Below are 1153433 nucleotides of genomic sequence, written 5' to 3' on the forward strand. Positions count from 1 at the left end.
TAACACAGACTCCATACTTTTATAAATATCTACAACTGTGGCTGATTTGGGGGGATGCTCAAAATCTTGACTCAGATCTACTCCCTGATCCAAATGCTCCCTCTCCTTATAATGGGCCAAATCAAAACCATAAATCCACCTCAATCTTCCCCAACAAAACTTAGAGGGTTTAAAATACGGATCCAAAATGGTGTTCCTTATATTTGTATTGAAGTGCACCTATCTCCAGAATAATGACTATATAGGAAAGGTGCCTTCTTAATCCAGACATCTAATCTGTGTGTCTGCGTCATACCTGCTTGAAGAAAAGGAGGACTTGTGGCACCTTCGAGACTAACAAATTTATTAGGGCATAAGCTTTCGTGAGCTACAGCTACAGCATGCATCTGATGAAGTGAGCTGTAGCTCACGAAAGCTTATGCTCAGATAAATTGGTTAGTCTCTAAGATGCCACAAGTCCTCCTTTTCTTTTTGTGGATAAAGACTAGCATGGCTGCTACTCTGATACCTGCTTGCTTTGCTGACCAACTTTTCTATTATTGTTAGCATTGCCAAGTCAATGCAGCTAGAGAGAAAGCTAGATTCTCCTCAGCATCACATGTTATTACCAATATCACAGCAGCTATTGCAGCCTCTTAGTGCTGGCAATGACTTACTGCAAGAGGCAGAAAGAACACTGTCTCTCAGGTCTCAGGTTGAATTTGCAAGGATTTTGTCTTGGAGGCATCATCTTTTGATTTGTAAACTGAGCAAACTTTGGCCAGTAGCCATTGAGAGGGAATAAATACGGAAGCTCATAATGTTTACAAAACTCCTTTTCAGAGCACTTTAAAGCCAGACAGGAGGAATAGACTGGAGGAACAGAAAGCAGAATGTTTAGATTAAAAAATGAACAGCCCAGACATTAACAACTTTCCATAATTCGAAATACACCATAACATAGTATTTCACGTTGAATATTTTTAGCTCTATCAGCCTTCATATAAAATATTCTTCTGAAATATTTTGGCCATGTTAACATTCATGACCCTGAAGTCTCATATTATGATGCTTCATCCATAAGGGGGAAAAGGGATAAAGAGGCAATTTCAGCAAAGGAACCATGGAAAAGAAGTGGACAAGAGTGATTACTGATCAATAGCAAGAATGATTAAAGGCAGTACCCACCTCACGGCACTCTGCCAAGCTGCAGACAAAGAAGATCAACAGGATTATCAACTGCAAAAAGTGAGCTCACTGCTATTAAGTTGACCAGAATAAAAGTGGACCACAAAGCAACCTACAGGAAGTAGGAACAAGACTCTTAGGAAAAAAGATGTACAAATTTTCTTTTGTTTTATAAAAGCAAAAAAAAAAAAAAAAAAAGATAGGCAGACAAGTAGGGCAGAGTAAAATTTTATAAGATGTTTTGAAGGTGGGAAATCAGGCATTTGCTTGCAGAAAAGAAAGAAAGAGATATATGAGATAGGAGAAGCCTTTATGAGACTGGATAGAAGTTCTACAGAAGCCATGAGTGATAGGGACACATTGGGGCTCATACCCAGATGCACAGAGAGAAGAGGACAAGAAGTGATGTGGAAGGGAGCTTTCAGTAAAATAGCAAAGGTTTTTTTGGTGGTATAATCTAGCCCAAACTGGGTCTGATTTTCAAACATGCATGTCTGCAATGGAGCACTCAAAAATGGACTTTAATTTTCAAGCCCAGTAACAATGACAGCACATGGGAGTGGGCAAATGGCCAGATGTGCATCTTGATGTCCATTTGCATACCCAACCTTGGGCACTGCATGTGCACGTTTGAAAATCAGGCCCAACCCTGTACAATGAAGCATTTAAAATCTTTCGTGTGAATCCAACAGTGGAAATTCCCTTCTGGCAAATATCTGAGCATAAAATCTGTTCTCAGTCAGCATTCACACTTACTAAGTGTAACCATTCAATTATCTGTTGGAAGGGTTGCAAACATGTTTTTTGAGCTAATAGACACAGAAAATTCCCCCCACTATTTTCCATCTCTTCTAGTAAGGACTCAGATGGTGACGCCTAACCTCAAGGTTGATGGAACCGATGGTAGAGCGATACAAACTAGACATGCACACAGCCTGACTTAGGAAGAAGCCAAGGAAAAGCTGTTGAACAAATTAGAAGCTGTTGCACTGATGTCTGGCGTGGCAGTGTAAGATACAACCATTGTGTGAGATTATTTAGTCATTCAAATGTTACCTGACCATTTAGAATATACACTAATGCCGTGGAGCCCAACTATAAGGATAATCGACATGAAAAGGTAACAGTGGGCCTGCACTTACCAACCATGATAGCATCAAGGGAATGTTTCAGGGGCTCGTAAACTTGTTCATCATTTGCACCACTTTTTAACTCAGAGATTGTTTTACGGAGACTTTTCCGTTCATTCATAATTCCATAACATTGCCATGGAAATGTCAGCAATTGCTTCCATGGGAAGGCAATGTTAGGAAGCAAGTAATGTGCGTTTTGATGCCCTTTAATACAAGTTGGCAGCTGGAAACAAGAAGGAGCCAGCCAGTGACCAGCCAGCTCTCTATGGATCACAGCAAGGGCTACACAGGTCACCGATGATCCACAGTTTGGGAACCTGTGTTGCAGTTACTAGGAAATTGCCAGACCCTTGTATGTATTTATTAGTTGTAAAGTACAGAGGACCACTAGCCTATTTATAATTAGGTAAAAGAGGACAGAGAAGGGAAATAAAATAATAATAATGAATAGAGAGGGGACAAAAAAGGAAAAATGGAATAAGGGCTCATTCCAAACTCCCAGCATAATAATCGGTGTTAGAATTTCCTGAACGTAGTCAGGCAGAATACCAGCCCAGATGTGAACTGCTTGCAGAACAGAGTAGTCCAGATTACATCATAAGTAGCCAATTAACTGCGGTATGCAAAAGGGATTCTCTTTTATTTAGCCTTGTCCAGCAGGGCAGAAATCCAGCTCTATGTTTCTAAGACGTGGTTGCTTTTTCAATACATTACAGCACAATTCTCAGGCAGTCTGGGCCTGCTCCTACTCCTACTGAAATCAATAGTTTAGACACAGAATTAAGCCTGATGCTTATTGGAATGTGATGATTAGTAGAACTGTGTGAATATTGTGAAAAAGCGTCTATTTGACTAGAAGCCACAAGTTCACTTTGATGCTGCTCAACTCCTTTTTTATTCATTTGGGCTCCAATTTGGAAAAGCATATACATTAAATTTCATGGGAAAGTTCATTGAGTCATAAGAACATACTGACCTTTCAGCTTGTGCTGAAGGTTTTTTTGATTAACAGGAATAGATTAAGGACATGCTTAAAGTTAAGCACATGATTAGGTGACTGCTGAATCAGTGCTTACTGCTACATTCATATGAGCGATTACACTTCATTCACAAGAAAGTTTGTGAGAAGCATATGTCTTACAATACTCAAGTTAATATATGTTTATAGGAATGTCTGGACAAGAAATGTTTGTGCTGCATTCTTGAAATCTTTTTAATTTCCCTTTTCTGTATATATACGTTTTAGTCAGCCAGTCAGGGAGCAGAAACAATACCATGTGTCTTTGCTGACCAATCATACACCATAATTAATGAATAGTGAATAACTGAAGTGAGTCATTCACAAAAATTAATATGAATTATGTTTGCTCAAAGTGCCAATCAAATTTAAACCACAAACATGTTTGTAACAATCAAGGTCTATTCGTGGAGAATTTACAAACAGAGTTTCATCATGAATCTTTCACATCCTTTTCCAACATTTATCGCTAGCTGCTAGAAAATCGTTAGTTTTGCAGCAGAAGTCTCCCAGCAGCCTTTTAATTAATAAATGGTTTAATAAATCATGAGATCTTCTGTCCATGGAGAAACTTCCACAGACTGTCCAAAAATTACATCCTAAAACTTGTATTGGACAACCATCTTTCCTATTTTTTTTACCTGCATCTAATTTCACAAAAATAAAATATAAAATAAAAATGTAAAGTGGCTAAATTAGTCAGATAAGTTATCCACTGAAGGCCTGAACTAAAGCCCATTAAAATCTATAGGAAAAACTACCAGGGTCTCCAATGGGCTTTGAATTAAGTCCTAAGAATAGCTCAGACGCTGTGACGATTGGCATTTCCTAGCAATACCGCAGCAGCTTCAGCGACAATTCCATCCTTTTGATGGCTCCCTCGGGAAAAGGTGCGTGGGGAGGGCATTCCCAGAGCCCATGTCTGAACGTGCACTGCAGCGGCTGTACTATTGCAGGGCATGGCTGTCTTTAGAGGAGACTGCATGGGCTCGGTGACAGCAAGGCAGGTACCCATCGAATAATCACCATCTGTTGGTCGTAAGAAAGCAAGCAAGCAAGATTTAAAGGAAGATCTAGTATGCCTGCTTTCATGCTGGTGGGCATTTTATGTATCAGTCAGTCAGCTCAAAAGAATTTTCAGTATAAAGAGTTCTTTCATTGCATGTTTGCTGCTTCATGCATCACCTTTCTGAAAGAGAAGCAGCCTGATCTAGGGCACAGTGCAGCGGCCTGGGAGTCTGGAGACCTAGGTACTATTCCCAGCTTTGTCACTGACAGGGTTTGTGCTCTTGAGCAAGTCACTTCCTCTCTCTGTGCTTTCCCCCTTCCCCTGATTTTGTCTATTTAGACTGTAAGCACTGTGGAGGAGGAAATGTCTCTTATGACACATGCTTACAGGAAACGATGGGGCCCTCATCTTAGCTGGGACCTTTAGGTGCTCCCATAATGGAAAACAAAACAAAACAACAAAACTTGCATCTGAGACATGAACATTGTTTCATTGCTACTCCAGCAAGGTGATCTACAGCAGTTTTAGACACAAATTTAAAAGGGAACTTAATCTATCTAATGTACACAAACATCTCACACACTGAATCAAGATAACTATGGGGCTGACAAATCTTGGGAAGAGACTGACTAGACAGGATTTTTGAAAACGGATCTTCAAGGTTTGCCACATATATTTGAAAGAGTGGCCTCTTCCTGCCACCATGTTGAGTCATTATCAGTTTCACACAGCAGTTTCCCCTCTCCCCCACAAGATATTATAATCATCTCCCTGGATTCTTAGGCTTGGTTATCTCTATATCCAACTTTTTTTTTAGCCATGGTTCCCCTTCTCTTCCAACAAACAATTTATAAAATACATCTTTGCTATTACATAGTGCCTGCCCATTCATTCATCTCAAAGCCCAACTATTACAAATCTACCTCATGAGGAGGGAATGAGAGTACCAGAGATTTAGAAACCTCATTCTACACATGGTAATACAGAACTACAGAGAGATAAAAGGGCAGATTTTCAGGAAAAAAAGAAGTGTTTGTATTTTTGTCCCTAGTTTATCTGTGCTACTGTGATTGCACAGGACATTGCTGTAATAGGGCATGCAACTTAGGTGTGTATTTTTGGCTGCACAAATGCAGATTCAGTTGCTTGAAAATTTGGCCATAAGTGACTTACTCATAAAGTGAGGTCTGTGAGGAGGTCTTCTGCAGCCCCTTGCTTCCCCTGAATCTCAGGTATTTTTGGTGGAGTTTTCAGAGAAGGGAGATAAAAGTGTTCATGGGCCTGGAAAAGCCCTCCTAAGGAAGAGAGATTAAAAAGATTGGGATATGTTTATTTTAGAAAGGGGAGGAATAAGAAGGGACATAATACAAGTATATAAAAATAATGAATAAATGAGCTGGTTGATCCGAAACTTCTGTTCTGTCAGTCCTCATAACACACGAACGAGGGGACATTCACTGAAATTAACAGGTACAAAATTAAAACTGGATAAAAGGAAATACCTTTCCCACATATTTAGTAGTTAGACTGTGGAACTCATTGCCTCAGGAGTTACTCTTGTTGCCCAGAGTGACACCTAACATAGAGGGCAGTTTATCCCATATCTGCCTGCTGCAGGGTTCTAACACCTTTCTCTGAAGCACTGGATACTGGCCATTGCTGGAAACAGGATGCTGGACTAGACGGGCGTGGGGTCTGATCCAGTCTGGCAGCTCCTATGTTCCTAAGAGTTCTAGGTGCCCAGTCATGGAGAACTCCTGTTTTATTTAATACAAACTGTGCATACCCAGGAAGGCTCTGTATCAGCTCTCCGTTTGAATTCTCAACTGCTCTTTTGTCCCTTGGGGAAATTCTCACCTATCTTTATAGGTGCAGTGATGGGCAGTGGAGTTTCTAATGAAAAGTGGAAAAAGCAAGAAACTTCCTGATGGGTGAAATAATAAAATAAAAGACAAACACTCTCTTCAAAGCTTCTGATATTTGAGGTAAGTGTCAAGGAGGCATAAATCATGCCCTTTGATTAATCTAGTCAACAGTAGTTATAGCCGCCTGACCAATGACTCATACAATGCAAAGGGATGTATTAAAAGTTTTAGGTTTAACATGTTCCTGTTCCAAGAACTCTGCTGGCTCCAGTTCATCAGCTGAACATAAACTCCACACTAGCTGCAATCGCAGCCAACAAAAGAAAAGAATTTCCATTGTCAGGGTGATCAGTTGCTCTACAGATCTACGCTTTTTTACAGCTGCAAATTTCTTAATCTGCCTGTTGATTGATACCGGCATAGGAAACTGAATCATTCAGTAGTGCAGAAAATAAGGTGATCTTTAAGAGCTAGATAAAGGTACATTCATTTATTCTTTGAACATGTCAGTGACATCAGGTAATAAACTAGCTTGTGTGTGTGTGTGTCTGTGTGTGTGTGTGTGAACCACTGCCTTCTACTATATTGAATAAGAACTGCTCAGCTGTGTGTATAGGCCTTATAATGCTAAGTATTAATGGTGAGCCTGGCTTACGTGGTAGGATCCTGTGCTCTTGAAACTGGAGGAACTGAGTTCTGTCTGAGAAGATCTAAGGGTATGTCTACACTGCAATGTAAGACCTAGGCTTATGTAGAACTTGAGTCAACAGATCTTGGGTTAGAAAACCCAGGGCTTGAGCGTCTACACTGATTGTCAACTCTACGTTAAGAATTTTCTTACCCAGGGCTTCAGTATTCACACTGTGGTATGCAGACCCGACTCCAACCAACTGTACCCAGACTTGCTAGTGTCCTCACCAAATGTGGCACTCTAGTCCTCTGTTCGAGGTGCAGCATGGGAAAATTTGATTGTCTGCCAATCTTGCTTGTCCAGAGGGCAAAGAAAGTTAGCCCAGGGGATTGTGGCATAGTTTTAGCAGACTCAGAGAGCAAGAGTCCTGTGGGGCTGCGTTTACACTGCAAAGCAGTAGGGGTTGAACCCTGGGTCCCGTCTTGGCACAGGCTTGAATCCTCTATCCCTGGGGGGTCCTAGGGCCGAGCCCTGGGTTAGCACAATTTGTGTGTAGACAGAAAGGGATTTAAGCTTGAGCCTGAGTTCAGACTCTGGGTTTACACTGCAGTGTAAACATACCCTAAGTGGCTGAGCTGTGTAGCACAGAGATGACTGCCAAGTCCTAGGTTGCAACGAATTAGTTACACTACTAGTGTGCTTAAAAAAATTTCTAGTAGACAAAGAAAAAGTGTGTGGTCTCCTGCTAAGCACAGGATTCTTGGGTTCTGTTTCTGGCTTTGCTACGGATTCACTCTGCTATGTTCAGTATGTTACGTAATCCCTTTGGGCCTCAGTTTACCCAACTGTACAACAACATTAAATCTGTCTCATAGAAGCACTGGGGTTCTTGGCAAATCAATGTTTGTGAATCACTGTGCACAGTACCTCTGAGGTCAGAAAAGAATGCTTTCTGAGGGCATACAAAAAGGTGCAGAAGCTCCCGGTGCCCCTTTCTGCAAAGGAGACAGGGATGGGATGAGACAAAATGGTAAAGGGAATAAAAGTTAACACAGTATCCATGAATGAGGCCTGTGCATTAGGAATCTCTCTCCCAGGGCCCACATATGTGCAGCTTACCCAGGAGCTGTGGTATCAGTTTGAATGCAGCCAAGCTGCCATTTAATATGCAAAGCAGGAATCTTTTAATGACTTTTGCCCGCTTCCCCACCGCCCCAAACCAGCTGTGACTTTGAGAGACGTCACTCAATTTAGTCCCAAAGTTACCTATATTCTGCCTAATCCAGCATCCCTTTCGCTGTTATTGTGGAAATGATTCACGTTAGACTTAGAGAACCCTGAAACGGAGGTCAGAGAGATGGAGTTATTGCCACTAATGGCCCTTTAATGAATAACGATGAATCCTTCATGCAAACGCATACAGAACTGCCCCTTCTGCAGGGATGACGGTTCCTCTTACTGCAAGAAGAGGAAACAGTTCTTGCTCCAAAATCTTAACAATATCCCTCCTTCATTTACCCGGCAGAGGCCAGTATCACAACACCACAACCCCCTTTCCCCCACAATTCTCCTCGTCTATCTTAAGGTCCTCCAAAGAGCTCCAATGCTTTGTCAATGCAGATCCATTGGGAAGGTTCCTTTTTTGTGATCCCGTGACTCTTCTTCTCCATTAGACTAACGTTTCCAGAGTAACTCTAAAGATTATATACCTTTTCAAGTAATCTCCACTAAAAATCTGGGACCCGTAAACCACCACTTCAAAAGCCCAAGTTATTATGTTCAGTCCTGATTCTAAATTCAGTTCACCTGCAGTGTCATGAGCTGAAAGGGGTCACAGAGCCGTCAGCAAGATGTTCCTTTACATGCTAGCTTCAACTGTTATTTTACAGGTTCCTTTACCAGAAAGAGAAAACAGCATTTCAGCACCTTTTGATTGCTATGTAACTATGTGGTAAGCCATCTCCTCCACTGCCAGCATCACTGCTGGGAAGAGTATTAATTACTTGAAGATGATTTCAAGAGTAGACGCCTGCTGAGAGAAAGCAAGCAAATGCAACAATAGAGATGTATTTATTACAAAAAGAATAATCAGGGAACACAGGAGTCTACAAAGTTCTATGCTGTGCTCCAGTGAGTCTGGTAACACAAAATGTGACTTTTTAAATAAGTCACTTCAAAAATAAAACAGGGAATGGGAAGATGGGGACACATCAGTGTGAATCAGTCATTATATGATAACCACTTTTAATGGATTAATTTTTTTCTTCCAATTAGCTCCAGTAAAGCGGCTCACAGTCACACAGCATATCATGCCAGAGAAAGGAAGATGGAGTCATCTGTGCCACTGAATGCTGTCAAAACCTCCTCCACAATCCAGCAGTCAGCCTTACACATCATTAAGAATCAAGTTCCCTATGGGGAACACCAGTGGTTCTCATCAACATGGATAGCAGCCCCCTTGTTTTGCATCACTGACATCCTGAATATTCCCTATGTAGTGTCTATCTGCAACACCACATCTTTTTAATGCAGCTCTGGGATTTCCCGCAACAAAATAATACATGCAGAGGGGGTCAAACCAAGGAGATTCCTAATCATCAGGGAAGCTTGGCAAAAGTACCATCCATTACATTTAGCACCAGTTCATCAAGAATTCATCCTAAATTGCAGAGGGAGGGCGCTCCAAGAGAGTCGTGCAGAGTTGAGTTTTAATTTGAAAGTGACTGCTGTGATATCAAAGCACAAATGTCAAGGCATTGTTGCTTCCCCTAAAGGTCAGACCAAGCAGTCTGGAAGCTTGCCTGAAAACAACACCTCTAACTGTGCTGTTTCAGACAGTTAGCATTTACGGAGTAGCACACTTCAATTCCAATTCTGAAACAATCAGGGCAGCATGGGGCAGGAAGGGGGAAAGAGCCATTAGCCTCCCGAAAGGGTGTGAATGTACCAAATACATCACGGAGCAGCTTAAAAAAATATGAAAGGTATGTAGATTGGAAGTACGTCTCTCAGTAGAACAGGAACGGTGGGTATTTAGCGGTCTTCCCAAGGCACAGCAGAAATTGAGGTGTCATTAGTTTGTCTTTAGAACTCACCAGCACCTCAGAAGGGAGTTTGATTTATAAAATAGGGCATAAATGAAGAAAATGTGTTTCCAGTTCTTTAAAAATACGACCTAAAAAGCCCTGTGATAATATGTGCATTGAAATAGTCATATCAGGTTACTATGGTTATATGTCTATATACAGAATGAGCTCGATTCTGCTCTTACTTAACACCGGACTTCTACCACATAAACTTCAATGAACTTTTTTCTGATTTATACCAGTGGGAGAGCAGAATCTACTGGAGTCACTGGAGCTGACTCATACCAGCTCAGGATCTGACCCTCTAGTGCCAGAACAGCCACTGAATCACCCTTGCCAACTCCTGGCTGCCTCCATCTGAGTGTGCTGCTGGGGAGGAGACAGAACAGAGGCAGCTATTTTGCCTCCCAGCACACTCCTGCAGAAGACAGTCATGCCACAGCTGCAACGTGAGTGCAGGGGCCGTGCATGCTACACCTTTCAATGGCTGTATAGCAGGTGTCACGGCTGAGAATGCACTCCCTAGCATTCCTGCCTGCTTTGGGTGTTATGTCATAATCAATGCCTCCCTGTGTCACAGCTCAGTCTCTACGGGTGCTCACTACCTACCTGCACCATATAAGGTCTCAGAGGCATGATTTAGCCCAGTGAGCCCAATTCTGATCTAAATTAGTAGTAATTCGGCTGAGCTCAGTAAAGACACACTAGGATAAAATGGGATCAGAAATAGGCCCCATGTGTGTCTTATGTGGACTTGATTCTGCTCACACCAGCTTTACAAGTGACAGACTCAAAGCTCATTTCAACTCCCACGCTAGTCAGTGGAAAGAGTCCCACTGACTTCCACAGGAGATGGGCCACTGTTGTGAAGCAGACCCTATACATGGGATGTAAAACTATTATAGATTAGAAGCCAAATCCTCTGCTGTTTTAAATGGGTATGGCTCCAATGGGGGACACTGCACTGAAGGCAATAATGTGCCTCCCACTCACGCCAGCAGAAAATACGGCTCCAATGCTGGAGAACAGCATCACGTCTCTAGAAAACAACAAAAAATATGCCTAGTTATACATGCAAATAAAGGGCCAGATTCAGATCTCCCTCATTCATTGTAAAGCCAGAGTACTGCATTGACATCCCTGAGTTACTCCAGATTTAGAAGAGCGTAACAGAACTTAGAATTTGGACAGGCGTATCTCATTTTCTAAGGAAAGATCTGTTATTTATTCAATCTGTTTACGAGTTCTGTTGCCTTTTTACATAAAGGAAACATTTCATAGCGTGTGATTTCACCCACTCACACTCACTCACTCTTTCACACACACAGGAGATGTAGTAAAAATGCTTGAAAAACGACACAAATGAGATCATTAATATTGTCAGTGTGGAAAAGTCATAAAACATACAGAATTATTATTATGTACTCATTTCACCCTCCTAAGAGGATTGTGCTAATTAAACAAGAAGAGATCAAACTTTGTCTACCGCTGATAAAATCCAACTACAAATTAAAATGAATGTTAAAGCTAATCCATCACAAACTGAAATAATGAAGGTAGTGCATTTGTAATGATTTCAGCGTCATTTGTCCTTCAAACTGTACCTGAATACATACAAGAATTTGGCTGAATTGACTATTATGTACTGTACACAGTAGTAGAGATTTTGAATTTCATAGAATTTCTAAATGCTCCTACACTTTGTATGACTCAGATCCTGGTATATCTCCGCTGAAGTTAGTGTAATTACTCCAGGGATGAAGTTAATAACCAGAGGGTGAAGACCTTTCATTGTCTAGAGAAGCAGTGTGACCTGGGGACCTGCAAATCTAAGCACCTGGCGTCTATTCTCAGCTCTGCTACTCTGTGTGACCTTTGACAAGTTACTTCACATATTTATGCCTCTAGTTTCCTTTCCACCTTTTGTCTGTTTTGTCTAATTAAATTGTAAGCTCTTCGGAGCAGGGGCTGTGTCTTATCGTGTATGCACAATGGAGACCTAGTCTGGATTAGGGCTTTTAGCCATTACCATAACAACCACCCCCACCACTTGACATTTATACCTTTCCACAGGAAGGACTCCATCTTGTTTAAAACAATTGTCTAAACATCTTATTAGTGTTTGTAATCGTAACAAAGTAACCGTTGCTTTTGTACTGTTTTCCACTTTGGAGGAAATCATATCTGATGAGATTATAAATGATAGGAACATAAGCTACATCTAGATATTTAATACGTAACTATGAAGATTTTGAGTACAAGGTAAACAGGATGGAAGTGTTCCAAGAACTGTCAATAATTGATATATCCCAGTCCACTATTCAACATGAGTCCCTTTCTACTGCTGGTTGAGCATACCTGCATTCATTCATGTTTAGTCACCTAACACTACTGGTACCTAAGTGCCTGTACCAGGTCAAGATGTCATGCTGCTCACTGGCTTCCCCCCTCCCCCCATCTACTCCTTCATTCTGCAACATTATTATTAGTCCCAATCCTCTTCACCTCTAGAAAACTCCTGCGGCTACGAAAAGGTGCCAGCAGTATTCTGGTAGCTAATAAGACAGTTCACCCCAGAAGACCAAGTACCTCTCGCCCATGACATTCTGGACTTCTTACTGAAGTTATTCACACAGAAACAGTTCTATAGCACAGTCATTATTCTACCAATATCACTATCAGAAACCATTCTGATGTCCAGCTTAGCTGCCCCTCAACCTGCAGCAGTCTGTGTTCACTATGCATCCCAGTGGGTTCCCAGAACCAATGCACACCTAGCATAAGCACTAGCCACTAGATGTCATTGTTTCTCACGGAAACAACTGCAAACTGAGTTCTTGGTCTTCAAATCTGTTGCTTTCTAAAGACATACTCTATCTAGGTTCTTATGACATGCACCTCCTGGCAGTAGCTGAATACCTACTATCCTTAGATGTGGTACTTTTCAGGTGTCTGACACTTTTCCAGGCTGGATCTGAATTAGTTCCTCATAGTTCTAGGATTCAGAATCGATTTTTTTATATCCTTTTGTCTCGGGGCTGGTACACCCCGTCACCCTTAGGGGCGGGGAGAAGGGTGTTATAGCCCTGTGGCAGAGTCCAAATGACCACACTAAGCCTCAGAACAGTATGGCCTAGTGATTCGAGTCAATGTCTCAGCCCTCCCTTGCAGGTCTGCGTGGCCTCGTGGCCAGAGTCAATATGGCTGCCTTCCTATTCGGAGCTGCATGGCCTAGTGGCCAGGATAGGGGGACTCCAATCCAGGGCCTTGATAGCGGTGAATGGATTCGCACTAGGTCAGTGGGGATCCGTCCAGAACATGCTGCCTTTGTACCAGTTACACAGCGGGATCAATGTCTCTGTCTCCTGGGTTACTTCCTACCCCGTTTTCCAGCATTGCTGTCCACAGGTCTCCTGGGCCTCTGGGGTCATCAGCTTGCGAAGCTCCTGATGACTCCATTCCCTCTTGGACTTCTGCGGGCAGCTGGGTATCTGCCTGGGCCTCTGTGCACTTAGCCGCTGGGGTCTGGAGCTCTGGCAGCTCTCAGGAGGGAGCCTGCAATGTGCATCCTCCTTTCATCGGCGGTCAGGGCTGACAGAGCTGGGCTGCTCCATTTTCGAACTGAGGAACCTGTTGGAGCATGCCCCGCAGTGGTGAGGGGGCGTAACGTCCTCTGCCCACAATATGGGGTTAACCCCTTCTTGGCCAGTGTGAGCCTGGTCCACCTCATCACACCCCTCAACTACCCTAGTCTTACACCATGGTCTGTGCTGGAGGCACCCATTAAGAGTACAAAACATACTCCATTAAGATACAAAACATAAAGGCTAGTATTTATTCAACTGCTTTTGCTGCATTCGTGCCTTATGAAACTCAGTCCACAGATGATACGGATACCATATTTTACTTTTCTATCTGGCCAGTGTTTTCTCTAAAGTTCTCTCATATGGATCTCACAACAGTGTAACTCCATTGAACTCAATGGATTTATTTCCGATTTACCCCAGTGTTTGTGAAATCAGACCCAGGCAATTAAGAAATTGCCCCCCCCCCCAACAACTGTGTAATTCAATATATTGCATTCAGTATTTATAAAATGATTATTACTGTTGCAGACACATTACAGGCATTGTTATTCTGCAAGTACTACACGTGTACAACGGGTACATACAATCACATCCCTGTCAATATCGCTCAAGATTAAAAAGACTGGTAGAAGGTTTTTCAATCAATACAGGCTTTCTAAAGAATAAGCTATGGAAAGGCCTGATGTGACTTCCACGCTGGTGTAAACCAGGAGCAACTCTTGAAGCTGATGGAAGTGCAAAGCACAAGAAGGCTGTATGCTGACATAAAGGTTAACATACATGTTAAGACATTTTGTGGGCCCAGTGCTGCAAACATTTACACTCATGAATAATATATTTACACATATAGATCCACTGAAACCAATGATACCAGTTGTACCACTAACATAGGTAAGGGTACACAAGACCCATACAGTAATTTTTTTGGTCCAGAAGTCCTTATATATTATAAGAGAGGAAAGCAACCCCAATTGTACCTGGATTCAAGGAAGGTTGAAAAGACTCAAGTCCTATTGTAGATCATTTGTACAGATTCTGTATGGTGTTCTAATCCCAGGGTGATGAGGAACAGACCAGAAATCACTGTAAAATTGCTAAGATTGATTTTTAAATGATTGTGTTAATTCAGAGCCTCATCCTGCTCTGATTAAAGTTAATGGGCTCAGGAGTGGGATCTTTGAATTACTACCATATATATAAATGAATCTGTTCCTAGAGCTACTACTCAGAACAAAGTTTTAACAGGTGTTCTGCTACTTGCCACAGTCATTCCTTAGTACGGCATTGATAAAAATGAATACAGACACATTGTTACTACTACTCTGTGGCCTACTCCATTCAAGGAGCAAGCATCCATCTCATGGAATAAGGAGACAGGGCCTGTGAGACTTAACACAAACATCTACTTGTATTACACAAATTTAAATAGGACACTTGTCCCTGCAGCCATATGACTTCGGGCCATGATCTTTGCTGGCTCTCACAAGCTAAGCAGATTGGGTTTAGACAGCTAGTGAACAGAAGCTCTTTAAGGAAAACATAGGGTGTTACAGGTGATGGAGACTCACTAGATTACACTCTTCAGTGTGGAATTAGATACTGTATCTAACATCTGATCCCAAAGGCACTGCCAGTCCTGGACGTTGGAATTAATTGACAACCTTTTGGTGCAAGATAGTTTTGGGGTCCTGGCCAAATTGCAGTGTGGGTATTTACATCCTGCCCACCTATTCTGCAATTGCTGTTTCAGTCAGATATAGTTATCTTCTTAGTGATCTAGTGGATGGGGAGAAGCAGTAGAGGTGATATATCTTGATTGCAGTAAGGCTTTTGACACAGTTCTGCATGACATTCTCATAAGCAAACTAGGGAAATGGGGTTTAGAGGATATTACTATCAGATGGGTGCAAAACTGGTTGAAATATATACTCCAAGAGTAGTTATCAATGTTTGATGGGAAAACTGGGAGGGCACAGATAGTGGGGTCTTGGAGGGGACATCTTGGGTCCGATACTATTCAACATTTGCATTAATAACTTGGATAATGGAGTAGAGAACAGAGAGTATGCTTATGAAATTTGCAGATGACACTAAAATGGGATGGATTGCAAGCACTTTGGAGGACAGAATTAGACTTCAAAGTGACCTTGACAAATTGGAGAATTGGTCTGAAAATCAACAAGATGAAATGCAGTAAAGACAAGTGCCAAGTACTACACTCAGGAAGGAAAAATCAAACGCAGAAATATAAAATGGGGAATAACTGGCTAGGCGGTAGTGCTGCTGAAAAGGATCTGGGGGTTATAGTGGATCACAGATTGAATATGAGTCAACAATGTGATACAATTGCAAAAAATAGCTAATATCTTTGTAGGTGAATTAACCGGAGTGTTGTACGTAATATGCAGGAGATAATTGTCGCATTCAACTGGGCCCTGGTGATGCCTCAGCTATGGTATTGTTCTGGAGGGGCGGTCAGGTGACGGGGAACGGGGGGGTTGGATAGGCATGGGAGTCCCGGGGGACCTGTCAGGGGGCAGGGGTGTGGATAGGGGTCGGGGCATTCAGGGGACAGAGAGCAGGGGGGGTTGGTTAGGGGGTGGGGTCCTGGGGGGGTGGTTGGGGCTGGGGGTCCCAGGAGGGGGCAGTCAGGGGACAAGGCACAGGGGGGGTTGGATGGGTTGAGGGTTCTGAGGGTGGCAGTCCGGGGGCCGGAAGTGGGAGGGGGCCAGGCTGTTTGGGGAGTCACAGCCTTCCCTACCCGGCCCTCCATGCAGTTTTGCAACCCCAATGTGGCCCTCGGGCCAAAAAGTTTGCCCACCCCTGCTCTTGACTAACAGTTTTCTGCATTAGCCACTGGACTGCACTGCCTCTCTAGACTTCTATGTGCTTAAACAAAACAGGGGTGTCTTCAGTTAATAATTCTTTCCCCTCACCAATCTCTGCCACACCCATAGCTACCCTTAAAAGTAGAATGAGTGTGTTAATTTCAGTTCCCCTTTTAATAGAATTTAATTATCCCAAATCTTCTTTATCGCAGAGTATAAAGTCATTAGAGTCTATCATTTACCTATTCAATGAGATTTTAAAGTGCATATTAACTGAACTGATGAACCACAGTGGTTATTTTAATAGTTTGGCCACTTTAAGTTGCACGGACCTGAATCATAGCATAGAGATGGTTAAGTCCAGAGTCAAACTTTTTGTTAATGCATTAAGGTTCAGCCAAATTGTCTGTTTAAAAAAAAAGCAGGTAACAAACTAGAAAAGATTGTGTGCAGCTTCAGACCCAGGAGCCATTTGGAATTATTATTCCTGTTAGCTATTAGTTGCTGAGTGCTAACAGCATGCTTGGTGGCGTATAGCTCAGACAGGGGCTTACAACATAAAGACACAAACAATACAAATCAGAGACAAAATGCCCCAGGGTGTCAGAAGATGCATTTAACATACTGCAATGTATGTTTGGGGTCAGGGGTTTAAAACAAAAGTATAGCAACACTTTTCAGCTTGCAAAAGAGACGACTAAGGGGAGATATGATAGAGGTCTATAAAATCATGACTGGTGTGGAGAAAGTAAATAAGGAAGTGTTATTTACTCCTTCTCACAGCACAAGAACTAGGGGTCACCAAATGAAATTAATAGGCAACAGGTTTAAAACAAACAAAAGGAAGTATTTCTTCACACAACACACAGTCAACCTGTGGAACTCTTTGCCAGAGGATGCTATGAAGGCCAAGACTCATGGAGGATACATCCATCAATGGCTATTAGCCAAGATGGACAGGGATGTTGTCCCTAGCCCATGTTTGCCAGATGCTGGGAATGGGCAACAGGGAATGGATCACTTGATGAATACCTGTTCTGTTCATTCCCTCTGAAGCACCTGGCATTGACCGCTGTCAGAAGACAGGATACTGGGCTAGAATGGCCTTTGATCTGACCCAGTATGGCTGTTCTTATGTTCTCCATTGGTTGATGGATTAAGGCTGACAGGCTTCCTGGCAGCAATGTGTTGTAAGGAGGGATTTCAAAAGAGGAGGAGGGTGCTTGGCACATCAGTGGCTAGAATTCCAGGACCAGAAGGCAGCTTGGTAGCAGGGACAAAGATGAGCACAGCAAAGGCTTCAAAAGTAGCTGATTGGTAGGAGGCATGGACAGAGACAAGACAGCAAGGTAAGTCACGCAGGAGAAGCATAAACACAAACGGGAGTGGAGTTGATTTTTTGAACCAATGGAATTTTGCAAACTACTGGCTCATAATGATCGGCCAGCACAGTGAGAAAGAGGCACAGCACTGCTCATGAGTAAGGCTGTGAGTCTGTCATGGAAGTCACGGATTCTGTGACTTTCCGTGATCTCCGTGACTTCTGCAGTGGCTGGTGCTGGCTCAGGGGCTGCCCAAACTGGGCAGCCCCTTGGGCAGTAGCAGAAGTTTGGGTGTGTGGGTGGGGGCTCAGGGCTAGGGGCAGGGGATTGGGGGGTGTGGGGTTTACCTCGGGGTGGGGAGCTCCCCAGTTCCCACCCACTGGCATGGCCCTGCTGCTCCTAGGCAGTGGAGAGGCTGGGGGGGGGAAGGGGTTCTGTGTCGTGCGTTGCCCATGCCTGCTGGCCCCACCCCCGCAACACCCACTGGCTACAGTTCCCAGCCAATGGGATCTGCGGCAGCCAGCGCTTGTGGTGGGAGGAGCACGTGGAGCCCCTGGTCCCTCTGCTGCCTAGGAGCTGCAGGAACGTGGAGCCCCTGCCAGCCCCACCAACCCCTCCCCCCTCCAGCACCCAATGTGGTCCTAGGCCACGTGCCATGGGCCGCTCCCCCTAGCACCCGCAGTGCCCCCGGACTGCCCCCCCCAGAGCACCTGTGGCCCCTCCATCCAAGTTTTAGTCACAGGTATTTTTAGTAAAAGTCATGGACAGGTCACGGGACGTGAATTTTTGTTGACTGCCCGTGACCTGTCCATGACTTTTACTAAAAATACCCGTGACTAAATCGTAGCCTTACTCATGAGCAATAGCTACTTTAACAATGGTGGCATTCGTCACAAGATTGCTTTCACATCACAGAGCCATGAGGATTGCTAGGTCAAGCTACTGGGACACATCGGATAGCATAGCGTGGCTATAGCATCAATTTGTGGATTTACAATGGTGCCATCTCCTGTGAGTCTAGGCTCCTTACATTAATTTACAAGATTCACAGTATTGTACAAAATTACACTAGGGAAAAACACCTGTGGGCTAAATCCTCAAGTTCTTAGCCAGTGTTCACTTTAGTAAAACTCCAGTTGATATCAATGAGAATTTTGCCTGAGTAGGAACTGAGTTAAAATCGAGCGAGAACCTCAGTATCTTTTTCGTTTAATGCATTGTTAAGGTTGCATAGTTTTAAATATAAAATTAGGAAATGTAACACTTAAGATGATGATAAATGTTTTGACTTGACCACATTGTACATATGTTGCATAAATGCAGTTTTTGGCATTCAGGCAAGGTATTTAAAGCATGTGCTTAACTTAAGCATGTGAGAAGTTCCTTTGACTTTAACCTAACTGGTCATGCTAAGGACCAAGCTGTCACATTGTGGGGTGTAACCCAGACCAGTGAGGGGTTATGTCACTGCCTGCCCTGCAACCCTAAGAGCTTCACAATGTGTTGCTGCTGTAGCTCCCAACCTGGACCACTCAGAAGCTACCCAGCCTACCAGCATGCAGGTTACTCTCTGAGTGTCTGTGGAGCGCTGCAGCCCTGGTCCAGCAGCCTGCCAGCAACACACCACTCTGGCTTCCACCAGCCTTGTTTACTGCTTGCAGGGTGACCCCAACACCTTCCCAGTCCTGGATTTCCCCAGAAACATGTGTTCTGCACTGTCCTGCCCTCTCCTGGGCAGTTCAGATATTAAGGTTCATTGCCCCTATAAAGAATGAATGTTCAACAGTTTGTTACTTTAACTGGAGTTACCAAACAGTTCAGTTTAAACACAGCACTGGATTGGGTTAGATTAAATATAAGACAAGTTTATTAACAAAAGAAGATAGGATTTTAAGTGAATTCAAGTATACGAGATGAAGTTAGACATGATTACAAGCAAATAAAAGTGAAAACACACATTTAAAAGTCTAAAACTTAATCTGGCAAGTTTTGGTTCAAGGCTTTTGTCCAAGATAGACTGTGGATGAGAGAGGCTTTCACTAAGATGGTGACTTTACTCAGTCAGGGTCTTCCCAGAAGATGAGAGTTCTGGTGCCTTTGTCGTTATAGAGTACGTCTACAACACAATTAAACATCTGGGGCTGGCCCAGGCCGGATGACTTGGGCTTGGGCTAATAGGCTGTTTAATTGTGGTGTAGACATTTGGGCTCAGGCTGGAGCCTAGGCTCAAGGAACTTGCGAGGTGGAAGGGTCTCAGAGCTCAGGCTGAGCCTGAATGTCTACACTGCAATTAAATAGCCCCTTAGCTGGAGCCCCCACAAGCCTAAGTTAGTGGGCATGGGCCAGCTGTGGCTGTCTAATTGCACTGTAGACATAAAGGGGCAGAGAACCCCAAGTTCTTTTATATTCCAGTGAGCCTTTGAAGTGATTCTTCTGAGGGTTACCCTTGAAAGTAAAGTTTATTCAAGCAGTAAGGATGGTGACATGGAGTCGGGTGGTGAAGGAGACCCCATGCTCTTTCTTTCCCCATTTGTGTTTGCTAAAATGCAAACTGTTCTGTTTCCTGCCATCCCACTGCTGTCTTGAGGACCCTGTTTACTACTTATATGTCAACTGAGGTAAGCACACATTCCTTTGTTTAGGCTATACCTGCAGAGCTGTCTGGTTTTCAACATGTGCTAATAATGTCAGAGAGAGGGAATTCATAACTTCACATATACTGTTGCTATGTACATTTCACCATGATATTATTGACCAGTGGTTTATTAGTTTTCAAATGATACCTCACAAGGCATATCTTGTACAAAGATTATTATAATAGTGTGTAGGGTGTGAATCCAGGGGTGAACAGGGATCTTTTGGAAAAAAAATAAAGGAAACTAGAGAAGATGCCCTTGCTCAATAACTTTAGCGTGTAAATAGTTCAAGTTGGGCTTCTTAAGTTCCCACCAGCTCAAGGATGGTGAGTATCAGAAAGGCTAGAGGAGTGGAGTTCACATCCACAGGTTAAGATCTGTTCACTGAAATTTATTCAGAGAATAATTTTACATATGAATTAATTTCACAAATATGCAAGCTGCTCACAGACGATTCCCAGACAGAAAAAGAGGCAAAATTAGAGGAATAAATTGTTCTTGCAGCTCTAGCTGTGACACAGTTTAATCCAACCAGTGTGAATCAGGCCAAATTTTGTAATAATCACATTATAAAAACAAGTGTTCTTAAAAAATTGCCATCTCCCTTCTCCTTCAGCTATTATCATTTCTGTTCATGAGAATTAAATGGATATTCCATCCCATCTGCTATTTGTGGGAGTGAAGTGCTCTTCCACATAGCGTGGTCTCAGGTCTGTTACGTAACGGGAAAATATCACTCGTATTCTTAGAGAGGGCTTTCTTCTGAAGCACACCAGATGCTACTTTGTTCATTTTGTACTCAACATGGTGAAGGTCCAGTGTCACACAGAGACTGACACTGAAGTCAGAGCATGAGACAGCTTCACATTTCACCAGACCCAACAAGCATATTCTGTTGCTTACTCATTACAGTAGCTTAGATATTTGGTGCTTAGATACTATGATGAGGGGCATTATAGAAATACCATCTTCTATGGAAACCTAATTTCCTTTAACATGCACACCATGGTTTTGTTTGTTTCATTCTTTGAAAAGGACACAGCTCTTCATTCTTGCCTGACTCTAGCCTCTGAGGTTTTGGCACAGCTTGGAGCTTTGGTAAGAAAGTACCTGTTTCTCTGTAGCTACTGTACAATGGCCGTAATGCATCTAAAAAGTGAACCGTCGATTCACTAGTTTCTCTTAAAATTTGCACTTTCTTGGTAAACCTGCCAAAAATTCTCTTTGTTAGCTAGGACCCAGGGCCGAAGTGGTGCATGGTAATTAGTCCATTGTGCTGCAACTGAAAGAATACCATTAAGGAAAAAGTTTCCCATGGTCTGCCCTGTTGACATGCTTTGTATGTAATACAATAGTACAAATATAACATCCCAAAGCAACTGTGACAGAAAAACATTAAGGTTCTGTTGCTTTTTTCTTAACTGATCTCATTGTGCTTAGATATTACAGCTTGGATGATACGATATGTAAAAGAGATTACCCACTGTTGTTAAAGAGGATACTGACAGCAGCAATAACTATGTGAAGGGAGAGGAGAAAAGCTGCCGTGACAGGGACTGCCAGTTACAGTTTTTAGATAGAAGTTAAATGTTATTTGAATGTTCCTCTTAGAATTGAATAATAGCGCACTGGTGTTATGAAGTCTCAGGTGCAGACACTTGTGATGCAGCTGAAAGGGTAGGACAGTCTAATGAGTCTGTGGAAATACTTCTATCTAATCCATCTTGGTCCAGTGGGATTATCAAGAGCTCCTAGATGCCTAACACCCATTGATTTCAATGGGGGTCAGGTGCCGAGGTGCTTCGGAAAATCTCACCGTGTGACTAGATACATCTTTAGGCATCTAAATGGCTTTAAAACGCTGCCTCTCATAAGTACATATCGTGTCCCCATCAGAGTGGTACCTGAGCTGCTCCCAAGTATTTACAATTAGCAATAATGTCTCTTTCCTCCATCCCAGCCTATAGGTGAAGAAATTTGTCAATGCTTGTGGTTGTAAGTGGAAGAAATGAGTTTTGCATTCAGTTCTGAACACAGTATGCTCCATGTCATTCTTATCTCCCATAGGCATGAGCTCCATACTCAGGGCCCAGCTCCTGTGAGAATGCTGTCTCTTGCACTCATGAGTCTATGACAGCTGGTTGGCAGTTTCTTGGTTTCAGTGGAAAATATCGGTTGTTCAAAGGGAGACATGATCTCTCAGGTATCTAGAACAAGTCCCACAGACAGCTTAATCTGGACTCTGGACTCAGTGGGGATCCATTGCAAAGAATGAAGTACGGGGGTGACATTCTTACAACAACTTGTATTTCCAAGTAGATGGGCTGCTATGTTTTGTACTAGCTAGAGTTTTTCCCAGGGCATGTGGTTTCGTTTCTAGATAGAATGGGTTGCAATAATCAAGACTGGAGGTCATGAATCCATAGATCACTGTGGCCAGGACCGTGTTCAATGCAATGGGGCACAATTTCCAAGCCAGTTGCAGAAGGAAGTTTTTTGCTACTATGGCTATATGAAAAGGTGCTTAACATGGTTCGCTCCAGTCTACGCTTGAAACTTAACTATGCTCAATACCCAATCAGTTGCACCCACTGCGAAAACCCATTGACTGCAACAGAGCTCACACATACAGAATGGTAGAACAAATATAAAACAAAACAAAGAAAAAACCAGGAAGAATACAGTCCATTATTTCCCCATATTTTAATTTAAGTTTCACTGAAGTTCAATTGTCTAGAGGAAAAAAAACTCTTGCTCTTTCTATTTCTGGTCAATTATCATAATAAATAAATTCTCCAGCACAGGTCTGTTATTTTAAACAGATAAATCCATTTGTTCCATGTGCAGATAAGATGAGAGCCAAAGTGAGAAAACAACATGAAGAGAGCCGCTGAAGACCAATACAAATGTTATCAGCGAGAAACAGATCAAATCATGAGGGATTTAAATGCAAATCTCCATTTTCTGTTCTTCTCACCAAATATGCACACCCTTCACCAATTACGGCGGCAATGGAATCTAATGAACCTTGCAAAGGTACATGAGGTGGCCAAGGTTCAAATTCAGTAATGGCTTAAGTGGGTGTGTTAATGGGCAATGGCCCCACTCCACTCCTTGGACATATACATAATGGATATCACCCAAACTCACCTTCCCTTCCTAGTATTTGTGTTTATTCTTAGAATAACAAGGCCCTAAATCAGGACTGTGCTGATGACATAAGTTCATCTCCAAGCTCAGTCCTGAGCAGGTTAACTGGGATTTCTTCCTACAGGATCTCCTCTCCTGGCCTCCCCTTTAGCTATTTCTTGCTTTATGGGCCCTCCTTGGTCTGGTTACCAGTGAGTCAGTAGAAAAGCTCTACGTCCCTATACAGTCCAACATGTATAGTCATGTACAGCAGGGGTTCCTTTTTTGTTTGTGTGCGGCCCCCAGCTGTGCCACACCGACTGTTTTTCTGCATATAAAAGCCAGGGCTGGCATCAGGGGGCAGCAAGCAGGGCAATTTCCCGGGGCCCCATGCCACAGCGGGCACCGCGAAGCTAAATTGCTCAGGCTTTGGCTTCAGCCCTGGGTGGTGGGGCTCGGGGCTCCGGGCTGCAGTCCCTCATGATGGGGCTTCAGCTTTCTGCCCTGGGCCCTAGTGAGTGTAATGCCAGCCATGCTTAGCGGACCCCCTGAAACCTGCTCATGGCCCCCTAGGGGGCCCCAGACCCCTGGTCGAGAACCAATGCTGTACAGGAGCCCACTGCTTGATGTCCAGTTACAGGGTCATCGCTATTGTCATCAGCAGGAATTGTGCCTATTGGCATGGGGAGCATGCTGACAGTAGCTCCTCCATTCACAGAAACGTGGGTTTTTCTCTTTAATACACAGAAGAGCGCTGACTTCCAGAGAGTGGTCAGAGCAAAATAAATAATTCCATTCGTTGTATAGTTCAGTGTGTTCAGCACAGGAATACATTCTGAAATTTTCCTTCTGGGAAATTCTCTCAGTTCTATGTGGTTTACCAAAGACATCCCATAGTGTGACATCAGAAATACCGGAAGTCTCATTGTGACCCATGCTGCCTGTGATGTCACAGCATGGTGCATACTGGGATGTATTTAAGGAACCACGAAATACAAAGTGGTGTTGCTGAGGGGTGAAAGCAGTGTTTAAAAAGGCTAGTTAGAACTTTTTTCTCCACTGAATATTTGTCCCAGCTTGGTATAAGGACTGACCAAAATTAAATCTGGGTTTAATTTAATAATTGTAATTATTGTTTCGTAATTGTCTTATTGTTTCGTTTTACTCCCCAGTCTGCTCTGTGTTTGTACAGCACCTTGCACAGTGGGATTCTGGTGCATAACAAGGGCTCCTAGGTGCTATGATAATAATCATCATCACCACCACCACCACCTTTATTGGCTTCCAAACCAGAGAACAGGAACAAGCAGAGGAATGGTGGCATCACTCCATTATGACTTGGTAAACATCTCTCTCCTTTTTCCCCGCTTCATCGTGAACAGAAAAGGCAAGGCAGAATTTAAGGCAGAGGGAACCTTTACTCGAATTATTAGTTTCAGTTGGTAACTTTGTTTCCTTGTTACACAGTCAAAACCAGAATTATTACTGGGCTGGCCTGATGACTAAGATGATAGTGCATCAAACAGAACAGTGAGGCATCCAGCCTCTAGGTTAACCCTCTGGCTTTCACATATCGGAGCAGCAAGGCTGGGTTATTTTAGAAAGCTTTAGAGGGAAGAGGAGTATTGTGCTGCTAATATATAGCCAGGTAAAGACAGTGCTCTGCCAATGTTTCTCAATCCTGACTGTCAGGGACCACCTCTAGGGATGCGATGAGAGCTCATTTTCCATGGCCCATTCCATTCTGGGCCTCTCTGCTCAGTCTGTTAACAAGGTTATGATCATTAGTGCCAGCTGTCACTGGGTTGTTCTGGTGGCATAAACTCTTGCCCTCTTAGAAGCAGAAAGCCTCCCGGTGTTTCCTCTGGCTGCAAAGGTGCCTCACCACCTATGCAAAGTAAATATTGTTCCTATAAAATGAAAGTGTCCCTCTGTCTGAAAGCCCTTGGAAGAACCTATATTTAACTTTGCAGGGGCTTCATCCTCCAAGAAATGCAGGCAAGTGTTTTTATTGAATGTGACCCTACCTGAAGACTCAAGCCTATATTATTATTGTGTAGAGGAGCCCCTGTCAAGGACCAGGACCCCATTGTGTTAGGTTCTGTACACACACAGAACAAAAAGATGGTCCCTGGCCCATCTTTTTAGTATAAGACTAGAGAAAACAGATGGAGACAGACAGACAGATAAAAACAATGGGACAATTTAGCATGATAGGCAGTGGTTTTAGTACAATGCCAGCTTGTTGTCAAGTTACTGTTGTGGGTAGTGTTTACTACAGTGGGTAGTTCTATTGACTTCAATAACCATTTTTATCCATGGTGTAAGCACCTGGACCCAAATCTGTATTTATATTCCCGAGGAAAGCTTTGGAACATAAAGTGCCAGAGAATGATGCTGCTGCTAACTGACAGTGAAGGAACACCTATGTACAATATGCTGCTTTAATATCGTTTACATTTTTTGCTTGGTCTTGGTTTCTCTTGCACACTTGCTATCCTTTTTGTGTGTATGGATGGTAGATTGTTGATATGCTTTACAGATTGCTCACAATTCTATATGCATTATACCCTTCTCCTGTTGCCATCTGCGCGTACTTGAAGATATGTAGACTATATGCACATCATACAGCTGGCTGTCATGTTTAATTTAACAGAAGGGGTTGGTTCTGCTAAATACCTGCAATGTATTGTTACAAAATTGCCACGTAACATACTCCCCCCAAGTGAGCTCCCACACAACATGCTTTCAAAAGTCAATTTATATTTAACGTATGTCCTAACACCTCTAAGCTCAACGTAAACTAAATCTACATGTGGGGCCCACTGAAAAGTGTTGCAGTGTAAGCTCTTTGGAGGGATGGGGTCTGGTAGAAAACATTGTGATCACAAGCGGAGCTGATTATCAGTGTAATTATTCTGCAGTGGCACTTGGGGAAGCTGTCCAGTAAATCAAACCCAACTGTCCGCCCACTTGCAGTGAAGAGACTAAAACCTGTCAAACCAGAGAAGTAGGAACAGGTGGTCTCGTTTACAAAAAGGGCTGGTACCTTATACCACAGAATGATGTACACACACACACACAGAGTATATCTATATTTATTAGATACATGTCTCATGGTTTAGTATGTATGCATATGTTGCACACAGACACACGAACAAGCTCCTCTAATATACTAAAACAGTCAATGGCTTTTAAAGCTCAGTCAGAAGAACCCTTTGTGTTTAGTTTTTTAAATCAATGGTGACAGTGTCAGGTGATCTACCAGGCTGTCCAGAATTGGAGGAATTCACAACTGAAGAGGGAGACTAAGAATCATAACCCCAATTCAGCAAGGTACTGCAGTACATGCCCAACGTTAAGCATGTAAGCAGCTCCATTAAATTCAATAGAACGACACGTGCTTGAAGGTAGGCAGCTGCTGAAGGAGCTTGCTGAATTATGGCCCATTTTATTAATATAATAGGATCACGAATAGGAGCAAGGGGAAAAGATGGATGGGAGATGTACCCCTCTCAGAGGTCCCAAAGTCCTTTCTGTCCAAGCCATGTGGATGAGGGGGAAAAAAACCTTTCCCCAGGGTGAAGCAAGTCTCCAGCAAGCAGTTGCCCCTGTAAGATGATGGTGGAGAATGGCCCAACTGGGGCCATATCCTTCTTCTTCATCCAAGACCAAGATCCCAGTGAGGCAGAGAGAACAGCTCCATCAGGACTATCCTTACTCCTCCACTCTGGACCAGGACACCAGTGTGTGTGTGGAGGGGAACAGCAGAGCTGGGGCATTCATACTGCACTCAGCACCACGGTACCTGCTGTTCGCAATGGACAGGGAAAGGCGGTTCACCTGCGGCACTATGGATCTATCTGCAGCTCTTGACATGGGTTATCACAAGACCTTGCTGTCTGTTTTTGGACAGGCCAGTATGACAATGAATTAATTCTGGGCATGCCACCCACTTGGTGCTACTTCCATCAGCTTGTACTGGGATGTGCTGCTCCTGAGCTTTCTGCTTTCAGTGCTTATATGGCCAGGTTGGGGTGGGGTTATTTGGTAGCCCAGCCTGGGCTATCACTGCTCTTCAAACTGTACATGGCAGCATACTTACTTCTCTCTGGGCACCGAGGGGAAATCAGCAAGGGTTGAACAATTGGCATGGAGGAGATTCAGGGGTCAAAGGATGAGAAAATGTCTCAGTCAATTCCAGCAAAGCTGAAGTGACACCTATTTCGTCGTGCAATAGGAGTAAAAGAATGCAGCGCTTAGGAATCCATATTTTTAGGAGATGTTTCAAAGGGCCACGGAGGTGCACAGAGGTACATCAGAAAGCTAACAAACCTGATCTCTGGCAGACCAAATGCAAGAGTGGTGGATGGACAGGAACGGATGCCAGAGTTCAGGGGCTTTAATGGAGAATGCCCTACTAAAGCTGCCTCCCATTTAAATCAGCCAGGATGCACATGCCAGACCCCCTGCTTCCCATCGTCTAGCTTGGTAATCAAGAGGCATCCTTTTGATATCACTGATGCAGCAATGCTGTGTTCTTTACAAATGAGTTACCTAAGAAGCTGAGCCTCTCTCTCCAGCTGGTGCGGAGTATGCTTGATTGTTATCGGGGGTGGTAAAAAGGATTCTGTCCACCTGCTGCTGTGTTCCCTTCACAAGCTGCCTGTGGATGTGCAGACTAAGTTTAAAGGCGGTCTAATGTTTAGAGCCAAAAACATTTCAAAGTCCCATGCGATAGGTCAGCCATGCAAAATGCATGGCAGCTGCTTATTTATTGATGAGATCTTTTCATGGTGCTCACGACCATCATAATACTGGGCTAGCAAAATTCCATCTGTCTCTCCATAGTAACTGCACACCCAAATCCGCATTTCCACATGCTACTATCCAACTAGGGCTCACAAACACTGAGTTTTGCTGGGGCACCAGCCAGGAACACTTTTTGGTGGTTAAACAATTGGACGTAAGAAATTTTGAACTTCACAAGAATAAGTGAACTGGTTCCCTAGCTACTTTCTGAACTTCTGACACTTCGTGCATCATGTTATCCCATAAAAATGAAGAGCGATGGACTTCATTGATCCTGAGTGCGAGGGAAGAACAGGTAGGTACATTGTCTGGAGTAATACTGTGGCTGTATTTATAAAAAAAAGTTCTGGAAAATTTTATGACCAAAAGTCATATGTATAACTATGTAAGCATAAGCCATGGCAGGAAGGGATGGGGCTTTTACATAGACATTGGAGTCAAATACCTCTCCTGTTTGGCATTGCCATTGACTTCATTATGAGAAAAAGAGTAGACTGGTACAACTCAGGCATCACATGACTTAACAGTCCACTAGAAGATTTAGGCCACTTCTATGTAATTGGTGCTAGAGTGCCATAGCTGTGCTGCTGTAACATCGGGGGTCAGGTCAACATAGCTACAATACCCAAGGGTGTGGATTTTTCACACCCCTGAAAGCCATAGTTATGCCCACCACAGTTTATACCAGGCCTTAGCGTTTGCAGATGATATAGCTCTTCTAAGTGACAGCTCAACTAAAAGGCAAATGAAAACCAAAAGACAGTCAACATTGCAAAAAAGACTAGGTTAATGATTAGTTATGAAAAAACAAATCGAATGAGAATCCCAGCAACTCCCAACTCCAGTATTACATTAGAAGACAAAGGAATGCAAGAGGGAAGTCAGTTCACATACATTGGCAGTAAAGTGCAAGTCAGTGGGAATATCTTGGAGGAAATGTGATGAATTGGCAAGGCAACAGATGCATTTACCAGCTTAAACAAGGTCTGCAACTTCCAGACCAAACTATGAATCTTCAACTCAAATGTTATTTCCACCTCCATGTCTGGAGGAGAAAGCTAGTAATCCACAGTAGGTACAGATGGAGGTCTAAAAGCCTCAGGAAAGGACTAGGTATTATATGGAATGAATTTATAACAAATGCCAAGATTTGTCAGAGATGTCAACAACTCCTATCTCTGAACTTATCCTGAAAAGAAGATGGAAATATCTGGAACATGCCTTAAGAATGAAGCCAGAGCATCTGCCCTGGCAGGTGTGTCACTGGGCAGCTGGAGGGGCCAGATGAAAGAATCCCTCCATCAAACAGTCTTTAGAGAGGAAAAACTTACAGGATGTAACACAAGGGACATGTACATTGTAGTCCAGGATAGACAGGGATGGCAGAACCTTGTTTGAGCCCTAAGCAACATTTGATGGCTCCAGAAGGATTCAGATTCAGTGGTCAGTCCAAATAAGAGGTGTGTAAGTGTTTCTAATTACTGGTTTACTCCTTAACTCAGAGACTAAACTGTTGTGTGCTTCAGGCAGAGAATAGGGGAGACCAAGAGGCCATAACTGCCTGAGGCTCCGCAATGTCAGGGAATTGATTAGGTGAGATCTGCTCAGAGGATCCTAGCAGGTGAGCTGTGATCCATTCTGCAGAAGGAGACAGAAAATCCACAACTGCCATGGGAGAAGACCTGGGAGAAGATACCTTCCCAACCCCAAAGCTGGCAATTAACCCTGAGCATGTGAGCAAGACACACTAGCCAGGCATCTAAGAAGGAGGATTCTCTGTTCCGCCTTGGAGAATTGGTGCACCACGTCATGTCCCATCTCAATTAGTGGCCAATTCTTAATGCTCCAGAGGAAGGCCAGCTCCCCCCCCCAACTCCTAGAATACATCTGGCCAATTGTGCTGGGGCGGGGGTGGGGGGGGAATTGCTTCCTGATCCCTGCAGGTTGAAGCCTTGAAACAAGATATTTGATTGTTCTAATGCAGAGCTGCAAGTGTTATGAGTAGCGTGAGGGCAGCACAGAGCTTCCTGTTCTCTCCATGGCCCATGAAGGAAGGTAATGAACAGGGGGATTCTCCAGTTCCTTTGTCTAACTTCAGCTTCCAGCCATTGTCGGCCAGATTTTAAAGTTAAAGGTCCTGGGTTCAAGCCCAGCTCTCAGCCCACACCGGCTCAGCCACAGTAGCTAAAAGTATAAGTCTCACTGTTCATGTGGTAACTCCAATGGACTGTGGTGATGTGGCAAAATCTGTATATGCCTTTGTGATGGGGAATAAACCCTGCACCAGGCAGGAAAGGGTTAAGGAGTTGCTCTGGGCTGGAGTGGGCCAAGCAGGCCGCTCTGGGAGGACAGCATTGTGCTGACCTTCCCAGCTCTCAGGCAGAGGCCAGGCTGAGGGCAGCGCCTACTCCCTTGCCTGAAAGAAAGCCCAAGTCCCCAGAGGTGAAGGGGCCTTTACCAGATTCCTCTGCTGGTGAGCCAGCAGACTTTAAGCTGGACTGCAGTGCGTCCCAGGCCCCTCTGAAGGACAGAGGCCGGCAGCCTGGCTGAGATTGACTGTGTATTCCCTTTGTCTTAATTTACTTTCTTGCTCCTCAGTTGTTTGTTCGTTCTCCCAGGACTCTGGAAGAGGAAAACATCCAGAGGGACTCATCTGGAGGGCTGAGACTCCATCCCCTTCGGAGTGTTGCTGAGCGTCCCCTCCCCCCATCCCCATCACATCGACTGCACCCAGAGTGAGCAGACAACCCCCTCAACACCCCACAGTGGTGCTGTTGAAGGACCAGATCCCTGACAGCCTCCGAAGTCCTAGGTTTAAAAAACACCCTCCCTTCTGAGCTGTGAAATTCCAGCAATCCAAGCTATTTAAAGAGAGGGTTGGATACTTTTATGTGGAGGGGGAAAAAAAAAGCATTTGGCAGGATGCAACATTTTATTTTTAATTGTTTTGCATGGTTTGAATGGAGAACCTGATTCAGGAGAGATGCAGTTAGCAAACTACGTGCTGTTAACAGTATGTGCTTCACTATGTAATCCCTAAATTGCTTCACGTGATACGTTTTAATGATTTTTCTCTCGCAGTAGCATTAACGGCAATTGCCCACGTAAAACCCACGGAGAGCATAGAGAGAGATGCGACCCCTTTCTGACCTATCACATACAGTAGATGAGAGAGATCCTGCTTTCGCTCATAAAACCAATCTCTCTCCCCTAATAGCCGACAATTTGCAGCTATCATAAAAACACCCTCACCATATGTACTAGGCAGTGGTGTAATTCTGAGCTTGAAGGCCTATACACCTCCAACCCTATAGCTGGATTGCGAGCAGAAGCCACTTTCACAGCAAACTACCAATAAATGCCATCGAGAAAAAATACTGATAAAAGGACAGGGGACCTCAGCAAGCTCATAAATTTATGAGTTACCAGCCCACATGGCATTTGAGGATGCTAAATATTTCAGACGGTCCACAGGATTCTCAATGGAAACTTTTGTGGGTTTTTTTTTTCTTTTTTTTTGCAATAGCCACTGAAATCTTTATGGGTTAATGGGGAATGTAATGTTTCAGCCAACTCAACACCCCACCACCTTCCTCCACCAGGCAGGCCACACAGATGACATCTTCCTTACTGTCAATAAAAATGATGTACAGCAGACTGTAGAGTTATTCAACAAACAATTTCCAAAGATCACCTTTACTACAGAGTATAAAACAGATCTAGAACTCCCTTTCAGGGATGTCAGAATTTTACAAAGCATCAAAAATACACTCAGCTACTTGGTATGAATAGAATACTGCTTCAAGCAGATATACAGTGTGTTTGGCCATGTCTACACTAGAGAGTTTACAGATGTAGCAATGCAACTGCTGTAAGATGTCTCAGGTGGCTGCTCTCAGCTGACGTGAGAGTGCTCCTCCACCAACATAATTAAACCACCCCGCAACGAGTGGCGGTAGCCATGCCAACGGGATATGTTCTGCCGCCGACATAGCACTGTCCACCCGGGTGCTTCTGTCAGTGTAATTTCTGTCGCTCGTTTTTTTCACACCCCTGAGTGACATAAGTTATACCAACAAAAGTGGTAGTATAGATTTAGCCTTAGTCTCTGCATATTCTCCTGGCCATAGGAAAGTTTGTCTTTTTTTAGGCTGGCTACCAAAAAGAATAGTGGAGGCAGTAGAAAGGGACAGAAAATTTATTTGGATGTCTCCACGACCATGAGAGGACAGCGGAGATGACATGGCATTAGCCATCCCTGACTCCCTCTGAGCTCAAGTAAGACCGCCGATGTGAGTACCCCAAGGATCCACCATTGACCATGAACCCCGAGGGACAAACTACAGACCAGGGAAGTTGCTGAACTAAATGAACCTCTCTCTAATTAATAATTCACATTATTAAAAATGAAAAGGGCCTAGGAAGCAATTATGTAGGTTCCACAAGTGGACAGAAGATTCTTCAAAGACACAGGGCACACAACATGTAGGGACAATGAATAATTACACCTTCCCCAGCCAGGCCCCCCATCAAGCAAAGCATGTAAGCATGAATCGCTATGACCTCAGTGGACTATATGCCTATAGCTAAGCTCATGCTTAAATGTATTGCAGGATCAGGGTCCAAATCCCTAAACTAGGGCTCAGTATTATTTTGAATGATAGAGATTCGCTATGGAAGAATGGAAAGAAGCATTACAGAAATATCTTTTACTGTGTTGGGTCTGATGCAAAAGGGAAGCATTCCATAAAAGTAAGCCTCTTCTGCCTGATATTCCTCAACCATCATTCCTTTTTATCCCCAGCAGCACCTCATGTACGGTAGCTATGCTTTAAAATCCAGGGATATTATTATTCAGGAACAGGCCCTCCAGCAAAGATGAAGTGAATGTAAAATTACCAACACGGCACTGACCAAGCACAATAAATCCTGCTCTACCTGAAACAAACAACAGCATTTAGATGATTTCTCTACACTGAAATTTGCATCTTCCTTCAAAAATGGTAGATACAAGGAAAGAAGCACAGAACAGACGACATCAGATTAAAAAAAAAAAAAAGAGGATGGAATGATGGATGCCTCCTGCACATTAGAATGCAGTGCTGCAGAATAGACGGCAAGGAAGAAAAGGCAAATGAATTTATGTTTACGTTTCATCAATTTTGAAATACCCAGTGTGCAAGTCTCCCTTTAACAGAACCCCGACGGACAAGAAATGTGCATAGAAAATGTAGGGCAAAGAAGCAGTGTCTGATAAACACAAAATGTGCTGTCAAATTGTAATGTTGTAATAGTTCAGCTGTTGACTTCCTTTGATTTTTGCAGTTGCCAGTAAGACATTTGGAAAGGCACAAGGAGGCGTAAATTGTCACTGTATAACTATGTAAATATACTGCACATATGCACGTATATTTTAGGGGTGGGTATATGTTGTATCTCCAGGATAGTATTACAATGAAAACTGGAGTGAAGAGGCATTTGTATAACATTTAAAGCTACCATTAAAACATTTAAAATAATTATTGTCTTTTAACCAGAGCAACAAGGAATTGCACAAGAATCCCTCTGGCATCTCTTTCTCTGGTTATTGGCCATGCTGAGTCTTATTCTCCAGTTACACCTGGGAGAAGTGAGAACAAAATACCGCAGCTTCACAGAGGCATAGCAACTACAAAGAGTAGAGACTTGTGGCGCATCAGGTGTGCTGGAAAGACATTCCAGTGGTTAGGGCACTTGCCTAGGACTTGAAAGACCAGGTTCAATTCCCCACTCCGCCACAGATTTCTGTGTGTTCCTGGGCAAGTCACTTAGTTTCTCAGTTCCTCATCTGGAAAATATGGTTAAGAGCACTTTCCCACTTCACAGGGGTATAATGAAGATAAATGCATTAAAGAGCGTGAGGCACTATGATATCAGTGGCCGTATAAGTATCTAAGGGTATGTCTACACTACGAAATTAGGTCGATATTATAGAAGTCGATTTTTAGAAATCTATTTTATACAGTCGATTGCGTATGTCCACACTAAGAGCATTAAGTCGTTGGAGTGCATCCTCACTACCGTGGCTAGCATTGATGTACGGAGCGGTGCACTGTGGGTAGCTATCCCACAGTTCCTGCAGTCTCCGCTGCCCTCTGGAATTCTGGGTTAAGCTCCCAATGCCTGATGGGGCAAAAACATTGTCGCGGGTGGTTATGTTGTCAGTCGCCCCTCCCTCCATGAAAGCAACGGCAATCGTTTCGCGCCTTTTTTCCGTGCAGATGCCATACCACAGCAAGCGTGCAGCCTGCTCAGCTCAGCTCGCCGACACCGCCGCTGTTGTGTCCTGGGTGCTGCCGGCAGCAGACGGTGCAGTAGCTCTCCTAACCATCGTCCTCCACCACTTCCGCTGCAACTCTGCTCTCCTGCAGCTCGGGGGATCCATTCTGGTCCTCCTGGGTGCTGCTAACCGTCGTCATACACCGCTTCCACTGCAACTCTGCTCTGCTGCTATTGTCTCAATAGCGAATTTCTCCTTGTTGTCGGTCATGGGCTCCCGGGTACGTGTGTTCTTCCTCGGGAAACATGCGCGGTGCTAATCATCGTCCTCCACTGCTTCCGCTGCAACTCAGCTCTCCTGCTCTCATGAATCCACTTCGCAGGTCCTTTCGTCGTTCTGTATAAATATCTATTCTCGTGGCATCTGTCGTCATCCACCACTTTCGCTGCAACTCTGCTCTCCTGCAGACACCATACCATGGCAAGCATGGAGCCCGCTCAGGTCACCGCGGCAGTTATGAGCATTGTACACACCTCAGGCATTATCCTGTAGTATGTGCAGAACCAGAACCTGCAAGAGCAGGCGAGGAGGTGACAGCAGCGCAGTGATGAGAGTGATGAGGACATGGACACAGACTTCTCTCAAAGCATGGCCCCAGCAATTTGGCCATCCTGGTGGCAGTGGGGCAGGCTCATGCTGTGGAACGCCACTTCCTGGCTCGGGAAACAAGCACAGACTGGTGGGACCACATAGCGTTGCAGGTGTGGGATGATTCCCAGTGGCTGCAAAACTTTCGCATGCGTAAGGGCACTTCCACGGAACTTTGTGACTTGCTTTCCCCTGCCCTGAAGCACAAGAATACCAAGATGAGCGCAGCCCTCACAATTCACAAGCGAGTGGTGATTGCCCTCTGGAAGCTTGCAATGCCAGACAGCTACCAGTCAGCTGGGAATCAATTTGGAGTGGGCAAATCTACTGTGTGGGCTGCTGTGATCCAAGTAGCCAATGCAATCACTGAGCTGCTCCTATCAAGGGTAGTGACTCTGGGAAATGTGCAGGTCATAGTGGATGGCTTTGCTGTAATGGGATTCCCTAACTGTGGTGGGGCGATAGACGGAACCCATATCCCTATCTTGGGACCGGATCACCTTGGCAGCCAGTACATAAACCGCAAGGGATACTTTTCAATGGTGCTGCAAGCCCTGGTGGATCACAAGGGATGTTTCATCGACATCAGTGTGGGATGGCTGGGAAAGGTACATGACGCTTGCATCTTCAGGAACTCTGGTCTGTTTGAACAGCTGCAGGAAGGAACTTACTTCCCAGACCAGAAAATAACTGTTGGGAATGTTGAAATGCCTGTAGTTATCCTTGGGGACCCAGCCTACCCTGTAACGCCATGGCTCATGAAGCCATACACAGGCACCCTGGACAGTAGTCAGGAGCAGTTCAACTTATAGGCTGAGCAAGTGCAGAATGGTGGTAGAATGCGCATTTGGAAGTTTAAAAGTGCACTGGCGCAGTTTACTGACTAGGTTAGACCTGAGTGAAACCAATATTCCCATCGTTATTGCTGCTTGCTGTGTGCTCCACAATATCTGTGAGAGTAAGGAGGGGTGGGAGGTTGAGGCAAATCACCTGGCAGCCAGACACCAGGGCGATTAGAAGAGCACAGCAGGGCGCGCTGCACATCAGAGAAGGTTTGAAAACCAGTTTCATGACTGGCCAGCTACAGTGTGACAGTTCTGTTTGTTTCTCTTTGATGAAAACCCACCCCCTTGGTTGACTCTACTTCCCTGTAAGCCACCCGTCCTCCCTTCTTCGATCACTGTTTGCAGAGGCAATAAAGTCATTGTTGTTTCAAAATCATGCATTCTTTATTAATTCATTGCACAAATAGGGGGATAACTGCCAAGGTAGCCCGGGAGGGGTGGGGAAGGAGGGAAGCACCGGGTAGGGTGATGGATGAGAGGAGGAGGGAAGGACAAGGCCACACAGCACTTCAAAACTTATTGAATGCCAGCCTTCTGTTGCTTGGGCAGTCCTCTGGGGTAGAGTGGTTGGGTGCCCAGTTCCCCCCACCAACCCATGTGCTTGAGCGTCTGGGTGAGGAGGCTGTGGAACTTGGGGAGGAGGGCGGGCGGTTACACAGGGGCTGCAGCGGCGGTCTGTGCTCCTGCTGCCTTTCCTGCAGCTACACCAGATGCCGGAGCATTTCAGTTTGATCCCCCAGTCGCCTCAGCATTGCATCCTGCCTCCCCTCATCGCACTCCCACCACCTCTCATCTTGCCCATCCCTCCTGTCCTCGCATTCATTTCCTACTTTCCTGGACTCTGACATTGTTTGCTTCCATGCATTCTGCTGAGCTCTTTCAGTGCGGGAGGACTGCATGAGCTCAGAGAACATTTCATCATGAGTGCGTTTTTTTTGCCTTCTTATCTGCGCTAGCCTCTGGGATGGAGATGATAGGGGGAGTGTTGAAACATTTGCAGCTCCGGGAAGAAAAAAATGGGAGAGTAGTATTTAAAAAGACACCTTTTAGAGAACAGTGGATAGACTCTTTCATGATGAACCAAGCTGTTAACATTACATAGCACATATGCTTTCATTACAAGGTTGCATTTTGCCTTTTATATTGAGGCCCTGCCGGTTTGGTGTGAGACATCACACACACAGGGCCGGGCAACAGAATTCGGCTTGCAGGCAGCCATGGTAAGCCACAGTCTTTCAGCTTCTTCAACCTTCATAATATGTGGGAATAGTTTCAAACAGCAGCACCTTCCTTTCCCATACCAAGCACCCATTCGGTTGGCTATTTAAAAGGAGGAGATGTATTGGCAGCGAATGCATCCCAAGTCTTCAGGGCAAATTAATCATTAAACACACTTGCTTTTAAACCATGTATTATATTTACAAAGTGCCTTCTCCGGCTTCATGATCTGGGAGCCCGCCTTGGGAGGGTTGGGAGGGTATTGGCTCCAGGGTGATAAACAGGTCCTGGCTGTTGGGGAGAACGGTTTCTCCACTTGCCTGCTGTGCACTATCCTCCTCTTCCTCATCTTCCTCATCCCCAAAATCCTCATGCCGGTTGCGTGAGACTCCCCCCTTGCAGGTGTCCATGGACAGAGGTCGGGTAGTAGTAGGGGCGCTCCCTAGAATTGCATGCAGCTCGTTATAGAAGCGGCATGTCTGGGGCTCTGACCCGGAGCGACTGTTTGCGTCTTTGGTTTTTTGGTAGGCTTGTCTGAGCTCCTTAATTTTCATGCAACACTGCTGCGGGTCCCTGTTGTAGGCTCTGTCCATCATGCCCTTGGAGATTTTGGCAACTATATTGGCATTTCGTCTTTTGGAACGGAGTTCTGATAGCACAGATTCGTCTCCCCAAACAGCGATCAGATCCAGTACCTGCCGTTCGGTCCATGCTGGAGCTCTTTTGCGATTCTGGGACTGCCAGGTCACCTGTGCTGATGAGCTCGCCATGCTGGCGAAACAGGAAATGAAATTAAAAAGTTCCCGGGGCTTTTTCTGTGTACCTGGCTAGTGCATCTGAGTTGAAAGTGCTGTCCAGAACAGTTACAATGGAGCACTCTGGGATAGCTCCCAGAGGCCAATACCATCAAATTGCATCCATACTACCCCAAATTCGACCCAGCAATGTTGATTTCAGTGCTAATCCCCTCGTCGGGGAGGAGTACAGAAATAGATTTTTAGAGCCCTTTAAGTCGACAAAAATGGCTTCGTCGTGTGGATGGGTGCAGGGTTAAATTGATCTAACGCTGCTAAATTTGACCTAAACTTGTAGTGTAGACCACGGCTAAGATAGAAAGATCTATTGTAAGGTGATCACTTGAAGACGGCAAGCTTACCTCTCAGATGTGAAGGGGAGACCACAGCGTGACTCTGCAAGTAAGTTAGCACACGGGCCATCTGAACAATTTGCATGAAAATTTTGTTTCAACAAAGAGCTGCGTTTTTGATTAAACAAGAATTTTCACAGAAAGCATGTGCTTTCCTTGAAAACTGAAGTCTTTGGCAGAAAACTGCTGAAAATCAGAAAAAATACAGTGTTCTGATGAAAAAGTTTTTAGCTGTAAACCATATTTTTTTTTCTGATTTTCAATAGTTTTCTGAAAAAGAACTTCAGTTTTTTGTTTTTTGACAAAAATTCTAAAACTTTCCACTGAAACTTGTAACGTTTTTTTTCATTTCCTTCTGTGAAAGGGTGCGCTCACCACTGGCGGTGCCTCCACCCAGACATCCTGGGGATTAGCTCTGCCAGACATTGCATCCTCTGGAGATGTCTTCACCCATCCTGTCTTGCCCTGCAGCCCCTCTCGCGTCAGGAACTGCGGCCTCCTCTCCAGCTGGGTCACTCTGTGGTTTCCCCTTCTGAGGGTTACCCAAATTCCTTCTGCACAGTGTCAGGCAGTCTCCTCTGGCACTGTGGGTGCCGCTTCCAAGGGGCTGGTAGGGGAACCCAGGCCTGACAACTATACTGCAATTGTGGTCTGCTTTTCCTCAAGCCTTGTTGCTTCTTCCCTGGACTCCTTCCTACAGCTTCTGGTCCTCCCCTCCCCTTCTCTGGGTATACCAGCTCAAACTCCCTCCTCCCAGGGAGTAACTGTAGGCTCTATAGCCCCAACACCCCTCCCTTCTCCCAGGGAGTGACAGCAGTCTACTTCCCTATAGCCCCGTTCTCTTCTCTGGCTTTATAAACCAGGCCCAACTCCTTCCCCAGCAGGACTTCATCAGCAAATTTGGCCTTCACACCCCCTGGCTCTCTTCCAGGTATGACCTGTAAGTTAATTGGCCTAATTTACCCCTTCAGGCCTTGTGTGGGGCAGACGCCCTATCACCCCCCCTCCCAATTTTTTTTCTGTCCATTTTTCTGATCAACTCTTGTTAGCAGTCACACAAACAAAGCTGGTGCTGTACCCCATCGTCAGACAGAATCCCCAGGAACGGCAAGAGAAGGCAATTTCCACTAGCGTCATGGCAGGTTTCCATCAAGCTTTGCATCTCTGACTTACTTAACGAAAGAGAAATCCGGTCTGTTATGCAATTACCCAGTCCTAATAAAAATTTGCTCCCTCCCAACCTATAATGTTTTCATTTGAATTTCTGACTCAATTTCCTCCTCCTCCTCAGGTTGACAGTATTGTCTCCCATAAGAACAGACATGTCAACTGCCTCCCCTTACTGTGTAAACCCTATTTCTTATGAATAAACATGCTCCCAGGTATAAGTCCCTATAAACCTTTATTCACTTCAAAGGAAAACAAACAGAGAGCCCTTCGCAAAGAATTTTACAAATAAGTCAGTATAAAGGATTCAAAGGACTTTCATTCTCAAATAAAGTCAATTTTCCATTGCCAGTATTTTATTTAATAACCACCCAACAAATGAACCTATTCTTTCATAATAATACTAAATTAGTAAATCACAATGTTACCAACAAAAAAGATTAAAGAAGTTAAAAAAGTCACATTCAGTTAGAGATTTTGTTTTTAGCAGAAGGGATGGCTCAATAGTCTAACCATAGAATCATAGGACTGGAGGGGACCTCGAGAGGTCATCTAGTCCATTCCCCTGCACTCACGGCAGGACTAAGTATTATCTAGACCATCCCTGACAGGTGTTTGTCTAACCTGCTCTTAAAAATCTCCAATGATGGCAATTCCACAACTTCACTAGGCAATTTATTCCAGTGCTTAACCACCCTGACAGTTAGGAAATTTTTCCTAATGTCCAACCTAAACCACCTTGCTGCAATTTAAGCCATTGCTCTTTGTCCTATCCTCAGACATTCAGGAGAACATTTTTTCTCCCTCCTCCTTGTAACAACCTTTAATGTATTTGAAAACTATTATCATGTCCCCTCTCAGTCTTCTCTTCTCCAGACTAAACAAACCCAATTTTTTTCAAGCTTCACTCATAGGTCATGTTTGCTCAACTTTTAATAATTTGTGTTGCTCTTCTCTGTACTTTCTCCAATTTGCTCACATCTTTCCTGAAACGCGGTGCCCAGAACAGGACACAATACTCCAGTTGAGGCCTAATCAACACGGAGTAGAGTGGAAGAATTACTTCTCATGTCTTGCTCACAACACTCCTGCTAATACATCCCATGATGATGTTTGCTTTTTTTGCAACAGTGTTACACAGTTGATTTGTATTTAGCTTGTGATCCATTATGACCCTCCAGATCCCTTTCTGCAGTATTCCTTCCTAGGCAGTCATTTCCCATTTCGTATGGGGATGCAACTGATTGTTCCTTTCTAAGGCCTGGTCTACACTGGGGGCAGGGGAGATCAATCTAAGATACGCAACTTCAGCTACGAGAATAGCGTAGCTGATGTCAGTGTATCTTAGATCAACTTACAATCACTTACTTCATGTCCTCGCGGGGCGGGATTGACGGCCGCTGCTCCCCCGTCGACTCCGCTTCTGCCTCTCGCCCTGGTGGAGTTCCAGAGTCGACGGCAGAGCGATCAGGGATCGATTTATCGCATCTACATTAGACGTGATAAATCAATCCCTGATAGATTGATCACTACCCGCTGATCCGGCAGGTAGTGTAGACATGACCTTAGTGAAGTACTTTGCATTTGTAAACTGACCTTGAAGGTCCCATGACACCTTTAATAACAGCCCTTGGCCAAAATTCCACCATTCCACTCAAATTCACTCATCAATTGTTTACTGCTCCCCAGTTTCAGAGGTGGCTGCTATACAGAGGTACTATATTTATAAAGAGACCTGATCCTGCAGTTATTAAGCATATGTGTAGTCCATGTTGTCTCCAAATGGACTACCAAACCTATGTGAGTGAGGGCTCACACCTTTGGGATGAAACCAACTAAAGAAATATAACATATACCATTTTTTGATAAACCCTCATGCCCTGTGTGATCTGTTTCTTTACTAGATGAAGGTGCATGGGTTGAACAAAAGAAGAACAAACAAACACCGTATAGACCTACCATCCCTACCATTCAAACCATTCCTCTGACAGTACTGTGCAGAAAATTATAGTAACTCTGATGGTTCAAATTGCAGATCGGTCCAGACTCCACACCAATAAAGTCAATGGGAGCTTTTGCCATTGAATTGAGTATAAAATAGGAATTTTAACTGTGGGCTAGAGAAGTTCAGCAATCTGACAAATTAGTCATAATTTCTGAGCAGTACAGTTTGTGATTAAGTAGGTTAGTTATATTTTGTTCCTCCACCCAAGATACAAGGTCAGCCATGACTTGGTGGTTTGGTTTTTCATGCGATTGTATTTTTAACTAACACCAAAAGCACTTAGAGAAAGGGATGGGAACTTCAGGCCTGATTCAAAGCCTGCTGAAGTCAATGGAAAGATTCCCATCCATGTCAATGGACTTAGATCCTTTAAAACTATTAATTAAAAAAATCTGAAATAAATAAAATAAGGAGAAAAACCCCAGGTTAAGGGTACATTTGGATTCTAACCCATGTGTACACACTGTTCAAAGCATGGTGAGCTCACCATCTGCTTATAGTGCCTCTGCACAAAAACATGGCAATGTTTATTATTTGCCATTCATTATTCAGCTGTGATGAGCAGTAATTTCCTTCAGATATCCTATTTTATAAACATTCAGAGTACCCTCTGACGTACTGCAAACAGCCTTGCATGCTACATAAAAATACCAATATGTTATCAGGCAAAAATGTGTGTCCTTACCTATTGTGTATCAGGGTCTGAGACCCTCCAAATCAAATAAAAAAAGATAATCTCTTCTCAAAGAAACAAAATAATCTATATTCTGCCTGTGGGCACAGTTGAAATGATTTGAATGCACATAGGACTCTGGTTCTCTTGGGACACACAAAAGACAAAAAATATGATTTCTGTATATTGCATTTTTCCCTATATCCAGGACATTTTATCAAATGTACACAATGGAGTAGACAGTCACAGCTCCATAGTTAAGGGTCAGCTGAGTTTTGCACTTAAAGGATTCAACTTCTTTGTTACGCCCTATATTTCCACAAGGAAAAAGAAGAGTTCATATATACACTTGGACCAAAATGTATTCATCATCTAGTGGGCAGAGTTAAGGTTGTTTGGGTGTCTTAACAGATCATTGCCATAACTTAACAAGCCTGGATTTCTTTTAAGCTATTACATTGCTGGCTGACTCCTGCTGGATGTAGCCAAGGCAAATCCCCAATGCAGACCAAGCCGTGTTTACCCCACTTCTGTTTATAATAGATAACAACAATATTTGCACTCATCACTTGTTGCTCAGATGTCTTAAACCATTAAAGGGCCTGATCCTGAGAGGGTGCGAAACAACTCCTGTTTAGTACCCAAGAACCTCAGTTTCCACTGAGTCAGTGGGAGCTGAGAATAAGTAGCATCTTCCAGGCCTGGGCCTTTACAGAATTGGGTAAAGAGCATTTTCTCTAATTTATTGATTGGAAAATTGAAGATCACAGTGTTTACCTAGCCAGCCAGTGGCAGAGTTGAGACTAGAAACCAGGTCTCGTGAGTCTCATTCTGGTGCTCTAACTACCAGAGTACATTGCCTCCTTCCAATAATTTATTGGGAAGTAATTTCCTGTAACGACACCCACTTTAAGAAGAGTGGTGTGGGTAGAGGAGGGAAAACAGGCCAAATAAAAAAGGGAGACATATGGGCAAAATAATAATCTGAAGATAATATGCCATTTATATTTGAGTCTAGAAAGGGCATTATAGGCTTTAAGCAATAGTTATTACTCAATTAACAGATCTTGGTAGGCAGAAATATAATACAATATATGAATTTTCCAGATCTAACCTATTACGTACTTACAAAGCCTTTGGGCATGTACTGTGCACACACAACTATCTATCTGCAATTAATGTTATCACCAGGAACAGTAGACTACGGGAAAGCATAGGATCAAAAACCCTATGCCAAACCAAAACAGCTTCTTTAGTCCTTCCATCAATTTCTATTTCAAAAATGTTTCCCTCATCCTAACTATTAAGGGGACTGCTTTGTGTTAAAATGATATATGCTGCAACAGAATGAAACAATGTGGATGCTGTCTTGTCTCTGAAAAGGAGAGAGAGCTTGCATTGATTCTGATTGTGAGCTGAGGAAACAAGGTAAATGCTATGCAAGAGGGGAACTCAGCTATTTGTGACCTGGAGATGGTTAATTTTGCAGAAAAGAGGGGCAGAGTTGGAATATTTTGGGAGGGGGGAGAACTGAGACATTATAGTCAAGACAGCTAAGGGGTTTTCACTAGCCTACTAGAAAGACATAGCAAAAGCCACAGTAAGAGACCAGCAATGTTGTTTCCCACATTAGCTAGGCAACAATCTAATTGTATGTTCTTTGGCTGCTGGATGCGATTAGCTTTTTCTGGAATCAGATAATAAATGTAAATGGACTAAAAGAAAAAAAATGGTGAGTGAGAGGTAGAAAAAAAATGATGAATAAAGTATAATACTTTCTGGATGGCTCAAGATTCCCTTTTTTGACTTGAAATGCCCCAAATTTGAAAATACTTTTAAAAAAAGGAAAAGAAAAGAAAAAGGGAAAAAGAAAAAAAATTGATCTCCCACCTATAACAAGATACAATGGAGATCACCTTGTACTCTGGCAGCAGAATTGATATGATTTGCATTACCAAGGATGACTAAATGGAGTGTTAAATTATCTGGAAAAAAAAAGATGGAAATTGATATTCATGACATCAACAAGGTTAGTAAGAAAAAAAAAGTAGCAAGTCTTAACATGTATCCTTGTTCTATACAAGCATTAATCTTACATTCTGTGGACATTACACTACTCAAAAAGGCATATTCTGCTTTTGCGTGACACCTCTAGGAAATGATTTGCAATTATAGGGGCAACACTCAGATGTGATGCTGCAGCAATCAGTGTGTGCTACAAAAACATTAATTATTTCTGATAAATCCATTTTCTGGGTGCATTCAGAACACACATGCAAAGTTTAGCAAGCTGTTAACCTGAAATGAGAATAAATACATCCTGTTTTAAAGGATCATTGGTAGACTTTATATGGGATCAATCGGAAGCACTGGAATCTCCCAGCCATTTTCACTAGATTTATTTTTGAGACATTTGTAAATTAAGCATTTTTGAGATGTAGATAACTCGTAGTCAGCCCATTTTTGTGATTGCTCAGGTTAGGCTACGTCTTAGAATGAGCCCACATGGTAGCACGGTAAAGGAGAATTACCTATAATTTGCCAACTCTCAAGATTTTATCACAAGTCTCATGATATCTGGAGTTTTTCATAAAGCCCCAGCTCCTGGAGTCATGTGATTATGGGAGAATCTCAGCATTCATTTAGAAACTAAAGTAAGTTTCTAGCCTTCATGATGGCAGAGAAAGTCTTGAAAATGGGAACCAAGTGCATCCTAAAGCCCCAGAAGACAAAAAGCAAATATGTCTTCTTCCCCAAATGTATTATTTTAAAAAATTTTATGACTCAAGATCCATCTCACAATTTTTGAGGGCATGACTCATGATTTTTGAAAACTCGGAAATAACAATTTTGGTAAAGACTGCCCTTTGCATTCAGCACAGTTGAGTCCTCTGTCTTTTTTTATAGATCTCAGGGACAGAAATTTCAGCTGGTCCTTGGAAACCAACCCTTGCAGAGAGAATCACTAGAACATATCACATGCCAACCAGGGGCATTCATCTGCTACCCAAGATCCATAAACATGAAAATCCTGGACGCCCCATCATCTTAGGCATTGGCACCCTGACAGCAGGATTGTCTGGCTATGTAGACTCTCTCCTCAGGCCCTACGCTACCAGCACCCCTATCTATCTCTGAGACACCACCGACTTCCTGAGGAAACTACAATCCTATTGGTGATTTTCCAGAAAACACCATCCTGGCCACTATGGATGTAGAAGCTCTTTATACCTATATTCCACATGAGGATGGACTACAAACTGTCAAGGACAGTATCCCTGATGAGGCCACGGCACATCTGGTGGCTGAACTTCGTGACTTTGTCCTCACTCACAACTATTTCACTTTTGGGGACAATATATACCTTCAAGTCAGTGGCACTGCTATGGGTACCCGCATGGTCCCACAATATGCCAACATTTTTATGGCTGACTTTGAACAACGCTTCCTCAGCTCTCGTTTCCTAATGCCCTTACTCTACTTGCGCTACGCTGATGACATCTTCATCATCTGGACCCATGGAAAAGAAGCCCTTGAGGAATTCCACCATGATTTCAACAATTTACATCCCACCATCAACCTCAGCCTGGACCAGTCCACACAAGAGATCCACCTCCGGTACACTACAGTGCTAATAAGCGATGGTCACATAAACACCACCTATACCGGAAATCTACTGACCGCTATACTTACCTACATGCCTGCAGCTTTCATCCAGACCACACCACACGATCCATTGTCTACAGCCAAGCTCTACGATACAACTGCATTTGCTCCAACCCCCAGACAGACAAACACCTATAAGATCTCTATCAAGCATTCTTATACTTCAATACCCACCTGCTGAAGTGAAGAAACAGATTGACAGAGCCAGAAGAGTACTCAGAAGTCACCTACTACAGGACAGGTCCAACAAAGAAAGTAACAGAACGCCACTAGCCGTCACCTTCAGCCCCCAACTAAAACCTCTCCAACGCATCATCAGGGATCTACAACCTATCCTGAAGGACGATCCCTCACTCTCACAGATCCTGGGAGACAGGCCAGTCCTCACTTACAGACAGCCCCCCAACTTGAAGCAAATACTCACCAGCAACCACACACCACACAACAAAAACACTAACCCAGGAACCTATCCTTGCAACAAAGCCCGTTACCAACTGTGTCCACATATCTATTCAAAGGACACCATCATAGGACCTAATCACATCAGCCACACTATCAGAGGCTCGTTCACCTGCACATCTACCAATGTGATATATGCCATCATGTGCCAGCAATGCCCCTCTGCCATGTACATTGGCCAAACCGGACAGTCTTTACGCAAACGAATAAATGGACACAAATCAGATGTCAAGAATTATAACATTCAAAAACCAGTTGGAGAACACTTCAACCTCCCTGGATGCTCAATTAGCGACCTAAAAGTGGCAATTCTTCAACCAAAAATCTTCAAAAACAGACTCTAACGAGAAACAGCAGAACTGGAATTAATCTGCAAACTGGACATCATTAAATTAGGCTTGAATAAAGACTAGGAGTGGATGAGCCATTACACTAACTAAAAACTATTTCCCCATGGTAATTTCCCCCTACTGTTACTCACACCTTCTTGTCAACTGTTTGAAATGGGCCATCCTAATTATCACTACAAAAGTTTTTTTTCTCCTGCTGATAATAGCCCACCTTAAATGATTGGTCTCATTAGAGCTGGTATGGCAACCCCCATATTTTCATGTTCTCTGTATACATATATATATCTTCCTACTGTATTTTCCACTACGTGCATCTGATGAAGTGGGCTTTAACCCACGAAAGCTTATGCTCAAATAAATTTGTTAATCGCTAAGGTGCTACAAGTACTCCTCGTTCTTTCTGCTGATACAGACCAACATGGCTACCATTCTGAAACTAGGGAGCTTGTACTTCAGGGCACAGAGGGTTGCAAAATCATTGTGCATCCCTCGTCTACTTTCTGTCCCAATAAACACTGGAGAAATAGCATTTCTCATAGACAGATCGATAGATAGATAGATAGATCTGTCTGTGTGTCTTTGGAGTCAAGGTGAAGAGGGTTGCACGCTTTCGCTCAAAAATGAAGAAGTTAGTTAAACAGAAATTAAAAGATATAGCTCAAAAAGTGAAATCCCTGCAAGCTGCATGGAAACTTTTTAAAGACACCATTATAGAGGCTCAACTTAAATGTATACCCCAAATTAAAAAACATAGTTAGAGAACCAAAAGAGTGCCACTGTGGCTAAATAAAAAAGTAAAAGAAGCAGTGAGAGGCAAAAAGGCACCCTTTAAAAAGTGAAAGTTAAATCCTAGTGTGGAAAATAGAAAGGAGCATAAACTCTAGCAAATGAAGTATAAAAATATAATTAGGAAGGCCTAAAAACAATTTGAAGAACTGCTAGCCAAAGACTCAAAAAGTAATAGTAATATTTTTTTAAGTACATCAGAAGCAGGAAGCCTGCTAAACAACCAGTGGGGCCACTGGACGATCGAGATGCTAAAGGAGCACTCAAGGACGATAAGGCCATTGCGGAGACACTAAATTCTTTGCATTGGTCTTCACAACTGAGGATGTGAGGGAGATTCCCAAAACTGAGCCATTCTTTTTAGGTGAGAAATCTGAGGAACTGTCCCAAATTAAGGTATCATTAGAGGAGGTTTTCGAACAAACTGATAAACTAAACAGTAATAAGTCATCCGGACCAGAAGGTATTCACCCAAGAGTTCTGAAGAAACTCAAATATGAAATTGCAGAACTACTAACTGTAGTCGGTAACCTATCATTTAAATCAACTTCTGTACTAAATGACTGGAGGATAACTAATGTGACACCAATTTTTAAAAAGGGCTCCAGAGGTGACCCTGGCAATTACAGCCGGTAAGCCTGACTTCAGTATGGAGCAAACTGGTTGAAACTATTGTAAAGAACAAAATTGTCAGACACATCGATGAACATAATTTGTTGGGGAAGAGTCAACATGGCTTTTGTAAAGGGAAATCATGCCTCACCAATCTACTAGAATTCTTTGAGGGGGTCAACAAGCATGTGGACAAGGGGGATATAGTGTACTTAGATTTTCAGAAAGCCTTTGACAAGGTCCCTCATCAAAGGCTCTTAAGCAAAGTAGGCTGTCATGGGATAAGAGGGAAGGTCCTCTCACGGACTGGTAACTGGTTAAAATATAGGAAACAAAGGGTAGGAATAAGTGGTCAGTTTTCAGAATGTACAGAGGTAAATAGTGGGCCCAGTCCTGTTCAACATATTCTTAAAGGATCTGGAAAAAGGGGTAAACAGTGAGGCGGCAAAATTTGCAGATGATACAAAACTACTCAAGATAATTAAATCCCAGGCAGACTGCAAAGAGCTACAAAAGGATCTCTCAAAACTGGGTGACTGAGCAACAAAATGACAGATGAAATTCAACTTTGATAAATGCAAAGTAATGCACATTGGCAAGCATAATTCCAACTATACATATAAAATGATGTGGTCTAAACTAGCTGTTACCCCTCAAGAAAGAGGGCTTGTAGTCATTGCGGAGAGTTCTCTGAAAACATCCACTCAATATGCAGCGGCAGTCAAAAAAGCAAACAGAATGTTGGGAATCATTAAGAAAGGGATAGATATTAAGACAAAAAATATCATATTTCCCCTATATAAATCCATGTTATGCCCACATCTTGAATACTGCATGCAGATGTGGTCACCCCTTCTCTAAAAAGATATATTGGAATTGGAAAAGGTTCAGAAAAGAGCAACAAAAATGATAAGGGGTATGGAACAGCTTCCCGTATGAGGAGAGATTAATAAATCTGGGACTTTTCAGCTTGGAAAAGAGACGATTAAGGAGAGGGATATGATAGAGGTCTATAAAATCATGACTGGTGTGGGGAAAGTAAATAGGGAAGTGTTATTTACTCCTTCTCATAACACAAGAACTAGGGGTCACCAAATGAAATTAATAGGCAGCAGGTTTAAAACAAACAAAAGGAAGTATATTTTCACACAACACACAGTCAGTCTGTGGAACTCTTTGCCGGAGGATGTTGTGAAGGCAAAGATAATAACAAGGTTAAAAAAAGAACTAGATAAATTCATGGAGGAGAGGTCCATCAACGGCTATTAGCCAGGATGGACAGGGATGGTGTCCCTATCCTCTGTTTGCCAGAAGCTGGGAATGGGTGACAGGGGATGGATCACTTGATGATTACCTGTTCTGTTCATTCCCTCTGGGGCACCTGACATTGGCCACTGTCGGAAGATAGGATACTGAGCTAGATGGACCTTGGTGTGACCCACTATGGCCACTCTTATGTTCTCTGAATGAATGTGATACTATATTTAGAATTCCTCCTTCCTTAGTGTGATAGTCTGTGGGAAGTTTCCTTGCATTCTTTGCCTTGTTTCTTTTATATCTTTTACTATGCATGTGAAATCTCCCTGTCTGCCCCGCATTCTTCAAATGATTTAACAAGTTTTTCCACTGGGACGAGATTCTAATCTGAGTTATACCAGTTATACCAATGTATAACTCCACTACATTTAATAAATACATTAAAACTCAAATATATATCTATTAGATCTGGTTATACAAATATAACAGTATGAATAAAATAGTTCACAGATTCCTTCACAGATTAGCATAAACAAATATAGTAGTCACTATTTAATTTGTATTGACATGTTGTTTGCATTATAAATTTAAATGTATAGAGAGGGTATATCATGAGTAACATTAGTGCTTAATTTTTAATGAAAGAGGTATCAGGGCTCAAGCAATTAGGTGCTGGGGTTCAAGCAAATTTTTTACATTCATAACTGATGCAGCAAGCCTAGAGGTGCCGGGGCTATGAACTGCCAAACCTAGAAGTGCTGGGGCTCAGCCCTGGCAAGCCCTGGCACAAATTAAGCACAATTAACATCAAACAAACATACATATAAGACAAGACCAGTACAGACACAGGAGAAAACAAGACATTTAGAATTAAGCCTGAGTTGTATTTACCCATTCTGGATCTATCCTCATCTCTTTTAACTAATACATTAGTTTACTTCTTAATAAAGTCCCAGAAATTATCCCAGAATGTCCTCATACAACCTATAAATTAAGTATTGGTGGAAAGCAATTTCTGCCACAAACACACAGCATTCACGTGGTGTCACTAAGATCATCATTCTCCATTTCCTTTTCCACATCCTTTCGCACTGGAAAGCATTACCTGACAACCAACTTTGAAAAGCATTTGGGAACATAGTGTGGTTTGTAGAGAAATCCAAGATCCCATATTTTATCAAAGTGTCCATTAGCAGGCCCTAGTGAAGGCTAAATTAAACAACTGAATACAGCTGCTCTGTATCTGCATTTTCTGCTGTGTTGGTCAAATGACTAGTCATTCTTTATAATGAGGGATAAGGTCACTTTCAAAGATTATTCAACAAATGAATGTTAGTTCTAAACTTTCCAATCACTTTAATACGGCATCATATGACCACTAATCTACTACTCTTCACAATAGCAGATGAGACCTTATTACTTAAAAAATAAGTGCACTCCTGTCTCCTTATGATTAAGGCATTTACTTATTGCCAATCTAGTTGGCAAAAGAAATGTAGTCACTACTGTCCTCTTAAGCCACTGTCATGACAAAGTGACAACAATAATTTTGAGAATGATTTAGAAATGAAAAAATATGTCAAATAGCTCCTTTGTTTCTGAGGGGAAACAATGATTGCATTGTCTTTTCATTCTCCAACATAAAGTAATGCCCTATGCCTATTCCAACGAAGCTTACAATTAATGTTCATAAAGTAACTGAAGTAAGAAATGGGGGGAAAAACTGATCAGGGTATTTTGTCCACCCCTTGTCAATACAGGAATGTGCTGCGCATTATATTCTTACGTGCTTTGTCCAATGCAGTTAAATATATCTCCAGAAACGAGGACCCTACTTCTTCCCTTTGGAGAATATTCCTCAGTTGAAATTCTTCCTGATATTTAACCTTAATTTCCCTTGCTCTCATTTCATTCCATGTCTGTTTACTACTGTACTTGATCCCTCTCCTTCTTTGTTGGTAACACCCTTCAGACAAGTAGCTACTCACCATAGCCCATACCCGCTCAGCCTAGATAGACATAGAGTAAGTCTACCGGGCAAAAAAATGTGTGTTCAATCTCTGAAGCTTGATGGAAGCAGCCTTTGGTGAGTACAGAGCACTTATGAATATTCCAGTTCAGAACTCAGGGCAGTATTCTAGTCCTGGCTTCAGACGGGCCATTTAGGAGGCACCTCCTTGCTACATGACTCGATGCTTCTCAGAAATGTCACAAAATCACACTGGCTTCTTTTTGCCCCCACTCTGGATAGCAAGATCAGACTCAATTTACTGTCCATTGTTAGCTGAGGTCACTACTGCCTTCCAAGTTGCTTTCTCCCACTGAATATCCACAGTTTGGATTATTTCTTTCCCAGATATTTTCGCACACATTTTGCAGACTGAATTTCATTTTAGCATCTTGCTTCTATAGTTCCACATTTTCTAGATCCCTTTTTATTATTATTTCCCTAGTGATTGCAACACTTCCTAATTTGGAATAATCTTTCATTAATCTGCAGTTTACCCATTCTTCCAGATCATTAAATAAACGAAGGCCTAACACCAATCCCGAAGTATCTTAGCAGCCTCTTCCCTCCAAATTGATACACTGCTGCTTGAACTTCAGCCAATTTTCAATCCATGTGACCACGCTGATAGCCAACTCAATTTGAATTACTTTTTGAAGTAGGATTTTGTGAGGCACTTGAGCCAGAGCTGTTGAGAAAATGTAGCTAAATTATATGTACTGCCTTCCCTTCAACTACTTATTTTATAATTTGAATAAAAAAGAGCAATCAAACTGACAAAGGTTTGGCATAGTTTTCTCCTTGAAGGGATCCAATTTTCAAATTTGGGCACCGAAAGGGGGTGAATTAATCTGTATATAGTTACCTAAATGTTCATTTTAGGCATCTATTATTATTATCATCATTTATGTTGCAGTAGTGCCCAGGGACCAGAATGGAAAGGTATTAGGTGCTGCAATGCCTTTAAAAATCTGGGCCCAGGAGCTCCAGTCATGGATCAGGACCTCGCTGTGCTAGGAGTTGTACATTATTTATTAGGTGTATTATGATAGTGCCAGTCATGGACCTGATTTCCCTTGCGCTGGGCGCTATACAAACATAGCACAAAAAAACAATCCCTACCCTGAAAAGTTTACTATCCAAGTAAATGCCCATTTAAATGCCTTAATTAAATATTTAGGTGAATAAACTAAAAGCACATTTAGGGGTCTAACAATAGAAATTTAGCCTTGAATACTGAGATATATAAAATCAATTTTTTTGAGTCAGAGTTCTTTTATTTGTTTATTTTTAACTGATTTGAAGGTGTGTATAGATTTTTTGTGTGTGACTATTTGTTCCTTTATTTCAGTAGGGTCTGAAGATTTAGACTTACTGGCTAATATTTTTCAGAACAATGTTCTTGATCTTTTAAAAATATTGTTACTGCATTTGTTCTGATATTTCCCCAGTCTCCATGATTTAAAGTCATTACCAGTGGGTCAGTAAATTAACCACAAGGAAACTTTCATGGTGAACATCACCTAGAACTTCATATATTCAATTTTTCAAAATATTCCTATACTTGCCTGTTATCAACAAATAGACTTAGAAAGACCTCATCACCTCCTGATTGTCCATTCCAAATGGGCTGTTTGGAAGAAAGACTCTTCCATCTAGGGTTGCCAGGCATCCGGTTTTAGACTGGAACGCCTGATCAGAAAGGGACCCTGGCGGCTCCAGTCTGGTCGGTGGCGCAGAGGGGGGTCCAGGGCTAAGGCAGGCTCCGCATGGCTCTTGGAAGCAGCCAACAGGTCCTTGCACCCCCTAGACACATGGGTGGGCAGGGAGGCTCCACGCGCTGCCCCCACCCAGAGGGCCAGCTCTGCAACTCCCAGTGTCCGGGAAGCCTGTGGGCGCGGGGGTGGTGCGTGGAGCCTCCCTGGCTGCTCATGCATCTCGGGGCTGCAGGGACCTGGCGGCCACTTCCAAGGAGCTGCGGTAAGCGCCACCAGGACCCCGCACCCCAAACCCTCTCCTGCACCCTGACTCCCTGCCTCAGCCTGGAGTCCCCTCCTGCACCCAAACTCCCTCCTGGAGCCCAAACCCCCCAACATCCCAACCCCGGTCCCCAGCCCCCTAGTGCAGCCCAAACCCCTCATCCCCAGCCACACCCCAGAGTCCACACCCCAGCCGGAGTCCGCACCCCCTCCTGCACTCTGAACCCCTCGTCACCAGCCCAGAGCCTCCTACTGCACCCCAAATCCCTCATCCCTGGCTCCCCCCCCGATGGAGTCCTCCCCCTTCCCCCCACCCCCCAACCTCCTGCCCCAGCCCAGAGCCCTCTCCCGCACTCTGAACCCCTCATTTCTGGCCCCACCCAGAGCCCAAACCCCCAGCCCAGAGCTCATATCCCCCTACTTCCCTACCACCTGTCCCAGCCTGGACCCCCTCCTGAACCCCAAACCTCTCCTCCCTGTCCCCATCCCAGAGTCCACACCCCCAGCCAGAGCCCGCATCCCTTCCTGCACGCTGAACTGCTTGGCCCCAGCTCGGAGCCCCCTCCTGCTTCCCAAACCCCTCATCCCCGGCCCCACCCCAGAGCCTGCACCCCCAGCTGGAGGTGGGAGAGTGGTAGCTTGTGGTTCTATGCACGATTTTGATTCTTCCTCCAAGGGAGCAGAGTACATACGAAGTGCAAATCCCAGTGCAGGCTCCCAGAATCCTGACTAGATCTCCACAGAACCAGAGCGGTTCTACTGGACTCAGCATATCCGGGCAGGAAGGCACAAGGACTAGTCAGGATTTGGCCACAAGCATGCTGAATTCAAACACCTCATGGACCTTAGCATTAGTTCTCTTGTTCTCCATTAGTCATTCCTTATTGCTAAGTGGTAGAGATGGGACAATGCTCAAAAGTTCTGATCCAGTTCTGGACCTGAAAGGTTTTAGTTTGGGCCCTGCTCTCATAATCCAGGCGGTCTTCTCAACTTTCAGGATCAGGAAGTTGTCCTCTGTGTAACATCAGTATGTTTTTTATGATCTATGTTTAGTTGTGTTTATCACCCAACAGATGTCTGAGCTGTTACAGTCTCCCCATGAGTACAGTATCCTGTGGTTTCCAGTTTCTCAATAGCTGGTCCAGGAATTTTTCATTCTCACTCTCTTGCTGTAAACGTTAGGAAACATACAGGGCCATATCACAAAACACAGTTGGCAATGACATGCAAATCAATGTGTCAGATAGGCAGACATTATTTGTCTTCACCAAAAGGCTTGCACATTCAGGCAGCCAAGTAGAGAACAATCTCAGTAGTAAAAACAAACCATAAATTCTCCTGCTCTTTAAATTTTAGCCAGATATCATAATCCTTCTCTTTTTTTTTAAATACACAAAATATATGAAGGTATTTTATTCTTAAAATGTTTGGTTTCTGAACTGACCTATCTAGGTGCATATTTCTCTCTGCTTGACATTATTGCAGAGAGAAAGAATAGTTTTACCTTGCACATCAGACCTAAAAAAGAGTAAGACATTGATCTTGGGTTTCATTTCTGCCACCGAGTGAATGCACTGGCATTTTTATTTCCACTATTGCGGATCTGGGTAAAAATCAGTTTTACGTATGCATTAATATACGTTGCTAGTTTTCATCTGAGTGGCAAGGTTCAAGTGATGCGTTTGCCTGTGAAACAAGAGAGCCATGACATTTGTCATGACATGCCAGTGACATTTGCCACACCGGGGACAGATATGATCAAACTATTCCTCATCCATTAGACTGGCTGGAGATCAACTGACTTAAAAAAATAAAACACAGGGAAACTTGTATGTACAGCCAGACATTGTCCTCAACACTCCTTTGGTAAATCACTTAAACATGCTCTGCTATGCCTCAGTTTCCCTCCCATAATGGAACCTTAAAATTCTCCATGTTCCAAAGGGAAGCATTGCCTTTCAGGGGGAGCCATTGAATATTGTTTTTAATTTTACTTTTTGTAGGGTAGAAGTTTAAGCCTGCACAATATGTCAAAACATACAGAGAAGCATGCAAAATTGTGCATCTAATATTTGCAATAGCCTGTTGTCTGAATTGCAATTGCGCACACAGGGCCTGATCCAAAGCCCAGTGAAATAAATGGAAAGATGCCTACTGACTTCAAAGGACTTTAGATCAGGTTTGCAGTTTACAGTTTGATCAATCACAAACTCAGTAATTGCTCTCCAACAGCCTGGAAGCCTCACCTACCCCTAAGCTAATATTTAATAAAGGGCTGAAGTAAGGCCTCAGAGGGATAAGATTTAATTAATTTACTAAGTCGCCTACATTTCACTTTCTAGTAAACTATGAAATAAACAAAATGCATTTTGTGTTACGGTATTCTGGAGTTTTTAAAAAGCGTCTCTGCAAGTCACAGCAGTTGACATCTGAAGCTCTTTCTTGCTCCTTATTTATACAGACTCACTTTGTTCAAAAAGACTCCGGATTTGCCCGTGCGCACACTCTGAGCTAGGCGTTTGCTTCTCTTGCATGCGTGCACGGACTTGCGCTAGCTCTCACCCAGCTATCGGGAGTGCAACCTCCGTAGCGTGAGCAGCCGCAGTGGAGGCATGGCAGAGCCCGGGCCCAGGACACACCCCCCCCGTTCCAGACGGGTTTACACGCCGCATGGCTCAGCCATACTGCTGCGGCTACGCGGCTATGCATGCTCATGCTAGCGCTCATGGAGCTAATTAGCTCCTGTCGAGGTAGCACAAAGATGGGTACACGGCCAGGGAATCGCACCTTAGCTCGTAGTGTAGACATATCCTCAGATGCATCTATAACAGGGGTGGCCAACCTACTCTTCAGAAGTTAACATGCAGCTCCTTGCATAGGCACCGACTCCGGGGCTGGACCTACAGGCGCCAACTTTCCAATGTTCCAATGTGCTCTCCTCCCCAGAGCCTCCTTCACACCACAAAACGGCTGATCGGGAGGTGCACGGAGGGACAGGGAGGTGCTGATTGGCTGGGCTGCCGGTGGGCAGGCGGCCCTGGGAGCTGGGGGTGGGGGAAAAGAGGCAAGGAGCTGAAGGGGGGCTGCTGACGTATTACTGTGGCTCTTTGGCAATGTACATTGGTAAATTCTGGCTCCTTCTCAGGCTCAGCTTGGCCACCCCTGATCTATAATGTTACTAGCTAAGAACTGAGCACATCCTATTATTTTTAAAGTTAAGCACATAAGTTGGTCTTTAAAGGATCAGAGATTAGATGGTACGCTCTTTGGGGAAGGACTGCACTTCACTCTATGTGTGGACAGTGTTAAGCACAACATGGCCTTGATCTTGTTGGCCTCTAGGTGCTACTGCAAATGCAAATATTAGATAATAATGTCTCCCAAGTTCTTAGTGTAATTCAGTGAAGTTGTTCTGTGCATGTCCAAATATAGCCTTGGAACAACATTTAGAGATGCATTTTCTAAAAGTACAGCACCTGGTATTGAAGTAAACTGTAGTCCAACACACGCAAGGAAAGAATGGAGGTGCAGGGCGAGTCTAAACACCTGCTGAGCTGAACATCCATCAAGCTATCAATAAAACCATTTATCCACAATGACTGCAAAGAAGAAATATTACAATAGCACTGAATAATGAAGTGCGACCGCTAACCTATGGTAAATCAATGCAAACCTGCAGCCACCCTGGATGTTATTGTGACATTGTGTTTTACGGACAGTTGCTGTATTTAGCTCTGTCAATTCAAATTAGAATATGTTGCATATAAAGACATCTGCATCTCACAGAGCACGATGGGACTTTGTATTATAGGCTTCTTGTCTGCCGGTAATGGCTGAGCATTTTAATTTTAATGATCCTGTAGAGTAGAGCGCATACATGAATTCACAAGATCATCAGGACTTCCCTCTAATAGAGCTCATTACTTATATTTTTTTCTCATTCAGAGTTCATGTCCATGATTTTGTCCCATATTTTCATGCAATATCACTGAAGCTGCACTCCACCTCAGTCCTACCTCGCACTGCAGCTCCTTTATGCAATTCCAGCTGCAGAAAAAGGGCAAAAAGAAAAGGAGGACTTGTGGCACCTTAGAGACAATCAAATTTATTTGAGCATAAGCTTTCATAAGCTACAGCTCACTTCATCGGATGCATTCAGTGGAAAATACAAAGTGGGGAGATTTATATACACAGAGAACATGAAACGATGGGTGTTACCATACACACTGTAACCAGAGTGATCACTTAAGGTGAGCTATTACCAGCAGGAAAGCGGGGGGCGGGGTGGGGGAACCTTTTGCAGTGGTAATCAAGGTGGGCCATTTCCAGTAGTTGACAAGAACGTCTGAGGAACAGCAGTGGGTGGGGGTGGGGGATAAACATGGGGAAATAGTTTTACTTTGTGTAATGACCCATCCACTCCCAGTCTCTATTCAAGCCTAAGTTAATTGTATCCAGTTTGCAAATTAATTCCAATTCAGCACAGACTGACTCTTCCAAACACACCTGTCATGGGTCTTTGCAGAGTACTGATTTTGTGTAATGGCTATGGGTGGCCCCCCAACTCCCTCAACAGCTGATCTGGAGTTGTGGCTGGAGAACATGGCAGTGCAGCTATTCTGTACTTGTACAGTGTCTCAGAGAGTCAACATAAGTCTGTACAACTTACACCAGCCAGATTTTTAATGATTGAGTTTCATGAGACAGAATGAACAGAACTGTGATTCAATAGAAATGAAGTTTTTGTATGGTGATTTATTATTTGTCTCTGGTGGAGTGCACAAGTGCTAGGTGCATCCCAAGCAAACAAGAAAGCAAAAATCCTGCTCCAGGGAGTTTACAGTCTAAAAGAATCATTCCTGAATGATCTCCAAGGCACAGACCCTCCATGATCCCTAGCACATGGTTGCTAGGGAATCTCCCACAATGATACACCCATAACTATAGTATCTAGGAACCCGATGTAGGTTCTTCTGGAGTCAATAGGAGTCTTCCAGGGACCAACCTATTGGGCTCATCGCTCCATCAGTGGTTTATAATAATCATGTGGTTTATGTGACAATCAATAGAACTGGGTTCTACTCCGATCTCTGCCACACTCTCCCTATGTGACCTTTGGTAAATCACTTAAACAAGCTCTGTTGTGCCTCAGTTTCCCTTTCTGTAAAATGGAGAGGATACTATTCACCTGAACTCCCAGGGTGCCAGGAGGCCTAACTCATTTAGGTTTGCAAAGTGCTTTGAGGTCCTTGGGCTGAAGTTGCTAAAGAAGTTGCGCATTAAATTAGCAGGTTCACATGCTGCAGATAGCAACCTATGAATCGTTTTGCTGGTGCTTTGCTAGTCAGAGGCTAGAAGGAGAGATTTTTTTAAAAAGTCCAGCTCCGTGAGCTGACAATGCAGAGATAATTTTGCACTGAACTATTGAATTTATAGATTATTCCATGTGACCTTACTGGCTTCTCATCTCTGTTTCTGCCCCAATGAAGGGGTGGAGAATCAGACTTCGCTCACCAGGCATAAGTCACATTTATTGCCTAAAATATGTTTTAAAATGGCTCTTAAATGCAAAGTCTCTCTAGTTTGAGTTAGGTCCCTAAATCAAAACAGCATTTGGCCCTTGTGCTGCAGATCTCCTGGGTCTAAGCCTGCCTGTATCTGCGTTCCCAGCAGCAATTTGCTACACACCAGCCATGTTCCTCACTGTTTGGTATTTTTTTTTAAATGCTAGCCGTAGTTTTGCCAGGGATATCCTACAGGAGGATCTGGATGACCTTGTAAACTGGAGTAATAGTAATAGGATGAAATTTAATAGTAAGAAGTGTAAGGTCATGCATTTAGGGATTAATAACAAGAATTTTAGTTATAAGCTAGGGACGCATCAATTAGAAGTAACAGAGGAGGAAAAGGACCTTGAAGTATTGGTTAATCATAGGATGACTATGAGCTGCCAATGTGATATGGCTGTGAAAAAAGCTAATGCGGTCTTGGGATGCATCAGGAGAGGTATTTCCAGTAGGGATAAGGAGGTTTTAGTACCGTTATACAAGGCACTGGTGAGACCTCACCTGGAATACTGTGTGCAGTTCTGGTCTCCCATGTTTAAGAAGGATGAATTCAAACTGGAACAGGTACAGAGAAGGGCTACTAGGATGATCCGAGGAATGGAAAACTTGTCTTATGAAAGGAGATTCAAGGAGCTTGGCTTGTTTAGCCTAACTAAAAGAAGGTTGAGGGGAGATACGATTGCTGTCTATAAATATATCAGAGGGATAAATACTGGAGAGGGAGAGGAATTATTTAAGCTCAGTACCAATGTGGACACAAGAACAAATGGATATAAACTGGCCACCAGGAAATTTAGACTAGAAATTAGACGAAGGTTTCTAACCATCGGAGGAGTGAAGTTTTGGAATAGCCTTCCAAGGGAAGCAGTGGGGGCAAAAGATCTATCTGGCTTTAAGATTAAACTCGATAAGTTTATGGAGGAGATGGTATGATGGGATAACATGGTTTTGGTAATTAAATATTCATGGTAAATAGGCCCAATGGCCTGTGATGGGATATTAGATGGGGTGGGATCGGAGTTACCCAGGAAAGAATTTTCTGTAGTATCTGGCTGATGAATCTTGCCTATATGCTCAGGGTTTAGCTGATCGCCATATTTGGGGTCGGGAAGGAATTTTCCTCCAGGGCAGATTGGAAGAGGCCCTGGAGATTTTTCGCCTTCCTCTGTAGCCTGGGGCCTGGGTCACTTGCTGGAGGATTCTCTGCTCCTTGAAGTCTTTAAACTACGATTTGAGGATTTCAGTAGCACAGATATAGGTGTGAGGTTTTTTGCAGGAGTGGTGGGTGAAATTCTGTGGCCTGCGTTGTGCAGGAGGTCAGACTAGATGATCATAATGGTCCCTTCTGACCTAAATATCTATGAATCTATGAATCTATAATACTGGGTCGCATATGGCACTGCTGGGGCAAGCCATTTACAGCTGGGCGACTGCCATATTGTTCACATACTTTCTCACCCTCTTTTTGTCCTGTTCCATGAACTAGCCAAATTCATCCCTGTGCCACTGGATTGAGGTTAGAGCTGTTACACCAGGGAAGAATTTGGTCCATTGTATTTATAGACACAACATGCAACCTATAAGCGTAATGAATCTGGCATCCATGGAACATGCATTATGAGCTAATGGAAGACTACCTCCTATATATTCGCTTTCACTATGTCCTATAAAATAATATGATTATTCCATATGTACTGTTCAGGTGAGATTGACAAGAGTGCTCAGCTGAACTTTGCTCTTAGTGAAATGAGATGGTAAAACTCCTATTGACTTCTATGGGAGCACAACAAGGCCAACATTGAAGGCTTTTAAAAATACCACCTGTGATGATTCAGAGTTGCCCTGTAATGGTTTATGAATCCAGTATGTTGGTCTGGTTATTGGGGTGTTTTCTACATGGCTCTGTTGGTTTAACTTGTGAGCAGACTGTCTGGAAAAACAGACAGCAAGCAAAAGAATGGCTCAAGATAGCCACCTCTCAGCAAACCCTTGAGAGTTGTTAGGGGACAATGCCACAAACAATGGCTCTGAGAAATCTGGCCTGATCTCCTTCTGAGCCTATGCAACTGGTTTTGACCACATGGGTCACAATCCAGGATAACGAAAGAACAAAAGAGCTACAGCAGCGTTTAAAAGGGGTTCCTCTCTCAAAAGACAGGCAGTTGTTTGGGGCTGAGACAGAAGCACCCTATTAGCGATGTCTGAAGAAGTTAGTCCTGCCTAGGTTACCATCGGAGGGGATGTGAAGTCTTTGGGAAAGACAAACACGTATGGAGACTGTTTGTTGTTTTAAAATCCTTCTTCTCCAATGCTTTGTTCCAACTGTCAAAAACAAGACTTCAGTTTAAGAAGGCCATCTGGTCGCTCTATAGGCAACTGGTCCCAGACTTCCAAAGAGAAGAACCACAGGTGCTTGAACTCAGCCAGTTCTACAGGGTAAACGTGGTGGGAACACAGGACACTGGAGCCCAGGTCCCAGTCTAAGAATGGGAGAATTGCAGAACACTCCAGGATGTGGTGGGGAACTCAGAGAGACCATGAAGGAGACCTAGGTGCAGCTAGCCCTGTAACTATGACACCACCTCCAGAGGCCTCTTGTCTCCTTTGTGCCCAGTTGTGGAAGCCTCCCATTGCTCATGAAGGCTGCACTTACTTTATCAAACTTTTCCCTGCTTATAGAGTAAGTTTCTTCCCAATGTGAGGATAGTAGTAATGATTCATGGAACTAAACAGTATGCTAAATTGGACTCTCCTAGTGGAAATCTCTTTGAAAGCCTCCTTACCTCTATTCTCCCTTGAAATGTATTAAAGCTACATGTCTGTAAGTATTTCTTCATTTAATTTACTTTGATTTATCAATAAAAGTGCCTTTCTGTCACCTTAATGACAATTTTATTGTCTGGGATTCACTATTATTTGGTTAATAGGGAAATTGGTTGGTGGAAAATAACTCACTCCGATTAACTGAATGTCTTTTATAGCAATTGTTGGCATTTCAGCATGTCCCACAGGGCAGAAACCAAGGATATAAAATGCAAAGAAAGAATGTCAAGGCTGAAGATAATATCGATCTATCTATGCCCCTTATGGGCATAGCCATTGTATTCAAATGATGCATTTATAAATAAAAATTAAAGTGTTAAAATTATTTTTCCAATGCACTCTCTTTAAAATATTCATGCTGAGCCCTCACTCATTTGGTATAATTAATAACACAATGCTACTCTGACTGATCCTATTATCCAGCATGAGGGCTCAGGGGTGTACCTATAAAACAGAAGTAAGAATCCTCTTAAATACATTGCATGACATCTGTTCTTGATAAACCATTGTAATTGAACAACTGTCCCTAATACTAGAGTGGAGCCAAACATGTAACATTTACTATAGTAGACTGTGGTGGGTAGTTATAAAGTACAGATTGGTTCCAGGATACGATGCGGGTATTTTCTATAAAGGATTGGGAGCTATTTGGTATTTATATTAGCAACAGAAAATGAGAATGTTCAGAGAGGTTAAACTGACTTATTATGCCGGCTTGATAAGGATTATTCGGAAAGATTCAGGCTGATTTTATACTTGATTAACGAGCATTTTCACTTAATTTTCTTCCTTTGTATTTTCGGTGTTCATTTCCCCATTGTAGTCCGGGGATGCAAAGCGCCACCCCATCAGCCTTGATACAGTGGGCTGGGCTGATGCGTGAGGAGTAGTGGCGTTCTCTCTAATTGTACAGTACTGCTCTACGGAGCAATTATTTCCCTTTGTTCATAGAGACCTAATAACCTTCCACTCAAAGAGAGTTTGATTAGGGGCGAGAAGAGGAATGTGCTCCAGAAAATGGTGAATGTGCTTGCAACATGCCGGTGGAGATGAACTGTTGGAAATTTCAGTTCCATCAAATATTCTGCCCCCTTTGAAACTCTCTGGGAGCAAGCAAGTTCTTTTGAGACAATTTAAATGCTGAGGTGCCTCGGAGCTGAACACACCTGCTATCTCACCAGAGTTGCTTGGCACCCGTTGGGTTTGGAAGGGCTTGGGCAAAGCAAGAAGAGGCAGAGGAGCAATAGTGAACAAAGATGGTGGTTTTGTAGGCCTAAAGGTTAAACCCTGCAAGATGAAGAGCACTCCTGCGAGTGGCTGAGCACCTTTCACTCCCACTGACCTCAATGGGCATTGACGATGCTCAGCAATCACAGGACCAAGCACTAAGAGAGCATGATGATCCAGCTGAGTGACAAGCAGGTAAGATGAAGAGTTACAGGGATGGAGCCTTATCCTGTTCCCATTGAAGTCAATGAAATATTTGCATTGACTTTGGTGGGAGCCAGGCTGGGCCCTAAATGTGAGGTGGGGGAGTTAAGAAACTGAGACAGATGCTGCCAGGACTTTACGTGAGAGCATGGTGTTGGAAAGGATACAAACTGTGAAGGTATGATGGTGCAAAGGAAGCGAACAATGAAATCTATTCATGTGTGAGGAGTTTGGCGAATTCTTTAACTTGTGCTAGGGATTGATTTTGCCCCGCATAATTAAGGCCCAACAAGCGTCAATAAATAAGAGTTCAGAAACTGGTAAATGTGGTTTCATGGCAGACAGTTCAGTTCAATTCAATGAGACCTCATTGGTGTGACACGTTATTTCCAGTGTTGCCAAGTGTAGAAAAAAGACAGACCGGACCAAGTGTGTGTCTGTGGGGGGGACTCTACCTGCTTCTGAAGAGAGTCTGAATGGATGGAAGTCTTATCAAAAGGGGCATGACTAATGCAGAGAGGGAATTTGGAGGCTTGGACGAAAAAAGTAAGGTAGAGAAAAGTTGAGATGGAGGTCCCATCTTCTGCTAGTTCCCAAATCCCCCTCCTCCCAGTGCGTGCACGCGTGTGCACACACAGAGAGTCAACCAGCCTCATCTCATTGTGTCTTTTCATTTCCCCGTCTATATCTATCTGTAGTCTCTGGACTTATACTTAGATTGTAACCTCCTTGGGGCAGAGACCGTATTTTTGTTCTGTGGTTTGTACATTGCCTTGTGCAATATTATTTCTAGTAGCGCCAACGAACCCTAGTCATGGACCAGAACTCCATACTCCCCGTGATTGCTTGCTTTTTCTTTCTTGTTTGTTCAGGGCTGCAATGAGCGCTTTCGGCCACACTACTGTAAATCGCTGTAAACCTTGCCCCCAAATCACCAGGCTTTTTAAAAAGAACCCCACACACTGTTTTAATTCTGAAACGGCCTAGCAGACACTAAGGCTGCACATGATACATAACTAAGGAGAGTTTAACCATCCTACCAAAGTCCTAATATTTGAAGTTTACAAAATGTAAATCCAAGTAAAAGCAGAGTCAATCAGAAGTGACTGAAAACTGTTTTGGTCCACGTAAGTGTTCTAAAAGATCAGAGTTGGTGCAATTATCCTTGCTAGACTTAGTATGCAATCAGCTATATGCTTAAGTCTGCCAAGAGCTGGAATATATTCAGAATTAAATAAGTGTCACCTTGTTTAAAAAAAAAAAAAAAAAAGGTTCGTTTAACCAGATAAGGGAGAGAGAGAAAAAAATCACTTTCTAATGCCACTTCAAGATAATGTACAGGAAACAATCTATTTGGGAAAGTAGCTGAAAGCTTTGTCAGAGGTAGGCTTTCTCCTCCCACTGCTGCGTGGACTGAAGAATTCCTGTCTACAAAGAGAACCCTAGAAGAAAATGAGTACTTGTGGCACCTTAGAGCCTAACAAATAAATTTCTTAGGCTCTAAGGTGCCACACGTCCTCCTTTTCTTTTTGCGGATACAGACGAACATGGCTGCCACTCTGAAACCTAGAAGAAAATGTAAACAAGAACTGAAGCTGAAAGCAGCTATCTGTGAATGACAGTATAAGAGAAAGGAAAGAAGAAACATAGAACTCAGATGCAATCAATAAAAGAAAAAATAAAACAAGTGAAGGTTTTCTCTTTTAAACAAACTAGTAGAGGTAGCAGGAGCACAATGTGTTTGAAAAATGAAAGGAAATGGATAAGTGCTGTTATAAGGATTGCAAAGTTAGGACCAGCTTCTGTACCAATAGCAGGATCTGGTCCTTATAGCTTACCACCATTACCACTACAGTCTTTACAAGCTGCTTTGCAAACAATTAATATTACTGCAGCACCACAATACACGCGCTTGCAAAGGCAAAAATCAAACATTTTATTGGTGACCTACAGCACTCTTATAGATCCTGAGTTTAGTACCAAGCATGTTAGGAGTAGAGATTATTTTGGACAGAGTAAAAGGCAAGGGGAGAGGTTAGTATTAAATGTCAGAAATATTAGCTGTAGAGAAGTATAGTAAGTGAATCAATCAGAATTGAGCTACTGGGTAGAAGGATTAAATGGCTAATAAAAGGGATATGCTACTGACCTCCAACACAGAAAGGAGTTGATAATGAGATAAGTAAATCTTATGAAGATAATAAGGATGTAATTATGGTTGAGTTCAAACTACTAAGTATACATTAGGAAACCCTCGAGATACATGTAGATATAAAATTCTGGGTAGTTCAGTATTCAATGATTGCTTTTCAGACCAAATTGTAAGAGCCTTTAATGGTACAAAATACATGGCTGGGTTTGACTTTCCCTTCCCAACCATGAGTGGGATTAAATAAGACATTTTAAACAACTAAATCAACTTGAGAAAGAAAAACAAGCATGCACAGAGAGTATGTACCATTTATTATTCATATTACAGTAGCACCTAGAGGTCAACTGAGATTGGGGCCTCATTGTTTTCGACATGGTGCCTATACATAGTAGGAGACAGTTCTTGCCTCAAAGAGTTTAAAAGCTAAATAGAAAGGCAGGTAAAAGGTGGGAGAAAGGAAGGATTATTATCCCCATTTTACAGATGGGGAACTGAGGCACCGATAGGTGAAGTTATGTGCCTGAGGCTACAGCTACAACAACAAGCAGCTTCAAGAGTGAAGGTCCATAGCACCAAGTGTCCATGGCCCCATTGCACAGCTTTATTCTAGACTTCTAAAAGCTTCACAGCGTAATTACTGATCTGGTGCAGCTGGGTGAATCACAGACGACCGCATGGCATCGGCCAGTCCAAGGCCAGGCAATGTTCTCTCCTAAGTCTGATCTTCAGGGCTCTATGTGCAGGCTATATGACCCAAAAGTGCCAGCCGACAGTAACCGATGATTACTTCAGTCCTCTCAAGGCCAGTCCTCAATAAACAAATCAAACCATCTTCTGCCCAGTAATCGCTGCTGGCAATGCATATGAAAAGCATCCAGCCTCCTGATGCCTGTTTAAGCAACCTCCATGTTTCAGAGCCACATTAGAGGATTGATAAATCTGTACTTTTGTACAGGTTTGATAAATCTGTACCTTTGTATATAATTTCACCTTCTTTTGGCTCCAGACCTTATGCAGGTCCTTCATGAGGTCACACAGAGCTGCATATTAAAGCCAGATCTGTTGAGCCCAAGTTCAGTTTCTTAACCACAACACCATCCCTCTTTTGTGCGTCTCATGTAGTCTTAACTAATCAGAATAAGACGGAAAAACCCAGCTTGTTATCATAGATATTACAGTAGTTCACAGAAACCTCAGTCAGAATCAAAGCCCCCCCATACTAGATGTTGCACAAACATACAGGGCTTGTCTACAAGGTGAATTAGTCTGCACTACAGGCATGTGAATTCTACTGCACCATGTATTGCGTACTAACTAGCCTGTGTGGAGCCTGCTGGCATGCACTACAAGTTATCTACAGAACTAGGGAACTGCTAGGGTACACCAGCAGGGCCAACATGGGCCAGTTAGTATGTCTACCCTAGTGCACACTAGAATTTACACCCTGTAATGTTCAGTGTAGACAGCACCTCTGCTGGTAGATGGTGATATATCCATATCTAATTGCTAAACTCTTGTCTTGTATGTTGTCGTGTTGTTAATTTGGGGGGAGGAGGGTGCGGAATTTAACAGGATTCCTGCCTGTCTACAAGCGAATATTACAAACCCTCTAGTGTGGTCTAATGCACCGAGGAGACAAGCCCACAGTGGCTTCCTCCCCATATCTAGCATTACATACACAGTAGATTAAAATTAGATTATGTTTTCTTTTTGCCTTCATCTGAAGCATGGGGCTTCAGTCTGCGGCTGAAGGCAGGACACTAGATGAGGCAGATTAATTATCTGACTGTGCATGACAAATCCTATGTTTATATGAAAACCACAAGAGAACTTTAAGGGCTTTATTTTTAGAGGGACTTTATCCTCGGCTCTATTATTGCTCCTGCAATCAACTGATGGTACAAATGGTAAAATTTGATTTCTTAGTACCTAATTTGTGGATGCAAACAGCAGACCTGATTGCAAGAGGGGCTGTGCCTTTACAGTTCCCACTGATTTCGTTCATACCTGCTGTTTGTGCTTACAAATAAGGGACCTGCTGGATGTTTAAGTTCTGTAATTTCCAACTGTAATCTGTTGCATTCACAAAATTGCACCTGTAGTTGATTACTGGTGCAGATTTAAAGGCTGGTTTGAGAACATGGGCTATGATTTAAGAAAGTCGAATTTTGGAAGAGTTTAGGGGAAATAACCAAAGAATCAGAGTCATGTTTTAGACAAAATGACAGGTACATTATTAAATAAAATGCAAGCGGATGTGACAGACAACACAAGGTCTTAGTAGAGACAGTATACATGTCAACCTGGAAAATATAAACACAGCCTAAAGAAACAGTTTCTGAATAGATGTCAATCAGAGAGTGACTAAAAAAAGGTAAAACAAAGATAAATTTGAATCTCACAAGTAAACATATTAACATTTAGAGCCAATTTTTCTTAAACAGCATATGCACAATTATGTGTACAATTACTGCAACGGTACATGCAAAGAGCTAGTCAGACATATACCATGTAAAATTACATGATTTGCGTGCACAATCACTGAAATTGCCTATGCAAATTAGGTACCTCAATGCACATGTATTCTTGCCGTTAAGAAAAATCAGGCTCCTACTGCCTATTACAGCTGTAACGTATTAGGCCGTGCATAAAGAAAAGATTGAGCAACAGATCCCAGAAGACTTTTTCCTGCCACAAAAATAAAAACTCAGTGAAGGAGATCAAGCCAAAGGTACATGGGTGAAGTGCCAAATACACTGTCCTTTAGCATTATAATACATGCGTATTGTGTGAAAGGGAGAGTTGAGAACTGATTGAGATTGCTAGGTTAGTGTGAATTATTTAAGCATTGGGTATCCTAGAACCATAAGAACTGCAGCTGGAAAAGAACTACTATATCATCTTGTCCATCCCTTGCTCCTGATCCTCCCAGAGACCACAGGCCAGTGCCAGAGCATTACTTTTTAGTGCTTTGTCCGGTGTCTCAAGCATTGAAGTATCTGTCACTTCCTTTGGGAGATGATTCCACAGTTTAACAAGCCCCATTTTTAGGAAGCTTATCCTAATATAGCCAACCAAAGCTCTTCTGCTGTAGGCATTCCAGTGCTGACTCTTGGTTTTATTCCCTCTTAGCTGTAACGCTGCACAGATGTCCCAAAAAGGACACCATTGATAGTGCCAAACTACAGAAATACCTTAGAGAGAGATAGAGAGTTTTGTCTAACTTATTTTTGCAGTCAATGGCAAAGTTTCTCTGATGACCAGTCCTGCAGATACAACCTGGGATGGGAAGCACACGCTGGTTTCTTTTCTTTCTTTCTTTTTGCACTTACTAATAACTAAGGTTCTACAGGCCAGATTAGACTCTCAGGGACACTTCTCCAAGCCTATCTCTTTTGTGTGCAAAAAGACATAAAATGCAAGTCCCCCTTTTTCATTAGCATTTGCTTTGCAGAGCTCAGAGGAGCAAGAGCAGGACAAATCCATTCTGGTCCCTGCAGTGAACAGACAGGACTTTGAAGACGAAGACCAGATCTGGGGGGTACACTTTTCAGAGTAGAACCACACTTTGAAAACAATTTTCATGGAAATAATTTTGCTCTGTAATATCTGGCTCAATACAGGAGGACCTGGATAAAATGTTGTGGCCTGTGTTTTACCAGGCTATAGAATGATCTAATGGACAATTCTGGCCTTAACATTATGAAGCTATCAAACCACTTTGATCTCAATTGTGTCACACAGACACAGAATATAGTAAGAGGAAATAATTGCTGAGCCACCACATGAGCCTGTCATAAGGGGAGTTTGCTGTCTGCTACTCCTTTGCTTCAGGAAGGATTGTCAATTACTACTGACCTATACTAGCCACAAACTACTACAGAAGAGATGCTGACTCGAACTGGTTGAGAAATGTCCCTTTTTCTGGAAGAAGAAAAACGAGGGGGAAATGTTTACATTTTTTCAGGTGTTTGTTGAAAAGCTGATGATTTTCAAAATGTTTGTTTTCAAATGTTTGCTTTTTCAATGAAAATGTGGAACCTTTAATTGAAAAGACATTTCCTGCAGAAGTTTCCATTTTGGCCAAATAGCAAATCCTGCACCAAAGAACATTTCTGTGGAAATTTTTCTACCCATTCTAATGCTGACTGAGCTCAGCTGGCTGACACAAAGGAAAGAGGGCAGAGTCAAGTCTCTGCCAATTCTTTCTCCCTTCCCACCTGTATCTGCCTATTTATTCCAAAAGGGAAGCAAGCATGTGTGGAGAATCCTAGCCCTTGCCAGTGTAGCCTAGACAGAGGAGTAAGGAGGGTTCTTACTCTCCTATATAGTTGCAGTCTGGGTCAAAACCTTGCCCTTAAAGGACCAGCTGTATTCTTGTCATATTAATTTTACGATTATGATTTTAGTTGGCATGTAGGAACCAAGGGGTACATTTTCATTGCTCTGAATAATACATCAGACACACAATTCATGTTACTGTTAATGGCATTTTGTGTTGAGATACTACACATAGTATTTAGATTTTACTTGTCAGAGCCAGCCTGTTGGTTTCCTTCCCTACTTATTTTAAAAAAAATTCTTTTGGTTATTTTTAGAGGTGGTTGCAGGTAAAAATTTGGGAAATGAAAGAAAGCCTGTTGAAATGACATCATTAAGTTAATATGAAGAAATTGTATGAATTGTTCACTTTTACTGAATAACCCACCCATGTTTTACACAATGAAAACACTAGCAACTACCAGTAACTGCAGGCTTAAAGTTGACCCAAGAACCATCAATGATATAATTGGGGGTTCTGCCACAGATTAAGGGCACTATATAAGATGTAAAATATTTGCCAAGGTTCTGGCTTTTTTATTTGCAATATTGCCAGGGGAACAGTCAGGATTTGAATTTCCTGGACAAAAAAGACAATAGTATCATAGTGAGCTAGTTTTTATGTTACCAAAGAGCGGGCTAAGAATTCCTGAAATGTTTAATTGTTGGAAAGTGCCAATTTGTTGAAATTGATTGTTTATGGAAGAGGGTTGGTTTGGGGAAAAAAAGGTGACTCAAAAACAGTTTGAAAAAATGTTTGACATTTTCAAAACAATATATTCATTTTCTTCTTCAAACTGTTTGAAATTTAAGCTAATTATAAAAAGAAAAGGAGTCCTTGTGGCACCTTAGAGACTAACCAATTTATTTGAGCATGAGCTTTCGTGAGCTACAGCTCACTTCATCAGATGCATACCGTGGAAACTGCAGCAGACTTTATATATACACAGAGAATATGAAACAATACCTCCTCCCACCCCACTGTGGGAGGAGGTATTGTTTCATATTCTCTGTGTATATATAAAGTCTGCTGCAGTTTCCACGGTATGCATCTGATGAAGTGAGCTGTAGCTCACGAAAGCTCATGCTCAAATAAATTGGTTAGTCTCTAAGGTGCCACAAGGACTCCTTTTCTTTTTGCGAATACAGACTAACACGGCTGTTACTCTGAAAGCTAATTATAGTAAACATTAAAAAATAAAAGATGGTTGAAATAAACATGAAAGCATTTTAAAGTTACTGGAACGAAAGCACTTTGACTGACCCAAACCATTTCTCCCCTCCCTCCCCCCCGCCCCCCATATTCTGATTCACAAAAGTTTTTGAGATTTTGACTTTTCATCCAGACTCAGGGTAGGATTTTTTTCCCCAACATATCATACATTCTCATGGCATGTGAAACTCATGTCTGTCCCCGCTCTGGTTACCATTGCCTTCTGCTTTATTGTATCAGAACTGCTCAGTTGTGTGTCATAGGCAATAATGAGACAAAGTAGGTGATATAATATCTTTTATTGGACCAGCTTCTATCAGTGAAGTAGACAACAAATACGTGAACAAGGGTGATCCAGTAGATATAGGGTACTTGAACTTTCAGCAAGCATTTGACAAAGTCCCTCACCAAAAGCTCTTCAGTATGAGATAAGAGGAAAGGTCCTCTTATGGATCAGTAACTTGTTAAAAGACAGGAAACAAAGAGTAGAAGTAAATGGTCAGTTTCAGAATGGAGAGTGGTAAATAGTGGTGTCTCCCCAGGGATCTGTACTGGGACCAGCACTTTTCAACAGAGTCATAAATGATTTGGAAAAAAGGGTAAACAGGGTGGTGGCAAATGTTGCAGATGATACAAAATTAGTCAAGATTGTTGTCATCTTTGGCTTTAACTAAGAGTTAAAAAGGGATCTCACAAAACTGGGTGACTGGGCAACAAAACGGCAAATGAAATCCCATGCTTATAAATGCAAAGTAATGCATATTTTGTATGTATATTTGGGAAAACATAATCCCAAATATACATACAAAATGATGGGGTCTAATTTAGCTATTATCACTCAAGAAAGAGATCTTGGAGTGATACTGGATGTGCAGCAGCAACAAAGCTAACAATGTTAGGAACCATTAGAAAGGGATAGATAAGAAGACAGAAAATATCACAATGGCGCTATGTAGATCCATGCTATGCTCACACCTTAACTATTGTGTGGAGTTCTGGTCGCCTCTCTCAGAAAAGATATATTAGAATTGGAAATGGCACAGAGAACAACAATGATGAAGGGTATGGGACAGCTTCCATATGAGAAGAGATTTCAAAAGTCTGGGACTATTCAGCTTGGAAAAAAGACAACTAGGGGGGATACGATGGAGCTCTATAAAATCATGACTGGTTTGGAGAAAGTGAATAAGGAAGTTTTATTTACCCTGTCACATAACACAAGAACCAGGGGTCACAAATGAAATTAATAGGCAACAGCTTTAAACAAACACATGGAAATACTTCTTCACACAACACAGAGTCAACCTGTGGAACTCATTGTGACAATTTGTTGTGAAAAGGCCAAAAGTATAACTAGGTACAAAAGAAGAATTAGATAAGTTCATGGAGGATAGGTCCATCAATGGCTATTAGCCAAAATGGTCAGGGATGCAACCCCATCCTCTGGGTGTCCCTAAGACTCTGACTGCCAGATGCTGGGACTGGGTTATAGGAGAGGGATCACTCAATAATTGCCCTGTTCTGGTCATTCCCTTTGAAGTACCTGGCACTGTCCACTGTCAAAAGACAGGTTTCTGGGCTAGATGGTCCATTGGTCTAAGTCAGTATGGCCATTCTCATGTTCTTAAGCTTTTCAAGAAGAGTTCTGTGTAGCTCAAAAGCTTGTGTCTTTCACCAGTGAAAGTTGGTCCAACAGAAGATATGACCTCACCTACCTTGTCTCTTTAATATCCTGGGACCAACATGGCTATAACAACATTGCAATAGACAAAGTGTGAACAGCAATTCTCCAGTAGCACAAAGTATTAGGAGCACATGCTTTTGGAGAAGTACATCTCAGTTCTGTCCCACTGCCAGCAAGATGATGGAAATGACCATTTTGTGAAGTATAGTAAAAGCTGCGAAGTTCCTAGGCAGCTAACAGTTTGTTAAAAAAGTAACTCATTATGTTGGATCATATTAAAGAAGTTCTGTATTAAAATCACAAATGAGTTTGATTCCCCAGAGTTTAAATTCCAGGGTATTACTAATTAAGAGGTCTCTTGGTTTTTGGTACTGTTTCTCTCCCTCTATGTGTGAAACTTGCAAGCTGCTAATTGCGTTAGTACATTCTAAGACAGAATTTGTTCTCAAAGCAAGTCACACAGAGAGAGACTCAAAGCAATACTCTGTAACAACAGAAACAGCACCCAGAGACTCTCCGCCCTTTTGTTGTATTAACAATTGTGATTAAAATAGAGATAGAGGATGTATGTGGATGGATGCTTGGTGTGGATAACTGAATGATCAGAGAGGAGCCAGCCTAAGAATCCAGTGTCCATCGGCTGAAGAAGGCGTCAAGTGGAAATAATCAGAGGACCCCCGGAGGGCAGACTGGACTCCACTCAACAGCCTCAAGAATGGGAGAACCAAAGAACAAGATAACATCTAGCAGCACGGAGCCGTCAGGAATGTGCTATCTGCTGATTGATTCAGCAACAGCATGATGAAGCAATTCCCATAGACTGGCATAGGAAGAAATTCCTATAAAAATAGACTCTAGAAAGTGAGAACTTTGGAGTCTGATTCTGCAAACCAACTTCCAGGAGCATCAGATGAGCATCTGACAAGGCCCTGCTCCCTCCTCATGTCCAGGCCACCTGGCCAGTGGCTTGGCATGAGCAACTCTAAGGCTGGTAACTATGATAACAACCTTGCAGAACCTGTGTGTGTGTGTGTATGTGTGTGTGTGAATGAACGTGTGAATAAATATGAGATTAATGGAATGTTATAGCTATAACTAACTGCTTACTATGATTCTTTCTGTATTCACAATAAATGTGGTATTTTGCCTTTTCCCCTTTAATAAGATCCTGCTGGTTTTTAATTTATTGGTATAACAATTAAAGGTATTGCCTCTTCCAGGAGAACGAAGAGAGGAAAATATTCTGGGCTCTTGATCTCTCCTTCTCTCCCCATTTCCACCACACTCCATATTCTATTCTCCTTTACTCATCCCAATTTCAATCAACTTCTTAATGTAATGAAAAATAATAAAAATGAAATATCCACAAATGTCCAACCCTGAAGGGTCTCTACTTTACCTTTTGTTTCATGTGTGAATATGTATCTGCAGGGGATAAAGAGCTTACTGTTAAAAGCTACGACATATTCATGAAGGCACTGATGTGACATCTTGCCCTTAGTTCTTCAAAGGAGATACATTTTGTTGGTCTCTCCAGAGTAAAGATTCAGAATCAGGGAAGCTAATAAATAACTCATTGTGTCATGAATATATTGGTCATGTCAACGTCTCCACTTCAATCGCTTCCATTAAATATACTATGAAGCTTACATCTGCTTGTGGAAAACCTCAGTTCAGATGATTTAAGTTTATAAAATAGCTCAAGAGTAGAACTGGTTGGTCTGGGATTCGGAAGTGAAAAGGTTTTGCAGATGTGTAAAAAGGATCCAGGTAAAGGCATTAGAATGGGATGGGGGGAGAGGGGAGGTATGTTTCCTGATAAGGAGGGGAAGGTGTTTTACTTTCCTGGGTATTGTCCTCTTGCATCGAGAAGAGAACGTTGCTCAAGAAAAAAATCTCCAGGCTATAATCTGGCTAACCCACTGGAAAGCATGGACTGACAACTCTGAACAATCAACACTTACACCTTACATTTCCCCAACATGGGGAGGAGACCAATTCAGTTTCCATATATTTCCCTGCCTCAAGCCTAACCCTAAACCAGATTCACTATTGCCAAATGCAAGTGGTCAAAATCATGAAAAAAATCATCCAGACTAGTTTAAAATTATATGTTTTTTTAAATGTTACATTCTTTCCATTTGCTTTCTGGTTACTGAGCCTTTGGGGTGCACTTGCTTCATATATTTTCAGGTTTTTCTCTACAGCTATGAGAGTTAGAAATGTACTTTTAAAAAATGGAAGCTGCGATTCTCATGCAATCGCTGAGGTTTTAAGAAAAAACATGAAGCAGGGTGAGATTCACTGTGTACCTATGAGAGTTTAAGCATTGCAGTCTGCAAGGGGCTCACAAATTCAGAGGAATCCGTGCTGCTACCAAGAGTAAGTTCCCTTTTCAAGGATTTCTGCAAAAGCACAAAACCCTCAGCTTTGGGTACTGGATATTTCAGGAATTAGACGTTCATGCCCAATATTATTCGCTTTTGGAGACCCACACCTTGTCAAACACATCAGATACGTGAGCTATCGTAGAGGCTATAAATAGCGAGATACAAGAGCCTCTAGCCTCAAGAACTCTCTAGGTTGCTCGTCAAGCAGATGTCTCAAGAGGGCGGTTGAGCTCATTGTTCACTGTCCAAAAGTCCTTGGGAGCTTACAGTCCTGTGTTAAATTGAAATCATTCCTTTTGATGACATATTTTATGATGGATGGTGTAAATTACTTTAAAGTAACTCTTTGTCTGCTAGAATTCATGACAAAGATACATTTAAGCGATGCCTTTTTAAGTGCCTCTATGAATTAATGCTTCCAAAATGTCCCCCTGGTTCTAGTGAAGCTAACGCTCTACTGGTGATTGTTTTCCTAATTCCCACTGTTGCAAGTGGGCTTCATTAATTTTTATTATTAAGATTCTGAGTTTAAGGATTCTGATTTATCTAGGTGACTTTTGAATGGCCCCTAACTCTGAGCCATTTTTCTTTCTTATTTGGTGAAATGTATCTCCTATAAGTTGTCAGTCCCTGTGTTAGGAGCAGATTTTGAAAAATTGCTCTAAATTCCTTCTCAGAATTAAGAATCTACGAGTTTGAAGATGAGAGAGAAATAGAGAGATCCCAAACTACCGTTTCAAAACTTTAGAATAAGAGCTTCTGTGAACACGAAACTGGCAGGTTTCCTGGGCTGTTAGGTGAAACACAAACTTTATCTTGGGTCATTCTGCTGACAAGGGTTCACAACATCTGCCATCAGCAAAGCGGTACGCAGATTATTGGCCATGTCTAATCTCCCCCATTTCAGATGAGTCATTTGTGACTTTTATAGGAGGTGGGAAAATATCTGTTATCTACTTCACAGAATCTTCATTCATGCATGACAACTTGCCTCTATTCTCCGCCTCTGCAGTATGTGTGAAACAAGATGTCTCAAAATCTAATTCAAGAATCTCAGTATGGAGCTGGAAAAAAAATGCTGAAGCTTCTTAGATATTTCTGTAGCACAAATAAACTAGAATTATTAATAGTCAAGAAATGCAGGACCCAATCCCACAGCTGCTTTGAATGTGGAGATCCCATGAACTTCAAAGAGTGTTTTGGCCTTATCCTATTCGATCTGAATTCTTACAGAGAATAAGACACTAATCCTGTAATGACTTAAGCCCATAGATAACTAGGTGTGTGAGTAGTCCTACTGATTTCAATAGAACAACTACATGTTCTATGTACAGGCATGTACATTTACTCATGTACTTAAAACTTTGCAAGATCAAGTCCTATGATCCAGTGGCTCATGTGACATCTAAAATAGCAGAGTGTATAGTATTTGCCAAGTATCTGGTGCCAAACACTTTTGACTTCTGCTTTGTAAGATGATAAGCACAGTGCCAAGTTGCATACATGCTTCTGCAAAAGAGAACTGGAAAGGAAAAGAAAGGCAGAGCTGAGTAGAACAGGTTTTCTATTTTTATAAAGATGTTACTCTGTTGTTGTTAAAAAACCTCAAGTTAGTGATGATTTGGAAGTCTGATTTTCCATCCATTCTTGCTAGAAGGAATAAGGTAGATCCAGAATAGATTTTATAGTTCCCACTGAAGGAGTGCAGTGCCTAAGGATAGATTAAAGATCCTTCTTCAAAATAGTCAAGGGCATTTCCACGTACTCCTGAATAGCAGACAGTGAAGGTATTTAACTCTTTGGCTAGGGCACTGGACTGGGACTGTGGAGAACTGGGATTTATTCCCATCTTTGCCACGGACCTACTGGGTGACATTAGGAAGTTACTTCTCCTTGGTGTTCTATCTCACCCTTTGTCTGCCTTGTTTATTTGGGTTATTAACTGCCTGGGGCAGGGGCTATCAATTACTATGGGGTATGTCTACACTGGAGCAGGAGGAGTAATTTCCAGCTTGGGTTGACATACCTGAACTAACTCTACTTGAGCTAATGCTCTATAAATAGCAGCACAGCCATAGTGAGATGGGCTGGCCACCTGATCCCATTTGATACATTAGGTATGTAGTCAGGTGGCTCACCCATATTGGTGCTCATGCCTCTCTGGCCACACCTCTATTTTTAGCATGCAAGCGCAATCAGAGCTAGTGTGGGTATGTCTACCCACCCTGGAAATTAACCGTCCAGATCCAGCATAAACATACCCTCTGTGTCTGTATGGTGCCAAGCTCAGTAGGGACCTGAATTCATTTGGGGCGTATAGACACAACAAATAAGTACATAGTAAAAGTATCCCTATCCCTTGTTTTAAATATCTTCCCTCCATTGCCAGTGGGAACTATTTAAAATTTGTCTCAGTCACACCGTTAAAAGCAAGTAGGTCAAATTCATTCCTGATGTAACTTCAGTGTTTTTAGTGGAGCTATACACCAGGGATAACTCTGGCCCAATATCTCTCCCTTAAATGTGATGCTGTTTGGAATACTTGAACAAGTATTGGAAAGCCTCTCTAGCACTGAGAAATTCCCCCTTGCTTCCTAAGGGATGTTTCCTCTAAACTACGCATCTTGGTTCACCTAAGCTTGAGTTTCTAAGGAAAGGATTCATTTGTTTTGGACAGACCACATTTTAGAAGTGTAAACTGTTTTTCATTAGATATGACCTGATCTTGCCTTCAATCCCACATTGCTATCATCTGTAACGATGCACCAGAGAGGCATCATTCTTAGCATGCCTGAGAAAGTCTGTTGGCCAACTTGTTTATAACCTATGGTTTAATTCATTCAATAATTGAGAAACACTCTTTAATGTGAGTTATGTTATTGCTTTGCAGATGGATTTCTTGTCTCATCACTGCTGTCAGTTTGGGGCTAATGTAATGAATAATTAAATAATTTAGCTTTTAAACTAAATTAATCATTTAGTTAATTCATTAATAATCATCCTTTCCACTTCTATGGTGCCATCCAGCGAAGATATCCAAAGGATTCTTAAACACTAAGGGGAAATTCTTCCTCCCTCCCTAGACATCCCCTTGCCCGGACCAGAACAAAGCCTAAGTAAATGGATTTTGTATGACAAACTACACTATGCAGTTTGCGGGAGGGACAGAAACACTTTGCCTCATCATGTGGTCAAATCACAATGGAATGGCCAAACCATTGCTCTGCCATGTCTAGGAGATGCAAAATTCCCTCTCCATTACCAGCTCGTACCACTACAGTGGGACTTATGCTGAAAGGAAGGCTGGCCCAGTGGTTCAGACACTAGTTAAGTTGCTTGACCAAAGTCACACAAGTTTGTGGCCAAGCCCGGCATAGAATGTAGAACTCCTATTTCTCTGTTTTAACTACTAGCCCATGCTTCCCCTTTCATCCTAGTTAGGTATTGACCCTTCCGTATTCAAATCCAAATGCCATAAGGCAGCATTAGATTCTAAAGCTGTTACTTATTATAATTCCATTATCAATACTGAATTTTTGCTCTTCTTTTCCTCTTCCTAGTACCTAAATAGCCAGAGCGAAAGATTTCCGTACATTTAATATAATCTTTCCATTTAGACTATTTTTACATTGTTGCAATCTTGTGGTTTTGACAAAATGCTATTTTTAAACATAATGGGAATTAATTTTCCATATGCGCTGAAAGAGACTGATTGCATAGAAACACTGAGGACTGTTTTACTGAGGGACAATCATGAATCACACTGGTTTCATTTTTATTTACTTTCCAGTCTTAAGTAACACCTAAACTCTTAATGACTGTCAATAGTTATTGTCTATCTAGGGACAAATCTTTCCCTCCTTATTCACAAGAAGCAGCTGACAAGAAGTCAAGCAGAGATGTCAGGCGAGAGGAATGGAATTTGGAGGCGAGCGGAATGGAACTTCTGAAGATTGCTATTTTGTCCTTAGTCAAACAAGGGATGGAGTCTGGAAGGAAAGGGCTGCCGCTGAGCTGATGTGGAATGATTGTGACTATTCAACAACCCCCGATGGTTTTGCAGGACAGAAAGAGAAAGCTGGTTACCACCTTCACTCACTGCAGTAGAAATAAAGCTCACTGTTCAAGACCCCCAAAGGGAAATTGCTGGAGAGCAAAACACCGTTCATGCCCCCATTGGGAAGATGTTGAAGCTGAGCATCTTGGACCAACTGATGGCGTTTTCAGTAGCTCTGTAACATTTATGACGGACATGAACAGCGCAAACATTTCTTTCTTTGGGAAAACTGACTTTGAGGGAATTTGAAATGCTCTAAGGAGTATAGTGATTAGAATTTTATAATGCATAGAAAATAGATGGTGGGGGAAAAAGTAAACTCTTGAAGAAACAGTTGGAGAGACTGCAAGAAAGAGACCCTACTAGTCCTGGTAAGCAGAGTGTTTAAGGAGGAACTGAAATAGAAGTCTAGCAGTGGATCAAAATGATCAGGTAGAAGGCTCAGTCCTATTATATGACTCCAGGGTCTGGCAGGGGCTATGAGTGATGAAGAGGGAGAGTCTCACCATTGAAGTGGGGTTGGAAAGAGAAGACTCTTGCATTGCATTCTGGTTACCCCCATCGGTGGACTCTACAGCAGCATGGAGAGGCATGAGAAGCCTATACAGGCCAGAAGGTCAGATACCTCAATGCACAATGGAGTGAAAAACAGCACAGATCCTTGGGGCACCTAGAGTGGCTTAGCAGTTACTGCCCCCTCCGTCCCACCACTGGGAAGGGATACAGTAAGGATGTGAAAAGTGGGGTGATCAGCAGGAGGATTTTTTAAAATTCTTAAACACCCATCGAGGAGAAGACTGTCAACCAACTTAAAGGTCTTGATTCAGCAAAGTACTTAATCACATCTTTAGTACTAAGTATGTGCTTCAGTGGAGCTTACGCATGTGTTTAAATGCTTTGCTGAAATTAGGCCATATATAGGATCTCAATAAACTCAGTGGGTGCTCCGTCCACTTATTTAGGAGTCAAGATAAAAAAAAGTCTTCACTCAAGTAAAGTATTAGGGCCAAGATTTTCAAACATAGGAATCCTAAATTATAGTGTTAAGTCTATTTATAGGCTCCTAAATATTTAAGTGGCCTGATTTGCAAAAATGATGCTTACCCAGCAGCTCCCACTGATTGCACAGTCCACTTAATTAGGAGCCTGAGAGGCAAATCTCAGCTGATATAAATTATCAAAGGCCAAATGAAGTCAATAGGCCTATGCCTATTTACCCGCAGATATTAACTTAGGGGCCTAACATTGTGCTGTGTTTTCGAACATCTTAGCCGTGGAGAAGAATGGCAATATATATTTACCAATGTGATCAACAATAATATTCAACCAACTCTAATCAGCAGATGGTTCATTCCCTGGTAATAATGAAAGGAAACACAGAAGCATATTCAAAAGAAAAAAGAACTAGTAATCCTAGTGTGGTGGGGTATACAAAGCTAACACGGGGTCAACGAGCTAATATGGGCTCAGGTGGCTCCTCCCTATCACACCTGTGAGAAATGTCAGGAGTGGAGGGAGGAGCTTAAAAGGGAGAAACCTAGCTCAGGTGGTGGTAAACCAGGGAGTTGTGCAAACCTTCAGTCCTCAGCTCCTGGACAGAGGGCTGACTGCAGGCAGAAGCTCCTTGGATGGTGGCTGCTTGATGTCCCTCCCTGAGGGAAGGGAGGGCCCAGTGCTGACTCATCTTGAGAGGGGACTATTCTTTATCTACTTAAGAACTTAGTTTAGGGGCTGCCACTGCCTGCTGAGAGTCCTCTGAAGGAAGAGAGCCTTAACCCAGCTTTTGGAGGATTCATTTGTGTGAAATCCCCTTTGTCCGCTGACATCTCCAGAAAGGGTGGACTACTGGAGTGGGAAAGCCAGCTGGATGTTGCAGAGCAGTGGCCTGGGTGAGTGCTCTAGTGCTATCTAGAGCCTAGTGAGTGTCTGGGAAAGGAACTCAGGTGACACCCACAAACGTAAAACAACTTTATATTTTTAAATGCCTACTTTATGCATTTGTCCTTAATTAGGCCGGGGAAAAAAAGACTACGACTCATAGTAACATGCTTTTATCACTGCACTCAAAGTAACAAATAATTAACAAAGGGAGCTTTAGCAAAATCTGATTGGCTTTGTGAAACAACCCTTGTTAGATGTCCGGAAGAACAGCCACAAGAGCCTGTCAGATTTTTGCTAGCGTGCATATTAATGATTTCTTTTTAGTAGCACCATTTGCTACTTCAAAGATCGTATGTGTCATCTATTTTCTCTTGATGAGCCAGTGGTTAACCATATTTTAGAATAAGGTTCTTTTCTGCCTAATTTGTTTTACAAGCACCAAATGGAAATCATGCCATTTGTAAATGCAGTTTAGTCTGATAGCTAGCATGACAGTCCCGTAGCTTTTTATTTATGTAACAATTTGTTAGTTCTCAACCACCTGCTTATTGATCATCTGGTCCAGACATAAAAACAAAAGAAAAAAAATGAAATTCTTGATTTTTAAATACTTAGGTTTTATAATATTTAGGAGTGTACTAACATTTGCAAATTAGAGTAAATTAGTTAAATAATATCACATGGTAACTTAGCTGCTCAAATAATTATCTACTTTACACCAAGACTTGGAGGAAAAAGAAATCCCAGTCCCTTAGTCTGAGAAGTCCAATCAAAATGTACTCCCCAGTGGAGCCTGCATTCCCACTAGTTACACTTTAAAATACATCATTTATTAGTTAAATTATTAATCAGCTAATGTTTGTTAAGCTTTGAAGATGAAAAGCACTATGTAAGTGCTAAATATTGTTATTCTTGCCATCAAGTATTTTAATTTCCAATGGTTTAGCATACAAAATATGTCTGAGTCAAATCTGGAGGATACTTAGAAATGAGGTTGTTTATATGTTTTGGGGATGCAGTTTACTTAAGTAGGGTAACGATTCCTCCAGTTGAAGATGCTGTATAGAACAGATTTGGCATTCTGAATTACAAAGAAGGAAGTTAGAAAGCCGATTTGGATCAAATGAGCCAGGACTTTAGCATTCTGTTATTTCTAAGTAGGGTTGCCAACTTTCCAGGATTGTCCTGGAGTCTCCAGGATTTAAAGACTAAACTTTAATTAAAGATAATGTCATGTGATGAAACCTGCAGGAATTCATCCAACCAAAGTCGGCAACCCTATTTCTAAGAAATCTTCATGGAAATCATGGGTGAAATCCTGGCCTCATAGCAATCAGTGGCAAAACTCCCATTAACTTCAATGGGGCTAGGATTTCACCCTATGGATCTAATAGTTACCATGTCTGTGTTTTCCTCAACACACTGGATAGGCTAGATTGTGCCTGCCTTGGTGTGAGAGGACCCAGGGTTATAGTAACAGGCTGTGTATGGGAGTGCAGAGGAAGAGCTCCCACTCTTCTCCTTGGGTTGGGGTAGCAGTGGTCCACCACTGATTCCCCTACTTTTTCTTGGCTTGTGGTGGCCTCTTTTGTTTCAGTCTATTGCAACTGCTGGAAGGGGCCCAAGGATTTCTCTCCTTTTTCACTCCTGCACGGGCACCAGATACATTCCCAACTAGCACTCATGCCAGCACAAAGAGGGTGCGGATGAGGTGCCTGGCCGTTCCTTTACTCCCTCTCCACAGGGGCAGTTACAAAAAGCCTGCTTTAGTTTCACAGTCTGATACAGGGAGAATGCTCCCAGAACCTCATTGCAGCGGAGAGGCCCTTGCTCGTTAACTCAGGTGGAAAAAATTAGGATCCACTAAAGGAACTTTGAAACCATTGAAAAAGATCAATGGGGGTGAGGAAATGTTGGAAGAACATACTAACAAAGCCAATTCATTGCTGAATATGTCTTAGGATGTCGCTATATGGAGAAAAAGCCAATAACCGTGTAGATCCAGGCATTAAGGCCCAGATTTTTAAATGGTATTTTGGCATTGTTGCCCTCAGTGTTGCAATGTTTCACTGATTCAGGAGTTTAAATCTCATTTTCAAAAGGGATTTAGGCATTTAGGAGGCAAAATCCCAGTGACCCTCCTAATTCCTTTTGTAAACGAGGTTTAGGCATTGCAACGGGGAGCACAGCAAGGCCTAAATACCTTTAAAAATCTGGGTTCTAGTAATTCTTTTATACGAGGACCAATATTTCATAGAGTGGCCTCTCAGTTTGCACACACAGGGGCTCAGGCCCCTGATTTGTTCACATTTGAGGTGACTACACACAGTTGAATATGCTTAAATTTAGAGCCTAAGTGGAAGCTGGATGAACATGTTCCCTCCTCCCACCCCCAGTGCATCTGATGGCAAAGGGTTGATGCCTGCAGAGGCACTGAGGACATAAGCACAGTGCTCTGCCCCCTTGTGGTGCCTTCCTGCACACAGGTAGGGTGGGCATGGCATCACCCTATCTACACTAAGCCAATGCCTTTCTGGGGGGCTGTCATTGCCCCCGGCCCGAGCTACTTCCCCTTTGGAATATTCAGCACTTGCAGTCACATAATGGATGGGGAGCAAGTTATATGACTCCATGCTGTGATAGCCATAAGCGGATCCTATAGACTGTGTATAGACCCTTGGGGAAAGGATAATATTTTCCTCTGTTTGTGCAGTGCCCAGCAGACTGACAGTAATCAGTCAATACACTTTAACTTAAACACATGCTTTGAACCCTCTCTGTGCAGCCCATCTTACAATTAAGCCTCACTTTCCCTCTAAGTTGCAGCTGAAGGCTCCCAGGTTCCAGTTCTTTAACCTCAGATACATGTAAGAGAAACATACATGCGTCAACATAGGTGCGGCTGGCTTTGCGATACCGGTGCTTTAAAACACATGTTTCCTGGTAGCACGGCAAACACATCCACTGCGCTTGTAGAGAAGGTGTATACAGCATTGAGACAAATCACAACCAGCTGGATGGAGAAGGGAGAAATAATCCTTTTCAAGCTATGCTTGGAGAAGTCTGAAGATTAATTAACCTCTGAAATTCTGTGCCTACTGGCATGCCCCATGCTACACTTTCCAGGGACCATTTATTTCAGTAGGGCAGAGGAAAGGCAGCACAAACACCATGCAGCACAGGACCGTATCAGTTCTATTTTGACAGAACACTGTCCCTGGAGTTATTTAAAGTTTATTTCCTCCCCCACCCCCAAATCTCAAGAAGTGGATTTTGATTAAAGAAGGCATGTTTGCTATTGGCAAGCCTAAAGCAGGTACAACTATTCTAGATCAGTGCTTAATTAACAACCTGCACCCTGCAAGAGGAACACAAGCCAGTTACATCAGCAGCAGCTAATCCTAAAATTGAAACACAGCTGACCACAGTGAAATGGAAATTATGACCATGGCTTAGCTGTAATAATTATTTGCTTTAGGTTTTTGTGGCAAATGCATTAGGATCACAATTCATGGTTTCCTAATGGAAAGTAGCCCAACCTTTGGGAAAAGAGCCAGTGTGCTTTCCCAAACAAGAGCCAGAACGCTGGAAAGACAGGAATTTTCTGATCTGTAAAGAGAACATTACAATTAGAGAAGTGCCTAAAGCAGAACCTTGCAGCACCTACCTCAGCTTTTCATAGAATCTCTGTCTTCTATCATTGAGCAAGGAGCTTTATTATAACAAGGAAGCCACCATTGTCCCTAAACAGTCTCTCTGCCTCTGCTTCACTGTCGGGCTTCTACCTACCGCCTTTCCCAGCCACGTTGCCTGCTTCCCCACTACAGGTTTAAAGAAACAGTACATATATGCTCAGAGCCTCTCTCGATAACAAACCAAACTGAAACATCAAAGCTGAACTCCTCCAAAGTTCAGACTCAGATCCACACCTCTCAGTTCAGACCCATCTCTAATTAAAAGAATAACTAAATTAAGCAGAATTGGATGGCTCCCTGGACTGGTGGCGGGATACAGAGTTTGTCACCTGAAGCTTACCAGCTTGATTGCAGTCCAAGTCAATAAAAAAGAATAAAAGTTATTACCATGTAATGGCTGGCTGGCGGCTTACGCGAAATGACTTGATGGACTCAGTTCAATTAGTGGACAGATGTCTACGGCACACAGAAAACAGCAGCACAATTGGCAGGAATGGGCAGCCACAGTAGATTGACCAAGGATGAAATGGGTCATAGAGGCTGCCCTGCCCTGTTGCAGCATGGCCGGTAAGAGACAGACTGAGGGGATGCTTGCACTGCTACGGTTCATGCCATGCTTGTTCTGGGTGAAATTCACTCCTGTCCAGAGGTCGAACTCAAAACCTATGCCTCACTTCAACCCACAAAAAGCTGGCTCTCTGCAAAGGCGTGAATTTCCCTACTGGGGATAAAGAGAGAACTTCCATCTCCAGAGCTGTCAGCCTGAAGTTCATCCAAAATCCAGTAAAACTAATCAAAGTTTGCATTTGTCTGTGCAGAACAGAACTCAGCTTAAAACCACAATACGTCCAAAGTCAAACAAACCACAAAAAGGGAATAAATAAAATAGAACAGATATGAAATATGTGGTCACCTCAGGAAAGGCCACCCCTGTTTTAGATTTTAATTATGAAAATTTTTCTCTTCTGACATGTGAAATGAATTTAGTCACTCATGCATGGTGGGGAAGTTGAATTGTCTGAAAATTAAATCAAAATAAAAAATGAAAAATGGAAATGGGGCTCTCAGTTGCCAACGAGGGAGTCATCTTTTAGTTGTGACATTTCGCACCAATCCCCAAGAAATGTGATTGCTCGGAGTATTAAGTAAATTATGCTCCCTGAACAGTGTGGAAATAATTGAAAATGTTTGTTGTTTTTAAATAAACACAATAAATCCCACACGGTGGTTGCAGTTTTGGAGTGTACGAGCATAAAAATGTTCTCAGCCTGAAAGCATATGGATATAAGGCTCACTGCTTTTGTTGGGTGATCATAAAACTCCATCCCAAATATCAGTGAAAGGTAGTTTCGTTTTCTGTTAATGGGCTTTTTTTTTTTAGAAACTTGTGTCGGGGAGAAGAAAAAAAGCAGAGAATGCACACACTTGAAATGACATTACATAACTAGATGTCTCTCAGAAATGGGAATGTCAACGCATAAGCCCAAATGTAGTGTCAATAATTGCCCTCTGTTTTGATGTGAGTGGCCTTACCTGGTAATCATCAAATTATATACATTAGAGATGGAAAAAGACCTGTTAGATTATCTAGTGCTTCTCTCTGCCCGTACAAGACTGTGGCCTACAGTGTGTTTTCTAGTGCTTTGTTAATTGTAGATTCACGAAGTAGCTAGAGAATGGGTTTCTATTGTTTCTACCATAGTTCATGGTTAAGAAGCATTTCCTGATATGCAACTAAAATTGTTTTTCCTAATTTCATCCTCACTATTACCACATTTAATATTTCCTGTCCCTCCTTCTTGCTAGTTTTGAATAGAAAAAACAATGCTCAGTTACATTATTTAATAATAATTTGTTGCTAAGAATACACACATTGTTTCTGTAGTATTGTGACAGCAATGTAAGGCTCTATACGAGGGATTTTCAAACTGGGAGTCAGGACCCCACAGGGGGTCATGAGGTTATTATATGAGGGTCATGAGTTATCACCCTCCAACCCAAACCCTGCTTTGCCTCCAGCATTTATAATAGTGTTAAATATATAAAAACAGTGATTTTAACTTATAAGAGGGGGGTCGCACTCAGAGTCTTGCTATGTGAAAGGGGTCACCAGTACAAAAGTTTGACCGCTGCTGTATACCATAAAACCATGTTATGTGTAACCAGACTCTATGTTCATTTGTCATGGATACTCTTAGCACATCCAAATAGAAGTTTTCAAGACAAAGCCATGTGTCAACTGTCCATATTTTCCACATTGCACAACCATGAGTCTGCCTGTGCATTCTGGGCAGCTACTCCATACAAGTGCTGGGCTGGAGCACTGCGCTTGCTTTATGTGTGCAATGCATTTTGGGACATTTTTCAAACAGAGCCAATGGAGAGAGAAGAATTGGCTAACTCAGGTAAAGACAAGTAGATGGTCCCCCCTGCATGGTACAGCCGTGAGAGACAGCAGGTTAGATCCTGATAATTGTGTTACTCACAGGGAAGGACAAAGTATATCATAGCTATGGACCAAATTTACAAAGGTGTTTTGGCACCTAGTGGGCTTTGCAAAAGCATCAAGCACTACGTCTAAGCAGCGATAAAAAATTTGCAGCCTCCAGTCACAGAGCCCAAGTCAGCTGACTCAGGCTCCCAGGGCTCAGGCTGCGGGTCTAAACATTGCAGTGCAGATGTTCGGAGGCTCTGAGACCCTCCCCACTTGCAGGATCTCAGAGCCTGGGCTCCAACCCAAGCTCAAATGTCTACAGTGCAATTTTATAGCCCCACAGCCCCAGCCTGAGTCAACTGACCCAGACCAGCCACAGCTGCACCATGGGTATTTGATTGCAATATAGACACACCCTAAGTGGACATATCCTTTTGCAAGTCCCGCTAGGCACTTGACTGGATCTTTAGGCACCTAAATACCATTGTAAACCAGGTGTCAATCAGGTTTTGTATTGTAATTGGTTGTGTTTACCATTGTAAATCATGTGTCAGCCAGGGTTTCATTGTACAGATGCTTACTCGTGCATTCATTCCATTTGACATCAGTGGGACTGCTTGTAAGGACTACTTAGCTGTGTCATCAGTCCTATGTGTGGATTCATCAGAAGTGTTTACACACTCATTATGAATCTGTCGTAAAGATGAGGGGGGAGGGGTCTATGTAGTATTATCACACACAGAGAAGTGGTTTGGACCAGGTGGCCCATCTGAAAACAGACACAAAACTGAATACGCATAGAAACATAACCTTCTTCCTCCACCAGAAAGGCTGATTCTTTCAGTTTAAGTCTTTTCAAGATTGGGAGAGGGCGGTGCTATTCACCAGAATTGCGTGACAAGCCTCGAATGCTACCAATGTAGGTGAACTTGGGCTTTGATTTAAACAGCAGGCTTTGCTCTTCACCGATTTCTACTTTTTATCCCTAACTTGAACTACATTTCTTGAGAAACAAAATGCATTTGGTGTTCGAATCACTGAGAAAAAAAAAAAAGGTCTCAGAGTAGCAGCCGTGTTAATCTGTATCCGCAAAAAGAACAGGAGTACTTGTGGCACCTTAGAGACTAGCAAATTTATTTGAGCATAAGCTTTCATGGGCTACAGCTCACTTCATCGGATGCATAGAATAGAACATATAGTAAGAAGATATATATACACATGCTGTAGCCCACGAAAGCTTATGTGCAAATAAATTTGTTAGTCTCTAAGGTGCCACAAGTCCTCCTGTTCTTTTTTTGAAAAAAAAATAGTCTTTTTGGTTGAAAAGAATTGTGTGGATAGTCTGACTCCATTAATTTCAACCACATTGACTCTGTGCAATCTGTTTTGTGTGCGGCTGCTATATTGCACAGAGAGAGAGAGAGAGAGAACACCACTTCCAAAAGCTCTATAGATGACATCCAAAATGAGACTTTTCATTGGTGAAAACCTTCAGAAGTCTGCTATAATTACAATACTCAAGCAGATTAGTGTGTGATCTGAAGGAAGGGATGAGTATTGTTTTAGTTTGTGAGAACCTGACACATCTCTGCATTTTAGTGTCAAATCTCTTGCTCCTAAATAAAACAAAATGACACCACGAGTATTAAAGACAATGAAACTGGAGGTTTTTTAAAGCTTGTTTCCCTCTATTGTGAACCCCGGAACAGACGGGTACATCAATATATACTTCTGTATACCAGTGCGTGCCATGACATTTTCAGTAAGGCCTGCAATTCTACACTTGCAAGCAAAGCGTGACCTCACATGTGCAGTGCCTGTGAGGTCACGTGTTGCAGAGGATGCCATTTTGTGCTACAAAATGGCATACTCCATGTGTGTTTTGGGGTTGGACAGTTTCATCCCCCAGACACAGCCGGTCCTGGGTACAGATGGCATGTCACTGCTGCCTGCATAACAGAAGTGATGCACTAAGATATGCCTACTGTGCAATGTTCTCTAGAAATGCAATCCATTCATCTATTCTTGCTTTCACTCATTCTACAGTAATCTTTATCTCTGCACGTACACTGACAAACCTAATTACCTGTTTACAGAGAAGAAAATGGACTCTTAAGTTCAGTGCAACAATCAACATGGAAGGATAAAAATCACCACTTCTAAGAGTAAGAGAGTATCATTTCCAAACGAGAGCTGGGAGAACAATTCCCAATGGGAGACAAGTATAGAGTGTTGTGTAGCAAGAATACAGAAACTCTATTCAACTCATTACTTCTAATGTGTTACTACCGAGCAAACTAGACTCAGGGACACACACACACAAATGGGTTGGTAACTACTGATTTAGCACTGTATTTTATTGATAGGCTAGTACTGTCCTCTTTGTGAACCTATTTTGTATTAATTCCAAGTGCTACTGATTTGAGACTTATGAATATTCAGATGCTTATTTGCCTTTATTTGCTTGCTGCCTATTAGAATTCTGTCATTGCATTTATTTTTTACCCTCAGCTTTTTGTGCAGACTGTGCCACACTGTTTCTTCTGAGTGCACCTTGCACCGACTATAATATTGCCTATTTCAAGACTATCTTCAGTATCACTCTATTTCGTGATCTAAAAACACTGCATCTTCATCTCAGTACTGCCTGTAGCCTCTGTCATGTTTGTAAATGCGTTCTTGCTCCCAGAAGCAATTTATTTGTACTTGCACCTTTCGTGATAAAAGCACTGCAGTATTAAATGATGTTACCCATGAATTTATGAGCAGATAACTCTGTTTTTTCAAGCTTTAATAAATAATGAAACCTAGGTAGTTTTGTACTTGGGCACTCACACTCCTGGAAACATGACATCAGCTGGAATGGGATACTGAGGTCATTCTAAAACAGAATGAATTCCCCTAACATAATTCAGAACAAAATCACCACATAATACAGATGACTGTTATAAATGTAGTCAGATCTTGATTACCTGAATGGTGTGGGAGATGACTAAGAGGATCCTGCAAGGTACCGTACCTCTTTTGAGATGCTAAGCACTCTCAGCACCTATTGATCTCAATGGAACATTGACTTAACAGGAAACTGAGGGTCCTCCCAGGTGAATCACGTCTGTAATCTAGGTAAATTGGTATGGTGGACAATGGAGAGAATTGTTGAGACAATTAATAATCAGCTAAGTACCCCCTGTTGGTGACAAATAGGTCGCATTTGTTGTACACTGCAAAGCTCGTCCTTTGGGGGTGGTACTAGGGATGTGGATAGGGCAGGATGGATTTTCCATTTTGGAGGTTTTGGGGGAGCTGGGATATGCGCTCTTGCTTTTGGGATTTGGCTTCTTTGTAGAGGAAAGTTGTTGGTTTTCTACCGCTGTTTCTCTCTGAATTGTATTTTAAATGATCTGTCCAGGCCACCTGGAGCCTGGGATAAGCATTCCCACTATACTTATATGTTGAAATAAAAAATGAAAGGTAGATGTTAGGATCAGCCCTGAGCAAGGAGTGATGTATAACTGTCCTGCCCTGTGGGTGGCTGTGGGAGAGACAGAGACAGTTCCGCCTGGGGCACAATGAGGAGAGGGGAAAAGTAGGTGGTACAGACCTTCTCTGGGGGAAGTTTCCTTCCTTCCTTCCTTCCCTCCCCGCACATCCTGCTCGCTCTACTGGCTGGTGCTGAGTGCAGCAGAGCCTTGACTCCACCTACTATCAATTCTATCCCATCTATTTATAACAGTGCTACTATCCCCAGGACAGTGCTACTATCCCCATTCTACAGATGAGGAACTAAGGTGCAGAGAGACTACATCAAACAGAGGCTCTGTAGCAGAGCTAGGAATTAAAGCCCTAGCTTGAATCTCAGGCCAGCACGATAACTACTGGACCACTCCCCCCATCCGGATGCTCCTGGGGTAGGGATAGCATCTTCACGCAGGCCTTGTGTTTACATGAGCACCAACATGACAGAGTGGGCAAGTCTCAAGCAGCTGTGTGGATCATTATTCCTCCTTAGTCTCCTGCATAGCCATGTTCTGGCTAGTCACAGTCTAGCTCAGAAAAAAAATACAATATACGCTGTGGGATATGACCTTGTTTGGAGCAGTGGGATTTTAGGTCTAACTGTAAAAACTTGAGAAATGTTCATAATTTAGTTTAAATATTTACATGCTGTATATAAGCACGGTTATATATTTACATCTAACTGTGATGCTGGCAGACCAGGCGCCAGCTCATGTCAAAGTCCCCATGTCTCAACTGAACACTGACAAACACAGAGCTGGAATCAGTCTGGCTCAGCTGTGTGTTGGTATTGTTAAAACAGGTATTAGAATGATAAGAATGTGTTTAGACTTTATTGAATGCTTGTGAGTTGCTACATGCATTGATCTCACTTATAAGCTCTGTATACCATATTGTAAGGTAATATTTGTCCTGGTCTACACTAGGAGTTGAGGTCGAATTTAGCAGCGTTAAATCGATTTAACCCTGCACCCGTCCACATGACGAAGCCCTTTTTTTCGACTTAAAGGGTTCTTAAAATCGATTTCCTTACTCCACTCTCGACAAGGGGATTAGTGCTGAAATTGGCCTTGCCGGGTCGAATTTGGGGTACTGTGGACACAATTAGACAGTATTGGCCTCCGGGAGCTATCCCAGAGTGCTCCATTGTGACCGCTCTGGACAGCACTCTCAACTCAGATGAACTGGCCAGGTAGACAGGAAAAGGCCCGCAAACTTTTGAATTTCAATTTCCTGTTTGGCCAGCATGGCAAGCTGAAGGTGACCATGCAGAGCTCATCAGCAGAGGTGACCATGATGGAGTCCCAGAATCGCAAAAGAGCTCCAGCATGGACCGAATGGGAGGTACGGGATCTGATCGCTGTATGGGGAGAGGAATCCGTGCTATCAGAACTACGTTCCAGTTTTCAAAATGCCAAAACCTTTGTCAAAATCTCCCAGGGCATGAAGGACAGAGGCCATAACAGGGACCCGAAGCAGTGCTGAGTGAAACTTAAGGAGCTGAGGCAAGCCTACCAGAAAACCGGAGAGGCGAACGGCTGCTCCGGGTCAGAGCTCAAAACATGCCGCTTCTATGATGAGCTGCATGCCATTTTAGGGGGTTCAGCCACCACTACCCCAGCCGTGTTGTTTGACTCCTTCAATGGAGATGGAGGCACACGGAAGCAGGTTTTGGGGATGAGGAAGATGATGATGATGAGGTTGTAGATAGCTCACAGCAAGCAAGTGGAGAAACTGGTTTTCCCAGCAGCCAGGAACTGTTTCTTACCCTGGACCTGGATGAGAACCCCGAACCCACCCAAGGCTGCTTCCTGGACCCGCCAGGCGGAGAAGGAACCTCTGGTGAGTGTACCTTTTAAAATACTATACATGGTTTAAAAGCAAGCATGTTTAATGATTAATTTGCCCTGGCATTTGCGAGTACATGCGAGTCTCCTGGATGTACTCCCAAAGCCTTTGCAAAAGGTTTCTGGGGAGGGCAGCCTTATTCCATCCACCATGGTAGGACACTTTACCACTCCAGGCCAGTAGCAAATACTTGGGAATCATTGTAGAACAAAGCATTGCAGTGTATGTTTGCTGGTGTTCAAACAACATCCGTTCTTTATTTCTCTGTGTTATCCTCAGGAGAGTGATATCATTCATGGTCACCTGGTTGAAATAGGGTGCTTTTCTTAAGGGGACATTCAGAGGTGCTCGTTCCTGCTGGGCTGTTTGCCTGTGGCTGAACAGAAATGTTCCCTGCTGTTAGCCATGGGGAGGGGGGAGGGGCCAGCCATGCGCTGGGGGGAGGCAAAATGTGACCTTGGAACGAAAGCACATGTGCTATGTATGTAATGTTAACAGCAAGATTTACCCTGAAAAAGTGTACCCATTGTTCTATAAAATGTGTCTTTTTAAATACCACTGTCCCTTTTTTTTTCTCCACCAGCTGCATGTGTTTCAAGGATCACAGGATCTTCTCCTTCCCAGAGGCTAGTGAAGATTAGAAGGCGAAAAAAACACATTCGCGATAAAATGTTCTCTGAGCTCATGCTGTTCTCCCACACTGACAGAGCACAGACAAATGCGTGGAGGCAGACAATGTCAGAGTGCAGGAAAGCACAAAATGACCGGGAGGAGAGGTGGCGAGCTGAAGAGAGTAAGTGGCGGGCTGAAGAGAGGGCTGAAGCTGAAAGGTGGCGGCAGGATGATGAGAGGAGGCAGGATTCAATGCTGAGGCTGCTGGAGGATCAAACCAATATGCTCCAGCATATGGTTGAGCTGCAGGAAAGGCAGCAGGAGCACAGACCGCCGCTACAGCCCCTGTGTAACCAACCCCCCTCCTACCCAAGTTCCATAGCCTCCTCACCCAGATTCTCAAGAACGCGGTGGGGGGGCTTTAGCCACCCAGCCACTCCACCCCAGAGGATTGCCCAAGCAACAGAAGGCTGGCATTCAATAAGTTTTAAAGTTTTAAACTTTTAAAGTGCTGTGTGGCCTTGTCCTTCCCTCCTCCACCACCCCTCCTGGTGTTTCTCTCCTCCACCACCCCTCCTGGGCTACCTTGGTAGTTATCTCCCTATTTGTGTGATGAATTAATAAAGAATGCATGAATGTGAAGCAACAATGACTTTATTGCCTCTGCAAGTGGTGACAGAAGGGAGGAGGGGAGGGTGGTTAACTTACAGGGATGTAGAGTGAACCGGGGGTTGGTGGTTTCATCAAGGAGAAACAAACAGAACTTTCACACCGTAGCCTGGCCAGTCATGAAACTGGTTTTCAAAGCTTCTCTGATGCGTACCGCACCCTCCTGTGCTCTTCTAACCGCCCTGGTGTCTGGCTGTGCGTAACCAGCAGCCAGGCGATTTGCCTCAACCTCCCACCCCACCATAAATGTCTCCCTCTTACTCTCACAGATATTGTGGCGCACACAGCAAGCAATGGGACTATTGGTTTCGCTGAGGTCTAACCGAGTCAGTAAACTGCGCCAGCGCGCTTTTAAACTTCCCAATGCACAGTCTACCACCATTCTGCACTTGCTCAGCCTGTAGTTGAACAGCTCCTCACAACTGTCCAGGCTGCCTGTGTATGGCTTCGTGAGCCATGGCATTAAGGCGTAGGCTGAGTTCCCAAGGATAACTATAGGCATTTCAACATCCCCAACGGTTATTTTCTGGTCTGGGAATAAAGTCCCTTCCTGCAGCTTTTGAAACAGACCAGAGTTCCTGAAGATGCGAGCGCCATGTACCTTTCCTGGCCATCCCACGTTGATGTTGGTGAAATGTCCCTTGTGATCCACCAGTGCTTGTAACACTATTGAAAAGTACCCCTTGCGGTTTATGTACTCGCCAGCGTGGTGCTCTGGTGCCAAGATAGGGATATGGGTTCTGTCTATGGCCCCACCACAGTTAGGCAATCCCATTGCAGCAAAGCCATGCACTATGACCTGCACATTTCCCAGGGTCACTACCCTTGATATCAGCAGATCTTTGATTGCGTTGGCTACTTGCATCACAGCAACCCCCATAGTAGATTTGCCCACTCCAAATTGATTCCCAACTGACTGGTAGCTGTCTGGCGTTGCAAGCTTCCACAGGGCTATTGCCACTCGCTTCTCAACTGTGAGGGCTGCTCTCATCTTGGTATTATTGTGCCTCAGGGCAAGGGAAAGCAAGTCACAAAGTTCCATGGAAGTGCCCTTACGCATGCGAAAGTTTCGCAGACACTGGGAATCGTCCCAGACCTGCAACACAATGCGGTCCCACCAGTCTGTGCTTGTTTCCCGAGCCCAGAATCGGCGTTCCACCACATGAACCCGCCCCATTAGCACCATGATGCCCACACTGCCAGGGCCCGTGCTTTGAGAGAAGTCTGTGTCCATGTCCTCATCACTCTCATCACCGCGCTGATGTCGCCTACACGCCCGGTTTTGCTTTACAAGGTTCTGGCGCTGCATATACTGCTGGATAATGCGCGTGGTGTTTAATGTGCTCCTAATTGCCAAAGTGATCTGAGCGGGCTCCGTGCTTGCCGTGGTATGATGTCTACACAGAAAAAAGGCGTTGAACGATTGTCTGCCGTTGCCCTGACGGCAGGAGGGGCGACTGACGACATGGCTTACAGGGTTGGCTTACAGGGAATTAAAATCAACAAAGGGGGTGGCTTTGTGAGAAACTGAATGGCCCCCTCAAGGATAGAACTGAAAACCTCAAGGATAGAACTCAAAACTGGGTTTAGCAGGCCATTGATTTCACGGAGGGAGGGAGGAGAAAATGAATACAAAACAAATCTGGTCTCTTTCTTCTTTTGGGCCACTTCATCTATCTTTATACACCTTGCTGGCAGCAGACTGTGCAGTACGATCGCTAGCCATCGTCATCTCCTGGGTGCTCGGCAGAAGACAGTGCAGTATGACTGCTGGCCATCATCTTCTGCTGGCTGCTGATTAAAAGACAGTGCACTGTCGGTAGGACTCAATCGCCATGAGACGAAACTTAAAAGGGAAATGACCTGGCTGAGTCACTCCCATGTTTGCCCAGGCGCCCCTGACCTCATCGAGGTCAGTTAAAAGAGCATCCAGGACTACAGCGATGATGGCTACCAGTCATACTGCACTGTCTGCTGCCAAAAGGCAATAAACTGCTGCTGTGTAGCAATGCAGCACCCAGGAGACATACGGTGACAGTTAGCTGAGTGGGTTCCATGCTTGGGGCCTGACGATATGTACCCAGAACCACCTGCAACAATGTTTTAGTCCCATCAGGCACTGGGATTTCTACCCAGAATTCAAATGGGCGGCGGAGACTGCGGGAACTGTGGGATAGCTACCCACAGTGCAACACTCCGGAAGTCAACAGTTGCCTCGGTACTGTGGACACACTCCGCTGACTACATGCACTTAGAGCATTTGTGTGGGGAAACACACAATCGACTGTATAAAAACGCTTTCTACAAAACCGACTTCTATAAATTCGACCTAATTTCGTAGTGTAGACATACCCTTTGAGTGGTTGTATTTTGAGCCTCTGTGACTATGTGAATCACCAGACAGTAGAGAGACATTAACTAATGTGAAGTGCTGATCTCCAACAGGAAAGGTCCATCAACACCAGATGGACTATTGTGGGACATTAAAGAGGACAAAAGATGTTGGTTGTTCTGTCCTCCCCCCATGAAGATAGGTCATGCAAATTGATTCCTCCCACCACCTGAGTTTGCAACGCAAAGCACAGGGCAGGAGGGAGATAAAAACCCCAAACTGAAGGAACACATTATCTCTGTGCTGCTTGGACTCTGGGGAGCAAGGTTTTCTAGGCATAAGCAAGAGATTCCCAGCGGCTTAGCTTCGGTTAACCGTAAAGGACATATAGAGCTTGCTTACTATAGACACTTCTATTACCTTTTGAAACTTAAGATTGTAACTCATTTCTGTATATATATTTATCTTCTTTAACCTTGTAAATAACTCTCATTTCCTTTTCCTATTTAATAACTCTTTATATAGTTTATTATAAGATTGACTACAGGCGTTGTCTTTGGTGTGAGATCTAAGGTGCAACTGACCTGGGGTAAGTGACTGGCCTTTAGGGCTGGCAGTAACCTGAATACTGCTGTGATTCTTGGTGTAAGGGACCATCTATTGCAAAGGTACGCTCACTCTAGGTGTCAAGATAGATCGGAGTAGCCAAGGGGGCTGTTTGTGACTCAATTTTTAGACTGTTATAGTGCCTGAGGAGTTTACACCTGATCATTGGTTGGTGAAATCTATGTATAAAATTCATAGTCAATCTGGGGTTTGTGCCCTGGTTCTTAACAGTCTGCCCTGGAGTAGATATTCACTCTCTTGAGTCACTGCAGACAGCATTGCACTAACATTAAACGTTTTCTCAGGTCCTAAAGTAAATGCCTTATAATGAATGCTGTATACACCGTGAAATGCAAGAGTCCCCAAGTGCTAGAGAGTAGAGAAGCTGCAGGTGGGGGAGGGGGGAACAACCAATCATTGCAAGACAGCAGGAAAAGAACAAACATAGAAAAGAGAGCGCCCACAAGGAATTCTGAAGGGCTGCTGAATGGGCTACGTCCTGCCTCCCTACAGATGCATATGCTTCCCACTGACTTCAGTATATTAGGCCAAATTCTGTTCTTAATTGCAGTGGTGTAAATCCAGAGAAACTCTGTTGAAAACCATGGTGTGGTTTTGATTTTTGCTGGTGCAGAATATGGCTCCTATGGTTAGTTTGTTTACTTTTTCTTGTCACACCTAGCACAGATATTAATTATGTGGGTTTTAGTTTCCAGAACCTCAAGAACTGCATTTCTTTATGAACCAGATAAAGTGAAGAGTAGGCAAGAAGAGGAGAAAGGATATTTTCATCATGTGTTGAACGAAGTGGGATAAAAAACAGCGATCACCTTTAAAAACATTTACCTTCACTGGTATCTGTGGTACCATGATTACCTCCTACCCAACATAAGGGCAAGTAAGTGGGAAATCTTGACCCATGTTAAAATAACCGAAGCTTCCAGTCATTAATCTTTTGTGATAATATTTACACTTGGGCCCCGATCCAATAAATCACTTAAGCATGGACTCAGTTTGAAGCATGCAAGTAGGCATTGTGGTAAGAAGCGTGTGCTTGTGTGCCCTACTGGATCAGGCCCCTTAGTAAATCACTTTTTTTTAATTGGATAAAGACCTTAGTAAATCACCATTTTAATTTTCTTTAAAGTTAGAAAATTACCAGTTACCATATGGATGAAAACAATCAGACAAAACGACTTTTCCCTCTTACATAAAATCCATCTGTATTACAAGATAAGTAAGCATTTATAGCTAGATTCTTATTAATGCCCAATAACAGTGAACTCCTCAGGGAGGGAGGTTTCAACTTGGAAATGTCAGTGCCTGTTTTAACAAAGAATTGACCTGATCTAAAACCTCTCTGCTTAATACATGCAGCTTGGGAGGTCCTACCATGCATATAAAAAAGCCTTCTTTATTATCACAGGGACAATGAAAGCTGCTGAAGAAACATTTGCAAACAAGAAGAGATATATAAAAAGACGACTGGGTGCATCTGGACTTTGAATTATGTATGAAAAACCACATTTTAAGGTGGGTTCAAAACATAAACGCACTATCCAAAAGGAGCTGAAAACCTCAAGAGTTGTCTGGTTTCAGAGTAGCAGCCATGTTAGTCTGTATCCGCAAAAAGAACAGGAGGACTTGTGGCACCTTAGAGACTAACAAATTTATTTGAGCATAAGCTTTCGTGAGCTACAGCTCACTTCATTGGATGCATGCAGTGGAAAATACAGTAGGGAGATTTTATATACACAGAGAACATGAAACAATGGGTGTTACCATACACACTGTAACGAGACTGATCAGGTAAGATGAGCTATTACAAGCAGGAGAGAAAAAAAACCCTTTGTAGTGATAATCAAGGTGGGCCATTTCCAGCAGTTGACAAGAACGTGTGAGGAACAGTAAGGGGGGAAAATAAACAAGGGGAAATAGTTTTACTTTGTGTAATGACACATCCACTCCCAGTCTTTATTCAAGCCTAATTTAATGGTGTCCAGTTTGCACATTAACTCCAATTGACCAGTCTCTCGTTGGAATCTGTTTTTGAAATTTTTTTGTTGTAATATTGCGACTTTTAGGTCTGTAATCGAGTGACCAGACAGACTGAAGTGTTCTCCAACTGGTTTTTGAATGTTACAATTCTTGATGTCTGATTTGTGTCCATTTATTCTTTTATGTAGAGACTGTCCGGTTTGGCCAATGTACATGGCAGAGCGGTATTGCTGGCATATATCACATTGGTAGATGTGCAGGTGAACGAGCCTCTGATAGTGTGGCTGATGTGATTAGGCCCTATGATGGTGTCCCCTGAATAGATATGTGGACACAGTTGGCAACGGGCTTTGTTGCAAGGATAGGTTCCTGGGTTAGTGTTTTTGTTGTGTGGTTGCTGGTGAGTATTTGCTTCAGGCTGGGGGGCTGCCTGTAAGCAAGAAATGGCCCGTCTTCCAAGATCTGTGAGAGTGATGGTCATCCTTCAGGATAGGTTGTAGATCCTTGATGATGTGTTGGAGAGGTTTAATTGGGGGCTGAAGGTGATGGCTAGTGGCATTCTGTTATTTTCTTTGTTGGGCCTGTCCTGTAGTAGGTAACTTCTGGGTACTCTTCTGGCTCTGTCAATCTGTTTCTTCACTTCAGCAGGTGGGTATTGTTGTTGTAAGAATGCTTGATAAAGATCTTGTAGGTATTTGTCTCTGTCTGAGGGGTTGGGGCAAATGCAGTTGTATTGTAGATCTTGGCTGTAGACAATGTATCGTGTGGTGTGGTCTGGATGAAAGCTGGAGGCATGTAGGTAAGTATAGCGGTCAGTAGGTTTCCGGTATAGGTTGGTGTTCATGTGACCATCACTTATTAGCACTGTAGTGTCCAGGAAGTGGATCTCTTGTGTGGACTGGTCCAGGCTGAAGTTGATGGTGGGATGGAAATTGTTGAAATCAAGGATTTTTTTTCTCTCCTGCTGGTAATAGCTCACCTTACCTGATCACTCTCGTTACAGTGTGTATGGTAACACTCATTGTTTCATGTTCTCTGTGTATATAAAATCCCCCTACTGTATTTTGCACTGCATGCATCCGATGAAGTGAGCTGTAACTCACGAAAGCTTATGCTCAAATAAATTTGTTAGTCTCTAAGGTACAGCAAGTACTCCTTTTCTTTTTTTAGAGTTGTCTGATCGCTCTGGTTCATTGATCTCCAAGAGTTTCAGAGTAAAAGCTCAGCTCTAGTCCAAGAGATTGCCTTTCATGGGGAAGCGATCCCTGGGACAGCAGGGGTGAAAGTCAACATTTGTATAAACCTCTCACACCATAACCAAACACGGACAGCATCTTTAGGTATATAGTCCCATAGGTGCTGGAACTAGAGGTTCTGGAGGTGTGGGAGCACCCCCTGGCTTGAAGTGATTTCCATTATATCCAGGGTTTACAGTTTGGTTCAAGTCTGTCAGCACCCCCGGTATACAAATTGTTTCAGCACCCCTGTATAGTCCTGATCAAGCAAGCAGCCCTAAGAAGCTGTACATTCTTACGCTCATTTCACAGAGGGCAAAACAAAACAAAGTAACCAGTTCTTTATTGGCCAGGCTACTAAATCATTTATGTACTTTGTCTGCCAAGTGCTCCAATGGTTGTGGAGATCTTAATGACCTCGGTAGTACCTAATCTCTAGAACTGACCCAAAAGGAAAAGTCTGTGCACTAGGTTGTAAAACTGTCTGGCAGACTTGGCTTTGATACAGTTGCAAAGAAAGGCGACAGTTCCATTATAAAACTGCTTCTGAGAAAGATATGTATGCACCGGTATTGGACATGCACTCAGCTTTCCTAACACCGAGGATGTGCAGTTACCACACCCCGTGGGTAAGGGTCACAGCGAAAGAGCAGAGCAGGGGCTGAATTGCGACTCAGCGTCTCTGCTTCCCCCTTGATAAATACAGCAAGGAAGCTATGCCAACCCTCTACATGGTGCAGCTCACTTTCCTCTCCATTCCAGCTACGCTGTGCTGTCCACTGTATGGGGGCATCATTGCCTAGACTCTGCTCCCTCCTCCCCCCTGTCTGACCACTCCTCATTCACAACAGGTAAGAGTTTGTGTATAGGATGATGGGCTCGAAGAAAGATTGCTTAAGAAAGAGATGCACCTACCTAATATTCAGAGCCTTGGAATGAATGTCCCTGCCAGTAATACCTCACAAATAATGAGATATATGTTCCGTGAGGTATTCCGCCTTACTAGTCAACCATATTAAGTTATATACATTTCCAGACTGCACATAGTTATGGGCCCCATCTTTAGAAAAGTGCCCAGGCAGTTGTGCTAACTAAAGTGGATATAAACCTACCTACCCCAGCCAGCAGTAATTGCCTGGTTCGAGGCTCAGGCAGACACTGAGCTCATGCTTTGTTGGTACAATTACTGTACCACTCTTACCCATTGAATAGGAGTACTCACACATGCATATTAAGTGCATGGATTTTCATAAGGGCAGTCCTAAATATCTGGCCCTCCACAGACTCAAAGCTTAGAGAAATGGCAATTAAAAAAACCCAAAAACTATTGGCTGTAAAGGGGAAGGGGGGGGGAAAGATTATAAATACACTTGAATCTAACATTTAATATGGAAAAGCCTCGCAAATGCTAAATGCCAAAAGCTATCTTGCCAGCTTCTAATCTCTGCAGCTTGCTGAACACAAAGAGCCCAGTGATTGTGTCAGTAACAGACATTTCAGCTGTGGCTCGCACTAATCCAACCCCCTTCTCCGCTCAAAAAACCTGTAAACTGTTGGCAATAAATATAAAAGCAGAGCAACATGCACTGCTGAGGAGTAAAATAGCGCAAACACACTATCTAAAAGGTTTAGCTCACAGGACTTCTCTGCTTCTAATAACATAGGAAAGAACCACATATAATGGACATGTATTTTTTAAATATCTATTACCAAATTATATTGACCATATCAGCAGTAAGCTCTACATGTCAATACTCTGCCTATGTCCCCATTAACTTTCTCACACCCTCGTTGATGTACTTATTTCCAGTGTGTTGGGTTGCACTGTATTTCTGCTTATGCAATAGGGTCACCTTATATATTACTGTTGATAACTTAATGGATTTGTCAGAGGTACATGGGTTCACCTAGTGTATGAAAGTCATCAGGAAGTACATCAGAGAGGTATTTGCTGATATGATGCTAGTTTCTAGGGGGAAGGGAGAGAGGACATGGAGAGATGGCTTTATAAATTATTGCCTGAGCTTAAATGACGTGTTTTCAGCTTCAAAATAGGCGTAAGCAGAACTGATTCGTTTTAACTATTTTTTTTAATTAAAAAAAACTTTGAAAAGAAAAAAAAGTGACTTCTCCATTTGTAGGATAGGATAGTTTAGCCTGTCAATAGGACACAATTTATGGCCTTTGCTCAGCCAATGTGCAGAACAGCAAGTGGCACAAAACTAGCAAAAGACACGAGCTTCTGTTTTGTTTTGTCCCGGCTGACCTATAACTTTAGAATGGGCCACACAATGTAAACTAAATTGAATGTTAAAAAAAAAAAAAAGTGGTCCCTAGGCTGGGATCCGGCGTATGAATTTTCGAGTCTTTGTGGTTGCATTATAACTCAGCTATGAATTAAGCCTTCTCAGAATCTTCACCGCTATGCCACTGCTGGATGCCACTGTTGTAATATTGTATGTGATCAGTTACAGGCTTCAGAATTGAATTTGTTTTATTCCTTACAAGAGAGGTGCTGTTTGGAAATCACCGCCCCCTGCCCCACAACAGACCTACTTTTACATAACCAATACCAGGCAAACAGCTGCCACTGTGTGGTGATTTTTTTGTTCATAGATTAATAGATATTTAAGGCCAGAAGGGATTCTTAGACCATGTAGTCTGACCTCCTGTATAACACAGCCAGAGAATTTGTTGAAGAGAGTAGGTTCTTGTTATTGTGTGAGTGTTAGCAATTTCTTCATTTTATGGGCTCCATTTGACCAAACACACTTTAGGAGAAACAAAAATCCAGCTTTTCAAAGGAAAGAACAAGGTGTTTGTTTGCTTAGGGTTGCCCGCACAGTTAGAAAATTAGGTGGGCAATTGTCCAATATGCACGTTCAATTACCTATTTGCATGCACAAACCCAGTAGGCATTTATGCTTTTAGTCTGTGTCTCCATTATGCTCTTTTGGAAATTTGTCCCAAAATGTTTAAATTTTATATTTTGAACCTAGTTAAAAGGATATTGAACGGTGAAAGAAGTGTGGCTTCCTGATTATTAATGTAACCACACTGTGTCTTGTTGACACTGCAACTAGCCCCCATGTTGGTAGTGTGCACCCCTTTTGTTACTTACCTGCCATATTGTGACGAGTTTCAGAAGGTTGGACACCTAGGACCCTAGAATTACACCATAGCAAGGAAAAAGCTTTTTTGATTGGTTTCTTCTCTATGAGCCCAACTGTGTAACCTCTACTCATAGTGGTGAGCACTTACCTACATGGGCCCACTCATCAATGACATCAGTTACAGAACCTACATAAAGACTTTCCACTGGAATGGATGCACAGTTAAGGCCTTTCTGTTTTACTTGTGCTTAACTGAACTGTAGCTTTGTTTGTTATAAATTTGGAGACAACCTGGGCACCTAAGTTTTGCTCACAATCACTGCATGTGAACAATCAGCATTTGCATATTGGTAGTTAAATGCATGAATACGTGTTCGCTTATGCATATTTTTCAGATGCAAAAAAAGTCCTGATCTTTGAAAACTTCCCCCTTGGTGTTCCAGGGTTCTGTCTGATCAACGTGGTCATAAGACCTGATGAGCTGGATAGGGATGCCTGAGGGTATGGCTACACTGCCATTAAAAACCCAGAGATTGTCAGTGTCAGCTGACTTGGGCTCACAGGTCTCGGGCTGCAGGGCTGTTTAACTATGGTGTCGATGCTGGGGTTGGGCTGGAGCCCAGGATCTAGGACCTTGCAAGGTAAGAGGGTTCCAGAGCTTGGGCTGCAGCTTGAGCCCGAATGTCTACACTGCAATTAAACCCTCAGCCCAAGCCCTGCGAGCCTGAGTCAGCTGGCATGGGCCAGCTGCGGGTGTCTAATTGCAGTGTAGACAGACCCTCAATGGTCTGGAACATTAGGTTTACAATAAGCAGATCCCTGAGAACATCTTGTTCAAATCCTAGCTGGTGTTGACACAGTCCTTCATCTTTCCAAGGTATATGAAATGGTAGTTTCATGCACTTAACAGCACATGCCTTCTAGTGATGAGGCTTTTATAAAAAAAGAAGTTTTATCTGCTCTGTCTGGACATTAAATATCCCATTGTGTTGGAAAGGATGCTGTGTATTTGGCCATAATTTCTGCTCTGTCACACTGCTGTGAAGTGTGCTGGCTGATTGCCATGTTCCAACCCAGAAGTGGCTGCATTTTATTCATGCTATGTGGAGATCTAGATATCTCAACTGTACAACATTTCACAGCCTGTCATGGTTTGGAGCTGATTCTGACTCCCTGTCCTGCAATTCTGCTTTCTAAGGCAGTGTTCCACATCTATGCTGCTTGGGGTTACACAAATTGGTAGGGAAGAGGGTAAAGGAATGCCTGCGTGACACAACCCCCTGAATGCACATGATCACTGTACACAAGCCACACCCACTCTAATGCTGGCCGGCACAGGGAAGCAGCTGTGAGCACCTACTCCTGCCACCAACACCATCTTTAGTCTGATGAAGCCTACATTCAAAATGTGTCTACGTTCCAAGTAGCTGAGAGATTTGCGAATAAGAGGGCAAAGGGGAAAACAGAGAGGAAGTGGGATGGGGGGGGGGAAGAAGTGTTTCACATTGTGGCCATTTTTTATACACGTTGAGGCTTGTACCATACACTGGCAGGATGAAGGTGCGTACATGCAAGAGCAGATAGTGACATTTTAACGCTGACCCACTGTATTCTGCGTGATTCCCCCGCCCCACTCCATTTTTATTCAGCCTGTACAGTGAAACTAGCTTTTTTTTTTTATCAGGGGTGGGGAGATCACAGAAAAGAACACAAGGACCAAGTGTTCGAGTTCCCCTGAGACCTCTTCCACTTGGTTCCCCAAGTCAGTCCAACTCCAGTCTCATCACTCAGCTTCCTTTATCTGGCATACAGCAAAGCCATGCTAAGTTAATCAGACTCAAGCATAGGGCATGGATACGGGGAGTACCACACATCAAAAGTTACATCTTCCTTTAAATATTTGTACACATTACCTTGCATTTACTATACATCACATCACATGTTTTGGAATTAGCTTGATCACTTTGTAGGAACCAATCTGTATACAGAATGCTTTGTCCATGCATGACTTACTCTTTACCTCCTCTTATGTTCCAGGCTTATTTTATCCATTGTTATCTTGTCCATTGTAAATTGTTTCCTGGGGGTTCCCCCTTATGTTAGCTAGTAGAGACAGTCTGTTTCCAGCCTGCAGATCCATTTTCCTCCCTAATCCTCTCTCCCAAAAATGAGGCCTCACTCATGTCCAAGTACTCATGTCAAGCCAGGCCTGCACCAAGGATTCTAAGATTATTTTTGAACCAACAACCACATGGATGGACACACCTGCAAGTTCATGTTTGCCCACATGGACCAACTTGCAGGATCAAGACCTAAATCAGACACAGACAATACTGATCATGACATGTGAAAGACAAACCGATGAATCCAGTCTGGAAGAGGTGTCGAGTCTTTTTACTTTAATCATCTCTCACATCTTTGGTCGATCATCGCCTAAAGGCTTTGCAATCTATATTCAGTTTCACATGCTAGCTCTCATACCCTGGCATCATATCACTGTGTATGGTGCATGACACCAAAGGGGAATGTTTAAATTTTAAAAAATGCATTAATATATTAGAAAAGCATTTTAAAAAAAGTCCATTGGGATTTGTAAATGCCACTCTTCCTTCCAGTGAGCAGCATTTTTCATATACCGAATCCTACATTCTAAGGGCCAGATTTTTCAACATGTATGCATGTTTAACAGCATTTATCTACTCACTTCAGTAAATTCTACTCAGTGTGACCAAGGAGGTGAAGAATCTGGCTCTGATTTTAACACTGGACCCATTAACTTGGATCAGTCTTCACATTTTCTTTGTATTGACATCACCTTTCTTATGTTGCCTTTCACTTCTTTCTAATTATCACTGAAGATTAACTCAAAATTCTATCCTAATTATGAGGATGTTTTCACCCAGACTTCACTCATTACTTGTTTCTTCCCTCTTCCCCATATCTTTTTTGCTTTTTTAGCTGTAAAAGAGAGATGCAGAAATAATTCTCTAGCTGAAATTCATCTCATTAGTGTGTATATTTTCTTTTGATCTGGGGACTCTTGAATATCTCCCTCCCCGTCATCCCATGTCAACTCTCAGAACTTTCCCTTTCGTATTGGAGGAAGAAAAAGAGACCACACTCTTGACTAGGGCATTCTGTTCACAAAAATTGATGCACAAATAAAAATAAATCACAGAACTCTGACACTGACTCATCTTAAAGGACTGGTGGGAGTCACACCATTAAAAACAAAGGCCAAAAAGTAGATTTAAACTGAAGGGTGATCAGCATAGATCTAAAACCGAATACTCAGCCACAACAATCTCATAGAGGAGGGAGCTGCAGCGGACAAGAGCGTGAAGAGCACATGGTTGACTGGCTGGTTAGAAAGAGTAAAGAGAAGCTCAGCTTTCCCCTGAAGGGGAAAGTTCATGACCCAGCACAGACGGACTGTGGCAGAGGCATAACTGCGAAAGAGAGGTGTAAGACTTCTCCTGGCCTTGTATGCCATGCATGTAATTTTGGAAATCTCGTCAGAACAGCACAGCAAAAATAGACAGGGCCAGACAAGGGCAACAAAAATGATTACAAGCATTAAAAGGAGGTGGAGCTTTTATAAATGAACAGATTATCAGAGCGATTCACCTCAGGAAGACAAAAAACAAAAGGAAGTCATCTTATCAAGTAATGAATGCCACAGAGAAGACCAGTTAAGTGCTCCTATTTACTTTTTCCCGTGACAGAAGAAAAAGCTGACGCTCAAAATTAAAACAGAATTAATAGAATTAGCTTTTTGTATAATGTATAATTAATCTGTGGAACATACTTACCTGGATTTAAGAGGAAAACATGTTTGTATGAATGAGAACTAGTATCAATTTCACAGTTGCAGAAAATGAGCACTCTGATGGGTTTTTCAGACCTTTTGCAAACAAGGCCTAGATGACTGGTAAGAGGATGTTAGCGAATTGCATAGGAAAATAATAGATTCGTATACTGTAAAGGTTACTGAACCGGAGTTCGTTAAAGTATAGCTATAAATACTGCATTAAAACCATAAAATCTAAACTATTCAATTCTCAAAGGGCCCAATCCAGTGCCCATTAATTTAACAGACATGGGTCAGGCTCTAAGATAAGAAACATAACGATCCCACCTAATATCAAGCACCAAGTGTCTGAGAGCATACTATTCTGCCACAGATTACAAAACGCTCAAATCAAATGTTCCCCAGTGAATCCTCTTATTCTGGAACCCTGAAATGTTTAAAATCGCTTTTTTTTTTTTTTTAAATATTCAGGTCTGCAAAAAGTTGTAAATCACCAAGAAGAAAAGGAGTACTTGTGGCACCTTAGAGACTAACCAATTTATTTGAGCATGAGCTTTCATGAGCTACAGCTCACTTCATTGGATGCATACCGTGGAAACTGCAGAAGACATTATATACACAGAGACCATGAAACAATACCTCCTCCCACCCCACTCTCCTGCTGGTAATAGCTTATCTAAAGTGATCATCAAGTTGGGCCATTTCCAGCACAAATCCAGGTTTTCTCACCCTCCGCCCCCCGCCACACAAACTCACTCTCCTGCTGGTAATAGCCCATCCAAAGTGACCACTCTCTTTAAAATGTGTATGATAATCAAGGTGGGCCATTTCCAGCACAAATCCAGGTTTTCTCACCCCCTCACCCCCCTCCAAAAACCACACACACAAACTCACTCTCCTGCTGGTAATAACTTATCCAAAGTGACCACTGAGGAGAGTGGTCACTTTGGATAAGCTATTACCAGCAGGAGAGTGGGGTGGGAGAAGGTATTTTTCATGGTCTCTGCGTATATAATGTCTTCTGCAGTTTCCACGGTATGCATCCAATGAAGTGAGCTGTAGCTCACGAAAGCTCATGCTCAAATAAATTGGTTAGTCTCTAAGGTGCCACAAGTACTCCTTTTCTTTTTGCGAATACAGACTAACACGGCTGTTACTCTGAAATAAATCACCAAGGACATCCTCATATTGCTTCTGTATCAGAGGAAACACAAGACATATTATGGGATAGGATTAGCATAAACATGAATGGTGACATGACAGCTGGTGCTACTTCCAACCTCAAAATGAAGCCTTCGGGTTTCTACCTTATACATTGTGGGACTGATTCTTTTTCTCACTTACCCAGGCAGAAATCAGGATCAAGTCCACTGAAGACAATAGAATTACACTGCTGTGAACCTGATATAAGTGAAAGGAGAATTATCGTGAGTAGCAGCAGACTGTAATGAGTCAGACGGGAAGTATGATGTCTATTAAAGTTCTAACAGGGATTAAACCTCCATGCGATACAAGAGCCTCCAAAAGTTATCAAGTGTACATACAAAGTTGTTTTTCTCTCTTTCAAAGCTGATATTTGGGGTGGTGGTTTGCATGGATTTGTTTTGATTCGATTCAAATTATTCAGTAAGAAAAAACTATATATTTTTAAACTAAAAAATGAAACATTAGGCAAAATAACATGTCATTCAAAATGAAATCTATAAAGTGAGTGCTACAAATGGATAAACAGATAACTAATTACTAGGGGAGACCCATCTGTAGCTGAAGTATCATGTAAAGGCATAATTCTCTATTCTTATTAAAGTAGGCTTCAACTATCCCTTAGAGCTTCTATAAAGCACAATTCACAATTCAGGATTTTGCTGAGATGTCAAATTATACTTTCAAAATATTGAAGATTCATTTCCCGCTAAGTGCCAAACTACATTTCAGGAAAAGGACATAAATTCATATGGAGAATTTAAGTAATGTATTCTGTGAGAGACCGGCAGAGTGCCACATTCTTTTTATAGAGACACGTTAGTCTCCTCATATCAGTATGCTGAAGGGAAAAAAAATCCCTTGTATGTGAAGGGACCAATAAAGCTTTGTTGCCCCCCCCCCCACTACTCTTTGTTTGCATTTTTAAACATTCCTTTAAATTAAATGGAATAGAAAGCAGCATGAGCTTAGGATCCTAAACCCTCTTGGGACCCATTTTGATCTCATGCTAGTACAATGTCACTGACTTCATTTCAGTTATTTCTGATTTAGACCAGGGTAAGTGAAATTGGTATCGGGTATCCAGGGGGCAATTCAGCAGGAATGCTGATTAGTCCAGTGGTCAACATAGGCTAGCAGTGACCAGATGTCACATTTGGATCATAGCGGGAGGACGGTGGTATCCCAGACAACGCTCTGTGGTAGATTTTAGCCAATGCTGACTTTTAATGGTGATCAAAGTGGAAGACATGGAGGACATGTAAAGAAGGAAGAGAATGCTTTACAATTCCTTACTTTATAATTCTGCTTCTAAGCAGATATTATCTTGGAGGGTTCTTGCAGCTGAGTCTCTATTCCTTAGCACCAGACAGGTAGAACTCCTCAAGGTATTTCTAAAACTCCCCATAAACAAATACCTAAATATATAACAGAGGCTCCAGCTCTTTCCGGGAGAGAAGAGTTCTGAATACAGACCAACCCAACATTTCCTTTCCCAATCACATTGGCACTTGATCATAGGTGCACACCTATGGTGGCTTGACAATATGCTCCTCGTGTGAGCTTTCTGAACATCCCCAATTGTATGACTTAAGCATCCTTTTATAATGATCTCACTGCCGCCCACAAAATCTATTTGTCCTTTTTATTTAAATGGACTACATATATATGCAAAGAACATAGCTGGATAAAGAAAGCAGACTAGAGGGAGGAAGGAGAAAATGATAGTACGTATGGATCCAGCTAGTCTTCCTATAGGCTTTACATTACTGCCTAACATGACACAGGCACGTAAGATGCAAGTTTGAAGGCCATTGTAAGGAATGAGCTTTCTAAAGGGTCCGTCTACATGGATTGGTTGTGAAATCTTTTTTGAAAGTTTTGAAGACTCTCTCATTTTAATAGGCATAATTTGAACATTAATATGGGCTCATAAATGTCCAGTTCTATCTTGGTTGGGTGCCAAAGAAGTTTACCCCCCACTATCAGCTATTTCAAAGCAGGTCTTTATTTACTGCTATAGAAAATCAACCCTTTCAGGCTTATCAAGTGCTAATGTTCATCTTTACAATATATCTGAAAACAATTGCAAAAATGTAATGTGTTTTGCTCATGTTCAGCTATATTTCATGAAGGGAATGTTACAGCTTTTATAATCTTTGAGTGCTAGATTTAAGATAGATGTATGCGAATATCTGTCACATTTAATTATCTCCGCCATCAAATTCAGTAAGTGGCCTATTAAGAGAGAAAAGACTGGTTCATATACTCATTAGAAAAAGAAAGATTTCATGGTACAACAAAGAAGGAAGGAATTTTATTTCTGGTTTTGTAAGAAACGAAACAAAACAAAATATGCCCCCCCCAACCCATGATGCTTAAATAGGAATATTTAGTCTTTTGTGTGGCTCAAGCAATCAGATTGCGGGACTGGGTGACTCAGAGGATTGGCAATGAACAATAGAGCCATCTCCACTTGATCACTCATTCAAATCCAGCTCAGGAAAGTGGTGGCTAAAAGCTATTACTGCTTAATGGGTCGTTGGTGGCCGATGTAAATAAATTGTTGGGCTAGGGCTAGCTTTTAATGGACAAGTCACAGAAATAAACAACCGGTGTGTTTTTACATCGAGATAGCTACGTTGATGTAAAGTCCTAAGGGGAGACAAGGCACAAGTGGTTTTTACCTTGATGTAGCCAGTCGAGATCAACTGCACATCTCTCCCCTGGGATTTACCTGGACATGCTACATTGAGGTAAAAACAACCTGTGCTCCCTCTCCACTAGGATTTCACATCTACTGAGGTATCCCAGTGTAAGAAACACACCTGTTTTCTTCAGTGCAGATATCACCTTGTTGGCAACATTATCACAGGTACACAGGGCAGCACGGACCCTGGAGTCTGAACTAACTTCTGACCACTAAGGCTTGCCAGCACTAAACAACTGCACCATCACAACTTGCTTCAGAACGACTGACTGGGTGCCAGGTCAGCCACACTAATCATACTGTTTCAGGTCCTCAGCGTCCCTGCACCTACACGCAGCGCTCCCCACTGTCAGTTCCTCCACCTATTCCATGGTTCCTGGAGCCTATTTCTATGGCATATTATAATATAGGCCGTCTGTTTGTTTGTTCCAGGACTGCTCTGGCATGCACAAGGATCTGAGCATGTGCCATAAGGGGCCTTCACTCATTTTGCAGAAACCATGGTAACAGGTTCCCAGTGCCTGCCACAACGTATTGCTTCCGCTGGTGTGTGTCTGTGTGCATGTGGGGCGGTCACCTGACAGAGACAGATTGTCAGATCTGTCAAAACGCGTCCCGTAGTGCCAGGAGCACTACGGGAAGCATTGTGAGGCCCAGCAGAGCCAGGACAGCAGCACACTTGTATTTCCCAGTTACGTGAACGCTGCACCAGCGCCCAGTGACCCGCTGCAGAACACAGTGGTGCTGACATACGCTCCAAGCAGGTGCGAGAAGGCTCTTGTGTTATTGCAACATGTTGTGTGTGTGTGTGGACTCAAATTTCTCTTCATTGCACTTGTTTAAATTCGAATTCTGAAGGTAGGAAAATCAAATCCGATCAGCAGAAAGGGGAAGAGATATGCCAGAAGTGGATTAGAGACAAAACCCAGCAACCTCTAACGGGTTATTGTTTCCGCTTATAAATAACATTAAAAGTATTCTCACTAGACAATAGCAGTGGGGAAATTCCCCACATGTTAAAGGGAGTGTTTAGTCTACACACCACAAGAATACAATAGTAACCTGAATACTATTTCAAGACAGCAGCGTGAATAGATATTAGCCTGCCAAGTGAGCAATACACAGCACTCTGCTTCGTTGGCACACAGACCCGGTTTCAAAATCAAACTCTCTCTGAGGAAGTCCAAGAAAAGCCATTTTCGCCATAAGAGCAAAACAGAAGAGAATATCTAAAAACATAATGGAAATAAGCCTGTGTCAGCTGCAGAGTAAATGGGTACAGAGGAAAGATGTGTGTAGCCACATCTGAGTAATTCAAGCTAGCAGTAAGAGCCAACTGACTAACTAAATGCATACACATACAATTACACTCAGAGCAGCTGCCAAACAAAACAACTCAGACTGGCTTCAATCATTGCAGGAACCAGCTGAGTCACTGCCTGCTCCAGACTCCCAGTCCTGCCTGCCTCTGCAACAGCCACCATCTTGGTCTGCTCTGGGGAATGAACCAGGGACCTCCAGGGCTAAACACATGAGTACCTATAGCTTGAGCAAAACAGCCAGCTTCTAGAGACAGGAAATGTACCACACTTGTATCCTCTATGGATCATAACATATACTGATTAGCAGGTTCCCCAACTCTACTGGCTTCAAACCTCCTCCCTGGCCGTCAGCAACTGCTGCAGTATCGCAGAAGGGCCAGATCCCAGCAAACCCTTACACAGAGTTCTCTTGCTTCCTCCCCTGGGGATCAGCAGCTTACCTGAGGAAGCAAATTCCAAGGGAGCTGCAATCCAGCAGCTTCAGGTTTCGTCACAGACTCTGTATTCCATGTCACTGCTCCAGCATCTCCTTTCCTCCATAGCAGCTCCTTCAGCAATCTCTGCCACATCCTTCTCTCCAGTCCCCGCCCCCCCTTTGATTTTCCAGGGCTCTAGGCCACTGTTATCTCCTTTGCCTGTCTAGTCCTAGAACTTCCACCTTCAAGGAGTCCATACATACAGACCTCTGAGAGAGAGCTTCTCTCTCTTCCCAGCTACAGCCTGGAAGCCCTGCTGCAAATCTACTTCTGATCCAGAGGCAGCTGCCATCTTGCTGTCCTATCCCACTTGATAGTGGGACTAGGAACAGGAAATGCCTTCCCAGCTGATGAAGAACAGGCTCCCAAGGGAAGTGGTGGACACAGTACCGAATGGGACATTTGAAATTAGACTGGGGAAAGCATTAGAAAACATAGAGTACTGTTCAAAACACTGCTGAATTTGTAGCAAGCCAGACTAGGTAAATGAATAGGGATTCCCCCCACTCCCATCTCTAACTTCTCTGATATTACACAGATGGAAAAATTTGTAAATAACAAGGGAATAATAAAAGACAGAAATGTGTTTCATTCTCCCCATATAATTTTTATGAAAAACAAATGGAAAATCTCTGACTTTCTATTGCATAAATAGGGCTCTAAATGTTTAAATGAGTTTAGACATAACAGTTAATATGGGTTTCAGAGAGGTAGCCATGTTAGTCTGTATCAGCAAAAAGAACAAGGAGTACTTGTGCCAACTCTGTCCACATATCTATTCAGGGGACACCATCATAGGACCTAACCACATCAGCCACACTATCAGAGGCTTGTTCACCTACACATCTACCAGTGTGATATATGCCATCTTGTGCCAGCAATGCCCCTCTGCCATGTACATTGGCCAAACTGGACAGTCTCTACGTAAAAGAATAAATGGACACAAATCAGACGTCAAGAATTATAACATTCAAAAACCAGTCGGAGAACACTTCAATCTCCCTGGTCACTCGATTATGGACCTGAAAGTCTCAATATTACAACAAAAAAACTTCAAAAACAGACTCCAGCGAGAGATTGCTGAATTGGAATTAATTTGCAAACTGGACACCATTAAATTACGCTTGAATAAAGACTGGGAGTGGATGGGTCATTACACAAAGTGAAACTACTTCCCCAGGCTTATTTCCTCCCCCCCCCCGCCCCACTGTTACTCTCACCTTCTTGTCAACTGTTGGAAATGGGCCATCCTGATTATCACTACAAAAGGTGTTTTTTACATTCTGCTGATAACAGCGCACCTTAATTTATCACTCTCATTATAGTGTGTATGGCAACACCCATTTTTTCATGGTCTCTGTGTGTATATATATCTTCCTACTGTATTTTCCACTGCATGCATCCGATGAAGTGGGTTTTAGCCCACGAAAGCTTATGCTCAAATAAATTTGTTAGTCTCTAAGGTGCCAGAAGTACGCCTTGTTCTTTTAGTTTATATAGGGAAACATACACACTGTGTACACAGAGAAGGGAAGCCCATATGATTGCAGGTGTTCCAACAATCTGTTTGGGAAATCTGTAAAATTAGCATCATGTGCTATATTTAGCTGGTAAGAAAGAAAAAGAAATATCTTTCCATTCTTTATTGTTAGGGTGGTTTGCAAGTCTTACACCATATGCTGCTAATTGACATACAAAGAAAACATGCACTGTTGTACTCATTAATTTGCAGAAACCAAATATTTTGTCTTCCACTTAAACTCGCTGGAATCCAGTTTGAAGGAATCCTATTATTTGTGAAGTCAGGCAGGGATGTCCCAGCTCCTGCTCAGTCAGCTGAAGGGAAGAAGAATGAAATGGAGTGACCCTCTTCTTCCTCCAGGCAAAATAGTTATTGGCATGGGTAATTAAACTTTGTAATGTCTCTCAGATAACTCAAATGGCAGTGGTGCATTGGGACAGAGCAAATCTAATAAGCAGTAAACACACTACATTGCAGAGAGCACATTGCCAGAGACAAATGACTAACGTTCAGAGATGTAGGTTACTGAGAAAGGTACAGATTGCTCGGTCCCTGGGGCATGGTGCAGCTCCTTCTGATGCAGAAGTTCTCTTGCTTTTTTGGCCAGCCGTTAAGGGGAGATTTTTTTCTGATGGTCCATCTCCTGTCCATTCACTCCACCCTCTGTTGTTTGTTTCTCAAAAGCTTTCATTCTGCTGACCACCACTAAAGGAATTAAGGGCCACAAATTCGAGACCTGCTGACAGAAAGGACAGACCCAGAGCAACATCTTCACTGACAGAGATAGCATGGTCTAGTGGTTAGCTCCAAAGACTAGCAACCAGGACTCTGAAGTTGTAGCCCAACCAATTACCCTGCTCTACAGAGGGTGTGATCTCAGATATATCACTTCTGGGATGCCTCGTGTTAGACCTCTATAAGAATAGCTATAAAAAAAACCTGCTTTCACAAGAATAGGGTGAGGCTTAATTAGTGAGTTGGTAACATGCTTTTATGAAAGGCAGCATAGAATTATCAAGTTTTATTTCATCCCTTCTTAAACCCTGAAATTATTGCTACATTCCCATAACTCAGCTGGGAGTGAACCTCATTATTGTTCAGAGCCGTGAAGTTCAGATTTACAATGCTGAAAAATAAGAATAGTTGGCAGCAGATTCTTTTCTTCAGTTGAGCTCCCTGGGAATCCAGGGACCAGGAGTCCACCATTTTCTTAAGTACAATTGCTAGGCAGAGTCTGATGTCTTTACACAAAATAAATAGTCAGCTTCTCTTTAGATCACAGAGGCCAGGGTAAATTCAACTGACTGACAGGGGTAATCATTGCTTTAGTTGAATGAAAAAATGAGACCAGCTGACTTAAGGAGTGTATGTTCTACAGGGACAACTGAACAGAGCAGAGCAACAGTTGGAGCTGATCAGTCTTGCACAATCAGGCACTGATCTATCCTTTTAAAGATTAGTCTGCTGTCGTGAATCCAAACCACTAAAGTGGAATGAATTAGTAGTTCAAGATGTAGCTGATTATCAAAGTGAGAGTCTTTGATAGTTATCTAAATATCTCATTACAAATGATTATTTTCTGTCCCTAGGCTTCCCTTCCAGGTAGAAATAGAACATTGCCTCTTATCTGTATTCAAGAACAGATGGGGCTCCACTCGGAAACAGGATTTCCTTCCAGAAGCAACAACATTCTCTTTTGTAACAGCACTGCACATTTGCCTGAAATTCATAAATGACTTACCAGTGCCCCTGTCACAGAAGTTACTGCCCTTATTACCAGATCAATGACATATCTGAGTTACCCGTGACCTTGCTAGCTCAAATAGCAATGAAGCTGGGGCAGTACAGATCTGTCTAGCCACTATACATCTATATACTGCTCTGCCCACACTCTGGGTATGTACTCAAGTGACTAGCCCATGCTGCCACCCACAGTGCTGTTATTGTCTTTGGAGCTAGCTAGCCTGGGTATGTCTACTTGTATTAGGGTAACCAGATGTCCTGTTTTTAAAGGGACAGTCCCATTTTTTGGAACTTTTTCTTATATAGGCGCCTGTTACCCCCCACCTCCTGTTTTTTCACAGTTGCTATCTGGTCACCCTAACTTGTATGGCAGCCACCCCTCTGACTGCAGTGTAGACAAACCACAACCTGTGCTCTTACCATTACACCTTTCCAAGCTACATTAAGTCGCCAGAGTTTCAACCCTTCACCTAGCAGCTGTGACTGTTTCTTATTCTGACTGACAGACCAACTCCAAGATTATTTTTTTCCCCAGTGTGAGGTTACAATTTATTTATAAGTGAGTGGTACAGAAATGGGGGAAGGCTGTGAAAACTTTTTCATTAGATACCAGGCCAACTCCTGAGATCCTTTGTTCAAGCAGACAGTATAGGTGAAAGCATTTGGCCCATTGAAACGGTGCTTACTTATACAATACTGTATTTCTTGGCTTTTACGCTTGTCTGGCTTCAAAACACCAACGACATATGTCACAACAAGTGTCTCTTTTAAAAACGAACATGGTGCTCATGGACCAGGTTAGCTCCCTAGAGACTGGAATCCTCTCTAGTATGCTTTGCAAAGGCACATTCCTGTATCCAGCCTGAGCAGTAGGAGTACACACTGCTCAGTTATTCTATGCCAAAATACCTCAGGCTTATTGTGAAGGAATATCTGATAGAGGTAGAGGGTAGATTACTGTCCTTTGCTCTTCAGTTCTTGGCCTTTCACAATGTCTGAGGCATTGGAACACATGTTTAAAAAAACCCAGATAGGTCAAAAAAGAAAAAAAAAAAGAACAAGCATCCTTCCCCACTGCAAAAAATTCCCATACTTCTAACATGCCCTTTGACATCTGGTTTATAAATAGATCTCATTATCAACTGGCTTAAAGTCCAGACTGAAGAACAAAAGCCTGAAACTTTCCCAAGGACTAGCAGTGCTTCCCCATGAGCCGTGCTATTTTAAACTCTTCATCCACTCCATAAACATTTTGCACTGTGTAATCCTTTAAATTCTTTAGGAGCAACTACAGTTCCGCTCCACTCCTCCTTTTGTTTACACACACACACACAAAAAAAATCCAACCTCTTTAGACTATCTGAACTGTTAAACTATCTCTTGGTACCATGCACACAGGAAGTCAGCTCTGGAACATTTCTCACTTCCAGCTGTGAAACTATAAAATTTGACTACGACAGGTCTGAATCTATCTACAGCATCAGTGATCACATTATATCAGCGCAAAATATAGAAAGAGGAGGAGAAGAAATATGGTGCCACATTACAATCCTTCCCTATTACCAGCCGCCCTTAGATCAGCTATGGTTTGACACATCTGTGCTTTCAGAGGTGAGGGTAAGGACACGCCATCCTGACTCCATTGATCTAAGAAATGCTGGGAAAGCAAGCCTGGCGGGAATAAAATGTATTTGCTGGGTCCTGAGTATTACTCACTTAAATGTAGTCTCAGATACATAACTGAGCTGGAATAAAACCAGATTATTTTCAAATTAAAAAAGTACCCTAATTATGTTGGGAAGTTGCAAAGAATGGACATTTCAACTGCTGCTGTCTTTGTCGACTCCAAATCTTCCCATTGGTAAACTGGCCTTGTTACACAAACTCAAATACTCCCAGTTCAGAGTGAGAGTGCAAATCTTCACATGCCACACATTGTAAATAGCAACGTGATGACTGCTGACATTTTGTTATCCATTTGGAGCAGACATGATTGCTGTATGGACAGCAATTTAGAGTAGGCATGATTACAAATTTGGAGCAGTTGTGACTGATGTTTGTAATCTGTTATTTGTTCTATATTATTTTGCAAGGGGCAAGGAGATGGGGTGGGGAGAGGGGCTGAAGTGCCTTCCCATATACAATGATACCTGGAAATATATAAGTATATATGTGAAAATTATAGCTGGGGCTGGTAGAATAAAAATTTAGGAATTGCTATGCTGGATCAGATCAATAGGCTAGCTGGTCCAATATTCTGATAATGGCCCATACCAGACTATCTACAGGACCTTAGGGAAAGTTTCTTCCTAACTCTTTAAGCAGCTAGCTCAGGGACAGGGGTTCTCAAACTTCATTGCACCGCGACTCCTCTCTGACAACAAAAATTGCTACACGACCCCAGGAGGGAGGACCAAAGCCTGAACCTGCCTGGCCAAAGCCAAAGTCCTGGGCAGCAGAGGAGGGGGGAAGTGGGGAAGTCGAAGCCCAAGGGCTTCAGCCCCTGGCAGGGAGCCTATAACCTGAGCCCTGGGTTTGGCTGGTGGGGCTTCGTCTTCATTTGGTGGGGCTTGGGCTCTGGCCCTGGGTGGTGGGGCTCAGGCTTCAGCCAGCCCTGGAGACCCCATTAAAAAGGAATAGCAACTCGCTTTGGGATCCCAATCCACAGTTTGAGAACCGCTGATCTATCTTATAAACTATATCATGAGGATTATTTTTACTGTTTAGGAATAAAATAAGTAGTGTTTCTATTCTATTTAATGTAACGATCAAAGTTCTTGTTATCCACATACATGTTTTGAATCCTACCAAACTCTTTGTCACAGTTCAGGGCAACAACACCTGTATTTCTCCCTCCACGGAACACCCAGGCACCCATTCTAGGATCTCAACTCCTAAGCCATCACCTCTCTTGGGCAGAGACCCACGTCTCTCTCGCTCTCTCCTGACTGGGTGTTTTCAGTCTGCACAGTTTCCTGCCTACCGTGTGATACCCCCAGCAAACCAGACAATCTTAGCAGGCCAGAGTCCATGTTTTCTTTTCTCTTCGAAGGATCTGCACAGCTGTAATTGCCAGCAGTCACAAGTTACCACACAGCTCTTTATAAGCAAGCACATTTATCCTGAAAGCATTACTGAGAAAACGTATAAAGACAATACAGGTTCCTATACACATGCTAAAAGCTTACCAGAGGTCACCCATCAGTCTTGTGGGGCCTCAGTAGGCCAAAGTCCTTCCAACTACCCCCAGAAAGGATTGAGGCCCCCCCGTGGACGATGATCCCATCCATTTGCTGGATCAGAAAGGGTCAGTTTAAACTCAGGCTATTTATCCAAACATCTTTCTTTGTCTGTTAGTCTCTGGAGAATCCAGTTTGAACTGGTATATGTGAGTCTCTCCAGATGGTGGTACAACTGGAGTTAATATGCCTAATAACTCACCTTCCCCCAACGCCAGTTTTTAATTCCATGAGAGCAGCTGTGGTCACCTTCACCCAAGGAATTGCATACAGTCTCTGACCCACAATGACACATAAAATTAATATAGTAAGATCTTCAAAGATATTGCAGGAAATTGCCATATCTGTCATCCTCTTGTCCTCAATATCTTGTTGCAGTGAATTCCACAGGTGAATCATGCTGTGAGAAAAGTAGCATTTTCTTTTATCCGTTTTTAATTTCTTGCCTTTCAATTACATTCATTGTCACTTTGCATGAGAAGAAAAACAGAAGCACGGGATATATCTTCTCTATGTCACTCAGTTACATACCTCCGTATCATGTCCCATATTATTTGTCTTCCCTCTACACTAAACAGTCTCTTCTTTTTCAGCCTCACTTTCAATGGAAGTCTCACCAGACAACTAATCATTTTCACTGCTTATCTCTGAACCACTTCTGTTACTGATATATTCTTTTGGGGACTGGATGACGAGAACTAAACATGGTTTTGCAGGAGAGATCTGAAAAAGAATTTAGCCGAAGTGACAGACTATGGAAAATTCTTATAGGGCAATGGTTCCATACCATGACTCTATGTTACAATAAAAAAATAAATGTTGGACTCCACTTCCTGTCTGCCCATTAAAAAGAAAGGGTGGTTACAACCCGCTGGACCTTAAGATAGAGAACCTATATGAGAGGTACTAGTTCTGCAAAGGACTGATTGTCCTTGTCTCCCATTGAGTTGGGGGTGCTCATCCTCTTGCAGGAAGTGTTGATCATCTCATAATTTTGATCCTTCAGGATCCTTTTCACTATTGTGCAAAGCCATTGAATGCGAGGCTCAAGAACCCGGGCTTGCAGAGCTACTAGGCAGCTGGTGGCTCCAAGCTGCCACCTAGCAGCAGCTATAACTAGCTTGCACCGCACTTCCCACGACCTGCTGTGGATGCAGACCACCTCAAGGGTTTGACAGACAGCAGCCCGGTGGTTTCTGATTGGCACTCTGCCTTATATAAAACCAAGGGGCATTCCATGAAGTGTCCAGGCAACAGTGTATCTCTTCTGTAGCTGCCATGACTTCTCCTGCTCTTGAATGCCTGGCTTGACCTTCACTTGATTTGGATTTCACTTCCTTACTCTGACCCTTGGTATCAGTCGCGGCCTGGACCTGACTGTGAATTCCTCAGCTACTCCTCGCCTCAAGTGTGCTCTGGCTCTGACCCTTGGCCATGGCTGCCCTTGCTGGGATCCTGACAAAGGATGTTGAGAGCTTTGGATGCCAGTTAAAACTGAAAGAAAAGAACAGGAATGCTGATCTTATTGCTTCCAAAAAGTGGATTTAATGTCATTGGAATCCTAGGGTAGAAAAAGAATTTTAGAAGCCAAATCAATGACAGAAGAGGTTTTCCTCTAGCTATGGTAAAGTCTTCATTTGCTGAGTGTCACTCTTATCCATTTTGCTTTAACACTGTGCTGTTACATATATCAAAATGCAAAAGATTTTCCTCCTTCGGGGATTAATTGGAAGTGCAAAAGATTCTTTGCTGCTTGAACCAATGAAGCTGCTCCTGTGGCTTAGTGGCTGATAACTTGTCTGAGATGCTAAAAGCCAGGGCTGTAGTGCAATCAGCTGCTTCTTCATGCACATTAATGTATTAATTAGTGGCCATCCCTATTTATTTAAGAAGGTATATTGTTATGTACACGTGTATGAAATAACTATGGATTAGTTTTGGACACATTGCCAAAATTGTTCTGTGGCATGAAAAGCATCTTCTCATCCATTTCTGATCTCTTATTTGTCTTATTTTACCCTTGGGGGAAAAATAAAATGAAGGCAGTAAAGGTATGTAAATGCAGTCATGCTCACCCTGGCAGTTGAATATTAAAACCTCCAAATGTTAGGGCTTCTTTCTGCTGGGTTTATGTATGTTTGTGACTGTGGCTATGTATGCATGCAGTGTGTAGGGGGTTGGGTTAATACCTACGGAGCATTTCTAAGTTCATCAGTTAGGTGCCAGCAATTATTCTTGTACTTGACCATGTGATGTTGACTCTTACATCTTATGTTGTTCACTAATTAAATGGGTGTAAGAGTGAATAGGTCGACATTGTAAAGTTAATGGTCTGATGCTTTAGAACTAAAGACCCTTCAAGGGCCATATTTATAGTGTTAAGTTTAAATGTTGAGCTGTTTGAACTCTGCCGAGTGCACTGTTAGGAATAACTTGAAACGGCACCTTTGCTATGAATTTCATGCTCACCCAACACTCATATTGTATACGGAATAAAGCTACCAGTATGAACTAGCACAAGTTAGCACAGAGTTAATTCCTGAGATGTTTCCTGTAACTCTAGCTTTCCAGTGTGTAATCAATATCTTTACAAATGATAATGCAGTAATTAAAGGCTTATCTTCATGGTGGAGGTGGGGGAGGTTCAATCCACAGCTTTTTGATGTGCGTCAGCTAACACACAATATGTAAGCTGCACTAGTAGCTTGCGCTCAGGACAGGGTGCCCTCTTTCCACGTGCATCACTGTGTACACCTGGTAACTGCTTGCTGCATACTAAGTGTGGAGTTCTCAGAGGGTATCCCATAGTCCTTTGCTTCACTGCGGAGCACTGTACATTCTGGGTATCTTCTCCCTGGGCATTGTGGGATACATAGCAAAAACCATTTTTTTAAAAATTCCCATGTTTCCTCTGCACCCCCCCCCCATACTTGCCTTCTGGATGAGCTCGGGCCATTTTCACATTGCTGTCTGCCAGCATGTACCCAACAATGCTGCTGCTTGGGTCGTATCTCAGCACTCAGAGTCAGAAAAACCAGGCTTTGGAGTCCACCTGCCACACCACCAAGTACATGATATGGCAGCAATAATGGCTCCTGCAGGAAATTCAGTGGCAGAGAAAGTAGGCGAAGGTCAAGAAAGGAGAGGAGGATACCAAGGAAGTCAGTGTGGTTTGGTGGGGAAAGGTCATTCTGCAGACCTGGGATGACCAGCAGTGGCGGGGGAATTTCAGGATGGGATAGGAAACCTTTACAGAGATATGTGCTGATCTAACCCTGGAGCTGTATTGGCAGTCTGCCAACATGTGGTCCCCCTCACCTGCTGACAAGCAGGCCACTGTCTGGAATCTGGTCACCCCCAGATGCTACTGGTCCCTAGTCAGTCAACTTTGCATGGGAAGATCGACTGTTGGGGCCACACATGCTGCTGTGTGATGCCACTGGGTTATAAAGCACAGTGATCAGATTGCTTTGCACAGATGAGCTTCCCAAACTGTACTGGGGCAAGTGATGAGACCCATTTGCCTGTTATTTGCCTCAGCTCCCTCAGTCAGGGATCAGAATTTATAAACAGAAAAGGGTATTTCTCCATAGTGATGTAAGGGCTGGTTGACCACCATGGCAGATTTATGAGCATAACTGCAGGGTGGGCTGGACGTGTCCACAATGCTAGGATGATTTGAAACTTAGTCTATCTGCTTAATGGAGAAACGGAAGTTTGTCCCCAGGAACACTGTGGCCATTAATGGTCTGGATATGATTCTGGTTATCCTGGGAAAGTTGGCTTATCCTCTGCTTCCCTGGTTAATGAAGCCATTCACAGGCTACTTGGATAGACGAAGGAACTGTTTAACTACCATCTCAGTAGCTGTAGAATGGTAGTGGAGTGTGCATTTGGCCATGTGAAAGGAAGGTGGCACCATTTGTGGGATAAGTTGAGAGCAGCAGAAAAAACAACACGCCAAAGACCATAGCAGCAGGTTGTATTTCTCTCAATATTTGTGAGAGTAAAGCCTTAACAATGGGTGGGAGGCTGAGGTGCAGAGACGGGTTGAGCAGTTTCAGCAACCAGCAAGTGTCCAATATGAAATGGAAACAGCCAGGGCAATCTTGTTAGGGATATCTACTGCTCTTCCTTTTGAATCTTGGACCTGGAACTGTGCAGCTGAACATCCAGTTGTTAACCTATGGATGCGTAGCAGCGGTGGGATGGACTGTGAGCAGTTCAGTGATGTTTATGGGTGGTGGAGATGCAACCTTGTGGCAAACTTTATGTTACCGCATGTCTTTGCCTACATACTTTCATAAAACCTTATGAATTATATACAGCTTAATACATTTCTGCGTTAAATGCATTGATTCCCCACAAACAAATTTTTCAATGTTTTAATTATTAAACAAGGTAACAAGCAAGAATAAACCTTTATGTGAAACAACATTTTTAAGTTATGAAACAATTCATTTAACAACCTACTGTCAAATGGCAAAGAAACTTTAATTTAAAACAATAATCAAGCAAACCCTCAAAGTGCAACAATGCAATGCAGGGCATAACACAAGGGGGGAGCTTAGAGTCACAGGTATGTACACCTTGACTTTGCCTCTTCATGTTGGTGGCTGTCATAGGATCAGTGACCATCCAAGTGCTCCCTTGTGAACAGAGGTTTCTCTATGGCCTCCTGCCTTTGTTTTCCCCTTCTCCAGGGCTCCTCAAATTCAACACAATTCAAAGGAAATTAAAACATTTCCTCACCTGGAGTCCACTTTATTCAGTCCTCAAATATATACTGGCCCTCCAGACCCCAACTCCAACCCAATGCCTCTCCCCCCTGAGTTGTGGGGTACCCAGATTTCTTTCCCAAAGCTGGGCACAGTTCATTTCTGCAAGAGCCAGGCTTGGGGCCTGCAGCAGCAGCTGCTGTTGCTTCAAGTCAGCTACACTTTCTTAGACCCCCATTCACTGCAGCCACCTGCTGCTCTTTCACAGGTGAATCTCCTTCAGTAATCAGGGTTGGCTAGCCCCAGGCCCTCTAACCATTAAAGGGTGAGCCACCCTGTTGCAGGGGCCTTCTGGTGTTGAGTGACCCGGTTTGAAGTTACCAGGGCTCAAAAGAGCTGGACTTTCAGGTGCGATTGTTCTCAGTGCCCTGAGCTTAGCTCTGCCAAGGGGAGGGCCTCTGGGAGTCCAGCTGTGGGGGCACAGTGGGGAGATATTGCTGGTGGTCTCAGTATCCTGTATTGTGCAGGGACTGCTGAACTCAGTTGAGTCCCAGTTTACAACACTGCAGCACCTGCTGCCCTAACAGCGACACATGTTTCAGCAGAGCATTTTGGTTTGGAGTGGCCCCACCCCTCCCTGTCAGTCTTTGGCCGTGATGATGCTGGCAGTGGCAAAGGACAGTGTGGCAGGCAGTTCCCTGGGACGTGATCTCTCTGGAGAGCTCCTTGCCTGGTTCACTCGCCATCCTTAAATACAGCCTCCAACTCTCCTTTTTATTTTATTTCTGGAGGATGGAGAGGACCTCTGCAGCGATGTCCCTGAACATTTCATTAAAAGCTTTTCCATTTTCTCCTTCTTAGGTTAGACAGCCACCCAGCCAATGATGAAGGCCCCATCCTTGAGGTTCTGGCTGGTGCAAGTGCCAGGGCTGTGGGAGTAAAAACTTCCATTTGTTTTAACACTCACTTTCTAGAGAGGCTGCGATCGCATTTTAAAAATGTGCATTTCTGACTTCACCTCCCAGAATTTTTTCCCAGTCTTGGGGGAACCTCTGAGCAGGTAAGTGGAGTGTGCACCAGAAGGGTGACATTAGGCTTTTTGTCAGTGCAGGAGATGTTGGTTGTGCCTTGGAGGCTGCGTGTGCTGGGAATTATGTTCCTGGTGTGTGTGTGTGTGGTGGTGGTGGTGGGGTGTGTGTGTAGTGGATTTTGTTCCCTGTCTGGCTTTGCAGTTTTGATGTACCTTGGAAGAACCTATGTGGGTGTCAGAGGGCTCAGCAGGGGGCAAGCTGGAAAGTGATCTCCTCTACATCCCCTGTTGGCTCTCACTCTTGATGTTACACTAAGGCAGGTGACTAGGAGGCAGAGAATGGCCTTATTCAAAAAAGGCAAAGGGCAGCTCTGTGAGGCAGGCTGTCAAGTTATTCACCAATAATGGTCCCCTCCTCCCATGAATCTTGTTGGGGCTCGGGGGTGGAAAGAGCAGGCATCAGGCTCCACAATTATACTTGGTTTGGTGGTCATATATTTATGCAAAATCCCGTGCAGCTCTCCATAAAAATGGACAGCATGTATGCCCCTTGCTGGATGTTTTCCTGGCATCCTTTGTTTTAATGTAGGTCCTCCTGAGCTGTTTGCTCTTTGTCTGACACTGGTCGGCATCCCAGTTGTGACTCGTTGCGGTCATCTGTTTAGCAAAGTGCACAAACTGATCTTTATTCCCATGGCTGGCCACCAGCGCTTCCTGCATCGATGCCATCTGGGGAGAAGCAATGAGATCCAGGGTCCCAGCACAACTCCAAGCAACTGCCCGAGACATGTTGTAGGGCTTTTGCGGTAATATTGCAGCAGTTGTGACATACTCCATTCCAGGAGCAAATGGGCAAAATCTGGTCCCATACTAGCTTGTAACTGTGGGTGTGGGCATCCGGTTACCAGAGCAGGGAGGTCAGTAACACAGGCAGGTCAGTAACGGTTGCCCACAAAGCAATGCTGGGCAGCCATTGGAGGCCTGCCAAAGCAACATGCAGCAGCACTGTGTGCACAGGAACAATACTCTGAACTAACACCATCCACAGCAAAGTTAGGTCGCTTGGAGAGACCACTCCAGAGTTCATGAGAAGTGCAGAGTTAGTGCACTGTCATGGCTTGGGTGGTGTGTATGCAAGCATTTTCAAACAGGATTAAGTTGACTTAAACTCTTTTAACCTCCCTGTGTGGCTAGACCCTCTATTTCATTAGACTTTAAAGCTTAGTTTTTAAATGGTGCTTTTTAGGAATAGTTTCCTATATTGCATGGCTCCTCAGCAGTGCTCCTAGGGGACGGAAGGGCAAGGTACCAAGTAAATGTTTATTAGGCCGCTGTTGAAGATACTTTCTCTTGACACTGACCATCTTACCAACCATTATCCTGTCTCCATGCCATTTTATTTGAAAGATTATTGAAAATGTGGGAGCAAGACACTTGTGGCATCATCTTCTGATGTCCTTTGGCTTTTAGTCAGAGACTATGCTCATTCCATTGGTCAGTGGTTTAACACTGGCAACGGGCAAATGTCATGTGTCCATATTGATTCAATTATTATTATGACTCAAGGCAGGTCTACACTACGGGGTTAAGTTGACCTAAGTTACGCAACTAGCTGGAGTTGATGTAGCTTAGGTCAACTTATTGTAGTGTCTACACTGCGCTGGGTTGACGGAAGAAACCCTCCTGTCGACTTACCTTATGCTTACAGGAGAGTGATCTGTGGTTGATTTAGCAGGTCTTCACTAGACCCGCTAAATCATGCCCCGGTGGATCGATTGCCTCAGTGTCGATCCACATTAAGTGTAGACCATGGATCTACTACCCCTTGTGGTGCAAGGTAACATACATAGCAGAGAGAAAAGCCCACTGAACTCAAGGGGAACTCTTTCCAGGGGATTCTGTGGGCTTTGGATCTGGTCCAATATGAGAGATCTCATAACTGGATATGCTAAATGAATTAGAAATGGGTTTTTTTTTGTCTCCACCTTCCGCCAAAGCATCAGGTATAAAACAATGGTGGAGGCAGGATACCAAATGCAATGGTATGACCAATATGGCATATGTGGTATTTCTATCCATAGAAAACTGTTTACTTCCTACCTATGCATACCGTATGTCTGAAGCCCTTTTTATTGCACCATCAAGCATACGGTGTGAAGATACAGCTTGTTGGCAGCAAAAATATTCTAATTGCAATTAGCCCGTTTCAGTGTGCTACCATTAAACAACTGTCAAAAGGAAGAAATTAAAACTAGAGCTTTCCAATGGACCCCTAACAACAACTATCTAGTGACATAGTTACAGCACAATCAGGAAGCAAATCAACTTGTGTCCATGTGGCATCTGCAAACCTACTTGACACCTGGCTGTGTAAATGAATGTGGAGTACAGGCGCAGCCTCTTAATCACTGGTGTTTATCTCTGAAAGGGGAGAGACTGCAAATCATTATTTTGTTCTGCTTTGTGAGTGAAACACTCATTCGGCATCAGTCATATTCCTCCATATATCTTTGGCCAGGCTTTTCCATACATCACCTAAAGGATGTCTGTTCTGTTTTTTGTCATTATGATGTTTGCCTCCAAAAGGGAAATGTCTCCTTGGCTTACTCACTGTATCTTTGCAACCAGAATTCATCACTATGAAGAACAGCATTCAGCCGCGGTAGCTGGTGTGCCTCTTAGCATACATTAATGCCCTTATCAGTGTTGCTAAATAGGCAGCACGTGTGGAATAGTTTCTGTGAATATCCTCAGAAATCTTCTTAATGACTAAGGCCGTGTACAAATCACAGCACACTCAACATGCGACATCACATTTTCCTTAATTTAATTTCAAAGGTCTTACTCTGTGTGTCATGCTATTTCAGAACAGGCAAGCCAACCCCCCTCCCACCCACCCCCTTTAAAATACAATGACGTTAAAAATCAGATGCACAAAGTGCAAATCAGAGATCGATAGATCATTTTAGTTTATTGCTAGAGACATAAGGCTAACAAATGAGAAGAGACCATATTAATGCTGAAAATGTGCAGTAAATGTGACAAAGCATCATAAAAAATGTCCAGTATCTAACTCATGTAAAGCTTGTTCAAATGAATATACTACTTGTTGACAATTTATAGGGGCTCTGTTGTGGTGAGTTGAGAATATTTTAAGGAGATATATTTCCGCTTAGAAAGAAAAAGCGATTATGGCTCACATTAAAACTCTGCTGAATGAAGGAACAGCATTGCAAATATATAGCAACTGAAGGCATGAGACTTTCTAGCCTGAGAAAACTTTAATAAGCCATTTGAACTGCATGGGAGAACAGCTATCAAAAGCCTCTGGAACAGGACTACAAAGAACATATTGATCTGTAAATGGGATCCAATCATATTCCAGATTAAAAAGATACAAAAATCTTCAGGAGGCTACCGGGAAGATTAACCTGTCAAGGGGACATCCCATAACAAGATCATCCCATAATGAGATTATTTACACAAGGGGATGTCGTTGTTCAGCAACAGATATTTAAGAAAGAGAAATGGTACGATGAGGGATTCTTGGTGTGAGGAGGTGTGCATATATTTATATATCCTTCAAAGAACTACCTATGGCTTAGGTTCAGTTGCCACCTAGGGTAGGAATACACTGGGGAAAAAAGGGTTCCTTTTACTGATCTGTTTGACGTGATGTGCAAAGATGAAGCTTTGTATAAGCTCTCCTTTTTTTAACGGATCATTAGAATCCCACCATTCACTTGCACCATGTCCCCAAGCCCCACCATTTAAGCAACATATTTTTTTACAACTGCAGAGCGCACTTCTGAGGAACAATCAGGATTTTATATTTGCAAATCCTGGAGGTGCCGAATGGCACCAGAATAAAGCAGCCTCCTCTACTTTGTTGCAGTTCTATACTGATAGGAAATCTGTAGGATTTTTTTTAGAATCTATTGTGATGGGTTGGGTTAAACCACTTTAAAATGGGAAGGGGGAGTAAGGGGTAACAACTACCCTTCATTTAACATAGTTGTAAGATGCCATTAAGCTCCTTTATGAAAAGGGATAGCTTAAACGATAGTGGCCTCCTACCTAGATGCAGGCAAACGTTATTGCCCAAAGCAAAGACACATGCAAGGATGGAGGGGTTTCATTAGCTATTGTTTTGTAAAGGTTAGTGTGTCTGTGAGAGAAACAGCACAAGGACCAGAGAAGCTGAGAACAAAGCACTACATGCAGCCTGAAGAAGCACCAAGGACATGGTACTGAGAAGTCTAGAGAGAGCTTTTTGGGAAGAGTACTGGCTAAAAGGGGCTTGGAAATGTCAGCAAAGAAACTGTCTTCTGCTGTTTTGATTCCTCATGTGTTCAGGGAAACAGGGCATTCTTGGGCATTCTTTGAAAGTAAACAGGATTGCATCAAATATACCTGACTCCCATCATCAGTTTCTCTTCCTAACTGGGACCACCCCAAAGACCCCACATTTTTGGCTAACCACTTGCGTCAAAAGTGCTATTTGAACATCATTTGTGGTTTCTGAGCAAGTTCTCAGATTTGCTAACATGCCACAATCCTTAAGTACATCCCATGTACTGTTTGGACAAATTCTGTTCCTGCAAACACTCATGCATGTGCTTACCTTTAATTACAGCTCGGAAGTTGGATTGAACTAATCAGTCCCTAAAGCAAAAATGTTTCGCAGTTGAGGATATTTGGTTGCATCTCAGTTGGAGGGCAGTATTTGCTGTTTAAAATGTCATCCTTCACCAACAGATACCTCAGCAGCAGGATCAGATTTTGCATTCTAAGTATACACTGCAGTGTCTCAATTTGATTCTAAAGGCTATGATCACGTAAGTGTATTTTCCTAATGTATCCTAGTGGATTTTCTCATAGTGGCTCATCACTCACAAGATAGATTGTTTCATTTTCCTAACACTCACAAACCAACATGCTATGGTAACTATTCAATGTTTATACTTGCCACAGTATAAAGGTCCTGCAGAAAGACAATGCATTTTAGAAATTAGGCCATGTAAAGGGAGTTACATCAGAGACTAATCTGGTCCATTTCACTGATAGTTTCACCATAATAAAGCAGTACTGTACTGAGAACTTGGAAGTTGGGATTTCCATTGTCTATATGTGCACTACTGCCCCAGTCCATCATTTATATTCTCAATGCTAAAGTCTATAATTCCCACACACAACAATCTGTTATTGTCTAGGGAGTTTTGACCATTACTTAATGATTATGAGCGGCTTGCAAAGATGCTGCTGCTAAGTTTGTCTTGGAATAAACCCAGGAAAGCTTATTAATTGATTCCCTCTTTCTACAAGCTACAGCCTGGTGTTTATGCCCTATCTTAATTTCCCTTCTTCTTTCTTGGGAGGTTTGTATTTGTGCTTGGAGAAGCTCACATGGCCAGTTGAGAAATGCATCTGAGAAGCAGATGCTCAGCTCTTGCGGATGCAAAACCAGCCTCTGAATCCCCGAAAAGTGGTCTCCTTACTGAGATTTCTGGTTCTTCCTGGTTCTGATCTGGCCAGAAGCATAGAAAACACCATCTCTTTCATGGCCTGCAGCAAATGCAGAGAAAAGAGAAAGAATCACAACAAATGTCCTCTGAGCATCTCTTAAAAATGCTTTAGTCCAAATTCTGTTCAATTTTGGATCAATGGTTTGTGTCATCTCTCATTATATTTGATCTGGTTCATCTGTCCCTAGTTTATCCTCCCACATGTATGTCCTCCACCTCTTCATAGAAATATCCATCCTCTGAGTATTCCTCTGTTAGTATTCTCACCTTGCTCTTTCCTCCTGTGCTGAGGTACAGTAGTATTCACATCATTTGCTATCTTCAGCGGAGCTGTTTCAGCTGAAATTAGGAACTTCCCCATCAGACAAATGGAGCTGAGTACCCTGCACACCAGGATCCTCCTGTTGAATGATATGTGTGAAATTGATGAATACATTAGTGAACTAGCAGACAAAGGTGAAGTAGTTGATATAAATGATGCAAATTTTAAAAATGTACTGCACAAGAGGTTAATCTACAAAGTCAGTGTGTGGGGTACGTAGGGAGAAGTATATTCCTGTGGATCCAGCAAATGCTTAGTGAGAAGAAAAAGAGATCAATGAAAAGGCTTTACTCATTTCAACAGGGTAAATGAGACCACTGGGCTGGTTCGGCCAAGGGTAGCTCGGGGCTTATTTTTATCTATTTTAGATTTAAAAAAACCCTGGAGGCAAGTGTACTTGTTGGTATCAGGGAAGGACAGCAGCAAATGTGGTGGAACAAAACCAACAAATTAAAAATAATTTGAGATTAATTAGGTTTATGTGCAGGCAAATGTGTGATGCACTTTCATGTTGGAAAGTATCAGGTAATGCAGTTGGGGATGAAAAATAATTATAAGGCTAAACTCTCAGGGTGGGAACTTGGAGACAGTTATAGGTAATATACTAAAATCTAGTGTTCTTTATCAGCAGTGGGAAAAAATCCAACAGGATTTTCAGGGGCATATCAACTGTGCAGGGGGAAAGGGACAGAAATTTGCTGCTCACATATTAATTTTGGTTTGTATTATGGTAACAACTATATATCCTACCTAAGATCAGGGCTCTATTGTGTTAGGCAGTGTACAAACACATTCTAAGACTGTCCATGGTTTGAGAAGATTATAATCTAAATGGAGAAGAGAGACAGAGGAGGGGAAAGGAAGTATTATTATCCATATTTTACAGATGAGGACCTCAGGCACACAGAGGTCAAGTTTAAACTGGTTGGAAAACGTGGGTTGCAGAAAATTTCAATGAAAATATTTCTTTTTTTGTCAAAAGGTTCATGAAAAATGCTGACTTTTTGTGAGAATTTTGTTTTGTTTTCAGCAACTGAAAACTAAAAATTTGGTGTGGGCTTTGTTTGGTTTTTGGTGAAAAATATATTTATTTTTTAAGGACAGTAGACACTTTCCACAAAATTTGTTGTCGAAAACCGAATTTTCAATCAAAGAAGAGGTTTGATGGAAAATTTTCAACCAGCCCTAATTAAATTACTTGAGCAAGGTCCCAGCCCAGAACTGAAAACTACTTTCAGTCTAGTATTTAACCACTGGACCACCCTTCCTCTCAATCACCCTAGGACATAGAGCAATAAAGTTATTCCAGCATTATAGGGAAATGAGAGAACCATCATTAGCATTTTTTGGCACTTTTGGTTATTGAATTGAAGGAAACCCATTGCAGAGATTGAACTGGTCCAGCTGCAGCAAAAAAATAAAGGTTCCAAGGTTCAGAGACTGAGTCAAAAGGAAAGATTAGCTAGTCATGGGGGTTGTCCTGCAGGAAAATGGTAGATAAACTCTTGACAAAGGTGACAGATTCATGCCAATAAGTTATCTCCAATACTAAATGATTCAAAAGAAAGAAGCCCTGAATCAAAGTCAAGGAAGATAGTAACTGAGAAGCAGTTTCATCAGAATTCTCTTACCCCAATTCTTAGTCAACAAGAGTAATCAGCACAACAGAAAGCTAGAAAAGTTCCTAAACAACAACAACAACTCAGAGGCTAGATTTTTAGCCTGAGGTTCACATTGTTCCTTACATATGAAAAGCCATCGCAGCAGGTATGAAATTTCATCAGTATCAACTCAAAGCTTCCTGCAATGCACAAGGAAAGCACACAGATTCCAGGGAGTTTGTGTACAGGCTCAGTGATTCTGAACTATTCCTGCCACTGGATGTTCCCAAACATTGGTAAGCCTCAGGGCTAGCAAGTTTCTGGGAACCTAAGTCCTTGGCTGATCTTTGTGGGTGAAATGGGAGAATTGAGTTCCTACCTGATGCTAGGCTAATTTGCATTTACTGCTTTCTGGCTCCTCTTATTGGTCAAAAGGAAAAACTGTGGGGCTTCCTGGCTGGCCGATATAACTTGCACACGCTTCTGTTGATTTCCATAAAGCATCAAAAGCTGTATCATCTGGAATTTCTCCTGAACTGTGTTAATTGCATATATGTGAAAGAATGTGCAAGTGTGTACATTCATTCGGGTTACTCAATGGGCCAAAGTGATCGGAAAGAAGGGGACTCAGGTGGGTAATCAGGCCCAAACTATATGGGGAAGATGTGGGGTTTATTTTCAGGCCTTATTTTGTCTCTAGAGGAAAGGGTCTGTCTTTGTTTTGGATTCCATCAGTGACCTGGAGGCAAGGGAACTGAACTGGTGAAGTGGCTGCAGCAGGTTGGATGGAAACTGGGAGCTGTGAGTCAGAGAAGATCTGGTTGGGCAGAGGGCAAGGTGGATCCAGTGTCAGCAGGATGAAACAAATCCACGCTTGAGGAGGGTGCCCACCTGACTGAGGTGCAGTTGGACTGGACTTGTGGGTGAAGGTTAGAGGGAACTTCTGCTCAAAGCCAGTGGTTGCGAGGAGGGGGAGTCCGAACCAAATAAAAGTGATTGTGTTCCTAGGTTACCAAGACTTCTGTGCATATCTGCGAGAGAGGAAGAAAGCTACCAGTAAAGGTGTCCAGATGTTTGTTTATTTAGCTTCACTCGGAGATGACGTGTGAGTATGGCTCTAAGATTTAGTCTGATCTATTTATGATCCCTAGACATCATTGAATACAGTCTCTTTTATAGTTATTGCCACCTTGCAATAGGTTGCTGGTCTGAGACTTAAGAGTCATGGGTTCCATTCCCAATCTACCGCTGGCCTAGAGTATGACCGTAGGCATGTCACTTCACGTCCCCATGCCTCAGTTTCCCCTCTGTAAAATGGGGATGGTGATACTTGTAGGGCACCTTGAGATATATGGTTGAAAAGGGCTAAGTGAAAACTGAGCACAACAGTATTAAAACAGAGAAAGAGAAAAAGATCGTTTTAAATCAAATTCCAGGAGTTAATATATCTAACCCTTTCCACTGAGAAGTCCTAGTATATTAACATAACATTGATAAGTCAGCTCTGAAAATTTGTTTGAGGCCAGCAAACTTTTGTCCGTTTGTGATAATAATAAAGATGTGTGAGTGCATGCATAAAGTGCAGCTCTTTGGTCTCAACTGTTTCTTTGCATCCCAGCACAAATGTGGAACAATGATTTCCACCTCATCCCCATAAACTCTTGATCAATGTTAAAACACTTTAGGAAATATTCTGCTTCTTTTGCCTGGAAACAATATTTTACTCTGGAAAAAATCTATCAATGTGATATTTTTATGAGAGACTGTATCAGAAAGATTTCAGAGTAACAGCCGTGTTAGTCTGTATTCGCAAAAAGAAAAGGAGTCCTTGTGGCACCTTAGAGACTAACCAATTTAATTGAGCATGAGCTTTCGTGAGCTACAGCTCACTTCATCAGATGTATACCGTGGAAACTGCAGCAGACTTTATATATACACAGAGAATATGAAACAATACCTCCTCCCACCCCACTGTCCTGCTGGTAATAGCTTATCTAAAGTAATCGTCAGGTTAGGCCATTTCCAGCACAAATCCAGGTTTTCTCACCCTCCACCCCCCCACACAAATTCACTCTCCTGCTGGTGATAGCCCATCCAAAGTGACAACTCTTTACACAATGTGCATGATAATGAAGTTAGGCCATTTCCTGCACAAATCCAGGTTCTCTCACTCCCTCACCCCCCTCCAAAAACCACCCCCATACACACACAGACTCACTCTCCTGCTGGTAATAGCTCGTCCAAACTGACCACTCTCCAAGTTTAAATCCAAGTTAAACCAGAACATCTGGGGGGAGGGGGGGTAGGAAAAAACAAGAGGAAATAGGCTACCTTGCATAATGACTTAGCCACTCCCAGTCTCTATTTAAGCCTAAATTAATAGTATCCAATTTGCAAATGAATGTATCAGAAAGAAAAATCAGTGGGTCTCATGGCTAACATATTCCCCTTCCTTCTCAGAAACCTCTATCAGTGTCAGCTAATAACACTTCGGAGGAAGCAACCTTAAATGCTGCCTATCTCTTTACAAACTTTTCCTTTCAATGAATTGCTCACATTCTGCTAAGCCTGAAAGACTCTCTGCTTGATGTGGGTCTGATTTCAGACCACACTTAAATTCACATTTTTAAGAGCTTAGGACATGCTAGGAAAACTGTACCTAAAACATAACTGATCTTTGTTTTGATTTTTCATTAGTTAAGATCTTTGTTCTTTTATTAAAAACCAGTTACAAGACCATTTTTTTAAAAAAGAGGGAGATAAACCAGAAAAGAGACAGAGAAATGTCTCGTAACCCAAGGCCCAGTTTTCCAGTTTGAATGTCTGAAATTAGGAACCTAAATACACATTCCAGGCACCTACGGCAAGTGCTGATTTAGGAGCCCCAGAATTTGTGTGCCTAAACCAGGCATATAGGTGCTTAAACGTGGATTTAGGTGAATGAAGTTAGGCATCCATGTTTGAGAAGCGGGCTCTGATCAATACGAAGAAATGAATCAGTACATTGCTAAGAACTGCTTTGGAGGGCTGTGATTAGATATTTGTGAGAACTGCGTCAATACTTGCTATGAGCATTTGATGTAACACCTTCTGTGAATCATAGGAACATCTTATTGGGTCAGGTTTGTGCACTTTACATGGCAGCACGTCTACTCAATAAAATGGGTCTCTGAACACCTCACCTTCGTGTTCGGCTCTCTGAACTGGCGCCCCTTTGATTACAGAGTCCAAAGCAAGTTTTGTGTCCTGATATTCCAAGCCCTCCATGGGCTGGCCACTACCTAAGAAATTGTCTCTCCCATCAGGAGCTCATCCTAGGACAGCTGCATACCATTGGATCACTGAAACCGACAACCCACAGGGGGAGTTTCAGAAATACAGGAGACAAAACTTTCATGGGACCTGGACCCTGGGGTCAGATTTACAAAGGTATTTAGGTGCTTAAAGATGCAGATAGACAGGTAGGGCTAGATCCATTAAGGGACTTAGGTACCTAACTGCCACTTTAGATGCTTAAGTCCAAACTGTAGATCCTAAAAGCTGAGTTCAGCAGCCACCTAACCTGTAGGTACCTCAATTCCCAAGGGGCCTAAGTTTCTGTTGATGGGCCTGCATACAGATGTGAAATCTTGATGCTTAGGGCCTAGCTCACATCCAGACACAAATACTTACATCTTCATTAGAGCCGGATCTCGAACCTGGCCTTCCCAGGTGGGTAGGGTAGCCGGTAGGCTGTAGAGCCATTCTCACAATCTCTCTGGCCCAATGAATACAAAGTGGAGCAGCTTCAACAGGAGAGATTTGTCTCCAAATATCCTGTTACCCACGGTTAGGACATTCTCGCAGGTTCAAGTCACTGCTCTGAATCAGTCAGAGTGGGGATCTGAACCTGGGTTTCCCACATCCTGGGTGAGTACTTCCTCCTCATTCTCATTTGTTCTTCTTGAGAAAGGGCTGATCTGGCTTAGGTGCCTCACCCAAGGAGCGGCTTCATGTCTGTGAATCCCAATCAAAGATTGATGCCTCCTGCCAGCTTGGCCTTAAGTGCCTAACTCCCTTGGCACTTCTTACTGTCTAACTCAGGTGGCTGCTTCCTCAGAGTGCTGGCTTCTGTGAATGCCATTCGTTTGTGCCTAACTCTCCCTGTACATTGCAAATCCAGCCTCTTGACTATTGAGACTCACTCCTACAAGAGAGAAGAATGATGGCAGAACTATCCACTGGAAACACTATTGCCATGTGTACATTGAGTTCCACATCTGATAGTTTTTTAGATCTGTATCACTGTTCTAACACAATAAGCCCCTCTCTCTATACTGATGCGATACAAACGGTCGGGAAGAATCAGAGCGTGGTGACCAGCATGACTGACATATATTATGTGTATTGGTAAATACAGTAGTCACCAGTAAAAATGCATCATTTGTTCCAAATAAATAACATTCTCTCAGTATTCCCAGTGTTCTCTAGAGTAAGAATAGGGAATGCTGCAAATGTTCAGATAACCTCTATTTATCAGAGGAAAAAGTGATACGGTTTTTTATGCAACCACTGCATTTGGTGGTTAGATTTTACTTCTAGCTTACCAGGTTAAATAATACAGTTTTTATACATACGTACTTGGGGACAGGAACATTTGGGACCAGAACAAGATGGCATGCTCAATGAATTCCTCTGCTCCTGCTGATTGTTTTCATGCAATGAATCACCCTGAAGTGTCTCTCTGTCTTCAAAATGATGTCTCAGGAACCCTAAACAAGAAGCCAAGGGCTCACCAGAGGATGGCATTAAGAACCAAAACATTTTTTTTTTCTCCCTGCAGAAATCTTCTCCATCTGTGCGAGAATTGTTGTCCCTGCCTTCCTCAGCAAAGTAAGAAATGCACAATATCAAAGCCAGCACTTCTGTGTCTACTCTGCCCTCAAAGGATGTACAACAATGAACTTTCAGGTCGCTGAGCCAATGTGCAAAACCTCTTGTGTAACCACACCCACCCCTTGATAACTATATGAGGAAGAGCAACTGCAATCAACCTGGAAAATGGCATCCCATCACACAAACCATGTACTGCTAGCCGCTTCCACTGCACTTTGGAAGGAGCTGTATTCCTCCAGAGACAAAAAGTAGGTGTGAAAGGCCAATCACAGGCGGAACATCATAGGTTCCACAGTGTACTGCTGCCAATTTGTGGAAAAACCAGTTTGTTTTTATCATCATATAACAAACTTCACTACAGAGGCACAACAAAGAGTGTTAGGGTTTTATTTATTTTACTTTGGAAAGATGTTTGGTATTAAGTCAATAGCCTCCTATTACAAGGTGGGATCCACTCACCCTGGATTCCTTACTGCTACCAGTCCTCACACAGCATTCATGGCAAACTCAACACCCAATGCTTTATTTACAGTGTGAATATAATCAACAAGTTCCCAGCAGCTTGTGGTTCTTACATTCTCCCTAGGCACAGGGGGGAGAGATCTCACCTCCCTGAGATTCTGGGCTTCTCTAGCCCATCCTTCTAACCTACCTCTCCTCCATTTCCTGTCTCTCTTTGAGCTCTCCTCCACTGATGAGCTGAGCCACCTTGGTAACTGATTAATCATTCAGTCCTAGGCCAACTATCTCCCTGATTTTCCCCATGTGGGGATACTTAACAAAAGACCAGAGTGGTCAATCAGCCTAAGGCTACTTGCACGCTGTCACATCTCTCATTCCATGCTCGGGGAGCTTCTAATTTACATCCCCATTAAAAATAATGATATGAATAGTAGGATACTAGACAGTTCATCCCTTAGTGAATAAAATTAGCCTGTGTATGTTGCACTATAAAACCCAGATCCTGGGGGGGTTTGCCTGCATGGAGTTCATTGCAGGATAAGAGTCTGTAAATGAAGACTCAAAAAGACAAATAACTTATTCTTAACATTTTAATGTTTCTTCAGTTTTGTTTACAAGTATTAAAGATGTTCCAAATACAAGCCTTCTGCAATGGCATTGTCTCAACCTCTGCATCCTACTCTGGGCCTGCATGAAGCAAAGCACACAAGAGAAGGACATTAGTAGCCATGATAAATGCCTGGAACTCCCTCCGTGAGCAATTCAGGATACAATGCCAAGTTCACCTCCAAGCTGACTCAAACAAAGCAATGGAAATCTTTTGAGATCTATGTGCAGAAGGAAACTGCATTAATGATATCCATTTGGACCCAAGAGATGCATAATGGCCCTGTAATTACTGGCTTCACTCTCCAGTGACTTCTCATCAGCTACAGGACTGTTACTCTAACTCTAGAACAGTTGCCTCTGGCTTTAACTCTGCAGCAGCTTTTACTCAGCTTGAAGATTCCAGGTTTTTGATCACCGTCTGCTCGGAAAAGAGAGAAGCAGCTGCGGTCACAGCAAGATGAGTCTCTTGCTTCGCTATTTCTCCAGTTACTCTTTTTCTGGTACCTGACTACATAACTATGCAAAGTGGCTTCACGTGGTTTACATGTCTCTTCTAGGCTCTGTGCAGAACTTAATGTTTCCCAGTTCCCTTTGGTATGGACTATTGTATTTACCACAACTCACGTTGGAGATGGGTGTCTAATCGCTTCCACTTGCAGAAGCCACATGAAGTCTCCTGACAAGCAGACCAAGAAAATCTGATGCATAACAAACAAATCATGGCGCCAAAATTTTACAGCATTTGACTTCTCTGGTTAGCTCTCTCATAATTTGCTATGTACTTCAATAATAGGCCCTCTTCATCTCCCCTTTACTAGTGAATGTAAATGTAGTTATGGCAAGTGTCAGCAGGTGGTGCTGATACACGTAGACTTCCAAGGTCTTTTTTCTTGCTTTGAAAGCAAGCCTTGACCCGTGAAAAGACACACTGTGGTCTTCTTAGTTTTAGGTTCTGCCAAGTTTTTGTGTAAAGGCAGAAAGAGGAGAGAGGGAGCTGTGCAAGCAGCTGGAGAGTTTGCTTTCTGCTTTGGGCTCTTATTAGAGTCAATTCTTGAGGTGGGGTTGCTCCCCAGGAATCAGATATTGGGGTTGGGCTGAGCTTCCTGGGAGAAAGGCTTGCCCTGCATGCTGTTTGACCACCTCATTGCAGGACTGGTGTGGATGTGTAAATAAAGCATGTTACACTTAGACTAGCTCAAAGCCTCCATGTCACTGATTTTTCCTCCACTGCGGAAGCTGACCTGCAAAGGGACAACACTGAAGTCAGAACAGGTTACTGCTGTTGGAAGAAAGGACGATATTATTTATCCTGTTATTATTATTATTTGTATTACAATAGGCCCTAGGTGCCCCCATCATGGACCAGGGCCCTATTGTGCTAGGCACTGTACAAGCAGAGTAGTTGTCAGTCCTTACCCTAAAGAGCTTACAATTGAAATAGACCACAGCGTGGGGGAAGGGGTGGAACACACAAGCAGAGGGAACAATGTGATGGCAGCAAATGGCATGTTAGGTCCCCATTTTTAGGGGACTGGGGTGGGTTTAATTAAGAGGCCATCTGCTAAATGGAGAAAGAAAGGGGTTACGGGGGGACAGGGCAAGTGAGGAAAGAGTCAGAGGGGCAGGTTTGGAGGGCAGCAGAAGTGAAGAGACTGTGAACGAGGATTGGAGCAAACAGCCAATCAGCGCAGGGAAGAGAAAAAGCGTTCCATGGTTTTGACGGGAATATGCAGAGGTCCCTGCTTCTCTTCCTAATGGCTGACTCCTCTCTGCAGTTTTCCATCCAGGCCACATGGTAGATGGAGAGGAGACACCCCCTGAGTCTTAATGCCCTCATAATAAAGGGTGTGTGTATCTCACCTTGATAGATCAGGGTCCAGTGCAATGTTGGGAGAGGAGTAGCCCCACCTAGGCCCCATTTTACCCTCTCCCCACCCAGTGCAAGCAGGAACAGAAGCAGCCAAAACAGGGATATCAGGTGGAGTCTTAGTCAGAACTCAGAGACATCTAGTATTTTTCATGCGCTCTTTCAGCACCATCTCCAGATTATCAAGACCCTTCCTCTGAGCCTGTGCATGATAATTCGTGTGCTGTTTCACTGGGCCTTTGTTCAGTGCCATAATGCTCTCTTCTGCTCTGTTCTCCTAATGCAGCTTCTTCAAGCTGCAAGCTCATCTGATCTTAGAGCCATTGCTAGCCAGTAGTTTTATTACTCTTATGTGTATTGAAGTAGAACCCAGATGCCCCAAACATGATCAAGTTCCCATACAAAGATATAGCTCCTGCCTAAAGGGCTTATAAATGACCAATCACCAAGAAGAACCCTGGTCACAGAAGGGACCAGTATTGGTGTTTCATTTGTCTGTCAGCAGTGAGCCAGTGCCCTGCCATTGCATTATGGGTCCTGTGTGTACAATGTGCCATCATTCAGATGAGTTGGTACGTTGAAGTTCTAATGACAAATGGTCATTAAATATTTCCTGGGCATTCTCTACGTGCAGCTGAGTTAGCCTCTCCAGGTCCCTGGTTGCATTCTAGTTTGGTTTAATTCATTTCTGCCTAGCTGAACTGGTGGAGGGATGGTCCAGTGGTTAGGGCACTGGCTTAAGACTTGGGAGACCTCGAGTCCATTCCTTGCTCTGCCACATACACATCATTTAGCTTCTCTGTGCCTCAGTTTCCCAACCATAAAATGGGATAATAGCACAAGGGTATTGGGAGGATACATACATTAAAGGTTTTAAAGCACTTTGAGATTTACTGATGAAAAATGCTAGGTATTATTATTAAGATGGAGCCAATATTCTTCTTCTTTGCTTTCTATGTTCAAAAATTGTAGTGTATCGTTACAGTGTACTGTGGAATTGCTATTGCCCTCCACACCAGAGGTGTCTGCACATCTGTGGTCGATATTTGTTATCACACGAACAATATAGTTGCATGGTTGAAATGCCATGGAATAAAAGGTACTGTGTAAATGTATAACATGATTATGTCTCCCCAAGAGCAGGCAATCTGATTGCTAGCTTCAGATTGTATTGACATTCACTTTGGAGTTCGCCAATTTGCATATTATGCAAACTTAATTAGATTCTGGCATGAGTAGATTTCTTGAGGATTGTTTCTGCTGAGTTGACTGGTTTCTTTTGCATCTGTTTTGACTCAGATCTAATCACAAGTCAATTTTTTTTTCTGTTTTATTTTTGTAACTTGATTGTATAGGTCTATTTGTGAAGCCAATTGGCATGTGTAATAACATTTGATTGATATTATTTTACATCCCACTCTTCCAGCAATCATTCCTTTCTTCAGTTCCTCACTAACAATCTGCTTCCCTGAACTGCTGTTTCATGTATCTTAAGTCAGGGGTCTGCCCCAGTGGATCTGATTACGGCATTGGGAATAGAGGTAATTCCTTCACTAGTTCAGTAAGACTACTCACAGGCAGGATTAGGCCCTTAAATTCTTAAGCTCTCCAGTGCAGCGAACATTGTGTAAATTTACAGAGGCCTGTGAAGTGACTTTAATCATCAGTAAAATTCCCTCAGTTTCATTTTAATATGGAGATATACACCTATCTCATAGAGCAGGAAGGGACCTTGAAAGGTCATCAAGTCCAGTTCCCTGCCTTTACAGCAGGGCCAAATACTGTCCCTTATTTTTGCCCCAGAACGCTAAATGACCCCCTCAAGGATTGAACTCATAACCCTGAGTTTAACAGGCCAATGCTCAAACCACTGAGCTATCCCTCCGGCCTAATTTGCTTTTCTAACGCAGATTTCATAAACTAGCAGAGTTTACTAAGATCCAAACAGAAACAACAAGAAAAAGGATCCATAGAGATGTTGGGATCTATGGGTCCTTTTCCTTATTGTTTCTGTTTGGATCTTAGTAATCTCAGCTAGTTTATGAATTGATCTATAGATAAATTAACTGTTCAGTGCACTAAAAGGGTTAACCACGCTGCTTATTTTCACTACTCTGGTTTCACTGTCACAAGTGCAACTCACTACCCACAAAACTCAGCTGTACCCATTCAGCTCAATACATCTTACTTTAGCACTTTACTGCCTGAATTCCAGTCTCAAAGTGAAGCTAATCAGGGGAGCTGTGATTTTTATAGCTGAGTCAGCTTTCCCATGAGCCTCAGTTCCAAAAATAAAGCAATGTTTTCATATGTACATTATGTCCAGGGTTTTATTTTAGCCTCTCTTTGGATAGGCTTTTTAAGAAGGCCTCATTTCATGCCTTTTAAAGGAAAGAAATACAAATAAGATGTGGAGAGGCTGCAAAACAGCATCTCCCTCTCATCCCCTTCCCTGTCATAATAGCAAATCTCAGCACCACTCCTGGCCAGACAGGGCCCTGGACCTTCAGAATTTGGCTTCTTGCCCTACGGCTGTGGGAATTAATGTGGAGTGTTTACCTATTCTACAGCAGCTTATGTCCTTTGAACTACAGGGATGGATGAGACAGAGCTAATTATACAATATATCTGTAGTTACCCCAATTTCCCCTTCCCTTCCTTTCCAGGGAGGATAATTTGGCCTGGTACAAAGACCTGCTTTCATGTGAGTACATTTCCCTCTTCTCACCCTGCTCCATTCTCTCAGCCCTTCCTGTCCAGAAAATGTTCTAGTAACCAAGATGCTCCTGCCTGAGCTTTCTACTGACAATTCAGATGTAGCTGCCACTAGACTCTTCAGTGTCTGCAGGCCACTGAAGTGTTGAAAGCTGGCACCTCTCACCATCTGTATGCATTAGCTGCAGAGTTAAATATTCAGGGATGGGAACTCTGTTCCAGAATGTTCAGGATAGTTGCCCATACAACATAGGGAGAAGCTAGTGACCGCCTTTTTTTGCAACCAGATGCTAGGCAATGTGAGAAGGCACTAAGAAAGGTTGTGGGTTCTTCAGGCTAGAACTGCCACAATGCAGTAAGCTTTGTTTAGTTCTCTGTGTCTAGAAATAGTGTTTCTTATAGAAAAGAAATAGGGCCAGATTCGCTCTCACACCTTGATCTGCTCAGTGCAGCGGGGAGGAGTATTGCGAAGCTGGTTATAGTTTTCTCATTCAGTTAGCCAGTCTGTGCTGACTTCAGCTTGAATCAGAACAGGCCTTAGGTGGCTCTAATTTATGCCAGTGGGCTGTGGTTCTGCACAGCAGCTGAGGCTTGGAGGAATGCAGATGCCTGACATGTTCCCTGTACTGTTGGAATAAGGGTTGAGTACACCAGCTTTATGTCAACTGAGAGTTCCTTCCATGGAGGGAATTCTCAGCTGGCCAGCTGTGGCTGGATTCTGGTCCCTTTGTGTTGCTTGTACCAGTCTGGGGGATGGAATCTGACCCATAGATTCCAGGCTGGAACAGCAAGAGTGTACTTTGGGGCCTAATTTAGTTTTACTTTAGGGGATTGTGCACAATCTAGCAGAAGATATGGGTAAGTCCACTTCTTTGCATGTTAGTAAAACTAGGCCCAAAAAAGATTATGATGACTCCCAGCACTCCATAAGGCAAGGTAATCCCAAAAGAGGAAGCAAAGTGACAGGTTTCTTCTAATGTTTAAAAAGCCTTAATGAATTTTACATAATGAAGATAAAGTTGGAGACAAACAAAGAAATATGAAGAGATCCCAAGATATCCAATGACTCAAGAATTCATGCACAATAATATTTCAAATTAATGAAAGAAAATGGAGTAAGAATCACGTACTTACAGTATATACTCAAGATGTTTGCTTTGAGTGGGATATTCAGCTTAAGATATCCAAAGGCTGAAGAAAGATTCCATTTTGCTATGTGTCAGAGCACAATATCTCTCAGCTTTATATTTCACAGAATATGGAATGGATACAGTGGTTTATATAAAGTTGTGTAGCATCCTTCTATTCCTGAAGGATTATTTTAATGGCTAAGGTTAATACTATATCTAATAGTTTTTGCTATAAATACCTGCCTCCTCTGTTAAATTTGCATACTTGACTGATGTAAAGATTATTAATGACATGTTTAAAACTAGTTTTTAATTTGGCTGTTCATTGAGAGATATCAGTAGCTCGGTTCTAGAATAATTGAACTATGGGACGTGGGAACAGGAGGTGAATAACTAGTTGTCACGCAGCATGACCAGTAAGAGTTGTTATGAGACTGATTGGAGTCCTGAAGTGCTTTAAGCAGGAGGGAAAAAAAGAGGGTTAATTACATGGATGTAAGTCATTAGCATGACATTTGGTCCTCCAAATTTTATTTCTTTCTTCCTGTGATAAGGAAGTATCTGTGTTTATTTCTACTGTAAAGTGTAGTACGGTGGGCCTACAGAGGTAAATTTCCTGTATGTTAATCGTGGTAGATGACCTGAGGGCGGGCAGCTTTGTCACACAGAATCTCATGGACCTAGAAAATTCTGAGAGGGTAGGGAAATTCCTTAATTTACTTCCTTCCTTAATTTATTTACTTAATTTACTTACTTCATTCTTAATTGTTGTGTATTTGGAAACTTACTGTCAGGGAGAAAATAATTCTGAAGATTCTCAGGTGATAAGATGTTGTGTCCTGAAATCAATTCTTCTCTGAGCTCCTCTTGAAGCCAAACATGTAAAGTAAGGACTTCATTGCTATAACAGGTGGTTGTACCAGAAATATCTTGAATAGTGAACAAGACCCTTGAGGATCACATAAGATATTTATTTGCTTAAAGGCCTTGATGGTTACATGGAGACTAGACTGCAATTTTTTAAATGGGGTGGAAAGGACATAAGGACTGGGGTGAAATCCTGACTCCTGTGAAGTCGGTGGGAGTTTTGCCACTAAGTTCAACTGAGCCAGGATTTCACTCCCATCATGCACCCTTAACTTGTAGCATTGGGTCGCTAGTGCACCAGTCCATTCTTGGTGTTCTGCTTGTGTGATGGTCTCCATCTTGGCTATGGCAATGTGGATTGAACCAGGGACCTCCAGAGCTATAAAGCGTGAGCTGCTTGAGCACCAAGTCTTTCATCTGATATCCAGCAACTCATATCCTCTGTGAATTAGCACAGAGCGGGGCATGTAACAAATACTCACCGGTGGGTTATGCTTGCACATATTCAGGGTATCCACAAAGATTTATATGAAGTGTAAAGGGGCACTTTATTGGGGTCCCTTCTCCCACAACATGGTCCTCCTGCTTTAATGTCTGAAGACACTACACCAGTAACAGTTGGCTTCATACACTGTCAGTCACTAAACAGTTAGCTGTCTAGCTCAGACAGGTTTCGTCCATGGCTATCCTTTACTAGCATTAGACAAAAGAATAGACGCAGAAAGCATATTTGTGTGTATCCCAAATCTAGTCATCCCTTGTTATAAATGCTACAACTGCTGTGGCCCTGTGTGCCAGCTGGAGCCCATTACACCCAGATATTCACAGACTGACACATTATTTCTCTGTCTCATATCTTGTTCACCTCAAGCTATACTTATGCATCTGCTGTTCTTCTGTGAAAAGATGAAAGGTTAAGCGGGATTGTTGCTGGATAAAGGTGGTGAAGCATGTTCACCATTAGTAAGTAGCATATACATGGTGGAATATTTAAATGCTCTCTCTCTCTTGAGAAGAGATTTTTTTTTTTCGTTTTAACCCATAAATGCAGGAACTTAAGGACCAAATCTCAGCCTTAAATTTGAATTTCCTGGCTGACATTTGGTTGGACTGTGGCAGCTGTCATACAATCATAACATCATTAAAATGCAACATTCTGTGTTTAATTTGTTTCCACAGTATTAACTTTGCCGTAACTCCTGGTGAATGTCTTGATCTTGGATATGTCTTCAAAAACCAACCAGTGTATTAAACCTGCTCTCTCTGTGTGTTTTCTGAACTGTTTTCAGTGGATACATGATTATCTTGGTCTGTATATATAAATCTGTATTACTTTTTTTTTTTTTTTTTTTTAGTAACTTTGTCAGCTGAATCTTCAAATGATGACTCTGACATGGTAGGGCTGCCACAGAAAAGTAGGGAAGAGGATATGTTTTGTGCATTTATTCATTTAATTTAATTACTCTGATCTGAAGTTATGAACAGGATTCAGAATTCTGGGAGCTTGGTGAGTTGTAGTTCCCCTGCTCGGACAAAGGAGTTTATTTCACTTGTACAGGATAAGATGCGGTTCAAAGGGAAGTCAGGAAACATGTTGTATTCTGCCCTGGTATAAGCCCTTAAACTCCATGACCTTCAGTGGCATTGCATCTGCTTCTGAGAGGTCTGAATTTAATCCAGGAACACCATTTGAGGGGGTGTGTTTGGAGGCAGAGGGTACAGGTAGGCCAGCCAAAAAGGCCTCGTCATGGTCAACCATATCCTAGCTGCAGGCCTATGCAATCGCAGCAGGCACTCCAAGGTCCTGCAGTGAGGCTCATTCTGACCAGGGATCTTCGTAAAGGAAGGACAGTTCAGTGGTTAGGGAACTAACCTAGGCCTCTGTTCCCAGCTCCACTAAAGGCTTGCTGTCTGTCCTTGAGCAAGTCAGATTGTTAAAGGTATTTAGGCACTGCAGTGCCTTCCTCCTCTTAAAAATCTGGGCTTTAGTGTGTCTGTGCCTTGATTCTCCATCTGTAAAATGGGGATAAGAGCACTGCCCTGCTTCAGAGGAACTTGTGAGGAAGTTGGATAGGTACTTGTATGTCCATCTGTTACCGTGCTATCTGCTATCTAGCTAAGAAGCAACGGTGTCAAGTTGCAGTGGGGAAGGTCTAGGTTGGATATGAGGAAACACTATTTCACAGGGAGGGTGGTGAAGCGCTGGAATGGGTTACCTAGGGAGATGGTGCAATGTCCATCCTTAGAGGTTTTTAAGGCCCGGCTTGACAAAGCCCTGGCTGGGATGATTTAGTTGGTGTTGGTCCTGCTTTGAGCAGGGGATTGGATTAGATGACCTCCTGAGGTCTCTTCCAACCCTAATATTCTATGATTCTACTTAGATAGTAATCGCTTCCTGGGGCTAGTATTGGTGATAACTCTACAGTCTATGTGGATTTTCCATTTTTTGTCCATTAACTCACTGTGCTAGACTCTTTACTAATAGATGGTGGATTTTACATGACCTCTCCAGTAGTGGAGACTTGCAGCCTCAGTAACACTTTCTGTACAACCCTATGCTAATCTGTTTGTGGATGAATAGTCCTTTTGAGCCATCTGAGACAGCACATTCATCCATCTAAGATCTTCTTTTTCTGCCTTGTGTTCTTCTGCCAATGTATGCCGGTTAGTAATTTGCAAATGGCAGGTGTTCATGTAGCAGCATAATATATCATGATTCTTGGGGCTGACTTCCTTTAAAAATATCATGTAGCCCTTCCCGCAAGGTGTGGCTCAATCTTCCTCCTCGTGCGTGTTAATCAGAGTGGCCTCTCCTCTCAACTTGCATGGGTTGGGTCCTGGGTTATTTTTTATGACAGCTGGTGCCTCTGCCCAAGGTGACTCCTCACTGTGCCCAAGACACAGGGGGTGCTGTCCCTTGAGAAAATGAATAATGGTACCCCTGCTGGCATGGGGGATAAAACCCATTGATGGGAAACAACAAAGTACATCAAGACAACACCTAAGCAAAGAAATGACACACCCAAAACTAATGTAACAAAGAGGGACTTTATTGGGAACAGGGAAATAGGAGATGGGGAAGGAAATGGTTAGGTTAACTAATAAATGCTAATACATCAACATATTAACACATTCCCAACTCCCAGCTCCCTCCATGGCACATTCCCAGGCAGATGGTATACTGAGGGTAAGTCAGGATGTGAGTGCTGCAATGCTGTGAACACAGGCTGGCTTAAATGGAAAGGATCACTTTATTGTGTCTCCACACCTGGGTGGGGAAGTGTCCTCTTCTGACTCCTTGGTCTGGAGTCCTGTAGAGGTCTTGCTTGGCTCTCAGTAGCTGGTGCTGGGTTTGATCTCTGCCGCTCTGGAGACTGGTCGTTGTAGGTCTGGAACTGGCTGACCCATATACTAGATCCCACAGCAGTTCAAAGACTCTCACTGGGGAGGGGAAGTTAATCAGAGACTCCTGAGCTGTTCGGCTTCTCTCTGAGCTGCTTCCAAACTCAACATGGAAAATAAAACTAGTCTTTTTGTAAGGCTGTTCCCTCTCACTGAGGGGCTGAGCAGCCTGGCCTCATCCTTGGCCCAGCAGACTGCTCATCCAAAGCAACCCATGCAGAAGCCTCCTTACTGGTTTCATCAGAAGTTGCTAATCCATTCTGTCCCCACTCCTGACTCCAAGCATGCTGGGTGTGCTGTCAGAGGGCTCTGGTGGTGGTGTTCAAAGGGTAGGACCCCCTAGAGGCTCAGTTCAGAGTTCTAGGAGCTGGCAAACTCCACGTGGGGGGTTTACAACTACAGCATGTGTAATAACGGTCCAGCACACACACTGCTCAGACTGGATGAGAGCATTTTGGATCATTTCTATAGAATGTTGTAACATCTCTTATTTGCTTTTAATGGTGTCCCTTGTATTGCATTTGTTCTGAAGGGCCCCAAACAGGAATGGGCCCCTAGAGTGCTAGGAGCTGTGAAAATGTACAGGAAGTTTCCTTGCTCTGATGAGTTTACAAGCCAATGAGTCAAAGGGAAGTGGACCAGAACACCTCCCACATCCTTCTTATCTAACAGGGCCCTGTGGAACTCCTTGCCTGAGGAGGTTGTGAAGGCTAGGACTATAACAGGGTTTAAAAGACAACTGGATAAATTCATGGAGATTAAGTCCCTTAATGGCTATTAGCCAGGAAGGGTAAGGAATGGTGTCCCTAGCCTCTGTTTGTCAGAGGAATGGCAGAGGGGAGATCACTTGATCATTACCTGTTAGGTTCACTCCCTCTGGGGCACCTGACATTGGCCACTGTTGGTAGACAGGATTCTGGGCTGGATGGACCTTTGGTCTGACCCAGTATGGCCATTCTTATGGTCTTATTTTTAAATAAAACATCTGTCCCCAATTTCCCCATATCTTTGCTAATCCTCTTTAAACAATAAAACAACCCATCCCATTTGTTTTCAGTGGATATAAACTGCCACACATTCTGGTCTAGCTGCCACTCGGTCTCTGACCCATTTCCTACTGTTCGCACGGGCATATTTATTAACGTTTGTCTTCCTTCTTCCCTACCCCCCTACCAATTATCCCACTTTCCCACCTAAATCCAAAATTTAGCTCTTTAAAACCCCTGTTCAGCTGCCACCTAACCTTGTACCTAAATCCCCCAGTCACCTAAGTTTCCATTGGTAAAAGTAGAATACGGCTCAATAGCATTCATCACTATGTATTTTTGACAGGTTTCCATGCCCCATTTAGGGCTTATGTCCCACCCACCATTCCCGTTTCCTTTGGTGTCGAGGTTTGGCGCCATTGGCCATTTTGAATTTTTTTATTATTATTTTTTATGTTTGAAGAGAGAGAATGTTGCATTTGTTTAGAGAAAAAGGTTGAAAGAATAGAGTGAGGGAACAAAGAAAAAGAAAGATTTTTTTTAAAGGGTCAGTTTGAAAGAATAGAGGCAAGTTATTAAAGAAAAGAAAGATTTTTGGTTAGGTTTAGTAAGGAGAGATGATTTTAAAGGCCTAGTTTGGCATGTTATTAGAGAATAAAAAAAATTGAAATAAATTTAAAACATTTATTAAATATAAAGTTAGGTTAAAAAGAACACATGGCAGAAAAAGGAATTTTATAAAGTGGACACTGTTTAGTAAGTACATGATAAAAATATAAAGGTTGGTTAAGAAAGAAGCATTTAAAATATTAAATATAAGAGTAGGTTAAGAAGAGAACATTTAAAAAGAGATAAATAAGAGAGAAACATATAAAGATAGGTTAAAAGAGAGAACATGGCAGGAAAAGGGAAAAGAAAGCCCCTCCACAAAGGGCAAAGGTAGGCGGCACGTGGTTGAGTCAGAGAGAGAGATCTTACCCTTACGACCGTTCCTGGGGAAAAAGGGAGCTCCCAAAGCTCACAACCCCTCAGGCTAGCTATCTCTACCTTTGGATCGAACCAATCAGATGTTGTTCTACAGCTGGGTCATAGAATACATTTTCCTGAACCAATCTATTGTCCCAAGATTTTTAAACAAGAGCCATCTCCCTCCCCTCCCCTCATTACCCTCCCTTTAAGTGCCTTATTCTTATTTAAAAAACCAGACCCCAAGCATCTTTCCCACTATGTAGCACTTTTACATAGGTGCTTTAATAAAGGTTAAAACCATAAGCCCGTATTAACTAACGTTTTTTAAAAGTTTTTCCCTGTGCTTTTGGTGAGGATTATTTGAAGCTACAGCAAAAGCAGCCTTGTTAGCCAGTGAATTAGAGATAAAGAAGGCTGTTAGAGGTCCAGAACATAGAGATAAGAAGTTTGTTTCTTTTTAAACTTTTGAACAAAAGCAAGTAAAAGTTATATTATGTTTTGTAGAGGAATAAAGCTCTGTTTTATAATCACTTGAAAAGACAAGCCTATTTGAAGAAACAACCCATTATTTATAGGTGTTTTAATAAAAAATGAGCATGCAGAAACACCCCAGACAACCAGTTTATCAAACTAATTTATAGTAATAAAAAAGTTTTCCCCTATGCTTTTGCTAACATTGGTTATTTTTTCGTGAGGACAATTTGAAGCAGTTTTTTTAAATTAGTGGATTAGAAAAGAAGAAGACCACTTTGAAAGACAAGCCTATCTGAAGAAACATCCCTCCATTTAACACTTTTACATGTGTGTTTCAATACAAAATGAGCATGCAGAAGCACCCCAGCATTAAACCCACAAACCCTTACTAACAAAAAGTTTTTAAAAGCTTTTCCCTATGCTTTTAGTGAGGGCAATTTGAAGCTGCAGCAAAAACAGTGTCTGTGAGACGTTGGATCAGAGATCAGAAGGTTGCTTCTTCCCCCACTTTTTAAGAAATAGAGGTGAAAGTTATAATCACTTTAAAAGACAAGCCTATATGAAAACACATCCCTTCATTTAACACTTTTGCATATGTTTCAATAAAAAGTTAGCATGCAGAAATAACCCCAGGTTAAAAACACAGAGAACCTGTTTATAAAAGTAATTTATAGTGATAAAAAAAGGTTTCCCCCTATGTTTTAGACTAACATTGGTCATTTTTTAGTCAGGACAATCTGAAGCAGCATGCTTTTGCAACAAAGCCATGGTTAGCAAAAACACCCTTTGTACGCCAGTGGATCAGAGATAAGAAGACTGCTTTTCCTCCCACTTTTTTTTAACAAATACAAGTGAAAGTTATATTAAGTTTTGTAAAGGAATAAACACTTTAAAAGACAAGCCTATATGAAGACACAGCCCTTTATTTAACATTTTTACAGGTGTGTTTCAATAAAAGAATGAGTATGCAGAAACATCCCAGAGTTAAAACCACAGAACCTTAGTAACAGCTAGTTTAACAGCTGGATTCTGTAATCCAGTAGATCAGAGAGAAGTTTTTTTCCTCCCCACTTTTTAACAAATCCATGTGAAAGTTATATTGAGCTTTCATTTTCTTAGGTCTTTCAGATTTAAATATGACTTTTTCTGTCGCATTATCAGAATGTCTTTGTTTTTAAATGTTTTTCAACCCGTGTGCTGAGAGACAGGTACAAGCTCCTGTGTTTGATTTGGGTCCATAGATTTTATTAAAATAATACAACACAGGCTGGAGCTGTGGCTTTCTGTAAATTTTTAAAACAATAAGGCTAATTAGGCTAGCCAGTGATCTATGCACTATAGTCTGCCTTAGCAATGCTCTAGGGGTCACTGCTTGTTTTTTTTTATACAGACTTCTTTCCTAACTTTTTGAAAGCTGTTCAAGTTTTAACAAATGGTGAGATGACATTGAAAGACATTTTGTGAAAGTTATAACAAGTATTTTATTCCATTTATTTATTGTAAAAGACAAAACCCATCACTTTGTGACTGCATGAAGCTCAGAGATCGCCTATCTGAAGAGCACCCCACCCCTCGACTTTCCTCCCATACTTTTAACGCTTGCTAAACATGCAGTGTTTCATTATATAAAGGGTTTTTTTATATTTAACATGAAAATACAGCATTGACTGAGATGTAATATAACATGACCTTTTTTAAGGATGTTCTGTATGCAGTGAGGCCTATTTGAAGCATTATGTTTGTTAGTTTTTTAAAAGTTTAACATGAAAAAGCATTATTGACTGAGCTGTAACACAACAAGGCCACTCTTAGGGATATTTTTTAGAGGTTTAGTGAACTAAAAAGGCTCAAAGTACTAGCCTAGCCTTTTAAAAATAGTGTTTTTAAAGTACCAAAACAGCAGATCACTGCCAGAGAAAACTGGCAATTGAGGGGAGTTTGCATATGTGTTTTAATTAAAAAAAAACAAAATTAACAAAAAAATACACAAAATTGCTTTTTAAAGTTTGGATTTGTACAAAAAACACAACAAAAAATTAGCTTATGTAAAAAAGTTTGCGTTTTTTTTTTTTTTTACCAGAGACCAGGAATCTGCTCCACCCCCCGCTCCTTTCATCTTTTCTAATGTTTTTTTAAATCTAAACTGAAGACAAAAAAATTTAAAAATAAGCCACAGCCATAGTGATCAGGCCATGGGCGTAAGAAAGCTGTCCTGAGTTTTAGGGGGAATGCTGATAACTCTTTTAGTGAAACAGTTTTGTCGGCAGCTATTCTGTGTTAGTTGTTATGCTTTAGCACGGGCAAGCGTTTGTCAGTCAGAAGCACTTTCCCACTTTATGAGGTATTATTTCCCCCATCCTACGACCTATCAGAAATATTAACAAAAACAAACTTAAAGATACGTTGTAGCAATGCCTGCAAAGCAACAATTACAATTTTCTTGATCATTATCTTGTCCAAGCCCCTAGAGAAAATTTTTTTGATTTGTTTTTATAAAACACTTTTATGCGAACTATAACCCTAGATGCTGTATCGCATTAAATAATATGAACCGGTAGATGAAAGACCTGAGACATTGTTGAAATCAGAGTGGTCACGATTAAGTCCTAATGCAGAGGGCCTGGGGTGGGAAATGAAAAGGTACAGCCGAAGCAGAAGACGGTATGATTTAAGAGGGGTTCTGGGGCTGCTTTGCAATGGTCCAGATGGTCCAACAGCCTATATCCCTCATGCACAAGTGCCAGGACTGGGAACAGGCAGCTCATATACCTCTTGTAGTTGTTGACAAACTGTAACCTAACTGCATGTAATCTATGGGGGCAACCTACTTCCCCTTTTGACAAACCCCACACCCCTTGAACTCCATAAAAACACGCCTCACACTGATATTTTCAACTGACATTTTATTTTACAACCTACCCTGTTTTGTTCCCAAAACACGCTCTAGCGTATTAGTGCTTTTTCTTAGCAAGAATTTGCTGAATGAGGAAGACGTTCAACATTTTGCATTAAACATTTCTCTGTCGGTTTGATGATTTCATCCAAAACGCTATTTGGGTCCTCTACCTCTGTCACTTTGTCCCCCAGTTCTGCCCCTAGAGCTAAATGTTCCTGGGTTAAACAGAGGCACTGCAGCGCATATCCCAATGTGAAGATGATATTTAACGCACTCTCCATACACAAACTACCACTAATTTCTTTACTTTTACAGTTCACATCATCTAAAGACCAGTACACGCAGTCGTGATATCTCTGATCAGGGGCATCTATGGTGCACCCAGAACAATCCTCATTTTGTTTCTCTCTCAGGCAGTGCTTGATAATTCCGTGCAAAGCCGCTCGCACAATTGCACACATCACGGTTTTCCGGTTATGAACTCGCACAGGCTTAATACCGAATTTCTCCCTCAACTTTAGATAGTACAGGCCTATAGAATAAGCATCCCCCTCTGTTTCGCCATTCTGTTGAACATCTGGTTTTGAGTCTGGGAAAAAAACAGATCGGGCCCAATCCACCGGCCTTTCGGAGCTGTCGGTATCCAGAACCTCCAAGTCCTCTGAAGAACCATTGCTCAGCTGCTGAAATATTTACAGTAAGAACTACGTGTAACGCATCTTTGTACTTTTTCATAACATGATTTTAAAACCTTTTTCACTGTGTGTGTCAAGAGACCCCTTCCGTATGCAGCTGTTAAAAACAACAAACAACAATAAATGCAATGTGTGTCTGTGCAGGCTTGATCCAAAAGGCTTTAGCCAACCGAGCAATGGTGATCAGGTCCCTGCCTAACCATCCCTTGAACATTCTTACATACAACATACCTGTATCTCATCTCCATACATCCCTTTGTTTGAATCATTTAGGTTCTCCTGGCTGGGGTCCAGAGTCTCAAACAAATCTTGGCCCAGCAGTCTGGCCTCATGTTTCTCCACCACGTCGTTCTTGCAGGTACAGGCATAGTTAGCTATCCCTGTTTCCCACTCCCATGACCCATCTCAAACACTGTTTGCCAAACAACAGTGTGTTTGTTTCTTCAGGTCCCATAGCAGCGACCGTATAATGTCTCCTCATGAAAGGCTTGACTGCTGGTGTTGGGCAGGGCCTTCTAGGTGCAGCCTTTAATCTTTAATCATCAGACCCATTTAAATCCCTTTGTGGCTGAGGATACCCCTAGTATAACAAAGGGAGATCCCTAGTATAGCAAATGCTGGTCAGAGTTTGAAGTGTTGGCGGAGGTCATGTGATGACTTCATGGCGAAGGGAGTGGACCCCCTGCCAGAGCCACAAACTTCAACTTCTGTTTGTTTTTAAGACTGCTTCCCAAAATTTGGGAGCTGTGGTAGAACTAAGAATGCCTCTACAAACCCATCTTGGCAGCACTGCCAAACACACAAGGCCAGACCTTGGAAACATATTCTTTATCTCTTTACTAATCCAACCCTCATGCAGTATGTTGAATCATTGCCCTCTCGGATAAATGCTGTTCCCCTCCAGTTACTTCGCTCCTTCATGTCCGAAGTCTTCCAGTGGATGAAAGCAGCTGGTCTCACTTTTTGTCCTGGATGCCTTGTCATATGTTTCAAAGCTGGGCTATATACTGTCCATCAGGTGCCTGCTTTCTGGCCTCATACTCAGGGCTGTGGCTGCATTATGGGATGGTAGGACTATGAACTGCTGAAGTTAGGATGGAATGGGTCAGACTCCTCTCTGGTGTAAGCTCAGTGGAGTTACACCATGAGTGTGATTGGCCCCAGTATATTTAGACTTTCCAAATAACAAGAGAAAGACAACAATAATATTTTGTACAGATGTTTGTTCATTGAATGAATTTGGCTTATTCCATTTCTCCCATCCAGGGCTCTGGGCCCACATGCAATCTCTACTAAAAATTCAAAAGGCTATGCCTGTCCCTAGTCCTACAAAATATAAGTCTCTCCATCTACTCCACTGCCTGGGAGAACAGCTAATCTCTACACCATGACAAGAAGGTCAACAGATCTCGGGCTTGTCTACATGGTAGGGTAACACTCTCTATGGGGGTGTGGTTTCTAAAGCGTGGACCCGTGTAGACCCTCCTGGTATGCACAAAAGGTTCTCTAGTATGCTTTAACATAGTACTATTTCAGACAACTATGTTAAAGTGTGCCAGCAGGGTCTCCACAGACCAATTAATGCACAATTTGTTAGTGCACTTTAGAAATCACTCTCCTCCCCCAGCCCATAGAGTGCATCGCCCCACGATGTAGACAAGTGCCTAGTGACTGGCAACTTAAGAGGTGAAGGGTCCACTGCAGCCCCTTCTCTGATGAGTCCCTCACTGAAAACACCCTGCATCCGACCCACTAGGGTGCAGACAGAGTGCTGTTAACTGAAGCTTAGCATTGACCTCCACTGCTGTGGTATCAACCAGAGAAAAAAGTGGTTTGCAAGGTAACTTGCGTATTTAAGGCTTTATAACGGAAAACCGTGGTGCTAGGAATGGTACCTTCCATCAGAGGATTTCAAAGAACATTGCACGCTCTAATTAACTTAGTCTGACAGCATCTCTATTGGTTGGGTGGTATTATCCCCATTTCACAGATGAGGAAATTGGGGCACTGGACAGTGTAGTGATTTGACCAGTGTCACATAGGAAACCTGTGGCAGGGTCAGGAATAGAACCCAAGTTTTCTGAGTTCCAGTCCTGTGCCAAAACCATAAGACCACCCTTCCCCATCTAATGCATTAGATCACCTGTTCCTATAACCAGAAAAAAGAAAAGGAGTACTTGTGGCACCTTAGAGACTAACCAACTTATTTGAGCATAAGCTTTCGTGAGCTACAGCTCAGCTTATGCTCAAATAAATTGTTTAGTCTCTAAGGTGCCACAAGTACTCCTTTTCTTTTTGCTAATACAGACTAACATGGCTGTTACTCTGAATCCTATAACTAGAATACTCATATACATGGTGAGGGCATAGCAGAGGGCCTGTAAGGCTAAACCCACATCAGGGACCATGGTCCCAGATGCTACTATTGGACAGGTACCCTAAAAGCCCAGGGAGAGGATTCCACACAAGGTTCACTTGTCCAGAACCGAAATCATTCACAGGTCTGGCTGCAAAGCGTTGGCATTATCAACGCTGAAGAACTGTATCCTACTCTCACCTTTTGCAGAAATACATGCAAGCAAGCTCAATGGCAAACCCCTCTGAGATTAAACCATCCTTTCTGTTGGTTCCAAGTTTCAAGAATATGGGAAAGAGCCAGAACCAGCAGGTCCACCCTTCAATCACACCTTGTCAGTGGGGTCTTCTACCAATGAAAGCATTTCCTCTAGGGGCAGAGTGCTATAAAATGACTATCATCCATATGATCCTGCTTCTGCCTACCAGAATAGGCCCCTCCCATAGAGGTCAGCTACTTAGAGTGCCATTGGAGGCACTTCCAACATAACCATCCTCCACAAAAACGAGCTGATGAGGAGACTGGGCTAGATGGTGCCCATAGTAAATGTGGCCTAAATAGAAGCCAACTATCAATTTTTGCTTGCGTCTTCTGTTCCGGTGGCCCGTGCAATGAATGTTCTTCCCCCAGCACACACCATTATCTGTGTTATCAGTCTCTTCTGCATGTATGGTTATTGCAGACATGTTTTTGTTTCCTGCTTTTCCCAGGAAGGTGCCATCTCCTTCTGTGTCTGGCTGGTGGGAATGAGAGGGGGCCGAAATACAAGCATCCTCTTCTGAAAGTCACATAGTAGGGAGGCAAGGATTTACTCCTGCCCCACTATGATCTCAGGCTGTGCTCTGAGCCCTCCACCCCACATTCATACTGCTTGAGTAGAAAGTGAGCGGCTGACCCTGAGGTGGAGCTGGGCAGCCAGTGGAAATGCAGCACTGGAAAGAGACGAGGAGGATGGGTGCCCGCCAAAGATCAATCACCCTCTTTGTTTCTCAAGTGGCCAAAGATATATATTACATGACAGAACTTGCCCTGGCAAGCTAGCCTCATGCCTCAGAGAAGGGAAGTCATGTTTGGGAGCAAAAGGGCAGAGCAGGTAGAGGCCTTCTGCAGGAAGCCATCTGGTATTAGGGAGAGCACCTGGGGGTTGGGAGTGGTGAACATTTTTTCATTTTGTCTAGGGCAGTAAAGACCTTAATGAACACTGCCAGTGCTGGTTCTGTTTTCTGCTGGAGCTCTGATCCATACATGGGCCTAAACATATCCCTGACATTATTTGGGGTACTTATGAGTCCACATGGCACTAAGCTGCTCCTTCATGGGAAGGGTCAGGCTCTTAGGACAGCTCCATCCCCCGTCTCTGAGTGGTCTATGGGTAAGCAGCTAGGGTAAGAGCATGCATTGGGAATGCTGCAAAATCATGTCCCTTTCTGCAGGAAGCTCCTGCTGATGCTGAGGAACATGGGAAATAGCTAGCAGCAGAAACACCAGGGACATTGAGATTTTTAGAGCCATTGAGGAGTTAGTGGTGGGGATGCGGCCGGAGGTGGCAGTGAGACAAGAGTGGGGAGGAAGGGATGTCAGGATTACAGGTACAAAACCACCTGGAGATTACATGGTGGGGATAAAGAAATTGGATGCATCTGAGGGGGCAGAAATAGGGGGAAACTGTGCAAAGGAGACACTAAATTTGTGGTTGGCGCCCCACCTGCGTAATGTTACATTGCTAATTATAACATAATAATTTAACTACCCCCCCCCCACCATTTGATTCTTATAATATCAGATCCTTTTCCAAACAAGAAAAGTTCCCATAATTGAAGGACACAGACTTGAGAAACTTAGTCCTAGATTCAAGTTCATTGAGTCGAAAGCCAGTCCGCCCATTACCTGAGCAGTTAATAAAATCTATCGCCCTATGATGGATTTTTTTTCTTGCAGGCTAGAATTGATCTGTCCTTGTTGTGATTTGTGAGATGGAGGGAAAACACAAAATATAATCAGGATTTCTGCTGCACTGAAAAGCTCCACTATATGGCTTTTCCAGGGCTTGCAAGTAACTAAAGCTGCAGCGGTCATTTTTTTGATTTATTGAAAATAAAGCACACCTTATTAACATTTTAATAAAGAGAATCTCTTTGCCCCGGTGCTCTGAGTTGCTGTTATTTCCCCCTGTGCAATTCCATTCTCTGAAAGAGCAAAATACTAATGAAATCCATAAAGCATGATTTGTAAGACTGAAACTAAACACACAAATTCACCAAAGCCAAATGCTTTCTAAAGGTGCTGTGTTTGTGAGAGGTGCTTGCCCAATATGTGTGATGCAAAATGGGGATGCTTTGTGAAGAAATCATCCTTGTAAAGCTATTGGTTCTGGTCATCAGACTCTATCCAATGCTTTAGTGATGATGCTGCTGATCTATTTGGGAAGTTGGCTGGCTCTCAAGGCAGAGTCTCTTCTCAAAGGCTGTTTCACAGTGAAAATATGCTCAGTGCAGCCGAGTGCATGAATGAAAAAGCCTCCGGTATCTTCTAGTCTGGCAAAATGCAGCACAAAACTCAACTTACTCTGTCCTTTCTACTATCCCAGGTAAGAAATGGGATCGTTTTTTTTTCTTGCTTTCATTCATCTTCTCTCTTCTGCATTTGGATTTGGAAGTATTTGTGATTCAGGTCTGATTTCGGAGTCATTAGACATTGCTTGAATTACTGTTGAAGGACGCAAGCTCTCTGTTATAAGGCAGTTGCCAAGAATGTAGAATCTCGAACCTCCCTGACTTGCAATTACAACGAATTTGCTCTGCGATATGTAATAATGTTTCCCTTTTAGGGGGAGTGTGTGTGTGTGTGTGTGTGTGTGTGTGTGTGTGTGTGATCTTTGAAGTGTATTCAGCAGCAGCAGCAATATTTTGTCATATCAAATCCTGCAACTTTGATATGCCTCTTTCCTCTGTGGCTTGTGCCGCTTAGAAGGGTCTGTTAGCTCACCTTATTTATTGCTTTTTAGAAAAAAGATGTGGAGGGAAAAAAAAATCAAAGCATGCAGAAGCTCCCCCCTCCACCCTCTTGACATGTATAGTACTCGATGTGAGTGACTTGCTATGTAACCTTTCCTCTTATTAACTGTAATAGATCCCCTCTGCCAGAAAGCAGAAAAAAACACCCAGCCTTGAAACCCAGGGGGCTGCTCCAGTCCTGCTGCTTCTGTCACTCAAAGCAGAGGAACTAGCTGGGTTCTTCCTTCTCTCTACCTTTGGTTTCTTTCCCCCTCCCCCCCGATACCCCCTTTATACGTTTAGTTTTGAAAGCACCGTGTGATGTCTGAGGTTTCTTTATTGCTGTCCGGTGTGAAACACTTACATATTTTGTCCTAGTAGCTCTGTAAACTCCCACTGAGGGAAAGCATCGTCGGCTCCCCTTGAGATAAAAGTTAATTCCTTTTTGACTTGGGGCTTGAACAGCTTTGTTAACCCGTAGGAGCCCGGGGCGTTCTGGACTGCTAATGCTTGGGAGGCTGAGTCTCTGTGTGCATCTGCAGTCTCTAAACGGATTTGAAGCTTCCTTTTACAGACTGAGGGAGAATGGTGCGGGCTCGTGCAGGGGAAGCTTTGCTGCTGAGGGGAGGCATGCCGAGGGTCTGTGAGCAGAAGACAGCTGGATGAATGGAGTGCATGTGGGCTGTGGCTCAAGAGTGGGCATTCTTGGCTGCTAGTGCAACCTGCCTGTGGGTGGCTGGTGAAACTATGGTACAGAGTGCGAATTGGTGTCTTGAGGGAGTGGATGGGTGGGTTCGACTGCCTGTGCACTAAGAATAGTCCTCCTTAAAGGGAGCAACAGAAAAAGAGGGATGGTGCAGAGTCTGGTTCTCTATAAGTTGTGGGTAAATGCTGCTGTTCTAGGTCACGTCCATGGGGCCCAGATACTGCCGTGATGGGAGCATTAGGATTGCACACGCTGGGGATGTGTATATGGGAGGCCACATAAACAGAGCTAGCAGCATAGACTGAGGCTCTATGGGCTGCCTGGGTGGGCATGAAAATGGGCAGGGGGCCAGGCGAGCTGAGCTGCTAGCTGAGGCAGCACATATGGGAGAATGGGCATGCTGCTGCCTGCGACTGGCATGGCCTGAGGCTCTGGGACTGGCTGGCAGTGCCCGCGTGGGCATCAGGTTGGAGAAGCTGCAAGAATGGGCTGAGATTCAAGGGCTGGCTGCAACTGAACATGCAGGCAGCTGGGCAAGGTCAGCTGCCAACAAAGGCTGAAGCATGGAGAGAACAGGTGCTAACCAGAGGGGGTGCGGTCTGGGAACACCCAACGCCACAGTGGGAACCTGGCGCATGCACTAAGCTGACCTCCTCACCCAAGACTTGAGGACTGCCATCTCCACTGCATTTCATCCTGCTTTCTCCGTGACTTCAGGCTTTTTTCCATCTTGTGGGTTTTTCAATGCATCAAATTAGTCAGCTCAGGCTTCTGGTCTTATTCAAACATTCCTCTTTTGTCAAGAAGCAACAGGAAGGCACCCTTTCAATCACACTCCACCAATGGCCTGTTGAAAAAGCAGCTTGCATTTTAGAGTCGGCCAAGCACTTCATAGTCTATTAGTGCCCAATCCTGCAAGGTGCTGAACACCTGATCCTGCAAACCGCTTTAGCACGTGCTTGACTTTAAGCATGCAAGTAGCCCCACTGAAGTCACTGGGGCTGCTCACATGCTTACGTTAGTAGCTGCTTAAGTGATTGGCTGAGTTGGGGCCAGAGTGTTGAGCATAATGCAGGACTGAGTTCTTAGTGTTTCATAATGCCCAGTGTTGAAGGGTGTTCAAACTGTGATCCATCCTCTCTTATCAGGATGGGAAGATTTAGCAGGCAGTCTACTTAGTGATTTTTTTAAAAATGTACTTGATTAAAAAAACAACCACCACAGAATGTCAGCAAGTGAATTCATTAGGAAATCAGTTCAATTGGTAATAGGAAAGTGTACATAAATAAACCTGTTTTGTTGAATATAGTCAGGGTAAAATGTTAATTGTTGGTGAGACACAGACGGGGGGAGGGCAAAGGGGAATTATTCAAAAGCTGTACAGCTATCCTCTTAGACTCAATGCGCACACAGAACTTTCATGTGACAGGAGGAGTAAACAGAAGAATGGGAGAAACAACATATTAAACAAATGTAGCCATCTGGCAGTGGTAGTGTTTGTTACACATATTTGTTAGGTGTTTTTTTTCTCCTCCCAGCAGTAGCAACAGCTACTTCTGTAACCTCATGCTAGTGGAACTAGCAAAAATCAATCCTGATAAGCTGATTTCTAAATAATAAACATCAGTAAATGCAATACTTTTGGGGGACAGTGGAGGAAAAGCATAATTCACTTTCAAAACAACAAGGGATACATTTGGGGGAGGGAAAACAAAGCAAATCTATACTCTGCAGAGTACATTACCGGCCATGAGAATATTAAATGTGTAGAGATGAAAGTTTTATATTTTTATTTTTTCAGGTCAAAAGTAATTAATAAAAGAAAATCAGTCTTTTAAAACAGAAACTGACATTTTTAAATAGTCAGTGGTTGACAAGTGCAGGCTAAAAGCCAATTTTCCAGACATTATACTGTCATCCTCATTGGGCAAGTGTACTTTATGAGTTGGTTTGTTTGGTGAGGGTTAACCTATATTAGGAAGCTGATTGATCACTGGATTTTAATTTGCTACCCAAAAGACTTAGTCTACTTGATGGGATTGTTTTACTGTCATATATGTCTTTCATAATTTGATGGAGGAAGTCTGTTCTTCAGTATCTCAGTCTGAGTGGCTAAGGAGGACATATTCTTGGGAGCCCATCAGTTCATGGTAATCTTTAAGATTTTGCAGGGATACGTGCACTGTACAATTTAATTAATCTGAAGCTGACAGTGAAAGTTTGGAAGGTTTGCTGGTAACTTGCATCTGTGCATTTAATCATAAAAATTACGATAGGGAGTAAATACCTATAGATCTCTAAATAGTTCTCCTTTCATAGAAAACTTAATTGAATACAAAAGTTTTATTTGTAGGAAAATATAATTCTTCAAAGGGGTTGCTTTGGCATGTCTATGTACTACATTGAAATATGGACAATTGAATCCAAGTTTATCATCAATTTGAAACTAATAGTACCATCAAATGGCTGTCAGTAGGCTATATAGATAATTGTTCTGCTATAGCTTACAATATAAGGAAGCTACAGTGTTTGAGAATTTTTGGAATCAGTGTGATATCTGCATGTATTGTTATCAGTTAGTTATCAATATATATATTGAATAGCTAGTTCCAGAACACATCCTTCATACATACACACCAATACAGGTGTAAGAATTATTCAGCTGTCCTTTATTTTTCAAATTTCTCCAGAAGAGGGCTCCATGCACAGCATGAAAGTTAAAAGTAATATCTGAAAAGCACTGGAAGTTTAGCAGCTGCAGGAAAAAGAAGAATCTCATTCGCACATAGAAACTCTGTTGAAATAACTTTGAAGATTTTGCTCAAGTTTTAGTCTCCTTCCTTCTTGTCTTATTATTGCATCTGATTTGATGGCATAATTAGGGTTACTTATAATATCAGAGGCTTACATAGAGAAATGTATGTATCGTGTAGTTGTAATTGGGACTTTAACCCTGAATTACTCGCTGAGTACTTTACTTTTGCATGCTATAGCACAATAATGATTGGACAATTTTCTTCAAATGTCGCTTTATAAAAAGGCCTTGTTCTTCCATGCCAAATGTTATCTGGATTATTTTTTTTAAATCAGTGGAGTTGTACCTGCTTATATGTGTTGTGAACTTGACCCAGGGGGAGAACACCCCTGCTTCGGTGGACAGCGCCAACGAATCTTTAACATCTCACTCAGACAATGGTACCTCAAAATAATACAGTGCCTTGTAGCAATCATGCTGTGGCACTGGTTTAATACTGGCTCAGATGGAAGCATGCCCCCTGCTGAATCATCAATGATGCTACCTGCAGCAACTCTGGGTTTTGCTTAGAGGTCCCTTGCACAGGATCTGACCAGACCCAACAATTCTGGCCATGTGAGATCTGAAATAATCACAGGCAGAGATGGTGTGGCAGTTGATAATCGAAATGCTGCTACAGTGTTATCTGCAGTGTCGTAAATGGCACAGCTGTAGCAGAGCACAGAAAATATTGCTGGATCATACTTTCCTTCTCTGCAAGATGTTTGAGATATATCTAGTTTATTCAAGGGTTTAGTGGCATTGATAAGACGATGAAATTAGTTTTCACCTAAGTCCTATTGTGCATAGCGCTTTTGGTGTGGCAAACAACAGGTGACTTTACAACCTCTCACTGCATAATGAATATTGGAGTAATTTTGATTTGTCAAATAAGAAACAAAATGCATTGGAAAGGAGTCTCTAGTGACTTCTGCCCCACGGAAGCAACAGGAGCTTTTAATGTTGTGCAGATAGGTACAGGAACAGGGCCGGCCCACAACATTTTGGCACCTGAGACAGGGAGCTCAAATGACGCCCCCACGCCCACTTGCTTGGGCCAAAACTTTGAAAGGTCTCAATTCTGCCTTCTTCCTGTTCTTCTCCTCTCATGGTACTGCTCTGTTACCTACCCCAATAAAGGAGAACTAACAACTTAAAACGCCTTGTTCAAAAAAGTAACCCTTAACTTTCAAACGTCTGAACAGCAAATGTAACTTTTCTTGTCTGCAAAGTAAACACTGGCATTTTTATCTGTTTGAATAATCAAAGTGATGCTTTCCCTGCCTTCTTGGTTGCAAAGATTTGAACTGCTTCCTGCTGAAGGCCCACAGGCCAGCTCATGCTCTATTGAAGTGGTTGCAAGGCCGACCAGCCTCTCCTGTGTCATTGTCGAGCGTAGATGTGTTTTTATTAACTTCAGCTTGGAGAAGCTGTGTTCTCCACTAGCAACTGTTACAGGAAGTGTTAGAAGTATGCACAGAGCAACAAAAGCATTTGGAAAGAGGGTGGTCATCTTATTTGTGCACATATATTCCAGAACAGCCTTTGGAGTTGATCCTGCGGAAATGTATCTTGAAAGGGCTTTCAGTTCATCACCTAAATCACTCACATCAATATCGTGCATGTCACCATGTATCAACACTGTTTCTAGCGCCCTGCATTGCTGGTGTAGGTCTTCTTCAGGTATAGTGAGGAGTTTTGGAATATCATACAACATCCCAGATATACTGCTATGTTCCTTGAGCTGCATGAAACGTTCTTCAACTGACTGTACTGAACAATCTAGCACCTGGTTAAAGAATTCAACTTTGAATTGTTGTTTGGGGTCTCTTATGGGATTATCCTGTACCTCGTAATCAAAATGTCTTCTTCTTCGGTGACTCTTGTATTCTTGAATGGGTGGGAAAATAGCTTCAGTGTGAAGTTCCTCTGCCAACTTCTGTGCACTCCTCAGAACGTTTTGAAATCCCTCATCTGACCGGTAAGACTGTAGGTATGACTTTGCTTTGTCCAGTTGTTCCATTGCTCCAGATATATCCAGGTCAACACCTTGGAGTCTCTTGCTTACAACATTTATTTCAAACAGTATGTCATGCAACAACACTAAGCCACACAGAAATTTGAAGTTATGTATATGTCTGATGATTCCATTTCCCTCTGCCACTGTTCTCCCATGAACAGTTCCTGTGATAGCATTATCCTCCATAATGGCAACTATGGCATCGTCTATCTTCCCAATTTGGTGTTTGATAGGCTTTATTGCCTCCACTCGACTTTCCCATCGTGTGGCACTCAGTGGTTTCAGTGTCAGAGAGGATTTTCCCACATGTTGCTTCAAAATTTGCCATCGATGAGTTGAAGCAGAGAAAAATACATTGATGCTTTGAATTACATAAAAAAATTCAGCAGCCTCACTAGAAGTTGATGCTGCATCACTGACTACCAAGTTCAGTGAATGAGAACTGCATGGGACAAAAAAAGCTCGAGGGTTTAACTCTTGGATCTGTGTCTGCACTCCTCTGTTCTTTCCTCTCATGTTGCCACCATTATCGTAGCCCTGACCTCTCATGACAGTTGTTGCAATTCCCATATCTTCCAGCTTTTTAAGAAGCACATTTGTCATACCAGCTCCTGTAGTATCATCAATGTCAATAAATTCTAGAAAATGCTCTCTAACAGTCACCATTGCAGGGACATTTTCACTAGGGTCTCTTTTTGTTGCAAAACGCACCATTAAAGTCATTTGTTCCATATGGCTGATGTCAGGTGTGCAGTCCAGAATAACAGAGTAATATCTTGTTGACTTCAGATCTGCCACAATCTTCTGTTTGACTTTTCAAAAAAAGAAAAGGAGTACTTGTGGCACCTTAGAGACTAACCAATTTATTTGAGCATGAGCTTTCGTGAGCTACAGCTCACTTCATTGGATGCATACCGTGGAAACTGCAGCAGACATTATATACACACAGAGATCATGAAACAATACCTCCTCCCACCCCACTGTCCTGCTGGTAATAGCTTATCTAAAGTGATCATCAAGTTGGGCCATTTCCAGCACAAATCCAGGTTTTCTCACCCTCCACCCCCCCACACACAAACTCACTCTCCTGCTGGTAATAGCCCATCCAAAGTGACAACTCTCTTCACTTTTGTTGCCAGTAACGGTATGATCTCATTTTGAATTGTTTTTCCAAGGTAGTGGTGTGTGTACATTTCTTGGGTGGTGACGACTCTTAGATGCTCCTGGAGTTCAGCATCAAACTCAGCCATCAGCGCCACAATTTTAAGGAAGTTTCCATTGTTTGGCACATACAGCTGATCTGAAGTGCCACGCAGTGCTAGAGTTTGGGTAGCGAGCATTCTCACAATGGCAATGAGCCTTTTCAGAACATTTTGCCAGTAAAGAGACTCTTATGCAATCTTCTCTTGATGCTGATCATCTATGGTGGCCTTTAACCTTAGTCTTATTTCAAGCTCTTTCCACCTATGGAATGCGCTCTGGTGATTTGCTGCCTTCTCATGGCATGCCAGATTTCTAGCCAGATTCTTCCAGTCCTTTGTTCCTTTAGAACCCAATGTGGCTGGAATATTAGACTGGAAGAGTTTGCAACAAAAACAGTATGCAGCATTCTGGGTTTTTGAGTACATAAGCCATGGCCTCTCCACTTTGTCATCATTGGGGATTTCACGCCAGTAATGGGTTGGATGGAAATGTCTATTTTCATTGTCTTTGGGGAACATGAAGTTTTTCACTTGCTGTGGTCCATGCAGTACAAGGAAGTCCCTCGGGCTACTGCTCAATTGGTGCACAGTCCTGGATCATCTAGACTGAAGGAACTAAACTCAGCAGCAGCTGTTTCTTGCGCCTCCACCACACTCTTCTCTGATCTACACTTTTCTTCAGGACTGTGCATGGTTACATCCATTTGAGATGGAGATATGGATGCTGCAGTAGCTGCCAGGTCACCTGCACTCTGACTAACTTGAAGATCAGGCATCTCCTCACCACTCACATCCTCACTGGGGCCGGAAGGCTCACCGTGAACATTTGTGTCTATGTATCTCAGGAGAGCTCCTTCCTGCTTAGATAGAAAAGCTTCCTTTGCTTTCTTTCTTTTTCTGAATGCTGCCCCAGAGGGGCGTTTTCTTCTTTCACTCAGGGCTGCTGTTCTGTGCCAGCTATAGTGGCTCTCCACACTCAGTTGAAGGGGACAAATAAGCAGGCTGGTAGCAGGGCCTGAGTGAGGGGAGCTATCAGCGTCTTAAGGGCCCAACTGGCTCCTACTATTTCAGCTGACTGCCTGTTCTCCTCAAGTGGGTTCAGGGAAGCAGCAGGAAACAGGACGCTCCCTGCGAAGCTGGTGTTAATCAGTCCAGGCTCCTGGGGGTGCTAGAGAGGTACATAAGAGGCTCCTTCTCTCTCTCCCTGCAGCTCCTGCTCCTTTCTGTTATTCCCTCTGACCTTTTCTCCTGCCTGCCTGTTCTGTCTCTTGTGCTCTCCTTCCTCCAGCACAGCACTCCCCCATCTCCGTGCATCTCGAGCAGAGAATCCACATGCACCAGCAGCAGACACGACTTTCTACACTCTGGGTCCTAGTGGTGCCCCGCACAGTCTGGCACCTCAGTTCGCCTCATGGTAAGGCCAGCCCTGTACAGGAGTGTCTATAACTACCCAAACAAGTTGGCTCTCTTCCTTCTAACATGTGAAGACAGAGAAAGAAAACAGAGGTGTGATGGTATAATCTTTCCCCCTGTCAAGGGACTGATTTTTTTCATTTATGCATTTCTTGTCTTCAGCAGCTGGAGGCAACCCTCTTGTGGTCAGGATTTTGGCTTCAGGCCTTAGAACTGTTAGGCCAGCGTGAGACATGTGTGTTTTTCTTAAGGGTTCTTCCCCTAGGCTAGGATTTGAAGCAGAAATGCTAGGATAATAGCTTTCCTCTTCTGATTTCCTCCACCCCCACTTCACCATGATAAATGCCAGTGGCCAAATTCTCTTTTCATTTACATCACTGCAACTCCAGTTAACACAATGTGTCACCTGCACAACTAAGAGGGGAACTCGTTCCTCAGCATATAGCTAGCTGTCCAGTGGTCTGATTTCAGGTCACTTTAGTTGTCCTTCCACCATAATGTTGTTAGTGGATAGAGGTCATAGGACACTAGATGCCACATAAAAAGAACGTAATTACAAGATTGTTGGTTCCCTTGTTAGGCACCAAATTCTGTTCTGTTCCATGAAGCACCATTGATTGACAGTGTCATCAGACTTTAGTCTACTGTTGAGATAATAGCGTAGACTTGTGGTATGGATTGTGTTATCTCTTCTAGCAAAAGGATCTGATTGCTCAGAAAACCTTATTCCTTTTCTTGTGGAGTGAACTCATGTCCCCCATTACCATATCAAATATTCAATTCTATTTTGCACTATTAATTTTCTTAGAAACAGTCCTCAGAACAGCTTTAAGAGGTTTCAAATAGGGTGAGGCATTAAAGTGGGGGGTGGAGAAATTATTTTGAACTCTAAGGGTATGTGAGAGATACCTGCTGGCAAGCATTAGCAGAGAGAGAAATTAGATTTCTTAAAGCTTTTAGCTGTTTATTATGGAAAAAGAATGATCATGCTAGTTCTAGTGAGGACTTGGAAAGCTGGAAACTAGTGGCCCCAGTCCTGCAAGTTCTCCTACGTAGATAAATCCCATTGATGTGGGACCTGCGCAGGAGGAGAGATTGGGCATTGTGGAACAACTTACAGGATTGGGGGTCTTTATATTGTAATGTTCAGCTGTTTGTATTATGCATGAATAAAAAGGCAATTTACTGAAATTGTGGAAAATATCAGGCTGGCTGATTTATACACAATTACCCTTTGCTTTACATCACCTTTGCATAATTTAAACATGTCAGAAGGGATTTTGATCAAACTTTCAGAATACAAAAGACCTCTCTGAGGTGGAGGATATTGAGCCCCCAGGGGAATTTTTACAAATGTTACGAGTGCATGAAAATTCAGTGTCCTGATGTCACCTTAACTAGAGCTTTCACTACCATGAAAATCACTGTCCACATGCGTGGGGCCAAGATTCTCTGATGGTGAAACTGGCATAGATCTACTGAGGAGCTATGCGACCGTGCATCAGCGAGAATCTGGCTCATTGTATATAAATGTACATTGCTGGCTAAAATAACACACGTGGGGAATGCTGTAGAGTTCAAGACTTACTGTTTGTCAAGCTTGCTTTTTCCCCCTCAGCAGACTGATGATTTCAACTTTCCCAGTGTACAACAGCAATCTTTGAAATGCAATAGTTGCACACATAGAGTCCCAGAGTCTAGCATTAGTAACAGTTTCCCCAGAAGAAATGGGGCTCTTAAGCAGCATTCTCATGCCAGCTTGAGCAGGACCAGTGTCTTTCCTGGATCTGAATGCTTCCTCTCCTGCCTCGTGAGACAAACTTAACAATTTTCCCAGAGGCAGCCCCTCTAGATGGCCCTAAGGAACACATTTTATCAAATGATAAAATAAACTATGGGAACTAAGATCCTTTTGAATCATGCACCACTATATCTGGAGCTCTGAAAGCTGGACATATCACGGCTGTTTCACTGATGAAGCAGGAAATCCTAAGCATCTGTGTCTAAGTAAATGGGACAGGCTCAGCCATCAGGATTTGACAGGCATTTCCCATCAAATTACATTTGTTATTTCCATGGCTGGGGTTTTGCTGAGTCAAAAACCTGGAAGTTCAGAGGAGCCGCGTAATGAGAAATGGGGACCTTTTTGACTCTCCTGCCCAGTGTGGTCTGAATTTTCAGCTGTAGTTTTGGTTGATTTGGCTAGACTACTAGCCAAATGTAACCACGGTTAGCTGCTTGCAGAGACAGAATCTGTGGCCTTACATGTGTCAAAAGAGACACAGGTGGCACCTGCTGAAACAGGTCCTCCTTGAAATTTACATATGTGAGGAAAAAGGGAGGGATTGACGGCTGTGGCTAAAGTAAATGGATGAGATTTGTGAAACAGGCATCTGTCTGTCTAGGGGGACATTTATATCACAATAGTACCGGAGGGCTGGATAGTGTGTGGGTCCGAGTGGCTTTTCTCTCTTCCTAAAATGTCTTGTGTTCTCATAATTGATGTACTGATGGAACTAGCTGATGCTCTGAACTCCGTAAACTCTGCCTTTTGAATACCAAGAGCCTTATTAACCTGTCAATGTATAGATTTTGGTGTTTTGAATACAAAAACTCCCAGGGCTGGATTCTACCACCCTTTATACATTTTCAGTAGTACCTTACTAGGGAGTAAGATGCTCCTCGGGGTTAGCAAGGGTGTCAGAATGAACCCTAATAATGATCATAAATAAGGGGATGTATATCTGAAATGCTTCTGTTACGAGATGGATAGTGGTCTGACATGCTCTTAGTTTGCTGTGCTAAATCTTTATTTTATGCTGCTGTTCTAATCATGACACTTTAATAATAACAACAGTAAAGGAAAAGAGCAGAACAATCTTTAGTTTTAAATCCACTTACTCTATTTGTGGGATGTGTTCAGTCGACTAACAACATAGGAATTTCAATATTCTGCACAGTAGGGATATTGATTATTGCAGTGTGTCAAAGAGAGGCAGCCTTTCAGGTATCACTTTCATAGCCACCCTCGTTATATCCGGAACAGGGTGGGGGCAGACAGCTATGATCTGCGAATAAGCTGTTATTTAGTGGAGGTGACTTTCAGCATCACATGTTTCTTAAACTTAGCAACAACCATTTCTGTTAATGATGCTGGGCCAGATTCTCAGCTGGTGTAACATGGGATTACTCCATTGACTACACTGTCATTAACGGAGCAATACCAATTTACCCCAGCTGAGACGCTGGCCCACTGTGTTTACAAAGTGCAATTACTATCAACATTACATATTTCCACTATGCATCTACTGGCATACTTATATGGTTCCTATTACCATGCTATCTGAGCACCTTGCAAACAACAATGAATGTATCCTCACTTCCATAAAATAAATGCTGCGAGGTGAAGGGCAACATTATTCTGAAGTGGGAGACTGTCTTCGCCATCTGCCTGTTCCATTGACTTTAGCACTATTATATTAGTTGACTAATGATGTAGGCTGCTGTCGTTTTTACTTCCGGATGTTGATTCAGTAGTGACAGTTCATTGTACTGACCAAAGATTACTTCTGATTGACTGAAGCCCAGAATAAATTCCCTTTCTAGGTCAATCAGAAGCTAGTTAAGGTCCTAATTTTTTTAAAAGTCTGCTATGCTTTTTAAAAAATATAATCAGTCCTGATTGGCCAAAGTATTACCCATTCAGTTGATGCCATTTTGCATTTGGTTTACAGTAGGAGCTATTAACAAGGGAACTCTTCCTTGTCATTACCGCACAGATACCCTAGAGATCTGCTATTCTAGGTATAAGCAAACTAATGTGTAACCTAAATGATATCTGAGTGTAAGTGAGTTGCCCAAGGCCACTGAAGGTGTTTTCACAGCTGGGATTAGCACTCAAATTCAAGGACCCTTTTTGTAGTTAGTTTGTGGACTGGCATGGAAAATTCAGAGCTAAAGATTTTAGAACGGCCACTTTAAATGTTTATCTCTTCCTATGCCTGATGTGTGTTTCAGATGAGGATTCAGTTTGCTTGCATTTGCTTCTCAAAAGTTTTATTTTGTGTCTTTTTTCCTCCTTTCAAATACATATAACCTGTTTCTTAATTACTGTTAATGGGAGCTAAACACATGCATTAATTACGAATGGCTGAACCAGTCTGGATAAAGTAGAGACTGACTTGATTCTTTGCCTAGAGCTCAAATTGAACCCAATCCAAGCTGTTCTTCTGGCTTTTATTCTTCACTAGTTTTCATTTTTGTGTATCTCTGCACTTATGGGTTCCAGCGAGGATCTGAAGTGGATGTGCCAATATACAGCAAGAGAAGCTGCCCTTGTGTTATCTCCAGCCTGACTGGAAGCCAGAAGCATCAGAAATCATCTTTAAATTTTCTGCCTCATTTTGCAGGCCACAGGAAGGTCAGAGAGTTCTTCTGTGTGCTTATCAACACTAAACCTCTAAATCTATCTCCATCACTCCTAACAACTGAAGAACTGACCTGTTTGCAAGGAATAATTCATCCCGTGTATGTGTCAGGTGGGGATAGACTTGACCAAAAGTCCATTGAAGTCAGTAGAAGGACTTTCACTGACTTCCTTGAGCTTTGGCTTTGGCTTTGGCTCTGGCTCAGACCCTATGTTTGGAATGTATTGCTATTTTACTTGGAAGATGAGTTCTCCGTACAGCAAGAAAAACAGATATATTGGAGGAAAGTCAGATTCTCCTAGTACGTTGTACAGCTATTAGTTATTTTTCGTATCTAACCTGCAGATTTGCTAGAATTACTTCAGTGTCAAATAATAGTATTTTGCTAATGTGGCTGGCAAATCTGAACTTTGGTTCACAAATACAAATCACAGTGATTTAATCTCGTGCTTTTCTGTCTTGTTTTTGATTGTAACTGTGATCAAAATGCTATTTGCTATTATTTGAAGACTTTTTTTCCTGTTACCACAGACACCAGCAGCTTTGCAAGGAGAAAAGTGAGTACAGATTTCATGGGAGTCGCTCTCGTTTTCTTTGGGAAGTATAGACGTTAGAGATGGTTCCCCAACTAAAGCCTGAGTCCAAATACCCAGGAACTTTGGAAAGTTCAGATCTGAGCCTTGTGGCTCAAACTCACCTTTTTTATTTTTTTCCCAAACTATTCTAGCATTTTGGCTGCACCTACAGTAAAGTGGATTTTGCAGGCAATCTCCAGACTTTGTGCTAAGTCTTGTGACTATACCAGGGATCGGCAACCTTTGGCACACGCCCTGCCAGGGTAAGCCCCTGGTGGGCCAGGCCGGTTTGTTTACCTGCCGTGTCCACAGGTTCGGCTGTGGGAAGTGGGGGCCAGCACATCCCTTGGCCTGCGCCAGTTCCTGCAGCCCCCATTGGTCTGGGATGGCAAACCATGGCCAGTGGGAGCCGCAATCAGCCAAACCTGTGGACGCGGCAGGTAAACAAATCAACCCGGCCCGCCAGGGGGCTTACCTTGGCGGGCTGCGTGCCAAAGGTTGCTGATCCCTGGACTATACCATTAACAGTTTAAAGTTCTTGAGCTCCTGAAAAGTCAAGAGTACCAATATAGTAATTTAGTAGTAATTTTCTTGTTGACATAGTTGTTGAATATACGTTCCTTTTCTTGTGTTGACATGGGAATATGAGAAAGAAGATCAAACTCCTACACACCAAATTGGAAAAGAGAAAGCAAGAAAACAAAGTAGAATTGAATGCCTTGTAATTTTGGTGAGGCCACTGGCAGGTGGGAAAATAGCCCTTTTCATCCTTGCTGGACCTCACTGTTGCATATTGAGATGGGAGTACAGGATGCAATCTGGCCCTGATGTATGTGAATTAATACAGGTAAATCCCAGTGAAACAAGCAGGGAGTCTACCTTATGTGTTTACACTAACAGATTCATTTCACTTGTGCTGGGAGTAGATCCAAATCTGAACTTGAGTTTGCAATGAGAAACGTCAGTGCATTATCCCAGCGATTTTACGTGCAAGCATCAGTGCACTGAGGGATGATAGTTTATAAGGGATAAAATGTCCCGCCCCTATCTGTTCCCTAGCTTCCAACATTTATTAACTGCCCAGTGAAGGAATGTACTTTTTTCACTTCTATATATTATGGTTTGGTGTTTTTCATTACCATTTGCTCTATGTATTAATGGACAATATTTATCTCTGCCTGCTGCTTTGAAACCTTTGTGTGCATGGGCATAAATCTCACCCTAGCAATGCTTCGGAGAACTTGTTGCAATTGCAGAGGAAATAAGCTCCCTGCAGGGCAGGGACGCAGGGAGTGGAGGAGAGAACAGGAAAGGACAAGCTGGGGATAGGATAAGAAGCTAAATCAGACTTCACTGAGAAAGGGGGTGGTGGAGCTTGCAGTTCCTTTAATGCTGTGTGCCCCCATCTGTCAGTCACTAGCCAGGGGGTCTCTGGCTTGCTGTGGCAAGACCATCACTAGCCCACCCAAGAGACTATCGGGCAGTGGCATGCTTTTGTGCCACACAGAGCACGTATGATAAATAGATATAACCCTGGTGGAAGTGAAAAGTGGGGAAAGGACCAGAGCCAGTTGGGAGATCATAGTCTTTGGGAGCTGGGTTCTCAAGAGGGAAGCAGACCTACTGGTCCGTGATGCAAGGTACAGTGGGCATTTTAAGGTGGTTGAAGTGAAAAGCAGATTATTTTAGAGTTGTGTAGTGGGTCTGCTTTGAGTCTGGGCCTGAAGGCCCCATTTGTGTGTCCTGTACCCAGTAACTTCACTTGTAAATCAGTCCTTCACCTAACCCACTTCCCTTCCTTGGCTGCTATTTCTGAAAGGCCAGCTTAAAGCTCAAAGAGGAGAAATTGGAAAAGATATCTGGCTTTTGGCAAGCTGAGCACTGTGACTGCCTCTCTTCAAGGCTTTTAGTTTTGTCCGGAGTTGGGCTGTATTAAAAACAAATTAAAATCAAGGCATGCAACTTGTAAACTATTAATTTGCTTTTGAGACTGAGGTTTTTGCAGTATTTGCTTGTGACTCATCTGATTCATCTTGCAGTGCTAGAGTTTAAGTGCCAATAAAAGAGAGAGAACACAGCAGAGCTCAAATATATTTGACCTTTTCTACTATTGCCAAGAAACAACTGAAATATTGGTTAGTCACATGAACCATCGCAGTTTATCCTGTAGAGAGATCTACAAATGAGGCGCCGTTCCTTAGAATTTCTGTCTCAAGAGACTGGGTAGCACAGGGGACCGGTGATAAGGAGATACTGGGCCCAGCCTCCACTGCTTTGCTCTTTGGGTCATCATACAAACATTCAGATTTGTGTGTTACACCCATTGTGTGTAAATGGCCCAACAAACTACAAGGTGGTCTGACTCTGCTTTCTCCAGGTCACTGGTTGGAATGTAGTTCAGGACCACAGTGTCCAAGAGACATTACCAGTTCATGGTTGTGCTTGTGATGGGTCTTGGTCCATTTGCTAATGGATGGGCACTGGGGGACTGAATCTCAAATATAATCTCTACCGCAACTGGTTTCATGGATCAGTAGTATCAATACGGAGGTAAAGGCCTTGTCTGTAGGGACTATTCTTTCTATGGCGCTTGTGCTGACTTCACCTATAGGGTTGTGTGTTAAATGGATGTAAAGGAATGTGAGGTTTGTAGGACAAAAAATGTAGCTACAGATTCCACCCCCCCCCCAAGTTGTCTCTTTCCAAGCTCCTTCATCCTGTTCTAACATCTTAGAAAGCAGAAGCAAAAGGACACACAGCACGTCTCTTGCTGCACGCTGCATTTTGTGCCAGGCTAGATGCAGTGTCGTGCAGCGAACTCTCTGTGTATAGAGTGAATTTCCCCTCTCCTGCACAAAGCCAGAACATGCTTTCTGTGTCCAAGGGGCTGGGGGAAGGGATGCGCCCATCCCTCAGCCCTTCCACAGCCGCTGTTCCAGGCTATGTACTGAAAGAGAGACTGCTGCCCTTCTGAGGTTTTAGGTACAGGAGTTGTGTAATTGGGAATCCTTAGCCTCCCCTTGGCTCAGTCTTCCCTCTGTGTGCTGGCCTACTCGAGGCCAGTGCAGAGGAAAAGAACCACCCCACCAATTCCGGGACAGCTACTCTCCTTACGTCTCTAGAGGTGAGTGAATTTCACCAATGGTGAATCTGAAACAATTCACTTAAATAAGGAGAGTGTGTCCTTTCATCTCCTCCCACCAGTAGTTCATGGCTTCTCAACAGTTTGGGAAGGTAGCAACATTAGTGGCCAGAAACTAATCCCCCATTCTTTTTATTCTATGTTTAGACTCCTTAGAAATGGGATTGATACTGCCAATGCTAGGCATTCAAAAACCAAACCAAACCAAACAACTCCCCCCCCCCAAACCATGAGTCAAGCTCCCAAATATCCTGAGATTGGCTTAAAATCATGATCAAATAAAAACCCAGACACAATCAACATGGGGTCCTTTTCTTTGCCTTCTGGGTTTTGCACCTTTAGGGGTTATGCTTTCAAGCTCTTTTCTGTAACTATCACTCCCCACAAACTTTTTTCTAAATGACAGCTGAGATTGTCACCTCGCCACCAATTACCTCAAGCATTGGCAACACTTGGTCTTACTCAAGAGATTGCCCCTGGACCAAGACCTTTTTCACTTGGTAGCAGAATGCAGCATTTCCTTCGTTTGCATCACTTCCCCACCAATCTGAATGTACTTTTTCCCCCACCACTTAGAATTTCCACATTTTGGGTCAACCATTCCTTGTCACCAGCTATAATGTAAAGCCTGTGGAGGCTTCCTGGCAGAGAGGGTTGATGTACTGGGACCAAACACTCCTGCAGTGTATTCATCTCTGCAAGCTTCCAAGAGACTTAAATATGAAGGCAGTCAATTCCGATCACTGTACTCCAGGAAGGAAGCACCTCTGCATACAGACTGTTGAAACTCTGAGAAGCGTTTCCCTTTGCTCCACTGTCCTCTTCCAGGCTTCATCCTGCATTCTGTCTCATTTGACCTTTTTCCCTTTTAGCTACAGCCTGCATTGCAGTATGAGATACAGGAGGTCCGACTCTTACACCACCAGCATTGCATAAAGAGAACTAGTGTGAGAACGTCCTAAACTTGTTTTCTCTCTTTATAACCTCATCCTCCTTGAGCAACTTGATTTTTTGGGAGTATTTACCGAAGTGCTGTCAACAAATTTTCTTCAGGGCTGCAGCGCTAGACACACTTCTTTTTTTGCAGCATACAGCGTCTACTTCCAAGCTGTTAGTGATTTGTTAGCTTACAGTTCCAGAAATCTTTTCCAAGGGGATCACTCATCTCCCTAGAGTGGCAGAGATATTTTCAGGCCGGCTGTGCAATGTTATGGGAATGTTTTGAAACTTGCCTGGCTCACATCATGTGGCAGTGACCATGCCAAAAGCTGCCAATTCGATAAAGTGTTGAACATAGATTCCATGGGAGGTGCCCTGCAATATTCATAGACATAAGCAAATAATAGTTCATCCTGACTCTTGAAAGATTGACTGTGCTTTGAAAGAATTAGCCTCTCCCTGGCTATAAGGAATATTCACCTACTTACTTGACGTTACAGAATGTGACAGTAATACATAAGGAGCCACACAGAAATAAGCAGCTCTTGAAGGAGCCACTAAGAACCATCCCCTTTTACCAATGTGGCTTAGCACCCTGTAGGCTAATGGTGTGATTCTTAAAGGAGCAGCCGCAGTCTTGTGGACAAGTCATGCACCAGAACCCCATTGTGTTAGGTGTGGTACAAACACAGAATGAAAAGCTGGTCTCCGCCCCCGAGGCATTTTACATCGAAGAGTTTGTCTACACAATGGGGTAACATGCCTTACATGGGTGTGAGTTCTAGCCCTGGTCTACACTAGGACTTTAGGTCAAATTTAGCAGCATTAAATCGATGTAAACCTGCACCCATCCACACGATAAAGCCCTTCATTTCGACTTAAAGGGCTCTTAAAATCGATTTCCTTACTCCACCCCTGACAAGTGGATTAGCGCTTAAATCGGCCTTGTGGGGTCAAATTTGGGGTACTGTGGGCACAATTTGACGGTATTGGCCTCCGGGGGCTATCCCAGAGTGCTCCATTGTGACCGCTCTGGACAGCACTCTCAACTCAGATGCACTGGCCAGGTAGACAGGAAAAGAACCGCGAACTTTTGAATCTCATTTCCTGTTTGGCCAGCCTGGCAAGCTGCAGGTGACCATGCAGAGCTCATCAGCAGAGGTGACCATGCAGAGCTCATCAGCAGAGGTGACCATGATGGAGTCCCAGAATCGCAAAAGAGCTCCAGCATGGACCGAACGGGAGGTACAGGATCTGATCACTGTATGGGGAGAGGAATCCGTGCTATCAGAACTCCGTTCCAGTTTTCGAAATGCCAAAACCTTTGTCAAAATCTCCCAGGGCATGAAGGACAGAGGCCATAACAGGGTCCCGAAGCAGTGCCGCGTGAAACTTAAGGAGCTGAGACAAGCCTACCAGAAAACCAGAGAGGCGAACGGCCGCTCCGGGTCAGAGCCCCCAACATGCCGCTTCTATGATGAGCTGCATGCCATTTTAGGGGGTTCAGCCACCACTACCCCAGCTGTGTTGTTTGACTCCTTCAATGGAGATGGAGGCAACACGGAAGCAGGTTTTGGGGACGAAGAAGATGATGATGATGACGATGATGAGGTTGTAGATAGCTCACAGCAAGCAAGCGGAGAAACCGGTTTTCCCGACATCCAGGAACTGTTTCTCACCCTGGACCTGGGGCCAGTACCCCCCGAACCCACCCAAGGCTGCCTCCTGGACCCAGCAGGTGGAGAAGGGACCTCTGGTGAGTGTACCTTTTAAAATACTATATATGGTTTAAAAGCAAGCATGATTAATTTGCCCTGGCATTCGTGGCTTTCCTGGATGTACTCCCAAAGCCTTTGCAAAAGGTTTCTGGGGAGGGCAGCCTTATTGCGTCCTCCATGGTAGGACACTTTACTACTCCAGGCCAGTAACACGTACTCGGGAATCATTGTACAACAAAGCATTGCGGTATATGTTTGCTGGTGTTCAAACAACATCCATTCTTTATCTCTCTGTGTTATCCTCAGGAGAGTGAGATATCATTCATGGTCACCTGGTTGAAATAGAGTGCTTTTCTTCAGGGGACACTCAGAGGTGCACGTTCCTGCTGGGCTGTTTGTCTGTGGCTGAACAGAAATGTTCCCCGCTGTTAGCCACGGGGAGGGGGGAGGGTTGAGGGGGTAGCCACATGGTGGGGGAAGGCAAAATGCGACCTTGTAATGAAAGCACATGTGCTATGTATGTAATGTTAACAGCAAGGTTTACCCTGAAAGAGTGTAGCCACTGTTTTATAAAATGTATCTTTTTAAATACCGCTGTCCCTTTTTTTTTCTCCACCAGTTGCATGTGTTCCAATGATCACAGGATCTTCTCCTTCCCAGAGGCTAGTGAAGATTAGAAAGAAAAAAAAACGCACTTGTGATGAAATGTTCCCTGAGCTCATGCTGTCCTCCCACACTGACAGAGCACAGACAAATGCGTGGAGGCAAATAATGTCAGAGTGCAGGAAAGCACAAAATGACCAGGAGGAGAGGTGGCGGGCTGAAGACAGGGCTGAAGCTCACACGTGGCGGCAGCATGATGAGAGGAGGCAGGATTCAATGCTGAGGCTGCTGGAGGATCAAACCAGTATGCTCCAGTGTATGGTTGAGCTGCAGCAAAGGCAGCTGGAGCACAGACTGCCACTACTGCCCCTGTGTAACCAACCGCCCTCCTCTCCAAGTTCCATAGCCTCCACACCCAGACACCCAAGAACGCGGTGGGGGGGCCTCCGGCCAACCAACCACTCCACCACAGAGGATTGCCCAAAAAACAGAAGGCTGGCATTCAATAAATTGTAAAGTTGTAAACTTTTAAAGTGCTGTGTGGCATTTTCCTTCCCTCCTCCACCACCTGTCCTGGGCTACCTTGGTAGTCATCCCCCTATTTGTGTGATGAATGAATAAAGAATGCATGAATGTGAAGCAACAATGACTTTATTGCCTCTGCAAGCGGTGATCGAAGGGAGAAGGGGAGGGTGGTTAACTTACAGGGAAGTAGAGTGAACCAAAGGGCGGGGGGTTTCATCAAGGAGAAACAAACAGAACTTTCACACCGTAGCCTGGCCAGTCATGAAACTGGTTTTCAAAGCTTCTCTGATGCGTACCGCGCCCTCCTGTGCTCTTCTAACCGCCCTGGTGTCTGGCTGCGCGTAACCAGCAGCCAGGCGATTTGCCTCAACCTCCCACCCTGCCATAAACGTCTCCCCCTTACTCTCACAAATATTGTGGAGTGCACAGCAAGCAGTAATAACAGTGGGAATATTGGTTTCGCTGAGGTCTAAGCGAGTCAGTAAACTGCGCCAGCGTGCCTTTAAACGTCCAAATGCACATTCTACCACCATTCTGCACTTGCTCAGCCTGTAGTTGAACAGCTCCTGACTACTGTCCAGGCTGCCTGTGTACGGCTTCATGAGCCATGGCATCAAGGGGTAGGCTGGGTCCCCAAGGATAACTATAGGCATTTCAACATCCCCAACAGTTATTTTCTGGTCTGGGAATAAAGTCCCTTCCTGCAGCTTTTGAAACGGACCAGAGTTCCTGAAGATGCGAGCGTCATGTACCTTTCCCGGCCATCCCACGTTGATGTTGGTGAAACGTCCCTTGTGATCTACCAGAGCTTGCAGCACTATTGAAAAGTACCCCTTGTGGTTTATGTACTCGGCGGCTTGGTGCTCCGGTGCCAAGATAGGGATATGGGTTCCATTTATGGCCCCACCACAGTTAGGGAATCCCATTGCAGCAAAGCCATCCACTATGACCTGCACATTTCCCAGGGTCACTACCCTTGATATCAGCAGATCTTTGATTGCGTGGGCTATTTGCATCACAGCAGCCCCTACATTAGATTTGCTCACTCCAAATTGATTCCCAACCGACCGGTAGCTGTCTGGCGTTGCAAGCTTCCACAGGGCTATCGCCACTCGCTTCTCAACTGTGAGGGCTGCTCTCATCTTGGTATTCATGCGCTTCAGGGCAGGGGAAAGCAAGTCACAAAGTTCCATGAAAGTGCCCTTACACATGCGACAGTTTCGCAGCCACTGGGAATCGTCCCAGACCTGCAACACTATGCGGTCCCACCAGTCTGTGCTTGTTTCCCGAGCCCAGAATTGGCATTCCACAGCATGAACCTGCCTTATTAGCACCATGATGTATGCATTGGCAGGGCCCATGCTTTCAGAGAAATCTGTGTCCATGTCCTGATCACTCATGTGACCGCGCTGACATCGCCTCCTCGCCCGGTATCGCTCTGCCAGGTTCTGGTGCTGCATATACTGCTGGATAATGCGTGTGGTGTTTAATGTGCTCCTAATTGCCAAAGTGAGCTGAGCGGCCTCCATGCTTGCCTTTGTATGGCGTCCGCACAGAAAAAAGGCACGGAACGACTGTCTGCCGTTGCTCTGATGGAAGGAGGGGCGATAGACGACATGGCTTACAGGGTTGGCTTACAGGGAATTAAAATCAACAAAGGGGGTGGCTTTACATCAAGGAGTATTTCAGGCAGGACTTCACGGAGGGTTCCAATAAGAAATGGGCCACCTAAGTAATTGTTCTTATTGGAACAAGCCGGTTGGTCTGGCCTCTGATTGATGCATGGCTAGATTTACCTCGCTGCACCTTCTCCGTGACCTAGAGGAATGAGTCCCCTAGACGGGGGAGGGGGGGAAGCAAATGAGTACAAAACAAATCTGGTCTATTACTTGTTTTGATCCACTCCATCTATCTTTTACATCTTTGGCTGGCAGCAGACGGTGCAGAAGGACTGCTAGCCATCCACATCTCATGGCTGCTCGGCAGAAGATGGTACAATAGGACTGCTAGCCATCCTCATCTCTTGCCTGCCTGGCAGAAGATGGTACAATAGGACTGCTAGCAATCCGTATCGCCTGCCTGCTCACCATAAGATGGTTCAATAGGACTGACTGCAGGACTAAAGAGAATGACCTGGTCAAGTCACTTCTAATGTAGTCCCTGCACCCATGTCTGCCCAGGCGCTCCTGGCTGATGTGACCAGGGGCACCTCGGACATGACGATGACGCTACCAGTCGTATTGTACCGTCTGCTGCCACAAGGCAAGGGGTTGCTGCTGCTGTGTAGCAATGCAGTACCACGTCTGCCAGCACCCAGGAGACATATGGTGATGGTTACCTGAGCGGGCTCCATGCTCGCCATGGTATGGCGTCTGCACAGGTAACTCAGGAAAAAAGGTGCGAAACGATTGTCTGCTGCTGCTTTCACTGAGGGAGGGAGGGAACGGGAGCCTGACGATATGTACCCAGAACCACCCGCGACAATGTTTTAGCCCCATCAGGCATTGGGATCTCAACCCAGAATTCCAATGGGCAGCGGAGACTGCGGGAACTGTGGGATAGCTACCCACAGTGCAACGCTCCGGAAGTCGACGCTTGCCTCGGAACTGTGGAAGCACTCCGCCGAGTTAATGCACTTAGAGCATTTTCTGTGGGGAGACACACACTCGAATATATAAAACCGATTTCTAAAAAACCGACTTCTATAAATTCGACCTTATTCCGTAGTGTAGACATACCCTTAGAGTGAATTAACATTTGGCACATTAATTAGTCCTTGTGGATCCTGCTGGGGCACAATAAAGATTCCCCAGTGCGCTTTAACCTCGCATTGTTTCAAACAATACTATATTAAAGCACACTAGGGAACTTTTAGTGCACATCAGCAGGGTCTACACAGCCCAACTAATGTGCAACACATTTGTGAGCTTTAGACATCACACCCCTGTAGTCATTGCTGGATAAAAGAATTTTGAACCCCTTGGCACCATGGAAATTGTGCCCTGCCTCCCCCTCCCCCCGGCCACAGGAGAGGCCTTGCAACCTGGTGCACAGGCTTGCAGTGCTGCTCAGGTTTGGCCTGGCCACCCTGCTGTCAAGACATCAGGGTGGCCAGGACAAATTTGAGTGAGTGGCGTTGCATGGAGCTGCACTACCACTCAGGTTTTTTGTTTCCAGAGATTAGGGCAGGGGTCCCCTGAGGTGGGGGGCCCTGTATAAGTGCACTAAGTGCACACTGGTTAATCTGGGCCTGCCTTTAGTGCACATATTGCTGTTCTGTGTAGACAAGCCATAAATACAACTCTCTTGCCTCAGTTTCCCCATCTATAAAGTACTTTGAAATCTAATAATGAGAAGTCCCACATAGAGTACAAAGTACTATTATAAATGGCATTAATCATCAAATGGTAATTTTCTTGAGTGAAGGGGGAGCTTGGGGAGGCGCAAATCATTTGTCTGGCCGACTGCCCTGGAGTTGGAGCTCCCAGGGCTCCAAGGGTCCCTGGCTCTGGTGCAGCCCAGTAGCAAGCCTGCCCCCGAGCTCCCAGTAGAGCTGTGCAGAGAATGGCAATTCTGTTTTGCAGAGAATTTTCAGATATTTAGTTTTGGTTCCAAATTGGAGTGAAATGGGTTTGTTGAATTCTCAAAATCTTCTGCAAAATGGAATTGTTGTCCTCTGCCTGGCTGTAGTCATTTCCTTCCCTTTACTGCCACACACATCCCTGCCATGTATCCCTCACTCAAGTGCTTTTCTCCCATATGGTGGGCCCTACGAATGTTCCATGAAAATATTTTATTACTATAACAGGAAAATTATCTGGTAAAACTAGCTAATGTGTATCCAGATTCCATTTCTTCTCCATTAGATGTTCCTACATTACATCTCAGATCAAATAATTAATCTATAGTTGACCACATGGCTAAATGAGCAACTAGATCACTGTTTGTAGTGCGGTTCGCGCCAGAGGCTAAACCTAGTAGTTTAAGTAAAGTGCTGTAGTCATTTGAATATATTCCATCACTCTCCTACATGTGAAATATCTGAGTAAGGAAGAAAGTGATATTGTCCAATTAAAAAGTTACATAATTTAAGCATACATTTGCATTAATGACAGCCATATCCATATGTTAGTTCAATATTAGCATTCTTTGTCCTTAGGCCTCTTTATATTAGCTAGCATGCAGCATAAAAAGCTCCAAGGCCTTGAATAGGAATGGTTGAGTTTTAAACTTTGCCATTAGTTTGACAAAATGTTTTTTAGAACAGTGACGGCAATATGGTTTATTTAAAAATAAACACAAAACGCATATCAGCGTTAAATGGTAGTAATACACTCAAGCATTTTATTTACACTTTCCGTTCTTTATGCTTATTCACTTAATGGCAGATAAAATGAAATCCCATTATCTGAGGCATCCTTACGATTCAATTAAGCTAGAACCCATTTTGTAAGCCAACTTCGAGCTGAAAGAGAGCAAGTCTACTACAGCTCTTTAGGGGTCTATGCATCTGTCTGGATGACCTTGCTGTTGTTACAATTCTAATAGTAAAAAGCAGCAGCCTAATTCAGAATATTCTCTCAAGTACTGACAAGCAGAGCGATCCCTGTCCTCAAGAACTTGCAATCTAGTTGGCCAGCCCACACAAAACACACATTGGTTTTGTTATAAGACATGGTGGGTTGGTGATTAATATCTGGGTTTCGAAGGAGGAGTGAATTTTGAGGAGGGAAGCATTTGTTCTTTGATAGTTGATTGGCACAACTGAAAAATAAAGGTGTGGTCAAAAGCATTTAACAGCAGAAGGATAAGACCAGACTGTATTTGCTTCTGATATAGGGCAAGCATAGCCTCATATGCCAGATACCAACATCCTTAAACAACTTACATGAGGATCTGACCCAAAGAGTACTGGTTGCTCATAACTCACCTGTTATGTTACGAACGTCAAACTTAGACATTATCCATCAATAGGTTCACAAGTCCTTCAGATGAGTTTTGGACTGAATTAGGGTTTTGTTTCCAAACAGTGCAAAAGTCAGGTTCTCGTTCTTTTGAGACGATAACCGAGTGAAACTTGGCATTGAGTTTTCACATTGAGATTTTGGAACCATTTAAATTTGTCTCTTGGGACAGGTACAAACTCATGTGGTTTGGGATGGAAAAAGTGCTCAAATAATGCAGCGGTGGAATTTCTCCTCATGGCTGTACATAGCTGTCTCTGAAGTAACCTGCTTTGTCCTCCAGCATTCGAGTGCTGTAAAATTTGGGAACCCAGTGAAAGTAAAGTCAAAGTGGCAGCGATGTAGTGAACAAGGAACATAGCAAAGTAAATCGAGTATGTGCTTGGAGAAAGGTGTTTACAGGACTGGCGTTTTAGAAATACAAATTAAGGTTCATTGTCAGGTCTGCTGGCCTTTGATGCTATTCGATGTTATTCAAGAGACAGTGCCATTCTGAACCATGTATCTTGGCTTTTCTGTACTTAGCTTTACTATACAGTTTTTTGCAGGCCAGATCTTGTGATCCTTACTCACCTGAGCAGTCCTACTCATGTATGCAGTCTCTCAAAGGGTTTGGTCAGTTGAGACATCGATCATGTGAGTAAGAGTTGAAAGGATTTAGGCCTACATGAACCACATGGAAATTCACATCTTAAGATCCTGGTAGTTCCTATTCCCAGGAGGATACTGATCAGAAGATGTTGAAAAACAGACGGAAAGGAAAAGCAAAGCGTCAAAGAAGCTGCAAACCCAAGAGATGCATCAAATACAATATAGCTGTACACAGCACAATTTAGAGCAGACTAGAAAACTAATTTTGCATTGCCACTGATCAGTGGTAGAACATTGCAAGGCAGAACTGTGTGAATAAAGGAGAAAATACACTACACAGATCTACAGAGCAAAGTATTTTTTGTTGTTTTTTTTTTTTTAATAAAGTGACACGTTCTAATTTAGACCTAATTTTAATTCCTGTAACATTACTTGTAATAATGTCTAAAGTCCTCAGAATTAATTTGACTGGAAAAATTCCAGAAGGACTTTCAATTTTTCTCATTAAAAACATTATAGATGTCTTAATTAGGCACTGTTATTAATGGTAATATTATTCAATTTAAAACCACACACTTAAGATGCAGTTACCTCTAGCATGATTAGTTGGAGGAGCTGTGCTTGGCAAGGATGCCCACTAGAATCCTGAACAGTTAACTAACCATGGCCAGATCCTTGGCCTGTGTAAATTGCCGTAGAACCAGTTACTCCAGTGGAGTTATGCTGATATACACCAACTGCAGATTTGGAGTTATTTATAATTGTGTCTGGTAGATGTATGTGGAGGAGAGGGGAGGGGGGAAGTGGAGGGTTGATTGCTTACAGTAGCATAGCTTTGTGAGATGGTGCATTTTTAACTCTTGCAGCTAAGCATTTTCTGAATTTCCTATGAAATCAAGTTGGAGCCGGCTTGGGTAGATAATTGGTTTGATGTTCCTCTCTTGCGTCAGTTTTACACAGTATAACTCCATTGACTTCACTGGAGTTATTCCTGGCTTAGGCAGGGATTCAGCAAGAGACCTAACAAGCGTGTAGACCTGTTGATGCCAATAAATGACTCCCATTCTTGAAGCTATATGTGCTTAAGCGTGTTGCAGAATGAGGATCTTATGGCACTGTAAGTGAGAGGAGAATCAGGATCAATATTTCACTTGCTCTCCTGGCAGCAGATTTATCAGAACTTTTTCAAAATATTGTGCATCTCCTTTAATGTGTATGTTTCTTTGTTAGACGACTGAAAGCCATTCAGATTTGCCACGTTTGTCACTGGCTTCGTCGGCACACAAACATCCAAGACAGTTCTTGTTCCATAATTAGTGCCTGTCACTCCCATTTCATGTTAGTTATGTTTATTGTGCCTGTGTGTGGGAAAGGCTGTTTGCTAGCTTGGACACTCTCTGTCACTTTGTGATTTTAATTGGGAGAATTGAACAAAATAAAACGCATAGTTTATGATTGCCATCGGGGTATACAGCTTTGTTGTAGAAAGCAAGGTCTCCAATATTCTAAATGATTTGCAAAGCGAGGTGCCTATGTGGAATTGAAAGTAATATAGCAACATCTTATACATCCTGTTACTTAATCATTCTGGCATTTAGATTCAAAGCACTGCTTTGAAAAGGATAAAATGTCTTCTCTGTGTACATACTTGCTAGCGAAAAGGGAAAGACAGACCTTACAAGAACCATTTAAAACCTATAGACTTCCTTTGTCTTGCAGGTAATTTAACTATGTAATGAACAGTCTGTATATATTCAGGTTAAGAGGTACAAATGTGCATGGGGCTGCTAGAGTAAAAGGCATATGGATCTACAATTAGTATATTGGTAGCACTGAATTCTCAAAATGGGACAGACATTGCATCTGTTCAGTGGTGTATAATGGCAAGTTATTTGAGGTAGTAGGGTGTGAAGCTTAAAAGGAACTTAATGGCTTTCCCTTTAATAAATCATTGACTATCGCTGTGTCATCTTTTATTAGCATGTAATTTTGTAAAAGTTAAAATTGAGTATAATGTTGCATATAATTCTAGAACATCTGGTAGCAATATCCAGCAGCAGCTGTTTAGTACCTGAAATATAAACAAAACATGATTTTATCCCTTGCTGTCACTGTTAATTTTCCTGAAAGTACAATGTTATTGGAATAGGTGCACTAGGAAATATATCTGGTCATTAGAAAGAATTAAAAAAAATCCATCTAATTCAAGCAGTAGAAACAACGGATCTACAGAAGAGTGGATGAGATTAATAGAGCTGGTAATGGTACATTCATTCATAAAAAGAAATCTTTACAAAAGAATTTTGAGAAGATGGTAATATTTAAAGGTGCCAAGTATCAGGGGATAGCCATGTTAGTCTGTATCCACAAAAACAACAAGGAGTCCGGTGGCACCTTAAAGACTAACAGATTTATTTGGGCATAAGCTTTTGTGGGTAAAAAACCACTTCTTCAGATAATCTTTCATCTGAAGAAGTGGTTTTTTACCCACGAAAGCTTATGCCCAAATAAATCTGTTAGTCTTTAAGGTGCCACTGGACTCCTTAATATTTAAAGGATTAGACTACACCAATGCTTCGGGATTGAAGCACTGAAGTGCATCCTATCAATACAGCTCAAGACCGATAAAAATTGTACACACCTTCCTCTGCCCCCTCCCCCTTCAGAAGTAATGTAGCCCAGTGCTTTAAATAGGTGGGGTTCCTGTGTAGAAGGGATATTCCTTAATCACATTTCTCTCCTTTATGTGTGGGAGGGGAGCAAATATGAGTAAAAAATGAGGATATAGCATCATGGTTTCTCCAGTTCATACACATATGTTACTCTCATGTTATAGCATCTTCATATCCAAAAGAGAAACAGACCATGGGCTAGATCTGCAGGTGAGCAGTCAGCACCTGGGGAGGAGAAGGGGAGATACGTGATTTTACCCCACCTTTCCAGTCCCAGATCCTAGGGGAACAGATTAGGCCAGCCCTCAGGTTGCTGTAGCTTACATCGTAGCAGACAGGGGCTCTCAAATATCTGTTCTGCTGATGGTTGTGGCCGGAAAGCTTCATGTTCTGGCCCTTCCCCCTTCCTGCCCCAGAACACCATGTATGTTGGTGGCAGCTTAGGGCTGGCTAGCCTGCTGAAGGTGGTTCTTTGACAGGGGAATCCTCACTTATTGACTTCCTTAAGGCAGCCCTAAACTCCCTTTAGGCCGTCCCAAGGTCTGGCCCAGGATTTGAGACATTCCATGGCAATAGGAGCGGCGATTTGGGGGTTGGGGCTGGAGGTGCAAGTTAAAATAATAGTTTTTGCTTTACGTGTTTGTAAAAAAACCAGTTCCTTAAATGTGTCACTTCAAAGAATAGAGATGAGATCCAAACGGGCTGACGGCATTCGATGAGCTCAGATCGATTTGTGGCAGATCCCGTGCATGCTGAATCAAGGAGAAGATCCCTGTTGGAAGCGGCGGGAGCAGAATCAGAACCAGAAACAGAGCAGAAGGGGACTGACAAGCAAAGTGTTGTGAGGACGGCTCTTCTTTTCCCTCCCTGCCACACCCCTTTCTGGATTCCTCTGGGGCATGAATCCTAGTTGGGAGACAATAATTTAGCAATCAAGTGATGTAGTCCTGTTTAAACAGCCCAGGCCTGCACTGAGTAATATCTGACTTTAAGGATGGATTAAAGTTGATGCTTTCTGACACATGAATAGAAAAGAATTTCCTCACTCTGTAGTATCTATAAGGAGTCTTGATGACGATATGCCGTTAGCTGTGACAATAGCTGTGGCTATTTTTGCTGCCTAGTAAGGACAATAGAGACTTCTTTTTGGAACCAGGAGTACAATGAGGTTTATTTCTATATCTGGGGTGCAGCCCTACTTTCCTTTTGATGTCTATTTCCAACAATGATTAAAAGTCGCTCCCCCGGCATTCTGATCAGTGCCCACTATGAGCTAAATATATTTGTCACAGAGAAAGTGGTTCTATGGCTGGGCAAACACCCTTTCTGATTTATCTTGGGCACATTTAACTAGAAACACTGCTTTTTCTCACCCTCTATTTACTGTGGAATTACATTTTTATGGAAAATCCAAGCCATCTACCTGTACGTTGATTTCCAAGCTGAATGCAGTATAGCGTTCAAGTGCAAATATTTTACAGGAACCAGAGATTCAGGCAGAATGATGCTAAATAACAATTTCATATTGGTCATATTCCACACAGATGGTGAAATCCTTGCTCTGTTGAAATTGATGGTAAAAATCCCTCTAACTTCTGAGGGGCCAGGATTACATCCTTTGTGTGTAATTAAGATTTCCATGTTTTAAGTATTTTTATTACTGACATCTTACCTAATTATATAATGATCTTACATTTACGTAGTATTTTTCATTCTGAAGGATCCCAAAGTTCTATATGTGGTAAGGCTCAGATCCTGCAATTGCTTACTCACATGAATAAAACTTCAATTGTAATGGAAATACTTGCATGCATAAAGTTACTCACATGAGTAAGTATTTGCCGTATCTTTGCATAATTGTAAGTGTGCCTATGTGTGTATACATGATACATCCCCCCCTGCTGAATGATTGCTATTGCTGGGGTGGGATGTAGTAATTATTTTAACAGCAAGCAAGGCACCGTCACCAACAGTTTGGGAAGTGACGCCTATTTTATCCCCTGCAGGGGGTAAGTAAGTAGGGTAAGACAAATGTATATTGCCCTCATAGGAAGCTGACTACTTACAACCCTTTCTCGTGTGGAGAGGAAAAGCCATACGTCTGTAATGACTACCCATGGTTGTGACTTGGTTTGTAGGTTTTATTTCAAATCTGTGACGGAAGCCAGCAAAGTGCTGACCATGTGCTTTTACTATACAGCATTGTATACAACCCATGCAATGCTGTGTGCAATCCTGTGAGGAGCATTTCTCCTTTCCAACAGATTCATAGTCTATTTCAGCTAAAGAAATCAAAGCTCTTCTTGTAAGCTAGTAAGTCATTTGAATGGGGAGAGTTTGCTGAATCTGTTACCTATAATTGCTCGTACTGCTGCATGGAACTTGTGCTGCATAACAGTGCCAAGGTAACATTTTTATGGATCATATTGACCTTTTTGAAGCACCACCGTCAAATGCCTGTCCCCCACCCTCTATAAGTGTGTAGTACCTAAACAATTTGCTGTGGGATTTTATTATATATTTTAAAGTTGGAAAGACAAAAATTGCTTACCTTGTAAGTTGCTAGAGAGTGAGTATCATTGCATTGCTATAAAACAAAAGTTGGTATGTTGCTATTGTCAGCTGAAGGCAAGGAGGAATGACTCTTGTATAATGCTTTTCAGCAGTAGATTTTAAAGTGCGTTACCATGAATCTTATCACCATTTCACAGTTGGGGCACGGAGAAGAGAAGTGATTTGCCGAAGGTCACCCAGCAAGTCAGTGGCAGGGCCAGGAATAGAACCCAGGTCTCCTGAGTCCCAGTCTAATGGTCTATTCAATAAGATATATTGCCTCCTACCCTACTTCTGCTCTCTCATATTCTGAGATATCAGCTCCCATCTCTGCTCTACCAACAATGCTAGCCTTCATCATCTGTTATATTTTCAAACATACTTTCTCCAACGCTGCCTCTCAGATGTGGAAGCAACTCCCCACAAACATCTGCGAAGCCACCTCATTCTCCTCCTTAAAACCCTCCTTAGAACTCTCCTGGGCTGTGATGCCAAAATAAAACTTTTGACAATTATCAGACAGGTAGGATGCTGAGATTGCTGCCTACCATGCAGACTAGTATTATCTCACTGTTTCCTTGTGCTCTCCCTGTCTGTATCCACTGGTTATCTCTCATCCTACGACAGGGACTGTCATCTTTTTCTGTGTTTGTACAGTGTCCAGCACAGAGGGGTCCCAATCAGACATGCCAAACCTGTGGAAAAAAATGCAGAAATTGGGCTAGTTTTTGGCTTAATTGGCTGGTGAGTTGCTTGTTGGCTAGTTTTTGGTTATAGCTTGTTGTTTGTTTGGCTTATAGCTTCTTTTTTTTTATCAGTTCCTGGCAAGCAGGGACAAGGGAAGGGCAAGCAGGGGCATGGTGGGGGAAGAGTCAGGGGTGCACAGCAGGCCCACCACAGTCCCAGACTGCACACCGGGGGGATCTAGTCACATAGAGTGTTGGGGTTCTTAGGGATTGGCTTGTTTTGGCCTTGTTTTGAAATGGGATTAGCTTGATTTTGGGCTTATTGTGAAAGTCGGGGTGCTTATTTACCGTGTGAAAGTTGGCAACTGTGGTCCGGATCCAGGACTGGGGTCCTTACATGCCAAGTTCAGGCAGATAATAATGAAAGTTCAAAGGCGTTTGCTGGAAAATTTAACAAATCTGAGCATGTGATGTAGAAAACTTCCAGGATGCTAGCGAACACGATTGATGGGGGCAGACAGCTTTGTGCACATTGATGGCATGTGCCATGCTAATTCAGAGGCAGGTGTCTGGCTGAACTAAGGCATGTCTCCTGCACTTGCAGCCTCAGGGTTTTTCCATAATTGCAATGAAAAAGCAGGAGTTCGGGGTTAGACTAGTGCCTTTTCAGCAGCACAGTCCCGCTGCTGAGTCAAGAAGGGGGATGATGCTCTTCTGCTGCTTGGGCCAGGGTTAGAGCCTGATGGTTATTTAAAGTTTCATTATAGTAGTGCTTAGAAGCCCCAGTCAACAAGCACAGGACAAAATGACAGCCCTTGAGTCCACTCCTTGCATGGACCTCAGAGAAGCAAAAGCATGTGGCTATCCTGCCCCACCTTTCCAAATTTCTATTAGGATGCATGAGAAATGTTCTGCTTAATTGAACTTAATCAGAGACTGATACGCTCACTAGTAATTCTGGTACCACAGCCCATTTCATCAGTACGGGGGGAGGAAATTCTCGCTGTAGGGATATTGTTCCTGATTAGGAAATAATTATGCTACTAAGGCTGCGTTTGCACTACAGTGGCACAGCAATGGTGCTGCAGCTGTGCTGCTGAAGTGTAAAAGCTTCCACATCTGCAGAAGGCGGGTTCCATCACTGTAGTTCTACCACCTCTTTGAGAGGTGGTAGATCGGTCAATGGAAGAATCATTTCAGACCAGAAGAAGAGTTCAGGGTAGCTCAAAAGCTTGTCTCTCTCACCAATAGAAGTTGGTCCAGTAAGAGAGATTACCTCAAACACCTTGTCTCTCTGATTAACACCTAATCATTGATGTGACTTTTATAACAACATTATATGAACTTAGTGAATCCCATATACTTCAGGTCTTCTCTTTTCTTTCATACCCTGTGTCCCTCTTTATTATGGCTTATGTAAGAAAGGAACATGTACTGTCAACAATTCTGTTTTACCTTTAAATTGAAAAAAATTGAGCTAAAATGTGGGTTTTTTTTTGCCATTTACAAGTTTTACCTTCGCATTCTCAAAGACACGATCAATTATTCTGCTTTTATGATGCAAAATGCATTTCCAGCTAATAGATCAAAGAGGTCAGCCTGCTTTTTAATGCTGTGTGCATCCATTCGTTTGCAACTTAATCACATACGGTCAAAGTGGAGGCATTAAAAACACCAAGTAGAGGCAGAATTTTTCAGTTTGCAAAACAGCATTGAATCCTGGAGAGTTGTCTACTATGTTTTTCACTTATGTGTTTGTTTTTAATAGTTTAAATCCAGATTTGTGATTTGGGATAGCAATGAGAAAGAGAAAGAAAGAGGAAAAACTAATTTGTCATCGTGCGATGGACTATCCGTCCTTTAAAATCAAGAGTATTGATACTTTATATACAATGGGTATACATATGTACTTTATAATTTCTAATACTCAGAATCCCTGATTTTAATAATACCTACTGCTTAGATAGCTCTTTTCATGAGATCTCAAAAAACTTTATAAAAGATAAGAGATCACTATTGTTAACCAATTTTATAGATGGGTAAACCGAGACAGAGAGAGACATGTTGCCCAACATCACCCAGCAAGTCATTGGCAGAGCTAGGAATAGAACCTAGCTCTCGTGAGTTCCAGTTCAGGGCTCTATTCATTGTGCTACACTGCCTCCCTCTTTCTTGGTCTCAAATGCCGTTATCCATCAGGGACTTCAAACACAGCAAGTAACATACTGATTTGGGGACTGATCGAAATAGAGGGAGTCAAACTCAGCCCAGGTGTGAGCTGGAAAAGCTCTATTGGCTTTACTGGAGAAGCGATATTAACCCTCGGGCTGTATTTAGCCTGTTGCATCTACCTAAATTCCTATACTCTCTGAGGCTAAGACCCTACAATTTCTGGTACTTACAGTGCTTGTACTTGCATGGAGCTCCGTTTAAGTCAGTGTGAATCTTTTCATCCCTTGCACTGTTGTTAATATAATGAAAACATTTATCAGTTTAACTGTTTTGAAAATTATGAGGGTTCATGTGCAGTAGGGTGTCCCTCCCCTAATAAATAGGCTGCAAGGATATGCTTTAGGTAACAGCTTGATAGGGCTTCCTGTATACTAGGGAATAACCAGATCCTGTGATATGTAAACTCTGAGGCCCAAAGACCTGATTTTTCCCACTCAGGGACTAAGGGTCAAAAAGTTAGGAGCGTAAATACCTCTGAGGATATGGGCCTAAGTTGCTACTGTTCATTGAAAGTGGCTGCCGTTACCTCTAGAGAGTCATATGGCAACCTGTCAGCAGCTGCAGGAAAACAAAAGGCAGAACCTGCCGTCATCTGCCAAAGGTAAAAATAATGGGAGTGTTTCCAACTGTCAGCCGTGCTGGACCCCCGGGACATGTTTGAGATGTTGGCGGATGGTCAGATGAGGATTTGACACCCATCAGATGCAAAAAGCTGTGTCACAGTGTGGTATGCAGCAAGGGATAAAAGGGTGTGCTCAGCGGCACGGCCCATATGGAGATGGGGCCTTTCTCAACACAAATCAGCCAGGCCATGTGTCAGGGCAAGAGCAGTGCCTCCCCGCTCCAGCTGGTTGTGACAGGCATTATATGATCACAGACAAAATAGCAGACCCTTGCTGAGAGCTCTGAGAGAGGCCAAAAATGCTTTAGTACATATTAAGGCATGTCATCCATTCAACAGTGCTGAGCATATGACCTATCCCAGTTCTGCCCTGCGTAGGGTGAGGGTTTCCAAGATCCTATCACTGCTGCTACTCCCTAGTATCAAACCAATCTTTTCAGAGGAAAGAGACTGTGCTGAAGTTGCATTGAGCGTTGCAGGCTGTGATACAACATGCCTTGCAGAACTGTGAGGGAGCGAGCGTCCCCTTGACCACACACAGAGCAGCGGCCAAGCCATTGATTACATATCCATTAGTGTGCACTGGGCCAACCTTAGTGGCACCAGGGCTTGGAGCTGGCTGCTTGAGGTGATCCCACAGTTCTGAGAGGCCTACCCTTATTTCCACCAGCATCCTAGGCCTTGGCTTACCTGCCAGTGCAGGTGTTTGAGGCCTTCGCCCCTGCAATCTCTGGGCTGGATTCTGTTACCCTTACACAACTTGGGTAATCTTATTAAAGTCAGTGGGGCTACTTTTGGAGAAAGGTGCTATTCAGAGTGAGTAAAGGCTTCAGAATCGGGCCTACTGGGAGGTGGGCTTGGCTCCTTTCCACCTCCTCCTTTTCTCCTGTACCCCTGAATTTTAGCTACAGGCAAGAAATGCACTTGTACAAAACGTTGCTTGCTTGTCCAAGACAATGAAAGGGGTGAGAACATGGAGAATGCAATACAAATATTCATAAGGGGTGAAAAATCACACAGAACCAGATGCTGATTTTAGACTCTGCCAGTAGTAAGCAGTAGTGTGTATTGCACATGACCCCTGAAGGCACTGGGACTCAGAGACACACCTCTCGGTCTCAATTCCTCCCATGCTTCCTCACCGCAGTGGGGCTAGTAATGTGCTGCTGGCCTCTACTTGAAGTAGATTTTGAGCCCTTGTCTCGCTTCTCTCTCCCCTGTGCCAGCTCTACTACGCTGGGTTGACGAGTAGGGGCGTGGCCACCCCCACCTGCTCCAAAGGAGCATAGTGCCCACTTACTCTGGGACCTGAGCTCTGGGTAGCCCATGCAGGGGCGTAGGGGGCTTCTTACTTCCATGTGAAGGGTATAACCCAAGCCCCAATCCAGCCCTAAATGTGCAATTGATTTATTGTGAACGGGGGCGGGCGGTCATTTGCCCAGTCCCGGTGATAACAGTGCAGCATCTGCTAGCAAATATTGACAGTCCTCATGCTTTATAAATCACTTTCTTCTCATGTCCTCCCAAGGAACACACTGCAATCTGCAATCCCATTGGCACAGCTCTGCTCAGATCTCACCAGCAAGAAGTTTAATAGCTGTTTTTTGGGGAGAAGGGGGCACTAACTGCTTATTTGACAATGTATTTCAATGGTTTCTTGGCATCCCTGCTAAGTATTTGTTCATGTGCCAAATCAACGAACACCCACACGAACTTGGCTTTTGACCTGTCTGCGACACATTTGCTATCAATAAATGATTGATTGATTGAATGCTTGATAGCAGATGCGAAGTGTCTGCGGGTGTGCTACAGTGAATCTGGGGTGGCAAAGCTAGCATAATTTTGCCTGTCATGGAAGGAAAAGTAAGGGAGCATTACAGCAAGGGAGGAGAAATTACTGCTTTCTGTTTTGTTTGCCCACCTGAAATGGAAAAAGATACCTCCAATATGCAGTTCGCCTGTATTGTTCACTGTGTTGCATTCCCTGTAGATCAGTGTATTCATGTATACACAGCTAAACATTCTGATGACCAAATTCAGCACTCCTTATTTGCATTGTATCATAAATTGTGCTATATATTTTTTTTTTCTCTTAACCTCACTTGCACAATGAATGCCACACTCCAGAATATGATGTTGTGACAGTTGTTGGCTTGGATGACATAATGCTTACCCAATAAAGGGTTAATTCTTATATCTTTATGCATACTGTACTGTAAAAACTGCTGCAAATCATACTATCTGTACATTTTCAGCTATGAAAATTCTGAATACCAAGCATGGAGGTCCCTTCTGGCCTTGGAATCTGTGATTCTCTGATTCCCCCATTCCTTCATGTCCATGGGAAGATTGGGATTGCCTACATAGTGCTCAGTGTTTTCCTACCCCTTGCAGCTTTGTGTTAAGATAATGACTGTAATGAAATATCATGCTTCAGGGCTTCAGCCAATCATCTGCAAGGGACAGGAAGGAAGATTTCCTCCTGATGTACAATTGGCTAGATGTAATGTTTTGCCTTCCTCTGAAGCTTCAGGGATTGGCCCTGGATGAAGACGAGACACGGAATGGAGTGGCCCAGTGCTTTGAGGTGGTGCAGAGAATCCTCCTCTTGGATGCCTGGCTGGTGTGTCTTGCTCACATGCTCAGGGTCATACTAATGGCCAGATTTGGTGGGGCAGATCAGGTCAGATTGGTAGGGACGTAGGGTGGTGTTTCACCTTCCTCTGCAGCATGGGGCATGGATCATCACATGGAATCATCTGGGCATATCCCCCCTAATCAATTCCCTGCCATTGCAGGCATTGGGCATTGGTGGCAACTTGGTCTTTCCAATTCTTTCCCCGTGCCACACAGTTTAGTCTTCTGAGGACTGAAATGCTAACTTTAGTGTCTGGACTTAATATAGAGGTATCTTGGTGAAAATGGCCTATGATATACATAGGTGATCTAATTTTCCCTTCTGGCCTTAAACTCTGTGCACCTATGAAATGTATTGTCTTATGGGCTCTCAAATACTATAGAAATGGGAATTATTACCTTGCCCCCAAATGACTCCCAAAGTGCCTTGTATATGGGTTGGGTAAACCCACCAGAGATTTATTTCAAGGGGAATACGAATTTCTGTAGTTCAAGGTCTTGGCTTCTCTCCTGCAGTGTAATCTGTGACTAGTTAATTTTGGGACTGACTGTGACAAATGGTGAGCACCAGGAACTCCCTCTGAACTGCAAAGGCTCAGAACCTCTCAGGACCAGGCCCTATTGTTTGTGACTCTGGATTTATTTTGTAAAGCGTCCTATATGAGGATGATGCCTTAAGACTTCTATATCCCTCCTTTTTCTCATTGTCTCTTTTCAAGAAACACAATTTGATCATTTCTTGCATGTTCTTAGTGTTTTTGGTCTTTGAAAGATATTTCGTAACTCTAAGGAAATTAGTTTAATGAGGGAATGAGGCTCAAGGACGGATAAAGATCACTAGTCAATCCATAGATGACTAACAAGCTGTAGAAAGCCTTGACAGAAGCGTACTTTGATCTAGAGTTATCTGAAGAATTTGTTTTTTTCTTCAGTGCCAGGCAAGTTAGTCTGACATGTGTGTCCTAGCCTTTCCTGATTTGAACAGTTTGTTCTTATCCCATTATCTAATATTTCTCCTTTAATAACTTCCTCTTCATGCTTTGTAGAAACCACTGTTCATTTCCTCCTAAACCCATATAGATCACATCTGTCCAAGCTGTGGAAAAAGTTCAGTCTGTTGTCGGCCTTTGTTAACTTTTGAACTGTTTGAACTGTTTGAAGTGTAAAATAGAACATGTTCCGATATTATAGACAGAGTTCTTCCTATAATTTTCTGATGTTTTCAAGTCATAGGAATTTTCCCCAAAACACCACGAATTTTCTCAAGTCTGCCATGATATAGCTGGCCATTGGGGGCCACAGAAAGACTCCCATCAACTTCAATGGGCTGTGGATCAGGCCCCAGGTGTTCAGGGTGCCTAGATGTCTAAGATGAGCTGCTTTGATATTCCAGCTCTGTAGGCGGAAACAATGGGGGTTTAAATGATACTTTGACAGCTTTTTATAGACTTTTCTTAACTTAGTGCTGACAAAATAATATCCTACCAACCTCTAGGAGTTGGAGCATTTTATAATTGTTAAGCAAAGGAACAGAGTGAAGTAACCATAGTACTTACTTCTTAAAGTGACACTGGTTTAATACACATGGGAATTAAAATATAGGTCTACAGGGAGGATAGGCTTTGAGATGGACACAGGGCTAGATTGTAACTTCGCTATCTGCCCTAACTCAGTGGTGGCTCGTAGTTGTGCCCAGCCAGGAGGATGGCAGGGAAACAATTATGATGCAGGGAATCTCGATTTCCCCTTATACCACACTCTTCCCTTACTCTGGCGGGAGGCTGTAAATTACTCCTCTGGCTGGTGAGGAAGAGGGACAGAGCCCAGGCTTTTCCCATTTCCTGACCTTCACCACCCATTTGATCGCAAAGGGGAGTATTAGGCAAGTCGGCTGGACTTTCCTGCCCCTTCCCTCCCCTGCCATAGACAGTCAAAGAGTGAGCAAGGCCAAGAAAGGGAGAGCCTTACTTCTATTTACTCCTTGCTGTGGCTGTGACAGTCTAACCCAAATTATTTTATTCTAATACATTCAATTAACTAAGCAGGAAATGAATAAATGAGATAAAAATGCACATACCATGCGAGGTATCATTAGGTGGGAACACCCCCCAAAAATAAAATCTGAACCTGCGGAGAACATCCACATGGAAGATTTTCAAAAGAAAACTAGAAAGATCTTTGAGAAGAGTATGATTTTTCTATGCACCGAGACCACCAGCGGTTATTGTATGTGGCCTCAATTGCTTAAGCTCAAATATTGTAAAAATAGGGATTACAGATACACATTTATGTCCAATATTATGCTTCATGTTGCTACACCTGTTGTTAGGATGGTCAGTATGAAAATAAACAGGTGGCATTTGAATTTTACATCCCTGAAAAATGGACTGCACTTATGAATTTTTTGAAGGTAGACCCAGCTTGCATGAAGCTCTTTTTATATTCATAAAAGGCTTGTTCCATCCCAGACCGCATTAAGAGACATCTTTTAAATGTTTTAGTAGTGGCACATTAATTTCCTGTGCCGCATATTGAAAGGAAATGGTCTGAATTTGTTTTGGAGAATCCAATGAGGGTAGGAAAATATGTGAAACTTGCTAAAGGATTATTTGATGAATAATGTAAAGGCTAAATATGAGCCAAGTAAAGAAATAACCTAACAAAGGGAATCACTTACCAAACAGGCCAACTGAGATATACAAACATAGAAACAAAGTGCTGTGCAAGGATACACAAGAGAGAGGCAAGTGTGGAATTTGTAGAGCTGCAATTAAAGAAAAAAAAGTCATACTATTTTAGCTCTATCCTAATTAGAGAAATGAAATATGTAGGGCTATTGGGCTAGGTGTAAATGTACATAGCTCCACTGAAGTTAACATGCACCAGCTGAAGATTTGGTCTTTTATGTTACATCTTTGGCTCTCTCTCTCTTTTAATTGCTAGAGCTACCCACCTTTCTCTCCCCTAAGAATGAAATAATACTTCTGGAGACAGCATGCCAGAGGAAGCAGAGAATAAGTTCAAAAAGATCAGAATGAAACAATGATTTTCAAAGTGAATATTTTTGCCTGCTTAGCTAATCACATTAATCATTTTAAACCTAGGTTACTTGTGGCAGGAGGGCCTGTAATAGAGTGAGAGAGTTTTTTTTAAATTTTTTTATTGCTTTTCCTTTCCTCTCCCTACTTTTCTTTTCTTTTTGACATAGAGGTGGGTGATTGGATGCACAATGTGTCCAGGTATTTGCCATCACTTTCCTTTCTCAACACTCTCTTGGCTCCATTAATTCCTTTCCACCTATAATGAATTAGCAATATATAGCTTTTTTTGTATATTGGTTTTGTGTGTACGTGTGCGTGTGTCTGTGTATAATTGTTTTTAGCATATGCAAGTAAACTTCCAGATTTTAAACTTTCATTTTCTTAAAACATGGATTTATTTCCTAAAACTGAGAGTTCAATGACAAAATAACTGGAAGTGGAAAATCTCTGTAGAATATGGTAAAACTGAGCTAGCAATCTGAAGTTCTCCATGTTTGAGTTACTTGGAGGGGAGGATGGAATTAAATTAATTGTTTCCCACCTCTTTCCTACGGTCTGTTAGTACTTGGTATATGGAGTTCTGTTATTTCTGGCAAGAGATTTGTGTGCAGGCAGGTGGAATAGACCTGAAGAAGAGCTCTGTGGAAGCTCAAAAGCTTGTCTTGCTCACCAACACAAGCTGGTCCCATAAAAGATATTACCTCGCCCACCTTGGCTCTCTAGATTCATCTATATGTTTAATAACAATATGTTACTTTCTGTAGCACTTTCCATCTGCAGATCACAGCACATTTTACAAACTTTATTGAGTTAAGTCTTGCAGCACCTAAATGGAGATAGGGACGCATCATTACCACTATTCCACAATGGCGACTGAGACACTGAGGGCCAAATTCTGTTCTCATTTATACCATTGTAAATCCTGTGTAGCTGCACTGACATCAATGGAATCGCTCAGGATTTACTCCAGCATGCGTCAAAACAGAATTTGGCTCGAGGAGTTTCAAGGAATGATCCAAAGCTTGCTGAAGTCAATGAGAGTCTTTTTGTTGATTTCCATGGGTTTTGGATCATGCCCCGCAAAACTTCAGCCAGGTCATTTTGCGGCATTTCTGGAAGAGCTGGGATTAGAATCAACTTCTCTTAACTCCCCAGTTTTTATTTTAGCTTCAGGGCCATCGTTCATTTGTCGGAGCTAATGAAGAACTGTATTGATTTAAGGGGGGGTGGGAAGACTCAGGAGTGCTTTCCTTACAACAACTTTGAAATCATTTAAGGTATCAGAAGAAAGGCTTCTTTCTTTGGAACGGCTTTTCTGTTCATTTGACTGACCTCTGTCTCCTTCATGTAAGAACTATGGAAGCAAAACTGATCAAACCAACTGCAACATCCAGAGTATAAATGTGATTACACGTATCTTTAAAAAAAAAAAAAAGAAGAAGCATGTTTTGTCTTTTGATGGTTTGGGCGACATATGTCTTTGTATAAATTGCCAAGATCAGAGTTTTTAATACTGGCTTACAACTGTGAAATGCATGATTGGTTATTAAGCGAATGTCTTGGATGTCTCAAATTTATATCAATTTTGTTTAATTTATTACAGCTTGTCAAAACTGCCACATTTGACTTCCATAATGTATAGCTTTGTTGCCGGTATGGGCAAGCCCCCTCTGACTGCAATTATGGAACAGTGGGAAAATGATGTACGTTTGGAAAAAATGAATGTTGAGTGGGCTTAAACATGAGTAAATGGGCAGGTTTGGCAGCCACACAGGAGTTCAAATCATACAATTTAAGCTACTTCAAGCTCTATTGCAGTCACGCAAGAAAAAAATTAGTAAAAGGTATGGTTATGCAAATCACGTCATAAGTGTTAGCATTTGGAAGGCCTATAAATGCATTTGCCATATAACTGTCCACAGACATAGGCTGTTTGGACGGGAGTCTTTATTTGCCGTTTGGAGGATTAGCAGACTGTTTATTGTAGCACCCTTAGCTCTTAAGTGCACTTTAGCTGTTTTTCCAACAGTACAGAATTTATTCAGCGTGCTAACTTGCTGATAGATGCAGCAAGGAGAGTAGTTGCCAGACGTCAGCGGAATGTACAAGACCTCACAGCTGATGGATAATATTTCATTAGTTACCTTGAAATGTGCAATGTCTAAATGGGAACCAGTGGACTTCAGTCAAATGTAACAAATTGTAATGATTATTGGTGACTTAGTGTGTGCGAGAGAAAGACAGATATTGTTATAAATCTGCATATGGATAACAGCTGATAGAAATAACAGGTTGAATAAGTCACTGAATTTCTTAATATTATTTAAAATAGGTATTTTATTAATATTTTCTTTTCATAATTCTTCCAGCTTTAGGGACCTGATCCAGGGGCCCAGTGAATGACAATCCTTCAGTTGATTTCAGGAGGCTTTCATAGAATCATAGAATCATAGAATATCAGGGTTGGAAGGGACCTCAGGAGGTCATCTAGTTCAACCCCCTGCTCAAAAGCAGGACCCATACCCAATTAAATCATCCCATCAGTCAGGCCAGAGAATGATTCACAAATATTTTGTGCATATTTATAAATGTAATGAAAAAGTTTGATTAAAATATTCATGCATGATTCAACCCACTGCAGTTTTATCCACCACTTGCGTATATAGCCAGACCCCTTTCCTTGAGGTCTTTCCTGAGTCAAACTGCTACCAAAATGTCAATGGAATTTTGCTTGAATAAGATCCTTAGGATCTGTCCAATATTTGTTTCCATAATCTTTAACATTAATCTTTAGGGCTAAGAATTGATGCTTACAGGGATTTGGGTCCTTTGTGCAAGAAAGATATTTGTTGTATCTTACAACCTGATTAAAGAGATGCTGTCAGGTACTAAAGCCATAAAACCTGACCATGCCTGACAGCGGCCCTGTGCAGAAAGCCTCGTCCTCCAGTATCCAAGGATGTATTTATTTCCCAGTGCACCAATACTTCCTCTTAAATTAACTCAGGTGAAAAGAAGACACTTGACTCAGGCAGCTTAACAACAAACAAGTTAGTTCACTTTCACTAATTCCAGGCCTAGTGTAGGAGGGTGAAGCATACAGCTGTTGGGAGAATAAATAATACCTTGGATTCCAAAAGGCGAGAGCTTTTAGACGAGTGACTGCTGTTGAGGTATGTTAATTTTTCTGCCAAAATACCTTGACAATGCTCTATTGAGAGATATGCCTTTTCTGAGACATGAAAATTAGATGTGATGTGCTAAATGGATCCCTGGTGTGGAAAGGCAGATCGATTTTGCTCACATGCTTTTATCCATGCAAGTGTACAACTCCACTCTTTGTCCACGTGGCACTTACTCTGATGTCACAATGGAGGGTTGCCCGAGCCAAACCTGAGTGGCACTGAGACCCCGCATGCCCGGTCACAATGCCCAAAGTGGAGAGCAAGAACATGAGTTCCTGCTGCGGGGTGAGTGTGGGCTCCTTCCCTCACCCGTTTCCTTCCCCCAGGCCTCCTCCCTCAGTGGGCTGGGTGTAGGGCTACAGTGCTGGGGTGGAGGGTGCTGAGGCTAGTGGTCAGTATCTACTCAGCAGGGTGAAGAGAAGGAGGCAGTGGCAGCCGAGGAGAAGGATGCTGGCCTATGATTTTGGGCTCCCAACCCTCTGGGTGGATCACAAAAATACAAAAGGCAATTGGTGGGTTGCCTTAATAGAAAGTTTGGGAGCCATTGCTCCAAGGAGGCTGACAAACCACCTCCATGTGATGTCAAATCTGTGCTGACCAAGACAGAAGAGGTCACTTCTGAACCGGGCTGTTGTCTGTGATAGCTACTTTGGTGGCTTGGTAATAATTTAACTGCAAGCATTGATATCAGTATTTACAAATTTCTTTTAAAGGTGTCTTTAAACAGAGATAAATATATGTATCTGCCCTCAGATACACTGGCACATTTCCCTCTGTGCACACATCGAATTGATCCAAGTACAGTAGAACCCCATTTATTTGACCCCTCCTTATCCACCTCTCTGTATTAACCGACCAACCAGCACACACAGGTCCAGAAGTGGGAGATCTCTCCTGTGGCCCCTAGACAGCATTGCAGCCTCGCACTTGCCCATTCGTCGGATTATCTGAATTTTTGATGATTTGATCAGGCTCCAGCCCTAATTAGATCGGATAAACGAGGTTGTGCTGAATGTTTAAATATTAAAGGAGAGACATGGGTGAAGTTTGAAACCAAGGGAGCATGGTATGGGTAACTGTGGGGGAAAAAAGAAAAGGAGGACTTGTGGCACCTTAGAGACTAACAAATTTATTTGAGCATAAGCTTTCGTGAGCTACAGCTCACTTCATGTAGCTGACGAAAGCTTATGCTCAAATAAATTGGTTAGTCTCTAAGGTGCCACAAGTCCTCCTTTTCTTTTTGCAAATACAGACTAACATGGCTGCTACTCTGAAACCTGTCATTATGTGGGGGAAACTAGATGTGGCTAGATAAGATGAAGCAAGGTTCGGAGTAGAGGAGACTGTGGGTGGTTATCAGTGAGGATGGAAACTGAGACCTCTGTCTCTAAAAGCATGAGCATCTAGCATGTGAGCTAAGAGACCAGACCTGTTAAACAAGGCTGTGGCAGGTTCCTCAAAATCTATGTGGCTCAGATACTACTAGAGGGGGACAGAGCACCATGCTGAACTGGTATGGGTTTATATAAAAATGCATCTGGGGGTCATTAGTCTTCAAATATGTAAAAGATTTTGTAAAGGTGAAGGCGATCAGTTCTCCATGTCCGCAGAGCACATGTACCAGCTTCCTCTGGGCCCTGGGGGTGCTCAAACCCCGGCTCTGCCCCAGGCCCCACCCCCACCAACCCCTTTCCCCAAGCCCCCAGCCCTGTCCCGCCTCTTCCTGCCCCCACTCTGCTGCAGGCCCTGCCCCCACCCCTGCTCCACCCCAGTCCCACCCAGTTCCACCCCTTCCCAAGAGTGCATCCGATCCCTGCTCCTCCCCGTCCCCCCAGCGCCTTCTGCACGCCGTGGAACAGCTGATCCACTCCAGGAATTGATCGGTGGGGCCGCCAGCAGATAGGAGGCGCTGGAGGGGAGGAAGGGAGCTAGCTACCGGTAGGTGCTGAGCACCCATTATTTTTTCCCGTGGGTGCGCCAGCCCCAGAGCACCCATGGAGTCGGCGCCTATGCCAAGAAGGGTAGAACTAGAATCAGCTTACTTTGCAACAAGGGAAGATTTAGGTTAGATTTTAGGAAAAACTTTCTAAGTGTAAGGATAGCTAAGCACTGGAGCAGATTACCTGGGGAGGTTGTGGGATCTCCATCATGGGAGGTTTTTAAGAACAGGTTAGACAAATGTCTGTCAGAGATGGTCTAGGGATACTTGGTCCTGCCGCTGTGTGGAGTGATGGAGTGGACGACCTCTTGAGGTCTCTTCCAGCCCTACATGTCTGTGATTTTACGATGACACATATTCTACATACTATTTTAAATATCAATCCAAATGGATGTGCCAAAAATTATAAATCTCTTTTCAACTCGACAAGTCATGAGTTTTGGCCAATATGTCATCAGGTGCTGTCTAATTTGGTCACAATATAAAAATACTTATTCAATTATTCAAGTTGTGACCAATCACATATAGAGCAATTGTCTGTGACTTTAGGCAGGCTCCTGAATCTCTCATACGCCTAACTTCGCAGTCCTGCTCAGAAGGTTATCCCTGACCTTACAAGAGGCAGAGCAGGAGATCGGGGCATGTTCTATCAGATGAGAAATAGGTATGTGAACTATACACAGCATGATTTATTGGGACACCTTACATTGTCTTGGCCTAAAATTGCTTTTTGCCAATGCAAGAGTGCCGTTTTCCCGATTTAGTTTACAGCTTTTATAAATGACTCCCTGCGCGCCTGCTGTGCTATCATGCTGAGATTTCTGTGGGCCAGATTTTCATGAAGTGAGGCCAAAGGTAAATGTGCATTTGGTTGCTTGCGTTTCTCTGTTGAATTAAATCCACTACACCTGAAAGCTGAGCATGTTGTGCACGCAAATGGGCATTTGGGCCTGAATACCTGTTTGTGTGCACAGACTGCTGCATGAGTGTTTCTGAAAGAGATTGTCTCGGTGGAGTGATCTGTCTGATGCGGCTCCTGAGATGCATAATTTTCAGGCGAGGGGAGATGTTGAAGTCGTCTTGTACACTTTGTACAGGGGCCAGCCACAACCTGACTGTGGGGGTGTGCGTGCAGGAACTGCATTAACCTCATGGTCTGAGCTAGACACTCCAGTGTGGACAAGAAGAGCAGAGAGGAGGGGACAATCAGTGCTTCTGTCTCCTTCCCCCTGCACCACCAGGGTAGAATGGGGGTGCACACAGAACACTTTCAGAGACCCAGCTTCTGTTCAAGTAGGTATTATGTTTGTGTGTGTGTCCCATGACTGAGTTGCTCATTAGGGCATCCTATTCAATGAAGTTTCAGTCGGTGGTTGCTTTCTTCCTGTGAGTACCTGTCTCCTCCCCAGAACCGCTGTGAGGTAGGGAAATATTATTATCCTCATTGTGTGAATGAGGAACTGAGAGGCACAGAGAGACTCAATGACTTGCTGCTGGTCACATAGCAAGTCTGTGGTGGAAGAGGGAATAGAACCTGGGTCTCCTATGTTCTAGGCCAGTGCTTCAACCATTGCAACATCCTTTCTTCCAAATAGGTATTCCCTCAGATAAATTGTCTGTCTCTCTGGGGAAATGAAGACCGTCTCTGATTGTCTGGGGTCTCTGAATCTGTATAGCTCTCTCTTCACCCTGCCTCCAGTGCAACCAGGGGTTTTAAGTTACAGTCTGGCCTTCTGCTCACGTGGGTTGGGATCATTAGCCAAAATATATATTCAGTAATATTACTCGTCACCTTCAAGGTCTTGCAGAATTTCTCTCCACCAACATCCTTGCTACCATCTGCTCTTTCTCTTGTCCTCTATGCTTTTCCCCGTCCTCTAGTCTTATTGCTCCCTTTGTATCCATCTACCATGCACAGCTGAATGCTCCATGTAACTGGAATGGTTTTTTACTTGCCCATCAAACACCTTCTCTCTCCACTTTCAAATATCTTCTGAAAACCAGCTTCTTTCTTGAGTACTTCCTGCACCGGTCTCCTCACCAATGCTGTCTGTACACCCTGCTGCACCTAACCTGTTGCAGCGTATTGGCTTACTGTTTTTGATTGTATGCCCCTTGAAACAGGTATTGTGAAATTGTTTTTTGTAAAGCACTTGTAATAGGTAGTATAGGTTACAGGACTTTACACTGGAATGCCAGATTTTCTGATGAGTCCCCATACTGGAATGCTGCATGAAGATGCAGTTATTTTTCCTGACTCACTCAGGTATCAAATCAGCTGTGTCTTACTTGCTACAACACATAGTATTAAAAGGTTTAAATGTCTCTGAGGCAGATAGGATTAAGGTAAGGGAATAAGGTGGTTCTGAAAGGAAAAGTGCTCAGGAACATCCAAGCTCCAGAGGAAACTTAGGCTTAGCCTTATAATGTTAACAATAAAGACAAAACCAGGAAACTGATAAGTTTGGACTATATCCAGTGCATATGCTCTGTTTGGAGCAGGATAGAAATTTCATATGCTTATGGGGCTATGTGCATTAATGATGCTTTATAAATATTAACAATAGAGATTATGTTATTGTACATACATTATTGTAATCATACTGTGGAAGATATTTTACCAAATACACAACAATAATCCTCTTAGCAAAATTAACCAGGCATTAAACTGAGAGCTGAGGCTATGAATTTCTGTTTATAATAAAGCTGTTTGTCTGATGGTTTTTCAGGATTGGAATAGATATTGTATGTTTCGATTCCGCTGCTGAAACAAAGTGACTGACTGGCATGTTTTTGAGATTATTTCCCAATGATGAATGCCATCAGTACTCATACTCACATCCACCCAACCCGTTTTCCTAACGCCTGCCGACAGTTCACTGAAAAAATAACGGGAGTCTTGCTTTCAGATATCAAATTTCTATAAGGTACTGCCTATATTTTTTTACTCTACTATGCTGTGCTTTTCCTCTACAGAAGACTTTGATCTTGGGATTGATTTTCATTTGTCTTTCTGCCATCTCTGTCTCTCCCTCAATTTCCTGCTCTTCCTTTTGTCGGGTCTACTCTGCTGTCAGTTCAAGGCGATGACTCCTGTTAATGCTAATGGGAGTTAGAGAGTGTAAATTCAATTAGTGCCAGTGGGAATTAGTCCTATAAATTTCTTACGCATTGAGGATTTTTAGACCCGTATGCAAGGAGGGGTTCCCCTTTAGCTAGTTTTCCTAATTCCATTTTCATGGTGTGCTGTTCATTTCTTTCCATTCTCCCAGCCTTTCTGCAGTTAGAGCAGGTGAAAACCTCTTAACGTTACTGGGAGTTGGAAGAACATTCTCTGATAATGGAATATTTCCTTGCTTGAATTTATTTATATTCTTGAAATTTGTGCATGAATCTAAAGTCACTGAAGTGTGTATCATATCATGCATGCATTGGACTCACTGGACGAAATATAAATGCATTTTGTTTAACTTCTTGCATTTATCTAAGCTTCTTGGGGAGAAGGAAAGGGAGATGTTAGGTTCTGTATTTGCATTTTAGTATCTTCATCTAGGATTGCAATTGCCTAATTAAAAACTAAATAACTGTCTGGAACACGCTGTTTTCTTGTCCATATTCCAGGAAACTTCATGTAATTTTATTCCATACATTCATTCCACTTTACTGAATCAGAAATGGACAGATTGGTAGTAAAAGCAGGATGGAGATTTTGTATAAAACCCATTTACCCACCACGAACTGTGTCCTGTGCATAGACACTGTACTTGAAAGTCTAACTTTGGCCAGCACTTGACAACAGTTCCTTATTGTGCTAAATAAAGGCATGGTTCTGCCACCCTTATTGGTGCTGAGCGGTGCATTACAAGCACAAGGCAAATAGCTACAGTGATTTCAGTGGGACTATTTGTGTGGTAAGGTACTACTTCTGGTGTATAGAAAACTGTTAAAATGAGAGGCTATCACTTTAAGTTACAAGGGGTTTCCTGGTCCTTCTTGCAGGCTTGGGGGCTCCGTAGTGAAGCATGTGATTTGGCTCTTTGGCAGCTGAGTCCTGCTTTGCTCCCCTAGGGAGCAGCCTCCTTGTCTCTCTTTCTCTGTAATTGGTTGTTGCTGTGTTAGAATTGTGGAGTCCAGCAAATAAAGTAGTGTTACACTGCAACCTTTCAGGAAGAGTATAAATGTTTTTTTTTTATTCTAAATTTCTGCATGTATTCCATGAAGATAGCACTGTGATGGGGTGTATGAACCCTGCACTAGATCTGAGGGGTTAAGGAACAGCGCTGGGCCCAGGCGACCCTGCCCAGTGCAACTTCAGTGTGTGCTCCTGCTGGAGATGGAACTTAAGAGGGAGCCAGACAGTTCAGAAAGGGGCCTGAGAAGGGAGGGAGAGGGACCTGTCCTGAGAAAGTGTGATGCAGAACCCTTCTCCTGGAGAGGAAGGTCCTGCTTGCTGAGCCAGAGGGGCTGAAGCTTCAGCTGGTACCTTTTCTCTTACTACTTCTTGACAAACTGCAAAACTTTGGCAGAGAGTGAATGGTTGGAAGTGGCACTGGGAGGCAGTCTTAAGGCATGTGGTAACCTTTATAGGGCCCTGGCCTAGAGCCTGGTGGAGTGGGAAGGCCTCGGCTCCCTTACCAATCCACTCCCCCACATTAAGTAGGGCACAGAACCCCACACTTTCTAGACTCCGCATGAGGGGAAGGAGGGAAAGGATAAATACCTTTTGAACCCCAGTGAGACTGGACACTCCTGGAGGTCAATAGTTGAATCTCATATCTTCCTAGGAACCCAATCACACCGGGGAGGGGAGGGAGAGAAGATTGAGTGGTAACCTGACCAGAAGGGTATAGAATCACAGGGTTAGAAGGGACCGCAAGGATCATCTAGTCTAACTCCCAACCAAGATGTGGGATTTGTTGTGTCTAAACCATCCAAGACAGATGGCTCCAGCCTCCTTCTGAAAACCTCTAGTGAAGGAGCTTCCACCATCTCCCTAGGCATCTGTTCCATTGTCCTACTGTTCTTACAGTTAGGAAGTTTTTCCTGAGATTTAATCTAAATCTGCTATGCTGTAGTTTGAGACCATTGCCTCTTGTCCTGCCCTCTGTGGCAAAAAAGAACAACTTCTCTGCATCTTTTTTTATGGCAGCCTTTCAAGTATTTGAAGACTGCTATCATGTCCCGCCTTAATCTTCCCTTTTCCAGACTAAACATACCAGACTTCCTTCAACCTTTGCTCATATGGCTTGCATTCCATCCCTTTGATCATCTTTGTTGCTTGCCTCTGGATTCTTTCCAGTTTCTCCACATCCTTTCTATACATCGGTGACCAAAACTGGACACAGTACTCCAGCGGAGGCGTAACCAGAGCTCAGTAGAGCCGTGCCATCACCTCCAATGACTTGCATGTTATGCCTCTATTAATGTAACCTACAATTGCATTTGCTTTTTTTGCAATAGCATTGCATTGTTGACTCGTGTTGAGGTTGTGATCCATCACAACTCACAGATCCTTCTCAGCCGTGATGCCGCCAAGCCAGTTAACCCCTATGCTGTATTTGTGCATTTTGTTTTTCTTCCATAAGTGTAGCGCCTTTGTGTTTTGTTGAATTTAATTTTGCTTTCTGTAGTCCAGTTTTCCAATTTATCAAGATCGCTCTGAATTCAAGTCAAACCCCAATAAAAGACAGACTGCCAGCGATCATGAAAGGTTGCCTTGGGGAAAGAGTAGCAGCGGAGACAACAGAGGCCTAACTACCCACTAGGCAGCATCACCAGCAAACAGTATCCTTCACAAACACTACTCAGTAGGCATAAGGTAAACAGAGTTGTTATCTACCTTTATGAAGCTGAGACAGATATGATGCCCATCAGTGTTGGCCAACACATAAAAGTCAATTGAATAATTTCTGTGCTTGTGAGACTTTTCACCATGATGATGGATAGTGATTGTCCCTGGTGGATGTTTATAATCTTTAGGGGCCAGACTGGCGCCTTGCAATCTTCCCTCAAGAAGGAGCAACACATAGTGCAGCCCTAGGGGATAAAACCGGGATTGAATTGTGGCTGTGAGAGTGAGGAGGAAGTGGGAAGGGCTAAGCCTTTATATCTGGTATGGATTACTTCCCCTTCCAAGCTCGCTCAGCTGTGCTGGTCTTGGCTCTGACCCCATGCAGACAGCTGCTCCCCCAATCTCTCATGTGGCTGCCTTTAAACACTTAGCTCATGTAGGGGGTAAGGTGACTCCTTACATCCCTTTTACCTCTCAAGCACAGGAGTTTGGCCAGGGTAAAGAACTGGTCCTGTATTAACAGTTTATTTAGGGACCCTTAATTGTGACCCTTCTATTTTGTAATTTAACCCCGCAGGCTGGGGCAGGTACTGTGTAATCATATGGGGGAGAGGGGCCACAAAATCCCAATCAAGCAAATTTTCCTGATAACCAAAAAAATCACATCATGAACTTCCCAGCTCCTAGTTAGAGGGTACAGGGTATTTGAAACACAAGGGGCAGATGGGATCTGCTTACTGGTGCAACAAAATCCACTGCCTGAAATGAACGACAATTCTCTCCCATGAGGATTCTCCACCAGAGAACAAGTCAAGGGAGTCCAACATGGAGAACCACAGAGAGCAAAGGGAAAAGCAGCTATACAGCCCAAAGGGAATGGGAGACTCACAGAGCCCTGCCTAGTTGTGAGAATGCCCCTCTACATAATCACAACCCGTTTTCCTTTGCCTTTTCAATCAATGGCCTCTTTCTCCATGATGATGTTGCAGAACACCGGTAACCTATGATAGGGTTGCAGCCTTATTGTTTACAGTTGGGACCTACATTCAATCTGTAATTTGGTCTTTATATAGTTAGCAGGCTGACACTTCCCTGCATAAGCTAAAGAGATCTCAGCATAAGCAGTTGAAATGCCCAGAATGAGTAGGAAATACAGAACAATGAGGACAATGAATCTTGTCAGTTCTGTCTATATATCTATATCCATAGGAACTGCTGCACTGAGGTCACGGTAGCACTTTTTCTCCATTGCATAGCTTAGTTCTAGCCTTTTACTCTATCATTTTTTCACTGAAACTGTAACATCTCAGCAGGGTAGTGGAATAACAGGGTAACTCAAACCAGACAATAACCTGGGGAAAAGTTTAATGATATTGCAGGCTTCAAAATCACCCCCTCACCAAATGCAGGAGCAGGAGGACATTCACTGTCCATCCCAGTGATATTGTACAGGCATAGAGCTGCTTTTATGTTCCATTTCCTCTCTGTCTGTCATATCTACATACAGTGACACAGAAGTAGAGATTGTTTGTAACTTTGATTCTTAGTGCAATGAAAGAGGGTGATTGTGGCAGATTTTTTACTTTACTTCTTTCTTCTCAGTATGAGACTCTTCTAAAGACCCTTCAACACATGAAATTCTCCCATGCCCTAACTTCATCTTCTCTGCTGATGAATTCTTCCAAGGAGTCCTTCAGAGGTATAACAATGGGAAGGTACCATTCGGGATGACATTTTGCCAAGAATAGTACGTTCTTCTGTGATGAAATTTTCCGAGGCATGCTTCCATTAGAAAATGATCTCAAGAATAATTTCCAACATAGACACCTGAAATTAAAATGTTCTGTTAGAGAATCTATACTGTACCAAGATGAAAGAAATTCACATAATGTACAACTAGAACAAAACTTGCCCTATTTCACCCCTATTTCAAGAAAACTTTTAAAGATTCAATTGTTGGAGAGATTGTAGGTCTTTGGTGTTCATGGTGTGTTTTAAATGAAATATTTATTTGGTGGCAAAGGTCTTGAAGTGCCTTTTTAAATGAATTTCTGCCTACAGTTTGATTTCTTTGTATCTCCCAAATTTTGTTTTTCTTCTAATTTCTGCTGATATTCAACCCATAGCCTGATTCACCTTCTATGATTGATATCACAAAAAGGAGCTGACAATGCAACAAGAAATTTGTAGAACCATAAATATTTGATCATACACTGGAAAGATAACAACGTTTTTATATCTGTCTAAACCAGCCATGAATGTTTTATTTTATTTTATTTTTAAACAGAAATGATGGCAGGCTTAAATGGAGTCCTGAGCTTCTATTTCTAGGTTCATGGTGCTCATTTAACCTTAAGATTTAAGTGAAACAAGCTTTGTGGTTTCAGCTTGTCTTATGATGGCCAACAGAGATAAACATACCAGCTCATGCAGTTCCGCAAAGAAACTAAAATAGGTAATCGAAGGAGAACTATAAAGCTCAAGTTAAAATGGGATTAAACCCAGATTTTTTTGTTTTTTTACTGAATGTAAACAGGTACTTAGATGCGCTGGGTGTGCATAGCAAAGACAGAATGCGGCATTAACTAGTCTATGAGTTTCATACCGCACAGGAATAAGCTTTAATGTACTTCTGAGAAATCTCCTCCTTTACCTTAGCTGCTTTGGAAAAATGTTTATACTACTTGGCTCACCAAAGGCATCAGAGAAAACTTGGACCAAGCATGCATTATTCTCTCCTATCTTAAGTGAACTAGTAGGTACTAGTATGTTTCAAAGAGGGGATACTGACACCCCCTTCAGCTAAAAAAAAACAACCCACCCAAACAAAAAACCAAACCTGAGCAACCCCCTCCTTAAATTAATAAAATCTAAAAAGTCAAAACCCCTCCCCCAAGGAGAATTTTTACCCCTAAAATGGAGAACTACTAGAGATGCTATGAAGTCCACTAGGGACTTGGTTATTTATATTGATTTTTTGTGGAAGGCACTCAGATACTTTGGTAATAGGCAGCAGCGTGGCACTCTAAGAGAAGATGGGTGGGGGAAGGGTTAAAAGCTAACATAAAACTTTATTCCTGTGCCCTGTGTTTGCCATAACATCAGTAGTGGTGATGTGAGTACACAAATCTGCGATTAACTCCATTTTTACTTTGACGTTCATCCTTTGATGGATTCATTGACCCTTCCTAGTAAAAATGTCAGCAGAGGCTCTATTGGATTACTTTGCTCCATATCTCTCTTGCATTCCATTGTCAGTTTCAGATGGAGAAAATAAACCATTTGACCAAAAAAAACATTGCTCTGTTCCAAAATATAGGTTCTCATCCATAGCCCATTGAAGCCAGTGTAAAATATCCTATTGATTTCAATGGGTTTTGGGTCAGGCCCTTTGATGATCAAGAGAAACTAGTCTGAACAGATCATGTTTTGAAAATGTTTCACTTGAATTTTCCACTCTCACTATGTATTACATTTCATTGTTACACAACCTGTTCAGGTTAGTCCTAAGATCGTTGTCTACTAGTGTCACAGTCCCCGGCAGTCAAGGATTTTTGCTATTTTCAGTCTCTATATCAAAAGCAACTCTATTTGAATACAATATAGGGTGCCTCTTAATCCTCACAAGTAATCTTCTGCAAAACTAGAGGGCAAGTGATAAACTGAACATTAATTCAAATCTATTACTGTGATAAAGTAATAGGAAATCCTGTTGGTCTTAGCATGTTTCAGTATGATGGCGTATGTGAATATACAAATATAAAAAAGAGCAGACAACCCAAATTTTTCTTCCATAGCAACTGAAATGGATACTAAAAACATGAAAGATCTTTGAAAAATAAGAGGCAAATAAAGCATAAAGAAAATAGAGTGTTGGCTTCCGTCACTCATTTGGCAGTACGCTCTTTGGGAAACTGAGTGAAATCCAGTGGATTGTCGGTCTAACACTGACTTTTTTGTATATTAACTGGTATTTAAACCTCATTTATAGAGTCATTTAATTTACTCTAGTCATGGATATGTGAATAAGGAAGTTTAAATAATTAAAACCAAAATATATGCTGTCTATTATAATGGTTTAATTACATGATTGGTGTTGAGTTGTCAAGGCAGACCAGGCTAATTTACCTGATAAGCCTAATATAATTTGTTTGTGTATTTTGAGAGGTTGACAGAGAATGCTGGCCCTTGAAGGGTAAAGGTTTGCAGGGAGTTGGGGGCAAGAGATTCTTTGCTTAGATGGTAATACAATTTTCAATACCTCATGACTACATGGTTGCCTTTTTTTGACTCCCAGGGGTGTCCCAACTCATTGGTTGAGAAGCACTGTTCTAAATTAGACTAATAATTAAACATAGATGTTGTCAGACGCCACCGGTGTGGTGCCCTGCTCTATCCAATGTTGATAACAGTCGGCTGCGTGTGTGTGTTCCCTCTCTGTGCTGCCCCGGCTCTGCACAGATAGCTGGCACAGCAGACCCCAATAGAACCCCCAATGACCACAGACTCCAATAAGGTACGAAGGCACCTGGCCAGGTTTATTGACCAACAAAGCACAGTCTCTAGCTCCCCGGATCTGATGTCTACAGTTCTGCTAGTATATATGTGCTTCCTGACAATGGACACAGCTCAGTCAGTGGCGGGACACTCCACTGCCCCCTAGGCTGGACTAAGACAACTCCTCAGGTGTGCATTCTTATACACAGGTACAAACAAATTAAAAGTGTGTGTGTGGGGGGGACACGAGGCCCTGCCCCCTCCATGGCCCTGCCCTTGCTCCTTCTCTTTCCCCTGAGGACCTGCCCCCTTGCCAGCTGGAAGCTGGATCTGGGCCATGGTAAGAGCCACCCAGGGAGCCCAAGGCGCTGTGGGGAGGCCCAGACCCTCCACCTGCCCTGGGCAGCATGCCCCAGGAGTGGCAAACATGGGCTAGTGGCTGCTCTTGGGCACCCCAGCCTCCTGCCCAGGACAGAGCAGGGTCCAGGGCTAATAAGCTTACTAGAGATCACCCCCCAGCTCCAACAAGGGCTCTGGTAGGAGTCAGTCCTTCAAATTCCACAAAGGGATTTTTCTATGGTTACAAATTGATAGCTCAAAACCTGCAAAACCATGAATAGTTCAGTCTTTCCTTTATATAGCTTGGGCCTTGCATTTTGGCCTCACGTGAAAAAGGCACTCTCCTCAGGGCGTAGCTTCAAAAGACTGGGTTTTTGCATTACGCGACTAGAGGGGAGTTGCATTCACCTCCCCCCAGGTGTTTCCCAGGAAACCCACTTCATATGTATTGTCCCCAAAACCATTCTTATCTGCCACATTGTTAAATATAATTCTTTTGATCATCCAGGCTCACAATACTATGTAACCTTTGCATTTAATACAATGGACTGCAAAGATACTTAAACTTAATTCAGTCAGGATTTTCAAGGATATTGCAGGAAATTGGCATACTGGTTACAGTCACAAACAGCAACAAGTAATCCTCATTTTCAGGAAAAATCCACTGAAACACTGATGCCTGATACCCAGGAATCTGCTTGGCCTCTAGAATTTACTCTTGTTAGAGAGATTAAGGCAGAGCGCCAACTCTTTTGCTATTGTCTACAGCTCACCTAAAGAAGTTTGAATCATAAAAACTAACAATACAACACTTCTTCAAAGACTAAACACTGCTCAGAATTATATGTGTAACAGCACCATCTGGTGACTCCTGCCATAACAGTATTCTCCCATACAGTAATAGGTCTGTCATGTCATACTTGCTCTCCTTTGTTATCCTGGGAGTCCCCATTCAAGTTACTTTTACCTCCCTGCCCCTACAATGGTCTTTCCGCAGACGTTCACTCGGGGGATGATATGCCTGGGTCTTCTGTAATGTCCATTGTGTGACTCCCAGATCTGTTCAGGACTGAATTAGCTGCCTTGGAAATTATAGCCAGTATGTTATACAAGACCCACACAATTGCCAGAAATAATCAAAAAGAGTTGTAAAAGGATATCTGTTAGATTTGAGCTCATGCTTTCCATGCATGCCCTTCTGAACGAATAGACTGAATCTTGGTATAAACTGTTTCCCCCTTTTCTTAGACTAACTTTACTGAAACAATGAACAAATAAAGTGGTCTGTAGTGATGAGCAGTGGACAATCAGATAAACAGTCCCTGTTTGTCCTTGCTTGTATTTAAAATATTTTGAATAATACATTCTTTTTTTTGCCAATTTTTTACCCAAATTCTCCCCATATTTTATAGTTGAGCAACAGTAACCATGGCAACCTTTACAATTACTTTTACTTTTCACCTGCAGGGGTTGTGTTAGGTGCCCTTGAAATCTGATGTATCAAAGGGTAGGATGCCTATCACAAATTGTAGGGGAAAAATCTTACTGCTTTGGAGAAGTCTTGGCAATAAAGCATGTACGCGTTTGTGCCGTGTGTGTGTGAGAGAGATTTGAATGAATTAAGACTGCAGTGTCCTGTATATTTCTCATATGAAACAGTGAGTGACCTTCATCTGTTCTTCTCTATGGATCCATGGAGAGACCATAATCTTAAAGCTTCTTTTGATCTCTCAAATGTAGGCTCATGGGAACAGAACAGTTGATCGTTGTCCTGTGATATAATCTGTCTTATGTGCAGACACTCTCAAAGGCTTTTTCTTATCTTATTTCTCTTACAATAAGGGGGTTATGAACATTTCAGAACACAGGTGACAAGAAGTACAAGGGTGGAAGCATTAAATAAACCCTTATACATTTTATAATTAAAATTCCAGCCAGTAGAGGCTGTGAAACTGAGATAGAAACATGCAGCAAAAATATACTTGATCATAGGAATTGCAAAGGCAACACGTTACATTTGCAAGGATTATATTTGATACTCTCTGTTTAAAACAAACAAACAAAAAACCTAAACGAAATTATTTCACCATTTTCGGTGAGACAAAACATTCAGCATGATGTGTGGCACGTTTGAGCTCTGTCCACAAGCTCCACTGTTTTATACCTCGCTTACTATGTTATGATACTTTCAAGGGATTAACTTGACAGGGTGAAAAACAGCCAGATGTATATTTGAGTAGAGATTTAAAAAAATGCCAAGACACAGCATTCTGCTCTGCTGTCAACAATTTCAAGGTGAAAAGCCCACCAACATGGCAAATAATGGAAAATGCTTTGCAAAGTTTATGATAACGTAACAAAAAAAAAAATTCCTCTCTTTTGGTATGCTTCAAACATTATAGCACTTATCCATGGCCTGAAGATCAATAAGGCTGAGCGTTCTTTTTCGTTATCAATTAAGCATGTGAGTTGAAAACATTGTGGGCATTAGAATCTTGTGACTGCTGTACATATATGCAACTTAGCCAAATGCTGCACACGTTTAATGCAGATAGTTAAACTTTATTTAAGGCTAGATCCCTTTGTTCACATTTAATAGCATCTCACTCAAAAACCCCACCATTCACTCTTCTCTCTGTATTTCTGGGAGGGACCAAAACCTCTGTGGGGTTGTTACTCCTCTTCCTACATAGGTGGGTAGGGAAGTAGAGGATCAAAACTAGGAGTGGGGATAGAGCCTTTGCACGAAGTGCTCGATGCCAAACATGTGACTGGTGCAGATTACTACCTTCCTGGAGCAAGAGGGGAACTAAGGATACGACTGGCTCCTTGTCTGCTCCTGGGCAACATAAGTATATGCTGCCCCTTACCTGTGCTTCTGGCTTTAGGTGCTACTAAACCTGAGTAAAGGTACTGGAATCTGACCCTTAATGTTTAAAAAAAAAATTCTGCTAGAATGTGTTGTGTTGCAAAGAGTATCGGAGCCCATTCTGCACAGTGAATAGTACCTTTGACAAGTAAGTGTGTGCAGGATCAGGTCCTTGATTTTACATAGTGTCTTTCCTATAAAATATACTTTAAGGGATCAGGCTAATGCCAAGAAGCAGGAACCGTAGAGGAGAAGGCCTCAAACCACCAGAAGTGAGACTGCAATGAAGTGGGAGAAAGTAGGAAGGGGCGAGGCAAAAGGAGGGAGCACGTTAGGGGACAAAATACATGAATTACTGGTAGGGAGAAGTGTATTTTTTTTTATCTCCAAATAGAGTGACAGTTCTGACCTGGAAGTACATTATTTACTAAAAATCAGATCAAGTAAAATTGGAAGGCCTAATCCCAAAGTACTAAGTGCTTCCTAAGGCCTTGTCTACATGGAAAGGTTTACCATTATACCACTGTAATTTAATTATACAGGCATAATCCCTCATGTGAATATTCTTATTCCAGGATAAGAGTAGCTTTTTTCACTTTAGCTTCCTAAGTGACATAAACTAAACCAGGGGTTCTCACAACAAATTTTTAGGTCGTCTCAGAGTGCGGCCAGCAACTCTTGCTGGTGGCAGGACTGATAATTTTTCCTAAAATACTTGATTAACTTTAGGAAAAACAAATAAATATCACATATACATATCATTGCAATTTATTTATGTAGGGGTTTTTTGCAGACTCGATAGTAAAAATCTTTCTGTGAAAAGTGATAGTTGTACGTTTGTTAATATCAATTACTTTTCACAGGACACTTAATAGTGATCTGGAAGGCTGTGAAAAGTGATACTTGCATGTTTGTTAATATCACTTTTCTCAGCAAGTCCCAGGACAAATTAAGCCCTGGATGAGGGGGATGGAGGCAGAAGCTGGTGGGACATGGTGGGTTGGATGTGGACCGGGGGAGGCAGTGGAGGCCTGGAGCAATGGAGGAGTGGATGTAGTGCCAGGAAGTCAGTGAGATCCAGGGGTGATGGGGAGGGGAACATGGATGCGGGGCCAAGAGAGAGGAGAGTGGGTGGTGAGCACCACAGCTGTGCAGCTGGAGCTGGGGGTTGGCGCCCACTGCCATGTGGCCGGAAGTCAGTGCCTGTGGCCAGAGGAGGAGCTGCACAGCAGGGAGTTGGAGCCCAGGGCCAGTGTCCCCCACCATGCAGTCAGAGCCGAGAGCTGGGTGCTGGAGCCCGGGGCTGGATCTGGGGGCAGTGTCTGCCACCAGGAGGGCAAAGCCAACACCCACTGCTGCATGCCCAGGGCTGGAGATCAAGACCCAGGGACAGCACCTGCTGCTGCTTGCCCGGGGCTGGGGATTGGTGCGTAGAGCCAGTGCCCATTGCCATGGGCCTGGGACGACAGGTTGGTGCCCGGTGTCACCGGCCAAGACTGGGGGTTGGCACCTAGGGCTGGGGGTTGGTGCCTGGGGCCAGCGGCTGCTACTGGGGTTGGGGCGCGTGGCCGGCGCATGTGGCCAGAGTTGGAGCCTGAACTGAAGTCCCATGGCTGAAGAACCAGGGCCGTGTGGCCAGAGTTAGGGGTCAGCACTCAAAACCCTGCAGCCGGAGCCGGGTGTTGGCACCTGAAGCCCCATGGCTGGAGCCCTGGTCCGCACAGCCAGGTCCCGAGCCTCATAGCCTCCTCTCCCTCCACGTAGAGAACTCACAGTGCTCCTGCAGCATGGTGCCCCACCTGTCTCCAGGGGCCGTGCAGGGCTGCGTATCCATGAAGAACTGGGAGGGAGAGGAGAGGGGCCAATGCTTTGCCTCCCTCCCCACCATCACCGCTGAGGAAGCTGTGGTGGCTTCAGGGAATATCCGTATTTGAGAAATGCTGAACTAAACTAAGAAAGGCACTCTTATGGGGTGTGTGAGATATAGTGATTTTAAATTACCACCTAGCAAAAACCATTTCCCATGCACACAAGGCTTGAGAGTTGCTGAAAGCCCTTGATTAGAGCATGCTTACTAGCTCTTAGGAAATGCTCAGCACCTTGCAGGATTAGGCACTAAGGGCCCACTTGCAAACCGTCTTTGAACTCAATAGGACTACTCCACCACACCTGCCAGTAAGCACTTGCAGGATCAAGTGCTGATTTAATAACTGGTTTTAAGGCCAGCAGAGATCATTATGATCTAGTCTGATCTCCTACGTTATTGGGTGAAATCCTCTGACCTGCAGTATATAGGAAGTCAGCTTAAATGATCATAATGGTTCTTTCTGTCCTTGAAACCTATGAAGAAATAGCACAGATCTCAGAATTTCTCTTTGTAATTCCTGCATCAAGCCTATATCGTGTGGCTGAGCTCGAGAAAATATTTTTTAGAAGGCCATTCAGCTTATTACTTCAAGTGATGTAAAATCCACCACATCCCTTGGTATGCCCCAAGTTGACTGATTCAGGCTGTCAGAAAGCATTTTTGGATCTAGTCCCATGTTTTCCTTCAGAATCATGTTGTGCTACAAATTATTTTGGTAACCTAAATTAAAAGTGGATTAGAGTATGCTATTGAATTTGTTCTTCCCTCTCCTGTTTAGATGTACAGTTTGTGTTTTGGTTTTACTCTCCCATTATTCACTATCAATCAAACAAACAACATTCAGAGATTTACATCTAATGAAAGTGAGAAACTAGACTCGATTAAAAAAACAAAACAAAAACCAAACATATACAAAAACTGGTTTAAATCATTCTTTCTATTCTAGCAAGTATTAGATTCCATGTTCTACAACAAAAATAAGAAGAAAATTATCCATGCCTGAATTAAAAGCTAATATTATCTCTCCCCCTCCACCCCCTGTATTATAGCAGCAATTAATGTTTCCCTGCTGGCTCAATGGATCGCATTTGTAACATAAATTGCGCATTTCATATCACTAATCGTGTGTGTTTGAGTTATACTTCAAGCACTTGACTATAGATTTCTGCAGCTCTGCTTCAGTTACAGAAACCTCCTAAAAGGAAAGAGATGTCATAGTCAATTAAATATCTTTGACATTCTCTTTTGAAAGTATGTATTGAAAAGATTCTGCATATGAAAACGCAAAATATCCAGTTCATGGGCTTGACAGGTACACTACAGCTAAAACTCAGCTGCTAAGGTTGTAAATAGCTCTGCCATGAGTGTCAGTAACGCTATATTTTAGCCACGGAAATAAGAATCCATCACATAGTTATGCAGATCGTTCCTCTAATTAAATAATCTTTAAGCTAGACTGTCATCTAAGCATTGTGAAACTTTAAGTATAAAACTAGAGACCAGATAATGACTATTTTAATAGAGTACTTCATGATAAACTCTTGCTAAAATTAGTTCCTTGAGGGGTGAGAAGTGCTCAGCATTGGCCTAACCGTATTCCCATTGAAGTCAATGGTAAAACTCCCATTTGCTTTAGTGGTTGTTAGACCAATTCTAAATGCTTTTGAAAGTCCAACCCTGAATGAACAGGTTTTAATGTGCCAAAAAAGTAAATGAGGAGGAAGAGATTGCAGTTAATGTTGAAGCTTTGGAGGCTAAAGGCGGGAACGATGCTCTTGTGGGTGATTGATTAGACTGGAAATCAGGAGTTCCACGGTTGTGCAAAGCAGGCTCGTTAGATAGGGTCCTAATCCTGTCCTATTCTATTCTGCATAAGTCTTTATACTGCACTTATCACTGTGGAATCTGAGCACCTTTCAGTGGTGCGTGCAGCAAAGTGCCACCAAAATTGTCATGTGATGTTTCTTCTCTCATCCTCTCCCCAGAGGGAGAACCATATTTAGTGGAGTGCCTTGCTTTGGTAGCGTGTCTTTCTTTAAATAAAATATAAATATACGTGTTGCTATGCATTTATGTTAGAGGAGGTAGGGAAAAGAAGTGGGAATTGCACTTGTAGTGAAAAGGTAGAGAGGTTTGTTACGGTCCTCAGTTCCCGGGAAAAATTCATGTGCAGTGAGTACCACTGTGCTTTACCTCTCACCGTTCTTTGCCTTACAAATCCTCCCAGAAACATACAGTGCCCCAGCCAACAGTTCTTTCTACAGAGCGCTGAAGGGAGGTGGAGAGTATGTTCTACCCACAGGCTTTTCCCCCCTCTTCAATATTTGTTGGCTAGATTGGGCCCTTTTCAGCCCCACCAAACCTCTAGGCATTCAGGGTGATTTGGTGCATAGTTGCCATGAAATAGAACCAATATGACAAGGTCGCTTAACTATCTGCCAACTGGAAGCAATGGCGATGATGTGGCTAATTGCATGGCTGCTGCTGTTACCTCTGGATAACTCTGCAATCAGCCGTTGCTTTCTAATCAACCAGCTCAGGCAGTTGGAATGCTCAGGGCTTCCATTGAAGTAAAATGTGTAAATTAGGCCCCATGTCCAGCAGGCTGTTATGATGTATTTTAAATACAGCTTTGACTCCAACGGTGATTTCTGAAATTAACAGATGTGGACCTCAGCCCTGCAAAGACCTTAAGCACACGTTTCACTTTGGACGCATAAGTAGTCCCATTGACTTCAGTGAGACTACTTATGTGCTTAATGTGAAACATGTTCTTTCCTACATTAGACCTTTACTCTGCTAATCATGTTGACTGTCCCACTAAAAGATGTACCTTGACAATGGCTAGGAGTATTATAATAAAAACACAGGAGATACATTAACTTAGAAATAATTCCCCAGATAATTGCTCCAATAATTAATGACCTGTCTGTTTAGAAACTCTCCCAAGAAAACAGATTTAGACAGTTAATTCTCTAACAAAATAGCCATTGGTGATGACAACTGCCTAACTGCTATTCCAAACGGATTAGTACAGTTAAAAGTGAAGTATAATTGCATTTAAACACAATTTTTTAGCCCTTTGCAATTTCTAGGCTTCCAGACAAATGAATGTTTCAGAAAGGGTTTATAAAATGTCTACAAAGGGTTAATCCTTTGAAACAGATAAGTAAGTGGCTATAATATAGTTGAGTTACTGCACTTAAAATCCGCAGCATTAAAAGAGTAAATAGTTCATGTCCAGAATGTTTGCGTCTTGGCTGTTTCCAGCATAGTTCCACTCCTGACACACATTTATAACATGAAATGTTTCCATGGATTTCTCCATGGTTCTTCATACTAACGGGAGTGCCAAAGGTCAGATTTCACAAGCAGCAAAGTTCACTGAACCTCTAATCTGATTACGGGCATTGTTTATGCCTGCACTACACTTGTTCTTGCTTGATACCATCACTACCAGGTGATATCATTATTATTGCATTCGGTCCTTTGTGCCTTAGGATCTAATCCTGCCATATGCTGAGCACCTTAATGACAGCTGAGGATGACAATTTAGAGTATCCAATATCCTGAAGGATCTGTTTTATTGTGTGCTATCTCTGATATTTATCATAGTTCAGACATATTAGTCCGTACTCATCTACTGTGGTGTTATAGAAAAATGTGCTACTTTTATTTAAGATAAATAGTTATTTTGGTATCTGCAGTATTTCCTTGTACTTTCTCATATTTTACCACAGAAAATACCTTGAACTCTGCAAACACTAAAGCAATTAGCAAGTTGCTAAATACCTAAGATTAATTTTATCATTACAATTTTAATATGCTACTCTCTTTATTCCCAAACTCTATTTACAGCATGCTGGGTGAGATCCTCAGCTACTTTAAATTGGTGTAGTTGCATTGAAGCCGCTGTAGTTATGTTGATTTACAGTTCTTGTGAATCTGTCCCACAGTTTCTAGCATAAGAGAATGGAATTAAACAGGAAAAAATATCATTTCAAATGCAGCCCTGCCAGGTAACTTTTATGTTTCATAAGTAAATTGACAAAAACTGTCTTCTCTAATGTGAGGCAAATGTGCAAAAAACCTCCCATGTTTACCTGTGTTTACACAAAGCGAGTATGAATTTTCTATTTTTTTAAAAAGAAAAATGATACTTGAACTTTCATTGTTTAACACACATGAAAATATGTCTAGCACATAGATTCTACCTCTTCAGAAATTCAGAACTAATTACATCATAATTTGCATATCAAAGCAAATTACAACCTGATGAAACATTTTCCTGCCAAACATTTCTTTATCTTAATGAACAGAGTAAGAATACTTATTATATCCTGATTAAAATGTCTTTGTACTTGTCCAACAGTTTACACTGTGTGTGTGTGTGTGTGTGTAATATATATAAATTGTAACCCCTTACCAGCAACAGGAACAAAATAGATATTCTAATGTACAGCATATATTTTAGTGTTCATATCAACAGATTTAATATTATATTAACTTCGATGTCAAGCCTAAAACAAACTCTCCTGGATTTATATTGCATGTAGAAGAAGCTAATGGTTTAATTCAGAATGAATATTCACCACCACTGCCTAGTTCCTATATAACAACATGACAACTTCTAACAATCTGAGAAGCTTGGCACATTTTATAGTTATATACCACAAATAATGTTGTTACACACATATACTATGAGGGTGTCTGCTTGCCCAGTGAAATTACTGCTGAAAGATGTACTACATCTGGGATGAGGAAGTAACAGAAATAAATATTTTGTGAGAAGTGAATTTATGTATACAGTTGTTACATTAAAAACTGAGCCTTCTTTATTTTTCTGGAGACAGTTTTTCTTAAGCAAGATGCTCTCACATTACAGTACATTTATAGAATAAACTAGAATTAATATAACATTGTCTATAAATATTTGGTCATAAATAGGTTTTACTATGCGTACTTATCCTGGGAAAAATATGCTTTACTTACTTAATTATGAGTTCATATCCTCTGGCTGTTTTGGGTTGTTCTCACTCCACTTTGGTAATTAACCAAAAGCTAAAATAAATTTACTAAATAGGATTGTTCTTAATATAAATACTAAATCATATTTTCCCCAATGTAATTGTACCTGAATGGATGTAACTGTAATGTGAGCTATAAAAGGAGATAAAGCTGCAACATAATGTACAATTTCCTACCACATAATGGTAACTCTGAATAACACATGTTCCAGGAAGAAAAGTAATTTAAACTACATTACAACAAATGCCATATTTTAAAATGGAAACTATCCATCATGTGCTGAAAGAAAGCGTTAGTGAACTACAATAATTCTGAGGAATGTACTTAAAAATTCTTGTAGGAGTCCATTAAAAATAAATTGATTGACTTAATTTCAGGACATATTGTAATAAATTGTAAGAGACAGTTACATGTAGAGTCTTTTTTCCCAATGCATAAAGCTAATAATTGCAAGTTCAGTGGACAATAATAATACGAAATAATCGGCGGCAACTCATACTCTTATCTTGAATAAATCCTTCTCTTTAGCAAATGGTCATCAAATTAAAAATCATGATGATAAAAATGCATATTATTTAAATTAGATTTATATTTCTATGCATGTCAGATTTCTAGCAGCATGGTAAATTTTAACATTGAAACCCAAGGTGGGTAAGTGGCAGAAAGGGATAATAATAAGAAACCCATATATACCTACAGTTCACATTGGCTTTCTAAAATAGAAATTGGAAAGAACAGTTATTAAACTCTTTTCATTTCATATATAATTCAAAGATATACATGTATATTTTATACTTTAAAATGAGGGCTTACTACAGGGTAGCAAAACTTCCTTTTGTACAAAATTGTATGAGATAGCAGAAGAAAGGTGGCACTCATCAAACTGACATTAACCTTGATTGACACATGTCAACCTGGGGATGTGTAGATTTTGTAATCCCACAGTGCATCTGGGTTGATGGGTACATGTCACTCTGTGCTGAACTAAAGGAGAGAAACATGTAGGCCCAATGAAATAAATGGAGTTACATGCCTTTACAGCAGATCTGAATTTAACCCTTTGTTTTGCTCTAATTTCCGGGGCGGGGGGAGGAGAGAGGAAGGCTGCCCTTCATATCCACCAGTATTTGATTACTTCCTGTTTCACTTATTCTTCTGTTGCCCTACAACCCTAAAATAATTGATCCACCATTATCCCGACACCAATCCCACCCTGCCAGTAAAGTTCTATGCCTCTTCTTCCCCTTCTATGGATGGTTTCTTCTCCTTTTAATAAGCCCTCCACTCTACCCACATATTGGTCTATGTGTATATGGCATTTTTTTATTCAGTAAAAAGCTTCACATATTGGATGCCTCAATCATTTTCTTGTACACAACTTTAAAGGTCTGACTCGTTATATAGTAGCTTCCAATAAGCGAAAATAATGTTTTCACCATGCTGGCTTTGAAGAACTTGGCCACCTCTGTTATTGATTTTTGTCATCTGTATAAGCTCAGAACAAGGTATTTTTTGCTGATTGCTTTTGATTATTGTTGGCATATTTCCTATTTATATGTGCAGTCACACCTGTGCACTCCTATTGAAGGCAGTGGAATGGCGCAAATGTAAAATAGAACAGAATATGGTCCTTAGGGACTAGAAAGAATAGAAGAGCACCACATACAATGGGGCGGTTTTCATGGGAAAACACTCCTGAGTCCTGAGAAACACCGGCGACATTGGCACTGCTTGGTTTGCAGGATGTTTCATTCCCACAAATTGACAGTAGGGCTGCAGGCCTGGGTGGTCTTCTGAGGACCGAAAATACTTCCGTAGGAAACACCTCCACGGTCTATCAGTGGCAACTAGCACTGGGATTTCCAGCACTAAAAGCATAAGTAGAGCCCTGCAAATCCACGGGTATCCGCTTTGTATCATCTGACTTTTTGTTTTGATTAAACACATGGTCCCTGGGCTGGAACCCAGAGGAGAGGGTGGGCCTGTGTTCCCCTACCATCCCCAGGAAACCAGGATAGAAACCCTCTCTGAGGAAGAGAGGGTAAGGATTACAAGGGCTGGGGCTCACAGCCTGATACAGGGTCATGGGACCTTTTAGCCTCTAGGATTCTGTACTTCTCCGAAGGACTGAGATTATGAATCACCTGACTAGAGAGCTAGAGGTATGAGAAAAGTCCAACTGTCACTGCCCCAAACTGTTGTCTGGTGGAGGAAACTGGGTGCCCCACCATGCCCAGCCATGAGGGGACATGGCTGGGCAGTAAATTTGCTCCGTTTGAGAGACACAATGGCAGTTTGTGATAAACAATTAAAAAACTGCTACAGTAATGACCTTCCTGTTTTACAGAAATGGGAAAGTCAGAACTATACGGAAGAAATTTGAAATAAATGACAGTTGGAAAACAGAGGAAACAGATTATATAGGGATTCAAAGATGGGATGAGTCACCTCGATTCCTAACTTTTGGTTTTCACTAATGAGGGGTTGAATTTTGCCATTCAGATGCATCCCAAAATCAATAGTAGTGTATAGTTGCAGCCTCCAAGAGGATGTTCTGGGAGGAATTGCCTCTCCTGAGGTAAAGTAACTTCCCAAGCTCTTTTGAGGCTCAGATGGCTAATGCAGGCTATTTGTCAAGAGAAATGTGTGGTACAAAGAACAATGGAACCACAATACAATCAACATGAAGAGGGAGTCCTCTCAGAGTGCCAAGGTCCATTTGCTGATGTTTGCTACTCAAAGAAAAAGATGTGCAGGATACTGGAGAAACATAATTTCTGCCGTTGAATACATTAAAGCATTTCACTGTGTGAAAATAGTGCATTTTCATTATGAGTGACTGAGGGAAGCAGAAAGCTCCACTCTTTGTCCATGAGCCACTTGAACAGAGCAGGTGACAGTGCCATATGGCCCTTTCTTAAATGTAAAGTGTTCACATGAAATCAATACATTTGTTTGGAGTGGCTACAAATGCATTTAAATGACACCTTCGCAATTAGGAAGGGAAGGTCTAGGGTTCTTAACATTACTGTTGACAAATGCATTCAGTACCACTGAGGGTATCTGAGATCTCATTCGCATTTACCCTCCATTTCAAGCAGGCAATTGATGCTGGGGCACCAGAGATTATATACTTGTGATTAGCCTAATTGTCCGGCATTCTGCTGTTTCTGAATAGAAAAAACCCACTTTGAAAACTTTTAGCTAGTACTAAAACTCTTAGGGTCTGTCTACACTGCAATTAAAATTCCCTGACTGGCCCGTGCCAGTTGACTCATGCCCGCGGGACTTGGGCTAAGGAGCTATTTAATTGCAGTGTATATGGTCAGGCTCAGGCTGCAGCCTGAGCTCCTGACCTCCACCTCAGAGGGTCCTATAGCCTGGGCTGCAGCCCGAGTCCAAATGTCTACAGCACAATCATACAGGCCCTTAGCTCAAGCCCCGTTAACCTGAATAATCTGGCCCGGGCCAGCCGCAGGTTTTTAATTGCAGGGTAGACATACTCTTAAAGACCGAGTTGAACAGTGGCTGTAGTTTCTAGGGATCCAAAGGATGTCTGGTCAATGGAAGTTCCGCATTTTCCCCACGCCAGAAGAAGTTGATTTTCAAACAGATGAAAACATGGACGAGACATCTGTTCTAAGCCTATTTTTTTTCCCACCATTCTTCAAAAGCTTCTTCAAAACTAAATCAATCCACTTTAAATTTCACAGGATGGCACATTTTATACCAAACTAGATTTTCTCTTTTTGAAAGTTTGCGGATGGAAGAATCAGCCTTCTTAGCTATACTACAAGAGGTTATCACACACAGATTTTCTAGGACTGCCCCTAGAACGAAACATTTTTGTCACACACAAATACAGGTTAGAGAACCTCGGCAGACAATTTCAGGGTTGACAACCCAACCTAATGTGTTTACTGATATGCTGTTCCTACCACCCTGCCCCAAATTTATTCAACAAACAAGCAAGGTCTTTATTCCAATTATTAACAATAACAGCAAGGAAATACATTTGCGTGCTATGACTCACAAGAGAAAAGCCTACAACTGCAATGTGTTTACACAAAACATGAGGAATACAAGAGATGGATCAGCCTCCGCTTGGATGACACAGTCCCAAGACTTGTCTGAAGCTTATTGGGCCTTCACCGCTTAGTTTGTAGAGCTGGTTGGATGGTGTTTAGTTTTTTTTTTTTCCTTATGGAAAATATTGACTGTCAGAAACTGAAAGGCCACCCCCCGCTCCTGTTTTCATGAACCACACACTAACTTTTTGGCTGAATACCCATTTTTGTCAGAAAACTATCCAAAATGAAGTTTTTTTGTGATTGACTTTTCCTAGATGAGTGTAACACACAAGAAACTAAGAATAAACCCAATGAGCTCAAATGGAAACGACACTGTTCTCTAGCTCTAAAGCTGTTAATCTCTCATGCATATACTCTAAATAAAACCTCCATACTTCCTTAAATCTGACAATACTGCATCAGCTGCCTTTGGGGTGGGTATGGCAGAAGATAAGAAAAATAATTTAGTTTTTTTCCCAAGAGAGAGACTATTTCATTGATGTAAAATGCAAGTTTCTTCCTTCCTACCCTCCTTTTCTTTGTCCTATGTCAAACTGAAGAGTTGCCGTTTGCATGATTATTGTATATGAAGAAGCAATGGGAACCTTGGTGTGTCAAACCTTCCCTTTCTAAATATCTCATTCAGTTAGAGGCAGTGGTATGCCTCTTTTACTTACGGAGTCATTCAGAAAAGGACTGCAGATTTACTGATACAATTTATATATAGCTATTTCGGCATGTGACAGGCCGGTGATCGGAGTGATGCTATAACTGCAATGAGAAGAGATTCAGTTGAACGGAAAGGAAAACTTCAGCTCTGTGAATATTGCAGGAATCTGAGTATTCTGCTTTTGTTTACATATTACTGGTCTATATTCAAGGGTGGTTTTGTGTATAGAGTGCTGGACTGATGCTCAGATCTGCGTTCACATCCTAGCAGAGCCACCAACTTTCTGTGTGATCTCAGGCAAATCACTTAGTTTCTCTGTACCTCTGATACTTATTTTTAAAATGAGGATTGTGGTATTGGGGACTGTGCCTTTAAAGACTGAGCTTTCCAAACAGAATCTGGGTGGGGTGCCGCGAAGCTCACTGAATACCACAAGGATAAAACTTCCCAACCACATTTCATTAATTGTGCGAGGTGCCCAGTTATTGCAGTGATTTAAGTACCTAGACAGACATGAAAATCAAAATCAAAACATAATCTGCACATCCCTTCAGACATTGTTAATAATTTATTACTCAGAAACAGGTGTTCTGGTAGCAACTGACCTCAGAAGGGTACAGACATATTTCCTGCAATATTTCCCCAGTGTATTGTCATTTAAAATATGCTTCTACAAATCAGCTACAACCTGCTTATTAGGAAGTCATTTATTTTCACAGAAGGAGCTTTGCACAGAAGGAGGCTCACAACAACAGGGGATACAAATTGAAACACATGGAAATAATTCAGGACTTTGATTCTACTTCCTAAGGAGTGTGAGATTTGCCTTCACTCCCTAAAACAAAACCTGAGTAAACAGCCCTTTTGCAAGGTTCTACATTGGGCTTGTAGCCCAGCTCCCAACCCACCGACAAATTGTGGATTAGTGAAGGGAGCTCCACAAATGCTATTCCAGGCTGCATTGCCAAGGAGGTGATTAGTATCCGCACAATCCCCTGGCCATGATTTAAATGCTTCCTTGCATAGTGGGCTATGTGGATATGTGGAGCTGGAGAAGAACACAGATGCAGTGTGCAAAAGTGGGTAGAGAAATCCCCCCCACATCTGGTATGCATAATTGTCTTCCCAGAATGCAACTGGGAGTTTTGTTCAGCCATGAGAATATGGGTTGCAGATCCCTCTATATTGATGGAGTTTCACTTCTCCACGTTCGCCCTTAGTGGGTTCCATTGTAAGCAGATTTCCTTTTTTTGGCAAAGAGGATGGCCATAGGGAGGTGGTGGAATCTCCATCCTTAGAAGTTTTTAAGGTCAGGCTTGACAAAGCCCTGGCTGGAATGATTTAGTTGGGGTTGGTCCTGCTTTGAGCAGGGGGTTGGACTAGACGACCTCCTGAGGTCTCTTCCAACACTAATCTTCTATGATTCTATGATAACGTGCCAAACTAACGTGCTGCTTTGCTCTTCTTAGAAGTTAATGTTCAGCTGTGAAAAGCAACATGTTTGAGTCTCTGGGCATTGCTGCCAGATCTGTTCCTCTATAAGGGAAATAGGCCTCTGTGGGCTTATTGATCAAATATAGATAACTACAAGAACTATGGAGGAAATGACAATGTAGTAACCAGCAATTTCAAACAGCAGCCATTCCAAATAAAACGTAGTATAGCAATAGTTGTGTAATGAATACATTTCAAAACTCAGTTTCACATTTAAAACACTGCCTGGTGGGCTTGCTCTCAGTTCAGCTTAGATGTACTCAGAGAAGGGGGAGGCAAGAGCAGTGAAGGTCACTGTAGAATACCTATTAGCAGCAGCAGAATTAGGTGCATGATGCTCTTGTTTTTCTTATCAGTCATTGCATAACTAATTCCTTCGAGTACAAAGCTGGAAATGATATTTGTTTACTGTATTCTCTCCTAAATAAATGACTAATTTAGTCAAGGTCTGACTAAAATTAATGTTAATGCCATACCTTCTGTTCTCGCTCTGCAGCCTGTGGGATCTGAGGACACGTGATCTTAGATGTTGTGCTCTTGGAGTGTTAAGTGCCAGATGACATAGCTTGTAATAAAAGAATCTTGACTTGTGGCGATGTTGCTGCTGCTGGTGTTGGTTGTCAGGCTTGGGTAGATATTTTGCTGCAGATTCTCCTCTGCATTGTGGTTGCCTTTGCAGTGCTGCATGAGGCAGATCGCAGCTGGCCGAGGAAGGTTCCCCGTGTTAGGGAATCTTTTAAAGGATTTGAGCTCAGATGGCAGATTTTATGTCACTGCCCCTCCTCGCTGCCAGTTTCAGGGCCATGGCTAAGGCTCTGTTATGCCTCATGTTTCAGTCCCTTGGGGCCATTGGTTGCCGTTCATATGTTCACCAGACCTTTTAAAATTGATTTCCTGTCCCAAATGGAGTATATCCTTTTGCTAGTGCTAATTTTCCTGAACAAGGTGAGTCTTGATACATATATAATATATAGCCCTAAGGATGTTCTAAGTTATGCTGGATCACTGGCTGTGCACACTGCTGGTCCAAGGTCAAGCGAGTTTAAAGGTAAACTGTATGCTGTCCTTGCATCCTGCTCCTGAGATTTTCTGTTTGCTTCTCTGGTGCAATTGAGGATCTAGTTCTGTATACTTCCATCTGCACAAAGATGGAGGTCCTCCCACATGGGTAGCTTTGGTGAATTAGGTCCTAATTGCTCTTTGCTTGTTTGCGCTGTAGATCCTTCTTGCGTAATTCTGCTGTCATGTGGCTTTTAGTATTTCTGGTGTACTTTGAGATCCCTGGTAAAACAGTCTAGAAGTGCAAACGATTATTTGCTGTTATTGCCACCAGTGGAGGTTCAACATGCAGAATGACTGCAAAGAATACAGCAGAGCTCTTCAGAATGAAGCAGAAGGAAGTGATTTGCTCCTAAATGATAAATAGATACTCATGTTCCATTGATTTATAGTTTCCCACTATTGCCTTTACCTTATTTATGAAAGTTCAGGAGAACGTCCCTCAGTGTAGTACAGTATATCAAACTGAGGATACAGCTAGTGCTACAGGTGCCAGCAGAAATGGCCTCAAGTACTCTGATTAGCTAGGAGGGACTGCAGACCAGTGAAAGATGCCTTGTTTACAGAACAAGCCCTTTTCCTGCTCCTATTTGCATGCACAGAATTGTAAAATGTCATGATTCAAGTGGCAATTAAGGCGCAAATCAGGCAATTGTGCATGCAGCTGGCCAGTTTAAGCATGCAATCACTGTAATTCCGTGCACAAATAAGGCATGCAAATGCAGACTGCCAATTTAAAAATCAGCCTTTCATTCTGTGCATCAAGTGACATTTCTGAGAATAATGGAACATAATGGGCCCAAAGTGTTGGATGCTTAACGTCATTTTTGGGAAGTTTATTTGGTGGCCGTTCACCAACGAGGATGACATTTAAGATTGCATCAGCTACTGGTTTGTGCTGTAAGTCTTTGAACATATTCAGATATGTTAATACTAAGAGGCTTGAACTTCCGATATTAGCTCAGTATATTTTTTCAGCTTTGTCTTTATAGAGTGCTACAGCCCATTTTATTGAGGAGGGAGTGGTATACCAAAGGATCTAAAAGTTGTTATTGACTAGACTAAATTCCGCTTTACATAGTCTCCATTATGTATCCATGAATCCACAAATCCATGGGGCCGGACGAGTTGCATCCGAGAGTGCTAAAGGAATTGGCGGCTGTGATTACAGAGCCATTGGCCATTATCTTTGAAAACTTGTGGCGAACGGGGGAAGTCCCAGATGACTGGAAAAAGGCTAATGTAGTGCCAATCTTTAAAAAAGGGAAGAAGAAGGATCCTGGGAACTACAGGCCAGTCAGCCTCACCTCAGTCCCCGGAAAAATCATGGAGCAGGTCCTCAAGGAATCAATCCTGAAGCACTTACATGAGAGAAAAGTGATCAGGAACAGTTAGCATGGATTCACCAAGGGAAGGTCATGCCTGACCAATCTAATCGCCTTCTATGATGAGATTACTGGTTCTGTGGATGAAGGGAAAGCAGTGGATATATTGTTTCTTGACTTTAGCAAAGCTTTTGAGGCGGTCTCCCACAGTATTCTTGTCAGCAAGTTAAAGAAGTACGGGCTGGATGAATGCACTATAAGGTGGGTAGAAAGTTGGCTAGATTGTCGGGCTCAATGGGTAGTGATCAATGGCTCCATGTCTAGTTGGCAGCCGGTGTCAAGTGGAGTGCCCCACGGGTTGGTCCTGGGGCCGGTTTTGTTCAATATCTTCATAAATGATCTGGAGGATGGTGTGGATTGCACTCTCAGCAAATTTGCGGATGATACTAAACTGGGAGGAGTGGTTGATATGCTGGAGGGCAGGGATAGGATACAGAGGGACCTAGACAAATTGGAGGATTGGGCCAAAAGAAATCTGATGAGGTTCAATAAGGATAAGTGCAGGGTCCTGCACTTAGGACGGAAGAACCCAATGCACAGCTACAGACTAGGGACTGAATGGCTAGGCAGCAGTTCTGTGGAAAAGGACCTAGGAGTGACAGTGGACGAGAAGCTGGGTATGAGTCAGCAGTGTGCCCTTGTTGCCAAGAAAGCCAATGGCATTTTGGGATATATAAGTAGGGGCATAGTGAGCAGATCGAGGGACGTGATCGTTCCCCTCTATTCGACATTAGTGAGGCCTCATCTGGAGTACTGTGTCCAGTTTTGGGCCCCACACTACAAGAAGGATGTGGATAAATTGGAGAGAGTCCAGCGAAGGGCAACAAAAATGATTAGGGGTCTGGAACACATGACTTATGAGGAGAGGCTGAGGGAACTGGGATTGTTTAGTCTGCAGAAGAGAAGAATGAGAGGGGATTTGATAGCTGCTTTCAACTACCTGAGAGGTGGTTCCATAAAGGATGGTTCTAGACTATTCTCAGTGGTAGAAGAGGACAGGACAAGGAGTAATGGTCTCAAGTTGCAGTGGGGGAGGTTTAGGTTGGATATTAGGAAAAACTTCTTCACTAGGAGGGTGGTGAAACACTGGAATGCATTACCTAGGGAGGTGGTAGAATCTCCTTCCTTAGAAGTTTTTAAGGTCAGGCTTGACAAAGCCCTGGTTGGGATGATTTAATTGGGGATTGGTCCTGCTTTGAGCAAGGGGTTGGACTAGATGACCTCCTGAGGTCCCTTCCAACCCTGATATTCTATGATTCTATGAATGATTGAACAGATAATTTTCTTCAGCTTCTATAAACAGTTTGGAAGAGGGCTACACTCTTTACTTAAAAACAACACAAAGCAATTTAAATAAAATGACCTAAGTCAGTGGTTCTCAAACTAGGGCCGCTGCTTGTTCAGGGAAAGCCCCTGATGGGTCGGGCTGGTTTGTTTACCTGCCACGTTCGCAGGTTCGGCCAATTGCGGCTCCCACTGGCTGCGATTTGCCCCTCCAGGCCAATGGGGGCTGCAGGAAGGGCGGCCAGCACATAGATTCATAGATTCATAGATATTTAGGTCAGAAGGGACCATTATGATCATCTAGTCTGACCTCCTGCACAACGCAGGCCACAGAATTTCACCCACCACTCCTGCGAAAAACCTCTCGCCTATGTCTGAGCTATTAAGTCCTCAAATTGTGGTTTAAAGACTTCAAGGAGCAGAGAATCCTCCAGCAAGTGACCCGTGCCCCATGCTACAGAGGAAGGCGAAAAACCTCCAGGGCCTCTTCCAGTCTGCCCTGGAGGAAAATTCCTTCCCGACCCCAAATATGGCGATCAGCTAAACCCTGAGCATACAGGCGAGATTCACCAGCCAGATACTACAGAAAATTCTTTCCTGGGTAACTCAGATCCCACCCCATCTAATATCCCATCACAGGCCATTGGGCCTATTTACCATGAATATTTAATTACCAAAACCATGTTATCCCATCATACCATCTCCTCCATAAACTTATCAAGTTTAATCTTAAAGCCAGACAGATCTTTTGCCCCCACTGCTTCCCTTGGAAGGCTATTCCAAAACTTCACTCCTCTGATGGTTAGAAACCTTCGTCTAATTTCAAGTCTAAACTTCCTGGTTCCCAGTTTATATCCATTTGTTCTTGTGTCCACATTGGTACTGAGCTTAAATAATTCCTCTCCCTCTCTGGTATTTATCCCTCTGATATATTTATAGAGAGCAATCATATCTCCCCTCAACCTTCTCTTAGTTAGGCTAAACAAGCCAAGCTCCTTGAGTCTCCTTTCATAAGACAAGTTTTCCATTCCTCGGATCATCCTAGTAGCCCTTCTCTGTACCTGTTCCAGTTTGAATTCATCCTTCTTAAACATGGGAGACCAGAACTGCACACAGTATTCCAGGTGAGATCTCACCAGTGCCTTGTATAACGGTACTAACACCTCCTTATCCCTACTGGAAATACCTCCCTCGGCCTGTGCTATTTCTCACAGACCCCATTGGCCTGGAGCGGCGAACCGTGGCCAGTGGGAGCTGCGATCAGCCAATCATGCAGATGCGGCAGGTAAACAAACCAGGCCGACCCGCCAGGGGCTTTCCCTGAACAAGCAGCAGCCCTAGTTTGAGAACTATTGCTCTAAAGCATATGCGTGGCCATTAGGAAGCCTTAGAGCACAAATGATGTAAGTGACAAGTACTGGTTACAGCTAAACTGCCCTGTCGGCAGTTCATGTACTTGCCTCAAGTGCTTCTAAGAGTAACACTTTTAGCTTCTAGGCCCAATGCAAAGTAATTGGGTTGAACAGAGTTTTGTAATGTTGGAATTTATAAACACATGAAACAATAAAATCTTAAGCAACATGTCATCAAGAGGTACCCTTCCCACCTCTGCCAAACCTCACATTCACCTGAGACCTTGCCCTTTGAACCATTTTCCATATGTAGGTAAAGCACGAGTATAATAATGTATAAACTTCTGAAAAACTCTGCCCATGTGGCTTGGTCTACACCTAAAATAACTTGTCACTGTTTCTATCACAGGTTCAGCTGCATCAGGGTGGCAGTGCTGGGTTGACTAGTGTAGACAAGACATCTGCAATCACTGTCAATTTAGCATCCTGTCACCCGCACGTTCCCTGAAGAGGCTTGGATGACATGATCGTTAAACACCGTAGGCCAACTGGAGCATGTGCACATCTATGAAGTTGGCCTGGTGCTAGCATTGGTGGGGAATTTTCAAGAAAAATGTGCTAGTCTGGATACAGCAAGTGAAGGAAGACAATACAGAGTAAAGGGACCTGCGCTGAGAGAGCATCTTCCAGCCCACAGATGTACAAATTTAGCAACTGTCAGTTTGAGCATCTCAGCTAAAATTAATTAGCTGAAATGATCACTGCCATGTGCACTAACTTAGTCTCTTCTGTGCATCTAAAGAGCAATACCTCACTAATGAAGTGAGGTTGCACTGTAATCTGTAGTTTAGCAGTACATGAATTTGCAAACTACCCTGGGACAGTATGTGTAATCTTGAAAATCTGGTGCAGACTATGACTGTCTCAGGAATACACTGCACATTTCTCTGGACACGTAAATAGGTCAGGCTAAAACTTTAGGAACAGAAAATCAATCTGATGAAAGGCACACTTGACACTTGAATGATTATTATTTATTTGTAATGTAGCATTGTGGTGATGCAGAGAAACCACGCACCAGCACAGAAAGGGTTAAGATTAGCCATTTGTCAAGGTTCCTCCCCCACTCTGAACTCTAGGGTACAGATTTGGGGACCTGCATGAAAAACCTCCTAAGTTTATCTTTACCAGCTTAGGTCAAAACTTCCCCAAGGTACAAAATATTCCACCCTTTGTCCTTGGATTGGCTGCTACCACCACCAAACTAATACTGGTTACTGGGGAAGAGCTGTTTGGACTCGTCTTTCCCCCCAAAATACTTCCCAAAACCTTGCACCCCACTTCCTGGACAAGGTTTGGTAAAAAGCCTCACCAATTTGCCTAGGTGACTACAGACCCTTGGATCTTAAGAACAATGAACAATCCTCCCAACACTTGCACCCCCCCTTTTCTGGGAAATGTTGGATAAAAAGCCTCACCAATTTGCATAGGTGACCACAGACCCAAACCCTTGGATCTTAAGAACAATGAACAATCCTCCCAACACTTGCACCCCCCTTTCCTGGGAAATGTTGGATAAAAAGCCTCACCAATTTGCATAGGTGACCATAGACCCAAACCCTTGGATCTGAGAACAATGAAAAAGCATTCAGTTTTCTTACAAGAAGACTTGTAATAAAAAATAGAAGTAAATAGAAATAAAGAAATCCCCCCTGTAAAATCAGGATGGTAGATACCTTACAGGGTAATTAGATTCAAAAACATAGAGAACCCCTCTAGGCAAAACCTTAAGTTACAAAAAAGATACACAGACAGAAATAGTTATTCTATTCAGCACAGTTCTTTTCTCAGCCATTTAAAGAAATCATAATCTAACACGTACCTAGCTAGATTACTTACTAAAAGTTCTAAGACTCCATTCCTGGTCTATCCCCGACAAAGACAGACTATAGACAGACACACAGACCCTTTGTTTCTCTCCCTCCTCCCAGCTTTTGAAAGTATCTTGTGTCCTCATTGGTCATTTTGGTCAGGTGCCAGCGAGGTTACCTTTAGCTTCTTAACCCTTTACAGGTGAGAGGAGCTTTCCCCTGGTCAGGAGGGATTTCAAAGGGGTTTACCCTTCCCTTTATATTTATGACACCATTGGACCCAGCTAACCACACTGCATTATACCTGCAGCCAATGCCAGGCCTGGAGGGGAGAGAAAAGGAGGAGCCTGGCGAAAAGGCAGGAGCTAGCGGCCTCCTTACTTGAGGGAAGGATCACTAGCCCACTGTCTGAGGCAGCCACCGGGAACCAAACATGTCTTCCTGGCCAAAGAAGATGGAGAAGGACGTCTATGAACACCTGACCTAAGAGAAACCTGGGTGACCAAACCATGGAGACCATGTGGGGGTTCCAACTAGGGCGACCACCTTTTCAAAATGCAAAAACGCTACATATGCAGGAGCCCCACCCCCTCCATGGCCCTGCCTCCTGCTCCTCTTCTTCCCTCTGAGGCCCAGTCCCCTGGCCAGGCCAGAAGCCAGAGGCAGTCAGTAGTAAGAGCCCCCCAGGGAGCCCAAGCCTCTGTGGGGAGCTCTGGACCCGCCACATGCCCTGGGCGGCATGCTCCAGGGAGCAGGGACATGGTCCAGGAGCACATGGGCACAATGAGAGACAGCCCTGCTCCAAAGAGCTGATAATCTAAATGGTCAACTGACATTTTACCATAGGGAACCCAGGCACAGAGAGTTTAAGTGACTTGCTCAGGGTCATGCTGTGAGTCTGTCTCAGAACTGAAAACTGAACCCAGATCTCCTCAGTTTCATTCTAGTGTCTTAACCACAAGACCATTCTTCCTTCCTAAGGAACAGGCTCTCAGTTATAATAAGGACATTGTACACCACTCTGGCAGTGTAAAGGGATCTTAAACTGGAAGTAAATTACATTTATTCTTGTTTTATGGGCCCCTTACATTACTAGTGCCTTAATGAAAATAAAAAATAAGATACTAACTAAGGATGTGTCCACACGATGGGTTAGTGTGAGGCAAGCCAAGGCGTGACTGGGCAAAGCACCAGCTTGCCGCACACTAACTCACCATGTGGACAAACCCGATATGTATTTCAGATGAGAAACTCTTAATGAGAAACTTTAGAAAATAGCCTGCTCTTCCGCACAGAGGGAAGAACAGAGATGAGCTCCAACAAGACGTGCACGATATTTGAAAAAAATTAGTTCATTCTTCAACAGGTTGGTTTGGAAGCTGCTGGTCTGATGTGCAATGGGATGCTTCTTATTCCAGCCAGTTACCTGAGGTGAGATTCTTGAGGTTTCTATGGAGTTAGAATTGATTGCCTCTATATTATCTACTGTTCAGACAGAGGAAATTGCTCTACCGTGTTCTTTTTGGCACTACATTTAACTTGTTTTCACCTCAAATATGGTCCTTTAATGCATGCAGTTTTTAAGTAGTCTAGCTAACAATGAAGGCTAAAAACATATATCCATAGTCAATGTGATTTGTAAAAAGTTCTTTAATAGACTCCAAACCCTAATTCTTAATGGCCTAAATTAATTCCCGACTAAACCAGTTCACATACGTAACACAAGAAATTATCTCTACCCTGCCCAATATCTCTTCCCCCGCTAAGGTTATAGAACCTGCATGTACCAAGTCCTTCCCCATAATTAATCTCTTCCAACCCTATTAAAAATGGTTGCGCAGAGAACAATCTGATTCCTCTTAGCATAGTTCACCTGGTGCTACTGCTCCCACTAAGGAAACAAGCTGAGAGAAGGAACAGGGTTACTGATAAAGCTGCCAGGCTGACTTTTACAATAACAATATGCCCACTAAAGACCTCCTCGGTTAGTCTGTCAGGCTAAAGCAGTAATCAGATGTACAGTAACTGTTCTCTCTTCTTGAAGGGTTATTAGGGTGGCACAGGTGTTGTTTCAGTTGATAGCAGGTACCTCTTAGGACTGCCATGCCATTTTTTCTTGACTGGGTTTTTCACTTCAAAGTCATTTGAACACAATCCAAAAAGTAAGCGGCTTTCCTTCTAAAATTAGTACATTTTGGCAATTGCACCGAGCTGAGCACATCTCTCAGTAAAGCCGACGTTTTTAAAGGGCCACTCAGAAAGCAATGACTTACAAAATTATCACATCTCTGCCAATGCTGTTGCCCTTGGTTAATTCTAGTATCTCTTCACACCCGTATCGTTTCACCACCCTACCAAAGTTAAATGTTAATGATTTCTCTCTGGCTGGTGCTCTGTCAGGTCTTTGCCATGGGTCTACTGTACTTCACTCTGGCTTCAATCTATATATGGGTTGAATTGTGGTTTGTGGGGCAATGAGCAAATTACCTCTGATGTAAAATTCTAGATACCTTCTGCTTGCCCTGCTGCCCTAACTGCTGGCAGCATATGTTCCTATTGAGATAACTGTCGAAACCTCTGCAAACTCCCCAAAAGTGGAGGGAGTGTGAGGAAATCTGGCAGTTTCAGGAGACCCAACTAAGTGAAAGTGCTAGAAATAAATTTGTTAGTCTCTAAGGTGCCACAAGTACTCCTTTTTTTTTTTGCGTATACAGACTAACACGGCTGCTACTCTGAAACCTAGAAAAACAATGTAAGTTACTGAAAATGGACCAGATCCACAGTGTAGTGTGAATGGAGATTCAGTGATTAACATCAGCTGGGGATCTGGTCCCAAAGAGTTAGCTCTTCTTTGAGCTGTTTTAACTTGTTCTTATGGATCCGTGTTTTAGGGGAGCAAAACATTTCAATATGAGGGTGCCATCTGCAAATTGTGTAGGGGGATATGTGTGTGTGTGTGCGTGAGTGCACTAATATATGGCCTTCACGTCAGAAGAGTTCCCTGCACACGTGAAAACATTCTGACATTGTGTTGCCTTGTTTCTGTAAGAGCCAAAACTCTTTTAAGTTTTCTGCAGCTTGGAGTAAATATATTTCGCCAACATAATGGCAGAGGTAACTTCAGAAAGGTTATCGGCTATATTTCTGGAGCAAAGTGCAGCCTGTGGGGAAAAAAAGAATGTAACTGGTTTTAAATGGCATGTAATAAAGTGTACATGGGTTGCCATAAGCAGAAACATGATTAAAAGGATCCTGTTTCATTCTTGGTGATATCTTTTTCATGAGTGTCATAATACTCCTTTGAATTACTGAACCCTTTTATTCGGGCAAAAATATAACTGGCAGATGATGTAATCATGTAGAGATTCGAGTGATCTGTCATTTCACAGCAAACACGGCTTTTGCCAGCTTTAGTTGACTTATGAAAGGACCTTAGCTTTGCTTATACCTGAAATGGCCTCCCAATATCCTAGTTTATAGATTGCTAGATGGAGTAATCGGAAATATATTGTGAGAGGTTCCCATATAATATTTATTATATTAATGAAATGTAAATGAGGTCATGCAAAAAAGACAGAGAGAGATGGTTTCTTTTCTATTTTTTTACCTATGTCATTGAGCTAGAAATGTGATATGAAGGAAGGATATAAAATGCTCTTTATGCTGTGGCAGTGCTGCAAATAACTTATGGGATGTCTGAGCTGTCATAGGGGTTTGAACTGACAGAATTAATGACTGATAAGGAACTACGTACAAGTTGCAGGTGCAAGGCAGATAAGTCCTGCTTTAAGCATAAGCTTACTTAAAGCACAAATATTTACCTGCATTTTTTTTCTTAATACAAAAAGATTCAAGCACCTTTTTCCCATTTGTAGACCTGGACAAAAAAAATGTTGGGGGAAAAGAAGCCACCTAATAAGCCTTCCTTTCTTACATCTTTGTCTGTTTGTCTATTTCGACTGTAAACTCTTCAGGGCAAAGACAGTCTCTTGCTATGTATTGGCAGCGCCTAATATGATGGACCACTCATCTCTTTTGGGGGGCCTGTAAGCATGACCATAATGCCAATGATGTGGCAAGGTCAGAACATTTTTTGTTGAAACAGATTTTCCTGGAAATATGCTTGTCACAAGGGGCTGGCCCTTTAAGGGGAGTCAGCTCTGCCCTGCCTGTGACCAGCAGTTGTCTGGTAGCTGATCCTGATCTGATGACTTAAGTATTACTGATGATCCCAACTGTGAAAGGGTTAGCGAGGACTACATAGGGAGAGAGAAGCGCTCTGTCAGGGAAGGTGACCTGGGAAAGAGGAGCAAGGGGGTTCCTTGCTCTGGGAAGGGCCTGGTGAAGGCAGCCTGGAGAGAACCACAGGGAGCAAGTTACAATCCTATGGAAGGCCTGGAGATAGGGAGGTCTGGAAGAAGCAGGGAAGTCCCTGGGAAAAGCCACCAGAGTCCTCCAGCTGGGGAAGCAGTGGGGAAATCTGCTAGGAAGAAGAGCCTCAAGGGAAAAGCCCAGGGAAGCAGTTGTAAGCCACTGGAACAGAAAAGGAAATCTGCATTCCCCAGGAGCAGGGTGAGGAGCAGAGAACTTCATCGTAGCTCAAGAGAGACAGAAACATGTTTTGTTTAGCTGTGTTTTGTTTGGCTGGTTAATTTGACTTTTGTTACCCCATAAGGGGACTGAACTGAAAGGTGACCTGGCCAGAGGGCTAGGCTATGGAGGATGGAGATGGGTCATCGTGGAGCCAAGGAAGTGGCCAACAGGGGTTGTTAGAGATGAGCACCCATGCAATGCCATGGCCTGATGAGAGGAGGTGCTACAGTGGTGAGTGGAACTGCTTACAATGCTGTTTTGTTTAAATGTATTGGTTTCAACTAAGTTTTTGTCAGGAAGGAGCGGGGAGCAGGAGATGGCTGGCTAGGTAGATGGACACACAGACAAAGACTGAGTCTATGGTCCGGTGTTTAGGACACTGGCCTGGGATGTAGGAAATCCTGGTTCGAGTCCCTGCTCTGCCTGACCTGGGATGAAAGTCTTTGCTCTGAATCAACCAGTGCCCAAACCACCAGGATGGGGGACACTCATATGCCCTGAGGTTTGATCTGAAAATAGACGTTTTGACACAGTTCCGTTTGCATGAAACACATTTGAATTCTTGAAAGTTGTTGTGACATGGAATTGTCATTGTTTGGCCAGCTCTTGTGGCAAGTGGCTAATCCATGTTGTGGGGACAAATTCTGCACCCACTTTCACTCTTGCTACCACACTGGGGTTGATGGAGAGTAAACTGTAGGCTGAACTCAGCCCATAATATGTATCTGCAGAAAGAGAAGAAATCTAGATTCTGACATTGAGTAAGTGCAGCTTTAATTGAAGACCCTGTTTACCTCTATCTTTGGCTCTCTTTCCACCTGGCTACCCTCAAGCATTAATTCCATCAATGTTCAAACTCCTGTAGTAGCTCACTTGTGCAATTGTCAGGCCTGACATAGATTCAAAGACATGCCATATACTTTGTTTGTGTTACATTAAGGGCTACGCTTTGAATAACTGAATCTTATTTTTAACACTGGAAAGTATTAAAACGGAACATGTGCAAGTGCCTAATGAAATGTCAGGTTTCTCTTGTGTTCAATACACCTGTGTTTCCTTTACATCGCATTACATTGTTTTGAAACGCTGCTACTAATACGCCGTCATCTTGCTTTCACATTTCATCTCTGTTGTTTTACACACTTACGCAAACACATGCTCACAACCCTCTATCTTCTCTTTCAGACAACTGGTAAGAGCACTCACAACCTTCCATCTGTAGATCACTGGTTTGAGTCCTACAAATCAGTGGTGACTAAAAGTTGCTATGATTTAGCAGCTGTTGAATAATCTCTGTAATCTTAGTTCATGGTCTAAGGCAGGGATCGGCAAACTTTGGCATGCTGCCCGCCAGGGTAAGGCCCCTGGTGGGCCGGGCTGGGGTTTGTTTACCTGCCACGTCTGCAGTTTTGGCCGATTGTGGCTTCCATTGGCCGTGGTTCGCCACTCCAGGCCTATGGGGGCTGCAGGAAGGGTGGCCAGCACATCCCTCGGCCTGCTCCGCTTCCCACAGCCCCCATTGGCCTGGGACGCTGAACTGTGGCCAGTGGGAGCCGCAATTGGCCGAACCTGTGGACATGGCAGGTAAACAAACCAGCCCGGCCCGCCAGGGGGCTTACCTTGGTGTGCCAAAGGTTGCTGATCCCTGGTCTAAGGAGAGATTTTCATTTTTTCCCCTAACAGCAAGGTTTATTATTCTTGTAGAAACAGTGGAAGTACTGCTTTGTGGACTGTTTAAAGGATCAGATAGGTTACTAGAGGCAAAGCCAGGTTTTCAAGTAAATTAGCCACACAACTGCATACCTCTTGTATGTGCAGTTTCTGAGCCCTTTTGCATATACAAGTTGGTGAATTGCCATGGGCAGAATTGTGCTCTAACCCATCCAGGTTACATGACCGATCATGGTAACTGCACACACAAAGAAGTCATGCAGTTGTGTACCCATGTTTGAAAATGTGGCACATGCTATCTAATTCTGCATTGACAAGGGGATTGACACAGGCAGGGGTTCCCAGAAATGTTCCTTGTGTAAACAACACTTTAATACAGAGATTATCTTGTGTGGATCTCCTCTCCCCATTCACAGACCAACTTTCCCCCCATCTGCTTATTCAGGCACAGCGCATCCCTGCTGTAACTACAGTAATTGATAGCATGGGAAGCTAACACTGGGAAAGCATTTCATGTATTTTTAGGTCTTTATTAATGCAATTTAGCAGCTGGAAATAGGGAAGAGAAGCCAGCACCACAGGATCAGCCAGCCAGTTTAAAATAAATAACTAAACAAAAGCCAGCAATGCTCCTGCTTTAGACAAGTTTCAGAGTAGCAGCCATGTTAGTCTGTATCCGCGAAAAGAAAAGGAGTACTTGTGGCACCTTAGAGACTAACACATTTATTTGAGCATAAGCTTTCGTGAGCTACAGCTCACTTCATCTGATGCATGCAGTGGAAAATACAGTAGGGAGATTTTATATACACAGAGAACATGAAACAATGGGGGTTACCATGCACACTGTAACAGGAGTGATCAGGTAAGGTGAGCTATTACCAGCAGCGGCTCAGCAAGCTGCTGTTCAGCCTGCCAGTCTGCCCACCCTGCTGGAACTAGTCCTGTGAATAGCTTTTGTTTTCTTAATTTCTACATATCGATCTGCATGCGGATTCCATTTTCATCCCTGATTGTGCAGTCGTTCCTTGTATCATTTGTGTTTATTCAGTGTGATTTGTTCTCAGTTCACATTTTCTTGGAGCCTTGCATTGTACAGAACATTTCTTGGAAGGAGGGTGGTAGTGTTTTTTAATGGATGGAGGCCCGTGCATAGATACTCTTCCAGTTGTCACTCAAATTTTGTGTATTGTTGTTTAGTTATTTTGTGGGGCAAAAATCCCAATCTACTTCATGGCTCTGTTGTGCTAGGTACATTGCAGACACACAAGAAGCCTCATTCCCTTCCCAGAAGAGTTTCCTAATTAAATTGCTTGCAACCTGGAGGTGGGGTCGGAAGCCCCTGCAAGCATTTGCAAACTGTTCCACACGCCCGGACCCCTGTGTCTGCATCCAGCCTTGTTGACTTTGCCAAGGGAGACATGGGCCCAGGAGTCTGCCCGCGCACAGCCGCTTGTAGGTTGAGAACTTTGGAGGTCAAAAGAGTAGAGCACTTTCTTACTGGGGAGTTTCATTGTGGTCATATGCTGGTCTGTACCTTTAAGCTTCCCCCCAGGGAAGCAGCATTGCACTCCCCACAGAGGAAATATAAATCAAAAGTATTATTATTTTGGTCAACCATGTAATCTCATTACTTTAACCTTTCTCCAGCTTCTACTTACTATGTCATTGCCCCCCGCTCCAGTGTTGAAGCCTCCATGTTGAAGCACAAGTGAAATTATATGGTAAGCACCTAGAGGCAGGGACCCTGTCCCATACAGTCATAGATCAGAAAGCCAGAAGGGACCGATTTGATCATCTCATCTGACCTCATGTATAACACAAGCCATAAGACTTTCCTGAATTAATTCCTGTTTGAAATGGAGCATCTCATTTTAGAAAGACATCCAATCTTGATTTAAAAAATCCCAGTGATAGAGAATCCATCACAACCCTTGGCACGTTGTTCCAGTGGTTAATTATCTTTGTTTTAAGTTCGCATACTATGGGATGCAGTAAAACAAATAAGAATAATGGCAAATATGAATGAAAGATGTGCTGAAGCTGGTCCTCTTAAGTGTGGGTTGAATGTTTTTTTCTCCTGGCCTTTCTCTGCATTTCTTCAGTGGCACACTTGTCTTAAAGTTAACTGCATGGCTTTCTTCCTATTGTATTATTGTCCCTTTATCCAGTACCCCTGCCACCATAGACTAACAGCTTCATGTATGTATCTCATTGTGCCAAAACAATGATTAATAAAACACAGCTGGTACGTAACCATTGAGCCTGGCTAATTCAGAGTAAAAGCTGGTATTGTTTAGCCTGATTTTGTCCCTTTTCTGGCAGTGGGATCCCATGGATGCATTGCTGGGCCTGTTATAAACTGATGTAAAGATCTGCCAGAGGAAGCCATTTGCAGTGCACACCAAGAGGTTGTACTGGTCTATTCTTGAGTGCTACCTACTGGTATTTTATACATTAACTATTTACATATTTTCAGATATAGAGCATTCCTATGAGAGCATCTATGTGGATCCTTGTGTCTCCCATGTGGATTCGATTGCAGGATCATCTGGACCTTTGACTATAAGATCTTTAGGGCAGGGACTGTATCATTTTACGTGTCCACACAGCACCAAGCACATTTTTGGTGTTGCGGCAATGGAAATGTTAACACTTGTTCTTAAGTTATAGCTCTGCACTTTGTCTCTCCTCATTTCAAAACAGCTGGCATTAATGTTGAACGCTGGCTTTGTTGTCTTCTGTCACAACTTCAGCATTATTAAAATTCAGTCTTTTTTTAGGGGAAAGGTTTGTATTTCATATTTGAGTGCCAACAGACAAATCAAATGGCATGACAAGGCTGGAGAATAGCAGAGCTAATTCTGGAGTTGGATATACATGTGTCAGCTGCCAAGCCAGTGCAATGTAGACATCTCATTACGATGTCTTCTCAGCAGATCAGATAAGGCAGGGCTTCTTCCTTTACAGCATTTTATTGGCAAACAGAAATAAAAACACAAACCCCAGTTACTCTTCTCTCCGGCAACTGAAACGATGAGGGGTACGGAACAGCTTCCATAGGAGGATATATTAAAAAGACAGACTGTTGAGCTTAACAAAGTCATGACTAAGGGGGGATGTGATAGTCTATAAAATCCTAAATGGGAAGTGTTAGCTACTCCTTCACACAACAGAAAACCAGGAGTCACCCAATTAAATGAATAGGCAGAAGGTTTAAAACAAACAAAAGTATTTCTTCACATAATGCACAGTCAATCTGTGGTACCTGTTGCCTGGGGATGTTATGAAGACCAAAAGCATAACTGGGTTAAAAAAAAATTGGCGGATAGGTCCATCAATGACTATTACCAAGATGGGGAGGGATGCAACCCCATGCTTTGGGTGCACATAAACCTCTGATTGCCAGAAGCTGGGACTAGATGACAAGGGATGGATCACTTGATAATTGCCCTTTTCTGTTCATTCCCGCGGAAGCATCTGGCACCAGCCTTTGTCGGAAGACTAGGACTAGATGGACCATTGGTCTGAACCAGTATGGCCGTTTTTATGTTCTCTGTCATTTTGTATAGGTATATAAATGGATCTCACATACTTAAAAAGATCACACTGTGGTCCTACAATCACTATTATTTGCAACTTCCATCTATTTCACTGATTCCTCTCACAATTTTCAGCTGTGTGGTACAGTGAACAGACATTTGCATTCCAAATCACAAAATAAAGGGATGATTAAAAACTCAATAACAGTGATGGATTCTATTCTCTGTTACCCTGGTGTTAATCAGGAGTAACTTGATGTGACAATATGCTAATGTAATATCAGTGGTGAGATCAGAATCTGGGCCCGGAGGCATACATTTTCCTCTAATATTTATTTATCTTTTTTTAAAAAAAGACTAATTTTAATAATAGAAAATGGACCTTGAGATCCATCATTGTTGGATCCAGGGTTGGTTTATTGATAAGGAAAGCCAGTTCTGTTTTCAACCAGAAGACACGATAAATGTTCATGAGACTCCTCCTTAAAAAAAAAATACTAAAATGTAATGTTCTTGGTATATATTCTTTTTATTTAAAGCTGTTTGGGCTGCTATCAATACCCATACAGGTCACACTTTATTTTAAGGGGGTGTTTATAAAGAGTTAATGAATGGTTAATTGATATTATAAGTAGAGCTGGGTGGGAAATGATTTTCACATTCCATGAAAATTTTTGAGATTTCAAAAATTTTCCCATTCCATATTGGGCTGGAATTGATATCTTTTGAAAATTTTCATGAACAACCAGAGACAAAGAGTATTCGAGACTAGACAATAGCTTGATGGTTGAGACATTAACCACTGGGCTATTAGTTATTCTGGAATGAGGGTCTCTCTGGTTTTGACAGAAATTCAATCTGGACCTGAGAAACCTTCTTGTTGAAAGTTTTTTTCAGAACTGATACCTTTCAGTAAGAAGTTTCAGTTTTGACGAATCGACATTTTATTTTAAATAATTCCTGACCAGCTCTAGTTATAAGCATGTTAAAGATGTGAACTGTATGTGTTATTGATCATTATAAACACCTCAGTAGAAGAAAATATAGATGGCTATAAGCAACTTGTTGGGCATTCTAACAATCAGTAAGGATTAAGTTATTTATTAAAATATCTCTTATTTATGGACTCTTTACAAAGTATTTGTAGATATACCTTTAATATAAAGTATAACCCATATATATTGTAGCCTATTTTTTTCCATTTAGCGAAATGACGTATTACCTTATTTCTATAGTGCCTGTAACAGTGGCTTTGGTGTAGGAGTGGCTTGCAGATCTAAAGTCAAAGAAAATGTGCTTATATGATGCATCACAGCTGCTGCCAAGTTTCTCTGTCCCAAGATCATTTTCAGCAGGGTGGTTCTTCTGGAGCAGCCTCCGGGTTTGAAGATAGCTGTGGACAGTCCCTCTGTGCTTCACTGCTACTGCTTGAACGCTCCGTATTTCTGCAGTCACGCTTCTGTGCTGTGGTGTATATATAGAGAGTTATAGGCTGGATAGTTCAATTAGCAAAGAGAGTAGTAAAGGACCACTCTAGAAGGATCACTGGGACTCACTTTGAAGAAAGCCACCTGCCTGTGCTTGCATACATACACAGGCTCCATGTCTGCTGCTATACCTCATTGAGGTGGGAGTCCTCTTTACCCCTATGCTGAAGGTCAGCTCCACTGACCTGTACATTGGGGGTGAGGAAAAGTCATATTCTCATCCCCTCCCTGACCCTCTGAAACCAAGTCTGCAATTCTGCTTGGCCTTTGTGTGAGCCGAACAAGGGGAGGTGGTGAAGATGCTAAAATCTTTCCTCTCATTGTCGTATTAATTTTGACGGAATCTATGAGCCCAAAGAGTCAAAGTTGGAAACTTGACCCAGTAACTGTCCAACACTAAAAAGTTTTAAACAAGGTTGGAGTTTGCTGTACAAAGACGTCACCTATTTAGCACCTATTTAGCAAACACCAGGAATTCATTGCAAAAGTTAGAAATGTATTGATTGAAACATGCAGAAGGAAAAACTCCAAACACGGCACACGCACAAAAATAAGCGTTGAAACTGAAATTGAGTGATTATGGAAAACAAACAATTAAAACCTGTCAAAGTTTCTTTTTAGAGAGAGAGAGAGAGAATGTTGATTAGTCTCTTAGTCTGTCAAAGTCCTTCTTGGGGAAAAAAGCATTAGTTCTGTTCAGTTTTCAGTTTGGAGTTATAGTCACTTTCCAGTTTTTGACAAAACATACAGACACAGAAGAGAGAAAAGAGAAAGAATAGTAAAGAGGGGAAAATTCCATTTTTGTTGATCTCAGAGTACAGGGCAGCTGACAGTCATGGATGGTTGCTCTGGTCTGGCAGCTCACCTACGACAGCTGTTGCTCTGGAGCCCAGCTGGCCTCCCAGTCAGAGACACCATCTGTTTGGTCTGATCAGGTCCCTCTCCTTCACTGGTCCTTCTGAGGTGAGCAGAGCTGGATGGGCCATCTCATCTTGCTGCACTGGTGACGTGCAGTACATTTGATTTCAGGATCAAGTGAAAAGCTGAGAAAGCAAAAAGATAGGAAGAACACAGTGGGGGATGGAAAGGTATAAAGGAGAGAATGGAAGACAGAGCAGGATCCCGCATGTATAAACCTGGAGTCCTTGCTGGTGCAGCGATGCTGGTCAAGTGTCTCCACTGTTGTAAGGAACATGTGGAATTTGGCCATAAAATTCAGGTAGACAAAGTAAAACATTGCACAGGGAGAAAATTAGTGTGGGCTCAGTCCTGGTCCCATGAACGCCAATGGCAAAATGCTCAAATTTCAATAAGGGAGCAATTCTGCTCCAAACTATAGCAGAATTATTTGCCTAAAAGAGTGTTCCTAGAATTCACCATGGCCTGCAAAGAACAGTCATTGAAACTGGAACCTTCCGTCTCCCAAAACTCTGGAGTAGCAGTAAACATATGGAAGGATAGCAGCCTCCACTTATGTTTCCAGTTAAGGACAGGAGGATCAAACAATGAACTGGGCATATAGCACAAATAACCATACTCAAGGAGGTGAATATTTCTTAATATCAGTCTGCTCGATTTCCGGGACTGAATGCAGCAAATATTCAGATGCTAGAAAGGCAGATCTGGTAGATCAGATAAAGGCCTAAACTTAGAATTAGGCAATCTTTGTTCTTTTTGTAGTTACACCATTGATTCACTTATGTACTTCTTGAGCAAGTTACGTTAACTTCTCTGTGCCTCTATTTTACCATCTGTAAAATGGGAATGATAATGCTTAATCAGCTTTGAGATGAAAACTAGATTAAAACTAAACAGTTATTGTTTCACGTACCATGTGCTGGATAATAATATGAGAAGACTCCACATCTGTAAAACTAACCTGGCTTGCTCTTTATTAAGAAAACTATTTATAGAGATGCTGCAACTGCAGTGAACATTATAGACTGGCTTCCTGGTGCTTCCTCCATACTCTTCCCCACCTTCAACTTGTGCTGCTCCCTCCACATTCCATGTAGGTTGCTACATCAATTATTTTTGTGAATGGATGTTCAGGAGTGAACACAACAAATGAGGTTAAGAGTTAGTCATGGGGCTACAAGTGTTAGGAATTGCAGATAAAGAACTTCACACAAAAAGCCATTTGCAGGGCATGATGACAAGAGGACTTATTAGTTCTCCAAAACCCAGAAAATGATGCTGCATATTTTTGAGCAGCATCTACTGGCATGTTAACTATTTACATACAGACTTATGTCTCTTCTAGAGCTCACCTGTAATAGGGCAAACATTCTAGCCAATCAGTAGCTGTATTTCAACTCTGTCATGTAACCTTAATGCCTTGCAGTCATTCTTCAGTAGTTTTTAGTGCTAGTTTGGAAGTACTTTTCTCTTCATTCCACCTTTTGTGGAGAAGAAAAAAACAATTTATCTTTCTGTTCCTTATTCCCCAACCCAGCAGGAAAGAAGAAAGAAACTGAGAGAAGGGCGGGTGCTCAGTCTCTGCTGCTGACTTCATAGCAAAAGGCGGACACACTATGTATGGTGTGTCATTAATGCACACCACACATAGAGCTGGGGAGGGCTGGTGCCTGCCCAGATTCTAGCCAGGTCCATTTTTGTTGTTGTGTCTTGGGCACCCGTGATTGTTTACAATTCTCTGCCAGGATGATCTCATAAAGGATATGGACCCTCACAATGAAAATAGAGAATCTCTAAGTTCTATGTGCTTGCTCTCGCGAAGCTGATGCTGGGCTCTTTCCTCGGTGTCTCATCGTTTATATTTTACCTCTGAAATTTCCATGGTAACTCCCCAACCCAAGTATTCTCAAACAGGAGGATCTCTCAGGGTCCTCTGAATCTGAACAGCGGCTGATGTTTTTGTCTTCTGAGAAGGAACAAACCGAAGTATCTTTGTATTAGTACCTTGCACAGTTATAATCAGCCTCTTATTGAGTCTAGCCAGCTCTTGTGTCACATTGCACTCACGAAGCACAAATGCAGTTCTGTTTCGCAATGGATTACACCCTTCTTTCTGTAGTTCCTTCTGCTGTGTAGCACACAGTTATTTTTCCTTTTATCTTTGCAGGTATGAAAATTTGCAGCCTGTAGTTGGCAATCCCTGTAACAAACGTTATCTATTTGTATTGTCATAGCATGTGTTCTAGGAGTGATGGTTTAGAGCCAAAAATCCCAAAGTGCAACTGGGTACCGATTCCAACTGCTCTTTACGTGATAGTTTTGCAGGAGCAGTGGATGACTGCTGACCTTTGATAGGGTGCTGTAAATATACTTCATTTATTTTAGGCATCTCATGAGTCATTGGCTTCTGTACCTCAGACCAACATACCGGCAGAATTAGCTATATTGTCTTTGATGGTATGGAACTAGTTTTCAAATTTTAAAGAACAAATGGTAACATTCAGCCATAATCAGTTGTTGCAGACATTATGCTAAATTGGACTGATTGGTGATTATGTTATGATGGGTTCTAATAGGACACAAATCTGGATTTTGTGGTTTTGGCAGCAAAGCACAAAAACTAGTGTTTTGACTGCTGAGCTTAGTTCGGAAATCAAAAGTTCTTTCCTGCACAGCTGCAGTGAAAATCTGACTCTGAGCTCTGTTAAATCTTCCTGGATTAGCACAAAAGAGGTAGTTTTATATGGTCCAGATAGGAAAGGTGGTCAAGTCTTATTACAGTGTGTGAGCTGAGCACTTATTTCTACACAAAGGAGAACAGGTTTTTCAGGGGCATACTGGCAGCAGCTGGAGTCTATCATCCTTAAAGGGAAACATATACTTTTCTACCTGAATGCCTTTCTGCTCCTTGCTATTAGGCCTCTCTGGATGCTGGCTCATGATGATCACAATAACCCTCTGTATCAGTCTACATTTATACACAGTTGCAAGTTCTTATGCCATGCAGATTATGTCCCTGGATGGTCAAGGGTATCAATCAAGCAAAACTGAAATGCATTAGCCACATGTGAAGGGACATTTTCTGCACTGCGGGTGATGAATCAGGATTATGCACACTTGTAAGTGCAACCATATGAAGTCTAGCTGGACTGCATCTATGGCTCAGGTTGTCTCCTGGTGCACTACAGGTGTGATTTCACTGAGAAGCTCAAATTCACTCCTACTGTGACTCAAGGTATCCACAGTTGCAGTTCAGCCACACCAGTTGGTTTCTGAAAGTTCCTTTGGTATTCCATGTTTTTCTTTCACAATGTGCTACATTTCCCCCCTTTCTTTTCTTAAACAGATGATTATCAACAGCTGGTGTAATCAAGCATGTAGTTCTATTACTTCATCGCTGGCATAGAAGCAATGTTTCAGGCCAGATCCTCAGCTGGTGTTACTATGTGTAACTCATTGACTTCAATAGAGCTATGTTGGTTTAGCTCAGCTGACGATCAGGCCTTTCCTATGTCAGGAATGCCACCCCTCGTGTTATACAGGGCTACCCCACCCAAGCCCACTGTTACCCAGCACAATGGTTTTGATCAACTTTATGAGCAAATGCAATACCTTTCTACCAGGAAACCAGGAGCATAGACAGCCAACTGATATGTGCATGGAGTATGTTCTTGAGGGTAGGTTTTCCTGCTGAGTGTATTCATCCAGCTGACTGGACCCGAGTTTATGTGACTGTGATTAAGTGTATTGTTGCACAGCAGAGTTTCTCCCTAGCTTGCCAAGGCTTCACTGCCATGCCCATAGGCTCTTTTTTAGGCAGTTTTTATTGACCAGACTTAGCAAACACAACCAGTTTTCCCAGCTCACCCTTTGCATCTCAGGCTTTCACAGTCAGGCCTCCCTGGGGCTCAGGCAGGCCTGCTTTCCTGCCTCTCTCTTGCTCACTCTCCCTCAGCCACTTCCTTCTCACAGCCAGCCCCTCACTGGAACCCTGTAACTCTGCATGTCCCAGGTGCAGCCCCACCCCTTTAACTGGCCCAGCTGGGAGCACATCAAACTCTGGCCCAGGGGAACTGGACCTACTTCAGTTACAGGGCCAGCTATCCCATGGCATATCTCCCCCCTTTTCAGACAGGAAAACATGCCTCTTTCACAGGCAGGTTATTTCCATGACCTGTGAGGCCCCATCTGGACTGTTCTGACCCCCACCCCCAACCCGAAACACAGAAGACTCCATATAAACTCATACATATAAATTCAGATATATCCATATTCCCCACAAGCCTTACAATTGATGTCTTCCCCAGTCAGTCTACAGAATCTCTCTTTCTTCTCCGGGACATCAAGGGTATTTGCACAAGAGTCTCTAATTCTCCCTCAAGTTCACTGACCATCAGGATCAGGTGACCCCTCTCTTTCTGAGTGGCCTGATGTTCTTCAGACAGCTGCTCACATTCCGCAGCTGCCAGTCACTTTGGCAGTCCCCCAGCCTCGTGATGGAAGCCATAACACAGGTGTCCTCTGACTCGCCTCCCACAGAGGATCAGTGCTTTAGCTCCTGGCCTTTTATCCAGCTTCCGGCCTACCGATGAGGCCTTGTCTGGGTCCCTGGTCAGCCTCAAGGTCCTGTGTGGGTCCCCACTGCACCCCTCTCAGCCCAGAGGTGCTGTCTGGGTCCCTGCTGAACCCTGACCTGACTTTGCCAGCAGTTTCTGTTCCCTGTCCCTTCTCTGTCTGGAGCCTGGCCAGCTCCTGCTCTAGCACTAAGCCCTGCTGTTTCCCACTGTCTGCCTCCACCCTAACAGGGGCAAATTTCATTTCCAGTTATACCAACAATCTTCTGCTTAGGTGCTTAGCTCCTCTACTACTAAAAGTTGATGTCTTTTTAGCTGACCTTGCAGGATCTGGAGATTGTCAAGGGCTTGCTCTTGATCCCACTCCACATTTTTACTAGAGCTTCCAGCTCCCTCCACTCCTCCGGTCTAAAAGGGATCATGGTGGCTCCAGTCATCACCGCTGACCGGGCCGTTGACTGTCCAGTTGGCAGCGCTGGGCAGCAGAGTTGGCAGGCTCCTTGCTAGCCTCTGTGCCACGTGGCTCCCAGAAAGCAGCCGGGATGTCCCCACTCTGGCTCCTATGCATAAGGGCAGCTAGGGGGCTCTGCACGCTGCCCCCGCCCCAAGCACCACCGCTGCAGCTCCCATTAGCCAGGAACCAGCTGTGGACGGGGCAGTGCGGAGACCTGCCTGGCTGCACCTCTGTGTAGGAGCTGGAGGAGAGACATGCTGCTGCTACCAGGAGCTGCTTGAGGTAAGCGCTGCCCACAGCCTGCATCCCTGAGCTCCCCCCCGTGCCCTAAGCCCCTGCCTCAGCCCTGATCCCCCTCCCGCCCTCTGAAGCCCTTGGTCCCAGCCTGGAGCATCCTCCTACACCCCAAACCCCTCATCCCCAGCCCCACTCCAGAGTCTGCACCCCCAGCCAGAACCCTCACCCCCCCCCCCACACTCCAACCCCCTGCCCCAGCCCGGAGCCCCCTCCTACACCCTGAACCCTTCATTTCTGGCCCCACCCCAGAACCTTCACCCCCAGCCCAGAGCCTGTACCTCCTCCCACACCCCAACCCCTTGAGCCAGCTTGGTGAAAATGAGCAAGTGAGTGAGGGTGGGGAGAGTGAGCGACAGAGCAGGGGATGGAATGAGCGGGGAGCAGGGCCTCAGAGCGGGAGCGGGGTAGGGGGCGGGGCAGGGGTGTTTGGTTTTGTGCGAGTAGGAAGTTGGCAACCCTGCTTTCCAAATTCGTAGAATCATAGAATAACAGAGTTGGAAGGGACCTTTGGAGGCCATCTAGTCCAACCCCCTGCCCAGAGCAGGACCAATCCCAACTAAATCATCCCAGCCAGGGCTTTGTCAAGCCTGACCTTAAAAACTTCTAAGGAAGGGGATTCCACCACCTTCCTAGGTAACGCATTCCAGTGTTTCACCACCCTCCTAGTGAAAAAGTTTTTCCTAATATCCAACCTAAACCTCCCCCACTGCAACTTGAGACCATTACTCCTTGTCCTGTCATCTGCTATCACTGAGAATAGTCTAGATCCATCCTCTTTGGATCCACCTTTCAGGTAGTTGAAAGCAGCTATCAAATCCCCCCTCATTCTTCTCTTCCGTAGACTAAACAATCCCAGTTCCCTCAGCCTCTCCCTGTAAGTCATGTGTTCGAGTCCCCTAATCATTTTTGTTGCCCTTCGCTGGACTCTCTCCAATTTCTACACATGTTTCTTGTAGTGTGGGGCCCAAAATTGGACATAGTACTCCAGATGAGGCCTCACCAATGTCGAATTAGAGGGGAACGATCACGTCCCTCAATCTGCTGGCAATGCCCCTACTTATACACCCCAAAATGCCATTTGCCTTCTTGGCAACAAGGGCACACTGTTGACTCATATCCAGCTTCTCGTCCACTGTCACCCCTAGGTCCTTTTCTTCAGAACTGCTGCCTAGCCATTAGGTCCCTAGTCTGTAGCGGTACATTGGATTCTTCCATCCTAAGTGCAGGACTCTGCACTTGTCCTTGTTGAACCTCATCATATTTCTTTTGGCCCAATCCTCCAATTTGTCTAGGTCCCTCTGTATCCCTCTGTATCCAAATTGACCCTGGGTCCTTCCTGTCTTAAACTGTTGTTCTACTTTCCCCTGCATTATGGCTGGGAAACTCTGCCATTCTGTCCCCAAGATTACAGACTGAGCCCCAGAGTCATTCAGAGTGGAGCCTAGGCAACAGAGCCAGCTGTAATGATTGTGAATGTGATTACCTGAGTTGTCTATCAGGGATACTCACCTAATATGACCAGGCTTGCCTCATCTAAAGCACACCACCAGACTTCTCTGGATTCCTTCAGAAGTACCTCCATTGGATTATGGGACTTCCCAGGTCACTAGTAGGTCCTGTGTAACACCCACTCCCCCCACCCTGTTTTGGGCTATACGGGGTCTTTCCCCAGTGAGAATTTGTTTTGTAACGTTCCCTGTTGGGTCACTTTGACCACACCATTCAGTCTACTCTGCCCCCTTCAGTCTCAAAGAAGGCTTCCTGCATTGAGGCAGGCTGAAATAACCTTACCAGCTCTGGGCTCCCATAAGCAGGACCTTCAAAAACTGTTCCAAGACAAGTTGGTTCATGATTTTCTCTCTTGAGTTGGTCTCTGGGCATAGCCACCAAGCAATGAGATCCCATAATCTTTGAGTTACGATCTAGGGTTGTGCCTTTGCAAGAATGGTGCAACCTGAAACCGGTGCCTTTACGTCTCTGGAGTCAGTCCTAGTCTATCTAAGATGGCAGACTTCACCACAGGTTAGGAGCCTGCCTGCTTGTTGCTTCCCAGTCAGTAGGCTGCATCAGGAATAGTGCTATACAGGCTGCCCAAGTCGATTTTTATCGCATCCCGTTGCACTCACCACTCTCTTGAAGGTCTGGAGGGAAGGCCAACATCTGACTCTAGCTTTGCCAGGCCAGGGACCAGCCAGCCCAAGGTTCCCTCTCCAGAATCAACCACGTTCCCCTGAGACCCTTGGCCTGAATGGATTCTGCACTCGCTCCTATTGCTGGAGGTGGGCTTCTTGACACCACTGCTAAATGGTGAATTGTGCCTCTGCTTGCTTCTGGAGGCTCTCCATCAACTGCAAGAGTATAGCCTGGGTCTGTTGCTGCTGTTCCTGCTGCCGCTGTAATGTAGCTGGCTGCTTCTGCTGTCACCTTCTCCATCTTCCTTAATCACCCGAATTAGGTGGGGTCAGTCAACATTAGGGGCTTCAATTCTGCCCTGCCTCCTTACCGGGCCCAAGTGGGAGCCCCTGCTCTGGCACAGAAGAGCTAGACCAACGTCAGCTACAGAATCAGCCTTCTTGTGACATGGCTATTTCAATTAATGATCCAGTTGGATTAATTACAATTAAAAGTAGTTTCCACAGCTGTATTAGGTGAATTTTCTCCCAGCTTGAATGAAGCAAAGTGGCTTATGGAGTATGAAAAAAATTCTCAATGGAGTCTCTTTGTCCCCGAGCCTTTCCTCTATATTTGACTTTGGGTGACTGGGCAACAAAATGGCAGACAAAATTCAACTTTGTTAAATGCAGAGTAATGCACACTGGAAAACATAATCCCAACTGTACATATAAAATGATGGGGTCTAAATTAGCTATTACCACTCGAGAGAGATCTTGGAGTCATTGTGGATAGTTCTCTGAAAACATCCACTCAATGTGCAGCAACAGTCAAAAATGCGAACAGAATGTTGGGAATCATTAGGAAAGGGATAGATAATAAGACAGAAAATATGATATTGCCTCTATGTGAATCCATGGTATGCCCACATCATGAATACTGCGTGCAGATGTGGTCACCCCATCTCAAAAAAGATATTTGGGAATTGGAAGAGGTTCAGAAAAGGATAACAAAAATTATTAGGGGTAGGGAGCAGTTTCCTTATGAGGAGAGATTAATAAGACTGGGACTTTTCATCTTTGAAAAGAGACCACTAAGGGGGCGGGGGGAATATGACAGATGTCTATAAAATCATGACTGGTGTGGAGAAAGTAAATAGGGAAGTGTTAGTTACTTCCCCTTATAACATAAGATTAGGGGTCACCAAATGAAATTAATAGGCAGCAAGTTTAAAACAAAAAGAAGAATTTCTTCACACAACACCCAGTCAACCGTGGAACTCCTTGCCAGAGGATGCTGTGAAGGGCCCACCTTGATTATCACTACAAAAGGTTCCCCCCTGCTCCCCCGCTCTCCTGCTGATAATAGCTCACCTTTCTTGATCACTCTGGTTACAGTCTGTATGGTAACACCCATTGTTTCATGTTCTCTGTGTATATAAAATCTCCCCACTATATTTTCCACTGTATGCATCTGATGAAGTGAGCTGTAGCTCACGAAAGCTTATGCTCAAATAAATTTGTTAGTCTCTAAGGCGCCACAAGTACTCCTTTTCTTTTTTTTAGGGTTCAACAAAGAATTAGATAAATTCATGGAGGATAGGTCCATCAATGGCTATTAGCCAGGAGGGGTAGGGATGGTGTCCCTAGCCTCTGTTTGCCAGGAGCTGAGAATGGGCGACAGGGGATGGATCATTCCCTGTTCCATTCATTCCCTCTGAGGCACCTGGCACTGTTGGAAGACAGGATACTGGGCTAGTTGGACCTTTGGTCTGACCCAGTATGGCCTTTGGTCTGACCCAGTATGGCCATTCTTATGTTCTTATGATAGGAAGAGCTGCTCTCCCCTAAAACTCTTTAAAGGCAAAGAAACTTTAGAGAAATCTCAGTTCTAGAAGGCTCTGTGGTGAGGGTTTGGTTGTTTTTTTGGTTTTATTCGGCACAACATTGTATAGGTAAAAGAGCTGGTTGGGAATTTTTGACAAATTGCATTCTGGTCAAAAATGCTGATTAGTCAAAATTGAAAAACGTTCGCAGAACCAGTTGGGGTCTATGAATTTCCCAATTCAAAAGCTGAGAAAAATGTTTTTTTGAATTTGTCCCTATATTTTTGGTTTTTTAACATTTTTCTAAAATTCTGGTTTTCCAGTTCTCAAAGTCTTTTTGTTTAAAAATATTAGCTAATTATATTGACATAAGATTGTTTTAAAAAAAGGTTGAAATCAAAACAAAACATTTTAATTGACCCAAATGCAAAAAAAGTTTTCTTTATGATTCACAACAATGTTTTGATATTTTTACTTTTTGTCCCAGTTGGAGACAGGAATAAATTTCAAACTCTCAAAAATATTCACAAGATGAGCAAACAATTTCCTACTCTGCTCTAACTGACAATCCTTTCTTTGGCCTTTGTTCACCAAAGCACTTGAGCATGTGCTAAGCCCAGCCCTATTCAATAAAGTTATTTAAGCTCATGCTTCAGTGGGACTTAAGCATGGACGTGTGTGCTTTGCTGATTCAGGGCATGGGTGCGGTATTTCAAGTTTAAAATCATGTGAAAACGAAGTCAGCAAATGCCCTATAACTTCAACTGTCAAATGGCGGAACTCATCCCCTGGGTTAGTTACTTTTCTGTAGTGTCTGGTGACATTTGACTTCTGACCTATTCACTGGACTCCAGTGTTCTGTTGACTTAAAAACTTAATGAGCTGTAAAATTCCAGTGCAGAGACAACTTTGGTGTATCATTCTATTGGTTGTATTAGTATGCATAGCATAGCAGTATACCTGATGTCCACAGCAGGCAATTGCAACACCAGTGGAGAAAGAAACAGAGTAAAGCACTCAAAGTAAGTGACTAATTAATCATACTCTTGATTCTAATAACATAAACTGTCTGTGTCTTGTGAATTGTTTGTCTTTAATTTCACATTTTATTCTAGAATTTCAGTAATCAGCAAACCCCCTTTGCTCACAAATTGACATAAAAAGTTTTAATCTTGTTTAGAGAGAACTTGGCAATGGAACAAATTACTATGCACCATGTGCAGGACTTGGATTGATTTGAAGGAAAACGAACAACAGTAAATGACCTGTTTTTCAACCAAAACATAGACTCGTGTCTCCCATATATTTATGTACCAATGAATAACGAGTACTTCATTCCAGCAGTCCCTTTCCTTCGGCTACGTTGCAGTTAGAAATAAAACGTTTAAAAAAGAACTTGAGTGTCCTGGTAGTTATTTTCAATAAACATAGACAGGAAGAATATCCATACTTTATACATCTTTTAAAACAGTTCCGAGTAGTCTTTTGTGACAAATTCTGGTTTTGAATTGATATATGAAGTAATGTTTAATGAGAACATAGGAATCAGGTTTGTCTGAAATAAAGGCAGAGAGCTTTCTATTTACTGAAAGAGCCGTCAGATCAGATGCAGTCGATGCAAGTGTCCGGAAATAAAGGCTACCAAATTTTCAAAAGTGGCCACTCATTTTGGCCAACTTCAAACATTTTGAGTGTGATTTTTTTAAGAGATATTGAATGTCTGCAACTCCTGTTGTCATCAGTCAGAATTCTGGATGCTCAGTATGTCTGAAAATAAGTACCTCAATTTGGGCAACTGAAAAGCAAGGCACTGAAAACCAGTAGCTACTTATAGAAAATGTTTGTTCAGAGTGTGCTTTAGAGCTGGGTAAAATTATTCAACTCAAACTTTTTTTGGGGAAAAAAAAAAAAGCAGATTCATCAGCATGAAAACATTCTGCACATTCATGTCCGTTTCACCAGTTTGTTTCAGTTGGGAGGGAAGAAATCCATAAAAATCGAAATGTTTTGTTTAGAAATGAAATGTGTTAAATTTTTAATTCAAAATGCCTTTTTGGTTTTGAAATTTCCTTTAATTTTTTTAAATTAAATGTTAAGTGCTCAGAATTGAAATGAAACATTTTGTTTTGACCCATAACATCTTTTTGATTCACTGAAAATATTGAATTTTTTTTTGTTCAACCCAAAACTATTTTTTAATATATATTTTTCAGAATTGCAAGTGAACAACAACAACAACAAAAAATTCCATTATTTCACCCAACGCTGCTGGGTTTGCTCAGAGGCTCAACACGTTTCCATAGGCATGTACTAAAATTACATCATCTTACTAGTGTAGTTAATGCTATAATGGTATCAGGATACTTATAAAACAAAACACCAGTCTGAGCACTGAACATGTCTTAAATACCAAAACCAAAGCCATATCTGGGGGGAGGTCAGACTGGATGTTCTATGTGTAAATGCAGTCTTTGAGAAGACAGGAGATTATTATTTTTAAGGAGACCGAGAGAAGAGTTTTGGATACTACCATTTAAAGAAAAGGAGGACTTGTGGCACCTTAGAGACTAACAAGTTTATTTGAGCATAAGCTTTTGTGAGGTACAGGTCACGTTCTTGTCAACTGCTGGAAATGACCCACCTTGATTATCACTACAAAAGGTCCCCTCACCCCCACTCTCCTGCTGGTAATAGTTCACCTTACCTGATCACTCTCCTTACAGTGTGTATGGTAACACCCATTGTTTCAGTTCTCTGTATACATAAATCTCCCCACTGTATTTTCCACTGAATGCATCTGATGAGTGAGCTGTAGCTCACGAAAGCTTATGTTCAAATAAATTTGTTAGTCTCTAAAGTGCCACAAGTCCTCCTTTTCTTTTTATGGATATAGAATAACACGGCTGCTTCTCTGAAATCTACCATTTAAAGCATCACTGATTTGGACGTACTATTAAAAGCTTGTAAATCAAAAGGGTTGTGAATTTGGTGAATATCAGTCATATTTTGACCATAAAATATTTTGAAAATAAGTAAAGCCCACATAAACCAAAATGAATTCATAAGTAAGGAGACGCTGCTTAGTCTGCTTAGAGATAAATGCTGACCATGCTCATCTCGTTATACATTAAGATGATCCAGGAAGTACTATTTTACTCTTCTTGGGATAGACAGATTGCAGCTAGCTTAAATTCTCTAATGAACTATTCAGCTGTGCATGAAAGCACAGCTGTTAATCTAGAATCTTTCAGTAATGAATCAGGATTATTTATATTACCGAAATATGACTGCAAGGTATATCCAGTTCAGTGAATCAAAGTGCCCCAGTAGGAGCATATTCTACAGCACTCGGAAAGCTGGGCAAATAGAAAAGAAGCCCTCCCCCTCTCTTCACATGCAAGCATTTTTCACCTTCAGAAGCAATCTGTAAACATGCTTTTAAGAGTTTCTCTTAGAAAATTAGAGGGTATGTGTTAGACACAGCCCTAGCCCTTGTCATAAGGTGTGCTTACCTGCATTAGAAAATGTAATCCTTGTCTTTCTTTAAACATATACCATTAGCTACTACACCAGGGAGTAAAAATAAGTTAAGTGAAAGGAAATCATGGCTAAAAATCAAACTTAACAATTAACTTTCACTTTGAGGGGGAAAAAGTACTGAGCACTCTGGCAAAATACACTTCAGCGCACAAAACAACAAGAGCCTTGCTTGGGAAAAATGATGAATACAGTCATTTTAGAAAACCTTAAGTACAGTAAGTAATAATTAGTTCTCTATACTATTAACCAGAAGGAGCACTTAAGTTTTTTGACATCCCTAATCTTGGAGCCTGGGGAACGGCACAGAACATTTGCATTAAATTACTCCTCATTTTCCAAGCCCTGTCTGCCCCTTCTATAGGCTCTGATGCCAGCATTTGTGAATTTGGCAGAAGCCTACAGACTTCACTGTTAATATCACTGTCTCCTGCCAGGCACATCAGAGTAAGATGCATTATAGTGCTGCATGACAATGAGGAAGGGGGTAAAAATCATACAGATCTAAGGTGCAGCACCCAGGTACTGTCATTTGCATCAAATTAATGAAATGGCATCAGTGGATCTACATGTGTTCCCCACTTGTAATGTCGGAGGGAGCCGAAGTTGCAATTGGAACAACCACAGTGGTAAGGGTAACCGAGTGGCTCTCCTGCTTTGTAAGAGCTGTGTGACTGCATATGTATTGTATTGCTTTTCATTTGATTATGGCCTTGTCTGTAATAGTCTCATGAAGACTTGATTACCATTTACTACTTCCTTCTGCTGTTACTTTGTATGACTTTACTACTGCCATTGTTTAGGCTTCCACCTTAAATGTTAAACAGGGTTTAAGGAAGTTTTCGGCGTTGGCCTAATTGTGCTTGCATCTAAGGCCTTGTCTACACACACAACTTTTACCACCTTAACCATGCTGTTGTAAAGTAGCACAGTCCACACCAGTTTGAAGGCTAACCCCTTAAGGGCTGATCTGCACATAGATTTTGTGCCCCTTTAACTATATTGGTTTGAAATTAGTGTAAGAGGTAGAAACTCCTAGTAAATTTAGGGCAAGAAGCTATTCTGGTCTAAGGCAGCTTTATACCAATATGGTGATGTCCACACAATGGGTTGTGCTGTTATAAATACTTCGGTAAACATCATGCCCCTCACAGAAACAGATGCAAAAGCTGTTTGTAGGCCAGCCTAAGTCAATGGTAAAACTCCAGTTGACTTTACTGGGAACAGAGTTATGCCAGTGGTTTTGAAAATCGCACTCTCTGCAGTCATGTGCAGCAGTGAAGACTGTAACTTCTCAGTGAAAATGCTGTAATGGGTCCCATTAAAGGTCATTAAGATGGGAGGGATTTTTTGAATGGATGTATACAAGCAGGTAGCCATCCAGAGGCTCATTAAAGGACAACTTTGAGGCTAATGGTTTAGTTTACCTTGTCAGCCATGATGCTGCACAACAAATGTGGCTAAGAGGCTTTCCCAGAGATTCTAAATGCAGGGGCTATTTGTTGTTTCCGTGCTGCTGTGTGAATGAGAAGTGGCAGTCGTGTGTGACGCTGGAAAGCAGCAATGAGAGACAGCACTTCTTAGGGATGGTGGTGGATAGGCCATCTGGCTTGGGATTTCAGGAAAATATATATTTCAGCTCTTCAGAGAAACAGGATTTTGGGTATATTTCTGTAAGCAACTAGATCACATCAAAGATTACCTTGCTTCCGTGCCATTGATTTCTCATTCCAAACAGAAGTGCCCCATTGAGCCCTGCATTTTGGCTTTCAGTTTGGCAAAAGGGGAAACAGGACTTTCTAGTTTTCATGTGTTGCAAGCTGGTTACAGTGTGAGGCTGTAAGAATAATTACTGTCCACTACAGGGTCTGTTTGTTGAAACGCCGTAGTATCCAGTCTGCTTCTATCGGCATCTCGCTTGTATTTTTATTGCTCATATGTAGTAGCATAGAGGCAACCCGTGTGCCTCCATAGTTATGGTTGTGTTGAAGGTTCCACTAACAGGAGGGTATAGAACCCTTATTTCTGCATACCTTGGTGAAACTGTTCTCAAATGTAGGCTATTTCAAGGAGGAAAATCTCTGATTTTCTTAGTACTTTTCACATCACTAGCACATAGCACAAATTATTGTGCTACACGTGGGAATTATTGGGTGAAATTCTTTGGCCTATGTTATGAATATCCAGTCCTGCATAATGGTCCCTTCAGACTTTTAAAATCCATCAAAACTTTAGAGACTTTGCAGAATTCTAAAAGATTTACAATCGTTCTTTTGGCAGCTTTCCCATAAGTTCTAACATTGCTTTGGACCCCTCTTCCATATAGCAGTCTCAGAAGCCACAAACTTTCTATGTCACACAGGACTTTAGCATTCTGAGCATAAAGAGATTTCTGAGGGAAGGAAATTACAAAGGCAAACTGGAATTTGGCTTCCTTGTCATAACCGTCCTATTGTTTGCCCCAGGTGCTGGAGGAGCAGTAGGACTTCATTGGAAACTGCCTCATTCGTGCTCCTGCTTTGTCTTTCTGCTGGATCAAAGCCTTTTAGCGAACCCTCTCCTTAAATGCTCCCTTCTAGCCATAACCTAATTCACACTCAAATGTGGAACACTTCTGCATTGGGCATCCAATTCCAGTGCACTAAGAAAGATCGGTCATTATGGGGCTCCCTCTTGGGAAACCACAGGAAACTCAAAGCTTATGCTCAAATAAATTGGTTAGTCTCTAAGGTGCCACAAGTACTCCTTTTCTTTCATCTGACAGAGAAGCTGTCTCCGTAGTGGAGCTGCCAGCTCTTGTCCTCAGAGCCATTCTGGCTGCAGGTCTCTTCTTCCCCAGGTACTAGCCCCTTCTACCAGCAGGACAACCAGAGAGAGAAGGCTGAGATGTGCAGTTTGCAGCTCTGTTTATTTCCCCTTTGGCAGATTCGCCTGTGGTTTGCCAAATGGGAGCCTTATTGGTATATTTAAATGGGGATGGGATAGTGCAGGTGAACGAGAAGAGAGGGGTGATCCCTTTCACTTTACAATGCCTTAGGACTGGAGAAGCGGCCATGGAACGAGATAGCCAGCTGGGAAGCTCATCTGGGAAACTGGTCTAGCAGTGTGGATGGGGTTGGGTACATTTGAAGACACTGGCTGTCTAATGCACTCAAAAGTTCTTGTTTTATCCTTTAACTCAGCAAGACAACATTTCCCATATTGTAAAACTAAGGAAATTCTGAGTGAAATAGAGGGCTTTTCGAGCTGCTGGATTCTTACCAGCATGGCCTTTGTGTCTGTCTGGGGACCATTTTTAAGGCAAGGAGGAAATTTTTCCATCAAACTGCATTGATACTGCACGTCTTCATATCATTGAACACGGAAAGGGAAGTAGTAGCAAGGGAGGAAAAGAAAAATGTTTAGACCCTGAGCCAAAAAGACATCCATTGCTTTTGTTAATAAAAAAAAAATGCCCTGTCTAAATGAAAAAGTCATCTAATATAATGTTCTTTATGGAGGTGAAAAATATTCCCTGTGGAGATTCCAGTGTTTCATTATCCAATTGAGTTCAGTGCCTCATGTTTCAAAGACTGTTCTCCTGAATGATTATTCTTATGTGGATGTCAGCTTGTCCTCATGCTCTCGAAACCCTTGCTGAGCTGCATCATTTAAAAGTCAACACCCTATAAGTGTTTTTATACCAAATATAGTAACAGAGCCACCTCTGGCACATTGATTTATTCCTTATATTCTCTGCCTTTTGTGTAGATTACTGCGGTGCTGCTGGTGCTTGCAATAAGAAGAGATGTTTCCCCAAGTCCTTTTTTAATACTGTGAAAGAAGACAGGGCGGAGGGAGAGATTAAGGGGGCTTTCAGTGGGAATCATGGGATGTGAACATTCTGATGACAAGAGGATAGATAGAACTCTCTTCTGCACTCAGGAAATTTAAGGGCCTCATCAAAAGTCCACTGGAGTCATTAGACATTGGATGAGGGCATAAAAGAGAGAGTATGCCATGGTTGTCACTGCTCATGGCATAACTACATTTACAAAGAACAGAACTGCTCCTTCTTAGGGGGGAATTAGGTTACTGTTGTCTTGACTGACTGTTTGTGTAAAGCTGCAGTGGAAATAATTGTGTAGTCATAGGAATTAGAGATGGAAAGATCAACAAGTTCATATGGTTCCCATCCTCTCTCCCCTGTCCATTGCAGGATTGTTCCGTTAAGTAAAATGCTTTTATATGAGAATGTTTTGGAGTATCCACCATTTACTTGGTAAGGCAAGGGATAGCGAGGCAGAGAGAGAGTACAAACGTTCTCTGCAAGATGCACGTTCTCAAAGAGTGCAATGTAGCTGTATCCATGTGGGTCCTAGAATATTAGAGAGATGAGGTGGGTGAGGTAATCTCTTTTATTGGACCAACTTCTGTGGGTGAGAGAGAGAAGCTTTTCAGCCACAAAGAGCTCTTCTTCAGGCCTGGGAAAGGAACTCCCAGCATCAAAGCAAAACGCAAGGTGTAACAGATTGTTTAGCATAAGCAGTTAGCACATATTGTAAGGGACCATTCAAGGTAGAGTGGGAGTTAGAGGGTTACAGGAGCCTTCACAACAATCTGTAACCCACTGACTCCTTCTTTTTGTCCTATGAACTGCAGAGGTGTTAATAGACAACTTCACATTGAATGGTCTATTATAATATATGTCAACTACTTACTTGTGACACTGGGAGTTACTTTTCCCAGAAGCTCTGTGTGGCTTGAAAGCTTGTCTCTCCAGCAGAAGTTGGTCCAATAAAAATATATTATCTCGCCTACTTTGTTCTCAAAGTGTCATTTGGTAAGTGGAGGACACAAAAGGTAAATTCTCTGCTGTATGCCAGCTGACTTCAGAGCTGTGAGAATAACAGAATTTGGGTCAGAAAAATTAAAAAAAAAAGAGTTTTTATCCTTTTAGTTTTTATTAATAAACTTCAAATACAATTCAAAACAGCATTGTGAATCAAAAAGTCAAAATGTTTCATTTTAGAAATTGGCTAAACAAAATGTTTCTACTCTTTTTTATTGTTGTTTTGTAGCTGAAACAAATCAGCACAAATTTGTGAAAAGTTTTGATTAATTTGAACGTGTATCTTTCAGTGAAATTTTTTTTGTCCAAAAATGTTTGCCCAGCTCTAGCTGACTTACTGTGGAATGGGGCTTGAGCTATCAAAAGGAAATATTTTCTGTAGGAAATGCATCCTATGAAGTGAGCTGCAGCTCATGAAAGCTTATGCTTAAATAAATTTGTTAGTCTCTAAGGTGCCACAAGTCCTCCTTTTCTTTTTGCGGATACAGACTAACACGGCAGCTACTCTGAAACTTACCTGTGAAGTATATGTTCATATGAAGTATATGGATATGTTAAAGTATATAAATAAGCATTTAGTACAAGAAACCAGCTGTTTGATTCATATTGTTATGCCATCTCACCTCTGAAACCACACAGCAGTTTTAATTATTATTTCACCACCAAATGCTACTATCTCTTATCCCTTATAATAATTTCTCCTCTGTCTCCTACTGTGGAGAAGAATGATGTAAGCAAACGCCTAATTCCACTGCACATTGGCATAGAATTGTATAAACCCCAAGTCAAGTATGCAATGAAGCCCCATGACAAATGTTGTGACAGATATTAGGATGCTTATTACAATCTCATTTCATGATCGTATAGATCTGACTGCTTAATAAATGAGGGAATTCTTTACTATGTGTCTGATCCAAAGCCAGTTATAGTCCCTGGAAAGATTCCCTTCAATTCCAGTGGGCTTTGGAAGACACCCTATGATATTTTTCACTACAAGACCTACTAAAATCTTTCCTACTATTGTAGAAAGGAAAGCTCTTAACAACCCCATAGATGGTCTCCCATTGAATCTCTATCCACTTCCACAATCTTGTCACTGTTGGTATAACAGCTGTTGGTCTTTGCAGCTTCTGTCATCCAGAAACACCTTCCTACCATTCTGTGCCTCACCGACTCTCCATCTACTTTGCTTTGAAATATTTTTCAGTGACCTATGTTCACATCTGGTGTAAATACGCTACTGTCCTAAGTATTTTCACTCCACCAGTTAGGCAGGAAACTTTGTCAAAATTTGTGTCATATCAGTGTGCTCTGTGCTGTACGAAACAGAGAGACAACCAGACCCAGGGCCAAGAAATTTATTTTCCTTTTTCTTTTTTCTTTCTTTTTTCATTGTTTTCTTATTATCTTAATGCCTAGACATCCCTTTTGAGGTGGGTGGTCCTATGGTGCTATGTGCTGCAAAGACACAATAAAAGATGATCCCCATCCCAAAGAGTTTAGGATCTAAATAGAAAAGACAAAGGACAGAGGAAGGAAATAATTTTCCCCTGTTTTCAGATGCAGATACTAAGCCCTGGTCTACACTAGGACTTTAGGTCAAATTTAGCAGCATTAAATTGATGTAAACCTGCACCCGTCCACACGATGAAGCCCTTTATTTCGACTTAAAGGGCTCTTAAAATCGATTTCCTTACTCCACCCCTGACAAGTGGATTAGCGCTTATATCGGCCTTGCTGGCTCGAATTTGGGGTACTGTGGACACAATTCGACGGTATTGGCCTCCGGGAGCTATCCCAGAGTTCTCCATTGTGACCGCTCTGGACAGCACTCTCAACTCAGATGCACTGGCCAGGTAGACAGGAAAAGAACCGCGAACTTTTGAATCTCATTTCCTGTTTGGCCAGCGTGGCAAGCTGCAGGTGACCATGCAGAGCTCATCAGCAGAGGTGACCATGATGAGTCCCAGAATCGCAAAAGAGCTCCAGCATGGACCGAACGGGAGGTACGGGATCTGATCGCTGTATGGGGAGAGGAATCCGTGCTATCAGAACTCCGTTCCAGTTTTCGAAATGCCAAAACCTTTGTCAAAATCTCCCAGGGCATGAAGGACAGAGGCCATAACAGGGACCCGAAGCAGTGCTGCGTGAAACTGAAGGAGCTGAGGCAAGCCTACCAGAAAACCAGAGAGGCGAATGGCCGCTCTGGGTCAGAGCCCCAAACATGCCACTTCTATGATGAGCTGCATGCCATTTTAGGGGGTTCAGCCACCACTACCCCAGCCGTGTTGTTTGACTCCTTCAATGGAGATGGAGGCAATACAGAAGCAGGTTTTGGGGACGAAGAAGATGATGATGATGATGATGAGGTTGTAGATAGCTCAAAGCAAGCAAGCAGAGAAACCGGTTTTCCCGACAGCCAGGAACTGTTTCTCACCCTGGACCTGGAGCCAGTACCCCCCGAACCCACCCAAGGCTGCCTCCTGGACCCAGCAGGCGGAGAAGGGACCTCCGGTGAGTGTACCTTTTAAAATACTAGACATGGTTTAAAAGCAAGCATGTGAAAGGATTACTTTGCCCTGGCATTCGCGGCTCTCCTGGATGTACTCCCAAAGCCTTTGCAAAAGGTTTCTGGGGAGGGCAGCCTTATTGCGTCCTTCATGGTAGGACACTTTACCACTCCAGGCCAGTAACACGTACTCGGGAATCATTGTACAACAAAGCATTGCAGTGTATGTTTGCTGGCGTTCAAACAACATCCGTTCTTTATCTCTCTGTGTTATCCTCAGGAGAGTGAGATATAATTCATGGTCACCTGGTTGAAATAGAGTGCTTTTCTTCAGTGGACACTCAGAGGAGCCCATTCCTGCTGGGCTGTTTGCCTGTGGCTAAACAGAAATGTTCCCCGCTGTTAGCCACAGGGAGGGGGGAAGGTTGAGGGGGTAGCCACGCGGTGGGGGGAGGCAAAATGCGACCTTGTAATGAAAGCACATGTGTTATGTATGTAATGTTAACAGCAAGGTTTACCCTGAAAGAGTGTAGCCACTGTTTTATAAAATGTGTCTTTTTAAATACCGCTGTCCCTTTTTTTTTCTCCACCAGCTGCATGTGTTTCAGTGATCACAGGATCTTCTCCTTCCCAAAGGCTAGTGAAGCTTAGAAAGAAAAAAAAACGCACTCGAGATGAAATGTTCTCCGAGCTCATGCTGTCCTCCCACACTGACAGAGCACAGACGAATGCGTGGAGGCAAATAATGTCAGAGTGCAGGAAAGCACAAAATGACCGGGAAGAGAGGTGGCAGGCTGAAGAGAGTAAGTGGCTGGCTGAAGACAGGGCTGAAGCTCAAATGTGGCGGCAGCGTGATGAGAGGAGGCAGGATTCAATGCTGAGGCTGCTGGAGGATCAAACCAGTATGCTCCAGTGTATGGCTGAGCTGCAGCAAAGGCAGCTGGAGCACAGACTGCCACTACAGCCCCTGTGTAACCAACTGCCCTCCTCCTCAAGTTCCATAGCCTCCACACCCAGACGCCCAAGAACGCGGTGGGGGGGCCACCGGCCAACCAGCCACTCCGCCACAGAGGATTGCCCCAAAAAAAGAAGGCTGGCATTCAATAAATTTTAAAGTTGTAAACTTTTAAAGTGCTGTGTGGCATTTTCCTTCTCTCCTCCACCACCCCTCCTGGGCTACCTTGGTAGTCATCCCCCTATTTGTGTGATGAATGAATAAAGAATGAATGAATGTGAAGCAACAATGACTTTATTGCCTCTGCAAGCGGTGATTGAAAGGAGGAGGGGAGGGTGGTTAGCTTACAGGGAAGTAGAGTGAACCAAGGGGCGGGGGGTTTCATCAAGGAGAAACAAACAGAACTTTCACACCGTAGCCTGGCCAGTCATGAAACTGGTTTTCAAAGCTTCTCTGATGCGTACCGCGCCCTCCTGTGCTCTTCTAACCGCCCTGGTGTCTGGCTGCGCGTAACCAGCAGCCAGGCGATTTGCCTCAACCTCCCACCCCACCATAAACGTCTCCCCCTTACTCTCACAGATATTGTGGAGCACACAGCAAGCAGTAATAACAGTGGGAATACTGGTTTCGCTGTGGTCTAAGCGAGTCAGTAAACTGCGCCAGCGCGCCTTTAAACGTCCAAATGCACATTCTACCACCATTCTGCACTTGCTCAGCCTGTAGTTGAACAGCTCCTGACTACTGTCCAGGCTGCCTGTGTACGGCTTCATGAGCCATGGCATTAAGGGGTAGGCTGGGTCCCCAAGGATACATATAGGCATTTCAACATCCCCAACAGTTATTTTCTGGTCTGGGAATAAAGTCCCTTCCTGCAGCTTTTGAAACAGACCAGAGTTCCTGAAGATGCGAGCGTCATGTACCTTTCCCGGCCATCCCACGTTGATGTTGGTGAAAAGTCCCTTGTGATCCACCAGAGCTTGCAGCACTATTGAAAAGTACCCCTTGCAGTTTATGTACTCGGCGGCTTGGTGCTCCGGTGCCAAGATAGGGATATGGGTTCCGTCTATGGCCCCACCACAGTTAGGGAATCCCATTGCAGCAAAGCCATCCACTATGACCTGCACATTTCCCAGGGTCACTACCCTTGATATCAGCAGATCTTTGATTGCATGGGCTACTTGCATCACAGCAGCCCCAACAGTAGATTTGCCCACTCCAAATTGATTCCCAACCGACCAGTAGCTGTCTGGCGTTGCAAGCTTCCACAGGGCTATCGCCACTCGCTTCTCAACTGTGAGGACTGCTCTCATCTTGGTATTCATGCGCCTCAGGGCAGGGGAAAGCAAGTCACAAAGTTCCATGAAAGTGCCCTTACGCATGCGAAAGTTTTGCAGCCACTGGGAATCGTCCTAGACCCGCAACACTATGCGGTCCCACCAGTCTGTGCTTGTTTCCCGAGCCCAGAATCGGCGTTCCACAGCATGAACCTGCCCCATTAGCACCATGATGCATGCATTGGCAGGGCCCATGCTTTCAGAGAAATGTGTGTCCATGTCCTGATCACTCACGTGACCGCGCTGACGTCGCCTCCTCGCCCGGTATTGCTTTGCCAGGTTCTGGTGCTGCATATACTGCTGGATAATGCGTGTGGTGTTTAATGTGCTCCTAATTGCCAAAGTGAGCTGAGCGGCCTCCATGCTTGCCTTGTATGACGTCCGCACAGAAAAAAGGCGCGGAACGATTGTCTGCCATTGCTCTGATGAAGGGAGGGGCGACTGATGACACGGCTTACAGGGTTGGCTTCAGGGAGCTAAAATCAACAAAGGGGGTGGTTTTACATCAAGGAGTATTTCAGGCAGGACTTCACAGAGGGTTCCAATAAGAAATGGTGCACCTAAGTTATTGTTCTTATTGGAACAAGGAGGTTAGCCTGGTCTCTGATTGATACATGGCTAGATTTACCTCGCTGCACCTTCTCTGTGAGTGACTGCAGTGTGACCTAGAGGAATGAGTCCCCTAGATGGGGGAGGAAGCAAATGAGTACAAAACAAATCTGGTCTATTTCTTGTTTTGATCCACTCCATCTATCTTTTACATCTTTGGCTGGCAGCAGACGGTGCAGAAGGACTGCATGCCATCCACATCTCATGGCTGCTCGGCAGAAGATGGTACAGTACGACTGCTAGCCATCCTCATCTCTTGCCTGCCTGGCAGAAGATGGTACAGTACGACTGCTAGCAATACGTATCGCCTGCCTGCTCACCATAAGACGGTTCAATAGGACTGACTGCAGGACTAAAGAGAATGACCTGGTCAAGTCACTCCAAATTTAGTCCCTGCGCCCATGTCTGCCCAGGCGCTCCCAGCCAACGTGGCCAAGAGCACCTCGGACATGACGATGACGGCTACCAGTCATACTGCACCGTCTGCTGCCAGAAGGCAATGGGTTGCTGCCACTGTGTAGCAATGCCGTACCGCGTCTGCCAGCACCCAGGAGACATACGGTGACGGTTACCTGAGCAGGCTCCATGCTTGCCGTGGTATGGCGTCTGCACAGGTAACTCAGGAAAAAAGGCGCAAAACGATTGTCTGCCCTTGCTTTCACGGAGGGAGGGAGGGAAGGGTGGCCTGACGATATGTACCCAGAACCACCCGCGACAATGTTTTAGCCCCATCAGGCATTGGGATCTCAACCCAGAATTCCAATGGGCAGCGGAGACTGCGGGAACTGTGGGATAGCTACCCACAGTGCAACGCTCCGGAAGTCGACTCTCGCCTCGATACTGTGGAAGCACTTCGCCGAGTTAATGCACTTAATGCACTTAGAGCATTTTCTATGGGGACACACACACTCGAATATATAAAACCGATTTCTAAAAAACCGACTTCCATAAATTCGACCTTATTCCGTAGTGTAGACATACCCTCAGTCACTTGCCCAAAGTCACTTAAAAGCCTGATGTTAATCCTGCTGCAGTGAATGGGAAGTCTCCCAATGACTTCTAAAGTCTTTGGATAAAGTTGAAAGGGAGTCTGCTGGGACCTGAACCAGTTCTCCTGAATCACAGTACAGTGTCTTACCCTCAAGACTGTCCCTCCTTTCACAGTCTGAATTAGAGAACAATATAATTCATTTATACAAATACAGCACCAGATCACCGTCAGATGACAATTACATTTCAAGGTTTTGCAGATTTCCCTTTGTCTTTTTTTAAGCAGTGCTCTTTTTTTTTAAGTAGTGGATTAACATCAAAAGGATTTTCTGGAGAACTGTTTAAGAAGGAATTTCAACGCTGAGCAGGTGGTTAGCTGGTCTATATTCGTTGGCAAGCTGAACAAGGCTATGCAGAATAAGGTCAAGTCTGTATAAGAACATCTCTATTACTATTTAGCTACCAGTGCCCCTGTTTTATTATTATTTGCTTCCTTTTTCTGCTATGGATTTTCTGTCATGAATTGGTCTCTATCCCAAAACACTACGAAAGAGGGTAGCACGTGGATCAGAAGTGACATTCATAAACAGACATGTATGCCCATCATAACATAAGTTTGGTGGAAGGGATGGGTCATTGTACTTTGATAAGAAGCATGTCAGAAACAATAACTTTTTCTTTCTTTCAGAAGAAGAGGAAATCCTTTTGTCCTTGTATCAGATTTTGATCTTGGGGTTTTAACAGTTCATTGTGTGAAGGGGAAGATGAGGAAAAGACTGATTTCTCCCAGTTTTGGCAACCAGTGACATACTAGCAAAGGTAGAATGGAGTGCTTGCTCATGTGTCTGAGTGGATGTGTGTAGTATGAATATCACACCTTAGTCAGTTTAATGCATATATAGTAAGCAGCTTTGAGCACAACTGCTGTGAATTCAGGATGGTGCATTTTTGCAAAAGAGATCATGATATAGCCTTTTGGGGTAGTGTTTGCTGTCCACTCCATTTGTGGGACTAGGACATAACCTGAACCACTGAGAAGCTCTGAGAACCCAAACTCCTATTGACTTTAAAGAGAACAGCAGATACTAAACACACGTCTGAATCTGATCCTTCAACTCTGGAACAATTTATAATCACACTATGCAAATGGCAATGAAAGCATTTTATTTTCTAGAAGAAGCTCATGGTTAAAGGCATGCTATCTAGATAAATATTGCATGTATATGAGTACAAAGAGACGGCAGAAAACCTTTTGCTATCTACCATAAGCAACATATCAGGAAATTTAACACAGATATTAATGAGTAAAACCAAATTTAAATTCAAATTCTATTAAAAGTATTTGTTCATATGAACTTAAAGACTCTTGGGTTCTTATTCTGACTTCATCACTTGCTGGGCAACTTTGTCTGCATCTTCGTTTGTCATTCTGGAAAATGTGGTCTACTAATAATTATAGTCCCCAGAGAAGTTGTTAGGCTTATTTAAAATTTGTGAATGACTGGATAAAAGCACAATATTCTGATTTGGGAAAAGTAATTTGTTTATGAAATAAATCAGTTTATTGTTTGTTTCCCATATATTATTTGCCCACGGTCTCTTTATGGGTACTTTTTGTATTTTTCAGTTTATTTATGATTTCATTATGGCAGCAAATGGGTATACACCACCATGGGTTATACTGCCATCAAACGTTACTTGTGTCTTTTTCCAGCTCCCTCCCTCCTGCTGTTGGCAATAGTTGCACCTATTTGGATCCTCCAACTTCCTTGTGTTTCTCAAAAATTAATGATGTCCCTGTGGTTCCCACAGCAATGTTCCTGCAGTTTTGCTATATCGCTAATCACTATAAGCAACACTAGTCGATGAGCATTGCAGTTTGAGGTCTGGATCCCTGGAACCACAAATGGTCTACAATTTTCTCACAGACTTGAATAATTGATTCAACCTCCCTTATTTCATTATTTCAATTCTCTGACTAGTTTTAGAGTAACTTAAGTTAACCACCTTGTTCGCTACAATTGCCCCCTTTTATTGCTATTATATGAAAGACCTATAGATGGGTAGCATTATACGAGCTTATACTGTGCCTATCCAAATTAGAGGAATCAACAATGAAATTGTAAACCTCTGCTAAGAAGAAGCTAGTGTTAAGAGCTATTCACAATCCCTCTCTCTCTTTTGGTGCCAGTCCTACACCATTTGTCATCTGCAGAGCACAATGGAAAATCTGGAAGCAAGGACCCTTCTATTCAGGTAACTGACATTGCATTAGCTCATCTCACATACGGGACAAGACTCGAATGACAGACCTCCCCACTGAAATATATGCTTTTGAATAAACTTGTGAAATGCAACAAGGAGTGTCATGGCAAAGCTTCCCTCATGGCACTTCTATGTATATTATCACAAGAGGACTAGATTTAATTGAGTTGTTGTCAGGGTTCCTTCCCGACTCTGAACTCTAGGGTACAGATGTGGGGACCCACATGAAAGGCCCCCTAAGCTTATTCTTACCAGCTTAGGTTAAAAACTTCCCCAAGGTACAAACTTTGCCTTGTCCTTGAACAGTATGCTGCCACCACCAAGCGTTTTAAACAAAGAACAGGGAAAGAGACCACTTGGAGACATCTTCCCCCAAAATATCCCCCCAAGCCCTACAGACCCCCTTTCCTGGGGAGGCTTGAGAATAATATCCTAACCAATTTGTTACAAAATCATCAAAGACCCAAACCCCTGGATCTTGGAACAGTGGAAAAATCAGTGAGGTTCTTAAAAGAAGGATTTTATTTAAAAAAAAAAAGGTAAAAATCATTTCTGTAAAATCAGGATGGAAAATACTTTACAGGGTATTCAGATTCAAAACACAGAGGATCCCCTTCTGGGAAAAACCTTAAAGTTACAGAAAACAGGAATAAACCTCCCTCTTAACACAGGGAAAATTCACATAAAACAAAAGATAAACTAATCCGCCTTGCCTGGCTTACTTATACTGGTTGCAATATTGGAGACTTGGATTAGGATGGGTTGGAGAAGATGGATTTCTGTCTGGCCTCTCTCAGTCCCAAGAGAGAACAACCACGTAAACAAAGAGCACAAACAAAAGCCCCCCCCCCAAGATTTGAAAGTATCTTGCCCCCTTATTGGTCCTTTGGGTCAGGTGCCAGACAGGTTAGCTGAGCTTCTTAACCCTTTACAGGTAACAGGATGTTGCCTCTGGCCAGGAGCGATTTTATAGCACTGTATAGAAAGGTGGTTACCCTTCCCTTTATATTTATGACAGTTGTATATTTGTGCCTTCGGCCATAGGCAAATACCAAGTAAGAGAACAAAGGGCAAGTTCAATTAATTGCTATCAAACTTTCTTCCTGAGACCAGCAGGTAACTGCAAAACTACTACTGCATGACTAAAACTGAAACATTGCAGAGTGAATTCAGAGGGGAAAGCAAGAAGCTGCTATAATATCACTGCACATTAATTCATGCTTAAGACAGATTCACCTTTCTTTATGGCACCGTGGGGAACCGTAAAGATGACTAGGAATACAAACTAACCAAGACAGTAAAGAAGGAAGGCGGCATCCTGCAATGCTTTTGGAGTTCATGTATTACAGCCACTTTGCCTGAATTCTTTGCTGAGCATTCATTTCCATTTGAGCATAATCAAAGGGTGGCTTGCACCTTTAGCTATGTAGAAATGAGGCTAGGTGATGCAGAGGCTTAGTATTCTACCCTTTCCCCTCTTCTGCCTCTGTAGGTCTGAGTTCAATACTGGATTTGAGTCGCAAATGAAAAAAAGTTTAGTTTGTTGGTGACCATGACTAGGGCTGGCTGAAAAACAACAATTACATTTTGCAAAAAATCTTGAGGTTATGAAATTTGTTTTCATTCTGCACTGAAATGACACAACCTTTTTTTTTGGTGGGGTGGGAAGGAAGGGGGACAATAAAATGTGTGTGTGTAAGAGAGAGAAAGAAACTCTTACTGCAGAAGACCCAATAGCTCATTGATTAGGGCACTGATGTGGAAAACCCAGTTTAAGTACCTGCTCCAGATCAGGGCCTTGAACATACATTTCCTATATCCCAGTTTAATGCCCTAACAATCAGGCTATTCGGTCTTGTGGGGTGGATCTTGTTCTCTCTTTTTGATTTTTAACAGAAACTCCATCACCTGAGAAACCTTCCTGATGAACGTTTATTTGAAACCAAAATACTTCAGCAAAAATGTTTCTGGCATTTCAATGAAATTAGCATTTTTCAACAAAAAAGATATTATCTTGTAAAATTCCATACCAGCCATCCCCATCACAAAGCTACTATGCAATTTAGCACGGTTGGATGGCTCTACTCCAACTCAGACAGTAAGAAGGGTGCGTGTCTGGCGTAATGTGCTTTGGAAGATTTGTGTGTGGGCAGCTTCCATGGTGCCCCTTTCGGAACGTGGACCGAGTGCTTCCTTGCTAGGGTAATCCTTATTCATGTAGGGCCAGAGTGTGAGCATGCTCGTGCAGGGACTCGGGGAATAAGGTGCCTCATTACACCCTTTTGCTTGTTACCTGTATTTTGGATAGCAACTTGGGGTAAGGAAAGTAGCTGCTGCTACCCATCTTGCATAGGTAGGTGGAGACTGGAGTTGGAGCCAAAGCTCAACCCCAACTCACTGGCCAGTGTATTTGCGCTGGCAGAGAAGGGGAAGTAAGCCATGCCAGGGAAAAGGTTGCTGCATCTTTCTTCCTTCCTGGATCAAGAGGAAGCTGTAACCACACTGTGACTGAATAATTGCAGAAACAAAGGGCCAAATCCTGGACTCTCTAGCAATTTGTTATTGAGTCAATGGGAGATTTTGCCTGAGGAATGAGCTGAATAAAAATTGAATGAGGACTTCAAGATTTGACCCCAAATTACTAATAAAATACTAATTTCTACAGTGGGAAAATATTATTAGTAATATTTACAATTGGACTGAAATTCTGAAGGTGAGTTTGAATATAAAAAGGCCCAAGATTTTAATTCATTCTAATGCTAAATAAATATGTCTTACTAATGAGAACTCCATTTCATAAACAGTGTATAACATTCACCAAACTTGGTATCCAATGTAGAGAGACCCTGAAAACCTGAAATGCATTTAAGTCAATGAGAGTTGTCAGAACTCATAGTATATCTGTTTTGGGTCCCTGGGAACAAGATACATTTATAGGCCAAAGATTAATGCCTGCTTCTGACCTGTTGTCTCTTTACCATCTTGTGCCTCAGTTTCCCCTCCTACTCTTTATCTGTCTTATCTGTTTTCATGTTAGCTCCTCAGGACAAGGATTGTCTCTTACTAAGATGTCTAGTTCAATGTATAAATGAAATCTTTTTGTTTTCGATTGACCCAAATCAAAGTATTTCGCCAAATGAAATTGAAATGTTGTGTGTTGGGTCAGTCTGATATTATCTGTGTATGCCTGAGCTGCTGTGGGGCCCCATGGAGCTGTAGTTCAGATGACTCATGGCCCCATTCTCCCCTATAGGCTAAGCTCCGCAGTGAGATTACGTCTTCCATGAAACACCAACGTATCCCCTCTGATGAACTGCCATGGTGCATCATAGGATCATTATGATCATGGTGCATCATGGGAGATGTAGACCAGAGAGGGAGCCCATCCCACTGAAGAGAATGGAGTCATTAGGCAGCCAAACTACAATCCCCATGGTGCAACAGCTGATGCAGATACAGTTCAATGTTGACCCGAGGTGAAATTAAACAATTTGATTTGGTTTGACAAATTGAAATGAAACAACTTTTTTAAAAAAATTAAACTATCCAGTTGCTGTCAGTTTATATTGAACTGCCTTAAGATTACTGAGTTTGTTTGTTCCCTGGACTTTTCAAAGGCAGTGAGACATAGATCAGTTATTCAAAGAAATTTGGGAATGTTGAAACATTTCATATCAACGGAAAATATCATAACAAAATGTTTCAACATTTAAAAATGCAATTTTTTCAGTGCTTTCCCGCCTGAAAAAAAAAATTGTCCAAATATGGGACTCCCTTCATTCCACAAAATACTAGAATTTCCCACAGGATGGAAATTCCCATTTTCAACCAGCTTTATCAAACATCTAGATCTAAAAGTTATGCAGCAGGAGACCACAAAAGAATTACACATACAGGAAAGAAGTGCAAACTGACAGCAATTGGGTAGTTTATACTGAAAAAAATAAGTTTGTGTTTTGATCTACATCTTCGTGCTTGACTTTAGGAAAGACAAGTTTAATATAAATCCCACTGCCAATTTACTGTTTGTTAGTCTCAGGCTGCCTTCTGCTCTCCTCTCACAGTGCTTTAATATTGACCTGCCTTAAGGTTATTGACTTTATTGTTTGTTCCATGGGCTTTTCACAGGCAGTGAGATGGACATCAATTATTCAAAGAAATTTTCTCCCTGACAGTTTTCCCTTGCTACTTTTAACTGAAGCAAGAGCTGTCAACATTTTGATTCTCTGTGTCCACCCTGGGTTTTTTTTTTATTTCAACATGGGTTTTCAGTAATATCATAATTCAGTTATTAATGTCTAACCCTTTGGATTTTACTGGATTTCTGTAATGTGTGTCATGAATACTAGGGTGAAAGTGGGAGGCATAAAGCATATTTCTATTCCTTGTCTGGTAGACAGACTGTATATTGTCAACTTGATTTGACAAGTTTGGTGGCCACACATTAGTATGTGTTCATCACTGAAGCTGTGCACAGCAGGCATGCAGACCACCTGCCTCTTCACCATTTGCAGCTGAAATGGATGCCTCAGTCTCTGGTATAGCTATGAAACGAATTTATTTATGTTGAACTATCCAATAATAACAGTAGCCTCTGGGATGAGGAAGGAGAAATGAGCCAAAAGGGAGAACTGAGAACCAGGATCCAGCACTCGTGATGGCAGTTAATGGCAAGAAGCAAATCACCAAAGACAGAGGCATAGAGTTTAAATAATAAATACATGGAGTGAAATCCTGGCTTCACTGGAGTAAATGGCAAAATGTTCATTGACTTCAGTGGGGCCAGTATTTCACCCAACGCGGTTGGCAGGAGAATTTTTGTTGGTCCGAGCTGGGGGAAGTTGTGAAGACAGGGATTCTTTCCTTCCTTCTTCTTCTTTTTTTTTTTAAGTTATTTTGAAGAATTAAGACAGTAAAAAGCAAAACCAACTAAATTCCTAAAAGAGAAATTACATACAATTGAAGCAAGAAAAAAGTAAGAAAGTCATAGCACTAATAGACATATAGCAGTGGTGAAGATAAAACATGAGGCTTGCACTATCATTCATTATTCCATGGAGCACTGTCATGGAACATTTTCCCAGATCCTGCCAAAGAAACACCAGCACTTTTTTGAGGGGGGTCCTCTTCTCCTTCAGAGTTTCCTTGTCAAGGCTGCGTTTGCCATTGATCACTTTGCTGTCTTTGATCAACATGGGGTACTCCGACTTAGTATCACTTTTTTAGTAAAAAGAAAAGGAGGACTTATTGCACCTTAGAGCCTAACAAATTTTTTTGAGCATAAGCTTGCATGAGTTACAGCTCACTTCATCGGATGCATGCAGTGGAAAATACAGTAGGTGGATTTTAGATACACAGAGAACACAAAACAATGGGTGTTACCATACACACTGTAATGAGAGTGATCAGGTAAGGTGAGCTATTACCAGCGGGAGAGAAAAAAAACCTTTTGTAGTGATAATCAAGGTGGGCCATTTCCAGCAGTTGACAAGAACGTGTGAGGAAGGGGGGGGGGGATAAACATGGGGAAATAGTTTTTGAATGTTATAATTCTTGACGTCTGATTTGTGTCCAAACCGGACAGTCTCTACGTAAAAGAATAAATGGACACAAATCAGACGTCAAGAATTATAACATTTAAAAACCAGTCAGAGAACACTTCAATCTCTCTGGTCACTCGATTAGAGACCTAAAAGTGTCAATATGACAACAAAAAAACTTCAAAAACAGACTCTAACGGGAGACTACTGAATTGGAATTAATTTGCAAACTGGACACCATTAAATTAGGCTTGAATAGAGACTGGGAGTGGATGTGTCATTACACAAAGTAAAACTATTTCCCTATGTTTATTCCCCCCCCCCCCCCCCACTGTTCCTCACATGTTCTTGTCAACTGCTGGAAATGGCCCACCTTGATTATCACTGCAAAAGGTTTTTTTTTCTCCTGCTGGTAATAGCTCACCTTACCTGATCACTCTTGTTACAGTGTGTATGGTAACACCCATTGTTTCGTGTTCTCTGTGTATATAAAATCCCCCTACTGTATTTTCCACTGCATGCATCCGATGAAGTGAGCTGTAACTTACGAAAGCTTATGCTCAAATAAATGTGTTAGTCTCTTAGATGCCACAAGTCCTCCTTTTCTTTTTGCGGATACAGACTAACACGGCTGCTACTCTGAAACCTTTTTTAGTGAAGCAGCTGATGTGCACTTTAGAGCAAACAGAGATCTAGGGCCAAGATTCAACAAAGCAAAACAGAGAAGCATGTGACTCCATTCTATTGACTTCAATAGGACTCAAGCATATGTTTAGGTTAATCAAGTGCTTAAATGCTTTGCTGAAATGGTGCATAGTCGCCCAGTGCCAAAGATGAAGTTTCAGTGCATTGGCAAATATGATTCCCGCCTCTTTCCAGCTTTAGGACAGAAGACTAAGAGATAAAGTACAGACTCATGTTGTCTTCCATAGGAACTTCTCCAATATTTCTTACCCATTGCTAGATCTACCAGAACTAATTTTTTTTCTGCTGTCCAGTAATATCTTATCTGGAAAGATCTTGAGAAGTAATGATATAGTGGTTTCCTTGCCATTCAACCAGATGCTTTGTCATTCTCCATCTGTTGTATCTAATATTCATTCCTGTTCCACTTGACTTCCATTTCTGTGGTTGCCGGGTACAATAAGGAATTTGTAATTTTTGTTGCTGGCAGAAGTGAACATAACAGTCTCATTAGTATTATATTTTTTTCCACAATCTTCATGGTCTCCTATAATGATGATCAGCCTTTTAAAATCAGACTTCTTTTTTTTTTTTACTGTCTCAGGAGAGTGAATTTTAAACATATCACATACTGTATAAAACCCTTGCATCTGTTCTTCAATAATATTAACATTGCTTTGATGTGAATCACTAGTAAAGCTTCTGCTGATATTAGAGTATTAACAAGTCTGTAGTGACATAACCCTTCAGGGTGGGTTTTTCAAAAGTGCTTGAAGAAGTTAAGTATCCAACTTGCTCCCACTGAAAGTCAAAGGGAGTTGAGTGTTTAACACCCTTAGGATCTCTTGACTACCTTTTTTTTTTTTTTAAAGTGTGTAATGTATTTAGTACAAGGGACCTTGATCCCTGATTGGGGGCATTTGTGCTACCACAATACAAATAAGAACTAATGATAACACAGCAATTTTAAACTGAGTACAGTTGTTTGACAATGTGTTTGATGTACTTACAGAGCTTTCTGCGAAGTATGAAGTGCTCATGCTGGACTTTGGAGAGCTGGAATTTGGTTAGGTTGTACTTGTAAATATCACTTTTATAAGTTAAAATATCATTGTACTTCTAAAATATCTGCCTTTACGTTTGTTTGAGTTGCATATCTAAGTAATTATAGAAAACTTACCTTTTTGCAGTCAATCAATATATTTTTTTTTTACTTCTGATTTACACATTTCTCTCTCCCCTAGCTTAAAAATCTCCTGCTGTAGGCAACGTAAATGTGACAGGAATACAATTTAACAAATATGTAATAGATGCACTGCCGGTTCCCATAAGAGTTTTGGATACCTGACAAATTATAGCTTTCATTTCTGAAACCCACTTTCTGTACAATTCAGCTAACAAGTCTTTGATTTACCGTGCCGTTAACAAAAATAATTCTTTTTGGACAGCAGTAGAGAACTGGATTAGCACAATGTACTGCTTCACCTTAAAATCTATATAAGGTAACCGTTAAGGAGAAGGGACAGATTTGTGATTAACTGGTCTATAGACCTGCTTTTAAGATATCTTAGTTCATTCCCTATAAGCTATTCTATTAGAGAGCCTTCTCTGAAGAAGTAAACTTGTAATCTCCTAGTGTTTCAAATATTTGCCAAGGTGCCTTATAAATCACTTAGTTTCTGGCAGCCATGCTGTACTTGACTGAAAGACAGGAATATTTCCTACTTTAAACCATTGACATTTATTCCTTTATATTGTAAGAGGAAAAAGTGGTGTGCCTCGTGCTCATACATAACAGTATAAAATCGACTTAAATGAGAGGAAGAAAGCTGCAGGGGGACTGGTTTCAGGAACTTAAGATGAGATTCATGATGAGCCTACTGTCATCGTTTTTAAACAGGCATGCAGGGCAGGGTAAGCGACAGCCACAAGTAGAGAAAAAGCTGAAAAGAGAGGTGCAGCATGTTCATAATTGTAGGACTGCTTGTGCACCTCTTTTTGGACACAATCTGGTACCCCTGGGTGCGCAAAAATCCACCAATTGATGTTAGGGTGCAGGACTGGGCTCTTCACCATCTCTCTTAGAATAGGTGTTTACATTCTATAGCCCCTTTCATTCAAGGATCTCAAAGCACTCTATAAACACTGGATTAATTAAGCTGTACAGCCTCTCTCAGAAGTACATTAGTATTATTGCCTTCATTTTACAGATGATTAAACTGAAGAGAGGCTAAGTGGTTTGCCCATGGTGCCCACTGCAGGGAGTCAGTTATATAGCTGGGAAGAGAACCGAGGGGAGAAATCCTGGCCTTTTGATGTCAATGGGAGTTTAGCTATTGACTTTCAATGGAGCCAGGATTTCATCCTGAGGTCTGGTTCTCAGTCCTATGTTCTATAAGATGTCACTTCTTCACCACTAGAACTTCTGTTGCTATGGGGGAGCAGCAGGGGCGGGGGGGGGGGAAGAGGAGAGGGAAGAGAGAAACAAAACACAAAATACCACCCAGGCAGGAGCACTGAGTAGTTAAAATTAGGCACGGAATAGCCTCATTTGCTGTGCATTCTGGTTTGCTTTTGGCTTGATTTCTAATTTTGTTTCTTGTAAGAGGAGCACCTACTGTGAATAGCTGTTCTTTAATAATAGAATACCACTTTACTGATTAATATTTGTTGGACACTCAGTCTAATTGGGGTTCTTCACAGCTTCTTTAATTACAATAATTTGAGGTTTTGCTTAAGCAAAATATTTCAGAGGAGTTCAGTGATGCTTTGCAATTTAATTGTATGCAGCGAGCACAGCAGATGACTATGGGGAAAGAGGAGAACACAGTCCTTCCTGAACCCAAGACATGTGTTTCTGAATGATAAGATATGTTAGTATTTTTGTTTCTGAATCAAAAGATGTAATACCAAGGATTTACAGGAACTGGGAACTCTGAAACCTCAGCCTAGGGAATAGATGCAGTGAACAAGATTAACTCTGGATAAAAAGTAGCTCTATACAGTACAATTCAAGATGTCAGTATTTACTTACTAACTGAAATTGAAGAGACAGAATTTCAAAAGCCTTGATTGGCAGGCCAGGCCAGTAAAATATCTTTCAGGACTAGACACTATCATTTCAATTCACTGTACATGATGACACTGAATTACTTTACTGTTTTGGTTAATTGAATTTATGTTTTCATTGTGGCTCATTTTAATAGCAAAGAAATAAATATCTTCAAACTCTTGGGAAGAATTAAGGATTAGACGTTATTAATTTGTTTCTTTCTACAGTGCCATGCTTAATCCTAAAGTTTGTGGACCACATTTTAATACCAAGATTATCTTATGGATACTTGCCATCCATGCTTTCGTAACATCCTTGTGGCTACTGTAGCAACTGCTTCCATGGAAAAACAATAGATTTAGTAGAGTATTTATGTGTCGTTGGCAGCCTTATAATGGAATTTAGCAACTGGAAATAAGATAGAGGAGCCATCACCATTTTGCCCACCCATCTCTGTCACAAACACCAATAAGTGCTTCTGAGACCACCAGTGGTACATGGATAATTTTGCCAATTTCTATCCACCAATTGCCTGTCCTCAATTTTCCCTTCCCTTCTAGGGGGAGTGGTTTAAGAAGACCATGAATATTCTTGGCCATTTAATGGGTGAGATCCATCAGTAAAGCATTGAGTTGCTACACTGTAGTTTCAACACAAAGCTCAGTTAATCATATTTTGAAACTCTAAACTTTACAATAACAAAGTTTATCCTGAGAGGTTTCAGAGTGGTAGCCATGTTAGTCTGTATCAGCAAGAAGAAAAGGAGTACTTGGGGCACCTTAGAGACCAACAAATTTATTTGAGCATAAGCTTTCGTGAGTTACAGCCCACTTCATCGGATGCATGCAGTGGAAAATACAGTAGGGGGATTTTATATACACAGAGAACACGAAACAATGGGTGTTATCATACACACTGTAACGAGAGTGATCAGGTAAGGTGAGCTATTACCAGCAGGAGAGAAAAAAAAACCTTTGTAGTGATAATCAAGGTGGGCCATTTCCAGCAGTTGACAAGAACATGTGAGGAACAGTAGGGGGGAAAAATAAACATGGGGAAATAGTTTTACTTTCTGTAATGACACATCCACTCCCAGACGTTATTCAAGCCTAATTTAATGGTGTCCAGTTTGAAAATTAATTCCAGTTCTGCAGTTTCTCGTTGGAGTCTATTTTTGAAGTTCTTTGTTGAATAGCTGCGATTTTTAGGTCTGTACTTGAGTATCCAGGGAGGTTGAAGTGTTCTCCGACTGGTTTTTGAATGTTATAATTCTTGACGTCTGATTTGTGTCCATTTATTCTTTTGCGTAGAGACTGTCTGATTTGGCCAATGTACATGGCAGAGGGGCATTGCTGGCACATGATGGCATATATCACATTGGTAGATGTGCAGGTGAACGAGCCTCTGATAGTGTGGCTGATGTGATTAGGTCCTACGATGGTGTCCCTTGAATAGATATGTAGACAGAGTTGGCAACAGGTTTTGTTGCAAGGATAGGTTCCTCAGTTAGTGTTTTTTGTTGCGTGGTGTGTGGTTGCTGGTGAGTATTTGCTTCAGATTGGGGGGCTGTCTGTAAACGAGGACTGGCCTGTCTCCCAAGATCTGTGAGAGTGAGAGATCGTCCTTCAGGATAGGTTGTAGATCCTTGATGATGTGCTGGAGAGGTTTTAGTTGGGGGCTGAAGGTGACGGCTAGTGGTGTTCTGTTACTTTCTTTGTTGGGCCTGTCCTGTAGGTGACTTCTGGGTGACTTCTAGGGGCATTACGGGATGAGAGCTGAGGAAGCGTTGTTCTAAGTCAGCCATAAAAATGCTGGCATACTGTGGGGCCATGCGGGTACCCATAGCAGTGCCGCTGACTTATTCGACATACTAATTAACATTGTTGAGCTAGAACCTGCAAGGTGCTGAGCACTCTTGCCCTAATCCTAAAAGCACTTCAGCATATACCTAACAGTAACCATATGAATAAGCCGAAAGGCTCAATTATTGTGGGATTCAAACCATAATCTACTAAAAAAAAACCAAGGTTGTTCCCTCCACACACGGTTGTCTTCAGCAGAAAAAGAAGTTCAGCTTCTGAACTGCTGGTACTTTACAGTACATAGTAGACATGGAAACTTGATTTTAGAAAGGATCTGTTCTAACATTTAAAAACTGATACTGATGTTCTGATTTTGCATAATCCTGATTTATTTCAAAGTGTAACGCTTCATGGTTATGAGAGGGCTTCACCCTTCCAAACTGAAATTTTTATTTAGGAGATGAAAGTTTGCTTAAATGTAAAATGCATGTATAATTTATCTGGCCTTATTTTATATATTACATTATTCCGGAATTCAGTCCCAACCGTGAAAAATTGATTAGAAAAACAATTTTTGGGGAGGGGGATACTTTAAAATTGTGCAATACTGCACATAATCAGAACCCCAATCATTTTCAGATAGAAGCGCCTATAAAAATTGAAGCACTCGAATAATTTTAAATTGCTTTACACTGTGCAAGAGCAGAACCCCAATCACTTCCAGGCTGAAGCATTTATGAAAAAAATGAAGTGCTTCAGTAATTTTAAATTACTATGTACAAGGAAAAGTGCCTTTAAATTATTGGATACTCGAACATCATAAAAACTCTTTTAAAAGTCCAAGTAAGTTGAGCAGATTTACTTGGTCTTGCGATTCAGAATGTACCAAACTCATTTAAAAATTGAACACAACGAACAAATGAAATTATCACTACTATTTTTAATGTGTGTTAGGACATCCCATGAGCAAATATAAACCCAACAGGAGGAATTCCAAAAGAAGACTGTCCCTTCTCACTGAGGTCAGGTAAAATACACAGTCAGTCTTGCATGGGTGAAAATTGCTGGGAAAATTGAAGTTGTTCTTGCCTCTGATTAAAGAGAGGACCAAAACAAAACCCAATAGTGAATCTGATCTGAGCATTGTATCTCTGTAATGGGCAGGACAGAAGCTTGACTATGAGCGCTTTCAAAGTGGGAGTCTGAAATCTAGATCTGAACTCTCCCAATCCTTCTGAGCATTCAGACCCATGTTAGATACAGGTTCAGACCATAGATTTTGCTGCTGTCCACATCTTCAGTTTTGATCACAGCTTTTGCGGTCATCTTTTTTCTAAAATAAAAATAAAGCAAACTCAGTAAATATGAGGGATGATGGAATCTGATACTTTTCAAAGAACTTCTGTGGATAGTATAGTGTTTTTTAAATATGGGAGTTCACAACAATTTTTCAAGTTCCACAAAACTTTACTGCCTTTTAATTTAAGTCATCATTTTCCAAAAGAAATGTAATGTGGTGATTGCGGTTGGGTTAAACCTTGTTGAAGCTGATGGACATTTATTTAGGATAACTGTAAGGTTCTGTCTATGCTACAGATGCTACAGTGCCATAGCGTACAGTGCCATAGTGACAGAAGGGGTTCTTCCATCTCTGTAGGAGCTCCACCTCCCTCAGTAGCTAGGTCAATGAAACACTCTCTCGTTGACCTAGCTGCATCTACACCAGAGGTTAGGTAGACGTAGCTACGATCAAAGTTGTGGATTTTTCCCTCCCCTGAGTACCGTAGTTATGTCGGCCTAAGTGTGGACAAGGTGTCAGAAGGAGTTAAACTACTTTTTGGAGTAAGATAACTGAAGTAATACGAGCCACCACCCAAAACACAACCCCCATGCAAGGTCTGTCAAAAACTGAGCTATGTGGATGGAAGGGTTTAACGGGTTGTTATTTGATGGAGCTGTATGTATGCCTGAGTCAAAGCAGCCAGGATCAGACAGAGAAGGCAGCAAGAAAGCCAAGGAGAGAGCCAGAAAAGGACTCAAGGCATTGCTCTGAGAGAGAACCTAGTGAGAGAGAGAGCACTTTTTGGGCAGAGTGCTGGCTGGAAAGAGGCTTGGAACTAAGAACAGAGAAGCTGCCTACTGTTTGTTTGATTCCTACTGTTTTAAGGTAAACAGAAATGTACATACATTCAGTATTATGTCAAAGAAAAGCCTGATTTCATCATCAATTTCTTCACCTAACAGAAACAAACCACAAGACCCTAAATATTGGCTAACTGCTGGGGTTAAAAGGGCTAAGGTGTTCTGTTATGCTTGTTGGGGCATATCCTCAACTGGTGTAAATTAATGATGCAATGACAATTTAAACCAGCCGAGGATCTTCCCCCTAATGTATTAGTAACTCTTGCCTGGGTCCTCAGTTGGCCAGGGAATAAAATGTTTCAAATCAAAACATCAGCTGTCTAGGGCTCAGATTTTCCTACAGCTGCTGTGTGTCAGTTGATATTTTCGGCAGTGGTTGTTCCCTCCTTTATTTCTACCCCCGCACAAATAAAAAAAAAATAATAAAAGGTGTTTTAAATGACTGTGAACACATTTTAAGGAAAGAATATAGTCATTGTTTGCCCAGGTGGAAGCGTATTCTGCAGTATAATCGAAAGGAAATAGAAATTAAAGGCCTGAGTCAAAGCCCATGGTAATCAATGGACAGACTAGCCTGGACTTCATGCCCTCATCACAAATCCTGAAGTTCATGTGAGTCCTGCCATTGTTTCGAATTGGAATGTGTGCATAGGTAAAGATACACATGTTCAGCAGCACTGGGGCCTTATTTGATCATATTAAAAAACTGCCACATTCATAAAAGTGTTCAAACTTACATTTCCCTGAATTTTTGGTGTGTGTACGTGTGGTAATATTCTATTTTAAAAAGAAAACACTCTCAAAATATTTTCCAACTAATTTTAAGATTCACTAGTTGTATCTATTGTCAATGAGTGAAAACAAATAGTGATTTCAAAAGGAAGTCACTAAAGTATGTTCAAATATTCAGTCAAATCCCATTCTCAATATATGAAACATTTCTTTCTGAATCCTAATGCATTTAGGGTCAATAGTAGCATCTTCATACATAAAAGATTTCATTCAGCTTTTAAAAGGCAAGTAATTATAAGAAAGAGGTTATAGACCAAGGTCTTGGTTTCATATAATTTGTGTTCTAATTAATTTACCAGATATAGGTTTTGCTTCGGCTCCTAAGTGTTGATCTTTAATAGTTATCGTGTTCCTAGAACTAATGGGTTTTATTTCTTTGTAAAGGTCATTCTTGATGTAATGTCACTGTTAACACAGGGCCTGTAAGCTTTAGAGAGTTTGCTATGTTGTGATGTGCACAGAAATGTTCTGTTACTTGCTGTCTTTCCCCCAGGACATAATTCTTCTAGAGACAGAAGAACTGGCAAAAATAATTTAGCTCTTTTAGTTGTTCTCTCTTGTCTTTTATTTCCAAAAAAGGTCACATTTCTTGATGAAGCCTAACACCTGAAAAGGACTGTGTTTTATGAATACATGTGCAAGGCCCGGTTAGTTCCGTGAACTGTGATAAGGTGTATGTATGTAGGGGCAGATTTTCAGCTGGTATAAATCAGCCTAGGTCTGTTAAAGTCATTGGAGATATGCTGATACCAGCAGAGGGTACCTATAATAAGTTAAAGCTACCAATCTTTTGTGAATAGAAAAACTTTTTTTAAAAAAGGCACAGTATTGACCAAGATTAAAATTATTTAAACGTTTTTCTTTATAAGTAGTTTTGGAATTGGATTCTTGACTAATATAAATTATACCACGAGTCTTCTGAATCTACCAGATACTGATTCTGCCAATTAAGGAGATGCATTCCCCCCGCCCCCAATTCTCTTTAAGCACCTGGCTTTTCTACACTGGTTATTTCAGAGTTGATCAATTATATTAGTTTTCACTAAAACTATGATAACTTTATGTAGTTCTTGATCATTCGTCTGGAGTTCACTGGAGTCAGTACTTACTCTTTTTGATAGACACACTCAGAAAGAAGGAGCATAAAAGGACTGCAATTAATTTATCATCACTGCAGAGTAATTATGCAGGCTAGCACAGTGAGTTGATTTCACATGTTTTATAGAAGAAATTGTAAAAATATGTCCCTCCGATAAAGGTGAGCAGACAAGTAACAAATCTACTTTCCTTTTCCCTTCTATGACTTAGCTTGTAAGTTTTGTGAGTTGATCAGCAGCTAGATAATGTGTCCAAGTATATTATACTGTCTAGCATAGCGGGCTCTAATCCCAGTTACCTCGATAGATTATTCCCAAATAGGGAAAGGGTACCATCTGCATGCTAACTGTGACACCCTTGTGAGTTAAGGTCAGCATAAACTGTGCAGTCCCTGATACATATTTTCAGCAATACCTCACTAATTTCAGAGTTCAGTTCCCCTTCCTCTATAAAGGGCATGGTACATTCTAGTTCCCACTGAGTTAGCACGAGAAACTTCCTAGCCTCCGCTTGCTTGCTGAAATATGATTCATGCCCTTACCTTGACCAACAAGCCCCCAGTAGCTAGTGCATTCATCCATTTCTTTATCTCTTGGTAATGATAAAGGGAACAAAGCTTTTCTCAGTCCACCTCATGTGAGAGTAATTCCTTTTGTCTGAAGATTTACCATATCCTTGCTAAAGAATAATATATAAAGCAGCTGCACTGATCATGAGCCCATAAACTGGACCAAGCCGATAAAAAGATTGCTCATGCAGATTAAAAGAACACGCTGTGGTCTTGCTCCTGATGAAGCCAATAAGAAAACTCCCCCTGATTTAAGTGAGAGTAGGTTTATGTCGTGTCTCTTCGCAGACACTAGCATGCTTCAGAAGTTTAATCATACAATTTAAAAATGCCTTCTAAATGACTCAATATTATGGAAGTATAATTAAAACTATGCATGAGGGGCCAAATTCTTCCCTGACATATGCACATGTGACTCTCACTAAAGCCAGTGAGAGTTCAGAACAAAATGTGTCACTAACTAGGTAATTAAGAGAATTGCCATTTCAATTATACCTGGTAGTTAATGTCTAATATTATCGAACATTAATAATATGTTTGCATTGGCGTCAATGTACAAAATTTTATTTATTTATATACTTTCAATAGCAAAAAAGAACCTAGCTGATCTAGGTCACTTGTTAACCAATGGCCTGTTAATAGGCATGAAAGGAAAAAAATTGAGTTCTAGTAGTTCACAGAAGTGTTTTGATTGCACTTGTACAACTAAAAAACAAGGGGGTTCTTTTGATGGAATAGTAAACCTTTTTTCTGTCTTTCATCTGATGTCTAATCTTTTGGCTGAACCCCAGCTCTTTGTATATGCTGAAGGAATTGGCGGCTGTGATTGCAGAGCCATTGGCCATTATCTTTGAAAACTCGTGGCGAACCGGGGAAGTCCCGGATGACTGGAAAAAGGCTAATGTAGTGCCAATCTTTAAAAAAGGGAAGAAGGAGGATCCTGGGAACTACAGGCCAGTCAGCCTCACCTCAGTCCCTGGAAAAATCATGGAGCAGGTCCTCAAAGAATCAATCCTGATGCACTTGCATGAGAGGAAAGTGATCAGGAACAGCCAGCATGGATTCACCAAGGGAAGGTCATGCCTGACTAATCTAATCGCCTTTTATGATGAGATTACTGGTTCTGTGGATGAGGGGAAAGCAGTGGATGTATTGTTTCTTGACTTTAGCAAAGCTTTTGACACGGTCTCCCACAGTATTCTTGTCAGCAAGTTAAGGAAGTATGGGCTGGATGAATGCACTATAAGGTGGGTAGAAAGCTGGCTAGATTGTCGGGCTCAACGGGTAGTGATCAATGGCTCCATGTCTAGTTGGCAGCCGGTATCAAGTGGAGTGCCCCAAGGGTCGGTCCTGGGGCCGGTTTTGTTCAATATCTTCATAAATGATCTGGAGGATGGTGTGGATTGCACTCTCAGCAAATTTGCGGATGATACTAAACTGGGAGGAGTGGTAGATACACTGGAGGGGAGGGATAGGATACAGAAGGACCTAGACAAATTGGAGGATTGGGCCAAAAGAAATCTGATGAGGTTCAATAAGGATAAGTGCAGGGTCCTGCACTTAGGATGGAAGAATCCAATGCACCGCTACAGACTAGGGACCGAATGGCTAGGCAGCAGTTCTGCGGAAAAGGACCTAGGGGTGACAGTGGACGAGAAGCTGGATATGAGTCAGCAGTGTGCCCTTGTTGCCAAGAAGGCCAATGGCATTTTGGGTTGTATAAGTAGGGGCATAGCAAGCAGATCGAGGGACGTGATCGTTCCCCTCTATTCGACATTGGTGAGGCCTCATCTGGAGTACTGTGTCCAGTTTTGGGCCCCACACTACAAGAAGGATGTGGATAAATTGGAGAGAGTCCAGCGAAGGGCAACAAAAATGATTAGGGGTCTAGAACACATGACTTATGAGGAGAGGCTGAGGGAGCTGGGATTGTTTAGCCTGCAGAAGAGAAGAATGAGGGGGGATTTGATAGCTGCTTTCAACTACCTGAAAGGGGGTTCCAAAGAGGATGGCTCTAGACTGTTCTCAATGGTAGCAGATGACAGAACGAGGAGTAATGGTCTCAAGTTGCAGTGGGGGAGGTTTAGATTGGATATTAGGAAAAACTTTTTCACTAAGAGGGTGGTGAAACACTGGAATGCGTTACCTAGGGAGGTGGTAGAATCTCCTTCCTTAGAGGTTTTTAAGGTCAGGCTTGACAAAGCCCTGGCTGGGATGATTTAACTGGGAATTGGTCCTGCTTCGAGCAGGGGGTTGGACTAGATGACCTTCAGGGGTCCCTTCCAACCCTGATATTCTATGATTCTATGATTCTATTTAGTGAAATTATGAAAATGAATATTAACCCATTAAAAACACTTTTTATGCCTGTACTACAACAGGTTATTTTTGCCACCAGATATCATTGCAAGTCACATGTTTTCCCCACCATAAAATACTATATTCATTCCACTGTGAATAATTTGTGGCAAGATAATACAGGTAATTTCATCTAATTATTGTAACAGAGCTCAAATTAACTCACATACTTATGCCGAAGATTATGAGCCCCATTGAATGGAACCTGTCCTGGGATTTCAATAGGTTTTGGATTGGGCCTTGTGAAATATTCTTTATGAAATATTTTTGGGGCTCAATTCCTGATTTTTTTTCAATGCTTGGGGCTCACAATACCGCTCTTGTCTTTACCATAGCAAATGAATCCATGTGCTCTTTTAAAGGTCTATTTTAGCAAGTTTTGTTTTGGTTTTAGCTTCCTGGTGCAGAATACCTGAAAGACAGATATACAATGTTATACACTAAGCTAAGTTTTGTGATTTAGTAATAATTGCCGTGTGTTATAACACTATGGAATGTAAAGAAAGCAAGAGATGGAAGGTTATACCTTTCCGATAACGATCATGTTGTTAGGAAATTATACATATATCATATTCAGTATAGTTGCAAGAAATTTCATCTGAAAGTGCTATCTGGTGTAGGAAATATGACTTAATTTTTTTTTCTGTAATAGGTTCTGCCACATCAATATTTTTCTGTATGGAATAATTACTTTTCCCCCATGCAAGTGGATATGAAGTGGCATAACTATGTTTAAGAATTTCTTAAATTTTTTTTTATAGAGATTAAAATTTTCATGTTTTTCATGGAGCCATAACTACGGGAAAATAGCATGAAACTGGTTCATTAGATGATAAATAACTAAAATGTTCTATATAAACAGACCTTGGAACAGGCTATTGTCGCAATACGGTTTAGGTTTGGATAGTTCCATACGCTGCATTTAATGAGAAGGAAAGTTTGACTTTCAGTGTGTCTTATTTATGCCTCTTTCGCTGGTGCAATAGTGCTACAGAATGGCTCATTTGCATTATTCTGTTGCCTGTAAACTATATTTATTGTGCAACCTTCTCTAAATAGGCTAACCAATTGCAATCTCATTCTGCTGGTGTCTGTGTTTGTCACAGAAACGTGTTACCACCTTTAATAACCCAAATAAAATGATTTGGGGCCAGGCTCCACTGCCCTTAGTCACACTGAGTAGTATTTTACTCATTGAGTAGATTCATTTGCTCATGATGAGTGGCACTTTACCAGATCCATCTGTAAAATGGGGCGAATGATACTGACTGACCTCCTTTAAAATGCTTTGAGATGTACTGATGAAAAGCACTATATAAGAGCGAGGTGGTATGACTAGTAGCAGATGATTTATTTTAATGGGACTACTCATGGAGAAAAGCACTCCTCATCACAAGTATCCAGAATCTTGCTCTTTGTTACTAGCCCCTGAGAATATTTAATTAATATGGATGATAATTTTGGTATGGATGTAAGGGTTTGGACAAAGGCTAATCCTGATTCTTTTTGCAAAAACTGCTTGGTACTGTTGTAGCAAAACTTACACTCAGGCCTTAGGCCAGAGTTTCTTCACTATACCTATGTATCCAACTAAGACCTCGGTTATACCAGCCTGCTGAACATCAGTTGACTTCAGTGACAGCTTTTAGGTGCCCAGCACTTTTGAAGATCTGTCCATTTATTTAGCAGCCTATGCTTACAAAATTTTGTAAATTTTGACCTAAAATTCCAATCTTATTATAAACAATCAGCTAGCATGGACTCCAGGGTACTATTGGGACTTGCATGTATATAGGGGTCCATGTGAAAAGTCTGGTTCTGATGCTGGTTTAACAGCCTTATTTTACTTCCTCTATAGAACTTAAACTTGAGAAGCAAAGTACCTGCCTGTTCAAAAACACTTACCAGTAAATCACTTCTTAAATAACCAAATGAACAAGATTTCCCATGTCGGGGAAGATACACATTTTATTCAATGTGTGATACAACTCTCATAATAAACACTCATTCTTTTCTGACCCTTTCCTTTTGAAAGTTCTCTTTGTTAGATAGTCCCCCTAAAGACTTTGTCATATTCTGATTCCAGTTAATGGAAGTCTACTACAGTCATACTTCTTAGTGACAAGAGAACTGAATTCATTTGAGCCAATAAAGTCACTCTAATTTGCATTTTCATAACCCACCCTTCAGTACTCCAAGTGTGACTTTCATTTTTAGGACAGAACTATGCAGTAAATGGATGTGCAGACCCTTTAAAAGGATATTTATCATCCTTGAAGAATCTTATTGCCAAATCTTAATAGCATTTCTTACAACAATGACTTGAATTCACTATCAGATTCAGAGGTAGAGCTGTAGAGGTTTTCAATAGGCTTTTCTGAACCATCTCATGATAAAAAAGAAGGTTAACACCTATTTTTTTCTCTTTCTCACGGACTCACTCACTCCCCTCCTCCCCTCATATTTAAAAAAAACCCAAAACACACCACACGCAATCCACCAATAGGATAGAATTCCAAAAAACAGCATTGCATTTCTTTTAGCCTATATAGGTGAGTTTGGTGGTGCTGTGATAATGAAGTATAAATCAGTGCGTAGTTTTACAGTATTATAATACCTTTGTTAATGACACCAATTTCAGGATGTACGCTGCTAGCTTTTGGATCATTTCCTTCTGTGCCAGTTGCTGTAAAACCACTCAGTGAGGACATTCAAAAATGTCCGTCAAGTAGCCTGTATATGGGTAGGTGAAACAATTGTTTGAGGATCTGCTACTTGAAGTCAGTGTCAAAAATCCCATTGTCCAGTCTGATTCAGAATCAGGCCCTTAATTCATAAGAATATTTCCATTATTCGGTTATGGTAACTATCTGTGACAATTTAATTTAATGTAACTATTTCCCTGATCCAAAATGCTATGGGTGAAATCCTGAAGTCAATGGAAAAACTCCCACTGACTTCAGTGGGGCCAGGATTCACCCTCCTTCTGTAGAATGCTGTCAGGCTATGCTACTTATTGCTATTATACCCATTTTTTCTCTCCAATAGACCCTCTTACTAAATATTTCTGCAGGAAAGGGAGAGGTAATAAAATAGAAAAATGCATGTCACTATATAAATCCATGGTTCTCCCACACCTTGAACACTGCATGCGGTTCTGCTCACCCCATTTTAGAAAAGATGTACTAGAAATGGAAAAGGTATAGATAAGGGCAACAAAAATGATGAGGGGTATGGAACAGCTTCTATATGAGGAGAGATTAAACAGACTGTGACTATTCAACTTGGAAAAGAGGCAGCTAAGGGGGGACATGATAGAGGTCTATAAAATGATGACTGGTGTCGAGAAAGTAAATAAGGACGTGTTATTCATAACACAAGAACCCAGGGTTACCCAATGAAATTAATAGGCCTCTGTTTGCCAGAAGCCGGGAATGGACAACAGAGGAAGGGTCACTTAGTGATTACCTGTTCTGTTCATTCCCCCTGATGCACCTGGCACTGGCCACTGTTAGAAGACAGGATACTGGCCTAGATGGACCTTTGGTCTGACCCAGTATGGCCGTTCTTATGTTGAGGCCCTATTTTTGAAGCACCTGTGGAAGGAAGGGGTTTTTAGATTTGGAGTAGCTACTTATCCAGTTTAATATGTGTAACAACGTATCCATCCCTGATTTTTCATTTTGAGATTAACTCAGTGTTACCAACTCTCGCAGTCTGGAGTTTTTTTCTCACTCCACAGCCCCTGGTGTCATAGTATTATGAGAGAATATATGCAAGAACCTGAGCTTTAATTTGAAAAACAACAAAACAAAACTGGTTTCTAGCTCTCATGATGCCAGAGAAAAGCTAAAAAAGATGAGCTGGGTGTACCCCAGACCTTAAAACAAAGCAAATAGCAAGAGAAAATAAAACCTAAACTTGTATAATTTTCTGAACATCACATGATGTCTTTGGGACTAACTCTTGATTTTTGAGGTCTGGAGGTTGGCAATACTGTCACTTATGCCTGAGTCTCTTTTCCATGTTAACTTTTCCTGTAACTTTATAGGGTTTTATGATGATTTCTCAGTGTTAAAATTGCTCGCATGGAACCAGAGATAAAATGGGGACCTCCAACTTTACAATATTGTCATCCTAATAATCTGAGATTTCTTTGTATTTATATTCGATACAGTTCACCCTAGCCTATGCCCCACTTACGCCCTGTTTGGATATGCCTTGTGTGAGTCTTCTGCATAAGGATGAATTTCAACCCATAAGAACAATGTGAGATGTAATTGGCATTCTGAAGATTAGGGTTTTTTATAATTGGGACTTGATCTATTACACATCAGGCTGACAAATATTCGAGAAGGATTACAGTAGAACAGGTTGAGAACATCACTTCCAAATCTGGGATATGGCTGATCTGATCTGAATGGAATTCCTGTACAACAAGCAGAGAGATCTGATGGTTTGAAAATCTCGTTTTATGTTCTATTTGGGAGCTTGTTTTAGAGGCTAACTTTCCATCAATTGCAGAGAGGCAGAGAAACCCTGTTCTGAGATGAGGTCACGTACAAAGGGTTTCAGTTCAGGTTCCTCATGAATATCTGCTGCGGGAGAGGTATAAAAACTGTCAGAACAGTTTTGCTTAAATGCAATTTTGGTGAAAAATGCTGTTTTGTTGTTTCACGGGGATGTATCATGGGGATTCCACAACACTTTCCCTGGGAAGGATTTTGGGGTCTGAGAGACTTTGTACTGAGTGGTTACAGCCATGGCCTGGGATGGGCCTGATCCAGAGCAGAGTTGTTCACCCTAGCTCAGTCTGAATCTGGCAGAGTATATAGACACGAACCTGGGCCTCCCATGTCCCACGGCAGTACCCTAGCCACCATGTTCACCAAAACATTAGAAAGGTAGGTTTTTTTTCTTCTGTCCCAATGTGGAATGGACATTCATTTCAGAGCCTCAAAATCTGCTGCAAGACGGAATTGTTATCCTCTGGTCAGCTCTGATAAAAAAGTGAGATCCCCTTCTGCTTTCCATTCCATGGTTCTTGTGTGACCAGCTTTCAGGGCAAACACTGAGATCAACCTCGACCTCTAGAATATGTTTGTTGTTTTATTAAGATGTTTAGTTGGCCTAGTACCACCATGGGGAACACAGCTTTATCTACTGACCTTATGACCAAGCTTACTTAGGAGCTAGCTGAACCAGTGACATTTACTTATAAAGACCAGTAGTAAGTTTGCATAGACAAACTGTCAGGATATTAAAAATTGCCTCTTCAATCTTCACATTTTATTAACAAGTAAATTGCACCAGGTGAGACGGTTTGGTTGTATATATGAGTCCATGGGCTCTCTAGGGCTGTGTGATTGAACCCTGCAGTTTGCTTTGCAGGGAATGGTTCACTTCCAAATTGATTTAGGTTGTTATGAGCAAATGGTGTTTGGTGTTCAGTCTTTGAAGGTTGCAGATACTATTTTTCTCAGTAAAAGAATGGGAGACTGACCCCTTCTCAGTTATAGAGCAGCGTACTTTTAGCTTTCGAAATTCTTATCTCTTTGCTTCTTAAATATTGTAAGAAGCTCATTGGCTAAAGTCAAAAGCATTTTAGCATGTGCTTAATAAGGGAGGCAAGGAAGGAAGAATCCCATTTCATAAAAAATCTTGAGGTTTCAACATTTAGTTAATACAGCATGGGGACAAAACCATGTTTTGAAATGTTCATTCCAGGTTAGTGCCCTTACCACTGTTCTATTGGCTGTTTTGGGTGCTTCTCTTGTGCTTCTCTTGTTTTGACCAGAAATTCCATCCTGGACCTAAGAAACCTTCCCAATGAAAGTTTCATTGAAACTGATGTATTTCAGCAGAAAGTTTCAGTTTTGATGGTTTTGGTAAAAACATGTTGCCAAAACATTCTCCACCAGCTTAAGTGCTTTGCTAAAGGGGATGGGTTTGCTGAATTGGAGGCACATATGCCCTTTAATTTGTAAGTATGAACAGCATTTGTGTACCTTCACAGTGTTTTAAAATCTCCTATATGCAAAATAAAATATTTTCTTTGGGAGAAGATACCTGTAAGCATTCAGATGCCAGTTCTACTTTCTTTAAACAGTTAATGATCCAGGAAACTTTTCTTTTTGGACACACACAATTATGAATTCTGTATGGTGCTGAAATTTAGAATATGTTCTGCTTTAAACAATATTCTCTTTTGCTTTCAACGCAAATCTGTACTTGGTTTATTTTTTTGCCAGCGCTTTTCAAAGTGAAGACCTTTAGCAGACAAAATTTTAAGAAGATAGACATTTAGTTCAATAGAAGAATTTTCGTTGCGTGAAAAATACAGTTACAAGAAGGACTGTGCTTCTAAAAGATAATTAATAAAAACCTTCCATGTGATGACAAACTTGACATCTTGTCTAATGTCTGGAAGAGAAGAAAGTGTTTGGAATTGCACAGCTAGAATAAAATGTTCCATTTCACAGCAAGGCCAGGCCTGCATTTTATAATTATTTCAAAGAGATTAAAGGTCACATTCTGTTTGTTAAGTTGACATTACATGAGTCCTGTATACTAGACTTTCAGAAGTGAACTCATGGCATATTTAGATCATCCTGATTTCACAGCAAACACACATTGTCTGAGATTACTGACCTAGATCATATCCAAATCAGTTTTGCAATCCTAATCTATGTTTTCCTAGGCTACAAACTAGAATTCAAGATTCCAGAGGCTAGGCGATCAAGCTAGGACTACTGCCTCTTTTATGTCCACCACCATGTATTGTTTTAGCAACAAAATCATGTTTGTAATTAATTTTATCTTTATCGTTGAAAATATATGTACTTTATGGGCTATTCTGCCAAACTGGGCAGGTTTTGCAACACTGTATAGTTCACTGTTTGTGTCTTGACACGGGAGTACAGGAAGGAGTGGCACATTTTATTCTGCACTAATTCATGCTGTGTGCAAGCCCATTTGTTGGCATCATGTGTCAACTGGGCCTAATCTTTAAAAATACACTGTTGCAGTTCCCTGCAGAAAATGCATATGCAAAGATATAATGCCGACAGACCCTGATCGTCGTCAGGCAGGATCAAACCTGAGACCTCTGGAGCTTAATGCTTAAGTCTCTTCTGCATGAGCTAAAAGACACATTTCTATTAGCCAAGGCTGTAGCAGGCGTATCACTCTCTAGTTGATCTAGGTGCTGCTACGTGTGACGCTTGATCTACATCAAGCTGGCATGGGTTACATGCTTCATTTTCACGCACTATTACTGTGGATTTGCATCCGGATGGAGTAGCTGCACATGCAAACGGCTGGTTACATGCATATCTGGCGACTTCTATGAATTAAATAACTAATTTGCAATTTTGAGTGTAGGCTTTGAAAATCTGGACGTTACTGTGTGAGTCCTTGGTACAGAAGGACATTGGAGGGCAGAGTGAGGCACTGTGGGACAATTTCTTAGCTGTGTAAATTGGTAAATTTAAAGTCAATGGAGTTATGCTGATTGTCACCTGAGGATCTTGCCCTTTGTTTGCAGGTTGCTGTTTATTAAGAGAAGAAGGGGAAGCAGCAATCGTATGGGAGACATGACAGTGTTGCCAAGTGGCTTAGACTCTGCTTGCTTGTGCTCTCTCTTGGTTTCTTACTTGAACAAAGGGGCAAATGTGGTGCATGTCATTAGGGATGAGAAGTGAGCCCACACTCTGCCAATTGGATTGTCACGAAATGTTCTGGCTATTGCACACAGTGTCTGTTCATGTCTAGCTGGCCTTTTACAGCAAGTGTTTATGTGAAATAGACTGCCCGAGAATCAAGTTTCAATAAGAGCAACTGATATAAGACCAGGTGGGATACCATCCTCCCTGTGCTTTGAAAGACCAAGTAATGTAAAGCCAACAATGACTCTGTAGTGCACCAGGATTTTCTGTATGGACAGAAAACCTGGGTAGCATTCTGTTTCTTTGACAAGAGCAAACAAGGGATGGCTAAGCAGGGAGCATGCTAGCCTAAGATTGATAATAATAATCACCTGTCCTCTGAACAGAGCAACATGGCAAAGAGGTTTATCTAACAAAGGTAGCACTGAAGGTGATATGCTGGAGGACCCTGTTCTTACTCTATAGGGAGGAGGCTTATTTGCTGAAATAGTGTTAGATCACTGAAAATGATGAGCTTATCTCTCATTGGCAGGTCAAGCATAGTAGGTAGCTACTGAGTATAAGGGCTCTTTCATGAGCATGTCAACATTTATCTTTTTGTACTAATGAAAGTCAAACTTAGCATTTTCTCTTTGGTTACTCTGTTGCCCTTCTCTGGTCTTCCTTTGGGTGTCCAACTGGAGGCATTTTAGGCATGTGTTTAAACTAATGAGAGCTGTAAGTGCTCTGCATCTCTGAATATCAGGACCAGAGGAAACCCTCCAAAGGAGGCCCCAAATGCATTTGGATGCTTATATTTGGGTATGGAAAAGTAGATTTATTCTGCCTGCAACCTTGTATCTGGCTCTTCTTTCTTGTGCTTCATTTAACCCTTAAACTTTCTGTGCCTTTTTTTCTTCTCCACTCTTTCTGTGACTTTTCTACCTGCTCCTCTGCCATGTAAAGCCCACCAAAGAAAATAGCCTTTCAGCTCGTTGTCTCTATTCAGTGATAGAACACAAATCTTCTGAAACAGAGATTAGTTGGGAATAGGTACAATGTCAATTTTATTTTGCTTTTACCCTCCCTCCGCTGCCCAGATGTTCCTGTGGTGACAAGGTGCTTTGGTGATCACATACTAACAGTGACACAAGCTGTATTTAACTTTACCCTTCAGATCCATCTACAGAATGATGTACACATTCCATTTTCAGTCTTTCACTGGGGTAAACAACTTTTTGATTATGGAGAAACCGGACAAAATGTAGCTTTGTGGGGGTGGGGAATTGACATTTTCCATCTGCTGCCAGAGTTTATACAAAGGAAACTTTTGTGACATGAAACTTTATCCTTGAACAAAAGACTTCTTCACTATCTCAGAGATTTACTAAACTAATCTGAGTTTATAGGCCTTGAGTCAGCAAATAACTTAAGCATACTCCAGCCCTATTTATACTTGCTTATGTCCCATGACTTAAGAAGGACTTCAGAACAGTCTTAACTTTAAGCAGGTGCTTAAGTGTGTTTCTGAATTGAACATTATTAATCTTAGGTACATCTGCACAATGTTGGCCTGGGGCAATGTGGATGGTGGCTCAGGCTAACTGCTCACGTATATGCACCCAGGGTTGGGCAGTATTGTATTCAGGCAGCTAGCCCATGACGCCACACTGCTATTTTCAGTATGCTAGCTTGAGCGGTGCTAGTGTATGTCTACCCAGACTGGGCTTTACCGCACCAGCTGCAGTGTAGATGTGTCTTTAGACATATTATTTTTTTTGCAACCTTTATATCTGCCTGGGTATATGTTGATTGAAACTTCTCGTGCAAAGCAATGGTTAGAAAGTTGTAAAGGGAAGCTGTGATGTGCTGGATGTGTGGGTGGCTTTTTTTTTTTTTTTTAAATGAACATTGAGTCCAAACTTGCTAACATTCACAAAAGCCAAGAAGGTTGGTGAACAAGTGGATATTAAAAGTCCGTTCCCTCTGTTTCCTCAGGTGCTGTTGCTTGTATTTGCAGAAGATTTAGAATGCATCCCTGGATTCCAGCAAAAGGTTTTTCATATTGAACAGCCATCTGAGTTCACAGAGGATCAGCCAATTCTGAACTGTAAGAAATGTAATTTTCATATGTCATTTTTGCAAAAATCTGTATTAACCGCAGTCTGAGTGTTTTTGTATCACACTGAATTTATCAGAGAGTTCTTTCTCCTTATGACATGATTCCAGGAACAGCTTCCACCTGGGTACTACAATAGCTCCTCCCCTCCCCTTAAAATCCTTTATTTATACAGATTTTTGAACTTTGCTATGAATGAGGGTTGGCAAAATTCTGTACATTTATCTGTTGGGGTTTGAATATTTACATGGAAGCTCAGGATCATCCTCTGATTTTATGAACGAGTCACCTCCTGCATTCTTTGCCTTTCCTGCTGTATCAGTACATGACCATATAGAAGGCTCTTGATTGGCATTTCAGTATAAATTCATTCTTCCTCCCTGGTGTGCATCCATCCCAGGAGCCTGACCCAAAGCTCATTGAAATCAACGAGAGTCTTTCCATAAAATTTAGTAGGCTTTGGATCAGGCCTGAGTTTCAAAAAGTTATTACCATCTCTTCTGTGATCTAAGCAGTTGATCTGGGTGGTCCAGTCCCTTTTCCAATGGACAGGTGTCCACATCACAAAAACTACCACCAGAGCTGAGCTGGCATTGATTCTTGGCACTCTATGCAGACAGGCCGAAAATTGAATGGGCCATGGAGATAACTCTTCTTTCAAGAGTTTGTCTTTCCAGGTACATTAATGATGCAATGTTGCAAAGCTTGCACTGCTGTTGTTCATTATGTATTGGGACCTGTTCTGAGGATGTGAGACTTCAAGGCTGTCAGCCTAATATGGTACCTAAAGTGAGCTTTAAATATTGATAATTTTCAAAAGAAATTTCAACAGGGTTTGTAAAAAAACCTGTGTTTTCCCCACATAATTCATGCTATTTAGTAGCCTTTTCATGTGACCACATTTGGTTCAAGAGCTGAAATTTACAGTTCATATGTAATAACATTTATGTGAAAGTAAGGTTCAGAGTTTGGATCAAAAATACAAAGCAATAAAATTCAATTTAAGGAATACCTTTTCTCTCTCCATCCCCTACTTATTTAAGATTATATTGTGAGTGAAAGTATTTGCTCTGTTTTGCAGTTTATATCAAACCTCAGATACACGTGTGGTTAAATATTTGGCTACATGTGTGTGTTCTCCCTGTGTGCTGTCCCAGCTCTGCGCAGACAGTTGGCACAGCAGACCTTGAGCGAACCGCCCAATGACCACAAGAGCCGTTAAGGTACGAAGGCACCCGGCCAGGTTTATTGTTGACAAAGCATAGTATTAGCACCTGGCAGACTCTATGAGGATACTAAGACATGTATGCCCGTGACAATGGACGCAGCTCAGTCAGTGGCGGGACTTTCCATGGCTGGCCAAGATACTCCCTCTGAGATACATCTTTATACCCTGATATAAACAAGTTACGTACTGTCAGCCTGACCTTATGTTTTAGGAAGGGTCGGTGTGTTTCTGTTATCCTTGGGGAATGTACCATCCTTGATATTGGGATGTTCTGATACCACTTGATAGTGGGATGTGTTTGTGTCAATACTCTGTACTTAGCACCTCTTAGGAATGTGTACTTCTGCAATATCAGTCCTGTTCTTGCCAGATTTTGTGAGCAGGTCCTGCCTCATACCAGGCCTGTGATACAAGGGCTTATGTCTCAGGCTCTCTTTCTACTGCAACATGTACTACAATTTTGTCACCGGGGCCAACTGAAGTCAAAGGAAAGACTCCCATTGACTTCAGTGAGCTTTGGATTGGATCCAGATTTAGGGTCACCTTTTCTAAAGCACTTGAGAGACTTAAAGCACTTGAGAGACTAAAGCACTTGAGCACTTAGGTCCCTAAGTTCCATCTCCAAAAGTGACGTAGGCAGTACATTGTATTGACTTTCAATGTGATTTGGGCTCCTAGGTGCCTAAGTTGAAGCTGGAACATAGCATCCTAAGTTACTTAGGCATTTTTGAAAATGTTGCCATTATGCACTAAAATGTGTTGCCAGATTTTCAGAGGTGCTGAGCACCTTTTGGATTCCATAGAGTTCAGTTGTTCGTTTTCTTTAAAAGAAGACCAGCAATTTGTTGAACAGACATAGCAGCCAGACAGCATGTGTTTTAAGCACATAATGTTGGGGGTTTCATGGCCTCAAAGGATAAAAATGTTCTCCTGTTAAAATTTAGTTAAATGCAAATAACTTTTATTGTCTCTCTCTTTGGCTGTATCTGAGTACTTTGATGCCTTAGCATGTCTGTCCAAATCTCTTGCTGATTTGTCCTCGGTCTGTTCAGCAGCATAAAGGACAAACTGTTTAAGCCATTGTTGATTTGACTACATTGTGGTCACCCAGCAAATTGCACGGGTGTGAAACTGACACAATAATTAAGACATTATTAATTTTAAGAGGGGGAAGAGCAGGAAGGAAAACCATCTCAAAACAATCTTGGGAATTAAATTATTTTAATAATCAGATGCTAAATTGGCCTAATACATAACATGCAACAAAGACAGCTTGTCAATGTGCAAGTCTAGCGAACTCAATCACTCATAAGCAGTGTGTTCTGGATGTGACAATATTAAACCTGTGCATAGTCTTTTCAGTCTCGTCTTCAGTGGAATCAATATTTTTAATTGTGCCTGTTTAAATACACTTTGCATGCTGTTGCATTATTTTTATACGCATTACTCAACAGCAGTATAATTTAACAGTTGTATCTGAATGTGAGGCCTACCATGAGTATGTAAATTAATAGAGCCAGTATGCAAAGCAGGTCTATAACGGTGATTGCTTTTGTAGTCTTCAATAAACGAAGCCGCTTTTAATTCTCCACTGAAGAGCAGGGAAACAATCATATTTGTTTTTTTGATCTTTTTAATTTCAACAAGAACATACTGTATATTCCATTGTCAGTATTTTCTCCAGTAATTAAATATGGGTTATAGTTGTTTCGTATGTATTTACTAGTTGGTCATAAATGCAGCTATATTCATTATACATGAAACTTATTGAAAAAAAAGAGACCAAAGCGAGAGCCATTTATTTCTTTTTTTATTTGCATGCGTTCTGGCAGTAAAAAAGTTATTTCACATATTCAGCAAACCTTTAAATACCTTCAGTGAAGAAATACAATCAACTGAAGCATAGGACTCTGAAGAAAATAATATACAACAAAAGAACCACTGCAACTTTCAACCTACGTGGGAACTATTTTAGGAGGTTGACAAAGGTAAGTATATTTACATACAGAATATATAAAAGATGAACCAAGGACAAATGAAAGGCAACATGGAATGGAGAGATCAACAGAGCTCGGCAAAGACTTCTAGGGTTGGTCTGTAGCTAATCTAGGTGAATCCACTCTAGCCTTAGAATTTATTATGAATTCAACAAAAATAATGTTTAGAAAATACCCTACTCTAAGGAAGATGTGGAAGGCAGGAATAAGAGACACTGAGATTTGCTGGAAATGTGGCAGATAAGATCTGAAGGGTTACTCTTGGTAGCAGTTCCTCAGTTGCAATCAGGCTTCCTGAAAAGTGCAGGGACGAAAGCCTAGCCCCACTGAAATCAATAGGAGCATCGGGGCTCTTGCCTTGGGCATAGGTGCCGACTTCTGCTGGTGCCGGTGGGTGCTCGACGCCACTCTGCCCCTGGCCTGGCCCCATCCCCACCCCAACCCGCCCCCTCCCACCCCTGCCCTGCCCCCATTCCAACCCCTTCCCCAAAGTCTGCACCCCAACTCTGCCCCCTCATTGTCCCTATTTGACTCCTTCCCCAAATCCCCGCCGCAGCCCCGCCTCTTCCCCGCCTCCTCCCCTGAGTGTGCTGCATTCCCGCTCCTCCCCCTCCCTCCTGAAGCTTGTTACACTGAGAAACAGCTGTTTTGCGGCAGCAAGCGCTGGAAGGGAGGTGGAGGAGCAGGGACGTGGCACGCTCAGGGGAAGAGGCAGAGGTGAAGTGGGGTGGGGAGGGGAGCTTGGCTGCCGGAGGGTGCAGAGCACCCCCCTAATTTTCCCCTTGGGTGCTCCAGCCCTGCAGCACCCATGGAATCAGCTCCTATAGCCTTGGGAACGGGCTTCTTCCAGAGCTTCACCAAAGCCTGGGTTTGGTCAACTTCAGGGTACACCTGAAAACTCTTCAGTTCAATCTTCAATGGGGCCTTGAGTTAGAAATCTTTTACCATCAATGCAGATGCTAACATTTTTTTGGTCATTTGTGAGTGTTCCGATAGAGACAAATATTTTTAGTGTTCATTTTCGTTATGGCATGCCCAGAGAACATGGCAGTGGGTGTAATGTGTAGAAACACTTGAATATGAATATATCGAGTCAAATTCAGCCTTGATGTAATCCTTCTGTAATGCAAATGGCTAATAAGAATAATTGAGGTTTGGTGATAACAATGAATTAGACAACATGGTCTTGTTCAGAGCGTTCAAGAAGTTATTCCAAACCCCTTTCTCACCCTTAAAGGGGTTCCACATGCATTGGATCCTATGAGTGAAAATCTATTGTGTGTCATTTTGCATTAGCTTGCTCTGACCATTGGTGTAGAATACAAAGTTGCTGTGTTTAGAAATGAGCTGAAGAAGAGCTGTATGGAAGCTACAAATGGAAGGCACAGTGAGAGAAGGAGGGGGGTTGCAGTCAGGAAAAATGCGAGGCAGAGTAGATATATACATGCATGGAGCTGATAATGAGATTAGTATGTGCTGGACAGTGATGGTATGTCTGTACTTGGAGCTAGGCGTGTGATTCCCAGCTCGCATAGGCCTCCTCATGCTAGCTCTTATCAAGCTAGCATGCTATTAACAGTGGTGTAGCCAGTGTCACACTGGCAGCACCGAGCAGTGGAACGGGCTAGGTGTGCTGAGTACGTACCCATGGGGTTCAGGAGCATTTGTACTCTGCATGGCTAGTTCGTGCCACCGCTTGCCGCTGCCCATGCTACCCTGGCTACACTACTGTTTATAGCATGCTAGCTTGATAAGAGCTAGGAATCACACGCCTAGCTTACAGCATACATATGCCGATGAGTAGCCTAAGAAGCCACTGGCTGACAATAGCTGAATAGCTGAGCTTTACTCTCCCTCCCATTCCTCAATGGAGGCAGGATTTTGGAAGCATGTTGCATAGCACCCATCCACTCTCCCCTCCCAGTAGTAGAGGGGGTTGGGGGGTGGGGAAGGAGGTTTAGTGCTGCCAGTTCTCACAATTTTATTGTGAGCCTTGTGATATTTAGTGCTTTTCTTTAACCCCAGGTTCCTGGAGTCCTGGGATTACATCCAACTCAGCTTTCATTAAAACAACAAATTATGTTTCTACCCTTCCGTGTTGGAGAAAAGCGGGAACACAAATTCATTGTTAAGGCTCAGAAACCCCGCAAAAAACAAATGAAAAGAAACCAAACTGATTTTTTTTTTTAAAAAAATCTCATGATTCTAGGTAGGTGGGTGGACAACACTCATGATTTTAGAAGTAAAAATTGGACACAACAGGCCAATTAGTGTAGCTGTAGGAACTTCTTTGATCAGACAAGCTAGGGACCTACTGAAATTGTATTGCTTCCTACTTCCCTATTCACTGCTGTCTCCATTTCAAACTGCTGTTTAAGGTTCACTAAAGAAATCAGTTTGTTTCCTATTCTGAGGAAACCAGGTGGACTTGTGCCTAGACTATCATTTGCCCCTAGGATTAGGCAGCAGGCTTGTTTTTCCTAAACAATTTTGCTTTCAACTTTTTGTTCATTGACTATAACTACTACACATGTTCTGTTGCATACCCATGATCTCCTTTCCATTAGTTTCCTGAAGATCCTATTGTTGTTTCTTAGCTGTCATCCTTTGTACTCCAGTGCAACTGTTTTTTAAATTGATTTTATCATTACATTTCACTTAATGGCCACCTCCACCCTTCCTTACACCTTTTTGTTTTCCTAATCCCCGTTTTTTATTCAATACGCATTCCTATAGAACTGTTTTCAGATTAGCAGCCGTGTTAGTCTGTATCCGCAAAAAGAAAAGGAGGACTTGTGGCACCTTAGACGACTAACACATTTATTTAAGCATAAGCTTTTGTGAGCTACAGCTCACTTCATCGGATGCATGCAGTGGAAAATACAGTAGGGAGATTTTTATATACACAGAGAACATGAAACAATGGGTGTTACCATACACACTGTATCAAGAGTGATCAGGTAAGGTGAGCTATTACCAGCAGGAGAGCGGGGGGTAGAGGGGACCTTTTGTAGTGATATTCAAGGTGTTTCATGTTCTCTGTGTATATAAAATCTCCCCACTGTATTTTCCACTGCATGCATCCGATGAAGTGAGCTGTAGCTCACAAAAGCTTATGCTCAAATAAATGTGTTAGTCTCTAAGGTGCCACAAGTACTCCTTTTCTTTATTCCTATAGAACTGTTTCTGATCAAACCCTAAATCTCTCTTCCTTCGTATCTAAGTATCCCTTGTTCTACTCCCCTCTTTCCCTATCCTTTTTTTCTTAAGATCATTTTTTAAGACGCTGTCGTGTTCAAAACATTGCATCTAACTTTCTGTTCAGCATGAATTCAAGGGGATTTTTATATTTTAGCATCTGTAGCATAATGGAAAAAATACTTTTCAAAGAGTCATAACTTTGGCAAAAATAGCTATTTCAGATTAAGACTTTCCATAGGCAGCCTCAGGGTGAATTTTTGGGTCAGAGTTTGATTTAGCCAGATTTTCATTTTTTTCTGATCACAGGAAATGTGGTTTATTTAATTGCTTTAGTGGGGAAGAGAATATTAGAATGCAATTCTTAAGTCCACATTGGCTGTGTTTTTAAAATTCACCATCTGACACATTGTTCATACTTCGGTTTGAGGAATCGCTGTGCATATTTTGGGCTAAGGTGTGGTCCCATGTGGCATGCCGATGAGAAGCCCAGTTGAATAACAGGAAGTTTCTCCTTCAACGTGTTACACTGAAGGGGAAGTAAACTGCTGTATCACTTTAAGGGGCACAGCCTGGGTGGGAGGGTTCCACCTATGCCCTGGACTCTCGTTGGTGAGTTTCTTCAGAAGTCGTAACTGCGAACTCTTATAACTTACTCCCTCCGCTCCTGCTCGGTGTCTGTGTAGGTTCAGCCACAACTGAGTCCTTAAAAAGCACAGATATACTACATGGATAATGATAGTTGACTGAAGATATAATACTGAACAATTGTTTTTTGCTTTTGCCCATAACTTGAGCTAGAATGCTAGTCCTACTTTGAACTGGGTGGATAGATGCTCACCTTACTGGGCAATACCATCGCTTGATAGTTTTCTTTGTAGTTTTGTGAATCTGTTCTTCAGATAACATCAGGAGAGTTGCAATGTCCTAGGACAATGCTCTGCTATCAAACAGGCAAGACTGCATTTTCCTTGATCAGGTGATAAGTGACTTATTTTAAATAGGTTTCAGAGTAGCAGCCATGTTAGCCTGTATTCGCAAAAAGAAAAGGAGGACTTGTGGCACGTTAGAGACAATTTGTTAGTCTCTAAGGTGCCACAAGTCCTCCTTTTCTTTTTACTTTAAATACAGTATTTAGACATTGCTGGATCATTTGCGGCCTTCAAATGCTTCCCTTCTGCAATCTCTTTTTTAGTCAAGCTGAGCTGGCAGGTCACTGCCAGTGACAATGCTCCATCATGCAGTGATGACAGAGATTCCTAACCAGCCCCATCATATGTGGAATGTAATTGTGTTACATTAATCATGTTTATACTTCACATACATGACTCGTGGCTTTTTTGAGGTATTTTTAATGGACAATAAATCAAATAGTACACATGAAAAATGAAGGCAATTAAGAAAGAGGCTTTGGGTGATGTGCCTTGCATGCTAAACTAGGAAATACGTTGGTAGTGATTTAAATGTCAAAACAAAAGCAGTGTTGACCCTTACTTGAAAAGATTTAATTTGGATGTTAATTAATGGCTGACCTCTTCTGTCTCTTGCATGATGGATTGCATGTTTTCAGAGCTTGGGATACTTCAGGATCAGGGCTTTGTCTGTCCATATTCAGGCACTTTTTCATTCCAACTGAAACTTTCCTTTCCATCTGCATTGGCACTCTTAGCTTTGTTTACTTATATGGTGGGAGATTTATTAACCAATTAATCATAGATACTTAAAGGTGTGTCTGCAGTTCAGCAAAGCTGCCCCTTTCAGCGAGGTTTCATGTGTCGTTCAAGTTTCAGGTGACATTCTCATTGCCTACAGCAGTGAAAAGCACTGACGAACATCCCTGTTATTGAAGTAATTCCATGTATGGAGATGCAGCTTGTATTGATTTCATGCCACCACAAAACATTTCCTAGTGATTTCCAGAACTAACAGTTGTAGTTCTAGTAGGAGGTTTTCAGTGAGATGGTACCACTGCAAATGAAAGAACAATTTGGGCCAACAATTTCATACATAGCAAACTGTCTGCAGAGTTGTACATGATCAAGAAATTCAACTAATCAGGCCATGGTGGAACAAATATATGTAAATTACATCTGAATGCCAAATAACAGATGTTTAGTTCACTTTAGATTTATATGGCAGCATTTCTTTTTAACTCTATATGTGAACTGTTACGAATGTTAGTTTCACTTATTACAGTCTGAAGATATATGTGGAAAACATGGAAAAACATGGCATGTTCATTATACCGGGTAAGATGTGGCTGTTAGCTCCATACAGGTTCTATAATGGGACAATTGGCAGCGTATATAGATAGAGCATCCCACCCGCTAGTGACCATGCCATATTTTTCCAAATTGTCTACATACATGTTGCCTAACTCCTATTACTTTCAATGGGCATTAGGTGCCTAACTGCTGTGGATGTGCCTTTGAAAGAACAGTCTGTCCTTTTGACATGGACTGTATAACAAATGTATAGATGTGGATAATGTATATGAGGACAATACATATATCTCTATATAAGTAAAATAGAAATAATCTGTGTTTGTATGTATGTACAGCTGTATCTAGAGACAGATCTATATTTAAGTGCACAAAAATATTGTATCATCTTCTAAGCTGGCTTCAGACATGATCAAAACAAAAGATAATATGACTAGTGATTGCCAGGTGGCCAGACAGTTGCCTACCCAACTGTGCATGTCAGCTTATTAATAGGGCCTAGGGGAAAATGAATTTTAATATAGACTTTGTTTGATTTTTATGCATATATATTTAATTTAACTAAAAAAAAGAATGTTCAAAAAGGAGGTAGCATATTATTGTGAACAATGTGAAAGAACTAATTAGTCGCTGAAAACCAGCTCTGGGGTTGAGTCAGAACCTCACAGGGGTATAGTCACTGCTTTTTTTTTTTTTTTGGAAGTAGCAACACAGCCCTTGAATTGACGAACAACCGAGAGAAAGCTCTATATAGTAACATGAGATCTTTTCATCTCTTCATCAGGTTTTATAATCTTTGTGAGGAGCAGAAAATCAAAACATAAACCAGAATGTGTGCATCACCTGTTTCTCAATTACCCCACAACCCATGCATAAATAAAGGTGATTTGTTTGGGACAGAGTGCTCCATTAACCTTTGGGTTATGAATTTAGATGAATGCAAGGTAGTAAATTACTTGGTTTGAGATGAAGTTTGTTTCTATAGACTTGGCAGGAATCATCCTCATTTGTAGATAACACTTTCGTGAAATATTTCAGGGCTTTGGTTGGTTGAAGTAGGCCAGCTGTTGTTCTAATAGCCTAAATCAATGACCAACTGCTCCATATTAGCAGGTATGTCAGTTGCTCAGTGCAGTGGAAACCTTATATTAATTATGTTTTAAGGTACTTCTAATGGGAGATTTTTCTTTTTATGTCCAGTTGGCACTTCCAAATCAAATATCAAATTAATTTATGTTATCCACCAAACTGATTTCCAGTATTATCAACTTGATTTGCCGCATAGGGTCTAATAGTATCTTGCAGGCTCTTCCTCTCTAGGTAAACAGGACATATCTAAAGGCCAAATTGTTTGTAGCCTTTGTAGAAATGTATATGGTTTATCATTTGACCAGCAAACTATCGGACACAATTAGCCTAAAAACTAACTTATTTAAAAGGGACATCAGCCTGGTCTTACGGTGGGGTCCCTCAGGCTGGGTTACGCCTGTGCAGGTGGTGTCCTTCCACATTCTAGCCAATTGCATCCCCTGTTTATTAGGAGAGCATCTATTGGTGAGGGCTACTGAGTAGCACTGGGATTGTCCAACAGACACTATACCATGGGAGAGAGACTAGCATAAAAAAATAGCTTTGGGAGGGAAGAAGGCCTCTTTCCTCAATTGCAAAGAATTCATCTACCAACAATCTGGTCCAAATGGTCAGAATATGTTGACTCCTTTCAAGTATGGAGGTGTTATTGGGATACTCATGGACTAAGGCGAGTATTTCACGGTGCCGGGTGCATTTCCCGTAAGTACTATGAACTGTAACATGATGGTTCCCCATATGAGACATTAGCTGTGGGATTCAAAGACCGTTGGCTCTGCTAAGTCATTTTTTTGAAGCTCCACAACTCATAATTTTTGTATTTCTGGAGATATCATCTCTGATATTTTAATTTTAGGATTTTTGTAAATTCACCCTTCAAAGGAACCAGTGGATAGATAGTGGACTTTCCATTAAATTTTCAAAGCAGCGTGCAGAGATTTAACAGGGATTAGTGGGAGTTTCTCATGCCGAATCCCTCTGTAAATATAGGAGTTTTCATGATTCCTCATCTAAAGTTAACAATATTTTCAAGCACATTGGTGTGTTCAGAAATAATACTGATCATCTAGTTCACTTTGTTTATGATCTCTCTCTGCTCAACCAAAACAAATTATTGAGATCATCTTTGGCTTTTCTAAGATGATTAAATTTAAATTTAAAATAACTCGAAAATATCCCTTCCTTTTAAATAAACTTTCCTTTTTCAGCTTGCCAACATTTAAAAACAACCACAACAATCTGCTTTCCTGGACAGGACATTCTCTGTCTGTAAAGATCTGTTATCTCTTTAGTGCATACATTCCCCAATCCAGAAACAGGATTCCTGTTTCTATACGTGTCAATTAGCTGACTTTCTGTCTCTCTTGATTTATGTTTGGGACAGTAATTTCATAGGGTCCTTGTTGACATTCACTAAGTTGAACACTTATTTTTTTTCTTGTTGCAAGCCGGTGTTGATACCATGGAGGTAAGACGTTACACCTCATCCATCCCCTCTGAACTTGCCATCTGGTAACAAGCAGGGAAGAGTAAACAGGCAGAATTTTATAGATTGTTTTTGAAAAACAGAGCCACTTTGATATGCCATTCTGAATGCTAGCATACCTCTTATACCCATCTATACCTACTAGGTACAGTATTTTACTGAAGGTAGGCTAGTGTAGCAATAAGCAATGCATACTGAACCTTATTATGTGACATTGGTATGAACTAGAGTTGGTCAGGAAAAAAAAATCTTGAGAGAAATTTTGACTTTTTTGGGGGGAAAACCCTAAATTTTTCAGCTGAAGTTTTGACAAATTCAAAATTTTTGATGAAAACCGACACTTTGCCAAATAAATAAATTGTCATTGAATTCCACTGAATTCAATTTTGATGGGAATTTTTTGACTAGCCCTCATGTAGTGCCTAAGAGTTGGAGAGCAAAGACACAACATGGAGTATTAACCTTTGGAGTCTTTTGTCAAATGCCTGAGGGCAATGAATAAAGTAAATTCTCTTAGCAGCGTTCCTACGCATCACACCTTTATTACTTCCATCAGCCAGGTTGGTTGCATGTGTGTATGTGGGCGGGGACAGGGAAGGGGGAATCCTCTTAGGCAAAACTTTGGGTATTAGGGCCTTGTTTCCATATAAATTTTTGAGGGGCCATATAAAAAAAACAGCAATATTCCCAGGAATGGTAGCATTGGCCAATAACTACAGTCTACTGTACATGCCATTCATGTGATTCACTAGTGGTTTAAGGTTTCCAAAAAGAAGAGGAACTGATCAATTCAAAATGTGGGAAACAAAGTACTACCAAGGTCAACATGTTAAGGGGATTGTTACAGTTACAGCTAAAAATTGCCCTTCTAAGAGCCCACTGGGAAAGCTTAGCAAAATTTACTAAAACATAACAAATCTGGAAGAAAGCATTCTTCCTTATATCCACAGGTAACAGGAACAAATGCATAATGTTCCAACCCTAAAATCTTTCTCTGCGTTGTGCTTTCTAGATTTACACCAGGGTTTGCAATATGTCCCTTTTTTGTTTTTTTCAGTGGCAGTAGATTTCACAGCTTTCTTGAAAGCCTCCAGCCACTCCTGCATACAAGGACCGTCAGCCCTGTTTGTTCAGACTTCAGAATGATGATAATCTGTCAGATCTCAGGGTGCGATGTACTGCAGGGCGGCAGTAGCTTTGTGAGCCATCTCTAATAGAATCTAGCCATGGAATTGGCGATGAGTGGATTACCCCAAAGCAACTCCTGTTCTGGCTTGGGGATGTGCATTAAGTAAACGGGTATGGCCAGAACAGTCTCACTAATGAAACTCAGCTGACAATTGGCCATTGGTCAGATGGCATAAAACTGTTCTAATTTAGAACAGGAAGCAGTGTGCATACAATGAGTTCAAGGCCGGTTTGTTCAAAAGCGAGTTGTACGCCACCTTTATTCCCCCTGCCCCCACCACCATCCTGAGTTGTGCCATTGGCATTTCAGCTGGACCTCAGAATTTATCAGACTGTATTTTGCTCTTGTCCTCCTTTCTTTTAGCAATTTGTATTGAAACAATGACAGTTGCATTGTTCAGTATTGGCACTTTTGAAATGTTCAGTGCAGGGTATTTACATTCTCTGTCTTCTGTACAGATTCAGAGAGAAACAATGAGCATTTATGGAATGCATCATGACATGTGGGGAGCATTTAGGTGAGCTTTTACTGTGAACCAGCGAACAAGTGGCTGTAGAAAATGCTCCATGGTTTGATACAGAAACAAATAACCCTGTGGTTGCAACTGGAATTCCCGCAGGCTTTATTTAGTTGAAATTTTAATTACAATGCCAGCTCTTTCCTGAACTCACACAATAACACAGTAGGGAAAGAGAATTATAAACTTGGCCACAATAAAAGAAAATATAAAAAAAATTAAACAAAAAAGAAAGTTCACCCTTTGGAAAATGAATAAATTGAGAGATAGGTACAGAACACAGGCGGAATTATGAAGAACTGAAAAACAATTATGTGCATGAACATAAGAATGGCCATACTGGGTCAGACCTGCCTCCTGTGGCTCCACTCAGCTCCCAAAAGTAGCGGCATGTCCCCCCTCTGGCTCCTAGGCGTAGGGCAGCTAGGGGGTTCCTCGCACTGCCCCCACCCCAAATGCCAGCTCTGCAGCTCCCATTGGCCGTGAACCAATGAGGAGGGACATGCCGCTGCTTCTGGGAGCTGCCTGAGGTAAGCTCTGCCCGGAACCTGTGCCCCTCCCCCACGCCCCAACCCCCTGTCCCACCCCTGATCCCCCTCTTGCCCTCCTTTTTGTTTCAGAAGATGAAGGAAGTAACCAAGGGGCCACTTTAGACTTCATGCTCACTAAGAGGGAGGAATTGATTGCAAATCTGAAGGTTGATGGCAATTTGTATTGAAAGTGACCATGAAATGATAGATTTCATAATTCAAAGGAAAGAAAGGAGTAAGAGCAGCAGATTAAGGAAACTGAACTTCAAAAAAGCAAACTAAGAAACTCAGAGCACTGGTAAGTAAGGTCCCATGGGAAGAAAATCTAAGGGAAAAGGGAGTTTAGGAGACCTGGCAGTTTCTCAAGGAGACCATATTAAAAGTGCAACAGTAAACTATCCCCATGTGAAGGAAAGAGGAAAAATGGTAAGAGGTCAATATGTCTCCATGAGGATCTCTTTAATGACCTAAAAATCAGAAAAGAATCCTACAAAAACGTGGAAACACAAACAGATTGTTAAGGATGAGTACAAAATAATATTACAAGCACGTAGGGACAAAATCAGAACGGCTAAGACACAAAATGAGTTACACCTAGCAAGGGACATGAAAAGCAATAAGAAAAATTACGATAAATACATTAGGAGGCAGAGAAAGATGATGAAAAGAGTAGGTCCTCTACTTAGTGGGGAAGGAGAACTAGCAACGTATGACATCAAGAAGACTGAGTTGTTTAATGCCTGTTTTGCTTGTGTTGTCACTAAAAAGCTAAATTGTGACCAGATACTTAACAATAAGGTAGAAGAAACACAAGTCAAAATAGGGGAAGATCAGATTAAAGAATATTTAGGGAAGTTTGAAGTATTCAAGTCAGTAAGACCTAATGAAATTTACCCTAGGCCTAGAATACTAAAGGAACTAGCAGAAGCTGAAGCAATCTTGGAACTGTTAGAGATTATCTTTGAGAGCTCATGGAGGATTAGTGAAGTCTCAGAGGACTGGAGAAGGAACACAGAATCTATCTTCTTTTAAAATGTGAAGAAAGAAGACACAGGAAATTATAGAGCAGCCTGCCTAACTTCTATACCTAGAAAGATGCTAGAACAAATTATTAAATAATCAATTTGTAAGCACCTAGAGGACAATAGGGTTATAAGTAAGAGCCAACATGAATCTGACAAGAAAAAGTCATGCCAAACCAACCTAATTTCCTTCTTTGAAAGAGTTACTGGTTTAGTAGATGGGCGGAAGCTGTACATGTGATTTTCTTGATTTTAGTAAGGCTTTTGACACAGTCCCACAGGACATTCTCATGAAAAAACTAGGAAAGTGTAGCCTAGATGAAATTAAAGTGTAGCTATCTATGGTTCATTGTCAAACTGTGAGGGTGTATCTAGTGGTGTCCCACAGCGGTCTGTCATGAGTCCAGTATTATTCAACATTTTCATTGATGACTTGCATAGTGGAGTAAAGAGTGAGCTTATAAAATTTGTGGATGATACTATTGCTGTGAGGGATTGCTAGTACTTTAGAGGACAATATTAGTATTCAAAACAAATTTGACAAATTGGAGAATTGGTCTGAAATCAATAAGATGAAATTCAGGAAAGACAAATGCAAAGTACTTCACTTAGAAATGGAAAATCAAATGCACAACTATAAAATAGGGAAGAACTGGGTAGGTGATAGAACTGCTGAAAAGATCTAGGATTTATAGTGGATCACAAATTGAATGTGAGTCGACAATGTGATGCAATTGTGAAAAAGGCTAATATCATTTTGGGGTGTATAAACAGGAGTGTTACATTATATATATGACATGGGAAGTAATCGTCCCACTCTACTGAGCCTCATTTGGAGTGCTGTGGCCAATCCTGGGTGCCATACTTTAGGAAAGAGGTGGACAAATTGAAGGAAGTCCAGAAGAGAGAATAAAAATAATAAAAAGGATTAGAAAACCTGACCTATGAAGAAAGATTAAAAAAACAGGGCATGTTTAGTCCAGAGAAAAGAAGTATGTGCGGGACTTGATAGCCTTCAAATATGTTAAGGGCTGTTATAAAGAGGACTGTGTTTAATTTTTCCCCATGTCCACTGAAGATTGGACAACAAGTAATGATCTTAATCTGCGGTAAGGGAGAGTTAGGTTAGATGTTAGGAAAAGATTTCTAACCCTGAGGGTAGTTAAAGTCTGGAATAGGCTTCCAAGGGAGGTTATGAAATCCCAATCATTGGTGGTTTTTAAGAACAGATCAGACAAACACCTGCCAGGGATGGCCTAGGTATATATGGTCCTGCCTCAGCAGGGGGGGCTGGACGAGATGAACTTCCAGCCCTACATTTCTATGACAGGAGGAATTTTTAAAAATGCAGTTTTGTGGTCACAGAAGGATGCCTTGAAAGGTTAATAACCTTTGATACAAGGTTTCCATTGTCTTGAGTATCTGCAAAGCAATCAATTTTAGCTCCTTTTCTGTGAACTAAATTAAAGTTGTAAACAAATGCCTGCTTCAGATGAGATTATTTTTTTAAGTTTACTGACCACAGTAAAAGTACAACTTGAAGATGATATTTCATGAATGCCAAGGCCAGAAGTTGCCTTTATATGACCGGAAGTCTTTTCACATTTCATTGCTTAGGATGCTTTATCTTGCCATTCTTTTGATAGATTTGTTCAGTTTCAGTCTTACCTATCTGCATTTAATTCCATTCCTTATTTTTACAGTAAGCTATATCACAGCTGACCAATGCTATTAAGATGTATCTTCCTCTATTATAAATTTTGGCTTGTATCAGATCAACTAGAAAATTAATGAAGGTACAAATATGTCTCTAGGAAGGAAGATTACGGGACTTTTAATGAAAGACCAATTTACTGTGCAAAGACTGAAGAAAGGGTCTTATGGATTGCTGACCTATTTAGGAATGCTCTGTCTTGAGCAAGGGACTGTGTAATCAGTACCATTCTGGAAATATCTCTGGGAGGTTGCATGATTCTGAGGCAAACCTCTCCCCCTGTTTTCTACTTGCCCCAAGTGGTTGATGGGGGCTGAGGTGTATTAATTTGCTGCTGGCCGGTGCATTGAGACTGGGTGGAGCAAGTGCTCTACCTATTCCTGTCCTCTGTGATACTGGGGACTATGCAGTTAAGAGCTGAGCTTCTCATATAGGCTGCGTGGGGTGCTGTGAAGCTCTTGTTAGGTGCAGCCAGCTGAAGCCAGACACACAATTAAGCAGCACCTTAAACACCTGACTGACTACTGAACACTACACTCACCAGCTCTGCTTGGGAGTAAATGGCTGTGCTGTACTCCCTTGCAAACCTGGATACAAGGTGTGGGTAGCCCAGATAGCATCTTAAGAGGGTTCTTCCTTCTGCATAGGTGTTTAGTCAAAGTCACAAGCCAGGACTCAGCATGAGAGTGAGGATATGTTCACTACAGAGCTAATTTATCCATGGAAGCATGTGCAGTGCAGAATAGCTTCCTATAGACAATTGGAAAATCTCCATTAAAATACTTTCGGTCTTTGAGAGCTTCTTGGTTCTCAACATTGCTGAAACATTGCTGCTTTGTTAGGTGCCTACATATGGATTTAGGAGCCTTTTAATTTGAAGAAATAGAATATTTTTGCCTACAGTACTGGTCTATAGCCACCTTACGGTATCTTTTTATATTCACAGCTTCAAACATAGAAACGCTAGCTTATAGGAGAATTAAAAGGTCAGTTAATCTGAATATTCAAAATGATCATTTGTGTCTGTCAAGGTTCCTCCCCCACTCTGAACTCTAGGGTACAGATGTGGGGACCTGCATGAAAAACCTCCTAAGCTTATCTTTACCAGCTTAGGTCAAAACTTCCCCAAGGTACAAAATATTCCCCCCGTTGTCCTTGGACTGGCCGCTACCACCACCAAACTAATACTGGTTACTGGGGAAGAGCTGTTTGGACGCGTCCTTCCCCCCAAAATACTTCCCAAAACCTTGCACCCCACTTCCTGGACAAGGTTTGGTAAAAAGCCTCACCAATTTGCCTAGGTGACTACAGACCCAGACCCTTGGATCTTAAGAACAATGACCAATCCTCCCAACACTTGCACCCCCCCCCTTTCCTGGGAAATGTTGGATAAAAAGCCTCACCAATTTGCATAGGTGACCACAGACCCAAACCCTTGGATCTGAGAACAATGAAAAAGCATTCAGTTTTTTACAAGAAGACTTTTAATAAAAATAGAAGTAAATAGAAATAAAGAAATCCCCCCTGTAAAATCAGGATGGTAGATATCTTATAGGGTAATTAGATTCAAAAACATAGAGAACCCCTCTAGGCAAAACCTTAAGTTACAAAAAAGATACACAGACAGAAATAGTTATTCTATTCAGCACAATTCTTTTCCCAGCCATTTAAAGAAATCATAATCTAACACATACCTAGCTAGATTACTTACTAAAAGTTCTAAGACTCCATTCCTGGTCTATCCCCGGCCAAGACCCAGCATACAGACAGACCCACAGACCCTTTGTTTCTCTCCCTCCTCCCAGCTTTTGAAAGTATCTTGTCTCCTCATTGGTCATTTTGGTCAGGTGCCAGCGAGGTTACCTTTAGCTTCTTAACCCTTTACAGGTGAGAGGAGCTTTCCCCTGGCCAGGAGGGATTTCAAAGGGGTTTACCCTTCCCTTTATATTTATGACAGTGTCTTAATAAGAAATAATCTTGTCTAAAGCTATCCTTTAAATCAAGTAATCTTGTAATGGATCAATTTTGTCTCTTATACTAATAAAAAAAAAAGTAAAATGTAAATATTATCTATAAATTAGGTGCATCTATTGTAAGAAAATATTATTGACATTTCATGCAGGTGAGCAGTGGTTTAGGGGATAAGATATGGAGTCTGTAATTTATAAATTATGAAAACATTTGTTAAAAACGCCCACCAATCCTGAGATTGTTGCTGTGTGGGATTTTATTTTTATTCTCTGAGACACTCAGTCTGTGATGGGTTCTCTAATAAAGCTAGAAAAGGATTCTGAAATATTGAAGTTTTAACACTTGCATAATAACTCTATTAATCTTAATGTTTCTGGAAACAGTAGCCATTGACTACAGTTTTCATACATCAACATCACTTCCCAGAATAGGGTGATACTAACCATAGTTTGCATTGGTAATTAATTGAAATAAAATGACTTGTGAGAACAAGCAAAGGGAATAGTCTACACTGACTTAACCCTTGACTTAACTTTTCCTGGCCCCAATTCAGCAAACACTTAAGCATATGCTTAAGTCTACCCTTTCTTTGCAAATTCCTTAAGCAAGTACTTATTTTTAAGCACATGCTTCAGTCCCATTAGCTTCACTGTGTAAAGTCTTCACTTTATGGACCCCATGAAATGCTTTTCATTGATAGCATTGCCAAGAGAGGTTATTTATTCAGCCACAGAAAGGTGCAGGTGTGTAAGTTTCCCACAACATCTGGCCAATATGTTTTACTTCCTGATAGGGAGAGACCAGATCCATAGGTGTGGGGCTAGTTCAGTCTCTGCGGTTCATTCCATCCTTGACCTCTTGTTGAGAGTGTCTACACCTAGTTACAATTTCCATAAAAGGGTGCCACTTGAGGTCATGTCTTTGATGTATGTATTTGTGTGCTAGGAACTGCACCTGAGATAGCTAAGTCATATTCCTCAGACTAGCTGTCAAGTGGTAATGGCTTTTGATCATTATTAACATAGTCTGAATTCAAGAGGTTAAGGACTGAATATTCTGATGCAATTCCCTTCTAGTTCACAATGCTGCAAAAGAACTAAAAATAGACTTACCCTATGTTGAGGGAAGTAGACAGGAAAATAGGGTCTGCTTGCCCTTTTTTGGCTATGAACTCTTTGTGAAGACCTCAGATCCTATTGAACTGGACACAGCATAAAAACTTGGATGGATGCATTGATGGACATCCTGAGAAATGTTGAGCATCTGCAACATCTTTGACCTCATCAGGAGTTTCCAGTGCTCAGAACCTTTCAGCATTTGGCTTCGAAGCTGAAAGATTAAATGTCTTAGACTCATATATTGTTGGCTATGTCGCTTAATTGCAAAAACATGTATAGTGTGTTTCTTCTCACATCAAGATCCGATAAAATGAAGGTGGGACATTCCCATGTATCTGGATGGGAGTTATTGTCATCACAAAATTAATTCCAAGAGATTTCACTTTTCTAACGAGGTGTCCATCTATACTTACCATCCCAGTTCTTTTAACAAGATTTCCTACTGGGACAAAATCTATGCCCTATGTTCAGTAGTTATTTCCCAAACTGAAATGTCTTAGCCATTTTTGTATCTTCAAATTACCTAAATAAATAAATTAATTAAATTAAAATAAAAAGGCTCAGTCCATTTTGGGGACAAATATTGCAAAACTGTATTTGGTTAAAAAATAAATTATTTAAAAAATATCAGTGATTGTTCACTGGAGTTAAGTGTTTGATGCATTTAAATTAGTATTCAAATTGTTTTTTGAGTGGAGTGGGGATGGTAATAGCTGGCTAAGTTGACCAAGTTTCTCTGTGATTTAAAACGTTACCTGTTACTGAAAGTGTCTGAAGAAGCAGGCATACAGAACGCTACATACAGGTCAAAATTTCAACGTATGCAACTGCTGTCTCTTTTGGTTGCATGAATATTGAGCAACCTGCAACAATAACTAAGCAGCCATGAAAGCAATTAACGTTTAGGGAAAGATGATATTGAGTTTTAAGTAAACTTAAGATAACAATATAAACATTCATTTCAAGATAGCATCATTTTAAATTGAATCCCACTGGAACCAGTGGAAAAAGAAAATGTATAAATATTTTTCCTGCAATATGAATGTCCCTGGAGACGTAATTGTATCATGAAAAATAAACAAGTTTCTGAATGCTGTACACTGAAAGAATTTATTTTGTGTGAGTAGATCTATTTGCATAGAGCATGCAATTGGTAATGTGTAGCATTTCTTGTAAAATTAGTAATTGTTAAGCCACATAAGCAATATTAAATTATTACAAAATGCAGGTTTTGTTCTTTACAGTAAACTGAGCTTTAGATTGCCGTTTTTTTATTTTAAGAATATTAACTGAAATAAAATTGATTTTTGCCAAAGTACATTTGACTGTATGCTGATTGTACGCCTATCACTTCGAAGTAGAAAGTGTGTAATCGCGGTTATACAATGAAGTATCTTAGTGCCTGTTACACATAGTACTTAAGCATCTTCAAAGCCTTTCCCATCTTCAAAGCACTCTGTGGAAATTTACTAATGAGCCCTCACAATGCTCCTCTGAGATAGCAAAGTAACGTATTATAGCCATTTTACAGATGGGGAAAACTGAGATGAAGACGGCTTCACCTAAGATTTAGTCAGGGGTATTTCTAATACAAGTCATGGACAGGTCACAGGCCATGAATTTTTGTTTATTGCCCATGACCTGTCCATGACTTATACTAAAAATACCCTTGACTAAATCTTAGCCTTGCTCATATTTAGCTTGTGATCCACTTTGATCCCCCAGATCCTTTTCCGCAGTACTCCTTCCTAAGCAATTTCCCATTTTGTATGTGTGCAACTGATTGTTCCTTCCTAAATAGAAATGAATTTGTCTTTATTGAATTTCATCCTGTTTACTTCAGACCACTTCTCCCAGTTTGTCCAGATCATTTTTAATCTTAATCATAGAATCATATGACTGCAAGGGACCTTGAGAGGTCATCTAGTCTAGTCCCCTGCACTCATGGCAGGACTAAGTATTATCTAGACCAGTGGTTCCCAAACTTGTTCTGCCACTTGTGCAGGGAAAGCCCTTGGCAGGCTGGGCCAGTTTGTTGACCTGCCGCCTCCGCAGGTTTGGCCGATCACGGCTCCCAGTGGCCGCGGTTCGCTGCTCCAGGCCAATGGGAGCTGCTGGAAGAGGCGTGGGCTGAGGGACCTACTGGCCGCCGCTTCCAGCACCTCCCATTGGCCTGGAGCAGTGAACCGTGGCCACTGGGAGCCATGATCGGCCTAACCTGTGGATGCGGCAGGTAAACAAACTGGCCCGGCCCTCCAGGGGCTTTCCCTGCACAAGCGGCAGAACAAGTTTGGGAACCACTGATCTAGACCATCCCTGACAGGTGTTTGTCTAACCTGTTCTTAAAAAAATCCTGTCCTCCAAAGCACTTGCAACCCCTCTCAGCTTGGTATCATCCACAAACTTTTTAAGTGTACTCTCTATGCCATTATCTAAATCATTGATGAAGATATTGAACAGAACCAGACCCAGAACTGATCCCTGTGGGACCCCACTTGAATATGCCCTTCCAGCTTGACTGTGAACCCTGATAGCTAGTCCCTGAGAAGGGGTTTCCAACCAACTATGCACCTACCTTGTAGTAGCTCCATCTAGATTGTATTTCCCTCGTTTGTTTATGAGAAGGTCATGTGAGATAGTACCAAAAGCCTTTCTAAAGTCAAGATATACCACATCTACCACGTTCCTCCCCCTTTCTTCCCCCCACCCACCGGCTTGTTACACTGTTAAAGAAAGCTGTTAGGTTGGTTTGACATGATTTGTTCTTGATAAATCCATGCTGACTGTTACTTATCACCTTATTGTCTTATAGGGTGTCTGCAAATTGATGGATTAATTATATGCTCCATTATCTTTCCAGGTCCTGAAGTTAAACTGACTGGTCTGTAATTCGCTGGGTTGTCAATATTCCCCTTTTTATAGATTGACACTATATTTGCCCTTTTCCAGTACTCTGGAATCTCACCCGTCTACCATGACTTTTTGAAGATAATCGCTACTGGCTCAGGTATCTCCTCAGTCAGCTTCTTGAGTATTCTAGGATGTATTTCATCAGGCCCTGGTGACTTGAAGACATCTAACTTGTCTAAGTAATTTTTAACTTGTTCTTTCCTTATTTTAGCCTCTGATTCTACCTCATTTTCACTGGCATGCATTAAGTTAGAAGTCCAATTGCTACTAAACTTTTTGGTGAAAACTGAAACAAAAATGTCATTTAGCACTTCTGCCATTTTCACATTTTCCGTTATTGTTTCCCCCCACATACTCATTAAGTAATGGGCCTACCCTGTCTTTGGTCTTCCTCGTTCTTCTAATGTATTTGTAGAATTTTGTATTTTGTAGTCTCAGTTGGATTTGGTATTCTTAATTGTCTGTGATAAACATTCATAGTGGATTGGGACTGATTGGAACTATGCAGTACCAAAGTAATGACAGATGTTATATAAAAGCTTAATAAAAATGATCTAATCTATTGGACCGCTAAAACATACAAATAGAATTCCTGTTCTATCCAGGTTCTTATACTAGTCCCATCACTATTTTACCTGGACACATAACAAGAATATCAGCACCATGAACTCTAACAGATATGATTTGGTTATTTTTTTAACAAAAGGCAACAAAGCCAAACACTAAAATACTCAGCACAAAAGACACTAACAATATCCTACCTGTTCAGGAATAAACTGAATTAAGAATAAAGTTTCTTTTCCAATGCACCAACGTTAGGATGTGAACAGTGTTCATCAATTTCCCTCCTATCAAAATCCAAGTACACCAAAGTCTGATGCTCACTAATGAATGCAATTATACCCCCCTGCATATTTTTCTCTGGTTTTTAGTTAGAAACCTATTTAAGTTAAAGTAGGATCAGAAAGACAGTGAAAAATGTGACATATTTAATTCTCTTTAGAGAAGATTGAAAAATAATTGGATATATTTTTATTTGATTCTGTGAGGATTCAATAGAAAACTCTTCTTATGTAGTCGTGAAATATTTTGAGAGTCATGAAAGTATTGCAAATTGATTGCTGGAGTTAGACTTGCCAGTCATAGGTTACTACAAACAGCTGTATTTTACCTTTCGAAACTAAGATCTATTGCAGATTAACTTTGACACGGAGGTGCTATGGTGTGTGTGTCAACATTTAGCCATCTGCTATTTCTGTCAGCCCTTTCGGAAGAGTGCTGGATTGTGATGGATACTATCAATAACTGCATTCCTTAAAGTAAATATAGTAATCTAAATCCAGAGATGTGCTTTTTTTTTTTTCGCATTCTCCTAAAATACTTTATGAAAAAGTAAAGCAGGAATTGACCTCACCATAAAAAACATAATTAATTTTGAGAATTAAAAATATATTGTAAACTAATAAGGATGTTACGTATTGAGGAATTCCATGTAAAACTGACCAGGTAATTAAAGGTTGGAACACCTCTTAAAAGTAGAAGATCTACAACAGATTCTCAGCTGGTGTAAATTAGCATAGGTCCATTGACTTCAATCACACTATGGTAATTTATACCTGCTAAAAAAACCTCACTTTCTGTGCCTAAACTCTTTGAGATCGTGTTAATAATCCTTCATAATAATGCTTCCACTATGCCAGGTTGTATAATAACTTACTTGCAGAATTCCTGAAAGAAAATATAGGCTTTTAAATGTCATCCTGGGGGAAAAAAATAACTCCTGCATGCTTCTAAAGACAGCATTGCATGTGCTTCCGTGTAGACCCAATCATGCTTTCTTTGATTTCAATGACAAAACTCCCTTTGACTTCACTGAGAAGAGGCTGAGACTCAGTATTGGCTACGGCCTTTCTTATCAGGAGTGTAATAGCAGTTTCAAATGAATTTGCAATCCCTTTCATGGTCCTGGTGTATTGTAGTTCTACAGTGCCTGCAGGCCTGCCACATCTAGCAGCGTGGAGGATACCACGTGCAAAATTGGAAATATCAGCCAGGTCTAATTTGGAAGCCCTGCCGCTGTTTTCCCCCTAATTTTCTGCCAGGTTCCCTTCCAGCCTTAGGGATTCAAAATACACTATTTGGGGGTAAGACTGAATTGATTTCTGACACCATGTGACACTGTGGAAGACTGGGAAGAAACTGAAAGATTATCTGGCCCCGGGCATCTGACCTAGGCCAGAGTTCCAAAGTTTAATAACAGGTTTCAGTGTAGCAGCCATGTTAGTCTGTATCTGCAGAAAGAAAAGGAGTACTTGTGGCACCTAAGAGACTAACAAATTTATTTGAGCATAAGCTTTCATGAGCTACAGCTCACTTCATCGGATGCATTTTTGCGAATACAGACTAACGTGGCTGCTACTCTGAAACCTATTATACAGGGAGTAAAGAAGAGTGGGAGAGGAGCAGACTGTCTCACTAAAGCTGACACATTTGATTGCCCCAATTCACCTTTAGTCCCTCTGGACCTGTCACAGTTTACAGCCTGCTTGGTAATAGCAATACGTTTAAAATTGTCATCTGAACTCTATCTGCTGCTTTCTCACCTGTGTTATTCATTTTTCATTGCTTAGAAGGAGACTTGCAGCTTAATTGGTGTCTTTCTCGTTATTTATATTGCCAAAAGCAGAGGATTAAAATATCAGGAAGGAAGAATAACAGGAGTTTTGTTTCCTAAAATAAATGAAAGATTAATGTGTTTCTTTGTTTGTTTGTTTGTACACAAGATATACATGGGTAGGTAAAAAATCCTGGAACCTGTTGAAGATCATCTGAATAGAACAAAGTGGCCTTTGGAAGGCAATTAAAAAGAGTTCTGGGAACTGATCTATGCAGATACCATGGCTCAACACTTCTGGGATTAATTCTCATTTTAATTCCATTTCTTGGGACTTATTGACCCATTTCACATCTGATGTGTTTTGCTCATTTAACCTCAGTCTTGTGATTATACAAACATATTGCTGAATTTCTGCTTTTTTTAGTTGGCATCTGCTTCTTGCTCTTATGATCAGACAATGGCCCTGAGTCTAGAATGTGCTCCAGACACTTTGTGCTTCTCTACTTGGCCTAGACCAGGAGCCTGGAGGATCTCTGCAGCATGAGGGGAATCTTGGGTGATTAGTGAATTAGGTGCCAAGCTGGAAACACTTCATAGGGAGCAAAAAGAAAAGGAGTACTTGTGGCACCTTAGTGACTAACAAATTTATTTGAGCATAAGCTTTCGTGAGCTACAGCTCACTTCATCGGATGCATTCAGTGGAAAATTGAATCCAATTAAGTGAGCTGTAGCTCACGAAAGCTTATGCTCAAATAAATTTGTTAGTCTCTAAGGTGCCACAAGTCCTCCTTTTCTCTTTGCATTTGTGATACTTTGCTGTGATGGGTTCTTAGGGTCTATGGCAGATCATGCAAATTGGGAGCAGCCTTTAGGATGCTCTACCTTGTACCTGTGGGACTGACTCAGCACAGAGCAGCATCAGCATTGAAGTACAATGGGCACCTTTGTGTCTCACCACACCCAGAGATGTGCCCCAAGGCTTTGCGGGCACAGCTGAGGAAGGAAGCAGGACAAAGTACCTTCTCGGTTTAATAACGCTAGTGCTTCAAGGTTGTTTACTGTTTCTGTAGCATGTTCTTCTGTGGGTGAGGGTTATTTTTTGTGAATCCCTGATTATATTTTTGAATGCATGTGTGTGTTTGATATATATATATATTTTAAATCAGTGGTACAGAGGCCCTAGTAAATTGTATGATCCGTTCCAAGGAAGATTTTGAGAAATGTCTGATGGCACTCTCTGACTTTCTCAATAATAATGATGTAACACGTTCCATAATCCTCACCTGGTTCTCGAACAAATAGCATTACTTTGTTTATTCTCAAGCATATTTAAATGAAGTGACCTTGTCATGTAACTACCGGTAAGCATTAATTAGCTAAGCTGCATGTTAGAGTGAATGAACTAATAGGTGAGCCAGGAGGATTTGATCACTAGAGTTTGATTTTTAACCCACCAACTGCCAGGTGATTTGCCTGAGGCTATGTCTTCACAGAAAATAAAAGGGGGGAAGAGGAGGAAATTGTATATCAAGAAAGTGGTCTTGATATAAAATCCTACAGGAGACAAAGCACAGCTAGTTTTTACCTCTTTGCAGCTAGTCAAGGTAATCCCCAGGTGAGGGTATGGATTTGACCTGGACTACCTATGCTGAGGTAAAAACAACATGTGGCTTGTCTCCACTAGGATTTCACATCAGGACAGCTATTTTGAGGAAAGAGTGCACTGTTTTTTCAGTTAAGACAGCCTGAAATGTAGTGAGGCCTGGACCCAGTTACTAGTTGTGTGTGTGCTTTATTTCACTAACCCCTGTATGTGACAAATGCTAACAAATTTGGCACATGCAAGCTATATGCATTTCAGTGGAACTACCCCTGATTTACTTTGCTATAAGTGAGGAGAATAAGACCTGTTGTTGTTTCTTGGTTTAAAAAAAACCTAAAAACCGATTATCAGCTGGGCTGTAGAAGCCCACTAAGAGATTGGTATTTTATCCCATTCTAGAGGAATTGCTTGCCCTGATTCATGGTATTCCTTGCCTGCTTCAAAGTCAGGAGGGTAGCACACCTGTAACTGAGGGCACAATTTGGCCCATAAGAGTTACGTTCTAGGTGCTAATTTAATTTTTTGAAGTTTTTCCGCTTTCACTGTAGGGTGATAACCCTAGTTCTCACAGGGGAATTGCTCCCCCATTGTGTCGGGTGGCTGTGATTGCTAGGTTCCTGAATGCAGCAGGGCTGTGATTTGCTCCAAGGCAGAAAGATATGGCCAGTAAATGGTTATATCCTACTCCTTTCTCATCACATCGCTCATGTTTAGCAGGCATAAACATTCCTCCCTCTCTACAGGCAGCTAGCTGACTTTACTCCAAGTCTATGCCTTTGGCATGCTAACCTGTTTCATTCCTACCCTCTCATCTTTTCCCTACCCTCAGAGCATATGTACACTTCTTCTATCTGTCCCTTCTTTTCAGTCAGGGAAACTACAACATTTCTGACTCCACATCACCTCCCATTGACACAGCTGATACAAGTATGGTATATTTTATTAACTGATCCCCTTTATTCCTACCCATGAAGATTTTACCTCCATGAGCTTTTTAAACTAGCTTCATGAGCCAAACATCTTTCACACGTGCATGCAGCCTTTTGAAATTAATACAGATGATAAGACGGATGATGAAGCTAGATCCTAGACTCTAACTGGCTTCCCAAAGCCAAAGCTCTCAAAATTCCCCTTCCCAAGCTTTAATGATAAAGAAGAAGGGAAAAAAAAATATCATCCACGTAGTTTCAGATCTGGCCAAACCATTGCAGCAAACAACACTTTCCTTCTGTTCCATTAAGCATGATACAGAACCTGTGGCAAGACAGGCTATTTTTTGTTGGCTTATCTAAATTTCATCCCGTTTACACAACACTCAGCAGCATGCAGTGGCTGTAAATAATGTTAGTTACTAGAAATAATATGACCTTTGAGGCATAGAATACTCTCCTTCCATCTGTTTTCTGTTAGCAAGAATCTCAGTAGATTGCTGATGGAAAGAAATGGAGAAGAGTACATTTCCCAGGCACTCTCTGGGTTTCTTGGATAATAACAACACCTTTTCAAAATATGTTCAGTGGTTCTAATATTTTCTGTCTTTGAAATGAAATGATTTAATGGTGGACACAAGGTTTTATTTTGATTGAGATAAGCTATGGCTGCAAAGTTGGGATCTGTCTCTAAAGGTCCCTAAAGCTTAAGGTTAGAGTGGGAACTGGTCTGCTGCTTTGGATCCATTCTATAGAGACTGGCCTGGGTGATGGGTGGAGGTGGAGGTCCTCAGCTGGGTGGAGGTCCTCAGCTGTTGTTACCGCATAAGCCCACTCAAATTCTTTGCGCTCATTTTTGTTTTTGCTCACTTTTGTTTGTTGGGCTGGCTCTGATCACTGCTACTTTAGCTGTCATCTGTTATTTGCAACACTGATTGTGTACAGTATGTAGAGTGTGGCAGGTAATGTGATCTAGAGAATTGAGTCTGGGAGAGCAAAGAGGTTGGGCGTTGTAATCTTACCTGGGTTGCCTGTTGACTTGCTAAGTAGCCTTGGGCAAGACACTAATGTTCTCTCAGTGGTTTTAAACAGGGGAAGGAAACCAGTGGGAAGAAACCCACAATGGGGTGCTCCGAGAGAAGAGGCTGTGTGTGATGTTTCCCCTTGTTCTTTGTTCTAGTGCCCTACACAGTTAAGCCACGCTATCCAGGCCACAGCAAGGAAGTGTGGGGAGAAGTAAGGGAGGAACCATACCAAATGGCATGTTCCTCGGTGACCAGGCATCCCTAATTGGATGGCACAGTCCCAAAATATACATTTCAAGTCCTGGTCCCAGGTTGAATGACTTTGGGACAGCCATTTGTCCTGGATTCCCTGTGGCACTGCTCCATGCCTGCCCAAAGTTCAGAGGCAGTGCCAGCCTCTTCCTGTTGGTGGTCGGAGGGAGGTTATATGGGCCTTAGCACCCCCTTGCCATTAGGCCCCCCACTTTGCTCCTCCTCTTCCCCCTGAAGCCCCTCCCCTGGTCAGTTCAGAAGCTGGAGCCAGGCAGTAATAAGAGCAGCCCAAGGAGCCCGGGCCACCAAGGGGACCTCCAGGGTCTTGGACCCTCCACTTGCCCCGGGGGCAACATGGGCTAGGAATTGCTCTTGGATCAGCCACTATGACCCACATCCTTAACTTTACAGGGTCCGGGGCTCGCCACAGTAGCCTGGGATCCTTGGGCAGCTTTTACCACTGCCCGGCTCCGGCTTCCAGCCTGGCCAGGGGCCTGGGCCTCAGTGGGAAGAGGACGAGAAGGGGGACAGGGCCACAGAGGAGGCGGTTTTTGCATTGCATGCAAAATGCATGTTTTTGCATTTTGAAAAGGTGGTCACCCTACCTGTTCCGCAGAACAGCTTGTATGCCTGCCTCAGAGTGACATTTGCTAACTCCATGCACAGTGTGACTTCCCCCACTGGAGTCACAGGCTGCACCCAGTGACTCACTAGCAGCAGTACCGGGACGAACCAAGACCTGCAGAGCAAGAGTTCCGCCATTTGTGTGGCAGGGATAGGCATGGCTGTGGAGATGGAGTCCTGTGAAACCCTGTTCCTTTTCTGCTTTCCTTGAAGCCTGACTCTGCCCACTCCACTCCCCTGTCAGCCACTGGGGCAGGAGAAGGTCGATGTATTAACAGAAACCCTAAATAAAAAGCCTAGAGCGTTTGGGTTACTTTATATGGTAGGCTGAGCAGAGGGTGGTGATGAGAGATTTATTGCTGGGATTCTCCAATCCTTCCTTCTCCTTTGCAGACTGGGGAACAAGGCTTGCAGAGAATACATTAGAGCAGGGGCTGTGTAACGATTCCAGCGCTAAAGTATTCATTGTGTGTGGTTGACTGTATTCCTGGTCAAGCCCTAGGTGTCCTTTCTAGCACAAAGACAAGACGGTGTACCTATCGAGTGCATATTATGCAGCAAGAAAAATGGAACTGTGTGAGCTACATTGTAGCATCAGCTCAGTATTTGGGTCTGCACCTCTACCATACATATATCACGGCCATGTGTTCAGAAGAGCTAACAGAGTGCGGTGGAGTTTATGAAAAAGTACTTTGATGATGTTCAGAAATCTCTCTTTGACCTTTAAAACCCCAGAATACTGTAAATGCTCTTGTGTGATATGTGGAGAGAATCTAAATCAGATGTGCTCAGCTGCTTCTGATGCAGGTCTTGTTGGTGATACATGTGGGCTATGATTGGGAGGAACAGAGAGAGTAACTTTTTCCTGATGATCTTTAATTAAAAAAAAATAGAACAATGTTGACCATTTCTGCTCTGAATTTATCTTGGCATATGCCAGAGTGTAAACACAAGACTAAACAGGTAGTTAAGCACCGAGGTGCTGGTTCAGCAAAGCACTTAAGCATATGCTTCATTTTCAGCAAAAGCTTAAATCTCATTGATTTCCATGTGATTTAAGCATGTACTTAAAATTAAACACATGCTTCGGTGCTTTGAATCTGTGCTGGAGGGATTTTCCTTTATGTCTGTTTCTCTGGGCAATATTTTATGGAATTTGAGCCCATATAGCTGAGGGCCCAGTTGGACTTCAAGTGGTAGTTACAATGAAAGACACTTTGAATATTGTCTAGTACTCCTAGAGGTGAGCAATGACTGCAAATTCTCCTCAATGTATATCCTGATGCTCGACTTAATGGGAGTTCCATCGTTGTACTGGACGACAGAACTGAGGCCTTCCTAGTTGTAACACAGCTTTTGTTGTCATACTCGTCATCTGGCGTTTATCCAAGGCAGAGCTGGTAACGCTAAATTCTGCTCTGTGCATGTTAAGTGTTAAAGGAACATGTGAAATTTCAATATAATTTCCATGGTTTTCTCTGCATGAGAGGGCTTTCTGGTAGTTCGTCAATCAGACCTCGCTTTGATATTGCTAATTATTTATAACGTAATTAGAGATATCGAAAAAAGAAAAAACAGCAGACAATTCAAAAGGATCTAAAGCTTTGTCTTTATCTTCTAGCTGAAAATATTTGTAAAATGTCTTTTCACTTCACAGAGTATGGAGGATCAAAGAGAGTTCATTTGTAAAATGTGTATCCATTGTTGCAAGGGTTCTATACTTTCACTGACTATTAATCACCGCTCTAGACTGTTGACTTTATTAAAATAGAGAAACTGCTTAAACCATAGCACTTATTTACAATAAATAGACAAGACGTAATTGCGTAATCCCTGGTGCAACTCCTTTGATTTCAGTGGAGTTATAATGAGGATGACTGTGTTATTATTTTCCCTCTTCCCTCCAAAAATGCTATAATGGGGAGTCAAGGCATGAGATCCCTCAAAAACCACTGTAGTCAATGGCAGTTGAAGGCACACAGTACCTTGCAGGATCGAACCCATTGTTCCAGCCAGTGTCTAGGAAACCACCACTGCAAAGCTATTCCCCACCGTATTGCCACCCCATCTACATGGGAAACACAAATGAAATTCCACCCATTCACACTGAAATGGTTCCGTTTTCCAGAGATCTTTTTCAAAATAATAGCCAAATGGGAGCAGACCCCAAGGACTCAAGGATGAGCTTCTCGGAGGCCATTAAAAAACTTTAAAGACCATCCCCTAGGCAGTCTGTAAGACTGCAAAGTGGTGAATAGATTTGGGCTTGAGCTAGATGCAATGTAGAAACAATATAATGTCATAGCTGACCACTAAGTGTGAACAGTGAATGACTATCAGAGCAAACAGTCCTCCATTTGTCCATAGGCTGACATACGTTAACTGAAATCATTTGATGAATAATTTCAAAGGACTCTTGTTAAAAGCAAAGTCCGTACATGGATAATTGAAAAACAGAAAATGGGTCCAAATTAATGAAATATATTATTAGCTACAAATAATCCATGCAGGACCTCCTTGTAGCCTGAGCCTGGTAAGAAAGAAAAAAGACCCATAGTATTAAAATATACAGCATTAAGGGCTTGATCCAATGCTCACTGAAGTCAATGGAAAGACTCCCATTGACTCCAGTGTGCTTTGGATCAGCCACTGTGACCCACATCCTTATCTTTGCAGAATCGGGCACATAAATCTTCAAAGGTCAGTCTTGACTTGAAGAATATTCCAGCATTAACTTTGCTTAGCTGAAGATGTCAACCTCAACCCCCAGGCTACAGTTTAATTTGCAATCCTTGGAAAAGAAATTGTCACCTTCTGCAATGGTTGCCTCTGTGTTTCTTTTTATAACAAAACATAGATCTCTCTTTTTGATAATCTACATATGGAATCTTTAATAAAGTGGATTCTGGAATGGAGGTGCCAAGACAAACTCAGTTGCTGCTGATGATTTAACTGTGTTTAATGAAAGAGCCTCCTCAGTACTTGTGTTTGCAAACTGGGTAATGGAATGCTGGTACTTGTTAATCTCTGCTTGGAGTTTGCAAAAGCAGAACTATGTGTCAAAATGTCTCTTTGTTTTATGAATCTTGATAGATGCATGCCATCTGTGCTACCAGGGCCATTGTAAATGGGAAGTTACAAGCTGAAGGTCAGGAAAATAGAAGATCAAGATATTGTGAGGCTTTTTTTTTTCCAATTTGCTGGTTTTATTTCAAAATTTATGTAGGAAAGAACTGCTGACACTGTTGGAAGCCGTGGAATGTGTTATAAAATTTGAAAGTCCCCAAGAATGATCTTATCCATCTTTCTTTTATTTTTGAGAAAGCATCATTGTTATGCGTGAGGCCAAGACCTATTCTAAAGCTGAATGTTTAGAGTGCCAAGCTGTATCCAGAGAGAAAAATTACGCTAAGCAGAACTTCATAAATATTTTTATAGTCTAAAGGTTTTTTCTATCAGGACTGATAGGTTTGTGATGTTTCTCTTCAGTGCAACTACTTAATTATTTAGAGCCATTTATTTTCATTCCAAATACTCAGCTGGTTACAGAAGATATTACAGTATATTAAGGAAAAAAAAAATTTAACCTTTTAAGATATACTCTACCTTCTCAAGAAAACTGTCTTTCACACGTAGTGGAAGATTGCTTTCACATACTAGGGCACTGTTGTTAAACGGTGCATTTCAGAATTTATGAGGGCACAATGAATTTGACATGTTTGGAGAACAGCAGCTCTGAGAAAGGCAACCATTCAACGGTTAAGGTTTCATTAGCAAGGAGTTGTGGAAAATGTTCCTAAGCTTGCTGTAGCTGTCTGATTGTAACTTGTAATTTTTAGTTTTAATGTACCTTGGAGAGCTTAAGATATCAGCTATAGGTAAAGTTTAGGTTGCCTACGCATTTCTTTTCTAACTTCAGGTTTTCAATCCCATCACTTTCTGAAACTTTCACCTTTTCTGCTAAATTGCCCAGCTCTGGTTTGTGCCAGCAACTGCATTTGTATTTAGTTATTTTGGAAAGCTCAGGCAAAAATGGTTCAGCTTTTTGTGAGTCTGAGCAATAAAAAGACCCTTTCTCCAATAAAGAAAAATATATCTTGTACCTGAGGTTCAAATAGCGAGGGAAGAAAGTAGGGAAATATTTCTCATTTGAGAGAATTATGTTTGAGTAGTCAGGTGGAAAATTGGTTTTGATTTGGCCAAGCTAGGAGACTTTGCTTAAAAAATAAATAAATCACAATTTGCTCATATGCAGTACATATTTAGCAACATTAGTGTGTTTTCTATCAACACTTGTAACGAGGACAGGGAGTGCTCTGCATGCATGTGTGACTAACTTTGTTGGGCAGTGTCTTTTACTTATTGTAGGTGGTAACACTCGGTGTTAAAGTGCAGACTCAGTGATAATGTTATAGGCAGAGTTTTGCTCCTGCATTGGGCTTGGCATTTTAGTTGTGTCTAGCTGAAAAGAAGCTGTAAACTAACTCTCTTTTTTTTGCTTTTAAATAAAAATAACCCTAGAAAATCTCATTTAAAAAAACTCCTGGAATGTCCCATGTGTTAAGAGACTGTTCAGGTTTGCCCACTTCGGAACTCAGAACAAGCCAGCGTTAAGGTTGCATGCAGCTTTACTTCCTCATAGGTATGGTCTTGTGATAGGGTGTCCATAACCACAACATAGACCAGGTGCAATTAGGTTAATTAACCTGATAGGATGCACCTGGGTGAGAGCCAGGGCTTGAAAAGCTGATAGATGATGGAGTCCAGCTGAGAAGGAACAGGCAGGGCTGGTATAAAGCCAGAAAGTTGGGAGCACAAAGGGGCTGTAGGGAAAGTAGTGTGTAGTTACTTCCTGGGAAAAGGGAGGTGTTTTGGGGTCAGGGAATTAATAGTCTCCCTAGGAGAGGGGAGCCAGAAAATATAGGAAGAAGTCCAGAAAAATAGTGACAAGGTCTGGGAGAAAGCAGACCACAGTTGCTAGATATGGGGTCCCTGGACTGGAACCCAGCGGAGAGGGGAGGCCTGGGTTCTCCTATAAGCCACTGGAGAAGTGGCATAGTCAGGGTAGTGAAGGGAGAGAGACTTTGATACCCAGGAAGGGGAGCACTATAGTGACCTGTCTGGAGGTTCCAAGCCATGAAGAGAGAACACCCTAAGTTGCAGAGAGAGAGGGTGGCTATGGGGCTCATGAACAAATAACAGAAGCAGGCCTAGGACCTGGAAGGAGCTAATCCCCAGAGCAGCCAGGAGGAGGCACCCTGGTGGTGAGTGTACCCTGTGACAGGTCTATAATAACATGATCACACTTAGTGTTTCTCCTACTCTTGGTATATGGGTGGAATTTTCAATTACCATGTACTATTCTGTGAATGGCAGAAAAGTAAGAGTCCATGAAATTCATTTATATACAAGATGTGGCTTACAAGGTTCTGGGGGTGGGTGGGGGGAAAGTACTTATTTCCAAATAATTGTGTTGAATTGTCTTAAGAAGCTCAGAGGAGATCAAGAGCAGGGGTGAAGGTCTCATATTTTTTTCCCCAGACCTTTGTGGCTCAAGAGAGACAATTTGCCATTGCACGGTCACGGAAAGGGCTTTTTTGCAATGGAATAGTTGGAGACTTAAGAAAATCTTGTTGGATGTGTATTCCAAGCCATGTTGTCACAGGATGCCTTATCTACAGAAGCGCACAAGTCCTCCTGTTGTTGACTAATCTAGGGAGCAAGAGCCGAGGGTAATAAAAGCAACCATTTGCAATAATTACTAATTAACAGTGATTCACTATACTTATAAAACAAATGCAGGATTGTTAAACCAGATCATATGCTTCCGGATAGATTACCGGACTCTACAGTGCCTGTACGTGGTGGCACTTATAAAATTTGTTGTCTCCACGTATCAAATGTATATTATTTATCTGCCATGCTGACAACACATCTCTAAATGGTCAAAAACAGTTTCTTGTGATGAAACCTTAGACTGTCACCCAGGTTACTTAAAGAGAATGCTTATGGGGTCACTGTAGCATCCTGCATGGAACTTGGGAGGGAGGATCACAGGTTGCAGGAGGGAAGAGTTTAGAGAAGGCACCAGACAGCCTATCTATGTGCATGTGGTTGGAATGCAAGCTGGGGGTTGTAGCACCTTGGTAAATAGGTCTCTTAATAAAAAAACAGTTTTCTTTTAGAAACAGGGAGTCTCCTCATTATGTCCTGCCATGTGGTACATGAAACAATCATGACTGTATTATATAAATGTTATCAAAATTAGATAATTATATAAATTATCATGTACCAAGAAATCTAATCTGAAAATGTGACTGTAGCCTAAAAAGTGACTATGAAATTGGCTGTTCCACATTGATTGTCCCTATCTCAAACTTGCACATTTTACAAGTGACACGAAGGTTCTAGCTGCAACAGCTATTATCCAGAACCTGAATGTCAAGCTCTGTTCTTTCTGTCTCTTGCATCTTCAGTAATAAAGCTTTTGCAATTGGGACTTAGTTAACCATTTGACATATGTTGTATGAGCATGAGTAGACTTCATCTCGCCCTCCTTTATGTGTGATGGCTCTGGAATGCAAACTGTTATAAAGCAAAAGATTATTGTATTAAGTTAAGTATGTGTCTAAGGACACACACACACACACACACCGTGCAAACACAGATCTTTTGATCAAGATACTTGGCCAGATCCTCAGTTGATGTAAACTGGTATAGCTCCATAGGAGTTACAACAGCTGAGGATCTGGGTCAATCTTTTTTAGTCCCTCTTCCGGCCATCTATCAAGGCTGCATTTCCTTTAACTAATATGAATAACATTCTCTTCTTGACTGAAGAAACACACACATGATGCTTTTCAGTTTGCTCTTTTGACTAAATGAAATATAATCTCACATTAAGTCCTTAAAACTAGAAAATGTAGTTGTTCTCACACCGAATGGGGGTGTGGTCCCAGTACTTAGGATAACAGAAAAGGTGAACACTTAACTCCAGTAAATAAAGTTTTTTGTTGCGCTAATAGCCTAAAATGGTATGGTTTATAATAAGTATGAAGAGTGTTGAGATGATCAAAAACTGATGCACATGGCATTTCAAATGTCAGCGATGTGATGTTTATAAAATATGAAACTTAATGGGGACCCAATGTAAAGACAATTAACTGGAGCAATTGGCTGCTGATCTGAATGTGAGTCATGTTCATAATCTTCACAGCTGTATGTCTTTTTTTAATTGTTTTATCTGTGGTTCTCACCTTGTTAATCAGATCCGTAATCATTGCTTCACATTTGTACTTCAGGAACAATCACATTAATATTTTTGAAACCTTGCTTGGCACAAAACAGTTGAATTTTAATTTCATGTTTATTAAAAACAATCAACCCAACGTGTACTTTGTCAAAACATTAAGATTGGGAACATAGTGTAACACGATTGCTCAAACTCATTTTTGTTGGATTAGGAATTTAATTCTTTTTTTAATACATTTGTTGCTTAATCCCATTTTCACAGGATTAAAGATTTTCCCCTCTTCTTGAAGCTTTCTCTGGTTTTCTGTCAGTCACCTTTGTTGAATATCTATACCACATTCTTAATTCTGCTTAGGTATCTCTTAATAGTTCAAAGCAGATCCACATGTTTTAAATTGATCAAGGTTCCTGAAATAATTATCACTGCTTTTGGATGGCACATTTCATTTTGATACTGTATTAAAACGACATGTTTCTTCAAAGCTGCAAATGGAAGTCAATAAAAGATGGTTGGTAATTATTCTCTAATAAACATAGTAAAAGGTGCATGGAAAAAAATTAGGTGACATAGTTGCTGCCCACAGAAGTGGTGGTTGTTTTTTTTTTTAATTAATTGAACATCTAAAGTTAAGCAGTGGCGGGGGTGTGAGGGGAACAGTTTTTAAAATGCCAGAATAAATATATGTTTGGGTTTGTTCAACTTTACAGGTCTGTTGTGATCAAATTTGCTATTTGTGTACAAAATATCCTCTGCTTGTTATCTTCCAGCAGACTATTTATCATGTCTAACTATTGCACTTTAGGGGAAAAATTGTTTTCCCAAATGAGATGAGAATGATAATATCTGAAATTTGGAACATCTGTTCTGGCTAAATCCCAGAGAGTTGTCATTCAAATTCTGCATTCTCACTTATCTTCTTATAAATACTATGATTTTCTTTCTTCCAGTGAATTTTCTAGCCTCAGCAAAACCTTAATGAATCTCTACTATTTAAATTGCTTAATAACTTAACCACTAGATAAAGATAGTTGGCTAAAATTTATTCTGGGGATTGAGGGAGTTACATGTAGTATTTTTTTATATAAAAATCATGTGGCCCGCTGGCTACCTGTATATTATCCTTCCTGAGTGCACAGCTTTAAATCAAAGGCATTGTTAAAGGAACTAATCCCCAAAGGCAATACAATAACTCAAATAAAAGTCCTTGAGGAAACAAAGAAGCAGCTGTTTATACAGGAGTGTCCCCTACCTAGCTACATCCAGACTAAGAATGATTTAGTCTTCCCAAGGCTAAGCTTAAGATAAAAGGAGGATGGTAAACCATTAGAGGAACCTGGGACCTAGAAAAAAGAGGGGCATTTTGGGCGAGTTAAGGGGATGGGAGGAGCTGCTCCCAGGGAGTGTCAGTGACACACACAAACTGCAGCAAGCTCTCTGCTTCTCCCAGGCCACAGATGGGAGGTAACTTGCTTCTACCCTGTTTCTGTGTGCTTTTTTGCCTTTGGGTGAAAGAATAAATAATACTTTGTTCAGAAGATGCTGTTTCTGTGACCTTGTTTCGGGCTCCCGAAGGGAAACTTACAGTTGCCAAAATTGGTTGGGCTTGTCAGGTTAACATGGTTGGAGACTGCATCTCTTGTTGGCAGCCCCTGTTTTCCAAGTGCTCGATCTGTGTGGTTCCCCCCTTCCCCGGAAAGTGGGAAAGGTAGCAAGGCCTGTCCCCCAAAGGGATACACTCAGGTGAGAGAAAAAGGGGTGTAACACCACAGTGACAGTGCACATCTGTCCTTTTGAATGGGTCCATCCTCACTCAACCATTTTCCTGGATCGCTGGACGCTAACTGACAGAGTTTGTTCTAAATTCTGTGTTTGGTTCTTTAATTTATTTGCTGATCTGTGTGTGCATATGGCTGTGGGGGAAGTTATCAGATCCAGACATCTGTTGAACAGAGACAGTGTTAAATGTATGCACATGCTGATATCTCTACTAAAGTGTTTTTTTGGCTGCCATGAGCTTTGGTCCTCCTCCAGAATAGGCTTTGTCAATGCAGTAATGGAGAACATGTTAGTTGCAAATGATTGACTTTTGATCATTGTCAATTCAGTAAAGTTTGTGATAATATTTTTGCTTTAAAAATCCCCTAAAATAATAAGGGGGGGAAATAAAAAAAATTAGGTCTATTTGCACAGATCTCATTGAAGTGAAAGAGTTATCATGTTGGTGTGTCTGCTGTGGCTCATGTCTTAGGTGCAAAGTATCCCACAACTGCTTAGTCAATGTTTGTAAGTTACTTTTCACCAGAGAGGTTTTCAGTTGGCCATGAAAGGGCTTTCAGTGTGCTGTGAAGTGCTACTGTTGTCCCGGGTATGTTACATAAGCAATCGTCTCCTTTCCTACAGGCCCTGTGGTATCTCAAATGTTCAGTCAAGACAGGTGATCAATATTCTATTGGCTGCAGAAGAGAGGCTGCAGAATGATCCAAGTATGGATCATTATCACTGGACACTTACATCCCCCATAAAGTGTTGGATCTTGTATGATGGCTCTGAATTGTAAATTCTTCCCTCTTCCCCTCAGATGAGGCTGAAAGTTATGATTTTTTTAAAAATAAGTGTAGCCCTGTTGGCTACAAATAGGAGGGTAAGTGAACAACTTATGCTATTTCAGGTCTCAAGATCCACCTGCTTGATGTTGTAATATAACTGACTGTAACGTTCATCTTAACTCTCCTTGGTGGTCAAACCAGACCCTCTTCTTCAGAGGGCCATGGACAGACATGGAGGATAAGCGAGTATGACTGTGGAAGATGGCTCAATGGCATTCAATTGTAACTTCCTCTTCAGAGCTGCTGTCCTACCTTTGCATGCTTGCTTTCTACGTCATATACAGCCGAAATGTATTAAAAGTTTGGGAAGGACTTGACCCTTCCTGTAAGGGAAATACTGATCAACTAAAATATTCATACCTGTGGTGGCCAGTCCATTGTTCCCACCATCTCTCAAACTGGATATGCCATTACATGGATTAAGCCTGTTCCTGCAGGGTTCTGAACACTCCGAACCTCTGCTCACGTCATTAAAAGTTATGGTCGCTCCCTCTCAGTATCAGTCTGCATAAGATTATTAAACTCCATGGATGCATCTAGATATAAACCAAAGCCTGGCAGGGCACCTTAGGTCGTACTATCCCCGAGACATTTAAAACCGGCATGGCATGGCTTACACCAGGCCCCAATCTTTTCACCCCTTTAATGCAAGCCATCCTTAATCTGTTGTGGTTTATCATGTGCCGATGCTGTAGCCCCACGCCAGGCATGTTGGCATGAAGATCAACGCAACGGACTTACTGCAGCTTTTAGTACTCGGGTTTCTGTAGCCGCTCCATGAGCTCGATAAATGACTGGCAACTGTGGCACATTTTATTTAGTTCTTATGACTTTATTTATCTTTACAAATAACATTTTAGAATAAACTGATAAAAATCCCCAGCTCTGTGCTGGTACGCAAGTCACATTTATTATTGCATTGTTTTCTGGGTGGTGGTGGTGGGTGGTTCTGTTACTACAGTTTAAGTCATGACTAATGCTACATGCCAGCAACAGAAATACAGATTCAAATTTAAATAAACTACAGAAGCAGTGTTTTACAGGATAAGTTTCTCGTTGGCAATTTGTTTTGTCCTGACAGCCTAGAATCCTGAAGCCATTGTTACACCAGCCTCTGGGACCAGCGCCCGCACCCAGCCAGTGCTTATAAATGTTTCAGACCCCAGTGTGGTATGGTGGTTTGGAAAAATGGAACTTAATTATTGTTTCGTTTCTTGTCTCTTTAAATCAATTTTTTGGAAATGGTTAACAAAATAGGAGCCTAGTTTTATTATTTGGGGCGGTATAAATGTTTCTGCTGTTGTATGATATTTCTAAGCTCACCTTTGGATACTGGGCTAAAGTCATCCCTGTAAGCAGTCACAATGTTCAACCTCCACACCAGGGTGCTGTTTAAAACTGGGGCACTTTATTCAACTTTTGTCATAATTAAAAACAAAACAAACACCCCACCAACTACCAGATGACACTTTTTTTATGAATAGTTGGGGTGACTGAAACTTCCCTTTTTTAATATATTTATTTATAGATAGATAATTATTAAATCAACAGTTTGGCCAAAGCGACTCCTGTCAAATTCAGATTCTCAGAATGTCCAGAGAAGGAAGAAGTAATGAAGAAGAAGAAGCTGCTACCACCACCCTATCTCCCCCTTACAAGTTTTAGCTGAGTGGTTGGGGCACTCACCTGAGATTCAAATCCCTGCTCTGGAACAGATCCAAAATAGACTCTTCTGAGTCGACGACAATTCTGGAAAAAGTCAGATTTGATTTGACCTGAACTGATTTTTTTTTCTTTCTTGGAACGGCTGTCAAACCAAAATAATTACTCACCAGCTCTCCTCCTGTCCACACCCAGCTCACTGCATGTTTGACCTCTTCAGCACAATTCCAAACCTTAGAGACAGGTCATAGGAAAGTCCAGTCCCAGCACACCATCTAGTTCTTAAACACACACATAGTTACCCTAAATATACTAAGTACACTATTAATTTAAATGAAACACACATTCTAACTTATAACTACTGCATCAGGTCCCCTGAAGTTCTCAGGTTGTACCAGGATTAATCTTAACCTTTGTTTATGAAGAGCTGAGTGTAATCATGTTACTCATTTTCCCCCAACCCCTACACACATTGATGATCAATTTTACTATGATGGTAATGCACAGAATGGGGAACAAGGTGTCGTATTGTTGGATGTGGCTCTGCTGATGCTCAAGTTCTTCTGTACTAGCATAAGAGTAGCAGAGCCAAACTCTGGGAGGTACAGAAATGGGGACTCTTTGGCTTTCACAAGCCACTCTATTTCAGGTCAGCAAAGCTGGATATTTTATGACTGATCTGGGTGGCGGGGTGATTATTCTCCACAACACCGTTGACTCCAATCTGTGGCGATATTCTGGTGGATTCTGTTCCTTCACACTGGGAGGTGTGAAAAGAGAGAGAGTCCGCTTTGGAGACAGGAAGTGTGTATTGTGCTTAAAGCATTCATTTGTGGTCCATATGAAACCTTCCGGATATCAGAATAATTCTTTCTAATGAGATTAGCATATGAAACATTGCTATTTTGAGACTGTTCAGATTTTGCCCAACCTCTTAGAAGGTTGGAAATTGGAAGCTCTGACAGCTCCTTTGTAAGCTATACCATTCTTTATGTTTCACCAGTGACGCTTTGCAAGTTTCTGTCTACAACATTCAATTCTACAGCCCTAAATTAAACCAGAGTTCTAAAGCAATCTAAGATTTGTGTTTTTCTTATCTCCTGTATCACTCCACAGGCTGGGATAAGATAAAAAGGTATCTGTTTTTTTTATATGAAAATGTGTGACCACATTTTGAATTACTTTGCATTATGTAAAAATGTCAAAGTTAAACTCATCAGAGATTCATGCTTGTTTGTACTGTAGCAAATATCTTATCAATCTCTTCAGGATTTGATTAAATTCTTTGATATTCCTGATGCTGCTGGCTACCTTAGTAATAGTTACCACTACTGACACCAAATGTTTTCATTCCTTCTAGCTTCACAGAAGAATATATTTCAGACTTATTGCTTAAATATTTTATTAGATCTATATTCAAAGGATTTCTTGTGGTTCATAACTACTTAATTATAGCTCTTGATTACAGATTTATCTTAAATGATGTAATTATAGATTTGATTTAATAGTCCAGCATTTGATGACATTAATATATGTGATCATTGCAAAATATAATAAACTTGTCATAAATATTTACTACCTTTTTCCAGTGCCATTGTAGTAGAAGAGCTGTATAATCCAGGTGGAAGAAAGTGTTTAGTTTTTGTTTATACTGTAAGGTGAAGCACCGCAGGGGAAATGCAAAATGTAGTAATATTGATGAAGACCATTTGATTCATACACTTAGTCCAAGCAAGCTGTAAATTCAGAGGCCTGTTTTTCATGTAGTTATTGACACTGAATTTTTTTATTGCTGCTGAAATATTGTTCTGGGTACATAAGCTCAAGAAAGTATCAGAGTTAGAATATTGTTTTTCTTTCATATTCATGCACTGAAATTGACAGCAACCAAAGATCCATGGGGGGGTGGGAGGAGAATCACTTACAACTGGTAATGTTCGCAAAAAGACAAGGAGTATCTTTGGCACCTTAGAGACTAACAAATTTATTTGAGCATAAGCTTTTGTGAGCTACAGCTCACTTCATCGCATGCATTCAGTGGAAAATACAGTGGGGAGATTTATATCCATAGAGAACATGAAACAATGGGTGTTACCATACACACTGTAACCAGAGTGATCACTTAAGGTGAGCTATTACCAGCAGGAGAGCAGGGGGAGGGGAGGATGGGGACTTTTGTAGTGGTGATCAAGGTGGGCCATTTCCAGCAGTTGACAAGAACGTCTGAGGAATGGGGGGAGGAGGGGGAAAGGGGAGGAATAGTTTTACTTTGTGTAATGACCCATCCACTCCCAGTTGCTATTAAACCTAAGTTAATTGTATCCAGTTTGCAAATCAATTCCAATTCCGCAGTCTCTTGTTGGAGTCTGTTTCTGAAGTTGTTTTGTTGAATTGCAACTTTTAGGTCTGTAATCGAGTGACCAGAGGGATTGAAGTGTTCTCCAACTGGTTCTGAATGTTATAATTCTTGACGTCTGATCTGTGTCCATTTATTCTTTTACGTAGAGACTGTCCAGTTTGACCAATGTACATGGCAGAGGGGCATTGCTGGCACATGATGGCATATATCACATTGGTAGATGTGCAGGTGAATGAACCTCTGATAGCGTGGCTGATGTGATTAGGCCCTATGATGATGTCCCCTGAATAGATATGTGGACACAGTTGGCAACAGGCTTTGTTGCAAGGGTGGATACAATTAACTTAGGCTTAAATAGAGACTGGGAGTGGATGGGTCATTCCACAAAGTAAAACTATTTCCCCATGTTATTCTCCTCCCCCACCCCCCACTGTTCCTCAGATGTTCTTGTCAACTGCTGGAAATGGCCCACCTTGATTATCACTACAAAAGGTTTCGCGCCTCCCCCTCCTCTTCCTGCCGGTAATAGCTCACCTTAAGTGATCACTCTGGTTACAGTGTGTATGGTAACACCCATTGTTTCATGTTCTCTATGTATATAAATCTCCCCACTGTATTTTCCACTGAATGCATGCGATGAAGTGAGCTGTAGCTCATGAAGCTCATGCTCAAATAAATTTGTTAGTCTCTACGGTGCCACAAGTAGTCCTTTCTTCTTTTTGCAAATACAGACTAACACGGCTGCTACTCTGAAACTGGAAATGTTGTATATTTGGATGAAATTAGGGTTTGGTTTTTTAGTTCTTTTCATTAGACTGGAATAAGTAGGGACCAGATCCGCAGCTGGTACAAACTGGTGCAGCTTTGTTGAGGTTAGTGGAGCCATGCTGACCTACAGTAGGTAAAGATCTAGCCCTCGAGGCTTAGCTTTGTTAGCCCTCTCTTTCTCGCTTTGGTTGGTAGCCTTGTTTCTAAGGGCCTGATCCTGTTCCCATGGAAGCCATGGCAAAAGTCCAGTTGACTTCAATGGGAGCAAGCCTGTGCCCCAAAGGAGCTGTGTAGTACTGTGTGTCATGAAACCATTGGTTCTTTGTATCATTAGCATAGTGCCTTGAACACAGCCATCTTATCTTCGGAAATTGCACTGAGACAGTTGAAAGAAGTTATTGCTTTGAGATAATTTGCATTGCAAGTAGCCAAATTAATACATCTGAGGCCGTTCTGCTTGGCTGCTGTTGTAGTTTGAATCTATGCTCCATCTACTTCGAGAGAGTGAAATAAGTGATCTCCTGTAAGAGTGCTAGGGACTGATGTCATATATTTTACTACAGTTTGGTAGCAAACTTCATTGCCCCTGAGCCAAATCCTTTGTGGCCTCGCTACTATGAGCAACCTTACTGAAGCCAAAGGGAATGGCTGGCCTTGTGGAGAAAGCATTTACATTCCATATTAGACTTCTAGTAAACCTCTTAGTCAGTGGCTTGGTATAAAGGGTGCTGCTCTTCTCACCACTATATGGACCACTCAAGCAGCACATTAAGGACTTGATTTTCTTTAAAAATAATAATGCCACATGATGGCTCTCTCCCCCACTCATTTTTCTGAAGCTTCTGCAACTTTGTCCGCTGCTTTATGGAAGCTTTGCTTGCATATTTATTGGTTTGGATGTTTTGTGATTAAGCTTTCTTTCTCCTGATCCTTTAGCCGCTGAATGAAGCAAATACATTAGTTAGCCAGCATTTAATTCATTACTGTCCTTAGAGTTGAGGATAATATGCTTAATATCTCAGAGGCAATGACAGTCCTCACCTTTCTTTTTCCCAGTACAATGAGCGAGTGGTGAGCCTATCTGAGGTATTGCACTTTATCTTACTATACGGTATCTAGCTTCTCTTGCTGCAAAAGATATCTTTCTGTATAGCTTAACAATGATGAATGGAGGATTATTGTACAACATGCAGACCAATGCTCTCTTTCACACCAAGTTTTGAAAGCCTTGCTCTCTCCTGATTTTTATTTTTACCTGGAAACAAAGCAACCCATCTGGCTATATGGTGTAATGGTAATTTTAGGAGATAACACTTGAGTTGGCTTAGCTTCCGTTTGGGGCTATCTGTAATAGAGGTGCCTACTTATTTTCTTTGCATCTCGGGGAAGCGTTATGGTTTTGTATGCTCCGTGCACTATCTGAAATAGTCACATTTAATTCCTAGCAAAGGAGTGTATGAGTCAATAACCAGCTTCTGCAGGTGATTCAACTGCAGAGTGAAGCTGAGGCATTTGATAACTCTCACGTATCCTGGTGTGAGCATATTGCAATGCTACAAGGATTACTCCGATTGTATGGTAAGACAAGGGAAGATTCAATATGTTGACACTTAAGATAGGCCAAGAAAGATTTTTAAGTCTTGCCTGGGAGCACGACTCCAGGGTGCCTTGCAGTTAAGATAAAGATATCTAAGGAAGAATGGAGTGTTACTGTGCAATCACCTGTAACCTATTTTCAAAACTGTTTTAAGATATAGTTATAGTATATTAACTGCAAGATGTACAATGGATGAAATTATCCAAAAAGGGGCATAAACTCTGATTAACCACCAAATGTTGAGACAGTTGGAAAGTTGTAATGGAACAGGAACCTTGGCAATAGCCTAAGATAAAGACATGTGTGTACCAAAAAGAGGAAATAAGTAAGGACCAGATTGATGCACAGTAAGAATAACAAGTATAATTGCCCCTTAATCATAAGAGAAGTAAGTCCATCCACAGGCTGGATGTAGACTGTTAGAAACTACAGGAAAGGTCTTCCACAAGCTGTTGGTAATTATGTCTGTGTATGTGCTTCTTTTACTAATTGTGTGATTAATAAGTCCAATTAAAGCGGACTTATCTTAGGTTTGTTAAGCAAATTTGAATTCAAAGAAAATTACTGACTAAATGGATAATCCTAACCAAGAATCTCATCAGTTATTGGCTGCTGATTGGTTATTGGTCATGAATAATCACTAAATTCATAATTTTCCGTAATCAATGTGTATCACAAGATAAAAACAAGGGGAGAAACTCATTTTCATTTGTCCCAGGAGCATTTGCTGCTACTTCAGACTTTCCGCTGTCACCATTTGGGGCAGCAGTCGGAGTTACAAAAACCAAACACAAATGTAGAGCCAATAGTATGCTGGTTCACAACAGTTGCCACATGTTAAAATTGCATCTCCACACCGGAAGGGGAAACTAAGATTTCCCTGCATTTGGTGGAGTCACTTCCTTTTTGGATGCTGCTGAGTTATCCCTGCCTGAGACGACTTATCCCTCCAATGGATAACATTACTTGACAGAGCAAGCTCTTGGTTTTTGGAATGAACCAGACTGAATCAAGAGTACAGAGATTCAAACATGCAAACTCACCTGACAGGAAAGAGCCCCAGATTTCCTCCACCAAAGAAGATCAACACCTTTCACTTTAAATCTCACAAGTTAAATACTCAATTGCAGTACAAGTATTTAGTGCATTTTTCAGGAGCAAAGAATAAACCTTTCTAGCAAAGTCTGGGTTCACGTTAATTTTGTTCTTCGCAGTGATGCATTTTCCTCCTTGGTTACATTTGTGAGAATCTTCCATATGGGCTGGTATGGGAGATTCTCTACCTTCCCCCCCGCTTCCCCCTCTTCCCCTCCCCCCCTTCATCAAGCACTTGCCCTTGGTATGGGAATGAAGGATTAATCACTGCTTATGAGAGCCCCTGTTAAAACACTGGCAGCACAGAAGGATGATGATGCTGAATACTTTGTGTCAATGAGGAATTCTGCTTTGTTTGCAAGAGGATAAAGTTTGATTTGTCAGGGCTTTGCTTGAAATCCTTCCCTTGTATAATTAAACTCAATTCTTTACTACTATTACTTGTACCTCAAGAAAACAGACTTTCAAGCTGAAGCACATAAGACCTGATTCATTGCAGAAAGCAAATGTCTTTCATACTATGAAAATGCACCAAGTCTATAAAAGCAACAGCTGGCTGTGCATTGAAGTTGGGCATGTGTTTGGTTGACTCAGATGTACGAGTCTTTGCTATGAGTGAAAATAATAATAATCAGTGTGGGAATCATGTTAGCTTTTGGGACATCATTTAGATGGGAGAATGTTGTTTTCTTTTGTCTTTTAATCATCAGCAAGTTTAAAAGCAGAATCTGGGTCAGATTTTATGGTGGAAATCAGCATGCCTCCATGGAAGCCGGTAGATTGACAGCAATTGAGAATCTGGTTCTGTGTTTTCAAAAACGGGGGGTCTAATTCTCTGAGGTACCAAGTGCTCACTGTGAGATGCTGAGCACCTACAGTTCTCTGCAACTTCCAGCTGTCTCTCCTATTTCTAGGGTGAAAATTAGCATGGTATCTGAGCACAAGGATTTGGGGGCACACAGGATCTTGCAGGTGGCATGCAGCCCTTTAAGGGTTGGTGCCTTGTTAAGGGAGTATTGGACGACTTCTTCTTCTTTTTTTTTTTTTTTAAATACTGCTTATTCAGCTTAAATGCAGGATTGCTTCCTCTTCCCCTCCAATTAAGGTTACTTAATTTTTTTTTAACTCAGGTTGATTTGAAGTACAAGAAGATTAAATGAGTGACCTAATTTCAAAGAATGATGAGTCAGTGTCTTAACTGGAATTGGAACCCAGGTTCCCTCTGTGTCTTTTCCTCAAACTGGAAGGTGCCTACTGAAAAGTTATTCAGAAAAGATCATCTGTCTGCATAGGTTTCCTCTTTGCAAAATCTGGCTAGATTAACCACTAGATTTAAACCTGATCATGTGATGTTGAGAGGGCTCTGAAATGAGATGGGATTTCCATGGAAAATGAGGATGCTCAATAGCCAGCACTGCCAGCCCCAGACATTTGAAGATCATGTGTTGAAGGATTTCACAAAATCAAAGCTTGTTTTGAGTTACGGGAGCACAAAAAACACCTTAACCTCTATATTTATTTCCATTCCATTTATTCTATTTAATTTTTAAATGGACAAATTATGTCTTCAATATTTTCAAAAGCAGAAAAATGCTTACTTCCTGCCTGTCACCGTGTTTGTTTGCCAAGTTTCAGCCTCACAATTAATGATTAAATTCCATCTCTCAGCACAAATGGCTGAAAAACAAGCTTTGAAATAAGTGGGCATCACTATCCAGTAATGAATTCATGATAGGACAATTGAGGTAGAGGACATTTTAAGTGCCTCATCATTCTGATTTCCACTGATATTTATTGTAATAACATTGACCATATTCAGCTAATTTGGCATTCATATAGAACTTGCATGTATTTTTTTTGTAGATGGTAATTTACCATTTACTGTAGCAAGTGTTACTTAATGGACACTGCAAAGCTTTACCACGTAACGTTTAATAAAGCCAGCCTTTCATAGCTTAATCTTCTGTCAAAATCCAGAAATGCAGGGGAAAATGTTGAGCTTCCCAAAGGAGGCAGTTTGACTCGTTTTAATAAATGAACATTTTTCCTTTATTGCTTCTCATTTAAAAAAATGTTCTTACTGTAGGTGAATTTGCATGAGCAAGGCGGATTCCCGATATAGATACTGGATACAGTAATAAAACAGATGTTCAGTTTAGGGTTCAAAGTTTTAAAGTTTGCTATAAATAAAACGTTTACCATGTGAGATGAAAGACGGGAAAGTCTTGGTGGGGCATCACAGAGGGTCTGTGCCTCCGTACCAGTTCCCAGATTCCTTCTCCTAACCTTAGGGTGACCAGATTTTTTGGGACTTTTTCTTATATAGTGCCTATTTACCCCCCCCATCCCATTTTTTCACAGTTGCTATGTGGTCCCCATACCTGTCCTACATTTCAGAACTGTGGGAGTAGAGCTTTGCTGGATTGTCAGGGCTCCAAGGAAGCCATGCAAAAAAATGAGAGAAGGCAACAACAGTGAGAAGAAATTTACATAGGCCCACTGTGCACTTGGCTAAATGGTTTTGAGACAGTCAATGAATTTGACCTAGTCTGTCAGCTAGTGGCCTGATTCTTCCCCTCCTCTCCCAGTTGCTGCACAGCTGATGCTCCCATTGGTATGAAAGCCGATGGATTTACCTGTGCAAGGGGTATGATCAGGCCTCCTGCCAGGTAGTTTTTTCAGGGCATTTAGCATTAACTTTCCTTTTCTACTCTACAGAGCTAACTAATTCCTTTACCCAAGTTGGACATATTTGACTCTCTCAATCATTCCCTTTTGATCAGTCTTTCTAGGCTTTTGATTACCCATGTTTCTCTTCAGTCATTTGTCAATATCTTCCTTGTAGAAAGCCCATAGTGGAATGCAGTATTCCAGGTGCCAATGCGTTAGAGCTGTAAGGAGTGGGATTATTACCTCCCTGCATCAGGAAGTAATGGTCTTCTATATCTGGAGACAAAATGTGTTGCCTTTTGGGGTGCCATATCAGAATGTAAACTCGCATTTAATTTGCTGTACATTTTCTGCCTGATTTCTCTGTTAGCTTTAATGCACCCAGGATTCTTCCCTGTCATTGAGCAGCTGTGTTGTAAAGGTATTTCATGGGTTTATATCGATCACCATTACAAAGTCCATATTTGTACCATCGTTTTACCAGGTACTTAAAACCTAGATCAAAGTCATGATCCAAAGCCTACTGAAATCAATGGAAAAACTTGAATAAGGGCCTCATTGTGGTAGTTCAGATACTACTGTCAGACACTGGTTTGTAAATGTTGACTTTCTAATGGAACCAAGCACTGTACAGGTGTTTCATCTTAGATTAAGGCAGACATTTCTGCTGTTCATGTAAAATTTTCAAAAAAGGCATGTACATTAGTTGTCTATTTTCTTTGACATTTATGTGCATTGTTGAACATATTTGAAAAAAGTTTACGCTTCTTCCTTGGGGAAGAACTATTTCTAGACAAAACAAATCATTATTTTAGAGCTCGCCAAAGATCAAAGATATAGGAAACTTTGTTCAAGAATGAAGGAAATATTTAATAAAATGTGGGGTTTGTCATTTAAAAAAATACTTTGAGAGAAAAAAATAAAGATGGTATTTGGATTCATCACCAAAAAAAGTTGACCATTAGTCACCTCCAGAAATAGCGATTGGATTACTTTGACCTTTTCTGTCAAAAGAATTGCAATAACATTCCTCTTTTTGCAGGAGTGTTTGGTGGAATAAATTTGCTAGCCAACTGCAGCCATCCTATAGATTGCATGAATTTAATCAGTTAACCCAATATATAACAATGGCTAGATTATGTTTGGGCATAGATGTGTCTAATGACATCTAGAAGGAACTAGGAAGAGTGTTTAATTGGGTTATACTGTGTAATCACTGTAACAATTTCCAATCTAAAATCCTCATATGCTAAATGTATTGCATTTTAAATTTAAATGATAAAACTATTTCAAAAGATTACCTTTCATAAGATGGGAAAAATAAGTTTTCATAGTGGAACTGATCCCTTGAACTTTTTTTTTAAAAATAAGGTTACCTCATTTTCTAGAAATGATGTGCAAAGGGAAATATAAAATTAGAGGACCAGATGCTCAGCTATACATCAAGGACTCAATTCTGCAAGATGATCATTCTGTCCTTGAACGATGCCAAATTACACACACGTTCTGCAAAGCGCTTAAGCACGTGCTTAACTTTAAGGACAAGAGTAGACCCTTGGACTTCAGTAGGACCACTCACTTGCTTAAAGTCAAGCATGGACTTAAGTGCTTTGCTGGACTGGGGAAATAGTGCTCACTAGTAACTTACAAGATCAAGCCCCGATGCAACAAAGCACGTGCTTAATGCTTTACATGTGAATAGCCCCATAGATTTCAAAGCAAGATAAATATGTGCTTAAACGCTCTGCAGAACCTCTGTGTAAACTGACAAAGTCCTATCGCTGTCAGCGGAGTTGGTCCAGTTAATGCCAGCTGAGAATCTGGCCAGTGTGATTTTTATAACACAGGACCCAATTTTGCAACTCTACTTTATGCAAGTAGGTTGCATTGGCTTCACTGGGACTATTCACACAATTAAGGATTAGGCCCAGGAGTAAAGGTGCTAGAAGTAGGCAGTTATTAATTCAGGGGCAGGATTTATTGTCCTAAATATGATTGATTGCATTTTTAGGGAAAGTACTACAGAACTTTGTGACCTTGAAAGAAAGTGGATGGCTCTTTTGCTGTAAGGCTGCTGTTTTAAAGGCTGCAGTAATTTCTGAACTGAAATTCCTCCTTTCTGCTTCAGATCTCCCAAATGCTCCAAAAAAGGCAGTATTTTATTAGAACAGAGTTTTGGAACAAGAAGGGAATTGCTAGAGGATGAAATAAAATTCTGTTTGTCTAAAAGACAACTATTATAGCTATATATAGAATACCCGGAGGTGAAGAGGGTAGAATTTGTTATAGCATGTGCTGAAAATGTGAAGCAGAAGAAAAATATGTAGCTTTTGGGATTCAAACACTCAAAAGACAGAACAAGGAAAGGACCCTAATGCTGAAGGCCAGTGGCTTTTTACAGGTGGATTAGATGTCTGACTGGAATGCTATAGCTGACACTGACTTTCCATTTATATAATTTTTCAGTTGCTTGTAACTTTTTGAACTGTCACTTGGGTTGGGCTCAAACTTTCCAGACGTGGTCTCTGTCTGAAGGAGTCGTGTGTGTGTAAGATTGAGGGGGAGGGGAAAACCGTTCAGCATTTTAAATACAAAAGGAGTATAGAAAGACACATACACTTCTCTAATTAGAAAAAAATCTTGCAACTTTTTCTGAATGGCTATAACACAGAGATGGTCATGGGCACAGGTAAAATTGCCTTGCAACAGCACAGGGGAATGAAATAACGGTTGCAAATCACGGAACTTCAGAAGATACTTCCATAAAGGCAAATTAACATCAGTGGTGGAAAGCTGAATTTTAGTAAGCAAATAGCTTTTTCTGCAGAAATGTGGCAGAAGCTTTGTAGTGTTCTGGTGAACACTGGTTTTGATATGGCCAACAGAAGAAGACTTGAAGATCACATGCCATCCTTCAGGTGCAATACTTTAGCACTCATTACTAATGTTCTGAGGGAAGGACTGCTGTGCTGGGCAAGCTGATCATCCTAAAACAATTAGAACATCACTTGTCTGCTATGAAAAATCAGCTCCCTATTATCCCATTGTGCTTATTGCTGGACAAGATGTTTGTTTTTCTTGGAGCATTCTCTATGTTGTGAAACTTCAGGTCAGGTTTAGTATGGGGTAGTCAGTCCAAGAGAAGAGTAGAAATTTGGGCACAACAGATTTACAGTTTCTGTAGGAACCAACATAACAGCTGGTGCTGAGGACATCAGAGCACCGAGTGACTTTAGTATCTCTGGGAATTTTCCCAATAGGAGTATGAACTTGACACATCTACTGACAAAAGCAGTGAAACAAAAGCTTGCCACACCTGTGATATAGTAGGCTAGTTCCCAAAGTGATGAAAATGTAGATTCTGGTTTTAGTTAGGTTAAAGGTTTCCAATGCCTGTATAGTCTAGAGCCAAGGGCATTCAGTTAAGCAAATGACTGTGGAAACAACCTTACCGAAATCCCACCAAACTACTAGGAATAAGGAAACTTGTTCTTTGGGCAGCAACTTCTGGAGAAGCTTTATAGTTTCCATGAATTATACAAGGAGACATTTTGCCATTGTTCCATACGTCAAACACCATCTCCATGAGAGTTTAAAAATATATCTGCATGGCCCTAAAGATGATTTCCCTCCACAATGCCTCCGCAATGACAATGCCTCGACGAGATGAAATTTGTTCCTTGCACTCAGCTCTAGAAAATGGCAGTTCTAAACCACCCAGAATAGAGGAGGAGTTTCTAGCTATCAGCAGTCCACATGGCTATCAGCAGGCAGCTCACTCTTTTTAGAGGCCATTTGGTTTGCTATATTGATAGCTGCTCTCAATAAATAGGTTAGAATGATTTATTAAATTACCCTGTGGGAAGTTAGTGTTAACATTGCTAGTTTGCTATGATTATGTCAAAATGTGACATGACATGAACTATGACAGTCTTCAATTTAGCTAGCTAGCTAGATATACGGAAGGATATCCTAGGTTAGTGGATCAATTCCAGTAAAAACAGCAATATCGTCTTCAGTTAACTGTGCAGGCATCTGTTTTGCTGGGATTTTGTTTTTTAATTTTTTTTATTTTAATGCTAACAGTACCCAACAAAGGCCAAGGCCCATTTCTGCCCTGCATAGAAATATAGAGCCCTGCTCCAAAGCACTTACAACATAAAGTCCCAACTCAGCAAGGCATTTATGCATGCACCTAACTTTAAACAATTGGGTATTCTTGTTGAAGTCAATGTAAATAGTCCATGCATCAAGTTAGGCTTGTGCTTGGGTATCTTGTTGAATCAGGGTCTGTGTAGACAAGACAAACAGTAATGGACCAACAACATGAAAGCAAAATATGACAACTAAAAAGTTTTATACATTTGATTTTTTTCCTTTTGTGCTAATTTTTTTTTCAAAACATCCCCCCTCCAGGTGCCCAGAAAATCTGCTTTGTCATTACTGACCCAAAGCATACCCCTTTCACCCTGCCTACGTGCCTACAAAATGAATAGGGATATGCTGATATTGAATGTCTTGTACAGACAGAAATAGTTAATATGTAACGTTTGTTCTTAATTGAACTAGTTTAATGACACATATATGTATTTTATATCCTAGATGTGATGGCATACATATAATGCTGATAACCTTGGTCTAAATGGTAAAGTTTAAGTATTAGAATAAAAAGAAACAGGTGAAAACCAATCATAACATTCCTTGATTCAATTCTACTCATTTCTAAATCAAGTTGTACTACAACATAGTTTAGTCTTGAGGAAGGAATTTTGAGTGCCTTTCAAACAAAGACTTGTAAAATTACAGAATATCTCTTTTTTTTCTAATTTCTGTTATTAGAATACTTTCAAGCCTATTGTGAGGATTTCTCCAGGCCAATTAGAAAGCTAATTTTTAAGGCCATTTTTTCCTTTTAACCTATATCAATCATTTTTAAGAAACTGCCCACTTACTTAGACAGCGGAGCTCTGGGCCCTTTAAATCCCCTCTGGAGCCCTGCCGCTGCTACCCCAAGGGCTCCGGTTGCGAGGCCCGGGGATCTTTAAAACACCACTGGAGCCCTGCTGCCACTACTCAGGGGCTCCGGCAGCAGGGCTTGGGCAGCGCTTTACAGGACCCGGGTCTCCAGCTGCTGCGGGGAGCCCGGGGCCCCCTTAAAGCGCCAGCCTGGGGAAGCCAGTCCGGTCCAGCACAGCATACTGGGTCTTGCCAGTTCTCTGTACCAGCTTACTTTCACCTCTGGTTGTAGCTCATTCTCTCTGAGATGTCTTATTTGTTTTTCTTTGGGACAAATCCCTCTGTAGCCGAAAGGATATTGTCCTTATCCAATTCAACAGCATAAGAAAAATATTTTCCATGCTTTAGGATGGAGGGCTATCTTAATCAGATATGCACCTCTTATGTCACTTAGTCAGGCAGACAATGGACAGCCATAAGTTTAAAAGGGTTTGGTTTATTTAGAAAAGGAAGTTTTGGGATGCAAGCATGAATCTATTTAAATTTATATTGGTGTGTGTACATATATTTATAGGCAATATATACCATATATATGGTTTTGTGTACATTTGTGTGGTGTGATGTATATATGGATACATAATCTTCTGATTGCACATGAATTATACATAATACATGATAGTATATCTTTTTTCTTTTTTTCCTCCTCTTTCTGTATTGGGATTGGGGGGCAGGGGAATGTAAAAGCATATTTAGAAAAAGGAAAAAATATACATTTAGGACCAAATTCTGGTTTTAGTTAAATTTGTGAAATCTAGGGCAAAACCTTCAAAGGAATTGTATTAACCAACCTTTGCTCCCACTGAAGTCAACTCAAGTTTACCATTGACTTCAGTAGGAAGCAGAGTTAATCCAATGATGAGCCCTTTGGAAAAACCTACCTTAAATCCCAACAGCAGATTAAACCTTAATATTCCATTATACTCTAAGGTTAGAATACTTAGCTTAACTGAAGACATTTTAATTGTACTGAGGATGGGATTTTATTACAAGTAGTTGACTCAGCACAGATGGGCAATGTTAGGCAAACCTTTATTTGAGATGAGATGAACTCCTGCGGACTTTTCAAAGTTCAGTCTCCATCAGACTGCTCCCCGCAACATGGCAGAGATGGAGGTCATTGGGACAGACAGCCTTGACCAGTAGGAAGCAGATTCTTTATCAACTGTTCAACTGTTTCTTCTTGATCGATCAATCAAAACAGGATGTGATCAAGAGCAGAGACTAATCATTCTCTGAAACTATCACATATGTTAAAGATGGATTTCAGTTTATCAAAACCCTCTCTGGAGTAATGCTTTTTCTTGCTGCAATGAAGTAATTTGAATTCATGGAGAGTCTGAAAGGTGAGGCGCCAATGAGAGCATGGCTAAAATAACTTAAATTTCAATTAGACCCAGCTGGAATTTTTTTATTGGAAAATTTTTACAATGGGCAGCAGAAATTACTATAGGAAAATTGTTATACCCGTTCTCTCTCGAATGCTGCTGTTCACATACTTGTTTCTTATCCAACTTTCTAATGAAGGGGGTGATATAGTTCTAATAGTTTGCTGTTCCCTTCGTTGTTGTTTTACTCATTACCAGAAAACCTGTTTCAGACAAAAGTGGTAAGGGGGGAGGTCATAGGCTGAAATATTTGTGCTGAATCTACTCATAGATTCATTCTGATTCCCCACTATAATCTCTAGTTAGTTATCAGATTATATAACAGAACTACATGGAAATACAAATTCCAGATCTAGGTTCAGCCTTTTATCTTAAAATGAAAATTGTTGTTCCCATCCTGATTTCCAAATGATATTTGCATATGGTGACATATAAAGGTAGAAAAATACAGATATGCCACAATATTCAAATATCAAGTTGAAGAAAACTATTTGGGGTGGGTGTGCCCATGCATGTCTGAAGGATGCAAATTTCTTTTTAAACATCATGAACTGAGAGATCTATTAGGATTAACATTTCTAACTTAGTTACACCTTTCACTGTAATATCAGGATCATGCTTGCTGATCTCACCTAACTGCAGATGAAATCAGGAGTAACTCCAGTGAGGTTAAAGCTGGTATAGACTAAGGGCTACATCTACACTATGAGCCAAGGGTGCGATTTCCAGATCGTACACGTATACTCTCATTCGCTCTCATTGAGCTGGCACAAGCATGAATAATAGGGTAGCCACAGCAGCACAGCATAGTTGAGACATGGTGAGTACAAACCGGCCTGAAATTGGCTAAGCTGTGTACCGTTGCCCATGCTACTACAGATACACGAGTATTTATACTCATGCTAGGATGATGAGAGCAAGTACAAGTATATGTCCAGGAGCTGGGAGTCCCATCCATAGCTCTCAATGTAGACGTAGCCCTTTTGAAATCAGAATCTGACACTCTCTCTTCTAGAGCCAAATCCTGATCTTACTCATGTGAGTAGACCATACATTTGGCTCACACAAGTGTAAGGTTTTGATCCAAAGCACACTGACTAACGTTAAGGGAAAGATACCCATTAGCTTAGTGAGCAAGATTTGGCTATGCTATGTAATCGCTTGATGTTTCCTTAATTGTTCATTCAAAAGTTGTCAATTTTTATTTTAGGAGAGAAAACCAAGCACTTGATAAACACGGATAAATAATATGTTTGCATGAAAGGTGCATGTAAATTAAGGCTACTTTATTTTTCTTAGATTAAATTCTGTTGAAATGTACTTGAAATTCTGTCAACTTCCCATGAATTTTATTAGCAGCAGATATAAGACTGATAAATAAGAAGCTGAATCTATGTTCTTTTGCCATATTATCAGAAAGATTTGTTAAACTACATGTCATACATGCATAGGGAGAGTCATCATGTGATAAAGCAGGAGTTGGTCACATTTAAAATTAAGGTGGGGTTGTTTTTGCAAAACAGATTTTCAACAAAAACAAAACAGTGAAGATACAATGTAACTTTCAATTGCAACTAATTAAGCTTAAAAGCATATCGGCTCACAAATTGACAGCATCACAACTGACATATTAATAATTCATTCTCAAAATTTGTTTCAATTTCACACCATCCTTTCCTGGCACAAGCACAAGATTTCACATGAGCTATTTGAGAAGATGAAGCTAGGCTGATTTTACACCAGCTGAGGATCTGGCTCTAAATAGAGTAGATCCTATTGTAGCATTGGTTTTTCAAGCAGAACTCTCTTGTTGAATTAAATGGGTAGTTCTGGTTTAAAAAAAAAATCAATGGCACAACAGACCCCACTGACCTTTCTTTTTAAATGTAAATGAATTCTTAGTCCTAAATCTATACACTAAAATGGATTTTCTTTGGAATTTTTCCACTTACTCACAGCTTTATTTGTATGAATTCATTGAAATACTTTTACACCTATTTTTTCAGAATTAAACTTCTTGAAGTTTTGTAGAAGGTTGACATTGCCTCAAACTTTTTAAAATTAGGACATGGTACAAACAGCTTATAGCGAAATCCTTTAAGAAGAAACGCTTAGCTTGGAATAAGCATGTCCTCCGCTACTGTTTGAAACCCATCAGACTCGCTACAATACTGCGATGCGCTGCAAAAACATTAGCATTTAGGAGGTGCTATCTTCCTACATTCTGTGGCCAGCTCTGCTTAGCAAAGAACAGAATGTGTGCAAATCTATCAGCAGAGCTCTCAGTTTAGAGATGTGGCATTCATAAGCATAGATGTAAAAACTACAGGCAGTCTGCACAGGGCAGCAGAGGAGTTATCCTTTTTTCCAAGCACACCTGCTGATTTTTAAAGCTTTGTATTTTGTTAAAGGGATGCTTGAGGGTAGGCACCTTTGTGCTTATTTTCTAATGGCTTCAAATGGATGACACTATATACAAAAGCCTAGTCTGGAGTTTGTACAAAAACAGAGGCAGGGAGCTTTTTCAGTTGTCAGTGCAGATTTAACAAGAAGTAATGGCCTAAAGTTCAAGAAAAGGAAGATTATAGGGTAAATAGTCTCACCCTTTAGTAACATTATGCCAATTAGATAGTGGAATACCTACCAAGGAAGGTAATGGAACACTGTCATTAGAGATATTCAAAGCTATTTTCCATGGGGAAAATGGGGAATTTTGTAGGAATCTACTGGTACTGTGTTCCTGTGATGTACTGGAATTGAATGGATGACCAAAGTTGTGTTCCAAGTAAATCTCTGTACAACGGAGACTTTCTGTCAGTCTAGGTATTTACTGAATATATCTTGTAGTGTCTAGAGTCCGAGTCATAAATATTAAAAACTGCTCTGAATCTCTGGCTAAATCAAAATGAAAAAACACAATGGTTTTCAAGTCCTACTGCTCCTTCCCTGCAAGAGTTTTGCCTCTCTTAATGTTTCATGTCTATTTTATTCAACAGGCATGCCAGAGCTTGAGCATTTAAGAACCTCATCTTGATTTTCTTGAGCCATACCATTTTTAGGCAAAATTCTACTTTTCAAAATCTAACCTGAGTTTTCTGAAAATTTTCTGGGTTGCTATTTGAACCTGACACCCAGATAACAGGACTAGAGAGCTACATTATCCTCTTGGTGCTTGAATTATATTGTTTTCCTGATTTATGAGCACAACTTATTTGTTGAAAATATTTAAATGAGTCTGCACTGAGTGGCCACTAATAAAGGCAATATCCATAGTTACCATAGTATCAGAGGGGTAGCCATGTTTAGTCTGGATCTGTGAAAGCAGCAGAGTCCTGTGGGTACCACAGGTACCTGGTACCCACAGGACTCTTTGCCGCTCTCATAGTTACCATAAAATATCTTAAATAAGACCACATTTCCGAAGAGTAGTATTTAAGGGTTAGACCCTCTGATGTCCTATGCCAATATACAATCATCTGAGGAGCTATACCAACTTATACCATATGAGGATCTGGCCTTAACTGTGGTATCTAGGTGACCATTGCAGATAAATGTTAACCCTGTAATGCTGATCACTGTACCCGTAAAAGATAGGAATGAAGGTTTTCTAGATCATGCAAATCTAGTAGCTACCCATTGGTCAAAGATCACTATCTAAATGTCCTAGTGCTTGGGGAGAGAGACCTGACTCCACTTGTGATATGACAAGTGACACAGGATGCAATAAACTCACGATTCTGCCTCTGTATTAACTTCTCTTGCACGGTTTGGATCTAGGTCAGATTTCAACTTCCATGGGATTTAGAGTGCCTGGTTTGGGGTTTTCTTTGGCTCCATCTCCAATTTAAAGTGCTTTTTTCATATTCCTTCTTGACTTTACTCCTGACATAAGGGGTTGAATTCCCTGCACTGCAATGGAATTACATGAGCTGAGAATTCTGGCACCAGAAGTCTAATTTATGGCAGAAGTGGGAGAAATAGCAGAGCTGATCGTCTTTGTTTTTGTTTCCTCTTTCTTTCATGTGCATTGTTTAGTCCACACAGGGTGATCTTAAATTCAGAGTTTACATCATCCTTCAGAGACAAAGAGCAGCACTCCAGGAAGAGCATCATGCATGGTTTTAATCTTGGGGGGAGAGCCCTGAGATCACTGAGAACGTGGGGCCTCAGTGGCGACTCACAGAACTTCCTCATGTGCCAAGCAGTGAATACAGAATGTATTGTACATTGTACAATGTACAAATCAGTGCAAATCTCAGTGAGGCTCCTGGAAACCCTTATCTAGAGCCATCCCTCAATATTGCATCAATAGAAGGAAGTTGTTGGTTCACAGTCAAAATGTCAGGAAGTGGGTAGGATAGATCTGGATCAAAGAGAAATTTTGACTTGCAGGAGAGGGCAGCCAGCGGGCTGGGAGCTGGGTGTTTGAGCAGGGATCTTGAATTGCAACCCTGCCATATGAACTTCCTGCTCAAAAAACGTAGTGTCCCAACTCAGCAATGGGATGGAAGGATTTTTCTATTGATTCCTTTTGTCAGAACTCTGCATATCAGTGTTTAAAGGTCAACTGACTCATAGTGACATGTGTAGTTCGTCAATTCTGATGTGGGATGAGAGAGGTGGGAGTGGCCCTTAAGAGGAAGGGAGCTAGGGAAGTAGGAAAGAGAAAGTTCTGGAGGGAAGACCCAGGGATAATCAAGTTTAAGGAAGAAGCTGAGCTGAGGTTAATGTTTCATGATGGTTTTTGAGTATATTGTGTTGAAGACAGACTGGGACTCATCCTGATGACATCCAAGGTCAATTCAAGTGGGTTCATGGTTTGCATTGCTCCACTCCCAACACTTCTGTGGTTCAGATAAATGTTTCCAGCTGCAACATGGTAAATTGAGGCACAGAGTGTGAAGTCCAAGATCTCCAGCAATTCATGGACAGTCTTAGGAACCGAGCCAGGAGACATAACTGCCAGCCCCCTAACAGTGCCTGAAAGTATTCCATGTCTCCAAAATGAAACAAATAGGAAAATCTTTTTAAACAAGAAGGACTTAATTTTGCAGACCTACACCAAGATCTCAAGACTGCAAAAGAAGAATGTCCTTTTGCCCTGTTTACTGCATACTTCATAGCTGGCTTTGAACTTTGTTCATTTTGTGAAAGGATCATACTGCAGCACTTTTTCTGCTGCACAGGGCTTGACAAATAAACACTCTGTGATGCTTAAGGACTGCAAAGTAGAGAGAGATACAGGGAAAGCTGGAGACCTTGCCAGTTTTTCATTTTCAGCCAGGTTACACTTGTATAACAGATGGTGACAAACAGGTTGATGGCACCAGTTCTTTGAAAAAGAAATTTAAATTTTCTGGAGGGTCCTGCAAAGAGGCATCACTTTTAGTAACTCGCAGGTCAGTTAAACTTTTGGGCTAAAATTTTTTCCACCTACAGAGGTCCCTTTTTTATCTATTTTTTTAAACACAAAATTGTGCTGATGTAAACAGATCAAATGGAATGCTGTGTAAAGCACAGAGCTTTTTAAAGCATTTCTCCCTACTAGGGTTAGGCAGCCAAATCCTGTGAAAGAAAAACACTTTAAAATAGGCACATTTTGTACATGATATTAAGGCTAATTTAGTTTCCACTCCCCATGAAATGCTACTTTCCCAGTATCATGGCAAGCCAGGAGAAAACTACTTGTTTTGCCAACTCATTCTAGTTTCTAAAATATTTGGAGCGTTACTTTAGTCTATGAACGGATTTCTCCTCTTCCTCCCCCCCCAGCCCCCACTCTTACATTTTTGCTGTTTTCCAAATGCCACCCATCCGCATCAATGAGTGGCAGATATTGATGGGGGCCGGCGGTGACAGAGATGCTTGCCAAAGGACAATAGGTAGCTCCTGCTGTGAATCTCTGGCACCCAATGGCCAGCTGAGACAGAGGGGGACTGATTGGCCAGCATTCATCAGCTCTCAGGATTTAGCCCAGTGCAGGGACTGTCTGGATCCTCTTTCAGCTCTGTTCCAGCAACCCATCCAGCTCAGCTGAACTAGGAATGGGAACTCAGCCTGACAGATATTGCAGGTCCAGCTAATCGCCTGTTTAAGAGGTCAGGAAGGCATTTTTTCTCTCATGGGCCAATTGGCAGAGGACCAAGGAGTGTTTTGCCTTCCTCACAGCATCTTCAAGCCACAGCTGGTTAAGTAGGAAAGTGCTTCACACCTAACTGGGGTGGTGGTATTGGTCAGTTGTGGTCAGTTCCAGAGTGGTTAAGAAAATAAAATGAATAGTTCCCAGAGGTAGGACCTGGGATTTTGGTGATGGGTCTTGGGCTCACGTGACAGACCATTGTCACCTTGCGCACACTCTGTCCCCCTCATGGGGTAGAGGGGTGCTAGGACTCTGAAAGCTGAGTACTGGGGTGTAGGCTGTGAAAAATACACCCTGCATTATGGGTTATATGGTAAGGAGCTCTTGAACCAATTAAATACCTGGTATAGGAGAGTATGGGTGATGGGCAGGTAATGCCCCTCACCAGCATTAAAGTTTAATAAAAGTTGTGGCCTGCCACTTAATTCCATAAATGTCAGTTCTCATTTTGCTTCTGTGTCCACATCAATTGTGTTTATATTTAGAGGGGGAGGGGGTATCCTAATGGCTAAGGGATCTTAATGTTGGGACATCCATTACCTACCTTCATCTGATTTACATTCATTTAAATGTAAATATAGTTTGACGCAACATTCTGATCTACATTTTGCAAAATTGGCATTCCCTTCCGAGGTTCATTCACCACATAATACAGAAATACACTTCATTTTGTAGAATGCTTCTATCGATCCCCAAGCACCTGATGGAATTAAATATAAGGAAGCATGTGGTGCTATAGAAGTAAAGGAAATTATAATTGAAAGACATTGTACAGTGAACAAATTAAAAAAAAATCAGTCAGGCTTGTAGCAGTGGGAGAATGAAATTAAAGGAGCAGACAAGGGGGAGGAAAAATGAAGTGGGGGGAGGGAAGCTAGAAAGACAGTGAGGCAAAGAGAGCGGGGAAAGGATGCCATCTATTCCAACTGCTGGGAACAAGGCTCTGAAGCCAACAATAGGGGAAGGATCAGAGGAGTATACGCAGACTGCAGAGAAGAACAGAGACCATGTTTATGGGATGAGACACCTACCCAGAGTGCAAAGTGTGAGTGCAAGATAAAACTTGGGTGAACCATGAAATCCCAGGGGGCATGAAAACCTGTCAAATCATTTCTGAAGGTTCACAGTGGTGCGGAAATATTCTCTGTGGTCTTGTCTTGCCCAGCCCTGCCCTGCCCTCTAACTGCTTGGCCAATGAGGAGTCTCTAGCAAGTTTGTCAAACTGCTTAAAGTGGCCCATTAGGATTGGATAGCATCCTCATTGAAAGGGGGCCAAGGTGGAGGGGCTGAGCAATACTGTATACATAAGAACAGGCTGTTGCCGAGTTTCATTTTGATGCAAAAATTAAAAAAAAAAGACAAATAATAGTGGAGTGGTGCATTCTGTCAAACTAAATGTTACTATTTGTTGAGGTTACGAGGCTTTTGGTAGATCTGGAATGGGGGCAGGAACTAGTTATAAGAATCCTAGAACTGAACAAACATCTCTGGGTTTTTTATATTCAAAATGCATTTTGCCTTTAAAGGTGACCAAGTATAACACAAGAGGCAGTGACTGAAACACACCTCTTGAGAACTGCAGAATTACTTTATTTAATGAGACCTGGCCCCGTGGGGCTATCAGTTACATGAATAAGGGCCTGAAGGATTGCTGGGGGAAACGAGTTTGGGAGGTATTCATTAGCAAAGAATGAGAACTCTTTAGACTTCTAATTACATACATCTAATGGCAGATGGAACTGCCATGAAACCAGCTCTGTGGTTCCCTCTGCTTACTTTCAGATGATAGCATCTGATGTGGCATCAAGATATAGTCACTTTTATATTTATATATATTCTCTCTCTCTCACACTCACACGTGTACCCCTTCATTTGAAAAATCTGATATGGGCCTCAGGATACTGGATATGATGAACCTTTGGTCTGAACCATTTTGACAGTTCCTATGATCCTTTGTACCCCAGTATCTGCAGAATTGCCTTGCATCCCCTTATTTCCTCCATAGAAAATATCTTGATTGTAAATACTTATTTAACACAACAGACACCACTGTAGCCTCAAAATTAATAATCCAGTAAACTACTGCAAACTTTCTGAGATCCAAACATTCAGTATTAACCAAACTGCTGCTGACATGTTATACAGTATATCCTCTTGCGTGTATCTGTGTATATTTTCACTCTGTTTTAATTATGGTGCCTCAGAGAGGCATTGTTGGTCTAATCAGCTCCCTGTACTTGTAAAAGCTGATTAATATGTACCCTGGTTGGTTGGTTGTATTATAATAAAGATCTTGTTTGTGCTAAGGCCTCACCTGTGGTTTCTTTAGAGCCCTCGCTTTTTGGTGGTAAAAAAAGCCTACTGCTGAACAGATGGATTAACCATTATTCCTGATAGATGGCTTTTTCACCTTGCTGTGATGGAGGTCTCTTACTCTGCTGGTTTTGACTTTGGTTCTTCGGGGATTACAGGCAGGTTTTAAAATTTGAGCTAGGTCCCAGCCATGGAACCCAATCCATGAGTGAGATTACTGAACCAAAGTCACCGCCACAACAATTTGGGGCACATTTTCCAACATGCTCTGATCCTGGCTATCATTAAAGATAGGCCTTCTTAGTGTGACCTACGTGATATCTTATTAGCAGGTTTAAAACACTGTTCTTCTCACTGCTAATGCTAGCTAAATGCTCTTTCTGAGTCTGTCTCAGGAACAACTCGCTATGGGTTGATTACTCGATCCTGCTATATGGCCACCCTGCTGCTTTTATGTAGAGCTTCGGCTGGAGGATCCTTAGTCATGCCATTGTTCTATCCCTGTCATGCCTCCAGACACTCCTCCCTGCTGCCACGTTGTGTGGAAACTCCCTGCCTCCTGCCATCCCATACAGTGGAGAGGCACAGTTTCCACTGCCAATTCAGCTTCTTAGATTGAGATGAGGATTTTCCCAAGGGATGAAATCTTTCTTTCCTTTCCCATCAGTTGGAGGGCAAAAATACTATGTCATTGCATGGTGAGTGGGCACAGAAAAGTCAACAAACAGACTCCATGGTTTCCTCAGTACTGAGGAGCTGAGCTCCATAGTGGGTGCCCTCTATGGAAAGGCACAGGAAACAGGGCGGGTCAATCAGGGAATGTTGAGGGCCTGGTCAGGGAGTTTAGCAAAACTGGTCTATACATAAATTTTTGTAATACTTTTTTTAACTGTACTAGTTTGAAATCGGAACAGTGAAAGTAGTGCAGCTGCCTGGTAACTTTATAGGAATAAATCACCTTTTTATACCAGCGTTCCACACAACGGGCTGCACTATTAACTATTTTGGTAGGAAAAATCACACCCCTGCCCGAAAGAGTTAAATCAGTACAAAAGGTGGGCAGGCCAGGCCTCAATCGTGCTTGGAGTAGCATTAGAACTTTAGCATAAATTTAACATTTTTTCATTTGCCTCTGTCCCTAACCCGTGTGAGAATGTAGCAGCCTTTCTTACACTGAAAGAGCTGCTGACATAGTATGTAAGTGTCTAGATCCACTATTAAGAAATTTATGGAGCGGTGCAGAAGTTGGACCAATAAAAGATTATTACCTCACCCACCTTGTCTCTCTAACATACATGCAAAAACAGATAAGGCAAGAAAAGTAAGTTACCTCTCCTACAGGTTATTTTTATTTTTTCAAATCTCTGGCCTCTGCTATTGTGACCATGGTCTTTGAGTGACCACAGGTGTTTCCTCACTATTAGGGTGAACTGCAAAGAATGGGACAGACGATCCCCATAAAGCTGGTGGCTATTCCAATACTAAGAATTACCAAGCCAACATAAAACAGCTTCTTTATTACCTTACTGGTTACTCAGAAGTCCAAACAACACAGTTCCCTTAAAGTGATCCAGCCTCAGGCCTCCATCCAGGTACCCATGTCAAATATGATGAAAATTTCTGTAAATCTTATTTCATCATATAAAAGAAAAGGTTCCACCAATCCCAATGGATCAGACACATAACCTCCTGGGTTAAAAAATGTTTCAGATCTTACTCAAATACACGCTACAGTCAATTCTTATCTCCTTACATGTCTTTTGAGGGTTCTTTATTTTGCAGGATTTTTAACCCTTTCTAGCCATGTGTCACCACTATATTCTTCCCCTGTCTTCTCCACATTCATACTGTCAATCACCTATCTTTTATACCCTGTTCTGTAGCTTCACACAGACTGTTGTTCAGTCACCTCACCTGAGTACCTGTCCATTCTAAACTCAAATAAACATTTTTATGCATAAATCACAATAAGTAACCTAAACCTATTTTTGCTTATCCTACTAAAACATACTTTTATCTGTGCTGTCCTCTGCTGTTAATCCCACTGGCTCCATCCAATTGTTTTTATTTTACTATTCTGTTTTTATGGCCTTGGGTTTTTGCTTATTAGCTTGTCTTGGAGGCAAAAACCTGCCTGACTTCAAGACTGCGCTAGATACATTTGAGGGGATGGTATGATGAGACTGCCTATGATGGCATTTAGCCCCTCAGCACCTGCCAGTAGCAAAAATCCAAAATGGCTGGAGATGGGTCGCTACATGGGGAGGACTCTGAGTTACTTCAGAGAATTCTTCCCCAGGTATCTGCCTGGTGGGTCTTCCCACATGCTCAGAGTCTAAGTGATTGCCATATTTTGGTTCTGGAAAGAATTTTCCCGCAGGTCAGATTGGCTGAGACCCTGGAGTTTTTTTGCCTTGCTCACTTGCAGGTTTAAACTAGTGTAAATGGTGAATTCTCTTTAACTTGACATCTTTAAACCATGATTTGAGGACTTCAGTAACTCAGCCACAGGTTAGGGGTCTATTACAGGAGGGTATAAGTGAGGTTCTGTGTCCTGCAATGTGCAGGAGGTAAGACTAGATGATCACAATGGTCCCTTCTGACCTTAAAGTCTGAGACATCTTGCTATTTACACAGACCAAAGATTTTACAAAGTAAGATACAGAAATCATATACCAGTATACCTGACACAATTCATTACAGTTTTCCAACACTGCGTTGCCAGTATGTTTAATGGAAGAAAAACAGTGGGCCTAAGTACTAATCTTGGTCTAGCGTTTCTTACCAATTTTTTTAAAACTCTTTATGGTCGGTCAATATATAATATCCATTTATTGTTCCATGATTTGTAAAACGAATAAGGTCTCCTTCATGATGTCCTCCTTGGCCAGGATCCACCCCAGCATAGAGGGCCAGCACAAAACAGCACTTAAGCTGCATTTTGTAAATCAATACGCATCGTTGTCAGGTGGAAAGAAGTGTTTCTGAGACACTTTTCTGTATTATGGTTGCTGATTGCGCAAGTAGATTGGCCTTTTTATTATTTCTGTGTTGCTATTATCAAGGAAAATGCATCCAATTTTTACACTGAGAAATAACATATCAGCCTTGGCATTGTGCCCTCCCGCAAGCAAAAAAACCAGAGAACTGGGATTGATTCACCTTAATTAAAACAATGGAATTCCATTAGCTCCACGATCCCCGTAGAGAGAGAAACTTGGTGGGGAAAAACAGCCTGATTCTTCTCTTCTAGCAGTATAAACAGATGTTAAAGTATAAAGGGGAGCATGAAAGAGGAGGTAAGAAAGCACAGCTCCTCCCTCCTGTGATAAAAGCTGAGGGGAGAGTTCCGCCTCTAGTTTGGAAAAGCTAAGCTCTAACACGACTCCTATTCGGCTTCACTCCTCTACAGCTTCCCTTTCTTGCCAGATGCGGTCAATCTACTTTAATCACTGAATGTAAATGAGGAGTAACTGAGTAGGAGGTAATGGCATTAGTGTAAATGAGAAAGGAAGCAGGTTGCGTAAATAGGAATACAGAGACCTGATTTTTTTTTTTTTTAAAAAGCTGGTTGCTGGTAGCGCATACGTGATGGCTTCCAAATTGGTCAACAATAGGAATTGATCCAGGACCCTCCAGAGTTTAAAAACACATGGTTTTTAAACTGTGAACTAAACAGCCAGCTTCTGTAGCTGGGGTTGTAACTGACCCAGCAATGGGTTCCACATATTCAATTTTTATAGTCAAATAGGTACACACACTAGCTTGTGCACAGGTTGGGGGTCTAGGTGAGGCACCATTTCAAATCAGACCCAAAATTGTTGGCCAAATGCTGTACTTTAGTAAAGAGTTCTGGTCCTTAGGTGAATTAAATGCTTTTGTTGGTGAATCTGATGTGGGGCCTGATCACAAAGTTAATGGAAAAAGTCCCATTGATTAAAAGGGAACAGAAACAGGCCCATTATCTGTTTATAGCTCCCCTTCAAAGGTGAGTTGGTCTCAAAGGCCTCTATTTTCCAAAGCTTAACAAGCAGTTTTTCCTGACTCAAATGTGAGTGGAAATGGTACTTTTATGCTCTTCAACATTTTTCTTTGTGTTTGGCAGAACCCTCTGATTAATGCACTTAAAATGTAAGCATCTGCACTAAAAATAAAAATAGAAGGGGGAATGCAGACCCCTTAGCAGTTGCTGGATCATTTATAGGCATCTTATACTGCCTTTTGCAAGAGCACATTGACATTTTATGCTTTCCTGTGGCAGTATATTTTATGGGATAATTGCTGTAGGCAGAATGAAATTAACTGATGGAAAATTTCACTTTGTGTGTATGTGGTTGTTTTTTGTTTTGGTTTGGTTTTTTTCCTACAATTTACAGTGCGTGCTGTTACCTTTCTAGAGATCAAGGATTCTTAAATGATGAAAATTTCAAGCATTTGTCCCTCCAATTTTCTTTTTTTACAAATTGGGGTTGAGGGAATTAAACAAGCAAACAATCTTTACAGGCAAGAGAAGGCAAAAGGTACAGGAAGCCTGATTTTCATATCCTCGGTGACATCAATGAAAATTGTCTGAGCAAGGACAGAAGGATTAAACCCCGAGGCTGCTACTCAGGCAATAAAAGTTTATTTTATTTCCCATTCTCTCTCCTAATGGCTGCTATTACTTTGAAACTATCCTGCTATTTTGCAGTCAATAAAAAGGCCAAAAAGGCTCCTTTTCTGGAAATTGTGTAAATTAAAGCATAAACTAAAACCAATAGCTTAAATGGAAGTTCCAGACACCTTCTGTTCCCACACCACTGGGCTCAAATACATGCAAATAAGAGCCAGAGGCCATCTCTAAATGTGGCTAAAGTTTAAAAGAAAAGTGGTAATGGTAAAAAAATGCATCCAAAATTGAGATTACGTTAAAATGCAGGGAGAGAAAAGATTGTATCGGGGGGGCTGTCTGTGTTCCTGAAGAGTCTTACATATCTGGAAAAACAGTAGTGTTTTCCAAGGGCAATTACTCTAGATTAACTAGAGGCTTTCAAAAGTGCCTACAGTAGTTAGCCACACCACTCCCCTGGAATTTCAGTGCCTATTCAGTGCCTAACTCCCTTAAATTTCTTTTGAAATTCCTACCCCGAAGCATTAAAAATAAAAGTAGCAAATATCAGTCCATCTCTTCTGGATGAGCTGAGTCCCAGAGGAGTTTTGTTGTTTTTATTATACGTAAAAGCTAACACCTAAGGAACCCAGCCAGCTAGACTGTGTGTGTGTGTGTGTCTGTCTGTCTATACAGTGCCTTTCTCCCAAATAATTTGCAATCTAAGCAAGAGTTGGAATCCTACTGATGTATCCTAATTCATTACAGGGCTGTGCTTCGCACAGGATTATTTAATTCTTCCCCTTTCCTTTCAGAACACACACATACACTTAAACTGTATACCTGCTTCAAATACAATACAAACACTTGTTTTGTATCTTGTGCTCTTAAGACAAAGACTCCAAATGTTTGCAGAGAGGAGATGGTCTGAGACGTTAGCTTTGAGGAGTCAGGTAGGCCAAGAGGGGAAGACCGCAGACTGCAGCGGTGGAGCAATCTGAAAAGAGAACTGAAATTTAGATGCAGGAGGGATGTGTAAGCTTGTGCGGTGACTCAGCACAACAAACCAAGTCATGGGCACCAAGTTCTTTTCCTCATGGATTAGCATTTAGAGCAAGAATGTAAATTACTTTAAAACTGTTTAACTCCCTCCTATGAGCCCTAGCCTGGGGTAGTGCTTGCTCAAAAGTCCTCTCTCCCCTCTGAATTCCAAGCTTGCGCTGAGTCTTTGTGCCATTGGAAGAAGCTAATTGAAATTAGCCCCTTGCATCGTGGGTGTCAGGTAATGGTCCTGCACCTTGAAGAAGGCTACCAATGAATGGCCTCAGCTGATTTCATATAAAAAGGGAGACTGGAGAACTGCCAGGATGGCTAGGGCTCACGCTCTCACCATCTGCAGCCAGTAGGCTTTAAGTAAACCTCTATCTCTAGGACTGGGGATTTGAAAGGAGGGTCAATGGGGCAGAGTAAGTGGGGGGAAAAATGGCAACCAGACTTGTCACAAAAGGTTCAGAGAGAGTGCCCAGGTCCATCTTCTCTTCTCCAAGCCTGTCTGTACAGCTAGTTCCTTTCCTGTGCCCGGATCCAGCAATGTACTTAATGTTCAGCGTGTGAGTAGTCACCCTTGAGATCAACCGATCTAATCACATGCTTAGGCGCCTTATATAATCTGGGCACCACTCTGTCCTTCCTTGCTTCTCAGCCCCTTTTTATTAGTCCCTTCCTGTCTTTTTTTTTTTTTTTTCCCCACTGCAAACACAAGACACCTTTTTTCTCTTAAGCTCCTTTCCTCTATAAGACCGCTCCACAAAAGGGGAAATAATATTAAATGCAAATCCATGTTAATAACACTGTTATAAACAACTGCCGCTCAGTGCAAATGTATGGTTGTAAAGATACCAAGTATATTTCCTTCGTGTAAAGCTTACGGAAAGCTCACAATGGGAAAACATGACAACGAATTGACAGCTCAGAGTTTGTCCTTTTTTATCATCACAGAGTCCTGTGATAAATGTGCAAACATGTTGTTCCTCACTTTTCTTTGTAATGTAAGATTGAAATCAGCCAGATTTGATTGTTCCTTTGAGTTACAATTAATTAGCTCAATGTATAGCAACCGTTTTTAGGAGTGCTCTGTAAATTCAGAACTGGCTGTCTTGTTCTGGACTTTATTGGCACACGATTGCTTGTTGACAGTGTTACATAAGAGTAACAAGCTGATGTGTGTTTAATGCCCTAAATTCACCGTGTAACTGCATGGTTGAATGATAAGCACCCTCAACCTTATTTGAGATTCAAGCAACTTAGCATGTGTGGCATCAGTATTTCAAATAGGGAGAGAGGAAAAAAGTCTCATTTCTGTGCATTGGTTTCCCAACCTGTTGCATTGGAGGCCTGCGGTTTAAAATGAGGCGTTTTAAAGACTCCCAAATACGGAGGCCCAGATTCTCAGAACTGCATGCATAGATGAGTATAAAAATATTGCTCGGGCATGCAGGAGTGAAATCAGGGAGGCCAAATCACACCTGGAGTTGCAGCTAGCAAGAGATGTTAAGAGTAACAAGAAGGGTTTCTTCAGGTATGTTGGCAACAAGAAGAAAGTCAAGGAAAGTGTGGGCCCCTTACTGAATGAGGGAGGCAACCTAGTGACATAGGATGTGGAAAACGCTAATGTACTCAATGCTTTTTTTGCCTCTGTCTTCACGAATAAGGTCAGCTCCCAGACTACTGCACTGGGCAGCACAGCATGGGGAGGAGGTGACCAGCCCTCTGTGGAGAAAGAAGTGGTTCGGGACTATTTAGAAAAGCTGGACGTGCACAAGTCCATGGGGCTGAATGCGATGCATCTGAGAGTGCTAAAGGAGTTGGCGGATGTGATTGCAGAGCTATTGTCCATTATCTTTGAAAACTCATGGTGATCTGGGGAAGTCCCGGACAACTGGAAAAAAGCTATTGTAGTGCCCATCTTTAAAAAAGGGAAGGAGGAGGATCCTGGGAACTACAGGCCAGTCAGCCTCACCTCAGTCCCTGGCAAAATCATGGAGCAAGTCCTCAAGGAATCAATTCTGAAGCACTTAGAGGAGAGGAAAGTGATCAGGAACAGTCAGCATGGATCCACCAAGGGCAAGTCATGCCTGACTAATCTTATTGCCTTCTATGACGAGATAACTGGTTCTGTGGATGAAGGGAAAGCAGTTGACGTGGTGTTCCTTGACTTTAGCAAAGCTTTTGACACTGTCTCCCACAGTATTCTTGTCAGCAAGTTAAAGAAGTATGGGCTGGATGAGTGCACTATAAGGTGGGTAGAAAATTGGCTAGATTGTCGGGCTCAACAGGTATTGATCAATGGCTCCATGTCTAGTTGGCAGCCAGTATCAAGCGGAGTGCCCCAAGGGTCAGTCCTGAGGCCGGTTTTGTTCAATATCTTCATTAATGACCTGGAGGATGGTGTGGATTGCACCGTCAGCAAGTTTGCAGATGACACTAAACTGGGAGGAGTGGTAGATACACTGGAGGGTAGGGATAGGATACAGAGGGCCCTAGACAAATTGGAGGATTGGGCCAAAAGAAATCTGCTGAGATTCAACAAGGACAAGTGCAGAGTCCTGCACTTAGGACAGAAGAATCCAATGCACCGCTACAGACTAGGGACCGAATGGCTAGGCAGCAGTTCTGCAGAAAAGGACTGAGGGTTTACAGTGGACGAGAAGCTGGATATGAGTCAACAGTATGCCCTTGTTGCCAAGAAGGCCAATGGCATTTTGGGATGTATAAGTAGGGGCATTGCCAGCAGATCTAGGGACGTGATTGTTCCCCTCTATTCGACACTGTTGAGGCCTCATCTGGAGTACTGTGTCCAGTTTTGGGCCCCACTCCACAAGAAGGATGTGGAGAAATTGGAGAGAGTCCAGCGGAGGGCAACAAAAATGATTAGGGGACTCGAACACATGACTTACAAGGAGAGGCTGAGGGAACTGGGATTGTTTAGTCTACAGAAGAGAAGAATGAGAGGAGATTTGATAGCTGCTTTCAACTACCTGAAAGGTGGTTCCAAAGAGGATGGATCTAGACTATTCTCAGAGGTAGCGGATGACAGAACAAGGAGTAATGGTCTCAGGTTGCAGTGGGGGAGATTTAGGTTGGATATTAGGAAAAACTTTTTCACTAGGAGGGTGGTGAAACACCGGAATGCGTTACCTAGGGAGGTGGTGGAATCTCCTTCCTTAGATATTTTTAAGGTCAGGCTTGACAAAGCCCTGGCTGGGATGATTTAATTGGGGATCGGTCCTGCTTTGAGCAGGGGGTTGGACTAGATGACCTCCTGAGGTCCCTTCCAACCCTGATACTCTATGTGAATGCAATTCTCATGTGTTCATGATAGATGTGGTAAACACACATGTTCACATGACTAATGCATATTAAGGCCCTGATCCAGGTCCCCTCGAATTCAGTGGGTCTTTCTATTGACTTCAGTGGCAGCTGGAGTAGGTCATAAGTGATCAAATGCTCCTGCACATTTCTGAACATCTGTGTTTACACTTCAAGCATAAATAAATCTGATGCATCATTTTATTATTCCCTCAACTACAGTGTCCACTCTCATATCTGTAATAAAAGAACCTTTTGAGGGCATAGATCTTTTTAGAGAGTTCTTACTACTTCTGTCACTGATAAGCAGAACACACCTGATTCATTTGTTTACTCATTCAGATAATTGTCTAATTGGTCCATGGTCCTAACCAGGTGATAAGAACTGTGACTGTCACTCTGACAGCATATCCACAGAAACTTTGAGCAGTTAATCCAAAATACATTAAACATGGGATACATTTTGAGTGAAGCACGTGGTATTAATATTTATTGCAATATCTTTGCAGAAATGCCCAAAATATTGAACATTTAGACTGTGAGTTGGAAAATTATCTTGGATTATATACTACTTTAGTGACAGATCATGGAGCAACTCCTGTATGCTATCTCTTAATAAATTCTACATTTCAGAATCTATATAGATGAGTATATAGTTTTGAAAGTGGTCCAAATAGAAGGAAAGAGTGTAGTAATTTAGAAATGTTCTAAATGTATTACAGGGTGAGTTGCACCTACCATATCCCTGTATATTGTGATAACTGCATAGGGATAAATCCTGATCTTCTTTGTCCATAGTCTCCTTACTTTCAAACTACTCACCGGATTACGGTAAGCAAGATCTGATTCCAAGAGTAATGTATGTGAAAACACATATGAAGGACCCAGTCCTGTGATGACCTCCATACATGCAGCTCTCTACCCTCTTTCAGAGACCCACTGAAGTTAAAGGGGCTTTACATAGACGTGGTGATCTGCTTATGCAGACCTGATTGCTGGATCATGGCTGTTATGATACTAGTGGAAAGAGTAAATTACTTCATCTTAGGGTCTCAAAGTAATTATGAGCATACTGCAAATTGTGGCTCAGTACCTTCTTGCAAGGTAAGTGAGTATAATTTTAGTACTTACTGATGGGAAAAGTTAGACTTATTAAGACTGTGTCATGTTTTCAAAAGAACCCATCAAGTTTTGACAATTCACATGAAATCCTGGTTTCTTTCAAGTAAATTACAAAACTCCCATTGATTTCAAGGCAAGATTCCACCCACAGATTGAAGCACTCAGAATTAGTGGAAAATTTGGCCTTCGGTGATTTGCCCTATGTCCCAAGGCGAAATTGGGTTCAAATCTACCCAAGTGCATCTTTTCCCCTATGAAGAGGTCGGTTGCAGCCCTTAGTTGTGGAGCTGAGCATAGATGCCAAGAGGTTGCTCTCACCTGAAAGAACATGCCCTTTCATGTTGCAAGAAGCACAATCATTCATCACAAATAGTGGCACAAGTCTCATTAAACCAATATTGTTAGTTGGCAAAACTGAATATGGTGTAAATGACACAGGCTATTGCGTCTGGTCTGAAGTAATAATTATAATACCTTGCTCTTATAGAGCTTTTCATCAGTGCATCTCAAAGGGATTTACAAGGAGATCAGTAGCAGTTAGAGAAACTAAGACAATGTCGTGAAATGACTTGCCCAGGTCACCGAGCACGCTGATAGAAGTAAAGAATCCAGGTCGTCTTTGTCCCACTCAGCACATGCCATTGGAATTGCATAGAATTTATTTTCCTCCAGGTAATGCAATTTCCTCTATTTTACTGTGTAACTGGGGGCATGCCACTTAATCACCAGCTTCTCTGCCTCAGTTTACCATTTCTGTAATTAGAGCTTTTACAGTTCCATTGCTGATTTTCATCAGCATCCGAGAAAATATTATGCTGCTTGCCAGTCTCTGGTAATTGCTGGAGGTGATCCCGTGTTTAGTAGATAACCCAGATGTCAAATGTAGACCAGAGAGCTCTATTACAACTAGGCATGTCTTAGCAGTGAGTGGGCATATTTCAATACACTCCAGGAAAGGTATCATCAATAAGTCATCACTGGCTATACAGGAACTGTTTTGTTCGTTCACATAGTCAGATAAGTGTCAGACAATTACCTTTGCATGCTGCTAAGTCATGTAAGTGTTGCTGATATTTTCGAGGATGTCAGCTTTGAAGCCTGAGTAGCTAGTTAGTGTTCAACACTCAACTTTGTGATTTTTTTTTTTAATTAATACACCAACTTGCATTGCTCCTTGCTGACTGATTCTGTTTGTCCTTATCCTTATCTCCCCTCTGGGGCTTGCACAGTCCCAAAGAGATCCTTGGAAAGGCATGGAGCTGGTCAGATGATAGAATTTCTGTCCTGTAGGAAATTTTTTCTCATTACGAATTGGGATGAAAAGTCAACATTTTGAAATGTTCACAGAATGGAAATTCTGAAAAAAAAAAAATTCTTTCAGAAACCTCCAAATGGCCTTTTCAATATTTCATTTTGCTAATGTTGAGACGTTTCCTTTGGATAATTCAGAAACCTAATATATTATAAAAATATTAAATAGAACATTTTATAATCTAATTTAAAAGTCTAAATGAAATAAAGATGTTAGAATGAAACTAGTAAAGTTGAAATAAAATGAGTCATAATATATTTTGATTTTGAGTAGTTTTGAAATTGACAGATTTCAAACTTTCAAATTTTGATGGAGTGATATGTTCTGTCAAAAAATATTGACTAATTCTATTAAGGAATTATGGTTTGTGTAAGATTCATAAGTTTTCCAATGACATGTACATGAGCTCTCAGTGCGATGCTGTGGCAAAAAGGGCTAATGTGATCCTTGGGTGTATAAACGGGAGTCTCGACTAGGGGTAAAGAGGTTGTTTTATGTCTCTGTGGCGCACTGGTGTAGGTGTTGCTGGAATACTGTATCCAGTTCTGGGGTGAACAATTCAAAAAGGATGTTGATAAATTAGAGAGGGGTCAGAGAAGAACCATGAGAAAGATTAAAGGATTAGAAAACATGCCTTATAGTGATAAACTAAATAGACTGAGCTCATTGAGTCTAACAAAGAGAAGGTTAAAGGGTGACTTGATTAGTCTGTACATACCTACATGAATAAATATTTGATGATGGGCTCTTCCGTTTAACAGGAAAAGGTATAACACAATCCAGTGGCTGGAAGTTGAAGCTAGACAAATTGAATTAGAAAACAAGGTGTGCACTTTTAACAGTGAGGGTAATTAACCAGTGGAACAATTTACCAAAGGTCATGGTGGATCTTACATTACTGCCGACTTTTAAATCAACATAGGATGCTTTTCTGAAAGATCTGCTCTAGGAATTTTTTTCAGGGAAGTCCTATGGCCTGTCTCTTATAGAAGAGGTCAGACGAGATGATCGCAACAGTCCCTTCTGGCCTTGGAACCTATGAAACTTTGAATCCCTCAATTTTCTAAGGCAGGGTGGCCAACCTGGGGCTCCGGAGCCACGTGTGGCTCTTCAGAGGTTAAGATGCGGCTCCTTGTCCAGGCACCGACTCCGGGGCTGGGGCTACAGGCGCCAACTTTCCAGTGTGCCGGGGGGTGTACGCCGTTCAACCCTGGCTCTGCCACAGGCCCTGCCCCCACTCCAGCCCTCCTGCCCCCTCCCCTGAGCCTGCCGTGCCCTCGCTCCTCCCCCTCTCCCAACCCCCAGAGCCTCCTGCAAGTCATGCACCTCTGATTGGAAAGTGCATGGAGGGAGGGGGAGACTCTGATCGGCGGGGCTGCCAGTGAGTGGGGGGCTCTGGGAGCGGGATGGGGGACGGGGGGGTGCTGAGGTATTACTGTGGCTCTTTGGCCATGTACATTAGTAAATTCTGGCTCCTTCTCAGGCTCAGGTTGGCCACCCCTGTCTTAAGGTCTAAATGTGGGACATACACAATAATGATGCAGAGGGATTTGTTCCTTTATCCCAAAACCTATAACCTTAGTTTCAAGATTCTTTATTTCTCATATAAATTAATGTCGTCAATCAAAGCATCACGGTTGCATGGAATGTAGGTAAAGTTGGTACTAAATGAGTGAAGGCCCTCAAATATGGGACTGTGGGCAGGTATGGAAATCCATCCTAATGACTTTCAGAAATGGTCCTGAACAAACCATGATGATGATGATTTGTATTATAGTAGCACTGTCACAGACCAAGACCCCATTGTGCAAGGTGCTGTACAAACACAGAACAAAAACACAGAACCCTGTCCTTGGCTGTTTGGAACATTGAACGCTATCATTTAGTAAAACATTTGTACAACAACGCTTGCAAATTTGGGGAAATAGAATCTGGATTAATCCGGGATTATTCTGATGCCATCCTTCTTTGCATTTTTGGGTAAATATGTGCAATGCTGATGTATGTGCATAAAGAAAATGGTTTATATCCTTTGTAGTGTCAATAGCCTCAGCAGCCATTTATCTAAGTAAACACATAGCAGGATGATTAAGCAGGGGTGAAGCTGAATGCACGAGATACAAATTAATTTTACCATTGTTTATAAGCCATACACAACACAAAATACAAAATGTTTAGCACGGGGGAAAGTACTGAGCTATGTAGAAAATGTCAAAATGAGATATGGGAAATTAGCTGTTGTTTAATAAGTGTTGGAAAGAAGCCATGGCTTGAATCAGTAAAATCATTAGCAAAGACAGTTCCTTACAGCAGAGTGATATATTTGAAGTTTGAAGAATGGCATTTGTTGTGCCACTGGGCTTCACAATCCACTCAAGAATATACATGACACTGTGTGGCCAAAACGGACCGTCTTTTCATCTCTGCATGTATAGCCCCTGGCACATTGAGGCTCTAGTCTCAGTGGGAACTGTGGGTGCTACCATAGTAAAGATTAAGAAAATGAAGAAGGGTTAAAAGGAGCAGTATCTGTCTGCAAACTGGTATTGCTGATGCAATTATTCAATAGTAACATTTTGCACTTACGTAGGGCCTGATTCAAAGTCTATTTAGATCAGAGAAAAGACTCCTGATGATATTCATAGACTTGGGATTTGACTCTCAGTAGCTTTCATCAAAGGAGATCAGAGGATTTATAAGGAGAGTAAGAATTATCCTCATTTTATGGAGGAAATAGAGGCATAGACACTCAAGTTAACAAACTGAGCCACTGGCAATGGTGGCAATGGAACCCAGGTGTCCTGAATTTTAACCTTCTGAAACAATCAAATGAAAGCAGCATGCTTTTTATAACAAATCCTGGTAAGGCCACAGAGAAGCAAAGCTGCAAAGGCTATTTAAAAAAAATCTTATGGCATCTAATTAAATGGCACCATTATTTTGTGCATTATTGCATAATTAATGCGGTGTTGAGAAGTCTGAGAAGTGCCATGAACATAGTTACCATCTAAGTAATCTTTTTACAAAAGAAGGATGATACAGCTCCTTTGATACTGCCAATTAGCAGAGAAAATCCTCATAAGATATAGCTCAAGGATCTATTCATAATTTTGTGTTTGAATATTATGGTAAAAAAATGTATATGGCAAAACCAATAAAAATACAGAAGAAAGGCAGAATTAATTCTCCAACAGCAAGGCAACATTCCATATTTAGAGTTCTGTAAACATAATATTAATCAATGGAAAATGTGCAGGAAAATACTAAACAGTTATGGACCCTAATTCAGAGAAATATACTTAGCAAAATATATCTAGCTTCCATGCTTCAAAAGCCAACGCAAAGCCGCAAAACACTTGGAAAATCAATTTTCTTCAGTGTCCGTGGCTTGCACAGACTTCCATGGTACAAAGTTTTTTTTTTTTAAGTTTAACCGATTTATTGCTGGGCCTCTGTGCTGCAAAAGCATTCAAGTTGATCTTCCAAAGTGCTATTGAAATAATCATGGAAGAGCTCAATGCCCCTGGAGAAGATGGCGTCAGGCAACTCTGGTGGCACGTTTTCCTTGGGGTACCTTTACACACAAATCCTGCCTTCTGCTGCAATGGTGGGCAAGGCAGGAGAGTGGGGTATAGGCAGGGTCTTTACCTCCAGTCCATGGAAAACAAGCTGGGTAATTTAATAATGCATTGGGCAATGTGGCCAGCTAACACTCTGGGCCATACACCATATTGCCACAGGTTTGTATCCTAATGCAAAGGAAAGATAGGAAGAATAGTAAGAAGCCAATAGGGCTCCAGGAACTTTTTTATGACCTGAAAATCAAAAAGGAGTCCTACAAAAAGTAGAAACGTGGATGAATTGCTAAAGAGGAGTACAAACGAATAGCACAAGCATGTATGGACAAGATTAGAAAGATGAAGGCACAAAATGAGTTCCACCTAGCAAGAGACAGAAAATGCGATAGGAAGAGGTTCTATAAATACATTGGGAGGATGAGAAAGACAAAGGAAATTATAGGTCCTATACTTAGAGAGGAAGGAGCGCTAATAACTGGTGATATCAAGAAGGCTGAGGTGTTTAATGTCTATTTTGGTTCAGTCTTCACTAAAAAGGTTAATGGTGAGCAGATACTCCAATACAATTAATATTAACAACGAGGGAAGGAATGCAAGTTAAAATATGGAAAACAGGTTAAAGAATATGTAGATCAGTTGGATCTATTCAAGTCGGCAGGGTCTGATGCAATTCATCCTACAGTACTTAAGGAACTAGCTGAAGCAATCTCGGAACTGTTAGCAATTATTCTTGAACTCCTAGAGGATGGGTGAGGTCCCAGAGGACTGGAGAAAGGCAAACATTGTTTCCAATTTTAAAGACAGGTACTAAGAGGACCCATGGAATTATAGACTAGTCAGCCTAATTTTGTTCCAGTATCTTTCTGTGTTTAAAATTATTAAACAGTGTTTGTAAACACCTGGATGATAAGAGTTATAAGGAATAGCCAACATGCATTTGTCAAAAACAAATCATACCAAACTGACTAAATTTGATTCTTTGACAGGATTACTGGTCTAGTGGAAACAGTAGACATGATATATTTTGAGTTTAGTAAGGCTTCTGACACAGTCCCCATAGGACATTCTCATAAGCAAACTAGGGAAATGCTGACTAGATGAAATTATGATAAGGTAGGTGCACAACTGGCTTGGAGGCTGTTAGCAATGCTTTGCTGTTAAACTGTGAAGATGTTTATATAATGGGGTCAGTCCTGCGTCTGGTGATATTCAGTGTTTCCATTAATGACTTGGATAATGGAGTGGAGAGTATGCTCATAAGATTTGCAGATGACACCGAGTTTGGAGGGGTTGCAAGCACCAAGAATTAGAATTCAAAAGGACTTTGACAAATTGGAGAATTGGTCTGAAATCAACAAGATGAAATTCAGTAAAGATCAGTGCGAAGTACTTCACTTAGGAAGCAAAAGTTAAATGTACAACTACAAAATGGGGAATAACTGGCTAAGTGGTAGAAGTACTGAGAAGAATCTGGGGGTTAAAGTGGATCACAAATTGAATATTAGTCAACAATGTGGTGTAGTTGTGAAAAAGCCTAATATCATTCTGGGGTGTATTAACAGGAGTGCCATATGTAACACATAGGAAGTAATTGTCCTGCTTTTACTTGTCACTGGTGCAGACTGTGTCATACATGTACTATGTCCAGCTCTGGGTGCCACACTTTAGGAAAGATGTGGACAAACTGGGAAGAGTCCAGAGGAGAGCAACAAAAATGATGAAAGTTTAGAAAACCTGACCTACAAGAGAAGTTAAAAAACTGGGCGTATTTAGTTTTGAGAAAAGAAGACTGGGGGTGGGGGAACTGTTAAGGCCTGTTAAAAGGGGATCAATTTTTTCCCATGTCCATTGGAGGTAAGAGCAGAAGTAATGGGCTTAATCTCTGCAGCCAGGGAGATTTTAGGAGATTTTAGGTCTTGGGATAAAACGTTCTGAGCATAGGGTAGTTAAGTTCTGGAATAAGGCTTCCAAGGGAGGTTGTGGTATCCCCATCATTTGGAGGCTTTTAATAACAGGTTAGACAAACACCGGCCAGGGATGGTCCAGGTTTACTTGCTCCTGCCTCAACACAGGGGTCTGGATTTGTTTTCTCAAGGTCCCTTCCAGCCCTACATTTCTATGATTCTATGTCTGGTTCCCCAACTCATTAGCACCTGTAGAAAGGCCCCCATTGACTTCAGTGGTTGTTGGATCAGGTCCTTGATGCACATATTGAACCTGCTTAGAGGAGAGACAAAATGGCCAACATATTACTTAAGGACTCAGTACTAACAGGATTCCTGGAGGGGATTCACGAAGATACCTCTGTCCTCCTTTGTTCTGACCAGGGCAGGACTGTGCCCAGTGTCAGCAGCGAAGCAGTTAATAGCAGGGGATTCTTTATTTTTTCATATAAATCAATACATTTCTTCCATAGCAACATACATTAATGTCATTTTAGGTAAATCTGAGGATTAAACTGATGCATCTCTGACAGCATTTTATCTCTGTGCCATTGTAGAACCACACACATTGTTAGCAAACATGCATTAGTTACAAAACCTTAATTCCAGAAATAAACAATCTAGCTCCTGTATTTCATGTGATGGTGCTTTCTTATTTGCAAGTTTTCAACTGAGCACCTTTTCCATTACTGGCAGAGCTTATTGCGTTGTTTAAAGAGGAACGTGTTACTTACAAGAGATGTGGTTTTGCTGGTTTACAAGTATTTAACCCTGTGAAGTGAAATCGGGATTCTTAATGCAAAATGCATTACTGCTGGACTCAGGAGATTCCATCTCCATGAGTCTTTTCCAAGAAAACTCAGCCCATTAGTGTCCTGAAAAATTCTGGGAGAGGTACATTATTGGAAGTTTGAGAGAATGTTGAGCTGAAATATTGAAAAACTTCTTGTGTCCTTCTTGTCCATGGTCTAGATCTCACTCATTCAGACACTTCTGATGCCAAGTTACATTAATTCAACCCTATGAAAGTGAAGTCATGTTGTACTGATGGACCTGAAAGCAGAATCTGACTTCTAGAGCACACTGAATTGCCACATTTGGTGTGAAAGCATTTAAAAATAGACCATGCCAGGTGAAGGTTCTCACAAATATGATGCAGGGTCTAGGTTCTCAGAAAGCTTCACAGATATTTTGAAGGAACCTGGGCCAAGATTTGGATGAAATCCAGGAGTTTGTCACTTGAGGTTGTAACTGTTTTGGTTTGACTGAATTCCACTTTTTCAGGCGAACCTGTGAAACACACAGGAAAACCAAGGAGACTCCATGAGAACTGGGAACAAAAAAGACCACCTTCAATTAGCTGAATTTTGCACCAACTTTAAAAATGAATTGTGGCACTTACCTCCACTTCTTTAACTTGAACCCTTTCTTGGTGGGTAGAGAATGGTTGAGGTTACTTCTCTTTGTAGCTACAATCTTAATTACATTTCTGCTGAGAATAACTCTCATACTGATGAGAATAACTTACATACTGATGATTAGGAAACCTGTTCTCTTTTGCTGAGTGATTTTTTTCACATTTCATTGTGTGACAAAATTCATCTTCTTGTAATCTTCTAAACCTGAATGTTGTTCAGTTCCCATAAAGGTTGCATTTTAAATCAGTTGCTTTTGTTCAATCAGCAGAAGTTTAGCTTTCATTGGAAATACGTTTCTTGCAGCTGCATAAGTAGTGGGCAGGTTTTCAAAAAATGTTCAGGTGAATTGAAAAAGAATTTCAGACTATTGTTTTTCTATGTTGTGCATTTTGAGTGGTTGGCCTTTTCTAGTGTGAATAGGATATTTTAAGCTTCTGAGCTCAAACATTCACTGAGGCCTATAACTGTATTGTTATAGTATACAGTATACACACACAACTCTCCTAACGGAGATGGAGGTACACCAGCAATAAGAGTGCTTTTGCCCATATAGCCTATACTGATTCTCTGAGGAAAAATAAGGTATACCAGCAAAAACATTTTATGCTGATTTAAGTGTGTCTATGCTAGGGTTTTTGCCATATGGAGATGTCCTGAAATTATCATGCCCCTGTGTAAAATGTTCTTGTGTGGATCTGGCCTGAAAGTGAATTTTGAAGTGTATACTTGCTAGTAACATTTGAAATGCAGTCTAGGTTGCCGAACTGCATCCAGTCAGGAGCAGAACCAAAACCCTATGTAACTGACAGAGCCAATGTTGAAATTTCAATATTCACAACCAAATTTCAGTTATTCAAATAGGAGGAAACATTGACAGAAATGCATGAATAATTTACCTCTAAAAATTTAGCAATCTGCTTGTGAATAGAAAAATACTTGGCAAAACCCAATAAATGATTCATTCCAAGTCATTTTCTCAGCTCTGATGTTTACTAAGAAGTATATTTTTGTCACTTAAATGCTGATGGTGGAGATAATTATTGAATAGCAAAGAGTTGCCTGGGTATTAGAAAAACAACTATGTGAATCTGACACAAGTTGTTTTATGTCAGTGTATGAAAGGGTCTTAACATTTGTCATGCGGCAACTTCAATTAAAAAATGTGTAGCTTTAATGAGAGAGGTTATGTATAATGGTGAGTGATACATAATTAATTCAAAGATGATGCATTGGGTAAAGCTTTAAGATTTATAGGGTAGGTAACATCTGAAAGGAGAAATTCTCAGTTCCCTACTGTGCCTTTGGGGACTGTGATATCCTTTTAAATAAGCCAGGGGTGGAATTACACAGCACCAGTACGTCTATGTTCCATTTCATACAATTAGCAGATCAGCTTGTAACCGTAACTGTTGTCAATTGTGTTTCTGGACTACATGATACTCCAGTATTTCAAAGACCAAAAACAAAATAGTTTTACCTATTGGAATATTGGAGCTTTTTAAACAAAGCACCATTGCTTTTATACGCTCGATAATTCTTTCAGCTCCATGGTTTATTAAAGATGAATCATTAAAGGGGCCTGATTCTGATGTCACTTACACAAATTAGACCCCTGTGTAATGTTCCTGGGGTTACTTCTGCTTTACAGTGGTGTAATTGTGATCAGGCTCAGAGACCATTAAAACCGATCCTGTTTCAAAACCTTTATGAAGAAAAGCACTCTTTCATGGATTTTAAAAAAAAATAGCCATAACTAGGAAGACACCAGCATTTTCCATTATGTTCTGGAACTGCAGCTGCCTCGTCGGATTGCCAAACTGAGGGAGTGGTCTGTCAATAATTGCTTTTCCATGGAATATCTTAAAACATCTCTTGAACAATCAAAGCTGGAAAAATGTCCACCAACTTTCTGTTTATAGATAGCTTTTTTCCTTTACATGCATGGCTGACTAATTCCGTACAGGTCCTGAATAATTCTGTGTTAGAGAAAATGTTTCAAATTACAACTCTGTAAACCACCAACAACAACAACAAAAAGACTCCAAAGCACTCAGTTGGATTTTAATCCTTAGTTTATTTTATACAGTTTAACATATTGGGAGCATAATTGTCAAATATAGACATAATGATAAGATGTCCACTTTCTAGATTTGGATGCTCACATTGGCAACTGTGTACTTGAAGTGGCTTTTTCTGATTTTAAGTACCAATCTGAGCATCCAAATGTGGGTTTTCTGACACCTTATGACTACTCCTTATGTGCTGTCTATGGCACTATCTGCATGCCATAGTTCATGGCATCCATCTTTTAAAGAAGGCATATGACTTTTCACAAGTAGTAGCCAAAAAGTTTTCTAAACTGTTACTGGACAAGGTCCCTCACCAAAGGCTCTTAAGCAAAGTAAGCAGTCATGGGATAAGAAAGAAGTTCCTCTCATGGATCAGTAACTGTTTAAAAGACAGGAAACAAAGGGTATAAATGGGCAGCTCTCCAAATAGAGAGAAATAAATAGTGGTCCACCCCATCCCGATCAGTGTGTGCTGGACCAGTGCTGTTCAACATATTCATAAATGATCTAGAAAAAGGGGTAAACAGTGAGGTGGCAAAATATGCAGATGATACAAAATTACTCAGAGTTAAATCCAAAGCTGACTGCAAAGAGTTACGCTGGTATCTGACCAACAGAATGGCCGATGAAATTCAATGTTAAGTGCAAAGTAATGCACAGTGGAAAACATCATCCCAACTATACATGCGAAAGGATGGGGTCTAAATTAGCTGTTTTCACTCAAGAAAGAGATCTTGGAGTCATTGTGAATCGTCCTCTGAAAACATCAACTCAATGTGCAGTGGCAGTCAAAACAGCCAACAGAATGTTAGGAACCATTTGGAAAGGGATAGATAATAAGACAAAAAATATCATCATGCCTCTCTATAAATCCATTTTATGTCCACATCTTGAATACTGTGTCCAGTTCCGGTCATCCCATCTGAAAAAAAAGGGGAATTGAAAAAGGTAAAGAGAAGGGCAAAAAAAATGATTAGGGGTAGGGAATAGCTTCCATATGAGGAGAGATTAAAAAGACTGGGATTTTTCAGTGTGGAAAAGACACCTAAGGGGGATATGATAGAGGTCTATACAATCTTGATTGGTATGGAGAAAGGGAATAAAGAAGTTATTTACCCCGTGACATAACACAAGAACTAGGAGTCACCCAACAAAATTAATAGACAGCAGGTTTAAAACAAACAGGAAGTACTTCTTTACACAATGCAAAGGGAACCTGTGGAACTCTTTGCCAGAGGATGTTGTGAAGGTCAAAACTTTAACAAGGTTAAAAAAGAACTAGATAAGCTCATGGAGGATATGTCCATCAATGTCTATTAGCCAGGATGGGCAGGGACCATGCTCTGAGTGTCCCGAGCCTCTGTTTGCCAGAAGCTGTGAGTGGACAATAGGAGATTGATCACTTGATGATTACCTGTTCTGTTCATTCCCTCTGAAGCACCTGGCATTAGCCACTGTTGGAAGACAGGACACTGAGCTAGGTGGACCATTGGTCTGACCCAGTATGGCTGTTCTTCTGAAACCATTTCTATGCAAACTTGTCAAAAACTTTGAAAAATGGTAACTTCTGTCCAAATGGGCCATGTATTAACTTTAACATATCTGTGTTTGCATGTGCAAGGGGTACTGATTTAGATCATGATACTCATGTCACTTGTGATGTAAGGCAGCTAAACCCAATGGCCATGATCAGGACAGGACACTGAACTGAAGGCAGGATGCCTGGATTTTGTTCTTGGCTCTCTACCACTGATGTGTTATGTGACCTTGAGTAAACCATTGAAACTCCCAGTATGTCAAGTCAGGATAACAATATTCACCCTTCTTTGTAAGTGGTTTTGATCTATGGATGGAAAAATGCCACATAAGCCCTTAATAATAACAATAATCCATTGTCTTTATTGGAACCAAGATCTCTTGAAGTGGAAACTTAATGCAGTAACTCACACCGTTACCCAAAACTTAGTATCAAGCTGACTTAATTTCATGTAATATCGAAGAATTGCTTAAAGAAATAATGAAGAAAGATAGGGAATCTGCCCCTGGAAGAGCAAGTGTGAAAGTAAAATGGAATTCTGGTTGTTATTCTCTCTTCTGCTGTTATGCTGGCCTGGCCTTACTGAGAGGGGCGGAGCTGGGAAGGAACCCTGGAAAAGGCCACTAAGACTAACAGAACAGTGTCCTGGTGATTACAGCAACAGTAATTTCTCCTATCTAACCTCCTGTGGATGGGGTAGAAGTGAACAATGATAATGGAGGAGTCAGTACATGGAACATAACATAAACCGGCAAACCTAATAGAGGAATGGGGTCTTGAAGAACAGAGGAAATTGGATTCCTAGTGTCTGGCTGTATATTTGCAAGATGTGGTCCAGATTTCCCTACAGATTTCTAGCCTAAACTGGAATTGGCAGGCCCTCCACTGCCATTTCTGTAAGACCACCATTCCCATCTTACTTAAGGAGCTGATGGGACTGGAATACATCTAAAGAACCCCACGTAACCTGGTAGGCCATCAGTGGAGCTACAGTGATTTACACCAGCCGAGGATTTGGCCCTCAAATATATTTTCCCTTTGTGTGATTATTTTCCCACTCCCTCCACCCTCCCCCTAAAGGTGAACGATCTGGACCAGATTCATCTCCAGCGTAACTCCAATTAAATTAATAGACCTATGCCAGGAATGCATTGCAGTCCTCCTTTGTTTAGTCTCCAGATATGTACGGAATGCTCTTAATAATGAGGTTCAAGGAGCAGAAGTCTCAGCACTGACAAGTAGTATTTTTGCTCTTTTAAAATAATAAGAGACAGCCTAGTCTAAAAGGTCTATACTGCTTATGCTAATATTGCGCATATATATATAGCTCTGTAGGCAATGAAGTAATGAACACTGCCCAGCGTGCTGCCATGCTGCGTTAATTTTAGACAAAAATAGGAATGGTCCGGGAGGTACTTATGCAAAATAGTATTTGTTTCCAGAGAATTATCTGGCCATCTTGTTGGACGGATGCTGTGCCATTTGAAAACTAATTTTGTTTAGTTTATACTAGTCGATATGAGTTCTAGTCTGCCATTATTCACTTTCAGTGAATAATTAATCTCATTGTGAGATGTGTAAGACAGTATAATGTGAGTCAGACCTATTTGACTGGAACCAGCACTGAAGTTGTAGTGTGAAAACCACATTGGTTTCCAGGTCTATGTGGCTGTTGTCATGTATTCAGCCCCACCTTCTATACCTTGCTTTTATATGCATTGTATAATAATTTGATTTTCCTTGGCAGTCATAAGAGAGTGCACAGCATTTCTGTTTTGTCATCTTCCCTCAAACTCCTCTCAGCTTTTGCGCTTGACTCATCTGTTGATGGGTGAACTGCAATTCTCTGCTTTAGGATAAACTGGAAAGTTAGAGCCTACCAAAGCACTCAACAAAGTTTTAATTATCTGTAGGCATCATTGCAACATTAACTTGCCAATCAGCAAGAGCAAGAGTGTTTACAATTTCTTGCAAAGGGCCAGGCAGGGCATCTTTGATCACATTTCTATTTTTAAACCTCTAGTCATCTAACTTGCATACCGTTTTACTCTTTCTCCCAAGCCCTCCACACCCTTCCAAAAAAAAAAAAAAGTGAGAATGGTGTCATTATTAATTTATGGCTCAAATTGATCCCAAGAAGAAGGAACTACAAAATTGCTAAAAGGCCATGTATATAAATATATTTATACAGTGTCATTTGAAAACAGTCACATGGTAAATGACTTGCTGTCAATTTGTTTATCTTTTTTAGCCAGTAGCAAAGTGCAACACACATGAGATCTACCAATATACAGTGGGCTGTCAATTTATGATGCCATAAGAGACTGCTGATTTGGAAAGGGACACGCTCTTGGAAAATGTACAGATTTAGTGATTTATACTTTGTAATAGGTTTATAACTATGAGAAAAGTAAAGTCTGATTATTATCTCGTTAAACTTAAGCATAATAATCATGATGATTGTTCTAAGGCAGAAAAAAGGATGATATTCAAACAATTACTCTTATTAGGGTTCTATAGTCTAATGCCATAACTAAGGTCAGGTAGTAGCTCAAGAAATCTATATTGATAATCCCCAGAGCAGCATGATTGCAATATTTATAAGTAATGGTGTCTATAATGAATCTAAGGGTTAGTGAGAAGTCACTGTTTTACATCTGTATGACTTGGAATGCAGGAAGGAGAGCAGACATTATGTTAAAATAAATACGTTAAATGAAGTCTTAGTGGAAGTAGCTTTGCCATTAAATCACTCAGGATCATTTTGGGACTGGTAGTATTTTCAAGTGTAGCAGCTAAAGCACTACATGGGAGTTGCACGGGAGTGTGGATTACGGTAGAATTTATTTATCCTTCAAAGGATAAAGAGTATTTAGCTGTGCAATAACATTTTACGTACATCTTGACTGCCATGTCACTGCATGGTAATAATTGCCCAACGTGCCAGTATCTTGTGTATCCTGTATCCAATGTGTCCCTCAAATGAAAAGAAAGAGAGAAAGCCAGAGGCAAACTGGGAAGAGCTTTTAAATAAAAAGTTGTTTGCAAAAGAAATTCTGGAGCCCTTAGATGGTCTGCAATACAGACTGCTTTTTCATTTTAATAGTATTCATTTTGTATGAGAAATGGTTCCAAGATGCAAAATTTGGAACCCGAGCCAAACTTTCCAGAAAAATTTGAGGGGTTTTCAGATCTGGGGTTTTGGCTCAGACCAGTCTTTATAATATCTTCATATAGGGCCTCGTATTTAATACCAAAAGTGCTTATTTCTGGCCAATAGGACCACAGCTAGTTGAAAGCGTCTGTAGGTCCTGGTCATGATGTGCCTGATTAAAGCCTACTGAAATCAATGGAAAGGCTTGGAATGAAAGACTCCCATCAACTTCAGCTGGCTTTGGTTTTGGTGATGGGAGTTATGTGGTGTCATTGCATGCTTAGTGTTAAATTAAATTGTGTGCAATCCCATTCTGCTTTCAGAGACAAGTAGATATCTGAATGACACTGCTAATGATCACAACTTGCTAAAATCTTGGATAGGTTGAATGTGTCAAGTCATTAATTTTAAAGTTTTATTTTAATGTTGCGTGTTTAACTGGAAGCCTCGGTCATAGCAAATCCAGCTGTTTAACTGTAAAAATTACAAAGATTATTTAATATGAACCTTGACTGCAACTTCTGGGCTACCTAGTCTACTTAGACACATTACTTTCTCATTAATAAATGGGGGAGAGGGAAACTTTATTCGTCTGACAGTCTTTCTCTGTGTTATATGTACAAACAAATTTCAGGCTTCTTCTAAATGGTCTTGATTGACACAACTTACTTGCCCCCAAGGCAGTTGTTTAGTGGAAGATGCCAAAGCTTGTCTTTATGTGAAGTATTAAGGGCTATGCTTGATGTGAACAGTAACTGCTTTGGGAATGGCTGTGTGCTGCAAGATTACATGGTTTGACTTTAATTATATTGTTCTCGGCAGTGTCACTTGTCTGATCTTCGTATGAGAGTCAATATTCAAATGAAGGTTATTCAGTTTTGTAACCATTAGTCAGGCTCTGATATTGTCTAAACAAGATAACAGTTAAGCAGGTTTAAAACCCAGCAGAGTTTTAAGAGGCTTGGCGAGGAGGCATTACTTGTGATCTCCAAAATGTTTTGCACTTTGGTAGACTGTAATTAAGTGATTGCTTTTCTCCAGCTTAGGGAGCGATTTGTATGTCTGTGACATAAAATTGATGGGATCCTCAAATGAAGCAAAACATAGAATTAGCGACAAACTGCACAGTGTTGAAATGAAAAGTTGTTTGCTAAAGGTATTCTGAAGCCCTTAAATTGTCTCTGATACAAAGAATGGCTTTTAATTGTAATAGTACTTTTAAAGATGCAAGGGTATTCATATTCTAAGAAAAATATTACATAGTGGACTTATTACTCTAATTTCCTCTAATGTATATAACCAATGCATCATCCTCTATCTCCAAAACAAGCTCATACCACTCAACGGCACTTTGGAACTATGTGCTGGTACCGCTTACACTGAAGGTGGGAAGAGACAAAAGATTTATTTCTGGTGATAGCTTTTAAGATAAATTTACTGCACTTCAGGCAAAGAGTTTTCCATTGATTTTCTTTATTCTTTCCTTTTTTGCATTTCCTGGCATATACCAGCTAATCATTTTCCTTCTTGTTGGGGTGGTGAGGTTGGAGCCGTGCATGTGCATTCCTCTGTTGTATTATCAGACACATAAATAACTAAGTCTCTGGCTTTGGCTTCTTGCCTCAATGTATTCTTGTGGTGAGAGAGAATATGCCATCCAATTTTCCCTTCTCTTTTTGAAAAAATTCTGTCTCAAGGTGCTGGGGGTAGGGAATGACCGTACTGACAGTGGTATCAGATGAAAGTTCCAGGTGGATAGTTTCGTATAATGGGAATCTCTCTCTCTCTCTCTCCCGGCCTCCCATCACTACAGTGTTCGGTTTATTCTCTCAGGTGGAAGTCAAACTCCCAGGGTGGTCCATGCACAAGATAGGAGTGCTGTGAGAGCAGATCCATAGTCCACTGCCTTAAAGAGATCAAGTGTTTCATCTCTATCCTATAGGCAGCTTCTATGGACAATAGTCTTGAGCTCCTTCCTAGTGACCCAGGGTCCAGCCAAGCAGAAATGTGCTCACCTTTTGGTTAGCAAACTCCTTCCTCGCTTATCAGTAAGCTGGGCTCTCACATCATTTCATTTAAGGTTTGTCTGAAATTAGAATTTAAGTTGTTTTTTTTTAAAAAAAGAGGACTTACAGAAATGTCTGCCATTTAAAAAACGCAACAAAGTTATGACAGATCACATTAAGAAATGACAGATCACTGTAATTATAACAAACAGACCTTGAAGATAAACAGTTTTAATTGTGAACTTGAGGGAGGGGAAAAAAAAATCCTATGACCTGCAGCTAATTGCCTGGATAAATGAAAACCCTTACTAAATTAATTTGTTACCTGGAGACATTTATTTAAAAAAATGGTTCATGCCTGTATTTTTTTTTGGTTTTGGCTCTAGCCATTTCTTGAGAGTGATTGCTTGTCTTTATTTTTTTGACAACTACAGACAACTTATTTACATAGTTAAGCCTCCTGGAACCCTGGTTTCTTGTGTCAAATGTAACTGAACAGATCAGTTTCTAGTAAATCACAGATGTAAAGAGAGTAGTCTTGGATAGTTTTTTAGGCTGAGATCCACACTGAGAAGGAAATTCAGCACCAAGAATCCCACTCCAAATCTTGTATTCTGTTCTATTTCATGGCATTCAGAGAAGTAAGATTTAAAAAAAATATAAAATACTCTTGCTGGAAGGTTGCAACAGAAGACTACTTGATTTCTTAGAATTCGAAGTAACACACCCAAACCAAAAAACAGAGAGACAAAGCAGGCTGCTCCCTAAAACAGAGAGACTCAACTCACCCTATTTTACCCTAGGCTGGCTGGCTGCCGACTCACTCTGATGGTTCAATTCCCTACAGAGCCCTCTACTCTGAAAATTTAAAGTGATAGATCACAAATTTAAAACACTTTTCAATGCAGCACAGATTCATTATTCAGCCCCTACTCAGCTGAAACTATCCCTCCACCCAATGCATTCAAATAGGAATTCTTTTACGACTAAAGGTGTTGGCCAGTCTTACACAGGTATTGCAGCCGTAGAGGGTGTGTGGGGTGTGTGTGTGTGTGTGTGTATATATATATATATATCTCTGTTCTGAAGTTTTTTGGAGTGATTTGCAACAATACCATATGATAAATACATTTTAAATTCCCTTGATTCAGTCAGTTTGTAGTTTAGTTTTAGCATATTAATATTTTTAAAAAATCTTTATATGGTATGTTCTATGGAGGTCACATAAACCCATAAGGAAAAAAATATTGACCATTTGCATTTCAATGGCATACACTTCCACTGAAACAAAAGAGTAAAAAAAAAAAAAAACCTTTTCTTGATACTGCTTTAGGTTCTTGGGTCACTTGAATCATTCAGGTTGTAATCCATATTAATAGGGAAATCTCTTGTTCTTCCACTGACATGAAGGTTCCAATGTAATTCAACATAATATCAATGCAGGTGTCTTCTACGTTTTCAATCACATAACCGTTCTTTTTAAATTGTACTGTGTGTTGTATCCAAAAGATCAATGGCCATGACAGAATGTCATTGAAAGTTCCTAACATACTTCTACTGACATCACATTTTCATTGGAATTGCATCTGATGTCCAGGAGTTACAATACCACCTCTAATATTACTATGCCTTACGGTCTGCATCTGGCCTAAGTGCTCAGTCAGATCATGTCTGTTCTAATATAAGTTGGGGAAAAAAATCATTACGGCTCCTTCTATTTGACAATATTTGAGACTTCCATTTATCTTATGTCACGGAGCAGTTACTTGAAGAGACAGCATGGGTGGTTTGTGAACCAGAGGCTGGGGGAGCACTGGAAGGGCAGGCGGCCTGGCCACAGCCCCCTCACCCCAGAAGTGCGAGTGGTATGGCTCCAGCCTGAGCTGGCGCCTCCACACAGGGGGACTGGAGCCATGCTGAACAGGAAGCAGCATGGGGCGGGGCTGCCGTGGAGCATGGGCGGGGCAATGCCTGGCTGTTTGGGGAGATACAGCTTCTCCCAGCCTATGATACCCACTGCCCAGGAGAATCAGCATGGCTTTCAGGTTTCCTCTGAGAGGAAACATGGTTTGAGTGATTAGAATACAGGACTGGGAGTCAGAACTGGGTTCTGGTTCTGGAACAGGCTACTCTGAGACCTTGAGCCAAATTGTGGCCAGTCCTCCTTCCCCCATCTTGCACTTCCGATCTGAGAATAGCAACTATTCCATCAGGGATCACAAACCAAGTTTTATGCTAGGACTCCTGTGGGTGGCTGCTTCTTTAAAATAATGGGTATGTTAGTGGTAATGGGCAAGCCCTTGGTCCTACCTTGTCCCTCAGACCTACCTTGTCCCTCGGACCAGACAGCAGATTCTGTTGGGTGCACAGCATTGGGCGTGCTGCATCCTCTCCTATGGTCGGAGGAGCTCCAGAAGGAATTCTGGTTCAATCACTGGGAAAACTATGGGGAGGGAAAAGGTTGAAGTAGCCCTTCTAGCCCCTCCAGCTATACCTGACTGTAAAAACTAGATCTAGCCATAAATATAGCAATAGGCAAAACAGGATGTGTGACAAAATCATGTAATTTGGCTTGAAATTTTAATTTTTTTTTCTTTTTTGAACCCATAGATTCATAAATTCCAAGGCCAGATGGTAGCACTGTCATCATCCAGTATGACCTCCTGTATAACACAGGCCATAGAACTTCCCCAAAATAATTCCTAGAGCAAATCTTTTAGGGGGGAAAAAACCCCAGTCTTGATTTAAAAATTATCAAAGCTGAAGAATCCACCATGAGCCTTGGTAAATTGTTCCAGTGGTTAATTGCTCTATTAAAAAATTATACCTTATTTCCAGTCTGAATTTGTCTAGCTTCAACTGCTAGTCATTGGATCATGTTGTTATACCTTTCTCTGCTAGTTTGAAAAGCCCATTATTAAATGTTTCCCATCTAAATACTCAGAGACTGTAATCATGCCATCCCTTAACCTCCTCTTTGTGAAACTGAATTGTATTGTAGTGCTTGTGTTTTTTCAATAACTTGATACAAATGGAGGCTGGTAGTCACTTATTGGCAGAAGTGAGCTTCTAGGAAGCACTCCAAAGATGTGATTGAGGAACATATATGCCCAGGATAAAAAGTGATATTTCAGGCATTGGAGGAGCAATGTGGGGAAAAAAGCATGAAAAGACTAGCAGGAGTGTGAGACAGTTGAAATTTCACCCATTGCATCAGCTGTGTTGGATTCCCTGTAAAGCAGCATTGTATGACCTGTTCTCTTTCCTTATCTATGGTAAGCCTATCCCACCTCTCTTGGGCTCTGCATTTTTATTTATATGGTTATTTATGTGACACATGGAAGAAAAACCTGCTAACGTTAATAGCTACCAGGAACAGTGTGGAAAGCTTTTTCTTTGAGGGCCAGCATCTCACTCACTTGAATGTGCAAAATGAGCACGTAATTGCGTGAGAGAGTTGTGGATGCATTTCACAGCGTTGCACACACAAATTTGGTGAATGCAGATGCAATCAGACACAGACATTTGCCTGTGCAATTATTGAATTTGTGCATGCAGTCATTGTGACCCGACATAGGGCCAGCTAGTAAGCTTAGGGAGGACTAATGACCCATCAGAGTTTGGCAGAAAGCAGCACGTTTATTATACTGATAGCTAAGCTCAGAAGAAGGGTGGGGGGGTCATGGTCACACTCACACTCTCATACTCACGGTCCCAGGACAGGCATGGCATTGGAGATGTCAGGATCCTTCAAGGTAAGTGTCCCACAGCACAGCGATGGATGGTACGATGAAGATAAGTCTTCCCGAGGCATGATGGAATGCAAGGTGGTGAACCACTGGCCAGGCGGTCCGGGCGAAGGGCCTTCCCGGGAGGTACAAGCTTGTGAGTGCACTCCTGGTCACATGGCCTCTTCCCCTTTTAAGGACCTGCTCCTCATGGCCTGTGACTAGAGATGACTTGGCCGCATCTGGTTGGTCACACTTCATCTTGGACGGTGTCCGTGCATTGGGTGTGTGATCGCTGCCCAATTAGAGTCCCAGACACCTTGTCTACCTGGGAGCTCTGCTGATCTTCCAGCTGTTTAAGCAGCACAAGCATTCCGGGAGGGAGGGGGAGGGGGAAAGCCACTTCACAGGTATTCAAAGAGGGAGAGGAGACAAAAGGGAGGGGGAAGGTGTAACAGACCTTTTGAACATACAGGTTGTACAGAGCATACAGATCACTGCTGCTCCTATAACAGGCATTGCAAGTGTATCTGTGATTAGGGCTTCAGAAGGACATGAAATTCCAGGGCTAAATGGTATGAAATTTGGCCTGGCTTTTCCAAAGTAATTAAATATAATTTTTTTTTCTATTTATCCCTGTTGTATTTTGCTGAACATTCTGCTGTCACTCCCATTTCCTCAATCTTTGAGTATATGCGAACAAGCAGTTTTTATAATTTTATGAGCTATATACAGAATTTACATACATACATATGGAAGAGACCTAAAGAATACAATAATGAATGATAACCTTTCCATAGGGTATTTTTTTTAATCCATCCTCAGGAAAATCCACTGCAGAGCTAGAATTCTTCATTAAATTCTATAGGATGGTTAAAAATATCCTTCAGAAAGATTATCCTTTTCTGTGAAATTCTATAGGAATTTTTTCCATGAAAGAACCCTCAGCCTCGCCTAGTTTTCCCTGGCTACAAATCATCATTTCTACAAGACACGTTGATTTTTAATAACTTTTTTGTATTGCGTATCTTTTTAAAGAAAACTGTTTGACCTTCAGAAGCCATTAGATCTGTCAGTTGTTAGTAATACATTTCCCATCCTCCCATGCAACTGCCAATTTTTAAAGTCTCTAAAGAGTCAGGACACAATTCCTATTATCAGTTAATTTTTAGCTTCAATATGGGGTGCTAAGGGATCTTGCCTTATTTGTAGAAGTTTGCTAATGATAAAGGGGTCAGGATGCAAGGAGCAGATATACAGAGGCAAGTTTCTGTTGTTATGCAGGGAGCCTGCTCTAGGTCAGTGCTTCTCAAGCTATCTGATGTGGGGGACCGGCAATTTTTTCCCCAATAAGCGCGCAGACCGGCAGCTGATGGCTCGCGGACCGGCACTGGTCCGCGGACCACCACTTTGAGTAGCACTGCCCTAGAGAACAGAAACCCATAGGAGAAGCTTGGAAGCAGGGACTCTGGAGTCTTAGCAGTTATCAGGTAGGAAGGGGCTGAGCCATTATCTCTTCCGTCAGAAGTGGGTAGGAAGTAGAAATACAGCTGTTATGTTCGGAGCCGGGTACCCTCCTAGGCCTTCAGCAAGGCGGTGTGTCTGTGACTTGTGATAGTAAGGGCTGGAATTAGAGACGACATAAAGCAGAGCTCTTGCAGGCTCCATAAGCACAGTATGATCACTGAACTCTACATGTCTGAGAGAGACTGGCTAGCTGTCCAGCTCCCAAGGGAGTCAGTAAAGGAGGGTAACTACTGTCCATTGCTAGAGAGAGGGCCCTGTGTGGACTCAGGCCTGGGCTTGGGGGGCCCCCCATCAAACTAATGCCCTGGAGCTGCTGTTGGGGGAAGGCTCAGAGGAAGGGAGAAGAGTCTCTCATTCCTGTTGCTGGTCCAGGGGAAAGGGCAGAGAACTAAACTGAGTCGTCTTTGTTGCTTTGCTGCTCTTGCCCTGAGCTGCAAGAGCAGCTGCCTCCCACACTCTAGGTCTGGCTCTAGAATGTACTCTCTGGCCCGCTGCCATCTCCCCAGTTGTTTGTCCGTTGTCCTCACCCACTTCCATTCTTTAGTGCTTACTAGACTTGGGTTGTGGTGTTCTATGAATCATTACAAATGTCCTAAAATAAGAGCTCTCAATAGCATTTGCTGCTGTTCGCTTTTCTGTGCCTAGCTAACAGGGCTCAGGTTACCCACCCTGCCTGTATTGCTGAATTCTTTGAGCAGGGCTGGATTCTTTTCAGAGCAATGGGTTCTGTGCCAGCTGGGAGTTTAACAGTTGCTTTCTGTATGTAGCTGCTGCTTCCTCACCTCTCATCACCAGACTCCCCCACCTCACCCCTCTGCCCTGATCCAACTGAACTCTGAAAGAGAGATCAAGTCCTGTTACGATTAAAACATGATCTAAAATTAACTGTTAAACTGAATGAATAAACCTAAAGGCTAAAATCCTGGTCTCTCTGAAGTCAGAGGCAAAACTCCCATTGACTTCAATGGGCTAAGATTGCAACCACAGAATGAGCTATTAAAGTTGTCTATTAAAGTTGGCATAATGCTATAGAACCAGGGCTATTAAAGTTTGCATAATGCTATAGAACCTAACGCTGATAACACCCACACTTAAATACTTCAGAATTTTTTAGTTTACTAGTACATTGACCCACAGCCTTTCCCTTCAAACTAAACGGCGAAGATTGAAATTGATTAGCTGACTTGGACTCAGGAGCACAATACAGTGTGAATTGAAGTGTCCCTTGTGAAAATCAATCTTAAAAAACTGGGTATGCCGTGCATTGCAGGTGTGAGTATTTCACTTTTGCACCAATGGACAAAGACATTATTTCTGTATGAAAAGAATTATCCTTTGGTTCTGATTAAAAAATGTTTTCTTAAACAGAAAGTACATGTGGGTTGTAGCTGCTTTTCAAGCTTACTTTTATTTATTTATTTAGCCTCCAGCTACACCACTACAGGCTCTGATCTTGCCGTTAAGGAGTCCAGTCCCCTAGCATGGTGTTGGAGGTGCTTGTCTTTCAGAGGAGATGCAAAACTGGGATTCTAAAACTTTTGGATATTAAAGATGGCAATATTTGCATGAGAAAGCTTGTAAGCTTCTGGTCTGCTGGCCAGATTCCAGTTGGATAATTACTTTCTGCCTGCCTAAATCTTCCCCTGTAGTTTCAATCAGATATAGTATCCTTCAGTCCCTATCATAAACTGTTGCTGGGTACCCTTAACCAGCTGTTCCACCAAAGAGGCAGGCCCACTCCAGTGATTGTGTGAAGTGATGCCTTTATAGAGTGTTTACAAGGGTCTTTTTCTAAATATAAGCTCTTATTCATATTAAGTCTGTCTGTTTAGCTGGCTAGCTATCAGAATTCTATGTATGCACGCAGCTGCAGAATATGCACATATATATTGTACTTTCATACCTTTTATTTTTAATAGTCCAAAATAGTTCTCAAGCAATTTTTAGACAAATGATAAACAGGCAGGCTCAGAACTGTGGATCCCATACTTCAGCTCAAAGCAAATTGAAGCATTTCAGTGTTAAAACCCTGAAAATGGGGCTTTGAAATAGAAACATCTCAGCATAACGAACTCCGGCATGTAAGAACCATGCTGCAGCTTGTGTTTTCTCAGTGTACCGCTTACAGGAAGGATCCAGGAGTTAAACATTTCCTGTTTTAAAACTGGATTCATTAAAACATCTGTGGTTCATTATCACACTGGTGTGAAAGCCTCACATATGTTACCCATCATAATTGTGGGGTGGGTGGATAGGAGGGAAGGAGCTTGGAAAAGAGTCCCACAAACCTCAGATTCCTTGTTCTGATCTATAAAAGGTAACGTTCCCAGTCACACCTTCAATTCCCTATCATTACAGTAATGGGCTTGGGATCCCATGCAAGAAACCTCCAGTTGCCAAAGTTGCCTCTGCTGATGGAAGGCTATGATTAAAACCACACATACACACTCTCTCTGATTAATTTAGTTAGTGGGCATATATATTATACCAAATACATATGGTGAAAAGATTTTCTTAAAAATAAATGCTGGAGAGCCTAATGCTGAGAAATGAACAGAGAGAGAAGTGACATACATGTTGTTTTTCATTGGGAGATGGTTGGCAGTGCTTCCATTCGGCTCGCACAGGGTTTTGGAGACTGTTTCATACCATATGGCATATTAAACACAATAAACATGTTCACTTGGCAGTGGGGGCATGACAAGAAACATCAGAAGGCATCAATAAATGAATAACTTTGCCTTCGTGTAAATAAAACTTAGATGGTTATGTTTTAATTCCCTGATAACTTCTTATCTGGACACAGCCATTTATAATCATGACTGGTATGTGATTTCCAGCAGTGTAGATTATAGAATAGTTGAATGATTTATTATTATTTGTATTGCAGTAGCGCCTCTGATCCTCAGTCATGGCCTGCTGTGTGAGGTAGTATACAAAGAGAGAACAGAAAAAGGTGGTCTTTGCCCTAAGGAGTTTTACAGTCTAATTTGATTAAACTTCTTAAGCACTAACTAAAGTTACTCCTGTGAACATTTATTTTAAACTTCAAGTGTGAGAGTTCCCTTTTAAGCAGGTTACTATTTATTTGATCTGTTAAATCCCAGCTATACAGTATGCATGTCTGTTATGTGAGAGCAGTTGCACTGAGTCTTTTGTCCTTATTTCTTGTAATATTCACCACGTCTCATCTGTCTGTTTTTCACCCGCTTCATCATATCTGAACACCTAAACATCAGATAATGGGCCAAATTCTCTTCTGCTGTAAACAGACAATTAGAGGATTTGGTCCAATGACTAAATCTTCCTCCCACGCCCACACAACCCCTCCAACAACCTTTTTTGACTATTTAAAACATGCACTATCCTGCAGACATACTTTGATTTTAGGTTATTCACGGACATCTTTTTCACTTACTTGGACTATTTTTTAGGGCCAAATTAGAAGAGAAAATTGAGATGAATAGATTCTTCTATTTGCACTTTGACAGTAACCTGTTGCAAGCAGGAGGGATTTCCCATTTCTAGGAGAATCCAATCTTACCCCTTCTTGAAGTTTGACTGTACTGGTAACGCAGATAACAACCAACCAAGCCTCAGCCTGAGCTTTCCACCCAGGTATGGTTGTTCCTAAGACTCTGGCTCAGACCCAAGTTTGCTTTGTTCTTGAGAAAGAGGCTGTAGCCCCTTTGATTCAGCTAGATCCAGGTAGGATATTAGACTTTGAGTATGACTCAGCAGTACTTGTGTGGCATTTCAGTGTTTTCCTTTCTCTTTCTTAACTAAGGCCCAAATTCATGGACCCAATATACAGCCAGCTTGGGAATACACAGCCTGGGCCAGGGAAAGGAATCCTTACCATAAAGTTGTGGAACAGCTGTGGGACTCTTCCATGGAGACTGCATTAGCTGAAGTAGCTTGCCATAGCCCCGTATCCCCTGATTGAACGGTAGGACAGGAATGCCTGCACAATGGAATATCCTCTGTCCTGGGTCCCCTGTGATGTGAGCACAGAACGGATGGTGCAGAACTCTTGTGCAAGACCTAAAACCAAATTCCCACCTTTCCTTTGTACAGAGAAATCACGATTCTGGTGAAAAGCTGGGTTTGCTCCCGAAATTCAGATTTACCATACTTATCTTCAACTCTTTACAGTTTTGCTCAACCTACTTCTCTATCACAGCTGGGCCCTTATATTCCTCCATATTGTGTTCGTGTGGCTCCCTTTGTCTCCTCCCATTCACTCTTGGTTTCACTCCTACACACAATCAGATTCTCACTGCTTCTTTCTCTCTCCTTCATATCCCTTCCCAAAACACTTTTTTCATTGCCTGCCCTCTTTCTTTTCCACCATCATCTTCACATCTTCTGTTCCTGAGATCAGAGCCAAATTCTGTGGTGGAACTGGGAATTCAGGGCATCAGTGTTTTGCTTGAAACATGGCAAGGAAGTAGCATTCCACTTTTCATACAGCCCTGTTTTTCCACCAGTTGGAAAAAGTGCCAATTTCATAAAAGCCAGAGAGATGGAGGAGCAGACTATGAAGGGGTTTGAAATGACAGTTTCACAACTCCAAGTGAATATAAAATATACATCCAAATATCTCTTCTGATTGCATGTGTCCAAGCAGCATGAGCTCTTGGGTTTCTTTGCAATGCTCACAGATGTTGGCGATGCAGGAATCTAGAAATTGGTGAATGCTGAATAGCGCTGCTGGAGAAATGCATGACTAGAAAGTCTAAAACCTCTTTTTTTTTTTTTTTTTTTTTTTTTTGAACCACTGGGAAGCATAACTTTTTCTAATGTAGCCAACAGTGCTGTGCTTGGTGACATTAGAGGTCTGAACTGTGATCTGTTTTCAAGTGAAAACTTTCCCTATTTGTTCAGCTTTTTTTTTTAAAACTGTTACTAGGAGACTCCTCTCTTCTGACACACTTAACTTGCCAAAGTGGCAGCTGCCAAACTTTACCAGCTGTGAACTATTAATACATTAGTAAATTGCCTGGAGCTTTTTATTATTGGAGGGTGGCTTTTATGCAAAAGGATCCACTTAAAATCTCTCCATCAGGATGGGATCTGCATCAAGCAACTGAATGAAGAATTTCAGCTTTTAATCCCCACGATTTGTGTGTGTGTGGCGGGGGAGCTGCCTTTTTGCAAGCTGACGGTACCATGAGATTTCTGTGTGGCTATTAAAATGCCTGGCATGTATCATCGACAGGACCTGCATTCATATGGTGCTTTTGGTACTAGGGCAGGCGGCTAATACAGAGCTTTCCATCAGGATCTAACTGCAGTTACATGAATCTTACCACCAGTGCTCCATTGTCTCAATTAACATACAGAGTGCTCTGAGAGCATTGGCTCTGATGTGTCATACAGCCTTATTGTTGTCAGGTTGTTTGGAGCAGCACATCCCACGTCAGTGTGTTCTTTCTCTGCTGCAGTGTAAGACTTGGTTGGCAGGGGCCTGCAGGATGGGGAAGAGAGGAGGAGTAGGGGGAGGCTGGAGAATTCATCTGGAGGGAGTGGGATGGCCGAGGGCAACAGGGGCTTTTGTCTTATTTATGGTACCATTTTGGATTAACCTTTATTCAGTGAAATAATGAACCTGCTGGGCCCAATTCTGCTCTGTTATACAACTGTCAGTCGAAGGTTACACTGAGGACAGTGATGCTAATTTAGAGTAAATGGGAGCAGGATTTGGGCCAGTATGTCTCATTTCTTTTTGATCCTCTTTTCTTTTCCTTCCATTCCTTCACCAATAAGTGGTATCCTTCTTTCCTCTAGCCGCTTTTCATGTGTCTGATTTCTTCTCCTTTCTTCCTCCACCTCTATCTGCCTTCCTTTTCCAGTGGTGTTTTTTCTCTCCTTCCCTCATATTTTCATTTCTATCTTCCCCCTTAATGTATCTCTTCCCAAAATTTAGTGTCTCACTGCTTCCTTTCCTTCCTACCCCTTCACTGTCTCCCTCTTTCTCTCCTCTCACTTGCAGTGGTGCTGGGACAGTTTTTATAGTGGGGGTGCTAAGAGTCATTGAACCAAACCGTAAACCCTGTATATAATTGAAACTACTTCAAGCCAGGTGGTGCTGCAGGACCACTAGTTCTAGCACCTATGCTCACTTGTGCAGCTTTTCCCATTTTTGAGGATCCACTTTCCATTCCCCCATCTATTCAATCCTGACTCCTCCATTTACTCCTGGACACTTTTTTTTTTTTTTTTTTACTCACTCCCTCATGGTGCTGCATCAGAGAAAACTAAGGCTGGAAGGGACCTCAGTCATCAAATCCAGCCTTCTGTGCTAAGGCTGGCCTGTAAACCTAGACCATCCCTGACTGGTGTTTGTCCAACCTGTTTTAGAAACCTCCACGAAGGGGATTCCACAATTTCCCTTGGAAGACTATTCCAGCATTTAACAACCCATATAGCTAGAAAGCTTTTCCTAACATCGAACCTAAAACTCCCTTCCTCCAGATTAAGACCATTACTACTACTTCCTTCAGTGGACATGGAAAACAATTGATCATAGTAATCTTTATTACAGCCCTTAACATAGTGGTTCTCAACTGTGGTCCACTGCTTGTTCAGGGAAAGCCCCTGGCGCACCAGGCTGGTTTGTTTATCTGCCGCTTCTGCAGGTTTGGCCGATCATGGCTCCCACTGGCCGCAGTTCGCCGCTCCAGGCTAATGGGGGCTGCGGGAAGGGGCGCAGGCCGAGGGGCTTTCCCTGAACAAGTGGTGGACTACAGTTGAGAACCACTGCCTTAACGTATCTGAAGACTGTTAACAGGTCCCCCATCCGTTGTCTTTTCAGAAAACTAAACGTGCCCAGTTTTTTTTAACCTTTCCTTACAGGTCAGGGTTTCTAAATCTTTTATCATTGTCATTGCTCTCCTCTGCACACTCTTTCCAATTTGATCCAATCTTTCCTATAGTGTGGGTCCCAGAACTGGATACAGTGCTCGAGCAGAGGCCTTAGCAGTGCTGAGTAGAGTGGGACAATTAACTCCTGGGTCTTACCTACAACTAATACCTTCTGCTAATACATCCCAGAATGATATCCTTTTTGACAACTCCATCACATTGCTGACTTCTATTCATAGAATCATAGAATCATAGAATATCAGGGTTGGAAGGGACCCCTGAAGGTCATCTAGTCCAACCCCCTGCTCGAAGCAGGACCAATTCCCAGTTAAATCATCCCAGCCAGGGCTTTGTCAAGCCTGACCTTAAAAACTTCCAAGGAAGGAGATTCCACCACCTCCCTAGGCAACGCATTCCAGTGTTTCACCACCCTCTTAGTGAAAAAGTTTTTCCTAATATCCAATCTAAACCTCCCCCACTGCAACTTGAGGCCATTACTCCTCGTTCTGTCATCTGCTACCATTGAGAACAGTCTAGAGCCATCCTCTTTGGAACCCCCTTTCAGGTAGTTGAAAGCAGCTATCAAATCCCCCCTCATTCTTCTCTTCTGCAGGCTAAACAATCCCAGCTCCCTCAGCCTCTCCTCATAAGTCATGTGTTCTAGACCCCTAATCATTTTTGTTGCCCTTCGCTGGACTCTCTCCAATTTATCCACATCCTTCTTGTAGTGTGGGGCCCAAAACTGGACACAGTACTCCAGATGAGGCCTCACCAATGTCGAATAGAGGGGGACGATCACGTCCCTCGATCTGCTCGCTATGCCCCTACGTATACATCCCAAAATGCCATTGGCCTTCTTGGCAACAAGGGCACACTGCTGACTCATATCCAGCTTCTCGTCCACTGTCACCCCTAGGTCCTTTTCCGCAGAACTGCTGCCTAGCCATTCGGTCCCTAGTCTGTAGCGGTGCATTGGATTCTTCCGTCCTAAGTGCAGGACCCTGCACTTATCCTTATTGAACCTCATCAGATTTCTTTTGGCCCAATCCTCCAATTTGTCTAGGTCCTTCTGTATCCTATCCCTCCCCTCCAGCGTATCTACCACTCCTCCCAGTTTAGTATCGTCCGCAAATTTGCTGAGAGTGCAATCCACACCATCCTCCAGATCATTTATGAAGATATTGAACAAAACCGGCCCCAGGACCGACCCCTGGGGCACTCCACTTGACACCGGCTGCCAACTAGACATGGAGCCATTGATCACTACCCGTTGAGCCCGACAACCTAGCCAGCTTTCTACCCACCCTATAGTGCATTCATCCAGCCCATACTTCCTTAACTTGCTGACAAGAATACTGTGGGAGACCGTGTCAAAAGCTTTGCTAAAGTCAAGAAACAATACATCCACTGCTTTCCCTTCATCCACAGAACCAGTAATCTCATGATAAAAGGTGATTAGATTAGTCAGGCATGACCTTCCCTTGGTGAATCCATGCTGGCTGTTCCTGATCACTTTCCTTTCTTGCAAGTACTTCAAGATTGATTCTTTGAGGACCTGCTCCATGATTTTTCCAGGGACTGAGGTGAGGCTGACTGGCCTGTAGTTCCCAGGATCCTCCTCCTTCCCTTTTCAATGTGTGGTCCACTATAACACCCAGATTCTTTTCAGCAGTAATATCCCCTAATCATTTATTCCCCATTTTGTAGTTGTGCATTTGACTTTTCCTTCCTAAGTGTAGTACTTTGCACTTATTTTTGTTGAGTTCAGGCTAAGCTTCTGTGTTGTGAAAGTTGTTTTTGAATTATAATCTTGTTCTCCAAATTGTTTGCAATCCCTCCCATATTGGTGTCATCCACAAATTTTATACGCATGCTCTCCACTCCATTATTCAGGTCATTAATGAATAATACTGGATCCAGACCTGCCCCCCCGTGGAACCCTACTATATATGTCCTCCCAGTTTGACAGAAAATCATTGATAACTACTCTGAGTATGGTCTTTCAACCAGTTATAGTACTTTATAGTAAATTTACCACTTTATAGTAAATTCATCTAGACCACATGTCCCTAGTTTGCTTATGAGAATGTCCTGTGGAACTGTGTGAAAAGCCTTATAAAATCAAGATATATCATGTCTACTGCTTCCCCCATCCACTAGGTAAGCAACCCTGTCAAAGAAGGAAATTAGGTTGGTTTAGTATGATTTGTTCCTGGCAAATCCATGCTGGGTATTCCTTATAACCGACCATCCTCGAAGAGCTTACAAATTGATTTAATAATTTTGTTCCAGTATCTTTCTAGGTGTCAAAGTTAGGCTGACTGGTCTATAATTCCCTTTTTTCTCCCCCTTTTAAAGATAGTCACTATGTTTGCTCTATTCCAGTCTTCTGGGACCTCACACATACTCAAGGAGTTCTCAAAGATAATTACTAATGGTTCAAGATTGCTTCAACCAGTTCCTTAAGTACGATAGGATGAATTTCATCAGGACCTACCCCTTGAATACATCTAACTAGTCTAAATGTTCTTTAATCTGTTCTTTCTCTTTTTTGCTTTGTGTTCCTTACCACTTGTTGGTAACATTAATTGTGTTGAGTATCTGGTCCCCATTAACCTTTATAGTAAAGGCTGGAAAAAAATAGGCATTAAACACCTGAGCCTTCTTGATGTCGTCATTCATTAGTTCTCCTTCACTGCTAAGTAAAGGACTTATGCTTTCCTTCATCTTTTTCTTGCTCCTAATGTATTTCTACAGCGTCTTCATATTGCCTTATGTCCTTTGCTAAGTGTAACTCATTTTGTACCTTAGCAAGTTCTGATTTTGTTCCAATATATCTGATATTCTTTTGTACTCCTCCTTACTAATTAGTCTGTTTCCACTTTTTGTGGGATTCCTTTTTGAGTTTTAGGTCATAAAAGATCTCCTGGTGGAGCCATATTGGCTTCTTTCTATTCTTCTAATCTTTTGCATCAGGATAGTTTGTAGTTGTGCCTTTAATATTGTCTCCTTGAGAAACTGCTAGTTCTTCTGATCTCCTATTGCCCTTAGATTTTCTTCCCATGGAACCTTACATACAAGTTCTGAGTTTGTCTGCTATTTTGAAGTCCATTATCCTTTTTCTGCTGCTCTCACTCCTTCCTTTTTCATGATCACTTTCACCCAAATTGCCTTCTACCTACAGATTTGCTACCAGTTCCTCCCTGTTGGTCAGAATCAAATCTAAAGTAGCTATCTGCCAGCCCTTCAGAGTCTCAATGCGTGGATGAGACGATGGTGTAGGGAGGAGGGGTTTAGATTTATTAGGAACTGGGGAAACCGTTGGGATGGGGGGAGCCTATACAGGAAGGACGGGCTCCATCTAAACCAAAGTGGATCCAGACTGCTGGCCCTTAACCTTAAAAAGGTTGCAGAGCAGTTTTTAAACTAAGAGATGGGCAGGGGGGAGCCGATCGTTGCAGAGGCGCATGTGGATTGGACAAAGACTTCTCTTAGCGGAGAGTCTATTGATAGAGATTCTCTAGGTTTTAGTCAGGAGGAAGGGATGGAAGAGGATAAAGTATGGGCCAGATAAGATGAGAAACGTGTCAGATTCTTTATGTGAACATCAGAAAAGGGCAGGCAAACAATGACAAGTTTTTAAAGTGCTTGTACACAAATGCTAGAAGTCTAAATAATAAGACGGGTGAACTAGAGTGCCTTGTGTTAAAGGAGGATATTGATATAATAGGCATCATAGAAACTGGGTGGAGTGAGGACAATCAATGGGACACAATCATTCCGGGGTACAAAATATATCAGAAGGACAAAACAGGTCCTGCAGGGCTGGGGAGTGGCACTATATGTGAAAGAAAATGTAGAATCAAATTAAATAAAAACCGTAAATGAATCCACATGTTCCATAGAATCTCTGTGGACAGTAATTCTATGCTCTAATAAGAATATAACAGTAGGGATCTATTATCGACCACCTGACCAGGACAGTGATAGTGATGATGAAATGCTAAGGGAGATTAGAAAGGCTATCAAAATAAAAAACTCAATAATAGTGGGGGATTTCAATTATCCCCATATTGACTGGATACATGTCACCTCAGCACAAAATGCAGAGACAAAATTTCTCAATACTTTAAATGACTGCTTCTTGGAGCAGTTGGTACAGGAACCCACAAGGGGAGAGGAAACTCTCGATCTAGTCCTGAGTGGAGCGCAGGATCTGGTCCAAGAGGTAACTATAACGGGACTGCTTGGAAATAGTGACCATAATATAACAACATTTAACATTCCTGTGGTGGGAAGAACACCTCAACAGCCCAACACTGTGGCATTTAATTTCAGAAAGGGAAACTATTCACAAATGAGGAGGTTAGTTAAACAGAAATTAAAAGGTACAGTGACTAGAGTGAAATCCCTGCAAGCTGCATGGACACTTTTCAAAGACACCATAATAGAGGCTCAACTTAAACGTATACCCCAAATTAAAAAACACAATAAAAGAACTAAAAAAGAGCCACCGTGGCTTAACAACCATGTAAAAAAACCAGTGAGAGATAAAAAGGCATCTTTTAAAAAGTGGAAGTCAAATCCTAGTGAGGTAAATGGAAAGAAGCATAAACGCTGACAGATTAAGTGTAAAAATATAATAAGAAAAACCAAAAAGGAGTTTGAAGAACAGCTAGCCAAAAACTCAAAGGTAATAACAAAATGTTCTTTTAAGTACATCAGAAGCAGGAAGCCTGCTAAACAACCAGTGGGGCCCCTGGATGATCGAGATACAAAAGGAGCACTTAAAGACGATAAAGTCATTGTGGAGAAACTAAATGAATTCTTTGCTTCAGTCTTCATGGCTGAGGATGTTAGGGAGATTCCCAAACCTAGGAGCAGTCTTTTGTAGGTGGCAAATCTGAGGAATTCACAGATTGACATGTCACTAGAGAAGGTTTTGGAATTAATTGAGAAACTTAAAAGTAACAAGTCACTGGGACCAGATGGTATTCACTAAAGAGGGGAACTCAAATCTGAATTGTGGAACTATTAACTGTGGTTTGTAACCTGTCCTTTAAATCAGCTACTGTACCCAATGACTGGAAGATAGCTAATGTAACACCAATATTTAAGAAGGGCTCTAGAGGTGATCCTGGTAATTACAGACTGGTAAGTCTAACGTCAGTACCAGGCAAATTAGTTGAAACAATAGTAAAGAATAAAATTGTCAGGTACATAGAACATAAATTGTTGGGCAAAAGTCAACATGGTTTCTGTAAAGGGAAATCATGTCTTACTGATGTATTAGAGTTCTTTGAGGGGGTCAATAAACATGTGGACAAGAAGGATCCAGAGGACATAGTGTAATCTAATTTCCAGAAAGCCTTTGACAAGGTCCCTCACCAAAGGTTCATATGTAAATTAAGTTGTCATGGGATAAGAGGGAAGATCCTTTCATTGATTGAGAACTGGTTAAAAAACAGAGAGCAAAGGGTAGGAATAAATGGTAAATATTCAGAATGGAGAGGGGTAACTAGTGGTGTTCCCCAAGGATCAGTCCTAGGACCAATCTATTCAACTTATTCATAAATGATCTGGAGAAAGAGGTAAACAGTGAGGTGGCAAAGTTTGCAGATGAAACTAAATTGCTCAAGATAGTTGAGACCAAAGCAAACTGTGAAGAACTTCAAAAAGATCTCACAAAACTAAGTGATTGGGCAACAAAATGGCAAATGAAATTTAATGTGGATAAATGTAAAGTTATGCACATTGGAAAAAATAACCCCAACTATACGTACAATATGATGGGGGCTAATTTAGCTACAACTAATCAGGAGAGAGATCTTGGAGTCATCGTGGATAGTTCTCTGAAGATGTCCATGCAGTGTGCAGCGGCAGTCATAAAAGCAAATGGGATGTTAGGAATCATTAAAAAAGGGATAGAGAATAAGACTGAGAATATCTTATTGCCCTTATATAAATCCATGGTACACCCACATCTTGAATACTGTGTACAGATGTGGTCCCCTCATCTCAAAAAAGATATACCGGCATTAGAAAAGGTTCAGAAAAGGGCAACTAAAATTATTAGGGGTTTGGAACGGGTCCCATATGAGGAGAGATTAAAGAGGCTAGGACTTTTCAGCTTGGAAAAAAGGAGACTAAGGGGGGATATGATAGAGGTATATAAAATCATGAGTGGTGTGGAGAAAGTGAATAAGGAAAAGTTATTTACTTGTTCCCATAATATAAGAACTAGAGGCCACCAAATGAAATTAATGGGTAGCAGGTTTAAAACAAATAAAAGGAAGTTCTTCTTCACTCAGCGCACAGTCAACCTGTGGAACTCCTTGCCTGAGGAGGTTGGGAAGGCTAGGACTATAACAGGGTTTAAAAGAGAACTGGATAAATTCATGGAGGTTAAGTCCATTAATGGCTATTAGCCAGGATGGGTAAGGAATGGTGTCCCTAGCCTCTGTTTGTCAGAGGGTGAAGATGGATGGCAGGAGAGAGATCACTAGATCATTACCTGTTAGGTTCACTCCCTCTGGGGCACCTGGCATTGGCCACTGTCGGTAAACAGGATACTGGGCTGGATGGACCTTTGTTCTGACCCAGAATGGCCATTCTTATGTTCTCCCAGTACACCAGGCTGGCTGAGAGGGTAGGGGCTGGTATTATCCCTGGTATTGTCCAAGCTGATATTCCTTAACCAGTCTGATGCCTTAGTGCTTAGTCTGCCACATACTGTAACCACTTGCCTTTTGCAGCCGCTTCTGGTTCAATTTAGCATCTGAGGTTCTGATTTGTCAGAGGTGCTTAGCACCTGCACTCCCATTGACATCAGTTGGAGTTGTGGGTACCATCGCCTCTGAAAATCAGCCCTAGTGTGCATTTTAGGCCGCACTCCACAATGCATCACATGGTAACAAGCTTCACTCAAACTGAAGAATCAGCAAAGGGCCACAGATTTCCCATCTCTGCAATTTTCTGGTGGTGGGGTTCAAATGCAGTGGATTTCCAGGTGGAAATTTGACTAGGTCTACAGTCCCCTGGCAGCCCAGGTCCCAGAACTGCAGTGCTGTGAATATATGCCTAATCCACAGCATTGGTGGAATGAGGTCATATGAGAAATTTACCTGTAGGTCTGTTATGCCAGTCAGTTGTAGATGGTCTCTGTAGTGTGTGTCCAGTCATGGTACAGTACAAAATTATTCTGTATCTGAGACCACAGCTTTGGTTCCAGTATTGGTCATGGCTGTGATAGAATCTAGGAATTTCTTGACTATAAAAACAACAACTGAACCTAACAGGATAATCTCAACAGTGGATTTAACCAGTTAATCATTTTGAAGCTGCTTTATTTTTAATAACTCTAATGCCTTTGATCTTCTATAATTTCTGGGTGCTTGTCTGTAGCCATAAACAACAACAGTTTTTAAAGATCCATTACAGAAGGGAAAACAAGATCAAAACAGCAAGCAGCCCACAATGAACTTAAAAGAAGTTCACTGTACCAGCAGCTTAATAAGCAATCTGGAAATCTAGGGTGGATCTCCTTTTAAAAAAAACAAACCCCACACCAAACACATGCAATCCATCTTTCTCAACTGGAGAAACCTAAAAGATTTATGGTGCAACTACAAGTTTGTGGTGAAGACTTCTTAATCACATGGTTTATTATGAGGTCTAAAGCTGACATGATGTAACTGAGATTCCATTTTAATGAAGTGTGTAATTACTGCAGGCAATGGTATTCACAGTATTTAAAGGCTAGGAGCACCTGCTAAATCTCCAAGGTCTTTAGGGGCAAAACTGTCTGTAGTATAAATCTGTAATGGTTAAGGAGACTCACACAGCTCAAGAAAAACCCATTCTACATGTACTGAACTATGTGATCTGAATTAACTCGCGTTACTCATCATTTACCAAAAAGAAAAGGAGGACTTGTGGCACCTTAGAGACTAACCAATTTATTTGAGCATGAGCTTTCGTGAGCTACAGCTCACTTCATCGGATGCGTACTGTGGAAACTGCAGAAGACATTATATACACAGAGACCATGAAACAATACCTCCTTCCACCCCACTCTCCTGCTGGTAATAGCTTATCTAAAGTGATCATCAAGTTGGGCCATTTCCAGAACAAATCCAGATTTTCTCACCCTCCGCCCCCCCCCCCCCCCACAAACTCACTCTCCTGCTGGTAATAGCCCATCCAAAGTGACCACGCTCTTTAAAATGTGTATGATAATCAAGGTGGGCCATTTCCAGCACAAATCCAGGTTTTCTCACCCCCCCACCCCCCTCCAAAAACCACACACACAAACTCACTCTCCTGCTGGTAATAGCTCATCCAAAGCGACCACTCACTACTCTCCTGCTGGTAATAGCTCCGTAGTGAGTGGTCGCTTTGGATGAGCTATTACCAGCAGGAGAGTGAGTTTGTGTGTGTGGTTTTTGGAGGGGGGTGTGTGGGGGGGTGAGAACCTGGATTTGTGCTGGAAATGGCCCACCTTGATTATCATACACATTTTAAAGAGCGTGGTCACTTTGGATGGGCTATTACCAGCAGGAGAGTGAGTTTGGGGGGGGGGGGCGGAGGGTGAGAAAATCTGGATTTGTGCTGGAAATGGCCCAACTTGATGATCACTTTAGATAAGCTATTACCAGCAGGAGAGTGGGGTGGAAGGAGGTATTGTTTCATGGTCACTGTGCATATATAATGTCTTCTGCAGTTTCCACAGTATGCATCCGATGAAGTGAGCTGTAGCTCACGAAAGCTCATGCTCAAATAAATTGGTTAGTCTCTAAGGTGCCACAAGTCCTCCTTTTCTTTTTGCGAATACAGACTAACACGGCTGTTACTCTGAAACCTGTCATTTACCAAATGTAACCTATAACATCTAGCATACATTTTCACTGTATTGTGAAATAAGAAAGATAAAAGAAATGGGGATAGATACTTGTATCACCCCATAACTTATCAACTTGCAGTAGCTTGCTGATTGTGCACTTGAAATTAATGTAATTCATCACAGTATCTTTCTTAATTACCATCAATCTCTTGTTTCCCTTTTGTATGTTTTTTTTAGAGATCTCTTTAAAGAAGAATTGTGTTGTAATGAATTGTTGGTAAAGACGATAGTATATTAAAGTAAAGTCCTGAAGATGCAGAGCAATAGCAAGTATGCAGAACATGTATATCTGAGCAACACTGTCTACCTTCACAAGGCTTAAAACAGTTTCTTGGTAGCATAAACACTTTCTATCTATGGATATATAGGGGCAGATCCCCAGCTGGTGTGCTCTGAATGGATCTATGACCATTTATACTAGGGCTGAGGATCAATGGCACTATGGCAATTTTGACCAGGATGAGGATCTGCCCCATAGTTTTATTAATGGTGGAAGTCTGACAAACACAAAGAACTATATTGCTCCGTTGATGGTTGCTGTTAAATACGGTGCCCACACAATGGTAACTGGGATCCTGTATTTGGGTGATAGCTGTGTTTTTAAATGGTGGCTAATAGAACTACCTTACTCGCTTAATTCTATATCACCTAAAATAGTCACCTTCATAGATCATCAGCCCTTTATAAAAGGATCTCAAATTAATAAATAAGATAAACATCCTGCAAACACAAAGTCCATACTACTCACAATTACAGGATTTTGAATTACATTTCACACTGTTACAATTATGGGGAAGATTTTTAAAAACATAAGAAGCAGGTAGGTGCTCACTTCCCATTGACGAATCAGTGGAAGTTGGCTGTCTATCTTCTATTTACAACTTTAAACAATAAGGAGGGTTAGTTTTAATGTGGAATTCATACATTTTGCCAGATATCTTAATAGTGACTTTCAAACTGTAGTATGCTTTCTGTCACACTTTTCTATCATATAACATTTTTACAATAGAATATGTACACAGGTTAAAAACAACCAATTCCAGTCATGAAGGCAACATACTGGTTACCTTTAACTGTTTGGTTAGCCTTAAAGACTCTAGAGGTCCAATTACATAAACAACTCCATACTAAGTATTCTGTAGATACTACCTAGTATATGCAATTAGGTATGTATTTGCTGTTTGTGTGATCTTGATTTGAGTAGTCACAAAATGTCCATGACTGAAATTATTAGTTCATGTCTTAGCTAACCAATTTTCCTGGTCAAATCTTGCATCCCTCCAAAACTGCACACACACAAGCTTGTCCACAAAGTGATGGTCATGCAAACAGAGAGCTTGACTGGAGACCACTTTGAAAATGTGCTCCATAGTTTGGAACTAGTTGTGTATGATATCTGTGGAGAAGCAAATCATGTATAAATGTTTGAAGTTTGTGTGCAGACCAATACTTACACTCTTGTTTCTTCTTCTTTCCCAGTGGTGTTTGATGACTGCAAGGGGAATGACAAGTTGAACTTTGAAGTTTCTAACCCAGACTTTAAGGTGGAACCCAATGGATCTTTAGTTGCACTGAAAAATATAACTGAAGCTGGCAGAGCTTTGTTCATCCATGCCCGGTCTGCCCAGGCTGAAGATATGGCAGAAGTTGTAGTTGTCGGAGGGAAAGACAATCATGGCTCTTTAAAGGTAATAAAAGACCAAAGTTCACAAGAGAATGTCAAGGAGGGTTGCCGTTTCAATGTAACTAACATATTAAACACTAGACAGCTTTACCTCCTTAAAAGAGAGATGTCATCAGACATAAGAACAGCCATACTGGGCCAGACCAGTGGTCCATCTAGCCCAGGATCCTGTCTTCTGACAGTGGCCAGTGCCAGGTGCCTCAGAGGGAATGAACAGAACAGGCAATCGAGTGATCCATCCCCTGTCCTCCACTTCTAGCCTCTGAAAAACAAAGGCTAGGGACACTCAGATCATGACGTTACGTGCCTGACCACCCTGACTAATAGCCGTTAATTGACCCATAGTCCAAGTATTATTTTAATATTCTGAACTCTTGAAATTAGGGCTGTTGTATGATATTGAGTCACTACATATTTCCTAGGCACCAACAGAGAATTGATAATGCCAATGAAGGCCAGATATTAACAAAAGAACCATTCATACAAAACAGCCCTTCTGCAAGGACACAGATCAGCTTTGCTGAGGGTAGCTCATAAGAGGCCGAACCCTAATAACCTTACTGGTGCAAACCAATGGGGCTAGACAGCCATGGTGTGGCCCTTACTGAGGATCTGAGAAGACTTACTGTAAACATGTAATTTAGGTCCTACAAATCCTTAACGTTCATTAGAAATCTAAGAGTGACATGGGAATGAATTCCAGCTTACGGCTCTTAAATTTTTTAATATGGGTCTCCTATGTCCTAGTGTACATCAATGCCTGTACCAATTATTACCCCACATTTTGCTGTCTCTTCTTTACATGCCAATGATTTTTGTTCCACTTTGTCCATAGAATAGTGTCTCCTTCCTTTTTCACATACAATTTCAACATAATCCTAAAATGATGGGGTGGAGGGCGGGGGAATTGATTGAAATGTTTACTTCATATGCAACAAAATAACAAAAGAAAAACTGATGTAACCTTCGTTTCTGTGCCATGGCATTCAGCAAGTAGGCAGGCATGACAGTGACTTACAAGATAATTAAGCCCGGTACCTTTACAGACCTATAATTTAAAGGAACTCAAAGAAGCCATAATGAGGAGGGTTATAAAGAGTGACTGATCCAGCGTCTTATTTCAGTATTTAGACTTTTGGCTGGGAGCACTTTCATTATATTTCCGACAATAGCTATAGTAGTTTAACTTAAATCTTCCATTTTTTTAAAAAAAATGGGTTAGCTGTAGGGCTAACAAAGGCTGAACAAACTTTTAAAAGTCAATGGCCGAGGGAAAGGTTTTGATTTGCATTTTAAGTTGTATTGAATGTGAATATAGATTGCCGGGGAAAACAAATGGCATCAGAAAGTTATTATAGCATGAGTAGGGGTGGTTAGAACATTTTCAACTAAAGGAAATTTTGTCAGCCTTTCCGTTTCAACTAAGGAGATGTCTACAAGGCCAGCAGAAACCTGTGGTGCTGAGTCTTGCAGCCTGGGTCTACAGACTCAGGCTTGCACTACAATTCTAAAAATAGCTGTTGTACACATTTGGGCTCAGGCTTTAGAGCCTGAGCTCTGGCCCAAGCCCAACCACGAGCCCTGCAGCCTGAATCTGTAGACCCAGGCTCTGAGACTCACTGCTGTGAGCGTCTCCTTGCCATGTAGATGTACCATAAGTCACCTCAAGAGCAAGAGGGACTCTCTCACATGCTATAGCTGGCTAGTTAGGGCACTGGCATGGAATCAGAGAAACCCTGGTTCAAGTTCTTGCTCTACCTTATTCAGCGTGATTTTTGGAGGAAAACTCTCTGGTCTGAAGCAGGGGCTTGAATCTGAGTCTCCAGCATCACAGAACAGGCTATAACACACACTCACTCTTCCATTTTTGTGAAAGTGTTCAAAACATTTTGTTCCAGTGTGGAACAAAAAACAAACGTTGAAACCTGGAAGTTTGCCGTGAAATGGTATTGTGCCCTTTAGTCAGCTCTAATTGTGAGACGAGGGATGGGCGCAGATCCAAACAGCCCTGAATGCTGCTGATAGATCTGGAGCCAATCTTTGGGGCCCAGTCCCTGTGTGAAAGTCTTGTTCTTTATGAGCCACATCCTGAAGTTCTTACTCAATTTTTATTCAGTCTTCCTGAATGAGGCAGCCCTTCCATTGTCTTCAATAGCAGGTTTCCTGTGAAAGGTATGACCTCAGGATCTGAACCACTATTTTTGTGAGAAACGGGAGATTTCTCTGAGAAGAAAAACAGACTGTTGGCATGGGGTATCTATATGCATGTTTGTGCCGTGCACTTAACTATATCTATCAATGCACATTGGTCCTCAACTGCTATTCAGGTGGTGAGATTCTCTTCTTCAGACTCCCAAGTGTACTGATTAATGCTCAGGACAGGTTTAAAAGCCATCAACTTCACTTTATTCATAAATAACGTTTGATATGAACTCTGGCCCTGGTCCTGGGCTCTGTTCTGGCCACTTTTTGCTGCTCTAGTGGAAGAAAACCAACCTAAATCTGCAGATCCAACTGTTGGCTGATCTCCCCAACACAGGTGGATCCTCAGAGGGTGTAGTTACCTGTAGTGTCTCCTACACCTGCAGCCATCAACCTTTTTACAGCTGCTGGTATAGGGGACATGACTGGGAGAAAGGGCTGTGACCAGCGTCCCCATTCAAAATGATAATCCTCGCCTGTAGTAAGGGCATTGGCAACTTGTGGCTGCTTAACCTTGTCTTGGGAAACTATCCTGGTGTAGAGCAACATCAGGATTTGTTTCAGAGTAGCAGCCGTGTTAGTCTGTATCCGCAAAAAGAACAGGAGTACTTGTGGCACCTTAGAGATTAACAAATTTATCTGAACATGAGCTGCAGCTCACTTCATCGGATGCATGCAGTGGAAAATACAGTGGAGAGATTTTATATACACAGAGAACATGAAACAATGGGTGTTACCATACACACTGTAACAAGAGTGATCAGGTAAGGTGAGCTATTACCAGCAGGAGAGCGGGGGGACTTACCTGATCACTCTTGTTACAGTGTGTATGGTAACACCCATTGTTTCATGTTCTCTGTGTATATAAAATCTCTCCACTGTATTTTCCACTGTATGCATCCAATGAAGTGAGCTGTAGCTCACGAAAGCTTATGCTCAAATAAATGTGTTAGTCTCTAAGGTGCCACAAGTCCTTTTTTTCTTTTATCAGGATTTGGTGACAGTGGAGAGAATCTTTCCAGCCTTCCATCTTGTGTTCACTGAGCATTCCCCAGTGATGTCAGAGAATCAGTCCCAGAGCTGATGGATTAATCCAAATCTTTCTAAGGAGGATTGTATTTTTTTAGCAAACAGTTCAGTTATTATTTGCCTATATTAAGTCCAACATAGTCTGTTTTGTCTTTCTGTGTGTCAAATTCAAGTAGAATTTGAAGATTACATTGTCCTATCTGAAGTGATTTTATGATAAATTTGAACTTAAACCTTCGTGCTACAATCTCAATGTGTCAGCATGGAAACAGCAAAACTGCTCCATCTGCGTGAGAGATGAATCTTGGCTAAGAATAGCTCTGATTGGAACTTTAGCATTTTAGTATAATTCTGTAGGGTTACGATAAGCATATGCTAGAGCAGTGCTTAGCATGCAGTACTTAGAGTTCCGTACCTTGTTTAATTAGAGGATAAGTAGTTATTAAATATTTCCCCACTGCCTGTGTCTGCAGTTTCTCTTTTGAAAGCTTGTAATCTACATCTGTGAAATCCCATTGTTAATGGTTCTAATTACAGAATCTCAACATGTTTAGAAATGACTGACAATAATTGACTAATACAGTGACTGGCAGTCTAGGTAACATTAGCTGTGAGCCTGAAGAGAGACTAAGTAAACGATAAACCTTTAGAAAGGGTGATTGCTCCCAGTCAGAGTTGAGATGGCTACTGGGAAGATATATTCTCCAGAGTTGTCCTCTAAATAAGTTTTTGGATTCTAGTGATCTAACTCCCATTGAAGCCTGTGGAAAGACTCCACCTGACTTCAGTGGGAGATGAATCAGGTCCTAAGTGATTCAATTAATGAGTGATTTAATTAAGTGATTCAATTCATAGCTAAAACATCACCAGTGATTATAAAGATATTGCCTTCTTTCTTAGCGGTTCTGCTTGTTGTGTCTTTGAGACATATCTGCTTATTTTCCTGTCGGAAAACATTTTTACTTTTGTTAGCTCTCCAGAGGCAACGGATTCATTTTAGCAGGATGGATGCTACTCTGCCTCCAGCATAATCAAGAAGATAGCCAATTAGATGCTGATTAGACTTTTTATTGACTAGAAGAGGTGGAAGAAGCAAAAATTGTAGTTTGATTTTTCAGATCAAGTTTCCTCTGAAACTTACTTCAGAGGTTGTGTGTCTGTGTAATACATACATATATTTGTGTATTATGGAGGGACGGGAATCCCTTCATTGTTAAGGTTGTAACCAGATTCCATTCTAAGTCCTGTTGTTAGCACCTCCCCTATAACTATGACTAGTGACATTGGTTTCTGTCTGTTTTAGGGTGTTCTACAGCAGTGGCTTTCAACCTTTCCAAACTACTGTACCCCTTTCAGTAGTCTGATTTGTCTTGCATACCCCTAAGTTTCACCTCACTTAAAAACTACTTGCTTAGAAAATCAACCCTAGAAATACAAAAGTGTCATAGCATGCATAGGCACCGACTTCCCCTCTGCCCAGTGGGTGCTCGACCTGCCCCTGCCCCCTTCCCACCCCCATTCCACCTCCTTTCCCCACAGGGAAAAATTCTTCTTTTTTTGGGCGGGGGGGGCAATGCACTTTTCTGTGTGTTGACAAACTCTGCCCCTTTTCACAGCAAAAGGAATTACTTAGAAATTTTCTTTGCAGAAACACAAACACTGAAAAAATAAAAGCAAGATACCCAGAGCCGGGTTCCAAAGCAGATAAGGGACAGGCGGATAGTCACAAATTCTAGCCAAGGAGTAGCTGTACCACATGGTGCCCAGGATTCTCCCATACACAAGGATGAAATGATTAAACAGAAACTGTCAACCCCTCAGGACTCTTTTCAGGCACCAGATGGGAAAAGAAAAGAAGAGATAAGAGGGAGGAGCGCACCCTTGGACACCATGAAATGTAGGAGCAGAACTTAAAATAGCTTCTGTTAGTAGCTCAGAAAGCAGGGAATGAACTTGTTGCAGTCAAGCTGCCCTGTACCATTCACTTTAACTGACTACCCCTGCGGTATTCTACACCGCCTGCAGTTTCCCTATTTTAAAGTTTTGGTTTTCAACATTATGGTAATATATGCTTGTTACATATAATGTTGAGGAGAGTAGACTGAGACTCAGGAGAGCTAGGTTCTGTTCCTGGCTCAGCTGTTGGCACTTGTCCTGTGGCAAGTTACTTCACCATCCTGTGCCTCCATAGAATGAGAATAGTGATTCTTAGCCCTTTGTAAAGCACATTGAGACCTATGGTTGAAAGGTACTTGTCAAGGTTCCTTCCCCACTCTGAACTCTAGGGTACAGATGTGGGGACCTGCATGAAAAACCCCCTAAGCTTATTTCTACCAGCTTAGGTTAAAACTTCTCCAAGGTACAAACTATTTTACCTTTTTGTTCCTGGACTTTATTGCTGCTATCACCAAGCATCTAACAAAATATAACTGGGAAAGAGCCCACTTGGAAACGTCTTTCCCCCCAAAATCCCCCCAAGCCCTACATCCCCTTTCCTGGGGAAGGCTTGATAAAAATCCTCACCAATTTGCATAGGTGAACACAGACCCAAACCCTTGGATCTTAAGAACAAGGAAAAAGTAGTCAGGTTCTTAAAAGAAGAATTTTAATTAAAGAAAAAGTAAAAGAATCACCTCTGTAAAATCAGGATGGTAAATACCTTACAGGATAATCAGATTCAAAACATAGAGAATCCCTCTAGGCTAAACCTTAAGTTGCAAAAAGACACAAAAACAGGAATATACATTCCATTCAGCACAACTTATTTTATCAGCCATTTAAACAAAACAGAATCTAACGCATATCTAACTAGATTGCTTACTGACTTTTTACAGGAGTTCTGAGCTGCATTCCTGCTCTGGTCCCAGCAAAAGCAACACAGAGAACCCTTTATTCCCCCTCCCCCCTCCGGCTTTGAAAGTATCTTGTCTCCTTATTGGTCATTTTGGTCAGGTGCCAGTGAGGTTATCTTTAGCTTCTTAACCCTTTACAGGTGAAAGGGTTTTTTCCTCTGGCCAGGAGGGATTTAAAGTGGTTAGCCTTCTCTTTTATATTTATGACAGTACTATATCAGAACTAGGTGGTATTATGAAAGTGTGCTATATTTTGGTCTGAAATCACCAAGATGAAATTCACTGGACAAGTGCAAAGTACGGCACTTAGGAAGAAAAATGAGACAAAGTACAAAGTGGGGAATAGTTGGGTAGGCAGTAATACTGCTGAAAAAGATCTAGAAGTTATAGTTGAGATGACTCATCCATGAGTTACCTCTGAGCCTGCCCAAGCCTGATGAGTCATCCCTGAGCCAGAGAGTATGATGTGTCATCCACAGCAATTACCTGCAGGTCTTGTGATAGGCCCCATGCCGTTCAACCAGGGTTTAGCCAATCCTCAGGCCAGAGCCCGCTCATGTGATCCCAAGGCAAATGTATAGACTCCTAAGGGGAGAAGTTTTTCCGGTCTGCTCACCATCACTACCTGGCTGGGAATGTTCTCATTGTCTGGTAGTTCTGACACACTGCCTGTACTTCAGTTCCAGCCAGCCCTTGCTCCTGCTTGTACTTCTGCTCTAGCTGGGCCTTGTTCCTGCTTCAACTCTAGCCCCTGCCTGCTTCAACTCTAGCCCCTGCCTTCTGCCACTCTAGCCAGTCCTTGCTCCAGCCTGCATCTGCTCCTGTCTCAGCCAGCGATTCTGACAGTAATGGGTCACAGACTGAATGAGTCAACAATGTGTTTCAGTTGTGAAAAAAGAGGCTAATATAATTATAGGGTGTATTAATAGGAGTGTCATAGGTACAACATGGGAGGTAATTCTCCTGCTCCACCCAGCATTGGTGAGGTCTCAGCTGGAGTACTGTGTTCAGTTCTGGGCCCCAACCTTCAGAAAAGCTGTGGAAAATTTGAGGAAGTCCAGAGGAGAGCAACGAAAATGATAAATCAGGTTTTCTAAATCTTTTATGAGGAAAGGTTAAAAAGTCGGCACATTGTAGTCTTGAGAAAATACGACTGAGGGGGGACCAGACAGCAATTTTCAAAAGTGTTAAGGGCTGTTATAAAGATGGTGACCAGTTGTTCTCCATGTCCAGTGATGGTGGAACAAGAAGTAATGGGCTTAATCTGCAGCAAGGGAGATTTAGATGAGCAGTTAGGAAAAGCTTTCTAACTCAATGGGTAGTTAAACTCTGGAATAGACTCCCAAGGGAAGTTGTAAAATCCCCATAATTTGGAGGTTTTTTAAGAACATGTTAGACAAACACCTGTGAGGGATGGTCAAGGTTTGCTTGGTCCTACCTCAGCACAGGGAACTGGGCTAGATGACATCTCAAGTTCCCTCCCGCCCCCCCCCCCCCTTCTGTGATTGGCATCATCGTGCCATAGGTTCAAATTGCAGCATGTTTTTTTGGATTTCACTGTCTGCTCTGCCAGTGTAATACCAAAAGGCTGCAAAATTTTGTTTATAGCAGAGGAGAAATGCTGAGGCCCTAGAGCAGAGGTGGGCAAACTACGGGCCACAGACGACCCACAGGACCGTCCTGCCTGGTCCTTGAGCTCCTGGCCGGGGAGGCTAGTCCCTGGCCCCTCCCCTGCTGTCCCCCCTCCCCTGCAGTTCCGTCACTGCACAGTGGGGCTGCGAGCTCCTGCTGCTCTGAGTGGCATGGTAAGGGGATCCTGGGAGGTGGCGGTTGGATGGGGCAGAGGTTCTTGGGGGGGGGGGGGGTGGGTGTGTGGTCAGGGGATGGGGAACGGGCATTGGATAGGGCATGGAAGTCCCGGGGGGCCTTTCAGGGGGTGGGGGTGTGGATAGGGGGCGCGGGGGAAGTTGGGGACAGGGAGCAGGGGAGGTTGGATGGGGGGGTGGTCCCAGGGGGGCGGTGGTTTAGGGTGGGGGATCCTGTGAGGGGGAGGTCAGGGGACAAGGAGCAGAGGGGGTTGGAGGTTCTGAGGGGGGCCGTCAGGGGGTGGGGAAGTGGGAGGGGGCGGGGTCCAGGCTGTTTGGGGAGCCACAGCCTTCCCTACTCGGCCCTACATACAGTTTCGCACCATGATGTGGCCCTCGAGCCACAAAGTTTGCCCTGCCCTGCCCTGCCCTAGACCGTAGTGACTGTCTATCTTAGCACTGATGAAAAAGGATCAATATTCTTGTTATAAATCATGATTCTATAATAGAAGAAAAAAATCATAGGGAGAAAAGTGAATACGTAAATTGAGTCATTTTGCAGTACAACTACTGTAGGTTATTTGAAAACATCATAAAGTACCAGCCACTATGCTATAACCAGTAATTGGTCCTATCAAGGAAAATTAGGATTTTTTCAACATATCAGTTTGGAGGAAAATTCCAAATGGGCTGAAAACGACCCTACAAGTGTATGAACTGGACTCTCATATGAGAAATTGACAAATAGGTTTGCTGATTTTCATCTTATTAGATTTTACAAGCAGCAGTTGCTTCAAAGAGGAGTGCGTCCAATGCTTTATTTTACATATCATTTCAAGAGACTACAAAACTATTCCTAAAGTCACAGTGCTCCATTAATATTGATAATATACTTATGAGTTCTTATGCTGATCAAAAAGATCTGATATAGAAAATTGCTTCTTTTCAGAAAACTTTGAGATATTTCATATTACAACATAAAAAGGGTCCATTAGGTTTTCAAAAACACGTAGTTTGTTTTAAATCCGTAACACAAAAATCTTTGTTTCTATTATACTGTAAAGTTTAGATACAAACACCAAGATTAGATGAAATATGACATTTCTGTACTTGCTGAAACAAAATGTTTGTCATATTATTCCACTAATGTACGAATCTGTATGAGATTTGTTTGCAGGCTTTAAACTTCATCCACATGAAGCCATAGGTGTTGGTATATGGATAGTATTTTGTTAAATAGCTTTTCTCCTTTTTATGGCCACCCATTGAATGATTTAAGTGAAAATCATTTTTAGTTGAGATAACCTTCAAAATCCCTATAACTACATAATCACATTTTACTTTAGGTCCATGAATGCAATACCTCATTGCCATCAGTGGGTGAGTCAATAACGTGTTCCAATTATTTCTATGTGTACATTTATTAAAATCCCCATTGCGGCTCTCTGTGTTGTGAAATCATTATACAACATAGAGCTCTCTCTAAATCCTCCTTAGCCACTCAAACCATTATGCACCCAAAACCCCAGCCAAACATGGGTCCTCTGCTCCCTGAGACTGATTCAAAGTCCAGTGAACTTCAGTCAGGTTTGGATCAGACCTTCTATGCAGGAGTTTGAACTATTAGATCCATGTAAGTGTGGTTCTGAGAGCTTCTCTCCTGGCTCACAGTCCCCCGCCTGGCAAGCCGTTCATGGCTGACAGAGACATTCTCTTAGCAGTGTACCTGAAGTAAAGAGACTCCACTGTGTACACCCCATCCCTGAGTTCCCCATCCACTCAGCTACATCACTGCATCAGCTCTCACTGGTGCTGATAGCCAGGTGTAGATCTTCAGCACTTGAGTGCATTTCCCCTGCAGATTTCTGCTGCTGAACAAATCCAGATTTCACATCCATTGGTTCTGGAATCTGCCCTAACAATGTACCATTGATTGAAGAATTATCATGGTGCCAAGAGATGTGGCAGTTGCTATAGAAGCAATTGCCTTTTGTATTGAATGGCAGAGTAAAGAACATGATCCACTGATGATTCTGATTAGCTTACATTCCATCTTTGAGCAAAGTATTTCTAGTAACATCTCTCATTGTATGTGTAAATGCTTAGATCAAATGTTGTTAGCCATAAGCACCGAGTTTTTCTTTTGCCCCTGGGGTTGCTCCACCCCTGCTCTGCCCCAAGGCCCCGCTCTCACTCTGCCCCTCCCCTGAGGCCCCACCCTCTCTCGCTGCCTCTTCCCACCCTGCTCCAACACCTCCCCCAAGGTCCCATCCGCCCACCACTCCCTGCTTTCTGCCCGTCCTCAAGCACCTCCCCCAGCCGCCAAACAGCTGATTGGTGGCAGCCACCAAACAGCTGTGGCTGGTGGGTGCTGAGCGACCACGATTTTTTTTTTCCCGTGGGTGCTCCAGCCCTGGAGCACCAACGGAGTTGGTGCCAATCTTGTTAGCTAACTTTGCTCCCTTTCCCCTCGATGCACAACTTCAGCATGTAAATGAGAAATAGTCAGTTATTTAAGGAGAGAAAAATGGTCTTATCGACTGGAAACATGAATAATTCACTTTGAAATTATAAGCTGTTGGCTGCACTGCATGTTCTGTGCTTTCCTAGGTGAATAATCTACATTCTGATTTTATATGAACTAGAGATGTACTTATCCTAGGAGAGGGACTTTGTGCTTGTCATTAGCAAACAGAATCCAGTCAACACAGAACGTTTTAAGTGTTAAAGCTGAAGTGAAATCATAAATAATTATTTGTATTTATTTCTTAAAGAGCCACGATCAGTGACAGAGTAACTGGGTAGACTGAAAAATTACAAGAGAACATATTCCAGAATAAAGTATTTAAGAATCACAATTCCCTTTATGCACCAGCCAGGACCTGAGTATAGAATTTTGTGTTTTGCAAGAAGAATAGATGTTGTCTATGTATCTATTTCACTGTAACATAGGCAGCCGCTTGTCGTGCTGTTAGTGTGGACATGTGGTTTCTTTACAGGTGAAATGAAAAAGCCCAGATTAAATCCCTGCACTGTAACCAAATGCTCTGTTTGGTTTTTTTAAATGCATGTAGGCCAATCCTGTGCCCACTGGATTGACAAAGCTTCCATTATTTCAGTGGGAACAAGGGTTGTTCAATGATTGTATTGTTGGAGTAAAATTCATCCCCATACAGAAGGCTTGGAAAATACCCATGCTCCATTTATGTCCCTCTGAAGCATTATCATGAGGCAGTATTGGGATCGGAGTGGAGCATAGGCCTTGTGCTGCTTCTTTGCACAGGGATGAAATTCCCCTTTATGGTTTGGGATAATAAATAGCTCCCCTTGCCACTTCAGGGAGAGGGGGGCTGTCATTCTGTGGAGTGTCAAGAAAATCCGTAGCGGCTCCTGTCAGGGTTCCCTCCCCACTCTGAGGTACAGATGTTGGGACCTGCATGACAGACCCCCTAAGCTTATTTTTTACAAGATTAGGTTAAAACTTCCCCAAGGCACAAATCCTTTCCTTGTCCTTGGACGGTATTGCTGCCACCACAAAGTGATTTAGACAAAAATTCAGGAAAAAGGACCACTTGGAGTCCTCATTTCCCCCAAATATTCCCCCAAACCCCTTCATCCCTGGGGAGGCTTGAGAATAATCTACTAACCAATTGGTTACAATCTGAGCACAGACCAAACCCCTTGGTTTTTAGGACACTGAAAATTAATCAGGTTCTTAAAAATTTTTTTTTTTAAAAAAAAAAAGGTAAAAGAATCACACCTACAAAATAAGGATGGAAGGTAACTTCACAGGGTAAATAAAAAGATTTAAAACAGAGGATTCCCCTCTGACTCTGCTTTCCAGTTACAAAACAGGAACAAAATTACCTCTTAACATAGAGAAAATTCACAAGCTAAAACAAAAGATAATCTAATGCATTTCCTTGCCTTACTTACAATTTTTGTAATCTTAGATGCTCATTTCAGGTATGTTTTTAGGAGATGTTTTTCCTGCCTTGTCCCTCTCTCTGTCCAGAGAGAGAACAAACAAAGAGAGCACCGACAACCGCCCCCAGATTTGAAAGTATCTTCTTTCCCCATTGGTCCTTCTGGTCAGGTGCCAACTATGGTAATTGAACTGATTAACCCCTTACAGGTAAGGCAATTCAGTACAGTTGCCCTGTGTATATTTATGACAGCTCCTTTAAGGGTCACCCCTTTGGGGATTGCAAGGAGGGTCTTGGGAGTGGGGAGAGGGTAGCACCTGAGCAGGTTAGTGGGGCTCAGGTAACCATTGGCCCCTGTGCACCCAGGGAAGGATATATACACATACCCTTTCTGCAGCCCCATAACCCTTGTACAAGAGGCAAGTGGTGGGGTCCCAGCAGTGGGTTGGAGACGAGGGGTGGTGGGATGATGGCAGACACCCACCAGGTGGAAATGATTACAGAATGGTGGTCTGCATTGTATGAATGACTGAGAGAGAGTTCCTTGATGAGTTAATTTAATAAAAGTTGTGGCCTAATTAAACCCCATCTCTGACACCTTGTCTGTCTTAGTGCACATCTGGCATGATGTGTCGAGCTGCTAAGATTTATAATGACATTGTGAGGAAATCTGCTCCAGAGATGTGGAGAAGATGCAGAGGACTCATTGGGAGAAAAGCTTAAATTTAAAATTCATTCCAGTAACTGGGGGATGTTGGAGGGAAAGCAACAGGCTAAATGTGATTTACAAGAATGTAAAAAGAGTTCATAGAGGATAAGATGTCCATTAAGATACGTAATAATGTCATATTTATAAAGCAGCTTTCATCCTTTAAGATTCTTAAAGCATATCCATAAGAGTGTAGCTAGTGTCTATCTACATACAAACATCTGCATAATATGAAGTATTTAGGTGGATCTGTTTAGTATACATTAATGTATAAGTGATGTATAACTTCATCACTGAAATGTAGTTGCTTTTATAGTGGGGATTTTGGAAAAGGACACAGAGACCCCCCACTCAGTATTAAAACTGCCATGAAATCTTTAATATCCATTACAGAAACGTATTTTTAGGTAGCCCAGTAAAGAGACTGAACAAGAGAAGTGACAGACTGGAACCCTGCAGAACCCAAGAGAGCACCTTGGAATAGATGATGAATTGTCCACTACTTTCCTTTTGGTCTTTTCAGACAGAAAGGAGCCAAGCCATTCAAGAATGATCCCATCAGTCCTTGTTGTAGTCTACAATCACTTGTGTAGTTCATAAATGAGATTTTAGTTGATGATCTCCTAGCATCGATTATGCTCTGACGCAAAGTAAAATTTTCTGAGAACAGAGTCCTGAGGATTCTTGATGTTGCTGGAATTGTCTTACCACCGTCTATTCCATAAACTTCCCCAGATAATGGAGATTTGAAACAGGGCAATAATTGGACTAATTATTCATGTCAGAAGATGATTTCTTGAGTATAGTAGTTTCTCTTTTTGGAGGCATCGATAATCATGTCTAATAATTACCCCCAACACTGCCATGTTTCAGCAGCCAAAAGGAACAATTAATACAATAGCACCTATCTTAGCAAACATCTCCAGCATCAGTGACCATCACAAACAAAGAATACTCTGCATTTGTCCTCACCCGAGAATACTGCTATCACAAAGACAGGGAGTTCATTCTGGATCTTGGCAAACTTATCTGGTGATGACCTGATTCTGTCACCATTACTCACATTCATCTCTACCTTCATCTACACGTATTCTTATGCCGTAAGAGGGACTACTTGTCACAGCGAGGTCCTTTTCATCATAAGAGTGGCAGAATCAAAATTCAAAAATCACAATAAGCATCACATTCCTCAGTTACTGGATGCTTGTCCCTCAGCCTGCGCCGCTTCCAGCTGCTCCCATTGGCCTGGAGCAGTGAACCGCGGCCACTGGGAGCCGCGATTGGCCAAACTTGCAGATGCGGCAGATAAACAAACCAGCCCGGCCCGGCCCAGCAGGGGCTTTCCCTGCACAAGCGGCGGAATAAGTTTGGGAATCACTGATCTAGATATTTGCCCTCCCATTTTATCAACCACGAGGCAGCTGAATACTGTGAATCTGTACAAGTGGAGTAAAAGAACACCTGATCATTGTAAAGTCCTGCCTTGTCAGGACTCAGTTATTGCCATTGGTCTTTTTTTTTTTTTTTTGACGCCACCAAAAATCCTCAATATATTCTATTATCATTAAATAACGAGCTGCATAGCATGCGTAGCTTCTATGGCTCTCCACTCAATGAATTCATAAATGGTGAGAGGTGTGATCTCTACCGCTCAGCGCTAAACAAGATCTCCATTTAGCACAAGTGCCAAAAGTATGTGGTGTTGGAGCAGGAGAATGAGGTCTATTCCTGCTGTCACCGTGAAGTTCCAAGAATGCCACACTTTGCTGCATAGTAACAAACAAGAAACTCATTGATGACAATAGATTTGTTTAAAATATTTTATTTGAGACCAGCTACAGTGAAATGGCTGGATTCAGCTTTTGGCAACACAAATCATTTCATCAGCAAATGTTCAGACTCCTGTAGGTGGAAATGTATTAACCTGCCTGTGAGTCAGCAGGTACACTTGGGTTTTATGGTGTCCAATTTTTGTTGAACGATTTGGCATCTCTTAGATCTTTAAAACATTTTGTCTTTCATTTCTTTTCTGTCTCTAGAATTACTTAAACTTTTGTGGTTCTGAGAGAAATGAATTACAGATCTAGTACGTGCAGCTTTTTCAGATAGGGGCTAGAAAATAATCCCTTTAAAATGAGACATGGCTCTTGCACTTAGTGTATTGCCTTCTCATGGACTGTACTTTATGATCTCAGCATGATACCATAGTTCTTGCTACTTAAAAGGGTCATGCTTTGCATCACCAATCAAAATGGGCTAAATGTTTAACTTTGTAGAGACAAATGCATTTTAAATAATGGCACTAATCACACTAGAGAACTATTGCATATTTTATGTGGCCAAGTACCCAGTTCTACAGCTAGTGTCAAGGCGCTATTGATGAAGAAGACTTTTGAGTGTTCAGTCAGACATGACCTGTGTGTTCACAGATGGAAATAGTTAGTCTGTTGTTGTTTTGTGAACTGTATCACCAAATTATTTATATCACTATATAAATGGCAAGGTTTTCCATGGCTTTAAGGACTTTGCAAATAAGAATCAGTGCAGTACCATGCATTTTGCATGTGTCCCTGATGTTTTGAAATGGATAAGCCTGGCATGCACAAGCATATCCTTCAAATGAGAGAGGACTTATAAATTTTTCAAAAGATTAAGTAGTGATTGTCTGCATGCAATTTAAAATTTATTTATTTACTTTCCTAACACAAATCTGCCTTTGAGATAGCATGTAAACATCTTGGTAGAAAATTTATTCATTTCTGATTATTTTTTAAACTGTTCAAGGCTAATATGTTGCATAAAGATCTACCATGAGATCACCTGAAAGAGACACAGTGGCAGTACTTTATCAGCAATAAACTGCACCATCCCTTTATTTGGACGATCAGCCCACCCTTTTTTACATGTGTGTCAGTGCCTGGGATGTGGGCTGTCAGGCCTAGTGGTTGGAGCAGGAGTTGGTAGCCAGGAGTCGGATCCCAGGGTCAGAGCTGGAGTCAGAAGTTAGAGGCCAGAGTCAGGGGTGAGAGTCAGAGTTAGGAGCGAGGAGTTGGAGCCCAGGGTTAGAACTACAGTCAGACTAGAGCCAAAGTCAGAGGTCAAGAATTGGAGCCCAGGGTCAGGACCAGATTACCTGGAGAGAGACCAAGCAGGAGCAGGGTTTGGGAACAAGCAGCCATGGGCACATGCTTTGCGCAGCCACTGAACTGCTGCTGCTGGCCTTAAGATCCAGTCTGCTGATCCTTCCAACCAATCAGGTGGTGTAGCCAATCAGTCAGCCTACTACTGGCTAGCTGGACTTGTTAGGTTGCCCAGAGACTGTCTCTGCTGCAGACCCTGATTCTTGACAATGAGCTTCAAGGGCTTGATCCTGTGTTGTTCTGAGCTTGCCCTGGGAGATTCTGGGCCCCTCTGTATGCAACTTCAGCCCAGAAAGCCCTCATCACCATCCCGCACATACTCACGACCCAAAAGGCTAGGGAATTGAATTCTGTTCTTGGTTCCACCTGCAAAACTCTGCTGACTTCAATAAAATAACTTCTGATTTACACCGGTGTAACTGTCAACAGAAATTGTCCCAATGGCTTTTTTTTTTTGAAGCACAACATTTCTGAATATTTTAAAAGGCCACATCAAAACATAAAGGCTCTCTTTCAAGCTCATCAGCGTACTTATGAAGTAAGGCAGTTGAATTATCTCATTTGGGGTATTATCAACCTGATTCTATGCTCATTGAACTCCATGCCAAACTCTCAGTGACTTCACTGGGATCATAAACACTAAATGTGAAGGTAGAGTCTCTGTAGAATAATAGGTTTCAGAGTAGCAGCCGTGTTAGTCTGTATTTCCAAAAAGAAAAGGAGTACTTGTGGCACCTTAGAGACTATGCTCAAATAAATTTTAGTCTCTAAGGTGCCCCAAGTACTCCTTTTCTTTTTGTAGAATAATATAGTTTTCTCTTTGTGTGGGAATAATATTCTGATACTCTCAAAGCTTTCTGCTGATGTAAAGCATAAAGGCAGTCATTTTTGCTTGCTGGAAAACTCCTGACCAATCCAAAAGACATCGTGACTAAACAGAGACACTGTCAAGGCCATCTGCATTAAATCATTTCCTTTCATCTATGTGATATCTCCCAACAAGGAACTGAAAACAGCATACACTATTCTCTACCGTTGGGTGTGGGTTTTTCCTGGGAGTCAATGTTGAGAAAACTTATAGAATTTCTATTTTCTGCCTTCTAGCTATGTCACCTTTAGGATCAGCTTTTTACAAAGAAATGCTACAATCTATGCCTAAATTAGGAAGCGTGTGTCACAGTATTCTGTATTTGGTTTGGAATGGCTGAAACTCTCATTGGTACAGCCAATCTTTTGCAGCAGGGGCGCTGCCTAGAATAAAATCATGTGTTTTACTTGTTTTTACAGGCACTGACTCCTAACTACTCTAGAATGACTTTCTGAAGAGATACAGGGGATGAAAATTTTGCTGTCTTCCTAGAAATGGGTAGTTTCTAGTGCAGATCAACTTTTTAAATGCACTTTTTGAGTGCAGAAATATTCCTGCTAGGTAGTGAGTATCCAAGCCTTCTTGTTAAATGATAGGCTGTTCCATCCCATGTTATTAAAGAAGCACCCTCTACAGAATAGTGAATAAATTAGGGCTATATTGTCACTTTTTTCCTAGCCCCTCAGTAAGGGGTGGAGCTCAGTTAAAGCACAGCAGGGAAGGAGTTGAGCAGTTCTGGCCAACAAACTTGGGACTGTGTGTGTGGAGGGGGGGAGAGGGGAATCAAGGCTATTCTCTGTTCCTGTCTATCTACCCAATGCCCATCTGCATGGGTGAGAAGGGGTTTTGCAGTCCTGCAAGCCTGCTCTTCCTTGATACCTTCACCCGTTATTTTGAGACTGGCCATACAGTTAGTTCACACTATGCCTCCTTAATTCCTTGTGTTGATATGTAGGGCAGAGGGCCTTAATGAGGATAATATTGCTTACTCCAATTTCCACTTCACTTGCAACCAGTCTATATTTCTTCAGTTGCTTCCACTGAATCCTACATTTGTGTCTGCATGTGTTGACCTGTCTTCAAGTCAGTAAGGGAACTGAAGTCAAATGTGTGATGGCCACCATCTTGGCTGAACTGGGGTCATCTAGAGCTAAAAGCATAAAGCACCATGGTTCTCTAGTCAAGGCTCTAACAGACTTTCATCTTTTGTGGATTAGATACCAAGAGCGACCTGTAACACACACTTACCAGTGGATTACTTATACATCAGAAATGTTTCTAGATTCAGAGTATCATATTAAATTACATTAGGACAAAAATTAATGGGAAGTATCTCTGTAGTGTAGGTGGGAAAGGTGGCCTTATAATTTTCCTGTTGGGTACTGAAGGAGCTGATTTTACTGCAGGGACAAAATCACTTCACCGCCTCGCAAACCAGAAATATGGGGCAGTCTATCTTTTTCTTTTTTAATCGCTTGGTGGACTTGAATCAAACTGGCTGTTGGTAATTAAACCTTGTTCTTTTAGTCAGCACTCAGTGCATTAGGCTGCGTTGTGGGTCATTTTATTAATTGAAAATGTGTTTAGGATGATTGTGGTTTGGATGAGTGACTTGATTAAGCCTTTGTCTTTAAAAGTGTAGAATGGGAAAACAAGGGGGAAAATTAATCTTGACACTAGACAATATGTCGTTGTTCAGTAATATATGTAACTGTGTAGGAAGCCATTGCTAAACACAGTGCTAATCCATGTGATATGCATTTATAAAATAATAAATTGTACATAAATATTGGTATTTTTCGAGGGTATATAAAGGTCTTGCATATGAAATGCACAGAGCTATGTAAGTATTAACACAGTGTAGAGGGAGGGAAGGGGTGACTAGAATAATACAGGAAAACTACAAGGGAGAGAGCAGGAGCATTCAGCATTAATATTTATTGTTACAGTAGCAAGGTTGAGGCTCCCTTGGCATTGTACAAACACATAATAAAAGACAACCCCTGCTCCAAAGGGCTTACAGTCGATATAGAGAACACATACACATGGGGTGGGAGTAAGTGGTGTTTATCCCTGTTTCACACATAGGGAACTGACTTTCCTAAGATCTGTGGCAGAGCTGGGACTTGAATCCACATCACCTGAATCCCAGTCTAGTGTCTTAATTGCAGGCTCAGTCTTCACCTTTAGGCACTGGGAAAGCCCCCTGACTCAGGATTCACCCGCTCACCAATGCTAATATGTGCCGAAAGGGGCTCTGTGTAAGCCTCCAGCTTTCCAGTTCTTCCTTCATAGGACCTCTAATGAGCCTCTAGGGCTTCAGGAGATCTTCAGCTGGATGCTGCTGAGGCAGCAGCCTGAAATCCCAATCTGAACTTCCATGTTCTTTCAGCACTCAGCATGAGCCATCCCTGCTCCGACACAGCGTGTTGCATTTTGCAAGGAGCAGGAGACTCTGGGGCCAGTGGAAAATGAAAAAGCCCATTGTGTTCTGTTCAGCTCTTTATATTGAACACGGAAAGTGAAGATATGATTAGAAAACAGGGACCTGACATGCGAGGCCCTGCAGAGGGCAGATCCAGCAAAAATACATGGTTGAGAACTAACAAAGTCATTGTGACAGACATGGCAATTTCCTGCCATCCCTTGAAAAAACTTAGTGAATTAAGTTTGTCTTTGGGATCTGTTGTATTACAAATGCACAATTTATGTATTGTGGAATTGTATGTACCTTCTCTAGGGAAGAGACGAGACCAAAGCAAATCCTGGGAAGAGGGAGGAGTGTCAAAGGACTATTTTGAACAATGTGGCAGATAAGAATGAACTTTTGGGACAAAAAAAAAAGTTAAGTGGGTTTCCTAGGAAGTACCTGGGTGAGAGAGGAATGCAAAATCCCTTCTCTGGTGGTGCAAAGACCCAACCTTCTGAAGCTGTGCCCTGAGGAGAGAAGCATTGTTTGCTGATTGCCAGTTACATGACGACAGGATCAAAGGCCCAAGCTGTATAAAGGAAAGAATGAACTATTCATGGTGGTTCTTGTTCTGAGCTTAAGCAGTTATGAACTTGTAACCACAGAAAAAAGCCCCGTGAAGGGTTTGAAGGACTTATCACCTTCCAGAGCCCTGATTGGAGTTGGGGATAGTATCCGTGTAGGTTTTTTTAATGTTTCCATTAGTAATGTATTCACCTGAAGAATAAATGTGCTTGCTTAATAAAGTAGGGTTGCCAACATTGAATTTTAAAAAAGTATGGGACTGTTTTCTTAGCACTCCTGCCCCACCCCTTCTCCTGATGTTGTTTATTATTATTAATAATAATTAGCAGTACTCACCTACTGAACGCCAGGGGTATTGCAGCACTCAGCAACTCCCCATCTTGTTGTAGAGAGAGGAGAAAATAATGGAGTGTTGGCAGCCCTGCATGGCATCTGGAGAGACAGCAAAGCTGGCCACTAAACCATCTGGTTTGCTTGGGTGTATGTGATACCATTTACAGACCCAACACTAAGTCTAAAGGAGTGAAGAAACAGTATGGAGCCAAGAAGACTCTGGCCCTCAGCAGCTGAAGAACATGCTCCAAATGGAGGACCTGCCAAAATGAGGACTCTGATAGTCCAGAAGAGGATGGGGGAGAGATGAGACTGAAGGAAAGCAGTCAGGCTGTAGCTTCTGGGCCTGAGACACCTACAGAGGAAGGGTCTGGATGGTGGGTAAGGCCTGATCTCCTGTCTTCCCCCATCTTTTCCCTAACAAGGGGGAACAGGATGCTGAAAGTGAGCTCAGAAGCACCAGCTGATTGTCTGAGGGCTTGGCTATATTTGCATGTTATACCGCAATAAAGCCTCTTAGAGCTCTCTACCTTACTCCCTGTCCACACTGGCAAGGCATGGAGAGCACTCTAACTACTTGGCTGGAGCGCTCCTGGTTCTCCACCTCCACGAGAGGATTAACAGCTGTTGCATATTGGGTGAGACTCTGCAGCTCCAGTGTAAACGAGGAGTTACGTTACAGCACCCTGATTGACCTCCGGAAATGTCTTTTGTCTTTGTTGTGAACTCAGGAGGAATGCAGAAGAGGCCCCTTCAAAGCTCCGTTTCGGAGTGCTGGCTGTTTATCTGGTCTGAGTAAAAAAACAAACAGCTAATGTTTGCTTTGAGTGAGTGAGAGGCAGGGGAAAGAGAGGGGTCTGAACTTACAAGACAGCATGCTGACACACTCTCCGCACCCCAAAACCCACTCTCTCTCCTCCCACGTACACACAACACACTCCACCCCACCCCCTCCCCATTTGAAAAGCACATTGCAGCCACTTGAATGCTGGGATAGCTGCCCATAATGCACCACTCCCAGTGCAGGTGCAAGTGCTGCAAATGTGGCCATGCCAGTGCGCTTTCAGCTCTCAGTGTGGACAGACTGGAGCGCTTTCCCTAGTGCGCTCTCCGAAGGCTGGTTTAACCCAAAGTGCTCTACAGCTGCAAGTGTAGACAAGCCCTGAATGGTTGAGACTGTGTGAGTAAGAGAGAAGCAGAGTGCTGGGACCACACCCCAAACTGAAGAGAGAACAGAGGAGGCTGGTGTGGAGTATCACTTCAAAGGCTGAGACTCTCCTCACCTCTTTCCCCTGGGGGCCTGGGATGGGGCCCAGTGGAGATGGAGCTTTCAGGTTCCCCTACCTTTCCTTCATTTGACTGAGAGAACCTGGGGAGCACCAGGGGTACAATGAATTGTAACTCTGCTGCCACGTCCTCAGACTGCCTGGCAAGGCCATCCCAAGACCCCAGGAGAATGAGCTGCAGCCTGCCCACAAGGTCTGCTGGTCCCCAAGTGAAATTTGCTACAGGGTATCACAGTGTAGGCAGGGAGCGATGCGGCTTGGAAATACCCCTCTCTGAAGGGGGAGAGATGTGAGTCTGTGCCCAAGAGAGGTGACAGTCGAGAAACCAGAAGGCTAAGAGTTGGGTGCGTTTGATGGGCCATGGAGAAAGGGAGACAGTTGCAGTTACCCTGAACACTGACAATTATAAATGAGCAATTGCAACACAACTCTGATTTTAGATTCCTTTAGCATCCTTCATTTGGCCCTGGTTTCACAGGTTTTATTGCGGCAAAATCAAATAAAAACAATCAGTGTCGTGCACGTGACACCGGCTGCTACTGTTCGAGCATTTGAGAGAGGACTAGTTTGGCTGCAATACAGTATCTGAGTGTAGCAGGGTGTCTTAATTCAGTCTAGATGCATTTGTGATTGTTTAACAGAGACAGTTAAATAACTTGCAGTGCATATTTGATACATTTGGCCTTTCTTTCTGTTCACAAACTGCCTGTGAACAGACTTTGGCATTTGTGACTGTACAAATTATTCACAGCTATGTGTGAAATTCTTTGAGTAATTTTTGATCTGAAGATTGTTCACAGACCATTCCTAGAAACATCCACCTGTGTTAGTTATGTGATTTACATGATATTACCTCTGCATCAAGATTTGCATGGCTTGTATAAATAACCAACAGAGGATGAAATGCAAATTTAAAACAGACTACACTATTTAAAGAATTTGCTTTTGGTAAATATTTGAGCTTAGTTTACTTTTGGCACGTATTTGATTTATTATATTTTATAGAAGAAGGTGAAAACAAAAAGGTCATCTCCATGATCCAATTGATTTGAGAAGGGAGGACATAATTCCTGGAAAACAGAGACTTAAATTTACAAAGGGGGAAAGAAGTGGGATTACATGATGTAAAAGTAGTGGGGGAAATGGGCCTTGGAAGGTTCTCTGGATGAAAAGAACACTCCCAGCAATATGAAGCTATGAAAGAATAAGCTGTACGTTCCGGGCATATTACAATCCTGCTAATGGCACTGGGCATGGTCTGGTTACTTGATTGCTTTCTACAGTGAAAGGATGGCCTGGCCTATTAATAGAATGTTATTTTGTTTCTAAAATATAATGTTGTGGTTCAGATCAGGATTTAGAAATTTTGAATAAGCCCGGAAGAGCAGCAACAAAAAATCTTGCTCATCTTAGTCATGTTAACAAGGCCTTCCCTCAAATCAATAGGACTAGTCATGTAGGTAAGGTGAGATGGATTTGGTCAATACTGCAGTATAGATTATATACAATTGTAGACCTAGCACTGGAAACCAGATGGAGTCCTTTTCTCGTTTGTGTTGACAGCGTGAAAAATATTTTTGTCAATTGTGTGTTTTTTAACGATATAAGCATTGTTAGGAAAGCTGAGCCGTCATATTTGCTTCAGTGTTTGTGCATTGATTATAAATAATTTCCTCCTCTGTCGGAGGCAATGATTTATAAATGCAAGATCATCATTCAAAACTAAATATAGAATTCCACTAGCAAATGTTGCTGCTTTCAGCTAGAGTGAGCCATATATGGACAAAGTATGATACTGAGTAAAATCTAAAACCATGGTCTGCGCTGCTTGTGGAAACATACATTCAGAGCATAGCCAAAGCTATGTAGACCCACAAAATCCATAAATTTAAAAGAGAAAAGGTTAAAAAAACATGCACTGCTGAAAAATGACTTTAAAAAACATTTTCTGGCTTCCTCCCAAAGAATATGTAACCTTTGCTTTATTTTATTAACTATTTAGGACTTGACCCAGCAAAGGTTTATGGCTAATGGGGCTACTTGCAGAGTATAAAGTTAAATGCATACATATGTCTTTCCAGGATTGGGGCCCTATACTAGAATATAGAAACAGAGTCCGATACTCAGTTGCCTCAAAGATTGACTCAGCCCAGCTGAGGAGGGGTGGAAGGGAAAATGTCTTTAAGCCACCTTTACAGAGTCCTGCACTTAGGACGGTAGAATCCCTTGCACTGCTACAGGCTGGGAACCAACTGGCTAAGGGGCAGTTCTGCAGAAAAGGACCTAGGGATTACAGTGGACGAGAAGCAGGATATCAGTCAACAGTGTGTCCTTGTGGCCAAGAAGGCTAACGGCATATTAGGCTACATTAGTAGGAGCACTGCCAGCAGATCAAGGGAAGTGATTATTCCCCTCTATTGGGCACTGGTGAGGCCACATGTGGAGTACTGCATCCAGTTTTGGGCCCCCCATTGCAGAAAGGATGTGGAAAATTTGGAAAGAGGCCAGTGGAGGGCAATGAAAATGTTTAGGGGGCTGGGATACATGACTTATGAGGAGAGGCTGAGGGAACTGGGGTTATTTAGTCCTCAGAAGAGAAGAGTGAGGGGGGGGATTTGATAGCAGCCTTCAACTACCTGGGGCGGGGGGTTCGAAAGAGGATGGAGCTAGGCTGTTCTCAGCGGTGGCAGAATACAGAACAAGGAGCAATGGTCTCAAGTTGCAGTGTGGGAGGAGCGATGGTCTCAGTTCCAGTGGGTTATTAGGAAAAACTGTTTCACGAGGTGGGTGGTGAAGCACTGGAATGGGTTACCTAGGGAGGTGGTGGAATATCCATCCTTAGAGGTTTTTATGGCCTGGCTGGGCAAAGCCCTGTCTGGGATGATTTAGTTGGGGTTGGTCCTGCTAGATGACCTCCTGAGGTCTCTTCCAACCCTAATCTTCTGTGATTTACATCCCCAATTATCCAGAGCTTTTCATTGCTGGATCAGCCTGATATAACTTAGACTGAGTCCTGCACTGTTTTTAAATTCCACCAGCACCCAGGAGGCTGTTTGGCAAGTTGTGGGTTGCTGGAGAACAGCAGCATTCCAGGCACAACTCCTAAACTGAGGGCTGCAAATGAGCATAGTGCTCAGCCAGCTATCCCAGCTCTATGCTACTCAGGAATCCCCAGATAACTGAAGCTACCAGGTGTCCAGCTTCTTTGTGTGTTGCAAAGCAATTATTCCACGTTAAAAAAAACGTACAGTGCAATAGCACACTGATAGAAATTTTCAAGAGGAAAGAAACTCTTCAGGTAGTCCTCATAGGTATGTCTCCAAGCACAATAGTTGCTTAAAATTCTGGCCAAACATTTGCCAAATGTTCCTGGAATTCTTCGTCAGGGTCAAATCCTTCTGCTAGCTAGACCAGGGCTGAGTGGATGTGAAAAGAGAAGAACCAGACTGCACCATAGCAGCTCACACCTAAATACATACACACAATTCTTGGTTAGCATGTAAGAATGTAGCTAATAAATCCTATGGAAGGCAACTGCCCTTTAAAAAAATATGACTTCAGTATTTCCCACAAGTAGCCTCAAATATTGTAACACTCTTGTAGCAATTTTCTCAAGTGCAGTACAATGCTGTTGTAGTTTTACACTGCAACAAGATGTTAAATATGAACTTCATTAGAAAGATGAATTCTGCTCTCATAGAAACTCTCCCCACAAGTCTAAAACAAACCCCCAACTGCACCTCTAGAGACCTCTATAAGTTACTTTCATAACAAAAAAAATTGTTTTAATTTTTTTGAGGAAAGGTTTGAGTCAGATCATATTGTCTGGATCTGTTAACTCATTCTCAATATTACCTTTTCCTCTCCCACAAACACCTACCCTCCAAAACTTAGCATGAAAGGTATATATTTTTCTAAATCACCATCCTGTACCTGACTTTTTAATGGAAGAAACAATATCCAGAGCCAAGACTAAATATTTTATTCACAATAGAGAGGAAAGTCTCTCCCGCACTGAAACTGAGGCTGTAGATTATTCTGGGCTGATAAAAAGATACAATGGTAGGAAAAGAACTTTCTTATAAAGAATACTGCTCTAAAACAATATCTCTCTGAGGGAGGAAACTCATCTGCATAATTACACATAGTCAATTCAGTTTTAGAAGCCTCTGGAGTATAAATATAACTTACTCAGGGGAACTGTTTTGCCAAAATAACTAACGAAAGTGTTTGAGCAACTTAGCATTTTGATCATTAATAGGATTATTCAGAACCACAGTGGCAGATGACATCTTCCCATACAAATTAACTGCCTCATGACTGAGCGGATAGAAATTGGCAGATTCTAAGAGCCCAGAATGCCACCAAGTGAAAAACGAACAGGTGGATTTAATAATTGCAAAATTGCCAAGCTAATAGGTGACATGGTTTAACTGTGATCATCTTCACGAAATACGACGTCGCTCAGCAATTATCACTTTTAAAAATCCCAGTGGTGGTTTGACTGACATTTCTAATATTCCAGTACCATGCAGGAGTGTTTGACTAAGCATAATGAAGGACCATTATGATGTTATACACTTAGCTAGCAATCATCAGTTATGCTTTAAATTTAGGTGTCAATATTAAATCATCAAGAAGGATTGCCGCAGGTAACTCTTTCACAATCTCATCAATAATGCCTTGCCAAGTACAATCCTTTAGAGACTTAAAATTTACAGTGAGCCTAACATGCTTTTGTGGCCACATAATTATTTTTATTATGCTTTGTGGCAGTGTTGGCTGCCAAAAGAGGTTGTCCTAAAATCCCAGTGTGACAAAAATCAATTTTCAGATGCAAATTAGGGTACCATAGGTGACATTTTTCATACCCAATAAATTGCTTGTCTGTGGCTTTGAACTAATGGCCACATAAACAAGAGCGATTGGTGCCAAGGTATTGCATTATAATCTCTGTGAAGTTTTATGTGACTCATACTACACATTGAAAAGAGAAACACAAAAAGAGGGGGACACTTCTTGCAAGAATCCTTCTTCTTATCCTTTTCCTTCAGTTTTACTTCATGTATCTCCCTTTTCCCAGCCCTTGACTCTGACTCCCCACCTCTTCTGTCTCTCTCTCCCTATTAATTCCAGTTCTCTCAGTGATATCTTTCTACAGCAATTTTTGCTTTACTACAACAACCCCTCCCTCTCCTTCCTCCCCTGGGAAATCTGTCTGAAGAGTAGCCCTTACTAATTAGCTTGTTACATTCTGGAAACTCTGCTTCTACCATGGTTATGATCCTTGAAATGATGAGCAGTGACAGGAATTCATCCAAAGCTTCTCGAGTGCAGCTTCTGATGAGCCACCTACCTAGCCCAAGTAACTTTGATTTGAATTTCTAATATAAAGAATACAGTTTAGCAATAAACTAGGAATTTGCAGTGTAGTTACAAGCAGAAAAAGGCGAGGACCAAAACTTCTGATCTAAACACCCTTAAATCTTGAAGTTGTTTGAAACCCAAACTTCGATCAGAATTTGGCCTCTGTCTTAATAATGGGTTAACCCAGACCTCTGGATCTCTAATTAAGAGGCTGTTTTGTCCATTACAAACATGAAAGGTCAGTTTTTGATAACATTTCCCTTTTCTGAATCACAAACACCACAAGTTAGATATTACGCCATAGGGATGATTAATAGTGCTGTGGAGTCATACCAATAACCTGTTTTGTTGTATTTATGTGCACTTGCATGGTGCAGTAGATGCATTTTAAAATGCCAATTCTAGAAATGTTAGGGTTCTAGTAGTAAGTATAGTGAATATCACTGGAACTGGTAATATCTCTAAAAACAGAATGGACTTTTTAGGTGAAACATATGGAGTTTGACTTTGAATAAAGTGCTGGCAATTTCTGGACGCTTGTCCAAACCTTATCTGAATAATCCAACTCTGGTGAGCCTGGTTATTTAGATGGGTCATCCTGGGAGGCCTCTGCTGATTGTGATGCAAATGAAAACCGGGTGAGAAGAAAATTCCTATGGTATGTGGACATTTTAACTCCCAGTCCCCGTCCTGAAATGGAATCTGTTTAACAAACAAAACACATCATATTTACTTGGGCATTTTTCAGACCTCTTTAAAAAGGTTCAAAGTTAAGTTCAAGTTTTGGATGGAGGCTCAGATCAATCTTTATTTTATTTAAACTATTCCTTTTTTCCTCTCTACTTATTGATTCAAATAATATCATTAGGAAAATATTGTCAGGCTAAAATAACTAAGACGCCCACTCCTGCTATCTCATTTGCCCATGTGGATCATGGGCCTATGAATATGAAAATAAATTACCCATCTTTTGGAAAAGGAAGAGGCCATTTCTGTTTATCGTTCTGGTAAATGGTATTTTTTCATGTCATTGTTCTTTAGATATATATGTAGTGTGTTTTCCACTGCTGCTTGCAGCATTTACCTAGCTCTGTGGATCTGAAATATCGGTACCTGCTATTAGGATCACAGAACAGAGAGCAAAGTTTTTGTATGTCAGAGTTGTCAGCACAGCAACGCAGCATAACAGGTTCCTGACACAGTGCAGGCACAGCTTACAAAACACATTTTTTAAACTTTTGTTTGTGCCACTTGGTTGGCTGAATTGCATCGGTTTATTCCTTAGAAACAATAGTTTATTCTCATTGCCACAGTAATGCCTGGCAAGGCATAGCATATGGAATTCAGGGCAGCATGCCACTACAGACTCCACCCTGTACTTCTGGAAGGAGAAATTGTGATGGAAAGTATGAAAACTACTGTTCCAACTTCCAGTCCTTTTAAGGGCACCACAGCTGTTCCCCCATCCAGATATCTAATCTGTCCTTCTAACCACCTATATAGCCCCTATTAGGTAGTATCTTAGTACTTCCTCACCAAGGAACATGGCCCTTCAACTAGTGCAGAGACTTTGAAGACAGCTCCTTAATTCAAAGATTTAGATGGATGGCAAGATTTTCTCACCGGGTTACAGTTCCTCTGTACTACTGGGGATCCAGTAGCAAATGCCCAGCAGAGAGTTCTCTTGGTAAAGGAGATTTGCCTGTTATTTGCACCATAGCTGGACCTTGTGCCTTTGTCCTCTTTTTCCAGCACTGGAGGTGGGATGGGACATGTCATAGGTCAATTTACCACCACATTCTTCCTTTCTGGAAGCAGCTTCAAGTTGCATGGGGTCAAGGCTCTTCTGAAGACTCAAGGAACAAGAACTAGCTCCTGACACCTTCACCTTCTCTTTTGTGCTGAGCAAATGTAGCCCATAGATCTCGATCATGGCTAAGTGCAGAAGATGAGAGATGACCTAGTCCATGTATCTGTCTTATAAAAATTGATAAAGTGGATATAAAATGCATACAGGACAGAGGTCAAAGAGGCTTTTGAGCCAGAAAATATATTCATTGATGGTACGTTAATGTACATTGGTATTATGCAGGCTCCCAAACAAGGGTTTAAGTAGGGATTTGATGAATAGGTAGTTCAGCTATCTTGACCATGTTCTATGCTATTGGAAATTAACAGCTATTTGCACAAGGAATTTCATTTGAAAATGGAGCAACACAGTTATGTAAACTCTTAGAAAAGTACATTTTTGGAAGACTTAGGACCCGGTGACTTTTTAGCATAGATTATTACATCCCATATGTTAAAAAAGTAAAGGTTTAGGAGTGCAAGAACTGATTCATTTAGACTAATAGGGGGTCTACAAGCAGCCACACATTACGTGACTTGTTCTGATAGTGTTGGCACTCATGATTACTAAAAGAAGACTGTTTCAGTTTTCGTGTAGTGATCAAGAAAGGTTCACCTAAGCAAGACTTCAAATGATTAGAACAAGACAGGTGCTAAACCCATCCCTTGACTTATCCATGTGTTAGTAGCTGGAGTTCATTAACTTGTCAACACCCCTTCCTTTCTGAGAAGCATAGTGAAATGCAAAAGATGATGTGCAAATCAATATCAGAGTTCTTCTTTACTACTGTGTTGAATATGACACAAAGCAGATTAAGAAGAGAAAAACATAAGGGTATTGTTAATATGCCATTCTTATAAGCATGTGAATCTCACAGCTAATTCATAATAACTCTTATCCTCATCATTACAGAAGGGTAGACTTTTGGACTTGGGGGCTGTAGTCTGAGCTCTGAGACCCTCCCACCTTGCTGGATCCTAGAGCCCAGACTCCAGCCCAAGCCTGAACGTCTACACCACAATTGAACAGCCCCTTAGCCCAAGTCCCGCGAGCCTGAGTCAGCGGGCACGGGCCAGCCACGCGCTTTTAATTGCAGTGTAGACATACCCTAAAGAGCTCTAAAATCTGTATGCTTACTCAGGTTGTCTTTAAATTTGCTTTGCCTCCTGTGGATGCTGGGTAGGGTAAGTTAACTAAATTTAGGGAAGAGACCTCTAAAATCTAGTGTTGTTTCCAAGTATGAGGATTTAAAATGACATCAGGTTTAATAATATCTTTAATAACTGGGACAACAGTTTGAGTATAAAATTTATTTCATACAAGAGCTACATACCCTATAACATAATCTCACACACTTTTCTTTAAAAAGAATTGCATATCCTGCTAGCATTGCATGATGCCCTCATACAGATTCTCTTTGTGAAATACTGTACACTGCACAGATGAAGGATAATCCTTTTCACACATTTCAAGGTGTCAGAATCCTCTGACACCCAATTATTTAGGTGGATCAAGGCCAGGGAAGACTGAGCGTTACTCCGGAAGGACCTACAAAACTAGGTAATTGGGCAACATGATAGCAGATGAAATTTGCCATAGATGAGTACAAGGTAAAGGTAATGCACGTTGGAAGGAACAATTTAAACTATTCATATACACTAATAGATCCTGAATTGCTTATTACCTTTCAAGAAAAAATGATCTAGGAGATGTTTGAACAGCCCAGTGAAGACATATGCTCAGTAAAGGGTGAATTCACTTCCTAAATCCTAATTTGGGCCCTAAATAAAATAGCCTTATTTTCAAAATTGCTGAGCATGTATCTATTCATGGGGTACCACTTATTTGGCCCCCCAGAACCAAAGTATGTGAGCACCTTATAATCATTAGCATATTTATCCTTACAACCCCCCTGTGATACCACAACCCCCATTTTACAGATGGGAAACTGAGGCACAGAGAGACTTAGTGACTTGCCCCAGGTCATACAGGAACCTTTGGTGGAGCAAAGAATTGAACTTGGCTCTCCCAAGTCCCAGCTTAGTGCACTAACCAATGGACCATCCTTCCTTTCCAAGCAAGCCACTGTAATGAGCAGGAATTATGTGGTGCTCAGCACTTTTGAAAATCCCACCTCCTTTTAAATAGCATGGCTTATATGATTCCACTGACCAGAAACCCAATGTACCTTACCCTAGTTTAATTAATTTGCACAAAGCCTGCCTGCTTAGGGGTTGTACAGATGGTGACTATTTTGCTCTTGAAGGACACTCATTTAAAAGGCAACACATGTAAATTAGAAAAGAAATGTTTTTATGTAACCATGACTGTCGCATGATAAGGACAATGGGTCAGATTTCACACATCCGTTAGAATTGTGCATGATGTTGTGATAGCTGTGTTAAAATTACGATTACTATCAAACCTCATGTTTCATGGTAACAGATCACTCAGCTACAGTTAGGAACTCGAGCTCAATTAGGTGCATACATTTAGGTTTCCATCTTCTGAGACATTCAGTGATAACCATTGTCAGGAACATGAAGCCAGATGACATGGTTCATTGATGTGTTCCAGTAGGGCAATTATTTTATCCTGATTGTTGATCGTGTCAGATCCACACTATGAATACCCTAAATTATACTTTATTTGCAGTATGCAAGTAAGGGGGCCTTCTGGATTCTACATCTAATAAAGAATTGACTGGGATCCCATCCTCTAGAAAAAGCTGGTTATTCTCATCTGCATCTTCCATGTCTGTATGGGAAGATTCTTCCAAAGGGGGTGAGATTTGACCCAAAATAGGTGGAACTAGCTCCAAACAACACTAACTTCTATTATAGGTACAGAAAAAGTTGGATTTGGAAGTTAAAATTGAATATAAATTAATGGTAATCTTGGATAGAATCAAGTGCTCTTAGGTACAACAATGGCAGTAATTTGAGAGTTGGCTTTGTACATATGAATATTCACCATCTCTTACCTAAATTAGGATCCACATAAAAACTCTTGCATTCAGAAAAGTTACATGGCTCTTTTTGATAGTCTCTTGAGACCTTTCCATCTGTAGTGTAGTAAATGGATTATAAACAGAGCAGTCCTAATTCTGCAGTATCTACATTACCATTAGTGTGTCCTTGTTGCCAAGAAGGCTAATGGCATATTGGGCTGCTTTAGTAGAAACATTGCCAGCAGATCGAGGGAAGTGATTATTACCCTCTATTGGGCACTGGTGAGGCCACATCTGGAGTATTGCATCCAGTTTTGGGCCCCACATTACAGAAAGGATGTGGACAATATGGAGAGAGTCCAGTGGAGGGTAACGAAAATGTTTAGGGGGCTGGGATTCATGACTTATGAGGAGAGGCTGAGGGAACTGGGGTTATTTAGTCCTCAGAAGAGAAGAGTGAGGGCGGATTTGATAGCAGCCTTCAACTACCTGAGGGGAGGGGGGTTTGAAAGAGGATGGAGCTCGGCTGTTCTCAGCGGTGGCAGAATACAGAACAAGGAGCAATGGTTTCAAGTTGCAGTGTGGGAGGAGTGATGGTCTCAAGTTCCAATGGGTTATTAGGAAAAACTATTTAACTGGGAGGGTGGTGAAGCACTGGAATGGGTTACCTAGGGAGGTGGTGGAATATCCATCCTTAGAGGTTTTTATGGCCTGGCTGGGCAAAGCCCTGTCTGGGATGATTTAGTTGGGGTTGGTCCTGCTTTGAGCAGGGGGTTGGACTAGATGACCTCCTGAGGTCTCTTCCAACCCTAATCTTCTATGATTACATCAGTGTGAGTCCTTTGCCTTCAGCTGAGTCATTGGTATAAAACTGATGTAAGGCAATGGAAAATCAGGTCCATTATTTTCATGTTTGAGTATCATTCTGACTGTAGTAGGAATCTGTACCCAGGGTACTTGTCAACACTCATCCTTGTTTGTATCTCACAACTGAATTAAGCTCTTAGGATCAAGTTGATAATGCCAGTTAATTAATTTGGACTGAGTAGAAGAAATAAGGACCAAATTGTGAAGCAGATTTATATGCTAACATTTCAGCTCTTTAGGCCCCAGTTCAAATCTGGCTTGGAAAAGGAGGAATTTGGCCTCAGCCTGGTTCTAACTGGGCATTTTGTCTTCATCACAGACCACCACTTCACTTGTTAGTACTGGCAGCCTCTGCTTAGGAAAAACATAGAACTGTAATAGCAAGGGGAACTTAAACTCTTTAGAACGTCATTCCTATATAGTAAAGAGTACTGGAAAGTCTCCTGTCTCTGTGGCATGCTGTGCAGTCCACAGCAAAACTGTGAGATCTACCCTGCATTCTCACCCTGCAGTCTAATGCAGCACATTGTTACAGCCCCGAGAAAGAGCCACCTTCCCTCTCCACTTTGTGCAATGCATTTTTTGGTGTAGGATAACTGGCAAATTTTGCACACGAGTACCTAGTTAGCCATTACATGGGAGAAGGAAGCTTGGAAATCAGATCTGTGTGCCCCAAACTGTTTTCAGTTGAAAGAGCATATGAATTAGCGTTGTATTTTAAAACAGGCCACACAAATTCCAAATTCAAAATGACAGAATTGGGAGATTGGATACTTCAAAGCTTGGAAATAGGATACAAGGAGCCTGCTCCTCTGCTGCCTTGCCTATGTAGCTATTTGCACTGTGTAAAGTGGACTGGAAATGCTACTATTCTGACTGGGTAGCGTTTTACACACACTGTTGCACTGGCATGAATGGCTGCGCAAGGTACAGGACAACAGAATGAAGCCCCACATCTCTGATCTCTAGGTTGTTATCTGTATGAAGGCTATTCTGTGGCTTATGGCAGCAGTGTCATGAGCTGAGTCCAGTTCCCAGTGGATCTCATAAACAAATTTGAAAACCGGGGTTAGAGGTGGAGGGATGTGAGGAAACAGCTCCTATTTATCTGCTAAAAGCCAAAGGAGAGGTCCCACTGGTATTTCTCTATCTGGCTTACAGAAAGGCTGCTCTGGAAGAGTTCCTCCCTTGGTCCTGGCTCATGAAGTCAGAATCCACCAGGATTTTTGAACTTTTGGGTTGCCAATACTGGCATTGGGGGAGTGAAGGTGAAAAGGGGAGACAGAGAGAAGAAGGGTGAAGATAGGGAAGCTGGGGAGAGGCAAAGCAAAAAGGTATGTTCAAGGGCAAAGGAAGCATGTGCCAAGGTGATTGACAGAGAAAAGTAGGCATTTTGGGGGGCAGAGGACATCAGTTTAGCGTGACCTTGGCTGCTGAACAATATTGAGTGGCAGTGACCTTGAAGGATCAAAATGAAGGGGGTGTAACAGGTTCTGGGCAACTGAATCTGCATTCCTGGTCTGTGGTCCACCAAGGGCACCCTCTTTTGGCTCCAGCTCTTAGCCATCACCTCTTTTAGGTGGCAACCTGCAGCTCACTCACTCCTGACTGTGTGTTTTAAGGCTGCACAGCTCCCTGCCTTACACTGCGATATCCCCAGCAAGCTAGTCTGCCTAATGGCCAGCACTTGCACTTTGCTTTCGCTCTCTGAAAAGCCTATGACCAGTGTCTTGCCGCAGTGATAAGTTACCGCATGGCTCCTTCTAAGCAAGCACATTTATTCTTAAAGTGAAAGCATTCCAGTGAAATCATATTAAAACAATCAAAGAATCTATATGCATGCTCAAATCTGAACAGAGGTCTTCTCCAACTCCAAACTAGGTTATAGTCCTTCAAAACCCACAATTGGGTGGTTACAAGTTCATCCATTTTAGTTCCAGAACCAGAATGAAAAATGGGCAGCCCAGCCACTATTTGGGCTTTTGATCTTGACCTTCTGTAGTAGGTAATCAACAGATAATGACTGTCTCTGTGGCTTCAAAAGGCTGGGATTTTGCATAACCAGGGTTAAGGAATTTGCGTTAACCTCTCCCCAGGAATGCCCCAGGAAATCCATTTAACACATGTTGTCCCAAAAGTCCATACTTGTCTGGCACCTTTTCAAGGTAGTCTTTTGAACTCCCAGGTCTCACATCTATCACATCTCCCCCAAAGAGCGTTTAAATACAGTCCCAGCCCACAATAATACATATTACTTAATGCAATAAGGTATTGCAGGGAATTGCCATATCTGTCCCAGAAGGATATTAGAAGAGGGAGAAAAGACTGGGATTAAGGGTGGGAGGATTGTGGTGCTTTCACGTGAAAAAGAAGAAGGGGGTGGGAAGAGGGAGATTCAGCTGAAGGAGTAGAGGCAGTGTTTATGGGGAGATGGTAAGGAGAGGTGCAGAGTTTGGGGAAGGATGGCAAGGAGGATGGGGGTATTTGAGGGGACAGTGGTGAGATCTAAGGGTGTTTGTGAAGAGCTCAGGGGTTGGAGGGAAAGGGAAGGTAAGGTTGAGAGGCTCGTGGGCAGTGAGAGGAAAAACTGAAGATTTGTTGGGAGGGGAAGGCAGGCATGTTTGGGGAAAGAGGGATGTTGAGCCTTTTGCGGGATGGAGGGAAAAGAGGGTACTTGCACTGCTGGGGACCTGTATGCACAGAGATATGTGATTGGGGCTGCACACACTAGATCCATTAAGCTATATACATTATTTTTACGTACAGTATTTTTGCTTTAGGATACCGTGTAATTGCTTTTGCACATCATAGTCATAATGGAATGAGTTCCATGGTGGATGAGCAATAAAGCACATACCTATCCAATGTGTTAGGGATCAGGGATAAAAAATGATGCTAGCTTCCCTGCAGCAAAGGGAGAGCTACTTTACAAACCGTGCAGGACCACACATGCTATGAAAAAAGGAAATAGAACAGTATGCCAGGTAAGATGGTCTTTCAGATAGAAAAGAGTTTTCTGTATCGGGAATTGTCCCTATTCCCCACGGATGGAACACCAGACAAACTTGCCCATGGCCGCTATTACAACTCCCATGCAGTTTGTGAACACATTGGACATATCTGTATGCTACTTCCTTGACCTGTCTCCCCCCCCCACCCCCAGTTCTCTCCTGGAAAGAGGTTGCTCCCTGGTGTACAAGAACCTGAGGAGTTCTCTGTGCAACACCCTCTTTTTCCAAAGTGAAAATGGGGGGATTTACAATATGAGTGGTTCCCTGGAGCTAAGCAGAAGCTGCAGGATTTAGTCCTTAGAATGTATTCAGAGAAGAAGGATGGCTCAGTGGATGGGGTGTGCAGGTTTAAAGACCCTAGTTCAATGCCTTGCTCTGGCACATTGCTTCCTGTGTGACCCTGGACAAATCACTTAGAGCCAAATCATTAAAAGTATTTAGGCACCTTAAGATGCACCAAGGGACCTTAGAAATTAATGGGAAATATTTAGATATTACACATTTTAAAACTCCTCTATTGTGTAAGGGCCTTTTATTCTTTTAACAGTGGGGTAGATTTTTGTAAAGAATTATTAACAAAAATGGGGGTTTTGGTGTACATTTCCCAAGCGTGGCCTGGACAATTTCCTCAGAATGTTTCAGATCTCCTTCGAAGGTAGGATGTTTTCCTTACATATGTCTGTGACTCTCCCAAACTTCATCAAAGGGAGCCCATCTTAAATATCAAACAGACTGAAAGGGGGCTGGGATCGGGGGGAACAGCCCTTCCAGCTACACTATTGAAATCAGTGCCTCTTGTGAATATTACAAAAACTAAAACACAAACTGCTGGCTCAAAACCACCATCATTATTTCAAAATGCACAAAAATGAAATAGGAAGTCAATGAGCCCTCTCTTCCCTACACTTCCCACTGTCTCCGATTTAGCCTCTGGTATTTTCCTTTGAGATTATAGGCAGCTGGGAGTAGACTATATATACTCACTTATATCAGCAGTTTCAGATTTCAGACATGACATAATTTAAACTCTTACCCATCAATACACCTATTAAAGATCTGATTTTATAAATCTCCCAAACTATGACACTACCTTCATACCTGAAGTGACTTGGGCAAACCTAGGGAAATCTACACACAGGTCTGAAAAATAATTGCAGAAACTTAGAAAAGCAGATGGTTCTAAAAGACAAATTTACATTTTCTGTTCAGCTCTGTTGAAATAGGTAACTGAAAATATAAAGAAAGATAACTGAGTAATTTAGAAGAGTGTTTCTCAACAACTGGTACCTGAGATCTCCCTGATACTGTTTAGAAAGGCTGAAAGTCTGTCCCCTCTATCAAAATGGTTGAGAAACATTGATTTAGAAGATGATGCATGAGGAGAGTTCTCCTGAAATGCATTCAGTGTCACTTTTCACCATCATGGAGGGAGTTCCAATGGAGAAGAAATAATCCTTTATTAGTAATTTTTGGGTTGCAGGAAAAAACTTTAGTCAAACAGCCCCATCTGATGATAAGAAAGTGGGCAAACAAATCACTATATGCACATTTTCTAGGGCTACTTACAGATCCAAACACTTCAGTTTGAGAAACCCCACAATCTTTTGATACCATGGTAAAGAGAAACTGTGCGGGAGAAAAATCTCCATTGTACTAGGCACAGTACCTTCATGATCTGTGCATTGTTATATTTTATTGCATTAGGGCAGTGAGTATAAAGAAAATTAGTCTGTTTATTTACAATATGGTTGAACACACTGAGGATCTCAAGGTTTTGGGGCATCTTTAGTGGCATTGTATTATCCAGGATATCAGACCAATACTCTCTATTGAGGTGAGTTCTCCTGCCTTCTGCTATAAAAGCAACTTGTTTCTGTTTGCTTCCTGCCAGTGGAGATTTTTTTTCCACAGTGATGAGTAATGCGAGTTAGTAATGTGTCCAGGTGAAACTTGAGACATAAGGTCAAAACAGTAGTTTCCCAAAGCCCATATTTTGCAACGTTATCTGACATGTGCAGTCAGCCAGAGCCTAATTAGTTGTTTATCCATGAAGGGATACCTCATTATATTTAATGAGCAGCGTGCAGCCAATGTGAGCATTCCTGCTAGAGGGGTGATTCAATATGGTTCAAATGAAAATACACCCACTACAGTAAATAATGATGGGAAAAGTCTAGAATGTTAATTTAAAGTAACATTTCTTTGTCATTTCTGGATTAGTCCCAGAATAAGTAACTCCCATGGTTAATGAGTGCGGAAAGAGAAAGCTAATGGCATTCAGTCATTATCAGCTTTGACTTAGAAATACTTTTTGCTGACATAGAATAAGGTGAGCTTTCAGATACATTAAAGTTACACTTGAATGTAGACAGATGATTTTTTTACATCATGCCTCACAATGCATAAGTCCAAGATAATCATAGAGCAAATAATTCTACAATGCAGAAATGCAATGGTTTTCTCTGGAATAGTCTTGGGTATTCATATATACAGCTTAAAAATAGGAAGATGTACCTTTGGCTATTTTTAATGCATTTATAAAATAATTATTATTTACAAGGGTACTAAAATATAGAATTGTAATAATGTAAAACAAAATGTATGTTACCCGTCAGGAAGGCTAAAAAATCCAATACCCCATAAAAAAAATGATAGCCCCTCATTAAATAAACAGTTAGTAAATCTGCAGTCAGAGATGTCATGAATTGGTGAGAAGTCAATGAATCGATCAACTTGTGTAATCTGAAGATCTGTCTGTCTATGTATGTAACAATTATAATAGTAAAAAACACCCACGCAATTAAATCCACTTTTCCGCTAACAATTTCCAGATGCTGCCCCATTGTGCATACTTCAGAAACTTTTAATCTCATATGTTCAAAGATAGATGATTCTCCTTAGTATACTGAATTCTAGTTAGATTTAAGCTTTTAAAGTATACAGTACAATTTGTATGGTGGGATTTACAGGGAATGAAGAGAGAGACTATTTATAAGTAGGTGTCTGTGTATCACTGGCCTCTAAAATTCTTAATTTTATTAATTGATCTAATGATTTATTTAAACAGCTGTTCTTAAACTTACTTATGAAGAGCTCATGAATACAGTTGGGTCTTTCCAGAGTATTAATAATAAATGCCAGTGTTTTGATGCTTTGGCAAACATTTAGAAAATTTACTTTCAATACTGTTGATGGTAACCACCAGGTAGTGATGATTATTATAATAATCTGCACTTACAGCACATAACACACATTAAATAAATCAAACACCCTCTCTGAAATACAGTAGATAAGGGATAGATATAGAGAAGACTATATCTCCCAACACTGATATGCAGCCACCTCCAGCTGCTCTTTTACATCACACAGCCATGTTACACAACAGTGGGAGTGAAAGAGAATGCCATATTAAATTGCAATTTCAGGGAGGGGATCAGGTTGCTTGCATTAAAAAGTAAATTAACTCTGTTTGTGTTTTTGTGATGGAAACTGCTATTGACCCCGTCTTACACCATCAAACCTAATTTATAAAAAACAACTAAATGACAAGAAACACAACTGCTTTCCTGGTCACCTATAATGGGTTACAGATTGCCACTCCAGTCATATTTCCAACCCTTATTGTGACAAATTGATGAGTGTTCGGACATCTAACTTATTCCCCTGACAAATTCTAATGAAGTTTTCTCTGCCAAGAGTAATGGTGCCTGTTACTGGAAAGTGGCTTGGCTATTTATTCAAATTTTCAAGAGGTATTAAGTCCTCAAAAAGACTCGTACCACAGGGTGGTGGTGGTGAGGAAGCTGAATTGAGAATTCTCGAGGGAACTAGGGAAGTCTGAACCTGTGTAACATCCTAGATTACGTAGACTTGACCTCTATCAACTCAAGGTCATTGCAGTTATTTGGATTAGTCTTTTTTTTTTTTTTTAGCACATGCCTAAATATTAGAAAAATGAACCTCGTCCGGGCTTGATGCTTGTGTAATGGGACTAGGAAATTAAATTAAATTACTGGTATTGTATCTAAAAATGGCACTCAGTAAAGTGAAAGGCCTGATGCAAAGCCTGTGGTGAAGTGGTGAGTCAGATAGTCAAGTGAGAGTTGGATGCCGGCCCGATTCTCCGTTGTCTAGGGAGACAGTAGCTGAATCCTTGTAAGTGCTGAGGCAAAATATTTCTGTCAAAAAGTTAAAATTAAATAATGCTCATTCCACTTCCTACTCCCTTGTTTATTGAAAAGGAGAAACATAATAAAGAAAAACTTTGTAACACAATTTCCATGCAAAGTATAAATGGAGTTAAGATTCCCATCTTTTAAATAGGATGGCAGATCTGAGATTGAACTCTTTCAACAGCTACCTGTAATTAACTCCTTTGTACTAATATTGTGGGAATCTTTCCGTTGCCTTTATTAAGTTTAATTGGATTGCTAGAGCTCTCTGGCCCAATCCTAGCCATGCATTCTGCACAAACAGCATGAAGAAAGCTTGAGTCCCATTGTTTAATTGGTAACTACTCACCAGTTATCAGTGGCAGAGTTTTGCTTCTATAATTTCTGTAACAAAATCCTATTGCTGAGACAACTTTTCTGGGGGGTGGGGCACAGCCTTCCAAGAGATGCTAATATTATAATACAATAATAATATTAAAGTGATATTGAGACAGTAGCTTACATTATCAAAAGGTATAACTCGTGCCATTTGAAATGATTTCATAATCTTTGCACCGTGCTCCAAGAAATGAAAAAGGTGCACCCAGCTACTGTGATTACATATACAAACTACAGGCCTGATTGAGTATGCATTGAAGTCAATGCAAATCTTTTCTGTGACTTCATTAGGTCAGGCTGTGTGTAAGCATAGAATTCCCAAATCCTGGCTTCTGTGTTGGTCACCATTAACAAGTCAGCATTTGCCAACTGCTACTGCACAGTGTTAACTGACATACCATAATTTCCCCTTTTACTTAGAAAAGGAAGTAATGTGGTAACTGTGCAATATATATATATATATATATATATATATATATATATATATATATATATATATAGGTAAATGTTGATGTCTTAATGGCGGCCAGTCCAGAATTCTTCTGCTTCCCTTTTCTTTTTCCAATTTTGTTTATGTGAACTTGATAGTGACGTATATAGGCTACTAGCTTAATTAGTCATATCTGCGTGGTGGGTGAAATGTACCCCTGTGCAGAGGGGCAAGCATCCCTTTAATTTCAGTAGGTGACAAGAAAGAGAATGTTGACTTTTTAGTGGTGACTAATCAGATGTAAGTGTTACACAGTCATCTGTACAGGAATGAAATTTACTTTATATGAGTATACAGACATCTCTGACTGAACTACCAAAGCCCCATCCCACCCTGCACTGGACTCATTGTAAAACCCTGGAAGAATTCTTTATTGTTCCAATATCTTGCTCATAATGCAGAGGTAAGGTCTTCTAGTCTTCCTACCTCCTTTGACACCTCCAACACTTTGTGATAATGAATGTGGACTGAGGTAGTGACCAGTTGCATAATCTTTGGCTTTTTGCAAGAGGGGAACAATCTGAAAAAAGTTTAATGATGATTGATTGTGGGAAAATGTATGAATTAATTGTTCATGACTCAAGTCTTCCAGTACTAATGGAAATGGGTTCCAGATAGAGCTAGTCCTAATTTGTGTTGGCAGCAAAAATAGACACAAGACACTGTGATACAGCAGTACATATGGAAATCTGGTACTAGATATTGCCTGAACGCTGACCATGCCTTTGAGTGGTGTGCATCTGGAAACGCCTCCCACTGAACTGAACACAGGGATCCATACTACAGGCAGGAATCAATTTCTGTTGCCTTGTTCATTTGCAAAGGCATTTTGGGAGATTATTCTTCAATGTAATGTAGCACTTCATGAGCTCAGAGGGGTTTGTGAGACTAGGAGTCAGCATGGATCAAAGTTGTCATCACTGTAGTTCTATTTGTGCTAAGCTGAGTAAAGGAACCTTTTCATTTTGGACATTTCAACGTTCATTCCTTGTCACGCTCCTCAACCACGTCACATAGACATATGGCAACCTAAGCTCCTGCCTGTATTTACAGCAGAAGTGAATTTGAAAGCTTACTGTATTGTACATTTGCCTTTCGGTAGAATTCAGCTTTTTTTATTTTGACACTTTCAATGTTTTTGTCTGCAACTTTCTCATGAATTTTTATTAGGCAAAATTCATTTGGGAGAGAAATTGAAAGACAAAACAAAAACACGGACCCAAGTGTCTTGCATATTGAAAGACTAAAGAGAGGTGGCAATGTGCATGGGATGGAGGGGAAAATATTATTAGGGTGGGCCTCAAAGTAATGAAGGCTGAAAATGGATTTTCTTGATAGTTCTTCCTCCTCTTTGACTTCAGCAGGATTGGAATTGACTATTGCAGGCCTGAGTTTCCCCTGCTTTCTGTTCATTGTCCACTTTGAAAATTCATACTAAAACCAATTGAGGCAACAGTTTTCAGTTACTGCAGACTGTATATTAGCCAGAGGCACTAGCAAGATAGCAGCAGGAACAGCCCGTGGTTGTTTCCTGACGCAAACAAATCGTGCCTTTTAGAAAGCTCATTTACAGAATGACAAAGGTGTTGCATCAACCACCATTGAAATGCATCCACCTCTGGGATATAATGCAGCAGCTATTGTAACAACACCTGTATACAGCAGTTTGGGTCCAGAAGAGAGGGAGAATGTAGAATGTAATTACCCCTGCTGAAATTTACCTAGATTCTCCCATGGATATAGCTACTGTGATCACACAAAACTGTCATGAGATCTTTAATGACCATAAATGATCAAAACCTACCTCACTTTCACAACTGATCCCCCCAACCAACATCTTAAATACACGGAAATTGCTTAGCACCAGGTTTTGAGGATTGATTCTACCTGACTCGGATGGAAATGTGATACTGGTAGAATTAACCAACACCACTTCCACCAGTATGTTTGTCTACCTACAGGTCTCCTACCCAAGCACTTAGCTGGCCAGATCTCATCTGGTTTTTAAGATTCAACAGGTTCATCAGATGGGAAGGTAGCGCAGTCAGAGGTGGAGATTTATAGAGCTAGTGTGGTTGCTTTCAAGCTAGGCCATTTTTTCTACTTAGGCTGAAAGTTAGGCTACAGGAATGCAAGATGAACAGTGCATGCATAAATCATTATTGGCATCATCATAAATGGAATGATCCTGAAGATCAGACTGAATAGTTTAAAGATAATCATTAATCACAAAACTGGTTCAAGTCTTGAACTAACAATACTCTTCCTGCTAATGAGGGTTGAGAGGATGTATTGGCAAGGTTTTCTGGAATTTTCTAGTCAGAAATTAAGATCTATGCAAGGGGGATAATAAATTCATGCTGTCCTGGAGGTCTTGGATAATTACTTCCTTTTTTTTTTTTTTTTTTTTTAGGAAATCTTTAAGATTGAAGATGGCAGTCTTGGAATTCTAAGACAAAAAAGGGCCATTGTGGCAACAGCAATATTAATTCCAGAAAATCAGAGACCACCATTCCCCAGAGTCGTGGGCAGGGTAAGTCTTGACAAAACAGAGCATCAAATTGCGATATTAAGTAATTCATCCATTTCTCTTCGGTTTTTCTGTAGCATCTATCACAGTGGTAGATATATGCTGGACAAAATTAAAGAGCATGGAAGCCAGACAGAAAGAGGTGATTTCTCTCTTTCCTTTTGGGATAGAGGAGCATGATTTTGATGCGTATTGGATTTTTACTTGAACGGGATCAGTTCTGATAAAATGGGTTTATCAGAGTGGTATGTTTTTAACCTCGGCACAAACTTCACAGTAACAGTCACCTAACAAATGTGCTTGTCCAATATTGATGTCCACATGACAAGTCATGAAGTTCTATTTGAGAATAGTACATTCCCTCAGGAGTATAGGATGGGATATCTGGTGTCTGATTTTGTTTTTAATTGTGGCTATAGCACCCAAAAACTGACATGCATACAAGGCTTTGGACTCCTTTAATCAATCTACAGTACCCAAAGACCATGTGTAGCTGGTGGCTTTTTTGTATAGATCTGTCAAAACAAGACCCTATTTTGTGTATCTCTGTAGACACACTCACACCCCTGCAGTTCTTATGCATAGATTTTCTGAACTGCACACATATAACTTGCATATCCATTTGGCAATATTGCTCATACAGCAACAATAATTGAACAAACAAATGAGTCATTTAGGCATCATTTGTTATAACTGCCTGGACATATTTTGCACATGGGCATTTCTGAAATATGGGCTTGTAACTGGGTCAGCACTCACCTCTCGTGAGCGCCCCCTTCTGGTCTGGTGTGTCTGTGTTCTTTCAGTTCTGGTGACCCCTTTTGGTGGTTCTTAGGCAGTTTTTTCAATAACTCAGCCCTCCGGCTGAGTCACACACATTGTCTTCATGTTAACCAGAACAGACCCCTTCTGGGGTATATAGTCAGTGTCTCTCTAGCCCTCCCTGGGCTTTGATTTTTAAGTAGTCCAGCCCTTGTATGGGGCCATATCCCCAGGCATTCCTCCTGGAGATACTATCTTCCTGCAGCCCTCCCCAGGCTTAGTCCTTAGTCAGTCCCCGCAGCCAGCCAGGAGCTCCCTCAATACTCCCCCGGTCCCTGGTAGCAAACTATCTTTGGCTCAGTCTTAGCAGCCAGCCAGAAGCCTCTTGCTGCCTTGGTCCCTGCCAGCAGACTGTCTTTGGTCCTGCTGCTCTTCTAACCAGACACCTAGTCCTTTTTTCTCCAGCTCCAAGCAGCAACTAACTGCTGCTCTGTTCTGCAGCTCCTTTTATATGCCCCCCCCCGGCTCCCTGATTGGCTGTTCCAGTGGTCCCTCTGGGTGCTTCCTCACAACCAGTCTAGGCTGCTTGGAGGACCTCTCCACTGCTCCTTTTCTGGGATGGGTGTGGCAAAACCCTGAAGCCTCCAGCATTTTATCCTCCTCCCTGCCCTTATTCCTCACACTGATACTAAACAGATCTCATCAGAAGATTTCTTTTCTTTTGGGGCAGACTTGAATTTTTTTAAGTACAAGTCTTGTTTAATTGTGAAAAATCCACCATGGCTAAGCTTTTTCTTTGTTTGTTTAAAATAACCAATAACTTGGTAAGCGGTTTTTGAACATGGGCACAATAAATATTTGATATCTTAATGTCTACATGGTGCAGCAATGTGTAGTAAGGATGTGAGTTTTCTAAAGTACACAAATTGTTCCATGTAGACCCTGCTGGTGTGCACTAAAAGTTCGCTAGCGTGCTTTAACATAGTGCTGTTTCAAAGAGAAGATGGCAGCTGTCGAGTTCTCAGATGTGAGTGATTGAGACAAACAAGAAAGTTATTTTATATACAGATCTGGTAGGTAGAAGTTTGGTGTGGGTTTTTTTAAATGTATTCAGTCACCTTCATATTAAATATGAAGGGCAAGCCCTTTGAGATGTCTCTCATAGGCTGTACATCCATCCACCACAAAATCCTTTTTATCTAATAATAATAATAATATATTTTAAAAAGATCCCTTTATTCCTTTCCATAAACCCAATATCAACTAACACCAGATGGTTCCCAAGTCACAAAATTTAGATGCCGATCTGGATTTCAATCCTCTGAGAATTTGATTCAGCACTTACAGAAATAGAGCCCAGCCTTGAAATTCAGATCTGGATCCATGCTCCAATCCTGACTCCCTTCTTCTTTTGGAAGCGGTTGAGTTAGAACCATTTCTGCTATTGCTATGATGTAATTTTAACTGGCAACTTCATTCCAGCACTGAAAAAGCCAGTGATGTTTTCCCCCTTGAATCCCCGGAAAAGGTTGTTATTAGTGACAAATTATTCTAGAGTAGAAATAATAACCAAGACTTATTGTAAAACGTAAACGTTACCAGATAAATAGCTGGAGGAGCAAATGAACTACTACTGCGTCACATCCAGCCTCAATACGCTAATCCCTATAACATCCTTTTATGATGACTGAATAAAATAGATTGGGGGTCTTAATCCTGAATTAAATATATTCTAATTTCTATCATATGTTCATTCATTAATCATACTTGGCAGAATCTCTTGGTTGGAAAACAAGTATTTTGCTGACCCAGGTTACCAAAAAATACGGCAGAGTGTTTGAGAAACCTTGTGGAGCACGATCTATGTCAAGGTTCCAAAATTAGTTTAACTTGCAAACTTTTCTTTCTGCTGGTTGAAGCCCATGTTATTTTCCAGGGCGATTCAAAATTTTTGCCAGTTCTCCTGCCCCCCCATCCCCCGCTCCTCCCACCCCCATCTACAGGGAAGCCTGTGCTCTGTATTAGGAACAGAAAGAGCCCTAAAAAGTTCAATTGTTATAATTGTCTGGCAGGTTACAGTATACACATAGGCCATGGAGCCAGGACAGCCATCTGGGCAACAGCCTTTATCCTAGCCAAAGTTCGGTGGCGCTGTGACCCTGTGTCCCAGCGCACTACACCACTCAATCAAATGTAGAGAAGGCATGTGTAGGGGCTCAGAGGTCAGGCTGCTTGGTAAAGAGGAAGAGGAGAGGTAAACTGCAACATGAATGGAACAGGCACAGCACAAGGGAGCTGGATCATAAAGGTCATTGTACTGACCTTCACAGAGTCTAACTTCTCATCTGGAGGGTTTAAATCTAGGGAATAAGAATTTGGTTTGTTTTAGTATTCCATTCATTCACGGGCCTTTCTGCCAAAATACCATTAAGGCTAGTTGTTTGTCATGGAGGGTGTCGTGAGTTGCATATCATGAGAAACTAGTCTGAAATTCACCATCTCACCTTATGTAGGTCTCCAAACAACTGCCAAATAATACCACCATTCAAAATAGTGAGATAGGATAGAAACGTTTTTACCTCTATTGCCAAGCTGTCCATCCAGATAGTATCCCAGTAGCTTGACAGCATTATTATTTATTATTATTATTTGTATTACTTTCACTTTGTTGACTGGAAGGCCTTTTCAAGACATTTAGTTGCCAATTTGATGGCATTCGTTGTACTTATCCATGTAGCAGCAGAGACCACAAGCAGGTTCTCATCTTCTCTACTATCGCCATATGAAAGAAGAAGATTATTTGTATTACCATAGCACCTAAGAGCCCTGGTCCCTATTATGCTAGAACAAAGAGACAGTCCCTGCCCCAAAGACAAGAGATGGATACAGACAGGAAAGAGAGTACAAGGAAACAATAAGACAGTATTGGTTAACATGATCAGCAGTGATATCAGCACGCCAACAGCCTTGGTGTTGTCAAGTGTTTTGTCAGCATCATGGAAAAGGAGAGTTTAAAGAGAGTTTTGAATGAGCAAAATGTGTTAGAAACAATATTGATCGTACTGCTCAGTGTCTTGAATCAAGACTAATGAGCGATTTCAAGCTAATGGGATAAATTACTTCACAACTCTGTGCAAAAATTCACTGGAATCTATAGTTATAGCTAAATAACAGTTCTAATGTGGATGCCTAAACTTAGGACAGAAATCCATACCAAGGCACATATATATTACCCTGATTTTCAGCAGTGCTAAGCATCTGCCCCTGCCATGTAAGGCGGTAAGAACCACAAGTGCTCAGCGCCTTTGAATACTGGGGAACTTATCGAAAAACACTTAAATATAGGTTTTCAGTTGGAGTCTGTGCATAGGCGTGGGAAGTAGGGGTGCGGGGTGGGGGGTGTGGGATGCTGCAGCACACCCAGGTCTTATGTGGGGCCACTGGCCGCAAGCCCAGGCCTTCACACCCCAGCCCAGGGCTTGGGTCTTGGCCACCGGCCCTGGCCAACTCAGCTACCAGCTGCTGGCCCACTTCCTTGCTGCTGGCCCTGTGCCTGGGGCCCCACACCCAGGGCTCTGCTCTTGGGGGGCTGGCCTTGCCCCTTGGCCACTGGCCCCTTGCCCGGGGCTCCAATCCTGGCCCCGTGCCAACCCCCAGTCTTTCCCCTTTACCCCTGTCCGGGTCCCCCCCTCACGGAGACACGGCCCTGCTCCCGGCCCCAGCTGCTGGGAGCGGGGGTTGTGGACAGGGGTAAGGGGGCTGGCTTTCAGCACCCGCACAATTAAAAGGGTTCCAGCGCCACCGAGTCTGTGATATTTTGGGGACCACCCAGGCGAATAAGGGGTTCTGTCACCCCTGCCCTGTAGCTTCAGGGTGCTTTGGTGTTGTGCAGATCTCTACCAGCAGTAGCCTGTCCACAAGCAGAAGGCCTCATCCTGGCTTCCGCTAGCCTAGTTATTCCTTGCAGGGTGACAGTGTCTAATTTAAGTACCCAGGTCTGAACATTTTGCCCCAGTCTCATTTGAAAACAAAATAGATTTTGTATGTTTCTTTGAAAATGCAGGGGAAAATATCAGCAGTGTTTCAAATAAAGAGAATGAAATACTTCAGAGCAGCAGCAGTGAATTGCAAGAATGTACTTAATAAAACATTGTAAATAAAGGGTACATTTTTTAAAAAGGCTCTAATTCTTAAAGTACTGGTGGCGGGGAAGGAAATTTGTATACTTTCATATTTTTCAAATCCAATAAGGGTCAGTGCTGACAATGAAAGCATTTGATTTTATTTCCATTTTGGATGCCTCGCTCAAACATCTGCATTAGCTATGCTCTTTGGAAAAATGTCAACATCGGAGCACTAGTTCTGGCAGAAAATCATGGAGAAGTCGAATTTACATTCCTGTTACCAGTCATGGGCAAACCTCAGGAAGCCTGGTGTTCTGATTAAGCTACAAATGCTTATTGTGAGCAGCTTCATGAGTTCTGAAAAGGTGACTTTGCATTTCGCAAGAAGCAGTTTTCTCAGATTTCTGATTCTTTCTGCTTCCTGTGAGGCTCAGACATTCCAGGAGAGAGAGACACAGTAGCATCTGTTACTGCATGAGAACCAGGAGAGAACCCACATTCTCTTTTTTTTTCATCCAACACAGGAGAATAGCTTTAAAACCTAATATAGTCCCCATAGAGTTACAGTAGACTCAGTCATCACAACCACGGCTAACTGGACCCTTCGTCCTCCTTGGTTAGTCCTAGAATGTTGTAAGAGGGAGGCTGTGGTCACTTCTTTTGCAGCCACCATCTTCTGCAACTGGTTTTCTACTCTCAAAACCCACCAGAAATGCTGGACTGAATTTGGCCAACTGTGTGCCCAAGCACGCCACGATGTGGGGACTTGTCCAAATCTTTTTGAATTATCTGGATGTCTTGGGTCTGTAGAATTGGTCGGGAGATGTTACAAGAACATGCTTTCTTGTGAGATTTCTGTTCCTTTCTTGTTTCTAGACACACTCCTTTCTTGGCCAGACATAAACATGAAGTTCAAGGCATGAGAAAAAGAAAATAGGTAAAGAAGAAAATAATACTTAAATAGATGTTTTCAGGTTTCAATCGTTGTCTACTTTTGATTTGTAGGTTTCAGAGTAACAGCCGTGTTAGTCTGTATTTGCAAAAAGAAAAGGAGTCCTTGTGGCACCTTAGAGACTAACCAATTTATTTGAGCATGAGCTTTCGTGAGCTACAGCTCACTTCATCTGAAGTGAGCTGTAGCTCACGAAAGCTCATGCTCAAATAAATTGGTTAGTCTCTAAGGTGCCACAAGGACTCCTTTTTTTTTTTTTTTGATTTGTAGTTTGGGATGTTTCATCTTTTATTCAAAATTGGTCACTATTTATGTATGTTATAGCATACAGAAAGGACATTTTATTTAAATGCATAGGTGCTGTATATATACTATGTTTTGGTAACCCTACCCTCTTATATTTGTGTCTCTGCTGGTAGAAATCTCAGAAGGAAGGAGAACACCAAAGTTCAAAGCAAGCATGTACAGTCTGGGTGTAATAAAAACATAATATTAAATGTTATTGAATTTGCTCCTCATAAGGATGAACGCAGCTGACTCAACTGATAAAAAGTTATAACAAGTTATAGTGCAGGGCCCCGAGAAGAAAAAATGAATTAGTTCTAACTCTATGCAATCATTTTCAGAACAGTTCCTACTGTGGAAAGTCACTAGCAGGATTTGTGCCTGAAACAGAAGCGTAGTTAACAAATGGTGTTTATGAAAGCAAGGAACAAAGAAAGAAAAAACTTCTTGTCACAGACTATACAGTTTGTGTGACTGCAGCTAGGGCTGTGATCCAAATGTGACTTGGGGCAGACGTGGGCTGCCCAAATCACCTGCCAGATGGTTAGAGGCCATTCTCTTGGTGAGGCAGTTCACTTAGAGCCTCCCATCTTGTTGTTTCTGACTGCTGCTGTTTTAATGTCTGATGTACCTCTACCTACAGTTAAGAAAAGAAAGGAACCTGATTAACTATAGGTGAGTATAGAAGCACCGTATGTTGTATTATGAAGTTGATCAAGGAATAGTATGCAGGCTCTTATTAACAGTACTCTCATCTACGGTTTACAATGCTGATGTTACTGTGTTGTCATCTGCTATAGAAATATTGTAGTATTTTCTTCATAAGGAAAAGATGCTAGTCACCCAAAAAAGCCCATTCCTCCTAAAAATGCTGTCATCCCATATAACACACGGCTGAGGATGTAATAAAAGAGACATTGAAAACGGTCTGAAAAATAAAAGGCCACTGTCATTTTTTAGACGTTTCCGCTTCTTCATTCGCAGTCACGCTGGATTTTTGTAAACTCCTTCCTCTCTTGTAGCCCTGCCCGTATCTCAGATCTGTGTGCCAATAAAATTCAGGATCGCCCCTTGATTCAAACTCTCACTAGCAACCTCATGTTTTTTTTAATTCATCAGGGTTGCAGCTGACTTGACTGTCCACTGTGACTGATGAGAGTGTAGCGTTCCTGTTGATGATACGGTATATGAATAAAAGGAATTAAGAACCAAGGATGCTCCCATAATACAGAACCACAAGGGAAAATCAGAAAACAAAACACCCAAGTCCTTCCCTATGTGACAATCAGTGATCAGAATGACAACGTTTTGCTTTCATCTTTCTGTTCATACTGTTTACAAGTTATGTGGCGTTTTCTTGGCTCAGTAAGATGAGTGGGATAGTGACATAATTTCAGATGCGCCTAGCTCTTGGTGCTCATCACGCTGACAAGAACATTTTGCTATACAGTCCTATCGCTGACCCTCCTTTGTTCCTTCCAACTGCTCCATCAGCACATCTGTTTAGTTTATTTGGCTGCCCTGACTAGCCAGCTTATATTTGTGGCCCACTCTAATTCTGTGCTTCCTAGAGAAGCACATGGTTGCATGGAGATAATAAGGGCAGAAGCCAACAGCCAAACTCCTTGCTGGACCATGGATGGGAGCAGGACAAATAGCACAAAACAGGAGAGTCAGGGGGAAATAATTTTATTTCAACGTTTTAAAAAATCATGACAACATAGGAAACTACAAGGGTTTGAGGACAATATCCATTAAGCGTCAGTGAAATTTTGGGAGTTAAAACAGGGAGGAGATAACTATATTGCATGGGAGGAGAGGGAAACTTGTCACTTTTTAAACACAAAATCTTAATTCAATTTGTAGCCTAGTAAAGCAATAAATGTAGACCTCCTGCTCAGTAACATTATTGACCTCCTAGTCTGTCTACTTAGGAACAGGATTATTGCCTTGTCAACTGAGAACCCCTTCCTTGGTATCTCTTAATTAAATAACGATCATACCTATACTGTGCATTTACGATGAGAATTCTGGTGGTTTAGCAGATCCTGTGCTTGTTCAAACTAGCTTGCGTTCCTAAGGGAATACAATGAGATTAAAATATTTTAATACGCTCTTGGCAACCCAAGCTTCTGTGTCCAGATGGTCTGGGCTATACATGTTGACTGTTATTGATGTGTTTCTTTTTGCTCTTGATGGTAAAAGTGCAGGTATATTATATTCAATTTTTTGGTGTCCCTCCATATGTTACTCTTCCCGTTTATTTGTCCACATCAAGTGAAATGAAGTACAAAGCAGTGGGACATACAATTCTGCTTTAATTACACTGATGGGTTATTTGTCAGTGCTCCATAAAATTATGGATATTTATTCTATGACAAACTAAGAGTGGTGGTTCTATTTACTTAGTGATTGCCTCTTGTCAGTCTTTAACAGTAGCGGTACATTGTATGATGCTTTCTATTTGGAGTGTGACCATTATACTAATAAAGAGCTTAGGGTCTAAAAAATGTAGTCACAAGTGGTCAGTTTTCTAGACATGCTGCTAGGCATCTGGAGAGGAAATACTCTGGAAGATTAGTGTTTTATCTGGGCTGGATCTAGGCGTTTGCTATTGATCCTACACAGTCACAGGGAAATTGAGAGTCCATAATGTTACTATATGAATTTATAGGAAAATTTCTCATGAGATGTGTATTTTGTTTTAAGGGTACCCAGAACATGGACTGCATGCTTACTGATTGGATGATTATCTTATTTACACATAAATAAAGCACCCATACATCAAGGTTCTTAATCACATGCCTATCTTTCAGCAGCGGAGCTGTGCCATTGGGACAGTTTAGTTGGGGCCTAAATGACCTACTGAAGATGATGTAGTTTGAAATCTGATGATGTAGTTTGAAATCTGAGATCAGATTTATGAGTGGTATAAGGGGACAACCGACTCTACTGACTTGAATGAAATTGTGCCCATTTATTTCAGCTCTTGATGAAGTGAGCAGCCCTCCAATCAAATAAAGGCTTTCAATGCTAATACGTGAGTTATTAAACTGACATTTTAATTTTCAATAAAGGATCTATATTTGATGTCCCAACGAACCCATTAAGTCAAAAACGGCACTCCAGCTGTATCTGGTTTTCTGAAGGGCTCTCTTCAAACTTTCGTCCTGTTTAAAATATTGATAGTCACATAAACAATTAGAGTAAAATATGTTCTGTTTAAACTAACAGAGTCCCAGTGAAAAGTCTTGTTAAAACAGTTATGTTTACTTAAAATGTTTCAGAAGAATCAACGTTGAGCAGTTGGAATCAGACAGCTTGGAAAACTAATTCAGTTACAATTAACAATAATTCATCTCCAGTTTTCAATGTTTTGTGACGGTAATAAGGAGAAAAGAAGATTTAAGGAATACTTTCCTAATCTAGTTACCATGGCAACAAGTTTGGTTGGAGATACAGTAGCTCTATGGCAATGATGGAATTAAAATTTTCTGCCTAATATTGAAATATCCAGGACCTAATTTCCTGTAGCTTCATAATAAATCATGTTAATGACCTTAGAGGTAGATCCAAAGAGATATAACCTTGTCCAAGCTCTGGAGCTATTCAATAAAGTATATTACAGATTAACTATTGTGTTGTTTGTATTAACCTAACCTTTGAATTTAAGGAAATCTTAAAACTCTTTTATGGGAAAGAATTTCTAATAGATATGCTGCAACTCTTGCTAGTTAATTGCTCATGTGAGATAACCACAATAGAGCAAAACTCTAACAATTCCTTTTTAGTTGTTATGCTGTTGGGAGCTAACTTTTTTGAAGAAAAAGTGGCAGGTTTTTAAAATGGAAATAAGAAAGTGAATGAATGAAATATGCTTTTTTAAAAAAGATTTTGTCTATTCTGCTGCCCTACCTAATGAACCTAACTGAAAAATTTAATTTGTTTCCGTAGTGGTATCTGCCCAAATGCTGATACCATGGGCTTGTTCAGGAGCAAGAGTTCTGAGTTAAGAAAACAACATTCCAAGAAATCAGACATAGGGCCTGATTCTGCCACTTAAGCAAACAGTCCCATTGACATTATGAGTTGGAAAGACTTCCAATAAAAGATATCTAGCCATTTTAGGGATGAAAAGTGCCTGAGTTAATAACAATCTCTCATCCCGATCATGCTTCCCTGTCCCTCATGAAGGATTGTTCCTTTCAGTCCAGTTTTAAATTCTTTGTCTCCGTTTCATGTATGGCAAGTAATGGGACTTATGCATTTCTCCCAAGGTGATTATTCACTTGTCTAATCACTCCGTTGAGAAGTTTTCTTGATGTTCATCTTAAATTTGTCATGTCTCAATTTAATTCAGTTATTTCAAGTCAACACCTCCTACCCTTTCTCCCACTCAGTCAAATCATCTTGTACAATCCCTCTTCTGTCTTGGTGTTTTTACTGTTGATCGGGAGTTCACCTCCAATTCTAACCTCCCAAAAGTTTAGGCATCTTTAGATCCAGGATTTCAGTTTGTGCCCATCTCTCTGCTGTTAATTTGTGAAATTGCCTCCTATAAACCTATTTAAAGTAATATCTTCCTTTAAGTGGGATTATGAGAGGCAAAAGGAGCTACTCAGTGATCCATATGTATAGCTAGGCTGAAATATAACAAGCATGAGAGGCCAGATGTGAAGTGCATTGAAGTCAATGGAAAGGCTCCCATTGATTTAAATGGGCTTTCTATCTGGCCTATGGTGCGAACGTACTAACACACATTTATATCCATGTAACTATCTAATAGAGATGGACTGACCCAGCATGGTTGAAGACTTGATCTTGTTGTTGCCCAGTCATTTCCACCATCTTCATTCATCCCATTTCCTGCTACACCATTTCAGGCTTTCTACCCCTCTAAATAATTCTTCAGCAGTAGCTATTCATGATTTAAAGTAAGATCGACTGAATGGTGCTTTAGAAGAAAACTAACTTATCCCCACATATGTACAAGCCAAAACATGTTAGCACTCTGAGCACTTATTTTGCTGACAGGGTTTGTTAAGTCCAGTAGAGAGGAAGACAGTATGTGGACTGGCCCTAAGACAGTCATTTTCATTAGCTATCACTTGTTAAACTGATATTAAGGAAAGGTGACTGGTAGATTATTTCTAAAAGGAAGAGGATGATGTGTACTGCATATGCGTCATCTACAAAGTAACGTAAATATCTATGATTCAGGAGATGATGGATTTTTTTCCTTCTGACTGACCGCCAAATTCTTTTAATCATAAGTAATTAATGGTGACTTTTTTAATAACCGTATATTAAAGAGGGAAAATTTGTTCATCAGTTGAACAAGACTAAATATGTGAGCATAATTAACAGAAGGGAAAAAATGGTTCCTGTAGTAGCTTATTAAAATGTGGAAATTGATCTAATACAGAGAGATGCCACAAGTAGAACAACATAGCTGAGCATTTGGATTCCTTACATCCATTAATCAGAGTGCAATGCTACTTTCTGCAGACACCTAATTGAGAGTCCTGGGTTCTACTCCTCGATATGCCACTGATTTGCTATGTCACCTTAAAAAGTTACTGTAATTCATGCTTCATTTTCCACAGTTGTAAAATAGGACACATTACCTACCTTGTTATATACAGATAAACTACATTTGGGCTGGCTTCTGATTAGAGCAGGCTGGGAAATTTCTGTCAGAATGATTTTTTAAATGAAACATGCCCTTTTCATACAATCAAAATTTTCTTTGGGAAAATTTCAATTTTGTCTTTTTTGGGGGGGGAAGGAGGAGGGGGCAGGAAGCCAGGGTCAGGATGGGCAGGAGGCAGGAAGAATGAGTGCCCTGGCTGTCTGCCAACTCAGTTGTTGTGCAGTGAGGCAACCAGGTTGGGGAGAAGGTGGGGAGACCAGTGCAAGGGGAGTGGAAGCCCACCAGGAGGTTCTTGTCAATTTCATTTTCTGCCTACTGGGGAAGAAGGTGAAATTGACAACAGCCTTCCAGGTGGTCAGCCACTGAGCTGAAAAATTCCATTCTGGATCTCCCAAAATGGAATCTTTTGAAATATCTGCCCCATGGAGAATTTCAGAGGTTTTACTTTTCATTTTGAATTGTGGTGACATTTTTTCCAAAACCTTGACATTTTCCAGGGGACAGAAATTCCATTTTCAGGTCAGCCCTAATTCTCATCTCCTTTGAGCAGGTATAAATCCAGAATAACTTCAGTGAAGTCAATGCAGTTACTCTAGGTTTTCACTGATGTAATGGAGAGCTGAATTTGACTTTTGAAATGTAATTATTTAAAAGAATATTCAAAGAATCTAATTTATTGGTGTTTCTAAGGATTGATTTTTGTGCTTCATTTTTATTGCAAAACATTACATTGTTGTAAACCTAGTGCTAGGTAAGATTGTCATGTCCCACTCTAGTGACCAGAGGATAAGAATTCACTATTGCTGCCAGCTAATGCTGGCTATTTATTTTAACTCCAATGTCAAAGATGACCTCTGCTTTGGTGTTTATGGTCCTGAGTTCAATCACTCCTCATGACCTAGAATAGGCTATAATTTGTAAAGCTCCCCTAGGTCGAGATTTGAACTTCTGCAAGCTTCAGAAGGTTAGGCTGAGCATTCCTGATGGGAGCAGTTTGTAACACTTGTCAAGTATGTTTCATAGAATCTCAGCCAGAGGGGAACAGTGTGATCTTCTAATCTGACCTGCTGCATAAGGGAGGTCAGAGGACTTCCCTGAATTAATTCCAATTTGAAGTATAGCATATCTTCTAGAGAAATATCCAGTCTTGATTTTAAAATGTCCTAATCCAGCACAACCCTTGGTAAGTTGTTCCAGTGATTAATTACTCTCTCTCAGTTAAAAATTTGTGCCCTATTTCAAGTCTGAATTTAGCTAGCTTCAGCTACCAGCCCTTAGAACATGTTGTACCTTTTGTCTACTAGATTGCAGAACTCTCGGATACCAATTTTCTGTTCCCCAGGTAGGTACTTTTAGATTGTGATCAAGTCACTCCTTAGCCTTTCCTCTGATAAATTAAACAGATTGAGCTCCTTGACTATTATAAGGCATACTTTCTAATCTGTTAATCATTCTTGCAACTCTTCTCTGAACCCTCTCCAACATCCTTCTTGAATTGTGGAACCCAAAACTGGACATAGTATTCCAGTAGCCATCACACCAGTGCCAGGTACAGAGGTACTATAACCTCTCTATTCCTCCTTAATATTCCTGTTGCTTCTCATTCGCACTTTTGGTCATAGAGTCATACTGGGAGCTCATGGTCAGCTGATTATCCATCATGAACCCCAAGTCTTTTTCAGAAGCACTGCTTTTCAGGATAGAGTCCTCTGTCTTGTCAGTATGGCATGCATTCTTTGTTCCTAGATGTATGGCTTTATATTTGGCCATATTGAAACACACGTTTGCTTTCACCCAGCTTGCCAAGCAATCCATATCACTCTGCATCAGTGATCTATCATCTTCGCTACTTACCACTCCCCAATCTTTGTGTTATCCACAAAGTTTATCAGTGTTGTGTCCTCTCTGATAGCTGAAATTAAGGATATAATACTGCTGCTAACTAAGGCAGTTAATCTTTGAGCTGAATGGCCTGGATCAGTGCTTTTGGTGCTTAAAGTCTGTAGTTCTTTCCTCTCTGACAACCCATTGTCAGTTGATTGGGAAAACTTCTGTGGACATACTCACCCATGGGTCATAGCTTGGGTAAGCATAAGGATTAAGGAAGGCCATGATTAAAGAAGGCCATGATTACATTATAGAAAAATGTGAAGGATGTGAATGCCAAGGAGAGAAAGGGATTATTTAGAATAATAAAAGGTGATGTAACAGAGTAATGGGACAATAATAAGAGACAAAATGAAAGCTGAATATCTCCTCACAGTAAGTTGTACTGTTCTGTGGAAGAGTCACCCCAAGGATAGCAGTGGAAGGCCACCTCACTTGGGACATTTAAAACTAGAGTGGACAAAGACACTAGTAAACTTGCAATAGGGAATCATTGTACACTGATAGTAAGATGGTCTGTGTAATCTAATAGGGTTTATTTTTCATCTCTGGGTTCATCCAGGGTTATTTGACTTGCATCAGTGTTCACTCTTAGTCTTGCCCCATGTGAAGGGCATTTTCTTTCTCTTCTTTATTTTACAGTGTTGTGTAATAATCTGATCAAGGGATGGATGTACAGTATGATTCTAACTTCCATGCTGTCTGCTGTGGTTCTCTTTCATAAGCCTTCCAATTTTTTTTTCAACAACTTTCTCCAGCCTCTTCCAGCTGGCCACAAAGGGCCAGGTCCTCTTATCTTTCTCATTTATTATTAAATTCTCATTAACCACCTGTGCCACACAGTTTGCAACCTTATCCATGAAAATCTCTTTCAAATGTTCCTTTTAGGCTTTACCACATGGAAGGGAAATGATCTTGGTGCCTTTCAGGCCAGCATGTAAAAATGTAATGAGAGAGAAGCTCCAACAAATCTTCTAAGCATGTGTTTAAAATTAAGCACACACTTCTATCCCATTAATGTCAGTTAGAAGAGGCTATGCTTTGCTGAGTCAGGGCCCAAGGGCCTGATCCAAAGCCTACTGAGGCCAATGGAAAAGCTTCTATTAAGTTCAATTTGCTTTCAATCAGGCCCAACTGCTTGGATGTTTTAGTAGGAACAGAATGTAATTTGGGTTGATAACTTGAAGCAAGTGTGAAATAAACTTGACATGTACATAGCTGGTTTTGTTGCTTTTTCATTTCTTCGAGCAAAAATTTCGAAAGTACATCTGGCAAAAATGGGCTTTTCATCTAGCCTCAAATTTGTCTAGTTTCACTAGATTAGGTTTTTTTTTCATTGCTTTAGAAGTTTTGCCTTTCATTTTTGTAACACATGCAAGAAACTATTAAGCATACATTTTCAATTGAGCTTTCTCAGTACTTGCCAGAGACTTGAATGGATTTTGATGATAAAAATCTGCACAGCGATGAAGTCCAGAAATTGAAAGCAGCAGCAATCCTTATAATCTAATAACATATACTAATATTTTTTTTACTTATTAGAATTGCAAGAATTGAAGAAGTATGGATACAGCTATGAGGAAAATTAAAGTCAGTGGCTTTATTATTTTGAGGGGAGGTTCATGTTTAAACCTGATTAAGGATATAATAGAAAAATGTATCATAGTTTGACAGTAATTCCTTAACTCATTTTATTCTCCATAAGGTAAAACAAAATACATACAAATTACCAGAGGAATTATTGCTTGATTAAATTCAAAGTACCAGTGGTAATCTTTTCAGAGAATAGTACCTGCATTAGGGGAACTCACTCTTCATATAAAGAAAAAGTAAAAGATCTATGTGAATTTTATCAATAATAAAAATTAATGAACAATACAGCACATGCTGAAATTGAGTAAATATGAAAACATAAATCAACATCTAATATTACGGTGTTGTTGGGGTTTGTTACATTTGAGTTTGCTCATGGCACCGCAACTTGAAAATTAATTTTAATTAATAGAATCTATTCATGTCTGAATTCATTTTGGGCTCTTTACACAAGCATCCAGTTATACTATTGAATTCTGTTAACTTATTTTATGGTGACAATCTCAAGGAGCAATTATCACTTAAATGATTTTTTTTAAAGGAGTGGAACACAATAGTGAGACACAAATCCCACCAAATACTATTATTATCTGTTACTGTGAAATCTTAAGACGCAAGCACAGTATTTCCTGTAGGGAAGAAGTTAAAGATGTATACAAACTGACGAAGGGCAATCTTTTTAAGCAGTGGAAAATAGATTTTTTTAAAGGGTTTTTTTAAAGGTTGGTAGTTTCAAAGTGCAGATAAAAGCATTCACATTCAGTTAACAACCATCTAATGAAAGTTTTGCACATTTTGGTTGCTGAATATGTGCTCTGATCCTTTATCTTGTTGACATGAAAATACGCTTGATAACATTTGGTTATGTCCATAACCTTCCCCATCATAAACCTTTATTCTGTGTCTACTCCAGACAGAGTTTATGCTATCAGATGGAGGTTTGTATACTGCTCTGATTCATGCTCCAGTACAATAGTCACTTTTTACAATGCAGAGAAAAAGAGCCAAAGATTTTTTTCCCCCTCACAAAAGAGCAATTTTCTAAAATTCTTATTTGACTGTCAGAGTTAATTATATTTTATGGTAGGGCTGATTTTTTCCTATCAGGGTTTTAAATCAAGAGCTGGAGGAAAACTACATCTAAATTGCCGTTTTTTTGTTCTTGATCCTCTTGGGGAGTGACTCCCTGTTGATTGTGTAATGAACTGTAGACCCATATCCAGTAACAGGATTTTTGAAAAGGAGAAAGGGCTGTGATGCAGAGCTGGGGGGATTATTTCAAAGTGCATAATTTATTAGATTAGTTTAGCTTTGTTTTCTGAAAATATATTGTGAACATACTTTGATTTTTACAACTTTTTGTTCTTCATACTTAGTCAATAAACATTTTACACAAATATTTGACTTTAAGGGATGTTCGTGAGCTATTTGCTTTTACAGTGTTTTCAAAAGTTTATTATTTGGGGTGTGCAATTGATCACCTTTGTTGTCTGCCCTCTTAGGGGCCCTGGGCCAGCAAGTCTTATTGAGTTATTGGACCCAGCTGGGAAGGAAGCAGGTGATTATAAAAGCCAGAAAGTGACTTAGTTGAGAAGGAACTGAAGGTACCAGATGGTTGCATGCAATAAGTTCTGAAGCAGGGGGAATGAACAGTATGTCCTCCCTTCAGGGCCTCTGGAAGCTGTAGCCCATGGTATGCAGAGGAACTGCTTTTTGTTTGGATGTTTTCCCAAGTGTTTATGCTGAAGAATAAAACTGTGTCCTGAAAGAGACTTAAGCCTGACAGTAAAAAGAAAAGGAGTACTTGTGGCACCTTAGAGACTAACCAATTTATTTGAGCATGAGCTTTCGTGAGCTATAGCTCACTTCATCGGATGCATACCGTGGAAACTGCAGAAGACATTATATACACACAGAGACCATGAAACAATACCTCCTCCCGCCCCACTGTCCTGCTGGTAATAGCTTATCTAAAGTGATCATCAAGTTGGGCCATTTCCAGCACAAATCCAGGTTTTCTCACCCTCCGCCCCCCCAACAAACTCACTCTCCTGCTGGTAATAGCCCATCCAAAGTGACCACTCTCTTCACAATGTGTATGATAATCAAGGTGGGCCATTTCCTTGAAGAGAGTGGTCACTTTGGATGGGCTATTACCAGCAGGAGAGTGAGTTTGTGTGTGAGGGGGCGGAGGGTGAGAAAACCTGGATTTTTGCTGGAAATGGCCCAACTTGATGATCACTTTAGATAAGCTATTACCAGCAAGACAGTGGGGCGGGAGGAGGTATTGTTTCATGGTCTCTGTGTGTATATAATATCTTCTGCAGTTTCCACGGTATGCATCCGATGAAGTGAGCTGTAGCTCACGAAGGCTCATGCTCAAATAAATTGGTTAGTCTCTAAGGTGCCACAAGTACTCCTTTTCTTTTTGTGAATACAGACTAACACGGCTGTTACTCTGAAGCCTGACAGTGAGTCCTTCCTGGGTTGGAGAAACAAGCCAGCAGCTTACAAGGAGGAAGGAAATCAAAGAGCTTTCAGGATGGCTACACAAAGACTTCCTGTGCAATCACATATTGACAGGAGTATTCACAAGACCACTAACATCCTTGCAAATAAAATATCTCATACAAATATTCCCAGAAAGCACATAGAAAGGGTGGAGAATACCATGAAAATTAATTCATTATTTTTATTCAACTACTGTAAGATCATGAGACGTTTCTACCTTCCAGTCAATCTCCATCTTCTCTAATTATGAGATAGTCAGGGAAATATTGCCCAGCTATTAGGATGCATGGCTCTGTCACTGACACTCTATGGGCCACCCTTTCTCATGCTGAGTAGTACCTTACTCCCTAAATATTAAAATCTGTGAGACAGATTGTTATGCCCTTACTGACAGAATAGTGCCTCAGAGTTACTCCATGAGAAGTTTAATCACTTTAAAGAGACATCTTTTGCAGTCAGATGCTACTCTAGATGTATAAGGGTATTAGAATCTGGCTCAATTGCACTGCTCACAAAGTAAGTTACTACTCTATGTGAAAAGAAAAGGAGTACTTGTGGCACCTTAGAGACTAACCAATTTATTTGAGCATGAGCTTTCGTGAGCTATAGCTCACTTCATCGGATGCATACCGTGGAAACTGCAGCAGACTTTATATACACACAGAGAATATGAAACAATGGGGTGGGAGGAGGTATTGTTTCATATTCTCTGTGTGTATATAAAGTCTGCTGCAGTTTCCACGGTATGCATCCGATGAAGTGAGCTGTAGCTCACGAAAGCTCATGCTCAAATAAATTGGTTAGTCTCTAAGGTGCCACAAGTACTCCTTTTCTTTTTGCGAATACAGACTAACACTGCTGTTACTCTGTACTCTATGTGAGTAGGGGATAGGAACTAGCCCCATGGGGTCTTGGAGTAATCTGCTGTGCCCAGGTAACCCAGCTGTCAAACAGGTATAATAAATCTTACCTAGCTCGTAGGGATATTGTGATGCTTATTTCATCTTAGGTTTCAAACCATTTTGATGTCTTTGCACTTATATACTGCCTTTCAGTCAAAGTCTTTCACATTTTCATTTTGGAACTTTTCATATACCAGGGGAATGAAATAGACTTGAGAAGAAAAAACAATATTTCTTGATAATGGAAACTATCTGAAGTATTGACGTATTTTGTGTTCTCATCTAATGATTTGTGTTGACTTTGAGTTTTGATTAACGTGCTGTAGAATAAAGAAGACACTGTGGATAGCAGCAGATGGCTAGCTCTTCAGAGAAGAATCAATATTTATGAACTGCTTATGGTATTAAATGTGTATTCACATCTGTGGCTTTAAAGTTATATGGTTGTATTAAGGTAGAGTAGCTGAGTCTATTACATTTGAAGTGAACCAAAATAGACTGTATCACACAAGTTGAATAGGTGTGGAGATATTCTGTTGGGTGTCTCAAGGCTTCATTTTCATTTGTTTCTCTGCTGGACTATCTTCTGGATAAAAGGAGAGAGGCGCTGAATTTGAGTGCTGAGTTTTCTAATGGATACACAATAGATACATGTAAGGCCTAATTCGCCTCCAAATGAAATCAATGGTAATAGGATTAGGCATATGCTGCATGCATGTAGAATAGTGAGAAGACTGTAGTAATGAACCTGTCAATAAAATGTCAAATATAATAGATAAAGAGTTGAAAGTAGCGGTCTGAGCATGTTTATTGTACATATATACCTTAATGCTAAATCAAGTAAACAACAAGAAGTTGCTTTTAATTAGTGTGTGATAGCCAGGTATGTCAAAGGTACTATTTTAAAAAATTCTATCAGTGCTTTTATTTGGAGAAAAGCTATTAAAATTTTAAATGGGACTAGTATTGTAGTAAAATGACAAATCATAATCAGTTGTCATAGGAACGCATCTACTGAATGGACTGTAAATTGACGCTATTTTTTTAATTACAGGAGCAGCCAATTTCAATTTTTGGATACATGTCATCAGTTAAAATTGATATACTAGGCTGTATGTTGAGATTAGGGGATGAATATACTATATAGTCTTGTAAAATTCTCAAAACCTTCCAGAGAGGGAAAGGAGACCCACAGCAGTAACCCTAATTGACAAGAGATCTGTCTTCTCATCCATAGACTCTTATAGCTAAATTAAAATGAGTGCTTCGTAGTTGGAAAGACCTGACTGTTCTTTATAAATATCAGTTTCAAAACCCTCTGAGCTCCTCATATTAGTTGATAATCCTACAAATGTCTTAAGAGCTTTCTTAGCCCTGGTCTACACTAGGACTTTAGGTCGAATTTAGCAGCATTAAATCGATGTAAACCTGCACCCGTCCACACGATGAAGCCCTTTATTTCGACTTAAAGGGCTCTTAAAATCGATTTCCTTACTCCACCCCTGACAAGTGGATTAGCGCTTAAATCGGCCTTGCCGGCTCGAATTTGGGGTACTGTGGACACAATTCGACGGTATTGGCCTCCGGGAGCTATCCCAGAGTGCACCATTGTGACCGCTCTGGACAGCACTCTCAACTCAGACGCACTGGCCAGGTAGACAGGAAAAGAACCGCGAACTTTTGAATCTCATTTCCTGTTTGGCCATCGTGGCAAGCTGCAGGTGACCATGCAGAGCTCATCAGCAGAGGTGACCATGATGGAGTCCCAGAATCGCAAAAGAGCTCCAGCATGGACCGAACGGGAGGTACAGGATCTGATCGCTGTTTGGGCAGAGGAATCCGTGCTATCAGAACTCCCTTCCAGTTTTCGAAATGCCAAAACCTTTGTCAAAATCTCCCAGGGCATGAAGGACAGAGGCCATAACAGGGACCCGAAGCAGTGCCGTGTGAAACTGAAGGAGCTGAGGCAAGCCTACCAGAAAACCAGAGAGGCGAACGGCCGCTCCGGGTCAGAGCCCCAAACATGCCGCTTCCATGATGAGCTGCATGCCATTTTAGGGGGTTCAGCCACCACTACCCCAGCCGTGTTGTTTGACTCCTTCAATGGAGATGGAGGCAATATGGAAGCAGGTTTTGGGGACGAAGAAGATGATGATGATGATGAGGTTATAGATAGCTCACAGCAAGCAAGCGGAGAAACCGGTTTTCCCGACAGCTAGGAACTGTTTCTCACCCTGGACCTGGAGCCAGTACCCCCCAAACCCACCCAAGGCTGCCTCCTGGACCCAGCAGGTGGAGAAGGGACCTCCGGTGAGTGTAGCTTTTAAAATACTATACATGGTTTAAAAGCAAGCATGTGAAAGGATTACTTTGCCCTGGCATTCGCGGCTCTCCTGGATGTACTCCCAAAGCCTTTGCAAAAGGTTTCTGGGGAGGGCAGCCTTATTGCGTCCTTCATGGTAGGACACTTTACCACTCCAGGCCAGTAACACGTACTCGGGAATCATTGTACAACAAAGCATTGCAGTGTATGTTTGCTGGCGTTCAAACAACATCCATTCTTTATCTCTCTGTGTTATCCCCAGGAGAGTGAGATATAATTCATGGTCACCTGGTTGAAATAGAGTGCTTTTCTTCAGGGGACACTCAGAGGAGCTCATTCCTGCTGGGCTGTTTGCCTGTGGCTAAACAGAAATGTTCCCCGCTGTTAGCCACAGGGAGGGGGGAGGGTTGAGGGGGTAGCCACTCGGTGGGGGGAGGCAAAATGTGACCTTGTAACGAAAGCACATGTGCTATGTATGTAATGTTAACAGCAAGATTTACCCTGAAAGAGTGTAGCCACTGTTTTATAAAATGTGTCTTTTTAAATACCGCTGTCCCTTTTTTTTTCTCCACCAGCTGCATGTGTTTCAATGATCACAGGATCTTCTCCTTCCCAGAGGCTAGTGAAGCTTAGAAAGAAAGCTCAAATGTGGCGGCAGTGTGATGACAGGAGGCAGGATTCAATGCTGAGGCTGCTGGAGGACCAAACCAGTATGCTCCAGTGTATGGCTGAGCTGCAGCAAAGGCAGCTGTAGCACAGACTGCCACTACAGCCCCTGTGTAACCAACCGCCCTCCTCTCCAAGTTCCATAGCCTCCACACCCAGACGCCCAAGAACGCGGTGGGGGGGCCACCAGCCAACCAGCCACTCCACCACAGAGGATTGCCCCAAAAAAAGAAGGCTGGCATTCAATAAATTTTAAAGTTGTAAACTTTTAAAGTGCTGTGTGGCATTTTCCTTCCCTCCTCCACCACCCCTCCTGGGCTACCTTGGTAATCATCCCCCTATTTGTGTGATGAATGAATAAAGAATGCATGAATGTGAAGCAACAATGACTTTATTGCCTCTGCAAGCGGTGATTGAAAGGAGGAGGGGAGGGTGGTTAGCTTACAGGGAAGTAGAGTGAACCAAGGGGCGGGGGGTTTCATCAAGGAGAAACAAACAGAACTTTCACACCGTAGCCTGGCCAGTCATGAAACTGGTTTTCAAAGCTTCTCTGATGCGTACCGCGCCCTCCTGTGCTCTTCTAACCACCCTGGTGTCTGGCTGCACATAACCAGAAGCCAGGCGATTTGCCTCAACCTCCCACCCCGCCATAAACATCTCCCCCTTACTCTCACAGATATTGTGGAGCACACAGAAGCAGTAATAACAGTGGGAATACTGGTTTTGCTGAGGTCTAAGCGAGTCAGTAAACTGCGCCAGCACGCTTTTAAACGTCCAAATGCACATTCTACCACTATTCTGCACTTGCTCAGCCTGTAGTTGAACAGCTCCTGACTACTGTCCAGGCTGCCTGTGTACGGCTTCATGAGCCATGGCATTAAGGGGTAGGCTGGGTCCCCAAGGATACATATAGGCATTTCAACATCCCCAACAGTTATTTTCTGGTCTGGGAATAAAGTCCCTTCCTGCAGCTTTTGAAACAGACCAGAGTTCCTGAAGATGTGAGCGTCATGTACCTTTCCCGGCCATCCCACGTTGATGTTGGTGAAACGTCCCTTGTGATCCACCAGAGCTTGCAGCACTATTGAAAAGTACCCCTTACGGTTTATGTACTCGGCGGCTTGGTGCTCCGGTGCCAAGATAGGGATATGGGTTCCGTCTATGGCCCCACCACAGTTAGGGAATCCCATTGCAGCAAAGCCATCCACTATGACCTGCACATTTCCCAGGGTCACTACCCTTGATATCAGCAGATCTTTGATTGCGTGGGCTACTTGCATCACAGCAGCCCCAACAGTAGATTTGTCCACTCCAAATTGATTCCCAACTGACTGGTAGCCGTCTGGCGTTGCAAGCTTCCACAGGGCTATCGCCACTTGCTTCTCAACTGTGAGGGCTGCTCTCATCTTGGTATTCATGCGCCTCAGGGCAGGGGAAAGCAAGTCACAAAGTTCCATGAAAGTGCCCTTACGCATGCGAAAGTTTCGCAGCCACTGGGAATCGTCCCAGACCTGCAACACTATGCGGTCCCACCAGTCTGTGCTTGTTTCCGGAGCCCAGAATTGGCGTTCCACAGCATGAACCTGCCCCATTAGCACCATGATGCATGCATTGGCAGGGCCCATGCTTTCAGAGAAATCTGTGTCCATGTCCTGATCACTCACGTGACCGCGCTGACGTCGCCTCCTCGCCCGGTATCGCTTTGCCAGGTTCCGGTGCTGGAAACTCAGGAAAAAAGGCGCGAAACGATTGTCTGCCCTTGCTTTCACGGAGGGAAGGAGGGAACGGGGGCCTGACGATATGTACCCAGAACCATCCGCGACAATGTTTTAGCCCCATCAGACATTGGGATCTCAACCCAGAATTCCAATGGGCAGCGGAGACTGCGGGAACTGTGGGATAGCTATCCACAGTGCAACGCTCTGGAAGTCGACTCTAGCCTCGGTACTGTGGAAGCACTCCGCCGAGTTAATGCACTTAATGCACTTAGAGCATTTTCTGTGGGGACACACACACTCGAATATATAAAACTGATTTCTAAAAAAACGACTTCTATAAATTCGACCTTATTCCGTAGTGTAGACATACCCTTATGGACACAATTGTACATATAGAAACACTTCTTAAAATTTTCATTATTAAGAAAGTTAATAAATCTAGTTAAGTTTTTAAAAAAGGCTAAGATGTGTTATTTGTCTCATTTCCATAAACTAAGTAGTGTTGCTAATGTCATTAAGTCATTTGTTCCTTTTATGAGACTTTTGATAGTATGCCTCCAGCTTTTACATTTCAGTAAAAATTAGAAAACAAAGTCTGATTCTCAGGAAGCTAGCTTGCTTTATTAACCTAAAGGCTTGACTTACCCCATGCCCATCTCCAGTGTCTTTTTGTCAGCCTGCTTACAGATCTCTCAAATTATATATAAAAAGATCAGAGATTCATTTACTACATTGCTGAGTACTTTATGTATGTTTGTGTGGTTTTATCGATTGTTAGGTTAATCTTTAACAAATTAATTAGAACCACAAAATATTTTGATTATATTTTTGCAGGAGACTCAAACCTATATCTGAATGCCTCAACTTTTTGGAAGATCATATTTAGATCCTACTGTTGTTGGCCTAAGACCATATTTTAATTTTGCTCATAATTGTATCATGATTATTACATCAAACAGAATAAAAGCTTTCTGTAGTGTTACATATAAACTATACTTTTTAGCTTTGGAAATTTTGGTTTTTGTGTAAATACAGATAAGTAGAGGGAGACAATGGGTCATGAGATGGGAAATGGGTTACTGACCCTTTCATCGATTTCATACAGCATTTCACCTATTCTAATCCACATAAATATGGTAGTAATCTAAAAACATTGTCAAGTGTTGAAATTCTGAGACTGATATCCTTTAAAGTGCCTCATCTGGAGTGATCCCAATTAAGATAAATTTAACATATTTACACCTGCATAACGGGTCAAATCTGGTGTTCATTGGCCTTCATGAAATGAATCAGACTGCTTCACTAGCTGAGACTAAACTATTTAGTATGAAACAAAAATTGGCCTGAACATTGACCCACCCTGAAATTAAACCATATCATCAAGTTGTCTTCTTTTTGAGTCAATAGTGAGCTAATATCTCATTATGGGCAAAAGCACAATGCTTCAGGAGTAGCCATTTTTTGAATGAGAGATAAAACCTCAGTCTAGAACAGCTGTGGTCATTTATAGATCCCTTCTACTCTTTACAAGTGTAGTAAACTGGCTCCAGTATTCTGGCTAAACTTCCATTGGGTATTTATATGCTGCCTGCCTATAGTTTAATTGGTTACTCAGTTTTTTTTAAATGGACACCAATCATAATCCCATTTTGCAATGGTATAATTTACATGTTTAAGTATACCACAATGAAATTGCCAAAAATGTGAATTAATAGATCATCATAAATGTGTATTTAAAATAAAAACAAAAACCACCCTACCGTCCAAATAACCTAATTATTGTAACATCACTAAGATAACTCATGGTCTTGTATTTGTAATCTTTAGCCTCCATTCCTCTCCCACTTCACTGTTTTCCTTCCCTTGTGTTCTGGTGACTCTTCTTACCTACTAAGCTCTTTGGAACGGGGCTCATGTCCTTTTTTTTTTAAACCTGTAAGCCAAATGGAAAATATTCTGGTTGACAGTGAATGAATAATAATTGCCTAAAGGCATTGGACCCAATTGGGCTATTCAGCATTGGTATATCCTCATACAGTGGTGCAACTGACAACAAAATTTGGTCCAGTTACAATGATCACCATTAAAAATCAGTTACAACAATCTCCATTAAAATTCAGCAGTTTCCAACTGTTATGTCTGATAGCATGTCTGATAGCATAGTTTAGTAATGGTTATTTTTTAATGGTAGCCACCGTGTTACCTCTAAAATGACCTTAGCTGTAGAGGAAGGAGGTGTAGAGGTGCTTGAAAGCCACCTATCCATCTCCTTCCATCTCAGGGGTGACCCAGTTCGGGTGCAAATTAGAGAAGTTTAAGGATTTGCTGCAGCCTGTTGCCAGCCTGTAGAATTGAAATGGCCCCATAGGATCCATTGCACTAATGAGGATTGGCAGAGCACAGTGCACTATGGCCCTACCCCTTATGGCAAGGGCGTGGGGGGACAAGGAAGTAAAAATTATACCAGATGAAGATTCACTCCACATAGACTCCTGAACCACTCATCTGGGACAGGTTGAAGGTCCCTTTGTCCTGTTCCAGTGGCCCCTTGGCGAGACCAAACCCCACTAAGCAGAATAGAAGCAAGACTTGACATTGCTACAGTAGATAGATTTTCTTTCTAAATCTTGGCCTACTTAAAACAAGTATTCTACATATAAGTTTGAGGTCTGTTTAGCCATGCTTATTTGATTGCCCTTATTTATTTTTTTTTAAACTAGCTGAAGTGTTAAACTGAGTTTTTCCCCTCATTAATAGCTACATTTACATTCTGCAAGCTGGGGAATGCACAGCTATTATCCGGCAGAGTTATGCATTTCACAGTTTAATAATTTAACTGCTCAAACTTTCACAAAATCTTACCATTAACTGCCTTAAATTGTAGTTTTTGACATTGAACAATGTTTTGTTAAGCAACTACGTGTGACTGGAAATTCTCATTTAGGCGAAAGCTTCCTGTATTTATTCTTAAATGGAATAGAAAGCCTGCAACTATTTTTGTTTCTTTGGAAAAATAATGTAGTTAATTGTAAAACAACAACAATTAAGATTTACATGTTGATAATGCATAAGTTTACAGGCTGACGCTAATGGGGCAGTTTGCCTGAAAGCAAGAAGAAAAAACTATCCATTAAAAATGAGTGCACCTTCTGAAGTACATCTACATATTTGTCAAACAAGTTAGGTAAAACCTAGCCTTTTATTATAGGAACTGTTATGTATTTACTCTCTAGGTCCCTCCTCTGAAAGTTTCTCAGATGTCTCTTTCCCCACTCCACGGCCCATATTCAGGCCTCAGGAGCAGCATTTCTGTTGTTCTCCATAAATCTTCCTCATATCATGTGTTCTTTCTTGAATGCTTGCTGACATTTTAGAGACACAAGATGGGTGAGGTAATATCTTTTATTGGACCAGCTATTGAGCTACACAGAGCTCTTCTTCAGGTCTGGGAAAGGATTCCAAGTGTCACAGCTAAATGCGAGGTGGAACAGATGAGCATAAATAGTTAACACATATTGTAAGAGTTGGTTATCATTCAAGATGAAGTGGCTAGATAATACTTCTGTAGTCATTGGACAAACAAAGGGAATTACTGGGTTACAGATTGTTGTAATAAACTGTAAATCCAGTGTCTTTATTAAGTCCATGAGTTTTGGTGTTTAGTATTTTAATTACTAGCAGATGGTAAGAAGTTATTGGCTCAGGTTCTCTGCTTCACCAGAAATAAAGTTTGTGAAGCAGAGGAGGTGGGCTTCAGCGAATTGGTTCTGAGCCCCTGTGAGGGACTATGGGCCTCAAACCTGTGCTCATAGGTCCCCAGGTAGTCCGCAGACGGTGACTACCCCTCAGCAGCTTCTCTGACACTGTAGAGAAGAGAGCTTAGTGAAGCTCTAGATCACAAAAGGCCTCCTCCCATGAAGCTCCTGACTTGGGGGAGGTCCAGCCCCACTGATTAGCTGGGACACAATACTTAAACCAGAAAGAGAGAGAGAAAGTTGTCTGAACAACTAGGTGAATCATAGAGCCTCGAGAGGTCATCTAGTCCAGTCCCCTGCATTCATGGCAGCACTAAGTATTATCTTGACCACCCCTGACAGGTGTTTGTCTAACGTGCTCTTAAAAATTTGTAATGATGGAGATTTCACAACCTCCCTAGGTAATTTATTCCAGTGCTTAACCACCCTGACAGTTAGGAAGTTTTTCCTGATGTCCAACCTAAATCTCCCTTGCTGCAATTTAAGCCCATTGCTTCTTGTCCTATCCGCAGAGGTTAAAAAGAACAATTCTTTTCCTTCCTCCTTGTAGCAACCTTTTATGTACTTGAAAACTTATCATGTCCCCTCTCAGTCTTCTCTTCTCCAGACTGAAAAAATTGGGTTTGTTTAATCTCCCCTCATAGGTCATGTTTTGTAGACTGTGACGGAGTCACGACTCACCACCACCGGCGCCTCCTGAGGGTTGCTTCAGGAATTAGCTCTTGTCCGTTGCAGAGCACCCTCTGAGCATGGTGTCTCACCCGCTATCTGCTCTGATGGTTTGGAACCCACATTGCTCTCCACTCAGTGGCGTCCTCTTCAGGACACTGCCCTCCAGCAGTGCCCCCTACTCTGTTCTTACCCCCTTCCGGGGGGTGGGGAGGAAGATAACGACAGTCCTTTGGCTAACATCTGCCTCGGTGGCCAACCACAGCCCCAAAGTCTAGCCCCTCACCTCAGGGGCAAGTTTCAGTCTGTCTCGGTCACACTCCTCTGTGACCAGGTGCAGTGTAAGGGGGAAGCGGGGGACCCAGGCCCACCCGCTACTCTGGGTCCTGGCCCAGGGACCCTCTAGCAGCAGCCTCTCTCTGCCCTCCTTCGCTTCCCTCTTGTCCATCTATCTTCCCTGGGCCACTTCCCCTTTGGCCCCGTGCACCTTCTCAACCCTTTTTAGCAGGGGCTGCAGCCTGGCAGGTAACTGGGCCGGAGCTCTCCTCTGCTCCTCCAAGCCTGCCCAGCACTGCTCTGTCCAAGGTGCTACCACCTTACCTCGGGAGCCAGTCCTCCTCCTCTGCTAGGCAGCCTTTATGTAGGACCCAGCCCGGCCCTGATTGGCTGCCTCTCCCTTTGCCCTGATTGGCTCTCCACAGGCCCTTGCTGATTTGCTGCTGGTCTGTGCAGACTCTCTGGCCTGTTCTAGCCCTTTTCCTCATGTAGTGGGGCAGCTGCCCCACTACATAGACCTTTAATTATTTTTGTTGCTTTTCTCTGGGCTTTCTCCAATTTGTCCACATCTTTCCTGAAATATGGCACTCAGAAGTGGACACACTACTCCAGGTGAGGCCTAATCAGAGCTGAGTAGAGCAGAAGAATTACTTCTTGTGACTTGCTTACAACACTCCTGGTAATACATCCAATGATGTTCTCAATGCAATGATGTTCTCTTTTTCTGCAACAGTGTTACGCTGTTGACTCATATTTAGCTTGTAGTGCAGTATGACCAGCACATCCCTTTCTGTAGTACTCCTTCCTAGGCGGTCATTTCCCATTTTGTATGTGTGCAACTGATGGTTCCTTCCCAAATGGAGTACTTTACATTTGTGCTTATTGAATTTAATCCTATTTCAGACCATTTCTCCAGTTTGTCCAGATTATTTTGAATTTTAATCCTATCCTCCAAAGCACTTGTAACCCCTCACAGCTTGGTACGATCCGCAAACTTTATAAGTGTACTCTCTATGCCATTATCTAAATCATTGATGAAGATATTAAACAGAACCGGATCCAGAACGGATCTCTGTGGCCGCAGAACCCCACACGTTATGCCCTTCCAGCATGACTGTGAACCACTGATAACTACTCTCTGGGAATGGTTTTCCAACCAATTTTGCACCCACCTTATAGCAGCTCCACCTAGGTTGCATTTCCCTAGTTTGTTTATAAGGAAGTCATGTGAGACAGTATCAAAAGCTTTATAAAGTCAAGATATACTACGTGTACCACTTCCCCCATCCACAAAGCTTGTTTCCCTGTCAAAGAAAGCTATCAGGTTGGTTTGAGCCAATTTGTTCTTGACAAATCCATGCTGACTGTGACTTATCACCTTATTATCTTCTAGAGGTTTGCAAATTGCTTTATTATTTGCTCCATATTTGCTTCTGTCTGGGTATGGAAGTTAAGCTGGGTCGTCCTTATTTCCCTTTTTATAGATTGGCACTATATTTGCCCTTTTCCAGTCTTCTGGAATCTTTCCCAGCTTTCATAACTTTTCAAAGATAATCGCTAATGGCTCAGTTATCTCCTCAGTCAGCTCCATGTGTATTCTAGGAAACATTTCATCAGGCCCTGGTGAATTGAAGACATCTAAGTCAGTGGTTCTCACACTTTGTTTTTCCGCAGACCACTTGAAAATTGCTGAGGATCTAGCAGACCACTTATTGATCTTTCCAAATGGTTTTGGTACCGTTAGCTAACTATTGTAAAGTGTGTTGGATAAAAGCATAATTTTAAAAAACTTAATAATAAACTTTTTTTGTTCTACAAATAAAAGCACACATCTCATTTTAATATCAGTACAGTAGTCTTACCTTTCTAATGTGATGGATGTGCCCTCTGTCCCGGGCTGCAGAAGCCCCTGAGCTGGGGCTGGGAAGGAGTGGGGTCTGTCCCTCTCTCCCCCACCACAGCAGCCCCCCGAGCTGGGGCTGGGAAGGAAGGCCGTCTCTCCCCGGCAGCTGCAGTCCCGGAGCTGGGGAAAGTCACTTCTTTCTCTGGATGCCACAGCTCTGCACGTCCCAAATTCCCCCCACCCCCTCTTCTCACCCCACTGCCCCCTACCCCGTATTCCCCTCAAGGCCACCACCTCACCTTTCATGTGTGTCTTCTCCACGGTCCAGGCACCTAACTAGTGGAGCCACACCTATGTGCCTCCACTAATTAAGTGGGTGGCCCTTCATTCTCTGATGCGGCTGCCCAGGCATGCACCTTAGAGAGAACTATCCGCGGACCCCCTGACTGGAGCTGGCAGACCACTGGTGGTCCGTGGACCACAGTTTGAGAACCACTGGTCTAAGTAATTTTGAATTTGTTCTTTCCCTATTTTAGCCTCTGATCCTGTGTCATTTTCACTGGCATACACTACATTAGATGTCCAATCACCACCAACCTTCTTGGTGAAAACAGAAACAAAGAAGTCATAAAGCACCTCTGCTATTTCCACATTTTCTGTTGTTGTTTTTCCCCTGCTCATTGAGTAACAGGTCTATCCTGTCCTTGGTCTTCCTCTTGCGTCTAATGTATTTGTAGAATTTTATTTTTACCCTTTATGTTTCTAGCTAGATTGATCTTGTTTTGTGCCTTGGCCTTTCTAATTTTGTCCCTACATACTTGTGTTATTTGTTTATATTCATCCTTTGTAATTTAACCTAGTTTCCACTTTTTGTAGGACTCTTTTTTATTTTTAGATCCTTGAAGATCTCGTGGTTAAGCCAGGGTGGTCTCTTGCCATCCTTCCTATCTTTCCTACACAGTGGGATAGCTTTCTCTTGTGCCCTTAATAATGTCTTTTTGAAAAACTGCCAACTGTCTTCAATTGTTTTTCCCCTTAGACTTGCTTCCCATGGGATCTTACCTACCAACTCCCTGACTTTGCAAAAGTCTTCCTTCTTGAAATCCATTGTCTTTATTTTGCTGTTCTCCCTCCTATGACTCCTTAAAATCATGAACTCTACTATTTCATGATCACTTTCACCCAAGCTGCCTTCCACTTTCAAAGTCTCAACCAGTTCCTCCCTATTTGTCAAAATCAAATCTAGAATAGCCTCTCCCATACCATGACATCTCCCTTGCTTTTTACCCCTGTATACTTACCCAGAGACTTTCAAAAAGTCTGTCTCCTATTTCCATCTCAATCTCAGTCCAAGTATATACATTTTTAGTATATAAGGCAACACCTCCTCCCTTTTTTCCCTGCCTGTCCTTCCTGAGCAAGCTGTATCCTTCTATACCAATATTTCAGTTGTGTATTATCCCACCAAATCTGTGATGCCTACTATGTCATAGTTGTGTTTATTTACTAGCATTTTGAGTTATTCCTGCTTATTCCCCATACTTCTCGCATTAGTATACAGACATCTAAGATACTGATTTGATTCCCCTCCCCCACCAGTTCTTTCTTGTCTCTCCTTTATCCCCGCTATAACAAGCCAGGCTACCCCCCAGATTCTGACCCTTCTCCCAGGTCTCCATGTTTCTGACTTACCTGTGGGCTTTGGTCACCTGTGCCCTTCAAACCTAGTTTAAAGCCCTCCAAATATGCTCTTCCCCTTCCTCAAAAGGTGGACCCCATCTCTGCTTAGCAGTCCTTCTTCCTGGAACAACATCCCGTGGTCAAGGAAGCCGAAGCCCTCCTGGTGACACCATCCTTGCAGCTAGGCATTCACCTCCAGGATGCATTTGTCTCTGCCTGGGTCCCTAGCTGGCTGCTGCTATGGATTGCCCTCCTTATCCCAGACCCCCATCTGTTCCTGGTTCCTGCCTTCCTACCTTGCTTCAGGTCCTTGCTCCTACAACCTAACTCTGACACTGACTCTGACCCCTTGCTTGGCTCCAGACTCTTTCTCTTGTTCTGACCTTTGGCTTGGCACCTGCCTCTAAACTCTGCCATCTGGCCACAGATGTCAAAGGACCATCTACCAACTGCAGTGCTATGCATTGCAGCCACTTCTTGGTTCCCATTCTTTCTTGCCCTCCTGCCCAGAAACACACTTCACCATTCCCCAGCAAAAGGGGTTATGAAGAGGGTGGTGTATGAGTCAGCTATCCCAGCTATACACACAGTGGAGAGATTCCTAAGCCACAGGAACCCTCAGAAAAAGTAATGCAGCCAGTCTCCACCCCATGTACATCACTTGCGTAACATAAAAGTTGTGGAGTGGGGCAGAAAGTTTACCCCCTTGTGTTGTCCCATGGAAATCATACCCAGATTTAGTAATTGTTGAAACTATATCACATTCTTACTGGTATGCATGGTTATTTTTCCTTTCTGTATTTAAAAATAAAACTGAGGGATCACAAAGAATTATACATGCTGATAATGTCAATGGTCAAGAAACTCAGATCATAGAAAGTCAATTTTTAATTCATTGTCCTGTGCTCTCTATTTTAATTATGTTCTTCTAATGTTAATAGGGTTTAAAACTGTGTGGTCATATGCTCCAATGCCTTGTTGTATATTAGAAATACCTAGATACAATGGGTTATGCTGAGGATGGATTGGAATCTGAATTTCCAGGCTTATGCAAATTGAAAACCGATCCTTTGTTATTGGATCATGATTTTATTTTAGTTTTTGTCTGTGGGTTTACATGTGATTAAATATTGTCATTTTCCGAAGGAGTATTTGTTATAGAAGAAGATTTAAATATACATTCATGGAATAGGCTTCATATCAGTTCAAAAACCTGATTGATAGACAAGACAAAAACAAGGATAAATGATAAAATAGACCATTCTTGAAGCAGATGAAAGAGGTGAATCATGCTTCTTTATAATGATGAATGTGGTGTCAGTAACAAACATGTTGTTACTTAGACAGTTATTTTTCTAACCAAAATATAGTTTAAGAATATGTATTATAGTGATGGGCCCAGCCCAGAACATGGTATCAGAACCTCCTGGAATTTTGAGATCTTGTATTCAGATCCAAAATTTGTCCAGGCCCATCTCTAATGTGATAGCTGCAAAACAAGAGAATAGAGAGACAAGGTGGGTGAGGTGCTATCTTTTATTGGATCAACTTCTGTTGGTGAGAGAGCCAAGCTCTTGAGCTACACAAAGTTCTTCTTCATTTTCCAGTAAAAGATGTTTCCTTACCCACCTTGTCTCTCTCATATCCTAGCACCAACTTGGTTCCCTTTGATAAACTTTGGGTTTTTAATAAATTCGGATTTGTCAGATTTTTACATTTTTGTGATAGTTATTCAAAAGAACGGGCAATAGATCATGGGGATTGTAGCTTGCTTTTATTATAGAGTAAATTGGTTTACATATTACAAGTAGGATGAGACAAAAGGATGTTTATTTGTTAACACTAGGTGTCCTTTTTTAAAAAGGAGCTTAAGAAAAAAAAAAGTAAAGTTTCATGTGTGTGACCTTAGATTCTCAAGTCATAGGCTAAATTCAGACTCGAAGTAACTGGGGACAATTTCATGGGCATTTTGACCACCTTAGCGTAGGGCCAAATGTGTACTATTCAGGTACATCAATTGACGCACTCTGCTGCTTTTGGGATCCTGAGAATTTTGTTGGGGTTTCAGATGGTGATTCTACTAGAAAGAAGAAACCACCTTTATACATGCACAGAATTAGAAGGATGAAGAATTAGAGGAGACGTGGACAAAATCTGTTGTTTTTAGGAAACAGGGAGAAGAGAGGCTGAGCAATCGGCAGGATCCAAAATTTTTCAGAAGGCTAAAAGTGTAATCAGGCTATCCCATTTCCAAGAGATGCATTAATAGCAGAATATGTCTTATTGGATTCTGGATCGCTCAAGATCATTCCATGTTTTTTAAAATTATAACCGCCTTTTTAATCTGTTAAAATGAACAAGGTATTGAGTCTTGAAAACATGAATGGCTCTAGATAGGCTTCTTAATCACAGATATGATGTAAACATTCAAGCAGTGGAGCTTACAATAAAAGTAGATATTTCATCTATATCATATTTTGGATTGGGATTTCAGTTTAGGCAAGACATGTATGTTTTGATCTACTTTATATTATATATCCTGAAGCAGAGTTTGTTAAATTTCTTTCATAAATCAAATGGAAGCCATGTATTAAAACAAGAGGCAAAAATATAGACTTTATATACCCTGTAAGGTGTCGGCTTCCTCACCCATCTGAGGAATTATCAACCAGATCAAACTGGACTTTAGCCCTTTCTATTGGGCTCCATTTATGGTCCAAATGACCACACACTCCCAAGAGGCAAACAAAACTTCCAGCCATGATTCCTAGGGCTTTCCATCTGGAGTCTTCTTTCCTCCGGGATTACTGCAAGAGACTGTCTCTTCCTGCAGCTTCTCCCTGTGGTCCCCTCCCCTCAACTGGACCTCTTGCTAGCTCTTATTATCACTCCCTTCCCATCTGGGTCTGGGAATTGACCAGGGCTGTCTGACCCCAGGTCTTTGTCTTTTAAAGGGGCAGGCCACCCTGTGCACACCACTTGAAAAGGTTTCTGTTTTTAAAGATAAGTGTGTTCTAAGTGTGTTCTTTAAAGTTAGTGGGTGGTTCCTGTATACTTGGGTGATGTGAACCACGGAGTATTACATTTGGTTACCATTAAAAATCAATCAGTATGTTTCAACAGTTACCTCACCAAGGTATCTGAGAGAATTGTTGGTAGGCATTGCCATTTCAATGGTGTCTATTATGTTAGGAAACGCTAACTGGACAAAGAAAAGGAGTACTTGTGGCACCTTAGAGACTAACCAATTTATTTGAGCATAAGCTTTCGTGAGCTACAGCTCACTTCATCGGATGCATACTGTGGAAAGTGTAGAAGATCTTTTTATATACACACAAAGCATGAAAAAATACCTCCTCAGACTAACACGGCTGTTACTCTGAAACCTGTCATTATGCAAGGCACTGCATTTAGCCGTATGGAGTGGAAATCTATCAACTGCATGAAAAAACTTGTACAGATACAGACAGACATCATCTTCCTTTCCAAATGCAAACAGATGGACATCGTACCAAAAGGACTGAAGGTAAAAAATCCATTACAATCTACATACCACACAGACTATGCTGACAGCTTGTGCCACACGCTCTCAAAGAAACTGCGGAATCACCTGGTCAACATCCTCTACAGCAAACAGGGAAAGATTAAGAATGAGCTCTCAAAAATGGATACTCTCATAAAAAACCAGCCTTCCACATAAACTTCCTCGTGGCTGGACTTTACTAAAACTAGACAAGCCATTTACAACACACACTTTGCTTCTCTACAAAAGAAAAAGGACACTAAACTTTCTAAACTACTACATGCCACAAAGGGCCACAGCAATGGTTCCCTCAACCCACCCAGCAATATTGTTAACCTATCCAACTATACTCTCAGCCTAACAGAAGCAGCTGTCCTATCTCGGGGCCTCTCCTTCTGCCCCTCCACCCCCACGAACATGATACAGTTCTGTGGTGACCTATAATCCTATTTTCGATGTCTCCGACTCAAGGAATATTTCCAACATACCTCTGAACAACATACTAATCCACAGAAGCCTCCCTACCAACACTACAAAAAGAAGGATTCTAGGTGAAGGTCGAAACAGCGGACTGGACTTCTACATAGAGTGCTTCCGCCGATGTGCACGGGCTGAAATTGTGGAAAAGCAGCATGTCTTGCCCCATAACCTCAGCCGTGCGGAACACAATGCCATCCACAACCTCAGAAACAACTCTGACATCATAATCAAAAAGGCTGACAAAGAGGTGCTGTTGTCATCATGAATAGGTCAGAATATGAACAAGAGGCTGCTCAGCAGCTCTCCAACACCACTTTCTACAAGCCATTACCCTCTGATCCCACTGAGAGTTACCAAAAGAAACTACAGCATTTGCTCAAGAAACTCCCTGAAAAAGCACAAGATCAAATCCGCACAGACACACCCCTGGAACCCCGACCTGGGATATTCTATCTACTACCCAAGATCCATAAACCTGGAAATCCTGGGTGCCCCATCATCTCAGGCATTGGCACCCTGACAGCAGGATTGTCTGGCTATGTAGACTCCCTCCTCAGGCCCTATGCTACCAGCACTCCCAGCTACCTTCGAGACACCACTGACTTCCTGAGGAAACTACAATCCATCGGTGATCTTCCTGATAACACCATCCTGGCCACTATGGATGTAGAAGCCCTCTACACCAACATTCCACACAAAGATGGACTACAAGCCATCAAGAACACTATCCCCGATAATGTCACGGCTAACCTGGTGGCTGAACTTTGTGACTTTGTCCTTACCCATAACTATTTTACATTTGGGGACAATGTATACCTTCAGATCAGCGGCACTGCTATGGGTACCCGCATGGCACCACAGTATGCCAACATTTTTATGGCTGACTTAGAACAACGCTTCCTCAGCTCTCGTCCCCTAATGCCCCTACTCTACTTGCGCTATCTTGATGACATCTTCATCATCTGGACCCATGGAAAAGAAGCCCTTGAGGAATTCCACCATGATTTCAACAATTTCCATCCCACCTCAGCCTGGTCCAGTCCACACAAGAGATCCACTTCCTGGACACTACAGTGCTAATAAACGATGGTCACATAAACACCACCCTATACCGAAAACCTACTGACCGCTATTCCTACCTACATGCCTCCAGCTTTCACCCTGACCACACCACACGATCCATTGTCTACAGCGAAGCTCTGCGATACAACCTCATTTGCTCCAACCCCTCAGACAGACAAACACCTACAAGATCTCTATCAAGCATTCTTACAACTACAATACCCACCTGCGGAAGTGAAGAAACAGATTGATAGAGCCAGAAGAGTTCCCAGAAGTCACCTACTACAGGACAGGCCTAACAAAGAAAATAACAGAACGCCACTAGCCGTCACCTTCAGCCCCCAACTAAAACCCCTCCAACGCATTATTAAGGCTCTACAACCTATCCTGAAGGATGACCCAACACTCTCACAAATCTTTGGAGACAGGCCAGTCCTTGCCTACAGACAGCCCCCCAACCTGAAGCAAATGCTCACCAGCAACCACACACCACACAACAGAACCACTAACCCAGGAACCTATCCTTGCAACAAAGCCCGTTGCCAACTGTGCCCACATATCTATTCAGGGGACACCATCACAGGGCCTAATAACATCAGCCACACTATCAGAGGCTGGTTCACCTGCACATCCACCAATGTGATATATGCCATCATGTGCCAGCAATGCCCCTCTGCCATGTACATTTGTCAAACTGGACAGTCTCTATGTAAAAGAATAAATGGACACAAATCAGATGTCAAGAATTATAACATTCATAAACCAGTCGGAGAACACTTCAGTCTCTCTGGTCATGCGATTACAGACATGAAAGTTGCTATATTACAACAAAAAAACTTCAAATCCAGACTCCAGCGAGAAACTGTTGAATTGGAATTCATTTGCAAATTGGATACAATTAACTTAGGCTTGAATAGAGACTGGGAGTGGCTAAGTCATTATGCAAGGTAACCTATTTCCCCTTGTTTTTTCCTACCCCCCCCCAGACGTTCTTGTTAAACCCTGGATTTGTGCTGGAAATGGCCCACCTTGATTATCATACACATTTTAAGGAGAGTGGTCACTTTAGATAAGCTATTACCAGCAGGAGAGTGGGTTTGTGTGTGTGTGTGTGTGTGTTGCGGGGGGGGGGGGGTGAGAAAACCTGGATTTGTGCTGGAAATGGCCCAACTTGATTATCATACACATTGTAAGGAGAGTGATCACTTTAGATAAGCTATTACCAGCAGGAGAGTGGGGTGGGAGGAGGTATTTTTTCATGCTTTGTGTGTATATAAAAAGATCTACACTTTCCACAGTATGCATCCGATGAAGTGAGCTGTAACCCATGAAAGCTTATGCTCAAATAAATTGGTTAGTCTCTAAGGTGCCACAAGTACTCCTTTTCTTTTTGCGAATACAGACTAACACGGCTGTTACTCTGAAACTAATTGGACAATAAGTATTTGGCTCTTTTTTAAATAATTCAAAGCCTCTTATGACCAGAAGTGTATACTCACACATCTTTGTCTTATATTTCCTTGTTCAACCATTTAATTCCTTTCCATAGGTGTGCAAGGAGTTCAGTATTTTAGCGGCATTTCAGTTGCTTTTCTATCGTGATAATATTTTAATAATTTTGTTTACAGTTACAATTAGCACAAGTAACCTACAGAAGAACTGGGAGTGAACCGGATCAGCCCTCTTATCTCTGTAAGCCCTCACATTAATAGATATCATCTCCCTAACTTAACCCTGTGGTCAGAAAAGCACAGTTGAAAGAGCAAGTTACATAAATGTAGACCCTAATGGTTGGTGTCTGTATGAGGAAACAGTAAACAAGGCATTCTTCAACTAGAGCAATCAGAAGGAAATCTACTTGCTGTGAGACAGAAGAGGAAATGGCTTTCCAAACAAGTTCAAATCTGCTGCAAGTCTGTCAAACTCAATGAATCATTACTTGAATTCTGGAGTCAAATCATCTATCATTCTAAAATACGTACTCTCTCAGAAACTCATTAATAATCCATCAGACAACAATTCTGGAAGACTTGGAACATAAACAGATTATTTTTTAACCATTTTTGCATTTAATTTCCCGAATGATGCAATTTATTTAAAATAAATCATGTTTCAGTTCTAAATGATATTTGGAAATTTCTTGGCACTTGGCAGCTGCAAATCAAGTTGATTCAAATAAATCCATGTATCAGTCAAGAAAAGTTAAGTCACTCAATGAGCAAGAGTTTGAGTAATAAGAGAAAAGGCTGTCCCAAATGCTTCCTTGTTGTAACCTTTCCTATTTTAGTAGACTTATGTCAGGGATAAAGTTAGTCTGCTGTGTGTGCATGTGTGTGTTTTAACAAATAGTTACTCTTCATAGTTTATAGCTCAATAAAGCAAAAGAGCTTCATATGTTAGCCAATGAACACGAGTGGAATATAGCATGCATTCCTTATTCACTGGCTCCTGTTCTGCAGACTATATGCTGTATAGAATAAGTGTATTTGACTTTATTTAATACAGATCATTCATGTATTGAAAATTCTTTGGGTGAAATCATGGTCTAGTCAAATAAACACAAAACTCCCCCTGACTCCATCAGAGCCAGAAATCTACCCTTGGACTTTGTTGACCTCTAAGGTACCAAGCTTCATTTACTAACACTGGCTGTGCATAGCCCAAATACTTTGTCTTATTTCAGGCCATTCTACTTTAGGATATCTTTACCACTAATCAAAATATATGGCTATGAATAGAAAAGAGCTGAACAATAGAAGTGCAGAGTTAACGTGGAACAAAGTATGTTTGTGTCTTTATTATCACTAAGCACCATAAAGAGCTAAACTGCAAGTTTCAGATGAACATATTTTCTCATTAGCTGCTCTGAGAAGTCTTGGCAGAAAACGTGACAGGTATTTTACTTCTGCTCTCCCTGGTGCACACAACCTTCTCTTCCCATCTTATGATGAATATTTGTTGCACTAGCATTTAACAACTTGTGTTAACATTTTTGAAAAACTCCCTAACTTTAATTGTTTTAATCATTTTGATCATTTCATGTTATAATTCTGGTAGACTGGTTTTGTTCTTTCTTGTCAGAAACAGCTGTTTTAGGCATGGTATATAAAAAAATATTTCAAGGTTTGATTACGAGACGTTGCTCAATATGTCATTGGTTTCCACTCCATCTCTACATGTACTATCGGACTAAATGATCAACAGTGAAGGCCTCAGATGACCCAGAGTTCACAGAAGTCAATAGGAATTTTTCCATTGACTTCAATGGACATTTGATCAGGCCATTACAGATATGTATGCTAATGTATAATATACCAAACTGAAAGCAGCTTGCTGAAATTAACTTTAATGTTCCACATTAAAACAAAATAGGCAACCATGTTTACAGCATTGTTTCTCTATTTGACGTATTTGATATAATGCAAATTTCCTGGGTGAAATTCTAACGACATTGACGTCAATGAGAGCTTTGTCATTTACTTTAGTGGGACCAGGATTTCACCCTCATACATATTACAAAATAGAACAATGCCAACCCACCTAATTATTCCAATTTCAATGTGCAAGCACAAGTCTGAAATGCCACAAAAATGCATCAATCTTTTGTCCCTATGGAGTGTAACCAAAGGAATTCTTCAGCATTTATGATGTACCAAAGATACCTTGCTCCCTAATGTTCTCATGAAACCATCCAAATTAGAGAAAGGGACAGAATTGTATTATTTAGAGGCTTTTCTGGGCCTTTATTTTTTTGTGGTTTTATGGTTCCCTTGTATATAGCCTTTTACAACCTCTTAAAACTTTATTTATTCCTTTCATAGCTGTCTATAAATATATAGCTGTGATAGCTATTGTATTTTGTATCTGTTTGTTGAAGCATTTAATATCCTTTAACAAATTGATAAAATAACTTTGGTCCAAAGAGAGTTTTGCAAAAATTCTGAGTGACATATAATAGTATAGCTACATTTCCCACGATCCTTCCAAGATGATCTTCCAGACAGTGGAAAATCCAGCAAGACTTTGGGAAGTACAGATTCACCCTGCATTTTCCTATTGCATTTGTGAGGGTCACAGTGACTATGGGGGAAAAATTTGAAGTGTTGCTATTGACTTCAGTACAGCCAGGATTTCACCTATGCACTTCCCCCAGTCAGCCTACTGGGAAATGTAGCTAGCTCTGTAAAGTATTGATCATTTTTTTTCAAGTCAGGATCAATTTATTTTCAAGGTTCTAGCTGATTAGTTAAAAAATCAGGATTTATGTGTTAATGCAAAAAAGAGATTATGTATTACAGAGTTTTGGCAAATATTTCAAAATCAATTTTTGTATATGGTTTCCTTTGCTTACTTAATCTTCCCCAGTTTAAATTCAGTTCCTTTCAATCAGAATAATGTGAACAAATTGTAGGACATACAAAGGCAGGGTCGGGGGAACATATGAATGGGATGGAGAAATTGACTTACAGTGTAAAGGAAGATTTCAGTTACTATTATGGACCAGCTCCTCAGATGGTGTTTTATATCAGCTGAGTATCTGTCCCTAAATATGTATAGTTTTGCTATACGACTGATTGTGTACAGTATATGTGTACACAAGTATTAGAAGGTTGGAATCCGCAATGGAGAGCCATTTTTATGAAATAGTCCAAGGCACTATAGTTAACAGCTAAGGGAGGAAAATAAACAAAGAAAATCTTAAGCTTGAAATGGGAAAAAAATCCTGAAAGTGAAATGTATTGTGGTAGACTGAAGACATAGCACTGCTGATAGGAACAATCCTACACTGGGAGGGGAATAGAGAAGATCTAAGAATCTGTCTTTTCCGTATGATTTCTATGATGATATGTTAATCCCAGGAATTTGGATGTAATAATCAGCCCAGTTGTAATCAGATGCATATAGGCTAATATTTACTTTTCCTTAATCCTTTTTTAAATAATAAGGCTCAGTTGTAAAATAATTCTGTGGACATGATTTTAAAAGAGTTGTGCAAGTTGACTAGCTCTCTTGATTAGGTGATGCAGGATTTGGCAAGTTAATTAGGTATAGAACTCTAGTGCGAGGCTAGATTACTTAGGTACATTAAGTTACATGAGTACTTTACTCCCACTCTACTGTTGCTTTGCTGGCTTTTTGTTAAGCAGCTTTTGACTATAAAATTGCTCTTCCATTTTCTAAGTTATTTCACTGCCTTCCATTTTCTCCTTTAATAGATTTAACAGTTCTGTTTCTAGTCTTGGATTGACAAATATTGGTCCTCTTATTTCCACATGTTATTCCAAGTAATGTGATTATAGAAATGCAGGTGTAGGGCTTTGTAACTTACTGAATGAATATTACATTTTCATAAAAAGTGTTACATACCATCAACAATGGAACTGATAGGCAACTGCTGCCACTGTCAAGGTGGGATCTGTCATCTGTCAGTCATTATAAATTATAGTGGCCTAGTTGTTAGTTGAACCTGGAGACCTTTCTAGCTTTTGCGGGTTTAAAAACCAAGCTTAGACTTGCTGTTTTGTATTTTGAAAATGATTAGTTTGGGAATTGTATATGCTTTGCTGCTAATTTTAACTTTTGATTGAGTCTATAATTCCTTAGTATGACTGCATGAAGAGTAATATACAGAAGAATGTAAAATTGCATTGCAATTATCATCTAGTCATCTGAAAGCTTCTTGAGAGACTAATGTAACTCTGTTGCTAATTGTTATGCTATAGAGGTGTTTTGCACACTGGAACCTGTAGTTTGAGCCATTACGTTTCTACTTCTACCAGGAATAAACATTCATTAAGGTAAAATATTGATTTTTTTAAAGAGTGAAAGCAAAGACGAACAATGGCAAAGAACAACATTTTACCTTCACGTTAGAGTTGCTAATAATCCTGAGATTTATTGTGCATTTTGAACCCTTATCTCTGGGGAAAGTTGGAGAAAGGAATTAAGAAGAGGAGAGAGTGAGCTGTTTATTGCACTGAGCAATTATTCCAAACCCTAATGTGAGGATGCTGTAGAGCTTTAAGAGTTCTCATTCATTCAAAACAAGTTTAAATAAAAGGGTTTTTTTTTTTTTTAGAAGCAGTCTGGGCAAAAATCAGACTTACACAGAGTGACAGTACATCTCAGTGTACCTTATTGGCAGTTCTGTCACTTGGAAAAAAGTTTAATTTCACAGCCCAAATACTGAATAAAATTGAAAGCTGAACCTCATCAGGGGAGATGAAAGTCAAATATCAAATCACCAACAAAAGTCGTTAACTTTGAGTTAACGTTGCTACTGTTAAAACATGGATATGCCAAGGAATGTCACCATTAAAAAGCCCTCAAACCCGCTGAGAAGGTATGGAAATTAAAAGTGAAGAATGGGTAAATGTGCAAATACCCTCACAGATAATGCAATCTCTTAAACATACAAGGGTAAGATAATTTATTGCTCATTCAAAAAATGACCTTTTCTCTTTTCTTTTCAATCTTCTGATTCTCCCTCAGGAGAGGCTGTGGTGGAAGTATATCAGGAGATGTATGTATAGCATGCAAATTGTTGGCAAAAAAAAGTGAATCCATCTAACACACACGTGGGGTCTAAATTGTGAAACCCTTGCTCGCATATTTGAGCTCTCACTTACATGAGTAGCCCCATTAACTCTGGAGGGACATATGCTCCTCTGTACATTTTCACAGAGGGGAGGGGAATGGGAAAGAAATTAAAACAATAGTACAATAGTTTATTGTATTTGCAAACAGAATAATTTTTCCTACCAGAGTGTGGGCAAGAGCAGCAATTCCCAACCCGTGGTCCGTGGAGCCCTGGCATCCTGTAGATTACTTGCTGCTGGAAAGTCACATGCTAACGGGCTCTCCTCCTTCATTTCAACTGTTTCTTAAGATGTTCACGCACTTTACTGAAACGCTTTGAAGAACAAATAATTTAGGCCAATATTTTCCAATGTAGATGCCTAATCTCTCCATTAAGATGTGAGTCACACTATCACAAAGTTTAAGAATCCCTGGACTGTATGCCTACAGGGGCACCAATGATACTGCCAAGAACGACCTTGAGCAGATCACTGCAGGCTACGTGGCTCTGGGAAGAAGGATAAAGGAGTTTGGGGCACAAGGGGTGGTCTCATCCATCCTCCCTGTGGAAGGAAAAGGCCCGGGTAGAGACTGTCGAATTGTGGAAGTCAACCAATGGCTATGCAGGTGGTGTAGGAGAGGCGGCTTTGGATTCTTTGACCATGGGATGGTGTTCAAAGAAGGAGGAGTGCGAGGCAGAGACGGGCTCCACCTAACGAAGAGAGAGAAGAACATCTTCGCAAGCAGGCTGGCTAACCTTGTGAGGAGGGCTTTAAACTAGGTTCACCGGGGGAAGGAGACCAAAACCCTGAGGTAAGTGGGATACCAGGAGGAAGCACAAGCAGGAGAGCACAAGAGTGGAGGGCTCCTGCCTCATACTGAGAAAGCGGGACGATCAGCGTGTTACCTTAAGTGCCTATACACAAATGCAAGAAGCCTGGGAAACAAGCAGGGAGAACTGGAAGTCCTGGCACAGTCAAGGAATTCTGATGTGATTGGAATAACAGAGACTTGGTTGGATAACTCACATGACTGGAGTACTGTCGTGGGTGGATATAAACTGTTCAGGAAGGAAAGGCAGAGCAGAAAAGGTGGGGGAGTTGCATTGTATGTAAGAGAGCAGTATGACTGCTCAGAGCTCTGGTGTGAAACTGCAGAAAAATGTGAGAGTCTCTGGATTAAGTTTAGAAGTGTGAGCAACAAGGGTGATGTCATGGTGGGAGTCTACTATAGACCACCAGACCAGGGGGATGAGGTGAACGAGGCTTTCTTCCGGCAACTCGCAGAAGTTACTAGATCGCAGGCCCTGGTTCTCATGGGAGACTTCAATCACCCTGATATCTGCTGGGAGAGCAATACAGCGGTGCACAGGCAATCCAGGAAGTTTTTGGAAAATGTAGGGGACAATTTCCTGGTGCAAGTGCTGGAGGAACCAACTAGGGGCAGAGCTCTTCTTGACCTGCTGCTCACAAACCTGGAAGAATTAGTAGGGGAAGCTAAAGTGGATGGGAACCTGGGAGGCAGTGACCATGAGATGGTCGAGTTTAGGATCTTGACACAAGGAAGAAAGGAGAGCAGCAGAATACGGACCCTGGACTTCAGAAAAGTAGATTTTGACTCCCTCAGGGAACTGATGGGCAGGATCCCCTGGGAGAATAAAATGAGGGGGAAAGGAGTCCAGGAGAGCTGGCTGTATTTTAAAGAATCCTTATTGAGGTTACAGGAACAAACCATCCTGATGTGGAGAAAGAATAGTAAATATGGTAGGTGACCAGCTTGGCTTAACAGTGAAATTCTTGCTGATCTTAAACACAAAAAAGAAGCTTACAAGAAGTGGAAGACTGGACAAATGACCATGGAGCAGTATAAAAATATTGCTCAGGCATGCAGGAGTGAAATCAGAAAGGCCAAATCACACTTGGAGTTGCAGCTAGCAAGAGATGTTAAGAGTAACAAGAAGGGTTTCTTCAGGTATATTAGCAACAAGAAGAAAGTCAAGAAAAGTGTGGACCCCTTACTGAATGAGGGAGGCAACCTAGTGACAGAGGATGTGGAAAAAGCAAATGTACTCAATGCTTTTTTTGCCTCTGTCTTCACGAACAAGGTCAGCTCCCAAACTACTGCACTGGGCAGCACAGCCTGGGGAGGAGGTAACCAGCCCTCTGTGGAGAAAGAAGTGGTTCGGGACTATTTAGAAAAGGACTAGTGCAAGTCCATGGGGCCGGATGCGCTGGTCTCTGAGAGTGCTGAAGGAGTTGGTGGATGTGATTGCAGAGCCATTGGGCATTATCTTTGAAAACTCATGGCAATCGGGGGAGGTCCCGGATGACTGGAAAAAGGCTAATGTAGTGCCCATCTTTTAAAAAGGGAAGAAGGAGGATCCGGGGAATTACAGGCCAGTCAGCCTCACCTCAGTCCCTGGCAAAATCATGGAGCAAGTCCTCAAGGAATCAATGCTGAAGCACTTAGAGGAGAGGAAAGTGATCAGGAACAGTCAGCATGGATTCACCAAGGGCAAGTCATGCCTGCCTAATCTAATTGCCTTCTATGACAAAATAACTGGCTTTGTGGATGAGGGGAAAGCAGTGGACGTGTTATTCCTTGACTTTAGCAAAGCTTTTGACACGGTCTCCCACAGTATTCTTGCCAGCAAGTTAAAGAAGTATGGGCTGGATGAATGGACTATAAGGTGGATAGAAAGCTGGCTAAATCGTCGGGCTCAATGGGTAGTGATCAATGGCTCCATGTCTGGTTGGCAGCCGGTATCAAGCGGAGTGCCCCAAAGGGTCGGTTTTGTTCAATATCTTCATTAATGATCTGGAGGATGGGGTGGACTGAACTCTCAGCAAGTTTACAGATGACACTAAACTGGGAGGAGAGGTAGATATGTTGGCGGGTAGGGATAGGATATAGAGGGCCCTAGACAAATTAGAGGATTGGGCCAAAAGAAATCTGATGAGGTTCAACAAGGACAAGTGCAGAGTCCTGCACTTAGGACAGAAGAATCCCATGCACTGCTTCAGACTAGGGACCGAATGGCTAGGTAGCAGTTCTGCAGAAAAGGACCTAGGGGTTACAGTGGATGAGAAGCTGGATATGAGTCAACAGTGTGCCGTTATTGCCAAGGAGGCTAACAGCATTTTGGGCTGTAGAAGTAGGGGCGTTGCCAGCAGATCAAGGGACGTGATCGTTCCCCTCTATTTCACATTGGTGAGGCCTCATCTGGAGTACTGTGTCTTGTTTTGGGCCCCATACTACAAGAAGGATGTGGAAAAATTGGAGAGAGTCCAGCGGAGGGCAACAAAAATGATTAGGGGACTGGAACACATGACTTATGAGGAGAGGCTGAGGGAACTGGGATTGTTTAGTCTGCAGAAGAGAAGAATGAGGGGGGATTTGATAGCTGCTTTCAGCTACCTGAAAGGGGGTTCCAAAGAGGATGGATCTAGACTGTTCTCAGTGGTAGCAGATGACAGAACGAGGAGTAATGGTCTCAAGTTGCAGTGGGGGAGGTCGAGGTTGGATATTACGAAAAACTTTTTCACTAGGAGGGTGGTGAAGCACTGGAATGCATTACCTAGGGAGGTGGTGGAATCTCCTTCCTTTGAGGTTTTTAAGGTCAGGCTTGACAAAGCCCTGGCTGGGATGATTTAGTTGGGGATTGGTCCTGCTTTGAGCAGGGGGTTGGACTAGATGACCTCCTGAGGTCCCTTCCCACCCTGATATTCTATGATTGATTCCCTATCTGCAAGTCCTGTAGCATTTTAACTACAGAAAGCACCTGAACCTACCTTCTCCCACTGAAATCCATGAGAATTTTGCCATGTGCTTCCCTGGGAGCAAGATTGTGTCCAAAGTATTTTATGATTCAAGTTGTATAGAAGATGCCATACAAAATAAATTTGTCATATTGTGTGGTAAAATTCCACTGGTGTACAAAAGTCCCATTTTCCTCTAGAGTTAGTCATCCTACACCCATTTTCTAACTGAAGACCTATATTTCCTTGTATTTAATATGCAACACAATAAACAATATAATCATTCCCATTAGTGTAAGTAAATAATAGCATTAAAATCCAGAAGCAGATTTCTGTGTGTGTGTTAATATTCACTAAAGCCAGTCTGATGTGCAAAGTAAACGAGTTTACTGGTTTAATGCTCTTTTAGGCCAGGAAACATTTATTTCGCATATTTCTCTTGTGTAAATTAAATTAGGTTTAAGGGCAGCAGCATAAACACTTATTTATCTTAAAAATGAGACTGAGTCAAGGTATAATACATATAGAGAGAGTGATTATTTAGTTTACACATATATAATGAGAATTTTATATTGGTCCATTAAGATAATAAATGTATATATTCAGGTAGTATCTTTCAGGGAGAGCTAAAAGACTCAGGGATTGGAAATGAAGTATAGATGTTGGGCTGGTTCCTGGACTGACTTTAGTGGCAGAAGGATTCATAGATATTTAGGTCAGGAGGGACCATTATTGGTCCCAGAGCCTTGCACGGCTATGTCACTGGTTCTTATCCTGCTCTTGTGGTTGTTTCTGAATTTCTTTGCCATCCAGATGTGGTTCAGTAGCCTGTATGAAATTAATTGTTCCCAGCTACTAGTAGACAAGTGTGTCTAGGTCAAAACCCACCACTGCCACAGGCAGTAATTGGTCATCTTGTTGGTACTCTCAGCAGACAGGACAATGGTTGAATGTGATGGGATACTAGGTTACTCGCCAGTCTGGAGATGTGGTCCTTGTAGGTCAGAGTTCAGACACATTGTCTTTGATTCTCTTTGTTTCCTCTGTTACAAAGTGGTCAAGCAGAGACAACAAGATCCAACAGTGAGATCCAGACAGGGAAAATATAACGAGGAGATTAGATGGAGTTAGGGAAGTAAAGCACAATAGAAGAGCTGGGCAATAATTTAAACCCACAGTTTTGCTTTCAGGAGTGATTTGGTTGTTGGTAACATTCATTTTGGCTGAGTTCATTTTTTCTGTTATTTTCTAGCTAAAGAGAAGTCAGTCAATTAGGGACAAAAGGGCAAAAGCTATGCTGGCACAAGTGGATGGCATTTGAGAAAGGAAAGGAGCAGAGTCACGGGAGAGAGGAAAAACAGCTGGTGAGAAAAGAATGTGAAAACAGAAGATCAAGATGGCAGAGCCAAAAAAGCAGTGTCGAGAAACTGAAAATATTGAAAATTAGATTATCTGTGTAATCTATCTGTCCACATACACACAGAGAGAATGTGCCCTATGAGTGTAAATAGTTAAATCCTAGAATCCTTACATACTTTGAAATTCACCCTTCTGCTGAGGCCAGCACAAGACCTATGCATCATTTAACTCACATTGAACCAGGGTGATTGTCATGTGGAGTGTGACTAGGACTTTTGTCTTCTTACGTATAGTGAGATTTTACCTATTGTTACTGTATGTGGGCCAGAACTAGAACCATTCAAAGTTGGGGATGAGGACGACCGTGACACAAGGAACTTATGTTTAAATCACTCCTTGTTTTCTCCCTGCTGCCCCCAAATCACCCCTATTCCCCTCTAGTTCTTCATTTACACATGGGTTGGTTTCAGCATGCATTATATTCTAAGCTTCTTTTGTGATGCTGGTTGAAAATGAAGCACCACTTCTCACATTTTTTTTTCATTCTAGTAGTGCAGCTACAATCTTATTGATAGAGTTGTTGGATCAGTTTGTTCTGACATTTTATGCTAACTTTAGAAGCAAATTTCAGGACAAACACTACATTTTATTTATCATTCATACTTTGAAGTATCATTCATACTTCCATTTTCTGTCTCACTTTTTGACATATTTCAGATACTTTCCAGATGTTTCTTATTGTCGTGTGACTGTTTTTCATGTCTAAGTCGAGAAGTGAGCCATATTCAATAACATGCACTTGCAAAAAGAAAGCATGAAATTCTTTGTTTATTGCATTAAAAACAATGAAGTATTGTTTATCATTAAAGCATTAAGTGCTTTACTAGATTAAAATGTTTAAGGTATTAAATACTTGAGATAGCCATCAAATATAGCAGCCTTCTGTCCTTGACAGAAGTGCCAACATTTGCTGAGATGCAGCCCTGTAACCTCTAGATAAGTTTCAATACACATTAAAATATTTATCTTCCTACTATGACCTTCCATGTGCAAGTCATGAGTCATGGATTTGTTTCCTAGGGAACTAGTGACTGAGAAAAATCTATAATTAGATCTGTGGGTTATTTGCTACATATCGGAATTGGGTGCTAAGCAGGTTCTAAAAACATCCAGAAGAATTGCATTGTTTTCGGGTTAATATTATGAAACCAAATTTACACAGAACTTTGTTAGCAACTCACTGGTTTTGAAAACGTTCAGTTAAAAATATTTCTACATTTTTCTGGTACAGCCTGAATGTTTTTTCTCTGAGTCTTCCCTCAACTCCACAGTATTCTCAAAGAAAGAGACTTGGGCTGGGCAGTTGGTTAAATCAAAATAAAATCCGGCACAATCTTTCTTTTCTTTCTCTAAATACAAACTGAACATTCATTTCCAGGGATGGGTCAGGTTGGCTGGAAGACTCCTCTTGCATTCATGTACCCTGTGGGGCTCACTTTGCTACTCCTACTCAGTCCCAAATTGGATCCCTCTACCCACAATTCTTATTCCATAATCCTGGCAGCTCTGTTTCCATTGGAGGTTTCCACCTAATCCCAATCCTGATTCCTTTTTTTTTTTTTGCTTCCCCTGGAGGCATTGCCCAAAAGACTGGGGACTGTAGCTGATAGGTTGGTGTGGTGGTTGCAACTGTAGCCAAAAGTGAGAAGCTAGCAGCTGACTCTTCTTAGCCCCAGGCTGGGTTTTGCTTTCCAGAGTGATGTTCTCTAGAGACCGTTTCAGAATCAGACATGGCTGTAGCTGGGGAAAAGCTGCTACTTAGGTTTCAAGCTGTACGTGTGCCTCTGTGGGAAAGTCAGCAGAATGCTAAATATATTGGGGGTGAGTCTCCACTGCGTCACACCTGGTGCCGTCATTTACACATGTGCAAAGTGTGTATAAAATGCTGCCATGGTGGGTTACATAAGCATCAAGTGAAAACAAACATCAAACAAGTAAACAGCATTGGTGGGGAGAGATTTTTTTCTACCTTTGTGTTTTAATAATTCCTGTGTTTATATTAGCACAGGGGGAAGAGCTTTTACCGTTAGTAATCATGACAGCTAAATGTGTGGGGGCGGCGGGGGGGGGGTGTAGTACAATCATAGCACTCTAGCAGGAGCTCTGGGAAATGCAACAACTTGTTTATGCGCTTGTATATTTCAGAGTACAGTCTTCAGTATATTAATACCTGCAAGGAAAGTTTGTTTATCATTTTGTGTGAAGCAGGCTACACCTAGTGTTGCCAATTCTGGTTGGATGTATTCCTGGAAGTTTCTTCATATGACATAATATTTAATTGATTATTAATCTTTAATTCCTGGAGAGTCCAGGACAATCCTGGAGGGTTTGCAACCCTAGCCACACTCACTGCTGGATTGATTTTGTTGGAGTTACATCAGGAATGCAAAATCTAGAGAGTCACTTATGGTTCATTCTGGCTATTGAATGTCAAAATATAAATGTAATTGAAGGGATTTTTTAGTCTTAGGTTAAGAACTATTACAAAGAAAGTGCAGCATATTTAGACTAGATAATACTTAAGATAATATTGGGAAAACAATACTTAACTAGATATTTACTCCTATTCTCCCATTTACTTACATACACATCTTAGATACATGCATGATGATTGCATATTGTCTGGTCTATCCCATATCCTGAATCCCGCCAATGAGAAACCATTAAATGCTATTTCTGAATAATTGCCTTTTAGATCACAATTATAGGTTTTTAATAAATCACCTCCATAAATCCCATATAATTCCTTGTATGGAAAAATCTCCCTCCTCCTCCCCTTTTTTTAAAGAGTTCATTTGAGATTTTTTAAAAAAAAATATTTGTCACTTAATCAAATTTTCCTGACAGCTAACTACACATTTGGAGCTACTCTAGCCGCTTGTCACTTAAACAGACATCAATCCTCAAATTCTCTTAAGCAGTGCAATCTTCCTTCAATGAACAGAGTAAATCTAGTTTAGTAACTTAAACAATGATTAGACTATGGTAATTGAAAGGCCAAGTAAACCAGTGTAAAATCCAGGCACTGATGATAACTCCAAATGTATTCCTTTGAGAACATGAAACTCTGTGGCTATAAATTCTGCCCAGTCAAAATAGTCAATATATATTCTGTAGTGTAGCAAATCCAGACCAATGAAATAATAATAATCTACTGCAGCGGTTGTGAATTTGTCAGTTCCAGAGTTTGCTTAAAACCACAGGCCAAGTAAACTTTGCTTACAATCAGGGAATCTTCTTCTTGCCTCTCATAAATTAAAGGCAAAAGGAGATTGCAAAAAGTCAGCATTCACCTGTGCATTCAGTTACCATATTTGCATGTGTATGCAAATATTCAGTGTCAAAATGCTAATTTGTATAGTTAAATCCCCAGTTTGCATGACATGTGCAGTAACTGCAGGAGAAACCTGTAGGCCTCAATCCTGCAATTGATTCTATGAAAGCAAGCCCCGTGCACTGATGAAGAGCCCCATCAACAAACTTCCAGTTAAAGGGGTCGACCCATGAGGAGTCAGTTGCAGGTTCAGGGCCTTAATGTATTAATGTAGGTGGGTGAATGAGTAGACCTTTTTCTTTTTCTTTTTTGGTGTGTGGACCCTTGTGGTGGGGTAGACAAACTCCACTGCAGCATGGAGGGGTTAAGGAGCTGCTTTGGGCTAGAGCGGCCCCACCCCTCTGCACTTGGAATCATGTCAGGACAGGAGGAAGAGTTAAAAGGAGGGAGCTCTACTCAGAGGGGGGCAACCCGGGCAAGGGAACAGGCTGTTGGGTTCCCTAGCTCCCAGGGAGAGGTCTGACAGCCAACAGAACCTCTGCCCTTGCCCACAGGAAAACTTGGATCCCCTGGGCTAAGTAGGAGAAAGAGACTGAGACTTATGCTGGAGACCCGGTGAACGCCGTAGCGCTTCCAAGGCTCTCTGCAGTAAGAGAGGCCAATATCCTGACTGAAGCTGCCTACAGGTTTTCTTTCTTTTCCTTAGTGCTTTTATTTAATCTCTTTTGTTGACTGCGGACTGTTTCATTTGTTTCCCTGGTACCCTGAGAGGGGGAAAGACAGTCACCAGACCTTGGCCGGAGGGTAGAGCGCCAGCCTCGCTGGACTAACACAGCCAGCAGGAACTGTTGGAGTGGGGCCATTTTGGATCCTCACACTTGTGTTCTCCATGTAGCTCCTAACGGGTGCTCTGCCAAGGACAGATTTGTGACACCCTGTGTCTCTTACTCAAACTTGATTCAAAGTTCTTCTTGGTTTAACTCCTCTGGTGTGGTATGTTCCCTATTACAATTCATGGCCCTTACATCCAGAAGATACTTTTTGGCTGCGTTTCAAAAGAGGATCTTCAGATGATTTATACCAAAAAGACACTCTTGAAAATAAGGGCCTGGTTGTTTAGAAACAAGAGTTTGTTAAAATGATTACTAGAGGATTGGGACTCCAACCAAGTCATTTTGCTGAAAGGTTTGTGAATTTAATTGCCTTGGTAAATTTCAGATTCACAAATGAGGATGAATCCTGTTCAAAGTAAAATGTATAATGTTTGTAATGACCCGTTTTCCAGCTACAGGATTTGCTTCAGCAACATAATTAAGCATGTGACTAATGCTGAGCAGGTGTATAGTCCCATTGAATTCATGTGCTTAAAATTATCAAACACACATAGCTTACTGATGATTATTGTGTCATCCAGAGTAACCATGGTTGATGGTGTCATACCAGGCGTTGTGTTGTAAAGTTCCCAGATCTGGCTAAATCTTCCAAATCCACAAATCTTTGGGTCTGGTGATGGTAGATAGTCAGGGCACGCATCCCCTTGTGCATCAATGGAAAATTTGAGAGCACGGTGTGCTGGGGTGTTGTTATCCATCCAGATAACATTGCCAAAAATCATACAATGCTGCTTTCGAATATAATGAGTGATGGAAGGAAGGCCAGATTGCTGAGAAATTATGACATTTTGAACAAAATCAAACCACTTTAGTCTCAGGATTTGATGCTGACAGGACATATAGAATGTCAGTACTGCTCCATGTCTGCCTGTAAGAGGGTCCAGGTTTCCGTACAGCAATACAGGTAGTACACAAGTTTGATAGGTCCTGAATATGCACAGAGACAAAGACATCATGCTTATGGATGAAGAAGCGTGGGATTAATGCAGGAGGCAGCAAGACCTAGTTGTGAAAGAATGTCTGTCTGTTTTGCTGCAACTGTTTGAACTCTGTTTGCAGCCTAGGTAGAGGAACTTATCAATGCTCCCCAAGATCTCACCCTCACTTGAACTGGGGGTTTTGGTGGCCCAGCTCTGAAGTTCTGGACCTTGGTCTTCTGTCATGAGACATTTAACCCCATAGTGTGGGTGGTGTCTTGGAGATCTTGGAGGGCAGGGCCGAAATTCTCTGACTTCCCCACAAGCAGGGCACCATCAGCTGCATGGTCTTGGTTGGTGAATGCTTCTTGACCAACCTGGATTCTGATGTGTGAAGGGCAAGTCCTAATATCCAGCTGATAGCTAGACAGAATAGTGCCAGGGCAAGAATGCAACCGTGCTGCACACCAGAGATTGTGTAGAAACACTTTGAAAACCATGAACCAACACATATTCTCATTCGATACAGGTGTGAAGATCGGTGTACCAGAGTTAACAGAAGGTCTGGAACTCCATCTCCTTTCAGTGTGAGCTAAAGTGCTGACCTGTCAACTGAATCAAATGCCGCTTTGATGTTGATATATGGCACGTGATGCACTTCATGTGGCTTAAAGTCAGATACATGATAATTGCCTTTATGAATTAGATTCTCCATTTGGATCTGGCAGGTGCTGGAGATGTTTATATAAGATTTCTATAAATTCTCTCCCAATCAGATTTGCAAACACATATGCAGCTTGCTCAAGAGGCACTTAGCATGCGCACTAGATCTTAGTTTCCAAAGATGTCTTCCATGCCAAACAGGTTCAGAATTAGAGGAGTGTAAATACAACATTGGGAACAAGTTTGTGTCTTTTTATTTTCATAATTCGTTTTAATTTCTACAAAATTTATGAACAGATAATCGCAATATTGAAGAAAGAGATACATTCCTATTTTGTAATGACAGCTAGAAAAAATAGTTCCCAAGTTCAAATTTATTTATGTATAGGCATATCTTAGCACTTTTATTTATCTGTAAAGCAGACTTCAATTTCCAAAAAATGTTTTCATCTGCATTATGCAATATAATAGTTTGTGTCACGTTGTCTTTAAGCTGCAAAGAAAAGCCTACCCAATAGTCACTTTTATTTTTTAGGGAGTAGCAAAAAGAACCAATACAAAATGTAGCCCAAAGTAGTCCAAAAAGGAATGGCTAATCTTGGAAAAGTAGCTTTTGCCCAGTAGACATTGCCTTTTTATTATACACTTGAAAGTGTGAAATTAGAACACACTCCAGTCACATGTTTCTCCCAATTAAAATTGACCCTTGGGGATGTGACATTGAGTAGAGGCTGAGAATCTAATTAAGCTTGCAAAGGGAAATGTAGTTTTAAAATTAAAATAACCGAGTTATAGTTTTCTTTGCGAAGTTCAAATGTGCCTGTTTGTTCACTAACTGTGTAAACTATTCTTTCTCTGAAAGAAACACAGAGAAGTGTTTACTAAGTCTTTCAACAAAACCAGGTAAAATATTTATAGCATCGCAGATAGTCGAAGAAGGAAGAAAGTACAGTATTCCCCAGTTCCTGCCACACTACTGAAAAAACATTAACTTGACATTTTCCTTTTCTTTCATTCCTGGGTTTTCACAAGAGTTGGTTTGGTGTCTGGGGTCAAGTATTCATGTTACGGGCCAATTTCTCACCCTTTAATTGCAAGCACATGGTTTTATGGGTTATCTGCAGGCAAAAATTACATTAAACTGCAGGCAAAAATATTAGAATTTGGCCTAGTTGAGTTACGGGTGCAAGCATCATGGTCCAGATATTCAAAGCAGTCTAGTTAATTTAGATGGCTTTCAAAATCTCATCCCATATATGGGCACCACATTGGGAGCTGAGCTAGAGCCCCTTTGCAGGACTGAAATGATACATCTCTGAAATACAGAGAGCCAGTGGTAAAGATTTAGAAATTCAGGAAATATTTCATGTGAACTGCTATTAAGTAATGACACTTCCATGCTTACTAACATGGAATAAATGTTGTTGATGGCAGAATTGCTGTGGTTGCAGAACTATAAAAATATTTCTCTCTTGGGGGATGTGGTGGTGGTGTTGCTTTTATCTCCCTTTTTTGAGAATACTCTGATTTATTGCTGTGATAAGCCCCTAACAACTGAGGGATCACACTGTTGAAATGAGCTTAGCTGGATGGGACACACAGTCTGCTGAAAAATCATGTTGGTTAAATATGTTTCAGCCAAGAGGCAGCTTTTACCAGCTCAGTAACATTCCATTTTCTACAGAGTGGTGATCATGATGCCAAGTACTTTGTCTTAAGTGTCTTTCCTTTTGGTCTATCAAAGGCGCTTCTTATATGACCTCCTTAATGATAGTTTCATAGCACCTGGCAGTCTTAAATGCATTTACCCCCACAACACCTCTGTGAGGTGGGTTTCAGAGTAGCAGCCATGTTATTCTGTATTAGCAAAAAGAAAAGGAGTACTTGTGGCACCTTAGAGACTAACCAATTTACTTGAGCATAAGCTTTCGTGAGCTACAGCTCACTTCATCGGATGCATCAAATAAATTTGTTAGTCTCTAAGGTGCCACAAGTACTCCTTTTCTTTCTGTGAGGTAGAGAAGTGCTTTTATCACTATTTTGCATATGGGGAATTGAGGCAAGAGAAGCAAAGTGGCTTTCCCGAGGTCACGTAGGAAGTCTGTTGTGAAGTTAGTAATAGAGCACTGGTCTCTCTCTAGTCCCCTAACCTCTGGACCATCCTTCCCCTTCAGGCTAGTCATACTCTACATACAGCCTTGTCAATACCTTGTTTTAAGGATTGAAATTCACTCTAAACTTTAAAACAATACAAAACCAGAGTACACTGTGTAATTAATAACCATATTTTGGGTCTTCTGTGTGCAAAAGGCATTGGGATTTCAGGGCCAGCTGAACAAGTATTACTATAACATTATTACTATGTACATACTCAATGGGGGGTGGGGGAACAATAACAGAAAATGTGGAAATAGCAGAGGTGCTTAATGACTTCTTTGTTTCGGTTTTCACCAAGAAGGTTTCTGGTGACTGGATGTCTAACATAGTGAATGCCAGTGAAAATGAGGTAGGATCAAAGGCTAAAATAGGGAAAGAACAAGATAAAAATTACTTAGACAAGTTAAATGTCTTCAATTCACCAGGGCCTGATTAAATGCATCCGAGAATACACAAAGAGCTGACTGAGGAGAAATCTGAGCCATTAGCAATTATCTCTGAAAAGTCATGGAAGACAGGAGAGATTGCAGAAGACTGGAAAGGACAAATATAGTGCCAATCTATAAAAACGGAAATAAGGACAACCCAGGGAATTACGGATCAGTCAGCTTAACTTCCGTACCCAGACAGAAGCAAATATGGAGCAAATAATGAAGCAATCAATTTGCAAACCTCTAGAAGATAATAAGGTGATAAGTCATAGTCAGCATGGATTTGTCAAGAACAAATTGGGTCAAACCAACCTGATAGCTTTCTTTGACAGGGTAACAAGCTTTGTGGATAGGGGGAAGCGGTAGACGTAGTATATCTTGACTTTATAAAGCTTTTGATACTGTCTCACATGACTTTTTTATAAACAAACTAGGGAAATGCAACCTAGGTGGAGCTGCTATAAGGTGGGTGCAAAACAGTATGCATCCAATGAAGTGAGCTGTAGCTCACGAAAGCTTATGCTCAAATAAATTGGTTAGTCTCTAAGGTGCCACAAGTACTCCTTTTCTTCATTCCCAGAGAGTAGTTATCAGTAGTTCACAGTCATGCTGGAAGGGCATAATGAGTGGGGTTCCGCAGCTTCCCGCGGCTCCCATTGGCCGGGAACAGCGGCCACTGGGAGCTGTCGGAGGCCGTGCTTGCAGACTGTCATTGTAAACAAGCTATCTCGTGGCCTGCCAGCGGATCCTGTGTGGCCCATGGGCCGCAGGTGGCCCATTGCCATCCTAGGAAGAGTACTGCAGAAAGGGATTTGGGGGTAATAATGGACCTCAACCTAAATATGAGTCAACAGTATAACCCTGTTGCAAAAAAAGCGAACATCATTCTGTGATTTATTAGCAGGTGTATTGTAAGCAAGACACGAGAAGTAATTCTTCTGCTCTACTGTGCTCTGATTAGGTCTCAACTGGAGTATTGTATTCAGTTCTGGGCACCACATTTCAGGAAAGATGTGAACAAATTGGAGAAAGTCCAGAGAAGAGCAACAAAAATGATTAAACATGACCTATGAGGGAAGATTGAAAAAATTGGGTTTGTTTAGTCTGGAAAAGAGGGGACATAACAGTTTTCAAGTACATAAAAGGTTGTTACAAGGAGGAGGGAGAAAAAATGTTCTTCCTATCCACTGAGGATAGGACAAGAAGCAATGGGCTTATATTGCAGCAAGGGAGGGTTAGGATGGACATTAGGAAAAAATTCCTAATGGTCAGGGTGGTTAAGCACTAGAATAAATTGCCTAGGAAGGTTGTGGAATCTTCATTATTGAAGATTTTTAAGAGCACGTTAGACAAACACCTGTCAGGAATGTTCTAGATAATACATAGTCCTGCCATGAGTGCAGGGGACTGGACTAGATGACCTCTCGAGATCCCTTCCAGTCCTATGATTCTATGATTATGAACTGAGATCTGGATCTTCTGCATGGATTTGGGAACTCTCAAATCCCATTGAAATTAATGGCAGCTGAGGGTGACTAGCACCTCACAAGAGGAACTCAGCACCTTGCAAAACCTGGCTCTATATGGCTTCTTATAAGTTATTGCTAAGAAAGTTTTTAATTTCTAAAGTGTAATACATGCTGTGTTTCCATTATACTCAAATAGTGTTTGAACTCTTAAATACCCAAGGCAGTGTGAGCTAGTAGATAAAATAGGAGACTAATGATCAAGAGACCTGACGTTAAGCCACACTGTTCAACTTACGGTACCTAAATTCAGATCTTCTAAATCCATATGCAGGCTCCTGATATGAGTGGCCCATTCTTAGCTGCAGGCAGTCAGCTCCCCTGAAAATCAGACCACTTATTTAGGAGCACCCAGCATTGAAAATTTTAGCCTTAAGTTTTCTGTGCCTCAGTTACTCCATCTGTAAAGTGGGAATCACAACACCCAACTTGTGATATACTTTGAGATCTTGGCATGAATGGTGCTATTTAGGACACTAGTCTTAGTAACAAGTTTATGAGTAGCAATGTTAGACAGTCATCCTGTTCTTTCCTCCTTATTCTTGTTGAAGCACTGAAACATATGGCAAATTAAGGCTGATTTTTATTAAACTTTTCATCTGTATTGAGCTTAGTGTGAACTGGGAAATGCACTTTCTTTGATTTATGGAAGCTTTATATGAGCATCTTAATTATAAGATGTTAATGGTCCTGTTATATTCCTGGGAGCATGTAGTAGCTCCCTCTTGTGGCTAATTAAACATTAAAAAACCAAAACTTTAAAAAATGACTTTTTTAAAGTCTTGTTGCTGCCAGTCCCAAACAATAGCAGTCAGGCGAAACTGATACTTCAGGCTTCCGGGTGCTCCATGCTTTCCATCGCTACATCAAGCACGTGCCTCTGAGAGGTATCCTGATTCTCTGATACCGCTCACCTCCAGGTTAGCTCTGCACACTCAGAGAACCATGATAGCATGTGGGCAGTTTGATCCCTAGTCTTGTTGGCAGGGATTGCTTGTTGGCGTGATGTGCTCTAGGGTGGACTAGCAGTTGCAAGGGGGTGGGAGGGCAGATAAAAGACTTACTGGTTTTGTAGGTTTGAGTGTAAGTTGCATGTGTTGAGTTGATGGCAGAATCCGGCCCCAGAAGAGAGGGTGTAGAGACCAGCAGGCCAGCAGCTCTCCCCTCTCCCAAGGAAATGACAAAAGTGGGATCCAAGGGCCCTGCTATGGAAGAAGAACCATGACACCAAGCGAGTTTTGCCTGATTGTTGGTTGGATAGGGGAGACCTATCCTGACTCTGTGTTTTGCCTTGGCATATTCAGAATTGGATGAGGGTAGTGGGGAATCCATTTATGTTCTGAGGAGGAGAAGACAAAGAAAGTGGAACAGATTTATAACACAGAAATTCCACCCTCCCCACCCCCACAAAAATTTTTTTTGAGAGGAGAAACTTTATCTCTGACATTCTTTTTCTTGTAGGGTATTGTCTTATGGCAAATTTTCACTCAATTAAAATTTAAAAAATGGAATAATGATTGTTTGGGTTAACCAAAAATCATACTGCCCAATAACCTGCAAACAGGCATTGCTGAACCCACAGTAACAGGGCAACAAACATGAATTTTCTCAGGGACATTATTAACAATCTGTGCATTTATTAACTCTAAGCGGGCGTGGATCCAGAATTCCTAATACTTTTCCTTTGTTTTTTCCTGAGCTGTGATTCAGACCAGCACATAAATATTTGACTTAATGTTTCTGTGGAAACATTAACGAAATGGTAGAAACAAAAATAACATGAAAACAGCAATAGGAAAGAATGATTTGGCAAGACTGTCAGCATAATAGGGCAAGATTAGTTTATAATCCTTTTAGGTTCTTGTGTATAAATACAAGTTTGCAAAGCCTCTAGCTTGTAAGAAACTTCACATAGCTCTAGAAGTGTACACATGGTGCCACCACTCATGTGGAACACACTTGAAAAAGGATTTTTAGGCATTCTCTCAAATGGAGAAAAGAGGGAGTGTTATCCACGAATAGACACATGAAAGGAACAAGAATTCCATCTGTATGGCTAAGCGATGTATGGCAGGGGCACCCAAATATTTAATTAGGAGTATTTTCCTGGCTTTAAACCTGGGGGTGGGTGTGCCTGGAACAATGTCAGTCTCACTTTAGATTGTTTTGAAATGAATTAGGAATCATTGTGTGGTAGGCGGTTGCTGCTGAGATTTTTTTTTTTAACTATTTAGAGTGGAAATCACTTCTCCAAATTTTGTCCCACTTAAATGGAATAGGTCTCTGATTTTTTTCCATTTAAATGAAAAATCAAATCACAGTCACCCCTAGCTGGTGGGCAAGTGCTGTAGTAGATAGGATAGGCAGGATAACAGTAGCTTGGATAACTGGAGTTCCTCTTGCAGGGGGCGGGAGGGATAGGCTAGTAACTAACTGACTGTTAACCTAATCCTATTGACATCAAGTTTTTTCAGGTTTAGATACTAAAATTTCACTCTGTTTTCTGGATGATTTAAAGTGTTGTTTTTCTTTATATGGCTTCATTTTTAATGTCAAGAAATTCATTATATAGTTTCACATTAGGGTAAGGCTTAAAATTATTTCTGTTGAATTACTACATTTATATGAGTTTTGATCAGTTCAGTCGAGCTGGGTCCTAACTTGCTACTTTCACCTAACAGGTTATCGACAGTGACGGAACAGAGGGATCAAAGTTTCGACTTTCTGGAAAGGGAGTGGATCAAGAGCCAAAAGGAGCATTCAAAATCAATGAGAACACTGGGGAAATCTCAGTGACACGGTCCCTTGATAGAGAAGCCATTCCCACTTACCAAGTGAGTAGTCTTAGCATTATGGCCTGTACCCCTTCCTCACAAAGTATCTTTTTTTCTGTGGCTCAGGTTTGCTTTTTGAGAGTACAACAGGTTCAGTGTTTTGATTCATATTGCATGCTACTATTTGTATAAAAAATTTCAGAACATGAACACTTGCACGTGCAATTTCTGGACACAATCTCATACCCACCCACATGCATGCAAACCAGTCATATTTATTATCTCTAAATGAGAGGAGATCCAGATTCCTAACGCTTGCTTTTTCTTTCCTGTTTCTGAGCTATGAGTCAGACCAGCACATAAATATTTGTGTTTTGTTTACATAAAGTCTATCATTTGTGTCTCCTAGAGACAGTTTGTGAAAACTGTGCATGAAGTTGATTTATGAACGCAAAGTTCTGCTTGGACAAAAAGAGGTCTCCTTTGAGAACATTGCAGTGGAAGTATTATCAAATCCTCCTTTGGTTTACAACCTTCTGTCCAATTAAACTTTCTTCACACCACATAGATTAATTCCAGTTCTATGCTTCTCTTCTTATTTCCTCAAGCTGTCCATGGAACAATATATTATCCAGCTCTACTTTCTAATCATGGAGCTCTGTCCAACGGGCTATCAAAAATGTTGTTAACAGGAGCATATATCCATGTGCTTGGCAGGTAGAATTCTTCAGAATATTTTATATATATTATAATAATTTTCTTGTTCAAGTAGTTGAGCTGGTCTGTGCACATCTTGTGCACTGCTGCCAGAGCGTTTTCCCTAGCTGTACGCATAGGGACAGTCACACATACAGTCTGGCTTCCCTCGCACTCTGAGCTGATACCATAACTGGTGGAGCCATCCTGCCCATTCTACATTTCCTTCTTACTGTCAGAGGTCAGAGAATGCACTGTGCTTTACTGTCCTCATGTCTCTGTCCCCATTAGTACTCCACACTCTCTCTGTATGAGGGTCACATCAGAGATAGGTGTCTGATCAGCTGTGCCTTCAGAACAAGAATGAAGAAGCAGGAGTGGTGGGAGTTCTGCCTCACTCCTCTCCACCCCTTCTCCCCAAGGCTCCACCTCCTGCTCACTCCTCTCCACCCCCTCCCTTCCGTTTCTCACCCTTATGGCTGGTAAAAAGTGGGAGGGTCCATGGCCCCCTTTTCCCCCCGCCCCCCCCCCCCATTCCTGCACCCCTGGGAAGTTGTTTTTTGCCCAGCATTGGAGCTTGCTCAGTTAGGGCAAGGGAGCTCCTTGACCACTCCTCCCAGGAATGATCTCCCAGCATTGCCTGCTCACAGAGATCTCCACCAGAGCAGTCCTCCAAAGAGTATAACTGCTTGGAGCACTCTTGGCCTCTGAAACTTGAAAAGAGGGTGGCTTGGATGTCCTCGAATCCACAGTGTGGGACTCTTCTCTGGCAAAGGTAAGCCACTCCAGTACTGAAGGTAGAGAGCGCCCTTCAATGTGCTGCTCCCTGGTACCATTCCAGAGTGGCTCTCTTAGGACTAAGCCGCTGACTCTGGTCCCTACCCTGGAAACATCAAGACCAGTTACTTTATCAATGACAACAGTGAATTGCTCACCCCTGCTTATGGTGGGAAAGCATGCTGCATCAGTACCAACAAAATCAGAGGCCTCTCTCTCTCTCTCTCTCTCAGTACTGCCTTCGCCACTAATTCAAGGTGCGGGCTCCCCGTTCCACTATAGCACCAATGTTGGCGTCTCTTACAGTGCCCATGTCAGGTCAAGTACTGTCTTCCTCACTCTTTGATTACATCACCTAGATCACCAGTGCTTGCTCCACTTCAACACCTAATACCAATAGCCAGGAAGCCTCCGATGCTTCTGCTGATACTGCAGCCTTGGTGTAGATCCCGCTCTCCAGTGACATTTCAGGTACTGCACCAATATGGCCTTCAAAGAACTGTTTCTCCTCGTCAGAGTGTGAAATGAGTTCTTGTCTCTCCCACCTCAGAGAATCCAGGGTGCCTTTCACTATTTTGACAAGAGTAGGTAGTACAGTTAGGGGGCCTGGGCTAGGTATGACTGACCTCTGGTACCATATCAACCCAATCACTGGTCATACTAGGTGCCTTGGAGAGGGTACCTCCACTGTTCAGATCTATATCCTCACCTCCTCATAGAAGTGGGGCACCAAGAAGGGAGGCTTTCCTACCCAGGACGCTCAGAGTCGGTACTGGACAGCCACCAGCACTGAATTGTGGGACAGTCCTCAGCCTGGCTCGGAGCAAATGTCTACCTCAGTGGTACAAGACCGGCCTCATGATGGTCATGCTTTGTCTCATAACACATTCTTAACACTGGATGAGGCTCTGGTACCGGATGAGTTTAAGGTTTACCGAGAGCTCTGAAAAAAATGGCTTCATCTCTTGATATTCAGATGGAGTTGGTGGAGGAGAATCTTCATATACATATAGACATTTTGCAGCCACCAACTGCTGGAAAAGTAGCCCTTCTCATAAATGAGGTGATAATGCAGCCCATCAGGTTGTTCTGACAAAACCCATCCTCTTTTACACCTATGACAAAGCACGTAGAGCATAAATAACACAGTTTTGAACAGTTCTATCAGCACTCCACACTTTTTTGCAGGGATGTAAACAAACCAGACCTGTTTGGCAGAAAGTTTTATTCAACTATGAGATTGCAACTTTGCATAGCCAACTGCCAGGCTCTCTTGGCATAGGGATGCAATATCAAATTTCTTAACAGGTTGCCTAAGGACTCCAGGGCGAGTGTCAGTCCCTATTGATGGAGGATCATCTGGTCTCTCAGTCAGCTTTGCAGGCTTTCCTGGATGCTGCACACTCAGCTACAAGTGTCATGGTGATGGCATGACCATGTGACATTGCCATAGCCGCATTCATTGGGGATTCCTGCAGAGATACAGCAGATGACTGAAGATCTCCCTTTTGAGGGCTATGTGGTGTTCTCCTCCAAGACTGATAAGGCACTACATACACTGAAAGACTCCAGGTAGTGAAAAAGTCGTCATTATACACCAGCCCCTAAACGGTCAAGTTTTCATCCTCACTTCCAGCCAAGCCGCACTACCTCTCCAGAGAGCTGGAACAGTCCAGGCACACACAGACAACAAAGGAGGAGGAGGCCTCCACCATCTGCCTCCTCCGTCATTTCATCTGGGCAATCACAGGCCTCAAAGCACCTTATTTTACTCCTCCATCGAGGATGGCATACTACCAGGTCAAATTTTTCTGGCCCTTTCCCTACCTTTGGAAACTGGCTGTCTCATTTCTTAAGTGCATGGGAAACCATCATCACAGACAAGTGGGTCTTAAGCATGGTGGAGTGGAGATTTACCCTACAGTTTCTTTCTCTCTCCCCTTCCCACTCCACTCTACTAATCCCTTTTCAGGGACCCATCTCACAAGTCTGTACTATGACAAGCAGTGCAGTCTCTATGTTCTTTGGGAGCTATAGAGGAAGTGTCTCCTTAGTACTGGAGCAGGAGGTTCTTATTCTGTTACTTCCTAATACCCAAAGCCAGAGGGGGTCTTGGGCCCATTCTAGAGTTCTGAATGTGAACATCATCAAAAGATTAAAGTTCCTATGGTTTCCTATGAAACTTTTGTGCATCATTCAAAATCTATCCCCAGACCTCAGCAAGGAACTGTCTCAGGTTCTGGGGGCACATGGTGGCATGTACTTATGCGACCCACCTTTCCCACCCCAACTGGACATCTGGACAAGTTAGTGTGCATCCCAGCCAAGGTCTTGTTGCGCATGGATTGGTGGATGAACCAAGACAATGCCTGCAGGGTCACTGACTCTCCCTTCTATGATCTTGGGGACAGCTGCTTCTGCTATGGAGTGGGAGTGTTATTTGGGCCATCTGCAAGCTCAGGGCCTGTAGTATACTCATGAGGGCAAACTACGCATAACTCTTCTTGAGTGGTGTGCACTATCCAGAGTATGTCAGCAGTTCCCGCCATTCATCCAGGGCAGGAGCATGAAAGTGCTCACTAACAACACCACAGCAGTGTTTTATGTGAACAAGCAGCGGGGATGCCTGCTCAGATGGGCTGTGTCCCGAGGCAGCCAGGCGGTGGAATTTCTGCATACTGAATGAGTAAACTCTCAAAGCATCATACCTGCCAGGAGCTCAGAATGGCCTGGCAGACTGCTGGAGCAGATAATTCAATGTGGATCATGAACGTCTCTCAGTACGGCTGTTCTAAGATCATAGCTTTGAGTAGGAGGAATTTGTTCACAACTCAGTAGAACAGGAAATATCCCCAGTTAGTGAAAGGACTGTTTTCTCTAGTCCTTTGACAAACATGTTCCTAAAAGGTCTTAGGTAGTCTATTCCCACCTATCAGGAATCCAACTCCTCTTTGGGACCTGAATTTAGTTCTGTCAGTTCTTATGGGACTTCCATTCCAGTCCTTAGCCTCTTGCTGTATGTAACCTTTTTAGTAGCCATCACTTCTGTGAGGAGAGTGGGGGAGTTGCATGGCCCTAGTAACTGATCTTCCAAATACAATATCCTACAAGGACAAGGTGCAGTTTAGCCCACACCCTATTTTTCTTTCCAGAGTTGTATCTGATTTTCACCTCAATCAGGCAATATTCTGACTGGTCCTTTTTCCCGCCCTGCAAAATCAACATGCTCCATAGTTGAGATGTACACCAAGCTCTAGCCTGTTACCTGGATAGAACAAAACTTTCTTAGTTTTCTTGACAGCTCTTTGTGTCCTATGCAGAAAGAAGGAAAGGTCATCCGGTTATTGCACAACTGCTCTCTCAGTGGATTGCCATCTACATTGCTCTGTGCTGTATTGCTAACGGTATCACACCACCTGGACAATTGGCAGCTCGCTCAGCTTGGGTGCGTTCGACCTCCACTGCTTTTGTAGGAAACACCCCTATTGTTGACATTGGTATGTGCGCTAGGTACTATGCAATTCCTGCAGCACCAACGGAAGGTGTGAATGTGTGAAAAGCAGCCCCTTCTTCTGATGAGACTCCTAGCCTCACCTCCGCTGATAACAGCTTGGGAGTCACTTACAGTATAATGGACAGATGCAATCACTTGAAGAAGAAAAAAACAGTTACTCACCTTCTGGTAACTATTGTTCCTTGAGATTTGTTGCATATGTTCACCTTCTCCAATTACATTCTGGTATGAATGTTGGGGTTGGTCCTGCTTTGAGCAGGGGCTTGGATTAGATGACCTCCTGAGGTCTCTTCCAACCCTAATCTTCTATGATTCTATGAAGGACTGAAGGGTGAGCAGCCAGGCTCCTCCCTTTATATCCTCTGCTCAGAGCATGAGGGAAGTCAGGGCACATGTGTGGCCTCCTCTTCACATCTTGAAGAACAACAGTTACAAGAAGGTGTAAGTAATCATTTTGACAGAAAAGACTCGGAAGGAATTCAGAATCACCACCTGGTCCGTAATTTCCCTATGGAAATTCAAACAAATGACTTTTAAAAAAAAATCTGTATAGCAACTTTACAGCAATTCTTTGTCATACGTGGTTTGGCCACATGGGATCTGTTATTTCACATGCTCTTTCTACCACTTTGACTGTGAACTTGGTTGTATTTGGTTACGTTAATACAGTGGTTCTTAACCTTTACTGCAGCCTGCACCCCTTCGGTTCTCAAAATATGTTCTCGCACCCCTTATCAAAAATCAAAATATGTTCTCGCACCCCTTATCAAAAATCATTGAAGTAGGTCAGTTCTTTAAACCTAGATATATTTTTTGTTTGTATATTACAGTAATCGTTAAATGTATAATGTTAATAAATACATAGGTTCGATGAAACAAAGTAGCTGTACTTACCTGCCTATGCTTAATTTGTGTTTTTGATGATTTACCTTCTAAAAAAATCTGGCCTGTCTCGCACCCCCAAAAAGGGCATCTTGCACCCCCAGGGGGTGCGTGCACCCCAGGTTAAGAACCACTGCTTTAATATAATACTATAACCGGTATTTGGTTACTTTGATATAGATTAACAGTTGGAATCAAAACCCAAAGAGGCAAGCAAATTTGCACCTTGCCACTTCTTATTGCAGGCCTGAGCAATTGCCTTCTGTGGCCTCATCCAGAGTGAAAATCTCATTGTTCCAAAAGCATGATGTACCCATTCTGTGCTGACAGTTCTGCTCATTACCATCAAGCTGTTCCACTGTGTTTCCCAGCATGTGCTGATCAATATCTGTTGTTTAGAAGCTTTCTCTGTCTCGTCATTTGGAAGGGGTTTCCCAGTCATATGAATATCCATATTTGCTAAATATCACTGCTTCAAACTCACCAGATTGCGGTTTCTGCCCGGTAAATGCCACACTGTGGACTCACTATTCAGATTTATGTTACCAAGTCATAGAGGATTTATGGTAAACATTTTTTTCTTTAAAGCAACAACAACAAAACCCTTCAGTTTCACCTTGTACTGTTTCTCATCTTCTTTTTTGCAGCTATTTCTTCCTTTCACAGAATCACAGAATATATGAGTTGGAAGGGACCGCAGGAGGTCATCTAGTCCAACCCCCTGCTCAAAGCAGGACCAATCCGCAATTTTTGCCCCAGATCCCTAAATGGCCCCCTCTTTGCCCCTCAATTCATTCAAAATAAACCCTGAATATTTTCCCCTGGAAAGTCATAGCAATCTTTCCAGCCTAATGCATTTAAATGTCAAACCTCAAATGTTGTCCCTATCTGATCTGGTGGGGCATGTGTTAAATTATGGACAAACTTTATTTCCCTAGAAGAGCAACGCAAATCACATAAAAATAATGCAGTGCAGTAGATTATCCAGAGCAATGCAAATGTTTATTTTAATGGACTGTAGCTCTTTCTATCTGACCTGTTATAAAATTCTTCTGCTCAGCATGGTCACTGAAATCCTGTTGTGCAAACTGTAGTGGAAAAGTTCTGTAGGCGAGCTCTTAATTTGATTAGTCAGTCTGAAAAAACAATGAGTTAGTGATTCATCTACATTGAAACTATGTCAGGAAGGCGGTTGGGTTTTTTTTCTTCTGTGGCTTTCTTGAACCACTAAAAGATGAATGGCTGGAAAGCTGCTTAGGTTTGTGGCTTTTTTTTCCCCTGTATTATTTCAAAAAGTACAGTGCACATGGAAAATAAGAAAAGAAGAAATTTCCATGAAAAAAAGTATGAATATTTTTCAGGTCATCATACAGTATAGCAGATAAAAATGGTGCAGCAAAGGTAAAGCTGTGCATGAGGAGCGCGTCAGTGTGTGTCCTACATACATAAGGGAGGAAAATTAAAGGGGACATTCATAGGCCTTAAAAAAGGATCATGCCCTTTTCCCTTCTTTATCATGTATAAAGAAGGTTTTTTCTTTGCTTCTTTTTTAACACTTGAAATTCAGGTTTTCCTTACTTTGTGGTTTCTAGAAGATTCTAAGGACTACTGGAAAAGCTGTATGATATTCATGCAAGAGAAATCTGATTAACAAAAAAGGGTGATGAATTCTACTCAGACTGTTTTAAACACTTTGTTCTTCGTTTGTTTTTGTTAACCCCTATTTAACTGAAATGGATGAGACACACTTGCGAGATAATGTCTTTCTTAAAGATTCAACATGCCTGTGATCCTTTAAACAAGCATTGAGAAAACGCACTGTTCTTGTATCTGAGACATCCAGTGAGTCCTCTGGCGAAGACGAGGAGAGGTTAGGAATTGCTGCTCCTCATATTTGTAACCATCAGTATGTTTTTCACCCTTCTTTATGCATTGTAAAGAAGAAAGGAAGCCACAGTGGCCAAGATTTTCAAAAGTGACAAGGGATTTTTGGAGGCCTCATTCTTTTGGTGTTCAGCTAGAGAGTCCTGCTGTTCAGAGGTATGTGTTAAGCAGTTTCTGAAAATCTGGCCCTTTTAAAGGCATCTTAAATTGGGCACCCAAAAATTCAGCCAAAAATCACTAGCCACTTTTGAAAAACTGAGCTATTTTTTCCCCCCCAGATTACCTCTGTTATATGTGCAACCTAAAATACGGCATTTGTTGACTTTTGGATGGCTAACCAATGCAATCTTCATGGTCCCCTTAACATTGTCATGTGGTATTCAAATACATATTAGACACAGGAGGACCAAGCAAATAGCTACTGCTGCTATATCCCAACCAGAATCGTTGGGAGGGGGCCTTGTCAAGCCAAATCTCTTAAAGTGTGGTGACTATGGGGGGAGGTGTTCTCTTTACCTGGAAAATCTCAGATAAATCAACTCTAGGTGGACTTTGGATCTGATTGTGTACTTGACTCGCCTTGCTGACTGGAGTGGCTTTGACTGAAATCCTTTACAATAACTTCTTTAGCATGTTTGACAGTGGGAGTAATGCCTGGGAGAAGCCGCCAACTCAGAATTAGTTCGGCCGGGGATATTTAGAAAAGTTGCATGTAGCTGGACCTAAAATGGCAACAAATGTTCATGTAAATACACTCGGAAAGAGTTGTCTAGGTCTCCTCCAATGCAAAATGAGAATACAGAATTCTAGAGACTGCTGCTGAGAAACCAGGAAAATCTTAGGATAAAATAATGTACAGCCTGAAAAATAAAAAGGAAAATGAATCCCCCCACCTGGACCAATCTTTAAGAAATCAGTTTAAATACCTGTCTGATTTTAACGTAATGGAATGATAAATAATGTACATGGGGCTTCTGATGGTTTATTTTAACGGATAAACACCCTATAAAATACCCCTGGTACAAAAGAAATTAAATTGGTGTTTATCCAATAACCACCAGAAATGACTACTTGTATCTAAGGCAGAGGTGGGAAAACTATGGCCTGCGGGCCACATCCGGCCCTCAGGACCCTCCTACCCGGCCCCTGAGCTCCTGGCCCAGGAGGCTAGCCCCCAGCCCCTCCCCTGCTGTTCCCTCTCCCACACAGCCTCAGCTCACCAGCTCAATGCTCTGGGCAGCGGGGCTGTGAGCTCCTGCCGGGCAACGCAGCTGCAGAGCTGCGGCCTGAGCCAGTGCTCTGTGCTGCGCGGTGGCCTGGCTGGCTCCAGCCAGGCGGCACGGCTGCCTGTCCTGGTGTTCTGGGCGGCGCGGTAAGGGAGCAGGCTGGGCTGGATACAGGACAGGAGAGTTCGGGATGGTGGTCAGGGGGCGGGGGTGTGGAGAGGGGTTGGGCTGGTCAGAGGGTGGGGAACAGGTGGGTTGAATGGGGGCAGGGGTCCTGGGGGGGCAATCAGGAATGAGAGGGGGGTTGGCTGGGGCGGCGGGGGGCAGTCAGGGCAGGGGGGTCCAGAGGCAGTCAGGGGACAGGGAGGGGTGGATGGGGCAGGGCTTCCGGGGGGCCATCGGGGGCAGGGAACGGGCAGGGAGGGTTGGATGGGGCAGGAGTCCCGGGGGGGCCATCAGGGAACGAGAAGCAGGAGGGGTTCGATGGGGGCGGGGCTGGGCCACGCCTGGCTGTTTGGGGAGGCACAGCTGCCCCTAACTGGCCCTCTGTGCAATTTTAGAAACTCAATGTGGCCGTCAGGCCAAAAAGTTTGCCCATCCCTGCTCTAAGGGCTTGTCTGTACAGAGCAGTAATGCAGGCTATGTGGATGTGATTTCTGAAGCGTACTAATGTGTTGCATATTAATTGGTCTGTGTAGACCCAGCTGGTGTTTTTGAAACAGCTGTATTTTAAAGCGCACTAGGGAACATTACAATGAGATGACTCATTACAGTATATACTACTGCAATACATTACGCTTTACAGTATATACAAAGAAAGCCACGAACCCCCCCACACACAAATCTGAAAAATTGCTAAAATAGAACCTTAAAAAATGAAATTAATAAACCGTGACCCCCTGATGTCCTAGCTGTACAGTATTTTATTTTCCATCTTATTTTTATTGGTTTTCATTTACAAACATAATCGTACAATTGTATCAGCAGGACTGAACATACACAGCAATTATTCAAGTATATATTTCAAATACTTATATTCTGTTTTCACTCCTGTTAAAGTATCCAAATGTAAACATGCTGTAGACCTAAACTCAAAAGTTTCTACCTGATAACCCATTCAATGGAAAAAATAAACTACAATAAAACCAAAACAGGAATGAGAGATGGCACAGTATTATTAAAGACATTTAAAGTGTCAGATCTCCAACAGTGGGAGTCATTAAGAAAATCAAGGGAGACAAGGTGGGTGAGGTATTATCTTACACTGGACCAACTTCTGCTGGTGAAAGAGACAAACTTCCAAGCTCCCCAGAGCTCTTCTTCCACTTTGTGGTGCTCAAAAGCTTGTCTCTTTTACCAGCAGAAGTTGGTCCAATAAACAATATTACTTCTCCCACCTTGTGTCTCTTATACCCAGAGCACAACATGGCTTAATCAACAACACTGCAAACAATTAAGAAAACCAGCGTTACTTTCTGTAGCAGTTAAATTTGCTGTAGTGTTCGTAGTTAAGGGTGGGATTTTAAAAAGCACTCCTTAACCATTGACTTGGATGGGAGCAGAGATAGACTGATGCTGAGCACTTTAGAAATTCTCCCTCTTAAATACATAAAATACTGTAAATACCGTGGGCAAGTCAGACACTGTTTTGATGCATATTTCTGGAGGCATATATGTATTAGGGCAGAGTCACATCTCATGTTCTACAGGTGCAGATCTGTGGTACTTTCCCTTCTAATTGGTTTCCACTTGCAATCAGTTTGTTGAAGGTGCAGGTACCCAAACTTGCACCTGCAATCCAAGTATAGCTGCAAAAATTCAAGTCAATATTTTGCTGGTGCAAGTTGCTTGCCTGAAAATATACTTGTGGAGAATGCTGACTTAGCATGAAATTGCCCCCTGCTCACAGACTCAGTACATGGTCTATGCACCACTTAAGCCTCAGCTGTATCTGACTTATCCATGGTATTTGCAATATTTTGTACCTTTACATTTAGGATCTACTCTAAGAGCTGAATGTATGACTTCACTCACAATCCCTTGCTGCCTTAAGCGGGTTTTTTTCCACCCCATTTTCATTTGGTTTTAGGCAAAGGATTAATGGTATTTTTAAAGGCTGCTGCCTTAATGATCTCGGTCCCATAAACCTTTATTACTGCTTATCTGATTGATTTGTGAGCTGTTTATTGGAATTAGATAAGTGATGGCCAAGTGTGTAAAATCCTACCTAAAATTTTAGTGTCAGTAATGATTAATTCTGTTAGTCACTAATACATTTGCAAATATGATGGCTTCTCTTGAGAAAATGTCAGTTAAAGTTTGGAGTGACAACAAAGTCCAAAGCCAATGCAGTGGAATTTTTTTTTAGTAATCACTGTTTATAGCGTCTACTGGACTATACTGATGAAATCTTTCTTACCAAAGGAAATTCCCAGCAGCTGTTGACATGTTTGCCCCTAACTTACTATGATTGGGAGGCATTTGGTTGTAAGAATCTGCTCAGAAATAGTGTCTTCGTGTTCTCTGATAGCTTGAAAGGCAGGAAAAACTGCCAGACCTGTTCTGAGCACCACCTGGCATCTGGTAATGAATGTAACAGTTCGAAGAGTGTTAATTATAACTAAAGATTGACTAAGGAGGTAGAGTTCCAATCTAGATCCACATTAGCTTTATAATAGTTATTATGTATTTAATAATAGTGCCCAGACATCCCAGTCAGGACCTGGCATCCCAGATACAAACGCTTTATGAAGGCATGGGCTCTGCCCAACAGTGTTTGCAGTCACAGTTTGATTTCAAGGTGGAATAGTGGCTAGGAATTTGGTTTGAATTTAATGTCTCAGAGACGTCTCTCATCTCACAAGCTTTTTTGTGTCTCAAGTTTGGCATCCAAACTGGATCCAACACACAGCTGACACAGCAGGGACATATTCAGATCTGGGCATTCACACACTTCCTAAATTGGAAGGGGCTCTGTCATGAGGGTCTGGTTTTGGCCACCTCTATAACATGACAAGCCTTGATATAACTGTTTTGCTTCAATGACGTTTAAGACCAAGAAAGTACTAGTGGCACCTTAGAGACTAACCAATGTATTTGAGCATAAGCTTTCGTGAGCTACAGCTCACTTCACCGGATGCTGTACCTCACGAAAGCTTATGCTCAAATAAATTGGTTAGTCTCTAAGGTGCCACAAGTACTCCTTTTCTTTCTGAGAATACAGACTAACACGGCTGCTACTCTGAAACCTGTTTAAGACCAAGTCTCTTTAAAAAAGAAGAAAGATCTTTTGATTTCTGAGGGATGAACCCAGTAGCTCCTTTGTTTCAGGTAATCATCCATAAATGTGGTTGAGTATCCAAAAATTCCAGAGTTCTTGAGTCTGCAAAAGAGGAATATGAATCTCAGGAAACATCTCTCTCACTAGGTAGCCATACTTTGTGCTGCTTATTAAGGTAGAACAGAACAGCCTTTTTTCATGGTAGTAAGGCATGTCTAGCATTTGTCCCATCTGGAACAAAGACATGCAGACATTCGAGATAATAATATTGGAAGAATAAGTTAAATCATATCTTTCTAGTTTTTAAAAATCTTTTAGTTGAGGGTCATTTTGAATTAGAGATGGGCTTGAGTTGTACTGTTTGGTGTTTTGGTAGTTAGGACCCATGGGCGAAATCCTGACCCCACTGAAGTCATTGGAAGTTTTGCCATTGGCTTTACTCAGGACAAGAGTTTACCCAGGAGTTTGGTTCAGCTAGTGTAGAAAATAGGGGCCAGTTGTAAAATTCAAAATCTAAACTTTCTTAATATTTAAGATGGCATTCAGATCAAAGGGTCTGATTCTGCTAATATTGGGCTTCATTGTGCCACCCATAATCATGATGGGTGGTACTTTACTCCACAATCACTCTGTGTGAGTAAAGGTGGCATTTTCAGTTCCATTGAGAATAAGGGCCAGTTGAAGGGTTTGGAAATGGATCTGATCTTCACCATTGTTCTAGGGTTTTTTGGACATGACTGGTTTGTTCAGGCCCATCTCTGGTTTGAGCTTTTTTTGTCACTTATTTTTATTTTAACCCAATCATTTGCTTAGCTCTGGTTATTATCCCAATTAACATGAGCAATAAATCTGACCCAGAAAGGCAGCAGTGTTTCCTGATTTCCTTTGCAGTACTGCCAATATAATTTGTTTGAATTTTCTTGTTTTGTCATTATCAAAGTCTAGGCATCCTTGTACAGGAAGCCAATCTGTCACTGCAGAAAACAAGCTAAAAGCTCCTACAACTGATTTCACACTTTGTACGTGATAAACATTTTCTAAAACAAATAAAGCCCTTCACTTTTTAAAAAAAAATAAATAAAACAAACTCTTCACTTTCATTCATTAACAGTTCAAATTGTCTAGGTAAATTTTGTCACCACTCTGATTTGCAAGCTGTTGTTGAGTGCCTTTATCTTGCTTTTTTGTTTCACGCTTCCAGAGCATCCGTTTCTGTCTGATTATTTCTACCTCCATATCTATTCAGACTTGTAAAGCAATTATGAAAGGACTTTGACTGCTGTATCTAATACAAGGTTGGATAGGCTCAAATGGAGACTACCCACTGCCTAGCTGGCACATTATTATTCGGGGCCAGATCTTTAAAGGAATATAGTCCTCTAACTCACATTGAAATCAACACGAGTTAGGTGCCTAAATATTTTTTAAATCTTGATGCTTAAGACATGAAAGATCCGGTGCTTCTCGTCAGTGCTGTGGGGTTTGCATTTAGCAATAAGTCATGAGTGAACTAGTTTGTACAATCTGAATCTCTGGCCAAAACTCAAACCAAACTTCAACTAAACTTTATTACTTTTTTAAAAGTTCATGGACTGTTTTGTCCATGAGAAATTATGCTTCTTACCTTTGTTGATTAATTAGTGGATGTGTTGTCTGCCCTCGGTATGTGAAGAAATATTTATTGGAATGAAGTGCAAAACTCATGTCTTTGACTTAGTGTACCTATAGCTGTTTCCTTATACACAGGGGCTCACAACACACTCACTAATTAATCAACATAAGTAAGCAGCAACAGTAACAACATCATCTATAAACTAATAAAACTGTTTCTCCCAATGGACTAAGGAGGACTAGGAGAGAGATTGTAATTCTTTTACAGTTTTAAAATACTTGGCACATGCTTAGCTACTTGAGCGATGGAGGTCATATGAGTTCCTCGATATCTTAGATCTAGAAATTGAGCCAGACTTAATTACCAAACCAGCCCAGACACACTGGGCTCCAGGAGGTTTCTTGATTAGCTTGTGCTTATTGCAGTCCCTCACATAAACTAGAGCAGACCACAATGATTATTTGCATGAACTATTCAGCATTCCCAATCCTGGCCTTGGCTTGGGCCTCTGCAGTCTTGCACACCCAGGCCAAGAATTTCAAACACAGGAACCTAATGTTAGGCTCCCAAATCCTTACTTTGGCTCTTAGAGGAGTGATCTGACTTTTTAAAAGGCTGAGTGCTATTGATTTCCGTAAGACCTGCTGAATGCTCAGATCACTTTATTTAGGAGTCTATATAAGAATTTAAGGATCAGATATTCCAAAGCTCTCAATTAAGCAAATAAAAGAAGTAGCCAGATTTTCAAAAAATGCTTATTGGCTCCCTCTTAGAACAATGGGAGTTGCCGGGTCCTGAGGACGTTTATTTCCTGAGGACAGATGTACAAATGTTAGTCTCTTATTTTTGAAAACCTTTGCCATGGTCACTGGCACAAGAAAATCTATGCCTATTTTTTCTTGTACGAAAGTGATTTGCACATGAACATGCTAATAGGTGCAAAGTTAGAGGTTTGTGAAATGTGCCCTCTACTGCATAATGTCTTTATTTCACACTTTTCTAAAACAAATACAGAAACAAACAATAGGTTGGAGTAAATATTTAATTCCTTTGTATGTTTTTTCATCTTAATCAGGTGTATATGTTTTTACAGCACCTCCCACAATTGGTTCACATCTTTATTGGAATCTTTGGGTGCTGCTACAATACAATAAATAATATTACCAGGGCCTGATAGTTGCTCCCCTTCTGTCTTTTATTTATTTACTTACTTATTTTTGCTAAAATTGCAAGTTGAAAACTACGAGTCAAAATGCCCTTGAATATATTAATGTAGCAGCAGGCTGTTGAGGTGCCAGCTGTAAATTATGTCATTATGAAAGGAGGAATAACTTGTCCTTTATATATAGACCTGTTCAGTGCAGTTCAGAACAGTTTTACATACTCAGAATATTGGATCCGGTATGGTATGAGGAATTGCTCTGGTGATCTACAGTCTTCAGACATACATGCATAGACAACCACAGCAGCAGCTGGGGGAATTTGCTATATTTCTTAACTAGTACTGTAGTTGGTACCTGCACCTTTTTACCCTTGAAAACGTCTGCTGGAACAATGCCTGCCATAAATTATTCACTCCATGGTATTGCCTCTTAATATTTGAATCCTACACAGACAGATATTTAGAACTGTGAAATCGTATCTTCTTAGGCCCAAATCATCTCCTCTGTGCAAAGCTCTAAGTAAAGGGACTTTTGTGCAAGGGAGCTCTGTGTGGGACAGACCCCTTGCCCCCCGATAAACTTTGGACTGAAGGTTATGTCTACACTGAAGCTCGAAGGAAATCCCAGCATGGGTAGATGTACCCGCGCTAGCTCTGACCAATTAGATGTCACAGTGGTGGGAGCAGCAGAAGGGGCTAGCTGCCCTACTACGTGGCTAGGGTATTGGTCTTTTGGCACCTTGCCCCTCCATCTGCTTGCTCTGCGGTGGTTATGCTTCTAGTTTTAGCACTCTTGTTAGATTAGAGCTAGTGGGGGTATGTATCCTTGAGCTGGAATCTTACACCTTCAAGTTCTAGTGTAGACATACCCTAAGATTCATGATAGATCAAAACACAACAAAAATCAAGCAAAACAGCCCCACAAGGGTATATTTCTGTGTCCTTAGGCTGACTAGATTCATCTAGTTCATTTTCCCCCTGCCCCATATTGATGAGAGCAAGTAGCAGCAAGACTAAGTACTTGGTAATCAGGTTAGAAGCAGTATTGATATAAAATTAATGCTTTCACAACCCAGAATTCAATCCTGCAAGGTGCGGGTGCCTACTGTAGCATAATGCCACTATATGTATTTATCAGGAAGTGCAGAGGCAACGGGAAGCTGGTTAGAGAGATCTGGAGATGTAAAGGGCTAGATTCTGATGTCAGTCTGCACAGCCTTGTTGAAGGCAGTTCATCCTGGTCTACGTTTGAGAGCTGCACTGTTGTAACTATTTTGGCTAGGGTGTGAATTTTAACTTCTCTAGTTTATGCTAGTGCAAGCCTGGGTGTGGACACAGTTTTACTGGTATAAAAGTACTTTATGCCAGTATAGCTTATTCTCCTTCCTGCATAGAAATATTTATATTGGAGTGGCACACCTTTATATTAATATAATTAAGTCCACACTAGGGAGGCTGTTCTGCTTTAAATATATGGGTGGAGTTTAAGTGACACAACTTTCTAAGGTAGACAAGGCCTGAAGCTAAGCTGATTTTTACCAGGATCTGACCCACAGAAGTTAGCGATCAGAGTAGCAGCCGTGTTAGTCTGTATTCACAAAAAGAAAAGGAGGACTTGTGGCACCTTAGAGACTAACAAATTTATTTGAGCATAAGCTTTCGTGAGCTACAGCTCACTTCATCGGATACAATGTTAGGGACTTTCTGAGCGAGACCCAGGCTTTATCCATTCCATTGCAGATGTAATAGTCAAATTAATGCATTTCACTGAAACTAAGACTCTCTTCTTCTCTGAGAATATTATGCCTGCTCCAAGATTTGGAGCACCCTCCTCTTCCATGGACTGCCCTGGGAGATGAAGGACCTCAGCACTATGTAAGAGGTGCTCACTTCCTTGCCTGATCCTGCATTTTACGACTCATGTTTTTCTTCCAGTGATTAGTTTTCATCTTCCACAAACATTATCACCAGACCCCATGCTGAAAAGTCCAGGTAGTAAAGTTAGCAAAATTTCATGTAATATTGCCCTGTAGCAACCTAACAGTGCTCTTTGATTCAATACCCAGTTCTGTCTCACTGGCAGAAGACAGATTTCATGTCTTTTTTCTCAAGGGGAAGTAATTCAAATGAGCTATCTTTGAATTTGGCTGGCATGTTGAAATATGGATAATTTAGTGCAAATATGTATTTTTATTGTAAGTTATATAGCTCTTTTCTGGAACCAGAATTTTTAGCTATTCAATCAGTTTATCTAAATATGCTGCCTAAATATATTATCTTCTAACATGTTAATAATCATGTCTAACAGCTATGCAAGGAACATTTTTTTTCCTCTGGAGTCTTTTTCTTTTTCTGTTTTTTCTTTTTGTGTGGACAACTTGGATTTCAAACAGTCTAGTTTTTTCCCCTTCGTGTGACATAAAGCCTGAAATCATCTTCATGTTGCATGTACTATACTAGTTCATGCAATCTAATTATGGCTCAGAGTATGTCAGTTGCTTGTAACAGTTATGTATTGTTCATAGCTAATTGAATTTGGATTTAATATTTAATGCACTGTTTGAAGTAGTGATAAATAAATGCTTGACATAAGGATTCCACATTATTTCTGAGCTATCCTTTTACTAACCCCAAAATTAAGGTAGAATGTCTGTTATGCATGGCCAGAGAGGGTTAAACATCCTGCAGAATAAATAACCTTCAGAAGACGTGTGGGGAGATAATGTTTGTGTTTCTGCGTATTTATATAAGTACGAGTAGGGTCGACAATGTAATCCACTGTCCCTTTCTATGCTGATTATTCAGAGATCAAAAGAACATCCTAGTATTTAAATGAATTGTAAACATGGGATATCTCTGTATTCATCTCTCTTCGAAATATACTGTGAATGGTGGAGGAACAAGCAAATTGCCTTATGTTAATTCTATACCTAAGTACCGATGATGAACCTCCTTCAAAATCATCCTAATTACCTTTTGTTCTCGGAGGAACTCCCAACTTGTCAAAGAGGACATGAAATTGTATAAATGATCCTTGGGCCCTGATTCTGTCATCTGCTTAAGGCTGCATACAGGGGAAGCTTAGGCCATAAGGACTGAGAGCCCACTCCTAAACTGGAACACCCTGCAATGACATTGGACTATAACCTATGAACTATTTCTGAAAGAACTCTTTGCAACTACAATGCTCACCATCTCTGCTATGAATTTGAACCTCATTGAATTAACGTCTGTATGTATACTGATCTCTTAACCATGCTGTCTCTTTTGTTTTTTAATATATTTTAGTTTAGTTAATAAGAATTGGCTGTATGCGTGTATTTGGAAAAGATGTATTTGGGAGGTAATGTGTCCGATCCTTTGGGATTGGTAGAACCTTTCCTTTTATATGATGAAATAAAGTTTTCAGAAATCATCATATTTGACTTAGGTACCTGGATGGAGGCATGAGGTTGGGTCACTTTAAGGGAACTATGTTGTTTGGACTGCTGAGTAACTGGTGAGGTAATAAAGAAACTGTTTTATGCTGGCTTGGTAAATCTAAGTATTGGAATATCCACCAGCTTTGGGGGGATTGTCTGCCCCATTCTTTGCAGTTCACCCTAATTGAGTGACCACAGCTGGCCCCCACTGGGACACAGTGTCTTATACCTTTCCTTTGTGTGAATCTTGAACTGATGAAAGTTATCATGCAGACAGCTCTCAGGACCAGAATCCTATGTTTACTCACAAACAGGTGTGGTTTAGGCATCAGACATTCAAGCTTCTCCACTCTGTCTTGTCACTATATTTTAACCTACTTCCTAAGGAGCCAGCTCTTTGAATGGGAGGGTCATTCATGCAGTCCCTCTCCCAGCTCATTCATTGGCCTCTGTGATGAGTGCCACCAAATTTGTCAGTTTGGGTAAGGTGCGAGGGGGTGGGGAGAGAGTGTCCATACACCTGTCCATACACCTGTCCATCAGGAAGTGAACTGAGACTATCAACTCATTTCATATACTTGCGGAAAGCTATTAGATTTGTCATGCTGAACGAGTGACTTGGAAATGAAAGCTTATATATTCATTACCACATAAATGAGCCTCTATCTTCCTTTACTATGGTTTAACTGTTCACTTTACTCATATACGTGGTGCCAGCACTTGGGCCTGTAATTTTAAGATGGTCAGTTGAATTTGAAATGAAAAAAGTCAATTATCTTCATTAAATATGGGTAAGGAGTGTGCATGTAACCTGTAAAATAAGGGTTCTTACTTTATGAATCCAGAAAAATTACCACTTCTTAAACGAAGGGCCTGATTTTCAATAACGCATATGTACAATTCCACCAACACTAGAGGGGGACAGAGAGCTATTCTGTAAGTGTTGGTTACACACACCAAATTGTGTGTGCAATTGCCATGATTGTGCATGCAAATCAAGTATTTGCACATGCTAATTAGAGGTGCAATAAGCTTAGACTTGCACACACATTTTTTAATTGAGCCTGAAATAGTTGTTAACAGCTAGGAAGTCAATGGAGTGTCGGGTCTCCCAGAGTATCTACAGGTGCAGTATCACTGCATTTTTTTGGAGAGAGAAAATGAAAAACTGTCAGAAGAGCAGAGGTTAAAATAATGGGCTTTCTATGAATGAGTCAGTTTTATCCTCCGTATATACAAAATACATATTTTATAAACTCCATAATTTTGCATATGTTGTTCATTTTTTACTGTAGATAAACTCCTCAATGAATACTGTAGGTCTTAATGTTATGTGATATCAGCAGGATACTGTGCTTTCATTTCACAACCACTGGCATGCTGGTCTCATCTATTTGGGAAGCACCTAAAGTCAATGGTTACTGTGGTTTGTTTTCAGATCTCAACACTAGCATGGATTTGTCATAGTTGCCCGGTCCCTGTCCATGTCATTGCTAAGAGAAATAGAGTGAAGTTTCCTTACAGTGAGAGATTACCAGTGGTTTGGTTATAACTTATCACCTCAGACAGAGCAGCAGGCTTAGGTTCTTGAGGAGGCAACTCCCTCCTCCAGTTAAACTACCATCCTAGCAATCAAAGCTGACTCACAGAGAAAGGAGGGAATGAGGATATTTCTATTTTTGATTTTTCTAATGGAGCAGCAATGCTGGAAAGAATAATAATGGGAATGCAAGTTAGAGCTAATGACATGTTTGTCATATCATGCTAATAGTCTGTGAAGCTATTTTTGCCATTATATATTAATTGTCATCTTAAGCATTTAAATGTCCTCATGATACTTCTGCATGCCTTAATCTATTCTAATACTATAATTATTGCTGTTTGTCTGAATTGTGGCAGTACTGTAAGCATCGATTTGGGACTGTGGTCTTATTGTGTTAGATGCTGTATAAATACACAAGAAGTCGTGGCTCCTTCTCCAAAGAGCTTGTGTTCTTCAAAGCATGGTGAGAGATCAGGCTGTGCTTTGTCTGTGGTTGTAGCAGATAACTCCCCTTCCCTGCAAAATGTAATGTGCACAGCTGAGGAACTGTGCATTAATGAGTGTCTCTGTGGTTCGGTGCCTCCCTGAGCAGTGCGATATATGCATAACCTCTGGATCAAGGTGAGCAAGAACACAGTGCCCATACCTATTAGACCTGCATCACTCAGTTGCAGGTACAAGCAACATTATGTTGCCTGTGCTCTTCAGTATCTACTACTACTAGTAAGAATAACAGCAGCTTTCTGAATGGTTTACCTTGTGGTTAATTTCTATTTCCCTAGTAGCCGTCTACAGTCTATTAGAAAAAAAATTGCACCCAGTTGTACCAAGTACATAGGTGCTACTTGATTGCATTCCAACTCCTTATAGCAATTTACTTTTGGGTGGACATTTCTGAGAGACATGTCAAAAAGTGGGCCCTGGTTTGATGCCTGCAGCCTTATGAACACAAATTCTGTGCATCCATTTACCACAAAATTTGCAGCACTTTTGAGATGCTGTGCATATAAATGCAGGTGTTTAGAATCTCAGATTTGTTCTGAAGAATTAAAAATTTAGAACTAAGGTGATACTAATCTTCCTGTCTGACCTTTGTTAAACAACCTGGCTGGGACATGTTTTTCAGCTGAATCCACTTGACGCACATATTGGATATACCTGTTTTGACACATGGGCATTGTGACAACAAGCCATGTCTAGAGATCATGAGGTTTTTTTCTTGGATGGACTGACAGGGAATATCACTTGATCCATTGACAATAATCTTTCTCTGAAACAGTCTCGGAGCTCAAATGTTGTTGAAGTCATGTCAATCCCAGGATATTCGAAAGACGACGTGGGTGAGGTAATACCGTTTATTGGACCAACTTCTGTTAGTGAGAGAGACAAGCTTTCGAGCTACACAGAGGTCTTCTTTAGGTCTGGGAAACACTCTGCGTACATTTCCCAGACCTGAAGAAGAGATCTGTGTGTGTTCGAAAATTTGTCTCTCCTACCAACAGAAGTTGATCCAATAAAAGATATTACCTCACCCACCCTGTCTCTCAGTGCTCAAATGAAAGATATCAGAATACCACATCCAGCTTCTGAACCCCTCTCTGACATGCATCATAAAAATAAAGGGAATTCTGTATACAGGGCTATAAAATCCCTCCTGGCCATAGGCAAAAACCCTTTCACCTATAAAGGGTTAAGAAGCTAAGATAACCTCGCTGGCACCTGACCAAAATGACCAATGAGGAGACAAGATACTTTCAAATCAAGGGCGGGGGAAGCAAAGGGTCTGTCTGTGTGATGCTTTTGCCGGGAACAGATCAGGAATGCAGCCTTGCAACTGTTAGTTAGTAAGTAATCTAGCTAGAAATGCATTAGATTTCCTTTTGTTTAATGGCTGGTAAAATAAGATGTGCTGAATGGAATGTATATTCCTGTTTTTGTGTCTTTTTGTAACTTAAGGTTTTGCCTAGAGGGATTCTCTGTGTTTTGAATCTGATTACCCTGTAAGGTATTTACCATCCTGATTTTACAGAGGTGATTCTTTTACCTTTTCTTTAATTAAAATTCTTCTTTTAAGAACCTGATTGATTTTTCATTGTTGTTAAGATCCAAGGGTTTGGGTCTGTGTTCACCTGTACAAATTGGTGAGGATTTTTATCAAACCTTCCCCAGGAAAGGGGGTTTAGGGCTTGGGGGGATATTTTGGGGGAAGACATCTCCAAGTGGGCTCTTTCCCTGTTCTTTGTTTAACACACTTGGTGGTGGCAGCATAGGGTTCAAGGACAAGGCAAAGTTTGTACCTTGGGAAAGTTTTTAACCTAAGCTGGTAAGAATAAGCTTAGGGGGTCTTTCATGCAGGTCCCCACATCTGTACCTTAGAGTTCAGAGTGGGGAATGAACCTTGACACATGCATGAATAATAATTTCTGTTTGCTTGGATGACATTTCAAAAGAAAAATATCATTTTTTTCTGCTCTTCTTTCCCCTACCCCACCAAAATCTTTTAGCTGTGTTGTTCTTCAGTTTGTGAAAGCAGTTTCTCTTCATACTGTACTTCTGACCTTGTAGATTGCTGTATTAATTTATAGAAAAAAAGCTTTCCTAAAGATCCAAAAATGATAGCCCCAAATTCCCCAAGTCAGCACTTGTTTTAATTACATCCTAAAATATCTTATCAAATGTACAGGTATGATCTGATTGCTATAAACCCATGTGGACGGTCCTCATTAAGCAATAGATCTTTCAAGCTGTCCTTGATTATTACTTCCAGTACCTTCTCCACTGCTCAAGTCAAGGTCTTAGACGTCTGGTGTTAACCTTTTAAAATTAACATCTCTTCAGCCCTGTAGTAACTCTCCGTGTAGCTGAAACGATTTTAAGAATATCTGCTAAGGGTTCCCTTATCTCTTCTGTTGTTCCCATCAAAATTCTGGAAAGGATTCCGTCCGGTCAAACATCCGACAACCTAGTTTTGTAATCACTTGTTTTGCAGGGACCTGATTTCCATTAATATTTCTTCAATCTCCCCTGTGAAATACACAGCCCTTATCCTAAACCGAGGCAATGAATTTATTAAATTTTGGGGTCAATAAATTACTCTTTTCAGCTCCTGTGGGCCCCACTGTCTCCTTGACTGACCTCTAGTTCCTTATGTACTTGAAGAAAATCAGAATACCAATCTTATCCTCTTATGCAATCTTCCTTTCATTCTCCACTTTTTCTTCTTCTTCTTTTTTTTTTTTTTTTTGCACTTTCTTAACTTCATTTTCTATCTTTTCTACTTCTCTGGTCATCCTTGATGTGTTTTATGTCATTTGTAGATATTTTTCCTACTCTCACTGCCTGTTTCCCTATTCAGCCATGCTATCTTGTTTCATGCCTTTTTTAAACGGCACTGCTGGAGGCATTCGTCACCCTTATGTGAACATAAACTTGTCCTTAAACACTTTCCTTAGCTACTGTTCCCTCCTTCGTCTGCATTGTTTTACTCTGTTTAAATAAACATACTTTATAGTTCCCATACTCTTTCAAATATTGTTTGTTTACATTCAAAGTATTTATGATTCTCCTCCTTGGCATCACTTTAGTGCTACTTAAATACTGAAGTAGAATGGTTAGATACTTTTGTCTAGCTTTGCAACAATCACATTCTTTGTTACTGAATCTAAACCAAGAATTGTCCTGTTTGCATATCAATCTCCCCCTACAGCCCTTGAGAAAAAACCCTGAAATTTGAATTAATTTTTTACTTTTCATTTAGCCTTGTCACAGGAGCATAGTTTCTATTTATTCTCATGCATCATCGACAGATCTGTTAACTATCTCTATTCTGCATAGCAGTATGAGCTCTGCAGTGCTACCAGGAGTCAAATGTAGGAACAAATACATGTTTGTGAAACAAGTGACAGACCTGGCTCTGAACACACACACAGGGAAGATACATTGAGGAAGAAGGTGCTCTGTTTGCGTATTCCCTTTTCACAATACAGCTGCAGTTCCTGTGTTCAGCTCCCTGGGTATCTCAGCTGCTGCTACTGTCCTTTCTGACTTCTCCTTTCCCCAGTAATGTCTGCCCTAACTGCTACTCAACAATATCCTCACTGTCTGCACTCCTGTTCCGAGGGGCTGTAGCACATTATTTGTATGTGCTGCCTGTTTTTATCTGCTACTTCCTGATTTCTAATTTTTAAAAAAATCATTCTAAATCCCAGCAAATGCAAATAGGTTTTTTCCTAATGTAGGAGTGATGCCTGTTTGGCCAAATATTTTAAATTCCACTTCAATCTGTCTTTCTACTCTAGTTAAATAGAAATCATGCCTCTCGTCTCTGCAGCATCAAACCCATGGAGCATTGTCATCACTTTATAGTCACTACACTCTCCAGTTGCTTTGGAGGACATCCCAGTCACATTGAATTCATGCATTGTAGCTCAAGTCTATGCCTCATTGGCCACCCCAACTATTGAAAACTTGTAAGTCCCTCACCCTCAAAAAGTCTGAGATTTTTTTTTTTAATTTGCCTTCTCAGTTTTGAGCTTCTAGGATTTTCAGTCTCTTCTCTTCAATTATTATGCTAGAAACTTACTTTTTCAAATGAGATTCTCACATATTACAGGACTGCAGTAGCTGGGGTTTTAAGAAAAAACAGATAATGTCATGAAACTTATGGTAAAATTGCAAGAGTTAGCAGCAGTACCTGTGGCAATGGGAGCTGTGAGAACTTCTTGCATTTTCACTTCACAAATCTTTCACAGTGAAAACAATTATGAAAAGGAATTATTCCTGTCCACTGTAAAACTTCTTTCTTTCTTTCTTTCTTTCTTTCTTTCTTTCTTTCTTTCTTTCTTTCTTTCTTTCTTTCTTTCTTTCTTTCTTTCTTTCTTTCCAGAATATGTGAACAAATCAGAGAGAGAGAGAGAGAGAGAGAGAGAGCGTCAGGGTGGCTACAGCTATAAATATGCAAAAAGCCTGGTACAGAGAGAACTCATGTAGTATCATAGATGCTTTTGGTGGAGTCACTTTGTTCATATTTCCAGGACACAAGCCTTGCTGTGTTTGAAGGTGTTTGTCCTGATTTATCTTGGCCATTATTGATTTTTCCCCCTTTTATATTAGAATCATGCTCTTCAAAACCATACTCACACTCTTCAAAACCAGGCAATTATGTCTGGTGAGACTGCTTTTCTTCCAGTAGCTCATTAATAAGAAACTTGCAGCAATCAAGAGGTGGGAGATTATCTTAGAATTTTCAGCGGATAGGGTTCCTGGTGCTCAGACTCATAGAAGGGGATTTTTGTTTGTAAGAACTGTGCCTAGAATATGTTTTCTTTTGGCTAACCAAGGAGATGTAGAAGAGTGGGACAGATCCTTGCAGCTGTCACCAGTGCTCCTTGTGGTGGAGATATGAACTAATTAAGTCAAGTGAGGTAAAATGGCGTGGGCAAAATCTTGGGACCCTATCAAAATCAATGGCAGTTTTTTACTTCACTGTGACTATGATTTATATAAGTACATCTTTTGTACTGGTTTCTCTCATGTATAAATACACAGAAGAGTTTGTGGCCATTGCCAAGTGAAGGATCATGGTTTGAGAGAGATTTAGGAATCTAGAATACTCTGATTCTTTTCACAGAACTTCTGCAACTCACTTGCTGCATACATGAGCTTCCAGAGGATAGTTCTCAAAATAGGTAGCTTGCATTATTTTAAAAATATTTGTTTAAATAAAGTTTCGGAGACTGTAGACATAAGCAGAGCCTGTTAGAAGTTCTACTCCATTCATCTTCATGAAGGCTGTCATAAAAAAGTCCATCTGGGATCAAGGGACTTTAAAATAGAGAATGAATATGAGATCTGGGGGAATACTGAAAAACTGACCATAAATTGGGCTCCTCCATCTGAAGATATATATAATGAAAGAGAGAGAAAGAGGTGAATTTTCTTCTGGTCTGTGCCTACAAAGCCTAGGTCTTCCACAGTGTATATTTGGATTGCTACCAATACAGCACCCACTTGTAAATTTCTACCTTTCCTCATAATATGGGGACTAAAAAGGAATATACTTATATTGTGTTATGAACACTGCAAAAATCACGACTTTCCTCTGAGGTTTGTAATTAGTGTATTATTTTTACTTAGCTGTAATTCAAATGTCTTTGGGGTGCACCATATTTGTATCATGATACACCTGTTAATATACTGTATCATATAGAACTTGATCCCAGTCTCAGCTGACACCTAAATAGAAAAAAAAAGTTGTTTTTTTTGCTTAGATGTGGCTAGATTTATGTATACAAAATTTAAATGAATTATAGGTTACTGGGTTTTTTTATTTGCAAGTGTGCATACTTATGAAAAGTGTTCTTTTATCCATATTTTCCTACTAGTTTTATAGATTTGGGTTGGTTTTCTTGAAGAGTACTCTGCTACTTAGAGCTGTTTGAAAAATGAAAAAACAAAATTTAAAGAATTGTTTTGCGGGTTTCAGAACGAGTGATGTTTTTAAAATTTTGCTTTTCCATTTTCTCTCCTATTTTACTCTCTTTTCTCTGTTTTTCCACAAAAGAAGGAAAAAATAAAAAGAGGAAGATAAATCAGTGGTGGGATGGAAAAATGATGAACAAAAAATAATTTTTAAGTCTAAAAAACCATATTTTGAAAAAAGTAAAAATTTTCAATTACATCAGAAGTCCATGTATTGACAAAACTAAAATCGTTTGAAAAACATTAACCAGCTCTACAGATACTTTATTTTCTTTTCTATTTTTTGTTTATTATCATTATTGATAAAATAGTTGGAATGGAAAGATCTCAAGCTATTCTCTCATATCCATTCTGGGTGAAATCCTGCCTCAATTTCAGTCTATGGGAATTTTGGCATTGACTGGAATGAAGTCAGGTTGTCACCCAACATTCCTGAAGGTAAGAAACTGAAGAGCAAAAAGATTTAAGATCTAAATCCAACAGTGTTTAATCCCATCAAATGGAGTTTTAAAGAGTTCAAACTTCATAAAGAGTGCAATATTGGTGTCTCAGTTAGAAATCTATAGCTTCCAACAGAGCCTTAGAGGAAAAGCAACAATTTCAGTAGTAGACCAATCTGAATTACATTTAACTTCAAGTTTTTAGAAGTGAAACAATTTGTACACTACATTTGCTGTTCTCTGGAGGGGTATGTCTAATGGCAATGACCTTATTGATGCATGGAACTGCTATACATTGAACCAGTAAATTAAGTAGCAATACATTGTGTATATAGACTTTAGAAGCCAGCAAGCTGATTACCCAAACATGTAATTTAATAGTCATTCATCATTGCAGAATAGAGTTGTGGCAATACATAACCAGAAGAAAAATGTAACTGCAGTTGTAACCTTTAATAAATTAACAGTACATCAATGTGAAAAATGCACTGTGATTCAAATTAAAAATTAATACTGAATGTTAACATTGAACTGTAAAAGATGCAAATATCACTTAATAATACTAATATTGAATACTTGAGTTCCTGTCTAAACTATGACTTACACCTTTTTGCAGGTGGAGTATAGACAATATAGTCTATTAAGGGAAAAAAGCTAAGGAACTAAGATATTCAAGGACGTGTGTCCCACTGTATTGTTTTTCTTTAGTTGTAGCTATTGATCAATACTATGCTTACTACCAATACAACACACTTTGAACTTCTAAATTCAAGCATATAAATCACTTCCCTAGTCTCTTCTTGGCAGATCTACCTGGGGTGAAACCTAAAAAGCAAATTGATTCCTAAATCCAAGGCAGAGGGATCAGTGAATTGATCAGTGGACTTCTGAATAAAAATTAGCATTAAAGGAGAATTTGTATTTGTTAGAAAAGCTGCAAACCGCCCTCCCACCCAAGTATTGTGGTCAGTTTATTGGCTTCTGTTGGAGGATTGTACTGTGGATAAAACTCATCCAATAACTTATTTCTGTTTACGCAAATCCTCATAGCAGTAGCAACAAAGAGTAGAAATATTTTTTTCTGCTTGCAGGGGAAGTTCCATTGTTATTGAAAAGACTGATGGTTTAATTCATTGAAAATAATGACAAACAAATACTATCAGTTGTTGTTAGTGCTGCGGTAGGTTGTTTGCTACTGCTGCTTTGATAAGGCTGCCAAGTGCTCCTGTTACTTGAGTGCCGATGTCAGCTGCACTACCAGAGAGTGCAGCTTGCCAATTCACACCTTGACGTTCTTAGTAAAGAAAGACCACAGGCTCGGTTCAGAGGCGAAGGTGCTCTGCCAGGTTTATTGTCAGCGAAACCTGGGGCTAATACCCCGTCCAGTGGGTCGCTGGGACACTAACACATCTATGTTAGTGACATGGTAAAGGCTTAGTCAGGACACTCAGATCCTGTCCACTGGACTGATACAAAGATGCCCCTCCTATTCGCCTTTTATACATTGATACAAACAAAATACATATTATACGTCAAATGTTGTTAGTTACCACCCTTCTACATGATAGTTTGAACAAAACATTCTCATCCATTATTCTGTCATTCCCTCTTTACCTCACGAGGGGTCGATGTGTTCTTGTACATAGTTACTTGAGAGATCTGTGTGTTTTTGTACCATCTTCTCCTGTCAGGAATGTGCTTACTTGGTGTTAGCTAATACCTAGTGTGTCATTGTTTTGCCAAGGCCAGGTCTGCTCTGGTTCACAGCCTTAGGTTCACACGGTTAGTTAGTTATGCCTAGGGCTCCAGCAAGGCCTACATCTGTGACATAATTTAACTTAGCCAATATACTTTGATGGTCAAGCTATGGATCTGATTTGTGCAGAAGTTGTTCATTTCAGTTAAAATTAATAGAATATGTACAGTGCACAGACATACATTGTACTTGTATAAGGGTATAGCTCAGACATACATACACCGGACCCTCGCTAGGACGCGGGATCCATGCGCGGTACCATGTTAACGCGGGACCGCTTTATAATTAATTGCAATTAAAGTAATTACATTTGGGATCCATGGCCGCAACCGCGTTATATGCGAATTCGCGCTATATAGATGCGCGTTCTAGTGACGGTCCGGTGTATATTTGTATCTGAGACTAAAAAGAAGGCATCTAGGAATTTGCTTTTCCACGATAAAAAAATAACATGTTAAGGACTGCTGGAATTTATACACGCATTTATTCCTATAATTGGCAATCATCATGGTTGTGTTACGTTCCTGTTTAAATGTGTGTATGTATGTGTACAAACATTTGGGTGATAAATATTTTTGTGTTTAGGGTGTTTTCTTCTTCGTTTTCTTGGTTTTACTCCTAATGCGCTTAGCTGTAGATAAGCTGTAGATTTCTCTTCAATATTAATTAATATCTCTGAGCACCTTCCATTCATCTCTTTCTGCATCTCTTTCTACCTTATTTTATCCTGTTTGATCTTCACATGTGGTTCTTCCAAATCTGTTTGGCTGAATTTCCATGGCCATTAGCTATAGAACTTGGTGTTATGATTTCATCTGGTCTTTCAGGGTATGCAAATTTGAATCAGGTTGGTAGTTGAATGGGAGACAATAAGAGAATATCTAAGCATTGGAGGAAGTAGTGTCATCATTTAACAGATATCACTCTTCCCTTGGCATCTTAACTGAAACAAAATCTCAGCTGTTCTTGAGGGGTCCTGTGCTGCTGGAGATACCCATCATTATGAATGAGATGAACAACAAGGTACTGAGTCCCTATAGTCTTTACTTTATCCATTTGGGCATCCCTTTGGATTTCATTACAACTGTAAATAGTATAAGATCAACAAAGCACAAAACTCTTGAGCTGGGCCTTGATTCTCCAATCCCAACCTTCTCTATCTGTTCACAAAGAAAAGCAAACACATGCCCACAAAGCTTTATGATTGAGCTCTGGCACCAGAATCATTACATCTGCTTGTAGGCCTGGCTTGACATGAGTAATTGGACATGGGGGAGGCCTCATTTCTTGGAAGACAGGATTAGGGAAGTAAATATATCAGCAGGCTCAAAATGGAATATTTGTGCTAACTAAGATGGGTAAGTGGGTCAATAAGCTAAGAGACAGAATATCTGAACTAGCTAAAATAAGAGAGGGTACACCCAGGGAGCCATTTACAAAAATCAAGTAAGAGTGGACAAGATACGCCAGCAAGGTAAAGAGAAGGTGAAGTGTAGGTTGTAGCTGGACAGCATGTGGACAGAGCATGCTTAGAAGGATTGGTTCCTGCAGAGTAAACAAGCCAATCCCAAAACATGTGATGCAATGTATAGAGAGGGTTATCCTTAACATAGCCAAACCTAGGCTCAGCAGTTGGTGAGAGGTTGCATGCAGTCGTAACCAACTACTGAATAGGTTGTTTTATGTGTATTTATCATAAAGCAAACAAAAAGTGATGGTAAAAGGACAGAAATACCTTTATAAAGTGAAGATGAAATGTGCCATTTTCAAAAGATACTAAAACACTCAGGGTTTGAGTGACTCGAAAACATCTGTTGACTTCAGTTGGAGTTTTAAGTGCTCAGTGCTTTTGAAAAGAAGACCCATATGTACTGCTTTTAAAAAGTGACACACATTATCTTCCCAATTACCATGGGATTTCATGTGATATTGCATTGTGCTTGCAGGAGCGCCATATAAGTGTTGTTACAGTACAATATCTATCTGAGGATTTATACATTCATTTTTCCTTTTTTTCCAATCACACCAACTTTCATTTATTTTATTCTAGTTAAACTTTTTTTTCCTAACAGCAAAAGACACCACTTAATGTAGTAGAGAATGTGAAGTATTTACAAAGTCTTGTTCTTAAAGATATAGGGCTCAGTTTTGCAACCCTTATTCATGTTGAATAATACCTTAATCTTTGAGTATTGCCAGGTAAGGGTCAGATTCTAACATTCTACTTACACAAGTAGTATGTTCCTCTGTGAGCATTCTCACTAGGTTTAGACTGTGTGCCTTTTAGTCAACATTAGTGAGCAGTTAGGGTCTGATCCAAACCCCATTGAAGGCAACGGGGGAAGTCATCTTACCAGCTTCAAAGGGTTTTATATCAGGCATATAATCTACATGAGTAGCCTCATTGATGTAAATGGGGCTAGTCATATATATAATTGTTTGCAATTGAGAGTAAGGGGTTCACAATCTTGGCCTCTGATTCCAATAGGACTACTCATGGAGTAAGGGTGAGGTACTCATGTGAATATGGGTGATAGATTTGGATCATTATTGGTTTTCAAAGTAAACAGTACCAATAAAGAACGTAGGCTGCTGTATCATGATGAGTATCCAATATGGTTTATTCTTACACACATTATGGAACTGATTCTGTGCCACCCTGCCCCTTGCATAGTTGTGGACACCAGTACAAAGTGAGTGTAAAAAACCACCACCCGAAAATGTAGCATTTATACCCAGTTTACACTGGCATAAATAAATATACAATTTGAAGTGCAATGAAGGTTCATGTGTTTGAAATCTGAATAGTTTTGACAATTATTTATGTAGAAAACTGTTTGGTGTTACCTGTCTTAGATGCACATAACACATGAAGTGTAGGGCCCATTAAAAATCTTATGATGGTAAATCCATTATCTTTAGAAAGAGAATCCACCATCAGGAGATGTTAATTCAATGTGACTCCAACTGGGGCGTTTATATACAGCTAATTGCAATGTCAGACATTCTGCTCTAATTGAGTTTAATTGTGGCAAAATTGGAGTTAATTAAAAGTTAATGGTATAGAGCACATCATGTTGTTATCAACTATGAGTGCATATTTCATATCCATATTATTGTTGTTTAAATGGTCCTTTCGATTGCTGTGCCTTGCAGTGGAACTTTTGAAATGCATCGCAATTTTGTTCACATCAATTATTTTTGTCTGGGGATGGGGTAGGTATACACATTTGATCTGTTAAAAAAACAACTAAAAAGTTCAGGTTTGTGCAATATATCACACTGTAAATATCACAAATGATGTGCCTGAGCACCTTGCTAGAGCCAGAATTGACTTTACTAGAAAAAAATATTGGCAAAATGAAGAAACAATATTTACAGAAAAGATTAAATTTCTGCCATGGCTGATCACACTTTGCCTCTTCTGGCTTTTGTAACTCCACCCTCTCCTGGTTCTCCTTCTATCTCTTCAAGAGTTCTATCAATATCTCTTCTAGTGAGTCAGTGTCCTCCCCTTTCCTGCTCTCTCTGGGAGTCCCGGAAAGCAGTGTGCTTGGCTGTCTCCTCCTGTCATAGATTCATAGATTCATAGATATTTAGGTCAGAAGGGACCATTATGATCATCTAGTCTGACCTCCTGCACAACGCAGGCCACAGAATTTCACCCACCACTCCTACAAAAAAAACCTCACACCTATATCTGTGCTATTGAAGTCCTCAAATTGTAGTTTAAAGACCTCAAGGAGCAGAGAATCCTCCAGCAAGTGACCCGTGCCCCATGCTACCTGTCCTTTCTTTGGGTAACTTTAATCTGCTTGCATGGCTTCTAACTACATCTACTGTGACGACCCACAAATCTCTCTCTCTATTCTGACTTCTCCCTCTATCTGGTCCCACATGTCAAGCTGTCTCTTTGATATATCCTCCTGGATGTCTTGCTGTCAACTCAAACTTAAGGCCAGAGCAGAACTCTGCACCTTTCATCCCTAACTGGCTCCACTTCCCCAATTCTATCTCAATTTTGACACCACCACCATTCTTCCTATCATTGAAGCTGACATCCTGGGGGTTCTCTTTGAATTATCCCCCTTCCTTGCTTGCTCCACACATTCCTGCCATTTCCAGATCTTGCACGTCTTCCTCCATAACAGCTAAGAACTGTCCTGGCTTTATTTTTGGCCACACTACTAAAATTCTCATCCATGTTCTCATCCTATCACATCTTGAATACTGCAGTATCCTCCTGTGAGGTCTCCTGGAAACAGACATCATCCGTCTCCAGCCCATACAAATTGCAACTGCTAAAATAAGCTCCCTTGCCTGTCACTGACAAATCCTACTCCCTGGTTCAACCCCTCCACTAGCTTCTTTGTTTCCCATTGCATCAAGTGCTAGTTCTTCTCCTTAGTTCCAAGCGCCTCCACAATTCTGCCCCTCTGACCTATGCGTTATCATGTCATTGCATTATCTCTTCACCCTCACTGCTCTGCTCATTATTCCAGCCTCCCACAAACATCCCTTTGCTCTCTTCCTTTGTGTGTGGAATGTCCTCTTGGCTAGTCTACAAGGTCATTGCCCTCTCCTCCTCAAAACCCTCATCAGGAGTCACCTTTGTGATGTCATAATAATTGTCCAATGAGCAATGTCTTTGCAACAGAGTAGCTTGCCCCTTATGGGCTGGTGGGCCTAAGGCTAGCCAACCTTGATTACTGAGTGTGCCACACCGAAGGGTAGGTTTGGGACTTAGTTGGCCAAGCTATAAAAGGGGCTGATGCTCTATGAAAGAGCAGCAGGAAGGTGCCAGGGGAGAAGGGATCATTCTCCATGCAGGGAGACCTCAGAGAGACATTGGCCAAGCCAATTACTCACAGACCTTTCATTGAAATGAATGGGGCCCACAAGTACAGACAATAACTGTTCCCCCTTCTTCTGAATATGAGGTAAATGCAGAATACCAGACCTGTTTCCAGATGAAGAGGCATGCATACAGCTCTGCATTTTATTGTTGGTATGTTACAAAAAATTCCTTTAAGATGTTAGAAATTACTACTACATGTCTTCATGTTTCATAGAAATCCAAGTAGTACAAAATCTCCTCCGGGTTTGTTTATCTCAAGAGGGAAGTTAATGGGTATTATTGAACACTGTCAGTTTTCACAATAGATTAGCACTAACTTTTTAATCTCACTGACTGCTGGAGAATGTGCCAGGTAGAGCTCACTAGCTGATGTGAACTAGCAATGTCAATGGGATATTACAGGAAGAATTCATTTGAGCAATTCTACAACACATATTCAACTGAGTTGGCCTTCGCCCAGAAAGATGTAAGTGATTAGGTGCTCAGCTACTCTAGTGTTGGGTACAGTGTAAGACTAGATAGGCACCAAAATGGCTGCTGTCAAGTATCTGTAAATGTAATTTTTCTGAAGTCGTGTTTCCGGCTCTGATTTTCTCCTTTGTAGTTGAGTTCACCAGTCTGGAACATAAAAGACTGAGAGACACTTACCACCTGACAACGAACTCCTAAATGTATAGCTCCTTCTTTATCTATCTTGGCACCTTTGAACAAACCTGAGTGGATGTCAGAAGTGGCATAATGAGATAGGTGTTATGTCTAGACTTGTGGTTACTTACTACCAGCCATCACATTATTCTCCTCTCCCTGTTCATGTCCAGACTTCTATTGACATTAACAAGAATGATGTGTGTCTAGGGAAAGTATAGCAGCACTAATAGGCGGCTAGAAAGCCAATGTCAGTTATTACCATAGGAGACATATAAATGATCTAGCACCTTTTAAAAATGGAATATTTCTTTCTTATTATGTTTGGAAATTAATCTAAATGTTCACTTGCCTAAAAAGTCTGTTGCTGGGTATCCAAAGTTTTTGACTGTTCCCAGGTTTATTTTCTTGTCCATCATCAAATGCACTAAGTAGCACTTGATCCAGAACTCTGGACCTTAACAACCATTCTAACCAAGGTAGAAAACCGGTCCAAATCCCACCTGAATCAAGAACTAAAAAGTTCTCTTTGATTTCAAAATCCTTGTTGGAGTTGCCTGTAACGTTAATAGAAGTTATACAGTGTATCTAGTATCAGAAGTGGTCTAAAAGTCTCTCTTTCTCATAGTGTATAATAGTATAAACTGGTTAGTTTCATAGGCCAAAATACTGTGTAGTTCTATTTTATTATTTTTGTTTGAGCACAGCTAAGTAGATCGAAGTTTTTAAAATGTGCATTCACAAGTGTTGTGATTGCATACACAAATCAAGCATTTTAGTGTGTGGATGTCCAGTGAATGTAAGGCAGATTAGTATTATCCCCATTATACAGATTGGCAAGCTAAGGCATAGAAATGCTAGGTGACTTGCACAAGACAACACATCTAGTTAATGGCGGAGCTAAGAACTCCTTTAATATAGCCCATTGAGTCAGCGGCTGAAAAGGAAATTTATTCTATTGCCATGACAGTGACAGGGTTGCTGTTACCAATTCACTCTTGATCTACCAGTTTTAAGTAAGTTAATGCTTTCTTATCCATGCACCATAACTGTGATATAGGTGAAATGATCAGCATTATCTTTACTTGCTGCAGACTGGGACGCTCTCAAAAAATCCTCCATTTTATAAAGCCAGTGACCTAAAAAAGACAAGATATACCCGGTGTTGATGACATACTCATTTAAAATCGTTCTATAGTTTCCACTCAGAGATAATAATGTTTTGCATCTCACTAGGAGAATTGTATCCTAAGCAACATTTTCATTAATCTCTTTACTAAACTAAACTGGTTTCCCTGTGGAAATTAATTACGGGAGTAGTATCAGGAATTTTATTTCTATAATATACCAGTGAGATCTACTGCTGTGTCTTTATATACTATCACACAGCAGAGCCATAATCTATTGTAATAAGCTTAAAAAAAAAGGCAGCATGTAATTAAAAACAGTATAACACAAGTATTTGCTGCCTTTCCTAAAGCCGAAATGCCCTTTTGTGCTATGATTTGTTAAAAATTGTGGGCCCGACCCTGAGAAAATGAGCAGAGCCCGAGTTTATAAACGTTTTCATAGCAGGAAAAGTATGATAGGGCTTTGCCATCTGGGTACCAGCTGGCCCAGGGCTTCTTGCTTGCTGGGCATAAGAAGTGGATATGCCTACTGATTCCCTATTCACATTATGTGCTCATTGACTTGTAACCCACACACCTCCTGGGTGTGGTGCTCTGTCCCAGGTAGTGGTACTGAGACCACTATAAGAGCGATTAATGAGTCTGCTACTTCTTAGCTAAAGGCCATGTGGCTTTTGGCTCATGCATTGAACTCCAGAGGTCCCAGTTTGATCCCGCCTGCCAATGACTGGGTTCTGTCAGTGTTACAAGTTGGGGCTCGTCTAGGATTTCAACTGGGAAGTCTCTGTAGCTCGGGACGTCTTTCCTCAGCTAGGGGAAGTATGCAACTACACACCTTCTGGGTGTGGTGTTCTGTTCCATCTAGTGGTACCGAGACCACATACAGTGTGATGAATCTGCTACAGCCTTAGCTAAAGGCCACGTGGCTTTTAGGTCATGCACTTAGCTCCAGAGATCCCAGGTTCAATCCCACCCGCCGATGACCGGAGTCTGTTGGTGTTACATTGTCATGGGCTCAAAGTTACACTTTGATGCTTTCCTGGATTTCCTAATCTGCAGAGGCCCACCACATAACGTCATTCTGAGAAAGCAGTGCAGATTCTCCCATTGTGTTTTATCCCCTAATCTGGTGGTATTTTATATCTGAGCATTTTAGCCTAAGAATCAGGCCCAAAGTATGCAAATAAACAACATCTATCTAATTAGGAAGGAGTGAATGAGTCTAGTGATAAATACAATTCGCCTATCATCTTAGAGGGCAATGTAATTCTTCATCCAGTATTTGGAAGAGTCATTAACATTTACAAAAAGAAAAGGAGTACTTGTGGAACCTTAGAGACTAACAAATTTATTTGAGCATAAGCTTTTGTGAACTACAGCTCACTTCATCCGATGCATTCAGTGGAAAATACAGTGGGGAGGTTTATATACATAGAGAACATGAAACAATGAGTGTTACCATACACACTGTAACCAGAGTGATCACTTAAGGTGAGCTATTACGAGCAGGAGAGTGGGGGCGGGGGAACCTTTTGTAGTGATAATCAAGGTGGGCCATTTCCAGCAGTTGACAAGAACATCTGAGGAACAGTGTGGGGTGGGGGGGGAGAATAAATATGGGGAAATAGTTTTACTTTGTGTAATGACCCATCCACTCCCAGTCTCTAGTCAAGCCTAAGTTAATTGTATCCAGTTTGCAAATTAATTCCAATTCAACAGTCTCTCCTTGGAATCTGTTTCTGAAGGTTTTTTTGTTGAATTGCCACTTTTAGGTCTGTAATCGAGTGACCAGAGAGATTGAAGTGTTCTCCAACTGGTTTTTGAATGTTATAATTCTTGACGTCTGATTTGTGTCCATTTATTCTTTTATGTAGAGACTGTCAAGTTTGACCAATGGCAGAGAGGCATTGCTGGCACATGATGGCATATTTCACATTGGTAGATGTGCAGGTGAACAAGCCTCTGATAGTGTGGCTGATGTGATTAGGCCCTATGATGGTGTCCCCTGAATAGATATATGGACACAGTTGGCAATGGGCTTTGTTGCAAGGATAGGTTCCTGGGTTAGTGGTTCTGTTGTGTGGCGTGTGGTTGCTGGTGAGTATTTGCTTCAGGTTGGGGGGCTGTCTGTGAGCAAGGACTGGCCTGTCTCCCAAGATCTGTGAGAGTGATGGGTCATCTTTCAGGATAGGTTGTTGATCCTTGATGATGCATTGGAGAGGTTTTAGTTGGGGGCTGAAGGTGATGACTAGTGGTGTTCTATTGTTTTCTTTGTTGGGCCTGTTGGGCTTAGTAGGTGACTTCTGGGTACTCTTCTGGCTCTGTCAATCTGTTTCTTCACTTCAGCAGGTGGGTATTGTAGTAGTAAGAATGCTTGATAGAGATCTTGTAGGTGTTTGTCTCTGTCTGAGGGGTTGGAGCAAATGCAGCTTGGCTGTAGACAATGGATCGTGTGGTGTGGTCTGGATGAAAGCTGGAGGCATGTAGGTAGGCATAGCGGTCAGTAGGTTTCCAGAATAGGGTGGTGTTTATGTGACCATTGCTTATTAGCACCAAAGTGTCCAGGAAGTGGATCTCTTGTGTGGACTGGTCCAGGCTGAGGTTGATGGTGGGATGGAAATTGTTGAAATCATGATGGAATTCCTCAAGGGCTTCTTTTCCATGGGTCCAGATGATGAAGATGTCATCAGTGTAGCGCAAGTAGAGTAGGGGCATTAGGGGACAAGAGCTAAGGAAGCGTTGTTCTAAGTCAGCCATAAAAATGTTGGCATACTTTGGGGCCATGAGGGTACCCATAGCGGTGCCGCTGATTTGAAGGTATACATTGTCCCCAAATGTAAAATAGTTATGGGTGAGGACAAAGTCACAAAGTTCAGCTACCAGGTTTGCCGTGACGTTATCGGGGATACTGTTCCTGACGGTTTGTAGTCCATCTTTGTGTGGAATGTTGGTGTAGAGGGCTTCTATATCCATAGTGGCCAGGATGGTGTTTTCAGGAAGATCACCAATGGATTGTAGTTTCCTCAGGAAGTCTGTGGTGTCTTGAAGATAGCTGGGACTGCTGGTAGCGTAGGGCCTGAGGAGGGAGTCTACATAGCCAGACAATCCTGCTGTCAGGGTGCCAATGCCTGAGATAATGGGGCGTCCAGGATTTCCAGGTTTATGGATCTTGGGTAGCAGATAGTATATCCCAGGTCGGGGTTGCAGGGGTGTGTCTGTGCGGATTTTGTTCTTGTGCTTTTTCAGGGAGTTTCTTGAGCAATACAACCTATCCTGAAAGATGACCCATCACTCTCACAGATCTTGGGAGACAGGCCAGTCCTTGCTCACAGACAGCCCCCCAACCTGAAGCAAATACTCACCAGCAACCACACGCCACACAACAGAACCACTAACCCAGGAACCTATCCTTGCAACAAAGCCCATTGCCAACTGTGTCCATATATCTATTCAGGGGACACCATCATAGGGCCTAATCACATCAGCCACACTATCAGAGGCTTGTTCACCTGCACATCCACCAATGTGATTTATGCCATCATGTGCCAGCAATGCCCCTCTGCCATGTACATTGGTCAAATTTGACAGTCTCTACGTAAAAGAATAAATGGACACAAATCAGACATCAAGAATTATAACATTCAAAAACACTTCAATCCCTCTGGTCACTCGAATCAAATCGTCTGTAATAACCGGCCAAGCCTAAGAAGGATTGAACCTGTTTCTTTGACTTTGGGACAGGCCACTTTTGGATAGCATCCACTTTGGCCTGTAGGGGGCTGATAGTTCCTTGACCCACCTGGTGTCCAAGGTAAGTCACTCTGTTTAGGCCTATTTGACACTTCTTAGCCTTAACAGTTAGTCCTGCCTCCCTTATGCGCTCAAGGACTTTGTGTAGATGTTCCAGGTGGTCTGCCCAGGAATCCGAAAATATGGCCACGTCATCAAGGTAGGTGACAGCATATTCTCCTAATCCCGCTAGGAGACCATCTACAAGTCTTTGGAAAGTGGCGAGTGCATTTCGCAGCCCGAAAGGGAGTATGTTAAATTCATACAGCCCGAGATGTGTGATGAAGGCTGACTTTTCCTTGGCAGATTCATCTAGCGGTACCTGCCAGTACCCCTTGGTTAAGTCCAAGGTAGAGATGAACTGGGCCCGTCCCAGTCTCTCTAATAGTTCATCTGTGCGGGGCATTGGATAGTTGTCTGGGCGAGTTACAGCATTTAGCTTACGGTAGTCCACGCAAAAACGTATTTCCCCATCTGGTTTGGGAACTAGAACCACTGGAGATGCCCATGCACTTTCAGAGGGGCGGATTACACCCATCTGTAACATATCCTGGATCTCCCGTTCTATAGCAGTTTTAGCTTGAGGAGACACCCGGTAAGGTTGGACCCTAATTGGGCGAGCATTACCTGTGTCAATGGAGTGGTATGCCCGTTCAGTCAGTCCTGGGGTGGCTGAGAACGTTGGCGCGTAGCTATTGCACAGCTCCTGGATCTGCTGTCGCTGCATACGCCCAAGGGTCATGGAGAGGTTCACCTCTTCCACACCACCAGCACATTTCCCTTCATAGTGGACACCTTCAGGCCACTCAGCATCATCTTCTCCCTGGGCTGTAAACTGACAAACCTTTAATTCTCTGGAATAAAAGGGCTTTAGAGAATTAATATGGTACACCTTAGGCTTTCGGTTGGAGGTGGGGAATGCTATGAGATAATTAACAGCTCCCAGGCGCTCCTGGACCGTGAATGGCCCTTCCCACGATGCTTCCATTTTATGGGCCTGGAGCGCCCTTAAGACCATGACCTGGTCTCCTACTTTGAAGGAACGCTCTCTGGCATGTTTATCATGTTTATCATACCAGGCTTTTTGCTCTTTTTGAGCATCCTGTAAGTTTTCTCTAGCAAGGGCTAAAGAGGTTCGGAGGGTGTTTTGTATGTTGGTTACAAAGTCCAGAATGTTAGTTCCTGGAGAAGGTGTAAATCCCTCCCATTGCTGCTTCACCAACTGCAATGGCCCCTTAACCTCACGGCCATATACAAGTTCAAATGGGGAAAACCCTAAACTGGGATGTGGTACAGCTCTGTAGGCAAAGAGCAACTGCTGCAACACTAGGTCCCAATCATTGGAGTGCTCATTTACGAATTTACGTATCATGGCCCCCAAAGTTCCATTAAACTTCTCCACCATGCCATTTGTTTGATGGTGGTAAGGAGTGGCAACCAAGTGATTTACCCCATGAGCTTCCCAAAGGTTTTTCATAGTTCCTGCCAGGAAATTAGTCCCTGCATCTGTGAGGATGTCGGAGGGCCAACCTACCCTGGCAAAAATGTCTGCTAGTGCCTGGCACACACTTTTAGCCCTGGTGTTGCTTAGAGCTACTGCTTCCGGCCATCGGGTGGTAAAATCCATGAAAGTCAGTATGTACTGCTTTCCTCTGGGTGTCTTTTTCGGAAAAGGACCCAGAATATCCACAGCTACTCGCTGAAATGGATCTTCAATGATGGGGAGTGGCTGGAGAGGGGCTTTGACCTGGTCTTGGGGTTTTCCCACTCTTTGGCACACCTCACAAGACTGGACATAGGTAGAAACATCCTTGCCCATTCCCTCCCAGTGGAATGATCCCCCCAAACGGTCTTTGGTCCTGTTCACCCCAGCATGGCCACTAGGGTGATCGTGGGCTAAGCTCAAGAGCTTGGCCCGGTATTTAGTTGGAACTACCAACTGTCTCTGAGGATGCCAGTCTTCCTGGTGTCCACCAGAAAGAGTTTCCTTGTATAAAAGTCCTCTTTCTACAACAAACCTGGATCGATTAGAAGAGCTGAGAGGCGGTGGGTTGCTCCATGCCGCCGTCCAAGCTCTCTGGAGGCTTTCATCTGCTTCCTGATCGGTCTGGAACTGTTCCCTTGATGCTGGAGACATCAGTCCCTCATTGGATTGTGGACCTAGGCTTGGTCCCTCTGGAAGCGACATAGGGGATGGAGCTGTTTCTGTTGACTGTGAACTGCTCTCCGCTGGTGCACTATGTTGGGATTCAGGCTCCGGCTGAGCCTCTTGTGTAGGGTTATCGGCTGCTGCCAGTTCAGGTTCAGTGGGGCCCTCTGGTGTTGAGGTTGCAAGTACTGGATTCAGTGCTGACACGGGGTCTGGTGTTGGTTGTTCGGCTGGTTCCGGTTCTGGGACTGGTTCCGTCTGGGTCTCTGGGACTGGATCCACTACTGCTGTTGCAGACATTGGCCTGAGGTCCAGGTCCATCACCTCTGACCGGGTCCTGATAGCAGTTTCCAGAACAGAGCTAGGCCTCACGGCTTGTTTAGCCTGGCTGCGGGTGACCGTTCCCACCCTCTTGGCCTGCTTCACATGCTTGGCCAAGTCTTCCCCCAACAGCATGGGAATGGGATAATCATCATAGACTGCAAAAGTCCATGTTCCTGACCAGCCCTTGTACTGGACAGGCAACTTGGCTGTAGGCAAATTGAAAGAGTTGGACTTGAAGGGTTGAATCGTCACTTGGATCTCTGGGTTGATTAAATTGGGGTCCACTAAGGAAGCATGGATAGCTGACACTTGTGCTCCGGTGTCCCTCCACGCGGTGACCTTCTTCCCGCCCACACTCACAGTTTCCCTCCGCTCCAAGGGTATCTGGGAGGTATCTGGGCCTGTGGACCTCTGGTGTGATTCCGGTGCAATGAACTGTAATCTGTTGGGGTTCTTGGGGCAGTTGGCCTTTACATGCCCCAGCTCGTTACATTTAAAACATCGTCCAGCTGACGGGTCACTGGGGCGAGGAGGGTTGCTGGAGAACGGGGTGGCAGGACGATAAGGGGTCTGGAGGGTTCTTTGGGAGGTAGGTGGGGCCTTGGGCGGCCCCCGGTAATAGGGTGTGGTCTGGGGTGGTCCCTTCTGGTCTCCGCTCCAACTGCGACCAGTTTTCTTCTTCTCTGCCACCTCCACCCATCTGGCTCCAATCTCTCCTGCCTCGATTACAGTTTTGGGTTTCCCATCTAGGATGTATCTTTCTATTTCCTCAGGAACACCCTCTAAGAATTGTTCCATTTGCATTAGGAAGGGCAAATTTACTGGAGATTCAACACTTGCTCCTGATATCCAGGCATCCCAATGTTTCACAATGTGGTAGGCATGTCGGGTAAATGACATGTCTGGTTTCCACCTTAGGGCTCTGAACCTCCGACGAGACTGCTCGGGTGTTATCCCCATTCTGACTCTCGCCTTGGATTTAAACAGTTCATACTTGTTCATGTGTTCTTTAGGCATTTCAGCTGCCACCTCAGCTAAGGGTCCACTGAGCTGCGGCCTCAGCTCTACCATGCATTGGTCAGTAGAGATGTTGTACCCAAGGCAGGCCCTTTCGAAGTTTTCTAAGAAGGCCTCAGTATCATCACCTGCCTTGTAGGTGGGGAACTTTCTGGGATGGGAAGTGGTACCTGGAGAAGGATTGCTAGGGTTTGTTGGTATATTCTGCTGGGCCTTTATCCTCTCCACCTCCTTCACATGCTTCCTCTCTTTTTCCTTCTCCTCCTCCACATGCTTCCTCTCTTTTTCCTTCTCCTCCTCCACATGCTTCCTCTCTTTTTCCTTCTCCTCCTCCACATGCTTCCTTGCCTCCATTTCCCTCTTGTGGGCAGCCTCCTGTGCCTCCTTCTCCAGACGCATGAGTTCTATCTGTCTTTCATGTTCCCTTTGTTTTTCCTCAGCCTGAAATTTGGCTAATTCCAGCTGTAGTCGAGCTGAGGATTTGGTCATTCTAACCTCTCTGTTTTTAACTAACTTTACACCCGAGGTTTAGAAATAAACAAACAAAACTTGGCTGTAAAATTTTGCTGTGCTGGAATAGAATATCTATTCTCTGATAGTGATTGTCAGCCTACAGAAAAAGACAATTCCCTTGTCTCTGCTCTGGGCCCAAATTAAAGCAAAAAACCTCCAACTACTTGGAAACCTGCTTACCCAGCCCAAAGAAAAAGCAAATGGGTAGAACACACACCCCCTATTTACTTTTAGGAAGAAAAGAAAAAAAACCTCTGGGTTGGAAGACTGTGAATTTCCCTGCAGGAGTTAAGTACCCTGCCTCCAGGCAAAGAAAACCTGCAATTCACAAAGATAATCCCCTTTTGTCTCTGCTTGGCCACAGTTTCAGCTTTCAGTTTCAGCTGCTTTCCAAAGGAAAAAAAAATTTCCTTTTTAAAATCTGTATTTCTAGTTCAAAAAATCTCAACTGGATCTCAAAATGATTTCAGGTTAATCCCACCGCTATGCCACCATGTCAAGGTTCCTCCCCCACTCTGAACTCTAGGGTACAGATGTGGGGACCTGCATGAAAAACCTCCTAAGCTTATCTTTACCAGCTTAGGTCAAAAACTTCCCCAAGGTACAAAATATTCCCCCCCGTTGTCCTTGGACTGGCCGCTACCACCACCAAACTAATACTGGTTACTGGGGAAGAGCTGTTTGGACGCATCTTTCCCCCCAAAATACTTCCCAAAACCCTGCACCCCACTTCCTGGACAAGGTTTGGTAAAAAGCCTCACCAATTTGCCTAGGTGACTACAGACCCAGACCCTTGGATCTTAAGAACAATGAACAATCCTCCCAACACTTGCACCCCCCCTTTCCTGGGAAATGTTGGATAAAAAGCCTCACCAATTTGCATAGGTGACCACAGACCCAAACCCTTGGATCTGAGAACAACGAAAAAGCATTCAGTTTTTTACAAGAAGACTTTTAATAGAAAATAGAAGTAAACAGAAATAAAGAAATCCCCCCTGTAAAATCAGGATGGTAGATATCTTACAGGGTAATTAGATTAAAAAACATAGAGAACCCTTCTAGGCAAAACCTTAAGTTACAAAAAAGATACACAGACAGAAATAGTTATTCTATTCAGCACAATTCTTTTCTCAGCCATTTACAGAAATCATAATCTAACACATACCTAGCTAGATTACTTACTAAAAGTTCTAAGACTCCATTCCTGGTCTATCCCTGGCAAAGACCCAGCATACAGACCGACACAGACCCTTTGTTTCTCTCCCTCCTCCCAGCTTTTGAAAGTATCTTGTCTCCTCATTGGTCATTTTGGTCAGGTGCCAGCGAGGTTACCTTTAGCTTCTTAACCCTTTACAGGTGAGAGGAGCTTTCCCCTGGCCAGGAGGGATTTCAAAGGGGTTTACCCTTCCCTTTATATTTATGACACCCATTGTTTCATGTTCTCTATGTATATAAATCTCCCCACTGTATTTTCCACTGAATGCATCTGATGAAGTGAGCTGTAGCTCACGAAAGCTTATGCTCAAATAAATTTGTTAGTCTCTAAGGTGCCACAAGTACTCCTTTTCTTTTTGCGAATACAGACTAACACGGCTGCCACTCTGAAATTAACATTTACAACATTTTTATAATCTGTTCATGATTAAAAGGTCCCTTTCTTAGTTCTAAAGTATGTGGATAAGGTGTTAGGCAACCCTGATATTTAGGGTCATGATAAACAAATGAGAACATGAAATTTAGGTGTAAAAGGCCAATATTTCCAGGTTTTTGTTTCCCTTCTTTGTTCATTACTGATAGTTTTTGTTTGTTTGTTTCTTTAAAAAACCCATTTAGTTGGACTTGAAACATCATTGTAGAGAGGCACTGGGTTAACACCAGTTTAATTTGAACTCCATCCAAAGATGACTACAATAATCAGTTGTTTTATCAGTTCATTGACTTTATAAGAACAAGATACACACATGTTCTGAAATGATTATTAACTTCTCAACTACCAGCCTGGTAGTTTAATTAGCATGTTGTGCTACCATGGGAACCTATGGACGTCAGCAGCTAGAATTCAGAGAAATCTGCATCTGGAAAAACTGTTGAAGTGACCTGTTGAATCCATGGCAGTGGGAGGGAGAGAGCCGCTCTGCAAACAATCCTTTTCGCTAATTCATGAGCAGCAATGCTCTTCTCCTCATTTGGAAGAACTATGATCTGATCATGAAGCCTTGTGTGTGAGTTCAAGTGCCTTCAATGGTGGGACTAGAATTCTAGAAGCTCCTAGGGTCTGCAGGTTCAAAATTCTGCTGAACAAGATTGCGGTGTGCATCTTCCCAATATTCTGCAGTTCGGTATGAGGGGATCAAAAAAATGCATTGATACTTCCTGAGGTGTAAACGTGAGAAATTAATTCTCCTATCGTAGATATTAGGGATGGGAAGGGCTAGTCCATCCTCCTGCCAATGTAGGATGTTTCCCCATAGTCAGAGTTCTAGTACTTCATGAAGTGTAGTTTTAGATTATTTATCTTGGGTTTGTTTAAAATATTGTAACAAGCATGGCAGTTGGATGCCCTTGTGCCAGTCTATTACCACATAAGACATGGAGAAATCTGGCTATAAAGAGAGGCGTGTCCAAAGGTTGCGAGTAGCGTTTTAAAAAATCTAGAAGGTCAGTCATCAGACAAAGGAAAGGAAAGTATGTTTGCCATTTTGTGGCTCATTACAACACTGTAGACCATTAATGTCAGTTTGTAAAATGCTGCAAATGGAAGTAACTGTCTAAAAGATGACATAATGCGGCACCAAAGATCATAAAATGCCATCAATCATATTATTCCTGGTTGCTCAAGGAAAATGGTGAAATAATTGATGATACTTGGGCTGGAATCCAGCTATTATAATCAAGCAATATTCACAAGGACTTCTCTTTTTATTTCCTCTCTCTTTCGCCAAACTGTTAGACTAGTATTGTTCACTCCTGATAATTATAAGAAAATTCTGTAATAAATTCTTTGTGAAAATTAACTGTCAGTCAGCTCCTCTGAGAACTGTAGCCTTTTATTAGCTGTACAACTGCAATTTAGTAAGCTGTAATTTACAATATCCTGTTTTACCTGGCCCCATAGGTCCATTGTGAGGTCTTCAATGCTGTGTATATTTAATGTATTTCTCAGACTATATTGGATAATGTAACATTTAGAACTTTTGGCTATACATTTGGATATCTTTTCTTTTTTACACTAATAATTATAGTCTGTTAGCATCAAATAATAATAAACCCCTCTTTTTCCGTTTCTTTGTATTGATTTTTCACTTTAATACACACAACTTCTCTACCAATTACAACAACAATCTACATTTACATTATCGGTTCAAAGAGCATTTCTATATCATGGTTACTTTTTTTTCTTCTAGGATGATCAAGAATTGAATCTCCCAATGGGCCTGTAACATGCAGTGCTCAAAAGATTAGGTAAAATAATAGGATATTTTCCCCCTGCTGGGTGAATAAAGACTTATCTCAGCCAATGGTGGGTAGTGGGTTCTATTTGTAATCATAGAATCATAGAATATCAGGGTTGGAAGGGACCTCAGGAGGTCACCTAGTCCAACCCCCTGCTCAAAGCAGGACCGATTCCCGACTAAAATGGATTAAATGGTGCTGAGGTAAGATGTATAACTCTCTAATAGAATCCTTGTATTTCTGCACTTCAGCCTATTTCCCTTCTGAAGCACAGGCCAGAGGTCGGGGAGGTGTGTTTTAAACCTGGAATAGTTAAACTGCATTAAACCCCTCTGTGGACACTCTTATTCAGATACAAAGTGGCTTTAATTCAGTTTATCTTAACCTAATTTAACTCTGCTGACTTAACATTAGGTACACAGGTTTGAAAATAGGGCCTGAGCTTTTAACTCCCAGCAAGCTTTTCTTTACAAATCTTTTACAGACGTTTTCTAGCCTATTGTTATGTCCCAGAAAATATACGTTGAACCTCAGTCTTGCAGGGAATGGTACTATGACCTCCACCCTTTTTTCAGGATTTTATATTATAAAGCTTTTATAGTTAATACTTTCTTTCTGTTTAACAGAGCACCTCTGCCCTCTTTGCCCACAGTTTCTATGATTCTGTCCATGTCGTGAACCTCCAATAGTATGAGTATTTAAGCCCTTTCAGTACCTTTAGGTGTGGACTTCAATGCAACCTGATAGGGCTTCTCAATATAAACAGGATTCTCTTTGACATTTAAAAGCAAAATCTTTGATAAATAATGTTTCCAGGAAAAGAATTCCCAAGGATCCACTACCCTTAATGATTATGCTGGGTCCCAAGATATAGATTTTCTGATTCTGGAAGTGCTCCGAGCATCATTATCTTATCCTTCTAGGGCCAAATTTTTCACTCATTTTATACCATTTCAGTCTTATTGAAATCCAAAGGATTGTGCAGAATATAGCTCGGCAGAAAACTTGGCCTATCCATTTTAACTGATGCATTTGTCTGCTCTAAGTTCTAATGAGGTTGGCTAGTGATTATACCAGATCTCCAGGATTTGTCTAGTCCTTTTGGTCTTACCTTTTGCTGTGTGACTGATACGATAGCTCTTCTAATCTGCATATTTCCCATAATCTGCATTTGCCACTTTTTCTGGTTGTAGCTTCTGCTAACTTCAATTCTTATCAGAATATTGGCTCTGAGGAGCAAAGAAGAACACAAGCAGGTGGCTGTGATGTATATATGATATGTATATAGCTGCTGAGTTAAATTAAAAACAAAAAAATCCATAGATTAAATTCTGACTCTTTGATGTTAAGATTAGGCCAGGTGCTTTACAACACGTTTGAAGTGATACCCACACTGCCAGTAACTCCCTTGTCCTTTATGGGAAGATTTTCGATGAACTTCAAGAGGATGAGTCAATTGCTTGGCTCTCATTGGATAAAGTAGTGCAGAATGTGGGAAACAGTTGCCAAGGAACTCCCATGTTTTGTCTTCTGCTTCTACTAAGCAGTAAAATTTTCCCTTTTACTACATTCCTGGATTCCATGAGTTCCTGATGGTTTTCCATTCCCTTAACACTCCCTTCCGTGACTCAGAAAATTTAGCAGAAAGCATTTCAAAGAGGTTTAGTTTCTTTGGATAGGTTGTTGTTTTCATCAGGCAGAAATGCAATGCATTCTCTGATGGATCATTTATGTTTCAGATTGTAAGAGAGACTAATAGGCCCCTTTACCAGGCAAGTTACTCCTGCTGTGACATCTAAGCATCAGGATCCCTTGGTTTGGGAAATAGCTCTAATTTTTGGTTTTATTTGTCCTCTTTAACATTCCTATTTAGTTGTAACCTTAGCCATAAAAATCCTCCTCTTGCCATGTTGGGTATTATTCACTCAGTGAATATTAAAGCAACATCAAAATAGGTTGGTACAGAGATGCTGGTTTGGAATGTCGTTCTTGACCTACTGGTTCCACCTATGTAAAAGTTCCTTGTATAAGCAATGCTAACAATACAAATACAAGTAGCTTGCAAAGTTAAACTGAACTTAGCTGCTGTGCTTGTAGGTCCTGTGGCCTCTTTTGTCAAGTGCTGAGGGGGAGAGAAAAGTACATGCAGTTTATTTTGGATCTGACAGTACGCTGTGTACTTATAGTAGGCTCAAACTTGAGTGTGATCAGGAAGGGTTTCTTTCTGATAGTGATAGTTACAATTATGTATTTGATGAGGTGGACTTAAAAGTGCATTTTATATACTGATTCTTGTGGGTGGTTCCATACTTTTGTTATAACAGAGTTAGCATTCTCCAGCATCTGTTGTGGGAAAACCTTTCTTTCCCCTTATTTCCAGAAATACCCCATAAAGACAATCCTTGATTTCCAGCCACTCCTGCCATCTAAAAACCAAACCAAACCAAAAACCCAAAACAAAACTAGGCAGTAACATCTCAGCATAAAGATCTCTAAAATAATGCATGTGATCATAATGCTTTTCAGTGCTGAGAAGCTGAAAGGTCTGCTGTCTTCTGCTTTATAAAACTCTGTAGTATTTTCAGTAGTTCCAACCTAAGTCATTAGAAAGTTGCTCCAGGCTGAAGTCAGACTTCTCAGTCCATTGATTTTTTTTTAAACAAAACATTTTTGCAATATTTTTAATTAGATTGGCTGTCTTTTAATGAGTGCCTAGAAAGAGATGTTTGTCAGTTCTTATGTCAGGGCAAGTTTTCTTCCTCACAGATCCTTTTTCCCTACAGCTCTGTCATGTGGTAGTTTGTCCCTTTTTTGTGACTTGGCCCTCCGAAAGGGTCATGAATCGCAGTCCATACCTTTCAAGGCACACAAAAAGAGTGCAATAATGGGACAGTCTTCAGATGCCTGCAAGGGCTTCAGGGCTTTCTCCTTTGGTCAGGGACTTGGGATCTAGACCTTTGTGCATTCAGAGCCTTCCCCATCTGCGTTCCCCACTGAGGGATTGGCTCCTCATGTTGTCCCCTCTGTAGAGATTAGTAGGGGAGCCAGGGCCCAGCCTCTCCTCCTGCCTCTAATACATAGCCCAAAGGTCGGACGGCTAAGTCCTGCACCTCGAGGTGCTAAGCGGCTACCTTCCTCAACCATTTCTTACCAGAATCTCCTTTTTCCCCAGAGGGTTAATTAAAGAACTGAACACAAAATAAAGTTTCTGACCTTCAAGCACTACCACCAGTCCCTCCTTTGAAGGCTTGTTCAGATCTGTATTTGCCAGATTGCTGTTTTGGTTCTTGTCTGCGGGCAGCTTACCAGAGTAGTCCTAACGGCGTATGATTTCACTTTAAATCAGTAAGCTCCAGCAATAGGAGATTCTGGCTTTGCAACAGGTTTACGTATTCAGTGGAAATTGCAATAACCAAAATTCATGGCTGTTCCCACATACTCAGAAGCTTACAGAACAGCCCAAGTGCATAGAGGAGTCATATCAACTAGCATTTCCATCTCACATATTCCCGCACCTTGTCTTGAATCTCCTTTTTATCCCTACAATAGAGATTCTCTGATTTCTTCCAACTCTTGGGCTCAGAGATCCACCTGAATGGTCTGACTAGGAAGGAGAAACCATTTTGCTCCACTCCAATTGCAACCACATTTTGCTCTCTTAGCTTCTGTCTGCCCCACAACAGGAAAACTGACTTTGGCAGCAAATGTCACCATAGCAGATCTCATCCCTGTTGTGCCGTCACCGGTGATGGACTTAGGGACTGAAGGGAGAAAAATGCAGCAGGTGTTGAAATGTTAAGATTTATCATTGCAGCTTTTAAGAACACCGAATTTGAGAGCAATCACTGGAATTATTCTTTGTTACCCCATTCCCCCCATTCTCCAAATGGAACCCATATGGCAATGTGAAATGGCTTAATTAATATATGTGCTGAGTTATGTTGAAGCTGATCTTTCACTTTGTACTAAAGCTGACCATTTTAAGCTCAGTAAGTAAACCTCATTAATATGCTGAGCTTTGTCACACAGGATATATGGTATTAAAAGGGAGTTTGATACTGACATAAATGAAGAATGATTAATGAAACTTTGATCTTCATAGTTTAGGGAGGATAGTTATACTTATGGAGGAAGAAGAAGGAAGGGAAAACAAAGTTTTCTTGAAGGGTGGATTAAAAGGTTAGCACAAGCAAATCACATGCCCTTATAAGTCAGATAGTGGTAAGTGCGTGGCACGTGATTTATGATGTTTCTCAGGGAATCACTCTGTTTTCTTTGAGAGTATTTCATGACCAAAGCTCAATTTAGAAAGAATATGCAGGTCCCTATTATATATTGTTCCTATAAGATCTATGATAGAGGGAAGAAAAGATGATCTTGAGGTGAAGATCATGGACTGGGGCTAAGGAGACCTGAATTCTGCCCCTGACCTCCCGTCTGATTTTGCTTAAATTACTTATTCTTTATCTGCCTACTTTCCACATCTGTAAAATGGGGATATCCTCAGTGTGATATTGCTAGGATAAACCTTGAGTACTGGGAGGAGCTGATACCATGGTGATGGAAGCCATATAAATACACAGATATACTGTAGAATCATATAAATTAGTGATAAAATAATTCCTGGCAGTACATTTCACTTCACACTTCTTCTAGTTCTCTACTTCATCAAATTATGGGGTGTGCATGTCTCCTGTGGGATTTTTAGTTCTGCAAATTCTATAAGTGACTGTCTGGAAGTTTTCCTTGATATTTAGTGTTATATTTTTCCTTCTTAATGTCCTAATTAAAACTTTTAATTACTCTTCTTTTGACTCAATACAACTCCATCTTCTTCCATAAAGCCTGTACTTTATCATAAAATCAGTGGAGGCATTTCTCATTGATTCTAGTGGAGAATGAGTTCCTCAGTTTATGTATTGGAAACAGAAATGACTTGAACTAAAATTCGAGATCCAAACACATCCAAAGTTTGGATCCAGATCTGAACTTTGCAGTTTGTGTCCATGTCTAGCTGGAAATACACATCAGTCATTTGATGTCAATGAAATCTTCTCTTCTCAGCCTTTCCTATCTAGCTTGAAATCTGCCTAAAAAGTCCTCCAAGGCTTGACCTTAAGAAGTTAGTACCGCTCCTCTTTAATAAGAGACCATCTGGTGCAAACAGAAGCAAATAGTGCCTATTTGTTATCTATTTGTCCACATTTTTCAAATCAGGGTTTTTTTTTAGTTTTAATTAAGATTTGATAATAATTGACCAAACAGAACTATATGACCTCAGATATTTCAGTGAATGATTTATACTCTACTATCATCATCAGCAAATGACTAAGATTATGATCCTTGTTGTAGAGTTAAAAAAAATCAATAGTCCTGATCCATCTGTTTTATATTATTAATGAGAGGATCTAGAAAACTTGATGAAGAGAAGGATACTGTGTGTGTCTGAGTGTGAATGTAAATAGCTTCCTGACCAATACAATGTAATGATCTTTCCAGTAGACTGCAAAGATTTCATCAGTGAATGGCAGATTTCTAGATAGGAGTGTTTGAAACCAGACTTTAAGAAGAGACTCCATATGATGTATCACCAAATCATTTGAGACCAACTGGTGCTTTTTATGGAGTGTGATTTTCTTTCTCGATAATTTTTAATGATTCCGAATAATTTAGTGCTGATTTTTCTCTCTAGTCATAACTCTTCTGGCTGTGAATATGATTATCAGCACCCAGTTGTGGTTAGATTATTAGGTTGGCTAGTAATGTTATAGATGATTGGTTTTTCAGCTTTAAACATTCACAACTGTAAAACTACCCAAAAAGATTGGTTTCAAATCTGCATTATTTTAGTGGATTTCATTAAGTCTGGAAAATCATAAACCAATACACTCTGTGCATTGTTTTGTAGCATATTATAAAAAAGGGGTTACACCAGAAAATCCAGAATGCATATGTTAATAGAATTAATGGAAAATTTCCCAACAGTTTTTTAAATGGAAAATGTGATTTTGTCAAAATAGATTTTTTTCACCGGAAAACGTTGATTTCAAGAACATTTTAAAATTTTTGGAAATGACATTTCAAAATGAAACATTTTATTTCCAGCTGGCATTTTGAAATAAAACATTTTCTTTCAAACTGACACGTCAGTTTAAAATGTTATTTTAATGTCATTTAAAATTTGAAAAGTCACCATGAAAGGAACATTTTCATTTTGAATTGACGTTTTGAAACAAAATGTTTAGGTTTGAAGATAATTTTATTCTGAAATGTCGAAGCATTTTCTTCCTCTTGAAAATGTCAGTTAGACATTTCCACATTTACAAACAAAAAATTATCTGAGGTCTTTGTTTTTTTGTTTTGTTTTTTGTTTTTACGCCAATTAGGAAAAAAAACCCAAATGTTGAAATGCTGATCAGCACCCCAGTTGTGGGTAGATATCAGATTAACTCATGATAAGTATTGTGCATCTGATTGCTTGTGGGATGGAAATTCTGTTTTCTGACCAGCTTCTGACAGTAATTCACTAATTTTTAATCTACACAAAGAAAACCATATTTTAAACCATAATGAACACAAACTTTTGAGTGTCTGAATTCTTAGCCTTAACATTTCATTCATGCTAAGGTGGTTTTTTTTTTTTTTTTGAGTTGCGCTTTTATGATATAGATGCAAGCCTAATCCTGCTCTCATTTTGTACAGAGACAAAGCTGCCACTGAATTCATTGAAAAGGGGATAAGGCCCAAAGTTAGCAGCAATGAAATAAAAGACTTTTTAACATTTTTCTAACTAATCTTTTCCATTGTCCATGTCTTTATTCCAGGGATATGAATGCTAATTGTTTTGATAGACAGTTGGACTTGGACTACAGAGAGAGAGAAAGAAAAGGGTACAATTTCAAATACAGTAATTTTCTACTTTCATGCACATTTACAAAGTGTCTAGAGGTGTTAAGCAGAATAGCTACAAGAATCAAAAGCTGGCACGCTCATTGTTGCAGTGAGTTTCTTCCAGACTCTTATCCTGTTGCCTTCAGCTTAACTGAGGCAAAGGTTTTCTAACCATGTATCATCACTCTTCTTGGATGGCTCTGTGCTGACAGCTAAAGGAGAGTTCTCAATAGCACAGTCATTGTGGTGTATCAAATTTGAAATTTCTTTGTACGCACAGTATTTATATTTTAAAATACCTTGAGAAGCTTTCTTGTGTTAATTATTGCTACATTTATCCTATCATATAGCTGTAGAGGACTTTAAAAAAAAAAGCCTAATGCCTGATTCATTTTATAGTAAGGGTATGTTACATCACATGGCATTATAAAGCGTGCGTAAAGTGGATGTAAATTATAGTTATGTCGATTTAAAGGCCTTTTACACTCCGAAAGTGGTAAAAAAGGCCTTAATGTAAATGAGAATCAGGACCAAAAACTCTGTAGTCCCTATTCTCTGTTTCCTCCCTCAGTTTTTGTCTGTAAAATTCAGGAAATGTTCAACTCAAATCTCTCAGGGAAGAAAAGTAAGTTTTCTCATTACGGGTTGTAGGTTTTTTTCCCCGTAGAAGGTGCTAAATGAAATGACCACTTTAATTGTAAACTGCCTGTGATGTTCATTATCTGTGGATAAGTGGAAGATTTGAGTCCCCAGGGCTTTAACTCAGCACCTTTCACCAGCACTATGTTCAATTAAATTGCAAAGCAAGTTCAGAGGGCAGAGTTTCTGTAGAAATGTGACTTGCAGGTACCAAGGTAAATAGTGTGTATTTTTTATCATTATTTTGATACCCTTGATATAGTGTCTTCGTAAAGAAGACAAAGGGAGAATTTATCAGATAGTAAACAAAGAATAACTCTCAGCTTCACTTAAAAATAGAAAGTTACTTTATTTCTCTATTTTGGTTTTGGTAGTATTTGCCTCTGGCAACAAGATCCCCTCTGTCCATTTTTTTGGTAATTGCACTGTTCTTTGGAAAGAAAAGGAACTATACGATTTTATTAAAGAACATGACTTAGCATCAGTTTGAACAAACCACCACTATTCAAAATCAGAAGCAGTTTAACCTTAGGGTACACCAGGTATTTTGAATAAATGCTACTGATTTAAATACCTAAATATGTGCAACTCTGTGACAGGCCTCTCTATGCTCTGTCACAGTATATTATTAATCACCCCCTATTGTGAACTGAATATTAATTCAACTATATTAGGTGCACAAGTACAATAGCAACACTCAACATAATAGGGCCTTGGAGTTATCATATCTTCCAATTCACCAGACGTCACCAGTGCAGGAGGGTGCAATTCAACTCTAATTATTATTTAAAGAGGTAATATTTGAAGAACTTTCATTTGGAAAGACTTCTTATAAATGCTAATACAGTACTTAAGGAAATGGCACAACATGGCGAATTACGACTATTGACCTAACAACTTTCATTACAGCTAAGGGATAAAGATTTTATCATTGAAAGGAAGATGAATACTCTTTACAATAATTTTATAGGGATTCAATACATTTAGGAGCCAAAGGTTAGAGTCGTATTTTTCAATTGCATTTAAATGAGGCGCAGTTTAATATGGTGGAGCATTATTAAAAAGAGAGCACTGTCCATATTTTTTTAAAATTACGATTAATTAACCTTTACAAATGTGTCATTTTGTTTTTTCCTGAACAACAGTCATGCGCTGTCAGAAAGTGCTTCTGTCTCAGCAGCAATTGAAAACTAAGATGTTTCCTACTCTTTGAATTTTATTTGTAAAATGTTAGGTTCAAGAGAGGCACTTGACACAGCCTTAATTTGCAATAACATTATGTATCTACGAGAACAAAGTGCCTTTTTGACTTTGTAATATTCATCTGGAGTTATATATTGAACACCACAATTTAAGGTGCAGTCTGGGGGCAATTCCCCAATGCTCAGGAGGTAGAAATAGGATTCAGATTTTTTATCTCTAGGGATGAAATCTTGGCCTTATTGAAGTCAAAGGATATTCTGCCATTGGCTTCAATGGGCTCACAGTCTGTACTTTAAATCTGGTACAGAACAGTGGTATATGCCATATGCTGTCTGTCTGATTGCTTATACAGACTGTTTTATGGGCATCAATCTAATGGCCAAGTGTCTATATAACAGAATGTGGAGCTAATTGATGTGATCATAGTGGTCGTCTCAGCACAAGGCAACGATTCAATAGGCATCAGAACATGGTTGGGAAATACTGGTGCGACCTTGCAAGAAAGAACACATGAATACCGTGGCTGGTTCCAGGGCTGTCAGCCTGGCAACATATTCATTTCACGAAGAAAAGCTGCACCTTTTCATAATATATATTTCAAACGTAACAGAATATATTTTCTTAGCAACAAAAACTCAGGGTCTGGTGCTCCTGAAACGAGCCCGCTGTCTGGAGGTGATATGCTATCAGGTGCTCATGGGCCATAGTGCTTCATTAACAGATATCTCACAAAGAAAACGTAAGTGTCACTGTGTGGTATTTTTGACAACAATGCAGTATTTTTGTTGTTTCTGTTGGGAGAGCGGAGGAACACTGATCGAAGCCTGCAGTATATTGATTTTTACTCAGATTTCCTAACCACCACCACCACCCCCACCCTTTGTTCATGCAGTAAATAAGACTGAATCTTACACACACACAATATGTGGCATAGATATGACTTGACTATATAACAGATGTTTCCAGGAATAGGATCTCAAAGAGTCTCGTAGCTTGTTTTAGTAAGACCTGCTTTCATTCACTTTGAAAAAAAGAGTGCGTTCATGTGTGTCATACGGTAGCAACAGGTTTGGGCTGCACTGATATTAAAGAACTTTAAATATACTCCTGGAAAGTTTTACGGGTCTTGTGCCGCCATTTGTGTGGTCTTTTATTTACATTGCTGCGATTGGGAAGACAGTATTGAAAAATACAGATGAGGTCAACTACTGCATCCCTCTGCACACACATCTCCCATTTAAAAGCCAGAGTTTGTCACGTTTGCTGTGATTGAGAAGCCTCTTACTGGCTGAATAGTTCCATTCAAATCAGTGGAAGTTTGTCACTGAGTAAGGTACTAATGAACCCATAGAAAAGGGGCTTTCAGAATCTGGCCTCGTGTCAGTTAGGCATTCACATGTCATTTCTACAGGACTGAGATCAGGGCATGATGATACTGAGTCTGTATGATGATTGACTTTTTAAAGAAGGTAAGAGAAAACGTATAAGAGATTGTGACTTGTCTAAGACCAAACAGCATGCCAATGGCAAAGTTTCATGAACTCAAGTTCTGACTCCCAGATTCCTGTGTCACAGTTTGAGGGTAACTGCACCTGAATACACGTGTGCACACACACACACACACACACCCACCTCTGCCCCGTCGTCTGCTCCAGGAGTTCCCAGTCATATCTCTAGCCATCAGCTGTCTCAGGGCAGGGACCCATATCCTTCTCCCTTATGACTGGGATATTTAAGGCTGCACAGCTCCATGCCTTGTACATGATACCTCCAGCAAGCCAGTCTGCCTAATGGCCAACACCTGTACGTTGCTTTCTCTTTGAGAATTATGAACAGTGTCTTGCCAGCAATTACAATTTACCCCAAAGCTCTTTCTTTATTTAGACATTTATTCTTAAGGCAAAAACATTACAGAATAAAACATATAAAAAACAATAAAAGTTCTAATATACACATGACAAAAGCTTACCAGAGATCACCCATCAGTCTTATGGTCCTCAGTGTGCCAAGGTCTTCCACATCCCTTCCACAAGGGTTGGGACTCCCCTTGGATGGATGGTCCTGTCCATTTCCTGGATCACAAAGAAGGCCCTTTATCAGTTCAAGCTCTGCTTTTTATACCAATAGCCCTTTCTTTGTCTGAGTCTCTGGAAAACCTTGAACCCTACAGGTGATGCTTCTTCAGACTTGTTTACAATCCCCAGAGTAACCATCCCCACTGTTTTTAGTTCCTAGAGGAGCTGTGGCAAGGCTCCCCCAGGGAATAGAACACTATCATGGATAAACCATTCACAAATTTAATACAGTGGTCCCCAGAGATACTTCATGGGTTTGCAATATCTGTCATAGCCTACATGACCACTAGACCATGCTGTCTCACTACAGTAAGAACCTAATCTAAAATCTATTGAAATCAATGGAAAGAATCCCAAAGACTTTTGATGGTTTTGGATCAACTGCTTACTGCAGTGAGACAGGATGATTTAGCAGTCATACTGACTCCCATAATAGGCTTCCATTGACTTCAGTGGCCTTTGGATTAGGTCCTAAGTGTATAGAGGTATTTATTAAGGAAGGAGCAGGGAGTGTTGGTCTTAACCTTGAATGTCTTTGGTTTTTCACTCTGTCATAACCTTAAAGATCTAAAAACAGAGTTTTTGCATATGAATCATTTAATTTTTTTCCAAGTGAGATGGAATTGAAAAATTCATGTCATGGTTAATCAGTTACTTACTGTTTTATTGTCCGATTTCATAGGAATATTTGAATAGACATAAACCTTGATGCAGTTTGGTTTGTAGATCAAACACGTATACCCTACATAGTTATCCTGTGCATTGAAAATGCCAATCAATCATGATTTTTAAAATCATATTTGACTAATTAGGTAATAATGCTTGATATGGTGGTTGTTACTAGTAGATAATGGATTGCATTAGTAATTAAGTATCCCCAGTGAACTGAGAGCGCTAAACAAACAGGAGAGCCAATTGCTAAGGAGTAATGAGCTCTGCACCTGATGTTATAGTTATTGAAGCAATAATTTTCACACACTGATACATTTATTATTTAAAGAACCATGTTTACAGAAGGCATTCTCTAAATGGATAATCACTGGATTTAGGCAGGCAGGCAGTGTTTGTTGTCTGTGAAAATTCCATACTTCCTGCTCACTAAACCCAAGTTACAGTAGACCACCCAAAACAGCCCATAGCTGTTGACAATGGCATTAACACTGGATGTAGGACATTCAGGTTCAATGCCTATTCTGCTTAATTCAGAAGAGGGACTTGAACCCGGATGTCCAATGCTCCAGGTGAGTAACCTAACAACTAGGCTATATAGTCAATCTCTCTCACTTAATTTCTCCTTTTGATTTAATACTCATTGGGTCAGAAAGAGAGACTGCCAAATCAAGCAGAGTAGGTACTTGAGCCTGGATCTCTTATATTACTGGTGAGTGCCCTAACCACCAGTCTATTATCTGTTTGGGGGCTCTTTTTCTCTGTCCAAAAATTTCATCCTGGACCAGAGCAAAAGCTTCCCAATGAAAATTTTGTCAAAACCAGTGTATTTCTGCAAAAAGTTTCATTTTTCACAAATGTTCATTTTCCAATGAAGAAATGTTTAGTCGAAATTTCCTGACCAGCTCTGGTTTGGAGTGTATTGGAGCGGGACTGAAGATTTCTGTGTATGATAGATGGGTCACTAGCAAACTATAGGAACTCTAATGTTTGTAGATTAAAGATCCTGGCCATGCCAAAGTCAAAGGGAGTTTTGCCATTGACTTTAATGGTGCCAAGATTTCACACATTGTTTGTTGTCTTACCTGTTAATTTCCTTGATTTTGAGAGATTACCTTAATGGGATACTTGGACTTCAGCAACTTTGACTCTTTTTTAACAAAGTTCTCTATGTGGTGGAGTGTGTGTCAAATAAATCAATTAATATCAAACAGCACAGAAATTCAACCAAATTTGGGGTGAGAGGACACTTCAGCACACCCAACAGTCTATAGCTCAGAGATTAAGAGAACTACAGTACCTTTGTTCTGTTAACTCAACAAGAGGACAAAGATAGGGAAATCGAAATAGCCCATATTGGATTATGGTCAAAACATCAGGGCAGATGATCCCTACCTTTAATGGGATCTTTAATGATGAGAAATGAACAGAAAGTTACTTTGCATCTCCACTAGGAGGTATCAGCCCCAAAAGCACACTGTCTTATAACAACACTGGTACACAGTGTTTCTGATTCAAAGAAGAGAGTTCCATTTGCTGAGTCACCAGTATCTCTTCTCACAATGGCCTTTTTTCCCCTTTGAATGTCTCCATTTGGGGCTACTCAAGCCTGAATGCTGCTTGTCTTTGTAAATTTGAAGAAATTGGAGCCTGAGGTAATGTAGCTCCAGGCTGCTTTCATGGAGCTGTAGTTTAAAGGTCTAGGCAAACCTGCCTGACAGTACTCTGAAGTCTATGTCGATGATGGTGGTGGTGGTGGGTAGGGACTTAAAGTGTTTCCTTCTTTCCATCAGCATCACTTTCATCTAATCTGAATTTCTCTTTAGCCCACTAATTTTCAACCAGGTGCTGCTTTCTTTCAGGCAGTTACTATGATACCTGGAAGATAGTGCTGCCTGCATTAGCTATCCACAAAGTGGCATTAGATATAGACAGGCCACTGGAGTCTCTCTTACACCACCTCTCCCTTTTTGATGGCATTTTCATTTGGCTAACTTGCATTTAGCGCCATCCTGTTGACTGTGAAGAATTTTGATAAAAAAACGGAATGAGAAGCAGCAAGGTCTATGTGAATTTGAGAGGAGTGTTATCCCGTTGGTATATAAGTTTGTGGCATGCATGTCATTCCATCCTAAATCATGGCCCTGTAACAGCATGCAGATAACATAGGATGGTTTCCTTTTGAGAAAGGAGGATGTAATTTTGCACACGGCTTTTCTCTTAGTATCACAATTACTATTATCATTATTATTTGTATTGCCCTCGCTGCATATTTGTTACACTACTTATGTGTCTTAAACTTGGATGTGAGTTCTTTGTGGTAGGTATTGTCTATAACCAAATATTTGCATATTGCCCAGACTGATGGGGCCTTGAGTAGTTTGGGGTTCTCACCATTACTGAAATAGAAATAATAATAATAATAATAATAATGAAACAATGGAAACCCATAATGTCAATTAATTTGGGCAGCTGCCATTTGAGATAAGTAAGTCCTTGTGTTTTGTGAAGATTCTGACAATTTAAACGATGGCTGGTAGGGGGAAGCTTATGTTTTAAAAGGTCAGTTTGCAAAACTGGCTTTGATTCATTACAGAGACACAGCTGGATTTTCAGAAATTTGCTCCGTTTATCCCTGCAGATGTACACTCTGTCCCTGCACCAAATGGACAGTAACATTACTGTTATACTGTTGATTACATAAACATTTCCAAACATCCTGATCCCACAAATTTTACAATGGACTAAAATGATTTCTTGACATATTTGTCAACGTCGGTTACCAAGCAACCCATGGTATTGTGACTGCAGTCATATCAAATTGGTATCTACTTTGTTTTCCAGCAACCTAAACGAGAATTCTATTTAATCTAGGTGTATTCCATACTGATTTTTATGACTTTCTGCAGTCTCGGTACTCATCAAAAAAAGACTTTCATGGTTGGGTTACATTCTTTTCCATTACTTTCTTTGACTAATGGCTATTCAGGAAGCACATTCAGTATGAAAAAGTGTTCAATTATTTTTTTTCTGGTCATTTTTTAAGACAGGAATGCAAGTGAAGACTGAACATCAAAAGCTTTGAGTCTGGTTTCCGTACAGATCAACCCCCAAACATTCAGGTGCTTCTGTGGGGCTTGTTTCATCCTCATTGGTTCAGGGAGGCATAAATTAAACTGTCCCTGCACACCAGTCTATAAACTATTGGTGATTCATCTCAGTGAAAGGCAGGCTTTGTGTTGTGTGCACAGTTGCTGAATTCTAGGTGCAGCTGCAACATCTCTGTAAATAGTTCCCTTACTGAAGACCCACTTTAATTTTACAAGCATGGAGTCGCCTCATATGAATATCCAGCATGCCCTGCATAAAACACAAACCTCTTGGATCTGCAAACCTGGACTTGAAGTCTCTTAAGAACATACTTTCCTGCAAAATACATATTGTATGCACTCAGCTCGGACTTACTGCTAGTTTTCTTGAAGTATTTTAGCTCTTCTGTGAACTAAAATCAAAACTGCTGAGGTGCACAACCCTTTTTTGAACCCCAGAAATGATTTGGTTTCAAGGGGATCTTATTATACTAGCAAAATAGTGTGTGCGGGGGAAGAATCATGACTAGAGCTAGGCAAAAAATTTTGAATGACTCTTTTTTTTTTTGCCATATATATTCATTCAGATTTGGGTTGATTGAAACATTTTTGTGAATTCATGTCAAATTCACTGACTTGTTTCAATCGAAAAAAACCTAAAAATCCCAATAAAGTGAAAACATTTTATTTTGCCATTTTCAAAATAAAATATTTTGACTTTTCAATTGGAAATGACTTTTCAATATTGAATTTTACTTCATTTTGATTTTTTTTTAAAGTAAAAGAACTTGAAAACAAAATGAAACATCTTGTTTCTGATCAAATGAAATGTTTCCTTCAACCTTGGCCTTAAAAAACCAAAACCAGCTCTCTTTAGTTCACTGAATTTTTTTTTTTAATTCATTTTATGTTGATCTGAAACAAGTTTTATTTTTTATTTTATTTTTCAGTTTGGTGACTGAACCAAAACATTCGTTATTTGCACCAGTCTAGTGCTTACTTTATCTTTTGTACAACCCTATTAAACCCTCAATCATCTCCTTTCTTTGGCTGTCTTAAATCTTTTGTTAGTGTTTTGTTTTGTTCCTGCTGGCAAGTGGGTATTGAAAGTTGCAACTAGTCAAAACCATGCAGGAATTCATTTGAGGGGAGGAAAGTTGTCTGAAAATAAAGCTTCCCTACAGAAGGTTTCAGAGTAACAGCCGTGTTAATCTGTATTCGCAAAAAGAAAAGGTCCCACAAGTACTCCTACAGAAGGTGGTAGTCAGAGTCACCAGTCACCAGAAAATAGGAAATAGAAATATAAGGAATGAAACATTGGTTCCTAGGTTTTTTTATGGCTTTCCTATAATGTCTGAATGAGAATAATTTTTTTGAATTTGTGCCTGCTTTCCATCTGTGGGATGGGCTTCCATTTCATAGACATTAATGTAAATCTATAATAACTCCATTGAAACTAATGAGGTGACATCAGTGTCATGGACACTAGAACGTAGCCCTGAAAATATAAAACAGCTTCAAGAATACTTCAATGGGATGAAATTGGTCAGATATCCTCTGATTAGTTGTTGAAAATGATCAATAGATTGGCAACAGCCAACTCCAGACTATAATTCTGTTTTAACAGCAGCAATGTTGCTGGGGCAGAGACTACACTGGGGTTTACCTGTCTTTACTGTAACAGTGGCTAAGTGTAATGCAGTAGTTCAGGTCATTTTTAATTTTTGTGGCTATATTATAAGCTGCTAAGAGTACTATATAGTGAAACAGAGTGGAAAGCTTTTTCTCTCTGTACTTGGGTCATTGATATTAGTTAAGTGTCATTCTTACTTTTGGATCACTACTGAAGTGATGTGGCAGTCAGATCCTCAGCTGGTGTAAATTGGTGTCACTCTATTGAAAGCAGTGGAGCTATGCCAAATTCACCGGCTAAGAATCTGGCCTTGCGTTCTGGGAACCACATAAAATCGGTTACTTTTATTGGCAATTTCTCAACAATCCATTCATGCAGTACAGTACAATGTGACTTCTCTGGGTGACTCATGCCAGCTGTCCCCCTCCAGAGAAGAGTCACTTGAACTCCTGCTGACTTCAACAAGTGTTGAAGGAATTTATCATCTTGAGGATTAGGCCCTGTCTGAGGAGGAAAAAAAGAGGAGGGGATATGGTAACAGAATTCTGCTCTGCATGGCCTCCATCTTTCCTACTTTTCGGTGATGAGGGCATTGACAAACGTAATGAAGTTACAAGAACTGTGTACCTTTTCAAAGGGCAGTTCTTCCTTAGATCCAATCACCTGTGTCTTTGGAAATTATGGTCATCTTCCTTTTTAAAAAAAGGAAAACATAGGGTGCTTTTAATAGTTCAAAAAAATAAGTAAATAAGAATTATTCTTCTACCATGAAACATTATCAAAGAGAAACATAATATGAATAGCATTGTAATGGCTGAGTTACTAATGCCGAGATAGTGCTTATACCTGTACAATTGTTGCAGTAGTTCCAGACTATGATCTATTGTTTAAACGGCATGCATTTCAAACATTGCTTAAAACTTGTATTCGTATGATTGACACTAATGGCTCTGAAAGAGACACTGCATTCTATCAAGTATGTAATTTGTGGGTTTTTTTTTTAATTGCCTGAATACCTGTTTACGCAGCAAACCACAACAGCTGGGAAGGTGTTGTAATGGGATAGCCAATTAATAAGATGGTTCATATTTTTTAAGTGGCTAAAATACATGCTAATATTATCCAGCACAATGACTGCAAGGAAGTGGTTATTGATATGCATATTAGAAATTCTGTAAGTAGCAGAGCTGTGGCATTTGGATCTAGAGCTGCATCGAGATTTTGAATCACCTAAATTTTGGTGGTTGGAGTTTTGGTTTGGGCTAGCTTCTAATAAATATGAGACCGTAACATCATTCTTTGTGTCTTTTCTATTACAGTTACCTGAGAAATGTGTTTTAACCTGTTAAAATAAGAACAATGAGAACTACATCTTAACATATTGTAGGCATGATCCTAATGCACGTGGAGTCAATTTGCCTATGTTGAGAATTCAAGATAGAATTCTACCTGGTACTAGTAAAAGTCTGATAAAAAACAGAAAAAGCCTTATCCCAGTCAATAAGGGTATGTAGAAATAAGGCAAACATTCTGTATAGTGCTTAATACAGCCTGCTTTACATAGCATAGTTCTCAGGCTTAAGTACCTGTTCTGTCTCAGATCACGCTGTTAGCATATTTCTTTATTATCTGGGCACAATAGGAAGACAGGAGGCAAGGGGCAACTCAGCCTTTAATTCTGTACTTCCTTGCCTTCGGGGATTTAAATTCAGAGTGTAGGAGGTTATAGTCTCCCTCAAAGCCTGTGTTAATCTTTCTGGGAATTATGTGTGAATTCCTCAATAGATGAATATACCACTTAATCTGTTTGTGTTGGGTGTGGGTTTTGTCAGCCTGAGGTAAGTTGCAGAAAAAGGAGACACTAATACAACTACACAAGGTCAAGAATTATTTCTTTCACCAGAGTTCTTTTCCCCCTTGTCGTTAACTGTTCTCCATTATTTAGTTAATGACAGAACTAAAAGAGGAGAACAAGTGCTGAATCTCTACCAGCATATTGGATTAAAAATACAATACAGGTAGCCCTTACTTTAAGATGAACTATCTGCATTCTGCAAAGCTAGTGAAGAGCTATAGGGGCAGATTTTAAAGGGCTGCAGCATCAAGCATCTGATATTAGTTGTTTTTTTCAGTCACTGAATAATAATCTTTTGTCTAATATATTCTTACTGGATTAATCCTCCTGAATGCAAGAAACTTTTCTTCTGTATATGTAATGGCAACACTACTGTTTAATGCTTTGTTCATGCTTCTGTCAGTTTCATGGATCCTTGTTGAGAGCACCAATGTGTCCTTTGTAGAAGATTATCCCGGTCATAGGATGTATTGATCACTGTAGTAGCGTTTATCTTCATAATAAGAAAATGGCAAAAACTTTAAAGGGGCAAAAAAGGAAAATCACTGAAAATAAGTGTACCCCCCCAACCCGAACTCTCATTTGTTGAAAGAATATGCATATTAATTAAAAATTCAGACACTTCATTTCTGTTGCAAGGCTCCTTGCAAAAGACAAATTATTTTCCACATCTACTATTTGTTAGAACTGACAGACGAGATTAATATGCTTCTTAAATTGCCATTGCTAAGGGTCAATTAATAAGTGAACTAACCTTGTGAAAGTCATTCTGAAAGACTAGTTATGGATCTATAATGGTCCCTGTCAAATTACGTAAAATTGAGAAAATGAGAAAGCTGTCAAATAAATGGCAAGCTACGATACCTACTAATTACCTTCTCCATAAGGTAAATGAGCTTCTGTAGTTGTTGCTTAAAGAAACAGGAAATGTATGCTAGAAATGCTACTGATAAAATAACATGCTTAAGTGCACAAAGACTCGTAGATAAACTTGCTTGAAGAATAAATGTACAAATCTTCTTTGGTGAGCGAGAATGACATTTTTTGCAAGCCAGGAGTGTATATGCCAAGATCAGATGAAAATTAGAGAGGGATTTTGAGGCATCAATAGCTGTAATATATTCATTGTGTCCTCAGATTTTTCAGACTCTATAACTGTGGGGTTTTTTAGCTGACCTCTTGATCTTAACCAATTTGTCCAGAATTATGATCTCAACACCAAGGGAAAGAAAATACCAACTTCTACCAGGAGACGTGTCAGGGACAGACATTTGACACTGGGTTTCTTTGTGATTGACAGTGAATCTTAAGCTTCCCTCGCTGCTCTCTTCCTCTGAGCTGGCCAAGTATCACTTTATTTCCTTTGTAAAGCACTTTGAGATCTACTGATGAAAAGTGCTACAGCTCTGCTGCCAGCCGGGGTCCCAGCTGCCAGCCCCGCTCAGCCCGCTGCCAGTCTGGGGTTCCGTCGGGGGGGGGGGGGGGGCGCGCGGGGGAGGGAAGGGGACTCCGTAAATGTAAAATTTATTACTGGCATGCAAAACCTTAAATTAATGAAGACTTGGCACGCCACTTCTCAAAGGTTGCCGACCCCTGTGCTGCAGGAAAACTAAGTGGTGGTCTTATTAATTATACAAAAATCCTACTTCCTCTAACAGGCCACACAGCTACAACGGACAGGTGGAGCAGCAGGACAACATGACATGAGCATAATCACTTTGCGTTCCCCTGAAAGAAAGAGAAAACTATTAAGATCTGATTTTAGGCTCTACTGGCCTTGACAGTGTCCCTTTTAAAGAACTGACATCTATAATACAAAGGAGAAGAAGTAACAAGAGGATCAGGAGCTGTAAGGTGAAATGAAAAGCAAAAGGGATGTGTGGTATAGGAGGTATGGTACAATATAGTAACGGACTTGGGAGGTTTAGCAGATGTCTCTTTTCACCTATTGATTTCAGTGGCAATTTAGTTTGGCAGTTGGCATGTAACAATAATTTCCAACAACGAAATAATCTAATCGGCAATTTTTCAGGTAGCAAATGGGTCATATCAGCTGTCAGCAATTGCCAGTTACCATAGGTAGGCTGGTGTGCTGTATATTTCAATCCAAGCCCATTTTTAGCTTGTTTTATAGCAGATTATGGATTAGCTAGCTAAATAATCTATCACTTGCTAAGCATCTTTTGTATTGACCCTCTGGAAAGGGAACTGTGGATAATACCCCAAATGGCATTATCCTAATGAATACTGAAATGATATTATATATATATAATTAATTTGGATAAAAGCCACATATTTTCTCTGATGGCATTGATGGCCATTCATGCATTAATTCATACATTCAAATTCTGTAATGTTAGTATAAGGGACTTTGTATTAGTTTGTTTGAATGTTCAGGGAAGCAGAGGTCTTTCAGAATCTTGTGCAAGGAGTGCTGAACTGGAAATTAGTTATTCAAGTCATTCACCTGTTTATAAAAAATGGTCCAGTAAGAGTGCAGAAACAACTCTATATGACTGAAATGATCAATCACACAGCACAAATAGCAACTACTCAAGGCAGAAGTCACAGCACACAATTTGCAAACAATCTAAAGGCTGAAATATGTTCACTTATAATCACTGTTGAACAATTCTGAATGACGAATGCCCTTCTAAAATTTGAAGTCTTTCCACAGGTAACCAGAAAAAGGCTAAACCATCAAATGCAACAAATAGTTCACTCAGTTCTATTTGCTACCAACCTTCTGCTAGCAAAATCAACGAGTTAAAGCAATGGAACCATGATGCAGAAAAATAAGCTTAATGTCAGTTTACCAAATTCGTTGTTTCATTAGTAATAAAATGTTTTCCACTATGCAAATGCTATTCATGATCAAGACATTTTTGTTGAGTAACTTTCTTAAACTCTTAGACTCTGTAATTTACCTGCTGTCAAACCCCATTTGAAGTAATGCAGTCTGTCACTGACATAACCAAGAACATGTCAGGAATTAATGAATTATGAAAGTTTTTTCTACTATTATGCATTTTTATAAGTCATTCCACCCCTACTACTAAACAGCAGATGTGTACTTTTCGAACAGCCCTTCTTCCTTAGTGAACTATTAACTGTTATACCATTTTGGTTCCTGCCTGCAGAGGCAATTCATAGACATGTCTGCTCACTTGACCTTTTGAGTGTCTGTGAATATTCAGCAACTGTTGATTCATCGTGGGAGAAATGAGGGCTAAATTGTTGAAAAGTCATTAAAAATCATTTTCACGAGCCATGTTCCTGCAGTTGAAACTTCCAGTTCCTTTGAAACATTGTGTGGTATTAAGTCCATCTGCCTTCTGATAGTAAGTAGATTTTTTAAAAAACCAGTGTGTAGTAAAATTAGGGGAGATAATAAAATATACTCCCAGTCATAACTCTGCCCCAGCTGTCTCCATTTAATGGCATGTAGTGTGTCTCTAGGAGGACCTACAGTGCCATCTATTGAATGATTCTGTGATCCTGCAACCTTCCTATAGAATTAAATGAGACAGCCATATGTGCAAGATGATTAGCACATCCTATTATGGATATGAAGATGTTTTTCCTTTGGGTTTCCTGGGATGGTACATGGAGAGTCTTTAAATTGGCTCTTCTTTATCTACTTTTAAATTTGACAAAATCTTTGCAGATCTTGTTGTTGGCATGAGATGCCCCTTTGTGTCTTAGCCCTAACTCTTTTATCTTTGTCCTATTCACAATGTACTGTTCTTTTCCTTATCCCACTCCCCCCACTGTTTGTATGAGGGATTATGATCTCTGACAGCAGTTTCTTCAATATACTTGGTACTTGCATAGGCTCCATAGGAGAAATTGGAACCTTGAGTTTGTTGAACAGATTGCATATGTGTTCTGGCCTTCATGTTACAGTCATTTATTACTTGCTCCTTCTGCATTTCTTACTAATATTGTACCTCTTGTAAATATAATATATTACAATGTCAGTAGAATTGTTACCCAAGTTTGAATTTATTCCTAAATTGTTTATCCAGTATTGAATCTATTTACTGTTATAGTAGTGAGCATTCAGTTTTGCAGAACTCCTTCCCAAGTAATATTTCTATATAGAACAGTTTTCCTCTGTGTGTTAATGTCTGTATAACTGATGTGTTGCTACTGACTGAAGCACAAGAATCAAACTGTAGGTATAGATGGGATCTGAATTTCTTTCTATGTTTCACAATAAGCAGCAGGTTACTTAATGGTGATAAATAGATAACTCCAAAAAAGAAAAAGTTTCCATATCCATTGTAAGCATGTTGCTGGAAACTATCCTTGCAAAGTCAAAAGAACAAAAGGATATTCAAAAGAGCTACAGTGATGTAGCACACAGAATGAACTGAGAACTTCTGTACAATTTTCATCATGCTCTTTTACATGAAGTTTGTTTACTTATCCCCATCATGTGCTGTATTGCATAGAATGTATGTATTGCATATTGCAAGTAGATATGAACAGTATATTGTACACACAGACACAGATTCAGTTCTAGATGACACCGTCTTCTGATGCCTAATCCACGATGAAGGACTTCTCACAGTGGAAATGCACATGCAGTCCAACTCCAACTTCCTCTGTGCTAGGTAGGGAGTGGGGAATGCTGGTGCTACCAGAGTTGGGACTACTTGTATAAATAAGTGCTTGTCAGTGATTGGACAACTGGTTTGAGGTTGATAGTTGCTGAAGTTGTTAGTGATATCCACTAGATGCGACTAAATAACTCTCACTTCATTTAAACAGTGGTATATTGTTCATATACTTTATACTTGAAATATGATCAGAAATTTCAGCATGGTTAGGCCTAAATACTCAGAAGTGACTAGTGAATCTGGATCCTTCAATTTTGTCATGTTCAACCTGAGCCAGATTAAAGGGGCCTCGTTTTCATATTGGGAATGCTCAGCACTCTGCGAAAATCAGGTGTCCCCAGTCGGACAAAAAAAATAGGGACACCCTTGAAACTAGACATTTTTACGTTTAAAAGTTTAAGTGAAGAGATTTTTCTTGAAGGTTTTTCTTTTTCTAATCAAATAGGGTGTAAAAACAGTCCAGTGCTTCGCTATTGTAAGGCTTCAACTGCTTCCTCTATTTTGTGGGTATGTTTATCTCTACTGTGTGTTACTTTAATTATCAAGTCTTGTTGTGGTGACCCTGTTTCTTTGAAATTAGTTACCTCTTTCCTAATTGCTATTAATGTCTAATAGGGTATAATTTCCTCTTTTTGTTAATATGTCATTTCCTCCTGTTCTTTTAGTGATTTTCTCTGCTGGTTTCAAAGATAAGAGTTTTTGTTGTTGTTTCAGTTGTGGCTTTTCAACATGGATAGCAGGTTTCACTGCTATAGCTTCCTGTGGTGCGATCGGGAAGTTCATGTGTTCTGTGATTGTTTCTTTTACGTGCGCAAGTTATTTATTGGAAAGAAATGTTTCACAAATTTTCAGCTGTATAGTTCAACATATCTGTTCTTTTCATTTGTAATTATTGGGGTAGGTGGCATTAGACAGTTTTGTGGTTAACTTTTTGCGAGTCATTGTAATTAACTTTTGACATTCAGGTAACTCCTTTCTAGCTGAATTATACCCTTTTTTTTTTCTTTAAGTCTAATTTTTGATTGGAGTAAGCAGCAAGAAACTAGAGAGCTGAAAAAAACAAAACTAACATCTCTACATAATAAGCATGTCCATTGCATAAAATAAATTAATTCTAGAGCTGGGGAAATTATTGTTTTTTCAGTTTGGCCAGCAAACTGAAAAATCAGGGGAAAAAAGTATTTGATTGGCTTGAAAATGTTTGGAATTTGTCAGCAAGCTGGAAAAGTACAGTTTGGGTCATATGAAATGTTTCATTTCAATCAGCTGCAGAAAACGTACATGCATGTCTGTTAATCTAATGTTGAGGGCACATGCCTGGGATGTGGGGGGATGGGTTTGAATAAACTATTCATCCAAAAATTATGTCCATCTTAACTAATTATTACTATTAATTAATATAGTAAAGTACTTTTACACGGTAGTAATCATACTTTCCTGCCACAAAGATCTTTCAGCTAAAATAGACAAAACAAAGACCAAACAAGTAGAACAACACTTCCGGTAAGGGAGAATGTGGAGAGACTTTTGTTACTAAGGATTCCTAGAGGAAGAAGGCTTTAAGGGGAGAGAACTGTTAAGGAAACTGTTCCTAGCACAGGGGGAATCATGAATGAAACTGAAACCAAGGCAGTAAATTGAGTCTGGGAATTTGTTATGGATTTTCTTGGGGCCAGGTTTTAGTCCTAAGGAAGAAAGTGAGAAGCAAACGTTAAGAAGAGCACAGGGAGGAGAGAGAAGTAGATGTGTAAGTGAGGCCACAACTATGTTAACTTGACTGCAAGGATGGGGAATTTGTGATAAGAGACAGGAAGCCAACAATGGGGCTCAAGAAGTGAGGGTGGAAAGGGGAGAAATGCTCCGATCATCAAGGGAAGCTAATGACTGAAGAAGCTTTATTTTGGGTAGTCTCATGTGGGAGGGATTTAGGGGAATGCGTAGATGAGAAGCAGTAGGGCCAGGAAGGAGGAAGTTGCACCAAACAGAGCAAGAAATAAAAACATGGTCAGGAGTGAAGGTAGAGAGGAAAAGACATAATGTGATCACATGGGTAATATTTAAAAAGAAGCAATAGGAAATAGCAAAAGACTTGATAAGGGAGAAAGAGTGAGGAAAGAGAAAAGATTACATGGATGTTGTGGGCCTGAAAGATATGACATGAGTGGACAAGAAGCAGGAAGACAGAGAAGAGGTTCAATTTTGGAGATAGACTAGTGGCAGGACATCACAGAGATGGTGGCAGGACATTGCAGAGAAGATACTGAGAAATACCTGGAGATGCCTAACCAGCCAAAGGGCTGGAGTTTGGGTTGAGAGCTAGACTCATGTATTGATATAGTAACTGATTTTATTAAAACAATTATAAGGAGTTTCCAAATTAGGACTTGCTGGCCAAGGCACAGATAACGAGGTGGTGGTGGTGAGGAAGGTGGTTTGATTCTGGGGATGCCAGCTTTGAAACACTCACTTATTGTTAAAAGTACCCAAACTGTCTTGGAACCAAACAGAAATCAGAAATGTCATGGAAAAATTAACCTCGCATTGTGTTTGGATCAGAACAAGCCTGAGGCTCCTTTATTGATTACAAGCTCAGGGGGGTAACAGCTCTAAGTAGCTGCCCCGCTGTATACAGAAAATACAGGAGCTTATATTGCTATAAACCACAATTTGTTAAACCCACTTCCTTTAACAGCATTTTCCTTATTTGGCATATAGTGCAAGTTTCAACAGTAGCTTTGCCTTATTTGGAGTTTAGCAAAAACAAGCTTTTCCTGTTATTGACAGGTGTTTTCTTTGCGGTTAATGTTTTTTTTATTTTAACTTTTAGTGGTTATGGTTACATTTTTTTAAGCTGTGCTGTTTGCAATCGCCCCTTAATGGAATTTACCTCACTCTTTCTTATGCTTTATATACACAGTTAGCTTTACCAAAGTTTTAGGCCTGTTTGGGAAATTTAGGCCTACTTGGGTCCACTGAATTTTTCCTTCACAGAAACAACATCTAGCTCAAACTAGAGGCACCGGAACAGGCTGCTTTCTGTATCCACTTCCGTTATATTTACCTCAGTAACTATATTTCCTGAAATAAAATGTAGAGCCAAAGTCAGGCATTCTCTTTTGTATATAGCCTTCTCATTAGAAAAACTACCAAAAAAAGAAGCTCAAACCATTCCACATTGTGTATGAGGAAAAGCAGCTGAATGTCTATGACCTGACATGAACTAATATGTTTAAAGACCAATAAGTTCAGCTGATAGGATTGTGAAATACGTCCCATAGACATTCTATTGGCAAAACAACTGGGCATAACAGGAGATTCAATAAAGCTAACTGTAGACAAAATCAGTAGAAACTCATTTAGTTGAAAGTAAAAGGCAAAGAAAAACAAGTGCACCATTACCACCTTTCCCATACATCTTTGTAACCATTAGGGCCAGGGAAAGAATACAGGGGGGAAATAAAATCAAAACTTTGAACAACTGTGGAAACTTTTATGGTATTTTTAGCCAATCAAATGTCAAAATCTTACCTTAGCAGTATAACAGAGCTGACAACCTCTTATTTGTGAATGCGGATATTGGAGAAAATCAATAAAAGAGCTCTTGTATTTTATGGATAACTAACATAACTAAACACAGCTTCACAGCAAACCATATAGATGGGAGCTACAATAACTCAATCTTTGCTGTCAACACTGAAAATATGTTCACTTAGGCATACTGGATAGGCTCAATAACAGCACAGAATGTTTATTGGAGGAGACCATGCTGAGGAAGGATATTCCTGTGGTCACAGTCAGGTAGAACACATGGTGGTTAGGGGTGTGGGGAAATCCCAGATGATGGGTGGGCATGTCAGGATGCATTATGTTTGTGAGAGATCGAATGACCACTTTTTTTTAGGGGGGAGAAGGCTCAGAGGGATATTGCGAGAGAGATTTAGGAATGATGTAATGCTTCAGGTTCCACTGATACTCCATGTGCAGGCAAAACATACACTTGAGTCCGTAGGAGTTTTCTGAATAAGAAGTGCTGAACAGGGACCTTGGAAAGTAGCAAGTTGGGTCATTTGATGCTTCTGATGTTCCCATGAACTTTTAAGGACATACAGCACTCATGAATCTAAGTTCAGCCAGATTCTCAGTCAATGTCATTCATGAACAGAGTGAAGAAAATGGAGAAAAGTTTGTTCATATACTTTAATGAAACAATTCCTTAAAAGGCACTATTTAATGGAGTGGTTGCATCCGTTTTGTAACCTGCAAAGTGTAGAAAAGTCTGTGTTTTAGTGCTGTTTCCCTCCATTGAAACAAAAAAACCTACTAATACTGATACAAAACTGGCTCAAACCAGTGACTTCCTAGAATGTATATCAGGAAGTCCTTTTTTTCTTCCTCCCACTAGTACCAACAGATACTTTGAACAACGTAGTAATACGACATAAAACATATATACACATGGTGATATATCCCTAACTTTTTCATTGACCTTTATTTCTTCTGCTTAAATGGGTTCTCTTGTTTCTGCTCTACTTTTGATTTTATTTTTATTTTTTACTGATTAAGTTTTGCAACCCCACTGCCTCTTAACTGGAATCTCACTCTGAGATGGAGCTCTTGTTGAGGCTATTGTCATTCCCTTTATGACACTCATTAGTGCACTGTCTTTTCAAGTGGTAAGAACAGTGAGCAGGACTTGAGCATTCTTTGGGGCGATTTAAAAGAGTATTGCCATTCTCCGTCTGTTCTTATGCATGTGTGTTTGTTGGTTTTGTTGTGCAGCACAGAGCCTAAAAAGGCTGGCAGTGCTTGTGTTTTCGTGCTTTTATTTCAGTCCTAGTTCCTCCTCTTTTGATTTCCTTTAATTTCACGTTTTTTAGTGGTGATTAGACTTGATTGCTTTGGTGTATCCTGATATCCTCTATCCCTCTCTTTTGAGGGCCTCAACATGTGTTCTCTTGTGATATGGGAAGATTTTAAATAGTATTTATATGATCATCCATAATGCTTTCTGTTTGTCTAAAGTACACATGGCTTCACTTGAAGAGCTCTACAACCATACAGATTTGAGTTATATTTGAAATACTCCTTAGGGTTATTTTGGGATTGGACACTGGAGCATATTTTCTCTGTGTCCATAACTCCTAGATAACATTTAAGGGGATGCATGATTTTAAAAGTGTTTTTGTTGTTTGTAGCTTGTGAGAACAGTCCCTAGAATTGTGCTGCTTTCTATGACAAGAATGGTTTTCAATTCTCTTTCTTGTCTTTAGAGACATTGAGAAAAATGAGATCCAGTTTTCCTAAATAAGGAGGGCTGAATAGGGTTCTTGGAAAGTAGAGAGTTGGGATATTACCTAGCATAGTCCAAAACAGAAGCAGATTGTAACACGGATAAAAACAGGACATGGTAGAGTACAGTACCATGGCAGCCAATGTGCTAGCGAAAGGGAGAGAGAGAGAACTCTTTACAGAAAAGGCCCAAAGGAGGAAGGATAATAAAATTAGGGCAGCACAAAGTGATCACAGAAAAGACTGCAATGTGTCATATGATGCTTCTGATGTATTCAAAGGTATATAGGGGCTTGATTTGGATGGGAATTAGGTGACTAACCTGCTTTTTGACTTTTGAAAATCCCACTACATGCCCATCTGCACTTTTAGGCACCTAAATACCTTGGAAAATTTGACCCTATGGGGGTATGGCTACACAGCCCCTGGCACCAAGCCTCCCAACCTGTCCTTGCAGGGCTCACTCTAATCCTCTAAAAATAGCTGTGTAGACAGATCTGAAGGCAAGAGAAGTGGGTGGGCTTCAGTCTGAGCCACAACTGTCTACACAGCTATTTTTAGAGTGCTGGCATGAGCCCTGCAAGCTCGAATCTTTGACCTGGGCTGGGAAGCTCACTGCTATGGGCTGTGGAGAGGTACCCCAAATGACTTGGTTGACATGTATTATGGTTCAGTTGTCAGACTGGTGCCAGAAAGTCAAGCTACTTAGGGTCTAATCCTGGTTTATGATTCTGACCATCTATATGAGTTTCAACAGTCATCTCATTTCTGTATCCTCTCCCAGCCTTTGTCTTGTCTATTTTAATTTTAACCCTTTTGGGGCAATGACAATTGTGACATTACCCAGGGTACAATCCGGACAGATGGACAGCTGTGGTGCCTCAATTCTCCAACCTGGCATGCCTCTTACACTGCTTTGCTGTGAGAGCAATCACTCCTGATCTGCCCACACACAGGCTCCAGCACGTAAATCAATCCCAGCTATATTGTATGAGTGCTATAGCCAGCCACTCATGAATTACATTGCAGGGTAACACCAGCAAACTCCAAGTCCCAGACTTCCCCCAGTAATGCGTGTCTTGTACCGCCCAGCTCCCTCCTAGACAAAAAAAGCTCATGTAAAGTCCATCATTTCAATAATAGAAGATGATATGCACAAATTTTGTTATCTCAAATGGAGTTTCCAAATCACATCAATCCAGACACACACTGGTTTAGATCAAACAATAAAACAAGTTTATTAACTACAGAAAGATAGATTTTAGGTGATTACAAGTAATGAGGCATAAAAGTCAGAATTTCTTACAAGGAAATAAAAGATAAAATGCAATTAATATCTAACTTAACAAGCTAAATGAATTCAAAGCAAAGGTGTCTCTCACCACATGCTAAGAAATCTTACTGGCTGGATTCTTTTCAGCCAGGACCCCTCCCTCTGTTTAGTGTTTCCTTGTCCTTCAGGTGTCATTGATACCATGGGCAGAGAGAAAGGGAGGCATATTTTGGGGTCTCTCACACACCCTTTTTCCTGTTGAAGAATGGCCTCTTAACCAGGTGATAGTCCATTTGATTTTGTTGACACCTGGCTCAGGTGTTAGTTTGCCTTTTGTCTTTGAGGAACTGGTTTGTGCCTGCTTTTATAAACTTGGAACATATCTCAGTAATGTTATACAGTAGAATCTTATAACTTTACATAGAATGTTGCCACACATATTTTACCAGTTCAATAATGATCAGCAAACTATGAGTTTTCAAATAATACAAGGCATATTTTGTGCAAAATCCATCATAGTCTTATAAAAAGGGTGAACATAGGGATACAGGTGGTGACAACCATCCTACTACTTGTATGTACTGTTCTTAGCAAAATGAGGCTGCAGTTTCAGTTGGGGCTCCGCAATTCTACCCTAATATTAAAATAATGATAGAGATGATCGTTAATTACCCTGTGCCTCATTTTCCCCACCAGTGAAATGGGGGTGCTGATACATGTCTATTTCATAGGGTTCTTGTGAGGGATTGATTCACCAAATATTTCTAAACCTATCAAAAATACTCATCTAGTCTCCTAGCACAGTCCAAAACCAGACCTGTGTCCAGGCCAGATTAGATGCCTGCCCACTGATCCTGACTGCCAGCACTTGTACTCTTTTATTCTCAACTAGACTTCTTTGGACTATCACCACCATACAGGTGTTGCCTATTCTTCTGGAGGAATAGATATGTTCCCGCTGCTTCCCAATAATGCAAAGTAGAGAATTCCAGTTGTTCATTGCTTGACTTTGCACAACTCACTGAATATCCTTTTCCCTCTACTTCTCTGTCAGAACATGGGGAGGATGTCTTTTTCACAGGGACTTTCTGAAGATTAATTAGTTAATGTATGTAACATGCTCTGAAGATGTGAAACACCACAAACAAGGCCGTGATCCTATGTATAAAGACTTGATTCTGTATTGATATCAGTGGGAATGTGTTGTGTGCAAGGAATACAGGCTAGGGCTACAAGTGCTAAATATATCTTGTATGTGATCAGTGTTATAAACATAGCCAAATAACTGCAGTTAAAGTAAAGTTCTACCTGTTCCAAAATGGAATACGTGTGCCTATCTTTGTATGATACTAAACATCATTTATTACTTAGTAATCTAGTTTTGCTTTCAACACCTTTAATTATCTCTAGGAGTAACTGATAGAAATATCAGATTGTTTCCCACCTTGAGTTTTTCCATGGACTCAAAAAAACCACAACAACCCTCCCTCCAAGAAACAACCAAACTTTGGCTAACCCAGCATTAGTTGGGTTCTTTGGTAAGCTGAAAACCTCAAAATGCATTTTTCCAAAAACAAAACAAAACAAAGAAAACAAAACAAAAAAAGAGGTTAGTCTTGTCTTGTAGCAAAAGCTGAGTTCATTTAAGTGTAAGATTTCTAGGATTTAGTTGTTCGTATTTAATGTACTCTATTCTCTGAAATGCACGCCATTGTTCTCTATAATTCTTTAACATGCTTTTCTACACTGTGATCTAGTTCACAGAAAAGAACCTTTTCATGCTGACAGTAAAGAAAAAAAGTCTTTAACATTGGACTCCAAGGGAAAATGGTATTTCTTCCCCCACCCCCACCCCAAAATTTGGATTCAGAGGAACATATGGTGATGGGGAAAATGCATTTACTAGGACACCAATAGCATTGAAGTATCTACATTAGATTAGGTATTTAGAGTCTTGATCACCAAATTTAGAGTCAGGCAGACATTTTAGCATATTCAAATTTATTAGCAGGGACCCTGAGAGTTTTTGTCTTATTCTATAGCACTGATCATCTTGTATCTGTAGGGGTCAAGTCGGCATATTTCCCACAACTGAGCTCCTGAAATTAGAATGAGTGGGCATTGGTGGGTTAGAACATTTACTGTTTTATGCTTCTGTGTTCCCATTATGACATCTAACAACCTGGATTTCTCCAGGCCATAGTTACAGAGTTATATTCCATCGTTAAAGATTTGTTTTAATGCTAACAGTAAGGAAGATTAGTCTGTCAGAACATAGTGTCTCTTTGGCAGTTCTTATAGTAATTACCAGGTAGAAAAATCCCCACTTGGCAAAAGTGTGTTTCAAACTAGCAAATACACTAGAACGTTTCTGTTAAGGGTGTTTTTGTTGTTTGTTTGTTTGAACTTTCAGGTTTCCAGGACTAGCTGTGGCTTGGAGTACCATTTTAATTAGCGTAGAAAGGACTATGGAGGTGATGTTGGACAGCATTTTTTGGCACTTGTGTACTTCCACCTCTTGGAAAAGAGGAAAAACAAACAGTCCCTGAATTTGTTGCTGCTTTGGATGCAGCAGAGATCTCTTATCACAAAAAAAGAGAACTGGGGCCTGATTTTTCAGAGGAACTGAGCATTCCTAACTCTACCTGAAGGCTATAGGAGATGCAAGTGCTCAGCACTTCTGTAAAATGGGCCATTACAGAAAATAAAGCATGCAAGAGCTACTGGCTAGGTAACATTCCTGCAGTTCTCACCTCAAGGAAGGCCAAGCAGTAGTGCATTGTGAGTAAAGCTATTTGCTGTGTAAAAATCATTGTGGTAAATAAACAGTAAAATAAGTAAATAATTGAATCAAAGCATCTGTATGGATTTGATCATCTTTTGCTTTTATATAAGTTTGACCATAATGAAACTTGGGATTCAGGCTGCCATACAAAATCATGATCAGCTAGGTCTCTTGCTTGACCAAGTTCATTCAAACCCCCCGACTCATTTTCTTTCAGCTGAATGTTGCTTGGATAATAATAAATACAATATGAAAACCTCAAAATGGATTGGGCATAGATGCTTTTTCCCCCCTCTGATCACTGCATAGTAATTCTAACTGAGAAGGATGTAGGTAAAGAAACCAGACAGAATTATATTCGGTGGACTTTGAGACCACTCCTACCAACAGTAAGTTAAGTCTCTTGTTTGAACCCCAGGGAATCAGAGTGAGATCAATTCTGGAAACTATTAGTGGATTTGACTTAACAAAGATAAGGCTATCTAAGAAAGGCTTTTGATATTCTCCATTATTTCCTTTTCCTTCACACTGTCGTATTATTTTGTCCTGTTGTCTTCATTCCCATTTCTCCCCCCCCGATATAGGTTTTTTGTCAAATGGCATCTAACTTCAAATATAATCTATATGATAGCACAACTTCTTCCAATACATGCCCATTATCTTGCATTTCACTTGCTAAGAAGCCACTCTAATTGCCCGCCCCGTCCCAGCTCCCCAGCTCCACCCAAAAAAATCATTTCATAGCAATTCAAAAGAGGAGAATAATAATTAATTAATTAATAAAAAACCCTTGAAATCCAGTGGGGCTTTAGAGATGTGTACATATAGGTCCCCCCACTTTCAATGAGTGAAATTAGAGGGAGCAACGAATATCATTTTAACATTTACTCTTAGTTTCTTGGGAGTTCATGCTAAGCACCACTTCAGGAATCAAGACCCGCTTTGATGTTGGCTGTGACCTTTTATTCTCCTTACTTGAACAATGATCTGAATTATTTAAAAAGAGGGGGCATCAGAACTGATGAAGCATTGGAGTCTATGGCTATTTATATCACGACTTTGTTAAATTCCTTCTTCTGCTCACAGGTCAGCAATGCTTTGTGCCTGATGTTCCAAAGAGGTTGAAGGGATTTCTTCCTAATAAAGAATTAATTACTGTGTAATTCTACTGGGAGTCATCAGTCTCTTTTGAAATTCTTCTTAATTTACACACACAGTTAAAATGTAGTTGTGTTAAGAGAAAGGATTTTCAGAAATTGTTGTATCCTTTATATAGCACTGTGGGGCCAGATATTGTAAATGGGACATTGGCACATTTGAGGAGTTTTGCTTGACTAGAGGGTGTAGAATTTGATCCACAATTATTTTCTGACCGTACGGTCCACACAGTGTCTGCTGGGGACACAGACTGACACCAGCCACGCCTGCAGGGGCCTGAGGCGGAGCCACGTACGCCGGACCATGCAAGTGCAGACCACCACGTGGCCCAACAATCGCAGGCACATGTGAGCGGTGGTGAGAGGGTGTCTGCGCACATAATCTTCCGGTTTTCGGATGCGGTATGTGGGCTTCTCACACATATCATCTAGTTTTCTAAGTATACAACCTTCCCTTTTGAATTTGAACTAGCATGCTTCAGGCTTGCTCTGTAGACATGGATATTGATGCTACTATGGAAGTCAGCCAAGGTTTCAGTACCTTATGCCCTGTTCAGTGAATGGAATATTTTGAATACCAGTTGTACTGCATATATTCTAGCATGTCCAAAACACACAAAAAACCCTCCACCTTTTTGCTCCAAACCCTGCACTTTTTTATGTGCTGATTTTTCATTTTGTTTTTTTCTGCTTCTTTTGTTAACACAGATCAACCCCCCCCCCAAAAAAAAAGAGAGAGAGAGAGAGAGAGAGATAAGCTATTAAATGAATGATTAGTTTGGAACCTTTTCTCATTTGTCATGCCTTTAATAATACCTTCTTCATCATGTAGGCTGCAAAACCAACTTACAATGTTTTTGAGACCAACCTTTAAACTGAAGCCTTTACAGCAGGTTCAATGTTATTCTGTTATTTTAATGAGTTTTTCCTAATTCTGTGAAATCCTTAAAGTTTTGAAATCTTTAGGAGTTTCTGTTTGTTGATGTTGATAAATATTAAGGTTTCTAAACCCTTTTTTCCCTGCAATAGGGAAATTTAAGCATCTGTGCATAAGATGACAGCTATGTATATATTTATACTATGAAAACTTACAACAGTCATAATATGAACATGGTAAAATTAAATGTTTATATCTTTTACTATATATATTTTCCTAAGAATTTTACTAGTTTTTCCATAAACCTGGCTGCAATTTTAATCAGCCATTTGTAGACTATCCTGTTGTTCCTATTCTTTCTTTTAGTTACAGTAGCTTTCAAATGGTTTATTTGTGAGATAACTCATCAACTTATGTCAGTATAACATTGGTATTACTCAAGAAAAAGTGAAGAAGAAAAGTAGATTAAAAAAAGATAATTTGTGATTTAATTATCCAGGGCAGAATTTTAGTAACAATTAAAATGAGGTATTCTGTCCTCACTGATAAGATGGCAAATCAAAACTGTTAGGTGTTTCTCCTAAGAAGACCTCTCTGGCATTTCATAACCTGAAGAAAGCAAGAAAGATCATTTTAACGTCTCAGATAGATGTGTCAGAACTGTCAGAAAGAGAACAGATTGAAGATCTATAGTAATTGTTTGTTATGAAAAAATGATCTATAATTTAGAGGAGACATTCAGAAAAGTCTTCATTCAGATAACGCTCTAGTGCTTAACATTTCGTTGAAATAATCTCTTTCCAGCAAAACACGTTGGAGATAAAACATGCATGACAAAGATAGAACCTTTCTAAAAATAAAAGCAAATCCCTTTATCTTGAGCCTTTTAGGCTTTATGTGTATGAAAGAGAAGGAAATATATGTATGTAGGAAAGAGAAGAGGAATTTCATATCTATAATTAGCACCAATATTCTGCTTTACAACTTCTAATTTCTATAATAAACATTAACTCATAAGCAGACTATATCTGCCAGATACTATGTTCCCTAAGAGATGCTCAGAGCCTTCGATTCCTATTGACTCAGGCACTCAGCACCTTGCAGGTTGACTGCAAACACTTTCCCCAGGAGCGACAATTTGTGAAGTTGAAATGGACCAATAATGTGACTATAGCTTGAAGTGGAACCAAAAACTTATCATATATGAATCATAGAATATCAGGGTTGGACGGGACCTCAGGAGGTCATCTAGTCCAACCCATGACCAGTCCCCAACTAAATCATCCCAGCCAGGGCTTTGTCAAGCCTGACCTTGAAAACCTCTGAGGAAGGAGATTCTACCACCTCCCGAGGTAACCCATTCCTGTGCTTCACCACCCTCCTAATGAAAAAGTTGTTCCTATCATCCAACTTAAACCTCCCACACTGCAACTTGAGACCATTACTCCTTGTTCTGTCATCTGCTACCACTGAGAACAGTCTAGATCCATCGTCTTTGGAAACCCCCCTCAGGTAGTTGAAAGCAGCTATCAAATCCCCCTCATTCTTCTCTTCTGCAGACTAAATAATCCCAGTTCCCTCAGCCTCTCCTCATAAATCATGTGCTCCACCCCCATAATAATTTTTTTTGCCCTCCACTGGACTCTTTCCAATTTTTCCACATCCTTCTTGTAGTGTGGGGCCCAAAACGACACAGTACTCCAGATGAGGCCTCACCAATGCCGAATAGAGGGGAATGATCACATCCCTCGATCTGCTGGCAATGCTCCTACTTATACAGCCCTAAATACTGTTAGCCTTCTTGGCAACAAGGGGACACTGTTGACTCATATCCAGCTTCTCGCCCACTGTAACCCCGAGGTCCTTTTCTGCAGAACTGCTGCCTAGCCACTCGGTCCCTAGTGTGTGTCCACTAGAGGACAAATAAATTAAATATGTACGTAATAGGGTGGTCTTCCCCTTTGAAGGCCAGGGTCCCAGCAGCTGCCAGTCTTGGTCAATTAGCAAGCCCAGATGGGAAGGGAAAAGGGAATTATGGAAGCCAGCGAATGGCTCAGTTGAGTGAGGAGCTGCAGGTGGGAGATGGGCTCCTGCAGTAGGCCTTGAAACAAGAGGATTGGAGGGAAGGGTGTGTTCTCCTTTCGGCATAGAGGGGAACAGCCTCTGGGAGCTGTAATCCCTGGTAGGCAGAGGAACCACTTTTTTGTTTGTGTGTATTTTGCCTAAGTTTTATGTTTGAATAATAAAACTGTGCTTGGAAAGAGACTTGGGTATGGCAGTGAGGTCTTCCTAGGCTGAGGAAACAGGCCAGCAGCCTTGCAATTTTTTTATGGATGGGAACCCACTTTTCGAAAATAGCAAGATGATCAAAGTCCACATCAGGATGCTCACAAGGGTGGTTTGGCATACCAACAGATATTTTGTCCCTGTTGTACCTATCCATGTCAACTTCTAAGGGTATGTCCACACTTCAGCTGGGAGTGTGTTTCCAGCTTGTGTAAATGTACACACGCTAGCTTTGATTGAGCTAAGCATTCTAAAAATAGCAACATAGCCATGGTGGCATGGGGGCAGCATGGGCTAGCCATCCTAATACAATCCTATCTGAGACACAAGGTGTATGTTCAGGCAGCTGGCCCCTCCTGCTGCCCATGCCACTGCAGCTAGCTTGAGCAGAATTACTGCGTGTATGTCTATCCAAGCTGGAAATTAGTCCTCCAGCTGCAGCGTAAATGAACACTAAATGTGGGCTTTGAAAATTGGGCTAAATTCTCCCATTGGAGACAATTGTGCCACCCCTCTGAAATTACTTGAGCCACCATAGAACTGTCAGGGGGTGGCACAGTTGTCCTTGAGGGGAAAAATGTGGTCCACGCTATCTAAATATGCTGCTTACTAGCATGATTTTTAGTCTATTTTTCTTGATACTGTATAACAAACAGCTAGTATTTTCTTTATATTTTTGTAGCGTAGAAAAGCTGGAGTAATTATTTGTTAAAAGTTATTTATAGCAACTTATTTCTTTTTTTCCAGGCTGTTATTTTCCCTGAACTGTTCCTCTAGATAATGCAGACTCTTTTTAAATAGAGCCCTAAAGTGCTGAGTGGTTCTTTATCATTTTTTTCCCTAACCCAGTGGTAGCTAAGTGGTTTTCCCTAGTAGGGGAGTACTATATACCAACATTCTGAAGATGAGTCTGACAAAGTTTCTCCACTCTGAACCGGCATTTAGCAAGTCATTTTAAATAAAACTAACAAACATCTCCAATGTAGACTTTCAATAAATACAGCATTAGTATACATATCCTCCAAGGAAATGGAGGGTGTTTCAGGTAGCAGTGTTACTGATTCAGTAGGGGTCATTCTTCAGTACTACATTAGTATTGGAAGTAATGCTCCATTAAGATGTTTGAGTGCACTCTGCTGCTAGAAATGCTGATGTAGCCTCTTATGGCCTACAGATGCCTTGGTGCTTTTTTACAGGACTACGATTCTTAACTGCATCTTCCTGATCAGATTCTGCCAACTTAATTCCCTTTGTAGTTTCAGTGTTGTCGTTTTGCACCAGCTACAGTTGATGTAAACAGCTTTTGCACTCCAACTCAAAAATGGCTGCCTTTCATTGATGGGTGAAGATGGACAGCATTGTCTGGAAGAATGAACATGGGGCTGGGAGACAATAACCCCTGAAAAACACCCAGTGAGTCAACTGGGGGAAGTCTATGCAAAATGTGTAAATCAGCAACAGACCTGAAGTCCACATTGGAATACAGTTGATGAACGGAGTAGAGCCCATAACAAGCTTTTGTTTTGTAGTTAGCTCTAACCGAAGATGAAGGAAAATTGTGGTTACCAATGAAAAGGTTGAGACGAAAAAGGTAAAAGGACTTCTAAGCATAAAGACCAACTGACCTGACCCCATCATATTGCCGTAAGGTCATAGGTTGGATGGCAGCACCAACAGGAGACACTGATGCTTGTATGCAGAGAAATGAAGGGGAAACAATGTGACAACACAGACACTTCAGGCTAAAGGGGAAGCCAAGTACAGTCAGTGACCTGTAACAACTGTGCTGTGAGATAACATATATAGGAGGCCTAATGATAGTACTGCATGTTGGCCAGGATGAAGCCTCTCTGTTCCTTAAATGTTAGCCATATTGCCTAATGCACTTTGGGAAGAAGGTGCTTAGATACTATGCTGATCATCACAATATAAGAACCTATATAATGACCTACTGACCTGTAGAGTATAGAACAGAATAGTACACTGAAGACAGATCTGTTGTTTATGCTGCTGTCATGTAAACCTGCTACATTTTTTATCTTTTTTTTGGGGGGGGGCTGTATTCATATGTAGCTGCTGGCGTGTGTATAGTAAGTGAAGGCAAACTTCCATTTTAATGGGATTTAACTACCTAAGGCAAATTATCAGAATGATTCTTTGAAGCAAATTGATTTTAATTTGTATTCAAAAGGCAATGGTAGGGAGGATATTATCCAGATACTAAAGTATTTAAGTTTGTCTCCGAGTTTTTGAAGAGGAAGGTCAAGAAGGGGTATGTAAACTGCCTCACCGGTTGACTTTCCAATGTATGCAGCCATACTGTGTAAATTACTGGAGCAGAACTGCAATTGACTGAGAGTTTGAGATGAAAAGTATAGTAGAGAGGCCTCATAGCCTGAGCCATCTCCATTACAAGCATGAATAGACGTGTGTTGTTTGATGAACTGAACTAAAAGTTCCAGGCACAAAATAAACAAGAGTAGGATCATGGGCAAAGTTGATGGGTACTGCAAACATTCTATGAAGTCAGTTAGATTCCTCCGAAACCAAGATGCAAATGTAAATATAAACAATTGCTCACCATAGTCAAGAGCGTTTTTCTATACTCTGTGAAAGGTGATGATGTGGGGTTTCATGAGGTTAACATCCCATGGAGGTTATGTGATTATCTACCTTTTATAAATCCTGTGTAATACAGGAATTATTAAAATCAGGATGATGGATTGACTTTGAGTGGCAGCACTTTCACAAAGATATTAATTTCACAATTAAACAGATCTGGATCTTTTTGATGTGCTGTCCTGGGTATCTTTTTTACTTCTGAACCTGAGAGACCCTCACTTCAGATATAGTGAGTGAAGTTTGATGAGAAGTTAAAAAGCAAATTAAACAGTCCTGTTTGGAATGGAAAGTATTGAGAAGAAATTGTCTTGTAAAACTCAGATTAAAATTCATTGTTGCCTGAGATTTACATCTTCTTTATTGCTTCTAAACCTCTACCTGTTCTATCGGTCTACTAAACTCTGCCCTGCATTTCTCACCCAGGCTGGGAACATTAGCCCAAAACTGGATCTGTACCTTAAGCCTGTGAGCTATCATGTTTCTGATAAACACTCCTGACTTTATATTGCCCTGAATGTGGTCTGCTTATATCTTCCTTAACACTGAGACCGTGGGACTATGCTTGACTCTTTCTGAGAGTCTGAGAGAGAAGCTTGCTAGTGTGAGCACAATGAAGGTAATGTTCAATGACTTTTCAAGTCCATACATCCAAAGGATAGTTATTCTTCCCAGATTTTCTTGTAATAATGTAAATAGCTTTAGAGAGCCGTGGGGCTGTTTGCTGATTTGGGCAAGCCTGCCTATCTGTTTAACAAGGGTCATTGGTTCAAGGAGTTATTCTGTTGGAAGTCATGTGTTGTACATGTATCTTGAACCACAGCTTTAAGCATTCCCAGTCTTGAGGGAGGTGAGTATTCTGGGCAAAGGTGCACTGATTGGACCTGATTTTTAGAGGTTCTGAACACCCACAACTCCTACTGACTCCAGTGGGAGTTTTGGGAGCTTGACACTCTGCATATCTGTCTTTCTCTCTAGGCATTTATACCCTAACTATCACTCTGAGATCTGAATGAACAATGCAGTAAAAGGCTTCTATATGTGCTTAATAGCCAGTGTATGATTTTCATTGTCAGCCAAGGCAGGGTTTAAGCACCAGTTGGACGGCCAACTCTCTGGAATACTAGCACCATGTGTACAGAGTGATGGTAATAATGGGTCATAAGAAGTGTGCTATAGTCTATCATTTTAGAAAGCAACCTCAGGAGATGAGGGGACAAAAGCAACAGGTGAGTTGGTGATCAAGATATGTACTGTACAAAGAGAGTAAAGAAATCCATCATGATTTGTACATGAGATCAAGCAGAAGTCAGGTGAGAACTGTTGGGTTTCATATGGGTGATACATGTTGACCAGCAAGACCTCACAACCTGGCTGGGATCCTTCTACTAAAATGAACCATCTCAAGCCTATGCTTTAACCTTGAAATGGATGTGGTTTATAAACAAAAATAACAACCCTCTCTTTCTCTCCTTACTTTTTGAAAATTGGTGAAGAATGCAACATTTAAAAACCATGTGCTAAGAAGCTTACCATGTTCTGTGTTGGTGAGGTGGTCTCTTGTATAAAACCAGCTGAGGCTTGGTTCTTTATCAACCTAGTTTAACACTTGCCTTTTCCACTGACTTATTTATTTTCTTGACACTGTGAGATCTGATATTAAGAGCCATTAGGTACCTAGCCTTTGAAGGTTCATAGATTCCAATGCCAGAAGTGACTATTGTGATAATCTAGTCTGAGATCCCATGCAACACAAGCCGTTGAACTTCCCCAAAATAATTTCTAGAGCAGATCTTTTAGAAAAAAAATCCAGTGTTAATTAAAAATGGTTAGTGATGGAGAGTCCACCACCACCCTTGTTAAATTTTTCCAACGGTTACTTACTCTCACTGTTAAAAATTTACACCTTATTTCCAGTCTGCATTTATTTAGCTTCAACTTCCAGCCATTGGATCATGTTAAAGGAATTACACACGTAGGAACTGATTTTCATCAGATTCCTCCTACTGTCACCTTTCCAGAAGTATAACTGCCCATGACCACTGTACCTTCACATTGTCTGACCACCAGCAATTGCTTGCAAAACATTTAAATCTAATAAAATAAGCTACCCATACTGCCAGAAATGAAAAGGGGTAGGGGAGAGGAAAAATAATATGGCTGAGAGTCAGGATCAGTCTGAAGAGAGGATTCAAGCTCCAAAGCAACCAGGGACATGTCATTTACTATTCATTTTTGGGTTAGCTCTATGCAGTGGCATTGTGACACAGCAGTGCAGAGTGCAGGTATAAGACTGAACTGTAATTAATGGCACCAGTAACACAATATGGGTCAGGGTATAGAAAATGTTAATAACCCTGTGACATGAAATTGACTTCAGAGACTAATGTTAAACAAGTCTTGGAGAGTGAGGATCAAATGTTCTCTATGAAACATTTCATTCTGCATAGGCCAGCGGGGCAAAGCAGCCCATGAAGCACCAGCTGCCAGGAGATGTGTACATGCCAGAACTATTTTCTGGCTCCTAGACCCCTAAACGATATATATTGTAAATCATAGGGAGAGTGGGCAGGGTTTTACAAGAATGGCATCGAGCAAGAGGGCATCCAAATCAAGACTGGGATAGCAGAGGCCCGTAAAATGGACTGAGGCAGTGCTCAGAGTCTTTGTAGTATTTTGTGGGAGCAAATAGTCTATTCAGAGCATAAATATTGTGCTTCTCCCACTCACACCCATCATAGTAAAATATAAAGTGAAATGTGCATACAAGCATAGCAGAATGCACTGCGATAAGATAATAAGCTATCCATCTTAACAAATGAATTAGAATTCTGACCTGATCCTATCCCAGTAGGTTTCATCGCTAACATATAAATAACTTATAAATACCAGGCGCCATGAGTAAGAATAAATTAACAGAATAAACAAACCACTCAAAGTGCTCTCAGGCCCCTGCTGCTATTGCAATCTCTTGGGAGGGAACTGAGAGGGTGAAGGTAACTTTTGTACTCAGGTCCTTGTTCCTCCTGGTTTATCTCATAGAAGAGTTACACAGGGAGAAGTAGATTGGGTGAAGATAGTAGCTCGCTTTCTGAGGTCCTCATTGAGGTCCTAATCTCTCATCTTGGACGTGTTGAGGGAGAGAGAAATTAATGTCAGGGCACGCACAGGTAGAAGGTGGCTGCAATCTGGACAACCATCTCCTTCCACCCAGTAGTAAGGTCTGACTATCTCCCACTTATGGCTTCTGATGCTTCATTACCTCAGCATGGCTCCTCATCTGGCTGGACTGTGGGCTGGAGATTTCAGGGAATGCAAAGCCTGGTATAGATTGCTGTGCCATTTCTGGATCAGGCACTAAAACACATAAGGCCCAGGCTGCTTATGCCACGATCTGACCTGAACTAGGCATTTCTGTGTGTCAGCATATGTGATAAATGTTTGTGTGTGTATAACTATGCATATAGTGCTATATCCTTCCATGTCTTATTTGCACATACCCCAAGAAAGCCAAAGTTTTTTTTATTAATTAGCATTTATGCATTTGTATAGTGCGGATGTGACCTGGGGTTTTCAGAACCCAAAACGGTGGTAGCCTAACTCTTTCTCTCTCCAGGCGGTGTCAGGAATAAATCAATGGGAACACAGTGCTTCCGTCTGATAAATGATTGATAGAAGAAAGCATGCTCTTATCCAAAACTACTGTTTATTAGATATTACGTGTATGCATACACACACACACATGTTATACTTAGAAAATGAAAACAAGCAGGATCTTATTCAGGGGGATAAGGCAATATGCTGCGTTTATTGTGATTACAGAACAAATCGGAGTAAGCAATTGGTTATAGCTATAACATTTCATTTACTCACACATTCACTCACACAGGCACATAAGTTCTGCAGTTGTTGTCATAGTTACCAGCCTATAAGTTGCTAGTCACACTCACAGGCAGCCTGGACACAAGGGTGGATCAGGGCCTTGTCAGATGTGCAGCCGATGCTCCTGGAAGTTGGTTGCAGAACCAGTCCCAAAGTCCTCAGTCTTCAGGGTCTGTTTTTATAGGGATTTATCCTCATACATGTCTACAGGGTTTGCTTCGTCATGCTGTTCTTATGTTTGAAATGATAATCAATCATTGTTCTCACGTTTGAAGTGATAGTCAATCACGCAAATGGCAAAGCAATGATGGCTTGTTGTTATCTTGTTCTTTGGTTCTTCAGGCCCCCTGTCCTTGGGACAGTTGTGGGTGCCCTCAGGGTTATTGGACTATCTCACCCAACATGTTCTTCGGCCAAATGGTCCTGGATAATTGTTTTTCTTATTCTAAGGCTGGCACCTCAACCTTTTATTATCCATCAAACATCCATCCGCGACCACACTCGATTTCACTTAACATAATTCCTATCACATCTACATTTTATTACCTATTCATCCTTTACCATGACAATTCTAAAATCATTGGGTCATGAAAGACTTCAATAAGCCTGTTCATACCACTTGTTACATATGAGAAGAAAACAAGCAAGATAAGAGCGCAAGAAATGGGGGGTTAACAAATCTTATTCCTGGGTTCCAGAAAACAGAGTTGTAACAACAGCTGTCTTTCCTCCCCTCCCCCCCAAACACACACACAATAGGTTTAGGACATCCCAGATATAGTTACCCACAGTCTGAGATGGTTTCAAGTGATCACCAGCCAGGCTTCCAGAGTGCCTCTTTCCATCCAGCTGATGGGGAGTTTAGATGTCATCTTCTTGTCCTTGGAAAAGCTTCCTCGGACGGCTGTGAGGTATTTACTTTTACTTAATCTTATAAAGCTAACTCTAACAAAGCACATAATCTATAGTGACTCCTAGTGGGTCAGCATAATAACCTCTACTGGATCACCAATTCTCAAACTACTCATTGTCTCAGAACTTTTCTAGTATTTCTAGCCAAAACAACAATATGTCAGGGGCACCTAAAACCAAGGGCGCTATTCACTCGCTCTTCCATAACTTTCTGTCCCATCTTCCCCTTCTAATTAACCAACTGAAAGTATACAGCTGTCTGACCTTGTCTCAAAAAGGCCTAAGATTTCCTAGCTATGTGATGCTTGGTTTTCAGCTGGCCGTGGCTGAACATACTAAATGGCTGCCTGCAGTACTGTCAAGTTCTGGGGTACGCGCAGGAATGTTAAATTCTGGGGTAACACTGACAATACATTCAGGCATTACAGAACACACGCAATAGACAATTCCTGACCCATGGAGTTTATAATCTAAAAGACAGAGACAGATAAAATAGACTGCCCAGAGAGACCAGATGATAATTTAGTATTTTTGTTCACTTTATAGCTTTGTTTCTAAAATGTTAGGAGGGTACGGGATGATTGACTGATCTAGGGGAGACTCTGTGGGCCTTACAGAGGGTGTGAATCTTAACTTTGAGTTTGAGGGCCTTGCAGACTGAGATTGGGATTGCACATGGGGCGGAAGCAAGGCGGAAGGCATGAAACAAGTGTGGGAGAAGGAAATGAAGAGGCTGTGGAGACTGGCAATGATGGACTGAAGGAGGCAAGGAATGAAATGTGCTGTTTCAAGCTAGAAACAGATCTGGATCTGTGGAAAGACAAATTAACCCAAATGTTTCCCTGAAAGCAAAATCATTGTGGGCTCAAAATCCCTATGATGTGAGTTTGTGAAAAACATCATGTGACCCTTTTCAGCAGTTTTAGCCAAGTCTATCTGAGGAGCTTAGCTAAGCAATATGTGTACAATGCTTTGAAAACATTACATGTTTAGTATTAATAATAGCAGTAACTCCTAGATTGTTAAAATGACTATTGTTTATTTTAATAGTTAATAATGAGGTGATGGGTGAACTTCAAGATCAGTGGTTCAGCTCAAAATGAGCATGCTATAAAACAGTCCTCATTTCAGTCTCTGATCCTACATTTGACTGCAGGTAGGTAGACTGCTGTTCCCATGGAGGGCCCAATTGACAGTACACAGATATTGCAGGATTGGAGCCCAAGTCTTGACTATATGGCAGACAACTAGTAAATTTGCTTCCCATGCATGCAGTTGCTACAAATCAGATCCTCAATATTCACTTACTCATAAACTAGAACATCTCCTTCTGTCAATGTAAATACTACATGAATTTACCCAGAGATACAAGTGTGGTATTGATCTGTTGTTTTAGGTAAATCTTCAGCATGTTGGAAAAGAATTTTTTTAAAAATTCAGAGGATGGTGGTTGTGGTGAGATATGCAAAGGAGTGGAATGAGATTTAGCTCCAATGCGGAGTGGGTACCATTCTCATCAAAGCAATGGGGTTGTGACTGCGGAGGATAACTTTAGTTTCAGGCCAAGACTCTGTAGGACACTCATTAGTGAAGACTGTGCTGTGACTGTGCTGTGATCATGCCCCAGGCATGATCTAGATTTTTTTTTTGTCAGTGGAGGCTTTTGCACCCTTGGTTAAAGTGATATAACCAAGGGCTGAATTTAGCATCAAATTTAAATTGTATTAGGAAGTGACGACAGACCAGGGACAACCAATGAAATTAATAGCTGTGCATTAAAGTTACCATCCTGCACAGTTTAGCTAATATAGCTGGTAATACCAGAAAGATTCCCAATCCTTTTCTTTTAATTTTGTTGCAGGCTGTCTGTTCTCAAAAGACAGCAACACTTTGTGATGAAAAATGTCACCAAGAAGCAGACTATTTTAACTCTACCTTGTCAACTGAAAATCCAGTTAGTACCTCAGAGCCCACAACATGAACACAGGCATAGTATTTTCTGAGAATTGCCATACAAGGAACAGCTGATTGATTTGTGTGTGTGTTAAGCAGAGTTGATATGAAAGGAAAACCTGAAAATGGACCTGAATGGTAGGTTTGAGTGCTGGAGGTGCTAAGGTTTTGTGATGAATGTTTATTATTCAAGAGTGGAACCTTTCAAAACGGCACAATTCGTTACTACACGGTGTATGATATGCACTGTATCAACCCTCAGCTGCTAAGCAAACACATTCATAAACACACAATGCCCTTCAAGGTAAAGGTCATCAGATGTGTAGTTTTCTATTATAATATTTGCATCATTCCATTTGGACAAAAACCACTTGTTTTGCTCAATAACCATTGCCTATGGTCACAGTGGACCAATTTTTTTAGATTCTTCCCCCTCCACCCCGACAGAATACTTGTTGTTTAGCTTTTGAGGCTATTTAAGCTGTTCCAGAAATTTACACTAGAAATCCCAAACGTTAAAACTTTGTGTTTTAATTCTAATTAATTAACACAGCATTATTTCCAACGCTCTTAGCCAAAATCCCAACCAGATCTGAATGGTTCCTTTTGCTTTCCCAGCTTTTTGTGCCAAAAGACTTTAGTGCTCGTATACTCTGGATGCAGAAATAGTCATTGATTGCAATGAATCCTTGTTATTACTGTCTCTCTGTGTTTATGGCTGACATAGCAATTCATAACATTGGAACAAAAGCCACCTGCCACAGAAAGGGGAAGAAATGTCTCTTGCATTGCATGCCTCAGGTTTTTGCTGCATCATGACTTTGAGGTGTGCTTTGTTGAATTTGACATGTCCAGGAAATAGTGGCTGCGAATTTCACAATTTCCCATTGCTGCTACATAAAAATAAATAAATAAATAAATAAAGAGGAGACATAAGAAGTGTTGAAGGCAGCAGTGGTGGGGCGACTTGGCATGAAAGTCACGACATAACATAATTGAAATATTATCATTAGAGCCGTTGCCTCTCTACCTTTCTTTTCAAGACAAAATACATAGAGATTGAATCAAATGTTGTGCTGATTTACTCCACTCCCTCATCAAGGAGGGAATTTATTTACTCTACAAAAGGGCTACTCTTACCTTTTCTTATAACACCCTATTTATACCTTCTAATACTCAGTTAACAAGGATCTTGCAATTTATTTTATACCTGGTACTGTATGTTTCCCTTTGAAGGAAATAGACTGATTCTAAGCAAATATTTACTTCATTAGTATCAAATTATGATTCTTTTTTTCTCCCCTTCACTGCATTCTTTAGTAAATTTAGCAAATCAGTTACAGACTATTCAAGGATAGTCTGAATCTCTCTTGCTTCCATTCAAAACCATTTTGCTTCTAGCCCAGTCCTAGAGAATCTCCCTTGAGACTGAAGTATTAAGTCTTCCAGTGGCTTGTTCCAGCAAAAATGCTGATGTAAGCTTTTCTCTTCCTTGCTCCTTGCTTATCATGATAATGAACTAACTCATGTACTCCTATCTTTTTGCTCATTCAGCTGCAGGTTGAGATCACTGATGTCAGCGGCAAAAGTATTGAAGGCCCAGTCCTTCTAGATATCATTGTTATTGATCAGAATGACAACAGACCCATCTTCCGGGAAGGGCCGTACGTTGGACATGTCATGGAAGGGTCACCTACAGGTATGTGACATCATTCATGCTGCTGTAAACTACTGTATGTTTTATAGGCCATATATTGCCTTCTGATACCTGCACATTTGTTCCATTGCAGAAGGATATTTGCTGACTGTGTGTGATGGGTGTGGCTCATTAACTTCTGCCTGCCTTTTGGGCAGAGGGTAATTGTCTCTGGTATGCCGCAGGGAAACCCTAGAAACAACATAGTCTGAGAAGGAAGCTCAGTCTGAGGTTTATGTTTTGTTGTTCTTATCTGAGTTATCAATAGAGACGAACTGCAGGATGGGATTAAGGTTGGGACTGAATACATCCCATATCAATTCAGTTCAGGTGGGAACTCTACCTGTTCTCAGCCAGATTGGCTGCTGGCAGGATTTATTTGCGTATGCAATGCCTATGGTAGGTAAATGACAAGAATAAATCGAATGCGTATTGAAAAATATGCTCATATTTTAGGGCTTGTTGGGATATTGCAACATTGTACATATTTGAACACTGATCAAATAAAAATAGACTGTGTAGATGAGAGCCAGTATGAACATTTTCTGATCATTTCTAATGTAGATTTGATGATGCTCACGTGTGCTTCTCATGGCATTTTCTGTAAACTAGGGGGTCTTAGAACAGATGTCCTTGCCAAATTCCAACTAGGATACCCAGACTCTCTATCTAAATTCCTCCTGCAGTTACAACTCAATCTATTTCTCTTCAGTTCCTGCTCTCAGATGTTGTGCAAAGTTGCTGTGAGTTGTTCAACAGCTGTTGTATTCCAGTGCAGAGGTATCCCCACTTCAACTGTGAATGATAATTATATTATCAGCAAATATAAACGAGTTAATTCTGATCTCATTGAAACCAGTGCAAGCTAGGGGAGATGCCTGTTAAAATCACTGGAGTGACAGTGGTGTGAGATTAAGATTGGGCCATACATCTGTATGCCTATATATGTATTGATATAGATATATACATATATCAAATAAAGAGTTACGTCCTGTAGTCCTTAGTGGGAGCTGTGTGTTAGGGGGCTTATTCCTTCACCTGCTCACTTCCCTGGTCTTTCTCGTATGAACAGAGAGCAACAATACCCGAAGTCCAAAGGTGCAAACAATTCGATGTTTACTGGGGTGAAAAGCAATGATTCCAATTTCCTTCATGGCTCCCTTCCCAGCTCTGACGCCACAGAACATTGCCTGTCTCCCTGTTCCCAGTCCCCCCTTTAGCAAAACATGATTCCAATTCCCCCACTCCCATTCCCTGTTCCCATTCCCCCCTTTTCTTCCTGATTGACTGCAGACTATATCGTAAAACTTGAGTTCTGCTTAGCTATTCCTTAACCAATCATTTTACCGAAATTTAACTAACCAATCCTAACATATTGTAACATGATTATTTAACCAATTATATCCCACCACCCCTTAATTAGTTTACACCCAACAAACTTAATTATAGAGCAGACAGAAACAACCACAGAACCAGACACAGATTATACAGACAAATAATAGGGAAATGGGGACTACAGTGATAGAACAACAAAGAAATGAGGATTTCACATCCCAGCTATTGATAAGTGAGTTCTTGCCAGACAGGATGCTATCAAACTAAATTTCTTTTTACATCTTCTAGGCGCTTCCCTTTCTCTGGAGGGGATAGGCATTATCAGGACAGGATTGTATCCTAACAGCCCAATAGCACCTTATTTCAATGTGCCCAGTTTGGAATGTAAGGATGTGACCGTTCGCTTCCCAGCTTATGGCTGCCTCTGCTGCTTAGCCCAAGGCCTTAGCCTAAGAACAGGGCCTCAGACTGTCACAGGAAGGGAAGGCCCTTACATCTGCAGACAGTGATTTTGATTCTTTCTTTTATACCTCTTTAACTAGCTAAGTGATAAGAATACACCTAAATTCTTAGAGTATAGGCCTTTACAGGCAGGCCTGAATATCTATATCCTAACACTGTGGCTGGATGAAGACTGCAGGATTGTCCTATGTTTTAAGAGATTTGCTTATAAACACACTAGAATCTTTCAGGATGAAGACTGAAATTAAACCTATTATACCATTATGAACAATTAATATTAATTTCACTTCTATATAGGGTGTGTTGCGTTTAGTGTGAACAGAGAAAACCATTTTGTACTCCCTCTTTAATGTATTAAACCTTTGGTAAGCCTATATATTCATCTTTGTTCAAACTTTGTCATTGGTGGAGCTTTTAGGAATCATCTGACCATATCAGCAATTATATGTACTAGCACATGGTTATGCTTCCCTGCTTGGCTTTGGACTTGAATTGCATTATAAGCTGTTATCCCATAAGATTAACACAGAGAGGTATTAAGATAAATGTGTGATGTTGAATATTGCAATATTTAACAAGCAGACTAAGAACCAACAGGACAATTTTAAAAAAATGGCCATATTTTCATTCTAACCAGAGATAAGTTAGAGTCCTGTTTAGAAGTATAGTATAGTTATCCAAGTGGAAAATCAACCATTTTCTAACATTGTTTTGTGTATAGTTCAGATTTTAGTGAACTGTAAAGAATCCAAAACAAACCTTCCCAAAAGTTCCCCTTTACTTTCCCCTCCTCCTGCATCCCCTTGTAATGGAACTAATAAAACAAGAACTTCATAACTATTGACTGCACATGCATGGCTGTCCGAGTTCCTCTGAAATTCCTTTGTACAAACTAATCAATAGTACATAACAGGGTATGACTACCTAATGAGATCGAGTGACCAGTTTCAAATGCATTTTTTTAATTTAAACTGCAATATAAGCAGTTTCTGAGTATGCATAGTTAAATCTATCATCCACAATGCCTGCTAATGACTTCCATTACTTTCTACAGACAGCTCTGTGCTATTTAGGTGTCACAGGGTTAACAACAACAACAACCCAATATCCTTCACAGTTGATTTCAAACATACATACCAACAAAGCCTTTAAATATTCTGAAAATAGATCAGATGGCAAGGACTCCAGAACCAGTGGAAGCAAATTTCTGCTAATCCATATTTATAGTATTTTGGGGGAAACAAACAAACAAACTCCTAGCTTTAAAAATAAATCCTGAAGATTCTTTTCCCTCAGTTCCTCAGCCAGGGGAAAATAGGATCATTTTTTATTTAATTTTTTTAACTTCCAGAAATAAACACCAAAAGTAATTGATACCGGAGACACAATTTTATCACTACACAGGTTACATTCTGATAATTATTCTCTTTCTCAGTGTGCACACTCATCATTAGAGCGCTCACTTGCATCAGGGTATGATGTTCTAGGAATCTGTATCTCTAGCCCACCCTGCAGGTTATCTGTGTGCAGTTTATTCCTCTGGCTGAGGTGTTTCTAAGTCCAACCCCTTTGGGGACGACAAAAGCTCAAACTGGTAATCAGAGTCTCTTAACAAATCTACCTTTCTCTGGGCTCCATCTTCAATCTCCTTCTGTTACTCCAGATTTTTATCTCCCAGTTCTGATGTTGAGGACTGGCCCCTCAGAATGAGTCTCGCTGAGGTCTCTGCTCACATGCAGACTCCGGCTCTGGCAATTTTACAGGAGTCCCTCCTGTCTCTGTGGTTCCTCTCTTCAGAGTGCACTCTTTCCTCTTTCATAGGGCCCAGGTGCCCATTAAATTATCATCTGATGTCTCCAATTCCTGACCCTCTGGCTCAGGAGCAGCTAATTGGATACATCTATTGTACGTGTGCCATAATTAATTGATTATTAACTCCCTTCCAGCATGTGATAGGGCTTCACCACTTCACTCATCACCCATATCACATTGGTAGCAAATAGTCACCAGCAACCACACACCACACAACAGAACCACTAACCCAGGAACCTATCCTTGCAACAAAGCCCGTTGCCAACTGTGTCCACATATCTATTCAGGGGATACCATCATAGGGCCTAATCACATCAGCCACACCATCAGAGGCTCGTTCACCTGCACATCTACCAATGTGATATACGCCATCATGTGCCAGCAATGCCCCTCAGCCATGTACCTTGGCCAAACTGGACAGTCTCTACGTAAAAGAATAAATGGACACAAATCAGATGTCAAGAATTATAACATTCAAAAACCAGTCGGAGAACACTTCAATCCCTCTGGTCACTCAATCACAGTTGCTAAAAGTGGCAATACTTCAACAAAAAAACTTCAAGATCAGACTCCAAGGAGAGACTGCTGCATTGGAATTAATTTGCAAACTGGATACAATTAACTTAGGCTTGACTAGAAACTGGGAGTGGATGGGTCATTACACAAAGTAAAACTATTTTGCCATGTTTATCCCCCCCAACCCCCACTGTTCCTAGGACGTTCTTGTCAACTGCTGGAAATGGCCCACCTTGATTATCACTACAAAATGTTCCCCCCTACCCCGCTCTCCTGCTGGTAATAGCTCACCTTAAGTGATCACTCTGGTTACAGTGTGTATGGTAAAACCCATTGTTTCATGTTGTCTATGTATATAAATCTCCCCACTGTATTTTCCACTGAATGCATCCGATGAAGTGAGCTGTAGACCACGAAAGCTTATGCTCAAATAAATTTGTTAGTCTCTAAGGTGCCACAAGTACTCCTTTTCTTTTTGCGAATACAGACTAACACGGCTGCTACTCTAAAAACTTACATTAAATTAGAATGGCCAGTGCACTCATGTGGCAGTTTTATATTGACAAGAGATGGAGCCCATTGTGCTTAGCACTGTACAAATATGGAACAAAAAGAAGGTCCCTACCCTAAGAAGCTTACAATCTAAGTATAAGACAAGAGAAGGATACAGATGTGGAAATACAAGGATACAATACTGGTTGACAGGATAGACAGTGGTCTCTGTCATGCCAATGCCTTACAAGTTTCTTGAGGGTCATGATTTAGACTTGGTGTGGAAGACCCCCATGGCCAATCCATCTCCCATCTCATGTTTCTATAATTACTTTCCTCAGCTATTTGAAGTCCTGACATGCCTTGTTAGCATTTTGTCTTGTCACGTAGGACAAGAGAATGCATTTACTTTTATCTATAGGTTGTGCAGTGATCCCTAATATAAGTGTTGAGTGCAGCTGCAGAACCATGGCATTTGAACAAGAAAGCTTTCAGATCTCAGAGAGAGAGGAGAAGTAAGGTAAATTACTTGCAAAGAGCTTCAAAGGGATCTCACTAAACTGGGTGACTGGGCAAAAAATGGCAGATGAAATTCAGTGTTGATAAATGCAAAGTAATGCACATTGGAAAACATAATCCCAACTATACATATGAAACGATGGGGTCTAAATTAGCTGTTGCACTCAAGAAAGAGGTCTTGGAGTCACTGTAGATAGTTCTCTGAAAACATCCACTCAATGAGCAGCGGCTGTCAAAAAAAGAAAACAGAATGTTGGGAATCATTAAGAAAGGGATAGATCATAAGACAGAAAATATCATATTGCTTCCATATAAATCCCTGGTACACCCACCTCTTGAATACTGCATGCGGATGTGGTCACCCCATCTCAAAAAAGATATTTTGGAATTGGAAAAGGTTTGGAAAAGGGCAACAAAAATTATTAGGGGTATGGAATGCCTTCTATATTTGGAGAGATTAATAAGACTGGGACTTTTCAGCTTCGAGATGACTCCAGAGACAACTAACGGGGGTGGGGGAGGTATGATTGAGGCATATAAAATCGTGACTGGTGTGGAGAAAGTAAATAGGGAAGTATTATTTTCTCTTTCTCATAACACAAGCACTAGGGGGTCACTAAATGAAATTAATAGGCAGCCAGTTTAAAACAAACAAAATGAAGTATTTTTTCACACTACACACAGTCAACCTGTGGAACTCCTTGCCAGAGGATGTTGTGAAGGCCAAGACTATCACAGGGTTCAAAAAATAACTAGATAAGTTCATGGAGTATAGGTCCATCAATGGCTATTAGCCAGGATGGGCAGGGATGGTGTCCCTAGCCTCCGTTTGCCAAAAGCTGGGAATGGGTGACAGAGGAAGGATCACTTGATGATTACATGTTCTGTTAATTCCCTCTGGGGCACATGGCACTGGCCACTGGCAGAAGACAGGATACTGGGCTAGATGGACCTTTGATCTGACCTAGTATGGCTGTTCTTATGTTCTTATATTCACTATGGATGTAACTTATATTTGCCAAAACCTCACATCCCGCTAAGAAATCACAACTCAGTCTAGATGTGTATAAGTGGAAGGCTGTGAAGCATTAGATGTCATTGAAAACTATCAGAATAAACTAAAATATAACCAAACAGTATGAGGTAGTCAGCCTGAGTGCTGAGTGAGGCAGGTATCCAACAGAGATCACATTAGATGAGTCAGCATTCCAATGGTGCCCCAACTCAGTAAATGCCTATTTTAAGAGACTGTAACAAATTAGGGTGAGTTCCTGCAGACCCCCTCAGTTCAGCGTGTTGCTTTAGCAATCCATTGGAACCCTGCCTGTTTCAATACACAAACCTTCAGAAACTTTTCAATATGAAGCAAAATTTGCCATGTGCCCATGAGCAGTTCCATCTTAGCATTAGGGTACAGGTGAGACAAACAACCACCAACCCCACTAATGTTGCTTTAAAAAACAAACAAACTTGCATTCATTACGTGCCTTTTTCACAAGTGCTAATTTGGTCAAAACCAAACCAGTTTTCATCCAAGTGTTCCATGGCATTTCTCCTCAGTGAGGTTTATTTCCTTGGCAAATTTCAATGATCAAGCCCTCCCCCCCATTTTGGTGCTAAAGATATTCAAAAGAAAGGATGCAAGCATTATTAGACTAGCAAACAAAAACAATGCTTAGGAGCAGGTAAGGTTGCATCATGACATGACAGGCCAATCCATCTGAAACCTGAAAAGTATGGAAATAAGAAGTTAAAGGAAAAGATCTGTGCATTTCTTGACACCTTCAGAATGACAAGAGTGTGCTTCAGTATTCCATAGGCTTTCTTTTTTACTGCTACCTCCAACAGGTACCAAAACGCACTGTGTACCCCAACTTAATTAAACTTGCTGTCTAACCGAAAAAAACCTCCTATGTTTTTATGTCAATGATATCAACAGATCAGCACATCCAACTGTCACACATTCCATGGATTAGGTAAGAGGCAGTGCGAGGAGGGGCTGCCATTTTTCCTTTGTTGCTCTGACAGAGGAGGGCTTAAGGATGATGCCTTATGCATTAAAGGATGAAGCTTTGATCATGAAGACTAGAGCTTATCCAGGTGGGCTTAATCAAAGCTAGAATCCTGAAGCTGGTAGAACCATAGAACTTGTCCTCCTTACATAAAACCAGAAGAAAATGAAGAAGGAAGTTTGCATGCAACCATCTTGGTGTACAGAAGATGAACAACACCTTTTGCCCCAGGAAGGTAATGGAGGTTGAAGATCAAAATTGAATATGGTCCATTAGCTCACTTTAAGAGCCATAAGGATATTATTGTATACTACTTCAGGGCAAACTATGGAACTATTAGGTCCAGAAATTTGGAGCGGCGTGACTGGTGACGACCTGTTGATGGAGTCACAAGGTCAGAGATCTCAGAATGCCAGCACATAACAAGGCACAGGCAAAAATAATGCACTGAGTAATATATCTTGCAGCTAGACACATTCCTGAAATCTGAGACTGGAGTCAAGGGAACTGATGAAAAAGTGCCAGGCTGACAGTCTATACTGAAAAGGAAAGAGTTAGATATAAATGCAACTTGTCAGGCAAAATTATTACATTGCTTAAAAGTTTTAAAAGTCATGTGAAGCATGAATCTCATACATAGCTGAGTAGATTTGCAAAAGTTTGCATAGCAAGTTTCTGAAAGATCAAAGCAGTTGTGGAAATAGGATTAGTATAATTGGTTTTAAAGAACTTAAGAGTTGTATTTGTATTTTCAAATTTATGGGTCAATTCAAGAGGAAAAAGGAATTGCAATGTGTTAAACTATTGTTGCATATCACAAGTGGAATTCTGTAAACAAAATGGTGTACTAAATACTCAACTGAAAGGCTGTAGAGAAGAGGTTTGTGGACAAGACTTGGTGAAGAAGGACTGAGCACATTGCTTTACAATGCGAAAGCTGGCATCTATTGTGAAGTGTAGTATAATATCGTTGTTTTTATGTGATAATAAGGACAAACACACCTTGTTATGCTGTGCCTGAATTGAAGGCAAGGCAAGGTTTCCAAGTATGATATATTTAAACTAGAAGTTTATATGTATTTTTATTTGTTTAGTATGATTATACACTGTTAAAGAGTTGCCATGCTTAATCCCAGAAGTGGCTGTATTTTAGTGGTGTATGAAGTGATTCCTGTGTAATTAAGGCCACATTTTCAAATGGACCTCAATCTGCCCTCCATGTTTTGAGGATTGGTGGAGCGGAAGGAGTGCAATTTTGTCCTTACTAATAATTGCGCTTTCTATTTTGAAACCACAATGCATTATGGACACAAACAGCTGTTTAAGCCTCTATAATGTTAGTGTCTTCATCTTACTAAAGGAGCAAAAAATTGGGTCTAGTTATTTGTGAATGCAAAATTGTGCGTACATTAAATGGAAGCCACTTCTCAAAACCTGAGCCAGAGCTTATCATAGAATCATAGAGTATTAGGGTGGAAGAGACCTCAGGGGGTCATCTAGTCCAACCCCCTGCTCAAAACAGGACCATTTATCGTTTAGTTTGTAATGTGCATTAGGATCTTTTGGATGAAAGGTGCTATACACATATATTTCCCTATCAGTTTTTCTTGCATGGAATTAATTTGTAACATAAGATACCTGTGGTGTTGTGCCGAGTGGTGATTTTCTTGGGACTAGCCAACTGTCAAAATCTTACAAAAGCAATTTTAAAAGTCATAGAAAACTTGGCTTCCGTTAGAAGTGTCCAATCCTGGACATACTGGAAGTTTAGTGGTTGCCTGTTCAGGATCATCTGTACTTGAAAAATGATCTCTTTCAGTTGTTTTGTTTGAGTGTTGATTTCTACTGCCCCTAGTTCCCGTAAAAGACTGAGCGTATGTAACATTAGCATTTAATATATGGGCCTGATCCACTGATGTCAATAGGAGTCTTTCCACTGACTTCAATAGGCTTTAGATCAAGCTCAGCATACTTTATACTGCTATAAAGTGTTATACTTTATACTAAAGTAACCTTTTTCCATATTGCAACCTTGTGTTCCAGCAGGGAAAAGTTTTGAGATCCTCTTCCCATGAGACCCTGTCCCATGCACCCATTAAGAAAGGAGCACATCCATTACCACCCTAGACCTGGTCACAAGCCACCAGATTGAGAACCCACTTGCTACGGCAAAACCTAGGTCAATAGCCTTATGGATTGCAGGAGAGTGGTCATCTGGAAATTTCTGACAATTTCCTGCTGATGAAAAGTTTATTTTTTTTTTTACTTTGGGCTGGTTAAATGAACTAAGCTGACATCTCATTTCATTCGCTGGAGCCATTTGGCAGAAATGATTCTGAACACATTTGACTTGATTATCCAACTTGTAACAATATGTTAGAAGCCCAATGGGTTAAAAGCCTAACTACACAGGGAGGGGAAATTGCTTGTGAATTGCATTAAAAACAGCAACTTGTTTTCCATTAAGCACAGTAGCCTGAATACATTGCATTCCAACTGAGGAGCCCTAAAGCAGAACAGATAGAAGATGTCTGTAAATAATTATTAGAAATAAAGGGACATTTAAAGTGGCACACAGGATGACATTAAGCACAATAGCCCAGAGGAATGTTCAATATCATAAAATAATAATTTGTAAAAATGGATAAGGCATGAGGAAGGGTCTAGATCACTGAGCATGTATTATTGATAGCCACATGCTATATAATTGTATGTTGCTATCATTCAGACAAATGAAAATTGGGTTATAGAGACAGTTTCCTCTTATCAAATACAGCATGCAAGGCTGCCTTTTTTTCAGCTAGCCTAATAACAACAAAGTTGCTGCAGAAATGAATATTAATGAGATTGCATATGGAAGATGAAAATCAAAAGACATTTGCAAAGGTAAACTGCATGAAGATATATCTGGAGAAGTTGGCAGAATAAGTTAGATGATTTTTCTCCCTGTACACATGTTGCAATCATCTTTGTTTGATGTATGTCTCAAGGATTATAAAAATATTTCCCCCCCAGTGTATTTCTTTTTACTTTGTGATCATTGCTGATGTGCGGAAAAAACAGGACGACTTAAGCTTTAAAATGACTAAAATTGCATTGAATTTGGTGAGCTCCGCAGGCTTGCTTCTTGCCTTTGACTTGTGATTCCAACAACATGGGGAAAAACTACAGGGGTTCTCTTAAGAGCTTTCCTGCAGCCAGTTGTTAGAAAAGACACAATTTTTTTAAAGAGCTTCCAGCAGAGGAGAAAATTCAAGGATTGTTTCTTTATGACTAGGTGAAACCAGGAAAGAGTGGAATTAGGTATTTTCTAAGGGCCTCTGATTCTCCTTCCACCAGTGTCAAGACCACATTTTTCTTTCTTTCATGCATTCTTCAATCACAGAAGTTACTAACATTCTGCACACATGGATTGTGGAGTTTTATGGCATTTCCACTGTATTTTGAAAATAAGTAAATTCCTCCTGGAAGACTGAAATAATGGAAGAGTTCTCGATTTCAGACCCCAAACCACAAAAACTCAGTGCAAGAGGGAGAAATTCACACCAAGCACAGAACTGTGCAACTCTTAAATCCACAAAATAGGGATCAAGCGGGAATTAAGTGGCACATACTCCTTATGCTGGTTCTCTGCTTGGGGGATAATTTCATTCCAAGTGAGATTGGGAAATCTGCCATTTTTTTCGTGATACACAGTTATGGAAAATATTCAGTCATTTTTGGTGAGAGGCAAACTTACTCTGTGGAAACATTTCACTGAACAGAATATTGCCTACAACAAAGTACATTGGTGTCAGTAATTTTAAAATCATTTTCAATAGCGTGTGATGGGGTATACTAAACCCCACACTGGACAACAAAAGGTTAATGAGCTGCTCTGGGCGCAGGCAACGCCGCACTGCGACACCTGCAAGGCATGAACAGGCTGCCGGAGGAGCTTATAAGGAAGCAGAACAGCACACTTGTTGGCAGATCAGGGGAGAGAACAGACCTTCAGCTCCTGAGGAAAGGGCTGACTGGAGGCAGGAGCTTCCCAGACAACCACTGCCTGAAGGCCCCTCCCTGAGGGAAGTGAGGGCCAGATTCTGACACACCCTGACAGGGAATCGTTCCCCTCTGTTTCTTTTTAACTCTGCTTATTTGTGTTAATTCCCTTTGCTTTCTGTTCATGAACTACCCCAGAATGAGACAAACTTTGAAGTAACCTGGGTGGAGGGTCAAATCACAGAAAGAGGCAGGTCACCACAGAGGCGGAGCAGCCATCGTCAGGAGCCACCCAGCAAGGAGAGAGCTGCTATGCCACACTTTGCCACAGGGAGGCGCCAGCAGTAAGTCAACGCCTTCACAATAGATCGTTCATGTCCCTAATGAGAGAACAACATCTGAAACACGTGAATCAAGAACTGAAGAAAATATAAATGAAGCAATAAAGAAACATTGTTGGTCGGTCTTAAACTGTCACTTTAAGGAAATTACACAGTTCAAGTACTGCTGATACGAATGATGGTCTTATATTAAAACAATGAAAGAACAAGTTGAAGACAACATCAAAAGCAATTTTCTGTGTTTAAGATTTTATAATGCAAATCAAATCGTTATGAATTCTTTTGATGTGACTTGTGATACAGTGAATCACAATGAATACTTCTAGGGGTTCACGAAAATGACAGGAGTATTTCCAATGGAATTCCAAAGGAAGATTCCAAAAAAGGTAGATTTAATTTTCATAACTAATGTAGAAGTTAGCGCCTTGGTATTCCACTGTAGGAATATATTGTACGGGGAAGGATTGTTGCTAAATATATTGAGATAGTGAAAAATAAAATATTGCTCTTGGTAATAAATTGCAGTTGTAAGATTCTAACCATGTTGTAAATAGAATAATCGATTCTGTCCATCTACATAGGTTGGTCCCAATTTAAAAGGTCATGTTCTGCCAACACCCAGAAGCGAAAAGTGTGATTCTCTTTTCACTTTTCCTGTTTCACGTTAATTTAACTCTAATGACTTCAGTGGAGCTGCTCCTGGGTTTACACTGGTGTAAGTGAAAGAATCATCAAGCCCCAACAATTGTGTTTTATTTGTTCTTTTTGCCAGATGAGGATTGTAAAGAACACTGTTTTGTGTAATATATCTGGCTGTCCCAGAGCTTCTTAAGAGGGCACAAATTTTGGAAAGTGCATAGGCTATCAGGACCAGACAGCTTGTTTTCACTTAGGACTAAAAATATTTCTGAAAAAGTGCAACCTACAGTAGAATCTCTCTTATATGGCTTTACCAGTTTTAGATTTCTAAGGTATCTTAACAAATGCCAGTCAGTATCTGCTCAGACAAATATAAGAGCTGGCCAGGCCCCAAACATCTGTAATGTTGATATTCTGTTTTTCAAATACAGGTGCCAACCAGAAGCCAATAGAATAATCACAGAGGACTATTTCAATAGTTGGAGGACTCTATCTCTCAGGAAATATTGGAGATTGTATATATTTATTATTATTTGTTTATTTATTATTACATCCTGCCTTTTTTAAACAAACAGCCTTTACAACACACAAGATCTCTAAGTATAAAAAGGGGAATGTTGCTGTCTAAAATCCCTCTGAGGCACCAATAAATCCCGATCAGGAACTGACTCTGTAGGTTTGGGTAGTCAGGAGTTTTGTTAAACCCTCTGCAGAATTCCTGCATTTTAGATGCTCATCTGCACTTGTTCTCCTTTGACTTGCCTGAAAATTCTCACAGTGCGCAAGAGTCTTCTAGAGGTCACTGCTCATGATACCTTGAACTCCTAGTGTGTTCATGAGTTGCTTATTCAGACCCTTAAGGATCACTCCAAGTGCTCCAGCAACCACTGGGTTCATCTCTGATCTAGTTTTCCTTGATTTGTTCCACTTTGTGGCAGAGTTCTTCAGACTTTGCCATCTTTTTCTCTTGTTTCTTTTTTTTATATATATTTCCATCTGCTGGTATGGCAGTATCAATTAACATTGTCTTATTTGTCTTCTTTCCTACAAAAACTACATCCGGCCTGGTAGCCTGCACCATTTGGTCTGTAACAATTGCCAGATCCCATAAAATCTTTGCCTCTTCATTCTCTAGAGTGCTTTCAATCTTCTGGTCATAATCCCACATGGTGCATTTAAATCCATACTTCCCAGAGAGGCTCCAATGCAGACACTTGGCGACCTCATTGTGTCTGTTCATATATTCTCTCCCAGCCAGGCTCCTGCGGGCGCTCAGCACGTGCTCCATTTTCTGTCCTTTTTGGAACACAGTCTGCATTCAGGGAGCAGTTCTGTCAGTCAGTTTTGTTTTGAACATAATTAAGCCTTAAGGATGGCTCTTGTGCACTCATAATTAGGCTCGCTGTATCTCTTTTGTGGTATCTTTCTACAGGCCATGAAGTAGTTAATCTTCAAACACTAATTATTTTATTACTACTATTAATAATAATAATAATAATAAATAATTAACTTGTATTGCAGGAGTGCCTAGTAACATATATCTATTTGTTACTTTGATGATAAACTCCTCAAGGCAGGGACTGTCTTTTGATGCATTTGTATAGTGCCTAGAACAATAGTCTGTGGCCCTGGTCTATGACCCGGGTCCCTGTAAGCAGTCATATAATAACATCACCCTTTATCCCAAACCTCCAACGAAGTCAAAATAAGTATGTGTGCATATAAATAATACAGGGTGGTGAAACAGCAAGTAGGTGGACGTGATATCTGTTTAGATACAGAGATCATTCCTGTTTTTTAATCTGTCTTGAAATCATGGACGTTAGAGTTGGGCAAGACCTGTTAGAGCCTCCTGTCCCTAACAAGTGCCCAGCCAAGCCACTGTGTTCAGCTCAGTCCATCTTGAGCACATTTAAATAATCTTAAGTGTAGCAATTTGCAGCTAAAAGAACTGCTATGTAAAAAACTGGAAACAGTAGTCGGTGGTTCACTCCAGGGTTCAATTATGCTTGGCTCTCCACAGAAATAGGTTAAATTGAGGAAAAACTCCAGACTGCCTCAGGAGCAGAGGTCAGTATTTAAGGCTGTGTGTAAGAACTGAAGAAATTGCAAAAAGCCCTTTGTTGTTTAACTTTTTTTGTGAATAAATTATTTGTTTGTTCATTGCACCTAAGATTAAAATGACCTATCCTCTCCTGCAGCTCTACCCCACACAATAATATACCAACAGTAATAGGCACCTGACTTGAACATTGTTAATTGCCCAGGATACAGAACACATGTCATTTTTATGCTGTTGCATTTCATGTAGAAAAATAATTTCACTTTAATATACTTCCAGGCATAGAACTATCAAAGCAGCGATGTTTGGTTGCTTGGCATATATTTACATTATACCATTGGTTTATTAATTAGAAATAAGCATATTTCTTAATTAAAGAACAAATGAATTTTTAAGGAAGTGGTGGACTCCCTTCTGGGTATTGAAGATCAGGGACTCAAGTTTGTTTGTATAATTCTGTATCTAATTCTTTGCACAGGGAATTTAATTTATGCATTAGCTCAGCTAGCAGGGATTTTATGTATCTGTTTATGCATCTGTCTGTATGCCCTCTGAGGGGCAGGGTGGGCTTAAAAGATTCAAATGACTGGAACACAAGGGATATCGTTCATCCATATAATCAGTTAATTGAAAGGTGCTTCAGCATAGTTTAGATAGTGTCAAAGAAAATGAACCTGAAGAAACATATTTACATGCATGACATATTCCAGAATAGGATGGCATCTCGTTCCTTTTTGTTATGCTACTGGCTGTACCAGATCTCAGTCTTTTCCTGTTTATATAGATGTAAGTTACAGGTTTTATATTTTGCCTTTCCATCTCCTGTTTGCAGGATGCCAGCCCTGCAGGCTGCTCTGTGAGCTGTACTGTAAGTCAGTCGACTGTCAGCTTCCACACAACTGTATTTCATTTGAGTCCTTTAGTGTGCATACAGAAGGTGATAAATCCGAACAGCTTGCAATCATGTGCCATAAATTTATGATCTGATTCAGAGATTGATGAGCTTTGATACATTAGGTGTGGGTCTAGCCCCTGTGCTGTCCTCCCCCTTAAATGGATGTAAATCCTACTATTGTGTTGCCAGGCATTATAACAATAGAACATCATTTCCTGTGACAGTAATACTATGGTGCAGTCAGTACTCCAAATGCTCAGTTGAGAAAGGCCTATAAATTGCCAGTGCAGGTGGGATTAGTCTGCCCTAGCATGGGGTGCTAGTATCCATCAACAGAGAGATCCACACTACCTTTATGATCAGAGAACATGTCCACCTGAATACAAAGTGGATTGTTTGAGAATGACAGGATTATTTATTCCTATGCTGGTTACTCTGAGTTTTCTAACGTTGTCTTAAAGAGAAAAGAACAGGAGGACTTGTGGCACCTTAGAGACTAACAAATTTATTAGAGCATAAGCTTTCGTGGGCTACAGCCCACTTCATCGGCTGCATAGAATGGAAAGTAGAGTAAGAAGATATATATCTATATACACATACAGAGAAGGTGGAAGCTGCCATACAAACTGTAAGAGGCTAATTAATTACGATGAGCTATTATCAGCAGGAGAAAAAACTTTTGTAGTGATAATCAAGATGGCCCATTTAGACAGTTGACAAGAAGGTGTGAGGAGGATACTGAACATGGGGAAATAGATTCAATATGTGGAATGACCCGGCCACTCCCAGCCTCTATTCAAACCCAAGTTAATGGTGTCTAGTTTGCATATTAATTCAAGCTCAGCAGTTTCTCGTTGTATCCAAAATTATGAATGTCTATTTTAAAAAAAAATGGGGTTCGCCTTTCCCCCACCCTCCTTTCTTTTCCCCGAGACATTGTTTGAAATGTTCATGGAACAGGGGTTTGGTGCACATGAGACCCCCACAGAACCATGAATCCGGGTAACAGTCCAGAATTGAGGCATAGAACTGGAGATGAAACTGACTGCAAAAGAAAGTAACTGACAAGGTGAAATGAGTAAAATGCAAAAAGTAAACAAATGAACAAAAAAAGGAAAAGTAGGTTTTTCAAGTTTGTTTAGGTTAGTTCATTTGTAGTAGTATTCATCTCTTAATATTTACAGTATTGTAAAACTGTTGGGCCAGATTGGGGGGGAAAATGCATGTGCAAAAAGGATTGCTTAATTTGTCCATGCAATGTACTCATTTGCATGTGCAATTTTAGGTGTATTAAATGTCCATTTGTGCATGAAAATTTTCAATCTGTGCACACAATTGTGGCGACTATGTTTGTAAACTAGGTGCAAACTCACTTCTGTCTGCTGGCTTTCAACAATTATCCATCAAAGAGAGATGGAAAATAACATATGCATGCTCTTGTTTGTATGTGTTTTTGAAAATCAAGCCCTTTGTTACTAAGTGAGCACCACCAGTTGTGCTTTACACTGCATAACACTGACGAAGACGTATTCCTTACCTCAAGAATATTGCAAAACAAACTAAGGGCTTAAGTTTATATTCCTTGCATGGCTACCCTTTACACTGTAGTCCGTGTATGTACTGGATATGCAAAGAATGCAGCACCAGGTTCTGAATCAAGCACAGACAGTCAAGTTCAGAAGACGTGCCAGAAAGGGTGAAGGTAGAATCTCAAAGTGATGCAATTTTTGATTTTTTGCCATCTATTTCTGGTGGATAGCTGCTGGTAAGAAGTATGCTTTAAAGAAGCATTTGAAAGACTAGAGAGGGACATTACCGAATGCAATGATTCTGCTTTATGGCAACATAAAACACTGATAGTTATCTAATACAATGTATTAGCTTTACAGCAATGAAATATTCTATCACTGATCACTTTTGTGATTGATATCCAAAGGAAGTCTTACAAATTGTTCATTAGTTCCAAGTTACACAATGTTTAAAATTTCTTAAAGAGGAAGGAAAAGCCTTTTGGTTTAACTTAAGAGTCAGAAGATCTAGGTTTTGCTCACCTGTGTCACCATGAGATCTCACTTTAATTTCTGTGACTCAGTTTCCCCATCTGTAAAATAAGGGTGTGATTAGAGCTGCTTCGGAGTTTTTTGATTATATGTGTTTTAGTCAGAAAATGCCATTTTAACAAAACTAAAATTGTTCATGGAAATGTGCCAGTTTTGAATAAACTTTCATTGATCACCATTAACCTTTTTAGTGAAGAGTGAAGCAAAATAGTCATTAAACATCTCAGCCTTCTTGATGTCATCAGTTATTAGCTCTCCTTTTCCATTAAGTAGAGGACCTATACTTTCCTTTGTCTCTCTTGCTCATCATGTATTTAAAGAACCTCTTCTTAGTGCCTTTTATATCCCTTCTTAGGTGTAACTCATTTTGTGCTTTAAACTTTCTGATTTTGTCCTTACATTCTTTTGTACTCCTGTTTAGCAATTTGTCCATGGTTCTACTTAATGTAGGTGTCCTATAACATATTTAATGGAAAGTGGTAAATAAGGGCAAAGTGTTAGTGTAGTGATATTATAAATAATATATCTGTTCCAGCTACCTCTGTGTTAGGAGCAAAGACTATTTTGTTGGACATCAACTTTATATATTATTAAAGATCGACAGATGCCTCAAATAAAACATTTAAAGCCTTATGTATAGTTTTCTGAGCAAATCGTTTATTACTAAGTACTGGGGCTATACAGAGGACAGTAGTTCTGTGTCACAAAGGAATGCATGATTTCAAAATTTGGCTTCATTTTGAATGGGATGTATGATCATATAATACATTTAAAAATTTCTCAATGAAAAATTATGTCAAAACAAAAAATGAAATGTTTCATTCCAAAACCTATGGAACAGCGTGTTTTGACATTGGAACTTTTTTTTTTTCAATTTTCTTTGCAAACAAAATTCTGGCAAGAAGCAACCCGATTTTGCAACGCATTTCACTTTCAATAGAACTATACAGTCCCATACTTTAGGGTTCTGTCACAGTTTCTCCAACCAGCTCTACCAGGGATATTTAGCTTGATTCTGATTTCATTTACACCTATACTCTCTATTGACTTTCGAGGAGTTAGTCCTGATTTATATTAGTGTAAGTTAGGTCAGAAGCAGTCTTTGACTCTGTTCCTTAACAGGTTGCTTATTGTACATGAAATCATAATAACAAATGTACTGTTTTCATAGCATTATCTTTATAGCGCTAATGATTTCTGATTCTCATGGATTTCCCTAATGGATTGGCAGCTCTCTTTTAAAGGGAGTTTAGAACTGACAATATTAGCCTATTTAGGTCTAACATTTACTAGCCTTGATGTATATATCAAAGTCAGTATAATGAGACAAAGCATTACGAATCTCATTCATGTATAAGAGCTAGTCAGGGAATGTATAAAGGCTCAGATTCTCAGCTGATGTAAATCTCTACTTCAGTGGAGCTATGCCTATTTACATCAGTTGATAATTTGGCCAAGAATTATTGTAGTATTGTTCAAAGCTCATTAGATTTTGAAACTGTTTATTGGTGGAGTAGTATTCAATTGCACAATCATAACTAACAACCCTTTTTTCTCATACAATTATGATAACATATGCTAATTTCAAATGTTTCTATATTGATTAACTTCAATGACTGTTTACCAAACAAGAGACAAATCCATTATATATGGACTATCCAGTTCTCCATAGACAAATAGTTACTTAAATCAAGTTGTAGCATATCATTCTGGGGATTTCAGAACACCTGCAATAAAATAACTTACCCTACTAATTCATGGCATTAGAGCCTTACATCAAGTGTCTCTGCTTCTTAAGGGATTTTCAGATTTAATCACAGATGAATAGGCTGTGTCACTTATAGAGAAGTGGGATTGAACACAAGAATAGTAGACAGGAAGTCTCAAGTTCTGACTTAGACAAGGATTTTCTTTATGGCAAAGGCATTTAGCTCCTGAGCATGAGTGTCCCATGTATGCAAATAGGAATGATAACACTTGTTTACCTACTTCACATGGGTGTTTTGGGTTTAACTGCTTATGACCTGTGTGGTGCTAAGCACTTCAGTTCTCACAGACATTGCCATAGCAGGGTCAGTGCATGGGACACCCCAAGTCAGATTCTTTGGGCCAGATGCTCATTTGGTGTAAATTGGAAAACCTCCATTGCCTACAGTGGAGCCAATATGACACCAGCTGAGGATCTGGCTTGTTATTGGAGTTGGCTGGTAAATATTATTTTTTTCTTCCCTCATAGATAATTTCAACAAAAATGAAAAAGAGTTTTCATTAAAATTTTCCAGTGCTGAAAAATGATGATTAGGATGTTTTCAACTAGAAAGATTTTGCCTCTCAGTTTGTCATAAAGTCAATTTTTTCTGCAGAAAGCAGACACTTTGTGGGGAAAAAAATCCCAGAATTTCATTTTGCATAAAAAAAATGTAAACAGGACATTTTTACTCACTATGTTTGTAAAACACTTTGAAAATGGAAAGCACCGTCTTTGTGCTACCAGCTATAACAGCCAAGTGTTATGGTGATTTACGTTACATTAGCCCTGAATATCCCCGTGACATTCCTACCATGACTAGGAATGTGCTTCTTAACAGGACACTTACAGGGGATGTGGCCCCAACTTTAGATTTTTGTAAATACAGCCTGATCTAACCTAAGATCAATAGAAACATGTAATGATTTTTTTTAAATGTAATTCAGTGGAAATTGTTTTTTAAATAAGTAAATATTCTCCTGCAGTATTTGCAGCGCAAACATTTCAGCATTGTACTAGTGCATGGGATCATGATAGAAAAAGAGGAACTTTAAAGTGACTACAATCAAACGTGAAACTGACCCAGAGTCTATTCTCTCTCCCAAACATCTAAGGGAAAAGCAGAACATGAACTTAGCATACAGAGTGAAAAAAACAAACATTTTAATATCTTTCCATTTTAATTATTAAAGGTATTCTTATAGCACTGGTAGGGATTTTTTTTTTAATATGATTGTTAACCTGACACCCTCTTTTTAAAACAGAATTATTCTAATTACATGATTTGATATACAGTACAGACTTTGTCCATAGGGTCATATGATTACTCCTTCATTGAACATACATTATGGATAATCTTTGAGAGCACGCTAGGGGATAATGCTATCAAGTACACAGTCAAACAGTATTTCTTGGCTTCACTGCTTTAGGTTTTAGAAGGCCAGATTATACTTGACCTCAGACGGGTGGTTGATTTTTGTTGAGAGGGGTAAAAAGTGAATTCAGTTTGTCGAACTTTCTTGATTACATTTTTTTCAACTTTACTCAAAGATCCATTGATTTGCAGCTTCAAGCAGTAATCTATCATCTTATCGTGTCAAACAAAAACCTTGGGCTTCAGAACAGTTGCCCGAGATCAATATATTTGTATAGTTTTATAGTCTGGATTCCATGATGTTAGGTTACAAAAGTCTGTTGAACAAGCATTCCATTAGCTTTCATTAAAGCAAAGGCACTTGTGCTCTCTTACTTCAAACATCTATTGATGTTGAGGAAGTAATCCTTTAAATGTTCTTACTGTATTATTTAATTTGTCTGACTATATCTTTCCATCCATCCATGTATCCAAAAATTTTGGGAGGCATCTGAAACATTCAGATTAAAAGGGTTTTGATAAACAGGAGAGCTGATATCCTGGAGTGCATTCTTGTCAGGTGACCAATCCCTGCTCCACCTGAGTAGAGTACAGTTAAACAAAGTGATGCTGAATTATTGGTAAAATTCATGCAGGAGAGTTATAGCCAGGGTGTTCCATGTAGCAGTGGATCCATTTTTGGGGGAAGGGCAATCTTTGGAGACTGAAGATGAGGCCTAGCATGGAGAAGTTCTTGGAGAAAGCTCCAGTTGCCTCAAACCCATTCTTACAACATGCATGGTGTGATGTGTTCCCCCCGAGGTGCCACTTGGAACTAGGGTACCACTGAGCCTGCCTGACCCACCAGCCTGGGCTCCCTATCACACTGTGCTGCTGCGACAAGTTGCTAAACTCTCTAAGATTGCTCTTTCAATCAGCATACACACACAGGCAGGGACACACCCAGCTGTTGTGACATGCAAACAGGCTTTCTGACCAACCCCTGCATGGTTAGGCTATACAGCTAAGGCACCTCCCCGCTGCTAAGGCATACATCCCCCTCTGGAGTGTAAGCCCAAAATTATACTATCTTGTGCTGCACAGGGAACTGTACAGCGTAAGCTCGTAAAATTTGCCCCTACCTCAATGTGGAGAGAGAGATGCAACAGCTTTCTGTTGCAAGTTATAATTTCCACACTCAGTTTTAGACAAAACAAAAACAAGTTTATTAACTACAAAAGATAGAATTTAAGTGATTATAAGTGATAGCAAACATAGCAAAGCTGATTATCTTAGTAAATTAACAAAGCCACACACTGAGCTTAACACGCTAGATAGGATGGATATGAATTAGCAAATTCTCACTCTGAGTGATAAACAGGGTGACAGATTCTTAAGGCACAAGTTGCCTTGGCTTCCCAGGTCTTTCATACACAGGCTAAAAATCCTTCTAGCCTGGGACCATCACTTCCCACAGTTCAGTCCTTGCCCCTCAGTTGTTTCCAGGTATGTTGTTGTAGGGAGAGAGAGGTACCATCATGATGTCATTTCCCCCCTTTTATATCTTCTTCCCACTTGCTGGAAAGCTCTTTTGTTGTGACCTGGGTCAAACAGTTCCCATTGTGTAGTGCTATCTCCAAGAGGTTTCTATCGTATACAGTTCCTGGGGTAATCCTTGTGCTTGTGTGCATTTCCTCAATGAGCCATTAACATTATTTGGCCTTTTTACTGTTGTACCTGAAAGGCTGCTTGTGGGTGTTTTCAACCTCACAATATGTTTCAGTAACCCACACATCACCAAACTTCATAACTTCACATATGACGATCACACATACAATCCAATGAGACATTAATGTCTTTTATATCAAGACTTTTAGAATGATACCTCAGAAGGCATACTTTGTACAAAACATATCCTAATTACATGACAGTGGTGAATATCGAGGTGGCAGGGTATCACACAAAGGGTCCACAAAGTTTCCAGGACTTTGAATGGCTTCTGTCCAGAGCTTTCCTTATGAAATTAACTTACTATGTTACTTTTCTTTCATACTGTATTGCATAAAGCTTTAATTAATGTTACTTTTTCTTGCAATCAGTTGTTAATTGTGCAGTGCCCACAGCATCTTTGCTGGGGACCTTGATGAATAAAAGTATTGATTTATTCCCCCAAAACCCCCACAGTGAATTCTGTCTCTAAGCTCCCACATCACTTTCCCCCTCCTCAAACATTGTTGGAGTGCGGTGCAGGCTATAAAATATAATTACAGAAAGTACATGTCTTTCAATTAAAATACTGTGCAATACTGTAAAATATCACATCAAAGATTAAATTGCACTTGTGTCTGATCCTGGAAATGCTTATTCCCAAATCTATTGTCCATAAAAATCATTGGCTTCACCAGACATTAGATTGGGTCCTTGCTATCCAGCAGTGCTTGGTAGTTTTTGGGATTACTTACAACCATAATCACTGTGGTTGTTAGCGTTTGCAGGATCAGGCCCATAATCCTACAGATTATTCAGGTTAGGTAGTAAACACTACAATCAGTAGTAAGTGTTTGCAGGATTGGTCTTTTTATTGGACTGAAGCTGGCAAAAGCCAGAAAAGAGAAACTGAGCTGTGTGAACAGCACTTGCTTTTGGTTTCCTCCCTTGACAGAGAGCAGTTCATCTTCTTAAGGGAGAAAAAGACTTCCTATTAAATTATGTTATATCTAATTATACTTAGAAACTGTGGTACTGAGCACCTGATTTCAATATTCAGTATCTAGCAGGATTGAACATTTAAATCACTAGAGTTTCTTCAGCATTAAGGACATCTTTGCACAAAGCAAATTAAATTGCTGCTTCTGAAAGTCTCATTTTTAACTAAAAACCTGCATGGTTGTTGACATATTAAAAACCACCATTTAGTTCACCTGTTGAGCTCAAACTGGCCAATGAACAAAAGTGTTACCATCTGGTGACTTCTCAGTACATTGCATGAAATTAGTTTGATGGCTCTTGTCCAATTTCTATGAGGCAGTTGTCCACATCTGAAAGCCACAACAGAGCTCTTGTTGGCCAATTAAACATAGGTCAGTTAGAAACCAAACTTCTGTAGATAACTGTGTCTCCTGGCCATTGCTGAATTGAGCTGGGTAAGAAATGGTTTTCGTGTCCTGATAACATTTTCAAGACTTTAGAAAATGTTCCTGTTCCGAATTAGGTGGAAAAGTTAACATTTTAAAATTTTTCATAGCCCAACTATGTGTGTATGTGTATTTTAAGGGATTTTTTTAACCATATAAGAAGTTTAACAGTTATTTGAAATATTTTGGATTTTTTTTTAAATTGTACAATAATTAGCTTACATTTCTAAAGAAAAAAACATTCCAAACCAGAAAACTGAAAAATTTCATTTTTGGAAATATCAAAATGGGATGGATTGACAATTTCAAAATTTATGCAAAAAATTCTCAAGTACAGATTTGAAACTGACCCTTTCCCACAGAAAGTTTCAGTTTAGACAAATCTGCATTTTTAAATGAAAAATATGTAGTAAAAAATTCTTGACCAGCTGTAGTGCTGAAGCACATTAGTGGGGTGTCATGGGGAAGTTTGCACCTAAAGTACCTGTGCTGGACCACTTGTGTGAATGAACACGAATCTCTCTCTGTTTTAGGGTTTTATATTGCTGCCCGTTGCTCTTGGACATGAGCACCTTCCACGTTAGACTGGCAAAGCAAAGTCATTAGTGGACTTCAAAGAGTCTATGAGTATGTCTGCAATGCAGCTGGGAGGTGTGATTTCCAGCACAGGTAGCCGTGCTTGCCCTAGCTATGCTCAAATCAGTGTGCTAAAAATGGCAGCGTGGATGTTACTGAATAGATGGCAACACAGGCTAGCTACCCAAGGTTAGACCCAGGGAGTCAGACGAGCTTGGACTTACGTGGCTAGCCTGAGCTGACCCATGCCACCATATCCAGGCTGCTATTTTTAGTCGCTAGCGTGTGTCTTTCTACCCACGTTGGGAATCATACCTCCCAGCTGCAATGTAGACATACCCTACAGGTCTTATGCCATTTGGGATTATAGTAAGATCCGCTTAGTGATGAGTGGGGATGGGAAAAGCTGTCTTCCATGAGCATTCAATTACCAAGTGTGAGAAACAGTGGGACCACAGCTACTGACAACAAAAGCAATACTGGCCCCTCAGCATTTCTTGCAGAAAGTGTAATGGGTCATGAAATTGTATAAATTACTATTTGGACATGCTTGCAAACATTTTTTTCCGCAAACTTCTTTCTTTCTTAATTTAAAAAGTTTTCCCTTTTGCTTTCAAGTTGAAATATCATGGTTTCTGGGTTATTTTTTTTTACACAAATTGGTAACCTTGATAAGATGAAAGGTGACCATAGCCATATTTTATAGTTTGAGTCTCATTCAGTGATTCTCAGCTAGTGTAAATTGGCACTGCTCTTGACTTCATGGAAGCTGCACCAGTTTACACAAGTTATGAATTTGATCATATGCTCTTAGCACCAAAAAAAAAAAAAAAAAGAATGAAAGAAAGAGAGAGAGAGATAAATCTTCAAGGAATCAGCAGTTTTCCACCTCGGTTTTATATTTTTAAAGTATTGTCCTTGGTAGTTAAGATAATGTAAGTTATCCATTCTTCGGCTCTTATTTTCTCATTGCTACGGCTGCATCCAATAAGTGAGGGCAGAGATGATCAACTTCAGACTTCATCATTATTAAATAGAACTCTAACTCCTCCCAGTTTGTTCTGTATGAGGAAGCCTTTTAGAATTAAGCTTGCAACTTTTCCTTTTATTCACCACATTTAAGAATTGATTTCCCTGCTTACATTTTGGCTGCTAACGTATTACAGTCATTAGGGGAAACGTTTCATTTTGGTGCTCTTTCCGCGAACAGTGATACTAGGAATTATCCACTATACTTCTGGAGCGCCCTCATCATAGTATCTGAGCACCATATACAGGTGCCAAGATTCATGCAGAAATGCCCGTAGTAGGTTAGGAGCTTTTGTTTGGGAATGGGTAACAGGGGATGGATCACTTGATGATTCCCTGTTCTGTTCATTCCCTCTGGGCCACCTGGCATTGGCCACAATTGGAAGACAGGATACTGGGCTAGATGGACCTTTGGTCTGACCCATTGCCATTCTTATGTTCTTATGTTTACTGTGGTATTCATTACTGAATTTTCATGTCTTTGGTTTTATGGGAAAGCTTTTCCAAAATGGTGAGTCAATCAGTATTCTCTGAAAAAGACCTGTGTCACCTCGTCCAGTAGGAGGTTCCACATTACAGCACCCTCAACAGAGAGTGACTTCACCCAGGCTCACCCTGAGGAGTAGCAAGCAGCTGTGTTGCCACAGAAGACCATTGTTGTTTTCAGTGGGTTATGAGTGGTGAGTCTGAGGGAACTGTGGCCAGTCTTGAGGGCCTTAAATATTATTTCCTTGGAGGTGGGAATGAAAAAAAAAAAAAAGAAAAAAAAAAAAAAGGAAAGGCATCCCCTCCAAGCCCCTGCTGTCTCAAGTTCTCGTTTTGGAATGTTTTTATCAGCAAGTTTGGGGGAAGGGCGGGGGGGGAAGACAGGGGGACAGTCTATCGAAATGCTATTAAGTTAGCTCAGGCTGCAGAAGCCAAAGAGCTGGAACACATAAAAAAGGATTAATTAAGGGAACCAGAATTAGATTTTTTTTTAATGCTTAAATAATATTCTCTTTCAGAGCTAGTAAACCATAGCTGAAGGCTAGTCCTTGACATGCTCTAAGAATTCTGACCTGTTGAATGCTAAGTAGATGGTATGGACCAATAGTAATGAGGCTCTATGAGGCAGTATCCTTATCACAGCTAACCTGCCCGCCCCCCCCCCCCCCCGCACCCACACACACCAAAAAAAAAGTGAGAGAGAGAGAAAGAAATAAAAGTTTTATAGTCAGCTACTATGCCTTGGGACACAGAATTTACATATGGCCTAAAACTGCTGATCAGAGCTAATCTCCATGATCATTATAGCTTGAAAAGAGGCTTAATATTCAAGATTTTCTGAACTTTTTCTAAACAAAATAGACTGCATGAAAGTGGGTCATCATTGAGCCAGTTGCATACACTGCAGCTGACTGTTTTAATGCCTTGGTACTGAAGAGTGATGCATTGTGCGACTCCTGACACTAGATACAATTTCTCGCAGAACTTTGCTGACAGGGATTTGTTTACCTTTTCCCTAAATCTGTGCCCAGGCATACTCTCCCTCAAACCTTTCTAATGAGTCTTGGGGTGACACGAGGTAGTGACCAAGGCTCTCTGATATGATCTTGGCTGCAGAAGTGCTCGTTGTGGATGCCAGCAGATACCCTTAGAGCAGGGTTTCTCGAACTGTGGGTCAGGACCCCAAAGTGGGTTGTGACCCCATTTTAATGGGGTCATCAAAGCTGGTGTTAGACTTGCTGGGGTCCAGGGCTCAAGCCCAAGCCCCACTGCCTGGCTCTGAAGCCGAAGCCTGAGCCCCACTGTTCAGGGCTAAGGTTATATGCCCCCCACCCAGGGCAGAAGCTCTTGGGCTTCAGCTTTGGCCCATCCCTCCCCACCTGGGGTGCCGGTGCTCAGGCTTTGGTCCCCCTCCACGCTGCCCGCCCCAGGGTCATATAATAATTTTTGTTGTCAGAAGGGGGTCACGGTGCAAAGAAGTTTGAGAACCGCAGCCTTAGACTCTTCTTTTTGACAGCGTGCACGAGTCTTGTGCAGCGGTTTGCTGCTGTTCATTCTCTTTTTTTTCTTTTTATGAGTGAATGGAAGCAAAGGATCTAACACTTTTTGAAAAGTTGTTTTCCTGGTGTTGCGTGTTTCATGGGCAAAGAGTGAAGTGTAATGCAAGTGAAGTTGAACAAGTGGAACTTTATTAAGCCCTGTGGGCTGCTCTGTCCAAGTGGCTGAGATGCTTCTAGCCTACTACGCCACATTCCCTGTTCCACTTGTGTTCCCTTCAGTGACAGTCCCTCCAGGGAGCATGGGTCTTCTGACAGCAGTTCCCTTGACCATGATACACCTTCCCTATTTTACAAACCTGTAAACATTTTGAACAAATAATTTATGGCTAGACTCCCCCGCCACACCTGGTGTCCCTTTGGCCATAGGATGCTAGCGCATAGCCAAGTGAGAAGCTTGTCTTTACCACAGACTCAGCTGGTGATAGTCTCGTCTTCTCAGCAAGTGACCACACTCGGAGTGACCTATCTCTGTTTCCCTGTCACCTGTCTCAGAGTTTAGCAAACTCTCCTTCCTCACTGTGGGTTGACCTCTGGGTGGTTCACTGTCTTTCCATTCTGTGATTGCATTCCATTCTGGCTTGTAAGTTCCTGTTCCTTCAGATCACTTGTTCCTCTTGAGTAGTCATCTCATCACCTGAGTACCACTGCACCCCTCATGAGTCCTTTAGTCCACGCATTCTGGTGTCTCTCTAATGGCTGGATCCTCACAAGTGTGCTTGTCTCCAGGGCTGGTAAGTCCTTGTCTGACCTATCATACTCTAGTGCCTGCTTTCCCTGATGGTTGGTCATCTTCTCTCAACAGTGTCCCCGTCCTTCTTGCTGAGGTAGATAACTCCTCACTGGTAGCAGGGTTTGGGTCCTTCTTCCCATCTGTGCCTGTGTTGGACTGTTTTAGCACCCCTGTTTTGGGGTATTCTTGTGTTCCAGAAACGCTAACAAGTTGTCTGAACCAGAAGAAGGAGGTTTGTGTAACAGTCTCTTAGCTGTTTTCAAAGCTGGTTCCACTTTGCCATACCTCTGAGGGTATGCTGGCAAGGTAGTGTGGTGGTCAAACTCCCATTTGTATGTAAATTCCTTGCATTCTTCTGAGGCAAATTGGGGTCTGTTGTCAGTGAATAGATGGTCCAGAATGCCATATTTTTCAAAGAGGGCCTGAAGTAAGCTAATCACTGGCTTGCTTTTTGTATCAGGCAGGGCATCAACCGCCCAAAAATGTGAGTAGTATTCTACTGTAGTTCAGTACACCTTTTCCTATGGCTGGGTGGGGAGCTCATGGGGTAAGTCTTTTTCTGCTGGCAGTTATCACATTGCCGGCAGGTGTCACACCCTTTTATCAAGAAGTGGAGTTGTGTATTCATTCTCAGTCAGTAAACACACTATTGAGCCCATCTAAGACAGCTGTCAATGCCCAGATGTGGGGTATGTATTTTGTTGCATGACATCCTCATGTAATGAGGCAGGGACAGTAGCTCTTTCTTCTCAAAATATGACTCCATCCTGAACACTCAGCTCATCTTTAATTTGAAAATATGGTTCTGCTTCTACGGGTACTTGGCTTTTGTCTTCTAGCTACCCTGCGACTGTTGCTCTCTTGGCTTCCAGTGATTGGACATCCTTTTCTGTAGCCTCTTTGATTTCCATCCTCTACACTAGGAGATAGCACAGCATGTTAATGGATTCAGTGTCCTGATCTCTTCCCTCAACTCGCTGATGCTAACACTAGTAGTCACCCTGGACAATATCTTATCTCTATCTGGTAATGTGTAGGCACATCAACAAGCACTGGAATCTCTTTGGAGCACTAAGAAGGGGCTTTGCCATTCTTCTCTCTAGAGGTTCGTGATCTGATTACACTATTAATGAGTAGCCATAGGTGTACTGATGCAATTACTTCTCTCCAAATACCGCAGCCACAGTCAGTCTCTGACAGGGTCTGCTAATGTAAGTGACCAGCTGCTCTTGCAAAACAGAAAATAGCTGCACCCATTCCTCTCTCCAATGTATCACACTGGAATATCAGTGGCTCTCCTCTACTTTGGGATAGGAGTATCCATTAACATTTGTTCCAGCATGTCAAATGCTTGCTGTTGAGGACCTGCCCAATCCCACCCAACATTCTGCCTTGTGAGCTAACATACAGGTTATACTACTGCAGCCAAGTGTGGACAGAACTGGAACAGAAAATGCATCGTTACGGTGAAGCATGGTGCCTCTTTCACATCCACTAGAGCTTGATCTTGTTGGGAATCTGCTTTCAGGCCCTCTGCTGTGGGCAGATGTCTAATGTATGTCACTTCATGCTGTTTGAGTCACATTTTTGGGGGGCTGAGTTTTATATTTTTGTCCCTGTGTTGCTATAGAAAAGTGTATAGCTTTCTTTCATGGTCTCATTCAGCTTCTGTTTCATTGCTCTCTTCACCTAAAATGCGGATATCATCTTCCGTTATTTTCACCCCATGCAGTCCTTCCAGTGCTTGGGTGAGTCTTCTCTGGAACACCTCTGGTTCTTGGCTTATGCCAATTGGCATGCATAGCCTTCTGCAGTGACCAAAGGGTGTTGCAAAAGTTGTCAGCATGCTGCATTCTTTATCCAGGCTTATATGCCAAAATCCATTTCTCACCTCACAAACCATAAAGATTCTGGCTTTGGAGAGTTCTGGCAAGATGTCATCAATTGTGGGCAGTGAATAGTGGCATCTTTTCAATGCTCAGTTCAGTGGCTTCGGTTCTATGCCGATGCATAATTCGCATGACGGGTTTTTTTACCACCAATATGCTGCTTACCTAGACTTTACTGGTGCTATGATACTCCTGCTCACTTCCAGTGCTTGAAAAACCAGACAGTAGGGTTCAGTCTATGGATTCCTTTATGAACCATGCCCAGTAGAATTAATACAACCTTCTTTATTTCATTAGTCCTTTGAACTAATGCAGAAGCTAAATGCCCACAAGACTTTCTTTAGAGGATACACTTGCATCTCAGTACAAAGCTAGAGGTATTTTTAAAACATGTGTGACTCCTAGTCAAAAGTTTTCTATTGAAATGTTTTGTCAATTGAAATGACTTTCTGACAAAATGGATGAATTCTGTTTTTGTTGGATTGTTTTGGTTTTGTTTTCCCATTGAAAAAACAAAAGCAAAAATGTTTTCAGTTTTTCCTGACCAGCTATAGAGAAACACTAATGGCTATCGTGTGTGGCTCCTTTGTGGAGGCAAAGATGGAATCATAGAATATCAGGGTTGGAAGGGACCTCAGGAGGTCATCTAGTCCAACCCCCTGCTCAAAGCAGGATCGATCCCCAATTAAATCATCCCAGCCTGGGCTTTGTCAAGCCTGACCTTAAAAACTTCTAAGGAAGGAGATTCCACCACCTCCCTAGGTAATGCATTCCAGTGTTTCACCACCCTCCTAGTGAAAAAGTTTTTCCTAATATCCAACCTCGACCTCCCCCACTGCAACTTAAGACCATTACTCCTTGTTCTGTCATCTGCTCCCACTGAGAACAGTCTAGAGCCATCCTCTTTGGAACTCCCTTTCAGGTAGTTGAAAGCAGCTATCAAATCCCCCCTCATTTTTCTCTTCCGTAGACTAAACATCCCCAGTTCCCTCAGCCTCTCCTCATAACTCATGTGTTCCAGTCCCCTAATCATTTTTGTTGCCCTCCGCTGGACTCTTTCCAATTTGGTTGAAAACCTTTCTGCCCCAACTCCAATGTAGGAGCCTGACACAGTTAAAGTATTTGCATTCATATATTCATAGATTCCAAGGCAGAAGGAACCATTGTGATCCTCTAGTCTGACCTCCTCTACAACATAGGCATAGAACTTTCCCAAAATAATTCGTAGAGCAGATCTTTTAGAAAATATTTAATCTTGATTTAAAAATTGTCCGTGATTGAGAATCCACCACAACCCTTGGTAAATTGTTCCAATGGCTAATTACTCTCACTGTTAAAAAATTACACCTTATTTCAGTCTGAATTCGTCTAGTTTCAGGTTCCAGCCATTAAATTGTATTACTCCTTTCTCTGCTAGATTGAAGAGCCCATTATTAAATATTTGTTCCTCATGTAGATACTTAGACTGTAATCAACTCCCACCCTCTTTGTTAAGCTACATATATTGAACTCTTTGGGTCTGTTCCTAGAAGGCATATTTTCTAATTCTTTAATCATTCTCATGGCTTTTCTCTGAACCCTCTCCAATTTATCAACATCCTTCTTGAATTGTGGGCTCCAGAAGTGAACACAGTATTCCAGCAGTGATAGCACCAGTGTCAAATGTAGAAGTAGAATAACCTTTCTACTCCTTCTTGAGATTACTGCATTTATACATTGCAGGATCAGATTAGCTCGCTTTGGCCGCAGTATCACACTGCAAACTCATGTTCACCATGACCCCCCCCCCCTACCTTTTTCGCTGCTTTTCAGGACAGAGTCCCTCATCCTGTAAGCATGGCCGGCACCAGTTGTTTTCAAACTTTTTTTTCTGGGGACACAGTTAAAGAAAATTGTTGCTGCCCATGACCCAATGGAGCTGGGGATGAGCGGTTTAGGGTGTGGGAGGGGCTCAGGGCAGGGACAGAGAGTTGGGGTGTGGGGGTGAGGGCTGCGGGGTGGGGCAGGGAATGAGGGGTTCAGGGTGTGGGAGGGGGCTCTGGGCAGGGGGTTGGGGTACAGGAGGGGGTCTGGGCTGGGGGTGCATCTCTGGTGTGGGGCTAGGGATGAGGGGTTTGGGGAGCAGGAGGGGCTCCAGGTTTGGGGAAGGCTCAGGGTTGGGGCAGGGGGTTGGGGTGTGGGAGGAGGTCAGGGCTCTGGGCTGGGGGATGCAGGCTCTGGGGTGGGGCTGGGGATGAGGGGTTTGGGGTGCAGGAAGGTGTTCCAGGTTTGGGGGTGGCTCAGGGCTGGGGCAAGGGATTAGGGTTTGGGGTGTGGACTTACCTCGAGTGGCTCCCGGTCAGCGGCGCAGCCGGGGTGCAGAGGCAGACTTCCTGCCTGTCCTGGCGCCATGGACCATGCTGTGCTCCAGAAGTGGCCAGCAGGAGGTCCGGCTCTTTGGCGGAGGCACGCAAGCAGCTTTGTGAGACTCTCGCCCGCAGGCACTGACCCCCCAGCTCCCATTGGCTGGTTTGCAGCCAGTGGGAGTGGGGAGCCAGTGCTCAGGGTGGGGGCAGCACGTGGAGCCCCGTGGGCCCCCTGCTTGGAAGCCAGACCCACTGCTGGCCGCTTCCGGGGCCCAGCATGGTGTCGAAAATGGTAGGCACTTAGCTGGTCAGTGCTGCCAATGGGACTTTTAACGTCCTGGTCGGCGGTGCTGATCAGAACAAGGCGACCCAGTACCTAACATGCCATAACCCGCTACTGGGTCATGACCAACACTTTGAAAAAACACTGGCCTACACTCTTTGTTCCTCAACTCACCTGAGCATCCCTGAAATTTCATGGATTCTCTCTTCCCTTCAATACCAGCCACACAGTAGTCGCAGTTGTGCTTGCACTGGAGAACGCTGGGAAGCTTTGTACCTGCTTGAGGTAGAAAGGTTCCTTGAGCATCTCCTGAGCCAGTGTGTTTCTGCCCTGCCTCTGCCATGGGGGATTGTTGGGAAACAGAATCATCAGGCACAGTTGAGTCCTAAGGATGCAGACTTAAATTCATACAAATCAAGAACTGAAAACGTTATTCCTCAGGGCACTGTTAACTTGCCTGCATTGCAAATGTTGTGTATATTGCCATGCACTAAATCACAAGAGGCTGAAGATGTATTTTTAGCTTATTTTTATTTCATTCATTTCTTATATGGTAATATAATTAGCAGGTTCATCTGAGATTTTGTCTTGTTAAAACAAAGAGGGATTATAGAAACTGAGCATCCACATACTTTGAAATGCTCAGCTTTACTGTGAGTTCTGTAATTATTGTGAACTTTAGCCTTCTCAATGCCCTGCTAGGAGCTGTCTAACGGGGAAGCCATTTGCAAGACTCAGCAAGAACTTTATTGCTACTGCATACTGATGAACAATGTTACATATTCTTATGTCTCAGTAGATGGCACTCTTTCAATTAGCCATACTCTCAGACATACAATTATATCTGTTACATGCAACTCCTCTACGCAGCACTTGTGATGGGTGCCTCTGATAGCTGTGTTTTATCATAAATCATATCTATGGGCCAATGATTCTCTTTTTAATTTTTGACGTGAGTGCTTCTTAGCATACCTAAAAAGAAAAGGAGTACTTGTGGCACCTTAGAGACTAACAAATTTATTTGAGCATAAGCTTTCATGAGCTACAGCTCACTTCATCGGAAGCATACCTAGTGTCACGGGGTCACCGGGCAATGCTCTGGAACTACTCCATACGAAGCCAGTCGGGACTCTGGGGAAGCACTACATACTGTCTCCAGGGCAAGAAGCTTACACAACTTCGGCCTTCCTGGGACTGACCTCGGAGCGTTCAGCATCCCCTCGTTACACCGTGCGCTTCCCACAGCGAGTCCGCACCAGCGGGGCTCCTGGGGAAGCCAGAGGGCCCTGCACCTCAGCTCCGCAGTCAGACGTGACTCTCAGCCAGCGTAAAACAGAAGGTTTATTCGTAGACAGGACCACAGCATAGAGCAGAGCTTGTTATTACAAACATCAGTGACTTTCAGCCAAGTGCAACTTGGGAATCCTGGGCCAGACACCCTGGATTCCCCCCACCCTCTCCTTCCAGTACCCCAAGCAGACTGCCAGCCTCCAGCCACCCGACCTCCGACACCCCCCTGTAGCCCCTCCTCCTTCCCTTTGTCTTGCTTCCTGGGCCAAAGATGTCACCTGGTCGCACTCCCCTCCTAGGTCTCAGCTTACATAGCTGCAAATAGCTGGGCAGTTTCACCTGCCCCGAGGGCCTCAGCAAAATCACATGCACAATTCCCACCACCTAAGTATTGGTGCAGTACACAGGGAAACTAAGGTACACACAATATTAGTACAGGACAGTAATACACACATACAAGCAAGACGGATAAAACCCCCACTTCGTCACACATTGCATTTCTTGCTTTTTATTTATTTTTTATTGGATCTGAGTTTGTATAGAAATGGCTGTGCTGGACACTCCAAAATGCTGTGGCAACTGCCAAGATCTCTGTAGCCATAAGGAGAGTGAGGATGTTCCTACATACTCGTATTGCACATGCAATATGTATATTTATTTACTTGCCTTAGGTTGATAAAATTATGGTACACGATTGACTTGTAGATAGTGATGTCATTTTTTTAAGCAAAAGTTAGATATGCAAGTGGTCTTCTAAATAAAGCTTCCATTTCGGCTTGTACAAATACCACTCTGTTTTCTGTCATGATTTTAATATTATTATGCACTATAAAAGTTACTGCTCTACGTTGATGGAGATTTTGAAGGTCGCTGCTTAAACATCACCATTTTGGATAATAACAGAGATGGCTGAGTAAGAGAGAACTAGCGGTTTATAAGTTAAATAGGGAACTGTCAAGAAAATTCTGCCTTCATCATAAATTAGAGAGTGTTTCATGTCATATGGTATGGAGAATCTTCTGATTCCCACCTATATGTTTTGTGGTTCTGAGTTTTTATTATTATTATTACTTGTATCTTGAGGTAAGCTGAAGTTAAGATACTATCATTTAAAAACAGAATGTTAGAAAAAAGCCATAATTCATGGGTGCATATCTCTTGTAGTCTAATACGGCTTTTAGGAAGTATGGAGTTACTTTTGAGACGCATATTAATCTGCAAGAAGCATGACCATTTTATAAAAGATGCATTATTCAGTGACGAGTCATCTATAGTCTTTTAGACCATTACTTGCTATTATAGATTTGGGAAGGTGCATGGGGAGAGGTTATAAGGAATGTCAAGTATAAGCTTGCAGCTTGGAGACATTAACTAAGATAATATGCTGTAAAAGAATGAATTACTCAATTTGAAGCATGACAAGGAAAAGAAGTTTTATGAGGTCTTTGGAACATGGAAACAATCCACTACTGATCCCTCATTAAAGATTACCTTTAAGATTACCTCTCAGGTTCCCCTTGAGAAGTCCATAATGTATGGTCTCACAGTTACTACAGAGAATAAAACTTAATATTTCATTTTCATAAAACAAATTGCAGCCTTCATAGAGAAGTTTATTTGACTATAGTTAGTCAAATGCCGTGATCATTTATTGTATTCTGAACAGATGTTTGGTTTGACCATGTCTATGCCCCCTTTTATTCACAAACATCAGCATGAATGCTTTGGTTTTGGTTGGCATAAATGCCTGGGAAAGGGGTGTTCTTCATGGATGTGTGCCTCATCCAGAGGACTAGCACAAGGGGCTATGTACCACTGAACATCCTGTGCTAGGGGCTTAAGTGAGACATAAGTGGTGCACAGTCCTTGTGCTGACTTTCCGCACAGTGGTCATTTTTACGTATTATGCACATTTACATTTGAACAAGAAGATGCTATTTGTTAGATGAGGCGTACTAGGCGCACCTTAGAGACTAACCAATTAAGGTGCCACTAGTACTCCTTTTCTTTTTGCGAATACAGACTAACATGGCTGCTACTCTGAAACCTGTCATTATTTGTTAGATGCTACTCATCAGAAATAATTGTCTATTTTCTCATTTTAGAAGTTTGTTATCCAGTCAGAGAACATTAGTGCTGTCAACTCTTATGTTTTATTGCAAATCTAAAGATATTTACAAAAGAAAAGGAGTACTTGTGGCACCTTAGAGACTAACCAATTTATTTGAGCATAAGCTTTCGTGAGCTGCAGCTCACTTCATCAGACGCTGTAGGTCACGAAAGCTTATGCTCAAATAAATGTGTTAGTCTCTAAGGTGCCACAAGTACTCCTTTTCTTTTGCGAATACAGACTAACACGGCTGCTACTCTGAGACCTAAAGATATTTGATGTTTTACTTAAAGCTCCACCTCCTGGAGGCAAGTAATTATGTGAAAATCACAGCTTTCATGTATTTTTTAAAAAAATGTTTCTATGATTGCAGAGGAACATTTGCAAATGTGACCTCAGTGCACTGTGAGAACTGTAAAATCAGAAGATATTTAAAAAAAAAATCAAAAGTATTATTCCCATTCCCCCCCCCCCTCCAAATCAGGGTTTTAAAGTCAATCTCATAATTTTGGGGGCCTAACTAATGATTTTTGAACATATGTGGCTGGCAAAACAAGAACAGGAACAATACCATGAGACTTAAAATACTACTTTCTAAAGCTGTTTGAGAATTTTTCATCAGAAAATGCTGGATTGTCAAAACTGAAACTTTTCATGGAAAAGGGTCAGTTTCAGCAAATTTTTGACTTGAAAAACGTTTTTAAAAAATTTCAAAATTGTTGAAATGAAAAATTCTGGGTTTTCCGTTATAAATGCCTTTCAGTTTAATTCAAGCTAATTATAATAAAATATTGTTAAGAATAAAAATGGTCAAATCAAAATTAAATGTTTCAAAATGATCAAAATGAAATGTTTGGTCTGAGCCAAGCTGAATTTTTTTGCATGTTTGGTTCATGATAATTTTTCCAGATGTTGACTTTTTGTCCCAATTTGGAATAGGAAATATTTTTAAATTGTTGAAAATTTTCACAGGATGGGAAAACCATATCCCACTGTGCTCTGCTTGTCACATGCTACAAATAGTCGGAGAGCCCAATCCTGCAAATATTTGAATAGTTTGGTTGATGTCAAGGTAATCATGATGCATGTATATTATATGCTCACACAGCTGGGCATGTGTGGGCATTCTAATATCAGAAGTTTTTCAGTCACTATAGGAACACCACCTCCTGAGCACCAGTAGCTTGGTTGGCTGAAGCATTCTTGTGTCGACTAGTTGCATCTACATGGGAGTGGCAGAACTACGGGACAAGGGATATGCATTTTTCATATGCATGAGTATCTTAGCTATATCAACTTAAATTTTAAGCATAGATCAGTCATAAATATTGAATTGCAGAGTAAAGAGATTTGTTTCCCCTATATTGTCTCCAAATCTTATTTCTAATCATTCATAACTTTATGAACTCAAATGATTTTTTTGTTTAATATTTAGCCAAGGCACTACAATGTCAACTAAGAGCATTTACACATTAAGTTCAGGGAAGCAACGTTTTGTCGATTCTCTCCACTAGATAAGCTATTCTAGGAGTATGACTCATAAATGGTTGAAATTTTCCAAAACAAAATATATTTATGAGCACAGAACAAGTGTGAGAAATTGCATCCCTAAGGAAAATTCTTTCAAAATTTTTGAGAGTAAAAAGGGATCTATACGGGGGATTGTTTAGTCAATTTAACTACAGAAGGAACTACTATAAACTGCTATAATAAAATAGACCCACTTGGAATTCTTAACTAATTTTAGAAGAATATTCCAAGCTTTTAAAAAAAATGGATAGGGCCATTTTCTGTTATATTTTATTTTACTTTATTAATGTATTGCACTTTAAGAAATAATGCAGCTTTTCATAGTCTTGTGTAATAAATAAATACCCTTGTGTTCAAAGACATGAACTGTTAAAGTTTAAAAGTCCTTTGTCCTAAAATTCTAAAGCCTACCCGAATAGTTACACTAACTAAATTATATGGTTAAATGCTGAATGATATGGAGCCAGATGCAATCTCCATAATTTGTATTATATAATACATAGAGTATTTATGAAAGAAAACAGTTCATCATTCCCCTTAATTATTGGAGGTGGGTGGAATTTTATATGTATTGATGAATGAATTTTCAGGCTTGTTACTTTTTAAAATTGTGAGAAACAGTGAAACAATGATGTTTGTATCCATTATTATTATAGTGGTATCATTCAGATTTAAGGGCTTGTTTTATTTTAGCTCTGTTCTAAATCTGAAATGTGTCACAGTTTGTCTTTTAGCTGTAAAATTTCCATCTATTCCAGAGTGAAATCTTGACTTCATTAAGTAAATGGGAAGTTTGCCACTGCTTGCAGTGAGATCAGGATCTCATCCCAGAAGTTAAACATGTAAAATTCTAAAGTTATATTAATCACATTTTCAAATAGAAATCAGTTTAATATGGGAGAAATTCACCACCGTGCAGAGGACCAGCAAAAGTCCCATGCACCACCTAAGTCCCCTATAAGACTTTAAAATCGTCCCCAAAATAACACTAAGTAAGTCTCAGGTGGTGCATGATACTTATACTGTTCTTCTGCACAGGGGTGAATTTCACCCTCTATGCATACAACTCTCACTTGACTCTGAATTCCAGCTCTCCCTATATATGCGGAACTCAATGAAGAGAGTAGGATATTTAGTGTCAAATTCTGCCCTGAACATCCAAGAATAGAATGTTGCCCCTTGCAGTCCTTTTTTCACAGTTTTCTTTTTCACACTGAACAGCTTTGTGTTTTTAAAATGAAACTCTATGCTCTTAGGGGCTTTTTTTAGGTAAATTGGATCCATTGGGCATTCTTGTAACATTTGGCAATTAGTTTAAAACCTTTTTAATGTCCATTATATGGTGCAAGGGTAAATCCATGTGCAGTATAACGATCATTGAAAAGATGTGTGGTCGGCTTGTATAAACCCTACACTGGGCCAGAAGGGGTTCAGAAGCAGTTCTGGACCCAGATGACTCTGCTGTGCTGCACCTGCAGAACCTGCTTCAGCTGGAGGAGGGGAGCTTTAAAGAGAGCCGGACAGCCCAGAAGCGGGGTAATCAGGAGAGGAGGAGAGAGTGATCCTGGGAGCTCCTGAGTTAGGGTACAGCAGGAGGCCTGGCTGCAGGGAGAGGTCTGCAAGCGGCAGCTATCCCAGGCCTAGAAGAGGCACTAGCCCCTTTTCCTAGGGCTAGGGAACCCTTCTCTCTAGCTTCGGTGGATCATCTGTGAGGTTTTTGACCACGCCTTGGACTAGGAAAGTAAGTGGTAGGAAATTTCCCAGAACGCAAAGGTGTTTGCTATCGTTGCCTTCTTTATGATCTTGGGTTGGAACCTGGTGGAAGGGGTAGGCCATGGCTCTCCTACAAACCACCCTTTCATGAATGGAGTATAAACCTCTCCCTGCCACACTTGAGAATAGAGACAAGACCTGAGACAAAGGTGTGCCACCCACAAGAGCCCCAGAGGTGGACTGAAAACCATTTCTTCTGTGTGGAAGTTGGATATTATATATATATATACTTGGACTCTTATTCCGTAGGGGGGCAAACTCAACTAGTGACCTGGTCAGAGGGCCAGCCCCCGTCACAGTAGGGTTTCTGCTAGTCACTTTTAGGGCATGTGAACTTGATGTGGACATTACAGAGGAGTTAAATGTAGCATACATTTGGTAAGCTTAAAGGCAGGTAGGCACTTTATTTAACTGCTTAAATAACCATCAATAGCTGTACAAGGTTAGAACATAACAGCCTAGATACCGAGTCAGTATCCCAGCCAAGAGCAGTATGAATCTCTGGGTGTATTGGTCCCATCATATCAGGAAAGTTACCCTTAGCCACCCGTCCACTCTAGGCAGTGGAACTCAGTGCAGGGCCAGAGACCCTAGTTCTTCCTCCTGCAAAAGTTTAGAGTCTGGAGGAAGGGTACTTCAATCTATACAACTATTTGAAGTCAACACCAAGCTTATCCCAATGCTGCACAGTTGGCCTAAACCAAAGGCTTGTATGAAGGTGTAATAATGGTACACTGGCTCACAAAAAACTGCACACTGGACACCTCTTCCACAAAGTAGCAGCAAACTAACCAATATAGCACTTGGAATCCCCACCCCCCGACCCTTTGGGGAAGATGGAATAAATCCTGCTGGCTCATGCTAACCTGCAATGTGGGAAAATTCCTTCCTGAACCCAATGTATGATCAGCCACTAGCCAAAGCACTGCAGGGGACATGGCAGATCTGTGCATAGAGGGTATTCAGGGAATGAATCAGAGTTGAATGGTGGATGAGGCTGTTTGTCTATCATTTGTTGCAGAAGTTGGAAAGTGTGTAGCAAATGAGGCAGGAGACTGCGGGAAAGGAAAGGATAGTCCTATCTTTTAGGCAAACACTCATGCTTAACTTTAAGAAGATGATTAGTCCCAATGAAGTGTGACATTACTCACCTGCTTCAAGTTAAGTTGAGATGGAAATGTTTGCAAGGTCAACACCTGAGCGACCTGCTCAAAAGTATAAACTGACTTAGAAGTAGGCTGGGAATGGAACCCATGAATCCTGACTCAAGTTGCCTGCTGTAATCAAAATAACAGGCTATAAATAATAATTCTATAGAGAAAGGACTGTAAAGGCATTATAAAAGAACAAAGAATTCTTAGCCTAATTAGTTTGCATTGGGGAACATGCTTTTTCTATTAATTTTTGTATTTGGGAGCTCAATGGGCAAGGCAAACTGCTCTATGAAATTAGCTTTTTCCACTTCCTCTTATGAGAAACCTCAGCAGAATACTGATGTGGTAATCCAAAATTGCACTTTTATTTATTTATTTCCGGCTGGGGATGTAACCCAGTAGATCCTATCTTTTAAAAAATATACTGTGGTAACATCTCAAACCTCATGCCATATTTAGTAACTCTAGACAATCTCTCAGGGAAAACTCAAATCTAATATGAATACTGTAGGGATCTGAGAAATCTAAGCAGAAGACCTGAGGAAGGAATTCCAGATCAGGTCAATAATGCCTAGGAAACAACCCCCAACAACCCCCTCCCACCCCCTCAATATCTGGATATTCAGAAAGGGCTCAGTCATGCAGTAGAAATTAGAATAAGTTAAACGGCTGTCATGTGTGCTGAGCATGGTGCATTCCAGCTTCTGATGCGGCAAGGTGGAGTAAAGTTAAACCTCTTGCTTAAGCACTCAAATTGTGGCAGCACTGTAAAACGTGTCAGTGGTTCCTTTATTAATGTACCTACTTTGCTTCATCCACACTAGCACAGGTTTGGTCAGTCAGACATGTCGCTGGTCCTCATAGCTCCACCCTCTACAGTGAGGCCTCTCTTGAGGTGTATTTCGTTAGCTCTCACCGTAGGGTATCCTTAGCAGCATGAATGGCTGCAGGACCTAGCCCCAACTGTCCAGGACCCTGGGTACATTCTCAGATGTTGCCACCCATGCTAAATCTAGCTTGGGTGTGTCTACACGGGATGCAATCACACCTCCCAGTTGCAGTGTAGACATACCGTCACTGTGAAAGTTTGCACCAGCTGAGAAGCCGGCCCATTATTGTAACATCTTGGGTAAATTGCTTAACTTCCCTGTACCTCATTTTAGCCATCTATGTATTATGAAGTACAGAAATTCACTGAAGTTAACTAATGTTTAAGGCATTTTGAGATCCTCTTTGTAAAATGAACTGCTGATGTACAGAGTCTTTTTACTATTAGTGCAGATAGTATTACCTCTTGGTCTGACCCACAAGCGTATTATATGATATCATTATTTTGCTGATGATGTTCTAGATTCTTATCAATCAACAAATCTGGAATTAAAAAACCCCCTAAACTCACAAAATTATTTCATTAAAGTGTGTATCAGACTGCAAAATAGAAATTAGTCATCAAACTCCCTTTTCTTGTTGCAAGATAAAAACCCTGTAGTTTGTCAGCTTCTCTATTTTACTTTAAAAGAATAATGGTATAAAAATAGGCAATTGCCAATCCTTCTTATCTCTGTTCATTCAGATGAAATGAACAGTGACAATCTTTTCTGTGGAGTAATTTGAGTGTCAGTTGAAAGGAAAAAATAACAAAATTACTTAGTACAGTAGTGGGCCATATTGATCATAGTTTATGAGCACTTAGTTTTCTCTTAGAAGCAATTGCAGATATGTTTACATTTTGCATGAAAAGAAACAACGTCCAATCTTAAAATCCACAAGCCCTGGAATGAATCTATATCACAGCCTGTCTCCTTTGTGAATGTTCTTTCCGGCAGACAGTTAGCTTGGAGAGACAGGTCTGCTAATGTGCCTCATTGGTTGCTGCCAAGTTAGTGTTACAATGTATAATTTAGTGAATATTTTAGTTTAATTAATTTAATTATACACCAGTTCCGGAAATAGTTTTGCAGGTAGCCATTTAAAAAAAGAAACCTGGTCCTTCATTTAGCCCATAAACTATCCACTATGAATACTGGAGCATAAGCTAATATAGTTCCCCAGCTGCCTCCCGAAACATTAAAGTGACATAAAAGGCCCAATGGTCTGGAACTCTTTTTCCTTGAGATCTGTTAACAAGACTTGCAGCTGTGGCACTGGGAGAGTGAAGTTATTGGGATCTGTATTTCATAGAGTGGAATTATTTTGTCACTGGATTGTAATTGTCCATGTTTCATTTCTTGACTGTTTCCTTTCTTACCCATCCTAGGACTCTTTTTAAAACCAAAATATTAGGGTCAACTTTCCCCCACCCAGGCATGGGCATAACTCTCGCTGGGCTAAATTCTACATTGATGACAGTGGAATCGCACCAGGCATGAATTTAGCCTATTAACTTTAATGAGCATCGAGGAGGAAAAGAGACCAATGTCATTCTCTCTCTTAGAGCTTCATTCTGCAATGGCCGCTTTTTTTCCCACCCACTGATTTGTATGGGATCAGGACTGAGCCTGTAGCTAACAAGTCAGTTTGATGTTGGTTCTGAATGAACACACACTTTGAAAAACTTAGATTGCAATTGCCAATCTATAAAACACTGAGATTTTGAATGCACCTTTACTTTGATTGTAATTGAATTTCAGGAGCCAGGGAAAGAGGTCTGCCTCTATCACTGTTTCTTTGTGTCCTCCTTTTCACCATTTTTTTTATACAGATGGTACCTTATTATAATCACATAGGCACAGTACACGAATTTCAGGATTTCTACAAAAATGAATTTTCTCTTCATTTGCTTCTCATTGCTTTGATGTACTAATAACTTTTTAGGAATAGTTTAGGAATAAATTTAATTATCTTGTGAAATAGTCCTCCAGAGGGGGGATACCTAGTAGTGATATTCAAGAACTGGCATCATTTCAGTCTATTAAATAAGCAAGTGCTACTATGAACATTGCATGTTGTGTCTCTTTAAGTGGAAAAACAGCAAACCAGATGGAGACATATACATTTATGATTCTGGGGTTCCCTAATATATACACATATCCCTTTCTGAATTCTTATGTCTCATTAACATTCTTTTTTTAAGGCTGCCAGTGAACTGCAGATAATTAAAGCTCTCTATAAGCTTTGTAATTGTTCTGTTTTATGGATTCAGCACATTCTTTGTTTGTTTCCCAGAGGAGTCCTTCTGGATGCTGGAATACATTTGTTAATATAATGTGGACTTGGGACACTTAAGGTGTCTCATAATGCAACAGGACTGTTTCTCTTTCTGAAATTTGCTGACACAGCACTATCCACTGGCTACAAAGTTCAAGAGAATGCTGTTGCCATGATCATTATAATTGACCCAGTCCTGCTATTTTGGTACAGAACAATTATATTTAAAAAAAAAAGGAAATCTCAGTCATTTATAAGTACTGTTCCAACAGTTTCATCTAAACAGACAAGTGCAAGAGGGATATTATTTTTTGTTGCCCCACCCCTTCTTGTTTTTAACCTTTTGGGGTAGGTACCCAAACATAAAAAGGAAAATTGAAATGTCTACCTAAACATATTGACAGGTCCCCTACTTCACTTACAAATGGCCAGCCACTTTTTAAATATGCTGCACAGCTTGTAGTTAATAGAAGCTCAAAAAGATAATGAGTTCTCTATTGCAGAACAGATGTATACAGCTCCTTTTATCATAAGAATAGGTTTGCAGGAGAACAATTTGCAGTAAGCCTTTGAAATGAGCAGCTTTCCTGTCATCCCTCGCTGTCTCTGATTACAGAAAAAAGGGCACTATGGTAACTGAAAAGTCAGTTAGAAAGTGATTAAGTAAAAGTTAAGAAGATATCAAGTAAAATGCATGAAAGAGATGACTATTTTAGTGTGGTATGTGTTTTGTTTTTTTAAAGAGTGAGATGAATTAAGAGGAGATACATGTAAGCTATGGAAAAACGTTGGCTCTCCATGTGGACATTGGTGCTCTTGGGGACACATTACTGAGAAGGCAAATTCAGATAATTGCTGAGTGTTATTTGATGTTATCAAGTTGAAGAAGAAAAAAATTAATAAGACTCGGTAATAATGATTTGCTCCTACATAGCTTTTTTCGAACAAATGTTACTAATATGGTGTAAAAACATTAGCCAGTCTTTGCTATTGCCCTGTCATATAGGCAGGTATTGTTTAGAGATGGTAGGAGTGGAAAGTTGGGATCTGGACTCATATCCAAATCTGCATTTCACAAAGTTTGGTGGGTTGGGGAGAAGGTGGGTTTGAATAAGGTGTCAAGTTTGAGCCATCTCAATATTACTATACCCATTTTTAATGGGATCTGATGAGGGACAGGAAGGGTTAAATGTCTCATGTAATGGAGTCTCTGGTCCACTTCATTTAATAAAAGAAACACAGAACTTGCCCCCATCCCATGTTAAGAACCCAGTTGACTGGAGAGTCATGCAGTGACCCATAAAACACACAACTGGGCTCTATGGAAACAAAAATGGGAAAAAAAGTCATAAAAACATCTTTGTCCCTCTTTCCTTTGTTTTTTGGCTGCTCGACGTTGTTCCTCATTTACAGATGCTCTGGGGTGTGCTGCTTCTGGCCAGAATTAATTACTGTCCAGAGGTCAAGGTGGGTGAGGTCATATCTTTTATTGGACCAACTTCTGTTGGTGAGACTGACAGGCTTTTGAGCAACACAGAGCTCTTCTTCAGCTCTGGGAAAGGGAATCCCAGCTGCACAGCAAAATGCAAGAGGGAACATAAGCATAAATAGTTAACGCATTTTGTAAGGGGCCATTCAAGGTAGAGTGGCCCGTTAACACCTCTGCAGGCATATGACAAAAAAAGGGAGTTAGTGGGTTACAGACAGGAGTGGCAGAAGCTCCCTGAAAGTGGGGAGGCCACCGGCTTCCTAACTGTGGCCCTGCCCCCACACCGCCGATTCCCTCCAACCCTCGCCCTCATGCCACCCTTCTCCCCGAGCTCGTGCCCTTGCACTGCCCCTTCCCGTGAAGCCCCACCCCTGTGTTGCCTTTTCCCCTGAGGCCCCGTTCCCATGCCGCCTCTTCCCCCCAAGACACCTCCTCCCGCGCTCGCTCCTCTCCAGCCCTCCCCCCGTCACTTGTCCTTATGGCCAGTAAAAGGTGCCCTCCCACTTTTAAAAGTGATGGCGCCATGTCATTCCAGCGCCCCTAGTTACAGATTGCTGTAATAAGCCATAAATCCGGTGTCTCTGTTCATTACTCTGCTAGACACTAAAAATCATGGACTGCACAGAGACACCAGATTTATGGCTTATTACAGCAATCTGTAACCCACTAACCCCCTCTTTTTGTCCTCTCACTGCAGAGGTGTTAACCGGCCACTCTATCTTGAATGGACCCTTACCATATGCTCTGACTACGCTAAACACACTGAACCACCTTGCATTGTGCTGCGACACAGTGAGTACCTGTCCCAGACCTGAAGAGCTCTGTCTGGCTCAAAAGCTGGTCTCTCTTACTGACAAAAGTTGGTCCCATTAAAGAAATGACATCACCACCCCCTCCCCCTTGTCTCTCTCTGATATCCTGGGACCGCCATGGCGACAGCTACACCACATGACCAAAGGTCACACAGCAAGTGAGGCCATGTCTACACTGAAACCGCTGCTTTGGCAAAGCTGCACTGTTGCAGATGTGCTGCTGTAGCCCTTTAATGAAGGCACTGTAGGCTGATGGGGGAGAGCTCTCCGGTCGGCTTAGTTAATCCACCTCCCCAAGAAGTGGTCGCTATGTCGGTGGGAGAAGCTGCCCTGCTGACATAGTGCAGGCTACAGGGGGGGATTGGTAGGTAGAACTAAGTCGCTCAGGAGTGCCGATTTTGAAATAGTGAGATTATAGTGAAATTATTTGTTTTGCAGTAACCACGTTCTTCCTGAGTTGTGCATTTAATGTACCTTACATGTGTGATCAAACAACAAACATCGCTGTGATAGATCTTTCCCTAATCTCATTCTGTGTTAGCTTTGCCTGAGGAGAATAACTCTAATATGACCCTAGTGCTTTAGCTCCCATTGCAATCAGTGGTCCAAATATTGGCCCCTCTGAATGTAATGGGAATGTCCTTTGGTTATTCTAGGGCTGCGTTTGACCCCAGATTTCATTAACCTTGCAAATCAAATGAGTGTAGTGGCTGACTTTAGTCCTTGTAATACTTTGACATTATTTTACCATTGTCCTAAACCTGTTGGGCTTAAATTTCCAGAAATGTGCATCTCCTGTTTACTTTATTATATTTTTAAACATCACTTGCTTAAAACCCAGTCCTGAAATAAAGAATTCAGCTGAACAACTCCTGTTTTCTTTCAGGAACTGGTTGCACAATACAACAACTTGGAAAACATTTAAAAGAGGTGGTAGACCATATTCCTTAGAGTCACATTTTAAATGAAATTCTTAATGGCACTGGGAGTAAAAACTACTCAAAATTTGCCTGTAGCAGCTGCAGCAAACATGATACTCATTGCAATCCATTAGGCAGCCCATTATTCCTGATCTACAAGTGGACCTCAGTTACCCTGCTATGAATCACTGTACAGAAGCTCTTATTCAGAAACAGCTGCCATTCTCTGAGCCACCATTTTTACTATTACATCCACCACTAGATTACTAAATATTTAGTACATTAACAGTTAATTAACATGACAAAGGCGTAGCTTAATAATAAAATGTTGACAATGTACAACTGGCTAAATTGTGTTCAGGGGTGTATCCCTCATTGATTTTAGTGAATTTTATGCCTGTATCTCAGGGCAAAATTTATCCCATTGGGTAAGATTATGATCCGTGGTTAAAAAGCAATAGGATCGATCTTATTTTCTCTGAGTCCAGTCTGGTAAATCCTTCCGGCATGGTACTCCTATGGATTTTAGCAGGAGTGCTGCACCTGGAAAAAATGTAAGATTGGGCCCTATATTTATGGACCTACATGTAAGCTGAGCTGGGAAAACTTTGTTGACAAATTGTTTTTGTTCAAAAGTGCAGTTTTAGACAACACAAAACTATTCACTAATTTGGCATGAATAGTTTCCTCCATTCACAAAATGTCCCGAGGAAGGAAACATGGTGGTGATGCTGTCACTCCACCCCCTCCCCAGTAACCGTTATCCTAATGGTCAGGGCACTCACTGGAAATGTGGGAATTCCAGGTTCAAATCCCTGCTCTAGAACAGAAACCAGGCTTTTTTGATTTATTGAAAATTCTGAAAAAAAATCAGATTCAGTTTGACCAGAGCAAATTTTTTTCCTGATTTCTTTTATAGCTGCCATCAAACTGAAAAAGCTCTTATTTGCCCAGTTCTGCATGTAACTTCGATCATTTTTAGTGGCTGCATGCATCAAATAGTGACTGTATCCTCTCCTACTTATTAAGAATGAATGTGAAGCACACTCAGCAGTTGCACAAAGATTAAGACATTTTTGAGGGTAAGCAAACAAACAAAAAATCAAAACCTCTCAAGGACAGAATGAAGATTGCTCTTTTCCTCCATTTTATTAAGATTTAACTGGCTTCTGCTGGGTTTTCTACCTCAGAGCATCATTTGCCAAACAGTTTGAGTTTTACCTTTCTGATTTATATAGAGACAAGATATTTATTTCCTTCCTTCCTTCAGCATTCTTGCATAACATGATGTTGCCTGGCTTGAGCTCAGCTTTCTCTCCGCAGGTGCTGATGGGATATGTGGCTCTTACCATTTCCTTAAGTATGTCCTGCTGTGCAGACAGTATGTTTGCTTTGACACATGTATGGTTACCTTTGTAAGTTGCTCTGATGCATCAGAATAAGACACTGATGCTGCTGAAAGATATTTAGGGGCAGAGAGACCCTTTAATTTGCTGTTTGGAAGAGCTGTCTTCAGGCCACACTTAGTATGGGACAAGAGAGTGCCTTAAGGTTCCATATACAAATCTTGTGAGCAAATAGCAGGACTGAAGAGCTTAGCTTCTGCTTGTCACTTCACTTTTTCTAGCTGAAACTAAACCTCAAACTGCCAAACTGTTAATGGACTTTAGTGTCTGTGTCTTTCACAGATTTGAAAAGAGACAAAGTTCACCAGTATCCACATTATCAGGACAGTCTAAAGTCATGTATTCATTGCTTTTGCTGTTGAGGAAGTTTTATGCCCTCAAATCCCAATAATTTATTTTACTGCAGTTTTCTTCTGCCATCTATGTGCAAGTCATATCCTGCGAGGTGCTGAAAAGCACCTACTCCACTCAGTGGAGCAGAGGGTGTTCAGCACCTGGCTGGAGGTGCCTTGCTACTCTCAGTATTGAGCCCAGAGTTAGAAAATCAACTAAGTGTGAGAAAAACAGAGATGAGTCAATGAAGTGTTGGCATGATTTAAATGTGAGTTAGTCTAAGACTTGGAGTCTGGGTGAAATAACGGCAGGGGTTTAGGTTTGATGACACCGACACTTGCTATCTGCTTTTTGAATGGTGGAAATGTAAAGGAATCTGGTGATTTTTGCACTAGTTAGGGTTGAAACCTCATGAGAATGTTGGACACACCTGAACTGGAACCAGAACACAACCATTAAACAAAACTGAGATGCTGGAACAGATTCAGGGATTCATATCCAATCCTTTCTCTGCTACAGATAAACACACTATATTGGGGAAGAGTCAGCGTGGCTTTTGTAAAGAGAAATCATGCTTGACCAATCTGTTAGAATTCTTTGAGGGAGTAAACAAGCACATGAACAAGGGTGATCCAGTCAATATAGTGTGCTCGGACTTCAGAAAGCCTTTGACAAGATCCCTCTCCAAAGACTCTTAAGCAAACTAAGTAGTCATGGGATAAGAGGGATGATCTTTTCATGGATTGGTAACTGGTTAAAAGACAGGAAAAAAGGGTTGAGATATATGGTTGGTTTTCACAATGAAGAGAGGTATATAGTGGGGTCTCCAAAGGACTGCTCCTGGGTTCGGTGTTGTTCAACATATTCATACATTATTTTGAAAAGGTGATGAACAACAACATGGAAAAATTTACAGATGATACAAAATTACTCAAGATAGTTAAGTCCAAAGCTGACTGCAAAGAGTTACAAAGGAATCTCACTAAACTGGGCCACAAAATAGCAGATGAAATTCAGCGCTGATATGTGCAAAGTAATGCACAATGGAAAAAATAATCGTAACTATACATACAAAATGATGGGGTCTAAATTAGCTGTTACCACTCAGGAAAGGGATCTTGGCGTCATCATGGGTAGTCCTGTGAAAACATCCACTCAATGTGCAGTGACATTAAAAACAAACAAACACCCCCCACCGCCAAAAAACCCCCCTCAGAAAATGAAAGGAACAATTAGGAAGGCATAGATAATAAGACAGAAAATATCATAATCGTACTTTTAAAATCTATGGTACACCCACTCATTGAATACTGTATGCAGTTCTGGTCACCCCATCTCAAAAAAGATACATTAAAATCTCAAAAGATGCAGAGAAGGGGAACAGAAATGATTAGCAGTATGGAACAGCTTCCATATGAGGAGAGATTAAAAAACAAACAAACATAGAGTTTAGAAAACAACAACAACAAAAAACAAACAAACAGAGTTTAGAAAATAGATGACTAAGAGGGGATATGATAGAGGTGTATAAAATCATGAATCATGTGGAGAAAGTGAATAGGGAAATGTTATTTACCCTGTCAAATAACACAAGAACTAGGGGTCACCCAATACAATTAATCAGCAGCAAGTTTAAAACGAACATAAGGAAGTACTTCTTCACACAAAACATAGTCAGTCTGTGGAACTTGTTGCCATTGGCTGTTGTGATGGCCAAAAGTATAAGTGGGCTCAAAAAAGAATTAGATAATTTCATGGAGGATAGGTTCATCACATGGCTATTAGCCAAGATCGTCAGGGATGCAATTCCATGCTCTGGGTGTTCCTAAACCTCTGACTGTCAGAAGCTGGAACTGGATGACAGGGGATGGTCACTTGAAATTGTGCTGTTCTGTTAATTCCCTCTGAAGTATCTGGCACTGGCTGCTGTTAGTAGACAGCACAGTGGACCAGATGGACCATTGGTCTGACCCGGTACGGCCATTCTTGTGTTCTTATATGTGTTTCGTGTAGCAGTGAATATTCCTTGCCCCCTCCACCACATCCAAACTGTCGGCAGGGGTACAGGGAGAACTCCTTGCATCTCCTCATTGTGCTTTTCGTGAGGTCCAGACAGAATTAAGTCCATAGTAATCATAGAAGAAGATGATATCAAGATTAAATATAAAGTGAACAGCATTGTTTAGCCAAGAGACTTTTTCCTGTCTAGCATTTCCCAATACTTTTAAGAATTCGTTTTCATAAGTATCATGCTGTATAGCATTGAAATAACAAAATCTACCTTTTGGATATTCAGGGAATGATACTGTATTCTTTGGATCCCTGTATTCTTCTGAAGTCAGTGACAGTTTTGGGTTTCCATGGAATGCAGAATCAGGCCTTTAATGATGTATGAAGTTCATTGGATGGCATCATTGCTTTGACAATTGATGCTTCACTTCAGATTTTTCCTAACCATTTCTGAGTATCACATCAACAGCAAAGCTGGATAATGCTGTTTAAGATTTAATGTCATTACTGACTCCAATCCTGAGGGGAAAAATGTTTTCTCCTCAGTTAGTGGAGCATATTTGTTATTTCTAACAGTTTAAATTTGAGGTTGAATCTGTTTTTGATTGACATTGGTTAAGGGATAAAATATGGAATAAATAAATTACAGCCATTCACACCTGCCAATTACTAAACCTCCTTCCTAATGATAGTTAGCCACAAGGCAAATGAACACTCCAGTGTTATATATTCAAGAGTAAAGTCTTAATGGTTGATAACCATACATGGTGCAATAGGGCAGTATTGTTTTGAAAACTGATGGGCAGATTGCAAATGGCAGGTGGCCATGGAGGACAGAGGCAAACATGAGAATTTTGGCCAAGTAGTGGCAACTTGATTATTACTTTAAAAAACAAACAAGACAGCCTTGCCTGGCAGCCGGGAAAAGAAGGGATGTTAAAGTCCTGAAAAATGATCCCTCACTCTCACAGATCTTGGGAGACAGATTAGTCCTCACTTACAGACAGCCTCCCAACCTGAAGCAAATACTCTCCAGCAACCACACACCACACAACAAAAACACTAACCCAGGAACCTATCCTTGCAACAAAGCCTGATGCCAGCTCTGTCCACATATTTATTCAAGTGACACCATCATAGGACCTAATCACATTAGCCACACCATCAGGGGCTCATTCACCTGCACATCTACCAATGTGATATATGCCATCTTGTGCCCACAATGCCCCTCTGATATTGGTCAAACCGGACAGTCTCTTTGCAAAAGAATAAATGGACACAAATCTGACATCAAGAATCATAACATTCAAAACCCCAGTAGGAGAACACTTTATTCTCTCTGGCCATTCAGTAAAAGACTTCAGGGTGGCAATTTTGCAACAGAAAAGCTTCAAAAACAGACTCCAATGAGAAACAGCTGAGCTTGAATTAATATGCAAACTAGATACCATTCACTTGGGTTTGAATAGAGACTGAGAGTGGCTGGGTCATTACACATATTGAATCTATTTCCCCATGTTAAGTATCTTCACACCTTCTTGTCAACTGTCTAAATGGGCCATCCTGATTATCACTACAAAAGATTTTTTCTCCTGCTGATAATGGCTCATCTTAATTAATTAGCCTTTTACAGTTTGTATGGCAACTTTCACCTTCTCTGTATATATATATATATATATATATATATATATATATATATATATATATATATATATAATCTTCTTACTCTATGTTCCAGTCTATGCATCTGATGAAGTGGGCTGTAACCCATGAAAGCTTATACTCTAATAAATTTGTTAGTCTCTAAGGTGCCACAAGTACTCCTGTTCTTCTTTCTGAGTTGTTACTGGCTCATTCTCCTTTCGATGCTCTGATCCTGAGCAACCTAACCATCCAAGTCTTAACCAACCCACCTAAACCATGATGGCCTGGGCAGTTCCAAGGCCTGCAGTGCCATGAACCTCTTCACAAGAACTTTGGCACCTTTGTGCATTTGACCTCCTTCAGCAAAAATTGATGGTCAATCCCTTTTTTGTAGGGAAGGCCATTTTCGTCTTTTTCCCATCATATGTAGGATTGGGTGAGCCAGCACTACACCTTTCAAATGATTGTAACCCCAACAAAGAGAATGTAAATCCTTCAACCAGGACATACATCCTAAAGCTGTGATGCTGTGAAGCAAATAATAAAATCAAGTGAATTACGATAACTGCACTCATGCAGCATGTAGATTGTGCCTGCTGACACAAACCCGGCAAATCCAGAGGTACTCTCTGCAAACTGATGATCTTAGCAAATACCACAACAACCTGATGCACAGTACATAACCCCATACAGACAAAAACAACAATGGAACTTGATGCTACCCATGCAACCATTAGCCAACCTAAAGTGAGGCAATGTACAATATTTGGGGTGGTTGGGACAGAGTATGAAGGAGTCCACTTCTGCCTAGCACCACCTTTTATGTACAGTTTAGTGGACAATCTTAGTGTCTCTTAAAAGCACTGAGACTGGCCAATAGGACTGCTGTTGGCTTATGGGTGTCATAATACTATTTTGGGCTTGTGGTTGTCCTTCTGGCCCAAGAGTATGGCACAGCCAGAGATGGCCAACACTCCTTTCCTAATAATCGCAAAAAGAAAAGGAGTACTTGTGGCACCTTAGAGACTAACCAATTTATTTGAGCATGAGCTTTTGTGAGCTACAGAGCTGTAGCTCACGAAAGCTCATGCTCAAATAAATTGGTTAGTCTCTAAGGTGCCACAAGTACTCCTTTTCTTTTTGCGAATAGCTCACGAAAGCTCATGCTCAAATAAATTTGTTAGCCTCTAAGGTGCCACAAGTACTCCTTTTCTTTTTGTGAATACAGACTAACACGGCTGTTACTCTGAAACCTTTCCTAATAATATTTGTGAAATAAAATAACACAGGCGGCATGTTAGCAATTCGGTATTATATTTTGCAAGAATATATCTCTTCTTTTTAAGGGCCTGATCTACCTCCCATTGGAGTGAGTGGGAGTGTCTCAATTGAATTTAATGTGCATCGCATTGGGGTTTAGGTAGAAAACTTGTGGCTATCTAGATATTTTGACTTTTTTTCTGTGCTTTCTTTCTGCCTCAAACTGTCACAAGTGTCTGCCATACAAGGTTAGCCAAAGCAGCTCTTCCATGAGATTTGTGTGAAATTTTCAGCATTTAAGAAGCTTTAATGGATTTTTTTTTTTCATACAATGGTAATTTGTTCATCAAGGATTTTATGACAAAAAAGATATTTTTTCTTATTACTCTATATTTTAAACTGCTTTTTTGGCATCTCTATAACTTTTTTTCTGAATAGATACAGCAGGAGGATACTCATCTCAGGTCTAAATAATTAGGTGTTTTAAATTGTAATTCCATTGTATGGTTTCTGCAAATGTTTTAAAATTTATGACTCACCAGGGATAAATTTCTACTAGCTTGTTTTTTATCTCATTTTATAGTGCACTTTTTTTTAATATAACACCTACCATGCTATTAGTCATTCCATTAACTTTCTTCTCATTTTCTCCCCTTCCTTTATTCAAGGTGTTTAAATACTCAGGCATTTTCAGTACCTCTTTCTGTGGCTGCATTTTCTGATAGATGTGACTAATTTATAGGTTTTGTGCTCAGGAAAATTACACCAAATGCAAGAAATAATCTAATAAAGGCTTATAACTATAGATAGGTCAAAATCGTTATTTGAGGTAATCAGAAAAGTCACACATATCCTTACCTGTACCCATGGTTTGTTGGACAGGTAGAAGGAAAAAGCATAGGAGTAGGAGACTCAGACTTTGTGACTCTTTTTAATGGGGAAGACTGAGACATTGGGTAAAATTTGCAAGTGCCTCAGTGATTTAGGGGCCTAAGAGACACTGACTTTCATGACTTTTCTGGTTACCTCTGTAGGTGCACTGTCAGAAAATGGAACTTTGAAAAAGGGGCTTAGGCTCATAAGACACTTAGCCAATGCTATGCCTTCCTTTTTGTGACAGCTTTAGGTGAGCATTACATGCAAGATCAGTCCCATAGTCTGTCAATTGTTGCAGCCAAACCAGAACTGTCAATAAAGAGTTTCTTCTTCCTTTAGAACCTTCCATATTTTTAACAGCTGTGTGCCCTGAGAACACTGGTAAATACTCCATGCTAAAATGCTTTATTCTTCTCCATTTGCCATTATAACTATTCCAAACCCATAGTTATTTGTTGCTTTAAGGCCCAATCCTGTGACGACCCTGATTTCAGTGGGAATTAAGAGTGCTCAACATCTGGCTGGATTGAATAACTGGGTATGTTGTTTGCCAAGGAAAATAATAATTTAATGTAAATGTATATTTCTCTTGAAACTCCAGTGAGAATGACACTCACGTGAGATTTCAAACTTTCCTTCCAAAATTTTTCATTACTTTGATCTCTTATGTCTCCAGCTTTTAGGTGATGTTTACTGAAACCTTTGTACTGCTTTTGTGCTGATGATGAATAATGACATTCTTGCAGGGTGTTTGATCACAACTTCCTTTTTTCTTCTGGATTTATTTGAAAGAGAAAGGGAAAAAGCAAACACTCTTAGACCTTGATCTTTAAAATTATAAGTGTTTATAATTTACTGTAATATAGGATAGTAAAAGAGTACTCTCATATTACCGTAATAAGGTACATACAACTATTTCAATGTGTGTACTACATGGGATTCTAAGGTAGGTTTTTTTTGTTGTTTTTATCTTGGCTAGGCACTGATTTTTTTACTTTTAATTCAAGGGGTTATGTGGTTTATCCTGTACTCCTTTCTACTTGCATTTTCATTTGTGTTAACCTTGTCTACCTCTCAGACCCCATTGTTGAAAACAGTTTCAGTTAGAAAACCCAGTTAGATTTTAAAGTGTTTTCCTTTCCAATAACCTATCTATCCGTTTATGAACCACAGCATCTCATAAATTAGAAGAACCTCAACATGGAAAGACACAGGAGAGGAAAGCTTGTGTTTTAACAATTAATACATACTGTGAGCCCAGTCATGCTACCATTCCAAACTTAGACCCTACTGAAGTCCATGGAAGTTCTGAATGTGAAATTTTTTAAGTAACATTGGATTGGAATGGACTGCCTGGGTCCTTGAGTCCAGTCCCCTATTGCTGGTGGAAGCAACCTTGTCATATAATCCTGCTCATAAACATATCAAGCTTCATCTTAAAACTAGTTAGGTTGGTTGCCCCCACTTCTCCTTTTGGAAGGTCTATTCCAGAACCTCCCTCCTCTGATGTTTAGAAACCTTCTGATTTCCAGCCTAAATTTGTTCACGGACAGTCCACGATGCAGTCCCATTGTCCTTCTGCAGAGCGGGGCCTACATTTTCAAAAGTGAAGAGTGGTTTTGGGTGCCCAACTTGAGACACTTAAAGGAACTCAATTATCAAGGGGTACATGCCCAGCACTACTTGAAAAACAACCTCCTTTGAGGTATTTCAAACTGGTCGCAAACAACTTGAGGCACTCAAAAGCATTATGACAGGTTTCAGAGTAACAGCCATGCTAGTCTCCATCCGCAAAAAGAAAAGGAGTACTTGTGGCACCTTAGAGACTAACCAATTTATTTGAGCATAAGCTTTCGTGAGCAACAGTCTCTAAGGTGCCACAAGTACTCCTTTTCTTTTTCCAAAAGCATTAGTCACTTTTCACAATGTAGGTCTGTTTTTTTCTCCAGATTTCCCACCAAACAGAAATAGTGGATGAATTTATGAAACAAAGCCTTTGCAGCAAATAGTTCAATGAACTATCCTAAAGGCCATATCCTTTTTGCACTGTTTTCTTCAAAGTACAGTTCTTGGGTCTGAATTCTTATCATTATTATTATTATTATTATTATTATTATTATTATTATTATTAGGGCATGGATCTTATGGGTTGACTATGGCCAAGTTCTAAAAAGTTATTTGACTAGTTCTGGACATCACCATACCCGTCTCTGTGGGTACTTGTAAGGTTCCTGTCACCACGGTATCTGAGTGCTTCACAACATCCCCTTGAGATGGACAAGTTTCATCTTCATTTTACAGATGGGGCACTCAGGAACAGAGAGATTATGTGATTTGGCCAAGTCACATGGGATATTAGTGGCAGGGCTGAGAACTGAACTCAGATCTCTGAATTCCCATTTCAGTGACTTAATTAACCAAAATATCAACCTTTTCCCGTTGGTATCTGTTTTTGTGCTTTTAATTATGTTGGGGTGTAGCAGGTCAGTCCAATAGTCAGCTGGCTATTTTCAGTCTGACTGTCCTGGAGGGGGCCCTGCCAGTTCATATATGGCAAAACTCAGTCTCTTTTGTGTGTTCCCTCTTACCCCCTTGGGGTTCTGTCACAACAGAGGGAAGGGGAACAGGGGAGGGCAAGCAAGGCTCTAAAGGGGTGTTGCAATGTTCACACCACTCGTTGGTTTGCCCCAAGTTATGTTTGCCGTGGGTCACTTCCTACTGGGCTATGACTCTTCCATTCAGTAGAATCTGCTTCAACTGCAGAGAGACAGTGGCCCATTCTTCAGTGCCTCTTGTGGGTTTTCAGCTCCAAAATAGTGGGGGATGGAGGTGGGGAAATACATATCACTGCTCCCAGAGTGGCCTTGCCAACGTTGAAGTCACTTTGCCCACAGCACTACGCATCATCCTTATTTCCTGGTGCACTCTGCAACTCTTTCTCCTCTCTCCCTAGGCCACCAGTGCCTTTTAAACTGTCCCTTCTCCTGGAGCATGCCCTGTAGCTGTAGAGGGGTGGAGCATCCCTGGCCCTGCATTGCTCCATGGTTTAGTGTGGGGTCTGTAAACCCCATCACAAGGGGTTACATTTACTTTTCTCATTATTCTTTACCAAGAACTTCAGAGACACTCACAGAGACAAACAATGTGGGAAAAGCTGTTTGGGTGTATGTGTTTAAATTTCCCGTTGTCAGTTGTCCCATTTCAATAACGACCTATCAGCACCGTGCAATAGAGTGGAAATTGCTATCCTTCTCAAAAGTAATTAATTGAAAAGGTAGTCCTAGAACGTGTTCTGATCTTGCCTGCTGTGAGCCAGAAAAAAGAACTGAACTGAGGTTGGATAAGACAGTACCTCAAGCTCTGGATATGTGACACTATCAAAGCTCTGAGAGAATTTTTTTTTTCTCACTTGCCTGCTGGCAGAAGGAAATGATGGCCCCAGAGTCCAGATTGGCACAGGGCGATGTAGCAAGAATAAAGAATTTCTCTTTTTTCTTTTCTTTCTGTTAAGGCCATGTCCAGACTTTATGGCCTCACTGCAGCACTTTGTGAAAAATGAAGCACATGAGAAAGCCCTTGACCATTGCCGAGATGGAATAAGGAGAGAGAGAGATGCAGTTAATGTGCGGTGCTGCTTGCTGTGCATATATATGAAGAGACAAAAAAATCCAATAGGATATGAGTGTTTAAGGAAAAACTATGAGGCCTATGTGGTAGGATAGGGTACTCTCCTTTCTCCTACAGGGGTCTGAGTTCAAATTCAATCTCAGGTGATAGCCATTTCTTTATACTGCTCAGTAGACATTCTTTGCTCAGGAAAGGCCCAGAACTTGAATAGATTGGGTGTTGTAGGTTGAAGTTAGTTGCATGTTATGACAAATACTGGGTACACTGTAATTTGAGTCATTGTTGATTCACTGTATCGAAGTTGTAAAAGGATATCCCCAATAGCAATAAACCAATGTATTAAAATGCTTCCTGAACAACTAAATACTTAAAAGGCCTCCTTTCAACAGCTTGCTAAAGCTATTACAAATTAAGCACGTGTTTAGGTGTTTGTTGCTGAATTGGGCCTTATTCAAATACTTCAGATTATGTTGATCCTAACATCAGATATAAGGAAACAAGTTGGGACATAATGAATCGCTCCTTTATGAGAATAATCTTTTACCTAGAGATGTACATCAATGATATGATTGATATTTCACCTGCAGTGAGATGTGTGTTAAGTATATTTTATCACAGGTATTTGTATGGTGTCTACCCTGTTGGGGCCAAATCCTCACTTATTGTAAATCAGAGTATTCCCATTGAATGCTCTGCTGATTTACACCAGCTGAAAACAACACTTATGCAGAGAACATTAAAAGCTCTCAAAAGAAAAAATGCATAAAAAGGAGCTAGAACATTGTAGATTCATGGACTCCAAGGCCAGAAGGGACCATTGTGATAATCTAGTCTGACTTCCTGTATAAAACGGGCCATAGAACTTCACCCAAAAACTTCCTAGAGCAGATCTTTTAGAAAAACATCCAACCTTGATTTTAGAACTTTCAAGTGATGGAAACTCCACAACAATCCTTGGTAAATTGTTCCAATAGCTATTTGCTCTAACTTAAATATTTACACCTTATGTCCAATCTGAACTTGTCTAGATTCAATTTCCAGCCATTAGATTGGGCTACACTTTGTTCTGCTAGATTGAAGAGTTCATTGTCAAATATTTGTTCCCTTGTAGGTACTTATAGATTGTAATCAAGTTACTCATTAACTTTCTCTTTGTTAAAATGAGTAGATTGAGCTCCTCAAGACAATCACTGTAAGGCAAGCTTTCTAATCCTTTAATCATTCTCCTGGCTACTTTCTGACCCCTCTCCAATTTATCAACATCCTTCTTGAATTGTGGATCCCAGATCTGGTTGCACCAGTGCCAAATACAGAGGTAAAATAACCTTCCTAGTCCTACTCAAGATTCCCCTGTTTTATGCATCCAGGGATCTCACTAGTCCTTTTGCCACAGTGTCAGGTTAGACTCTCATATTGAGCTGATTATCCACCACGAACCCCAAATCTTTTTCAGAGTCTCTGCTTTCCAGGATAGAGTCCCCCATCCTGTAATTATGGCTTACATTCTTCTTTCCTAGTGAATGCATTTGCAGTTAGCCATATTATAATGCATATTGCTTGCTTTTACCCAGCTTATCAAGCAATCCAGATTGCTCTGTATCATTGATCAGCACTCTTCAGTGTTTACCACTCTCTCAATTTTTATGTAATCTGAGGACTTTATCAGTCATTTTATATTTTCTTCCAGGTCACTGATAAAAATATTAAATTGTGAATAGTGTAGGGCCAAGAGCTCATCCCTACAGGAACCCACTAGAAATACATAACTCCATAATGATTCCCCATGCATAGTTACATTTTGAGGCTATCAATTCGTCGATATTAATCCATTTAATGTCCACTATGTTAATTTTACATCGTTTTAGTTTTTAAATCAAAATATTTTACTTTAATTAAAATTTAATAGTTGGCCATCTATGTTGGCTATTAGTTCAAGAATTAGAATGATTAATTAAACCAAATAAACGTCTGCCATGCACGGTTACTGATGTACTTACAGTGGTCACCCTTAAAATCCTTTCAGTTATCTTTGTTGTTAAAACTGCTGTGGGCCTGATTCTCTACTGCATTACTCCAGTATTATGCTGTTGTGTTTTCAGAAGAGCTACTCTTTGAATCAACTAGTTGGATTCTTTTAGACTTCCCTCCCTTTCAAGCAAGATGTATTACGCTACATTGAAATGATGACTTTTTAAAAAAGAAATACAGCTTTTTTTGCTGTATGCTTCCAGACTTGCAAATTATTCTTCCTCCATCTCATTCCAAGGGCAAAATGTCACCTATCTCACATTAGAGGGAGCCTGAAATGTCTTCTGACTGTGCTAGAAAGTCATAGAGCAATCCCATGACAAAGTGAGTGACTTTTGACAAGAGGCAAAACCTTTATTTACTCTCTGAGCCCCACTGATGCTTCTCTGAATGGGCAGTCAGCTAACTGAATCATCAGTAGTTATCCTAGGTAGCATGCAAGGTAATATATGCTTTCTTATCAGCCTTACTTAGAACTTGTGCAGATTAGTTGATGAATGTGTCCACAGAGCTTTGAGGCCACAATATGCTTTATACCTCTACTGCTGCTTAAGGACCTCTGTCAACTTCTTTTGAGTTCAGAGGAAAGGCTCCCATTGGTTTCAGTCGGAATTGGATTAGACCCTATGTGAATTGCTGTGTTATTATGTAAGTCTGAAATCTCCTGTATGATGCCATGACTGTATTGCCTGCAGTACAGTTATTTTAACCACTTCAGTGGTAAAAGTCGTTTATTATTGCTGTGCAGTTCTTTCAGGTATTAATGTACACTGCTGCCCTACTTAGACATACCCACATTTTTCGGATCAGTTTTGGCCCATCCCTTTTGGTAGATTGCAAGCAGCACCTGAATTTGTACCAATGAAATTGTTGTGAGTTGTATGGGGCAAGTCAGTGTGTGGCTCCTTGATGGAAAGATAACTAGCTGCATTTGTATTACATATAAAAAACCATACAAACTGCTTATTGTTTTGCAGTGAAGCCAAGTGTGAAATCTAATCATAAGAATTGCTTTTGCTTTCAAAGGGAATGTATGCAGAGTCTCTTTTTCGCTCTCCCTGCCTTTCCTCCCTCTTCCTTTCTCTTCTTTACTTTATTGATCTGATGTGCTTTGCCTAAATCAATCCCTCAGGTTATAGAATGGCCCTTTAAAAAAAAATCTGCTTGATAAATGGGGAAGCTGGGAATGCCACTTTCAGCAAGTTTTCTGTACGTGTGTGCAAAAGCTGTAATGTGAGAACTTGAATGTAATCTTCGAAATATCCCATTACACTGTGAGGAAGGGTTTCAAGTTATTTGAAGAAGCCAGTACAAGACCTGGTCACCAGGTAACTGGCAACCCAACCAGCAAGGCTGAGCTATTGAACTTAACATTTCAAATCTTCATGTGCTAAGTATTGATAATGGCCCGTATGTTAATTAGGGTAACTAATATCTTTTCTTCTAATGTTTTCTCTGTTTTAGACAGCTCACTAAGCCCTACTAAAATAATAAGAAAAGTATTTTTTAAATCTTTCTCGCAGCTTAAGTGCTCTTAATACTTTCTTCTGTAATTTGTTTGCTGTTTCGCCCTCAATTATGGCTATTTCATGCTAGCTGAGACCATTGTACCAGCCACAGACCAATTTTCATCATAAGGCTTATTAGCCAGGTAGCTGTATTCTAATACTGAATTGTGTTTTTGTCTTCTACCACACCTTTCTTAGCTTATTGATTCATGCACAGGGAAGGTTTGCATCTGATTGATCAGTTTATTTTGCTAACAAACACTTCCTTGTATGTAACCTCTTGGTGCAAGAAAATTACCTAGGTTGCCATAGTGATTTCTGCCAGAATTTTTGTTCTTGCTGCTCCTTCACCATGTCACTGGAGTGTATTTTCCCTGTGAATTGTGTCTATAGTTCCTTTGCCACATGTGATTTTTTTTCTTTCAAACTACTGTATAAAAGTATATATTAGTTCATGCTTCTCCCTCAGAGCAAAGCACACAGAGGCAAACATTTAGTCACTTATGCAAAAAAGTGATATCTGTTGTAAAGAGTAAACTCTCGTTTTCATATTTAATGAAGCCAAAATCAATGGGAAAGGATGAAGACTGCATTAAAGAAATGTTAAATCTTCTCCTACGGGGAAGTCATTTTACTGGAAAAAAGCTAGTTAATCAACCTTAGGAAAAAATATATAGTTCTTTTATACTAACAGTTTTTCTAGAGACAATGCAGGAAGTGTAAGAAAAGCATCCATCTGTTTGGATCTTCAGAAATTCATCACATATGGCGTTAGATGTTCTGTCACTCCCAAGCATCCAACACCAGACTTCTCTCTGTATAGGAACAAAGAGACCAGGGCTTGGATGAGCACAATATTAATTATTTCTCCCCTGATCTTTAAGGGCGTGTCTGCACTGTGTCTGGGAGTGAGCCTTGGAGCCAAGGTCCACCCACTTCTGGTAGTGGGGCTCACATGAGTGCAGCTGTGTAGATGTTGGAGCTTGGGCTCTGAAACATGGCGGGGGGACCGTCACAGCCCGAGCTCCCGCCTGCTCTGCAATATCAAAGCGCCACCTACAAAGCTATTTTTACCATGGTAGTGGAAGCCCTGCTACCACAAGTCTGTGAACACGGGCTCCCTCCTAGATGCAGTGTAGATGGACCCTAAATTATATCTCATAGACAGCTAACTACAAGGAGCACAGAGAGCCAGCAGTCAATCAAAGTGTTCTACTCTATTTGGGTTATATATTCAGATCAAAATTTAATTTCGGTGGTTTTAGCCACAGAGCCTTCATAGGATTGCCCTGGCTCTGCATAGGAAGCATAATATTTATATCAGTGCTGATATGTTCTTCACCACTGCTCCTAGGAAATGAAACTCACGAGTTTGAAAGTACCTTCTGGCTGGCGTAGAACAAACACCTCTTGGCACGCCATTACATGGTAGGTGACGTGCTTAGAGAGAACCGTGTTGTGCCTATATATCTAACAGGGATAGATCGAGAGCTGGGTGACAAACATCTTTGACGTCCAAATTTTCTTCCCTGTGTCTGGATTTAGTCCCAGGTGTCCATACTCTGGAACATGAGGGTACAATTTTCTCTGTGACCAATTTGTCTCTTTCTGTATTGCCTATTTTATTTGTTCTTACTCTGAAGTTTTCCTGTAATCCACAGAAGATAAGATATTTCTTATGGCAGAAAGATGTTTATTGAAAGATATTTAGGGAACTCTGCAGAATAATTTATTTTTATTTACTATAGTACATCACAGCAATTTACACATTAGATAAATGCAGACATTACCATACTGTTGCAACCTCTAGGCTGAAGGGCAGTGGCCAGGTGTACAGTCAACAGATAGGACACTGCATCAAAGTGAAGAGATGGGACATAGCTAAAGAAGACCTTGGTGCAAATGTCTTCTGTTTTCAAAAAGTTCTTTCATTCCCAAACAGGCTGGAGAGGACCTTGGCTATTAAAGTCTTACAGAGGCTGAGGTAACACAAAGCAGTCACGATGCTTCCCTGGATTGAAAGCTGAAGATTCTGTTCTGGGGTAGGGGGATCCTTGTGTAAGGTTGATGTAACCAGCTCTCTGTCTCGCACATTTTGCTCAGCATAGGGTATGTGTCAAAAGTGGTAGTTGAGTGAGGTGGAGCTCCAGATGCGGTTGCTTTTAGAGCAGCCCTTTGACTGTGGTAACTTACACTGGGGAGCTGGAATGGGTGCTGTAGTTCCATTCTATCTCCATCCACATGCCCACTCTCTTTTGCAGCCCTGAGCATCAACTTGGTGCAGCTCAGGATTGAGGCCAAAGCATCTATATTGTTTGGATGAAGTTCTGAGTTGACCCTTGGTTTTCAATATTCTAAGTATTGAAAATATGATCCTTGGAGCTGTTTGCCATCCCCTCCAGCACAGAACTACACATACCCAAAGCCCAACCCAGTAAACAAATGTTAAAGAATTAAAGCACCTAAGGAGTGTGGTTTAATGGGGTCGGTTATTACAATCCTCATGTGTGGAAGAAGGATAAAGTATTTATGGCATACTTGAAGTGCAAGTGACTGCAACTTTCCTGAAAAAGAAAACAGTGGGGGAAAAGAAGCAGACAGAGTGGTTTCACATGGCAACCTGTGTTGTGCCTTGGGACCTCAGCTTTCACAGGCAGTCACTAGCTACTCAAAAATACCTTCCTCACTGTAAGGGACCTGGAAATAGGTGGTCTGGCTTAGCAGTCATGGCTGTGATGGTGTCCACATGTCAAGGATGGCCACATGGTGGTAGTCAGCAAGCAGGGATCAGAGTAATTGCTAGAGCTGGGATGAGTGAGTCAGATTAGAGTGGGAGATCAGAGATAGTTACCAGGCTGGAATCAGAAACAAGAGTCAGGGTCAGAGTCAGGCTGGGGTCAGAAACTAGAGATCAGAAAGCAAGGTCAGGTCTGGAGTTGCAGCAAGCCAGACGTTTGCATGGTTGCCTAGACAACTTCCTGGGGCATCCTCCAGGGTTAAATAGTGAGCAGTGGCCAATCAGAAGACCACAGGATGCTTTGGCTCTGGACACAGCTCTTCTTGCAGTACCCAATCTCCAGAGTGCTCCTTGGAACCTCCCAGTGGCAATGTGGGAATGTCAGCTGTCCCAGGCACCGCAAACCTGGGATCTAATCCCATGGACCCTTATATTTATTACTTAAGTGAGAATAAGCCAAGAAAAATGTAGGCTGAATAGAACATTGTTGTTGCTGATGGAAATATCTATTAAAGGAAGTACTGCAAGTTCCCACCCTTTGAAACTGGACAGAATAAGAGAATAATTTAGTAAAAACACGGGCTTACATTTGATAATCTAATCAGTTTTATCAATCTTTAACTTCCATTATTTTTTTAAGTACCATTTTCAAGAGTGCACAGTTCTAATAAACAGTGGAATAAAATGAAAATTAGAAAAGAACAAAGTTATTGATGAAACCACTTTATATATATACTCATCAAAAACCAATCAGAATAACGATCCGGGTATGGCATTATTATTAATAGTGATAGTAGTATTTATTTAGCAATTATATTTCCGTAGCACCAGGTTGGGCCCAATGATGCTAGGCATTGTATAAACATATATAACATTTCAGCCCCTGCCCCAAAGAACTGGAATCTCAGTCTCTCCATCTGTCGTTCCATCCTTCCTTCAATGAAAGAAATTTACTTTATGTCAGGAGAGGTGGCACCATGACAAAACCTTACTTATGAGCATTTTTGGGAAGTGGGATATTTTTTGTAGTTACTTTATTAGGAAGAGGTTGAAACCTGCCAAAGCAACAGCCTTCTCCATATGTCCGAAGGTAAGAGAGACCATAACTGTTTCATTTGTCTGTTGGTTTCATGCTCATAGATTTGAAGAGGATTGTGTTTCCTTCTAAAGCCTCTGACCTTGTCTCCCCCTGCCTGGTGCACAGAATGAAGTGAACATTTTTCATTTTGTGCAACTCCAGCCATTCTAGATTAAGAGACCAATACCCAATCACACGATACATTAGAATGCAGTGGTTCATGGTACAGTATGACTTTGCATGCCTCTTGAATTGATCACATCAACCATGTTTCATGCATTCCTTTTTTTTTAATCTGATGAAGTAGCCTATAAAACCTAAGCAAGAATAAATAATTTTGACTGTCAAAAAAACAATAAAATCATTGGCTCTTTTAAGGAGGTCAGTTTCAGTGTCCCTGCTTGTAACTTTGCTTGCATCAGTCTTCACAGTATTTCTGCACATAGAGCCTCACTCCCTTCGACTTTAGGGGACTTTGACTCAAAACCTTATAGCCCTTTCTGCTTGGAATACAGACCCTGTTGACTTTGACTGCATATGAATAAGTGCTTTGCTGGATCAGAATCTTTGAGCATGCTCTGTGGCTTTCTGTTAGCAAGTCAGCTCACATTCCCCACTCTCAACAGCTCTCTCTGCCATAAACACACTCCAGTCTGTGCATGCAACTGCCTCCAGCCCCTTCTCATCAACTTTCTCTATGGACTTGGGAAGAGACCCCTACCTCCAGAAAAATTCCCTCCAGACTTGGAGATCACTTTCTTCACCCTAATTCTAAAGGTATGAGGAGAACACTCCATTTTCAGTTTTCTTGGAGGTTGTATGGGGGAATTTAGATATAACAATTGAGAGCTTTGTGAGGTGTAAAGGGAGTAATTTTAAATTGTTAGATGCTAAATAATTTATTTTAAAAATGACTAAAGCTATGTACTTTAGAGAAACAAGATATAGTCAGCCATTTCTTACTAATTAATTCTATTACTATCAATGTAGGAGTGTGACTCCAACTATTTTAGACACAGGTGTTTTTTACCTACCTTAGAAGATATTAACTATGGGTGTTTAATTATTAAGGGAAGATAAAGAAAACGTTAAAAATAGAAACAAATGACAGAACACAAACGATAAAATGATTACTTCTGTTATAGCTTCTTCTGTATGTCTCTCAATACGGAGCTTTTAGTAGAGATTACACCTTTGAGAGTAGGCCCACCTTTGGTGAGGCACTTTTCTCTGGGAAAATTGCAACCAAAATCTGGTTTCCCAAATTATCATAAAGTCGGTTTTAATCTATCTTTAGATAACTAAGAAGGTTTGTAAATGGGCAAGAGAATTTTAAGGACTGGTGGATCCAGTTGGTTATTATTAATAGCCATCCAGTTTATAACTGAGCAAGTTAAGCAAGTTTAACTAAATCGGATGAAATTGAAAAAAATATTTAAATTAATTACTGCGTTCTTAAATGGCTTTTTCTATCTTGAGACAGACCAATTAACCGATATTAAGAATCTTAAATCCAATTAAATCCCACTGTTTCTCTGTTTACCAGCATTTAGCTCTACCTCTTCTCCAGGAATACATAGTCTAATCACTTGATGATTGGCAAGAGAAGCTGTTAATATTTTAAGTTACAGAAACATTTTCATTTTCCGATTAAAATAATGACTAGAGTGTTAAATCTAATCCCTTGGCAGTGTTTTAGTTAACGTTCTTTCCCCAATCCATGTTGAAGTCTTGGGGAAATTTCCTTGGATTGGTTTCTTCTTGAAGCTTTTCTGTTTTTCTTAGCTGTTGTGGCAGCTTGCTTGTAGAGATGGACAGGAATAGTTGATGAATGTTTAAGGTTTAAGTAGGGTAGCAGAGAATGTGTGTGGGGGGGTGCTCACTTCCGAGGTGTTGGGTTGTTTTATTTTTAGTCTCCTCCTTCCTATTTCTATGAAATTATAGGAGAAAACACCTCTTCAGCTTGTTTAGTTTCATAGTTTGTTGTTGTCGCCCTTTCATTGGCTCCATGACTTTGGGGATGTCCGTAGGAGCATCTCTGTGTTATGAATATGTAATTTGTTAATACATATGTTCATTAAGGTTATAATTCTCTCTTGATGGTTATAGTTCCTTTGTGTTTGTAGTGGGAGATTCTTAGAACATCTTTACAGATGTTTTGTGTTTTTTACTCTATTTATTGAGTTCATTTTCTTAGGCATTCCTTCAGTTTTATTAGAGTTCAACAGGAAATGAAATTCTGTTTTCAAAAAGTCAAAACATTCCTATTCCTCATATTTTTTTTTTTGTTCTCAAAACAGTCTCTTGACATTAAATAACCCTTAAAAACTCTTTAACTTATATAGTTATTAAAGAAGTTGGGGATTCTCTATAACAATTTTTGGAGGAATGATTCTGTGTATCTTCCTGAGTTGGATGAGGCATTGTTGAGCACGGCCAGTCATTAATTTATTCCCTCCATTAATATAAATATTCTATACTTAAATATCTTCTTAAATTAGTAATTAGTTTAGCAAGATCATTAGATTTTATTTTGGTACTTAATGCATTTTACCATTCACATAGCAATATTATTAGGAAATTTGCATTTAGCTAACTTATTTTCAAGTATGCATTCCACTAAGATTTTAAGCAGGGGTTTCAAACTGGAGGGCCGCAACCCCAAGGTGGTTACATGGGGGTCGTGAGCCCTGCCATGAATGGGGACTGTAAGCCCCAAGCCCCCAAAAACTTAAAAGCCCTTGGTTTTAATTTATAAGGGGGGAGGGTCACACTCAGAGGTTTTCTGTGTGAAAGGGTCACCAATACAAAATGTTTGAGAACCACTGATTTTAAGAAAAAAACAAAAGGTTTAAATATTTCCAACTATACACATTTCCGAGCGGGTTTTCTGAACAAAGTTTTCAGAGTAATTGTAAAAGTTATTTCAATAACAATATTTCTAGATTTTTGTGTAGATTTGTTTACCTTTTAGATAACACACCCCACAGGGCTTTACACTAAAACATGAATGTGTACATACCTTGTATTCTTGATATAGCGATTACAGTTGAATCACTTGCCTTGACTACAAAGAGAAAAGTCCTAGTCTAGAGAAGACACTCATAGGGGTTTGTCTCTTAGAGCTACAATCTGTCTATTTCAGAAATTGAACTGCTATTAAATATTTTGTAGAAAGTACAAATTGCAATACGCAACGTACCTTTTAAATATAGCACAAGAAAAATAGCATAAACATTAAAGCAAGGTAAAGTTTTAAATGCAGCTTTTCTGAGTTTGTATAACTCTCATAGGGGTCATAAACACAGTTTTATTGCTAAGCAGAATTATGTTCCTGACATTTGCTTGTCCATGGTGACAGAACAAAAACCTCCTGCAAGTTCTTTGATTTTCTTTTTGTAACATAACAAGCTAAGAGGTATTGATACATTTTCAAGCAGCCTGGCTACAACATACTATATTTTAATATTCAGTGAAGACTCAGACAGGTTTGCCATAACCGAACAAAAACACATCAGTAGTTTTATTAATACCATGGTTGCATCAAAATTGAGGTCTGTATTTCACCGATGCACCACAGACAAATGCAGAGTTATGGGACATGCTCCAACACCCAGGGCCACAATGCTGGTTGTTTTTTTCCCACTGCTACTTAATTTACAGGTAGAGGAAATACCATAGCCACACCCATCCAGCAAGTGCAATCCTGCTTTGCTGGCCCCACTTGTGGATGGAGTTCTACAATCCTTACTGCCATTGGGTGAAATCCTGGCCCTCTTGAAGTCAGTTCATATTAGCTTCAATGGAGTTAGGATTTCTCCCATGGAGTAGCTCTTACTCATAGGAACACTCCCATTGACATAAAAGCAATAAGGTCCACTCAGCATGCAGAATCAAGTCCTATATAAGTGCAGAGCTGTTTGCGGCTAGCAGCAAGTTTAGCCAGTCACCTGGAGGGTTAGCACCTTGTATATTTGTAACACCGACAGACCCCAGTTGGCGGCAGGCAGGATTGAACCAGGGACGTCAGGAGCTTAGTGCATGAGCCTCTATCGCAACTGGCTGCTAGCTAAGGCTGTAGAGCGCGCACACACACACACACGCACACACACACACACACACAATGGGACAGAACACTACACCCAGGAGGTGTGTGGGTTACGTATTCACCACCACAGCACTGGTCTCTCCCACTTGAGCTAAAGGAATAATTTCATTTGCTGGCAGCAGTAGTGGAATGTTATTTTCTATGTGGACCAGACACTAAAGGAGGGTGCAAAACACACTTAATAGTATGATAGACAGGGCTGTTAAGCATGAGACAAGCATGTGGTTAGTTACTTTCTTCTTTTCTTTAACTCCCATTTTGGAGGCTGTGTGTTTTTTTCATACTGACATTGGTCCAGATCCTCATGGTATGGAAATCAGTGGAAGTTAGGAGCCTAAATACCTTGGAGGGTCTTGGCTATATAGCGTGCAAATTGGAAATAAGTGACCCTGGCTATTTATTTTACAGTTTCAGCCAGACAGTCTAAGCAGCATTTAAAGGAGATAAATAAGTGTTTCCATCTCTTTTAGGAGGTCTCACTTGTTCTGTTACAAAAGCATAAATTTATTACTTACGACACAGACAGCGTTTAAAGCAAAGAAAACATATTTTGCTGGGTGACAGGTATACTTATGCTGGAAGTTCTCATTTTCTGGTTAAAAAGTGTTTCATTACTGAGAATGACATAACATTCTATGTAGCTACAGGAAATTGACTGATCAGGAAAACATTCCAAGATAACAAGGCATGCTAGAATAGTACAGGATTGTACAAAATAAAGAACAAAGCAGTTTTCCATGGGGGAGGAGGACTTTAAATCTTCTTGGTTTGCCTGCTTGACGTAAATTGGTGAAATCAGATGAACTAACCCTTTTTGAATTCCAGTATTTGTTAGTTTTCTGTAAACATTTCTGTGTTAAAGTTTAGAATGGCAATATTAGTTACACTAGTTGTAATGCCTTGGACCCTAGATAGCTAATGTTTTATAGTTATTTGTTGCCATTCTCTCTCACACAGAAACGCACACACATACATACTTCAGTAAACAGTGTGAAGAAACCATGCAATCACTTTTATACAATATGGTTGTGATATTGCACCATTTTAGCATAACAGTTTCATTTGTATGTTTCAATAACATATCAGCATCCAGCATTTACAATTTAGTTGTTTTCTATTTTCAGAATTGCAGAGAAAATGATGTTTTGCTCCACTTTTTGTGTAATAATTATGGTATATCTTTCAGCAGAACCATTTTTGTTGTTGTTCTAATTGCTTTTAGTGCAGCATAAAAGGAATAGTACAAGTGCTGTATCTGTATTTAATATTTCTTTGAATGTTTTATGCTTACTATGCTGTACTGTAGCTCCATGAAAAATCTGGTTGTGTTTCAGTTAGGATGAAGTTGTATACTTTACACTTAGAAGAGAATCTGTAGGGTGATTGAATGGCACAGAGAATTGATAATAGTCTGTACAGCCTTTCATCTCTAGAATTGCTGGTTCAAATCCATCCCATGTCAATACTGATTAGATTCCAATGGCTGCTTGTTGGCCTGTGTGAAATAAATTTGTGGTCTCAAATCAGCTCCCAGAATCTCCCTCAGAAAAAACCAACCATACTATCATAATTGGCAGCCTGGTCAGGTGTTAAATATGTTGTAAGTAATGAACAGTTAATCAAACTGTCCAGTATAGAGCAACTTGCATTGGTAGTGTCTATTTCTCTAACTGTTCTTTGCATCACTAGACAATTACATGTTTAGTATTGACAATAAAGTAAATGTCTAAAGTACTAAAAGCAAAAAACAAACAAAAAAAAACCCCACTGGACTTACCAGAAGATACCAGCATTTGGGCAGGATTTTTATTTTATTTTTATAGAACCATAGATTTATATGGCACTTTATAGAGGATGAAATGATAAAACCACATCCCTGGCAGTTGTATAGGGGATGCACAGGCAAGAAGGGGCAGATGTATTGACATGGGTTATAACAAAAAGAGATCAATGTAGGCTTTGTATTCTATATACCTCCTTTTTATTCCCATTGTTGTTTTTAGTTAGCATATTACAAATGGAGGGAGCAGAGCCAGCGTGGATTTGCAGCAGGTATAAAGATCAGTGTGAACAAAAGACCTAATGTTGATCTCATTTATACTGGTGTAAATCAGAAATAACTTCACTGTTATGGATTGACAGTTATGTGAAATTAATCTATGGAAGTGAGATCAGAATCTGCTCCAAGATAAATATATATCAGATACGATCACTCTTATCCCTATAACTGGAAATTACCTACAATGCATTTTGACATTGTATTATACAGAGTGCAATCATGTCACAGAATAATACATGGACAACTTATTCAAATATGCTTATCTTTGCTTCAATACAGTACATTCAAGTAAATCTTTGCTTTAATTTCATATATATGGTTAACCCTTAAATTATTAACTTGCCTGAGTGATTACTTAATGTTATTGCAGCACAATTCACATTGCAGTGGTCACCATTAAAATCAACATTTATAATCTCACATACTGACAGGTGTTTCCATATGTTGAATTTAAAACAGAAGACAACAAGTAAATGTTGACTTTCTAATGGTGATCACTCTATATTTGTTTTTTATCCAAATATCAATTTAGTAGAGTTGGCTGAACAATTAGGGCAGGGGAAGAGAATTCTGGGTCACGCTTTATATTGAGGTTATATTAATGTTTCAGAGATAAATAGCTTATAAATGCTTAATAAGTAAGTGATAGATGTTAATAAATGGTTAATAAATTATTATTTATTATAGAATCCAAGAGGTCGCCAGATTATAAGCATCTATATCATGTTCAACTGATTTGCTAATTGCCATCTATAATATATACTACTCATGTTTATAGCATCTATTAATCACTTATTCACCCTTTATAAACTATGTATAAATGTAACCTTTATATAAAATATGATCAGATTGTGAACATATTTGTTTTCATTTTTGTTTTCACCGAGATTCTAGCACCTTGTGCACGAATACCATTTCCCTGGAGTTCCATCAAGTCACAATGGAATGTCACGTGCCTACTACAGGATATTGTGCAGAGGCGTGTTTTTCCTAATGCCCAAAACCTTGTTTAAAACCAGTATTTTCAAAAGAAGCTATAATAAGTCAAATCCCATTAAATTATTCATGGTACAACCTTTTTTCTGCTCTCTTGAGGATTGTTGTTCAAAGTAGAAAAGTGTGGTTATATGTAGAGGAAGCACAATATGCAGATTCATAAACTAGATTCCATAATGTAAAATGCAGGTAGAACATTTGGAATTTTTTCTTCTAATTCTTTTATGCACCCTGCTGGAGTTAGCATAGCAGGGTTGTTTCATAAGTGGGCTGCAAATAAGTGATATTACAAACTGACATTAGGAGTGATAAATTAAATGAGAAACTCCAGCAGTACCATATGTATCATCTACTGTCTGCTAATTTTACAAAAGAAAGTCCCGATTTATAGACTGTAAAAAGAAAAGGAGGACTTGTGGCACCTTAGAGACTAACCAATTTATTTGAGCATAAGCTTTCATGAGCTACAGCTCACTTCATCGGATGCATACTGTGGAAAATACAGAAGATATTTTTATACACACAAACCATGAAAAAATGGGTGCTTATCACTACAAAAGGTTTTCTCTCCCTCCACCCCACTCTCCTGCTGGTAATAGCTTATGTAAAGTGATCACTCTTCTTACAATGTGTATGATAATCAAGGTGGGCCATTTCCAGCACAAATCCAGGGTTTAACAAGAACGTCTGAGGAACGGGGAGGGTGGGGGGGGGTTAGGAAAAAACAAGGGGAAGTAGGTTACCTTGCATAATAACTTAGCCACTCCCAGTGTCTATTCAAGCCTAAGTTAATTGTATCCAATTTGCAAATGAATTCCAATTCAGCAGTCTCCTGCTGTAGTCTGGTTTGAAGTTTTTCTGTTGTAATATCACAACTTTCATGTCTGTAATTGCGTGACCAGAGAGATTGAAGTGTTCTCCGACGGGTTTATGAATGTTATAATTCTTGACATCTGATTTGTGTCCATTTATTCTTTTACGTAGAGACTGTCCAGTTTGACCAATGTACATGGCAGAGGGGCATTGCTGGCACATGATGGCATATATCACATTGGTAGATGTGCAGGTGAACGAGCCTCTGATAGTGTGGCTGATGTGATTAGGCCCTGTGTTGGTGTCCCCTGAATAGATATGTGGACACAGTTGGCAACGGGCTTTGTTGCAAGGATAGGTTCCTGGGTTAGTGGTTCTGTTGTGTGGTATGTGGTTGCTGGTGAGTATTCGCTTCAGGTTGGGGGGCTGTCTGTAGGCAAGGACTGCCCTGTCTCCCAAGATTTGTGAGAGTGTTGGGTATAGGTTGTAGATCTTTGATAATGTGTTGGAGGGGTTTTAGTTGGCGGCTGAAGGTGACGGCTAGTGGCGTTCTGTTATTTTCTTTGTAAGGCCTGTCCTGTAGTAAGTGACTTCTGGGAACTCTTCTGGCTCTGTCAATCTGTTTCTTCACTTCCGCAGGTGGGTATTGTAGTTGTAACACTTCACTTAATTCTGCCATGAGCAGAATCATTATCCAAGTGGTGGAAAAAGAGAATTTTGGCAGGCACGGTTCTGTAGGCATCATGATGCATGTATTCCACTCAGGCTGACATAGGCAACTTACATATTCTGTTAGCAACTCTCATGTCATGTTATATTTCTTTGCACAAGTTCAATGCAAAAGAGGCAAGTGCTTTGGCATCATAGTGCACCATCATAATAGTAATAATTTTGTAATCATCACTTATGAGTAAAAGCAAGCTCCATCATGATCTGAAAATCTGAAGGGTGCTTAATATTTTAAAGCACAGTAAAATCTTTGGAGGTGAGTGGAATAAAATAAGCCTACAGTATTATTTGTTTGGGGCCTGAAACTGAAAGGTGCTGCACAAGCTCAACTTCTATTTAAGATAATTTATGAGCAGCCATTTTATTTTCTGTTAGTGAGTTTGATTCAATAGTGTAGCTGAATGGACTACTTCTTAGGAGATGAGGATATTTCATGGTACATGAGACCGAGGGAGTAACCTTAGTGTTGTATGGAGGTCAGTAACGTAATGCTAAAGTTGCGTATTGGCAAAAGCTGCTTAATTTGTTTAATGCAAATGCAAGCTGAAACACAAGAGTTGCTTTTCCATTACTGAAATGTCGTAGTAAAATTATAGAGCATCTGTTACTTTTCAGTAGAAGCTGACATTTCCCACTCTCAGACGAAATCCTCTCAAGGAATGAAGCCATTCCTAGCCCTTGAGTCTTTTACATAGCAAGATAGTCTCCACAGAGCCGTAAGGTTTGCAGGGGTGTGAGGGAAGTTGGGTGGGGCTTTATTAACTAAAGTTCTCGTGCCAGAAAACTAGAATTGAGGAATGTGTTTGTTCGGCATCATGCTTACAGTAGAAAATCAGGAGGTCAGCGTCTTCTTTAGTGCTTACTTTAGGTGATGACACCACACAGTAACATGTCACACGGTGCTGGAGTGTTGACAGCTGCATTTTTCTGCCTTTTGGCAACGTTACCACCTCATCATTAATTGGCTACTGAAAAAAAACTCTCCCTACTATGAATAAACATAGTTTGCTGACACTTTCTTGGGTTCATTTGTTTTTATTCTATCTTAATTGGGGGCTTTCGTGCCAGGAAAGCTTGCTCAAAATGATTGAGAAATTCTTTTAAAATTTACTGCCCACTACAATAATTCAGTAACTCCTCACTTCACGTCATCCTGGTTAATGTTGTTTCATTGTTATGTCGCTGATCAATTAGGGAACATGCTTGTTTCAAGTTGCACAATGCTCCCTTATAACTTAGTTTGGCAGCTGCCTGCTTTGTCCACTGCTTGCAGGAAAAGCAGTTCCTTGGAGCGAGCTGGTGGGGGCTTGGAACCGGGGGCGGGGGGGAGGCGGCAGCTCCCTTATCAGCTCCCCTAAGTTCCCTGGGTGGCAGCTGCTCAGCAGGCTATCAATTGCTAGACAGTGCCAGTGTCCCTTCCCCTACTGCCATGTGCTGCTCCTGCCCTCTGCCTTGGAGCTGCTCCCAGGAGCCTCCTGCTTGCTGTGCAGAGGGTGGTGATGGGGGGGCACTGATGTCAGGGTGTCCCCCTCCCGCCCCCTGCTTTTGTACCCCATCTCCACAGAGCACAGTGGGGGACACGACAGGGCTCAGGATGGAGGGAGCTTGCTGGCAGCAGCTGCTGTCTCAAATTGCTGATCTACTTTAAAAGGCAGTGTACTTAGAGTAGGGTCAGCGTACTTAAAGGGGCAATGCGTCTCTCTCTCTCTCTCTCTCACACACTCACACTCACCCCCCTCACCCCCCAGCACTTTGGAAAGTGGAGGGAGTGGTGCACTCCAGTGGGAGAGTGCGGGTTCATCATCATGTTCAGTTTCTGCAGGGAATGTTTGCACCCACTGCCATGCGTCTGTTGTCTCTCCTCCCTCTATCCGTGCTGCCTTGTAGAGAGTGAGGCTACATTAACAACAATGTGTTAATCCTGGAAGGCTTAGCCGAGTGTTAGTTCATCATTTAGCAGCAAGGCATTCCCTGGGAAATATCCCACCCTCTGGCTCCACCACCTCAACCAAGCTTCACAATCATCATTGCTGTGTACAGTATTAAATTGTTGATTTAAAACTTTGTGTGTGTGTGTATATATATATATATATATATATAAATAATGTCTTTTGTCTGGTGAAACGCATTTCCCTGGAACCTAACCCCCACTATTTACGTTAATTCTTATGGAGAAATTGGATTCGCTTAACATTGTTTTGCTTAAAGAAGTATTTTTCAGGAGCATAACTACAACGTTAAGCAAGGAGTTACTGTACTTACTAATGCAAATTAACTGTGTGATTTAATGTTGATCTCAGACAGCTGAAAATCAGAAGTAACTCAGTTTATGTCAGTGGATACACACAGTGCAAAGGAAATCAAAATTAGCCCTATTACATCTCTTTCTTCAAAGTGGTATATTTGAATAAAATATTATAAAATTCAGAAAAGTTTCTGAACAGAGCAATTTAATGCATGTTTTTTGTAACATAGCAAAAATGTATGGATAGCTTCATTTGACTTTGGTACATTTAGTTGGCATATCTCCACCTCGGTTTTCAAAGTCTGACATAAATATATGATTTAAACTGCTATTTTTCAAATGTGACACTTAATCCATAGATATAAATCATTGTGACTCACTATTATACCATAACTGTCACTGGTTCTTCTTTTTGGATAAACAGACATAAAATAATTGTGTTTAAAAGTCTATCAAAGTCAGTAACTTTTAAAAATTATCGGGTTCAATTTTTCTGAAGGAAGTTATGGTGAGAAAAGTCAGACACCAAAATAATATTGTTCTGATGGAAACCTTCCTTTCCTCGTCTCATGAATTATATAAATCTCATGTCAAAAGATAAAGACAAAGACAATCTCATCTAATTGCATGACAGTGTCAAGGAAAGATACTACTAGCAAGTATCTAAGAGGCAAAGAGAGATACTTGAGTTCTGACCTTGAGTTACTTGAATGATTCGTTTGAAGGCTTACAGTTCAAATTCACAAGCCACAAGATCTCAAATAAGCCTGTGGGGAAAGAAACAAATACATCACAAGAATGTATAGTGTCCCTGCTTTTTCTAGCTGAGGTCTTGCATGGAAAAACCCTTTTTCAAATAGTTATGGATTTGATCCTGCAATGTGATACCTTTTAAAACTAGAATAGAGTGTTTCATATGGCTGCCATCAGATCTATAGTTGAGAGCAAATATAGTCTGAAAGGATATGCTTGAGCACATTTTAATACTTAAATTGTATGAAATATTGTCTTTAAAATTATTGCATATTACTAAGAACTTCACATTGCCTTAAGTCTGAAAGGAGAAAGAGGAAATGAAAATATTTATTCATTATTTATCTGATGTTGCTCCATTTTTCCATTCTCTTCAATGGAAGCAGGATTAAGGCCTATTTATTTTGTGCTTCACAGGACAGATCCTCAGGTGGTTATAATGAAGTCAGTTTTTTGTTTGGCGGTCTGATTCTCACATAGAGCTGGCCTAATTTATGTGTCAGATCCTTCCTGGACCCCAGTCAATGAAACTAGGACAGTTAATATCAATTATGGATCTGCCCCATGATGTGCTAGATGCTTTCTTGACATTCAAGAAGAGATGGTCCCTGCCATTAGGAACTTACAGTTTAAAGACAGACTGGCTGGTGGACAGAGGCTAAGAAAAGGTTAAGAACACATAGGGATTTCTCATACACAGTTCAGTTCAGTTCACCGTAAGCAGCATGAAAGAACTGAGACTTTAATTTGGACTTAAATGTAGACAAGGTAGAGAAGGATGGGTAGCTGAAATCAATGAAAAGATAAATATTTAGCATTTTTATCTGTTTATTGCTATTTGTTCTTATTGCCAGTTTATAGCATTTAACTATACATACTTTTTGTGGACCTGAGCCCAGAAGACTCTGTGTGTGTGTGTGTGTGTTTATTTAAACCAGACAATGATTAATTGTACACAACTTTGATCTCTTACTGCCTCCTAACATTCAGTGATATATAGTGCAGTTCTGTGTTTAATTATTAATTTTATTTTAAGGAGTTGCATAATCAATAGCATAGATATTTTATGACATGCAGAGTCTTTCCAATGCCTATATTTTCTCTGCATGGACATAAAGAGTAAATCAATTCCAAGCTAAGTTAAAGGAGCTTGATTTGTTATTTAAGGCCCCTAACTCACAAGATGCATCACTTCCAAGGAAGTAAGAATGCCCCTGCTGTGTTCTGCCATTACTCAGTGCCACATAGGGACTGTATTGTGTCTCTACAGGGACATGTATCAGTGCAGAGCACAGTGACGCTTGGAGCAAAGCTGAGGAAGTGGCCTCTGCAACTCTTCTTACTGGGATACAGTCTATGCTCCCCTCTGCAGTATGGCAACTGTGAAGAGTTGGGTGGGCCCCTCTTCCTCTCCACTCCTTTAGGGTGTATAGCTCTGTGTTAGTTCTATTCTTGCCATCATCTGAGCCTAAGAACTGCTCCAGTCACCAGGTCATGGGAAAGAAACAATGTTGGCAAAGCATTTTATTGTGACCTTCTTGCACATCTTTGCAGGGGTGGTCACCTATTGACTCTACATTTGCTGGATTCAGAGGGTTTGTATATAGGGTGATTCCATACACGAGAGAACATCAGGACTCTTCTCATGGAAGTTCATATCACTTACCAGACTTGATCCATTTTATATATACATCTGTGTATTTTGAACCCTGCATTTCATACAGTAGTTTAAAAGACTTATTTTAAAAATCATACAGCATCTTCTTTAAATAGCTGAAGTATTTACTGAGGTTGAAACTGTCAATGGTTTTAAAATAAAAATCCACCAAAATGCCGAGGGAGCTTGAGCAGGGCTGTTGAGACTTCAACATGCAGATTTCATCCAAACAAACCTCAGTTATTCAGCTGAGAAATAGCTTGAAAAACATTTTATCATCTGCTGCTTCCAGATACTTTAAGGGATTGAGCTGGGGCTGTGATTTTGGTGTAGAGGTGGACCAATTCAAACAGGAGATGTTCCGAATGGCTGGTTGTGTTTCTTCTTGTTGCCATGACCTCTTCTGATCTGGGAAATTATTGAGCCTTATTCTTAAGAATCTCGGGGTGTTTTTAGGCTAGGTGCCAAGTGAATATTTTGTCCTATTTCCACATAAATTGCCTAATAGTATGTGTGAGAATGTAACCATGTGTCTCACTAAGCTTAATGCATCAAAATTAAAATCCACCCTTTCGTGTAAAGATATAGTAAAGGTTACAAGAACTACTGCTTTCTTTGGACAGATTTACCTGGGCAAGTGCAATGCACGTACCTGGCTCATGCCTCCCTCCCCACCAACCTATGGAGCTTTCTAGACACAGTGCAGGGAACAGGCAACACTGTCTGCTCCTTCCCACTGCTGGTTTGTGTCTAGATGCTGTATCATGATCAGTAGAACTGGAGTCAAAGGAGTGTTATTGATGAAACACTAGGAAAAGAGGGAGCGGAGGAAGTTAGGGTGAAAGCTGCTAAGCCACAGAGGAGAACACAGGATCTAATAAAGTTCCTCCTGCTCAGTTTAACCTGCATTCAGCTTCACTCTCTTTAAATGAAACAGATGCATCCATCTGTCCCATGGTAATTTATGAAGGCATAACTAGGTTCTTGCCCAGCCATTGGTTTAATTTATTGCAAATATAACTAAGTAACTCTCATAGGCACCAGGTTCATCAGGTAAAATGGCAAGCTATAGTGAGAGAGCTGTTGTATGAATTTAGATGGAGCAAATGGGTCAAATGTGTTAATAGTCCAACATTAAACATTGTTAACAAGATTCAGGGTTTGGCATACAGACCTCAGGCTGCTCAGCACCATGGCAAACAAAAGATCAAAAATCATTTTAACCTTTTATAAAAGATGAAGAAAAGAAGTAGGATTTCAACATAGTCTTTGAATTATATCAGTGTGGCCTTTGTTGGTTTGGACTATGATAGTCTGTCTGGTTCTCTTGCACCTGTTCATAACATTCATTACTGAAAGCAACTTGACCTATTTTCTATCAACAATTGTTATTACAGGTTATTATATCATATAATCTTTTACAAACTTTTATAACTGAGCTCACAATTAGGGTAAATGTGTGAGCCCAATTGTCACAACAAAGCTAAATTTGTCAGCCCAAATGACACAACAAAGCTTAAATGCTAGAGTAAGAACCTTAAACTGGCTTTGTAAAATGCAAAAGCCCTGGAAGACAATGAAGTCACTGAAACAATACAGGCACGTGAGAAAAAATAAAATTATGGAAAATTAACTGGATAACTAGCTTTTTGAATAAGTATAACAATTTCAGTAGGGCTGGTGCTGGGAGACAGCAAAAAGACTAATAAATAGTTCAACTAGAAAAAAAGCCAGGACATCCGCAAGGATTGTGGCTGTCATGTATCAAGCACATGAACTTTAGATGTTCTTTTGCAGATCAGATTAACAGGACTTGACTGTGAAATCAATAGGAGGATGAAATGATAATTTAGAGTAAAATTGTGCCCAGATTCCAGGAAACAGGACCGGAAGATATGAGGAGACGATTCACCTCTAAATGAAGAGGTCAGATTGCCCTTTGAAGTACACTAATTTTAAACAGTGTAACTGTGGATTTTTTGCTGATTGGCACCTCTAAGTGAAAAGGGTATCAAACAGAGAATCATAAGAAAATAAGATGAGTGATGAGGTCAAACATGATCAGGAAGGTAAGAGGAGAACAATGAGAATGTAATGATCTCTCTGCTAAAAGCTGCAAAATCACATCTCATGCACCAGTCAGCCAGATTCTTAGCTGGTGCAAACCATCACAAAACATTTCAGTGTTGCTGAATCTGCATTTTTCGCCAAAAAAGTTTTTTTTGGGGGGGAGAGAGGAATGTCAAGGCTTAGTCCTAAATACTGAAAAAAATCTGGAGTGCAGAGTAGAGCGGAGTAGATAACTGATTTTTCAGTTCAGTTGCTGAACTGAAAAATACAGAAAAAAGGTTGGACCCCAAATGGATTTCTTTTTTCTCTCTTGCAAAAATGGGAAAAAAAATCATTTCAAAATGAAATGCTGAACCATTGAGACATTTCTGAAATTTGCTTTACAGGGTTTTAGGGGTTTTTTTGGCTAAAACTATTTGCTGAATTCACAAGTGGTTTTGGTGCCCTGAAAAATGCCCAGCTCTAATGCAAAGTATGCACATACAGGATAGTGTAGCTTGGGATTCTTACTAAAATAGACCACCAAGAAAGTGAAAAAACCCAGACCTCTGTGGAGCTCGAACGTTCGTCTCTTTCATGAACATAAGTTGTCCTATAAAATATACTATCTCACCCACCTTGTCTCTCTCATGTCCTGGGAACAGCAAGACTACAGCAACATTGAAAACATCAAGAAATTGGATTTTACCGTGTTTTATAAAATAATCTGAGTGTTAGAGTTAACAGATTCATTTCCTAGATTTTTAATTTTATTTTTTTGAAGGAAGGAGTTGCTGGGATCGAAGGAACTACTCTTTTGTTTGTTTTCTTTTCAAATATTTTAAAGAAAATGAAAGAACTACCCCCCAAAAAATGAAAATCACATTTGACATTCCCCCCTTTTACCCATTACTGTCATGAATTAATTTCACTAGTCCTGATCCTCACTTACAGTTTGGCTGCCTCTGGAAATGCAGCCACAAAGATGGCTTGTCAGCCTCCTTAGGGATTCCTCTTGTGTAAGGAAAAAACCTGACTGACAAAGACCTGTCAAAACATTGCTCTGCCAGACCTTTCCCAATCCCTTGCCTGGAGTAAAAGTGTGTCCAGGTCACTGCTGTGATCCCAGGCTGTCTTAATGGCTCTGGGGGCCATAGGGAGGTGAGTAGGGTGCCAGATTTGTAGTGCACAATATTGAAAATTAGGGTCAAATTTTCTGAGACTCTCAGGCCCAGATCCTCAGAAGTATCAATGGGAATAAGGTGCGGTCATAGATATAAAGGGAAGGGTTAACACCTTTAAATCCCTCCTGGCCAGAGGAAAAACCCTTTCACCTGTAAAGGGTTAAGAAGCTAAAGATAACCTCACTGGCACCTGACCAAAATGACCAGTGAGGAGACAAGATACTTTCAAAGCTGGAGGGGGGGAGGGAACAAAGAGTTCTCTCTGTCTGTGAGTGGCTTTTGCCAGGACCAGAGCAGGAATGCAGGTCAGAACTCCTGTAAAGGGTTAATTAAGCAATCTAGCTAGAAATGTGTTAGATTTCCTTTTGTTAAATGGCTGGTAAAATAGGTTGTGCTGAATGGAATGTATATTCCTGTTTTTGTGTCTTTTTGTAACTTAAGGTTTAGCCTAGAGGGATTCTCTATGTTTTGAAGCTGGTTACCCTGTAAGGTATTTACCATCCGGATTTTACAGAGGTGATTCTTTTATTTTTTCTTTAATTAAAATTCTTTTTAAGAACCTGATTCCTTTTTCCTTGTTCTTAAGATCCAAGGGTTTGGGCCTGTGTTCACCTATGCAAATTGGTGAGGATTTTTATCAAGCCTTCCCCAGGAAAGGGGGTGTAGGGCTTGCGGGGAAAGACGTTTCCAAGCAGGCTCTTTTCCTGTTATACTTGTTAGACGCTTGGTGGTGGCATCAAAAAAGTCCAGGGACAAAAGGTAAAATAGTTTGTACCTTGGGGAAGTTTTAACCTAAGCTGGTAAAAATAAGATTAGGGGATTTTTCATGCAGGTCCCCACATCTGTACCCTAGAGTTCAGAGTGGGGAAGGAACCTTGACAGGTGCCTTAATACTTTTGAGGATCTGGGCCTTAGAAAATAAAGCCACCAATGTCCCAGTAGTTAGGGCACTCATGTGGGACACCCAAGTTCAAGTCCCTGCTTTGCCTGATTCAGAGCGAGGGTTTGAATCTGGGTCTACATCTTAGGTGAGTACACTAACCACTGGATGATACTGGGCAATTCTCTCTCCTCACAAAAGAAAAAGAAAAATTCAGAAGTTCGCGTTTGTCTTCCATAAGAATGGAAACCAAAGTCAAAGCCTCAACTTTTCTTGTGAAACAGAATTTTTGTTTTCTGGTCACCCTTAAGCCTTCCCTCACCTGAGTGCAGAGAAAATGTGGTGACTTGCTTGCTTAATGGGGAAAAACAGAAAGACCCCATCACTGTTCCTGTTGTTCATCCACTAAATATGCAAAATGGTGACTCTTCACCACAGAACTAGAGTGGGAAGAGGATGGCAGATGATTGAGTGAGGCAGTTATCCAAAAAAAAAAGCACCTCATTATCGGCTCTCATGTTTTGTAGAGCCCTAATTATCACCTCTCAAGTTTTGTGAGCCCTAATTATCAGCTCTCAAGTTTTGAGATTTAATTGTTGGCTCTCATGCTTGGTAAGCCCTAAACTCTTTAAAATATTTTTCTTTTCTCCATTTGCTTTAAGATTTCTCCCAGCTTAGAAACCAAGTGAAACTGAGGAATGCTGTTTGCTTTTTTTAAAGCAAATTAAATTAATCTAATTTTGTCCTGTTTATTTTCTATCTTGAGGCTTGGGGGAATCTTCCTTCTCACCACCCTTACAAGATAATTTCTCACAGGTATTTGTGAATATGAAACTTACAGCAGGGCTTATATCTTGGTAGAATTTTAAATTTGCTGTCTCTTAGCAATTTGGAATGCAGCGGTCAGGACCTATGATGCCTGGTTAATAGGCAAAGAGAAAAAGGATGGGAAAATATGAAAGAAAAGTCCAAGAAGAGCTAGAGAAAACATTTGGATTGCTAACCAGTGTTAAGAAGAAAACCGAGCAGAACATATTTTTTTGGAGCAAGCTCTTCACTTAGACTATAAAGTTTGCATCCGCACTTAACCCACTTACAAATGTCCAAAATCAAATTTGAATTAGTGCAGGGAATTCTAGTTTGCCACAAGAACTGAGAAAACATGGCAAATCCTGTGAGATGGAAGCACCTATGATAGAATGTGTTAGCTGTAAAATAGTTCAGCTTGAAAGACCTTGAGAGACCTGTTCAGTCTAGGCAGAGCAGGGAATAGATTTCATCAAGGCATGGGCCAGACTCTGTCCTGCCGTATGGATGTGCATGGTGTGGGGAGGGCATAAAATGCGGATCCCTTCCCCCCACCCTCCTGGTCAGTTGATGGCCAGAACCTGCTTAGGGAGTGTAGTACTTTCTGCTGATCAACACTTTCACTACCTGCCTAAATTGGATCAGGGCCATTGCTCCATCTCGCCCTCTGCATGGACAACGTAGCTGGCTAGATGCAGCATGCGCTATCTTCTTGGCAGGAGAGGACCTACCACTGCAGCACACATTTCTCAAGAGCTCCCAATATCAGTTCTTGCCAAGTCAGGCAGAACTACTGTAGGGAGAATCGGCTGTGGCCCCTCTATACCCCACCTGAGGGTGCCCAGGGCAGACTCTTGACCTAAAGGTGTGCTACACCATAACCCTAGTCCATGTTCCTATACATCCTTCCCCCACTGCAACTACCATCCACCCATACAAAACTCAAGCACATGCTTGTTTGTGTTTTGAACCCATACTTGTTTGCACAGCTAGGGGTCTGGGTTAAAGACCAAGCTGTGCTTTAGTTCAGATTGGGATCCACCAACTATGCAGTGAGGATGCAGGTAAGCTCATCTGAGTCTCCAATGACCTTCCAACAATTCACTCTGAGTAACAGACAAGTTCTCCAGCAATTGACTGGGAAAGATTCCTAGAGCATCTCAGCACAAAGACCCAGGGGATATGCATGTGAGCAAGTGCAGAAATAGTGAGGACACAGGTGTCACAGGGTGGGATTTACTGTGGGAACACTCATACTAGAATGAGGCTAAACCAAGTGCCCAGACCAAGTGCCAATCACCCAGGCCAACTGCAGCATAGAGACACCCTACATGGGTTGGTTGACTACTCCCTAACGAACAGTAGGCATGGCGATTGGTGGTATATCATATTTACCTACTGCAAGCTGTTCAATCATTTACTTTAAAACATTTATTTCAAGGAAACATGCTATATTGTATTGTAAATTATGTTATCTGACACATGTTATGAATTTTCAGTTGACATACTAGAACAGTGGGATCTTTTAGCTTGTGGTCATGATTCAAGAAGTAATTCATACCTTTTTTAAGAGACTTTACTGGTAAAAAGGGAAAGACATGAAACTCCAGTAAAGCATATTGCACTATGGTTCCACCATTTAGGCAGACTCCTAGTTAAGGACAAAATCCTTGCCTAGCAAATGCCAACTTAAAGGACCATTCAGTTTGAAGAGAGAATTCTAGACTGGCTATGGTGGAGATTTCATTTGATCAATGAAATCTCCAAAGGCAATGAGGGAAAGTAGCAGTCACCACCCTGCCTTCCGACAAACCTTCAGTCCTCTCTTCCCCAGATTAAAAAGCAGATAAAAAATGGTTCAGGACCATGTTGTGGTCTCATCCTCTTCCCTACTGCAACTCCATTGGGGGAGGCATACTGCAGCCCTGGGTGGAGGCACCATATTTATGCAAACTACTGAGCTGAGCTTCTTGGGGAAAGAGAAGGAAAATGTATAAACTTTGTTTCCACCCATTTATTTTTGAAATTTGAAAGGTTTTTATTTTGAAATTCAAAAACCGTTGAGCAGCGCTGTAGCTGTCTGTAAAACGGAGGGAGAATGACACCAAAAATGTTCTTTTTAAAAATTTCAAAATATTGTCAACATTTAACCAGCTCTTCTCTTGATGCTCATGAGCCCTAAATAACCATGGAAGCACAGCCTCGGATTTGGACCCCATCATTATTTCCACTTACATAGAGATGTGGGTGTGTGTTTCGGTGTCCATCTGTGTGTGGATTCCTTGAAAACTATAATAAGTATTTTTCAAGCTAGTGAAAACCCAGACTATTAGCGTGCTAGTATTTTTGCTGCCCTTACCTGAAAAATAGATTTTGCTTTTCAGCCTGCATAAGTATGTGGCAATAGAAAGTTGGCTAACTTCAATAAAGCGCATTTCAAATCTAAATCTAGACATCTGGGACTTTTTTTTTTTTTTTTTTTTTTTTTTTTTTACACACACACAATCTCTGCACTCTCTGGGTGTTTGGACCAATAGCTTATACTCATCCATGTATGTACTGTGTGTCAGAGAGGGATAGTATACTCAGTATAATGATGGTGTTTATCTTCATTGTACTGGTTTCACAATACCATGTGCGTGCATCAGATGGAAAGCAAGTTGTTTACATGAAAACATTGTTGCAATACCTATTAATCTAATGCATTGTTTTTATAAGCAATGTTATTTCAAGGCAGTCATCACGTATGTGTGACTCAGGTATATAGCTCATATCTGGGTCACGCATACATGTGCTAAGTGATTTGGACCCAGCATTTTCAGCCAGTGAGCAATCAACATTTCCAGAATAAGAAGTTTTCATCCCAGCAGAGGCATACAAAACAATATACCAGAGCAGTGTCCAGGTCATATGACTCCAAACAATGCAAATTCACATCCTAACTCTTAGGCATTTCATATTCCCCTGTCTTGCCTGGAGCAGTCAGTTACTCGGAAGCATTTAACATATTTTAACGTTCAGCCACACAGCACTCTCACCTGCAATATTGCTATGGACAATACTGTACATAACACATTCTCAAGTAAACCAGTGCATGAATAATCTTCTAATCAAACATACATAATGCTTTCTAGGAAAAAAATGGTTAAGTAGCAGAACAGCTAAACTCTGCAATTGTAGATCTTCACTGTGTGCATAGTTTATCATAGCTTTCAATTAAAAAATAATGTCCTGTTATTTCCTCTTCCATTGATAAAAGTTTTCTGACTGGTTGTTATCATTCCATAGGTGCCAGTAGTTCTTAACAAGGCTTCCTCTGTATTTTAAATCTCACTCATTTCTTGTGTTTGTGACAAAGATGGCATGAGTGATCAGATTTTGATTATTTGGCTATGTGATACTCTATGGCATCAGTCTTACAGCTGGGCATATGCCAATTGCAGTGCTTGGTTCAGGGGGGTGGGTTGCCACAACTGATGTCCGGGGCTTAAGTAAGACTTCAGTGGTGCATCGGATCTGTGCTGGTCCTCTGCACAGAGAATTTCACTCTGCATGCACAAAGCAGCCACTCATTTATTTCTGTGAACGAAATTAGAGTAGCTCGAATATCCTGTGATGTGAAAGCATCCGTCCTTGATTATGTTCCATGGCAATGGCAAAACTCCCATTGACTTCAGTGCGGCCAGGATTCACTTCATGTTTATCATCATCTACTTTTGTCACTAATCCCACACAGACCAAGAGCCATGGTTTTATAGCATACCCCACTAATGAACCTTCACCACTTCATCTAGCCATTTTGACTGGCTGTGTTTTGTGGTCAGATCCAGTGTGCTGCTTAGCACTGTGGAGACAACACACTCTGAATTTTAAAATGTCCTGTGTTTGCCCACTATTTAAATAGACAACGTAAAGCAAGGGCTAGAAATGATTGGCCTACAAAAATATAAAATATGCTAAAAGCCTGAACTCATTAATTCTCACTAAACCTCTCCTCTATTGAGTAATGCCTCCGAGTTTAACAAGAGCCATAAGTTAATAGTTGCAGTTGCAATTCAAATGTACTTGGAGACGTAATAGACCTTTCTTCTTACATTTGTTTTGCTTCCCTGGGGCTTGTTTTCTTTAAAGTACAGATTGACAGTCAAACATGTAATTAGTTATGATGAGTTTAGCAGGCAGCAGAGTACCCTTCTCTGTTCTGTTTTCTGAGAGTTGCTTTATTTCTATAGCGATAAATGTGAAGTGTAGAAGAGATGTTTGTCACTCTTTGGATTTTCTCCTTTATCCTCCTATCTCCTTCTCTTCTTTGTTCTAGATTTCTCTTGAAATAGCCCTAATTCTTGGAAGTTTTCTGTCGTAGATACAGAGAGACGCCTATCTTAATTTACAAGGAACAGGCTAAAGCATGTGAAAAGAAGCCGTTTTCACTGTCAGCAAGCGGTTCAACACCTATCCAGTCTTTAATTACTAAAATATACTTCTCTTCACTACCCCACACAAGAACCTACAGGGCAACACATGCCAAGGAACATGAACATTCAGGACTATTTTAAGCAGTAGCAAATAAAGATGCTGCAAAGGCAGCACATATGAAACTGTGCTTGTGTAATGCCGACAGACCCTGGTCGTTGGTGGGCAGGATCGAACCGGGGACCACTGGAGCTTAGTGCATGAGCCTCTACTGCATGAGCTAGAAGCCAATTTCCTGTTAGCTGAGGCTGTAGAGCAGGCTCCTTTTATTTCTCTCTCTACGTGGTCTCAGTGCCACTACATGGGACAGAACACCACCCCCAGGAGATGTGTGGTTACACTTGCATGGGTAATCTCATTAGCTGCTTACATGTTTAAGTGTTTGCAGGATGAGGCTCAAAATCAGCAAAGGATTGTGGTCCAGGTTCTCATTTACACTAAGGCCCCTTTACGCCACTGTGGTAGCACAAAGGGGCCTTAAATGGGAATGCATGTAATTTACATTCACTTTAAGGCCCTTTGATAGTGTCAGAGCAATGCAAATGGACCTTAGTGTAAAAGAGAATCTGGCCCTGTATTGTTTATTATCATAGCCTTGTGTAAGGCCAGTCAGCTCTAAGTCCAGATATTGCTTCATTTCCCTTAGCATACAGTGATGAGAATTCAAAGCATGATGCAGCACACACGCTCCTCCTGGGCTGTAGGAGGAATTTTTGTCTGCCTGCTTCACGTGCCTGGGAGAGCTTACTTGGGCTTTCAAATTCTGCATCATATCCTAATACATGCTGTGGTTAAAAGGCCCAGGTTAGCTCCCTGTTTCCATACAAAATGTCCTCAGAGGTAATAAACAGCAAGGAAGGAAAATGCCAAAACAACATTTACACAGAAATGTTTTGCAGAGTAATACATTTCTAGTCGATTTTTGTGATGTGTTAATAATATTGTAACACTCCTTATATTATGAATTAACCTAGTGACATGTATTACTGATACAATTCCTATTTTACAGACTGGGGAAACCTGGGAACAAGGGGGGGTCAGGATCAGATTTGCAAAAGTGAGCTCTTATTTTGGGTGTCTCAGCATTTTTGGTGCCCTTTTGAGACATCTTGGGCCTGATTTTTATTTATTTGTTTTTTTGTAGTGCTGCAACTCCATTTGGCCTCCATTCCTCTGAAAGCAGGTCCTAGATTCCTAAAATAGGGTGCCCAAAGTTAGAAACCATTTTTGAAGCTGTCGCCCTACGTGATTTGGTTTTTACAGGAAGTCTGTGACAGCTGGGAAAAGCTTTCATTTCTACAACCTTCTGATCCGGTGCCTTCACTGTAAAACCATAATTCCTTAAAAGTAATACTTTACACTTTAACCCATCTCCATACATTTTGCAATAAGAACTCGTAAATAACACCTTAATAAGATATTGCGCAATTCATGTTTTGAAGCCTATATCACTCAGGAAGCCTTTTTAAAATTTCATTATGCAGTATAAAGCATTCACTTGACTGCACTACTTAGCGGTAACCTTAACTAATGCATGATAAAATACCGTAACTGCATATATAGATTAGGGCAAGATGTATAATAATGACCCCCAAGGTAACAGTGAATGGAGATGACAGGTAATGAAGCAAAAGACCCTCAACCCATCTGGTAGTTGAACCTAAAATAATTCTGTTTTAATAGTTCTCTGTCAGCTCAAATGTATCAGATACTCTCTTGGCATCTGACAAAGAAAGAAAGGTTATTGAAAGGTAAATTACAAAATGCCAAGGAGCTTTTCCCAAGAAACCACCTGTTCCACTTGTGACAAGATTCTGCAAGCGTTGTGTTTTGCTTTCTGGTGCCTCAGGGAAGATATTCACTAATATTTCTAAAGCAAATTGTAGGCCAAATCAACAATCAGCAGATTGGTAGCTATAGCCTTTGGAGCAATGAATTGGCTGGTGAAATATATATTTAATCAATGAGCAACTTTGGGAGGTGCAAGTAGAGGTTTCCAGTGATTATAACAATAACAAAACTGCCCAGAAGGTGTAACAAACATTGAAATATAGCATGGCAGCTCCTATACCTTTGCTGAGGAAGAGAGCCTAAAGTGAATATCTCCAAATCATGGGCAGAACTGTAAAGTTGCTGATTTTGCAGACATTTGTTCCTCAGCTTGATACGTTAATATATATTGTTTAACATGATAATGTTGCAAGCTGTTTTGTGGGTTGGAAGCCAGCTGCATTTGATTGATGCCAGGAATGGAAGTTTTTATAAAATGACACTGAATTAGAAGAAGTCAGTTTATGAGTCTGGGGAAATGAATCTTTTATGAGGAATAAAACTTTATGATGAAGGAGTAATGCCAAAGATGTATGTATCTTAAATTAAATTTGTTGGCACTGAAGTCTATGCTATAGATCCTCTTGAAATACTAGCAGCAGTACGTGTGCCCAAACCTGAACCATTGATCTTCACATCTTTGCATCTCTAGGAAATGCAGATCTGAATTTGATCTTTTTGACTGGGGTCCAATCTTTAACTTATTATAAAGCACAAATATATAACAGTGACTGTGTTTAACTCTTAATTTAAAGCAGCTGTGTTGTTTGAGGAAGGAAATGCAACCACTGGCCTGCTATTTTTGTAAAACATTTAGATTTCATTTTTTAAAATGGCTTTGAATATATACTAGCTACTACTGTGCTGTTAGTGTGCATGTGTGAAATGTGCAGCAATGAGCTTTCATGTTAGTTTTGGTATATATTTGAACACAGGCCATTTTTAGTTAGGCTAGACAAGCCTTTCTCACACTCAGATTGGTCCCATTGGAAGAGCTACTCTTCTCTTTGTGCAGTGGGATTCCACAGCTCTTCTGACAGAGGGCGCTGGGGATCTTGCATCTAAAGAGTTGCTTTTCTCTGTGTGTATATGTGTATGAACAAGTGACAGGTATCACAACAATGTTCAGGCACTGATGATTTGTAATGACATAAGTAGTATGAGATATTACTGAACCTCAGAAAACCTCATCCGTTTACGTTTATTTTCTCTTTGGTTATAGAGACTCATAGAAGTAGAGTTACTTGTGCCTTATGTGGCATGGACACCTTAGAAATAGCGAAGGCAGAAAAAAATGGACCTGCTTCTCCACCTATATTAAGCATCCACACCTATACAGAGTGACTGTCAAATGCTACCATATGGAACTAGTAACGTTTGTACAGTGGAAATTACTTCACAATATATTGTTTCTATCCATGCCTTTCAAGATCATGCATAGCAAATAGCAATGTTCACAAAAAGGGTTAGAGTACCATCGCTCCTAGGGCCTGGTCTACACTGGGGTGGGGAGGGGAAATCGATCTAAGTTATGCAACTTCAGCTACGTGAAGTTGACGTACTTAGATCTACTTACCATGGTGTCTTCACTGCGGTAAGTCGACAGCTGACGCTTTCCCATCGACTCCACCTATGCCTCTCTCCCTGGTGGAGTACTGGAGTCAACGGGAGATTACTCGGCAGTCAATTTATCGCATCTAGACTATACACGATATCGACCCCCGCTGGATCAATCGCTGCCTGTCGATCCAGCGAGTAATAGAGACAAGCCCTTAGTATCACATGAGTTTCATGCCACTCTGACTGAAAATCTTGAGGACCCTTCCAGCCTTACATTTCTATGATTCGATGAGGGCTTGACTACCTGGAGACTTAATGCACATCAAGCTAGGGTGTGAAGGTACAGCTCATTACAGGTCTGCCATGCACTAAGTAACCGTTTGGATTCTGCTACCGCAATCCAAAAGTTGCTCAGTTTGCATTGATGTGCTGCTGTTTGAAACAGCAGTAGGTCAAAGCACACTACAAACTTTTAGTGTGCAGTAGCAGGGTCCATGCGGCCAGTAAGCATGCAGCAGGCTTGTGAGCTTTAGATGTACACCCTGGCTTGCTGTGCACTAAACCTCCATGTTGAGCAAGCCTTGATTCCATCCATGAAAATGAATCCAGACTAGGGTCAGGTGTGAATTCAAAGCAGATTAACTATTCCTGATTAACTCCTTCTGTGGATGCTCTTATTCTAAATCAGCTTAATTCACATCCCAAATGGATTAATCTAATTCAGAATAAGGCCATTTTATTCCATTCTAAGAGTTCCACACACGGAGTTACTCAGGAATAGCTATTCCAGAATACAGAGTAACAGCCGTGTTAGTCTGTATTCGCAAAAAGAAAAGGAGTACTTGTGGCACCTTAGAGACTAACCAATTTATTTGAGCATGAGCTTTCGTGAGCTACATGAAGTGAGCTGTAGCTCACGAAAGCTCATGCTCAAATAAATTGGTTAGTCTCTAAGGTGCCACAAGTACTCCTTTTCTTATTCCAGAATAGCTCCCCATGTTGACAAGCCCTTAGAAATCAAACAGAAAGTACAAAGGCTACTGCATTTATGGGTGGATGTAACAACATTACAGCACACCGTGAAACAAACACTACAGCTCTCTTGGTCCAATGTGCTTTTTTCTCCTGCTTCTCTTTTGTTGTATTTCTCAGAGCACAAAACAGAGCCTTTTGTTGTAGTGACCTTGAAAATAAGTTCTCCAAGGTTTTGCTTCATTGCCACTTCAGGCAATTACCCCCCCTTGAGAAATATAACAGATCTGACAGCATGTTGGTTTCGTGCACCAGTGATTAAAGGTCAGACAGCTCTGAGAGAAGAAAGTTACCCCTTGACGCCTTGCTATGTTTTCCAGTATTGAAAAATGTAATAGGGGGATCTGATTATTAGTGGTTGGGTTTGCGATGACTGGGAGAACCACAGGGTGAATTACCTGCTGCATGCATGCAAAGATTGCAGGCCTCTTGAGACATCTAAATAGACTTATGTGCAGTATTGGGAAGGAACTAGTATTGGCGGTACATGTGGGTACCAGTGACATAGAGAAAGGCAGGAGATTGGTCCTGGAGGCCAAATTGAGGCTGCTAGGTAAGAGATTAAAGTCCAGAACCTCAATGGTAGCATTCTCCGTAATGCTTCTCCTTCCATGTACAGGACCAATTAGACAGGCAGACCTACAGAGTTTCAATGCATGGATGAGACAATGGTGATGGGAGGAGGGATTTATTTATTTATATTAGGAACTGGGGAATTTTTTGGGAAAGGAGGACACTGTTCTGTACATTCTGAGGGTATCTTCTGAGGCTACATCATACAGTCACTTGCAAAGCTTGCCCCTCAGCACCCATTATCTTTGGAGAGGGGCTGACATAATTTCCCCTCTCTCAACTCATCAGTGGGACACCACTGGCCGGTTCTTCACAACTGGCATCCACACAAGGGCAACAAATAGGACAACTTCCTGCCCATCACTCTCCAGCATCCTGGAAGACTCTTCTTGAGAGGGAGATGCATGTGCATACCTCATCATTAAGGAGCAATGGGACTGAGAAAGAGTTCTGAGACTAGGCCTCTCCAGTCATTGGTCCACTAGTGAGAACATGATTTGCAGAACATCACTATATGGTATCTTGTCTACAGCTGTGCAAAAAATGATTTTTTTCCATTTGTTGGCTGAACCAAAATATTGAAAGAAAATATGTCATTTTTTGATTGACTCAAAATGAAAACTTTCCAGTTTACTTGGTAAAACCAAAAAAGGGAAACAAAAAATAAGTTTTGGGTCAGACATTTAGTTTGATCCAAAATAAAATATTTTGTTCTATTTGAGGTATTTTGAACTGCTTGTTTTTATTAAAAACCAGAGGAAAGACCATTTCCAGAACACCAGGAGGAGGTGGTGGCCCCTTTAGTTCAGAGGATAGACCACTCACTAGGGATCTGAGACACCTGGGTTCAAGTCCCCCCTCCGCCTGGTTTGGAGTAGGGTTTTGAATTTGGAATCATTGTGAACAGCAGCAGAACAGCTTCAAAAGGAGAGACTGAGAAAGGCTCACCCCAGAATAGTTCAGGATAGTGCCCTAACCACTGCAATGTAAAAAATTGGAGTGAGGGGGATTATTCAGCAAATCCATGTCAAATTAACAAATAGTTCTGATCAACTCAAAGCTCAGAAGCCTGAGTACTAAAGAGTTTTAAAACCCTTCTCTCATTTAAGTATTGCATTTTTTATTTTCCTATTTTTTCTTTCATCTGTTATTAGCTGGAAGACATCCTAGACTCTAATTTCTTTATTTTCATGGTGTGAAAATGAAAAAGTGATTATATGCAAGCATGTGGGTGTGACCACCTGTGGTGGGCCTGACACTGCACCGGCCCTTTGTGGCACGGGCAGGGTGGGGTGTCAGAACCTCGCCACTCCCAAATTCACGTGTCCGCCTCTCTGTGCGCAGCCAGTTGTGGCTTAATGGCCTCCTTCCACCCAATCGCCCCTTGGTCAGGTTAGTGCGGCCTAGTGGCCGGAGTCCAGGTTACTTGCCCCAAGTGTCAGGGCAGTGTGGCCCAATGGCAAGGGTCCATATAAATCACTCCCAGCATTGGAGCAGTGCAGCCTAATGGCCAGAGTCCATACAATCCTCTTCGCAAGTGGGGTAGTGTGGCCTAGTGACTGGCATCCATGTAACTCTCCCCAAGTGTCAGGGCAGTGTGGCCCAATGGCCAACATCCATATAATCCCCCTCTCAGACAGGGTAGCATGGCCTAGCGGCCAGATTCCATAGGATTCACACGGTGTGGTGCAGGGGAATGGTAGGGGGACCCGGGCCCATCCTCTCCACTGGGTCCTAATCCAGGGCCCTGGTAGTGGCAAGCTCCCCTTGCCATCAGCTCGGTGGGGATCTGCCATAACATGCCGAGTTTCTGTGCGGCTCTAATGCCATTTGCCTCTAAAGTTCCCCAGATCACTTCCTACCATAAACACCGGGTTCTCCGCTTTGGGGGGTCCTCCGGGCTGTTCCTCTCCAGTGACGAACTCCGTCTGGGCATCAGGGTGCGCCCTGGCTTGGCTGGCCTCTGGATCCTGGTGTGCAGGCTGTCCCTCTTCAGGAGCTGGTGGTACACCTCCTTCCCCTCCTGCAGTCAGCCCAGACTGAGCAGCTCTGCAGGCTTTTATACGGGCTCTCCAGTTGAAGCATGCCCAGCAGAGCCTCAGGGGCATGGCTTCCTCTGCTAGGAGGGAAGGGTTAACCCCTGCGGTACCAGTCTGGGGCCACTCTGCCCCGTCCCACCACCCATGAAAGCCACCTGGGGAAGATGCCATGTTTGGTTTAGATACACTTGTCTGCTGCAGGGTAGACACATGTGCCTGTTGTTACCAACCTAGAAATCAGTAGCCCGAGGAGAAGTAAACTGACAGACTAAATAGCAGGTGAAATTCTTTATTGGTTTTCCTGAGCTGATGCTGGATTACAGCTTAGTGATGCTCACACATGGAACCAGAGGAGCTTTATGCATTCTTGTCACATAGTCTACACTGGTAACCACGTTATATTGTTTGTCCACCTTCTCTTTAGGAAGCACTGTGATGCGCATGATGGCCTTTGATGCTGATGACCCTGGTACAGACAATGCTCTTTTGAGGTATAATATCCTTAAGCAGACTCCTGACAAACCATCTCCAAATATGTTCTTCATTGATCCAGAGAAAGGAGACATTGTCACAGTGGTATCACCTGCATTGTTGGACCGTGAGGTAAGTGAATAATTTATCTATGTAAATATATATACTGTCCTTCCATCCATGTGGGCCTCTTCAACATAGCAGCTGAGCATACTTGTTGATAGTATTTTTATGTTACATGAACAGAGGCTCAGAAATGTTCAGATGTTGAAATTTGCTCAATGAAGCACTGTATTGTAGAGCTTTCCATTTGATGTTGGTGTCAGAGTTTGTATACCATGCCCATCATTTGCGAATCTGGTACCACAGGGTTGATAGACAATGCATTTGGCATTGGATTCGGAGGAATTTTTCATTGCATAACACTGGACATAAAATCACTGGAATGAATAAACTTTTAGAACTTGAAACAGCAGTTGTCTGCTGGTTTGGAACAAAAGGCAGACATGATTTCCTAGCTGACCTTTTATGAAATTGTGCTGGGTGTTAGTCTGGCTCTTTAAATACCCACTGGTCTTAAAGGGAGTTTCCTGGCCTGTGGGGATAAAGTTAATTGAGTAATGCTTAGTTCTTATAATCAAAAAACAAAAACCAGTCCCTTCCTGCAAGCCAGAAGGAATTTTAAAGAGCCAGACTGTCTCTACATTTGTTGGTAAAGGAGAGCAATTCAGCAATTATATATATATATTTGGAATGTGTAACTGACGTTTAACATTGTGAAAGTCCAGATTTTTCGGGCAGCTACATCACTTGGAGCAACTCCACTGACAACCCTTTTTTCTGGTATTGCTGAGAGTAGAATCCTCTGTCCCGCAGAAGCAAATGCTAATATTTGCAAAAGTTTCCTTTTTAACCACGGGGTCTCCAGTTCAAAACCTTGTTATTGTTTTCTGAAGTCAGGCTCTGCATTTTTTATTCCTAATACGTAAACAACCTCAAGATAAAACCAATTTACTGGAAATTGAAAAATCAATGGAAGGTGATGAACAACCCTACCTTGCCTAGTATGCGCCAAAGGTCAGTGGTAATACATGAAATAATGATGCTATTTACATACAAGAAATCTATCTGAGATTGAACTGTTATTGCTACTGCACAGTGTGTGCTGAAAGCAAGACTTGATCTCCCCAGGATTTCCTATTAACTGCTGATTTGATACTTTTGTGTGGAAAGTAGGGTGGCATCATTTAATCTCGCCAAAATTGCAAAAGTGGTTTTTGTTGCTACTGCTTGTGTTGAAAGCATTATACAGCTATAATTGGAACTGTGCAGACCTTTAGCACTGAAACCCAGTGTTATCTGGGTTCAAATGTGTGCTATAATTAACTTTTAGCTGAGAATACGGGCTAACCCAGGTCCCTTCCATTTCTACCATACCAGGCTCTCCCTCTCTCGCAGGCTCTGACCCCCAGTGACTTGCCTTCATGTGTCTTTTGGGGCGACACAGTGGCCTGCAATCTCGCCTTTCTTCCAGAGTCTTCCTGGCAGTAAACTAGCCCACTTACCCATCATGCCACCTGGCACTTTTGTAGTCATCCAGCAGTTCTGCTGCTCCTATCCAGCATCTTCTAGGGACCAATAAGTGGGCCCGCTGCCTCCCCTGAGCCTGGATTCACTTCATCAGAGGAACTTGGGAGCCTGACTGCAATCCATTCATAGGCAAAGGCTTGTAATAGCCCTGGAAAATTAGGTTCAGGAGAGGTACTATCTTCCTATGTATTTATACAGCACCTAACACAGTGGGGTCCCCATCCTGAGTGCTGGTGGCCTTTAGGCACTATCATAATACAAATAATTATAAGTGGGCATGGTTATGCCAACTCTTCCCCTTCTATAATGTCAAGTCACAGTAAAAGGAACTCCTATCTCTCATCACAATACTATTTTAGGGTGTCTCAGGCTCCAGACTGGGGGATTAGCAGAGGCCCAGGGTGAGACTGGAGTAGCATATCTCAGTTCCACTGCTGCTTAATAATGAGGCATACACATGCATTTCGCTCCCAGGAAGTCTTCCAGGATGCTGGAGAGGGATGGGCAGGAAGCTGTCCTATTTGCTGCCCCTATGTGGTGCTAGCTGTGAATAGGGTGACCAGATAGTGAGTGTGAAAAATCGGGACTGGGTGGAAGGCAGGGGGGTATAATAGGTGCCTATATAAGACAAAGCCCTGAATATTGGGACTGTCCCTATAAAATTGGGACATCTGGTCACTTTAGTTGTGAAGAATGGGTCAAAGATCCCCGCACTCATGATTTGAGGGAGAGGAAATTGAGCCCGCCCCTCTCCAAAGATTATGGGTGCTGAGAGGCAGGGTTTGCAAGTGACTATATGATGTAGTCTCAGAAGATAACCCCAGAATGTACAGAAGGAAGTCCTGCAGGGAAGTTTCTTGTTGAAACTGACACACAGTGTCCAAGCTTGCACAGCCTCCAAGTTTCAGGTGAACCATGAAACCAGACAAATTGAGCCAGCTGTTTCTGACCATCAAAATTACAGCAGTTTCATGTGAGCCCTAGTTGCAGTCAGCCCAATCGGTCTTATTTACCAGTCCTTTTTTATTACTGTATATTTTCTCTTGAAACACAAAAACAATTGCCAATCAAGCGGGTATTATCCTTAGTTATTCTGTGTACGTTCACTGAATAACAAGGGAACCAACTGAGGAAACTGTGGCTATGTTTAAGGTGAAACATATCAGGTAGGCTAAACATGGAAGGCCAAAAAAATCTGGCTCTTATTATTCAAATGTGAATGCACTGGAAGTTGATATGAATGCTTTTAAAGCAACTGTGTTAAAGTGATAATCAAAGTTAGTCCATGTTTTCTAGCTCTTTTATTCATTTTAGTCATTCAGTAGCTGCAGATGCTTATGTGAAGCCTTCCCCTTGACTTGAGCTAAATTGACAGAATGTAAATTGCTACTTTTTTATTTCAAGTTTAGTTTCTTTCATGTTTGTGTATCATAGGGAAGCTGCAAATATTGCCCAAGAGGGAGTATTGAGATGGAGAGGTACAAGGCATCTGGCAGTTTTTGATTTCCCTTTTGAACATAAGCAGCAACCCATATTATTTCTTCATGCTTTTATATTTTAAGAAGAGCTGCTCTGAGACAGCTCAGGGAGTCGTTTCTATGCAGAAATTCAAGATCTAGGTACTAACCCCCAACCAACCAAAATCATCAGAGCTAGGTAGCTCAGACTTTACACATGAGTAAACACACCCAGGTGAAGGACTGGTTGTTCCGAATGGAAAGACAAATGTTGAGGTTATTGTTTTTAATGAGATTAAGACCAACCCTCCCTCCCCCCCTCCGCCCACATATATTTGGTAACTCTCTAGGAAGTAAAAGAAATATTTAAAGGGACATTTATTTGACTAAAAAAAATATATGTAACTTGCTTTTTGTGAGCCTCAACCTACCATCTGCTCCTCCCACGCAATTGAGCAGTTTTTATGTCTAACCACACTTGCCTCTAAATGAAGACCAGTTAAGATAAATTCCTAAGAACCTTCAGAATCTTGATTCCTTGGACTGCCTTTAAATACCTTACAACTGGAAAACCTGCCCTTATATTAGAGTGTGAACAAAGGTAGGTGAGAAGGAACATTAAGTGTCCTCTTCTGAAGATGAGCAATTCTGGGATCAGTTATCAGGAAGAATTTGTTCAGTCACATTATCGTTGTCAAGTGTGCAGTAGCCACAGTGTTCCCTTCTTCCGCTACCTGGGGGGAAAGGAGATCTGAAGCCACTGTGAGCCGAGTTTTCCTGCACTACCTGTCTGCTTTTAGAACACCAGGCTGGCTACAAAGGTGCTGACTCCGTGGGTGCTTCAGGGCTGAGCACCTGTGGAACAAAAATTAGCGTGTGCTTAGCACCCGCTGGCAGTCAAGCTTCCCCTCCCCCCACCGCCTCCCCACAACTGTTCCATGGCATGTAGAATGCACTGGGAGGCAGGGAGTAGGTGGGGATGGGGTGCGCTCAGGGGAGAGAGTGAGATGAGGCGGGGCAGGGTGGAGTGGGGGTGGGAAGAGGGAGGGGAGATGGAGCTTGAGGGAAGGTGTGGAATGGGGGAGGGAAGAGGCAGGGTGCGGGCTTGGAGGAAGAGGTGGAGTGCTGGCGGGTCTGCGGGGTAGTGGGGGAGTTGAGTACCCCCCCGGATAGAGAGGAAGTCTACATCTATGGTAGCCTCAATCTTCAGAAAATATTGAAAATATGACACAATAGTAACTAAATATTGTAGTATTAAACAGTATCATATGCCAGAATTTAGGGCCAGATCAAACTCCTGTAGTAGTTGATGGGAGTTTTTCCCATTGACTTCAGTGTGAGTTGGACTGGGCTCCTGCCTAGTTTGCCTAAATACTGTTTGTCAGATAATTTTTTTCTGTTTTGTATTAGGGGGAGTTAGAATATAGCAGTATAACACCCCCGCCACTAAGTTCAGGCCTGGATAGGTACTAGAGCTGGGGATTTATTTTTGAGAAATAGTTTATTTGCCAAAAAACGCAGTTTCAGCTCAGCCAAATCTATTTGTGAATTCATGTCAAATTCCGCCAATAGATTCATGTCCCCAGCCTCTCCCACAAAGGATTTTTTAAAAAAGTCAAAACCTTTCCTTCTGACATTTTTTAAAGGAAACATTTTAACTTTTCATTTTTAAATGAGGTTTCGGTTAGAAATGTAGGTAGATTTATTTAAAAACCAGAGATAAGCTCTCAAAAATGAAACACAATGTTTTGTCTCAGGTAGAAAAAAATGATGAGTTTAAAGCATTTTTTTTAATGATGAGAAAAAATAATTTTCCATTTCTGGGTGGCACTAAAAAAATGTTTTCAGATTATTTGGTTTGACCACTGATCTGAAAAAACCCCCTGTGATTCACTCATCTGTAATGTGAACTGCAGTGAAATTCTAACTGCAAAGTTCAAAGCAGATTAGGACCCAAAGTTTCAGCTTGGACCTGTTTCTGTAACACATGGCCACGTGCAAAAAATAATGATAGAAAAGGTTATTTTCTTCAGTTTACAGGGAAAATGACAATAAGGCATATATAGTAAGCTGAAAGGTCCAATCTGGCAAACAGCTGAGCACTTTAAACTCCCATTCACTTTTGGGGATGGGAGTTGAAGGTGCTTAGCAACTCAGAGGAAGTGTTCAGCAATTTCAAAAATGATTATGCCCTAAATCTATCAACATTTATATTATTTATGTATTTTTGAGTTTCCAAATTGTTTCCAAAAGTGCATGTTCCTCAGAGTTTGCAGCAAACTCTAATAATTTATGGAAGAAGATCCATTTTCATTTTAAGAAGGCATGTAAGGACATATTTTTGAAGATTTATGTTCATTTTTTTCTCGTGGGACTGGAGCATCCTTGAATGTGCCAGAGATGAAGATTGAAGAGCATAAGGGGGCAAATTATACCTCCAAACATCCACTGGAGAAGACATTTTGATTCATAGATTCAGAGCAGAAAGATGCCCTGTACCAAAGTGTGCAGTCTAAATAGAACATAGCAGAATTTCACCTAAAAAAATAATCTGATGTTGTGTAAATGGTCTGCAGTTTTGTATTTTAGGGGACAAAAAATCCATTTCAAAGTGACACTTGCCTGCAGTGAGCAAGAAATAATGCTTCTTATGTGAATACTAGAAAAGGCAGCTGTACTTTCATAGAATCAAGTTCTCTTAAACCTCTTTGATAGAGCACTAATCATTTTTATCCATTACCCACTGTGCTCTTTTGCAAGTGTTACAGAATCAGCTTTGTGGAGGAAAATATCAGTTCTTGTCTGAATTGAGGGGTATATAGAAGCTAGTGCTACCTCTCTCCAAGTAAAATGCTGTTCACTCTACTCCTAATATGGTTTGATGAATAAATAATTTGCTTTTTGTTCCTCCTAGGAACTGCTGCATTTAATTTGCAATATAGTTAAAATAGTTTGAAATATCTACAAAATGCTGTAGTATATAGAATCATAAAAATGTAGGGCTGGGAGGGACCTTGAGAGGTCATCAAATCCAGGTCTTGTGCTAAGGTAGGACCAAGTTAACTGAGAATATCCCTGACAGGTGTTTGTCCAAGCTGTTCTTAAAAACCTCCAACGATGGGGATTCTGCCATCTCCCTAGGAAGTTTATTCTTATTCCAGAACTTAGCTACCCATATAGTTAGAAAGTTTTCCCTAATATCTAACCTAAATCTCCCTGGCTGCAGATTAAGCCTATTACTTCTTGTCCTACCTTCAGGAGACATGGAGTACAATTGATCCCCATACTCTTTATAAGAGCCCTTAAACATATTTGAAGACTACTATCTTTTCTCAAGACTTAATGTACCCAGATGTTTTAGCCTTTGCTCATAGGTCAGGTTTTCTAAACCTTTTATCATTTTTGTGCTGTCTTCTGGACTCCAGTTTTGTCCATATCTTTCTTAAAATGTGGCACCCAGAACTGGATACAGAACTCCATCTGAGACCTCACCAGTGCTGACTGGAGCAGGACAATTACTGAAGTGAGCTGTAGCTCACGAAAGTTCATGCTCAAATAAATTGGTTAGTCTCTAAGGTGCCACAAGTACTCCTTTTCTTTTTATGTCTTACATATGACACTCCTGTTAATACACCCCAGAATATTAGGTTTTTTTGCAACTGCATCTGATTGTTGACTCATATTAAATTTCTGATCCTCTATACCCTCCAGATCCCCTTCAGCAGTACTACCATCTAATCATTTATTTTCCGTTTTGTAGTTGCACACTTGATTTTTTTTCCTTCGTGCGTGTAGCACTTAGCACTTATTTATATTGAATTTCATCTTGTTGATTTCGGACCAATTCTCTGATTTGTCAAAGTTGTTTTGAATTCCAATCCTGTCCTCCCAAAGTGTTTGCATCCCCACCCAACTTGGTATTATCTGCAGATTTTATAAGTGTACTCTCCACTCCATTATCCAAGTCGTTAATGAAAATATTTAATAGAACCAGACAGAGGACTCTTGCAGCACCTGCGAGATAGACCCTCCCAATTTGACAGCCAACAATTGACAACTACTCTTTGAGTGCGGTCTTTCAACCAGTTTTGCGCCCACTGTTTAGTAATTTCATCTAGACCACATTTCCCTAGTTTTCTTATGAGAATGTCATGTAGGAGTATATCAAAAGATACAGCACATCTAGCACCCCTCCCCCCAGCATCCACTAAGCCAGTAACCCTGTCAAAAGAAGGAAATTAGATTGGTTTGGCATGATTTGTTTTTGACAAATCCATGCTGGCTATTCCTTATAACGTTATTATCTTTCAGGAGCTTACAAATTGCTTGTATAATAATTTGTTCCAGTATCTGTCCAGGTATCAAAGTTAAGCTGACTGGTCTAATATTCCCTGGGTCCTCTTTGCTCTCCTTTTTAGAGATAGGTATTATGTTCTGTTATATTACACTATATATTTAAAGGAGTCATCTGTAAAGAAAATCAATGCAGATATATGACACTGGACCAAGTTCAGCAAAGTTAAGTTTCTTGTACTCTGGAAATTCACCTCCAGGGCACCCTGGCTAGCCACTACATATTTCCAACAAGTGCCCCCCACATTGTCAACTGTGCTGACCTAGTACTGCCCACTCCTCCAGTGTCACTGAGGTTGCATCTGCTGTGTATCCCGGCACCCTGGTCCCTCATTCTGTACCTGCTACCTGTGAGCTAAAGAATTTATGCCTTCAGGTTGCATAAATATGGGGTGACTCCAGCCCACTGTGTTGCTATTCAGTTTGACTTTTTGTGAAGTGGAGTCAATCGCCATGTCATCTAGTATTGTTTCTTCTTACTGATTGCATGACTGAAACATCTGAAACAAGAGAAGGATGAATGATGGCTAACTAGTGAATACTCTTGCTTATGCATGAGTTGGTGGATATTCATACTCAGAGAAGCTATTACCCAAGAAGTCATGCAAACCAAATGTTCGTGCATATTCTACAGTACCAAGATGTGTAAGCATGCTTGGAAGGACTAACCATTTGGACAAATGTTGGCATGCATGACTTTTGAAATATTCAGCCAGCTCTTTTTCTGACCGTGAATCATTAAATCATTCGTTGATAATACTTTGCCATTCTAAAGGGCAACAGTACATAATACAAAGCTTTTGCTTTATTTTACTGACCACATTTTCAAGTGGACACTACCCTCTGTACTCTTCTCCTTCTTTTTTGGCAATATGCATCTTTAAGCAGTCCATACACTTCTTACTTTCTCGTTCTAAATGTTGAACTGACAGCATGCTCTCATTTTTAATGAAAAAAATTACTGGTTTCAGCAAATGTATTTCACACTTGAACTTTGTATTATACTCTAGAATATTCATATTTACAATAATTTTAGGGAAAACTATAACTTGAATTAGATTCAGCTCTGAATTAGAATCATTGTATCATTTTATCTTATCTACAGCTTGAAAGTCCCACCCTCCCTTTATTTTGTTTGCAAGATAGTAAATATTACAGCTGGATCTCATTTCCTAAGCTCCATTTTTTTAAATAAAAACACTGCATTATCTGTCAATCTAAAAAGATAGAGACCCAGGAGCCCCTCACTTTACCGAGAGGATTTACCAACTGCTGGATTCTTTCTATAGCCCAGAAGGGATGGACATTAATATATGACTGGCTAGAGGGCTGAGTCACAGAAGAGACAGACCACCATGGGACCAGAGCAGCTGTCAACAGGGGGAGCCAGGAAAAAAAAGAACCTTACATGCCCTGTCCAATCACTGAGTGGCACCTGCAGCGAGTGATCTCCTTCCCCCGCCAAGAGAGGCTGTTCAACAAAATAAAACTCTAAATGATATCCTCTCTCTCAAAAGGGACGTTGATAGGTTTTGATTGTTTGTCCTATATAATCACTCAAGTGCTTCATGCCTTGTTTTGATGCCTTTCCCCGTGTATACCCCAACCAATAAATGTTCCTTCTTTAGTATGTTTGCCATGAAACCAAGCAAACTGAGGCTTCCGGATACCAAACCCCGCACCCTGCTTGGCTGTTTAATGTTGTGCAGTGACAGGATCATGTTAACTCCTTTGACTTTTTGGGCCCATTATTCCACTGAAATTAATACAATGCCCTTTGTGGCTTCTCAATCCTATTGCTTGTTGGTGTAACAGAACTAGCCACTGGACTCTATGCACTAGCAGAGGGTGCAACTGGATTTAGCAGCCAGACACCTGGCTTATTCTATGAATCTGCCACTGAAAATTTTGGTGGGATTATTATAAACACCTTATTTATTGTTTCAAGAGAGCCATTTTTCACAGAGGGCTTTTAATGTTTACATAGGCACAGAGCTAATATTTCTTGTATTTTGTTTTTAATAAAGTAACTGTAGCCCCAAAAGAGAATACATTTCAGCTATCAGCATTTATTCAGAATATACAGACAGCTGCTATCATGCTTAGAGTAGCTCTCTGTCAGCGCCTTGCAGATAACTGGGTTTTTATCTTTCAGCAATACATCAGTGGCAGAGAAACTTGCTTTATTTAGACAAGCATCATGTCCAGAGAGGTTGCAAACTATCTGCGGCAAGTGGTGCCCAACAAGCCAGACCCATCCCATGCTAGTAAGCACGTTAATAGCCACTTATACAGCACACCAGGACAGGTGGCTTGAAAAATGAAGGGTTTCAGAGTAGCAGCCATGTTAGTCTGCGTCTGATGAAGTGAGCTGTAGCTCACGAAAGCTCATGCTCAAATAAATTCGTTAGTCTCTAAGGTGCCACAAGTCCTCCTGTTCTTTTTGAAAAATGAACTCACTGTGCTACTGGGAAAATTTGAAACTACACCAAAGACATGGGTCACTGGAGAAGCTGGAATCCTTTTAAGATGATGTTCGGTGCCATATCACTTGCTCAGGGTCTTCGTCTCTTAGTTTCTGCTGTGTATAGCAGATGAAACTTGTGCATTAGAGAAATGGAAAGAGTCAGTGAAGTAGCATGGAAGAACATACTGAGGTCTAGGATAGACACATAAGTACTTTCTTCTTCCTGGCATGTCAGAGACCCAGAGAAATGAGGGAAGGGGAAAACAGATTTCTTTCCTTGCCCCTGGAATGTCTGTCTGAGAGTTAGGAAGAGATGGCAGACAAGCAGACAATTGGCCCCAGGAGAGATTTATTTCAACATCATAATAAAATGTAGAGAGAGAGAAGGAAATGGTCTTGTGAATGCCATTAAACTCTTGGCTTTTGAGAGTTCTCCGGTACTAGTCTCAATCCTCAAAAAGTCCAGCTATTCTGCAGCTTGTGGAGTGTCTTTGTTTGTTTTACAGGAACTCAGTGATATTCAGTGGAATACGCAAGGTAGGTGGACTATTAAGAGCCTGACTCTCCATTGCCTTGAATGCTTGTGCAGTCATTTGCCTTTATGCAAATTGAATATGAAGTGGGTATAAAATGCTACCTTCTGTCTGAGAGACTGATTTGGGAGGGGTAAACAACTACAGAAAATTCAAGGCAATGGAGAATCAGGCTGTAGGGGCCAAATGTTTAGTTGCAAACGAGTGTGTGGTGTTAGGAATGAGAGTACAAAGGAGTACTTTCTTCTTTACAGACACTGGGACTAATAAACCACTGGTCCTGTCCCTGATGTACATTTACACCAGTTGCCAGTGGGTGCATGGGACTGGCAGGATGACAAACATCCACTACATGTTTCATGGTCCTGCCCCCATACCAGCAGTCAAGAGGTGGTTGGTAGAAATCAATAAGACAGCTCTATGCCATCCAAGGATTCTCCTAATAAAAGTTCCTAGTGACCAGTCATGTTGGTTCATAGCTCCATTGGAGCAGCCAGATGCAGGCTTATCGCAGTCTAGTATCTGGCTCTAGCATTGATGTAGATGAACTTTTTAATTTAAAAAAGGAAGCTAATATCTGTGCTCACCTGTTGCATTTTGCTCATCTGTAATGATCGTACATGTTGTTGTTGTTGCTTTTAAAGGAATCCATTCAGCAATTTATTATGCTTTGTGATTTTGATATTGTATTCTGTATCCAGAAACAGTGAGTGTCCTTGAGATAGAACAGCCATTTATGATGCTCCTGGTGTGTTATATTGTTCAGCCATCAAATATTTTAATGGAATAGAAAATTTACTTCCTATTAATGTCAGTCTTTTTAAATATATGTACAGAATGACTATTAAGCTACCTGTTGGAGTATGTGAAACTAAAAAGGATGACTATAACATAAAAGGTTTGGAAGAGGTTTGCCAGTTTATGGTCATACAAATTAGTTTTTTTTTTTCCATGAAGAATTTCTGCAATGGGAACCCTTATTATTCCCCTTATGATATGATACCCCTTATGTTTTGACCCATCCCCTTTACTTTTCTACCCCTCTGGGAAAAGTTTCTTTGGCAATATGAGTATAGGCTTACACATTTTCTTATCAGAAACACAATGGCAAACAGACTTGGTACACAAAGTATTGACAGCTTTTTTTTTTTTTTTTTTGTATTGCTTTATATAGAGACCAGTTCAGGAAAGCATTTAAGCATCTGCTTAACTTTAAGTATGTGCTTAAATATGCCATCACTAAACTCAGAACAGCCCACTTCTAAGGTAGTTAAGTGTCAATTTACAAAGGGGGAAACGAGGCACAGAGAGATTAAGGCCTAGACCTCAAAGGTCTAATGCCTATTGGAGTTAGATGCCTAAATACCTTTGAGAATCTGGGTTTAAGTGATTTTACCAAAGGCCACACAGGAAATTTGTTGAGAGAGCTAGGAATATAATCCAGATCTCCTGACTCCCCACCCTGGGCTTCAAAACCTTAGAAAATACTTCCTCTCCTTCCCCACACTAGTATTTCAAAAGACTACTAAAACATATATATATTTCTTGGCTACATGATAACTACGGGGTTACATGAAAGGGGAGGGGAAGATAATAGCTATATACAAAGTATTTGAAGGATGTGGACACCAAGTATGAAGCAGAATCATTTAGGCAGGTCCAGCCAGAGGTGCTGGAACAAGAGATGCTGGGGTGCTTCCACATACCCCAGGCTTGAAGTGGTTTCCATCATATCCAGGGATTACAGTTTGTTTCAATGGCTATCAGCACCCCCACAATAAAATATGTTCCAGCAACCCTGGGTCCAGCTGAATATTGGAAAGCTTCCTATTAGAGCTGCGTGAATAATGGATTTGCTGGCAATTAAAAAAATTTGGGTCAAAGGTTTTTTCTCCAAATTTTTGACAAATCAAAAAGTGAAGAGAAATATTTTGGGTCAAATGAAATATTTAATTTCATCAGTATCTAAATTAGAACTTTAGATTCGGCCCATTTTCAAACATTAGTTTTATTGTTTTTTCCAAATAAAACTAAAGAAAATATTGAAACACAAAGTCATTTAAAGTGGAAAAACAAACATTTCACGTAGAAAATATCAAAACAAAGCTTTCTGTTTGTTTTTTTTTCATATTTTTGTCCATTTTCACACTTCAGCAAAATGGACATGAATTCAGAAAATGTTTAGGTGACATTGAATCTGCATTTTTCACACACACACAAAAAAAGTTAGGCCAAAAATGTTTGGCCAGCTCTGTTCCCAATATTTGATATCTACTAGATATCTATTATCTAAAAGCGAGAGATGGATGTAAGGCATCAGGTCCATCATCCTGGCTAGTGCTCTTGCAGATCTCCTTCCCAGGAGTTCAGAAGGTAGGTCCATTCATCTTCACTGTCTGCTGCCTACTGAGCTGGCTTTTTCTTCTTTTGGTGGTTGGGTTGGGCTGCATGGGCCCAGAGCAGCTGCTTATAACCCTTTCCTTACTGGTGTGGGGTTTGTATACCCAGAAGGAAAGGGTTAGTTTCCAAAATGTGATGGTTACTTCCCCTGCTTTTTTGACAGACAGACAGACACCAGGGAGTGAAGAGATAGGATACTAACGGTGGGGGAAATATAAGCTTTTGTTGATGTTCTCACAATTCTGGGCAGCAGAACAGTCACATATGTATGCGGTCAGCTGGCAGGTTGGCCATTGCAGCTGTTGCTCTGGGTTCTGGCTTGCTTTCCCAGGCTAGGACATCATCTGGCTGGTCTGAGCCATCTCCCTTACCAGTCTCTCTCAGGCTGGGAAGAGCTGGATGGGCCATCTCATCTGCCATGTTGGTGCCATGTGGTATAGTTGACCTCAGGATAAGATGAAAAGCAGAGAGAAACAGAGGACAGGAGGAAAAATAGTGTGGAAAGGAACACACAAGAGAAGGGAAGACACAGTCAGTCTCACATATCTCCAGCTGCAGTCTCCACTGGTGTGGCAGTGATGGCCAGGCACCCCCTTCTTATGCTGAGGTCTGGATGTCACAATGATGTAATGACTCTCAAGGTTCACAAGTGGAGGACAAAGTCCCTGGAGCAAAATGGGGGACTGAAGGCCTTCCCCCCGTCCTTCAGGAATCCCTCCATCAGCACACACTCCCCTTCAAGTCTCTTTTTTTAAGGACCCCAAAATGGGGTGATAGGAGGAATAGTCCATCCTCTTATTACTTTGTCCACCCATTCGGCCTAATTTCCAACACACCAAGTTTAGTCCATTGACTTTCAGTCATACATTCTTTTCTGTTTACCAAGTATGACCTCAACACAGTCCTTGATTTATATCAGTAAGCCTTTTGGTTTGGATTAATTCAGTCTTTCTGTCTCCCTTTTGTAACTTTTCCCATCAGCATTTGTTTTTGTAGGTTATTGTGACACGTTATGAACTTCCATTCACTTCTTACAGCTGAACTCAAATTAGGATGAATTTGTAGATCCAGTTATTACAACAGGAGCTTGCACCCCCTGCATGTATGATGACCCACTCAGGGCTTCGCCTGAGGGGAGGGTTGGATGGGCAAAAGAAAGGAAGATTCCACAAGATCCACACGTCTCCTTCCTCAGATACGGGGAATTCAGCCACATGGGCTATTTTGACTGCTAGGATAGAGTAGGCCTCTGTGCATCAGCCCCAATGCAGCCTATGATCTGAGAGAAGGATTGATCCCACTCCTTCCTCTGCAGAGATTCCTGTTCCCAGACATGTTTCTTGGGCTGGGCAAGATGAGGTACCTCTTATTGCACTGTATAGAGTCCAAGATGCGTTGAAAGGAAAGGAATAGGAAGTCTGGCCATCTACATGCTCTTAATTACATCATTGAGGCTCCCATGCACCTAGGGAGAAAAGAGAAGCTTTGAAGAGTTCTGTGTGCTTCAGGGAGACCAATTTAGCCTTCGATTGGCATGTAACTAGAAACAGTTGGCACAGAATGCCCTTCAGTCCTTCCAAGCACTAATATTAAGAACTTAAAGTTAATGGGTCTCCCTGAAAATGCTGAAAAGTGGTGGTTAGAGTATTGTAACTGTTGTCTACCTGTTTAGTTCAGTCACTTGCTGTACTGCAAGGAGAATTTCAGCTGAAAAAAAATGTGAGAGTTCTTTCCTATTCTCAATGCCGGTAAAAGCCTGAAAAGGGAAGCAAGACTTTGAAATCCTTTTGTTTACTGGGTGAAAATCACTTTGGCATTTGCCCTGATTACTCACCTGCCCACTTCAGAAGAAAGAACAAATGCACTTATATCAGGGAACAATATTATAAATTCTATATATAGAATTCTATATATTCTATTCTATTCTAAATTCTATAAATTCTATTCACAATCTTTTGTAATGGTGAAGATCTGTGAAGATCTGTCTGATTCTCATGATGAGATGGCAGTGGACATGGGCTTATCACATTTTGGACTTTCTTGAAAATGCTTCAGGTCCTCCTCTGTTTGGACTAATTGCCTGTGGAGTTAGATTGGGACATTCAAAGAGGCCTAACAGAGTAAAACACCCATTTTTCATTAAACGTCAAAAGGGGCCTAAGTGAGTTTCATTAAACTCACTTAGGCTCCTTTTAAAATCCCAGGTCTCTGGCTGGTTTTGTGTGTGTATGTTGGGTGGGGGAGGGGGGACAGCTAAGTCATCCATGAAGCACATTTCCTTTTCCACAGACCAACCAGTCTTCAGAAAATCCACTCCCAGACACTAACTGGCAAGACTTGGCTGGACTCGAGATACAATCTAAATAGAAAACCACATATTCTCTGAGAGTGATAGCTGATTATTTGACAGTGCCTGGTGATCTGAAATAGTCTCTCCTCCAATTATATGAGTGATGGATAATTGCCACAGTGTTGAAATGAGGTCAAAGTACTGCCAGCCCACTGAACCCCAAACACCCCATAGACTTGCAATTTAACATACACGTTACAGATCACCGAAGATGTTTATACAATATAACCTATTTAAGCACTGTACAAAACACAGAGAAAGGCATGGTCCTTGATCCAAGGAACTTACAATCCAAATAAAATATATATACAACAATGATATTTATGCAATCTACTTATTTTTTCAATGCTTCTCCCTTCCATTTTCTATAAGGAAGGACTGGACATCATGTGTTTGGCCACTCCTAAAGGCTATTGGCCATTGGTATACTTGCCTTCCACTTGGAAGAAAGACAGGACTGTATCAGTAACAAAGTTCCTAATATTTTTTGTAGTCCTGAAGATGCCATTGAGTGCCACCCTCAAAGGGATTTAGGAGTCAGCATAGTACGATTGGAATCCCCTATATAGGCATCTCCTCTGATGTCTTGTAGGCTATTAGTTGTATGTGATCTTTTCACCAGTTTGTATCTATGTAAATTCTTGTTTGGGATAGGAATATTGGGAGTAATTCTGAGACCAGTTTCTGCATAGCTAATGCGTTGTAAAAGAAGAATTCTATGTGGTGTACATGCAGTGATTATAAGCCTAGGGCAACACTTTCCTAATATTATGCAATGGAGTAGAAAAATAAACAACGTATAAAGTTGTAGTTGGTTTGTAAATTGATGATCTCCGAGGAATATTAATATATGAAGTTTCCTGCCCTTCAAGAGTGTCCTTGGAACCTAGAAGGAAATCATTTGGTGACTATAGAGTTTCAAGGACTGAAATTATAAGCATGAGGAACATGGCCATCAATAGATAATGCTAAAAAAGCTGTTACCATGCTTCTTTGTAACAGAACACTAAGTAGGGTGCAGCATGCTCAATGCATTGAGCTTTGTGTTGCTTCTTCATATAGTCATAAAAAAGGGAATCCCTGTGAAAGTATTTAGTCGGCCTACTCTTCTGTGCATCTGTAAGCTTTCCCTATCCAGAGCAGTATCTGACCATGCATTTTTACTGTCCCAAGGGCAGACTAATATGTAGAGTATACCCCGCCCCCATGTTGACCCACACAGAACGTACACAGCCAAAAGAGGATATGCTTCTGCAAGTATGAAGAGTCATTACTCCACCTCAGAATAGTTCAGAATGTGCTCTTGAGGGGGGATTTGGCTTGTGCTGTCAGGACTCAGTTCACCGAAGCGTCATCCTCTTGATGACTTTCCATGTACTTTTCCATGACTTCCCTTTAAATAGTTGAAAACACAATAAAAATATGTTGTGTTCATGTCTGGTACTGTCATCTTAAGGGAGTGATCGAGTCAGTGCCATGAAAAATAATTTCATGCTGCATCCCTGCGTAAGATAAACTCCCAATGGGAAGTTAAAAAGAAAGTGTTATTCCTTCATTTGTGTTCACTGCTAATAAGAAAAAAAAGAAGCTGGACACAAAAACCTGTTATAGCCCTGCTTCTAAATTAACACGGTAATACCAAGGGAATTTATTCTGATTTCACACTGATTCTGCAGTGATGTAACCCCCATTAATTTTAGTAGACTTTCTTTTGACTCATACAAGTATAACTGAGATAAGCCCTTCATTCTTAACACATCCTGTTGTGACTTGTATTTTTTAGGGTTCTCATAACAATGCCACAAAGACAATCTAAAATATTCCTTAAAAGATTTCCTCTTAAAGTCCAACCAAGAAATTCCTCTTCAACTCTGAATACTGCACAATTGTACCTGTCCGATGTGCTGGAATACTTAATCACAATGACATGGGTTAAGAAAGGAATGGTGACAGCCTTTGCTCTGAATTTAATTGAGCTCTGTTGGTTTATGTAAGAACCTTCACGTAGCATCTTTTTCATTTAATAATGTCAACATCTAGAAGCACCAAGATTCTTTGCTGTTGAAGCACACAAAACATATTCAAAGGAAAAAACCTCTTTGGAGAGTATGGGATAGTTTGGATTCCTCTTTTACCTGTTTTTTATACTTGATAAATCAATAAAAAGAAAGTCTGAGAAGGGGTATATATAAATAATACAATATGTATTTTACTTAAATATACCCTGTAAATCTTACTTTAATAAAATATTCAGAGATATTTGTCACAAATAACTGTCCCTTTGGAGAGAATTAGATAGAGATAAATTGTTGGATTAAAACCTCATGAACATAAACCAATGCGGGATGACAATCAAATTCTCCCCCTTCTGGCTCTTGGACCAATGAATTTCTCAGAATATATCAAATCGACTAGGGAATTATTTATAACACATTAATGCAACATTTTGCTTACTTCAGTACTTGTCACTGTCACATGCAAGGCAAAGTGAAGAGCTTTGGAGTCTTAATTAAAATGGGACTGCAAAACTCAAACTCTTCTTGGTTTGGAATTGTTGGACTTATTTTTTAAATAAGTCCAACAATTCCAAACCATAATTTGCATACATAGAGATTTTAAAAGCTTAAAACTTTAAACAATAAAATGAACAAGCCAACAGTAGCATAACTATACAGGTGACCATTGAAGTGTGAAAACAACTATCCTTACCACTGAGAGGCTGGTGTTTTCTCTATATAAATATTGTGTTGTGTTTTGATGCGTGTGTCAATATTTTGTACATGATTGATTTTTCAACCCTCTGGAAGCTCTCAGAGTGGTATCTCAGTGGTCAAGATCTAGCTATTTATGCATGTAATTCGGTTTTCTGATTACATTTTATAGTATACTTCTGGAGCCTTTATATTTTACCTGGATTGCAGGTTGGAGAGTATGTATCTTTTTTATTAGGATCTCAGTTTTATTCAATAGAAACTCATATGGCAGGAATCCCCCTTCCAGGAAACTGTACATTTAAATCCCTTAGGACCATATATAAAGTAACTCTTACAGGTCCATGAATGGCTATTAGCCAAGAGGGCCAGGGATGCAACCCCATGCTCTGGGTGTCCCTAGAATCTGATTACCAGAAGCTCGGAGTAGATGCCAGGGTATGGATTACTTGATGATTTTCTGTTCTGTTCATTCCCTTGGAAGCACCTGGCATTGGCCACTATCGGAAGACAGGATACTGGGCTAGATGGACCATTTGTCTGAACCAGTATGGCCATTAAAACCAGTATGGCCGTTCTTATGTCCAGGAAGATATTTTTTACCTAGAAAAGTGTTTTGTAGAATATAAAATTAGGGCCAAATTGCACCATCATTTTAAAAGCTGAAATCCCTGTTGAAATGAATGGTACACTAATGTCACAATTTATGCATGTACTTTTCTCCTAATGTGCACCCCATAATGACTGTATGGTACCGCTTCACACTACTGACCTAATTACATGATAATGGTCCAAATCCTGTTCTGATTGAGACCTTGTTCACCCCATTGAGTTTAACTTTCCTTTATGGAAACTTTCACTTTCCTTTATGGAAAGTAATTTAGGATATTGATCTGCATGAAGTTTGTACATATATTAGATTATCTTTAATAGTCCAGGCTACATCTTCACCCCAGTGATGAAAGGTGGTATACTGGGTCATGTTTCCCCAATGAAAATCTGGAGTAACTCCATTAACAATAATAAAGTTGCTCCAGATATACACCAGTGCAACAGAAATCTGGAGATCAGAATTTGTTGTCGATAGTTGCTGTAGTTAAATGGGGTGGGGGTAAGAAATTTTATTCTGGATGTATGGCAATTTAATAAACATCTGTCATGTATATTTAAAACTGCCATTTCAGGATTCTAATTATAACATCTCAAAATAAACCCTTCTCAAAAGAGAATTGAAGTGACAGTTCAGGCACTGAAGAAAATGAAACATGACGTTGCTCGTTCTCCTTTCGTCCTAGAGCTAAAATTTAAATTAATTTTCTTCTTCTGACAGAAAGTATTTTAATTGGAAATTATTTTTGATTGCAGTTTTCAGAGAGGATTTGGATTCTTCTATGTGTGTGTACAGACGTTGTTTAGTGCCTTCACAATATTGTAGTAAATTAATCATTTGCAGAAATTTTAAATAGTTGACAGCTGCACTGGCAATTTTAAGGAAGGCTAAACAATTAAAAGAATAGAGGTAAAACACTAATGGTTTTTCCCCCATAACTCAGCACCTTAAGATATACCTCATGTTTAGCTCATTGTTATGGGTACTTGTCATAAATATAAAGGGAAGGGTAACCACCTTTCTGTATACAGAACTATAAAATCCCTCCTGGCCAGAGGCAAAACCCTTTCACCTGTAAAGGGTTAAGAAGCTAAGATAACCTTGCTGGCACCTGACCAAAATGATCAATGAGGAGACAAGTTACTTTCAAAGCTGGAGATGGGGGTGGGGAAACAAAAGCTCTGTCTGTCCATGTGATGTTTTTGCTGGGAACAGATCAGGAATGCTCTTCAGAACTTCTGTTAAATTAGTAAGTAATCTAGCTAGAAATGCGTTAGGTTTCCTTTTGTTAAATGGCTGGTAAAATAGGTTGTGCTGAATGGAATGTATATTCCTGTTTTTGTGTCCTTTTGTAACTTAAGGTTTTGCCTAGAGGGATTCTCTTTGTTTTGAATCTAATTACCCTGTAAGGTATTTACCATCCTGATTTTACAGAGGTGATTCTTTTACTTTTTCTTTAATTAAAATTCTGCTTTTAAGAACCTGATTGCTTTTTTATTGTTCTTAAGATCCAAGCGTTTGGGTCTATGTTCACCTATGCAAATTGGTGAGGATTTTTATCAAGCCTTCCCCAGGAAAGGGGGTGTAGGGCTTGGGGGGATATTTTGTGGGGAAGACGTCTCCAAGTGGGCTCTTTCCCTGTTCTTTGTTTAACACGCTTGGCAGCATAGGGTTCAAGGACAAGGCAAAGTTTGTATTTTGACGAAATTTTTAACCTAAGCTGGTAAGAATAAGCTTAGGGGGTCTTTCATGCAGGTCCCCACATCTGTACCCTAGAGTTCAGAGTGGGGAAGGAACCTTGACATGTACCTAATTGTGAAAAAACAAAAGATATGACATCAGGAGTAAGTAGACGGCAGGAGTTTAGATGTACTTGCCATTATAATTTAGGGCTATTGTGAAATTCTTTACTGTATGATTCAGTGAGTGTGCATCTATGTAGCTCCTCCCCTGAAAAGCTTTGAGAAAAGTTGGGGAGCCGAATTCTGAACTGCTGCATAACCTCATGTACATTTCATTACCTTACCCTCACTAAGACTCCTTTGGACCTATTCACCCATTCCACAAATGTGTAAGGGAGTCTAAATTACAATCTGGAGAGCTAAACGAAGATATTAATTAAAGTAACCCCCAATCTAATCTAATTTACACCTTCCAGGCCTTCTGCCTGGGAATTTCTCCCACTGAGAGCTTAATCAAAAAGCCTATTGAGGTCAACGAAATCTTTCCATTAACTTCAAATGGCTTTGGATCAGGGACTGAGACATCTGTACACATCATTAGAAAGGGTGCAAGTAGCTCTATATGAATCAAAATGAGTGAATGTGCACAGCCATCACCTGACAACCAACCTGTTGAAGCTACCAGAAGGGCAATACTAGGAAGCCAGCCAGTCAGCAGAGCAGTAGACAGTATAGAGTAGACAGGAGAGTAACAAGAGGCTCCCATAAAATGGACAAGAACAAAGGGAGGATTTAGACTGGGACTTGGCATTTGAAAAGGGGAGAAAAATCATCTGCAGGGGGAAGAGTTGTCCTGATATTTTCACTCTGCTTTTCATTGATAAAGTAGTATTGGATTTAGCAATAGAGATCCTGTTATCTATATTATTTTCATTTTCCTGGGTTTCACTGAAAACAGTGTTGAAAACCTGGTCACAGTTCTCAGTTAGAAGGATTTTCAAGTGACTTTGTAGCACAAGTCCCACTGAAGGGCAACATGACTTTTGCTCCCAAGTCACTTAGATGCCTTTAAGACCCTTACTAAACGGGGGAGGCAAAATAGTGGTAGATGATGTAGAAAAAGCTGAAGTACTCAATGCTTTTTTTGCCTCAGTCTTCACAGACAAGGTCAGCTCCCAGACTGCTGCACTGGGCAACACAGTATGGGGAAGAGGTGAGCAGCTCTCAGTGGTGAAAGAACAGGTTAAGGACTATTTAGAAAACCTGGACATACACAAGTCCATGGGTCCAGATCTAATACATCCAAGGGTGCTGAGGGAGTTGGCTGATGTGATTGCAGAGCCATTGGCCATTATCTTTGAAAATTCATGGTGACTGGGGGAGGTCCCAGATGACTGGAAAAAGGCAAATATAGTGCTCATATTTTAAAAAGGGAAGAAAGAGAACGGGGAACTACAGACCAGTCAGCCTCACTTCAGTCCCCGGCAAAATCATGGAGCAGGAAACCATTTTGAAGCACTTGGAGGATAGGAAGGTGATCAGGAGCATTCAACATGGATTCACCAAGGGCAAGTCATGCCTGACCAACCTGATTGCCTTCTATGATGAGATAACTGGCACTATGGATATGGAGAAAGTGGTGGATGTGATATATCTTGACTTTAGCAAAGCTTTTGATATGGTCTCCCACAGTATTCTTGCCAGCACATTTAAAAAATATGGATTAGATGAATGGACTGTAAGGTGGATAGAAAGCTGGCTAGATTGTTGGCTCAACGGGTAGTGATCAAAGGCTCGATGTCTAGTTAGCAGCCGGTATCAAGCAGAGTGCCCTAGGGGTCGGTCATGGGGCCGGTTTTGTTCAACATCTTCATTAATGATCTGGATGATGGAATTAATTGCACCCTCAGCCAGTTCTCAGATGACACTAAGCTGGGGGGAGAGGTAGATATGATGGAGAGTAGGGATAGGGTCCAGAGTGTCCTAGACAAATTGGAGGATTGGGACAAAAGAAATCTGATGAGGTTCAACAAGGACAAGTGCAGAGTCCTGGGGAGGGTGAATCCATGCACAACTACAGGCTGGGGACCAACTGGTTAAGCAGCAGTTCTGCAGAAAAGGACCTGGGGATTACAGTGGAAGAGAAGCTGGATATGAGTCAGCAGTGTGCCCTTGTTGCCAAGAAGTCCAATGACACATTGGTCTGTATTAATAGGAGCATTGCCAGCAGATCGAGGGAAGTAATTATTCTCCTCTACTTGGCACTGGTGAGGCCATATCTGGAGTAATGCATCCAGTTTTGGTCCCGTTCTCCCCCCCCCCGCCCCACTACAGAAAGGATGTGGACAAATTGGAGAGTGTCCAGCAGAGGGCAACAAAAATGATTAAGGGGCTGGGGCACATGACTTACAAGGAGAGGCTGAGGGAACTGGGGTTATTTAGTCTACAGAAGATAAGAGTGATGGGAGATTTGATAGCAGTCTTCAAATACCTGAAGGGGGGTTCCAAAGAGAATGGAGCTCAGCTGTTCTCAGTGGTGGCAGATGACCAAACAAGGAGCAATGGTCTCAAATTGCAGTGGGGGATGTCTAGGTTGGATATTAGGAACACTATTTCACTCGGAGGGTGGTGAAGCACTGGAATGGGTTACCTAGGGAGGTGGTGGAATCTCCATCCTTAGAGGTTTTTAAGGCCCCGCTTGACAAAGCCCTGTCTGGGATGATTTAGTGGGTGTTGGCCCTGCTTTAAGCAGGGGATTGAACTAGATGACCTCCTGAGGTCTCCTAATATTCTATGATTCTGTGAAACTGCTGGGTCCTCAGCCCTCTTGAAAACTAAGACACTTAGTTCCTAATCTTTCAAAAACTTTCTAGATTCCGAGGCCAGAAGGGACCAATGTGATCAGCTGATCTGACCTCCCTTATACCACAGACCATAGAACTTCCCCAAAATAATTCCTAGATCATATCTTTGAGAGAAACGTCCAGTCTTCATTTAAAAATTATCGGTGATGGAGAATCCACCACAACCCTTGCTAAATTGTTCCAGTGGTTTATTACAGTCACTATTAAAAATGTATGCCTTGTTTGCAGTCTAAATTTTTCTAGCTACAACTTCTAGCCAGTGGATTGTGTTATACTTTATCTGTTAGATTGAAGAGCCCATTATGAAATATTTGTTCCCTGTGTAGATACTTATAGACTGTAATCAAGCCACACCTTTATCTTCTCTTCATTAAGCTAAATTGATTGATCTCCTTGAGTCTGTCACTATAAGGCATAGTTCTAATTTTTTAATCATTCTCATGGCTCCCCTCTGAACCCTCTCCAACTTATCAACATCCTTCCTGAACTGTGGGCACCAGAACTGGACACAGTATTCCAGCAGTGGTTGCATCAGTGCCAAATACAGAGGTAAAATAACCTCTCTACTCCTACTTGAGATTCCACTATTTATGCATCAAAGGCTTTCATTCTCCCTCTTGAACACAGCATCACACTGGCAAATCACGTTCAGCTGATTATCCGCCCCACCTTCATTTGTGCTTAACTTTACTACCATGTGCTTAACTACCAGTTCCACCACTGCTTTACTACCAGCAGCCTCACTTTTTTTTCAGGGGGACTACTCATTGAATAACGTTAAGCCTCTGAGTAGTTGCAGGATTAGGGGCTTATTTAGGAGCCTAAATATGGACTTTAGAGTCCTGTTTTTGAAAAAAATGTGGCCCAGCTTTATTACAAAAGGGAGCAATACATAAACATTTGCATTCTTCACTGAACACAGCAACTGAACGGCTGATATGAATGGTGAAACCCTTGCAGCTGACTAGTTAGTTGTAATGCAGCTTTGCTCAGACTACCTGCTCTAATTCATGGTACAGAATTATGGCTGCCTCTAAGGTGAGTTGATTCTCTCACAGGTATATAGTGAAACACATAAAGGCATTCTGCACTTTAGAGAAAAAAATGCTCTCAGCCGTATGTCAACATCCTCAATACGTTGTGCTCCCTTTCTTCCCTGGAGAAAAAGGAAAGGCATTTGCAGTCCCTACATGATAAAATTTCTACTAACTGGAACCTCCAGACACTTAGTTGCCCTGTATTTCCCCTCATTCATTAAGGGGGCCTGAGCTTTTATCCCTAGCTTACCTTCAGATCACAGGTTTCAGAGTAACAGCCGTGTTAGTCTGTATTCGCAAAAAGAAAAGGAGTACTTGTGGCACCTTAGAGACTAACCAATTTATGTGAGCATGAGCTTTCGTGAGCTACAGCTCACTTCATCAGATGCATACCGTGGAAACTGCAGCAGACTTTATACATACACAGAGAATATGAAACAATACCTCCTCCCACCCCACTGTCCTGCTGGTAATAGCTTATCTAAAGTAATCATCAGGTTAGGCCATTTCCAGCACAAATCCAGGTTTTCTCACCCTCCACCCCCCCACACAAATTCAGTCTCCTGCTGGTGATAGCCCATCCAAAGTGACAACTCTTTACACAATGTGCATGATAATCAAGTTAGGCCATTTCCTGCACAAATCCAGGTTCTCTCACTCCCTCACCCCCCTCCAAAAACCCACCCCCATACACACACAAACTCACTCTCCTGCTGGTAATAGCTCATCCAAACTGACCACTCTCCAAGTTTAAATCCAAGTTAAACCAGAACATCTGGGGGGGGGGAGGTAGGAAAAAACAAGAGGAAATAGGCTACCTTGCATAATGACTTAGCCACTCCCAGTCTCTATTTAAGCCTAAATTAATAGTATCCAATTTGCAAATGAATTCCAATTCAGCAGTTTCTCGCTGGAGTCTGGATTTGAAGTTTTTTTGTTTTAAGATAGCGACCTTCATGTCTGTGATTGCGTGACCAGAGAGATTGAAGTGTTCTCCGACTGGTTTATGAATGTTATAATTCTTGACATCTGATTTGTGTCCATTTATTCTTTTACGTAGAGACTGTCCAGTTTGACCAATGTACGTGGCAGAGGGGCATTGCTGGCACATGATGGCATAAATCACATTGGTGGATGTGCAGGTGAACGAGCCTCTGATAGTGTGGCTGGTGTTATTAGGCCCTGTGATGGTGTCCCCTGAATAGATATGTGGGCACAATTGGCAACGGGCTTTGTTGCAAGGATAAGTTCCTGGGTTAGTGGTTCTGTTGTGTGGTATGTGGTTGTTGGTGAGTATTTGCTTCAGGTTGCGGGGCTGTCTGTAGGCAAGGACTGGCCTGTCTCCCAAGATTTGTGAGAGTGTTGGGTCATCCTTTAGGATAGGTTGTAGATCCTTAATAATGCGTTGGAGGGGTTTTAGTTGGGGGCTGAAGGTGACGGCTAATGGCGTTCTGTTATTTTCTTTGTTAGGCCTGTCCTGTAGTAGGTAACTTCTGGGAACTCTTCTGGCTCTATCAATCTGTTTCTTTACTTCCGCAGGTGGGTATTGTAGTTGTAAGAAAGCTTGACAGAGATCTTGTAGGTGTTTGTCTCTGTCTGAGGGGTTGGAGCAAATGCGGTTGTATCGCAGAGCTTGGCTGTAGACGATGGATCGTGTGGTGTGGTCAGGGTGAAAGCTGGAGGCATGCAGGTAGGAATAGCGGTCAGTAGGTTTCCGGTATAGGGTGGTGTTTATGTGACCATTGTTTATTAGCACTGTAGTGTCCAGGAAGTGGATCTCTTGTGTGGACTGGACCAGGCTGAGATTGATGGTGGGATGGAAATTGTTGAAATCATGGTGGAATTCCTCAAGGGCTTCTTTTCCATGGGTCCAGATGATGAAGATGTCATCAATATAGCGCAAGTAGAGTAGGGGCTTTAGGGGACGAGAGCTGAGGAAGCGTTGTTCTAAATCAGCCATAAAAATGTTGGCATACTGTGGGGCCATGCGGGTACCCATAGCAGTGCCGCTGATCTGAAGGTATACATTGTCCCCAAATGTGCAATAGTTATGGGTAAGGACAAAGTCACAAAGTTCAGCCACCAGGTTAGCCGTGACATTATCGGGGATAGTGTTCCTGACGGCTTGTAGTCCATCTTTGTGTGGAATGTTGGTGTAGAGGGCTTCTACATCCATAGTGGCCAGGATGGTGTTATCAGGAAGATCACTGTCATAAGATCACCGACAACCCCTCAGACAGAGACAAACACCTACAAGATCTCTGTCAAGCTTTCTTACAACTACAATACCCACCTGCGGAAGTAAAGAAACAGATTGATAGAGCCAGAAGAGTTCCCAGAAGTTACCTACTACAGGACAGGCCTAACAAAGAAAATAACAGAACGCCATTAGCCGTCACCTTCAGCCCCCAACTAAAACCCCTCCAACGCATTATTAAGGATCTACAACCTATCCTAAAGGATGACCCAACACTCTCACAAATCTTGGGAGACAGGCCAGTCCTTGCCTACAGACAGCCCCGCAACCTGAAGCAAATACTCACCAACAACCACATACCACACAACAGAACCACTAACCCAGGAACTTATCCTTGCAACAAAGCCCGTTGCCAATTGTGCCCACATATCTATTCAGGGGACACCATCACAGGGCCTAATAACACCAGCCACACTATCAGAGGCTCGTTCACCTGCACATCCACCAATGTGATTTATGCCATCATGTGCCAGCAATGCCCCTCTGCCACGTACATTGGTCAAACTGGACAGTCTCTACGTAAAAGAATAAATGGACACAAATCAGATGTCAAGAATTATAACATTCATAAACCAGTCGGAGAACACTTCAATCTCTCTGGTCACGCAATCACAGACATGAAGGTCGCTATCTTAAAACAAAAAAACTTCAAATCCAGACTCCAGCGAGAAACTGCTGAATTGGAATTCATTTGCAAATTGGATACTATTAATTTAGGCTTAAATAGAGACTGGGAGTGGCTAAGTCATTATGCAAGGTAGCCTATTTCCTCTTGTTTTTTCCTACCTCCCCCCCCCCAGATGTTCTGGTTTAACTTGGATTTAAACTTGGAGAGTGGTCAGTTTGGATGAGCTATTACCAGCAGGAGAGTGAGTTTGTGTGTGTATGGGGGTGGGTTTTTGGAGGGGGGTGAGGGAGTGAGAGAACCTGGATTTGTGCAGGAAATGGCCTAACTTGATTATCATGCACATTGTGTAAAGAGTTGTCACTTTGGATGGGCTATCACCAGCAGGAGACTGAATTTGTGTGGGGGGGTGGAGGGTGAGAAAACCTGGATTTGTGCTGGAAATGGCCTAACCTGATGATTACTTTAGATAAGCTATTACCAGCAGGACAGTGGGGTGGGAGGAGGTATTGTTTCATATTCTCTGTGTATGTATAAAGTCTGCTGCAGTTTCCACGGTATGCATCTGATGAAGTGAGCTGTAGCTCACGAAAGCTCATGCTCAAATAAATTGGTTAGTCTCTAAGGTGCCACAAGTACTCCTTTTCTTCAGATCACAAGAATCCTTTCAAATCAATTCCCCTTTGACCACCGGAAGGGTGTGTGAGACTCTGTATGTGTGTGTGTGTTGGGGGTGAGGGCATGGAATTGCTAGGAAATACACATCTCATCTCAAAAGTCCTTCAACAAATAATTGCAAACCATATAGAGAAAGATGGATATTTATCCTGCATGGAGTTTTCATTATACAACATTTTACTAAAGAGACCAGCATAAATTTAATTTAAAATGGTAACACATAGAGAACTGTGCTCATTGGTCTTGTGGCTTTGACTATCAGAAATTCTACAAGAACTTTAGTGTCAAAAGGTCAATTACATCACACTGCAAAGATGTAGATTCAGTTAAACCAGGTTTTTAGTAAGGCAACAACAAACTGGGACAGGAACAACTTAAGTTAGGAGAGGAAGTAGTTGTTTTAAAACAAAGTAAACATTTAAGGCTGTGTAAATTCAGCAGATCATTTTTTCTCACTGTCAAGCCAGTCAGCTTCTTCTTTCTAGAGCTGGTTAAAGCAGAATGCCAAATAGCAAAGCCCAAAAGTTTAAAAGAACACTTCCCTCTGGATAACTTCTTCCACTCCCATCCGACAGTATAATCTGTGTTTTTCCAGTTTACACACTATATTTAGTTAATCAGACTTCATATGTGGCAGATGGGATTTGATTACATGACCCAGCATGTCAACATTATCTGTGGGTGGCAAAGGAGTTTGATCTTAGGTGACTTGGTAAGTTATTCCTACTTGAACAGATGGGATTTAAATTGCCGGGAGGGTGTTTCCAACAGATAAATATTTCTCTTTTTCATTCTGAAATGATAGAAAGAAATATTAATTTTTGTTTCATGAGATGGAAACAGAAAGCCAACACAGATTTTGGAATATAAATGATGAATTTAGATGGTATTTTGAGGAAACTGATAAGCATACAATGCCTTGTGCCTTGGTTGGACTACAGTCCATCTTTACAAATCATTTTCAGCACAGATAAATTATATAGTATAATTTAAACTATTATAGATAAGTGTAATGGATTAAATAGAATATGCTACCTGCTGCAGTAAACAGTGATGAGAGAGGTAACTTTTTAAACACTTTCTCCTTTTCTGTGCAAAACATCTCGGAAAATAATAGACGGTATCTTTAAAAGTAATTGTAAGATATAATATGGAAGGACCTATTAAAATATTTATATAATTTTGTTGACAATGTTTTCCACCCAGTTAAAACTTTTTCTTTTATTTAGAAGAAGTCAGGGGAAATATTTTGAAACACTTTACATACAGATATTTATCCTATTCAGATAGTGACAGAATAACAACCACTCAAAGATCTGATAGCTTCTCTGAGATGTGAAAGTAGAAAAAAGAACCCGTGTTGAAAATGGAACATGGAGAAGGGCAACAAACAAATAAGAAAAGTCAGACACTTATGGATTTCAGGGAAAGGGTGGTGGTAGGAGAGGGGAGAGAGAGAGAGAAAAATGAGTGTCGCAGTTAGAGATGGTCACGTATAAATGCACCATTTTATTTTTGCTCTGATCCATGGTTCCCATTATGAGGTTTTTGCGAGCATTTGAACACAACCATTTACATTTTCACAAATTTTCTCACAAATATTTATCTGTGCAAAAATTGTACCAGAATTTTGTTCTCCATCATTTAAAGTATTCAGCCTTCAGACAGCATGCAGAAATGTTACTATGTGATTCAGGGGATCAGTCACTTGAGAAGTATAATAAATAATGACTATTGACTGGAATGAGCCACAGATAATCATCAACCCATGGACTGAACATTATTCATCAAAACAAATAGGCGATTAGTAATAAGCATTAATACTTTCAGGCATTAGCAGCAGTGGACCTCCTAGTGAAAACTTTCAGAACTGAACTTCTGAACCTTAAAGTTTCCACTTTAACTAACTTTCCAGTGGCCTGGAAACTGGTTTTATAACCCACGCCCTCCTTCCCTTTGACTCGAGTTCACTCCGCCTTTCCAGACTTCTTCCCAAGCACTCCTTCCAGGACATATTTCCATTTAAAAAACCCCCTTAACAACAACACATGCAACCAGTACTCTGCACCCTGTTGTATTGATCTCAAGGGCCAAAACAGCTAAAGTTGTTATAAACGCTTTCACGCTCCAACATTGAAACAGGAGTACAAAGGTTTGGGGTTGATCCATAGAGACCCTGGTTTACTCAGTTTCTTGGCAAACACCCAAAAAGCCCTCATTCAAAAGTTGGAAGTTGACTGATCAGAACACAAGAACGAACAAGAAATCAGAAGCAAGCAAAAGCTGAAATTGAGTAATTATGCAAAACTAACTTAATCAAAACCTGTTAAAGTCTCTCCTTTATCAGTGTCTCTTACTTTTACCAATAATCTTTCTTTGAAGGAAAGGAAGGGGTTAATTTTACTCTGTCCTGATGTATGAAGACTATTCACTTCTCCTGTTTTCAACAGACACAAGGTGGAGGATAGAAAAAGTGGGGGAAATACTGTTGATTTGATGTTCTTGGAATACTGGGCAGCTGATCAGTCATGAATGCATGCTTCAGGCTGGCAGGTTGGCCATGACACCTGTTGCTTGGACCCTGGCTCACATTCCAGTCAGGGATGTCATCTGCTTGGATCCTTTCTCCTTAGAAGGGTTAGGGCTATATAGGCTGTCTTATCTTGCTGTTCTGATGCATTAAGTGTAGTTGATTTCGGAATCCTGTAAAAGTTGAGAGTGAGAGAGAGGATAGGAGGAAAAATAGTTTGGCAGGAAGTAACACAAAAAGTGAAGGGAGATGGAACAAAATCTTAAATGCATCTGACTGGAGCCCCTGAGGCACTGTCAGTTAGCTATCTACACTGGTGGGCTGAAGGCTGGATGTCATGATGATATCATGACTTTCAGGACTCTCAAATGAAAAACAACGTTCCTTAAACAAGAGCAAACCCTGACAGCCTTCCTTTTGGGAAGAAAATCCTTTGGTTTGCTCTGCTCCTTATGTCTTGGGATCAGAGAAGATGAGATGAGCTGGGTTGAGGAGAGTTGAGCTGTGATGGCATGATGATTTTTCCAAGTCTTCTTTTAAGGACCTCAAAATGGTAGGGGGAGTGGATGACATAGTTAGAATCATAGAATGATAGGACTAGAAGGGACCTCAAGAGGACTAAGTATTATCTAGACCATACCTGACAGGTGTTTGTCTAACCAGCTCTTAAAAATCTCCAATGATGGAGATTCCACAACCTCCCTAGGCAATTTATTCCAGTGCTTAACTACCCTGACGGGAAGTTTTTCCTAATGTCCAACCTAACTCTCCCTTGCCGCAATGTAAGATCATTGCTTCTTGTCCTATCCTCCGAGGTTAAAGAGAACAATTTTTCTCCCTCCTCCTTCTAACAACTTTTTATGTACTTGAAAACTGTTATCATGGCCACCCTCAATCTTCTCTTCTCCAGACTAAACAAACCCATTTTTTTCAATCTTCTCTCATAGGTCATGTTTTCTAGACCTTTAAATGTTTTTGTTCTTCTCTGGACTTTCTCCAATTTATTCACATCTTTCCTGAAGTGTGGTGCCCAGAACTGGACACAATACTTCAGTTAAGGCCTAATCAACTCAGAGAAGAGTGGAAGGATTACTTGTATCTTGCTTACAACACTACTGCTAATACATCCCAGAATGATGTTTGCTTTTTTTTGCAAAAGTGTTGAACAATTGGCGCGTGTTTAGCCTGTGATCTACTATGGCCCCCAGATCCCTTTTTGTAGTACTTCTTCCTAGGCAGGTTTCAGAGCAGCAGCCATGTTAGTCTGCATCCACAAAAAGAAAAGGAGTACTTGTGGCACCTTAGAGACTAACAAATTTATTTGAGCATAAGCTTTCCTGAGCTACAGCTCACTTCATCAGATGCATGCAGTGGAAAATACAGTGGGGAGATTTTATATACACGGAGAACATGAAACACCTTATCACTACAAAAGGTCCCCTCCCACCCCCCGCTCTCCTGCTGGTAATAGCTCACCTTACCTGATCACTCTTGATACAGTGTGTATGGTAACACCCATTGTTTCATGTTCTCCGTGTATATAAATCTCCCCACTGTATTTCCACTGAATGCATCTGATGAAGTGAGCTGTAGCTCATGAAAGGTTAGGCTCAAATACATTTGTTAGTCTCTAAGGTGCCACAAGTACTCCTTTTCCTTCTTAGGCAGTCATTTTCCATTTTGTATGTGTGCAATTGATTGTTCCTTCCTAAATGGAGTACATTGCATTTATCCTTATTGAATTTCATCCTATTTACTTCAGACCATTTCTCCATTTTGTCCAGATCATTTTGAATTTTAATCTGATCCTCTAAAGCACTTGCAACCCCTCCTAGTTCTGTATTGTCTGCAAGCTTTGTAAGTGTACTCTCTATGCCATTATCTAAATCATTGATGAAGATATTGAACAGAATTGGACCCAGGACCAATCCCTGTGGGATCCTACTCAATATGCCCTTCCAGCTTGATGGTGAACCACTGATAACTACTTTCCGGGAATGGTTGTCCAACTAGTTATGGTATCACCTTATAGTATCGCCATCTAAGGTTCACACCTAATTATTTCATCCACTAATTAAATCCATTTCCATAAGGCCAAAGGGTTCTCAGATTTTTCTTTGAGTCCAACTCAGCACAGATCCTTGAGCTATATCAGTAGACCTTTTTGTCTGGAGTAATTCATTCTCTTTCTAGTTTTCTTACACCTGCTTATAACATTCATTATTGAAAATAATTTGACTTACTTCTTATGGTTAAGTCCCAAGCAGGCAAAAGTTATGGACTCAGTTGTCTCAACAAGCCTCCTCTTGCATCCAGGAGGGAAGTGGATGCTATCACCATCTGCCACTGAAGAAAGGGCAAAGGAAAAGAGTGAGTAAAATAGAGAAACAGACTAAACATAATCTGGCGTAACCATTTCTGTTCACTTGGACACTGCTCTACAACAGTTCTATCACTTAGCAAAGCTGTATGCAGTGATAACTGAGCTGCGTCCCCAGTCTCACTCACATTATTTCTAGGTGACATTTCTAAATGATAGTAGGTTTTTTTCCTGCTTCCCTTTAATCCCTAGATTCAGTGGAAATGTAGAACTTTGGAAAGTGCTGAGGTTTTCATTTCTGTAGTGTAGAGATTTCACTGTCTATTGAATACATCGGTCACAGGCATAAGAAAGCAACAGTGGCCAGGAATGACTTTCCATTTTCAACTAGTCACATAGTGACATAGCCCATGGCTTTGTTACTTGGGATGGCTGTGAAGGCCTCAAGGAAGTTTCATCTGTACTGCATGCAGCAGCCTAAATCCTAAGTAACATAAATCAAGGAGAGCATATTTGTCTGCAGGTCCACATTCTATGACTTCTCTCTATACATCATAAGACCTACTTCAATATGTGGGCTAGAACCTAGCTGACTGTAATCTTTCTCCCCACACGTCTCCCAAAATTCTGCAATCACCAGAGATGCTGCAGTTGACAGAGACTCATAGGCACATGCAGGACACACCACTTTTTTCAAGACTTCCCATGACTGAGCAGTATCCCAAATGGTCAGTTGGCACTTCTTCCATTCCTCTTTTCCCTGTGTAACCCATCTCTGCAAATAATATTTCATATATCTAACTGTCTCATTGGGAGGGGAAAAGAATATTGTCCTAATACAACACCAGTTTGTGCTTCTACTTACCCTTGTATTTGGCAACTAGACGCTATGGTGGATAGCACATTACAAATTCATATCGGGAAACAGATGACTGCATGGATGGTGAGAGAATAAAGATGGGCTCTTGAGTATTCATCTTGCAGATGGTTCCTTCTCTGTCTCTATTTTCTAGTCCCTTTTTGTCTTTCAGTCTAATACCCTATGATATCTTTTCAGTGGCTTTTTCAGTTCAGGGCAGATTGCTTGTTCTCAATGAGCCAAAGACATTTAAGAAAATTATATCTTTTTTCCCCCCAAACATCAATGAGGTTAGAGAAATAAAACAAAGGAACTGAGAGGAGTTAGGCATATCCTGAAATAATTAACAGAATTGGATTTAGTTTAGAACTCAGTAACACATCGGACAAAATCTGTAAGGAAAAACAACCTGGACCGCAGATATTCAGAAGGAGAGAAATATTTTGAGAACAGTCATATTCCAACAAATGCCTGGGTGAGTTGGATTTTTTGGGGCTATTCAAGTGAATGTACTGTATCTAAGAGTAATTAAATGAAACCGAACACAAGAAAATACCAGAGAATATTTCCTATCAAGAGTACAAACAATGAAATAATCTCCAAGGCTGCTGAGACATTTAAAAATAGAGTGAGGACAAACATCCAGTTTTAAGGGCAATTCTGCATAGGCAGGCGATGGCCAAGATAAAATAATAGTTTCTCCCTCTCTTTAATTTCTACTGATTTGCTTTTACAGGAGTTTTTTAATGACACATTTTAACTTTAGAGGAAAAACATAAAATGAGTATTAAAATAGAAATATATTGGTTTGTATTTTATTAACAATTTTTGCTTTATTTAATTTTTTAATTTGAATTTAAGCCGCCTAGATTAACCACTCAAAAATATTCAAATCAATTAATTTTTTTTAAGATTTAGGAAAGATTTTGGTTAATGAAAGAAAAGTTGGGTAAGAAATCTGGAATATGGAACAAACAATAGATTATGGACTACCAGCTCAGTGGGGCTCTTCAGTAGATATGATGGAAAAATAAATCAGGTGAGAAGACTCACTGATGTAGAAAAAGTTATTTCTGGGAAAATGTGTTCAGTCTGTGATGACTTCAATGAAGAACTGTCATCTGACAATTTTATTGTTAAAGAATCCAAGCAGTTCACTTCTGAGTATCCCAGACGTTCATATAATGAGGTGCGATTTTACTTTAAGCATAAAAAGTGTTGGAGCAACGTTTTTCCCCTTTCCAGACCCAGTTGGATTTTTTTAAAGTCTTTTCAAAGGTATAAATTGGCTGCTTCAGAAAAAAAATGCAAGTAGACAGACCTAAGCATGGCAGAAGAATGGAAGCAAGAAAAGGTTTGAAACATTAGTTTACCCAGATTGTTTTATATTTTGAGTCATGCAAGTTTCTGCTCTGTTGTAGGAAATTGTCTCAGAAATTGCTCCAGGCAGTTAGCTCAGAAAATGACATTTTCAGATTTGTTCATAGACTAGTATGCTTGTTCATATTGGCTCACTTTAAGTAGTTTGGCCTCAGACTTTAATGTATCTCTTAAAATAAGATGGGAGTTTTCTGGAGTTTAAGGGACAATTTCAACAGGTGCATATAAGTGAAAAATCTACTCCTACTACAATTTGTGCACAATCGTACCTGTGCATTCTGCACTAGAATCAACAGGTTTTCTGAATTTGTGGCTCCACTGTGGGCCTTGTCTCCACTACATCTCTGTCCACTTACCTGGATCTGAAAGCTGATAGTTCTGACACCTGAGTAAGCCCTGATGATCCTCTCTCTTGCTGGTGTGGGACATGTTGTCCTGTCATTTCCTGCTTGTTTGTAAGCAGGTCTCCCATCAAGCACCAGTTGGAACTTATAGTATAGGGACATTCCTCATGTGCCTCTTTTCCCCCTCAGCTGACATGTCAGCACCGAGGGAACACAAGGGGTGAAATCTCTTTGACTTCAATGGAGCTGGGAATTCATCCAAGAAAATGTGTGGATCCTGTTCCTAGAAACATTGAGGATGCCATGGTGAAATAAAGAGGCTGAGGGGTGAAATACATGTTTGCCCAATTCAAATATGCAAAACCAGCAGGGAAATAACTGTTTCAAGCTTTTAAGGGATTGAATGGAAGAGTAAAACAAAACAAAGGACTTTTAGGAAGTGCTTTGCTGCGCACTGATCTGGGGCGGTTGCCCCGGTGGATTGGATATTGCAGCTACCTCACCACCACTGTCCCATTCCAGTGGATATTTCACCTCCAGGCAGCACTGCTCTGGTTAGCACTGCCATTAATGGTTTAAGTGTGTAAGTGAGTGTAGCCCAGGAAGTATAAGCAGGAGGTCTCTGACCTAGAAAGTGATGCATGCTGCATCCTCAGTGTTAACGTTACTTAATCTTTTTACTGAGTGTGCCTGTTATAAGGGCAGTATAGAAATGTGCATCCATTGGCTACAAACCATTTTTTTCTGGTCCTGTAACTCAAAACCATTTTTTTAAATGGAATACTGCAGAATTCTTGGCTATAATTTAGACTAGGCCCCTTGAGCAACCTTTCACCATTCCAAACAAGCTGAGTTATTTACATTTTAAAACCAGCATGCCTTGTGCATGTTCCACATGAAAACTTTATTAATATGTATCCCATTTGAACCTTATGACAGCCTGTATCATGAAATGACATGAGAGATTTACCCTGGCCATCCAGTAATTAATGTAAATTTTAAAATGTGTCAGGATACATGTTTATGTGATAGCTCTGACAGGTCCATTGTAATCTATTATGATCTACCCATACATCCCCAATAAAAACATGGAGGCTAGAAGTGAGACAAGATAAATAACTTGCTTATAGCAAAGGAGATATTTAAAAACTAAAAACAAAAAAAACAAGCTCTGTTCTTGTACAAATATAATTCTATATGCACGCGTAAACAATTGTCTATAACTATTAGCACAGATTAGAGTTGTTCTTGAGTGCATGGAAGGGTAACTGCATTTTCTGTTAGGCTCTGATAAAGAAGGCCCTTAATCATAGGCTTAACTTTAAGCACGTTTAAGTTACAGTGAAGACCATGGGATTTAAGTGTGTGCTTTAGTTCTTTCCTGAACAGAGATTCTTTTCTTGAAGAATAGCAAAATATGTTAGATTGTAATTTTTCAATCAAAACAGGGTTTTATTTTTATCTAGAAATGAGTTAATGATATTAAGTTGTTTCATAACTACACTCATAGCATATAAAATGAGGAAAATTGAAGAATTTCCTGTTATTTGGTAATATATAGAGAAATCCCACTTCATTTTAACACACTTAAACTGTTTAACTATTACAGTTGCTGGGTAAGTGGATCTAAGACTTCCTGCTGTATTGCAGAGGAATCATTTTGAAGTACCCCAATATTTGAGACTAGGAATTAGGAGCTTCTCAGTTTGAGTCGGAGTTTCTCTAGTCAGGATATTCTTTCAACCATAGGATTAGGTGGGCCTGTCAGAGATGTGAGAATGGTTTCAAGGTAAGAGAAGAACATATACCCAATGTCAACAAACCCTTCAGCCAATTACAGTGAAATCCCAGAAACCAATTTAGATGTGTATTCATCAGGCTGTGCAGGGCTTCACATGCTTGCCTCAAATTAATGGTAATAGGAATTATGCACACAAATCCTTACACATTGAAAGAAGAAATATACTCTGTGGAGTGAGGACTGGGGGTATTATAATAAAATAAAGTATAGGAAATATATGTACCAACCACTTTCTGTCCATCTTCCAGATTTGTGAAAGAGGACTGCAGTGAAGAAATGAAATGTAAATGGATATTGTATAGTGTACTCTGAATAAATCTTACATTGAATGAAGAGTTCTTCAAATAAACATGTGCCAGTTTCTTGTCTGTGTCCTTACAGGGAAAAAAAGCCATGTTCTTAACTCCATTTAGCCAACTCTAGGCAAAAACCTAGCGTGGCCAAGGCAGTTTGTAGCTTATGCACAAGTTTTCGGGTCAAGTTCAAGACTACGGGAGAGCCTAATCTTTAACTCAATCTACTAACTCATGCACCAACTACAGTACACCTTGTCTTTACTAGGATTTTACCTGGAATTAACTGAAGTTCACTAACTCAAGAACACAGCTTTTTGTTCCAAGTGAAGACAAGGCCTATGTTACAAATTATCAATGAAAGAAACACATCAACATTCACTCGACACAATCTAAATAATTTCCTTACATTTATAGTAGTCCATTAATCACATGGCATGATTTTTAGCCCACAGCCTCAGCTGATATGTGTACTGATGTGCAGGATGATAGAAGTTTCACACTGTAAACTCATTGATGACAATGAGTGTTTGCCAGAGTAGTGGGAGTGAAAGCTTCAGGATCTAGCCCACAGTTTTTGGCATTTCTGACTAGTGTGTGTGTGTGTGTGCACAGTGTATGTTCGTTTTTCTTGTCTCCAGAGCACCATCTGTTAACTAAACTTCTTTACAAGCTACTGTACATCACTCATTTTAGACATAAATGTTCTTCTGTTCCTGTTGTGTTTTTACTGTTTCTTCTCTGTTAATGATTGATATTAGAAATGTTGATTCATGAAAATGAAGTGATAGAAAATGGTGTGTTATGAAGCAGCTAATCCACTATAAACATTTTCAATCTTCTCCTGCTGCTGCCTGCCACCGCATCCTTTATTTATAGTATTGTTACAAATACTAAAGGCAGGTTGAGGTGAGGGTGTACACAGCTGCAAACTCTCATTTGGATAGTAATGGTGCACAGATAACTCTCCCCTTCACAAAAATATGCTAGGATTTATTTAACTGCATAGAAAGAGATCTGAGTAAAATATCAAGATTGCAAGCTGGTCTTATTTTGATTAGGTCATGTGGTTTTCTAGTAATTTTACCCCGTACAACAGAAAAGGAATCAAAACGTTTTTGAGACAACTGTTAGCACAGGAAGTAATAACAGTTGAGACATCATCACTTTTACTGTTTGAAAAATAAGTCCAAGAATTAGAAGTGCCATAAATGTACGTTAAAGACTTTGCTTGTTGGGGATCTATTTTTTATTACTATTATGTGTAGGTTTTTAACTATTATATGTGCATCTAGTCAATAATAAAAATAATACTTTTCACTTATAGTACACTTAAACTCCAAAAAGCCACTCTTTAAATGGCATCTTGGCCTTTCCGTGTTGTTTCCCGGTGACTCCTGATTAAATCTGCTAAACTGACAAGGGGTTTTCACATTTGCTAGCCCTGCAATCCTGTTTTGTGTTCTGAGAGTTAAGCTAGGTTCTTTTCAGCTTGTACATCAGCAGCTGTGCTAAAGATTTTGCAGTTAAATTCTGCCTTCAATTATTAAGCCTATTTTTCCAATTATTCAGTGAGGCTGCGCAAGTGTAACTAGAGGTAATATCTGTGCCTGTAATTGGACCTTCATTAACTTTGGAGCTTAGACTCCATTAAAAAAGCATGAACCAGAAAAGACTCCAACACACTCTCATGTTGTTGTGTTGCCTGTACAATGCTAAGAGGACTAAACATTATTTTTGTCAGTGGCATGAAGCAAATATTGGGGTAAACAGCAGATTTGTTGCGTAAGAAGTTTCAATTTTTATCCACTTTGCAAGTAGAAATGCACTTAAATCATCTTTATTCTGCTTTTATTTGCAGTGATGAGTAACACCGAATAGAAGTAACATGCAGAGTGATGGCTAAATAGTCTGTTTGTGCCTCATTTAAATTTGGTTAGGAAGTGACTGCTTTCAAAGCAAGACTCATAACATCCTTTGAAAGTCCAATGCCTATTTACATGCACATTGCTAACTAGGTCCACCTAGAGGAGACTCTCCATAACAGAGTTTTCTACATACTATTTAATATTACTTAGTGCTTGTTTCGATAGTTATGTATAGTCAGCCTTTGGTCTATTTTACAGCAGTGTATATATGGAGTAAACCTGTTAACATCAGTGGAATTACTGCAGGTTTACACTAGTGTAATGAAATCAGAATCTGGTTCAAAGAATGGAGAGATATTTTAATTTATACTTGTTCGATCCCTAATTTGAATAATGTCCTTTTTGAATTTCTGATTATAATTAGATAATTAGCTATTTCCTTTGTTAAATGTATGTTTTATGGATTAAGGTTCTGATTTCCAATAGCACCTCAGCTTTTCTCCAGTTTAGCTCCTGAAAATAATTGCAGCCGTGTTTTGTTAGCACTTTGATGAGGTTCAGTGTCAGGTATTTAAATTTCTGAGTACTGTAAGATGTGGGTGCAAACTATAGGGCTGCTTCTTCAGATTAGGACTTTAAACCCGTAAGAACATAAGCTTTTATGCAGCCATTTTAATACAAAAATTAAACATAGACTATTGTATAATATACCCTAATAAACAAATGGCAAGTTTTGTGATAAGGTAAATGTTCTACACATTGTTTTTCTATAGGTTTTTTACCCTTTGTATATTGAGTAGACGTACTGTATCTTCAGTTTAAAAGATTCTCTGGATCTTGATTCCGCAACTGCTGCTACTCAGCTGCAGCTGACCTATTGGTTACAATACCAACTTTACCCACATTGACTGTAGTAAGTAGATATACCAGAACTCAGTGGGTGGTTCATTTTCTTAGCTCTGAGAAACACACACTTCATCATGTTGGGTGCTGGTAGTCTCTACCATTTGATTTTTGTCGAGAGACGCTTTCTTGTTAGCTGGCTCGAACTAGAGAAATACTGTCATTTTGGTGGGCATATATGTACTCTCCTCATTGAAATTAAGCTGATCAGTGATATTTGTCTCTGTATCAATACATTTGAAAGAAAATTGTTTCCCACAAGGTAAAGACAGGTACAAATTTAAAATAATTGAAACACCCTACTCAGTCACACCACTTTTGTGAAATGTCTTATCCTCAGACATAAGCTGAACATAGCAATGGCGCTTTATAATTGAACTGTGATGCCATTTTTAAATATCATAAGTGGATAGTTGACAGGCCAATTAGGCTGACCAGATAGCAAGTGTGAAAAATCAGGACACTTATTTTCATGGGTGAAGCGTATAGTTACCTATATAAGACAAAGCCCATAGTATCAGGATGGTCCCAATAACATCGGGATGTCTGGTCACCCTAATAGCAGTTTACACCAGTGTAAGATCTGGGCCAGAATCCTTGAGTTGTTGTATCAGGAATACCCACTCGGGATCAGCATAATTGGCCACAATCTAGAAATAAACACCAGCAAGCAGGTTTTCCCACATGGTTCTTGTATTCAGGATGGGTATTTTGGGGCTGTCTGAAATAATGTAATGCAATAACTTATGATAAATAGAATAGTTCTAACTGGCATTTCATGCAATTGTGTTTGGAAAAAGATGTGAATCTATGTGATTTGTCAATCTTATGGAAAAAATTAGTTCCATACCCGAGCAGCTGCCTGGATAAGTGCTGAATTTATATTTCTAAACAAGGTTTCTAAATGGGTCCAAATTCTGGATGGCAGAGAGAGCTCGGGGGTGATGCATTCACTGTTTTGCTTACAGCTGCTATGAAAAGCAATGGTGTGTCCATCTGCCTTCCCCACTGCTGGCTGCCAGGGCCCATTTATACCTCCATGCCAGGTGACTGTGCCCCCTTGGAACGATGGAGCACTCCCATGTGTCTTGGTAGTAGCCCTCCAAGTGTTCAAAGGAAGCAGGAGTGAATATCCTATATTGCACCTGTCATAAATATAAAGGGAAGGGTAAACCCCTTTGAAATCCCTCCTGGCCAGGGGAAAGCTCCTCTCACCTGTAAAGGGTTAAGAAGCTAAAGGTAACCTCGCTGGCACCTGACCAAAATGACCAATGAGGGGACAAGATACTTTCAAAAGCTGGGAGGAGGGAGAGAAACAAAGGGTCTGTGTCTGTCTGTATGCTGCTTTTGCCAGGGACAGAACAGGAATGGAGTCTTAGAACTTTTAGTAAGTAATCTAGCTAGGTATGTGTTAGATTATGATTTCTTTAAATGGCTGAGAAAAGAATTGTGCTGAATAGAATAACTATTTCTGTCTGTGTATCTTTTTTGTAACTTAAGGTTTTGCCTAGAGGGGTTCTCTATGTTTTCTAATCTAATTACCCTGTAAGATATCTACCATCCTGATTTTACAGGGGGGATTTCTTCATTTCTATTTACTTCTATTTTCTATTAAAAGTCTTCTTGTAAAAGACTGAATGCTTTTTCATTGTTCTCAGATCCAAGGGTTTGGGTCTGTGGTCACCTATGCAAATTGGTGAGGCTTTTTATCCAACATTTCCCAGGAAAGGGGGGGTGCAAGTGTTGGGAGGATTGTTCATTGTTCTTAAGATCCAAGGGTCTGGGTCTGTAGTCACCTAGGCAAATTGGTGAGGCTTTTTACCAAACCTTGTCCAGGAAGTGGGGTGCAGGGTTTTGGGAAGTATTTTGGGGGGAAAGACGCGTCCAAACAGCTCTTCCCCAGTAACCAGTATTAGTTTGGTGGTGGTAGCGGCCATTCCAAGGACCACGGGTGGAATACTTTGTACCTTGGGGAAGTTTTGACCTAAGCTGGTAAAGATAAGCTTAGGAGGTTTTTCATGCAGGTCCCCACATCTGTACCCTAGAGTTCAGAGTGGGGGAGGAACCTTGACATGGTGGCATAGTGGTGGGATTAACCTGAAATCATTTTGAGATCCAGTTGAGATTTTTTGAACTAGAAATACAGATTTTAAAAAGAAATTATTTTTTCCTTTGGAAAGGAAGTCCAGAAAGCAGTTGAAACTGAAAGCAGATTGTTTTGTCTGCTTTGTGGCCAAGCAGAGACAAAAGGGGATTATCTTGTGAATTGCAGGTTTTCTTTGCCTGGAGGCAGGGTACTTAACTCCTGCAGGGAAATTCACAGTCTTCCAACCCAGAGGTTTTTTTTTTCTTTTCTTCCTAAAAGTAAATAGGGGGTGTGTGTTCTACCCATTTGCTTTTTCTTTGGGCTGGGTAAGCAGGTTTCCAAGTAGTTGGAGGTTTTTTGCTTTAAGTTGGGCCCAGAGCAGAGACAAGGGAATTGTCTTTTTCTGTAGGCTGACAATCACTATCAGAGAATAGGTATTCTATTCCAGCACAACAAAATTTTACAGCCAAGTTTTGTTTGTTTATTTCTAAACCTCGGGTGTAAAGTTAGTTAAAAACAGAGAGGTTAGAATGACCAAATCCTCAGCTCGACTACAGCTGGAATTAGCCAAATTTCAGGCTGAGGAAAGACAAAGGGAACATGAAAGACAGATAGAACTCATGCGGCTGAAGAAGGAACAAGAAAGGGAGGCAGAACAACACCAAGCGGCTGCTCACAGGAGAGCTATGGAAGCGAGGGACAAAGAACTGGAGGAGAAGGAAAAAGAGAGGAAGTATGTGGAGGAGATGGAGAAGATAAAGGCTCAGCAGAATATCCCAACAAACCCTAGTAATCCTTCTCCAAGTACCACTTCCCATCCCAGAAAGTTCCCCACCTACAAGGCAGGCGATGATACTGAGGCCTTCCTAGAAAACTTCGAAAGGGCCTGCCTTGGGTACAACATCTCTACTGACCAATACATGGTAGAGCTGAGGCCGCAGCTCAGTGGACCCTTAGCTGAGGTGGCAGCTGAAATGCCTAAAGAACACATGAACAAGTATGAACTGTTTAAATCCAAGGCGAGAGTCAGAATGGGGATAACACCCGAGCAGTCTCGTCGGAGGTTCAGAGCCCTAAGGTGGAAACCAGACATGTCATTTACCCGACATGCCTACCACATTGTGAAACATTGGGATGCCTGGATATCAGGAGCAAGTGTTGAATCTCCAGTAAATTTGCCCTTCCTAATGCAAATGGAACAATTCTTAGAGGGTGTTCCTGAGGAAATAGAAAGATACATCCTAGATGGGAAACCCAAAACTGTAATCGAGGCAGGAGAGATTGGAGCCAGATGGGTGGAGGTGGCAGAGAAGAAGAAAACTGGTCGCAGTTGGAGCGGAGACCAGAAGGGACCACCCCAGACCACACCCTATTACCGGGGGCCGCCCAAGGCCCCACCTACCTCCCAAAGAACCCTCCAGACCCCTTATCGTCCTGCCACCCCGTTCTCCAGCAACCCTCCTCGCCCCAGTGACCCGTCAGCTGGACGATGTTTTAAATGTAACGAGCTGGGGCATGTAAAGGCCAACTGCCCCAAGAACCCCAACAGATTACAGTTCATTGCACCGGAATCACACCAGAGGTCCACAGGCCCAGATACTTCCCAGATACCCTTAGAGCGGAGGGAAACTGTGAGTGTGGGCGGGAAGAAGGTCACCGCGTGGAGGGACACCGGAGCACAAGTGTCAGCTATCCATGCTTCCTTAGTGGACCCCAATTTAATCAACCCAGAGATCCAAGTGACGATTCAACCCTTCAAGTCCAACTCTTTCAATTTGCCTACAGCCAAGTTGCCTGTCCAGTACAAGGGCTGGTCAGGAATGTGGACTTTTGCAGTCTATGATGATTATCCCATCCCCATGCTGTTGGGGGAAGACTTGGCCAATCATGTGAAGCAGGCCAAGAGGGTGGGAATGGTCACCCGCAGCCAGGCTAAACAAGCCGTGAGGCCTAGCTCTGTTCCGGAAACTGCTATCAGGACCCAGTCAGAGGTGATGGACCTGGACCTTAGGCCAATGTCTGCAACAGCAGTAGTGGATCCAGTCCCAGAGACCCAGACGGAACCAGTCCCAGAACCGGAACCAGCCGAACAACCAACACCAGACCCTGTGTCAGCACTGAATCCAGTACTTGCAACCTCAACACCAGAGGGCCCCACTGAACCTGAACTGGCAGCAGCCGATAACCCTACACAAGAGGCTCAGCCGGAGCCTGAATCCCAACATAGTGCACCAGCGGAGAGCGGTTCACAGTCAACAGAAACAGCTCCATCCCCTATATTGCTTCCAGAGGGACCAAGCCTAGGTCCACAATCCAATGAGGGACTGATGTCTCCAGCATCAAGGGAACAGTTCCAGACCGAACAGGAAGCAGATGAAAGCCTCCAGAGAGCTTGGACAGCGGCACGGAGCAACCCACCGCCTCTCAGCTCTTCTAATCGATCCAGGTTTGTTGTAGAAAGAGGACTTTTATACAAGGAAACTCTTTCTGGTGGACACCAGGAAGACTGGCATCCTCAGAGACAGTTGGTAGTTCCAACTAAATACCGGGCCAATCTCTTGAGCTTAGCCCACGATCACCCTAGTGGCCATGCTGGGGTGAACAGGACCAAAGACCGTTTGGGGGGGTCATTCCACTGGGAGGGAATGGGCAAGGATGTTTCTACCTATGTCCAGTCTTGTGAGGTGTGCCAAAGAGTGGGAAAACCCCAAGACCAGGTCAAAGCCCCTCTACAACCACTCCCCATCATTGAAGTTCCATTTCAGCGAGTAGCTGTGGATATTCTGGGTCCTTTTCCGAAAAAGACACCCAGAGGGAAGCAGTACATACTGACTTTCATGGATTTTGCCACCCGATGGCCGGAAGCAGTAGCTCTAAGCAACACCAGGGCTAAAAGTGTATGCCAGGCACTAGCAGACATTTTTGCCAGGGTAGGTTGGCCCTCCGACATCCTCACAGATGCAGGGACTAATTTCCTGGCAGGAACTATGAAAAACCTTTGGGAAGCTCATGGGGTAAATCACTTGGTTGCCACTCCTTACCACCATCAAACCAATGGCATGGTGGAGAAGTTTAATGGAACTTTGGGGGCCATGATACGTAAATTCGTAAATGAGCACTCCAATGATTGGGACCTAGTGTTGCAGCAGTTGCTCTTTGCCTACAGAGCTGTACCACATCCCAGTTTAGGGTTTTCCCCATTTGAACTTGTATATGGCCGTGAGGTTAAGGGGTCATTGCAGTTGGTGAAGCAGCAATGGGAGGGAATTACACCTTCTCCAGGAACTAACATTCTGGACTTTGTAACCAACCTACAAAACACCCTCCGAACCTCTTTAGCCCTTGCTAAAGAAAACTTACAGGATGCTCAAAAAGAGCAAAAAGCCTGGTATGATAAACATGCCAGAGAGCGTTCCTTCAGAGTAGGAGACCAGGTCATGGTCTTAAGGGCGCTCCAGGCCCATAAAATGGAAGCATCGTGGGAAGGGCCATTCATGGTCCAGGAGCTCCTGGGAGCTGTTAATTATCTCATAGCATTCCCCACCTCCAACCGAAAGCCTCAGGTGTACCATATTAATTCTCTAAAGCCCTTTTATTCCAGAGAATTAAAGGTCTGTCAGTTTACAGCCCAGGGAGAAGATGATGCTGAGTGGCCTGAAGGTGTCTACTACGAAGGGAAATGTGCTGGTGGTGTGGAAGAGGTGAACCTCTCCATGACCCTTGGGCGTATGCAGCGACAGCAGATCCAGGAGCTGTGCACTAGCTACGCGCCAACGTTCTCAGCCACCCCAGGACTGACTGAACGGGCATACCACTCCATTGACACAGGTAATGCTCACCCAATTAGGGTCCAACCTTACCGGGTGTCTCCTCAAGCTAAAACTGCTATAGAACGGGAGATCCAGGATATGTTACAGATGGGTGTAATCCGCCCCTCTGAAAGTGCATGGGCATCTCCAGTGGTTCTAGTTCCCAAACCAGATGGGGAAATACGTTTTTGCGTGGACTACCGTAAGCTAAATGCTGTAACTCGCCCAGACAACTATCCAATGCCACGCACAGATGAACTGTTAGAGAAACTGGGACGGGCCCAGTTCATCTCTACCTTGGACTTAACAAAGGGGTACTGGCAGGTACCGCTAGATGAATCTGCCAAGGAAAGGTCAGCCTTCATCACACATCTCGGGCTGTATGAATTTAATGTACTCCCTTTCAGGCTGCGAAATGCACCCGCCACTTTCCAAAGACTTGTAGATGGTCTCCTAGCGGGATTAGGAGAATATGCAGTCACGTACCTTGACGATGTGGCCATATTTTCGGATTCCTGGGCAGACCACCTGGAACATCTACAAAAAGTCCTTGAGCGCATAAGGGAGGCAGGACTAACTGTTAAGGCTAAGAAGTGTCAAATAGGCCTAAACAGAGTGACTTACCTTGGACACCAGGTGGGTCAAGGAACTATCAGCCCCCTACAGGCCAAAGTGGATGCTATCCAAAAGTGGCCTGTCCCAAAGTCAAAGAAACAGGTTCAATCCTTCTTAGGCTTGGCCGGTTATTACAGACGATTTGTACCGCACTACAGCCAAATCGCTGCCCCACTGACAGACCTAACCAAAAAGAAACAGCCAAATGCTGTTCAGTGGACCGGAAAGTGTCAGAAGGCCTTTAACAAGCTTAAAGCGACACTCATGTCTGACCCTGTACTAAGGGCCCCAGACTTTGACAAACCGTTCCTAGTAACCACAGATGCATCCGAGCGTGGTGTGGGAGCAGTTTTAATGCAGAAAGGATCTGATCAAGAATTCCACCCTGTAGTGTTTCTCAGCAAAAAACTGTCTGAGAGGGAAAGCAACTGGTCAGTCACTGAAAAAGAATGTTATGCCATTGTCTAAGCTCTGGAAAAGCTACGCCCATATGTTTGGGGACGGCGTTTCCACCTGCAAACCGACCATGCTGCACTGAAGTGGCTTCACACCGTCAAGGAAACTAACAAAAAACTTCTTCGGTGGAGTTTAGCTCTCCAAGATTTTGATTTCGACATCCAACACATCTCAAGAGCTTCTAACAAAGTGGCTGATGCACTCTCCCGTGAAAGATTCCCAGAATCAACTGGTTAAAATCGTCCTTGAGATGTGGAAAATATTGTTAGTCTTTATGTACTTGGTAGTATATTTAGAGATGCATGTGTCTTATTAACTCTGTTTTCCTAGAGCTTCAGGAAGAAATCCCAGCCAGTGTTTCACCCTAGCTGAGATTTGGGGGGCGTGTCATAAATATAAAGGGAAGGGTAAACCCCTTTGAAATCCCTCCTGGCCAGGGGAAAGCTCCTCTCACCTGTAAAGGGTTAAGAAGCTAAAGGTAACCTCGCTGGCACCTGACCAAAATGACCAATGAGGGGACAAGATACTTTCAAAAGCTGGGAGGAGGGAGAGAAACAAAGGGTCTGTGTCTGTCTGTATGCTGCTTTTGCCAGGGACAGAACAGGAATGGAGTCTTAGAACTTTTAGTAAGTAATCTAGCTAGGTATGTGTTAGATTATGATTTCTTTAAATGGCTGAGAAAAGAATTGTGCTGAATAGAATAACTATTTCTGTCTGTGTATCTTTTTTGTAACTTAAGGTTTTGCCTAGAGGGGTTCTCTATGTTTTCTAATCTAATTACCCTGTAAGATATCTACCATCCTGATTTTACAGGGGGGATTTCTTCATTTCTATTTACTTCTATTTTCTATTAAAAGTCTTCTTGTAAAAGACTGAATGCTTTTTCATTGTTCTCAGATCCAAGGGTTTGGGTCTGTGGTCACCTATGCAAATTGGTGAGGCTTTTTATCCAACATTTCCCAGGAAAGGGGGGGTGCAAGTGTTGGGAGGATTGTTCATTGTTCTTAAGATCCAAGGGTCTGGGTCTGTAGTCACCTAGGCAAATTGGTGAGGCTTTTTACCAAACCTTGTCCAGGAAGTGGGGTGCAGGGTTTTGGGAAGTATTTTGGGGGGAAAGACGCGTCCAAACAGCTCTTCCCCAGTAACCAGTATTAGTTTGGTGGTGGTAGCGGCCATTCCAAGGACCACGGGTGGAATACTTTGTACCTTGGGGAAGTTTTGACCTAAGCTGGTAAAGATAAGCTTAGGAGGTTTTTCATGCAGGTCCCCACATCTGTACCCTAGAGTTCAGAGTGGGGGAGGAACCTTGACAGCACCTGAGCTAAGGAGGCAGAGGCTGTCTATGGTCTCTGTCCCCCACTAGCGCGCTCCTGGAAGACAGGCTAATTTTTTGCCCTGAGATAGGATCATCACGTCAGAGTGGAATTTGTGGCTTGAAGCTCATTACTTTCCCAGATGGTGGGTGTGAGCGTACCACAGCTGGATTTGTACCTGGCTACCAAAGGAAACCATCCTTCTGATTATCAGGGGAGCAGGTCAGCATCACCCCTATCGGCTTCTTCAAACACTCTGGAACTGCATTTGATTACAAATTGTACTCCTGGTTTAGAAGCTCTCCAGGGACTTGCTCAACCTCCGTAACCTGCCTTCTACCTCTTCCTTCCACCGCTCTATCCGCTTGACCTCCTCTCTGCCCTCTCCCTATGACTCTGCATCTTGGGCTCAATCTTTCACTTACCCTATCCCATAAAGGGTTTGAACTTTCTGCCCCCCTCCTTTTGAACCAGTGGGTCATTTGCTGACTTTTCATCCCCCTTTAACCTTCATTTGAGGTTAGCTTATGGCTATGTCTCTTTGTGTTCTTTTTGTGATGTTTTGTATCGGACACTGAAAATATAACCTGTATTGTCTTGAACTCTACCTAGCAGATTACTCTCCTGTTCACTTCCAGTCCTCTCTAGCAATGGTCCATTAACAAAGAAACTAACAGGAAGGGACAGAAGGAGTAGCTAAGCTAAAATTAGGATATTACTTTCACTATCTGTGGCGCAAACCCGCAGCCAAACCAGGGCTGCTCGCCCAGCTGCCTCTCCAACAGATCCAGGCAGAGTTCCTCTGGGAAATGTCTACTGGGTCCCTGGACACCTCTGGGGAGTAGTAGGTACTGTTTGGGTTCTCTGCTTGGTGTCCCCCTCTGGATCTCTGGTTTTGAACCTGTGACCCTGCCGTCCCTGTTTTTCGTTTGTTGTCCCCCATAATATTTTGATCCCTGGATCCAGTGGCTCTTCCCCTTAGGCTGAGGGGCCCCTTTACATCCCCAGAGCCTCAATAGGTACCCCTCCAAAAGAGCTGCAGTGAAGCACTACTCAGGCATGTGGCAACAACCCAGCTGCACTAACATGCCCTTCCCACAAAGACTACAGTAACTCAGCCTTCAGTCCTGGGAAAAATCATGGAGCGGGTCCTCAAGGAATCCATTTTGAAGCACTTGGAGGAAAGGAAGGTGAACAGGAATAGTCAACATGGATTCACCAAGTGCAAGTCATGCCTGACCAACTTGATTGCCCTCTATGATGAGATAACTAGCTCTATGGATATGGGGAAAGTGGTGGACGTCATATATATTGACTTTAGCAATTGATATGGTCTCCCACAGTATTCTTGCTAGCAACTTAAAAAAGTATGGACTGGATGAATGGACTATAAGGCGGATAGAAAGCTGGCTAGATCGTCGGGCTCAACGGCTAGTGATCAAAGGCTCGATGTCTAGTTGGCAGCCAGTATCAAGCAGAGTGTCCCATGGGTTTGTCCTGGTTTTGTTCAACAAAACTTTTTTTTTTAAAAGAACAACACAACTGTTGTTTTTTTAAAGAATCCTGTATTTTAAAGAATCCTTATTGAGGTTACAGGAACAAACCATCCCGATGTGTGGAAAGAATAGTAAATACGGCAAGCAACCAGCTTGGCTTAATAGTGAAATCCTTGCTGATCTTAAACACAAAAAAGAAGCTTACAAGAAGTGGAAGATTGGATAAATGACCATGGAGGAGTATAAAATTATTGCTCAGGCATGCAGGAGTGAAATCAGGAAGACCAAGTCACATTTGGAGTTGCAGCTATCAAGAGATGTTAAAAGTAACAAGAAGGGTTTCTTCAGGTATGTTAGCAACAAGAAGAAAGCCAAGGAAAGTGTGGGCCCCTTACTGAATGAGGGAGGCAACCTAGTGTCAGAGGATGTGGAAAAAGCTAATGTACTCAATGCTTTTTTTGCCTCTGTCTTCATGAACAAGGTCAGCTCCCAGACTGCTGCACTGGGCAGTATGGGGAGGAGGTGACCGGCCCTTTGTAGAGAAAGAAGTTGTTCGGGACTATTTAGAAAAGCTGGACAAGCACAAGTCCATGGGACCAGATGCACTGCATCCGAGGGTGCTAAAAGAGTTGGCGGATGTGATTGCAGAGCCATTGGCCATTATCTTTGAAAACTCATGGCGATTGGGGGAGGTTCCGGAAGACTAGAAAAAGGCTAATATAGTGCCCATCTTTAAAAAAGGAAGAAGGGGGAGCCGGGGAACTATAGGCCAGTCAGCCTCACCTCAGTCCCTGGAAAAATCATGGAGCAGGTCCTCAAGGAATCAATTCTGAAGCACTTAGAGGAGAGGAAAGTGATCAGTAACAGTCAGCATGCATTCACCAAGGGCAAGTCATGCCTGACTAACCTAATTGCCTTCTATGACGAGATAACTGGCTTTGTGGATGAGGGGAAAGTAGTGGACGTGTTATTCCTTGACTTTAGCAAAGCTTTTGATACGGTCTCCCACAGTATTCTTGCCAGTAAGTTAAAGAAGTGTGGGCTGGATGAATGGACTATAAGGTGGATAGAAAGCTGGCTAGATCGTCAGGCTCAACGGGTAGTGACCAATGGCTCCATGTCTAGTTGGCAGCCGGTATCAAGTGGAGTGCCCCAAGGGTCGATCGTGGGGCCAGTTTCGTTCAATATCTTCATTAATGATCTGGAGGATGGCATGGACTGCACTCTCAGCAAGTTTGCAGATGATACTAAACTGGGAGGAGTGGTTAGATACACTGGAGGATAGGGATAGGATACAGAGGGACCTAGACAAATTGGAGGATTGGGCCAAAAGAAATCTGATGAGGTTCAACAAGGACAAGTGCAGAGTCCTGCACTTAGGACGGAAGAATCCCATGCACTGCTACAGACTAGGAACCGAATGGCTTGGCAGCAGTTCTGCAGAAAAGGACCTAGGGGTTACAGTGGACAAGAAGCTGGATATGAATCAACAGTGTGCCCTTGATGCCAAGAAGGCTAATGGCATATTGGGCTGCATTAGTAGGAGCATTGCCAGCAGATCGAGGGAAATGATTATTCCCCTCTCTTCAGCACTGATGAGGCCACATCTAGAGTATTGCATCCAGTTTTGGGCCCCCCACCTCAGAAAGAATGTGGATAATTGGAGAGAATCCAGTGAAGGGCAACAAAAGTGATTAGGGGGCTGGGGCACGTGACTTATGAGGAGAGGCTGATGGAACTGGGCTTATTTAGTCTGCAGAAGAGAAGAACGAGGGGGGATTTGATAGCAGACTTCAACTACCTGAAGGGAGGTTCCAAAGAGGATGGAGCTCAGCTGTTCTCAATGGTGGCAGATGACAGAACAAGGAGTAATGGTCTCAAGTTGCAGTGGGGGAGATCTAGGTTGGATATTAGGAAAAAAATATCTCACTAGGAGAGTGGTGAAGCACTGGAATGGGTTACCTAGGGAAGTGGTGGAATCTCCATCCTTAGAGGTTTTTAAGGCCCCGCTTGACAAAGCCCTGTCTGGGATGATTTAGTGGGGGTTGGTCCTGCTTTGAGCAGGGAGTTGGACTAGATGACCTCCTGGGGTCTCTTCCAACCCTAATCTTCTGTGATTCTATGAATCTGTGTGGCAGCAGCCCATCCCTGAGTAGAGCCTGGGTCAGATGAACCCAAGGCTCAGTTATTTTCCCAAGCTTGCCAGAGCTGCAGATCAGACTGCGTAACAGCACTACCAAGCCAGGAACCCTCCTACTGCCTTGCAGTGTATTAGATTCTCTCAACTCCCAGCCTGCTCCAGGTCCAGTTCCTGTTCCTGCCCCAGCCTTGCCGAAGCCCTGTTCCAGTCTTGTCCTTGCCGTACTCTGTCCTTGCTCCAGCCCTATTACAGACCTGTTCCAGCCTTGCCTCCACCTCCTGACTCTCTCGGACTCTGACCACCCAGCTTCAACCTCTGGCCTGTACCTGGACTCTTGACTATGGTACTGATTTGGTTTGTTCATGGCCTCTGACCACCCAGCTTTGACCTCTGGCCTGCACCTGGATCCCAGCTACAGAGTTGTTTTTGGCTTGTCAACCAACTCTGATCTTGGTTCTGACCCTGGCCTGTCCCCAGATCTCGGTACCAGTACAACCCTTATCCCAGTCCCAACCCTATGTCTGACTTTGATCTCCACTCTGATCACTAGGTCTCACTACTGAAAGGCAGTGCCTGAACTGATTGATAGGTCCCTAGATCTATTAATTAAGCCTCACAGCACTTTTGTCAGATCAGTAAATATTTATTTACTCCCATGTTACAGACAGGTAAATGGAAATATGATGATTTTAAATGATCTGCCCAAAGTCAAATCAGAAGTCTGTCTGAATTAATAAACTTAATTTTAATTATTAAAATAAAAGGAAAAATTGCAAAAACATAAGTAAGCATATATGTATTTATTTAACATTTTATATTAGCCTCCATATCATTATGTGTGTATGTTTAGTTTTTTCTGTTTAATGAACTACAGATGTTTAATGGCCTAATTAACATGGATAGAAATCGGTGATCTCTATGTTTACTTCTACTGTTGAATTTGGTTTTTAAACAATGTAAGCAGCCAACAGCAGTGAAAAACTAGCTACTGTGGGGTACATTTTCACTTTTCTATTTGATGGTGCAAACTGCATTTGCAAAATTGAGGCTACCATTTTTAAAATTTGTCTTTTTCACTATAAACCACCAGGCACCACAGCAACCAGCTGAAAACCGGCCTTGGAACTCTCATAAGAAAAAAACTTTCTTGTGAGATTTCAGGCATTTCATGTTTTTAGCTGGGTCAGAAATTCACACAAACAGTTGTCCAGTCTGAGTCCAGGAAATGTGGAGGGAGCAAAAGGAGATAATGGAAACCTCCTTTCAAGAGATGGGAGAAGATGGAGATCACTTTTTTTGATTGATACAAATTGGGCTGGCCGTTTTAAAATCAAATCATGAGGGATCACAACCAAATGTCATGTGAATTTCCAGTGTATAAGGGACCAGGAATTGCAGTTACTTTAGATTCAGGTTAGGAAGGATAATAAATATTAAACCTAACCTTACAATACTCTGATGCAAACGTGGATTAAATTGTCTGCTTTAACAGATTATTGTGTTGCTATAAAAGGAAGGTAATACATTTTGGTTTGTGCAGTACAAAGCATTTGAGTCTAAGCAAACCTACATATTTTATAGACTTAATTTATAAATAAAAAGTGAAAAGTCTGAATACATGTCTATGTCACAAATATTTATTTGTCATTCCAACTGTTTAGTTGTAACATTTGGAAGCTTCTCTTTCTGATCCCATGAGATGCCCCATAAAAGAGTTTTGCCTCTGGGTATAATATCTATATGCAACACAGCTGTTAGGCTCCGCAGCGTGATAGATTTGGCTTTTATGAACATAATGAAATGGAATTTTTAAATGCAGTAAAAACAGACATAAGATGGCACATCAAACAGAATAGAGGCTTCCTGCGTTATCCTTTCAGGAACACTATATACTTCTGTCACTTTCAGAAATGAGAACTGTTCTGGAGATTCTACAGCCTACTTTTCAAAATCCAAAACAAGGGCTGCTCTGCCATGCACAAATCAGATCAGGCCAAATTGCATATTAATCAAGATCTCTTTACCAATACTTGCTGCTCGACAGAGAGACTATAACACTTTCATTCTCACGTAGAAAGCACTGTCATAATTGGTTTGTGTTAGGTGTTAGAAACATTTTTTGACTGAATGACCTGTAACTAACAAGAGGCAATGCACAAATGAAATGAAGGCCCTTGGCTTCCAAGCACTGTACAAATGGGTTTCATCTGTCATTGTTGACTACATGTGTGATTTCATATTGTAGGCATGTGTGTTATAGGGGGAGAGGTTTAAGGCTGTTTGTTGGAATACAGTGTTTTCCACTAGCTGTGATTATAACAGGCCTATGACAACAGCACAAGTTTCATTAGAACCAAGATGTTTGACTTACACTTTGGAGTGTTGTAGTCATGTTGATCCCAGGATATGAGAGACACAAAGTGGGTCCATCCACCTTGTCCTCTTGCACTTTGGGTACCATTCTGCTTGTGTTCCCAGTAACAACCATCTCCTGGAGTGGAGGCAGGAAAAAGTCTATCTAAGTGAATGGAGTAATTACCGGTCCTTCTTCAGACCTACTTGCAAAATACAGCTGGTTAATGAAGGACATAATATTTCAGATTCTCACGTGTCTCTAACAGCGTCACTCTGTCTCTCCAAGGCTCCTAGTCAGCCTCATTCTTCACTCTGATACTTTCCCTTTTTCTTTCCTTCTGCACCTGCCAACATCACCAGTTTATAGGAATGGCTGTTGATACACAGTTTGTGAGCAATTTTCAAAGAGCATCTGGCCCTGGGTCCATCAGTCATGCCTATCTCCTTTTCAGATCCTTTTGCTGGATTCAGTTTGCCTTCCACATCAAAGATAATCTCCTGCTCTTTGCCTGAAAGGTCACATATACATTGGCCCTCTGCATGCCTCTTTTCTCTTGACCCACTGACACATATGATACAGTCAATCATTGTGGGCTCCTTCCCAAGATACTAACATTAACAAAGAACCAACACTATGTGAAGTTAATAGAGACCACACTAGAGAAGAGAAGATTTATGAACTTTGGTGGCAAATGGAGCTGATGGCAACAACAGAAGAATGACTTCTCACAAGGCAGCGTCTAAGCACCTACATTATTCAATATCTACACAAACGACCAGCCAAGCTACTCTGGCCCAAGGTGCTTTATCTGCTCAGATAATCTGTGCACCTCCACACAGCACAAGGAGTTTGGCATTTTCGAGATTGCTCTGCTGCATGCACTTAACACCCTAGACAAGCACAACATAGCTAGCCACTGCATGCAAACCCAGCAAAAATGCAAGACAGTGCATTCCACCTCAAAAACTGAAAGGCCAAATGCAAACTCAAAACCTCATCTAGCTTGGGACAAAACTTACTTATTCCACAGATCCCTTACACCCTGGTATTACTTTTGATCACACACTTTCCTTTAGAGCCTACATTGAGAAAACGAAAGCCAAGGTTAGCATGCGAAACAACATTCTCAGCAAGCTGGTTACAACAAAGTGGAGGGCGGACCCATCCACTCTGCAATCAACAGCACTGGCATATTGCTACTGCTCTGCTGAATGCACCAGTGCATACTCTCATGCAAAGAAGTTAGACCTTGTTTTTAACACTGCCTACGGCTGTATTACCGGATGCTGCTGTTAGTGCTACGGAGCTTTGGGGATGCTGCAGAGTTGTTAATGTGGCTAGTCCTGCTATTCTTGGAGCACTGGTGTTAGCTGCACTAGCAGAGAGAGCAGCATGTTGATTCAACGGGTCATGGTGTTATTCATAAACAAAGACCACTGGCTCAGTTCAGGGGTGAAGGTGCTCAGCCAGGTTTATTGTCAGCAAAGTATGGCACTAGCGCCCTGTCCAGTGGGTCACGGGGACACTAACACATGTACGCTCGGGTTGGCAACTTTCTCATCGCACAAAACCAAACACCCTAGCCCCGCCCCTTCTCTGAGGCCCCACCCCCCCACTCACTACATCCCCCCACCCTCACTCACTCACTTTCACTGTGCTGGGGTAGGGGGGTGGGGTGCAGGAGGGGGTGAGGGCTCTAACTGGGGGTGCGGGCTCTGGGGTGGGGCCAGAAATGAGGGTTTCAGGGTGTGGGAGGGGGCTCTGGTCTGTCCGGGCTCTGGGGTGGGGCCGGTGATGAGGAGTTTGTGGGGGCTCAGGGCTGGGGCAGAGGGTTGGGGCTCGGGGTTGGTGTGCGGGTTTACCTCAGGCAGCTCCTGGTCAGCAATACCACGGAGCTAAGTCAGGCTCCCTGCCTGTTCTGGTTCCACACTGCACCCCAGAAGCGGCCAGCCGCAGGTCCGGCTCCCAGGCATGGGGGCCAGGATGCTCCAAACGCTGCTCTCACCCTCAGGCACTGCCTCCCCCAGCTCCCATTGGCCATGGTTCTCAGCCAATGGGAGTGTGGAGCCGGTGCTTGGGGCGGGGGCAGTCCGCAGAGCCCTGTGCGCCACCCCACACACACACCTAGGAGCTGGACCTGCTGGCTGCTTCTGGGGCACAGCGTGATGCCAGTACAAGTAGGGACTAGCCTGTCTCATCCCCGCAGCACCACCGACCAGACTTTTAATGGCCTGGCTGACGGTGCTGACCAGAACCTCCAGGGTCCCTTTTTGACTGGGCATTCTGGTCGAAAACCGGACACCTGGCAACCCTAATGTATGCCCATGACAAGGTAAAGTCTCAGTCAACATAACATGATGCTGTCCTGTTGACCAATAAAAGATGCCCTTCCTATGACTTTTCCTTCTATACATAGTTACAAACAAGTTACGTAGTACTCTCCAGACACCGTTAGTTACCACCCTTATACATGCTAGTTCAAACAAAACATCCTCCTCCATTATCCTGTCATCCCATTCTTATCTTATGAGGGGTCTGTGTGTTCCTGTACAATCTCTGGGGAATTTGGTTACATAGTTACTTGAAAACTCCAGGTGTTTATGTACCATCCTCTCCAGTCAGGAATGTGCTTACTTGGTTAGCCAATACTTGGTGTGTTACGAAACTGCCGAGGCCTACTTTGGTTCACACTCTTAATTATGCCTAGGGCTCCAGCAAGGCCTACAAATGGCCAGGCCAACAGCCTCTATATCCTCTCAGGTATTGCTCTTCCTGATACATGCAGGGAAGTTACTAATAGAATCAAGCACACAAGACAATACTCAGATCCAAGACATCACTATATAACACCAACGCTGAGTCAACTGAAGTCACAACAAAGTTTTCTTATCCCCATTAAACCCCTAACATTGTTACCCAAACAGACAAGGGTTCAGTGATAGCAAAAAAAACCCAAAAAACAAAAAACCAAACCCACTAGAGACTAGAACAACCCTGTGGTCTGTGTGTGCTCTGGCTCCCACGAGGTGAACACCTTTCATATCCTTTTTCCACACTTCTAATTGTCCATGTACATGATATCCTCTGCATTCAACCCTCTCCCTATTCTGCCCCGGTGTACCATGCCTTCAACCTTTTCTTCTTTAGGTTCCTCTTTCATACCAACATCATCCAAAAGGCCTTTCCACTTCAGTCCTATTGTTGGATAAGTGTTGACAAACTAGGACTGGGGTTTTCAAAGGAGAATAGGGTATGTCTGTATTTCAAAAAGGTGTGTTCTTAACATGCAGTAGCTAACCTATGTCAGCCAACTTGAGTTAATATAGCAGTGGAGACCTGGCAATGCAGCTTTTAACTCAAGTTAGCAGCTATAGTTAAGGCCTGTGTGGGAGCCTGGAGTTGAACTCGAGCTGCTAACCTGAATTAAAAGCCAAATTGTCAGGTTTTCATTGCTACTTTAATTTGAGTTAGCTAACATGGGTTAGCTAATCCAAATTAAGAACCACCTCTTTTGCAATGTAGACATACTCTTAGAGAGTTAGGCACCCAACTCACATTGAAATAGTCTCATCCCCATACCCAGCTGGGAAAGTACCAACACTAGATATTTTATCATTAATGTTTTTCTGTACACCTCTATAGCTTCTTAGTTGGTTCATGCTTGAGACATTTTATTATGTATTTAAACCTATAGTTATTGCTGCTCTTCCATATCTTTGCCACTTTGAAACTCTTGCCTTGTGTCTTCTGCCTTGTAGAAGCATCTCTTGCTACGAACTCATTAGCCTTTTTATAGGGATGTCACTAGAGCTATTTATTCACCATGGTTGGGGCTGTATTAGAATAATATCTTATGAAGACAAAAAAAATTATACAGTGTAACCCTTGTTCTCTGGAGGCCTGTTATTCTAGCAGATTCCCACTCACTCACCCACCTTCTATACAGAGCAGGGGGTGGTGTTTTGAAGTAATATTTAGAAATGGTAGTTGGTGGAAGTGGTAGGAATTGATGGTTAGAACCACTTAAGACTCCTGTACCAATAAGAGCCACTCTACCGCCTCAGCAGGAACTAACAGGTATCAGCTCGTGGTGAGTTGATTTGTCCTCTTTAGATTTCAAATGGATGGGATATCTGCCAGTCCCCTGCTGAAACCATGGAGACAGAAGTTACAGCAATGGTGATTTTAGTATTTACTTTATATATAGTATTGTGGCATCACAGGTGCTCTTGGAACTGTCCAGAGACAGGATTGAGTCCAATAAGCTTCTAAAAATGAGAATCACAGTTAAGAAATGTTCTCTCTTGTTTATTACATATCTTTTTGGAAGAGTTTTTATGTTATATTAACACACATATATATTTCAGGAAGCTTCAATTTTTATTTGAGGAAGTCTGTTGTTGAATATTACTAGGAATCAGGTTTAAGGAGTGGTTGTATTTTTTATTAAATGTGATAGCTATGTATGACATCCTGTGAAGAAAACTATTCCTACTATTTAGTGGGAAAATGCACTGAGATATAATGAATGTAACCTAATGCACTCAAACTGAGTTATTACTGTTGTGTTTTAATGGTCTAATGTACGTTCGTCTAATTTGACCATCTTGTAAGTGAGACGGTTCTTGTTTGAACACTGCCTTGACAGGAATTTAATTTTACTCTAAGTTAGTATGTTTCCTTAGTCTCCTTTTCTCAATGATAAACAAGATAATTCCTTTTGGGTAGTTTTGCATTCTAGAAATATAAAAAGTCTGCTGTAAATTGTTATGTTTGTCATTAAAATTCTCCCTAAACAAGCTGAATACATTCCACACCTTTCTCTGAGAGACTAGCAGCTATTTTTAAGTCACCTGCTGTGTCCATACATATTCAGAAGACCATAATGGAGATGTGCTACTGAGCAATTTGGTAGAAAGTCATTTAAATAGAGAGGGGTGCAAGAGTGAGTGTAAGAGAGTTCAATAAATGAATGCACTAGGTGGTTTTTTGTTTGTTCTTTACCTCTGCAGCCCGGGCTTCAAATCTGGCTTGGGTTGCAGTTGAAATAATTGTGGTGCAATCTAGTATTTATCAGGATATTGTCTACATTAGGAAGCTACAAAATTGTAGCAGCATGGCATGGTTTCCAGTCCTTGTTTACAGGAGACTCGGAGACAAAGAGCAGAATTGCTACAGGTGAATTATAGCAACAAAGCTGTGCGGGAGCTGGAAACACCTTCATCATGTCTGCATACTAATCAGAACTCTCTCCGATTTCTCTAAGTGCTCAGATGCCTCCAGTATTTTACCTTTTGAAATTAACGTTGTGTCCCTCTGCACACCCAGCCTTTATAGCCCCTTCTTCAGGGAAGGGAGCTCTTAGGGAACTTGCTTTGCAAAGAACAGCTCTTCTTGCAAATAAGAGAGTGAAGCACCTGAAAGGGCAGAGAGAGAGACTTTAATTTCTCACGCCATCCTCTTCTTCCCACGCTGTCTCCTGATATGTTTCCACTAAGTTTTACAATATCTCCCCAATTCTAGGAGCCATGGGTGGGTGTGTGCATTCATGCATACATCTCTGTATGTCTTCTGAATTTTTGAAGCATTCTGCCTTTCCAGCTCTTCTCCTGAGCAGAGAGGAAACCATCCCTTTGCCCTTTAAGGGGCCCAGTGATGTCTTTCCAGTTGAAATACCGGAACCACCATAGAGGTTCATGCATTAAGTTCCAGAGGTCCCAGGTTTGATCCCAGCCACCTGCAACGAGGGCATTACGAGTGGGATCTCATCCGGGATTTCAACTGGGAAGTCTCTGAAGCTCAGGATGTTCTTCCCTACCTAGGGGAGAGTGTGGAACCCAGGTCGGCTTGGTGTGGCACTCTGTCTCCCTCTAGTGGCATCTAGACCAGCTGGAGATTGATGAGCCTGCTGCAGTCTTCTTTAAGAGACACATCTTTCGGCTCAGGAAGCAGCAGCTCATGCTTTAAGCTCCAGAGTTCCCAGATTTGATCCCAGCCACTGACAACCAGGTGTGTCGGTGTTACATAGGGCAATAGATTTTTCTTCAACATGAAATGCTGGATCTGCTAAGCAATCAATCATTACCTGTCAAAAGCTGCCATTAGCCCTGGCCAGCCCAACTGTCTCTAATTTGGGAGTCATAGACGTGACAGTGAGATGTGCTCTCGAAGTCAGAGTCAGATGCAGCAGGGGGTAAGGCAGGATGGGGGAATTGTGTTGGATAAAAGTCCTGAAGCAGTAGCCTGAGCTTGACTTCTGCTAGACGGGTCAGTGAGGCAGATCATCTGAGACAAGACTATATTTATGCGGTGGCCTCAGGAGATGGACCCCTAGGCTACAGGTGTAGTCATGATTTTGGGACGCTCTTATCCATGTTTGTTTTTTTCTGTTCTTGATATTGTTTTATTCATTTTAAATCAACTTGTTATGGGTCATCTCTTTGCTAGCCTAGTATGGTGACCATATTTTCCCAAAGGGAAAATGGGACACGCCCAGGCTGTCCCAAGCCCCCCTGCCCAGGGCCAGCCCAAGCCCTCTCCCACCTCCATGCGGGGCTGGCCCAAGCCCTCCCTGCCTCCCACTGGCATGGGGCCAGACTAAGGTTCACCTCCCTGCAGGGCTGACCCCAGCATCCCCTCCCCACACGCACATGGCCGCCTGAGCCTTCCCTGCCTCCCACTGTCATTGGACCAGCCTGAGGTCCCCATCCCCACTGGCGGTCAGGGCTGGCCTGATCCCCCCCCCATCCACCGCCACCCCCCTCCCCGGTGTGCATGGGGCTGGTCCATGCCTTCCTGCGCGGGGGAGGGGGGCTGGTTCTGTGAGCCCCCCACTGCCTGTGACTCCCCCTGTATGCGGGGCTGGTGGTCCAAGCCCCTCCGCTGCCCATGCGTCTGGTGGTCTGAGCCCCTCCATCCCCCCCTGCACATGTGGCTGCCTGAGGCCTCCCTCTCCCCACTGCACACAGGGTGGGCTGGTGGGCCTGAGCAACTCTCCCCAGCCCTCCCTCCAGCGCAGGGCTGGTGTTGCCACTCCCGCCCCTTCCCCCCTGCATGTTCCTCCCCGCTTGGGATCCCGCCCCACCTTTTTGACAAAACTGGGCATGTGTCCAATTTGCTCTTGTCAACTGATGATCAAAGGGACTAAAAAAGGGAATGTCCTGGCCCAGACGGGATGTATAGTCACCCTAAGAAAGGCAAGAATATAGAAGAAGAGGGACTGAAGTTATAGGATCTATGAGGGTATCCATTCTAATTGAACAGCCAGTGTATTGAGACATTTCTAGTAGCACAGACACTTCTGGTATTGGAAAGAATGGGCCAGATCCTCGCTGGTGTGACTTAGCCATTTATACCAGCCGAGGACCTGCTTCCTTACATTTGTTTATTTTCTGGTGTAGTTCTGTTAAGGTATTTTGGTGAAACAGGAGCATCAATAGGAAAACAGGACGAAAACAGAACAAAACACACCTGCAGGCTAAAATAAGATACTATACACCCATATAGATTCAAATCCATTCATGTAATTGAAACGGACAGTAACAGGAAAATATTCAGAAAAGTCTCAGTAAACATCACCCGGACCTGCTATGAAGGAACCACAGCCAGCAGATCTTTCTGGTTAGTTTGACATTAACTTAATACTTGGGTAACTGAGGTGATATATTATGAAATCTTAACCAGAATGATGGGTTGGAGGCCTGCCGGTGGAGCCACTGGCTGTCCTCTGCTGTCATCCAAACAGGTTTGCGTGTATCTGAAGTATATTAGACCCTCCTTTGGCCTTCTCTGACTGTACTAGCAAAAGTTAAGTTTGAAGTTAATGGCAAAAGTACAGTTCCCTTTGAGAGCCGATTTAGGCCCTGGGTTGTAAAATGACAAACACAGAGTCAATAATTAATTGTAAGGATTTTCCCACAACCTGCATCACCAAATCCTTACTTTAAATATATACAAAGTCAACTAAATAAAAGGCGTATGTGGCCAACATTATAGTCAGGGGCCTTCTTTATTGAATCCCTGCCTTAACTAGTAAACTGGGTTTGTCACATTAAAACAGTCTCTGCCTTTCTTATCTCAGCATTGGCTGCAGTTAGCATCACTAGTGAATTCTATTAACACCAGTTAGGCTTTGTAAAGGACTCTTATTATATTATGTCCCCCAGGCAGCTCACCCTCTTAAAAGTGAATGGATGGTGAGAAAAAGAAACTAAACATAGAGATTTCAGTGTTTCCGAAGGAAAGAATGCACCTTAGTGTAGGGAAGAGCCACCACACGGCAACAAAACAAAGAAAATAGATTGGAATTAGGAGGCAGGATGTGGGAATGCACAGGAGAAGAAATAGACAGGAAGGGTATGTCCATCATTTACAGCATAGGGAACATAATTTATTCTTTTTAAATTCAGTATATATCCTGGATCTCTGTGGCTCTCAGCATTTGACTTTATGCCATTGAATTTTTTGTTTTTTTTTTAAAGATGAAAACCCAGCACTTGTCACATCATTACATGTCTAATGGCAGCTAATGCTAAATGAAGCTGGGATCTTTAAAACCAAATATAACCCCAAACACTCAGCTGGCTCTGTCTGAAGTGGATAAAATTCTATGGCACATGCTATGCAGTAGATCAGAGTAGATGATCCTCATGATCTATGAATATGCATGGAGCTGCATGTTCACACATTTCTACTGCCGCAGTATGGGGACACCACTTGTCAGAGAACTGGTCACAGTTTCGTTTAGGCGATCAGATAATAACACCTCCTTTTTTTAAACAACAAAAAAAAAATCAATGTCCAGTCTTCTGTAGTAGTGGCAAAGGTAAGATCTTTCTAGCTATTAGTAGAGTACACAGTACAAGAAGTGTTTTTACAGAGACAACCCTGTGTTGTCTTGATTCACTTTCCTAGGCCACATGAAAGCCATATTTCCTTTGGGTGCAGACATGGATCAATGGAAGAATGTGATTGTCTGCCAAGAATTGCAATGTGGGAGTTATCATTTGTCTTGGGAACAATCCCCTAGCCTTCCTGGCTGTAACACCACATACTGTGACTGTGCTGTAGCCACTTTATGGAACACGAGGTTCAATCTCTTGCAATCAGTCACATCAAATAGTGACACAAAACTAGTCTCATTCTCCTCTCTGGTGATATTCCTAAATTAATAGCCAAATGGTCAAATGTATTAAAGTAACTCTACTTTGGATAGCTTAAAAGAGAAAAAAAATAACACAGTTTGCATGACATGTCTAAGGCTTTCACAGGGGTAATTTGAGTAGTTTAACTTGAGAAAATAGGGAATTTTTCTATTCACCTATTTCCAAACCTAGGCTACCCACCACATGCCTCTTTTCTGGCATAGAGCTAAGTGATAAACAGAGCAGTTAATAGAACTGAATGAAAATGAGACATTCTTCTTTATAAAACAAAAGGAAGTCATTATATGTTAGACTCAGCATTCAGAAGCCATCCTAGCAGAGGGAGCATAATCCTGTGATTTAAGATGTCTGAGCACCACCTTGGCTCTTCCACAGGTTTGCTGTATGACATGGGGAAAAACACTTAACATACTCTGTGCTTTATTTTCCTCCTGCTGTAATGTAAGTAGAGTTGGGGGAAACATTTCGGCTGCAACAATTTCCAGCAAAAAAAATCAGATTTGGCACACCAAAACACTTCATAAATCCATGTCAATTTTGCCAAAAAAAAAAAAAACCCTGAAAAACATTCAAAATATATTGTTTGATATTTTTGAAATGGAAATTATTCCCATTGTGATTCAAAATGAGTTTGTGCTTTGAAATTTCCTTTCCATTTTATTTAATTAAAATATGTTTGAAAATGCTCAGCATTGAAAGTAAACATTTCATTGCAGAGCAAACAAATGTTTTATTTCAATCCAAAGCAAAACGGTGGTGGTTGTTTTTTTTTCAATTTGATGAACATTTCAGGGCTGGGGAAGGGGGGTTGGTTTGATCCATAATGATTTTTTCAGTTTTATTAGAATTCCCAGTGAACCAAAAAAATCTGTTCTTTACTCAGCCAAAGATAAGTTTCTTACAATGTCCGTCTTTAGACTAGCTATTTTGTGTTCTTATATCTGGCATCAGTGGGTTTTAGCAACATAGCATGAACGAATGGCTCTTGAAATGGTACATGAGCAATAAGCTTGATTTTAAATAAATAAATAATGTACATTTCTTAATGTGGAGTTCAAGAATACATTGGAACTACATGCAATACTTGGGAAATATTGCTGCGTTATTAATTTGCATTGTGAGAATTGCCTTGGGGTGGAGTGAGGGGCACATTGGTATACCTTACTCAAGTGAATCAAAGTTTGCAGAAACAGGCTGGATTCTGGTTTCCATTTAAGTCAATAACACATCGCCGATTGCTCTCAGTGGTGCAGGATCTGGCCCATTCTTTGTACCGTTATAGTTTGTTTAAACCTCTAGTGTCGTCATCTTATGGTTTCACTACAGTAGTTTAAAATCTCTGTAGAAAAATACATCTTTAGGTAATTGTGGGTTTGATAAAAAGCATTCTGTCTTACTGTGTAATGCTCCATCACTTTGATACCTATAGTCAGGTGTCTGCATTCGCCTCATGTCCTCAGTGTCTACAGCAGCAGCACAGACAAATAGGCCTGTGTCCAATACCATTATGGAGTATGCTTTTGGAGCCCATATGGTGTTAGTTTCTCATAAATAAATCATGCTGAGAACTGTTGGATACATACAGGGGCTTTTTCCTGTTCCCCATAGAAGAAACTGAAAAAAGGAGTGATTTCAAAGCAGTCAAGTTATATAGTTTGTTTCATCCAATTCCTACAAATGAGTTTGTGGTGGATTAACATCAACAAAATTAATAAAATTAAATTTTAATTGCTGTTTAGCAAACCACATTTTGTAATTTAATAGCTAATTTAAAACCAAAATTATGGTGTTAAGAGCAAATATAACAGTTCCTGATAGTTTATAAAAGCAAGAAAATATACATTCTGCATACCGAAGCATATTTGTAGTACTGCAGACTTTAAAATGACAATAATGGTATTTTTCATCATTTCAGGGCTCTCGCCTGCTTTACTGTCCACTTATACATGCAGGCTTGTTTTGTTTGTTTTATCTCTCATGCAGCAGGACAGTTGCATAAAACTCATGAAGAACCTACAGAATCCATGTGTTAATTCCGGTCTCGCAGCAGGGTTGTGTTGACTTCCATCTTTGTATAGAGCTTTTGTTGGACACTCAAGTGACTTCCAGACAGCTGTAAGGCAACAATTGCTATTCAAACTTTATGCTCCCTCAAAAATTAAAACAGCTGTCTACAGTGGTGGTAAAAAAACAAATCCCTCTCAAACGTTAAAGTTATGATCCAGTAGGTGGCTCAGGGCTTGCTAATGAAGATGCATCTGTTGTTATTTGTTGCCTTTGCAATTAAAAAAGTTCTGCCAGAACAAGCATGGAGCAAACGCAGGTTGACATAGGCACACAACTCCCATCTAACAGAAGGTGTATCTGCACTCTCGCTCATTACCATAGTTAGAGAAAACCTTTCATCTGACTGAATAATACTGATGGTCCCACTGCTCATTCCCCCTCCAAAGAGCAAACTTCAAATAAATGGGTTGTTGTTTAAATTGAGTTCCACTGAACGTTCTGCTGCACACATGTATGTCTGGGAGAGGTGCAGTATATGAATGTAACTGGCAGTCATGACAGATATGTAGATAATCGTGGCTGAAGCTCTGAAGAAACTGAAGGATTCCTGCCCCCAAACTAAACGATCTGTTTTCTGCTTCTTGGAACTCCTGTACCAGATGCCTCTACCTCTGCACTAGAGATTTGCCTCATTTGCTCGCCCAACATGCCAATATCTTCACCGAGAACCAATTGGAAAAGGGAACTGATGAAGGAAAAACCAGAGCTTCGTGCTCAATCCTGCGTGGGCTGAGCACTCAGGTCCTGATCCAGCAAAACACTTATGTACATGCTTAACTTTAAGCACATGTGCAGTCCCAGTCAACAGCTGGTGGTGAAGTCAATAATGCATCATGTGTCTGGCCTGTTGCCTACTGACTGAGGCTATGCTTGATTATGGCTACTCTTTAAAATAACATCAGTGTTTGCTTTTAATTAGTGTCTTGACTGTGGCCCTGACTGGGGCCCTGTTGACTTTAGTTGGTCTCTCTGTGGGCTGAGGGGTCTAATGCAGCTTGTGACGGGGTGCTCCATTCACTGATAAAATGGCACCTCCTCCTGGTCATTCTGGAGAATAGCTCGCAAGGTCAACACGCCTTCCTGTGGTTGCACGCCATCTCTCCACCTCTCTCTCTGGGTCTGCAGCACTTCTCTTGCTCCCTGAGCTGCTGCTGCCTCTTCATGACACGGTCCTCTGGCCAGGTCACTCTATGCATTTTTTCCCTTCCAGGGTATCAAGGTTTTTCTTCAGCAGTCCTAGGCAGTCCTCCCATTCACTGCCTTGTAGTGCCATTCCCTCAGTGGCTGGCAGGGGAAGCCGGGCCTGCCCTTTACTCTGGGTTCTGGCTCAAGGAGTCAAAGCCTGTTCCCTTCTAGACCTTACTGCCTCTTCCTGATTCCTTTCCTGCCTTCCTCCCTCTCTGAGTTTGCCAGCCCAAATGCACCTCTCTTTCCACAGGGAATGACTGCAGACTTTCCCAGCAGCCCTTTCCTGCTGCCTGCTCCCTGGCTTTATGGAAGTCCCACCTGTTCCTGCCCAGGTGAGCTTCTTTTAATAGGGCTTTTCTCTCAGTCTTGCCTCCTAATAGGTTAATGGGCCCTCTGGCCTACCCTAACCCCTTCAGGGCAAGTGTGGGGTGGACGCTCCATCACACAGCTTCCAACACCTCATTTGTTTAATTAGTGTAAAGTTCCTAGTGTCAGAGAATGGAAGGTATGACATCACAGTACCACCCCCCTCCTCAACATCATCCAGAGAAAATGGGAAGAACGCCCCTTTCTGAATGACCAACTCTATTTTACTCAGTACCTGGTTTATGCTACCTACTTTAAGTTTTAATTTGATCCCTCACTCCTGTAGCATCCTCTTCACCTTCATTTCGCTGCTGGTTGTTTCCTGCATGCTGGTCATATTCCTCTGCAATCGTTATTTCTCTAAAAGGCTTATTAAAGCAGGTAGTTTATGTGTGTGACCTTCCTTCCTTCCTCTACTGAGTTTATTTTCTCCCCTACAATAAAAAGGTAGGCTGCATTATTGTGCTTTTGATCCGGAGAGAGAGGAAAAAATCCACAGATCAACTATGTTGATTTTATTTCAAACTCCTTGCCAATGATACATGTTTCCCCTGCACCTTCCTCACCACTAATGGTACTTACATCTATCTTTGAAGAGCTTTTCTTTTAGTCCCAGTTTCCTTCTGTAATCAGTACTCCCACTTAGGTGTTTGAAATGTGCTTTCCTCTGACCCTTCTGTAACAAACAAGTTAGGTTTTCTTTGCTTTGATATCCCTATAAAATACCCCCCAAATATTCCAGTATCTTCTAAATACCACCTCATTTTGCATCTGCTTCCCCTTCTGTATTGAGTTGGTGGGGGGCCAGATCCTCCATCCTTCGTTGAGACTAGCAGTCCCTGCTCATGCATGTAGACCCATTGAAGTAAAAATTGCTATATGATTAACAGTTGAAGGGTTGAGCCCTAAATCACTGACCACAGCAGCTCTATTCCTTCTTTTCTCAGGACATTTTATTTTCCTCAAATTTCCCCTTGCTGCTGTTGCTGTTTCTCTTTGCTCCTCTCTGCAGACCTGTTTTATAAAGGACGAAGCACAACAAGATCCAGCCCATGAGTAGATAGCGAGGTAGAAGGTGAGGTCTCTCGCTCTTTCCTATAGAAAATAAATACTTTGGGTGCTGGAATTGTTTCCTACTTTCTACGCCCCACCCTGCCCTGTGCCATTTTTGAGAGAGGGGACTCTCCCCATTAACATCAATCACAAAAATTCCGTTGACTTTAGTGAGCCAGGCTTTTACCTCCTAGACTACTTCAGTGAATTCCCTGTACTGTGACACCACTGGAAAACTTCAGAAGCAGAAAGAGCTTCTTTCATCTGCTTTTAATTAACTGTACTCAGTATCATTGACAGGTTTTTCTCTTCTCTCCCAATAACCTCCTTTCCCTGACATTGGGACAATGAGAGGACGGTAACACATCCAACTGTGTGTCAACTTTGACCTTCAATTATCCCAATTATTCACACTTCGGAGTTTTAGGTAGTAAGACGAGAAGTTTTACAATAGCAAGAACAACTTTGCACTTAGAGTGATGTCCATAAAATTGCACGTGGACAACAGTCAGATCCTCAGCAGGTGTGAAATAGCATTGGCTTCAGTGGATCTATGTTGATTTTCACCAGCTGAGGATCTGGCTTTGTGTCTGTGCTGCTGTAGCCCATTGTTCAGTATGTGCCATATCTGGCCCTCTGTACCAGGTTTCCAGAGGGTGTGCCTCTGCTACCGCAGCCAGCTAGGGGGGGTTAGTCTTTTAGCTCAATCTGCAGAGATTAATGCTCTAGCTCCGGAGGTTGACAGTTCAATCCCTGTTGATGCCCAGATGACAATCATTATGCCACTCAGAAGTCAGATTTCACTGAATTTTTCACCTCGCTCTAGTAAATATTGCAAATACCTGCCTCTGTTTGAAGAAAATATCAACGTTCCAAAGGCAGGAAAGCAAAACACTTGGCTGAGTGTCCAGCTTTATTTTCTGATTTCTCCCTTATTACAGGGTCATTTGGAAAGTCATTGGATAGTAGAACGGTGCTGGAGCAGAGTGAAAATGAACCAAAAGAAGAGAAAAAACAACATCTGAGGCAAAATCTGTCTGCATTTCAGGAGCTGTCAAAATGAAAAATGAAACCACAAGTTGGCCTTTAAAAATATTAATTTATTTTAAAGATGAACAGCAGAATGCTGGGAAAAAAGTCACCTTATCTTCAGGAAGGAGCAAGCTAGACTAAACCTCTATCATTCTTCCCAGATCTCGAATGTCACTTTCCTACCACCCTTAAATTTAAAAAAGAATTGCAAGGAGGTAATCCTCGGTCTTCCAAACATAATATATTCCTGAGGTGTTTTTGCTTTCTTATTAATGAGCCAGTCATCAAATGTACTAACCAAGGTTTAAGGTGGTATATTTTCAGTGGTCTTATTTGTCAGTTTTACTGACTTAAGCAGATTCACTTCCCCTTTTGACTTAGGGCAGTATTTATGAATTGCTTGACAACAGAAGCAATGTTGCATTGACAGGAAGTAGGACTACCTGTGACAATAAAAAAAATATAATTGATGAATATTTGGCTGCCGGTTAATGTCCGGTTATATCTAGGGTGTGTTTTTCACAAGTTGCCACCAAAAGGCTATTCTTATCTAAATAAGGCTTTAATTACCACCCTATACATGTTTTCTCCTATTAATTCCATGCAGCAAATCACTGTATCTTAGTGAATTTACAATCCCCACTATGAAATAATGTAAGATCATATTCCAATATTTTATACTACTTGAAATAGTAACTTGATATTTTTTCAGTAATTTGTCAAAATATTTGGAAGATGTTCCTATTGTACATGATATTTCTTAATTTATTATATCTGGATGTATGCTTTCTTTGTTACCACAGTTACATATTCTGAGAGCAAATACAATACATTCCATTCCTGAGTGGAACAGAAAAGAAAAAAAATCACTGTTCTTTACTTGCTAATGTAATAAAGCTGATAGATAATGAAGGCCCATTGCAGATTTAAAAAATTTATTTCATATTAGATTAACTTTTAAATGTATCATTTACCGTTGTTCTACTAAATCCATCCAGCACCTATGAAATGGAGGTAAACAACTTCCGTTTAAGCGCCTACCTTAGTCCTCTCAGATGATCAGCTGGTAATCTGAATATTGCATTTCACAAATCTGTGGACCTAAGGGTCAGATCCTCAGCTGGTGCAAATCAATGTAGCTTCAGTAAAGTCAATAGAACTATATTGGTGTACACCTGCTGGGGAACTGACACTATCTTGCTCAAAAAAAGCAATCCATTTGACACTGACCAGCTTGAAGATTATTGCCTGTCCTCTAACCTGCCTTTGGGGGGCAAATGTGTAGAAAAGGCAACAGTGAGGAAACTCTGCCACCACCTGGAGTTGCAGATTTCTTTGATAACTGTCAGTCTGGTTTTATGCCTGATTATAACTAGGGGACTGCACTGGTTTCATTTCAGTTTGACAATTGGTTGATATCTTCCTATCTGTGGACAAAAGGCTGGTTCATTTTAATTCTAATATTTGCGGGGATTTTCCGGTGTCCCTTCTGTTTGATGTGTGTGTGAAGTCACTGGAGAAGATAGTGTGATGGTTTGGGAAGCAGCTGCATTGGTATACTGCTGAGATGCAGCTTTACAACTCTTTTTTATTGGACCCACAATGCTTTCCCAGGGTCAGGCCAAATTGCAAATGTCAGAGTGAACTGGTTGAGACCTCATAGAGATCAGTCTGAGTTGATGCTGATTGGGTGGCAGAAGCTTTCTGATAGCATAGCAGTAATGGTGACTGCTTCCTGTAGAGAAGTGATTCTTCACCCTCCTTTTCTTAAGAGTCCTGCAATGCCGGCATGCTTTTGGATCATCGTCTGCTGTTAGAATCCAAGGTCGCTGCAGAAACCAGAAGTGCCTATTTTCTATCTGCATATTACATGACAACTGTGACCATTTCTCTTGGAACTTCATGTCTTTGTGGCTGACAGATTGGACTATTGTAATGCTTTGCATCATACTCTAAAGGGACCGTCCACGGAACCCATCCTGAACTTGCAGTTGGTACAGAATATGGTAGCCCAGTTGCTTAGTGGGATTGGCTACAGCACATTACAGCGGTTCTCCATAAACTATGCCGGCTTCATGTTCTCTGCCAGGTGCAACACAAGGTGTGTATTGATATTGCTGTATATAGCCCTATATGGTTTGTATCCTACTTCCTGGCCAAGTGAGATTGTCTGATGTACTCTCACTAACCGTTCCTAAGTTTGAATAGCTATTGCTGGGTGGGAGTTCTACATGGAGGGTCTCAACTTTGGAATTTGCTTCTTTTTCGACTGGCCACAACCCCAAGCTTGCTAACCATCAGGAAAGGGTGCCAAACTTATCTGCCTACTCAAGCTTTAGCCCATTGGCCGATGAGGGAGGGAATTATGTCTTTAAAGTGGTTCTGGTTTTTGTTCAGTGATCTTACCTTCAGGTTCCGACCTTTTGACTGTAGTAAGTTTTAAGAGTGTCTGTTTTGTTGCTTAAAAAGAAAAATGAATAGTATGGGTTAGATCATGTGACTCCTACAGTTTGTCGACACTGTATTTAGCGGTGTGACTGCCATTCAGATGCTCTGCTAACTAGAGTTTAGACCAAAGTTTCAACATGATAGGCCTAAGCCATAGCTTTCTGCCCCCTTCTTTTCTTCTGAAATTAGCCCTTTAGTCAGCATATACTGAATTTACAAATTATTGTCTTCAAATTTGCCAGCTCCGCTTGCTGGATTGAAGTTGACCTAATCCTAAAAGACTGACTTTATTAATAAAACACAGAAGCATATAGTTTAGTGTTGTGAGACTACACACAGAAAATGTACTACTCAACGTCATTCTCCTGTATCCTATTGTATGTGCTCATGAGTTTAGTTTACTAGTCTCTTTTTCTTGCTTGCTTGCTTTCTTCAAGATTTGTGTCAATTCTACCTCCTAGCAATGAAGATGAATGAGAAGCTGTTGAATAAAGGTATACTAACCAGAAATGCCTGTGAACTTGTAATGTAACAACCAACCAGGAGAAAAAAAGTGGCATTAAGGAGCCTGACATGCTTTATCAATTCCATTCAGAAAAAGATCAATTTTGCTTTAAATTTTAGGAATAATTTCTTTATTGTTTGTTTTAATGGTTCAATGCATTAGAAGTTTAAATATAGGAAAGTTATAACCAATACTTTCCATTGTTTTATCTCCTAGCACCATGACCAATGAGGCAAATAATCCATGGCCATTAAGCTTTCTATATAAAGAACTGAAATGTATACAGAGCTTACAACAGCATGAATAATGGAGTTCTTTCCTTAGGCCTTGAAAGGTTGACACATACAATATTTTTCAACAAGAATACATGGTGTGATTCTTTAGTCTCAATCTATTTAACATTAAATACAATTTTTATGGCTTCCTCCAGAAAAAAGTCATGTATCACTTAGCCATTGAGAACTTATGGGGATACTATACCAGTGACTTAAGTACTGACTTTGCATGCAATTCCACTGTTATGTTTCAAGGAAGCTCAGGCCCAGGGCATGCAGTTTCCTCCAGAAAACAGAGTGGGTCAAAAAGAGACATGAATCCATCAATCAATACACGAACATGTCACCCTTCATGTGAACATCACACATCTCTGTCATAGCAAATAAAAGCTGGAAACTAAATGGCAAGAACAACATACTCATCAGACATGTGCAGAACTTCAAACAGAGACTCCGAGAAATGAGCATGTGAATGATGGTTTCTCAGGAGCTGTAGTAAATAGAGATACAACTAAACCAAAATGTGGGTGCAGACATCCCCTAGTACTTTCTGTGTTCAAAATCCAGATCCAAACATTGCATCTGAATCCTCTCACTAATAAAATACAATCTACTCTTCCTTCAGCTCAAAAAAATCAACGGCCTGTTTTTTAAAAACTAAGTTACACTAAAGTTTTTAAGGGAAAACGTGGGAGGGGGGGAGGCATTGAATCACAGGAATCATGCCTGCCAGATACAGAGATAATGTGTTGTATTCCCTAAGCAGAATTTCACTTTGCTGCTGTGGAGCACATTAACAGATTTTCTGCAGGTCATCAGCCAGGATAGTAGGCATGGTGGAGAAGGAATACTGGGAATTTGTAAATCTACCTTGTGAAGCAAGCAAATGTTACACAAAGATCGGTTAAGAAAATTGCAGTAAGGTTTTATTCTTCATTTGTAATTAACAAAGCAGAAGTGGTTAAAGTAGTGGACTGGAAGTTTGGAGCCTGTGATTTATTCCTAGATGACTCCATGCATCTGAAGAAGTGGGTTTTTTACCCACAAAATCTTATGCCCAAATAAATCTGTTAGTCTTTAAGGTACCACCAGGCTCCTCGTTGTATTTGTGGATACAGACTAACATGGCTACCCCTCTGATACTTGACTGATTCTCCATATGGCCTCAGGCATGCCATTTTGGCTCAATTCACCCATCTGTTAAATGGGTATAATGGTATTTGTCTCTCCTGCAGTGTGTTGCTAGACTCAATTAATCTTTGTAATGGGCTTTAGGATCTTTATATGAAAGACACTAGATAGCTGCAAATTAATATTGTTAATAATCTGGTCATCTAGATTTGTTTAAAGGCACATTGCATTCTATTTACTACTTAAAATGACACGTGCTTAAAGAAAGAAGACAGCAAAAACCATTTAAATTGCTTACGACATTTACTATAAAATATGCTGCTGTGTCACTGCTTTGAATAATATGTTGGTCAGTATGATACTTTATTTTGTAATAGGGTATCATGGTACTTGTGAAATGTGAAGTCTGTAGTTTTCCACATTTCTTCCTGGCTGTGTGTATACAGCAGCCTATAAAGGATTTATTGTCCTCTAAGGGCTGAATCCTCCTGCCAGTGCAAAGCCTGGACAAACAATCTTTGTTAAAGGGAGTTTCTGTGGTGGGGATGAAATCCTTCCCCACTCAGGGTGTGGGGCTACACCTTAGCCAGTATTGCAGTTCCCTGGGCATGGGGATGGGGAAAACCAGTTATGTATTCATTGGCCTCACACCACGCCAACCCTCTGCATTAGAGGGAATGGAGCATCACCAAAGCTCGGCATTAAGGCATGGCGGAGTTGCGGGTTCGTTGTACAGGCTCTCCATATCCTGCAGCACAACCACACAGGTTCCATCCACAGTCATTGGAGGTTTTTGCCCGATGTAACGAAGATGCATTGTAAAAATTATTTCTGAGCTGTTGTTGGTTGCAATAGTATCTCCTGAAGGGAGGGAGGGACAGGGAGATATCCTTATTAGGGGATAATCATTTCAGTTAGTGGAGGAATTGTGTGATCTGTTGGCTTACAAGCAGCAAATCTACTTTGGAATTTTCCCCCAATGTATATGAACGGATGAGGAGATAAGTTGTAGTCCAATGAAATACTATTCTGAAGGGTGTGAGGGTCAGATTTTACCCTCATGTAAGTGTGGCGTTTTTAACAGAATTGTGAGGGCAGAATTTGGCTCTTCTGTTTGCGTGGGGCGGTTTAGGACTAATTGTTGTCCTTCCTAGCAGGTTTGGTCAGCTGCCTAATTTGAATATCAGTTGGGGAGTGGCTCGGCTGTCCAAGCTTCAGACTTGAAATGCTTAGATTCCCTGGAACCACAATCTAAAATATTGATGGCTTTAATCCAACCCTTTATTCTTCCAAGGTAGATAAAGAGGGTTCCTTTCATCTTAAAAACTGAGGCTCTGCCTGTGCAGAGTACTATGACGTCTTTCTTAAAAATATGTATCAAATTTTCCATGGTGTGCTATGCCCCAACCTGCCCACAGAGTAAGGGGGTATTTTTTTATCATCTGACTATGGGCCCAATCCTCTGATGTTTTGAGCAACTCCTGAGCAAAATGAAAGATCTGAACTCCCATTAAAGTCAGTGACATTTGAGGATGCTCTACGCCTGACAGGATCAGACCTTGTGTGCTGAAAATGAGAATGTGCTGCGTAATTAATTTGCGTACCATGAATCCATAATACCAGCTCCATAATGCAAATATTTTAGGTGAAATCCTATCTCAATTGCAGTCAATGGCAAAACTCCCATTGTCTTCAAGGATGCTGGGAATTTCGCCTTCGAAAGCAAGTTATATGCTCTTCTAGGCCCTGATTCCGGAAAGCACCCTTATTTGGGAAGTGCTCTTAAGCAGATGCTTAACGTCTGCTGAAGTCTGTGGAACTTAAAGGAAATGCTTAAGCACTTTCCTGGATAGGGGTCCTAGACTCAGACAGTTACTGGGGGTATTGAGAACAGAGAAATGCCAATAGGGTTTAATCCACATTGTGGATGTACAGTCTGAAAAATGTTGTGAGAATCAGAAGCATGCCCATGTGTGTGCAAGCACACAGTCACGCCCCACACATCCAGTTTTTAATTAATTTGTACTTCTTATACTTACAAACCACCAGCAGTTTGGTTGTCTTTTCTCTTCAAAAATTATTGCAAAGAAATAGTGGTCCATGTCTCATCTCCTCCTGAATCTCCCTTTACTCGGTTTCTTTCCTAGAAAGAAAAATCAGAATTTTTTATTATAACTGCTTATAGACATTCAAGGTAGCACCGGGACTGAGCAGTGCAATCCTCATATGCACTTCTCCTATGTTCTCAAATGTGCAGTCCTGCAGCGTGAACATTGTACTACTGCAAAGTTAACTTTGATTCAATAACAAATAGTTTTTTAGCCAAATAATTCAGCTGCATGTCTCACTCCTGGAATAGTGTAACACTTTGGTTCTGGTTCCTCTGGGAGATATTATGGTCCAGTTCACATTCAGGTCTTACTCATTTTTTATTTGCACTGCACATATTATTAGTTGAAAATCCCACATTTCATTCAGTATTTCCATGTCACATCCTGAGAACTAAAGACATTTTCACTCCCCTGGAGGGAGAAAACCTTGCTCAATTTTGTCCCCCACCCCAACCCTTGCAATATCCCTCTTGACACGGAGCACTACTGAACATGTGAATTTCTCATTCCCATTGTCTTTGGATTATTTTTCAAATGAAGTAGGTGCAGGGAATGGCAGAGCTTGGGTGGGGATGGATGGGGGGAGGGATGGAGAATACTTGGAGATAACGATGCTGCCTTGACAATATTTTGCAAGCCTTTGAATTCCCTGAGAGAGAAACAGTGATGCTAATAACAGGTTTCAGAGTAGCAGCCGTGTTAGTCTGTATTCACAAAAAGAAAAGGAGGACTTGTGGCACCTTAGAGACTAACCAATTTATTTGAGCATAAGCTCTCGTGAGCTACATTGGTTAGTCTCTAAGGTGCCACAAGTACTCCTTTTCTTTTAGTGATGCTAATATTTTCTACTGTACTTTCATCTGTGTATAATAGTTTTGCTTTAGTAAATTAATGCATATCTGTTATTGATTTTATTTTACTTTCCCATTAATAATTGGATTCCAGTTTTGATAAGCAGGATATAACCAGGATTAGGAACAGGATGATAAACATTTAACAAAGGCAGTCATTTTCCAGTGTGTCTTCTCTGTGTATTTATTAAACTAATTCTTTATGCCTCTGAGCTTCTCTTCCATTTGAGTTCTGGTTGTTATTATGTTAGCTCAGCATTTTGAAAAAAAAAATTCTGGAAATTTCTTTTACTTTTAGTGACCTAGATAGTGAGATTTTCAAAGTAGTGCAAAATGCAATGCTATTTTATATTTATTGCTAGTGAATTTACAATTTCTCTGTTCCTTTTCTTCATCTCAGTAAAGTTTATGCAAATAACATTATAATTTATAATAAGACTAACATTTGTTAATCTCAGTTCAAATAGTGGATTTGTACTGCACCAGATTTCCAGACACTTTTGTTGAATGAGAGTAGGGGACAGCTTGTAATACTTCCATTATTGTGCCAGTCTGTTAATCTTGATTTGTCATTTTTGATTACACACCTTCATTTTCAGAGTTCATTGTTAATTTTTTCAAACCCCATTATACTCACACATGCACATTTTTTGTTTCTTTTTACAGATGTGTCTGTGTATAACTAGTTCTAAGCCACAGGCCTGAAGCTACAACACTTACTACAGAGTTGGCTTCAGTGGGAAACCCGGTGTGCGAGTAAGAGTTTTTAGTCCTTGACCTCGAGGGGTGGGAGGTGGGGAGTTAGATCTTGATCTGATTAAGGTCAGTATTAAGTATCTGATTAAGGTCTTGCTGATTTAGATTTAAATTCATTCAAATGGCTGAGATTCTTGCAGAATTGAAAGGGTCATCAGTCATTTCTTTGGCATTATCAGAAACCGCTCTGAGAGACAAGATGCTGTTTCAAGACAGTTCACCTTTGTGTATCTAAAGTGAATCACAGCTAGGTATTTTAGCCCAATCTGTTTTATGCTCCTTTTAAAACCTCACCTCACCTGTGTGTAAATTTTCTTATCACCCACACTGGAACCTTGTAGAATTTTCCCTTACCAGGCTTTAATAACCTTGGGCTAGATTGGGACTTGGATTAAATATCCATGCAGGGAAATAAGAAGGAGTAAGACCTGCTTTACATCTCCATTCAGGCAATTAGACCTTGGCTCTGAGCCTGCAGGAGTAAGCAGGTGCTGCATGCTTATTTATTCCCTCCAGAGTAAGTGGATGGGGATTTGGCCGAGTTTTGCAGCGTAACTGAGTGGGCAGAGCAAGGAGAAATCAGGGGAGGAATTGTGATTTAGAAAGGTGTATGTATGGCACAATGCCTCCCGGATTACTCCTGGGATGGTGCAGCTTTGGTACTGCCCTTTCTCAGATCCATGGCTAGAGTTACAATCTAGCCCTTTCTTGCTTTGAAGTTTTTCTTTTAATATTCTCATAAATGTCTGCTCTCTAATCTTCAAGGATGTCCAGAATTCTGCCGTCAGACTGCTTTTACACTCTTAGAAGTGTACCTCTCATATCATCACCCCATCCTTTGTTACCTTTGCTATCTTTTAATCTACAAAGAACTGTCCAGAAATCTATTCCTAGTTTTCAGAACTCCCTGTGGACTTACTCCGTCCTGCCTCTCTGACCTCAGCTTACTCCCACGCCCACCCGTTCATTCTATTCCTCTACTGTCCCTCTACTGAGACATGACTGGGAGTGATTCTTTCCTCTAAAAAGAAAAGGAGTACTTGTGGCACCTTAGCGACTAACCAATTTCTCATGAAAGCTTATGCTCAAATAAATTGGTTAGTCTCTAAGGTGCCACAAGTACTCCTTTTCTTTTTGCGAATACAGACTAACACGGCTGCTACTCTGAAACCATTCTTTCCTCTGCAATTCTCCATCAGCCTGGAATTTTCTCTTCCTCACTGTAAACTAGTGACTCCCTCTTTACCCTTTCCCTCTTGTCTTAAGCCCTTCTCTGCCACTCTGACTTAACAGTGAATTCCTCTGTAACGTGCTTTTGGTAGCTTTTCATAAAGGAGTGCTGTAGAAAGCTGGTTTGCATTGTAACAAGTGGCCCCTAAATACTTTGATATTGCATAGCATGTTGGAAAGATAATAAAATACTGGCCCTGGATACAAAGGACGCCGTGGCAGACCGAGCTCATAATAGCCTTAATTGCATTGGTTTATATAGAGTGTACTAATCTTTAGAGCTTTTTTTTTTTCTAAATGATACAAAAAATTGCACTAAGGGATTATTACAAATGCTGGTTAAATAATTAATTGCAGAGGAAACCTGGTTGCAGGAGACTGCTTAGTGTCTTTGCCTTTGTGGTTTATGACTAGCAATGTCCTGGATGAGAAGTTCTCAATCTCCAGTGAGAGTCTTCATCCTTCATGGACTTTTCAAACCAACTTGGGAGTTGGTCGTTGACCAGCATTGCAGAATGAGGGGAGGCTATCAGGTCTCAGCTGGGTTAGGAATATAGAAACCTCACAGATGCTGCTTCAGTTGACTCAATGTTACTTAGTGACTGCCTAGAGGGAGTGAAAGACTGATATTCATACATCACAGTGAGGATTTGGGACAAGAGTTAGGATGTGATCTATTGCCATAAGGTAGCCCCTCTGCCACAGTAAAAGCAAAGAAAAAGGTTTCAGAGTAGCAGCCGTGTTAGTCTGTATCCGCAAAAAGAACAGGAGTACTTGTGGCACCTTAGAGACTAACAAATTTATTAGAGCATAAGCTTTTGTGGGCTACAGCCCACTTCATTGGATGCATAGAATGGAACATATAGTAAGAAGATTTATTGCAGGAGTGGGTGGGTGAGATTCTGTGGCCTGCATTGTGCAGGAGGTCAGACTAGATGATCATAGTGGTCCCTTCTGATCTTAATATCTATGTATCTATATACATACAGAGAAGGTGGAAGTTGCCATACAAACTGTAAGAGGCTAATTAATTAAGATGAGCTATTATCAGCAAGAGAAAAAAAACTTTTGTAGTGATAATCAAGATGGCCCATTTAAACATATTGAATCTATTTCCCCATGTTACACCTTCTTGTCAACTGTCTAAATGGGCCATCTTGATTATCACTACAAAAGTTTTTTTCTCCTGTTGATAATAACTCATCTTAATTAATTAGCCTCTTAAAGTTTGTATGGCAGCTTCCACCTTCTCTGTATGTATGTATATATCTTCTTACTCTATGTTCCATACTATGCATCTGATGAAGTGTGCTGTAGCCCACGAAAGCTTATGTGCTAATAAATTTGTTAGTCTCCAAGGTGCCACAAGTCCTCCTGTTCTTTTAGCAAAGAAAAACTGCAGCTCAATTGATCTTTTCCAATTGAGTCATTGATTCAAAGAGGAAATATTTATTTAATCTGGCCTCCGATGATAGCACCTGATTCAAAGCCTTTTGTAGCCAAAGTTAGCCTTTCAACTGACTTCACTGAATGGGCTCCTTCTTTATTTGCCATATTTCAGTGCTCCTGGTGGAATAGATCTTTCACTGGCTTGATTCATAGATTCTCAAGACAGAAGGAACCGCTTGGTGTTCATCTAGTCAGGCCTCCTGATCGATGTGCTATTGGGTTAACAGTCTCTCAGTAACCAATCAAATATTCTTTCTGATAATAATGAATAGAGGAAAACAGACAAAGTGAGACATGTAGCTGAAGATTTTTGCACTGTAGGAACATTGTTGGTTTGAGCAAAATTTTTGACAAGTGCTGCAGCAGCATTGGAGTGGAAAGATTAGAACATACTGCCAATAAAGCACAGTTTATCTTACTGAGACAAAGCATAGAGTAACACTTTTTTTGGTAGTTTCCAGCAAAACTGTAGTGTTAAACACTTGGAAGAAAACACAAATGCAGAAATATGTAGGAAGGAATTCAAGTTTATTACCGCTGTTGTTTCTTATTATTTGAGCACCTTTAACTAGATGATGACAAATATCTATCTCAGTCCAGGTTAATCAATGGCTCCATGTCTAGTTGGCAGCCGGTATCAAGTGGAGTGCCCAAAGGGTCGGTCCTTGGGCTGGTTTTATTCAATATCTTCATTAATGATCTGGAGGATGGCATGGACTGCACCCTCAGCAAGTTTGCAGATGACAATAAACTGGGAGGAGAGGTAGATATGCTGGAAGGTAGGGATAGGATACAGAGGGACCTACACCAATTAGAGGATTGGGCCAAAAGAAATCTGATGAGGTTCAACAAGGACAAGTGCAGAGTCCTGCACTTAGGATGGAAGAATCCCATGCACCGCTACAGACTAGGGAAGGAATGGCTAGGCAGCAGTTCTGCAGAAAAGGACCTAGGGGTTACAGTGGATGAGAAGCTGGATATGAGTCAGCAGTGTGCCCTTGTTGCCAAGAAGGCCAATGGCATTTTGGGATGTATAAGTAGGGGCATTGCCAGCAGGTCGAGGGACGTGATTGTTCCCCTCTACTTTGACATTGGTGAGGCCTCATCTGGAGTACTGTGTCCAGTTTTGGGCCCCACACTACAAGAAGGATGTGGAAAAATTGGAAAGAGTCCAGTGGAGGGCAACAAAAATGATTAGGGGACTGGAACACATGACTTATGAGGACAGGCTGAGGGAACTGGGATTGTTTAGTCTGCGGAAGAGAAGAATGAGGGGGGATTTGATAGCTGCTTTCAACTACCTGAAAGGGGGTTCCAAGGCAGATGGATCTAGACAGTTCTCAGTGGTAGCAGATGACAGAACGAGGAGTAATGGTCTCAAGTTGCAGTGGGGGAGGTTTAAATTGGATATTAGGAAAAACTTTTTCACTAAGAGGGTGGTAAAATCTCCTTCCTTAGAAGTTTTTAAGGTCAGGCTTGGCAAAGCCCTGTCTGGGATGATTTAGTTAGGGATTGGTCCTGCTTTGAGCAGGGGGTTGGACTAGATGACCTCCTGAGGTCCCTTCCAACCCTGATATTCTATGATTCTATGATTCTAATATACTACTGCCTTTAGTGAGGTTAGACATCTAACACAACACCTTTAGGTTTATTCAGTGACGCAAAATTCTTGCAAAAAGAGATTTTAAAATACTTTTTGTGTTCCACTTGTTTTGTGTTGTTCCCCTTTATCTTCCCCCTCCCTGTCAGAGGTTGTAATAGGTTGTGTAACTAGTTTTATAACAGTGATTGAGGATTGTAATCCTTCTTCCACAGTGAATGTGAAAAGCTCTACAAAATTAGCTTATGCAAAGAAACTGACATTTTGTAATAGATAAGCTAAAAGAGTTTGCACTATAGGAGAAACCTGTTGCTGATTGACAGTCTTTGCTTCGGGGAGAGAAATTTGCACAGGTGTAAGTGAAAACACAAAAGGTCAAGGCAGTGGAAAATCAGGCCCCGTGTCTGTATTACAGCCTTACTGCTTGAAAGCGAGACTACGGGAAATACTCAATGTCAGGATTTTGTAGTAGGAATTTCTAAGGTTCTGCTTTGTGTTATTTTCTGATTGAACAACCATTATCAGTGGATTCAGGCTGAGGCAGCACAGCCAAACGGAACAGAAAAGGGGAAGAGAAACAAAACTTGTCTCTCTGTTCAGAAAATACAGGAATCCCATTTTTTTTTTTTTTTATCAAATAAGGCAGAAGAAAAGCTGATAAAAAGATATTTAGAGTTAAGTCACAGTGACTGGAGAAAAATTAAATGGAAAATTGTTTTCTTTCATCAGAAAGTGAATCCTATAGAGGTGCTGATTCTCCCGCCCCATAGAGTATTAAATCTTTTTGTAAAGCAGCAATGATATAATTGAAATCCATTTTACATGATTTTTCCTCAGATGATTTGGAACTAAATCAATTTATATTCCAGGAGCATAATCCAATGAGAGCATAAATGCAGCCACCAGAATTGTTTTTGTCCATAGGGAAAGCTCCTATCATTTGCTGATTCATTATACTCTCTGCAGGGTGCTTTGTTTCAACAGCTACCTGGAATTATTACTGACAATAGGACATTAAACTAAACTAAATTTTGCATAAAAAATTAAACTTAAAGGGAAAATAATAATACTGATTAAAACTAACATTTGATGGCTACATTGATTAGAATATTGTGTTTACATAGTAACAGGGTCAAACAGATAGGAAGGGTTTTTTAACTGCAACGAGAAGTGAACCTGTTTAACAGGAGTTTTAAGTTCCTGATGAAATGCCTGAAATAATAGGCAGTGCTCCCATTAATTTTTAACAATATAAATATCAGGCAAAGATTGTAAAACTGGAATTGCAGATTGTGTTTTCTGCATTAAGGCACTAATTTTAGAAATAACCTCTTTCATCTTCGCGTGCTGATGAATGGTTACCATAGCAAGTCAGTAATTGAGTTTCCTGAGCATTTTGACCACTGGTACAGGTTTGCAAAACAAACTACATAGCAGATGCAATCTCTATCCTGATCTTTGTAACATTACTTTCTGGTGTGGAATGGGAATGTATATGGAGGGAAATATAACCCAAGTGCACCTAATTTGTAAAAATGAGCTATCTGTCGTTAACCCACAGTCAGCTTCATTTGTAACTGATTATGTAAAGACTTGACATAAGGGAGTTGTCATAAAAAAAATATTATCTTTTATTACTGAGGCAGACAATATTATTTTAGATGGTAACAAATCAAGGAAAACTTTCATTTTCGGCAAGTGTGCGAGGTCTGCAAGAGCATCAGTTTCTCAATTCTGTCACATGCCTCGATTAACAGACAGCCTCAGTCAGACTCTTCCGGCTCATCTGGGCATCAGAATAAACTGTTTATCTCTATCATGTGTCATGGGAGTTGTATGCATCAGTTGCTCTTTGAAGTGATTAACTTGCAGAACTTTAAGGATCATTTCCAAAGGTTGTATATATATAAAAAGAATAAGGACTTGTGCCTTCTTTGGCTTCTTTGTGATGCGTGAAGAAGGCCTGTACTATTTTCCCCCATTTTTTCTTTCTTTATATTTTTACCCTAGAAATATCAGGAATGTTAAGGCTCAAGCAAGACAGCAATATCTTATGGTCAGCACTGTTGAATGTTTCAAAGAGGCCCAGAAGGATGAGAGTGGATGTCTGCCCTTAATTCACTGACAGCAGGACATCATCCATCAGTTTTACTAAAGCAGTTTCAATTCCATTTCCTGGCCTAAATCCAGATTGTGCTGGGTCTAGGATATTAGCTTCAATTAGATGATCTCAAAGTTGGCCTTTGGCTAGCTTTTCTGTCAACTTGCTCAGGAATGGGAGGTTTGATGTGGGATGATAGTTGACTAGAATTGATGTATCTTCAGTGTTGGTCATACTATTGTGTGTTTGAAGGAGGAAGAAAAGATTCTTTTCCTGGATGAGGCATTGGCTATATCAGTCATGAGTGACACCAGTTGCTCACAATTCTGTTTCACAAGCCACGAAGGGCATGGGTTGGCTTCACAGGTCTTCAGTCAAGACTTTTTCAGGGTATCCAGAAATGTTGGATGAGTGAATATACTGAATTCTGGAATTACAGGCAGGCTATGGGTTACTGGGTGCAGGCAAAGCAGATCCAGGTTGTTTGAGAATCCTTCCCAAACACACATGATGTTTCCAGCAAAGTAGATTGATAGTTCTTTGGAGGGCTTGCTGCTGTAAACACCCAGGATTGCTCCTTGGTAGCTTCAGTGGAGGCTGACAGATTTTCATGGGCTGTGCTACAGCCTTGGCATAGACATGGAGGAATTCACTGTGTTTTGTCTTATACAGTATCAGCCTTTGTTTTCCGCCTATGGTGCTCAGGTTTCTGCCTCTCTCCCTTCATCTGGTGCAGGATGTCAGAAAATTAAGGAGACCTGTGTGGGCGATGGGGAGGAATGGGCTGTTTGGTGGCCATTGAGTTCATGGTTGAGGCTAGTGTGCAATGATAACAATTCACCAGGTCTTTGACTCCTTGTCCTGTGAGAAGAATACTGTTATTTACCAGGCTTTGGAATTTGATGGAGTCCATCAGTCTTCATAGTCCATGTAGTGGGTAGATACCCGCTCCTGCCCTGAAGGGCTTAGAGCAGCCCCGGAGAGGGCTGTGGCTGAGGTGAGAAGCCTGGGCTGATTGGCGAAGGTAGGCTCAGCTGTGGCCATGCCCCAATCAGGCCCAGCTGGCCCCTATAAGAGGCTGCGAGCCAGGAGCCCAGACAGTCTCCCTCTGCCTGTAGAGGGAGAAGGGCCTGGCTGTAGGGCAGGACACCTAGATTGGACCAGGGCTGGGAGCTCTGGCCTGACTGCAGGCCGAATAGGTGCAGGGTTGCAGAGGGGCAGCCCATGTGTAGGCAGAGGCAGCAGGTCCGAACCCCCTTGCCTGTGATGAGTGGCTTATACTGCAGTCTGCCCCAGAGAGTGGGGCTAGATGGGGACTGGCAGTAGCTCAGACTGAGGTGAGGTGGGGTTAGAGGGTGGAGGTTCCCCTGGGTGGGGAGACCCAGAACCTGAGAGTGTGGGGGTACTGCCAGGGGGGCAGCACCCCAGAGAAAGGGGCATTGGGTCCTGGAAGGGACACAGGGGCCGGCAGTAAGGTGGATCACCGACCCGCAGAGGGCGCTCCGACGCCTGGTGAGCTAATTCCCAATGACTACCAGCAGGAGGTGCCGCAGGGGTGAGTCCGCTCCTCTAAGTCCAATTATGATTCATGGATCTTTCTTCTTGCCTGGAAGCAGGAAGAGCTCTGACCACTGCTTGAATAAACTGATGGTCTGTCCAAGACTGTGGGTGGGTTGTCATGTCCATGATATTGACACAGTTGTAGTTTGTTTTGCTTTGTGCTGTCTGCTTTTGACCCATGCCTATGTAGTGGTCGTGCACAGTGCCTTCGATGTCTAGAATCTGGTTTCTTATGTCTGTTTTGTTTCCTCAAACAGTTCTTCCCAATTTGAACTGTGATAGGTGAAGTGGTGGGTTGTGTCATGGTATGAGCTGAGTGGAGGACCCGTTATCTGGGCCACCAAGTGCCATGGGAAAGGCAGGTCTGTTGGATACCTTTTGGAACTGTAACCTGGGACTGGGAGGAGATTGAACAATGGGTTCCTGGTGTAGTGGAGGGTGTGGTGAAAGCATGGTGGCATAACAACAAAGGAAATTATGATAGTTACAGGCAGGAGTAAGCCCAATCAAAAGATGATTGCATCAGATATTCATTTACTTGAAATAAGTGTCTGTGTTGTCATGGTACCTCTATTGCTTTTACCTGCTTTGAAAGAGAGGTGGGGAAGGGAGATATATCTTCCCATTAGACTTGAAAGGATTAGATTGTTATCGGTAAATGTTGGTAAACCTTGATTTCGCCATACACACACAAACAGATGAAAAAATATTTCCACCAATAATTTAAATATATAGATAAGCAACGTAACAAACATGCTGCTTAACAACTTATTTGAGTTTGATTTATGGATATTTACTTTGTATATGTGACACATAATGTTGATAATTTGAGTTTTAATAGTTATAAAGCTTTAACTTTTTGAATCTCACCATCTAGTGTCATTAAATAACTAATGTTTGATCTCCCATAATTTTTTGCAACTGTGAAAATTTAAATGGATAAAAATCTAATGCTTAAAATTTCCACTCCTGTGAAACTTTAAAGTGATTTCTAAAATAGAAACTACGCTTAAAATAAACATCAATATTTGTTGAAGTTGTATTAAAAAACCTGAATTCTGCCAAGCCTATTTACCATGTAGTAATGTCTGGCAAGTGGAAACCACTCAGGAAGGCAGTGGTGAAGGTTGTGGTAACAGGACTAGGGACTGAGAGCTTCTTCCCTGTCAGGGATGCAACCTTTGGCAACCTCGATCCCAGTGGCATTCTGTGTCGACAGGAGGGGCTGAGGAAGAAGTCACAGCCTCACTTTCACAATTTAGAAAATATCTCTCCTTTTCTCATGTCTGTTCTCAGATTTTCCAGAGTGCCCAGAGATCACTGCCCTGTCACTTCCAGTGGTACTAGCAGCATGTGGGAGTAGGTGGAGCTAGACCCACTGCTGCTGTTGTGTCTCACTTTGCACTACGAAGTAAAGCTCAGTCTTGGGTATAGAGGCCGAGCAGCACTTGAGGGATCCCTAGCTACTGCTCTATGCCTTACAGAGCATTATTTGGTTGTGTGGCTTAGTGCACAGCTAGCTTCAGAGGGAAAGAGGCCATGTTGCCCTCCAGGAAGGTGATTAGGGCAAGTACCTACTGAACAACTTTACTTGCTGCCCAGGGCACTCCCTGGCACTGAGGATCAGTCACCCCCTTAACAATAGAAAGTATTGGAAGAGACCACCCTGCACCCCAAAAGACTCTGGAGAAGGGCCATTCCTTTGTCTCACAAGATGGCTTTGTGGAGAGGTCTTTGGTGGGTTGGTATAGAGCTGTGCAAATAGCCGATGTTTTGGTTTGATGGCAAAACCAAAAAAAAATTGTGGGGAGAGGGAATTTAGTTTTGAGTCAAGCCAAAATAAAAAAAAAAAACACAATTATTTTTGGCACACTGCAAAAGTTTTAAAAAAATCGTTTAGGGTCCAAATTAAAAAGTTGTTTGACCTGCAATGTTTGGTTGCTTTTGTTAACTTTACAGGTTTTTTAATAGAATTGAAGGAAAATAAGTCGTTTCTAATCAAAAAGTCGAATATTCAGTTTTGAAAATATCAGAACAAAAGCTGTCAACTTTTCTGTGAGATAATTCTGTAATTTGAACTCAAATTTGTGAAATACAAATAGTACATTGTTTGGTGGCAGGGGAGGGAGGTTCACCTGAACATTTTCTCCCAGCTGTTTGCAGGAGGTTTGCATTCTTGAGAAGGGAAGGAAACTGGCAAGCTGTTTGCAGCAAGACCTACAGCTTTCCCTGCTGTGCGACATCCTCACCTGAAGTTTTCAGAGAATCCTTCAATGCAGCTTGAAGCCAGGTTAAGATGGAGTGGATTCAAGCAGGGATAGGAATGCTTGACGGAACCTTTTGTTTCTTTACTCAGTGAGAGATTCCTATACTGTTGGGCTGAAGATAATGTGTGTTTATCAGTGATGACTTGATACTGGCTGCTATTCAATTAAGGCAGGTAATTTGTATCACATAAACAGCAAAAAAAAAAGCTGATCACCTAGGTGTTACTCCTATTGTGCAAAGTATTTTAGTCCATGTATTGAAAAATGTCAGATATTTTGCATGGGCTAAGTACCTGGAGCTTCCACATTCAGCCTGGAAGGAGGATCACAATCCTGTTGTTCTAAATGTATCCAAGCACAACCTATTATTACTATGAATGTGCCGGACTTCCTTTAGTTCTAATGATTTCTGCCTTTTGCAATAATTAGAGGAAATATTGCTTCTGCATTTCTATTCTAAACTAAAAACAAAAATTTTGGGACACATTTGCAAAATGAACAAGAAAACATTGCTTTCAGGCATCCTCACACCTTCTTTATTTGGAAAACACAGTCATGATGATGATGAAATATTTAGTTTCACATTGTTTTGAAAGCAAATGGAGGAGAATCCTTAACCCGTTAGGGCTTTCAATCCGGCCCATGGAATTGCCAACCCCATGGTGCAGCGGGGCTAAGGCAGGCTCCCTGCCTGCCCTGGCCCCGCACAGCTCCCGGAAGCAGCCGGCACCACATCCCTGTGGCCCTGGGTGAGATGAGGTGAGGTAATTGTCACAGTGACATTCCCACGCAGCTCTTTCTAAGCAAGCACATTTATGCCTAAGGTAAAAACATCACAGAGAAAACACATTAAGCCAATAAAAGAACCTACACACATGCTAATAACCTTACCAGAGATCACCCCAGCTCCAGTAAGGGCTTTGTCAGATGATCAGTCCTTCAACCCCCACCCAGAGCTTTTTCTGTGATCACAGGTTTGTAAGGCAAAGCTTCAAAAGACGGAGTTCTTGCATAACGGGAGTCACATTTGCATTTCTCTCCTAGAGATTTCTTGGGAAACCCACTTAATTTTAAAAGTTTCATTGTTTCAAATAGTCCTTTGAGACTTATAACATTTCCCAGTGTTTGTATTAGTCAGGTCGCCTCCCTAAAGATTTTACATACTATTCCCCAATAATACAAAAACAATGAACTTCCAAATACCTAAACCTGTGTCATTAAGGTTTAACTTCATTCAGTAAGGTTGTCCAGGATATTAAAGGAAAATTCTCATATATGTCATACCAACACCTTCACTCATGTCTGTGTGCTGCTCCTCATTACATTTCTATAACCTTTACACCTTTCATAGTCCTGAGAGAGTCTCCTGACAGACCTATTTTAATACATAGCTTTGAAAAAGCTGTCTACACTGATACATATGATAGGTTACTGTGCTGAAGAAACGTGTCTCTCCTTTTAAATGTTTGGATTTAAACAGAACTGTGCCATGGCACATGGCACGGACTAGCAATGAGTGAATGATGTGCACCTAATAATTTTTTAGAGGAACTTTGCCCTCCTTTTCTCTTCACTGATTGGCTAAAAGCACATTGCACAGCTCTTTAAAGTATTAATTGTTCAGAATTGTTTAAAAATGACTCCAGCAAATAATTCTAGGCCAGCAGAGTGTTTGAACTGCAAATAGTGATTGTTATAATTGAATATACAGCTAACGCTGGTACTTATGTGAGTATGAAACTGACTCATATAAATACACACACAGTGAAGTTCAAATTCTGTATTCAGTTTCAGTATTCTCAGTTTCTGCTGTGTTTGGTAGTTCCATGAATCATCCAGTCAGGGAACAGAAGTAATACCAAAAATCAAATCCTTGCCACTCCCCATCACCCACTCTGGCCCCTTTGTACCATGGTAAAGAACCAACGTGACATGGGTGGGAGGGATGTGTTGTGGCAGGACTATACCATGCTTCACTATGGAGATTCCAGGCATGTTGCAGTCTATAGGGAAGCCTGGGAAGGATGCCATAGTTTAGACAGGCCCTTGTGACTGTCTAAGTAATGCCTGGGGCCTATGCAGCCCCTAGACCAACCCATAATCAAGAGGGTACCAAGGTGATTTAAAGCTGCCTTTGCCCCCACATCACATGGGCTTGTGAGTTCTGTGCTGTTCCTCTTGGGGCTTATCTACATGATAAATTATTCCACAACCAGAAGGGGGTAAATTCTAGTCCACACCAGTTTGTCGTGTACTAACTGGCTGATGTGGACCCTTCAGGCACACACTAAAAGTCCCCTAGCATGGGTTAATATAGTACTGTTGATATGGACTACATTAACATGCACTAGGGAACTTGTCATGCACACCAGCATGGGTCACACTGGCCTCATGACACCCTGGTGAGGACTAGAATTTTACACCTCACTGGTGCAGACTAACGTACCGTGCAGACAAGCCCCTGGGGCACAACACCAAATCTCACCTTGTCTGATTGATCAAATTAACCAACATTAGATGAATGACACATTTTATTAGCAAATATACAATTTTAAACGGTATTTCAGTGAATATTGAAGCAAAAATTGTCCTTTCTGTGAGCATTGGCACTTGTGATGCCTCAATGTTCACAGAAATTGAACCCAAGAAGGGCCGTACCGATTGCCAGCTTGTAACTCCCAGGCCTAATTTGCATGCACAAGTATCACCATTTTGTGTGAAATCTGGTAATTGTATGTTCAAATGCATCTAATTAGTGTCTTTTAAATGCAATTACTGTATTTGCATATAAAGTTCAGCAAGTGTATATGCATATTGGGCATACAATCGTGCCAGCATTTTTGATAATTAAAATGTTGAGCCTTTGTGCCCTGCAGTTTGTTAGGGGGCTTATTCCTTCACCCACTTACTTCCCTGGTCCTTCTCGCATGAACAGAGAGCAACGATACCCGAAGTCCAAAGGTGCAAACAATTTGATGTTTATTGGGGTGAACTTCCAGCAAGGATGATTCCAGTTTCCTTCCTTAGTGTCCCCCTTCCCAGCTCTGACACCACAGAGCCTTACCTGTGTCCCTGTTCCCATTCCGCGCCCTTAGCAAAACATGATTCCAATTTTCCCACCCCCATTCTGTTCCCATTTCCCCCCCCCCCCGCCCCCCGCCACTCACTTCCTGGTTGACTGCAGACTATATAGTAAAACTTGAGTTCTGCTTAGCTCTGCCTTAACCAATCATTTTACTGAAATTTAACTAACCAATCCTAACATATTGTAACGTGATTATTTAACCAATTATATCCCACCACCTTAATTAGTTTACACCCAGCAAAATTAATTATATAACAGACCGAAACAATCAAAGAACCAGACAGAGATTATACAGACAAACAATAGGGAAATGGGGACTACAGGGGGAGAACAACTAAGAAATGAGGATTTCACATCCCAGCTATTGATAAGTGAGTTCTTGCCAGACAGGATGCTATCAAACTAAGTTTCCTTTTACATCTTCTAGGCACTTCCCTTTCTCTGGAGGCGATAGGCATTATCAGGACAGGATTGTATCCTAACAGCCCAATAGTACCTTATTTCAATGTGACTAGCTTGGAATGTGAGGATGTGACCGTTCGCTTCCCAGTTTATGGCTGCCTCTGTTGCTTAGCCAAAAGCCTTAGCCTAAGCACAGGGCCTCAGACTGTCACAGTAAGAGAAGGCTCTTACACCGGCAGACAGTGATTTTGATTCTTTCTTTTATACCTCTATAACTAGCCAAGTGATAAGAATACACCTAAATTCTTAGAGTATAGGCCTTTACAGACAGGCCTGAATATCCTAACACAGTTCTCTTTTCAATGGGATACAGAGCTCTCAGTCCTTCAATCCAAGACATAGTTTGTGTCAGGCATCTTGGAGCCACGTATTTTTTCTTTTACATTGGCCTCAGAAGGGGAAAATTTAGTTTCACTATTACTCCCCCTTGCAGCTATGAACTCTCTCTCTCCTGTGGGTAGTAAATGGATATTGATTTTCTTCGTAACTGAAATACCTCCTTATTACTTTGATTAAACTGCAGATCTTCCTTTAAGACCTAAGAATTGGAAATTGATGAGATAGAGGATCTACATTACAAAATTGTTTTGGTTTTTGTATTTGTGAAATTGTAATTCAAGCTCTGAATATGATTCTTGCCTTTGTTACCTCTTCCCCACAGACAAAATTGGCATTTAGAACTAATGAAAAGATTGTGATTATATTTTTTTAAAAATTTTCTGTGTTAATAGTCCTATTGCTTCAGTTTTTGTATTCCACTTTTGTCAAAATTCTGGCAGCATACCCTGGAACGCTGATAGACTGAATGCTGATAGCATTAATCAACAAAAAAATTCAAAAAGTTTTAATAGGACAAATTCAATACTTTGTGCGTGCAATTTTCCTCAAAAATGAACATGAGCCTTTATTCAGCACGAAGTGAAATTATTCACATCCTAAGAGATTTTCTTATTGTTGAGCCTTATGTTATAATTGTGTAAATAAAAAATGTGATATGGTAATACACTATGAATAAGATTATAAATATGTAGCTTATAAACAGAATTTTGAATAAACTTAGTTTTTAGAGAGAATACTGTTAACGTTCTACAAAATAATATTTTCTGTCTACTGACAGTAAGTGAAATGTCGGTGGATGAGGAATTAATAGGACCAAAAAGGATGCTTTTAAAAAACACTTAAAAGTTTTGAGTTGCTGTTTGTCTTCATTTGAACTATCTATGGTATTTTTGTGTCCACGCCTTACCACGGCATTAGAACGCCTCACAATCTTTAACGTATTTATTCTCACAGCATCCATGGTAGCCTGGGAAGTACTATTATCCCCATTTTACAGATGGGAAACTGAAGCATAGAGAGATTAAGTGACTTGCTAAAGGACACATAGGAAGTATGTTGCAGAGCAGGAATTGAACCCAGTCTCCGGAGTCCCAAGCTAGTACACTAACTACAGGACTGGTCTTCCTCTCACAGGGTTGTAGTTCTCACTGTTGGATTGGAGTTCAAGTGATGAAAGATGGGACTTTCTTACTCAGTAGAGGTTCTCATTCCAAGTGATAGTTATTTATTTTAGAGCAGCTAGTGGCTAGGGCACTAGCTTGGGACTCAGGAGACTTGGGTTCAATTCCCAGCTCTGCCACTGTTTTGCAGGGTAACCTTGGGCAAGTCACTTCCCTCCACGTGCCTTAGTTTTCCTAGCTATGAAATGACGATGATGATACTGGCTTCCTGTGTGAAGCACTTTGATATCTATGGATGAGAAGTATTATAGAAGAGTGAGATAATTATTATTATTTGCTCCTATTAGCATGACAACACCCATACAGATATCAGAGAGTGAACTGATCTCAAGAGGGCTCTGACACATTCAGTGAAAGTATTAATTAAGTTGTAGCCGTGTCGCTCCCAGGATATTAGAGAGACAAGTAGGGTGAGGAAATACCTTTCATAAGCTTGTGTCCCTCATGAAGTTGGTCCAATAAAAGATATTACTTCACCCACCTTGTCTCTCTAACTAAGTCTAGCAAGGCAGTAGCAAAAAATACAGACATATTTTACTAGTAAACTGAGGCAATTGCTCCAGAAGTCAATGACATTCTTTTAACAAGGAACCGCACAATGCCATTTTTACAGTCATCTTTCAGACTGGAACTACATCTTAGGAATCCTTAATCAGTTGATCAGAACCAAGACAGCACCATATTGGTGATGCAACACATTAATTACACTTTTTTTGAGGTCAGGAGATTTGGTCCAACACATGAAAGTGAGGGAATAGAATCATAGAAGATTTGGCTTGGAAGAGACCTCAGGAGGTCATCTAGTCCAATCCCCTGCTCAAAGCAGGACCAACCCCAACTAAATCATCCCAGCCAGGGCTTTGTCAAGCTGGGTCTTAAAAACCTCTAAGGATGGAGATTCTACCACCTCCCTAGGTAATTCTTTCCAGTGCTTCTCCACCCTCCTAGTGAAATAGCGTTTCCTAATATCCAACCTAGACCTCCCGCACTGCAACTTGAGACCATTACTCCTTGTTCTGTCATCCTCCACCACTGAGATCAGCCCAGCTCCATCCTCTTTGGAACCCCCCTTCAGGTAATTGAAGGCTGCTATCATAGCAGCACAGGGGCCCCAAAATAGTTCTCCTTCCCTGATGCATCTATGCCAATGCACCTCCCAGCTTCTGATTTTGCTTTTTCATTTCTAGCGGGAAACATTCAAAGGAATATCGGGGGGTCAGGTGTCTTTGAACGTCAGTGGGAGCTGGTGCCTGACTGCCCTTTGTGCCTTTGAAAATCTCCCTGCTCAAGATTACTAGAGGAGAACCTGCCAAACAAGCTGGGTTGGGTGGCAGGTTGCTGATGTGGGCAAATACGCAAGGGCAATATGACAAATAGCCAAATTCCTTTTCCAAATCATCTACTTATGGTTGTTTCCAGTAGATTAAAGCTGGTATTAGAAGTATCTACAAGAACAAGCCATGAGCTCTTTTTAAGATATTTTGCATTAGAAAGCCCAAATTAGTGATGAGCCCCAAATCCTGGTTCCATCCACCACTACACTTTGAAGAAGTTTGAATTGGAATCCAAACTCTGTATAATGCAGACTCAGCTACATAAAATATATTCACACCTACTGGTGTATCTTTCCAGGAAATAACTTATCAACATTTTCTGGAAAAAAAAATCTCCAGAAAATAAGCAGTTCAGAGCTAGCTGAATCTGAAAAACAAAACAGAAAGCCTAATTCCAGGAAATAGACTTCCCATTGCATACTGTATCTGGCTTACTGTAATAGCAAGTAAGATTCAGTGTTTAGTCAAGTGTGTGGGCACCTTGAATATGCCAGCAATCCATATGTCAACTTCATTGATTATCCCATTTTACTCACAACCACAGTCTATTCAGGTGCCAATGACAAAAACGGGACTTTGTTACAGCCTATTCATGAAGAGGTTCATTATTCACATCTTTCATGTGAATTCTTATTGCTTGCTTGGAATTAGTTTTATATTCAAATGATCTGTCTGGGCAAAATTTTCAGCCTCTAAAACTAGGAACCTCAATTCCTATTTAGGCGCCTAAATAGGTGCCCTCCACCCCAATTTTTATCGGTGCTGAGCACTCACGATTTCATTCAAAGTCAGCGGGAGCCACAAATGCTCTAAACCTTTGAAAATCAGGTCTCGTTTATTTAAGTGTCTACATATGGATTTAGGTGCCTTGCTTCAGGTGATTGAGTGTGGCAAATTTGGACTCTGTGTTCTCTGTGACATACAACATGAATTTCACACTCTAGGAATAGGCAACACCATGAAATAATTTAGTATTTGTTCATAGTCCCTCTAACACCCAAAGAATTTAATAAAATTACCCAGTCTATCCATTCTAGATGTATTAATCATTAATTAGTCATAGGATAATTTTGTAAAACAAGGAGTCAGGACTCTTAGGGTATGTCTACACCTTAATGTGAGCCCAGGATTAGTAGAACTCAAGTTAGCAGACTCTGGTTTTGTTAACCTAGAGCTTGAGCATATTCACTCATTTGTAACCCCAGGTTAGGAATTGTTGAACCCTGAATCCCACCCTGGGATTCCAGCATTTATACTGCAGTTTATTGTCCTGAGTCCAACCACCCATATCCCAGACTTCCTAGCAACCTCCCAAAATGTGGCCGCTCTAGCCCTTTGTTCTTGGGACAGTGTGGGAAACCTTTACTGTCCACCATATGTGACTGTCCAGAGGACAAAAAATTGGCCTGTGGGATTGTGGCATACTTTGGGTAGACTCCCAGAGCATAAGTCCAGCAGGGAGGCATCAACACTGCAAAACAATAAGGCTTGAACACTAGGTCCTGGCTTGAGTGAGGCTTGGACCCTCCACCCCCCGAGGGGTCCTGGGACCATGGGTACAAGTCCCAGTTAGCACAATTATTGTGCAGACAAGAGGGGGATTCGTTCTGAGCCTAAGTTTGAACGCTGGGCTTGCATTGCAGTGTAGATATACCTTTTGGGATCTCTTCCTGATGCTGCCACTAATTCTCTGTTACCTCGACAAAACCATTTAACGGTAAAAATTTCAAAAGTGCCTAAGAGTCAGGTTTTTTAGTATATTAGGCAGCTAAAGATGCAGATAGTCACCAAATGGGATTTTCAAAGTGTCAGTGACTTCAGTAGGAATTTGGTATCTAAGTAGTTTTGAAAATGCCACTCAGCATTAACTCCATTTAAAATTCTTTCCCTATGTGCCTCCATTAATTTATTATTCAAATAGGTGCAAGACCACAAGGCTGTTGTGAGTTTTAATGACTGATTGTTAAATGCTTTTAAATTCTCATGTAAAAGATACCATGTGATGCAAAATATAATTTTGAATTTAATAATATTTATGGAGGATTAAATGAACCATGCCATCTCTGAAAGATTCAACAAAACAAAGCAATGAAATATGTACACACACACATTTATGAGATTTCACCCTTACACAGTGGACACTTTTAAAATGTTCAATCTAATTCTAGTGATTCCAACTTTTTATTAGTTTGTTTTGAAAAAATAATGAAAAATATTCCAGATTCATCATAATACACAAAGTAAATAAAGAGGTTTTAAGATAAAGGGTTCGGGGGAAGGGGAAGCAACACATCTATCTTCAGGATCTGCAGTAATCATAGACCTCTAAAATGCAGCCCAAGTTGCTTTGAATTGTTCAGGCATTTCCCTTCTGCAGAATGCCAGTCATTAGTCAGCTCTGAGGTCAGCCATGTCACTGAGCTAGGCTGGATTCCAAATGTTAAGTTATAGCCAATATCTCCAGAACTGGGAATATCTCTAACAGAATGAACTCTAACTATAACCTCTATATAGTTACTGCTTATTCAGTCTTATCTAGTTTAGTAAAGTTCTAGCAGATTGCAACACCAACCTAACATATTGTACATTTATTAATTAGCTTAGGAGTCCAGAGAATGAACTTTGCCTGGAAAGTCTGATAATTTTTGCATGTCCCCAAAATATTAAACACTGAATGAATGTGGAATTTAAAACCAGTGGTAGAAAAAACTGGCTGCTCCCTATATTTACTGTTCATGAATCTTTGATGAAGCATGCCCTGCTACTTGTGATTATTTGAGAATAAAAAACATTTATGGTTTCATCAAAAGCCACTGAAGTCTTCCTGTTAGCTTTGTTCTGCTGTGGATCAGTCCCTTAGGCCTTGATTCATCAAGATACTTAAAAGTGTGCCTACATTTAAACGTGCCAGCAGTTCCATTGACTTCAGTCTTTCTGGATTTGGGGTTTTAGGTGCTGAGAATCGTCAACTCCTGGATTTCACTGGGTATTATGGGAGCTTTGCACTCTGCACCTAGCAGAATTGAGGCCTCTGTTAGTGATTGTGATGTGAAGTGTGACTCCTGGGGATCACTTTTCTTATGGCTTCTACACCACTGACAGTTTTCTTACTGTAACTATAAAGAAAACATTAAAAGAATTAACCTCGGCATAGGATTGTCATATCTGTCCCCTACCTAGACGTTATCACTGGGTTTATTCTAACTATATGTAACTGCACTGAGCTACTTGTTTCCCTCTGCTACTATCATATCCTGCTGGCTTTGTCAGCAAGCCAATAATCTCAAAAAGTGAGCTCTCTTACCTCTCATTGCCTACCAGTGATGAAACAGTGATGCTGAGAGAGCAGGGGATGGAAATCTGATACTAATGACACATATTGGAGAGTGTGGCATTGTGTGGGCTGTAGAATGCAAACTTGTCAGACTGACTGCAGGCCAAACCATTTGCCAACATCACCCCCACAGTGGGCTAAATGACTAAAGTGCAAATTTATGGGGAAATGAATGGGTTTCCTGCTGTAATGGTACAAAGTCTCTCCACAGTGCTATGGTGCACGTAGCCAGAGCTGATCAATAAAACCCCAGACAAACAGCGACTATATGTTCATCAATTAAAATCATTACCCCTTTTGGCTATGGATAAACTTTGTTTGAAACCATTGCATGTTTACATCGTCAGCATATCCTTGTGCAGAGTGATTTGATTTTGGAGCTGCAGAGTGGTCCAGTGGCTAAGTCACTAAATGGGAATTCTGGAGACCTGGATTCTATTCCTGGTTCTGCCAGTGACCTGCTCTGTGACATTGGGCACTGCGCCTCTCTGTGCCTCAGTGTCCCCCTACAGCTCTTTGTTTGTCTTGATGATTTTGATTTACACTTTCAGTGTGGGGACTGTGTCTTACTAGGTTTCTTTGTACAGTACCTAGCAAAATGGGGTTCTGATCTCAGTTGGCGTTTCCAGGTACTACAGTAATATAAATAATTAATAACAACAATTACTTCTCTTTTGGGGGGCGGGAGATTCTGCAGGAGATGCACAGATAGGCATGTTTCCTTTTTGCATCCTATATAAATAAAATTTAAGGGCCACTTCAGATATTTGATCCCCAGGATTCAGCTTCCTAAGAAAAGGAGTATTTGTGGCACCTTAGAGACTAACCAATTTATTTGAGCGTAAGCTTTCGTGAGCTACAGCTCACTTCCTAAGAATCATTCATAGCAGTGGTTCTCAGCCAAAGGTCCACGTATTCCTGGGGGTCCACAGGAGATACCTCAACTCATATAGGCATTTGTCTAGTTTTACAACAGGCTACATAAAAAGCACTAGCGAAGTCAGTACAAACTAAAATTTCATACTGACAAAATGAGAAAGTCAGCAATTTTTCAGTAATAGTGTTCTGCGACACTTTTGTATTTTTATCATAGAATCATAGGACTGAAAGTGACCTTGAGAGGTCGTCTAGTCCAGTCCCCTGCACTCATGGCAGGATTAAGTATTATCTAAACCGTCCCTGACAGATGTTTGTCTAACTTGCACTTAAAAATCTCCAGTGATGGAGATTCCACAGCCTCCCTAGACAATTTATTCCAGGGCTTAACCACCCTGACAGGTAGGAAGTTTTTCCTAATGCCAACCTTAACCACCCTTGCTGCAATTTAAGCCCATTACTTCTTGTCCTATCCTCGGAGGTTAATAAGAACAATTTTTATCCCTCCAAGTCCTCCTTTTAGCAATCTTTTATGTACTTGAAAACTATTATCATGTCTCCCCTCAATCTTCTCTTCTCCAGACTAAACAAACCCAATTTTTAAAATCTTTCATTATAGGTCATGTTTTCTCAACCTTTAATCATATATGTTGCTCTCCTCTGTCCTTCTCCAATTGTCCACATCATTCCTGAAATGTGGTGCCCAAAACTGGACACAATACTCCAGTTGAGGCCAAATCAGTGCAGAGCAGAAGAATTACTTCTCGTGTCTTGCTTACAACACTCCAGCTTATTCATCCCAGAGTGATGTGTGCTTTTTTTGCAACCGTGTTACACTGTTGGCTCATAGTTAGCTCCACTATGACTCCCAGATTGCTTTTTGCAGTACTCCTTCCTAGGCAGTCCTATTTTGTATGTGTGCAACTGATTGTACCTTCCTAAATGGAGTACTTTGCATTTTTCCTTATTGAATTTCATCCTATTTACTTCAGACCATTTCTTCACTTTTGTCCAGATCTTTTTGAATTTTAATCCTATCCTCCAAAGCACTTGAAACCCCTCCCAGCTTGGTATCTCCACAAGTGTACTCTCTATACCACTATCTAAATCACTGATGAAGATATTGAATAGAACCAGACCCAGAACTGATATTCCCTTCCAGCTTGACTGTGAACCATGGATAACTACTCTCAGGGAACAATTTTCCAACCAGTTATATACCCACCTTATAGTAGCTCCATCTAGGTGGTTTTTCCCTAGTTTGTTTATGAGAAGGTCATGCAAGGCAGTATCAAAGCCTTACTAAAGTCAAGATATACCAAATCTGCTGCTTCCCATCTATCCAGAAGGCTTGTTACCCTGTCAAAGAAAGCTACTAGGTTGGTTTGACATGATTTGTTCTTGACAAATAAATCCATGCTGACTGTTACTTATCACCTTATTGATTGCTTGATTCTTTGCTCCATTATGTTTTCGGGTACTGAAATTAAGCTAGCTGGTCTGATTTTGTAAGCAACTAGTTTTTAAGTGAGGTGAAACTTGAAGTACCCAAGACAAATCAGACACCTGAAAGAAGTACAGTAGTCTGGAAAGGTTGAGAACAATTGATTCATAGTATTCTAGGAATTTTTACAATATATTTTGCATATTGTATATGAACAAAAGATGATCTCCAAATGCCCCAGTTCTGCTACCTTGTGACTTTAGGTAAGTCACTTAACAGTTTCTTGAAGAAGGTTTGGATCTGGGTTTAAATTATCTTCTGGTCCATACCTTTCTATATGTAGTCAAGAAGTTTCATTCTATCTTGAAAATTACAGTGCCATCAATTTTATTATTATTATTATTTTATTTTATTAATAATAATAACCAAATCTTCTCAGATTCAAAAAAGGGTGTCAAAAATATTATTCATTGCAATGTCTCCTAACGTCCAGGTTCTAAAAAAGGCCCAACTGCATAAGTACTGGAATATTTAAAATGTCACGGCGTTTACTGGTCCCAGTGTAGAAATTTTACAAGAGAACCTTTTCTCTTTAGATTACAAGGCCCATTTTGTCAGACTCCAAGATTCAGATAAATATTCTACTTTTACTGGCTTATCAAAATGGAACCTGCTGTGGTGCAACCATTTGAAGCTGTTAAAAGTCAACCATCGCTTCCCAAATGATTAAATCAAAATGACCTATTTCAATAGGTTAAGATGTTTCCAATTGATACATATCTTGCAATTATCCAGTGTATTGAATTTCTTCTTCCTCTATTACTCTTATTGAAATTCAGTTACCGTCAGTGCAACTTACCTTTCACATATGTGTACTTGTACGCCCAAACTTTGGAGAAGGTTGGATACACTGGGACCTCACATCTCCCTTGTTTGAAAGTATTTAATACAACATTTAAACTCAAATCTTTAGCCTTCAGTATCACTTTGCTGATTACATGTACCTGATATTGGTGAGATATTTTCCAATAAAATGCCCTTGCTATGCAAATACTTTATTCTGAACGAGGCAACATCCTGGTGGTGACTGATTTTTCTAACAAATATTTGATGTAATATATTTTCCTATCTGATCATTATGGGTTGCTCAGTTTTTAAACATTGTTCTGAGCAAAACTTGATCTTGTCCAAAAAAATCTCTGGAATTCCTGATCTTGATACCTTCCTGCAAAGGTATACTAGGTACTAATTTTTTTGTAAATATTTGTTCAGAGTGATGTACCTCATCTGTTGTTCCGTTCATACGTGGACAGAATGGCAAAATGATGACATTCTTAGGATTTACTAAGTGTACTGAGCAGCTTGTCTTTCTCAAGTGTTCTTTGGGTTCTTAATGCAGTTTACAGATTGTCATTTTCAATCATAAATGCATTGTTTTTGCCAGAACAATAGTATTTGATTAATTAGCTCCTGTTATTAGCTGATGAGGACTAACATAGGCAACAGAGACAGAGCTAAGCACATTCAAGACCCACCACCAAATGAAGCCGATTCAACCGAGGGAGTGAAGGTATAACTTGTGCTTATAAAAAGCAAAAGGAAATACGAATGAACATTATTGGATAAAGGCTGGAAAAGGTTTAGAAAAATTATTTTTTTCCTGTTAAGACCGCCGTCTGGAATGCCATATCTTTTAAACCATATAATCACACAGAAATGGATAATAATCCCATCCACCCCCACAAATATCAATTATTGTCCTTGCTGATATTCATAAATGTTTTACCTAGACCATCTTTGAATATCTGCAGCAATGGAGTTTCACAGATGAAAAGGTTGTTCCATAGTCAGACTACTCGTACTGCAAAATGTGTTTTGGGTTTGTTTTTGTTTGTTTGTTTCCCCCTCCTCCCCCGTATCTGAGGCTGAATTACTCCTTGCACAACTTCATGTAATTGCTCCTAGTTTGCCCTCCCTGCAGCACCTGGAACAATTCTTCCTCCTCAATTATGCAGATGTCCTATAAATGACCATTGACAAGTTCAGAAATCAGGAGAGTGATGCTCTGGAACTTACTGGCTCTCAAGGCCTCCCCTTACTTGTCTTGCCAGAGCCCACACAGAATTGATTTCTGTTGGTTATATTCATATTATTGAACAGCATAAAATATAGGTCCTGATTCAGAGCTATGCTGTGGCTTACTCCCACACGGTGAAAGGGTCTTACATCAACCAGATTTCCCAGCCGAGGATCCTCCTACACTAGTGGGCTTTTTATAATTAGATAATGTTTGCAAGGCACTTATCAAATGAAAGCTATTAGAGAGAAGCTAAGTGTTACTATTTGTTTCAATGTCCTTAACAACTTCAAAGGGACTTTTCAATGGAGAGAGAAAAAGAAAGATGTCTCTTAAATATACTTGACAATCACATAGGCAAAGTTAACTGCTAATAAGTACGAACTAGTGAGTTGAGCTATTAAATTCTAGAAATATGAGAAATGCTGAAAAGAACCTCAAATACAATATTTTAGTGTAAAGGGAATCTAATTGGGTCACACTTCTTCTCTCGGGTAGGATATGCCAGGAGTTGCTTTTTTTCTAACACAGCAGGGTGACAGGACTAGATGCATAAACTGCTGCACTGCAGAGAAGTGTGAAGTATTCATAATAATATGAAATGCGACTCAAAGCTCAATGTTTTACACATTTCAATGTGAGCTTGAACACTGGACTCTTGTCTTGGAAATATCTGCTGAGAATGCACTATTTCCTACCGCTAATGGACGCCTTTTCAATGGAAAATGGGCCAGCTTTCAAATAAAAAAAAATGACCCATTTTAAGCATAAATAGGCCTATTTTTCCAGTTAAGTCAGCTTACAAAACATGCAATAAGACATGATTTTGCAAGTTTTCTATGCAATAATAGCCATTTTTTCAAAATAATGAAGAAAGCTAAATTTGCAGGGGGCAGTGGGGGGTGGGGTTTCCAATACAGCCTGAAAAGAAACAACTGAACATTTTTAAAATGAAATTCTCTGAATTTTGCCCAGCCTTATACTTATACCCAGGATCATTCCCTGAGTCATGGATACTGCAGTGATATTGCTGTATGTACAATTATATACCGTCCTGGAGCCTTAAAATCCCAGTAGGGGATTTTCTGCCGTCCATAATGAACTGCATGCAATAACATTTAGTTTCTATGTAAAAGGGCACACACCTCTTGCAGGATAGGTGGGATTTTAAGGCTTAATAGCTGAAGGTTTTCTACAAAACTATGTTTTCAGTGTTTAGCATCTTTCCTAGTTTGGGCTGCCTGAATGGCAAGATTCTTACTGAACCATGGTATTGACCAGTTGCCTTTGGAACCTTTCCTGGTGGCCTGCAGATGTTTTGAGAACCAAAACATGGGTGCTTTGGGGTTTGGCAAGGGAAAATCCCCATGAAAGGCTGTCTTTTTTATAAAATGGGCTGCACAGTGTGTAATTTGGAGGACCCCGGCAGTGAGCTCTTAGCTGCAAAGAGGCTGTCTTGGGAGCTTGGCTTGTTAAGTGATAGTCAAAGAGGCTTTTTTAATTTTAAATGGCAGGGGGTTAATTGCTGGGGGACAAATTGTGTTCCAGGCGCTACAGTTCTGCTGCGTGAGGCAGTGATGGTATTTGGAGGGGTTGGGGGATGCATTTGTTTTCTCTGCAGCATGGAACTCAGCACCAATTGGCTCCCTTTATGACAGCACTCCAGATACATGTCTGAACACAGCTATTGAGCATGCAAGTTATTCCTACTACATAACATTAAAGGTGACTACAGCACCTCTCCATCTTTGTTCTCCATGGACAATGCAACACCTATGGTTGATAGATAGATGGTCCCACACGAGACCATCATACAAGTAGGGAAGATACTCATTTTAAGAAGGGCCCATTCCTGCCTTCAGTGAAGTCAGTGACCCCCCCACTTGGTAAGGCACCTCCCATCTTTTCATGTGCTGTTTATTTATACCTGCCTACTGTATTTTTCACTCCATGCATCTGATGAAGTGGGTTATAGCCCATGAAAGCTTATGCCCAAATAAATGTGTTAGTCTCTAAGGGGCCACAAGGACTCCTCATTGTTTTTACTGATACAGACTAACACAGCTACCCCTTTGAAACCTGTTAAAATGGTTTATGAGTTCAATGGGAGCAGGTTTAGGCACCGAATAGTAATTCCATTTGATGATATATAACAATAACCTTTTGTCTGGCAAGCCACCATCTATGCTTCCATGCCCAGCACAAAAGGTGAATTGAGAACACTGTGGATGCCCCAGTGCGGAATTCACTCTGGGCCCCATTTTGGCTTTTAAGTTATGGCCAGCATTGGAAAGGTGGGATGGGATGGGACTTGAGAACGGGTTGTGCTGCAGCACGAGCATGGAGACCTGCTGCTCTCTAGTTCTTTGATGGGTAGGTACTCAGATGATGAGCATGGCATAAAAACTGGATGGTTAGATAGATCTAATGCGCTAATGTCACCATATCTAATTCTTTTGTGCAAAGATATTTCTTTCCTACTTCTATTACTTCTGAATATTTGGATTACCATTTAAAATACTATGTGCAGAAGACATTAGGCTTAATACAATAAAGTGTGAGTTTATATCCGGTATGTGACTTTAGGATTTAATTATATAACTATCATAACATTAACGCATCATGTGACTAAATATTGGTGCATTGAAGTGAAACTCTACCCATAAAACCTGGGAATATTTTAATTTCTGTCCCATTTCACCATACAGTTGAATAATTGTGTAGCTTATACACTGTTCACAAACATAAACCCATTATATCTTGCTTCATATTGTATTTTAGATAAAATTTGCCATCCCAGTCCCTGGAGCCCAGGGGAGAGCCACACTCTCTCAGTAAAGCAGTAACTCAAATAAATGTTTGGCCTATATTGTATCAGACCAAATTGTATTTTGTTGTTGTTGCTCTTGATGTCTGAAGTAGAGGAAACTGAATTTTTGATCTCTCAATTTTTTTTTCCAGACGATGGAAAACCCTAAGTATGAGCTTATTATAGAAGCGAAGGACATGGCTGGTCTTGATGTGGGATTAACTGGCACAGCAACAGCTACCATTGTTATCGATGACAAAAATGATCACCCACCAGAATTCACCAAGAAAGAGGTAAGAATTTGCCAGTTTTCTTCTATTAATCTTTGCATCCAATTGTACTTAGTTCTGTTTCTGAATATAAAATAGCATTATTTTATGAGGGAGGGGAACACTTACAGTCGGCTTTATTTCAGCTTCTTTGACCCACCTTTTCTAGGGCCACCCTCACACGAGGCATGCAGGCCATTCCTAAACAGGGCTGCTTGGAAATCTTGGTAGCTACCCCATGCACCTCCCTCAGATCCCTGCGACCATCTTGCCAAGACCTTAGGCGCATACGCCAAGGCAAAGTCATGGAGGAGCGGAAGCTACCGTAAACCTGTCGTCCGCCCTTTAGACCACTGATCCAGAATCCAAAGGCCAGAGCGAGTTTGGACGTTCAGTGACAGAGGTTGTAGCTTCTGCCAGAGAGCAACCTAGACAGAGCTGCTAACTGCCTATCACTTCAGCATGAGCACCTTTTCTATCTGGGTGAGATCCTTAGCCTTTCTTCAACCAAGAAGTATGCACAAGGCAGTGGAGGATGGAGTTTAACATCATGCCCAGGACAAACTTTTATCTGAAAAGCGGTGATCAAAAGCATTTGTTTTCTTACCTTGTATATCTTCTTAAGCAAAACATGACCTGAAGAAGAGCTCTGTGTAAGCGTGAAAGCTTGTCTCTTTCACAAGCAGAAGTTGGTCCAATAAAAGATATTACCTAACCCACCTTGCTTATGCAAAACCAGTCAGTTTTGGCTTACATGGATTTCAGGAAACTGATACACAGGAAACAAAACTCAGAGCACTGCAGGATCCTCGGACAGTGTTCTGGCTCTTTGGACAGAGTCCCCGGTCTCTGAACCCTTCAGCATTTTCTCCCCTCTTGAAGTTTGCTCATTGTACCCTACTGCTTTTGGGCTCAGGTTGACATAATTTCCCTGGGGGATATATCTAATAAATTCTCCCTCCCTTACATCAGTACACTTCCATACACCATTTAATATAATTTCCAAACACAACCAAACCCCAAACATTATAACATAAAGTACTGCACAGAAATGGGCTGCAGGCGATGATAATATCTAAATTAAGCCTATTTCCCTCCTTTCTCCCGTAGCGGGGAGTCCCATCACTGTAAACCTAGCTCTGGGTCATATGATAATATGACACTCAGCTGAAATCAACATGTTTTGTCAAGAAGCCAATGAATTTCAGCACTTTCCCTTTGAGACCTGCCAGCTTTCAGAGTTTGGTAATGAAACTCTGGTCCTGATGCCTTTTAAATTTCACCTGTTCTGTGTGATAATTTTCTGCCCCACAAGATGAATTCTGTTGAACAATACTGAGTGCCTGGAAGAAAACAAACAAACACAAAAGACATCACCTGTCTGTAGAACAATGGCATTTTAAGCTTCTATCCCTGTCATGACAAAGCTCTCTGGCTTCAGACAAACCATTCCCCAAATCCTTCCCTTTCTGCCCCCCACCTCTGTTGTCCAAAAAGGGCAAAAGATTCCTAGGAGCATTGGTTAATTTCACCAGTTAGTTTGACACCCAAAACCACCTGTTTTCAGATTTGGCTATAAAAGTTTCACAAAGTTCTGCAGTTTACAGGAATATTTCCAGATTGTAGGAAGTGAACACTAGAGATGCTGAATGTAATATAACTTTGAAAGGGAGGGGGGAATTGTATTATTAAACGATTATTTTCTCCTTGCTGCTGTTTGTTTTTTCCCCTGTTTAATTTTATCCACTTGGCAGTGTTTCATTTTCAAAAGAGTGATAGCAATTTCACTCTAATTATTATTCTGTCAGCAACTGAAGATTGAGGGACCAGACTGAAAAACAAGGATTCAGAACAGCTTTTCTTGGCAGTAAAAATGTGGTCCTAAATGCCAACAACACTAGCTGCTTTCAGCAGGGTGCTTTTACCAGAGCACCACTAAACAATACCACAAACAGTTTCTAGGGCCTGATCCAAATCTTATTGAAGTGAAAAGGAGCCTTTTCTTTAATTTATAGTGGCTTTTGATCAGGCTGTTAATCCTGTTAGAATTATTTCCTTGGATCAGGCCCTTAACCCTGTAAGAGCTATTTCATTAGGACTTTTAGTTAAAATAGGTATATAATGTTGTATAACCATAGGCTCCCCATTGATAGTTATAAGTACACAAGAAGACTCAACATGATAAAAATAGGAAGCCATTCTATTCAACATTGCTACCAATTAGGCTTTCACATGCCTACTTCCCTGAATTTCTACCATTTCCCTCAATCCTCCTCTTCTCCAGAATTAACTACATGTCTGTCTTGAAATCATTTTTATGGTTTGCTTTAATAATCTTCTTTGGTAGTTTAGGCCAACATTTCCAACTGAATGAACAGTCTGTTTCTGAGAAGTTCTGAACACCTACACATTCCATATAAGTCAGTGGGACCTAATCTCAATGAAAACCCGACCATTTGCCTTTATAACTATAAATTTAGGCAGCTAACTTTAGTCACTCAGGTTTGAAAAGTTTGGCTTTAGATTATATGTTTGTTACTCTATCTGAAATGCTTTTCCCTGATTTCCCTATTTAGTCCTATTGTCCTCATTTTTATTTTTTGCAATGTATCCTGGTTTGATCCCTTTCATTATAGTTTAAAATAGTAGCTTATAATCAAAAATCCTCTGCTTTGGTAAAGCTGAGTGCTGAAAACAAGCACAATCCTGGGATTTTTCAACCTGCTGCCTTCAGGATTTCAAGTCAGTAAATGTCGCCAGTGGACAGGATGGCTCATAAAAATATTTGTAATTCATAAGTCAGACGCTTTCATTTGTAGATCAGATTTACTGCTCAGATGCAGTCCATATTTAATAGTTCTTGAAAGTATTTTTTTCCTTCCGAATTCAGTGGCTTTTGGTGGCCTCTTTCCAGTTTCTAGCAATGTCCCATCCCATCAAGCAACACCACATTTATATCTACTAGTCAGTCTTAAAAACCAGGCGTGAAATGGCAACAAAGAGTCCCTGGTTCAGAAAAGCACGTAAGCGTGTGCTTGCTGTTAAGGATGTGCAGAACGTTCATTAACTTGAGACAGGGTGGAACTGAAGTACCTGCCCAAGTCCCCGCAAGCCTGCTCTCGCAAATCTAAGCCAGAAACCAAACCGCACTTCTCACCCGTGTGATTCCTCTGCAAGTGCCTGGGGTGGGTAGTGTGAAGATGTTTGCATGGCTGCTGCCTGTGGTATACTTATTCTGTGTATAAAGACACCGCTGACACAATAATGTTTAAAAGAAGAGAAAGGAAAAAAGAAAAGATAGCTTCTACAGGATAGCTTTTGAGGCAGAAAGCTCAAATACAATAAATGATTTGATTTAGAAGTGCTATCATCTTTTATTTACTTTGAGATTGGCTGCTTTATATGGGTTCTTTTAGTATTGATGTATTTTTTTTTCAAACTATCTCCCTTCTGTTTAAAGATATTTTCTAACAGTCCCCTTTCTCTTTCATGAAGCAAATACATATTTAGTGGCCTGCTTTATCTTCTCACAATATAATTTCTACTGAAAATAGCTTTTGCTTTTATTTTTCATGGTGTTATGAAGGTAGCTCTATTAAGTTATGTTTTAAATGTTCACTTTCCATTGGTGAATTATGAGGGCCAGATTCACTGCTGGTCTGACACAATGGAAGTCACTAGAGTTATACCATAGATGCATCTGGTTGGGAATGTTGTTTGTTGTGTACCTAATAAAAAGTCTGGACACTGCATTAGTGCAATGCTAGGTTCTCCAGTGTAGGTACAAAGTGGAAGATTGTACAGTGTTCCTTAAAATGTTTTCAATTTTTATTATCTTGCTGTCTCACTGGAAGTCCAGTGATTTTTATTGCTTTCCCCCAAGTTGGAAACCAGTGTTTACATTCCTGTTTCTGAGATGTGGTAGATCACTTAACAGATATTTTCTGTAAATCCCCAGTGCAAAATAACCTCAGCTTTGTTTGAGTCTGTCTGTTCATTAAAGGTGATTTTTATGTTTTGATGCCTGAGGCATCTCTTCCCTTTCCCCCTGCCCCCTGATAAACTCTGATTTTACAGTATATGTCACAAATAGTGGTTTTGTAACTATTCTTGAATAGTGATACTTTTGCAATTACTCCTTAAGAGCCAATTTTTGGACAACTATTCAAATCACATTTAAACTGGGTTTTGTTCAGTAGTCTTACTGTAAACTGGCTGGACAGATTCATCGTCATAGAATCATAGATTAGGGTTGGAAAAGACCTCAGGAGGTCATGTAGTCCAACCCCCCTGCTCAAAGCAGGACCAACCCCAAATAAATCATCCCAGCCAGGGTTTTGTCAAGCAGGGCCTTAAAACCTCTAAGGATGGAGATTCCACCATCCTCCTAGTGAAATAGTTTTTTCTAGTATCCAACTTAGACCTCCCCCCGCAACTTGAGACCATTGCTCCTTGTTCTCTCATCTGCCACCACTGAGAACAGCCTATTTCCTTCCTCTTTGGAACCCCCCTTCAGGTAGTTGAAGACTGCTATCAAATCCTCCCTCCCTCTTCTCTTCTGCAGACTAAATAAGTCCATTTCCCTCAGCTTCTCCTCATAAGTCACATGCCCCAGCCCCCTAATCATTTTTGTTGCCCTCTGCTGGACTCTCTCCAATTTGTCCACATCCTTTCTGTAGTGGGGGCCCAAAACTGGACGCAATACTCCAGAAGTGGCCTCACCAGTGCTGAACACAGGAGAATAATCACTTCCCTGGATCTGCTGGCAATGCGCCTACTAGCGAAGCTCAATATGCCGTTAGCCTTCTTGGCAACAAGGCACACCGTTGATTCATATCCAGCTTCTCATCCACTGTAATCCCCAGGTCCTTTTCTGAAGAACTGCCACTTAGCCATTCGGTCCCCAGCATGTAGAAGTGCCTGGGATTCTTCCATCCTAAGTGCAAGACTCTGCACTTTTCCTTGTTGAACCTCATCAGATTTCTTTTGGCCCAATCTTCCAATTTGTCTAGGTCACTCTGGACCCTATCCCTACCCTCCAGCATATCTTCCTCTCTCCCCATCTTAGTGGCATCTGGGAATTTGCTGAGGGTGCAATCCATCCCATTATCATTAATGAAGATGTTGAAGAAAACCGGCCCCAGGACTGACCCCTGGGGCACTCTGCTTGATACCGGCTGCCAACTAGACATTGAGCTGTTGATCACTGCCCGTTGAGCCCGACGATCTAGCCAGCTTTCTATCCACCTTATCGTCCATTCATCCAATCTATACTACTTTAACTTCTTCAGCCTCTACTGTGCATACAGTGTTGCAGTAGCCACCACAGTCATTTTCTCCCCGCTCCTGGGGTGTTTTAGCCAGTAAATCTGATAGATGAAATTCTTTTGGCTCCTCCCGTGGCTCCTCCCTAAATGCCGTATGATGTGGATGCTGATTCCTCAGACAGAGAACTGTGCCCTCCAGCTGCCGTCATGGCCTTAATGTTTATGGAGGGCAGAGGCAGCATGTTGGTGTTTGCCCTAATGGTGTTTTTAGGGCTCAGTTATGCAAGGTGCTGACCATCCTGGCCCTGATCCAGAAAAGTGCTCCCATTGAATTCAGTAGGACAAGTCAAGTCCTTGCAATTAAGCATGTGCCAAATACTTCAATGGATTGGGTTCTGACTGCCCAGCACTTGGTGAGATCAAGCCAAAAATGAAAATGCTTATGAATCAGTAATCCAGCCTCAAAATACAGCTATCTTAAAGTATGCGACCTATTCTATTTGATGTATGTCCTTATACCTTGCTGATCACTATTGTATCTGAGCGGTAGTGGCAGACACTCAAGAAATGTAGGCCCAAAATATAGCTATTCAACAGCAAACTCTCAAACTCCTCTGCATATGTAACCCACACACCTTCTGGGTGTGGTGTTCTGTCCCGTCTAGTGGCACCGAGACCACTCAGAGAGAGAGTAAAATGAGTTTGCTGTAGAAGCCTTAGCTAACAGCCAGACAGTTTTTGGCTCTTGTAGTAGAGGCTCATGCACTATGCTTCAGAGGTCCCAGGTTCGATCCCGCCTGCCGATGACTGGGGTCTGTTGGTGTTACACATACTTTCCATAGGTTTCTCTAACTGCAATTTAAATGCCTAAAAATAGCATTTTGCAGGTAAATGGTATTTGGTCTTGACCGGAAACTTAAGGATAAAATTTCAGAAGTTTCTTCCAAAATGTTCAAACAAGGTAGCAGATGTGTACACAAGACCTTTAACTGCTCGCCAGTTTCATAGGTGATTGCCCATATGCACAATACTGGTGCATATAGATAGAAGCGCTTGCGGATTTTGTGGTGATTTTTTTCCTGGGAGCTCTGAAACACTGTGACTCTGCTTGTTTAATATTAGTGGATTTTTTTTTTAAAAAAAAGGAATTTGGAGAGTTATTACTGTACACAAAGATATATTTCTGTGTCATGAAGAACATTTGGCCTTTTTTCCCCAAGAAAGTTAAGATATGGGGCTCAACTTTTGTGTCGTACCAAGGGAGCGTCAGTCTGAAAGTAAATAATGAACCAAAGGGAAGCGCAGGAATAGATCATTTTGGAAAATCTGACAACTTCCTTGCCTACTGTAGGATATTCAAACAGCTTGGCAATGCATTACTTAGGCTGAGTGATTGCTAATGGTGCTGGGAGTTATTTATATACTCAGTGCATTCAGAAAATACATGATTTTTTTTCTGAGCCACTTTGTAACAGTTGGTGACAGAGCACTGCATCGCGTTGTGTACCTGCGATGCATGCATGCGAGCCTACGGTTCACGTCCCTGTTGGTAGTGTGTGATAAGGGGCTAGCGGTGAAACATCTGCTACAAAGCTATAAGCAGGCTAATTCATCTCTGTAATATCTTTGTTCTAACATCATTGATTCTGGCAAGAGGTCAGCCTGCTGCTGCCCAGAGAGTCAGTAGAGGAAATATCAAGGAGCGTTGCCCCAGCTTGTTCCACCGCAGAAGTGGTGTTAAGGGTTTGTTCTCCCTCTCCTAAGAAAATAGGGTGTAGAAGCCACCTCCCATGGATCCCAAGGAATCAACAGATGTCCCTGTGCTTCTGCAGTAGTGTGATTCCATTGGAACCACATTGCCAAGGCTTTCCTCTGCCTTCTGCAGTCTCGGGCACCTTCTTAAAGGAAGGGCACTCCCTGGGAAGGCTGCATTAGCTTTCCTTCATAAGCTCTGGGGTGGGTGGGGGGAACAATGTGCTGCTGACCACCCAGTATCCATCCTGTCCCCCCACAGGGTTCTGGAAACAGCAAGGTGCCCTCTGCAGGACCTTGGAGAGAGCTGGCATCTGCCGTGAGGTTACCGCCCACGACCACTTGCATATGGCAGAGGGAAAATCCACACAGAGACCTTGTGGGGATAATTTATATAGAAGTTTTGGCCAAGTGGGGATCAGTCCTCTTTGCTCTCCTCCATATATTATCTCTCTCTCTCTCCCTTCCAATACCCCCTTCAATCTACTCAATTTCCAGAATGTTAAATCATTTAAACACTCAGAGTTCTATGGCATCAGGGGACTCAACTTTGGAATTGACTGTCTTTAGAATAAATTGTCCGTGTTAAAAAAAAAATAAAGGGAGAGATTTCTATATCCCTTCCCAACTCATGCACAAACACAAATAAAGTAAATCTCTCCTTAACTTTACTGAAACATTCCCACTGTGACAAATCCTTGTTAACTAAACTGAGCCTCCAAGAGAGAGATTTGGTCACACCTTGGATTAAAGGTGTGATTAAAGATCCATTTATAAATAGGTTATAAAGAGTTAATAAATGATTAATGTTTTCATAAATGATTAATCAATTGTCATAGACTCCACTAAGTCAATCAGTTGCTTATAACCATGATTTATAACCGTTCATAATTATGTGCTTATGGTAATGCACTGGTGAGAGTGTGTTACATGTCTCCCTCCATCACTGATCTACAGAGTATATCAGTCTTGTAGAGCTCTACTCAGAAAGCCTGGTTCTTTAGCTCAAGCTTTAGATATTCATGCTTTCAGCTCTGGAAGTTTCTTCCTCAATCTCTGATGTCAGCCAAGATGGAAGCCATCACACTTATAACCTGTTGTGACACATACAACTCATCTCTATAACATGCTTGTGGCATCCACAAATCATGTATTAACCTTTTAATAAACCATTTATAAGTGAAAAGGAGTACTTGTGGCATCTTAGAGACTAACCAATTTATCTGAGCATAAGCTTTCGTGAGCTACAGCTCACTTCATCGATGAAGTGAGCTGTAGCTCACGAAAGCTTATGCTCAAATAAATTGGTTAGTCTCTAAGGTGTCACAAGTACTCCTTTTCTTTTTGTGAATACAGACTAACACGGCTGCTACTCTGAAACCATTTATAAGTGGAACCTTAATATAAAATGTGGCTGATTATTTGATATATCTCTTTGAAGAAACCACAAAATAACCTTCCATATGGTGTCTCAAGTCTCCTTATATCCCATTTTGCTGGATAGATGTCGTGGAGCTCAGGATGGATTCATGACATGGTCCCTTGGTATCTTGCTAACTAGTTTAGTTGTCTGCTCAGAATGGATTGAAAACCCAGTCTGGCGGTTAGGACGATGGACAGGGAGTTGGGAATCTTGGGGTTTTTTACACAGTTCGGGATAAACCAAGTCAATTCATTTCTCTGTGTCTCCATTTACTCATTGGTTAAATGGATAGGATAGCATTTCAAGTAAAAGATGAAGTTAAATGAAATATATCAGTATCATTATCATTATTGTTCCCGCAGTGTTAATAAATATGATAGAGATAATGGATTATAATTAAATTCTCTCCACAGAAATGCTTTAGATTGGGGAAAAAATACACTCTGAACCATGACATTATCGGGTTCTAGGTCTGTTGCGGGGGGAGGTCTATGACTTTGATCAGATTTGCTCAGTTGACAAATGAAAAAAGCATCATTTTGCAAAACGCAGTTCAGATCTAAAAATCAAGCCTGGTGCATGTTGTCAACAGTAATAAAGATTCTGCAGGTCAAATTCTGCCTTTAATCACACCCATGCAAACCCATTCTCTTTGGGGGCAGGGAAGAAAAGGAGAAGAAAGAAGGAGGGGAAGGTTGTGCTGGTAAGTAAGGCTCTGTATTTGGAACCTAGCAATTCTGTGGGTGATAAGGGAGATGGAATGGAATCCAGGACCCTCTCCCTCCATTATGTTCACTTGTCAGGGACTACAGGAGTATAAAAAACAATCAGGTGTGGCTCTGAATACACACATGGAGCAAGTCAGTGGAGTAAGGAGGTGCCATTTTTATGCAGTCACTTTTCATAATGTAATTCCACTTTGGCTCCCATCTTTGGGTCCAACCAAGCTGCTCTCAAAGCAGGACCCAAAGGGACAAGGAGTGGTAGAAGTCTACCCTTCCTTATTCTACCCTGATCTCCATGACTTCTGGGGATCCTTGTGAGCACTGGGCATGTCAGAAAACCCCCTCCTAGAACATCATGGCCTACCAAAGTTTGCTTTTATGTTGACTTTAGTCCCTGACATTTAATACTTATAATCTGTTGGAAGGAAAAATATAGGTAAAATTGTCAAATGTTGATCTCCTGGCTGCCATGAGTAGGCAGGATTGTTAATGGGGCAGGCATGTTGACGGCTCAGAATGTAATTCCTTTTCTTTTTCTTTTCATAATTTTTTGCTGGTTTTACCTGTGCTGCAAATATTTTTACAAGCCCTTTGTGCAACAAATGTGTCGAACACAAAGGAGATTAGGTAGTCCCATAATTGGTTTATTTGTGTTCTTTCATGTCTATGCCTGGGGCAAAGCTGCAGATGTATACGTGGTGTTGTAGCTAGATTCCATTTACAAAGTGCCTATTAGTTTAGTTTACAAAGTGCCTATTAGTCACATTGAGAGCTGTTTATCAGATCCCTGTGTAAGGAAAGTAACACCTAAATTGTGATTAACATATTTTCTCTAAATTAAGTATGCATGCATTATAAACTCAATGCAAAACAAAAAGAGAAAATTCCTACATTTATTTTAAATTAATGTTAGTAGTCTGATTCAAACTATAGTATTTGTTGTCATGTTTAATATTTAGCCTTTTCTGTGGAGTAAGTATTGAAGTCCAAAGAATTAAGGGTTTTCCTAATTTGCATGCTGATCTCTAGTGCAGTTGACAGGCCATTGGATAAAATTTTCAAGAGCATCTACGTGACTTAGGAGTCTAACTCTCATTTTCAAAAGTGACTTCGGCACTTACAGCCAGATTTCCAAAGGTATTTAGGCACCTCACTATGCATGGGCCTAGTGGGATTTTCAAGAGCAACCTTGGTGTTGAATTCCCTTTGGAGTCAGGAGGAGTTGAAAATGGCCCCTACCTATGAGGAATGCTCCGTGCCATACAAGATTGAGCCCATAATGAGCACAGTGACAAACATTCAGCTATAGTGGCCCAAAGTCAATACCACAGTTAATTCTTTGACCACAGTCAATACTTATTCTATGCATTAAGTAAAACAAAGAGGAACATAGTGTAAAATCGCATTTGGAAAAGATCAGTGCTTTTCGTATTCCTCCAAATTCATATGTATACACAATAATTTGTATTCATGTGGCTTTCCATTAGCTATCTGTATAACTGGTATCAGCACTTTGTTCAGGAATTTCTGCAAATTATGTTCAACATGGAATCCATCCACTTATCACAGAATTAGAGCAGAATATACTGCATCGCAGTAGGCAGCAGAGTTTTACATTTATCTCCACTTTTGAAGGGTGAGTTCATTGCTTTGTTTCTCTCCACCAAGGTCATGAAATACACGAAGTCGTCTATTTAATCTACAGATAAACTCATTTCAGTGGTACAAGAAACAACACAGTGCATGCTTTTTTTATCTGAAAGCAGACAAAAAACACTTGTATAAATACAGGAAGGACTCTAAGAAGAGAAATGATCGTTCAAACCGTATTAAATTGGGAGGTGAGGGACAGACACAAAAGCACTTCACTGCTTCTCCAGATGTGTTTCTCTCTCTGCACTCCTTATAATTTGAGTCAATGCACATAAAAACCTTGTATTCTTGTGAGTCCTTTTTCAAAAGGACTATTTTACCTTCCTGTCCTTTGTCTAGTTTCCTTCGTTAGCCATGTTCAGCTGATTTGAGAAGTCCTGATATGAATGTCTGAGTCCTTGTCTTTGCTAACCATTTGGTTATGCTCGGGAGGTCAACAACAACTCAGTGGTAAAAACAGCAATTCTCACTACAGCTGGTAGTTCTCACCACTAAACCATTCCAATGCTGAATATCCCCTGAAGACTTCTTCCATCTGCTTCAACTAAGAGCAAATATCCAAACAAAAAGCCATAAATCCACAATTTATTGCTCTTTTCTCCAAGAACTGAAGCTTCATATGCTTCCTCAACATGGTCTGTGAAGTGTGAACTTTGCCATAGGTATTAAATTTGGATTTAGAAAGGAAACAGTTAGCAGTAACAGTTTTGAAAACAATCAAGCAGAAATATATTTGGGAAGATAATTTGCGAGTAGATTTTTTTAAAAAAAAAGTAAAGGAAATTAAGAACAGTCAACCAGACAAGCATAAGCTAAAGGGACTGGCCAGAGTCCAGGGCTGCCTCTCCATGTCTGATTCAATACCATCTTATATTTAGCGCTCATTACTAGGGCTGGTCAAAAATTTTCCATTTAAACATTTTTCCATTTGAAATTTGGATTTTTTATTAAATTTAAAATTTTTCCTGAAAACTATCTGCTTTCTGTGGGAAATTTTGATTTTTGATTGAAAAACTGAACACCTGAAAAGGGAAGTATTTTGGCGGAAAACCATAATACAGTCAAACCTCAGAGTTACAAACACCTCGGGAATGGAGGTTGTTCGTAACTCTGAAATGTTCATAACTGAACAAAATGTTGTGGATGTTCTTTGAAAAGTTTACAAGTGAACACTGATTTAATATTAACACAGCTTTGAAACTTTACTATACAGAAGAAAAATGCTGTTTTTAACCCTCTTAATTTAAATGAAACAAGCACAGAAAGTTTCCTTACCTTGTCAAATCTTTTATTTTTTTTAAACTTTCCCTTTATTTTTTAGTAGTTTACATTTAACACACTATTATACTGGACTTTTTTTCTTTTCTTCTTTTTTTTTTTTTTTGGTCTCTGCTGCTGCCAGATTAAGTACTTGCAGTTCCAAATGAGGTGTGTGGTTGACTGGTCAGTTTGTAACTCTGGTGTTTGTACGAGGTTCTACTGTATTTCAATTTGAATATACTGCTGCAGTGCCCTCTGGGAGTTATAATTCTAGTTGCTTTATGTCCCCATTCTCTGCTATTTTCTGGGCTCTCTGACCAAACAACATCTCACATGATGCACCATGATTAGGGACTCATAATGTACCTTCTCTATTCTCCAAGAGTGGAGGATGTGGCTTATGATGGAAGATGGAGTCTGAGAAGATGTAGCCTGACCTGGCCTATAGAGGACAATGAAAGTGTGAGGCACCCAAACTCCAACTCCAGTGGGCACCACAGCCTCGTTTCTGAATTGAGATATTTAGGTTTTCAGCCAGAGTTTCAGTATTCTAATTTTTGCCAAAAAAATCAAAATTAAAGACAGGGAGGAAAAAAATCTGATTGGCTCTACCTGTTGCATATTTGAGATCCACAGATGGAAAGTACTATATTTTGAGGCCCATAAACTGCCGTGACCTCTCTGTGGAGAGAGACATGGCCCTCCACACGGCCCTGTTAACGTCAATGGTTCGGTGTGCAGGTGCAGAAGTTTTCCCATGCAGAGGTCGTTGTAGGTTTGTGGCCTAAGTGTTTATTATATTATTCTTATAATTGGGAGTAAGGACTGTGGGATCAATAAGTGGAATAGGTGGCAAAGGCAAATTGTTAAGTACTCTATTGGCTTTGAGATATTGCCAGCAAAACTATTTTATAGCTTAATGGAAACACTTGTTATACACTGATGTACTGAAAAGGTTATGATTCCCTGTCTCTAAGTGCATCTCCAAAATGTGGAATCTGCACTAAACAAAAATGCTAAGAACTCTATCTTTATTTGACACTGTCATGGCTGATTTTATTAGATTTTATTATTTATTAGTGGAATTGTTAGATATGTGGCAAAATATCACACTAATCCCATGAGTTAAGAAACCCATACAACCTAAAAACCTCCAGCATCTGTAAGAATTTCTCTTCATCAGTGGGATTAAACAAGATAACCCACTATAGATCTTAACATATTCAATTTGCGCCAGACAAAACCCTATTTAACAGCAATATGTGCTAGTTATCTTAGTACTTGTAGTTTATATGACCAGAAAGGGGTTATGAAACTGCAGAACGTTCATACAAAAATAACAGTTATCTGACTCCTTAGGTCATTGCTCCAGAGAGATTTTTTTTTTTAATTTATTTTTGTGATCAGTTTTTCAATTTCTTCACTGACAAGTCAATCAGCAACACAAAAACTGATTTGGCTACTGCAAAATTTGCTAAGCAGCTGTGTGTGTGAATCAAAGTGTCAGGATTATTTAGACAAAATATCTTTTTTCCATCTGCTCTGGAACATTAAAATAGTGAACTGATAAAAATCAACATGCTAAAAAGAGCCATACATTTACTCAAGCAAAACTGTTGGTAAATGTCTAAGAAACAATCCCATTTGCAAGGCAATAAAGTTCTGTACGGCTGATCATCTATTGAACATACTGGAATGAAAATGTTGTCGATTGGTTTAACAACCAAACCAAACCAAACCAAAAAAAAAAACAACAAAAAAAACCAAGCAGGTTTGGAGTTACATCAAGAATTCTTTGCAATTATGGTATCTTTTGAGAAAGATGATTCAGCAAAGTAATTTATTCAGATCCGTGTATGTTATTTCCATGTCTTGTTTGCCTTTGAGTCCCAGATGCTTATTTCTTAAAGGGTAGTCCTTTTCTCTAACCGGCTGTCTGAGTCACTTAATACTTATTTGTTTGTACAAATGTTTTCCCTATGTTCCCAGGCCATATGTCATGGGGGGAAAAAGCGTAATCCCATGCTGTGCACAGCCCAGACTTTACAGCACTGTGCACCCATGTTCACCCTCCCATCCTAGGCTTTGGCTGCCTGAATTCTGAAATGTCATTACCCTCCCGACCCAAGGCTGAGTGATGCTGTTTCTGCTCCATCACTTCCTTCCTCCTCTCATCTTTCAGGTTGTAGTATTTTAGGCTTAACCTGTGGGGGCTTCCATTTGCAGGATCAAGTTTTTCTCTTCCTCCTTTCCTGGAGGGTTGAAATCTGGGCTCTCTTGTTTAACAGATTCCATTGGTTGGCCAAGTGTGTCCTCTGTGCTAATAGCTATGCTCCTCCCTGTTGGGGAGGTAATTTGCATCATCACAGACACTAGTTTGTTTACTAGTTTTCAAATTCATCTTTACCAATTCCAAGGCTGGACTCTGTCTTAAAGACCATCCATTTTTACTAGCACGTCAGGGTTCTGATGTCCTTCCATTACCAATCTCTGCTTCCAGATGGAACCAGATGTACTCTAATCCACTAAGAGACTACAAGACATATCCAAAGTCTCTAGAGGTGAGAGTTTGCCTGCCACCCCCTGCATTCTCAAGACAGTAACTGCACAGCTGTTCTGCTCTGCAGATTCAGCTACCCAATCTCCTCTCTGAACCTCAGACACAAACTGTTCACTTAAAAGAATCAGCATGGAGACATTCATGTTCCAACAAGATTATCTCTCCAAAATGCTGGCTATGCAACAGGGGCGGCAGGTTTGTATAATTTTTGGTGGTGCCCAGAATGGGTCCAAGTCCTGCCCTCCACCCCACCTGCATATTGTTGCACATAACAAAATTAATGGGGTGGGGCCGAAGGGTTTGGTGTGTGGGAGGGGGCTCAGGGCTGGGTCAGAGGGTTTGGGTGTGGGCGTGAGGGTGAAGGCTCGGGCTGGGGATGAGGGGTTTGGGGTGTGGGAGGGGCTCAGGGGTGGGTCAGAGGGTGCAGGGGGGGGGTTAGGGTTTTGGGAGGGGCTCAGGGCTAAGGCAGAGGGTTGGGGTGCGGGGCTGCGGGGTGGGACCGGGGATGAGGGGTCCACAGTACAGGAGGGGGCTCAAGGCTGGGGCACAGGGGGATGCTCCAGGGCAGCAGGCGGGGCCAGGGGAGAGACCTGGCCCTGAACATTGGTGGATCCAGGCCCCCATGGCCTGAATTTGCTGGAGCAAGGGCACCACGGGCCCATATAACTCGCCGCACCTGCTAAGCACGCTCACTTGGTTATAGGGCTGTTCAAACTCCCTCACAATTTTCACTCCATCTGAAACCTCCTTTAAGCTATCCACACTGGATCTGTCTAAAGCAAGGTCAGTGGATCCATACACATCTGAAAGACAGTTAGGAACTGAAAAGTCTCTCAACAAATAAACTGTTGCTTTCTGCAGACAGTGATTCATACTGAACTAACTCAATCAAATCACTTCCACACCCCTCCGGTGCTGCAAGCTGCTTGCAAAATCCACAATGAGGCTGTTTTCCCTTTTCAGGAGCTTCTCTGAACAGCAATTCAACTTGCATACAAGATGTGCCTCTGCCCTCCCGAGCTGGGACTTGAATGTAAGGATCAGCCATAGCCTTAACTAATGAAACATAATTTTGCTGTACCGCAACAATTTTTTCCTGTGTTTCATCCAATTTCAGAGCCACCTCAAACAAATTCTCAGCTGGCCTAAGCTGAGAGACACTCCCTGTTTGTTCACAACCTCCCTTACTGTCACCAGTCAGGCTGTCTTTCCGAACAGACAACTAGGAGAGAGGGACAGCTTCTTAACAAGCAAGTTGCCCCTCACAACAGACAAACAATTGGAGATATCCTCTCCCTTGCCCTGGCACTCGCTGCTGAGTATGGACAAATACTTGGAGAATGGGATCGATAAAGGCTTGGGAATATTCCCCTCCTTGCCACTACTCTCCACACTGCTAACAGGTAATACAGATTAAACACATCCATATCTTCCTTGTGGGTGGATTATGATATTCACTTGACTAAACATAGCTTTATTGTCATTTCCACCCATTGTAAGGAATCTTTAACCCTTAACAGTCTCAATTTCAAATTTTGAATAGCAGGGGTTCTGAACCAAAACTTAATTGGCCTGGTTCTGTGGATCCTGCCAACTATGCCAAATGTCACCATGCCTCAGTGAGTCACAGCTGAGGATACCAGATTCAGGACAAACTGCTGAGAAATAGGGCAGACTCACCCCAGACTGGTGCTTATTTTATCAGTAGATTATACCAAGCCTGCAACAAAAATAAACTTCTGTCTCACCTCACTGGTTTAACAAGAAGTCAAAAATGCAGTCTCCTTAGGCATCCCAGCCCTTATTTCACTACCAAGACACTAGAATTTATGATGAGCGGTCATTGAATACCAATTTTATCAAACAAAGGATTCTTCTGATCTCAAGAGATCAGCCACACCGCCAAGTCAATATGTAACGCAGATCTTACCCAACAATCACACTATTGCCAATCCTTTACTAACTAAAATCTAAAGGTTTATTAATGAAAGAAAAGATGAAGAGACTTAAAAATGGTTCAGAGATTATATTCATATAATCATTGCAATGTTCTTATATCAGGTTTATAGCCGTGATTAAATAAACTGCTGGCCTGTAAAGTCTCCGATAACTTCCTAAAGATTGGAAGGTCTTCAGTCTGTAGATTAGAAAGTGCTCCCTTTAGTTGAAGTCTGTAGTCCAGAGAATCAGAGCAGGAAAGAGGCAACATGAAGATGATTCAAGAGTCTTTTATACCATCTGCCAGGTGCTTGGAATTTCACTGTTCCAAAACAAAGCTCACAGCACTGTTTGTGGAAAATTACAGGCACAAGATGGAGTCCAGGGTCACGTGAGCAAGTCACATGCCCTTACATGGCTTGCTGACCCACAGGGGCAGCCATTGGCCTCTTGGAGTCTAAGGTGTCTGCGGAAATACTTGCTGGGCCATTGTGAGAGTTAATTGCCTTTAATGGGCCATCCACACAAAGCTGTCTGGTTTCAATGTAGATTTTATCTGCTGGGTGTTACCACAAGAACACATTTGGGATACAGATATATAGTGCCAATATTTATAAGTTCAGATACAGTGATGATACATACATTTAAACAGGATAAACATATTTAGCAAATCATAACTCTTCCATTGACACCTTACACGATATACTTTGTGCAAGACTTGTTGCAATTGCCTAACTGTGGCAATATTAATGATATAAATGGTCATATTTCAATCATGCAGCATCACATGTTACCATCTTCTTGATATCTTGCCTTCCTTTTTCCATGTGTCTGAATCTGAGGTCTCCCATCTTCATGGAGGAGGGTTCCTCCTAACTCCCTCATCATTAAATAACTCCTCCCTGGCTCTTGTCTCTCCACCTTCAAGCATGGTGTTTACTCCAAACTATATAAAACCTTTTCTAAACCCCACCTACTTTCTAATTCTTTTTCTTCATCTGCAAGACCCTGACTGTGGCATCTAGTCCCAGGACCTACCTATTTCCCAGCTTCCTTTAGAGCCCCCTCCATTCTGGTTTCCATCCTCTCTACTCCATCGAATCTCACTTCACCAAAATAGCTAATGACCTCTTCCTGCTTAAGCTTAAGGGCCTCTCCTCCATCTTTATTCTTATCAAGGTCTCTGCTGTCTTTATTGCCTCATCCACCCTGTTCTCCTAAAGACCTAAGTTTTTGAGACTCTATCTTCCTATCCTTCTTCTGCCTCACTGACCACTACGTCGGTGTTACCTTTGGTGGAGTATCATCTTTCCTCTCCCTGCTGATGTCTCCTGGGAGACCATTATTCATAGCCTCCTTTCCTCACTGTCCAGTTATCTCCAAAAAGAGTTGTCATGGCTTCGATTACCAGCCGTATGCTGATAGTTCTCAGAACCCCAGCTACTCTCTCTCCCTCTCCCTCTCTGTCCCGGCTCAAATCACTCCCAGGTATCTCACTGTTTCCTTAAATTTAAACATGTCTAAAATTGAACCTCTCATCTTTCCTCCTAAACCATCAATCCTCCTCACTTTGTTTATCTGCAGTGGCCACTCCCATTCACTCAGGCATAGAATGCTCACCTAATTTACATGCATATGTCCAGGCACTAACTTGCATATACACATGGTTACATTAGTACATAGTTCCTTTCTTTGTTACTAATAACACCTCAGATAATGATAAATGATAGAACTGTACAAACCCTTTTTTAAAAAATTTACATTTATGATTTCTGTTTACTTTTTGCACTTCATTCAGCATGGATAATGAAAATAGACAAGTCAGTTTCACTTTTGTCTACAGTCAGTTTCATTTTCTGATTCTACCGCAATGTGCATGAGAAAAATTAACACTGCAGATGAATGTATTAATCCAAATATGCTACTGATTTTATTGAAATATTACCCCCCAAAAAATCAAAGAAAACATTTCTGAGGGATCAGTTCAATGGGACAACTCATGTGCATAAGTGTGTGTGAGATCATATTTGCAAGTGACAGTTTAGGCATGTGCATATGCAAATCCTGGTTTTGTGCAGGCATACCGATAGATGTACATGGTCACAGGTGTGTGCCTACCTAAAACTGAGGCCCATGCCTTTCAATCTTAAAATGTCCCTTTAAATTGAATTTTCTGCTGCAGGTTGAATTGAAATTTCAAGGATTAGTATTTGGGGTATTTTATTTGTTTGTTGGTAACCAAACAAGCGACATAACAAAGAGAGAGAGAGCACTGTACTTGGCTAATTGATTATTATACTCCCAGCTGGGGGGGCGGGGGGGGGAGTGCTTATTTGAAGACATGTGAAGGGCATGTTTACTAAGTTAGTAGTTCTGACCTTTTCAAAGTTTCCAGCTTAAATAATAATTGAAGTCATGAGTAATAAATCCAGCTTGTCTTGCAGATGTTGAACTCTCCTAAGTCCTTTTACATCTGCTGCCTGATATTAGTGGTAGAAACTGTTTTATCATACCCCATGCTGGGGCTGTCGGGTAGACTCTAGGAACTGTTTTTTTTCCTCCAGCCATATGATTAAAATGCAGCTCCGATCAATAAATCTGTATGGTTTCTGTCAATGGTAAGTGTTTGCCTGGGGCCTTGTGCCCCAGAGATATTTATTTTCTTCTATTCTTCAGTATTCATTGGGGAATTCACCAGTTCCAGTAAGTCTTGTTTACCTAGACTACCTGTTGAGATTGTTTTCTGACAACCTGCTGGAGCTGTGGTGAGAAATATATACATATGTTTAAAATATATATATGGCTAATGCAAAATGTAAGGCAGTAACGCAACTGTCTTCCAATATTGGGATCAGACATAGCCACTAGAAAAATCTTTGCTTTTGGAAGATTAAATGCTTAAGCATGCAGTCTAGATTCATTTGCTGTGGTAGTAGGAGGCAAGGCAGAATGGATTACAGGAACAGCTCACAGCTTCTGACGTCCAGCTTTGGCTTTTTTCACATGGTTGTAGGGCTGTCAGTGTTTCCTCTTTCCCTTTTCCCACACGTAGACTTTATCAGTTGATCAATGGAATAATACACGAACACCTAACCAATTTCAAAAGCTCCTTTCCCACTCCTTCTCCCCCTGCCCCTGATAACAATTGTATGCTTAACAACACTTCTTCAAGTAGTTAAGGGAAAATGTAATGATACCTCCAACTGGGCTTTTTAAGCAAACATGACATCTACTATTGAAACGTTAATTTATCATTTCCCATGAGTCATCAGTTTTGAAAAAGAAAACACTGGATTTAAAAGGTGTTGTCTGCTGAAGCCCAGCTTGATTATATCTTAAATTCACATGCCATTATCATCTCTGTAAAGCATAATAATTGCACAAAAGCAATGATCTAATTGTGCCCTACTCAGAACACTTTGCATGTCTCTCATTTGGATTATCAGTGGGTGGGAGACAAGGGTAATATGACATGCTCCTCCCTGATTTTGGAAAAATTTGCTATACACTTCTAACCACCAATGCAGCTGAGAAAGAACACCTTGTTTGTTACATTGAAGACACACTTCAAATAACAGCAGAAATCTGCTATTGTTGGTGAGTACAAAAAAGACTAGGCTTTAGTCAGCAGACATGAATCTAGCCAGCTGAATGTTGCACACCTGTATTTTTTATTTGAGAACGGTGCTGCATTTTTTGTCAACAGACTTACACAGAGAGTTATTTCAGAGTAGCAGCCGTGTTAGTCTGTATTCGCAAAAAGTAAAGGAGTACTTGTGGCACCTTAGAGACTAACCAATTTATTTGAGCATGAGCTTTCGTGAGCCACAGCTCACTTCATCAGATGCATACTGTGGAAACTGCAGCAGACTTTTACCAGCAGGACAGTGGGGTGGGAGGAGGTATTGTTTCATATTCTCTGTGTATATATAAAGTCTGCTGCAGTTTCCACGGTATGCATCTGATGAAGTGAGCTGTGGCTCACGAAAGCTCATGCTCAAATAAATTGGTTAGTCTCTAAGGTGCCACAAGGACTCCTTTTCTTTTTACAGAGAGTTATAGGTTACACGGTCAAGATGTTGGAAGATCCTTTTTGGACTCTTTTTCAATAGGTCAAAAGACATTGAGTTTTCCCTTCTTAATTGCCAGAAGGCCAAACTATAGATGGATGCTCTCTTATTCCATGAATTTATTTTTTTCTAAAATTCATAGAGTATGGGCTGCATTACAGATGTTAATGGTACTATTATAGGGTCATAATTTAAAAATTGCAAAGGGCTGCAGCAACATGTCATTCCCCCACTTTATTAAAATGAATGAACAGATGTACAATTTATTTCTGCTGAACTATCATCTAAATTCATAAGCTATTTCTCATGTGTCTAAAATCCTTGTTGGCTTCCCATTTTCTTTGCTTTAGAAAAAAAATTACGCTCTCACATTTATCACTCTGGGGATATAAACGGGAAGTGTACTCTTCACTCCAATCACTTCAGACTAATATCCTTGACATAGTTTAAACCCCATCTCTTCAAGGCTATTCAGCAAAAGCCAAGCAACAGAACACCCAGGATCCAATTGTAAATCTCCCTGCCCCACATGTTCAAGACTGAGAAATTGAGTTACCTGAGATTATCTGTTCTCTCTGACAGAATGAGGTGGTACACAACTGCATTTAATCTGTTAGGCTGGCACCTGTAATGACAGTGAAGGGTATACAATTAATAGCAAGTTTGTTTCCATAGCAGCCAATTTTGGGGAAACCCAGGAAGGGGCAAATGATGTACCATAATGTGGCGATGGTATAGATATTAATCTTTGTAACTAAATTTGCACTTAATAGGAGCATTTTTGATTGGCCTCAGTAATTAATGATGCTTTTTATTTATATAGCACCAGACTGCACTGCCATTGTAGGTGCTCCATGGAAGCAATAAACAAACAAAACAAGACGACACACAGATTTAAGGACTAAAAATCATAGTCATGAAGAGCATTAAACAAATCCATTGCCATGGGAAAAATTAGTATCAAAATTCCAGACCATTTACTGTCAATATATCATCCGTCTTACTTGTTTGGCAAGGTTGGCAGGCAACATTTTGCACTTGTTCACAATGTGCCTCTGAGGTTCTGGCCACATTTCCATTGCAAATCCTATTTTCTAAGGGTTTATGTTGCAAGAGAGCAGTAAAAATGTGCTACAGGCTGCAAGTTATATCAGAGTTCTCGGCCTGTGAATGTGGTTTTTTTTTTTTTTTTTTTTTTATTTTATAAAAATCGTTTTGGCAAGGCCAGAGGAGTACAGAATGTGAAACAATCTGCTTTATTCACTTTGTAACTGATCCATAATTTAAACACTGCATTGCAGGAGAGGTTAGGAATATCACCTAGTTTTTGTTGTTTTTAAAGGAACACACAAAAATGAGCACAATTTCCTACAGAAAATGAATTTTACACATGTGCAATACTCACTTTCCATCCAGCATTCCCTTCCAGTTGATTGGTGGTCTGTGGATAATGGAGACAGTGCAGCAGTCTATCCTATAAGATAAGTCTTGATGCATCTGTTTAAATATAGGCTCAGTAAAGTCAGTGGGGCTAAGCATGTGCTCAAAGTTATGCATATGTGTAAGTGCTTTGCTGGAAAAAAAAAAGCCATAGATCATATTAGTCCAAAAATAATTCCCATTTCATTCGAAATGGAGGACTGGATACTGGAGGGAACCTGAGAAATATCAAAACCTTAAAGTTTGGACATGCTTAGAAAGATTGTTAGGGCTCAGTGTCTTCTGAGATAATGCAATATATGAAATTCTGGACACTCAGTTAAATGGCTAAGTCTCTCTTTATGTGTTGACTTTAGAGTTCTGGTCTACAAGAGAAGATAAATCATCTACTCCTTGTATTTGGAAATATTAATTCATCCAGTGTGAGTGTATAAATGCACCCAGACACCATAGTGGTGGGTGTCTTATATGTATGAGATAAACAAATAGAGACATTCAAAGCCTCATAAATCTTAGCAACAAAGGGATAAAAGTAACCTATTTCTTGGCTACAACCTCATGATATTTCCGATTGGTCCTGCCAGAAGTAAAAGAATGTTCTACTATATAAAGTACCATCCTCCAAATGAGATGTTGGTTGCCTTTTATATTAAGGTTACCTTTTATGAATGTAATATTTGTATTACCGTAGCACCTAGGAACCCTAATCATGGGCTAGGATCCCATGGGCTAGGTGCTGTACAAACTCAGTCCCTAGAGCCCGTAAACCCTCAGGGTTTACCATATCATAGATTAATGTTGTAAGCATGTTACAGATATGAGTAGAATGTGTTGTAGATGGTGATAAGCACAACAGCAAATGGCCTTAGAATGGTTAAAGGCAAGGACAATAAGCAACCTATTAATCTGATCAAAGCTATACATATTATGAGAGAGATGTCTTTACATATGCATATTGTTAGTCAATAACGTGCCAGTAAATGGGGATCAAGAATATGAAGCTCCCTTCGTGGGTATGGCTAGTTGGAAATTTTCTGTTGATATTTTGTTTTACAGAAAATGCAGTTTCTACAGTGTCAATTTTTTTAAATTTTACACAAGTTTTCCCAATTTTCTTCCCCTTCAGTTGAACTTGTACAGTGGTCTTGGGAGATGTAGTCCAGCCAGGGAGCCTGGCCCGTAGAGGAAAATGGGGCATGAAACACCTGATCTATAGCTCCTGTGAGACATCGCGGTGGCTGCAGTTCAATGTTGAAACAATGTTTTGATTTTGTTCAACAAACTGGAATGAAATGTTTTGACATTCCAAATCTAACGTTTTAGGAACTTTCCATTCTGCCAACAATTTTGATAGTTTTACTTTTTGGCTAGAGTTGAGCCAAAAACAAATATTAAAATATCGTACCTGCCTACAGGAAAGAAATTCCAGTTTTTGACCAGCTCTATTCCCGTAGGACTAATGGAACTTCTTCTTGTGCGCAGCAATTTATGGGCAATTCTTAACAATTGAGCTCAGTTGTGACTTTTGGCAAAATCTCTACTTTGGAGGTGGTGCCAAGACACACCAGCCCATGAGGAGTTGGGGGACATATGATGCTGCCGGAAGCACAATCTCTTCCAAATTTCCCCTGCATATATGCCCTGGTACCATCCCTTAGGATGTTGCAGCCTGCTCCCCTCTCCTACTCAGACAACTCTGTTAGCCAGTGCACTGAAGGGGAGGGAGCACGGTTCTGCCTCTTCTTTGTCCCTCCCTGCTGCTGTTGGAATACTTTGCACCCACAAGAGTGCTAGGTGGAAGCCTGTAAATATACTAAAGAGAGCATAGGGACTGTAACTGTGGCTGAATTATGTATCAGAGACACAAGCTACTTCTTCCCCCACACCTCATTCCAAGTGGCCCCTCACAGTCTGTCCCAGCATGATTGTTTGAATATCTCACTCCCCTCCCTTTCAATTCAGGCTTGAGAGGGTTTTTTCCTTTGCATATTCATGGCAGTAGAGTATACTTTCAGCTAAGAAAAGAAATGTTGAAAATATAACTCTATCTCATCTTTCATCTGCAGCTGGAAAAGCAAATGTGCTTTTTGCAGTCAATCCCTATTTCTATAATGGACAGAACCAAAACCCCAGATCAGAACACTGCTGAATTTGTGTGTGGGTGGGGGGGGAAAGGGGGGGCAATCTGAGACCTGGATTCACATTTTGTGGTTCAGTCCTATTTATTTATTCATTGGCATGGAGCCTTTTCCTTTCTTGGAGTTCAAGCTACAAGCTTCATTAAAGACAATACACATATGATCATTCATAAAGTCAAACCTTCTGAATGATGCTATACAATCGTGAAAAGGTTTATTATTATGGGGTCCTATTCTAGTCTATATATGCTCTTATATTGTGGGTACCATTGCCACAATACCTGAGTGCTTTGCAGTTGTACGTTGTGACATAACTAACATCTATCAAGTATGGTTTTTCTTTCTCTTATCTCTCCTCGGGGAGAATTGTATGTGCAGTAGCATTCTGTTTTTGTAGGGTTTTTTTGGTGTTGTGTTTTTTCTTCTGTAGGTAAGACTCAGGGTTTAATGTATAGGTGGTTTTCTTGGTTTTCGTTATATAAACAGGCTGAGGGAATTTCATGTTCATGAAAGTGTGAGACTCTTAGCACTGCCTAGTCCTACATAGAATAGGCAGGCACTCGGCTTCCTTGACAGTGTTCTTCACATATTGCTGCTAATGCACCTAACTCATGACGTGCAGTTACCCTGCAGTTCCTGTTCTGGACTTCTCTTGAGCTGAGAGAGCCTGACATATTTGTCAAATTTTGTACAGAGGGCAGATACCCACAGGTATCTAGGATGAGACCCATCAAACAAATAGTCACTTCAGAGACACCTTCGTTAGAATATTTTACACGTGTATAGCACTTTTCATCCCAATGGACCTCAAAGTACTGTACAGATTGTGGGACAGATTAATTTCCATTGACTTAAGGTAGTATAAATTGCAACTCTGCAACTGTAGGAAGAAAGGAATTTATTTCCAAGGTGGGGGACAGTGATTCCACTGCCCCCCAACCTTTGGGGTTCTGCCCCGGGCAGCAGTTTTAATTTCCATAGGAGTCTTGCTAGTAGACACTTCTAAGGACATCCCCTATTCAGAACATCTCCAAGCTGTCCTGGTCACAACAGATCCCCAACCAGCAGTACCCTTTTCAGGGCAGTACTGAAATCTTTAGGCCCCCTTAGCAGACAGAGGAAGTTACAGATACATTGAGCATCCCAAATGTTGCAATTTTACGTGTCAGGGGTCCTGTACCTTATGGGGAAAGAAGCCAGCATGAGTTGCAGGAAATTAGGTCCGACATCTTTCTTGCTATCTGTGCTATCTATTTATTATAGATACTCATCTCTCACAACTAAAATTGTGCATCCGATGAAGGGAGCTGTAGCTCACGAAAGCTTATGCTCAAATAAATTTGTTAGTTTCTAAGGTGCCACAAATACTCCTTTTCTTTTTGTGAATACAGACTAACACGGCTGCTACTCTGAAACTAAAATTCAGTCCATCTCAGGGGTGTCAGTAACAGGTTGGTGTAATGGCAGAAGCAATACTCTCCAACAGCTAAGGAACAAGAAATGGAGAATTCCTGATGCATTGACAGATGTGAATTTTGGCTAGTCAAAATGGAAAATTATCCAGATAGAATTGAGCAAAACTGCTTCCTATTCTTGTAAGAAGTGCCAGGGACCCCTTATGGAACAGAATTAGTTAAGGGATCCATTCTACATCTCATGCCAAACATAGTACTTGTTGGAACATGGCACTCCCAATCATCCTGCTCTGGAGCTGAGTGATGAACTTTGTTTTTCAGTTCTCTGCCAATTCTGAAACAAACAAACAAACAAAAGTGTGGATGAAATAATCATTGGGCATGAGCCATTGAGTGAGAATAACCCTCTAGCCTGGTGGTTAGCACATTCATCTGTTGGAGGAGAGACCTGGGTTCAGTCCCTAGTCCAATGGACATTTACTTATTTATACAAAGAAGAGACTGTGGGAGGCCGATCCCCTGATTGTTAGGGCACTCACCTGGGAGGGTGGAGACCTGTGTTCAGGGTCCAGCTCCAGGGTGGAGATTTGAACTTTGGTCTCCTGCATCCTAGGTAAGTACTGTAACCACTAGGCTATTGGGTAAAAGGTCACTACCCATGGTTTTGTGAACGGTACCTGAATCTAACCCCCAAAATGGACATGTCAAAACGGTTTAGACATTTCTCAGTGTTTTTTCCTTTTGACCAAAATAATTCTCCAAATTCAATACAGATTAACTAAATATTTTGGCTGTCCCAAATCTGCATTTCTCTGTGAAAAAAATGGTTGGGAGAAAAGATGTTCACTTAGCACTATAATACTGGAGCCGTTAGTAAACTACCCAAGCCCACCTCTGAGCATGAACTAAACTGCCACGATTTCTGAAACCTCCTACCACGGAATAACGTCTGTCCCTAGGTTATTGGTCAAACTCCCTTTGCTTGAGAGACATCTAAAATTAGACTCAACAAAGCAATAAAACACACTCACATACAATGTCCGGCAAAGTTCTTTCCAAGCCCATTCTAGAATGTGCTAGCAGAAAAAACCCAACCTTAACAGCAAAGTGCTTTTTTGTCTCTCAGTGAGACAGTTCCTTCTCCTCCCCACACAGAAGCTCCTGGTTTTATGAGTGAAAATATCATGAGTAATTGAAGTTGAAAACCCCACTAGAATATCAAATTAGAAATTAAGCTAAAATGCTCATCAGCCAAAGCATAGGAATTCAGAAAAAAAATTCCTAATGCAGTGGTAGAAATACATTTCTCTAACTGCTTCACTAACTAAATTGATTGAATTAAATGTGCTCTGTGGTGCTAGCTAACCTTTGACCCCTGGTTACTTAGAATAATCAGGAAGCTAATTATCTTGGCACGAGCTGAGCTCCAAATGATCAGAAATACTGTAGTGTTCAGAGAGCCTAAACCAGCATTAATCAGGATGTCATCAAGGTTTGATTATAAATCCTAAAGATCAGAAGACTGATAAAACACTGCTTAATATGCTGAAAATTATATATCTATATATTAACCACCAAGCCGAACACCTGAAAATTATTACTTTCTTAGGAAGTGTTGGAGTCAGGTGTCTGTGCTTTCAAACATCCCACTGTTCAGTAATAAATGTACCGATCCGCATCAGCACAAAAGCCGCATTAGCCAGATTAAAAAAGATTTTGTTCTAACGTCAAATAGATTTTGATTTTCCTGTTGGGGTTTCTGGCTCCACTGAAATCATTCTTCATGTTTCACCTCCCTCGTTATGAGCTTATTCAGAGGCAAGAACTGGCATAGTTTTCTGCCTACCTGCTAATGCAGCAGTATTCTCACTTTCAAAGGGAGAAAGAACTGCTGGCTGCAGAGTATCATATAACTATATACAGAAATAAAGTGATGGTTATTGTCCCTTAACATCATTTGCCAAAGAACTGGCAGGCTCAGTTGGAAGTGCTCCATATGGGACTGTGCCTTACGATCCAAAATATTTATTAATGGGGTCATTTGCATGGTTTTGCTTGGGAAAGGTTCAGAATGTACTTATCTGTGGGGATGTGTTTGTTATTAATAGTTTGCAACAATACTAAGAATAAAGATAGATTTACAGATGAAGGAAGGGAAGAACCATTCAAAAGCAGGAATAGCATAACTGTTTAGTAAGCAAGTTTTCTTCATACAAGTCCTGATCCAATGTCATAGAGTTTAAGGCCAGAAAGGACCACCAGATCATCTAACTTGACCTCCTGTGTATCACAAGCCATCAATATCACCCGCACGCTAAACCCAAAACTAGACCTAATGTACATTGAGGCCTGTGAACAGAGGACACACATGCCCACCACCTGCATTGATGCAAATAGGCTTTGGGTAGGCCTCATGGTCCTTCCAATGCTTGTCACCCTGACCTACAAGTATAACATCCCCTTTTATTCTCAGCAATGCGTAAATATTGGCTATTGTATTAAACTGAGAGAGATAAAAAGCCTCGTCAGTCCTTTGGTACTTACGTCTACAAGTATCTGTAGTACGCTGGATAGTTTTAGATAGATTTTGATGTGAAAGTATGTAAGTAATTATGTCATTCTGGAGCTACGCTCTTTGTTCATGTTTATGTATAAGCACTCAAGTGATTATTTCTCCATCCACATCAAAACATGTGCTGGGTAGGTGTTGGGGGAAAAAAAGCGATTGTGTTCTATTAGGCTGTGTGTCTTCTGAACGCACTGTTAAGAAAATGTAAATTACGGGCAAGAAGACGAAAGTGCATTGAATGCTCCCTCTGCACACATTGCAAAGAAAAAACAATACCACAAAAGTCACTCAGAAAGGAGATGTTTAGCTTTCATTTTTCACTATATACTTTTCTTTCAAGTACAGATGAAATGAGCATCTAAGAAAGGAGCTGGACAGTGGGGGATGGAGAATACAGGTTCCCTTAAAACAGAAAAGAGAGACTCCATTTAGCATATCTTTACTTTCTTCCTGACCTACCTCTCTTTTACTCAACCTCAGCTAGTACATCCATTCACTCCATGCTTCAATCACTCCCCATCACAGCACTTTCCAGTCGACAATTAATTCTCACACACTTTCACCTTGTGCATGCACCATCTGCAAGAGAACTCCTTGCAAACTCTGCTTTGAACACTGCCGTCACAGTGCTATACAAGAAGGCTCGCATCACTCTGAAGTCACAAGGTTGCTGAGATTCCATTACATCTATTATTGCTTCTCCTTTTTGACCTTGGGAAGGGAGTCTTTTTGTGCTGACGGAGTTGCAGACCCATAGACCAACTGTTCCCTATTAGCGTAATGATAGCACTGTGTTCTTCAGACTGTTAGCAATACGATAAAAAGTACCTTCCCATGAGAAGAAAAGAAAAGAAAGAAATCACTAATCATGAAAGTTCTCTTACTATGATACTTAAATGGTTCTCCTTATATTATGGCACTTTCATATACCACTGCTATTTCCATTCAGTGAATGCTGCACAAACAGGAGATATGACAGATAGTTTGATGGAAACTCATGGACTTCCTCTCTGAGATTCTGCGTATGATAGACTTTATTCATCAGCTTGAGAAAAGAGAGTCTTCTGCTTGCCTGGAAGAGTTGTTACGTGCAGACAGTGTGAAATACTGTACCTCTGGCCAGAATTTCCATCCCCTTCACCTCCCACTTCCCCTAGAAAATGGATACTAGCTAGAAGTTTCAGTTTCAAAATTAAAACAAATTTTGTATTATTGCACATAAAGCTACCTCCTTCCATCTGCACCTCCTGGCACACCATGAAACTTTCCCTAGTGCTTAACTGACTCCAAAAAAGAGTTTTCAGACTGGGCCAATTTCATACATATCTCTGCTGGAGGGGTTTGTAAATCTAGGGCATCTCACCCACATGAGTTGGCACTCTCTGAAATGCCAGAAGTTTGGGGAATTGATTAAGTTTCATTGCTAAAATATTCTAGTGATACAAGTTGTTCTGATGCATGTAGCGTGCTCGCCAAGGACCACAGGAAGAGGCTTAACCACTGTTGAAACATCTGCTGCTGGCAGCACGGATTGTGATCAGCTGCAAGTTAGCACTGTGAATAATCATCTTCACTGGGAAATTGGTTCTTTAACATCTGAGAGGTCCTGTCAGTGCAAAAAGTGACAAGATATTAGATAGGATGCTTAGGCTTCTTATCTTATTATTCAGCTTCTTTTTCTCATCTATCCCAAGGATTCTGCCTTGGGGAAGATCTCACTTACATTGTAATTTCTATTCCATGGTGAGAGCTCTGTGCAACATTGCAACTTCTCAGCAGGATTAAAATGCACTTTCATCTTGCAGTGTCAAAGGGATCATAGTGTTTTTTGCTGCATCACTCAAAGTGTGCAACAGCTTTACAAAGTCCAAGGCTGTACTACAATTTCCTTGGATTTTGCAGGGTATTGCATAGTTTGGGGGAATTGTTAAAACATGATTCAGTCCTATCTATGCTACAGAATCAAATTGTGCTTTAGCCTGTATTGTAAACCTGGTTACAAATAGTCTTTCCAACATGGTGGTAATTAAAACGTAGATGGGATCTAGGCCAGAAGAATCAATAAACCTGTTCATTGTTCAATGAGGCCAAAAAGATCTTGCCTCGCTTATATAAAATATGGAGGTGTACATGGGCACTATTAACCATGAGAGCAATTACCAATTGGAACAATTTTCCAAGGGGTGTGGTAAAATACTGCTGTCTTGGAGGCTTTAAATCTGAATCGGATGTTTTTCAAAATACACACTAGTTCAACCATAAATTGTGTGGCTCAATGCTGGTAGAGTTCTAAAAGCCAGGTGGTCAGACTAGGTTATCCTAATTGTCCCTTCTGGCCTCAGAGTTTATGAATAATTTGACCCAATGTATATGGCTTAGACAGATCTTTCTCAATACTTAGCATAATAGATATGAATATTTTTTCCTGTTTGATTTCTAGGATGAAGTCACACAGGAGAAACAGACCAAAAATGTCCTGTACTTTATTTTTGTTGTCAATGTGTTAGTAGCAAGTACATGTACTATGTGACTGTGTTTGGGACTCCACAGTGAAGAGTTAAAGAAAATAGCAACAAATTATCCTTTCATCAAGTAATAATTTCCTTTTCAGTTCTGAATGATCATCAGCTTGAAGTTCTTTACCAGTCATGTTGAAATTATTACATCTCCTATGTTTGGAAGAGTGCATTTCTTGACATTTTATTTTCTATCCAGATCTGTACTCAGTCCTAATACATTTTAAGTCTAGCAACATACTTATTAATATATTTAGAAGTACAATACTTATCTTTCAAAGCTCAAATCCACAAAATAGGGGTGGCAAGCCGATTTATGTTTTTAAAAAGCAACAGATGCAATTTAATCCATTCAGAAATTATGGGTTCACAGAACATTAACTACTGACTGTGGCAGTAGTTATACATATGACCTTTATCAAACTAGAATTTTAGCTGGCAAAGTTTGCTCCCTGGTCACATTCAGAAATAGTCTTTTGTTTGTTCTTTCTTTCATTGATTTGTCATTATACACCCATACAGAAACACAATGTATTGGTATGTATATAAAAACAGCCATTAGATGTTCCCTTCGCATGCTCTGGGCACTCCTTCCAAAACATAATCTTCACAACAACAAAAAATTGCATTATATCACTTAAGTCCACGGCAAATGCCCCCACTCCTCACCTTCCACGTAATCAATAAAATCAGCATGGATGCATTTCCTTTACCATAGCCAGGAGGAGATCATCGACCAAGGACACTTGGGCAGATTCTCTCTCAATCCCCTAAATCTCAAGTCCTTCCATTAAATCGACATTCCTCTGCTACAATATGCAGACCACAATCTTAGCCTGCTTTTTCTTTTCAATCATCATTCATATGCAGTATTAGCAATATTAAAATGCCTCAGAGTTTCTCCGTAAGGGGGAACAAATTCTGCACTTCAATTCCTACTGCAGTCGGTAGGAATTGTAACCATTTAATAGCAAAAAAAAAAAAAAAAAAAAAAGTACAAATGCATTCAAAATGATGATGATCAATTTCATATCTTCAGGAAGATCTTTCCTAATGTACTGTTCAATTATTTTCTATGATCTCTTCCTTCCTCCTTGAGAATATTCTGTATTAAGAAGAAAATAAGGAAGCAGCTAGAAGAAATATTATCAGTTTATAAGAAATAAAGTACCCAACAGCCTGAACTATTACAGTAAAACAGTGAAAATTACTGAAGGCTACTCAAGTGATTTACGTTTTGCACTCTCCTCTTTAACAGGATATTGCATCTAGTTTACATCATCAAATCCTGGTCATGTAATAATAATAGCTTACATTTTCATAGCACCTCTCATCTAAATGCTTCCCGACGTGCTTCATATATTAATGTACAAACTGTGCAAGGAGAACCTTAAATATACTACTGTAATACAGCTGCCCCTAGGGTGAAGAACAGCAACTGTCTGTGTGAGCACAGTGAAGGCTCCACACCATTTAAAGACAGTAAATGTCTTAAAAAAAACCCCACAAAACAACAAAACAGGAGAGAGTTATGAAGGGAGAATATAATTTTCCAAGCTGCAATTTGGCAAGGTCACAGGGTTAACAACAGCCTTATTCTCATGAAAAGGTCAGTAAATCTTTAATTGTCACAGCAGGTCATGTCCTTTGTTTTACATTGCACTCTGTGCCCCCTAACACCATGCCAGGACATTTGATCACTGTTGGACTCAGAAGGAAGAGTGATCAAATCACTTTGTGAAGCACACATATGTTAATTGAAAATTTCTATCCAGGCTCTTATCTGGCAAGCTTGAGACATCTGATGGGATCATATTCATAATGCCAGGTGATTTGGCTTATCATTGGCTAGAAAGTCTGGCTTGTGTCTCCAAGTGAATTCCACTATAAATGTCAGCAATTGACATTCATGAGATTCTCCCTGCTGGGTTCTTTGACACAGCAAACCTGTATGATTACACCAAAGATCCATGTATCCTGGGAAGTATGCTAGTCATAATGCCATAGAAAACCCACTAGCCTCTTACCAAACAAATGCATAAATACTGTATATGCATATCTCATGGCTGCCACTGAATAGCAGCACGGAAAGATAAAAAATATAAAATACGGTACTTTAATAAACCTAATTTGCAAAAACCTGTGTATCTAGAACTCGTGTTTTAAATACAAGGGATTGTGGGAAAGAATAGATGTGAGGTGGTTCTAACGGGTGGTGGTGGGGAATATAGCGGATTGACTTCCCTCTGGGAGCTCTCTCTACATCCTCTTATGGAGCTATGTGTATTAATGTATCTCATCATTTTTCATCAGTCATGAGATCTAGCAAGGAAAACAAACACCACGATGATAACACACACAACACCTTCAATGGAATGGTGTTCTGATTAATGAAAACTGACTTGCAGTTTTAATGTGGTGGTTCTTGAGTGGGGCCGACAGTGTGTGGAATCCTAATGAGCCTTGATGTACAGATCATCAATTCAAGCACGTTTTTCTCACATTGCATTTGCTGTTTACTGCAGCTCTTTACTTCAGGCTGGGTTGGTGTCCTAGTCTAAGGCAGAATTTGCTCAATGGCCTTACAAAAGGGCATATCTTCATGCTCATGCTCATTGTCTGGATGCTAATCACCCACGGTACCCCAGGTCATTTATTATTATGTATCATATGGACACATCATAAATAAAATCTCACCTATTACAGAAACTTTGCTACAATTTTGGCCAAGAAGACAATTTTCAGATCGTTTAAGGTAGAGTGTGGAGTTTTGATCAAGGGCTAGTATTTAAATTTGCTGATGCTGCAGTCCCGTTAGCTGATCTCTTAAGATTTCAGCTCCAAATGGTGGAACTCCCCTGAGATCTGTTGTTCCTCTGATATTTTTTCCATCTTGAACTGTACCGAATCAGTAAAATTAGGCCCTTTCTGCTTTGGAACCAAAACTTTAAATTTTATTGTTTTATCATCCTTTTTTTTATAACTTAGAACGGCCTTCCCAGTTCCAGGGCAAGGGAGTTAGATTTGAATGTTTGGTTTGAGCCCATTTCTAGAAATAAGGCACACAACTCTTTAGAATGAGTTAAACTTAGAGCCAAATCCTCAGCTGTAATAAAGGAGCATAGATAGCTCCATTGACTTCCTATGGCAACTTACACCAGCTGAGCATCTGTCTCAAGGTGTTCTGTTTATAAATCGTTTTGTTTTTAATGTGGGTGCTGATGGCAGCCGTTTAAATAAAGTTCTGAACTCATCTATTTTATTCTTAATTTATAGTGGTGCTTTGGGGATGTGCGAATATTTAAAATGAGTAAAATCAATTAACTCGCGATCTAATTATAGGTGTTAGCCACTGTGGGGGTTTTTAGAGCATAGCAGTAGCTTTTCCCTATTCAGCACCCTGCCTTCAGAGTGTAAATCTTGCATTTTGAGAGATGAGGAACCTATCACTCTGTTTCCCCCATTTCCAAAACTAGCTTGAGCTCTGAGTTCATTTTTTTAACCCTTCCTTTTTCTGCTTATGGTTTTTAAAGGGGAACCATTGTTACTACAACATTTTTTTCTAGTCACTGGGGAATTTGTTCTGTGTATAAAAGGGCCCTCCAGACTAGAATGACACCAGAGGTTGTCCTCTGTATAACATGTACTGTACTTTTTTCCATAGTAAGAATTTCTCTCTCTCTGCTCCTTCTTTCACACTCTCATATGAGTGATAAGAGTCTTCAGATTATCCATGTACTAAATTGCAGAGCCAATGTGATAATTTATCATGCACATTTGATCACTTTGCTTCCTAATCCATCTTCCCTGGATTTAGTCTAAGAGCTTGTCTATATGGGGAAAAACCCACAGTAGCTGATGGGCATGAGCTGGTGCATGTAACTACTCCGCACTAACACCCGATGTGAATGCTTTTTCCGCGCACTAAGGGTACCTTTGAGCACATTAGCTTAATGCACTTTGGAAGTATGCTAAACTAATTTGCCTGGGGGCACACTTTAGTGCACAGTCAGTGTCCTAACAGGGAGTGAGTCTGCAGTAGCTAAAATGCTTTAAATTTACACCCTAGCTTACTGTGTCTTAACTTCCCCATGTAGACAAGCCCTAACATTCCAGACTCTAAGCAGCTTCAAATAATCACTTGCTTTGATGGTCATCTAAAGTGCTTGTAAATTGCAGGACAGCTATGGTTAATATAACTTGAAGGTTGGAGTTATCGGGTTTAACATTGTTGCCTTTTCCAGGGAAGTTTCAGTTCCTTGACCTGCTGGTATCATAAGTTCTGAAGGTTTCTGGCCACACCAGGTCTAAGTGCCCTTTTCTGAATTGCTAACTCACTGTCATTGAAGCCACTGGGTGTTCTGCCTGAAAAAGGAGTAGGTAAGAGGTGCCGATTGCATAGGAGAACCATCCTCCTAAGATATTTAAGATATTCTTAAATCAAATGTCCTTAAACTGACTTTCATGTTCCATGAACTGGCTGAAAAACCTTAGAACCTCTGCCAGCCTTTCCATCAGAGTCCGGCATCATAACTGGGCTGTTCTTCTATATTTACCTTAAGGGCTAGATCTTCAAAAGGACTCCGCTCTGAATTAGGCACCTAATGACACATGTCCACATTTTCAAAGTGCTCAGCACCCACCAGCTCTTTGTATTCTTAGTGAGAGCTGTAGGGGAGTACTGAGTGCATATGAAAAATCTGTCCACTTGATTCAGGGGTGGCGTTTTCAAAAACACCTATGTGAATTAGGAGCATGAGTCAAAATTCCTCCATTGGGCCTTGACCCTGCCTTTGTTGATGTCAATGGCAAAGCTCCCATTGATTTTAATGGTACAGGATCATGGCCTAGGGACTTAAATAGGAGCTGAGATCTCTTGAAATCTGGCCATCTATTTAGGTGTCTAAATGGGAGGTGTTGGGTCCTGAACACCTTTGAAAATCTGGCCTTTGCAGTGCATGGCTAGTAATTGTATAGAACCAAGACTGAGAAAAAGCTTAAAATGTTGAATGTGCTGATCTCTTCATTTTTTTTTTAAGTAAAAGATGTCAATAATAGTAAATGCTCATCTTGCTACTGAGTTGTGGCTGGAGTGGGTCTGGGAGAAGTGGAAGCACGCTGAGAGTGGGAGCGGGGGCATGAAATCTCAACTAGGAGCAACGAGGGCCATGTGCCACATGCGTCCTAGTCTTCTCCCTCTACCTCCCTTGCCTTCAATATGTGTATGGGGCAGTTGTTTCTTTCCCCTTCCCTTCTCCCCACCCCCCGTACTGCAGGACTTAGGAAGGGAAAAGCTATTGTATGCTGCCTCTCGGCACTGGAGAATGACCTGCTTACTGCTGCAGCCATTGGTCAGTGGTGTGTGATAATAGGAGGGGAAAATTGGAGGGAAGGGAAAGTGACTGCTGTTTGCTGCCCAGGCAAATAGCTATTTTTGGCCTCCCTTTACAGTGGCCATGGGGACTGCTATCCATGCTGAGGGGGTCTGCACCAATGTCTTGCACATCTTAGAGCACCCTCATCTTATCTCTGCTATCACCAGCATGAAGGAGGGAAGTGGGCTGGGATGCTAATTTTCAGGCAGGCCTGAGTGTGTAATGGGCCCGTGGTGTTGATACCCACCCTCAGGTTTATAGTCTACATGGGCCACTGGTGCCAGTTGCGACCCACCTCTAAGAAATCATGAGGCAGCGTGATATTAGGTTAGAAAAAGGTCTGGTTTTAGGTCCCTGTGACCCAGTGGACTGCCTGGGCATTGATCCTGAGTACAGCAATGCATGGTGAGAGGATATGCCTCCTTGTCTTGCACAGCCTGTTGCTGTCCTCAACGTATCTCTGGTATGAAGGAAGGAGGCTGGGCAGGACTCTTGCTTCCTGTCAGGGTCCCTGGGCAGGCCAGATGGCATAAAGGGGGCATGGCCTTTACACTCACCCTCATGTTTGCTGCCCCTGGGGCCATTAGTTTGCCAGTTGAAGTCTGTACTGGAACAACCTGGCTGGGTAGTGTGCGGTTGTGTTAACCCAGTTTGTTAATAGTTTTAAATAAAGTTCAGACCTCCATATTTAACCATACTCCAGTGTATGTTTCCCATTGTTCCTGGGTCAACATCCGATAAATTTTGCAGGGCTGCAGAACTTAAACTGTTAACAGACTGGAGAGGGATCACTTGCTAATTGAACAAATCAGTCATGGGACTGAACTTGGAAAGCTGATTTCAACAGGTGCTTCACACTTCTGAGATTCAGGCCCTAAATGCTACAAGAAATGGTGGATTCTTTCAAAATATGAGACCCGAACAAGTGTGCTTTGTAAGTTACAGCACTTTTCTATGTGGTGTGGAGCACCTTCTTGGTAACCACAGCTCCATTATATCTGAGGTTCTTAATATTGTATTTTCTTTTGATCCATTTGAAGTCAAGTTAACATATTGTTAAACTATTATTTCACGTTAATTAAGCTGTAAATGAGCTTAATGATCTGCCTGAACTGAAGCTCAATAACAACCTATGTATTAACTCCCAAAATCAAAAGAATCTTTAAATTCCTTGCCAACTGTACTGAAGACAATAGAAACAGATAATCAATAATGTTGCCCTTCTTAGAAAATCAAGTCTGAAGCTGAAGAGCTTGAAATAAATGAATTTTAATTCATGCACTCAGATTCTCCAGATACATTCAAAAATGGCTTGAGAACCTAAGTCAAGTATGTTGGAAGAAATAAAAAAGAGGACATGAAGACAGAAAAAAACACAGTTGCCTCCCCTATATTTTAGTATAGGGGATCAAATTGTACCTACAAGTAACCAGAAAGCAAAGTCTGTATTGTAATAAGATTATAGTTTAGATCTTCTATCTTGGGTAATATTTGGAAATCCCTGTAACCTCTTCAAATGTTCTGTTATTATGGGGGAGTGAGGTTGTCATAAATATAAAGGGAAGGCTAACCACCTTTAAATCCCTCCTGGCCAGAGGAAAAACCCTTTCACCTGTAAAGGGTTAAGACGCTAAAGATAACCTTGCTGGCACCTGACCAAAATGACCAATGAGGAGACAAATACTTTCAAAGCTGGAGGTGGGGGGAGAAAAAAGGGTTCTCTCTGTCCATGTGTTGCTTTTGCTGGGACCAGAGCAAGAATGCAGGTCAGAAATCCAATCTAGTTAGATATGCATTAGATTCTGTTTTGTTTAAATGGCTGATAAAATAAGTTATGCTGAATGGAATGTATATTCCTGTTTTTGTGTCGTTTTGTAACTTAAGGTTTAGCCTAGAGGGATTCTCTATGTTTTGAATCTGATTACCCTGTAAGGTATTTACCATCCTGATTTTAAAGAGGTGATTCTTTTACTTTTTCTTTAATTAAAATTCTTCTTTTAAGAACCTGATTGCTTTTTCCTTGTTCTTAAGATCCAAGGGTTTGGGTCTGTGTTCACCTATGCAAATTGGTGAGGATTTTTATCAAATCTTCCCCAGGAAAGGGGGTGTAGGGTTTCGGGGGATTTGGGGGAGAAAGACGTTTCCAAGTGAGCTCTTTCCTGGTTATATTTGTTAGATACTTGGTGGTGGCAGCAATAAAGTCCAGGGACAAAAGGTAAAATAGTTTGTACCTTGGGGAAGTTTTATCCTAAGCTGGAAAAGTAAGCTTAGGGTTTTTTTTCATGCGGTTCCCCTCATCTGTACCTGAGAGTTCAGAGTGGGGAAGGAACCTTGACATGGTGGCAGAGCAGGGATTAACTTGAAATCATTTTGAGATCAATTTGAGATTTTTTGAAACAGAAGCACAGATTTTAAAAAAGGACATTTTTCCCCCCTTTGGGCTGCTGGAAAGCAGGTTTTAAGCTGAAAGCAGTTAGAGGGTTTTTTTGTCTCTGCTTAGGGGCCAGAGCAGAGACAAAAGGGAATTGTCTTTTGTGAGCTGGAGTTTTCTCTACCTAAAGGCAGGGTAGTTAACCTCCTGCAGGGAAATTCACAAGTCTTCACAGACCTGAAGTTTTTTTGTTTGTTTGTTTGTTTGTTTTTACCTAAGAGCAACTAGAGGGGTTTTGTGTCTATTTGCCTGGAGAAAAAGGTGTTAGGTTTTTGTTTTTTTAAAGGATTATTCTGTAGGCTGACAATCACTATAAGAGAACATAAGTATCCGGTTACAGTACAACCTATTTTTTTTGACAAGCCAAGTTTTTTTTGTTTTGTTTTGTTGTTTTCTTTCTAACTCTCGGGTGTAAAGTTAGTTAAAAACAGAGAGGCTAACATGACAGAAACCAAGGCACAACACAAACTGGAGTTAACCAGACTGGAGGCAGCAAAAGGGGCAGAAAAAGCCCTAGAAGCTACCCACAGGAGAGCTATGGAGGCAAAGGACAAAGAAATGGAGTCAAAGGACAAAAAAATGGAGGCAAGGGGAAAAGAACTGGAGGAGAAGGAAAAAGAGAGGAAGCATGCACTGGAGATGGAGAAGGTAAGGGCTGAGCGGAATCTACTGGATAACCCTAACAATCCTTCCCCAACAATCCACAAATGGGAGCGACTGTGTCCACAGTATGATGAATCCAGTGATATTGCTGAATATTTTCTCACCTTTGACAGACTGTGCACACTCCATAAAATTCCTGAAGCTCACAAGATGACTACATTGGTCGCAAAATTGACTGGAAGAGCTCTGGACATATTCAATAAGATGCCTATTGATGAGGCTTCTGATTATAATAAGTTCAAGGATTTGGTTTTAAAGCAATTTCAAATTACATCTGAAACGTACAGAGTAAAATTTTGAACCCTTAAGAGAGGGCCTGGACTTATGTGGCTTATCTAAACCAGATGAAGGATCTGTTAGATAAATGGGTCCAAGGAAGGGGTGTCAGTAGCTTTGACGGAATGTGCGATTTGATAGCTCAGGAGCAATTCCTGAATATGTCCAAGGAGGAAATAAAACAGTGTTTATGGTATAAGAAAATGGACTCAGCAGAAAGTCTTGCTTCTTATGCTGATCGATATGAGCAGTCCCAGACCATCAGAGAGGTGGGGCAAGCCAGAACAAAATGGGTGGAGGGAGGAGAGAGGAACAATCCTGGTCACAGTTGGAGCAGATACCAGAAGGGACACCCTCAGACCACACCCTACTACCAGGGGCAGCCCAAGGCCCCAACTACACACCAAGGAATACTCCAGGCACCTTATTGTCCTGCCACACCATTCTCCAGCAACCCACCTTGCCCCAGTGACCCGTCAGCTGGATGATGTTTTAAATGTAACGAGCCGGGGCATGTGAAGGCCAACTGCCCCAAGAAGCCCAACAGATTACAGTTCATTGCACCGGAATCACACCAGAGTCCTCAGGCCCAGATACCTCCCAGATACCCTTGGAGCGGAGGGAAACTGTGAGTGTGGGCAGGAAGAAGGTCACCACGTGGAGGGACACCAGAACGCAAGTGTCGGCTATCCATGCTTCCTTAGTGGACCCCAATTTAATTGACCCAGAGATCCAAGTGACAATTCAACCCTTCAAGTCCAACTCTTTCAATTTGCCTACTGCCAAGTTGCCGGTCCAGTACAAGGGCTGGTCAGGAACGTGAACTTTTGCAGACTATGATGATTATCCCATCCCCATGCTGTTGGGGGAAGACTTGGCCAATCATGTGAAACTAGCCAAGAGGGTGGGAATGGTCATCCGCAGCCAGGCTAAGCAAGCTGTCATGCCTAGCTCTGTTCCAGAAACTTCTACCAGGACCTGGTCAGAGGTGATGGAACCAGACCCCATGCCAGCGTCTGTAACAGCAGTAGTGGATCCAGTCCCAGATACCCAGATAGAGCCAGTCCCAGAACCGGAACTGGTGGAACAACCAGCACCAGACCCATTGCCAGCACTGAATCCAGTACTTGCAACCCCAACACCAAAGGGCCCCACTGAACCAGCAGCAGCCAATAACCCTACACAAGAGGCTCAGCCGGAGCCTGAAACCCAACATAGTGCACCAGCGGAGAGCGGTTCACAGTCAGCAGAAACAGCCCCATCCCCTACATCGCTTCCAGAGGGACCAAGCGTAGGTCCACACTCCAATGAGGAACTGATGTCTCCAACATCAGGGGAATAGTTCCAGACTGAACAGGAAGCAGATGAACACCTCCAGAGAGCTTGGACGGTAGCACAGAACAACCCACTGCCTCTCAGCTCTTCTAATCAATCCAGATTTGTTGCAGAAAGAGGACTTTTATACAAGGAAACTCTCTGGTGGACACCAGGAAGACTGGCATCCTCAGAGACGGTTGGTAGTTCCAACTAAGTACCGGGTCAAGCTCTTGAGCTTAGCCCATGATCATCCTAGTGGCCATGCTGGGGTGAACAGGACCAAAGACCGGTTGGGGAGGTCATTCTACTGCGGGGTAATTGGCAAGGATGTTTCTACCTATGTCCGGTCTTGTGAGGTATGCCAAAGAGTGGGAAAACCCCAAGACCAGGTCAAAGCCCCACTCCAGCCACTCCCCATCATTGAAGTTCCATTTCAGTGAGTAGCTGTGGATATTCTGGGTCCTTTTCCGAAAAAGACACCCAGAGGAAAGCAGTACATACTGACTTTCATGGATTTTGCCACCCGATGGCCGGAAGCAGTAGCTCTAAGCAACACCAGGGCTAAAAGTATGTGTCAGGCACTAGCAGACATTTTTGCCAGGGTAGGTTGGCCCTCCGACATCCTCACAGATGCAGGAACTAATTTCCTGGCAGGAACTATGGAAAGCCTTTGGGAAGCTCATGGGGTGAATCACTTGGTTGCCAGCCCTTACCATCATCAAACAAATGGCCTGGTGGAAAAATTTAATGGGACTTTGGGGGCCATGATACGTAAATTCATAAATGAGCACTCCAATGACTGGGACCTAGTGTTGCAGCAGTTGCTCTTTGCCTACAGAGCTGTACCACATCCCAGTTTAGGGTTTTCACCATTTGAACTTGTATATGGCAGCGAGGTTAAGGGCCATTACAATTGGTGAAGCAGCAATGGGAGGGGTTTGGACCTTCCCCAGGAACTAACATTCTGGACTTTGTAACCAACCTACAAAACACCCTCCAAACCTCTTTAGCCCTTGCTAAAGAAAACCTAAAGGATGCTCAAAAAGAGCAAAAAGCCTGGTATGATAAACATGCCAGAGAGTGTTCCTTCAAAGTAGGGGACCAGGTCATGGTCTTAAAGGTGCTCCACGCCCATAAAATGGAAGCATCGTGGAAAGGGCCATTCACGGTCGAGGAGCGCCTGGGAGCTGTTAATTATCTCATCACATTCCCCACCTCCAACTGAAAGCCTAAGGTGTACCATATTAATTCTCTAAAGCCCTTTTATTCCAGAGAATTAAAGGTTTGTCAGTTTACAGCCCAGGGAGACGATGACGCTGAGTGGCCTGAAGGTGTCTACTATGAAGGGAAAAGTGCTGCTGGCGTGGAAGAGGTGAACCTCTCCATGACCCTTGGGCATATGCAGCGACAGCAGATCAAGGAGCTGTGCACTAGCTATGCGCTGACGTTCTCAGCCACCCCAGGACTGACTGAACGGGCATACCACTCCATTGACACAGGTAATGCTCGCCCAATTAAAGTCCAACCTTACCGGGTGTCTCCTCAAGCTAAAACTGCTAAAGAACGGGAGATCCAGGATATGCTACAGATGGGGGTAATCCGCCCCTCTGGCAATGCATGGGCATCTCCAGTGGTTCTAGTTCCCAAACCAGATGGGGAGATACGTTTTTGCATGGACTACCGTAAGCTAAATGCTGTAACTCGCCCAGACAAGTATCCAGTGCTATGCACAGATGAACTATTAGAGAAACTGGGACGGGCCCAGTTCATCTCTACCTTGGACTTAACCCAGGGGTACTGGCAGGTACCACTAGATGAATCCGCCAACGAAAGGTCAGCCTGCACCACACATGTCGGGCTGTATGAATTTAATGTACTCCCTTTCAGGCTGGGGAATGCACCCGCCACCTTCCAAAGACTTGTAGATGGTCTCCTAGCGGGATTAGGTAATATGCAGTCACCTACCTTGACGATGTGGCCATATTTTCGGATTCCTGGGCAGAACACCTGGAACATCTACAAAAAGTCTTCGAGCTCATAAGGGAGGTAGGACTAACTGTTAAGGCTAAGAAGTGTCAAATAGTCCTAAACAGAATGACTTACCTTGGACACCAGGTGGGTCAAGGAACTATCAACCCCCTACAGGTCAAAGTGGATGCTATCCAAAAGTGGCCTGTCCCAAAGTCAAAGAAACAGGTCCAATCCTTCTTAGGCTTGGCCAGATATTACAGGCGATTTGTACCGCAATACAGCCAAATCGCCGCCCCACTGACAGACCTAACCAAAAAGAAACAGCCAAATGCTGTTCAGTGGACCGAAGAGTGTCAGAAGGCCTTTAACTAGCTTAAAGCAACACTCATGTCTGACCCTGTGCTAAGGCCCCAGACTTTGACAAACCGTTCCTAGTAACCACAGATGCGTCCGAGCGTGGTGTGGGAGCAATTTTAATGCAGGAAGGACCGGATCAAGAATTCCACCCTGTAGTGTTTTTCAGCAAGAAACTGTCTGAGAGGAAAAGCAACTGGTCAGTCATTAAAAAGGAATGTTACGCCATTGTCTACACTCTGGCAAAGCTACGCCCGTATGTTTGGGGACGGCATTTCCACCTGCAAACCAACCATGCTGCACTACGGTGGCTTCATACCGCCACGGGAAATAACAAAAAACTTATTCAGTGGAGTTTAGCTCTCCAAGATTTTGATTTAGACATCCAACATATCTCAGGAGCTTCTAACAAAGTGGCTGATGCACTCTCCTGTGAAAGTTTCCCAGAATCAATTGGTAAAATCATCCTTGAGATGTGGAAAATATTGTTAGTCTTTATATACTTGGTAGTATATTTAGAGGTGCATGTGTCTTATTAACTCTGTTTTCTCCTAGAGCTCCAGGAAGAAATCACAGCCAGCGTTTCACCCTATCTGTGATTTCGGGGGCGTGTCATAAATATAAAGGGAAGGCTAACCACCTTTAAATCCCTCCTGGCCAAAAGAAAAACCCTTTCACCTGTAAAGGGTTAAGAAGCTAAAGATAACCTCGCTGGCACCTGACCAAAATGACCAATGAGGAGACAAGATACTTTCAAAGCTGGAGGCGGGGGGGGGGAACAGGGTTCTCTCTGTCTGTGTGTTGCTTTTGCTGGGACCAGAGCAGGAATGCAGGTCAGAACTCCTGTAAAGAGTTAATAAGCAATCTAGTTAGATATGCGTTAGATTCTGTTTTGTTTAAATGGCTGATAAAATAAGTTGTGCTGAATGGAATGTATATGCCTGTTTTTGTGTCTTTTTGTAACTTAAGGTTTAGCCTAGAGGATTCTCTGTGTTTTGAATCTGATTTCCCTGTAATATATTTACCATCCTGATTTTACAGAAGTGATTCTTTTACTGTTTCTTTAATTAAAATTCTTCTTTTAAGAACCTGATTCCTTTTTCCTTGTTCTTAAGATCCAAGGGTTTGGGTCTGTGTTCACCTATGCAAATTGGTGAGGATTTTTATCAAGCCTTCCCCAGGAAAGGGGGTGTAGGGCTTGGAGGGATTTTGGGGGGAAAGATGTTTCCAAGTGAGCTCTTTCCCGGTTATATTTGTTAGACACTTGGTGGTGGCAGCAATAAAGTCCAGGGACAAAAGGTAAAATAGTTTGTACCTTGGGGAAGTTTTAACCTAAGCTGGTAAAAATAAGCTTAGGGGGTTTTTCATGCAGGTCCCCTCATCTGTACCCTAGAGTTCAGAGTGGGGAAGAAACCTTGACAGAGGTTGATAAGATAGAGCAAAGGACTTCTCATCACGACTCCTTGGGCAAAAGTATTGACACCGCTAGAGATGCACAATGGATGAATTTTGTCCCTGGGAATAAAAAAACAGTATAGCCACTGACAAAGCAGGAACAGGCAAACCAGTTAGGGGAATGGGGGCTTCTTACATTAGTGAAGTTTGCAGGCTGGGGCCATTGAGGGGGTTAATCCTGAGAGATGCTGAGATCTCCCAGCTCCTAATGATCTAAAATTGAGCTGCAGGTGATCTGTAGTTCTCAAGGTTGGGCATTGAATCTATCTCTGAGCCTCAGTTTATCCATCCATAAAATCAATCTATCAAAATTCTTCCCCACCACAAAACCATGGAGAGATGTATTCATTAAATTAATTAATATAAAGTGCTTCAGCTGCCAGTGCTTTAGAATTGAGGAATATTATTGTGTCTGAAATTCATGTGCATCTGTGATGGTTTACCTAATATACCCCTGCTAAGTGAGAATAGTGTTCATATACAGTTTGACTGGATCATAATCAAGTTGTAGATTACCCAGGTAAGATTTGGTTAATTGACCTGTAAAATAGGGGCAACTTCCCATAATGACAGTTCTTCCCTCTGAAAAGAGAATGTAATGCATGATAGGTATGGGAACTAAGTAGTAAAATGAACCCTAATTATTCTATCACAGAGAAACTCATCAGAGAAAAAGCAAGTTAAGGGACACAAGTCAAATATTTTATTTATTTATGACCACTGTAATGAGCAATTAAGCGGGGGTTTGTTTGTAAAACATCAAAAGGCAAGAATCTTAAAAGAAGAATGAATCATGTTCCATCCACCCTCTTAGTTCTGAATATTTCTTTTTCTAGTAGTTGTGCACTTCTGCACCTCTGTGTATTATCTGCAGTGCATTAACTGAAGTTACTAGATGATTTTTTTTCTTCTTAGTCAAGTGCTTTCAAAGGGTGTTTTCTATCACATTGTTACTTATCTACAATCTATCAAGAACAGAAGCAGTGCAGTAATGATATAGTACCTTACTCTTCATGCTCCGGGAATGTATTATTTATGGCCTATGAAATTGAGTTTCACTCAAGTATTACATCTTTCTTCTGATGTAAATAATGAATGCTGTCTTGAATAAAAAAAATTGTGTGGTCATTACTAGAAAATAGTAACTATTATTATTGTTAATAGTACTAATAACAAATATTGTTTTAGTTCCAAGCCACCGTAAAAGAAGGAGTCACAGGAGTGATAGTGAATTTAACTGTTGAAGACCGAGATGACCCAGCAACAGGAGCCTGGAGAGCTGTGTACACCATTATCAATGGAAACCCAGGACAGAGTTTTGAAATCCATACCAACCCAAAGACCAATGAGGGGATGCTCTCTGTTGTCAAAGTAAGGACAATTTTCTTTTGTGTAATTTATTATTACTGTGAGGTGCATTACACATGAAAAGGACCAACTACTGGAATTCTCAAGTCGGTCGTATATTATTGGCTTGCAGTTCAGTTTAGGCCATACATGTCACTCCTTTTGTGTTACAATAACACAATAACCCTGCTTACTGGAAGTTAGTAGGTCTGCTACTATGCTAGAGTACATGCTGTAGTTTTGTCGTGTGGCTATATATACACAAAATATGAGACAGAGACCACACAACTTGTCTGTTGCTGAACTTTGACCAGACAGCAGGATGTATCCAATGATGGTGATGGAGGTGCTGTCCTTTGTGGCTAATTCTGTCACTTTTACAAGCTTGGATGAATGTTATATATGCTCTTCGCATCTGGTACTCTGATTTCTTGGTGTGTCTTACAGCCTTTAGACTACGAGATCTCAGCATTCCACACACTGCTGATCAAAGTAGAAAACGAAGACCCGCTGGTTCCAGACATAGCCTACGGCCCCAGTTCTACAGCAACAGTTCAGATCACTGTTCTGGATGTAAATGAAGGCCCTGTTTTCCACCCAGACCCAATGACGGTAACCAAACAAGAAAACAGCCCCATAGGCAGTGTTGTGTTAACAGTAAACGCCACAGATCCAGATACCTTGCAACACCAGACTATTCGGTGAGTGCAATATTCTAAGTCTACCAAAAAGTGAATATAAATGTCTGTTGTGCCTGAAGAGCTTGGCTGTTAGTACCACATTAAATTAAATTAATTTGGGATCTGGATAATAAGGAGTGAGGATTTCTTTTTCAGAATGAAGAGCTTCATTATCATGAAGACAAAGATCTACATTAGGCAGGTGGCAATAGTCTTCCAAGTATCAGGGGGTAGCCATGTTAGTCTGTATCCACAAAACCAACAAGGAGTCCAGTGGCACTTTAAAGACTAACAGATTTATTTGGACATAAGCTTTCGTGGGTAAAAACCACTTCTTCACTTGCCTGAAGTGTGGCACCCAGAACTGGACACAATACTCCATCTGAGACCTAACCTGAATAGAGTGGGACAACTACCTCCCTTGTCTTACATACAATACTCCTGTTAATACACCCCAGAATTATCTTAGTCGTTTTTGCAACTGCATCACATTGTTGATTCATGTTCAATTTGTGATTCACTATAACCCCCAAGATCCTTTTCAGCAGTAATATTACCTACGCAGTTATTCTCCATTTTGTAGTTGTGCATTTGATTTTTCCTTCCTAAATGCAGTACTTTGCACTTGTATTGATTGAATTTCATTCATACCAATTGTCCAGTTTACCAAGGTCCATTTGCATTTTTATCCGATCATCCAAAGTGCTTGCAACTCCTCCCAGCTTGGTGTTATCCATACATCTTATAAGCATACTCTCCACTCAATTATCCAAGTCATTAATGAAAATATTAAATAGTTTCAGACCCAGGACAGACACCTAAGGGAGCCTACAAGATTTGCTGTCCTAGTTTGACAGTGAACCAATCAACACTAATCTATAATTCCTCGTGTCCTCTTTGTTCCCTTTTTTAAAGATGGGTACTATGTTTGCTCTCCTCCAGTCCTCTGGGACCGCACCTGTCCTCCATGGGCTTCCTGAAGATAATTTCTAATGGTTGCAAGAATGTTTCAATTAGTTCCTTAATGCATCCTAGGGTGAATTTCATCAGGCCCTGCTGGCTTGAATACATCTGACTTATCTAAATACTCTTTAACCTGCTATTTCCCTGTTTTGGCTTGCGTTCCTTCCCTCTTGTTGTTAATATTAATTATGTTGAGCATCTGGTCACAATTAACCTTTTTAATGAAGACTGAAGCACAATAGGCATTAGGCCCCTCAGCCTTTACCTGTTATTAGCTCTCCATCCCCCTAAGAAGTGGGCCTACACTTTTCTTTGTCTTTTGCTTGCTCCTAGTGTATTTCTAGAACAAATTCTTATTGCCTTTTATGTCCCTTGTTAGATGTAACTCATTTTGTGTCTTGGCCTTTCTGATTTTGTCCCTACATGCTTGTGCTATTCTTTTGTATTCATCCAAAGTAAATTGTCCATATTTCCACTTTTTGTAAGATTTCTTTTTGATGTTCAGGTTATTAAAAAGCTCCTGATGGAGCCATATTCATTTCTTCCTATTCTTGCTGCCTTTCCTTCACATGAAGCTTGTTCTTGTTGTGTCTTCAATATTGTCTCTTTGCAAAACTGAACTCTTTTTCCCCCTTAGATATGCTCCCTTAGATATGGGACTTTACCTACCTGTTCTCTGAGTTTGTTCAAGTCTGCTTTTTTAAAGTTCATTTTCCTTATTGTTCTGTTCTGTTCTTCTTCCTTTCCTCAAAATCATGAAATCTATCATTTCATGATCACTTTCACTTAAATTGCCTTCCAAGATCAGATTCAAAGCCAGTTCCTCCCTGTTTGTCAGATCAAGTCTTAAATGGCTGTCCTTGGTTACTTCCTCCACCTTCTGAAACAATAAGTTGCCCCCAATACATTCTAAGAATTTACCAAAGATTTTGTGTTTTGCTGTATTTCTTATCCAACAGATGTCTGAGTAGTTAATGCCCCCCACCCCTCATTACTTACCAAATTTGGATATTTGTTGTTTGTTCTAGAAATGCCTCATCCATTTCCTCCTCCTGATTTGGTGGTCTCAAATAGACCCTTACCATGTTTTGTTTCCCCATTAATCTTCACCCAGAGACATTTAACTGGCCAGCCTTTCACCTCCTCCTGGACCTCAGAACAACTTTATATATTCTTGATGTATAAAGCAACACTTCCTCTTTTTTTCCGCTTCCTGTCCTTCCTGAGCAAGCGATACGGCTCTATAGCAATATTCTAGTTATGAGGTTTATCCCCCACCAAGTCTCAGTGATGCCAATTAAGTTACAATTTAACTTGTGTACTAAGCCTTCCAGTTCTTCCTGTTTATTCCCCATACCCCTTGCAGTTGCATGTAGACTTTTTAGATGTTAAGCAGATTCCCCCACTCTTTTCCATTTTGTTGCTTCTATGACACTATTGTCATTTTTCATTCCCTCCAGCTGCATCTTCTCGCCCTCTATCAAGGTCACCTTTTTATACCTACTGGTAGGCTTTTATCACTCGGCCCCTTTTGAGCCTAGTTTAAAGCCATCTTCTCTAGGTTGGGTAGTCAGTGTCCAAAAATACTCTTCCTCTTCTTGGTCAGGTGGACCTGATCTCTTCCCAGCAGTCCTCCTTTTCAGAATAGCACCCCATGGTCGAGGAAGGCAAAGACGTCCTGTCAACACCATCTGTACAGCTTTGCACTCATCTCCAGGGTGCATGTGTCTCTGCCTAGGCCCTTACCCTCAACTGGGAGAATGGAAGAGACGCTTATCTGCACCCCCACCTCCTTCACCCTTGCTCCCAGAGCCCTGTAGTCCATGATGATGTGCTCAGGATCAGACCTGACAGTATCTGCAAATTAAAGAAACAAACAAACAAAAAACAACCATTACCTCTCTGCCTTTTTCTGCTGAAGAACCCAGCAGGTTCACTCCCTTAGTCTTCCAGTGGCCTTCATCCCAGCAGCTAAATCTTACCAGCCACAGGGAACTTGTGTGCTTTTTAAAGCTTGGGCCCCACACGCACTCTCAAATGGAATGGGTCACTCACCCTTTCTCATTCAGCCACCATAATCTCTGGCCTAGTAAAAAAAAATTGCACTGCCCTCACTTCAAAGAGCCCCACTTGTATTCAGGTGTTAACCCACCTAACTGCAGGGCGATCTAGCCCAGACAGTCAGCAACTGAGCTTAGATTTCAACCACACCATACCACACAGCAAACCAGTAAACTAACCCAGAGTCCTACTAACCTGGATGACAAGATCCTAGCACAGAAAAGTGCTAATTTTTTCCCCACCAAAGTTAATTAATAGCAGGAAGACAGAAACCCCCTGAGATATTCAGCAGCTGGCTAACTCCCTTAGCTGTCTTCCTCTCACCAGCCACATGATGATGTCTTCTGTACTATAGAAATATAATTCCATACATATACTCTGTCTCTGAGGAACAGAGTTGGCTATTATTAAGTGCTGCCATCTTCTCATATTTAAAAATGGAGAATCAATTTTAAAGCTATTTTATGACATCTGATTGCTATTTTCTGGTCTGAATCTCTTGAGACCACAGCCTATATTAGGCAGCTTATGATGATGATCTACCAGTGTTCTGGGAAGGCTCGTGTGGAAAGAGGAAAATAATTTTTCCAGCCCAAAAAAGCAGATTATTTTTACAGTTAAAAACGGTTCCTGGAGTCTCTGGTGAACTGGATGAAAATTTAGAAAGAACACACAAGTCATACAATGATGTTAGTCTCAAAATCGTATTTTCTTTGAAATAACGTTAACTCTACCTTCCTGCATATCAGAGGAGGAGTTTCAATCAGATGCTTAGACACTTGAGCTGGATGAGGGAAGCAAAACTGGGTGGAGCGAGGATGTAGAATGCAGAAAGGAGGACCAGAGGCTGTAGCCTGGGGAGTCCCTCTACAGATCAGCTGCCTTGTCAGTTATTAAAGATTGAGAGGGTGCATGTGAGGAGAAAAATCAGTGAGCAGCCACTCTTTGTAATATGCTTCCCAGGAGAATTTCCAGTTAGAAATGGAGCCTTGTTGCAGGGCATTGAAAATGAATGGCAGAAAGGTGCCATAGAATAATGTAAGAGGGATTAAGAAACATTGTGCTCTGATTTCCCTATGGATTCTCTTGGGCAGTGCAGTCTGTGACGCCTTCTCCTGAGTCCTTACCGCATGAGGTTGCAAACACCATTTGCATGAAGGAAGAATGCAGTTTTGACTTTATGATAAACTTCATGGAGGTTTAGAAGTCATTTTTTACCCTTCTGTATTTCCTTTTTTCCATGAGAGGGAGCAACAAGGCCATGGATAAGCTCTGTAGCTCAAGCGGGGTTGGCCCGCTCCTGTATTCCTTGTTTATCGTACACTCCAGGCAAAGTCAATTGAATCTTTGAGTGCCCAGTGATTGCAGGGCAGGCACTTAGGCTGTACCAAAAGGGAGCTAGGTAAATTCATGGAGGAGAGGTCCATCAATGGCTATTGGCCAGGAGGGGCAGGGATGGTGTGTCCCTAGCCTCTGTTTGCCAGAAGCTGGGATTGGGTGACAGGGCATGGATCACTAGATGCTAACCTGTCTGTTCATTCCCTTTGGGGCACCTGCCATTGGCCACTGTCAGAGGACAGGATACTGGGCTCGATGAACCTTTGGTCTGACCCAGTGTGGCCATTCTTATGTTCTTATGTACCTGTAGAGACCACAATGCCAATCCATGTGTGGATTTGTCCATCATCACAAGAGTTGTTTAGAAGTGACTGGTCACTTCTTACGGAAAATGAGTCTATGGGTCATTAATGAAATTCAGTGTAAATAAGCATGTATCAGCATAGTGTTGTGAAGGACTGGACTGAGAGGTGGGGATTAAAATGATGTGAAGATGAATTTAAACAGGTAAGAGTACTCAACATTTAATGTAGGGGAGAAAGGTAACACATATAATTAAAGATTTCAATTCCCTGCATCATCTCAAAAACATCTAGTTAATAGACTATGAATATTTTGTTTTTCTGTATCAAGAGTACCTGTAAACGTTGTCACTTAAAAATCAGATTATCTGAAGGATAGATCTTAACTGATGTCATTTCCCCTGTTTTTTAAATGTATTTATTTATTGAATGCATTTTTAGCCATTCATTTCATTTTAGTCTTTGCTCCGGAGAATTCTTATTTCATTCACTATTGTCATAGCTTTCTGCTGATGGATGGAAAAGAGCTGTGGAATTTCTATCACGTCAGATTCAGCAATATGACCCTCACGTGCATTATTCAAAGCCTGACTCATGTAGAAAAAAAGTCCCATATTCCCTTTGGTGTTGGTATTGAGTTTAGCATATACAGGGCTAAATTTATTGACAGTTTTAAGTATTTTCATGGGAGCTATTTGATAAGAAAAGGCTCATTAATTATTTGCAATGTTTGATCTTGTTCTGCTAAGAGAGCAGCCCCAAGAGAATAGGGAGTATACGTGAAATGGGTTAAGAAAATCATGCAGTAGGTTTTTCTTATAATCCTGAATCTGTTATCTGTACTTCTGAACAAGACTTGCTGATTTTGCCAATTTTTTTAATGATTATGTTGGGAATGAAAATTATAGGTGGTATTAGTGGATCACTGGGAATTCTAGTTTGCTTTTCAAATAGCGTATGCAGGCAGCTAAACAGCATAAATCTTTTTGCAATCTACCACTAGTCAAAACCTGCAGCAGAGGACTCCTGAAATTCTGAATAATAATAGTTCATAAGCTAAATGAAAGGTTCCCAGAGCCCACAACTTAATGTGGACAATATTGGCACTGCCAAAAATTGGAATTTTCTTTTACCCAAAAGAGAGGTTTTCTTCTCTCATGCTGAACATCCAGAAAAAGCACAACAGTGAGGTAGAGGGCCGAGAGTGGATAGTGATCATATATGAGGAAGTATTTTACAAGACAAGGACTATTAATTTTATAAGGAGAAAAACAAATGGGAATATAACAGAGGTGTGGAAAATAGTGTGTGACTCAGAATAGGCTAATCAGGCTGTATATATCTTCTTTTTGATACAAGAAATAGAAAACACTGAACAAAATAAAAAATAGAGAAAAGGAAGGATTTTTCATGCAATGTAGTTAAGCAGTGGAACTCACTGCTGCTGGGTATTACTGAAGCAAATAGCTTATGAAGAGTCAATAAAGGATTAGACATTTATATGAAAGAGAAAAGCATTTGCAATTTAGCTAGGGTAAAATTACATGTATTGTGGAAAATGCTCTGTAGTTCTCACCAGTGGATGTACTGGTATAGTAAGGTCAAATTTTCAAGCAGGCACAATATGAAGTATACATTCACTAAGCCTTAGTGGACAAGTGCAAGTCTCAGTTTGTGTGTGCATGCCCACATCCCTGATCCATATGTGTCTGTGCGAACCGCATGCCCACATCCCTGATCCATGCATCCATTATTCCCAACAAAATACATATGTCAGTTGCAAAATGTATGTCTGTACAGATAGAGGTATGAGGAGTTTTGTTTACGTTACCCACCTTTGTTTTCAGTGTATTGCAACTAATGTATGAGACCATTCAGGGCCAAAAAGGTATTTTCAATTTGCTGTACCTACAATTAGGAGGTGCTGGTAGCTATTAGTAATGACCACTAACATAGTGTAACAACTACACTTTAAAAACCATGAATATAACATAAAGAAACATTTCTGTACCATGGTTCCAAATCAAACTGAATCTATTGTTTGAGCACCAAATATCTGAATCTGATTTAAATGACTTGTCTCTTTGGAAAACGTAGCTTGCCTTATAAAGATTCCTATAGGCATCTGTATTTTTGAGACAATTTTCCTTCTAGTTCTTCAGTCTGAAGTATTCAAAGACTCCAAGTATTTGCAAGAATCAAAACCCATATACCTGTAGGTCTAGATGTCAGTATGCATATGGTTAGCAGTGCACCTGCATTAACATTCAAGGGAAATTATTAGAGTTATAAACATCATACTGGGAACTAAAACTCACAACCATACACTTCAGGATCCAAGTCCAATTGTGCCCTTAGTTACATCTGATTAGATCTAGAGTAGTTTTAATTTCAAGCCAAGCCTTGGACAATCATGTCCTGATCTGGAGTCAATGAAAAGGCTCCCCTTGAGTACAGTGGGATTTGAATCAAGCCCTCAAAACAAGAACCGGTAGACAAAACCAACAGAGTTTTTCCCCATTTACACTAATGTAACTGAGAGCAAAATTTTGTCCCTCTGTGTTCACAGGGAGAAAGCAATGGAACCAGTTAACGTACAATTGAAATTCTAAGACTGATTAACCTATATTAACCTATATTTTCTTCTGAAGTATTCAGTTCCTTCTACAGCTTCCAACTTTTTATAACAATAATAATAAATAATAATAATAAATCCAGAAGCCCCCTTATTAATTATAATCCAACAACTTATTAATAGACTGATAATGAAGTTTCTCAAATTTGATTTCTTAATCAGGGATTACTGTTATTTTTGTGCCAGATTTAAGAGTTTAATTTTGGGTGCCTCTTTCCCACCTCTGAAATTTTAATCAGAAGTTTCAAGGGTATGTGTCAATGCAAAGTTAAAGGCCAAATTTAATAACATTTTCTACCTTGGGAAATTAAAAGAAGAGCTTTGCTTTCTGAAATCCATTATTAACAGTAGATCTTAATTAAACATAGTTACCAGTCTTAATAATTTGTCTGCATGGAGAGATCAAGTTTTGTCATTTCTTTGCTCTTTGGATTCAACAAGTTCCGGAATAACCATAGTTAGACTTCAAACTAAGTGTAAATAAGTTGTTTACTGCAGCGTACTTATAATTTTTAATTAAAGCAATGCTCTCTGGTTTCATGTTTTATCATGGCAATATATTTTTATTACCTACTCTGCTCTAGGATTTTTAATTATTTATGTAAGTATATTATTGCAACTTTCATTCTTGGTAAGTGATGTGACTGGTTGCTGTAGAAACATCTCCAGGAAAAAAAATAGTTTATGGAATACAGCATGTATAATTAATTAAATAACAACATTAAAATGGCCTTAATTCCTATCTGAAAGATGTATGTGAAGCTGGAGTGCTTAGAAATAGAACCCATGCTAGAATGAGGCTCATGGGAATGGAAACTTTGTCAAAATTATATGCAGTAATTTTGGCAACTCATCTGTAGTCAATCCCAGTTGATGCCATATAATATCAAGGATGTCTGAATAGATAGCTGAAGGCCCACTGTCATAGTTTGTACAGCACCTAACACAATGCGGTCCTGATTCATAACTTGGGCTCCTAAGTACAATAATACAAATGAATTAATAAATAAGAAGAATATTGAGGAAGTCTCAGCTGCATTACGTTGAAAGGCAGTGTGGCTAATTTACAATAAATTTGACATGTTAACAATCTTAAGATCTGATTCTGATCTCACTTACAATGCGTTTGAAGTCAGTGGAAATACACCAATATGAAACCAGAATATCTCCAGTGGCTTTGGTGGTATGGCTCCTGATTTATACTAGTGGAATTGAGATCATAATCAGTACTTGCTGTTCATAGCATGATTTCCAAACAACAGCTGTCTATGTTGAAATGTAAAACAGACTTTGTTTTACTTCTTATACTGGACTTGAGCCTTAGAGCAAAACACTGACAAATTCTAATGGGGCTTCTTTCTTGAATAACAGACTATGAAAGTAATAATGCTGAGCCCTGGTCTACAAACTTATGTTGGTATAACTACGTCACTCAGGGATGTGGAAAACCCATCCCCCTACGCAGCACAGGGATATCAACCAAACTCCTGGTTGAGACAGTTCTAGGTCGATGGGAGGTCTTCTCTTGTTGACATCGCTACCGCCTCTCAGAGAGGTGAAGCCCTCCCGTTGGCACATATAACATCTTCACTAAGTGTTACACAGCTGCAGTGCTGTAAGTGTTGACAAGTCCTGAGTTTCTCAGACAATGAGTTAAAGAATGATACTCATTTCTTAATATCTTTGTTCAAAGTGCAGCCGGGCAGCGTAATTGGTGGTTACTTTTACAAGTGAGCCAGATTTGGCTCTGTTCCATCTTCAGAAACCTAGAGTCAGGGCCTAGTGCAATCCACTGAAGTCAGTGGAGATCCTCCAGAGTTATGCTGGTGTAAGTGAAAACTGCCATGTTTCATCTTTGAAAAGATGGAGTGGTTTCCTAAAGGCCTGTAAGATAGTGTTGAGACTACATTAAATGTGAAATCTGCAAGCTCGGTGAGTTCATCGTGACTCCCAAACATTGGAGAAACTAAGCAGAATTCAGTGGAATAAAGTAAGAAATGGTTTACATCTGTTATTCCCATTTGTGCTGCCAGTTACTAGTTTATATGTAGTGAAATCAGAAGCCATGCATCATTAAACTAATTCAAGAAATGTATTTCATTCTGTTCTGCAAGTTGGGTTTTTTCAAGCAAATCTGAGCACCCTATGTCCAAGAATGATGAGACTTCAAACAACATTCCTCGCCAACTGTTAAGGGATTAATTTTGCATACTCCGATGCATACTGAGTCTTTTTTAAGACACACTTTTATTGTAGGCACGGGTCAATAAACTTGCTTTAGGTTGCACTGCAGTCATTTTAAGGAAGTACTGTATAATGAGAGAGGGACAGCAAGTCTCAAGCTAAGAGTGCATGCTTATGAAGTAATACATGCAGTCCTTGTTAAATTTGTCTTCCAGAGTCAGAAAGCGTTGTTTTTGGACCCCTAACATCAGGAGATTGTTTTCCTTATACAGATAGAAAAATAGATCTTATTTTTAAAAATTAATGGCTGAGCCATACTCTCAGTATGCAGCACCAGGGTTTTTCATTTTAAGTTATACCCAAGAGCATCTTGAGTTAGCTCTGCAGCTGTATTTATGGCCTGTCCAAAATCCACACCCTGGGAATTCGGAGCGCATCTCTAAATCTGAAGATGATGTATACTGGGGAGTACAAACTGCTTTAAAAATAATGGAGATGGAGAGCGAAATCATGAAAACTTGGCCTAAGGTACAAGTAATTCCTATGCTCCCCTTCCTGCCAAGATCTTTGAAACACAAAGCATTGCCTCCAGAGAAGCTATTTGTAGCAGTGGAATCCAGAGACAGGGGAGTGGAAGAGGCTTGAATCACCTCATTCTGAAAGAAACAGTCCTGCCCATTCCTTCATGCTAGAGAGGAAATTCTTTCAGACCACCCTTCAGAACAGCATTTTCACTGAAAACCTTTTCTTGTATGTGGTTATAGTAGCAGTGTAAGTATAATGATAAGTGAGATGTATTGTGGTATTATTGTAATACTAATACTCAGAGAGGAGAAACTTTGAATGAAAGATTCATGTTCATTGCTCCTTGGTAATCTGAATGAACTGGCATGTGTCTTTCATTTATTAAGTGGTGAGATAAATATACAATTCTTTCCCTGTGTAACAAACTGTTTAGACTAACAGTAAAATGAGAAAAGGAGTGAAGATATTCAGATTGGAGCGGCTTCTAGAAAGGGACGGGTATGCTTGATTCTCTTTACATACCACTTTTACATGTATAACTGAAGTGGGGTTATGAGGCGTGAGAGGAAAATTGGGTCCAATATCTATCAGTGTTTCTCCTGTTCTGAGAATTATTTGCAGCTACAGGGCATTTGGCTGGCACTGCCTGGAGAGATCACACACTTTGAATTAACTGTGAGGAAAAGCTGGCAAGAGAATCTCTCTGGTGGAAACAAACTAGTGAAATGAAACTGAAGAGAATTAATGGCTGGAGTAAAATCCTTAGGATGGAGAGAATTTAAAAATCTGCCAGATCTGGAATTCAAGTCCTACCAGAGCTGTGAAAGGAGGCTGAAAATGACCACACAGGTGAGGAACCCGGACATGTCATCTGCACTTCACACACCACCACTACCACCAGACATTCTCCTCAACCTTAGAGCTGGACAAAGCGATAAGTTCCACCAGAGAGACGAATCTCACCCCAAGTGCATGAGAGTCTCTTTCCTGCAAGAGTGTAAAGGATTAAGCAGTCTTAATTAATCAGACAAATAAGAAGCCAGACTCTGAGGGTTAAATCATTGCAAGAAGGGAATGAATAATTTGTTGTGGAAACAAAGATTGCCCTGTGTTTATCAATGTACTGTCATGCCCTGAAAATGAGGCCGTGCTTCCTCACTCCCTGAAGCATTGTTGGGTACTCCTTTATGGATGTTCTGTGGGCTTGTAAGCCAGGGATAAAGGAAAGAAGATGAAGAACATACGATAGGCTTCTGTCTGCCACTTGCTGCAGAGATTCCAATGAAGATGAGCCAAAGCAGGAATAAATGCTGCTCTGGATCTCCTCCATGGATGCTTCTGACAAATCATGAGGGGAACCAGCTGATGGTACCATGGCTCTGGATGGAGCCACATTGGCAGTGGTGAGGGACAGTAGCAGAGGCAGGATTCATAGATCTGGAAGGTTCTTTCATAGACTGGGAACCTTCACATTATCTGAATTCCACAGGGCCTCAAGTCCCTTGTGGGAATATTTGGCAAGAGACTCCACATCTCCTCTCTGAGATGGCCTGCCCCTCCGTTCCACCCTTGCTGGTTTCTCCTCCATGGAAGGGGGTGATCAGACTCAGATACCCACTTGGCCTCTCTGTTTGTATCTTTAAAAACAACTGGCTTGAAGTTCTGAAGTTACCTCATGAGTAGCATGGAAGGAATTGAGAACAACATCTGCTCTAAGGATTAGAAGGATGCGTGAAAAAATTGCCCATGGCCAAAATGCAGTGCGGGCCAGATCCTGGGGTCCCACTGACCAGTGCTCAGCACAAGTCAAGGTGCGGTGGGGGTGCACCTTTGAGCTTCCCTAATCCTGGGCTGGCTCTGCACTGTGTGCAGATTAGAGCAGTCTTCAGTCTTACCCGGGCTCCAAACAACAGCAGCAGCAGAGGAGCTGATATGGCACCAGGCCTTTATGAGCACAAAGATTCCCCAGTTATGCCCCTTTTACCTTGGCCACACCCCATGCACTTGCTACAATGAGCACAGTTATGGTGCAGAAGCTACCACAGTGGCTCCTTGTCAGCCAAGGATCACCCAATGCTGAAGGGTAATCCTCCGGTGGTAGTTAAACTGGGTTTAGGGCAGTTTTCCAGCAGGATAGCAGCATAAAGCTGGCTTAGTGAACCAGAAGATCTGGCTCACAGTCTGCTTTCCTGTAAGCCCTGTGGATAAACGCTGCAGAGGGAGTTCTCTGCTTCCATCTGTTGGTGAAACAGTGTGAAGAACGGCCGCAGAGCTGCTTCATCTGCATAAGATATATACCCAGAACTCTAGGGGGACGAACGAGCTCCAGAGGGGAAAGAGCAATCTGTTCCCAGCTGTGAGTGAGCAGGGAGAATGTACAGCTACAGAGAGCTTCACTTACATCAACTTTCTAACCCAGAATTCTTCTAGAGCCACCATAATGGTACAATAGCTCAGAATTGGTTGGATAATAGAACTGGACTGAGCAAAGAGGGAAAGATCCCTATCTTATGGCAAGGAGTACACCTGTAATGGCAAGAACTCTGTTCAAGAGTGCTATATACTACTGTTTATCTCCAGAGGATCCTATGCTGTTGAAGGGACTTCACTGTGAGAGGTGATGCAGAGGTGGCTCCATGATGAGGTGCAATGCAGGAAGAGTTCTTCACTAAAGCCTCAGAGGACAGTAGCACTCTAGGGAGGACCCTTGTAACCAGCTACTAAATAAAGCTGAGATCATGATAGCTGGGTTAGGTGGTAGAGCCTCAGGACAGGACCAGGCAGGACTTCCAAAGGGACTGGAGACAGGCCTGCCTGAGCACACCTCAGGACCCTGGGACTATGCTACCCACTGACACCAAACTGTGAGTGGGGTTTAGCAGATGGGGCAGGGAGAAATGATGTGATAATAGACATGTGCCTATAGGACAGTCACACTGGTAGGCAGGGAAACAAGCTAACGGACTATTGCCAAAGTCTCTATGGAGGAATGTTTTACTTACCATTCATTTAGATATGGCATTGCTGTGTTTTCCCAGGTTGATGCTGTTTTCCTTTCCCCTCTACTAAAGTTGTCCTTGTTTCATATGCAGACTTAGTGCTTGTGAGTGGGGAAGTATTGCCTATTAAGCATGCCCACAGAAAGTGTTCGGTAATCCCAGAAATTCTGTGGGTGGGGGAGTTGAAGCTGCTGATCTTTTTTTAGGTTTAAGAGAGACCCTTAGCTATTTGAACTCAGCCCTTGTTGCTGCCAATAACACCTGGCAGAAGAGTTACATTCCTAAAATCTGAAATCGGCCTTACCTTGCCTATAAACGTATTTAATGTGTTATTAAAGTTACAGATGATAGACTTGAGAATGTGTTTGTTTTCATGTAATCAGAATGGCTATCAAAACCAATATAAACCTCCCCTGATATTTCCCTAAGAGCTCCAAATTCTTGATTAACAAGGATGAATGTAACATTTTAAGGGGAGTCTAATTAGACCCTCCCCCCTCCCCCACAAAACAGCATTATTTCACATAATGTGTCAGTGCAGAGAAATAAATTGCTCTGAACCATGAAATTATAGGGCACATTTTTCATGTCACTGACTAAACAATATTGCAGTTCTCCTAGAGCAGTGTTTCCCAAACTTGGGACGCCCCTTGTTCAGGGAAAGCCCCTGGCGGGCCGAGCCAGATTGTTTACCTGCCACGTCTGCAGGTTTGGCCAATCGCTGCTCCCACTGGCCGCGGTTCACCACTGCAGGCCAATGGGGGCTGCGGGAAGCGGCAGCCGGTACGTCCCTCGGCCCGCACCGCTTCCCGCAGCCCCCATTGGCCTGGAGCGGTGAACCGTGGCCAGTGGGAGCCACGATTGGCCAAACCTGAGGATGCGACAGGTAAACAATCCGGCCCGGCCCGCCAGGGGCTTTCCCTGAGCAAGCGGCGGCCCTAGTTTGGGAAATACTGTTCTAGAGAAAAAAAATAATGGGATATATAAGTCACAAGTTATGCCTATCGTGCAAGTTAGATCCTGATAATAACTCACTTTGTCATTATTTTATGACGGTTAAAGAATAGAAAGACACTGAGGTGAAAAGTATCTTGGTTATTATATATTTGGATATTAAATGTAGGGACATTGTGTGAGGTGGTTGGGTCACTATGAAACTGGTGGTATATACTGCAGTTAATAGTTCGTGTTTCATTTAATTCTGGAGTTCCACACAGCCAAATTATAGTTGAAAAGTTCTAAAACACTTCCACTGTGCTCTTAAGGAAAGGTGTTTGTGTGATAATAAGTATAGAAGATAACTCACGAGACCACTGTTATTGTAAAGCAAAGGCCAGGCTGTAATAGTAAAAACAAAAACCTGAACAAGAGCTTGCTGTAGGACATCCATACTGAATGAGACCAATGGTCTGTCTAGTGCAGAATACTGTTTCCAACAGTGGTCAGAGAAAAATGCAATAAGCCCTTTGTCATCGTTGTGTACCTCTCAACTGCCTTCTTTTGACCAGATCCATAATCAGAATTTTTATAACAGAAGAGTAGCTATTTTTCTGGTATTCGTGCTCTGGGTGCACAAAAGGCATGTTGGAATTCTTGCAGATCTCTTTGGCCTGGTTTGAAGATTCAAGAGATTCAGCTGGTGTCAATATACTTCAGATAAATGTGGGTTTGCTCATGTCTAGTATCCATGAGGTCAGGGTTGAAATTTTGGCCACTTGGAAAACAATGGCAAAACTCCCATTGAGTTCAGCGAGGCCGGGTCTCAGGTGTCTAGAAAAGAGCCGTTCCGAAATTCAGGTATTCCACAATGCTGCACACAGTACTATAGCTGCTAGTGTTGCAGGTGCTGATCAGCCATGAATCACCCTGATCTGGGCACTTCTCGGAATCAAGCGTCCCATCTTCTTTCAAAATCACATGTGGCTATTCTTAGATTGGAATTTAAGTTCCGCTAGGAAATGGGTAGAAGGTTTTAGCACTCATTTTTCACTGAACAGAGCTCTTTGAAGTTACTGTAATAGAAAAAATCTTGCAGAGTTGAATTGGAATTTTCCTATTAACTGAGTAATAAGGGGCCCAGTTTCCGTAAAATAGTTTTGGCATGTAAGTGAAATTATGCACTTTGTTAAGCAGTGGCAACTCTGCACTTCCACACTTGGCTCAAACAGAATTCACCCATGAATCAAACTTTCTGTGGGTTTATGACCAACTTTGCTGTGCACACAGAGACATAATCCATGAACACGTAGGTAATTAATATCCATGTGGTACATTGTTTGCAGAGTCATATGATAATGGTGTCTATTATGCACATCTGGCTAGTCATCCGCGTGTTCAGGGCCTATTAAACACTGGGGCCATTTCAAAAATTCAATTTTTTTTCAATCAACTCACCAGATAAATGCTGCATCCTTTCCCTTGCAAATATGATATTTCCTACATAATTCTGTCAGCGTAAACCCCAGGTTGGGTGAGATTCAGTCCTGAGCTAGTGATAGATTTGTTTTTAATACATAAAATGTTGCAGATTTAAAGTTTCTTACCTCATGACTCTGCAGGGCTATCAACAGGAACTTTATACTGTCAGAACAGGAGGCTTTCAGCTTCACAATGGAACACACAGCACTTGCTTCTGGCCCTGGAAGGATTGGAGTTACATCTTAAGTACTTTTAACAATTTTCCATAGCTTCCTTTGAGCCATGTAAAGTTGGAGTTGGGCTCTGGTAACTATGGTGTTTGACTTTATGGGGGAATGGATATAGAAAGAAATTCAATTCAATATTTACACCTCTTTAAAACATTCCTAAAATAGGTTTTCTGTAACAAATGTGGCACATACAGTGTCCCTCTTAAAATCTGCCCAAATTTGGCCAAATTATAAGGCTCTGAAAATTTCATTTTGCACATGGTCAGTCGAGGTGTGGTAGAGACTGGCAGCATTAGTCTCTAAAGATTCCATATGCACTGAGCATAGGAGATGTATGGGGATGGAGCGTGCCCAGTGCATAGGAGATGAATGAGGATGGGGTATGCTCCTATTTCAATGGACTGTGCAATGGACACTACATCTACAGAGCGACGGAGCATATGCCATCCCAGGGCTGCAGAGATATGGGCCTTTTCCTGCAATTGCTCCTCCAGGCTGCTTGGGCCTGCTGGGGTGCCAGACACTTAAATTACAATTGGGATGATGGCCTCTCCTGTGTTTTGAGTGCTCCTGCTGCTGGTGCTCAGGGAGTTTTGATGAAAAAGAAGGAAACAGCGTCCCTCAAATGCAGAGAAATGAGCAGAGCTAAGGACAGGAGCAAGAAGCGGTCGGGGTTGTGGACAGGCGAGGAGGGCATAGGAACCAGGAGGTGGGCTCTGGGACAGGACCTGAAGGGAGTTACAGTAATAGCAAAGGAAGAAAGAGAGAGGAGCTGATGCAGGTAGGGGAAGGATAGGAAAAAATTGGGGCAGAGATAGGAGGTTATTAAGGGCTGGATAGGAACCAAGCAGGAGTGTGGATAGAAGCAGAAGGGAACAGGGTAAGGCTGGGAGGAATGGGGGGAGAAGGGTTATAAAGCACACTCCCTTCCAGAACAGAAACTGGACCCAGGATTCCAGAGTTTCAACATTCCTCTGCTGTCTAACAAATAGCTGTGAAACCCACTGGGAAAGTGTGTGTCTCATTGCCCTCTAGTGGCTAGACCAACATAGAATACAACAGTCTTCTGCTACCTCTTACTCCTCTTACCTAATGGACTGTGTTGTGAATCTAATGGTTTCAGCACTGAAGATGGCCCCTGTGGTGGCCAGCAGGATTTCACTTGATAGTATTTCCATTTTTTTAATGTACTTTTAAAAAAAATAAAACCAAATTGCATTAAAAATGTTCAGAATAACATTAAAGTTGCAAAATCAAGCACTCAAAAGTTAGAAAATGCCAGGATTGAGGTTGATCTTGCAATTGTAACTGTGCTGTGAAGATATAAAGTGCTAGAAAAATACTACATACTCTAAAAACTCAGGCCCTAGGTGTCTTGAGTTGCGTACCTAAAATTAGCGGGCATTTTTGACAGCTTTGGCCTTAATGTCTTGAAGCCTCAGTTGTTCATGTATAAAACATGGACAATAATAGCCCCTCATTTCACAGGGGTGTTGTGAGCACAAATTCATTAATGTTTGTGAAGCAATCAGGTACTATGTTCAGACCAGAATAGAAAAGCCCATCGGGAAATTAATAATTTTGTATTCAGTGCAGGGTTTAATGTGCAGTAAACAAGGCTGGATATTTAATGATGAGGATAAAAAATAGAACTGAATAGTCACCCACTCAGTGAGCATCGTATATCCTGTGCACTGAATGAGGCAGGGTTCTTGTGAAATAAATAATAAGAGGTCCTGTAATTAAAGACTGTGTGAAATCCTAACCCCATAGAAGACAATGGAAGTTGTGCAGTTGACTCAGCTGGGACCAGGATTTCACCTTGTTTCATAAGGCATATGCAGAAAGGTGACAAATTAAAGTTGAACAGGCAGTCTTAATTCACTCATTTCCTATCATCTGAGTGCCTGATTTTGCTATGTTCTGTTAACACAGTAGAAATAGTATGTAGCATACTAATACATGCTTGCAATTACATATTCATAAAAGAAATAGTGTCAGATATCGCCATCCACCCCCTTCAACTCAGCTGTCAGTGATTAGTTAATTTCTTACAGGCATCACAACGGAGATAGCCTATCTATATTCATTACTGCACTGTATACTTAAGCTAACAAGTGAGACACTCTCAAACTTTGTAACTTCTAGAAGGATGCGAGAATCATAGAATCATAGAACTGGAAGGGACCTCAAGAGGTCATCTAGTCCAGTCCCTTGCACTTGTGGCAGGACTAATTATTCTAGACCATTCCTGACAGGTGTTTGTCTAACTTGCTCTTAAAAATGTCCAGTGATGGAGATTCCACAACCTCCCTAGGCAATTTATTCCAGTGCTTAAAGTCTTCAGTACCCACTCCCTTGCAAAGGATCATTTGCTTGTGAAAATATCCTGTCCTTTTTTTAAAAAAAAAACACATTTTTTGTTCAGAAATGCCTGTATATTATAGCTGTGGAATATACAAAGTGCCATGTTCTCAACCCACACCATGGGTAAAGCTTGTGCCCCTTTACCCATTGGCAAATCTAACAGAAATTAAATTATATTAGTATCCTTCTTCATTAATATTTAAACATGCAGCATCAAATTCAGTTTGTATATAAACCGGCAAAGTAATGGAAGTCACTCTAAACTTACACCAAGGTAACTGCCAGTAGAAATCTGGCCCTGACTACTTTTGTTCAACTTCTGGGAAGCAATATTTAATTTTCCTACAGGCCCAAAAGGGACAGCAGAATCAGAAAAAGCAATCTTTTCAGCACAACAAGCAATAACAAATATAACAAACTAGACTTGATAACATTATAAATAAAACAGCTAAAACATAGACACACAGAAACTTGAAAGATGGTAAGTGCTTGTCTTTTAGGGAGTGCATGAATTGTCTGAATATCTGGGAATCTCATCCAGATCAGAATTGGTAAATCACATTTTCCTTTTCAATTTTCATAATGAAAAAAGATAGTGAGTTAGACAAACAAAGACAACTGGTCTAAAGTCAGAGAAAAGATATGTCAGGACATTGTACATGTGGGCACCTACAATATTTAGAATAGAAACCTAGTGCAGTTTTCTGTACAGAATGTTGGGATGGACTTGGTCAGCTAAACATCTGATAGGATTTTGCCTACTTATTGTCACAATAAGAAAAAGGAGAAGAGAATTGGTTAAAAGCATTGGATGTCTGTGGCACAAGAAATGCAGCCTATATGGTGCACCATATCCCCAAAATTAGTCCCTATAATTCAGCTTCTTCCATTGTGTATTCCCCACTTTTTGTTATCAGATACAAATGAACATTTTTCCATTTTTGTTATATTTTGACTAAATTCTGGTGTGAGGTTTTCTAGAACCATATATCATCATGTCATCACGTCTTGCTGAATTTCTCACCTATGCTTACCTTCTGTTATTGCTGGCTACAAGGATAGAACGTATTCCTCAGGGCTACATAAATGCTTAAGTGCATCAAGATGGCTTTGTTTTCCACCAGATTTTCTCACTCACTTGATGCTTTTAAAGGGTGCATTGGGCAGTCATATATCATCCTCAAGGAACTAGAAGTCATTTTAGAGAAAAGGAGAGCTAGTACAAGTGTTGCTGCTAAAAATCCCAAATAACAAAATTTAAAATAAATGAACAAACAGAACCAAAAATTATCTTAATTCCTGGCACAGTGCCAGACTCTCATATTTTCAAGGGTTGGCATGACAGTGAATCTATTTCTATGGAAACAATCTTATTCATTTGCTGTCTTTCCACTTATTCATGAAGCACTTTGAGAATTACCAACTCCTCTGGATAAAGCCAGGTGATTAATCAAAGATCAGAAAACTTGGCAAGCACCTTTTGTGTAGTGATGACATGAAATCCACTTTATCATATTTGTCTGCCAGAAGATAATCAAGGCTGAGAACACACACAAATGATATGAATTTAAATATTGGGGCCTGTTTTTTATTAGGACATCATAGAATCTCAGGGTTGGAAGGGACCTCAAGAGGTCAACTAGACCAACTCCCTACTCAAAAGCAGGACCAATTTCCAATTTTTGCCCCAGATCCCTAAATGGCCCCCTCAAGGATTGAGCTCACAACCTTGGGTTTAGCAGCCCAATGCTCAAACCACTAACTATCTCTCCCCTCTGTTGTCAATATCAACCCAGCATTAATTTCCATGTACCTGCATGCACACTTTTCCAGCACTAACACTTATGCCACCAGGTGATAGAGTCCATCAGCTATGAGTGTAGGTGACAGAATCTCCATGCACATATCCCAGGAGGACAAATAGATTTTGTGCATGTAATCACATCCCCTGTACTTTTCCTGGGCAAGAATGTGTACACTCAAAAGTGAAGGACACAGTCTCCACATATAAGCTAACATGCTCCACTCTTCACCCCCACAGACCCACCACCCTGCCCATGCCCATGCCCCTGCCTGTGCACTAAACTCTGGAAAATCCAAACTTCACAACTTGTGTACCTGTTTCTACAGAACTCCAAACCAGTGTTCCCCTTATGCTTTGGGAAAGTTTGGATTCTAACTTGGAACTTTGCAGGCATGGGTCTGAGTAGCACCAACACATACAAATGCCATTATAGACATTGGTTCAGGAATTGTGCCTTTCAGCATTTAACAAAAACATATAACTTGGGTAGGGGGGCGGAAAATCCCACCAGCTATATATCATATGTAAACTTTTTATATTCACACAATGAGCAGGTTTCAAGTGTTTTGGGATTTGGTTCTTTTCAGACCACCAATCAGGGACCTAATGCTACTCCCACTGAAGTCAGTATTAGAACTGCCAGCCAAGCTGGAATGGGGCATGCCACAGAATCATTCTTAGTGTTACCTCCTAATGTGTTGCATTCACCTGCATGAAATCTATAAATGAAAAACTGAGCTATGTAGAATCTCTTTCTGAGTCAAGAGAATAGCATACTTATTCCACTTCCTCCTGCTGTATTGTCTGTTTCCCTTGTATATAGCTCATTCCTAGCAATGAGTCCCTTGTCAGTTCAGACAACTTAGACGTATTCCAGTTCAGTCAGCATTGGAAACTAATTCTATTGCAATTTTTGGCAACATCAGCTTCTTTACAGACTTTTCTTTTCAGTTATTACATGTTGTGTGTTAAGTTCTGTGCTTTCTACAGTTGCTTTTTTTGTTGTTGATTCTTGTTCTTTTGTCTGCGAAGCCAAGAAAAATAGGCGAATACAACAAAGTGTGCTGGGTCACTGAAATAAGTAACCATTTCTTATTTTTTTGCTCAGACTGCTGTTCCACTGCTTGCATTCCTAAAATTGTGTTTCCTCCTTAAGAAAAGTCTAATGGAATCACCTGGGAATTCCAAGTTATCTGGAATAGCTTGAAATACTTTATTTAGCCCTCAGAGCAAACTGCAGTAGCTTTATAGAAAATGGAGGTTTCACTGGTTGTTATGATATCCCTTCCATAGGCAATAATCACTCTGGTTGTCCTTGTCTGTTGTCAAACCCTGATCCAGTCATAGCTGATGCTTCAACCATATTTCCTCTTCAAGGGATAACTGTAGTTTCTGCTTTATCCAGGTTTAATCATGTTTAGCCCTCAGCTGCTCACTCTTCATTCTCCAGAACTTCTTCACTCCATCTTTGTTGACCTTGAATTGACAGACTGAACATAGATTACCTTCATAGCATCTCTGTTGTAGCTTTAACTAATGTCTTCTGCTGGTGTGGGGGACAGATGTTGTGATTCCATCACTTGCTTTCTAAGAAAGTTCCATTTTGTGAATATTTTCTCTTGCCCTGGATATGATCCCGGTTTTTTGTAGACTTCATGGAAATGCTAAATGAATGCTGTTTTCTAATACTTTTCCAGATCTCTGTGACATTAGGTAATGTTCACCTGTTTGCATTCAGCGCCGCTAACAGTCCCTTTCAGTTCAGAATTAAAATTTAAAAGATTTTGGTTTTATTGATTTTTTGGAGTGTGATTATTTAGTTAATAGACTTTTCTCCTTTCATTCACTCTCCCCTACCTCTTTTATAATTCATTCTCTTTTTTTGCACATTTCATACTTCAACAGATGGATGCACTGTATGTAAACACTTGTATGTGGTATTAAGAAGCTGAAATAACTTCACATTTTCCCCCAATCTCTTTTAAAAATGGTAAGGGGCATCATCTCCACAGTTGGAGTTATATATACATCATAATTTATACTTTTGCAGTTATATACATCATAATTAATACTTCTGTTTGAGACAATTTTCTTCCCATGAGTAACAGTAGTTCAGACTTCTTCTGGTAAATTATTTTGCTTCCCATGTAATACTCAGACCATATAAAGCAAGAAAAGGTTGAATTTGACTTCATTCATGTTTAATAGTCTTAGTTTCAGCACTATCCTTTGAGCAGTTGGTAGCATTTTACATACACTTCTCATGGGAACGAATGACTACCCAAGATGCAAGATGGAGAAAAATCAGGCCCTTAATACTTCTGAATGCCAAGAAACTTGAGAGTAGCTGGAGGATACAATACCAGTGATTCTGCCTGTTTATGCTCTGAAAGAGTTCACAGAATTTAAACATCACTTTCTTTCGCATTTGTTTCATTCACTAATGTTCTTCTCCTCTCGAAGAACATCTCAAGTTAATTGTCAAAGTGGCACGCATTTAAGCCACAAGACTCCATTTAGTGTCAGAGGAAATAATTCATCTAAATCCTCAGGAACTGCTTTTAAAAATGTTGCCCTTGATATTGTTTGCTTCTCTGACAGTGAGGGGAAAGATCTAAAACAGCTATAAACTTGATTTTTTTATCTGTGTACTCGCCAATCTCCAAGATAAAATAGTTTCCTTGTCTCCTAAATGTATGGCGGACTGTAATTATTTTGAAAAGTTCTGTGGCAAAAAGGGCAGTGGTAAATAACATAATAGGAAAAATGCAAGCCTGGCACAAAAGTAAAAAAAATGCCGTGTGTGTGTGTGGAACATGTACTAATTTCAGATAATCTCTACTGAATGAAGAGCATATTGCACAGATCTTAAATATGCATTATAATATATACCCCAATCCATAAATTGCACTTAAATGATTATTTACATTTAGTAGTTACCCTTTCATCTCCCAAATGGACTCATAGAAATATATTAATTCCCTTCTAATCTTGCCTCTCTGAGTCTGTTCTTGAGGTTAATGGAAATTTTGCCATGGACTTCTGTGGGAGCAGGACTGGACCTTCTAAGAGACCGTGGTAGAATTTAGGCTTTTACTGCAGCTCGTTTAAGGGATCTCATGCTGGTACCAACTGGATTTCTAGCAGCAAGTGCTGCTGACCTTCTGGAAGTTCTATTGATCCAAATGGAACAATACTTTGCAGTAGTGTGCCACGTCTCATTTCTTTTCTGCCTGCCCCCTGGAAAAAAAAAACCATAACTCCCTTTTCAGTCCTAGAATTTGTCATTTATTATTTATTTTATAGTGAGATTGTAGTTGTGAATCTGCTAGACTCGTATCAAAACTCCTCCATCTTTTAAGACTGCATGGCTCCTGACTAAAGGAATGGAAAACCAGCAAATGGACAGGTAGCAGGAAAAGCTGATCCAGCTGGAAGGATGGAAATAAATAATTGGCATGTGCAGAAGTTTGATAGAGTTTTACAGCCAAAACCTCCTCTAAGTGCTTCATAAAAGCACCTCCAGCTCTTCTTGTGTTGATTAGCTTCTGACACACAATTACTACAGTTAAAGCATTTTTACTGATTTGCATATGTCGACAAATCTTCCAACAGTAACATCCTGATTATGCTAGTGTGTTATTCCCAGATATGATGTATTATTCTTTGGCTGTAGGAATAATACAAATCGTCACAGCCTCTGGGCCTATTTAACCATAGCCCTAATTACTTCTAACTGAAAATTACATTTTGGAATGTAGAAATTTTTGGAAAGCCATATAATAAAGCTAATATAAAATATTTTGCACTATTATAGAATTCTTCAACAACCTGATGAGAACCACTATAGTATTTTAATTTGATTGGTCAACGTTGTTATTCTGCTTAGCACCTATTTCATGCAATCACTCTTCAGTTTCTTCCCTGAAGTTTATCAGTTATTTTCCTTCTTATTTTTGCACACAAGCAATAAATTAGTGACTCATATATTTCAGTAGCAAGGGACAGGCAAGCTGAATTTTGACTTTTTTTTTTTCTTTTTGCTGTGTTTTGATCATATTATACAGCATTGTGATGAAGGCTAGTTTTCTAAATCATTAACGTGACAAGTATCATAAATCTCTAACAAATAAATGTCCCCACTTTCATGGCATGGCATCATGCATAACAAAAGATGTCTACAGAATCTGTATGCAAAAGGAACAAAATAGGTTTCTACAGCCAGCTCAGCTCCAAGCCTGCAAACTGCTCCATGCAAGCATAGGGCTCAGCCCAGATGGAGCAGGTTACGTGGCTGGTGCTGTTACCAAGGGTTCTTTCAACCCAAAGCTCTTGGTAACTTTTACTCTGTGCAAGGTGGTGTCAGGAAATAAATCAGGGGAGACCAGACCGTCCGACCAATAGATGGCTGGCACAAACAGGGCAACACAAGAGTGCTTTCACTTAAAGCTAAACTTTACTTAGTCTCAAGCACTTACACACGTCCAAAAAAGGTTAGTAAAACACCCCCAACTCTTGATAATTACCAAAGCTGAGTATGGCTCTGGAGTGACACAGCGGCAGGCTTCCGGTGGCCAAATCTTCTATCTGCCAGTGGGGACTGCAAGATGTATCCAGAGGGAGAGTTCAAAAAGAGTCCAACTACCTCAAACTTTTCCCCCTTATTTATACATTAGTAATAGAATGACATGTCCCTTAAAGAAAACTTGTTAAATAAGCAGTTTCAATGGTCAAGCAAGAGGTTTCTTCTGATTATCGATTAACCAGGTGTGGGTTTTTCCAGAGTTTGCAGCCTTGAGGCCCCAATAGACATTCCTGGGGCACATCCTGCTCTTCTAAAATGCATGTATCAGCCATTTCAACACAATTCTGATCAGGAAGGACGTGGGGTCAAGCTGCCCTTTCTGTGGCACCCAAAGACCCCGCTCCTCTCCTGCCTTGGTTAAGCTAAGCCTGCTGACTTGGCTGCTTTTGGCAATAAGCCATCATGGTTTCAGGCTCTTTACTGGTTTGCCAAAGTCTCCCCGTACAGCGCATGAGCACCAAAAGTGGTGCTCTAGTTTATAAGCAAAGTGACCAATTTCCGTCATAGTGCATGAGTTAGAACAGTGTTAACATGTTTTTTTTCATTATGCTGTGTATAATTGATGTACCTGGCTCACTCTCATTCATGATCAAAATAGAAGCAGGAGCAAATATTGGGTGAATATTATTGATCTGTCATTGGCAATAAAGACCCCTTAAGCCAGTGGGAACCCTGTGTTAGGACAGCTACCACAGTGGTTTGAATTCCTAATCACAGTCCTTGAATTTTATTATCCCATCTGTTCTGCATAGAAGTGTCTGTTTTATAGGGAAATAAGGTGGGTGAGGTAATATCTTTATCAGACCAGCTTCTGTTGATAAAAGAGACAAACTTTTGAGCCATACAGAGTTCTTTGGGTCTGCGAAAGGTACTCAGAGTATCACAACTATATATAAAGTGGAACAGGTTGTTTAGCATAAATAGTTAACACTTACTCTAGTAGATGAATGTGAAGTGGCCCGTTAACACCCTTGCAGTAAAAGGACAAAAATTGAGGGTTAATGGGTTACAGATTGTTATAATAAGCCATAAATCCAGCATCTTTATTAAGACCATGGTTTTTAGGGTCTAGCAAAGTTATGAATTTAAGCTCCCGGGCTCACCTTTTGAAGGTGTTATGCAGGTTTCCTATGAGGAACGAGAGGTCAGATATAAAGTGATCATTTTGTGAAAAGGGTTTGCCCATCAGCGACATGGTAGTATTGTCTTTTATCATTTTTCTTTGTGAGTTCATTCAAGAGTGTAGGGATTGTCTGGTTTTACCATGTGGTTGTTATTAGGGCATTTAATGCACTGGATGAGGTACCCCACATGTGGTGATAGGCATGTGGAGGACTCAGTGATGTTGTAGGAGATATTGATCATTGTAGCAATGGAGATATGCCTGCAGGTTTTGCATCTGTTGTTCTGACAGGGTCTGGTGCTGCTTTGAGTTGGTGGGTCCTGGTCTGTGGGGAGCTTGCTTCTGATGAGCTTGACAAGGTTGGGGGCAGGTTGTTTGAGGGCCATAAGAGGGGGTTTGGGAAAGACTCAGTATTATTCATATACCAGTTTGCCAAGAGGGGGATTGAACATTTTCCTTGTGATTGGTCAACATTTTTTGAAATTTTTCCTGCCAAAAACAGATTTTGTCAAAAATGAAATTTTGGTCGGAAAATGTCATTTTGACCCTTCCTCCCACCCCCCCATTTTTACTTGAAATTTCAAAAATAAACACCATTTTTCTTTTTGTTGAATTGAGCCAAAATTATCATTTTCTTTTTGAAAACTGAAAAATATTCATAATTTCAGATTTTTGTTATTTCCCCTGTTTCCTTGTCCTTGAATTCAGAAACAAGAGTGATGTATAGGTTTTCTATTTTATTTCAAAATTCGGTTAGCACTGTCTTAATTTTTTTCTTCCAAAAAAAAAGGATTGTTCCATTTTGAATCCTGCAAAACAGAAACAACTTCAAAATTTCAAATATTTGTATGAAATTGTTTATACATTTTTCAACCAGCTTTACCTGTGGCCCTTGTTAGCATGGCCTTGACAAAACTAGCTGGAGAACATGGCATGAGGCATATGAATCTATGTGGTATTGATAAGATATTTGTTTTTAATCTGTATTTTCCATTCCTTCTGCCTCAAGCAGGAATGGTGGCTAAAGAGGAGATTTTCAAAGGAAAAAGTGGAAGCAAGGTGTCTAAATTCAAGGTCTTTGGGGAAAAGATCATCTTGTCATTCTGTGTTTATACTGCCCCTAGTAAAGTGTGGTCCTGATCCATGATTGCAGAGCTGACAGGCCACACAAGTGAACACCTCCTAAGCAATGTGTGATCTCCCCTGTCAAATCAGGGCTCCAGGATGGTTGTGTGTCCTGCTGAATGCTTCCCAGCACTCCTCAGAGGGTATTCTATTCTATTCAACGCGGGCCTGTGCCTCGAAAGAGCACACTGTTCCAAAAGCAATATCAACATGATACAATTTATATTGTACCTATAATGCAATTATGCTGCAGTCAATTTATAAATCCAACTAACCCAGTGGCACTCTCAACATTATCCCTTGGTAGCCAGAAAGGGCAATTTAAGTAAGCTTTATGTTGTTGTTACCAGTATATTTGTTCTTATTAAAGAATAGCGTATTTAGGTTAAATTTCCTAATTACATTTTAAGGCTATGGATTTAACAAAGAATCCACCAGAGCATGACCGCTTGAGCTTGTATCTTCAGAATTTGTGTGCACTACAGGAGGTGTTTTACTGTCTGCCGCACTGGTAGCATATAATAATAGGTTTGGTAAAAGCATTTCCATCCAAATACATACTTATGCATTTTGTATCATCAAACGTTTAATTAAAAAAGCTTGTCCACCACTCTTAGTTCCCCACCTGAACAACGTAAGTCAAATATGAGAAGAGTGAAAATATAATGGAGCAAACATGGCTTTTTAAATAACATATTTTGAAGGCTGCTGGTGGATTATTATTGGTGTTTTTAACCAAATGAGGGATTCAAGTTGTGTCCTGAGCTTGGTCCATAGACTAGAAGATGCTGGGGAAAAAAGAACCTTCTTTTTGAGTGGTTCTCCCCTGGCCAGCATCCCAGCAGAAACAACATGCATTTAGAATTCCTCGGCTGAAGGATTGTATAATTGTGATCCAGGTTTCAAAGTTAGCCAAGAAGGGTAAGGAAAATTGGTGAGAATATGTGGGATTATAATATGTAATTAAATAAACAACAACAACAAGCAAGTAAGGGAGAGGGATAGCTCAGTGGTTTGAGCATTGGCCTGCTAAACCCAGGGTTCTGAGTTTAATCCTTGAGGGGCCATTTAGCGATCTGGGGCAAAAACTGGGGATTGGTCCTGCTTTGAGCAGATGACCTCCTGAGGTCCCTTCCAACCCTATGATTCTATGGTTCTAAGTTATTTCATTGAGAAAATTGCTTACCATTCAGACGTAACATTTCCTATGAAAGATGTTTTGAAAGAAGTTAGCACCCAAGCTTCATGTGTAAGCACTTAAAGATGTATTAGCATGATGGGCTGTAATTGCTCCTTTGGAGAAGCAGAATCTTGCCACTGATTCACAAATTTAGGTACCTGTAAGAGGGCTCTGACGTGATGGAATGTAGAGGCTCCTGTCAAAAATCCTGATATTGTGAAGTTTCCAAGTGGGTCTTATGACCAACAGTCATACTATCATAAAAATCAAACACACTCAGATTTATACAATAGAGTTCCTACAGACTTCACGGATCAGTAATCCAGGTGGTGGTTCTTTTATGCAGTAGACCATATGCACAAGCCTTAAAAAGGATGCCAGTATGTTTACCATTACTACTCCTCATGGTAACCTGTCTATCTTGAACTGTGATTTTTGGGCCAAGTAGAAAAAATGCCTAAGCTTTGACTCATTAATGTTGCGTGCTAAAGCAATTGATCTGAGTATCATTCATAAAGTGAAATTTTCTGATTGCTTGTCATCCCTTGCATGTCATCCAAATGCTTTCTCATGTGGCTTATGTTACGTGGTTGAAATGGAGCACCCTGTGCAGTTAAAGACATAATGCAATCTTCCAGTTTTGTGTGTGTACTTGTAATGGTGTCCCCTCTAGTGGTTGGCCTACAAGGTGGATAATTGCCTACCACTACTGCCACCCAGAAGAGATCTCCATTAGCTCTGGCGGAAGAGGCCTGTGTGTATGAAGCTTAAGGACACCCAAATTTTAGTTTCAGCTCTCCAAATGTCTCATGGGTATGTGATTTAACCAGTAACTAAATCTGTTGTGTTGTATGAAGTCCATGGATTTGGTACAAACAGTACACTGAGCAGCCAATATGTCTATAAATAGAGCAAAATCTGCCTTTGCCACACTGATCAGTGAGCACATCAGAAAAGCATGAGGTCCATAAAATATGATGGGGTGAAGGAGTGTTGTTGAAAGAAATTTGGGTTATTGGGTTTAGCCAGTGCAGGTCAGCGGTGCACGTCCAGTTGCTGACAGCAGTGCTATACGTGAATGCACAAAGGGCAATATTGATACAATTTTTGTCCTCATTTCTGCTAACATATGGCCACTTAACTGTTGACATTGTATTGTTTTGGACAAATTTTATGTGAATTGCTAATAAATTATGAAAAAAGACTCAATTTGGATTTATTGTACACACAGACATGTACTTAGCAAAACAGCCTAAGCAATAGCAGACTATAAATTATCCTCAAATGATTCGTGCATCAGATTACACAGCATAATATATAATTAGATCATTCTGACAATACTGCAGCTCTTACTACGTGTGCTCATTTTAAAAAAAGGGACAAATGCAGGCATGGAAAAGTGAAGCAGAGAAAACAAGCTGTATCAGAGTCCATCAGTTGGCATTCACGCACTTTTTCTGACTACAGAGCAACAGAGGTAGACAACAGGGTATGAAACACCATAGTGGTCACATGCAGATTTATATCCAAGCATTATCAACTTAACAGCAAGCTACCAGCCTCTGAGTTCAGTACATAGGAGAGGATGTAAAAACATCCTGCTGTATGGATGTAGGAATAAAAGATGGAGCTGTTCAGGAGACATAAAGAAAAAAAAAATATATAGTCCCTTTTTTTATTTCTTAGGGGTTTTATGGCTTTTATGTATCCTAATGGGAAAGCACATCAGGCAGGGGTTTTGAAAGGCAATATGAAAGCCCTTTTGGATTACTGATTTTCCCCAGAACTGCTTACTAGTAGTATCCTGTCGACTAATGTGATAAAGTTACAATACGGGTCATATCCGTGGCTTCCATATTTCATCACTAATATTTCTGTTGAAATGGAGAATTCAGTTATTGTTAGTACTGTCTCATCTCTACTGGTACAGCACACACTCTGCATCATGCTAAACTGAGGGACCAAGAATCGGCTGTGCTATTGAACTGTATGGCACAGACAAGGTATGGACTTAAAGGACTGCAATAGAGAATTAAATTACAGTGGCTTTACATCTGGGCATGTAATGCAGTACAACCGGTCTATTCACTCATATTTTTTAGCACATTCACTTTATTCACCAAAGCTTGCTGGAAAATTGGAAAACTAAAAGGAGTGAGAGAGAGAGAGAAACTGTTCGTTTCCATTTATTCATTGAAATTTTCCAACCATCCCTGTTTTCTACACACTTTCTGACAATCATATTTTACTGGTGCAAATGTCAAAACTTCATGTAAGATTAATTATAAAAAGCCAAATTCTCATGTAAAACTATTCTTGTTGTTGTTATCATTTAAATCAATGGTGGGCAACCTACGGGCTGCATGCGGCCCATCAGGATAACCTGATTGAGGGCCGCGAGACATTTTGCTGACATTCACTGTCCGCAGGCATGGCCCCCTGCAGCTCCCAGTGGCTGCAGTTCGCTGTTCCTGGCTCATGGGAGCTGCAGGAAGCGGCGGGCTGTAGGGACGTGCTGGCCGTTGCTTTCCGCAGCTCCCATTGCCTGGGAAAGGCAAACCGCGGCCACTGGGAGCTGCGGGGGGCCATGCCTGCGGACAGTCAACGTCAGCAAAATGTCTCGTGGCCCACAATCTGATTACCCTGATGGGCTGCATGTAGCCCATGAGCTGCAGGTTGCCCACCACTGATTTCGATTGTGGTACATCTTAGTGCAAGGCAATGTACAAATACAGAACAAATTACAGTCTCTGGAAACAAGCAGGGAGAATTACAAATTACAGTCTCTGGAAACAAGCAGGGAGAACTGGAGGTCCTCGTGATGTCAAGGAATTATGACGTGATTGGAATAACAGAGACTTGGTGGGATAACTCACATGACTGGAGTACTGTCATGGATGGTTATAAACTGTTCAGGAAGGACAGGCAGGGCAGAAAAGGTGGGGGAGTAGCACTGTATGTAAGGGAGCAGTATGACTGCTCAGAGCTCCGGTACGAAACTGCAGAAAAACCTGAGTGTCTCTGGATTAAGTTTAGAAGTGTGAGCAACAAGAGTGATGTAGTGGTGGGAGTCTGCTATAGACCACCGGACCAGAGGGATGAGGTGGATGAGGCTTTCTTCCGGCAACTCGCAGAAGCTACTAGATCGCACGCCCTGGTTCTCATGGGTGACTTTAATTTTCCTTATATCTGCTGGGAGAGCAATACAGCGGTGCATAGACAATCCAGGAAGTTTTTGGAAAACGTAGGGGACAATTTCCTTGTGCAAGTGCTAGAGGAGCCAACTAGGGGGGAGCTTTTCTTGACCTGCTGCTCACAAACCGGGAAGAATTAGTGGGGGAAGCAAAAGTGGATGGGAATCTGGGAGGCAGTGACCATGAGTTGGTTGAGTTCAGGATCCTGACACAGGGAAGAAAGGTAAGCAGCAGGATATGGACCCTGGACTTCAGGAAAGCAGACTTCGACTCCTTCAGGGAACGGATGGGTAGGATCCCCTGGGGGACTAACATGAAGGGGAAAGGAGTCCAGGAGATCTGGCTGTATTTCAAGGAATCCCTGTTGAGGTTACAGGGACAAACCATCCCGATGTGTCAAAAGAATAGTAAATATGGCAGGCGACCAGCTTGGCTTAACGGTGAAATCCTAGCAGATCTTAAACATAAAAAAGAAGCTTACAAGAAGTGGAAGGTTGGACATATGACCAGGGAAGATTATAAAAATATTGCTCGGGCTTGTAGGAATGAAATCAGGAGGGCCAAATCGCACCTGGAGCTGCAGCTAGCAAGAGATGTCAAGAGTAACAAGAAGGGTTTCTTCAGGTATGTTGGCAACAAGAAGAAAGCCAAGGAAAGTGTGGGCCCCTTACTGAATGAGGGAGGCAACCTAGTGACAGAGGATGTGGAAAAAGCTAATGTACTCAATGCTTTTTTTGCCTCTGTCTTCACTAACAAGGTCAGCTCGCAGACTGCTGCGCTGGGCATCACAGCATGGGGAGTAGATGGCCAGCCCTCTGTGGAGAAAGAGGTGGTTAGGGACTATTTAGAAAAGCTAGACGTGCACAAGTCCATGGGGCTGGACGAGTTGCATCCGAGAGTGCTAAAGGAATTGGCGGCTGTGATTGCAGAGCCATTGGCCATTATCTTTGAAAACTCGTGGCGAACGGGGGAAGTCCCAGATGACTGGAAAAAGGCTAATGTAGTGCCAATCTTTAAAAAAGGGAAGAAGGAGGATCCTGGGAACTACAGGCCAGTCAGCCTCACCTCAGTCCCCGGAAAAATCATGGAGCAGGTCCTCAAAGAATCAATTCTGAAGCACTTAGAGGAGAGGAAAGTGATCAGGAACAGACAGCATGGATTCACCAAGGAAAGGTCATGCCTGACTAATCTAATTGCCTTCTGTGATGAGATTACTGGTTCTGTGGATGAAGGGAAAGCAGTGGATGTATTGTTTCTTGACTTTAGCAAAGCTTTTGACACGGTCTCCTACAGTATTCTTGTCAGCAAGTTAAAGAAGTGTGGGCTGGATGAATGCACTATAAGGTGGGTAGAAAGTTGGCTAGATTGTCGGGCTCAACGGGTAGTGATCAATGGTTCCATGTCTAGTTGGCAGCTGGTGTCAAGTGGAGTGCCCCAGGGGTCGGTCCTGTGGCCAGTTTTGTTCAATATCTTCATAAATGATCTGGAGGATGGTGTGGATTGCACTCTCAGCAAATTTGCGGATGATACTAAACTAGGAGGAGTGGTAGATATGCTGGAGGGCGGGGATAGGATACAGAGGGACCTAGACAAATTGGAGGATTGGGCCAAAAGAAATCTGATGAGGTTCAATAAGGATAAGTGCAGGGTCCTGCACTTAGGATGGAAGAACCCAATGCACCGCTACAGACTAGGGACCGAATGGCTAGGCAGCAGTTCTGTGGAAAAGGACCTAGGGGTGACAGTGGACGAGAAGCTGGATATGAGTCAGCAGTGTGCCCTTGTTGCCAAGAAGGCCAATGGCATTTTGGGATGTATAAGTAGGGGCATAGTGAGCAGATCGAGGGACGTGATCGTCCCCCTCTATTCGGCACTGGTGAGGTCTCATCTGGAGTACTGTGTCCAGTTTTGGGCCCACACTACAAGAAGGATGTGGATAAATTGGAGAGAGTCCAGCAAAGGGCAACAAAAATGATTAGGGGTCTGGAACACATGACTTATGAGGAGAGGCTGAGGGAGCTGGGATTGTTTAGCCTGCAGAAGAGAAGAATGAGGGGGGATTTGATAGCTGCTTTCAACTACCTGAGAGGTGGTTCCAGAGAGGATGGTTCTAGACTATTCTCAGTGGTAGAAGAGGACAAGACAAGGAGTAATGGTCTCAAGTTGCAGTGGGGGAGGTTTAGGTTGGATATTAGGAAAAACTTTTTCACTAGGAGGGTGGTGAAACACTGGAATGCGTTACCTAGGGAGGTGGTAGAATCTCCTTCCTTAGAAGTTTTTAAGGTCAGGCTTGACAAAGCCCAGGCTGGGACGATTTAATTGGGGATTGGTCCTGCTTTGAGCAGGGGGTTGGACTAGATGACCTCCTGAGGTCCCTTCCAATCCTGATATTCTATGATTCTGCCCTAAAAAGCTTACAATCTAAGACAGTATTCAGGTGGAAGTGCTTTTGCCTTCATCCAATCAGATAGCAGAAAAAGTGCAATGTAACTTATAACTGGTCACCATTAGCCAACACAGATCAAACGACAAATATTTGCTGATCAAACCATACAGTTTAAAAAGAAACAAAAGTTACAAAATAATTTGTCAAATGCTTTTGGATAGCAAAGAAATTCATTTAGCTTGCTATCTATTCGCAGTTATTCCATGGGCAGAAATACAGTGTAAATGCATCATATAAATTATTTCTTGTACTGTATTTGCTCATCCCTGAGCCTTCTAGAAAATCTAAAATTAGCTGCAGGACACTGAGGGCTATTACACTGCTGATAGATCACCTACTATCAACAGTAAACAGCACAGTCTAATGGTAACGGTGGCACAGTGGGAAGCAGAGAATATGATGGCATGCAGCTTATGATTTTAAAAGCTCTAGGTTATGCGACCCAAAGGTAAAGCACACGAAACGCAATGTGCATTAGTTATCATTTCAGCCCAAACATTTAATCTTGTATTCACTGTCTTGACCTATTTGCATTTTTTCAAACATGAGGAACAAATATCTCTCCGCTATAATTACCACACCTGTCTCTTTTACATGTCTACAGGCATTTCTCAGAGGCAGTTGTGGTCTTTTGTTTGAGGGTACTTCATCTAATAGTATGAAATGTATATTGGTGTGATTCAAGGATCATATAATATCCATTTTTAGAGAATGTTTCATTCAAGGGCAAAAGGAACTTTTCATACTGAATTCTTAAGCACAGAAAATATGGAGTTGCATTCCCCACTGATCCTTTTACTTGAACAGTTTGTGAAAAGTGCAGAGAAGAATTTCTGAAGCTGCCTTTATGTAATGTAGGTCCAGCAAGGATAAGGACAGACAGTTGTTTCAGAATTTCACCTAACTATGGGTGAAGCCTCCAAGATGTTTGGATAAGGCCCCCCAAAAGGTGAACACTTAGCTGAACTTCTAAGATGAAATCCTGGGCCCATTAAAGTCAATGAGAATTTTGCCATTGATTTCAGTAAGCCAGATTTCACCCCTTAAAGGCAGAAAATGTAGTGTGGAAATCTAACGTATGAATAGACTTTCTTGTGACATTTCTTGCTACCAGTTAGGGTGGAAATATTGCAAAAATGGCTTTTACCCATGGTAGGCACTTTTAGAACCAGTAATCACATGTCTGGAAAATAATGAAAATTTAACCCAACTGTGTTTAGTCTTATTTTTTATAAAGGGCCAGATTTTAAAGGGGTTTAAAACTCCCATAGGCATTTGGGTGCCTCTGAAAATCCCATAAAGGACCTAGCTGCATCTTTAACTTTAAAAATCTGACCCAAAATGCTTTGCTCAGGCCTGAGATCGGTGTGACTGCATCTTTTCCATTATTTACCCTCAGTGTGATTCTTTATTGACTAGCTGATTGCTTACATAAGTCACCTGGATGTGTTCTGTGACCTAACTGGATGAATGCACATGCACTTCTGCCCCTATACTTTCAGAGGCAAATTCAGTTTGTACAAACAATGAAAGGCTATTGTTAAAATTCATTTATAGATTTTATCCTTGCCACACCTTTTCAAGGTAGGGATTAATCTCCCCATTTTACAGATGGGAAACTGAGACTCATGGTAGATGAAATGTCTCATGTCATACAGGAAATCTTTGGTAAAGCCAGGAATTGAACCCAAGTCTTTGAAGTCCCCCTCCAGTGACTTAAGCACTGGACTGTCATTCCTCCCCATTAGAGAATGCCACAGGTACATTCCAACCCATCATATTGTGGGCTCATGTCCAGACTGTTAAAGGTATTTAAGCATTGAGTTGCTCAGCATTGCAACACCCAATTGATTTAGGAGCCTAACAGATTCATTTTCAGAGGGGATTTAGGCACCTAGGAGCCCAAATCTCATTGACAGTTGGGATTTAAGCTCCTAAGAGCGTAAATCACTTTTGAAAATGAGATTTAGGCTTCTAAATCAGTTATGCATTGCAATGCTGAACACAGCAACACCTAAATCCTTTTAAAAATCTGGGCTTCAGGGCCTAAGTTCCCCCGCTCTTGGGAACATGCTGTCATAGCAGAGCTGAATTGCACAGCCAAACTGATATTTTGCTACTCAAGACTGCAATACTTGTTCCAGTGTCCTCACAGCAGTTGCATGTTGTTGGTTATACAATCTTTGTGCAATACGATCTGAGTAACCTCTGTTATAATTCAGATTCCTGTAACAGAAAAATGCATATCCCAGCATGCTCATTTAGATTGCTAACTTCAAATGTACCCTAGCAAAAGAGCTGCAACATCAAATTGGCACGTATATGTTAGTTCAGTGCTAATTTGGCACGGCCTTCTTCTGTCACTGGTGGTGCTCAGTATGCTCAATATGCTTCATTTTGCCTTCCTTCTCGTTCTGTTCAATCATAGAAGCCAAGACCCATCTACTCACATGGGATGTGTCTGGCAGCTACCAAGCTCTGGAATGGTTTGCCAGAGGCAGTAGCTGGGTCTGTGCCTAGATGCCTGGCTGCTCTTCTGTAACCCCTTGGCTACTTCACTCCTAGCTATGAAATTCTTTATGTGGCAAGTGCAGGGTCGTGACACTGATTAGATTTTCATGTCCATATTGTCTCCACTGTTTTGTATAATGATCTTCCCTCCTAATCAGCTGCCAGCCACAGATATTATTTGTGTGTGCTAAACATCCTTGGGAGCTGTTCTTTGGAAGACTTTGAATACTTTCCAGAAAATATGTATATAAATACACACACATACACACTACTTTAAAGATGAAGCCATTTCAAATATTTTAATTTGTTTTGTTTTTTTAGCCATGTAAGCCAATTGCACCTTGTGACGGGGAGGGACTCACCACTGCGGCGCCCCCTCCTAGATGTCTCGGCTAGCCAGCGTGCCCTCTTCTCGTGGCGTCTTGCCACCGTCACATCTGTTCCTGGGACCCATGTCACTCCCAGGAGTGTGGCATCCTCTTCAGGACACAGCCCTCTGTCTGTACCGCACTCTGTACTCCCCCCCTTCTGGGGGAATATCACAGTCACTTAGTCCAGCCACTTCTTCAGTGGCGAGTGGGGACGAGGAGGGAACAAGGGACCCTGAAGATGGCTGCTGCTTGCGGGGCACCCTCTGATTCCTTGGTAGATTTCCCTGGGCCACTTCCCTGCAGCTGCAGCACCCTCTTTGCCCTTGCCTCAGGGCCTCAGCCTGCAGACACCTTCAGCCTGCCATGAGCTGCCTTTAGCTCTTGGGTCCCTGCCTGCAGCACTGCTCTGTCCAGGGTGCTTGCTGCCTTCAGCCTGCCAGGCAGGCAGGCGGGAAGCCAGTCCTCCCCGCCCCAAGCTCCAGGAAGTGACTGAAGCTGCTCTGCTCTGCAGCCCTTCTTATATGGGCCAGCCTGGCCCTGATTGGCTACTCCTTGCAGGCCCCCTCTGATTGGCTGCCTCCTGCGCAGCCTCCCAAGGGCTCTATTAACCCCTTAGAGCCCAGTGTGGGCCAGGCACCCCAGCACACACACATATTAAGTCAGATTTTCTCTCCCATGATTTAACTCTGCTACATCTCTCCGGAGATGCCATAAACCATGAAGCTTTTCTCAGCTGAGGATTTTCCAGCTAAGGGAGGTGGTGTAGCTGGCTCCTCTCCCACTTCCCTGCAGCTCTTGGCATAGAGGGGCATGTCACAAGGAGAAGAGGCACAGCCAAATGGGTTATACTCCGGTGACCCCGTTGACAAACATGCTGGGGCGGGGGCAGAGTCTGCTGGCACAGATTAGAACAAACTGAGGCTGCTCTAAGTTTCACGAGTGCTGATGTAGAACAAGAACAAGCTGCAGTCAGGTCTTTGACACAGCACAAAATATGGGCCTACATTTATATGTAGGTGAGTAAATGTGTCGACATGCACGTGCCTCTGACTTACAAAATTCAGTGCTTAAAGTTAGGCTGCTAAGCCCATACTTAGGCACCTGGATATATGGCACGATTTTCAAAACTGCTGAATGCCCAGCGGGTACCCTTGAAGTCAGCAGAGGGGGAGAAAGTCTTTGTATTCTGTATTTTTATGGTTTTATATAATGCTTTTCTTAATGAGTGTCTAGTTTAAGCCTTTTGGTAGTAGAACCCTCATTTTGAAAAAGGAACAAAGAACAATCATCTGAACGATAACACAGTATATTCTTACAATATGTAAAACATCTGGTGGAAAAGACAAAGTACTGCTTTTACAATATCCTAAGCCAAATCACGGACTATACAATTCTTTTTATTATTGTTATTATTTGTACATTCAACAGTGCTTTGTAGAGCAATCAGGGAAGATAATATAAATCCATTTTAAATTCTCATTACTTTAAAAGTGTTGAATCCCCTTAAATTGTTTCAGGGTTAATTGAGAATTTGCTGCCTTACAATAGACTGGGAATTGTTTAGACTGCCCTGGTTCCATATTTTGTTTGTTCATACCTTTGTTGCAATGTTATAAAAACAACAATAAAAGAAAAAACAAAGGAGTACAATGAAATAATTATCAGCCTTGTTACTATTCTAGCAACTCATTTTTATGGGAGATAAAGCTCAACTATTGATTAATGTTTGAATGGTTATTAAAGTGGAAGTGCATACACGTTTGATAGACTGTACCACTCACTGTTCATTAGTGTTTGCTTCCATTTCTTTGTTTACATTTTCTCTCTTGGACTCCAAGAGAAGCCAAGGATGAAAATGTATAGACTTCAATGGGAGTAGGATCAGGCTATAGTTTAGTAGGTCTGGGAGCTGGAGATCAAAAAGCAAATTCCATTTCCTGTGCCATCAGAATAAAGGTTTGATTCTGATCTCACTTACACCAGTGCAAATGAGAACCACTTTCCCTGATGTCAATGGAGCTAACCGGGTGTAAATGAGATTAGAATCTGGCCTTACTCATATAGGCTGGGAAGACAGAATTTAGGGCACGATCCATCTCTTGTGGAAGTCAATGATGGTCTTTCCATTGACTTTGATAGGATTTAGTCTGAGCCCTTTGCCTGGTCCAAAGTTGGTTGAAGTTAATGGATTTCACTGTGGCGATAAATACGTTAAAGATTGTGAGGTGCTCAAATGCTGTGGCAATGGTTTCCATATAAGTACCTGAAATAAATAGAATGTCTCAGTTACCTGAAACCAAGACAAGTCTCTGAAACAGGCATTCAGCGTGCTCGCTTCTTTAGGCTGCTAACCATTAATTCATTTTTTTTTTCTTTTCTGGCACTATTTTCTTCTTGCCAATCCACTGCTTTAGATTGTTTCCTTCAGTGGGTAGATGATTTTTTGGCAGAAATACCTGCCTAATGCACCTTTTAAATAGAGGTCACTCTAAATTACTTGGTTATTCACAGATACTCATAAAACAATAAACAGGCTTCATGTCAATTGATAGTGATTCAGAATACCTATGGTAGACTTGCTGACTGTTATGACCTATAAAGCAATCCATTTCAAGCAGATAAGCATCTCACTAAAGTGCATATTGATTGTGCAATAGACACTTTAGTTGGAGACTTGATGCATTAAAATGTTTAATTAAAAAGGAAACTTGTGCCAGTTATTTCAACACATTATGGTTAGATTATTTCAATGTATTTAACTGCATACAAAATTAGGCCTGCGAAGAGTTTTACATGTAATTTGACTTCAGTTATGCTACTCATAATGCATAAAGTTAAGCACTGGCCTAAATCTGTCCAGGATCAGGACCTAAATGATCATGATAAGGAGGAGGCATAGTCTACAGTAGTGAAGTACGTATCAGGGCTCCCAGAAGGCAACAGTTTATATCCATATTTAGGTGACTATGGAAGTGCCCTGATTGTTCAGAGAGTCTGAGCACCCACAGCTTGGAAGCACAACAGTGCAGATCACAAAGCCCAGAAGGAAGCATATGAGAGCTGAAGACAAAGCATCCTTGGAGGAGGGGAGCTGGATATGGAACGAACATTTAGAGGAGATCAAGCAGATCCAGCATCGGACCATCTTTAGGAAACACTGCAAAACCTTCCTCTTCCAAAAATCCTTGCTGTCATAAGAATGGCATTTAAAACACCCTTCTAATTCCCTTCTAATTCCAACCCCCTTAGCAACCAATAAAATAAAATAAAATCCAAAATATCCAACAAAAAGACAACAAAATAAGTACTACCCTTCCCCCCCACAGAGTTCTGACCCTGAAAAGGGAACAGTGCCAGAGACTCAGTAAAGTTCACTAGGGGCTTCACTATTGTTATTGGTTTTATGTGAAGGCGGTCTGATACTACAATAATGGGCAGTAGTATTAAAACCCTCAGATAGACAGCAGAAGGCAGTCAGCACCCATGAGAGCCAGGTTGCCTGTGTTTTAAATATTGATTTAGGTGTTTGAAACTGTTGGCCTTCACCTCTCTCTGTCTGTTCCTCCATCTGTAAAATGAGTCTAATTATAATCACCTATTTCAAAGAAGTAACTGTCTGTGAAAGTGCTTAAGAGATTCTCCTAAGAAAGGCAGTCCGTGCAAAGGGCTCTCCTTTTGTAATAACATAATCAGTTCAAGGTTAGATATGTGATCAGTTGATGGCTTTTATCTTTTTGCCTAGGTATTCTGTTTACAAGGATCCGGCAGGATGGCTGGAAATTAATCCTACAAATGGTACCATTTTCACCACTGCTGTCCTGGATCGTGAATCACCCTATGTCCACAACAACGTCTATACAGCACTGTTTCTGGCAATAGACAGTGGTGAGTAATGGTTGCTGATAACACTACTGGATTGATAATTTATTTGATTTTTTACCCCTTCAAGCCCATTTTTCAAAAAAGCACAGGCATAAAGTTAAGCATGGGCTTAAGTAATTTGCTAAATCGGCACCTAAGTGTCTAAGATATTTGTGAACAAATAGAGTCAAAAAGTAAGTGGAGAGGAAGTTAGACTTCAAACTTAGAATGGCATAGGTTTTGGGGGCAGGCTGGAAACATTTAATCCTACAGAGCCCACACTGCTAATAGTAAACAATGCATGTGATGAATGTACTTGGGTAGTAATAAATCATCTTTATCAGAGTTAATTTCTTCATAATATTTGAGTTGTTATGAAGCCTAAGGCACCAATAGCAAACTCATCCTGGATATGGTGAATTCTATCCTATTTAACACATAATGACAGTGACAATAAAAACATAATTAAAAACCCTTGTTAAAATGCAATATTTTTACATATTAAGTGTATTAAAGTTTCTTCTGTCGAGTATAATCTAAATTAAAGTATGTTGCAAAAATTCACTACGAGTGACTTTTGTAGCACATAAAAATGTAGTGAAAATCCTGAACATTCCTGCAAATCTCTAGAGCTGAGGGCACAAAATAAAGAAAGGCTTTGTATGTAATATAACAGCTAATATGCTAACCCTTTCCCATAGCTGCAGCTGCTTTAGCCCTGGTGATAAATTGTAAAATGTTCTTTTCAGGAGGTTAATTTTACATTTTTTGCATCACATGACTTGGCTCAGGAAACATTTGCTAGGTCTGACAAGAAAAAGGAATAATCTCCTTCAGTGCAAAAGGGAAAAAGAATCTTCTGCAGAAGCGATTTACTTGTATATTCATAAATGGTTTCTTTCTTAGTGTAATGTCCATAAAAGAAATGTGGCTCTAACCCTACTCCTTTACCTATGTTTGCTGGCTAATCATTTTTGAAAAATGTATCTTGATTATAATAGCATCAGAAAGGTATGGGGGTCCCCGGTACATGTCAGGGTTGCGTTCTTGAAAAGGGCAATGGATATTGAAACAACGGATACTGGGGAATTTTTCCCCATAAGAAATAGTGGCCCACCCCGCCTCTTCCCGGCCCCCCTTCACCTCTGCCCCGCCTCTTCCCACCCAGTTCTGCACCTTCCTCCTAGCGCACCCCATCCCTGCTTCTTCCCCTCCCTCCCAGCGCCTCCTGGACACTGAGGGAAGCACCCAAAGAAGAGCCAGGTAAAAGGTGAAGCAACGGATATGCGGATGGGGACCGACGTGAATCAGGCATAGTCCCCTATTGATGAGCAACGGATATATGAAACGACGGATAAGTGGGTATACCAGGGACCCCCTGTAATGTTATGTTGAGCCAATAGGAAAACTGGGATCAAATTACTTAGGGTTTGATTTTCAGAAACCCCACCCACCTGCGTCAGTGAGTAGGGGAGCTTGTCGGGGCCAGCAGTGAAAGGGAACAGCTCTTCAACAAGGGAGGGAGACACTTGGTGAGGAACACCGGATAGCTCTTTTCCTCTCCCCTAGGAGTCTCTTTCACTGGTTGGTCAATTGGAAGGGAGGGGTACTGATTGGCCAGCATTCCTCAGTTCCCAGGATCTAACCTGGAGTGGGGGCCATATGGTAAGAACCCTGTAACTTCTGAACTGGAACCAATTAAATGATTGGTATAGGACAGTATGGATGATGGGCGGGTAGTGCCCCTCCCCTCTATTTAAATTTAATAGTAGTTGCAGCCTGCTTCTTAAAAATCCATCCACGTGTCTGTCCTCATTTTGCCACTGTGTCTGCATCAAAGGCAAAGCTGTAGACACTCAAGAGGCAGGAAGCAGAGGCTTAGAATTGTATGCAGGAGCAGGAGGAAATTGTCTCACCAATTATCAGAGAGAGAGAGAGAGAGAGAGAGAAATGAGGGAGCAAAACATTTGAAAATATGCAGGTGCAGATACCAGCGAATGCGGGCACAGTCACAGTGATTGTTTTCTCCTATTCTACAAGTATGTAGGTTCTCATGTCGCAGTATCTGAGCATCATGGCTGTGTGCAAAAGGAATTGTACAGACCACTGCACAATTGTTGTTTTTATAATTAACTTCATCATTAACATCTTTCAAACGTGTGCAGGTAATAAGATATGCTAGAAGGCAGTTGGAATCGGGGGCCTCAGTACAGAGTGAGGTCACCCAGCTATGAAGCACCTGAATACCTCAATGACAATGTAGAGAGTTATGTTGTCATCGAGGTATCTAAACCATTGATGAAGATATTGAACAGAACCAACCCAGAACTGATCCATACAGGACCCCACTTGATATGCTGGAGGTTTCCTTGAGGTTTTGTGCGGAACCATAAAGTTGTTCTGGAGATCATGCAGAATGAACCAGAATTCCAGGAAGCCCTGTTCTACTAACAAAAGCCTATAATACCTTAGCTTCACTCTTGAGCTGATCAGCTCCAAAGAAGGCTATTGTAATATGCATATGTGTCTCTTAAGAGTTGCATGATAGTGTCTACATAACTACTTACTTTTCTATTCTTAGGCATCTTCATAAACATGCCAGCAAGTGTATCATAGAGAGAATGGCTAATTTAGAATGTTCACCACCTGTATGAAAATACAGTTAAGCGGATGATACTTTGATATCATTAATATCAGGCTCAACCCTTGCCTGAGAAATGCTGGCCCCTTTGCCTTCAGGAGTACATTATTGATGTTATTGGGAAGTCCTGCAATGCGTCTGCTGACTTCATTGTACAACAATATGTAATAGACTCATAACTTGATTGTTTCCATTTTAGCCATAGCAAGTGTTGTCCCACCATGTATGTGCAGTCAAAGGGGTATAGTGTTAATCCAGGGTCTGTAAAGGCTTGATCCGATGGCCAGTGAAGCCAATTGGAGTGTTTCCGTTGATTTCAGTGGGCACTGCATTGGGTAGTCGGTCTTTTCTGGGGTGCTGATATGTCCATGCTGCCAGTGAGGCACATCTACTCCCCTCTTTCCCCTACTGATGGGTCACCAAAAAGTGCTAACCAGCCATGCTGGATTCTGCTCGATTTTTCTAGCCAATTAACTCTAATGCCCAGTTTGAAAAGGTTTATTTCATTTCCTACAGGCTAAATACTATATGTAGCTTGGTAGTAGAATAATCTAAAATGAATATAAAATTCTTCCAGGACTTTAAAAGAAGGTTAAATTAAAATATGCTCCATATGTTCTTTTTGAGAACTGCAGTGTCCATAAACTCCAAAGGGAAAAGTCATTTTTTTCAGTTTACTGAATATATTCTAGTTGAAATTGGTGAATAAGGTTAGAATGATGTGTGATAGTGGCTATTCTTGGAAGATTAAAAGAGGACCAAACATATTGGGTGGTAAATTGAAAACATAGTGTTATTTCAGCCAGTTCAAATTATGCATGTGGCCAAGAGTCTTGGAGCAAGGAGAGGTAAAAGATACTCAACCACAGAGTCTTTTATCCAAAGGCTGTGTTCTGGCACACGCTGTAGGTTTTTTCTCCAGCCATTGTATGTGGCCACTTGCCAGGAAAAGAGAGCAGATATTTATTTGATCTTCTTCATTAAATGTGGATTTCAGCCTGGCCAATGCAAACATGTTCTCGATCTATTAATAACACATCATAGGGTTCTTTATTCTGTGAGTGATATGGCCTAAAAAGTAGCATCTGTTTAATTCTGGCTTTGACTAGGTATTGGGTAGAACTTGAACTATCTTCTCACCTCCAAGTCAAGTTTGATCCATATCAACTTGGGGAAGCTTGAACTGCTGCAGACTTTGCCTTTCATGGATTTAGAAGACTCTCAGTCAAGCCCCTATGACCAATATTAAGGGCCTGATCCTGCTCCCATTAAAGTCAGTGGACTGACTTTCATTGACTTCAACATCTGGCCTTAAGCTCATAAAAATAAGACTGAGAAATTGAATACATGCCTTGGGAAGGCACCTGTAGATTTTTCCTCTGATTTTTAATAGTGTTGGAGTTTAATAAACCTAGGTTACAGCTATCCACTCTCTAGGAAGTTGGTTTTTTTCCTTATTCAAAACTAATGATTAATTAAGGCATTCAATTAGAAGGCAGTCGTAGTGCTTCGACTCCAGAATTGGAGTCCTCAAGCCTGTCCTTAATATGCTGTATGTCAGAGTTAGTCATACAATAAAGGGTTGAGAAGCCTAAATGTGACCATTGCTAGCCACAGTGCCTGGGATATATTTAGCTACAGAATGTGTTACAGTTATTCCAGCATGTTCTTTCACTATCTGTTGTGTAGATTATGGGTAAGAAGGTGGGGTGAAATGGGAATCAAATTCACAATGACAGGAATGAAATTCACAGAGATAGGTTTGTTTTGTTTTGCCCCTCTTAGCAGTGCCCACTGAAGTCAATAGAAAATCTCCTACTGAATCCGGTGGGCACTAGATTGAGGTCATTTGACAATGCTAATGACTAGTACAAGGGCACTTTTCCCAACCTGTAAAATAGAGTGTGTCGCAAGCTGGGAATATAACTCAGGAATTTCTCATTGGCAGTTCTGTGCATAAACTGGTCAGCCACACCTTCATCTGCATCACTTCTCTTCAGCCCACCACAAAGATACTCTTAACAACAGGATGTTAGTAGATGGAGCTGTGGCTGCCATTCTCATTGCAGGAAAAAAGATAATTAATAGTTATGTCAGATATCTCAAGGATATTCTTCTTCAACATTATAACTGTATCAGAAGGAAAAATTTGGTTAAGTGTGAAATGATTTCTTCCAGTTGTAAACAGCCCTTCTGATCTCTGCCAGGACTTATTGAAACAACATAGATAATAATGGATTTGATGGTCATAGTATTTAATTTTATAGATTAAAAAATATGACCTTTTATGTGGAAGAAATTTCACTTTTTGGAATGTACATCCTAATTTTCTTTGTACTCCTTTGATATCTGTAAAGGTCAAGACCGTATCTTTAGAGTCTGAGAACTCTTTATTAAGGGCTTGCGTGGACATAGAGACTCTGGTCTATTAAAGGAGAAATTAAATGCTGGTGGAAAAGATCCTGGAGCAGAGTTAACATAAGTGGAGTGAACTGTGTTTAATCTGAGAGCAGGCTGATAATGGGAAATATACAGATTTAGGTAAACCTGGAAAACATCTTAGGCTTCTTCCTGATGCCCCCTTATTGAAATAAATGCTGCGGTTATCACTCAGACACTGCAGTGTCCTTATTGTAAAATGTGGTAGTTTGCACCATGACTGTAGGATGCTGTACTGTTATTTATTTATTTATTTATTTACTTATTTATGTGTGTAAGGGCAAGAAGCCTACTGGGTTTGCAAAACTGGGCTGGAACAAACTTTCAAGAAAATGTTAGTATTTCCTGTTTGAATATGTTGCAGTATCCTTCAATAATCATCCCAAAGACATTATTATTAACTGGAGTATTCTGGGTGATTACCAGAAAATAGAGCAGCTGGCTGTTTTAGCTCATGCTGAAAACTCTGTAAGTACAATCTTTCTCAGTGGATTTTGTAATTTCCATTCCCAGCCCAGAAAATAAGCAGGACGTTATCAGTGTGATTGTGGAATGACAAAGTTCTGTTATTTTGTGCTATGAATTCTCAAGTATGGTGATTTTTGTTGTCTATTTTAAAAATATGGCTTCTAGTTACCATGTGTCAGTATAATATCATGTGGAATATCCCTTTTGTTACTCAGGGATGTAGGTGCCATAATGAGGCTCACAAAACTCAGATAGTCATCACTTCTGATTTGGAGCTGATTCTGTAATAAGCTCCAGCCCCTTGGCATTACTCATGAGGTGCTATTCAGGAGAAGCAAAGGGGCTGAACACTGCCCACAAATCTTCAGCAGAGGATTCCCCCATTGGAGAGAAAATCTCTGTTGGTGCAAGTGTACCAGTTCCTGTCCCTTCTCTCCTCATGGTAGGAGGAGTATTGGGAGTGGGCTATGTTAAACTGATACTTAACTAGTATAGGGTCTGCATCAACGGAACAAGGTGGAGTGCCCTGTTTTTATGCAAATATCCATAAGCAGTGGTAAGGGGGAAAGAACATGTAGGACTATGTAGAACTGTCTCTAAATCCAATGTGATTTCAGTATTTACATTGTGACAAATTACGCATGTAATGAGTATGGGGAATAAACATGAAGAACTTGGACTATAAGTACATAAGCTAAATTTAATTGGCATCATAGAGACTTGATGGGATAAGTCTTGTGACTGTAATATTGGTATAGACATGTGCAGCTTGTTCAGGAAGACGAGGCAGGCTAAAAATTGAGTTGTTGCATTAGACATCAAGAATTTATCCACTTGTTCTGAGGTCCAGGAGGAGCTGAAGAGGCAGACCAGTTGAAAGTCCCTGGGTAAAAATAAAAGGGGCAAAAAAACAGTAGTGATGTCTTGGTAAGTGTCTAGTATAAAACATGAAATCAGGAAAAGGAGGTGGATGAGGCATTTCTAGAACAAAAAACAGATATATCCAAAACAAAAGAAATAGAAGTAACAAGGAGCTTTAACCACCTAGACATCTATTGGAAAAATAATATGGGAAAACACAAAATATTCAGTAAGGTTTTGGAATTGTTGGGGACAACTGTTCATTTCAGAAGATGGAGGAAGTAACCAGGGCAGTCATTTTAGACTTTTTCTGACCAAGACAGAGGAATTGGTAGCAAATCAGAAGGTGGAAGACAAGTTGGGTGAAAGTGACCATGAAATGATAGATTTCATGATTCTAAGGAAAAGAAGGCATAAAAGCACCAGAAATTTGGAAAATGTACTTCAAAAAATGCACACAAACTCAAAGGACTGGTAGAGGTAAGATCTGATAGGAAGAACATCTAAGGGAAAAGGGAGTTCAGGAAAGTTGACTGTTTCTCAAGGCCACAATGTTAAAGGCACAATTGCAAACTGTCTTGATGTGAAGGCAAGACAGGAAGAATAGTAAGTGGCCAATATGGCAGCATCAGGAGCTCTTTAGTAGCCTCCAAATCAAAAAGGAACCCTACAAAAAGTGGCCGCGTCGATGAACTATGAAAGAGGAGCACAAAAGAGGAGCACAAGCATGTCGGGACAAAACCAGAAAGGGTAAGGCACAAAGTGACCTACATGTAGCCAGGGATATAAAGGGCAATAATTAGTGGTTCTAGAAATATATTAGGAGACGAGAAAGACAAAGAAAATGTGGGTCCTCTAATTAGTGGGGAAGGAGAGCTAATAACTGATGACATCAAAATGGCTGAGATTTAATGCCTGTTTCCTTCAGTCTTCACTAAAAAGGTTAATGGTGACCAAATATTCAACACAATTTAATATTAACAAAGGAATACAAGACACAATGGGGAAAGAACAGGTTAAAGGATGTTTAGATAATGTAGAAGTATTCAAGTTGGAAAGGCCTGATAAAATTCATCCTTGGGTACTTAAGGAATTAGTTGAAACAATCGCAGAACCATTAGCAATTATCTTTGAGAACTCATGGAGGATTGATGAGGTCCCAGAAGACAGGAGAAGAGCAAACATAGTATCTATATTTAAAAAGGGGAACAAAGAGGACCCAGGGAATTATAGCAGGGAATTATCTGATACCTGGGAAGATACTGGAACAAATTATTGAACAATCAATTTGTAGAGGATAATAGGGTTATAAGGAATAGCCTGCAACAATTTATCAAAAATAAATCATTCCAAGTGTACCTATTTTCTTCTTTGACAGGATTACTGGCCGTGGATAGGGGGAAGCAGTAAACAAAACATTTCTTGATTTTATTAAGACTTTAGATGCAGTCCCACCGTGACATTCTCATGAGAAAATTAGGGAAATGTGGTCTAGATGAAACTGCTGTAAGGTGCACAGCTGGTTGAAAGGCCATATTCAAAGAGTTATTATCAGTAGTTCACTGTCATACTGAGAGGGTGTGTCTAGTGGGGTCCCGCAGAGGTCAGGCTTGGGTCCAGTACTATTCAATATTTTCATTAATGACTTGGATAATGGAGTGGAGAATATGCTTGGATGGATTGCAAGCACTTTGGAGGACAGGATTAGAATTCAAAATGACCTTAACAAATTGGAGAATTGATCTAAAATCAGCAAGATGAAATTCAATACAACTAAGTGCAAGGTACTGTGCTTAGGAAGGAAAAATCAAATGCACAGCTACAAAGCCGTGAATAAATAGCTAGGTGGTAGTACCGCTGAAAGGGTCCTAGGGGCTCTCGTGGGTTGCAAATGGGAAATGAGTCAATAACGTGATGCGGTTGTGAAACTAGCTAATATAATTCTGGGGTGTGTTAACCAGAGTGTCATATGTAAAACACATGAGGTAATTGTCCCATTCGACTTGGCACTGATGAGGCATCAGCTGGAGTACTGTGTCCAATTCTGGGCACCACACTTTAGGCAAGATATGGACAAATTGGGGAGAGTCCAGAGGAAAGCAACAAAAATGATGAATGGTTTAGAAACCCTGACCTGTGAGGAAAGGTTTAAAAAGCTGGGCATGTGTTCTCTTGAGAAAAGAAAACTGAGGGTGGACCTGAGAACAGTCTTCAGATCTGTGAAGGGCTCTTATAAAGCGGACGGTGATCAATTGTTCTCTGTGTCCACTGAAAGTAGGACAAGAAGTAATCTGCAGCAAGGGAGATTTAAGTTAGATATTAGGAAAAGCTCCTTAATTATAAGGGTAGTTAAACTCTGGAATAGGCTTCCAAGGGAGGTTGTGAAATCTCCATCAATGGAGGTTTTTAAGAACAGGTTGGACAAACACCTGTCAGAGATGATCTAAGTCCTGCCTCAATGCTTGGGACTGAAGTTGATGACCTTTTGACATCCCTTCCAGCCCTACATTTCTGTGATTCTATGTATATACAGGTGAGCTGAATGGCACAGTTTCGATTTCTCCATGGAACATTCCAAACTAAAATCAATCAGAAATGATGAAGAAGGTTCCAATTACAACCTTTTCAGTGTTTACAGAGGCCAGATTGAATGAACCCCAAAATACATGCAGAGGGCCAATATTCTCATTCATTAAAAAGAAAAATGATTATTCAGTATTGTGTCTGATGATGAACAGAAACAGACAGCACCCAGAAGAGAGGAAAAACTGGAGTAACAAAGGGATGCGTGACAATTTGCAATTAAAATTTCTCTTTACATGTATCTTAATCTGTCTTCTTGCTTCATGATGTATATAATTAAATTACCACCAATTGATTCCACCTAAAACATGTTATTTTGGAAGAAATAAGACTATTAGTTGCTATGGCAACCCAATTAAGCCAGTTTTACACCTCTTATCTTAATTGCTGTATTAATTGAGAAGAGAAAATAAATTTAATACTTGTCCTTTTCTTGCCATTTTAAATTTCAATAAAATATAAATTGCACACAAAATATTATTTAAATTTGTCACCATGGACTGGTGATTAGAAAAAGAAATTAAATTTCTGAAAACAATATTTAAGACGGATGCATATGTCAGTAGCAACTTGATATGCTGACAGAGCTTTGCTCTTCTGAAATATAATTACTCAAAAATATGATCTGCTTAGAATATTGGAATGAATAAAGGATTATAACTTTTATGGGCTGTTTATTTCCATATATCATGAAAGAATATATCTGTGTACCAGAGAAATGTAACAAAAAAACAAAAAATGAATTCTTGTTCATTGAGACCTTGGGAGCTATTCTTTGCAAAATGACAGAGGATTGCATTTATGGGCCAGATTTTCCAGTGTGGCCAGATTTGATACCTTTATTTGTGAAGAGTTGCTTCTCAGAAAGTCCTCTTGGCTTCAGTGGGTTATTTGTAGATATGAGCCCGCATATGGCAATAACAGAATTTGCCCGTGAACTGGATTCGTGCCTGCAGATCAGGTAGGTCAGTGCCAAACCACCTGACCTGCACACATTTCTTGTTTAGAGAAACAGCTTGCAGAGAATCTCTTGTTCGTATTGTGCAGGGTTTAGCCGAATATTGATGAGAGAGGCTGGTAAAGAATTTTGCAACAAGAGGAAAGTTAGAATGTTTGCCGTAAACTTTCAAAGTCATTTAGTCCTACAGCAGGTTTTCAAATGTTATTTTCAAAAACAGAATTTGCAGTATCCTCTTTTCAGAGAGAATGTGCTACTTAGCCCATCCAAAGGTTACACTGTGTGACTGCCTGGCTCACACCGAACACTTCTGGGACCTTTGAAGTGTTTCTTTCATTCTTCTGTTCTCTTCCCTTCTTGAAAATATTAAGTGCAACAAGAGGAATATGTTAAAGCAATCCAGGGAGCTTATATTGTGGTGCTTGTAAGCCCTTCCAAAACCCTCCCTTTCAGGCAAAGCTGAAGCTAAGAATACACAAGTGAGTTGGTGAAAAGTCCAAGTCAAAGCCCAAAGTCAAAGAGCCCAACTCAGGCTTATCTTGTACTCTTGGGGTATGTCTATACTACCTGCCGGATCGGCAGGCAGCGATAGATCCAGCGGGGGTTGATTTATCGCGTCTAGTCAATTTATCGCATCTAATCGACCGCCGAGTGCTCTCCCGTGGACTCCAGTACTCCATCGGAGCGAGAGGCGCAGGTAGAGTCGACAGGGGAGCGTCAGCAGTCAACTCACCGTAGTGAACACACTGTGGTGAGTAGATATAAGTAGGTCAACTTCAGCTATGTTATTCACATAGCTGAAGTTGCATAACTTAGATCGATCTTCCCTTCCCCACTCCCCAGTGTAGACCATGCCTGAGTTACTTGGGTGTAAATCCAAGTAACCCTACTGCCTTCAGTTACGCTGGTATAACTGAGATAAGAATCTCATCCATAGGTGTTTAAAGAGGTATACTTCAGCTTTAGTAACTTTATTCGTGACAGGGTGATGGAAAGTTAATTGTCCTGAGAATTATTGACTTCAAAATCACTACAGTTTTTACTGCTTACATGTGAAGAATGTTAATTCTTACTATTATCAGTGAACAAACACTTGGGGATGTACAAAACTTTGGTTTTACATCAGTACAACTGTTGACTTAAGTAGAATTATAGCTGCATTAAATTAGTGCAACCGAGTCCAGAATTTGGCCTTGTGTTGACAGTTTAATGCAAACTATGGGTGAAAAAGACTTTTTAAAGGAAGTGATAGAAATACTCTAATTTCTGAGAAAGAAATCATTGTTGGTGAAACTTAAATGAGTGGCTGAGTATTAAGCCTGTTGGCTTGAAAGAAAATCTGTGTTTAAAGGCCAGATTCTGCCCTCAGATGCGTGTTAATAGCTCTCACTGATTGCAATAGGAGGAGAGAATTTTGTCCTAAGAATTAAATGGCTTTGTAATTTCTGCATGGTGGCACAAAAGGACATAGCTAATGGATTCACTTGATAGGCCTGTAAACATAATGCAATCAAAAGAAATAACTTCACAAGTCTTTCTACCATTTGTAATGTCAGTGTGATGTGAGACCTCACGAAAGCTCATGCTCAAATAAATTGGTTAGTCTCTAAGGTGCCACAAGTACTCCATTTCTTTCTGCTCTGTTGTTCCTGATATGGTTCTGGCTTCAGGCAACACTATGGCTTAGAGACCTGTATAATAGTCAGATCCTCCAAAGTGGCTGAAGTTTCTTTGGGAATGTCATAAACATACAGCTAAGAGAAGCCTAGAATTCCTCCTTACCTGTAAGGGGTTAAGAAGCTCAAATAGCGTGGTTGGCACCTGACCAACAGGACCAATGGGGAAAGAAGATACTTTCAAATCTTGGGAAGGGGGAAGGTTTTGTTTGTGCTCTTTGTTTTGTGTGGGGGTTCTCTCTTGGGACTGAGAGGGGCCAGACAGAAATCCTTCTTCTCCAACTCATCCCAATCCCAGTCTCCAATATTGCAACCAGTATAGGTAAAACAGTTTATCTTTTGTTTTGCTTGTGAATTTTCCCTGTGCTAGGAGGGAGGTTTATTCCTTTTTTCTGTAACTTTAAGGTTTTCCCCAGAGGGGAATCCTCTGTGTTTTGAGTCTGAATACCCTGTAAAGTATTTTCCATTCTGATTTTACAGAGATGATCTTTACCTTTCTTTCTTTTTAATAAAATCCTTCTTTTAAGAACCTGACTGATTTTTCCATTGTTCCAAGACCCAGGGTTTTGGGTCTTTAATCATTTTGTAACCAGTTGGTTAGGATATTATTCTCAAGCCTGCCCAGGAAAGGGGGTGTAAGGGCTTGGGGGGGGATTGCTGGGGGAAGAGGAACTCCAAGTGGTCCTTTTCCCTGGTTCTTTGTGAAATCACTTGGTGGTGGCAGCATTACTTAAACCCAAGGTACAAGGGAGAATTTGTGCCTGGGGAGTTTTTAACCTAAGCTGGTAGAAATAAGCTTTCATGGGTCTTTCATGCAGGTCCCCACATCTGTACCCTATATGGATTGCAATATTGGAGACTTGGATTGGGATGGGTTGGAGAAGATGGATTTCTGTCTGGCCCCTCTCAGTCCCAAGAGAGAACCCCCACACACAAAGCAAAGAGCACAAACAAAACCTTTCCCCTTCCCAAGATTTGAAAGTATCTTCTTTCCCCATTGGTCCTGTTGGTCAGGTGCCAACCAGGCTATTTGAGCTTCTTAACCCCTTACAGGTAAGGAGGAATTCTAGGCTACCCTTAGCTGTACGTTTATGACAGTGAATTTGATAAGCAGTTCCAGAGCACAGGTCTGAGATGGGCTTGAAATATAATTCAGCAATAAAGTTCTCTTTTATTCTAATTGTCACTGATAAATTGTTTTTGAAGGGACTTAGAAAAATGTTCCATACCTATAATGACAAAAATGTAGACTATAAAATGTATGTCTCTAATAATGAAGATTTTATATATTTGGTGCTTTAATATCACAAGTTTTTAAATCTAAGCAAAAATATGCAGTCTCATTAATTAACTTGTCTCCCAGTCTTAACATTTTCTGATTTGTGTGTCTCGTATTTTCCTCGTTAAATTGATTATGTCTTGTTTATCTGTTCTTTGTTCCTCAGCTATCCCACTAAACAAATTATATTATTTACAGCTGCATCCAACTTTCAAAGCCTATGGTAACATGGTCAAATACCTTTTGTATTGTACCGATGTCTTCACCACACAACTTGCTCCTCTCATGTGATATCAAGTATTGATAAATATACATATCTCCCTTTTATTTAATTTTTTAAATCTTTCCACTTTTAATTCCCAATACTATTGTCTAACATATAGACTCTCTGGGCCATATCCTGTATATCAATCCCACTGATGGTTACACCACTTGGGATCTGGCCCAATGCCCATACAGCATGACATAAAATGTATTTAGTTTCTTTCTTTCTTTCTATTTTTCCCCCATTGGTTTTCAGAAATACAAAAAATAATGTTTGTGTTTGATTCTCTTTGTTAACTGAGCAAAGGTTCTTATTTTGTCCAAACTGGTTTGGTTAGTTTAGTAAAGTGCTTTGAAATCCTCTAGTTAAAAACATTGTGTAAATGCCTAATTCCAAACAAGAAAAAGTGCATTTAAATTGCATTCAAAGTGTGTTAAAAACTGTCAAAACTCAGCAAGGTCAAAGTTAAGCTGACAATATCAAATTAGCAAAGAACACATTCTCAGCCATAACTTTGAATTTCCTGGCTTTTGTCTCATTTGGTTACACTGGAGCTGAGTAAATATTGGAATTTCCAAACCATGGGATATTCTGAAATTTCAACATTTGTTTTCATCCCGAATTGGGACAAAAAATGAAATATTTTAATTTTTCTTGGAGTAAAAAGTTCTGAAAAAAATTGATTCTGAAGTGTTTCATTTCAAGTCTGTACAAGATTAAGCTGGATTTTCCTATAGTGGTACATTGCCTCATGGGATTTGTAGTTCGGGTACCTGAGGCTCCCATTCTCCCATTTGGGCCAGGATCCCTGTCTGAGCTATATCTCCCATGATGCACTACAAACAAGTGACTCTCATGATGAACCATGCCACCTGGTCAAAGGGGAGACTGTGTTCCACATGGGAGATTTAGTCCAGCCAGAGAGCCCAGCCTATAAGAGATGCAAGTTGAACTTCACGCTTACTCCAACTTTGCGTTAAGTTTAAATTTCAAATTTGTTTATTTACAAAGCTCTGGATATGCTTGTGAAACTTTGGCAGACATACTCGGGGGTTATTTGCACATCTGGAAACTTTTCTCTGCAGCTCTCAGCTGCCTTGGGCTTGTCCCAGGGCTTATCAATTGATGGGGAAGGGATGCCTGAAAGAAAGAGAGTAAAGTATTATGAAGTATTTTCCTTTTGGTTGAAAATGCTCCATCAATGAACCATTGGCTCAGGTTCATTGCTAAGAGCAAGGCTGGCAATTCTGTGGTAGGCAGGGCTTCAGGTGGCTACAGGCTTTTTGACCACCATGTTGTCCAGCCCTATTCTTATCAGGTCTAGACATTATGGAAATTAAAAAGTCAATAGCACTTTGCCTAAACCTGTTCTCCCACTGTTGCTACAAGTGGACCTCAACTAGTGCCAGCAATAGTGGAAAATTTTAATGGGAAAGTCTTCGTGCAATCAAGTCTTTATAGGTTCTGTCATACCTGCAGGGTTAGTCCACCTCCAGCCATTGGTGCAAACACTTTCAGAGACCTAAAAACGACACGCTTAGCACAGACACACAGTAGTATGTTCCTTGGGGTTTCTTTTAGTCTCTGCTTGAAACAAACCCCAAAATTCAAAATGAACTCAGACAATGTCACAAGGTTTGAAGTTGAAACTATAAGAAACAGAATTTCACATGCTTATGTAACCCTCTGGTAATGGCAGCCATTATACTTAGTATATAGAACCATAAATCAGCCCTAGCTCTCATACAGACATAGGGGTCCAGATGCTCAAAGATGTCTAAATATCTTCGAGGGTCTGGGCTAGAGTTCCTTAGGGAATTAGGTATTTCACTCTCGTTGACTTTAAGTGGGAGATGGGCTTCTAACTGTCTTAGGCACTTTTGAAAATCCCATATAGTGTGCTTAGGTCCCAGACTTAGGCTTTGTTGTTGTTTTTTTAAAGTGAATAAGCGTGAGGATAACAGAATCCAAATCCAAATCAGAGTCAAAATGTTTTTATTCATTTTTATGACATTTCAAGCAAACATCTGCACTTACTGATCTGAGCATAGCCCTGCCATGCTGGAAGCCCAGAGACAGCAGCATTGCATTTCTGCACGAGAACCACAGAACGCAAACAACAAGAAACTGAAACTGTCTTGCTGGCTTCACACCAAATGAACCCAAGTAAAATAAAGGCAGAAGTGTGAAAAAATACCCTGGAATTTTAAAATCCTTTTGGTTTATTGATAGTAAAGGAATTTTATTTTGTGATAAGATTTCTATTCTGTCAGTATCCCTTTAAATGATTCCATGAAAAGAATAGAATCTCATCGTGGGATAATGATCCCCTCCAGCTACATAAATACTGAAGCCAAGCCAAAACATTTGTCTTCCAAGCAGGGGACGCTGATCATGTGACAATGGTGCATTACAATAACATCATTCCAATTAGAGAAAATTGTTTATGTAGATTTACTATTTTTGATGGATGTTGGCACAGTTGAGTGACGGTTGCTGACAATATCGTTATTTATTCCCTGCTGCCATCACAGTGGTTTTGTGAGCTGAGCTATTGTGTACTTCAGCCAATCAGAGACCAGGTTTTCCCTAAAATAACTTTTTAAAAAATACTCTGCATTCCTATTAATACATTGGTCAGCCATCCAGCAATCTGAAGATAGTGGCTGGGCGTGAATGTGCCATTTTATATATGACCTGATATTAAAAATGTCTTCCCATTCTATGTCCATGATTTTGTATCAGGCATACCTGATGTCTGGTAGGTATCCAACTACTTGACTGGCTTTAAAATGGGAAACCAGATTCCAAATTCATGCCTACATGTTTAAAACCTAAACTCTTATTTGCTGAGTTTTAACCTAAAAGGTTTCTGTAGCTGAATATAACTTTTTTTAAAAATCAGCTTTAGACTAGAAGCACTAAAATGATACTGCATGGTATTAAGTTAGAATACAGTAGCAAGATAGAGCAAAAAACAGGTCCAAAAAACATGTTCCCTGACTGTTCATTTTCAAGTCACTTATTTTCGCTAAGAATACCTTTTTACACTATTTGCTTATTGTAATGGCCCCTTTCATTGTAGGCTCTAGCTCTCAGGCAGGGGGCCTAGTCATACATTATATTATCTACCTCCTCAAGGTATGATACATAACTACCCAACCTATTCCATTTCCTGACTGGTGCATCTCACAACAGCAGTAGCTATTGCCTCAGTGACAGCTGCTGTCAGAATGTTCTAATGTAAACTAATATTAGGATATGAAGACATTATTGGTTCTAACGTACATCGTACACTTCCCATTGCTGCATGATCTGATATTCTCCTAAACCTTTATATTATTACCAATGAAGGGTCCAGTCCCACAAACCTTACTCAATTTGGATAATCTTTAGTCTCATTGAAGATCACTCATGAGGGCTTCAAGATTTGGCCTTATAATAGTAATGTCCCTATCTGATAGCTATTCTCTTCACTTTCATAAACAATTAAACTAACTTTTGTAGCCCGATCCACAAAGTCTTACACACAGTAGTAGCCATTACTTATGGAATAGTGCCATTACGTTCAGTTATATAGCTAGCGTGATTCAGAGCAGGATTGTCCAAAAATCTCTGTGGTCAACAGCTCCCAATCAGGCACCTAAAGGTTCAAAGCTTTCAGCACCCAGTGGGACAGGCTACTTCATTTAGGTGCCTAAATGGAAGCTGAGCTTTTCAAATCTTGCCCCACGGTTTGTAGGACTGTCCTTTTATAATCTGTTTAATGCATTAATTCTTCCTCTAGCTACAACATTTTACAGTATAGATTGAGGGAAGGCTTATTTTAGAATTAAAATATGCAAGAGACTTTTAGTTCAAATTCATTGCCAAATAAAGATCATGGGGTTTTGAATGTTTCTTATTTCCAAGGCATAATAGTATCAAATTTATAAAATTTATAAAAATTCCAATGGATGTGTTGTAGCCATTTTACTTTGACTTGCTTTTTGTTGCATTTTTATGGCATGCTTGTTAACAAGCTTCAATTTATGACCTTGACATTTGCCTATTCTTCTTTCGAAAGTCTTTATAAATCAACAAAACATTTTGTCACAGTAGTTACAAGTAAAACAGTCTGAGAATAAATCATTGAAATGGACAGAAGCAATTTTCTTTTTCTCTTTTTGTGTGTATTGTTGATTGGTCCATAAGCCATAGGAAGAAAGTGAAGAACTAGCTAAGCGGAGCAAATGTAGCCATATCTGCATTCAACAATTAACAGTATAGTCATAATGCTGTTGGGTTCTTAATTTCAAAAAGAAGATTTTAATATTACTGACTTCAGAGGAAGATAAGCAGGGCAATGCACAAGACATTATCAGTCCAGTGTGGAAATAATGCATTCAAAATTAAAGACAGCAGTTTAATTAAGTGCATGAAAGCCTGACTTTTACGATCATCTTTCAAATACTCAAATGTCTTTTCATCCATTCTGCCATATGACTTTACTTAATAATATATCAAGAACAAAAAATGTATTGGAATATTTCTGCAAATTCAATTAGTCCAATAAAAAGTGAAAAATAATTTCTTTTTAATTAAAAAGAACTCAGCCCTAACCCTCATCATGACAAAAAGAGTGAGGAAAAGCAACCGAAGGGAACTATGAAAATTCTGCCTTTGTTATGCATGTATGTGTCTGAAACAGATGAAGTGTCACTATTAGTAACATTTGTCATTATAACGACTAATCACATTATGTTACAGTTACAGTTCTGTCAGATCCAGACCATGGGGTGAATACTTTCTTCCTTAGAATGCAGTGTCACAATCTATCAGTGATTCCCAAGTTCATTGAGTTATTGTATGCAGATTAATTATACATTAGAGTACCACTTTTCCTGCTGAACCACACTAGCAGTTCAGAGGCTAAACATACCCCCTTGCTTCCTTTTTATATTCAGAGAGTTCTGAGATGAATGGACTTTAGGAATCTCAGATTTTTGCTACTAAGGGGATGGCAGATTTCTGATATGAATAAGAAAACCTGGCTCTCAAGAAGTGTTTCCTTTAGATTGGGAAACTATTATTAGGTATAACAGCCTATGAAAGAAGAGATGTTCTTTTAAAAACCTTTGTGGCCAGCTATCATGGAGAACTGGATGGCAAAAGCTATCATGGAGATACTGAACTTTTAACCAGGACAGTAAGTCTCTGGTTCAGCTTTGGCACACAATCAGTAGTGACTGAAACATATTATCATCTGTCAGCTATTCATTGACCTCTGTAAAATGAGGTGGTTGGCTCAGTCCTGATCCCTGTGAGCAGATGTCTACATTTCAAACGCTTCCATCACCATAGGTGGTATATCAGTCACAGAATAGAGGCTAAAGCTTGTACTGGTGGTATGTTGAATAAACAACACTGTCACCCCTAAAGTTGATTCCTCTAGGTCAAGGCTCATGCAGATAATTTGTGGAAGTTTGAATGCCATTGCTCATTCTGTACATCTCTGGACAAATAAAAGAGCTCATTCTCCCAAACTCTCAATCTGGCAGATTTAAGCTCCACTAAATTAACCAAAGTCGTCCAGTAACCAGGGTTTCAGGAGACCTCGGTGCTATTCCCACCTTAAGCACTGACCTATTGTGTGACCTTGGGCAGATTACTTTTCCATGACTCCATTTCTCCTCTCATTCTTTAAGGGTCGTCTTTATTTAGAGTCTACTCTCTCTGGGGCAGGGACTATCTCTTACAGTGTGTTTGTAAAAAGAAAAGGAGTACTTGTGGCACCTTAGAGACTAACCAATTTATTTAAGCATAAGCTTTCATGAGCTACAGCTCACTTTGTGTACAGCAAGCTGCTCCCTAGACTTAGACTTGGACTCTAATATAATTTTGACCCCACTTTGTACTACACAGAGTCATCCTGAACAGAGGTTTGCTTAGATTTACTCTCTTTACTGTAGAGAATCACACTTACTGGATTTTGGAAAATATAGTGTCTAAATCAAAACTTTGCAAAAGTAACCCTTGAGTTTAAAAAAAAAATGGCAAAGGTCATCCTGTGATGGTAAGCAGTGGGCACTGTGTCAATGACGCTGATCTCCTTTTGTAAGCATCCAGGGGTGCCTGTTAGAGGCTAGCGTGCATTACGAAAGTTCAAGCTTATAAATACTTGCTTGTTTGTCACATAGGCAACCCTCCTGCATCCGGCACGGGAACTTTACAGATAACTCTGGAAGATGTCAATGACAATGCCCCTACCATTTATCCAACATTGGCAAAAGTCTGTGATGACGCAAAAGATCTCAGGGTTGTGATCTTGGGGGCATCGGATAAGGACCTTCACCCTAACACGGATCCATTCAAGTTTGAACTGAATAAACAGTCTGGCCCAGATAAAGTGTGGAAAATCGCCAAGATCAACAGTAAGTCTTTTAATTTGTTTTTCTTATACCTTCATTCTTTCGGACTGTCTCTCCCTCTCCCTAACTGCCCTTCTGAACCTTCTTCCTATAAGTTCTATCTGAGATCAAGGAGCATAATAATGTAATAGGTGTACTATCACTCATGTACTCCTATGCGCTTTGGATGATTAGAACAGATCACTTATGAGTAGATTGTGCCTTTAAGGCCTGATCCAAAGCCCAGAATGACAAACTGCAGTGACTCTTAATGCACAACCCATTGTGATGGGTGGCATGGGGCCATTCCTTTTCCCTCCTGCCCATCTCCACCCCGGTGGGGAGCACTCTGAGCCCAATTGCCTTGGGGTCAGTACACCATAAGAGGTTTCGGCATACTCCCCCGCATACCAATGAGCAATTCCTTTGGCTACTGCTTAGGACATACAGAGCCATGGACCTGCCTACTGTCTACTTCCCCATAGCTCCTTTCTAGAAAATCAGTTAAGTAGGATGAGGGAATCCCCCCATTGACCTCCCTGTGTGCTCCTCTGAGCTCCTTAAGTGCTATTATTTTAGGTAGTAGGCCTTCATGGTTACAGACTAGCTGCTCCTCTGACCCCTTCTCTGGCCTGTCTGAATGAAGCTCAGCAGGTGGTAGGCTTTGTGCCCTTATCTTTCCAGGGTGGAATCCCGCAATTCTCCCACTCTTACACCAAGTCTCAGCCTTACCTCCAGCAGGTCCCAACGGGCTTGGATACCTGTGGTTCCGCCCTTCGGGAGCCTGTGGTCAGTGGTTAATACAGCTGGAACAAAGTGTAACATAAGAGAAAAAGGATTTTAAAACAATAAGAGGTCTACATGTATGTCTGTCTTACCCAAGGCTTACCATCCCCCTGGGAGAAGGCCTAGCTTCTTCAGATCTCCTAGCGGGTTGTCTGTGGCTATCTGTTCTCCAGGAACAGCTCCCTGACAACTGCCCCTACCTCTCAACTGCCTTTTAAAATCCTTTTGGACTATTGGCTTCCAGCACTGACAAAACAAGTCCTGTAACTTGGGTGGAGCCTGCGAACAGTATCTTCATAACTAATAGTTCAGTCACTGTCTCTTCATGCCTGCTGATGTGTTATCAGGTTGTTTATCTGGAGCCGTTGTGTGGTCTTCCTGCTTGCTTCCTAACAGCCTTGCTATTAAAACTCAACCAACATATGCTTACAGGAAACATCCCAATGATTCAATATAGCCATACAGTAACTGTGCCACAAACCAGGTCACATAGAGTATTGATAAGTTACAACAGCCCCACATCCTGCTTCAGCCGGACAAATCATAGTTTTAAACTAAATAAACTCTTGAAAATCCATTTTTTTTATGGGATTGCAGAAAGAGCCGGGGGAAATTACATTCCTGCCAAAGAGGAAGAATTCCTATGACCGAGTTGTTGATTGAATACCATTTTGTAATCAGTTATATATAGGCTTGGAAGAATTCCATTTCTATTTTTTTAGAATTTTGACTGATAATGTCATGTTTAGTTTTAAGCACTTTTTTTTACTTTTATCTATTTAAATGTTCACAGTTCCACAAAATTAAGGCGGGGTGGGGGGTGTCAGACAAAGGTTATTTAATGACAATAGATGTTGAGATTAGAAAAGTAAATAAAGCTTTTTATAATAGTTAAAACACATCACCTGTCAAAATGTACAAAGTAAATATCCTTATATTAAACTCATAAATTCTCAAGAAGCACTTTCTTACTGCGCCTATCTGTGAATTTTGATTACTGTTGATGGAAATAATTTTTTGTGGGTTTGTGAATTGGACGTTTACCAACAAATCCTTCCAGCCTAGTTATGTAGAGTGCTCTCATTTCCCCCTAGATTTTCATGTGGCATGTGTGGTGTGGCGTACTGGTGCCTTTTTATTCCCACATCTCCGTCCCCCCGTCCCCCCCCACCCCCCCGTGGCTGCCTAATTGTTACCTCCTTATTCTTTGCAGACACTCATGCCCAGGTCAGCCTGCTTCAAAACCTGAAGAAGGCCAATTACAACATCCCAATCTTGGTGACAGATTCCGGAAAACCACCTCTGACTAACAATACCGAACTGAAAGTACAAGTGTGTTCCTGCAAGAAATCCAAAATGGACTGCAGTGCAGCCGATGCCCTTCATATCAGCATGATCCTAATCCTTCTCTTTTCACTCTTCAGTTTATTTTGTAAGTTTTCCTAAACTCCAAGTAGTAACAGTGAAGCATTATTTATCTAAGTTCTTGGAAGTGAATCTTTTGTGTTTCTTCATAAGAAAACATACCCACGGGAGCAGAAGTTAATTTGTATAGTGATCTAAAAGTCCACAGTGTGACATCTGAATATTTTGAGAAAATATCTATGTGAATGGGGAAAAAAAAATTCTGTAGGCAGAAAAAGGGTAGAAAATGCCAGGTTGTCAAATCAGCAGGTGATTGCAAATACAGGAAGAGTTTTAAGGAGAATCAAAGAAAATCAAAGCTGAGATATTATAAACTTAGAAGCATGGGCAGTAGTAACAGATTTGTGACTCATTTTCCTTCGTCTCTCCCTGCCTGAATTCAATTCAAAAACAGAAACAGGAGATTAAACGTGTTCTTCTTGTAACCACAGCTGTTGTGGGTCACTATGAAAATGAGTCGTGTCTGCTCCAATCTATTCCCCCGTATAAAGTGCGTAAGCAACCGTACACAGGGAATTCATTCAAGAATCTAAATGTATAGACATCTAAGATGATAGTCTGGAGAACTGCAAGTCAAAAGAGAGAACAGGAGTTGATGTCTTGGGATAACTTTCAATGGATTGTCTCTCTTTGATGCTTCCGAGTAGGCGTTTCTAAAAAAAAACAAACAAAAACCTTACGAATGTACAATTTAATTTTGGAGGGTTAAGAGTCAAAACTGATGCTTGAAAGGTGATGTGACTGGGGGGACAAGGACTTCCGAGTTCTAATGCTGGCTCTGCCCTTGGCTTGCTCTAATGCTCTTGGGCAGAGCTGAGAAAATAATTAATTTTTCGGTTCAGTGGTTGAGCCGAAAAAATCTGGAAATAAAATTAATTTCATATCGACCTGAAATGGAAGTTTTCATTTCCATTTCCCTTTCTCCCCTCAATTCATTTCAGGTCATACAAAATATTTTGGTCAATCCAAACCCTCTCCCCACCCATTTTTTTGTTTTGGTTTTGGGTGTGTGTTAGCTTTTTCTGTTTTGTTTACATAAATCGGGCGAAATTTCTAAAAAACAAAACATCACTTCGAAATGAAAGGTCAAAATGTTTCAGTTTGAGCATGTAGTAACAAAACATTTTGAATTAAAAAAAAATCTGGGGGAGGATTTGGGGCCAAAACTATTTGACAAATGCAACCCAAATTCACAAATAGTTTTGGTCAACCCAAAATTGCATTTTTTGACAAATAAACTATTTGTCCCAAAAAATTTGTACAGTCACCATATGTATGCATGGTTTTGTATAGGTGGATTTAACACCTCAGCACTGCCAAAGGGCTTAGAAATCTGGGTAAAGTACAATATGATATTATGCTGAGATAAAGGCCTGAATAGCAGAGTTTTGCACATATTGGATTTTGGGGCTGCTTGAGTTATATAGTATACATCATATTAGTTTCTTTTTTATTTGAATATATGACTTTTATCCCCAAAGGTTGGCTTAAAAGTCATTGTGGGAAGTTTAGAATTAGCTGATGTTTGTGAAGCTCTTTGAAGATAAAGAGCTGTACAAATGCTAAGTGCAAATTCCTGGTTTTGATTCCATTGGGTGACATCTGAAGTGACTGTACTTGTGTCAGTGCAGTTACCCTGCACCCTGAATTCAGCCCTAAGTAGTTATTATGTTTGCTAGAACTATTCCGCAGGACATTAAAATCATATTTGTGTATATTAATATGCAGCTCATTGGTTCAGATTCATTTCTGATGCAACTACATGGAAGTTAATGGCATTATACCAGGCATAAGTCAGGCCCATTATGAGAACCTCCTTGCATTTCTAGATGAGATTTCAGTATTCCTTCTGAAACTTTACTCTTGTTGGTTTGTCTGTACAGGATGTGATTACAGGAAGGGGTTGCATTGTTTTAATATCTTTTGGTTGAGTGTTTTGGTTTTGAATGCACCCACCTGGTTGTTATCTAGCAGGTTAAGAAGTCAACACATTTTTCCTTGGAATGAATCATGGGAAGTAGGTTTATCTAATGGAACATTCTACCTTTTGGATCCAGATCATCACAGAGTACATTTCCCAGCAACTGTAACTAGTTAAAATGTGAGCCATATATAGGCCCAGATTGTGAGAACGGCCCATGTGCACAGGAACAGAAGGATTGCGCAGTGAGATTCCCCCTCATTATGTGGCTGCAAAAGAACCATTCACATTGACAGTCCTTGCATTCTGGGAAAGACAGGGACTGCTGGTTCTTTCTCGCCCAGCCCAACACTCACTAAGGAGCAATATAATGAGAAGGGGTAGGAGATGGTAGGTGCTTGGTCCTGCCACTACTCGATACCAAGGCATAGAACAAAGCCAGCATACTGAGGAGGGAGCATATTGCTCCATCATTATATGCAAGGTGCAGCTCTGGATAGACAGTACCCACCTAAGACACACTCTCTCTCTCTCTCTCTCTCTCTCTGGCTCTCTTCCTGGCGTGGCGCAGCTCTGCACCACATCATACGTGGGCTTGTGGCATAAAAGCCACAAGCAAGCCCATAAATACTAGCCTGTTTGTTTGTTTTTAAAAGCTGCCTGTCAAAAAAATATAAAGGGTCAAATTTATAAATAGATCCTCTTCTCTAATTTTGCAAAACAGCCGCACAAATAATGTATGTGTTTATGATTTGCAGGTGTGGTTTGTTTCGGTAGGAAAAGATATTCCATTCTTTTGTCTTGGCAACTGATTAAAAGCCAGGGAAACACCAGCTGTATTGGGAAACACATGTGGAAAGACCACCTTGTTCCAGATTTAGGTGATTTTATCCACAGTTGTGAATGTGAGCATGAATTCAGCAAACAGGGTTAAGTACACTCAGGCAAATACAGGCCTGACAGCCAGTGTTCAGACCAAATTTAGACTTTTTCCTAAAATTCAGTGATGCTCAATCTGATTCAATCCATTATGGAGAGAGGGGACCCTGATTTTCCAGTGTCTTGTATCTCATACAGTCGTTAATAGTTGCACAAAGTGGCTGAAAACCATTGTTAAATCAGACGGGTAGCATTTTAAAATCACTTTCCACATATGTGCATGACCACACAAGGCAGTAGAGAATGAAGCCCAGGAGGTAGCTGAGAAGTTTGGCTCTGGCTCAGAACTTTTGCAAAATGTGCTGGTGTCATGTCCGGGGGACGATGGGGGGGGGGGTGGAAGGGACGGGGCGGAGAGTGGTGGTTCCTACTCATGTCCACAAGTAGGTTTTCTTTTTATAGCTACCATTAGTTCCATCACAATGTCTTGCGTAGTCCAAATATTTATCAGAGTAATCAAAGATTATGGTGCCATAAAAACTCAGATAACTTTAATGCTTATTGAACAGATGAAATATCCCATTGCTAGTGTCAAGTTATGGGTTTAATTTTTGCAAAACCCCTTACGTAGCTCACTTTGCTCCTGGTGCTTATGTTTTATGAGGCTCTTATTCCTAGGAGGCAAATTCCTCAATCAGGTGAACTTTGCTGTTCATGGCAAAATCTTTCATTTTTGTAATTGACATCTGGAGTGAGGATGGATAACCCCATGAAAGAGCTTTTCAGCATAAAAATGCCCTGTGTGAATCTTTGGCCAGTACAAAACAACTTTAAATAGGGCAATTATTAGCTACACTTGGAAAATATGCCTGTTCTGTAAGTCACAGGAGAAGTGATATGTGGCAGATTTCTGAATGAAATGACTGCAGAACAGAAGGACCTGATTAAAACTTCAAGACAAGCAAAAGGAAACAGTTCAGCATATTCAGCTGCTGCTGAGTACATTCAGTAATGGCAGGCTAAGAAATATACAATTGTCCAGAAGCCTGGGATAAGTAGATATATGGTTGGGGCAAGAAAAGGAAAGCAGGGATTGCTGGTTTGTGTATTGTTCATAAAACAAGAACAAAGGCCATTCCATGGAATGGAAAAGTGGCATTTCAAAAGTGATAAAACAAAATACTTCTTTGTGCAATGCATAATTAATCTTTGGAACTCATTGCCACAGGAAGTCATTGAGGCCAAGAACTTAGTAAGATTAAAGAGGGATTGGACACCTATCTGGATAACGAGAACATCCAGAATTACAATAGTTAATGCTAACAAATTTTGGAAGGGATATTAAATCTCATGCTTCAGGTCTTAAACCAATCTCTAACTATTAGAGACCAGGTTGAGACCTAAAATTGGGGCACATTATTCCTAATCTGCCTTTTGCAGTGTCCTTACACCTTCCTCTGAAGCATCTGGTGCTGACCTCTGCTAGAGATAGGATACTAGACAAGATCAACCATGGGTCTGATCCAGTCTGGCTATTCCTGTCTCCTTGTGGCCCTGCGATATCAGGGAGAGCAGAAATAGGGTGCCTGTCAAAAGGCATTGCTGATTGAGAGTGGGACAAAGGAAGCTGAGTTTCCTTCCGGGCAGTAGGGTGAAGAGAAGGGGCTGATCAGAGAAATAGATCTCAGCTACCAGCCAGAGAGAAGGGGAATAAGCCTGTTGGATGTCAGTCACACAGAGTAATGCCTTGGGACAAGGAGGCAGGACTAGGGAGGAGTGCACTATTGATACATATGCGCATAAGCCTCATTTTAAAGGTACCATATTGTCTCTCAGTGCTCTGATTTGGCCAGGTGACCAGGCAGGGCCTTTCAGTTACAGACAACTATTTGTTTCTTTCAGGAAAGAGATGCAGCATGTTAATTTACCCACCAAGTCAAAATAAGTTGTATTGGAGGTATCCCTCATGTATGCTAGTCAGATTTACAGCAGAAGGAAAATGATAAAAAATGATCATTTTAATGTCACACAGTAAAAATATCTGAATTTGGGAGCTGATGTAGTCCAAGTGAGGGGTATTCTGAAGGGGATCAAAACATTTTTTAGCATTTTGTATTTCATGATGGACTTATTCACCATTTTAACTGAAACCGCTCAGCCTTTCCACTAAGAGGATCTCCACAAAGTGGCCTACTGATTAAAAAAAGAAGAAGAATTAGCCCATTATGGCAATGTACAAATTGACAGTCTGGTAGATCACATTCCACAGGTGTTGGGTGGATAGTAAAAGGAGCATAGTTTCCTGTACAAATTACACTTTAAATACCATTAATTTCACAACAAATGACAGTGTACATAAACGCTAACAAGCTTTTAACAACTAGACTATTAGTTTTTCGGGATACTTTGCTCCTGATAGAAATATTTGTTCTCATTGCCCTGTAGCACTGCCATGGTAGAATGAGTTTCCACAATGAACTTAATCAAAACAAGCCCACTCACAGATATGCATCAAAGAATCTTCAGGACTGGATATATGCACAACAGAGCGGGCAAAGTATAAATGCTCTCCAGCTCCATCAGGCTATTTCCCATTGGCTTAGAGGAGGATCAGGAAGAAAACATACCTGTGTTCACAGTCACAGTGAGCTCAACAGCAAAAGTCGGCGTCTCTGTGAAGAACTCAAATATAGCTATCCTGTATGATCAGCTCTAGATTTAAGACCAGATGCACATTATCCAGAATATTATTATTTAAATATTTAGACTTTTCACTTGATTTTGAAATAATTGTACATTGTCTCAAACTGGTGGTTGCTTGCAACATTTTAATGTATGTTAAATCAACATAAAAGACTAAATGAGAGCCAGGCCCACTAAAAACAAGAGATTAAAAGAGAGACCTCAAAGCACAATAGTCAAAACCAGAACAAATAGCATGCACCGTGATGGCTTCAGTTAATTACAGCAGTAACAATATTTTGGTTTAATTTACTTATGAGAAAGAGGTGAAAATGAAAATGTCTATGTTTAACCTTTTAAGTCTTAGTTGATGGGAGACAAATGATAGGAACCTTTCTCTTTTTGATCCAGTCTGGGAAGTGGGCTACAAAGTTGTAAAGATGACTTCAGCCCATGTAACTAAAGTACTCCATGATCATGAACAGAAAGAAACAGAAACCAAAAAAAAGGTGGCTGTGAAGAAATGAAATGAGTTTGTGGCCTCTGTGTTGAAATTCATTTGTCAAACTAAAGTGTGAAAATCCTTCTGTGTGTTGAGAAACAAGAGTAGCGCACTGATGCCTCTATTGTGATTGCAGATAAGCCTGAGAGAGATCCTTGAAATTAACCTCCTATTAATTTCCTCTATCCTTCCTTTTGAAATGGTAACTGCCACCTCTACAGCCTTTCCTCTCTGCTGCCCACTATCCCCATTTAGGAATGCATCTTCAAGGCTAATAGACACAACATCTTATTTTCCCCTGGATTTCAAATGTTGGATATTAAACCAATAAAAAAATCTTCAAATAATATTAACTGGCAGATTTAAACTTGCCTGAGTGTGGAGAGCCAGAATTAAACCTGAAATGTCACTTTTAACCCACCTCATTGTACAAAGGAATTGCAGCATATAAATTCTACTTTAGGCAAGAACACCAAACATCTGAAGATTCAGGCAATGCGATCTAGTGTGAACCAAAGACAAATAACAGAAGTTACAGATGGAAAAGACCTATGAGGTCTTCTGGTCTTTTCCTTTGCCAGTGCAGGGCTGTTACCTGTAGGTGCACAGTTTTGAGTCTTATCCCTGAATTTCTTTGCTTTGCTTAGGTTGACTCAGACAAATAATACAACTTTTCATCGTTTAACTTTTGTTTCATTTTTAGAGGATATTTTTTTCAAAAGGAGCAAAGATCTGGCTCTGTTCTGTGAGGTCAGAGGAAGAAATTATGCAGAAAACATTCCATTTTATTGGGTTTGCCAAAACCAAATATATATAATTCCCAACTCAGTGCTTTTAGGGTGTGTTGTGGCTGGTTTTATTTTTATAAGTAGGTTTTACAGACAGGAGAACTGACATTTTGCTGGCTAAATGAAAACAAAAGCCAAAACTTCTTAGCAAAAGTTTCAAATTTCTACCAGGGCAAGTACTCATTTTTTAAAGAAAAATAGAATTTCAGTATTGACCTCACATAGAGCTGTATATATTAGCAAAATTTCACTATGTACGAAATTTAGGAATGCTTCTGATGTGAAAATTAGCATTTTTGCACTGCTGCCATCAAAGGCTCTTTTCTGATATTCCAGCATGCATACTGTATGTATGAAAGGAGCTTTTAATAGTGCTGTTTAGGGCCTGATTCTCTTCTGACACTGGTGTAAATCAGAAATATTTCCATTGAAGACAATAGGCATACAGTGCTGTAAAATTACTTAATAATTATACCTAGATTTGAAATGCGAGGAGACACAGGCCCACCTGTATTGTGAGAACAATCATTTTGTTGTGCGCCCCATAAATTTTTGACTGACCAAGCTCTAGCAGAAAAATAGTGCTCTTATGTTTAAGGCACTTGACTGGGAGTCAGAAGATGTGGATTCAGTTCCCAACTCTACTGCAGACATCTTGGGCAAATCTAATATCTCTGTATCTTACTTACTCCATCTTTTCCAACTTCTTGGAGACATAATTAACTCATTAATGTTTATGAGATGCTCAGATACTCTGATAATAATGGCAATGTAACTCCTGGGTCTTGCAACTTATTGTGGGAAGACTGACTGCTGAGCACACATTAAGTCAGAGGGCTTTGAATGGGCACAGCAATCTGCCCACACACAATGAATTGCAGGTTCAGTACCTAATACCTAGCTATATAAATAAGACCAATAGCAACACCCACAGTTTATACTTAACCTTAATGAAATCGTAAGTCACTACATTTCAATGAATCAGTACAGTTATTTGGATAGGTAAAGGGCATTTTAAGTATATTTAAACTAAAGATTCCAGAAAAATAAATGTTGAAAAACATGTGACAGTTTAGAAGATATAGCTAGCTAGCTAGATAGATAGATAGATATAAATAGATAGATATGTATTGGGAATGTTAAATAAATACTTGATAATACAAAAACAACTAGTTCCTTAAACTCTGTGGTGGTGTTACCACCAGGCATTCCATAGAGGTGAAACAGACATTTGAAGAGATTAAACTAGTAGCCCTTTCTGTGGTGTTCATTCAGAAGAACAATTTCTTTTTCCCTTTTTTTTTTTTTGCACCGGTAAATAGTTGGTATATAAAGTACCGTGTTTGTTTTCTGGATAACATTGTAACGTCAGGTGTGTAACTTCAGACAAAAAGAAAAGAAGGACTTGTGGTACCTTACAGACTAACCAATTTATTTGAGCATAAGCTTTCGTGAGCTACAGCTCACTTCATCAGATGCATTCAGTGGAAAATACAGTGGGGAGATTTATATACACTCTCATTATAGTGTGTATGGTAACACCCATTGTTTCATGTTCTCTATGTATATAAATCTCCCCACTGTATTTTCCACTGAATGCATCTGATGAAGTGAGCTGTAGCTCATGAAAGCTTATGCTCAAATAAATTGGTTAGTCTCTAAGGTGCCACAAGTACTCCTTTTCTTTTTGCGAATACAGACTAACCCGGCTGCTACTCTGAAACCTAACTTCAGACAGTTTTCTGAATTGTTCTAAAATAGACTATACCTAAAAATGAGGGCTGAGCAAATGATTCACAGAAAATAATTTACTGGACAAATTTAGGCTGTTTTCCTGCTCACAAAATGTCCACAACAAATCATGATTCTGTTTTCTCTAGCTCAGCTATTTTATCTAGCTATGCTTTTCTCTCTCTCTCTCTCTCTCTCTCTCTCTCTCTCAATCACTATAGTATCTGAGTACCTCAAAATTACTAACACATATCTTTGTGAATTATATTTTTCTATATAGACTGATTGTAAACAACTTGCTACTGGTATTCAGTATGTGGTATCTGCAATTCAAGATGAGTTGGTGGGTTTTGATTGGCCACAAATGTCAGATGGTGTTGTCTGTGTTGCTTGATTGGATGAAGATAACTCTTATGTTTGAAGAAGCCATTGGGGCTTTGAATCATTCACGTCCACATATTAAGATCTGTGCATGCTTGGGTTATGCATGCACAGACTGGACATGTACAAAAGTGCTTTGAAGATTTAGGGTTGAAATGAAAATTCAGGGGCAGTTTAAAGTAATATTTATCTATATGTAGCATCAGCACAGCCAAATCTGACAAATTTCTAATTGATTTCACTTTCTTCCATGGCTGCTGAGCAAATTACTTTCCTCTCATTTGCATTCTATCTTAATAACAAGTTTTTAGGGATTCTCTCAATATTTCATGTTGGGATATAGTTTACCTAGAGACCTAAGTGTCCCTGGACTAATTATGTTCATGCTCTACTTTTGCAAGACTGCTCACAAACTAAGCTGCATTGCTTTGGAAGATGAGACCAGACTGCTTAAGTAGTTCTCCATTGTTTTAAAAGGTTGGCTGGCTCTGATCTTTGATATGTTTCATTTACTTTAGTACTATATGTGTGAAAACTTAAAGAGAACTACTCAGTTGGTCTACTTCAAATATTTACTTGTCTGTTTTATTAAATGAATATTTTCAGCCATTCAGTGGGATTTAACAGCTCAGTGCATGAGAGAATTCTTTCCTATGTACTTATTTTACTAGACATTTTCCCCTTTCCTCCTATTTCCCACTTGAACTGAAAGAGAGTGCAGCTTTATATTTTTGTCTATCAAAGCTACAGTGACATGACTGTATTACTTAAAGAAAAAAATATATCCAAGGCCTGGAATATGTTTGCTGCTTTACTCTAGGAATTATAGTCCCCAAATTAATATACTCTAAACAAACAATAAGCAGGGATGTTTATGGAACCTGCTTTATTAGCTAGCTGTATAATCACATTGAGTACTAGGTAATAAAAAGTTGAAGGCTAGATTTCAAAGTTTCCCTCAACCACAAAACAAGCATCACTACTAATCATATAGGATTGATGTGTTTTGCTATAAGTAGATGTCACATGCATACTTTACACTGCCTAAGAATTGCCCATTGAATAAAAGCAAACAAATAAATCAAGAAAAAAGGGTTCAACAAAGGAGGAGGAACTTGACAAGAGTTAAAAAGATAAAGGCCAGATCATTAGCCAGTGTAAAGTAGTGTTACTCCAATGGAAGTTCTGGCCAATTTATATTTTTAATTAACAAATCACTTCACAGTGCAAGTGAAAACATCTTTATAGTAGGCTGAAAGAGTACCAAAGAGACTTTCCTTTGGAAATTATTTCAGCCGAGGAAGACCTGGTGTGCCCTTCAGTAGCTGATCAGCCTGAACGGATATGTTTCTCCACTTCCTTGCCAAGTTTGGTCTCAACCAGTTGTATAGCACTTCTGTCATTTTAGTTCATGAAACTGAATATTGACATTGGTATTTAAGATTTTAGTGGAGTTGTGGGTAGAGTTACAACAGATTCACTTCAGGCATACAGAATTACTACATGCTGTGGTTTTTTTTTTTTTTTAATCATTAAGGATCTAGAAGTCATTTTACTAAAGCAAATGACAATTAACTGCATGGGTATACCTGTGAACTGAATATTTTCCATTGAAAAATCATTTACTTTCTCTTTCTGATAGACCTTTCACCCTTGTATGTATGTGCAGTTAGATCACTCATTCTCCCTGACAACGGGCACAACTCCTGGCTCATGCAAAAAATAGGTGTCTTGGTTGCTGAGATGAGCAAACACATTTTCTAACTGGGGCAGATGTTTCATCTGTCCAAGTCTAGTGAGAATTTGGGGAATATATTTCCCTTCTTTCCCAAGAAAAGCAAATGCCAGCTGGGCAAAGATCAGGAGCCTATATCTTCTGACACCTGCAGTAAAGCTTATAGAATATCTTGCTACGCTGAGATTTTAACTAGGAAGTGGCTATTCAATTATTACTTTCTATGTGCTTGGAGAAATATTAGTAATTTCCAAGGGTGTTATCCAATTTCTATTGAAGTTGATGGAAATAGATTTGGAGGAAGCTCAAAGAAAACATAGTTCTGGATATTTGGAAAACTCACGCACACTGGGACACTGGCAAAAAAACAAATAATTTATTTGAAAATTTCTAAGGTGTTTTGTTGTTATTATAATTTACATTTAGGCTACAGCAGTAACTATGTATCTAATCCATGCTCTTTTCTAGAGGGTAAACCCTGGAAATAATTATCTGAATGTTGGTCAGGTGACTGTGGTTCTGATGTTATATACCATTTCCCTAGGAACTCTGCAACGGTATTGAGATATCAACAAACCCCATGTTGTAAATGTGTTTTTTTTAAGTACGCAAAGATTAAATTCAGTGTTTCCAATGAGAGGGCAATTGAAGCTTTCCCTCTGAAGAAAATGGCATTTGCGAGCAGTGAACTCTAGAATCCAGTTTTATTAACTATCCTACTATGAATATGTACAGTATGAAACACTGGAATGCGTTACCTAGGGAGGTGGTAGAATCTCCTTCCTTAGAAGTTTTTAAGGTCAGGCTTGACAAAGCCCTGGCTGGGATGATTTAATTGGGGATTGGTCCTGCTTTGAGCAGGGGGTTGGACTAGATGACCTCCTGAGGTCTCTTCCAACCCTGATATTCTATGATTCTATGATTCTACTGTATGTTAAATTAGAATTGGTACAAACACGCATCTTGGGTAAAGTTCATCTCCATGCAGAGGGTCACCACAAAGCTTATGCACCACTAATTCCCATGAGGGTTTCAGTGGGACTTCAGTGGTGTATAAGACATGTGCTGCTGTCACTCCGCACAGGGCTGAATTTTGTCTCTTGAGAGGAACAAAGCATTCAAGGGCTGTTTAGCAAATGGGTCTGCATTCTGAAATTTTGTTTCAAAGAAACAGAACAGTAAAACTAATAGGAAATGGCATCAGAAAAATGCCATGATATGAGAATGGTGAGGTTGCAAAGTTAAGCAGTCAGTACCAAAGCACTGTGATAAGTACAAGCTGGAGGTACCTAGATGGGAGTTGTTGGACAATGAGCTCTTGGAAATCATGCCCGTAGTGAATGAGGCAAGGGTATGAACTGTATGGTTTTTCTGGTAAGATAAGGCAGGTTGAAATATTGGGCTTCAAGAATGGCATGTGTATTCTTTTGCCATTTTCTTCCATCACACACCCTCAGATACAGTGAACATGAGATTCACCCTCTAGGAATAGACAGGTGGCAACTATCATTGTATAAATCCATAACACAGACACATAAGTAGGCTGTTTAAAATGGATTGTTACTTTTTGCAAGCTGGTTTTTAAAAACTATCCATTAGACAAACCCTTATGATTGGATAATGATTTTTCTTTTTCGCAGCCGCATCACATCGTTGACTCATGTTTGATTTGTAATCCACTATATCCCCCAGATCCTTTTCAGCAGTATTACTACTTTCATTTAGCTAGTTATTTCCCATTTTGTAGTTTTGCATTTGAGTTTTCCTTCCTAAGTTTAACACTTTGCACTGAGTTTTATTGATTTTCATCCTGTTGGTTTCAAACCAATTCTCTAATTTGTCAGTCATTTTGAATTCTAATCTTGTCCTCCAAAGTGCTGCAACCCCCTCACACCTTGGTATCATCCACAGATTTTATAAGCATGCTTTCCACTCCATAATCCAAGTAATTAATCAAAATTTTGAACAGTACCAGACCCAGATATTAACCCTGCAAGACCCCATTAGATACAGTTTGACAGTGAACCACTGGTAATAACTCTTTGAATATGGCTTTTTCAACCAGTTGTGCATTCACCTATAGAAATTACATCTAGACACATTTAACTTGTTTGCTTATGAAAATATCAAGTGGGTCTGTGTCAAAAGCCTTACTAAAATCAAGATATATCACATCTACTGCTTCCCCACTATCCACTAGGCCATAATGCTGTCAAAGAAGGAAATTAGGTTGGTTGTTTTTTTCTTGACAAATCTATGTTAACTTTTCCTTATAATTCTATTATCATCTCGGTGCTTACAAACTGATGGTTTAATATATGTTCCAATATTTTTCCAGGTATTGAAGTTAGGCTGACCAGTCAGTCTATCATTCCCTGGGTCCTCTTGATCCCCGCTTTTAAAGATAGGTAATATATTTGCCCTTCTGCAGTCCTTTGGGACCTCATCCATCCTCCATGAGTTCTCCAAGATAATTGATAATGGTTCTGAGACTGCTTCAGATAGTTCTTTAAGTACCGTAGGATGAATTTATCAGGCCCTACCAACTTGAATACATCTATCTTATTTAAATATTTTTAACCTGTTCTTTTCCTATTTTGGCTTGCGTTCCTTTTTCCTTGTTGTTAATATAAATTGTGTTGAGTATCTTGTCACCATTAATCTTTTTAGTGAAGACTGAAGCAAAGTAGGCATTAAACACCTCAGCCTTCTTGGTATCATCAGTTATTAGCTCTCCTTCCCCGCTAAGCAGAGGACCTACATGTTCTATTCTCACATGACTCTGTAAAGCTAGTTTGTGGTTCAGATACTTCCTCCTCCTCCTCCATCCCCAACCTCTTTCTCCCAGATGGAGAACTGCCCTAATAGAGCAGCTGGGGAATCAAGATATGTAAGGGGAATCTGTAGTGGCAAAAAGCTGACATAGCTAGGCATAAGGGGAGTTCCGAACGTCCTGCAGTGGGAGTGGGCAAACTGGGGGCACCCCATATTCTGACAGTTCTTGACCAGTGGAATGGTCTGTAAGAGACTGATCTACCCAGTGTCACTTAGAACAGCCCTTGGGAGGCATTCCACTGACTTCAATTACTGTTGAATTGTTCCCTTAATAACTATTCTTACAAAGCTTTGTTGAAACAATGCTGTTGAAATATCCCTGTCCTATCTTTCCATTTTCATTCTTCTCTGCCCAAATCAGAAGGGCTTGATCGTCCCTCCTTCTTTAAAATGTATTTTCCCACCAAAATTGAAAGTGAAACCCATTGGAAGTTTGTCAGGTTATTTTTTCTTATAAGAATGCCGAAGAATCTCATAAATCAGGAAGTCTGGCCCATACCTTGAGCAGCACTGAAAAACTGGTCAATATTATTTTAAACAATGTCTTTCTTTTGTGAGCAAGCATTGGATCTCCTGAATTACTGCCATTACAGCTGACGGCTCTCAGATCAGAAAGCATACCTCTTTTGTGACAAGGAATGAGACTTTTCCTAGTGTCAATGCCAAGGCCTTGTAAGCAGAGCACATTTACATTCAGTGGCCAAGAAAACAGAGATGTTAGCCTTTAATCTTGAGGCATAACTTCATAGGTATATTGGTCTGATTGCGCAACCAACTGGGGGTGTTCAGATACTAGGGTAATGGGCATGATGTGAGCACCTAAATAGAATAGCAAATAGAACTGAATAGTTCAGCTTCAATTCCCATTGAGGTCAACTGTGAGTTTGAAGGTGTTCAGCTACTCAAAAGAGATGAAGGAATTGGCAGGCTCAGAGGATTGGTCTCCTCTGTGCTGTATTAACAGGAGTGTTGGATGTAAGACATAGGGAGTAACTGTCCCACTCTATTCGGCACTGGAGAGAGCTCAGCTGGAGTACTGTGTCCAGTTCTGGAAGCCACAGTTTAGGGAAGATGTGGATAAATTGAAGTGAGTCCAGAGGAGAGCAACAAAAATGCTAAAAGGTTTAGAAAACCTGACCTATGAGGAAAGGTTAAAAAAATTGGGCATGTTTAGACTTGACAAAAGAAGATGGAGGATGGACGTGATAACAGTCTTCAACCATGTTAAGGTTGTTATGAAGAGGACGGTGATCAATTGTTCTCTGTCCACTAAAAGAAGGACTACAAGTAGTTGGCTTAGTCTGCAGCAAGGGAGCTGATTTAAATTAGCATCGCACTATTGATTTCAGTGAGTCTATACCCATTTATCCCACGTGAGCATCTTGCCCACTACTTTGGCTCTTCTTAATTTCTGCAAATATTCTAGCAAATGAGTTTTACTGGCCAGAGTGTTTCTGAAAATGCTACATTTAAGTGACTGTTTGAGAATATTCTTGAAAAGCAATTTTTGAGTTGGCAAACTTTGATATTCGTACTGGAATAGAAGAGTTGAGTTAATTCAATCAGGGAATATAAACCATATCATGTTACCTCTGTGTGCAATCAAAATTAACTGACACTCAAATATTGAGTACTTGCTCTCAAGATACAGAAGAGAATTATTTGCAGAAATTGTTTGTCACATAATTTGGAAAAACATACATCTGAGAGAACTGAAAGCAGCTCACAGGCAATTTACATGCAGAAGAAGAAGCAAAATTAAGTCAATCAATTAATCATAGTGCATGGCTGACGCCGCTCTAACCAACACTGCTTAGAATAGGATTGTCCTTGTCATCTGCACAGCTGAAGCTAAGGATGGCTACAGGGCTGTCTTGAAGGCTAGATCAGAAAATGCAGAGGAAGTGTACAGCCTGCAAAAAAAGATAAAAAGAAAGAGTCCCATCAAGGGCTTCTGGTCACATCAAAATCCAGGAGAATGAAGCAGTACATCATTTGTGCTGTCCCTGGAACCTATGGAATGAACAGTTTTCTTTGTCTCACTGTTGCCAGGGTTTCATTTGATAGACTACACGGCTCATAAAGAAATAACCTTAACTCCCACTGAAAATCTTGACAGATTTCTCTTGATAAAAAATAAGTCTATTTTTTCCTCAAAAAAACCAGTACAGATGGAATCTCCACCTGCTACAGTTAGATGAAAAACTGCAGGGTTTTTTTCCCCCTAATGTTTCTTAAAAGTGTGTATGTCTGTGACTGTGTGTGTCCATGCACAAAATCGAAGCTCAAATTCCATAACCCTAAACAGCAGGACCTTTGCCCTCAGCTGGAACCCTCACTTAAATTGAAGTCAATGTGCACTCTCTAATAATCTCTATATCACCTTTTTAGCGTTCCAGTAAGTCTGATCATAAGAGTTGCTGAGCACCGGGATCTCCGGTCAACTTCAAGGGGAGTTGAATATGTTCAGAATCCCACCTTTTGTTGTCTCTTCCTCTTGTTATCAGTTTGGTGACATTCCAGTTAGGAAGAGCAGTTCATGCAACTTTTCATGGCACATTTAAATGCATTTCTTTTATTTGGTTGAAATTGCACTGGGAATACTGCTTGAGTCGCTGAGCAGAAGAACTAAATTCTAGCTGGTAAATGGGTGAGTCCACTGGGAATTCACACTCAGAAATGGAAGGTGAGGGGTGTGGGGGTTTTGAGGGGGGTTGGGGGGGTTGTGCGATTATTGTTTGTTTGCAGGTAGAGAAAATTTTCAAACTATGACCATTACATCATAAAATTATATATTTTATTCTCCATGAGCACAGCACAGTAGGAACTGTCAATACTGCGTGAAGCAGGGTTTTGAAATATATGTTATGTCACAGTTGTATTAGACTCCAATATAGAAGAAACTAGCGTGGAAAAAATCGTGGTCAAAACTAGAGCTGGGTAACCTATTTATGATGAATGATTAATACAACAAATGTATCCCCTATTTCTTGTTCACAAGCTGCTGATGAACCAACTATGAATTTCCTGACTGTGTTGGGTATTCATAATTGTATCCTGAAATTTTATTTTCTGAAGAAATTTCAGCTTATGGATTATCCAGATATTGAGTATTATGATTATTGTTTATTTGCCATGTGTGACTGGCTGTCCTTAGCTTGGAGATCTCCAAGAGACTCCTAGAAACTCAGAGTAGATTTTTGATTCAAAAGGCAGCACAACTTCCTGTGAATCAGGCTTGAATAAAACCCACTTCCTGATGCTGGGAGGCATCGTACTGACTTTCAGAGATGTGACATTTATTTTTCACTGTCACCGTAGGTCAACGTATTTATGAAAGATTGGCCCAAATCTGAACCCCTCATCCAAACACATCTAAACACTGGTGATGGTGCTCAGGGAGTATCCATATCCAAACATGGATCAGAATTTTGTAATTAGCATCTCTGCCTTTAATAACCATACCTGAACACCCAAACCAAACCATCCCAAATGCTGTAGTAGTTTGGAATCGGGATGGCATTAGCACGTTCCATTTCAGGTGATTGCATCCTTCTTAACTAAGATTCACTCTATTGTTAAAATGGATATATGGTATCCTCCTCTCTGCACTGTATTAGTATGTAGCATTACTGTGTGCTCTTTATACATCAGTTAAATTCCACCCCAAAAATGACTGCAGTTCAATGGTAGGTGAAGCCCTAGGAGACATCACACAGCAGCGTGTTCTCAAAATTGGGAAAGAATATAAGCAAGTATGGATGGTAGCTAAGCAAACTCAGGAGAAAGCAGTGGGGAAGGTGAATACAAAGGCAAGCAGAAGATAGCCACTGGCTGAACTCTGTTCTTCAGCTCTAGAGATTGTGTGTGTTCTCAAAAGCCTCTCTCCAGATTCTTTTGCTTGTTTCATTTCCCTCCACTTATTTTTATTAGAGAAACATATATTGCATAATTTATATTTTGCCATAGGGGATGGTAGGCTGTTATAGGTTTCTTTGTTGTTTCAGGTTGCTTTGTTGTGCTGCATGTAATTCCCTAGTTAGTGAAATTTAACATTAAATTCAGTTCAAATAATGCAAAAATAATAACAAGCAAATAATTAGTCAGAACAAAATCAGTTTTACCAAAATTGATATTAAACTCAGTTTGCGTCAAAGAAACAAAACAAATAATCAAAAACGAGCAAACAGAAATAGTATTCCAGCATCTAAATAATACCCATTGTGTCCTGAATAGACTGCATGTGTTTATAGTTAACTGGCAAAATTATAAATAGGTGATCGAGGAATAGAAATTTAACAAAGGTTAGACAGCATATTCAGTAAACACATTCATCTCTTTTGACATGGGTGTATGACATTTGTCGTCATGGCCCAAGCCTGCAGTGATCTCCACATAAGCAGATCCTTCCCTCTGCCTGGAGCCCTGTTGAGATGGGGTCCAACTATTGTAGGATCAGGACCCTGCATGGTTTGACCTGAATCCTTTCGACAGCCTTGTGCTTTCATTCTCAATGCAAACACAGTATATTCAGTTCAGTGAAGGATGCATCCAATGCCTGATGGAGTCAATGGAAAGACTCCCATTAACTCCAGTGGGTGTTAGAGCAGATCCCACTTGCCTCTGCTTCTTTGGGTCTTGTGTAGGCACCTCTCTGATACAATGTAAAGGGTGACAATCTAAAAAAGGCAGAGTTATGCTTCAAGGAGCAACACCTGCAAACATTTGTGGTTTTAAATTGGCTAACAGGAAAAATAAGAGGTACACATTGTATTCCTCTGGTTTCAGAGTAACAGCCGTGTTAGTCTGTATTCGCAAAAAGAAAAGGAGTACTTTTGGCACCTTAGAGACTAACCAATTTATTTGAGCATAAGCTTTCGTGAGCTACAGCTCACTTCATCGGATGCTTACTGTGGAAACTGCAGAAGACATTATATACACAGAGACCATGAAACAATACCTCCTCCCACCCCACTCTCCTGCTGGTAATAGCTTATCTAAAGTGATCACTCTCCTTACAATGTGTATGATAATCAAGTTGGGCCATTTCCAGCACAAATCCAGGTTTTCTCACCCTCCGCCCCCGCCCCCACACAAACTCACTCTCCTGCTGGTAATAGCCCATCCAAAACGACCACTCTCTTTACAATGTGTATGATAATCAAGGTGGGCCATTTCCAGCACAAATCCAGGTTTTCTCACCCTCCGCCCCCCCACACACAAACTCACTCTCCTGCTGGTAATAGCCCATCCAAAACGACCACTCTCTTTACAATGTGTATGATAATCAAGGTGGGCCATTTCCAGCACAAATCCAGGTTTTCTCACCCCCCCACTTTTTTTTTTCCAAAAACCACACACACAAACTCACTCTCCTGCTGGTAATAGCCCATCCAAAGTGACCACTCTCTTTACAATGTGCATGATAATCTAGGTGGGCCATTTCCAGCACAAATCCAGGTTTTCTCACCCCGCCACCCCCTTTTGCCAAAAACCACACACACAAACTCACTCTCCTGCTGGTAATAGTTCATCCAAAGTGACCACTCTCCCTACAATGTGCATGATAATCAAGGTGGGCCATTTCCAGCACAAATCCAAGTTTAACCAGAACGTTTGGGGGCAGGGTAGGAAAAAACAAGGGGAAATAGGCTACCTTGCATAATGACTTAGCCACTCCCAGTTCTATTGAAGACTAAATTAATAGTATCCAATTTGCAAATGAATTCCAATTCAGCAGTTTCTCGCTGGAGTCTGGATTTGAAGTTTTTTTGTTTTAAGATAGCGACCTTCATGTCTGTAAATGCGTGACCAGAGAGATTGAAGTGTTCTCCGACTGGTTTATGAATGTTATAATTCTTGACATCTGATTTGTGTCCATTTATTCTTTTACGTAGAGACTGTCCAGTTTGACCAATGTACATGGCAGAGGGGCGTTGCTGGCACATGATGGCATATATCGCATTGGTGGATGTGCAGGTGAACGAGCCTCTGATAGTGTGGCTGATGTTATTAGGCCCTGTGATGGTGTCCCCTGAATAGATATGTGGACACAGTTGGCAACGGGCTTTGTTGCAAGGATAAGTTCCTGGTTGTGTGGTATGTGGTTGTTGGTGAGTATTTGCTTCAGGTTGGGGGGCTGTCTGTAGGCAAGGACTGGCCTGTCTCCCAAGATTTGTGAGAGTGTTGGGTCATCCTTCAGGATAGGTTGTAGATCCTAATAACATCAGCCACACTGATGGTTAAACTTGGATTTGTGCTGGAAATGGCCCACCTTGATTATCATGCACATTGTAAAGAGAGTGGTGACTTTGGATGGGCTGTTACCAGCAGGAGAGTGAGTTTGTGTGTGGGGAGGCGGAGGGTGAGAAAACCTGGATTTGTGCTGGAAATGGCCCACCTTGATTTTCATACACATTGTAAAGAGAGTGGTCACTTTGGGTGGGCTATTACCAGCAGGAGAGTGAGTTTGTGTGTGTGGTTTTTGGAAAAAAAAAAAAAAAAGGGTGGGGGGCGTGAGAAAACCTGGATTTGTGCTGGAAATGGCCCACCTTGATTATCATACACATTGTAAAGAGCGTGGTCACTTTGGGTGGGCTATTACCAGCAGGAGAGTGAGTTTGTGTGTGGGGGGGGGGGGGTGGAGGGTGAGAAAACCTGGATTTGTGCTGGAAATGGCCCAACTTGATTATCATACACATTGTAAGGAGAGTGATCACTTTAGATAAGCTATTACCAGCAGGAGAGTGGGGTGGGAGGAGGTATTGTTTCATGGTCTCTGTGTATATAATGTCTTCTGCAGTTTCCACAGTATGCATCCGATGAAGTGAACTGTAGCTCACGAAAGCTTACGCTCAAATAAATTGGTTAGTCTCTAAGGTGCCACAAGTACTCCTTTTCTTATTGTATTCCTCTGTTTCCATTGTCCTACCACACAATCAATAGAGCAGCTGTTCCAAACCGTAGCATGCCGGGAGCATAAAACTGCCAATAGAACTATGATTTTTTTTAAAGTACATGTTCTTTAAAAAGTTGCCTGGGTTTCCTGCACTGTTCATTGGTTGAAAAAAGTGTACTGGTTGGTATTTGCTCTCACTTTACACGGGTGTAATTGACTAAGGTGCAAGGTATAAGAGGATCAGGTCACAGGAGTTCCTGTCTCCTCTTTTAAGCTCAGACCTCTTGGCTATGCACTGTTAAAGATCCTTAAATGGCAGAAGTGGCATTTCTCCCATAGATTTCTGCCTTCAAATAATTGCTTCTGAACCAGGATGATTTAGCTGCAACTGCTTAATAATATGCATACAACCCAATGAGGAATTTGATGTATTTTTCCCTTAAGGAATATTTAGAGAATGCTGTGATCCTGCTCAGTAATAACCACACACATTTCCCATCACCTAGGTCTGTAAGAACTCCTGACATTTGAAGCTGTCCTACCGAGTTGCCATGGCAACAAGAAAAGGAAAACATCAAATCTGAAGATCGCAGTTTACAGTTACTGTTCTTCACTACTAGGCCTCAGTTGCTCCAGATTCAGTTTAATTTGCAACCTCACTTAGTCTATCCGACTGTACGTCAGTGTTTGGCAACCTCTGCCCTTACTGTTGTTCAATAATGGATTTCTCTTGCAAGATGCAAGGTTTATGCGAATTTTCACTGAATGTTAAAAGACCATGACATCTCCACTTGACCTTCTGCGAGCTGAATATAGAATGAATCCATTTTTTTCTATCTGTTGACTTGTTGCTATTCAACTGTTCAGAAACAAATTTTTTGTCTGTGGGATGGTATCTGTATATGTATGAATGTATGTGTGTATATATATATTTATATGCAGAGAAGAGATACACAATAGGTTTAGCTTTTATGAGACATTTGCCTGAAGCTGGGGAGGGACAGGACAGAGTAACAGGGCCATAGGTGAGTTAGAATTGTCCTGTCATAGCTAAACCCATTGTATATGCTGTTTATACAATGGTGTAACACAAAAGACGAGAGCAACTGCAACTATACCATTAAAATTGCCATGTCAGTAGTGCCAGCTATACCACAAGGTCACTTCATTTACCTCAGGCTCAGTGTACAAGAGACGCAAATTCCCAGTGCTCTATTTCCAATCAAGATTTCTTTCCTTCAGCCACAGGTAGTACTGAGGAAGCAGCAGTGAAAGCAGCTTTTCACTCCACATTACAATGACAGCAGCCCTGGGAGATAAGGAGGCTGTGATTTGCAAGGGGGCTGAAAGCAGTCAAATGCACTATGGGTCATTTCATATAATATTGGGACACTCTGGGCTTGATTTTAAAGGGGCCTTAACCCAGCCTCTCTTTTTGCTCCTGCCGATAATTATTTGCTGGTGCAGCTGAGGACATTTTAAACTTCCTAGTGCCTGATCTGCAGGGGCAATCAGATAGGTAGATGTTTACGTGTCAGAAGGCCTGTGTGAATAGTAGGAGTACAGGGATTTCTCAGATGCATTGATCATCTCTCTTTCGACTCCCTAACCACAAAGGCTTGTTCTCGCTCTGTCCCCATACAGCTCTCATTGACGTCCCTGAGCACAGTGAGGAAATTGTATTGTATAAATATATTCATATATACAGTTTGGAGAGTATATATATACACACACACATACATATACATGTACGCACAGTTTTCAATTAAAAGTAACAAGATCATTTCTCTGTGTGTGTGAAATAACTTGTTTGCAAACCTCGAATTAAAAGGTGTCATTATGTATGAATATTAATCCTTTTTTTATTCTGTGAGCATGTAAGGTAAACAAAAAACTTCTAACTGTATCAAGATGATGATCCTGTTAATAAATTGTAAATGATCCATCAAAGCTCACACCAAATTTTTTATAAAATTAACACACACAAAAAATTATACTAGTGGCAGACTGTGGCTTTTACTAGAGCTTGCCAGTAACTAGGGTGAGGTTAAATGTCTTAGAATATTTTAATAAACTTGCTTATTTAAAGTTTAAACACCAATGCTTTCTTATGCAATAGATCGTCACAGCTGCGTTTTTGGGTTAGCGTTTTTACAGTACTTATGGGTCATTCTGTGTGTTGTCATTACTGCCGTGAGATTATACACATACCTTCCACATCATGTATATGTTTCAGAATTAAAGCTTTTTGGAAGTATAAAAAATAAATTCCAAACACACATTTAGTTTTTTTCATGATGTTACACTAGATATTAAATGTGTATTGGTGGTGAAAAATTGCTGTACAATAGCTTTTCTCTGACTTCCTGTATTATACCAAATATTACAACAGGTCCTTTTTAAGTAAAGTAATAATAATAATAATTAATAATGGTGACAGCAAAAAAGTTAGTTTATGTTGTGGACTTCCCTAAATTTTTAGATTTCTTCATAAGATATAAACTGCCTTGACACAAAAAGCTGGGTTTTTTTAATCTGAGAGCTTAACACTTGAAGTCCGCACCCAGCAAAAACTCTCACTGACCTTGCTTCTTTCACAGCACGTCATAGGTGTCTGAATTACCACAGTAGTACTTAGAGGTCAATGGGAGGTTCTTTAGAAAAGAATTTCAGAAAGGTTCATTAAGCAACTGCAGGCCTTTAAGCAGGAAGTGCCTGATCTCAAATGTTACTCCTACCTGAACATGGGCATGCTTCCATTCCATGCCGTCTGCCCCAGGCATTGTGGTAAGCAAATGCTGCTCCTTTATAATCACCAATCACTTATACATATAAACAAGCGTTAAATGCAAAATTTGCAAAAGGAAAATAGATGAATGCTAAATACACTGTGGATCTTTCCCAAAGAGGAATTGCATCCCATGCCTTGATCTACTAAACTTTTCACTTGAATGTAACGGAAACAACGACTATCCTTCCACATAAATATATTTTTCTAATGGGATCCTTCCTCCCCCTGCATATGGACATCATTCAAAGTCTGTCAGTGAAAAGATTCCCATTGACTTCACTGGGCTTTGTGTGAGTTATGATGAGAAGCTATCCCTGCTTCTTGTTCAGAACCTAGCATATTATGGATCCTCCTAAGGGGGCCCAAATCCAGGAATAAAAATTTTCTGTTTGAATCTGGCCTAGCAACAAGCTACTGGGTAAAGCCAGTTGCCTACCCTTTACCTGTGCAATAAGAGTCCACAGTGCAGAGTAACGTCTCAAATAATATTGCAAAAAAATTGACCTATACACGGGGTGGTTATCAATGAGGATATTCCCCAGTGGAGGCTCTGGATCACAGAGGTACCAATACCTCCCTGACTTTCTCATCCAAACCGGGGGGGGGGGGTCTGAAATCTCAGTCCCCATCATCTCCTGTTCATATGCCCGAAGGCTCCAGCTTGAGTTAACCTCTGGGCATTCGAGGCACGAAAAGAGGAAACCTACCTGCTATCTTAATATTTTGTCCTCATTTCCCAAGTTTCCATATTCAAGAAAGAACATCTATCAAGAAGCCCAATAGGGCAAATCTTACAGTCTTATTCAAGAGAGAAACCCCATTAAAACGTATGGGGTTCCTTACATGAGGGAAAAGGCCCAAAGTGATGTCATTTCCTGAAACTCAGAAACTAGCAGAATTTGGAAGCATTTCATGTCATGCAAAATCAGAAAAGACCAAAAAGAAAAACCTCATAACTTTTGCTCTTCCTTTTTATGTTGGATTAAGTTTAAAACTTGTTCAGGTATGCCTTGCTATTTTCATAATCCATCAGTTATATTAATTTAGCTATTTTAGTTGCTACAACATTTATTTCTCTCTGTGTGTATGTGTGTGCAATACATGCAAAGTTGTCTGTATTTTGAAAGACACTGAATTTAATCATTTTCATTTTGAAGCATACGCAAAGCAGTGCCGGTATAAATCATTTAATTTCAAAATCCTGTATTTTCTGGTAAAACATGAATCCAATATGACAGTTATCGAGTTAATCAAAGAATGGTGTTGATTAGCAGGGTAATTGTGTCATTTTCAGTGTACTTGCTAATTGAAGCCCTGTCAATACACCTCATGAGTGTGCTCGCATTATGCCTATGTGCATATATTAATGTACATTATGTTCAGTAACTGCAGGTCTGAAGCTCAAAACAAAAGAAAACCAGCTGAATTTCATGGTGGGGATCAAATAAGAGTTAGATTACAGTGGAACAATGTTTTGGTAATAGACCCATGGAGCCAGATTCTCATCACATTTCCATGAATAACTCCATTAACCAGAGATGAAAGATGAAAATCCAGCCTGTCCGTAAGACCCTATACCTTGAGATATTTCATCTCATTTCTCAACACATTGCTTTATTCAGTCTGCTGTACATAGTAAAATAACATAACTTGTCATAAGACAGTTGGAAATCATTTATCTGTTATTGTAGGTCTGTCTTGAACTTAGGGAAACCTAAAGTCTAGCTGACTCACTTCCTTCGCTGACCCCTTTAAAGTATCCCTAAGGTCCCCAGCACAATTTGGTTTAACTTTTATTTAGAATGACCACACTTCTAGCCAAGCAAGTCTTGTTGGTCTCTTTGGTGATCATTTAAACTAGGGTCCACTGTAATACAAACTCATTTATTAAATTAAGGATTTCCAGTCAGTTGATAGGTGACCTGGTTTAAATGCTTTATTTTATCGTTACAGAAAAAGAGAAGCCTGTGTGTTATGGTTATGTTTGTTTTACCACTAACCATTCCTTTGCATCACTAGTTTCCTAAAGCATGGTGATTGCTAATTTGCCCCCTCGGTTTCTACCAATACATTTAGCCATTTGATCACACAGCAGAGTTTTGTACACGGATCACATTATTGTTTGTCCAGAAGCCAAATTCTTACCAAATGTGCTTATCTCATTTCATGTAAAAAAGTTGAATAAAAGATGAATGACAATAAAAAATGACACTGGCTCAAGAATAGCAGGTCCAAGGGAAAATATAGGATTATGTATTCCCATTACAGTATCTGTAGAACCTTCTTTTGTCCAAGTGCTACATCTCCCAAAGGGAGCAAAACAACAAAACCAAAAACAATTCTTTCCCATTTAGCTCTTGGTGATTTGTAACCTTGAAGTTCACATGCAAATTATTTCAGAAAACAAAGCTAGATACAGATAACTATTTTACTGTGTAAAACGTACAGCCCATTGCTGTGACTACTTTACCTAACCACAAGTTTTGATGATCGCTAACTTCTCAATGTCCAAATGAAATGAATACACACAAAAATGCTCAGTGAAAGTTACTAGTTGCACAATTGCTATGTGTGTGTATATATGTAGATATATAGAGATACACACATACATATATAGAGCTATATATAATATATGTAGAGGGGGAGAGTGAGATTACACAGCATGGGGATTTGGAATAAGCAGTTTAATTCTATGAATTATGGATGAACACTCAACTTAAGAAGGGGCGTGGTTTATGCAGGGTCAACCCAAACTGCTGAAAATAAATAGTTTATTCCCACCTCTGATGTTGTATTGATTTAAGCCTCACTCGGCTCTCTCTCTCTTTATATTGATTTACATAATTTGAAGATATGCATACTTGTTTACTGACTCCTTTTGTTTTAGTTGTCTATGTACCAGCAAGTCAGTAGCAGTGTGAAGGGGGATACAGAAAGAACCCTAACTTTCTTCAGTATTAGCAGGATGACTATATGGAGCTATACCCATCCTCTGAAAGTTATGCTTCTCCTCTGCATTAATAAGTGGCTGTATTTGATGTTTTGAGGTTAAATGAATGTAGTCTAAAGGGACAGTGCATGCGTGGGCATGCATACGCGCCCTGCCCATGAACTAGGATTGTAAAATGAAAATGTGTATGGTGGCGAATTCAGTACAGATATGCTGTGTGATTAATTGAAACGTCCAATGGTAACCTCCTGTATCGTCACGTTTGCCCCATAATGAACTCTGTCTCCTTCAGTCATCACCAGGAATTTTTGTTTGGATTTGAATACTTTATTCAGCTACTTTTCCAGTTAATGTTTCCTTTAGGCCCTAATTGCTGAATTGCTTGCCGTTTCTGAGGTGTAAATAAACGTTTTGATTTATGATGTGGTTGCAAAGAAACTTGTAATTTATTTGTGAAATGCTCAAATAAAGGATGTCTGGGCTTTTATCCTTTCGTCTGGGTTTAGACCTTTCTGAAACAACATTGCATGAATCAAGGGAGCTGTATAATCACCCTGCTGTGGCTGACACAGGTGTCTGAACCCACCCCACACTGAACTAGAAGCAAGAGCCTCAGGGGCAGCGCTAGGAGGGGGCTTGCAAGGGCTATAGCCACCCCAAAATTTGCCATAGCCACCCTGTAGCAGCTGCCGCTCTCCAGCACAGTGGAAAGAGTGGCAGCTACTGGCCAGGAGGGACATTCCACCCAGCCGGGGCTCCTGGGCCACACCCCCGATAGTCACTACTCCCCGAGGGCTCTGCTGGCCCGACAGCCAGGTCGCCCCACTTGGGCAGCTCTTACTAGCTGTGAGCAGCCAGCGTCCCACAGTACTCAGCTCCAGCTTTCAGCCTCCAACCTGGCCATGGGGAGGGGCCATGGAGGGGGTGGACCTCATGGTGAGTGGGGGGGGGCATAGCCCACCTAATTTTATGTCTGGCCTACCTCAGGCCCCTGACCGGGAAGAGGCGGGTGCCATCCCTGAAGATCCTCCCCCAGTTGCCCTGATTAAGGCAATGAATTGAGCTGTTTGTTGTCACACAATGGCCATAGAGTGGGACTAGGTGGGTATAGTGAATGGAAGAAATCTAGAGATCATTCACCAGACTTCATAAGAATGTGGTGAGTGGATTATTTTGCATACACCAGCTCAGTTAAGGATTACGCCTTCCAAAGCCCCAGTTTTGTTACAACACTCCTACCAAATTTCTTGGCTATGTGCCGCAAAGAAACTTCATCGGTCTTTGGCTTCACCATCCTTTGGCTTCAGCCAACTAGCCCTTATCACCTTCTTCTATCAGCAGGCAGTTAAGGGCTACCAAGAGAAGCCACCCATGATAAAATCAAATGCCAAACAAAAGATCAACAAAACCATAAGTCAGCTTCCTGAAGATTCACCAGTGAACGCTACGGGAAGCTGCAGTACTAGATTCCTGCCACTGTGCAGTGCTGAGTGTCAGCAGTGGTTCCCAGTCCACTTGCATTCCAAGATGATGTCCTCTAGCAAGTACTGATAGCTTCTCTTGAGCTCCAGAGATGACCCAGAAAACTAAGGGAATTCTCATCCAAGGTAAAATTGCCCAGACCTTTGTTTCTATAATATAGTTGGCAAGAGATGGGCTCAGACTCGCTCTGCCATGTGCATCTTACTGATGGTTTAACCTTGTGTTCTCATGGGAGGTTCAGGGAAGGGTTTTCCAATAAAGTTACCATACTGGAATTACCTTACAGTGGCTCTATCCCTTAGATGTTCTCTCCCACCATATGGATTGATTGCTCGTCACAATCTTTTCTTAGCCTGATATATTTAAATGCTAATGTTAAGGTAGTGGGCTCAACCTGCTGCAATTCTGCTGAATCCTTCCTGCCAATGCGTCAAGAGAATTACAGTTCAGATTGTTAGTATGGGGTCATTCCTGAGGCCTATTCTCAGAGCCAGATCATTCCATGCACCCCAGAACTCCATGATGCCACTGCAGAGATTCTCAGAAATCAGACCCCCAAATTTAAAGTCCTGATTTTCTAGGCCTTCAATGTTCTGGACCCAGGACACCCACTGGGATTTTAACTCTACACAGCAGGAACAATGGAACTGTCCACATTACTGGTGAACCTCATGTGAGCATGACAACAGATTTCCCAGGACATTAGGATTCACAATCCTCACCACTTCTCTTCTGTAACTTTGATTTCCCACAAAGCAACTCATAACCCAGAAACCGCTCTGGAACACACACGTAGAAAAAAAATTCTCATGCAACTTACTCCTCTGTGGGGTGGAATAAAGAGGAAACTTTACTGCCTTGAATCACCACGGTTTCTAACTCTGGCAGGTGCTCTGAGACCATGGTGATGGGCCTGTTCCAAGACCAGTAATACAGATCATAGTAATAATAGAATAGGATGGAGGTCAAGAGCAGGAGTGGAAGGGTCAGGTGGAATGCACATCTTCTCTTGCGAAAGTACCAAACTGAATCCATCCAAAAGACCACCAGGCTGTATTGCATTCTGCATAAAAGCGCTCCATGTTGGGGAAGCCTCTCTTCAAGGGGGAATCCAGAAGCAGCTGCCTGTGTGGAATTCCCTGGAACATTGCTGCTTGAGGAAGAATTTGACACTACACCCTGCAGGTAGAGATGGTGTAGTCTCAAGGTCACCACATGAGTAATCTTTTGTGTCCAAAAGATCTTAGAGAACATCAGGAACCACTTCTTATTCTATGGGGTTGGGCAAAACTCCACCTCCAAAAAGGAAACATTCAAGTGCACACCACAGAAGTCATCTTTCTGTGGTTTTTCACCCCCCACAGGCCTGCTCCCATTGGCTTTTTCACCCTCAGTTTTTGTTCTACCTGAACTTGAGCAGACTGAGTATAAAGTGGGTAAGGACCTTTGCATGGGGCTCTTTACAAATAACAAATAACACATGGAAACTGAGGTTAAATTTAGCAAAAGGCCATTACCTGGAGGCCACCACGAAGGGCTCCTGCCCTTGACTTTATTTGGTCCCGTAATGAGGCTATGATTAATCTAAGCTGATGCTGCATACTGTATCTTAAAAGAGCAGTTTGAAACAGTGCAAGGTTAACACACAAGCCAGGACAAGGTTGGCAGTGAGAGTAGAGGATGTTGAGAGTTTTTAAATCAGGCTAAATGATGTCTTTGCCCTACCACCTTTAATAGGCGCGATCTAGAAGTTCTGCTCTGAGGCGTCATTTTTTACTGTGTAACTTTGCACTGCTCATGCTAGTTACAGAGTTCTCCCTCAATAGTAGATAAATACGTCTTCTGGCTTCAGAACAAAGGCCTTCTCTGCAGACATCGGACAAGGGACATTGCTCCTCCTCCTCCTACCAAGATGGTCTTCCTCAACTATGATGCCTCTGGCTGAACTACACACAACCTTTTCCCCAAATGCTCTGACCTGCAATGCTCCTGTAAGCACTGAAGGGAAGTAGTCACCATATCCCAACGCTTTCAGCATTACATTATGCTGTGATTTATTATGTATTACTTACTATGTGTTTCACTATTATCACATGCAGTTGTAGAGTGCCCCTAATAATGGCAAATGGATGCACTTTTCATGGCTTAGATCTGGGATCAGCACCATTTCCAAACTAGAAGGGCAAATCTAAGTTGCTCCTCCATTTTTTGCAAGGCATGCTGAAACGGCCTGGATAGAATGAAAACTAGAGCTGGAACCTTGTTTCAGTTAATGAATAACTTGCAAACTATTCCCAATTTTCTTCAAAGGTTATTCTTAAGCATCTGTTGGTGGAGAAAGACAACAAAAACTGATTAGGAGTTGGGAACAGTTTACATATGAGGAGGGATTAAAACAACTGGAAATGTTCATCTTAGAAAAGAGACGACTAAGTAGGGATATGATAGAGAGCTCTAAAATCATGATAAGCGTTGAGAATTTGAATAGGGAAGTACTATTTAACCCTTCACGTAACAAAAGAGCCTAATGAAATTAATAGGCAGCAGATTTTAAACAAACATAAGAAAGTATTTCTTCACACAATGCATAGTCAATCTGTGGACCTCATTACTAGGGTCTGTTGTGATGCCCAAAAGTATGACTGGGTTCAAAAAATAATTAAATAAGTTAATGGACAATAGGGCCGAGGGACGTACTGTCCGCCACTTCCAGCAGCTCCCATTGGCCTGGAGCAGTGAACCGCGGCCAGTGGGAGCCGCGATCGGCCGAACCTGTGGACGCGGCAGGTAAACAAACTGGCCCGGCCCGCCAGGGGCTTTCCCCGCACAAGTGGCGGAACAAGTTGGGGAACCACTGCTCTAGTAATTAGATTAACTCATATTATTGGAATTAAAAAGCTAAAGGAAATATTTAGAATCTGGAAACAGAGCCCAGGGGAGGTCATACTGTTACAGCCCAACAGGCCTCAATATGTTCATTTGCATAGAATCATAGAATATCAGGGTTAGAAGGGACCTCAGGAGGTCATCTAGTCCAACCCCCTGCTCAAAGCAGGACCGATCCCCAATTAAATCATCCAAGCCAGGGCTTTGTCAAGCCTGACCTTAAAAACTTCTAAGGAAGGAGATTCCACCACCTGCCTAGGTAACACATTCCAGTGTTTTCATGTGTCCCAATTTGATACTTATTAACTACATACTGTAATAACTAGATCAAGGCTGAAATCCTGGCCCCAGTAAAGTCAACTTGAGTTTGCCATTGCCTTCAGGAGAGCCAGGACTTCATCCCAGGTACCACCAAATGCTTTATTCAATTTGAAAAGGGCTCAGTCTCCAACCAGTCAAAAGAAGCAATGTAAAGAGATATCTTGAACCAATTGAAAACCAAAACCCCAGTCTGCAATCAGCTCTGCAGAGATGTCTGCCTGTCACAATGAATGAGGCTTTGTGCAGCATCTGGACATCACCCATGCTGACCTTATTCTAGGATGGCGGCCCATAACTGTTTACCCATCTGAGTTGTCATGAGGCTTTGCCTATATTAGATGCTGATGTGCCAGGTATCAATGATGGGGGGTAGAGTTGCAACACAAATATCCTCAATAAGAAAGGTAAACATGAAGAATTTTAAAAAATATTGGTGTGTTTTTCCAAAGCACCTACAGATATATCTACACTGCAAAGAAAAACTCACGGCACCAAGTCATAGAGCCCAGGTCAATTGACTTGGGCTCATGGGGGTTGGGTTGCCAGGCTAAGAATAACTGTGTAAGTGTTCCTGCTCGGGCCGGAGGTTGGGATCTGAATCCCTTGCCCACTTACCAGGCTTCAGCCTGGGCTCCTAAGTGATTTAAGAGCACAAGTTCCACTGACTTTGTCTTCTGGAAAAGTCAAGGTGACTTGTGCTCTCACACCCTTTAGGTGCTTTTGAACCTCCCCACCCCACCCCAGGTTTACTGTTTCCTGATATTCTTTATAAACATTTGACAAACTAGAGTCTTTGCGTACAGCCCATAGAGATTGTAAAGGGAATAACCTATTGGATCATCCTGTCTATCCTCCAGCTAATATAGGATTTTTCTGACAGATGGGCCACATCAATCTTTTCAGTCCCTAATTTCTATGGTTTCTTCAAGGCACAGCAGGAAAAAAATGGCCTAATTTTGCCCCACCTTGCTGATTATTAGCTCTGATAGGTATTCCATCCCTGACATACTGAGCTAGTGAGCAATCAATACAGCTTGGAGCTGAATATATGTTCATATATTTTCCACCAAAAGAAATACAGAATTATCTGATTTTTCCATCTCCCTCTCCATTAAGGCACCCTAACATTTAATGCATGTGCTTTGATTTCTAGTAATTTTTCTTGTATTCCTTCGCATTAAAGAGCGAGTTTTGCTATTGTATCAATTCAGAGATACACCTACTTTTAATTGTAGCTCTTTGCGACCATTTACACAGATCCTGGTCTTCATCCCTTTCCTAGCCTCTTAATTAATGTTCCTTGGCACTCTGCACATTGTTCTTTTGTAAAATAAACACTGAAAACAGGAAGCTAATAAAACATTTTGCTGCACATTGCTCCATCCTTTGGGGCAATCCAAGATTTTTTTTTTTTTTTTAAATGGGACAATCAAAAAGTGCCCTCCTCTCTTTCTTGCTTTGACTCTAAATTGGAGGACTATGTGCAGTTTAGATGCTATCCTCTGACTGAGCTATCACAAATCTATAACAAGCGTAAATAAATGAATTAAAATTAATTGTAATTCAAATCAAAGAAGACAGTTTTAGAAAAGACCTACCCTTTAATTTCACAAAAAGGAGAATTTGAGGCCCGTTTTACTTTAGTGTTAAATAGCGAGTGCTCTGTAAGACCTCAATTCATTAGGAAAATAAAAAGTAATACAATGGAATTAATTTGCATTGCACACTAATTAATATGGGAATTGGGCTATGTGAGGAAGCTTCATAGACATACACTGGGATGGAAGCAGGGATTTCTGGCAGCAAGTCATTACATAAGAGAATCACACATTGGCCTAGCAGAATCACACTTTGGCCCAGCAAGTCATTGAATCACACAAAGGGCTTGGTTCTTTGGTTCTAAATGAAGTGCTAGACAAAGATTGATTTTGTTTTTTGGAGGGGTCATTTTGTTTTGTTTGTTTGATAGGGGATTTTAATCAGAGATGGGTAAAGTGGCTCCAACTGTTACTCATCCACTGAACTAAACCCGAGTCTTTGTTCAGTTTTGGTTTTGTAAAAGAACATCTCTTGGCTTCCTGCTCTCTCCATCCCTCCAATAAATCTGAAACACTGGGAATAGGAAGAATAATCTGAAGCTCTCAGCCTCCCAAGCCTCTTGGCCCTTTCTCAGTTTGTATAGCAACTTGTAGCTTTGAGAGATCCCTGTTTGTTTGTTCTCAGTAAAGGTCGCTGATTCAAGAAGATGTCTTGCAAGCTGTCCAATTTCTTCTGATTCAGAAGATGTTTGTTGGTTACAAACTGGACTTTTATGAAACATACCTTTCTGATAGTTGTGAGGAAAAAGAACCTATCAAAGCTCCAGAGAGATGGAATTCCAGTCTCACATACTGTCTCCAAAACTGCTTAATCCAAAACTCAGCCTGCTAGAAGAAGGGTGACATATCATGAATTGAGAGCATGAGCTTCTTCCATTCACTTCCTCCTGTAAAAGCATCACACAAAATGTTAAGTAGCAGAAGGGTAGTATTCCAACCAGAGATTGGCTACAAAGACAGCGATCACAGTCAGGTCCAGAATAGGCTTAATCTAGGGTGAACTATTTGGGCTCATAGAATCAGAGAACCATAGCAGATTAGGGTTGGAAGAGACCTCAAGAGGTCATCTAGTCCAACTGCCTGCTCAAAGCAGGACCAACACCAACTAAGTCATCCCAGCCAGGGCTTTGTCAAGCCGGGCCTTAAAAACCTCTAAGGGATGGAGATTCTGGTTCAAAGCCCAACCAGAGCTCTGTATCTGATTTCTTGGCACTGTTGGTACTCATACACCATTTTCACAAAAATGTTGATCATGTGAGATGTCTGCCATCTTGAATGGTGGGAATCTCATGGACTTTCACAGTTTTTAATGAGATTTCTGCCATTGCGGTCCAGATAAGAACCAGAAAAGGGAACCTTATGGTTAGGTATTTGAATCAGAAGCCAAAGTTGTACGGGTGAGTTCAAATCCCAGGTACTGAACTGAACATTTTTTAAATCTAAATTCTTCTTTGGATCTGAGGTTTGGCTGGCCAGGGGTTTTTCAAGTTTTAGAAGACCAAAGGTCGATTCTCCACTGCCTTGCCTCTTGTGTAGTAACTCACACCAATGCAAAGTGAGTGCAAGTCACAACCATTCTGATTTGCTAGCATTTTACTCTCACTTTGCATGGATGTAAATGACTGCAGGGCAATGGAGAATCAGGCTCCAAATCTTACTGGTGGATCATTACGTCATGAAAGTTCTTTATGTGAAGTAAAACCCATTGGTGGACAACAGTTAATTTGAAAGACATACGCCATCAGCCTAAAACAATGGGTTTCTTCCTAACTTTCCCTTGTATTTCAAACTGCCACTTTTGTTTTAATAAATAAAATCCTAGTTGGCCTGTGACTGGTTGATGAAAGTCCTGGTTATTTCACGACAACATTATGTAGTACTGAAGAAGTCTGGCAACACTCTAAACCTGGCTCAGATTTCTGTTCTGTTCTCTTCATTAACATTTTGTGTGACTGTCTAAATCTCCTAGACATTTTTGAACTCTGTGAATTGTTGCAACTATTGCAAAGTCCAGGTGTCAACTGAACGATGTGAAAGATCCTGGGGGGGCCTGTTAACAGTCTGTGAACAATAACATCAAGTTCACAGAACATAACAAGTATTTTTCCAAGGCACCTGTACAACGAAAAGCAATAGTCTTAAAGTGACACTCAATTTGCAGGTCTTATAGAACAGCATGATTCCTTGCACATCATCCAAGACATGTCACAGGGGTTGCTAAACAGTTTACTAATTTAAAACCAATTTTCTCAAGCCAAGGCAAAATTACCACTAATGAAAAAGAGAGAATCTGAATAACTTGGCATTTAAAAGTCAGGATCTCAGAAGACCCTCAACTATGTGAAAAGAAAAAAGTTAAGCATTTGACTCTCAACTCAGACCCTCTTGCTAGTTAAAAACAAAATCTTTTGCAGTCACATTATTATTTATTCAGGTTCTCAATCCGAATAATTATCTGGAGATTTTATAATTTTGTAGAAAAGGTTTGAATAGTTTTTTTTTTCAGATAAGAAACTGGAAAGAAACTAAGCTGAACCAAAGGAAATAATAAATAGTGCTAGAAAAAAAGTCCTTGAAGCAGTGAAGTTTTAACATGTATGGCCAACATTTTTAGATCTGGGAACCATTAAGATCTTTACAAAAGGTGCGGGGGTGGGGCGGGTATCTGTCTGTGTGTGGTGGGGGTTAACCAAACGTTTCAGGATTTTAAAATAATTATTTGGGAATTTAATGGAATGAGTCCTTTGGAGAACAAGTTCTTTAGAATGTACCAAGATGCAGCAATTATTTTTTCCTTTCTGGGGGAGCTTTCGCGTTGTGATTAAGGGCAGAATGCTTGAGCTGCAGCAAATTTGAAGCTCCAATTAAAATTTAATGTAAATGTTCAGCAGATCCATGGGTTTCCGGTAACTCTCCCAGGCTGAAGAGTATTTCCCCTTTAAGAAGAACGGGGTGTAGCTCTGCCAAGTGGGGAGGAAACAGCCATTACAATGACCCACTAGTGTCTAGAGACGGCTGCCATGCTAAACAGAATGAACCTCAGAGACTGTAGGTAAACTTGTTCATATTGGGGGTTATCAACCAGAAGCTCACTCGTTCACCATGCACTCATGCTACTGGCATGTGTGCTGGAAGCTTAGTTTGTTGTTTGTTTTCCTGAATGGCTGATAACTTCTCAGCTGGCTTCCAGAGAGCTCACTCAAAAGTTGGACTTTCCAGACACACAAACTCTGAGCCAAACTGCGCTGACTTTTTCACCCACCTTTCGTTGTCTCAGCTCTTCTAAGCAGTTAACTGTCTGGTTTCCAGAATCTACCCTGACAGGGGCTTAGTATATTTGTATCTTACTATTAAATTAGAAGAATTTTACTTTTGAATAGAGCCATTTTCAAGCTTTGCTCACCTATGCCTTCCATTCCATGCCTCTTCAGGACTGATACATATATCTAATTTGGGTGAGCGGGAGGAGGTCACACGAGTAATTTTGTGTGGAGTCCCCTCCAAACAAACACAAGTTAATGAGTGAATAACACAGAATCTGCAAATAAACAGCTACATCTGCAAACTCCAGAATAACCTTTCCTGTCTTCTAGGTATGTGATTGCTCATTGTCCTGTGTGAAGGATATGGGGATGATCTACAATAATTGATGAATACCACATATGAGCTGGGTATATTACTGTACAGCTATATTGGGTTACTGGCATGTTTACTATATGCATATGTGGTTTAGTTTAATATGAAACAAGGAGAGAGACAACACAATGGCACCAGGGGGGAAAAAAAAACCCTGGTAAATGGGTCAGGAGGTTAAGAAAGAATACCTGGTCTGTTAGATAGGAAGGTGCTACTTCCAGGCTAACAGCTGTTTTGCCAATGCTGGGAACACCCAGATCAAAAGCATTGTATATGGTAAAAAAACAAAACAAAACCCCTCTCTCTCTGTGTCCAGAAGTGGGGAGTAGTTGTCAGGGAGCTGTTCATGAACAGACTGACCTAGATCCTGCAGGAGCATCTGAAGCAGTTAAGCCTTCCTAAGCTTGCAGATGGATGGTAAGCCTTAGGTAAGATAGATATTTTATTGAGTTAAAATCCTGTTTCTGGTGTGCTTTGCTGTGTTCCTACTTTTAAAAGAAAACAACACTTTGTTTTAAGAAAACTGTCTGGTCACCTGTGTTAACCACTGGTCACAGTTCCTGACGGGAAGATTTACAGGTGCTGAATGAGTGGTACACGGATACTGTAGCCCAGGGCTTGGTCTAAGAGTGGTAGAATAGCTAGATTGCCCCGCCCCGCCCGCCGAGGGAGCTGAAGGCAAGGCGCCTAACACCTGAGGGGGTGCCCTTAGTGAGACCAGACAGGGGTCAAGGTGCTGCAGCTAGTGCTGCAACCATAACATCCTTCACATAACAAAGAGCGTCTATGACAACCATCATCTTGGCTAACCCACAGGGATTGAACCAGGAACCTCCAGAGCTAAACACACAAGCGGCTGCAACTCAAGCTCTCTAAGAGGCTCTGTGATAAACTCACATATTCTGCAGATTGGGCCCAGCGGAGACCTGAAACATACACTACCCAGTAAGTTACACATCCTTCTTGATTTGCCCCCTGAAACCTTTCCTCCTGTCTCTTTCTGCCCTCTTCTTTCAGTGGTGCTCTTACCTTCTTTCTTGCTAGCGGACTTAGGGGCATGTTCTTCCCCGAATCTACATGCAGGCAACCCTCATTGACATCAAGAATGGATTTATGAGGAGAAAATGTGTTCACATTAGTGCTAATTAACATTAGTTGCCATTGTTCCCAGTGTTAAATAACTTGTATTACCATCCCTGCATCGCTGCATTCTTGGTCTCTTAACTCTATTACTCATCCTATTGCCTTCCCTTTTAACTTACTATTCCATCTCCGTTCTGGATTATTGTCTTTGTTGCACTAAATGATTATTTTCAACCAATGATCCAGCTCAGGCATAAAATAAAATATCCCCCGTATTCATTCTCAATGGCCTTCATTTTAAATTACTTAATCTGTCATTTTCACATTTCCTTTCTTGATGTGGCAATGCATTTTTATTCTTTTTTTCCCTCTCTGCCATAGCTTCAATTTGTATCTAAATTCAACACATATTGATTAAATGTTAAACTTGTGCATGAAACAGTCCCATTTGTAAACACTTTTAATGCAGGTTAAAAAATACCAGCAAGCTACACCTGAAATATCAGTGTGATTGGCAGGGCATTCTTAGTCCTTTGAAACTGCTTATGCAGGCAGAAGAGTTGAGTTTTCCTGACACATACTTTGTCATTCTGCCTATAATTAAGCTTGTCTAATCACGTCTCTGACAAGGATTTCAGGGTGAGCATATAAATTCTCTAAGAAATTATTTGCTGTATCTGTGTAAGTGTCGTGTAAAACATTCATAGCACGATCCATTTAAAAAAAAAAAGTAACAGTTTTAACTGAAAATTGACCAAGAGACTTCACAACCCTGATTTGATCTGTTTGTAGCAGTAAGTGAAATTATGAAACACAAGCAGAGTATAAAAGTATGTTTCTGCTAATATTAATGTCGTGGCTGACACACATGACTTGGTTCTGAATTGCGAGCGCTAAAATGTTTATCATTAACAGCAAATTGTTTGAGCACAAGAAACATGGCACCCCAGTAATGAATTCAGAGAGCAGATATAACACATGAGATGCAAAAAAATAAGGAATAGGAAAGTGAAATTAAAAAAATGGTTGTTAATACAAAGATAACAGGGGAAAGGAGTAGGTGATACAGTTGTCAAATGTGCCAGCATTTTGTTTCTGGAGAGTAGGGAACAAATTCATCTTTAAGTCACAAGAAAACTAAATTATTTCCCACCACGGCTGCCGGGATATTTGTCTACAAGAATATACTTAATGAGGGATATGATCATTTGCCCTGAGGCAAGGTAGAAACGGTCCACCTTGGCTCAGGAGATCCTGAGGAATCTCTCAGGGAGTTTGAGGAACTGGGAATCTGTAAGATTAAAGAAAAAAACTGATACTGGAAAGGCCATTGAGGAGACTGAAGACAACTGGGTTCTGGAACAACGTACAATGGGTTGACTGTTGGGAATTAAGAATTGCTCCTTTACGGACTGAGGTTCTGATCCTTAAAGGTATTTAGGCACCTAAACTTCCACTGATTGGGAGTTAGGCGCGAAAGGCTTTGAGCAACTGGCCTTCAGAGACCAAAGTGACTCTTTTCATCTCTGTGTTCTTCATCTCTGTGTCTAAATCAGCTATCACCGTCACATCCAGGTAACAAGTATTGCTGTACTCTATAATAATTACTGTTTAAAAGTTAACATTTGACAGGAGAGTTATCACACAGTACAGTCAGAAGTAGCTGTTAGTTTCTGGGCTATGGGCCATGCAATAACTATTGTCAAATGTTCTTGTTTTTGAATGGTGCCTGCTGAATGAGTCTCACCGAGGGAGCCAGAGATCTGCACAAGATCTGATGTATTCTATAGGAAAATACCTTGCTTGGGAGCTCTTTAATTTTAAGTGGACATTAGGAAGGAATCTAGGGACACTGTCAGAAAATTCTAATGACTAATACCTCATGACACTTAGGTCAGAGGTCAAATCCAATAATTTATATCTAAACAGGGGACTATTACCTGTTGAATAAAAATGTCGTGACCTACGACATCTAATGGTCTAGGGGGAATTGAAGTCCTGCCACACTCACATACATTCAGAATACCTCCACCGTATAGAATATATATAATCAGGAATTTCTCTTAATACAAGAAGTAGGAAACAGTCAATGAAATTAAAATGTATTAAATTAAATACTGATAACAGGCAACACTGCAAAATGTAGAAATAACCTGCGGAACTCATTGTCACAAGATATCATTGAAGAGCTTAGCAGAACTATAAAAAAGGATTGCGCACCTTTATGGATAACAAGAACGTTCAGATTTATAACAGTAAATATTACAAAACACCAAGAGTTTTGGAAAAGATGGGAAATCCTCAAGATTTGGGGTATAAGCCAACCTCTAACTATTTTGTGTGAGGAGGAAGCTTTCTCTGAGGGTAGGTTACTCCATAAGATTTCTTCTGCTGAGGCAGCTAGTATTGGAGACTGAATATGGGTCTAGATGGTCAACTGGTGTGATTCAGTATGGTATTCCCTATGCTCCTATATAATTAGCCTCCATATATGCATAGTTAGAAAGAGTGTGTATACATTTAGGTTGATTTTGTGAAGAACTAAAGCCCAGCTCCACAGCGGTTGGGTTGCTAAATACTTTTGAGATTCTGGGACTAAATGTGAATCAGAACCTTCTTTTTTCACCACCTTTCCTATATATTAATGCTAGGACCATCTTCACCCTTACCCACCTCTCCAGGCCTAGAATCTTGATTCAAGTTGTATTTGATAACCATGCCAGCAGCCGCTATGGTCAAAGCAAGGTGAAAAGTACAGATCTTAAAGCTAGCAATTTAAGGAGAAGGCTCCAGAATTTGAAAAGATTTGCTATGCAAATTCTCATACTGTATAAAAGTTGGAAGTCAAGTGTGCAGTCCTGCTGCCATGGGGTTTAATGGGAGCAGGAGCAAGCCTCCGGTGGAATTTATTTAGCTCGAGCTTTTAAATAGTCATTGCTTCAAAGGCTAGTGTCAGAATCAATGTTAGGTTGCTGCTTTATACTAAGAGGACTACAATAATGCCTGAGAAGTGTGTACATCTCCTAGCAAAAGGCTTTTGTTGTATGTACTTGCTGTAATTTAGTCTGTCATTACTTGAGTGTAATTGAATTGTAGCTGTTTCACGGTGGCCTTTGCTTGTTAAATTTAAATCCCTTTGTTGGAACTTTTATTTGCTGAGCGAGCATAGTATTTCTTCAAACCAGCATTCTGATCAAGTTGATAACAGGCCCCAAGCTGTCAGAGTTCTAAGCACATTTGGCATTTGTGTTGTTTTGTTTTAACAGCAGAAAGGTAATGAAATAATTCCATAACATAAAGCTTGCTTAAAGTGGCAATTAACAAGAAATTGATCTGACATATCCTGTTCTTCAAATTACAATGCTATGTAAAAAATTTAAATCTCCATCTCCTTCATGAAAGCTTTCGTCTCTTGTATTGGTTAGGAAAATATTGAGAACAATAATAATTTTTCAATAAAGTGAGCCTTTACCATAGAGTAGAAAGAATGCACCGTGGTTATTACATTTTCCACAGAAGACTGCCTTTCACATTAGTGCTTGCTATTTGCGTATTTCATGTCACTCCATCATACTGTCTTTCACTCAAATCCTACATTTGTTGGAGCAGATGGAAAGTTAGTTTAAATTAATTGAAAGCCTGCTGTGCACAGCTTGTGGTATCAAGAACATGCAAAGAAGAAAGCCAGCTACATCAATTCCCTGTCTATGACACCTATAACTGCAAGAAGAAATCTCTCAAGAAACCACTGGCATATTATACTTTTTTGTAAAGCTATATTGCTTTTATTTTGTCAAGAGGAGAAGAAGGTGATGCAATTGGTTGGATACAATTGTCTGAAAAATAAATTCAACATGGATGGGCCTTATTGGAATGGTACAGGGCTTTTCGTTGCCTGCTGTTAGACTCATAGAGTCATCAAATATTAGGGTTGGAAGAGACCTCAGGAGGTCATCTAGTCCAACCGCCTGCTCAAAGTAGGACTGACACTGCTTCTCTGCTTTTCTCAATGATAGTGAAGAGTTTTGTGGCTAATGAATTTAGCACCTACTTTGGGTTTCTACTACTTCTCCAGTTCCCATCCTCTGCTTTTCTTTGTCTCCATTGTCAATCGGACTCTCCTTCCTGTTCTCTTTGCTCTTGACCTCCTTCCATATTTATGGCCTGATCTAGCTGCCAATGACATTAACAAGGAACTTTCTATTGGCTTTAATGAGACTTTGGGTGCGCCAATACGAAAAATGAAAAGAAGTGGGAGTTTTGCTTCACTTTCTCTCCCTTTTTAATTTTTTTCCACCGAAAAGGGAGAATAAAAACCAAGAAAACAAAACAAAGTTTAAAAAAAACTTTTTTTAGTTTTCAAAAACCTAAATGCAAATAGAATTTGAAATAAAACAAAATGAAGTAAAATATTTAGTTTAGCTTTACTATAGAACCTCAATTTTTTACTAACACCAATCCCAGTCACAGGAACCATTTTTCCTGACTGGAAGCAAAAAAGTCATGTAATAAAAGTGATGTTGATTAAGAGCAAGTCAGTGAGCCTTCAGCTGATGTCTTCAATGAATTGGGAATTGCTTTGCAGTGGTTTGAAGGAGAAGACGAAATTGATGCAGTGCATTGTAGTGACGGGCCCAGCGTAATTTTGAGATGTTCAGCTTTAGAACGTTATTTGATGAACTCCATCCGCAAGTAGTTTGTAAAATTGGAGTCTATCCATGTTTTTATTTTTTGTTCTTCAAAACTCAAACCATTCTCAAAACATCAAGGAAACAAAGACCTAAATTTTTCACAAAAAATCATTTGGATTTTTTGACTAGTCCTAGTTAAAACCTATGTATATAACTTACACACATGCACAGCAAAAAGATGGTCTCTGTGCCAAAGAGTTTACAACCTAGTACAACATGAGAGCAAACGGATACAACAAACAGTGGATGGAGCATACGTTTTTACCTATCCTGCTTCCTTGTCTTTCCCCTTTTCAGACTGTACGAATGTTCCTGCTAAACTCATGTTCCTTTTTCACTTCTTTGATCATGTAACATCCCCTGCTGGAATCCCTCCAATGGCTTCTTATCTCTTACCACCTGAAATTTAATCATCTCCATCTACAAGTGCCTAGAAAATCTTGCATTACTGACATCTCCATTCTCATTTCTGTTGACAGCATTTTCCCAGCCTCTTTGCTCACCTTGATTCAGCAGCTTGCACTGATTTAAGCCAGGGCAAAAATTTGTCCTTTAGATTGTAAGTTCTTTTACGAAAGTGAATGTGTCTTCTTCTGAATTTGTAACACTCTTTGGAAATGTACAGGGCTATAAAGAAAATTGTTGTTGATGATTAGTACTTTACAATTACCAAACAAAAGATGGTATTGACAGGCAGTAAATGCCAATCTCAAAGCAACCCACACGCATGTCAAATTTGCAAAGCTTTTACCTTTCTCCCTCCATTGGGGCACTGCTTGACCCCATGTTGAGTTCCATTTCTATAACTGTGCCCAAGAAACATTCACAAATAATTAAGTAGTCATAAAGAAATTAGGAATGCAAGAGAATTAACTTCTCACCTCCTAGTGTTACTTGAAGATTAATTTGCCTAAAAACTAATTAGTTGATCTTCCACAAGATACAGACCGTCAACTGAAATGCAAAAAACAAAAGAGATTTTTATTTTTGGTGAATCTATAAATGAACAAGTTTATTGCAACATTTCTGAAAGCTGTTAGATTAAACCTTCAAAGAGAACGTTTCTGAAGAGTAAATGAAACTGCGAAGCAGCTGAGATAAATTCTTCTCTGATGTTTGAGTTAAAAAGAAACCTGCCACAATATTAAACTTCTTTTTGAAGATAAAAGAATAGACTATTTATGATTGCAAGTGACTGAATGGCTCAAGGATATTGAGCCATTCAACTGAGATTGCTGGTTAGCATCTAACACAGCTGGGTGATAAGCCAAAAGTCATTACTGTGTGACAGTCATAAAGCGGGGTATGCAAGGTAAGTTGATGGACTCGACAGCATTGGTTCTGTGATGCAGACTATTTATACTTTTGTTGGCAGTGTCAGAAGAGATAATTAAATTTGAATAAACATGAAAACTGAACCATCCGTTCTCCTTCAGAGGTGGGAATAGGTAAGATGCAGAACTGGTTGGATATTTTTCATTGGAAGAGTTTAACATTTTGATTAAACCATTTGGTTTTTGTGCAACTGAATGGATTTTGACAAAATTTCCCAAGGGAAAAAATTTCTTTTTTCATTTTGAGTAATTTCAATTCAGAAAACAATTGAAACTTTGTTTCCAAACGCCTTTTTTGTTTTGATTTTTTGATTTTTGATTACTTTTATATATTGTTTCATTATTTCATGACACATTGGTAATAGTGCATAACATGGCAGGTCATTCATGCAGCTGCTTAGTAGTGATTGAAACATCTTATCCTACATTGGAAAATGATGTGTTTACTGTTTGTGGTGTAAGGAAACAGTTTGGCATTTTGACACTTGGATCTGGAAAAGAAGATAAGCACTCAGTGCACTAGCTAAAGGACCAGCTGTTTTTAGTATCCTAGAAAAATGATTCCATGCTAACACAAGGACATTGAAAACAGCTGCTCATCTCATTAGTACATTGAAGCCCAGTGTTAATGAGGGGAAAGGACAGAAGGGCTTAAAAGCCAGACTCTAAGCAACCAAGGCAAACAGGGGAGTTTAAGAGGGAGAGCCCCTGCTGAAGAAGGTGCGGGAACTAATTCTTGGAGTGAGGGAGCACACTTGTTTGTCTGCTTGGATTTTCTTTTGGCTTGCTTAACATTGACTGTGTGGACTGTGTGAGAGTGAGGGTCAGAGGCCTACTGTCTGCTTGCTGAATGGACATGGCAAGGCTCTAGCCTCCTGTCCTTTGATCACTCTTGTGCTCATCCTTCCCCTGTGGGTTGAGGAGGGGTCAGGGCTTTCCTAGGAAAGAAGGGCTTCGAAGACAGCTGTTAAGTGATCAAGTGGTGTTAACAAACAGGGGAGTCTGAGAGGGAGTTTGTCAGCATGGTATGGAAAAGCCACATCACCAAGGTCAGCACCACCACAACCTGCACCTGTGTCCAGACTGAAAACCTGACCATGGATGCCTCTACCCATGTCATGGGGTGGATTTCAGAGACTGTGGCCTTCATTTCCTGCCCTAAAAAGCCAGGCTGAGAAGAACATCCAAACTGAGAAGTGTCCACTTGTAGACTCTCTCAGGAAGCAGGGTGCAGAGCTACAGGGGGAGGTGGCTAGGCTGAGGAGCATCAGTTCACGTCAGCAATTCATTGAAAACATGTGTACAGAGACCTCCACCGATGAGAAAACCATCCAGCTGGAGAGGACTGCACTAGCATCACCAGGGGAGGAGGGAACTGCTCCTTCACAGGGAGGAAGCTGGCTGCTGATTACTTCCAGCACCATGCAGTGTTCCATCTTTGTCCCAGCACTCCATCCATCCAGTATGCTGCCCTGGGAATGGGGGATGAGGAATCTCCCTCAAAGGTGGTGGAGGAGAAGCTACATATCTCCGAGGCTGGGAGGATCACGGTCACCACTCTCAAGAAGAAACAAAGAGTGGTGGCAGTCGGTGACTCGCTTCTAAGGGGGATGGAGGCATCCATCTGCTGGCCTGACCTGGCATCCTACGTTTCTATGATTCAATGATCATCAAAGGTATTTGGGCATCTAATTCTCACCTGGGGCTGAGGGCTTATCTTCTTTTCTTGTTCACAGAGACAAAATGTCAAACTGTTTCATTTCAATGCAAACAAGAGACATAAAATAAGATAAGATGTTTCAATCCATGCTAAATAGCAGCTGTCCCTGATGATTTTAAAAATAGTTTAAAAATAAAATAGTATAAAATAAATCAATAGAATATTTTGACTATCATATTGTGGCATGCCAGTAATAGCAATGCACAATGTGATATGTCATGTTATGACAACGGTCACAGTACACCAACAGCCTAAAAGGCATACAGGCTTGACTTGAATATATCAAGACACAGAGAATCCACCACTTCCCTTGGTAGTTTATTCCAGGGGTTAATCACGCTCATGATTAACAAATTGCACCTTATATCTAATTTGAATTTGTCTGGCTTTAACTTCCAGGCATTATTTTTAGTGCGTCTTTCTCTGCCAGGTTACAGAGGTCTTTAGTACCTGGTATTTTCTCCCCATGAAGATATGCACACTTAGAATCATAGAATCATAGAATATCAGGGTTGGAAGGGACCCCTGAAGGTCATCTAGTCCAACCCCCTGCTCGAAGCAGGACCAATTCCCAGTTAAATCATCCCAGCCAGGGCTTTGTCAAGCCTGACCTTAAAAACCTCTAAGGAAGGAGATTCTACCACCTCCCTAGGTAACGCATTCCAGTGTTTCACCACCCTCTTAGTGAAAAAGTTTTTCCTAATATCCAATCTAAACCTCCCCCACTGCAACTTGAGACCATTACTCCTCGTTCTGTCATCTGCTACCATTGAGAACAGTCTAGAGCCTTCCTCTTTGGAACCCCCTTTCAGGTAGTTGAAAGCAGCTATCAAATCCCCCCTCATTCTTCTCTTCTGCAGGCTAAACAATCCCAGCTCCCTCAGCCTGTCCTCATAAGTCATGTGTTCCAGTCCCCTAATCATTTTTGTTGCCCTTCGCTGGACTCTCTCCAATTTATCCACATCCTTCTTGTAGTGTGGGGCCCAAAACTGGACACAGTACTCCAGATGAGGCCTCACCAATGTCGAATAGAGGGGAACGATCACGTCCCTCGATCTGCTTGCTATGCCCCTACTTATACAACCCAAAATGCCATTGGCCTTCTTGGCAACAAGGGCACACTGCTGACTCATATCCAGCTTCTCGTCCACTGTCACCCTTAGGTCCTTTTCCACAGAACTGCTGCCTAGCCATTCGGTCCCTAGTCTGTAGCGGTGCATTGGATTCTTCCATCCTAAGTGCAGGACCCTGCACTTATCCTTATTGAACCTCATCAGATTTCTTTTGGCCCAATCCTCCAATTTGTCTAGGTCCTTCTGTATCCTATCCCTCCCCTCCAGCGTATCTACCACTCCTCCCAGTTTAGTATCATCCGCAAATTTGCTGAGAGTGCAATCCACACCATCCTCCAGATCATTTATGAAGATATTGAACAAAACCGGCCCCAGGACCGACCCTTGGGGCACTCCACTTGATACCGGCTGCCAACTAGACATGGAGCCATTGATCACTACCCGTTGAGCCCGACAATCTAGCCAGCTTTCTACCCACCTTATAGTGCATTCATCCAGCCCATACGTCCTTAACTTTCTGACAAGAATACTGTGGGAGACAGTGTCAAAAGCTTTGCTAAAGTCAAGAAACAATACATCCACTGCTTTCCCCTCATCCACAGAACCAGTAATCTCATCATAAAAGGCGATTAGATTAGTCAGGCATGACCTTCCCTTGGTGAATCCATGCTGGCTGTTCCTGATCACTTTCCTCTCATGCAAGTGCATCAGGATTGATTCTTTGAGGACCTGCTCCATGATTTTTCCAGGGACTGAGGTGAGGCTGACTGGCCTGTAGTTCCCAGGATCCTCCTCCTTCCCTTTTTTAAAGATTGGCACTACATTAGCCTTTTTCCAGTCATCCGGGACTTCCCCGGTTCGCCACGAGTTTTCAAAGATAATGGCCAATGGCTCTGCAATCACAGCCGCCAATTCCTTCAGCACTCTTGGATGCAACTCGTCCGGCCCCATGGACTTGTGCACGTCCAGCTTTTCTAAATAGTCCCTAACCACCTCTATCTCCACAGAGGGCTGGCCATCTCTTCCCCATTTTGTGATGCCCAGCGCAGCAGTCTGGGAGCTGACCTTGTTAGTGAAAACAGAGGCAAAAAAAGCATTGAGTACATTAGCTTTTTCCACATCCTCTGTCACTAGATTGCCTCCCTCATTCAGTAAGGGGCCCACACTTTCCTTGGCTTTCTTCTTGTTGCCAACATACCTGAAAAAACCCTTCTTGTTACTCTTGACATCTCTTGCTAGCTGCAACTCCAGGTGTGATTTGGCCCTCCTGATTTCATTCCTACAAACCCGAGCAATATTTTTATACTCTTCCCTGGTCATATGTCCAACCTTCCACTTCTTGTAAGCTTCTTTTTTATGTTTAAGATCCGCTAGGATTTCACCATTAAGCCAAGCTGGTCACCTGCCATATTTACTATTCTTTCGACTCATTGGGATGGTTTGTCCCTGTAACCTCAACAGGGATTCCTTGAAATACAGCCAGCTGTCCTGGACTCCTTTCCCCTTCAAGTTAGTCCCTCAGGGGATCCTGGCCATCCGTTCCCTGAGGGAGTCGAAGTCTGCTTTCCTGAAGTCCAGGGTCCGTATCCTGCTGCTTACCTTTCTTCCCTGCATCAGGATCCTGAACTCAACCAACTCATGGTCACTGCCTCCCAGATTCCCATCCACTTTTGCTTCCCCCACTAATTCTACCCGGTTTGTGAGCAGCAGGTCAAGAAAAGCGCCCCCCCAGTTGGCTCCTCTAGCACTTGCGCCAGGAAATTGTCCCCTACGCTTTCCAAAAACTTCCTGGATTGTCTATGCACCGCAGTATTGCTCTCCCAGCAGATATCAGGAAAATTAAAGTCACCCATGAGAATCAGGGCATGCGATCTAGTAGCTTCCGTGAGCTGCCGGAAGAAAGCCTCATCTACCTCATCAAGTTAACTGGCAGTCTTCTTTTTGATAAACTAAACAGATTGAGTTCCTTAAGTCTCTCAAAGGAAGGCATTTTTTCCAGCCCTTGAATGATTTTTATGGCTATTTTCTGCACCCACTCCAATTTTTCTACAACCTTTCAAAAACGTGCTCACCAGAACTGAACACAGTATTCCAGTATCACTCTCACCAATGCCACAGATGGAGGCAAAATCACCTCCCTTGCTCCTACTAATTTTAATGGGGAAAGTATGTGGTTGTAGCAAAAAGTGACTATATTGTGGCTGAATGCAGCTCAGCACTAAACCTAGGACAGAAAGAGAGAGACTCTATCAGAACAGAGTCTTATGTGATGGGACGGGAATATCTATGAGAGAACATGCTTAGTATTAGCGGCTTAGCTGATTGCAGTTGATTGTATTTTTTTCTCTGGCATTATTAGAAAAACATTTAATGGATTTTTTCACTGTCTTTTAGTGAAAATGTATCCGCTGGAAATAATGAGAGAATCAGCTCCATACGTGCAGCCAGCACTCTGCAGCTCACCAGTAGTCCATGGAGTGTAATTTGGGAACCTCTGTTCTGTACAATAGCTGTTGTTTGTTAGCTTTGTAGCTGTTTGTCAGAGATCTTCCTTTTCAGCAGAGAAGATCTTTCCTGCAATTCAGTGGCACAAGCGTAGTCAGCTGAATGAAGAAAAATATTGATAAAAGCTACTACCATACCCAAATAGAGCAAAGATTTCAAGTCCTGTCAAATTCTGTAGATACCAGGTAGTGAGACTGCATATAATACCATATCCTGGGTCCTGTGGGACAATTAAATAATGGAATCTGTTTCCCCAAATCATCTAGTTAAGGATATATATGGTACCGATGGTGACTGGTTTTCTTTTTGAGATCTGTAAAACCAGTGAGACTTCTTGCCAATATGGTACTACTCTTCATGGAAAAAGGACAGCAGAACCTGGCCCTAAGTGAAGCTTATCTTGATGTTCCACTATGTTGTTCATTAAATACCATTTGGCTACAAATCATTCCTTTTAATTTAAGGTACAAATGACTGTCATTCCTGTTTACTTAAAATGATGGAGGTTGTGTTGTGTATTCCCTCCGTGAATCAGACTCAGAGATTAAGAGCTTTGTCCGGAGGTTATGTTAATTAATGAATCTCATGTTTATTAAGTACACTATATGCATCGTAGCATAGGTACAACTTACAACTTTAAACCTGATTTAACCAAAGGGGAAAAAATCCAAAACCCTAAGTGGGGAGAGGTTACTATGAAACTGCTGCTAATAAAATGAAGATGGAGCTGCCTAGAATGAAAAGAATACATCAACGCATCTTTACTGCCCTGTTTGAAGAGAGTTACCTTAGTATAGTCTCTGCCATGAAATTACAGCTACTTGGCATCAGATATTGCTATTTCTAGCGGAGCTTTACAAAATTTGGTGACACAAACAAGCCTATATATATATATATATATATATATATATATATATATACACACCACAGAGCAACTCCAGTGAACCATGTCCTAGAAGATTGTGTCTAAAGTGCAAATATTCCAGAAATGCTTATTTAGGAAGATTGAGCACTTCACAGCATCTTCATTGAACAACGTCACAGTTGTTGTGCTAGTTGGGTGAATGGGTGTTTGTTGACACATCTGCGAGCAGCCTCTAGAGTGCGTGGCGCCTCCCAGAAGAGAAGCAAGTACCAGATGCTGTTCTGTTGTTAAACTGAGCTCGTGCCAAAGTCATTACACCAAGGACTCTGCAATGACTGTCAATCAGGAGACTACAAGCCACATAACAATAGTCTAATTCTTCAGAGTCTTCTGGGTGCAGGATAACTCAAGGTACTGTATGGCCAACCTCAAGCATTCAACAATTATGAGCCAGCTCCCCCTGCCCCAAATCACGTGATTTGTTTAAAATCATGAGATTTTAACAAATAATAAATGTGGGACTCTTTATTTGCCTTTGGATTTCTGAGCCATTAGCGTCATTGCAAGTCATGTTTTCAAGCTTTTCTTTGCACCAAGATGACTAGAAACTCACTTTTTTTTTTAATATGAAAGCTGAGATTTTCTCAAAATCGCTCGAGTTCAGGAGCTGGGTCTTGAAGAAAAACACCAAATATCACGATCCTTATGATAAAATCACAGGAGATTGCAACACCAGTACCACCACATGGAAAAATTGCTAAAAAAGGGAAAATATTAAACTTTAGAGTGGAAACAAAGCCAATTCAACCAGAAATGGACTGAAGCATAAAATACAGCTTGGCTTTGAAGATGATTCTGTAAAAGCAGCATTGGATGATTCTAAGTTATTTTTCTCCCTCATCATTTTTTCCTCCAATTTCTAAGTAAAAAACTGTCATTCCTGCAATCTCTTCTTGGCACCTGAAAGTCAAGCTGTGTGCTTTCCAGCTTGTGCAGCCCCATCTCCAGCAATAAAGATTCAGCAGTCCACATTCTGCCTTGGTTGGCAAATTTTGACAAATGAGATGAAACACTGGAAATGTTGGTCATTAAAATTCCCTCATTTTCCCAACCCTTACTTGACAAGTAGGAAATGCCATTGTCTGGGCTGCACCTGTGTGAGAGCAGAATTAGGCTCTGGGCCTGGAAGCTGGGGAAGCAGACATTGTAAGGGAAAAGGAACATCATAATATTAGCTTTTTAACTACTCTGACAAACCTGCGAGTATGCAGTAGACCAGCACTATATGTCATGCACCTTCCGCTGCTGGAATGTTTGCACAGAGACTGCTGATGAGCATATTCCGTACATATTTTCTCTCTAAGAGCATGTGCAATCCCATTATTTCCTCCTGGTTACATTTGGGTGAATGCAACAAAGAATGATCCACAAATACCTATTCATATTTTTTTTAAAATAATTCATCTTTTGCCCCATTTGTGGTTTTGTTTCTGCAAATATTTTAGAATAGGATTTTACTGTTCACCATATTTGCATGTGTAAACTGCATTTCAAATTCTTAATCATGAGTATTTCCTCTAAACCCAATGATTTTCTAAACATTACACTCAGGACAGGTCTACACTAAAAGCGCTAAATCGGCACAGGTGTGCTGCTGTAGCACGTCTAGTGAAGACGCTCTATGCCAAAGGGAGAGCGTTCTCCCATCAACATAAATTACTCCACCTCGGCAAGAGGCAGAAGCTATGTCAGTGAGAGTGGACAGTGGTGGGGACAGCGCTTAGATCTCTGGCATTTGCGTCTCTTCGGGGGTGTCTTTTTTACATCTCTGAGTGATGCAAGTTAGATCGACTTAAGCGGTAGTGTAGACCTGCCCCAAGCCACTTGCAAGGGTAGACATAGTAGCATATGGGCCTGTGTGTCTAATCAAAGCAAATTGAATTTGGCATGTCAAATATATACAGCAAACGGCTCGCCAATGACCTACAGTTCAAAAACAACTGGCAGAAATTACTCAACAAATAACTTTAAACACGGATTGAACTGGAGAAATCTGAGAGCTGTTCCCAAGCAATTAATGAACAGAGAAAAAAAGAGGTGAAATTTTCAATATACATTATTCATTACACGTTATTCTAACAGCTCTATACCTGGCCCAGCGGTGGTACCGCTGCAGGCCGAGAACACCTTCACAAAGTCTTCTCAAATCTGATGTGATATAACACCTGCTCTGATATTGACAACACAGTACATGCAAATGAAAATGATGCAGTGCTAGTCGAGTTACTATATAAAATCCAACATAAGGAAACAAGGCAAAAGCACTTATCTTCCAGGAACAGAGAGTAATCTTTGAGGGAATTAGCTCAGGCCATTTCTGTCAGCGAGTACTGAGTTTCACCAGCGGCAATAAGTCATTTTTTAATAGCTAGAGACCTACACTGTAATTCTGCACTAAAGTCTATACTAAAATTTATTAAGGAAGTTTCAGTGAATTGGAGCTATATTTCTAGATGATATCTAATCTCCATTAACTCTTAGGAGGTGCTGCTCTTGGGACGGCATTAATATTAAAAAGCCTGAAGCACTGGATAAAGTGGCTTTGTATGTTCACTGGAATATTTACTGATGCTGCCTGATCCTGTGAGTAGCTGAGCACCCTCAACGCCAGTGGGAGTTGAGAGTGCTTGAGAACTTCACTGGAAGTATTCAGCACCTTCGAAGTCCATCTCTGGACTGCTGTTCATGGTAGAGAGGAGGCAGTGCTCAGTTTTAAAGGCTATAAAAAGGCTCTCTTTATTGAGGCTGCTGGACACAGACAGACCCTTTGCTTCTCTCTAGCTCCCAGACTCGCCTACTCTCTCCAGATGGGGTCCCTCTATGTCCTGGCTGGGCCTGCACAGTAGTGGCAGGGCCTGCTGCTGACTACACGACAGGCCAGACATGATGGATGTTAGCATTACCAGCCACTGGCAAACAAAGCCAAGCTGCAAAATGTAAACAGCCTAACCCACAATTTAAAATCCATTCTTTGTGCTTCCAACAATGCTTCCCCTCATAGAGTCATCTCTGATTTTAGTAATCCTATTCTGGAGTTCTTACCTGACTCAGATGGCGGAAGACTGAGGACAACTGTATTCCAGAGTAGCAGATGACAGTTAATGATGGAGCTCAGAACCTGGGTTCAGGGTGAATAAAGTGCGATATTTTCTAAAAGTGATTAATGGGAGGTAAAATGCATCCTACTCAACAATTCTTGGAGGTGTTGCAAACTGAGGAGATGGAATTTTAGCATGAAAAATGGCAGATGCCATTCCAAACAAATTAGACTATACTCACAAGACAGCAACAGCAAGAGTTCTAGCTTCATACAGTCCTTCACGGGACAGCTGAGCCAGATGGGGGAGGTTCTAGTGTGCTCTATGGGCCTGACAAAGGGGTATTTTTTTTCCTTTACCTTTAGCTACGTAACTGATCATCTGCACATGAAATCCCCATGTAGTTGCAGTAACTTTTTGCACAGTTTTAGGCCGCCTAAATTTCAATGTCCACAGTTGCTCACAGAGACCTGCATTTTCATCACCCACAGCACCTAAGTAAGCCAGGCTCCCAGAGAAAACTCACAGTTCACCCTAAGCATAGGTAAGCTTAGCAATGTACACAGCCCAGCATAGAAGAATTGATGATCAATGCATTCCAATGTATTTATCCCCCACCTAGCATCCCTTCCCACTATTGTAAATATGTGGTCAGAGTAGTGCTGAATGTATTATATGGGTAGATGCTGCAGAGAACACTTGCTCTGCATTGGATATATACCAGTGGTGGGCAACCTGCGGCCCGTGGGGTGCACATGACCCGTCAGGGTAATCCACTGGTGGACTGCGAGACAGTGTTTCCGTTAACCATCCACAGGCACGGCCGCCTGCAGCTCCCAGTGGCTGCGGTTTGCCATTCCCGGCCAATGGGAGCTGCGGGAAGTTGCGTGGGCTGCAGGGAGGTGCTGGCCGCTGCTTCCCACAGCTCCCATTGGCTGGGAACAGTGAACCGTGGCCACTGGGAGCTGCAGGTGTCCGTGCCTGCAGGCAGTCAATGTAAACGCTGTCTTGCGGCCCGCCAGCGGATTACCCTGATGGGCCACATGCAGCCTATGGGCCAGAAGTTGTCCACCACTGATATACACTGTAAGGAGAAGACAGACAGCTCACATGTGCCATATAACCTTAGGTGTTAGTGTTGGCCACCAATCTCTATGCATTTTATATTACATTCTGCAGCATAGTCTCTGAGCACCTGTTTGTCTGCAGCTGAAGCAGTCTCTCTCCTTTGTGGCTGTAAATTTGTGCCCTTCTTCTAGGTTTGGGAGTGGATCAAAATTAAAAGAGCATGCAAGTCCCACCATTATAAACACAGCCAAATTAGACTCAGCACACACAGTGAACCAGTCTCGCTTGAGCAGAGCTCCATAGCAAAGGATTCAATATGTCAGTGTCAACACAGTAAAATTACACATAAAAACCTCTGACATTTGAAGCTATTGACTTCACAACATGCCTCAGGCCAGCTGTCTCATCCAATCACCTCTCGCCAACATGCCTTGCAACATAACTTCCTATTGCTTCAATAGATGTTGTCTTCTTGGTGAAAAAGGACCAGAGCCTCTGACTCCACTCTTTGCCAGATGGAAGGCTGATGTCTAACTCCTGGGTCAAGGTCATCAGACAGCGTTATATCTCTTCCCATCCAGAAGGGTATTCTGGAATAAAGGAAATTGCATTCTCCCCATGCTGCAGCAACAAGTAGCAAAGAGTCAGTCCCTACTTCTGCAAACCTGGGACCTTTCATCTCTTGTTTAACTGCCCTGTTTGCTCTGGCACAAACAGCAATGGAGGTCTCGTGCACAAAGGGCTAGCAATTGGCAAACATTGGCCACCTCTATATCTTTTAATTAACTAGTTGCCTCCAAATTTGAAGGCAAAGCATCTCATTGCTAAGCCTGTGCAGTGGGAATTTTTCACAGTAACAGCCACTGAGTATATCCCCTACCTGAGGTTTCCTTATATAAACCTACAGGCTCAAATTCTCTACTGAGATCAAGCTCCTTTGGAACCAGAAACTACAAATACCCAACAGAGAATTCCCTAAGCTTAGGGGATCATTGTAAATTTTTTTTTAAAAAAACTTGTTTCACATCATTACTGAATGCTTACGTGGGTTTTCAGTAATTGAAATTTTTTGATGACAATTTGAACATGATTGTTTTTCTGAAAAATGCATTTTTGGTCAATAAAACTATTTGATAATGATTCTGAACATGGTTTTGATGCAAGTTTTGGTTTAAAATATCAGTAAAAATGTTGCAGAAATTTTTACGAAAAAATAGAAAATGGGTCCATTTCAAAGCCTACAAAACGAAAGCCATTTTGAAATTTCCTGTGAAAGAGTTTTTCTCTTTTTCAACCAGCTGTATTTGTTATACCACCCTCATTAACAGGTTCAAGTTTGGTACATTTTACCATCCTATTACAATTATCCCTGAGCTGGAACATCTAGTGCTGCAAAGGTTTCTTTTCCCCCTTACATGGTACTTTTGAGGACAAATCCCTAACTGGTATAAGTTGTCTTAGCTCCATGGAAGGCATTGGAGCTGTAATTTACCTCAAATGAAGGTCTTCTCTGAAGGACTTTTCTTTCTTCATCATTGAGACCTTCCTCTAATACAAATGTTTTTAGTTACTTTTATTCCCATACCTTTCTTTTTCAAACGTTATGAGCAATTTAGCTCACACCTCCCATGAGTGCCATTCTCTTCCTATTTTAACAACTCAGATTACTGATGCAATTCTTTTTTTTTATAAAATTTTCTATATATTTACTTTATGAAACTCTTACAACATAGAACTCTTTCCACCTTAACTTTAAAACAACGTTGCTAAATATAGAGTGCCATATATACAAATCCTAAACCCATCAATGCAACAGCAATTGAAATCCAACTTCACTTTGTTAGAAAATGCTTTTCAAAGTTCTCATGTGCTCAGTCTGCCTCCAACTCTTCTTCCTCATCTGATTCCTTTTTATCCTGGGAACCCTGATCCTTATTGGTACCAGTATTTCTTTGTCCAGCTTTCTTTATTTTGCTTTTGTTAGTTGCCAGTTTTAAACTATTGATTCAATTTCAGAGGTATCTTTTAGCAATTCCTGCACTTTATCTTCATTCTTCATATTAAGACCCCTATTTTGAGGTTTCACTGCCACCACCCTTGTTTCAAGTTTACAATATTGTAGGAATGTTCCTACAATAGCCAGGTTTCTGGAAAGCCTTCGAGACAAGAATTATGAGGACAACTATTGGCATGCCAAAACCCTGCTGATAATGTTGCCTAATGACACAGGCACTGTACAGCGCATATTGAAGAAAAATGTAGATCCTGTCTCAATTGTGGCAAATCTCTGTTTCCCCACAGAAACTGTTTCTCCATTTTATTCTCTTCTCATTCAAAATGACCTGTACCTAATTTCCTTAAAAGATTATCCACTCATTTCACTGCCCTTTTTATGATAGCTTCTTTTGGCTAATAATAGGGAAGCCTTATTGTAAAGTCCTCTGGTCTTTGACCAGCATTTGAAGGACAGTATGTACCACAATAGTGTACTCATCCGCACTTTGAATATCTAATGTTTCTTTTTATAGCTGTTGGATGAATCCAACAGGAAACATTTTTTCAGAAGATTCAGATATTCTTTGTTATTCCTCCCCTCCTTGTCTTCAATGCCATCCAGTTTTCACTGGATTGCTATAGCTTCCACAACTCTAACTCTTTTCTATAAATCAACGCAAACTCCCCAGTTGTAGCCTGCACTGGTCTCCATCCTGAAGACGTGCTCAGATCTTCGGCTGGTGTACATTGGCATAGCTCCATGGAAATCACTGGCACTATGCTGATTTTCGCCAAATGAGCATCTGCCCTTCCGACTTCCAAGTTATTGTTATTCTTTATGGCCAGAAGGTCAGTATTCATATCTGCGCCCACTGCCAGACATTCTGCCGTTATCTCTCTGCATTCATTGTAGGGTGATCTTTTTTCCTCTCATGTCTGCTTGAGTGCCATGCTTGAATGTATCTCTTTTTTCTTGCTTAACATGGGGAGAAGCTTTCCAGATTGTGGTGCAATCTGAGGGGTAGCCATAAAAGACTTTTTTTCTCTTCATATTCTTGGAAAAGGAGGTAGATAAGGGGACCAGTGGCGTGACATTTCTTTCTTTACCCGCTCAAGGAAATTGGCTCGCACATTCATCTTTCATTAGCTATGTCATTTCCTAATGTAGTGTCCTGTTCTAAGCCAGAGGTAATTAGAATTTGTTGTTGTTGTTGTTGCAAATTGCATGGCAAAACCCAGATGGGAAGTTTCTCTTGTTTTCTGCTTAGAAAAGGGAAGAGGCATCTTTCCCTGCACACCTGATGGCTGCTCCCTCTGTGACTTTTTGGCCTTCATCCCACTTTGCCCAATTCCTTCCCTGCTATTATCTTGCTCTGCTCTCAGGGCATTTATCTCCGGAGACATATTTCTGTGACACAGTGTCCTCACTTCACAGGCCCACCTCAGATCAGCCATGTCACCACCAATATTGCTGAACCATCTCTCATCAAGGATCAGTTCTGCAGTTCATGAAAGGGTTTATTATTAGTGTGACAAAAATATTCCCTCACTTAAGCCAGACGCCTCATGCAAATGAGAGACCAGAGTTCAGGCAGTGCAGGTCTCTGATGTTCTTTGAAAGTCTATGTTTCAAAGATGTGCAGTGTATTTCAAAACCAACTCTGGGGCTTGGTGGGTGTTCCTCTAGACAGCCCACAGTAAAAAGATACTAACCTTGATATCATTAACTAGAGAAAGAGAAACAATCAAACAAAATAGGAAACTTATCTCCCCCCTTGTTAAAGAAAAAATCAATGAAAGTACATATAAAAATAAGTGGGTGATTTTTATATTTTTTTCTCTCCTCCTTCCAACTCCCAGACTATGCTTCCTGAAAGTCACCCACTTCTTTTTTTCATGGGGATTTCAGCCATAATGAACAAGTGGCTTTCAACTGATATATGCAGGATATATTGTAAATTAAAGAGAGGTTAGAAGTGAAATGTCTTGATTTGTATAGATGCTAAGCAAAAAGTGTATATTTTAGAAGGATGAGCCCATCTATTTGGTCTGTAGTGAAAATCTGTTCAAATACCCAGCCTGGCTATTTACTGCTGCTAATTTAATTCTAGCAAAAGAGATATAAGAAAACTCCACCCAGCAACCTGAGAGTTTAAAAGCCAGGAAACATCTCATTGTGAATTCATTGAATGTCTTTATTTAATTACAATTGGAATATCTGTAAGAATAACATTATACATGGCACTTACAGAATGATTTTCACCCATGGATCTTGAAGCACTGTCCAAAGTGAAAAAGCACTACTGGTTAACTGAGGAAACTGAAGTACAGAGAATTAATTGAGTAGCAGATAGTGGATTAGAACCTAGATTAGAACTGTCTAACCCCCAAGTTGGTATCCTATACAATGGGCCATGCTCTTGGCAGCCATCTTATGACAAGGTGTCATAAACATACAGCTAAGGATAGCATGAATCCCTCCTTTACCTGTAAAGGGTTAAGAAGCTCAGATAACCTGGTTGGCACCTGACCAAAAGGACCAATAAGGGGAGAAGATACTTTCAAATCTGTGGGGGGTGGTTTTTGTTTGGGGTTTCTTTGTGTTCTCTCCGGGACAGCAAGGAACCAGGACAGGGAAAAAACATCTCCTAAAGCCATACCTGAACTAAGCATCTAAGATTACAAACTGTAAGTAATAGGAAGGAAATGTGTTAGATTATCTTTTGTTTTAGCTTGTGAATTTTCCCTAGGCTAAAAGGGAGGTTTATTCCTGGGGTTTTTTTTTGTAACTTTAAAGTTTTGCCTAGAGGGGAATCCTCTGTGTTTTGAATCTGATTACCCTGTAAAATTACCTTCCATCCTGATTTTACAGAAGTGCTTCTTTTACTTTTTCTTTATAATAAAGTTCTGCTTTTAAGAACCTTATTGGTTTTTAGTGTCCTAAAAACCCAAGGGGCTGGTCTGTGCTCATCTTGTTTACTCTCAAGCCTCCCCAGGAAAGGGGGTGAAGGGGTTTGGGGGGATATTTTGGGGAAACAGGAACTCCAAGTGGTCCTTTTCCTAAATCTTTGTCTAACTCATTTGGTGGTGGCAGCGATACCATTCCAAGGACAAGGATGAATTTCTGCCTTGGGGAAGTTTTTAACCTAAGCTGGTAGAGATAAGCTTAGGGTGTCTTTCATGCGGGTCCCCACATCTGTACCCTGGAGTTCAGAGTGGGAAGGGAACCCTGACACAAGGATATTACAGGTGATCAGTAACAACAGATGATATGCAAGGTTTAAACCAAATGTCTAATACTAAATATTAACATGTTTTCTTTTCAGTAGCTAAACTGTTGTTGAAGCACATTGGAATCTGACGTGCAGGTTGTCACACAGTCACTATTACAAATGAAATCAGTTTTCCTAGTAGCCACCAACAAGTGGAAGGTGTAAAAATGCCAGCATGGGGATTAAACCTTTAAAAAAACATACAACATCTCTCATGACTGGTGAGCTGATAACAAGGAAATCCCAATACATTTTTCTCTGTGACAAAATGGAGCAAAACTTGTGTCTTCTGTTCATAAAGGAATGGGGGGGGGAGAGAGAAATAAATAAATAAACCATGAGACACCCAAAGTCAAAAATAATGTAAAAACGAAGTTGATGAGTGAAGTTGAAAGATCCACTTCTAGGTCTTTTTTTTTTTTTTTTACCTTTGTTCTCAGTTTCTTTGTTCTCCTTTAATTATAATCACTCTAATCCTGGACCGCTCTGTCTTTTCTGGTCCAGTCATTACTTAAATACTAACCACGAAAGGAGCGGTGATAGTTGCTGCTGCGTCTTTCAAATGCTAATGTCCAGAGCAGGAGAGAATCCAATGCCAGTCAAGCAACTGCTGTAACTGCAAGCCAAACATGGAGTGCTTCAGTGGCATAGGAACACTTCGAGTAGTGGGGATGGTGAAAGCCAGCCCCCTTACCTCTGTCCGCCCTCCCCTGTGGAGCCGGCACCTGGGATCCAGGGGCGGGAGGCCAGCAGCAGAGCCCTGGATAAAACCTGGGGATGTTCCAGCACCCCCCACACCCTTAGTTCCTGTGCTTATGGGTGCTTGTATTTCTACCTGTAGGAAGATTTGCCTTCACAGAAGACTTCACTCTGGGAAATACCTCGGGAGGGGTAGAGGAAGTATGACACTAAAACATGGCTTCCCAGATCTATATTTTTCAGAGGTACATTTTTCACACTGCTGGGGGATTATAAAACTAGGTGATATCGTGTAATCTGCAACAAAGACAAAGTTAACACGGATCTTAGCCAGAGGTGTGTCACATGAAAGGTACAAATAGGTTCAGGAGAACTCTAGAGTTCAAGCACTATCTGATACTATACATCCCATGGCAAGAAAACTTCCTCTTTTATGATTCAGAGGGCTCAAAAGAACATATCTTATGGCCTCCACTGTATAACAACAAAGTTACAGGTTACAACACAAGACCGTTGTGTTTTATTTGTGTGAAGGTTAGTATGGCAACAGGATAAGACAGCAGAGGTCCCAAATGGAATTTTGGGCATCTTGTATATTATTACATTCTTACTACAGGGAAGATCTGGGTCCACCATAGTGTGAAGACAGCTGCTCATGGCTGAAAAGCTGTGCTAAATTTGCTTCACCTGGAAATTGCTCTTTTGTTACTGTCCCTGATTTAAGTTTGTGTTCTCAGCTACACTCTAATGCAAAATCATTAGATCCTAATTTGAACATGCAGGATCTAGCACATGAAGTAATTTAGGCCCAGATTGTCTCTCATGAGTACTGTGTGCTTGTGACTTGGGCTTGCATACTTTCAGTATGCATGCGCACAAACTGGAGTCAAGCTACCTCTGCTTTCTTGATTCTTCCCATTTATTTTAAAAAAGACAAAATGAAATAATCCCTTCCTTTGCATTCTATTCCAGGCCTTCGATGTCTGTACACTGATTATTTTCTTATTTTTATCTTATAAACAGTTTCTCTTTTTGCTATTTAATCTTTCCGGTTTACTTTTAATGCAAAAAAAAGCTCACTGAAAGAGCAGTAGGAATGTTTACAGTCTATTATGCCAAGCCACTTAATAATGTGGTAATTGTTGTACCAATTCAGACTCAACAGATTGTAGCGAGTCTTTCATAGACATCCTGATCTTGATGTATTGCTACAGACTGTCCACTCTGGGGACGACTGCTGTCTAAGAGTATTCAGATATCACGGTGTTGGAGGTCATAAAGGAATCTACATATATAGAGCAACCTCACTGTTAGGAAATGTTTACTTACACTTAGCCTAAATTATTCTTTGCTTAATTTCATCCCATTCTTCCGAGTTATGTCCATTTAGTTCCTTAGCCCACCCTGAAAATATTTCACTCCGTCCTTGGCACTAACATCCTTGAAGACAATTATTTCTTTGTCATTGTTTAGTAATACTTGCTGTACCAAGGGTTGGGTTTTCAAAAGCACCTAAATGAGTTAGGAGCACAAGTTCCATTAAAAGTAAATTGAATTTATGTTCCTAAATCATTTCAAAAATTGCTCCCCTGGACTCTTTTGATTATTTTCCATGATCAATTTCCTACACCTTGTTATTCACTTTTGTTCTTCTCCACGAGTTTCCACACTGGTTTGTTTACTTCTCCATGGGACTGAATCCGATGAAATGAGCTGTAGCTCACAAAAGCTTATGCTCAAATAAATGTGTTAGTCTCTAAGGTGCCACAAGTCCTCCTTTTCTTTTTGCAGTATACTAGGGTCCTTCTTCTCACAAGGACTGTCACTTCCCTAACCATGAGGTGATGCTTTTGCCTATGGAGCTCATTTGAACATTGACCATAAAGATTTTTTGTAATAAATAAATGAATCTGAGTGTCCAGTTAGCTCTGCCCAGTTGCTCCATTGCCTATTGAAAAAAGTATATATTTGAACATAGAAAGGGATATCTATTCTCAAATATATTATTTTAGCTTTCTGTTAGTCATAAAGATGCTGTTTTATTTAAAAGAAGGTGGTAGAAATGGATCATGAATGACTCTCTTGGGCTCCTAATTGCCCCCGAGGGTAGCATCCTGCCTCTCCAACTCCTTTTAAATGCCCCTGACTTAATGGCTTGAACCATGATATTATTTTGGCCAATTGTGTACTATGCCATATCTCTTGAAAGTGACTAGTCCTCCTTGCAGTGTCAATGAACTGGTATTTGTCTACCAAAAACTCAGTGGCATCCAAAATAGCAAAGTAGGCCCTGGGATTTGTACAGGAAAACACACAGCTTGGACATTTTGTCCTCTCTTTCACTCTGTAGTGCTCATGTGTTAGGACAATGCTGCTGTCATTGAGTTCACAACATTTTAGGAGAAAGTTTAAATCCAAAAACTTTGCTGTCTTTGTAAGAAAACAGTCAATCAATCAATCTTACTAGATCGCCTCAAACCATCGTGTAAACTAAGCTGATTGGGGCCAGTGTAACTGAGAGAGGAATTTGACCCAGTGTTGTATTAAACCAGCATATTTATTCATTTATTTTCAAACTATGGCAGGTTTTGTGATTTGTAAGCCTTTTGTACCCTATAAAGATGCAATTTAATGTGCCTGTGCAGTGTGTTACAGTTAACTCATGCTGAGATAGCTCAGTGTAGCTAAACGGTTACATAATCATTTTCAAGTTTCAAATTTTATTCCCTACCGGTGGCGTTTAGCAAATGGTATTTTATCCATGTAAATTCATGTAAATCACATTCTTTTCAACTATTATTTTTACAAAAATCAAATTATTTTTTTTCTTTAGTACTTAAGGGTCTGGTGTTTTTTTTAAAGTGTCAGATTTCATTGCATGTTTTCATCACTTCATGTACCCAGGAGAAGCCACTGAAAATAACTGAGATGTCAAATGTAATATATGGAAGGGTGATTAGGAGGAAACTTTTAGGTTTTGGTACAGCTGAATATGTTAATTACCACACATATTGTGCGAAAAAGATTAAGTATCACCAAAGTCAATTTATTTTTTAACCAGCTTTATTCTTTACACTTCATAAATTAACCAGCAGAATGCATAATGGAGAGGAATTCAGACACTAAGAGTGCTAGAAATTATGCAAACCCCAACATGTACAAGGATGTAATACAGATAATGTCTTTGCTATAAAATAAGCACTTCATCAAGGGAGATATGCTTGCTCTGACACACCTGTTTTCCTGAACTCTCTGCGAGTACTGTAACTGGAAAATAGTTTGCCTCGTTGACAGCACCAGACTAGATCAATATTTTAAAATCTATTTCTGCCATCTATTAAGAAAGTCAGTTATTAACATAATAAGTACCATAGCCTTAATGTCTTTTGAGAAAAGAAGCAACACCTACCACAAAAGATCTGTCTACCACACACCAAAATTGCTGAGATTCATAGTTTCACTTGTAAAATAACAAAAGCCTCGTTAAAAAACAATAACAGGCTCGTGCATAACTTGGCATTAAGAATCATGTACCATCAAAGAAAGTACAATACTTTTCCAAGGTATAAGCTGGCAATTCAGTATTTTGTATCCTACAGTGTTGAAATATACTACTTCATGTTGACATGCCCACGATGATGAAACTTTTATAGGCGTGGGAAATATTGCAATTTGTGTAGACTATAAAGAAAATAAGGAAATTTACATTAACCTAATGCCATCAGGTGTTTAGGTAGCATCTGTTCTGGGCAGCCTTCAAAAGATTTTACACAATGGCATGTCAGCTATGAGAAATAATTGTTTATGGTGTATAGTGTAATTTCTATAACAAAAAAGACTGATAAACTAAATAACAGGTCAAATTGTCAAGAATAATCCTATGTAAATTGACATGTATAAGAATTAAGGTTGACAAAATAACAGCAGATTCCAAGCTCCATAATAAGTTGATTGGCAATTTAGTTCCCTGGTGCAAAGCAATCCTTCTCTCATTTTATTGAGTTAGAAGACAATGTACATGTGTAACCCTTTGATGGCAGAGTCTCATTGTGGCCCGTGTAAGAGGATCAATTTTACTTTATTGCAGGGAGAGATTTATAGTAAATAATTCCCTTACAGTTTTGATTTATGGAGTCATACGTAAGGTGGAAAGAGCACCCAGTAACATCATTTTGATAAAGTATTTGGGGATATGTTAACCCTGGAGAAATTTTGCATGCCAGAAATCAGAAAGCTGACAGGTAATGTAACGTTTGGCTGGTTCTTTATTGAGTATACATAGGAAAAGCTCTCCAGTTGATAAAGGAGATAACTGGTAACTGTCCTTATTATTTATTAATATTAGTTATATTTAGGTACTGCCAGAGACCCCAACCAAGATGAGGATCCCATTAGTCTACATGCTATTTGTACATGTATGAAGACAGTCCTAATCCAGAGACCTCAATAGACAAGTCAGACAAAGTAAGTATTATTATTCCTCCTTTACAGAACCGAAGCACAGAGAAATTCTGTCTTGCCCAAGGTTACATGGAAGAGCCAGGAATTGAACTCAGATCTTAGGGGTGTCAGTACAGTGCCTTACCCAGAAGATCACCCATCCATCCATTTCCTCTTCCTACTTGTTGTTATTAATAAAATTTTACAGTTCTAATGACAGGTTTCAGAGTAACAGCCGTGTTAGTCTGTATTTGCAAAAAGAAAAGGAGTACTTGTGGCACCTTAGAGACTAACCAATTTATTTGAGCATGAGCTTTCGTGAGCTACAGCTCACTTCATCGGATGCATACTGTGGAAACTGCAGAAGAGATTATATACACACAGAGACCATGAAACAATACCTCCTCCCGCCCCACTGTCCTGCTGGTAATAGCTTATCTAAAGTGAGCATCAAGTTGGGCCATTTCCAGCACAAATCCAGGTTTTCTCACCCTCCGCCCCCCCCCCCAACTCACTCTCCTGCTGGTAATAGCCCATCCAAAGTGACAACTCTCTTCACAATGTGTATGATAATCAAGGTGGGCCATTTCCTGCACAAATCCAGGTTCCATTTGTGCAGGAAATGGCCCACCTTGATTATCATACACATTGTGAAGAGAGTTGTCACTTTGGATGGGCTATTACCAGCAGGAGAGTGAGTTTGGGGGCGGGGGGGGGGGGGTGGAGGGTGAGAAAACCTGGATTTGTGCTGGAAATGGCCCAACTTGATGATCACTTTAGATAAGCTATTACCAGCAGGACAGTGGGGTGTGAGGAGGTATTGTTTCATGGTCTCTGTGTGTATATAATCTCTTCTGCAGTTTCCACGGTTTGCATCCGATGAAGTGAGCTGTAGCTCACGAAAGCTCATGCTCAAATAAATTGGTTAGTCTCTAAGGTGCCACAAGTACTCCTTTTCTTTTTACAGTTCTAATCTAGCTCTGTCTAAGATGAAAAGAAATGCAGAACTGAACTACATTCAGAGTACTGCATGACAAGTTTACTTATGGAAACTGACCGTGGCCACTAGTGGTGAAATCCTGGCCACACTGAAGTCAATGACTTTACCATTGACTTCAGTAGGACTAGGATTTTATCCTAGGTCCATACAATAACATAGTGTACATTAGCTAATGTTTGAAAGGCCAGGGGTAACCAGTCTCCATAAAAACAAACTTTGAGCAATACCATGACAGATTACTGACCAATGCCATAAGAACCACTGTGGTTAACTCAACAGGGAAACAATCTATGAAGATGTTCTGGACAAAATCTTAGCATGAAAGACACAGTAGAAGCCTGCCTCATAATGGAGCAATAGAAGAGGGATAAAGAGTACCTACTGGAACACAGCTAACCAGCGGAGAGAAACGTTCGTGAAGTGGTGCAAAGACTTAAACTATGCTATCTACGTGGGAGGTACACTAGTAACACAGAGGCACATAAAGGATCTCTGCAGTTATGGATCAAGAGACCTTTACAGGCGTCAGTATTTGAATGCAGCCACCAAAAGAAATGTAAAATAATTGAGTGTCATCATTATCTAAGAAAGAAGGAGACAGTAGTGAAGACGTTCATTACACAACATTACAGACTCAGAGAACATTACCTTGATGATGAGAGAACTACTACTGGACTCAAGTTATCTATGGGGGATATATAAGGATTGAACATTATCACCAAGGGAAAGAGCTATGGGGTCAGATCCAAAGAGATGATTGGCCACAAATTCAGTGGAAAGATTCCCCTTGACTTCAATGGACTTTGACCCATAAAAGCTATGTTAATGGCACTATAAGTGCATCTTTCCCCTGTTGTTTTTATTCTGTCTTTGGTGGCCCCACTTGTAACAAATTACTTTGAAAAATGCCATAATCAACAGCCTCTTTGGACCCCTGCTAAGCTGAAACAAAAGTCTCCTCCTGGCTGTATGGTCCTACAGCTCTGCTTTGCCTGCAGCCTCTGTGGCTCCTTCACTGCCAAATGATTCGTGGCATGCCTGATAAACCATTAGAGATCAATCCCCTTCACCCACTGCAAGCACAGCAGGAGCAGCCCATACTTTGGGTCTGTGGTCTTAGAGTATGTCTACACTACAAGAAAAAAACCAACCCAACAACTAAACCATGCTGCAGCAAGTCTCAGAACCCAATCCACTGACTCAGTCTCATTGGGCTCATGCTGCAAGGCTAAACACAGCGGTGTAGAAGTTCCTACTTGGGCTGGAGAGTCTCAGACTCTGCCGAAGTGGGAACAGCTACTCTGGTATTTTTAGTTCTGTAGCATGAGCCCCCACAAGCTCAAGTCACTTGACCCGGGCTCTGACACTCACTTCTGGCAGGGTTTGTTTGGTTTTTTACCCAGTGTAGATATACCCGATATAGATTTCTTAGACATTGGTAGTTTCTGATATGCCTGTAATGAGGCAAGGTTTAAACAGATCATTCGCCACATGGGGTGCCTTCATAAAAAGTGATGTGAAAATCTAAGTTGCTGTCTGTGGAATGTGAGTCAGGGCAAGACAGGTTGCTTAGAGCTAGGATAACTGATGACAGTTACTATGGAAATCACTCGAGAGAAATTGTTTCTTTTTCATTAAAACAAATTTTTCACTTTTCACATCAAACTCAGTCATGCATTCATGGAACCCCACACTGTCTTCTCTTCCTACTGAAGGCAAGCAAAGCTAATGAATTACCTCTGTTAAGATGGCTATATCCATGTGGGCTTTAATTGAAATGTAACTCCCACAGCATAGTTATTTTGTTGACTGTTAGTTTAGTTTACCATAGGGGTATTTTTTGCACCTGCCTTACACATATACCCCATTAAGCATGTGCAGATTATCTGATTCTCACTCAATTAAATTAAACAACTGTGAAATGGAAAGTTTCATTATATTAGCAATGTAATCATCTAAAATACTACTTGGAGTGTACTAGCAAACATGGCCTGTTCCATGGAAACCCATTCTTTGATTAAATTATAAAACAAAGCCCGTTGAAGTCAATGGAAAGAGGGCTTTGAAATCAGGCTCTAAATTAGGTGATTCTGCTTTAAGGTTACTTCTGATTAGAGCTGAGTATTAAACAGTGGATCCAGCTTGAGCTGGTAAACTTTTTCTTAGTTTCATGCTTGTTCACATACCCCAAAATTCAAAGTGGAAGTCATGAAAATTGCAAAGTGTTGCCTCATTTCATCCCTCAGGTTTCACTTGAAACTCAGCCCAGCTTTGCGGACTTTACTGAACCCTTTGGTACCGAGGCAAATCTGGGCTGACTCACCTGGTTATGTGTTCCAATAGGAAAGTCTTACACAGATCTATTCCTGACACCTGTAGAATGTAGGTTTAAACTGCAGTTGATGTTTCTATGCTCCATTTGATGTCTGACAGGCAGACTCTCCCATCCTTACATTGAATAGTGAGTAGTCCCACTGATTTCAATTGAAGCACTTGTGGTGGAAAATAATATTCCATATTATGATTGATTATTTGTATTGTAGTACACCTAAAAGTTCCATTCATGAATCAGTACCTGATTGTGCTAGGTGCTAGACAAACATAGACCAAAAGGACAGCTCCTACCCCAAGGAGCTTACAAACAATATATAAGACAAGAGACAATAGTTGCATACAGACAGACACACATGGAAGTACAGGGAAACAATGAGACAATATTGGCTTAGCTGTTGACCAGTGTTTTGAAGGCGCCATAACAAAGGAGAGTAGTAAGGGGGGGATTTGAAGGAAATCCATGAGGTGGCTTTGCATATGTTCACAGGTTGATTCTCCCAAGCATGAGAAAAAGCACAAAGGCACTCCTTTGAAAATGTACCAAGTGGGCAATGGAAACTGACATCATGGGCCAATGGAAAGTGGAAATTGACCTCTCAATAGTGAATCAGAAATGCTAGGTAGGAATCTGGCACCGACCACACCGTTTTCCCAGTACTGCTTTTTTTCTGGATGGGCTACAAGAAAGATCAGACATACTCCAATATCTTTTCAGACTGTATTTTATTTGATTGACAACTAATAGCAGTACCCAAAACAACGCTAGGGCCTTATCGTCTCACAAACTTGCATTGGTTTAACTAGCTGCATATTTTAAAACTGATTTGATTAAACCAGTGCAAAACCCTGTTTAGACACCAATTTCAGTTTAAAATAGTTTATACCAGTTTAGCTTATGTCGATTCTTAAGCTCAACTGAAATAAGCCACTCTCAGGCCAAAATACGAATGTTTATACAGATGTTTCACTCATTAAACTAAATTGCTTTTTAAACGTATTTAAATGAAAGTGATGCAACTTTCTCACGTAGACAAGCCCTAGACTCCTCACCTATGCAGGCTGTATCACCTTCACTTTCTTCCTTGTTCCTTTTCTGTGTGTTTTGGCCTGTGTCAAACCAGACTCTGCCTTAGCTATTTTAATGAAACCCAAATCAGTTCAGTAGGTAGCTGGCATCGTAAGAACATAAGAACGGCCATACTAGGTCAGACCAAAGGTCCATCTAGCCCAATATTCTGTCTTCCAACCATGATCAATGCCAGGTCCCTTAGCAAACAGCCCGTTTCTAACTTGTTTTTGTTTCTGAATGGAGATTCCTACAAATGTGAGCGCAAGATTCTAAAATGATCATCACGCACCTGCACGCCTAGAGCTACAACATACGGTTATGAACTAATTTTCACTCTTGTGTGGAGGTTCAGGGAGATGCTTCATTCCTCAGCAGATCATGTGTCCTGTGACAAAGACAACTTGGACCCTAGCCTTCCATTTAAATGGATAGTTAAACACAACTCTGAATATGGCGGTGTAATATTATATTAGTTATATTAGTATGGTTATATTAGTTGATGATTAACAAAATCAACATGAAATTCCTCATGCCAATGGGGCTGGAGACAAAAATTCAGTTCCCTAGAGTGAAAAGTACTGTGGTTGACACTGATAAGATAAAAAAAAAATCCATTATCCAATATTATCTACTGAATCTGATTGGAGACAGGCGGTGGAGAGGAAGGGGGAGGAGAGGGAATGATGGAATTCACTGGACTTAAGAAAGAAATGTTCTGCAATTGTAAATGTCACTCATGCAGCAATTGCTGTCAGACTATGTGAGCCTGTTTCTAGCTGACTTGCATTACCTAGTTAGTTTGCAGCTGTTGATGTGAGACCTTCTGGCTTTATTTGTATTCCTGGATGGTTGGAATTAATTGATTAGAATTAGCATAACCAATAATGTTGACTAAATGTATCAAACAAGATTTTGCTAGTAAAATGGAGGGAAAAGTCAGTTATGCTGCTATAGCCAAGTATCAAGTGATGCACAGTTTGAGCAGTTGTTTCTACCTTTCTAATGCCCCTGAGTAAATCCTGCATGCTTTATTAACAGGGGTAGTCCCACGGAAGGCAATGGGACCAGTTGCATGAGTAAAATGAGGATGATTTGGCCCTAAAATCACATCCCCTGTGCACAGCCTTACTCAGCGAGGGTGACAGAGTGCTGTCCACTAGCTTGCAAAGCGTAGCAAAGTGAGTGGGCGGGTCTGGTTGGTGGATCGACATAGCTTCAGACAAGCAGGTCATGCCCTGCCTGCCTTCAAAACACTCCCTTACACTAATGCAGGAGGAGGACAAAGCACTGCCTTTCAGATTGTGTCTACCAAAGGTTCAGAACCATCCCCACTCCCACACATGTGAACACATGTTTGCCTTGTGCCCACACCGCATAGCAACTCTGCCTTTCAGGTCAGACACAGCGATAAGTGCTTGGGAGAAGATTTGCCCCCAAGGTAGTGGCTTGAAACTCTATGACTTGATACATTTGTTTAACTTACTTCCAGGCCAAAAAAATTATACATCCTTTGCAGATGTTCCTTGGCCTGTGGTGACCCAAGAGCCTACCTGAGGGCAACTAATTAAGAATCTAAATTAGAATTTTATATCTGGCAGTTTAGTTTCACTCTGGGTTGACAGAGGATGTGCCATGGGGGTGAAGGAGTCAGGCCTTGTGCGAGCATTAACAGAAAATCTCTAAACTGATTTTTTTTAACCTCAGCATCGCTACAGATTGCGCTGAAAACCTCAAACCTCCTTCATTTCTCTCTCTGTTACAATGGCCCACGGTTACTGTTAGAAAGTCTGCAGTTGCCAAGGTTGCCAGCCTTGTGACTCCTGCTCCTGAATGTCTGAGACTTGTGCCCAACCTGTTGTTTTTGTTACTTCATTTCATCCACTCTGGCCAGCTTATTTATCTAATCCACCCGCTATGGGAGTCTTTTAGACTATTAAGATCTCTGTGTCAGGGACTGTCATTTGCCAGGTGTTAGTACCGTGCGCTATAGAATGAGGGCCTGTTCTCCAGGTGCTCCTGCAATATAAATGTTAAATAATCATCATCTTTGCAACACTGTTATTTGAGCTGGATGCGACTTTTCCCTTTATGTACAAGAGGAAATCAACGCAGTGGTTCAGACACCAGTGCAGGTAACCACTAGCAAATACGAACTATTGTAGATATTTGCTGCAAGTATTTAAAAAACAAACAAACAGGCCTTTGTTTTTCCCTTCCCTTGTGAGTAGTAGGCAATGTTTTCATTAACAGCATTAAGTATTAATACAGCCAAGTATATATATATGTGTGCTTGTGTGTGGAGCGGGGCGGGGGAAGCGAGCTCTGAAGCAATAGTGTCGCTAAATTTCTTTCGAAAGGTTCCTTTTCACACAATGCAACACATTATCGCAGCTCACCAGAGAGAATAATTTATGGATACTATGCACACAAAAATACATTTAAATAGTGATTGTGGGCTAGCTGAATCCAAGAGCAGCCTGAAAATTAAGCATTAATGTTCAAGCTTTCTAGTTAATTGCCCTTGTTCTACTAGATATGGCATCTTCTCTGGCATTCTGTGCATACCCAGTCTTCTCACTGACTTGATTGGCATCTGTGGGTTACATGAAGAGCACAAGGATGAAGCCAGTGACCAATGGCCCCTCTTATTTAGGAGAAATAGAAATACAAAGGAAAATAGCAGGTCTCATTTTAAATCAAGGTATGTTTCAAGGGTTTTTCCTTGCAGAGATAGACTTGAAAAAAGTTAACTAAATGGAAGCCAGGGCCAAAACCACAATTTGAGTATATTATAATAGGCAATATTTTGAGCTCCACCGAGCTATGACAGTTCCTACCAGCTGAGGATCTGTCCCCAATCACTCCAACTGAAAGGAAGGAGCAGCTTGACTCCACTTTGGTAGCAAGGCAATGGGACTCATGTGTCTAACATTAACCACATAGGCTGGGGCTCAAGAAGTTGAGGAAACCCTAAAACCCCTGAAACACATACACACAGAGAGATATTTTTAATGCAAAATTAAAGTGTGTCCACTTAATCATCTCTTTAGCCCTTTTCAAATCCTCACATTGTTCCTGTGCACAGAGGTGTAGTAAAAGGGGACAGGAGTCAGTTATGTTTCAGGGTTCTGGGTGGCAAGATGTTTTTCCAGCCCACCCTAAAATGCTAAGATTAGCTCTGGGATCAGGTCCCCAGAGGGCAAAGGCAGATAAATCCCCAAATAAAATGTCATCTTCCACTTCAGAAACAGCATCTGAACGTAATTAAACTCTTTCCATAATATACGCGGTCTTGGACTTTCACCAAAGGAAATGTAATCTGTTAATAGCTGCTTAATTTCTTTTTAATCAAAATATTTTAGCTTTGGCATCAGATTTACTAAAGGTTAATGGTTCCAATGAATTTCTCTATCCCATTTATAACCCAAGGATTTTCCTACTAACGGCTACTAAGACTTCAGAGATTTACTTTTGAATATTCCTGAATGTTCCACATACTGGGTGTTTCGCCATATTTAAAGCCAACGACTTTTAGGCCTAGAATTTAGATTTGTGGAGGTTCTTAAAAGTGAGAATGGGGGACCATTATAAGCCAGAATGGGCCAGATCTGGAGACGGTAATTGAGGACTTGAATCTGCACCACTTCAGTCAGTCTGAATTTTGCCATCGACTCTGGTGAGAGCAGGATGAGGCCCTCAGACAAGTTTGACGTGACCATTGTATTTACTGAGTTGTGCTGCAGAATACCAAGAATTACTTCTGGTAGCCTAGCAACTACAGAAATGTGGAACTGTCCCCATGATATGCTACCTATTAGATCAGAACAGCTCAGTCATCAGAACAGTTTCATAAAGCACAGAGATATAACATAACAACAGAAAGGCCAACTCACAATTTATTTATTTTTTAAGGTCCCTAGTTTCATTGAGCTGGAAAGCCTAACGATGAACTTAACTAAATGAAAAACTATATTAGAGCTCACCGAATGCCAAAGCCTTGAAATATACATGATACTTTTCATTCTTTATCATTCTTTTGTAGAATACTTCCCTTCTTGCAGCCTCTTTAAAAATCTATACTTCTTTCGTGCAAATATCATACTTCAGACAGCCTATATAGATCTGACCTGTCATTGCAAGATAAGAAGAGAAAGGCTTTTGAATGTTTCCCCAGAAGGAAATGACTTGTGCAACAAGCAGCAATATTTGTAGACCTCTCCAGCATATAACCCTAATTTTCTTACTGGGTTTCACTGAATGATTGTGAGGGAAAAGGGTGATGGCAGCTAGCAAAAAGCAGGGAACAACACCAGCAGGACACATCTAAGGAGCTCAAATACTAAGGTGGCTGGGCCATCTAAGTAAGTAAGTAAATATTATTATTTTATGTTATTATTTGTAGTTCTGTAGCACTTAGGTGCACCTACTGTGCCAGGTGCTGTACAAACACATAGAAGATGGCAGAAGAATTTATACTCTGTATTGGTTTCGATTAGGAATGGAGAAACTAGCCCAGATATAAGAAGAATTCCAACCAGCTTTCTTCCATAAATTGAAGGGAATAATTTTTTTCCTATTGTTTTCTGAAAACTATGCTATTCTCCCCACCCCCTTTACTTCATTCTCTTCTGTTTTGAACTCCGCTGCACCTTTGGGTCCCAACTGGGCTCAGGAGCAAACGTGTCAAATTCCTCTGTGAGAATCGGTGCTTCTGTCTGATCTCATTCTTTATATTGTGCCTATCCCCACTGTATCTGAGCACCTTCGTGCGGAACATCCGGTCCAACCCAGTGAGCACTACAAATCTCAGAAGAAAGTCAGCTCTTGTGAACTTTCTAGCCCCACCTGGCAGACCAAAGAGGTTCAGATAATCATCTCAACACTCAGATGCTTTCTGAAGCTTATCTAAGCCCAACAGAATCTTGGGGCCTTTTGAGGCTTGTCCACCATTAGTCTGAATAGGCTTCTTACAGAGTTACTGTATTGCATTTTCTTTGTTGTGCATGTGACAGTAGCCAATAGAGTAAGAGGATTGCACTTGGCTGCCATATCATCAATGTTCTTATGTTCATATTTCAGCCTCTGTTTGTTTGATCTTCTCAATGGATCTGGCACAGATATATAAATTAGATGTGACATTGGGGCAGACCTTCAAATGAAGTGGAGGCCACTAGGCAAATTACTAAAAGAATACAAGGGCTGGCGTTTCGCTGCACCAGGTTACGCAATGTTAATTTCCTAGAAATGGATCCAACCCTTGTACCCAGCAGCTCAGCACTGCAGGCAGCACATCTGATGCTGCGTGAAAGACCTGGGTATGGGAAGGAGTTGGCACTCCTGCTTGCATGGTCTGCAGGCTGTCTAGGATCTGATGCTTAGCTTGATGTGTACAGGGTTTCAAGAATAATAATGTCTTTCAAAAAAACCCCGCTCTTTCTCCCCCTGCTCTTATAACAAGGACTCAGTTGTTATACTCGGCATTGCTGTCTTACTTATTTTCAAGGATGTGTTTTCTAATAGAGCCAAACCTTTGCAAACAGCAAACTGCTTGAGCAGCAAACTGGGGAACATTGGCACATCATCATTAGCAACCCCACATCATTTTCTGTTAGAGTGAGTGTCAAGATTCCTTCCCCACTCTGAACGCTAGGGTACAGATGTGGGGACCTGCATGAAAACCTCCTAAGCTTACTTTTACCAGCTTAGGTTAAAACTTCCCCAAGATACAAACTAGTCCCTTTGCCCTGGGACTTTCACTGCCACCACCAAACGTCTAACACCGGTATTATTATTATTAGGAAAGAGTTCGTTTGGAAATGTCTTTTCCCCCAAAATCCTCCCAAATCTTACCCCTTTTTTCTGGGGAAGGTTTGATAAAAATCCTCACCAATTTGCATAGGTGACCACAGACCCAAACCCTTGGATCTTAAGAACAATGAAAAAAGCATTCAGTTTCTTAAAAGAAGAATTTTAATAGAAGAAAAAGTAAAAAGAATCACCTCTGTAAAATCAGGATGGTAAATACCTTACAGGGTAATTAGATTCAAAACATAGAGAATCCCTCTAGGCAAAACCTTAAGTTACAAAAAGACACAAAAACAGGAATATCCATTCCATTCAGCACAGCTTATTTTCTCAGCCATTTAAACGAACAGAATCTAACGCTTCTCTAGCTAGATTACTTACTAGGTTCTAAGACTCCATTCCTGTTCAGTCCCCTGCAAAAGCATCACACAGACAGACCCAGACCCTTTGTTTCTCCCCCCTCCAGCTTTGAAAGTATCTTGTCTCCTCATTGGTCATTGTGGTCAGATGCCAGCGAGGTTATCCTAGCTTCTTAACCCTTTACAGGTGAAAGGGTTTTTCCTCTGGCCAGGAGGGATTTTAAAGGTGTTTACCTTTCCCTTTATATTTATGACAGTGAGCTATAAATTCTATTAGCAGAATACTAATAGCTGGCGAGATTAGCCCCAGTTATTCAATGGTGTAGACAAAAGTGAATGTTAAAAAGCCTCATGTGTTGCAGCACAAGCAAAGGAGAATTTGATTGCATTTGTTGAGGAACTGCTTGCTGAAAGGGCCAATTTTAAATGACACAGTGTTATAAGACCCCCTACCCCACTCTGCAAACAGGTGCTGAACAAAGCATCAGGAGGTGCCATTGCCCAGGACACAAAGTCACATGCACCATCATACTGACATCACTAGAACAAAGTGGAACGTGAGAGGAGATGCGACTTGGCTGGCCCAACACACAGCAGTGAGTTTCTTGTCCTTGTCCTGGGGAACTGAGGCCCTGTGAGCGCACTCCCAGACCGTCCCTGGAGATGCACTCAGCCTCTGCAAGCATAATGCTTCTTAAGTCCATTGCTCCTCCTACCCCCACTTTACTGTAACTGAGTCCCAGATTTGATTTCTGGATATTCACTAGATACGCACCAAAAAAAAAAAGAGACGTAAAAGGGAGTTAACTAAACTTTCTCAACTCCCTTGCCCCCAAACAAAAGAAAACGAGAATTGAGCTGCAGATGATGGCTCAGACTTGTTCTTATTGTGTCTAAATTGGCCCGCTTATCCCTAGCACTTGCACAGCGGATTTTATATCTGTGGCTGACTGATTAACACATTGCAAGCTTTCCATTCCTCAGGGAAGATGTCTGCTCTTTGTGTGTGTTTATAGAAGCTTGCTCAAATGAAAGAGTTTTGTTTACAGTCTCCTGGAAAAAAAACCCACTCTGCAGCATTCACCTGACTGGGAACTTGTCATTATTCTCTGCAGAAGTTGCCAAGCCATTCAATAGACTCTTTCCACCATTGAGATGTCAACCCTCTCCCAAAGCAATGATCTTGTGCTGCCTCAAGGCTGGCGGTGAGTTTGCAAGCGCACTAATTCACAGTATAAACCGAGTGGATTTTACTGTGAATCCAAGAGTCAATGAATGTGCTTGGTCTGATGGTTGCCCTCTATAGCCCCATTGAAGGCTGGGTGGCCATATCATTGCAGATTTCATTTATCCAGTAAAGAGATTATGTTATACAGTAACATTTACATATGAACATGATTGATATTTCAATCTGGATATAAAATGGACCTGATCCTGGGTTTCTTTGGGCACTTTGCACTGCTAAACTGCCATAAAGCAAGAAAATCAAGCGGAACTAGCTTTGAGAGCAGCTCCGTATTGTTGGGCTATCAGCAGAAGCAATGTGCAAAAGCAGCCTTCAAGGCAGAACAGCCCCTGAAGCAGGGCAATACAAAGGCACTGCTTTTCCTGAACTTTCCTCAGCCACCATTTTGAAGCTGTCGCTGGCTGTGTGAGCAGCAGAATGCTATGCCAGTACAGAAACTAGTTGAAATCCCCTTGCAATAACACACACCAGCTGCCCTTACCAGAAAACCTCAATCCATTATGTTGCTCTTGGAAACCAATCCAAATAATAAAACTGTGATACACCGGTCTCTCCTCCAGCTTTGTCAATGCCTAAATAAATGAGCAAGAGAGACTATATATAATAGTAGACAATAGGGAAACTTTTTCCTCTTCACTGCTAACTTGTGATACTGGAATCCATGCTCCCTGAGGGAAAATCTACATGTGAGCTATGATGCTCTGGCCCTTGTAATTGAATGTCATCAAGAAGAAGACATATATAATGTGCCATGTTCATTACACTAATAACGCCTTTTATGGAGATGCTTTCCCCTGGTGACCTGAGATTGCGTGGCAATGAGACAGGGAAGCTGGTTGCTCCACCCTGCCAGAGCCTTGGCTGGCGAGAGAGCTGGCAGGAAGCTTGCCCCTATGTCCAACTCTCCTCTGATTGGAGGATAGGCTTGCCAATGGCGTGTGTATGCTCCCAAGGGACACAGCGGGCTGAGGGTCACAGGACAGGCTCAGCAAACTGCCGGTCTGTGCGGTCACAGTGAGCCTGCAGCACGTGTGAGAGACTGCCAGTGGGAAAGAGGTGCCCTGATCAGGGACTGAGGAGCTGGTATTGGGGGTGGGATAGGGTGTGAACTGGGCCTGTTTGCTATTTGTTGGGTGCTTTCTGGGTGAATTCCTGCCTCCCCACCAGCTGTAGGAGTGGTCTCCACCCCAAGCCAAGGGATGGAAGTTTGGAATTAACTACCAGCAAGGGGAGTCCCCCTCGACCTCACATTCATAGGTGGAGTTAGACTGGGGATTAATCTGGCCCAGTATTCCACTGTCTGTGAGTCTGTATTTTGTTCAGACTCTTGTTGTGTCTCAGCTGGCCCCTTCAGTGACCGCAAACTGCACTGGGGGAAAAGAACTGGCAATTGTATTGCTGAGATTTAGGCCTGATTGCTTCTTGTTTCCGCTTCAAGTGGGCCTTGTATAAAACACTGCCTGGATTCGTCAGGAGCCCGAGGGCGTTCCTTTCCCAGGACACTACAGACACAGGTCTTAGTACTGTTGCAATTAGGCTTCATTTAGACCCTCTTCGAATGATGCCTGTTCCATGAGGCATTCCAGCTCCGGTAACCACACACCACTCTTAGGGCTAGATCATCAGCTCCCAACCTGCAGCAGGTTCCACCCATGGGAGCAGGAGACTAATCTGGGGGGAAGGGTCCAGCCACGTGTGACTGCTGGCACAGCTCAGCCTGAGGCAATGACAATAAAACAATAAATACAGGGAGCATCCGAGCTTTCTTTCTACGCCTTTCCCTAGTGTGCTCTCTGGACTGGCCCTTAGGAAGGATGGGTGTTTCGGCCTTAGAAGACTACTGTGCCCAGTGAAAAGGAAAAGCAGCACATTCCCATACATATCGGGACCATCCCTATAAAATCAGGATGTCTACCGAACCCTGAGCCCAAGAATCAAAGCTGGTGTGCTTTGCAGCTCAGCTCCCAGCTAGCATTAGTGTGTGTTTACAGTCTGCAGCTGGGTAACAGACACTGACCAGTCAAAGTGAAGGCCTAGATAGATGGGTGTCTCAGATGCTTTGTATTCAAAGCCACAATCCTGCAGTCCTCTCAGGCAGTGTCTTCTCTAGGGAGAAAAGCTGTGTTCTTAACACGAGGTAACTAACCTGAGGGGAAAATCCTAGGGAAGGCAATTTGCGTTTTCTCACAAGTACACAGGCTGAGTTAAAGGCAGTAGTCTTTAAGTCACCCTGCTAACATGTGAAAACTTCAGCCTGCCTTATTTTCCCTAGGATTTTACCACGTTAGTGACCTTGATTTAGCAAACTCGGGGTAAGAACACACCTTTTTCTCTTGTGCAGAGGTTCTCAAACTTTAACAACCTGAGGACCCCCCCCATTTTGATTTAAAATGTTTCGCAGATCACCAAGCCCCCAACTCAGCCCCAAGCCATGCCCCCACTACATCCCTGCCCCGCCCCTTCCCCACCTCTTTCCGCCCCCTCCCTCCCAGCGCCTCCTGCACACCGCTGAACAGCTCTTCCCTGGCATGCAGGAGGCACTAAGAGGGAGGGGGAGAAGTTGAGGGAAGGGGAGGAGTTGATCAGCGAGGCCCATGGACTGCCTGGATTCCCTTTGGACCCCCCAGGGGTCCCCAGACCCAGTTTGAGAAAACCTGCTTTACTGAAACCAAGGTCTCAGAAGTCTCCTGGCAGAGGGCACATTTACACTGCAAAATAAACCCAGCAAGTCTCAGAGCCCAAGTCAACTGACTTGGACTTGCGGGACTCTCGTTATCAGTGTGAAAATAGCAGTGTAGACATTCCCGCTCAGGCTGGGTCCTGGACTCTGAGACCCTTCCCCCTCACCAGGTCTCAGAGCCTGGGCAGGAACATTTAGACTGCTATTTTTAGCCTTGTAGCACAAGCCACATAAGCCTGAGTCAGTTGACACAGACTCTGAGATTCACCGCTGTGGGTTTTTTTGCACTGTAGACATACCCTGAGTCATCCAGGGTGCATCCACGGACTGGGGCATAGTTCCTGGAACCCACCACTTTTTTGTGAACTCCTGCCGTAAATGCTAGGCTAGATACTCATGTTTTCCTTTGTTTTTCTTGTCTAGATTGCACTGTGCTGAATACATCTGTGCTTGTAGGACCTGATCCAGCAAAGCTGGACTACTCAAGTACTTAGTGTTAAGTGCTTTGCTGGACTGAAGCCATGGTTTTTCAATGCAGAGATCCTACTCTTTGTTAGGTACTTTCTGCTTATACAAAAGTGCCATGCATGCATACAGCACTGTACAAATGTAGGTAACGATGATTTCCCTGAGCAGCTTTGGTTACAAACACTCGCCCCAATTTGATTTCACTTCTTTTTTCTCCTACATCAAGACAGCTTCCCTCCTGCCATGGCAAAACTAGCCCTTGTGGCCTGGGGAAACTAGCAGATGAGCACACACAACTCAGAAAGACACAAGCCTTGTTTATTTGTTTGTTCATGTGCCCGTGGTACCTTTGTGCAGGCAGCAGTGTCAACTAGACTGGGAGACCAGGACTTTCAGGTCAGTGAAGGGAGAGGTACAGAAGTTGTGACTAATTCTAAATCTTGTTTATTTTCGGTGAATTTATCACACTTGAAAAGTTCATGCGTGGACAATGCTGGAGACTGAAATCCTCTGATCAGTCACAGGGCAAGCACAGCATGAGAAGTACTAGTGTGAATTTCTCCATGCTGTCCCACCATAGCAGGCTCACCATTGGCCTGAGAAGGTAATCAACCCTCCATGCCCATTCAGTCCCTGGCGTCTCTGCAGTAGAATCTCTGCCAATAAGGGTGACAATTACAATGGTAATTTTTATTACATTGATACCTGTCCAGTTGTACTCCTATTATGCACCCTGTCCTTCCATTAGAGAACATCAAACAGCCAGATGGTAACAATCATGATTTGGTCACTAATTACCTGAAATGAATTTGAACTATTGGCCAATAGTATAACAGTCTCATTAGTTCATTATCCATCCCCAAAGCCATCCATTGTGAAGTCATCATGACCAGCATTAACATTTTAAATGATTTTGTTTTTAATGTTCTCCTGTCATTCAGTTTTCTGGCTTGCCAATGCATGATGATGAATAATCAGGTAAATGAGCTCCCAGTGTGACTCTGTGGCCAAAAGGGTTATTGAAATCTTGGGGATCCCAGAGGAATCTTGAGGAGCAGAGAAATTATTTAACCTCTGTTTTTGGTGACTGCTGTTGGACTTCTGTGTTCACTTACAGTGTCCACAATTCAAGAAGGATGCTGACAAATTGGAGAGGGTTCAGAGAAGAGCCATGAGATGATTTAAGGGTTAGAAAACATGCCTTTCAGTGGTAGACTCAAGGAGCTCATTCTATTTAATTTAACAAAGAGAAGGTTAAGGCGTGACTTGATAACAGTCTATAAGTACCCACATGGGGAATAAATATTTAATAATGAGCTCTTCAATCTAGCAGAGAAAAGTATAACATGATCCAAAGGCTGGAAGTTGAAGCTAGACAAATTCAGAATGGAAATAAGGTGTAAATTTTTTAAAATGAGGGTAATTAACCATTGGAACAACTTATCAAGAGTCATGGTGGAGTCTCCATCACTGACACTTTAAAAATCAAGATTGATTGTTCTTCTAAAAGATCTGCTCTAGGAATTATTTTGGGGCACTTCTATGGCCTGTGTTATATAGGAGGTTAAACTAGATGATCACCATAGTCCCTTCTGGATTTGGTATCTATAAATCAATACTCCTGCAGAATCTGATAAGAGATTGTAGATCAGTGCATGGAATGAAAATGAAACAAGGCTGACATTCATCCAAGAAAAACAGGACTCTCTAAAGTCCAACACAAGAGCTCTTCAGAAGATGGGTATGGTACCTTTGACTTCTGGAGAAAATGTAGATCGAGGCTAATTAAAACTTCCAGGACTCAGTATAGAGCACCGGATTCCCAAGCAAAATCATCAGTAGAATTTTCACATATTTAAAGAGTACAAAAAATGCAACAGACAGCCACATACTTAGATTATGAACTCTTTGGGTCAGTGGCTAGGTTCCTGTTAAGTGCATTTGCAATGTCTAACACAATGGGACCTTGAATTTGGCTACCACCATACAAATAATGAGAGTTATTCCATATTATGCTATTGAGATGTGAAATACATTTTTCTCTGTCATTTAAAAAGTAGTAATATGGGGATAATTATTAATGCTTGTCAAATCTTTAGTATTTGACATTGCAAGAAGGTGGAAGAAGTCTCCTGTTGCCAAACCCTGTTAGAAAGTGTTGGAATCCAGCAGGGAGCTGCCAGTGAATTACTGCTGACACTCTAATAAATAATAATAATACCACCTAGCTCTTATACAGTGCTTCTTCTCAACAGCTCTCAAAGCACTTTACAAAGGCGGTTAGTATCTTTATCCCCATTTTACATGGGGCTGGGGAACTGAGGGACACAGCAGCGACATGATTTGCCCAAGGTGACCCAACAGGGGAGGTGGGAACTGAACACAGCTCTCCTGAGTTGCACACTGTTGCTCAGGGCCACATTCTTTAAAGCAAGTGGGGCTCATTAGCTTTCTCCCTGAATAGACAGGAAAGTAGCAATAGCTCTTCACCAGTGGGAGTTAGGGCCTGGGAACAGCAGAATCTTACAGGAAGGAACCTTAGGAACAGCCAAGGCTGAGGAGAGGGCTTAGGCTGAGGTTCATTTAGTGTTACCTTTTTGTTAATAAAACCAGACCCAAGGAAAGGTGACACACTGATTCTATGAGTGCGTAGCTTTTCTTTGGAGCTGGGTGGATTCTCCATCAGTGCACTGAGATATTTTCATTTGATCTTTCTGTACTGACTGCAATATATATGAAGTATTTCCACCACCTTCATTTGTATCAAAGGTTGTTTCTACCTGACTGTAGACAACCACTTTCCAAGTTAGAGTGAGTTTGCTGCTGTATGGAAGGCATTGTCAGTTGAGTTTACGGCAGTTGGGAGACATAGTATAATAGCCTCTAAATGAGAAAACATTGTATTTTAGCCTTGTGATCAGTTTTATGGTTTCTATTTTATGCTAATGGGAACACATACAAATGTGTTTTTTATCATTTAAGATCAGTATCTTGGGCCTTTTCTTGAGTCCCTCAGTGTAGCTTGTTCTGTTTATGCATATCCGAGCAATTATGCTTTTTACAAGTGGTTTTAGAAATGGCCACGTTATGGGGGGAAACTGGGAAAGTGATGAGCTTTGCCATCTTTATGCCATCTTCCCAAGGCAATATATCTATCTCTGTGTCTATTCCAGCTTCTGAGATACACCAAGTACAGCTTAGAATTGCATTTTAGCAACAGGTCAGAGCAATAGCTGCTACAAGGAATAGTGACATTCCTGATGCGTGATGTGCTGTGCACCACAGGGAGTTGAAATCTCACTTTGCGAGCCTTATGGCAAACCGTAAATTCCAGGTTTTATGTGCTGATGTAAAAACCTGTTTGATCCAAGCAGTCTACTCCAATGGACTTGTTAATATGACGACAACCACAGAGAATCCCAAAGGCATTCCTGTAAGAAAATATCTGAACATCTTCATTCAAAGGCATACATTAATTTAACATGTTCATGAGAGCGCATGCCCAAATGAAAGACTTCCTGCTTCCATCTGTGGAGACTCTATATTCGGACAGTGTTTGTTACGGCCAGAGCTACCTGCTGTAGTTACAGACACTGAATTGGACTCAGTGAAAGAGTATCTGCTCTACCTACCACACCAGTTTTAATAGTATTAAACACATTTAGTATGTTGCTAGTGAAATATAAAATAACATAATGCTCAAGACATCTAACTTTTTTTATTTGTGTTGCTAGATGACAGGATATTTTTAATAAAGTGGCATTCATCACTCTTCTTGGATGTTCACAGAAACAAAGAGGAAATATAGATAAATTATCTTCATATTTTCAAATACCTAGTAAATGAGAATCATCCTGAATTATTACTAGGGACCCTGCTAGAATTTTCCTGTTACATGAGCGATGGAATATCCGAAAACAATCATTTTACATTGGACCTGTTGGTACATGCAGAAATATATGGACTACTAGAAAGGTGAAAGAACAGGGACACATGACTAGTAGATTTGATGAACGTCTGCTTGTAATGTTTTGGAGAGTATTGTTAGGAAGTTGTTTGAGTACAGTCCAGAATTATCTGTCCTCATTCCATAAATTTTACAATTGCCTACTGCACAGCAACTAGAACTGACAGTTAAGAATCAAAAGCACTCAAGGATGTTGCAAGAATCATCAGCTCTGAGATACAGAGTATTCATTATCACTCAGTCAACGAACAGCTGGCAGGAATGTGTAGCTTGCATAGGAAGGATCACTAGTGCTATGTAAAATTAACAGCCTATTAAAGTGATTGCAGAAAGAAGGCAATAGTTACAGGACAATCCCAGCAAGATTTCATTCATAGATGCTCTACATATATATTCATCTTTGCATTTGCTACAGTGAGAAAAGTATGATCTTTATCAGAATGCTCAGCATTTCCCATCTTAGAAAAATCTTGAAAGCCCTGGATTTATGGTGGATTTAGTTTTCAGGGAAGAGGCTCTGAGAGAACTTTCATCTTTGTCACAAATCCTACAAAGACATGACCTTGCCATTTATAAAGCCACAGAGCACATTAGAAATAGAACTACCATTCTTGTGCTGGAAGCTATGAAAGTCTAATGGCACCCGTTTTCTGAAGGCTAAAGCGCAGTGCAGTGAAAATGTTTTTTTAAAAAATTAGCTTGACCAAAACTATTCAAAATGAACAAGCAAGAGGTGGGTTTTTTTCCTTTTTTTAAAAATAGAAATGTGAAAAAATCATCTAGGTTGCAGCTTGGGAGCATAGACACAATTCTTCAAATAAATTACCTTAAGAAATTATGGCAGCAAATTATAGTAGCTATTGCCATAAGGTGATTTATCTGTCTAAGGAAATACAGTTATTTGTCTGAAATGTCATTCAGTTCAGGACACAAAATTTCGGGTAATATCAAAGTTCAACATAGACATTAATATAGAATCAAGCGATGACTGTGACTTGAGGCCTCACAGTGTAATCAGTTGTTAACACAGCATTTTAGTATTGCTACTAAAAGTATATGAAACAAAATGCTCTGCCCCTGTATCATTCAATTCAAAGGCTTTGCTGGTCTTTTGTAGACTACAGTTGGTGCCTCAGGTACATTGTCACAACATGGGCCTTCAGGCCCATTACTTTGTCCACCTAAAGTCATCGGGACACTGCCAAATAGTATAACTGCATTGTGGAAACCAAAAATTCCCAATTTTAACTTTTCAAACACTTTTAACAACACAGGGATATGAAACAATGTAATGCCAGACTGCTAGAGCATGCTGCAGAGTCCAGAAACTCATTGCCACTGGGCCCTATTCAGAGGCAGAGATAGATACCAATTCATCTGGCTTTGCTATCTCCAAGCGCAGTAACACTGTCTTCAGGTGCATCTTTCTAAATAACACTTGCCATATTACATAGGATTGATAGGCCAACTGCAGATGCTTTTGTTTTGTGCTCAGTAATTTATTCCTGTTCCCTTTGTGACACAATTTGTTCAGCATGAACAATTTGCAGTAATATACAGCACTTGTTTTGTGCTACATAAATCTTGTGTGTGTGTATGTGTGTATATATATAATTAAAATTTCATTAAATTTTAAACAGTAAATTACAGAATAAAGGATTACATTTTTCAGTTCAAGGATGCAGATCTACATATAAATAATATATAAGTAATGTTCATATATCAACAGATATCAATTTACTATAAAATAAATGACTCACCCCCCAGAGAAAGAAGTTTAGTACTAGTTATCACTCATGAGGAAAAAATAATAAAACATAACAACAAACAAGCTAAGTATTTTGCCTTCTTTCCAGACTGCAAAACTACTCCCAAGCAAATACTTGGATAACTACTATGGACCAGATTGTGAAAGCTTTAGTCACAATGATTAATAACTTAGTGTTCAATATACTTCTATATAATGGGTCAGTTAACACTTCCAGTTCAGCAAGATCATCATTTTGAAGACCACCGCAGCCCTCAGAAGCTACCCCCTCCTGCCACTGGTTCAAAAATGTAAAAAAAACCCACCCAGTGTTACCCTTAAGAACAACAGATAGAACAATTTCCTTGAAACGGCAAATACTAGCAGCTGCCTTCTTAGGCTAGCCTTCCAAATAGGCAACATTATTTGGCAAGTCCATATCAGATGCAACACAATGGCCTTGTCCATTTAAGAGTAGCCTCTGGGCTCAGTGGCCACTGGCTCCTGCCCTATGATGGGTATAATTTCCCATAAGCTTGACCTGTGCCATATGATGGAGGAGCTGACCCCTCAGTCTGGAAGGGAATCCGGCAGAGAACAGGAGACACTAAAAAAACTCCTCCCCTCCTCCCCCCGCCCCCCAATATAACAACACATATTTATACTCATGTTAAATGTACCCTTGTAACAGATCTTACAACCCCATGCAGTATCTTTGGGGACCGCCAGGAACTAAAAACAGTGGGGAGTGACTGAGCTGAGTCACTGAGACTAAACAACGCTAGAGAGTTACCACCCCCTGGAGAGGTTTGCAAAGGCTAATACTGGTTCAAACTGGGTTTTCCAGAGACTCGCACAAAGAAAGGGCTTTTGGTTATAAAAAGGCAGAGTTTGAACTCCACTGGGCCTTCTTTTGATTCAGCAAACAGAGAGGACCTTCTGTCCAGGGTGTGGGGGAGGGAAAGGACTGGAAAGACTTTGGCTTACATGGATTCTCTAGAATTGATGGGTGACCTCTACTAAGGTTTTAGCATACATAGAATAACTTCAATTTGTTTTATATGTGTTCTCTGTAATGCTTTTACCCTAAGAATACATGTATTTTGTTCTGTGGAGGCTGGTTGTACCTTTGGAGAAAGGCTAACCACAGGTGCTGGACCCTGGTCAGACTGGCTGGGGAAATCACAGTACAGAGGGACTTCAAGCCCACACACCCCCGATCTGGAGGGAGAGAGAGCTGCAGGTCTCTACCCAAAGGAAGGAATGGCTAGAAGCCTGAATCCTTAAGTGGATGCCCTTGAGGAAGACCAGGAGCAGGGTGAAAGAGGTATAGAATCATAGAATATCAGGGTTGGAAGGGAACCTCAGGAGGTCATCTAGTCCAACCCCCTGCTCAAAGCAGGACCAATCCCCAATTAAATCATCCCAGCCAGGGCTTTGTCAAGCCTGACCTTAAAAACCTCTAAGGAAGGAGATTCCACCATCTCCCTAGGCAACGCATTCCAGTGCTTCACCACACTCCTAGTGAAGAAGTTTTTCCTAATATCCAACCTAAACCTCCCCCACTGCAACTTGAGACCACTGCTCCTTGTCCTGTCCTCTTTGGGGTAGTTAACCCCCAAACTGTGACAACCCTCATCTGCACAGACAATGGAATTCAACCCCTTGTTCTCTTTGCCTGCGTGGCAAATGTGCCGGAGGGGGTTCACCCCTGGAGAAACGTAATGGCAGTAGTGCTGTTACTTTCCCCCTCTCTGGGTCTACCAGTGTAGGAGGAGGGCTGCACATTCTGTTCGCGTGCGCTGGTTGCCCAGAAGCTGCTGTGAGTCAGTGCAATGTTGAGTACAAGCTGGCCTCGCCCCATCTCCTCTGGGGCCAGTCTTACCCACTTTGGCCAACTGTGGCCACTTTGTCCCCCAGGAGAACAGCTGCTGGAGGTAGCTTTCAGCACTTCAGACCACCACGGATTAACTCTAGCGTATGACAGTTTCTGTGTGCACGGACCGCTTTATAATATATCTTTATTCAAAGAGCTAGAAAGGGACAGCATTCCCTGTCACCAAAATAGAGAAAATTAGCAGTGTCTCAGAACCAGTGCCAGCTCCATAATGACTGTACACAAATGTTAGCAAAGTAAACTTCAGAAAAATGTGATAAAGGCTGAACAATCAGCCATCCCCCATTGGGTGAAAATATTTGGAGTAGCTAGTGGAGTTGGAACATGTGCAAAATGAATGACTCAGGGATGGATCCCAGATGCATGGAAACAACATCTGTGATTATGATGTTGGCATGAAGAGCTGCTTGCATATTCATGTCACTGTTATTCTCCCTGCTTCTGTACAGTTCCTTATTGTGCACAAGGGCTACCGCTCTCATATATTTATAGTCAATGGCTCTGAGTGCGCTGGGGTCTCCAGTTAGCGGCAGAGAATTCTCAATTTCAGTTAGAGTGAAGCAAATAAAGAAGTGCAAATGGGTGTCTTGCTATGTCATGCCAGGACCACAATCTCAGCAAACTGTGAGAACCTTCTTTATGTGGCCACCTGATCTTCTTGGCTACCATTTGCAATTCCCCCTCATCCAAAATATATAAAGGATGGATAACTTTTTTGTGAGTCTGTATTAGTATTAGTAGCATTAGTCTGTATTATTTGCAGCTAGTAAGGCCCGCTGCTCTGGCAATATAAAGGAGTTTTAAGGTTGGTGTACATTTAATGAGCTGTACAAGATAATTTACATAGAGTTCAAGATTCCATTACACTGCCAAAATGATGCTAAGGGATGTTCATGTAAATGAGACTCAAACCCTTCATTTCTGTTGTTAGTGTGAAATTCTAATAGGGGCAGAGTGTGGAATCAATAAGAGTTGCAGGTCCTCAGCACCTCACAGGATCAAGCCCTTCAACTGTAAGAGCCATGCCGACGGGGTCGTTGTCCGGAAATGGCCTAACCTGACGATCACTTTAGATAAGCTATTACCAGCAGGACAGTGGGGTGGGAGGAGGTATTGTTTCATATGCTCTGTGTATATATAAAGTCTGCTGCAGTTTCCACGGTATGCATCCGATGAAGTGAGCTGTAGCTCACGAAAGCTCATGCTCAAATAAACTGGTTAGTCTCTAAGGTGCCCCAAGTCCTCCTGTTCTTTCTGCGAATACAGACTGACCCGGCTGCTCCTCTGAAACCTGCTAGTTGTCTATAGGAATCCACATACATCGTTGGTACTGCATGCACTCAATGAACAAAGCTAATAATGGCCACAAAAACGATTTACTCCCCCACCAGATCACAGGGTCAGGAAAAAGTTTCTGTCCCCTGACTGAACATGTGCACGAATCCCCGGTCATGGTTGTGTTGTGCCTGTTTTTAATCACGGCTTCCCCATAGGTTTTCATCACCCACTACCTACTAATACTCCCATGTTTTTTGGCTGAAGATATCTATACAGAAAAGATCATTGTAGAATGCACGCTGCTCCCACTATTGGTATCAACCCTATCGTTTGGCCTTCTTAATGTGGGAAGGTCGACATATGGCGATATTTTCTATACAAAGCAGAGGACTCATTCTTCTTTCCTTTACTCAATCAGGTAAAAAAATATCATGTGACAAACTTTGTTCAATTGTGGCCATGTATAAAAGATATCCATCAGCATGACTACTCCTTGCTGTCTCTCTCTGACTCAGTAAACTTAATTGCTTCGACTTTTGACATGCTTTCCTCATAGCTTGAATAATGGTACTAAGTGTTTTGCCTCAGCACTGCCTGATGAGGTCTTTGGGCCACAGTATTTATTGTAAAAAGAAAAGGAGGACTTGTGGCACCTTAGAGACTAACCAATTTATTTGAGCATGAGCTTTCGTGAGCTACAGCTCACTTCATCGGATGCATACCGTGGAAACTGCAGCAGACTTTATATATACACAGAGAATATGAAACAATACCTCCTCCCACCCCACTGTCCTGCTGGTAATAGCTTATCTAAAGTAATCTTCAGGTTAGGCCATTTCCAGCACAAATCCAGGTTTTCTCACCCTCCACCCCCCCACACAAATTCACTCTCCTGCTGGTGATAGCCCATCCAAAGTGACAACTCTTTACACAATGTGCATGATAATCAAGTTAGGCCATTTCCTGCATTTACTGCATTCCAGTATTTATTGTGTCTCCTTCACAGGCAGTGAGAATAAATAAAAGTGTAACATCTTGGCACCTATGACATAGTCATGGGGACTTGCTAACGTACTTGAGGGGAATCTCAGAAGTGAATGTTTCTATATATTTGCATCAAATTGGGTTGGGAATCCTCCCTTTTTGGACATAGAGCAGTGAGAAGAGGGGTGGGTGGGGAAAGAAGCATTTTAATGATATTTAAAAAAAATCAAGTAGCACAACATCCCTCCAGCACTCCTCACCAAAGCCCCGCCAAGAATAATTTGTGGGACTCCCACAAAAATGCAGGTGCATATGTTGATCTCAGCTACACTGTGTAAATCTGAAGCAATTCTACTGCTGGAGGGAAAAAATTGAAGGCACAAAGGGCGTTACTTCAGGCTGATGTTGAAAATGTTACTCCAGCTTTACACTGATGAACGTAGATAAGAATCTGCCTCTCCATCTGTTAAACGTATATAGATAGACAGATGTCAATAATGTTACCATTAACATTATCATCCCTCCTTAAAAACCTTCATTTTCTGTGACAACAAAAAACTTGACACAGTTAGGCAGCTGGTAGGCTGAGATGACTGTCCATCATGCTGACGGATACTCTCTCATTGTTTCTTTGTGCTCCACCATCTGTCTGTATCCCCCTATTGTCTCTCACCTTACAGTTAGATTGTATACATTTGGGAACAGTGACCGTCTTTCGATGCTCCTAAACATTACCACAATACAAATCAATAATAATAATAATTTATAATGATAAATGGGCTAGATAGTACTAATTTTCAAAACTGCTTTTTAAACAAGTGAATACCATGCAAAATTCCAGTCTAAAGAGCTAGCTGTTTTGTTTTAAATTATTTCCCTGAATTTTTACTCTGATATCCACTGATGTGAATTACTGAATGCTGATGCTGCTGTGGCTTATGAAAGCAGAGCTGCAGGCTTGAGTAAGGCTGTTGTTTTTATGCAGGAGGTTTTCACCTCTTCTGAGCCCTGTGGTTTTCTCTTATTATTAATCTCTGGGAAATCCTCTGTGGTTAATGGAAAAATATTATACACAAAGCAGCCAGTCGTAAGTTACCGGGGGTGACTGGACAGAACAGATCAATGCACAAATAGTAGTTTAAGGGATGAATCCTGCTTCCACTGAAGTCAATGGCAAAGATCTTAGTGACATCAGTGATGCAGGATTGGACCTTTTGAACTCTGACCCATGACCTGAACTCAGGTGATCAGGCAAATAATCATGTACATCTTAGAAAGCGTTCAGGTGCTTGCTAAATTAGTGCAAATGAAACTAGAGCTATAATGCAAGTAGAAATAAAGAAAGAAAATTAAATATTATTTTAAAATAGGCTTTGCCGTAAGCCAGAAGTCTAGCATTTAGCTTGAGGCCTAGTGGTAATAATAGTTAGCATAACTCCACATCAGGTCTAATAAAAGTTAGCATTAGTAAGTAACCTTGGGTTAGAAGATTTAGTAATATAGATCTTGTGATAAACTCTCTGGACTATAAAGGCTCTATTTAGGGTTGCCAGCTTTCTAATCACACAAAACCGAACACGCTTGCCCCGCCCCGCCCCTTCCCAGAGGCCCTGTTCTGCCCCGCCCCTGCCCTGAGGCCCCGCCCCCCACTCACTCCATACCCCTTCCCTCCATCACTTGCTCTCCCCCACCCTCACTCACTTTCACTGGGTTGGGACAGGGGGTTGGGGATGCAGGCTCTGGGGTAGGGCCAGAAATGAGGAGTTCAGGGGGCAAGGGGAAGGCTCCGACTGGGGCAGGGGTGGGAGGTGTAGGAGGGGGTGCGGGCTCTGGTTGGGAGTGTGGGCTCTGGGGGAGGGCTGGGGATGAGGGATGCGGGGGGGGTGCTCAGGAGTGGGGCCGAGGGGTTGAGGTATGGGAGGGGGGTGCAAGATGTGGGTTCTGGAAAGGAGTTTGGGTGTGGGAGGGGGTTCCAACCTGTGGCAGGGAGTTGGGGTGTGGGAGAGGGTTCGGGGTTAGGGATGGCCAGTTGCGCTCCGTGCGCTGCCCCTGCCTGCAGTCACCATCCCTGCAGCTCCCATTGGCCACAGTTCCTGGCCAATGGCAGCTGCGGAGCTGGCGTCCGGGGTGGGGGCGGGCCATACACAGAGCCTCCCTGGCTGCTCCTGTGCCTAGGGGCTGCAGGGACATGCTGACTGCTTCCAGGAGCCGCAGGCAGCCTGCCTTAGCCCCGCTGCACTGCTGACCAGACTTTTAGCAGCCCGATCAGCAGTGCTGACTGGAGCCACCAGGGTCCCTGTTCAATTGGGCATTCCAGTCAAAAACCAGATGCCTGGCAACCCTAGCTTTATTTAGTCAGACTTCCTTAACCACATTGTATAAAGAATCTTCTCTCTGTGCAAATGCTTACGACAACTGCTGTGACAGGAATGTAGACAAATGGGTAGCAGGAATAACAAGCATGAACAAGATACCAAGACTTAATCAAACATGGTCTCAGCGCAATAGGGAGGTGTAAGCACTAGATGCATTAAAAGAGACTCAAACACCACCCTCACAGGGACCTCAGGATAGCAGGATGGTGAAAACCTTAATACTTAATGTCACTTTAAGGCCCCCCCCCCCCAACAGTCCTGCAGATTTGTAAGTATGCATGATGTGAATTCTGCTGTTAGCCTGTCTTGTTTTTCTAGTTCTCTGATTTTGCTTACATTAATCATGATAGAAATAAAACTCAAAGTCTCTGTGTGTCTCACCAATCATTGTCTTAATTAGTCTCTAAGTAGCCACCAAAGAACAAACCTGATATTAGTGACAAAAGCATTTTGCATCCCAAATTAATTATAAGGCTACAGAGCCTACATTTCTAAATGAAAACACACCAGCCCATACGTCACAATTATGGACCGTAGAGGGAAAAGACAGTACTGCTATTTCCCAGCAGACCTTAGGCACAGCTTTGGAAATAAGAAGGTACTAGTGACTTTCTCCCATCTTTCCGTCCCCCTGGTCTTCAAGCCTACCGGGGGCGGGGGCAAACTCAGGGCTGCTCTAACACGTGCCAGTGAATAGTAGTCCTCAAGGGACTGGCCAAGATCTCCAGAGAGCTCTTGCACTCCAGCTCCACTCCCTGATGTGCCCCATCCCCACTCCATATGCCAGATAGAAGGGGAACAAGAGAGACCAGCCGAGAACTGGCTATGGGAGCCCCAGGCCAGCTCAGGATTCCCCCTGCACTAGAATATCCCTCAGCTGCTACCCCAAAGCAGCGTTATGGCCCCTTCACACCACTCAAACAACACAGGAGGGGTTTAAGGGAAGACAAGTATCTGGTACAGTAAGTATTTGCTTTATTAATTTGGGAGATTGAAAAAAGAAATCCTCCAAATGAATTTCCATCCCTGCCACCTGCCCCCCAGCGGATCTGTCTTCTCCCAGCTATTCATGTTTTCAAGCGCTCCACTCACTGGCTCCACCACTCTATTCCCCAGTGGTGACGCTGGCTCTTCAAAGTAGCCAGCGTCAGACAACGGTTTCACAGTACAGGTTCTAGATTCCAGTTGCAAGCTGCTGTGATGAGTCAACGCTAACTCACCCTTTTTCTAGGTTGCTAATTCCTTTGAGATGACACTTACCAGGAAACAGCCATGGTTCTATCTACTACGTTTCTCCTAAGGTATTCCATTCTCCGGCTGATGGGGTATATATGGGGAGGCAGTGCAGCCTACTGGAAGGACAACTGGGACTCAGGAGACCTGGGTTTGACTCCTGGCTTTTCCATGGGCTGGCTGGATAACCGGGGCAAGTGCCTCAGTTTCCCAATCTGTAAAAAGCAGATAACGATCCTGACCTCCTTTGTGAAATGCTTTGAGCTCTACTGCCACAAAGCGAAACATAAGAGCTAGGTATCATACATGACACAATCACATGCATAGGGCCGCACCTGCATATGTATTGGAATGTGCTGTATACGTTCTGTGTGTGCAATTTGCAAGCATGAAGACCCTGCATAGCAGAGTGTTAAAAACTAGGAGGGTGACAGAATTCACTATCCGATCAAAGTAATCGGAAAGAAAGAAAGAAACTAATTTGTTTCAATAAATCTCTAAAGCCGCAGCTTGTCAGAGCCATCTGAATAATTCTGCGCTAATTCCGATCCATATTTTCTATCTGAAAAAAATGAAAATCTTTAGCAGGCAATTAATATGGCTGGTGGCGGCACAGCTCATCCATCTGCCCTCTTGCACCCAATGAGGCTTAATATCAAATATGCCTGACGGGCTCACAAGCATTTAGAGCACTTGTTTGCTTTCAAGAGTGCAAAAGTTTTTACTACTTTTCCCAACCAATTAAAAGGCGCTGTGTGTGTATGTGTTTGTGTGTCACAGTGTAAGGACAGCTTCTCATAAAAAGAAGTTGCTTTGTGCAGTCATTTTGAAGTATCAAATTTTGATAACTCTTTAATCAATTTGGTTTAATGAGACAGAGGCAGCAGGTGAGAAGGAAATCCATCATGTCAGTTCAAGTGCCTGGCTTCTCTTCCTGCTGTGAACATTTAACATGACACAGAATTCTGAAGCCCTCCTTTTGCCACTGCAACTCAGGGAAAGGATTTTGTCTTCTTGCAAGAATATTTGATTTCCCTACAGATCCCTCTTGCCTGAGCTGTTTATGTGATCAAAAGTCATCCTTCACTTCCCCCCGGAAAAAAACGTGTTTAAAAAAAGTGCGCCCAAAGTGCATGGCTTTACTGTAAACTTGTTGGTTTTTTTTTATTTGAAAATTGCTTAGGAAAGATTGTTTTATTCTACAGCGCTGTGTTTGTTATGACTGTCATTTCAGACTACTTTGTCTTCTCTGGCAGCATGTTTCTTATGGCTGTCACTGCAGACTGTTTTGTTTTCTCCAGATTTAATAGGCTTTTGTTAACAATCAGATCCAGGTTCCAGATGATGCTTGTGACTGAGCATGGATTATTAGTATTGTATTACTAACATCTTATATTTCACACACACTCCCCGGGATCCCACAGTGTTTTGCAAATACACAAATCACTTCACCAGAGCTGAAGTGCAGCTACCTCTAAAGCAGAATGAGATTGCTGATTAACAGCATACAGTAACACGGCACACCATGGCCCTGGTCGTGAAAATATTTAGGCAGGTATATAACTTTACTCATGTGAGTAACCTCATTGACCTTATGCACATGATTGTGTGTTTGCAATATTGTGGCTCCGTTTTGGGCAAAGAACAAAGAAGAGTACTATATCCAGTGGAAATTGCATAGGGGATTTGGGTAGGCAGGATCTATTTACCCAAAGTAAAAGTTGGGCCAGATATCGGTGTGAATTCACCTATTTTTGCAGAATGCCCCATGCACCCACTTTGCAAGCTGCTGCCTCCATATAGCATATAAGGTCATAGGCCAATGTGGACAGATCTTCCTGCTCCTTAGCTAAATGATATAATGAAGGTTTGGGCCTCGTGGCTTATGTCTTCTAAAAATAATAGGATTTATCCCTGCATAACTTTAACCTTTGAGAAGTGGACAAACATTTGCAAGAACAAAGCAGAAAAACATTATGCCCATTGGACTATAATTTTAGAAGCACTGCCATTGAGGTACCAACCTGTGGTGAGATAATGATGATGCTGGACTATTTTTCTTCATGGCAATGTCTTTGTAGTGCCCTGACATGCACCAGAGTTATTTCAACTGACATCAGGACTCCAATTCCCTAGCAACACTAAAGAATGCTTTAATCACCTGCTTTTCCTTTTTGATCAGCTCACGTTTTCGTATGCGCCTGTGTAGCGATGGCAAAAAAATCACAGTTCTCGCCACCATGAGGTTCAGAGATGAGCGAACAATTGCCGGCAGGGGGTTTGTTATGACTGCCACTGCAGACCTCTGCTCAGCGTGGGGCTTAATTTTGTCTTTTGCACATTTAATAGGCTTCAGTCAACAACCAGGGCTGGGCCTCAACCTTTTTTCCTTTTTGTCTCGCATCCTGCAGGCTGCTGGGCAGTGCCACACGTCCAGTTGACCCTCACAGACACACACACCGAGAGAGGAACCAATCATAGAGATTGAGGTTATGTCTAAACAGCCAAAGCTATGACAGGCTAGCCTACCCGAGCTAGCTTGCATCCAGCTTGGGCAGGCAACAACAGTTGAGAGGATTGTGCTGCACAGGTTTCATACAGGGATAGTGAGCCAAATACTTACTCATAGCCTATGCCAGGCTTGTATTACCCTCACTGCAACCTGAAACGTGCTGTCTTCACTGCCATGTTACTCATGCTGGCTGGATTCAAGCTAACTTGATTAGGCTAGGCCATGCACAGCTTTTGCTGTGTAGACATAATCAGAGACAGAAGGTACACCTAGGTTTGATTACTGAAGCACCAGAGCAGTGTTTACTTCATAATGCCTTGATCCTACAAGTAGATCTGCCCAGGCAGACCCCCTACATCTGTACAGATGCAATTCCAGGACTGGGACTTACATTATTAACTGTTCATTAAGTAAATACATTATCCTAAAAATCCCTAAGTCTGTCCTAAAATAAAGACTGAAATAAATGACTCACCTTTTGTCATGACTGTTCCATATGCCACCATCTTACAACTCAACATGTCAATGCCGCTGACCGCCTGGATACAATTTAACTCAAGAACTCATTAGAGCAGATGCAGTTGTAACTCCTTGACCTTCAACCTTCCCTTGGTTGTGACTCACGTTTTAATTTCTTGAAGCCAACAGTCTTTTACTTTGTTCTCAGTCACCAAAAACTATTTCTTAGTCTCTGGCCAAATTTGTGAAAACTATAATGGGTGCAAAATTGATTTCTTTCTTTCTTTTTTTTTAATTTATTTTATTGCATGCAACCAGCGACATTTGGCTTCCTTCACTTTACATGCAAGACTTTGTGCGTACAGTTCTAAAAGTAATTAGAAAGCAGGCTTGTCATTTGCAATCCACGGACTGCAAGAACACAGTAACGACTCCTATTTTAACACTGATGACTTCTTTGGAGGGAGGTTGAAGTGCTATTTAGAATATATATGCTCGCTTGCCTTTATTTTACACTGAATTGGTTTTAAAATGGATAAAACCTCTTGGGTTCTTAGAAAAAAAATATTCCCTTTCTTTTCCCCTTCTCGCTAATAGCAGGCAATTCAGTATCGTTTTTCTGTGAAGTAAGTTCTGCTTAATAACAGCAATCCTTTTATCTTTCCTGTTCTTAAGGCTGTCCTTTTATTTCTTTTATGTATGTCTCAAAATTATTGGTGCCACACACAATCTCTCACCTTTACACCCCTCTGCAAATTGAATTTCAAGCTTGCTAAAGCCTCTCCAGCTCTTGCTTTTAAGATTTAGATGAAAAAGAATGGCAATATTAGACAATACACCTATATTCAAACAGCTACCATTGTGAACTATAGCAGCAGCATGGGAGGCTCCCCTTACCCCCATCCCGGAGAACCAACTCCAGCCAGTGCTTAAACTACAAGGAGATCGACGCTGCTGCAATTGATGCAACAGGGATCAATTTAGCTGGTCTAATAAACACCCACTAAATCGACGGCAGAGCACTCTCCAGTTGACCGCAGTACTCCAGCTTTCCGAGAAGAGTAAGGGAAGTCGACCGAAGAGTGTCGCCCGTCGACGCAGTGCAGTAATGACACCGGGGTAAGTCAACCTAAGCTACGTCAACTCCAGCTATGTTAATAACGAGTAGCGTAACTTAGGTCAACTTACCCGCGTAGTGAAGACAAGCCCAAGGACTGCATTTCCACTGTTCTGTGGTTTAACCAAAACTCTCAGTCTTGCCCCAAAGATTTTTGTAAAAGAATTTATAGAAGGTTTCAACATTTTCGATATACATAATAGTCATTCCTATGGAGTTGGCAATCGCTGTAGGATAATTACAAGCTGAAAGACAGTTCACCAATGGAAAATAAGAATTTTAAGGTAGGTTAAAGTCTTGGTTTTCTAATTACTTTAAAGAAGATCACACAATCCTAGATAACATTATGAAATGCAAGATTTCTATTTAACGCGATTTCTCTTACATCCTGGGCCTTGAATGTCATTGTTGTACTGTCACTGATACAGCACTTGGACAGGGTTGGGCCAGATGGCTATAGGAGAGTAACAGAAGGCAGATATATTAGCCCCAGGCTAAGTAGATCTCTTTCCTGTGGGTAAGGTAACAGGGAAGGGTTTTTGTTTTTTTTGAAACAGAAAAGAAGTTTATTGGTAACACTTACAAAATTACCAAAGGAAACAAAACAACTATGCAACAAAACAACGCAAACAGAAGGTATAACACAGCAGCTTTCAGGAGGGAGAAGTGTTCAGGCTAGCCTGGGCCCAGAGCGGGGGGGCTTCCTCGACACTCGTGGTCTTCCACCCTCCTGAGTTACCTGGTGGCCTAGAGCGGGGGGGCTTCCTCGACACTCGTGGTCTTCCACTCCCTCGAGTTACCTAGTGCCGCGCCCAGTGTCACCGATCCTCCCTCTCCTGAGAGTGCCCGGTAAGATGGGCACGGCTGCGGGGTGGGCGGTTTGGGGGGGGGGGTAGACACCCATGTATTATAGGACCCCTCCTAGATGACAGGAAAGATGGTATCCACAGCGGCAACGGCTGGGGCTGGCGTCTCTCGCTCTTCCCCTCAATCAAAGGGTCAGACGGAGGGAACTGGATGGGGTCACCGAGCAGAGAACCCCGGACAGCGCCCACTGCTCCTCGAAAGCGTCAAGGGAGTCGGTGGACGCCGCCCAGAGGAACTCCGCCCGGATACGTGAATGTACTGAGGATCGGAAAAAGGCCCCACAATCGCAGGACGCTTCATGGGCCAACCTCCTCTCTCTGGTTTTATAAATGGCTGTTTTAGCCAAGGCTAGGAGGAGGTTGACCAGAAGATCCCGAGACTTTGTGGGGCCACGGATGGGAAGTGTATAGATAAAAAGGTGAGGGGAGAAATGAAGCCAGAAGCGTAATAGAATATTTGTGAGGAGCCGAAAAAGGGGCTGCAATCTGGCACACTCTAAATATACGTGCGCCAGGGTTTCCCTCACATTATACAAAGGGCAAGTGTCCGGGATGGGGGTAAACCGTGTCAGAAATACGCCCGTGCTCACAGCTCCGTGAAGGAGCCACCAACTGATGTCCCCGACGGGCCTTGGGACCAAGGTGGAATACAGGCTGGCCCACCGAGGTTGCTCACCCTCCAAAGGTGGCAGGAGGTCCCGCCACTTTGTATCAGGGCGGGACACCAGGATGTGGGCGTGAAGGGCGTGAAGCGTGAGTGTATATAGACATATCTGTGGTGCAATTTGAAAACTAACCGGCTGCAGTTCATGCAGCCGGCTTGCAGTGAAAGGGTGAGGGGTTTGTTGGGATCTACAGGGTAGGGGCCCGATGGAAAGGTCTGGCGGACCTGGGGTAAAGGATGGGCGGGGTGCGCCCTCGCACAAGGCTCGGCTAACATAAGCCCGAGCAGCGGGGGTCAAGGCTGCCTTCACCTCCTGAAGTACGCGCCGGGGAGTACGGGGACTGGAGAGCCCCATGCACCGAGCAAGCGTCAGGGGATCCAGCCAGTCTCTCCGGTCGTAGTCCAGGAGGTCTCCGACCCTCGTGACTTCCGCCAGGACCAACCTCTGGCGCACCGAGCGGGACTCCGCCACCTGCACACGGAGCTGAGGGTTGTGTAGCAGGGGCTCCGTGAGGAGATCTGCTCCCACGGTGGCCGCCACGGACCTGGTTGTTAGAAACAGTTTCCAGGTCCGGAGGAGGTCCTGGTAGAAGACCAGCAGCCCGGAGAGGTCTCGCGGAAAACCCCTCGGAGAAAGATAAAAGAGCTGCCGGTCGTATCGAAGCCCTTGGAAGCGGTGCAGGAAGGCGTGCGCCAGTATGCTCCACGCCGAATTACGTGCACTATAAAAGAGCCTCTGCAGGGCCTGGAGGCGGAAAACGCGGACCTGAGTGTACAGACACTTCAGGCCCTGCCCTCCTTCCTTCAGGGGTAGATGAAGAACTCCAACAGGGGCCCAGTGCATTCCTGACCAGAAGAACTCTAGAATCAATCTCCGGAGGTGAGTCAGGAAACCCGGGGCCGGGGCCAGGGTGTTGAGCCGGTACCAGAGCGTGGACAGGACTAGTTGGTTAAGCACCAGTGCTCTCCCTCGGAGGGAGAGACATCGGAGTAGCCTCGTCCATTTCCGGATCCGCTCTATCACCCCGCCCTCTAAATTTTGCCAGTTCTCCGGCGGGGAAGGGTGCGTGGCGGAAAGGTAAACGCCGAGATAGAGCAGTGGACCCGCACTCCACCGGAGGGTCTGAAGTGCGGGTGGGAGGGAGCCTACCTGCCGCCAGTCCCCCACCGCCAAGCCAGAGCTCTTGACCCAGTTGACTCGGGCAGAGGAGGCTGCCGAATAGATGGCCTGGCATGCCTCCACTCGCGCCAAGTCGCCCGGGTCCTGGACCACGAGGAGTACGTCATCGGCGTACGCCGACAGGACCAGCCGCAGCTCCGGCTCCCGCAGCACCAACCCTGTCATCCTCCTGCGGAGAAGACAGAGGAAAGGCTCGATCGCCAGAGCATACAACTGGCCCGAGAGGGGGCACCCCTGCCGCACTCCTCGCCCGAAGCTGACCGGTTCAGTCAGGGTCCAGTTGAGCCTAACCAAACACTCCGCGGAGGCATACAGCACTCGGAGAAAACTCACAAACTGAGGTCCGAATCCAAACGCCTGCAGAGTGCTCAGGAGGTACCCATGGTCTACTTTATCGAACGCCTTCTCCTGATCGAGAGACAGGAGGGCGAACGACAGACCATCTCTCCGCCTGAGTTCCAAAAGGTCTCGGACTAGAAATAGGTTGTCAAAAATGCTGCGACCCGGGACAGTATAGGTCTGGTTTGGGTGGATCACGTCCGCCATCACGGACCCTAGCCACAGCGAGATTGCTTTCGCTACGATTTTGTAATCCATGCTGAGGAGTGAGACGGGACGCCAGTTTCGTAGATCGCAGCCGGGCTCGGTTCAGCCCCTAAGCGGTCCCGTTCCTCGAGGGTGGTGTTAAAGTCCCCTCCCAGGACCAGGCACTCTTGCGAATCCAGGGTGCCGAGAAAGTCAGACACCCGCTGATAAAATTGTGGCCGCCTGGAGCTCATTTGCGGGGCATAGATGTTAACAAGATTGACCACGAGCCCCTCCATACGGACTCGAAGGTGCAGCAGGTGGCCCGGCACGGCCTCATTGACCCCTAGCACCTCAGGCCGTAGGTTGGGGGAGAACAGGGTCGCCACTCCAGCTTGCCAGGTCGCGAAGTGGCTAAAGTATACCCCGTTCCACCACTCCAGCCACCACCTGTTCTCGGCGGCCGGGTCCGTATGGGTCTCCTGCAGGAAAACTACAGAGTACCTCCCTTCCCGAAGGTAAGAGAGCACCTGGGACCTGTGGAGAGCCATCCTACAGCCCCTGGTATTCAGGGTCGCAATAATAAGAGGTGTCATGCGGAGGGCTGGGGGGGGTGGGGGTTTCATGTTGGCGGGGGTGTTCAGGGCCCCTGGCGGGTTGCGCAGCAACCCATGACCCATCCCGTGGGTGAGTAGATCGCGTCGGAAGCTGCGGGCTCGCTCGTAGGCCGCAGCACCGTGCCTTCCTTGCCTCCTGCCCTCCTTTATAAGGGCCCTTGTGGCCTGGAGGATTTGATCAAAGTCCCCCCATAGCTAAAGAGCCAGCTGAACCCTATTGCGGGCGCCACGGGTGTGCTCTAGGAACTTCCGTAGTGCATGCCGCAGCTCATGGGGGGGTGGGGTTACAATTCCCGAGGTGTTCCCTGGTGGGACTCTTAATACAGCCTCGTGGTCCGCTAAGGCGGGTAGACAGGGTGCGGACCACTGACAGGGCGTCTGACAGGCTGGGGTTATTAAATTCATTTCACGCCTTGGGGTGGAGGGGGATGGCAGGGAAAAAATTGCCACTCCTAATGGGTCGCGGCTAGAAAGTGCAAAGACTGCTCCCTGGGGGGAATCTGCGAAAGGCGGAAAGGAAATAACCCCAGGGGCGGCATTAGCATTGCAGGAGGAGGGGACTTGGGCAGGGACAGGGGTGGGGGCAGGGGCAGGGGTGAGGCTCTGGGGTTCAGGAGGCAAGCAGCTAAAGGAAAGTGCCTCCTGAGCAGAGTCAGGGGTTAAGGGGTAAGGGAGGGGACTCCCAATAATGCTAGGCACTGGCTCCATGGTGGTCTTAGCGGCCATGGCATCAGGTGGTGGACCACCTTCTGCAGGGTGCTCACCCGGGAAGGCAATTAGGGGAGGGAGCATGGGGAAAGGGAGGCTGGGGTAAGGTTGCCCAGCTCGAGGCCAGCCGGCAGCAGATCATCCCCTCCCTGGGTGACCGGGGTCAAATCTAGGGCCTCAATCTCCGCATACATGGGGGAGAGGCCAGCTCCTGCCACCCCGGGGGCCTCTCCTCTAGGGCCCGCCTCAACGGTCGCCTCGGGGTCCGCGGGGGGTTCGGGTGGTATCCAGGCAGAAGGGGCATCCTCAGAAGTCTCGGAGGGGAGGGTCTCCCGTGGAGGGGGGATTCTGCCCTCCAATGCCAGTCCGTCTTCCCCTCCCGACACCAGCGGATGGATCTCACTCGTGGCCGTGGCGGGAGGCTCGATATCAGTGCCTCCTTTCCTGGTCTTCCGGGGGACTTCCGCGTCGGATGGATGCAGCGGAGCTCGAGCCTTCCGCTTGCCTCGCTTCCCCTGGACTAGGGTCCAGCCCTCCATAGCGTCATCTGGGGGTTGGTTAGCAGGGGTCGTGTCGGGGGGCGGAGGCGATGGTTCAGGGGTTCGGGGGGGTAGCGGTGAGGCAGCATGAGGGGCGGGGGTTTCTCCTTGGGGTGGGTCCTCTCCTATACCCGGTAATATCCTTGCCACACCCTCCTCCATGGGCTCCGTTGGATTGGTACTAGCAAGGGTGGAACTCCCTTGCTCGCCCGGGCGTTGTAGGGAAGGTATCTCTTGGGCCCGGATAGGAGCGGCGATGGGTCGAATAGGAGGAGGGTTGGTTTCAGGTGCCGGGGTGCCAGGGGCGTCGGCAGCAGTGGGGCCGATGTCCTGCCGGGTCTCGGGGGTTTCGGGTGCCCCTCCCCCCCGGGCCAAAGGGCAGTCTCCGCGGACATGCCCCGCTGAGCGGCAGAGGTAGCACCGGGCCTCTCCGGTGGAGTAAAAGACCCGATAGCGGGCTCCCTGGTAGGGGACTAGAAAGGACCCCTCGAGCACCTCTTCATCACACGCCCCTGCCGGTGGTAGAAGCTGCACTTGCCGGCGGAACGAAAAAATGTGACAGAGGGTGGGGTCCTTGCAGCCCAACGGGAGAGGGCTGATGACAGAGACAAGTTTCCCCAGAGTGGAGAGGGCAGGGAACAGGGCAGCATTGGGTAAGAAGGGAGGAACGGAGGTGAGGACGAGGCGAACGCCCAGGTCTTCTAATGGTTCTAGGGGGACAAACACCCCCCGCACCGTCAGGCCCCTCTCCACCGCCTCCTGGGCGGCATCCTCCGAAGCTAAGAAAAAAACGACCTTCCCATACATCTTGGAGGCCGCCACAATAGCCGTGGGTCCTACCACCTTCGCTAACGCCTGCACGTATGTCTCCACGTGGGGCGAGGCGGGCACCAGGAGGCAACGGACGCCGTGCTTCCTGGTCAAGGCGGGGAAAGGGCCCCGGCCGCTGGTGGTAGTGGCGGAGGCGGGGGGGGGGCGAGATGACGAGGCGGCAGGCAGGGGGGAGCCCGTTGCCGCCCGGGCATACGTCCTGGGGGCCGGGGGAGAGACAATCGCAGAGCTGGTGGAGGGAAACGCAGGGAGGGGCGCCACGGTTGATGACGAGGCCGCAGCGGTGGGGGCAGCCCCTGCCATGGAGGGCTCAGTGGTTTTAGCGGGGCCCTTTCCTTTCCTCCCGCCCTGGCCCTTCCGGCCAACCGGGGGAGGTTTCCTAGAATCTGGGGGGGCGGTGGGTGCAGCAGCAGCAGCGATCACCCCGGTGCCTCCTGCTACCGGTGCCCCAGCAGGGGGGGGTGGTAAGTATCTTAACAACAGTGGTTGGGGGGGGACCTTGGGGGTCGGGCAGGGGTGGTGGTGGGGGAGGGACAACTAATTTTGTTGAAGCGGCCTCACCCCTCTCAGTCCCCGCCATTGTGAGCAGGGAGAAACAGGAAGACACCGGAAGGAGGAGGGGGGAGGGGAGAAGCGGAGTAGCCGCTCCTCCCCGCTAAGCTGCAGGCGGGGAGGGGGGGGGATGCCGAGGGAGTTGGACTGGGGGGGGGACAAAATCAGGGTCCAGGAATAGGGGCAAGCTGTGCGATAAGCAATCCGGGGGGGTGGGGGGGTGCAGACCCACACACGTTTGTCCAAAGAGTCTCGGTTGGTCGGCTGTTATGTCCGGTCCGGAAGGCAAAGTTCAAAGCGAACAGCTGGATCCGAAGGGAGATGGCAGGTTGCCAGCAGGGACAGACGGTGGGGGGGCCGTGACAGTTGTAGTAACGATGGGGGGGTAGGGACACCGATGGATCGGGGGTGGGGGTCTCCACGCCACACCCCCTGTGCCGCCACAAACGCAAGTAACCACAGTCAAACTCCCCCCCACGAGAGTATAATTCAGAAAATTACTCAGTCTTATGGCCCTCTTCACGATGATTTATAGCTCTCCTGGATTATTTCTCCTGTCTTCTGAAATCTTCTTCTCCAGCTGTGTTGGCTGTGTTCCAAGGCCTTCGGCATGCTGAGACTGTTGTAAAGTCCGAGCTGCCAGCAAAACAGCTGGGTCTGGGGGTTTCCACTCCCCCCTCCAGACAGCAAAGTCGGCAATCTTCCCCCCCCTCCTCTGGGGGCTCAGCTGAGGTAAATAGCTGCGCCCGAAAGCAGGCATGGGGGGGCGGGTGCTGGCGGCGAGCTGAGGGCCGACAGCACGTAAATGGGAAAAAAAGACAAAAAATCAAAAGAAAACAAAAAAAGCGTCTGGCCCGGTCGTGGGGGGACTAAGGCAGGTGCAAAAAGTAAGAAAAATCCAGGCCAGGGGGCTTTAGGAAAGAATAGAAAGCAGATAGCTGAGGAGCAAGCGAGGGACGTTCCGTTTCCCAACAGGGGCGGTTCCAGAACAATCAGGAACCTTCTGGAGACAATTAAGACAGGCTGCAGCCAATCAAGAAGCTGCTAGAATCAATTAAGGCAGGCTAATCAGGGCACCTGGGTTTTAAAAAGGAGCTCACCTCAGTTTGTGGTGTGCGTGTGAGGAGCTGGGAGCAAGAGGCACTAGGAGCTGAGAGTGAGAACGCGGACTGTTGGAGGACTGAGGTGTACAAGCATTATCAGACACCAGGAGGAAGGTCCTATGGTGAGGATAAAGAAGGTGTTGGGAGGAGGCCATGGGGAAGTAGCCCAGGGAGTTGTAGCTGTCGCACAGCTGTTCCAGGAGGCACTCTAGACAGCTGCATTCCACAGGGCCCTGGGCTGGAACCTGGAGTAGAGGGCGGGCCCGGGTTCCCCCCAAATCCTCCCAACTCCTGGTCAGACACAGGAGGAGTTGACCTGGACTGTAAGTTCAGAAAAATGGCCAAGCTGAGGGCTGCCGTGAAGCTCCAAGGCGAGCAAATCCGACAATAAGCGCAAGACCCACCAAGGTAGAGCAGGAACTTTGTCACACACTGTATAGGAGGAGTGTGGATAGACTGTCAGGAGTAACGGTCTTATATGTTTAAAACATCTGCACCAAATGATGGCATTTCTACCTCTGCTCTTTCTTCGTGTTGTTTACTTGGACATATCAGGATTTAAAGTCATCTGCCTCTAGTTCTTATCAGAATCATACATTTGGCTTAGATAGCTTTTAAGAGAAATTATTAAGCAATTATTATCTCTTATCACTTTCTAATCCAGAAACCTTATCGCTCCGTTCACAAAATGTATGATAATTGGATCTTTGCAATTATAGGTACAACTAGTGTAAAAGTATAATTAGGCAGGCCAAAAAAGAATTTGAAGAGCAATTAGCAAAAGACACAAAAACTAACAACAACAAAACTTTAAGGACATCAGAAGCAAGAAGGCTGCCAAACAATCAGTGGGGCCACTGGACGATCGAGGCACTAAAGGAGCAGTCAAGGAAGGGAAGACCTCTGTGGAGAAGCTAAGTGAATTCTTTGCATCCATCTTCACTGGTGAGGATGTGAGGGAGATTCCCACACCTGAGCCATTCTTTTTAGGCGACATATTTGAGGAACTGTCCCAGATTGAGGTGTTGATAAATTAAACAGTGAGAAGTCACCAGGATCAGATGGTATTCACCCAAGAGTGCTGAAGGAACTCAAATATGAACTTCCAGAAGTGCTAACTGTGGTATGTAATCTGTCACTTAAACTAGGCTCTGTTCCAGATGACTAGCAGATAGCTAATGTAACACTGATTTTTTAGAAAAAGGCTCCAGAAGTTATCCGGGCAATTTCAGGCCAGTAAGCCTTACTTCAGTACCAGGCAGATTGGTTGAAATTATAGTAAAGAACAGAATTATCACACACATAGATGAACATGATATATTGGGGAAGAGTCAACATGGCAATTGTAAAGGGAAATCATTCCTTGCCAATCTTTGAAGCAGTCAACAAACACGTGAACAAGGGTGATCTAGTGGATATAATGTACTTGGACTTTCAGAAAACCTGTGACAAGGTCCCTCACCAAAGACTCTTAAGCAAAGTAAGCAGTCATGGGATAAGAGGGAAATCATGAATCAGTAATTGGTTAAAAGATAGGAAACAAAGGATAGGGATAAATGGTCAATTTTCACAGTGGAGAGAGGTAATTAGTGGGGTCCCCAATGATCTGTACTGGGACCAGCGCTGGTCAACATATTCATAAATTATCTGGAAAAGGGGTACCAGTGAGGTCTCAAAGGTTGCAGATGACACAAAATCACTCCAGATAGGCAAGGCCAAAGCTGACTGCAAAGAGTTACAGAGATCACACAAAACTGTATGACCACCTTGTCTGCCTTGGGCAAGAAAATGGCGGATGAAATTCAGTGTTAATAAATGCACATTAATGCTCATTTGAAAACAATATATATACAAAACAATGGGGTCTAAATTATCTGTTACCATGTGAGACAGGGAGCTTGGAGTCATGGGTAATTCACAGAAATCATCTACTCACTATGCGGTGGTAGTCAAAAAAGCTAACCATGTCTGGAATGACTAAGAAAGGAAAAGATAATATGATAGAAAATATAATTGCACTATATAAATCCATGGTACTCCCGCACCTTGAATACTGCATGCAGTTTTGGTCAGCCCATCTCAAAAACGATATATTAGAATCAGAAAAGTACAGAGATTAAAAAGACTGGGACTGTTCAGTTTAGAAAAAAGAGCACTAAGGGTGGGTATGATGGAGATCTATAAAATCATGAATAGTGTGGAGGAAGCGTTATTTACCCCTTCACATAATACAAGTAGCAGGGGTCACCCAATGAAATTAATAGGCAGCAGGTTTAAAACAAACGAAAGAAAGTACTTCTTCACACAACTCACAGCCAGCCTGTGGAACTCATTGCCATGGAATGTTGTGAAGGCCAAAAGTATCACTGAATTAGATAAGTTCATGGAGGATAGGTCCATCAATGGCTATTAGCCAAGAGGATCAGGGACACAACCCCATGTGACTGCTAGAAGCTGGGAGTGGAAGACAAGGGATGGATCACTGTTCTCTTCATTCCCTCTGAAGTATCTCACACAGCCCACTGTCTAAAGACAGGATACTGGGCTAGATGGACCATTGATCTGACCCACTATTGCCACTCTTATGTTTATGTTCTTAACACACAGAGATTTAATGGGCCAATTTGACATGCTAAAAAATTATCTTTCCTTTATCTATTAACACTTTAATCGTGCTTCTGACAAGTTGTAATTTCCACTAACTGGAAACATAATTAGAGCAGATCTGCCAGGGCAGAAGAGGGCAGATCTTGTTACAGGATCTGGCCCTTAGACCTGATGTGAACAGGTGCCTTCACTCAGAACTGGAACTAAAATTCTATAGAAGGTTAAGAAAACATTAGACCAGTAAGTGACCATAAGAAGGAGCCACAAAAATCAATCAACTTGTTGAGGTAGCTTTTAACTGAAGCTTAATCAGAATAGCAGTGGGAAGCTTATAGATGTTTTAAAGTTGTTGCTTTAAACAAGGGGCTGGTGTACTGTGATGACTTATCATTCTGTTATAATCATCTCACTGGTACCTTGCACTCCCCTGTGTGTCTGTTGTATCCGCCTGTCATCTTAGGGCATGTCTATTCTATAGTCAGGGTGTGTGATTGAAGCTTGTGCCGACATACCCTAGATAGCTTTAGTCTCACTAGCCTGAGCCAGAACAGTGAAGCCACCGCAGCATGAACGTCAGCCCAGGCTGTAGAACCCCACCCAGAATCCTGGGTTAATACTCATGGGGCTAGCTTGTACTAGCATGACCAGATGTCCCGATTTTATATGGACAGTCCCGATATTTGAGGTTTTGTCTGAGATAGGCACCTATTACCTCCCATCCCCTGTCCCAATTTTTCACACTTGCTATCTGATCACCCTAGCTTGTACTTCCATGGCTTCACTGATCCAGGGCCTGAGCCAGCTAGCTGGGGTATGTCTCCTTGAGTTGCAGTCACACCCACTGGTTGCAATATAGACATCTGCTTATCCATGGCTTCTAAGCTCTTTGAGGCAGGCACAGTCTTTATTATAGGGCCCTGATTCCTGATTGGGGCCCCTAAGTGCTCCCGCAATACAAATCAATAATGAGAAGAGTGGATTTGCAGAGCCTTCATCTGTAGCCCTTGGCAGCAGACAGATGGTGGAGTGGCTGGATGCAGGGGTGTGAACATCCTCTGAGCAGTGCCTTGTATAGCACAGTAACCAAGCCTGAGAAGGCTTTGAAAATGTTACCACCTAACAGACAGCACAAGCTGCGGGACAGTCCCAGGCACGTTCAATATGAAGGTCTTCTGTAAAATGGAAAGTCACAGCTATGTATCCTGTGTTATATGGGCCAAATGCTCTTGTCCTCAGGGCATCAAGGGGTTATACCAGAGAACGCAGTCCTTTATTTGTTCCGTATTGTGCATAGGGCGTACGTCTGTGGGTATGTGCCCAGGCTTGTGTCAGTGATTATGGTGGCTGTGTTCCCGGGTGAGCGTCTGTGCTATGGTGGGCACTGAATGTGTATGTGTCAACGTCTATACGTATGGTGTGCCCCTGTGTGGTGTGTGTCTGCATCATTGGTGTGTGCGTGAGAGAGAGAGAGTTAAGAGTAAAACTAATGGTTTGCCTACACGTTGTTTTAGTCCACACTAGAGGGATGTAAATTCTAATGCACACAGTGTCTGGTGCCCTAATGGGCCCATGTGGATCCTGCGGGCGCACCATAAAAGTTCCTTAATGTGAGCTAATGCAGCCCTTTTTGTTTCAAAAGTACAACAATAATAAACACTAGGGAACTCTTAGCGTGTGCCAGCAGGGTGTACATGGGCCAGTAAGCGCACAACATACCGTGAAAATTAGACTGTACGCCCCTGATGGTGCACCTGAAAGCACCATGCAGCCAAGCCTAAGATTTGTCATTCGCTGTGTAATAGGAGCAGTTGTTGATCCTGACCCAGTGAAGTGGTCGGTCAAAACCTTCTCTGTCAAGGTCAACCAAAGCAATGTAACAAAAGGAAAAGAAACTCTGGTTTCAAGAAAATGCTTTGATTTTTATTTTCCTCCTCAAGGGTTGGCATGTTGTAGAACTAGAAAATATTCCCTTATTGGTAGCTGGGAACATTAGGCCTCTTTTCCTCCAGGGGCTAAAACTAAAACCAATTTAAACACAAGAACTTTGCATTCCTTAATAAGATCTTTTTGCTCTCAGAGGAGGTTGGCTCAGTAGAGTTAAGCTATAATACATTTGGGGGAATTGCAAAGTCAAGACAGCTAAACATGCCAATATTGCTGCACAGATAGATATATACTCTGTGTATTTTACTTTTTAAATTACTTTTTATTGGGTTTTGTTATTGTGAAAGCACGTTTTTCATAAAAGTGGAGACAATACAATGAGCAGAATGGTTAGCAACCAAGCGACGTGATTCAAGATAGCACGTTTGATGGGAATGATTGATTCATAAACTCTTCTAATAAGGCCCTGTCTATGATGGAGGATCGCATTGGTTCAGCAATCAGTAACCAAGAGAAGTGTAGCTGCACTGGTGGAACAAACCCCCGTAAATTCAATCACGGCTAACCCCAGCTTGTGGCTGTCTGTGATTAGAGTTCAGAGCCTGTGAAGCTATACTAGCTGGTGGCCACAGACTGCTGAATTGGGGTTAGTCCTGAGTGCAGACAAGGCCCTAGGTAAAGCTTGGGCCAAGCCCAAATACAGGGATTGATCCGTGAGAACTCAGCAACAGTAAGGGGACAGGCTGGCTCCACTACCCTTAAGCTAGTGCATCAGCAAGTTCTGCAGCATCCAGACTAAAACAGCCTCAGTTTGGTTTGCTTCCACATTCTGCTAGAGGAAGAGGCCAGGGAATCTATATATTTGTCCATCCACCAGCCAAGCTTTACACCTTCTTTGCCTCCTCCTCACAACACCCATAACAGCACAGAAGAAGCCCCAGGTGTGAACATCCCACATGCAGGATTCTAGCATCCTGCCTACTCCTTCCACTTTGCTAACCATCCATGTTTTGACCACAAATTTGTTGAATGTATTCATTATTCACAGTTATTTGGAAGTTACTTGCATGAATAATTTGGCTCTGCAGATCATTTGAATTGCAAGTTGCAAATATTACAGGGAAACACACAGTTCACTTTGTAACTTATGTAATGAAGCACAGCCCAAATTTTGAATTATACATTCATTTTAATCAGCTGAAAGTTGTGATATGTTGGTTAGTTATAGACACCATCCAGTCAGGGAACAGAAACAGTCCATGTGACCCATATGCACCAACTTAGTATGAATCATAACCTCAAGTGCTTCATTTGTATTGAAAGAGGTGCCGGGGCTCAAGCAATTTTTTTGCTCTCATAACTGATGCAGCAAGCCCAGAGATGCAGGGGCTATGAACTGCCAAGCCTAAAGGTGTCAGGCTACAGCCCTGGCCCAAATTAAGCATGGCATAACTTGCACTTTTGACAACTTAATACACAAATCTGAAATTTGTTTTCAGTGAATATTTGAACGTTCAATCTAAAAATCTGTGTTACCCTGAGTATTTATGCTAGCAAAACTTCAGCATTCAGATATAGCACTTGTCAGAAAATATCTTCATCCCCTGCCCCCCATGGAATTTTTGGGGACTAATAACTTTTGTTTGTTTCTTTTTTTTCCCATCAAAACCATCAACATAAAATTTCAACTTTTCATCAAAAAAAAAGAGACTACCAAAATCCCGCCAAATGTTCCATTTTTCAGTTTTCTGATGAAAAAAAGTGTTGAGGAAAGCAGAAATTCTCCACTGAAATGTGTTTCACAGAAACCCCAATTTTCCATTGAAAAAAATTCAGATGGAAATGTTTTGATCTGCCCTACTCAGATATTCATGGAGAGAGTGGCAAACGCAGTGGAATTGAAATTTACTTGTGAACCAATGAATATTTGCCAAAAACTTATCTCTGCTATTGACTTCCCCTCTGCTATTCCACTACTATCCACTTCCTGTATCAAATGTAGTAAAAATCTTCAATAACTGCTGAAGCCTGAGTATAAAGATTCAGGACAACTCAACAGTGTCCTTCCTGTTCAGCCTCTATAATCTGATCCATTTTGCTATTAAGCTTTTGATCATCCCAATCTCTCCCGTTCACCCAGATTGACACTCAGGAACCTCAGCACTTTTTCTCCTACATTTGCTTTCTCTTCTCCCTCTTTAGGACCTTGCATTATGGTGATCTTTCCTACCCCAGGAAAGTCATATTCCTTTGGAGCAGGTTCTGAAGATGATCATTCAAAAGCAGGGGTGGGTGAACTGAGCCAAGGAACCGAGTGCGCTGACTCATCTTAATGGTCCGGAGAACAAGGCAGCATTGCCCTTATTTACCCCCAAAATGATAGACCTCTAGGGAAGAGGCAAACTTGGACACTGAAAGCTCAAAACTACCATTTCTAAATGTTGTACATCACATGGGGGAGGGATAGCTCAGTGGTTTGACCATTCGCCTGCTAAACCCAGCCTTGTGAGTTCAATCCTTGAGGGGGCCCTTTAGGGATCTGGGGCAAAAATTGGGGATTGGAGGTTGGACTAGATGACCTCCTGAGGTCCCTTCCATCCCTGCTATTCTATGATTCTATGTGTACCTAACACGTGCAGAATGAAGCCTGTAAATCAATGCATGCTAATGGCCCAGTGTCGCAGTTCTTGAGCAAGCAAATATCACATTGACTTTAATGGGAAATTTGCTTGCAGAAGGTCTGCATGATCATGCATTAAAGGGTATAATTATGGTCTGCAGAGAACCTAGACAATAATTCCTAGAATTGTTATTCTTCATGATTGATTTCCTAACTGTATATATAATCACCCATTCCTTCCTCGGCTGTAGAAGCCAGTCTCAACAATAAAAGCTCATCCATGGCTTGCAATCCTGGCTTGGCAAAAGTAGTTCATTAAGGGGTTTAAAGGTAATTGTTGAACATCTTTGTCTCTCTCACTAGCAAAGCCTCAGTTAGACTTCGGTAAAGACACATAAATTTCCCATAAAGCTGCACATTATTATCCTAAAAGAAAGTGTCTCACTCTTAACAGAAATAAGGGATTGAAATGTTATACAACCTCAGCAGCTGAACAAAATAAGGAAGATGGACCAAAACTGCCGCCTACAGTAATTTTTCCAGGGACGTTGTTAATTTCCCTGAGCAGGACTCTCTCTCTCTCTCCTTTCTCAGCAGTGCTCTCCTTAGTCTTGATGTGCTCTGAACCCCTTTTGCACTTGGTTTCTCTGACTCTCCAGCAATTTTCACCATTAAGGGGAAAAGCCCCACACACTCCCAGTCATAGCGAAAAGACCAGTCCTCTCCCCATATTTCACCAAACCCCTTTGGCTATGTCTACACAACAACTAGACACCCATGCCAGCTGATTCGGTCTTGTGGGGCTTGGGCTGCAGGTTCTTTCATTGTTGTGTAGGCATCTAGACTCCAGCTGGAGCCCAAGCACTAGGACCCTGCAAGGTGGAAAGATCACAGAACTGAGCCCAGAAATCTACCCAGCAATAAAACAGCCCCTCAGCCCAAGTCCTGCAAGCCTGAGTCAGCAGGCACAGGCCAGCCACAGGCTTTTCTATGTTCTGTTGACATACCCGTTGTCTCACACCGTATGCCCGCATGCACACTGTCATACTTCCCAGAGTCGTGGTGCTGGTCGGTCAGAATGGATGCCCCCAATCTGTTCAATTTAGAACTATTCCTCCCAATTCTCTTGGGAAAAAATATTCAGTTTAACACTTTTAAACACACTTCTAGGCTAAGGACATCACTGTGTTGAACATAAATGAACACCAACTACAGAAAGTTGGCCTCATTCTTCACCGTCCCACATATTCAAAGTAGCAAACTATCACAAACTAAAGAGTACCTGTAACACATGGGTGTTTCCCACTAGCATCCATTGGGAGAATACTATGGTGGAGCTTGTAAGTTGAATTTCATTATAACTCAGTGGGGTTCTTTCATTCAATTGTTCAGTATTAACTGTCTTCTCTGAGTTTCAGCTGAAAGTTCAGAGGTGACACAGGTTCTTAACAGTAAGAGGTACATTTGACTGTGCCCCTAACTTTACACCAACTTTATCTTCATTAGACTCATGCCCACTTACACCAGCTTAGCACCACAGAATCAGGTGCCATCACCTCTAACAGAATTTGCACCTGCTTACATATGCTGTGAATTTGGCCCTGAAAGGTTATGGTTGTTCAATCCAAAATTAATTCACCCACATTGTACAGAGGTAGTACTTTTACACTGGGATTTTCCAAGGAGCTGGAAGGCGTTATGGGCTCAAGTTCCATTGCAATTCAGTGTCTCAGTAAGAGATATGTGCGCAAATTGATGTTGCAATGAAGCCTTTAATTTTTTCATGTTTTTGTATTTTGTGGATTTAAATTTGCATCTTTTTTTAGACTTCTGCATTTTTCACGGAGATAGAACTTTATTCCTCTTTCCTCTTTATTGTGGGCATGAAAAGGGAAAAAAGGAATCGCAGCAACATACTTCTGTGAGTCCTAACAGCAGTTCCTCTCTGCTATTTCTAAAGCATATTTTTTTTTCTTTATGTCACAATCAAATCCATGCTCTCACCCTGGTTTTGGGATGAAGCACTGTTTTTGTGTGAAGTAAATTGCTCCAAATAAAGTTGATTTCTCTCTTCCGTTTGAGGGAGAAATTTGTACACAGTGCAAGTGAGGCACAGCCCACTCTAGGGAATGTAGGATGAGCAAGCGCACGAAAATAGAATTCACTCTGTGATGAAAATTCTTCTGATGCATCATCAAAGGAGAAACGAGCTGGTAGTTGGGTTTTTTTTTTTGGGGGGGGGGGGGTTGTTATGCCCAAAAGCCCTATCTTAAAATGAAAACTGCCTTACTAGATGTTTCAGCACAGCAACTAGTGATATAAAACACAGGCAGGAGAGGTTTCCATTAAGCGACAAACAACCCAGCCAAGCTACCTGCTGATTGCCTGCTCACTGGCAGTACAGCGAGACTGATTGTGTTCTCCTGATTTTTACAGTTGGTATGGCTAATTCCAACTTTTCATGTTCTCTGTATGTGTATATATATCTATATCTTCTTACTCTATGTTCCATTCTATGCATCCGATGAAGTGGGCTGTAGCCCACAAAAGCTTATGCTCAGATAAATGTGTTCGTCTCTAAGGTGCCACAAGTCCTCCTGTTCTTTTTGCGGATACAGACTAATACAGCTGCTACTCTGAGACCTGATCTTTTTAACTTCCTAAACTTCATCTTACTTCCTTAGGTGATTGCAAGAGAAATGACAGCAGTGGTAGCTAAGCATGACAGGGATGGTTCTGACACGGAGATGAGGCAGGCGCCTGTGGCAGAATAAAAGGAGGACGAGAAAGTAGCAATTTAATAGAAATTAAATGTGTGTAGTACAGAGGATACTACCATTATCCCCTGCAGTTACTAATTATGTCCCTGGTGAGGAAGCAAGTTCTTTGGCCAGAAGCCTTAGGGAAGGTAGAGGGGTTTATCCATGTGCAGCCATGTATAGCAAATACATATGCTTGGGATAAAGAAAGAACTTCTCTGATCACCACTTCTTTGGGGATGAAATTTCCACAGCCTCAGCCCAAATCATCTGGTCACATACTAGCTAGATTTTGTAAAACAAGTGCTGACAAAAGACAGACAAAGCACTCCAAGGCTTCCACCAATGAGCATTTCAACAAAAGCAAGGCCAGCCCTTGCATCAAAAATTAATAGTTAGAATCCTGCTTTGAAAAGCATAAGGAGTGTATATATACTTGTTATGCTTTCAAGAAAAATCTGCAGTTTCCAAAATATTGCATCAGTTATCAAAACAATATTGACAATCTATCCTTGATCGTAAAAATCCATCCACATTAAAGAAGAAACCTGCAACTAGTTTCAAAGCCCCGTGCTCAGATTTTGTGTTAAAAAGGATTTTACCAGAGCTAGTTGGGAATCAGAATTTCCATTCTGTGGAAAAATTCCAACATCTTTAATTTTCTTTTCTTTTTCTTCATTTTGAATTGGAATGAAAAGACAAGATTTCCCATGAAATTTAATTTTCAAAATAATTCCATTTTGGCTCAAACAGTTTGTTTTAATAAAAATCAAAACATTCCATTTTGATTTCAATTTTTTAAATATAAAATAAAATAAATTTTGAAAAGAAAAGTTATTTCAAAAACAAAACATTGAAACATTCCATTTTGAAAATGTGGCTACGGACAATTTTGACAATGTCAAAATGCTTTGTTTTGATTTTTTTTAAATAACTTTTCTTCAAAATCTACATGTTCCTGAGGAAACTTCTGATTTTGACAGAATGGCATTTTCCAATGGAAAAACATTCCAGCAGAAAATGTTTGACCAGTAGTAGATTTTAAAAGAGTTAAGGGTCAGATTTTCTAATGCTCAGTACCCACAGCTTGCAGCTAGCCTTTCTAAAGAGTCCAGCTCCCCTTTAGGTACCCAATGGGGGTTGCTCTAAATTGTGCCAGGTGAAAAATGGCCCCAGGATCAGGAAGGTAGCTCAAAAATACCCTCCCCTCTCCTCTGATCCTACACAAAGCGGAGTTCAGCACGCCCACGTGTTACCCAGGGTTCTTTCAACCCAAAGCTCTTGGTAACTTTTACTCTGTGCGAGGTGGTGTCAGGAAAAAAGATCAGGGGAGACACGGCCGTCTGACCAATAGATGGCTGGCACAAACAGGAGAACACAAGAATGCTTTCACTTAAAGCTAAACTTTACTTAGTCTCAAGCACCTATACACACATCTGCAACAGGTTAGTAAAACACCCCCAACCCTTGATAATTACCAAAGCTGAGTGTGGCTCTCAAGTGGCACAGCGGCAGCCCGTCTGCTGGTGGGAAACACAAGATGCATCCAGAGAGAGAGTCCAGTCCTGAAGAGTCCCACCACCTCAAACTTTTCCCCCTTATTTATACATTAGTAATAGAATGACATGCGCCTTAAAGAAAACTTGTTAAGCAAGAAGTTCCAATGGGCAAGCAAAAGGCTCTGATTATCGATTAACCAGGTGTGGGTTTTTCCAGAGTTTGCAGCCTTAAGGCCCCAATAGACATTCCTGGGGCACATCCTGCTCTTCTAAGATGCATGTATCAGCCATTTCAACACAATTCTTATCAGGAAGGATGCGGGGTCAAGCTGCCCTTTCTGTGGCACCCAAAAGCCCTCCTCCCCTCCTGCCTTGGTTAAGCTAAGCCTGCTGACTTGGCTATTTACAGCCTGCTGAGTTGGCTGCTTTTAGCAATAAGCCATAGTGTTTCAGGCACTTTACTGGTTTGCCAAAGTTTCCCCATACACAAGGATCTAGCTCTAGGATTTTAATATTACAATTTGGTCCTAATATTAAAGGAAGGCTCTACTATATCCGTGTGAACAAAGACAGTATGTTCCCACTGCAATTTCTCAAGCAGATCTGCATGGGTGCATTATGCTCACTTGTCTGTCAGGCAGTAGTCCCTATACTGAGTGTCAGCTCTCCTCAGTGTCAAAAACCACAGCTTGCCCACTTTTGCCCTATTGACCTTTCTAAATGCCAACACTGTATCAAAAGCAGATAGCCATGCAAGCAGCATTGCAAAGAGTAACCGAGTGTAACTAACATCATCCAACTGCACACTGGTTAAGCAAGGCACCAGGAGGAATAATAACCTTGGACTGATGTCTCTTCTCTTTCACGGTATCACTCGATTTCAGCAAGCAGAGTGGCACTGTTTGAGTTCCAAATAGCATCATCAAAATATTTTGGCACAAACAAGGATACGTGACTAAATGCATCAACGTGTAGACTAGGCGCCAGGCCATGAAGTTAACGGCAGGACCACAGATAGTGTACATGTACAAGCGGACAATCAAGCAGCAATGCAGAGCTACAGCTCGCTGGACATAATTTTCCTCTTTTTTTCTGCTCTGTTCCTTGCTAACATCAGCTGCCCTTTGTGTTGTATTTGTATTGACAATGCGCACGGTGGCTCGAACCTCATGAAAGAAGCAAAGAAATTATTTTGCCAAACTGCATAGCCGCTTTTGTCTCTCTGCCCTTTCTCCATGATTCATGACTCAGACACGGTTCCCTCTGCGAAGGCTGAAGAGGCTTATGCACGCATTCTTTGCACTGGGAGTGCCCTACTTGTTTGGGACTTCCTTTACTGTGGAGAAGAAACGGTAAAATGAGTTCTGTTTATCTTGTAAGTTGCATGCCGAGATGTGACTGACCTCGTTAAGCAGTATAGTCATTTCAGGAGGCGAATAATCCTTTCTGCAGCTATATTTTTATTATTTTCAGACGGCAAACAGACTTACTGGAAATCTCCACTTGTTTTCCTCTGCCCGGCCCTACCCAAGTTTCCAGAATAAGAAACACTTGATATCCTGGGTTAAAAGCAGAAAATGTCATTTAAAGACTCCAATGACCATTGGCATTTCCAATCCGCATTCTGCAGGAAGCCATCTTGATACTAGCAAGGCAAGACGGACCAAAGGGCAACTGTGAATAAGTTGCAGCCCACTTCACTCATCATCAGCAATCAGTAATCATCACCAAAAGAGCTCTATTTAAAGAGAGTTGGAGAGTGAGCATGGTTCACTGGTCAAGACACTACCCCAGGACTTGGGAGACCAAAATTCAAGTCCCTGCTCCATCACAGCCTTCCCATGTGACATTAGGAAGAACTCCTGAGGGAATTCTGCACCAAAAAACCAAAAATTCTGCGCACAATAGTTTAAAATTCTGCATGTTTTATTTGGCAATAACTAAATGTGGAGGCTCCAGCCTGTTGTTGGGGAACACAGGCCACTGGCTGCAGAGAGGTGGGAGATCACCCTGCAGCCCTCCCCTCTCCAGGACATGGACTCGGTGGTGAGGCTGCACTCGATCCTGACAGAGCGCAAGGTCTGGGCCTGACACAGAAACCCACCTCCCCCTCAAGCCCTGCCCCTCTGCACCAGTAGCACTAGGGCAGGCAGGATCCAAGTGTGGAGGGGCATAGTGTGGGGAGATCCAGATGTGGGGTGAGAGGGTTCTGTGTGGGACAATCTGAGTGCGGGCAGCTCAGTGGGGGATGTGGATGTATGGAGGTTCCAGGTATGAGGATGGGGGATCCAGGTGAAGGTGGTTGGGGCTCAGCATGGGGGTCTGGGTGTGGGAGTATGGGGCTCTGCAAGAGGGTCCGGGTATTAGAGGAGTGGGGTTTGGTGGGGTGCGGGATCCACATACAGCTGGATGGGGATCAGTGGGGTGGTGAGCTGGGAGGTGCTGGGGGATTTGTCAGGGTGGTCCAAGTGCCTAGGGGGTGGGGCTTGTTGGGGTGGGGGGTTGAGTGCAGAGGGCTCAGCAGGGGGTGCTCTGGGTGCAGGGGTGAGGGTTAAGATGCAGGAGGGTGGGGCTCACTGGGGGGGTCTGAGTACAGGGGATGGGACTCAGTGGAGAGAGCCGGATGCATGGGGGTTGGGTCTGGATATGGGGGGGGTCCAGATGCATGGGGGTTGTGTGAACAGGGGAGTGGCTCCCATATAGGATGACTGATAGGAACAGGAAATTGGGGGGATACAGAGCCAGGGGAATTTTATGGGGGTGGGTCTCGGGGACTAGCAGCTGAACCTGGCACAGGGTAGAAGCCACCTGCCAGGCATCCCCAGCCCTACCTTGTGCAGGTGCAGGAGGTAGGGCCCAGCAGGGAGGGTCTGGGTGCAGGGGCTCCACTTGCAAAGTTCCATGTATGGGAGGGAGGTCTGGGTATGGAGGGTCCAGATGCATGGGGAGTGCATCTGACCCGGCACCAGCCGAGGCATCCTCAGCCCTGTTCCACCCCCTCACCCTCCCACAGTTATTTATCTCTCTGCTGGCTGAGACAACACACCCACACTGCTGGGGCGGGGCACTTGACCACACTTGTGGCTTCCCTTTGCTTCCCCATCAGAAAGTCATTTTTATGCTCATATCTATAGCTCTCATGGAATAGGTCTGGAATTCAGGCATGTCAGAGCTGGCAGACCTTAGTTAAGCAAAACTCCCATTGGCCTTAGGGAAGATTGCTTGGGTAAGGGACTGCAGGATGCCTTCACCACTTATGCAACCCGGCAGAAAAACTGCACCCACTCAAGGTAAGTCTATCAAAGCCCCAAAACTTTCCAGGTGGGAACTTTACTTGCTCAGATAAGAGTGGCCACAATATTTAGCAAGCAACCTAAGACCTCAATGTAGTTCCTTAGTTCTTAATTGGCATCCAGTGGCGAACTTGAATTTTCCATTCATGGAACTTTGCAAATCCAGGCCCAGAACATTCAATCAAAGAAATAAGGAAGGTCTTTAAGGCTAGGTATACCTGGGCTCTGGGTAGAAAGATATTGTCTCATTTTTTGATGTGTTTACATCTAGACTCATGTAAAAAGCACAGTCCCACAGGTAATCAGGTTTGTGGATAACACTAGGTATATTACATGTCAACATATATAGAGGAAAGATTAAATATCCCACTTCTATAATAAATTAAATGCAGAATAACGTATTTCACACCCCCTCACTCCCATCACTCATTCATGCAAGTAATATATGTGGCGTCAACGATAGCTACGTATGCATAGCTGGTGGACTCGCCCTTGATTTCTCACTGCTTGTAACAATACCAAAATTTCAGGCATGCATATAATCTGTGGCTACTTTATCAAGGCTAACACGGTTTGAATATGCTTCAGCGGCTCAACCACCTGCCAAAACAATAGCTGAATCAAGCTGTTCCAGATCATTGGAACTTTAATTATTATATGCACAAATGGCTCTTGGAACAGCAGAAAGCTCTACATGAGTGCATTGGCAAGCACTCCATGGATAAAAGAGCTACTTGCTGATTCTGATGACTAGCTCATCCACTATTTTCTAGTTGTTTGGGTTCATATGGAAATGGTGGAATGGTGCTGTAGTCATTTAACCAGGTATGGTATGAAGTTAATTGTCTACATACCTGAACCATGCATAAAGGGTATTCCAGTAATTGCACAATGGAGAAAGGGTAGAGCAAATGCCAAGAGCAATCTTTGGCAAAACCACCTATGCTCTACATTAAAGGAAAAGGTGAAGTCAAATTCTACATGTCACACAAAACTGCAGAGACAACCTGTGACATACGGGGGGTTCTGAGGTCATGAACAGGTTATGGGGTTGTGATTACCCTAACTTTTCCATATTGCTAAACGGGAGGGGATTCCCAGATGTAGCATGACCAGATGTCCTGATTTCATAGGGACAGTCCTGATATTTGGGGCTTTTTCTTATATAGGCACCTATTATCCCCGTCCCAATTTTTTACACTTGCTATCTGCTACCCAGATGGACACCAACGAGATGAGAGGGGAGTCTCAGGGGTCCCACTATGAAAGAGGTTGAGAACCATTTTTCTATACCGGGGGCTTGTCTACATCATGCCACAGTCTGACCTATGGTGGTGTGAAATGTAGAGCACTCAACGGATTGCGGTCTAAGTGGCTTGTGTAGACCCTGCTGATGCAAACTAAAAGTTACTTAGTTCACCTTGATGTCATCTTGTTTGAACCAGGGCTATGTTAAAAAGAGTTAAGTACCTTTTAGTCTGCACCAGCAGGGTCTACATGGACCAGTTAGAATGCAAGACATTAAGCGCTCTGCACTTTATACCTCCATAGTCCAGACTGTGGCACCGTGTAGACAAGCCTTAAGATACTCCATTCTCCCAGAGAAGGTTAATCATATCAAGAAAAAACTTCACTTTAGAAGACTCTAAGAATGACATATTTTGCCATTTATATCCAGAGCACTAACTGAATTTTTCACCTACTGCTGTAATTACACATCTCAACATATGTGCTATGATACATCAAATACACCATTACCTACCCACACCCTATCTTCTGGCAGGGGTGGTACAAAGCCATGTAAAACTGTCTTGCCCCTTCTCTGGGTTTGTCTGATCAGATTCTTTCAGGATAAGATGAGGAGAGAGAGAGAGACTAGATCTTTGCATCCAAGTTCCCAGGATCAGCAACAATTGTACTACCTCTGATTTTCAACCAAGCAGCAGGTTCCATTTAGGATACAGTAAATCTTGTGGTTTTTTGCCAGCTGTTCCCTGGAGACTTACTCCTGAAGTATTTCTACTGTAGCAGCAGTATAATACTTCCACAAGCATTACAACAGCAGGTAGACATAGGCTACCAAAACACCATTCCTCTTACTGATGCACAGCCTTTGGACTGACTCTAGCAATTCAAAACAAGATGACAAAGTATCTCCATCTGCAATTTTTTTTTAAGAGAATTGCCTTTTAAGTCCACCAGTTGATCACATTGATTCCACCTCTTCTACTCACACTGAGTAATACCTTACTCTTTGAACAGTCCCCTAGAAACCATTGAAACTGCTTGTGGTAAGTTACTACTTAGTGTAGGTAGTGGAGGCCCACAGAGAACTATTACATAGGTACAATCATTTCATGCAGGCATGTTGCTTTCAATTTTTTTATTATTATTATTTATTTCTTTTCTTTTGTCCTTTGATTTCAAAAGTATCTGGAATGCTATAGATTCTTGACATGTTCCATCTTTAGCTAATGTGCAGAGTACACATATTAGAAAGAGATCAAATTATTTTTCTTCTAAGCCTTGTCCACCTGCTTCATATTTGAAGCACTTAGCATTTAATATTCTCACAGTAATAGATTCTGCTTTTACACTCACAGTAATAGATTCTGCTTTTACATGTAGCTTAAGTAGAACTGTTAGATATTGGAGGTGTCACAAACTTATTATAGGTTTAATTCTCTCTAGCAATACGCATTAGTTACGCTCTTCTGGTCCTTATAATATAGCAGGGAACGGAGAGACAGCCTCTCCTTCAAGATCAACAAGAAATGCTGGAAAAAAGGGCAGCTGTCTGACCTACGGATGTTCATTTCCAATACCAGGAGCCAACATCACTCCAGTCTTTTATTAGGAGATTCCAGGAGACGGATGTCTCCAGACAACTGTGCTAAATCATGAAAATAAAATACATTCACAGTGAGCCCAAATAAAAGAAGAAGTAAAAGTGTCTTCCCGGCTATAGGTTGGGGGGGGGGGGGAAGAGTATTCACAATCATCAACATGTGTATCTGCATGACAGAATCAGAGCGGGTACCATTACCAATCCCAATTAGGGTTGTCAGGGTATAAGCAATACTACAATACTACAGTAACAATAATTACTCATTAACTACTAATTAACAACTTTGTCATGGCAATCACTGTGTTCTCTCCTGTAAATAGGCTTGTCAAGTATTTATGTTAACTGCTATGTTACTGATTTAGGACAGTTTTCATTTTCAGAAGTACTGGGTGTACTTTTGGTCTGCGCTATGTGTTTCCCTCATTCACACATACCGTGTCTCCCTGCTGCTGGGGAGGTGAAGAGTGCAGGGGTCGGAGAAAGGGAATCAAGAGGATGAGAGCTACCGAGACTTGGCAGGTAGAGAGGGGGGAAGGCAGCAGGCTCCGGGCTGGGAAGGGGCATCCTGGCAGTTCCCGTATTGGTGGCTGCTTCCCAGTGCTCCCCCCATTTTTGAGTCTGGCAACCTGTCTTTCCTGCAGGTACCAATGCCCTGTCCCCCACCCCAGCAGCTCGGGCACATGCTTTCTGGCCCAGGCCAGGTATCTTCACCGGGACCCATGGTGTCTGGGAGAGGAAAGGCTACCTGTTTCCCGGCAGCCACTCCTGAGCTGTGGAGCCCACTACAGCCCATCCTCTGGGACCCGCTCTCACCTCCACTGGCCCCAGACGGCGATGGAAACATAGTCAGGCCTCCATTTCAGGGGTGCCAGCCCTTCTGCTCCCCACTACAGGTCTGTCTTCAGACTCAGTTTGGGGGTTCCAGATTTCACATCAGCCTCAACGTATTAGGTGTTTGATAAACTGTATCTTTTAGGGCCTACTAACTTGAGGCAGAGCTGTCCGGTGCTTAAGGCACTGAGCTGACTCTCACTCTGTGTCCTACTCCGCTCCTCTACCACTGATCTGCTGTGTGACCTGACACAGATTGTTCCATGCCTGTTTACTGATAAAGAATGGGAGGGGAAACAGACCGGAAGGTCTCCAGGGCGGGGATTGTCTCTTGCTAATTGTACGTACAGTGCCTAGCTCAGTGGGGCTCTTGATAATACTGTAAGACAAATAGCAGTAATAATTAGATCCCCGATTCTTCACTGATTGTGAATTCTAGGACTTCGGACCAGGACTGTCCAAAGCTACTACAGGGCTAGTCTTCTTCAAAGAGACAGTAGTACACAGTTCTCAGCACTTTTCATGAGTCGATCTCAAAACACTGCACAAATGAGATAAATATCCGCTTACATGAGGGGAGCAGGCAGAGAGAGGTGACATGTCAGCCAGTCAGCCAGCAGCAGACCCAGGAGCAGGGCACAGGTTTCCTGCGTCCCAGTGCAGTGCTCTAGCACTAGACCACTCTGCCTCCCTATAGTTAACTAGAGCAAGCAACAATTTTGTTCGGTAAAGTTCTTCTGAGCAGTGCTGAAACAACCAAACTTTTAAGCTGCTTCACAAAACAGTCAGGGAATTGAGAGAGCACTCTTCCATCTAAGACTAAATAGTGTGCAGCTTACAAACAGCGTCCATTGTGCAAAGAATGGCCATGCTGGATGTAAACTGCCCAAACCATGCATACAGCCTCAAACTCAATACATTCAACGTGTACTGTACCAAATGCAGTATAGCACACACTGCAACAAAATTGCAGCTTTTCACCACCATCAGACAAATGTCTTCAGTCAATTTAGAAATTTTGGGGGAAGTTCTCTCCTGATCTACATCCTTTCAGTGGGTTGTAAATCAAGACACAATTTTGCCTTCTGAGTATTATTAGAGCTCTGTACTGATAGGGAAGCAGTAACTAAAGTAGAAAAGTCATTAAAAGACCTAGAGAAATGTCCCCCTCCCGTTACTAAAATGACTGATTTGCATATTGAATATTGTGTTGTATCAACTTTCTTCTTCACAAAACCAAACACTGGGAAAGAATGTTTACTGTTTTTTAGTGGAACTCTTTTGCTACCATGAACTTCCACTGCTTGAGGTTCTAACAATAGCCCCAAACTCAACACACACTTATATTTAGCAAAAAACTGTTCTACAGCAGGAAACATGATTTAAATAGAGGTTCACACTGTGTGATTTAAATGCCAACACACCACTTTTAACACCAGTATAATATAAAACTGCCAGGCAAGACTTTAAATAGTTTCTAATTTCTGCCACATGTGGATCTTCCCAATTTAAGACAGACAGGTCATAGAAGAGCAAAGTTGGGGGATATTTTCCATTACATTGCTAAGCCACTCACTACAAGTAAGTGATCATCTGAATGAGATTCAGCACTTTCTACAAGACAATTACATCACTCACATTATATGGCTTGATTCTGCCTTTGGACCTATAGAAAGGAAAATGGACCACTTTATTTTTATGTTGCAGAACACACTTGGCTTGCAACAGTACTAACTGTCAGCTTGCTCGTTCACTCACAGTTAGAGATACTGAATTGGTGATCCATAAGGAATCTGACTAGCGGAGCATATTTGTGACCTGCAGAGCACATTCCTCTCTGCATTTCTGTTTGCTAAATTTCTACCTTTCTTTCTCTACATACATTAGATCTAAATCTATAGATACGCACAATACAATACCCCCTGCCTCTACTGAACCCAACTACAGGGAAACTGTAATTGCAGTGAACTGGACAAAATGTCCTCGTTTGCATAGTTTATTTCAACAGCCTTTCACCCCTCTCATAGGGAAGCTTCAATTTTTCAGTGGATGGGTTTTTTAAAATTCTCATTGAATTTAATTGGAAGTTGGTAGGGCCACAAGGCAGGAAGGGCCATAGCCAAACTACAATGAAGTCAGTGGAAAGACTCCCAGTGACTTCAATGGGCCTGGGATTGAGCCTCAAGAAACTTAGTTATATACGAGAATTCTGAGAAAAAGTTCTGAAGTAAGGCAGCGAGTGAGTGAGAAAGTCTGCACCCACTTCTGAAGCAGAGAGGGTAGCTTAGGCCACATTTCATCTGCAGCTCATCCTCATGTCTTCCATTCTGTGCTTGGAGTCTACTGTGACAAACAGTCTGACATCCATCTGGTGAGTGATAGCCGGTGCAGTTTCACTCTGCTATAATAAAGTTCCACTGTGCTAATCCCCTTGGAATGCTGCAATTATCTCCTAGCAGACAGGTGCCAAATGCTGCCTTCCAAGGAGATTATCCCATTCCCTACTGCTCCCTACTGCTCCCTAGCTGAACAGAGGAAAATAGTAAGGAGAAGTTGCCACTCTTCCCAAGAGTAAAGGGGAAACATTAGTTCCTGATCTCCTGTAAGCAGAGAGAGTGATGAGGAGCTGGGTTTGCTCATCATTCAGAGCATGGATCAATGCTGCAGTGATTGATCCACCTGGGGTCAATTTAGCAGGTCTAGGGAAGACCCACTAAATCGACTGCCGATCGCTATCCTGTCAACTCCAGTATTCCATCAGAATGAGAAGCATAAGGTAAATTGACGGGAGAGTTTCAACCAGGTCTGCAGGTCACTGACTAGCGGAGCATATTTGATTCCTTATGGATCACCAGTTCAGTATCTCTTTTCAACCAGCTCTAAAAGATAAACTGAATGCAGGTCTACACTACAGGATTAAGTTGACCTAAACTACGTCGTGTAACTTAGGTCAACTTAATCCTGTAGTGTAGACCTGCATTCAATTTATCTTTTAGAACTGATTGAAAAGTGGTCATTGTGTTTCATGGACATTTTTTACTTTCATGAGAATATTTTGTGTGGATTTTTTTTAATAAAAAAATTTAAATAATTTTTTGTTTTTCCTGTTCTTTCCTCCTTTCCAAATGGGGAAAGGAAAGAAAGGGGGGAGAAAAAGAAAAATGAAAACCAAAAACTGAACAGATTATTTTTTTTCATCAAAAATCCAGAAAATTGTGAATGAAATGAAAATTTTCTGCAGAAAGTCATTGAACAAAAAGGCTCCTGTCCAAATAAAAGTGTTTTTGAATGAAAAAATTGAGCAGTTTTTCTAATTTTTTTACCATTATTCATTAATTATTATTATCTGTTATACACCAACAATGTGCTCATCGTAGTCCAAAACCATCCCTGATCCTGAGAGGTTGAAGATAGAATGTCTTTGTTTTTCCTCTGTTCATAACACAGCCATTACTGAGTCTCTACCAGAACTATGAAAATATCCATTTACCCCTGGGCTAATTCTCCCGATAGTCTCCTGGTGCACTGAGAAAACTAAAATGATTAGAAGTATTTTAATCTTTGGGATGAGTAATTAGAAGAGGGCTGGCATTTTCAACTGAAAGTTCCTATGGAGGGTATGCACCCAACTCCCATTAAATGTCACTGGGATTCACACATCTAACTTCATTAGGCATCTTTAAAAATACCATCCAAGATGGATATTATATTGCAGCCTGCAAGTGGTCATTTTAAGGTCTTTTAGAAGGAACCTGGAAATCTGCAAGCCTGCTGCCAAGACAACTTTTTTCTCTCCAGGTACATGTTTCTGGCACAGTCAATTCCAGTGTCTGAGGAGATGACATGATCAATGAGAGAGAGGCAATTCCTGAGATAGTCAGGGCTTTCAGGATTCATGGCCTTGAAGAGCAAGACCAATTCTTTAAACCAGATCCACTACTGGGCAGGGAGCCAGCACAGTGCCAGGGGGCATCAAAATAATACTTCCATCTTGTGCTCCTATATAACTGATTCTTTATTCCCAGGGGAAACTATACCAGGAATCACCTTTATTCAAATACTTCCTGTCCTAAGAGGCCACACCCAAATGGATCTGCACATATTTTATAATAACTTACTTGTCAGAGGACCTCTCTCCAATGTGACCAGCTCCCACACCAAACAAGTCCCCTCCTTAACCAGTTCCTGCAGTCAGAATGATGACCACATAATTTTCAGCCTTCCTACCTGCCAGCCCAATGACTTAAGGCAAACCTATAAATCTCTGAGTCAGCTGTCAGCCTACCCTGTCTGAAGGACAGCCAAGGAGGTTGGACTCCCGATGCTTTTGACTGAAAGGAGCCATTTAAAGGGGATTGGAAAGTAGAAACTGACTTGGGATCCAGTGACTATCAGTTTATCTTTAATAAATTTCTCATTATAGTGGCTTTGCTCCAACTGGTAACAATCTAAATGAAATGGAAAAACACCTTTGGCACTGAGCTTTTGCCCTGTTCTAAAGCAACTAGTATTTGCATATAACTGATGCCCTGTTAGCCATCCAATTGTTCTTGCATAATCAACTGGTGATATAATTCATGTACACCCAACTGTTATAAAACATATTTTGTTTGTTTGCACATCTTGTTTGTAGGTATTATCACCTGGGAAGAGAATTAATTCAGACAATATTTTTAAAATAAATACAGTGGGAGTAATTTATAAGTTTGGGGGTTCATTCACGTATTTGACTACTCAAAAATACCAGCTCTGAAGGATAAGTGAAGTAATTGAATTACCAAGTACTGAATTGGAGAATTCTAGTAATGTACTAGGTCACTAAGAACAGAAAAAGCTTTGAATTAATGGCACATTTTCTTATGTCACCTGTGAGGAGATGTGGCCACCCCATAACTCCTGCTGGCCAAACATGGTATGGCTGGCACTTCCTGCCTCAGTTTCCCGCCCCCTGAGGTGGGTCTCCTGAGCTCTCCACACAAGCCAGTGCTGGTGATGTGGCTTAGCCTTCCAGCAAAACCACAAATAAACTTGCTATCCCAGAAGGGGTTAAAAGTCCACCTAATGAGTCCCAAACCAGAAGGTTCCCCTGCCCTTCCAGGTTTCTCTTCAGCCCACCCTGTAGGCCCTATTCCCACCCCTTCCTGAACTAACTTTGAGAGTCATAACGGCTCTAGGTTAGAGCACTCAGCTCTCAGGCCAGTTCCCCTGCAGTCTTGTTCTCAGGCCCTGCTGGGCTCTGTTCCTTGAATCCTTCCCAGTGATAGTATGGAGCACTGGGCCTTAGACTGCTCTCCCAAAGCACCCAGCATCCTGCAGACCTGGGCTCAGGGCATTCCATGAGAACCTACTGACTCCCCGATTCCCACTCTCAGACTGGTCTCACTGAGTCAACCTTTTTATTAGGCCCAGGTGTCCATTACTCTATCATCTGGCCCTCATCAATCCCATCTCCTGCAGGCTGGGAAGCAGCTAATTCATTATGGCACAGTTGTGGTTTGCCCCATATCCCCTTAAAGGGGCCAGTCACCCATGAGATCACCAATCAACAGATGTTTGTGTCCTTCTTTGTTCAGTTCCTTAAGGCTGGTTTGACAGCATTGCTTTTTTGGCTCCTATTATAAAGTTTCAAACCACAAGGCCCCTTCACAGGGAGCCCTTTTTGGCACTCCTTTCTTTTGCACATCAACAGCAATTTCAGTCACATTTAGATGCTTTCACTCATCTTCCTGGTTCCTTTCACCGGGACCCACACAGTTCCAATCAAGCCAGAGCTCCAAAGAAACCTCCCTAAAGAATTTATCTTGAAATGTATTTACTCCATGCTAGCTTCCAGTGTCAATAAAGGGAACAATTCAAGGTGAAAAGCAAAATTAGTCCTAACTTGTAAAATCCATAGGCTCAATCTATATTTCTGTACGTTACAAAGTTCCGGAAAGCTGTTGAGACAGCCATCCAGCCTCTAGAGAGCACTATAACTTTCTAACAGTGTGGATCTATTAATCTGAGTCACGAGCACTCTGATTCCCTAGCAGACTAACTATTAGTCAGTCGCTGGTAGCCAAGAGTGATACAGGCAAGGAATAAGGAAGGATCTTGGCATTTAAGCCACAAGTCCTTAGAAGTGAGCCTGATGCTGAAATAACTCGCAGGAGACAGCGAAGTGTATAGCTCTTTGCTACCAACCAGCTACTTGCTGCTGGTTCAGGACCCAGGGGCAGAAGATGAATCCGGGGTCCTTGGGGCCAGCTATGCCCCCCAGGTTGGCGTTAGGAGCAGGGAGTAGATGACAGTGATTCCAGCAGCTGGCTGTTGTGTGAAGTTCAGGTGGCTCTCTAGTCTCGAGTCACCCATGAGAGTTGTGTGTAGCATCCTAAGCTGAATAAGAATGTTCATACTGCAGACTCATGTCTGTCTGCATTACCGTCAGTGTCACACTGCTGCCAAGGATCTGAACTTTCTACCTGACTGCCCAGGGAACCCTGAAGCAACCTGGGGAAGAAAAACAAAGAGAAGGCCGCAGACAGAGCATCCCCTGCACCACACTCATCCAGCCTGCTGTGGGTGATACTGGCAGCTCCTTTGACCAATATCAGGCAAATCCTCATATCAGCCAGGAAGCACCCCAGAACCACACAGAAGGCTAGAACCCAGATTACCTTGCCTTCTGTGCCAAAAGCCCTCACACTGTTCTACTGTCACAGACTTCTACACAGCTACAAAACTCCCTTCAGCTCTCTGAGGTCCTTCCACGCCCCCACCCCCGACAACAACACTTCTGAGGAGGCCTCCCCTCTTCCATAACCAAAGCTCTCCTGTACACTTACCACTCCTGCTGGGAAAAGGCAATAAGCCGCATTTATTGAAGATACAACAATTAGCATATGCATTTAATTACACTACATACATACTGTTTTGCCAGTCAACGTTATAGTTCCTAGTCTAGAGTTTGGAGCCATCTAGTGGCCAACTAGGTTGATCATGGGTAGGGAGGAGCCAGGCTTTGTCGGTCACAACACAATACTCCAGGGAAGTCTTGGCAGGACAAACCCAAAGTTTCATGGCAAGGCACCCTGTTTATATAGTGATTTTTCTTCATTGGGATCAATGAGTTTTGCACCATCGTGCTGTCATCAATTGTTGTTTGACGAGTGCTTGTTTTTTTTAATTGTTTTTTTTTTTATTTTTTATCACAGCTATCTTGTCCCCATTAATAGGTGCCTGTTTTATTTTTAGAGTTGTCAATCTGCTCTCCTTTGACATTACAGAAGGGGGCTATTGCATTTGTCCTGGTGCCCTTGCGTTTGTCTCCGGTTCCTCCCTCGTACATCTAGTGCAGCAATAGCCTTCACATTTATTTCTGAACACATACATTTTTTTATTCACACACAAAACAGAATTAATTTACACAAGACATTTTGCACAGGAACATCAAGTTGCAATGCACAAGAAAACAATCACGGCATTCTTTTACTAATTTTAAAATGCTAAACATACAACAAAGTGGTGACCTTAAAACATCTGTTACTGCCTTGAAATCAGCCCAGACACAGATTCCAGCTGATGCATTTTTCCCAAATGGCCCATTAGGCCATTCCTTTCTGCTATTCAAAAAAGGTGGCTGGCAGAATGTGATTAAATCATACACCAGTACATTTAACACATGCTACATTATTTTTTATTTTAAATTACACAAAATACAAACATAAAATCCTACTACTACACGTCCACCTAGCAACTACCTCTCAGAGAGGTGGGCTTACTACAGTGACAGAAGAACCCTTTTAATTGCTGAAGTAAGTGTCTACACTGAAGCACTACAGTGGCGCATTGACATAGCCTTAGGTTTCTGAATCTCTGAAAAGGCTCGAATTTGATTTCTGTCAAGTAAATATAAAGGGGAAGTTTCCCTTTTATCTGAAGCTTGTCAATCAACCATCGTTATCCCTCACTACTGAACCAGAGTGTAGATTATCCAGCACTTACTTCTGGGCCAATAAGTTTCATTCCCAACGGCTACATTCCACAAGCCCTATTCACATTGCATAGCACTTACTCGCCCACTGACTCCAAGAGGACTAATTCTATGAATAAGTGCTCAGAAACATAAGAATGGCAGAACCTGAACCCCAAGTCATCCACAGATGCCTGCAGGTACTATCTCCTTGCAATTTATTGACCCAGGTGGTGTCTGTAGACTATGCAAAGGAAAAGTGCCAACTTGACATTTGTCCCCAGTTAGATTTAGCAGTATCTTCTTTTCTACTAGCTCAGCATCACAATTTCTGCACACGCCTCTCAGGCTCTCCTAGTATTTGTCTGTAATTCTTATGCTTTCCTAAGCATGTCTTCCCACGGGATGTGTATTCAATCATAAGTATGTGTTTACTCTGCTTTGACCAGAACCTACTTTCAGATTTGTTGTGGCTATTTTTCCTGGCAATACAAGTTGCTGTTGCAAGGATTCCCTGTGGAAATGTCCTGCTCATCTCTGCTTTACCTCCTAGTGATAGATAGCATAATTTTAAGTCCTTTAGCTACTTGAACTTTTTTTTTCCTCCTTTCTCTGAAGATGGTTAGTTCTTGTAAAACTAAAATGTCTTTCTTCTGCTGGAAAGAGAAGGCACAATTGTATCTTTACTTTCCCGCTTCCCCTGCCCTGTATATCCGTATTGTAGCAAATTGATGCCAATGAGTGGTGAGTCATTAAAAAGGATGCTAGAATCATTTTCTGGGGCTCTCCTCTTACACAGATAATGTCAGTCAGCATTAAGGAGGGGATCAAGGGGGTCTAATCCAGTGTAGAATTGGGGTGGAGGGGGGAGGCCGTGTTCTTCCAAGCTCCACCCACAAAATAAGCTCCATCCCGGTGAATCATCAAAATGGAACTCCACTTCAGAGTCAATGGTGTAGATGTTCTGAAGGTGACCGTGCATGCTCCCTGAGATTGTCTCCCTGTCAGTGGGGTTTGAATACGCCCAGAGGAACTGTCACACTCCTTGGGTTGGTCCCTTGCAAGGGGAGGAGAGGGGAAATAAACATCACCCGTGTGTGGCAGCGTTATTATAATAAACATGGCATCTTGTTTCAGGGGACAGCAGCAAAATGAGATAAATTTTGCAAATCTACCATCACCATCCCTTTACATGAGGAATACTGAGTTAACCATGCTGAAATGAATATGTGCATCTGAGGTCATCCCTCATGGAGAGGAATGAGTTCATATTTCAGAGGTTTCCTTACAACCATAACAGCCAGGGACGTAAGAAAGAAAGAAAGAAAAAGCTAAAATTCTGGAGAGTAACAGCTCTTGAGAGGTGCCGGGATGCTGTCTCCCTGCAGTTTGAACCACAGCTTGCTCTCTGATTTGAGCCAAACTTGAACTGTTTTTTAAACTGTTGCTAATCAAAGAATCGCTCCGCTCCCCTCAGTTCTGCCTACATTTGTTGACAGTGTGACAGTTCATAGGACATATCTGATAGCCCCTCCACATTCCTGAGTGAGCATTCGAACCCACAATGCACTCTGGGATGACTACGGATAGAGTCCTGGGACATGTGATGTTTGACTTCAGAAATATTAGGACACAACACAGAGTCTGTCAGACACATGGCTCCTTCGTCAACAAAGGCAGGGAGCATTAAGGTTCCAAGAAAATACGGTGTTGACTGTGGCTTGTTTGTGGAGGAGATTGCAGGATATCAGATGCCTAGAAATGGTCAGGGAGAGAAAATGCTATTCAGGATTTCTAAACCACTAAACTTCCCAGTGTCTCCATCTGTGGCCCCCCTATCCCACAGATCCTCTGTTCCTGGAGCATCTGTGAACAAACCCAGCTGTGCTTAGAACAGACCTTTTGCTTCGCTCCCTCTGCATCCTCTCTATTTAGTCCCAAATTAGAATGACTTATTGCTTTCCAGTTGCTCAGGAATGAGTGTCAATTACTCTTTCTTTAATAAAAAGGTTTCTTAGAGGACAAATCCAGGCCTCATTTTTATTTAAGTAATATAATACCGACCTTTTAAAATGCTTATTACTTTATAGATTTTCTTTCTCTGCCATTGACTCTCTCAACACTACACAATATATTTTAGTCCTTGGCAAAGACTTAAATGTTCTAAGCTAGCAGTTTATGTCTATTTTATTAATGCACATGACAAGATCCAAGATAGCCAGCAAGGGGCCCGATTCTGCTACCTTTACTCCTCTTTATTTAACAGCTTGGTGAGCCCCAGTGATTTCTGTTGGACTGTCTGAAGAGTAAGGCACAACTCATCATGAGTAAGAGTGGCAGCAATGAACAACAGTACGCAGACTAGACTGACTGATTATGTGACGAGAGAGAAAAGGCTGCTTAACACTCGCTGAAAAGGTGATGGCATCAGAAACGGGTCACTGTGTTTGCTGCCCTTGTACTCACTGACCTAATGGGATAGTCAAATCCATTACATTGTTTCATTACTCTGTCTTCTAAAGCACCACCACATTCATGAGAGACGGCACGGCGTCAGGTTCTGCCAAAAGCTATTCCGCGAGACAAAAATCAGGCATGCAGCTATCTTCAGTCCTTTCAGGTGGAGCTGGCTTTCTGCTCACTGCGGCAAGCAAGAGCGTAGAAACATCTCCCCAAAAACAGTAAGCGTCCACAATTTCCGTGCCACCAAGCATGCTGGTTGGCATCGTCCCACATTTGCTTTTATTGTGGTCAGATGTATTGCATTGTTCTTTCAGCCCCTTCAAGAGCTTGCCATTCATTGCTTAAAAATGTACTTCTCAATTTTAATTTGGATTGCTCTGGAAGAGGTACGTCACCTGCAGACATTCTGAGAGGCAGGAAACATTATTCAAAGCTAGCCTTGCAAAACACCCTTCGATTCTTAAATGACACCTTTAAAAACACTGTGACACAGAAACAAGAGCAGCTTCTTCATATTGACTGCAGTACGCACGATTTTACTATCAAATGCAGCCTAGATTGTGCTTAGGGAAAACAAAAGACAATAAACCCCACAAGTCTTTGATTGCAGCTGCGCTCCTTTCTACCATATTTTGAGTGTGATTTTAATGGCAACGGCTGGCGTTATTGAACTAGTTTGAAGAAGACGAGTGCAGGATAAAATGAGGAGCAATTAAACCTCAAGCAGTGGGATGCTGTCAGTGACAAACTATTGTCTAGTGGCACATACCTGACTCAACATTACCTCAACCTCCATCTGCTTTTCTATCTTAGCAGGATTTGAAGCTATAAAAGTCAAGTGCTTTGACTAAGCATGACAAGAAAAGGTATTTTTACCATCTATCTGGGGGGTAAGAGTACAAATGCCTCGCCTGTGATTTGCCTTCAGCCGTTGTGCTAGAAAAATTAGAATGTGCTGCATTTTGACATATAGATCATCAATTCCAATGCAAATGTCTCGTAAATAATAAATAATGATCAAATTAAAGATATTTGGTCATTGCTGATTTTAGAGATGGTCATTATATATTTTTTCTTATATTTCAAATCATTTAGAAATTTTGTCAAACACTACTGAAAGTCTAAGGAAATCAAATACAGAAGCTTTTAAAATATATTACAGGTCTGAATTAAATACTTAACCAACTCCATGGTGACTAGTTCCAGAGATCTCAGAACAGCAGGTGATATATTACAAGGTACAACACCCAGGCACAATGGCATGAGTTAAGAGCAGACTTAGGGAGTGATCATCCATTTCAGATGAAATAAGAACCTTCATATATTTTTACTCTCAACCTGAACCTCTTTGACTTTTTTTTTCCTTCTAGTTTCTGGCCAGGGATGGAACTGTTGTGGCTGGATTACCGTGAGAGAGAGTCTTCTAACAACATTTCCAGCTGGGGCCAGATATGGACTTTGACTTGTAACTCATGAAAAAACTTGTATGTGTGATCCTTAGCAGATGAGGGTGGAGAAGCATCTTTTCAAGTAACTTTGTCCTCACCCACAACCATTTCAGATTTGGGGACAACTTGACCCATGGGAAGGAGGCCCTTGAAGAATTCCACCTGGATTTCAACAATTTCCACCCTACCATCAACCTCAGACTGGACCAGTCCACACAGGAGATCCACTTCCTGGACACTATAGTGCAAATAAGTGAGGTCTCATAAACACCACCCTATACCAGAACCTACTGACTGCTATTCTTACGTACATGCCTCCAGCTTCCATCACACGATGCATTGTCTACAGCCAAGCCCTAAGATACAACCACATTTGCTCCAATCCCTCAGACCGAGACAAACACCTACAAGATCTTTATAAAGCATTCTTAAAACACAACACCCACGTGGGAAAGTAAGGAAACAGACTGACGGAGCAAGACAAGTACCCAGAAGTCATCTGCTACAGGACAGGCCCAACAAGGGACATACTGGCCATCATGTACAGCCCCCAGCTAAAACCTCTTGAGTACATCATCAATGATCTACAACCTATCCTGGAAAATGATCCGTCACTCTCACAGATCTTGGGAGGCAGGTCAGTCCTCACTTACAGACAGCTCCCCAACCTGAAGCAAATACTCACCAGCAACTACACACCACTCCACAGAAACACTAACCCAGGAACCAATCCCTGTAACAAATCCCATTGTCTACTCTTTCCCCATATCTACTCTAGTGACACTATCATAGGACAAAACCACATCAGCCACACCATCAGGGGCTCATTCACCTGCACGTCTACTAATGCAATATGCCATCATGTGCCAGAAATGCCCCTCTGCCATGTACATTGGCCAAACCGGATAGTTTCTACGTAAAAGAAGAAATGGACATAAATCGGACATCAGGAATGGTAACTCACAAAAGCCAGTGGGAGAACACTTCAGTCCTCCTGGACATTCAATAACAGGTTTAAAAGTAGCCATCCTTCAACAAAAAAACTTCAAAAACAGACTTCAAAGAAAAACTGCAGAGCTATAATTCATTTGCAAACTTAACACCATTAATTTGGGCTTGAATGGGGACTGGGAGTGGCTGGCTCACTCCAAAAGCAATTTTCCCTCTCTTAGTATTGACACCTCCTCATCAGTTATTGGGAGTGGACCCCATCCATCCTGACTGAACTGGCCTTGTTATCACTGGTTCTCCACTTCTAAGGTAACTCCCTCCTCTTCATGTGCCAGTATATCTATGCCTGTATCTGTAATTTTTCACTCCATGCATCTGAAGAAATGAGTTGTTACCCAGGAAAGCTTAGGCCCAAATAAATCTGTTAGTCTTTAAGGTGCCACCGGCCTCCTCATCTTTTCGGTGCTTATGTAAATTGAACTCAAACTCCAGATATATTGAAATTCTTGTTAGAGTTGTTTAATAAATGCACAGCACCCAAAGTGAGGTGCTTTACAGATAAAGAAATAGACACCATTATCCCTTGTGCTGAAGAGCTTACTTCTAAAGTCATGATCCTGATCAGAGATCTGCTAATCTGGCCCAATGTCCAAACTCCATTCTAACACACTCCGATGCACAATCAAGGCTGAACTGTAATGCTGATGCAATGAGTGAAAGCAACAACCAGTGGGGAGATGGGTAAAGGGAACATCATAATGCCACACAGGTTTGTTATATGCTCTGCTTAATAGCACAGCTATCAGTGGGATGGTCAAAAGCATTCAGCCTTAGCCTAACTCTATTCCCACTTATGCTCATTGGTTAGTCTTTAAGGTGTCACAAGTACTCCTTTTCTTTCTGTTCCCACTGAAGTCCATGGAAAAACACCCATTCCCTGCTGAGCAATTTTGAAAAACCCTACACTCTGAGTGAAATCCTGTCTCTATCCAAAGCAATGGGAGTTTTGCCATTGACTTCAATGGGGCCAGAATTTCACCATATGTGTGTATAAATATGCAGATTTACCTATCTCAATGTAACTCTGGATTTCTTTGCTAGATCCATAGAACTCTTTAACATTTTTTTTTATTTAATTCTACAACAGTTGTGAACACATGCTGTTTAAGGGCTGTCATTTTATTCCAACAGGCTGCCTGTTAATACCCAGGTGTACTGAACTATGATGATCATCTTACTTTTGTGATCTTTGGATTGGCAGCTTAGATCAACCCTTCAATTAAATATAATTTGGGAACAAGCCACCATTCAAAACAACCGTAGGCTGATTACAAAATTAATTATTTGACAGATGTGAGTGAAGTCCTAGAGTAAGATCAGATATGCAGTCTATAAAGAGATGCCACTGTGCCCTTCAATATATAGTAATGTATGTTAAGTGTAGGTACTAAAATCTACTGAGAACAAAAAAGTAATATATAAGCAGTATACTCTCTCTAGTAATTCTTTAATACTAGTCTATTTAATGGGAAACACTGGTAGTAAAGAAGGCTCAAATAGGATAAGAAAAAAAAAACCTTCATATATTCCCTGATGTCATCTTAACAACAGCTGATATATTACAATGGTATGTGCTTTTTAACTGCAAGTAAAATAGCCATTACACTTGTAACATTTTATGTGAAATGTTATTGGAGAGAAAATAGCTTTGACAATATATATTTGAAAAATTGTTGCTCTTACTCAGAATTCATGAATGCAGACTTCCTGCAATATATCAAATCTATAGTAAGTCGTCCATCACATTACCTTTTAGGTAACGGTTAAACTGATGGTCCATGGTTTATAGAACACTGAAAACCGAGGAACAGTTTCCTACCCCAAAAAAGCTTGCTTAGTTCAGTTTTTAAAAATGGTCTCTTTAAACAAGTATGAAGTCAAAATAAATAAATACAGTGCTCTGTGGAATCCAGGGATGTTGCAGCCGAATACAAACACAGTTATTATGACCATTTAAGTAAGTGGCCTGGAGAATGAATGTGTATTAATTATAAAGAATGCAGAGTAAGTGCAACTGTGCCTGATTTGCATTTGGTTCTGCTGTTATTTCTTTTTCCATGGTGCAGAAAGAGATTTCACAGATATTTAATGGAAGGGAATAACAATGGTCCTTCCCATACAGACAGCAGTAATGCAATTATCTTCCCTGCACAAAACACCACCACCACCACATTGTTCATGCCCAAAGTTAAGATTGAGAAGTGAAATAATAAGGTACTGCGGAATTCAGACAATAATGATTAGAGGTACCAATCTTGGGGGGACTGGATAGCTGAGGGGATCTATACTGGACTACAGAGCCTTTCATTACTATGGCAAGGCATCAAATCCATCCCATATTGTTTATCCTCTGATGTGTGTCCACTAGCAAACATAGACTGGTTGGGTGGTTAAAGTCCATTTCCTGATGGAGGGCACAACATGGTGTCAAAGGGTTACAGCCAGGTTCTTCACAACCTTAAAATATGTCCATATGGCAACTGATTGGTGTACATATCATTGATAAAGGGATGGGTCAATTCTAAGTTTCATGTTCTAGATGGAAGCCACCAAAAGAGGATATTTGGCTGCTGTGACTCACTGGGGTGGCAGAAGGTGTGATAGGGTTAAGCTGTCCCAACCTCAGTGGGCTACTAAAAAGGGAACTTTTGAACTAAACTTCACCTGCCTGAGGAAATAGAGGGATGGGCTTTGAGAGTCCCATAAACAGACACCCAAATGATGACTCCGGAGTGATCTCTTTATAGGATACTAGCGGCCACACATCTTATAGAAACAAGATCTAGGTAAAGACTAGTGATCATTTTGGTTAATAAATGTTATTTTTGAAGAGTTTTATAACACTATGTTATTTTCCTGTCTGACTGTGCATGTTACTTTATGTAATTCAGCTTCTATATTAAAATTCCCTCATTTTCTTGTACATAGTTAGCCAGGGATTTGTATGTTAGACTTTAAAATAAATGTTTTTTACCTTGTTCCTTCACCTGCTACAGTTAAGTGCATTATCATTTTGTTGTGACCCAGAAACCTCTGTTATCTAACCAGAGAACTAGTACTTCTTCTTGGAGTCTACCAAAGAAATAACTACATAACAGGTTGTAGGATTGGGAAGTTACTCTGCTCATTTTATTGAGTAAATACCTGTCAGCGTCCATAACCAACAACAGCAAGTGTAACTTGTAAGAGCGCAGGGCTAGAGCCAGAGCAGAGTTATAATGTCAGGGTCTGGACATGGCATTGACCTCCCTCAAAGTTTGGGGTAGGTCAGAAAGGTGGGTTGGTTGCAACCTATCCCTGTTCCATAGATTGTATTCTGACATACACATAGAAATGTGCTCACACACCTATGTACACAAGAGCCAATCCTCACTTGACGAAGGCTATTTTACAGCGTAAACGTGGCTACAAATTACAAATATACTTCCAGAGCAGGTTTCAGAGTAACAGCCGTGTTAGTCTGTATTCGCAAAAAGAAAAGGAGTACTTGTGGCACCTTAGAGACTAACCAATTTATTTGAGCATGAGCTTTCGTGAGCTACAGCTCACTTCATCAGATGCATACCGTGGAAACTGCAGCAGACTTTATATATACACAGAGAATATGAAACAATACCTCCTCCCACCCCACTGTCCTGCTGGTAATAGTTTATCTAAAGTAATCTTCAGGTTAGGCCATTTCCAGCACAAATCCAGGTTTTCTCACCCTCCACCCCCCCACACAAATTCACTCTCCTGCTGGTGATAGCCCATCCAAAGTGACAACTCTTTACACAATGTGCATGATAATCAAGTTAGGCCATTTCCTGCACAAATCCAGGTTCTCTCACTCCCTCACCCCCCTCCAAAAACCCACCCCCATACACACACAAACTCACTCTCCTGCTGGTAATAGCTCATCCAAACTGACCACTCTCCAAGTTTAAATCCAAGTTAAACCAGAACATCTGGGGTGGGGGGGGGTAGGAAAAAACAAGAGGAAATAGGCTACCTTGCATAATGACTTAGCCACTCCCAGTCTCTATTTAAGCCTAAATTAATAGTATCCAATTTGCAAATGAATTCCAATTCAGCAGTTTCTCGCTGGAGTCTGGATTTGAAGTTTTTTTGTTTTAAGATAGCGACCTTCATGTCTGTGATTGCGTGACCAGAGAGATTGAAGTGTTCTCCGACTGGTTTATGAATGTTATAATTCTTGACATCTGATTTGTGTCCATTTATTCTTTTACGTAGAGACTGTCCAGTTTGTCCAATGTACATGGCAGAGGGGCATTGCTGGCACATGATGGCATAAATCACATTGGTGGATGTGCAGGTGAACGAGCCTCTGATAGTGTGGCTGATGTTATTAGGCCCTGTGATTGTGTCCCCTGTGTAAAGAGGCCTTAGTTTAGTGGAGAATAAAAACCACAGATTTACATATGCCATTACACATACAGCTATGCACCTCCTCCCACCCCCAATAGACACAGAAATGTGCGCACACATGAATGCGCACAAACACACACCCTCACCTGTTGTTCTGGCTGCAGGAGAGAAGAGAATAAAATTGGACTGGTGTAAATCAAGTGTGGTTGCAGCAATAATTCTTAAAAACAACCGAGGGGAAAAAAGTTTCAAAATATGTGAGCCATAAATAAAATATACAAGGGCTTGCTGTGAGTGCAGTATTGATCCCCATTGTAAGTGGAGATGTAGAGAACTGCAGTGCTGGCATGCGTGGATTTGTGAATTGACAGTAAGTCCTGGTTTGCCAGTACCCAAATTACTATTCTGCACGTGACCAGTTGGAGGGAAGTCATTAATTAGGTTGACTTCTTTACTCAGGAGGTAAGGGTAGAATTATTCCACAGTACCCCGTGGTGTGCTCTTTACTTACAGCTTCTCTAGGACTTTTGGCAAATTGATGGGTAAAAATAATCTCTCAGTGAATGCAAGACACTCCTTTAAAGCACAGCCAAAGAAATGGAAAGGTGGACTGGGGTTGTTAAAGTTTGCAGCAGGAATGGTTGAGGAAGAATCAAATTGACAAAGCTGGGATCGGAAGGTCTGTACAACAGGGTTTATTCTCCACTGGAATCAATGAGGGCATAACACAGTGTCTGGCGATTCAAGGGGGTTGGGGAGCAGCCAACCCTGTTCTGGAGAGGATCCCAAAAGGCAGGTGTTGGGAATCGTCTGACCCAGCTGGACAGCTTCTAGTGATCGGGTCGGATGATTCCCAGCTGTGAATAGCAGCCCCTTATCCCCCCCACCCCGGCTCCAAAAGAGGGCTGGGAGTATACTCTACAGTGGATGCAGCAGAATGCTATGAGAGGGCAGACCAGTTTACCCTGCAGACCATGCCCCCAATCCCAACCCCCTCTCCCCCAAGGCTCGGGAAGGGTGAGATCGTTAAGCTACTGGAGGCGAGAGGTCACCTCAATCTCAGGTGAGAACAGGACTGTTGCTTCTTGTTATTGTTCCACATTTGTGTGTATGTGTGTGTGTTGAGGAATACACAGCCCTGAGGTAAAGGCTGCAAACTGGGCATGGCCGATTTTGTCTTAGATGGTGACAAAGGCGGTCTACCAGCCTTCAGAGGGTTATATGTATGTTGCATCAGGGGAATGGGGTTCAAGTGGTATATTTTGCTGTGCACTTCTTGGGGTAAGGAAGAAGGGAACAGAGTGTATCTGCATTGCAAATGCAGTTGAAACAAGGGAGAGCTCACATTCTTATGCTTTAGATATTCTTGCTATAGAGCAGAGGTTCTCAAACTGTGGTCCGATAGACCCTCCATTCAGGGGGTCCACGGACAGTTCCCTCTAAAGTGTGCACCTGGGCAGCTACACACAAAAGAATGAAGGGCCACCCACATAATTAGTGAAGCCACACAGGCATGGCTCCACTAATTAGAAGTCTGGACCCTGGAGAAGATGCACATGTAAGGTCAGGTGGTGGCCTTAGGGGGAATACGGGGTAGGTGGTAGGGGGAAATGGGGTGAGAAGAGGGGGTGGGGGGAATTTGGGATGTGCAGGGCTGCGGCAGCCAGAGAAAGAAACAACTTTCCTCAGCTCCCGGGCTGCGGCTGCCGGGGAGAGACCCTTCCCCGCTCCTTCCCAGCCCCAGCTTGGGGGCTACCACAGCAGGGGAGAGAGGGAACATTCATTGCATTAGAAAGGTAAGACTACTGATCTTAAAATATGACTTGTGTGCTTTTATTTGTAGAACAAAAAAACATTAATTATTATTGTTTTCTTTTATATAGCCCTTTTATCCAAAGCGCTTTACAATAGTTAGCTAACGGTACAAACAATATTTGGGAAGATCCTTAAGTGGTCCTCCGAGACCCTCAGCAAATTTCAAGTGGTCCGCAAAAAAAAAAAAGTCTGATAACCACTGCTATAAAGAATAGAGTGGCTTGGCTGATGACTGTGTCCAGTTATGTCAGAGCTGAAACATTTCCATGAGGGATTTATCCTTTCTTAATGTCTATAACAAATGCATGTTTATTTCTGGCTTATCACTAAAAGGCAAGAAAACATTCCAGATAATCTTGTCATGCAGGTACAGTCTGACTTATTGCATTGGAAATAAGTTATCCGTGACACTAACATGTAGAGCTGGGTGGAAAATGGGTGGTTGTTTTTTTTAAACTCTTCATCCTGAATCACGATGAAAATTTAAAATTTTTCACAGGAGGAGAATTCTGAAGAATTTCATTTCAGGGTACCCGATACCAAATTCTTCAGCTTGCTTCTGGCTGCCTGCAGTGCCCTCTTTCCACTGCCACGCTACCAGCTCCCTGGAAAGTTGGGTAGCCTGGAAAGGCAGGTGCCCCGAGGAGCCTATGTTGGCAGGAATCCATGTGGGTACTCTGGCCATTCTGCCTGACTGGTTTCCATCAGAAAATTTCCCAGAAGCTCTACTAAAACATTTCCTTCCCTTCTGGGCAAGTTGACATCATAGCATCTGTCACGGACTCATAGGTTGGGCCCACTCTTGGTCCCATATGGTCCCTGGGGGGAATCCCCTTCAGAGCAACAGCCCTTCTCTGCGGTCCACTCTCTCTCGGGGCTTAAGCCCCGACGTCACCTGGAACCGCATCTCTCTAAGACTTAGCATGTCTGTTTCTTGCTGTGGGCCCCCTCAGGGAGTCCACTCGCTCTGGACCCCTGGGGCCTCCACTCCCAGAGGGAATAATGCAACCCTGTTCTCTAGACCGGAGCGACTCTCAACCAGCGTAAAACAGGAGGGTTTATTAAGTGTCTGAACACAGCATAGGAAACTCTCAGGGCCCTCAGGCCTGGCCTCCCTCAGCACAGAGGATCTAAGTCACTCCTGCATCCAGGTGGGCTCTGTCTGCTCTCTCTCTCTCCAGTCCCGAGCCCCTGTGCTTTCCAGCTGGGCATCTGATATCACCTTCCCCCCAAGACCTGCCTCTGTCCATTGTCTTCTATCCAGATCATAGAATCATAGAATCATAGAATATCAGGGTTGGAAGGGACCCCTGAAGGTCATCTAGTCCAACCCCCTGCTCGAAGCAGGACCAATTCCCAGTTAAATCATCCCAGCCAGGGCTTTGTCAAGCCTGACCTTAAAAACTTCCAAGGAAGGAGATTCCACCACCTCCCTAGGCAACGCATTCCAGTGTTTCACCACCCTCTTAGTGAAAAAGTTTTTCCTAATATCCAATCTAAACCTCCCCCACTGCAACTTGAGACCATTACTCCTCGTTCTGTCATCTGCTACCATTGAGAACAGTCTAGAGCCATCCTCTTTGGAACCCCCTTTCAGGTAGTTGAAAGCAGCTATCAAATCCCCCCTCATTCTTCTCTTCTGCAGGCTAAACAATCCCAGCTCCCTCAGCCTCTCCTCATAAGTCATGTGTTCTAGACCCCTAATCATTTTTGTTGCCCTTCGCTGGACTCTCTCCAATTTATCCACATCCTTCTTGTAGTGTGGGGCCCAAAACTGGACACAGTACTCCAGATGAGGCCTCACCAATGTCGAATAGAGGGGGACGATCACGTCCCTCGATCTGCTCGCTATGCCCCTACTTATACATCCCAAAATGCCATTGGCCTTCTTGGCAACAAGGGCACACTGCTGACTCATATCCAGCTTCTCGTCCACTGTCACCCCTAGGTCCTTTTCCGCAGATAAACAGGGTCACCTGGGCCTCCTCTCCTCTCAGCCCTCTTTTCTTCCCCTCTGGCTGGAACCAGCTGGTCAGGTCACCGGGGTCCTCTCTTTGTCACACCCTGATGGCTCCCTCCCTCAAGTGGTCCCCTGGGGAAGGCAGATCAGCATTGTATATTGCTAATGTTATTGCAAGCATTGCAGGATATTTTGGGAAGGGTCAAAGGTGTGAGTAAGTGTGGAATGGAAGATTCTTTTGCAGGCTGCAAGAGGCCAAAGGGGGAAGGAGAAAGAGAGCAGAGAACGGGTTAACTCAACACTGCAGCTAGCAAGCTCAGTCCAACGATAAGACGCTGGCCCCAGCCCAAGGATGCTGCTCACAGCTGAGACTTGGCTGACAGCCGAGAAAGACTGGGGTGTGAATGTGCCTGAGCAGCCGTGAGAAAGAAAAACCCAGCAGCACAGACCTGCAAGGCACTGAGGCCAGCAAAGAAGAAAACAAGTTCTAAGACTGCAGAGATTGAAAACACCAGTGAGACAGCAAGCGGGGGAGGCGAGCCTTGCGTCCCTGGAGCTGGGGTGTTTTGAGAATACTGAAGACACCATGGAAAGCCAGTTTGGACTGGCACAGAGGGCACCAGGAGCAGAGGTCCCTGAACGAAGCACTCCCCCTCCCGTCCAAAGAGACTGGGACTTAAAACCTTCCTGATAGCTGGAGCAACTTGGAGATCACAGTGGACCCGGACGACCTGTGCGCACAGGACAGAACTCCTGTCCACCCTTCTCTTCTGCTTACGTTACTGCTCTTCTTCTTACGTTACACCCAGGCCTGGCCAGCCTCGGATAGTGCGTGTGTGAGTATGAAAGTGGGTTAGGGCTCGGGACACTAACGCTTTCTTCCTTCCTCTGAGTGACATGGAAAGCACCCATCACTCTCCGCTGTTATTTAATTATTTTATCAATAAAGCTTTAAAATTTAGACACTTGGTGTGTTACATCATCTCCTCCCTTAACGATCCTGTGGCCTCAGACTGATCACCTGATACTTCAGGCAGATTGGTAACAGAAATCTGTCACATCTTCACAGCCCATTGTCCTCCCACTGGCCAGAACTGGCTGTGACTTCCGAGCTGGGCCCTCCGGTCACCAGATCACTAGCCGCTGGGGTATCCATTCTCCAGGCCATTGGCTGGGGTCCCAAGTTCCATCGCTGGTCCTCTGTAACAACAAACTCCCTCTCCCATCACCTGGTAAAACCAATAACACCCAGGGAAACTGTGTCCCATCCCCTCTGCGTGCAAACCATTGAAAAAAAAACCAAGAAAAACCAAGAAAATCCCCCACTGCGTCACAGAATCTCCAAACACTGCTGGCAGATTGACTGATACCAGAAAGAACACGAACTTTGTCAGCTAAGATTCTGAGGTCAGTGCGGCTTTACGTAGAAAGGTGATGAGAACCTTCTCTAACCCATCAGAAAACCCTGGAGAAGGAATGAATGAAGCCATGAGTGACGCACAAGTGTGTTATGGCTCTAGTAACTATAGAAACTATCAAACGTGGATTTCATAACCACCAAAGCTAATATAAACAGGCCATTGGGCCAAACGCTACCATCATTCTGTGTGAGGAACCACCATCAAAATCAATAGGAATTATGCATGAATGTAATTTGCATGATAGTCCTCGTAGTGCCTGCTTTAGTTGGCTCTCTAGTGGTTTCCTGCTGCTTATTACAACTGAGTCACAGCTGTGCAAAGGCCTTCTGGATCCTCTCTAAATAATCTCAGAAATATTGTAAAACAAATCAAATCTACAAAGGAGAAGAATCACTTAAAAGAGCTGCCTAAGAATCTGTTTGACTTTGCTCTCCTGGGACTACTATAAAGTCACACAGCAAGTCAGTGTCAGAACCAGAGACAGAAACCAGGAGTCCTCAGCTCAAGTCCTCTGATTCAACCCATCAACTATATCCACTCCTTCAGAATATGCAATGAAGTTTTTGTACTTAATCATAAAGTGCTTTTTCACCCTTTGTTCTCATTTTCTGTCTCATCTCCCATGCTGGTCCCCCTCCCATCCCAGAATAGTCTCTCTGTGTCTCGGATATATTCTTTCTTTATCAAAGCCCTTCAGAAGGTGGCTTGAAGCCTTGGAGAGACGCATGAGCAAGACAATTCGGAGGAAGAGAAGATAATTCAAATGGTCAAGTGCTGGGAGGGAGAGAGCTTTGGGAGCAGAAGCAGATAAAACTCTAAACATTTCTTCATAGCAGTTAAAATGAAAGTCAACAAAATGCTAGGTTGCATTCATACATTAAATGGGAGATTGAAGAAGTAATTCCACCACAGTATTATGGGATGGTTGGAATGGAATATGGAAATGCTATGGCCTGTGTTATGATCACAATGGTCTCTTCTGGCTTTAAAAAACCTATAGAACCTGCTCCGATCAACCCATAAAAGAACACGATGGGCCTGATGCAAAACTCTCTGAGAGTCTCTGGAAGGCTTTTCATCAACTTCTATGGCTTTGGATCAGGCCCCATATGAAGATATTCATAAGAGATAAGGGATACATTTTTTCAAACGTGCCCAAATGATTTAGGAGCCAGTCAAGCAGACTGATGGCTAGATGCACAAAGGGAGTTAGGTGCCTAACAGCCACAAAGTCCACAATTTAGATCCTCACAACCCCAGCTCAGCTGCTGCTGAATCTTATAGGCATCTAAACACCTGTTGGTGCAGATATACATAGCTGCCTCACTCTTGACACGGCTGAGACTCTCTGCACCTAACTCACACCTAAGCCCTGGCAGGAGTCACAAACTAGGTGTTCCACCACCTACATTGCCTGGGGGACCCCAATCCAATAGGCATCATGCCTAACCCACACAACACAAGGAAGAGGTGAGTCACCATGGTTAGAGCACTTGTCTGGGATGTGGGAGCACCAGGTTTGCATCCCTGCTCTGCCTGATTTGGGGCAGGGACTTGAACCCAGCTCTCCTGCCTGCCCCAGGGGCTGTAGAGTATTCTGGGGTGGGTCACTCTCAATCTCTCCTTTAGGAGCTGTTTATGTTGTATAACTACTTAAATATTCATTGGAGCGGAGACTAGACATGGGGCTCCCAGGTGAATGTGCTAAGAGCCAGGTGATAGAGTCATCCTTGCTCTCTCTAGCCCAATGCTAATCCCAATCCTGCCCCTCCCTCAAACTCAGTGTTCTAAACCACTTGACCATTTGGACTGAAAGAAGCTTTTGAATGATCACAACCCTAGAAGCAAGAGAAATAAGCCTCTGGGCCAGTCATTGTTCCGGTTGCCATAAAGATGGGGAGGAACGATCAGAAGCAAGGGAAGAGAAGGAGAAGAAGAAGGAAAGAAGGGATGATAGAAAGGAAGAAAAGGGAGAGTTAATGGGACTGTCTTGGGGTGTGTCTGTCTACATGCACACCACTGATGGCGGCATGTAGGCTTTCTGTAGCTACACCACGCAGGGAAAAGCAGCGGCATCCACACTGAGTAATGGTCTCAAGTTGCAGTGGGGGAGGTTTAGGTTGGATATTAGGAAAAACTTTTTCACTAGGAGGGTGGTGAAACACTGGAATGCGTTACCTAAGGAGGTGGTAGAATCTCCTTCCTTAGATGTTTTTAAGGTCAGGCTTGACAAAGCCCTGGCTGGGATGATTTAGTTGGGGATTGGTCCTGCTCTGAGCAGGGGGTTGGACTAGATGACCTCCTGAGGTCCCTTCCAACGCTGATATTCTATGAGGTATATAGCTACACGAGTCAGGGAAAGGTTCTGGTGGCAAGGAAAGTCTACAGGGAAAGACTCCAGACATGGGGAGGCAGAGGGACACTCCCCTGCTACAAATAGCTGTGGTTTGGCATGTAGAGAGCCATTCAGGGACACACACAGAGGGTTCAGGCGTGTCTTTACTCCCCTCAGCAATGCCTCACCCGCGACACTGCTATTTATACCCACGCTAGGGAAGTAGGCAGCGAATGTACTCCACATGCCACCGTAAGGAGTTGGCAGTGAAGAGGCACCCTTAGAAGAAACAAGGTAAAGATGTACAAGAGTTTTACCCTGCACAGACAACTTTTTTCAGAGTTTTTGTTCTGTGCAAGGGAAAGCAATTTCATTTTTGAAGTGCACATAAGGCTATTTTGTCTGTGTGCCACGAATAGATACACAAAATTGTAAAACGTCCCATGATTTTTAGTTGGCGTCATAAACAACGTAGCATCCAGTACCCATGACCTGGTTATCTGGTGTGCTTCGTCCATGGTTTTGGAAATAGCTGAACTGATCCAAAGAGCAAGTGAGACTTTAACTACTGCTTACTGTCACCAATACATTACTTTATACTTTCTTCGCTGAGCTGTCCAACTTACTTCCTCTTGTTATAGATACACCTGGGGAGTACAGAATTTATCAAGCACTTTGAGGTTCTCTCAGACAGAAGAGCAGAGATGATGGAAGGCCAGGCCCCAATGGAATTTCTTTACCAAAAGCTAATCAGAAGCCACAGAGGTGAAAAGTATCAATAGTTTTAAACTGGATTTAGACATATCTGGAGAACAAAATACTGTAGGATACAACTGTCAAATAACAGAAGAGCAGAGATGATGGAAGGCCAGGCCCCAATGGAATTTCTTTACCAAAAACTAGTCAGAAGCCACAGAGGTGAAAAGTATCAATAGTTTTAAACTGGATTTAGACATATCTGGAGAACAAAATACTGTAGGATACAACTGTGAAATGACACGAGGAAAAACTGGTGCAAATATTTTACAGGTCATTTGCTAATAAATATTTTACTAAGGTAAAAACCAAGAGCCAGATTCATCATCAGGGTTTGCAATCTTTGTTCCACGCCAGTGGAGTAAATTGGCCCCATGCCTGGGTTAGATGGACGGTTGACCCAAGTTCATCAGCATGACGCAAAGCAGCTAGAGAATACAACTAACTTTGGCCCCACATCCTTCCTTCAGGCTAGTATGAGTGAAAGAATCAAATTCACTTTTCATCTTTTATTTTGTTTATTTTTCTACAATACTCAGCTTACATAATGAAACTCAGCTGATCAGTTTTGCTTTCTGTTTCTCGTGTATTTGCATATTACTGCTGGATTTGGGGCTTCTAGCACTTCAGGGGAACAATCAATAGACTTTTCATCCAAATTTTCAAAAAGGAAATATATCTAGTCTTACAAGGCTTTTTGAAGCCCTTCATGGAACATTCGTCTCTGGGGCTTAATTACTTGATGGTACTCGTTAAGAGAACTGCCTTTTTTGGCCTCTAATTTTCCACATGCAGCTGATTTTTCTAGCTAAATAGGCATGCCCTGTTTGTGAACAACCATAGAAGCGAGCACCCAACTCTCCAAATTGATTGTGCAAAACGACTATACAAAAGGGCTGTTGGAAGACTAGTCACTGCATGCGAAGATTAACCCAATATTGTTATTTTTTATTCAACGTGGTATGCAAAATCGGATCAATGTCATACACAGATAATTGGCACCCTGTTGGTTATTCATGAAACTTAGGAGATCCTAGGGACCTGCCATTAAACTTAGTGGTTAGAACCAGTCTGAGGGGGTCAGGAACTGGAGTCAGAAACAGGGAACCAGAAGCAAGGATCGGAGCCGGAGTCAGGAGCCAGGAACTAGGAAGGGAAAGCAGGGCTGGAGCTGGACCAGAGCAAGGCTGGAGCAGAGCAGGAACAAGATTGATTGCAGCTGTGGCTAGAAGTATTGAGCAACCAGCGATCCACTGCTGTTGCTAAGCTTAAAAGTAGGCCTGCTGGCTCCCTTCAGCCAGTTAGGCAGCACTCCCGCAGACAGCTGAGCTCACTAATCTGCCTGGAGGCTAGCTGGCTAGTACTCAGGCTCAGCTGAAGGTGCTCAACCCTGACAGCTAGTGGGTCACACACACATATTCAATGGCAAATGTATTTGACTGAATCAGGCAGACCAGTTTCAAAGCTCCATGAATACAAAAAAGCATAAACGTGGCTCAGTAGAACCAAAGCCTTAGTATTTGTGAGGTATTTGCAAATATTTTGTTTTGGCTATTCAACCAGCTTTGGCAAGAACCCACATTTCCTGGCACATGCACAAACATGGGCATGAAAACTCAGAAGCTGGCTGAGAAGTTGGCCCTCCAGTCTTTCAAAGTCCTCCTTTTGCTTCCAACGGCATCAAGGCGAGATGATCTGGGCTGATGTGACTGAGAATTTTTTTACGAGTTCATGAGCGAGATCATAAAGCACAGTATAATCATTCATTATGGTTGAACCTGGGAATCCCCATAAAGGACAGGAACTCCACTGTGTAGGAGAGAAATTATTCCTGTTAGAGTCATACAAAAAATATAAAGGGACCCCCTACTCAAGACTCTACGTATTCCTGCCACATACTACTAAAACAATTTAGTTCACTGGCAGAACACCAGGCTCCCCTTTCCCCCACAGATTAGCTTTCTCTAAAGTCCCCCCAGCCATCAGTTCACATAAACAGACACATCTTGCCACATGCCCTGAAGGTCAGTAGACTTGGGCCATTTCAAACCAGGGTGGAAGCCTGTTCCAGAGTTGAAGGTCCTATATGGAAAATGTTCTACCAAGCGTCCCGGATTATTTAAACTAATGGAGAGCCAGCTCAAGTGCCTACATCAGTCCCAACCGTGGCAGTGTGGCACAAGGAGAGAGGTCGTCTCTCAAGTAGCAAGGTCCCAACTCACATAGAGCTTTATTGCTCAAAACCAGCAACTTAAATTCAATCCAGAAACTAGCAGTACAGATCACGGAGCACTGGTTGCACATGCTGCCACTGAGGTGCACTGCTTAACAGGCTGGCTTCTGCATTCTGCACCAACAGAAGTTCCACATTGACCTATGGTGCAGCCCCACAAAAACTAAATTGCAATAATCTAGTAGGAACAAACAAGGAATAGCAAAGAAGACATTCCATGCCCCAGAGAGCTTTGTGTCTAAGTCTCAGCTCCCTAGTTGCCTAAGAGAAGGTTAACAGTTGGCCAAAAATGCACATTCAGAACAATAGGAGAAACAGATAAAGAAAACAGGAACAGTAAACGATACCAAAAAAAGATGTGGAGAAAACAGGAATTGCATGCAGCATGAAACCCATTTAGCAAATGTCATATTTCATTACTACTTTCCAGTTCTGAAAAAGCCACAGCCCCTTATTTTGTGAAATGACAAGTTATTTTTGTCTGATGACAACGAAGCAGTTAAGGTCGCCGGCTGGTTTAAGTCTCACAGCATGACAACCTTTAAACAACTATTAGCATTGCTGAGTTGAAATGGTCATCCAAGATACATTCATTCCTCCCCTCCTCTCGGCAAAATGTGTCAGCATAAATGCTTTCTAAAGGGGAATTCACACTTGGGAAACATTTTCAAGGGTATCACACTTTAACTTGAATCCATGTACCTTTTCAGGCAGCCTTTTGGTGAACTTATTGGTTCTCATAACCTAACTTGCGTCAGGACTTGCTTGGGAGACCACAAAGGAAAATCCAGAGAGCTCCAAGAGGTACTGCTACGGTGATCTTCCCTGGGAATCAGTACTGAAAAAATGTTCTATTTTTTAAGTGCTTCGCCAAACCCAACCTGAGCTTATTCACCTATCACCAATGGAAATAACTGCCTTATCCAAGGATCAAGTAGCTTCATGTACAGGGGATTCCAAACCCATGTAGGGCAACTGAAGCATCCCTAGAGTTGTAGGAACAGATGTTTAGCTGGGGTAAAAGAATATAGCTCCACTGACATCAATTGGTTTCAGAGTAACAGCCGTGTTAGTCTGTATTCGCAAAAAGAAAAGAAGTACTTGTGGCACCTTAGAGACTAACCAATTTATTTGAGCATGAGCTTTCGTGAGCTACAGCTCACTTCATCAGATGCATACCGTGGAAACTGCAGCAGACTTTATATATACACAGAGAATATGAAACAATACCTCCTCCCACCCCACTGTCCTGCTGGTAATAGCTTATCTAAAGTAATCATCAGGTTAGGCCATTTCCAGCACAAATCCAGGTTTTCTCACCCTCCACCCCCCAACACAAATTCACTCTCCTGCTGGTGATAGCCCATCCAAAGTGACAACTCTTTACACAATGTGCATGATAATCAAGTTAGGCCATTTCCTGCACAAATCCAGGTTCTCTCACTCCCTCACCCCCCTCCAAAAACCCACCCCCATACACACACAAACTCACTCTCCTGCTGGTAATAGCTCATCCAAACTGACCACTCTCCAAGTTTAAATCCAAGTTAAACCAGAACATCGGGGGGGGGGGTAGGAAAAAACAAGAGGAAATAGGCTACCTTGCATAATGACTTAGCCACTCCCAGTCTCTATTTAAGCCTAAAATAATAGTATCCAATTTGCAAATGAATTCCAATTCAGCAGTTTCTCGCTGGAGTCTGGATTTGAAGTTTTTTTGTTTTAAGATAGCGACCTTCATGTCGGTGATTGCGTGACCAGAGAGATTGAAGTGTTCTCCGACTGGTTTATGAATGTTATAATTCTTGACATCTGATTTGTGTCCATTTATTCTTTTACGTAGAGACTGTCCAGTTTGACCAATGTACATGGCAGAGGGGCACTGCTGGCACATGATGGCATAAATCACATTGGTGGATGTGCAGGTGAACGAGCCTCTGATAGTGTGGCTGATGTTATTAGGCCCTGTGATGGTGTCCCCTGAATAGATATGTGGGCACAATTGGCAACGGGCTTTGTTGCAAGGATAAGTTCCTGGGTTAGTGGTTCTGTTGTGTGGTATGTGGTTGTTGGTGAGTATTTGCTTCAGGTTGCGGGGCTGTCTGTAGGCAAGGACTGGCCTGTCTCCCAAGATTTGTGAGAGTGTTGGGTCATCCTTTAGGATAGGTTGTAGATCCTTAATAATGCGTTGGAGGGGTTTTAGTTGGGGGCTGAAGGTGACGGCTAATGGCGTTCTGTTATTTTCTTTGTTAGGCCTGTCCTGTAGTAGGTAACTTCTGGGAACTCTTCTGGCTCTATCAATCTGTTTCTTTACTTCCGCAGGTGGGTATTGTAGTTGTAAGAAAGCTTGACAGAGATCTTGTAGGTGTTTGTCTCTGTCTGAGGGGTTGGAGCAAATGCGGTTGTATTGCAGAGCTTGGCTGTAGACGATGGATCGTGTGGTGTGGTCAGGGTGAAAGCTGGAGGCATGCAGGTAGGAATAGCGGTCAGTAGGTTTCCGGTATAGGGTGGTGTTTATGTGACCATTGTTTATTAGCACTGTAGTGTCCAGGAAGTGGATCTCTTGTGTGGACTGGACCAGGCTGAGGTTGGTGGTGGGATGGAAATTGTTGAAATCATGGTGGAATTCCTCAAGGGCTTCTTTTCCATGGGTCCAGATGATGAAGATGTCATCAATATAGCGCAAGTAGAGTAGGGGCTTCAGGGGACGAGAGCTGAGGAAGCGTTGTTCTAAATCAGCCATAAAAATGTTGGCATACTGTGGGGCCATGCGGGTACCCATAGCAGTGCCGCTGATCTGAAGGTATACATTGTCCCCAAATGTGAAATAGTTATGGGTAAGGACAAAGTCACAAAGTTCAGCCACCAGGTTAGCCGTGACATTATCGGGGATAGTGTTCCTGACGGCTTGTAGTCCATCTTTGTGTGGAATGTTGGTGTAGAGGGCTTCTACATCCATAGTGGCCAGGATGGTGTTATCAGGAAGATCACCAATGGATTGAAGTTTCCTCAGGAAGTCAGTGGTGTCTCGAAGGTAGCTGGGAGTGCTGGTAGCGTAGGGCCTGAGGAGGGAGTCTACATAGCCAGACAATCCTGCTGTCAGGGTGCCAATGCCTGAAATGATGGGGCGCCCAGGAGTTCCAGGTTTATGGATCTTGGGTAGTAGATAGAATATCCCAGGTCGAGGTTCCAGGGGTGTGTCTGTGCGGATTTGATCTTGTGCTTTTTCAGGAAGTTTCTTGAGCAAATGCTGTATTTGCTTTTGGTAACTCTCAGTGGGATCATAGGGTAATGGCTTGTAGAAACTCGTGTTGGAGAGCTGCCGAGCAGCCTCTTGTTCATATTCCGACCTATTCATGATGACAACAGCACCTCCTTTGTCAGCCTTTTTGATTATGATGTCAGAGTTGTTTCTGAGGCTGTGGATGGCATTGCGTTCCGCATGGCTGAGGTTATGGGGCAAGTGATGCTGCTTTTCCACAATTTCAGCCCGTGCACGTCGGCGGAAGCACTCTATGTAGAAGTCCAGTCTGCTGTTTCGACCTTCAGGAGGAGTCCACCTAGAATCCTTCTTTCTGTAGTGTTGGTAGGGAGACCTCTGTGGATTAGTATGTTGTTCAGAGGTATTTTGGAAATATTCCTTGAGTCGGAGACGTCGAAAATAGGATTCTAGGTCACCACAGAACTGTATCATGTTCGTGGGGGTGGAGGGGCAGAAGGAGAGGCCCCGAGATAGAACAGCTGCTTCTGCTGGGCTGAGAGTATAGTTGGATAGGTTAACAATATTGCTAGGTGGGTTGAGGGAACCATTGCTGTGGCCCCTTGTAGCATGTAGTAGTTTAGAAAGTTTAGTGTCCTTTTTCTTTTGTAGAGAAGCAAAGTGTGCGTTGTAAATGGCTTGTCTAGTTTTAGTAAAATCCAGCCACGAGGAAGTTTGTGTGGAAGGGGGTGGGTTTTTGGAGGGGGGTGAGGGAGTGAGAAAACCTGGATTTGTGCAGGAAATGGCCTAACTTGATTATCATGCACATTGTGTAAAGAGTTGTCACTTTGGATGGGCTATCACCAGCAGGAGAGTGAATTTGTGTTGGGGGGTGGAGGGTGAGAAAACCTGGATTTGTGCTGGAAATGGCCTAACCTGATGATTACTTTAGATAAGCTATTTCCAGCAGGACAGTGGGGTGGGAGGAGGTATTGTTTCATATTCTCTGTGTATATATAAAGTCTGCTGCAGTTTCCACAGTATGCATCTGATGAAGTGAGCTGTAGCTCACGAAAGCTCATGCTCAAATAAATTGGTTAGTCTCTAAGGTGCCACAAGTACTCCTTTTCTTTTTGACATCAATTGGTGACACATTCGTTTTATAATAGTTGACGATGTAGCCTCTTGTATGGTAATAGTTGTAATTAACTCCGTTTCTTTTCATCTGAATATCCCAGAAATAAACACATTGCAGTGCGACAATCACTAAAATGACGCCTGAGGTTAAAAGAGTGAAGTCCAAAGGAGCAGAAAGCAGACGTAAATTGGAGCCTACCATTTAAATATGCACATTGAAAAGAATTCACTAGAATGCACCCAAGTCTTCCATGTTTCCATGCAACGCGCAGCTTTTTAATACTTGTTGAGACATGCCATGATGTATAAATGCTAGTGGAAAACAAACACAGATAATCCTGCTGCAGACCATTAATGGAATAATGAGATGCCATTAAAATGTAAAATATAAATTTAATTAAGCATAGTTTGAGCATGATTGGCATGGGTGGGGCACCTATGTCTTCAGTATTTGTTCAGCTCATTACATTGTTTTGCAGAATCTTAAATCTGAATATTCAGTGGTTAGCTTTAGTTCATGAATTCTCCATGAGCAACTTTATCTTCTGCTCTTCCAAATAGAAACCTTCAGGAAAGGCTGGTGGAGAACGGACAAAGAGATTCACACTGAAAGAGCTTTGGCTAGTAGTTTGGGGTTTTTTTTTCCTGTTTCAGCTCTGTGGAGCCCCCCTTTGGGGAGGCTTGCCCCTGGGTCCGCCCCTTCTGCCCATGCCCTCCCCGTTGCCGGAGCCCCGAGACCCCCATGGCCGGAGCCACAAGGGCCCCACTCCTGGCCAACCGTCCCCCCGCCTGCAGGAGCCCTGGGCTGGCCACCGCCCTGAGCCTTCTCCCACAGCCGGAGGAGCCTGGGGCTGGCTACAGCTGCGCCGTGCCACCCCTCCCCAGACCCAGCCCGCCCAGGGGAAAATCATCTGTTAGAAGACACTTTTGATATGGCCCATGCAGGTTCCGGGGCGGCTGAGGCAGCCGGACTGTCTGTGCCTCCTCAGCCGCCCCAGAACCTGCATGGGGCATAATAAAGCAAAAACTTGGCCCCCAAACACCCCTGGCCTATTATACCCTCTGCCCATGTGATCGGGGGTGGGGAAGCAGTGGAGCCACAAACTCCAGAGGAGCAGGCAGCCAGTGTGAGTTTCCCACCTTCCCAGGGGTTCAGGCTTTCAACTTCATCTCTGGGGTGGAGGGCTCTGTACTCCGGCCACCTGGCAGCAGGCTCCACTACGGCTGAGGAGCTTCTGCCCCTGGTCCCAGCCCTGGGCTCACCACCCCATCGCCCCTGGATCCTGCTGCCTCCCTTGGCCCCCGCTGTCTCCCTACCCACCTCCCCATCCAGGGCTTAATTTGTCCTTGGGCTTGCCAGGGCTGAGTAAGTCTCTTGTGAAAAGTGGTATGTTTGTTAATATCACTTTTCACTGTCTTCTAGCTATCAAGTCTGCTGCTGTGAAAAGTGATATTAACAAACATACACATATCACTTTTCACAGAAGCAGACTTGATAGCTAGCAAGTCATAAAAAAGCAACCAAAAAAAGTACAAAAGACAATAATATGCAAAGTACCTTCTTTGTGTTTCTATTCTGTTTAGATCCAGTAAAGAAAACAGACAACTATACATTATTTTTATTATTAGGTCTGCAAAAAACCCTACATAAATTAATTACATTGATTTGGACCTGCATATGTGCTGTGACAAAGTTCCTGCTCTACCTTGGATGGGTCTTTGTACCTATTGACAGATTTGCTCGCCTTGGAGCTTCACAGCAGCCCTCAGCTTGGCTGTTTTTCTGAATTCACAGTCCAGGTCGACTCCTCCTGTGTCTGACCAGGAGTTGGGAGGATTTGGGGGGGAACCTGGGCCTGCCCTCTACTCCGGGTTCCAGCCCAGGGCCCTGTGGAATGCAGCTGTCTAGGGTGCCTCCTGGAACAGCTGTGCGACAGTTACAACTCCCTGGGCTACTTCCCCATGGCCTCCTCCCAACATCTTCTTTATCCTCACCATAGGACCTTCCTCCTGGTGTCTGATAATGCTTGTACACCTCAGTCCTCCAACAGTCCGCGTTCTCACTCTCAGCTCCTAGTGCCTCTTGCTCCCTGCTCCTCACACGCACACCATACACTGAAGTGTGCTCCTTTTTAAAACCCAGGTGCCCTGATTAGTCTGCCTTAATTGATTCTAGCAGCTTCTTGATTGGCTGCAGGTGTTCTAATCAGCCTGTCTTAATTGTCTCCAGAAGGTTCCTGATTGTTCTGGAACCTTCCTTGTTACCTTACCCAGGGAAAAGGGACCTACTTAGCCTGGGGCTTATATATCTGTCTTCTATTACTCTCCTATAGCCATCTGCAGCCCGACTCTGTCACAGTGCATATTTATTTGTTTTTTTAAAAAGTTAATTAAGTATTGTAGGAAAAATTGTCAGAGCAGCCACCAGCAAGAGTTGGTGGCCACACTCTGAGGCCACCAAATTTTTTGTTGCGAGAACCCCTGCTAGAGAGTGTATTCTCCACAGATGACCTGAAGGATATTAACAGTATTTGAACTAGTTGATCCAAGTGTTTCCAAACACCCCTGCTAGGAGAAAACACACAAGCTTGATTAAGGCTTGAAAAGTGCTAGCACATTGTGCTGAATTCATTTTCTGAAGTACTGAGGCTATGAGTTAGTTGAGTTTCTGATAACTGATTAGGGCTAGATGGTAATTCATGTGGGGAAAAAAAGAGTATTTTAGACAAAAGGAAAATAATGCCTTGATTCATTATCCTTAGGGAGGTCTAAACTTGCCTCCTATATACACATGAAATTGTTAAGTGCAAAATAATTATGAATAAAATTGTCCTGATAGACTTATAATAATAATTATAAGCTTAAGAAAACAATCTAAGAGTGTAGCTAATATCAACAGGAATAGCCAGGGAGGGAACCATAACTATCTGGAAGCACATACGTTCATTAAATTAGTATGGCTCATTTTCATAGATGCAAAACTCTGCAGTTTTGCATCATTAAATTATGCTTTCTTGCACAGGATTAATAGTGTACCCATGGGTTCTGATGTGTTGATTCAACACTCTGGAGGCCTACCTTGAAGATCTCACTGTGCTTCCGAGACTGCTATTCAGATGCAGTATGAGATAGTTCTCCATGCTTGCAGCAAGAAATGATCATACTGGAGTTTCTAGGCGTCTCCAGAGAAAGCACATTCCTCCTCTGTACCAGACACTGTTTTGATTAAAGGAATCATTGGTACATATCTGGCTTGATTCTCAGCTGGCGTCAATCAACGCAGCTCCATTCGCTTCAAGGGAATGTCAGTTGACACCTGCAGAGGATCCGGTCTACAGTCAGCAACTGATCAAAAACCCGCATCAGTAGGGACCTCTTTTAGGCAGGGATGGATCTAGTTATTCTGGCTCTGGGCTGTTATTTTTCCTAGGAGAAACAGGAGCCCCAAACATCATTTTAAAACATCCTCACGTCTGGGAAGATTCTTCCAGCTATTTTACTCTATTCTCAAAGCTATTGGGATCTGAAGTGAAAGAATCTTTAGAGAGATTTGTGCAACACTTTAAAATAACTATTGTAAATCCACTTAGCTGTGAATTTCATCTGCATTTACAAGGGTAGTTGCCCATTAAAAAATGATAATACTTTATTTAATACTTTAGCTTTCGTCTGAGGAGCCCAGAATACTTTGGGTGAGATTCTGTGCTATGCCGCTAAGAAACACAGCAGAGAATTCACAGGGCAGTGTGTGGGGAGGTTAAGGTGTCTCTAAACCATATTTCTGGAGTGATCTTCTGGCCAAAGAGTACTGTGGCATAATAGCATCCTGTCGCTGGTTGTCTATGAGGTGCAGCACTGTCCAAAATCATGCTGCAGCCCCACTCTCAAAATACTACTCCCTTCCTGACATACTCCTTACATTGGAGTTTGTGAGGGGCTGTTTTCCTCAGTTCCTGCACTAAGGAAACTCTCCCTTAGCATCACATGGGGCTTTAAGAGTCCCTTTAACCAGCATGGAGCAGAGATAAGAATCTTGCCCTTTCTGATTACTAATTAATTAAGTCTCACCATACTCCTATAAGGTAGGAAAGTTTTACTATCCCAGATAGGGAAATGGGAGCCCAAAGTGGTTAAGGCTATTTTTTTTTTTTTAATTGGACACTGTGACACATGGCCAGAATGGGTTAAGCATCTTGCTGGCTAACTGACCCAGATTCAACCTTTAGGGAATTATTGGTAAATAATGTTTGTGTTTTGTGTGTTTATTGCTAGAGGTTAACAATGAAATCAAATAGTCCCTGTCATGCTGTATTCTGTTAATTCAGAGGTCAAAAGGTGATCTTAACATTTGAATGAACTGTAAACATAGTGTAAACCTAGTGATATCACTGTATTCATCTCTCTTTGAAATGTATAGCAAATCACCTGCGAATGGTAGAAAACGGGCAATTGCCTTATGTTAATCCCTGTAGCTAATTACCAGTGATGTTTAGGAAATGGGTCTACTTCAAAGCCTCAATGATTGCTAGTGTTCGCCTGAGGACTCTGAGCTGTCAAGAGAAGGCCTGGAACTGTATGAAGGTGTCTTGGGTCCTGATCCTTTTTCATGTCAGATCTGCTTGATGCTTTATGCAAGGGAAGCTTGAGTCATAAGACTGAGATCTCCAGTCCCACCGGGATCACCCTGAATATGAACATTGGACTATGGAATAATTCCGAAAGAACTCTTTGCAACTACAATGCTCATCATCTCTACTATAATACTGATCTCAGAACTGTACTCATGTCTATAGATATACTGATCTTTTAACCAATACTCTCTCTTTTTTCTTTTTTTTTAAATTTTAGTTTGGTTAATAAGAATTGGCTGTAAATATGTATTTGTGTAAGATCTGGAATATTCATGAACCTGGAAGGTAATGTGTCCAATCCTTTGGGAATGGTAGAACTTTTTTATATGATGAATAAGATTTTCAGTAATCCTCATGATATTTGACTTGGGTGTCCGGGTGGAGGCCTAAGGCAGGGTTGCTTTAAGGGAACTGTGTTGTTGGCTTCTGGGTAACCAGTAAGGTATTATAGAAGCTGGTTTGTGCTGGTTTAGTAAATCTAAGTATTGGAATATCCACCAGCTTTGGGGATTGTCTGCCCCCATTCTTTGCAGTTTACCCTAACTGAGTAACCTCAGTGTGGCTCTCTGGGACTCCCGTCACAGGCACATAAAAGTGCATGTGTTTGCAATTGCACAGGCATTTATAATGATCGCCTTGTACAAATTAGGCAGCACATACATATGGCCAGTTATACATGGAACTAAACCATTTGTGTGCACAAATACAAAGTTGTGCATACAGCCACGCAATTATGCATACCAATTAGCACAAAATTGCACCCACATTTTTTGAAAGTCAGGTCCCAAGATCTTGTCTAGATTAGAAATTAAGATGGTATGCTGGCATGTTAGCTAGGACGTGCCAAATAGCAGGGTTTGTAGTCTAGCGTCAACAAAGCATGCTACCTTTAATGTGTGCTGAACTGGTTGATTTAAAGCCTAAGTCTGTGTGACCGTTTCTGCACTGGACTTTTCAAACATTCTAGTTTGTACACATGAGCTAAAGCCTGCTAATATCACACCTTTAAATTCTAGTGATTCGCCTAAGGATACCAAGCAAATGAGTGCCAGAATCAGAACCCGAACCCCAAGAGTTCCAACTCTTAGGCCCTGCTCTAACCACTAGACAACACTGATCAGTAAGAACTGTTAACACATCAGTAGTGCCTGGTTACCACAAACTCAATATTTAAATAGCATTTTTGTAATTAATTAGGGCCAGATTGTAGCTTTAAAGGCAAGATTTGCAAAGGAGGGCACACAGAGGGGCTGTACCATAGCAGGAGTCCACACAGCTGCTCTGCCATCATTTTTCACCAAAGGAAACAACTGCACAAGATACAAAGCAAGAGGAAAAATTTGGATCTCCACCTTTTGCAGCTTCCCCATCACTACAACATCTGGGTGATTTTTTTCCCCACTAAGAGGCCATCCCTATTGTGCACTGAAACAGTTTCTCGGAAGGAGTTCAGTTTCCTTTCAAGACAGATTTCCTTTAGTTCTTTCTTCTACTTTCCTCTCTCTTGGAGGATGGTGTGGGAAGCAGTTAAGTAAATAATTAAATCATGATGGGGGTGGAACAGTGACATTTCTGCCTTCTCTTTGCAGTCATCTGTCAAAGTTCGGGTTGCAGAGAATTAGAAAGCTTGAAGAAATAGTGGTTCGATGTCCCTGGAAGACAGAACTCCTCAGAGTGACTGGCTCACTGTCGGTTTATAACCTGGAGCATGAAGTCTTTTAAATCCTCTGTAATTTTTCAACTGCAAGGGATTTGGGGATCTTATCAGTGAAGAAATAATATTGTTAAGGTTTCTTTCCAGCAAGTGTTCCAGTCTTCATTTCAAATCCATGAACTCCTTGCTTTGTTTAGGCTTGTCTAATATTTTAAATTTTTAAAAAGGTTTGGGAATGGAAATGGTAAATTCACATGCTACCTGGATTTGGAATTAGCAGGAGAGTCTGTTGAGTTATTGTCTAGAAGCACAGAATTACACACAAACATCCCCATCTATCTGAAATTAACCAAAATACTTAATAAAGGAAATAGCAGCATTGCCTAGCCAGAATATTTAATAAATGGAACAGCCTGACTTCCTGACTAGTATATTCCCACTGATGTGCCATACCGAATCAGAATAAGAAAAGGAGTACTTGTGGCACCTTAGAGACTAACCAATTTATTTGAGCATGAGCTTTCGTGAGCTACAGCTCACTTCATCAGATGAAGTGAGCTGTAGCTCACGAAAGCTCATGCTCAAATAAATTGGTTAGTCTCTAAGGTGCCACAAGTACTCCTTTTCTTTTTGCGAATACAGACTTACACGGCTGTTACTCTGAAACGAATCAGAATAGGGGCCTAAAGTCCAATATGCTGGCTCTGAAAGTGGGCCCTAACTCATGATTCAGAGGAAGACAATGTGTCCCATTGTAATGTTAGTTGTGAATGTTTAGTGTGGCCCCAGTGGGGCTTTAGAAAGGAGGTAAGAAGGCAACAGGAAATAAAGACAGCCTTGCATTCACCTAGCTCACAGTGTCATAGGTCTCTACTCTCTACATGCATTCTGTCCCCCACATTATAAAGGCACCTCTCCATTCGGGCACTGCAGTGCAAGGATGAAAATTCCTTACCTTCACGTACTCTACTTACATCGGAAGGCATAAGATTTTACCATGCTTACTTTGGAAAGGGACCACTCAGTGCCACAAAAATAATTCTACTCACAGTACTGCAGGCTGAGAACTTGCTACTTTATTTAACTGCATCACAGAAAGCGAGGGAGAAAACTCCCAATGACTAAGCAGGAAATAAAAGAAGGGTGGTGCATGGCTCCATCCCATAATTACTCCCAGTTAACCCTATCATATTCACTTAACTACATTTACTGCAAAATTGTTTCTGGTCATAAAATTAGCCAGTCTTTTTGAAAAATCCAGCCACATTATTTGACCTGACTCCCTGCATCAGGGAGTTCCATGGCTCATGCTGCATGCAAAAGCACACAATAGAAGAGCTTATTTCTGTTAGTCACCTAGGTAATATTCCTGAGTATTTCAACTGGAAAGAAAGCCAGCCATGAACTGCAGTGATGATACAAATTACGCAAGTTAGATTAGTTGCTGTGAAATGCATATTATTTTTGCAGAGGCTATTTAATGTCCCGGAGCTAACTGCATCTGCACAAAGGATTTCTGTAACTGTAACTTATGGTCATGTTTACCACATCCCCATCTGACTATGTGAATAATAACTTGTGTTGCTGCTATAGCTGTTCCGTAATAAAGCTGCAAATAGATATTTCTACAGCTCATCAACTGAAATAACACCCACATCTGTGTGGCTTGAGAAATGCAGCATTTCCAATGTAACCTTCAGAAATCAAAACTGTAGCCTCCAAACACAGAAGAATCAAATGCTAAGCACATCATCTCATCCAGGAAAAAGGTTATTATTAAATGTTTTCAATATATTTAATCTAGGAATAGATTTATAGTATTAATCAAAGCTGTGTTCTGGCTAGTCTCCTAGCATTGCTCATTGCAGCACTGTTATTCTGGATACGCACGCAGAGAGAACACAAAAGGTCTTGGCATTTGAGAGACTAATAAAATGTAATTTGTCTGTTTGTGTGATAAACACTCCCGACATATCAAAATGTAGGGAAAAATATTAAATCCTACAAACAATATGGTTAATACGGGATTAAACCTTGGGCACTGCACCTAGCCTGCCTACTCATCAGGGAGAGTTTAGGGACATAATCTAAAAAAATTCAGGGCCTGATCCAAATCCCATAATATCAGTGGCAAGACTCCAACTGACTTCAATGAGCTTTTGATCAGGCTCTCAACCAGTAGAGGCAACAGACTAAGGAATTGTCACAACTATACTTCCGCACTGGAGGGCTTGTTTTCTGCTATGATCAAAGGAGGAGGGAGAAAAGGGGACATAACCATCTTTTAAAGATCACTTCAGAATAAGCAGAGGTGGGTATTGTGCTGTGTTGGTGTTAACAGCCATAACAAAATTTGCGAGGGGGGGGGGGAGGGCGTGAATTGCTGATTTTGATTATAACCGAGGGAAAAGAAAAGAAAGCCTGCAGGAAATCTGTCAATGCCTGCTATGAATCAGAATATAATATGAATGATTGTTCTAGTAACAATGAATGTAGTTTGCCATAATCACTTGTATTGGGAAAGCATCACTATGCTATAATCATTGCAGTGAACAGCATGAGAAAATTATATAATCATAGAATATCAGGGTTTGAAGGGACTTCAGGAGGTCATCTAGTTCAACCTCCAACTATATTGTCTCAACTCAACACTGAGCACTTAGATTTTCATTAGGCACTCAGGACCTCAGGTTATTGCCAGGAGTAGGATCTCTGGACTGTAACTAAGGAGCTTATTTTCCTGAAATTTCCAACCCTATTTTGCAAGATCTGAATAGCATGGTGTAGTTCAGATAAGCATGCATACTTTCAACTGCTTATCTCTACTTAACCTCGGCCTTTTCTCTTTCACCCCTACTACTAGTTGACAGTTGCTTGTTGATTTCAATGAGTGTTGGGCACATAAATACATTTGAAGATCAGGGCCTAGATTCCTAATCTTTGAAAAAGCTGTTTCCAATCCTTCCACCCAGTCCCTGACTACTAGCTACTCCATGCATAAGTCTTTAAATGTTAGCACAAAGAAGAAGCACATCAGGATATTATTTACCAGTAGAAAGTATCAGAGAAACCCATAACACAGGAAATACCTTTCATAGGGATTTCCAAAAACTGTCAGCTGACTAACCCACAGCAAAATCTTCAAACTGTAAAGAATTCAGCCAGCACATCTCTCAATAACAAAGGGCTCCCAGCCTGGAAATTTCTGATCAATAAAAATGTAATTGTACTTCTCTGGTATATCTTATTCAGTATTTGTCTTTTTTTCCCCAATGTGTTTAATTTTTTGCATACATCATATTCTTCCCCTCGTGGCACAAAGATGTAATTCCCTTCGACTTGCAGATTCTGTAATTAGCTTCATGGTATATCCACTGTGTAACCTGGAACACTGCTAGCGACACTGGAGAATTTAGGGCTTTGGCTTTAACATGCTCCAGATAGTTAGTGCTCACCATTGTTTCAATTTAGCATGAATGGCCCACTGTTTCTCTAGGGATGGTGTTCAAATTAAAGAAAAAAAAACCTTAGAGGAAATCCTGGTCCTGGTGAAAGGCAAGTTAGTTGTCACATGCATGAAAAATTACTGGCCCAAGATGGAGTCCAGGGTCACATAAGCATGGAAAGTTACTGGTAAAAGATGGAGTCTTAGGTCACATGTCCTTATATCATTTGCTGAATCACAAGGGTAGCCACTGACTCCTTGCTGTCTGAGGCATCCACAGAAAAAGCTACCCGGGCAGGATGAGTTTCTTCTATGGCCCATTGTGAGAGTCAAGTGTCCTTAATAGGCCATCATCACAAAGTCACCCTATCCCTGATGTAAATCTATCTGGTGGGTAAAAACAACAGTCCTTGTGGCACCTTAGAGACTAACACATTTATTTGGGCGTAAGCTTTCGTGGGCTAAAACCCACTTCATCAGATGCATGGAATGAAAAATACAGTAAGCAGTATATATATTACAGCACATGAAAAGATGGAAGTTGCCTTACCAAGTCAAGGGTCAGTGCTAACGAGGCCAATTCAATCAAGGTGGACATCCCCATTCCCAACAGCTGACAAGAAGGGTGAGTATCAACAGAGGGAAAATTACTTTTTGTAGTGACCCAGCCACTAATCTGGTGGGTGTCACCCAGGAACAAAACACATGTTTGAGATGCTAATCATAGCCAATATTCAAAACTTTAGATACAAAGATGATACATGGATTTAACCAGGATAATAATATTTGATAGACTAACTTTTCATTGACACCTTACATGATGCACTTTATCCAAAATGTCTGGTAATTGGGTAATAGTGGTAACGGCAGTGATATAAATGGTTCCCTTTCTTATACACAGCACAGGGTAAATAACGCTTCTCTATTCACTTTGTGCGTATACAACTTCAGACATGCAAATATAACCTTTTCAAGTCCTAAGACATGCATGGACAGAATCAATCCACTCTACCTCCAGGTGCTAGTGCTTGAAAAGTGCAAATATAGCTTTCTTCATGCACAGAATTGTGCCCGTACAAAAGGAAGCTGGGTTGTGTTCCTATTGGGAACTAGCTTGTAGGGGCCTGATTTTCAGATGTGCTAAGCTGAGCATCTGAACTGATACACACTGAACTAAACATCTGCAGCCTCCACTGGCACCAGGTAGAATTCTGCATGCTCAGTTCTTCTGAAAATTACATTCCGTGTAGGTGTGTGAATCTTCAAAATAGGACAGCGTCAGGCTCTGTGTTGCAGGCAGTCAGGTCTGGTGATTGGAGTCAGCCGTGCAGTCAGAACTGAACTGAAGTCAGAGCTGACACTGATGTCCAGCAGGCAGGCTGTGGGTCAGAACTGAGGTTAGCATCCACAGACAAGCCAAATTAGGATTGTAGTCAGGTCGAAGCCAGAGTGGAGGCAGTCCAAGGGTCTAGGGGTCACAAGAAGGCTTCAGGGCTGGAGCACGGTTGGAGTAGGACACGAACAAGGCTGAAGCAGGTTGGAAGAGGACTCAGCAAGGCTGGGGCTGGGCCAAGAACTGGATCAAGGGACAGGCTGGAAGCCGAGGGAGTCTGTAACACTGCAAGGCAGCAGGACAGTTCCTGGCCGGGTACAGCTGTTGCATAGATTAGCTTGCAGCTCTTGTGAGATACCTGTGAAATACCTGTGCTTGGGAACCATCTGGCCCGGGTCTTGCCCAGTAATAGGCTTCTGCAGCATGCCTGAGGGCTAAGTCACTGCAGGCTGTGGTTACAGGATGGGCCAGTGCACCTATTGAGGCTCTGGAGATGAGCGAGGAGCCCTGGTCTGGCTGCCGGATTGCCTCAAAGTAAAGGAACATCCTAATTTAGTCATCAAAGGACAGGTTGTGTCCTTTGGGTTAGATATGCTCTATGCAAGGCTTTGAAAATTCCCCTCTAGGTCTCTGAATAGAGATTGTCCACCTAAGTGTGGTGGGCCATCCCCAAAGTAAGGCATATAGCACAAATGGAAAGATATAAGTGTGCAACTTCTCACAGAACGTCTGTTGCTAAGAAAACCAATTTGCTTCCATGAATCCACAATGGCTGCCTTGTCTGGATTCTCGGCCTCTTTCTCCACCTCTCCCGGAAAAAAGAAAACTATAAAACAACTGAAATATTCATATACCTTTGTTATTGAGAAGTGAAAAGATCAACAGGCAGCAGGTTACGACTCTAATGTTCCACTGTGACCTGGGGAACACGGCTGTGACCAGATTCTCTTTTTCTGCCTCTGCAGAGTGCATCCTGGAGTGAATTATAACTTTCTTCACATGTGAAGGGATAAGGGGCATAACAGGAGAGTTGAAAATAGAAAGAGTAATAGCTGCTCTCATTCAGGCCTGACCCAAAACCTGCTGAAGTCAATGGCGATTTTTCAATAGACTTCAATGGGCTGTGGATCTGGTCCTTTAATGAGGCTTCTCTCGGTGTGTCTTTTCTTTCTTTCTTTGGAATACATCGGTAACATACATAGAACCAGGAAAATGGAACACACCTGTTAGTTCATGTAGTCCATCCCCCTGGAAGCGTGGGGTTGTTCTGGATAGCCCCGGTGCAGAACACTCAGTAAATGTGCAACGGAAGCACTGGTTCTTCAGGCTTTCATGTCAAGTACTCCAAGCTGGCCGTCTATCCCTGCATCTGTGACGAGCGACAGGGCTCCACTCTTCTGCCACGGCTCTTCTCTCCCATTCAGTGGGCATTCTCGCCGGGGTCCCGGCAGCCATGCGGCAGGGTCGGGCAGCAGGGTCGTGGTCCAGGGTTGGGCTGCAGGGTCCTGACTGGTGCCCGGCAGGGTCAGGCTGTGGGGTCCTGGCTACCACCTGGCCCCACAAAGCAGGATTGGGGTCTTGGGTTGCAGCGGGGTCCAAGCTGCCCCCTGGATCCACTGTGCGGGTCCGGGGTCCACCCGCTGAGTTTCTTCCATGAGAAATTGCAGCAGTTAATTCAGAATAGAGTGGAGACCTTAATCTTACGGACTTAGACTTTCCCTGTCCGAGTTTAAGCAGATCGGAGATTGCAAGGATCAGGCCTGAAACTTTCTTTATAGCTGAAGTTCAGTTGTGGTCAGAGAAAGTCCTCCTTGGCTGCAGAATAGGTAATGTATATTGTTGCTTTGAAACTAATCTGTTTCCTAAGTATACACTAGTAACTAGTTGCATTAATTAGCATAGGGCAACAGTTCACAGGTAGTTTCCTACAAATTTCAAAGAGAAATGAAGACAACAATATGATTGCACCACATCTAAATGGCAATATCCCCTTTTGATCTCTGAATCAATAGATTACAGTAATAAAACATTATAGGCAGGAACAGAAGTTTAGCAGCTACAAACTAATTAGATCACATTGTTAAACTTCTAACAAGATATAGGTAAACAAACAAATACAATTAGTATCTATTCCTGATTCTCTAACAATAGAAGCCTATATTTTAAGGACTCTAGTCTACTTAACATGGCTTTGCTAACTATCTACAAGGATTGGCCCTGTTTACCATTTCAATATTTTTCTAATATGTCCTTAAAGATTGTTTATCGGTCACTCAGCCTGCTGGTTGGCTCAGCGTCATAATAGCAGTGGATATTGTCACCTTCCTGGTACCTTCACTAGCAATTATGGGGACTTTCTGGGGATTGAACCTCGGTTGAAAGGAGAAAGTAAAACATGTTCTTTTCTTCTCCTGAAATCTCACTCACACTGGTACTTTCCCAAAATAGATGTGAGTTACTTTATAGTCAGGATGAAAAACACGCTACCAAGTTCAGACCAAAAACAACTTCCTTCAAGAAAACTCACAAACTAAATGCCTTTATCTCAGAAAGCGGGCTTGCTTTGCTCTCTCAGAAATCAACTAAAGGCAATAATTCAAAAGCCAACAGAAAGAGGAAAGAAACCTTGCTTTTTCCCCCTCAAGCCGGCGTTGAATACTGGAGTAACTGATGCCGAGTTAAAGATACCCTAACGAACGGTGATACTGCACCCTACACAATAAGAAAAAGAATGTAACCTCCAAACTAAACATGCTGTACTTATTGTTTCCATAAAGCAAAGGCCACTGTGGAGTAGTGTGTGAAGTGAAAAAGAGGAATTCAGTGTGGAAGAAGGCAATGAGCACAAATGTTCCTTTCGACTAGGAAGAAGGAACGACTAAAGTACAGTTGGCATTGCAACACAAGGTCTGGTGCCCTCAGAGTTACAGGCAAAGACTTGATGACCCCCATTTAGCCTTGGATGTTAGCAGCTGTAAACACAAGTAATTCAGCACCAACTCTTTGTCCACTTTGACGCTTTGTTCAAAGCTGAGCTCCTTCCAGACCACAAGGCAAAGCAGTGAGCATGCATGCATCTACTATACCTTGGTCATTTGTCTACAGGTGTCTGAACCATCTAATAATGAATAGTGAAGAGACACTAGGCAGTTATGCAGTAATATCTCTACTGTTCATAAACTGTTTGAGAGGGAGAATAGCCAGCTAAAAAATCTTTTATAATTCATTTACACTTCACACACTTTCTTTCTTTCTTTCTTATAAATAAAACATAGGATAGAAACCATTATCTAAGAACAGGATTATATGATGTGGTTTCATGTGATAGTCGGAGACGGGAATCAATGACTCAAGTGGATCCTTCCACTCCTATGTTCCCATGCAAGATGTTCAAAACTCAAAACTTACTGAAGATTTTGCATGTTTCATACATCAGAAATATATGAAAGCTCCCTCTATCCTAGGGGTGAAAATCTCATAAATTTGGCAGAACCCACAGTACCTGTTCTCCTGGGAAATGTCTGAATTTCTTAATTAAAATTGTGCACAGAGATGTGAATGTCGATAAGCCATTGACTTCTAATAGCACATAGACCAGAGCAGCCATGAGCAAACCAGCACACCACAACACATATTTGTTGGTCATATTACTTCATTGTGCCATCATTCTCGCATGATGTTATATGTTGCTGATATTACTGATGTAACCTGAAGTTGCAGTACACATGCTATTCACCTACTGGTTGCACATAACCAAAATGCGTACTTGTCAGAATGATATTAGCATATTCAATCAGGGTCCTTCGAAAGAGGATTGGTTTGAAGAAGGCTTTTAGTTTTTTTCTTGCAAATTTAATTTCATCTGAGGTTTTTATGGTCCATGATGTACATTTTGGGGTCTGTCCTCCTGTTTATACACTTGACACATGAAAGCTCCATTGGTATTAACAGGAAATGCACCGGTAACATGTCAGCACAAATCTAGGCCCCTTAGTAGGTACCTGGAATTTAGATGATTCAGAGTGAGGTGAGTAGTCAGTCTCAGAACAGGGCTTGATCCAAAGCCAACTGAAATCAATGAGAGCCTTTTCACCGACTTCAATGGCTTTGCATCAGGTCCCATAAGGAAACATATTTACTCCAAAGGTATGGAGGGAGTCTGCTTTCTACTTTTGTACATTATGTCACACTCCTATTTACACTGCCATGAACAAATGCTTGGGCACTCAAGCTGGCAGTGAAAAAGGACCACTCTCTTGCTGCAGGAAATTCACCTTCTTGCTGCAGGAAATTAAATTGATTTGTATGATGTCTGCATGACATGATTCAGAGTTAAAATCCACAACAGACTGCTTCTATAATCCTAATGTCCACACACCACCTGTTGTAAAAGATATATCATGTTGTTGTAGTTAATGCATTTAATATTGAAATGTTTGTATGTTCCAAACTGGGTTTTTTTAGCTCTGATTTTCCAGTAATGGTTATTATTTTATCTTCATTTTATTGCTGGTAGTAACCACAAAGTAGCTGCTGCACTATTTAGTGCACTGACTTCTAGCTACCGTACAGTATCTCTTGCTATGGAATCTGTCTATGTTAGAGGTATCCACATCACCCATCAACCTACTTGGACTGTAAACTCTTTGAGGCAGGGACCACATTTTTATTACTTTTGTACGGTGCTTTGCATAATGGGGCCCTGATTCCTCAGTGGTGCATCTAGCTACTACCACAACACAAAAAAAATAAACAATTTATTTTAAATCAAAACACAGTATCTTCACCTTTTGGGATCTGATGATCTGAAGCCTCAAACACCTCCCTCCCCCAATCACTTCAGTTGTGATTGGAGGTGCTCAGCACTCCTGAGAAATCAGTGTTTTGTATTTATCTCTGACATTCCAGTCTGGCACTCGAACCCAGACCCTGCAATTGGCTCAGTGTCAGCACACCACCATCTCCATCCAAAGCCAATTGCAAGATCAGAACCTGAGTTGCAATTTGTCCTGCAAATGCACCAGTCCACCAGCTGTGGCAAAGTTTGTCTAATACTTGGTACAACTGGTCATTTGCCTGCACAATTGCTGCAATTGCTCATGCAATTGAATAGGACTAAACTCTGAGGTCTTTCCCCAAGTCATTGGTTCAAACTCCCATTGCCTTGCCTCTAAGTTTGCATGGCTAAGATCTGAAAGATACAAATACAGAGTAGGTATGAAATTGCGCACACTATTTTCTTAACATTTACACCTTTGCCTTTTCCCTACTCAAAACTCTTTTTATAAAAAGGAAGTGAACTTTACTCATATACCTCAAAGTGTCAGTATACTTCCATTATTGCTAAAGTATGCTACTTTTTCATAAACGAAAAATGATTCAGAAACTAAATGGCGGTAGTTCGTGTAATATTTTATCCTAATACCTTCTATAGATGTATATGCATTCTATATGCTCGTTTTCCAAGAAAATGGACAAGAAGTGACAGAAAAAAATATTTAAAGAGAAATGAGCCCATTGAAAAAACATTAAAACACAGTAAAGGTAAATGTAATTGTTTTTAAATCTAATGTTTTTGAAAGATAAATTCAGCATTGGACAGGCTCTTTAAAAATCAATTTGCGCTTGCTTCCTCTATAAAGATTTATTCCTGAGGAAAAAAAAATCCATTAGTATTAAAGTGCTTAAAAACTTGGCAGACTATCTCCAAAGGCATCAATTTCTAGTGCTAATTACAACTAATTATTCACTCAGCAGTTGTAAGTTGCATTCAGTCCCTGAGGGTATAGGACGGATTTGTTTCTTTCCAGCATAGCATGCTTCATATATTTGTTTCTTGACATTTTTCCATTCAAACATCAAAACAGTAAGGACTGAATTAGTGACTTACAGTACTTTACTGCCTGTCACCAGGCAGGGCTCAGGGTCGTCTTCCATGACACAGAAGCCATGCAGTGGCTGAACACCCTGGAACTAAAATCTGGGCTTCTTCCTTCTTTAGCTATGTTGCTGCTTGGCAGAGTTTGGGCTCTTTCTATTGTTTCAATGCCTCCTTTGATCTAATTTACAATGAGCTTCAGATTGTTCAGGCCCAAAGAGCAAACCAGGTTGTTAAACTGATTCATACAAACCACTAAGAGGTGTTTCAGAGTAGCAGCCGTGCTAGTCTCTATTTGCAAAAAGAAAAGGAGTACTTGTGGCACCTTAGAGACTAACCAATTTATTTGTGTATTTTGTTTTTGTTTTTGTGCACTCACAATGTAATGAACACTTTGTGTCTGTAAAGTTACCTCTGTTCTGTACATGCATCCTCAGGATCAATTGTCCTATGGTTTGCACTTATTAAGTGCCTCTGAAATTGTCACTGGACATGGACATGTGCAAAAAAAAAAAAAAAAAAAAAAGCATGGATTGGCCTGACCTGCACAGACTGATCATGCCTGGAAAAACTGTTCCTCCAGCTGCAGCTGATTGGTTTGGTCACAAATTGCTGTGTAAATATTGCAGCTGATAGAAAAAACAAATTTTCTGTGCTGTGGAAAGTTTCGCTCTTTTCGTCCTGAGTCAGGATGAAAACTTGAAACAACAAAACTTTTCATAGAATGAGAAGTTTCTAGAAAAAAATTTTTTTTTTGAAATATCAAACCACTCTGTTTTGGCATTTTCAATCTAAACAAAGCATCTTGATGTTCCTGAATTGAAATGTTTTGCTTTGATTTTCCTGGTGGAAAATTCCACTGAAATTGAGTGAGTTTGTGTGTGGGGGGGCGGAGGGTGAGAAAACCTGGATTTGTGCTGGAGATGGCTCAACTTGATGATCACTTTAGATAAGCTATTACCAGCAGGACAGTGGGAGGAGGAATTGTTTCATGGTCTCTGTGTGTATATAATGTCTTCTGCAGTTTCCACAGTATGCATCCGATGAAGCGAGCTGTAGCTCACGAAAGCTCATGCTCAGATAAATTGGTTAGTCTCTAAGGTGCCACAAGTACTCCTTTTCTTTTTGCGAATACAGACTAACACGGCTGTTACTCTGAAACCTGAAATTGATGTTTTCTGGAGAAAGATTTCAATTTTGAATGAATGCTCATGTTCCTATGGGAAAATGTTTCATCCAAAAATGTTGAACCTGTCCTTCTAAATATCTTTAAGGTCATTGAATCATGTTATTAAATACCTAGGTAAACTAATATTGACCAAAATGTTTAGATTCAAGTATCTGCATGCAAAAAGGAAAGACAATGGGGAATGTTAGACTAGCTGTTGAGATTAATGTATTAATGCACTATGATACTGTCTCTGCCCAAGGGAAAAGATAGATATGAACCAGAGAGCATCAATAAACGGGTCAGTAATGATAGAAATACATCATTCGTAGAATTGACTAGGCTTTACTTGAGATTTATAATCCATTCTATGGGAAGTAATTTGTGACTCCAGGAGATAAATTGCCTGTTGGACATGATATTTTTGTAGGGCACCACCCGAAATAAAATGTGTAAGCTGACACACAGGCTAGTTCACTCTTCCCATATGTTAATTTAAATAATGCTCTGTCTGTATATGATGCTTTTCTTCCAAGTTGCCACTTAATCCCATGTAATAGATGGGGAAATTGAAGGCCAAAGGGGTTAAAGCCCAAACCCTTGAAATCTCTGAGTATCTGGACCTTAGTGACTTGCTTAAAAATCACACAGTGAGTCAGTGGAAAAGCCAGAGATAGAACTCATCTGACTTCTTGGCTCTCTTAATTTCCAAATTCAATCCACTAGACCATAATTTATACATAAGAATATAAGAATGGCCATACTGGGTCAGACCAAAGGCCCATCCAGCCCAGTATCCTGTCTACCGACAGTGGCCAATACCAGGTGCCCCAGAGGGAGTGAACCTAACAGGTAATGATCTAGTGATCTCTCTCCTGCCATCCATCTTCACCCCCTGACAAACAGAGGCGAGGGACACCATTCCTTACCCATCCTGGCTAATAGCCATTAATGGACTTAACCTCCATGAATTTATCCAGTTCTCTTTTAAACCCTGTTATAGTCCTAGCCTTCACAACCTCCTCAAGCAAGGAGTTCCACAGGTTGACTGTGCGCTGAATGAAGAAGAACTTCCTTTTATTTGTTTTAAACCTGCTACCCATTAATTTCATTTGGTGGCCCCTAGTTCTTATATTATGGGAACAAGTAAATGACTTTTCCTTATTCACTTTCTCTACACCACTCATGATTTTATATACCTCTATCATATCCCCCCTTAATCTCCTCTTTTCCAAGCTGAAAAGTTCTAGCCTCTAATCTCTCCTCATATGGGACCCATTCCAAACCCCTAATCATTTTAGTTGCCCTTTTCTGAACCTTTTCTAATGCCAGTATATCTTTTTTGAGATGAGGGAATCACAGCTGTCTATGTCCTTTCCTGGGGGCCTGGAGAGTTCTGTGGTCACAGATCTACACAGGGCTCAGGGCAGATAGGTCAAGAGGTATGCCTTCTTGCTTTTATTGGAAATTTAATATGGCCTGCCCCGCTACTGAATAACCACCATCACTTCCTCTAGCACTTCAGTGGTGCCTGAATGCCGCCTGCCCAGCTGTTCTTATATCTAGCCTACCAAAGATAATTCTAAGGGTATGTCTACACTGCAATGAAACACCCATGGCACCAAGTCTCAGAGCCTGGGTTAGCTGACTGGGGCTCAGGGGGCTCGGGCTGCAAGGCTAAAAACTGCAGTGTAGACTTTCAGGCTCTGAACGTTCTCCCCTCTTGCGGAGGTCACAGCCCAAGTCTGATCGTCTACACTTCAGGTTTTAGCCCTGCAGCCTGAGCCCTGTGATCCCAAGTCAGCAGACCCTGGGCTCTGAGACTCAATCCTGCAGGGTTTTTATTGCAGTGTAGACATATCCTAAGGCACTCATCATGATAGCAGTCAAGTTCCCATCCAAATACTGAGCTAGCTCAACCCTGTTTAGTTAATGTGATCACAGAACAAGTTGGTATCACACTATGAATTAAGCAGGGGCCTGTGCTACCGTGGGGCTAAAGGGACACATATTTCTCTGTTTATGGTATTTCAAAGCACATTAGAACCTTCCCTGAACATTGCCTGTTATCTTGTCTATCAAATTCTTTTGTGACTGTTCCTTCTCTGCTGTGAAATTATATCTGTGGTCAGATGAACAATACAGCTCAGAAACAAAACTCCAAAGAGAACAAGCCTTCACTAACCTTTCTTTAAACAAAATCTTGGCTGCAGTTGTGTTTCAGTGGTTAGCATCAGACTATGGTTCTGAATCTTTTCAGGCAACTGTACCATCTTATCATGCTTGGAATATGTTTGTACCAACCAAGGATCACCATTTTCCATGAAGTGTTTACTTTCCATACTCCAGCATGATGAGACTAGGATTTGGAGTCTGGTTTTAGAACATTCTGAGATTCATGGCAGGTTAGAGCATACATACCTCAAGAGAAGATGTGCCACGGGCCAAGATTCAGCATAGGGGCTCATCATTGAAGGGCAGGTTCCGATATCCTTACTCATGTTGTGTAGCAACATACCCCACAAGTAATCCCAACAAGTCAGAGCCTCAGCTGGTATAAATCGATGTAACTCCATTGGATGCAATGGAGCTATACAAGTTTACACTGGCAGAAGTCTGTCCATTGACTACAATGGACATATTAGTGGAGTAAGCTACTGCTCAACACAAGTAAGGAGCACGCCTTGCTTTGTTAAAGAGCATTGGCTATGGAGCCACAGGGGGAGGCATCCAGGCCATGAGCCAACCACATTGTGGCCTGGCCAAACCTGAATGCCACTGCAACCCCGTGCACCAGGTTGCGATGCCACTCACTCTCTCTACATTGGAGAGGGTGGAGGAGGGACTCATGAGCCCCTGAAGAGTAAGTAGGATATTTAATTACTCAGTGTGAAAGGCCCATAAGTGACTCTAGTGGCTTTGAAAATCTCTCTCATGAATGAAAGAAAAGGTGATAAAAAAATAAAATCATCATCATCATCATCATCACAGTCAGCATCCTTTGTGCATAAGATGTTCTTTTCATTCTGTGAGATTATCATTTAATTAAAGAGCTCCGTACTTTTGGCTCAGGCCAATGTGAATACATTAGCATGACTGAATTGGCTTAATTTAAGGCATAACTCCAGTTCTGCTGGTGCAGTTCCAATCCTACACACTGGAAGCAGAAATTTGTTAAAAACAGAACTCCAGATCAAGAAAGTTGTTCTTTCATGATGTTAATAGCTTCATTTAGCAAGTCTTCATTGTTAAAGAGGTCTTTATTAGTGCAAAAAAGGCAGCGTTCTTTAGTAGCCCAATGAATATGGCATTCAGGGAGTTAATTATTTTTAAAGGTTGATTTTTTAAATAGCTGATTATTACCCTCACTGGCTCTCCCCAACTCTGGTGATAGCTTCCAAGGATTTCAGTAAGGACTAAATTTATGAAAGCAGTGAAATTGCACAATTGAAGGGGCCAACTGACAAAGGTACAATTTAAGTTAAAGTCCAGGGCTAGGGGGGACTTTTGCTAAAGAAAATAGAGCTGTGGGACATGGTAGGAGAGCACAATAGCAAACTGATGTGATGAAGTTATACAGCTTCTCATGCACCGCATTAACATCTGGTAGAATTGTGGGGGCATCTGAACCCAGTTGAGATCTGGAGACTCAGAGAGGCATCAAGAAATACAGCAATTTACACCATTAATTTCAGTGGAGCTCTGACAAAGAACACCTGCTGAGCATCTACCCCCAGGTAGAGTACCTGCGTGTTCACCTCGGGGCCAGCATCCATCTTTAATGCCAAAATTCTCACAAGAAGTATCCCCCAAAAGTACAACTTCCAGTGGTAATGATTAAACTTTCCCCTTTCGTCCAAACTTGTATTCAATGATCCCAGACATCAATTATCACAAATGCCTCTGCAAGACACTGAACTCTTGATTTTTATCTCATTCACACTGGGGTAAATCAAGAGTAACTCCAGTGAAGTCAATGACGTTACAGTGGTCTGAAACTGAGTGAGGGATCACCATCTAATCCAGAGACATTAAATGCTGATTCAAAGCTCACTGAAGTCAATGGAAAGACATTGATTAATTTCAGTGGGCTTTGGTGCCGGCCCTGAATCAGTGGCTTACTCAAAGTTACATAACAAATCAGTGGCAGATTCAGGGAGATCCAGGATCTGTTTCATGGCCCATTGCTCTAATTATTAGACCATACTTCTTCCCAATCAGTAGACCTCAGTGCATCAGCAAAACGTGACTTTTAGAGGTAGTTCTATTGGAACTGACAAAGAGATGGGCCAAGAGTTTCAAAAGTGAATCATCATTGATGGACAGAAATTCACCACTCAGCAGACAGGACCAACAAATCTTAATTGATAAAGCAAAGCATCCATATCCAATGATCAGTGATTTACAAGTGGGAAGCACATTGGGACAATGCCACCATACTTGCCTCCAAGACCAGTCAATTCATAGCTTCCCAGATCCTTTGTTATGCTGACTACATATAACTGTCTATTATCTTTCCTTGCACATATGTATTAACCTCTAATTTCCCTATTTGCTCTCCTCCCCATCAGTGCAGGTTTTGTGCAAGCTCAACCCAGCCTCTTCTGTCAGTTAAAACAATGAACAATAACAGAGACCTCTGGCCACCTTCTCCATTTTCCTCATACATACTATTTACAATCTCACTGTCACCTAAAGGGGAAACAACAGAACAACACATTCTAAGAATCCTGAAGGCAACAGCTGGTTAACCCCTTCCATGGACAAGGAACATCAATGTGCAGTGGACATTCTAGAGGGTGGGAATGAATGGTACGACAGGAAAGATGATTCTGAGCTACAGAATTCAGATTTACAGCTTTCCCCATTGAGTTTGGGTTTTTTTCTAGCTGGTGAGAATGCGGAGGAGGAAACAGAGGACAGTATTATGTCCCCTGTCCCCGCCGGACCTCCATCACCTTTTCCTACCAGTGAGGCTCACCTTACAAAGCTCCCATCTACATTCCTGATTACATTAAGGAGATACCTGTCTTGGTTAAACATTCAAGTCCAACTGATGAACGACTATTACTATCGGGGGGTAGCCATGTTAGTCTGTATCCACAAAAACAACAAGGAGTCTGGTGGCACCGTAAAGACTAACAGATTTATTTGAGCATAAGCTTTCGTGGGTAAAAACCTCACTTCTTCAGATGCATGGAGTGAAAGTTACAGATGCAGACATAAATATACTGACACATGAAGAGAAGGGAGTTACCTCACAAGTGGAGAACCAGTGTTGACAGGGCCAATTCCATCAGGGTGGATGTAGTCCACTCCCAACAATAGATGAAGAGGTGTCAATTCCAGGAGAGGCAAAGCTGCTTCTGTAATGAGCCAGCCACTCAATCCCTATTCAAGCCCAAATTAATGGAGTTAAATTTGCAAATAAATTTTAGTTCTGCTGTTTCTCTTTGAAGTCTGTTTCTGAAGTTTTTTTGTTCAAGTATAGCTACTTTCAAATCTGTTATAGAATGTCCAGGAAGACTGAAGTGTTCTCCCACTGGCTTTTGTGTGTTACCATTCCTGATGTCCGATTTGTGTCCATTTATTCTTTTACGTAGGGACTGTCCAGTTTGGCCAATGTACATGGCAGAGGGGCATTGCTGGCACATGATGGCATATATAACATTAGCAGACAAGCAGGTGAATGAGCCTCTGATGGTGTGACTGATGTGGTTGGGTCCTCTGATGGGGTCACGAGAGTAGATATGGGGACAGAGTAGGCAACAAGGTTGCTACAGGGATTGGTTCCTGGGTTAGTGTTTCTGTGGAGTGGTGTGTAGTTGCTGGTGAGTATTTGCTTCAGGTTGGGGGTCTGTCTGTAAGCGAGGACTGGCCTGTCTCCCAAGGTCTGTGAGAGCGAGGGATCATTTTCCAGGATAGGTTGTAGATCATTGATAATGTGCTAAAGAGGTTTTAGTTGGGGCTGTACATGATGGCCAGTCGTGTTCTGTTATTTTCCTTGTGGGGCCTGTCCTGGAGTAGGTGATTTCTGGGTACCCGTCTCACTCTGTCAATCTGTTTCCTCCCTTCCCCAGGTGGGTATTGTAGTTGTAAGAATGCTTTATAAAGATCTTGTAGGTGTTTGTCTCTGTCTGAAGGATTGGAGCAAATGTGGTTGTATCTTAGGGCTTGGCTGTAGACAATGCATCGTGTGATGGAAGCTGGAGGCATGTACGTAAGAATAGCAGTCAGTAGGTTCTGGTATAGGGTGGTGTTTATGTGACCTCACTTATTTGCACTATAGTGTCCAGGAAGTGGATCTCCTGTGTGGACTGGTCCAGTCTGAGGTTGATGGTAGAGTGGAAATTGTTGAAATCCTAGTGGAATTCTTCAAGGGCCTCCTTCCCGTGGGTCTATACGATGAAGATGTCATCAGTGTAGCATAAGTAGAGGAGGGGCGCTAGGGGACGAGAGCTGAGAAAACATTGCTCTAAGTCAGCCATAAAGATGTTGGCATACTATGGGGCCACGGGAGTACCCATAGCAGTGCCACTGACTTGAAGGTATAAGTTGTCCCCAAATCTGAAATGGTTGTGGGTGAGGACAAAGTCACAAAGCTCAGCCACCAGGTGTGCCGTGGCCTCATCAGGGATACTGTTCTTGACAGCCTGTAGTCCATTCTCATGTGGAATATTGGTATAAAGAGCTTTTACATCCATGGTGGCCAGGATGGTGTTTTCAGGAAGATCACCAATGCATTGTAGTTTCCTCAGAAAGTTGGTGGTGTTTCGAAGATACCTAGGATTGCTGGTAGCGTAGGGTCTGAGGAGAGAGTCCAAATAGCCAGATAATCCTGCTGTAAGAGTGCCGATGCCTGATATGATGGGGCATCCAGGGTTTCTGGGTTTATGGATCTTGGGTAGCAAATAGAAAATCCCTGGTCGGGGCTCTGGGGGTGTGTCCATGTAGATTTGTTCCCGTGCTGTAGCAGGGAATTTCTTGAGCAGATGGAGTAGTTTCTTTTCGTACTCCTCAGTGGGGTCAGAGGATAGTGGCCTGTAGAATGTGGTGTTGGAGAGTTGCCTGGCAGCCTCCTGTTCATAATCAGACCTGTTCATTATGACTACAGCACCTCCTTTGTCAGCCCCTTTGATTATTACTTTAGACAGCCCTGTGAGCATCTTACTGCATGCACAGGGGTTCACACTTCAACAGGTCAGAAAGTTGAGATTTTACTGAAAAAGCGAGGGAGGAAAAAGGAATATAAGTAGTGGCTAAGTGGTCTGCAAAATGACATTGAAGAATAGAATGGAGGCCAGCAACCATGACTATCATGTGGCACAGGCTCGGGATAGCTGCCAAACCATTAGACCCAGGCAGGCTCTGAGCGTATCTATGGTCTCAACAGTCATGTGGATGGCTCAATGTCTGGGTGCCCAGCATGAGGCACATAAAGGGGCCACAGAGCATGCACATTCTGAAAATCAGCTGCCTTTAAAGCATCTGCACTTGCAAAAAAAGGAGGCAACCAAAAGTCATGGATCCAGTTTGAAAGTTTGTACCCATGACGCACATTCTCTGTGTATTACTATATTGCTACTGTAATTATTTCATAGATTCCAAGGCCAGAAGGGACCATAGTGTTCATCTAGTCTGACCTCCTGTATATCACAAGCCCTAGAACTTCCCCTGAAATAATTCCTGAAACAGATTTTTTTTAAAAATTTCCAGTCATGATTAAAAATGGTTAAGAGGGCTATTTAGGGAATCCAGGGCCGTGAGAACACATTGGGTATCCTGTTTGTGAGCCATGTGTTCCTTTAATGAGGGGGCTGGCATTGGCTCCTGGATTATTGGTTAACAATCATGAATTTTCACTACTTTGTTTGGATGAGGATGATGCTTCGCTTCCCACAGAATTATTGGATTTACGCTGTTTCGGCAAAAGGTTGTCAAAACAATGACTATTCTGACATGATATTAAATTTAATTCCTTCTGCGACCCTCCTAAAACTTTAGCACTGGCCTCCTTTGGAAAAAAAACAATGGCTGGATGTTCAAAAATAGAACAGGATCCATCAGTTCAGAGACAGCCAGAAACCAGTGAAGAATGAGAGAAGTGTTCATTTTAAGAGACAGACCAAATGCCAATCCGGGCAAAGCTTCATTTGGGACTGATGATGAACTCTGATGTGCAAGATCAGATCTCAGTAAGGGTGAACAGAAGGTAAAAACCAATTAGTTTAAAATGCCTTTCAGCAAACCTCACCCAACGCCATCCCCCTCCACTTGTTTTATCAATAAAAAACAGTGAATTGTTTATTTTCAGCTATTCAGCAAATGGAAGAAACAAATTCTTTACACTAGCACTAAATATTTCAGGACCATGTGCAGGAGTTTGGAAAATGGTGTGGAAAACCAGTCCCAATGAGGGGGGAAAATGCATAGAGCAGCGGTTCTCAAACTTCATTGCACCACGACCCCCTTCTGACAACAAAAATTACTACACAACCCCAGGAGGGAGGACCGAAGCCTGAGCCCGCCCAAACCCCACTGCCCTGGGTGGGGAGGGGGGCAAAGCCCAAGGCTTTAGACCCAGGCAGGGGGCCTTTAACCTGAGCCCCACCACCCAGGGCTGACACCCTAGGGCTTTGGTCTGGGGCTTCAGCTTTTGCCCTGGACAGTGGGGCTCGGGCTCCGGGCCCCAGCAAGTCTAAGCCAGCCCTGACGACCCCATTAAAAGGGGGTTGCGACCCACTTTGGGATCCCAACAGTTTGAGAACCACTGGCATAGAGAGTTGCATAAAGATCACAATAAATTAGTCATCAAGTGCCAATCCAAGGTAAACAGCCCTTTGTCCCTTGGATGGCTCATGCCACCATCCTAAAATGGGAAGCAGTTTGCCTTTGCCATTGCCATTCAGGTGTTCATTAGAAATCGAGCAGCTGTTGGCATTCTCAGCATTGGCTGGGATGAGAATTAGCATTTGGCTCATCTCAGATCATCCATATTAATACCTTGTTTCCACAGAGCAAAATCTAGGTGCTTCTTGAGTATGCCCTTGGTGTCATCACCTCCAAAACCTCGCTAGGTAGTTCGTTCCAAACATTTATTACTTTCAAACAGAGAAGATGCTCCCTTGTGTCTTTATTTTAATTTAAATTCCGTTTGTGCTCTTTTGTCAAATTTTCTGCATGGAGTTATGAATAATGCTGACATTAGTTATAGAGTTTGAGCTCTTTAATTAGATCCCCTTAGTTGACTTTTTTCTAAGGTTAAGGTTTTTTAACTTGTCCTCATAACTCATTCCTCTAAAGCTGGAGGCAACAATACCGGTGCCTTCCTCTGTTGTTATGGGTTTGGGGTTTTTTTTCAAGTGCTGTAATGTGTTTTGCAATGCAGTGACTGGAACTTATCGCTTTGATTGAGGTCTGCCAGAGCATTGTGCAGCCTCAGCCATGCAGACTCTAATAATTCCCCAGCTATTCAGCCAGACGTTTTATTTGCTCTTGTAATTACCTCCCCACTTTGAATACACATATTAAGAGATCTCCCCATTTCTACACGTCTGATACCATTCTGGCTCCAATTTTAGGATATCCTTTTACATTCAATTTTTAGTATCATGGAATTTGTTGGGATTTTCCCCTCACAGGACACCCCTATGTCTCCCCCTACCCATAGCTTTGCACCCTAATTCTCACTTTTGTGCTATCGGCACAGTTGCAAATTCTTCAATACCTTTCTCTGTGTTTTTCTTACTCCTTTAATTTAATTTGAAACAGCTTTGGACTGAAATGTTAATAGTAGTGCTTCCCACCCAGACATTATTAGAGGATCTTAAAGGGCATGATAAGTCATCAGTTACACATCCCAGCATGCCTGTGAGTTAAGCAAATAGTACTGCTGCTTTTGAACGGATGAAGAAACTGAGGCAGAGAGGTTAAGTGACATGACCAAGTTTTCAGAGTAAGTCAGTGTCAGAGAATGGAACCCAGCATTTCTGCTCCTCTCCTCTAACCATGAGACAACAGTGATGCTACCTGTGAGATCTCATTTGCTGGATCTGCCATCTCAATACACAAAATATATTCATCAACTTTAAGGACAACAGTTTTTGTCTCTTTGTTACATGTGGTTATAGATGTATAATGGATTTCTGTTGCATTTAGATCGAAACAGGCCATCATTGGAAACTTTCTCAAGGACTTCTTAAAATGTAGACTGAGGTACATTCAGATCTCAGAGTGCTGGGAGTAATGCATGAAAATCCCTTTTTATGGAGATGAGAGTATAACTGAGTCATTTAACTATTCTGTCCGTAACCTTGAAATCATCAAGTCTGTGCTAGGCAAGATCCTGCTCTATGTTATTAACCCCGTAGTGGTTTATATCTCTCTAAGTGGTGCTAAGACAGGATAATGCCCGTTTTTTTACAAGCTTTGCAGAAGATGCAATGATAATGACCCTAAACGGTGGGTCAGAAGAATCAACTCCCTGGGCTATTTCTAACTTTTGAAAGAACTGTGGGAAGGAGGCGGGTGATAAATTATACCATCCGTTGTCCTGTATTATTTAACTCACTAAAGTGCTTTGGGATGCAGTTTGTAGGAAAACTGGTCTACCAAAAATCATACTGTACTGTATTGTCTATTTCAAAGCAATTTCTGAAGTGGAAATTAATTTTCCATTGCTGCCATGAAATAGGATCCTTGGCAGTTGGAGGAAAAGAAAACACTCAATTTAATATTATGTATTAAATCCCCAAAGAGACATTAAAAACAATTATAAGGGACTAGAAACTCTTCAATCTCAGAAGCAAGGCCAGTCAGAAGTATGTAGTCCCTTCTATGACTGCTAACTCCTGGCCAAGATGCAGGGAGATTCTGAATGTTTTCACAATGCAGCACTGGCTGGTTGTCGTCATTCTAGCGGCTTAGAAAGCCAAGTGGAAATGCAGGGTCTATCTGTGTCCAGCAGACTTAATATATAAACCCTTTTATATTCATTATAACCTAGCCCTGCCTCTTACTTTCCAGAGCAGGAAATAAATCTATCAAAGAAGAACAAAAGGCAGGATATGATCAGTCCAAAGGGAAAGAGATATCAAGCTAAATTCGCTCCCAGTGTCGGCAAAGTTAACTCCTTTGCAGTTAGCAGGATTGCACCCACTTGCATCAGGGCTGAATTTGGCCCATTGCCTATCTAAAGAGCTAAGGAATCAGATGCTCAAACCAACATTCTGCTTCCAGTAAACGTCTCTAACACAGGCCACAAGAGACAAACCTTCCCAGAGGTTAATGGTAGGGAGAGAGGGAATTGGGGCAGATTCGGCTGGACAACTTTGACAGTGCTGTACAACAAGGGTGAATTTTCCATTGAAATTCAGCAAGAGCTGGGTGCCTAAGTCTGTTAGACACCTTTGAAAAAGCCCTCCTAAAGGCATAGATTAGCTGGGACAGAGAATTATGGGACCACTACTTGTGATTCATCCCTACAGTCCTAGCGAATGGAGATGGGAAAAACTCACCGTATTACATCATATATTCCACTTCCACACCCTGATCAAGCTAGGGGGATTGTTCCATCCAGGATCTTTTGTAGTGTTTTGTGCAGTTTCCTTTTAAATGATGCATGCAGCGGGGCTTCTTTTAAAATAAGTTGTCATAAATATAAAGGGAAGGGTAAACCCCTGTGAAATCCTTCCTGGCCAGGGGAAAGCTCCTCTCACCTGTAAAGGGTTAAGAAGCTAAAGGTAACCTCGCTGGCACCTGACCAAAATGACCAATGAGGAGACAAGATACTTTCAAAAGCTGGGAGGAGGGAGAGAAACAAAGGGTCTGTGTGTCTGTCTATATTCTGTCTTTGCCGGGGATAGACCAGGAATGGAGTCTTAGAACTTTTAGTGAGTAATCTAGCTAGGTATGTGTTAGATTATGATTTCTTTAAATGGCTGAGAAAAGAACTGTGCGGAATAGAATAACTATTTCTGTCTGTGTATCTTTTTTGTAACTTAAGGTTTTGCCTAGAGGGGTTCTCTATGTTTTGAATCTAATTACCCTGTAAGGTATCTACCATCCTGATTTTACAGGGGGGATTTCTTTATTTCTATTTACTTCTATTTTTATTAAAAGTCTTCTTGTAAGAAAACTGAATGCTTTTTCATTGTTCTCAGATCCAAGGGTTTGGGTCTGTGGTCACCTATGCAAATTGGTGAGGCTTTTTATCCAACATTTCCCAGAAAAGGGGGGGTGCAAGTGTTGGAAGGATTGTTCATTGTTCTTAAGATCCAAGGGTCTGGGTCTGTAGTCACCTAGGCAAATTGGTGAGGCTTTTTACCAAACCTTGTCCAGGAAGTGGGGTGCGAGGTTTTGGGAAGTATTTTGGGGGGAAAGACATGTCCAAACAGCTCTTCCCCAGTAACCAGTATTAGTTTGGTGGTGGTAGCGGCCAATCCAAGGACAAAGGGTGGAATATTTTGTACCTTGGGGAAGTTTTGACCTAAGCTGGTAAAGATAAGCTTAGGAGGTTTTTCATGCAGGTCCCCACATCTGTACCCTAGAGTTCAGAGTGGGGGAGGAACCTTGACATAAGTCTACAAGGAAACAGAGCGCGCTGGGCTTGTGTGGTAATTGGTTAGCGGGAAAAAGGAAGGCAGACGCTCCGCCATTGGCCAACCATTGCCCCTGAGCGCAGGGAAGGAGACGAAAGAGCTGAGGGCAGTGCACCTGTGGATTTGTAGCAAATCTTTCTAAAAGAATCAAACCCCAGATAACAAAGCTGCCCAGGCATGCCTAAGCCAGTCCAGTTTTTCAGGTGTAGCTGGCTGTTTCCTGCTTTCCTAGGCTTAGCTACTGATCCAGCTGTCTCCATATCGCTTCCCCTTATGGAGAGGTATCTGACACCACTCTTGTGACCCCAGAACTGACTTAGGTCAGACTTTCGATCGATGTGCTGGAAAGCCTTTGCCCTGGACAATTCTTTTTATTTATTTATTTTATTTATTTATTTATTTATTTTTGCTTGGCTGTTGTGTGATCTGTGGGGTTTAAGGCGAGCGCAGTTTGCTAAAGTAAAAAAGAAAAACAAACAGAAGCTTTTCCTCCTTTAAAATAATAGACTTGTTCCAGAAAGAGATGGCTCCCTGTCAACTGCCTCTAGGTGAGGAACTGAAAAGATCTCCCCTCGGAGTCAGGGGTGTTCCAAGATCACGCTGTGTCTGTCAGCCCTGGGGCCATTCTGAAACCTTCTCTCTGGCTGTGTAACACTCCGAGAGCCTAACTAGTGAAGTACAGGTAGCTCATTCTCCGATTCGCCAATCAATCAATTATGCACATGGTCCTTGCGCATCATATTTGAAAGTATAATTTCCACAGCGAGACAAGACAAACCAGAAACATTAGCAAATCCTTTTCCTTCCCCCTCCCCTCCCCTTTCTAAGCAGGAGTTTGAATAATTTAGAGCGGGTTGGCAATGCCTGATTACATCTGTACGCCCTTTTAAAACCATCTCAACGAAATTTTTAAAAAGTAATTTAAGCAGCAAGTTAAAACGACACGTCTTTGGGTTTTGCTTTTGCAAGAGGGCGTACTGGGGAAAACTGTCATTGCACAGAAGGTATCTGTGGCATATTCTAGCAGTCTCAGGTCCGAGCCTGCAACTTTACTCAGAGCAGCGGAACTACTGGGATTACACCTAGGGAAAAGGAAGAATACTCAAGTGAGTAAGGGTTGCAGGATTGCCATAAATATAAAGGGAAGGGTAAACCCCTTTGAAATCCCTCCTGGCCAGGGGAAAGCTCCTCTCACCTGTAAAGGGTTAAGAAGCTAAAGGTAACCTCGCTGGCACCTGACCAAAATGACCAATGAGGAGACAAGATACTTTCAAAAGCTGGGAGGAGGGAGAGAAACAAAGGGTCTGTGTCTGTCTGTATGCTGGGTCTTGGCCGGGGATAGACCAGGAATGGAGTCTTAGAACTTTTAGTAAGTAATCTAGCTACGTATGTGTTAGATTATGATTTCTTTAAATGGCTGAGAAAAGAATTGTGCTGAATAGAATAACTATTTCTGTCTGTGTATCTTTTTTGTAACTTAAGGTTTTGCCTAGAGGGGTTCTCTATGTTTTTGAATCTAATTACCCTGTAAGATATCTACCATCCTGATTTTACAGGGGGGATTTCTTTATTTCTATTTACTTCTATTTTTATTAAAAGTCTTCTTGTAAGAAACTGAATGCTTTTTCATTGTTCTCAGATCCAAGGGTTTGGGTCTGTGGTCACCTATGCAAATTGGTGAGGCTTTTTATCCAACATTTCCCAGGAAAGGGGGGGTGCAAGTGTTGGAAGGATTGTTCATTGTTCTCAGATCCAAGGGTTTGGGTCTGTGGTCACCTATGCAAATTGGTGAGGCTTTTTACCAAACCTTGTCCAGGAAGTGGGGTGCAAGGTTTTGGGAAGTATTTTGGGGGGAAGGACGCGTCCAAACAGCTCTTCCCCAGTAACCAGTATTAGTTTGGTGGTGGTAGCGGCCAGTCCAAGGACAACGGGTGGAATATTTTGTACCTTGGGGAAGTTTTGACCTAAGCTGGTAAAGATAAGCTTAGGAGGTTTTTCATGCAGGTCCCCACATCTGTACCCTAGAGTTCAGAGTGGGAGAGGAACCTTGACAAGGATCAAGCCCCAAATCAATACAAATGAAACAAGCCCTAGTGGCAAGTAACAATAAACAACAACAAGCTTGGTGGATGTCAGTTTGATAAACCGTTCAAGACAAGGATCAGATACAAGAACTGCATGTGGCCTTGTGATGGGTGAACCTCATAGAATTTGGAGGGGGTCAGTTTGCAGAGGTACCCAAATGTTCTGGGAGTTCTGTTGTTACTATATTTAATTTGGGCTGTAAACTCATTGTCACGGGGATGTTGTCTCCTTATGTTTCTGTAAGGTACTATGCATATCAATGGCATTGTGTAATGAAATCAATTAGAATAATTGTTCATAAAAGTGCAGCTCTTTATCCAAACCACCCAGATCTCTTGGGGAAACAAAACTTGGCTGGAAACCCCATAAAAGTTCAAAATGCCAAGTCTGTTTGGTCTAGCGATGCAGGAAGAAAGCTTTCCTTGTGGCATTTCTGCTTTTAGGGTAGATATCACTGCTGAGCAGAAGACCACCACTTACGGCACATATAAGTCCAATTTTGAGGGTCTAGGTGAAATAATAGTGCATTGGATTGTGCTGGCTGTCTGCATAGTTGTGAACTTTATCCTCAGGGCTTAATTTTAAGAATAGATGAACACTAGCAATTTCCAATAAAGCCAGAGATGCTTGTAAGTGCTCGGCTGCTCTAAGGATCACACCCTTTGTCCTTTCAAGAAGCAGGCAGTTCAGGGGCACACGGTGGAGAATATTGGAGACAAGAGGTCTCTGAACATATCTGAACCTCCAGAAAAGTTCATTCCAGGTTCATCTTCAAATTTCAAACAGAGGCTCTTATTGATTCTTATTTTATTTTCATCAGGTTGTACATCCATAATATAGTCTCTGGGTTTTGTGAAATGTAAAATTTCCTTTTGCTTAAAAAGAAGATGCACAATGTGATAGAGAAGCTTTACCTGGCTATAAATAGAACCGTCCAAGTCTGAATAAATTATTTACAGGTGATATGCAGATAACAATGTGCAAAGTGGGGGGAGGAAGGGAACACACTTCTCCACAAGTTGGAGCAAAAATATATAGATTGAAAGAGAACAAATGAGGTGCCCATTTAAAGGGGGGTGGAAAGGAGGCGGCGGAGGACGTAGAAATCACGTATGACTTCTAAATTAACTTGCAGAATACCCGTGATGTTTTGTCCTTGATATTACCTATTGATCAGCAATGAGAGCATTTTGACTACAGGTTGAAAAAAAAATCGCTGTAATGTAAATCACATGGAATCAATGGCTCCAAAGATTGCAACAAAAAAAACGAAGTATGGAAAGAAGAGATCCATGACAGTCTCTGGTAATTAAAAGATGACACACCTATATATACCGAGAATTAACAGTATTGATATGCATAAAAAATAAATGCTAGAGTCTGGATTTAACTAATGAATTACAGTGTAATCTACCAAGAGTGGAACCCTCAAACTGGACCAAAAATCACCCAACTATTTCCGTTTTGGGGTCTTGGAGACCCCTATTATGTCAAAATTGGGGGGAGAAACACATGGGATGCATTTAAAACTGACTTGATTGTAACCAGCGAACCATAACGCTCTGAACAAGTTAACATTTTCCTAGATTCAAAAGCACGCTACGCAGTACTTGTGTTGGGGTCTAACTGACTCCCATGATCAAACCCTATATAGGTGATCAAAGTCTAACTGACCCCATGTTTAGACAATGAAAATAGATAGCAACAGAAATGATATAGAAAGCACAAATGCAGCAAAATGGCAGCAACTGGCCTACTCCTTTGAACAAACAGAGCAAATACAAGACATGTGTTGTGAGCATACAACATTTTTATATTTCCCACATTTTTTGTGTGTTTTTCTGCCTTGTTCTCTGGAACAGATGTAATATCTTTCCTGGTTCTTAGGCTCAGTATCAGTACGCAACACACTAGATGCTACCTCCCTAGAAGCCTGAGGCAATGGCTGCAGTGTTCCTTTCCTGCGCTATTTCTGTGCCCAGGTCCCTGAGAAAGATTTATTATCCTAAGTGCCAGTCAACAAAATCCGAACAATATATGCATTCAGAGATGCAATGTGCATGTGAAATGCAACAGCAAATCTTTGCCCCAACAGCATCATCTAGCAAGCATAGGCATGCTCAAAAATGTATCTGACAATTGTGGCTTCCCCAGAAACTAGAGTTGCCAATTTTGGTTGGACGTATTCCTGGAGGTTTCATCACATGACACAATCTTCAATTCCTGCAGACTCCAGGACAATCCTGAAGGACTGGCCACCCTACCAGAAATTCTTGCTAGCAAGTGTAGGCTTCCCAGAAAATCAGTCTGACAGAGTTATTTTCAAAGAAACTCAATTTGCTGGATAATTGTGATGATACTTGAGGCAAATGTTATCCAGGGTCTCAGAGACCCCCTAAGATCGTAGAAGTGTATTCAAAAAAAACCTGGAACTATGAGGATAAAATCAATGCCGAAAGATTCACATAGTCATATAGCTGCTGCCTCAAAATAAAAATAATCTGATGCTGGAATAATTATTTGGGGTCAGACACCCTCTACTTTGATTTTTTTCACTTCACTAAAACCACACAGGTATGCAGACAACACCAATGCTAACGGTTGTCCTCATCATAGTTTGAGAATATTTAAAGAAAGAATAGGCAGTGGTTTGCCTATCGCATTTTATTTATTTTTTTGTAAAAGGCTGGGGTTCAAGAGACCCTCACAGACCTTGGAAATGTAATTTTTTCGTTTCTCCCATTAGTTAACATTGAGGGGTCTAGCTGATCCCATTACCTTTTTAAGTAACATTATTTGCTACACAAGAACCAAAACGAGTAGGGTGACAAAGCCTGTGTGGGAAGATTGACCTCCTCCGAGTTTGAGAATCCTTAATGTACGAAGAGGCAGAGGTTTGGCACATTTTTTTTTTTTTTTTGGTGATGGTGGGAATCAGATAGACCCCAAAACACTGGGAGAGCTAAGGGGCTCGGTTCTAAATTTCTGTGTTTACTGTTCAGCACACATGTAGCCTCTCTCGCAGTAGATCACCAGCAGTGTTTGGTGAATTAATATTATGTAAAATATTAAGTCCATAAGGTTATAATTTGCCTTTTAGTAATACCTTTCATTGGAGGATCTCAAAGTCTTTTACTGAACTGGGGAAATGTTTTTATTAGAGTTGGTTGAGGGGAAAAAAATTTCTCCATGCACAAAATGTACATGACAACTACTTTTTTTTGTTGTTTTGTCAACATTTTTACCTGAATTTTGGGGGAGTTTTGTCAAAAAACCTGCAAAAATCAGTTTTAAGAAAACCAAAAAAGATTCATGAAAAAATATCTTTGCTAACATCTTTTTATAAAGGCATTGTCCATATAAAATGATTTGATGGAAAACTGTCAACCAGTTCTTATTGCCACTTTACCGACAAGTCAAGATGTTAAAAAAGAAACATGCCTTTGATCACTAAAAATCTAGTTTAGCTACTACAGCTGTCCCACGACAAGCAAATGGAAAGCAACACCGAGAAACCCAAGAAGAGAAGAAACTCCCCGAAACAGAAGAATCCTGCTCTGAACCCCTTTCAACTCAGTTTGGCAAAGAAAGTGGAGTGATTTAAAAAGAGTGGAAGATTGAGAAAAAGAAGCATTCATCAAAAATTGACATCACCGCTATGCCAATCCTGGTTAATCTTTCTAAATTAGGTGCTTGGTCAAGTCACACAGAACTGAGTTCTGACAACCATGAATGACAGTTTTATATGTATGACAGAAATCTAACCAGTCTTCCAAATCTTCTTACTTATACAACTTCAAAACAGCACAAGAACTCACTAATAGATTTTAAGGCCAGAAAGGACCATTATGATAATCTAGTCTGAACTCCTACATGACACAGAGTAGAGAACCTCATCCAAAAATTCCAGCATGAGACCTATAACTTACATTCAACCCATACCAGAATTGGTTATCATGCAGTTCCCAACTTCACTGTATGACTTACACCATGCTGCTCCAAAGCCTACTCATTCCTAACCTCCTTTTCCCAGATCCTCATAAAATGCAAAACAGTCATGAACTCTGGACTCCTTGAGCTCTGGAGTCCTGGACTCGAATTCTCTTTTCAATGACACCCCACTGAATTCTGAATAAAACACATGGTTCAAGTGTCTCATTCTTCCTGCAAATTCTCATTCTCCTCACCTTCAATTTCCACGAAGCAGACACCTGTTTAGTGCATGATGGGCCTTTCCTTTTCAAATTAATTCACTGGACTTCATCCACTCCAAGTAAACCACAAGTGTAGACACAAGAGAACCAATGAAGATGAGAGATTGATGTTTGTACCTCAGCCTTCAGATCTATACAATACATAGCTAAGAGCTGTACAGTGAATATGGATACAGACCTCAGAGCAGAATTCAGCCAATATGACAGATATTGCTATACATTCACCTTATTACAGAGACAGCCATTGAAATTGTAAGTCTCTGTTTGCAGCAGTGCCCATATGTTTAGCCTTTCACCAGCAGTCCATATTTCCTAGCCGCACAGTAATTAGGGAATTAGGCACCCCCGCTACTGCATTTTTCAGTGAGTCACTCCCACTAAACAGCAAGCATCATTAAACCAATTTTCAAAGTATTCTACAACTCCTCAAAAGAACCTGGCATATCAAATAGACTTTCTTCAAAAGAACTCCCTTAGGCAGTACTCAGAATTTTCCCTCATGACAGCTATTGCTGAAAACAGTGGCTGCTTTACTTCTCCCACTATTATCTTAGAGCAAGGGAAAGTAAAAGTTGTGAATCAGTCAGCTACCAGGAATCCAGGGATAATGAAACAAGGAATAATTAGGCTGCCAGAAGTACTGTTTGGTACATATAAATCACAAGTAATTTTTGAACACTGGTTCCCTTAGCCCCATAAAAACACCACTCTTCCCCAGTGAAATTAGTCCAGCATTGCAGCGTGGAGACAGTGGAATGAGTTCTCATAACAATTATATTCTGCCCAAGTTTCTGTTTTGACTGGGGAGCAGCGAGGTTTCTGATGGAAGAGTGAAGTTGCTTACACAGGTTTTCAGAGTGATGTCTCTCTGAGAGACACACATGTGCTAGAGCAGTGTTAAGTGCTGTCATGTTGGTTTATGAAGCACTTGCTCGGGAAAGGTTTTGTTTTAGTGCTTTATAAATGAGAATAAACTAGAAATGAGCAGGGTAATTAGAAAGCAAACCTTGTTTTCCTTCCAATTCCGGTCCTGTATTAAACCTCAGCAGGATTGTCATGCAAGTTGAAGTTTAACGAAGATGTTAATGATGAAGCTGTAGTTACCTTTGAGAAGAAAAGAGGCCCTTTTACCAGTTCGTATTTGCTTATCAGAGATGACTATTAAACCCGCCAAGCCTACCTCCACATCTTGCCACCTGAAGTGTGACCACCCAATATGGTGCATTATTTGACCCAGTGGTGCAAATCCTACAGGTGATGGAGGTAATAAGATCTATGAAATGAAAGCACATCTGGAATTTCAATAAAGATAATATGCAGGAAGATAGATAAACACATTTACATTAACTGTTCTTATAAGGGTCGTGCGTTTGTCACCTTTTTGCTAATGGAGAGACTGTTGACAGCTGTCACCAAATCCAGAAAACAGTCTCTGCACATTTTAAAGCTTTCTGAAGGACTATGCAGGAACAAAACCAATTATGATGCATCACTGCAAGAGCCTCTTTTCCTTTCCCTAAATGCTCCCAGGACAGATCAAGTAGAGATCTCTTCAGTTCAAAGGAGATTATTTGCTAAAAGCCATTAACCTGTGCCCTGAAGCTCTTCCTGTGAAATCCCAGGAGCCGAGGTGCCATCTGTCTGAATTCAAGGAATAGTATAAACCACATGATAACAATAATTTCTTACACTGAGGACCTGATCAAAAGCCCAGTAAAGTAAAGCCCATTGTCTTAGTCAGCTTTGGAGAAGGTCCCTATATACTGGGAATGCCCAATTAATTTATGGGATGTTCACTGTCACAGATACGGGGCTAGTTGTGTCTTTGACACGCGCCCCTCTGCAGAGTTTCTTAGTGCACCCCTCTGTGTCAGCCTGTCACCATTTCCTGGCAAAGCAATGGAAAAGCGGAAATGGAATTCAAGTGACAAAGGATAGGAATATATCATTAACACCACTCAACATGGGTTTACCAAAAATAGGCCTCGTCAAGCAAATCTGATTTCATCCGTTGATGAGATTACAACTTGGGTTGATAACGGTAACTGCATAGATACATTATACTTAAACTTTTGTCAGGTGCCACCCAACATTCTGATTAAAAATGAGCACTCTAGTATATCAATAAAACACATGTTAAATGGATTAAGAATTGGCCAACTGATAGATCTCAGAAAGCAGCTGACAATGGGGGATCATCACTGAATGGAGGGGGGGGTATTTCTAGAGGGGTTCCGCAGAGGTCATTACGAGGCCTGATGCTAGTCAACCTTTTCATCCATGACTTGGAAGTAAATATAAAACTGCTGCTGCTAACATTTGCAGATGACACAAAGATTGGCAGAGTGTTAAACAATGATGAAGGCAGGGCAGTAATACAAAATGACCTGGATCACTTGGTATGCTGGGCCCATTCAGACAAAATGCATTTTAATTCAGCCACCATTATACATCTAGGAGCAAGGAATGCAGCCCATACCTACAGAATGGAGGGCGGGGGCTATCTCCTGAAAAGAAGTGACTCTGAAAAGGATCTAGGGGTCATATTGAACAGGGAGCTAAATATGAGCTTCCAGTGTGATGCTGGGCAAAATATGCTAATGTGATCCTGGGATGAATAAACATAGGAGAAATGAGTATGAGTTGGTCATTTACTGGTGAGACCGGTACTGTAATACGATGTCCAGTTCTGGAGTCCACATTTAAGAAGGATGTTGAAATATTAGAGGGTGCAGTAAGGAGCCACAAATATGATTAAAGGGCTAGAGAAAATGCCGTACAGTGAGAGACTTCGAGAGCTCTCGCCATCTAGCTAATCTAAAAGATGTTGAGAGGTGACTTGACAACAATGTGCAACTACCTCCAGGTGGAGAAAAATACCATGTACTAAAAGGCTCTTTAATCCAGCAGAGAAAGGCATAACAAGAACCAATGGCTGCAAACTAAAGGCAGACAAATTCAAAACAGAAATTCTGCACAAATTTTGAGCTGTGACAGTGATTAGCCACTTGGACAACTACCAAGGGAAGAGGTGGATTCTCCATCTCTTATCAACACTGGATACCTTTAGTTAAACCCAAGTTACTGAGCTCAGTACAGGGATAACTGGGTGAAAGGTTATGTCCTCTGGCATACAGGAGGTCAGATGAGATCTAATGTCCCTTTTGGCTTTAAACTCTGTGAAAATTATTTGAAGAATTTATACAGCCGGTATCTGTTGTCTTTCACTGTCATGCTGTCTGCTATAACAAGTCCAAGAGAATATCAATCTCCAGATACCTCCAAAATATTTTTTGCTGAAATTTCTTCATATGAAAAGGGAGTCCTTAAAAAGCATGTTACTTCAGTACTACCATGCCATGCAGCTCCAGGAACAAAGTGTTCAGCCAATTAAAATAGCCATTTCAATATCAAAAAGTGTAATTCTTCATCTTTTACTTATGCAGTGTACCCTACGTACATAGGTTTCAGAGTAGCAGCCGTGTTAGTCTGTATTCGCAAAAAGAAAAGGAGTACTAGTGGCACCTTAGAGACTAACCAATTTATTTGAGCATCAGCTTTTGTGAGCTACAGCTCACTTCATCGGATGCATTCATAGGCTCTTCCACAACCTCCTCCTCTCAGAGACGCTATGTTTTTCAGTTAAAGATTTCCTCAGTGCTTGGATGCTACATTAAACTTGTTTCTTCTCCTTTTCTGCTGTGAAATGTTAACTGCTCTTAGATCTTTGCTTTTTGACGGAATGGCAGAGCTAAAGTCAAGGAAGACAAGAATCCTTCCTCCTTCATAGGCTATTCCAAACTCGGTCTTGGTCTCCTTCGTGGACTATAACGGGCTCCTCTGAATTCTGTCTTTAAATTTGCTTCCCTTAAAATGGAGCCTGGACCGTAGCTTTTCTCCACTCACAGCAAATCTGCTTTTCTAGTAGCGTTAAGGGACTGGGGAAACAGCTTTTTCCATACAGATCTGGATTGTCTCTACCTTTATCTTTCCAGGACTTTCTTTCCCTTTAATATGATTATTAAATCACCAGGCATGCCCTCTATGAAATTTCAAAAAAGGTCTCTGGGGTTTTCTTGCTGCATGCTGTCCCCTGTCTGAAACTGTCTGCGCTGTGATACAGCATTGTGCTGCTGAATTCATGGCACTGTTTGACCTCAGATTTTTATGGTCCTTATTAAACACGGTTCATCTTTTAGAGGCGTGATCCTTTGAAATACACAGTGTATGTCAAGCCAACTAGATGGAATAACATCAGGTTGTGCATGAGGTAATTTTGTCTCCTGCTACCAAAAGAGGAAATATTTAGCAGTTTCCTTAATAGAAACCCACAGTGATAGAAGGAGAATCTGCTTCTGTAAGATTGAAAATTAAATTCTATAGTGCCACCATCCAAAAATGAGGTCAGGGAAAGGGAGGAGTGTGATGACTGTAGGGTATAAATGCCAGCACGACAAGATAGTCTTGAAGACTGTTTTGTTATTGAATGGCATTAGAGGAGAAAAATGCATTTCGGAGGTCTGGCATTTCAGCCCACCTTTGAAATGCATTTTTCCTATTGAGGTATGTATTGTGTGAGCCCATTCAGAAGATAGGTAATGCAGTGTATTAGGATTAGATGCATAGCACTGTACCCCAGAGGAGCAGAACCACAGATGGGCGGTTGTCCGTTTTTTGATTGGGTACTGCCAAGCGGGAATGAAATAATGAGTTTGGGCTGTAATTCTAGGACTGTTTCAGGAATTGAGGACAATCTGTTTGGATCAAAGGGTCCACTGCTAGAAACTAACCGACACCACAAACTTTAGCTGCAACCTACAGCTGAGGAGCACGCAGCCCAGCATGGCAAGCGGTGGGCCAACGTGGCTTTAAGTCATCTTTGTCCTTCTTTGAACCTGGACTGCCTATGTGCCCACACAAGTGGCCAGCACCAGTTTTAGCATCCTTAGAGCTGCTCTGTATTATGCCAACTTCCAATAGTTCCTATGGACTATGATGGCAGCTGGAGATCACTGGGTTGCAGGGAAGATCTAGCCACACTCCTTTTCCCTCAGCCAATCCCCTATGTGACCCACGGGGGAGGAGGGGCAGGTGGCATAGGTTCTGCCACACAAACCATGGTGGCGTTTCCCAGGGGTACCAGGGCTGTGAGTCACCTTCCTACCACCTGCCCTTAGCATGAGGAAGGCTTGTCTGTGACAACCAGGGGTGAGCTCCCAACTAAGGCCCCAATTAAGCAGGATAGTTAAGCATGTGTCTAACTTTACACATGCAATAGAGCCATCAAAGTCAATGGGAGGTCTCGTGTGCTTACGCATGGACATAAGCTCTTTTCTAAACCAAGGCCTAAGAGGCTCCATAATCCTTTTGTAATGGTAGGCACTCACTCCTGGAACACCCCCCTGGTGGCCTAGTGTGGAACTATGGTTACATCTTCCGCTCAGTTTCCCTTAGAGGGTTTTCAGTAAGTTTAATGAGGCTCGTACACAAGTGAACAATGCCCCTTCAGGGGTCTAGTTTATTTAATCAACCGCCAAATGTTTGTGTAAACAAACCTTCTCCTTCTGCTGTAAGTCAGCAGGCTGTTCCACTGCCTGGAGCTCTGCAGTCTCTCCCCTGCTGAATCAGGAGGTCATGCAGGCCTCCCTGCCTGGAGAGTTCGTAGTCTCTCTCCTCTGCAGTTTCCTCTCTTGCTGAGCACTCATAACTCTTTATAAGGCCAGGGGTTCCTTATAAAAATTAATTGCCATCCAGCTACTTATCCAATTAATCATCCCCACGTGGATGTGGTTGGCTGTTTCTCTTTAGCAGAGACTGGCACAGGGAGGCTGGGTCCCTGACCCCTCAGAGAGACCCATGACACCTTCCCTCTACATAGGAAATCATTGTGTTATCTATTCCCGATATGACAGCTACCAACCAAAACAATCTCAATACAATCACTGTCTCCTCTTCCACAAGCTAACACCAACAATAAATCTCTATAGCCACTGATGCAGCAATCGGTGTACTCTGTTTGATTGCACCTCACAACTAGAAAACAAATGTGAAAGTATCTTTTTCAATATTCATCTTTATTATATTTTAATAAATAGAAATCAGTGATGCAATCAAGCAACTGAAAATATCCTAAGCAGCAATGCAATTCATTATATATATATATATATATATATATATATATATATATATATATACACACATACATACATACATACACACACACACACATACATACATGATTGGCATCCAGACATGATAGGCAATAAAGAAAAAAGGAGAACTAAAAGAATATGTTTAATTCATTTGTATATAGGTAACAGAGGCATGAGCTTGCACTAAGTTTCTTTCCAGAGGAACAGTAATGTAAAATCAATACAAGTTATTAAAAAAAGAGTGTTTGAGCCAAATTACAGTGAAGATATTGTAGACTGTCAGTGGGCTAGAGCTAGAATATAGGCTGCTATAGAGGCTTATTGCTCGAGTCATTCAAGTTATACAAGGGATATAAGCACCTGCCAGAGTGAAACATGGGACCATGGCACAGGCGCCAACTTTCCTTGGTGCCGGTGGGTGCTCGCCCCCGCCCCGAGCCCCACCCCGACTCTACCCCCTCCCTGCCCCTATTGGACCCCTTCCCAAATCCCTGCCCTGACCCTGCCTCTTTCCCGAGCACGCCGTGTTCCCCCTCCTTCCCTCCCCCTCCCAGCGCTTGCACCGCAAAACAGCTGTTTTGCGCTGCAAGCGCTGGGCGGGGGGGAGAAGCAGGATGCGTCAGCATGCTCAGGGGAGGAGGCGAGCTGGGGAGGGGGATTGGGGAGGCGAGCTAGGTGGGGGAGCTGCCGGTGGGTGCAGAGCACCCACCGATTTTTCCCTGTGGGTGCTCCAGCCCCGGCGCACTCACGGAGTCAGCGCCTATGGATCATGGAGGTGTAGGGCTGCTAACACTGTTGCATTGCCATTGGAAGATCAGTCTGAGCTTCCACTGTGGAACCCTATGAAGCTAGACACTGCAGGAAGTACCATCCAGCGGGGCCTGAGTGGTGGCCCCCCGGAGCCCACTGATTGCCCCCCCCCAATGTATATAAACCAGGAAGCCATTACAGGGAGCTGTCTGAGCAATGATGAAGACTGCTTGCTTGCTTCTGTAGACCACCTCTTACTGTGAACCTTTGATTCTGGTTCCTGACCCCAGTTTGTCCCTGACTACTCCAGCTTGCAACTTAGGGCCTGACGCTGACTTCCTGGTGTCCTGACCTGGCTTGAACCTGATTCCATTACACGTCTCCCTGACTGTAATTTGGTAACTAACCAGTGCATGCCGGACAAGCCGCAGGAGGGCTGCGGGTGGCATCTGTCTGAAAATCAGAATGGAATATTTCTGGCTTCTAATACCCTGTTCATTTGAGCCTCACAGCTGAATGTTCTTTGACAAATGAATGAAGCATCATTAAGAACCCTATCAAAGGTAATTTGGGTATTGGCTAAAACTTGGTAGTATGTCCTTGTTTTAGCTTCGTGGAACCAGAGAGTGAGCCTACAAAGCATAACTGCCAAATCTGCAGAAACAAGCAATTAAAAAGGAAGGTGTATTTTCCCCCCCTCTACAGACACCATTCACAGAGGGCCCATTCCAACTCTCATTGAAAACTATACAAAGACTCCCACTGAGTTTAATGGAGTTTGGCTTGAGTCCATAAAGAGTACCAACCACCATGAGGAAGAGCTAGGATTTTTTAATAGATAATAAGTTACAGATCAGATTTGATATCTGTTGTGTCCTTTGCTCTCTACTTAAGAAAAGTTATAAGAAACCCACCAGCCCAGCTGGGTTCCAGACAACCACATTTACTAACCATATACAAATATGTAAGGCCTAGCTATATACATTCTGCTGCTCTGGCTAGTTGCAAGAGGTTCCTGATGCATGGAACATGGTGAGCACCGCTGGAGGATTCACCAGTTATTTAACCTGATAGTATCTTATTCCTGCACATTGCAATATTCTTGAGTTAATTTTAAGGTAAAAAAGCAGCAAGAAAAGTGTGTGGGGAGGAATATTTGGACTTTCTTTATACACCATCAAAACAAAGAGGGCCCAAACCAATTTTTTAAAATGCCTTTGCAGGCACCTTTAAGAGATGTGAAAGTTGTCCTAGAGCAAGGAGGAGACATGATTACATAAAGAGGACAGGGATCAAATGTTCTCATTAATCAGTCAGTACCGAACAAGAAATAATGGACTTAAGCTTCAGACTAGAACATTTGTATATTAGGAAGATCTTTTGATCTGGAAGATCAGCTCAGCAATATAAGAAGTTGCGGAGAGGAGAAGTGGAATTGGCCATCACTGGAGCTACCCCGACTAATACTTGACACTGATCTATCAGGAATAATTCAATCAATCATTCTTGCCATGAACCAAGGGGGTGAGTTAACAGGAACGTGGTCTCCTGCAACATAGAATGTTACAGTGTCCACACGACTTTTTCAAATTCTTTGAACAGCATTTTTACATAAGTGGCGTACATTTCTTTGTTTGTGTGTGGGCCACCTGAGCATGCAAAACCTACATTTGTGCATCAAAACAGGCATGGCAAGGGAGGATGGTTTTATGATGAAGGTAGAGGAGGTAGGAATTGGGAAAGAATGTGTTCCTGCATCGGCTACAGACTTCCTGTGTAGCTTTAAGGGAGTCATTAGGGTAGAGATCCTCAAAGGTAATTATGATTTCAACAGAGCTTAGGTGCCTAAATACCTCTGAGGATCTGTTCTGAGGAGCCTAATACTCAAAACCCAGCCTTTGCTGTGCCTGAGCATACAACTGGCATTAGAGTGGGAGTCAAGAGACCTGGTCCCAATCTTGGTTCTTCCACAGACCTGTTGGGTGACCTGGGACATATCACTTTGCTGCTCTGTGCCTCAGTTTCCCCACCTGTAAAATTGGGATAATGATACCTACTTCCTTTGTAAAGAGCTTTGTGATCTTGCAGATGAAGAGTAGTATATAAAAGATATTTTATCAACAACAACGAATACCAACCATCATATCTTGTCCAATTGAAAATTCCATCATCCTTGTGCGCAGATGTTAGAAGCTTTCATCTGCAGATGAAAGTGTTAAAACAGACCCTGCACACATCCTTTTGTATGACCCTAACTCCAGTCAGGTGGACCCCACTGAAAATCCTTGTGCCTCAATTATCTCATAACTCAGATTTGTGAGGCTAAACCCATTACACTGTTTCAAATAATACCTTGCATTTATATTACACCTTCTATCATAATATTATTAAATTTGTTAGTCAAGAGTGCACTAATTTAGCGGGCGCTTAAATGCTTTTTTGCATGTTGCAAATAAGAATTCTGCCTAAGGTCACAAGACACGTGGCGCACAAAATTAGAAGTCTGATGCTTGAAATTTTGACCCAATATGTCGGTTCTACATTTGAACTTAATTATAAAACCCCCAGCTACAACGCCCCTTTAATATGGTAAATATTTCTGGATTCCCACATTAGATTGAGAAAATTAAAGTCAAGTTTATTCAGAATATGTAATATTAGAGACAGAGCAGAGGGGAACGCAACATGCTCTGTATGCTCAATATTTGCACTGCACGATTCTTTGCTGATTAGAATCTGTGAACACGGTAGGTAACTTGCATCGAATCACCACCAGAGCATCTCTCTTTCTGGGAGGAGCTACAGTATTTTAATTAGCTACCCAATTAGTAGTCAAGGTGTGATCTCTGATTACTCATCTAGTATTCATCAAGTGTTGTTCCACTACAAACTTTTAATCAGGGATGAATCTCCTGGAGCTGAAGGTCTCCTGAATCTCTTGAGCTAATTATGAGGTCTGAAAACTACTGGTGTTACCAAACCATTGTCCCTGAAATTTATCTTCCTTTCCTCCCCATAAGATGACTCCATTGTTTCTTCCCTAAAAGCTAGCTCGCTCAGCTAAAACTATGCTCTGTATTAAATTCTACTCTAGCTGGAAAAAAAATGTTAAGTAACAAACAAGTGATACCCCATAAATGCAGCTACAATTATATTTGCACAGACACAAAATAGTTATTTTTGCTTTAAACGTTTTTCCTCCCTTCCTTGTTTTTCCCACCAGCCCTTCACAATCTCTCTGTAGTTGTGGATATCCCTCTGACGGCGCTCTATTCCATTTGATGCCAAAGGGACTCAAGCATAGGTTTAAAGGTTTTATAGATTAAGGGTTGCCCATAAGCATCATTGAATTCCAAAGGGACTAGAGCACATGCTTAAAAGTTAAGCATATGCTGAAGTGATTTGCTGGATTGGGGGCTAGAGAAATTCAGTGACTTACCCAAGGTGAAAGTCTGTGGCGGTCACCCATTCAAGTCTTTCCCATATCATTCAAGGATGGGAAAGAACCCAAGCCCTCCCCCTCTACTCCAGGTTCTGGGTCAAGGACCCTCTAGCCAGCACTCAAGGTCTATTCCCTTCTAGGCCTTACTACCGTTCACTGAGCCCCATCCTACCCTCCTGGTACCTCCCCTCTCTAGGCTTGTGCAGATACACCTCCCTTCTCTCAGAGAGTGACTGCAGACTTTCCTAGCAGCCCCTTTCTGCTGCCAATTTCCTGCCTTTATAGTCCCAGCCCAGCTCATTCCTCCTCAGCTGGGCTCCCTCATTCAATCAGGAGATTGCTTAGCCACCTGATTGTCTCTGCTGTGTCCTGTTGGGTTAACTAGCCCCCTTCTCACTCTTCATTAATCCTTTCAGGGCAAGTGTGGGCTAAACACCCCTCACAGGGTCCAACAAAGTCACTCAGTGGCTGTTTTCAGATTTACTTTAAATCCTGCTTTGGGTTGTATTGTCCATGATCACTTGTATAATCAGGGATCTAATCACCCACTACCATGTGGAATGCTCCATTTCCAAAGGTATTAGGGGATCTGTAGCTGGACCGTAAGACCCAATGTTTAATTATTGTATTTTTGTGTCTATTTTGCCTGGATATCCAGCAAATTAATTAACTGAACAAATAATAAGAAGCACACAGGAGGGCATTTGCCATTATTAATACAAACGTGCCCAGTATATTGAATATAGATAAGAGAGCATCTTAGCAAAATAATTGTCACACCAAGTTCTATTTCTACATTTAATGTATCTCATTAAAATGTAATTAGAGATTTTAAAAAAGCTGCGGCATTCATACAGCAGTGAAAGCGACAGTCCTCAGCAGCTATATAGCCACTTAATAAAAATGGTATTAACTGTTTCTATTGCTCAGCTGGTATGTAAATCAACTCTGTCAACCTTGGACATTTCAAGTGAACTAAAATTAGATAAACTTAAGAGATCTATTTTGAATTGGAGGTGGAGGGAGACATTAGAAATATGTTCAGTGACCCTAAGCCATTAAATTAGCCAGCTGGTATCAATTCAAGGAAGTTATAGACATCGAACAGTATTCTTACATTTCTCATTAAGTAATTACTGTGTTTTACCTTTCAGAAAGACACACTGAAACTCAGAGAAGAACCTTTTTATGACCAAACTGCATCTAAATTGCTTCATGCAAATAAGCACAGTAAAAAGCAGCTTCCTTTGGTGTATGCAAATACAAACTGCTGGTTCCCCAATCAGTCTCATCTTCTATAAAATTAGGTCATTCTCTCAATCAGATGAAGAAATCTACAACGACCGTCAGTTTTCAGAACAAATGACATTTCTCTCAAATAGGTTTCATTAGCCCTTCCATTGCCATGAGACATTAATTCAATGGAGCTTGATAGTTGTAAGCTACATTCAAGTAAAAGGCGATTTACTTTCTTAAAGGGACTTCTTTCAGCTGTAAAATTAATAGGATTTTGGTTTTAGGACAATATTTTCTTCTGGGTTTTGTTTACAGAGTATGAAGTTAATAATCTATAAGCCTGTGAACAACCTTTGTATTCACTTGCTGAATAACTCTTTTCAACTAGCATGAATGAGAATTTAGCTTTTAGACTCTTTCTGTCCATTACTTTAATTGAATTAGTGAGAATTCATTCTTCTGGAATAACTAGTTGCTACAGGAAGTGATGCTGATAATTCAGTGAGTGACACTTTTTCTTCTGAATCAGTACTGAGCCAGTTTTCCAATATGCAGCAGGGAATTTTCCTGCTGCATGTGTCTCCTGTGTCCACTGCCTCACAAAGTTTGGGGTGTTTACCCCAATGCCTTGGCCACATGCCAAGTCCAGCAATTACCTGGTCCATATGTAAATTCTCCCTCCACCTTCCAAACCCCAAAATGTGACTGGCTTCAAGTCAGTATTGTTGTGGTGCAGAATTCAGGCTACTGGTCCACATGGGGATTAGATCCCTGATTAAATAAAGTGCTTTAGAATCTTTTGGATTTCAGGTGCTACATTATATCAATATAGGGCACAATTATGAATTATTTGAACTATATGAAAGATTTGATATATACAATAAAGCCCACAAATTATGTCAGTTTAGTAAATCAGACAAATAAACCAAAAAATGCCAAAGGAGACTTTACAATCCTGTTAAAAAGGTCCTAATATCCTTGGAATTTTCACCTTTACTTGAACAGAGCAAGGAGTTTCACTATGATTGGCAGAGTAGGGATGAAAGAGGCTGAGAGAAGTGAGGTGAAGTAAGGGGTTGCTGTGGCAGGCAGAGCAAAGAGGGATGATAGAATATGTTAAGCAGGAAAGTAAGGATGACTGGGGAAGCAGGCCGGGGGGACATTTTGGATGTGGTTTGGAAGGGAGAGGAGGAGCTTTTTGCAAAACTATTCTGCTGGGTCAGATCCTGACGCTGGTTGAATTCAGCACTGCTACATTATGGAGCAAGGCACAGATACACCAGCTATGGATTGGGCCCATGATGTATGAGGCTAAAAGGTGATTCAGAAGAGCCCGTGCCCTAGGGTCCGATTCTCAGAGTGCCGTGGCGGGAGAGGGATGGTAGCTTCCAGGTGGCTGACCCTGAAGTGGACACTAGAGTGGGGCTCCTCTCCTGTAAGGTTGAAGTTTGAGTTTGTTGAACTTCATGGCCAAAAGTGGAACCTGAACTTCTTCAGATTCACCCATTCCTGCCAAGTATTAGCCTGATCCAATTGGCTTTGAAACCGAATTTAAAAGACTCCCAGTGACTTCAAATAAGAGTTTGACCAGGCCCTATTTGAGCAGGATTTCTTGTTGCCAAACATACTGAGACTATACCATTTGCATGGTTCTCAGTGGTACTATTTGTCATTTCAAGGAAGAAAGACTAGCATGTTTGAAGGAGGATATGTGGGAAAGTTTCTAAATTGATTTATTTGAATGTTTGAATTTTTAACAGGATTATTTTTTACTTTTATAAAAAACGGTAATGAGATTCTGCTTCTTTTTTTCGGAAAGGCCATCTTGGTAACTGCAGGGGTGACTGCATTGTCTAGAACTCCTGGAGCAATATTACTGCATAGACTCAACATGGTATTGCATATTAAACCAGCTTCACCATCAGTCAATCATACATAAGTGTCTACCACACATTCAAGCCTTGGGAAGAATTCATACAAGTGAACTACAATTTTGAGTTCCATGTAAGTTAAGAGCGTGTAGAGTTCAGCGAATTGTAAAAGGTTTAAATGACGGGAAGGTTTAAATGAAGAGAAAACATCTTAGAGGGCTTAAAAATGTAATAGGAGTAACACACACACACAAAAAATACTCCTAAACTCAAGGTAGTGCCTGGGTTTCAAACGGCAGAATTGTGGCCACCATTAGCAGAGCTGAACTGTCTCTTGATACTCTCGCGATTATTCCAGGAATACAAATCAAGGATGTATACCCTCTAGCAATGTTCCCTCTAATTTTTAACAGGCCGTGTGCCCACAAATTTTTTCTGTGCTGCTGCCGAAGCAAAAAAAAAAACAACCAAAAACCCGCCAAAGCCGGAGCGCACGCTGTGTTTTGCCATGTGCGCAGGGTTTAAGAGCTGTGAGCGAGCACACACGCCCACAGCTTAGAGGGAACAGTGCCCCCTGGAAACCTTTGACCTAGTAACACATTTAGGGATGACAGCAAAATGGGCGGTCACAGAGTTATGAGACAGTGAAGAACTCTTGGGCAATACTGGATGGTGGAGAAAAATTTGGGCCCTCCTCTTAATGGGTAAACTGCCATAACGTGAGAGAGGGAGTGTATGCCTTTTATCAAGTGTGGCTACTCCATTTTTTAGCATCTGTGGGAGAAAGTGTTCTAGTTTAATCAGGAGACTGAAAAAAATAGATTTCTTTTTATTACAAACAAATTACAAGTTCTCAGCATTAACTATAAAAATATGCCTAGTTCCAAATAGTGGATGTGCTGTATGTGTCAGATCCAGCTTTCTTTGTGATCACGCTCTATGTGGTCAAATGGAAAGGGATGATTCTTGGTTATTATAATCCTGATCTAGCAAAGTACTTAAGCATGGGCTTAACTTTCCACCAATAAGGAATCCCATTGAAATCAAAGGGAATACTCACATGCTTACATATACTTATGTGCTTTGCTGGATTGGAGCCAGAGCACTCAACCCTTTGCAAGATTGAGTTCTATGTCTATTTTTGTCTATGTGTCATCTGCATTGTCATCTCCATTTGCCAACAGTTATCATACAGTGGTATCTGAGATAACATATTTCCCCCTACACTTAGTACAGGAAATAATTACAAGATCTCATCTACCACTGTGTGTGAGCTGTTCACCTTAAGGATGGATAGTGTGCACTAAGGAAAGCGATCAATAACCATGCTTAGTTAATTACATTGTGCCAGCCTAAATTCCTCCTCTGCTTCCTTCTTCCCTTTCAAGCCAGATCCGGAGTCAGAATGAGCACCCACGACTTTCACCAAGCTACAGTCAATGGTAAGTTGTGGGTGATCAGACAATCTCAGAATCAGGCACCTGCTGTCCTGACCCATTGCATACAACTTCCATGTGCTGTTAAGTACCGCTGCACTTCATCCCAGAGGTGACTGCACTTCATACGTGGGTGGCATGATTCCTGTGTATATAATGAGACATTGCAAAGTGTAATTATCATTATTTCTTAAGACATCCTGGCTAACTACCCCTCTAATGCACTGCCCTTAGCACAGTGGTTCTCAAACTAGGGCTGCTGCTTGTTCAGGGAAAGCCCCTGTCAGGCCGGGCTGGTTTGTTTACCTGCCACGTCTGCAGGTTCGGCAAATCACGGTTCCCACTGGCCACGGTTCGCCGCTCCAGGCCAATGGGGGCTGCGAGAAGTGGCGCAGGCCAAGGGATGCGCTGGCCGCCCTTCCTGCAGCCCTCATTGGCCTGGAGTGGCGAACCGCGGCCAGTGAGATCCGCGATCGGCCGAACCTGCGGATGCAGCAGGTAAACAAATCGGCCCAGCCTGCCAGGGGCTTTCCCTGAACAAGCAGCGCCCCTCGTTTGAGAACCACTGATCTACAGCACTTGCCTCTGAGCACATGGGACGTCAGCAAGCTACCAAACTTCTAAGGACTGGTTTACCGCAGCACTCAGAGCAATGCCCTCTTGTGGGATCAGCAGCAATATTTAGGCACCTAAATGTGGTTATGAAGTCTAACATTAGGTTCCCTGGCTTGAAAATTTTAGCCCTAGTGTCTTTGGGGGCTAGGTACTTGTGCACACAGACTCCTTCCTGTGCTGGTTCCTGTGATGTTGCTGTGCATAAAAAGCAAACTTTTTGCAGCAGAGAATTTCCATAGGAAGTAAATGACTGATGCTATTGTTTTTAAAGGACTATCTCTGAGGTAGGATCCCAACTGAGAGAGCCCAAGGTGTGCAGCACACAGCAACTCATGTTTTAAGCAAGAAGACAAAAAAGTAAGTCCATCAGAAGACGCTCCAAAGATACCACTGTACCAGCAATAATTCCTCAAGGTCATTGTCTGGGGCCTTATCTTGAAAGGCACTTAATGAGATAAGATATGGCTATGTTAGTGGTCACTTCTCCATTTATGAGGCATCCCAGTGCTCAACAGGAACATTCTGGATAGTGGAGCCCAGGGCAAAACTCATGCAAGTGTTTTCAGAACAAGCCCAAGCCTGGAACTTATAGTTGCCAAAAGTCTTTTCCTATTTATGAGGCATAAAGAAATGGTGGAGAGCAGAGTCCCTTAAGGTCACACTTAACCCAACTTGTAATTTTGCTAGGGTGATGTGGGCATTAGAAATGACACTGGTAGATTAGAACTTGTTTTGCTTTATCGGTTTGTCGTGGTTTAAAATGAAAATTGAAATCCCCAAACGCAGAGAGACCCAGATCTCCAAAGCTATTTAGATACGTAACTGCCATTGTGACAGTTATGTGGCTAAATAACCCTTGACGATCTGGGCCAAAAGGCTTGATCCTCCCTGGTCATGTCCATCCGTTGGCTTTGATGGGAACTACATTAGGTCCATAGCGTAGAACACTTCTGGATCCTTTTTGGATAAAGCATGCTGAATAAATATGACCAAATATTATAGTAAGAGCCCTCTGAACAATAGAATACACAATGCAAAAATGAAAGCCAGCAGTCTGCTAATTCTGGGGAGCCAAGAAAGATGTAGGTGAAATGACCAAAGTTTCTCAAAACTTTGGTCCTAGGTTTCTTCAAGCCCTGTGAGGAGCAGCCATGCTAGTTCTTTTACAGACTGATTGGTGCAGCGGTGACTTAATTTGGCTGATTTCTATAAGAAATTGTGTAGACTTGTCAGCAGCAACGCAACCAGTTTGTTCTAGGTTTAAGCTGCATGACTCTGAAAATGGCAGTCTTCAAGCTCCTGAGCATAACACATTAATACCATTGCTAATGCCTTGTGTTTTGTGTGTACGTGCGCACACCTGGGCATGTGTTTTTCCCCCTGTTAAGACAAAAGTGCATCAGAAATGGGTGTTATTTGAATGGTCTTTAAATTAGACTGGCACAGCCTTAAATAAAGAGATATTATCTGAGGGGGGAGAAATAAGAAAATAGAGAAACTGTTTGTAAAACATAATTCTTATGCCCAAAGGGACATATCATTTTCATATTTTAAATCTGAATGCATTTTAGTTATTTTGTGTTTTCTCAGCAATCAGTTCACATTATGAGAATAGGGTAGTATAATTATGGAAATTAAGTACAGATTTCAGTTGAATGAACTCATCAAATGGAATTACAGCCTTTCTAGATTGGTCGTCTGGCTTTATGTCAGATGATTTGCATAAAACATTTAGCTTAATGAGAAGTAAACAACAAGACTGTGTAATGTATTAACCCAAGGGGGGGGGTCTGAGCTGACATATAAGAAATATTAAGGTTGTTGTGTTTTGTTTTTTTAAGACACAAAGCAAGCCTTGAGAGCGGATTAGGAACATAAAGGTAGGAACATAAACATAGTTTAGGCCATAATTCTTCGTGAGTGGTATTTTTCACCACCTACAGTCAAACACTGCAGAGTAATCTTTCAGGTTTATTTACATTCCGTTGCCTGTTAGCAAAATCTGACATAATCTAGTTACTTTGTCAGATGGCGTGCATGGCTGCAAACATGTCTTTGTGTTCAGGAGTTGAATTTTCTTCTGGTCAGTGGTCTGGAACCTGCTCAAATTACAGTCCTGGAGATCTAGCCATTTATCCTTACTTTCCAGAGGCCCTGGTTTTCACAAAAAACTACTTTTGCATCTTTAATCATTAAACTCAGAAATGCTACCATGCGAAGAGCATCTATTGGTAGCTTGGTGTCGCTATGGGGCTGCCCATAAATTACATAATGGATTGGGGAGAGGGGGGGTTGGTCCTTAATTTTGCATGTTTGTTTCAATGTTACAAAGTGTTACAAGGGGGTGGATGGGCCTTGAAATTCCCCCAAAGCTATGTTACGTAATTTATAGAAAGCCACTAACACAAAGACTATCAAGGGCTATGACAGGAGTTCTCCACTCACCACTTGTTCAGTTCCTTCTCCTGGTCACTCTGCGGATTAGCTCTCGAGGGTGATATCCCTTCCCATGATTGCATGCCCTCACACTGTGTCTCTCTCAGTCTGCAGTTCCTCTCTCATCCCAGGAACTGCAGAGTTCTCTTCATGACTCAGTCCTCCAGCTAGGTTACTCAGCGTTTCTCTCTTCCTGGGGTACAGTCCTTCAATTCTCTGTCACTCCCACAGTGACCCAGGCAGTCTTCCCATTCACTGCCCCACCAGTCTATGCCATGCCCTCGGTGTCTGGTAAGGGAATCTAGGCCCACCCTCTTCCCCAGGTTCTAGTCCAGGGACCCTCAATGCAGCAGTTCTGGGCTTTCCTCTTCCAGCCCTAAATGCTCCTTCCCTGGACTGCTTCCTACAACTCCTAGTTTCCCTCCTTGCCCTGAGTGTACCAGTTCCAAACTCTCCTCCCTCTTCCCAGGGAGTGACTGTTCTTTCCCAGCAGCAGCCTCTGTCTATTGCCATCTTCCTGGCTTTTCCTCCAGGTGTAGCCTATGGAGTTAATAAGCCCATCTAGCCATGTTAACCCGGTCTAGTCCTGTGTGGGGTGGGCACCCCCTCACAAGGGCCTTTCTTTCTTTTTCTTTCTTTCTCTTCCCATGACAGCCATCTGGTTATGGACTGGCATTTTCCAGAAAGCCCCCAGCACAGAAGGTGCAGCTTAGGGAGAGGAGGGTAAAGATGCTTTGAACCATTTTTGTGCCCTCAGGATTCTGGATTGCTCTAATTTGCTCTGAGATTGCCTATGGGCTGCTCTGTAGTCTGGTGCTGCCCAGAGTCCCCATAGCCCCTGGATTGTGAGCATGCCTCATCCCAGGCTGCTCCTAGCATGCTCCCTATGCCAAGGCTTGCATTTTGCCACCTGCTACAGCCCAGCTGTGCATGAAGAATTCTACCTTGGCTATTTGTGGGCTGTTTATGGCTCTTCTGTGCTATCACAGTGGAGTGGAAGAGTTGCAGTGAGGGGAGGCAGAATTCCTCACACACTATTCAGGGTTTCACTAAATTTCATTCCCCTTTAATCCACCACACACACAATTAAGTCTCTCTTCAATCTCGGATCCCTCCAGCCTAAACCACACACTTTATTACTTGAAGGAAATTTCTCCAACTTGCCTCTATCATCATAACCACCGTCTCCACATAAGGGAAAATACCACCCAATGCTGCAGTGCAGCTAGGACATGAAATAAGCCCTTGTGCTCAGTATTTTATTTGACCCAGGCATGTCAATGTTTCGGAGAACTGCTTAGATTAGCTACTAAAGGGGCTTTTGTAAGTACCATGACAAGCAGTTTGCATAACACACTTCAGATTTAGAAGAATTCAATATGCTGCTGCTTTTCGAAAGGATGCTAGAGATGCAAATTTTACTGCTTTTTTGTTCTCCAAAGAAAATCCTCATGCCAAAGTAACTGAAAATAAGTAGATGCACAAGCCACCTTTTCGTCGATAAGGCAAGGCTTCTACTATGCTTGCCAAGCACGTGGCAGTGTAGGGAGATATTCCCTTTCATCCTCCCATGATTGTTGGCGACAACACAGAGAAGGAAATTATTAACTCACGGAGCTGAAAAGCAGCAAGCTGGGCACTGTGCTTAGATTTCAAAATCAAAAATCAGATGGAAGCGGAACATGGAAAAAGTCAGTTTGCTCTTGCTGCCACCTTTATTCCTTCTGCAGCCCACCACTCCTCAAGATGTAAAAAAATTGGCCCAAGCGCTGGCGAGCAAAGAAGCTGAGTTGGAAGTGCTTGTGGCACCTTAGAGACTAACCAATTTATTTGAGCATAAGCTTTCGTGAGCTACAGCTCACTTCATCGGATGCATATGCTGTAGCTCACAAAAGCTTATGCTCAAATAAATTGGTTAGTCTCTAAGGTACCACAAGTCCTCCTGTTCTTTTTGCGAATACAGACTAACACGGCTGTTACTCTGAAACCTGAGTTGGAAGTGGCAGTGCAGAAAATCATTGTCTCTTGTGGTTTGCTGAATGCTGTTGTAGCACACAGATTAAGAGGTTCCTTGTTGGAGTAAACCAGGGTATATGAACACACAACTGGTTGCATTAAGGGAAACAAAATGGATCAAAGGCGACGAGATGTGGGAAATGCAGATCCAACATGAAAAGATGAGCTGTGGCAAATTAAAGCTTCTAGGGTCAATGCTACATACCCAGAGGTGGCTCCAGAAGGCAGAAAACTCAGCAAAAAGTGATAACAAAATGAGAGCCTTTGAGCCCACCCTGCTACCATTAAACTAAATGGGAATTTGGTTTAACCTACAGCGACAATGAATTGTAGTGCTCCTCCTTAAATGTTGGCCCAGAGTGACCACTGAATCTCTCCCCTAAACTCCCTCATCATTCTAAGCCTGAAACACTCCTGGTGAATGTCACAATGTAAATCAAAGATGCTCATCAGTCACTTCCATTGAACAGTGAAGAAAACCCCTTTCATTGGTTGGCTGTGTTTTAATTTAGGGAGAACTGCGGTGTGAGTTATTTCTAGGAGAGCTTGATCTTCCTCCCCGGTAATAATAGCATGTGGTACATCTACAGTGCAATTAAAAACCCACGGCTGGCCCATGCCAGCTGACTCTGGCTCATGAGGCTCGGATTAAGGGGCTGCTTAATTGCAGAGTAGACATTCAGGCTCAGGGCTGGAGCCTGGGCTCTAGGAACCTGCGAGGTGGGAGGGTCCCTGAATTCAGACGGCAGCCCAAGCCCGAACATCTACACCACAATTACACAGCCCCTTAGCCCGAGCCCCCATGAGCTGAGTCAGCTGGCACACACCAGCTGCAAGTGTCTAATTGCAGTGTAAACAGACCCTGAGATTCAGGGATGCCCTGCCTGGCCCTCCGCCAGTCACACAATAATGTTGCTATTCGTGGCAGAGCAGTGGCCACGTTCCATCCTAGCCGTGGTTCCGTGTCATGGGAGTGCTGCCTGTATGGCTGTAGAGACTGTAAAGCACTTTGGGATGAAGGGTGATATTCACTGGAAGACAGTGGGAACAGAGCTTTTCAGGAGTGATTGACAGCTGACACATATTCTTTATATTTCCTTTCCCAAGTGCTTTACATACATAGCTTTCAGGGCTGCTCCTGGGTTATCACCTTCACATCAAGGAATCGCCACAAGCTGCAACACAGTCGTTGCTGTTAAGTGTCACACTGGGACATGCCGAATGGCTGAGCACTTGTGAAAATCTGACCCCAAGTGTCTTAAGCGTTGGTAACCACAATTGGCGGGTACGCAGGACATATCTATTACAGGAAATCCACCCTGTAGGAGAGGAAATCCCCAGGAGTTTTAAGTCTCTGTGACTGTAACTGAAAACCTTATTTGTGTTCATACAAACATCCAGGATGGGATCTTCAAAGGACCCTATGGGAACTGGATGCCTGACACCCGTAGGCCCTTTGTAAAAGATTCTAACTTGCTTTTTATGATTTCTCAGGGCAGCCAACCTCATGGGTCATTTATATACAGCATAGCAGATATTTAGCTTTCCCCATTGTAAAGCTGTTGCCTCTCAGGTTCAGCAGGAGTCTATCTCATGGTATGAGCCATTAGCTAATGGACTTTTGACTATGCTTTATTTCATAGACCCTGACTCTTCTTTCACCTCTCCTGTCCAACCTGAATAATCCGAGGCTTTCGATTCTCTCCTCCTCACATGTAAATCCACCCTGGCTGCATACCTCCACTCACTCTTGTTCCTATCTCTAGGCCTTTTCCAATTCTGTTTTGGCTTTACTTTAAAAAAAAAAAAGCCAGTACATCTGAACAGTGTGTTTGAGGCGTGGGCGTACCTTTGAATTCGCTCCCGTTTGAGGTCTCTCAGCATTTCACACGGAGGTTTATAAAGATGTTGAAAAGGACCTGTTGATTGCATCTGTCTGTAATTACTAATTGTGGAATGTGACTATGCAGCATGTATTTACTGAATTACGCTCCGAATGTGAATAGTATGCTGCTGTTTGTTAATTGCCTACCCCAAGAGGTGGCTGACAATGGGGCTTTCATCTCAGCCCACCTCTTCAGGGAAAATAAATACATTTTCCTTTTCATTAACCAGTTTGCTGATGTTTTATCAGCTGTAGCACACATTGTGCGAGGTACTGTTTCAATACGGCGTTATTTTGTACGCAGTAAAATAATTAATAATAAGGGTAAAGTTACACAAAGACAGGTGTGATGAGCAATTCTTAGCACCGAATCGAAAGCCCCTGGAGGTCAATGGGAATCTTTCTATTGTGACAGGGTCAGGCCAGATGGCTACAGGAGAGCCAGTTTTGTTCAATATCTTCATAAATGATCTGGAGGATGGTGTGGATTGCACTCTCAGCAAATTTGCGGACGATACTAAACTGGGAGGAGTGGTAGATACGCTTGAGGGCAGGGATAGGATACAAAGGGACCTAGACAAATTGGAGGATTGGGCCAAAAGAAATCTGATGAGGTTCAATAAGGATAAGTGCAGGGTCCTGCACCTAGGACGGAAGAACCCAATGCACAGCTACAGACTAGGGACTGAATGGCTAGGCAGCAGTTCTGCGAAAAAGGACCTAGGGGTGACAGTGGACGAGAAGCTGGATATGAGTCAGCAGTGTGCCCTTGTTGCCAAGAAGGCCAATGGCATTTTGGGATGTATAAGTAGGGGCATAGCGAGCAGATCGAGGGACGTGATCGTCCCCCTCTATTCGACATTGGTGAGGCCTCATCTGGAGTACTGTGTCCAGTTTTGGGCCCCACACTACAAGAAGGATGTGGATAAATTGGAAAGAGTCCAGCGAAGGGCAACAAAAATGATTAGGGGTCTGGAACACATGGCTTATGAGGAGAGGCTGAGGGAACTGGGATTGTTTAGTCTGCGGAAGAGAAGAATGAGGGGGGATTTGATAGCTGCTTTCAACTACCTGAAAGGTGGTTCCAGAGAGGATGGTTCTAGACTATTCTCAGTGGTGGAAGAGGACAGGACAAAGAGTAATGGTCTCAAGTTGCAGTGGGGGAGGTTTAGGTTGGATATTAGGAAAAACTTTTTCACTAGGAGGGTGGTGAAACACTGGAATGCGTTGCCTAAGGAGGTGGTGGAATCTCCTTCTTTCGAAGTTTTTAAGGTCAGGCTTGACAAAGCCCTGGCTGGGATGATTTAATTGGGGATGGGTCCTGCTTTTGAGTGGGGGGTTGGACTGGATGACCTCCTGAGGTCCCTTCCAACCCTGATATTCTATGAGTGTGATAGAAGGCATATTAGCCCCAGGTTAAGTAGGTCCCTTTTTCCCTGGGTAAGGTAACAGGGAAGGTTCCAGAACAATCAGGAACTTTCTGGAAACAATTAAGGCAGACAGGCTGATTAGAACACCTGCAGCCAATCAAGAAGCTGCCAGAATCAATAAAGACAGGTAGGCTAATCAGGGCACTTTGGTTTAAAAAGGAGCTCACTTCAGTCTGCGGTGTGTGTGCAAGGAGCTGGGAGCAAGAGGTGCAAGAAGCTGAGAGTGAGAAGGCGTACTACTGGAAGACCGAGAAGTACAAGCATTATCAGACATCAGGAGGAAGGTCCTGTGGTGAGAATAAAGAAGGTATTGGGAGGAGGCCATGGGGAAGTAGCCCAGGGAGTTGTAGCTGTCACACAGCTATTACAAGAGCCACTGTAGACCGCTGCATTCCACAGGGCCCTGGGCTGGAACCCAGAGTAAAGGGTGGGCACGGGTTCCCCCCATCCCTCCATCCCCCCAACTCCCTACTTGATACCGGAGGAGTTGAACTGGACTGTGGGTTCCACCAGAGGGAAAGGTCTCTGGCCTGTTCCCTGATCCAGTAGGTGGATCAGCAGAGACTGTGGGGATTGTTCTTCTTCCTTTCCCCATGCTGGCCAGTGATGAGGCTAACTGAGTGAACAACAGATTTGAGCTACAAAAGAGGCCAAACTGAGGCCTGCCATGAACCTCTGAGGCGAGAAAATCCGCCAATAAGCGCAGGACCCACCAAGGCAGAGGAGGAACTTTGTCACACTATGAACTTCAGTGGGCTTTGGATCAGGACCCTTAGTCATTTGTTCTCAAATAGGGCCAAATTCTCTGCTAGTGTAAACTGCTGCAGCTTGGCCTAAGTCAACGGAGATGCATCAATTTACTCCAGCAGAGCATTTAGCACATAGTATTTCTAGTGCAGGAGATCACACAAAAAATGTCCCCTGCTTAACCCTCCTGAAGATTACTGTTTTATGCTGACATACCATAAGAGTAGACAATCACTATCCAGATGTTTTACAGTGGTAGAAGTCCACCTTTGTCTTCTGGCATGTGCCCTGTTCCATATCACAAGATGAACTTTAAACATTCCTAACTGAGGTTTATCATCTCTGCAGCCGTTAGTTTAAAGGGATCCTGAGCAAAGACATCTTAGAATATGTTACAGAAATACTGGCAATTCTCCTGACTTACTACATTACCATGTCCCATGTGAGAATGTACTAGTTTTACATCTTTGACAATGCCGAGCCTAACTGCATTCTATTTAGCAGGGTGGCAATGCAAGGCAGACAGAGAGGAGATTCTGTATTTTATAGGGGTAGTGTAGCAATATTTTAGTCAGAGCCAGAAATTCATATTCATCCTTCCGTCTTCACAAAGGAAATTACAGCCAAGATTCTCAAGTTTAAATTGAATTGGTATTTGACACTGAGTAGTATTATGGACCATTGTATTATGCAACAATATTTCTTGTAGGGTCTCAGCCCTTCTGTTTCGATTGCAGCAGAATGATGCAGTGGAAGAAGACAAGACAATATCAACAAGCAAAACAAACACTGTTTAAATGAACCAACTATTTCTTCTATAGGTCAGAGAGGAAGAAAAATAGCAATAGACATCCCTACGTATTTTTAAATGCTGCAAAGGTGCTTGGTATTATGGTGATTGGGACTGTATAAATAGACGGATAAATTTCTTACTTTTGTGGTCCGAGCTAAAGCTGACTGATATAGATAGAAAGACTTCAATGGGCTTTGGATCAGGCCCCTAGAGTTCCAGAGCCATATTCACCTTGACTATCTTGAAGGCCTATCTAGTCTATCAGACTACCTAACTCTGGTACCCCCATCACCACAGCATCTACACCACCATCCACACACCCACAGTAACTAATATAAACACTATTACTCATATCTATGTCAATACAACCATTAATTTTTAAGTCCCTGGAATTCAGAGGAGGACGCTCAATGAGCCAGAGCCAGTGGAATTTCGATGAAGACATGCATTACAGTCCTTCACTTGTGACAGAGCCTCAACTTTCCTTCTCTACATCTTCAAACTGTAGATCACTGAAATAGCACCAACACCTTTCTTGCCACAGAATCCCTGCAAATAACTAAACACAACAATGTCCAGAAATGAAGCAACCTTTTCTCCACTCGGCTTTCCACTCCACTTTCTCGGCTATTGTCTTCGTTAAAACAAGAGAAAATTATTTATTTTCTTGACTAGTGTTCTGGCATTTCATGGAAGTATTCTCTGCAAAGCACACTCATTCTACGGCTGTACTTTAGCATGGTTCTCTGAAGTACATAATGCCAAAGACAATGCTAGCAAACACCATATGTGGAGCACTTTTATCTGCACTGCACCAAGTCTGGATGCATAAGCAGAGCAGGATTTTTAATCATTTATGGAAATGTGGAACAGCACTTCATGGCATATTAGTGAAGAATTGTTTGCTGTTTGAGACTTGTGTTGATGCATTTTGCGCTAATGAAACTTGCACCAAAGACCAAATTGGACACTGGTGTCAATATATATACACATATGAACAAGGGCTATTTTGCAATGGTTCAATTTTCACAATTATATTAAGTAATTTATGGGATTAAGAACAATAGACAGAATGCTACTGAAGAGATGCTCTAATAACCAATGAAAAAAATCCAGATTTTTTGTTCTAACGTCTTGTTTCACAAAACGAGCATTAGCCAAGCAGCCTTTCCCAAATCTTCCGCATTGTCAGAGCACTTGGCTCAAAATGAATGTACAGAGAGTGGCTTCTGAGACCCTCACCATGGCATCTGTTATACAGCATGTTGCATCCAAAAGCCACCTGGGTATTCATAGACAATATTAGGCGTTTGCATGTCAAACTGGGTCTTTGTGAGAATTTCTGAAGTTATATCTAGATAAGTCTCTCCTGCCAAATATATTGATGGGGTTTCCAAACTAGTGATAATATGATTGTTCTAAGCCCTTGTCATAAATATAAAGGGAAGGGTAAACCCCTTTGAAATCCCTCCTGGCCAGGGGAAAGCTCCTCTCACCTGTAAAGGGTTAAGAAGCTAAAGGTAACCTCGCTGGCACCTGACCAAAATGACCAATGAGGAGACAAGATACTTTCAAAAGCTGGGAGGAGGGAGAGAAACAAAGGGTCTGTGTCTGTCTGTATGCTGGGTCTTTGCCGGGGATAGACCAGGAATGGAGTCTTAGAACTTTTAGTAAGTAATCTAGCTAGGTATGTGTTAGATTATGATTTCTTTAAATGGCTGAGAAAAGAATTGTGCTGAATAGAATAACTATTTCTGTCTGTGTATCTTTTTTGTAACTTAAGGTTTTGCCTAGAGGGGTTCTCTATGTTTTTGAATCTAATTACCCTGTAAGATATCTACCATCCTGATTTTACAGGGGGGATTTCTTTATTTCTATTTACTTCTATTTTTTATGAAAAGTCTTCTTGTAAAAAACTGAATGATTGTTCATTGTTCTTAAGATCCAAGGGTCTGGGTCTGTGATCACCTATGCAAATTGGTGAGGCTTTTTATCCAACATTTCCCAGGAAAGGGGGGGGTGCAAGTGTTGGGAGGATTGTTCATTGTTCTTAAGATCCAAGGGTCTGGGTCTGTAGTCACCTAGGCAAATTGGTGAGGCTTTTTACCAAACCTTGTCCAGGAAGTGGGGTGCAAGGTTTTGGGAAGTATTTTGGGGGGAAGGACGCGTCCAAACAGCTCTTCCCCAGTAACCAGTATTAGTTTGGTGGTGGTAGCGGCCAGTCCAAGGACAACGGGTGGAATATTTTGTACCTTGGGGAAGTTTTGACCTAAGCTGGAAAGATAAGCTTAGGAGGTTTTTCATGCAGGTCCCCACATCTGTACCCTAGAGTTCAGAGTGGGGGAGGAACCTTGACAGCCCTTTTTAACTTGACTGCCTTGCTGGGTGTTTTCTGCCTGCCTATCTGCTTTGGTTTGTATTGCTGTTGGTTTTTTTCCTCCCTTGCTTTCAGCCTGGCTTTCTTGTTCTGCCTGCTCCTTTACTGTCGCACAGTCTGTACTCTCCAATCCTCTTAGGCTCACTTGGATCAGAATTCAAGCTGGAGTAGTTCTTCTCTCGAGTGGCTTCCACATTCGATCTTCATTTGCTCTTTAATATTTGGCTCAAAAGCCACAAACAAAAAGCGACGGCTTGTTCTATTGTCGCCTTTCACCATTTTCAAAACAAGTACTAAACGAGAAGGAAATCTCTGACCCCAGCTGTCAGAGCTGAATTCCGTAACTATGCTGAAGATCCCAAGAAAATAATACAGTAAAAATGTCTCGGGACAGGAGAAAAAAAAAATACGCAAAAAAAAAATAAAAAAAATTGGTGCTGAAGACAACGCAGGACATTGTGCGATAGGCGTTAGGGGAAGAGTTGAGAGTGATATAGAGATTCTGGTCTCTGTTGCAATTTAAATGAAGTATCTTTTTAAAAGGGAATTAGGGCCTGATCCAAAACCCTTTGTAGTCAATGGAAAGAGGTTTAGTGCAGATGCTGGGTTCTGCCAGTCCCCAGAACTGCCCAGGAGCAGGAAAGCACAATGGTGGTAGAAAGCCACCATACCCTCCACTCCCCCTGTGCTGAAACCCTGAGCTATGCTTCCTGGAGGCAGAGAATGCCATCTCCCCTGAGTTTTCAAAGATGCAAATGTGGAATTGCACACAGCCAAAATGCATGGAGCAAACTTGCATGCACTGTTACCAGAATCCGGCACACCTTCGTGGGTTTGTTTACATGAACCATGTATGTTCGCTTTTGTGGGGCATGTACTCATGTTTAAAACAAGACCCTCGGTCTCTTGCAAATCCCCATGCCTTTTAAATACGGTACATGATTCTTCTTCACTTCTTGGCCCAAACCATCATGCAGTGTTGCTAGGCTGCTAAAACAGTCCCCCCAGTCAATTAAGTGAATGTGAAGTGCTCTGAAATCCATTGATATAAAGGTTGCTGTGAATGAAAAAAAAATTCTTTTGATTCCTATTCATTTGTAATGTCAATGACTTACTTTTAAGAAATTACATCTCTCCTGCCTTGTACAATATAGAATTTTTGCATTTATCTTATTATATCTAAATTAACAGCATCCCCAAGCAGGTGTTACATTTGGAAGGCAACATACTGTAAGCAATTAGAGAATTGTGTGTAAATATATAATTTGTTTGAGGAAAGGAAAGCTCTTTGTTGCGATTAAGTCTGATTTAAAATTTCACTTTAAAAGCTTACCAATTCCTAAAATGGGAAGAGCAGAAATGGCTGGAGGACCACCCCGTATATTTGTACAGTACTTTAACACCATGGGGTCCTGAGCCAGGCCTCGGGCTCCTAGTTGCCACATTAATACTTATCAGTAAGAATAACATATCTGCTTTTATCCAGCTGGTGGGAAGTCCATACCTCAATATGCTGCAGGGCTCTCAGGCTAGCCTCCAGGGGGACTCTGCTCTTTGCAGAGATGATGAGAGAGAACATACATGCTTGTCAACTATCTCCTCCTCAGTAAGCAGGAGTGTATTCCTAGCATGTACATGTTCCAGGAGTATTCTTGCTGACATGGGATAGGAAGGGATGTCTGGGTAGGGGAGGTGGACATGTTCTGGGTCTTGACTGAAAAACAACAAGGTGTTAAAGTGAACCCAAGAGCTGAGTCATTTCTTCTGCATGGATTTTACACATAGCCTTGAACTCTCAGAGGATAAAAAATATCTACAATTTCCACCGGGGGCACTGAACCGTAATCTAGCACTGCTGCATAAAGCCTCTTGGGGCAGCTGCAAATATAGGTACATGGATTTACAGTTCCATTTACAAGCTCAGTATCACACTTTGCAGGGATTGCAAAATATGTTAGGATTACTAATGCAACTTCACAGTATACCCGTGAGGTATGTGCTATTATCCCTAGTTTACAGATGGTGAAATGAAGGTTCAGAGTTGTTAAATCACTTGCCCAAAATCACACACTGTGTCGCAAAAGTAGGAATTAAATCTCTCCCCGTCACCCCCCACCGGCTAACCACTAGGCAACACTTTCCTTGCAGTGATGTCCTTGACCTTGGTACTAGAGAGTTCCACTGGGCAGATGCTTGCCACAGTGCATCCCAAAAATCAGTTAGATTAGTAGCCACTGTAACTAGCAACAGCTGCATAAACATAGCAACACAGTGTAAAAGTGAAGCAAAATATAGCCACTCCAGTAAACAGATAGTAGCCTGCGCCAAGTTCTCCACATTGGCACAATTTATCTCTACTGCCAACCCCTAACAGCATGTAAATTACACCACACTGCACTCAGTTTAACACCCTTACACTCAGCCAACCTCTCCTAATTGATTCAGGAGCGACTAAGGCAGTCTAAACGGGTGTAATTTACAGACTGTGAGTACTGGAAGAAGGTGTGAATTACAGTAATTTAGATTCACCTCTATGTTTGGCCCAGGATCTAAGAGGGCAAGTGAGCTCTAATCCTGACTTATGTTGGTGCTGTTCCTTGAAGCCATTCACTGAGCTCTGTGACTGAAGTTAGTTGGAGCTGCACTCACTTGGCTGAGGGCAAAATAGCACATATGGCATTTCTTTGGCCAGGTTATTTGGGAAACAAAACTGCGTTGCAATAATTCAAGGCCATGTCAGACGCCTGGAAAGAGCATCTTTTTCCTGCAGCAGTCAGATCGGCCTGGGTGACTAGCTACAGCAACGCTTGTAGAATAGCATCTGTCATTGCTAATGCAACATTTCTACTTGCCATGCAAAAGGCAACAGGCAAACATGTCACATGCGCACCTATTGGTAAGTTGAGAAGATGCATGTAGCAAGCACTAACTTAGCTGCAAAAAAACATTCTCCTCCATTACCTTCAGAGTTGGAGCCTCAGTTTTGCTTTGCCTTTACAGATGCAGTTTTCCACATGATGAATAGCATATAGCAAATTAATATTTAAGAATCCAGCTCTGAGAAGTAATTACTCAGCTAACACAGAGTTCATGTTATTGATGCTTTTCTCCTTAAGAGACTTTTTGAGGGCTAGTCTACAAACTAAATTAAGACATTTAAAACAGGGGGGTATTACACATCATTAGTTTTCCTGATTTACATAGTTTAGCAATTGTTTATATTATGTAGCCCGTAGAGCAGCTTTTCCAAGTTATTCCTGAGGAAGGACAGTACATAGTCGTATACCCCTAGATTTTGATAGGATGAAGCAATATGAAGGTAGCATCTATCCCTGTACCTTTGCTAAATAAGATTACATCTATCGTGACCTCTACAGACAAAAACAATACAGTAAGTTCATTAATAACAAAGAACTTCTGCTCCTACCACAAACTTCTCTGTTCTTGAGCCATCTCCCTTGGGAAAAGCAGCATACGCCAATGGAAAAGAGTGGAGAGTGAGCTTCCAGGTCACAGCTCTTCCACAAACATCTCTCTCCTGCCTGACCTTGTGCCCCCAGTTGATTAAATCTAAGGTCTGTCAAATTGAGTTTTCCATCTGGTTCAGAGTCCTGAGACAGTTAATCTCTAATACCTGGGCATGACACTTTGAACCATTAGGAAATTCCAACTAGTAGAGAATGCTGCATATCAAACATGTCCGCCAGTCTCTACACAAGCTTGCCATAGAAAGCAATGCTCAAGGTCTCAGTCCGTATCTTCAGTGTGCTCAATGGCCTGGGTGCATGATACCTAAAAATCCAGAATGAAGACCTTGGTCAACAGCTTCTCTCCTCTGGCACAATGAACTTTCTACCATAAGGATAAAGCTGTGCAGGAGACAGAGCTTTCCCAGGGCTGGTCTGAGACTGTGAAATGAACTTGTCACAGTTCAGTACAACTGCACCTGTATTCTTCCTCTGTTGTCCCTCGAGGGCACCCACTCTAAAGTCCAGTCTCCTCAGCCATCACTCTCTTGGGTAGATATTAACATCGCTCTCCTGCCTTACTGGGGTTACTTTCAGGCAGCACAGTTCCCTGCTTGCACTGTGAATTCTCCAACAAGCCATGCTTTGCTTTCTCTTTGAAGACTATGAACAGCTGTAATTGCCAACAATAATAACTTATGATAAAGACTTTTAAAAGCAAATACATTTATTCTTAAGGTGAAAGCATTGCAGAGAAAAACAATAAGCATTCTAACTGCATGCTAAAATCTTACCAGAGGTCACCCATCAGTCTTATAAGGCCCCAGTAGCCCAAAGGCCTTCCAACCCTTCTCAGGAAGGACTGGGACCTCCTCTTGGATAGAAGGTCCTGACCGCCTAGTGGATCAGAAAGGATGCACTGAGTAGATTTAAACTTAACCTATTTATACAAAAATCCTTCTTTGTCTGCTGGTTTCCAGAGAATCTAGTATAAACTAGTATACGTGTACCTCTCCAGGGCGTTACAATCTAGCTGATTGGTCTTAATCACCACCCAATGTTTTTTGTTCCTGGAGGAGTTCCTTCCCCATGGAGTAAAACCCAATCTTACATAAACCATTCATTTAAACCAACGGACCCAAAGATGGGGTTGCAATATTTGTCACATGCCTCCTATGATGAAATGACATACAATCCCAGCCCACAACACTACATATACTTAATACCCTAAGGTCTTTCAAGGATATTGCAGGAAATTGCCATGTCTGTCACAAAACTCACACAGGAACTAATCACCAATCTCACCACCTTCTGCTCCATGTGCCAGGTGCCTTTCTTTGACCTGCCTTCTCTATCAAATATATACAGAACATGTTTTCACACGCACCCACCCCCAGTGAAAACAATACACTCCCCTGCACACATTTCTCCTCCTGGGGGAGGATGGGAGAATAAATACTTCTTGACAGATGTTGGAAACATTGGTTAATGCACTACTGGAAGGTGCTAAGATACCACAGGGATGACCACATTATAAGAACCTACACAGAGTACACAGGCCTCAGACTATAAATGGTTTTATAGATCCAAAACAACAACTTGACCTGCTGAAGTATGACCATGCAGCAAGCTGTAGAAGACATAGATTTGGATCTTACATGCTTGGGAAAGGAATATAGCCTCTCATGAAACAAATACCCTTTGTTGTATGACAGATGAAATGGTAACAGCATTGGACTTTGCAGAAGGCCACTGACAACCTGAACCATGTTTGTGTTTGCATAGGGGAGACTTAAGATGTTGAAGGATAAAAACTGGCCTCGATCCCCAGAAAGGAAAGATTAGGATCCTGAGAGCCACATGTGGAGTGGCCGTGGATCAGGGCCAGATGGAGTTAGAACTCACACTCGGCTCACTGGCACAGAGCAAGAGAACTGCACAAAAATAATTTGCACTGTTAAGCAACAGAGGCATAGTTTTGAGTTGATTATGTTTATTCAGTTGTAACTGATCCAGATTGGATCCCATTCTTCACGTAAAAGGCTTGGAAAGAGGCCTGACAAATTGTCAGTTATGTGCTGTACCTACATATGTTCCCCGGCATACAGGGATATAATCTTAAATTAATGCATTTTATAACTCGAACAAAACTAATCTAGGTCTTTGGTGTAGAACAGAATTGCTGTACTTGGCAGGCATTTGTGAGCATTTAAAACCTCTCTTTATAGGCAAAAATGACAAGATCCATCAATACCATATTGTTCTGTTAGCAGAAATATACCATCTATGGTACATTCAACATAAGGCTTTGACTGGCCTTCTGAGATAGATATAAATTAGATATAGATATTTGACACTGATAACTGAGCAGAACTCTACACATCAATCTGTCAAGCATTACCTAGTTTATTAGCTTATCGAATGCTGCTTTATCCCATATGCTAGGAGGTACTAACTCAAATGTGAAAGTTTCCTATATTGTCATGATAATTTCCTAATTATATGTGGTGGCTGGGGAAAAAAGAGAAAAAGTTTGACACTACTCCCCAAAATAAAGAGGCATAGTGCATACATTTTATGCTGAAAGATTCACTTGAGACAAAATGTGATTTAACTGGGGAAGGAAGTTACAGCTGAAGGAGTATCTATGTGTATAACAGAGACATCTACTGGCCAAGTGGCAGGGGAAGGGGGGAAATGTAGCTCCTTTTGCTTGTTTTGGTACAGAACTTTACCCTGCACATAAAGACCTCCCAAATTTAACTCCTTCCTCCTCCCCCCACCCCATCCTCTTCAATGTTTCCTTCTTATTCATATTAGTTGTCGGCCTTCATGCATCTAGTTGCAGGCACGCTCTGTTTCTCATACTATTGTTAGCTGTCGTGTATTTCCTGTAATATGGGAAACAGAAGATAATTCCCTGTCGCATGCTTGGTTTACATTAATACTAAACATTCCTTGTCTTTTGTAGGCAGATGGTGTAGTTAGGTCTATGTCCATCAACTGGCCACATTCCAATATGTTAAAAATAATCTGAAATCTGTTGTGTTGCCTCACTTTTGCTGGTTTCTATAGAGAAAGGGAAAGTTTCTCTTGTTTATTTTTACAAGACACTGACATTTATGTTAAGATGTTTTGATTCAAGGAAGCTGAATACGATTCTCGTTGCTTTCTTACAAGAAATATCGTGTTCCCTCAACTCCTGTTGAGTTAAAAAGAATCTTACCGTTTCCATAGCCTACTGAAGCATACCTTCTTTTGGGGATGTAGTTTTCTGCTGATTATCCACCAACCATTACATTTCCCCTTGGTAATTGTAGATCAGATATTAGAGTAAAATGGTTATGATCAGCCACTATTTTAAAGATATGTGCAAATACAAATCTTGCTACATATCTTAATCAAAATGTTTTGTAAGTGAAATCGCACTCCTGAAATGAAGCAGTTTGCCTTTCAAGTACTGTAAAAATCACTTGGATAGACAACAAATGAACAAAATCCTCTCAGATTTGCTTTGATGTTATATTTTAATGTTAAAATGACTGCTGTGTTGGTCTCTTGGTGCAATAATCCATCATTCTGTGGCAGGGGGACACGGTGCTGTGTTGCTCAGGTATAAATCTGGGATAATTTAACACTGCGGATTGACTGTGGACAATGTATTACTGAGGAAAATACTTTAACTTAAATACCATGTCACCACCACCCTATGGAATGTAATGGGAATTTTGCCTAAATTAGGGCTAAGTACTTGAGGGTTTGGCCCAATATGCATGGGAAAGGGATGGGATTTTTTTGTAACTAGTCAAATAAAATCATTTATTATCCCATTTGAACATTCCCCTGCAGCATCCTGCACCAAACATGACAGCTTTGCACTAAGGCACAGAAAGAGAAATTCAGAGGGGACTAGGACTGATCAATCAATTTCACAGTTCAAGTGGAGGGGAGAGCAAAATAAAGCAAATAAACTTCATTAGTGGTAAAAAGTTCGATTTTCTGTTACAGGTTGTCAGAAGCTTTAAGCACCCACTTATGCATCTAAGTTGCACATACACAAATAACTATCAGGTACATTCACATGCACAATTGCTGAATAATTTTCTTTAATATTCTATTTTAATCTTGATGTTGCCCCTTTTAGTGTCTGTGGACAAGCAGCTTATATCTGCATAGTGAACAGGTATGGTCCTCTGCCTGAAGATTGTACACAGTATTGCCACACCATCAAAAATAACCATGAACAACATTTATCCAGAGGAGAGCTTAGAACTGAAAGGGATTAAAGCCAACAATGACTAGTGGGAAATGCAAATTGCAGAAGTGGAAACAGGGCCCCATTTACATGACTGGGCCCTGTAATGTGAATAAATGTGATGGAGTTTTTGTGCCATTACAAATGTTTTTGAAGTTCATTGAATAGAGCTATAAAGAAATTGTTTTTTTCTGCCAAATCATTTAATCTCCAAACCACCATCCCCACTTTCACTTCACGGAAGATTCTTTTTCAGAACCATTTTATAGCCATAAAAAAGTGTCTAATCTTCTCTCTTGAATTCCAAAATCATGACGAGCTTGTAATTAACCATTGTTTGTAGGGAATTTCTGAAGCCATTATGCTATACTATAAGAACACACATTTTATCAAGATTTGAGCGTGGTCTAATTAATGGAGATCACATGCAGCCCATTAAGTAACAACATGGTAATCAAACATCTGGAAATACTGCTTGGCTAGCTCTTTATGCACCCTGGGGCAAATCACGCATCCATTGAAGACATTATATCGCTACATTAATTAGAACATCACAACCTTTGAAGATGTGATATTCATGGGTTAATTTGACCGAAGCTACATAATAACAAGAAACTCATTTTAAAGTGAATTTAGTACCCATTAAAAAATTAAATTGACATCAATAGAAAGTTAATGGTTGCTCTTGTCACCACATCACAGGTACAAGACAAGGTCAATTTAGTCCTTGGCCTATCCCACCTCGGTCTTCAATACTGATCTGGATAGTGAGAAGGTGAGAATGTTTTTAAAGTGTAAGTGTTGTGCCCCAGGAGATTAGAGAGATAAGGTGAGTGAAGTAATATCTTTTATTGGACAAACTTCTATTTCTTAGAGAAACAAGTTTTCAAGCTTACACAAAACCCTTCTTCACATCTGGGAAAGTCTGAGTTAGTTTCCCAGACCAGTAGAAGAGCTCTGTGTCTCTCTCCCACAGAAGTTAGTCCAATAAAAGATATTACCTCACCCACCCACTCTTTAATGAGTGAGTATTTTATTGCTTGATCTGCCTGCTGAAGCTTACTGCTAACTTCCATGTGAACACCTGCAGTTTGAGATCAGCAACCTGGTCAAACAACAGCCATCCTGTACTCATCATCAGTCATTACACCCTCATTAACATTACAAAAAGGGCACATTTCATGGTAACATTTAGGCCATCAGTCTGCTCTGGCCTCAGCTAAATGTTCACCTTGGTAAAATGTTCTGTGCAGTTGCCAGGTGATCATACTGGCAAGAAAATTGTTACCTGTATAAGTATTTAAAGAATGCCTTATAGTCAAATCAGTGTCACAGAAAGACACTCCAAAAGCAGGTTCCTAGCCTGCTCTGACTCATAGTTCACATTCAGTTTCTTCCACTATCATGTAATTTGAATAAGTCATAAAATATGGTTCTCTCACATGAAAGTTCCCATATAATAGTTCAGCTTTCAATCATTTGTGATGCATGGGAAACAGTCAGCCATAACATCTTGGGCTGTGATCTCATCGCATAGATTTTTATTCCAGAAGGGATCATTATGATCATGAGGTCTGACCTCTTGTATAACAAAGGCCAGAAAATGGCACCTCGTAATTCCTGTGTCAAGCCCATAACTTGTGGTTGAGATAAGGACGTTTTGGCGTGACAGTGTGTGTGTGGTCACATCACACGGGGAGGCATCATTTTAAGGGGCAGAGTGGCATCCCCATCCGATACCAGACAAAACCATGTGCAGTTTTGTCCCAGTACCAGATGGAGGACAAACCTCTCAAAAGGAGGACTGTCTGGTTTAATAATGGAGGCTGCCCTAGGTTGAGATAAAACTTTTTTTTTCTGGAAAGACATCCACTCTTGATTTAAAGACTTAAAGTGATAGAAAATCCACCAGATCTGTGGGAAGTTGTTCCAATGATTCATTACCTTGAATCTGACTGTTAAAAATTAGTACCTTATATCTAACCTGTTATCTGGCTTCAGCTTTCAGCCTTTGGATCTTGTTCTGCTTTTATCTGCTAGATTAAGGAGCCCTCTATTAGAAATCTTCTCCCCATGTGCGTACTTGTAGGCTGCAATCAAGTCACCTCTTAACCTTCTTCTTCGTGAGCTAAATAGATTGTGCTTCTTTAGTCTCACTGCAAGGCAGGTTTTCCAGACACTGAACCAGTCTTTTTTGCACTTTTCTGAACCCATTCCAGTTTGTCAACATTGTTTTTGAAGTGGAAACCCTAAAACTAGACAAAGTATTTTCCAGTATTGGTTCCACAAATTACAGAGGTAACAACACCTCCCTACTCCCACTTGATATTCCCCTGCATAAACAGCCAAACATTAGCCCCCTTTGCTACAGCATTGCTCTGGGAGTTCACGTTAAATCGGATATCCACCAGGACCCCTAAATCCTTTTCAGCGTGACTGCTTTCAGGATATAATCCCCGATCCTCTAAATGTAACCTATATTCTGTTCCCCCCCATATGTATGACCTTGTTGTTTGCTACATTACAACACGTGTTGTTCAAATGAGCCCAGCTTACTGAGACATCCAGATTGCTCTGTAGAA

General features: G+C 41.6%; 1 protein-coding gene across 1 annotated transcript; it reads left to right on the plus strand.

The window, feature by feature from the left end:
* Window positions 1–303999: 303999 nt before the first annotated feature.
* On the plus strand, window positions 304000–924545 carry CDH13 (cadherin 13). The gene is made up of 13 exons (XM_077831429.1): window positions 304000–304047; window positions 304339–304450; window positions 418161–418369; window positions 461008–461127; window positions 522087–522239; window positions 615998–616142; window positions 711344–711522; window positions 815821–815961; window positions 861694–861876; window positions 862300–862553; window positions 902636–902778; window positions 922104–922337; window positions 924313–924545. The coding sequence occupies exons 1-13, from the start codon at window positions 304000–304002 to the stop codon at window positions 924543–924545; spliced, it is 2154 nt and encodes a 717-aa protein (XP_077687555.1).
* The last annotated feature ends 228888 nt before the right edge of the window (window positions 924546–1153433 follow it).

Source organism: Eretmochelys imbricata, chromosome 12 (assembly GCF_965152235.1).
Source record: "Eretmochelys imbricata isolate rEreImb1 chromosome 12, rEreImb1.hap1, whole genome shotgun sequence".
Taxonomy (NCBI): Eukaryota; Metazoa; Chordata; order Testudines; family Cheloniidae; genus Eretmochelys; species Eretmochelys imbricata.

Excerpts from the sequence above, each read along its gene's own strand:
- CDH13 (XM_077831429.1), top strand. The coding sequence starts at position 304,000 with ATGACGCCACACTGCTATTTTCAGTATGCTAGCTTGAGCGGTGCTAGT. Across the intron at positions 616,143-711,343 it reads CATGGAAGGGTCACCTACAG|GAAGCACTGTGATGCGCATG; the intron begins GTATGTGACATC and ends CCTTCTCTTTAG. Across the intron at positions 902,779-922,103 it reads GTTTCTGGCAATAGACAGTG|GCAACCCTCCTGCATCCGGC; the intron begins GTGAGTAATGGT and ends TTTGTCACATAG.